The sequence below is a fragment of the Podarcis gaigeae genome (assembly GCF_964106915.1).
Source record: "Podarcis gaigeae genome assembly, chromosome: 6".
NCBI lineage: Eukaryota > Metazoa > Chordata > Lepidosauria > Squamata > Lacertidae > Podarcis > Podarcis gaigeae.
The window spans coordinates 30235602-31371651 of record NC_139682.1 but is presented as its reverse complement, the minus strand read 5'-3'; the positions used below and the strand labels follow the sequence as shown (position 1 = coordinate 31371651).

The 1136050-nt window shown below is 42.2% G+C and overlaps 24 protein-coding genes and 7 long non-coding RNA genes across 126 annotated transcripts; 15 read left to right on the top strand and 16 right to left on the bottom strand.

Annotated features, from left to right (window-relative positions):
• Nucleotides 1-1353: 1353 nt before the first annotated feature.
• Nucleotides 1354-42487, bottom strand: LOC310848031 (arf-GAP with SH3 domain, ANK repeat and PH domain-containing protein 1-like). 8 transcript variants are annotated; one of them, XR_014566136.1, is made up of 30 exons: nucleotides 42144-42228; nucleotides 41391-41571; nucleotides 39572-39644; nucleotides 36238-36383; nucleotides 35291-35356; nucleotides 34871-34920; nucleotides 34634-34763; nucleotides 33198-33283; nucleotides 32167-32242; nucleotides 30410-30496; nucleotides 29699-29799; nucleotides 28427-28496; nucleotides 27956-28043; nucleotides 27425-27473; nucleotides 26544-26707; nucleotides 25888-26021; nucleotides 25159-25250; nucleotides 22801-22990; nucleotides 21957-22042; nucleotides 20566-20681; nucleotides 19857-19924; nucleotides 16535-16642; nucleotides 15146-15383; nucleotides 13897-14058; nucleotides 7049-7112; nucleotides 6044-6093; nucleotides 4562-4701; nucleotides 3695-3817; nucleotides 2094-3178; nucleotides 1354-1744 (listed from the first exon to the last, which is right to left on the bottom strand). XR_014566136.1 is itself a non-coding variant. In XM_083746513.1 (29 exons), the coding sequence occupies exons 2-29, from the start codon at nucleotides 41514-41516 to the stop codon at nucleotides 3091-3093; spliced, it is 2976 nt and encodes a 991-aa protein (XP_083602639.1). In that variant the 5' UTR covers nucleotides 41517-41571; nucleotides 42260-42487; the 3' UTR covers nucleotides 1354-3090. The 8 variants fall into 8 exon arrangements, 6 of the variants coding, with proteins under 6 accessions (XP_083602639.1, XP_083602641.1, XP_083602640.1 ...); XR_014566137.1 differs by lacking the exon at nucleotides 42144-42228 and having other exon boundaries at nucleotides 1834-3178; nucleotides 30401-30496; nucleotides 41391-41744; XM_083746513.1 differs by lacking the exon at nucleotides 42144-42228 and adding an exon at nucleotides 42260-42487 and having other exon boundaries at nucleotides 1354-3178; nucleotides 3699-3817; nucleotides 30401-30496.
• A 143-nt stretch (nucleotides 42488-42630) lies between these two features.
• Nucleotides 42631-98565, bottom strand: LOC310848018 (fer-1-like protein 4). Of its 2 annotated transcripts, none has more exons than XM_083746443.1 (45): nucleotides 96566-98565; nucleotides 91452-91507; nucleotides 90745-90833; nucleotides 88898-88997; nucleotides 87910-88001; nucleotides 86791-86832; nucleotides 85397-85552; nucleotides 84662-84722; nucleotides 83599-83730; nucleotides 81982-82044; nucleotides 80753-80837; nucleotides 79491-79650; nucleotides 79104-79287; nucleotides 78480-78666; nucleotides 77501-77871; nucleotides 75143-75251; nucleotides 73662-73860; nucleotides 72612-72732; nucleotides 71326-71426; nucleotides 70823-70910; nucleotides 69714-69830; nucleotides 69040-69192; nucleotides 67802-67985; nucleotides 66939-67063; nucleotides 65663-65797; nucleotides 64959-65132; nucleotides 63742-63858; nucleotides 62779-62940; nucleotides 61354-61522; nucleotides 60422-60588; nucleotides 58787-58918; nucleotides 57353-57395; nucleotides 55414-55520; nucleotides 54343-54474; nucleotides 53871-53981; nucleotides 52444-52571; nucleotides 51704-51874; nucleotides 50882-51036; nucleotides 50051-50229; nucleotides 49314-49399; nucleotides 48184-48282; nucleotides 47577-47818; nucleotides 45170-45459; nucleotides 44451-44551; nucleotides 42631-43926 (listed from the first exon to the last, which is right to left on the bottom strand). In XM_083746443.1, the coding sequence occupies exons 3-45, from the start codon at nucleotides 90798-90800 to the stop codon at nucleotides 43746-43748; spliced, it is 5967 nt and encodes a 1988-aa protein (XP_083602569.1). In that variant the 5' UTR covers nucleotides 90801-90833; nucleotides 91452-91507; nucleotides 96566-98565; the 3' UTR covers nucleotides 42631-43745. The 2 variants fall into 2 exon arrangements, with proteins under 2 accessions (XP_083602569.1, XP_083602568.1); XM_083746442.1 differs by lacking the exon at nucleotides 96566-98565 and adding an exon at nucleotides 94571-94866.
• Nucleotides 98566-98615: 50 nt separating this feature from the next.
• Nucleotides 98616-152602, bottom strand: CPNE1 (copine 1). Of its 11 annotated transcripts, XR_014566140.1 has the most exons (18): nucleotides 152475-152525; nucleotides 149322-149408; nucleotides 117283-117411; nucleotides 115520-115699; nucleotides 113608-113682; nucleotides 111771-111842; nucleotides 110909-110992; nucleotides 110078-110167; nucleotides 107132-107230; nucleotides 106498-106584; nucleotides 106355-106414; nucleotides 105830-105963; nucleotides 105205-105259; nucleotides 105074-105125; nucleotides 104457-104590; nucleotides 102697-102933; nucleotides 101585-102306; nucleotides 98616-99901 (listed from the first exon to the last, which is right to left on the bottom strand). XR_014566140.1 is itself a non-coding variant. In XM_083746568.1 (17 exons), exons 3-17 carry the CDS (start codon nucleotides 117409-117411, stop codon nucleotides 102190-102192), a joined length of 1605 nt encoding a protein of 534 aa, XP_083602694.1. In that variant the 5' UTR covers nucleotides 149322-149376; nucleotides 152475-152560; the 3' UTR covers nucleotides 101237-102189. The 11 variants fall into 11 exon arrangements, 8 of the variants coding, with proteins under 8 accessions (XP_083602694.1, XP_083602693.1, XP_083602691.1 ...); XR_014566138.1 differs by lacking the exons at nucleotides 107132-107230; nucleotides 149322-149408 and adding an exon at nucleotides 107298-107393 and having other exon boundaries at nucleotides 152475-152602; XR_014566139.1 differs by lacking the exon at nucleotides 149322-149408 and having other exon boundaries at nucleotides 152475-152602.
• On the bottom strand, nucleotides 141075-145322 carry RBM12 (RNA binding motif protein 12; the record flags this gene model as incomplete). Its single annotated transcript, XM_083746524.1, has 1 exon — nucleotides 141075-145322. The coding sequence occupies one exon, from the start codon at nucleotides 145320-145322 to the stop codon at nucleotides 142680-142682; it is 2643 nt and encodes an 880-aa protein (XP_083602650.1). The 3' UTR covers nucleotides 141075-142679.
• A 3341-nt stretch (nucleotides 152603-155943) lies between the features above and the next one.
• Nucleotides 155944-171976, bottom strand: NFS1 (NFS1 cysteine desulfurase). Its single transcript, XM_083746607.1, has 13 exons — nucleotides 171853-171976; nucleotides 170380-170447; nucleotides 169728-169844; nucleotides 167762-167845; nucleotides 165541-165693; nucleotides 165054-165147; nucleotides 164265-164399; nucleotides 162678-162835; nucleotides 161577-161682; nucleotides 160513-160594; nucleotides 158639-158722; nucleotides 158277-158366; nucleotides 155944-157715 (listed from the first exon to the last, which is right to left on the bottom strand). The coding sequence occupies exons 1-13, from the start codon at nucleotides 171941-171943 to the stop codon at nucleotides 157652-157654; spliced, it is 1326 nt and encodes a 441-aa protein (XP_083602733.1). The 5' UTR covers nucleotides 171944-171976; the 3' UTR covers nucleotides 155944-157651.
• A 2-nt stretch (nucleotides 171977-171978) lies between these two features.
• On the top strand, nucleotides 171979-177101 carry ROMO1 (reactive oxygen species modulator 1; the record flags this gene model as incomplete). Of its 4 annotated transcripts, none has more annotated exons than XM_083746692.1 (3): nucleotides 171979-172112; nucleotides 173637-173767; nucleotides 176544-177101. In XM_083746692.1, the coding sequence occupies 2 exons, from the start codon at nucleotides 173637-173639 to the stop codon at nucleotides 176650-176652; spliced, it is 240 nt and encodes a 79-aa protein (XP_083602818.1). In that variant the 3' UTR covers nucleotides 176653-177101. The 4 variants fall into 4 exon arrangements, with proteins under 4 accessions (XP_083602818.1, XP_083602819.1, XP_083602817.1 ...); XM_083746693.1 differs by having other exon boundaries at nucleotides 172100-172174; XM_083746691.1 differs by lacking the exon at nucleotides 171979-172112 and adding an exon at nucleotides 172244-172390.
• Nucleotides 177102-178330: 1229 nt separating this feature from the next.
• On the bottom strand, nucleotides 178331-210427 carry RBM39 (RNA binding motif protein 39). Of its 17 annotated transcripts, none has more exons than XM_083746590.1 (20): nucleotides 210087-210390; nucleotides 204984-205046; nucleotides 204575-204761; nucleotides 203609-203763; nucleotides 203192-203241; nucleotides 200651-200762; nucleotides 194409-194603; nucleotides 193690-193755; nucleotides 193546-193599; nucleotides 191171-191288; nucleotides 188674-188826; nucleotides 187607-187744; nucleotides 186842-186907; nucleotides 185652-185856; nucleotides 184974-185051; nucleotides 183795-183827; nucleotides 182107-182182; nucleotides 181889-181994; nucleotides 180528-180606; nucleotides 178331-179316 (listed from the first exon to the last, which is right to left on the bottom strand). In XM_083746590.1, exons 6-20 carry the CDS (start codon nucleotides 200659-200661, stop codon nucleotides 179216-179218), a joined length of 1479 nt encoding a protein of 492 aa, XP_083602716.1. In that variant the 5' UTR covers nucleotides 200662-200762; nucleotides 203192-203241; nucleotides 203609-203763; nucleotides 204575-204761; nucleotides 204984-205046; nucleotides 210087-210390; the 3' UTR covers nucleotides 178331-179215. The 17 variants fall into 17 exon arrangements, with proteins under 17 accessions (XP_083602716.1, XP_083602709.1, XP_083602708.1 ...); XM_083746583.1 differs by lacking the exon at nucleotides 203609-203763 and adding an exon at nucleotides 196478-196588 and having other exon boundaries at nucleotides 200651-201374; nucleotides 204689-204761; XM_083746582.1 differs by adding an exon at nucleotides 196478-196588 and having other exon boundaries at nucleotides 203192-204761.
• Nucleotides 182189-183788, top strand: LOC310848086. Its single transcript, XR_014566146.1, has 3 exons — nucleotides 182189-182555; nucleotides 182594-182905; nucleotides 183141-183788. It is a non-coding gene; the product is annotated as an uncharacterized lncRNA (long non-coding RNA).
• Nucleotides 210428-216680: 6253 nt separating the features above from the next.
• On the top strand, nucleotides 216681-299801 carry LOC310848024 (rho GTPase-activating protein 39-like). Of its 10 annotated transcripts, XM_083746477.1 has the most exons (12): nucleotides 221379-221453; nucleotides 224733-224933; nucleotides 248451-248490; nucleotides 270232-270630; nucleotides 282819-284127; nucleotides 286334-286886; nucleotides 288187-288276; nucleotides 290909-290982; nucleotides 292425-292624; nucleotides 294208-294299; nucleotides 295431-295600; nucleotides 296274-299801. In XM_083746477.1, the coding sequence occupies exons 4-12, from the start codon at nucleotides 270275-270277 to the stop codon at nucleotides 296466-296468; spliced, it is 3039 nt and encodes a 1012-aa protein (XP_083602603.1). In that variant the 5' UTR covers nucleotides 221379-221453; nucleotides 224733-224933; nucleotides 248451-248490; nucleotides 270232-270274; the 3' UTR covers nucleotides 296469-299801. The 10 variants fall into 10 exon arrangements, with proteins under 10 accessions (XP_083602595.1, XP_083602598.1, XP_083602602.1 ...); XM_083746469.1 differs by lacking the exons at nucleotides 224733-224933; nucleotides 248451-248490 and adding an exon at nucleotides 216681-216749 and having other exon boundaries at nucleotides 221212-221453; XM_083746476.1 differs by lacking the exon at nucleotides 248451-248490 and having other exon boundaries at nucleotides 221367-221453.
• A 3339-nt stretch (nucleotides 299802-303140) lies between these two features.
• Nucleotides 303141-347507, top strand: PHF20 (PHD finger protein 20). 4 transcript variants are annotated; one of them, XM_083746512.1, is made up of 19 exons: nucleotides 303248-303462; nucleotides 310412-310551; nucleotides 316299-316409; nucleotides 325308-325479; nucleotides 326114-326198; nucleotides 327038-327117; nucleotides 328565-328949; nucleotides 329543-329650; nucleotides 332567-332740; nucleotides 333006-333188; nucleotides 333348-333623; nucleotides 334176-334274; nucleotides 334885-335049; nucleotides 338458-338633; nucleotides 340153-340252; nucleotides 342054-342249; nucleotides 342736-343135; nucleotides 344422-344593; nucleotides 345634-347507. In XM_083746512.1, the coding sequence occupies exons 3-19, from the start codon at nucleotides 316327-316329 to the stop codon at nucleotides 345774-345776; spliced, it is 2997 nt and encodes a 998-aa protein (XP_083602638.1). In that variant the 5' UTR covers nucleotides 303248-303462; nucleotides 310412-310551; nucleotides 316299-316326; the 3' UTR covers nucleotides 345777-347507. The 4 variants fall into 4 exon arrangements, with proteins under 4 accessions (XP_083602637.1, XP_083602638.1, XP_083602635.1 ...); XM_083746509.1 differs by having other exon boundaries at nucleotides 340153-340288; XM_083746510.1 differs by having other exon boundaries at nucleotides 303313-303462; nucleotides 310412-313985; nucleotides 314031-316409; nucleotides 340153-340288.
• A 244-nt stretch (nucleotides 347508-347751) lies between these two features.
• On the bottom strand, nucleotides 347752-595211 carry SLA2 (Src like adaptor 2). 7 transcript variants are annotated; one of them, XM_083746668.1, is made up of 9 exons: nucleotides 595201-595211; nucleotides 355820-361405; nucleotides 353571-353744; nucleotides 352349-352445; nucleotides 351255-351341; nucleotides 350952-351055; nucleotides 350665-350814; nucleotides 348657-348789; nucleotides 347752-348189 (listed from the first exon to the last, which is right to left on the bottom strand). In XM_083746668.1, the coding sequence occupies exons 3-9, from the start codon at nucleotides 353677-353679 to the stop codon at nucleotides 348060-348062; spliced, it is 810 nt and encodes a 269-aa protein (XP_083602794.1). In that variant the 5' UTR covers nucleotides 353680-353744; nucleotides 355820-361405; nucleotides 595201-595211; the 3' UTR covers nucleotides 347752-348059. The 7 variants fall into 7 exon arrangements, with proteins under 7 accessions (XP_083602794.1, XP_083602792.1, XP_083602791.1 ...); XM_083746666.1 differs by lacking the exon at nucleotides 595201-595211 and having other exon boundaries at nucleotides 352349-352451; nucleotides 353571-353719; nucleotides 355563-358953; XM_083746665.1 differs by lacking the exon at nucleotides 595201-595211 and having other exon boundaries at nucleotides 352349-352451; nucleotides 355820-358952.
• Nucleotides 359339-418643, bottom strand: NDRG3 (NDRG family member 3). 11 transcript variants are annotated; one of them, XM_083746627.1, is made up of 17 exons: nucleotides 406708-406852; nucleotides 393623-393723; nucleotides 391040-391075; nucleotides 376368-376473; nucleotides 375999-376119; nucleotides 374763-374825; nucleotides 373459-373519; nucleotides 372387-372473; nucleotides 371319-371375; nucleotides 370609-370712; nucleotides 370049-370114; nucleotides 368821-368872; nucleotides 365098-365145; nucleotides 364272-364307; nucleotides 364111-364162; nucleotides 363041-363079; nucleotides 359339-362077 (listed from the first exon to the last, which is right to left on the bottom strand). In XM_083746627.1, the coding sequence occupies exons 2-17, from the start codon at nucleotides 393677-393679 to the stop codon at nucleotides 361908-361910; spliced, it is 1155 nt and encodes a 384-aa protein (XP_083602753.1). In that variant the 5' UTR covers nucleotides 393680-393723; nucleotides 406708-406852; the 3' UTR covers nucleotides 359339-361907. The 11 variants fall into 11 exon arrangements, with proteins under 11 accessions (XP_083602753.1, XP_083602756.1, XP_083602761.1 ...); XM_083746630.1 differs by lacking the exon at nucleotides 406708-406852 and adding an exon at nucleotides 397851-397917; XM_083746635.1 differs by lacking the exons at nucleotides 363041-363079; nucleotides 406708-406852 and adding an exon at nucleotides 418340-418643.
• On the top strand, nucleotides 417860-475773 carry RALGAPB (Ral GTPase activating protein non-catalytic subunit beta). 4 transcript variants are annotated; one of them, XM_083746451.1, is made up of 31 exons: nucleotides 418005-418244; nucleotides 429862-430077; nucleotides 432290-432492; nucleotides 433936-434099; nucleotides 435458-435644; nucleotides 436981-437112; nucleotides 438254-438432; nucleotides 442216-442364; nucleotides 442502-442718; nucleotides 447097-447132; nucleotides 449054-449255; nucleotides 450680-450847; nucleotides 451432-451546; nucleotides 452194-452341; nucleotides 455178-455242; nucleotides 455397-455529; nucleotides 458312-458433; nucleotides 458935-459117; nucleotides 460193-460344; nucleotides 460683-460870; nucleotides 462635-462741; nucleotides 463807-463959; nucleotides 464582-464791; nucleotides 465807-465965; nucleotides 466413-466578; nucleotides 467117-467239; nucleotides 467500-467636; nucleotides 468170-468278; nucleotides 468945-469023; nucleotides 469504-469652; nucleotides 470333-475773. In XM_083746451.1, exons 2-31 carry the CDS (start codon nucleotides 429892-429894, stop codon nucleotides 470524-470526), a joined length of 4515 nt encoding a protein of 1504 aa, XP_083602577.1. In that variant the 5' UTR covers nucleotides 418005-418244; nucleotides 429862-429891; the 3' UTR covers nucleotides 470527-475773. The 4 variants fall into 4 exon arrangements, with proteins under 4 accessions (XP_083602579.1, XP_083602578.1, XP_083602577.1 ...); XM_083746450.1 differs by having other exon boundaries at nucleotides 418007-418244; nucleotides 458300-458433; XM_083746453.1 differs by lacking the exon at nucleotides 447097-447132 and having other exon boundaries at nucleotides 417860-418244.
• On the top strand, nucleotides 512748-513144 carry LOC310847447. Its single transcript, XR_014565811.1, has 2 exons — nucleotides 512748-512863; nucleotides 512894-513144. It is a non-coding gene; the product is annotated as an uncharacterized lncRNA (long non-coding RNA).
• Nucleotides 530397-640988, top strand: CHD6 (chromodomain helicase DNA binding protein 6). 8 transcript variants are annotated; one of them, XM_083746411.1, is made up of 39 exons: nucleotides 530397-530571; nucleotides 574246-574375; nucleotides 575454-575509; nucleotides 588047-588564; nucleotides 595289-595436; nucleotides 597328-597477; nucleotides 598518-598583; nucleotides 600242-600300; nucleotides 601035-601152; nucleotides 603287-603373; nucleotides 604096-604230; nucleotides 606237-606358; nucleotides 606898-607141; nucleotides 607995-608171; nucleotides 609201-609344; nucleotides 609788-610043; nucleotides 610436-610646; nucleotides 612427-612622; nucleotides 613166-613330; nucleotides 613615-613794; nucleotides 615738-615848; nucleotides 618808-619010; nucleotides 619407-619606; nucleotides 620272-620431; nucleotides 621868-621957; nucleotides 622717-622820; nucleotides 623428-623557; nucleotides 624081-624141; nucleotides 626722-626776; nucleotides 628701-628920; nucleotides 629499-629707; nucleotides 629930-631540; nucleotides 632209-632357; nucleotides 633929-634135; nucleotides 634434-634880; nucleotides 635214-635396; nucleotides 635481-635600; nucleotides 637068-637172; nucleotides 638050-640988. In XM_083746411.1, exons 3-39 carry the CDS (start codon nucleotides 575477-575479, stop codon nucleotides 638950-638952), a joined length of 8277 nt encoding a protein of 2758 aa, XP_083602537.1. In that variant the 5' UTR covers nucleotides 530397-530571; nucleotides 574246-574375; nucleotides 575454-575476; the 3' UTR covers nucleotides 638953-640988. The 8 variants fall into 8 exon arrangements, with proteins under 8 accessions (XP_083602537.1, XP_083602532.1, XP_083602536.1 ...); XM_083746406.1 differs by having other exon boundaries at nucleotides 613612-613794; XM_083746410.1 differs by lacking the exon at nucleotides 530397-530571 and adding an exon at nucleotides 530936-531060 and having other exon boundaries at nucleotides 613621-613794.
• A 3584-nt stretch (nucleotides 640989-644572) lies between these two features.
• On the top strand, nucleotides 644573-671582 carry RBL1 (RB transcriptional corepressor like 1). 7 transcript variants are annotated; one of them, XM_083746481.1, is made up of 24 exons: nucleotides 644573-645190; nucleotides 647039-647172; nucleotides 647757-647957; nucleotides 648429-648493; nucleotides 648577-648705; nucleotides 648800-648960; nucleotides 649277-649326; nucleotides 651368-651554; nucleotides 652684-652850; nucleotides 654301-654413; nucleotides 655338-655441; nucleotides 656678-656815; nucleotides 658201-658365; nucleotides 658554-658689; nucleotides 662006-662257; nucleotides 662565-662779; nucleotides 663499-663675; nucleotides 665534-665605; nucleotides 665761-665839; nucleotides 667230-667402; nucleotides 668333-668497; nucleotides 668811-669616; nucleotides 669654-670953; nucleotides 671033-671582. In XM_083746481.1, the coding sequence occupies exons 1-22, from the start codon at nucleotides 645041-645043 to the stop codon at nucleotides 668979-668981; spliced, it is 3204 nt and encodes a 1067-aa protein (XP_083602607.1). In that variant the 5' UTR covers nucleotides 644573-645040; the 3' UTR covers nucleotides 668982-669616; nucleotides 669654-670953; nucleotides 671033-671582. The 7 variants fall into 7 exon arrangements, with proteins under 7 accessions (XP_083602607.1, XP_083602605.1, XP_083602606.1 ...); XM_083746479.1 differs by having other exon boundaries at nucleotides 668811-670948; nucleotides 671025-671582; XM_083746480.1 differs by having other exon boundaries at nucleotides 668811-670953.
• On the bottom strand, nucleotides 671377-675054 carry LOC310848093. The gene is made up of 2 exons (XR_014566156.1): nucleotides 673992-675054; nucleotides 671377-673530 (listed from the first exon to the last, which is right to left on the bottom strand). It is a non-coding gene; the product is annotated as an uncharacterized lncRNA (long non-coding RNA).
• A 6389-nt stretch (nucleotides 675055-681443) lies between these two features.
• On the top strand, nucleotides 681444-717787 carry LOC310848043 (deoxynucleoside triphosphate triphosphohydrolase SAMHD1-like). 2 transcript variants are annotated; one of them, XM_083746547.1, is made up of 16 exons: nucleotides 681444-681863; nucleotides 682963-683029; nucleotides 691604-691673; nucleotides 693829-693989; nucleotides 696847-696962; nucleotides 697042-697112; nucleotides 698330-698485; nucleotides 699682-699782; nucleotides 707516-707624; nucleotides 709343-709434; nucleotides 709958-710073; nucleotides 713264-713403; nucleotides 714364-714459; nucleotides 714566-714670; nucleotides 714961-715092; nucleotides 715759-717787. In XM_083746547.1, exons 1-16 carry the CDS (start codon nucleotides 681656-681658, stop codon nucleotides 715879-715881), a joined length of 1863 nt encoding a protein of 620 aa, XP_083602673.1. In that variant the 5' UTR covers nucleotides 681444-681655; the 3' UTR covers nucleotides 715882-717787. The 2 variants fall into 2 exon arrangements, with proteins under 2 accessions (XP_083602673.1, XP_083602674.1); XM_083746548.1 differs by lacking the exon at nucleotides 682963-683029 and having other exon boundaries at nucleotides 681633-681863.
• On the bottom strand, nucleotides 716798-721338 carry LOC310848097. Its single transcript, XR_014566160.1, has 2 exons — nucleotides 719818-721338; nucleotides 716798-719560 (listed from the first exon to the last, which is right to left on the bottom strand). It is a non-coding gene; the product is annotated as an uncharacterized lncRNA (long non-coding RNA).
• Nucleotides 721339-726708: 5370 nt separating this feature from the next.
• On the top strand, nucleotides 726709-752195 carry SAMHD1 (SAM and HD domain containing deoxynucleoside triphosphate triphosphohydrolase 1). Of its 2 annotated transcripts, none has more exons than XM_083746545.1 (16): nucleotides 726709-727455; nucleotides 729777-729843; nucleotides 732465-732534; nucleotides 734483-734643; nucleotides 736703-736818; nucleotides 736898-736968; nucleotides 738160-738315; nucleotides 739528-739628; nucleotides 741407-741515; nucleotides 743691-743782; nucleotides 744658-744773; nucleotides 746996-747135; nucleotides 748828-748923; nucleotides 749031-749135; nucleotides 749425-749562; nucleotides 750220-752195. In XM_083746545.1, the coding sequence occupies exons 1-16, from the start codon at nucleotides 727248-727250 to the stop codon at nucleotides 750349-750351; spliced, it is 1878 nt and encodes a 625-aa protein (XP_083602671.1). In that variant the 5' UTR covers nucleotides 726709-727247; the 3' UTR covers nucleotides 750352-752195. The 2 variants fall into 2 exon arrangements, with proteins under 2 accessions (XP_083602671.1, XP_083602672.1); XM_083746546.1 differs by lacking the exon at nucleotides 726709-727455 and adding an exon at nucleotides 727533-727850.
• A 2438-nt stretch (nucleotides 752196-754633) lies between these two features.
• TLDC2 (TBC/LysM-associated domain containing 2) lies at nucleotides 754634-764510 on the bottom strand. The gene is made up of 7 exons (XM_083746681.1): nucleotides 763771-764510; nucleotides 761851-761974; nucleotides 758848-758988; nucleotides 757277-757429; nucleotides 757046-757141; nucleotides 755761-755834; nucleotides 754634-754916 (listed from the first exon to the last, which is right to left on the bottom strand). The coding sequence occupies exons 2-7, from the start codon at nucleotides 761896-761898 to the stop codon at nucleotides 754781-754783; spliced, it is 648 nt and encodes a 215-aa protein (XP_083602807.1). The 5' UTR covers nucleotides 761899-761974; nucleotides 763771-764510; the 3' UTR covers nucleotides 754634-754780.
• Nucleotides 764511-781272: 16762 nt separating this feature from the next.
• Nucleotides 781273-800189, bottom strand: LOC310848087. The gene is made up of 3 exons (XR_014566147.1): nucleotides 798430-800189; nucleotides 783184-783305; nucleotides 781273-781839 (listed from the first exon to the last, which is right to left on the bottom strand). It is a non-coding gene; the product is annotated as an uncharacterized lncRNA (long non-coding RNA).
• Nucleotides 795465-805199, top strand: LOC310848088. 4 transcript variants are annotated; one of them, XR_014566148.1, is made up of 4 exons: nucleotides 795589-795697; nucleotides 800969-801221; nucleotides 802983-803076; nucleotides 805178-805199. It is a non-coding gene; the product is annotated as an uncharacterized lncRNA (long non-coding RNA). The 4 variants fall into 4 exon arrangements; XR_014566149.1 differs by lacking the exons at nucleotides 795589-795697; nucleotides 805178-805199 and adding an exon at nucleotides 795465-795567 and having other exon boundaries at nucleotides 802983-803121; XR_014566150.1 differs by lacking the exon at nucleotides 805178-805199 and having other exon boundaries at nucleotides 795590-795697; nucleotides 802983-803121.
• Nucleotides 803070-831190, bottom strand: LOC310848091. Its single transcript, XR_014566154.1, has 3 exons — nucleotides 831070-831190; nucleotides 803943-804361; nucleotides 803070-803177 (listed from the first exon to the last, which is right to left on the bottom strand). It is a non-coding gene; the product is annotated as an uncharacterized lncRNA (long non-coding RNA).
• Nucleotides 813369-894872, top strand: MTCL2 (microtubule crosslinking factor 2). Of its 4 annotated transcripts, none has more exons than XM_083746445.1 (15): nucleotides 813369-813795; nucleotides 838373-838597; nucleotides 848440-848598; nucleotides 860756-860818; nucleotides 867455-868684; nucleotides 869674-869844; nucleotides 870275-870400; nucleotides 871712-871942; nucleotides 873146-873253; nucleotides 875574-875744; nucleotides 884919-885170; nucleotides 886526-886597; nucleotides 887810-887880; nucleotides 889560-891015; nucleotides 892020-894872. In XM_083746445.1, the coding sequence occupies exons 1-15, from the start codon at nucleotides 813373-813375 to the stop codon at nucleotides 892167-892169; spliced, it is 4908 nt and encodes a 1635-aa protein (XP_083602571.1). In that variant the 5' UTR covers nucleotides 813369-813372; the 3' UTR covers nucleotides 892170-894872. The 4 variants fall into 4 exon arrangements, with proteins under 4 accessions (XP_083602571.1, XP_083602572.1, XP_083602573.1 ...); XM_083746446.1 differs by having other exon boundaries at nucleotides 869671-869844; nucleotides 875577-875744; XM_083746447.1 differs by having other exon boundaries at nucleotides 869671-869844; nucleotides 886532-886597.
• Nucleotides 894873-921880: 27008 nt separating this feature from the next.
• On the top strand, nucleotides 921881-986897 carry ACSS2 (acyl-CoA synthetase short chain family member 2). Of its 2 annotated transcripts, XM_083746539.1 has the most exons (19): nucleotides 921881-924757; nucleotides 928909-929104; nucleotides 959084-959175; nucleotides 960849-960952; nucleotides 961471-961543; nucleotides 963437-963512; nucleotides 965155-965269; nucleotides 967484-967522; nucleotides 971970-972107; nucleotides 974033-974203; nucleotides 974653-974786; nucleotides 975442-975574; nucleotides 976152-976208; nucleotides 976646-976726; nucleotides 978451-978559; nucleotides 979671-979739; nucleotides 981389-981565; nucleotides 983882-983956; nucleotides 984841-986897. In XM_083746539.1, the coding sequence occupies exons 1-19, from the start codon at nucleotides 924625-924627 to the stop codon at nucleotides 984966-984968; spliced, it is 2100 nt and encodes a 699-aa protein (XP_083602665.1). In that variant the 5' UTR covers nucleotides 921881-924624; the 3' UTR covers nucleotides 984969-986897. The 2 variants fall into 2 exon arrangements, with proteins under 2 accessions (XP_083602665.1, XP_083602666.1); XM_083746540.1 differs by lacking the exon at nucleotides 967484-967522.
• Nucleotides 986898-987210: 313 nt separating this feature from the next.
• GSS (glutathione synthetase) lies at nucleotides 987211-1000729 on the bottom strand. 2 transcript variants are annotated; one of them, XM_083746596.1, is made up of 13 exons: nucleotides 1000546-1000729; nucleotides 998071-998228; nucleotides 996952-997097; nucleotides 996248-996323; nucleotides 995654-995793; nucleotides 994161-994277; nucleotides 993208-993288; nucleotides 992906-992983; nucleotides 992104-992170; nucleotides 991015-991209; nucleotides 990601-990682; nucleotides 989875-990064; nucleotides 987211-988780 (listed from the first exon to the last, which is right to left on the bottom strand). In XM_083746596.1, the coding sequence occupies exons 2-13, from the start codon at nucleotides 998197-998199 to the stop codon at nucleotides 988657-988659; spliced, it is 1425 nt and encodes a 474-aa protein (XP_083602722.1). In that variant the 5' UTR covers nucleotides 998200-998228; nucleotides 1000546-1000729; the 3' UTR covers nucleotides 987211-988656. The 2 variants fall into 2 exon arrangements, with proteins under 2 accessions (XP_083602722.1, XP_083602723.1); XM_083746597.1 differs by lacking the exon at nucleotides 1000546-1000729 and adding an exon at nucleotides 1000158-1000524.
• Nucleotides 1000730-1001104: 375 nt separating this feature from the next.
• Nucleotides 1001105-1008813, top strand: LOC310848032 (uncharacterized protein). 3 transcript variants are annotated; one of them, XM_083746520.1, is made up of 5 exons: nucleotides 1001105-1001210; nucleotides 1002483-1002581; nucleotides 1002785-1005580; nucleotides 1006943-1007756; nucleotides 1007992-1008813. In XM_083746520.1, exons 2-3 carry the CDS (start codon nucleotides 1002488-1002490, stop codon nucleotides 1005568-1005570), a joined length of 2880 nt encoding a protein of 959 aa, XP_083602646.1. In that variant the 5' UTR covers nucleotides 1001105-1001210; nucleotides 1002483-1002487; the 3' UTR covers nucleotides 1005571-1005580; nucleotides 1006943-1007756; nucleotides 1007992-1008813. The 3 variants fall into 3 exon arrangements, with proteins under 3 accessions (XP_083602646.1, XP_083602645.1, XP_083602647.1); XM_083746519.1 differs by having other exon boundaries at nucleotides 1001134-1001273; XM_083746521.1 differs by lacking the exon at nucleotides 1001105-1001210 and adding an exon at nucleotides 1001287-1001406.
• A 20920-nt stretch (nucleotides 1008814-1029733) lies between these two features.
• Nucleotides 1029734-1080960, top strand: MYH7B (myosin heavy chain 7B). Of its 2 annotated transcripts, XM_083746402.1 has the most exons (43): nucleotides 1029734-1029867; nucleotides 1031288-1031439; nucleotides 1033650-1033753; nucleotides 1039879-1040022; nucleotides 1040581-1040737; nucleotides 1042742-1042769; nucleotides 1045967-1046063; nucleotides 1046841-1046864; nucleotides 1049449-1049541; nucleotides 1050558-1050621; nucleotides 1050734-1050832; nucleotides 1052600-1052703; nucleotides 1053532-1053670; nucleotides 1054570-1054688; nucleotides 1055096-1055245; nucleotides 1055727-1055897; nucleotides 1056928-1057107; nucleotides 1057201-1057333; nucleotides 1057608-1057684; nucleotides 1059403-1059490; nucleotides 1060564-1060681; nucleotides 1061418-1061541; nucleotides 1062657-1062793; nucleotides 1063581-1063836; nucleotides 1064642-1064884; nucleotides 1065309-1065485; nucleotides 1066265-1066410; nucleotides 1067351-1067441; nucleotides 1067830-1068219; nucleotides 1068906-1069032; nucleotides 1070204-1070322; nucleotides 1071191-1071387; nucleotides 1072052-1072401; nucleotides 1073303-1073427; nucleotides 1074581-1074696; nucleotides 1074902-1075094; nucleotides 1075803-1076006; nucleotides 1076587-1076712; nucleotides 1077829-1077999; nucleotides 1078943-1079047; nucleotides 1079396-1079491; nucleotides 1080098-1080235; nucleotides 1080837-1080960. In XM_083746402.1, exons 2-43 carry the CDS (start codon nucleotides 1031343-1031345, stop codon nucleotides 1080846-1080848), a joined length of 5829 nt encoding a protein of 1942 aa, XP_083602528.1. In that variant the 5' UTR covers nucleotides 1029734-1029867; nucleotides 1031288-1031342; the 3' UTR covers nucleotides 1080849-1080960. The 2 variants fall into 2 exon arrangements, with proteins under 2 accessions (XP_083602528.1, XP_083602529.1); XM_083746403.1 differs by lacking the exons at nucleotides 1029734-1029867; nucleotides 1045967-1046063.
• Nucleotides 1080961-1081841: 881 nt separating this feature from the next.
• Nucleotides 1081842-1112162, bottom strand: TRPC4AP (transient receptor potential cation channel subfamily C member 4 associated protein). The gene is made up of 19 exons (XM_083746404.1): nucleotides 1111902-1112162; nucleotides 1102860-1102988; nucleotides 1102104-1102220; nucleotides 1099275-1099332; nucleotides 1097600-1097655; nucleotides 1096661-1096789; nucleotides 1093798-1093999; nucleotides 1093452-1093640; nucleotides 1093008-1093150; nucleotides 1092144-1092275; nucleotides 1091804-1091862; nucleotides 1090817-1090918; nucleotides 1088526-1088609; nucleotides 1088003-1088093; nucleotides 1087525-1087665; nucleotides 1087328-1087436; nucleotides 1086711-1086823; nucleotides 1086324-1086530; nucleotides 1081842-1085011 (listed from the first exon to the last, which is right to left on the bottom strand). The coding sequence occupies exons 1-19, from the start codon at nucleotides 1112067-1112069 to the stop codon at nucleotides 1084874-1084876; spliced, it is 2367 nt and encodes a 788-aa protein (XP_083602530.1). The 5' UTR covers nucleotides 1112070-1112162; the 3' UTR covers nucleotides 1081842-1084873.
• Nucleotides 1112163-1114263: 2101 nt separating this feature from the next.
• LOC310848010 (ER degradation-enhancing alpha-mannosidase-like protein 2) lies at nucleotides 1114264-1128196 on the bottom strand. Of its 2 annotated transcripts, XM_083746400.1 has the most exons (12): nucleotides 1127953-1128154; nucleotides 1126622-1126660; nucleotides 1126142-1126252; nucleotides 1125339-1125378; nucleotides 1124374-1124479; nucleotides 1122037-1122162; nucleotides 1120262-1120473; nucleotides 1118947-1119088; nucleotides 1118017-1118141; nucleotides 1117120-1117264; nucleotides 1115129-1115250; nucleotides 1114264-1114819 (listed from the first exon to the last, which is right to left on the bottom strand). In XM_083746400.1, exons 1-12 carry the CDS (start codon nucleotides 1128069-1128071, stop codon nucleotides 1114319-1114321), a joined length of 1788 nt encoding a protein of 595 aa, XP_083602526.1. In that variant the 5' UTR covers nucleotides 1128072-1128154; the 3' UTR covers nucleotides 1114264-1114318. The 2 variants fall into 2 exon arrangements, with proteins under 2 accessions (XP_083602526.1, XP_083602527.1); XM_083746401.1 differs by lacking the exon at nucleotides 1126622-1126660 and having other exon boundaries at nucleotides 1127953-1128196.
• Nucleotides 1128197-1136050: the final 7854 nt, after the last annotated feature.

Below are 1136050 nucleotides of genomic sequence, written 5' to 3'. Positions count from 1 at the left end.
CTGAAAGCTCTAAAACTGCCAAACTTGTCTAATATTTATTTGTAGCTGCCATTCATTCATTGTTACCAATGAACTTTGGAAATGGAAAAATAAAGTGCTAAAAAAAATTGTCACTAATTAACATTCATGATACTATTCTTAACAAAGTTTGATTTATAAAAAGGTGTCACATTCCCCCTCACATAATAGGGGGGGAAACCGAATTTGATGAGGTTGTATATGTGAGTGTGGGAGTCCATAGTGGTTTGATGGTGATGGGCAAAGTATCTGATGAAGCTGGAACTTCAGACTACCTGGAACATCCACAGATGTGGAGGCCATCAGAATATGTAATTCTCTTTTGTCAGTTTTTCTTACTATGCTTTCAGGGAGAGGTCAGTAACTCTAGACTGTATTTTAGCTTTCAGGCATTTATCTATGTGTAAGTAAGTAAGTAAATGCATCATATGTAAGTATTGAAACTTAACCTTTATTCTTGTGTTTTTTTATATTGTATGTTTTTGTTGTGAACTGCCCTGAGATCTATGGATGAAGATATACAAATTTAATCAAACAAACAGACAAACAAATAATGATTGATTGATTGTACCAGGTGCATGAATTGCCAGTTTATTTCCAGGTCCATTTTAAAGTACTGTACTGAGCTTATTCTTTAAAGGTTTGGGACCAGGTTACCTTAGAGTAGGGCTAGGAAACCCTTTTTAGCCTAAACTGCATGCCACTGGTGGGTAGGGTTAAAGATATAAAGTGGGTGGAGCAACAGATATGACTCTTACCTTTTGTACAGAAGGCTTCATTGCAGCTATGCAAAAGTCTCCATCCTTCATCCAGGCAAAAGCACTCAGAGAGTGTGCAGTAAGGCTGGTGGGAAGGGGGTATGGGTACTTGTGAGGGGGCTTATTCTTGGAGAGTCCCAAGGCCTAGAGGTTCACTCTTCCTGCCTTCACCTGTAGTCTGCTCACACTTTGAGATCAGCTTCAGAGACTCTGCTTGTGTGCCTGACTGTAAGAGCAATTAGGCTAATGGGAATTTGGGAGAGGGCCTTTTTGGCAGTGGCCCCATGCCTGTGGAACTCTGTTTCAGCTGAAATATATAAGGCTCCATTATTGTAGACCTTTAAGCAAGCTCCAAAGATCCACCTATTTACAACTGCCTCCTCTTAAATAGTAATTTTATTGAGTTGAACTATATATGGTGCAGGTGTACAAAGTTATTTAATATCTACATTTCTTTTTTACTATTTGACACACAAAGCAGGTTTTCAACTTCCCTCAAAACCTTCCACTCAGAAGTAACACAGGAAAAGTGTGATTTCCAATCTCCCTTGGTAGTCTGACTAAGCAGCATGAGACCTAAGCAAAAGAAAATTTATTACAGGAGTGGTGGTGGTGGTGGTGATAAAACATGCATTCAGGTGTACCAAAAATTTTAGGAAATAAAGAAACATGAGACAAAAATTAAATAGTATACAGTTTTGGACTGCAGTACATTTTCTTCTCAGGTGGAATCATATCATTTGAAAAGATAGATCGGAAAGAGCTCTGATGATTCAGGCAATCCGGATTACATCTATTAACGCAAGGCAGCTGTAAAGATGTCAACTGCAATTCTTAGATATTTCAGGTTGGGCAGTCTTAGTAAGAATAGATAAATAGGGTTACTGTTATGTAAAGAAATGGTAATACTTTATTTGCAATGAAGTGTTTAATGCTTGTGCTGTTCAATAAGCATATACAGGGTGAGTCTTTTAATAGAGGTTCCGTGGAACATGTGTACTCTGTATCCACAGGGCCTCTTTTAAAGGACTCACCCTGTAATTAGATCAGTTAGAACTATTATTTCTGAAATCACTGGTATGAATGGTAAAACTGTCCCGTTAAGATTGGAGTGGGATTAGAGATGGCTTGGAAAGCCTTCTAAGGAACAGGAACCAATGGCCCTCCAGAGGTTGCTGAACTCCAACTCCCATCAGCCATAGTCAGCAAGGGCAAGGATGCCGGGAGTTGAAATCCAACAACATCTGAAGGGCTAAAGATTCACCATCCTTGTGTTATATAAGCAGCAAAATCTGAATTTATTCACAGGGTGGATACATTTGCAAAAACTGAAATATATTTTATGTGAGGGTTGTTTTTTTTTAAAGGAAGGTGGGGCTCCTTGCATCCCTAGAAAAAGGTTGCTGCATGGGGTGCACATGGGATTGGAGACTTGGCTGATGGATTTTGCTTCATGGACTGGTTGATTGCTATGTTGGAATTCAAAAAGAATGTTTCCCATAGCTTGTGGAGGGCAATGAAAGGGGGCTATTATGATTTTGTCCCACTTGTTTCTGCCATCAGGAACTATAGGCTCAGCAAGTATCTTCCGCTGGTTAACATTTGGGTTAAGCTTCATAGCCTTTTAGTCCTTCAGGTTATATGATTCTAACTCACAAAGGGAGCTCCACATTGTTGAAAATGCCTATTTTTCCATGCAGTGGAAGGGAGTAACAGTGAAGAGGTGGAGCTTTCCTAACACCATACCTGAAACATATTGATCCCATTCACAGATACACAGTGTGGAAGCTGCTTTCCTATGGAACAACCGCTGCCCGAGTGTGCATGAATGAAGCAACCACCTAGAGAGGTAACCTAGAGGATCTTTCCCACCCAATTATTACCTAGCTGTGAGGTTTGAGAATGACTCAGTTGGAAAAGATGCATGGAGTTGGCTTCACTCTTGGATGTCTGGCATTCATACAATAAACCATACCAATGACGGATTGAACCACCAAAAAAAGTGCTCCTGTGCCACTCTGAGTGTGTATGAAAGAGGCCAGTGAGTTTGTCAGATAATACAGCGTAGCTACAATTCTATTTAAATCAATGGACATTTTACCAGTGGCTTGAATGAGAAGTGGATTGCACTTTAGTCTATGATGACATTTCTGCATCAGTGAGCCTGATTCCTGGTCCAGCATGTCGTCCTACATATTGGTGACCAAGTTAGTAAATGTGAGAGGAACGCTACTGAAGTCTTGGCATGCTGCCTTCAGAGGCCACTCTTAAAGCAGAGGATTATATTTTCAGTAAGTAATACAGCGTTCTTTCATCAACCCATCCTTCTATTCATGCAGAATGTAAACAAACGATGCTGGGAATAAACCTTTCCTGGAAGGCTGCCCTTCAATCCTGCCACACTGCAAAGAAAGAAAGAGCAGAAGGTGAGGCAGTTTTAACACAGAGAGAAAAACCTCAGTGCATTGTAATTACAAGTCTTACAATGACTGTATTTCTGAGACCATCATTCCCTATATTTATGGGATTGGGATGCGATGCAATATGATGACTGGAGGCAGCACCCGGCGTCATTGGGAAGCAATTGGAGCTCCAGAGCCCTGACCAGGGTCGTTGCCAATGCAGACCTGACTTTCTGAGCAGTACTGGGTCTACCTGCCATTTTAAAATTCAATACACAATATTCCCTCATGCTCCAGGGCATTGTGGGAAATTAAAATTGTGTCTGGCAGCATTGTTGCAAATAAATGGTGGATAGATCCCCTGTCTGGTGCTGAAGCTGTTGCATGACACAGCCCATCAATGCTAACTCCTGCCAAGGCCCACTGACCACAGGGCACTTTGCTGAGGACCCCCTCAAACCTGGAGCTAGTCCCATGGGGTAGGGTAACGATCACCCAGAAGAAACTGTCACATACCCACCAATTGGAGTCCTCCTGTCCTTCTACTACAATTATCTCTCCGGTCTGGAAGGTTAGCTCATCTTCATGGTCAGCCTGGCAGTCATAAAGAGCTCTGACCCGACACACACTGGAGTGTTTCTGAAAATGGACACCAGAAAGCAATGTCAAGCTTGCAGACACAGATAATGTAGTTCAGGGTTGGGGGAACTTGTGGCCTTCTGGATGTTTTTGGGGCTCCTAGCTTCCATCAGCCCCAGCCAGCACAACCAATAGTCAGGAATGATGGGAGCTGTAGTCAAGTAACATCTGGAAGGGCACAGGTTCCCCCAACCCAGGTGTAGTTCATGTGGAAGGCCTCAGTCACTTACACATGAAGAAGCTTTAGAGCAAGAAGGAAATGCTCAGAATGGAAGGAGTCGTTGTATTGTTATTTTCGGCAACTTGTTATGGATTCTTACCAAGCAGGGCTGAACGGTACATTTGCAAGCAACTGGCATCAATTTAGTGAGTGAAGTCTCCCCTCAGTTATATTGTGATGCAGACATCATCACAATATGGCTGAGGAGAGGGGCCACCACCATGCAATTAATTTCTTCACCCCTGAATCCTGTTAGTGACAGACAGATTTCATTACCTCATTGCTTTGGCTCACTTGGTGATTCATAACATCCTTGGGGTTGACAATTTCACATTAAGATAAAAAGTGGTGTACAGACTACCCCCCATTCTTCAGAAGCTTAATTCACACACACACACTCCTACAGTAGTCAGAGGCAGCTTAGGTCGCTGAAAGGCTACCATCCTTAGCTAATAGTACACTAAAATGAAGAGGGGAAATGAAAGCACTTAGTAAGAAAATGTAAATTTAAATGAAGAACACACCAAACCCCCCCTTTTTGGCAGTGGTGGTGGGACATCATCTGATGATTCAAAGGATGATTCCAGTGAGGGGGAGGAAGTCCACTGGCTTTTTCTTGCATGTTGATTTTGCTCACAAATTGTCCCCTCTTCCTTTAAGGCAGCTGCAACACAAAACACAGCCCTGTTGTGTTATTTCATGTTGGAAGTGCAACAGTGGTGATCATTCTGTGTGCAACTTGTAGGTGAATTCTGTCAGTGTTAAAGTCAACTAGCTAAGAGGAGGACAGGTTAAGGTGTTGCTTAGCAACCATGCAGAGTACCATGTTGTTTGCTGAGGTATAACATGCTCTTATTGAATGTGTAGTTCTGCAGGAGATTTCCTCTGTATGATTGGTTAAATGTCTCCCTGCTATGTGCAAGGCCTGAAGTAAGAAAAACAAACCTCTCCATCCCTTTCTGCTCAAATTATGTTTTCTCTGTGGAATCTGGCACTAGAGTAAGGTTGCATTACATATACTACATATTTCAGTTTTTAAAAAAATGAAATTAGCAAGTGTTGTAGTTTACCCTTGCAGCCAGTCCACACACAGTTTAAAGACAAAAAGAAATTTGACTCAGTACTAATAATTTACACCTGGTTTTTACCTTGCAAGTATAGCAGGATTTCTACACAGTTTCAGGAAAATCCAGAACAAGAGGGATGGCATTTTAAAACACCTGGTAGTGGAGGTGCAGTCAGGTAATAGATAGAGGCAAGGTTACACATCACCAGCAAGCACCTCGGAACCATGTGAGACAATGGTACTATACTGGTTCACATCTGAAAGGATTGAACTACAATTCAACAGAAGCTCCCCACAAAGTACTTGCAAACCAGAGCAATACCTTGGGCGAGGAAACACAGGGATGCAACAGTTAGGGGAACATATCACCTAAGGCACTTCCAGACTGTTGCTGTTTTGGGGTGGGATTACAAAACAGCAAATTTAGCTTGTGCAATCCTAGGTGACTGGAAGTTATGTGCAACAAACCTGGTTTCCCCCCAAGATTTGACATTTTGCAGTAAGGAAAGTGATAGGAAAATGCACTTTAAAGTGTGGATAACATTTGCTTTGATGCAATGCCATTTAATCTCTCCAAAAGCAAGTCAGGCTGAATGTTCATCAAAAGCCAATGCCCTGTCATCATACTGCAATCAGGAGGAATGCTCAATAAACAGGTCATTTGGAGGTGCCTCTAGATTTTGAAATGGTGTCAAAATGGAAGAACAAGGCTGATGTAGGAACACCTTGTGCAATTGAATACACAGAAATAAAATTCACAAAACTTATGATATAGTAGAAGTCCATAAGTTCAAAAAGAAATCAACTTTAAAAGGAAAGAATATATGAAATATTGTTGAACTGTAGTGGAGAGAAGGAAGTAGCTCAGACGGTATTTGCTGGGGGGGGGGTTGGAGAGAGAGATAGATAGATAGATAGATAGATAGATAGAGAGTTTTACCTTGTTGCCAGGAATCCACCACCACTTCAGGGAGTTCAGAAGAATCAGAACTAAAGGAAATAAGGGGGGGGGGGTTCATTCACCTTGAAGAATCCCTCATTTCCTAATCAATGTGCTTGAAAAACAGCAGCCACCTAGAAACTCATACCAACTGACAGGTGAGCAGAAGAAAGGCAGCTGTCTTGCAAATGAGGATTCTGACCAATATAAGTTTTATATTCACAATGCAAGTTAAAGTTGCTTCCATACTGTCACTATATTGCGGGTATGATTCCATCATATACCAGAAACGTCAGTTTGCACAATTAAAGTAAATTTGGTGCTCTTGCAGAACAAAACAAAAATTTTGGTGGTCAGGAAAGTATACTGGAAAGAATGGGATGACAGCAAAGTTGGGCAACATTACATAACCTCCGTGTAAACTCTGTGCAAATGAATCAGGATGAACAAACAGGAAATCTGGAAGAGCCCTAACTGAACTGCTTTAAAACCTCATTCTCTGCTCTTGAGCAGTATATACATAGACAGACAGATTGACAAAGACAAAGATTGCCCAACCACCCTATTTCAAAACACAGCTGGGGTGCACCAGGCAATCGGCTCTACATCATAGGGCCCCTCCACAACTGTGTTTTATCGCAGAGGCATTCTGCAACATGTTCTTGACACAACAGTAGTGGTGGATTTATTCTGCTTTAGTTTGTTCTGCAGTGCTGCCCCAATGCTACCACATTATTGCTGTCCAGGGGGGTGCGGCAGTGCAACAAAAGCGGGACAAAAATAAACCAGAACAATTGTAGTATGCAAAGTTACTGAATCTCAGCCGTAAGTTACGATATATGAGCTGGCCAAAAATGAAGCCAGGAGACTGCTGCAAAACATTTGCAGCTGCAAACAGTATTGAAAGTGGGATCACATATGACAGCCCCAATAGCTTCATGAGAACAAATCATGAATGTGCAATAAAAAGGATGTCTGGAGGAGCCCTCAGACACCCATGGTTACCTCAACCTCCTAGATGAGGCTCCTTCTGGAGAATAACGTCTTGGAAGCGAGAAAGATCTAGGGTCTAAGACAGAGACAAAGGGACTTTTCTGTTTACAAGCCAGCATCAGGTCAGTTTACTATAGCATAAACTTATGAGCAAACAATTCTTTGATGACACAGTAAAACCAGTTGAGCCCCCCCCCACCTTGTTTGCCGCGATGACTAATTTTGTGAATGTTCTGACCTGCCTCTGATATGCACATGCCTGAAACACATCTCACAATCTCTCAAAAATCCTTCAAAATGTGAACCCACCGGGGACTTCCGGAGGCGGCGCAAAATAGCAATGGCGGTCCTCTTTACCTGGTGAAGAGGGGCTCCGCGAAAAAGGGTCGTCCGCTACGGCAAAGCGGAGACCCGTTAAGAAAAACCGCAGGCAGAGCGAGCCTGCGGACGTGGGACTCGGCGGGCGCCCAAAGCCCCCCCGGAAACGAAGAAGGGGCTCCGTAAGGGGCTCCGGAACGCGAAAGGGGGAGCGGCGCTGTGAGTTCATCGCTCTTTTCGTGGATGCAAAGCCGCGCTGCTGCTGCTGATGAGCGCCGACCTTTCTTCTTGAAAACATCAAAATTGGCTGCTACATACCCGTGAGTAAGGGGAGCTAAACATCGGAAAATTTGGGAATTTGGTTGAAATTCGGCTGAAAACGGGAGGCGAGTAACAGGAAGTCCGTCTCCCGATCCTGCTAACCAGATTAAAGCAATTGCGCAGAAGAGTGCTGAAGCGCTGAAAGGGGACTGTAAAAGTAAAACGAGGGTGTATTTGACAGACTTTGTAGCGAAAAGACAAGCAGGAAATTTTTGTAAAAGTTGTGGATTTTATTTTTGGGACCTTCTTCCTAATTTTGAGCTATGTGGAGTTAAAAGAGACAACCCAGCGATCGGGCTGTCAGCGTGCAAAGGAGAACTGTCAAACTGCTGATACTGTTATTGGAGCTTAACTGATACATAGACTGAGACATTAACGTTTAAACATTGTTGCTGGGACCCTTCTTGACACCTAGAGGATTGTGGAGATATAGAGGCCTGGGAACTGTACTTTATTGTGATTCTCTGTGGTTAAATTGTTTACACTCTGGACTTTGTCTAACTTATGAAACAAAAGAAAATTTGACCTTGAACAGAGGCAGGTGTGGAATGAGTGGCACAGGAAGAACAAGAGCAGCTAAAGTTAAAGAGAAAGAAAAGAAACCAGGGCAACTTGTTCAAACAACCCTATCTCATCAACGAAGATCATCCGTCCCAACTGTGCTGACAGCACAGGAGGTGGAATTTGAAGAGCCTGCTGCAGAGCCTGCTGCAGAAGATATGGCAACTGGAGGATCTGAAATAGTCCTGAAGCAAATCTTGGAACAACTTGGAATTTTAAATCAAAAAGTGGACAACCAATCATCAAAAATTGACCAAGCTACATCCTCTATTACTAAATTATCTGAGCAAGTTTCCCATCATACCCAGGCAATTGAAAAATTACAAGGGGCAACGACTGAAAATTATAAGCTTGCGGTGGAAGCTTGTCAAAAAGCAGAACAGGCGAACAAAAAGGTTGATGAGATTAGGGGGGAAGTAAGGCCTCTGAAAAGACAGGTAGGGGAACAACAAGCCTACCTGTCATTGGTCGAATTGAAAAGTAAGGAAAATAATCTCAGATTAAGGGCTATCCCAGAATTGGAGGAAGGAAACCTACAGGGATTTTTAACACTTTTGTTCTCCAAATTCTGGGGGATAGAGGAAGATAAGGACTTTAAAATCGTGACTGCCTTTAGACTGGGAAAATTGATAAAGAAGGACAAGTCCAGAGACTGTTTGGTTATTTTGAGATCGAGAGAGGAAAGAGACAAGATACTAGGCCTACACTTCAAAAAATCCTTGGAGATAGAAGGAAAAAAGGCTGAAATTTACAGAGACATACCTAAACACCTTTTGGACCTTAGGACTACTTATACAGATTTGACCAAATTGTTGAGATATAACACAATCCCTTATAGGTGGGAGTTTCCGCAAGGACTATCATTTACCTACAAAGGAAGGAAAGTAAGAATTAAAACACCGGAGGACCAACAGAAGTTCTTACACGACCACGAGGAGGACCTCCAGAAAGGAGCCGCAGCTTCTTGGCCACCACCACCACCGGGACCATCTCCAAAGCCTACAACGTCTGGATCTAGACCAGCATTACCACCTCCGGGATCGGAGGGAAACCTAGACACCCCACTGTAGACCCACCAATCAGACCAGGATGTCGCTGCAGCTTCTTAGTTGGAATATAAATGGCGGAAATTCTCCGGAAAAAAGAAGAAAAGTATTTCATATTTTGAAAAAAGAACAATTGGACATCATTTGCCTGCAAGAAACGCATGTGACAAGGCTCCATTAATTGTTAATTAATAAAAGACTAGGCCAAGAATTTATCTCTTCGGATAAAGTGAAGAAAAGAGGTGTGGTGATATATGCAAAAGAGAGCCTGTCACCGAAATTCTTATTTAAAGATGAACACGGCAGAATTTTGGCGATTGAAATTCAGACACAAGGAGAAAAATTTCTGATATTAGGAATATATGCCCCAAATGAAGGAAAATCGGAATTTTTCAGGAAGCTGCATGAGATCATGCTGGATTACTAAGATTATAACAACATCATCATGATGGGTGACATGAATGGGGTTGTGTCTGTAAATATGGATAAGTCGCAAAGTGCTAACATAACGAAAGATGGCAGACTACCTAAAACTTTTTTTGAAATGACTGACAATGTGGACTTAATTGACATATGGAGGGTTAAGAACCCCCTAGGAAAAGAAGGGACTTTCTTTTCTGAAGCTCATCTGACATGGACACGAATCGACCAAATATGGATAACTAGAGGACTGGCACCCAAGACTAGAAAGGTGGAAATCTGCCCAAAAACCTGCTCCGACCATAATGCTTTGAAAATGGAATTGAGACTAAATACAACCGGATCCTTCAGATGGAAAATGAATGACACCTTATTAAGGGACGAGAAGATTGTTAAGAAGGCCCCAAAAACTTTAAAGGACTATTTTGAGATAAATTTAAATACCACTGTGGAAAAAAGAATAATCTGGGACGCAAGTAAAGCAGTCATGAGAGGGTTTCTAATACAACAAAATACGATCAAGAAAAAATTCTGGAATGAAAAGAAGGAGAAGATATTGGAAAAAATAAGAGATGGAGAGAAAAAATTAAGATCTAGGCCAAAGTCGAAGGAGGTGCTGAGAGAAGTGAAATTTTTCCAAGCACAATATTTGAAACTGATAAATCAAGAGGTGGAATGGAAAATTAAACAAATGAAACAAAGATCCTTTGAATCAGCAAATAAGTGTGGGAAACTGCTAGCATGGCAGTTGAAAAAGAGACAAAAACTCAATACTGTTACAAATCTAGAGATTGAAGGGAGAATGGTTCAGAAACCCGAGGAAATTAGAAAGTGCTTCCAGAGATATTTCAAAGAACTTTATTCACAAGGGCCACAGAAAGATTCGGAGGTGGACCAATTTCTTAAAACCAACGGATTACAGAAAATACCTCAGGAAATGAGAACAACCCTGAATAGTAATATCACACAGCAAGAAATTGAAAGCGCCATTCAGAACCTCCAATTAGGCAAATCTCCAGGCCCCGACGGACTTACCTCCAAATACTATAAGGTTTTGAAAGACTATCTGATACAGCCTTTGTTGGAGGTTTGTAACCAGATTATGGAGCGGAGGAAGGCACCGGAAACGTGGAAAGAAGCCTTCATCACATTGATACCCAAACTAGAAACTGAAAAGACTCAGCTGAAGAACTACCGCCCCATCTCACTCCTAAATGTGGATTACAAAATTTTTGCAGACATTTTGGCAAGTAGGTTTAAAAAAGTGCTTAATGAAGTGATCCATAAAGACCAGGCTGGCTTTCTCCCTGGTAGGCATTTGTTTGGCAACACAAGAAACATTATCGACATTTTGGAACTTTTACAAACAAATCTAAACACTAGAGCGGTGTTAATTTTTATTGATGCGGAGAAAGCCTTTGATAATATTTCTTGGATGTTTATGAAGAAAAACTTGGAAGGGATGGGAGTGGGGCGGGGGTTTGAAAATGGAATAGAAGCAATATATTCAGAACAAAAAGCGAAATTGATAGTAAACAATGTGGTGACAGAGGAGTTTAAAATTGAAAAAGGGACACGGCAGGGGTGCCCCCTATCCCCCCTATTGTTTATTTCAGTTCTGGAGGTGCTATTGAACATGATTAGAAAGGACCGGTTGGTACAGGGAATTGAGGTCAGAGTGAAACAATATAAATTGAAAGCATTTGCAGATGACCTGGTATTAACATTGCAGGAGCCTGTCTCTAGTACTAAAAGAGTGTTAGAATTAATTTCGGACTTTGGTCGGGTGGCGGGATTTAAGCTGAACAAGCAAAAAACTAAGGTTATAGCAAAAAATTTGACAAGTACAGAAACAGATGAGTTTGTGAAAGAAACAGAATTAAATGTGGTTAAAAAAGTAAAATACCTAGGGGTGTATCTGACCTCCAAAAATTTGAATTTGTTTAAGGACAACTACGAGAAATGTTGGTTAGAAATCAAAAGAGATTTGGAAACATGGTCAAGATTGAAACTTTCCTTGTTGGGCCGAATAGCAGCTATAAAGATGAATGTATTGCCAAAAATGCTATTTTTGTTTCAGACCCTACAGGTTGTGGACAAGGTGGAATGCTTTGGAAAGTGGCAGAGGGATATCTCTAAGTTTGTTTGGCAGGGCAAAAAGCCCCGAATAAAGTTTAAGATACTAACTGATGCGAAAGAAAGAGGGGGATTTGCCCTGCCAGACTTGAGGTTATATTATGAAGCTGCAGCCTTCTGCTGGTTGAAAGATTGGATTTTACTGGAAAACACTGATGTCCTAGATCTGGAAGGGTTTGATAATGCTTTTGGGTGGCATGCATATTTGTGGTATGACAAGGTTAAAGTGCATAAATTGTTTAAAAACCACATTGTCAGGAGAGCAATTTTAATGGTCTGGACAAAATATAAAGACTTATTGGAGAGTAAGACTCCGAGGTGGCTCTCACCGGTGGAGGCCAAGGCACGTAAGAGACCTAATATGGAAGCCAATTGGCCTAAATATGGGGAAATCATTGAAAAGATTGGAGACAATTGGAGGTTGCAGAGCTTGGAAAAACTAAAAAACAAGGTGCGAGATTGGTTGCATTATGCACAAATTCAAGAGGTCTTCAAAGTAGATAAGAAGGTTGGATTCCAGGTGGAAAAATCGAAACTAGAGACAGAATTGTTAGAACCAAAAAGTAAACTACTTTCGAGAATGTATAACCTGCTGCTTAAATGGAATACTCAGGATGAGACAGTCAAATCCGCCATGATAAAGTGGGCGCAGGATTTGGGGCATAACATTATGTTTGAAGACTGGGAAAGGTTATGGAACACCGGAATGAAATTTACGGCATGTAGTGCCTTGAAGGAAAACATTATGAAAATGATATACCGGTGGTACATGACCCCAGTCAAGCTTGCTAAGATATTTCACCTGTCTGATAATAAATGCTGGAAATGTAAAGAGGCGGAAGGGACATTCTTTCACCTCTGGTGGACCTGCCCGAAAGTGAAGGCCTTCTGGGAAATGATTCATAATGAACTAAAAAAGGTACTGAGATTTACCTTACCTAAGAAACCAGAGGCCTTCCTTCTGGGCATGGTGGACCGGAGAGTGTTTAAGAAGGACAGAACTTTTTTTATGTATGCTACTACAGCAGCAAGGATCCTGATTGCAAAATATTGGAAGACACAAGATTTACCCACACTGGAGGAATGGCACACGCAGTTGATGGACTATATGGAACTGGCCGAAATGACTGGCAGAATCCGAGACTTGGGAGAAGAAACATTCGAGGAGGATTGGAGAAAATTTAAAGACTATTTGGAAAAACATTATAAGTTGTATGAATGTTAAAAAACGCACCCTTTAGGAAATTCTAGCTTCAGTAAGGTTAAATTAAGGAAATGGAAATTAAGATACAAGGAGTCAGAGATAGAATAATGAAACAACTTTGTCAGAAGATTCACAAATCCTGTCACTGCAGCAAAAACCCAACAACCCCCAACTTGTGGACACTTAACAGCATCAATGACATGTCAAAATGGCTGTGAATTAGAGTGATGCATTCAGGATAGTTGTGGTCCATTCTCACTATCATGCCATGTCCCTGACTTTCATATAATCAACTTGAAGGTTATTTGCTATCTCAAGAGAATGCATTCATCCTCTCTCCATTCTGGATTGTTTGGGATGCTTCTGAAGTGATTCAGTATATGAATTGATGGGCATTTTTAAAGAAATAGCTAATGTGTTAAAATAAACCCAATTTGATTTTTAAAGGGAATTTTAGCCAGATGAACTGAATTTGTGAACCTGCCACATCTTGATCAAAATATTTTTTGCAGGTTTGCAAGATGTGGTGGCCCACATATTCAAAGTGTGTCAGAGCATTCACAGATAATCAACATTTAGAAATGGTGCAGGAAGGCGTATGAAAAAAATCATCTGTGTTTCCTAACTTCATATACCTAGAGCTATGTTTCCAGATTTTAACACACTGGTGTCCTGTGGTAGTTTGTGAATAAGAAGAGTTAACGTCCCTAGTCAATGTCAGTAGTGGACCAACGATATACCTCAGCATAAAGCCTCTCCCCCCAATAGATCTAGATTTAGATATAGATATATTCCTGCTCCTCATTTTTATAATCAATGCAGCAATCCTCAGCTGATTCAGTGAGCTCTCTTACCTGCAGTTGGGCTGGTAGGATTGAGTGGTGTGCTGGGAGAGGGCTCTGAGGAGGTTCGCTTATGTCGAATTGTCAGAGGTGGAGGCAGGATCTTTCTAGGTGCTGTGTCTGCAGGGAGGACTGACCAGCTGGGTGGGGGCAGTGGAGGAGGGAAGCTGGCGGCTGACCAAAAAAAGAGGAAAAGTCAGTGATAACACTCTTGTGGAAGGTTGTTGGACTGCAGGTCCCATCAACCTCAGCCAACATGCCCAGTGGTGAGGCTTGATGGGACTTGTAGGTCAACAATGTCTGGACAACCATGAGTTCTGCACCCATGCCCTAAAAATAAAAGAGCTGGCCATCCATACATAGGTGCAAAATTTAAGATATATTGTATAGTTTGCATATAAATAGGAGATGCATGACACTGCTCACCATGGCGGTATTTACACTTGAAAGTAGCAATCAGTTACATCTTCTTCACACCCACAGAGGTATGTGAAAGAAAGGATATCAACCTCTGCCTCCCTGTCTTCTAGGTCTCCAAAATCCCCATGAAAATACATTCTTGACCAGAGTGAAAAGTGGATATGAATAATGCACTTTTGCCCCCCCCCCCTGCAAAAAAGCTGTAGGGTACACTTTGCACATTGTGGAGAGACAGAAGCCAACATCTCTACCTAGGCAAAATGGGAGTACAGTAATTCACTGTGGGTTAAACCACAGAGCCCAAGTCTTGCCGATCAGAAGGTCGGCGGTTCGAATCCCCGCGATGGGGTGAGCTCCCGTTGCTCAGTCCCTGCTCCTGCCAACCTAGCAGTTCGAAAGCACATCAAAGTGCAAGTAGATAAATAGGTACCACTCCGGCGGGAAGGTAAATGGTGTTTCCGTGTGCTGCTCTGGTTTGCCAGAAGCGGCTTAGTCATGCTGGCCATATGACCCGGAAGCTGTACGCCGGCTCCCTCGGCCAATAAAGCGAGATGAGCACTGCAACCCCAGAGTCGGCCACGACTGGACCTAATGGTGAGGGGTTCCTTTACCTTTATGGTACATCAGGGAATCAGCCAACATAGGAATGGTGCAGTTATAGCACTATAATTCTGAAGTTTTTAATATGTAATGCTGTACGGTTTTTAACACTGATTGGGAGCCGCCCAGAGTGGCTGGGGAAAACTCAGCCAGATGGGCGGGGTATAAATAATAAATTATTATTATTATTAAATTATTATAAAGGCAGTGATGAAATAGGACATTATCGATGCTGTCTAACCTTTAGGTGCATTGCGCGGTGGCAGCGGTGGGCCTGTACAGGCAGGGGGCAATGTTGCCACAGTGGGTCTAGAGGCAGAAACATGTGGCACAGCGTATAGCTCACGGAGTTTCTCTGGGGATAGTGGACTGGCTCCCTTGGAGAAGTCAGCTGGATTTTTCCATGACTGAGCGGCTGTTCCAGGCAGATTGTAGCAGCTCTGAGGACGATGAAAGCGATCTTTTTTCGCTGGACTAAGCTGAAACGAATAAATGTAAACCATGTTAATAGAGAGCAGAATAAAATACTAGAAACCTTACCCAAGAACAGCATCGCTGGATCAGCAGCCCAATTTAATTTAGTATTCTGCTTCCAAGAGCCTCCAGCCACCAGGACGCTTTCAAGAGGTCACAAAGGGCAACAGCAGTTCCCTGTTGTTTGGTATACTACTTCTGAACATGGAAGTTCCAGCTGACAGGATGCACACAATGCATGTTGACTAAATGGATGAAGGGCTTCTCCTTGAGACGTATTCATTTTTTACAATTCCGAGGTCCCTGTTCAAATAAGAACTAATAATTATAGTCAGTGCCTGATCGTGGAAACCAGATGCTTGTCTATTTTGGATCTAAGTTTGAAACACTTAAATTGTGTGATGGCCCTTTTAAATGAGTTGTCAAACTTTTTTTCTTCAGGCAAGTGCCTCATGGTGGAGACTGAAGCCTTATTCACATTTAATGCCTAGTACGTGTGCACAGAATTGCAGCTCTATTTCCTAATAATAATAATAATAATAATAATAATAATAATAATAATGTAGCTCTCCTTTTAAAAAAAGTAATAATTGCAGTCTTGAGCATGATAAAGAACTTTCCTCTGTGGTGAATAGCTCCCTGCAGTCTTTGATTAAAACATGCAGGCCTGTATTCAACTACCTTGTTGCACAGAAGCAAGTGCAAGGATCCCCACTAATGCAACAGGATTCCAACCCCACTCTCCTGCTCCCTCTCCTATGCCCTCCCCAGATCTGTTCTAGAACAGTGAGTGGGAGAGGAAAGGGAAGATTATTCCCTTGTGCAGGCTAATGGAATGACCACAACCCATGGGTTGCAACCTAGCACAAAATCAAGTCTGCTGAAATCAATGGCTTTGAGTGGCCTTGGAATAAATTGATTAAAATGATTCACATTAATAACCCCAGTAGTGGATCATTCTTGGGATCCTGCCAATTCTATAATCCAATGACTACAGAAATATCCATTCGGTTTTGGCTATTTTCACAAACTCCCTGCCGGAAGAGGCACCCAACTTTAAGCGACCAAATGTGTTTTAGGAAGGTGCTGAGAAATGGGAAGCAATGGGCAGACCTCCAGCTCACAAAACAACTGATCAAAAGTGCTGGGACCTTACCTTCTCATCCAGATCATCGTCGCTTTCAAACATGTCTTCTTGGCCCAGCCGCCACTCATATTCCACATGAGCTCGCATGTTGAACTGATCATTTTGAGCCTGCAATAGCTGCAAGACAGAGGACACTCACTCTCGTATCTCTTCACATTCTTTCTTATTATAGTTTGGAAAAGTTCCAAAGCAAACTTTAAGTTTGCTGGAGTCCTCCTAGCTGCTCTCTTTTGTATTCCAGAGTTCCAGTGGGGAAGTGGGAAGTCATACTGCCAAAGCATAAAGGTGCTTCCAGAATATGGAGGCTTAATATTGTAAACAGGTCACTGAGATATCACAAATGGATCATTGGGAACAGTTTGTTTTCTTTTAGTTTATCAGATTTTCCCTGGAAAAGGTAAAGTCAAATTAAAAGAGGGGCAGGGCAGGATGCAGGCTGGCATTTTGATGCCAATGACATTGTGTGGATACTGCAACTTGCAGCCATGATGAGCAGCCGTCCCACAATAAATAACCATCTGAAAGCACCCAGAAGAGAAGGGGTAGTGGGGGCTATTATCCCAACACCACAAATTGCCAAATTGTTGGTGAATTGGGGCTGTATTTCTCTCATTTCCTTAACTACTCACACAGAATCATGTTTCTCACTAAAGCAGAAAAAGGTTTACAACATGCAAATGAAGAGAAGCTTTGCATATATATACCGTATTTTTCGCCCCATAGGACGCACCGGCCCATAGGACGCACCTAGTTTTTTGGGAGGGAAATAAAGGGAAAAAAATTATTTCCCCCCCAGGTGCCCTGCGCTAAGCCCGAAGCTTCTGGGTGCTGGCAAGGTCTCCGCTAGCTCTGGGAGAGCCGCGCAGCTCTCCCAAGGCTAGCGGAGCGCTGCGCTAATCCCGAAGCTTGGGGCAGGCGGAGCTCAGTGCGCCCCAAGCTTCTGGGTGCCGGCAAGGTCTATATAAAGGTTAATTTTGAAAGCCATGAGGCGGGTGGCGGGGGACAGGGAGAAAGTCAATATAGGCTCTAAGGAGCCAAAGTGATAAAGTGGATAATGATGTTGTGAATGTATAAGATTAAATGGAATATATATATATATATATATATATATATATATATATATATATATTTGCTTTCGTATATATATATATATATACACACACACACACATACTGTATTTTTCGCCCCATAGGACGCACCGGCCCATAGGACACACCTAGTTTTTTGGGAGGGAAATAAAGGGGAAAAAATTATTTTTCCCCCCCAGGTGCCCTGCGCTAAGCCCAAAGCTTGGGGCGAGCGGAGCTCAGCGCGCCCCAAGCTTCTGGGTGCTGGCAAGGTCTCCGCTAGCTCTGGGAGAGCCGCGCAGCTCTCCCAAGGCTAGCGGAGCGCTGTGCTAATCCCGAAGCTTGGGGTGTGCGGAGCTCAGCGCGCCCCAAGCTTCTGGGTGCCGGCAAGGTCTCCGCTAGCCCTGGGAGAGCCACACAGCTCTCCCAAGTCTAGCAGAGCGCTGCGCTAATCCCGAAGCTTGGGGCGAGCGGAGCTCAGCGCGCCCCAAGCTTCTGGGTGCCGGCAAGGTCTCCGCTAGCCCTGGGAGAGCCGCGCGGCTCTCCCACGGCTAGCGGAGTGCTGCGCTAATCCCGAAGCTTGGGGCGAGCGGAGCTCAGCGCGCCCCAAGCTTCTGGGTGCCGGCAAGGTCTCCGCTAGCCTTGGGAGAGCTGGGTCTCCCACGGCTAGTGGATAGCTTCCTGAAGCCTGGAGAGCGAGAGCGGTCGGTGCGCACCGACCCCCCTCGCTCTCCAGGCTTCAGGGAAAGCCTGCATTCGGCCCATAGGACACACACACATTTCCCCTTCATTTTTGTAGGGGAAAAAGTGCGTCTTATAGGGCGAAAAATACGGTATATATATATTTAATTTCTATACCAGCCTTTATCCAAAGATCACAGAGTGGTTTACAATATAAAAACCCAAAACTATATAACATAGTAACAAAAATAATACCCCCTTCCAGTTTAGAAGGCCATAGATTGTTTAATTGGCCAAAGGCCTGGGAGAAGAGGAATATGTCTAACTTGGTGGCTACCGTCTCCCAACTTCTCTCATTTTCATAGGTGAATTCACACAACTGCACTACTTTTACAGGGTATAGTTTTAAAGTGCTAGGTAAACTGATAACCTTGTTTTCAGCAAAGACCAAGTGAGAGTGTGCACACAAAATAAGCATAGGAGCAATGGGCAATGATAGTTTCATAGTAATTTGAATCTCCTGAAAATACAGAGCACTAGATATTTAATTTTGCCAAGAGCTCAATATTTGGGTATGTCCAGATTCCAGACACAGGAACACAGGAAGCTGCCTTACACCAAGTCAGACCATTTGTAAATCTGCCTCAGTATTGCCTACACTGACTGGTAGAGGCTCATCTGCATTTCAGACGGGGGCCTCATTCAGTCCAATATGGAGATGCCAGAGTCTGAACCTTCTGCATGCAAAAATGATGCTCTATCACTGAGCTATGGCCCTTTCTACATACCGTATTTTTTGCACCATAACACTCACTTTTTTCCTCCTAGAAAGTAAGGGGAAATGTCCGTGCGTGTTATGGAGCGAATGCCTATGGATGGCGGGGGGATCTGCTGCACTCGTGAGCAGAGGATCCATGGTTCCCCTTCCTTCCCTCCTCCGTGGCTCGCTTTGAAACAGCAAAGCGGGAGAAGAGCGGTTGAGTGGGGAGGAGAGAGGGACAGAGAGCCTGCTTGCTTTAAAGGAGCAAAGCGGGAGAGGAGAGGAGCCTTCTCCTCTTATACCCCTCTTCTGCATTATTAACAGCATCCTTCTCCACCCACCCCACGCGTGTTCCTTGTCCCTTGTGTGTTTTCCCTTCCCTCCCCACTTAAAACGTGGTTACAAAGCACAGATTCACATGGATCCTCAGGATTTTTGCACTGGGTATTCCCAAATTCACCATCAGATCATATAGCATGTCCATGGCTACAGCTTGCACCAAAAAAATCATGCACCCACTGTTGCCTGGGGCCGCAGTGGTGCAAAAACGTGGTTACAAAGCATGGATCCACATGGATCCTGAGGATTGTTGCATTGGGCTACCCCAAACTCACCGTCAGATCACATGTCTGTGGCCACAGCATGAACCACAAAAATCATACATCCACTGTTTCGTTTAGAATATTTTTTTCCTTGTTTTCCTCCTCTAAAAACCATGTGCGTGTTATGGTCGGGTGCGTGTTATAGAGTGAAAAATACAGTACTTCTCAAGCTCATTACTTTCCTATAGTGGCAAAGCAGAGATAAACCTCTCATTTCTTACCAGATTTTCACACACATCGTGATTCATTTGCCTAGCAATATCGAGGGCTGTCTCTCCAGCTTCATTCGCTGTTAAGAAATATCAGATGACACCAAATGAGTAATAATGAGAGCAACAGACTAAGCTCTATTGATATCATCATACTTTTAGGGACGGGGGAGAAATTTGATTCAGTTCACATATAAAGCTGAATCTTTCAAATTGACACTTTCCAAAAGAATATGGGAACTGAAACATGTCAAATTTTACATTTAGCTGAATTTTTTAACTCAGTTCTCCAACCAAACAATGTTTACAAGAATGCATATATTAGGAGGAAATGTGTGTGGGAGAAATGAGGGGAGCTTGTCACAGCAGGAGGGGGAGACATTGCATGACTCTTCACTATCCTGATTCATCTCTGCCTCGTGATCTCCCTTCTCCCACTCACCTGCTTTAGCTTCTGCCTCTGGTCCTTGATTCTCTCTGCCACAGACTCTCCTAACTCACTAAGCCCTGTTGCCCCTTCAACCTCTGACACCTCTTCCTTCCAGGGCTTCTCCCTCTGACCACTCAGTGTCACCAATCCCTGGGCTCTGAGCCTTCTTCCCTTGGTGGGTTCCCCAGCAGGTCCCCCCCCCCATTCCTCTGCATCCAACCAGTCTGTGACAAGTAAGCAGTTATTTCCCCTCCTAACTCAAACAATAATTTTTGTTTGGAAACCACTTACTGATTGTGATGTTGGCTCTGGCCCGTAGAAGGAGTTTTATGCATTCAGGTTTATTGTGAAGGCTGCAGTAATGAAGTGGGGTGTTGCCTTTAGAGGTCTGCTTCACCAGGCTCCCACTGGATGAGAGACAATTATTAGCCAGGCAGACTGTTTCCCATTTATAGAATACTTCATTTCTTTGATGGCTTAATTAACCAAGTACTGGAATCTATCTACCAATAACTCCCCCTTACTAACATTCACACTCCAGATAAATGTACATTTTTGACAATATATACAGTCAGTGAATCTAAGCAATGCAATGGAGTATGGCTTGAATATGGGGAGCAAGTCTTGGGTTATGCAATTAAATACTGCTGAGAACTGGAAGAGGAATAGATATACCTGGACCTTGCCATTACAGTGGTACCTCGGGTTACAAACACCTTGGGTTACAAACACTTTGGGTTACAGACTCTGCTAACTCGGAAGTAGTACCTCAGGTTAAGAACTTTACCTCAGGATGAGAACATAAATCGCACGGCGGTGGTGTGGTGACAGCGGGAGGCCCCATTAGCTAAAGTGGTACCTCAAGTTAAGAACGGTTTCAGGTTAAGAACAGACCTCCAGAATGAATTAAGTTCGTAACCACAGGTACCACTGTACTGCCACAGCTTCAACAGCTGCAATTGACATCACTCTGTTCTCTCCAACATTTCATTTCCTCATTAGCCGAGGGAGTTAGTGTTGCCATCACCGCCCCTCCCCAGGTGTTGATAAGTGCCATTACATACACACATATTAAGCACACACACAGCTGATCCAGCTCTCCAAGAATTAAATTCTGTTTTTGTCCAGGGACTCAATCTTCTAATTAACATGACCAAATTCAAACACATGCATATAATTGTCAGCATCATTTTCAGGGCTGGAGACTCAGAAGATAGCACAACAGCATGTAACATATAGAGAATGCCTTTTGGCACACACCAGGCACAAATTCACACATGCATGCTCAGCACTGGATGACATGCTCAGCCTGATGATGATTTACATGAAGGAACATGCCAGTCTAGTTCAAACACCATAGAGAGAACTTTAATATCTTTTCCAACTCAATGGAGAGAGTGCTTTAAAAATAATAATAATGGGGCAGGGAGAGGGGGCTGAAGAAAACTTCAGAAGAGCCCAAAGAGACAACACTTCTTCAAGTCCAAGTAGCTTCCCTTCCTCCCCAAACAATGCAGAAGCCTTTTTGCAAGGAAATAGAGTGTGTGTCTTCCTACTCTCATTCAGGACTTTTCTGTTGTTGCAAATAATAACAATAACAATAACAATAATAATCCCAAAACAAAACCCCTCAATAGTAGGTCTTGCCTCAATTTATCATGAGGCCTAGGGAGTCAGCTTACCTATTCTGCACCAGAAAATCTACAATATGCAAAGATGTTCGGTCACATACTAGAACCGCCAGATGGAGAAGTGTCTCGCCTGGCTCCTTTAAACAAAGAAAAAGAAGAAGACAAAGTGATTGTGCAACTATGTTTTGCTGCTTTCTTTGCTTATTGAAAAGTCCTAGCCATTGCTTTTTAGCATCAAGGAAATCACTTCCTGATGGCATTCATATCGCTCTAAAAACTTCAGGGGAAGGCTTAGGCAAGCTCTTAATTGCATTTTGTAATCAGTTCCTGACATAAACTTCGAGCTAAACTACATGCTATGTGTTAAAATGTTTATACGCTGCAAATTATGCAGGCAACTCAAGACAGTTCAACAGCAATATCCAAAAATATAATCTAAATAACCATTAAATAAATAAAGTACAGTGGATCTGCCATTATTTCTCCCTGACAGGGTTTTTTTTTTTTTAAAAAAAAGGGGGGGAAGGGAGGCAATACTGTATATGAAATGCAAGAGGCAATGGGAGAAGTACATAGAATACACAGAGGCAAAGGGGAATATGACCCTGGGTGCCAAATGCTGAGTAAAAAATAATGAAGAGGAAACAACTGTGTGCTTTATTATGCAAGCAAAAGGCCTTGGAGAAACAGCCAAATAACTAAAGCAATGCTATTCAGTGACTCAGAGTTTATGAATCTCCTTAGTGTATAGCCTAGGCGCAAATACCTTCTTACAGGGTTCAATAAAACCTGTTCTGGTTGGACTGTGTGTGCTGCTTTCCTCCTGCAACATTGGTGTTATCTCTGCTAAAGTGTAGGTGTGCTTGTCAGCTCTTTGGGGCAGCAGAAGCCTCACCTGCCTGTAGTCCAGAAGGGCCTGATTTAAATCCACCTTTTCAGCATATGCCTGAAGCAAGATAAATATATCCTTGTCTTTGACAGCATCCTGCAGATCCTTGAGCCTGGCAGCTGGGCTCTCTGTGGTCCTCCGAGCAACATACTTCCTATCAACATACTTGGAGATGATAAAATCCTTCCGGAGAGCCCTGTAATGGTGCAAAGCACAAATTGGAAACCATGGCTCTGATGGGGCATTTTGATGCAAAGCCAGCAGAAAAGCCGATGTCAAGATTAGCCTCTAAGTCAACAAGGAGCAAAAGTTCAGAGCTTCAGTCTATGGGTAGAGACTATGGGCTTCACCAGATGACCTATTTACTGAGCATTCATCATGATTTGCTTACACAAAACCTACACGGAATTTAGGCTATGCCTGACCTCTATTGAGCATTTGTTCTGATTTGTTTGCAGGGTGGTTATACAACAATGCATTCATGTTGAATTTGTCCTGATTTGCTGACACGGCAATTATAGATCTTCCTGTTTATAATTTGTTCATCCCACACATCTTAGTTCATTTCCCTGTCACTTTCCTAACTGCAAAAATATGTTTTCTTGAACAAACAAAAAATAAATAAATGGAGTCATTGTGACAGACTGCTACGATCCACTTTAACTGTGCAAACCTATATTCCTGAAATGTGCTAGAATTCCTCCTCCAAAACATTGACAGTCTAGAGGCAACCTATTCTTTTCTTTCCCACTCCCTGTTCCGGCTCTCCATCACATTGCTTTTTGCCTCTAATCACAGCTTTGGGTGGCAATTTTTTCCAGAATTTTTCTCTGTGGAGTGCCAAATGTCATACCTGCAGATCCATAGAGGTAGAGGATCAGAAGGTCATACAGACCGATGGCTCTGGCTTTCTTATCTTAGAAATCTTCAACCCTGTTCTAGTACTCCAAAGTCAAGGTGCTCTTATCACTTGACAAAGCTGGTAAGGACCAGTTTAGGATATGCTTTATATTTTATGTAAAACATCTCACACCTTGCCCTTTCAGAAGCAGAAAATAAATCATTGTTTTAAAGTGTTCTCCGATAAGGGAATTAAGTTTAACATATGAAACCTGGCTTCTTTTTCCTTAGCCTAATTATTATTGGCTTACGGTAACACAGAGACAGGTTTTTTCACTAGTGTCATTGAGAACGCTGACCTTGCTGAAATACAAGAGAGGCCCATCAGTATTGGCATGCTGCTGGTTTTTGAAGTCACACCTGTTTAGACAAGCATTTATTTGATCTTCTGCTTTAAACCTCCTGCTTTAATTGTTTTAATTGCTGTTTCAGCTCTTTTAAATGTGCTGTTTTAATAGTCTTGTTTTAGGGCTTATCTATACTGAAGAAGTGTGCATGCACACGAAAGCTCATACCAAGAACTAACTTAGTTGGTCTTTAAGGTGCTACTGGAAGGAATTTTTTTGTTTTGACTATACTTAACTGTCCTCTGTGCTTTCTCATCATGGTCCACACTTTAAAACTCTGTTTCTGAGCACTCTTTCTTTCTGCCCTGCAAAAACCTACGTACCCTTGAGTACCCCCCAGAAAAAAGCATTTACTACTACTACAACTACACAACAGGGTTCCTATGTTTAACAGGGGTTGGGGGCAGGGTAGGCTAAAAAACTACCAGGATTTTACCAGGGATCTTCCTATATACCTGGCTCTCTACATCAAAACAGCAGTGGAGGAAAGTCTGTGTCCAGACAATCTCTAAAGCCCAAGTCCTCAAGTGTTAAGCCCAAGTCCTTATTACACATTCACTCTCTACTAATTTAACCCACATCATTTGTAAGATATTATGTCACAAGTAGTACAAGATATTCCTATAAATTAGTCAGGCAAAATCTACCTATAGTGACACCATGCTGCCTTATTGTCTATCTGCTATCTTCTCCTACATATCTAAGAATGCACTCTAATAACATTGACAGTAGGACCTTGCAAACAGAGAGGTAGGACTTTTGCCTTCGTTCCCTGCTTTTACATTTCTCAACTGGATTATGGACTTGATGAGTCATTGGGTCTGACCAAAGTATACCAACAAAGTATAAAATATCTATTTTAATAGATTCCATAGTTGCCATCTCTCACAATATAACCACTTAATGCACTGGCTGTAATAAACCCTCTTTGAAAGTTCTTGCCACAATCAATTATAGACAATAAATAAATGGGTGTCACCAAAATTTGTTTTGTTTTGACATTTGGCTTGCGGTGTAATGTCTGAAATGTTTGTGCTTCTCCCACTGCACACTCCCCAACACTCTTTCCCACTCACCAGAATAAAAACAAAACAAAAACAGAATTAAGATTATTTACATTGCACTATCAGTAGAAGGCTTTAGAGATGCGCTGGGAAGATTGGCTTCAACAATGTCATTAAACTGTGTGTTTCCAATATTCTTTGCCAACTGCAAAACAAATAAGATGTAATTTAACACACAACAGGAAATAAAAATATAGCTACGTCAATGCCAAGCATGTGCTTACCCACAAGCTGCATCCTGGATGGGTCTTATGACAGAGAAAATCAGGTTAGAGTAGGAGAAATGTTGAACTATGGCAACATTTGAGTAGTACCTCTGTGTTATTTATGCCTTGCTTAGCTTAAATGTAAAGGAAGGAGTAAGGAGGAAAGTAACAACAGACACAGACACTGTGTGTGTGTGTGTGTACACACTATGCATTTAAACCCCATGATGCCCCCCAAAGAATCCTGAAAAATGAAGTTTGTCAAGGCTGCTGGGAATTGTAGCTTTGTGAGTGGCAAACTACAGTTCCCAAGATTCTCTGAGGGGAAGCTATGTGCTTTAAATGTATGGTCTGGGTTAGCAGGCAAGGTGAAACCATGGTAACATCACAGAATGTGGCAGACTGCAAAATAATTGGGGTAGAGAGGAAAACAGCATAATCACCGAAGGAATGTTGGAACCAAAACAGAGCTTATTAAAGAGGTGAATCAGTTGTACTTGGAAGGGGAAATGCCATCATGAACTTTGAATGGAAGGTGGTTGTAGTAGTGCAGAACACAGTAAGAAACACCCTTACCAGAAGCTCTGAGGTTGCCAGTTTGTCCAAGGCTACTGACTGAATACGGGAATGATGGACACCCATCTCTCGGTGAATGCCAGAGCATTCAATGCAAATCAGGATTCCCAAATTAATGGAGAGCCAAGCTGGGTCTGTGCGGAGTAAGCAAGAATAAAACAGGTATTGTCACCTTGCTGAAGGTGATGGACAGTATGGTAAGAAATCTTCACACTTTCACAATTATCTTCAAAGCTTCAAACACATAAAAATGAAATGAAATAATAGGATGCTTAGTGAAAACTAATGACTTCCTAAAAATCACTGCAACCTCCCCATCCCCCGCCCACATGCCCTGGGTTGCTGTGGGAAAGAGAAACCTGGCGGACAAGCAGTGGCAAAAGAGACCCATCAGCCATGTCCAACAAAGTCTCTTGCCAGGACAATTGGATGGCAGTGGTCTTATGAATCATTGAACTGGCATTGACCAGACCCTGAGGCAGGGATAGTCCTCAGACAATGACAGTCCTCAATAGTGACATGATCTGGTCATAGCATAAGTCCTCCTTCTGCTCGTGATCACTGAGATTGGGTATCCCAATGCATCCCCCTTTGTAGAACCTGCCCCAGCCATTCAGGGTCAAAATGGGAAGTAGTTCAGCTGTCTCCTTTTGCACCTGATGCTGAGCAGTCACAGCACATGCTGTTTCCTGGCATGCGCTTTATCTCCTTGATGATAGCTCCAGTCAGGTCGTCCATGCTGCACTCTTCCCTGCCTTGTGCTTGCTTGAATGCCACATTGAGAGCCTCTTCTTTACTATTGCTGAGGACAGAGACCCATCTGCAAGGCAGAAGGAAACTGCTGTCAGATAAACTGAACTTCCTCACCCTTTCAGTCGGCCTAGGCCTCTGTACTGTGGAGTGCATGCATGGCTGCAAGTGGAAGTAAATCGAAGCCACAATCTGTAAGGAATCCAAAGTAAATACCTTCCCCATGCATGCCACTTCCTTAAGCAAAGGGATGCAAGGCAACAGATGAGCTTGAAGATGGCACTTCAAACCACACTATGATGTTGTTAGGACACTTTGCTAAGATGGAAGATGCTGGACCCATAAGCAGAGGTCCCACCTGCACCTGGGCCACTATAGCAGGAGACTGCAGTTCCCATCATTCCTGACCACTGACTGTGCTGGATGGGGCTAATGGAAGTTGGTGTCCAACAACATCTGGAGGGCCTCAGGTGCCCCATTCCTGCAGCTGGGGGATGCAGGCACTCATATATCCTTGTAAATTCTGTAGGTTTAATGTGATGGAGGTCAGCCTCCCCCTTCAAATTCAGTCTCAGTATATTTTGTTTTTTTGTTTTTTTAAAGTCTACAGGAAGAATAACAGAACCATGCATAATGTGTAGTTCTGCTCAAAGCCCTGTTAATAGATCAAATGGTTGGGGCTTTCCCCTAACATGAGAAAACAATAAACATAGGAGAAGTGTCACCTGTTGCACTTTTTCAATCCACACAGGTCTTAAGGGCTCCATCCCTCCTCCCCAATACTTACATGGTACATTCCTGTTCGTCCTCTGCTAGAAAGTGGTATGTTCGGTTATCTGATATAAACACACACACACAGAGAGAGAGAGAGAGAGAGAGAAAGAAAATTTGTTTTAGAAATATTATCAGAACACAAAATGATCCCACGGAATCTCCCAACAAACCATGAGCTGTAAACCAAGGTTTGTTTTTGATTTACCACTCATGGTTAATTAGGAGGTGATGAAACATGAGCCATGGCTTGGCCTAGGTTGCACAACTGCAGCACAGCTGGGGAGGAACAAAATGCTCTGGGGACCTGCATGTTTGCTTATTCTCACTAAACCATGATTAGGCTTACATTATGTATAAATGAGGCCAATGGCTAGCCAAGGTCACCCAGTGAGAAAGGAATGAAATTCAAGGATAAGGTAAGGTTTAAGATGCATTCCCTCCCCGGACTCCTACAAAAAAACCCCTCTTCACCTGTACTTTTCCTATGAAGCACTATAGAAAAAGGGTGCTCTTTGAAATGCTTCCTCAGAAAATGAGGACTTACGTGAAATAAGATCAAAGCACTTCCTGTCATCCACGTTTGGCTTCACTTGGCAAGTGAGCAAATTCAGCTTGACTGGAGTGCGATTTAGCTAGGTGATGAAAAAGAAAAGAATATTGTAAGTCAGTTTCAACACTGTCCAGCTGCACAACCTGCATACAATGTGGATTATGCACATACGAAACAGAAATCAGGTGGATCTCCACTACACACTCATCATTCTAATCACCACTAGACCAAACACTGGGGTATGAAGAGCAACAGCAAACATTGTCCAGAACCAGGAAAAACTCACTCCTGACCCCTGGGATAACAAGTACTTCTTTTAAAGGGATACTTCCTGTTTCACTTTTGTAGGGAAGGTGAGCTTTGGAAATACCCTAATAAAGTTATTGTACGTAACTGGTTTCTGAAGAAGCTTATTCTCTAATCCATCTACACTGAACAGGTTCTAAGACGAAGCATGATGCCTACCGTGCTGTGTGAGATGGTCAGGTAGCCATACCTGACTGTGCATTTTCTCTTCTGCCAGACCTTTCTTAAGCTGAAAGTTAAAGGTAACATTACATTAAACAGAAAGTCTCAGGTGGGAGACCCAACCTGTCAAATACTAATTCCAACCACTTCACTAGGGTAAGTGCATCACCAAAGGGCATGATGGAAATAAACACGATGGCTGTCATCCTAAATTAATTTACAGAAGTTCATGGGAGGAGTGTCTACTGTTGTTTTCCCCTCTTACACTCACAAAAGTCTCCCCGGAAGACTCACTTGAACAAGCATCTTAGTGGCAACATCACATCTCTTACTTAGCCCTTGTTACAACCACATAGGATATTTCTAAAATGACATTGGGTTACATATAAACATGACACAACTCAGTCTGCCAATTTTTGTGAGGGTAAGGCATAGACCTTTCACCAGCAGCATAACAAGCAGGAATTCAGCACCACATGTCCCTCTTCTCAACATGGAAATGCATGATGAGAAATTTCATCCACTGAAGTTTGGCTCGTTCGGTAGTTGCTTGTTTCTTTGTTTTGTTTATTTATAGTCTGCCGTGCCATATAAAATCTTTCCAGGGCAAGCCTGAAGAATGATTTGGTTCACATGTCACATTAAATCATAGTTAAAACAAACAAACAAACAATGGTTTAATGTGAGCACATGGTGTGCTGGTGCATGCTGCTGGAAGGGTAGACACTTCTCTACTCTTTCACTACCACTGCTGGGAAGCAAGCCAGAGTCTGTTTTGGCATGCTGCCCAAATCCAGGTTTGTGGTTTGCTTCTCTCCAAACAAACCATGAGCAGTGAAACTAAGGCTTGTTTTTGGCTTGCTACTCATGGTCTGTTTAGAGGAGAAAAATCATGAGCCCAGGTTTAAATATCACAACAAGCCAAACTCTGGCTTCTTTCCTGGCAGAGTGGTAACAGCATGGGTGCAAGAGGAGTAGGCAGAACTTTTCAGCAGCATGTCCCAACACACTGTGCATCCACATCAACCCATTGGCTGCTTTAAACTTTGGTTTAATGTGATGTGTGAACCAGACCTATGAGTGTGGAGAATGCTGCTGAGTTCAGGTTCTGCTTGCAGGCTTCCCTTAAGCATCTGGTCTGCCACTGTGAGAACTGGACTTACATGAACCATTAGCCTGATTCAGCAGGCTCTTCTTATGATTTTGTTGCTGTAAACTGAGCTCATAAAATATATTTGCAGTTGCCAGATCTGAAGTGGTTTCACTTACCCATCACTTTTCTTAAAGAGACTCCCAGATCTCTCTGTGCCATACTGCTTATTTCCCTGTAACTGGTGCATGCTGTATCTCAATGGCTTGCTAACAGAATTCTGTTGGGAAACAGAACAGGTTTGCAGCACTTTGTAGTTTTTCTCAAGTACAAATCTAATATTGGCCCAGGGTTCAAAAATCCAAGCTTCATGCCCTTACAATTATTCCAAACCTCTGTTCACATTCACCAAAAACATTTGTGAAATAGAGTTCCTTATTTTCTGACTCCAGCACACTAGAATTTTAATGTAAACCCACCCAATTTGCACATTCTGAACCAAGATGGAAACTGAAACACAGATATCTCTCAAAATCTGTCCAAATTTTGCAATGCGGATCTCAAACCAAACAAGATACACAGAACTGCACATATTAAGGGAAAGCGCGCACACAAAATGAGCTTATTAGTGAAAGTAACATGGAAAAATACATATTGGGGAAAATGACTTGCCCAAATCCATATCAATGGCCACGATGCATACAAAATATGTATATTAGGAGAAATGTGCACAAAATTGCATGAAGATTTTTGAGTCCTTTTTTTTTTAATCACACTGATGAGGAAACTGAACTTAAGACTGAAACAATGTGGAACTAAGGGAAACCAAATTAGCTAATTCATCCATCCCTATTCCTAGGCAAAAGGAGGTGCTCCCTCACCAGTTTTACCTCTTTGGGCTCCAGCTGCAGCGCTGCTTTCAGCTGATCGCGAAGAGAGCACAACTGCTTCTTCTCCTCATCCTGCTTGGCCTTCATCTGAAAGGGCAGCGCAACAAACATTCCATCAAGCAAGGGAGTTCTTCCATCTGCTGCTGCTGCTGCTAAATCCCTTCAGTAGGCATTTCCTTCCTGTTTTTACATTCTGCACTGAGTAACTCTGCTATGTATACTGCAGAGATGGGGAGGCCGTGGCCCTCCAATTCCCAAAACAGTTCCCAGCCAGCTTGGTCAATGGTCACTCCCAATGGGAGCTATTGTCTAACACCAATATCATTTGGAGGGCCATAGGCTTCCCACACTTACAAAGACTAAAAGTAACTAAGGCTGATCACCACTTGCACAAGTCCCTGCTTAGATTTTCATGTGCCTGGACTTTTAGTCCACATCCAGTTCTGTCACACTATTATAGTGCTCTTCTGTGGCTCCACATGGCTGACAGGAACCAGTGCAGTTGAAAAAACAAGATATGCATTTTGTATTAATAATAGTTGTGTCCTCTGCACCTGTACAGAATAACACAGGGCAGTGAACCTGACAATGGGTATTTTCTGCTTCTCCTCCTGCACTGTATAATGCCTCTTCTTCTGTCATACATGGAGCAGCAACCATCAATTGTTTCAGAAGTCTTGTCTGCCTTTTTGCCTTTTCCTGGCTCATAACATTGGAACCTGTTTTACATGTTTGAATCCTCTCATTTTCTGTTTTATTTCCTTTTATGTGTTTATAATATTGCTGTTTTATTAGTTTTAGTTCAATGATATTATACTATGCCTTAAAAGCAGTAGACATGGTGACAATATTATTGTGAAGGGGGAAATACATAACATTTGCCTATTCTCCTGCTGTAGCTTTTATGATCTGATTATGTTCTGATTTTTAGATAGCTTTTGAGTTTTTGGTTGCTTTCATTTAATTCTGTTAGCCAGCTTAGATCCTTTTTAATGAAAGAAAGGCAGGATATAAATCTTTTAGAGCACAATCATTTACCTGTCTACTCAGAAGTAAGCTCCACTGAGTTCAATGTGACTTACTTCAGGGAAAGTGTGTACTGTATAGTATTGCAGCCCTACAGTAAGGGTCTACTGTGACTTTATCCCAGTAAGCATGCATAGAATTGCAGCCTTAGTACCTTAGAATAAAAAGTATCATGCTACAATGAAAAGTGATCTGAGAATGATACAAAAAAATGACCATTCAAAATCTCAGGGTGCTCCAAACCATCAGCAGTTTGTCCAAATGACTCAGGTGCATATTGGAACTTAAAGTTTGCACAATTAAAGTGGATTGAAGTGCTCTGTCACCCCAACACAAGAAATCAACTTAAAAGCCAACAGAGTTTTTGTAGTTTTGAAAGTGATGTGGAAATGCATAGAAAAGTATGGGATGAATGACTGATTATAACAGGAAGACATCTAAACACTCAACAAGCAAATCAGGATGGATGTTCATTGCCTTTTAACTACCCTGTTAAAAAACCCCACACAGAACAAATGCTCCACTACCTATGGATGAATGAGGAATCAACCGATCGTCTGGAGGAGCCCTGACATATTCTCTAGTGCTGCTGTATTCAACTAATGTTTACTCAGACTAGACACACTGAAATTAATGGACCTAAGTTAGTCACGGCCATTAATTTCAGCAAAGTCTGCTCTCAGCAAATGTTAGTCGAACACAACCCTCTGAAACTGATGAAGCATACTCACACTCTGAAGCTCAGGAGTAAGATTCTCTATAAACTGTTTGTGCTTCTCTGTTGCCTTTAAACATGCCTGGAAAAAACTGTCAGAAAAACATTGTGGAACACAAGTAGAAAAAGGATATTCCCAGTTCCCAACCCAGAGGCAAAGCACAGCCATCATAGCTAGTAGCCACTGACACCCTTTATCCTCCATGGATTTGTATAATCCTCTTTTAACACATTCTGAGTTGGTAGCCATCACTGCCTCCTGTGCGAGTGAGTTCCATAGTTTAACTATGCACTGCGCAGAAAAGGGGATTCTTTAATCTGTCCTGAATCTTCCAACATTCAACTTGGTTGGACAACAACAAGTGTTAGTGGTATGAGAGAGAAAAACTTTATCCACATTATCCATTCCGTGCACAATTATATAAACTTCCATCACGTCACTTCATACTCACTTTTTATCAGAAATATAAAATGCAACCTTTCCTCATAGGGGAGCCACTCCACCCCCTCAATCATTTTGCTTGCCCTTTTCTGAGCCTTTACCAGCTCTACAATGTCCCTTGGAGGTATTCCAAAAATGGTTGCATAATCCAGGGCTTAATCCAGATTGGAATGTTCTGGCACTCCCTTAAGGCTGGGATGGGACCTTTTTTGAGTCTGGGGGCTGCAGTGGAAAATTGTAAGGGGCCACATTTCATAAGCAAGCAGGGCCAGAACCAAACGTGGGTGAAGTTGGGCAGCGCAGTATCACACATCTTGAACACACAGGCACAATCACACAAGTTACTTAACGCAGACGTATACTTAAGGGCAAGGCTTAAGGGTTGTAAAAATTTAATGTGGGAAAGCTCTGCTATGGGGAAAGAAGACTGTTCAGAATGAAAAAAAGATGTGTGGAGAGAGAGATCTCACGCACACTATAAATGAAAAATAAATGAATATCATAAGGCTCTCCTACAGAAGCTCATGATGTAATACTGTTGGGATGCTCAAGAATTTATTGCAACGTTGTGAGGAATGAGAATATAGGAAACTGAATGCACTTACTTGAACTGGGAGTTGCAGTGATTGATGTTGTTCTGCAGCAAGTCAACTCCTTTCTTGGTGTTAATCTCATTCACTTTAATTAGGTACTGGAGAGAAAGTGATCAGGGACCTGCTGAGTTTACTTATTTTGTTTTGTTTACTTATGCCTCCTCTGCTCAAATAGAAAACAATCTTCTGCAGTGATTTGTTTTGTTTAAAAATGTTTTCCCCAAATTACATGACTTTTTTTTTGGTAAATTGTACCTTGCATCATTAGCATAATTAATTTGCTACATGAACTATATAATACACTAACTGTTCTTCAAAGACAGCACAATAAACTGGCTAAGATCTAGATTTCTTGTAAGCAGAACTCAAATGAAGTTCCTGCTGCTGGAAAGTGATGCTGGTGGATATGTTGTTAAGATATCCCTTTAAAAGTAAAGGACCCCTGGACAGTTAAGTCCAGTCAAATGCAACTATGGGGTGTGGCGCTCATCTCACTTTTCAGGCCAAGGGAGCCAGCATTTGTCCACAGACAGCTTTCTGGGTCATGTGGCCATCATAACTAAACCACTACTGATGCACGGAGGACCGTGACGAGTGCCAGAGCAGCACCTATATAACCACATTGCATTGTACCAAAGGGAATACACTCTCTGGGCGAAGCATTGCATTTCGCCAGGTACAAAACACAAAACATTAAGACTTTAAATGCTGGAAAAATCTGATATCCTGGCAAGTGAGCCACAATCCTGAAAACTGCACAGAAACAAAATAGAGGTTCAGCGCCGAGGGCCTTCTGGCTGTCCCAGGGAACCAGGCAGAGGGTCTTCTCGGTAGTGGCACCTGCCCTGTGGAACGCCCTCCCCCCAGATGTCAAAGAGAACAGCTACCAGACTTTTAGAAGACATCTGAAGGCAGCCCTGTTTAGGGAAGCTTTTAATGTTTGATGCTTTACTGTATTTTAATATTTTGTTGGAAGCTGCCCAGAGTGGCTGGGGAAGCCCAGCCAGATGGGCGGGGTATAAATACCGGTAATACATTATTATTATTATTATTATTATTATTATTATTATTATTATTACAAGCACACATTTATTGTAGAGAAATGTCTTACACCCAGACTCAACTTCTGTTTGTACTGTAATATTTTTTTTCTAGGTTGGGCACAATATCATGTAGGACCCATTGTTTCATTCCATCAACAATGAAAGTAAAATCTTTAGCAGAGGAGAATTCCTTCTTAAAAAAATTATTGCATCTACTTGGCCTGCAAGTGCCCTGCTTATGGAGTTCAGAGATGCTTCCTTTTTCCTAGATGAAGTAATAGTTTGCAACTATTATTATTATTTACATAACAATTTAAATAATCTGATATGAGTATTTGTCCTATAAAGGGAAATAGACATGCAGGAAACGATAGGAAGAAGCACTTTTTCACCTGCCCCACTCACCTCACACATGTGTAACTGGAACATCCTTCGTTCCTTTTCCATCTCCTCAGCAATCTCCCCTCCTGCAACCTCTGTCCGCACCATCCCATACTGTTTTGCCAGCTCTCGTTTTTCCTTCTCTATCTTTGCACTGAAATTTAGAAAGAGACAGTATTTATTAATGGCTGTGTGCAGGTGAAACAATTCCAAGTACAGAAGTCCAAGAATCATTGACTTAAGAGGAAAAGGCCAACTTACAGTTTGCTCTCATAGTCTTTATATGCTTTCTCAAAAGGCTTTTTAAAGTCCTATCAAGAGACAAAGAAACTAAGACTTAATAAATCTAGTTGCTGTTTTATTTCTTCTTCCCTATTTCAGTCTTTTCAAGACTCCTCATATTTCATACAGATTGCTAAACTGTTATGCTGCCCTATATGGGGTGAAGAGAATCAAACCTTTATTTTCCCTGCCTGCTATTTTCATGCTTTTTATCGTGTATCTCAATACTTGATCCCACAGGATTAAAAAAATGGAAAGAGAGCCATTTGTGCCTCCTTGAAGTTCTTGGAGGAAAGGCAGAATGCAAATGTAAAAATGAATGAATGAATGAACAAAAATCTAAGCAATCTCACCGTAATAACAGGACAGAAACACATTTTTCAGCATCTATTTACTCACCCCTTTAAAGTCTCCCTTTATCAGTGAGTCCAGGGAAAAGTGAATGTTGTGATACAGGCTCAGCAACTACAAAAAGAGACAGTTCAATATGTAGCTATCACCAATGGCTTCTTTATATTGAGTGCTCTCCAGCAATAGATGATAATCTCAGGCATCATTTTCATTTAGAGAATACAATACTGCAGATTTAGGGCTTTGTTTGCTTGTAACAACCTAAATAAAAACATACAGATCCAACTGGCACTATAGGAATGCAAAAACAAGTGCAACAAGCAAGCAATCTCAATCTTTTGAGTATTACCCCAAACTCCTAAAGCATATCTGTAGTCAAATCCAAAACTTTACAGATCTCCTCAGAGGCAATGTCTTTTTTCAGAGATGCCAAACCAATTTCAGTGGAGTAAAACCAGAAGGCCTTTTGTATGAGAGGCATTAACACCAAATAGCCTAGTCTATTTGATATAGCAAAACACCAGTAATATGTGGCTTATAATGCCACCTAGTCCAGACACCTGCTGGAATCTGCTGGATCAGCCCAGTGGCCCATTTCTCACAGGGGACGTCATGGAGGTCCTTGAGCATTTTGTGCTTTAGAAATGTGCGTTGTATTTATGATTTTTATTGAAAGCCCCCTTTGGAGATCCAAGTTTTAATTGAAAGGTGGGGAAGGAAACGTTTAAAATAAAGTAGAACAAATAAAACCAAAAATAATTGCATTATTGCTTTAGCTTGTCAAAAAGGAATGGGAAAGGAGGGAATCAAACTGTAGGCCTATTTGCAAGCCCTAATTTCAGTAAGTAAAGGCAAGGTAGCCTTTTGAGATTCTCCCATGGCCTTTGCTCTTCTCCTTAGGGCTCGGAAGGGAAGACTGACACCATTGACCATGCCCCTGTCATCATGCTTCTGTTTTTCAGACAAATCTGTGGGTGCGGAGAACAGTTTCATACCAGGCTCTTGACAGCATCTAGCAGCTCCCGTGAGAATGAAGCAAAGGTGATGAAGGCTTCAGCTAGCTTCTCATCACTGTTGTTGTGATAGTTCCCTGAAAACCTCTCCTGGGTAATAATGTGAGCTTCTAAGTGGTTAATGAGATCTGCAGAAGCAAAATTTGTTTGAACATTTATGTACGACTTTCTGAAACAAACAAAAAGATTCCCTGAAATGATAAAACAGTGAGCTAGCTACCTGTTTGACTGAATTAGCAATGAAAGCCCTGACACATGTTGATTCAGGAGTAAGTCAAGTGGGCATCCTTTGTTAAGTTGCTTTCTTGCTAATCAATAAATTATGGAGTGATATTTTCTTAATGGCAGCTATTAACTACAATTTGTTCATACATGGCAAAAGAAAGGTACAATTTGGGCAGAGTCAAATGGAGGAAAGGGGCAGATGGAGAGAGCTGCTAATATGATGAAGGATTTTGACATTGTACAGCTGCTGCCTTTGGGAACCCGACCCAGCTGCAGGACCAGCAATTCTGCAACCGGTTTTTAGGAATCCATTTGTTTCCAAGGAACTCTACTTGTATTATTTTAAAGAGCTGTTGTAAAGATGACACCCCTGGATTTCACATTGCTCAGGGAAGTGAGGAACATGGGGAACTACTGATACAGTGGTACCTCGGTTTAAGAACAGTCCGGTTTAAGAACAATTTGGTTTACAAACTCCACAAAACCGGAAATAGTGTTCTGGTTTGCAAACTTTACCTCAGTCTAAGAACAGAATCCGAACGGTGGAAGGGCACTGGTGACGGGAGGCCTCATTAGGGAAAGTGCGCCTCGGTTTTAGAACGGTTTCAGTTTAAGAATGGACTTCCGGAACGGATTAAGTTCGTAAACCGAGGTACCACTGTACAGAATTCTGATCATTGGTCTGTCTTGCCTATGCTGCCTGGCAGTGACTTTCCAGAGTTCCAGACAAGAGTCTTTTCTAACTCCATCTGGAAAAACCAGGAGCTCTGCCTGGGACCTTCCACATGCAAGGAATGTGCTCTACCATTGTTGCCAAATTATAAAGATTTGGTTATCATTTTAATGTGTTATCACACATTTTAAAATATAGGGTAATGGTTCCCTGCATGGAGTATCCTAAGCACAATATGACTTGTTGTAAGTAAAGTTTTTGAGTGTGCACACATCAATAATAATGATGATGATGATGATGATGTTGCACTCCACCCCAACCTCCAAGCGGTGCTTACTCAGGGTTCTGTTTCCTTGGAATGAGGGACAGCACTGTCTGTAGTGTCTTTAGGATATATGGTTTAGTAACCTGAGCCTAAAATGAGGGGGTTCACAGCATAGATGTCAAGTGTCCCTTATTTGAAGGGACAGTCCCTTATTCCAGCGCCATGTCCCGCTGCTGTCCCTTATTGATGGATGTCCCTTAAATGATGTCCCTTAAATTTCAAAGGAAGCAGCTCCTCTCCCTCCCTCCCTGCCGGCCAGGGAGGAGGGAGGCTCCAACTGTGTTGCTTGGCTGTGTTGCTCACCCAATAAGAAGTCTAAGAACGACTGGGGGGTGGAGCTTGCATGCCTTGTGTGTGGCTGGTTAATGCAAGCTGAGGGGTTTTTTGAATGCTGGACACCATTTTGTTGCACGTGCTGCTGCAAACTTAGCAGTGCAAAGCCAGGCCGGGGAGCCATCTTAAGTTGAGGCTGCATAGGCCTTGTGGTGCATGTGATTCAGATTCTATTCAGTTGAACCTCTGGTTACAAAGTTGGTTAGACAGTGTTCGCGAAGCTACCAGCATGAGTTTGACCAGACTGCAGGAGGACAGGAAGAATGGAGTGCCTGGAACAGGTGAGGCTGCAGGTCCCTTATTTTGGCTGCTGGTCCCTTATTTTCAAATCTGTAAGTTGACAGCTATGGTTCACAGCATTAAAACTTCAAAAGATCTTGCTTCTCCCATAGCCACAGCCGTGGTTTCTAGCAGAAATCTAGCATGGCTCTCCCTCTCCAGCTTCTGCCTGCAGACTGCTTTCCTCTCTCTCACACAAGTGCCCTGGCTTTTGTATTCCAACTACCAATTAAGTGAGGGAGGGGGCCCACCCATTTGTTCTCTGGCACAGAGCAACTTGATCCTTATGGCCATTAACGCACACAGAAAAAAACCCTTGCCTGACTAGTTCAACAATGAGATCCTCCAAGATATTTTAACCCTTGCTGGTTCCATGACCCCAGGAATTAGAAGGGACTCAGGCATCATGCAGATTAACCCCCCACAACTCACAACAATATTATTAATGCAGTATGCCATTTAATTGCCCAAGTGGCTTGCAAGTTGTTTACAAAATCAATTGCAAAAATATTAGCACACATATCTAAAATACTGTTATAAGTTTGAGGTGTTAAGGTATATGCCAGACTCCTCTAATCTCTGGATCCAGCAAGTGTTAGAATTTAATCAAGGCTTTTAATTCTTGGAATAGTCAGGCTAGCCACCTGGTGAGGTGATAACCTGGATGACAGGTCATGAAAAGGGAATAAGGGGCTAGGCACAAGATGGCAAATGGGTGGAGCCCCCTCCCTCAACAAATGAAGTCAGAGTTTAGAGTGGAGAGTTGGAGCAGTAATGTGACCCAGAATCAAAGCAGTGCAGAGAGAGAGAGTGAGTTATGCCAAATCTCTGCTTGAATCCAAGGTTGCAGCTATGGGAGAAACAAGACCGTTTTGGGGTGTTGATGCTGTGAAACCCGCCCCCCATCATAGGCTTAGGTATATATGGGTAAATAAACCATATATCATACAAGCACAACACCACAGTCTCCACTGTGACTCATTCCAAAAGGAAACACGAACCTCGAGTAAGCGCCTGGAATCTCACAAAACTAGGAGATTGGGATGGCATGCAACAATGCAATTTAAAAAATCCATTAAAACAACACAATAATTAAAAGAACAAATTAGAACTATTAAAACAGGAGGCTCCGGTCAGGAGATTAGGGAATGCTTGTTTAAACAGGTATGTCTATGCATAAAAGCAAGATGTGTCTTTCAAGATCTCATCCTATCAACTACATCTATGATTGCCAAATTCTTCCCTATACATACTTGCCAAAGAGCAATTATTACCATTCAATTAATTTAACAGGATTTAATAGGACTAGTAGACATGTATAATATTGCATTGTAAGACTCTGAGAGGCATCGTCTTCCTATAAGAATTGATAAGTGGACACTGGTAAAATTAGCCCTTCTAAGCAACCCTTAAAGGTACAGGAAAATTCTCAGGGCCTCTGGGTTGGGCAGCCCATACCACATCCCCAATGACAGTCTGACCTTGTCCAGTTGTGTGCTCTGCTTTCACTGCTTTCCTCATTTTTTGCAGAACGATTCGATCAGAATCTAAAGCCTAAAGGCATTAAAGAAAAAAAGAAAAAGACAAGCTGCTCTCCCAAAGCAAAACAAAGTTTATAAATATGCAAAAAATATTATACATGATAAGGTTATATTTTTCTAGGTGCAAAACATAATTCAAGTTGCCCCAAGGGCTACTGGGATAAACAAACCAGTAAATGACCACTCTCCTCTATTTGGAAAATCAAATCATGTTGGTCTTCTATATCACGTCCAGCTGTATACCCCCCCCCCATTGTTTTGAGGAGGAACTCTGAATAACTCAAAAGCTTTGTGCCCCTCACCCTCATTACTTAACATTCTAAAGTTGCTCTCTTGAAGTTGTGGATGTTGCTTTCGATATTCCTGCCTCTCGTGCACACTGAGTTCATGCAACATTTCCGTTTCCTGATGTGCAAGCTTTTCTTTTCAGCCCTCAAACTATTCATATTTCCAAATGGTTTCCTGTTTCCAGCTTTTCATTTTATCTTAACATACTGCCCTAAGGCTCTTTTACTGTTTTGCGGGTTCTGCTAAACTGCATTATGCAAAGCTTGATCAGGCATCCTGGCCTTTGGATTTCGCTTCACAAATGAGTCCAACATTTGGAAACTGAAGGGCAGATATGCAACGAATTTCATAAGAGGAAATGAGAAGGTGAGAAGGGCAGAAGTGGTTTCAAGTTAGTCAGAGGACAGTTTGGTGGTGGCTCCCACACTCCTACACAGATAGCTGTGAGATATAATTGCATTTTGAAAGGGTGCCCTATAGGAACATAGGAAACCAGGTCAACGTTGTCTATATTGACTGGCAGGCAGCTCTCCAGGTTTTCAGACATGGGACTGCTTTGAGAGGCTGAGATCTGAAACTTGGACATTTTGCATGCTCTACCGCTGAGCCACAGCCCTTCCCTTATAGATGGTAAGAACAATGTGGTTTAGTTAGTATCAGAGCAAAGCAAACAGATAGATCACATGGACAACAGTGCAATTTATTTATTTCTTTTAACACCAACAGTGCAATCCTATGCATGCTTTCTTGCCCCATTTTAGCCCTAGGTATACAATTGCCTTGCTTGCCAGTCTTCTAACAAATGCAAAGTTGCTGAGGGCAAGGACTTAAGCCACCAAGCCACTGAATAGGGATGAGAATAATTCTGAAGGCAATTTTATGTCCTAGGTCACTGTGACAAAGGGGCAAGTCAGCATGTCTTAGGATGTGCTTTCTCCTAGGTGACTTTGGTACCCATGGAAGGGGCCTTCCTTTGGGTTCCTTCTGTCAGTGAGGAGAAATCTGACAAGATATCAAGTAGAGGCTCTTGCCTGCAACATAGCTATGGAATCTGTTCCCCCAGATCTGGTCCTTCGGTCATTAGAAGGCAAGTGAATACTGCCTGTTTAGAAGAAGTGGATTCTGTTAATTTCATTGGCTGGATGGGCAGTTTTGTATTGAATAAAAGTTCCCCTGAAGCTTGTGCTATTTGGTTTTTCAAGCTCATTTATGGGAATTGGTTGTTCTCTCTTAATCTCTATGGACATTGTGCAAGCTGTTTTTAGCTTCCTCTTTTGAAGGAAATGTGGGGGTACAAATCCTTAAATAAATAAAAATAACTGCACCCATCTTCGCTCCTCAGTTTGTCTATTTCCCTGCACAGAGTGAGGAACACCCAGCAGCAAATTCTCCTCATGGGATCCCAAGATCTTCCCCTCCGCTTTGGCTTTTGCCCAGTCGCCACCACCTCCTTCCTTGAACCCTCTCTTACCTCCTCTAGGCTGTAAACGGTGTTCCTGCATTTGCCCATGTGGCTGGAAAAGGAGGAGGTGGTGGGAGAGCTGAGATCCTCTTGGGTCTGGGAGATAAAGTCCTGAACAGAGATAAACTCAGGCATCCTGCTTCCTTAACGTCTCGTTGCAGATCAGATCCAGAGAAGCAGCAGCCTCAGACTGCCAGGCCACAGAAAAAGGGGAACTCAGGATTGAGAGGAAGCAGCTAAGGGTAGCTGAGAAGGCCACAAACACCAGAAAGGCAGAGCGATGGCCGCTGTCCCTCCATGTCCACAAGTTGCAAAGAGCTGGCCTCTTGCCGCTGCTTCCCTGCCCCCAAACACACTCAGAGTTTGTTAAATACTGTTTAACATGGGAGCCGACTGCTAGGGGCTGGGGTCCCTTTAGCCTCCCCAATAAAATATTTGAGGGGACTCCCACCCAAAAAAGTTGATTCAAATGGTGTGTGTGTGCCATGTCTAGTGATTGATTATGTGGGGTGGGGCTTACCTGCCCCTCCCCCCAATATTTTATTCAAGTTGGCACCCCTGACTGTTTCTGAATCCTCACTGAAACCTAGTAATTCTCTCTCTCTCTCTCTCTCTTTCTCTCTCTTGGAGTAGGGTTATTCATTATGTTTACTACTTGAACAGCTACATTCTGTTTAAACCATCCAGTCCTACTTCAAATATAAAGAATCAAAATATGGGGGAGCAGGAGAGGCCTTGAAATCACCCATCAACACTTAGTACCTGAATAGTACAGACCAGGTTACCTGGTCACAATTTTCTCCACTATAGTGAGGTGTATTGCATTTCTAGTCGGCTGCTTAACCCTTGAGTTGCTTTTTAAGCTTAAAACTGCTCACCCTCAGTTGCTTCTTCACCTGCAGGGGAGATAAACACACACACACACACACACACACACAGAGAGAGAGAGAGAGAGAGAGAGAGAGAGAGAGAGAGAAGATACGGGAACCCCAGAGCTTCATCAGAGTTTTACCGGTAATTCAAAATTGTTAGAGGGCACAAGGTCACAGAAGGCTAATCTACTTTTTCAAGAGCACAATTAGGTTGTTGGACTGACACAGTGTCCCCCCGCCCCCCGCACAATTGCCCCAGCAGAGCAGATCTGCATTTGGAAATTTGCCTCTATGTGTGAATCACTCTGGTTGTATATAAAAAAAAAATCTGTAGAAATATGCATTTCTGGGGAAAAAACACCACCCTGTAATTTGCAAAAGTGGCAGTGTTATTTATTTTTAAAGTGCATGTAATCTTTAAAGAACAGCAAAAATCATGTTATATCAATGACGCTATTTCACAGGGTAAAAAGACACAAGCAGCATTTCATCTAATACAGGCAATATGGCGGCGGGGCATTACCTTTGTCCAAGACAGTTTTCTGTTGCCAAGACAACACATTTTCTTTGCTCCAAAAGTGCAGTATCTTGCTGGGAAAATCAAATCGTTTTGCTAGATAATGCTGAATAGTTTTTCACACCATGAGGTTGCACAAATGTCAGAGGCACCTTTTAGGCAGCGCTTGCAATGTTTAGGAGTAACATAACCCTACTCCTTATCCCTCCAATCTGTGATTCATATATTTACAAATATCATTTGATGGATGAACTTGTGATCTAGTTGCCCTGCTCTACTAACAAAAATGGAAAACAGCACAGCTGTCTCCCACTTCCAAACATGATGGCATGTATACTGCTTATTGCACTAGAGTGTAGGGATGGATGAGAAATGTGATCCGCATTTTAATGCAAATTTAGCAAATCCACATTTCTCAAACCAATACATTAAGGAATGGGGAACTGCCAACCCACAGACCAACTGAGAACCACTAGGGGTATCAATTGGACCTGCCAGGCGATTCCTAGCAAACCACACCCACATACCAGACTCACATGATATGGAGACACAGACAGCAGTGGCATAAAACTATAAATTCCTTTCCATTTTGCTAGGTTTCCATGCTTCTATATTTATTGCTATAGGTGGCCTCTTCTTATTTTCTTCTTAAGTGGCAGTTGATTGCTTTAGCTATAAAGAGTTGCAGGGTCATAGAACAAGCATACCATCTTAAGAGCTAATGAAAGGCAAAGCGTTTAATGAATAATTCCAAAGGCTCTTCAGAGATCATTGTCATCACATCACAGATGTGAGCAGGATGCCTGACTGCCTAAATATGGGCAGTCTCTTCCCTTACTCTGACAGTTGCATTTTCAAAGTGCTCCAGGCACAATCAGCCAGCTGCACATGCTCCTTAATGTCTTTGGCACAGAAGTCACTGTTATCTTCCTTTGTCAAGTCCCAACTTGGGGAAGAGGACAGAAAGCACTGTCTTTAGCCGTTTATTATCTTCTCGCTGATGTATCCCGGCATTGTGTAGAGTATGAGAACCAAGAATATGGTCAAAATTGCAATAATAAGTAGTGCAATTATGTACTTCTTGTACCGCTTCCAAATGAAGAAGACAAACGTCTTCATGGGATTCACAAACCAGTTGAAGGATGTTTTCGGGCGGCTGGGGAGAAAAGAAAGGGCAAGATTCGGTGCAGGTTTGGACAAGGGTGTAGCAACAAAGTTAATGTTGGTAGCATATACCGTAGCTATCTCCACCCCCCAGCTGATAATAGGTCAATGCTCACAGTGAAGACAAGTCAACCTATACTTGAATGCCTGGAAATCCAAAGGTCATTTTGCATTTAATCAGCTTTCCCGTTAAATAGTGCGTTCTAACAATATTAATGTATTCCCTTTCATTCACAACAGTACAAAGCAGGAGTGGGGAACCTGTGGCCCTCCAGATGCTGCTGGACTACAACTCCCATCATCCCTGGCTGATGGCCATGACAGCTGGACTGACGGGGGTTGGAGTCCACAGATTCCCCTATCCCTAGTATAGAGCAGGGGCTTCCCATAGGTTTGAATGCTTCCCATAGGCACCTGACCACCATATAACAGGATGCTGCATTAGACGGACCACGGCCTGAACCAGCCTGGTCTTCTCATTTACAAAGTCATTTATAGAAATCTTTAGATACTTACTTGGGTTTCTCTAAGGGTTCAGGCTCTTTCCGTGCCCGACCAACTGGGGCATTCTCAGCCTCCTCTACAGTCAGTAGCTGGAATTCGGCTTCCACTTTTCCCTGGAGAGAAGAACACTGTGAGCAAAATGTCTGACATACTGCAAGAGTCTGCTGTGCTTCAGAGACTCTCACCCACTTGCTGCCAATGGTGGAGATCCTGCCAGCGGCAGTTCTGCCTTACACAGAGTGGAGCGGGGGTTCTGGGCCAGCAGAGTGACGTTGGCATCGCTCTGCAGGTGGAGGCCAGTGGAGCTCAGCAGGACTTGACGGAAGGGGAGTCCCACTCAGCTCGGGCCGCACCCAGTGGGTGTGGATTGCACCCTCAATGTACTACAGTGGTACCTCTGGTTACATACTTAATTGATTCCAGAGGTCCATTCTTAACCTGAAACTGTTCTTAATCTGAGGTACCACTTTAGCTAATGGGGCCTCCCTCTGCTGCTGCGCCACCACCGTGCGATTTCTGTTCTCATCCTGAAGCAAAGTTCTTAACCCGAGGTACTATTTCTGGGTTAGCGGAGTCTGTAACCTGAAGCGTATGTAACCTGAAGCGTATGTAACCTGAGGTACCACTGTATTTGATTTGTGTTGTATGCTGCCTAGAGAAACGGCTTAACAGATAGCTAATAAATGTAAATAATTATAAAAATAAGTGCATCTTCAGTGAAGTTCTCTTACTGTAAGGATGAAGATATTTCCACTAGGATCTGAAAACTCAACGTCTTCTGGTTTTACAGAGCTCCTCCACTTCTTCTTCTTCTTCTTTTTCTTCTTCTGCTTAGCCTCCCTCTCTTCCCTTTCAATGTCTTCCTGGCCCTTGAGTTTGATGAATGGCCACCAGCCTCTCATTCGTTTGTTTCGGAAGATAGAGAAGCGGGGCATGGCCTTCTCCTTGGCCATCTTGATGGTGCACTGCTCTGAACTCTTGGCGGCTCTCACCATATCGTTCAGCTTCAACTCAATGGCTCCTTGAAACACAACAAAGTTGGGATAACATCATATACTGGCCACTTATAATGGGAGATTTGACAATTTCCCCCCAGATGGCTAGGAAACACAGCATTTCCATCCATAGGGAATTGCAGGAATTTTGCTTGCAGTTATTGGGCTACGATATGATTTACAGAATGCAGCCACTACATTTTTGTAGAGATCACAGCATTAGACTGGAGCAAATAGTCCCCTGGTTCAAAACAGGAACTTCCATCATAATAGAAGTAGGTAGAAAATGCACAGCTAAAAGGTGCTTACAGTAGGGTTACCAGGACACCCCAAAAGTTGTTGAGCTTTTGGTCTTTTGATTGACTTGCCTAACATCCAGGACAAGGCACCTTTCAGAAACACCCACTGGACGTCAATTCCGCCTTTAAAATCCCAGTAAGGTATGGCAGCCCTAGCTTACAGGGTAGGGAAGCCTGAGATCATTGTCAACCTGACTGGGTAGGAAAAGTATTTGCAAACCCAAATACAGCAGTTTGTCTTACACAAGTCAGCATAGCTGGATCAGGGGGAAATTAAGGACCATCTGGCAAGGAATGAGCAAACAAAACTGAGCAGTATTCAGGGAACAGCAAGGCAAAGGAAACAAAGAGTCAGAAAACAGATTCAAGGCATAGCCCAGGAACGACTGACCAACTAATCAGCAGCCTCTTCCACTTCCTTTTATAATAGCTACTAGGAGGCTGGAAGGCACAAAAGTAGGGAAGCTCAAGTAAGCCTGCATTCCAAGGCAGGGTGGGGCACAGGAACTCTTCCTCAGCAACCAAGACATTTTACTTCTGGAGACAGAGAGCACGATGGTGCTGCCCCACAACTCCACATAAGAAAGCCAGCCAGACTAGCAACTGAATGCAAGAAGCTTGGTGGTTCGTGGGGCACCACAACAATGCTGGTGCCCCTTGCAACAGGGTGCCACAGAAATTTGAGAGCCCCAAGTCCACCACTGCAAAATGCACCCACTAAATCACCCCCTGGTGTATTTGTACACCACACAACATTACATTAAAAGGGGAGGGGTGAAGGAACACAATCGCCTAAGCAGAAAGATACCTGGGAAAATCTTAAATGATCCTATCAGGTCACAACAGAGGCATCAAGAAAAAAACTACACGATATCCTCCACGTGCTTCTTTCCTTCCATCTCAAGCTTTGTGATGTTCTTTGCCATCACAGCTATTCCAGAACGTTACATCTTCATTGGTTAAAAACATTCTTCTTCAACCTAAATTTGTCTTTAGCGTGCAATTTCTTACCACTAGGATGTTGTAAATCCCCATATTACATGAGGAAACAGTAGGATGTACAGAAAGAGGAAATATGCAAAAAGATGGCATAGTAGGAAATACAGCTGAGATCTCTTTGTTGCTGTCCAATTTCGTGCATTCAGTGTAAGTGATATCTGGGCAACAAACCATGTTCAGAATTTGCAACTTCACCCCAACAAAATCAGAATGAAGTTCAAAAATGTGCAGTACCTTGGTCAACCACTAGATGGTGGTGCCTATTAGTTTCCCCTTTTTAGAGCTTGTTCTTGCCCCAGTGTATTTACAAAATTTCATCCATTATCCCATATTGTTTTAATTCAATTCCATGCAATTTAATCAACAGGAACTGAAACCAAAACAAAACAATATGGAGTCATAAATGAAAGGCTTTGAGTGGTGTTTTACCATTTGTTTGCTTGCAGCAGACAAGCTTTTAATAGCTGTACTGAGAATTTAGACACAAATGGGCTAGATTACTTTTACTGAATATAAATTATTTGTATATGAAGGTGAAAAACAGATGGACTATAGAAAGATGTGCTTGCCAAGCACATGCACTCTCCTTTTCCTATCCCTGGAAGCCTCCTCAATTCAGAATAGCCGTTTTAGGAAATTGCACTGCTAAAAAAGCCTCTAAATGGATGAGTTTGATGCAGGCAGGGAAGGAGGAGTAGAAAGAAAAGGAGAGTTTCAGAAGCTTTGTAGGGCCAGTTTTTAACTTCCCTGCAATATATTTGTTGCACACCCTTCTGGAAACAAGAAGAAGAAAAACATTTATATATGCCCCAAACCTTTAAAAGGCACAGTGAGCATTAAAATACCTAGAAAGTCATTTGCTGCAATCCTATCATAGTCCCAGACCTGAAGGACCAGGACAGCTGGCTCCCGAAATTCCGATTCCTCCAGAGAGAAGATGGAATCTTTCTTCTTGTAAGTTATCTCTTTTTCTGTTGGGAGGTAGTCAAAGCGAAACACAAATCTCCAGTTGAAGTTGCCTTCCCCAGTCAAAGAGTTAAAGTGAACATCTGTCTCTTGCTTGTCCTTCTCCAGTCCTTTGATCCAACTGCAGAAGAACCTTTATTAGAATCTAGCAATAATTTAGCATCAGTTCCTGGCCCCACCTCACAAAAGGCACAAAACCCATAATTTAGGGAGTACGTGTGGGAGAAGGGGGAGGGGGTCCCATTGTGCAGGTGAAAATGGGACAGTTACGTAGCACTACATTGGATACAACCCAATATTACTTATTCATCAAAAGTTTTAACTCCTGCTAAACTAGCAACCGACTGTATTGAAACCAGAACAGTTGGCTGCTTATTCCATCAGAAAAATCCTCATGTTTCTAAAGAAATGATAAGCTATACTTATCATTTCTTTATCATTTCGGACTTATCATTTCGGACTATCTGAATCTATTGGTGAAAGCACCTTTTCACATAGATGTCACTGGAGATTTCTCCTGTTATTGGATTGACGTCGTCAAGGACCACATCGTCCGTGTTCCAGATAATGACACGCAGCTCATAGCTAGAAAGAATGAGAAAATGCAAAGTTCTGTTCAAAACTTATTTTCTGCATCTGTAAATTCTGGACAAAACTTTCCACAAAGAAGGAAGAGTACCCTTTACCAATATGAGGGGCCAGACTACCCAGTATGTGAACCACAACAGAAGCATGCCAAATGATTGTAGGGTAGACAGGGTGCAACTGAGTAATTTTAGTCCTTAGACCAGGGGTAGGGAACTGCATCAGGAAGGCAGGCCAGATCCTTCTCTCTTCCACCCCCTGTGGGCCAGCTTGTAATGACATCAGGTGGGTGAAACCTATCAATGCTCAAAAGAGGTTGCTGTAACCATCAGTCAGTTGACAGTTACAATAAGCTTTTTTCTTGCAGCAGGTTTAGTGTCAATGAGCTGGGTTTGTGGCTTCAGAGAGGCTCCCTGCAACTTCCAATCAGCTGATCGCTAGATAAAGTGTGAAGTTTCTGCAGCAGAGGAAATGCTTTCAAAGCCAGGTAATTTTCCCTTCTGCAGAGAAAGGGTGCGTGCAGAAATACTCCATTTTGAGTCCAAGCTGTTCCTCCCTTTTTGCTGCACTAGCTGTAACACCCACTGCCATCCAAGAGCATCAGGTCACCTGCCCAAACAAAGGCCTTGTCAGCTGACTTTGAGTTGGTGGTGGTGCAGCTCCTTGGTGGAAATGCACCCAAGTGCCACTAATGCCACCAATGCCAGCTGACAGTGTGTTTGTAGGAGGGAAGGTTATTGTGTTGTTTTGGCTTTCTTCTAACTATTTCTTTGTGCTTTCCTTCTGTATTTTTGTTAAAACAGAAGAGACTCCTCCTCTTTAAGGGGATACCATTTGCATAGTGGCAGCCATTCACATAGCAATTCCTATACATTATTAGCACAGGCACCAGCAGGTCAGGTGCCTGTTGCAGATGTTTTTCTGCAATAGTTCCTACCAGGCGGCACACAATGTAAGAAAACGTTTTATAAAAGGCAAAGCAACACATAGTTTAGGAATTGGTTCTCTTCCAGTTCACAGAGGGCCTTTACCTGATTGGGAGTCGTGGTTTGATGTTGACAGGAGGTGGTGCAGGGACATCGTTTGGAAACATATCGATCCACATGTGGAGAGCACCCTGGGAGAAAACAAGGGGTTTGTTTCTGAGATTCAAGAGCAGTTGAATCTATCTAATGAAGGGAGAGGGAAACGTCCAGAATGGTGCTAACAAGTATTTATGAAATATTGCAGACATATTTTGAAACTCAGTGAAATGATTTTTATTCAACCTCAATGTTCAGGAGCTAATTTTCTTTTTGTTTCGAAGTGGCCTGGGATTAGTGCAGCAACTCTCACTCATACATTCCAAAGTCTCTGCATAAGGTTTTACAAACTACGTCTACGTTGACACAGGTATGATTTCACAAGGCTTCAATGGAAAGGGAAGAAGCTAAGCCAGTCTTTGCCAACCTAGTGTCCTCTAGTGGCTGGGGCTGATGGGACTTATAGTTCAAAGCACCTAGTGGGCCCTACATTGGTAATGGCTGGCCTAAAGACCTTTATGATGTTGGAAGAAGGTATGCATTTTTGGTCTCGAGTGCTGCCTCTTGCCATACCACCCTTTCTGTCTATATCTGCTATGCATAACAGCCTTGCCCTTCCTACAATGGATATGACAGGGGGGTGTTTTCCCCGCTGTGGTTGTGCTAGTGCAACATTCCTTGCACATTATCCTATAGTACCAATGTGCAGAAGTTGTATTATGAATAAACCAAGAGTCTTGTCTCACCTGTAGGAGACCCGGGCTGTCTGGATTGTAAAGGGACCGAACTTCTACATGTTCTGGTACTAATTTATATCCATATTCTGGCATTTCATCCCAGTGTTGAAGAACATACAAAGCCTTGTGCTCATCATAAGCAGACCAGGTTTCATCTTCGTTTTCTTTCTTGTCTTTTACAAAGGCTTCTATAATAAATATAATAATAATAATAATAATAATAATAATAATAACAACAACAACAACAATAACCAGAAGCCCTAAGAAAGGGGACCAGACAGAATCAGTACTGTTTATCAGTATCAATCAATGAAGAACGCCCTGGCAAAGCCTAGGAATTATATAACCTTTAGGAGGCATCTGAAGGCCGTCCTGTACTGTATAGGGAAGCTTTTTAAGGTTCAGTATTTTACTATTTTTTATATATGCTGGAAACCAGCCAGAGTGGCTGAGGCAGCCCATTCAGATGGGTGGGGTACAAATAATCAATTATTATCATTATTATAAATAAATTATATAGGAATCTCAAAGGGATCTCACCACTGCTCACTTTAGCAGCTTTGGCTTTATGTTCTCCTTTGAAACACTGAACAAGTGTGTTGTAGTGGTTAGAGTGTCAGACTAGAATTGGGTAGACCCATATTCAAATCCCCACTGAGCTAGGATGTTCACTGGATGACCTTGGGCTAGTCACTGCCTCGCAGCTTAACCCGCCTCACAGTGTTGTTGTGAAAATGAAATAGGGAGCATGAGAACAATGTATATCACCCTGAGCAACTTGTCAGAAAAGTTGGGTAAAAAAAGGTTTTGTTTTTGTGTTTTTTTAGCATAAACCAGTACCTTCAGGAAAAGCTTCAGGAGGGATCTTAAAAATCTTGTTGTTTACTTTGACTTCCTCCCGCCTGTACTCAGCTGAGGGGAGTGAATTCTTCTTACACAAACTGTCCAAGATATGTGTGGGTTTGAAAGCATCACGCCACATGTTGTAGCCCTCTCTGTAAGGAAGGAACAGGATCAAACTTATTGGCCTGGTCTGCACATAATACTACACCATGGTTTGTTAAGTCAAAGTATGGTTTGTTTGAACATCTGAACCTAGCAGACTTACCATGGTTTGTTTTCTGAAAACAAAGCACAGTGTGAAACCATGGTTTGTTTTCTGAAAACAAAGCCGTGTGAAACCATGGTTTGTTATTGGCTTAACTTATCATGGCTTGTTTTAACTTTAGCATGGCATTATGTCTGAACCAACTACCTTGTTTAACCTTGTTTCATTTGGTGCTCATTTAAGCTACAAGGCAAGATCAGATGGAGAACAAACTAAGCTTTGGAGAAATAAGCTGTGGCTTGTCAGCTGACCAAGATGACCAGTGCTTTGCTGAACAGTTACATCAAATGATGGCTTAGAGTCATGTGAGACCATAGCCATTACCTCCTAATGGGTTTAGAACTGAATGTGAAGCTGGTTTATTTCATCTTAGTGCTAACATTCCAGGAGACATTTCTATAGAGCAGGGAGCAGAGTCCAACCCCTATCCACCACCATAGAAACAGGCTTCATTGTGAAGGCTACAGAGTTGCTACCAGCCACTTGAAAGAGCAATACTTTCTGCAAAATAATAATTAAAAAAATACTAACATAACTCCCTCTATATTACATACGTGTCATATTGCGAGGCCACCCCACAGTTGGCTCTGTGATTGCTGTAGAATCGGTTCTCCAAGTCGATCTTTGTTTCCCCAATTAAGTCATCTGATCCGACCAAATCATGGTCAAATATTGATATGGTGAGTTCTGATTCTATGGGAAACGATATGCTCAGCTCCAACACTCTGAAGAAGAGAGAGGCAGACAGGATGAGAATATATATGGGCAACTAGAGAATGGGAAACAACCTATGGAAGTAGGCTCTGTACAACCACCCCCACTTTAATTCTTGTTGTAATAGAACCTGCACCATTTTAAACCTATGTATCGTATCTGGGTAAAGTCACACACATCCACCCATGACATCCAACTGGCACAAGCCCCCTTTAACAGACCCTTCACCTTGAAGACCCTGAACTTGCCAATTTCCCTCCCCCATCTCACGTGGTCAAGTCATTGGCAGAACCCAACAATGCTCTTGTTTGTTCACCCCTCATTTCCGCTATCCTTTGAGAACTGCTATACCCTTCCTCATCTTCCTATAGATCCAGCCCTCTTTCCTTCTTTGCTGCACCACCATCTTGTTAGAGATGCAGGCACACCTAGGTGGTGCTGAGAATATGAATCCCTCCCTTTTGCATCTCCAACAATGGGACCAACACAAGCTACCCTTTGCAGTTGCCTAGGTTCACCTAGTGGTAAGGCAAAGTCTGCTATAAGCAATGTGGAGAGGATAGTAAAGCTGTGTTCTTACTCTCCAAAGACTGGATGCAGCTGCTTTGGGATGTACCGCTCCTTAGTGTCTTTCTGTTGCTGCCCGATTTTAACCACAAGGTAGGGATCTGCCTTGCCATTGGGGTCTGCTGGACTCAGATTAGTTGCCTAAAAAACATAATGCGTGGCACTATAACATTGGTGGAACAAAACCATATAGCATTACATATATTTGTCTGGAAACACCTTCATGAAACTTCAGGTTGAATTGGTAACAGAAAACTACTATTGCAAAAGATCACTGACCTGTGTTACGTGATCAAAACATCAAGAGTTATAAAATCTTAGAGTTACAAGGAACTCAAAGATCATCATTTCCAGCCTCAGGAGGCAGAGCGACCTAGAAGTTAGCCACTTTCCCCCTTCCCCAAAAAATTATTTCCTGCCAGCCAGACCAATATGTCCCAAGCAGAAGCAGAACCATGATTGAAGTGCCTGTCACTTCAGAAGGCTTGCTTGCTGAAGCTAGGACACATGTTACAGGCAAAACTATGGTCACTAGCCAATCAGACCTGAATGGAGCGAGGAGGAAACCTAGGGTTGCCATACTTCAAAAAGTAAAAAATAGGACGCACTGAAAGATTGAGACAACCCCTGAGAGTGAGACAACCCTACTTTCCTTCAAAAGGGAACTTCAATGAAGCAGTACTGTTCTAAAGTGGAAAAGAACTGCTATGTTTTTATGGTGTGCCGAATATATTGCAGGTTCTTGTTTATTTAGCATTCATCCTGATTATTTTGCACAAAGGTTATGCAGCATTCATGCTGATTTCTATATAGGACAGTTATATGACAATAAGCAGTCAGCTTGAGTTCATTCTGATTTGCTTGTGGGGCATTTACATGTCCTACCATTAATTATTCATCCATCCCTCACTTTTCAATGCATTTCCCTGTCACTTTCCAAACTGCAAAAAGGCTGCTTAAAATGGAGATGGAGATTTGATGCACTGGGATGATAGAGCACTTTAATCTACTTTAACTGTGCAAACCTAACATTTTCATATGCACTTGAATGCCTCCCACAAAACACTGACAGTCTGGAGACTCCCTGCAAAATACAGAACATTTTAGAATGCTGTTTGCATCTCGGAATGGAATCGATGGCACTAGCAGTCCCAAGTCTCCCCAATCTAAAGGCAGAGTGGGGAAATTCCAGGGGCTCATTCTGTGACATCTCATCCTGAAATTCATGAAAGCACAGTTATTAGGAGCAGCTTGAATTGAATGAAGGGTTTAAATCACAGAGCTACTATCCATCTTGGGAGTTCATCCTTGCCATAGCTCAAAGGAGATACCAACAGTGACAACAGAATCCCAGGGGACTTTGCAGGTTGTGGGATGGTTATGAATTCATTATCTGGTAATTGTAGCACAGATTTCATGCCATTCCATACAAATACTTACTTTTACAATATAAATTCGGACAAGGACCTTAATGGGTCTGTTTCTGGGGATGCCCTGGGAGATCTTGTGCTCTGCACCTGCCTCTTCAGCCCGATAGACATAGAATGAGCCCTGCAAAAGAGGGATTAAATAAAAGGCAATCTATATCACTCTTTCTAGTAGAATGATATTTTGAATAGCCTTACACCTGTCAGAAGATTTTTCTTCTTGTTTCCTAGGAGACTGCAGCATGTTGAGTCCTGCAGTATCACACTTTCTACCACACCTCTGGTGACACATATATTGGAAGTGCAATAAATCACAGGAGAGACAGAAGGAAAAGCACAGTAAAAGTAAAGCTATAATTCCATAAGGAATAGACACAAGGAGGTTTATTACTGCATTCTGAGCAAAGTATTAGCCTTCATCCTACAGAGCAGGCTAGATCCGCCATTGTGTTAGTGCACAGGGTTAGTTGAATCCAGCCAGTTACCTTGTATTTTCCTACTAAATTATCCTCTTCATTTCCATCTTCATCTTCATTGGCTTTCCCACGATGAAGTGGAAAAATACAGAGCCAGTCCTCAAAATTGTCGAACTCGTTTTCCAGCTCTGAACTGTAGATCTGAAATGAGAGACGTGTTAATTTTAGAGCTTTCTTGCCATAACAGCTGATAATAAAAACTGGTAGTACAGAGAACAGTTAGTGCAACCAGAGGCCTCTCCCCTCTAGTGATCTGTTTTCAGTTCCATCACTGATCAAGTGAATAGGTTATGTCATGTCGCTACAGGTGCTACAGGTCACTCACTACAGGTCTCTACAGCATTTTTTAAGTGGATCCATTAAATCCATTAAAACTTGTGACATAACAAATATGTAGTCTTTAAGGTGTTACAAGATGATCTTTGTTGGTTTTGAAGAGCTAATAAAAGAGCAGTCATCCACATTTCTCCTTATCATTCTTCACTGTGGTCTCACCCTCAAAGGCTGACAGAATAGAACATTATGAACATTGGTGCCTTAGTCAAAAAAATTATGAGACGGTGGTATATAAATACTTTTATAAACAAATATCAATACACACATAAATAAGACCGGCCACTCTTTCCTGGCCTGAGCAAATAGTGAAGTAAACAATTATTTCCACTACTCCTTTCCCATTTTTGTTTGTTTTTGTGGTAAATGTCAGGAGCAGACACAAATCAACTGGCAGGAAATGCCCAAATTGATGTTCATAATATACAAATTGGAGGGGTGGGCGGCGGCACTGAAATACACCAGCCCTAGTCTCACAGAAACCAATAGGAACATAGGCAGCGCCTTGTATCTAGTCAGACCATTTGGGAGTTAGCTCAGTATTGCTGACACTGATTGGCAGCAGCTCTTGAGGATTTCAGGTGGGAATCTTTTCCAGCCCTACCTGGAAACACTAGGGATTGAACCTGGTGCCTTTTGCATGCAACCCATGTGTTCTGCCAATGAGCCATGGCCCTTCCCTTACTTATCCTTAATAGGACATACCCTTGATTACTTAGGACAGGATTCTGTCTCTGAAAGACCTACCTTTAATGTAGCTATAAGTTTCCTTTTGGGACGAGGTGGCTCAACCTCAACTATCACGCCATCGTCCGCTTCCACGTCAAGAGAAGCAACATTTAAATTCCCTCCATCTAAATAAGACATTGAGAAATTAATGGGATAATTTGCTCAACTCATTCAGTCAAATATCACACAGATTTTCCATTCAACCCCTGCTGCTTTGAACAATTTCCAACAAAGTCAGTGACCAGATTGTTGCTCTCCACCCCATTCTTCTCCTTTATTCTTTCTAGCATCAGGCATTCATGCTTGCAATTGAGAATTCAGTGTGAGCACAGGGCAAAGAAAGGCTGGAAGTGGTTCCACTGCAGACACCTGTCGCAGCTGACAGAACCAGGGCACACTGTAGGTAGGCACTGGGAGGTTTCTGCAAGCATAGTGCTTCATTAAGATGGCTGTGTGTGAACCAGTCCTATGAAATCTGAAAGGAGCAGTTTGCCAGCCAAAACCAGTGTTACAAAGAGTTTCTAGACAGAGAAAGAGGTTTTTGAGAGACTGAACACCTATTACTCAACACCTATTACACCTATTATGAGAGCCAGTGTAGTGTAGTGGTTAAGAGCAGTGGACTCGTAATCTGGTGAACTGGGTTCGCGTCTCCACTCCTCCACATGCAGCTGCTGGGTGACCTTGGGCTAGTCACACTTCTCTGAAGTCTCTCAGCCTCACTCACCTCACAGAGTGTTTGTTGTGGGGGAGGAAGGGAAAGGAGAATGTTAGCTGCTTTGAGACTCCTTCAGGTAGTGATAAAGCAGCATATCAAATCCAAACTCTTACTGTGAATTCACTCTGTGCCCAGTTATAATTCCTGTTCATTTTGTACATTTGCAAATAGACCGATATTCACAAAAAAGCACCACTGGTCTCTCTCCCGCAAAGGATGTTAGACCCATCACCTGCTATACTGGGGCCCCCCTCTGTTGTTCATACTGCAGTGGTACCTTGAGTTACAAATGCCTCAGGTTACAAATGCTTCAGGTTACAAACTCTGCTAACCTGGAAGATTTACCTCGAGTTGAGAACTTTGCCTCAGGATGAGAACGGAAAGAGGCCCCATTAGCGACAGCGCACCTCTAGTTAAGAACAGTTTCAGGTTAAGAACGGGCCTCCGGAACGAATTAAGTTCGTAACTAGAGGTACCACTGTACACCACACTTTGACTAGGTTGAGCAGCAAAGTATGCACAACTCCAGCAGAGTCTTCCAGCAGAACATCAGAGTCTTCCTGCTTTCCAATAGTCAGTCTTTTCCAGAATCCCCGGTTAAGAAAACTCCTTTTCCACACAGTCCAGTTCAAAGTATAAAGTGTGTTTTGTCTCATGGTGCAAGACAAGCATAAACACACTATCTACATTAACTTTAAGAGACGCTGGTACATCATGAACTAATCTACTATAATACAGTTCTTTGGTTTTATAAATAAACCTCGTAAAGATTCAAGTTTACAGAGAGATTCACTAGCACTTTACTATGCTAGCTCACCATGCTGTACTTGACCATATAGCATGTAACCTTTGCATTTGGCAAATACCACACAATCATGCCAATATGGCTGAATCCAGCCTTGACTTTATACCGATCACTGCATGTACAAACATTCCTTAGAGAAAGCGAGAGTAGATGAGTAATGCTTTAGGCCTTTGGTCTTGGGTGGATACAAATAACCCAAAGATGTTTTTAACCACCCAGTGCAGCTGACGTGCTAACCCTGAACAGAATCCAAGCACAATTTCACATATTTTCCCACATTACACCAACATAGGGAACCGTGCATCTCACAGCTCAGGGAAGGGGAGCACAGACAGAACATTAATAAAAACACCACTTTGGTAGTGTTTGAACACCAGATATTCTGGAAAGTTCAGGTCCTGGGCCTGGCAATTTCTACAGTACGAAGATCTCACCTGGATCATTTGGGTCCTCTTCCTCTTCCTCATCACTGTAGGACTGTAAAATAGGTTAATCATTAATCAGACTATGACAAATAACCATCAGTCACTGCTAACTGAGCAAATCTATTAACAATGTGAGATGAATTTCACAATAACACCACCCCAAAACTCCAGAAACCCATAAAATTTGCTGCAGAAAACAGAAGCTATATAACACAAATTTTGAGTTGTCTCCAGTATTAGACCTACTCAGAGTAGACCCACTGAAATTAATAGATATGGCCAACTTTGATTTGTTAATGACTGGCAGGAGAAATGCAGAAGGGGTAGCTTTAGCTTATTAGGGTGCAGCTGTGACCTCCATCAGAGTGGAGCCCTCCCACCACCAGTGCTCCTCTCCTGGACTCTGGGCACCATTCTAACCCCCACCCACCCACCCCTCATTCGAATTCAGTCTTTAAAGAATCCTGCTTTGTACTAGAACAGGGATGTCCAACTCCCCAGAGACTGCGATCTACTCCCACTATAAAAACACTGGCAGTGATCTACCCATCGGATTGACCAAAGTTGTTAAGCTTTTTTGGGGAAGCCCTCACCAAAGATCTTGAGCTTTTTGTGGGGAGGAACACCCAAAGTCGACCTGATGGACATCCCTGTACTAGAACATCAAAATCAGCATTCCACCCTAACACAAAGCTTCACAGGACATGACAGTTTTTCGTTGTGGCCTTGCTGGGAATCCTGCAAGAATTTGTGTATGCTAGGGAGACCTAAACTGATTTATTAATGTGTGATGTTCTAGAAACACAGCACCCTTTACTTCACATCCTAACCTCATATATTGAATTGTAAACAAAGTACAATAAGGCAGGACTCTTTTTGTGATGATACAGAATACTGCCACCTCTTTTGCACCTGCCCATAGTAGCCGTTTTGTGCTGGCTGGCACACACAGCATTTCTATCAAGATATGATTACTGGCACCTTATTTCTTTAACCAAAAAAGTGCCGTCGTATTTGAAATAAACTGTTTGTTTGTTTTTTCATCATTTAATTGCCTTCCTGTTTTTTAAGTAGTTCTCAATCCATAAAAGAACCCATCTTCTTGCTAAGTTTACTTAAGGACCTTTCCTACTCTCCTCCCATTCTTCTTTCTTCTCCTTCTCCAAATCCCATGAGGAGATTGCAGTATCCTGACGAGATATGGTTTTTCCTGCTTCCTCCTACCTGTCCTATGTAGTTCTCTACTGCAGTCATTTGCTTCACACCTGAGTCCCTCCCCCCTCCCCAATCTGCTGCCATTCAGATTTTTTGGACTACAGATCCTATCAGCCACAGCCAGCATGACCAATGCTCAGGGATGAAGGGAGCTGTAGTCCAAAGCATATGGACGGCAGCAGGTTACCTTCTATTGCAAATACAATTCAGTAGTTGAAATCCCATTACCTGGTTGTTTAATTCCTTTAATGATTCATAGTACTTAGACCACCAATCCAGCTCTTCTTTCTCAGGCTTTTCCTCCTCAAATTCTTCCTCCTTCGGCATGAGTTTATCAATTGGGAGTTTCTTCAGAGGTGCCTGAGAATAAATTATCTCAATCTATCAAAGGCATGTGTGAACATAAGGGACCGACTGGGTTGGCCCAGAAGCTCCATCAGGTCCAGTGTCCTTCTTCCAATAGTGCCCAGCCAGATGGCTCAATTAAGCCTATAGGCAAGCTCTCCTCTATTCCCCCAGCAATGAGTAAGAGGTAAACTGCTCCCAAACATGGAGGTTCCATTTAGCAATCTGGAAAAACAGCTGATGGGAACTGGAGTTCAACAGTACCTGGAGGGCCCCTAGATTCTGAATTCTGGTCCACATGTTGTTGCTTTACTACATCATTGCTTTCCCTAATTCCAGATCATTTATGAATACATTAAATGGTACCAATTTCAATAGCAAATCATTGGCAGACCCTGTTGCTTATATCCCTTCTTTGTGAAAATTATCCTTTTACTGGATTTCACTGGATTCTTATTCTTCAGTTAGTTACAAGTCCACAAGAGGACCCATCCTCTTATCCCTGTTATGGTCATCCAGAAGTCATTCATGAAGGACTGTGTAGAATGTTTGCTACTAAAATTCTTCTACCGACACTCTCAAAAAATTCTAAAAGATTAGTGAAGCAGAAATTCCATTTGGGGGAAGCCATGCTGATTCTTCCTTACAAAGCTTGTTCTATAGGTTTGATAATTCTAACTTTAATCATGCTTTCCACCGATTTTCTGAAGTTCTTATCTCCCAGATTCTCCTGGTTTTATGTTGACTGCTTACTAATGCTGTGATATGGAAATGACTCACATCCCTTACACCATATTACCTCCCACAGTTTGTTGCAAAGCTTTTCCTACAAAGGAAATTTCTGACAGGAAAGATCAAAATGCTTTCCCTGGGGCAGATGTGCATGTGTAACATGCATAGCTCTCTCTCATACACACCACAACCCATGCCTACTGCTAGAGAAGAAGAAGAAAAGTTTGGATTTGATATCCTGCTTTATCACTACCGGAAGGAGTCTCAAAGCGGCTAACATTCTCCTTTCCCTTCCTCCCCCACAACAAACACTCTGTGAGGTGAGTGGGGCTGAGAGACTTCAGAGAAGTGTGACTGGCCCAAGGTCACCCAGCAGCTGCATGTTGAAGAGCAGGGAATCAAACCCGGTTCACCAGATTACGGGTCCACCACTCTTAACCACTACACCACACAGTAACAAAGGACTGCAACTCAGCACTCCCTTTTGTGATAAATACCTGGGATTTAGGATAAAAGGATGTGTCTGAGAATCTTCCTTGGGGACCCTACTGAAATCTGTGAGGATCTGTTCCAATGATATCTATTTGCATTTATACCCCTGCTGTTTGTATCCTGCCCTTTTCTGCTACTCAGTAAGGTTCCCCCACCATGAAGTTCCTAAGCTTTTTGAATGATTCAGCTATGTGGAAAATCCATTTCTGCAATGTGGATTTAGAAAGGCATTTCCTATGAGCTACAACACTCCTCTAATAGCAGAATCTGTGACCATCCAATTGCTGCACTCACCTTTGCAAGCTTAAGGGGATTTACTTTGCTACCTATGTCTCCAGCAGCTGCACCAATATTTATTACTGTCTGACCAGCAGCTGCACCAATGTTTATCACCGTCTTCCCAGCAGCTGCACCAAGATTCAGAACCGATTTGGAGATTTTCGGCCGTGAGGCTTTCCGTGCTGTAAGAAAACAGTATAAATTGTATACTTTAGTATGAATACATGCCTTCACCTGCTGAATCATTTCTGCTTTACTAACCCACGCCATACATTTAAAGCACATTCAGTGCAAATTTAAAGCACACAACTCCCCCCAAAGATTTCTGGGAACACTAGTTTCAACCTCCCTGAGCTGCAATTCCCAACACCCTTAACAAACTATACCTCTCAGGATTCTTTGGGCGAAGCCATATGCTTTAAATGTGTGTTTAATATGCTTTAATTGTATGGTGTGGCCCTGCCCTTTGCCACGCACCCACAACTTTCCTCTAATTAACTAACAAAGAGAAAGGATGTTGCATTTAGATGTACCACTGGCCTGACTCATCTTAAAACTCCTTCATGAAATACAGTCTCTATATGTTCACAGCATGGGTTTTAGGTGGAAATAATACAATCTGACTCTGATACGATATTAAAAAAGCAAAATGGAGAAATACTGAAGCTTAGGTTGTTTGCACAGTCTTGCTACCGTGCTCGACTTAGATTTTTCTTTCAAAGCATGGTGCTTTGAATGTTTTCTGCCTTGGCTTTGACCTTCTGGCATAGGAATGCCAAGAAATTAGATATGGCCATGAGCAGCAGAGTAGCTCTAGTCCAATGCCATGTGCAGGGTGTCACACTCTGCAAATGTTAAATCCCAGCACATAAAACCCTAACTTGACCCTCACACAATTCCACCCCATTGAAAGGTCCCTTAAAGGAGTTGGGATTCTAAAGACTCACTTTTGGATGGGCTGTCATCTTCCTCTTCCAACTCATCTAGCTCTTTAGGAGCAAATTTCATAATATGGGAAACTATGTGAGTTCCCACCATGACAGAGCGTCCAAAGGCCCTCTTTTCCACCACGAAGATACTGAGAGGTGGGTGCAAGTACACCTGCTCTGGAAGCTCCTGTGGAATACAATCAGGTGCCACAAAGCAGATTATTTATTCATTATTAGTCATTTACTGACTATACATTGCTTGATGCCCAGATGACTTCTAAGCAGTGTACAAAGCACACATACATATAGCACAACATTGTTAATATGCAGAAAAATTTAAAATACACCAGGATCAAAATACAGGCAGCAACCATTTTGCGTGCATCCAATTGACACACGACTGAAGGGGGCAGAACAGGGGCAGGGGGGCGGCAGAATGAGCTTATGCTTAACCACTGACATGTGCAATGACCTGGCATGCAGCCCCCGCACAAACAGGGAGTTGCCTGTACCCAATAAAACAATGCAGTTAAAACTAACATCCATGAATAAAGATAGGTAGCCGTGTTGGTCTGCCATAGTCAAAACAAAAAAAATTGCTTCCAGTAGCTTCTTGGTATCTGAAGCACACTTGGTATCTGAAGAAGTGTGCATGCACACGAAAGCTCATACCAAGAACTAACTTAGTTGGTCTTTAAGGTGCTACTGGAAGCAATTTTTTTTGTTTTGATCCATGAATAAAGTATACAATAAAGCAATCCTTTTAAAACAGCCCAGCAATGACAACAGAAATTAAAACAGTAAACTGAATTAGTAATCTTGGTCAGCAGTTAATATAAGGTCCCAAATAAGATTATTTACTGTATAAAGTGATTTGATAACTGGTGGGATGGTTCTATATCCTAGTTCAACAAGATACTGTGAATGTTTCACATCAACCCTGGCAACATTAGGAAGGGAGGTCAAGTCAAGTAAAAGGTATGGATTAAGAGTCAAAATATCAGAAATAAATCCAAAGCTGCTATAAGTAATCAATTCAGGCATTAATCACATATACTGGTTGGGTTGCATGTTTGCATGTATGTTTTAGTGGTATTTTTAATGCATCTTTTTTATTGTGACATGGCCTTTCAAGAGGAGCAGGTTGTTCCATCACTGGAGCTTCCACAGCTATGATAGCAGAATTCTACAGCTCTGCTCAAGACCAAAGTATCAGTCATTCAGCAACATTCAGGTTGTTGCTCAGCCATTTCTACTGATAATCAAGCACACGGAAACCTCAAAGGTTCTCAGTGGATGGGAACATTATTTAGCAGAAATATATACAATATGGAGGCTGACTCAAGATAATGGGAGTTTCTAAATTACTGCCGTACAACTCTGGTTTTGTTAATCAGGTAATGGAAGGCGATCCTAGTCTTTTGACATCTGCCTCTTACTCACCACATCAACAAATTTGACAAGTTCATTGAAATTTGGGTTCTCTTTGTACACTGTAATCACTTCAGATTCCACTTTCTTCCCAGCACATTCAATGATCACCTGTGGCTGGTCAACCTCAAACAAGTTCACACGCTTCAGATCTCTCAGGCCCCAAAACAAGATCTAAAAAAAGAAAGAAAGCAGAAGAGTTGACTCTTCTGGGTACTCCATACAGGGTCCTTCTCTAAAATGGTCCTCTTCTCAAAAACCACTGAAGCACCTTTCCCAATGCCCACTCACAGATGCATTCTAGATTAACAGACCTATATCACACCCACCTACTCTCTCCTGTTCTCTGTTTGTTGCAAATTAGCCTACGGTTGCAGGCCAAACCCAGCTGAGGACTTAACACGGTGATGGTGCTGGCCTGGACAGAAGGCAGGGGAGTAGGCAAATCTCTGTGCCATTTGGAGCTGATGTAGTGATTGGGCGTGGATTAGACCTCATGAAAACACATGATGGTTGTGGCCTCAGTTAATCTCTGCCCCAGAACACCACCAGCAAGGATCCCACCAGCAGCATTTTCACTCACCCACACATTTGGTGGGCAGAACAGAGAGTTCTGTGCTATTGGAGTAACACTGGTGGAGAGACCTCCATCCAATCCCTCCCACAGCCTGATGCAAAGGGAATTTGGATTGCATTCTTAGTTACTGTGTGTCAAGCTAGATTCCTTCATTCTCTCCTCTGTTTATTTCCTTGCTGCTTTTTCACAAAATTGCGCCCAAATTGGCTCATACAACATGCTAAATGAGCAACAATTAATATGATAATTGCAATAACATATTAAGAATGATTAAAAATAACCATCATGTCAATATGTAAGGGGGAGAATCCCTATAATACTGATGTATTTGAACAGATTAAAAACAAAATGGTTAGGTTAAATAAATTCTTTACTAAAAGAAGAACAAATAATGTTACCTCTATACGAAACTCTTTAAGGATTGGTCGGATACCTTCAGGGATAATGAATCGTCCAGAACGGGGGTCTCCCAGATATTCCGGCTCCTTGGGTTCTACATCACTAGGCACGGATGGCTGGACAGCACAGAACAACAATTTTAAAGTCTTCTCTATAGCTATGTAGACTTAAATGCCCACCTGTCAATTTATCCACCAATTATCATCATAACCAATCCTCACTTTCTAAAGTGAAAGCTGTCAAGCCTTTCCCCTCTAATCCCAGATGTATGAACAGCACTGGTTGTCGGTGGTCAGCAGTGAGAGATGGTCATTGGTTATATACTGAAAGGCACTTGGGCACTACCTGTCTCGTTTCAAGTCTTTCCATAAAATTCTTTCCCATCAATGCTTCAGGATCCTGCTCTAAAACACAAGGCCCCTCTACTAGGAGAACATGATGAACCTGTGAAATTATCACAAATTCTGGTTAGTTTTAAAACAAGCCAACATCAAACCAGGAAATATGAAGCAGGCTTGTTTAACTAGCCAGAGTTTATGATAAATCACAATCCCTGGTTTACACACAAGGCAAAATTAAATTACAGTTAGGGATAAGTACATCTATCAGTGTTGGTGTCTTTCTGTTTCTCCTTACTCCAATCATTTCTCCACATTTCCATTTGCAATTTCTTTTTTTAAAAAGTCCTCACAATAGAGATGTCCGTATGATATTTTGCCTAATATGCACATCACTGCAAGCAAATATGACACATTTTGTATGTTAGTTTCACTAATAAATGCATTATAATAAATACTAATACATTTTATACCAGTGTATACATTTTTGCACACATTTCTTGGCTGGAGAACTGCATTGCAAAATTTGGAGAAGGGGGAGTGTTGAAGGATGGTTGTGTTTTGGTTCATGTGGAAAGTGTGAATGCAATAGATTTGCCTTTAAATGCAAACTGAAACAGATTTCTCCCCAATCCCTAATTACAATGAAATGAAACATTGGCAAAGTCCTCCAGTACTGCACAGGATGAGGTAATGGAGCACATGTCCATGAGGTTTCACTTAAGCTCAGTCCAGCTCATCAGCACAAAACTTTACTGTTACATGAGATTTGGACCATTTATTTTTTTTAATTATGAGACTATTCGCAGGTTGTTCACAACTTATTCGAGCTGCCAAACACATCCCTGTAGCCATGAGGTGGCAATGAACCCACTTACCTCTAAGTAGCCACTATAATCCAGTTCAATCAGCTCAAAGACAGCAATTAATTCCCCAGCTGCTTTGTGTCCCTTGTAAATGTCAAAAAACTGGAGAGCAGGTTTGCTGTATGGCTCATCTACCAGCTTCACCAGTGGTGTAACAAAGGCTCGGCCAAGGAACACAGGCGAGCCCTGGAGAGAAGAGGAAGCAGCTATCAGATATGGCAAGAAACATTATTTCAGGAACTCAGTTTCCCATTAGATCCAATGATGGGCATTTTACCCACACTGCAGCACCCTTTGTATCTAAGAGCAATGAGCTCCCTTGCCTCCTTCTTCACTGTATCACAATCCTGCCTCTGCTTTTTACTTTACTCATGGAGAAAGTTCACACAACTGAGCACTGCCCAGCAAGCCTGCTGCTAGAGTGACTTAACCTCTCCCCCACTCATTGTTTAGATTAGGAACTAGATTAGTACAGTATGCACATTCAGCCCACCCAAGTGCTTGACTAGATCAACTGTATTGGTGTAGGTTTTTCTGCAACATGCCATGTATATTATTCCTTCAACCTGCCAGTGGTTCCCAAACAATTCTGAATTGCTTCTGCAGGAAAGTGGAGTTATGGCCTATGTGAGTTCCTGGTCCCTGATAAGCTATTGCAGCAAAATAAAAATTTACAGCCACACAAAACAGGTGAGAGTTTGTATGTTCAAACTTACAAATTTATTGTAGTCAAAGATATTGACAACAGCAATTGGAGTCTCTGTCTTCAAGTCTTCCTTCTTTCCATCGATAATGAGCTGGTCATACAGAAGTAATTCATTCCACATTGGGCTGAGTGTCTCTTCCAAGATCTGAATTAACAGAGATTAAAGCTGCTTTTTAAACAGCTCCTTTAGGATCAGGCTAGACCCATGCAATCCACAGTCATGTATATCTTTCACCCAATTTACTTTTTAAAACAAAAGCTGCCCCAGGAGTCTATGAAATTAAGTACAGTGATACCTCGGGTTACATACACTTCAGGTTACAGACTCCGCTAACCCAGAAATAGTACCTCAGGTTAAGAACTTTGCTTCAGGATGAGAACAGAAATCGTGCTCCGGCGACACAGCAGCAGCAGGAGGAGGCCCCATTAGCTAAAGTGGTGCTTCAGGTTAAGAACAGTTTCAGGTTAGGAACGGACCTCCGGAACGAATTAAGTACTTAACCCGAGGTACCACTGTAAAGGGAAGGACTGCTTAACCATTTCCCTTCCATTCTGCTTGTGGGCTTTTCATGGGTATCAGGTTGAGCAACCTGGAAACAGAGTGCTGGACTAGATGGGCCATTGGTCTCATCCAACAGGACTCTTATAATCTTTTACTATTGTTACAAAAGCCTGGTACCTGCCCCTCTCTCTATCAAGCAGTGGCAAGAGCTTATGGGGCCACAGGCACACATACAGGGTCTATGTCCCTTTGGAGAATCGAAGACATGGCAGAGACTGTCGTGCTTTAAGAAATATGGTTTATTCACCTATTTACACCTTTAGTCTGCATGGAGGGTGTCCTGATCTTATGGCATAGACATTCAAAGAGGCAGCAGCACAAGCTGGCTGCAGTCAGCACACTCCAAAGATGGTTCTCCCCTCTTCTTCTTCTTCTTTCTTTCTCCCGGTAACCCCTTGCTCTCCCCCCCCCAACAGTTACACTGGCAACCTTCCAAATCCCCATTCTCTGGTCACACCTGGGGCAAGAAGTTTGGCTCTCTATTGTTTCTTTAATAGCCCTAGCTTGGCTAGGCTACCCTTTGCAGCTTCTATTTCTCCCTTCATACCAAAAATAACCAAAATGGCATTTCTTAATTTTATCCACATCTATAACACCATTTCTCCACTAAAACACAAACAAAAACATCTCCCTGAGTGTTTCCCCACCTCTATCTTGGACCATTTCAATATTCACCTGGGCTATCAAATGTGTTTACTCACAAGTCTGCTGCAAATACACTTACACATGTAGTCTGGCACTGAGTTGAAAACACCACTTTTGCAAATGGATCAGAAAGGCCATTTTCATCAGCTGGGAGAATCCCCCGAGCCTGGTACAAATGGGCTCGCAGCTGAAAGTAACTGAAGTCTGCAAAAAGCAAAATGCACCTATCAGCTTTCCAAGATGAAAGCCATGTGTGAGGCTCACACATTAGGTAGGACTTTGATGTGAATCATTGCTGTTTTCAGCACTTTGAATAACTGACTAATTTATTATGGTGGTACAAGCTTTCATGGACCGGGATCCACTTCAGATCCAGTGAATGCTACGTTAACTAAGTTGGCAGGTATATGTTTGTGTGTGTAACACAAACATACACCTGCCAACTGAGCTAAGGTAACACACACACACACAAACACACACACACACACACACACACACACTCTTGAGTGATGAGGTGATGTTAGCAGTGAGCTCACTAAGGAGTCTTCCTTTAACATATCAGAGGCTGTATTTCTTCACTCTGGTATGAAATTGCTGAACAGTAACTTATCAAAAATATTCAGTTCTGTGTGGCATGAATGTATATTGCAGGTTCTTATCTCACTAAGGCGTTTGACAATAGTGGCATGTGTGATAAGGTGGAGCTGCTCTCCTAGCACTGGTGTCACTGCTGTTTATTGGAATGGGACAGGATCACTGCCATCAATCAGCTGTGCCACAGCCTTGTACAACCGGCCACGACGGTTAGGGCTGATGGGAGTTGGAGTCCAACAACATCTGGCTACCCTTACATTAGAATCTTCCATCCTGTGCTAGTTTTGAGTTTTGATATCTTTTCATTTCTGAAAAGACTGGGAGGTAACAAAAAGAAATTGGGCTTACCATCTCTGTTGAGCTGACTGGGTGGGATGTACGCTGGAATCCTTGCAGCCTGCACAGCCTTATCATATATTGGTTTGAACTCCTCTGGTAGCTCTGCAGTGCTGTTCTTCACATATTTAGTTACCCCAAGCCACATGTAGATTTCCAGTTTTGCAAAGATGTCACCACTCCGTGACCCTGGAACCTTTAAGCCCCAAATAATATTTTTTAGTTAAAATATGGTGAGGGCAAGAAGTGCTGATATAGTAAAAGCATGAAATAAATGATTAGGTCTGCTTCCACACATAAAGCAATGTTCTAAGTGTGTGTGTGTGGGGGTGTCTGTCTGGGTGATAAACATGGGTCCCTTCCAAACCTATGATCCTGTGTATGTGAAGTTAGAATCTATGAGAGAAAACCTGCCATTTATGTGTCAAAAGAGGTTGCCCTGTTGCATAGGAACAAAAGGATGGGCCTTTTCTCTCCTCACCTGTCGGGATGCTATGCCACCCTAAGAGGGAGAGCAATAGGCCAAGAGGGGGTTTTGAGTGTGTGAGTTTGTGGCTGGTGCTGGAAGCTGGAGACACAGAGGCTTTATCTTGCTCTATGCTAGATCCCAAAACTATGGCCTGGGGCTCTCCCTAGGAACCTAATGGGGAGGCAAGAGCTGTGGAGCCCCTCTAGCCTATGCTCAGGTTGTATATATGTGTAAATAACACCATATATCCTAAAGATACTAGTCTCCATTGACCATTCCAATACAGTGGTACTGCGGGTTACATACGCTTCAGGTTACATACACTTCAGGTTACAGACTCCGCTAACCCAGAAATAGTACCTTGGGTTAAGAACTTTGCTTCAGGATGAGAACAGAAATCATGTTCCCGCGGCGCGGCGGCAGCAGGAGGCTCCATTAGCTAAAGTGGTGCTTCAGGTTAAGAACAGTTTCAGGTTAAGAACAGACCTCCAGAACGAATTAAGTAGTTAACCCGAGGTACCACTGTAGCACTGTATCAGGAATTTTAAGAAATGTTTTGTTTTGTTTTTTGTTTTGTTTTTATATGTGCTGGAAGCTGCTCAGAGTGGCTGGGGAAACCCAGACAGATGTGAGGGGTATAAATAATCAAGTTGTTGTTGTTGTTGTTCCAAGGAAACTGAACCATTGTTAAGTAAGTGCTGGAACCCCTAGAGTCTCTTGTTGCTTGGAGGGTCAGGTGCATGCAACAGAAATTTAATGAGCAAAAATGGTGAGCACCCACCTTGAGAAAGACCGTTTGTATCTTGGCACAGTCCTTGCCTTTCTCCTCTTCTACCACTGCATAAAGCATGTGTTGGGCAGGGATCCGAGTGTATGCGACACGCTTGTTGTTGCTAAACATCCAGATCAGGACATCAGGGATAGGACATTGGGGCTGGGGGCGGGAATGAGAGGGAAAGCTGAAATAAAACTAGCTTACTTTTTTTTAAAGTGCAAACATTATTTTCCCTTATCTGTGGGGAGGAAGAGTTGAGTTTTTGTTTTTTGTTTTAAATGGAACTTTTTGTTTGAGACCGAGAAGTGAAGGAAGGTGTGATTCATGGGCAGAGGCAACAGATGTAGGGACCAGAGTGGGAGCTGAGCTTCTTCAAATTCATCTTAACCCTTGATCCTTTCATGCACCATCCATACACCTTTTGGTTTGGAAAGCATCACACTGAATTTCCCACATGCACTCATATTTCTCCCCACCCCACTACCAAAAGGACTAGAAACCTGTTTGCTTTCTTCTTTCAAAACATAAACAGAAATTCTAAGGATTCTAGGGTATTACTAGAATATCATGCTCTCTGGTGCAGTGTTTCCTTTCTCAGTTGCTTGAGCTACCCAGCTTTTAATGTATAAAGTATAGGAGCTCCCAAACCTGATTGCATTCCCACACCTGCAATTACATACCTCTTTAGCCAGGAAGCGCAGCTTTGACAATATTATCTTTGTCTCATTTACTTTCTCCTTGACATTGGTGCGAGTCAGGCGCCTTCTTATGCGCATCCCCTGTTTTGCATATAGTATCTGAAGACAAAAAGATCGCATCTTCTAACCATGAATTTAACCACATAGGGAACCAGGCTGAGAGGTCCCATCTTCTTTTTCCCTCCATCAAAGGGTGAATCCCTTCTTCTGCTCTCCCACACCTCCTTGCAAACTGCCCATAGCAGAGAATCTCCAAATTCTATAGCTCTAAGCTGTAGATTGCTGAGGAATTTGTGTTTTCATAAGTAGAAAGTACTACTGTAATTTTAGAAATGTTTATTTCACTCAGAGAAAGGGCCTCTCTAGGTGGGATCACGTATGACTGCCCCAATACCATCATGAGGACAAATAATAATTAATGCACAGTAAAAAAGACATCTGGAGGGGCCCTGAGTTTGAACTCGGGGAATGGAGCAGTAAGGAGAGAATAGTATGGGATGGAACAGTCAAGGCAGAATGCAGCAAGGGGAAGGATGGAGGCCATGCACTGATACCAAGGGTTAAAAGGAAACAAAACAAGGAAGAGAGGCAGGATAAAGCATAAAAAGAATAAGCCAAAGTGTTCAGAATAAGGAGGCAGTTATTCCTTGCTTGGAACTTTTTCAGGTCCTCTGATGAGTTGTTCCTTTGACAAGCAGATTCTACTTATTAGAGAGACACATATGTTTTCAAGTAGGACCTGGCTGCAGCCTGATTATGTGGGGTTCCTATGATTTATTTCTCCCTTGCGATATTTTTTTCAGCAAGTACAATTAGTAGCTGTAAGTGGGGGAGGGGAGAGTCTCTCTATGAATAATTAATTGCTACATGAATGGATGCCAATTGGTAATCTAGATCCACCTCGCCAATGGGTTTCAAAGGTATGCACTGATCTGGGGAAACTCTGATAGTCACTGAACCTGGCAACACAATGAGGGTTCCATGTTTACATTGGGCTAGATGAAGGTCAGAGTATTTGTTGTCACATGGAACATTCAGATTCCTTTCTGCTCCTCAAGAGTGCATGCACACAGCTTGATCACATGACTTACAATGTTTTGTGGGAGAGATTTCATCCGGCAACGATCAAGGTTGTTTGGACGGGCCATGGGCTTTTTGTCCACGTTAAGAGAATACTGCCTGGAATCAGAGAAGCTGTGAGTTCTGAGCTCATGACAGTAGCACACACATACCACACAGGCTGTAGCTACACATATCACATGAAAACATGAGCTGAATTTAATAAAGGGTTAGGGATGATTCCGGTTTACTCTGCATTTTGGAGTGAACTTTCCCATTTCACCTCGCTTGGACCCATGCTTGGATCAAAATGCTGACCTGTGGATTAAGCACCATAGTCAACAACCCAAACCACACATGGGTTTGTACTGTACCTACAAGATGGTCTGAGGGTTGCCTCTTTCTCCCTTTTAGCTTCTAGGATTTGTGGTTCTTGGACTCCAGGATATTATTTCAAGATGATTGCAATTATCTGTGGCTGAGGGAGCTTAAAAGCCAGCTTTATGTGAAAAGAAATCAAATATGTAGTACTAACCTACATCCAGCTACAAACTCCTCTAGCACCTGCCGAAGCCTCTCATCTGCCTTTGATCTTGGTCTCCTCAGGAGCTTCTCCACCTCTTCTAGTCCATGTTCCTGTTACGGCAAATACAATAATGATATCAGTCCCAGAAGCAACATGTATTCTCCTATGTTCTTGAAGTGTTCATTTATTACACTACATAATTGTGCTGAAGGGGGGAAATGATTAAAGCAAGCTGTTCTCACATGCATAAGGAGGAAGAATCCAGCTGGTAATTAACTTGTCCATGAAGTTATTCAACCCATACCTCTGGGTTTTCTCTCTGGCCAGATTTAAAAGAAAAGGGAGGTGCTTGCAGAAACCACTGGCCTAACTCACATTGCAGTTGTGGGCAAAGCTTTGTAACAGCAATTAAAGCAAGCCAAGAGCTAAAACAATTGGCAACTGCCACATTTCTAAAATATTGTTATGAGTTTACTGTATGCATAGACTGTACTGTATGCAGTTACCCTCCCACCCACTGGGATCCTGCTAGTGTTAAAATATAAGCCAGGCTAGCTTCCTGTGTTGAAGTGATGGCCTGGATGATGAGCTATTAATGGAAACAAAGGAAAGGAGCTCTGTGTGATATGGCAAATGGGTGTGGCCCCTCCCCAGCTCATGGTTAGCTGGGGGGGGGGGAGTCAGAGTTGATTTGCAATGATGTAAGCTAGAAGAAAAGAAGCAAGCTGGAGAGAGAGTCAGAGCAATGTTTGATTTCTGTTTGAATCGAAGGCTGCAGCTGTGGGAGAAACAAGACCTTTTTGGGGTGCAGATGCAGTGAACCCCTCCACTGAAGACTAAGGTTGTATATATGTGTAAATAAGCCATATATGATAAAGACAACACAGTCTCTGCTGTACCTCATTTCCAAAAGGAAACATGAATCCTGGGTAAGCGCCTGGAATCTCGCACCGCTCAGAGATGGAGGTGGGGAATACAAGTCAGTATAAAATCAACAGAGTTCAATAGAAAAGCTAAACAAAGCAGGGGGGAAAGATCTCCTTAAAAGTTGGAAGTGCAGGGGCCATACATACTTCCTGGTGTAAGGAATTCCAAAGATAACAAAGTAAGTATCTCATATATAAGCAGCAAGGATGGCATCATTCATCAGGAACAGAGCTGAGAGTACTCTGAATCTAATCTCAATCATGCTTTTTCTCAGTCCAGTTAAGGATGTGTGGTGCAAATAAAACAAGTATATCAGGAAAAAAGTATCAGGGATTGACAGAGCCTTTAAAGGTAGGGCAATACTTTACCAAACGCTCTGCTATTTTGACAATCCAGTTGGAATTACAGAGTCTCCAGGTATAATCTTCCCAGTAGCTCCAAACATACACACAGGGCTTCTCATGCAGCATTGGCACGCAGCTGTAAGAGCTAAGAGCAGCAAACAGAGAAATTTTACAAACCTTCTACTAATAGCTAACAACTGTCTGCATGCAAGAGTTATACTCAGATATATAATATCAGTAAGGTAAAGGACCCCTGAATGGTTAAATTCAGTCAAAGGTGAGGTAAAGGACCCCTGAATGGTTAAATTCAGTCAAAGGTGACTATGGGGTGTGGCACTCATCTCGCTTCAGGCCGAGGGAGTTGGCGTTTGTTTGCAGACAGCTTTCTGGGTCATGTGACTAGCATGACTAAAGCGCTTCTGGCGCACGGAAACGCCATTTACCTTCCTGCTGGAGTGGTACCTATTTATCTACTCGCACTGGTATGCTTTCAAACTGCTAGGTTGGCAGGAGCTGGGACAGAGCAACAGGAGCTCACCCCGTCGCATGGATTTGAACTACCAACCTTCTGATCAGCAAGCTCAAGAAGCTCAGTGGTTTAAACCACAGCACCACCCACTCCCTAATATCAGTAGGGGTGCCTTTACAGGATAAAGAACTGCTTTTCCCCATGATGTTTTCTTTCTTTAAAAAAAGCAGTGCCAAAGTACAGAAATATAGAAAGCTGTGTTTCTGCTACACAAATTTGACATAGATGAAAATCCATTCCACTTTCCCATGCCAAAATTAGATAGTAGCATTGAATAGTTCCTTACTGGATAGTACAGTAATAATTAAAAGGCTTTCCTGATCAGAAGGGCTTATAAAGTTCTATGCAATAAGGAAGTTCGGGGAGATGATGTATGCAATGACATTGGGGAGCAAAACTTGTGAGTGTGTTTCTGTCCCCTTATACAGTTTTGCACTCAGGTGTTCAGACGAATGCCTCAGCATAATTTTTTGAATGTACTATATTAGAAACGAATGAACGAACATGAAGACACAAACAGGGCTAAGAGTATGAAGAGTAATTACTTGTCATATTCAGTGGGTTCAGGTCTTAGGTTCTCAGTCATAGATTTATCAAGCAAAGGTGTACTTGGTGCTATGACTTCAATATCCAGCTCATCATCTGAACTGGGTTCCAGCAAAGGTTGCTTGTCTTCACTCTTTTCTCCCTTCTCATCTTTCTTGGAAATTTTGGTCATCACTTCTTCAGCTTTGCCATAGTTCCCTTGAAGATGAGTATAGTTATTCTTTATTCTCATTAACATTTCATATTTATAATGTTATATAATTATAAAAATAAATTTATAATATTATAAATATCTCTGGAGCATTAACAACTTGTGTTCATAACATGCATGCTCTAGTATATTATAATCTATGGTCTGAGTTAGAGAGCCAGGAGAAATTCAAATCAGTTTGTATTAAAAGCCAAACCTATCAAATTCACACTGATGAGAACCAAAGCACAGCTTTCCTTAAAAATTCTTATTTCTCCGAGTTTTGCAATGCAGTTCTCCAACCAAACACTGCTTACAAAAAATGCATATATTGGGAAAAACTGCATAAAAATTAAGATTTTAGTGAAAGTAGCATGCATTATGTTAGGGGAATATATTTTTTTTGAAAAAAAATGTACATTAAAATGGCTTAGAAAGATGTGTTTATTAGGATAAATTCACATGAAAATACTGATGAAGAAGAAGAAGAAGAGTTTGGATTTGATATCCCGCCTTTCACTCCCCTTCAGGAGTCTCAAAGCGGCTAACAATCTCCTTTCCCTTCCTCCCCCACAACAAACACTCTGTGAGGTGAGTGGGGCTGAGAGACTTCAAAGAAGTGTGACTGGCCCAAGGTCACCCAGCAGCTGCATGTGGAGGAGCGGAGACACGAACCCGGTTCACCAGATTACGTGACTACCGCTCTTAACCACTACACCACACTGGCTCCATGAGGATTTTAAAAATAAATAAACAAATAAGTCTGCAAATTGCTGCAAAATGTGGTTAGATTAATAATTATGGAAAAATTAGAAACTGAGAAAACTCAAACTGACAGTTCCTTCCATCCCTCAGCTGAGTAAAAGCAATGAGTTCCCATTTTCCTAGACTGTTCTCTTGCTTGTACTTACAGTGAACAAATACCTACATGGGTAACCAAAAGCTTCCACTTTCTCAGGTGCTTTAAGAGCAATGACAGTGAAGGCAGAGGCAAATAGGGCCAACTACATGTGGAGATAATCCACTGGGGGCATTTTCCAAGCCATTTTGCGAGTGCTAATCCTTAAACAAAATGTGCCAGGCTGCAAACCTGGCCAATTTCACTGTGGCCTATTGCAGACAAGGCTGTATATTTGGTGTAGTTGCAGAGCTAAGCGTACAAGGTAGTCACAAAGAGAGGGGCATTTATATAAGAGAATACGAGAATAGAAAGCATGAGAGAGAAACAAAAAAGGAGACGCATTGGGAAGAAACTGTTTTAAAGTGAACACAAGTCTATGTCAAATTTACCTATGGAGATCTCAAACTTCACAGGCTTGCTACCTATTGCTGGCTCCATCATAGTCACCTCAAAGAAGGAGGCAAAGAGAAGGAATTCTTCTTTCACTCCCAGGGAATTCTGAACAACAACAAAGAAATATAGTTTCGAGACAGCCTAGGTATACAATATTGACCCCCTCAAATAATGATTCAGAAAACTAACTTGCGGAAAATTCCAAGTACTGATTTGTGATGGCTGCTAAACATTGACACCAATTCAGGCTTCACACATCTATTGCTTGTATTGCAGGTTTATTCATGGCCTATTCATAGCCCCTTTGGGCTGGGCTCTAAAGAGAGACCCGTAGTAGGGTTTCTCCTCGTCCAAGAGAAGGCTGGGTGGGGAAAACTGGAAGCTGTTTTCTAACTGAAGAGTCAAGGCAAAGTTAATTCACTGTGTCTTAATACAGCACACTTAATACAAATGCCACCCAAGACAAACAAGGGCAAACAGCTGTGAGGTTCCATAGGTGATTAGATTAATGACTGGCTGGCTCAGCTCGGTTTCTGTTTTACAGGTCAGTATATGGATGATATCATCTTGGGAGAAGGATGTTGTCAGAGCTGCCCGAGGTCCCAGCTCACAAAGGACCAACGCCAGTTCGTTGTTATATACAAAAGTCTTTATTGAAGTTCAGTTTCGATTTCAAAGCCGCGGCGCGCAGCTCTACGTCTCAACTCTAGACCGCTGGCCCTGATACATGGGACTCTTCCCCCCCACTACACTCTGGCGGGGGAGCTGGTCCTGACCTCCCGCTGCTGCTTTGGGAGTCCCCGCTGGCCCCTTGCTTCTGGTGCGTCCCCCCTGGGACCCCCCTTGCCCTGGCCATCGGCGCCCCCTTCTGGGAATCTTCTGATTCGCTGGAGAAGCTCATGGAATCTCTCGGGCCACTGTCATACTCCCCTACGCTGCCCTCAGATTCTTCCCCTTCGCTCTCCATTTCCTCTCTCCCCTGTGCCTCTGCTCCTGAGCCCCTGACAGATGTGAATATTGGAGAAATAAGTCAACCACTTGATCTAGAGTTCTGAGTGCAAAAGAACACTCATGCAGAAGTCGATGCATTAGATGATCTGTCTTCCTTATATGTAAAGGATGCAAGTGCCTGTGAAGGCCAGAATATTATGGGACCCATATGACACTTTCTTTTGTTCAGGGGACTTAAGCAGCAACTAGTGGTAGCTACAGACACACAAAGAAATAGAGGCATGTATCCTGCCTTAGTCCCATTAACCCCACATCTGAAATCTGTCATACAAGACAGCTCAGTTGTTTGTTTTATCCAAAAGTAGGGTTGCCACCCATCCCTTAAAATATGGGTTTGTCCCATTTTGGGGGCAAAGAGCCCCTTGCCTGTTTGTCCGCCCATTTGTCCAATTTTTGAAGTCATCATCCTCCATGAAAAAATAAAATCATCATTTGCTCACTCCCCCTAACTTGCTTGTTTGGTGCAGCCTAAATGCTAGGCATCTCAGAAGCTGAGCCTGCCCTCTGGTTAATTGACATTCCAGACTCATGCCAATGGCTCAAAGAGAATGAGGGAAACGTTTGCTGGAGCCTAAGTCTATAGTTTCAAAGGTCCATAGCTGTTTTGATTAAAAGAAAAAAGAAAAAACTTCCTTGGAACTGTAAGTCAGGCAGCCTACTATATTTACTTATTTCATAAAATGTTATTAGATTTGCAGCCAGACCAGGAAGGGAAGGCTCTATGACATGGGTGTGGTGCTTTTCTCATTTCATTTGCCCTTTTCGCTATGATAGAGCAGGTCAGAGCTCTTTGTCCTTATCTATATAATTCTGTTGTATAATCACCATCTCTACCTGCTCACTGTTCCCATTGCAAACACTGTATGAATTGTAAAGTGCTGCATAGTTACTGTAAAAGCACATGTGTACCAAACACTTTCCTTTCTTCCACAGAGTCTAAGGGGAGCGTTATCTGCTAGATCAGGGATGGGGAAACCTTTGGTCCTTCAGATGTTGTTGAACTATCTTTGACTATGCTGGCTAGAGTGGCTTTGAGCTGGAGTCAAACATCTGGAGGGGCAACGTATTTGCTTAAGCGTCTTGAAACAATTTATCACAACTCTTTAAATTTGAAATGTGAAAGAGATGCTTACAATTTCAAGATTTCAGAATTTCAACTTATACCTACCTTGCAACATAGTACATTTGTCTTACATAGTGCCTTTGTAAGAGACAATTATATTACTTTTGTAGCTGTCCAGGAAACGTTTCATCTCTATTCTGGAATTAACATATATGTGTGTATAGAAGAAGGCAATGCACACAGCCAGAGCTTTGCTTTAAGATCTAAATATGAGACTTACATCTGGGAGAGGATGGAGGTCCTCTACCTCCACAATCACCTCACTTGGCTGGTCAGACTCCTCCAGGACGTCACCCTCAGCTTGGCTTCGTTGCTGCTCTTTGACAGAAGCTTTGGATTTCTCCTTGGCCTTTTTGCTCTTTTTCTTCAGCTTTAGCTTACTTAGGGCACCTTTGAGAGCTTCCACAGGCTTTTTCTCTGCTGCCTGGATAGTGCTAAAGATCTCCACACTAATGGCCATGAGAAGACGCCCGCGATAGAATATGCCTTCACCCAGACCTTCATTGAGATCTTTGTGCACATCTCGCAGGGCAGAATTCTTGGGTGATCCATATAAATTCACCCAGGTTGGGCCAAAGGTGGGATTAAAGCCTGTGGGAAGACATTTCTGAATTTGGTTCAGAATTTCACACATGTCATTCCCCACTAAGGAGCAGAGCAGAGCAGAGCAGAGACTCTTGGTGACCCTCCTAGATACTGGCTATAACCAAACAAAATTCAGCAGGAATGACTGTGGCCATATCCCATGGATTGCCTACGTACCATACACGTAAAGCACACACACCCAAATTTTGGAAACTGTAGTTTGTTAAGGGTGCTGGGAATTACAGTTCTGTGAGGGGTAAACTATAGTTCCCATGATTATTTGCGGGTATATGCTTTAAAAGTGCTCTAACTGTATTGTGTACATGCAGCCTTAGATTTGGGTCCCATCAGATCTCCCCTACTTGTGCTTCTACACACACAGAGATGGACATATTTGCATACCCGGCCAGCTGAGCTGTAGTACATAAATTAATATTTATTATATGCTTGTATGTATTCCATCCTTCAAATATATTCCCCGGACAGGGAAGAATATAAGATTAAAGATATAATCAAAATATTTAAAAACAAAAAACCCCACTCCAGACCAATCGGCAATGAGTGAAAGAATCATTTGAACATTCAGAAGTGCCTGCTGCTCTGAGGGGGCTCACCATTTCTGCCAGGATCAGATATTTGCTGCAGATCAATAAAGTGTGTGGCAAGGGCAACATCTCCAATGTTGGCATCATCCAACATTTGGACTTTTATTTTTCTGACAAGAGGCGGAAACATTTCAATGAAGCTGATCTGTTCGTTCCACACTGGTTCTGTGGTACTGCTTTCAACTGAAGTTTCTCCCTGAACCAAAGAAATGAATCAAAATTGCACGCAAGGGAAAACAGTAGAAGTTTCCACTTTGAAACAACACAACATTAATTTTCCATTCATAATAACGTGTGGACATCCAATGAGGTGAATGTTGTAAGATTCAGGACAGATTTTTGAAAGCACTTCTTCACACAGCACATATTTAAACTATGGAACTTACTCCAACAGGCAGTAGTGATGGCCACCAACTTGGATGGTTTAAAAAAGGATTAGGCGAAGTAATGGAGGAGAAGGCTGTCTCTCTAATCAGTTTTCTAATCAGCTTCCTACATTCTTAGTACATACCCTCTCTCTATTATGATGCATTAGAAAAGCATTTGTTCAAGTTACATAGGCTGGACTGTTGCGAGCCACAGAACAATGAACCAAACATTTCACAGAAATCAGTTGCTCAAGCTTAAACTTACCTGCTGACCAGAAAAAACAACTTGCACATATGGATCAATGAAGACTTTCTTCTCACCCACAATCTTTGAAAAACCACCCATGATTCCTGCACTCATGCTGGGCAGACCCTCTGCCTTGTACATTTTGATGCAGAATTTCGCCCATGGCCTTTCAGCTGGGACTCTTTTAGGCAGCAGCAAGTTCCTGAAAGGAATATATTTGAGCTCTAAATAGTGTTCACAGCTCCTAGAAAACCAGAGGCTAACTAAAATTGAAGGAAAGAAGATCACTGAATCAGAACAATGGCCAGTTCCATCAGTTCTCTAATCTTGAATAACATTAGCTATCAATCCATTGCCAATCCTTTGGGAGAACACACTACATACCTCTCCATAACACAAACTTACTTTTCAATGTCTTCATTCTGACTTGCTGAGGTAGTGGGAAGGAAACTCATTACATCCCCCCGTGCAATGACAGAAATGTTGCATTTCACAAAGCCTTTGACTCCTGCCCTGGTGTCCTTGGGGTCATGAATAACAGCCCACTTCTGGTAAAATCTGTGATCTAAAAAGGACATAAAGAGAGAATATCTGATTTACAATTTTCCTGGATCCAATACATATTATGATGACAACTTCCATCACAAGTTCAAAGCCTCAGAGAAAGGCCAGCAGAGTTGTATTATCAACTCTGTACCAGGGAAGACACTTAGCAAGCAAAAATCAATATCCATTCCCTGAAACCAACAGAGCTCTGCAGATTTACGGGAGGTTATGCACAGGAAATATGAGCTTTACTGAGGTCTTTCCATGGGCACGGTAGAAATTCCATGGAGCTTTCAGTTTTGATGAGGCAACACTTTGCACAATAAGGCTCATATATCCCCTGAAGAGTCAGAATCCTGGCCAAGAGGGCTGTAGAGGGTTCAGAATCATGAGCGTTGGAGGCAGAGCCAAGCTAGCTCTACCGTAGAGCAAAGTAAGATTGGCTGACACAGACAACAAATGCTGCATACACTCCAACATTTATGTGATGAAAATAGGGACATTCCATTCCATGATGATAACCTGGGCAGCTTCCAACATATAAAAATAATATTAAAACATTAAAAAAATCCCTACACAGGATTGCCTTCAGACCGCTTGGGGGATGAATAACTCCATTCACTCCAATGCAAACAGGGACAACCTAAGGAAAAGTTGGACATTCTGGGATCAAATCAGAAACCAGGGTGGCTTGTCTAAATCAGGGACATCACTGGAAAATAGGGACACTTGGAGGGTCTGTTGCTGGCAAGAGGCAACAAGATGTTGGAGGTCAGAGTTGTGTGAGCTATGCAGCCCTGCACCCTCCTCCCCACTTGCAAGTCTGCTACCCTTCACCAATGTTCAAGGAAGATTCAGCTGCCACCAATCTGGTTGCCTTTTGTACATGGAATAGGAAAAGGCACAATGTTATCCTTAGTTTTCAGCAAAAATGTATTGGGGCTGCCGTGACTAGGCAGATGAAAACCCATTTTACAATGTTCTCATTCATTACTTAATTGTAAATTATGTTGTTGTGAAAGAAAGAGTTCAAAATAGTCCATAATGCAAGGGCGACTCATATCATAGGCTCAAAGCAGATAATGGAAAAGGAAATCAAGAATCACTTCCAAGTACTGTACCTGGCTGGTTGTATATAGTCGCTAGATCAACCTTGAATATCCCTATGAGTGCACCTAAGAATCGGATCTTCTTTGAATGGAAGACCTGCGCAGTAATACAAACCACTTTCTCAGTATTGTCAAAAGGTGTGCAGAACGTGTTTAATGCTACACTAGTAGCCCTCTATCAGCAGTGGTGGAGGGAAATGAGCTAATAGAATTGTTCGGTGGTTCCAAAGGATAGGGGGAGTGGCAAAAAAATGGCCAAGTTAAACTGTACTATATGAAACATAAGACAAGTTTAAAGGATGAGGGGTGTATTTCAATGTTGTCAGTCTTCACTAATCTTGTGTCATAAGTCTACAAATAAATTGTAAAGCTATTTTTATCAACAATGGTATGATTTGTCTGGTGCTTCTTTTCAATTTAGAAGTTTAATCAAATTATTTTTCCTTCTGGCAATGTCAGGATGTTAAATATTAATAAAGTATTTGAAACAGAGTGTGGAACACATATGTATGTCGTTTATAAAAGCAGCCTCTATTTCAGCATTCCAGAGGACAGATACGAGGCATCGTCACACAGATGATCAAACCGTCCCATTGAGATGTTGCAAGGTTGGGATGTTGCAAGGATTTTACAAGGCAACCAGCTCATCTCTTCCACACAATATAGAATGCATTAGAAAACTGTTTCCTAGGTACTTAGAATTCCTACCTCCTAGGACCAAGGCAGCCCAGTATAGCTGAGGTTCTGATTACTTTAGCTGCTCCTTCAAATTTCTCCTAGAACACACCATTTTCACTGGACATTTGGCTTAACCCATGAATCCTCATTTTCAGGCATAACAAAACTTTGGTGCACATAATTACATTTTATCTCATTTGTCCCTCTCCCACCCCTTTGTTTGATGTCTCTCGCACTTCTAGACTGCATGCTCATTGCAGGGAGGGACCTCTCTGATCCTCCTGCAAAGTGCTACCTACACTTAAGGCACTATAAAATATCATGAACAAAAATAGTACAGTAATGCCTACATTGGTTTGGATTGTAATGGTTTCCACTGAGGCAGTCATTCTTATGAAACTAAGAATCAGCAAAACTTTGGAAAAAGAGGACGGAAACCTAAAGCAGAGGCATGGCTTAGTATCCCACCTATTTTGTTATGGTTCTTAGTACCCATGTTGCTATGCAATAGGCTCATGTTAGCTCTCTCCCCATAACAGTGACCCACAATGGCTGATACTTACAGAAATCTCTATGAGTCTGTGGAACAAAACATCTCTCGGTTCATGGAATTCAAATGTAAAATACTGGAAGGGAAAGGTGAAGAATTCTGACTCATGAGTGCTATCATATTCCAAGGACCACAGTTGTGCCCCCCCCCCATGAGATGCTTTCTTTAAAGCAGGGGTCATCAAACTTTTTCATCCCATGTGCAAATTTGCAAACTGGGGAAGCTGCCATGAGCAACACGCAAGCACTGCAACCATCTGCATACTGAAGCCATTCACACCTGCACACTTTACAGCCACACATATATGCACACATGGCATAAGGTAAAGGGACTCCTGACCGTTAGGTCCAGTCGTGGACGACTCTGGGGTTGTGGCTCTCATCTCACTTTACTGGCTGAGGGAGCCGGCGTACAGCTTCCGGGTCGTGTGGCCAGCATGACTAAGCCGCTTCTGGTGAACCAGAGCAGCGCACGGAAACACCGTTTACCTTCCCGCCTGAGCAGTACCTATTTATCTGCTTGCACTGTGTGCTTTCGAACTGCTAGGTTGGCAGGAGCAGGGACCGAGCAAAGGGAGCTCACCCCGTCACGGGGATTCAAACCACTGACCTTCTGTTTAACCCACAGCACCACATGGCATACACACATGCATTTGCTGCAATCTTGCACACACCAGTCACAACAATGCGCATACCAGCAATTAGGCTTGACAAAAGTGTTTTTGCTTCCCGCCCCCCTCCAAGTCTAACTGAAGGCAGAAGGTGGTATTCCTGGAGAAGAAATCCTTCCCTCCCCAACTGCAACCCCTCCATCATCCCTCTTCCATTGTAATTAGGCCTGGGGGGAAACATTCCATGGTAGTCAAGAGAGGACCTCTTGTGTGGGAGGCATTTTGAGTCAGGAGGCTCACAACTGGGGGACGGTCACCATTAACTCACCCTTCCCTATTTGAGACCCCCTGCTGAAAATGTTCCCCACCCCCACAGTTAGGCTTCACTGAAACTTTTTGACTACAATAAGTTTGGCAGCCACTTCTCTAAACTTTTGAACCCATACCCAGCCCACCTCACTGAACCCTTCCCTCCACACATCAGTTGGCATTGCCCAGTGAAGAGAGCTGATTGACAAGTGGTTATGGTTTGGGGGGAAATGGCTTCACAGGGAAAACTGGACGTGGCAGGGCAAGATTCGTCCATAGGCCAGAGGTTCCCCACTCATGCTCTACAGAGGTGCATAAGCGTAGGACTTTCTCACATGTTGCGAAATTTCTGTACAGAAAGCACTCTCCCGAAGGAATAAATGGTTGACCCACATGCTGATGATCCAATAGGTGATCATGAACACAGGGTAATTTGATTTATATACTCCTGGCCTCCACGTGCTAGTAGGCTGCAGCAAAATTTTAGCAACTGTACACAGAACCATTACTCAAGTGTGCAGCTGCCAACCTTGATAATTTAGTTATGACTTGCATGTTAATGCAACATCTTTTGTGGCATATGCAAGAGCATGCGAGTCTTTTGAGAGACGTTTGCAGCCTGCAGTCAGCTGCCTAACAGTGGCCAGGATATGTACAAAACTAGAAGTTCTGAGTGGTGGAGTCATGGAATCTTGCCTGTACATTACATACCTCATTGTAAAAGGGACAGTTGGTTGACTTTTGTGTTGCTGTGCGTCTCTTCTCATCTCCGATTTTCACAACTACAAAAGGGTCAATATTCACTCCTACCAATTTCTGGGCTTCAATAATGTTTATGCCAATCTGTGGAGACAATACACTTCCTAGGATCAGTCTGAGGATGTCATCATTATGGGAGATGGAATTAAATATGAGGAAGGACAAAATTGCTTGTTTCAAAGGCGCAGGTGTCTGAGTTTTTTCACAAGTTACTGGTATGTCAGGGTCACTTGGGAATTTTCTTTCAATCTGCAGGCAGAGATGGGGAATCCATGGCCCTCCAGATGTTGTTGGAATCCAACTCCCACCAGCCCCAGGCAGGATGGCTAATGGTCAGGGATGATGGGAGTTGTAGTTCATCATCAAGAGGGCCACTCCTGATCTAACATGTCCTGGGCTAGTCTAATAGGAGTTTGATAACTTGGGAATAGTCCCATAAATTATCACATGCCCTCCCAGAAATCTTAAGGCAATATGAACATTCCCTTAAACCAGTGGTTCTTAAAGAGTGTGGCATGACACACTGGTGTGGCAGGAGAAAATGGCAAGTGTGGCCAGAAAATTCAAGGGCATTTGAACAATTCATTTCTGTTGTTGAGGAAATGAGAGTTTATCTCAGATTAGACCTAATATAAATGAGGTTTAGACCCGGCAAAAGCAAATTCACATCTCTCTTTGAGTTTGTATACATACTTAAGGTACATACAGTATATCAGAGGCACATTTATAATTGTATTTTGGGAATGGTTCATGTTCTTTTGTAGCTGCAATATTTTATACTTTCTGGATGTCCTATGATCATATTATAAAATAGTTGTGTTCTATCTTATAAATCAAGAACTGCTAGGAGTTGTTTCTTTTTGTTTTCCAATGTATTTCCTACCAATACACAATTTGATGTGGTATGAGCATATTTTTATTCTGAAAGTGTGGCCTCTATATATATATATTTTTTAAAAAGTTTGAGAGCCACTGCCTTAAATAGTTTACACAAGAAGACTGGCAAGTATAGTACCTGGAAGTTCTGTGGTCTAGGAGTAGCATACAAGTCCCATTTGGAAAAGACCCTAGAACGACTGCAATGGAAAGAAAACACTGATTAAACACTTCAGCAATGCCATTCTCTGTAAACCATTATTTTATTTTGGGGATAAATAAGTAAAGCTTTTAATTTGATCTGTGACCCTTGTTAGCATAATTTAAAAGGGAAGGATAATAGAAGAAAATGAAATGTTGACCAAAATTTAATCAAATGCTTTTTATTGTCATCGCTCTCTCAACAGAAATTCAGCAAAGCACTTTCCGCTTTAACTTTTAAACATTTCTGTGCCATCATTTTGTATTTTTATGTTATGAACCACCTTGTAATCTTCGGATGAAAAGCAGTGTACAAATTTAGTAAATAATACTAATCAGGTTTATGCAGACAATTAAGAATCTGTAATAATATGCAGACAATTAAGAATTTGGAATAAGTGATTATCTGTAATAATCACTTATTCCAATTTTTTTAGTGGTATTCTAGATGCTCCTTGGGGTTCCTTCCAACTATGAAATATGCTGTTCCTGTTGATAAATGATGAAAGACCCTCATATAGCACATACACACTGTTCTGAAAGGTACACTGTGCTTAACACCAGGTTCCTTTTTTGAAGGGATATCAAATACGGTAGCTATGTGATGACGTGCCAAGCTAGCTAGGAACATGAAGACAGACCCTTTTGTGTTAAAGTGCTTTCAGAAAAGTACCTCTTGACAGGAGTGAAGACAATGCCGGAGAACTCCATGTCAGACACATCATAATAATCATCCTCATCATCATCAGTCTCCAAGCCTTTGACAAGTTTCCTGCCAATTACTGCAGCCTTCCTATCCAGATCAGCAGCTCGCTTCACTTCATCAGGGCTGCAACAAACACAAGCTCATGCTACATGCAAAGGGAACTTTAAGAAGCACAAGATATATGCAGTTCCTACAGCCTATCAGCCTCTGAAGCTTTAAAAAAATCTTATCTATATCATTCCTGACCAAAACTGAGCATCTAGTTCTTCCCTTTTTATTCATTTTTATCATCATCATCATCATCATCATCATCATCAATAACAACACAATCCACTCCAAGTTAATCAATTTTAATCAATTATTACAGTGTCAGAGGTTTAAGGATGTCTTCTTTTTCTCTCGATCTATAAGACATAATAATGCTTAACTATGGCTAGACCTGGAGTTTCCCACCCCCCTGCTTTCCAGTGAAACAAAACAAAAGAAACACAAACCAACTAAAAACAGCATACAGAATATAAAAGCAATTTAAATCAACCCAGTATTGAAACAACACAATGAAACATCCAAGTTGTGCAGAGACAAAACATACTATAACTTTGAGTTTCTGGAGTAAAATGTTTACATATTGTGGGTCCTTCTGTTGCTTGTGTATTCCATCACAGGCCCATTGCAAGCACTTTTTGCCCACTATGTGTCATATCACAACTATGCTTGGCATTGCTACACTGCATCTAGCAAATATGGTAAGTCACCAACTTTGCAGTGTTGTTCTCCGAGTGCTATCCTGTTGTAGTGCCCCAGGCTGACTCACAATGTAAGAGCAATGCCCAAACTCAAGGGCATTGCATCCCTGATTGCTGCCCAGGGCGTGCGTACGGGCATGCAGAGGGGGATGAACGCACCGAGTGGGTGGGACATGCTGGGGGCGCAAAACTCACCCACTGGAGCCTGCCAGAAGCGCCTGGCTCCCTCCCGTGCCAGATCATTGCAGCATTGGAGAGGGGCAGTGGCAGCGCCCCTCTGATGCTTCCAAGCTGTGTGTGATCACAGCATCTGAGAGGGGCAGCAAGGTCACCTCTCTGACGCTTTCGCGCCTGGGTCAGGCCTGACCTGGGAGTGGAGCAGCAACCGCCCATGCACCCCCAGCCCCAAAGGCCAGCCTGGGCATGGCTTCATTCCATAAGGGAACTATAGTGGTTGCGCCCCCCTCAAAAAATGCACCCAGGACAATGGCCCCCTCCCAGCCCCCCATGCTACGCCGCTGCCCCAACTTGTGGTTTTGAACCAGTGCATAAAAGCTTTTGTATTTGATCGAGTAACTCAGAATATCAGGTTATAAAATGGAATAGGACACTTACTCCAGCTCCTCAAATCCAGGGTTGCGGATTATAACCTCTGAGCTATAGTAAACAGGGGGAGAAAAGGAATAATGACAAGCATGCACCGACTGCAGAAAATAGCTCTCTATCCAATTTAACCTTTCTTGGGTTATTTCCATAATAGGGCCCTTTATCCCTGCTGAGGGTTTAAATTTCTGCAGTTAACTAGAAGCTGAATAATGACTATGAGTACACACACAGTTTAAACTGTTGCTCTAGTCTATTTCCCAGTTGGGACAGGGGCGTCATAAACAAGATATTTAAAAAGAAAGGATGTCAACAGTGAAAACCCTGGAATGCAATTGTTTTGTCTCCACTCTCTGGAAAACCTGAGTGAGTGAATGATATCAATGTTGGCTGCACTGACTGGTGAATCTTCTTAATGGGTTGCAGTCTCTCTTGGCCTAACATTTCATACCAACAGAGTGATTCTGAAGGCAATCAGAACCCCTCAGATTAGTGGTTGAGAGAGGCCAGTTATGGTGCAATTACTTCCAAAGCAACATTATGAGTAATATGCTTAACTGTGACAATTTCTCTTTCATGCCTCAAAACCCACATTGTCTGGGGATAGTCATTCAATTTGCACTTGCATGAGCCCTGTATGTGCTGAAATCTTATCTTTATCTTACATTTCTGTGCTTGTTGTAGAAATGCTTTGAAATCTCCTAATAGGGGAGAGTACGGTGGAGACATACCTGTAGGAATGCTGATTGAATAGCAGACATCTAAGTCTGTGCTTTAAAACTAAGGGTGTAATCTAAACTCCCCCCTCCCACTGGTGGGACTTTGTGGAGCAGTGGAGCCACTCCCACATTTGTAACCCTGCTGGTTTCAGCAAATATGGGGAGGATGATCAAAGTGGATGCCATCTTTCCGGCTATAAACTGGCTCCCAGGCAAGCTCAGTCCAGCTCTAGCCTTTCTCAGCCCTTGGAACACCCATTTTGGGATTTTGCCAGCTGTTGGTAGGGATCCTGCCCACCTGTTTGGTAACTAGGAGGAGGCTTACTGAGCTAGGTTTCCTGAGTGGAAGGACACTTCTGCCTAGTCCTACCTTCTGCCCAGTGTAATTTTCTTCTCACATTATATCCAGTACCTGTCTTTCATCTGATAGACAAAATCTTCTTCAGCCCATGTTCCTGCGGCCCCATCAGGAGGCTGGTATCGCAGATCTAGTTCAATATATATCTATATGGGAAAGGCAAACCATAGGAAGACCACAACTGTTATAAGCAGCTGGCTTCGGGAGGTTTTTTTGCCCTGAAATACAGGATGTAAATTGGTATGGACAGTGTTTTGTTTTCTTTAAAAAATGTTTAGGGGTACTCTCATTTTGACTCAAGAAGAACACCATTTTATAGATCAAGTAAGGAAAAATAAATACAGTAAATGGACAAAAGTACAAAGATTCACAAAATATTTAGGAGTATGCATCCCCTTGCATCCCCCCCATAAAAAAGTATTGGGTATGGATAAATGCATGCACGAAATATGTAATAATATTTTAAAACAGAAGAGAATATAGTAAATGCACATACAAAAGTAAGTAAAAAATAACAGTGAGCTAAATTAAGTGGAGGACTAGTATCTCAGTCTAACCCACCTCGCAGGACAGTTGTGAGGTAGGGACCATGTATGCTGTTCTGAGCTCTTTGGGGGAATGGCGGAATTAAACATATAATAAATGGACCATTTTTTGTGCATGCCCAAAACCAAAATCTAAGCATGTTAGCAATGGAAGATGTCTGCAGAAAGAATCTTCCATAACTCATGTAGGATCTCTTTCCAGCAAATAGGAGCCTAACACATATTAAGTGCTTTGTCAAGTTAGCTGTGGCACTCAAAAGCCAGCTCACTGGTTCTTTTCAAGTATCCCTGGGCATAGCCAGGATTTTTGTTGGGGGGGGCAGGACTTTGATAGGGGGCAGGACTTTTGTTAGGGGGAAGAACTGATGTGATTGGTCAGTTAGTTAAGTATTTCTATTGTTTTACTTGAACTGGGGGGTTGCAGTTGCCCCCCAGCCCCACCCTTGGCTACACCCATGCAAGTATCCCAGTATTCTGATGATAGTCAAACTACTTACACCTGTGATACTGTGGTTTTTGTCAACCAGAGCCTCTCTGATGTTTAGTCGTCCAGATGTTACTAAGTGCTGAAGGCTTATAACTAAGGAACCAAGTAATCTACAACGAAATAATAAGCAATGTTGAAACAGAGTACTAAAGTATGCTGGGGGATGATCAGACATGAATACAAACATATCGGTGTGAGCTGGTAATTCTGCATCATGGGTAGCCAATGCGGTACCCTCCAGATGCTATTGGACATCAACCGCATCCAGCATGACCAACAGTCAGGGAATCAGGGATGTGGAGCTCAGCAGTCCAGCAACATCTGACTATTCCTGTTCCACCCATTGAAAAGACTGAGGAAGACTGCATTTCTTTGTGTGCAGGCAGGCATGTATACACATGTGACCATTAGGGTACCCAGGTATCAGCCAAGAGATCATGGATATATCTTTAACAGGTTAAAAGCATTTGAGTCTCCTGCACTTGTGCCACTGCTTCTCCAGTGCCTTTCCACCTCCTCCCATGTCTCTCTTGCTGTTTTGGAATGTTTAAAGGTGTCTGAGTTGAAGTGCTGGGACAGGAGAAAGGTTAGACTACCATGTGAGCCCTTTTTCTTCCCTACTTATAATGGACCCCCTAGGAATGCACCTTTTGCCGTGCACTGGTGGGTGTTGAATTCAGGCGGAGGCCATTTTACATGCATCCAATTGACATGTGACCACTGACCTCTGGGTCCTTTTGTCCTGGAAGAGGGCAGAATGGGGGTGGAATGGGAGGCAGAATAGGGTGCAGTGGGTGGGGCGTAATGGGCTGTTATGGGGCAGGGCAGGGCAGGGCAGGCTTATGCATGCTCTGCCGATGCGTGGGGGGGGGGGAGGAACAGAACACCTGCTCAAAATGGTTGCCATTTGTACAAGCAAAGGAGTAGTGTTTGCAATCTCAACCAGCTCTAGTGCTCGTACAACTTGATTGCCTTGCAATTGTTCAGTGGCAATGTTTCTCAACAATGTCCACTTATGTACCTGACAAAGCCATTTTTCACCTTCTCATCCCTTGCTTTTTCCTGTAAGACCTATTGTAGTCGTTAAGAGTTGTCAACAGGCTCATCACAGCTATCTGCCAATCACCCATTCCCACCACCCTTCTGAGTAATACCCCTCCCCACCTTCTCACTATATAGAAGGGTCTGGTGACTTCTGTCTCAGTGTATCTGAAGAAGTGTGCATGCACATGAAAGCTCATACCTAGAACTAACTTAGTTGGTCTTTAAGGTGCTACTGGAAGGAATTTTTGTTTTGACTATGGCAGACCAACACGGCTACCTATCTGTAACTGGCACTTATGTACCTGCCATTGCACCTCCCACACCTTGGTGACTTCACAAAATGTGATCCCATATTGACATTTGACCTCTCTGGGGTGGCTGCCTGTATGTGTCAAAGCATAAGTATTTGGCTGTAGGCAAAGAAGAGGGTGAATATGGATTAGGGATTCATCAGGTCAGTTTAGAACCCACCATCTGCTTCAGTTGAGCTCTGATTTAGACAACTCGCAATACTCCTCCATCCAAATCACCAAAATTTAATTCTGTTGATATTTAAGCCAAGGGCATATATTTTAACTCCACTTAACCCAGTTGTGCCATCCAGAGTCCACTGGAAGGTCATAAAGTCATAAAGAACACAATTTGCCTGAGGCAAAATACAGCAACAAGACCTTCCCAGTGGAGGCATGTGTTGATTTCTGTGAAATTTGTGAAATGGACACATACATTGGTGACATCAGCCAGGCTTGTTGCCCTAAGCCTAAATCTAGCTAGTGCCTCACAGTCACCCGCTTGAAATAAATATGAACTTACCTATTACTGAATACCTTACTGCAGTTGTAAACTTTAACAATCAGCATCTCTTCCATAATCAGCTTTCCATAGTGTGGCCAGCGAAAAAGCTAAAAAGAAAAGACGAGCAGCAGAATTCATGGTGGGCTCCTGGAGCTCCTGAAGAGCCCACTTCCCCAGTTCTTCATGGCATATATCAGCCTTCACCAACCTGGTGCCCTCCAGATATTTTGGACTATAACTCCCACCAGCCCCAGCCATGTTGTTGAGGCAAGTCATCCGAAACATCTGGAGGATGGTGAGGGCTGTCATATATAGTTAGATGGGTACCAAGGTATGGGGTATCTTAAAAGAACACATGAGAGTAAGGCAGTCATCACATCTTTTGAGTCACAGAACTTTACACATTAAACAATGGTGAGAGAAGGCTTGTCATCATTTTCTTTTATTGCTTAATAACCTAGCTTAATATACTGGGGAAATTATAACAATATATGATTTAATAAAAGTAGACTGTGGGGCAGAATGAGATTCTGTGGCTAAGAGCACAAGCATGCCTTCAGCCAGATCATGCTGCTTCACGCTATACAGCAGCCTGGGGACACTATTTTGCTGTGGTAGACATGTCAAGTGTGAAGACGCTTGTCCACAAACACTTTGGGAGCATATGCTAATGTGTCATAACTGAAAACTCAGTCCTCTTTGAGCACAATGTAATGCTTCCTTACCTCTCCAAAGACTACTTCCTGGCCACAGTGTATCTTCTTTGTCTTCTGAGTAAAACCTTAGAACAAAATGCAGAGTTTGTCATTCTAGAATAGTGGTGAACCCGTTCTCACAACAGCCAACCCAGATGCCTATGGCAGGGATGAGGAACCTCTGGCCCTCCAGATCTTGTTGGACTCCAGCTCCCATCAGCCCCAGGTAGTATGACTGACCAACAGTCAGGAACGATGAGTGTTGTACTTCAATGAATCTGATACTAACAGAAGCTTCTCTCTAGCCTTAGCATGCTGCTACTAGCATGTGTTTAGAAAACAGAGATCCAAATAATTTTGCCTAGAAAAGCACCACACCTCAGAAAACATTCCTGGTCACCCTTTGCCTTGCACTTGAGTTACCTGGTAAGGCCTCCCTGATAGGACTTCCCATGCTGCTGTGCAGGGAGAACTCAGAGCATTGACACCTTTGATAAAGCCACCTGTGTCTTTTTGAGGTATATACCAGACTTAATCACAATAGCACACCCAAAGCCAATTGCTATCTAAAGAGTGTTTTGGAAACCAGTTGTCTGAAGGGATATGCACAGGTGATGTCTCAGACTTCATCATCCCACTGTTGTTATTTAAAAGAAACAGAAATGTTATCCTTGCCATTGTGTATGCCCCCTTGCATTTTATCCACACAACAATGCTGTGATGGGTTCCGGGGCTGAGAGTATGTGTCTGGCCCAGTATCACCCATGAAGCTTTGTGGCTGAATGGGGATTTGAAGCTGCGTATTCCTGATCTAAGTCAAGCATTCTAATTACCAGTATGTTCTAAGTCCCCCCCCCCCCCTAGCCATGGTAGAATACATGCAAGGAGGAAGACTAAATAATGGTGACTTTAGAAGCTTTCCCCAGAACTGAAAGCAAAACTCTAGCTTGCATTTGGTGGTGTGAGCTTTTAATTTACTGTCATACTGGACTTTTGTACACTGTTATGTACTGAAGTTCTCACCCTGGGCCAGCAGGGGGATACCGTAGATAGTTATGCAAATGAAGGATCGAAAGTGACGTTCAGTGATTGGATAGTTTGTATGTAAATGAAGGATCGAAAGTGACGTTCAGTGATTGGATAGTTTTAGAAAATGGCAACAGTTACATTGTTCTGGAGCTCTATATAAGCAGGCTGACTGAGCTCCTCAGTTAGTTCTGTTCCAGCTTACAAATAAAGAGCTGCTTTGGAAGAATTGCTGTGTCGTCTGATATGTTCGCCCACAACTTAACATACACAAATAACTTTCTTTTAGCATAAGAGGAATTATCCTTGGATATGCGGAGAGGAAGCCTCTGCATAGTATTAGAAGTTGTTGTATGACATGAATGCTCTAAATAAGGGGGAACCAGGGCACAAGGATTTCTGGGATGATAGAGAGTGTGACAAAGGGGAGGGAGACAGGTTGCTAGATGAAATTATCATATTTTTTTGTTTTAATTTAAAGGAAAAAACTGTTCACCTATCTGGGGTTCTTGGTTGTTCAAAGGAAACAAGCTTAGCACATGGATTATCACCATAACTAAGACATGACCTGATAATTCACTGGCACTTTTTAACAAGCAGATGGGAACACCTCTTTCCTTTAGCAAATATTTCATTGCAGTGGAATGGAATGTACACAAAGGATACTAGGCTGTTATCAGCTACTGAGTCAACAACTACTGGTGAGTTGCTGGACTTAAATAGAGACCAAAGAGGAAATGACTGACTGACAAAAAAAGCTACAAGAGAAATAAATCCCTCCTTGGACAGAGAAGTGAAAATGTTTCTGAGGTGGGTAATTCAAATCACTGGAAGCATTGCCTAAAAGATCTAAAAGAACCCTTGTAGCCAGAGCATAGTTACTTGGAGATGAATGTTACTTCATACATTAGGTTTTTCCTGCACAAGAAGTAATATTCTAGGAAAAGTGGGATCTTTTGATAATTCCTATATCTTGCTGACCTCCATTAAATTAACCTCCAATTAAGATTAACACTGCAGAATGGGTTTCTATATATATATTTTTGCTGTCCTATCTCCAGTACAAAATATTGTCCATTTAGGTGATTGGACAATCTGAATTCTGCCTCCACATCTTGTTACTAGTAATGTGTACATAAATAAGGAACAGGCCTTTTTTTAAAGCTAATTTAGATTTTTAAAAAAACAACAACCGTATTTTTTGCTCTATAACACGCACCCAACCATAACACGCACGTAGTTTTTAGAGGAGGAAAATCCGTAGGCATGCCACCCGTAGGCATTCCCTCCATAACACGCACAGACATTTCCCCTTACTTTTTAGGAGGAAAAAAGTGAGTGTTATGGTGCAAAAAATACGGTAGCTGGAATTCACCAGAACTCAGTTCTGGCACCTCTCAGGTGGGCACCATTGTCATTATAAGAGAACAAGGGAGGTGTTCATGGTTAGTTCCGGCACCTCTTTTTCTAGAAAAATAGGACTGGGAATGAATATTTGCTCCTAAGTGGTTATAAGATTTAAGAGGTGTTTCTTTTGAGGGTGTGTGTGTGTGACTGAGGAGAAAGGTTTTCTTTTTCTCTTAAAGAGAGCTGCTTCCTACGACAAATTTTCTATACAGCTAAGTACATCCTTGTAAGAAATTAAATATGTGCATATACAGTCCTGTGTATTTTACATACACATGGCTATTTCACCACATATTACAGTTGTGGGAAGCCCTGAATGTGATGTTGTACACACAGAGGCAGGCACTTTCAAAAAAGAGAGTGCTATCTGTGTTGCTGTTTTTTAAAATGTATCATGTGTGAAGAGTTCCTCGGTTTCAGAACTTTCTTCAAGCTTATATGAGCAAGCAGATTCCATAACAGAACAAGCAGGACCACAGCTCACATAACAGACATGTTCATATAACTGAAAAGGAAAGGCAGTGGTACCTCTACACAATGCATAGAGTCCCACACACCTGCATCTTGTCCCCCTGATGCATTTTCATCACCTCAGGCTAAAGCAAACAGATTCCTGGGCTACCAGTTCCTTCCCCCCTTCCCCAAACCTTGGATACATTTCCTTTCCTTCCCACCTCACCCCGACTTCCTTCCCCGTGCCTCCCCATGCTCCGCACCTCGGAAATTCAGTTGCACCTGCCGCTCTCCTGTCCCTGGCAGGTGGGTGACCCTCTTGACGCTGACACTCAGGGCCATGGTGCTGCCAGGGCTTGGCTCTCTTCAGCACTGACCAGGCGTGAGGGCTGGCTGCTAAACAGTCCAGGGCTCCACCTGTCTCGTCACTCAGTGAGTCAGGCTTGGGGACTCACCAAGCAGGTTTGGCTGCCCAGACCCCACCTGCAAGTCACACATTATCCAATATTGGCAAGTACGTTCAAAGTGGGTAGGCACCAATCACTCCAGGCTGTATTCAGTACTACAGTGGTACCTCAGGTTACATACGCTTCAGGTTACAGACTCTGCTAACCCAGAAATAGTCCTTCAAGTTAAGAACTTTGCTTCAGGATGAGAACAGAAATCGGGCTCCGGCGGCGCGGCAGCAGCAGGAGGCCCCATTAGCTAAAGTGGTGCTTCAGGTTAAGAACTGTTTCAGGTTAAGTACGGACCTCCGGAACGAATTAAGTACTTAACCTGAGGTACCACTGTAGTGCTTCTCAGAGTAGGCCCATTGAAATTAATAAGACATGACGGAATTCCTAGCATTAGCTACAGCCCTCCATCCTGCTCACTTTGATTCTCCTTAATACAAGCCATGTGCCTAACGAGCATGAGCCACAGCCAGCTGAGGAACAGCAGCCATTTCCCCCTCAGCGGGTCAATGAGGTAATTTTAAATTCTGGACTTAAATGGACTGACTGAGGATGGGGGCTCTTCAGATATGTGTATTATTCACAGACTTTGGACCCTTTCATCCATACTTTTTATCACACATTCATGATTTGTGCTCCTCATGCTATCCAGGTGCTCATACATAATCTCATTTTCAATACTACTTATGCCTGCAAAAATGTTGGGGTGGTCACACTGCTTCATTTCCAGTCAGTGCATGTCCCATATCTTTCTGCTAAAACCTTGTGGCTTTTTATACCACAAATATTATGGTTTATTTTTGCCACGCTTTTCTTGCACGAAAGCTCATCTGGACAGTAATTATATGGTAGGACTGGGGAAGTGTTGCAGAACTAATAACACAGAATAAATTCACCACAGATCCATTACTATTGTGTCACCAACATGTAGCAGAATGCACCCACAATAAAGCAACAGTCTGGAAGGGCCTTTCATGATAAGTAGGCCCTGTTATGTTTGGGGGCCCTCATTCTGCTGTGGGGGTCTAGACTTCTCTCCCCCGCCCCCCTGCTACCTTTCTCTGACTCCACCAGTTCTTTGTTCAATATATCTGAGGCCCCATCTATCTCTCCACTTGACCTTCTATATAATGCTCCCTCCACACAACCAGTGTGAGGTAAAGAATCAGATCAGAAGCTGCAAATTTACTTCAAGTGATGTTTTCAAGTCTGGAGCAGTATGCAAGAGCCCTAATACAGTGGTACCTCAGGTTACAGACTCCGCTAACCCAGAAATAGTGCCTTGGGTTAAGAACTTTTCCTCAGGATGAGAACAGAAATCGCACGGTGGCGGCATTGCGGCAGCGGGAGGCCCCATTAGCTAAAGTGGTACCTCAGGTTAAGAACAGTTTCAGGTTAAGAATGGACCTCCGGAATGAATTAAGTTCTTAACCAGAGGTACCACTGTATTAAGTATCATTTCTTCATATATATTTAGAATATCTAGTGAATAACATAAATTCACCACCAATCCTAAATACATTTGGAGGTTCCATAATTTCTGCTTGAGTGCCATAAACAACGCTTCCCACAGTCCATATTGTGCTTCCCCTCTCTTTTCTAGTTGTTGACAGAATAGGTGGAGCACATGTGACTTGCCTCCTGCTTAGTTCCAAGATTCTGTTTGCTTCCTTTGCTGAGAAACTTGAAAATGAATTCCCTTGTCATGTACATGTTTACAGTATTATTCTGTCCTGTTTCTTTCTCAGACCATTTAATCTCTCTCAATATTTTAGTTAGTTCTAGCCACAAGGGCTGGCCCACCTGTGAGGGAAGGTGAGGTAACCTCCTCAGGTAGCAGATTCCGTTGTAGAACTTCATTCACCCTTTATTCCCTGGCAGGGAAGGGGGCGCCATTTTGTGGTTCATCTCAGGTGCCCAAATGTCTTGGGCTGGCCCTGCTGTTTGTTCTGAGGAACGAACTGAAGAATTATCAGATCAGGAGCTGCAAATTTGCAGACACATTTTCCTATATTGAACCTGCTTTGTGGTTGTACCTCAGTGTAGTTGGGACAATGTGCTGGGAATCTGTATGTGAATGGTCCTGCTTTGCAGCAGGGGCTTGGTCTTTCTGACCTCTTGGTCTCTTTTACACCGAACACATAACCAGGGGTGTAGCATGTGGGGGCGCTTCTGGAGCGATTGCCCTGGGTGCATTTTTTTTTTTGGGGGGGGGAGGAAGCATGCTGTCTGAGGAACTGGGATTGATGCATGGCTGTTGCATCCTCACGCCACTTACCCTAGATTCCAGTCTTGCAAAGTGAGTTCACAGTCAGAAATGTATCTGGCTAGTACTCAGCAGTTATCTCTCATCAGTCTACCGCTGATGAGAGAAAATCAATCTGCCATGAAGCTCCCTCTCCCAGAAGTTTAATTTAATTGGTTTTCTCCCCCCTCCCCCCTCCCAAACATAGCTGTGCCACACTGGGATTTATCTAGGCAAAGGGTGCTTTCATATTGCACATGAACCCTCGGTCCACCCTTTCTCTGTTGGCGCCAAGCAGTGATGATTTATATATGGCATGGAATGAATACCTAAGGCAATTTTCTCTTTTTCTTGTGTTTACACCTTCTGGAAACAAAGCTCATGGGTGTGTGGAGTGTGATTTATGATCGAGAGAAAAAGGGCGATGTCACGAGTTGCCACTTCTGTGTATGCCAAACAGCTGCCTACTAGGAAGCAGGGTAGCACAGAGGACTTGCTTACATCTGGGTTCTCAACAAAAAACATCAGTTTTAGGACTGATTTCGTGAGCTGCTTTTTTCCATATAATTTGGTGATGTTTGAAATCACAACTTGGTGAGCTCAAGTCCAAAACTGAATAATAGATCTCTCCTCCATGAATTTATCTAATCCCATATTAAAGCCATCTAAGCTAATGATCAACACATCTTGCCGCCTTTGCAGACTACCTCAGTGTAACAGGTTTACATTGGCTCTGCATTGTTATTTTTACTGATTTTTATTTTAGTACTCTTGCTTGCTGAATACTGACAAGGAATATTTTTTTTTTTAAGAATGGTAACGAATGCTACCTTGCAGAAATAGGAGCTCGTGCAACTTGAATCAACCTGATTGACGCAAGGATTGTGATTCAGTACTTCTCCAGTGCTGTGCCAAATAGGAACTACGTGGTTGACTTGAATGACATTAAGTTTATAAGGACTTCTACACATACTGGAGGTAAGACTATTAAAAGGGGAAACTGAAGTGCCTGTAGGCTACAAATATGCTGTGTAACTGCATTCCAACCACTCCCCGTTAGGCTAGAGGTATAAGCCAAGTAGGAAGGCAGCTGCATGCGTCACAAGTGCACAGCACCAGAGGAACATGGATCCTGTGTTACAGGCTTTGCCACCATTGAGAATAGCTCTAAGTCAAATCACATTCTGGGGAACTTTTAAGCTTAGCAATTTAGCACCACTAGTGGGCAGATAACTGCATACACTCAGCTCAGATGTGCTTCTTACTGTGCCCCTTTTAGTTTGCAGCATACCTAAATGCAAGGAAGTCACACCTCTCTCTTCTGCTCACCTTGTGTATGACTTAATTAACACATGAGCACACATAGCCCAACATAAAAGACATTACCCCCATTTGGGCATTCTTGCTCCTGTGTTTGTCAATATGAGAGTGATGTGCTGAGGAGCTATGCACTCCTCCCTCCAATAACCTTTGCAATAAGAACCTAACAGTTTGTAATGACAGAGTCTTTGCACATAGTAATGGGGGTTTCAAGTAACAAAGAAGCCTTAACATCAATTTCTATCTATACCTGTGAAATTTTATTAAAATTAAGAGACTGAAGACACCTTGAGTTTGATAAAGAAATTTAATGGAGTTTGTGGTACACAAGATGATAATTCTTACATGAAGAACTGAATCTTTTCGGCATTAATCAACCAAACCAAGCAGTGCAATAGAATATCAATGTAATAGTTTCCAAAAAAGCAAAGCTTACTTTGGTAAAATACTCCAATTTTCTACCAAAGAACCAGGCTGTCATTCCAAGTTGGCCAATAATATTTCCAGTGAAACAGTATGTGTGTAGCATTTCTCCCATGAGAAGGCCCTGCCAGTTATGCCAGCTGAATTCTGCCAGACCAGCAAGAACTGATAAAGAGACCCCCAGACTGCTACAGCCATGATGTACAAAAGTCATAACTTATTCTGGCTGCAATCAAGACTATCTTAAAAGGGACTATAGTTTAGTAGCAGTGCATCTGCTTTGCATGCAGAAGGTTCCAGGTTCAATCACCAAAATTTCTAGTTAAAGGATCAGATGAGAAAGACCTCTGCCTGAGACCTTAAAGAGATGTTGCAAGTCAGAGTCAACAATACTGGGGTAGATCCATAAACAGCATTATCTGGAGAGCTAGTCATACATATATTCTGGCGTATAGTATTGGAGATTACCAAACTATGTGCCAATAGGGCACACTAGTATACTGCAAAATAACCCACACTATAGCTACCCACAAAGCATCACAATTGCTCAAAAGGCACTTGGCTAAAAGGAGAGCAAGATGCTAAGATGCATTATTAACTCAATTTGCAAGAGGTATACCTCCCAATTTTCCACAGAACTGATTAAGAATATTTATGTTTCTGAATGTTAAATGGTGTGTGCTTCTCCTGTTACTCCAGGAGAAAAACCAATGTTGTGCCCTAGGCACCAAAAGTATTGACTACATTGACATCTGCAGAAAATCAGGACCGCTATAAAAGAATGGCAGCTTTCATAAGGAAAGGCACAAGCATTTCAGACTTCAACATACTCCAGTACAGACCAGCGTTTGAGTTCAAAAAGTACCTGTTCAGCCAGTAAATTACTGTTTAGCTTTGGAAAAGTAACTATCTGCAAAATGGAAATGTGAATGACAGAAATAAGTGGTAAAGCAATGTAAGCATTGTATCGCAGTGGTTTATACAAATCAAGAAGAAGAAAAAGAAGCAAGCAGCTTTCATCATAATGCATTATCACTTTTATTGTACTGAAGAAAATAATAACATTAGAGTTTAATTCGTCTGCACATAGCATCTTTCTTAAGGTTCAGAAATGGATAACTTTCAATTGTAACAGATTCAGCTTCCTCAACCTTGGCCCTCCAGATGTTTTGAGACTACAATTCCCAACATCCCTGACCACTGGTCCTGCTAGCTAGGGATCATGGGAGTTGTAGGCCAAAAACATCGGGAGGGCCGAGGTTGAGGAAGCCTGGTGTAGCATATACCTGCAACAGAACAGCATTCTGAGGTGGCAACAGGAATTATACTATTTCAGAATGCTTGGTGGAGGTGTTATTTTTAAATGTTACCCCAGATAATTTTTTAAAGGAAATCTCTGCTAAGTTTTCTACCTGCGGGAATAAGTTTGTTAGTTTTTGTTTTTAAATGCAAGGAAGCATTAAAAACACTGAATGCTACTTACTGTGCATGCAGTCTGGTGATACGGTCCATTCTCCCACTTTAGAAATCTACAACCTCATTCTTAGAAACTGCTTGAACACATGTAACCCACCAGAAGTAACAGCAAAGGAAGGTCCTAGGCTTGTAGTATTCACTGTATATTTTGTTCCTGGAGAACTAAGTGTACATTTCACATAGCTGTTGAAATGATAAATATTGCAGTTCTAATTGAAACATCTATAATTTGTATATCTAATTTATACAGGATCAAATTTATGCATGGATCAAATTGCAGTTTCAAAAGAAGAGGCTATTTAGGTATTGTGCAGGGATTTTACTCTAACGTAATTTTCTTATATTTTGGAACAGTAATTAGTAATAGTTGGTAGTATTAAATATTAAAGATCTCCATATACTGTTTTCCTTAAATCCAATAAAGATTTTATATGATGTTTTAAAGTGCTTAAATCCAAAAGCTGTAGGAAGCATGTAATACATTTTATAAACAATACAGCTAAAATAATGTTGCCTAAAGCAAGCTTCCAAGCTTTTGCTACAAATAAAACTACAGGATTGTAAATATTGCAATAAACCTGGGACAGATAGTGCAGCAGTTGCTTAACAGTACATCCACACACATCCCTTTTCCTAAGTGATAATTCAGAGACAGAAACACAAATTACAGTGGTGCCCCGCAAGACGAATGCCTCGCAAGACGAAAAACTCGCTAGACGAAAGAGTTTTCCGTTTTTTGAGTCATTCCGCAAGACGAATTTCCCTATGGGCTTGCTTCGCAAGAGGAAACGTCTTGCGAGTTCTTGCGAGTTTGTTTCCTTTTTCTTAAAGCTGCTAAGCCGCTAATAGCCGCTAAGCCGCTAATAGCCGTGCTTGGCAAGATGAAAAAACCGCAAGACGAAGAGACTCGCGGAACGGATTAATTTCGTCTTGCGAGGCACCACTGTATCTCACTTGCTCTCCCCTGCATATCAGTACATAGCCCAGTTTGAAACACACTGACCAAAATGCCCTTGAGAAAGAATTTTTATATGTAAACAGCACCTTTGAAGCAAGATTCTCTTGATTTGCAATTGATTTTGGGACCTGAAGCTTAAGGTTTCATTGTAAATAAAGTACTAAAAAATTCATTGGCATTCCATAAAGGCATAGTAGAAATTAAGGCAATCAGTGATTTTGGTATATATCAATGCAAAATGATTTCTCTTTCTAGACACAGAAGAGACCATCCAGCAATACATGGTAAGTAATATATAACTATATATGTAAACTTTATAGCAGCTAGATTTCAAATACATTCTAAACTGAGAGAAGCAACCACTCACAAGACAATTCTTTTTAGTGAGCTGCGTGAATACCTGGCCATTTTTCCCCTTTAAGTTTTTTTTTTGTAATTTTAGTACAATTATTTGGTGTTTTCATAATTTGTTATGAATGAACCTTCACAACTGACTCAAAAATGCAGTGAAGGGTTGAGCAGATTAAATAATATGGGAATGGGATATAAATCAGCAAAGGACAGAAGCAAGCATTAGCAGCCATTTTGTGATATAAGAAGTTTCACCACCTTCTGAAAGCCACGTCCCAGGCTCCATTCAGGTTCTGCGACTTCAGCAGAAAAATTAAAATTAAAAAAACTTTCTTTTAAATCAAGGGCTAGGATCTTGACTTTTAAAAAACAAACAAACCCAAGATTCTTCACTAGGATTGTGTGCTGCACAGCATGGGCAGGTAGACAGAATGCAAATGGATTTGGCCATAAGGTATTCGTCAGTTTTCTAATAAGAACTGCCAAGAGCACTAGTATTCCTATATATTGTCTGCAAGTATATCATATTCCCTGTATATGTTGGAAGTACAGAAATATTGTTTTGAATGCAGAGTAATACATAGGGGACAGGACTATTCACTGGAAAGCTCTTTATGCAGTATTCTTTTCCTTGTAAATGAAAGGTATTGTGCTTTATGGCTGTTTTTCTGAAGGCAACTTCATGGGATTCAAGCCAAGCATCTTGAAGTAGGATACCAGTTGCTTAGGAACTTCAGCTAACACTGACTGGTTAAGTGCCTCACGAGGAGCCTGTAACGAAGAAAGAGCAAGACAACATCAGTGACGACAAGAGCAAGAAAAGGAATGGTTTTCATAGTTGGCTTTGGACATTGTTATTATTAATTTTTTAAAAAATTGTACAAACAATGCTATGAGAAATTCTGGGTCAAACAACGGATTATGGTTTACTAAACCATGGTTTAGCATTAAATGTGAACTGTGTCCAGCATCCTCACTATGATTTGCTTACTGCCAACAAACCACAATCTGAAGTTAAAGTTTGTGGTTGGATTATGAAACTTGGCTTGTTTTGCCTACATTGTAGCATTATGTGTGAACCAAAGAGTTTTCAAGAAGTAAATAATATTGCCTGCTGACAAAGTATAACTCTCTGGAAGAGTTAGGTATTCTTCAACTTACATTCTGGAACCTCCTGAAGGGCACAAACTGGACAATATCTCGTGCAGCTGGTTCCCCTGACAAGGACTTTAGAACACCATCGTCTCCATCAAGGAATTCCATGGCTTTGAACTCAGCGCTCCCAACTCCAATGATAATGATAGACATGGGCAGCTTGGAGGCATTGACAATGGCTTGCCTGGTTTGGTCCAGATCAGTGATCTCCCCATCTGTGATTATCAGCAAGACAAAGTATTGCTGCAAGAAAATTAGATTAGTCAATAGAGGTTGACTTCAAATCTTAGGCAAGAGTTAAGGAAGGGACTGAAAGGCTGATGTTTTTATACTTCTGTGTTTGCTCAATTATAAAGAACGATCTGCACACTGTGTCTCACAACTTCGTAAAGCATGAAAGAGTAAAAAAAAACTGGATTGAAAACAATAAAATACAGTAAAGTAACTTTAAAAACCCAGTTCAATTCTCAAACTAGCTATTTCACGTTAGCTTTATTTGAAATTATTTTGGATAGAATTAATAACCTAGGCTTTAGTACTTCAAGGGTTCACGCACACTTCCATTTGTCCCGTGATTTCAAGTTGTGGGTCCAATATGTTTTAGGTTTGTCCCACTGCTTTCTCATGGAAAACCCGTTGTTTATTGCTGAATCAGAACAAACATCAATCACTTGGGCAAAAAAAATGAGAGGCACAAATACAAGATGGGTGACACCTGGCTTGAGAGCAGTACATGTGAAAAGGATCTAGGAGTCTTGGTTGACCACAAGCTTGACATGAGCCAACAGTGTGATGCGGCAGCTAAAAAAGCCAATGCAATTCTGGGCTGCATCAATAGGAGTATAGCATCTAGATCAAGGGAAGTAATAGTGCCACTATATTCTGCTCTGGTCAGACCTCAGTTCTGGGCACCACAGTTCAAGAAGGACACTGACAAACTGGAACGTGTCCAGAGGAGGGCAACCAAAATGGTCAAAGGCCTGGAAACGATGCCTTATGAGGAACGGCTAAGGGAGCTGGGCATGTTTAGCCTGAAGAAGAGGAGGTTAAGGGGTGATATGATAGCCATGTTCAAATATATAAAAGGAAGTCACATAGAGGAGGGATAAAGGTTGTTTTCTGCTGCTCCAGAGAAGCGGACACGGAGCAATGGATCCAAACTACAAGAAAGAAGATTCCACCTAAACATTAGGAAGAACTTCCTGACAGTAAGAGCTGTTCAACAGTGGAATTTGCTGTCAAGGAGTGTGGTGGAGTCTCCTTCATTGGAGGTCTTTAAAGCAGAGGCTTGACAACCATATGTCAGGAGTGCTCTGATGGTGTTTCCTGCTTGGCAGGGGGTTGGACTCGATGACCCTTGTGGTCTCTTCCAACTCTATGATTCTATGATTCTATAATCAGGTTTTCTGTGGATTGACTTTGTTCTGATTCAGCAGTAAACAGGTTTTCCCGGGGAAAGCAGTGGGAGAAATGTAAAGCGTCTTGAACCCATGACTTGAAAGTACCAGACAAACAGAAGTACAGTATGTCCTAACTCTACCACATGGGAATGAATTGCAGAGAAAACACAGAATTCAGAGGGTAGAGCCTGACTACAAATCCATTCAGTATGTGAAGTTTCATGGTAGACTATGGCTTCACAACAGTGAAGTAATGAAAGAATACTTTCATAAAGAATACTTTAAATAAATGCCTCTTGTGACTTACACCCCCAATCCATCACTTAAAAACAAATACATCCAAAATATTAAATCAAACAGACTCACAGAAGCAGTATTTTGCTGTGCTGCCTGAGCAGCAAACCTGGCAACATGATTTATAATTGGGGAGAAATTTGTTGGACCATAGAGACGAATCTGAGGCAGTGCCTGGCGATATGCATCCACAATTCCCTGGATTCCTGAAAAATGGAAACACCAATTGTTATTGCAATAGTTCGTGTGTATGTACGCTGCTTATTTCCCAGTGTTCTCCATAAATCCTCCCACAGTTATTCAACTTTTATCCTTTCTGTCACAAAATGGAAATGGCAATCTAATGTGTGCACAATAACTGAAGTTGAGCAGACACGCCTTCCCCCCATTTCACCACATTTGTAGGGTGTGTGAATCAGTTATTTTCAGAGGATGGCAAAACATGTACTGCCTGCAGCACACAGCATAATTCTTGGAGCCTTGCAGAGGTGGTCACTGGCTGCCAAGAGGACTGTGGCTACAGAACAGGTGGAGTGGCAAAGAAAATATACCAAAAGTCATGCACAAAAGTCCTGACAAAAACTCTAGAAGCTCTGCTGGTCCTGTTCTTTATTTTTAATGGAACATACGCTCTGATGCACACTTTGTCAAATTCGATTACTGGGTCATGAAGATTACTAAATGCTTACCTTGGCAATAGGGATTTGTAGGGTTAAAGTTCAATGCAAATTCATGGGATACCTGGGAAAGAGACACACTTAGTCATGTAGCCAAATACCAAGGCATTTGAATTAAGAAACACTTGAGCTAAGAAACTCACCTTCCAGTCTGGAGGAACTTGAGCTCCAAACCCAAAGGCAGGGAACAGTTTGTCACTGAAAGATGTAGGGGGTAGAGGAGGAGGAAAGATAGACATGTTACCTTCAACTGAACAAAAACAATTCATAGTTACCACTGCTACAAGCTGGCAGAAACTGCATGCTACCTCAGAAACCAAAACTGCTAAAAGCGAAGCAAGCAGTAAGAGTGCAGGGGAAACGAGGCTTCCAGGAGCCAATGTTGTAATCGAGTTGACTCCTCCTTCAGTTTAAAATGTCAGGGGAAAATGCACACTCATCCCATGAGCAGTGATCATTTTCATTTATACATGACTGTCTACAGCTCTTGCTCTCAAGTACCGAGACTCAGCAGTGTCATTTTATGAGCAAGCAGAAAAGCAAAACAATCACTTACTCTCATGAAGGAACCAACAAAACAAAGGACAATCTACTGCAACTCTCACTGAATTACCATTCTCAGCAATAACCCGAGATGCAGGAGATGCATAATACATAAAGGTTGAAGGGACTGAAGTTACTCAGTCAAATACATCACTTTTAACTCTATTAAATTTCACTTATTACTAACGCTCGCAGCTAGAGCAGCTAAAAATAGTTTTAACATACGTGTCATAATCCTGTACCACGTTCCCCACACACCAGATGGCGGTCAGGTATTCATTTATCCCATTTGGACTGATATAGTGAAGAGAATCTGGTGACTTTGGATCTCCATTGGAGCCGGTGAAATCTACACCCACCTGACACAATAACAAAGAACACAAAGATAAGATTTCTTTCTAGAAACAGGCAACCAAAGAAAGCCCAACATTCATGGAAGTTGACTTCAAGCATACCTAACACCAGTGAAGAATGCTGCTGAAATAATCACTAAAACACTCAAGGCAGCTGAAGAAAGGTCAAACATTAGGTTCCCCCAAAATGCAACCAGGGAGACTATGTATTAGAAAGATCAGTGAATTCATTTTGTTTAGTCTGGCAGATATACAAGCAGCAGACTTATTCACTGACAGATCTAGTAAACTGGTTTTTGTGCAGTTTAAGTGCAATGGCTTTTTCACAGGAATATATAAATGCTTGAGTTGTTTTAACTTAGGTGGAAAAGGCATGTAAACAGGTGACCCAACTCACAGTGAAATTAATTTGGCAGCCTCCCATGATGTAATCCAGGAAAGAATATTCCATTTCAATCTGAAAAAAACAGCACACAACTGTTACAACTTCTACCCTACAATCACAGAATAGAAAACTCTTCTGTATGAAATGCTCCTTACTTTGCAAGACTTGACTCGAACAATGCCAGAGTTTTTATAGCTCTTCTTCTTTCTCTTCTTCTCAGGGTGAATACACTCAAATTCCACCTACAAAGAACGCAACACACATCAAAGAAACTTGTTCTAGTTAATGAAATGAAACCACATAGTTCACATTTTAAGATACATAGGACAAGACCCAAGCTAGAAAAAATAATGGTCGCCATGCATACTGGCAAGTGATCACAGCTTGACCGCCGGGTCAGCCCGACACCAAATGAAACCATGCAGACCCGTTGGGAGCTCGCTTTTGACCTCTGCGGGAACCCTCAATGTCCTGGTCGTCCCCAGGACCTTCTCTGGGGCACTCGTTGCCTGCGAGCTGCCTAAAAACTCCAAAAAGCAGCAACCAGTTCGCTGCGATAGCAAACATGGCTTCCTTTCCCCCTCGTAGTAAACCAGGAAGCAGAAATTAGATATCTTGCGTTGCTGAACACAGATGACTTAAAATACAACATCTATTGCTTCCTAGGAACTGTAAAGGGTGCTGGGAATTGTAGCTCTGTGAGAATCAATTTATTGTTTCTATGACTCTTCTTTGCAACGAGAAATAGGTTCAATTAGTTAATAAAAGAAGGTAAAAGTAAAAGCTCACCGGAGAGCTGCCACCTGCCTTCTGTAGCTGGGAGAGGTTAGTTTCAAAAATGCCTATCAAGTCATGTGACCCATCACTATCATAATCTGAACAGTGCACCTGAAAGGAAAGAAACAGCAGGCAATGGACAAGCAGAACTTTATAAGAGAGAATGACTGCTGCTCACCGCTTGGTCTCTCGTTTCCAACAGCTTTGCAGTGATGCATGTGAACTCCCCTATCAAATCTGAACTGGTGCTGTCATCCATATCACTAACTGAAACCTAATAGTAAGAGAGAGACCCAAAAATGAGTCCTTGAGGAGAGCCATGGGTACGAACCTGTTTAGTAGGCAATGGAAATGCAACTAAAATGCTGAGCAGATAAAAAAAAGAAGAAAATGACTGTTCCAAGGCTAAATTAAGTAAAAATCCAGTTAGAGAAGCCAAGCAATCAACTGAAATTAAGTCTTATATAAGCCTTATAAAAGAAACAATGGGAACAAAACAAAAACAGCACAAAAACCCAAGACATTCAACAGCAAAGAAGAGCCTTAACACAAACCGTATAATCCAAAGTTCCCTCTTATTTTAAGAACTTTGCATGAATACTCTTCCCTGGTGATATCTAGTCATGCAAAAACCTGCAAGCCTCATTCTCAAAAGTCAAATGAAATATGACCTGAATGTCCATGCTAAGCCATTTAGTCTCCAATGGAAGGAACACAGGACTCAATTGAGAACTGCTATGTGTTTGGGGCTTAAAATAACTTTGGGTAATGCTATAGTTTAAACAAGAGGTAGCTTTCAACACTGCCCTTGTTTACCAGCAGATTTAAAAGATAGGAATTACGTCTAGATACAATATACGGCTTACATATAAATGGCTTGATGGTAAATATATTATCTTGAATGCACATCCCTCTAATTTGTTTGTGACCAACATTCAGTGATGTGTTTTTAGGAGTAAAGTAAGATTTAAAACAGCATAAGCCAACAGTGTGCATTCTAGAACACCATCAATTGAAAAGCAGTACCTTTCAGTAATGGCATAGATAGTGGGGGAAATCCAACCTTCTCACCAGATTAGGAGGTGACAAGTGCTCCTGGTTTACACTTGAAAATCAAATTGCAAACCTGACTGAACCAAGGAGGCGATGCTCTTTTCATCTTTTATCCCCTGGTCTATCTACACACCAACCATTATCACTCTTGTCTTGGATTTAGTTTCAATTGGCTCTGCTTAGTTTCAATCTCCCTCTGCTCAGGCAGGGAAAGCTTTTGCAAATGCAGATCCAGAAAGATACATGAATGTAAAATGCTCTTCTCTCCCTGCTTGGGTGGGAAGGACATGCCCTTTATAGGTGCAAATTTGGTGCTGTCATCCAGCATGCTCATGCATATTCTGAATAAACAAAGAAGAATGAGAGCACTCCAGCCCAACCCCAAGGACAGTTACTAGAAGGTTATTAGAATGAATGTTCACCTGATTCCCCTGGGGAATACCGCAGGCCTATTTACACATGCCGGGTCCCATAGTTGTACTATCAACTGTTCTTGCTGTAAGTTCTTACAAGCCCCCTAAAGTCATAATTTCCTTCATTAATCTCCAAGTAGAGATAATCTACTGACACTGCTAACACACCTTCAGTTACATAACCAGGACATGACTCTGGTTAGAAATACCCAATCTAGTTGTGATCGGCAAAAATGGAAGGTTTGACAATGAGCAACAGCTGAGGGGATCCTCAACATTTATGTTTTATTCCTCCAATTATGACTATCTCACTAAAGGTATCTAGCATCTTCCATTCCTTTACGTGAGTATAATACTCCCTCTTCCACATATACAGCTCAGCTTCTCCCAAGCAGCCTTAATTTACCAAGACAGCCAGCACAAAACATAAGAGCTGCCCATCTGGATTGGATCAAAGGACCATCTAAGTCCAGCATTCTGTTGTGACAGTAGCCAACGCCAGGGGTGGAGACCTGTGGCACCTAGATGTTGTTGGACACCAATTACCGTAAGTCCCAGATAGTATGGCTAACAAGCAGGGGTGATGGGAGTTGCAGCCCAGCAACATCTGTAGGGCCAAATGTTGCCCACCCAAGGGCTGTGGGAACCCTGCAAGCAGACTAGAAAGTCCAGGTTGTGAAATTTGGTTGGCCGATATATTAAAAATCCTATCTTAAATGGCAATTTTACCGGGCAGTGGATATGACTTCACTTCTGAACATCAGCAAATTAAGCAAATTAAACAACTGCATTAGATACTTGGAAGTGCATTTTTTTAAAAAGCAATGGACTCGTGGAGGCTTTGTGGTCACTATATAGTTTAGAATGTTTGGATATGAAGATAATAATTTCATTAATTAAGCCACAAAAACCATAGCTTAAAAACAGAGCCAAGCATCCTCCAAAGGGCATTTGGGTACACTCAGGTCATATTTTCAAGCTTTCCCACAGAACCAGCAATACTACAGACTTACTTTTGAAAATTCAAGCCGCTATTTAGGTCTTCATGATCTTGGTCTTCCATAAAACTACATTTAAGCGTGTAGGATTAAATAATATTATTTATTATTTTCAGACATAGTTGTAGTCCACAGTGGATGTACTGCAAAAACTAGTCTATACAGAAAGACAGCTCTGGCAGATGATGTTTCCAGGTTAACCAATAAACAGAACAAGGGTTCCTGCTCAGTTAGAGGGATGGAGAATAGCTCATATTGCCAGTATTTTCAGTGCTGCAAGTATATTTCAAAGAAATAAATGGGTAAGCACACAGAAGGAAATCTGGTGCAAAAATAATGGCAATCTAATTAAATTACTGGGCAGCCACACATTATTTGGTTTTAGTTCTTCCACAGTCAGACTTCATATTGCAAAAGATGTTTATAATTAAATCAAATGGGTTCTCTAACCTGTATTTTATTTTTATTTTTTAAAGTTAAATCATTGTCATCACCTTCATTGGTTTGTTGAAGTCACCACCACAGAATGTTTGCAGAGGAACACTGAACTTTCTCCAGCAGGGATTTAAATTGTTCTTAATTACCTATAAAAGAAATCCAATTACAATCAAGCGCCTGAGATCTCTCCTCATCCTACAAGTACATTATGACAATGGCATTCCCTCACCTAGATTTCCACAGATTATTATTATTTAAATAATAATTCTGTTCCAATACCTGCATAATAATTTTCTGGATGAAAAGTAGAGTACCATTATGATAAGACATAACTCACTGCTTATAGGCAAATATCTATTAATACACTTGATGTGTAATAAACATGTATGTATTTTCTGTATTTTTAAAGCCAATTTCTAGTTTCATACCTAGATAAATTTAAACATGCATCTCAGCTGAATGTGCACAGTTTGGCGTAAGTATGAGATTTTGGGTGGCTACAGCTGCAAAATTTAAGAGCTGCTGCAGTGCCTTCCAGACATCCCAACTGGCTTGTACATCACTGCCCAAATATGAGGAACTTATAGTGGGTTGAAGTCTGAGAACCACTAGCAGAAGAAATTACTATGTAATGCAGCCCACTCTGCCCACTGAAAAGGTGTTTCTGAAGATCGGAAGCCCTCCGGAAGAGTGTGGGATGAGGAGGTATCACCCAAAGTCTGGCCGAAGAATCTTGGATTGGCAGAGCTCCATTTATGCATAATGCCTCTGCCTGATTTTGTCCAAAGAAGTAGCAGCTCCATTTTTTTGCAACTGAGTTCATTCAGAGTTCATTAAGATATAGCAGCTCCTGAAGTTCAAAAGTTGAATCACTGTGTAAATCCTACCTCTGATCGGTAGACAAGCTGCCATTTTCCACCATCACTCTCCTTATAAAACTCCAAAAATGGATCAGATTTGCCCAAAAAATCCTGCATAGAAAAAGAACCTTGATCTTTATACAAATAATAATTCAGGATGTAAGAACTTCTAGAGCAATATACATTTCTGCTATTCATATTATATCTATTATTACTGGCAACCCCCCCAAACATTCAACGAATAACAGCTTATTTTCAGTCACAGATGTTTCTGTTGGGTCCTTTTGTTCATTTAGTAGCCTGCAAATAATGCATGCCTATGCTCAGCTAAGGCAAACTATAAAGTGCTTTAAGCTTTAACCAAAATCCATGGTAGCGAGAGCTGAAATTATTATGCTTCTCTAGGAAATCTTTACTTCAAGAATTAACTTCAATAAATGAAAAAAGCTTTACAAAATAAAAATAATAATCACCTTTAATTTCAAGTGTGGTCTACACACATGCCTCTCACATTCAACCTCCCCCCCCCCGCCCCCTTCGAAGCAACAGACAGGTCCATTCTCATGTAAGCCCTTAATTACTACACTTATTGCCATTTCCTTCTTGATGGTTCTGTCATGACAGACCTTGTGAAACCTATTCACACAGGTACTGCTATAGAGCCAGTGTGGGGAAGTGTCCAGGGTTCTAGTCCCCACTCAACCATAAAGCTCAGTGGGCCAGTCAAGCCTCTCAGCCTAACCTACCTCACAAGGTTGCTGCGAGGATAAAATGGAGTGGGGAGAGCTCTGTACACCACCTTGAACTCCTTGGAGGAAAGATGGGATATAAATGTTGGTTCAAGTACGGAATGAACTGGAAAGAGAGTTACTTTCAATATACCATTTACCTTTTTGTCTAAATTCCGGGCTTCAACATCTAAGGACACAACTCTAGTGTCTTTAATCTCTTCTGCAGAAATCTAAAAATTCGAGGGGAAATAATTTCAGTGAGATTTTGGAAAGTATTTCTAATGTGAATAATGCAGGCCGTTCAAATACACAAATTATAAAACAAATTCACCAATGTACTTTACAGTTAGCTTAACCAAAGGAGAAGTATGTGAAGCTATTATGTTCCAAATACATTCGCATGAAGCAGCAGTGTTATTTACTTCCTAAATTCCTCCTGTGATAATGTGACTGCTGTGGAATCCAGAAGCTGTCTGAATTACTTGCAAAACGGTTTTGGTTTTTTTAAAAGCAAACCTGAACCACTTCATACTCCACACATAGATTTGACAATAATGAGGTTTGTTGTCCTGTTTCACTCCCCTCATCTTTTCATTGTTTTTTTAAAAAATGTTTAACTATCAGAGGTCTGATTTAGCCCTATTGAAATGAATGGGAATGGGAAACTACAAAATGTCTATACTATTCCCAGCAACTTCTCAAAATAGGATAGGCAAACCCTTAGCATGTATGCCTATATAATGAATTCTGTAGCACTTACCGTATTTTTCGCCCCATAGGGCGCACCGGCCCATAGGGCGCACCTAGTTTTTTGGGGGGGAAATAAAGGGGGAAAAAATATTTTCACCCCAGAACAGGCTGCTATCCGCAGCCTAGCTACCCATGCCTAGCGGAGAGCTGTGCAAAGCCCGAAGCCTGGGGCATGCTGAGCTCAGCACGCCCCAAGCTTCTGGGCGCAGGCAAGCTCTCCGCTAGCAGTGCGCACCGACCCCCCTCGCTCTCCAGGCTTCAGTGAAAGCCTGCATTCGCCCCATAGGACGCACACATATTTCCCCTTCATTTTTGGAGGGGGAAAAGTGCGTCTTATAGAGCGAAAAATACGGTACCTATTTTGTTTTTTTTTTAAAGGCCTGTACATTCCTGTGTACACACAACACACCCACCAACAATTACAAAAAGGATCACAGGGGTTTGTTGGTCTCCAGGAGTAAATTTCAACCTAGGGTTAATTCTGCTTTGCTTTGACACAGGGGTTAACATAGTCTAAACTTGAAATGTTTATTTCTTATTTGGAAAAAGAAAATACAAACAGAAACCTCATTAGGCCATTGAGGTTACTGAGGTACATTGGCCCACTTCCACTATTTACTATGAGGCCAGTATTTCACTTAGATATTATTTGGTTTCTGTGTTGTTTCCTCTTCTGTTATAAGCCAATATCTCATAGTTCCCTTTTTCTCCTCCAGGGCTTCCTGATAGCCCAATAAAGAATTTAAATAGACACTGAGATTTCCAATGTACCCCAATAGCTTTTGTATTGGATCACTTTTTTTAATATGATACTTAAAAAACACTATTTTGTCTGTTAAACTGGAGTAATTCTGAAATCGATCATAATTTTTAAATTTATGTTTATTTCAGATAGTTCTATATCACTTAATATTTAAAATTAATGGTATATATATTCTTAAAAGAAAAACACTCACAATTCGATTTGTTCATAAAACCAGAAAATTACCTTAAAATGCCTGCTGAAATAAGGAAGACTTTGTCATGTGATTGAAGTTCAGCAAAGGATGCCTGTCTAATCTCAGTTGGGCGGGAATTCCATAAACACCCCCCGCCCAACACGGAATGAATGGCTCCTAGTAGTTATGAGCCACACAGTTGAGCTATGGGGGACCACTAACAAGGATTTTAAAGGGTTCCCCAAAGCAATTATTGGTGAAAAAAATTGTAGAGGAACCTTAAACTAGCCAGAAATGAGTTTCTTACCGTAACAGTGCCTTTTCCTGCAGGTTTTCCTTTCTTCAGCATTAAAGGCTGAGTGACAGTTTTACTCGACACAATCTAAAGAAGAATGAAATGTATGCATCCATTACAAAGGTCACATAAAGTGATATATTCTACCCTGAGGCAGAAATGTGAAGGAAGAAATATCATTGGCAAGAAGCCAATTAACATGCTGTCAACACAACAGACATTTTTGCAGCTATCAGTTATAACAGCCAATCATAACTATTTACATAGTGTGAATTTTTATCATGAATCCCAAAAGCATTTGCCAAGATACATGTCAATGTAACTATATAAGTGTAATGAGAAACAGATTTGAACTTTTACGTGATTTAACCATTTGGATTTTCAGACAGTTCCCAAAGCCTCAGGATGCTTTATTTTAAATTAAAAGGACAAACACTATAAGGATCAAGTAAACTCACACGCCAAGGTGCTGAAAGGATTGTGTAACTCAGCCCTAAGAACAACATCTAATGCTGTAACAACAATGTTATGGCAGATGACTTGCTGCCACCAGCGCAGCAGCCCCTTATCCAGAGCTTTCAGTGTCGGCAATGTAATTCTTCTCCTTTACATCCACAGGTGTGGCAGTGGGTGTGCCGGACTGTTGCCTTGCCTTGGTAATGGACTGGATAAGAGTCAATAAAGTGAAGCTCAATCCAGATAAGACAGAGGCTCTGTTAGTGGGTGGTTCCCTAGACCGCATGGATGGGAGGTGGCCTGCTCTTGATGGGGTTCCACTCCCTCTGAAGGAATAGCATGGATCCATTGCTGTTGCTTGAGGCTAAGGTGGCCTTGGTGGCATGGAGTGCCTTCCATCAGCTTTGGCTGGGGACCCAGCTGCACCCATATCCGGACAGGGATAGCCTAACTTCTGTTGTCTATGTTCTGGTACTTGGTGATGCTTCTGAAGACAGTTCAGCTGCCAGGTTGCTTACAAGGGCAAGACGGTTGGAGCATATAGCACCAATCCTGGCTGAATTGCACTGGCTGCCAATTAGTTTTCAGGCCCAATTCAAAGCACTGGTTTCAACCTATAAAACCTTAAAGGGCTAAGGACTGCAATACCTCAAGGGTCGCTTTCCATCATATGAAACAACTCGGACCCTGCAATCACTATCTGAGGCCCTTCTTCATGAGCCTCCTCCAGGAATGGTCAGGAGGGCAGCAACATGAGAACTGGCCTTTTCTACTCCCTGCTTGTGGAATGCTGTCCCCAGGGACTGGGGAGGCTCGCCTGGTGACTTTGTTATATATTTTTAGGCAGCAGGTAAACATATTCCTCTATGGCCTTTTAAACACTCTCTCTCTCTCTCTCTCTCTCTCTCTCTCTCTCTCTCTGTGTGTGTGTGTGTGTGTGTGTATGTGTGTTTATATTGTAAATCACCCAGTGATCTTTGAATAAAGGGTGGGATAGAAATTTAATAAATAATAATAATTATTGTTATTCTCCTTGCTGCCAACATAACATTGCTGCATTGTACGTTTTCCTACCCTATTTCATTGGCACATGTGGGGGTGAGCACTCCTGCAATGCCATGCCACACCTCACATTTTGGGTTACTTAGAGCCAGCATACATCAGACATAAGGTCAACATCTATTTCGAAGCCGAGGGGTGGGACTGAGAACAACTCTATTATGGAATTATTGTTATGTGCAATAGTCACAGTGAGGTCTGGTTTTAGGGTTGGCAAGACTGATGTTTGCTAGTGTCCAGCAAACAAGCAGGCCCATAGAGCCCTGCACCACCACGCAAAAGGAGGCACTTGATGCAAGTACTTCTACACTTAACTGAAAGCTTTCAGAATATTAACTCCTCCTTTCATCTGTGTAATTAAAAGACTAAAAAATAGCATGTAGCATTACAGTACTATGTTTTCCAGTACCTGTCCCAAGGTGCACTCTGCCCCTCCAAGAAAGTCGTCGTCATTTAAGTCATAGGATTTGTTATCAATGTCGTAAATGCCAAATTTCAGTTTCTGAACTTTCTCAAAATAATAATCAATTCGCAGCTTCTTTGAAAATTGAGGATTCTGGCAATTCTTTATTTTTTCAGTTCGATCCAACTGTAACAATACAACAAGAAAAGGAAATGTCATGCTTAACACTCACATTCTTCAACAGAAAACTAGAGGTGCGATCTAACCAAAGTTAAGTACTTTCTAAGTTCTACTTTCAGTGGGAGAGATTTAAGACTGTTGTTAATCCCTCTGAAACTATTTGGATTTACAAGTGCTTCGTTTTAAGTTAAGAGGAAGAAAAATGGTTGAATATGCCAAAGTTAAGCAATTTTAGGTGTTTAACTTTGGCTGCATCTCCTGTTTGAAATTCTAGAGCACCTCTGCCAGCCAGTGACAAAAATACTGAGCTAGAGGAACGAATCATCTGACTTGATATAAAGCTGTTTCCTACACAACACTTTCCTGTGGCTGCTTACCACAGGGGAAACAGTTCATGGAAGCATATCTTCCATGGTGGTCTTCTTGTTAAGGACCAAAGAAGCAAAATTACAAAGGAAAACACTAATGTCCTTTTTTTCCTGTAGGTTGTTCAGGTCATAAAGTGGCCTGAGTCACATGGAATGCTAAATCAAACTATGACATATTTTGAACAAGCAAGCATGCAAATACACAAAGCAAAAAATCATGGCCACTTTGCTCCTTCCCTAAACGATAGTATGAGATTAAAATTATGTCTGATCCTAAGATCATTGTTTGCCTCACTCCAAGTAAACCACAAAGTGCAGCTAAAGTTTGTTTTTGGCTTGCTGCTCATGGCTTGTTCGGAGGAGACAAAACCATGAACCTGGGTTCCCATGTAATGATATGCTAAACCATGGCTTGGCTTAGTTTTGATTAGTGCATCAGCAGTAAGCCTGGGGGACAGCTGCAGATTGTGCTCTGTGTGCCCACATACTTGCTTGCTCAGGCTTAGTCATTATTTGGAATTGGCACTACATGTGACCCAGGCCAGTACAGAAATATACTGCCTTCAATCTTTCCACCATCAATTACTTGTAGAAGTTACAAAAATGAACAAGAGTTTTAGGCAATCATGCTGGTCCATTATATATATATAAATCCCCACAAGTTGCATAATAGTAATAGTTTTTTGTTAGGAAAAACCAAAATGCCAAAGTTGTGAACAGGCTTCTGATTTCTCCTGAACACTTTTCCAGGTTGAGTAAAACCAGAAGGGGAGAAGAAAAAGTTGGGTATGTTGACTCTGGGGCAACTAAAGATGTATTGTCTCCAAATGCAACTTCAAACAGTAAAAAGATTTGATAACATAGTGGAAATTTCAGCATTACAATGGGAATATTAAAAATGCTGATGCTATGTTGTTGCCGGCCTCCTTTCTCCACCAAAAGCCAGAGGGAATGAATTAGCAAATACTAAATTCAGTTAAAAATAATTTATAAAAACTTCCATGATTAAAAAGCTTGGGCTACGTAAAAGCCCTGTATTATTTTTTTAAAATGGGACATAGAAACAAAACTTGTGATATTTTGTTGTCATTTAGCTCATTTAATTGCTTAAACCTGTAAAATATTAATCCTTAATTAATCTTAATCAAAACGTTAAGTGTTCAGATGTGTTCACATTGCCAACATCTGGTAGTTTTCAAATTACTAGAAACAATTCCTTACTTCGGTCCATTGGTTTCCACCAACATCTTGAAGCAGGACACATAGAGGGTCAGATTTTGAGCCAACATCTTTATCAAGCAGATTATCGCATGATATGGACAGTTCCACCTTTGTCACGCAGTGCGCCATCTGTTAACAGAGTGAAAGGAGAATATTGAATACTCATTAAACAATTAGGTCATAATAGTAAAAAATATGCATACAGAATCACAACAAATCTTCAGAAAATTTCATCCCTGCAAACTGTTTTAGTTTCCTAATACTTTCTTTGGACTGCCATGTATTCTCTTGTCTTAACAGACCATAAAGCTAAATACATTTTCCTCCAAAAATAAAATAAAGAAATAGAAAAGTAATGATCAGATACACTGCTTTAACTACTTGTCTGACACTCACAGAAAGATTTGGCCAAATGCCATTTAATACGATGGTGTTCGGGTTGCTTCATAGTCAGGTTTTCTAGAACATGAAAACTGCATGAAGCTGCACTTTGCTTGTACACATGTGTATTTCCCTGCAAAAAAGCCTCTCCTCCTGCAAATGAGGGGAGGGGTTGTGGGCGGGAGCCGAGCTCCGCCTCAAGAAGGGGGTGTTAGCCCCCTGCCACCCACTCACCTGGCTGGCGCATCACGCCCACGGGCAAGCGCCCAACCAGGTGCCTTGGAAGGGGCGTGGACTGCAGCTTAACTCGCTGTTGCGTCAGCCACGCGGCCCTCACTTTTCGCTGTCCCGTTGTAAGTCACCCACCCTCCACTCCCTTAGAGCTCAGGGTTTCAGTTTTTCTCTTGGCCTTGCTATGGGCCTTAGGTTGGTCGCCCTGGTTGTCCGGGGGGCGTGGTAGGAATTTTTCCATTTGGCATTAGGCTTTGTGGTTTTTTCGCCTACCTCATAGCAATCGTCACAACTTTCGTGGTATTGGTGGGTAGGGTAGGCATTGGAATAATGTGTTTGTGATGTGTGGAAGGGCTAGGTGTGGCCATCGCCTACGCCTTCAATTTTGGGTATTCCGTTAAAGGAATCCGGCGGTCGTGTATTCTGTCCGATGCCTGTGTGGCGGGAGGCCATGGCACAACCCTCGGTGACATCAGGGGAGAGCTTATAGTTGGATTAGCATCAACAGGCTCCACCTACTTGTGAATAAACCCCCCTTTCAGACTCACCCCTCTCCGAGTGGGTGGAGTCAATTGACGTGATCCAATGCCTAAGCCAATACCTTTTCACTTGCTGTAATCAATAAAGTTGTGGCCTTTTCTTGCCCGTTAACCTTATATCACGTGTCCGTGTGTTTTCATTCCACTACGCGGGGATCGGGTCCTCGAACCACAACATGTAGTGTAACATTCAAATGGACCAAATGCAAAATGGGATAATCTGCACATCAGTTTCACACTAATGTCAATGGAAGGTAAGCAGGAAGAGATGAAGCCCTGCTTCAGATGCTACAGAAGCAACACCTGGCCCAACCAACCCTTTCATGCATCTAAATTTAGCTGATGTAAAAAAGGATTGTGTGGGGACACTATTTAGGCTTCCCAAACCACTGCAAAGAATAGCTGTGCACACCTGAGAAGGTGCAATAGCAACCAGAAGGTCCCAAGAACAGTTAACGTCTGTTTTGTCTCCATTTTTTTTACTGGACACCCTCTCTCTTGTCTATAGGGCCCAGCTATAGGGCCCAGCCCAGGCTTAACCTGTGACAGTAGCTATTTTACCATGGGTAAATATAAATGAGGAAAACCACCACTAAATATTTCATTGTTCATGTTTCATTCCTTGTAGCTCACACTCATTGCCTCCACAACTGGCAAAGTCTGGACATGATAAGCAGATGCCATAAGACCATCACTCATTACTCCTGTGATACGACTGCGAATCACTTTCTCACACAAATACAAAAGACGATTCATAAGTAATAATCATACACAAGTTCAGAAATATCTAAAAGAAAATCCTCTGGGCAGACAGGACACCTTCTACAAGATGGGCACACAAATCACGTGACTATGCACACTCAGAGGAGATATCAGGGTCTGGCAGGCAGATATCTCTGATTGGTCTGTAATCCAACAGATGAAAGGGGCTGCTAGATTTGTTCGAACTTCATGGAATGGCAGATTCAACCCTGCCAGTTTGTTCTGGTTTCAGAGCCTCATAGATCTTCACTTCCTTTCAGAACTCCCACACTGGAAAGGTGGAAGGGAAAGACTTCACCAAAACCTATCTTCCCTCTCATAGCAGCACCATACGCAATTAATCTGAAAGCATATGCCTTGACAGAATAGCTATGTTCCTTTAAAAAAAAAAGCATTTTTATTCAAAATTTCAATAGCATACAAACATAAATGGACGCAACACAAAACTCAGTACATCTGTTGTTATATTTGCCATATAGTCCCAAGCCAGCTATGTTTCTTCAAAAATGTCCTTTTCTTAAATCACACTATTATCAGTTTATGCTGGTTCCAGGCAAATCTGCTATCCCTTGCAGTTAACCAAGTTTAAATGAGTTGCAAAGTTCCCATTCTCCTCTCACTTAAAGAAGCATTAGCTACTTTCCCAATGGCACTGCTAGAAGGAAGTAGCCTGCAACTCACCTACATCAGGTACTGGCAGACTTCAGGCTTGTGGGATCTTGCTTTTTTACTAGAACCCCAAGATCCTCGAAACACACACACACTAAGAATTAAAGAATTCAGAGCCTAGGAACTCATTTTGAGAGCCTGAATCGAACAAAGCTCACAGTCCTTCCACACAGGTTTCCCAACCTTTCTTCATTCCAGCAGTATAATGTGTTGGCAGCACTTGTTAATTCTGTTACTGCTTTTTTCAAGCAACTGAGAGTCAGAGATTCTTGTAGAATGTCCTGAGATCTACCAGCAGACACAGATCTATCTTCTGCCCACCCTAAAAGGAAGGAATTTCACCACAAGTGCTACTGCTGAGAAGGGCAAGGGACACTCAACCAGAACTTTTCTTTGAAAATCACCCCCAAGTTAGGGCAATAACAGCAGTGAAGCAGAGAAAACTCATCTTCTTTCCAGCCACTGATCAATCTCTTGTCTGAGATTGCCTGGTCATTCTACAATTTGCTATGGTGCTGCCCAAAGCAGGCTGGACTAAGCAATCTTGCATTCTAACTAGGGGGCTGGTGAGAGTTGTAGCCCAAAACATGTGGAGGGCATTAGGTTTTGCAAAGGGTGCTTCAAATATTACAAGCTACCCATGAATGTCACTTCCAGATAATATTCAAGTGTCCTTTTGCAACATTTCTTTCTGCAGAAGTATAAACCAGGTTGTGTCCATCCAGCAGAAGTTCACCCCACCTTGGGTCAGGTTATAGAAATAAGGCCCCTGATAGCTTCTACCTGTGTTGACCATTTTACCTGGAACATCTTACAATGCTCTTCCCAGTGACTGGATTCAATAGCCTATTGGTTTCTAGTGGTGGGTGAGGATGCTGTTTGCTGTTTTGAGTTGTGTCCACATAATACGAAAGCCCTGGGAATAGCTTGCTGGTAAATCTTTCTGCCTGGATTGAAGAATGCCACCAGCTTATCTCCAACCATCCTTTGCATTTGCTTTAATATCACCATTATAGAGTCTCATAAGAGGAGCAATTTCCAGCCTCTGGAAAATTAGGAAGCTGCCATATACCAAAACAGGACAATTAGCGCCTTATTGTCTACACTGACTGACAGCAGGACTAACATTCCTAGCCATGCCTGGAGATGATCAGGATTGACCTGAGACCTTCTGCATGCAAAGCAGATACTCTACCAATGAGCTACACCCCTTCCTCTTTGATGGTTTGGTCAAGTGCTTTAATAAAACCCTCCTTTATATACCACCTAAACCACAAAGATACAATTCCTGATCCTGTGTTGTTTGCTTTTCAGGCAGGCCCACAGGTCTCCCTGGAATTATCCCCTTCCTCTCTCCCACAGCGCACAATCTTCCATAGGGGAATCATGGGACAGAACAAACACAGCAACCCTGGAGCCTCAGATACAGAAATCAGTAGTGTTTATAGATGGTGTTGATTACATACAGAATAGCTTGACTAGGATTCGGATAAGAAAAGGTACCACAAGAAGGAACGACAATATACCTGGGGATAAGGATTTTTAATAAGCCTAAGGTTACACAATACTTGTCAGATGTCTGAAGTATTTACTCTGAATTTGTTGCATGTTTGGCATGGGAGGAGCATTTCTCTCAACTCGCCAGGGACAGATGAATTCACCAGCTGAATTCCAGTTTTCAGCTAATAGGGATAAACATAATGCAGCCCAGGCAGAATAAGGGCAGTGTGCTAAAAGAATAGGCAGCCTCACTGATGTCAAATTTGCACCACAATTTCTTTAATCCAACAATACAATACCACTCCCAGGAAGGTGCAACTGCCCAAAAGAAAGCAGGATGCAACACACAACAACAAACTTTTATTTATATCCTGCCCTCCCCAGCCGAAGTCGGGCTCAGGGTGGCTAACATCAGATATATAATGTTGGTATAAAATCAAACAATAATTAAATTACCTCCTAAAAACATGTCAAAATCAAATTAATATCTAATTAGATGGCTTTCTGCAGGGTTAGGGTTTGGAAATGTAAGTGCTCATCGATTATCTTATATGGGCCTGTGAGAATGCTGGGAGGCCTCTTTCATATTATTTCTTATACAAAAAGAAAAGGGGAGTCAGGCTGAGCCCTGACCAAAGGCCTGTCAGAACAACTCCATCTTGCAGGCCCTGCAGAAAGATGTCAGATCCCACAGGGCCCTGATTTCTTGTGACACAGTGTTCCACCAGGCCGGGGCCAAGGCCGAAAAGGCCCTGGTCCTGGTCAAGGCCAGCCTAATCTCTCTTGAGGCCCGGGATCTCCAAGGTGTTATTATTTGCAGACCATAAGGTCCTCCAGGGGGCGTACCAGGAGAGGCAGTCTCGTAGGTATGAGGGTCCTAGGCCATATAGGGCTTTATAGAGTTTCAGGAAATGCTGAGTTAGAATACTGTGGAATTATGGTGTAGCCTTATTGTATTGGTCCTCAAGCCTAATGGCTCAACTTGGATCCAGCGAGATTTCTGGCAGGTCAATGCTGATCCTATGTTTTGTATTGGTACAGGCTGAGTAAAGCCTGTTTCATCCACATTCATCCTTTTCAACGGAAGACTATTGCTTTAAGAGCATGTAACTTCAAGACTAGTCGACTGCAATGTCCTCTATATGGGATTTCCCGTTTTTGTCCCGAAACTGCAGTTAGTGCAAAATGCAGCGGCATGATTGCTGACAGGAGTCTGTTGGCATATTACACCTGTGCTTGAAGATCTGCACTGACTGCCAGTTCACTACCAGCCTGAGTTGTTCTTATTGGTATATAAAGTTCTTAACTGTTTGGAACCAGTTTACTTAAGGGATTGTCATACCTCATGCATGCAGTTTCACTTTGATCTGCAAAAGAGGCACTTCTGCTAGCGCCATACAATATCCTTTCTGCGTTTGTAAGGAGTCTTCCTTTGGCACCTATACTTTGCAGCTCACTACTGACATTAAGCTAGAACCATCACTATACTCCTTTTGATGCCTATTGAAAACTTTTCTCTTTTGGCAAGTCTATCCAGGCAGACGGTTTGGTTATATCGGTTCTAAATTTTGCTTCAGATGTTTGATTGTGATTAGATGCTTTTAATATATTTTTTTAAATTAAAAGGTCCCCTTTCAATAAAATTTGTAAGCCAGTTTCATGGCTCCTCTAATGTAAAAGTGCAGAGTAAGCACTAAAATAAATCAAGCTATTTTTGCCTGTCTTGCTCTCACACATAGCCAGCTCAGAAACTGATCACAGCAATAATGTAAGAATACTTATCCAAGTCAGACCTAAGTTTTAGGTAAGCTAACAAGAGAAACTACTCACTTCGAAAGCTCTAATCTAATTGTCAGTGCATACTGAATTATTAGCATATGGTATTAAGGGAAGATAAAGTACAATTAAATTTTATATTGATATAAATGCTGTATGATCAAGGTCTGATCACAGAATCTGTAGAGAATACATACAATTAAAAAGCATTCACACAAACAGAAGCAATATATGAAAGCTTGCATTAGAAGAACAAAGAATACTTTATTCTTCCTATTAAAGAAAACATACATCTTCTCTTTCTTGCTCACAAACTAAAGTAGATGATCAATGGTATAATCTAGTGTGTTATTATTTGTGCTATTGTATTTGAATTGTCTTTTATGGACCACTTTGAGCGCAATGTATTTCTGTAAAATGCAGAACATAAATAAATACATAAATACTATCGGCAACTACCTATGTTGCATCATTTCAGCAAATACACTGGTGGTTACAGCTTGTGATTTGTCTGGAGTGAGACAAACCACATGTCCAGGTTCAGATGATGCACTAAGCCAAATTGTGGCTTAGCTCACAGTAACACAGCAGCAGTACCAGTGAGGACAAGCAAAGCAGACACTATCTATTCTCAAGAACCGCACCTTAGCGCCAAGCCATGATTAGACTTAGCATTACATGTTGCTGAGCCAATGTCTCAATACGCCCCCACAATTAAGGAGAAACTCCCTACAAATAGAAAGCTAGAATACCAGGGTGGCTAGGTTAAAACCTTCTCTGCAAATGTGCAATTTGTTATTGGAAGTGGGGCCAGTATGGTTGCAATTGTCCACCAACAATCTGAAAGTTAAGCTCTGTCATCTTTCTTTTACATTATGCAATTCCTTTAATTGCTACTATGTTCATTCAGTTTTAAATAATTGCTGCCTTTGATAAGATGAATATATAAGCTTCTCTTTAACTCTATGCAGACATCAAAACATATTCCCCTAGGCATATTATTACACTAGAAAAAAGGAAAAGGTTTAAAGGTAAGATACCGTGCACTGCTCTGATTCGCCAGAAGTGGCTTAGTCATGCTGGCCACATGACCCAGAAGCTGTACGCCGGCTCCCTTGGCCAATAAAGCGAGATGAGCGCCGCAACCCCAGAGTCGTCCATGACTGGACCTAATGGTCAGGGGTCCCTTTACCTTTACCATTTTGTACAAGAAATACTACATTCGCATGAAGTATGCTACACTTCCAAAGCAAGTAATTCTTTTCAAAGGAAGGAATAGCTCCTAAGGTCACAGAACAAGGCAGAAACAAGTTTTTTATAGTTTTTATAAAGGAGTGGGGAAATCTGCTAGGTGCTTACTCTGCAAAGTGAACTTGTATTTAATTTGAGCAAGACGTAAGATCCTCATTCACTGTATTCCACACAATATAAAATTTACTTCTTATTCGTGGTTCTAGGAATGCATAATCCTATTCCTACACAATGGGTGGTGGTGTTATTTCCTACTTTGCTACGCAGGTCCCATTTAATGAACAGAATGTGTTCCCTGGAAATTGTTCATTAGGCGAGCATTCGCATACCAGATCTACAATTTGACCATTTCCTATGAAAATATTTCTAATGCAGGATTTTCCAACCTTTCCCCATTTCTCTCCATGGTTTCTTCCTGAAATGGCTGCAGCCAATCAGCAAGAGAAAGAGAAAGGGGGAAAACGGATTTATCTGATCTCACCTGCTCCCTGATTTTTCCACTCTCTCTTGCTCTCTGATTTGTCCTATCTTGCCCCGCCTCCCAGCCCTCTTTCTGTGGTTTCTACCCGAAAATGGCTGCCACCAACCAGCAAAGCACAAACAAGGATGTTGTTTGTTTGGATAAGTGAATCTGTGAAGTGTACAGCAGGTTTGGGCATAATTCTTTATGTGTGGCTAAGTGAATCTTCGGCTAGCAGATAGCCAGACCCTGTGTATATTGTTAAAGCCCTAGGAAGGGAGAACTAAAAAGCAAGCAGCATGAACAAAAACATTTTTAAATCACATTTAGAATGTAAGTTTAGAATTACTGTCTTGAAAAAAGTATTCTATTTTAAACATATCTGAGGGGTAGCATGTTAGTCATTTGCAGCAAACACAAAGATTCTTGTGACATCTTAAAAATTAACAAATTTATTATTTGTTACAAATTTATTATTTGTTATTATTTGTTACAAGCTTTCTTGGATCACAGCTCACTTCATCAGTTGCAAGACCTGAAAGAGAGAGGGATTGGAGTCATAGTGGTTTATCTATTCTACCCCCTGACCCAGGTGCCCCAAGAACTGTCTTCCCGTTTAGATTGTGTCTATCTAAGGTGTGTATTTAGGACAGAATATGGGTTTTGCTGGTGTACCATGCTGCCCATTAACCTCCATTCCTGAGCTAAGGTATAGTCTCAGTGGTAGTGCTACAGTCCCATCATCATGGTAGGGTTTAAGCTTACTGAGGCTCCAAACCTCTGCTGGTGTGAGGCACCAATTAAAACGGCCCATCAGAGAAGGCTGATGGCTCTTGGGGGTTTGCCTTTCACTTCAAGAGGCAATCCTGTTAAAGCACTGGTCCACCTTCGAAAAAGGGAAAAGGCCTGAATAGTTGACAAAATTACTCATGAGATCACTCTCTGGGATTTTTCTTTTTTGGGGGTTGGGGAGCAGGGAGTGATGCAATGAAGGAGGACAACAGCTAGAGCAATACTGGCAAAAGACTCTGAGCAAGTCCAAATGAATACAGGGTAGAAACTGTCTGAAAACCTACTCTACGGCAGCAAAGAAACTGCGTTTCTGCCACCACTGCATTCTACAGTCATTCAGTGCAACTTTTTTGGGTGGTCAATGATCAGTTACATCTTGTTTCATGAAATAATGAAGACAGTACCGAATGATTTCCATCCAGTCTCCAATACTCCATTCTTGGGAAAGGAGCACAGGCATGTGGTGGCATCTTAACTTCAGGATTTTTTAAAAAATTTAAGACTAATTATCTAGAGCCATTTGAATGTAGTTTCAGGTTGGTTATGGGATGGGGGCAGCTTTGATCCTCTTAGTGGGCAATCTACTCCAGGAACTGGACAGGGAGAGCATGTCCTTGGTGGTTCTGCCAGACTTCTCTGTGGCTTTTGTTATTATCAACCATGGAATCCTATTTTTGTGAACTGCCTGGTTGTGATAGGACTTGGAGACACTGATTTATGATGGTTCTAGTCCTTTGTGCAGGGTCAGTTCCAGAAGGTGGTGCTAGGGGACTCCTGTTTGATGATTTGGCCACTGGGCTATAGAATCCCTCATGACTCCATCTTGCCTCAGTGCTAACCACTGTGTGACAGCATCCGTGGTTTTGAGATTCTGTGTTAACAATATGCTGATGATGCTCAATGCTACCTTTCCTTTCCATTTAAATCCAAGAAAGCTGTTCAGATTCTGACTCATTTTTTGACACCTATAAGACTGGATAATAGTGAATACACTGAAGCCTGACTCAGACAAAGCAGAGTTGATCCTGGCCTTACTCTATCTTAGATGATAGCAGACCTCTTGGACACAGGTTTACAGTTTGGGTGTGTTCCTAGCTTCAACCCTGAACCTGGAAACCTGAGTTTCAGTGGTGGCCAAGTGCACTTTTGCATAGCTAAAGTTAGAATGCCATCTGCATCTTTCCCTGGCTATATCAGGTCTTCTCACAGTGACACATGCTGGTCTTCTATGACACAAACTGCTTTCAACACACAACCAAAATATATTATATATAGTATTATATATCAGTATCACAAACACCTCCATGTTGGTGTGTATGTGTGTGTAGAGATCTGATTTCCAAGGTTAGGCATTATAAATGCAAGAAAAAGGCCTTGTAATGTATCATTTTGCCTTTCCATTTGACCGAGAAAGTCATGAAACATGACCCAGAGACATGAGAATACAGGAATGGCATCTTGCACTGCACCAAAATTGTCCACTAAGCCCTTGTAGTCATCTGCAGCCTTAGCCTTCAGGTAAGTGATCCTGTAAGTGATCTTTGTCGCTAAAAAGATACAATTGTTTAGTGCACACAAACTGCATGACCAGACATTTTGGATCATATACTTAGGATGTATAACAAGTTTCAATTTTGTAGCAAACCAAAGCTTTAATCGCCACAAGCAATTGCTTGTCCAGAAAACATGGATTTCAAAAAGGGAGACTTAAACTGGCCTTTTTTCATGGAAATGTAAATCAGGAACATCTACAATGGCTGTTGGATGACCCCTGCCAATGGGAAATAGGGAACGCCTGGCAATCATTAGTGCTTCTGAAGAAGTACAGCAGTAAAAAATCAAAGTAAAAAAACTTCCTTAGAATGGATGGATGGGGAGAGAAATGTGTAACTTATCACCAGTGATGCTACAGACACTAGCCACAGGCTGCCAACCAAACTATATTCAGTGCAAAAGGTACATTAGCTAGTTTCTAAAAACCCAAACACCACATTACTGAGAATGGCAGTAAAATGTTTGGCTCACATATGCAACTGTAACTGGGTTATAGTTACAGTGCAATAAGACAGTCTGAAAAAGCCCTAGAACTGTAAAATGCATTCAAAGTCAAATGATTTTCTGAATATCCTCCCCTTTAGCACAGAAGAGTATGAAGATAAACAGGACTGCTGTAGTATACAGTTGCTTTTTCCTGCAACACTTCAACTTTTTTGTAGGTTTTGTGCTTTAGAGACCTCTTTTGGAGTCTAGAGGTTCAGAGTCTATTAAACCCTCAAATTTTGAGAAAAGCAAAGATTTGTTGCTTTTATCTTGATGTCAGAGTTTATGAACAGGGAGCCCACCAACAATTTGTAAGATTGAGAATCAGCTCAAAAGTTTGCATTTACTTATTAAAAGCTGAAGAATGAGTCACAAACATATGTCTGAAAACATGTTCTGGAAGCAGTAAGAATTATTTCATTAGTTTACAAGCATTCAGACAAGTAATACTGATCTTTTTACTGAAAAAGTCTAATAAGGAGAAATATGCAAACAATTACTGTGTAAGGTAAGGTCTAAACCCAAAATGAGTGATGCCACCCACGGATTCAACAGTGGTCAAGGTAACAAATTCTTTCAAATGCTCATTCTAACTAGTCAAATGGTACAATAATGAGAGACAGATGCCTTTTATAATCATATTTCTCTCTGCCCCAAATAGTTTCTTAAATCTGCATTTCAGACAGGTGCTAAGAGTTTACAAGAGAAAGGAGCTAAGAACACTAATTTACAAGTTAAAATATACAATGGGTGGCAAACCTGAAAGCAGGGTGCAATATGGCAGAGAAACAAACAGCTAGCTATCACATAACATAACCTAATCTACACTATTTGCTACTCTCATCTCATTCGACTGCATCAAAGGATAAATGCCCTAGTTTGTTACACTCTTTGAACTCTGCATGTGACACATATGCCAAGAAGTTGTCTGACTAATACTCCTTGATGAATTCACCATATTTCCTTTCTACAGCTGAACAGTGCCAAGATTTAGTTTCCACAAATGCTTACTAGGTAAGGTCTAAACCCGGGCCAGAGTTTCTAACCTAAACCTTTGAACAGGGATTTTTATGCATCATAACCCTAACTGACTGAATAGCAGGTTAGTTTCTTTTCTAGAAGATAGGAAATTGAACCAAGTGCCATCATGGAGCAATATATCTTTTGTTTACTCCCATTTAGTAATGTTAAGTCAGATCACATATATGCAGTGCTTTTTTTCTATATATAAAAAAATGTTTAGGGGTACTCTCATTTTCCTACTCATATTGAAATACTGCCCCCAATGAGGTCAAAGTTAGATTCACAAAATGTTTAGGGGTACCCCCAGAAAAAGGCACTGCATATATGCATGAGATTTCAGGTACTTCTTGGCAAAGAGCCAATAAGATGTTATATGTTATTTCCATTTTCTAGACCTTTTGAATATAATAGTGTCACTAGACTTCATAATGTAATTTATACAGCAAAAGCCATTTCTTTGTGCCTCTTTGTTAAGTTCATTCTTTCAGAATGGGCATACGAATCTTCCCTACTACACTACCGACACATCAGTTTGGTCAATTAATTATATTTTAGAATCAATAGAGAATCATGAATTTGGGTGCTCATCTTAAATTGTTTCTATTTTCATTTTCGTATGTTTTTGATAAGGCAAAGCTAAGATACTGTGTTGTACTGGTTACATCTTATACTTATACTATTTTTTAGCTTCTAATAACTTTTGACCACAGAAATGGCCTGCTGATATTCTAGTAAATCGCTTTCCTGTCTATTTAAAATTGAAAACTGTGTAGTTGGAATAATTATCAATAATTCTCAACAGATGGACATTATTTTGCATTTCTCAGTCAGAAGCATTGCTTGCTTTTTGTTCATCAGCTTAATCCAGACTGCTCAGAATGTTCCTTCTGCATTTTGATTTGTATTTGATGCATTTCTCATACTTATACCCATTTTCCAGATGTGAAAAAAGGAAAGCAGTAGTAAGCAATAATGTGACATGTATCTCAGCATCATTGGATCACCACAGTACTTAATTGAAGCGGTGGAAGAAATTGCTCAAGAGAATACCACAGCAGTGAAAATGTTCAAAGATCAATTTATGTAGCAGCAGTTCACTTGTTGTTTCACTACACTCATGGTTTTATTTATTTACAGATTTCTACTGCACTCTCTAAACAAATCCCCATGGTCACAATATGCCCAGAATATGGATAGCAGCAGTGTTCAGTGAATCAATACACAATGCCGTGTTATTTAGTCGGCTGCACTCAACAGGTGATTTCCTTCTATGAGGAAGGTGGATTCTATAGAAATGGGGCAACAGAGCAGCCAGGTAACTAGGTGAATAACCCAAACCCCTATCCTTTTCTTTACCCACAGACGCTATAATGCTATGCCTATATTTGAGGTTATCTACCACACTTTGATTAGCTTAAGAATTCAAAGACTTGCTGTGTGAGCTTTAGATGCTTAAATGAAGCATCTCACATCCCACCCCCTGACCTATCCCAAAACACTACCCACAACATACCTACTTCATTTAGCGCTGCAGAAAGAATCAACTGCACCATTCTAATCCCTCCCCCAGTCACAGAATCATAGAATTGTAGAGTTGGAAATGGCCCCGAGGATCATCCAGTCCAAGTCCCCTGTAATGCAGGAATATGCAAACCTGCAACCGTGTTGTTATTAGCACCACACTCTAACCAACTGAGCAATCCTTTATATGTGAGCACTTACCAGCAAGTACATTGCTGCAGATTATGGTATTGCAAGATGAAAAACCTTACTTGGTTGAACCATCATTTACTGCTTCCAATGTATTCCCGATCATAGAATCATACTGTTGGGAATCTGAGGATCATCTAGTCCAACCCCTGCAACGCAGGAATCATTTTCAGTTACCCAGGACACTGCATACTACAATCCCTACTAATCCATTCCTAATTCTCAAACCTCATTAAAGTTATAGATTGTGGCTTGAGTTTTACTGAGAGTAGACCCATTGAAATTAATGGGCATGTTAGCCATGTTTATTATTTCAACAGGTCTACTCTGGGTGGAATGAGCATCTTTAGAGGCTTTCTACGCTCCCCCCCCCCAACTGCCAATACGGCAAGTTTATGGTGTCATGAACCACTTATTTCCTTTGCCATGAGCTTGTTGAATGCTAAGGAACTTTGATTGTATGAAAGGGGTTTTTAAAAGAAGTTTTCCACTAAGTTTTCTTAACTCTTACCGCCTAAGCTTTCCAGATCAGTAACTCCCTGATCTGTAGTTTGCAGTTTCATACAGTTGAGTTAAGCTGACCAGAACTTCATGTACTACTTAAGATCAAGAAATGCTATTATTTTCTATTCTATATTCTATCTATTATTTTCTATTCCTAGCCCGGGCTTATTCCTTAAGTGATATAATCATCACACAATAAATTAAGTTGAATTCCATATTTCACTTTTGCTCAAATTTCATTTTCAAAAACTAGTTTAGCACAATGCTAAACTACTCAGACTTTCTAAAAAGCTGGTCTTACTAGCCACAATATTGGTAGGTAACTATTATATCTGCTAACTAGAAGGGGTGGGAAGAGATTTGTGGCTGGTATACAACCTAGTTCAGCAATGTTTTCATTGCCTTCATAGCTTTGGCATGAATGTAACTTAAGTTAAGAGTCTCTCATCTGCAAAATAGTTCTTTAGTTAAGTAGAAATGTATTGAGTCTCTGATGAATTACATTTTCACCTGTGAGTGTTCTTCCTACTTTAAACATGTCTTAAACATGTCTAAGCTATCTACTTAATAATGTCTTTGAATTCACTTGACAAGGTCTTTTTTTCATTCCTACTTTTCTAGTGTGTGGGGGTGTGTGTGTGCCTTTTTCACTTTTAATGCTGCTGTTATTACTGGGCTCCTTCAACCTGCCTATATAGTGTAATATTATTAGCATTTCATGTTTGCAATATATTGTAGATACAAATTTTGGAACTTCTGTCCCATCGCAGCAGGCTGTGTGTGCAACCTGATGCAAATGCTCATTCAGATGGAAGCAAGACATGGATGCACATTGCTATCCACATTTCATGTTTCTGATTTCAGGATGCTCATTGGTGTCTGCATCACAGTGTCAATGAGAACACACATCCATGCTGCTAATCTCATTCAACACTTTATACGATGGCTGAACTGAAATCCGTTTCCTCCTCTCATTTTCTGTTATTTCTCATTCTTGCACAGCGACTTCAGTGTTTCATCCAAAAATGGCACTTCATAGGGTATTTATGTTTGAGTGTATTTGCTTTAGAAGTACAACACCCTGTATTATTCAAGAAGCTGAAGCAGTGGAACCGTGATGGGAGATTTCACCTCAATGACAGGCTTCTCTGCTTTCCAGATACAGACCACTCTTTCACAGACAGGGTAAAAATATAGATCACTTTTGTTTAGAAGCATGCAACTAGCCTTCCATATGGGAAATTTGTCAGAGGTTACATTGAAGAGGAAGCTGAGTGTTTATTACTTTTCAAAGTTCAGCTTATTAGCTGCACAGTCAATGCATCTGGCCATGCATATCGCTCATCTGGCCATTTCCCTCACTACAGCTGAAGATACAATAGGAAATGATGCTCCATCTCTCATTGTAGTTATGAACGATGGACAACGGGCAATGTTCTCCTGCAATATTCTTGATTCCAAAGTGCCTGACAGGCAAAACAGTGTGACTTTTTGAAAAAAATAACAAACTGCTTTGTGCTGCATATACAAACCCCAGCTGTGCATTCAAGAAAAGAATCTGAAATCTGTTTTAATCTCCTTCTTGACTTGGACTCAGAAGGTTTTATTTTACAATTAATCCTCTAAATGCCTATTGTTTGACCAGCTTCAAATCCCAGCATACCCAAGACTCTTCATGAATTTAGGCACAGTAGCAGACGTTTAATCAAAAACTGTAGCGTTAACACATTGGGGGACAGCCCAACTGCCGAATCAGCTTTGCAACATTGGCAGCAACAGTTAAGACCACAAATAATTCCCATAAACAGGATACTCTTGCTTTATAGTTCTACTAAATGGGTATCTTTATCCAAACTCTATATACATCTAACAACCACGAATATAGGCTAAGCTTATGCCAGTGCAAATCCAGTGACATCTGGTTAGTCAGTCTCCTCCATGAGAACAAGTTTTCTACTACGCTTAAAGGAGTAATCCCTGTGCCTATCACTGCTGCATTTACATTTTTCTGCTGCTATTTAGCAGTAAGGATTCCGAATTAGAACATACAGCATTAGTTATTCCTGCTCCAGATTCAAAGCTGTGCAACTAGTGGTAGAAATGGATCCCCTTGTATAGTTATAGAGTAGAAGGCTGAATTAATTTTTCATTAACTCCTGCTAAGGTGTTCTGAGGAGGTCATATATTTAGAAGAATACATAAAAATCATTCACCAGAGTAACTATGGATAGTGCAGCAAGGAGGTGCAATCCGACAATTAAAATACTCCTACGCTGGATGAAAACACTAAGCTTAAATGCCAAGGACTCCTTTGTATGAGACATTATGGCTATAGGTGAAAGAAGCAAATACCAACATAAACCAGTCTTATCTGAGTATGTTATACATACCCAAACATACAGCTACACATAGCAAACATGTTTATGCAAAAACGTTCAGTTTGAATGTCATTTCTACTTTTCCTCCATCCCAAACTCCCTTAATATTGCAACACTACTTTTTTAAGTTTACTGTATCCTTCCTTGCAGCACATTATTGACTATACTTGTATCATTTTACTTCCAAGTAATATATGATTTCAAGAAGGATATTGTCACAAGCCAAACCACCTTAATGTACATTTAAAACAGTTTACACACAAACCTAAAAATGCATGTATGATGGGACGTATAGAGTGGAACACACATTTGAAACCAGACAAGTGAAACAGCTGTCAAGTCATCTGTCACCTGCTCTGTATTCTCTGAAAGGCTACCAGCAGAGAATGCTAACTAGCTAGTTTCTGCCCTGTAATCCCACAGAAACCAATAAGCCAGTGGTTCCCATGCTTTCCCCCACATGGGCCTTTTGAAAATTGCTGAAGGTCTTGGAGGACCACTTACCGACTTTTCTGTTGGTTGTGGTAATTGTATTAAATTATGATATATGCTGTATGATTTTAATTGTATTTTAATTGCATCTTTTATTTTACATATTGTATTACAATTTGATTTCCATAGAATGTATTAAATAAAAGAAGCAATTAAAATACAATTAAAGATCAGTATGGCTATTTAATGAAATGGATGTGCAGACCCCCACATTCAACCACAAATCCACAAACACACTGTGGACCACCTGAAAGAAGCTCAGTCCCCAGGCAAATTTGGGAACCCCTGCAATAAGCCATTATAGATGCAGTTTCATTATCTCAGTGAAACCTTCAGTTCCCATTTGTGATGATGATCAACATATCCTCTTCCCTTAACTATAAGAGAAAACAGCAGCTCAACTTAGAACCTTATTTGTTTTTTCCTGTTTGAAAGTTGGGGGATTTTGCAAGCCTCCTCTAGCTGAAAACCGACCAAACGCCAGGATGTATTACTGTTTAGTGTATTTCCCACCATTTCTCATTGTGTATGCTTAGTTCATTCTTTAGCCACTTGTTTCTTTCCAGCACCAGATCTATACTGAAAGTACTACATGGTAAATTTGTTACAAAGACAACACTGGTAATGGTTCATGGTTGTCTTTAAGATACCATTTTAACAAAACCTTAGTCTTGTAACTCACCTGTCATCGACTGGCAATCAATGTCTAATCTTCACCTTTTAGAAGTTACTGTACTGAATGCCTGGAAACACCGTAAGCTTGGATACAAAGCAGCTTCTGTAGGCAGCATGAAATGCTTCTGCATACATGTGAGGAAATTCAATGGCCACCTCTCAGTTTCATTAGAAAAATTATGCATTGGTTAAATAAAAAACTCTCCCTACTAAGCAAGTGCATAATTTGCATATAGTTACTGTTAGCATTTCTCTTTGGAGTAGCTCTATTAGGAAAATCTATCATTTATAATTTTTATTTATTAAATTTGTATACCACCCTTCAACTGGAGATCACTGGAGTGAAGCTAAGCAAGAGTGAATCAAATTACTGGGTGGGTAGGCAGTAGGCTGCTACTTAAGCTGCTTTGAGCCTTCATTCTAAAGAAGAATTCCTAACAGCCAGCCCTGCACAGAAATGAAACAAAAGAATTCTCAATTCTTAGCAGCACCAAATTTTAGGTGGTTAACTTTGAGTGAAGCATTTTTACAGTGTTGACTGCACATTCCTTATTACATGGAAATGTGTTCTCTAGTTTGGTCTAATTTGAATTTCTACCAAATTTGATAATCTGCTTTGAGATTATGCAGAACTCTTCCCTACTGAATTTCAGGTTCTTGACAGACTTTCCTGTTTCAGCAGGCACTTTATTTATTTATTATTCTTATTTCATAAAATGTATACCTGTATGCCAGGTTTAAAGGTAAGATACGCACAATAATGATGAGAGGGGCAGACTATTCTTTGTTCCTGGTGCATTTCAAAATCTATTTTTTCAAGGGATGTAGTCTTTACAATGACCTTAAGGTAGCTGGTATTGCTCATCTACACAATGACCACAATTTTTTCTGCACTAGTATTAAGTCCGCAAAGTTCAAATCTATCATAGTATCTGTTCTTTAGGAGATTTGACACTTGTACTGTCTTGTGATAGAGTGGGAAATATTTTTGGTCATCATCACTGAGTGAGTAAGCAGAGCCAACTGCCTTACAGCTTACAGACCTTTGAGGTGGTTTAGGAATACTACCATGAGGGCCACATGAGTCATAGATATGAACAAAACACTTTGCTAGAACCGTGAGAGCTAATCCAAGCAAATTAAATGCACCGACTGCCAATCAACCATGTAGCTAGATGTTTTACCTACCTTAAAGTGATGTATATTAAATGTGATGTAATTCTCTGGATTCTTTAGCATCACAACCGTATTCTTCATAGGCCAGTGTCAAAATACCACCATTTTCCAGTGATAGAACCAACAGACAAAGGATGACTGACAACACTGATTTGCTAGAGGAAGTTTTCAATCTATACAGTATAATTTCTAGTATTCTATAGTCAAAGTTTAGATTTTAATTTTATTGTCCATAGTAATAACCAGATCCAATACACAACACTAGACCTACAGCTTAACAGTAAAGAATGCAAGAAAAAAATGTTTGAATAATCCAAGCAAAAAAGGATAGTTCTCCCAAGGGCCATGCATGCACCTTAAATTAAGCATCGCATTACTTGTATGCAAAGTTTCACTGTTCTGAAAACTTTAACAAGGTTCTATAGCAAGGGTTTCTGAACTGTGGTCTGCGAGCGTCACCCAGGTGATCCATAGCATGTCCACAATAAATATTCATTTGAATTTTATCTTTTCATTTCTCATATAGTATTACAATTTTATTCTCTGGAATACAAGTTGTAATACAATTAAATAGAAGTAAAAATCACACAGCATCTGCAAGTGCATGACAATTGCTACAACAGGAAGAAAAATAACTAAGTGGTCTGCCATCCAATTTTCAAGTGGCCCATGGGGGGAAAAGGTTTGGGAACAACTACTCTGGAATTAATCTATACGTATTTGAGAAATATCTGTTAACTACACCTACACAAGTTTAAGAGAAAGTATCATTCAGCAAATCCTGGTTTAAAAGGTAGAGAACAAACCTCATATTGAACCTGCAAACTAATGTTCTGCTGCACCATAGTAACCAATTTTAGCACAAAAATATCTGTCTCTCACATATGACACATTTGGTTTTTGGTGGAAGGCCCATGTATTAATAAACTTGTGAGCTAAACCATCTAAGTGCTGAATACATTTAAACTTGTTCTGAGTAAAAGAAGTACAATTCAGAAGAAAGGAATAACAACAATTTTCTAAACTTGTTACTAAGTAATTATTTCACCAAACTCTGCACTGCAAAGGCCAAAGCTAGCTAACCTAAAAATCTCAAAATCCACAGAAAGGACCTGAAATCAAAAGAAAGGCTGCCCAAAAAAGTTCGCAATTGCCGCAATTGTAGCTTGAGTACCTGCAACCTATCACTTTTCATATGCTCAGGCATATTTTGCAATAAACCTTATTGCTACCAATTAGAACTTAGTATTGCACCAAAAATAATAGTTACATCAGGGGACAGTTGTGCACACACACGTAAGCTACAACAGAATTTTGTTGGACCTAGGAGAGACCCACATTCAAATCCCCACTAAGCCATGAAGAGCACTGTGTAAATGCTTGGACAGTCACTATTCTTCATAAAGGCAGCTGTGAAGATATACTGGGAGAGACATATGTCCTTGGCCACACACACAACAAATAAAATAATAAAGCTGCCTGTACACAAGTCTGCATAAATACATAAAACCACAAATTACATGAAAACGTTGAATATAAAGTCCAATTCTCTAGGTATCATGGACAGAGATTAAGTGCATGGGCAATAAACAAGGAGAAGCAGAAGCAAGCAAAATTAAGTTGTGTAATTTAGGCAGGCTGCAGGAATTTTCTTCTTTTAATGCAGAATTTTGCTTTTTAAAAAATACAAACACAAAGCCAAGTTCCTCGCACAAGTAACCATGCTATGTAGAATAGAAACTCCAAAATAAAGCATTTTTCACTATGAGAAATTATCACAATTTCAGAAATCTGGCAGTGTCCCTTCCATATGCTCTTTACAATCAATCACTTATGCAGTGTAAGGACTAATGTCTTATGCATCGGCAGACCAACAACAGATCAAAAACAAATTTCTGTATGCTGCAAGTCAGCAGTGTTTTCCTCTCACTTTAATGAGTGGATGCTTATTTGCCAAAATCCCACATGCAGTCCCTAAAAAGTGGCCTGCCAGCAAGCTGATGCCACAGATATTGCAGCCTCAACAGCTCTTCTGGCTCTGTGTTGCTGGCTGGCTGAATTTGGCACAAGCACTTCCAGCTGCTGACCCCTATTTTGTGTACTGAACTCAATACTGCCTACAATGCTGTTAATGCCGCACCTCCTCTGGAACGCAATTCCTTTCGGCATTATACAGGTGCCTTTGCTGTACTATTTTTGGTGCCTGCTAAAAACTTCTTTGTTGAAGCAATTTATTCTTTGTTGTAATATTTATTATATATTTTATGTAAACTTCTTAGAGGTGCTTACAATTAAACATGATATAAATTGTTATCTGGTTAAATAAAAAATACACAGAAACCTGCTTATGTGCATAGGTTTCCTTAACTGAATCACCAAGTGGTAGCTTTATTTTCTAACACAATATCTGATATATATTTTTTAAAAATGGAAGTCCTTTGTTTTAACACAACAGCGTCTTCTAACGGAAATTTTTTTGAGTCATTATAAATAGTTGCTTTTACAGTGAAGTGTCGTAACATTGGGCACCATCATGTTTGGTGTCCTCTGCTTCCCAAAAGCCACTAGCTCACTTAAATGGCTCTACTGTTTGCTCCTCTTTATAAATCAATATTGTATCACATCTCAAAACGTCTATCTTCCATAAAGGCTTCTCACCCAAAGACAAAATGCCTAAATGTGTGCAGCTGAACACAAAAATTATTCCTTCCACCTTTATCTCTCTTCTATACGTTTTTCTTCTTTCTCGTAGTTAGAATTTAATAAGTAGCTTCCTCATGATGAATAACTGTGTAGTATTTGATTTAATAAAGTGCCGTATACTCTGGCAGTGTACTGTTAGGTGTTTTTCCTGAACACTGCTTCAAATACTCTAAAGCAGAAAGGCAGTTTATAAAATTCTAATCAAAATCTAGAAAACTGTATTATAAATCACAGAATTGTACAGTTGGAAGATACCCCAAGGGTCATCCTAGTCCAACCTCCTGCAATGCAGGAATCTCAGTTAAAGCATCCACAGCACCCAACCTTTGCTTAAAAACCTCCAAGGAAGGAGGGTCCACAACCTCCCGAAGGAGACTGTTCCACCGTCGAACAGCTCTTACTGTGAGTTTTTTTCTGATGTTTAGTTGGAATCTCCTTTCTTGTAACTTGAAGCCACTGGTTCATATAGAAGTATATTAATTTCATACTCTTAGAGAACATCAGCTACACGTTTAGAAAAAAGACTCACTATGCCTTCTACAATATTGTTCCTTAAATAACGTTAGCAGAGCAAAAAATATAATTAAATCCATCTAATGCTCCCCAATGTTAGCTAAAGGCTAGCAAAGTTAGGGGCTAGCTAAGTGGTTCTATCAATTTATTCCATCAATTCGACATCACCACTCACAGTACTCTATCCCCATTAGTCATGCACTGAATCTCCAAAAGCAGGGGTACTCACAGTAGGTTCTCTAAAGATCTCAATGAATTTAGACATTTGCACAGAATCAGATGCCCTTCAGAAGCCCCAATTCTGAACTTTCAATCAAGACTAGTACTTTACTTGTACTCAATGGCTTGGATCCAAAGATATTTCCTAAAAGCAGAAAAGCACTTCCATTTGTACAAGGCAGCCCTCTCAAGCGGTACCCATTTCCTACTGCAGTCACATGCCCCATCAAAGAGTGTTCAAAAGGACCCTTGACCTTCAGGAACAGCTTTCCAGGGGGCACAGAGGATTGATGTGTGGAAGATGAGCCAGGAAAACCCCATTGTGCGAGCAGAGTTCCACTCATTTTCTCTCAGGATCCAACCAACAGAATTAAGATTAAAACATAATATATACTGGCAGGATAAGTTCCAAGCAGCTATTTAAAGTGAAGTTTGGACATCCTACATACAACACTATGCAGTATGGATGTTAACAGGAAAGATAACTGTAGAAAGGCAAATTATGCCCAGGAGGCACTGCAGCAGGCACACTAGGTGAAACTGGTGAAAAGTGTTTCATTTAACAGATGCCACTGGGACCTCCAATATTAAAGACAAATCTAACTGGAATCTGAAAGACATATTGCTTGTATTTCTCTGGCCTTTCATCTCTAAACAAATATTATTTCGCTACTCCAATGAGGGTGACAATCTGTTGTACACTGGAAATCATACTGTGAATATAATCTTATACATAATTACCTAAGAATAAGTCCCATTGAACTCAATGGGGCTGACCTCTGAATAAATAGGCATAAGATTGCACTGTAAAGTTTTCTTAGATAAAATAAGCAAAATTTAGCTGTTCATTCTACTCATTTATTTGGAATAAAAAGGGACTCTAGTATGGGAAGAATAAATTTCTGTTAATGCAAGGTGGGTTCTGTGGTGTCTTGTAATTCCCTTCTCCATATACATAAAGATCGTCTAATCCTGGAGTGGGTGAGACAGCACATTCTGTAAGTGGTTTCTAGGATCCAATCCGTCTTGCAGAATTTTCCAGGAAAACATTGTCTTCTCGTCAAAACTTTAACACAAGTTCCCAAATTAATTTTAGCTTGTACACCACTAAGAAAACCCCTACAATAACATCACTTGAATTTTCCAATAGCTGATATGTATACTGATGTGTTAAAGTGTCAATATAGCCGCCGACCAGAGGACATGATTAACATGGAAAGTATATAAACACCAAATATAAATATTAAGCTTTGAGTATAGCTTTAGCAAGATCAGCTGCAATTTAAAAAACTTCAGACAAATATATCCTCTCATTTTAAAAGAGATTTACTAGTGCACTATTTTTTAATTTTTAAACAGTATACAGGATATGAATCAGATGGGATTTCAAACACCATCTGCATAACAATCTGAAGAAACACGTCTACAAGAGTTTCCTAGTACCCTGCTGTCTTTTCTAGAGTATTTGCAGAAGTATCCTAACAATCCCACTTCAAAGTGAAAGGAAGCGTTCAAAACCATTAAGTGAGAGAGGACTAAAAACCACCAGTTTAATTGAAGTTAACATCAACAAAAGCAATGCTAGGATTTTTCAATATTTAAGTGCGGTTACCAATTCATCTACATACTACTTTCAAAATTCAACCAATTCTTGAAATAAAACATTGGGCTAAATCCAAAGGTTCCATTCCACTCATTAAAGGGACTGCCCATCCATGGAAATAGCCACCAGTGATTGAAAGAAGTCATTTCATTCATGAAACAGAACTTTTCAGTTCAACCTCATTATTTTACTTTTCAGGATTTGTCTTCCTGCAGTCATACCCATATGATTGCAAACTAGTTGGCAGTTAGAGAACAAACTTTAAAAATAGAAGTAGAAAATGCTCATTCCCTATTCAGGCCATTTCCTCAAAATGTTATATTTTTATTGACCGTTCAATAAAAGAAGTCTGCTGTTGAAACACACCAGACAATTAAAAATAGATAGCAAGAAACTTCAGAAAGACAGTTTTATTAACAGGAGGCTTAGTAATTTTAACAGTGTAGTACAATCATGTCATTTTTCAGGAATGCACCATCTCTGTTCCTGTCAAAACAGTTTCAAATCCATGAATTACAAAATTTGTAATACAGCCACCACTTCATTGCAACACTTTCACACAATCCTTGAAATTACTGTACTGCAAAATCCTCTCATGATGCAGCAATTCAGCATGTTTTTTCATTCACCTAACACACTGGATGACTAGAATAGAATGGTTGCCACTTGCACGTCTACATTATGCCAGGCTGTGCACTTCAGATGTTCCATCATACCCAACTTAAATGGACACTGTTTCCCTTTAACTGGGATCAGAATAGCTTAAAATGTTTTTTAAATATACAATGATTTGCAAGTGTTTTTTCAGGCAACTTGTTGAATCTAATCATGGACAGTCTTTGATTTGCATCTTCCCTCTTTCATAAGAGAGTTCTACCAAGAAAGTGACAATTCTACAAAGAATTTGAACAATGTAATCTATTGGAAAGACTTTAAGAACTCAATTTGTGACGGGAGACATTTCAATGCTTTAATATCTTAAGTGATCATAGCAATAATTCACAAGATTTCATGGAATCATAGTAACACAAATGATTGCTAACATTAACACTTTGCATCAGTCCCTTATGTTCACTTAATAAACCAAGAGATTTCAGAAGGGTGTGGTTCAAAAATATACACAACATACAGAGTGTACAAAAACCAAGTGATGAGGATCCTATCCCAACTGTAACATACAATCCTAACAAATCCATCTAATCAAACAGTTATACTTTCAAATTGTGGCATGGTATGGCACCTCCATGTATTCAATATTAAGCATACAGTAAAGATGCAGAGTAATAAATGAAGGTATCTGCACTTGTGGCAAAAGCCTTATTCTATACAGTCAGTTGAAATATGAACTAAAATTATTCCACAAAAGCTGGAATTTTACAGATTGCTCTGTTTATGTATAGGAAAACTGCCTATATGTTTCTCAATGTACATAATTTCACTTTCCATACACCAAGAATCTTTGAAAAAATAAGGTACATAAACAATCTGTGTATACTTAGACTTTATTCAGTTGCAAAGTTAAACTCGGGACTTTTAAGCAAAATAACCCCCAAAAAACAAAAACAAAAAAACTTTGACCTGTGTAAACAAATAAATTCAGCCAGCTTTTAACCAACTCTAGACATAGCTACTTCCTATTTTACAATAGCTTGCAACAACACCCACTAAAAGATCACTAACTTCATCAAGACAGTTTTCCTCATCCAAGATTTAAAAAAAACCAAAAACACAATCTAGACTCCTTGATAAACATTGCATGGTTAATTTAGCATTAGCAAACTTTTTCTACTTATGAGAATCCTTCTTTATGTATCTGTACTGGTAGAACAACTGCACATTTCCCCTTGCAGTGATTGCTCTGTAAACAATTAAACCAGTCAAATCAAAACAAATGGAAAGTTTAAACAATTTATAGGTTCTAACCTGGAGCTACTATAAAACAGTCTGAATGCATAAATCACAGCACTAATATCTATTCTACAAACATTTTATATTACAAGCTACCCTAGAACAAGTTTGACTTTTCTTGAGCCTATTGGCCTGTCATTAAGATCAACAACAGCTGCCATTGCTTCATCACGAGATTCAAATGCAACCATTGCTTCACCTGTTGGCATGCCCTTTTCATTGTATTTTAAGCACACTGAACCTGGGATTACTTGGTAACCATAGAAGAAATCCAAAATTTCATCCACTGATACAGTAAAGGGCATATTCTGAACTTTAATGACAGTTGGCCCTGGCTTTCCAGAGCCAGCTCCAAACCCAGGTGGCCCAGCAATATGCAAGTTTCCAGGTCCAGGTCCAAACCCTGGAGGTCCACTTAAATGTCCAAGCGCACCACCAAGACCTGGAGGTCCACTACCAAAGTTAGGAGGAACAGTTAAATTACCAGGCCCATTTCCAAAGTTCTGAGGACCTCCTGTGAAACCTGATGGCCCAGTTAAATTGCTAGGCCCACCTCCAAAACCCGGAACATCAATTCCTGAACCAGGCAGACCAGGCAGGCCACTATTTCCAATAGAAGGCATCCCTGGCCTTGAATCACCAAAGCCACCACCTATTCCTGGAGGTGGAAGAGGGGGGCCAAATGCATTAGACCCACTGAAATTGCTGGGAAAATGAAAAGGAGGACCACTGTTTGCATCTTTGGGGCTATTACCTATGAAAGAATGTTTATCCCCACCAGCATTCTGCACTCCTGGCATTAGTGCACTCCCTTGCAATGGCATTTTCAACATTTTTTTCCCCTGGGAGGGAGGATTTCTCTCAATTTCTCTCATTTCTTCAAGGGAAATAACTCTTAGCACAACATCTCTTCCATTTAGTTTCTTTCGATGCAGGCGCTCTGATTTACGAGCATCTTCTTCAGCTTTGAATTGGACCAGTGCTTGTCCTAAACCTTGCCCATTAGTATCAACAAGAATTTGTATAGAGTTCTCTTCCACTGCCAGTCCCTCTAGAAACTGAAGGATTTCCATTTTAGTAATGTTGTAGGGGATATTGGATATATGTGCACATAGTTTAGAAGGGCCAGACTCCCCTTCAGTATTCATAATGATCTCACGCTGATCATAGTTGAAGTTCTGCAGTCTTTTCCGAATCATTTCTATCTTTTCTAACATAGCTTTTTTTGTTATGGGATGTACTTGAATGAAACGATTTCCAATGTACTGCTTATGATGACATAAAGCTGCTTTGTAGTCAGTTTCATTTCTGAACTCAACAAAACCTTCACCAAGTGCTTTCCCATTGGGTCCATAAGCTATGTAAATACTGTCTTCCACAATATCAAGCTTTTTAAAGAAATCTATTACATGCTTGTTCTCAGATTCAAAAGGAAGTCCTTTTAAATAAACACAGAAGCCCTGGTCATGTGGTGATCTGGATCTGGATCTTTTCTGACCATTAGGTGATTTAGACAGAGAGAGAGTCTGAGGAGAAGGATGATTTTGTCCAGAAGGACCCATGGTTTGCTTGAATGTTATATGGCCTCCTGCAGACACCCACTGTCTCTCTGTTGCAGGACCAACTTCGACATAGCGCTGAATCATCAGCATCCTGTTTCGCTTCAAGGCTTCAAATGTATCTTGAGGAGAACAAAACTTAACTAATCCATTTCCATTATTTCGTCCTACATGATCTTTCAGTATATGCACTGCATCCACACGAAGTCCATGAAAAAAGTCTTTCACGTCAGATTCTGTTGCTGAGAATGGCATTCCATGCACACTGACATACAGATCATCTGGATTGATAGGAAGTGATTTCACACCACTTTGAGAATTGATCTGAATAGGATTTATGGGACTCATGAACATTGGATTCAAGTTAGTGCTCAGATTCATGGCTGTTCCAGATCCATTCATACCTGTAGGCAAAGGTGCTACAGGTGGGGGATTCATTGGAGGCATTCCTGATAAAGGAGGCAGAGGGGTCATAGGTGGCACAGGAGGTACAGGAGGTATTGGAGGAACGGGGGGAACAGGAGGCAGTGTAGGTACTGGAGGTGGGACAGGGATGGGAGGAATGGAAGGCATTGGGGGCAATGATGGCAGAGCTGGAATTGGAGGTATTGGTGGAGGTGGTACTGTGTTCATTGAGGATGCTGTACTAGGTATGGTGGAACTAAAGGTGGGACTTCCAAAAGTAGCACCAATATTAGGAGGAGCAGTTCCCATACTGGCAGTGGAGAATGTTGGTATGTTTTTGTTGCTTTCATGAACTGAAGTAGCTGCAGTAACTACACTAGGAGAGGGACTGTTAAAGTTAGGTACTGTCGTAGGAAGAGTCACCCTGCTACTTATTCCAGAACTAGGTGGAGGCCCAGACCTGCTAGCATTTGCTGGTGGCATATCTAGATTTGCTGTTTCAAAGCGCCTGCGACTGAGTTCAATCATATTCTGCATTTCAGTTTTACTGCTCAGCAACAGTGTTACTTTGGACCCTTTAATGGTACCACCTGTGCGCATCATACCCAGCCTTGCATCTTCATCAGTGGCAAAGACGATGAAAGCCTCACCCAGCTCACCCCCTACAATATGCACGCCCCCATCAGGAATGGTCAATCCAGAGAAGAAGTGGCGAATGTCCATAGTCCCCGCCACAATTGGGAGACCTTGTAAGCGGATGACCACAGCCATGCTGCGCTGAAACACACACACCTGCAGATGAGAAAAGGCAACGGCTAGGTCAGACTATTTAAGACACCATATGCTTAACCTAGATACTTATGTTTAAAAGCTCCTGCAGATCTTAAATCAATTTACAATTTGTGATCTTTATTCATGCAGCTTTCTCTACAAAGTACTTTTAAAGCACAATTGCATCAAAGCTTTCCAGTAAATTGCAATATGGAATGTTAAAGGCTGTTAACAAGAACACAGTCAAAAACTGGAACCAAGACAAATCCTTCTGGAGAACACCAGCTTCAGATATGACAATCCAAAAGCAAACTTCTTGCATTAAGTTCATTTAGCTCAAGGCTGAAATAATATTTTAGGCTCCTGTGCACCAACGAACTTTTTATTTTTAAAACACTTATCTTATGTCACAATCTTATACTTCAGTCCCACACAGGAATGCATAACTACTTCAAAATTCCTATACATCACATTGCTTGGTATCTAGAGGCATGAAATCTCTCCAGCCTATTCCTTGCTCCTCACTTTTGTTCTTTTTTCTTTTCTTTTTTTAAGAATCTCCTCCTACTCTGCAGCTTTCACAAAGCCATTAATTCCTTTATACAAGCAAGCTAATACTTGGTTTGGTGTTTGCATGGAAAACTCTAGAGTTACCAGGCACTGCAAGATGTATTTTAGAAGTCAGGAACCAGTAAGACACCTCTCCTGCACCCTGTGCTTGATTATGTTGCTGTTTCAGATAATGCCACTCTGAAATAGCTACATAGTACTGCTAAAAGCCTTCCTAAATTAAAAAAGGACTGGCATCTCTAGGAAAAATAATGTGATAAAGGAAATAGTATTTAAAATGTTCATGATTCTTTTTTTAAAAAAAAACCCTTTTTGTTAAAAGAAAATGTTTTTAAAACCATTCATCAGCTTGCTAACATGAAGGGATAAAAACTTACATAATTGCTTTTGAAGTATCATAAAATTTTCAATAAATTGGCTTTGATTTAGTTGAAGCTCATCAGAAGAACCTTCCTTTTTCCTTATGGTTGCAGAGAGAACTATAAAATGAACTTTAGCTGAAACAACCAAGTAGCCAGTAGCCAGAAGTATGAAAAATAAATGCTCCAAAGGTGCCATGTTGCCTGGGATTTACAAGCACATTTTCCCATTACTAAACAAATCAGGAAACCAGCTTATGCCCCCAGAATACTGGAAGCAAATTTCATTTAAACTTTTTTTCAATATATCTATGCTAGATCAAAGAGGCAACATTCAAAGTCATCCACTAATAATGCTAAATCTCATGAAGATACAGAGAGTACTTCACATTCATCCTAGTGTCTAAGTGCTGGAAGGGCTATTGACGTACTGGATACTGTACATCATATTTGGTGATGTCACAGTCTTTCTGAAGTTCATTTAGTTCCTGGTAGAAATGATTATAATTATAATTATAATAGTTATTGTTTTATTTAAACCCTTCCCTTCAGGCTGATAACAGTGGTTTTGTGTTGTAATATATTTTGTCCAGTTTTACAATGTTGCTTATATTTACTGTAGTAAGTACTCTTAAAGAGTTTTCTTTTAAAATAAAACAGGTTTGAAATCTGCAGTGTCACCTTTAAGATGTTATGACAGTCACAGATACAAATTACTATGCAATAGATTTGCAAATGAGAAATAGGAAAAGGCTTTTAAAAGGTTGATTAATCCCTAATTTAAAAGCATAAGAAAATGTAGATTATTCAAATTCAAGCAAACAATTTAGTACAAGTTAAAGCAAGCATTCAAAACTAGTACAACATATTAGTAGAAGATGCTGTATTGTTTTTAATATTCAGTTGGAAGCCACCCAGAATGGCTGGGGAAACCCAGCCAGATGGACGGGGTATAAACTACTACTACTACTATTATTATTATTATTTGGACAGCAACATCTACAAAACATTTATTCTGCAGAAGTGTTATAATCATAACCTAAGCAGCAAAATCAAAAGAGTGAATAGGCCTATTCAGTAGATACAGACCTCAGCACATCATAAAAAGGCTAAAACATTTTTGTTAAAAGATCGAATAAACTGTAAAACATGTTATATAATATTGAGGGTGTCTATGACTGGAACCTTTGCACAGAGGCTCAAGTTCTATTATCTTCAACTGGTTTTTGAAGAACATTCAGTTTTGCATGTTCAAGACCCACCAGAAATATACAGTGGTACCTTGGTTTAAGAACAGCTTAGTTTATGAACAACTTGGATTAAGAATGCTGCATACCCAGAAGTAGGTGTTTTGGTTTGTGAACTTTGCCTTGGAAGCAGAACATGTTCTGCTTCCTGTTGAGAGTGTTGCATTTGTAAATTGAGGCCCCCGCTGATATGGGAAAGCACGCCTTGGTTTAAGAACGGACTTCCGGATTAAGTCCATAAATCAAGGTGTATTGTCTGAAGATACCTTGTTGCATACCTTATTACCACAGTTATTCAACTGGTGCTCCAGGATCTAAAGCAGACTGCAACAGCAGAACTACTGCCAAACAACTGTCGTCTGTGGAAGTGGTCTGAACACAAGTTGGGGGCGTAAAAGAGTAGGCTTATGTATGCTCCGATGTGTGCAGGCACCAGGAATGCAACCCTGCACAAATAGGACAAAGCCTGTATGATGAAAATTAAGTATAAATGTCCAAACACATGTCTGCACTTTAGACTGGTCCTTGGTCTGAAAAAAGTAGAAGCCTCCTAATCTGACCTACATAAGTATTTCACTTGCACTATGTGCACCAAAATTCTGATCTTACACAAAAACAGGGACATGCTTTCAATCATCACAAGTAAGCAATAGTATTGTTTACAGCCAAATCTTTCTCTGCAACCATAAGGAGTTTTGAGATAAACCAGTCCAGATATATACATTCTATTAATCAAAACTATTAAGTCTGTCTTAGGAACCTGCTGAAATATTGAGACACCAAAGTCTTGTTCCATACTTCATCACCAGAAATGTCACTGGTAGACCATAGGAACAGGGCCTTTTCTGACAATGTGCAAATAATTTGGAACATCATTTTGAGAGATGTCTACTTGGCTCCATCTTTATTTGTTTTCATGTGGGTAGTTCACAAAGCTTTTGTCTTTTATACTTACCAAAAAGCTATGCTGTGCTGTTTATTTTATACCAAACTGTAGTTACTGATGTTTTAGATTTAATTGCTGCTTTGATTATATTTTAGATAGGGAGAAGGATAAAAATATTTGAAACTAAATTATTAATCTTTGGGCCATTATCTCAAAGAATGCATTTCTTCCATAATGTCATAAAGCTGCCTAACATGGCCTTCCATTTTAAATAATTCATTCATCTGGAGATACTTATTAAAAAATACAAGACACAAATGTTTGCACGGCCATTTAACAACAGTTCATAAATGTTACATAGAAGACTGAGCAGCATAATAGTACAGTTCTCCAGAAAACAACAGGCTGTAGATATAACCATCATGGTAAAGAATGTATTTTGGGGGGCACGGATATATAAAAATCTGACTTTGCAAATATATAGCTAACACTGATATGCATCACAAAATGTATTAATTATTTCAGACTAAACACCAAAGAGCTACAATTATATTAAAAATGTATTCAAACCCCAAATGCAAATTAAAGACTTAGCTGCCAAGCTTCAGCTAGGAGAGTAGAACTCACCTGGGTTTTGTTTGTTTTTAAACCTACATGACTAGACAATTTGGGTAACTACACAAAACTTGCTATAAAGAAGAGTTAATGGTGTTTTAAAGACCACATAACCCTAAAAAGACCTCAATCTTAAAGAATTCTACCCACAGAAAGTTTTACCAAAAAAATCACAACTTGAGGCCAACAAAGGGGGGGGACCTCCATATATTTTTGGTGATTTAAACTTTTTAAAGTAACTCATGTACTGGCTCTATCTTCCTGAGTACTTTGAATTATCCAAGCGTGTTCAGTAAGCATAAATACATCTTCAGTATCTTACCTGCCAAGAGAGGTGTGTTTTTTTTCCTTAACAAGTAGTAGAAGCCAAGGCAATCCTGTGGGCAACCAATTAAAACCAACTTTTAGACTGAAATAAAGAATAAATGGAGGCAAAAATCAATGCAAGCAACACATAACTAAAAGTTAGCAGTCCACAATGTGCTGTGTATTATGACAGTCTGGGACAATGTCCATCATAAGGCACTCCAATACATGGGAACCACAAGTTTGAGAGTGCATGAAATATACATTCCTTGGTCTTTTCCACAGCTTCACACATTTTGATAGCAACAATTACTTTTATTTTAAAACAAAAAATATTCAACATGAGAACGAATACAAACAAAAAGCCAGAACACATTCATTACAGAAATTAACTTTGCATTCTCTCTTCAGATAGCTGATTTATCTCATTTCATAAAGAGGGCTAGTTTATTTTTCCTGATCAAGAAAACTAGAATAGTTTTCTAATGCTACAACTTCTCACCCAATTAAGAAGTACTTTAAATAAACCAAAACACAACATCCTTTCAAAGTCATTTCACATTTGCTGAAGCCAAATCAGACTGCAAATACCTTACAATACACTTCCTCCTATTTCTTTAACTTTGCTTATTTTAGAGCTGCAGAATCAAAATACAATCCAACATAAATTGCAAACAGGACAATCTTCTTCTCAAAGCACAGGACCAAACAGTATTTCACAATCACTGTGTCCAACGTTCAGCAAGTTTATATACACTAGTACTTAAATACACACAACCCTAATGTAATCTGGAAATCCTGATCTGCAGATCCTGAAAATATTTTCCATTGAAAGAAAAGAAACAAAAACAAATACTGAATTCCACACATCTCATGAATGGCTTGACAGGCAGTTCTATGAACAGGTGATATCTGTAAATATGCCTTATTTAAAGAAAACCGTATATTTGCTGACCACAGGAAATAACAATTAATCGAAACAAAGACTTTCAAGGAACAAATCAACATCAGCACCACAAAACTTAAACAGTGTGAATTCCCGCATAAAATATGAAGTAAAACACCTGTCTGAACAGCAAAACCCAATAACTCATTCACTACCTGACCTTATAAACTATTTACAATTCAATATTAGGACATATGTTAATTCATGTGAGAATTATTCAGCACAAGCCAAACTTCAGCATCTGAAATCTTTCAATTATCCTGGTGACAATTTTTTGTACAATTCGAGAGATCGCCTTTTTTCATTTCTAAATAGCTTAATAATGTTCCACATGGTCATTTCACTGCAAAATGCTAACAGATATTTTTCTCCAACCAGTTCCCAGTGCACATTTCTATTCAACAAAAGGGTCTGCCGTCATGCTCAGTTTTTCCAATAACTATTTTCTGTGGTTTATGCCGCATGCATAATTCCAAGCAAGAATGTTCAGAAATCAAAAACCTTTTCAAAAAAGCATACTACCAGATATGCTGAGATATTCTGTCATATTAATTTATCCCTGGTCTTAATGACTCCTTCGTGCCCAATGAATACTCTTTGTATGTTGCCCTTGAGTTCCGAAATATACACCAAAATCCTATAGAACCTATGATAAGCTTCTTTTTTACTCATGAGGTAAGCAGAACATTCCTAGGTACAAAGTAACTTTCCAACACCAAGCATTTTCTTGGAGCTTTGTTTCAAACAAACAGTATTAAAAATGTATGATTACTGTGCTTATCAGTAGCTGGGGAAGGGGAAGGGAAAGTGTGCTGGAATAAAGGGATTCACAACTGAAGACTCAAAGTCAACACAAAACTAAAGCCAGTATTTCCTAATAATCAAAATACATAAGAACAAATACTTTTTTAAAAATGAAAAGCCTTTTTATAGCATCTTAACAGTTTGTACCTATATGTAAGTTCCTATCACCTTCCTTTATCTTTGGCTAATAATCATCAATTACTTTACCTACTTACAGCAGCCCTATTGTTTAAAAAGCAAATATCCTTCCATTTATGTCCCTCAGAGGAAATAAATAAACTAGGAAAATACAGCAAACAATGAAGCTCTCTTTCATGAAGTCAAATTTCGGAATGATAAATTAATTTTGTATACAAATGATGTCCTTATCGCTCTATAACAAATGAATTTGTTATATAACCTGATGAGCACGCCCATGTCAGTGAAGATATGAAACAGATCCACCCCAGGAGTCCTAAAGAACAACCATAAACCCTGAAGTCATCCTCCAGAACCAAATGTTTCTTAAAACCTTTTTAGCCAACTTAAAACAGCGACAAGGGTTTCACATGTAAGGTATCATTTCATGCCGCGAATTTAAATTTTTGTTAACCACGAAGGGCCCAGAAATTTCACAGAGCGCAGTTAACCAAAATAACAACCAGTGGTGTGTGTACCTGGAGACCACCCCACCAAAACAAAACCGTGAAAACAGGACGCTAGATCTCAATCGAAAGCTTTCGAAAATTCATCACGGCGTTGTTCACACTGAGTCCAGTACAACTTCGAATCTGCACAAGGACGAGTCTTTATTTGACTTGGACGCCAGAGAACCGGGCGTACTGCGACAGCTTTTGGTCGATGCAAAAAAAAAAAATAAGGGGAAAAAAATCCCCGCAGCTCAGGCCATTTTGTTTTACACTACCGAGTTCGCTTCCATTCGCCCCCGTCATCCCCTACAATGGGAGGGCCTGCACCGCCCTAAGACCCGGTCCCGGGGATGCTCCCAGGGAAGCCCGGCCACTTATGAAGGGAGCCGCCGATACTCACCTACCCCCAAAAGAAACGGGGGTCACAAACCCACGGGGCGCATAGGCGGCTCTTCCACTACCCCGAACCAGCACCGTCGCTTAGGCGCAGCCAAGCAACCCCTGCGCACCAGGCCCAAAATGCCTTAGCGAGGTTAAATGCCTGTCCAACCTACAGACCCCACGCGAGAGTTACAGGCCAAGGCCTTGAGGAGCCAACGAGGCTCCGGAGCGCGGCCCTCACCCCCCGCTCCCTTCAGGCCTCGTTCCCGCCTTCCCGCCCTTTGTGCAAGCTGAGGTGGGAGGGGAACACGCTCCCCCTCGCAGCCGAGCCGGACAAGCCCGGCTTTCCCCACCTATTATGATTCCCCGGCGAGCCGGAGGCGCCGCCAGGGAAGTGCTAAGTTCTTACCGAGGGGCCTGTACGGGAAAAAAGTGGGTTAGAAAGGAAACTAACTCGCCACTCAGGCCCCGCTCCCCGCGCTGAGCCCCAGCGCCAGCGACCGAGCAGCGCCACAAAATGGCCGCCCGCCTGCACCGCCTCCGGGCCGTCTGCGGCGAGGAGAGGAGGGTGTGGCCTGCGGTAGGCGGCGCCGCGAGAGCGTGTGTGGCGAAGGCAAGCGGAGCGAGCGAGGGAGATCTTCCCTGGTGAAGGAAAAGCGCGGGCGCATCTTCGAGGTGGCCTCCTGTGGTACCTTCGCAGGCTTCGCACGGTTGGTGCGGCGAAAGCTTTCAGGTGGTCAAAGCCACTCCGCCAAAGACAACAGAAACGTAATCAGCAGTAGCCGAAAGGGGGTGGGGTGGGGAAAGTTTTGTAAACATCAGGACCGACCTGCCATGAAATACAATAGGTGCCAATACTTCTGTCACATTTCCATGTGATCAAACCCAAATATATACAACATAAAAACAGAGAACTAGGTACCTCTTGATAGGACTGTTGTTGTTTAGTTGATTAGTCGTGTCCAACTCTTCATGACCCTATGGACCAGAGCACGCCAGGCACTCCTGTCTTCCACTACCTCCCGGAGTTTCGTCAAATTCATGTTTCTAGCTTCTATAACACTGTCCAACCATCTTGTCCTCTGTCGTCCCCTTCTCCTTGTGCCCTCCATCTTACCCAACATCAGAGTTTTTTTCCAGAGAGTCTTCTCTTCTCATGAGGTGGCCAGAGTATTGGAGCCTCAGCTTCATAATCTGTCCTTCCAGTGAGCACTCAGGGCTGATTTGCTTCAGAATGGATAGGTTTGATCTTTTTGCAGTCCATGGGACTCTCAAGAGTCTCCTCCAGCACAATTCAAAAACATCAATTCTTCGGCGATCAGCCTTTGTGGTCCAGCTCTCACTTCCATACATCACTACTGGGAAAACCATAGCTTTCACTATATAGATCTTTGTCGGCAAGGTAATGCCTCTGCTTTTTAAGATGCTGTCTAGGTTTCTCATTGCTTTTCTCCCAAGAAGCAGGGGTCTTTTAATTTTGTGGCTGCTGTCACCATCTGCCTTGATCATGGAGCCCAAGAAGGTAAAATCTGTCACTGCTTCCATTTCTTCCCCTTCTGTTTGCCAGGAGGTGATGGGACCAATGGCCATGATGTTGAGCTTCAGACCATATTTTCCCCTCTCCTCTTTCATCCTCCCAAGAAGCAGGGGTCTTTTAATTTTGTGGCTGCTGTCACCATCTGCCTTGATCATGGAGCCCAAGAAGGTAAAATCTGTCACTGCTTCCATTTCTTCCCCTTCTGTTTGCCAGGAGGTGATGGGACCAATGGGCTGATGTTGAGCTTCAGACCATATTTTCCCCTCTCCTCTTTCACCCTCATTACAACTATCGCCCAGTCTCAAATCTTCCATTCTTGGGCAAGGTGATAGAGCGAGCAGTTGCCGAACAACTCCAGGCACGCCTGGAAGAAGCGGACCATTTGGATCCCTTCCAGTCAGGATTCAGGCCTCATAATGGGACTGAAACTGCCTTGGTCGCACTGGTTGATGATCTCCGGCGGGCTAGGGACAAAGGTGAGAGCTGTTTCCTAGTTCTGCTGGATCTCTCAGTGGCGTTTGATACCATCGACCATAACATCCTTCTGGACCGTCTTGAGGGGCTGGGAGCTGGGGGCACTGTCCTACAGTGGTTCCGCTCCTTCCTCCTGGGCCGTGTTCAGAAAGTGGTGGTGGGGGATGAGTGTTCAGACCCCTGGGCTCTCACTTGTGGGGTGCCTCAGGGTTCTGTCCTCTCCCCCATGCTTTTCAACATCTACATGCAGCCGCTGGGAGAGATCATCAGGAGGTTTGGGCTGGGTGTTCATCAGTATGCAGATGATACCCAGCTCTACCTCTCTTTTAAATCAGAACCAGTGAGGGCAGTGAAGGTCCTGTGTGAGTGTCTGGAGGCGGTTGGAGGATGGATGGCGGCTAACAGATTGAGGTTGAATCCTGACAAGACAGAAGTACTGTTTCTGGGGGACAGGAGGCGGGCAGGTGTGGAGGATTCCCTGGTCCTGAATGGGGTAACTGTGCCCCTGAAGGACCAGGTGCGCAGCCTGGGAGTAATTTTGGACTCACAGCTGTCCATGGAGGCACAGGTCAAATCTGTGTCCAGGGCAGCTGTTTACCAGCTCCATCTGGTACGTAGGCTGAGACCCTATCTGCCTGCGGACTGTCTCGCCAGAGTGGTGCATGCTCTGGTTATCTCCCGCTTGGACTACTGCAATGCACTCTACGTGGGGCTACCTTTGAAGGTGACTCGGAAACTACAACTAATCCAGAATGCGGCAGCTAGACTGGTGACTGGGAGCAGCCGCCGAGACCATATAACACCGGTCTTGAAAGACCTACATTGGCTCCCAGTATGTTTCCGAGCACAATTCAAAGTGTTGGTGCTGACCTTTAAAGCCCTAAACGGCCTCGGTCCAGTATACCTGAAGGAGCGTCTCCACCCCCATCATTCTGCCCGGACGCTGAGGTCCAGCGCCGAGGGCCTTCTGGCGGTTCCCTCATTGCGAGAAGCAAAGCTACAGGGAACCAGGCAGAGGGCCTTCTCGGTAGTGGCGCCCACCCTGTGGAACGCCCTTCCAGCAGATGTCAAAGCGATAAACAACTACCTGACATTCAGAAGACATCTTAAGGCAGCCCTGTTCAGGGAAGTTTTTAACGTGTGATATTTTATTGTATTTTTGGTTTTTATGGAAGCCGCCCAGAGTGGCTGGGGAGGCCCAGCCAGATGGGCGGGGTATAAATAATAAATTATTATTATTATTATTACAAGGTTCTTTAATTCCTCCTCACTTTCTGCCATCAAAGTTGTGTCATCTGCATATCTGAGGTTGTCAATATTTCTTCCGGCAATCTTAATAGGACTACACAACTTTTTTAAAAAATGCAGATCTGCTAGATTTCATTCATATTTTTACAACTTCCAGGCTACAGTATACGAGTGCATTGTATATATTATGTTGTAAGTATCTTGGACCTCAATGGTCCACCTTTCTCTTCTGTCCAATTATCTAAAACTGTTGAAGAGCACCCTCAAATCTCAAAGTCAGCAATATTTTTATTTATTGATGGTTAATTTCTGAAATCATGGAACTAGATAGATGCCTGTTCATGAATGTCCTGGAATTAGGGGTGAGCAGTGAGGAGGCCATGTTTGCTGATAATACATTACCACATTATTCAAAGTGGCAAGAACAAATTGAGAGGATCTTCAAAAAGGATCTCCAAACTCTGCACAATAGCAAATATATTGCAATATACGCAAGTGCAAAGTGATGCACATTCAGACAAAAATTCCTACCATCTCAAGAGAACTACTTGCTCAGTAAATCAGTGTATATATTTTCCATCCCAATGAACAAGAATTCACACCTCAAACAAGTAAAAGCTGCTTTTATCTCTTTATTAATAGATGAGTGCCACATTACTAAGTTAAACATAGAAAAGCATTTTTGTGCCAATTTTAACTCAGTATTTTGTTTTTAACACATTATCTTTTCTCTGTCTGTCTGTAATATGTCCTTTCTCTTTCACTGTACTTATATTGCACAGAATTCCTCTAAAACAACAAAAATAAATGTCTGAAAAAGTCTATGTGTATAGTGTAAGAAACAGTGTACAGTGTAAGAAGTGTTCCAAAGCTGTTTTATTTTTAATTACCTGGGGGGGGGGGATTTAATGGCTTGCCCACAAAATTAAATTTAATTTTGTGATATGGTAATAAAACTGTCATCATTGTAGTATCAATGCTTCTTCCGTTTTAAACCATGCTTTTGAAAACTTCTGTAACGATTTTGCAAATAAAGAACTCTCCTACATGAAGCAGTTTTGCCAGAACAGGTTTGCAATAAACATTATCTCAAGGAAGCTGATACAATTTCAATGGGAGTATATGCGTTGTGTGTATAGGACTCGTAGTTAAGGCAAGTGATACTTCATTGATTGAGTGCTAACAGTCCATTGCCTAGGGTCAGCAGCCATTTCCTTCAAAATGGTGTGCACACAAAGCTGCATAAGACAAGCGTTCATTTATTATAGACAGTTAAATTTCCTTCCTGCATTTATTTCAGAAAGCAGTAAAAAAAACCTAAAAACTTCCCTTAAATAGGTGTTTTCTTTCTACTACTAGAAAAAGTAATACCAGTAAAAAAAAAAAATCTGATACAAATGAGGGCACACATTTCTGAGTACCAAAAATACTAGCCTCACCAGTTTAACTTAATCTAGCACTGTCAGGCACCCTGAAGTGAAAGGCAATGACATTGTTTTATTTTTTAAAGTGATTATCAACCTGGGATATTTGTATAACTGGGATATTTCTAGACAGACACAATCTCATTCTCAAGACCATAGCTTCTTATCAGCAAAAACCAAAATATGTTGCTCTACAGGAAAAACATTATATTGAAATCTTCCATTGTCACTCAAAAATAAATCAATAAATAGCTCAGAAAAAATTATTCTGGAAAGCAGGAGAAAAAAATTGTGAAAACAAATCAAGGGAAAAGGTAAGGAAAAGGCGAATTTGTGAAAAAGTGAATGTGATCTGCATTTGGGAGCTAGTAAACCTTAGGCACAGTTGAATTCATTGCTATGTAGCAAATGCCACTGCTCAAATATAAAACATGGACTTTTTAGATGGAAGACTGCCTTCTGTAAGAGGATTACTTCTGACCATACTGTCTGTTTGAACACAAGTTTTGCAATAAGACAGATGTTGCTGAAACAGATGCAAATTATTCTAGGGAAAACCTACAGTAGAAACAAACTACTTTTTTATTATTTTTACAATAAGACAGTTGAAGATTTGGCATATCAAGCTGCACCAAAGTAACCTCCAAAATAAAAGTTCTGCAACTTCTTTGGTTCCAGGAAACTAATGTCCATTCGTATTTGATGATTTGTAAGCACAGTTATTTACCTGAACAAACATCGCCTTAGATTTAGTTTTCAGGCTCTAGATTTAGAAAGCGTAACTGATTACTCAAAGATTTTGTATTTTTAAAACAAGCACAACATGGTTTTACTCAGGAATGTAGAGAAAATATTACTTTAATCTATATCCAAGCAGTCCAAGATAACAAGTGATTTCCTTGCTTAATGTTGTGTCCATTTAATGCTCTTCAAATCAACTCCATCCTGTACCATTTCCCACAGTGGGCTGTGAAATGAGAAGGAAAATTCAATGACAGTCAGAAATACAAATAATTTGACATCAGTAGAACTTTCAGGAAATAATTAATAAGAACAAAATATTATTTTAAACGAAGTTCCACAAAGAACACTTTCTAACTACATAAAGTAATTATGTCTAAGAATGCCTCCTATCTTCCGAAATACCCAATTAAGATGTTTTGTTATGGCAAAATGTCACCAAGGTTGAATGCCTGAACCCACGATGGGTATTACAGTATATTGAGACACTAGCAATGGAAATAAAGAGATTTATATATGAATTTCCACCCTTCTAAATGCGTATTTACCCTGGCCTTTGACACCTGAGAAATATATATATTAGGACCCACCTGATTCTGTGATTTAAATAATGGGACTGCATGCATATTTGGGCTTTATAAGGATTGTGCCAGTTTGCTGTAAATATCTGGCTGGACCACAGCTACAGAGATAACAAATAGTATATTCCTTCCCCTATCTTGATCTGCTCAAACCACTGAGATTCCGTGACTAACAATGTCTAATATTCAGATTTATGTTTTTTTACCTCATCTCCCTTAATCTCTTCACATGCTGTATGCATTTTTTTACGGTATAATCTACCTCTTCTTCAGTAGTGAAACGGCCAATGCCAAACCTGAAATTAAAGCAAAGAGCTTATCAGATGCAACATAGCACACATAAAAAGATAAAAAGGGATTCTTCTCTCGATGGATGTAATATAATTGAATGTGACTGCCTAGAACCGGCATAGGCAAAGTTGGCCCTCCAGATGTTTTCAGACTACAACTCCCATCATCCCTAGCTAACAGGGCCAGTGGTCAGTGATGATGGGAGTTGTAGTCCCAAAACATCTGGAGGACCGAGTTTGCCTATGCTTAATTTAGAACTTAGAACTATAAGCCTTGCCTTATGGATGAGTGAGCCAAGTCTTCATCAGTTCCAATTGCACGCAACACATATGATGGTTCCAGAGACGCAGATGTGCAAGCACTAATGAGAAAAAACAATATGTTGGCATTTTGTCCTTACACAGAACTGGTATAGAAACCAAAATAGCAGACAGCTCTAGAGTATTATGCTCTTATTATAACTCTATCGCTGCCCCCTAAAGATTTACTGACTACAGAAACAAACCAAGAAGACTAATTATGCAAGAGAAGGGTGTGTAATTGCATAATTAATAGAAGGTAAGGCATTTCAACTGCAGAAGCAGAAAATAAGGCAGAGTACAGCAACAGATTGATGTTAGAAAAAGAAGTGTGAGGTAGGGGGAAAGATCAGACAGAGTGGGTAATATATTAAAAAGTGTGTTATGTGATCAGGAAAATAAGAATGCCCAAAGATCTTCTTATAACTTAGGGGGACTAAAATACTGGAAGGAAAGGACAAAAAGATATTAGCAGCAGGAATTAACCATCTAGTAGATCCAGTTATAACTAATAAAGCTTGGTTAAATTATGTAATTTGACATTTGCCAATTGAATGTTAAAAGGAATCAGAAATATTTGAAAGGAGTCAGAAATGCTAATAGGACACTCCTTATAAATGGAAGTAAATCAGCCCTGGTCAGAATAAAGAAAGATTCTGGATTAGATGGCTTATAGATTTGTTCTAGATCATTAATTCTAGTGACTTGAAGTGGAAAAGGCCACTTTTATTCTGCACTCCTTTAAATATCTGGCATGGGAGTTCCAGGCAATCTCTCATCTGCACACTGACCAGACTAAGACTTGCATAGCTTTAACAATAGACCGCATAATGTGTCCTTAGACCATATTCCAGGCTCTCTCTTCTCTCTCACATATGTAAGACTTATAGAAGTCAGTTGGCCCATAACCTGTTATACCTGGGTCCACCATCTGTTGTTAATACTACAACACACTTTGACCAGTGTCATCAGCAGAGTATGCACAGCTCCAGCAGAGTCTTCTAGCACAACATCAGAGTTTTCCTGCTTTTTAGTAGTCAGTCTTTTTCACAGTTCCCCAATCCATTTCAGTTCAGTTCAAAGTATGTAGTGTCTATTGTCTCATGGCACAAGACAAGCATAAATACACTAGCTACATTAACTTTAAGAGATGCTGGTACATCATGAACTAATCTAGTATAATAGAGTTCTCTAGTCCCAGAAACAAACCTTGTAGTGATCACTTGCCCTTACCATGCTAGCTCACCATACTATACGGAACCGAAACATATAGCATGTAACATTCACCAAGATGATAAAACCTCACACTTGGCAAATACATCACATTGATGCCAATGTTGCTGAATTCAACCTTGGCATTATACCTGCCTCTGCATGTACACACATTCCTTAGAAAAGGGGAGGATGCATGAGTCATGTTTTAAGTATTTAGCCTTCAACTGTTTCTAACCACCCCGTGTAGCTGAGTCTTTCTCTAAACAGAATCCAGAAATGAGGGATGGCCTGCTGAAGAAGAAGAAGAAGAAGAAGAAGAAGAAGAAGAAGAAGAGGAGGTGTTTGGACTTGATATCCTGCCTTTCACTCCCTTTAAGGAGTCTCAAAGTGGCTAACAATCGCCTTTCCCTTCCTCCCTCACAACACTCTATGAGGTGTGTGAGGCTGAGAGACTTCAGAGAAGTGTGACTAGCCCAAGGTCATCCAGCAACTGCATGTGGAGGAGCAGGGAATCAAACCCGGTTCACCAGATTACGAGTCCACTGCTCTTAACCACTACACCATGTTGGCTCAAGACACGGTCCAAGTGCTTAGTGCAATTTCACCCATTCTTTCCAATTTACACCAACAATATTACCTTCCAGAAGACAGAGCCACATCTTTAAGTGCCATCAGCAGGCTTTCTCCTTCCACATATGCAAAGGATAAGTTAATGCAGCCTGCAAAGTTAACAAAGCAGTGTCAGCTTCTTTTAAGATTGCACTTTAGACAACAGGGTTTTTGCAGAATCACAGAATGATAGTATACGAAGGGACTACAAGGGTAATCTAGCCCAACCCCCTGCAATGCAGGAATTTTTAGCCCAACATGGGGGTTGAACTCAAGACCCTGCTCTTAAATAATCTGAGTCTATTTTCCCTTTATGGAATGTTTCTTTTTCATTTCCTTTGAATGTGAATGTCACCACAGCTCTGATCACTAGAGAGCTAAATGCTAATTCCAGAAATGCATGCAGAACAACTGTCTCACCAGCACACCCATAATTTTTATTCCTAAACAACCTAAAACTGGCTAACTATGCAGAAGACAATGAAGTGGAAGAAAATATTGAGCAGCTCTTTGGACCATTACAGAATTCTTCATTCAGTCTTTAACACAGTGATTTATCCTAGTGCTCTGCCTAAAACATACAAGTCAGAACTAAGATGTAAAACAATAAAAAAAGCTTGTGCATAACCTGCTATTCACTGGGATTGATTTATGCAGTGATTTAAGGTCAGTACAGAAGCAGAAGACATATCTGAATTAGTTTAAACGTCGTGTTTCAGTGACTACAATCTACTTAATTTCATGTTGACTTCATATGCTTAACAGAGCAACAGTGAAACTATTTAGAGTCAATCAAAGCTTTAGCACTGATGCTGTTATAATATTATCTCAGTTTTCATCTAGTCATGAATATATAGAACATTGTATAACAGAGGATGAGAATTTTGCAATATTCAAGCTATTTGTTGAGTTTCTGGGCTAGTACCTGATGAGCACAAGATTGCTTTCAATTCTAAAACAATACTGCTGTACCAGATTAACACTTAAATCTGTTTTAAAATTTCCAATGCTATATTCATTTTAAAAAGAAACCCTAAATGGCCAAAGGCAATTTCTGAAGTAAAGAGGAACTCAACATTCTGCTAATAATACCTGGATAACGATGAACTGGATCGCCGTTCATTACTACATCAGGAATTTCAGACATTATGTTTGTAACTAATCTGCCAGCTAATAAACTAATTCGCTTATGGTCATACTGAAAAAGAAACAAGAGAACTTATTAGCTATTCTACAAACATGCAGATGAGCCTTGATTGATGTACTAAAAATGTTCTATCAGTCAAATCTGGCCTGTTAACCAAAAAGACAAGGCAAAATAACACAATATTTGTCAGAGCAATTTCTCACACAAATAATAACCATAGCAAAATTCAGCCCCAAGTTAAATATGAGAGTTACAGTTATCAAGCTGATGCTGGCTATGTGCAAGTGGAATAGGCTTCCATCTGCACAATGGGACTTCACCTACCTCTCCTCTCCCTTCCATGCTCTAATACTCCCAAATATGCCCCACATTTTCAGGGTACATGGGGGGATGGAGGAAAGAAAGAAAGGATAGATTCATTATGTGAACAGAAGTCTGCTTGCACAACATTGGATTCCACCCCCTGAGTTTGCTCTACTATCCCACAATTGCTGCTGTAAAATTCAGAAATATGTAGTAGGAAAATTCTGTAAGAAATTGCCTCCATAATTGTTTGAAAATTCTATGCTCGAGAAGAAAGAGAGATGCCCTTGAAATAGAGGCACATCTCTGTACAATTATTATAATCAATAAACACTAGTTGTTCTAGAAACTGCTTGCCTTCTCTTACCAACAGCAAGACAGAGACCAGAAAGGTTCTAACTGTAAGGTTAGAGTTTGTAAGAAATATGGCACAGAGAACTACTTAATGAATGAACATAGCACTACTAAAATATCTCAGAAATACTCAAAACCATCTCAGAAAATTGTTCTGCCAAGAAGGCCAAGTTTGCTTATATAACTGCTTTTACATATTATAGGAAAATAAAGGCTGAATTATGGAGCACGATTAGTTCTATACAGTACAGAGAAGGGCATCATATTAAACCCTAATCATTATTGTTAAAGGAATGTGTTGCAGACTTTCAACCATCAACAAGGCTTCAAAGAACATAGTAAAATAAATGGATCAAGAAAAGTTACACAACTAGAACTGCTCTTTATACCTCCATCTCTTGTTGTGCCAATTCGCAAGCTGCTCCAAGACCAACTGCTAAAGGAGTTGGCACAGTCCCAGAACGTAATCCTCGCTCCTGGCCTCCCCCACTTTGTATAGGTTCCAGTCTTACTCTTGGTCGCCGCCGAACATAAATTGCACCAACCCCTTAGAAACAAGAAGTTACTTCTGTTGAGTACACAGGTAGACTTTCCATACTGTATGTCTCCTAGCATATTTAGAAACATTTAGAAAAAATCCTTCAGGAACTTTTAATCAAGATTCTTCGTCACAAGAGATGCATTTTAAACATTCAGGGCAACATCCAGTGATGTTCCGCCACTTGTGCAATGGGAATCTGGTTGCACAACAGAACTTCCAGTTTCTCATTTGAGCTTGCAGCCCCCTATGCACCCCCAAAATCTACTCCAGAAGGTATCCAACCCTCTGGAGAATATTTTTTTGGGATCACTATAGGGACCTGCAGTGGGGGGCAGAGGAAGAAGAAGCCCTGTTACATGAACAGAACCATTCACATTTTGTTGGATCTCATCTTCAGATATTCAATTTACATTTCTAATTGGAAGAATCCTCGTTTGCTAATTTCTATAAAATAAGTATCTTCTCCTAAAATTTATCAAAATCCTTGAGGTGTTCTTCAGCAGGATCTTCCTTTGTCATTATTTAACTCCAGAAAATGAAAAATAACTGTCTGGCATCCTAATCTAATATTCTGGCAGAAAGTCATGCATACTGCCACATCCATACACACAGTCTATTATAGACTGTGCCCTTAGTGCCCTGTGCAGTAGTTTGCATGGAGGCTGCTGCATATAGATCTGTATAGTGTAAGGTATGTGGTCAGGCATAGCTTAATCCATTTGTAGATGTAGCTTGTTCCACATATAGCTGTCTCCACATCTTGGATAGCAGACTAGTGTTTAGGAACCCAGTTGTGTTCAAAGTGCTCATATGGAAGAAAAGGAGGAGTTTGGATTTGATATCCCGCTTTATCACTACCCGAAGGAGTCTCAAAGTGGCTAACATTCTCCTTTCCCTTCCTCCCCCACAACAAACACTCTGTGAGGTGAGTAGGGCTGAGAGACTTGAAAGAAGTGTGACTAGCCCAAGGTCACCCAGCAGCTGCATGTGGAGGAGCAGGGAAGTGAACCCAGTTCACCAGATTACAAATCTACCGCTCTTAACCACTACACCACACTGGAAGTACTTATTTCGAAGAAAGCTATTTTGAATGAAGCGCCCATCCCTGCAAGACTGTTGCAGGCTTTCCTCTGCTATTCTTGTTTCCTCCTTAAATACTATTGCAGGGATAGGGAGCCTGTGGCCCTCCATATATTTCTGGACTACATCATCCTTGATCACTGGCTATAATTGCTAGGGCTGATTAGAGCTGTAGGCCAGCAACATCTGGAAGGCCACAGGTTCTCCAGCCCTGTACTAAGGCCTCTGTTTTTCATGGTGCCTTGACAAGGGTTAGCAATTTCTCCAAATGTTTATTTGACTACCAAATCAAATAAACCTGGCCACCTTTATTAGTAAAAAGGAAGTAGTATCTAATAATAAGAAATATCAATACCTTTGGGACCATAGATTTTATGGCCACTGATGCTCATTAAATCAATTTTCATATCATTGACATTTAGAGGAATTTTCCCAACTGCCTGTGCAGCATCTGTATGAAAGAAAATTTTATGGGAACTGCAGATCTGACCTACAATGCAAAAACAACATGGTTCAGAATGAAATATTATTTATATTTTATGAAAATGTTGAAAGATTTTAAACATACTGATTTTATCAATCAATTCAAATATATTGCTAAAACCCAGAGGTCATCACAAAATAAATCTGGGAACAGATATAATACAAATGATGTCTGTGTTTCACTGTACTGTTAGCTTTCAACTGCTGGGAGGTGGGCATTTAGATGGGAGTGAAATGGCTCAAAATAAAAAAAGGGGGGGGGGAATCCTCCACGGTCCTGCTCCAAGAGTAGACACATAAACAACAACCTTGAAGTTCTTTTTTTAAAAGGTTTGGAAATCTGGTCACAGATCTCACATGTAACATCTATTTTGACCTTCACAAATTATTGACAGACATAGAAAAGCTGTCAGATATTGATTGTGAGCCAGTGATTTGTTTCTAAGTCACCACAATTATGTAGCTATTCTATGCTTCAACAGTGTGTGCTTCATTGTCGAGCTTTATAAGTATTTGGCATTTTAGCTCAAGATATGACATTTGTTTGTTTGATTGATTTAGTATTTATTTCAAATTTCATAACCAGTTTTTTGAGGAACTTCTTCCATAAAGCATCTTACAATCTTTCATAAAATCAATTCCACCCAAACTGTCAACTTACCAATGTCCTTAACTGGCTGTACCACTCCTATTTCATTATTCACAGTCATTACTGAAACCAATCCTGTGTCTGGTTGGATTGCATTTTTTAGATCCTGGTGGAAATCATAGAAGAGAATTAATTCGAACTGCATTAGCACTGCAAATGCATTAGCACTGCACTTTTAACATATAAGCACCATTATAATCAATAGGGCATACTCCCTGTGCTAAGATGTGCACTCTAAATAGTTAGAGATATAGTGTCCTTTCTTTGAATGCACCTGCTAAACTGATCCAATTTTGTACAATATACTAGATAAGCAGTAAACCTCACCCTTTTGTCACTGCAACCCAACAAACATTTCACCAGTTTTTACTTAGACAGCTCTCTGTAGCATCCATATTCTAAGTGGAAGACTGCATTTTTGTTAACATTCCATTGCAAAGGACTGAAAAGGGGAGAAGCTGCAATCACATGAATACAAACTTGGAAACAAGTGATTTACCTTTAAATCTATAATCCCATTTTTCTGTACAGGCAAGTATGTGACTTGAAATCCCTCAGCTTCTAGGGCACGGCATGAATCCAGCACACACTTGTGTTCTGTTTGTGTTGTAATTATATGTTTCTTTCTGGATTTATAGAATCTTCCAACACCCTTTACACAGATAAAACGGGGGGGGGGGGGGATTAGATCAAAACTGCTGGAAATCCATAGTTTCTATAAGTATCAAGTAAAAAAATGTAAAACGCCCAGTTACCTTGAGGCTTCAGGCAATAGACAACAAATCCTAGGCACATTTACTCAGAACTAGGTCCCACCAAGTGCAGGGGGGTTTACTCCCAAAGGTGTGCATAGGATTGCAGCCCAAAATGGTACACACTTACATGGGAGTAAGCCCCACTGAACACAATGAGATTTACTTGTTAGTAAATATGCAAAGGATTGCATATGAAAAACTACAGTGGTGCCCCGCAAGATGAATGCCTTGCAAGACGGAAAACCCGCAAGACGAAAGGGTTTTCCGTTTGCGAGTTGCTTCGCAAGACGAATTTCCCTATGGGCTTGCTTCGCAAGAAGAAAGCCCATAGGGAAATCTCCGGGGACCTCTTTTAAATGCTGGCGGTGGGGAGCAAAGCCTTTTCCCCCCCCTCCGGCCTTCAGAAGAGGTCCAGGAAGGCCGGCGGGGGCCGAAAGGCTTTGCTCCCCACCGCCAGCATTTTAAAAGCAGTCCGGGATAGCAGGGAAGCGCTTCCCGCTATCCCGGACGGCTTTTGAAGGCAGCCGAGGGGAGCAAAGACTTTTGCCCCCCGCCGGCCTTCAGAAGAGGTCCCGGGGTTTTTTAAAATGCTGGCGGGCGGCAGCGAAGGCTTCGCTGCCGCCCGCCAGCATTTTAAGATCGCCCCGGACAGCGGAGAAGTCCTCTGCTGTCCCGGGGTTTTTTAAAATGCTGGGGGTGGGGAAAAAGCCCTTGTCCCCCCCCCCCCAGCCTTCAGAAGAGGTCGGGGGACAGACTGTCCCCGGACCTGGTCTGAAGGCGGTTTCCATAGGAACACATTGATTGATTTTCAATGCATTCCTATGGGAAACCGTGCTTCGCAAGACGAAAAACTCGCAAGAAGAAAAAACTTGCGGAACGAATTAATTTCGTCTTGCGAGGTACCACTGTATTCAAGTAACCTTGGCAATTTTCAACTTTAGCTGTATCTGAAGAAGTGTGCATGCACACGAAAGCTCATACCAAGAACTGACTTAGTTGGTCTTTAAGGTGCTACTGGAAGGAATTTTTTCAGTTTTTTAAGTAAGTGTCATGGTTTCATTTTTACATATTTTCATTTTTTACATATTTTTACAACATTTTTCCTCAGTGCAATTATGGGAAATAGCTACAAAGCAAAACTGTAGCCACAGAAACCTTACAAACTGCAGTGCAGAGAAGAATCTTGAAAAGAGACCTGTCGGTTAGTTTTGATAATGCAACTCTCTCTTTGCATAACTGTTTTAAGTACAAAGCAGGCAGAATTAGGTTTGGTTATACAATAGGCCTCTTAACATCAAGAAACATTAGTGCAATCTACTTTAAGGAAGGCAGAAGTTTAATTCAACTACCAGTACCATCTTACATGCACGTCTGCACAGAAGGAAGTCCCACTGTGTTCAATAGGGCTTACCTTCTAATAAGTGAGTTCAAGACCACAGCCTGAGGCTCTTATGCACACTTACCCAAAGAAGTCCCACGGAATTCAGTAGGACTTACTTTTGAGTAGACGTGCATAGGAGTGTGCTGTGAACCTGGTTAAGTTTACACCAAGTTGTTTTAGGAACTTACAGTATATCGCTATACAATCTCAACTAAGTTACAATTACAATACATTTATATCTGAAACAACAAAGTATCTCTAGAGATTTAACATGGCTCATCCTGCAAATGCAAAAACAATAACATTATCCAAATAACTTTATGTAGAGAATTGTGACTTCCACAGACTTTAAAAAAACTGCACACAAGGTAATAGGTTTAGCACTTTTTAAGACTTGCCAATACTTTTATTTATTCTCAGGTAAAGCCAAAAAATATACACAGGATTGCACTGTTAGTTGCTGCAATTGTATTAAGCTTCTGCCTTAATTATAACACAAGACAGGACAGTAATATTTGAACATCCAGACTACTGTGAATTGCTTTTACATCACCATCACTTGGCATTACAATATACTCATTTACCTTAATTGCTATGTTGTTTGATTCTGTTGCCCCACTGGTAAAAATAATTTCTCTAGGATCTGCTCCTATTAACGATGCAACTTGCTGTTTAAAAAAAGACAGAACACAATAATATAATGTTACTACTTTGAGGCAGAAAACCACATTCACCAGACAATTTTTGTAGCATCTTTCAAAACCCAACTGCTTCATAAGTCAGCAAAGGCAGATTTAGAATTAAATTGCAGTTTTATGCCCACAGGTGGTGGTGCAGCCACTTCTTTATATTAAAAACAAAACAAAACTTGGTCCAGTAGCATTTGCCACCTACTGCCTGGTCACTAGTAGCCTCTTTTAGAGGGAAGGTAGCAGCAGCACATATACAGGCATTCTTGGAGGACAGATTACCTTAACCCACTAACCCACTGCAATCTTGATTCAGGTCTGATTTCATGGCTGAATTGCCTCGGTTGCTGATGGGTTGTCTTTATCAAAAAAGGGACAGGGGAGTGTGACCCTGTTACTATTACTTGATCTCCCAGAGGCTTTTGATGCCATTAAAAATAGTAATCTCCTGGGATGAGTGTTGGAGGTACTGTGTTGCAGTGGTTTTGCTCCTATCTCCAGGGCTGATTTCAAAGAGTAGCACCGCATGGGAGTTTTGTTGGCCCCCCGCGAAGTGTGCTATGGGGTGCCACAGGAAACCGTCCTGAACCCAGGGCTGTATAACATCTGTATGAAGCTGTTAGGTGTCGTTGTTAGGAGATTTGGACTAAGGTGTTACCAGTATGCTGATGACACCCTGCTCTATCTATTTCTCTCTGAAATCTAAATCAGATGAGGCTATGCAAATATTAAACATGCTTGGATGAAATTGTGGGATGGATGATAGCCAATAAACTGAAAATGAATCCTGGCAAGATGGAAGCTCTGTGGGTAAATGGTACCCAAGTCCAGAAGGCAGCTCAGTTGCCTATTCTGGGTTGGACTGCATTCTTCCTGAACAATCAGGTATGTAGCTTAGGTGTACTGCTGACTCCAACTTTGTCACTATAGGCCCAAGTAGTCTTGGGCTCAGAGCACCTTCTTTCAGCTTTCTATCAGTTTTGGCTGCACAAGGATAGCTTGGCCACAGTGGTCCATATATTTATCCCCTCAAGGTTGAATTACTAGAATGTGCTCTACGTGAAGCTGCCCTTGAGGTTTGTCTGGAAGCTGCAACTGGCACTGAATGCCAGGCTTTTTCAGTATAGCACTACTGGCTATTGTTCATGTTGGTTTTACATTGGGTTTAATGTTTTAACTGTTTTATGTTTGTATCTTGCTTTTCTTTATTTTGTATACTGTCTTGCCAAAGGCAAGGTGATTCTTTTAAAATAAGATTCAGCAGCAATACAAAATACACAGGTGAGTGAGAAGATTAAAGATTTTATTCTAAAACAGCAAGCAATGTATACAAAGCAAGCACTCCAATCTGCTACTTGGAAGCCCACAAGAAGTGGCAAAGCGACTCCCTCAGGTAGTCTCAGTTTGCACGGCCCTGCAGGCAATCAGTCTGTGCATGAGCTTCAAAGAAACTCTGCCCAAACCACCTGATTTTATAGATAGCCTTGTGCCTTCCTAGACTGGCTACCTGCAGATAATCCATTAGCTGCCCCCTCCCTCCCTCCCAATGTCTCACTTTCTCAAAACAATGTCCAATAGCAAAGAAGGTACCTGGCATTATCCTCCACAACTGATTAAGGCAGCTGTGGGGGGGGGGTCACCTTCTCGTTCTCAGGACATTAAATACTGTTTTCACACCAGCAAAAAAATTAACAACAGCGAGGGAGGGGGAAGGAACAGAGGCAGGAAGGGTAACCATGTCAGATCACTAACTCCTCGATACAATTTGTCTTCTGGATGAAATTCCCATACATACACTGCCATGAGCTTTGACTGATAAGCAGTTCATAAACAAATTATAAGAAAAATGCAGAAATCTCACCTGTCTAGCTTTTTCCATAGCAGATTCACTCTCCCAACCATAAGCATGAGTTCTTGAGTGTGGGTTACCATAAAAATGCACAAGATAGGGAAGCATGGTATCCAAAACCCTAGGGTCCTAGAACAAAATATTATTAGTTATTCTATTTCATTTCATCATTAAAAAAAAAATCTGTATCGAAGAGTTTTCCCCTACACACCCAGATGCTTGGAACACACCCAGACCTGTTATTAAGGCTACAGTCTTCTTTCTGTTTGTGTACACAAGACAGTACGGCCAGTATGGCAGCAGTCTTTATTTCAAATAGGATTAAAATGTGATTAAGAACAGGCTGTAAATGTTCAGCCATGTTCTCTTACTACTAGATCCAATGAGAAGTATCTGACTCAGTCAGACTCTAGGAATTATCATTTCTACAGTTCTAGCCTGAGTACATCTTAGTCAGATATCACATTGTATTATTCTCTCACCTATCAAACATCTCAGGGTAGACAGGAAACTTGGGCTGTGATCCTATGCACTTACCTAGCAGTAAGCCCCCACTGAACATAGTAGGATTTACCTCTGAGTAAATAGTGCAGGACTACTCTGTAAACAATGTGTTTGTTTAAACAAATGCTCCTCAAAAGAGTACAGTACTTAGTTCACAAACCAGAGGAGTAGTTGCTTGGACATCCATGTACAATGGTCGAAGAGAAGTTTCATCAGCACTGCTTATGCCTAGGGAAAGACAACTATATGAGTGACAAATGCAAATTTGCAGAAGATATCACTTCTACTATGGGGTGGAGGACTTATTCCAGTATGTAGTATAATATGAAGATTAATTAATGCACAAGCAATTCAGACAGGTGGTTAAAACATATTTTTCAAAAGTACTTCCACTTTAAGTTCAGCTTCAGAAGCTGATACACAGGACTATATTGTTCAGGCAGCTATAACAAAGCATTTCAACCAGAAAGTAGCATTTTAAAAGTTTGAAACTGAACCACCAGCAGAAATCAATTGAACTGAGCTCACACAATAGTGAAGTGTTCAAAGAGCAAAATTATCTCCATAGCTTAGCTATATGTAACATATAAAACATTTTCAGATTCAGAATGTTTGGTTCCTCTTAGGATTGCTGAGAAAAGGTTTCCAACCAGTGATGCAGCGGAGCAGGAACATGGGAGCTTCAGTAGTTATTCATACCTGGAGCAATGGCATCTGACTGGGCAGTATTTGCCAGCACTGCAAGCTTGGAAGTTGGATCTGGTCTGGCACATAATACTTTTATTAGGTAGGCTAGGCTCAGACTTTAACTGGCCCAAGGTCACCCAGTGAACTTCATGGCTGATTGAAGATGTGAACCCAAGTCTCTCCCATTCTAAAAATGGGCATTATGCAATGCATTGCTGATCAACAAAGAAGCCTACTCCCCACCCTTTAACTGTTCTTAGGAATGTAACCATGTGAGCTGTCGCGATGAGTTCCTGCCCTTCCAACATTACTAACTACGCCACTTTTGCAAACCCAAGGTTGGGCCTGTAACTTTCAAAGGGCTGTAATCCCACCCCCGTCATCTCAACGATCCCTTGGGCTGCGACAGTAGGACTCAATCGCAATGCCGTTTGCTGCAGCTGACGGGAGAGAAAGTTGGACGGACCACCACAACACCGGGAGGCGTAGCTATTTATTTACACGTTCTCTTTCTGCGCTTGAGCTCTTCGCATCGTGCCATGGGGCTAGTAGTAGCGTCGCTGCGGCGGCTCTACCCCGTCGGATCTTGCGGCTCTACGGCCCCGATCCTTTACTACTTTCACATTCAGCCAAGGTTGTTTCCAGATGACAGCAAACCCACTTCAGAGACTAAGCCCTCAACAGGAAAAAAAATGAAATACTGAGCAAGCTGCCTTAGGGAAGAAGGGACCAGGCGGCTCTCACTCGTGTTTGGATTTTTTCCCCTGCGCGAGCTTCCCAAGCCCGCAGCAGCGGAAAACATAACATTGCCCAGGAGGCAGATGCCATCGCAGCCGCGGAAGGGAGCCGCCTACCAGCTGCTTCTGCTGAAACTCGCGATCCGCCGGGCGTCCCGCCAGGCTCGCTCGCCCTTCTGGCGGGATTGCAAAGGACAGAGCGCCGTTACCTTGCTGCTGCGGAGACCCTGAAAGCCGCCTCCTTTGGCCGGCTAGCAGTCCTCTCAGAGCCCGCCATGTCGCCGGCCGCACCGCCATCATCGTCCCTCCGCCTCCCGTCCTTCGCCCAGCCGACAGGCACCCACAACAACGACGCTCGCCTCTTCGCCTCCCCCCGGGAGAGCCGTTTCCTGCGACGTAATCGGAGTGCGACGGAAGCGCAGGCCGCGCTGAGGGAAACTCGGGTGGAACGAAGCGCGGAGTGGTCGAGGTGAGGGGGGACGAGGGAAGAAGCAGGGAAAAGGCTGTTTGCAGGCGGGCCCAGAGAGCGGGGTGGTCCAGGGGGGGCTTTCTGACGTTGGGTCTCCGGGTGGGGTGGGGTCTCTTTCGGTTGCCATAGCGATGCCGCCGTTTGCGTCGTTCTCGTCTCCCGAGCCTTTCCCCGCGTCGTTGGCCTTCGTGGTTTCAGCGAAACTGAGAAACTCAATAAGCAAGTGGGACAGAAAGATAACGCGCGCCCTTAAACGCACGGTATTTAAAGACCTCGGTGTTCGTTGTCACGTAACCTAAAAATGATAAAGTCGCGGGTGTTATTCTGGAGCCCATTTTATTGCGCCCCCTCCCCCGCACATCCCCAACAAAGATCTGTCAGTCTTTTGTGAATTATTCCTCTTTTCGTCTCTATCCCTTTAAAAGCGGCAGTGTTTCCAGAAACTGCTCCGTTTCTCCATATTGGAGGAAATTGCTGATACTCGCACAAGAGATAAGCAAGGATATAGGGATTTTAATCGTTAAATTAGAATGGCTATGCTGCTGGCTTTTTGGTGTGTTGTTTTTTAAATATAAAAAGCATTACGTAAGCGTCTGCGAGTTCAAGGTCTAGATTGCACCACATTACAAATAATGGCTAAGGCAGCTGAACTCCCTGGAAGATTCAGTGGCGATATAGATCCTTCAAGCTAATGTTAACAATATATTTGCCCTGTTGTCAGGCCCTTTTGGTTTGGGATTGTTTGGCAACTTGTGTGTTTGAACTTCTGCTTGCTAAACTACTACAAGTGTTATATAGTGGGAAAGTATTGCTCCTTAATTTAAACATTTAATAATTTAAACAGTTGCAAAGTAGAACTTTGTCTAAGTATTTCTTAAGAGACCAGACAGGGTAGTAAATGGAAACAGCTTAAAATCTCAAAGTTTATAGTTCATTTCTAAGTTGCTGTTCATTCAATGAAGTTGATTTGTAACAGTTAAATTTTGCAAAATGAAATTAAAACTTTTTTAAAAAAATTAATAATGTTGAGTTCAAAGTGCTTTTCAGCCTAGTCCTTAACTGACTCTCATTCATCATTTGTACATTTCTATCACACAGTTGATTGGCAATCCCAAAGAAAATGTGACAGAATAATACAGTACTAGGTTTAGTGCAGGAAACTAATTACCGTATCTCCACACAGGTAGTGACTACTGCATGTTTAACTCATCTGCCTCCCTGGGGCATTTTGAGAAAATCTTTGTGGTCTAAATAGAACCATATTCCCCCATAACTACAACTTCCATAAAAAGAGACATTGTAGCAAGTTTTATTTTGGATGAAGCAAATCAAATTATGAATTCTTATGGTGCTACTGTTGAAAATTTCTTGGTGCAGGGACTTCTTTTTCACCTTTGTTATTCATAATAGTCATGTACATTGATCACACTTTCATATTTGGAGTGGTCCATCCACACTGGTGATGTGGATTATCTTCTGCATGGAAGCGATAGATATTCTTTAAGTATTTTTTTATATTTTTAGATGCCTGTGACAGTGGGGCCATATGGCCAATCCCAACCCAGTTGCTTTGACAGAGTGAAAATGGGCTTCATGATGGGCTTTGCTGTTGGTATGGCAGCAGGTGCACTGTTCGGCACATTTTCTTGTCTCAGGTATGTTGGAATGTAGTTGGATGCAACATAAATCCTAAGAAGAATCTTCTTCGTTACCTTTCCTGGCTTAGGAACAGAGCAAAATAATGCAATATGATCATATCACAAGGGGTAACCATTTTGAGCAGGGATTCAGTTTCCAGCCCAGCATGAGTCAGAGATGCAGATATAAGTGTGTCCCGCCCTCATTACGGCCATGGTCTGCACTCTTCCAAGTCCATAAGGACCCGTGTGTCAGCAATTGCATGTTAATTGGACGTGCCCCAGATGGCCACCACCTGTACTTAACAATCTTTTATGCTTACTTCCCCATCTATTCTGCGGATTGTTGCCAGATAACAGACCATGACTGCAATCCTGTACATTTCTGAGAGCAAGACACATTCATGAGTATAAAGCTTTACATAAAATCTATAGTAGAAATTACTTCAGCTGGAGAATAATTAGGACTAAAACTTTGTACTCTTAAACTGTGTTGGTGTATATGTACTAGCAAAGTAAAGGATGGGGTTTGGGATTAATACTAAATCTTAAAAGATGTGTGTTTTCAAATGACCTATCATTAACCTCTTCTCTTTGAATTAGAGTTTAGTTTATGGGAAGTGCTTCTGTTTGTTCAGTTGCACTGGCTGGCAGACCACCCAGTGCTTACCGTATTTTTCGCTCTATAACACGCACCTGACCATAACACGCACATCGTTTTTAGAGGAGGAAAACAAGGGAAAAAACATTCTGAATGAAACAGTGGATGTATCATTTTTGTGCTTCATGCTGTGGCCACAGACATGTGATCTGATGGTGAATTTGGGCTGACCCAATGCAAAAATCCTGAGAATCCCTGTGCATCCATGGTTTGTAACCACGTTTCTGCACCATTGCAGCCCCAGGCAACAGTGGGTGCGTGATTTTTGGGGGGCAGGCTGTAGCCATGGACATGCTATGTGCTCTGATGGTGAATTTGGGCTGACCCAATGCAAAGATCCTGAGGATCCATGTGGATCCATGGTTTGTAACCACGTTTTTGCACCATTGCAGCCCCAGGCAACAGTGGGTATGTGATTTGGGGGGGGGGCAGGCTGTAGCCATGGACATGCTATGTGATCTGATGGTGAATTTGGGGTGACCCAATGCCAAAATCCTGAGAATTCCTGTGCATCCATGGTTTGTAACCACGTTTTTGCACCATTGCAGCCCCAGGCAACAGTGGGTGCGTGATTTTTGGGGGGCAGGCTGTAGCCATGGACATGCTATGTGCTCTGATGGTGAATTTGGGCTGACCCAATGCAAAGATCCTGAGGATCCATGTGGATCCATGGTTTGTAACCACGTTTTTGCACCATTGCAGCCCCAGGCAACAGTGGGTATGTGATTTGGGGGGGGCAGGCTGTAGCCATGGACATGCTATGTGATCTGATGGTGAATTTGGGGTGACCCAATGCCAAAATCCTGAGAATTCCTGTGGATCCATGCTTTTTAACCACATTTTTGCACCATTGCAGCCCCAGGCAACAGTGGGTGCGTGATTTTGGGGGGGCAGGCTGTAGCCATGGACATGCTATGTGATCTGATGGTGAATTTGGGGTGACCCAATGCCAAAATCCTTAGAATTCCTGTGGATCCATGCTTTTTAACCACATTTTTGCACCATTGCAGCCCCAGACAACAGTGGGTGCGTGATTTTGGGGGGGCAGGCTGTAGCCATGGACATGCTATGTGATCTGATGGTGAATTTGGGGTGACCCAATGCAAAGATCCTGAGAATCCCTGTGGATCCATGCTTTGTAACCACATTTTTGCACCATTGCAGCCCCAGGCAACAGTGGGTGCGTGATTTTTTTGGTGCAGGCTGTAGCCATGGACATGCTATGTGATCTGATGGTGAATTTGGGGTGACCCAATGCAAGGATCCTGAGAATCCCTGTGGATCCATGCTTTTTAACCACATTTTTGCACCATTGCAGCCCCAGGCAACAGTGGGTGCGTGATTTTTTTGGTGCAGGCTGTAGCCATGGACATGCTATGTGATCTGATGGTGAATTTGGGGTGACCCAATGCAAAGATCCTGAGGATCCATGCTTTGTAACCACATTTTAAGTGGGGAGGGAAGGAAAAACAAAGAAGGGACATTAGAGGGGTGTGCAGAGAAGCAGCTGGCTAAGAATGCAGGAGAGGGATTTAACGGGAGGGAGGAAAGAAAGGCAAAAGTTTCCCCCCACCCAAGCCAGCCATCTCTCTCTCTCTCTCTCTCTCTCTCTCTCTCTCTCTCTCTCTCTCTCCCCCCTCCCTCCTCCTCTCTCTCTCCCTCCCCCCTCTCTCTCCCTCTCCCCCAGCAGCAACGGAGCTTGCCTGGAGGGGAGGGGCTTTCCCTGCTCTTTGTTCCGTTTCAGCAAACACAGCAACGAAACAGAGGCGGGTGGGCAGTAAGACCCTGAGGCAGAATGCAGGAAAGCAGCCGCTTCCTCTTTTCAGGTTTCGCTTCTCCGTGCAGCGTGCAGCGCCGCGATTTGATTTTTGCATGATTTTTCGGCTCCAGGGACCACACATTCGCTCTATAACACGCACAGACATTTCCCCTTCCTTTTTAGAAGAAAAAATCTGCGTGTTATAGAAGGAAAAATACGGTACTATGAGCTAGTATAGGTCACTCCAAAGTACCCACTCAAAATTAGTGAAGTTTTTTTACGTTGATTGCATTTCCCAGTAATCAGATACAAAAATATTTTCCCGTGATTATTGTGGGAAGTAACCACCTCTGTCATTGTTTCTTCTCTTTTAGGTTTGGCATGAGAGGGCGAGAACTGATGGGTGGTGTTGGCAAAACCATGATGCAGAGTGGTGGAACTTTTGGGACATTTATGGCAATTGGCATGGGAATCCGCTGTTAATATTACTTTTCTATCACGAAGACCAATGCCCCTGCAAGCTGGAAGTTCTCCTATGTAGTAGAATAAAAATCTCTGCACCAGGATTGAATAATCCATCAAAATAAGTTTCGGCCTTTATTGCTTTGGCAAGAGTTTGTAAATCTTTTTCTCCGTAACAAAAGTGGCAAAGGCAGTGGAGATTTAGAAGTAATGGAATCTCTGTATACAGGGAATCTCTATGGATGTGACCTCAAATAAATGATCAATTATAGGAATCATACCCATTAGAAGATGCTTTTTAATTGGTATCAAGTGTTTCCTGCGTGGGTATGATTAGTTTATTAACAAGATCAGCCATTGTTTATCAAAGGAATCTTCTGTCTGTGATTTTGTAAGCCAAACCAGGGAGGCTTGAATTTTTGCAAAAATCCCAAGTTTATGGAGGTGGAATAAAATTGGACAAAAGCGTGTATGTGACAGGATTAATTTGAATCATTGCATGGATAATCAAAAGAAGTTGGTACCAAGTGTTTGCAGTGTAAGCCTAATAACAGTTTCATGTTTAAGTTGCACTTATTCTGGGAGAGTAAAAGTACTTTTCATTGCATGTTTAAAGAAATCCATAGCTTTCCACTTGGTGATAACAAGAACTTCCTACTGTAGGATTGGATCACTACTATTATAGAAGGGGAGCTCAGGCCCTCTTATGCCTTTGAGAGAAGGGGATAATTAAATAACACAAGAAAATGAGAACTTGTTTGGGTATGTTGTGAATTGATTTGGCATATTCACCAGATTAACTATTTTCACTTAATAGGCATATTTAGTTATATAGGGTGCCACCCAACTGAATGGTGTCACTTATAAAATAATTCATTTTTAGTTTCTCATTTAGTTTCAAATTTGTCTGAGCATAGCCTTCTCAAGATATAACCAAATTAACAAAACTTTTAGTTTAAAAATGTTTAGTTTAAAAATGCTTTCCATCAGTTGTCAAGGGCCACACACTTTACAGACAGGTTATTTAGGTGATATAGTATCCTATGTTGAGATTCGAGCTTTAACAGCTGCATGGCTGTTAGCGGCAGATAGGTGAACCTAAGTTCGATTTTTTTGTGTTCAGTGGAATTGACACATGAGAGTTATAAGTACCCAACTGGCAACCTTTGCCATCCACATAGACATTATAGAGTAGTCCAGAAGAAAAGGCCATCAAAGTCATTGTGAGGAGTAAGAGATGATACAACACTGGGTATGGACTTGCTTATGCACTACTTGTGCTGAGCAGAGTAGTACACTGCTCCAACTAACAGGCAGGCCTCACTAGGTTTTCCCCCTCCATTGGTGAACTTCGTCTGTCCCATGTCTCATTTGGGCAAGAGATGATAGCTGCGTATGCTTCCAACATTTAGTAACAGCGGCAGTCAATCTGTGGTCATGCAAACACTCCTGAAATTCCAAATGTGCCTGTAGGCCCAAGGTGGTTAGGGACCCCTCCTCTACACCGTGACAAATGTAGCTTGGTTTTTAAACTAAGAAATTCTGGTGGATGTGTGTAAGGAAAAACTGAGTGCACTAAGGTGAACAGAGGGAGGGAGGGAAAGAGAAGCTCAAACTGTTGCTGATTTTCCAGCATTTTAACTATTCACAATTTGCATTTTTCTGGTTACACCTAATTCTCAAAAATAATGCTTTTGGAGGCCTTTAGGAGAATTTTATTGAGTGGTTCTTACAAAGATCATTGCAATATGAAAGTCATTTGTTGATAGAAATATCAAGCTGTTTTGTCAAACACATTGAAGTAACCCAAAAATATATTTCAGAGCTCACAGAGCTTAAAAAAGAGCAGATTATATGCAACCAGACAAAATATATTCCTGCATTTCCTACTTCAACTTTCAAACTTAGGTACATTCCCTGCAATCAATGGAACTTTAATCTGGAAATGCAGAGATAGCTTTGTTTGGAATTCTAAACACACCTTACACCTTATTTACAAGAAACTTTTACAGAGACAATCAAAAGTTACCATCTAGAAATAAAATCTTCTATAATCCTCCAAATTTTGCCAACTGGTCAACATTAAGTGAGCAGAACAGCTGGCCAAAGAAATCACTCAGTAGCCTCTCAAATTTTTGATCCATACAAAACACACTAAATATGTCCAGTTAAATCTGATATTAACCTTTAGCAGAGCATCTACATTTAGGTGAATGTAAAATGTAATACCTGCATTAAAAGAAAAGGCTTGTGAAACATTAAAATTTATGTCCTGTCCACCTTTTACAGAAAAATCTTTTCTATGAGCTACATCTGTTCCTACAGATCACTTTAGCCAAATGTTCTAAATGTACAAGAATTACAAGGCAGAACAAGTAGTCAGCTTTGTATACAGTGGGAATGCTAATCAAGAGAATGAACACACAGCATTCCTGCTTACTCTATTTTTTGTTTTTCGTTTAAAAGTAACAGGAAATGTACACAAAAGGACTTTACAGCCTTTCCTTTTGTCTTCTTCTAATTAAAAAGGTAACTCAAGTCTTCCTTCAAAAATAGCTATGTACAAAACTGACTAAATCCATCTTCATCGCCGAGCAGGAACCAAGAGCTGGGTTGCATTCATAGAATCAGGGAAAAGGTTGTGGTATGTTGGAAGTGGTACGTACGCTGCTGTGATCATTTTACCTAAAAGAAACGAGAGAGGGAAAAACTGCTTTAAATTCTTGCTTACTTTTTAAACAAGAATGAACAAAATGAGAAAGGTGCAATGCCTATGAAGTTCATTACAAGACCTCCAAGGACTATTGTTTTAGTAAACTTCTATCCTCACAATGCATCTGCAATGCTCAGGGAGGTTTTCAACAACAAAAAGAAGAAAAAACCATAAAAATCATCTGTCCAACAAGAGCAATACTTTCCAAATTAGAACTTGTTAATCCGTCCAATGAAAAAAATATTAAGGTTACAGTAAGTTAACAGTAAAATATCACTGAGTAAGGCAGGGGTTTCAACCAGTGTGCCGTGGCACCCGGGGGGGGGGGGGGACTTGAATGATGGTCAGGTGCTGCAGGGAAAGGTGCCTCCTTACACTGCCTTACAGGGGCCTGGGAAGCACCCCCTGGCCAGCCCCAGAGAAACCGGGGAGCTTGTAGTCAGGTCTGCTGCAACTAACAGCTGTGCAAGCCTTTTGAGAGGCAGAGACGCAAGAAGGCATCAGAAGGGGGGGGGGGGGAAGACGGACAGGGACCATCATTCAAGGCACCCCAGGGTGACACAGCACACTGGTTGAAAACCACTGCTGTAACGTACAAAAATCTGTCTGGCACAGAAGGATGGGGCATCAAAGGCTACACTAAACTTAAATGGAACTGTTGATACTCTTGTAATATAATTGTTGGGAAAGTATCCTGGGTAAGGGATGGCAAACTGAAAATAGGTGGAAGGGTTATATATCTCACCCAGCAATTGCCCAAGTGGGAAGAAATAACCTTCTTCCCAAAAATGTCAATCCCATCTGAGTTCAACTGCAAATCATCAATCTAGACAATTAAAAGTATTAGAACTTATTTAAGCAGCCCAAATCAACATGTGTTCTAAGGGCACTGGCTTACTAGCTCTGAAGATAAATTTGCAAGAAGTATGGTAGAGATGCTGTCGTTCTCAGTGGAAGCCTGCAAACTGATACCACTTCCCCCAAGTACTTGTGATTACCTAGTTTTATAGGTGGTGTTCTAAGAAACAACTCCCCTAACTATTTATTTCTCAAAGTCCCAGCTGCTTATCTATACCTATTACCTGTTAGACAGCAACAAGGCAAATATTACCTGAGGGTAATAGGGCGGTATATAAATTCTAATTCTAATAATAATAGTAATAAACAACTTCAGTTCACATACCTGCAAACCACCTTCCATGTAATGCATTGACAGCTGCAATTGCTGCAGCTATTGAAGGGCATTTGACATACACATTACCCTGAAATACAAACAACATTTACTGCATTTAACAGAACCGTTCACTTGCAGATCAACAGAAATCAACAATTCAAGTTGCTGGAACAAAACTACAGATTAAATGTGAATAAATATTTTAATCCATCAAATGAATTTAATATACTTATATCCTGCCTTTTCTGCACAAAGTTAATTCAAGGCAGTAATAAAAAAAAAGAAAAGCAATTTGTTCTGAATGTTTAACCTGATACAAAGGTCTGATGGTAGTATTTTGTACCAACTGAAGTTTCAAAAGCTTTTAAAGGGCAGTGCCACAAAAAGCATGAGGTAACAAAGGCTTGAAAGACTGTGGCATGGTCCAGTTTCATCAGGAACGGTTGTATCTGGCATATCAGTCAAAGGTGAGCACATAGTCACCTGTGCACCTGAAAGCAGAACTAGATTAAGGAGCACTCCTACATGATTTTGTAGGGCAGAGATGGGGAATCTGTGGTATTTCAGTTCTTTCTGGACTACAACTCCCATCATCTCTGACCACTAGCCATGTTGGCTGAGGTAGGTTGGGAGTTCAACAACATCTGGAGTACTACAGGTTCCCCATCAAAGTTTTAGGTGCATGCAAATCTCATTTAGGTTTCAAAGTGTCATCTTTTTTCCTTTAACTGAGATGGCCTATGGCAGAGCTTTCCAAACTGTGTCATGACATGTTAGTGTGTCAGCTGTGGTGTGGTGTGTCACATGAACACTCCCCACGCTCCTCCCAGGGTTGGAAAGGGGTTAGTCTAACCTCCGGTTTGCTAGTAAAACTGAATTACTGTGTCCATGCAGTACTTACTGAACCTATATTCTTTGCAGCCAGTGATTCAGGATTCATAAGCATGTATTTTAACCTTGCAATGATGTAAATAGTAATTGAATCAATGTCTGTACAGTGGTACCTTGGGTTACATATGCTTCAGGTTACATACGCTTCAGGTTACATACGCCGCTAACCCAGAAATAGTACCTCGGGTTAAGAACTTTGCTTCAGGGTGAGAACAGAAATCGTGCTCTGGACCTCCGGAACGAATTAAGTACTTAATCTGAGGTACCACTGTATAGACATTTTGTTCACTGACAACTGAGTAACAGAGTTTTCTGGCATCACACAGAGAATACTTTAGTCTGGTCTGTTTGTAGAATATAAAATGCTCCCAAAGTACTTGACCATACTATTAGTAGTTCAGTGATGTATAGCCACATCTTGTAGAAGTATAGGAACAGACAGAAGTTACCACCTTTGGGTACTGATTTAATCAACATACCTGAGCTGAATTTTTGTCTACATAAATATGGACAACGCCTCCATGTTTGTTACACTCCTCAATCACATCATCCTTAATTTCTGTATCCCAGCCAGCGTCTTCTTCACTGAAGAGTAAGACAATACACAAATTAATTAATTATTCTTCATATGTATACTGAAAATAGAGAAATAAAACAGATTTTACAAAAAGAGAGAGAGAGAGAGAGATTAACTTACGTTTGAGGATTAAACATATTGGAGAGCTGGAAGCACTGTGTTGCAAGTGGTTGTACAGAAGCAGCTGCAGCCAACACTGGAGAGGAAAGTGTAGAGTAAGTTTCTCCTTATTTTAAGAAGCACAAATTTCAGGGTGGGATACACCTAAAAGCCCTGTCAGCAGAAGCCCTGTACGTAACAGACTTTCTTCATTTCTTTCCCTCCCCCGCAATTGGCTGTGAGAGGCATGCCAGTGGAGGCAGATTGGTCCCCCTGGCAAGCTGATACACTTGCACAGGCAGAACGTTTGTAATATCACAATGCCGAATTCCACCCTCAGATTACAACTAAGACTTTAAAAGTATCAGGGCAAACTCTATTGAAAATTTATCATAATACGACGTTACAAAATAGAAAACCAAGGTTTACAAAATATTATTCTGTTGCAAGAATACAGTTCCTAATAAGCAGTCTTTCACATTCAAATTTTTAAAAACTGGAGTTCTAGTTCAAAGGCTTTAATATGGGTAAGGAGGTCAGGAGATATATTTTGCATTGAATTTGTTGAGCACTGTGCTAACAAGTAAACTGACTGCATTATGTCCCTGTCAAGAAGCACCAAGTACCTTGAACAGCGATCTGAATTCACGGGTTGTAATAAACTAAGTCCTACTTAGAGCAGAGGTGCCAAAGTTAATGAACCTAATTTTAATATGCCTTATTAACTTCAATAGGCCTACTCCCATCCCCATTTCTGAGGACAAGATACTGTCTGAAACATATAGGGAGGAATTCAACATTGTGCTAAGCAGATTGCTCTGTTGGAATTTCTGATGCAATGAACTCTCTTTTTCTCCCCCTGTGCACTGTTTCCAGGGTGTTCCCTCCCCTCAACCAATTTAGGAGAAGGATAAGTTCTTGCAAAGGCTTCCATTGGCAGGGCTTGTTATTTGAATATTGCACATACATTTTGCTTTACTAAAGTCGTAAATAATGCCCGGGGGGGTGTCAAAGGGGCTCCAATAAAACAACATATGGCTCCTTTAACTAGGGAGACTGTCAACTGTTTATTTCTTCCTTCATCTTGCACCAGACAAATAAGTTTGCATAAATGTCCTTAGATCAAAAGAGCCTATGCTTTACAAAATTAAGATCCAACTCAGAAATGGCCCTGGAGCAAGTAGAGCACAATTGAGTGGACTGCTTGAGAACAATAAGACTATACCCAAAATCCCAATACTGTATGTATAGGTTTTTGAGTGTCAGCACGTCCACACCAGAATTGGTGAAAAATGAAATTCTTTTAGAAGAGGAACTGGAAAATAGAAATAAACCTTTTCTATCTGACCCAGTGCTTTATTATTTACTTTAACAAAAGACAACAGCTCAAATGTCATCTTCATACTGGATCCACTATCACCTTATCTTAACTAGGTGAGCATCATTTCTCCTTGCTACCAAGTTCTGTAGCCAAGTATGATAGGCTGAATGCAGTGGAAGCTTTCTCCTGTGTCCAAGGCTTGGACAGGGAAAGAAACAGGATAAATTCATGCTGTATTTTTTCTTATCCAAACTGTTGGGAACTGTCTAAATCTTCTGAGAGTTCCTCTCGCAAGTAGTAAGGAGCACTTGTCCTTGCTCTCAGGCAGGTGGAATTGTAAATGCCTGTCTTTCTAGCAATACACAACTCTATTCAAAATCAGTCTCACCTTCACTCTGCTGTGAAAGTCGTGTCTGTAAATCTAAAGAAAAATATTGCAGAGAACATTTCAATATAATATTTCAATATAATATTTGGAATGCAAATTTCTCTCTCACACCCCTTAATGCTCTAAAGAGTACCAACCATTCCTCTAAGAAAATTTGTCACTGTGTATTGCATAAGCTAGCAGACAAGAAGCAATAAAAGAAAGAGGTCATATGAAAATTTCACAAGCAATTCAAGACTGGTTATGCGAAATGTGTCCTGTATATCCTGCCTATTCTGGACACGATTATATGTACTCTCTCTGAAAGAACAAGTTCATAATTCAGGGGTTCTCTGTCACTTTAGGCTCAGGTAGACTCAGTGACTAGGAGTGCCTTTTACAAGTTATGGTTGTCAACTATGGCTGTTCTTGGACAGGGATAGCCTGGTCACTAGTAGCCTCAAAACTCATTACTACAATGTGCTCTATGTGGGGCTATAATTGGGCAGGGTATGTATGTATGTATAAATAAATTATTATTAATTATTATTATTAATTATCATCATCATCATCATCATCAGTCTAGAAGCTCCAGCAGGTGCTAAATCCTGTGGCTAGAATGCTAGTAGGGACAGATTATCATCAGCACATAAATCTCACACTGGCTGTCCATGTTACTAGGCCAAGTTCAAGGTTCTTGTATAATTTACAAAGCCCTTAACATTCTGAGCCCAGGATACCTTATATCCCTGCTTGATCTCTGAAATCTTCAGAGTAATCTGTTTTAGTGGTCTCTTGTGGCTCAGATACGCAGTTCATATCCCCCTGGAGCTGCACATTCAGTACTGTGTGCCTGACTCTGTAGAACTCACTCACAACTGATATTATACAGGGCCCTCTGATAGTTGAACTTCAGGTGCCTGAAAACCTTTCTATTTCAGCAAGCATTTAAATACATTCTGTTTTTATGATTAATTTTATTTCCTGCATAAAATTTTATTCACTGTTACTTTTGTAATCTGTTTGTACCCCGCTTAGCAATTTCTGTGACTAAGTGGTATATAATTGAAATAAATTAAATAAAGTGATACAGAAAATTGCTGTGGTTGTGCAAATCAGCTAACTTATCATAATCAACAGGTAAGTTATCTTCCTTAAGAATAACTTCCAGAATACAGTATTTAGAAAAAACAATTTTACCTGCTACAGCGCTAAATGCTAATGATCCACTCATCTGTAGAGCTTGCTGTGCAGCTGGAGGAATTTGCAAGCCAGTACCTGGAATAGAAAGCCATTAATCTATCTTGTGCTCTACATTTAACTAGGATACTAAAATTATGAAAAATTGTTTTGTGCTACAAGTACAAACCAGAATGAGCCCAATCAAAGTTACTAGCTTTACAGTTATCCCTTCCCACTTCCACAAGGTTTGGGAAGACTTCTGCTGTGTTTAATTTCCAGACAGCACAGTTTAATAACAAACTCTGATTAGTTAAAGCCAGTGTCATTACCCATGGTTTAAAGTTTAGCACCTCGTGACAAGCTAGGATTCACAAAACTCAAAGAAAATGCAGCAGGCATTTATTTCCCAGCTGCACAGGAGGAGGAAAGAGAAATAGGAAGTGCAGCTTTAGGTTTGTTCACCTCATGCCCATAGTACTAAATCATGGTTTTAGCACTGTATGCAAACCAGCTTAAAGTCTTGGGAATCAATGTAGCCAAACTAGAAGGTCTACAACATGGAGATGACTATGTCCCACTTAGCTAGAAAAACTTGGCAGTGAGCTTTCCTTTAGACTGAAATCATATAGTAGTATGCTAAAAAAATACGTTAGAAGAAAATACCATATGTACTATGCTTTTTACAAATGTACTTACCCTCAGCAAGTCTTGCCATCAACTGAAGACGGCCAGTTGTTCCCAAGTCAATTCCAGTCCTTTCCAGTTCATCACTGTCCAAAAACGAGCTAGCACTGGATGCATCTGTACGTTCAGTTACATGACCTACTTTCATTGGCCTGCCAGCTAGTTCAAACCCATTTAGTTGTTCCAAGGCCTTTTTAGCACACTCAGAGTCTGAAAACTAAACAAATTAATTTATGGTCATTTAAAATACAGTTGTTAGCAGACTTTTATTTCAGCATTTATTTATTTTTTAAAAAATAAAACTATTAAGTTTCAGTCATCAAGCTAATACTAGAAACCTTCAAATAACTGGTTTAGTGTGACAGAAGCCACAATGTATTTGATTTTTTTTGCTATAAAACCGATAGGTACAGACATTTACATGGGAGCCCAAACTAACTGCCAGGCAATGCAAACCATGGCATACTTCCACCGGGTTTAAGGGGTTGTAGAGTTTGTCAACTTGATGTTTGCATTTAGTAATTTTATGTAACTTGAGAAGTTGCACACTTGTCTATGGACAATTTTGCCTTCATCCTTTCATTTTCAATTTGCTTTTATCAACACAGCAACATACAGTCGTACCTTGGAAGTCGAACGAAATCTGTTCCACTTCCAAAATGTTCGGAAACCAAAGCTGCAGAAGCCCCGTTGGGCATTCGGGTTTCAAAGAATATTTGCAAACCGGAATACTCACTTCCGGGTTTGCAGCATTTGGGAGCCAAAACGTCCAAGTACCAAGGCATTCAGGATCCATGATATGACTGTACTCTACTGAATGCTATTATCTGGTAGTGAAGCAGCCATCTTCATTTAGCACACTCCAACTTGAAGTCCAGTACAATAGCAGTGGTTGCTCATGTTTAATAAAAACTGGAATTATTCTACCATTGTGAACATGGCCAAAACTTGGGGCTTAGTACCTAACTTTCAGAATTATTCATGTTTATGACTTAAAATATTTTATCTTCAACTTCTTTCAGGGCACATTATAAGAGGTGTGGTACATATTGTAATTTTACACATGTAAACTAAAACTAAGTTAAGGATCACAAGTCTAAAAAAATCAGAACATCTTAAGATCTAAGAATTTTTACTTGGAAACAATATATTCAATTGACATCAGTAGAACCTGTTTGCCACAATAAACTTTATAAACTTACAGTAATAAATCCGTATCCTTTGGAACGTCCAGTTTCACTGTCCATCATCAGCTGAATGCTTTCAATCTGCAAAGACCAGTACTAATTAGTATATAAGACCTACTGTCATCAATTTTTATTTTATAGAAGAGGATGTAGAAGAAAACAAAGTCTGTTTGTCCAGGACCATAATGCAAATTGGAATATGCACAGAATGTTCTAGTAGCTCCCCTGGATGTTTGAAATCCTCAAGATTTGGATTGTGAAATCCTAAAGAATAGATGTGTCACACATAATACTAAATCATACTTTGGTGCTATGCCTAAGTGCTCCGTTCTCAGACCATCAACTGCAGTTACAACCAAACATTCCAATTGTGATATTGCCTGAAAACTGGGACTGTAAACTGGAGAGTGTGAGGAGGAAAGGGAGCACAAGATGTGATCCCATGGTGCAATACCACGGTTTGATGTTATCACAGTGTTGTTGAAAGCACAAACCAGAATAATATTGCAGTTAGATAGATGAAATATTATTTTATTTTTTACAATCTGCTATGAAAGCAGTCTACGCATCTTGGCATCCACTACTATAGAAGTGCAACTGTAAGTTACTCAATCCAAGACTGGTCTTTAGGATCAAATGAATACATGTAGTTTTTATTTCTACTTGAACTAACATTTTTTAAAATCAGAGAAAGGAAGTTAGCCAATTAAGCCTTTCAGGAATTCATAATTCTGTCACTACTACTAGGTGCAGTTGTCCCCAATGAACTAAAAAACTTACCCGCCCAAAAGGTTCAAAGATTCCACGAAGCATATCTTCAGTTATATTGAAGTGTAATGATCCCACATACAGTCTCATGGGGCCTGCGCTTCCTTTTTGTAGGTTATTAGCCATTGCTGCTGCTCTGTTTTTCTCTGCCTGTAAAAGTTATCCCAAATAGAAACAATACACATTACTAAATAAAGTAACTACATTTAACTGAGGAATGCTTCAAACTGTATTCAAAACAGGGTGGGTGTGGGTGTGGGTGTGGGTGTGGGAGGGAGAGGGAGAGGGAGAGAAGTACACTACAGAGTAGGTCAAGTTCAAAAATTGTATTCTTACATTAAGAAAAAAAAAAGAAAAAAAAGAAAAAAAGCATGCATATTAGCAGAAGCCCACAACTCACTGTATGTTTAGTGCACTCAAAAATAAATACTTAAAAAAGGGGGGGCTTCCAATTATTCAAGATTAGGAGTTTGCTGTCATCACCAGTATTTTTAGTGCCAAACAAGTTTTAACTAAGCATTCACCATCTTAAAAATCCAACTGTTGATAAATTAGAAGTGATTTCCACCTTTTGGTCTACTATCAAGTACTGTTTATCGTAAGTAACTAGGCACAAGCGTTAAGAAATATACTACTATTATTATTAACAATAATATTCAAGTAGATGGCATTTAAATTTGCAAATAGGCATGCTAGTTTATTCTAATAAACTTTTTTATCTGCCATCTCTGTCTCTTAGCTGTTATCAATCATTGTTTGGTCAAACTACTTTTGAAAAGTCCCCTAATCTTCAACAGCACTTTGAGGTATGGCACAGGTTGACAAACTCAAACAACTGAAGTAAAAAATATACTGGACATATTCAAGCGCCTTGTATAACCCTAAGTGACACTTCAGATCTATCCAGAGTTGAGAACGGAATGTAAGGACTCGATTCACAAGTGACTCATAGAATTGTAGAGTTGCAAGGGACCCAGAGGGTCATCTACTCCACCCCCTGCAATGCAAGAATAAAGTGCACATGAAGTAAGATTTACTGATCATAATGGAGCTAGAACAGAAAATTAGTATCAACTTACTTGAGATGCTTGTACAATAATTGGTACCCCCAAAACTCGTTGTCCTGTTAATCCAATTGCCAAAGGTACTGAACTAACGTCAACAAATTCCACATAAGCAATTCCCTTGGAACGTCTGGAGTTTCTGTCTGAAATCATGCGTACATCACGGACCTAGAAAGATGGGAACAGTTAAAACTTGTTGAAAAGTTTAATCTGCATTTCCTAGGTGCCTTCAAATTAAAAATTATGTTTGAAACAAAATTGAATCATTTTTCAATCCTCTCTCATGCCTGCAGATAAACTTGTGAAAACATACAAGCAGTGCCATTTTTCAGTATTCAAGGAATGGTGCTTCAGTGCCCTAACAGGTACCCTCTACTGCCCCTCAAAGACTTTCAATTATTTCTTCAAATAATTAGCCAAGTATTTTCCAAATTTTGCTACGTTATTTTGAAAGCAAGACACAAAACAGGGACATACTGAGGAAGCCAGCTTGCTTTCATTCCCGACACCCGCTCTGCACTGCGCTCAGGGTGTGTGTTAGAGCACCGGGGGGGGGGGGGGAGACACGGTGCCCTGAGGGAGGGCTGGTGTCTGTGTGTGTGTGGGGGGGTGTTCCCGCAGGGCACTAACTTAGGGATGGGGCATGACTGGACTCGAAATGAAAAGATGCAGAAGGAGAAAGACTGAGGTGGAGGGAAAGAGTGAGGATGCCGTGTGTGTGTGTGTGAGGGGGGGGAAGGGAGGCAGGGAAGGAGAATTGCAGAGCAAGGAAGAAGCAACTCAGAAGAGTTAACACAGAGAGAGAGAGAGAGAGAGAGAGAGAGAGAGAGAAGAAGCTGGCTTCTCAGATCTGTGCAAACTAATATAAAAATGTAGTTTGACTTTTCTCACTTGCTTAGTTACTTGTTCATCTAGTAACTAATTGAATCTATCATGATGATATCCAAACATAACTACTGTATCTGTGAAATAAAGATCCCTTTATCACTCTCCCTATCTTAAACGACTTTGGAGGGTAGTAGATCGCCGCCAGTTTTTGATACTTGTTGGTAGATTGCAACCTACTTGAGGTTGGACATGCCTGTTCTAGACAATCTGGTGTAGTAACAACTGTGAAACTTTCAGAGTCAAAAGTGTCAGCATCTTACACCATCAGAAAAACAAGCAAATTATGGATGGATCCTGAGATTCTGTTTTTGCCAAATCCCCTCTCCCCACACCCCTGAAAGTCTACTCCAGAGGGGAAGAGAGGGAAATCAACAAAACTGCCTTTCCCCCTGACATTAGATAGAGGCTGCACAGAATGGCACCTTAGGATCCAATCACATTTTTTGCCAAACACGCACAAGTTACTTACTTTCTCCTGTTTCCAAAGTGTTGCAAAAATAATGGAACAGGACAATCCTACTGTAACTTGGTTTTGTGTATGTCAGACATGTCCAATCAGTCAACCACAATCGACCAATAGATCACAGGAGTGATCCTAGTCGATCGTGGGATTAAATAAAGTGGGCAAGGAATGTCGCCGCCGCTTCCCCTGGCTCCTGCCGCAGCCGCAGGGAAGGCAAGCACAAGGAATGTTGCCCAGCTCAACCTTCCCGCCAGCAGCAGGACCCAGCGCCAGGGGGAGGGACATTCCTTGCCTGCTCACTTGCTGTCCAGCCCGGTTGCAGTGGCGGCCCCATGGGTCCCTCCACCGCTGGGAAGGCAGGGTTGGGTGAAATTCCTTGCGCTTGCTGCCCGGCCTTCACTGCTGCAGCAGCGGCCCTGGGTCCCTCCACTGCCGCCGGGAAGGCCAGGCCGGGCAGCAAGTGCAAGGAATGTCACCCCAGCCTAGCCGTCACTGCTGTAGTGGTGGCCCTGGCACTGGGTCCCCCTGCTGCCGCAGGGAAGACCAGGACAGGTGGAAAGAACAAGGAATGTCGCCTGGTCCAGTCTTCCCGGATGTGGGGGTAAAAAGGGGGGGGCAGGCATGATCGGGATGCACATCAGCTATGCACCTTTGATGGGGGGGAAAGGGCTGCGGGGGGTGGTGGTGGAGAGCTGGATAAGTGGAGGGAGAGGGAGAGGGGCTGGCTGGGGGTAGGAAGAGAAGCCAGCTGGCTCCTCAGAGAGAACTTTTGCCTCCCTTTCCTTCCCACCCCCACTTAAACTCCCCTCTCCCACATCCACTTAGCTACCTCCTTCCACACACGCACCCCACACATGTACCTCGTCCCTCCAAAGACAATGGGTAGATCACTGCCTGCATTTTAAACTGGGAATAGATCGCAGTCTCTTGTGAGTTGGTCGTGCCTGGTCTATGTTATTTTAGCTAGCAAGTCCTCATGTGGAAGCTTCTTTAGATTTAGGCTAAAAATTCAGCAGCTCAATCTTGCAAATCATCCCAAATACACCACTGAATCTTAAATGGAATTTAATATACAGAAAGTTTGAAAAAATTCTGCTCAGTTATTCTGCTTTAAAAATATTAGGATGACACCAGAAGAAATTTGAGTTATTGACGCCTCACCTTTCCTACAGTAGAGAAAAACTCTTCCAAATCTCTTGGCCTAATTCTTGCAGCAAGCTGCATACAGAATACTGTTCGAGCATCTCTCTCCTCTGGAGTTAGATTATCAATAGGCTCTCTGAAAATAATAGATAAACCATGGTCAGTAATTTTCAATTTTAAAAGATAATTTGAACAAATTTGTTCTGATATTCATTAAATCCATTTACCCTCAGACACAGATGGAGGTTTAACATTCAAATAGCACATGCTTCAAGTAAGTACCCGTTTTTCAACTGCACCAGATATCTACAGTCCCCTTTAATGAGATGTGTCAATGTCTCACTATCTCAGAATTCATTATTTATAGTGCAAAAAAGGTATTGCCCTCAGAAAAGGGCTCTTTCCTGTGTAATGTATATTCCTACCCCAATATACAAGAATGTGTAACGCAGATGAAAAAGACAAAATAGGGTTGGGAGAAGGTGCTCGGGGTTAACAAAGGATGTTTTAGAGGTCTTGCACCCCGATTCTACAAGTATGCCTGGAAAAATCTGTTAATTTAATGGACATACTTCTAAGTACGTACACCTTACCTAATCCCAGCATTAGAAAGGAAATGCTTTTAACCTCAACGTACTTTAATAGTTGTGTATGTCTGAAATGAAAGAACGTATTCAGCCATTTTACAAATTTATGTCTTTCGATATTCTATCCATACAAAGGCAGTAATCAGTATAGCACTGGGCAGCAAGAGAAATGCAATGATGCATAGAAAAAATGAAGGCATATCACTGTATTTATCAAGCTTAAGCAGAATAGCACTTTTTACACACAAAAATGCATTATCATATACTTTGCAACTGAAAGGCAATATTACAAAAAGTTTCAATCTCCCTCCAAACATTATTTACACCTTACCCTTGCAAAATGTCCACATTTTGCGGACTATGGCAAGAATGGGAGTAAGGTCTAAACCTAACAGCACTCTGTTCACAAAGTGACCATGACTCCAGTTACAAGACTGCTAATCTATGCCTGACATTGTGATCACTCTTTAATTCAGTCAATCCCCCTATTTTCAAAGCAAGTCCCCTATATGTGGATAGGCCAGACAAGAACACACAGGGGCCGAGATCTATACATGGGTGCCGCTAGCAAATTTTGGCAGGAGAGATGAATTAACAAGCTTAAGCTCACAGGAGCCCAAAGATAGTAGCTAGGATGAATGCAAGAAAACAGCCCAATGCTTTTTTTCTTTCAGCCTGGCCTGATGGGGAATGACCCTAATTGCCTGCCGCAAGTACTGAATTAAGCAGTGAAGGATGGCTTTTCAAAAAATGGAGGAGCAGGCAGCTGAGGCTAACATGACATTTGCCCATTGGGTGCATGAAACTGCGAGTTAACAATAATCTCTGTAGGCCATAACTGCACCCCAAGCTCCTGCAGCTTAGCTGCCATTTGGGTCATCTTACTCAATGGTTCCATAGGCCTAACTTAGGGAGACATTCCAGCGCCTCTACTCAGACCAGATAGTTGCTTCCTTCAGCAGAGGTTGTTCCCACAGACCTGAGACACATCAGTGTGGTATGGAGAACAGCTGAAAAGAGCACAATATCTCTTGCTGCTCCATCTGTGAAAATTTTACAATAATCTACTTATAGCTCGGGATACGGGTGGTGCTGTGGGTTAAACCACAGAGCCTAGGACTTGCCGATCAGAAGGTTGGTGGTTCGAATCCCCATGACGGGGTGAGCTCCCATTGCTCGGTCCCTGCTCCTGCCAACCTAGCAGTCCGAAAGCACATTAAAATAGGTACCGCTCCGGCGGGAAGGTAAATGGAATTTCCGTGCGCTGCTCTGGTTCGCCAGAAGCGGCTTAGTCATGCTGGCCACATGACCCAGAAGCTGTACGCTGGCTCCCTCAGCCAATAAAGCGAGATGAGCGCCGCAAGCCCAGAGTCGGCCACGACTGGACCTAATGGTCATGGGTCCCTTTACCTTTACTTATAGCTCATTAATGTCAAATGCATAAGTCACCTTCACACAGAGGTGTATCACAGGTGCCTTTCAAAGGACATTCCTATTAATGGCCAGAGAAAGCAAAAGGTCGTACTACCAGTAATAAAAGAACATCAAATTCTGTAGTGCTACCAACATCCACAACACTTCAGAACTGCCACAATCAATCAAAATAGGTGCATTCTATGCTACTCATGCCAAATTAAAATACTAACAATAACCTTGGCTTGCAGAGGCAGCACACTAAACATGCACAGAGAGCACGTTCTGGAAGCTGAAAGGTGAAAATGAGATTTGCACAGAAAGCAACTGAGACACCTCATATAATATTCAACACTGCACAGTCAATTTAAATAGTAGTATTCAACTGCCTACCTCACAGGACTCTTGTCTTTTCTAAATGGACTTTTGCTCCTGGATCGTCGTCTACTGTGGAAAAAAGGATACAACCAATTATGAAGGTATTAAATACATCAAAATAGATAATTAAATAGTCACCATAAAATAAGAGAAGGAAACCTTATTTTAATGTTGTGAGGCAAGCCAATCTTTCCTCTGATGGCACTGTTAAATTTTGGACCAGAACTAGATAAAAAAAAAAGACAATACATTACTAAGCAAGTTCATTATTGGCAGGAACAATCTTGAAAGAAACTAAATGCTAACTGGTGTTCACTTTACAAGTATATTTGAAAGCAAGTGGGATGCAGTAAGGCAGATATGTGAAGCATATCCAAAATTAACCTGAGATATCATTTTGACATTATGAGAAAGTCTGGGCTAGTTCTCAGATGATTTAGTGTGACATATATGAACAAGAAGGTGCGCAAGCAAAGTCTCAGGCTTGCTTGGTCTGTCTTATCCTCCCCCTGTATGGCAAGGACTTTTAGTTTCATGGACTTGGCATTATGTATGAACCAAATATTGTTATTCCACCATTACAGTGATTACCCACTCTGATACTGCAAAAGAAAATGGTGTCACTGCTACAGTCATACTGTGATTTCAGATCCCACATGATACTGGAAACAGATTTCTCTTAAGTTGTCTGCTTAAAAGTATTTTGAAAAACCTAAGCCAAGGTACAGAAATGTATACATCTTAAAATTGAGGCTTATGCAGCTAGATTAAAAGGTTAGTTTGCCTTTTTAAAAAAAATAAAACTTATACTTTTATAACATTTCCTGCTTATTGAGCAATAAATATTAGAACTAAAACGACATTTTTGCGCAACATACTAGGGGCTTCTGTAACGGCCTCTGAATCGCCGTTCTCTACTTCTTGAACGGCTGCGTCTCCGTTCTTTACTTCTACTGCGCTTCCTCTCCCGACTTTTGCTCTTCTTCCTCTCACGATCACGACTTCTTTTGCGCTCCTTACTTCTACTCCTCTTCCTGTCATGGCTACGGCTTCTGCTCTTGCTCTTTTTTCTCCTGAACAGGACAAACAACACAAGTTTAGGTGTCTTTTTTTTTCAAAAGCAGCAAATAATAAGATCCACTTAAAAGTTAGACTATGAATTGAGTAGGTAGGCAAGTTTAAAAAATCCCCATCAAGTAAGTTATGGCAACTGCAGCATGAATGCAAATTTTCTTTATAATGTACATTATTTTTAAAATAATGCAATCATTCTTTAATCAAATTACATAATTTATTTTAATTCTCTCTAAACCATTTATACAATAGTTAAAAGCAATGCACTGGGTATGTACAAGCCTTCAAGGTGACAGCACACATTCACAAGCATACCCTCAACCAGGATAAACATACAGGTACCTCACTCTTTAAAATATCTACCTCCCTCCTAGGAGGAGGAATATTTTATCAAACAGAAGACACAAAAATGTTTAAACTGCAGATAACTATACCTACCAAGTTCCTTTGCAGAAATGTCAGGTTCATGGTTGATTCTGAACTGTTCATTTAATGAGACTCTCTTTCCACTCTACTGCCTGCTCACGCTAGATATGTTCCAAATGGAGAAGGTCCCATTGGAGCAAGTAGCTTGGATCCCAGGTGCCCTTCTGCTAGCGGAAAGCCTCTTCCACTCACAGAAGGGCTGTTTCCGACCTAGCGGAAGAGCATTGCATGAGAAAAGCAACCCCAAATTCAAAGAATTGCTTCTGTTTGCATAAGCTATTTTCAAGACATTATTACGGCCCACTAGTTTATCCTACAGCTTCCTTATTCACTCTTTCTCTCATACTGTAGACACAGTATGCTACCTTGTGCTGCTGGCTTGTGAGAAATATTTTACCATCACTTGCAAGAAAATTCAAACAGCACTAATACCTTGTCTTCTTCCCCTCATTTATCTGGATCCAAGTCAATGATTTAGCCCCTTAAGAGTTATATATTCTAAACCATTTGCTGCTTATAACAGAAATGCAAAGTATTTTTAAGAGGGGAAAAACCTACAGAAGTAACATAGGGACCCAAAGACAGGTTCAAATGTAAGAACATATACATACTGCATTACCCCAAAAGACATAATTAGTCTATATTAGGGTTTCTCCATGCTTAAAAGCAGGGACAAATAATGTTTCCACTGTAAAGAGGCAGACATGTACCAAGAACTAAGGAACTGGTTGCCTCTAAGTACACGTCTCAGAACAGGAAGATATTTTTAGTAGCAGAACTGAGCTCACAATTCTTTCACATGAAAATTCATCCTTAATTCCCCTTAATTACCTTTTTCAGTAGCATAATATGGGGAGCCCTTTTGGTTAGTTTGCTGGTAAACAGTCAGAAACTGTTGCAGTTCTATTGCAAAAAATCTAGAGGTACTCCCTCCTGTGCCTCTGCTTTAAAGGATTTAGAGCATAAGTGTTCACGAAACTCTATTTGTTGACCCTGGTTTATTAGAGTGGTGCATTTATTTTTTCCTTTGCTGTAATATCTTAACAAGAGTACTGAATTTCTTAAAAGTTGTTTAAGCTAACACCACCTGCCTATAATTTGCACTTTTCATTTCACATGGTTTATTACATCCAGAGTATTCAACCTTGTCCAGGAGTAAGGTCACTAGCTAAACTGGACAACTGGAATTAATTCAAGAGTTAAGATCTCACTCAGATTCTATTCTAAACAAAGAGACTGAACGAATTCATAGTACTATTTGAATCAGTTATGTTTCTACCCCGTACATAGGAAGACAAGTAGGTTATGAATCAGATAGCTTCAGTGAGCAAAAACCAGGGCCTTGGTTTGTAATCACAAGGAGGACCATTTGTTTCTACTGTGATTTGTTAATTAAAATTCAAGAAATCCATAGGCTAAATAATCAACTCAAACCTAAGGAGTTTACCTAGCATGATATTAGTGAGATATTATGGATGGTATTCCTCTTTGCAGTCAGATATCCTCAAGAAACATCCTTATAGAAAGCAATTCTTCTTTGATTCCCAGATGACAAAAACTGTCAATACAGGAATAACCAGATGAAATATTGCCAATATCCCCCTTCCCAAGGAAAATGTATAGATTTGAGACCTAATACCTAGGTAAGGAATTATTGCAACATGTACATTTTCATATACCTGGAACCTACAAGCCCAGTAACTTAAGGCTGCCTGCTAGTTATGATATGTGGGGTTTTTTTCTGGTTCGCCTTTTCTTTTAAGCGGTAAGACTCTTGTATCAGTTATATACCAAACATGAATATGGCAAGTAAAACATTTATGGGAACTACAAGAATTTTCCTACTGCAGGAATAAAAAGAAACTCTGAGAAGATACTGAAGTTCAAACTTGGACCTACAATTAATGTTCCTATCATCATTATTAAATAACAAGTGTGACCAATTGTTTCTCCATTAAAATATAAAACATAGCATGTGAAATTTACCCAAGTTGAAAATTAGGGTTTCAACTCCTTTCTACCACAAGTCAAATAATTTAAATTTCTAATAAATCTGTCACATCAAGTATGCATAATGCATGCTTGCATATGCCATCAGGAGAAAGCTGCAGTTTACTCTCATAACAAAAGATTTCATCCCAGTACTGCCTACACTACAGGAATGAACTTCTGTAAAGAAAAGATAAGGGCTTTCTTAAATTGTCCTTCTTCCTTGTGGCAGCACATTGCGAACGCAACACACAGTTACAAGTTGCAGCTCAAGAACATGATTTTCATCCAACAAACAATTTGTTGGGTATATAGATAGGCTTATGGTTGCAGCAAATGTGCAAACCAACCCGCTTTTTATGTTGATGGCAATAACTCTACCTGTGTCAAATGACCTGTTTGAACTTTGAGAGACTGGTATACTAGCAATAGCATTAAAAGTGGTCTGGTTTGTATGCAGCACTAAAATACAGCTTAGTGCTACATGGGATAAGAATGAAAAAAGCTTCAGGTTCACAGACTCCCGTTCTAGTTAACAGTGATTTAAAATAAGCCAGCTTCAGAACCCATGGTTTGAAATTAGCTTGCTCCGAGAAGTCAGAAATTATGGAAAGTGAACCAAAACACTGAGGAAATCTTTCTCCCAACTGCATGGAAGCAGAGGAACAAGAGATCTCAAAGCTTTACTCAGGCTCATTTCAATTCATACATGTAAAACTAAACCGCTGTTGTGCGTGTACAAGTTGAATAAGAAAGTATTACTGAGCAGATTGCTCATTTCCAAATATTTTAATAGCTTGGGAACAGCAAAGACCAATTAAGTGGAAGAGCTTCTTTCGAATCATGAGAATGAAGAAGCACTTCAGAAAACCTTATACACTATATGAGAAAAAATTAATGCTTGGAACTAGACAAAAAATCACTTTCATGCTGTGCATGGGAGGTCAGTGATAGTGCATCCTAAAGATTAACTATGAAGAATGTAATAAAATAAAACCACTTCATGTGCAGCATGCTGCCCCAAACTGAATATAAAGAAAAATGTAATAAATGGGACCAGTCATGCCTAATACAGGCTTCAAATCATCTTCATTTCTTAACAGCATGCCAGTAATACAAAATGCTCCACAACACAGTACATCTGTACATACATACGTAATCAGGCTACTATAATGAAGCAGACAAACTGGTAAAAAGGTATGTTCCTTCTAATCAACAGTTCCTAACCAGGCTGGTGCAGCAATAAAACTGCTAGCACATTTGCAAAGCTAAGCTGGGTCCAATATGGTTTCAAATTAGATGGAGGACCACCTGTTGAAATTCCTGCATTGCAGAGGGTTGGACTAGATGACTCAGGGTCCCTTCTACAAATCTTTGATTCTATGAGTATGATACCACTTTGGAGGATTTGCTTTTTTATTATTTCTGCAGGAGTGTGTGTGTGTGTATCAAATTACACACTTTCCATTGGACTTGTAAGCTTGAGAGTTAGTGTGGTGTAATTGTTAAGAGTATCAGACTAGGACCTGAAACTTGAATGCCCACTTGGCTATGAAGCTTACTGGGTGACCATAGGCCGGTCACTGCCTCTTAGCCCAACCTACCTCACAGGGTTGTTGTGGGGAATAAATGAGGTGGGAGAGAGCTATGTACACCATCTTGAGCTCCTTAGCGAATAAGGTGTTCTAAATTGCAACAAATGATTAATGTATTTAACGTAAGCAGTAGTGCACACAGTGACAAAGGTTTTCAGGAAAACTAGGGTAATATGCATAGGTTAATTTTCCATTTGCACCAGAAAATTTTTTTATGCCCAGGAGCATGGGTGGTGGACAATCTAGCCTGTGGGCCGATCTTGTCCTGTCAGGAGGTTGAAGTTGGTCCATGAGGTCATTTTCCTGAAACCACACTGCCTGCCTATCAGCTGACAATAGTTGTGATGTCATCTAATGGGCTTGAGGATGGGGTTGATTTAACACATTCCTGTTCCCAGCAAGGAATGAGTCTATAGCCAAAGCAGCAAGATTTAACCCCCACTTGTGAGCCGAAAATTGGGGGGGGGGCGCATTCCTGATTCTGGGTTTTGCATGGAACTCCCTGATAAAACAGAGCGGGGGATTTGTTTTAGCAGAAACCGCTTCCTGGGGTTTAGCCTTCCCAGAATGTAGGATAATACTTTTTAATTTTAGCTGCACCTTTGGGACTTTAAAGCACTTTGCATCATTGTGACATCAGGTGGTTGATGGCTTGGTGGCTTCTGATAAAAATCTAGCTCACGGAGCCAAAAAGGTTCCTCAACACCTGCCCTAGAGTCATCTAATCATGTTTATTTTACTTGTATTTAGTAAACAAAAGGCAAAAATTCTGAAACTGCCAAGCATGCCTAATATTGTATTTGCAATTGAAATCCATAATGACAGAAAAGCTCTGGAACTTTTTCCACTCTACATAAAACCAAATAATGCTGTTTTCCTAATAAAATACATGCAGTCATCATGACTGTAAAAGCTTGTGCATTTGCTACGATTCTATTTTGCTTTAAGTTAAATTACAGCACACATCTGCAAGAAACTGAAAAGACTGGCATCAATAGGTAAATAACATGTTTATTAGTCACCCGCCCAGAAAATTAACCTTAATCCAAATTGTATTTGTTGCAGTTAGTTTTTGCTTAGTTTATACTAAAATGTATCATTTTTGCATATGGTAAATGGCTAACTGTTCATCAGAACATTATAGGCAACTGAGGTTTTGGTATAAACAAAATATGTGTTGTTTTATGCATATTGAATGTTTTGCACCATCCATTCTTCACTTTTAGGATCTTACCCCACATATACCCACTCAATTGCTTCAATCTGCAGAACTGGCACTGTTACAGGTGCCACGTAATACTCATTCCACACTTGTAGTAATCAATCTTTTAGTGGCAGCACCTACAGTTTGGAACTCCAGGCCTGACAGGTTCCTTCGTTGTATTCCTCTGTGCCTGCTTAAAGCATTTCTGTTTAGACAACTCTATCCATAAATGTAGAATCTACATGAGATTTCTGTCTTTTGGCTACTGTAGCTTTAATAATCTCTGAATGTTTAAATAACATGTTTTTAATAGAGGATTTTAATGTTGTATGTTAGGTAAAGTTACCCATGACTGTTAGGTCCAGTCGCAGACAACTCTTGGGTTGTGCGCTCATCTCGCTCTATAGGCCGAGGGAGCCGGCGTTTGTCCACAGACAGCTTCCGGGTCATGTGGCCAGCATGACTAAGCCAGTTTGGGTGAACCAGAGCAGCACACGGAAATGGCGTTTACCTTCCCGCTGGTGCGTTACCTATTTATCTACTTGCACTGCATGCTTTCGAACTGCTAGGTGGGCAAGAAATTCTCTTAAATTAATGTAAATAAACTTTTTTTGGCATAATCTTTCACTAATCACTTTGTTATATTGTAGATCATTTCCCATCATTTTGGGCCTTTTTAGCTATGAATTAAGCAAGAGGTCAGGATTTTAAAGCCCTGAACAAACCAACAGGGTATGAAGTCTACACCTTTTAATGCACCCAGACAGGAAAAAACCTTCATGAAATTGTCCATGTCCATAAATGTTTAGCTCAGGGATGGGGAACCTCTTACCCTCTTGGCATGGCCTATTGTCAGGGATGGAAGGTGTAGTCCAGCAACATCTGAAGGGCCACAGGTTCCCCATCCCAGATTTAGCCCATGAGATCAGTGAGGCTACATAAAACTACATTAAAAAAACAAAAACGTTTAGCACTTTTTCCCTGTTCACCCAATGGCTGACAGAACAAAGTCTCTTGTAAATTCTTGAGGGTGACAGGAGACGGCAGAACATTCCTCAACACCTAGGACAAGCAACAAAAAGCTAAGTTAACATCTTCCCACCAAGATAACATTTAATAAAAAGGAGACTGTCCAGCCAGTTTTTTGTTGCCTGCTGTGGTTGTAAGACCATGAGTTTCTGGCTGCCTTGCAGTTAGGTTAGTACAGCAAAGGGTCCAAAAGGCTTTAATGAAATATTAATGCATATTTCCTCAAGTAAACTACTACAAAGGAATTAAAAAGGTTCTGAAAAGTAACTTACTGTGAGCTTTTGTAAAAAAGCACACATCCTTTTTGAGAGTAAATCCTCTTTCTTATCCCACTGACCTATGACATTATTAACTTTTCATACAACACCGTCAACCTATTATTGTGGCTTGCAGTCTTAAGATATGAACAAACAGGGGTTTTTCTCTAATAAAAGCAAGCCAGGAAGCCCACAATAGTATTATTCAGGGTATTTAAATTTTCACTTTGGGTGGTATCCAGTGGAGACTGTCAGCAGACAAAAGGGAATCTGTCAATGGAAGGGAGAGAAAAGTTTTATTAATCTCCCATTCCCCCTAAGGTACCCCACACACTATCTAAATCTGCTCCAGAAGGTTGGGGGAGCAGAAATAATTAAAAATAACCTTTCAACAGCTGATAGTCACCACGGGACACCATCCACTGAAAAAAATGGCCAACAAGGCTGGTAGAGAAGCTGGTTTCCTTCTAACACCATTACATTTGGATAAGAGAGAATAAAGCATGACTCCTTCTTCTATGTACTGTGTTCCACTTTATAAAAGTAAAACCACCAGGGAAAGGAAATTAGAAGTTTCCAGTTACTTCCACTATCAAATACTGCAAAGAGAAAGGAGCTATCTACCTTCCCAATACAAGCTGTCTTTACATGAACAAGGCAATCTACCTCAGATACTCCCCAAGTGCAATTTAGGAAAATGAGTCTTATTTCTATATTGTGCACATTTTTAAACATTAATTTACTCCTCTCATTTCCACAAGAAGGACCACATTCTGCACAGGTAGCAAAGACATGCTCTCAGAAGGCAAGAGTAGACTGTACTTTTCCAGTAGTGGTTTTTTGATGGGATAGCTCTGGGAAGAAACATATTATTCTTTTTAAGAACAAAGTTCAGTCTCTTGTGCTCTCTCGTCTCTTAGCAGTAAGTTTAAGTAAACGTTTAGTCACTGTTGATATTAATGAAACAAACCACTATCCAAAAAGGATCTGTTCAGCAGGGAGTGGGGAAATGATTCTGTTTTCCACCACAGTAAAAGACTAGCATTTGAGTTTTTATTGCTTAGAAAAGCACAGTCCTATGCAAAGGCAGTTTTGCTTAAAGTGGTATTTTGTTTGTTTGTTTTCTCAGCTAACCATTGCTAAACAAAGGAACTGATGCCTCAGAAATTGACTGCTTTTCCCCTGGAGATATTTAAAGAAAGGATATGCAAGTTGACCCCAAGATTCCCTTTTATTTAAAAGAAGCAGATCATCTCACTGGAAAACTATTTAATTTAGTTTTTAGAACTATTCCAGTTCTGTTTCATTAGCCCTCTCTGTTATATTAAAATATTTTGCTTTCATTTTCTAGAAGAGGAAAGAAACTAGTGGAAACCAGCAACTCTCACTGTGTTTCCAAATAGCTTATCAAGATACTGCCAAACACTATTCTTTTGTCCTGCCACTATGAGGCATGACTGGCTGGAACTCGAGGCAAAGACTGTTCTTTGGTGACTCCAACCTTACAGAATTAGCTTAAAAGTCACCTTAAACCAACCCACACATACTTCTCAACATTCCAGAAAGATAAGTATGCTAGCCTAAAGTAGTTCCAAGGTGCTTCAACAATACAAGTTCTTGTGACCCAAGATTCCACAGTCAAATTTATTCCATTTGGAAATTTACCTTAAAAAGTTCATACCAGATTCACTTGGGCTACAATCCCATGTCCACTTATCTGGAAATAAGCACCAATGAACGCAATGGAACTTACTTCTGAGCAGACATATTATGCCATCAGTCTTTTAATGTACCTTTTAACTGTTTTTTTTAAAAGTTAGGTAAACTGTTACAAAAATCTAAAATTATGTATCTGTCATAGACTATATATTTAGCTGTATTTAATTTCTTTTGAAAGATGACCCGGCGGAAATTTTTGGAATTGAACAAGGATTCTAGTTGTCTCTTTCAAAAGTTTACGTTGGGAGTAAAATATTCTATTTGCTTAAAAACTGAAGAACACTAATATTACTGAGGGAAGAGGGCCTGGCTGCCAAGAATGTTTCCTAGGAATAACGACAAATTCAGTAATACCAACGGATACTTACTTCTTGCTGCGCTCTTCATGGCCATTGGCACTGCTCAATTTGTTCTCATCCTAAGCAGGGTTGATAGAAGAACATCGTGAGGACGAAGTGGAAACATTTCAAGTGGTCAAAAGGGTAATGGGAATAGGGATAAGAAAATACAAAACAAAAATTTTAATACTAAAATTATTTTACATTTAATATGGAGTGCTACTAGTTAATGTAGACTTGTTTAACCACTTTGTTGCTTATAGTTAAGTCATACAATTACAAATACAAGAATTACTATTAAAAATATATTTAAATCGTACAAGCTTCCTTACGTGACTTTAAAGTTATCCTGAAGTTTTCAGCACTCAAGTGGTTAAATAAATAAAATGTAAAAAGAAATTTCACGTTTAAAACATTTTCATGTACTATAATCCCTTTGACCAGTACCAAGGCTATATCTCTGCCTAAGCCCCAAGTGGCCATGCTAGCAGCCAGCCACTATCGATTTCCTGTGACCGATGCCAGTCCTGAGATCTTCGCCCATTTTCGTTGGAGGGTTGGGACTGTAAGAGCTTGATGCCACCTCTGTCACACATCTCGCCCTGAAGCAAACAGGGATTCACACTGCTTTAGTAACGTCGACTCCCAAGTCAGTCATCAATAATCCAACCAGTCCAGCCTAAATATTCCCTATTTCCATACCTGTTTACATGGAAAATATCCATGTTAAACTAGCACACAAGATTCTTAACATTACAAATTATGATTTGTTTCAAAATGTTACATAGCTAATAAATATTACATAAAACTAAACATGAAAATTTAAAAGGTTACAAACACTTGTTCAAAACTCATACCGCATAGCTGTACTAAACATACTTCAAAATGAACTAATAGTTGCTGTTATGTTTATTGTAGTTATCACACCAGTTACACCATGAGTTCAACTGCTACATTACCTAATTTTTTGTATATATAGATTTGTGAAGCCAGTGCTACTGCATGCATAATTTAATAGTTTCACCAATATCCAGTGAAAAACTAAATACATTTGCTGCCTGTTTAGATCTAGACGCTAGGTATTAAATATTCAGAAATGTAGAAAATTATATCAAAGTTGCTAAATTAAATAAATAGAAGAGTACTCTGTCACAACGAATGGTAGACTGCAACAATATTTTGTTTTACTAATACTAAAATGTGAACTATTCAGGGATCCAAGAATTTTTGGAAAGGTCTTTCGCACAACAGTTAACTGCCTCCTGTCCTGTTAAAGATTAATCACCCGTCTATCTTTTTTTTAAAAAAGAGGTCACTCTTCTTCCATTAAGCAGTCTAAGTATTTGCTTGCCATGAACTTGGGGAAGAGATTATTCTTGGAACCCTGCTATTTGCCCAAACCACTGCATTCACCTTGTTGCTAATCCAAAATTGAGCTGGTAGTTTTTAGGAGTGTTTTCCGTTTGTTTGTTTTTTTGTTTTTACCTAGGGGGACCACGGTACAGCGATACGTCACTCAATTACTACCTTATGATTGACAGTTCACACTGGAATCAAAGGTGAATTCATGGGAGTAGAGGTGAGATATCGTTAGGCAAGTCTACAAAGAGAGATAGATGGGCATTTATTCATCACGCTGAAGTGAAACTACTGCACAATATAATTACATTAACAGCATATAGTTACTCGTAAGATACACGTAACGCACGTCCAATAAGATAAATCATGAGGGCTCCGGGGATGTTAGTTTACAGTTCAGCAGTAGTTTCATGAATAATGCTAAATGAATAGTGATAAAGCCCTTATTAGCATATTTTCTCACCTTCTTATAAGGAGCTTCAAGCATTGCTTCAATATCAATATCATCAGCCATTTTTCACGACACCTAGAAAGAGGAAAAAGTTCCTTTAGTCAAGCATGTACTAATCCAGACTAGTTCAAAAATTAAGAGCTTGGTGATTCTGATGGTGTCAAAAGTTGCATCAGTCCACACTTCCAAATGATTCATAGATTTATATTCTGAACATTCTTGAAACTCTAGGTCAGTTTTGACATAACACTGTTAAAGTGAATGAACCAAGCTTCTTCCTACTTTTTACACCCTTTCTTCTTCCTCTAGTGCAAATGAAAGGTACCAGTGTCCACAAGCGTTCATTTCCATTTTTGATTAACATTAGCTTTTGTTTTACCGAACTCTGGACTGACTGTGATTAATTTTAACTATGGCTGATGGAAACAAGCCAACCTCAAACCATAGCAGGCTGGCTTTCATTAACTATAGATAAGATTTACCAGAGCTTAGGGTTCAAACATGCTAAACTGTAGTTCAGCTAAAATTCCAAGTGATAACTTATAATCTCCTAGGTGTAGCTATGCTCGAGGAGAGGGAAGTGTGTGAGCTCAAAGAGAGGCTAGGCTTAATCCTGTAACACTAAAGCACAGCTTCAGCATTATGCCTGCAAAAAGTCACCGTCTCTGGAAGCATGTAACACATTCAGCCAAACACAAAACTACGCAGTTTTCCTATTATCCAGAGAAAAAGTAAACCCGGTTCCCATGTTTGTAAATTACTTTTGTAAATACCTACCCAACATACATAAACAGAAGCATATTTGCTAATAAAACATACTAAAATATCCCTTCTCCAAATAGCCATAATAAGTTTTATTGCTCTAGTAATACCTGTGTAATTAAGATAATAATTTGCTGAAAACCCCTCACCAAGTCATTTGACTTTCAAAAACAACAAACTATTATAATTCTCTGTTGGCTTTCTGACTAACAGAGGTAAAGATTTCTTAAAATAAATATGATATTCAGCTCAGGTTACAGTTTCTCTCTCTCAATTTCTCTATCATGGAGAGCCCAGACTTTGTCAGTGGGCAAGAACACAGATGCTGCAGGCTCCAAGCAACTGCTGAAAGCAAAACAAGCAAGAGCATTTCATACTCTTGTTAAACCAGATATGCACTAATATCAAACTTTTGGAACCAATTCAATTATCAATTCAATGTAACAAATAACAATAATCAAGAAATTCCAATTGTTTAACCACATTTTGAAAAATGAACTCTTGAAAATGCATATATGCATATACCCTCCCATAAAACTGTTCCTGGAATACTCTAACATTTTTGGTTGAGCATTTTGTTACTGTAAATGCTGTTTGCTCAAGGTTGAAAATTGACTGATGGAAAACATTTCCCTAAAATCAACAGTGGATACAGCTATGCAGAATTATAAAAGGGAAGCCATTTTGTGTTGTTGCCTTACCTCCAGGGTGTGGGAGAAACATCCCTGCGGTGAAAAAAAGCTCAATAGAGCTTCAGATTAGAAGTTCCTCATGAATCTGATGATTTCCCATCACCTGAAATCTGCCATGAATCATTGACTCCTTGGGTCAAAAATTCGAAACAGATTAAACTATCCCAGAAAATATTTCATATGGAATCAGCTGTTGCAGATTCCCCAATTGCAAGGTATCAGCAATCCTGAGCTTGTTATAATAAGCATTATGGGTAGACTACTCTCAGCTACTCTCTGAAGAATGGAGAAAAGACCCTCTTAAGAATATTAGGGGGTGGGCAGGGGAAGGACTAGACCATGTGAAAAATGAACATAATATTTTAGCTGCAGTTCATTTTCAGCTTTGTATTCTTGTTATTAAAAAAGTGAGATTCAACCTAGGTTTAACGTGGCATTTAGCTCCTAGCTTTCATATCTCAATTTCTAACACTGAACTTTTTTATGACTGCTTTTATACAGCACAGTAATATTGTTTTAGGGGTTTCAAAGAGTGTTGAAAGCAACATAATAATTGCACTCACGTAATTACTCCCACTTGTGCAACAAAACTGCTCCCTCTCCTGTTCACACATGCAGACCCCCAAATCTCCTTCAGAAGGTGGGGGGGGGAGCATTAGAAACTAATCACCAAATGCCATCTTAAACCTGGGTTATGGTTGCCACATAGGAATGTCTAGGTACCTTTTTTCCTGCAGTGAATTTTATTATTTTTGTTACTTTTTATTCATTTCCCTTCTGTACTGCTTTATATTTTAAAGAAAAAAATCTCAAAGTGGTTTACAGCACATTAAAACATCAAATAAAATAGTCCAGAATAAAACTGAAGCTTCAAGTAAAGTATTTCAGATGCTTCCCTAAGGGATATTTTGCTTTCCCCATATTTATTTACCTACTTAATTTATATAGCTGCCCCAAAGCAGAAGCACTCTAGGAAGCCAGTGTTGGGTACTTGGACTAGGATCCGGGAAATGAGGGTTCAAATCCCCACTCGTCATGAAGCTCACTGGGTGACCTTGGGCAAATCACAGCCTCTTAACCTACCTTACAGGGTTGTTGTAAGGATTAACTAAAGAGGGGTGAACCATGTACTCCTTGGAGAAAAGGGTGAGATATAAATGCAAAAAGCTCTTCTGCATACCTAGTAAAGAAAGCTGGAGGGGCCAGCCAGATGGAGATGTCAGTCGCCAGCCTGGCATCCAGAGATCTCCATATGGTCACAATTGGACCCATGCCAGTCGCAAAACGTGCCAGGGGTATTTCAAACACTGTTGGGGAGCCCTCAGAGCAAATGTGAAGGGAACGTGAGAAAGAAAGGGAGAGGAAGTTCCACTGCTTAAGTGTGAGAGTTCAGAGAATACAACACTGTGTTGATAACTAGTGAAGTTAAAGATAGTGGAGAGTACTAACTAATGTGTAGTTAGTGCAAGCTTATCTGCTTTGCATTACTTCTGATTTCCAACAGGTATGTATTTTGCTTAGCATGTGTCGAGTTGGATGCATTTGGGAAAAGTGTCTTTCAAGTTTGCATTTATTAAAGAAGATGTGCCAGTAAGTAAAATGGTAATGCCATGCCAGAAATACCCAATGTAGAACAAATAACATAAATTTTAAGATACTGTACACCAATTTCTTCTCTGTAAAGCAAACTCAGAAACATGAGAAAATCCCCAGAAGCAAAAAACATGCTGGCACAAGGGAAATTATTGTACGCAAAAAACAGGTTTGGCCAAAATTTATTCTATCCCAGTTTAAATTTGAAAAATGCACGAAACTCAAAAACCTAACTCTGACCGAACTTTTACTATAATTTAACAAAGCCAAACCACAAACTAAATCATTAGACAAACCTAAAATAGTGGAGGCAGGTAACTAAGAACAGGAGCTGAAAATACCTGGTGAAATCTTAATTAAGCCAAGAACTTACATTCTCTCTCTGCCTCCCATTACATTAACACCAATACAGTACAGGAATAATACTGCCCAAAGGTTAGGCAAAGTTAATGATTGCTAGTGAGTATAGCTCATTGTTCAAACATAGCTGTTCTTGGGGGCCCTTTTGGAAGACTGAAATATGATATAAAATAATTTAAATTTGCTAAAGAGATTTTGGATAGCCACAAGATGCAAAATATTACTGTCCGATTGTACAAGTTGGACATACAGGTATCCATATTAACTTAGGGCAGGTATGCCAAAATAGTTGTATAATTAAGGGTTAAGAAACTGATTACACAAGTAATTCAAGATATTCAACTTTTAAAGAACACTGCTATTTTCTAGCATTTCACATTTTTTTTGAGACACATTTTGACACTGTCTAAAATTTGCTACATTAAGCATAACTTTTTCAAAACAAATAATCCTATTGAAAATGGAAACATAATATAAACTTGTTAGTCAATGGTTTCAGTCCCTTAAAACTGAATCCAAGACCCTTTATCAAAAAACCAGTCAAATGTCTGTTTTCTTTCTTTGTAGAAGAGTGAACGATGATGTCAAACATTATAAATGTGTCACAATAATGACTTTACACGCTTATGGAAAATTATGAGTAAGTGTGGCTATCCTAACAATAGCATAGCTATTTACTTTTCACTGAACATTAGAAACAATCTGCTTCATCCCTTGCTTGTGTGAAGTGTGGACTTTCAGACCAGAATCCAAATAACTGCTCAAGCCCAATGCAATGGGTCCAGTCCAGGACATGCCTATGGAGAATATATGTTAATCATTCTCAAATAAGTCTCATTATTTCAGTGGGTCTACTCTGAGTAGACCAATGTTAAGGAAGTGTTGGCATATGAAATTTCAGATATGGTTTGAAGAGGCATAAACTACATAACAAAAAATTTGAATTATGATCTTATTCAATATAAAGGTTCTGTTTGGTTGCCAACTGATGGTTTAATAATTTAAGAATGAAAAAATGGAAAACTTTACTTAAAATGAATCCATTTATCCTGATAGGATTCTAACTCTTAAACTTGCACGCTTTTCATGCATTTGTAATTAAACAAACTGCAAACTCTGCAGAAAAGGGGGAGTTCATTCCTCCTCCCAATATGCCTGGGGAGGGGGGAAACACAAAGAAAACAAGTCTTCCTACTTTCCTTCCAGCATGTATTACGTAGGCTTTTTATTAACTGCCCTTATTAGCTCTCGGCATCAACCTTTCGTAAACACACAACACAAAGTTTTATGGCGCTTGGCACGAAAACATATGAACTAAAAAGTGGCTAGAAATCTTGTGTTTTGGAAAGTGGTCCGATCGCCGTGAAGCTGAGGAAAGTCGATCGGGTCCATGAAAACTGACGTGTTAAGACTACAAGCCAATTCCCTATAACCAAGTCCCAGTCGACTTCCCCTTCCTACCCTCCCCCTACCCCGCTGCCACTGGCAACGCGTTGCGAAACAAGAGGCGAATACTGTGCCTCAAAAAACCGAACACCGAGTCTGTCGGGCCGGGCTCGCACGCTTCCAGGGGGAAGCGAAACGAGACTGGCCCGCCACTTAGAAGGCCCAACGCAAAAGCAGGGCCTCGTCCGGGCCTTACGGAAAGCGCGCGGCCCCTCGAGTCGCCCCTCAAAAAGGAGGCCTTCAAAGAGACGGAGGCAGTTACCTGCGCTGCTGGGGGTCCCGCTTCTAGCTCAGGTGTCTGTGAGGAGGGCGGCTGCTGCAACTACCTCAGGCTCCGGATGTTTCGGGCGGTGGGGAAGTAGGCCCCCCAACGGCAAAATTACCCCGTCAACGACGGGAAAGAGAGATGGGGAAAATCTAGGCCTCAAAAGATATTTTACGGATAAGGCCAAAGCCGAGCAAGTTCCTCAACGAGGAGATTCGGACTCGGCTCTAGCAGAAATGACTGCTCCCTGAAATGGCGCCCGCCGCGTCCTGCTGCTTGGAGGAGGGTCCGTGCTGGAGATATGGGGACACCCAGTGCTCTCCGCACGGGCTCTCGCGAGATCTCGGCACAAGAGGGCTGGATGCTGTGCAAATGGCGGGTGTCTGCCAAGCACATCTCGCGAGGAAAGGCACAAACGCGCCTAGTAACTCGCGAGAGTAACGTGTTGTTTGTGTAGCCTCATTCAGAACCACCGTCTCCCTCAGGGGCCTAAGACTCTCGCGAGAACAGAAGGCTCTGCGAGCGTCACAATAAAAGGTTCAAAGGTTAAGTGCTGAGCCTATGGGTCAAAAAATAATCTCATTCCAGGCATAATTCTTTTGCAGTGCAATTCTAGGCATGTTTATTCAGAAGTAAGTATCAGTGAGTTCAATGGGGCTTACCCCCAGGTAAGTGGGCATATTATCGTAAGCTCAATAATTTAACTGCAAATTTAATTTTCCCTGACATTTCATTATACGTATGGGCTGCTAGTACCTTTGAAAGAGACCTATACTGATTAACAACTATATTTACGTATCAGGATTAAGTCCTTGAAGTCCAACATGTTATTACTTATTTGGACAGTGAAATGCAATATAATTATGAAAGTACACATACTTATATATTATAAATACTGTATTATAAGTTAAACGTGATAATGTTCATGCTGAGCTAAAGGTAAAGTTATAATAGCATTTTAAAAAGGGAATGTTTTGGTAGGCCATGTTGGCAACTCCCATAAAAGTGCCTTGTTCATTTGGTTTGTGCTGTAGCCTTATGAGGCTTTGCTCTCTGGTGGGAAAAATATTGCGCCTGGGAAAGGGAAGTGGGAGTCAACAGACACTCAAGGCATAGTTTCAGAGAAAAGGCTTTTATTTCTACCATCCATGAACTGGTAGAAGGAGCAAGTGTGATAAGTCACAAAAAGCATGCACGAGTTCACAATCATGTGCACAAGCATATATACCCCTTCCAGATCCCTCCTTCTCCTTCCAGAGTCCTGCCCCATGAGTTCCTCTGAGCATGAACAGAAAGCTGTCTTGGGACTCTTGGTGCCCTTCCCAGGAAAGGGGGGGAATTTCAAAGTGTTCAGATATGTTTCAATCTCTTGTTCTGGCATGGTTTCCGGACAGAAAGCAAGTTGCAATGTGGTTCTTTAGCAAGGCCAGAAGGCATGAGAAAGGCCTGAGAAACAATGGACTGTTCTCTACCTTTGTTACAGCAGAGCGGAATGTTTCTGATGCTTCGCTGCTGAGAAAATGATTTTGAAAAGCTTTGAGAAGCTTTGAGCCTGCTTTGGTGGGGGGGTGACTTCAGGCCTAGGTGTCTTCACCTCCCTTCAGTGCAATCAATATCATCCAATAAATCCCATGTTTACTTGACTTGTGTATATTATCTTCTGTTTAAAGAGGAGTTAATCTGCTAGTAGCACTTGATAAATCTTTTTTACAGCAGACCACGTATAATGATTATAATCAACTGATTGATTTAAAAATTGATGCTTTTTTCTGAGATGCTACAAAAATGACACCAAAAGGCAAAGACCAAACAGAACAGTTTTTGTTTATTTTGTTTACTACTTAAGAAGTTTTGCTTTGGACATATATATGTATCCAGAATTAAACTTATATGGATTTTAGCTTGCCACCACTGGCACTGCTCTTCCTGCACATCCTGGGTAAATGTTCAGGCATGATGCCATGATGGGGGGATAGGGGGGAAACAGAGATAGTCCACCAAATGGTCATCTTGGATCACCTGCTTTTCACAGAATTTGTGTATTTTCCAGAGCAGACTCCATAAAGAGTATGGCTAAGAACTAATGAAGAATGGGGACAGACTCATTAGAGGAAAATTAAAAAGCATAGCAATAAACGTGAAGATGGGGAGAGGAATAAAGAGGAGTGGGCATTTGTTGGGACATCTGTTCTGGATTCTGCCAGAGATGTGTTCTGTTACAAACAGCTGCCACAACTAAATGCCAACACACGATCAACAGTTCATTAGGAGATGTGAAGTAACTCTATATAGGAAAATATGAAACAAATGTCACGTCCACACCATACATTGCACTTAAACCATCTTAAAAGTGGTTTACACATAGTATATGTAAAAATGTAATTCTATATAAATATTTCCGTTATTGCCTGATATACCTACTCAACTGTATTTAATGTTCTGTATTGAAATCCCAAACAAAAGACAATGGAAGTTAACTGAAAATCAAAATTATATTTAGCATTCACAAACTTCCTGAAATTCAAATGCTAGACATTCTCTTTTACACCACAATCCTAACCTTGTTTACTTAGAATTAATAAGGCTCACACCCAGGTAAGTAGGATTAGCATTGATGCCATAATAATTCTTACTTGGAGGTATGAGTCACATAATTAGTTTAGTAAACCTGGTAGCATGCCCAATAATGGCTGGTGAATCATTTTACTTCATAAATCTAAATTCTGTATTTTGTGTTTCCATTTTTTAGCAAGATTAATTAGACATATGTGGCAGAAGCTTTATCAGTCTCTCAAATACAACATATTGATTAATATCATCAAAGTCATTAATTTAGGTAATTATAGCAGTCCAGGAACACTTAATGAAAATGTAGGAATAAATTAGAAAATAAAAAAACAGCATAATGGTGGAGTGAAATGAGAAAAGGCTACAGATACTCAGAAGTTTATAAGATCTAGGATATAATACTACTACTAATAATAATACCCTACACATCTGGCTGGGTTTCCTCAGCCACTCTGGGCAGCTTACAGCACATATAAAAACACAGTAAAACTAAAGTTCAGCTTTAGAAGGATTAAGTTGATGTAAAATCATGCAAGAGAAACAGTTGCAAGCAGGAAGAGAGTTTAAACAGAGTGATAAATTAGGAGAATATAAGCAAAGCTGCAGATTATTGGCATGGGAATTATTACTATTATTACAAGACTAGATGACAGCTACAAGTGGGAAAAGACCAAGTAAAAAGCTAAGGACCTTCAAGATCTGATGAAAAGGGGAGAAGAACCATTGAGACATAGAACAAGAATTACAGTAGGCCCACAATTTATACAGAGGTTACATTCCAGGAATTGCGTCTAAAGGCAAAATTGTGTATTGTCAAAATCCATTGGGTTCAATAGCAGATAGGCTTGCCAAAGTCTTTTCCCCAGAACCCCACCCACTTTCCACCCCCTTTTAATATCTTAATTTTTTTGCCATGTGCGTAAAGCTGAATGCACATGGCAAAAAAATGTTAAATGCATGCAAGTGGCAGGCTTACAGTATTACAATTACATATACAGTGGTACCTTGGGTTACAGACGCTTCAAGTTACAGACTCTGCTAACCCAGAAATAGTAACTCAGGTTAAGAACTTTGCTTCAGGATGAGAACAGAAATTGCATGCTGGTGGTGCGGCAGCAGCGGGAGGCCCCATTAGCTAAAGTGGTACCTCAGGTTAAGAACAGTTTCAAGTTAAGAACGGACCTCCAGAACAAATTAAGTTCTTAACCCAAGGTAGCACTGTATAAGAGTGAAGCCAAGAAACAGTTGACCACAGAAACTTAGAGTATGAGGATATGGCAAATTACGGTAAAAAGGGAACCACATCACTAAGGCTCCTTTGTTTCAGTATTAACAAACCAGGCATTCAGTAAGAACATTGTTGAGAAATTCTGGCCCATTGAGAAAACTTTGCCCTTTAAAAAATCTCTTGTTAAATAGAGGACTAAAGGCCTTTCAGGGACCTCTCAGATAAAAAGTGTATCATGAACTTACTAACAGCCACTATAGTCACCGCACTGGGGGACACTTAATGTGGATTTAATTGAAGTATGGCTTGCACAGACATGGGATCTAATCATCAAGGACATATTAATGACACATTTAAAGGAGATATGAATTAGTAAAGACTCACTACCGACTACATAATATGGTACGACTTTATTGTGTATGCAACATCCACTGAACATGGTTGCAAACCACCAAGAACACATGGAAGTCTCTTGTATGACACACGTATTTAATAAGACTGACAAATTTTAGTGGCTGCAAATTATTTTCCCTTTTCCTTTTGTTGTTCGCTCTGCAATTCACGTATGGGTGGTTGATGTTTTATTCCAATATGTTTTTCTCTTTTAAGAAAAAGCAATAAACTATTTTTTTTAAATAAAAAATAAAAGGCCTTCCAGGTAGCATTGATATGTTGATTTCTTTAAATAATACAGTGAATACCTTCTAAAATAAATGGAATAAAAACTGATCACTTCTATTTCAGAGGAAAGATGGAAATGGGTTTGGAATAACTGGGAAATATAACATAATCAAGGCTAAACGAGTATTTGGTGTGGGGAAACAGTATCATTGGTACTTTATTTGTTCAAATGTATTCATAACTTGAATATCAGCTATTCTTGGAGACAAGAAGCTGTTTTCGTTTACAGTGGTACCTCAGGTTAAGTACTTAATTCATTCCAGAGGTCCGTTCTTAACCTGAAACTGTTCTTAACCTGAAGCACCACTTTAGCTAATGGGGCCTCCTGCTGCCGCTGCGCCACCGGAGCATGATTTCTGTTCTTATCCTGAAGCAAAGTTCTTAACCTGAAGCACTATTTCTGGTTTAGCGGAGTCTGTAACCTGAAGCGTATGTAACCTGAAGCATATGTAACCCGAGGTACCACTGTATATATTTGGAAATATTTCAATACTAAAACACTTTGGTGCACATGGCTTCTTCCCAATCCTCCAAAATCATTGTTTGGAAGATCAAAGAATGTGACATTTGTATGCTGCTACTGTGATTTGATTGACCCACCTTCACAACTAGTCAGAAGTTCTAGGAGTAGAATTATAGGTTATAGTTTCCTTTTATTAGGGAGTACTGGAGACATATAGCACCTTTGTAATATTTGCTTTATTTACAAATACACAAGCACCGTGGAGGTAAAAACACAGCTTCAGCAAATAGCATCACCACAAATATAACAGCAAAGAGCAACTTGTGTCTACATATACCACTTTCCCCAGGCTGTAGTCCTAGTTTCAGTTAACTTCAGACAGAAAACTCCAGTTTGCTCATTCTTAAATCTGCAGGGCTGCGGGTCTCTTTCCTTCACACAACCATTTTTGTTTAAAGCATTAAAATGTATTTGTCCAGCCATGTCAGGCTATGCAAGTAGATTGCCTTTAGATGGTGGGGTGGGAGATATCCTAATGATTAGCTTCCATTGTGGGAATTTAACTGTCTGACTGTAGACATGACACTGAACTATGGTTAATTGTGTCAAGAATGTGCCTAGGTGAGCCTCAGGTTCACAACCTCCATCTTCCCCTCTTCTCCTCTGGCGCAACCATGAAGTGGAATTTATAAGCTTTGGCTTTTATTTTCAATAAACCACAGTTTTGTGTTACATCCAAACTTTAAAGTGATTAATCTTAATTACTATTTGAAATGAGACAGCTTCAAACCATAGATAATAAAACCTGCTTGTTTCAACCAATGAGTACACAAATGGTTGAAAACAAACAAGAGAATTAAAAGGAAACTCTTTAGCTAAAGATAAAACAGTAGAAAAGGAATCAAGTATATACTTAATATATTCCTGTGCTTATGCTTATGAATGAAGATGGAAGGTTGTGATATTGAGATATATATATATATAAATAAATGTTCATAACCCCACAGAAAAAGTCCTGAAACCATTTTATGCCTCCCAGTTGACCTCAAATATTTCTCTGCAAGGTCGAAGGAAAATGGAAAAGCCTCCCCATTGTCTTTTTGTTCACAAATCCTGTCTTAAGGGTATGTCTGTGTATGAATAGGGCGACCTGGCTCAGGAACTAAATATTTATCATTACAAAAGACTGGCCAGGCTCCCCAGGCAATCCAATCAAGTGACCATTAACAAGTAACCTGCCAGACAGAAGATAACGCACTCAGATTTCTGTGATGTAGGTATGATGTATCTGGGGCGTGGTCTTGAGCTCCAGGGCAGGGAATTTAAAATGTCTATATAAGGGCAGGCACACCTTGGTTCTGGGTCCTCCTCCTTTCCTGTGTGTGAGGGGGAGCACCCTGTTGCAACAGTCAATAAAGATGAGGGTTACTAGCTGCTTTGCTTCTCAATATTCTCTGGTTGGCCTCTGTTATTTTATCCGACCAATGGAGAACCTACAAAGGGCTCTGTAAGGGCTCTTGTGTCCCCCATATGGGAATAAGGGCAGATTTTTGTTTATTACAGTTGTCTTTGAAGCTGTTTTTCTACTTGCAAAACAGACTTCCACTTACTCAACAGAACATCACCCTTATTTCTTTTTCCCTGCAGCCCCCAGCACACACTCAAAATGCAGAAGGTGGAGGGTCCTCCAAAGCAAAATAGGCAGGGGGCACAAAGGGAGGTGAGGAAGGCTAAGTCCAGTTTTGTGAGTGGAACTCAGTGCATGCAACATTGGATACAACCCTGTGATTTTTTTAAAAAAATTAATAAATAAATTACTTATTAATTAATATGCTGATTAAGTGCCAAAATCACCTCTTCATGGTTTACTGGTGTAAAGCCAGATACAAAACACATAATTAGAATTTGAACTAAACACATTCATACAGATGAGCACAGAAACAAAGATGTTATTATGTTAAGAAAATTAATACAATTTTACATATAATCTGTTTTAATACAAGTTAAGTTAGGGAAAATATTGTTTCCTGATTATGGTGTTATATTAATGAAGTAATAATATATGTTTAAAATTAAAACATTGGATGTTTATTTTTATTTAAGCTGACTGGTTATTTTTACATTCAGTGGGATGCACTTAAAAAAAAAAAGCTGAGGACTACAGCCTTAGTTGTTGTTTTTTAAGTTAACCAGTCTCTTGGCTCTTGACTTGAACATAGGCCAGGTAGCAGCTGGACAAGCTCATCTCTAAGAAATGACTCTATCCCTGGGAGGGTAGCATCCCTGGACAGATTGTGGAGGTTTTTAATTAAACAGGGTAAGCTGTAGGGGAACAGGAGACACAACAAGGATCTGTCTGAAGCAAAGCTGCTTTAAGCAGTTTTATTTTATCCTGTGTTGGTGTATGCACAAGTTATCCAGAGGAAGAGATTTATGAATTAAGAGCCAAAGCATAGGGTGGGGTGGAGCTTTGGCAGCTATAAGAATATGTCATTTTCATTTGGACGGCTTGTACTCTTCTGTATGATAACTACCCTAATAAGCTGTTTTCCCCTTTGTGGGCTTTTAAGAGGCATTTAGGGAAAAACCTGAATTATTTAACATACAGAACTGTGTAACACAATTCTATCTTCTCTTTAAAATAAACCATAGCTTTCCAGCTCTTGAGGCAATCCTTTTTTCTCCTTCCTTGCCTATTCCAGAGGGTTTAAAAAACAAAACCTCTCACACAGAGGGGAAACAGTTTAAAATTATTAACCAAATCTAGGCAGACATAGTTTAAAGAATGTCCTGATTGAGCTGTTTACAGTTCGTTGCACATAAGATAGTACCCAATGATTCCAAAGGATTTCACAATATGACTCTAAGTCCTGATAAATAATTTACCAAAACACAAAGTGTACCACTAAAAAGCAAAGAATACACATGATAACCAAAAAAAGCACAGCAGAACTGAGTACCTCAACAAAGTTTATAAACTAGCTATTTCATTTTTCAAAAGCAACTAAGTACTGGAGCTCTTCCAGTAACACATACTCTCCAACATTTCTCTGATGTAAATAAGGACGTCCCATTCCATAATGCTAATTTTATTTTTTATACACCACACATCTTATTGGGTTGCCTCAGCACTCTGAGCAACTTCCAACAAATATAAAAGCATAAATAAAACATTAAACATTAAAAAAAACTTCCCTACAGGATTGCCTTCAGACGGTTTGGGGGTCAAATAACTCCATACTCTCCAATATTTCTCTGGTGAAATTAGGGACATCCTAAGGAAAAGTGGGACATTCTGGGATCAAATCAGAAACCAGGACAGCTTCTCTAAATCAGGGATGTCCCTGGAAAATAGGGACACTTGATGGGTCTGGTAACAATGCTACATGTTGGTACATGTACACCTTATCCTCTTACAGGCATGGTGAATTTCTGGCCTGAAGACAATATTAATCCCACCAGAAATCTTAATTTGGCCCACAATACCATGTTTCCCCAGTCATACCAACCTTTCCTACATCTGTCACCACATCTGATATCAGGTCAGGTTGGACAGGTAAAGCTGCAATTTCAAAGGACCAACAAGGACCTTTGTTGGTCCTTAGAAAGCACACCCGATTGTTCCTCTGCAAGTTGTCATCTTTTAAATTTGGCACCAAATGCAAGCTCATCTGGGATTGCTTTCTCTCAGAAGCTGCTAGTCAGAGAATAATTGTTGGCATCAATCTGTCTAGAGAGACAGTGGAATGTTCCTCTAAGAAAGAAGTCAAACAGCTGCATTAGCAGCACCAACATGAGCTCCTTGGGACACAAGCCTAGGCAGTGTGTATGGAGGTCCTGGCCTGCTCAGATGATAACACCCACCCTCTCAGCCTTGCTGATGTGCAAAGGAAGGCAGAGCAATGTGTCTGTCACCAGCTTGGCTGCAGGAGTTGACAAAAGGCAGTGTACAAAACACCATCCAACTGTCTTAGGGACTCCGGTCCAGATTTGTGTAAGGTTTACTCCTTAGCCTTTTCTTCTCCTGAAGATATCCCACAAGGCAGCAGAGGTTTAGGATCAGTGTTTCCTTGCCCTAAATGGGCTACCTTTCTGGGCCCCATCTACCCCTCCCCTCTACAGCACAAGTAGAATCCATGTTATTGACAGTTGAACCCACTATTGGTCAAGTCCACTGCAATCTGCTGCAGCTTGTCTTTGCATGCAGGGAGGTCCCTAACTCACTGAGGGTTTGAGACCCGTTGACTACTCTCACCTGGTTTAGCCAGCCAGTTAAACCATTACCTGGGGGTGGGCCGCTGTTGCATGCTGGCAGCTTGTAGGAGCTACAGGTGAGAGCTGAGTGCAGGGTGGGAACCAAAGGTGGACAAACTACCACAGAAGGAGCACGGCATGTCCCCCACCAGTGTATATGGTACAACTGTAATATTGGAGCTTAAATATTTTTATTTGTCAATCTTCAGGATTGTGATCTATGCTGTTTGAGATACTGTTACCTGGATGCTTGAACAAATATATTATTTATAGCATTCTATTTCAAAGCCCCTGAAAAACAATTCTAGTGAGTCTCCCAAAATGGGAATAAATATTTGAGGGGTTCAGTTTATCAAAGTATATGGATCTCAAAGTTTCTTATGCAGAATATGCCAAAGTTAGTTTCAAGTTTTTACTGACACGAAAAAAAATAATGCCAGGCTAACTAGATGAGAGTTGTAATTTAATTGGAAAGAGCTGCCACCAGGGGCTGCAATTGCATTATATTTGAAAGAAGTCCACAATAATTGGCATGCTTTCCTAAGGAAGAAAGTTGGCTGTCAAGTGACTTGTTCAAGGCCATTAGACCTTGTTAGTGAGAATAGGATGCTGGCCTGAATTATTGTGGTTTAATGAGTCTCAATAAATGTCCCATTGGGGTTTCCACACACAGCACTCTCCTTTCATATCAGTGATGCAGATATGCTTTATTGCAATAGAACACAGTATATGGTGCTCTATATCCCATAAACCATAGAACACAATAAATACTTTATTTCACCTGTTTCCAAGCATGACAGCCCTGTTGCTTGATGAGCAGTGTTCTGGCAGAAAACTAATTGGGGAACACATCCTCCTTATTAGGCTGTTCATAAGGAAATAATACAGCATAATTCTAAGGAAGAAAATTCTTTTATGTTCAGAGTTCCCAATAAACTGTATGAAATATCCTAATTTCACAGTGACATAGTTCTATTAAGTTTCTATAAAGAAAGTTCCATACTATATAAAGCAAAGGTATGTCTCATATATATATTCTTATTAGATGTTTTCCTTAAGTGTGACAATATATTGCCATCAAACTGGTACTTACCTTTTTTATACCATCACATACACATTATTTTGTGCATATATTTTCTGACATGAATCGTAATGTTCAAAACAGTAAAGTGAAATAGCTTTCCATATTCCTCATATGGGAACTGTAATGTTGATAGTGCAGTGTATACCTGAGAAGTTAGGATAATTTTACTGTGGGTCATTTAATATAGATTCTGTATCCCCAAAATTACTTCAACTATCCTTTTATATTTATTCTATTTATAGGGATAAGAATGTTGAGAATCCCACCCACCCTCTATGTGGGGACTGCAAGAACAGAACCAAGTGGTTTGGATAATCTGAAGTAAAAAGGAGGCAATACTGAACCAAGTTATAAAGATATCCCCAAAGTTACATTTCCACACATTTTCCAAATTTAGTTCATGCCTAATCCTTGTTTGTGATCACCGAACCATGAATACCTCTTCTTTACTAATGCGCGCAGTAGAATGCCTGTGTGTAAAGACACTTTGCTTCTTATTAATCCAGAATAACCATTACCGCCTGCTTGTCTAGGCAATCATTAAAACGGATAAAATAAAATAAACATGCTCTGAAAGAGCAAAAAGAAATGAAATATTTCCTCTTCAACTACCTCTTAGGGGGAAAAGTGGTTATTACAACGGTTTACAAGTTGAGGTGGTTTTGATTTGGGCATGTAGTACTGAAAAGCGTGACCTTCGATTGACGGGGAAGGAGAACCGACCGTCTGCTGCCGCGTCTATAAAGCTTCGCCGACTCGGGAAAGGAGCAACAAGCGCTTTTAGCACACTAAACTCCCGCGGCCCCTCGCTAATGTTTAATCCCAGGTCCGCTTTTCTTTCCAGATTTCACTACCAGGCCTGAGCTGGCTTTCCCCACCAGAGGGACTGGAGAGCGGGGTCCCTCCGCTCCACGGGAAGCCGGGAGGGGCAGCATCGGCGGCGGCGGCGGCGGCGGCAGCAGGCGGGATCGGGTTTCACATCCTGATCCCGACTCGCTCAGGAGCAGCAGCAGCCTTCGCTCAGCCGGAGGGGTACAAGGAGGGAAGCCCGGGCGGCGCGGCCCGAGCGGAGGACATGGCGGAAAGGTGAGTGCAGCCGTCGGATCCCAGCCAGCAACTTCGGGACGGAGGGGATCGCCTGTCCGACCGCTCGCCTCCCTACCTGTTGAGCTGGGTGGGGCGCAGGGCTGGGCCCCAGACGCAGGGAAAAGTATGGAGAAGCCTCCGCCGCCATTCCGTGCTCCTTTCCCCGGCGAGCGCGCGGCTGAGGGGAGGAAAGAAAAGTGTGCGGGAACTTTTGGGCGTCCCGTTTGGGGGGGTATGAACGGCGAAAGGGCACTTGGCGCTCTTCGGGAGCTCCTCTTAGTCGGCTTTGGTCTTCTGAGGGAATTTCCTAAAACTGGGGGAAGGGGAGCGGGACAATGGGCGGGAGGCGGCGGCGGAGGGGAAAGTATTGGGATTGTGGTGAAAGAATAGTTGCGCGACCCTGTTGGAAATGAAGTTTAATCCGCCCCCCGCCTCGGTACAGACCGGCTAAGTGTCCCCCCACGAAGGTGGCATGGTGCATTTTCACATGTTCTGGTTTTTGGTCGACTTATCGTGGGAGTGAGTGGCTTTAGGCGGCGGCGGATTACCGCGCTATGTCGGTGGTTGCTCCGGTGGGGGCATATAGTCTTACAGGCGAAGAATGGATGATGATGCGCTGGTGCATCATGCTTGAGACTGCAGCCTTGCACACTTGCAAATACTGTAATGACTCTCGCCTCCGGGTGCCAGCCATACTTCCAGTAGTTAACAAGGATTGCAATTCCTGCTTCATCCAGAACCGTGACCGGAAAAGCGCTGGAAAGATCACCTTTGCATAACTGAGTTAAGTTAACCACGCTGGTTGTGAGCGTGACAAAGGTAGCTAAAGGTCAACGGATCTGCATTGTGATCTTGAGTGGGCACTTTTAGAAATCACATGTGTTTAGGGCTACTACAGAGCCCAAGTATGCAGTGGCTGACATATGCAGTAGGATGTCACCAAGTCCCTTCTTATTACTGGGACTCCATTTCCCATCCCATCCCAACTTGGCATGCGGGGATGTATGTACAGGGTCTTGGGTTCTAAACTGCAGTGGAACATAGTATAGATGCATGCAATCCATGCACATGTTTATGAACAGTAGTGTTGCTTCTATAGGGACTGATCATGCACTTGGAAAAGTCGTATCTTATGTATTGACTGGGACAGGCACCCATTTGGTTCTTTTGTCCTATGCTGGGATCCATGAATAGGTTAGTATACAGATCTAGCAGTTCTAGTCAGGAGGCTATTTTATTTGGCTGATCAGCCACTGACCTTCCGAGCCTCTCTTCTGTGATGTTGGCAGCTTTGCGCTGTTGGTGCCAGAATATGGAATGCAAAATAGGCAACCTGATACTTTTTAATGGAATGGATTCTATTTTTATAAGTGTGCATGTGTTTGTAGTTGTACTTTCTGAGTAGTATAGATACACAAAAATATAGCTTGTATGTGTGCACATACTCTTATATTAACAGAAGTTGCTGGACCAATAAAAGATATACCAATACTCATTTTTTTATCATTAGTATATCCTTACTTGATAATGTACTCTTACAGAACACAACTTTTTAGAAAACATGGAGAAGTAAATTGTTTTACAACAAGGGTTCCCAAACTGTGGTCCGCAGTAAATATTCTTGTTGATTTTTAAATTTATTTTTATTGTTTCTTTTTCTTGCATTGTATTTTATTATTTATGCATAGAATTGTCTAATTGGAAGGGACCACAAGGGTTGTCTAGTCCAACCGCCTGCAATGCAGGAATCTTGTTATATTTTAAATTTTATTTTATGGAATTAAAATTGTGATATAGTAAAATGCAATGGAAGTAATAAAAACAAATTTAAAACCATACAGCATTCTACCTTGGGTAGAAAAATTAAGTGGTCTGCCAAGATTGTTGGCAGTTCTCCACTGGTCCATGGAGGAAATGTTTGGGAACCACTGTTCTACAACATAGGGCTATGATCCAAAGAACTGCCCAAATTAAAGAGTTCATGCCCAATATGCCTTTGGCATTTTTCTCTGAAGAACAGTCACCACACTCACACAGAGGAAATACGGTATATGGCAATCAATAGTGTGTGTCTCAAACTGGTTTCCCAGTGTGACATGGGGGACTGCTGTTTAGTGCAGAAGTGCAGTTTATTTCTGGGCATATAGGCTTTGGGACTTACTTCCATGTGACTTGCTCCTTAGTAAGTGTGCACAAGATTGAAACCTCAATGTAAACATGTTGATCCAAGCTGTTTGTACTAGAAAGGTCTTTGTGCACTTCTTTTGGATATACCCTTTTATCTTTTTGTACTTTTTTTTACCTTTTATGCTAGTGTGCTTTTGTTTCTTTTGTAACCCACTCCCATGTAGAACTATTACTTCCAAGATAAAAGTGAAGGTCATGTGTACTTGAATAGGAGCATTTTCTTGGAAACATTGAAAACCAAATATGTACTGTTTTTACTCTGCTTGGAGACATGTGCATTCTTCAGAGGGATTCAGCAATGTCATATATTTACAGCTCTTAAATTCAGGATAAACTGCTGTGATTTGTATGTCTAGATTGGTTTCACCATTTGACATTTTGAAAATTATGTCTTCATTGAAATGTTTGAGGTGCTGGTTGTGGGCCAACAGTTATGTTTGAAGGGGTCATATTATTATTATTATTATTATTATTATTATTATTATTATTATTATTAAAAAGGTTAAAAGTGAAGCTTCCAGAAGGTGTACCATAAATATAGAAAAGTCAGAGATCAGTGTTGTAGAGTGAGCCTCTCCATGTGTAAAACAGTGTAGATAATGAAATGCTTTGTACGTGTGTTTTTTGAAATTGCTACAATGTTTAAATATGTTGTGACCTGTCTACATCAAAGTTGTTTATGATCCTTGAAAAGAATCCTCCCTGACTACCATGGGATTCACTTGCTTTGTGTGAGGAAAAAGGAAGACATGTTCTTAAAAGCAAGACCAAAGTAAATATCACAGCAACTGCTTTTATTACTTCACAGTATGTAAAGGCTTATCGGGACAAAAGAAGAAGAAACAAAAATGGTGATTCCTCATACTTTTAAAAAGTAAAAAAATAAAATCTTAATCACTATCTAGATTTTACTGAATACATGAATTTCTAAAAACTTTGATCAGATCAACACACACACACACACACATTTACTACAATATGGTAGTTATCTCTTTCGTCCGTTTTTGTCCCAAGTACTCCTGGATACAATCTGTTTCAGAACCTAAGAGGTTAATAAGGTTATAAGTCTGTAAAACGCTTCCTGTATTGCAGCTCAAGTTTAGTTACAATCAAGAGTGGCTTACTGGGAGGAACAAGGCAGCAGGAATGGTGGCACTGCAGAAGCACAACCAGGACCAGTGTACGTTCCCAGCAGTGTGTCCACACGGCACTGACTTCCCTGCCACCTTGTCCCTCTCTTCTAGTAAGCTGCAGCTATCCTAATAACAGGAGGTGATGTGGTGTGCACCTTTGGTAACTGTTCTTTTAATCTAGTTTATTAGTCACTGAGCTGTGTACTTGTGGGAAATGTAGTCTAATTCTTTGGATCCAGATAGTCTGAAAATGGTGATGTGAGCTGAGATGTCAGTGGATTATTGGAATGTGGGGATTTGGGCCATGTTCAGGTTTCAGAATGGGTTTAACTAATTGGAAAATATGCGGACATACCTGTAAGTATATGTTAAAGAAAGTACATTTGAGATTTTATAGAATCATAGAATTGTAGAGTTGGAAGAGGCCCCGAGGGTCATCTAGAGCAGTGTTTCCCAACCTTGTGCCTCCAGATGTTTTTGGCCTACAACTCCCATCATCCCTAGCTAGCAAGACCAGTGGTCAGGGATGATGGGAGTTGTAGGCCAAAAACATCTGGAGGCACAAGGTTGGGAAACACTGATCTAGAGTTTGCTGGTGCTTCCTGTTATTAAAAGAATCAGCTTTGGGCCATAGATTGTTGGATTCAGATTTCTATAGGTAGGTACCATGTGCCAGTAAGATGACACATCAAGTCAGTTGACATATGAGATATTTTAGCTTTATTAAGATTGAGATAGAGGTCTTGCTTGCTCCAAACAAAAAGAGCAGGGATTTTAGATAAAAAGCAAGTTGTTCTCCTGTTCTTGTTCTGTATTCTGGTTGTACTAGAAGTAGTGGATAGGCCTCTGGAGCACTTGGCAGCATGCTGTGACCAATTTCATGACACTTGAGGATAAAGTTGCTCAGCCCCATAGTGTCTTAAATATTGTTGTTGCAGCTGAGGTATCCAATGCAGTGTGTTCCCATGCTCTGTGGGATCAATTTTGGATTATGCAGCCCAGTGATGTGCACAGGTTTCATGCAGTGATGCAGTTGGCTTCTTGCACTCTTGACCTCTGTCCATCCTGGCTGGTGAAAGCCAGTTGGTGGGGAGTGTTAACGGGATAGATCCAGGGTGTGGTGAGCACAACTTTACACAGTGGAAAGCTGCCTGCTGCTGTTAAACACTCCTGAAGACGCCCACTTCAGAATCTATGGTTTATTATAACAACTACCATCTGGTTGCAAGTCCCCCCTTTTTTCATATGGTGGTGGAAATAGTGGTGGCTGAGAAGGCCACAGCATTTCCTGGAGAATATGACTCAATTAGATCCGTTTCGGTCAGGTGCAGTTTTGGGACTGAATCATCCTTCGTTGCTCTGGTGAATGACCTATATTGAGAGCAGGACAGGAGGAATGCAACTCTTGCTTCTTGATCTTTTAATACCATTCACCATGGTATCTTTCTGGTATCCTTTCTGGGATAGAAATTGGGCTTGCTGTTCTGTAGTAGTTCTGCTACTACTTACAGGGTCATATTCAGAGAGCAGCATTGGGAGACTGTGTTTTAGCCCCATGCTCATTGCACTATGGTGTCCCACAGGGTACAGTCTGCTCAACATCTGCGTGAAGCCATTGGGTGTGATCATTTGGAGTTTGGGGGCAAAGTGTCACCAGAACAATGGTGACACAAAGTTCTACTTCTCTGTAACATCTGAGTCACGAGAGGCTGCACATGATCTGGACTGTTGTGTGGGCACAGTAGTGGAGTTGACCAGAAAGTTGAGGATGAATCCTGCGAAGACAAAGACACTGTGGGTTGGTAGTTCCTGTGTCCGGGGAATTGTCCAGTTGCCTGTCTGGATGGGGTTGTCCTCTCTCTGAATGAACAAGTTTGGAGTTGTGCTGTGTTCTTGAGACTATTTTTGTCACTGGAAGCCTCAGTGGCTATGAATGCCTTTTTGCAACTATGGCTGGTACACCAACTACAGCCCTTATTGGGCAGGGATAGTCTGGCCACAGTGATTCATGCATTGGTAACCTCAAGACTTGGTTGTTGCAATGTGCCCTAAGTTGAGCTACCCTTGGACCTGGTCTGGAGGCTCCTGCTGGTGCAAAATGTTGCAACTAGACTGTTGATGGGAACAGGCTATCACCAGCACATAACTCCAGTGCTAAAAAGCTTCCACTGGCTGCCCATACACTACTAGGCCAGCTATAACTTGTTATTGTATTAACTTACAGAGCCCTTAATAACTTGGATCCAGGATACCTCAGGAACCACCTGATTTGTTATATCCCTGCTTAATCACTGAGGTCTTTGCAGGAGTCACTGTTAGTGGTCCCCCATGGCTCAGATTTAGAGCCCATATCCACAAAGAGCTATGTCTTCAGTATTATGGGCCCAATTTTGTGGCATTCCCTTCCAGGTGAGGTCAGAAAGGCCCTCTCCCTGTTGTAGTTCATTTACTGAAGACTTTGCATTCCAGCAGGCTTTTTAATTAAGTTGTTATTTTATAGTTTTAATTCATTTGTAGACTATTTTATTGCGTCTCCTGTACATTCCTTAGAGATGACTGTAATTAAGCAGTATATGTATTGTTGAAATACTGCTACTACTAGTACTATTACTATTACAGCTAATAATAGCTAGCTAGCTAGATAATAACCAAGTAATAGCTGTGTAAGCCTCTCAGCAGTGACTTGTATCTCTCTGCTTTTTAAATGTTTATTTCTATGTAGTGTTTGTTACCTAATAAATATATGTATTTTAAAAACGGCATGAGTCTGTACTAATGCAAGTTTTCCTAATCTTTCTGTTTGAAGTAGTTCTTTACATGTTTTCTAAATATTGCTCGTTCTTTAATCTGGTCTGTGTTTAGCCTACAGCCTCCCCACCTGTGCAGATCAGCAAATTGTAGGATTAGAGCCTCTTGTCCAACAAAAGGGAACAAATGGCCTGTATCGTAAATCTTTCTGAACAACTTTAGTGCAACAGGAAAATCCGTATTACAGAGTGAAGACTAACAAGTCACGTGTTAGCCAGTACAATTCTATACATGCGTGGCTACTCAGAAATAAGTCCCACTGAATTCAATGATGCAAAAGCCAGGTAAGTGTATATAGGATTGCAGCCCAAGCTTTGTATATTTAAAAAGTTTTAAAATAAAGAAATTAAGATTTGGTTGCTTCCTCTCCTTCCTGCTTTACAGCTGAATAATGCCCAGGGTAATGTTGTCAGGCAAAATGACTTTCTAGTTTAGAATATGTGTCAGTTTTCAGGTGCAGAGTGATCAAAACTACCTTCTGATAACTTTGTCCTCTCTGGGTTTTAGTCCTGTAGTGTTTAAAAAGCAGTTTAGGTAAGTCATAGTAGGGGTGTTAGGCAATAGAGGGCACTGAGTGTCTCTTGCTGGTATGACGTGTGTGGTGTCCATCTGACAACTCTTGTATTTAACATTAATTTTATTAAAGAAGTGCTTTAGGAGCCCTGTAACCACTGGTTTAACAAAGCAGTGCGCACCTCTAAGAAGAACCTGACATTAGATTTCACCCTGGAGGAAAGTTAATAATCCACATTACCTAGAGAGTGAGTTAAATAGTGCTGATATTTCAGCCTTGGTTGTGAAAATACTGAATATGCTATGTATCTAAATAGGCTTGGGGCCTTATTTGAGGTGAGACACATAGCTGCTGAACATATAAAGCTTTGCTATACCAAGCTAGTTCACAATTCACGCTTAGCAATGATTCGTTTTCAACTATTTATTTATTGAATTTGTAAGCTCCCCTCCTCCCAAAGGAAACTACAGTGAAAACAGATCCACAGTTTAAAAACAGAAACAAAGCATTTACTCCCCCCCCCCCATGACTTGACCCACTATGAATGTGGTTTCTACCCCTTGCAGGGATTTATCCTGTGGGTCTCATCCTTGGCACCAAAAAGCCATGGTATGGCTTGTCGTGTTGCACAGTCCTGGATTGGGGTGTCCCCCCCGCAACAAACCAATGCGCGGTATGCCAGAAATAAGCCAGAAATACAACTTACGGTACTTCTAGCTTACCGCTTGTAGTTTTGAAATAAGCAGTCATGTTCCAGGATTGTGCAGTGTGGCAAACCATACTAAGTTTTGTTTGTGCCATGCATGGCACCCATGATAGGAAGGCACAAAAGGTGCATTCACAGTTAAGCCACAGTTTAAAACAAGCTATGGGTTTAGCATGGCATACAAAGCAACATACTTTGTCATTAGTCACTGTGACATTGGTCAGTATGATTTTACTCTGTGACTTGAAGTGGATCTCCAGGGTCTTGGTCAGAACTATCTTTTTCAGTTTTGCTACCTGAGATTACTTACTTTCTTTTAATTGAAAATGCTGAGAGTTTAATTAAATATCTTCCAGATACAACAAATATTATCTACCACTGAACTACATTCCCTTCCCATTGTGTTGACCTTTATTTCAGTGATTTTTTCCCATAATAGCATAATTTTAATATCAAAAACCTTCAAATGCTTAGTTTGGTTAAGTTTAGTAGTTCTTAATGTTATAATTTTACACTAGTTTAAAAGTAGATAAAATTATATAAACATAGGTCCTTGAAAACCAGCAGCCCCCCAAAAGAAAAAAAGAGCCAACACTGATTACCTAGTATAAAAAATATAAAACCAAGTAAAATTTACAGCCTGGTCATAAACACATTTGCATGTAAATCAATTTCAGTGGCACTTATTCCCAAGTATGATTAGACTTGTTTGTTTGGGAGTGTCCCTTTGAAATCAGTGAGATGTATTTCCAAATAAATGTGTTCATGTTGCAGCATAAATTAATAAGTGCATTTCTTTACTTAAAAGATTCTTCTAAATCCAGAACCAGGTGCTGCCATAAGCTCCTTCATTCTACTGAACTTCTATTGACTGAATATTCGCTAAGGGCTGGTATGATGGACTGTATTCTACAATTATCATTATTCTCATCATTACCTTCCTGGTAGACCTGCTTTCTCCTTAAACTTGATTTGAATTAATGTATGTCCCAATCCTTAGCATAATTTGCTTTGAAGTAATTAAATCACTTACATAATGTCATCTTGGGACTCAATTTAAAAAAAAATATTTTAACCTTCTTTGGCAACAACATCAAGAGAAACAATCTGCTCCAGTGGCGTAGCGTGGGTTGTCAGCACCCGGGGCAAGGCAAGTAATTTGCGCCCCCTAACCCGTGGATTTGCGCCCCCTAACCCTAACCCCCAGATGTTGCGCCCGGTGCGGCCGGCCCCCCCTGCACCCCCCACACTACGCCACTGATCTGCTCTGATTATCATGTGGTCATCTTGCAAGTGAATCAGATATCTGGCCCTGCATCACCCTCCCAGCTGCCTTTGGTGTAGCGGCTCTGGCCTCACTGAGCATCTGCTATGCTTTCACCTAGGATGCTTGAACACAGAAGGGAATGGAGAATTTGAATTTTGAAGTCAGTGGCTGTTGTGAGAAATTAAACCTCTGCATTTACATCATTAGATAGCACCTTGTGGGTGCAGTCTCAAAACCTTTGTTGAAAAGAACAGTCAGTTCTAGCTGTTCAGAAGTTACAGCGGAGGTGGGTAATATTCTTGTATCCACCCAATACAAGAACTCTTCAGTCCTTTTGATGCTGAAAGAACCTTCATGCAGGGAGCTTAACTGTCCTGTAGATAAAAAGAATTCTTTATCTGTTAGTGTATTATCTGGCTACCCCACATCTACTCTTGATAAGTAGGAAAACTCCCTCTGCCAAAACTGGAAATGCTTCCAGCTTGTAAGCGTTCAGTTGTATATTGGACATGTAGCCCACAAACTTATTCTAGAACCAACTCCCTATTTGCCTCCTGGTATGTGGGACGCAGGTGGCGCTGTGGGTTAAAGCCTCAGCGCCTAGGACTTGCCGATCAAAAGGTCGGCGGTTTGAATCCCTGCGGCGGGGTGCGCTCCCGCTGCTCGGTCCCAGCGCCTGCCAACCTAGCAGTTCGAAAGCACCTCCGGGTGCAAGTAGATAAATAGGGACCGCTTACCAGCGGGAAGGTAAACGGCGTTTCCGTGTGCGGCTCTGGCTCGCCAGAGCAGCGATGTCACGCTGGCCACGTGACCCGGAAGTGTCTCCGGACAGCGCTGGCCCCTGGCCTCTTGAGTGAGATGGGCGCACAACCCCAGAGTCTGTCAAGACTGGCCCGTACGGGCAGGGGTACCTTTACCTTTACCTATGGAACAGTATATAAGCTTTATAACAAAGTGATGATGTGGAGAATGCAAAGTAGAATGTTGCAAGTCCTACAGATCATAAAATGGCAGGTAAAAAAGATTCATATTGACGGTAACTTACGTTAATGAACAAATTTATCAGAGTTGGTATAGAATTGGTTTCCTGTGCTTTTAATAATTACATAGATGAGGGATTATGTAAGGAGCAGCTCAAGTCTTCTGTGCAGGTATCAAAGGTACAGTACCACTAAGACTTGTTGAATCTGGGTGCCCAAGCTGATGCAATTACTGTAGGCTTGGACAAGCTCATGGTGGAACAGACAGCTGTATAATGCATACTTAGTTTCACAACCTCTGAAATTTTAAAAAATAGAATCCTTTGTAGACAGACACCGAGTATCTAGAATATTTCCACCATCAACCTCATAATGTGAGTTGATGCAAAACTAATCAAATTGTGTGTGTGTTTTCCTGAAATGCAGTTGAATATTTGAAAAATAAACACACATTTAAAAAAAATATGTATTCCTCTGTTGACTCTTTCACATATCCCTTAGTACTCCCCCAACTTTTGCCTTTTTCCTGGTTCACAATTAGCTGTCATTAGAATACATACATTTTCCTAATGCTTTATTTAGTCTTAAGTCTGTGTTGCCTCACTGGAATAGTGTCTTGTTCTAACATGCATACTACATGAAAATCCCCTTAGGGCCTTAGGTAGTCAAAACAGCCAGTAATGTCATCCTTTATAATATAAATTTAAACTAGGGTAAACATGATGATCTGGTTTAATCTGCATTTATGAAAGGTTTCTGTGGGTAATTTTTTTTTTAGGATGGTCTACCTGGAGGTTTCTAATGCCTCATTAAACTCTCATGTGTAAATTAACCTTATATGCTAAAATTGGCTTTTTCAGCAGGAATATAAAATTATCTTTGCATTTAATTTAAGAGCAGAAGCCTACACGCAGTGCATTTGTAGGTGTCAACTATTATTGCTAGGCTGCAATCTGAAAAAAACTTTCCTGAGTGTAAGCAACTTGGAAGACATTAGGACTTAACTTTCAGGTAAAAATGCATCGAGCTATAGCATAATACATTTGTTAATCTTCAGGGTGCCACAAGACCCTTTGTTGGTTTTGCTCCAACTGACGAACATGGCTAACCCCTCTGGAAATTATTTGTAACTTAAGTATCATTAGGCATAATTGCCCATTCACTTCTATGTAAAAGTAGGCAAATATCTGTACAATTTCTCAGTCTCTGTAGGAAATGATTTGGAGGGGGAACACCTCTAACTTACTGTACTCTCTTTTCCCTTCCCCCACTGTGCTTTCTTTCTCCTTCCCCCTTGCATTGATCCAGCTGTCCCTCATTTTATATATTAATTCATCTAAAATTGCTCCTTTCCCCTTCTGTACGTACAAACACTAATGCAGATTAGAACCTCAAGGCAACCCATAAGCAAGGATGGAAAGGACTTCCCGTTTCATCACACTGAGGGGTTTTAAGTTTACCTGCATTAGATGTTTTGCTATGAAACTAAAGTTGTTTTAAAGGTACCTTATTGACCCAATTAACTGGTCAGTTATTTAAAAGTATTGCAAGCTAAACTGAAAGTGTACATGAGGTGGAAGCATTCTTTAGCAGAGATATCAACTAGGGCAGATTTTTTCAACCACAATACCTCTTTTAGCCTTTTCCATCTACACCGATCCTGTCTTTGTGGCTAGTAGTCATTAGTATGAAGATTGGCACAACCCACATGTGGTGTCCGGTTATAGATATAGAATCTGTAGATCTGATATTTGTAAAATGCTTCATCTGGTGCCAGTTGAAGCAGTTTAGAAGCATTGCATCTATGTGGTTCAGTCCTATTCTCAGACTTATTCTGGGTATTCAAGGCAGCTACTATCTGCCATCCTCTCAGATGTAGGTAGATGTTTTCCACAGTCTGCTGTGTCATTAGTGCACTAAGGTACAACTAAAAATGAACAGCAAGATTGATGATAGTGTACAGTACAAATGCTTCCCATGGATTCATATTTGAGAAGCTGTGTTCTTTTTTGCACAATCCAGAATGTTGTAAAGGAAAGATTGTTGCTTTGAACACAAAAGCAGTTAATAGAAATTGATCAGTGTGAGAGATGCAGGCAAGATCACATCAAGAGTAGGGCTGGAGAGGCAGGGGCCCTAGTTAAAGAGTAAAAGGGGCTTATGCACCAATTTGGCCTGCTACTTGTCTGTCCACAACTCTTCTGCTCAGCTACTTTTTTCACCATCAAGTTACTATTTCCAATATCAGATCCTGGCTTGAGGAAAAGTCCCAGATGGATGGGCTGTGACAAAAGCAGGAGAATGCTATCAACACCCTCTGCCATGTCCCACCTTTGCATTTTAAATGGAACCCTACTCCTGCTTTATATGTGGTTGAGGCAGGCCTCTATTGAAATATGTGGCTGCTAATATCACATTTTATTTGGGGCCCCTTTTTAAATGTTTCTGATAGTTCCTTTTAGAAACTTTTCAGTAAGATTCTATCTCTTTCAGACGTACTACAGCTTGGATTTAGAGCCATAGTCTGGGAAGCAGTGCCACTTGGGACTTCACACTGCAACTGAGAGAAAATCCTGAAAGAACTAATTCAGAGTGACTTATTTTCTTAAAAAGCAGTTGACTGGAATATGGTTTTTGAAGGAAGCTGGCTTTCTCTTGAGTTCTGTTTCCCATCATTGCTTTCTCATAAAAGCAGAGTGTGAAGTCAGAGTTTCCATTTGCAAAACAACAAAATTTTACATGTTGCTGAAAGCCAGGGGCCCTAAAATCCTTCAGTAACAAAATCCACCATTTCCTTCAACCTCAGAACCCAAATTCTGCGATTGTAATAAAATCAGCATATATATATATGAATGAAGTCCCATGTGTTTCTATGCATCACACAACTTTGTGTAGGTGCATCGTTCTGGTTTTATGGAATGTAGAAATCTAGTTTGAGTTTCTGAGAAAAACATGGAAATAATATAATAGCACGGACACAGGAGAATGTGTCGTGTAGTTTTGTGGGATGCCACTAATGCTAAGTGAAGAATCTCCTGCAGGCTTCATTTTTCTTCTGTGGCACAACAGGGAGCATTGTTAAGTGTGGTTAAGTGCCTTTAACTCGATGGTGATTTAAGCACATTAACTGTGCACCCGCTTATACCTTTTTTTAACTATGTATTTTTAGGTGGCTCCAGGGTTTAATCAATTAAAGCTTTTATTTTGTAATCCATGATAGCAAAGTTTTAATCAGTTAGTTAAAAGCACATGGGTTTTTTAAGGTTAAGTTGAAATAAAAGTGTGTACAGTACCCAAGTCTTCAAGACAGGCTCATCAAGAGCTGCATTATCAGTGATCTTGACAAGTCCATGCACCAGTGGAGATTTAGCATCCTGTTTTGCTGGGATCAAGGTGTCATCTTTGATAAGATACTCCTGTGCCCCATGTCCATGTGGGGCATGGCTTGGCAAAAGAGGCATTGTGGTCTATAGTGGATAGCTCAGTTGATTAGAGCATGATGCTGATAACAGCAAGGTTACAGGTTCAATTCCCATGTGGGACAGCCACTCATTGCAGGGGGTTGAACTAGATGATCCTCAAGGTCTCTTCCAACTCTACAGTCCTATGATTCTTTGAAATTAGGGCCCTGCCAGGCCTGACTAAAGGCTAGAGCTTTCCCACTGCTGTCAGAGAGGATGTAGTGACTGCTGTGCTCCTCCTTTGGAGAGTTGCCTAGAGCTAAGCCAAACACAGGCTTGTGGTTTGTCTTGCTCCAAACAAAGCATGGACTTTACAGCTTCCTTCAGGCAAGATCTGAAGGAGATGACACACGAAGTGAACCAGGGCTTATCTAATGGGAGCACAGCAGCAGGAGACCTGGGGAAGGAGAGGAGTGCAGCAGCCAATCTCCACACTTGTGCATTTGTGCTAAGCCATGGTAACTGAGTCACTTTTAAGGTCTCCTTTGGCTGAAAGGTAGCTTGGAACTACGGATATATCACTATAGCACAATTTAGAATTACCAGGTCTTCTCAACAAATCAAAAACTTTTTAAAGGCTCTTGGTCACCTGCAAAGATTCTGTGCTTCTCTCACCTTCAATAAGGAAAAACAGCACAGCATAAGAATAGGGCAGGTGGATGTTGTTGCCAGTGGACACTTACAGGAATCCTGTCGAAAGCCACCTTCCTAGAGCAGCCTACACAAAATTTAGTATGTGATCCTGGCAGTTGGGGTCAAAGAATTCAGGATGCATCCCAGGCATGGGGAACCGTTGACCCTCCAGTTATTGCTGAACTACAGTCCCAGCCATCCCTGGCCATTGGCCATGCTTGCTGGGGCAGATGGGAGTTGTAGTTCAGCAACATCTGGAGGGCTAAAGGTTCCCACACTTGCTTTATCCACATGGTTAGAGTGAAAGACATGTTGCCATTGTGCTTTAAATAAAAGTGGTTTTCACTATGTTGCTGAGTTTTCCAGCATAATCTCACAATGTTACTTCGAGCTGGAAGCATCCTTAAACGGACTGTGCATTTGTGAAACCCGAAAGGGGGATTGGAAAAAAAAGTGCTTGTTTGCATAAGTTTGTTAGCCCTCGGAAAGGGCTAAGTTGTATTCTTAGAGCAGGTTTGAAAAGAAAGAAAAGAAAAAGAAAGGGATAACTAAAGCTGTTAGTTTGACAGGGTTATATGGTTGTTTAATTAGGAGCAGTGGTCCGTGCTAGAAGACATAATCTTATTAAGCCAGGGACAAACCTGCCAGCAAAGACCTATTTGGTCATACCCATCAGACTCCACTGAAACTTAGCAACTGCAATTAATCTCTCTGCGCAAGGAAGCCGAAGCTATAAAAGGGAATGTGTAGTATCTGCTAGGAAACTGCTGTGGGTAAAATGTTGTATGTGGGGCTGCACCCCACAACAATGAAACAATAGCAGTGAATGTTTATTTAGTGAAATGGTGGTCTGATCATACATCAAGATATCTGAAATACATGGCAGTTGGCACCAAGGCCCTTTGGATGAGGTGTAGGGCTCTTTAACAGCTTGCCAGAGATTTCACAATAGCCAGCAAAGGTTTATTTTGGCTTAACACAGCAGGGAAAATGTAAATTTAGGGCAGTATGCCACCCCAGAGGTGCAACCCACTCCAAAAAGCACACACAAAGAGCTCAAAGCTCTTTTTTTAAGTAAGTAAAAAATAACTTACGTTCCTTTTGCCTTGTTTATGGATTTTGGACACTGTTTTCTTAAATGTAGTAGATGAAAGTTTAGGGAAAGAAGCAAAGTTTTACTGGGGCATCAGTCTCAAATGACTAGATTTATGTCCAGGAAAAGATGCAAACACAGATGTCACAGTGTAGAGGGTCGTCTAGATCAGGGATTCCCAAACTGTGGTTTGCAAGTTTCTTTCAGGTGGTTCAGGGTGACTCTGAATTTGTGGTTGTGGTTCATCCATTAATATTTATATTGATTTTTATTGTTTCTTTTATTATGTTGTATTTTATGGTATTAAAATTTAAATTCTATGTAATTCTGTGTAATCAATCATGCAGCATCCAGCACAGTGCACAACACAGTTGCTACAGCACAAAGACCAATAATTAAGTAGTCCACCAAGATGCTCAGAAGTTTTTAAATGGTCCAAAGGGAAGAAAGTTCGACAGCCACTGATCTAGATTTTCCAGCTGAAATGCTAAATTAAGGGCAGCACCATTCAAAACAAGGTAAAAGGGCCTAGAGTGTCTTGTAAGCTTGCTATTACATTCCTCCTGCAGCTATCACAGTTCAGGGGAAGTATTCTGAATGTGTTGGAATCCCACAATCCGTACAGTCTGAAGTCATCTCTTCTGTTTAGAATTTGACTACTTAATGGAATAACAGAAGACTAATACAATGCAAAATCACGGAGGAACCCAACTTACTAGACTAATAAATTATTTTTCTTAATTATTTCTGAGTGTACAGGTATAGATAGAGAGTGCACCAGGAAGTCCTCTACTTTATACTCTTTGCTTAAATTACTGTTGCTCTGGGTATGTGTAGGTTCATAATTAAATCTGCTCTACAGCTGTTTGTCAGCCTATTTTTGTGGACCTTGGGCAAACCAGTTCTTCCTAGTCTATGGATGCACCACAAGAAATAAGATTCCTTATAAATATGAAAATTAGGCTGTGATTGCAGCCGTGTTGGCAGGACTGTCTCTTGTGCCAGGTGTGCATAAGGGCTAATTTCATCTTGCTGCTATGTATAGAAATACTTTGTTTGAACTCCAAGTGCAAAGGTTTTCGTTTGTTCTTCACAGGCAGCCCTGTGGTGCTAAACACTATTTCCAGAACAGCATGCAACAACACCTTGGGATCTAGTTATATTTCTGTAGATTATTTATAGAGTAAAAGGGCTTGTAAGGGTATTGGGTTATCTGTCTCATTCTTTGAGACAGATTAAACCATTCTTAATGCTAATCTAGCTTAATTGAAGGGTCCTGTTTTGTTGCCTCGATGGAAGAATCTTGTTCTTTTGCCCATCTGCCCTTTCCATAATGTTAAAGGTTTCCATAATGTTTAAGATTGGTTGTTGCCTTCTGCAATCTTAGCTTTTTTCTTTGACCTCAGCTATTATGGACGTTTTCTTTCTCCATGTTGCCTTCCCTCCAAGATGAATCTATACTGTGCCAAAGAAAAATCACACTAATGTTCCAAGTAAGATAGATATAATGTAAGGCTATGTACACACTAAAGCACACGACTTATCCCATAGAATGCTAGAAATGGCAGCGTGTTAAGGGTGCTAGGAATTGTAGCTTTGTGAAGAGTAAACTACATTTCCCAGAATTCTTTTAAAGGTGCTTTACGGAGTCTTACAATATCCTGTTTGCTTAAAGCTGATTGATTTGCATGTTTGAAAATGTAGAAGTCTTTTGTCTGAAATTTAGAGTTGAGCAATTGAATGGAAGAAAGGGTTGGCTAAGTGAAGGATCTATGTGAGGAATAAGCAGTTATGCTGCCTCAATACAGTCCCTTAAAAGGTCACCAAAAATAGCTTTTTGTTTATAAGCGAAGTCAGGCTTGGAATCTATAGCACCTGTGAATATAAAAGTTCCATGTGCCTATTTTGGGGGGACTTCCGTTCCTTTACATTTGATGTGCCCACACCAGACTTTCTTTGATGATTCAGAGAAAGGTGGTATGCTGAATTATGATGAGTGGCTAGGGACAACTACATCAGACAGCCACCATAGCTAGCAAACTTGTTGGCATCTGCCTGTCTCGGGAGACAAAGTAGAATGTGCTTTAGTTAACATTTAGGTACCCTAAGTGTGAGCTGGCCTCTTTTAATTTTATTCCCCTATATGATGAGATAGGAACAAGGAATTATGGGTGCTGTAGAAGAGAAGCAGTGGCATGGAATGTACCACTTGCACAGTGGACATCTGAAGGCAGCTCTGTTTAGGGAAGCTTTTCATATCTGAAGGACTATTGTATTTTAATATTTTGTTGGAAGCCGCCCAGAGGGGTATAAATAAATGATGATGATGTAGTGTATGCATGGAATTAACAGCATAACTGCTTCCGATATCAAACTAATTTCGGGTTCTTGGCATCTTTTTCATATTCCAAGTTAGTTTGGAAGATTCAGAGTCCTACAGTAGCTTCTTAAATCAGCAGATGGTTAGCATGAAAGAACCCTGTAAACATGATTCTAGTAAAATATATTCTAGTACTTCTCATAGTATATATTCTTGCTCTTTTTTTGATACCTATTCATTTGAGATCTGCCAAATTCTCCTCTCCTCCTTAACATCCTAAATACTACTATTATCCTCCCTGTTGTTACCCATTTTATATTATGTACATCTATGAAACTGCTATTGAATGTTAGAGCAGGTTACTATTGGCTGTTTGGAAGGATTATAAAAGTGAGTAATTTGCTGACTAACCAACCCCCACAAGAGAAACCCCTTATCATTTGTTAGTGGCCTCTGTAATTACCACGAAGTATACCGTATTTTTCGCCCTATAGGACGCACTTTTTCCGCTCCAAAAATGAAGGGGAAATCTGCCCTCATAGGCTTTCCCTACAGTCCTTGTGGACAGGAGATGTGTTAAAAGTACCATCACAGACCCTTGCTGCCTCCAAACCTTTATGATCTCAGAATCTCATATTACCAGAGTTTTGTCATAATTTGTGGTGGTTTGCGGAATCCAAGCCTTTCTTGACAAAGTGTAGGTCAGGCTTCCTCAACCTCGGCCCTCCAGATGTTTTTGGCCTACAACTCCCATGAAACCTAGCTAGCAGGACCAGTGGTCAGGGATGATGGGAATTGTAGTCTCAAAACATCTGGGGGGCTGAGGTTGAGGAAGCCTGGTGTAGGTTGATGCTGCATAGTTTTTATTCTCCAGAGTTCATTGTTGTACAGCAACTATCAGAGTTGGATGAGCCAGTGATCTGTAAGAAGGTTGGGTGAAATGGTGATGCCTGCTAAAGTGATAGCTGAACATTTAAAAGAGTGCACTCTCCCCTGTTCAGAGGTACCATATTTTTCGCCTTATAGGACACACTTTCCCCCCTCCAAAAATGAAGGGGAAATGTGTGTGCGTCCTATGGGGCAAATGCAGGCTTTCGCTGAAGCCTGGAGAGTGAGAGGGGTTGGTGCGCACCGACCCCTCTCGCTCTCCAGGCTTCAGGAAGCTATCCACAAGCCTTGGGAGCCTGCGGGAGTTCCCGCTGAGCTCCCCCGGCTTGCGCAGCGCTGCCTCTTATCCCGAAGCCCCGGCTTGCGCTCAGCAGTCGTGCCGGGGCTTCGGGTAGCTCTGCGCAAGCCGCAGGAGCCCTCCCCTGGCTTGCGCAGCGCTGCCTCTTATCCCGAAGCCACGGTGAGCTGAGCAGTCGTGCCGGCACTTCGGGTAGCTCTGCGCAAGCCGTGGGAGGGCTCCCCCTGCTTGCGCAGTGCTGCCTCTTATCCCGAAGCCCGGGCGCGCTCAGCAGTCACGCCGGGGCTTCGGGTAGCTCTGCGCAAGCCGCGGGAGGGCTTGCAGAGAGCAGCCTGTTCTGGGGGCTGGGGGCTGGGGTCGGGAGAAGCTCGGGCTTCCCCCGCCCCAGCCTCGTGCCTTGGGGAGGGGGAAATAAAATTGTTTTTCTTTATTTCCCCCCCAAAAAACTAGGTGCGCCTTATGGGCCGGTGCGCCCTATGGGGCGAAAAATACAGTAACTGAAAAGGGCCATATTTCATTTCCTCAGAATCAGAGCTGGCTAGCTATGGCTGCAACTGAATAGAACAGTAACTGTCTTGGCAAGTGGCCATTCAAGACACAGTCAGGAAATTCTAACGGATGCAGCATAACCTCAGCTGCTAACACTTTGTTGCCACTCACTTTCTTTTTACACAATGCATTTCCATTCCTTCTGGGATAGACTTGTTTGAAAACCAGTCAAGAGAGAAGTTATATTTCAGATGCTGTCCTTTGCAGCTGAGTTTTGGACTGCATAAAGTGCTGAATTGGACCCTAGGCATCCATACCCGGGACAATTCCCAGTAAATATTTAATAAGCAGATTATATGTGTGACTTAATAGAAACAAATGGAATGTGTTTGTTTTCCAGCCTGGCACTGAAATATGAAGACATTACTTAAACACACTTGTGCTTGGTTCTGTCTGAACTTAAACTAAGTGCCAGGGGTAGGGAGAATGGCTGGAAGGGGAGCAGAGACTGGCAATGAATTTATTGGCCCAGCACTATGCAGTGAGTGGAGCTTTGAATCTGTAAGAGAGAATATGACCATACTTTACTATCTCTTCATTTCGTGATGCAGCAACCCATAGAAAGAGTTTTGATAGCTTTCACTTGGAACTGTTGTGTTGCCTAGTGGGAATAATACATATGAAATTTAGGCTGTGTATAAGCCACATCTTCTAGTACTGCATAATTTAAGTTTTAAACTAGAAGCAGTGTCCAAAAAAATGAAGGTGAACAGATATGTGGGGGTTTGCATGATCTGCAGGGAAATGTTGTTTTGGACTGTGAACACCTGTGCTGTTCCAGCTAATCTCCTGGTCTGCAGTTTAGACTAATAAGGATCAGCACAGCAAGATTTGGCACAGTCCCTGTTGGCACATCATTGATATTGGGTTTGCTGAATAGGCACGGCTGACACCAAGGAAATCTTCTGGTTAGAAATGCCTTTAAGAAAGCTGGGAGGAATTGATCTGTGTTGTCCTTCACGTGATAATTGTAAATGTTATCCAGTCTCCTGATCACTGTTGCCTTGATATTTCTGTCATGTGAGTTGTTGAGAGAACGTCAATGGAAGCGGCATATTCTATAATAGAAAGGGAAGCTTTCCCATTATAGGTTTTAATTCAAAAGAACACAAAAAGAGCCTGCCAATGGCCCATCTAGTCCAGCATCCTGTTCTTACAGTGGCCAAACCTGCAATGGGAGAACTGCAAGCAGGACTTGAACACAACAGCTCTCAGACTTGGGATTCCCAGTAACTTGTATTCAGAGGCACCCTGCCTCTGACAGTGGAGATAGAATATAGCCATAATGGCTCGTAGCCTTTGATAGCCTAGATAGCTCAGTTGGTTAGATTGTGGTGCTGATAATGCCAAGTTGCAGGTTTGATCCCTGTATGGGACAACTGCATATTCTTGCATTGTTTGGGGTCTAGATGATTCTCAAGGTCCCTTCCAACTCTCTGACAGCTTTATCCTCCATAAGTTTGTCTAATCCTCTTTTAAAACCATCCAAGTTGATGGCCATCGCTGTTTCATGCGGGATCATGATCTGTAGTTTAGCTATGCACTGCATGAATAAATACTTTATTTTATCTGTCCCAAATCTTCCAACATTTATCTTCATTGGGTGTCCACAAGTTCTAGTCTTAGAAGAGAGGGAGAAAAACTTTTTTCTATCCACTTTCTTCACACTGCATTACTTTATAAATTTCTATGAGGTCATTTCTTGCTTGTCTTCTCCCTAAACCAAAAAGTCCCAAAATGCTATGATCTTTTTCATAGGGGAGTAACTCCACCCCCTTGATAATTTTGGTTGCCCTTTTCTGAACCTTTTCCAACTCTGCATTATCCCTTTTGAGGTAGGGCGATCAGAACTATACACAGTATTCCAAATACAGTCACGCCATAGATTTGTATGATGACATTATGATATTGGCAGGTTTTTTTTTGCTTCTCTCTGTTCCACCAGGTTCCTGTTATTCACACTATATCAATGCCATCCTCTAAGACCAAGCACTCTGGTTCACCCATCTTGGCTCAGAGGCTTCTAGCATTAGCATATAAACACTTGTTTACAGTCCCTCTCCAAATGTCCTTGGCACTTTCAATTTGATCTGTGGTGCTTTGTGTTGCCGGTTAACTCTGTTCAACAATCAAGCTGTGTTGTGCTTGCCTGCTGTGGGATAAAAAGTATTGCTCACCCCAACACATGTTTTTTCTTATCCTTCTCCTCCTCAGTTATCAAATGTGCTCTTGTTTGAAAATAGATCTGTTTTTCACAATAAAAATATCTGAAAACTGGATGCAGAATTAAACCCCAAGGTATTCCACCCGAGCCTTTAAAGTAGCAGTTTTACTTATGTGTTTGTGTCCTGCAATATAAACAATGACCGACTATGTTTAGATTGGTTTGTTTACGGCAAATGCTGAAGAAGCCCATAGTTTGAAAATGCTTTGCTAGACCTACACCTTGTGCCTTTCATTTGCCGATTTATTAACCTCTCTCTGTTTATGGAACAAACATTTATGTCACATTATTCAGTGCAGCTTTGTAAACAGATCTTTACTTTTTCATTTGGTTGGCCGTTTGGCTTCCTTTCTGTAGGTTAGCAGCATCAGGAAAATGGTTGTTCTTCCCCCTGTTCAAAAGTCACAATGTGCCTCTATTTGGATTTACAAAGTAATTGGAAGTTGAAGGAAACGTGTAATTTTGGATCCTTGTGGACTAAGCAGTTTTCTCCTTGTTGTTTGGCTTATCGCCAAAATCCTACACTATCCCAGAGTTGTAGTGATTTAGTTGAGTCACACTTAACAAGCTTGGACAGCTAATATGTTCAAGAGTGCTCGGCTTTGAGAGACAGAGGGAAACAACTGTGGATAGGGACAGCTGCAATCTGAGAGAGTTCCCGAAAAATGAAACTACATAAGTTGCAATGAAAACAACATTTATCTTTGTTTGATAGGTTTAATGACTAGTCTCTTGTGGACTTTGCTACCTGAAAAATAGCCAAATCCTTCCCAAAGTACACAAGTATTTGCAGGTTTTCAATGAGTTCTCTCTTTTGGCTCATAAAAGACTGGCAACTTCAAAATCCCAGAAAGAAAGAAAAAAGACAGAAGGCTATTATTTGCTGATAGCAGATGCTGAGGAATGTCACACAACATTTTGGTTTGTTCTGGGACTTGAATATGTAACTTCAGAGTCATAGTCCTTTAACTGGCTTGCTGCAGATTTTTACTCTGTTGAAGTTAAGTCTTCCAGAATGGAAAGTACATTTCCTGCAGTCCCAGGCCTTTGCATGGAGCATATGCAAAGTGGTTGTTTTGTTTGAAGATCTGTTTGGTAAATAGAGGGCTTTGGCAGGGAAGCAAACAACTGACTCTTTGGCATTTGGATAATGTGTGGGGTGATCAGGAGGGGAAAAAAGCTACAATAGTGTCCCTTGCAGAGCAACTGCAAATTAGACAGAGCCATGCTACAGTAAATAACCCATGCCTAGTTCATACTCTGCATTAAAAGAAACTCCAGACTTTATATTGGGAATCACTATTAGAATATACAAAGGATGGCAAGCTGGAAATAAAAGCTGTGTCTTCTAAACACCGGAGGCTTTTTTCCCAGGTTTACTTCCATAAATTTAAAGGTAGGTTTAAAAAACAAAAGCTGACACTGTCAATAATTAAAATCCTGCATCAAACTGTGTATGGCATTTTAGAACATAAGCAGCCCAGTTTGTAATGTTTATCGTTGATATAAGATGGCCGTAAAATCAGGTTTACTGCTCATTTTAAATTTATTTACCACACTTAAACCCCACATTTCCTCCAAGGATTCGAAGGCAGCGTATATAGTTTTCCCCCTCTGGTTTTTCCTCACAAAAAACCTGTAACGTAGCTTAGGAAGTAGTACTGTCTCACAGAGGCGGAGCTAGCTGCTCTGGCACCCGGAGTGGCACACATGCTGTGCACCCGGGGGCGTGGCGAGCATCCCAGGGGGCGCCTCCCACGGCGAGTGTACTGGGGGCGTGGCGGCAATGTCACCCCCCCTCAGGGATTACACCTAGGGCGGGTTGCACCCACCACACACCCCTTCCTCTGCCAGTGCTGTCTCAAGGTCACCAAGTGAGCTGCGTGCTTAGGAGGGAATTTCAGCCTGGGTCTTTCAGTCCTGGCCTAATACTCTAACCATTTGAAAGTTGTTTTTCACCTATAATGACTTTATCCAGCCCTGCCAATAGTTCAGGAAATATTTGTCCGTGATCTGGTCCTCCACCCAGGAGACGTATCACTTTTTAAGTCCCCCTGTTTCCATCCAGAGAACTCTTCCTTCATTATTTGAAAGTGAGTGAGCTTTGGCTTGAATATTCAGGGGTGCTAAATCTGTCTGGCCTTCTCTTATCTTGGGCAGTCATAGCACAGCATCTCTTGCCCATGTGCACACACCACGTACCTTTGCCTATTTTTTACTGGTCAAGTTCCCCATTTTTTCCAATCAAACTCCCTCCTGAAAACACTGGGAAAAAGGGGGTGGATTTTATTTCACAGTGATATCACAGCAACTTACATAATGCTTTTTACAAAAGTTACCAGGTTTATTATTATCATTATTTTATTTATTAATTGCTTTATACCACAAAGGTCTCAAAGTGACTTACAAAAGCCACATATATATCTCAGTGAGTTGAGTGCATGCTTTGCCGGCAAAAGAAGCCAAATTCAGGCCTGGTATCTCCTAGTAGGTTAGAAAAGCCCTGTCTCTGAAACTCGGGAGAGATCCAGCCAATCAGTGCAGACAATACTGAGCTAGGTGGACCAACAGTCCAATTTAATATATGGCAGCTTTCTGTTGTCTATGACTTGCCTGAAAAGCATGCACTCTCAGCTGTGTACCCTCATTTTGTCTCTGCAGCTAATAGCTTGTGTGTAGCCTAGTGGTAGCTTGCCTTGACATTTAAATGTGTGTTGCATTATGTATGGTGTTGTTAAGTCATATTTTTAGTGTACAGTGTTGCATTTATGCAAGGTGCATAACAGGTTTTGTAATGATGGATAAAATGCTGACGGTTGTTTCCTATAACGTCCCTACTTTTGTTCCCAACGGAGATGGCAATGGGTCCTGTGTTCACACTCCTTGTTGTTGTTCAGAGCACACGCTGCACTGTAATACAATCTGTGATGGTCAAAATAGTTTGCAGCTGTGTAGAGACTTGGAAGGTTTAACTAATTACACAAGCAGCTTGTCCAGCACAGAAAATCTATTTATAAAATTCAGTTGTATCCCTTACAGTCTCATTCACATTGCAGCTGAGTGACAGGGCCTGATGCCAAATCACCTGAGCAGTTTCTGAGGTTATGTCTGGATGGTTCCTAACCTGCTTGGCTAGGATTCCAAAAAAGCAGGCAATGGTCACTAGATGCTGCCCTCCATACAAACACTTGAAACATCAGCCAGCAGCACTGAAGAGAGGAGAGTTAAGAGGGAAATTATTTAAAACAGCAGCTCCAAATGACAAAGACCCAGATTGTCTAGATTCAAATAACAGCAACCTGCCTTGATCAGAGTCTCCTGAATGCTACTAAAGAATTATGGGCACATCTGTGTTCTCAAAATAAGGATATTGTTTGTGCATGATGAGTAGCATTTAGCAGCTGTTCACCTTCCAGCAGTTCAGAGGAGCGTGACAGCAGTGGAAGGACATCAAGCCCCTGGCCACTATCCAGTATTCCAGGAATTCTGATGGAACTTTATTTGCTTCAGTCAGACTCTGGCCTGTTACCTTTCCATTCAGTGCTGAGTCTCGCTTGCTGCTGTTGGGGGGGGGGGGAAGAGTTCTAAGCATACCTTCTCTGTTCCAGTTGAACTAGGACTCTGGACACATTCCTCAGAACTGGGCCAGGGAAATGAGCTTTGCCAGGGCCAGCGTGATATTTATATTTAATGTGCAGGAGTAAGAGTGAGAGAGTAAGATCCACAAAAACCCTTAGGAGATTCTGGATGAATAGACTAGGACCAGAAACTGGAGGGGTGTGGGAAGGTGTGGTCAGTGGGAGGCAGGATCAGGAACCACAAGGGCAATCCTTTCAAGATAAGAAGCAAAAGGGAGTTGGAGCCAAGGTCAGGAGACACAAAGGTCAGTTCATTTACGTGTGTGTGTGTGTGTGTGTGTGTGTGTGTGTGTGTTCTGTTGAGTTTCGCTGATCCCCCCCCCCCCCAAATCATCTCCCACAGAGGTGGTGGGAGGGGAGAGAAAGGAGACATTCTGCAGTTTGATGATAGTGGTTTTGTTCTTTGCCTAATCCCTTCTGGCAGCATGTTTCCTTTTCTGTAGAGCTTTTGCCCCCTTGTTTGGAAATTAGCGAATGGTAGAAATTTCATTTGCTAGGAAGGTAAGCTTCTCTGTACATGTCCCTATGTCTATAATGTGCGGAAAACTTGATGCTCAAATAATTCCTTCAGTGTAAATCCTGCTTATTCCAAAATTTGCTACTGGTGTTTCTGTTAAACCTTCTAGTAACACCTACCTGAAGAATCATAGTCATACAAAACACATGCTAAGGCCTCAGACAATAACAGTAATCTGAAAAAACTTTAGTATTGCATCAGCTCAAGGTTTTAATCGGCAGATGAAATTCCTTTAGTAGGCTCCCTGTCCCAGTTCTGGCTTCAAAAGGGGAGGCAGACAAAGATGGTCAGGCTGGCAAGCTTTGCTTTAAGTGATCTATTTTCCCTGCAGACACTATTTGGCATTGCACCTATTCTTTGGGCATAACACTGTGGCCTGCATTTTAGATTTGTTTGTTTTTAGTGGGTTTGTGGATGTGTGCATGTTCACCACTTTATATAGGAAATCAAACTCAGAGACCCTGGTCCTATTCAGCAGCACATTTGTATGACAAGGATGATCAGACACTAATTTGAGGGTTAGGCAGGCTGCAGGGTTCATAAGCCAGGAAAGGAAATCAGGCCAAAAGAGCCAGGACAAAAGGCAACAAGACCTTTCTCTCTTATCTCTTTCATCACCATGCAGCATCGTAGTTGTTGGTGTTCAGAGGTGCCATTGTGAAAATTCAACTTTTATTTTAGAAGAAATGTTGAAGGTCGGAGCCCAGAACTCTGAAGACAGGGAAGCACCTATGTATCAAAATGTACAAATATAAATATATCAGGATAATGAAGAACAAACTGATGTTTAAATGGAATTCTGTAATAAGCACTGGTACACATACTACTTTGGAGACATTCAGTGACATCAAAGTGAGGCAGATCCAATATAAGGCAGGAGAATCTAGAATCAGTAATTAAATAAAATAATGTTGGGCAAAAAGATTCCTGAATTGCAGGGGGTTGGATAACCCTTGTGGTACCTTCCAACTCTACAAATCTATAATTCTGTGAAATCCACAGTTTTCTGGGAACCCTTTTCAGTGTCCCAAATAATCAGCTACAGTTTAGTTAGGCAGGTAGAACAAGGCCCAGCAGTTGAGGAATGAAGCATTCTGAAATCATTAGAACTAGTGAAATATGTCCAAGTATAAAGATTCTGATTCTATCCCCCGCCCCCTAGGAAGCTGATTACATTAGCCTATGCTGACCACGTTAAAGGGACACAGCCTGAAATCCTATTCACACTTGGGATAAGCCTCACTGAACCCAATAGGATTTATTTCCAAGTAGCTACACATAAGATTGCACTCTGAAGCAGAGTGGTAGAGTGCATTGTACCACTTGCTGATAGTAGAAACCATTTCTTAATGTTTGCATTAAATACCTCGTGCAAGTAAAAGTGACTAGCATATTATTAAAAATGTTCACACAACCAAAAGTACTATATATTATGTATATGAAACCAATGGTCATTTCCCAAAGTTTTCTTGTGATCCAGGCTGGAAAGTATTTTCCTATAAATGTCTCTTTGAGGTATTGTAGCATATGCTGTATATTTTCTATTCTAATCTTCCCTGTGTTAAGCAAGAAAGGCCCAGGATATTAACTTTTACATTTCAATGAGAGTACAGCATTTCAAAAATCCAGCTCTGGAGCAGGTCCCAGGCTTTTTGAAGCCGTCAGCCCAGAGACATACCCTGGGGCTTCTAGAGCTTGTGCTCATAACAACATGCAATTAAACTAAGGATTGGTTGTTTGTGAATCTGGCTGCATTTCCCTCTGTTTTTCTTATTACTTAGGCTCTTGTGTGAATCCTGGTCTTCAAAAGTTGAAGGAGAGGTGCGTGTGAGGCAGTATGCTGTGTGCCTTACCTTGTAGAAAACCCCACTCCGCCCAAGAGCTTTCAGTTCAGAAGTTGATTAAAGGAGACAAGGACAGAAATCAGTGTATATTTTCAGTGCTTACTCTGCATAGTACTCACAGACCCCACAGAAAATATACACTTGTTTTCTGCACTTATGTCTTTTTGCAGTGTAGGACAAAGTAAAGGTAAAGGGACCCCTAACCATTAGGTCCAGTCGTGACCGACTCTGGGGTTGCGGCGCTCATCTCGCTTTACTGGCCAAGGGAGCCGGCGTACAGCTTCCAGGTCATGTGGCCAGCATGACTAAGCCGCTTCTGGCGAACCAGAGCAGCGCATGGAAACACCATTTACCTTCCCGCCAAAGCGGTACCTATTTATCTACTTGCACTTTGACGTGTTTTCGAACTGCTAGGTTGGCAGGAGCAGGGACCGAGCAACAGGAGCTCACCCCCATCGCGGGGATTCAAACCGCCAACCTTCTGATCGGCAAGTCCTAGGCTCTATGGTTTAACCCACAGCGGTAGGACAAAGTAGTTGTGTTTAATTAATTTATGCCTATTGGACACAGTATGTGGATATCTTACTGCAAATATACCCCTTAGTGCACTTCATTCAGTTATTCTGTAATCAGTGCTGCAGATAAGTTGTACAGTGGTACCTCTGGTTGTAGATGGGATCCGTTCCAGAGGTCTGGTTGGATCTCGAGGTTTCTGCAACCTGAGGACCGCTTCTGCGTATATGCGCGTGCGGCGAAACCCGTTAAAATACTTCTGGGTTTGTCATGTGCACATCCCAAAGTGTACATAACCAGAGGGTTACATAAACAGAGGTTGGACTGTATTGGTTATTCAGAGATGTAGAGTTTCATAGGAATAAGCTTCTGTATCGGTTTGCTTCGTGGGATCAAGGACACAGTTCTCCTTCATACATATTTTCTCCTTATGTGAAATAGGACTATTTTGCCTTACAATTGCCTTAGATAGCTGGGTATTGATTATAAATTTATTATTAATTATGATATCACCAGGCTGTACTTGTATGTAGTGTCTTTGCAGGCACATGTCTCAGATCTGTATGTGTGTTCACTCTACAGACATTTAGTATTGGAGATGACAGGAAGCTCTGAGGTGGGGCTGCTAAATGGCAGCCTGTGTCTAGCTAAATTATTTAGGGCAGCCCCCCAACAACTTAGCATATATATTTTACTGAGCAGAAGTTGGCATTGTCAAGGCCCATCATTGTGCTATTGTGATCACAGAACTAGGATGGGGAACCTGTGGTTCTCCAGAAGTTGTTGGACTCCAGTTCCCATCAACCATGATCCTCATGCCCAGTGGTCAAGGAAATGGAGTACAGTATCTGGAGGGCCATAGGTTCCCTGCCCCAGCATAGAGATTTCAGTCTCTCTGCGCAGTCCAGAACAACAATGGGAATGTAAATCTCTCCATTCCCAGAGAGAGAGAGAGAGAGAGTCCTTCTCCTGAGCTGCAGCTACAAATAAGCTGGGGCCAGAGGGGGAGGCCTTCAACACTACTTTTTCATGCCTGAATATATATCATAGACAGAAATAATATGTGCCGTATCCCTATTTGGGCAGGTCCTCAGTATGTCTGGGTTCGTGGGTCTGCCATGCCATGAGGCTCTTGTAGGGCTGGCTGAAGAAAGGTTGGCTACCCTTGTTCTAGTTAACAGTATTTATTCTATATTTTTGCAGAACAGGAATATATATATGCCTAACTAAACAGACTCTGGTGTATTTTGATGATACCTATTTACAAAGGCAACAGACACTTTGTGAAACTGGCTGCAGTTATATTTACCATGGTTTCTCTGTAATTTTCCTGACAATATGCATGATAAGTGTGGGCATAGATATAATTGCTTGCTTTAGGGGTTTCAAATTATAGCTTTTCCTTGTTTTGGCAGAAAATCCAGACAGAGAGTATCATGATGTTGGAAATAGAATTTGTTTTCCTCTAGGAACTGACCATAGCAGCTGGTAAAGTTGTATGGCGAAATAAAGTCTTCAGAGAGAGCACGAATTTGAAGACTTTCTTGGAGCAGCCTTTCTTAAATCTCAGTGTTCATATATTTATTGTTCCGCGAAAGGGACAAGACCTGACCAGGGGATCCAAATGAAAGCAGATGCAGGTTAGATGTTTTGCTATATTATATGGCAGCATATTTAGAACACTGCTAATATACTGGACGAGAGAATTGTGCCCTTACATCTTGTCTCTTACTAAGAGAATAAGCACCAGCGTTGGATCACAGTAAAGGATAAATGCTAGAAACTGAAAGACAGGTGTTCACTAGTTCCACCAGTTTGAAACATTATGGTACCTCAGGTTAAGTACTTAATTGGCTCCGGAAGTCCGTTCTTAAGCTGAAGTGCACTTTCCCATTGAAAGTAATGGAAAAGTGGATTGATCCGTTCCAGATGATGACAAACACCCCCTAAAACAGCAGTTTAACACAAATTTTACTGTCTAACGAGACCATTGATCTATAAAATGAAGGGAATAAACAATGTTCTGTACCATAAAATAAATAAGACAGTATTGTAGATGAAAAAATTAACATTTCCCCCCCTTACGTGCACTGATGATAATCATTGTTTGGATGAGGGGCTTTTATCCATTTCTGCAGTCACACAATCAACCAGTAGCTGAACTGGGCTCCACACGATCCCCAAAACAATGGCAGAAGGCAGAGTCCCCCAGAAGTCCCCCAAACGAAGGAGCAAAGCAGAGACAAAGGCACAGGGCAGACTCACATAAACACATCCCAGAATCCCTTGCAGAATCCCAAAATTTTCCACCTCCCCCCAGTGTAGGTGGGCTTAGCTGGCTAGGTGCCACCCATCTTGCTACAGATGGTGGGGGGGCAAGGGCTGGCGAAGGGCTTTTCGGCTCAGGCTCATCTTTGTTTTCTTAACAGCTTCACTGCTCTTGGTCTTCGTTAGATAATTGTTCCTTACCTAACTTTGGGGTTGGGATGCGACCTACTGGGCATCCTGCAGATGTCGGGGCCTGGTTCTTGGCATTCGTGGAGGCCTCCAAGAGCTCCATGGCTGGAGGCTGATCGCAGAGCCTCCATAGGTCCTGCGGATGTCTGGGCTTGGCTCCAGGCAGCGGCGAGGCCTCCGAGACCTGAAAAAACATAACTCGAGGCGTTCATAACCAGAGGTACCACTGTACTGTATAGCCTTGGAGTCTCAGCCACATTCTTTGGGAGCTTTATCACTTAGTGAAGCATTATAAGATTCTGCTCACCCCCCTTCCAATCTGTTAATTTGACTACTGTAATCTTTGAACCAGTGGTTTTTTTTATGCCTGTGTATTTTAAAAGACATTTTCATGTAAAAAAAAACCCTATTATCTCTGGCAATAAAACACAAAAGAACCTTCATTAGCTTCTTCCTAGGCAAGACTATGTCTCCAAAATAGTACTATCTAGATTTCTAGGTTCTCTCATTTTAAATGTTTTTCTTACGTTAGTCCTGATTTCCCCTTCATTATAGGGTTGGGTTTTTTAGGAACTTGGGTTGACTGCAAAGGTTAGATGTCTAATTTAGGAACCCATCTTTAGATGTTAATCCATCTGTAGCTCTTCATTTGTTTTACAACAGCCTGTTCCCAAAAAAGCAAATCTGGATGTATGTGTGCACCCTTTTTACTTCCCAACCCACTATACTGCTTGTTACTTACTTGAGGATGTTGTAGAAGCTATATTGTATAGCACTGTTTGTAGTAAATTTTGTTTGCAGATCTTCTTACATTTCTGCTGCCATGTGGGTATCTGCTTAAAATACTTCTGAAATAGAAGTCTACTGTGCTTCTCTGATGGGACTATATTGTGTATTTAAACCAAAACAACTGAGTGTGAGATGAAGAGAATGGAGAAGTATAGCTAGGTTTGCACATCCTCGATATCACCGAAACATTTTCAAAATACGTAGGATACACTGAAAAGCCACAAATGCCATTGAGGTTTCTCGTAAGAATAACAATTGCCCTGCTGCATCAAATGGGAGATTTGTCTGTTGTTATTACCATCATTTTCTATATTTATATAATACTGGCTCTCTGGACTGCACACAATATTAAAAAACAACACTATCTTATAAAAATACAATTAGCAGCATAAAATACTTCCATCAGAAAGAAGCGTAAAGACAGCTGACAAAAAAGACACAGAACACCAAGCATGATTCATAACAATAAGGCTTTTGTGTTTGAGGGGGGAGGTGACAATTTCAGCACCAGGGCACCACCACCAAGAAGGCCCTCATCTCAGTACTCGCTCATTTTTACTTCACTTGGGAAGTGCTTCTGGAACAGAACCTAAAGAGGATCTCATGATGTGGATTAAAAAAATGGTATTTCAGGTATCCTAGTCCCAAATTCTTAAGGGCTTTTAAGGCGGAAACCAGCACTTTAATCTAGAGCAGTTAGTGAAGCACTGGCGTCATATGATCACATAGCCCAGGCCCAGTTAACAATCTCACAGTTTGGTTTGGGCCAGCTGCACTTTCCAGACAGTGTCCAAAGTGGCCTCATGCAGAGCACATTCCTAGTCTGCATTCTGTTTCCAAAGCAACCATCCAAATGCTTCTTGAACCTTGCAAGCAAGGCTTCAAGTCACTGGTTACCCTTTGTTAATCCATAGATTGCAACTTGCTGTTGGCATGGCAGTGCAAAGGACAATTTTTTAATTTGTAGCAAAAGTGTGTCAGAACTAACCTACTGGGTATGCGTTTCTGAAACATTCCATTTCATAAATACTGTACAAGCAGCTATTGTAGAAACAGCAAATAAACCTCTGGCATATCAGCATTTTTATTTAATTTCCCTTGTGATTTTAGAGCAGTCCATCTTGAGCACACCATTCATGGTCCTTGGATTACTGTTTAAGAATTACAGGTACTGGTGTATTGCACGTGTTATTTTACCTTATTTGCAAGGGACAAAGCAGAATGTTTCCTTCTTATAATCAGTTGTCTGTACAGAGTTCACCTACAAAAGCAAATCCATAAGCATTCTGAAGGGTTACAAACACAGCTGCTGAAACCTTGGAATTCTTGGTTGCAAGTAAAAAATAGGTATAAAAAGAAAATTCCTGGATGCCAAAAGCAAAGTTTGGGGCAAGTACTCTTTGGTGAGAGAACCCCAACAGAGATTAAAAATCACAAAATATGCAGCAAAGTAAAGCATGGAAGTATAGGTTGTTAGACCTTTAAAATACGCCCTTCCAATATCCTTCCAAAGTTTTGATTTTCCCCAGCAAAAGACCATATGGTAAGTTAAAAATGATAAACTTACAAACTCCCCAAAGGTCAGATTCATGTGCTTTTCTATACAGAATCAGAATAAGTTGCACAGGCAGGAAAACTTGACTTGGTTTCAGTGGTGAGAGAGCCATGCAGCCTGAGCTTGGAACAACCAGCTCAGACCTCCTCGCATGTTGAGCTTCTCAGGTAGACTAAAAGGGAACAAAGGCTTGATTATAGTACCTTCCAGGGTGAGCTCAGCCTCACAGGACAGCTTACTCCTGTATGGCTTTAACCTGTTCATGCATTAATTAGACTTAAGCATGTTTGTTATATGAGGCTGGTTATCCCACAGGAATGATGTACAGTGATGAAGGGAGAAGCTGATAAGTTTGCAACGCATGGCTTAGCAGGCTTTGTTTCCAAATTGTCCTGTTTTTTCTCATGAGCAACGAGAAGCTTGCAGCTGTAAGCTAAATCCGGTATTTAGATTAGCTGGAGAATTGAAAACAATAGGCTCACCTTTTTATTTCTCTTCTGCAAAATAACTTCTAAAGCAATATATTCACCTTAAAGGATCTCTTAAGGTGGGAGACAGCTTCATCCATGAGAGGCACTTCAAGGTACTTTAATGAGTATTCCCACTCTACCAATCTCTGTTAAGACACAAATAAGTAAATGTGAATCTTAATTAAGTCACTGTCTCATCTGCAAAACTTAAGTGACAAAGCCTTCATTTTTATCCTTCTAAGCCAGGCTTTGTTTGAACTGCTCTTTATTTTCCAAATGTTTGCATTTAGCACACATATTGCCCCACTGGTGTGGTAAGTCATTAACAAGGAATGCTTATGTTTGCTAGGTGACGTATCATGTTGTATCTAGCTTTTTCATATACCATCTGCAGGCTCTCAATCAAGAGTATATTTAAGTAAAGGAAAAGCTTTTTCATTTACTAAAAGGAGGACATAATTGGAACAAGAACAAGAATAATTACTAAATTGGAAGCACTTGGTTTGGTGTGGTGTGTAGGGGGCATATCCAGATGTTAATATTTTTGATTTTAAGAATAATTAACATGAATGTGTGAATTGCCTAGAAAGTGACGAGCACATTGCTTTCTGGATCTATTAAAAGTGTGGAGCACATTCTCAACTAAAATGAGTTAAAGAGACCTGCCTTTGAGTAACCACATCACTCTTTTGTTCTGCTTATAGAGCTACCTAAATCCTAGTTGTAAAGTGGAGAAATATTCAAAGCTGGTTGAGAAGTTCTTTTGCACTCCCTCTTTGCAGTTCATCTGGCAGTTCAACGTGCTTGAACAATGTGATTTGTAATCCAGGAGCTTGTGGATCTTGGCCCACAACATTACTGTTCTCTGAGGCTCTGAGAATACTTACTGAGACGCCTTGCTCACATTACGCAACTTGTGCAAATTAAAATGCCAGGTGGACATTCACAAGTGCAGAAGAAGGTGGCCCCAATCTGAATTGGGTCTCACTCTTCAAATAACCTCCGGCTCTCATCAAACCTGGATCATACAAAGTTGGCATGCTTTGATCAAATGCCTGAGTGCCATTGGGTGTTATATTTTGTTTTTGTCTTGCTCAGGAAGTTCCCCAGTAGCAAACTGTCCAGAGCTGTGGTTTATTTTGACAGGCTGTAGCTTAGTGGAAAGAATTTTTATATTTATGAATGCAGAGGAAATGCCTGAGATCTATAAAACAACACAGAGAAAAGAGACAGTACAAATGGCTGTTTGGCTTGTGATGTAACAGAAGTTTGATTCAGGAACCAAATTAATCAATAACCCAACTCCTTCAATTAATAGACAAGCTTGTTACTAAGTTACTGAATGAGAGGGGAATTTGACAGTTTGCCCCATAAAATACTGAGCACTGGATAAAGAAAGATTTTATTCTAATTTATTTAGTATTCCTATATTTTATTTTAAAAGGAAGTCTTAATGCACTAACGTTCATAGTGCCTTATGCATTTAGGGACAGGTTACATATTTTGTCATGATTTTGCCTTCGTTTCAATTTCTGTTGTTACTAATGCAATGGTAACTGCCTTTGGGTGTACCAAGATAAATGTTTGTTTCTCAGCTAGAGTAATTATATATTGGTGTGCAAAGAATGCTTAGGCGGAAACTGCAGAGAACAGCTGGCCCTGAATTATGTTGTATTAAGCATTTTCCCTGAACTTATTTTCTGATCTAAACATGTTTAATCTTTAGAATGTATGAAATGCTTTCTGTGATTTCCTTTCCTTTCTTTCCTCATACATGACCTTGTTTATGAAGGTCTTTTAGCCATTTCTAGCTTTATCAGAAATAGCTGGGATGAGGAAGAAGAGTTGCCGCCATTCATGCTCATCCTACAAATTCCCCTTCCCCTTCCTCACACAGCAAAGTCAGGGCTTTGAAAGAGTAAGGAGCAGCGGCACTTTAGGGAAATTTAGGGAAGTACAGAGAGTCACAATAATATTTTATTGTTCTCTTGGTTTTTTAATGATGGGAAGGAAAACCTAAATCCTGAAGGTAAGTTAAGCACAGTTTAGATCATTAAATAAAATTTATGTGGCCTAAAACACTTTTCTTACACCCAGATGTTTGGCAGAAGTTGCTTTACGACTTTGTAACTTGTGGCCCATGACCATGTCCATTTTATAAAGTAGTGGCTGTCTTCTATAAATATTCACATTTTTATTACTTGGGTGGAATCTACACATGCATAAAAAATGCTGTGAATTTTTTTAAAAAAAAACATTTTGGAAAATATGTTGAATTTTGCATAGCTCACTTTCGCCATCTAGTGTTGCATTTATATATTGCACTTTACAACCCATTTAAAACGTTTTATTTGCAGCTGTGTAACTTGAGTCCTTAGTTTCCAGATGTGGTTCCTTGCCCTGAATATGTCTTCAAAGTTTGCTTTAATAAGCTAGGATCAAACTGGTTTCAGATTCTGAAACTATCTTCTCTAAGAACAAATCACAACTCTCCAACGTTCAGCTGTAAGATGGAACTGTGATTTGTTTTTAAAGTGAAAGCATGAAAGGGGGAGAGTGGAAGAAAGCTGAGTGATACTGAGGCTCATTGCAACTTGCTCCCAAATCATATAAACCATGGTTTATGTGATTGTCTGTACCAGCCCAGAAGATCAGTTCCAGTCATACGAGTCATCTTTGTATATGATCAGTCAAGGTTATTAACATATGAGTACTATTTTGAACAAAACTAGCAAGAAGAATTGTAGAAGACTTCCCTGCAATACATTTTAACCATGGGAGTGACCTGGTGCAGTACTATTTCTGAATACTATTACTTAAATTGAAAGCTCCTCTTTTGTTTCCTCTCTCTTCTGTGTTAAGCTGCATGAGTTAGAATGAGGAACATGCAAATTTCTTTCCAATGAACGTTCTTGAAACAGTTCTGATAAATCCATAGATTTCTTTATATTACATCATACTGTACTATCTTTTGACAGGGTTGGGATTTAGATTGCAACTTCATCGCTCGGGCACGCTATCTGAAAGCCTATAGATTTCTTTACAGTTTAGGTGCTTATTTCTCATTCTCTCAGACTCTTGCCAGCAATTTTCTTTGTTTTGTCTTTAATGGTAGTGGAATTGTGTGTTTTTGTGAGCAATTGCAGTACATTGTCTAAGGCTATAATCCAGTGTGCACACTTGGGAGTAAGCTTCACTAAGTACAGTGGAATTACTGGCAAGGAAACATGTATAGGATTGGAGTTCATAGCTTTTCAGTTTGTCATCTTTTCAAACTTAGAGCACAAACCTAACCATATCTTTTCAGAAGGAAGTCATATTGAATTCAATAGGGCTAACTCACAGGGAAGTAGGATTGTTACCTTAGATTGTTAGATTCCAGTGCAGGTTTCCTATTCCTTATGTTCTTCTTTACACATACAGTGGACCTCAGGATGTGAACGGGATCTGTTCCGGAGCCCCGTTTGCATCCCGAACGGAACGCAAGACGCGACGTCGCATCTGTGCGTGTGTGGGTCGCGTTTTGCCGCTTCCACGCATGCGCGTGATGTCATTTTGCACGTCTGCACATGCGCAAGCGGCGAAACCCGGAAGTAACCCACTCCATTACTTCCGGGTTGCCGAGGAGCGCAACTCGAACGCTCTCAACCCGAAGCTCATTCAACTCGAGGTATGACTGTACATACACCTGGAGGGGGGGAAAGAAAGAATACATAAGATATATGCTCGCCCACGATACCTAGCCCCACCCCTTCCCTGCTGACAAAATCAGCAGCCCCCTCCCTTTGGAGCTCGCCAAATAAGCTACCCATAGAGCTTGCCACCTATCTGCCTCAGTCTCCCTTCTCCACTAAACTTCTCCTTGCCCTCCGATGCTGCTTTGATGACCCAGCAGCTCTCAGAAGGCTGTTATAACGCTGTTGTTTGCTGAGCCAGCTATTGGTAGCCAAGCAAACTGTGTGATGACAGCCATCCCTTTTTATTATATGTAAGGTTTTGTGTATGTATACACACACATGCACACACAAAAATAAAATATGGTTTGTCATGACCCTTGTTAAATGTTTCATTGTTTTTAACCTGTGGACACGGAAGTGAATGTTGGCCACCAACTAAACCCTTGTGTTAGAACTGCCTCTGCGGTCAAAGGTTAATGCAGCCAGGAGAGGAAAACAAGCTATAGTTAGCAACAATGCAAACAAACTTATGGATGAATGCCATTGGAATAGTTTTTGAAGTTGCTTTCTATAGCATACCCCCCTAGCTGCAAATATTCCATCCTCCCTCTTTCCCAGGAAATAACAATGCTTCAAATGACAGGTTTTGTTTTTAGAACCAAATTCTTGCCAGTTTTGCTCCTGGCCAGAGCACAATGTTGTGTCTCAAATTGTTTCATCACATAACCATTATATGCTTGCCATTTTTTCATTTTTAGGTAGAGGTAGTTTAATTTTTTTTTGTCCTTTCTGCACATTACTCTTTAATTGTGAACATTTTGTTTAAAACCTTTGAAGTAGATCTCCCTCTGAAAGCACAAGTTTTTGCTATTCAGTCAAGGTGCATGCTTTTGTCAGGTCCTCAACCAAGAGTTTGAACAGCATTAACCTTTTGTTTTCCTCAGTCTTAATTGCAGTAACACAGGTAGGTGTGGGGCTGCCACACATCTGTTGAATAGTGATGGGGATGAATTGAGCAATCCACTATTTTTTTTTGAAATATATATTTTAATCCAAAATATCCTGTTAAATTTTATAGCTCCAGATCTTACACTCTACAATTATTTTCATTTTAGGACATGACACGCACCTTGTTCTAGCTTAGTTATAGGTATGGAGAATCAAAACATATGTTTCCTGACAAAGTTTAGGAATCTATTTACATTGCTTCCCCTGCTTGACCTCAGTCCCAACACCTCAGGTTTTGTTTTTTATCTCTTCATTTTTGTGTATATAAGCATTCTCTGGGTTTTATATTCCAAAGCTGTTGCTTTTAAGATTTTTTTACTCTGCTCTTCAGAACAGCTTACATATATAAGTTCAGTAAACAAGACAGTTTAGGCTTACAGTCAAAATGACTCAACACAAAAGGAAGACATTTGGAGGGAAGAGGAAAAAAGCAAACTTAGCCACCAGTTATTAAATTTACAAAATTATTCTAAGAGCCAGTTTGAACACAAATAATCCAGAGGGAGAATAAACAAAACGCAGTTGGTCTTTGTCCTGTTTCCTCCCTCTCTCTGCTGCATCTAGATGGACTGGCATTACCAGATTATTTCTCATCGCTGACTAGTTCTCCTTTCCCATCAAAATCTGTCCAAGCTACACTTTTATTTATTCATTTTAAATAATAGGTAGAAATACATGATAACTAACTGAAATGAATGTCTTTAAAGTTATACTTTACAAATGGACTCGAGGAAAAAACCAGGCCATTTCCCCCAAGATGTTAGAGGCTGATTACAGCCCTTCTCTGAGATGAACTAATGAAATGTGATACCATTTTTCTTCTAACCATTTTTTATTCATATAGTGTATGAGATTTTCAATGCTTGGCTTAGAAAAACAAGAGATTAGTGCAGCAAATAGAATACTGTTTTGGACAATATATTAAATAGCAGATACAGTTAATTGTATGGGGTTAGATTTCACCTGGGAATTGACCGTGCATTTTTGGCCTATGCAGATGGTCTAGTAGGGGACTTATGTCGCACTTCTCAGCGTGATTGTTGGAATTTTACATCTGTGAAGACGGTTTTCCATCGATTACCTCTCCTGCCCTGGTGTGCTTGGCTCTCTTGATAGGTTGTAAACGCCATAAACATGATAAATTTGAATCCTAGGTTGTTAACATCCCCTTAAAATACTAGTGTTTTGTATGATTATTTTGCAAAAGCGTAATTCAAACTATAGTTTGACCTGTCACAACACAGTACTGTGCAGCAGTGCACTGACTTGGCGAGGTGGTAATGGATAGTAATTCGTCAATGGTGTGTCTCTGGGTACTCCCATCAAAGTTTTTTATCCCCCTTCTTTTCACTGCTTTTGTTGTTGGTAGATTAGAATATAGGCATCCTTTGCTATTGTTGAGCAACTAAAATAAACGAGAAATATTCTAAAAATCAGAGGAAAGTTGGAAATGGCTATCCTGCTTTGCTTACTCTTAAAAGGCTTCACAGAATGTGAGACAAATTGTTCTTGTGCTCTTTTATAATCGTCTGATTCTTTGTAACTCTTCCGAGTTGGAAAACCAGCACCACAGGCATAAGTAGCAGACTCTGTGCTGCTTTCTTTTTTTTAAAAAAAAAATCAAAGAGCAAGGACAGTAAAACTAAATTAGGTGCTTATATTTTGTTTTCTTTTTCTCCTCATGATTTCTGACATTCGTCTTTTCACATTTTTCCAATTGGCAAGACTTGAAGGAGGTCAGAAAAGGGAGAAATGATGAGGTCATTTTGAGATATTACTGAATCCTCTGTGAGTTCTCATTGTGCTTTGGTTCCTTTCCAGCACTGCGAGTTTGTACTTGTAACTTGGAAAATCTTTGGCCTAGTTCTCACAAACTAACGATAAAGAGGTAAACCTGTGTCCTAGACTGTACTGCTTTAGCCGCCAGTTGAGGACTAACAGGACTGAATGTTTATTCAAACAAAATAATTCCCTGCATGATAGACTGAATAAAATTAACTGTTTAGTTTACAAATGTACATCTACTTGTATCTACATTGTGATGTTGCTGTATCATGTAATGTTCTTATTAGAAACTATCATCTATCTATCTATCTATCTATCTATCTATCTATCTATCTAATCTATCTAGAAATCATCCGCAGATAGAAAGCTAACCTAAGAGACAGAAGGCTAAGCTATAACCCCTAGTCAATGTGAGAAGGAGTCATCCATTATTACATTTCCTCCTTTGGCTGCCTCATGTTTTCTTTAATATAGATGAAATTGCCCTCAGAACTTGGTTTGGGGCAGAGGATGGTCTTAATAAACAATATTCACCACCAGCAATTCTGGGGTTCACCTAAGATGCTCTTCTCAACTGACTTGACTGGAATCATTCACTAGGCTATAAATCTTCTGCTGCAGTAGCTAAGATCCAAAGATCTGTTTAGGATTATGCAAAATCTTTTTTCCCCTTTTAAAGATTTGTCCCACATATGCTTTTTGAAATTGTCTTTAGTCGGGGGGTGGGGGAATCACTACTATTCAGAAATATCAATACTAACATTGCTTGCCTTACTTCATGTTCACAGAACTAGTTTTACAGTACTTCAGATTGTGGCCATTGGATGGAACTTCCCACAGCTATCATGAACACCAATGGTCAGCTAGCCACCTGCTCCATATTATACAGCTGTGAGGAAAGAAACATATGGGCACAGTGCCATGTATATACTGTGTGCTGTTTAGTGTGCCAACCTGCTTCCATACGGATCTGTTTCCTCTCCCACACAGACATCTGGTATCCCTGCATCCGTACTCCATGTGTCACAAGATTGGGTAGATTGGTTGAGAAGCAGTCATATGCAGTGCTGTGTCTCAGCCATAAGATTGGGCCTCATGATCTGCTGGGTCAAAAAAGTGTATGAACACTCTGCGCCTTATGACTGTCTAAAGGGGAAGTGGTGCAGGTAGATATGGGGAAGTTTTTACACAAAGTATTCTCTACAAATTAGTGATACCAATGTTGTTTGTACCTAATGAGATTTAAAAAATAATAATTCTGGCTACTGTTAAATACAGATTTTTTCCCCCAATTTCTTTTATGTAGTGTGATGCTTGCAACCAGTTCTTCATTTTATCTTGCCACAGATAACAGCGCCTTGCAATTAGCATGTTGGAAAGCTTAACGCTGGATGATGCAAGAGAACCAGTCAAAAACTAAAGCTGCTTATTGGACCTTAAATAGCACGTTATACAAACAGAGTAGATTCCTGTTTGCTGCTAGGCATGATTCATGGTCCACATTCATGCCAGTGCGGAGATTATGTTGCTGCGCTTTGCAGTCTGATATTTAAACTATGAGAATTCATAAAATCCTCTTCATTCTAAGGCCAGCTGAGTGGAAAAAGTACTCGGGCTTCATTTGAAAGGGGGTATATCATCACAGCAAGCTCCTGCAAATACCTTGTGATGACATGCAAAGGATTATGAATCATACTAACTAAGCGAAGTCAAGGAGTTAAAAGGAGTTAAAAGCCGTACAAGGTACTGACCTCTTGTCCACCATCCCATTTGCTGCCATGCAAACCAATTTTTCTGGCAGTGAGTCCTGGCACCAGATCATTCTCTGGAGGACCACTGACTGGAATTTGTTTTCCTAAGTGGTATTCAAGGTTCCCAGGCTGCTCTCTTTTCAAGTCTCTCTCTGGTTTGGTGGGTATAACTTGAGTGTGTAGTCTGACTAGCTGAGCAGACATTTGTTGGCTTTGGGGTTTCTGGAAAACATGTCAAAGCGCTCAGTTGAAACTGGGGGTATGGCTGAAAAGGTTACTCCTGAACAAAGTGTCTTTTCGTATAGATCTTGGAACAAATGGCGTTTATAGCATAATTATAGGGGCATATATTCACTGGAGCATTTTGTGCTCCTGGTTTTATATTTTTAGTACAGAAGCAGAAGCACAAAAATTGTCAGAAGAAAGCAAGTCCTATATTAGGCAGGATTTTGCTCTCCCCTGTACTTCTTGGACTCAGGTTGAATGCTAAAGGAGAGCAGAGCTCTGATGTGGATACAGCAACAGTCAAACTTAAACTGAGCCCTGTGAAGGAACAGCGGCTCTGTCCCAATTGTAAAGTCCACCTTCATTGAAAAGTGTGACATCCTCAGGCTGGAGTGAGAACCAATTATTCACTAAACCATCTGAGGAGGATTAATAGTAGATAGAACAGCCTTGCACATAGTTATTTAGGGGGCAGCCTCTCACAGGCAGCATTAAACTATACTTTAAAATGCAGTATGGTTTAATGAACACAAGTGCTTTGTGCCTTCCTTGCTCTTGACTGTGCCGTGCAGGGAGGGAAGAAGACTGGAGGGGGTGTCATGTGGAGGTGTGTGTGCCAGAGGGCCCTGGGTGCACAAATTTCTGAGGGCATGAACCAGGCGCCCTCACCTGGGTGCTCCTCCATCCGCCAAGGGTCTCGTCGGCCAGTCAGGTTCCCCAATGCATGGGTGGGCAGGCAGTTCAGTGCGGCCATGCTTTCCTCTGGTTGGGGTAGAGTTGCTCCGGCAGCATCAGTGGCAAGGGCTGGGCAGAGGTCCCCCCATCCGGTGCACATGCCCCTCGCCTGGTTCACACAAGCCGCTGGACCGGAGCAAGCCACAGTCTGACTTGGCATTCAGTTTGCATTAAATGTGAACCCAGGTCTTTGCAGGTTCGTGATTTGTTTCCTCCAAATAAACCAATGAGAAATTGTGGCTTCTTGTGGTTTGTTTGGAGAGAAACAAACCATGAGTCCGGTTTCAGACAGAACAGGCAAGACAGACGCTGACTTGCTCCCGGTGTGTTTCCTCTGCCATGCAGCACAGTCAGGAGTAAGGATGAAGCAAATGCTTATTAAACCATAATTTATTTCAAACTATTGTTCAGCCTTATGTGTGAACCAGCTCACTGCCTGCTTTGCTTTACTGTGGAGGTGGTGAGGCTGTAGCTCCTCCCAACCTCAGCAGTGTATGAAGTCTAGAAGAGGGTGTGCGTTGAGCTTGCAGCAGCTGTGGCAGGATATTCATATACTGTCTCCCTGGTGGGAGAGGAATATGTGGAGTTCACCAGTCAAGGGCTCACCATAGTTATTCACCTCTTTGCCCTGGCTTTTTGACACTTATTTTTCGGACCCACCTTATTTTTGTGATTGTAAGTTGTTTAAAACCGTTTCTAAAATTGTGTTTTAATGTTGTAACCCATCCATCCTGGGACCTTAGGGTGAAGGACAGGCAACAAATAAACAACAACAATGCAGGAGAATAGCAAATTGCCCAATATTTATTCTTAATCCAGCTGTGCATTGCAATTTGAGACCTGTAAATAAATGGGTTGCGGAAACTGTAAAATCTACAAGCCAGCAATAAAAGGTTGGATAGGCATCTGCTAGGAATCTTTTAAGTAGGGCAGTGTCTGTTCCAGTTCTCTCATTCCTTTTTTGTGGACCATTCTAGCATCTTCAGAATGATGTTAAATGCCAAAAGTGTGACAAAGAAAGCTGGAGATGACAGTGCAGGAAATAACACTCACAGACTCACTAACCACTTTATAGGCAAAGCATTAGACCTGGTGCCTGGTCATTGCTACATGATGTGATTATCTATCCCACAGAGAACTTGGCTGATTTATTTCTTGTTCATACAGGCTCTAGTCCTGGAGCAGGTGGGGGAGGGGGAGAGAAGAGAGCTCATTGCAAGGATATTAATAGCCCTTAGATCAGTTGGTTTTCTTTTAAGCACATCTGGGTTATTCCGTACATTAAGGCTTCCCCTTTCTGAGTCACTACACTCAGTCAAACGATTGCACTTTCTCTTTGCAAAGTTACTCATTCTCCAGGCTTCTTGTATCAATCAGACTATGTATCCATAGTTTTCACCAAATAAGGTTTTAGAAGATTATAAATTAAGCGGGGGGGGGGGGGGGAGAAGACCATAGATAAGGTCACTTTAAATGATACAGGTTCATGAACATAATATGCAAATTGTTTCTAGCAGGAGAACAAATCTTTATTCGGAATAGTTTTATTGACATGATAGTATGCATTTATTAACAATATTTCTATCCCACCTTTCTGCCCAAGGGTTGGCCTCCTGAGCAATTTACATTAAATATAAGATTTTTGTTTAAATAAGAAGGCAGAAGTGACTGTGCTCCATCTGCCGCTCTTTAAAAGTTCTGTAGTAGCTAGATGGGGAAATAGTGTTTGTCCCCATTGGAAGTGAACTACCCAGCAACCAAGGCCAGGTAGCACTAGATATTTTTGACCCCGGGACTGGGTCACCTCCTTTTGGGGCAGCTGCATAGACTGAGGCTACTAGCTCTTCCTGGCAGTAAGGGTGCTTCAAGCAACTGGTGGACTATAATGTTAACTGTTTGCTCCCAATGTCTGTACCTCAGATTTGTGACTTTCTGTTTACTGAAATTGAATTTGGTTCCTTTTCTGCCTCCTTCTGCAAAGCTGAACAAACCCAAACCCTGTGTTGCAAAATGTGACAATCTACAAAAATGCAAACGCAACACGCTGGCTAATAACTTTTGGTAAATATATAATCGGTATGATATCATTCAAAATATACGAATATATACATACTAGTGAAGATCATACTGGTGGATCAGTGCTCACTGAATAATTATGTATATTTCATTGATAATTATTCGCTGATGAAGACTTTATTCCGAAACAGTTGAACTATTCCGGATGCACTGTCCTTTTGAGACTTTGGAGAGACGTCTTCCTTTGAGAATTTTGTGAGACGTCTTCCTCTGAGAGACAGTTTGGCGTTCCTTGCTATTCATTGGTTGGTTGAATCTTTGTTTGACTCTGATACATATAATAACTTGCAGTTACTTGTATATTTTGTGAGATGTGTTGTATGATATATATATTGTTTTGAAGTGCCTTATTCGTACATTTTGAATGACATCATACCAATTATATATTTACTAACCTCAGTGCCTAGGACTTGCCGATCGTATGGTCAGCGGTTCGAATCCCCGTGGCGGGGTGAGCTCCCGTCTTTCGGTCCCAGCTCCTGCCCACCTAGCAGTTCGAAAGCACCCCTAAGTGCAAGTAGATAAATAGGTACCACTTTATAGCAGGAAGGTAAACGGCGTTTCCGTGTGCTGCGCTGGTGCCGGCTCGCCAGAGCAGCTTCGTCACGCTGGCCACGTGACCCGGAAGTGTCTCTGGACAGCGCTGGCCCCCGGCCTCTTAAGTGAGATGGGCGCACAACCCTAGAGTCGGACACGACTGGCCCGTACGGGCAGGGGTACCTTTACCTTTTATTAGCCAGCATGTTGCATTTGCATCCTTCTGCAAAGCTAGCAGATATTTTCAATAAAAGAGGCAGCTTTGAATGGTTCTTGATATAACTTGCTTTGTCCTAATATCCAAAATTATCATGCCTGCCTTGGGTTTTTGGAGTGATGCATGCATGTTGCTCTTTACCCATGTAACTTGAGCACCTTTACTAAATCACAGTCTAGTTCAGGCTTTTGTAGTTAGTCACTTACCTGATCTACTTTGTTGAATAAAAAATGGACTCCTATGGAAAGAAATAAGAAAGATAGCATAGCAGTGAGGGGAAAGAGTAGTTGAGACAAGGGAAAGGATGGTAAAGAATCATGCTCGAGTTGGAACTACAGTAATTAGACGTTACAGAGGAAATCACTGGTTCCCAACACTGGATTTGCCCCTGCAGTTAATGTGAGAGTTGGATATGGCATTTGCAGAACAGAAAATTGGTGAATGGAAGGGAGTATTTAACTCTTCCCCCACTCACAATACTTAAAAGTTTGGTCGCCCCCCCCCCCCAGCCAAGCTCCAAAATTGTAAGTTAATTCAGCTAGCAAAATGGCACCTGAGGTGGGGTGGGTGGGGTTTGCAAGCATTGGCATAGGAGGCATAAAGCATTTGCTCCTCCCACCTGCCAATCATCTCCACATTTTAAATGGTCTCATCCAATTTGGGAGGTGGTTGAAACCATGCATTTGCCCAAATGACGTCTGGTTCCAGCCTCAGCAAATAGAAAAGAAGTGTGCATGATTGTCCCTGGAACTTCAGTTGCCCACTGGATTCAGCTGGCCTCCTCAAGATGTAGTATACGCAAACGGTGCTTAATCCTGAATTTAACTCTCAACAGTATTTGAATGATGCCGGCATTGATCTACTGCTTTCTCTCTGACATTATAAAGGAGGCAGTACTCCACAGAGCCACTGGTGTTCTGTTTACTTCAATTACAGATAGGTAGCCGTGTTGGTCTGCCATAGTCAAAACAAAAAAAATTCCTTCCAGTAGCACCTTAAAGACCAACTAAGTCAGTTGGTCTTTAAGGTGCTACTGGAAGGAATTTTTTTTGTTTTGTTTACTTCAATGTTGTTTCAGTTCATGGGCATTCAGCAATAGTGCTGCTAGCGCTTTCACATGGTAGCAAATCACTAGGGGACTTGGTCAGAGAGACCATCACTGCTTATTTGAGGTGGAACATCTGCTGAGTTGCACTTGCAACAGAATAGCTTGTGGTTAGCTCTGGTTGTCAGAAAAGGTTGTTAAGTTTCTATTCACAAAAATGGTGGAAGGATGCATGGCACTGTCGATTACTGTATAGGAAATAAAATATCATCTAAGAGTGAGCCTGAGCTATGTCTCCAGCTCCCAGTTCCTTGTTTGCCTGACTCTAAATCTTTGGGTGATCTATGCTATAGGAATTCCTAATTTTGTATAGGATATTTTATTTCTAGGCTGTATCTGACTTCTCTTGTTGATTTGTAGGGCATTTGTTGTCTGTATAATATCAGGTACTTACTGAAAAACAAAGGTTTCCACCAATGAAAGGGAAACTCTTGACCAAAAACAACTCCCTTTTATTCCAAGGACACCTAGTGTGCGGATTTTATAACTGCAGGCATATTGTTAAACACATTCCACAGGCAAACTCAACCATGATTGCCAGTTCTTGTAATTTTAGTAGCTCTCAACCCTTACAAACCTTTTTGAAGAAGTTTTATATCCTTCATGGTTGTGAAGGACAACAGTATTCCATACATGCTTAAAAGCAAAATTTCAGGCTAAAAGACTGGGTTTAGAAATCATGAACAATCATGGTTTGTGCGTTCAGCCTAAACATTTTGATTTTGTTTGAACATTGAGATTTGAAAACAATTGGCATAAACTCCTGAACTATGTTTATTTAAGTTCTGTTTGTGTAGAATAGTTCACCCCTCTGCAGTTGAGGGCGCCCTTTAAAACATACATAGCTTTAGCAGCCCTAGAGCTGGGGTGAGAAATGTTTCTGCCCCCCCCCCATGCCAGTGGTGGGGAGGGCTGCAGCCAAAAGTGAATGGGGCAACCCCACTCCATTTCTTTCTTACTCACTCACTTGCACACCACCCACCCACCCATTCACATACACATAAGCCTGCAATTTGTGTTGAAGGTGGAAATGCCACTCACTGCTCTCCAAAGTAAATTGCAGGTGCAGGCCCCCTAATCCACACTGAGATCCTGGCATAGGGATCCTGCTCAAAGATTAGAATTGCATACAAGTTACTGGTAGACATAGTGAAATGGGCACATTTGTAGGATGTGAAGAATTAAGCCTAGAAGCCAAATGGGACACCATATAGGTTCTCAAAAGCACAAGTCTTGAAGTTCCTGCTGACATTTCAGAAAATACAACAATGTGCATTCAGGTTTTATTATGTATTTTGAAGTCTGATGTTAAGATCCAAGGGTTAGGATATTGCCTTAGAATGGAGAGTTGGTCAGAGGAAGATAGACAAAACGTAAAGAAAAATGAAATTTGATTTGACTGATCTTCTGAATGAAGCAAAGCATGCATAAATAAATATATCATATCATATACCTCTGCCCCTTCCCTTGTCATAAGCACACATGCAGTAGACACATTATTACATATCCTCTCACAGACCAAGCCATGCAGGCACACACACTCAAACATTCACTCCCAGAGGGAGTGCTGAATTCACAGCACTGAGATCCCTATGCCTGTTTAAGAGATGATGTGGGATGACTGACAGGTGGGTAAGGGCCACTGACATGGGCCTGGCTTGCTAGATTGAGGGAACCGGTGGGCCAGAGGTTCCCCATTTACATAAATGAAAAGATTAAGGAAATGTGAGAAGCTGCAAATGGCTTAATGCAGACAGAACGTTTGTTAATGACTTCCACAGCTGTGTGCGTAATTATGCAGCACATTTTTGTAGCGATTTCTTGGTCTGTTGTAAAGTTGCTTTCATTACAGAGGCCCTGCATACAGATTTTCAATGGGGACATTTTTCTGTGGCATGCTGAATATTACAAAGTGGAATCTGAGCGTACTAAGAATTTCCCTGACAAAGCAGTAGCATTCAGATCAGACAAAGTTGGAGCCACTGTTGTTTACACTTGTGAGAACAATGCTTTGGTATTTAAAGGCTCCCAGGCATTAATTCCCATAGCATTGCCCCCTTCCCCAGGGTGAGGGACTGGTACAATTTACTGCTAACTCTGCCTGAGCCCCCATCATCTCAACAAATACAGTTTATTCTGTCTAAATGTTGAGCTTAAAGGAGTCCATGGTGGAGAATAATAAGTTTGCATTGCTTTTTTGAATTAGATTTAATAGTTGAGCTTGCAAGTTATTAATACTTTAAAACATTTTGGAGTACAAAATGTGTTGCTATCCTTTATTTCTTCTTACAAAAGAAAAACCCCTATAAGGTAGAACAATGTGCTTTTTCTGTCATGCTCGCAGATTGTAGCGGTGGGGGGGGTTGCGTCTAAAATATAGCCATGTGGTAGAAACTCCCTATGTGGCAAGCACTTTGTTTAAATTACTTTGTATGTAACTTGCCATCATGTTCTAAACCACATGGGAAGCCACTTCATACAAATTGCTTATCGTGTGAAATTCTGTCTGTTGTACTTCATGTGGCTACAAATATGCAATTTGCAGGTTGGGATTGGACATATTAACAAATATTTTACCAGGAATCTGATGCGGCTAAACTATGTTTTGCACAAGGCTGGCAAATCCATGTTTTAAACATGGTAGGTTGTCTGTGTAATCATTGTTAGATGTAGGTTTGACTCAGGCTCTACAATCAATTGGTTATTACGCTGTGGCCATGAGCCCGTAAGACCGCCTAAGCAGCCATTTGCCTCGCTGGACAAGATTATATTGTGTCTTGGCTCCAACCAACATTGCCTTTTTCTTTTGCTATTTCAGCTCAGATTGGGTGGAGATCATCGAGCCCCGTTCTCGAGAGAGAATGTATGTCAACTTGACAACCGGCGAGTGTGGCTGGGAGCCACCGTCCAACCTCAGAGTTCGTCAGTCAGATGAGAACCAGTGGTGGGAGCTCTTTGACCAAAACAACAACCGTTTCTACTACTACAATGCCATCACACAGCAGACAGTGTGGCATAGGCCACAGGGTTGTGACATTGTGCCACTGGCTCAGCTCCAAGCCATGAAACGCAATTCCAAGTCTGACTTCAGGACATCCCAGCACAGGGGCAGCACAAGTAGTGATGGGCGAAGCACTCCTGTTCAGATGGCTCTCTTGCAGGAGATGGAGAAGGGTAAAGAGGACAACAGCCTGGAGAAGAGACCAGAGACTGGAAGGTAACAGTATTCTCTTTTGTATAACTAATTAAAGGGGCTCATCCACATTCCAGCTTCTAGAAAAAGTCATAGGACAGAGATAGCCCTAAGGTGATCTGGTTGCTGACTATGGAAAAAAGGCAAGTTGAAGTTATCTGTCCTACTCAGGAAGTGCCCCTTGAGAAAGATTTTTGAGAAAAAGTAACTGGACTCAAGGGTATATAAAACAATCTCAGTAAATCTCATTGTAAGAACTTTTGAATGCTGTGTGAATCAGGGTGTTTGAGCTGGACTAAGGAGACCTCAGTCCAGTATATCTGAAGGAGCGTCTCCACCCCATTTGTTCTACCCGGACACTGAGGTCCAGTGCCAAGAGCCTTCTGGTAGTTCCCTCACTACGAGAAGCCAAGTTACAGGGAACCAGGCAAAGGGCCTTCTCGGTAGTGGCGCCCGCCCTGTGGAACGCCCTCCCACCAGAGGTCAAAGAGAACAACAACTACCAGCCTTTCTGAAGGCAGCCCTGTTTAGGGAAGCTTTTAATGTTTGAGGCATTACTGTATTTTAATATTGTGATGGAAGCTGCCCAGAGTGGCTGGGGAAACCCAGCCAGATGGGTGGAGTATAAATATATTATTATTATTATTATTATTATTATTATTATTATTATTATTATTATTATAAAAAATCACCCAGTCAGGGTGATATTGGGACATGAAATGGTCTCCTTGGGGAAGTGGTAAAATACGAATGTAATAAGCAATAGTCAGTAAACCATTACTTGAAGGAAATTTTGCTGAACGTAGCTTGCATGGGAAAGACAGAGTTGGAGAGCAACTGCAAAGGTTGAAGTTCAGTTGCTTAACTAGGCTTTTGTTTTTGAATTTGAGAGAAAGGACTTGAAATACCGTAATCTCTTATGCATTAACATTAATGAGCGTTCCCCCCCCCCCCCCGTTCTGTTCTTCATGAGATTAGCATGGTTGTGTGAAGAACGGGTAAAGGCTGTAGGTTGGCATGAGATATGTAACACATTCCTTTGCATGGTAAAGGAATTTTACTCAGGTTTGCTCCGAGGTAAACCCCATTGTGTTTGACAGGGCTTGGTTACAGTTACGTGTGTAGGATTGCAGCTTTAAACTGAGAGTGGGTGATCTATGCTTTTACAAGTTAATATATCTGTGAAGGATTGTGATTCAGAGCAGAGAATAAACTTAATAATATCATTTTGTAAAAATAATTATGTCTAGAAAAACTTGGGGCAGTTGCAGAAATCGTCATGAAATGTTTTCAAAATATTTCTAGTCTGTTGTGTGTTGTTATTGATTGTTGTTTGTGTTTCATTTGTCCTCTCTTCTCTATTTTGTAAGATTTCTGTGAACACAAAAGCAACTTGGAAGTTATTTTTGATTTTGCTGATATTGAAAGCTTTTTAGTCATCTTACTTTCTGGATAAGGATTAGATGAACTCATTTGGCTTACAGTCAGTTCAGACATAATAAACTGGCACTAGTATTTTGGTAGTATCATGTCCTGGAATGCAATCCAAGCCTCTTTCCAACTGCCTATGACAATTGCATTCATTGCCTTCAAAGTCCACTAAATCATTTGATGGAGAACAGAGCACTAGGCACATGTGCAGAACGGCCAGAAATGTGAAAATATGCCATGTGCTATTTTACTCAAACAGGGCCGTCTTAAGCATATGGGGCCCCGTGGTGCAAAGATCCCTCCACGCCCCCCCCCCATTTCCCAGAGTTGCTGACCTTTTATAGGGAGGACAGCGCTGCCGGCAACGCGCCCAGCTTTGCGGGGCTGGAGGAGGCGGGCAGCACCTGGAGCTCCTCCGGCGGGGAAGAGGCAGAGGCTGGACGCAGTGGCTCCCAGCTCAGCTGGCTGATATGTGCTGTGCTGGCCATGGCAGGTGGAGGCTCTGGGCGCGGCACTGCTTTGGCGCGGCATGGCGGAGGCAGGTGAGGGCAGCGAGCTGATGTCGGGAGGCACCACATCCAGCCTCCGCCTCTTCCTTGGCACCCTTCAGAACTTGGTGCCCTGCGCCACTAGCCTCTGTGGATAAGACGCCCCAGTCCAGGTTTTACCCAGACAGATCTTATTTCCTGAGTGCTAATTATGAGGCCAAAAAATTGAATAATTAACTTCCCTTTATTCTTCCTGTGAACACTGGTACCTGAAGCCCTTGTGAGGTGTTTAGAATGGACTCAGCAAGTAATTTTTTTAGCTACTGCCCCTATGGAAAGTCCCCCAAAAATGTAGAGTCCAGTATTTTGTTTCCAGGTGAATCCAGCTCAATGATTCATAAGCAGGGCATAAAGGCAGCAGACATCCCTGTTGTCTTGTCCCCACACCCTAAGTATATGGTTTCTAATCTGAACCTATTCTGTCCTCCATTCTGGTGGATTGACAAAGCTGTAACTCTCTGAAAAGTGAGATCACATTCCGTAAGCAGAGTTTCCAGATTTTGGCCAGGACTTGGAATGGCAAAATCCTTTCTTCAGGCTGCAGCTGTCAGCCCATTCTTTCTTTTGCTGGCTAAGCCTTGCTGGAGTGTTGTGCTGGAGGCACTGAGAGCCGTGCTTGAAGTTGTAGTGCTTAAACTTGTCAACAACTTGCTGAAGAAACTCAAAAGTGGCATTTCATTTGTTTAGGTAGCTCACAGTTTTCTGTCCCCCAATAAGTCAGCCCAAAAATCATGGAATTCATTTCTTGCGCAGACTTGGCCAGCTGCCTGTGTGCGTTTTGGTAGCAAGTTACACTGCATTGTAAGAAAACAAGTTTGTTGCTTCTAACCAAGGGTGTTTCCCTAGCACTATCTACTCCAGTTTTAAGCAATATTTAAACCTTCCCCCGTTGTCACAATTTTTAACTCTACTATAGGGCATATATAGACAAAAAATCTTTATTACAAGTATCATTGCACAACCAGCATGCACTTTAATGTTTATAATGTAGAGCTCAGGTTAATTATATATAAAGAGTATTTTATTGATGATTAGTTTTTCTGTTACCAGTAAGATAATATTCACAGTATGTGAATCCTATTTGTTCTGAAGTTTTACATGTAAAGAAAGCTACAGACCTTGCATCCTTAATCTAAAGGCCTTGCTAAAGGTCAATCAGGATTTATTCCTTTCTCTGTGCCTCCTGAAATGAAATTTGTTGTTTTATGCAGGCAAGAGAGGGGATCACGTAAGGCAACAATGAAGGAATTTGTCCCGAGTACAGACCAACACAAGGGGACAATAGGTTCTGTTCAACATAGCACTGAGCAAAATGTTCTGTCAGTGCAAGGATTTCTCCTTGTGCAATGGAATGTACTGCCCCCATGTGCTCCCTAAAATATGTTCTGGGACTTCACCCAATGCATGGGAGCAGATCTGGGGACAGCACAGAGCTCACATGGGGGAAAGGAAAGCAGGGGAATCCCATTGCATTAGCACTAATCTTTGTGCTGGTGTGACTATTATTTGAATGCCACCCAGTGATTTTAATCAAAGTTATATAGTTCTATCAAGGACAGTTAGCCCTGCTAGCTAACCAGAACCTCCATGTTCAGAGACAATATGCAACTGAATACCAATTGCCAGGTGTTTCTCCTGGCCTTGGCTATGACAAAATCACGAGTGATGTAATAATAGTTCAGAAATCTGATAAATTCACTGCCGGTGACCAAGAGGGACAAAGCTGTGAAAGGCTTTTCATGACGGATCAGAAGACATTCTTTACCCATTTTATAAAAGAGAAGGAACATTTTACCGTTAGTACCCAAAAGCAGTTGTGACATTTGGGAAACGTTCTGTCATGCTTAGCTCTGACATGGCGTCAAACAGAATCGTCAGAGGACAACCTAGCCACCTTGCAGGTCAAGGACTTAGAGGATCAGACAAGGTCCCCTGGAACCAGTCCCGAGAATCCTCTTGAGTTGCCTTTCAGTTGCTGGAAACAATGGAGATTTCTGGCTCTTTGGTCCCAAACCCATTCTCCCCTCCTTGCCGAGCTGCACCTTGCCTGGGATCCCTGTGGCAATGACCTTGGACTATTGCCTAACCTTGCTTTTAGATCATGTTTCGAACCTAAAGTGAGTTTTCCTGGCTTAACCCTGGTTTGTTTGGACTGCACCACACCTTCAACCCCACTCACCTTTGTGAATGTTTTGCTAAGAGGATTATACCATTCTCTCACATTGGATTCTATAATAAGAGGGTCCAGCCAAATAGACTTTCTTCACTGCTGGTACTTCAGCAAATCAACATGTCCCCAAAAAAGGGATTTGAGCATTATGCATGTGTTTGGTATATTGGGGGGGGGGGGGAGAGAGAGGCAAATCTCCCAAATGAAACTGCTTCAGGATATCAATCCACAACACATGATACTTCTGCTATGTGTGTTAGACTTTGAAGATTAGACTACTATAGCCCATTTCCACACATAACACTTTAAAATGCTTACTGAGTCTTCAATTTTTAAAAAATGCCTTATTTATTCTTCCCTGGGTCCAAGATGGCATACGTGGATTTCCCTAAGAGTGACAGGCCCAAGGTCTCAAATGGAAAATTGAGGAATTACAAGATATAATGGCCTTATTAGCCTAATAGTCCAGCCCTGCCTGCTCTTTGAACATGGAACTGTGCAAAATGAAGTGTAGATTGTGCTTGAAAAAAAGTTGATTCCATCCACACCTATGGGGAGCTCAGTGGGAACTGGGCTTTTTCAAAGCACACTCACCCGAAAACACTGTTTTCGGAAAGAAATTGACACCTTTAAAACCATGTTTTCAGCCTTGGGATCACATCTACTGAGCACATAGGCATTTGTATGATTTTTTCCAAGGGACAGTGGCAAAGTAAATACTCTCCCTACCTTAAAAAAGATGATCATATAGTTATGTAATCACTTAAAATGCTACTATGGAAGATAATTGGGAAGAAACGCCATATTTAGAATGGTGGAAGTATTCACAGATATGATTAAGTTAAGACTAGTCCGTCTGCTAAAGTCGCACAAAGCCCACTGGGACTAAGCAGAAATGGACATGGCTCCTTTTGAAAATACAAAAACCAGTCTGTGTCTGTCCCTGACATTCATTATGCTCAAATCTAAATACAACATTAACCTCAGCCTGATAAATATCTCTATGAAAATCAAAAGCTTTGCAAGCTTAGAAACCTCCCCCTTCCCAAATATAATCCAACAAGTGTCTTTTCTGTATCTTGCGCCTTAAAACAAAACAAAAAACTTTGTCTTCTTCCGGTTTTTGTTTACTTTTGGCCATGCAAAAAACCAACAATGAAATAGAAATGGGCTGTGTAGGTTTATCTTCTTCCTAATCTCTAGATGTGAAGGCTTACAGTGTACCCCGCTTCCCCCTCCCAGAGCTGGGGGAGTCCTTACCCAAATTTGGTGCCAGTATGTATACGGGAATACAATGGGGGTGAAAACTGTACACTGACTTTAAAATAAACAGTTCCAATAAAGATGCACATGATAGACACACACACAAAAAGAAGGCTTTGCAAGCTGCATTTTGAAACCTTGGCTGGTCCTCATAAAAAGGGTATTACATTCACTGACTGGCAACCCAGTTGAAGTCAGACATATGATTGTATTTGAAAAAAGGGTTTGTTTGCTAAAACTAAGTCTACAAGGTTAATCATTTCCATGGTGATATTTCTCCCATGTTCTGAGCGGGTGTTTCGGAGCAATAAGGTGAGCTTTTGCTACTGATTGCTCTTCTTCCAACTGTTAATTTGTGTATCTTTTGTGTATGAAGCTGAGAGTTTTTCAGGTAGTGAGAGCACTTCTCTTATTCCCCCTTTGTCTTTGGATCCCAAACCTAACAGCTAAACTCCATTTCTCACCTTCTTTCCCAATAGATTTCTGTCTCTTTAAAAATCTTCTTCCCTGCTCCATGGCAGATTTGGATTAGTTAGCAGGGCCCCTCTTAAATCTCCCAGCTATTGCATGAGCCAGAGAATACTAGGGTCTGCTGCTTGAAGAAAAATAAAACAAATCTGATGACACAGAATTTCAGTGAGGCAGAACTGAGACAGAAGTGCAGACAAAATATTATAAAGCCATAAGTTCACATAATCCCATATGAACAGCTGCCTATGACTTTTTTAATCGTCTGATATAGACAAAGACAACTGCACAAAAAGGATATAACACCTGTTGAAAACTGTGCAGAATGCAAGCCCTTTTGCATTTTTGACACACGTATAGAGTTGGCACCTATGAGGCTATTTTTCTAAACGAAAGCTGGCAAAGCCTAAAAGAATTATGCAAGCTGGCAGCCTTTCCCCCTGGTGGTATTGAGACGCATCTGTTCTAACCTATCAGTCTCTTACATGAAGAGTTCTCAGGTTTCAACAACGTGGCAGGTGGAAGAGCTTGCCTTGAGACCAGCTTTCATAGAGGAGGAAGAAAGTGGTGCTTAAAATAGAGAGGTGAAATAGCAGGCTTTGCACAAGCTGCATTCATTTCTTAGGGCGTAATCTTGACTTTTGCACACTTGTGCGGTGTTTTTTTAATTTTTTTAAGGCCAGTCTTTTGCACCAACAGTGCTGTAGCTTTGCCATTACAAAGTAGTATGTTAATTCACAGGGTTGCACTTGGGAAATGCCCTTGTCCGAAGATGTCGGGGTGGGGTGGGGGGAATCCTGACATTGCCTGCCTTCTGAAGTACTTCTACTGCTCCTTAGAGTCTTTTGCTCTACCAACTGAGCTACCAAGGCGGATAGCTGAAGTTCTCGAGGCAGCTTAGAATATATTTAAAACACAATAAAAAGGGCAATGGAACAGTGTTTTCTAGAGCTGAGCAAAGGTGTATAGAAATCTCCCTCCCTCCCCCACCAGTTTTCTGTTGTTGCAACGTGGCACTCTGCAGCTGCAACTCCTGGCCTAGAACTGACTGTTGAAGCAACCAGGTATTAATTAGTCCCTCACAGGCCAAGGCCTCCTCATTGGGCGGTGGCTGCTGCTACTGCTATATTGCTATCTTTCCTCACAGCCTTAGGCTTTGATGGTAGATGAAGGAGGAACTGTGGGAGCAGAAATGTTAGGAGGCTCCCAGTCCTCAAATGTTCCAGCTGTGTACAGTGGTACCTCGGGTTAAGAACTTAATTTGTTCTGGAGGTCTGTTCTTAACCTGAAGCTGTTCTTAACCTGAAGCACCACTTTAGCTCATGGGGCCTCCTGCTGCTGTCGCTGCGCCACTGCTGCACGATTTCTGTTCTCATCCTGAAGCAAAGTTCTTAACCCGAGGTACTATTTCTGGGTTAGCGGAGTCTGTAACCTGTAACTGAAGTGTCTGTAACCTGAAGCATCTGTAACCTGAGGTACCACTGTAAAATATACACTCTAAAGTTGTTTTTAAAAAATCATAATCAACAGTATGGCTGTGTCAGATGTAATGGGTTGAAGCCAATGAAATATTGCACTTGAAAAATGACTTCCGATTAAACTTTCCCTACTTCTCCTTTCCCTGTGTGCCCCTCAGATCTGCTCTGGAGGGTTAGAAGGACCCCAAGAGCAGATTTAGGGAAGCGGAGGAGAGGAAGGGAAAGTTTGATTGCATGTGCAGAAGTTTTGTGAGTGCAATGCCTTCACTTGATACAGCCCAGTTTGTTTTATACTTATTTGCTGTAGTAGTTTATATTGCGCTTCACCATCAGTATCCAAAATGACTGGACTTAATCCACATTCAAGGTTTTTTCCTGAGGACTAGTTTGTGTATTAAGTGAACAGCGCCTGTTTGTGCAATGAGAGTATTCAGGTGACAGTTTGTGGAGATGTTGTGACAGAATCTCTCTCACCCAGCAATGGTTCACCCACCTTTTAGGTTTTACTATTTCTCTGTGCAAATCTTGAGCATGGTGAGATTCTGCTGAAAATTCAAGATGGCATCCAGCATGGCTGTTCTAAATGCTAATAAAATTCAGTCATAAATCTTTGTTGAGGGAAGTGGGGAGAGATGTGTCAAGTCTAGTTAGATTATAAGTGTGATTATACTAGATCTTTCTCAACTTTGTGTTCTTCAAATGTATTTTGAGCCATTGGTAAATATGCTTTTGAGTTACAACTTTGGGTTTTTTTGTGGAAACAGTGACTCTTGCCTCTCCATAAGCTTTTCCTGAGCAAACTTGGTGTAGTCGTATTTTCCATGCCAGTTTATACTAAGGATATTTTGCTCACTTGTATCCTATCATATGCAGGATGCAGCCCTGTGTGTTTCCCTTTGTTTCTTTGTTGTTAATTTAAAAATATTTCCTTTTCTGAAGACAAGCTAAAAATAATTTTGGGGAGTCATCAAATTAACTGTTCTCTGTTGTGATTGCTACTAATTCTTCTGAAGAGCAGAACTGGGGATTAAATTCCTTGGGTTTCCTGACCATTTGTTCTAACTACCCAACTCTCTCTGCCACTGCCACTTCGATTCATTTGCCATCAGACCATCACAAAGCAAGAGGGTTTAACAAAGAGAAGTACATAGCAATATGGAAGTAACACAAGTCAAGGTAAACAAAACTGAGAGAGTTCCAAATAAAATATATATATTGTACAACATAAACAAATGTAAGATTCTAAAATTCACAGGCAAATCAGTGTTTACCATGAAAAAGTGTCCCCTATTTTAAAACATGTTCAAATAAATCAAAGTTACACAAATCTGAATAAAATAAAAACAGTAACAAACTTAAAATTCTGAATACCTCTGGCAAGACGCAGTATTCTCCTTTTAAAAATTTCTCCTATCATCACTTTCTAGGGTTAAAAAACATGCAGTCTTTACAGTAATGTGTCTGTCTTGGCTACAGAGCGGAAAGTTTATAGCCTCATGGAAGGACCTCTCTACATACCTCCCAAAAATTTGTTCCAAGAATTGTTCCCTCAGTACTTTATACAAAAAGCAATATATAATAAAATGTACCAGGTATTCAACCAAATTTAAACTCTGCTGCTTCATCAAAAGACCACTTGGTTAACTAACTGATGCAATTAATTCATTAAATTACTCAGTCTTCATGCAGATAGATTTGACCCACTTTGAGTCTGGCATAAGTTCCAGTAAACTTTGTATGAGCGACCCCTGCTTGGTTGGGCAAAAAAACTGATTTAGGGGTGGGTTAGTGTTACATATTTACAAGTACAATCTGCAATAAGATGTTGCAGTGTGAAGTGTTGCCCAACTACTCTATTCCCTCCCCCCACAACAGCCAGCCAGCATTCCATCACCACTGAGCATGCTACGCCCTTGTTGGACTGTTTTGGAATATTTTGTGGGTGGGTGGTGCCATGGAACGGCACTCGGATAATTGAGTTCACTCCTAGTATATATGATATAGTTTGGTTAATCTGTGGTGAGTCTTATTGCAGGTAGCTTAACTCAAGACTAGAACCATGAGGCCTAAGCAACCACACAAAAGCTATAATTAACTGGAAACAGAAATGAAAACATTCTGTAGGTTAACCAGACTGCATTTCATGCTGCGGACCGATGAATTCGGAATAAAGCTTTCACATAGGCAAAACATTTCCTGGTCGTGCTGGTTCTTGTATTGGCAACTGTTTGGTAATAGGAAATAGAAGGAAACTGTTCATTAGCTTCAGTTGATGCCGTCTGATATTTGCAAACAAGTGTTCTGCCTGTAACCTGCTCTGCTCACCTGCCCAGATTATGTCCCCACCCCAGCTGTCATACAACAGTGCTGTACAGTGGTACCTCCAGTTATGAACTTAATTAATTCCGGAGGTCCGTTCTTAAGCCCAAACCGTTCATAACCCAAGGTGCGCTTTCGCTAATGGCGCCTCCCATCTACTCGCATCCCCAGGGAAAGTTCACAACTGGGTGCTCATAACCCGAAGTGTTCCCAAAGAGGACAGTACGTAACACGAGGTTCCATTGTACAGTGGTACCTTGGGTTACATACGCTTCAGGTTACAGACTCTGCTAACCCAGAAATACTACCTCAGGTTAAGAACTTTGCTTGAGGATGAGAACAGAAATCATGCTCCGGTGGCGCAGCGGCAGCGGGAGGCCCCATTAGCTAAAGTGGTGCTTCATGTTAAGAACAGTTTCAGGTTAAGAACGGACCTCTGGAACGAATTAAGTACTTAACCCAAGGTACCACTGTATTTCCCTGAAATGCTAGTCTTGTCACTCTGGACTCTGTATTCTTAACAAGATAGAGAGACTGCTGTTTTGTTTCCTCCACTTGGAAAATAACAGCAGAAGTATCTATCCAGATGCCAGTCTTTGTCCTCCTCTTACTCTTTCTGTCTCATAAGAACATAAGAGTGCCGTTGGATCAAAACAAAGGCAACATCTAGTCCAGCATCCTGTTTTCACAATGTCTAACCAGATGCCTTCAAGCAGAAACCTGCATACAACACCACTGGTGTCACTTTTGATTACTATAAGCTAGTATTCATGTTGCCCCCAACTGTGGAGGTAAAACATATCAGTAGCCATTATCCTTCATGGTAGCCTTATTCACCATGAATTTTTCTAATCCTCTTTTAAGCCATCCAAGTTGACAGCCATCCCTACAATTTAGGAATTTGGGGGTTTTAATGCAATTCTCTGGATTTGGTGAGAAGATGGGCAAGTGCTAATTGCCTGGGCAAATAAATTGGTGGTGAGTTGCATGACTGTTACAACACATGATTTTCTGGAGTTCATACTAGTAGTGTGGAACTGCATATGGACCTGGATCGAATCCCAAGACTCATTTGAAAGAGAACTCATTTATTTACTATGCTGGGAGGAGCAGCATAAAAAAACCTTCTCATAAGCAAGAATAATCCTACAATATGAGAAAGCAGCCAGATCCTCTGTAGCAATGAGCAAACTCTGTAGCAAACTCTGAATATATGCAAATTATGTGGGTGGAAATCAATGGAGTGCCGCTAAGCCAATCATTATGTCAGCACATGCATTTCTGTTTGCCCTTCTCCACCCCACCAAATGCACTGTTCTGTGGGTTTTCCCTATCCTCCAGAGTGGATTTGGGGAGGAAAGCCCAGTTATGCTAGTGGGAATCTTTATACTGGCTTCTGCTAGTGGAAAAGGGGTAGTTGAATCCAGCCTACTGACATTAGTAAGATGTGCATGTTTAAAATCAAATTCACTTATATAATATTTCTAAAGGACCTGAGGTTTACTAGGTGTTAAATAAAGTTTTTAGTTTTTTTAAGGAAAACCTGCCCTGCTCACAAGCTGTAGAATCTAATAGAGATGGGGAAGGAAAAGGAAAAATAAGCAAACTCTTATTCTTAAAGGTTTGCTCATTAGAGCCCATCGTTTATTGTAGTTCCTAGATGACATAAGAAGAAAAGAAATGACTGCTGTTACAGTGTAGAAGTAAAATGCATACAAGGGGAAACAAACAGGTGTTGAACTTCTAGATTCCTCAGAATTCATTAGAAGAGCAAGGGAGGACACTGCTTAAAAATTAAGCCCACAGGTTTTTTCTGAATGGGACAAAGTCTTCCTTTCCCTCAAGACTCAACAGAAATCAGCAGACAACAAAAATATGATCTTTACTCACAACTGAAAAGTAGCACTGTAGAGACCATATGCAGTATTTGGATGTTGAAAAATAAATGCCTGGTGTCCTATGGAGTTAAACAGGGGAGGGCTTGTCCAAGGGATAGGGGACAGACTCCCTGAGAGCAGCATTTTCCTGTTGCAGGTATGATTTATTATTTTTCCATTACTAACTTGAAAAGCTCCGATAGAAACAAAGGAAATGCCTGCACAATGGTTTGATATGGAAGTTGTTCCTAAGACAATAATTGTGGACAGAACAATACTAAGTGTGTTGTATCCTGGGGAGCAGGATTAACCTCCAGGCTGGCATAGATGATGGGGCTCTCAATCCTAGGGCTTCTCAGAGCAAATAAGAATCTTTGAAGCCATTTGGTTCAAGGCCACTCACCAAAACATCTCAGAAATGCACTGTTTGGGGGCCTACTCCTGACAGAAGCACCACCAGCAGTAGATCTCTGCCCACATATCATTCCATGGACATACCATCCTCCTCCATGGCTGATGCATGCATACCCAACCTAAGCTCCTCTTCACTGGAGGTCCAGTTGGATATTTAGATAAACCTTTTGACTGTATTTTACACTTGAAGGTAGTACTGCATTTTTGGCTTTATTTTCCTAAATGCTTTATTTTCCCCATACAGAGACACCCCTACCCGGTGGCAGCCTTTACCAGGGACTAAAGCAGCCATGCTGGTCAAAGTCAACAGCCTGAGACAAGTTAATTCCACCTCGAGCAATTCGCTTCAGATGCAGAACAGCGCGGAAACCAGCAGCCAGAAATCTCTGCATGCAAAACAAGTTATATATGCCCAACCTCAGGCTATAGCCCCAAATACAGCAATGCAGAAACCAGCAGCTTCAGCAGAAACAAAACAGTCAATGCAGATTAAGAAGACAGAGAATGGAGGGTTTTGTCTAGTGTTAACTAATGGGCTCAGTAGTCCTTCAGGAAGTCAGACGCAAACATCACAGCCTTCCTCTCCCAAGTATGCTTCTCCAGCACCAATATATGATGAGCCATCAATTGATTCCCCGATTTATGATGAGCCCCCTGTAGATATGGACACTGGGAGTGTAAATGTGAATGGGACAACTCCACAAATGTCGCCAAGCAACAGCTTAAATAAGAAACCCCAACCAGTTAAATTATTACAGCATCCAAGTATGCAGCAGCACCAAGCTGGAAAAAAGCATGTGAGAAACCCATCAGCAACAGAGTACAGCCCTGTTGGAAGAGAGTATATTAAACATATGGTCAATGTTGACCAATCATCCAGAAATCCTAACGCTACAGGTGTGATCGTTGATGGCGTTGCTAAACCACAGCTAGGGCAGCTTAGTTCCAGGGACAGCTTCAAACACTCTTGGAAAATCTTGGAGGCAAACGTTCTCAAAAATATGGAGGCCCACCACAGTCGGCAAAACAGTCTTCAGGTTCAAGAGTATCCTACAGTTATAAGTCAGCAAGACTCTGGCTATTCGACAGGACCTTCTCCAAGCCTGAGAAAGAGAAAAGGAAGGCGACAGGCTCCTGGCCAGGGAAGACCTGGCTCTGTGGGCAGCAACAGTGAACTCAGTGCTCTGAATGACAAGCTGATTGCAGAAATGCGTGCTGTGGTGAATCGATCAGCAGCCTGCAGAGGAAGTAAAGGTAGCTTAGATGCAGAAATGCTGGAAAATGCTAGCTTGCCAGAGGGTAACAAAATTAAGTTTCAGTCGGAGCGCTTGAAAAAATGTAATAGCAGGAGCTCAAGAGATGATGTGACTTCTAGTAACAGGTCATTATACAGACCTCGAATGGACAGTAGAGGGAGCCTCTCAAATGATCCAGCAGTACAGCAAGACACTGTGAGACAGAAGAGAACCTACGAAAAAATAGATTCTTTAGAAAAGAATGCGTCCAGTCAGATAAATATGTCTTCGTCTGAATCAGCACAGATCCCATCCCAGGTATTCTTTTATTAACAATCTTCTCTTATCAGGCAGCAAGGCATTTTGTGGAAGTGGAGTTGATGAAGCCTTTGGATGCAGTTGGCCAAGTGGCAGTGGGTTGGAGAGTTTTGGGGCACCTGTGGTGGGGTTACGTTTAAAAGGGTGTCACTAATTATCAAATCGTTTGGGCCCTCTTAAAATTGCTTTAGAAGAGATATAAATATAAATCTATATAAATCTGTCAGGATAGCCAACAGAAAGTCTACATTCCTAAAGGAGCCACGAGCCACTTCTCCTTGCTCCACTTCTGAAGCAGTTAGTGGGACCTGAAAGGCCCTCTTGACTCCATGCCTCATGCCACTCATTCAACAGTGGAACAGACTGCCTCAGAAGGAGGTAGACTTTGTTAGGGGAGTTTAAGCAAAGACTGGATGGTCACCTGCAGGAACGCATCAGCAGGGGGATGAACTGGATAACCTTTAGATCTTTCCCAGACTCTCTAATTCTATCGTGTGTGTGTGTGTGTGTGTGTGTGTGTGTGTCTGTACATTATACGATGTCTGTATTGTATTTGTCATATCCTCTAAAAACTTAACAATTAGGACAACATTGTCATCTTTAGAGAATTTTTGGAAAGTTTTATTTATATGTTTGGACAAACCTGGAATCATTCTTATATTACCTAGTTTGCTAAACCTAAAGGATTAGAACCTGTGACTAGTGAATCTGTAGATCCTGACCCCTCCAATCCCCCAGACAGGTTTTCTCCCATTCTGTAGCATGCCCTTCACTGCAGAGCAGTCAACTGACACTTAGCTTCTGGAAGACATTCAAAGCTTTTGCTAGCTACTTCCAAAGTCTGAACTGGAGCTTCCTCCCCTCCATTTTCCCTCTAGCTGTTGTCACCATGCAAACAAGCTGTGAAGACACCTCCCTGCTTTTCCACAAGCCCATTTCAGCTCTTTGTGGAGGCTACTTTGCAACTGTCGTGCTTTATAACACATAATATATTTAGTTGGTGCTTTTTAACAAGCTCTATGAATTAAAACAATTCAATGCAGGGTAGTTTAAAAAACAAAACAAAATAAAGCTATGGTATTTTGTCCTTCTACAGCAATTCTTTGAAATGTTAAATGCTCTGAGCTAAAAAGCAAATTAAAAAATCCAAAATTCAAATTTGAAAAGTAAAAAAAAAAAGTTCATTTTTAGAATGAGCTGACACTATTGAAAAATTCTACTTCTGGAGGACTCCTTACGGGTTTCCCCTACAGCCTAATGCACTGAGGCAACAACTAAGAGAATCCAGCATGACAAACCTGTCACTAGCACAAGGGACAGCTGTCCTCCTTGTGACAACACCAGGACCCATCCCTGAGGCTGTTGATCATCTGTGAGCACCCAGATCTCCCCAGCTGTTCTTTTGTGACAGAGAACAGAGATCATTGCACCTCATAAGGAACAAAATAAACAAAGTTACCAGTCAGTAATAGGGCTCCATGTTTTTCCCTGCCTTCTTACAGAGACAAATATGTAAGCAAGATGTTGTTCAATGAAAACTGGAGCTTCTGTAGTAACAGTAACAATAACTATTATTACTGCATTTATTTGTTGCTTACTACAAAAATGTGTCAAAGCAAAGTACAATTATATAAAAGCATGTGTACACAACATTTAGAATGCACCAGGAAAGATAAATGAATATGAATTGAGTAAAGGTGCTCATTCTGCAATAACATAAATAGGAAGATTCCTATTAACCCTATTAAAGGAGTACCATACCCTATGACTCCAATTAAGAGCCAAATGCCTGAGTAAACATCCTTGCCTAGCATCTAAACATTGATAAGGATGGCCTAAATTGCATATTTCTGAAGAGAGCATTCCATTATTGGGGAGCCACCATTGAAAAGGCCTGTTCTTATTTTGCCACTTCCCGCTGAGGGGACATACAAAGAAAGGCCTCATATTACAAAAACAGGAACCAAGTTAGAAGGGTGTGAAAGGGTGGGTTTGACTTGAAGTTTCAGACATTGACACAAGGAGATAGTGGAGAGGGAGGGGGAAAGGGAGACAGAGAGCTTCTCAAGTTGTCAGTAGACACTGGGACTTATAAAAAGACTGCCCCCTCTTTTGGAAGTGACTATAGTTAGCTGTTCTGCTCAAGGAAATATGAGTAGCTCAGCTTTTTTTTTTTTAACCATTTTCTTTCTGTTCTCCATTGCAGCCTGGAACAATAAGGTCTGATTCCCAGCAAGAAAATAATGACCAGCCTGGCACCAACATGGGGTACCAGTTTCCCTTCCACACCATACGAAAGCCTATCTCTCAAAGCAGCATGGCCGACTGGGCCTCGAAAAACCTAAATATGCACACTCAGGGCATCTTTCGCCGAAGGCTCTCCATTGCCAACATGCTCTCCTGGAACGGTGGCTCCATCAAAAAGCCAATGCTCATCACCAGCAACCACACCATTAAAAAGGAAGCTTGTGAAATATTTAAACTGGTGCAAATCTACATGGGTGACCGCCAGGCTCGGATGGACAGGGATCATGTGGCTTTGATCACTGTTGCCAAGTGCTGGAGCATTCAAGGTTTACGGGATGAGCTGTACATACAACTGATTAGACAAACAACAGACAATATGTGCTACCGAAGCCTGGCATGGGGCTGGGAACTCATGGCCATCAGTCTGGCCTTTTTCTCCCCATCACCCAAGTTCCAGTCTTATCTAGAAGGCTATATCTATCGTCATCTCAACCAGGTCAATGATGAAAATAGTAAGTGCCTTATCTAATAAGGGTGAAATACATTGCAGCACAATAGCAAATAAAATGAAGTAAAGATCCTGTTCAGCAGGAGTAGGCAACCGTTTCATTTCCAGATTTAGGGAAAAGGAAGTTTTATAATTATTATCTATAGGACACTATGTAATTTTTAATATATTTAATTCTTACTGTAATATATTAGGTACTGTAAGTGAAAAGTAATAACAAAGCTCAGTACATTCTGATAGTAAAGGAGCTCAAAAGAATGCAGCAGGATTAAAAGCAACAGCTATTTCTTTGCTAGAAAGTGAAATAGATCTGGTGTTACAACAAAAAGTTTACCTGGCTTTTTCCACAAAGCAGACTTCTTCTTTTAATACATTTTTTATTAGTTTTCCAATGAACCCCAATAATAGCCAAATTTTAACAATAACAATTACAAAGCAGTTTTCTCTCTCCACACCAGTCTTGGAAAACAACTAAGAAGAAAAACATTTCTGCTATTTTAAGGTGTTGATCTGCTCCCATTGAGTTTGTTTCTTTGAGTTTCTTTGAGTGAAAATATCTAGCTTCTTTTGGGGGGGCAGCAATTTGGAATGTTCCTTTAGAACTTGGTGATAAGCTATTATAAGAATTCTAAGGGAAGGCTGACATAATTAAGTAGATGGGAAAAAACAGTGACATAAATAATTGCATCAGATGTATCACATTATTTTTTAGATCACAGCTGGCAAGCTCAGAGTAAATGGCCAAATGTCTTTCATGTTGCTCTGTTTGTCAAGATATACATTTGGGGAATTGGGTTAACCCGGTACAAGAACTTTTGCTCTATATCATGTTAAATGCTTTAGAAAGTGAAGAGAAAGCATTCAGTGCAATGGTTTTATTCCAAGTACACTATTCTGAAGGTTGCTGAAAGAAAATAATTGGTTAGGAGACTTCATTGGTAAGAAATGAGACCCTTTTTTTTTGTCCCTGGCATCAAATATAACCCCTTCAGCAGCCATAATCCTGAAAAGTTTCCGTCCATGAATGGTAAACATTCCGGCTGATTTTTAATCAAATTAATAAACCGAAAAAGATTTTTTTAGAATCTGAACTTCCTTCTTCTTACATTCATTGTTAAACTGATTTTGATGTTTGTAATGAAAACTGATCTTGACATGTAATGAAAAGGAGATGGATAGAGCTGATTTTGTGATGTGTGAATTCAGTAAATACAGGCCCCTCTTCTGCCATGGCTGAGTAAAACTGGGCAGTGAGCATTTAATGTTTTTGCCATCACTCAATCAACGATGCTTTGGATTTTCAGTTACCCAGCGCATTAAGGAGCTTCTGGATATGAAAAACAAAAAGAACTCAAAATCCAGGAAAAAGAGGAAGCAAAATACAGAGGATGAAGGTAAAAATAACTGAATTATGAGGAGGGCTAATAATAGAGGAGACACAACAACACATGTCTGTGTTTGTGTGTCATTGACCTCAGATATAGTTGTACGGGCTTTATTGTAGAAAGATAAGACCTAGGAGTTGTACAAGCTTCAACATTTTGGGAATGGAGGAAATTGCAAAATGGCTACTGATAAAAAATTGTATGCAACACTTGATAGAGCAGTATTTAATGATTAACAGCACATCTTAACCACACTTTAAGTCCAATTGATTTCAGTAGAACGCGTTTCCAAATAAAGATGTGTTGCCATCTTACTTTCACAGAGCAAACTGGATCTCTCCATTCAGGTGGGATTAGTTAATAATTGCCTTTCAACTGCAGGGTTTAGGAGAAACCTTTATTTAGCTATATTTGTACCCTACATTTATGGTAGATGGGTGGGCTTCCTTCCCTTCTTTTCTAGTCTGAGAACTTTGATAGCAAAAGTCCTGAGATGGATTCATTGGATTCAGTGTAGACAGGCAGCACTGCATTCCCATCTTATCTAGCAGCTAAAGAGTTCCTTTTGAATTTAGAGAGGGCTGGATAAGCCTCCTGTCTGAAATTAGGACAATACTGAGGTAGATGGAGCAATGGCGCCCTCGCTATGAGTTAGCTTCCTGTGTTCTGTGTTCCTTTGGTATTCAGAGACATGTTGCCTCTGATCCTCAAGGTAGCACACAACCATCATGACTAGTCATTGGCAGCCTTATCGTCCATGAATTTGTTTAATCTTCTTTTAAGGTGGTGGCCATCACCACATCTTGTGATAGGGAACTCCATAGATTACCTATGCACTGTGTGAATAAGTACTTCTGTTTGTTTTGAATGTTCAGCTTCACTTAATGTTCTTGGCTACTAGTTATGAGAGAGGAAGAAATACCCTATTCTCTTTCCTCACACCATGCAGTTTTATATCTCTCTATGTGTCCCCCCTTCCCTTACGTGTCTTTTCTCTAAATTAAAAAGCCCTCAACTAAACTAAAACGTTTCACCTCATAGGAGTTACATTATCTGAAACTGTGCATTTGATTCTTTCTTATGTTGAACTACAGTACTTTTGTCATTTTATTGCTTCCAAATTACTCAAATTACTCAGTTTGGAGAGGTCCTTTTGGAGCTCTTCACAATTCATTTATGATTTCCCATTCCCAAATAATTCAGTGTTGACCTTCAGTGATTTGCTTTAATATTGCCCAGGGTACCTCATTTTGGCTAGTTTAGGATGACCCTGTTTCTGGAAGCACAGGGCAGTAAGAAGGCCTCTCACACATGGAGCTGCTTACCTGCTCCAGAATTCTACTGGTGCTCCCTCAGCACTTATCCACAAAACACTATGTCAGCCCAAGCTCAAGTCTCACTGAAATTAATTGGACTTGATCTGGCAAAGTAATTTAGGGGTCTGGAGCTTTGATTTCCATCAAGGATTAAGAATGCACTAGGAGGTGCTCCTCAATATATGTGACGACAGAACCCGGCTGGTTCCATTATCTGAAGCCAGAAGATGCCCAGAGTAATTTGCCCATTCACCGTGCCCTTTTCTGTATTCCCAGAAGAGCATTCTTCGTCACCTGGACCCCAGACTTGTCAGAAAACATGATTAAGTGAGGGCATTTCAGGAAAGAGAATGTATCTGTACTTTGTTACGTTCAGGACTGCAGCACTGGAGGGCTTTTGTATGTCATTTTGCATAGCAGCAGGAGGTGGGATAATAATCCAAAGAAATCAGAGGGTTGCCATTTCCAGCTTTATGTGCCTATATGAGACTGAAGCATGTATGCAAAAGTGAAATAATGCACATCTATTTTATCTCATGTTAGGAGGCAGAACTGCACATGCAGTTTGTAAGACCTGTTCAACTCATTTCTCACAGACACCTCAGTCTAGCAGCTCCCTCTGAGTGCTTTTCCAGTCAGTGGCCAAATGACATTTTATACTAAAGTCTGTCAGAAACTAATATTAGCCCTACAAAGTGCGGGAGAAAGTGATCTGTTCATTGCTTTGTTTTTGTTTTAAGCAGGGGAAGTCTAAGCACTAGCGCTGGAGAAAAAGCACATACAGTTTAGTATTATGTGTGTTTTTGATGGGTAAAGGTTCACAAAATGTATAACATTGCTATGGGGGAAATATTGCCTTTCTGATGTTCATCAGAACTTTTTTCCCTTCTAGAATACTGTATGTGTTTTCCTGCACTGGAAAAAATCCCTCTTTTAAAAAAATAAAAATTCACAAAATGCCATGGACTTTAAGGAGTTGTACCACTTGACCCCAATTCAATTACATTTCTCACAGCACTCCAAATTGCAATGGATGTGATAGTTGGAGGGGAAGACTATTTTGAGTGCCAGGCTAATGAAATAACCCTGCGGCAGAAGTGCTGTCTTGAGAAAGGATATCTAGATCTGCCACAACAAGTGCACATTTATTGCACAGTAAAACAGTAATAAGGCCTTTATAGCACTTATTTTATCACTTGCTCAGAAGGATAAGCTTGAGGGTCAGTTAGGGAGAATACAAACATTTGTGCTCTGGGGCCATTTTCTCCTCTGAAGTTCTCCACAACTATTCTAAAACTCCCATTTTATTTATTTCCATTTGTTAGGTCTGCCTATCAGCACTTATGCCAGATACTGCTACCGGAAGCTGCAAAAAGTTGCAGTCACTGGAGGCAAAAAGGTGAGTCAGTGTCATATTCTCTTCTAGTAGTTTAAGTCAACTGTTCTCTTGCCCCTTTGGCATTATTTTGATGGTGATCAGAAGCATAGATTGGAAAGCTGCAGACATTAATGGAAAAGTCAGTGGTAGATGTGGGAATGATATGCCTGAAATCTTCTACTTTTCCTTTTTTAAGACAGAAAAATTCAGTGGAAAGACAAAATAACATGAAATCTTCATTTTCGTAGGTCTTGACTATTCATACAACAAATGGGTGGGAAGATGCCCTGGTAATCAGAATTAAGATAGGGGGCCTTGGAATTGTACTTATAAAACACATGCTGCAGAATTGGGTGAGCAAGGTCACATATAGTAAAACACTTATGTGAGTTCTGGAAATCTTATTTTTTCCAAAGTGAAGAATGAATTTCTAGCACTCACGGTTTTTGAGATCAATTTCATTACGATGCAGACATTTTCAGCATATTTATCATTACTGGAAAAATGGCGTACTCTTGCCTGGCATAGATGTGATCATCTGACTGAGTCATGTGCACACTGAGGCTGAATTCTTCCTGTTACGCATGACATCAAAGTACCATAGAGGAATTATACAAGTTCTTGTCTGCATTGGAAATGTTCCATTACCTTACGTTTGCAAAAACGATGAATAAATAGCTAATATGAGTGCACGCTCCACTAACTTATCAGCAGCAATTGAAGGCCAGAATTACATTTACAGAGGAATAGTACTAGGATGACAGTTCCATGGACACACATTTTTTCTGCTATGACCATTTAAAAATGTGTATCATTTTAGCAGTACTTTTCTTGGGAAAGTGCATTAGCTCAGTGGCAGATGCATGGAGACACTCCCAAGCTTATCTCTGCTGGCATCTCTAGGCAGGGTTGAGAAAGACTCCTGTCTGAAGCTACGGAGAACTGCTGCCAACTCAGTGTAGAAATAATGAGCTCAATGGATCAATGGTCTGATTTCGTGTAAGGCAGCTTCCAGTGTGTGACACAGTCATCATATTGAGTCTCTATGCCCCCACTGCAGCTTTTTCCCCCAGTGGAGAAGTGGGTAGGCTGGTTAGCATGTCACACTAAGCCAAGGGAGAGCAACATGGTACCCTCCAGATGTTGCTGAACTAAAACTTCCATTGCTCATGCTTGCTAGAGCTGATGGGCATCGGAATCCAAAATCTGGAGGGCACTGCATAAACTACCCATGGCTTAATTGTGAATATGCATCCCCCCCTCCATGGGTGCTGCATACAGCACAAACAGGCCACAGCTAACATGCTCATCCACACAGGTTCTGACATAGATACCGGTAATTATTTTAAAAAATTCAGAGCAAACATAAAATGCTTTCCTAGGATGCATGTGATTGTTCCTTATGCAAATCTGTTCATCGTTGTTTCCCATCCTTTCTTTTCCTTTTCCTTTTTTGCTTATAGGGTCTCCGGAAGCCTACAATTGAAGAGATAATACATGCCAAGAATGCTATTGTAACACCTTCGCTGTTTGGCAGTTCTCTGGAGGAAATCATGTTACGGCAGCAGGACATGTATCCTGATAACAAGCTACCTTGGGTACAAACACAGCTGTCTCAGCAAGTTTTGGAACTGGGGGGAGAACAGACTGAGGGAATATTCAGGTGAGGCTGGCTGACCGGAGCTACATAAAGGATTGATTACTGTATAGCTGACCGGATAGTTGGAGATGCATGGCATTTCTGCTCCTTGCCCTAGTGGAACTGCATCCTCTCAAGCCTCATTTTTACAAACAGTTTTAGGAGAGGAAGCAGCTTTCAAACCACAGCAAAAGATTTATGAGGTCTCCAGGGACTCATGCCACCTTCTCAGTCGCTTCCAAACAAATAGGCTTATGCTAGTACTGTACATATGAACTTGCTCCTAAAACCTCAGGCTAAAATCTCTAATCTACCCATCTGCATATTTTGGATTGGGGGTGGGGAGAGAACTGTGGTACATGCACATCAGCTGTGCATGTTTTCTGTGATTTAATCTCCTCCTTTCCTAGAATATCACTGTGTATGCGAAGGCCATTTAGCCATTGCTAGCTTTGTCAGAGTTAGCTAGGATGGGAAGAGGAATTGCCACTGTTCACCCCCCCCCCCCACACACACAGTATAGATACTACCTAATCTAGGGCCTTGAGAGTGGGGAACTTACATTGTTTTTGCACTCTGTTCTGAAAATCAAGGGCAAGGAATTGCATCTGGAAACAACTAATAAAAATAAAAATATTTATAGAATGAAGAAGCCACTACAAAAAAACTGGACAGGCCCCATAGACCACAAGTTGAAAAGTTGTAAAGAAATTTCTCTTGTATAACATGGGGAAGGGGGTGCGTTTTTAGCTGCTTAGCTTGTTTAAACCATTCAGAGCCAGAACTTGATTTATGGCAGTGCTTGACATCTGCATCATAGTTGAAGGAAGGAAGTCTCATTGTGGTAGTTTGTATCCTCATACTAGGGCTGCTGCTGATAAAGGCATTTTTAGAAATATAACATGCCCCAAACATGTCTACCATGCCAATAAGGCCATTGTTTTGGCAAAAACTGTTTAAAAATGAATCCTCTATATTAATTAAATACTCATTCTCAAAACATGACTCTTCATTTAGCCACAGCCGCAATGCTCAAGAGAGAGGAATTAGTAGATTAATGAGACCCCCCAAATATTGCGGCTTGGTCTGTTTGTTTGTTTATAGCATTTTAAAATCACATTCTTCTGCCATAAAAGGCTCCCAGAACAGTTTACAAATGTTGATGATAATGATGCCTTGAGGCTTAGTCTAAAAGTTTGTAAAAGTCATGACCTGAAAGGAAAAGAGTTGGGGAAATAAGGGGGTAAAAGCAAACTCTGGCACTATTTCTTAGTTAATAGAGTTCTTGTAATGACCAGCTGGAATCGAAAGACTCAAGGAGAGAAAGAGCCAAGGTTCCTGGTCCTTAAGCAGAGCAGGTAAAGACGCCTGTAGGAGTACCCCCCTCTCTACCCCAACCCACCCCCATTTAAGGGGAAATATCAAACAGATGCACTCTAAACTGCAATATTTTTGTTTGTGTCCTATTTATTTAACACTAACTATGGCATTCTTGTCAAACAACTCTGTACATGGCTTTCTGAAATATGTAGTCTCGTTTGTTCCTCTGGTTCCTGGATCTGTGGGATTCGCTTCCTCTGTTGATGAATCTCTGTGTCTGCTTTCAGAATTCCTGGTGACATTGATGAAGTCAATGCACTCAAGCTACAGGTTGATCAGTGGAAAATTCCTAACAACGTTGGTGATCCCAATATACCAGGTATGGATAAACAACGCAGCTGCTGTATTCTCACTCAGATTTGTTTGTTTGTTTGGTTCTTGATTACTTTATGAAAAGGTCTCGCAACAACTTACAGATTAAAAGTACAACCACACCATAAAATGGTCCCACCATCCCCTGACCTCTGCAGAACAGCAGCACCACCCCAGCCCCCACATTTGCCAACTGTTGCAAGAAAAAGTATTACTCAATCATCTGGGAGAACATTCCAACCAGCAGGAGGAAGATCCTTTTGTGATCCTGTCCCCTATCACAGCCTCACCATTAATACATTACTTTTTGGGGGAGGTGCTCAAATCCTTCAATTCCGTGGAAAATAGACCCAGATTGACAATATACCGTATTTTTTGCACCATAACACTCACTTTTTTCCTCCTAGAAAGTAGGGGGAAATGTCTGTGCGTGTTATGGAGGGAATGCCTACAGGTGGCATGCCTACGGATTTTCCTCCTCTAAAAACTACGTCGTGTTATGGTCGGGTGCGTGTTATAGAGCGAAAAATACGGTAACTGTTTTCATTCATGAGAGAATGGGAATCACATAAATAGCAGGAACTTAACTTTTATTCAGAAGCCTTCAAAACAGGAGATCTTTGATTTGGGACCTTTTCCTAACCCAAGAAACTCATTCCCTCCCCACCCACCCTCGTTCCATACCCACTTCCTTCTTTAAGTGCCAAATCCCAACTGCTCCATTTCCAGCATTCTGCCCTCCAGTAGATTCCCTCTTGCCTTAACATTTCAGTCACACTCCAAATCACAGTACACTGAGATAAATCCATCTTGTGTTCTTATGTTTCTTCCCTCCTATCTAAACCAAAGCTTTTAATACCTACTTCTGAAGCCACGGGCCATTGCTACCCTAGCCCCTTTAGGATTTGTGTCCTGTGATTTCAAAGGTCTGAAACCATAAATCTCAATGAATTGGGTGATGCTATCTTTCCTCTGGGGAAGAACAGAGTCTTACTTAGCATAAGATGGAGGAGCAGGAGTGTTGGGCCCTTATTCAGTTAAACATCTGCTTCAGGACAGATGTCTCTGACCCAAATACCTTATTTGTTAAGCTGTTGTTGTTGAAAGTGCCTGTTTTTTCCCCTTCTTGCCCTTGCAGCTTCTTTGCTGAAACTGTGGTACCGGGAGCTGGAGGAGCCTGTCATCCCACAGCAATTCTACAAGGAGTGTATCAGCAACTATGAGAACCCTGATGCTGCTGTAGCAGTAGTGGAACTCCTGCCTGAGCTCAACAAATTGGTTTTGTGTTACCTCATCCACTTCTTACAGGTATGTAGGAAACTGCATTTCTGAGACTAGAAATCATTCTGAAGCAGCAGACAGGCCACAGGCATTCTGAAGCAGCATACGATAGCTGCACTCTGGAACGTCTCACTTTACTCTGCATTGCAAATATTCTGGATTATATCCAGTTGATATACTTCCGCTGATGGAAGGCTCTTTAATCCAGCACAGCCTTCCATCAGTGGAACAGGGATTAAGAACCTCTTGAAGTATTTCCTCTCTGCATGTTGCCACCTCCCATGCTGTTCTGAAGGGCTTGCCAACTCCCCAGAGCAGATTTGAGGTGGGGTGGGGGCTGCCGAAAAAAAGGGAAGTACCCGATGAATGTTTCTATCTCTGCTCCACTGAGAAAAGGCATTGCTAATTCAAAGAACCTTCCACTAGGGGAAGAATGACAATTGAATAAAACCCTCTGAAGATTCAATCTTCATTTCTTCTAATGTGTATCAGAGGCAGTCTTGGCTGCAGGTCTTAGCACCCACAATAATAATATAATTAGATCTCCTATATGAAATTCTTTCTTAAAGTTGACAGCATATAAATACTAGCAGGAGTAAGTGATTCTTTGTGGGACAACTAAATCTTCTGGGCTATTTTCCAGAATTTTACATCTATATATCTTTGAGTTTATTTGAGCTGCACCTTCTTTATTTCACAGATTTTTGCTCAGCCAACCAATGTGGGCAAAACCAAGATGGACGTAAACAACTTGGCCATGGTGATGGCCCCAAACTGTCTGCGATGCCAATCTGATGATCCCAGAGTGATCTTTGAAAACACCCGCAAAGAGATGTCTTTCTTGCGCATGCTAATTGTGCACTTGGACACCAGCTTTATCAAAGGAGTGGTGTGAAGGGTTGGCTTCAGGCAACACCATGTGAAGAGAGTAAGGATCTCTTGCCAGTATTACCTTCTTTGAGCCATGGATCTTCCCCTCTGCAGGCTCCAGACTCCTCGGGTTGCTTCTGTTGCTTCGACAGCTGTTTCCTCGCCCCAGCAACACCGCTAATGTCTCCAAGGAAACCCTATAATAATGAAGTCATCATACTAGAAAGGGTTTTGAGGCATCAGGGAGCCAACTCTCAGACCATGCTGTTAGGGCACTCCTAAGAACCTGCAGCAGTTGATTCCTAGGAAGTCAAGATGCCAGAGGCAGCAGCCAGTGCATTGTCAAAGCACAAAAGTCGGAACCGCTTTGCATTACACTGGGAATCCACTGCACATTCAAAGTGTTCATTGGGAACCAACTGCTCTCAGATACTGGGATTTTGCTTCTACCACCTGAAGATTGGAAACTTCGCTAATCAAGCTTCACCCCCAGAAGGAAAAGGGTTGTTGTCTCAGGCTACTATAGCACATATCCTGCCTTGGAGCAAACCTGCTGCAGCCAGTACTGCCATTCAAATTGCTGGCTGCATCCTTCTCCAACTCTTCTACCTGTCTTTGCTACCTTAAAACACACCACTCTTACCAAAGGTTCAGTTTGGCAGCACTGGATGAGCTGTGGCTTCCGATCCAGGTTGACTCTCCTCATGCCTGGAGTACTTTTACTACTCAATTCATATTAGAAGGACCAAGTGGAAGGCATTGTTGGAAACAAGGTCAAGCTATTTGACTGCAACCTTTTCCCACAGTGAAAAGCAGTCATGGACTGGAGTTTGGGAGACTGCCTGTTGTTTTCTTCTCCTGCTGTATAGTACCTTAGAAAGAGGCTGATTAAATTTCAAGCTTTTTTTTTTTTAGCCCAAATATACTTTTTCATTGTTTGGGTTAGATGTCTCAAATGGCAATGATCCTTGTCCCCTTGAGTTTAAGCTAGGTCACAGCAATGTAAATAGCTTACAGATTATTTCTCCAGAATGGAACTTTCTCTATATGTTAAAAACTGCAGTCAGTTATGACTCCTGCTGCCTTTCTCCTCCTTACTTCAACATAGACTAAAATCGGGTATCACGTTGTTGTGAAGATGTTATGAGCAAACATGATCAGCATGAAGGCTTTTACTGAGCTCAAGATAAGCCTTTTGTGTTCTGCTTCCCACTCAGGCTTACAAAGCCAAACTAGACACAACACGAGAACTCCTTGATCAGATCTCCTGATATCTATTTCTTTGGTTAAAAGAAGCTGTAGGGAGGCTGAACTGGTTTGGAGCTGAACCCTTCATGTCCATTGCACTTTCCAGACTTACATTGCCCTTCCAAGGCTGCTGTTAGCTGAGAAGCATGATCCAGTGCGGTAGGAAAATCAGTATCCGTATAATACCTGTCTCTTACTTCATCTCTGAACTTTAAATTGGGCAAATAGTGAGAGGAGTAAGTCCCCGCCAGTGACTGCTTTTTAAATGAAAGAAAAAGACATTGGGAGATCTGATCATGGATTTCCTTCATCCATATTAGTTAGGACCTCAGTCAGTACTTCTGGTTTGAAAAACACAGGTTGTAGTCTTGAGGTAGAAGAGAACAATTATGCTAAGCAAGAAGAGCAGTTTGATGCCATAATACTCTGAACTTCATTTCACCCTTTCACAGAAAGTTGGATTTTTCTCACCGAGGCTGAAGTCTTCTGACCACTTTGCCCTTCCACTAGTCAGGGAGTCCTTGCTGATTAAGGGGAAGGGGTAGGAGTAGGACTGCTGCCTCAGTACTTCTACACCTTTCTCTTGCCACTTTCCTGACACATACCTGAAACAGGAGCCTTCCATGTCCTTGCCTCTCCGTCATTTTGGAAGTGGGTGTCGCTCCTTCAGAAAGCCCTTGAACAGACTTGCAGGCTTGGGTTCCTTGAGAAGAGGCCAGTTGATGGAAATGACAAGGACAGAATCTTGGAAAATTGAGTCAGGTTGAATATTCTTTTACAGTCAGTGCTTTGAGTCTTTCCTGTGCCAGTGTGATGAGTCTTCAGAACGAATTAGTACTTCTCAGATAGTGGTTGATGTGATCTTAATGGATAGAGGAATGCACATTATCCTTTGATCTCCAGACACTGTGACTCTTACTAGATTATTCCATCTCATTATGTGGAACCAAAGTATGCTACTGTTTCCCTATTTGAGCCAGTTCTGCTGTAAAAGATCCTTTAGCTTGGTTTATTTGGTAATGCCAAAGTTCCCATTCACCTTTATAGTGTGCCTTTTTCTAGCTATCTTTTGAGAGTTAGCTTCTTTTCAATTAAATTATCGAGAAACTTGGGGATTCTGATTTCTTGTATCTGAACAGAGCCATTCTCTGGGACCCAAACTACATGTTATTTGAACATGCACATCTCACTAGTAATGTGAGGAATAGGTGATGCAATTTGCATTCATGTTTCCCTACTTTACATAAGGCAGGTGGCTACAGAAACTGCATTGCAGCATGTCACATGTCTTTTCCGCCCCTTGCATTGCCAGGGAGACACATGTGGGTTATATCCACACAACTGCCCATAACATGTTGTCTGAGCTGAATCCATAATTCAGGCAATCACTGTGACATGTGCAGAATGCTCCTTGCTATCTCTTACTGAGCTGCACTTGATGAAGTAGATTAGCCTGAGTCTTCCGAGGAGCTGGGTGCTATTCAAAAAGGCTCCTTTTTCAGAATTTGGCCAGTGCTGTTCACTCTTTGTGCCAGGTTGTTAGAACTGGAATCCTACAAACACTTATTTGGAAGCAAGTCTCATCAAACTCAAACTTATTCCCAAACAGAGTACCTTGGGCCTGCTTCTATTACAAATCTTGATATAAAGTTATTTTCTCTGTTTCACACAGAGCTCATATCCATGCAGCATACTAAGGACTTGACTCTGTTTGTGGCCATACCATAGAGCAACTACATTTTACACAAATAATTTTTTTGAAAAATGGGAAGTGTTGACCAATTTTTAGTATGCCATACACCCCCGCTCCTTTAAAAAAGGCTTTTAAAAATTGTTTCGGGATGTCCTCTGGGCGCACAGGTTTCCCAGATTTAAACACTGCAGCCAATTACGGGGTGGGTAATGATTAAAATTCTCCCTGGCACTTAAGTATAACAGAAGCATAGACAGGCTGTTATATTAATGCTTTTCCCCCTCAAGGGCTGTAAAATAGGCTAAAAATTACACTGGATATTGTTTTCTTTTTGCCAACATGTTTGTAAATGTGAATCAGCAAAACATACTGTCCCTTACTGTTGTTAAAAAATAATTAAACATCTGTGGTTCATCATTGTTTTCTATGTGTTTTTAAACACCGATTTAGATATAGACAAACTGTGCCTTGACTAAGGGCATGAATTTAAACTACCTTTCATAATATCTGCTTTCTCCCCACCTTTTCTCCTGGCTGAATAGTGACTATAACTTATTTACATTGTTAATGACAGTTGTTACCCTCCTACTTTTGAGTTCTTTGTGGTGGTGTCTCTTTTGTGGTTTTGGGTCATAGCAGAGTACTCATTTTACCAGAACCTCAGGTACCACCTCTTCCCATATGAACCGATATGGACCATCATCTGAGGCCCTTCTTAGTATGCCCCCTCCATGGGAGGTCTGGAGGGTAACAACACAAGAATTGGCCTTTTCAGTGGTTGCTCCCCGTTTGTGGAATGCTCTCCCCACCGAGGATCACCTGGTAGCATCATTCTATATTTTTCAATGCCAAGCAAAATATTTCCTCTTTAACCAGGCCTCTAGCTTCTTAACTATCTGTGGCCTTTTAGAGTGGATGTTTTTAATATATTTTTGTTTCTCAGTTTTAATGTATGTATTGAGGGGGAGTTGTTGTTTGGTTATAAGCCACTTTGAGTTGCCTTGGGCAATAAAAAGTTAGATGATGATGATGATGATGATAATAATAAATGTTAAGCACATGCAAAGCAAACAGTAATACTATATAGGTTTGTATAAAAATTGGTCCTCACCCTCCACAGATCGTTTTCCAGGTTACAGTACCAGGGAATGCATATTAGCTCCTAATCTTAGTGCTAATGCAAATAACAGCAAGGTTATCTCAGTCAAAAGGTTGATACTGTACACTGCAGGTCAATATTTGTGAACTCTGCAGCTTGAAGTTTTCTGGTTAGGAATATCTAGAGGAGTGTATGAAAACAGGCTTTATCCCCCCTCCAATTCCGTTAGCTGACTGTTTACCAGCCATTCCTGCTTGCAATTTGTTGTTTGTCTTCTAACAGTAGTGATTTCAGCTCATTGGCTTAGTCCAGAAAAGTGAAATAATAGAATGTGTTCTTGAGCGTGCGGGAAGCACCCTTCCCTCATCGCAAGAGCTGTCTCAACACTGCAAATAGTCCTACATGGTCACAATTATTTAAGGACATCAGTGAATCAGGATGGTCAAGGGTGGATAGCACTTCTCAGCCCAAGGTCCACATTCCCTCATGGGCAATCTGGAGGCCACACGTTTGTGGCGAGGCAGAACCATTTTAAAAATAGGTGGAACAATAGGTAAAAGTCACACACCCCTCCATCGCAACAAGCAAGAGGCATTAACACAGTTCAAGGACACATTCTGGCTAGCCAAGAGCACTCAAGGGCATGAAGCATGGCTGGTGAGAGGTGTGACGTGGGGAGAGCCACATAGACTCCTAGAGGGCTACACTTGGCCCAAAGTTTCTCATCTGTGCAGAAGTGGATATATGCCAGACCCTGTTGCAATATTCCATAGCTCTCAGATGATGCATGGCTGTGAATGCTCCCACTGCTGCACCCTGACATTTCAAAAGATTGCACAGCTAATAGATCTGATGTATCCTATTATTTTCACCTTTGAGTTCAAGGGGCAGAATTTTCAACTTAAAGCCTGTAGTTTCCAGCCAAAAACGAGCTCTAGAAGCTAACACTGGGTGTTCACATTCCAGTTTCTGTGCAGAACTGGATATTAGCTTCTCATTGTGGACATCAGAGCTGAGAACAAATTGTGATGGTAGACATGAGAACATGAAATTTTCACTTCAATCTACCATCTATTTAGCCCCCCCACCCCACCCCACCTGGAAGTACTCAGTACTTCAGGGGAGATGCAACTTTTTAAAAAAACTGCATATGTGTAAAAACACACAAAAGCAATGGTTCCACATCATCTAATAAATAGGTGTTGATACTCCCAAATAGACAAGCTGCTTGGGGCAGTTTCCACCAGCCAAACAGGGCAGGGATCAAGGGGGCATATGATTGGGCTCAATCTTCAACAACTTGTCCATATTTTTAGGCAGAGTAAGTAAAATTCTGCCCATCAAAACTTGGCAGGGAGAGAGTACCCCTAAACATTTTGTTTAAGCTGCTCATTCTCCATAATCTGCAAACTGATTTCTTCAGTTAATGGAATGAAAACAAAGGATGTGTTTAGGGAAATACTGCCACCCTATGGCCAGTGTAAGAATCTTAACTATATATGAAGAGGTCTCTAAAGCCGGCGGAACTCGGCTCCGTCACGCTTTACGCTGTATTCTGATTATGGTCAGTGATCCCGTCGCCAACATCAGAGATTCTGATTGCTGTTCAGAGCAGCGGACTGAGGAGGAGTTATGTTATATAACCTTATTTAATTGTTTCCTCCAAAACCTGAAAGGGGAGAATCTGGTCCTGATTTTCTCCTGGAAAATGTTGAGAAGAAACATTAAAATAAACATTAAAACAACATTTTAAAAAACCAGAAAAATAACAAACAAGGATAACCTGCATTTTAAAAGAAAATAGCACCCTAAATAATCAGCAAGATTCTAAACCAACTTGCTTCTCCTCCCAGCAAAATGGCTCCTAGCCACTCCAAACCAAAGTGGAGAGAAGCAATTTATTTTGCACACCCACCCATGCCAGGGGGCCAAGAGCCAACATGGCCAACCTCAAGGTACGCCCCTGGTTGGAAGAGCGAGTGAGCAGAAAATTGCCTTGATACCGAAGCCGTAATGTCTGCATTGGTCAAAAAATTCATATTTATGTACTTTTGTTGTTGTTGTATAAGCTCACAAGCCAAGGTGCAACGCTATCTTTGAAGAGTGCCTGCAGTTCAGAGTTGACCACTACACCAGTGGCTGTGGTTGGGATCAGAGAGAACTTGCTGTGTACAGTGGTACCTCGGGTTACAGACGCTTCAGGTTACAGACTCTGCTAACCCAGAAATAGTACCTCGGGTTAAGAACTTTGCTTCAGGATGAGAACAGAAATCGTGCTCCGGCGGCGCGGCGGCAGCAGGAGGCCCCATTAGCTAAAGTGGTGCTTCAGGTTAAGAACAGTTTCAGGTTAAGAACGGACCTCCGGAACGAATTAAGTACTTAACCCGAGGTACCACTATACGAAGCACGTACTCCAGCCACTGAACTCTGCCCTGTTCCCCGCGTGAAAGAGGAAAAGGTTTGGTATGTCTTAAACGTGGCCTTAAAAGCGGTCCATAATTTGCGGCTGATGGCCCAAGGATTTAATACACTCCAAGGATTTAATACACCTGAGCCCAGCAGCAGCGCGTATTTAAAAAAAGCACGCGCTCGTTGCCCGTGTCGTGAGTTCCTCTCACTGGCGAACTCACACTGGACAGCGGGAAAGCAGCGACGCCTTCCGGGTCCCGAGAGATGGATGCGCGCGTGACGGGCCGCCAACGCCTGGATTTTGCGCGAGGGCCCCCGAGCCCTCTCCGCCGGAGCCACGCCCCCTGGCCCTTTCGCCCCTCCCACAGGAGGACCCTCCCCTCCCCTCCCCTCCCCTCGCGGCAGGCGGGCGGGCGGGCGGGCGAGCTAGCGGCGCCGCAGTCGCGTCGGCCATTTTGTGGCGCTGCTCAGTCGGCGGCGCTGGGCTCGACTCGGCGAGCGGATCATTGGCGGCCCCTGCCCCCGCGGCTCGAGCCCCTGGCACGTACGAGAAGCAACCCCCCCTCCCCGGTAAGGACATGGCGCTCCCTAGGCGGCCCCGCGGAGAGAGGGAGGCGGGGGGGAGGGAGGGAGCCCGGCAGCGAGCGCAGAAGAGTTCCCGCCGCGGCCTCACAAAGGCGGAGAGGGGCGGGGACCAGCCGCGGCTGTGGCGGAGAGGAGGGAGTCCCGGGGCCCGGGCGGCGCCTCTTCCCTCCGGGCTCGGGGTGCCCGGAGGCTCCTTCATCGGGAGCCGGGAAGGTGCTTGGCTGGCTCGCCGGTCCCTCCGGCGACGTCCGAGCGGCTTTCGGCGCCCGCGTGGGACCGGCGCTCGGCTTCCCGGAGGGGCCCGTCACGTCTCCCGCGCCGCCTCTTGCCCTGCGAAGGGGCGGGCGGGTGTCGGCGGCGTGTCTCTTCGCAGCGCTCGGCTTCCTCCCGGCACCATGCTTCTTGTTGATCGGAGGCTGCTGCTGACGCCGCTCGGCCCCCGTCAGAGGAGGAAAGCCAAAAGGGCAGGCGAGCTTCTCCTCCTCCTCTTGGGCAAGAAGGGATGCTGTGTTTCTAGGATGTCAGTAACGTGACCTTGATCGTGGCAGGTTCTGCATCAGCCAAGACTCCGCTCATCCCTTTCAAGGCGCAGCGTCCGGTTTGGATCCAGGCGCAGTTGCGCTTTCATTCCCCGCCCCCCCTTTAATAACACGCCAACTTACGCATCTTTTTGTACCACAGGACTGGCGCGCGTGGTTTGTTTCACTAGCTACTTTGGCTTCATTGAGAGCCCCACGATTAGTGGGTTTTTTTTAAGGAAAGTGATCTAGTAGTGGCCGCAATAATTGCCACTTAGGGCGTAGTGACACCCTTGATAATTGTTCCCTCTTCTCCTTGGGCAGAGATTATCTCTTGTAATAATTAAAGGTGGTGATGAATTGCTGGGACCTGGAGTCCGTATTATTTTCTTGACAGTCATAATGGGCGTTGCAGTTACATAACATATGTTTTCCTAATTGCTTGCCCTTAGGGCTTATATTGTTAGAATAGGTCAGTGCCCTTCATGTTGGCTGTGGGTATTTGTTTGTAAGGCCTTTTGAGAAATGTGGTTTCACTTTGCGTGTTTCAAATTCACTTTGCTTACCTTTTCTGTGCCTATGGGAAAATAGGCTGCAGTGGCAAATATTCTTGGGTATTTTACCTAGAAACCTAGATATATTTTGTTCCGAAAGAATTGAAAATATTCAGTCTGTCACAGAAAACCACAGGGGAGGATGTATTTTAACTTCTTGTATAATAAACATTGCCTTTGGGATCAAAGTAAATTCAGGACCAAGATACTCAGAAGAGCTTTTATCCAGAGTTGCTAAAACTTTAGTATATCACCTGCTTGTAAACTATATTTACTTTTCCATTCTTGTTAATGCTACTGCATTATAATTAGATCCTCTTTTACTTGGAAGCTAAGATATCAGCACACAGTTTGTTTCAGTGGCAAGATGACATAGCTGATCTGTAAATCAAACAGAATACTGCCATCATCCATGTTATTTTTTTAATGAAGGGAAAATATAATGATATTTAAATAAATAGTAAATTTAGCTGAATAGTTTTACTGACCCTCCTCATTTTTCTAAATGCAACAATAGATAACTTTTTAAGCAAATGTGCCAAGGTATTTCAAACCCAAAGAATGAAAAGGTGTATGGTAGATTTGTGTATGCTAAATTTGTGTATGCTAGATTTATTATACAGTACAGGCAACCTCTCTACAATGGTTTGGTTTTGCCTCAGACCCTACTAACCTTAGAAGTATGCAGCACAGGAGAGGCCAGCAGAGCATGGGGGCGATGACACTTTGCTGTAGCCAGGCTCCCAGTACTTCTTGCCCCTGCTCAGATGTGCCACAAACTCCTGCTGTTTATGCAACTTGTGGTGTGTATGCTGCAGACTGACCACACAGCCTGATAAATACCTTCAAGGAAATTGTACAAATATAATATTGTTGCTTTGTGTGATTATCAGAAAAATCAAAGTAGCTGTATTTGCAGTACCTTCATTTACCCACTCAGTTCTTTAAACTGCTATGTATGTAGACTTAGGGAATGAAAGTAATTAAAGTGGTACAGCACTTGGTTTGTATGTAAAATATCCCAGGTTCAATTAATGGCATTTCCTGAAACCCTGGAGCGTCATTGCCAGTCAGTGTAGGCAGTACTGAACTAGATCCAGCAGTGGTCTGACTCGTAAGGCAGCTTCATATGTTGCTATGATATGCAAACTGAGCAGGGGCAGAGGAGGAAGAATTAGTAGCTGGTGGTTCTAGTAAGCTGGAAGTTTCAGTTTTTCAAGTGGGGTGGTAGCAGAAATCAGTGCCTGAATACAGTTGTAATTTGCTCTACAACAGCAGCAAATTTATTCCTCTAGTGTGGGTACTGTTTTGAATACGCTGTCTAGGCCGAACCTTAGCGCCGCATTGTAGTTACTCTCTTTTAAAGTATTGTATCAGTGGGCATTACAGAGCATAACTGATCGTCTCCAGTTAACATGAATTTAAATTAATTTAAATCACTACAAATACTTGATAGACTCAATCATAGAGTGCAGAACTAATGCACTTTTAGAACAGGAAAATACAATTGGTGGCAATGTATAAATTCATCACACACTATATACAGTATGTTACAATATGATATGAATATATTTTGTACTTGGGTATTGGTACCCAAATAGGGAAGAGGTCTTTTAGATGCAGAAATGGTAAATAAAATTTACTATAGATTTATGAGGAACAGCTTTTGCAAATGCAGCAGAAAGGATAGAGGAAAAACAGAAATATTGATGACTTCTGCTAAACATTTTCCCCCAGATAAATTTTTATTATTTTCTTTAAATATTCTTTTCCCAACAATTCTTATTATCACAAAATATTCCCTCTGACTCTGCCAAACATTTACTGTTACTAGAATCAGCCTTGGGGAATTAAAACCTTTCCCAGTAGTTTTGTGTTTATCTGTTGTATAATATTCAGGTTGTATCTTTTCTTCAAACAACAAGCAATTCTCAAAAAACAATGTACACAGACATGCCAGTCTTGAGCATTAAGCTACATGCGCTCACATATTGTCAATTTTATTTCTTAAGCATTGACAGAGCAATTTAAAATAATATATAACAATATCTTAGTGATAATCACATGGGGGGAATGCTGGTTTTATGCAGTGGTAAAAATGCCAGGGCAGGTCTTTCCAAAGTGCTGTCATATACTATTGGTAGGTAGCTCCACTCAGCAACATAACAGCAGCAATCTGCACAAGCTGCAGTTTCCAGACCAACCTTAAGCGCGTCCCCACAAAGAGTGTATTAACAGAAATCCTGCCTTGACGTTACCAATGTATGAATCTCTGTGTCTAGGTTGTCCAGGAACTGTCACAGCTGGTGCACTAGCCAAAGTTGGTAAAAGGCTACCATGGCCACTTGGGCCCCCAGTAACAATAGTGGATGAAGGTGTGCCCTCAGACTTTGCACCTGTTCTTCAGAGAGAGTGCAGCGCCCCCCCCCCCGAACAGGCAATGTGTCCACTCCCCAGACCCGGGAACCTCCTACTGACAAGGCCTTTATTTTATCAAGATTTATCTTATTGACGCTCATCAATCCCTTTGTCCAGGGAGACTTGCATATCTATTCCTGACTCTGATGTAACAGAGAAGTAGAGCTGGGTGTCATTTGCATACTGATGACATCACACCCCAAATTTCCTAATGACTACCTTGAATAGTTTCATATTCAACAGCAATAGAGACAAGAAGTTACCTGCTTCACCCCCCACAAGGCCAAGATGCAGGCACCCAATGCCATGCTGTAAAACAGGCCTTGTAGGTATGCATGGAACCACTATAATACAGTGGTTTACTGAAGACTTAGCCACTATTTTTGGATAAGCTATATGATCAGCCTACCTCTTTCATATACCACAGGACAAAGCATTCCCCTCCTCAAGATTAAAAAACTTGCCGGCTTAGTTCCTGCAAGTATGGAAAACTGCCTGTGAAACAGCAGAATATTTACCACTTTTTGTTGTCAAGCAATTTAGCTTCATCAATACAATTTGCATGTTTACCATTAAAAGAGGGAGGGTGACATCATTTTGAGGGTCTGCGCGTGCGTGAGCGGCGAAACCTGGAAGTAACACACTCCGTTACTTCCGGGTTGCCATGGAGCGCAACCCGAAAGCGCTTAACCTGAAGCACATTCAACCTGAGGAATTACTGTATAAGCTTTCGTGTGCATGCACACTTCTTCAGATACTGGTGTATTGTGTGCATGCACACAAAAGCTTATACCAAAAACAAATTTAGTTGGTCTCTAAGGTGCTACTGGACATTTTTATATATATATATATATATATATATATATATATATATATATATATATACACACACACACACACACACACATATACAGTGGTGCCTCGCAAGACGAAAAGAATTCGTTCCGCGATTCTCTTCGTCTAGCGGTTTTTTTGTCTTGCGAAGCAAGCCCATTGACAGCTTAGCGGATTAGCGCTACAGCTGTTAAGCGGCTTCTAGCGATCAGCTGTTAAGCGGCTTATCAGCGGATCAGCTGTTAAGCGGATTAGCAGCTTAGGAAAAGGGCGAAAAAAGCAGGAAAAAACTGCGGGGACTCGCAAGATTTTTTCGTCTTGCGAAGCAACCCCATAGGGAAATTCATTTTGCGAAGCACCTCCAAAACGGAAAACCCTTTCGTCTAGCGGGTTTTCCGTCTTGCGAGGTGTTCGTCTTGCGGGGCACCACTGTATAGAGAGAGAGGGGGAGAGAGAGACTGACTGCATCAGACCAACACTGCTACCTACCTGAATCTCTCTGTGAAAGTAAATGATTAGGCAACCAAGGCCAAATCAGTTCTGAACCCAGACTGGAATGAGTGTATATAATCAGTTTCCTCTAGGACAGGATGATCCAACACACGGCCCAAGGCCTAGGGCTTTTTTTGGCAGCCATCAGAAACACTTGACCCCTCCCAGCCCTCACACTGCCTTCTCAGAGCTGGGTAAGTGAGGCACTGGACTTTGGAAAGGATGCATGAGGGCTCTGATAGGGTCCTAGAGTCAGCACCTCACTTACTTGGCTTTTGGAAGGCAGCATGAGAGGTGGGGGGAGCGGCATCAAATTTTGGCCTCCCCATCTCTGCATGACAAGACAGTGTGCGGCCCATGGGTTCCCAAACAAAGTATTCTTGTGGCCCACTGGGTATGAAAATATTGGCCCACCTTGCTCTTGGAGCACCTGGAGCCAAACTGCTGCCACCACCACCCTTCTTAAGCATCTTCCCTAAAAAGTAGTTATCATAAGCCCCTGTGACCAAGTTGTTTTTTCTTCTTCTTCAAGAGTGGCTGCACTACTGCTTCTTTAAGGATGGCAGGCACTGCTTCTGCACACAAATATGCATTTACCATGCCTTGGACTTACCCAGTAAAACACAACACCCATCACAAGCTTGTTCAGATCAGCCACAATGAGAAAAGGTTGAGAAGTTGCCAGGTCAGTCAAACAGCTACAAGCACCTTGCCCCACATCCCCAGACCTCAAAGGCTAAAACTGCTCTCACAAAACGAGATTACACTTTATCTAGACTTTTCACAGCCGTGTTGTCCAAATCATTATGGATTCAGTAAATTTCATCATTGAAGTGTCTTGTAAACTTACCACAGCAGACTTCCTATGCTCCTGTTTATTGGGATGGATGTTAACCTCTGTTCCATGGCTACCTAAGGATGAGATGGAGGTGGCAGAATATACTTTCTCCGCCACCCGTTATCACCTCACAGTAGGCACAGTCATGCCCTTTAGCATGCGCTCAATTGCATTTGTGGCAAGTCTTGCACCATATGTGCTCTAGCTGTCATCTGACCTGCTTCGTTCTTGAAATCTCTGGAGGCAGACATTCTTAATGGGTTACTTACCCCTGCAGGGGAGAGCTGCCAGCTGCTGCTGTAAGACCAAATTTCACGAAATGGTTGGACCAATTAATTATTTCAACTCTCTCTCTCTCTCTCTCTCTCTCTCTCTCTCTCCCCCCCCCCCCCTTCCCGATTATACTTCCCATACTTGGAGGCAGTAACTAAATTGAGGGTCTGCCCTGCACAGTTAAAAGTGTGCATGAATCCTCAGTAAGTAGTCAGTCCTGGATAAACAGATCTAGGTAATAAAAAGAAATGTGGAAGCAGAATCCTGGGGGAAGAGATACGGAAACTGGACAGGAACAAAGAGTAGCCAGCCATAGTGGGAATGGGATCACCACCTGTTAATTTGTTGCCCATAGGTGCAGTGTCACCTGCAGAACCTCCATCTGTCTCCATGCCTGCTAGTGCCAGTTATCTAATGGGGATGAGGTAATCGCCTCATCTGCCACTGCCTCAGCTCTCTTCATACAAGTATTTATTTAACAGTTTCTTAAATGTAATCAATACAAATCTACATTTTTAGAGCTTTGAATTTCAAGAAAATAATTGAAGTATTTTGGGTTATATACCAGGCAACAACTTTTTTAAAAAATACATTAATGTGTCAGTAAAGACTTAAAGGGTCATATGTGCTTAATTACATGCTAAATGGAGAAATAAACATTTGAATGTAGCCCATTAGTTTTTGATGTTTTGTGTAGTTAAGAATACTTTTCTCATTCCTAATCCTTTGATAGGTTTACATTACATTACACAGCATTATTTAAAGATAAGGAAATTCAATTCAAGGGGAATCCTTTTATTTTTGCCTTCGAAATTCCACTTTCGGGTTGAGATCAGTGTGTATACCTAGAATTGTTAATACATTTCAGCATTTGGGACAGGGTGTGGGTCAAGGAAGATATTTTCTAAATCTTTGCTCCAGGAATGCTGCCTGCTTTTATAGGAATGTTAAAACCATAGTAGTGATGGTCTTAGCCTTATGTAGCAATTGCCTTTTCTTACCTGCAGGTGTGTTTTTCAGCGCAGCCTGGCTGTGTCCATCCACTTGCAAGGGATCCTAATTGTGTCAGGCATCATGGACATTCACCACTCCTACTTTGGACTGACCAATTCTGATGAGGGCATGCAAATTGCGGGGGGTGAACTGGGTGAGATTTTATTTGTTCTTGCCATTACTTATGGTGTGATGCACAACACATGTCGCCACTGAGTATTTATGATTATATTACTTATCTCAGTGTATCTCAAACTTCTATATTTTTTTGTGCCATGTAGCTCTGTAAACCAACTCCAGTAATGTGTGCTACATGTGATTGTGTGGAGAATCTCGTAAACAGTTGTGTTCATTCTGCTGCTTAATTAGTATATGTTTGCTACTAATCAAATATTTCTATTAGAGAAGAATATGCTTCCTAAAGTTCCACACAAGGCCCCCTATCTATCTTAGCAACCTTCTTCTCTGATAAGGGTGGTATGATGAGATAGTGGGGATGCAGTCACTCTTACAAACTCAGTGTGCATCCAGTGAGTGATGTCTGCCAGAAGGCATTCAGCCCACAAACCTTGGCTAGTGAAAGGAGAAAGATTCCATATCTTCAGTGATACTATCTTGCCTTTGAATGTTTTACCCCATTCAGGTGTTCTGTCTCTTCCACCCTCCAATTTGAGAACCACTGATATACTAATAAAACAGAAATCATAATCATCATGAAATAAGTATTATCACTGATTTATTAATTGGTTAACCACCATCTCAAAGCAATTTGCACATAAGGTGTATGACTAATATAAATATAAATTGGACCAATATACCAATAAGCACATTCATCAGAAAAAAGTATAGTATACAGTGGTACCTCTGGTTACGAACTTAATTCGTTTTGGAGGTCCATTCTTAACATGAAACCATTCTTATCCTGAGCTGCGCTTTTGCTAATGGGGCCTCCCACTGCACGCGTGCCACCGGGATGCGCTCACATCCCAGGGGCAAAGTTCACTACCAGAAGCAACTATTTCTGGGTTAGCGGAGCTTGTTACCTGAAGCGTTCGCAAGGAGGATGGTACGTAACACGAGGTTCCACTGTAGTATAGTAAAAGCACATTATGTAATTACTTCAGTGACAAAATGGTGGAGTGAGTGGGAATGAAGGCATGCAGAAACATTGTAGGACATTGATATGCTCCAATTCATAAACCACCATGAAATTTTACAGCCAAACTTGAAAATACCCAGTTTCATACAGTGGTACTAAGCACAGTTAATGCTAATCATATAAAAAGGTCCCTTCATAACTGCACTTAAGACTGTATTTCCAAACCCTGGTCAGCATTAATCATGGCAAATATCAGTACAGATGCAATAATAACCTACAGTTAAGTGAACAAGAGAAAAAGTAGGAAAACCTGTGCCAAAAAGTGGAGGAGAAAGAGGGCAGTTTGTGTATTCCCAAGCATGGGTCACTTCCACCTGCAGTTTAGGGAGCTAGCATTATATCTGTACTGGGCCCCATAATGTCTACCACACATTAACATGAGTAAACTAGCAGGAGCAGTTAATATGAAAAATAGTGTGATCATCTGTGGTTTCTTTAAATCTGTAAATCATTACTGCAGTATAAAACCATTCTTTTTTAACCTGGCACTTGGAGTCCGTGGCTGCTTGTCAAGAACAGAGCTTGATGTGCAGGTACTATCCCTTTCTCTTGGATTGGTCTTCAGACAGAGACATAGTATTACAGACATTCTGTGCATTGTGGAAATGGAACGTAAAGGTTATGAGTGCTGAATCTTTTCCAGGCTGGATACAGCAAAGGAAATAGAATATGCAGTTGTATGGAAGCATGATTATTATCATAGAATCGGTTTAGGGTGTTGAAGAACAGAATTGGAATCTAGAGACAGGCCTTTGGTGAGACCAGGAACAAAGTGCAAGGAGGAATAAATAAAATGAATAATGCAGGATGATAATAGTCCAATAATAAACTGACTTGACCAAAGTCAGTTGGATCTAGTCAGTTCCATTGTGGGAGGAAATAGCCTTTGGACTCCAGTAATAAAGCATAGCTGCCCATAGCCAAATGCTAGCCTTGGTGCATGTCCTGAACTCACCTGCCTGTGGTATGTTCAAGCTCAACATGACAGAATAAATAAAATGCAGTGTTCTTGAAAACTAGGTTACTTTTCAGTGCTATTAAGAAGTTGGTGGTGGAAAACACTTATCTGGTGGGAAAGTCACTAATATGAGCAGCTCAGCATTCTGTAATACATTTAATTGCATCTACATATTAAATGTCTTAAAGCTTTTGGGGAAAAAGTAGTTTCTGTTTGAGGGAGAACCACCTAGGAAGCGGAGGCCACACATTTTAAGCATATTATGCCCTGTGCATGAGGATTCAGCACACACTCAATTCACACAGATGGTTTAAAATGTATTCAGGCTCCTTCATCCATTCAGTTTGAAAGCCCGTGAAGGCTTTTGATTTATCTCGGAATTATATTCCACTGGCGAGGTGTCATGGTCCCTTTGGTGACTATTGGATTAGTTGCTTTGGGTTACAGCCTTTGGCTAGGCACTACATGCAAAGGGGACTTAGGAGACCTTAAACTTATTTTTTAAAAAAATACTTGCTGCTTATGTACCTGATAGCCGCTACTGGAGGCCTGCTTGACAGTTTCTGTACAGTAGTTCTTGCTAATAGTGCTCAGTAGGCTTAGAAATTTAGGCAGTTATTTCTTTGGCCTAAAGACAAATTTTTTAGTAACCGACCCTGAACCAAAAAGAGAACAGGATAGATAGAAATATCAGTCACACCCTTTTTCTCTCACATGAAATCTGCTCCTTGCCCGGCTCTGTCAAAGCTTTCCTCTCCCTTCATTCATTTTTCCCATATGCAGAGCTGAGCTAAGTTGCCACATATCTTTGTCTATGCCTTCTGGGCCCAGAATCCAGTGGCACAGATGGACAAGACTTCCTTTCTTTTGTGTTATATATTGAATACATAGTATTGTGTTAAGGGAGAAACCCTGTCTGCCTGGTTTACAAAGAGGTGTGGGAAATTATACCTTGTACAGGTGTCTAATAGGTTGGTTTTCTGGGTAAGAAACAGTAGGACACTCTGCAGCTGTTGACTGGAGCTAGTTGCCAGCATCTTGTTCTGCATGCCTATCTTTAAGGTTTGCTTTACATACTGGCCTTTTAAGTCAGAGAAGGCAGGCACATGGTTATGAATGTCCCATTCTAGTGTGTTCGACAGTAGCAGGATTGGCTATCCACATAGACCTCTTTTGATAGTTTGCAGCTTGTGTGTTTGTGCGTGTGTGAGGGAGGGAGAGAGAGAACGCGCACTGCAAGAGCAATAAAATAAGCTGACGTGTAAAATTATGGAATCTTGTTTTGAATCTTTCATACCTTTTTGTCTGATAAAACATAGTGTTCATCAAAGTGGTGATCTGGTAGGCAAAATACAGTTACCACAAATAATTGTGCTAACCAAGACCAGATTTTCACCAGCAACACATTACAGAAGGAGAAACCTTAGCTGTGTGTGTGTGTGTGTGTGTGTGTGTGTGTGTGTGTGTGTGTGTGTCTGTGTCTGTCTGTCTGTCTGTCTGTCTGTCTGTCTGTTAGTCTTCTATTTCTGCCTAAAGTGGGAACAAATTACATTCAATAAATATGTATTTGGTTGCATCACTGCACCATATAGGCCTTGAGTAGGGGTCCAGTTTCAGTAGCTTATGGAAGCCTCAATTCTCTTTTCGGTTGTGCAACCATTTAGGAGAAGAGGGTGTCATTCTTTTTCACATGCTTAGTAGAGGTCTTCAAGTTATATTTCAGCTCATGGTTCCATATGTCTCAGTAATTTTTTTTTAGATGTGCAGAGAAGGCTAAGCAGGATCATGTTTGCATTGCATTTAAGATGGGAGATGTGTCGCTACTCTTCAGTTGTATTAAGACACTCTACTCAGTGTCACTTGCTGGTATGCATGACAAGACAAAGCCCAGCCCTCCTCTCTGCCTTGGACGTGGATGGTGAGTAGGGATTGTCCCTGATGTTGGACTGTACTGGAAGCACAGCCCAGCTATGGGGAAGATCCCTGTCACACCAGCTCCTGGTTGGAGAAGGCTAGGGCTGCTATTCTTGGTGCTGGGCTGTCCAGAAAAGCCTACCACCTTTAGTTCAGAGCCTACCACCTTTAGTTCAGAGCTTGATGGGTGGCGATGTTCCCTACACCTGTGTTGGGCTTACTGATCTGCGTGCCTCTAAAGCCTTTCAAAGGCACTGCATGAGTAGAATGGCTTCTGTTAGTGCAATGGGACGTCCCCTATCTTCTTCCTCCTGCACCCCCAACCTTCTGAAGCAGATTTGGGCGGTATGGGGAGCACAGGGGAAAATCTGTTACATGAGCAGTCTTCCACCCACACAGTGACTTCATTGGATTCAACGGGTTTGGCAGGCTACTGACAACTGCAAATTTTGGCTTGGCTATCAAATTCTGGCTTGTCTCGTTGTGTATAGGATTTGTTATTGTAGTCCAATTGTTATGTTGTTGACAGAGCCATGTAAACCAGCAAAACCTTTTTTTAAATATTTGAAACATTGTTAATGCCCACTGCTTCTTGGTAGCTCACATTTATAGCGCCTCAAATTTCAGCAGAAAATTGTAGTTTACTTCACAATAGCATTTTAAAATTATGATTTTAAGCTGTGCATCAAACTTAGAACTGAAAATAAAAGCAACTTTAGGAGTCAACAAATGTTCTAGTTTCCAGGGTGTGTGTGTATGTGTGAAAGCTTTTAGAAAAAGGCGCTGCAGTTCTATTGTAATGTCTAAAACACAAGTCACTAAGAGCCACCATGTTGAGGCTGTTTCATTTTGCAAATGATTTTCATGTTCTAGATCAGTGGTGTGCATGTTCCAGATCACTGTTCCAGAACAGTGCTTTTATATGCCACTCTTCATTAGTTTGAGACTTACGGTGTTAATGAAGGAGTTGATAAATCACAAAGCAACCTTAACAAAATTGCAGCAGTAAAAGCCTGTAGTGCTGTTAGCATGAACTTGAAGCAAAATGTGCAAGAACAAAGGCATTGCAGAAAAGATAATATATATTTAGCAGTGTATATCAGATAGCCCAGATAATCCAGTAGCGTCTGTTCAGTTCTCTGTAATACATTACATGCACTAAATCTAAGATTCCTGTACTGTGTAAAAGCTAGCACTGTTCAGTGCATCATATCTGTAAACTTGCAGGACTGAAATTAAGAACCTCTTGAGACAATGCATCAGCTTTGTGGTTACTCAAAATTTGTTCTGCATGATACCTGGTCCATATGGCAAGGATTGTTGTTGTTTTTTTTTTAAAAAAAATACATACTATTAGAGAAACATTTAGAGATGACAATCCAGGTGGTAAGCAGTTACATGAAACAACATGTTACGTGGCAACAACACAGTAAACTCTAAAGGTGGTGGCCATAGCACATGGATCAAAGTGTAGACAGGTAGCACTGGAAACAACAAACAGTGATGTACAAAACTGTGCCGAATTATCAATAAAAGATTGACCACAAAGAATTTCATTTGCAAAGCATTACAGATATGTTGGTACCTGAACACCGGAGGGAGCCCCTCAACAATGATAGTGTTTCCACAGTACACCCAGGTGCTCAACTTTGACATCCAGAGATGAGTTTTAGTAAGATCTGGGGTATACAAAGCCAGTCTTTGTAATGAAGAGACTATATATTTAAAGGCACTCTTTTCAACATACAGTATAAAGAATGCAAAGAAAACTTACATAATTGAAGCTTTGGAATATGAATTATTTTAACTGATTAGACAGATTAGCAATTGACACAGGTTCTGGTGATTGATATTTAATTGCATTTTTCAGGGGAATAAAAGCAGCGGCTTATAACAAAATGAGAAAACATCCACCAAACAGAAGAGGTATCAGCTTTGAAGTGGGAGCCCAGTTGGAAGCCCGAGACAGATTAAAAAACTGGTATTTCTTATTTCATGATAAAACTTGGATACATTTTTGTGATGCTGTCACATTGTGCTACAAACAGGGAGTCAAACCAACAAAAGTTCTAGTTCAGGTCTGGTTCTGATTCAACTGCAATCAGACCAGAAGCATTTCAGTAACTGGTTCAGAATATCCAAACCACCTTGTCTTGTTCTACTTTATGTGAGAAAACATAAATGGTGGTTCACATATATGATAAGGTGATTAGTATCAACGTGATAATTATCCTAATGTCAGTAATACAAAATGTTTAAATATATTGTACAGATGCAGCTATTTATCTGACAATCTTTATGTCACATTGTAAAAGTAGAAAGTTTCAAAAACTTAAAGGCCTAGTTTGGGTGTAATGGTATTGTGCACTGAACTTTAGTATTCCTATCTTCCCATCGTTTACACACTCAGCTTGGGAAAAAACTGCCTGGTTAATTCACAGTTTATGTGATATCTAAATCAGAAAAATAGTTTAATCTCTGCCTGCAAACCATATTGACTGCATTTGTACACAGTGCTAAAATATTGTTTAGCAGTACTATATGCACTAGCTGGAGTGAGTCAGAGCAGAGGCTCATGCTCCCACACTTCCTTCATTTCTTCTTCATTGACCAGGAAAAGGACATTTACTTTCCACAATCTGGTTTATTACAAATGCTGGCAAAAGTCCTGACTGCATTGACAGTGGGGAAGCACTCAAGCCTAAGGCTTTCCTCAATACTTTTACAGCTTGTTCTTATAGCAGGAAACCATGATTTTAGCATTGCATTCTTCTCAATATTAGTTCTGTGAATGCATTAGTAGTTTATTATAATTCTTTGTTTTTGGAGTCAGTAAGTGCTATCTTTTCAGTTTTTAGTCAAACCCTTATTCCAAACTAATAACCTGCCCTTTTTTCTGATTGTGTTCTCATTCTTGTTTTAAACAGTGATGTGGGACAGGATATTTTCGGTAATGGAAAAAATTGCATTGCTATGTTTTTCCACATGAAAAAAGACCCATTTCTAAAACTGCATTGTTTCATAAAATTAATTTGTAAAAATAATGACTGGATAAAAATAACTAGTCAAATGAATTGTTCCCCTCAAAGTGTGCATGCAGATATAGCACTGAGTATGCTAAAACTGAGCATTTTAACCATTTTCAGTGCCTTCATTGTCCACCTTAAAATCTGAGGAAGCATATGTTACCTAATTGTAATGTCAATATTGATAAGTGTTTCATTAAAAAATAGTACAGCTTTGCATTCACTTGAATATAACATCAAACGTTTCAGTTCAGATACTTTTGGCTGTTTAGGAAATGAGATATTTATTTGGCACATAATATTAGTATTGTATTCTTTAATAAAAATGATAAATAAATAAAAATGACATTTTAAAATAATTTTGTTTAATAAATACAACAGAAATTATAAATTGGATCACAGTGGATCACAGTTGAATTAGGGGATAATAAAAGTTTGCAGACAGCTAACATTACCAATGATTATGTAGGTTCTGATTATGCTGGGTTTTCAGTTTTTTAAAAAAAGGGTTCGGTTTGACTCCCTGACATTAACTTTGTTCTGATTGCAAATGTTCATATAGTATTTATTGATTTTGCTCCCCTCACCTAATGTCTGCTGATCTGTAATACAGTGCAATCCTATACATGTCTACTCAGAAGTAAGTCTCATTGAGCCTAATGGTGCTTACTCCCAGGTAAGTGGGTATAGGATTGCAGCCTTTGTGTTAAATCTGTTGTGAAGTTGGTACAGGGTTCAGCCTGAGTTTCCTGCACAAAGAACACCCATCTGCACTTTCTTGAAAAATAATCTCTGATTCAGGATCTGGAATCTCCATGACTATTCAGAGTAGACAGTACTAGACTACATGGAGAAATAGCCCGATCTGGCGTGAGGCTGTTTCCTAAGCCACAGTGAGACCTTCTGCTTTACACCATTTTGTTACTACAGTATTACTGTTTTTGAGGTGCCAAGTGTAAGGGATCTAGGAAGAGGCTCTGAAAAAGACATTTGAGTCAACAAGTCGATCATTTGGGGATTGCCTTCTCCCATGTCATCCTAGTCGCTCTCTAAGATCAGAAGGAATGGTTCTTCTCTGTGTCTTTCCTAGAGTGGAAGCACAACCGAGTGGGACAAGAGAAGAGGCCTCTAAATAACTGGTATCATGGGATGCTTTGCCATGTGAAATGTGGTTGGATCTCTCCCTTGATGTTTTTTGTTTGCAGGCTATTGAAGACCATTTCATTGTGACCTTTTATTTTATGACACACTGACACATATATGGATATATTCTGATTTTTTTTGTTATTTTATGCTATTTTTATGGAAGCATTATGTTTTATATGTTGTAAACAGCCGTGAACGGTGTATTTACTCTAGAAGGGAGCATACTCTAATCAATAAATTATAAAAAAGAACAATATGGGTAGGGTATATCCCATTCCCCTGAGGTATAGTGTCCTTACTCTTCAATACCCTGCACCTTGAAATGAAGGACCCCTGTCAAGTGGCTGAAATAAAAACTTTGATCATGAGGAATGCTTTAAAAGGGGGTGAACTAGCGCATTACTTTTTCATTCTGACTTTATGGAGGTTGAAAGTAGAATGTGATATTGTAATTATTATCTGGACGGCTTCAAACAAAAATTAAAAATACATTAAAATGTCACACATTAAAAACCAATAATAATAATTTATTATTTGTACTGTTCTGAATTGATAAGTAGAACTTTGTTTTGTGTTATATGAATAGAGAATACTGGAAAGTTCGCTTTTTGATGTTGCTTCTTGAGGACCCACCATGTGTAGGAAAACTGAAAACCAATCCTTTTTAAGAGACTGAGCTGAACCTTGACACTGCAGAACACTGATACTAGACATTTGTATAGAAAGGACAGCTACACATTTCATTTTAAATCATTCTGTCTCTCTTGGGTTAATGTATTATGGAAACATGCTTTCATGAGAACTTGTTTTGGCTAGATCAAGGCTATAGCAAATGACGTATCTAAAACGATGCATTCTGGACAGTTTGCAGTCTGCTGAAGATGAGGGTTGTTAGCATTGGAAGTTTATAAAAAAATAGAGTTTATTTTTGAAATGTTTCAATGAATGAACTAGTGTCACTAGTTTGGTCACTGAAGATAATGTACGCCACTTAGAAATTTGAATAATTAAGTGGTATACAAATGTCTTAAATTTATTTGTTAAATTTATTGATCACGTTTTTTAGCAAGGGACCACAAAGTGACTTACATTGTATAAACAAACACATACATTAAACCAGGCATGAAAGAAAAACCAAGAAAAACAATCCTCTTTTAAAGGCAGGATTAAAAATTCCCCATCCACTAAAGGGGACCACAGATAATTAAGAGCAAAGCCCTGGTGAAATTTTATTTTATTTTATTTGGTGTCTACATCTATACAATGATGCCAGGTGAGCCACCCCCAAGGAGAGCATTCTGAGCACAAGGAGTCACCACTGAAAAGCACTGTTCTAATGTTGCCATCCTTCAGACCTCCTGAGGAGGGGCACACACAAAGAAGGGCTTCAGATGATGGTTGCAGGGTCGAGGTTGGTTCATATGAGGAGAGGTTGTCCTTGATGCATTGAAGTACTTAGCTGCATAAAGCTTTATAGGTCAAAACCATCATTTGAATTGGACCTGGAATCTAATTGGTAACCTGTGCAGTTTGGCCAGGATTAGGGTTAACTGCCTAGAGTCTCTTGCCCTAAGCAACCTGGCCATTGAATTCTATACCAGCTGTAAATAATAAAATAATCAGCTCAGACCAAGGGCTCCTAATACATTAGGGAGCTCTGATGTGCATATGAGACTGCATGTATAAGCTAGTGGGTCACTGTTGCATAACGATACAAACCTACTTGTAGATGAGCTTTTTCTATGAATGTATGAGTGTGTTGATTTTATCTATTCTTGCTGCCTATGTTCTGCTTACCTTTTCATTTGTTATTTAAAATATCTGAACAACTAGAAACATAATACTGAACAGCTAGTTAATTATAGTTTCCTTGACAGTAGGCCTTATAAACAGAAACCTTTTAAATAAACACTTCATTGCACATAATGTGCAAGTAAAATACAACAATACTGAGTTGCGAGAGAAAATTGTAGCTTGTTAGGCAGATGCTGGTGTTATGTCATTCTCCTTGCAAGTATAGATGGGGGTGTGTATAATCAGTATATTTCACATAACCCTAGTTGTTTTCAGGAGCTAAGCTTTCTTGATGCAGTAGCAACACAGCAAGAATTGTATTAGACTTCATGATAATTGGCGGCAGAAGGTGGGTTGCCGTTGTCAAGTTATAAAGCAACCTGGTCTGCCCCTTATTGAACTTGAGTTTATATGCAAAACTGTGATTCTAGGTTTGAAAAGAACAGCATTAACTTTTCTGAGAATTGTAAACTTAGTAAACACTTGACTAAAGAATGATTTATTGGGAAAGTGGGACCTGTGTGTATCATTCTGCACTGGTATTTCCTCCCCCCCTCAATTACCAATGTAGTGTCCTCAATTTCTGTTGGACTCCCAACTTCCATAAGTGCTAATTGACTAGGGTTCATGGGAGTTGTAGTCCAATGACAGTTGGGGTGTGTCATATTGATTATTCCTGGTTTTAGGCATTTGAGTCTAATGTAGCCTATAGGCTTTTGAAGAAGAATGTAGGTATTACTATAGCAAAATACAGGTTTGGAGCATGAAATAAAATTAGTTCAGAAGTGTTAGATGAGAAGTTGTATTATTAGAATTAGTTTTAAATTACTATATTAAGTATACAAGAACTGTAGTCCTTAAGAAGTTGAAAATGATTGGTGGTTATAGCCGATGTGATATTGTATAGAATTCTATGGTTGTTAGGGTATTCTTGCTATTGGGTCCAGTTTAGAGATAGCACTTCTAAGACAGGTAATTAATGGTGAGCAAGGAGTGGTAGAAGGAGAAGAAATTACATAAATGACGTAGGATTGCTAACCACTGATAAGTAGGGTTTTCTTTTGTTTTTTGGCTATGCTCTGGAAGTATGTTAGCCCAAGCTGATGCCTTCCAGATATTGTTGGTCTACAACTTCCATCATCTCCAACCATTGGTCAAGTTGGCTGAGATTGTTAACAGTTATCCAAAGCATTTGGAGGACACCAGGTTGGAGAAAGCTGCTGTATCTGATACTGATGTTTAGTCAAGGATTTGTAATGTTCAGAACTTGTTTTTTCAATTCCTAATTCTGAGAGGAAACTGATCTGCCAGTATATCAAAGTAAAGATACAAGGACGGGGGAAAGTATTTGATCCCCTGCTAAATTTGCTCGTTTGCCCTCTGACGAAGAAAAGACCAGTCCATAATTTTAGTGGTAGGTTTATTGTAGCTGTGAGAGACAGAATAACAACAGGAAAACCCCCAGAAACCCAGAAGACAAAAGTCAGAGATTGATGTGCATTATAATCAGTGAAATAAGTATTTGATGCCCTATCAACCAGCTAGATGTCAGGCTACCTGGTATCTTCACTGTATGTAACGAGCTGAGATTAGAAAGACTCTCCTCCTGCAAGTGGGGAGGGGTTGTGGGCGGGATCCGATCCCCACCTCAAGCAGGGGGCGTTAGCCCCCTGCCACCCACTCACCTGGCTGGTGCACCACGCCCACAAGTAAGCACCCAATCGGGCGGCTTGGAGGGGCATGGTTTGCTGTTTAACTTACTGCTGCGCCAGCCATTCTGCCTCATTTTCCACCTTCCCGTCGCGAGTCAACACGTTCCAGGTCGTCCTCCTGCTCCTGCTCAGTAGCGATCATCACCCCTTTAATCATCTGCAGTTCACAGCGAGGTTTGGAGAAGGGCCTCTGGGTTTTATCCATATCTTTTCCTTCAGGGCTTTTTGTGCCTGCTTCTTTTCCTCTTTGCTATACCCAGCTTCTTTGTCCCATTCTCCTGTTTGTCTCTAGAATATTTTTGGTGCGCAGATTCCCTTATCACTCACGCTCGGCTTCAGTTACCTTCCTCCTTTAAACCGGGCTATCGCCCCTCCTTATTTTGGCAGTTAGGCATTGGAATGTGTTTGTGGTATGTGAAAGGGCTAGGTGTGGCCATCGCCTACACCTTCAATTTTTGGGTATTCCGTTAAGGGAATCCGGCGGTCGTGGATCCTGTCCGATGCCTGTGTGGCGGGGGGCCATGGCACGACCCTCGGTGACATCAGGGGAGAGCTTATAGTTGGATTAGCATCAACAGGCTCCACCTACTGGTGAATAAACCTCCTTTTAGACTTACCCCTCTCCGAGTGGGTGGAGTCAAGTGACGTGATCCAATGCCTAAGCCAATACTGTACTCACTTGCTGTACTCAATAAAGTGGCCTTTTCTTGCCCATTAACCTTATATTACGTGTCCGTGTGTCTTCATTCCACTAAGCGGGGATCGGGTCCTCGAACCACAAGCACCTGCTGTAAGGGAGAGGTCTTACCTGTAATCCCAGCTCGTTACAGTACCTGTACAAAAAGAAACTTATTGACAGAAGCGATCAATCTAGCAGATTCCAAAGTAGCCACCATGACCAAGACCAAAGAGCTGTCCAAGGAAGTCAGGGACAAGATTTTAGACCTGTACAAGGCTGGACTGGGCTACAAGACTATTGCCAAGCAGCTTGGTGAGAAGATGACAACAGTTGGTGCAATAATTCACAAATGGAAGAAACACAAAATAACTGTCAACCTCCCTCAGTCTGGGGCTCCATGCAGGATCTCATCTCGTGGAGTTGCAATTATCATGAGAACGGTGATGAAGCAGCCCAGAACTACACGGGGGGAACTTGTCAATGATCTCAGGGCAGCTGGGACCATAGTCACCATGAAAACAGTAGGGCAAATTTAGCAGGGGATCAAATACTTTCCCCCTTCACTGTAGGAATTTTTTTTAAAAAAAATTTGCTGCCGTTATATACAGTATAGGCTTCTAGGCAATTTCACAAGTTTTAAACAAGGGAACTTGTCCTAAATTTTAATATAGATGTGATTGCAATTGTATAATACAAAGAAAGAACATATTCACATGTCATTTTGTTCTGTACTTTGAGACTAAACTATCTAAATATGTAGGATATGAACATCATGCATTTTATTTAACATTCTAGTAGCATGATCTAGTAGCAAGAGATCAGATGTGCTTTAGAAGGGTCACCATCTTGCTTCCACTGGTGAACTTTCTCCCCTTTATGTCTGTCCTCATAATTTATTCTGAACAAACTTCTGCTTTGAGATAAAAAATTGCCAGAACCATCTCCCAAGCTAAGGTGGTTTTTGCTCGTCTCATCTGATATCATGTTCTCTGCTTGAAGAGGGATTGATTACCGTATTTTTCGTCCTATAGGGCGCACCGGCCCATAGGACGCACCTCGGGGGTTTTTTTGGGGGGGGGATGAATAAAAAAAATTATTTCCCTCCCCCAGCAGCGGCTGCTGCCCCAAGCCTTGCGCACACCTGCCCGAAGCAAGGGGCACCCTCCGGAGGGCTCCGCGTGCTTCGGGCTGCAGGCTGCCCCAAGCCTCCCGCCGGGCGCGCAAGGCTTGCAGACAATCGCCTGAAGCACGGGGAGCCCTCCGGACCTCCCGCCGGGCATGCAAGGCTTGCGGACACTCGCCGGGGCTGCAGGCTGCTGCCCGCAAGCCTTGTGAGCCCGCGGGAACTCCCGCCGGGCTTGCAAGATTTGCTGATAGCTTCCTGAAGCGTGGAGAGCGAGAGGGGTCGGTGTGCACCGATGCCTCTCGCTCTCCAGGCTTCAGCGAAAGCCTGCATTCGCCCCATATGTCGCACACACATTTCCCCTTCATTTTTGGAGGGGGAAAAGTGCGTCATATGGGGCGAAAAATACGGCAATATGATTTGCTAAAAAGCATCTTGCTCCGTAATGTTTGAGGACCAATCAGGAGGAACTGATTATTCTCTAGGAAAAAGCATATAGGTCTGAGGAGTTCTTCTCAGTTTCTGTACCCACATGATTATTGCATGCTTGAAAATTCCCCAGTTACTTTGTCATATCAGATAAGCTCTTGTTTGTTCCTTTTGGAGTTACCCTTAACAAAAGTGTAGATTGAGCTATTGTAGAGATGTACATGTTGTATGGATCTGTGCTTAGTTTTTAAAATAGACTAATTCTTAACACTACTGAGTGACATCAAACATTACAAAAGTAGATTTCCTATTCTTCTTCGTCCTCCTTCAGCCCCTTCCCCACCCCATATTTCCACAAGGTCCTGTAACTTTCCAAGACAGATTTGGTGGGTATGCAGTCTGTCTGCCAACACTTGGGAACAATTGGATGTCACCCATCGATAACAGCAGTGTCAGGTCGTGGTGCTGACAAATTAGCATTGCCTATTGTCATCATCGTTAGGATACCAAGCAGCTATTCCTAGGGGTCTTTTTGTTGTTCTCCGATGGCATAAGATTTTTAACTTTCTTTCATATACTGCTGATAGCACCAGCATGGTTGTTTAGCTAGAACATTAGTTATGGCGAAAAGTGTAAGGTCTGCACACCAAAAGCATGGATAAAAACCGTGACTGGAAACCATGACTTAAGAATTCAAAAGGCTCAACCATAAGCACATAAACTGTCGGCTCTTTGTTAACGTTGATTTCAGGTGTTTGTCATATTTCCTAGAAAAAGAAAGCAGTTTTACTTAATAATAAAAAAGCAGCAAGATTAAATTAATCACAAAAAGTTGGAAATTAAAGCTATTTGTATATCATATTCATATATTTACCAAAATGTATGGCTTTGTAATATAGTTACTCCTTCTTCAAGACCATTATTTCCATTTTTTTGGCAAGAATATTTTAAATTAACTTTCTTTGCATAGGTATCCAGCTCACATTGAAGAAATTGATTATGAGGAAGGAAAAGTGCTAATCCATTTCAAACGCTGGAATCACCGCTATGATGAATGGTTTTGTTGGGACAGTCCTTATTTGCGTCCTTTAGAAAAAATACAGTTAAGGAAAGAAGGATTACATGATGACGAAGGATCTTCTGTAAGTAAAAGCAACCTAAGTTAAAGCTTGACGTCAACCCAATTCTTTGCAAACTTGTGAATACAGATTTAATTGTTTTTTATAAATATTATTGGTATAATAAAAAAAAACTTGCATACTATTTCTTCTTAGCTGGGGTGGGATAGAAAAAATGATAAATATGGTAACCTTGGGCAACATTGCTGTTTATAGACATGTTGTTTGTCACTGTAAGGCATGGGTGGGCAGTCCATGGACCTATTTGGGCCCAACACAGATGCCAATGTAGCCCTCAAGGCTTCGCCCCTCCAAACCACACCCACATGCCCCACACCTGACTTCAAATGTGAAGTTTACTCCCAGATATGTGGGTATAGGATTGTATCCTTATTATTGTCGTTTTTCATGGCAATTTCCCATTTTTTATACAAATAACACTCTTCTGCACCCAAGTGTTCAATAATCTTGCTGCTTATGATGATCACCCTGCCTTGACAGCCCCATAGGCTGAGTACAATTATTAAAATCGTTTGTAAAATAATTGGTGGGGAAGTCTGCTGCAGGAATGTTTTGTTTACTGCATAGATTGTTTTATTATTGCAATGATGCAGCAGTGTATCCTGAACACTCACTTCTCTATGTTTTAATTTTTTAGGGATTTCATATAAATGATCAAGTGTTGGCTTGCTGGTCTGATTGTCGTTTTTATCCAGCCAAAGTTACTTCTGTTAACAAGGATGGTAAGGCATAATTGTTAATTTCAGAGTACACTGTAGAGAAACATCCTTTATGACTGCTTTCAGAAGTTATCTTGAAAATGAGTAGCTACTGTGTATGTTCCATGCTATTCCCAATTTTTATGACCACTGCTTATGAATGTTATGAATATTTGAATTGGTATGAACACGAATTATGTGAGAGTGAAAAGGTAATGTGAGACAATTTTGTGGACTAATTTCTAGTAGTATGGGCATGTGTAAGTTCCATTGCTTGGATCCATACATTTCTTCTGGTGGAAGAGGGTGTGGAGGCAACTTCTCATATTCTCCCCTGCAGCTCCTTATGCTCTCTCAAAACCTGCTCTGGAGATTTGGTGAACTCTCAAGAAAAAGAGGTTTTGGGTTAAAATTGCCCCTACCACCTTTTACCAACAAGATCTCACCACTGCATCAAAGGTGTCCATGGAATGAAGGAGCCTTTCTGTTTATAGAAAGCTAAGTTTCACTGCAATGCAATAGCTTTTCGTATTTATTTCCACTCGATGGGAATAAAAGCTATTAAGTAGATTTGAAATCTCAACATTTTCCTTGGTAAAAATAGAATTTATTGCAATCAAACCCAGTTTTTCACAGTGATGGAAACTTGGGATCTGGAACTTCTGAAGATTGCTTTTACCCCACTCTTGCCTATTGCCCATGATATCTGAGGTGGATTGAGTTGTAATTCAAAACACCTGAAGGACACCAGGTTGGGGAAGACTACTCTTACGTGTGAATCACTTTGTGTTTATGCTTTGAGTAATTAGCACACTGTAGAGTTGCTGCTTCAGTTTATAAGCGGAGTTTGTTTTAAATTTCAGGTACTTACACTGTAAAATTTTATGATGGTGTAATTCAGACAGTCAAGAATATACACGTCAAAGCTTTTTCCAAAGATCAGGTATGAAACTTACTTTTATATTTTGATTTGGTTAAACTGATTTGAGGCCAGAACATAAATTACAGGGTTGTTAATTCATGTGTTTTATTAGAGGACATACAGTCTAAGATGTAGGGATGAAGTGGATTCTGGTTCACACAACATCTTGGATAAAATCTACACATTTTGCCTACTGAGAACCCATGCACAGATCAGAACATGGATCTCAGATTAAACAGCATGATTGTTTCATGAATCTGTGCATATGTTTGCACTGTATTTACAAGATTGTCCAAGGGCAGCTTTTCCCTACAGTGTCCTTCCGCATAGTCTTTTTAAATGTTCCCAGGAAGCAACTGTATCTTAAGACATGTGGTTCCTGCCTGGGGAATTGTAAGGATAAAAAGGTGACTGCCTTCATGACCTATGAGAACTGCCATATTTCCCCCCGATACAATGTCCTTGTAAGGGAATGAGACAGTTATTGAGAGAGGACTAGACAAATTAATGGAGGCTATCAGTGGCTGTGAGCCATATGGTCTATAGCTACTGTTGGAGGCCATATTCTTCTGAATACCAGTTGCTGGAAATCCACAAGTGAGGTGAATGCTGTTATACTTAGGTCTTGTTTGTGGGCATTCCTTACATATCATAGGACGTATTCAACATAGCGCTAAGTAGATCACTCACTAAGTGGATCTCCTTGCCTGAAGGAGTGATCTGCCCTCTCCTTCTTCCATGCAGTGTTCCAGGGGTCTTCCCAACCCTCACAGAGCCAACTTGTGGGGGGGGGGGAGTTTTAAAAAACTGTAAGTTGCTCTGAGAGGTCCTTCTCTCGGTTCCCATTCAGAACCAAGATCTGGTGTATGTTTACCAGGCAAAGGACCTTTTCAGTTCAGCTCTGACATTTTTAGAACACACTCTGCAACGAGGTCTCAGCTGGTACCTACTTGGGTATCTTTTCAGCAAGAGGCAAAAACTATTTCATTTTCCCAAGCTTTTAATCTTTTGATTATCAGCTTTATTCTGCCTTATGTATTACTTATTTCTGCTTTTATAAATCTAAGTTTATTTTAATGTATTTGTTTTATTGTGTGTTAAAATTTAATTCTATGCCACCCTGCTAATTTGATTAAAACACAGATTATAAATCTTAATAAATGTAGAAATTCCAGACACTCTAACCAGTTGTCCCCCATGTAATCTCCCATGAGCACTGAGTGTTGTCATATGGTACTTGTTTCCTTATGTACTGCTATATAGCTTTTAACTTTTTTATATGTGCATGCAATCATATTAGGAAAAAGGAACCAGACAATAGTATTAAAGCTGTACAGTCACAGGATTCTTTTAATTATATATTGTATGTCTTATTAATTGGCTTATTTCAGTGCCTCCCCCTTCCCAGTTCTGTAAGTAAGTTTAATTTACAATGGAAAGCAATCACAATTTTTAAACTTGCTTTTAGTCTATTGTGAGTAATTCAAGACCCAAGGAGAGAGGTAATGAAATCCCTTCATCTCCTGAAAGATGGGAAAAGTTTAAAGAACCGAGGAAAGCAACTGAGAATAGTAAGAAAGACAAGGATGAAAAGACGTTAAAGACTGAACGAAGGTCTAAACCTGATAAAGAAGGGAAACTAATAGTTCCTTCAGAAAAGAGCAAGGTGTCTGAAAAGGCTCTTCCAAAGGATGGCAAAGAAGACAAAGAGAACATATCTGAAAATGACAGAGAATTCTCAATAGATACCCAGATTGAAAAGAAACCTGAAAATGATAATGTGAATAGCCCACCAGAAAACCTCAAAGAAACTAAAAGACGACGTGGTCGACCACCTGTGGTGCCTCCTGCAGGTCAGTGGTAACAGTCAAGGCTGTGTCTCATTCATATATGACGGGTAGAGAATCTGTGGCCCTCCAGATGTTGAACATTAATTCTCAGCAGTTCATAAGCATGGCCAGTTGCCAGGGATGACAGGAGCTATAGTTCAGCATCATCTGGAGGGTCACAGGATCCCCCATCTCTTCCTTCTCCTTGTGTAGATATCCCAATTTAGGTGATACAACAGATTTAACTAGTTATTATGCTACTTTAATTTGAACTGATCATCAACACACACAAATTAGTGTAAGTTTTCTACACTTGTTAAAGCCAAGAGTTACAATAGTGATTGGGGTGCAAGATCTGTCACCCAGTTCCTAAGGGGCTTGTGATGTTAATGATATATGACTATTACCTCAGTTGGTACCACTACATGTTATAGAATACTTCCCTCCCCCCCCCCAAAAGGAAGGTGAAACTAGAGAATTCAGATCCCAAGCTCCATAAAAGTTTTATAAAACAGTAGAAAAATGTCATTTATCTTTTAAAAAGAAAGAAAGAAATCTGGTTACCTCTTCTCTTGGTATGTTTAGAAACCTTTTCCTTGCTCTATTTACATATTTAGAGCAAGGCTCTCAAACATTGCAGCCAATAACTTTAGAACTGAGAAGGCGGAAAATACCTAAAGGAGGAGAGATCCCTTCAAAACGTCCCCGACTCCAGAAGAACATGTGTGAGTATTTTATTCATTTACTTAAATAAGCTTTTTTTTTGCATTTAACTGGAATAAGAAATATTCTTAGAGAGAAAGAGAGCACAAATTTTAGCAAAACCGGGTGGCATTCAACTAGGTTTTACCCAGAATAGACACACTGAAATGTTCATTAATTTCAGTGGGTCTACTCTTAAGTAAAGCTTAGTTGACTATCACCCATTACATTTTAAATTTAGGCATATGGAGGCTTTTTCATGTATTTCTACTAGCAGTGGTAGATTCCTTTTCTGGTTTTATTGGGAAACCAAAGGACAAAAATACTTGAGATGTGCAAATCTATCCTCTCTTGCCACGAAAGCCGAAGTACTGGTAATTCCTTTTCTGTGTCAGTTCCCTAGAACAAGGGGAACAGGATCTGGCCAATGGCCCACATTGTTACCTTGGCCAGCCCTCATGGGTCAAGTTTCACCCACCAGCTATCACAATGATTTTGGGTCACTTTCCCCCCATGAACCTGCAGAACCCCTTTCAAGAGATTCTGAAAAATAACACTTTGTAAGGAACGTGGCAACCCTGAAAATCAGCTGATTTTGGTTCTGCTAATCCCTTTCCAAAACTCTTTACAAATGCAAAAACAAAAACTATACAGTCATTGCTTTTTCTTGCAGTTCTCTTTGCTAAACAATGAACCAAGACAAGATATAAAATATAGGGATGTATGTAATGGCTAAATAAGCAGAGATGGGACTTTTTTTATGCTCTACTGGTCTCTCTCTCTCTCTCTCTCTCAAAAAATGCTTAAACTTACATTGCAAATCTTCAATTGTTTTTTTAATATGCTCCGATCTTTTTAAGTACATGGTTATCTGAATACTTGGACCTTATTTTGACTCATTTTCTGATTTTTTGTAATAACTGAATTGTATGAGGATGCATAGCTTGAGTAACTTTAGCTTTTTTGCATACATTTCATCCGTTTATATAAATAATAGTTTAGAAAGTAAACATAAGTTTTTAAAAAACAAAAATCCAGAGAACACTTGAGATGTACCTGTTTTGATGAGGTTCAGTCTCATGTTTCCTGCATAATTTGGCTTGATAGGCATTGTGTAATCTTTAACATTTTTGTTTTGTTTGTTTTTCCTCTCCTGAAACTCTTTTGTTTCAGTAGCATACAGTTTATGGAAATGGCACAGGGCAGGATTGATACTTGAGGGCAGACCTCTAACACAGCAGCATCAGGGACACCAGAGAGCTGGTGAGAGGCTTTTAATATCATGCTCCCCCCCCCCCCAGCATCTCAGCTGCCCCATCATCAAATTATGAGCCAGAAGCCAGCCTTCTATCTGCTCTGCATGAGGAAGAGTTCCACTCCTGAGTGACAGTTACATCTTCCCGAAGGGGTGCAGTTTGCTTGGGTTTGCTATTGGCCTCTAAGGCACGTAGCATCAAGAGCAACACACAACTGAGGGGGAGCCTTGAATATCATTTTCTCAAAACTGATTACATGTCACACCATCATCTTGTATTGAATTTTATTATCTATTAGAGATCTACCTTAGAAATGCTAGATCAAAAAACTGTGTGTAAATATATAAAATAAAATTATGAAGTACTAGCATTTAATTTATTTATTTATTTGTGAGAACCACCGTCTAACTGTTTAGACACCATGAGAGGTCAGATTTATGGCACTTGGTTCAGCTGGAGAAGCTGATAATTGTACATCAGCATTCAGCTCTCCTGACTGGATATTCTCAGCTGACTAGTGCACTAGCCTTTACGTTCTGTGAGTGAATTTGATTCTCTAAGAATTGCAGTCTAATATTCAGACTTTGTTCATATTTGGTCCATTGAGTCAGGTTTATTCCACACAGCAGACAATCTTACCCACTTTCTGTTACAATAGTTTTACATTCTTTTTATGAAATCGTAATTTTATATCTTATAACCTGCCCTAAGTGGTGTGTATTCACACTAGAACAGTGAGATAAATGCTTTAATAAAGAATTTAACAATAATGAAGGGAAAGGACTGGGCATTTCCCTTTCTATATTGAGTTTGGCGTGTAGCTTAGAGCTGCTGGTCACTTCCCTCATGTTCGTTTTAATGACCTTTATTGATTAATAGTGTAGAAGCTTGATAGGAACACCTACTAACAGAAGGAGCCAGTGACGGTGACAAAAGGGGTCAGGGGGGAAGTTGCAGATTTATGGATAAAATATAAAGTAAGAGTAGTTCACTATTTGCCTGAGTATTTGTTTAATTTCTTTTTAAAAAATAGTACATGGGACATATCTAATAGTGTCTTCTCAATAGTGCAGCAGACTTCCTTCCACTCACACAAATGGGGCTTCCCCTTCCTCTCTCCCCCACCCCTCAACTCTGCTCTGGCGGCTTAGGGAACCCTCTGAAGTAGATTGTGGGGCAAAGGGGGTGAGGAGAGGAGAAAATAAAGTGGAAACCCTGTTGTGTGCACCGGCACAGCTGTCTTATCTGTAACAACCTCCAGCATTATCAAGAAGATCCAATAATTCAAAGACTGCTTCTCACTGGACTTCTCACTGGACCCTAAGAACATGCCTTTCACTAACTGTTGGCAGTGGATATAATACCTTTTTTAAAATGCCCATCAATAATAATAAGCTATTGCTAGTCAATAGGTGTGGAGGCTGAGAACCTACATCCATGCTTCTGGGGAAGCCAGAAGGGAAGAGGAATTGTGTTACATGAAGAAGAATGGATGTGGTCATAAAGATGAAAGATAATTGCCACAAGGTCAACACATTGTATATAATTTTATGTGTATATGAATGTATGTAACTGTTTGGTGAAATACCTTTGGTGGTGTAATAGGTTGCATTTGAATGAAACATGTAAATATTATGGTAAAATATTATGTTAGAATTTGATTGGTCTTAAAATTATTTTTAGCGCAAGAAAAGTTGAAAAATGCTCTGGACAATGAAAAGGATTCTATAAAGAGACGATCAAGACATTCTACCAGTAGCAGTCATGAAACTTTAGATACTGACTTCATTGCACCACTGCTGGATGAAGTTGGGTCTTTAAAAGAGCCAGAATCTATCCCAAAAGAAGTTGAAGAAGGTAAACAAGCTGATTTTATAAGAGCCTGTCTTTAATTATAAGCCACCCCTTGAACTTTTTTTTTTTTTAAATCTGCACATTAGTTGTAAAGTTGCATTGAATGTCACATGTAGTGTTGGCCCTCATTCTAGTTTATTTCTTGCTTGTGTTCTCTTAGGGTTTTACCTTAAAATGTAGATTTGGCGGTTAAAGACTTTTATGTTAACCCTAAGTGTTTTGTATTTGTGTGTTCTATTCTTCACTTACCCACCCTTTTGACTTTTAGGTCCATTAGAAGCATGTGTTGAGTCTGACCAAAAGATTAATGAAGAGTTGCCTCCATCTTCCGAAGTATCTCAGACTTCAGTACCTCAGATTTCAGTAGATGACACCAGATTAAAGGAAGAAAATACAGCAGAGCCTTCCTCTACACCTGAATTGCAGGAGATTTCAGGGGCATCTGTTACAGGTAAAGTTTATACTAATTATATAAAAGTTAGTTTGAAGGGCTTTGGGCAGCGTAGTCCAGATTACCCACTGTGCAAAAGGCTTTACATGTCTACACAAGGCTAGTATGTTACAGTTAAAATGCATGTGTTTCTTAAGTTTACATTTTGTGTTCTTACAGTAACCACTGCTTCAAAGAGAGCTGATGTTTTTACTGCTTCAAAAGCTGCAATAGAACATGAACCCAAGTTTAGATGCAAATTCTTGGATTGTTCCAAATCCTTTCGGAAAGCCAAACTGCTGCATTATCATATGAAGTATTTTCATGGTATTGAGAAGTCACCAGAACCACAACAGAGTCCAGCAACAAGAAGCATTCAAACAAGAGGCTCTGTAGCTTCTGAAAAGGCCAGTCAAGAATGTTCTAATAGAAGACGGACGACATCTGGTTGCTTATGTGAGTGTTTTGCCAGAAGTATTATTTCTCGTAACTAATTTGAATTGGCCTTTAACACTCTAGTTACATTTATGAGCCTGAACCACTTGAGTTACATTTAATCATTAAAATTCAGCTTGTTATTTTTCTATTAATCACTTAATTTACAACATGGAGTTGTGCAAATTAAGTATAACCTTTAGGGGCACAATATAATGAGCCAGCAATTTGAGGAGGAGGAAACGCACATTTATAGCAAATGAGTAGAGATTGGTACTGGAACACACAGAGATGACTAAAATTAAATTTTACATGACTACTGATCTAGAAACACTCTAATCATGCATAAATACATCCAGTACTTTTTTCTGGGGGGATGCATGGGTTTGCATACCCCTAAACATTTTGTGAATCTAAGTTTGGTCTCATTGAGGGGCAGTATATCAATATGTGTAGGAAAATGAGAGTACTCCTAAACATTTTTTTAAGGAAAAAAAACACTGAGTATACCTGAGTAAAAGCTTACTATTTTATCCTGTAAGAAATAATATAGATTTTTAAAATTCTCTTAAGCTAATAAAGAAAAGGAGAAGAACAAAGAGAAAAAACCCAGAGACATTGTAAGATCAAAATCAAAGAAGAAGAAAAAGAAGAAAAAGAAAACAAAATCAGGTAATAATGGGGGGATATGGCTTCATTTAATTGTCTTTCCTTTCTTGATCAACGTCATTTTCTTAGCAGAAAACACTACTAAGACAATGTTACACTGGAGACATCAGTGTAAACAAATATATATGCAATTGTCTTTTTAACAGAGAAGTGTCACTGTTTGCTTCAGAGACAGGTGATGATGGCATCTAGCAGAGGACGAGGCAGATCAGTCCAGCCTCTGATTGAGCTTATATTCTGTGACAATGTTGTTGGACTCCAACTCCCATTAGTTCCAGCCAGCATGGCCAGTAATCTGGTTACGGAGAGTTTTAGTCCTACAATATATGGAGGACACAGGTTTCCCACCCGTGTTCTAAGAAGAGACCCTGCCTCCTACTGAATGGATTGCAGAGCATCTTAGCATTCTGGAGTGGTTGTTGGTGATGGGCAAATAATGTGGATGGGGGTCTATCCTTGTAAGCAGAGGGGCTTACAAGTATGGACACTGTCTACACTAACTACTTGTTTGTTAGAGGTGTAGAACCAGTGCAAACATGTACTGTTAATTCTTTAACCATGGAATCTTGGGTATATTCATTTTTAAAGTGTTAACACTTCCTAATCTTTACAGAGCATTCAGGGAGTGAAGAAAACGTTGACTTTCCCCAAGATCTTTCCCCTACGAGATCTGCCATTGCAACGAGATACAATTCAGCAAATCGGCCTTGTGCACATTCGAGTACGCAACTGCAGGGTGCTGATTCTGGGCATCGTAAACACAAATCAAAAACGAATGGTGAGATTGATTTAGTTTCTACCTCAATAGTCTTCACTTTAGAACTTTGAAATGCTAGTAAAGGAATTGAAAATTTGCAAAGACTTGCTGCCTAGGATGGAGCACATTGACTACTGCAACAACACATTATCATAAAGCATGATGTATTTGCCTTGCAGAGACATGCCAGCTCAAAGACCTAAGACTGATTTATCAGTTTTAGTTAAAGGGATTCTTTAACTCTTCTTTAACTATCAGTTTTAGTTAAAGGGATTCTTGCTATTCTTCCTTAGCAGGTTTGCTTGAGCCTGGCTTGTTTTTGTAACTTTCCCCTTTCTTCCAGTTTTCTATTCTTTAGAAGTGTTAAATTTGGTGTGTTTGCACATAATAGTAAGTCAAGAAGTTTGATTTAATAACTACTGTGCAAAAGCTTCATGTTGGTGCATGCAACCTAGTTCTGCTGTGCAAAAGCTTCTGTTCTGCTCCTCTCCTGGCATGAGTTGATAAGCAAAGCAGGAAGGTGATAGATTGGTGTTACATCCAAATATGAAATTATGGTCTGTTGCTTCATAATAAGCCCCGATCACTGGCTACTCTTAAACTGTGGTTTGTTGTTGATTTATTGATTGTGGCTTGTTACAGTCCAACAAACCATGATCCTGCGTTTACACATAAAGCTAAGCTATCCTCATTGTTTACTGTGCCAAAAGAGGAGAAAAGCAGGAGTGATTGGGCCGCATGCATAGTATGGCTTTACTAAGATAAACTTGGCTTAACATGTCAGAATGCAGCCATTGTTTTAGACAGTTGGGTACTATGTGTCCATTCTCTGTATTTGTTGATGGCTTAGAATAGCCAGAACTAAGCAACAGTGTAGAAAAGGGGGAAACCACCAGTGAATATTGAACAAATGTTTTAGAAGCACCTGAAGGTTATACAGATTTTTAGGTGTAGTACTAAGGAAAGAAGTATTGAGGTGAATAAAGAAGAATAAAGGTGAATATCTGGAAGGGATAAATTCTCTGCCTAGCACAGCAAAAGCTTGCCTTGCAGCCTAAGAAGCAATGAGAGGAGCAACTCAACTGGGCCTTAAATATGGCAAGGGCTGATAATATCCGGGGGTCTTAAATAGCAGCAATGGATGTCAATACAGAACTGCTAGCACCTGTTAAACACTGTTGAGGCTGAAATGAAGTTTGGGTAAGAGGTAATTAGTAAAAAGCAGACCATATGATCAGCCCTGAAGAAGAAAGATCAGCACTGAAAAACAGGCATAGTTTATACTTTATGTAGCTGCCATAAACATCCTTGAACCATCAACCATTGATACAGAAAGAACATGGCTAAAAATGACACTCAACATTCTTTTCCTGGTCCCATTGCACATCTAGACGTGTCCATGTGTAGTTATTTCAGTGAAGGAGAAGGCATCCTAATCATAAATCTTTAATCTTGATAATTTCCTCCAATTTGCAGATAAGTCGTTCAATATATGACTCTGTTAATTTAAAGAAGTATTGTTAAGTAATATCTGACGCTTCTATACACTAATAGTTTATAGATATATTAGAAAATATTCAGTTGTATTAACAAAAGATCCAGTTACTCCCTAGCTGCATCAGCTGGTAAAGTCTTTGTGCTACAATACCGCTTGCCTCTGCATTAGTTTCCCATATAAAGCTTTGACTTACAAAAGTATTGTGTTATGAGCATGGGGTATACAGGTGTGTTTGTGTGTGAGCTCAGAAGAAAAATGATCACCTTATTACTTGTGGACTATTGTGGAAAGAAGGGTGTGTATCTTGTAAAGAGAGCAGCACTTTAAGTAAACTAATTGCATATGGAAGTCGGTTCCTGTTTTTTCTTTTGGATTTGTCTCATAGTATTTAATAATATCTGAAAGCATTCTTACAACAACTGTGAAGAATAACATTTATTGTGTATTCGAGTCCTTGTTAATAGAACCACACTGTGACCTAGTATGGCTCAGAATTGTGTGCTTCACTGTTCCTAGATCAGCTACTCATCTATGAACATTAAGTCCTTGATACTTATTTTAAAATGAATTGGATTCCACCAGTTTCCATTCTAAATTCTTGCATTTAAATCATTTGTATCTTTCCAGAATGCTCAACCTTCAGGCTGAAATCTTCTAGATTTGGTTTCTGCTTAAAGGTGACTTACATTTTTCTAATCTTAAACCAACCTTTACCTACTTATAAGAGGTAATGTCCACTGCTACTCTAAAGCAAATTAGAATTTGAGGTTAAATGCATTTTCCATTTCAATCACTATATGACATCTTTAAAAAAGCTGAAGACTTGAAAATAAGTTCTCCACAGCAAATTACTTTGGATACAAAAATTGAGAAATTATATCTCTAGATCCAGATCTAAATATTTTCTGAGCAAACTCATTGAAATCATAGGGAACTTGGAACTTTTGTTGCAAACCACCTAAAGAGATGCCAAACCTCAATGACAAATTAAGTGTGTGTAACATGAAAATCACATACCTCTGTTATTGGATAGGAGTTTTGTATTTATTCAGCTTACTTACTTTAATCTACTTTTCTGTTGCTTCCCACATTATTCTCTGTGTGCGCTAAAATGGTGTAATAGTCATAAGGGATATGATAATATATTTACTACATTTTTTGTTCCTCTTACTAAGTTCTCACTGCTGTAATAGCTGTTTTTCATAAGTATTTTTGTTCAGTGTAGAAAAGTAGAAACAGCCAGTTTAAATAAACAGGTCTTTATCGTTTCTTGAAAACATAGATGATATCTTAAAGAGTCATGCAGTTGTGAAATTGAATGTTGTGTGAGTGGGCATCCTTTCCTCCCCATGTGCTCACAGAATATTCTCCTGAGGGTTGCGGGACACTCTGGAGTAGATTTGGTACAGTTAACTACAAGTGCAGCACTTTTAACTTTCCTCAAATGAGTAATTGTCAGAGCATCCAAGGGCACTATTGATCTGGGGGTTGGACCTTTCTCCTGCCCCTGGTGATCCTTGAGCCTGGGTTAGTTTTTAATCCAGATTGCCATCCATTTGCTTAGTTTTGTAGTCCTCAAGAACAGAAGCAACTAACCACTACATGCTGGTCTCTAGCATTAGAATCTGTTTGGTTTAGTGTCCCCTTAGGAACCAGCTTTTGTGTAGATGGAAGTGGCCCAGTTTTCAGTCAAGAAATTGAGGGTTTGGCTAGGTTTCACCTTATGTCTCGCATTTGTTTAGTAATGGATACAAATTTAACAAAGCATCTGAGTCTGGCACAGAAACACAATTTTAAGCATAATCTGGAATGTGTGAAAGTCTTATCAATGGATATTCTTTTGCTAACATTGTTTAGAATGAGCACCTCCTTTGGCAGCTTTCTGGAATTACTCACACAGATTTTATTCCTATTAAATTCTTTGCACACAGAGGATGATACCTTGAGTGAGTCATCTGCAGATAGTTTGCTTTGGAGCGACGATGACTGCAGTCAGGACATTGATGTAACAACTAATCCTGATGAGGATCTTGAATACGACGATAATGACTTTGAAATTGTTCGGTGCATTTGTGAAGTGGAGGAAGAAAATGACTTTATGATTCAGGTACATGGTTGTAGATTGTGAGCATAATGAAGTAAATTGAAACACATAAGTAATTATCAAGTACAAATTGAAGTTTTATTGATATATTTATGGATTTGTATGGTTTTACTTTGCTATATTTTCATGAAAGTCTAGGTTGCATATTTGTAAATAAATAAATAAATATATTGCAGTGCTCTCCTGCATGCCCAAACAGTACTTAATTAGGAAGATTCATTTGTGCATGTTTTATAATAATGTGTGTGCATAGATAGATAGATAGATAGATAGATAGATAGATAGCAGAGAATCCTCATTACCAAACCCCAAAATGGTGATGCTATGGAGCTTAACTGTTACCTGAAATTGCTTTATAATAGAGTAGATGGTGTCAGATATGAAAAATTTTAATTGTTTGCATTTGCCTCTTCTTCTATTACTTTCTGACTTCTTTTATTGTGTTGAAAATATTATCCCTAAGAATGTTCTGAATTGTTCTTACCTGTAACACTTGCTTGTGCATTCCGTGCTTAGGTGAATGCTAATGTAGTAGCACTTAGAACAAATTCTTAAGATTTTAGAATGACATAGAGCTCTTTTAATCTTCCTAAGAAAACCCCCAAAATTCCATTACTGTACAAACATGTTGTGTCCTCCCTCCCTGTAACTCAAGGCTGTACTTCGCTTGTGTAAAGAAGGGGTAGGCATTTTTCACTCAGGAAGCTGGAGAAATAAGCCCTCCTCCCTACCATCCAAGTTTACCTGGCTTGTTAACTATAATGGTGGTAGCGATAGAGGATGGCCTACTTCTCCCATCTGATGCCTGGCTTGGGAGCAGGTAGTGATGTAGTCTTCTCATTTAACATAGTCCTGAGGATGACATATCTAAGTCTCCTGGTATCTGGCTCACATTCCAGCCATTCAACTGCTGCTAGAGCAGCAGTTTAGATAAATAGGTGAGGGAGATGCAGGCTGAGAGTTTTGAGATTCATAAGAGGGAAAGACCAGAAGATCCTGGTGGAAACAGAAGATCCATTAATAACACAGGAAAAAATGGGATTAGATTTGAAATAGTTCAGTTTATTGAGGGAAATAGTTTGGTATGCTTAGCTTGATACAGCAGTTGTTGGGGCCAATTTGGCCTCCACTAGTTCTAATACACAAGACTATATGTCGTATTTTCCTTCCAAAGGTGTTACATTCACATAGGAAAACTTAAGTTTTTGCTTCTGACATAATTTCTCTATAGATATATTGACCTGATATTTCCTGATTAATTTTCTTGCTCCCTGATTTCCATGTTGCATAGTTTGTAATTTTCCAGTTTAAGGGAAAAAAGAATAATTTCCCATAATAACTCTTCTCTTTTTCATTTATTCTGTTTGTAAAAGAAATATGCACCAGCAATATACAGTCATGTATTTAGGCCTCTAAAATACCTTTAAAGTGTTTGTTTGTTTGTTTGTTTGTTTGTTTGTTTGTTTGTTTGTGTGATGCATACTTTGTATTGATCTAGTTCTGTTTATTTGATTTACAACAGTGTGAAGAATGTCTCTGTTGGCAGCATGGAGTCTGTATGGGTCTATTAGAAGATAATGTACCTGAGAAATATACCTGCTATATTTGTCAAGATCCTCCAGGTACAAAGATTTCTAAGGTTGCAGAGTCTTCTAATAGTATGTAGTAATTATTATTATTATTGTCTTGTCTCTTTTAAATACAACCTATTTGATTTTGTTATTGACTTATCTCCTGTTAATTTGCAAGTTTACATTATTATACTTCTGAAGAGATACATTAGATGGAACTTTGTTTTTCTTGTCATTTAATTCATACTGTTTGCGGCATTCCAAATGAAACAACTTACAATGATTGTAATGGAAGTGAGGTAAATAACTTATTACTCCCTTGGTTCCATGACTGCCATTCTGGGGAGACCAGTAGTGCCAGAGGCTGCAAGGCATGTTCCTTGTAACCCCGGATGGGCGTGGTTTCCAGGGATCCGAGGCAGATGCTTGCAAAAGGAAAGCAGAGATTGCATCCAGTTTAACTGTTCCTCCCTCTCATAGCACACACATAGCATGAATCAAGTGACTATAACATGAGAGGTTGGAATAACCCTGAGAGTTTGGGTTCAAATGCATTCAGGACCCCAACAGCTAAATTTTATGAAGACTCTTAAGAATAGAAAAGGAAGGAAGGGGGCAAATGGAAGAGGCAGGAAATAACAAAAAGAACATTTTAGTTCAAGTCTCATCTATTCCAGTATAGCTACTTTGTTAAGGGCTTCTGGTCTCCTCACATATAGCAGCAGATGGTCAGTTGAGGAACAAGAGACTGTTTGGCAACAGTCATCTTTTGAAGAGTTTCTGACCTAGCTGGGTCTTGATTGACAGGTGGCTGTATCCAGCCAGTCAGAAGTCAATCGTATCCCTCAGGGACATAGCTTGACACCTTATGGGAAATGCATAATGCATTATTATCGGCCAAATCTCCATCTCCCTGCCAGACAGAACCTATTCTGTTTGCATATTCAAGGGGAGATGTGACTTCTCCACTAAAGGAGAATGGAGAATAAGCAATTTGGGGCCCTCACTGCAATGACAGTTGTATATAATAGCATGTGGAAAAGAGGTTAAACTGACCTGTTTTCAGCCAAATGACTTCTGTCAGTATAATTTGTACCTTTTGAAAAGGAAAAACTGTTCTTGTGCCTCTAGGATACAGCTGTGTAGAGATGGTGACCAGAATACACCACTGCAACAGGCGAGCCCAATTCTGGCTTTTCCCTTCTCTCGCACTCCTCACAAGGAAGGTGCTGCTGAAACCAAAAACAAACTCACTGTCACAGCAGCACCTACCTTTTCATTGCCATAAGGAAACAGGTTTTTTTGTGCAGTTGCGGCAGTAGCTTTCTCCTCACTTGGAGCCAAGGATTTTGTGTGTTTATATTCAAGTGCAAAGATGTGGTTAACTAAGTTTCAGAGAAAGATTTCTGTGTGTGTGTTTATACAGAAGAAAGTTCCACTATGTTCAGTGGGCTAGTGTAGATCTGATTACATCCTTTGTGTCTTTTACCAGCTTCCAAGCCTTCTTAGACTGGCTTCAAATGAAATTCTGCATCATAGGACTTGCATTTTGATACTTGCTAGTTTTTACTTTAGTTAAACGATATCCAATTCACTATTTTTTTAAAAGCCAAGAGAGAATTTGAGTATTACTAAATGTCATCCTTGTTTGAAGCAAATGGGTGGGGAGTAGATTTTTTTCTTTTGCAATCGCACTTTAAAGTTGACTTTGTACTATTCCTTTTTAGAAGTTACTATTATTGGGGAGTGGGGGAAGAGAATAAAGATTAAGTAGTAGAATATGAGAATTTTTTGATCAAGAGTTTTCATATATTTACTTTTGTAATCTTACCCTCTCATTATTCTGCTTCAGGTAAGAGATCCAGTTTGAAATACTGGTATGAGAAGGAGTGGTTATGCAGTGGTCACATGCATGGCTTAACATTTTTGGGAGAAAATTATTCCCACCAGAATGCTAAGAAAATAGTTGCTACGCACCAACTTCTTGGCGATGTGCAAAAAGTGATAGAAGTACTGCATGGACTTCAACTGAAGATGAGCATTTTGCAGTAAGCATTGTTTTTGCAAGTTCTCATTTGAATCATACCGCTAGATTTTTGAAGCAAGTGTGGTTAGCATTGCAGATCTCTGTTGTGTATGGCGTTCTGTACTGTAGACCTGAATTTGTAATAGGCTAGTGTGGCCTTGCTGCTAACTCATCTTGAGAACTGGACACAGTGACCTTCCATCTCATGTGCTTTTCCCCTCTTCTAGTATAGCTGCAACGGGAGAGTTCAGAAACTGTCACTTTCATCTTAAATTAACCACAGCTGGCCATGCTGATCTCAACTATAGTTAGTTGAAATAAACCAACTTTAAACCATACTTTATTAAGCTGACCATAGTTTATTGACTATAGTTGACTGCACACTTGACCATGGTTAATCTTAGCAGAAGTGAAAACTTCTGATGTTCTTGGAGAAAAGGGGTAGGTCATCTGAATCGTCTGTAAAAGTTTTTAGTCCTGACTCCCACTTATTTACTTTTTTCATCAGAAGCAAAGAACATCCTGACTTGAAGCTCTGGTGTCAGCCTTGGAAACATCTTGAAGTTGATGAAAAATCACACAGCACGCGCCTCATTCATATTGATGAAAACTGTTGCAAAGAGGAGACTACAAGTTACAGAACTTTTAATGGAACCATTGAGAAACCTTCAACCATTCCTTCTGTAGAGGAATCATATATCACTAGTGAACACTGTTACCAAAAACCTCGAGCCTACTATCCTGCTATAGAACAGAGACTTGTCGTGGAAACCAGAAATTCAGACATTGATGATGGTGTCAATAGGATAAGAGAGAATGGAGATGATACTATAGTAGAGAGATTAGGATGGGAGCTGGATAGAGAAATACACAAGTTTGAAAATGAATCGAAACATAACTACTCTAAGGTATGTTGCATTGAAGTATTTCTGAGTTTCCGCAGCTGGGAGAGGGAAAATCTTATCTCCAACACAAATAGATATCATAATCCCTGCACAGGGAAGAGTCGAGCTTGTATACGGAGGATGAGGCAGCATACCTGTCCATACAACTTGGAAATTCTGAGTAGTTGGTAATGGAAATAGAAATATATATATAATGCATTGCTGGCCAACAATAGAAAATAAAATGCAAAGGTGAGAATTGCAGGCTGTATCTAATGCTGCTCCTTGCACTGACAGAAGGCTCTTTGATCATTTGTAGAGGAAACTGGAAGGGAAGTGATTCCCCCCCCCCCCCCCATCTTAGACTGTTCCGGAGGTTCTCTTAACTCCTTAAAGTAGATTTTGGACACATGCAGAGGGCATCACCAGGAGGGGGCATCAGTAATATCATCTCCCTCCCTATTCCACTGGCAAAATCCTCTGCTGATTCAAAAAGCCTTCTGTCAGCACAAGGGACTCCATTTGATACAACCTGTGCAACCGAAAACCCCTCACATCGGAAAATTGTGATGAAATTTCAGAGTATAGACTATTTGTCAGGAGAGCTGTATAGAATTAACGTGCCTATCTATTATTTAGAAAGGTTACATTCTGTTCTAATTTGGGTGTCCCCTTTTTTTAAAAAAAAAGAAAAGTTAACTAGCTTTCAGAGTGGAAGTATTTTCTATATAATACAACAGTATTTTTTCTCTGTGATTCTCTTAGGCCTTACTTCTGTGATGACTGTATATGAACCATATATTAAGACATATCCATAAGAGTACACAAGCTTTAATATGTGTTGTTTTAATGTTTTATTAATACTCCATATTATTTTCTCAACTGTACTCTGAAAAACAGCTTGTAGTCATAAAACCCAGAGTTCTGCAGCATCTGACAAAGGAACTTACTGATATTCAATAGAACCTTGGTTCTCGAACTTAATCCGTTCCAGAAGTCCGTTTGACTCCCAAAACGTTCAAAAACCAAGGAGCAGCTTCCAATTGGTGCAGGCGCCCCAGAAACAGCTGACAGCCATTGGACATTCAGCTTCCGAAAAGCGTTCAAAAACCAGAACACTTCTGGGTTTTCAGCATTTGGGAGCCAATTTGTTTGTCAACTAAGCCATTCGAGAACCAAGGTTCCACTGTATCTATTTATACTTTGTCTTTTGATCCAGAAGTAGCCCCATTTGTAGAGCCAGATTTTCTTTTAAATTACATTGACTGATTTAATGCCTATAAGCATCATTAATTTGTGTATTTTGATAGGTAAGAGAAAAAGTCACATCGGAGGAAGCTATTGAAGTAAAACTGCTGGAGAAAGACAAGGAAGGAGTTGTGAACTCCCAGCTGCAGTGGCAACTTAACCTTCTGGCCCACGTTGAGTCTCTGCAAGATGAAGTTACTCATAGGATGGATTTAATTGAAAAGGAGCTGGATGGTAATGATTTGTTCTTCCCTTTTCTACAACCTTTGCCAGCTTACAAAGTTATCTTTCCAGTAGCTGGTGGAGCATGAGACTCTTAATCTCGGGGTCATGGGTTTGAGCCCCATGTTGGGCAAAGAGATTCCTGCATTGCAGGGGGTTGGACTAGATGGCCCTTGTGCTTCCTTCCAACTCTATAATTCTATGTAACGTGTAAACACATTCAAATTTCTTTCAACCTCTTTCCTAATAAATCTTTGGCATAGCTGCCATGCTCAGAATTCATATCGTCGTTGAGCTATCCACCACAGCCCAATATATGCCTTTCCTGTGTAGCCATTGCCACCTGAAATCCCAAGAGTGTACTTGGGAAGTTACGAATATTTTGCCTTAATTGTGCACCACTTTATAGTTTTGAACCCCATTTGCCATTTTCTTGCTCATTCATCTAGAATGAGGAGAGTCTTTTGGAGCCGTCACAGTCTACCTGAATTTTCACTATAATTAATCCAGATAATTTGGTTTCTGCAAATTTGCCCACTTCAATGTTCATCCCTAATCCAGATCTATGGATGAAGAGGTTAAATAGCACTGGTTCCGATAACACCATCACTCCACAGTGGATAAGTGGTGGGAGCTTATTCCTGATCTCTGTTTTCTTTTTAGCCTTTTACTAATTCATAGCATTGCCTGCCTTCTTACTCTATGACTTTACTTACAAACCTTTGGGGAACCATCCTGTCAAAAGCTTTTGGCAAGTCCAAGCGTATGATCCTACTGGATCACCACATCCATGTGCTTATTGGCAGAATTTCAAAATGTGATGAGGCAGAACTTTCTTCCCTTTGTAGAACCCATTCTGATTTGTTCTTTTTATATACTTCATTTTTCTAGCAAATACCCTGGTACAAACGTTAAGCTAACTGGCCTGTGATTTCCCAGAGCCTTTTTTAAAAATTGACATTTTGTTGGCTATTTTCCAATCCTCTAGTACAAATTAGTTACCAGTGACTGATATGTGCACATTTTTAAACATTATTCTTTTTTTCTTCCAGTTTTGGAGAGCTGGTTGGATTATACTGGAGAGCTGGAGCCACCAGAACCACTAGCTAGACTCCCCCAACTCAAACATTGTATAAAACAACTCCTCACAGACTTGGGCAAAGTGCAACAAATAGCACTTTGCTGTTCCACATGATACTGGAGACTTCTACGTGATGGCTGGAGCGCATCACATGAATTGATCACTCTCTGTTAAATGGAATAGCATGCTTGTTGCATGTGATGCAGAACTGACTTCAGGGAATTGTTTAGGGACAAGGGTCACTCTTCAGAAAAGTGATGGGGTTGCCCTTACCTTTTGTTCATTTGGCTTTTGCTAGGCATTTTTAACATTATGGAAAGGGATTTAGTCTTGTCTTCAGAGGCTAGGAGCAGGCTGGTAATAAGACTTTTCACTCCTTGTATCAAGTTGTTGAATTCAACATTCATGTTCTTTGCATACATACACTGACAAAATTGTGCCACTGGAGAACAAAGTTCTAAGAGCCAAAAATGATTAGTTGACCAAGGCTGTAAATTACATTCTGCATAGTTTATTTAAATAACTAGTGCACCAGACAGTCATACTTTATTTCTAATGGTTTATGCATAACCACAGTATTTAATCAATAGAGAAGACGTTATTTTCAAGCCTAGCAAGTATGAATGTCTAATTTAATTGTAAACTGTTACAAGAGGTTTGCAGATTATGACCTGAAACTTGTCTACTATTTTGAATAGATGTAGTAGAAGGTCACAACTTGGTTGCACTTCTTTTCTTAGTAAATGATTGTTTTCCGTATTTATCATGTCATTGTAGCATGACTTAAGGTACTGGGAAACCCTCTTTTTTGTTGTACTTCTGTACATTCTTGAATTTCTAAATCTGGCCATGCTGTGCCTCTCATGACCTAGTGCTGACGAGACACCCTCATGGCAGGGGACAGGGCGGTCGGTGAGATATAAGGTGTACTACAGATTCAGATTTGTCTGTGATGGACACGGTGTAGTTTTCTACCCTACTGTTAATAATTGCCATTCCGGTTATAGTTTGAAAAGTAGTCTTTTTCAATATTATAAACTTTCTCATTGTAGAGACTTGTAAATGTGTGGTTTTGGGAATCAGTTTATTTTATATTTGTGTAAATGGAACCTCAAGATCTATGCATGAGGTACTGTCCCCAAAGCATGGGGGCATTATGTTAAAACAGTATGTTTCAGAATCCCTTTTTGTACTTTTATTTAGTTTCCTTATTTGTATTATTTGTGAGATCAAAGTGAAAATGCTGCTTATGTTGAAGCTACATTATACAGTACCTTTTGGAAACATTGGTGTATTGTAAGTATTCGTTATGTTTTTAAAAAAGGTTTGCCTGCAGATCATATTTCCATAATTGATTTTTGTGTTGGACAACACCTGGGACAAAAGTTACTTCAAGCTGGACAAGAATGGACTATTTTTCATTGATGGTGTTCCGAATGTTGGATTTTTTATTACCTTGATATCAGTTGTTTTTGACACCACCAAAGTTTTAAAATTAAAGCACATTTGTGAGTTGAAGACCTGTTAAGTGACAAATTGATAATTATGGATATAAATCTGTAATGTTTATATGCTGCAGAATTGATTATGTAAATTTCAGTTAGCCAATGTTTGTCATAGGAGTAACAATTACTTCAGTTAACATTTTGACCAGCTAATTTTTTCAGAAAGAATTATTACACTATTCTGAGTTGAAACGAAGGCTTTTGTGCCAAGACTAATTTCAGGGAATAATTTGTCTCCAATTTATTGGCACTTATTGATATGAGTGTAACATCTGTACAGCATATAAACTTATTTTGCTGTAATAATTTGGAATAAAGCTTATGTGACCATTAAATGACACCTGCCTGTTTCAAAGTAGCATAGTGCTTGTATTACGGGAGTGTTCACAGCAATATTTAGTTATGCAGCCAACACCAGCTTTATATCTTTCCCATTGTGAATAATGAAGGTGAGTGATTTAACAGTTGTGGTGATCTGCTGATGTTTGAGTGGTTTGCGGTTCTTGTTGTTTTGCCATGTAAACATCCTTTACAGATGTTGAGCGAAGTGAACTCTTAAAGTGAACTTTGCTGAAATGCAGAGCTTTATAGGAGTAGTCATAAATACACAGCCAAGCTTTATTATTTAAAAATATTATTATAAATACATATATATAGTCCTCGTAAATGAAGCCCATCAAGGCCATGTGTAACTAAATGAGGCTGCCATCTTGCTGAAGCTGAGCAGGTCTGGGTTTGGTCAGTAGTTGCACGGGATCCACATGATGGAAGACCAGCAGAATATAATTATTAAGTAGATAATGTGAGAGAGCTGTAGAAAGAGGTCAGTACTGAAGTCCCGTCTTCCACATTCCAGAAGTGCTTCCCAACAGTAGCCTTATTTGCATCTTTTTCACTTTTCACTGATTGTGTTCTCTGGCGGCAGCTCTTCAGTCATTAACAGGTAGGAAGTGACAGCTTCCCTCAGGCCCAAGCTAATTGGCGAGTCTTCTGCTAGCGGATTTTCTGCCAACAAGTCTGAGCTAGACAGGAGAAAACATTGAAAGATTAAAATATGCTGTGAAGCAGAAGGATAAACATCCTTCTCTTGCAAAGACGTTCTCATTATAGCATTCTGGTAGATTGTTCCCACACAAAAGCAGGCAGACTTCCCCACTGCTTATCCCAATCATACCACTGTCAGAAACTTGCTTTTATCTCTTGTTGCTATTAGCAAGTGCAACCAAATGCTTCTCTTGCAGCAGAAGTATTTACCCACTACAGATTAAATGGTCTTATGCTTGCTGCAACCAGTGAATCATCACAGCAGCGACCGTCTGCAAAGATGGCTGTCTTCTCCTTAGAGGAAGGATGCCCGACCAGAACATGGTTTTGAAGGCTGATAGTGCAGCAACCTGAATTCATACAAGCCAGAGCCCAGATAAAGAGACTGCTTAGGAACTCTGTGCTGAGTTCTGTGCTAGAAGAAAAGAGGATAATAATAAAATACCTGCTGATCTCCTCCCAGTTGAGAGCTGGCTTCTTTACTACCATTGGTTGGGAAAGATTAGACTTCTGCCACAATGTAGAGCCTTGGATGAAGCACGGCTCCTTCAAGCAGCAACATAAACCATCTCCAACTTCTGTTAACAAAAGGAGGAAAGAATCTCCTAATCTGGGCCTTCCATGCATAGCTACTAGGTATTCCAGACCAAGCGCAAAGTAGTAAACAAAGCTAAACTGCACTGATCACCACATACTTGTTTCAACCTTGCTATTTTAAACCAGCGTGTTGGTGGCAGCACAAGAGGTGAGGAGCCTTTTCCAGCTCAAGGGCCACATTCCCCTGTGGGCATCTTGGAGGTTGCATGCCAGAGCAAAAGATGCAGCTCCCAATTTTGTGCAGTAGACAACTTGCATGTAAAGAAGGTGGAGGTTTCTACACACACACAGGCATTCAAGGCATGATCACAATTCAAGGATACATCCTAGCCAAGCCAAAGTACTTGGAAGGATGCAGAGCAAGCTTGTGAGTCAAATAGAAGCGACTGGAGGGCCCACCACCACCACTTTAGCATGAGCAAGGAAAAGGCATCCTGTTGCGTTCCCCAAGGCAAAGAAGCAGGCTGCAATTTGTGTGAGTGGCAGCACACTTGCACACCACCCAGAACTAGTTTCACCAAGCATAGGATTGAAACCCATGTGCTGAATGAAGTTGAGCGGTGCAAAAAGTACAAAATAAGTTGGGTATCAAACTGTGATTTCTCATGGCCAGGGAAGCTCAGCTTTACCGCTCCTTATTCTACAGAAGCAACGTGAGCCTCTTTTCCATCTGCTGCCCAGCCAGGAAGTTTAGCAGAGGAATAGCAGGCAGTGTGTACAATTGCATGTGTGAAGAGCAGCCATCCAACCTGTTAAAAGTCATGGATGAGGAATTTGTATTGCTCCAGTGCTTGAACTTCCAACTCCCATCATCTCCAGGCAGTATAGCTAATGGTCAAGGATGATGAGAGTTTGTAGGCTGTTAACGTCCAGAGAATCGGAGTTTCTTGTGCATGAAATGTAATTTCCAGTACAAAGTGCACAAACAAGAGTCAGTCTGTTATCATGGACTGGAGTCTGTTACAGTAATTCTTTTAAGGTAGTCTTATGGCAGCGTATACTGCAGGCTTTTTCCTGCATTGATAGCTGCCGCTTATAGAGCCCTGATGATGCCTCTTAAGCACACACTTGTTTTTTCTGACAGGAGTGCACAGCAGCTATTCTCTTCTATGGCAGAAACTAAAGATGTTACACTTGGATCAAACCTGCTGATATGAGAGATGCCTCTTTCATCAAGAGTCCATCTCATTCTCTACACCCATCTATCCCTCACTTGCTAGTGCAAAATGACAGCCTACACAGGTATAACAGATGGACTGGTCCACCTACTTACCCACTGAACTTTAGCACAGCTCTCATCTTTTTACACAAGAGGATTTATCAAGGCCTGACTTCAGTTTTGGAGAGGACTTGGGCAGGCTGCTCTCCATAGAGCCTCCCAGTGCCCTCTGGCATTTGGGCTCGCCTGCTGCAGCCTCCCTTCTCGAGGGAGCCAGTGTATCCAACCCATTACAGGCTCCTATGCACTACAGCAGGGGTTGGCAACCTAAGGCCCATGGGACACAAGTGGCCCCCAGGGGTTATTTAACTGGCTCCCGAGCCACCCGCTCGGCGAGTACCCACGTGCTGCACCAAACCAGCACGGTGTAGGGACTCGCTTTCGTAGCGCCAAAAATCGAGTCTGCGCAGACGCCAAAAATTGCGGGCACGCACGCGATCCGGCCTGAGCAGGTGCAGGAGGAAGTGGCTGGCTGCTGTGAGAATACAGCCGCCAGAGGGCCCAAGGTGTCGGCCCAGTATGCCAGGTGCTGACACCAGGACTGCTTTGTAACTACTGGAGGCCGCCTCAAGCAGGAGCAAAACACAATTTAATCTCTCCCTTTTATCAACCCGGAAGCAGGGAAAAACAAAATTACCAGAATAGTACTCCACCAGCTCCTGCAAGCTCGAGAAGGTGAGGCGAGGGGAGATGTACAGCCAGCCGTTTTCCATGCAGTTAATGCGATAGTGTTTCACGCAATCCCAGGAAGCACGAGTTGCGTGTCTGATAGACAAAGAGTAGCAACCTGCATGTGAGAGAGAACACCATCAGGCCACAAAGTAGTATAAAATCATCACCTCTGAACTTTCTGAGCCACACTCTTCAGCCCACTTTGTTCCCTAGAATCCAGTGAGTCAGAAGATTTCTGAAGAGACTCAGTACCTTTCTTCATTTGGCTCTCTCTGACCAGAAAATAACCTTCACTGTTGGAAGGCAGCAGCAACAGCTCCTCAGCCTTTGACCGGCTGATGCCCTCATAAAGCCACCTGGAAGAGAAGCGCAGGCCACTGTTACTGCCCAGAACCCTTGTCCCATGCAGGCTAAGACTGGATCCTCCAGGGATATCCACTCTTAGGCAGCTCTTGGGGGGGGCACACATCCTGAACTCCCCTACTGCTGCCCAAATTACTCCCAACCAGACCATTTATATTGCTGCAGCATAAACAGGAAAGCAGAAACCCCTACCCGTGAGAGATTTTGGCCACATGGTTGCTGGGAACATAGCAGCCTTTGCCCGTGGTTACTGACTCCACTTTCCACCATTCACCATCTCTGTTAAAAGAAAAGCATATTGTAAAATTGAGCATCAAGACTTTCCAATGACCTCTTCCTTGAAGATCTTCCCTATTCATAATTGAGAACTAGGGAAAGGGGCTGGCCATTACCATGACAAAAATACTTATACTGTTTCCAGCAGCTTTCCTTTTTAAATAACTGGGAGAAAATCTGTTTGTGATAGATGGGGATAAATACAACATCACACTAGAAGAATGTTCAGTCAGTATAAGGATTTCTGCTTATACAATGGAACGTTCTCCCTCTCTCCTCCCCCCCGTGCCCCTTAACTGTTCTAGGGGTTCCCCCAACCCTTTGGAGCAGATATGAGGAGGGTGTGGCTGGGAGAGGAGTGGAGGGGAAGTCCCATCACACAAGCAGAAATCCTTGAGATGAGGGGATTCCTTAGTTGGATAGTACCCAATGTTTCTCAGTTTCCTTAGCAGCCCAGATGGATCACACAAAATTTCATCATATAACATGAGGTCTCATGTGCTGGAGACCATCTATGTGAAAATGTATTTATATACTATTTGTATTTCTGTGGTGACAAATGGTTTCTAAAAATTAAGTTTGACTGGCTGATTTGTTTCTTACATTTGTATACCACCTTTTTCTCCAATGAGCTAAAGGTGGTCTACATGGTTCTCCCCTTTCCATTTCCTCCTTACAACACCTCTGTGAGATCAGCTAGGCTGAGGGACTTTGACTGGGCCAAGGTCACCCAATGAGCAGGGAATTCAACCACTGGTCTCCCAGGTCATAGTCCAATACTGTTATACCACATTGGCTCTCAATTATCTTTTATATATTTTGTGGAGACTCAAGTAGAAGCCAAAGGAACTGGGCCTTAAGCACAAACGACAGCTTAGCCTTTATCACACTTCAAAAAGTCTCAGAGTTCAGGCCAGTTCCACAAGGACACCCTTGTTCCAGACCTTCGTGTATGTCTCAAGATGGGTAGGGGCAATTCTGTCATTCATCATCTCAGTGCAAGTACTCACTCAGATAGCAAATTCAGCTGCTCTCCCATCCACAGTATTGGCTCTGCATGTCCAGAAGGGAAATTACACACAGCAACAGCTATAGGGGTACTCTCACCTACAAGTTAATAAATAAAGACATAGTTAACAAACAACTTACAATCTTTCCATGCTTTGAGCTTCCCTCCGATGTAATCTATGACGAGTATCAGGAAACTTCCTTGACGAGTATCAGGAAACTTCAGGTGTCTTAGGAGCAGGGTGCACTCTTATTACGTATAACAGCTGCACTGCCTTCTAGTTCATTTCCAGACACAATTCAAAGTGCCCTAAATTCAGGCCCTAAATAGCTTAGGCTTAGGTTATTTAGCTGGTACAGGGGCTGCTGTTAATTTTTAGAGCTCTAGTTGACTGGGTTTTATGGGTTTTTAGCCTTTCTTTGTTAACTGCCCAGAGAACATTGATGATAAGCCAAGTACAGTAGTACTTCGGGTTACAGACACTTCAGGTTACAGACTCCGCTAACCCAGAAATAGTACCTCTGGTTAAGAACTTTGCTTCAGGATGAGAACAGAAATCGTGTGGTGGCGGTGGCAGGAGGTCCTATTAGCTAAAGTGGCACCCCAGGTTAAGAACAGTTTCAGGTTAAGAACGGGCCTCCAGAAGGAATTAAGTTCTTAACCTGAGGTACCACTGTGCTGGCAACAAATGATCTAAAAGGCTTCCCATACAGAAGCTGTGCAAACCTTCAAATCAACAGAGGCGGCTTCTCTTGACATCCCATTGGTGGCTGGGGCACCGCAAAAGGCTTATTGATTGTGGGACTCCCTCCCCAGGGAGGTTTGTTTTGCCCCCTCTTGGCTGCCTTCCCCTGCCTGATTAAGGCATTCCTGCTTCACCAGTTAGTTAGTTAGCAAAGCTGAGAAGTGTTTAAACTAGTAGTGGCAGCCAACTTGGTGCCTTCCATATAGGGTTGGGACTTCCAATTCCCATCAGTCCTACCCAACACATCACCAATGGTCAGCAGTGGTAGGAGTTGTAGTCCGAGACTATCCAGAAGGCACCACTTTGATTCTCCTAGTCCCGGATCATCCTTCCCCCACCTGGTACCTTCCACTGTGCTGATGGTCCCAAGTTAGCAGTGGACATTCATTTCAGTGGATCTACCCCGAGTAGGACTAGCATTGGATGCAACCCTAAGCTTTCTATGTCCAGGGATCGGTAGCACAGAACAACCTCCCACCTTGTGGCCTGACACCACGGCTGAGGCCAAGGGCCTGGCTGTTCTGCACGTTGGACTGTGGGCTTGGCTGAGTAGCAATCTGCTTCCTCCTGCTGGGCAAACTTCCCATCACAGTCTGCCGTCAGCTGGTAGATTTAAGTAATAGTGGTCTAAAATCACAGTATCGAGAAAGACCTTTTAACAAGAGAGAAAACAGAGGGTCATCAGCATCAACTTCAAGGTTGCATCCAGCCTCCCGTTGAGCTTCCATTCAGTTGCTCACCAATGATATAAGAGCTTTTTCTACATGCTAAAACTAAATGCTGATCTAGGTTCCCAGCTTGGAGTCCTCTGTCCTTGGCTCTACTCAGTCACATGCTCCAAAGGACCTTGTGCTCGGCACCTCTTCTATCAGCCATTATCCATCATTTGCTCTGAACTCAGTTATCTGCCAAGTGTTTGAAGTGTCCTTGCATTGTGTTAGGGAAAGAGGCAAGAAGCCGCAATGCCATTTGCTGCCTCTTTAAGATGTTACTGGCTTCATCATTGGTTTGGTTATTGGTTTGAGTCTGCAAGGAAAGTTAACATTAATAGCCCAAGCAAGAATTAGTTAACCCTGGAAAAAGACTCAAAATCAGAGGGGTCATGAGGACGTAAGCTGGCCTGGCCTGTGAAAACAAGCTGGAGTTATGCCTCTGTAAAGCATTATAGTCAGGCTAGATTAAGGACTGAAGCCTTGGAGTTGTACTACTCTGCAAGACTGCAGTACCAAGAAAAATATGGATCTTTATAGTACAAAGGTACACCATCCTGGTTAAAGGAAACAAAATTGGATGTCTAGGATGCTAGCACTGAGCCCTCCCTTGCCTTCTTTTGTATCTTTAGCCATGTGAAGTAAGTTGGTGGGCAAAAGTGAGCAAAACCCATGAGAAGCGAGTTTAAAAATGAAACTACACTTGCTCAGAGTGTTGTGTTTTTGTAGTCCATGAAAGCTTATGCAACAATAAATTGCTTAGTCTTTATCTGAGGAATCTGATAGCTCAGTCAGTAGAGCATGACACTCGACTAGGTGACCTTTGGAATCCCTTCCAACTCTACACAATTCTATGATTCTATGTATTTCCTTACTTCGTGAAATTCATTTTTTGGATAAGTGGGGTCATATTTGGGAAACTGCTGTAGGAACCCCCAACCACTTTAATCCAGCCTTGAGTTGCCCAGTAGGGGGTGATTAACACTCTTCAGTGAAGACTATCCTACAGTAGAGGTGAACAGATGAGGAATCTCTGCAGTACAAAACACAGCCAAGTTAGGACATGTCACACTCATTTGAAAATACAGAACTTATTGCCTTAGCCATAAGTTTGATGTACTCCCAAGTACTTTGCAAATCAGTTTGGACTGTACTGCTGAGAGCACATGCCTAGGATGGCAGTGTTAAGAAACCATCCATTTCTAACCTGGTTACAATATACACTGGCTAATAGTGTTTGGAAGTGATGGCTCCACTATCTTTGAAACTTATGTCTCACCCACAGCTTGGAAGCTAAACAGATTACCTATTGATAAAATAATCTTTGAGTAGAGTTTAAGTCCGTACTCAGTATGACCAGGCAACAAAGATCAGTTCTGGATCTCAGCCCTGGTGGCCAGTAACATAGCTATCTGCCCCAACAATTAAAAAAGGCTTTCCTAAAGTTAACCTGTAGTGCTGTTTTTTTGTTAGTAGACTAAGCCTCAGGGTTACTCTTCACACCTCTGTGGTTTCCACCTTGGTATCAGGGACATTCAAGGCTCCTCTTTCACTATTCTCCTACTTATCTTAATCCTACAATGAAGCACACTTCAGCAAAGCATTATTCACCTACAGTGGCCTCTTTGCCCCACCAGTCTTCTACTACTATCACCATAAAATCTGCCAAACCCTTGGTTCCATTTCTCAAAAGCATCATGGTCTCTAGCTCCATAACAGTTCCTTCTGCTCCCAGTGATGTGACTGTGAGCACCACTCACCTGTCTATCCCAGCACCAAATGGCCACAGGCTTTTCAGAAATCACAGCAAGATGGTGATGCGACAAGAAAGAAGCTCTCTTGCAAAACAGGACCCTTGAGGACAGTTGGTAGGGTGGAGCCCAACCCCAGTTCCCCTGGCTGTAATAGTTTCTGGATAGGAGTCAGAACACTGGGTCGCATCACTCAAGACATAGGGATGCACCAACACAAATCCAGACCTATTCCTTTAATGAACAGTGTCCAAAGATAAACGCACCTGACCAGATTCTCTGCATTCAGTGCTCTTCAGTAGTTTGGATTTCTTGCTGCAGCGTCTTCCAAGCAACAGGCTGTCCTCTTGTTCTGTACACAAGTACACAAGTAAAATCCAAGCAGCAGAATCCTCTTGGCCCTTCTTCCCTGAAGCACAGCTTAAGCCAACAGCCGGTGAGTTTGTGCTGCTCTTGTTGTTTGACTGCATGTTCTTGAGAAGAGCTGAATCTCGAGAACCCACAAGCTGCTCAATTTCCTTTTGACGCAAGTGGAAAAATGGTTGGTGTGACAGAAAAAAGGGGGAGGAAACCACACAGAAAACAGATGCTTCTGCAACACTGTTTGACTTTATTTTACCACAAAGTAGAGCCAGGTAATTGTAGCAGGCTAGATACTACCTGTGGACTGGTGGCCAATTATGGAGAATGGCCTTTCTTGTCCCCCCAAAGGAACACCATTGTTCTAGAATCTAGACAGCCAGGTACACACTACATGGAATTGCAAGTTTTAAATCCAGAAAGTGTCTCGTGTAGCGGAGGTGGTTCAGTTTAGAGAACCAAAGGGCACAGATGTGGAGGTGGCATACCTGCCCTGCAGTCTCTTTTCTCCGGCATCTATTTTGCAGCCAGGCTCCCACCAGGCACCAGAGCCTGGCTGAAGGGAAAGGGATGCTGAGAGAGATTGCAATGGAGAAAGCAGCAGGGAATGTGAGGGCTTTGCGCTCCTCACAACCTGCCCTGTTTACTCCTAAAACGGGGCAGCAGGTCCAGGTTTAGCTACCTGGATCTTCCAGCATCAACCTGCTCAGGCATTTGGTGGCCAAAGAATACTGCGTTAAGATCATTGGATGAATTAATGTTTTCAATTGCTTTAAGAATGCTTTTGCTTTGTTTTTAAGTGGTACATCTGTTTGCCTCCCTGGGCTCCTTGGGGAGGGGAGGACTGGATATAAATTCAGTAAATAATGACGACAACAGCCTTACTTTGGTCCTTAAGCAATGCAGTTGGTTGGTTAGCTTATACAAACTTTCATGTGACAGGAGGCCTCAGTACTATTAAGTTCCTGCCTACCTGCCATTTATGAGATTGTATCTTTCACAGCAGCCTAAAATAAACTCCTATCACCACCACCATCTCCTGCTGGTGGTGAGTATAGACCTCACAACCAGCCAAACGCCTCACGAAAACAAACAATGGGTGAAACAAAAGTGGAGCAAGTGGAATAAACCTATTTTCTGCTCTTTCAGGGCAATACTTGATGGTATAATAACCATTTTATCCAACTATTTTCAAGTTGTTTTCTTACCATGAGATGCAGTTCTGATAACACCTCTGCAGTTTCCTCAGTCCCATGGAAAGTAACGTGAGAAGTGAACATCATGAACATTTTCCATGAGCACTCGTATTTCTCTGTATTTAGAGATCCCGATGAAGCACTTTGTTCCCTGATGTTCCTGTTCAACTAGTCACAGCCCCCAGATTGCTACATCAGGAAGTTTAGATGTCTGATGTAGATTTCTTTTATATTAAAAAAAATTATTCCATGGACAAGAGGAGCTTTCTGGCAGTATTAGTCATAAGTATTATGTATGCAAAGACCTCACAAAGCTACCCTCAGAATAACGTGAGGCTGCATTTGCGTAGGCAGCACCCAAAGGTCACAAGGGCACATTGAGAAGTAGATGGAGGAATCTGGGTTGATAAGGTGTCAGACATATTCATAACATATTCAAAACAGCCACTCAAAATCATTTTGATAAAGAAAACTGAAACCTCCACAGTGCTTCTCCATATGGTATATACACCGTATGTACGTTAGCGGATCATTCCAGGCGTTAAGACCTCTGGTACTATCAATTCTGTAATGGTGTGTGTTAAGAGACAAGCAACTCGAATTGTAAATAGCAAGGGAGTGTACACATTTAAGCAGCAGGAATGGTTTTGTTAACTCCGTCTCAAAGAATTTACTATGCTTATGAAGTTCTGTGGTAATGCTGTCCCAAGCAGAGAGCCATACTCTCATGTGAGAATTACTTTTGCTCACCCTTTTGTTCAATTTGTTGCTTTTTAGTTACAGAAACCACTCTTTGGGGAAATTCTCTTGTGCAATATAAAAGATCTGGAGGTGGGGGAGAGTCAGGGATCTCCGAGAAAACCACATGCACCCGAGGACATTTCCCCCTGAAGGTCTTTGCCCACCCCCAACCCCCGGCGGCAGCATAACTCCTAGTGCATGCATGCTGCTTTCTGTTGTCCATGTGCAATTTTTTTTTTTTTGCGGAGGGGAGAAACCAGTGTGCTTTTCTTTTTTAATGGACTTTCCTGCATACCTCATGGATCTCTTCACATCTTAAAGGACCCAACAGAGCCTTGTTTCTTTCACATTTCTGATACTTGCCCAAACTGAAATACTAAAGTTTATGAATGGGGACTGTACTAGGTTAAGATGGTGTCATAGCCTTGGGCATGAGTCCAAAGGTGAGCTGGCTAAGACTGCAGCAGCTGTACTGGTGCTGGCCTTGAGCTCACGGAGTCCAAGCAAGGAATCTTAAATAGCTGCCTCCTGCCCTGTGCCTGCCCAACAACATGGGGAGTGCATCAGGTGGGAGGCCACTGAAAGAGATTAACACTTATTTTCTAGATGTAGCCCTTTAAGATCCACATTCTTCAGGCCAACAGGGTGGGAACAGTGGGGTGCGTGTATGTGTGTGTGGACTCATAAGGCCTCAGTAAGAACAATATGCTGGCTTAGAATTATCTTTGGTGTTGTGACTACTGATCTGCCTCATAACCATAGGTTCCAGCTCAGAACAAAATATGAAACGTCATGAGTAGGCTGGGAAAGAGCAGTTCCCGTAGGGCAGGGACGTCCAACCCCAAGAGGCTGCTATCTACTCCGGGGGGCAGGGGGAATCTAGCAGTGATCTACACATTTTGGGGGCGAACCCAAAGTTGTTAAGCTTTTTGGGGGGAGCAGGCCAAAGTTGTTGAACTTTTTTTAGTTTTTGCAAACATGCACCATTGAAGGGAAGAACAAGGGGGCTGGGCCAGATGCTCTTTTTCCCCCGGGGAGGGGAGGGGCCCTGCGATCAACAGCAATCGACTGCAATCTACCACTATCATCTGGGGGTTGACCTGTCAATCGCGGTGGGGTAAGGGGACTTTCAGCACCGTGTTACCCTTCAATTGTTCATACTCTTCCCTCCACCACCCCAATCTCAAAATTCTTTATGAAATTTACATGTTATAACTACACAACTTGTGTCTCTTTGATATTTTTATATTATCTACACCTCAGTTTCTCTACCATGGCACTCAAAAACGACTCAAAAATATATGCACTGCATAGAGACATTGACAGGACGCTAGCTATGCTGTCCATCAGGGTTTTGTGTTTTTGAACATTGGAGAAACTCACTGTTTCATTTGATGACCAAGTCATTTGATGACAAAACCTGATAGTTCTGAGCTCTGGAAATCAATGGAGACTAGCCCAAACATGGAATAAACACACAGAGCCACATTAACAATGAGACTCGATTATAGCTTTATTTAATTGGTACGAATTTTCCCTCCCAAGCAGAATCTTCCGGTTCCCTATTTGAAACAGAGCTGAACCTGGTTTTTCCAAGGATCTTGGCCCCATGAGCCAAGTATATTCTGCCACCATATTATGAATAAGTCAGCAGCACATCAGCAATTATTTCACCCTCTTATCAGATCAGAAATCACACACTTCTGGTCTTCTGTGACCCAACGGGAAGCAGAAAAGCAGCAACCTTTCAAATTCAGGAGATCAATATAATCTGGGAACTATCTAGCTCCCAGGGCAAACCTACCCACTTCTATCAAGACTGCTGAATTTGTCAAGACAATAGAGTTTAATATCAGCCTATGAAAAATATATAAAAAAACAGGCCCTAAACAGAGCACACTGTTACATTATACAGTACACAGATGCATTCCCTTAGCTCAATACAAGCTCAAGACGCCTGCATGATGCAAGCAGAACAAATCATAGACCCAATATAGTCCCACCCGCACCCCAAGTTTTTGTAGCAACATAACTGCTTGGGGAAAGGCTATAAAATTGGCTTGTCTGTCCCTCCATATGTCCAAAACCATAATCTGAAGTCTCCGCTGACCAGTTTGCTAAGTTACTCCCACATATTGCAAACAGCATGTTTCATAATTGAAAGGCTTGGGGATTTCCCATGAGGAGGCTATAGCAGTGAATAGGGAAGTTTGCAGAATGCCAGTTTTAAACCAGGAAAATGGGGGTGGGATTGGACTACATACACTTTAATAGAACTGGCATTGCAATTGTAATGCATCAGTGTCCTCAAGTTTAGCAAATATAGAATAAACACTTCCCAGTTGTTGAACATCAATATTGCTGCTACATCAAAATTGACATTATTACCAGAGAATACTGTGTGACTACTTGGACCTAGGCTGAAAAAACAATCCTCCATCAATGATTTAGAATTCTATGGTTTTTCAGTTAATATATAGTTCACTTTACTCAACCATTAAATATATTTTGGAAAATTCATTTCATTTTTGGAGAGTGGCTGTCTAACAGGTGTCATTGATTGGGCAAGTCACTATCATGAAACAGTCAGGGGAAGATATTTGTATGAACATCTTAAGCCAACTGTTTTCTTCTTCTTCTCCAGCTTGGGAAAGCACGGGCCCCCCTGCTGCCCACCCCCAGGGTAGCAGAAGTCAGTCATTCTAAATATAATCCAGCTCCCTTTCTAAAGCCTCTACAACCCAGCACTCTGGCTATCGCAGAACGTATAAAATCCCTTGTACACTGCTGAATAGGACACTTTCATCAGAGAGAGCTAAGCTCATGAGAAACCTTGCTCTTTCTTTAATTGGTGTCCCAGCAGCCCTGGTAGGAGATCCTTTTGCATGCCTTTCACCCACCTCAGCTATGAAAGACTTACACTTCCCTACAGTGTTAAAATATGCAGGATATATGCCGGGATGTACTCAAGAATTCAGACAGTGCAGGATTCAAGACCCACCCACCCCTGAAGTTTTAAAACACTGAATCTTCACCCCCGCCCCAAAGACATTTTAAAGACTGCAGCCAAGAGCCCTAATAACCTTCAGCAGAAGCACGACTAGAAAGCAGTTCTAAGTGCACAAGCCACAGAAATTATTTGGATTCAGAACAAAACAGGAGACCCACCACTTTCACATGGTTTGACATCACAGGAATCGGGGCCGGGGGGGGGGGAGGAATGGCAAATACAGTAACTCTCTCCATTAGCACCAATGGAATGTTAGCGCAATGGATGCGTACAGATGTGACGAGCGTGCTGGGGAAGCTCACTTGCCACACTTGTGCCACACACACACACAGTCTGAGCTCAGGAGGATTCTGCTTTTCCAGTTTGAGTAGAAGCTAGATTAGCACAGCATTGATTGGCCAGCCCTTGAGTCACTCGTAAATGTTCCCCACCTGCCCAAAGCATTGCTCTGTGCAGCGCCGATTAGCTGACAGCCATGGTTGAGTCATGAAACCTCCCCACTTTCTCAGAGCATGTTCCAAAGAGTAAAAAAACAACAACCAAGACTGAGCAAATACCCGCACAGTAAAATCCTTTTTATCAAAATGCCAAACATCACAAGAAGCAGGTTACGTATGAAGGCCGGGAGCAGTGGTGGCGTGGAATAAACGCAAAGCAGACAGCTCACCTGAAACATGGCGGCCGTGTGGTGAGAAAGGAGAGAGAGACTGCTTTAGATTGTGTGTCAGCAAAGGAGCAAAGGTAGGGGGAAAGTGTTGCTCACCCTGCACAACCAACCCACCCCACCCCAAAGGCCCACAAGCCCACTCCTGTTTTCAGGAACGTCTGTACACAGCCTATGTTTCTGTAGCCAATGCAGGGAAAAAAGAAAAGATTCGGAACATAATGCCAAAGAGACAAATAGCTGAGAAGGTGGCAAGTAAGATGGGCAGGCACAAGGTGGGGAGGGGGACTTAGTAATGCCACATGTTTGGGTGAACACTGGATTCTGGGTGGGTTCAGAAGGGGAGAAGAGGGATTGTCTGGATACAGAAGATGGTTGCTTGCTTAGCAGGATACTTCCATAGTCTGAGGAGCACCAGCTGCTCCAGGAATTCCAGTCGCTGCCTCCCCTGGGTTGCTGGCTTGAGACCGTGTTTGGCTGCTCTCTCCAGAGCCAACGCTGGAGGACGACTGGGTCCGGGAGCGGATCAGTCTGGTCATACTTGCAGATGGCACTGGAAAGAGAGAGGCAGTGAAGACCAGAAATAAGCAAGTTTTGTTTTACCTTACTAGAAAATGCCTTCAAAATGAAAGAAGCGTAAAGTGGAAGGAGGGGGGAGTGGTGCTGCAGGAAAACAAAAAAAAAACCGCATCGCTTTTTCGGAGCTGTCTCCAAGGCGATAGCGCAATGTTACACTGGCAAATGCAAGTTTCCCAAACCCATGTTTACCATGGTGAAACAAATGTGGGGGGCATTGTAAAGGAGAAACAGCGGGTGGGAATAGGTGCTTAATCCCTCCAATGTCCCCTGCAGATACAATCCCAGCCAGCTGCTCCACCCCCACATTCCCTAGTTGTGCTTTCATTTTGTACCCCTCCAACTTGCAAGTGCCCTCTCCCCCCACATCTGCTGTATGATAGGGTTGCCGTATTTCAAACAGTGACAACCCGGACAGAAAAGTTGTTGAGTTTTGCCCAACGCTGTTGGACAGACATTGCTAGAGACAGCGGTCTTCCGGAAATTCCAGACATATGGCAAACCTATGTATGAGGAAATTCCGGGGTTGAGAATTCCGTTTTATTTTTAGCATATGATTCCATTCTCAGATATGAAAATGAAATGCACGCGTATGATTGAGGATGCTTAAGGCCTGATGTGCATAACTGCCGAAGACTCACTGCAATGCAGTCACCTCTCTGTGTGTGCATAAGAGTGCATAAACTACTATGCTCACATAGTAGTTTAAAAGAAGAAGAAGAAGCCAGGAATCATAGATTTTACTCCTGGATCATCACTGAGCTGCAGAACCATGCAACAGTCAGCCAAAAGCAAATGAAACCACTAAGAAAATTGTAGCGCAAAAAGCGTACAGTGGGATGGCCTAAGAATGCAAAATGTCGCCAGGCCATGCTAGAAGCAGAGTAACGCGTCAGAAAAAAAAGTAACTCAGTCAAACCAGCCACACACTTGTCGGTACCTGACTCAGTGCTCAGGTGACTGAGCTGCACGTAAGGGACTGGAAGCAAAGACAAGAGAGGGAATGGGAAATACAGGTTAGTGTAGAAATGACATGCCTAGAAGAATGTACGCAGCTTGAGCACCAAGCCTGAACACTCAGTCTTTCAGTATTTGCAACATGGTAGAACTTCAGGCAATGTGCTTAACACCACACTAGATGACCTGCAAATATAGTTTCTACTTTCTTGGGCCTTTAAATGTCAAGTGATTCCCCCCCCCCAACCCTAAAATTAATTTCTTTCAATGTACCTTCTTTTTGCTACAGGCACACAGATCAGGAAGACAGGTGATGTAGGAATTTCCCCCCCGATGAAGTTACCTGTAGCAAAAGGCTTGATCCTGTTTTGAATACAAGTACAGGGCTGCCAATCTAACCACAGGATTAGGTAAAAGTAAAGGGTAAAGGGACCCCTGACCGTTAGGTCCAGTCGTGGCCGACTCTGGGGTTGCGGTGCTCATCTTGCTTTATTGGCCGAGGGAGCCAGCGTACTGTTTCCAGGTCATGTGGCCAGCATGACTAAGCCGCTTCTGGTGAACCAGAGCAGCGCACAGAAACGCCGTTTACCTTCCCGCCAGAGCGGTACCTATTTATCTACTTGCACTTTGACGTGCTTTCGAACTGCTAGGTTGGCAGGAGCAGGGACCGAGGAATAGGAGCTCACCCCGTCGCCGGGATTCGAACCGCCGACCTTCTGATCGGCAAGTCCTAGGCTCAGTGGTTTAACCCACAGCGCCACCCATGTCCGTAACCACAGGATAGACCTTGGCAATTAACATTTTCCTTTCTGGAACTCTCCCAATTTAACCCACTCACTGAGGAATTTGGGAATCTGGACAAATATGCCTACAGTTCAGACAAGGGCTTCTTCCAAGTCCAGCAATATGCATGGCCCATATTGGCCAATAGTGAAAAACACTAAGTCTCTATGGGGGAAAAAAATAGACCTATCAGCCGCCTAGTGGGGTCTGAATGACAGGTAATTCCCAATCCTGCCCTCTGTGAAATAAGACAGTGCTGTTATAACTTACTGTAGCCCATTCCCTGCACGAAATACTTGAAGGCTTCAGTCAGTTTCCCAGGCTGAAAAAATAAATATAAATATAAGCATAAGCATAAGCATAAACATAGCCATTATTTATACCCCTAAAAGCATACAAGATGCAGGAGACCCACTAAAATGAGAGCTCACCTGAACGACTTGAGGGAGCCCTCCACAGTCTGCCATCTGCAAGAAGAAATGGGGAAAGGAGAGAGTCAAAACCAAGATAAAATGACATTCAGCTGAAAATGCTGAGCAAACAAATGAAGCCTAAATTAGCCCAGCAAGTGGTGGATTATAGCATCAAGCTGAGACACAGTATCTATTTCCAGCAAACATAGCTTTAAATTGAAGTTTCCTCAGGGAAAGAAAATGAATGGCATGCTGAGACGGGGAACCTTCAGTGACATTAGCCACTGGGGAAGACGGCGAAAGGGAAGTATGTTTAATAGGGTTGAGGTTAGCCCTCATTTCTGGATTTGGACTAAGAGGAAGCACAGCTGTTAACAAACCCATTCCCTGCTGCCATTGCAGCGCAGCCTCCAGAGTACACTTAAATGCTGGTATACAACTCTGATTTCTTCCTCTGTCATAATACTAGAACTCATGGACCTCAAAGGAAGACTCAAGGCAGGCAAAAGAAAATACTTCTTCATGCAGGGCATTGTTAAACTATGGCATTCACTCTCGCATGAGATAGTGAAAGATATCAACTTGGATGGCTTTAAAAGAGTATCACACAAGTCAATGGAGAATAAGGCTATCAGGATGTCACAATTGCTATTGCCCTCTGGATCTGCTTACGTGCGTCCCATAAGCATCTGGTCAGCCATTGTGAGAACAGAGTTATGAACTAGATGGGGCCTTTGGTCCAATCCAGCAGACTGTTCTTATGTAGTGGAGAATGGCAAACCAGGAACCACAATGAACTCTGGAATGACAGCCCCCAAGACAGCCACTCATAGTTGATGGTTACCTTCAAGAGTGTTGTATTCATTGGATCCAGCCGTGAATTGCATTCAACCTACAAAGCACAAAACAGCATTTATTTCCCCCTCTCCGTTATTTATCTAATTCATAGTTATTACCAAGGATCCAGTGAAGGTGGGGACTGGATACAGGAATATCATACTTCAACAGCAGCACATCAAAGTAAGGGATTTGGTAGATAAGATACAATGTCCCTGTTCTTTCTCGGTAGTTGTGCCCACCCTGTGGAACGCCTTTCTGTCAGATGTCAAGGAAATAAACAACTATCTGACTTTTAGAAGACATCTGAAGGCAGCCCTGTTCAGGGAAAGTTTTAATGTTTCATGTCGTATTGTGTTTTAATTTGTTGGAAGCCGCCCAGAGTGGCTAGGGCGGGGGTCGGCAACCTGCAGCTCCAGAGCCGCATGTGGCTCTTTAAAGCCTTTGCTGCGGCTCCGGGGAGGAGGCGATGGGAGGAGGCGAGGAGCGGAGGCGAGGGGAGGAGGCGAGGGGCGGAGGCGAGGGGAGGAGGCGAGGGGTGGAGGCGAGGGGAGGAGGCGAGGGGAGGAGGCGAGGGGAGGAGGCGAGGGGAGGAGGCGAGGGGAGGAGGCGAGGGGAGGAGGCGAGGCGAGGAGGCGAGGAGTGGAGGCGAGGGGAGGAGGCGAGGAGTGGAGGCGAGGGGAGGAGGCGAGGAGTGGAGGCGAGGAGTGGAGGCGAGGGGAGGAGGCGAGGAGTGGAGGCGAGGGGAGGAGGCGAGGAGTGGAGGCGAGGAGTGGAGGCGAGGGGAGGAGGCGAGGGGAGGAGGCGAGGAGTGGAGGCGAGGGGAGGAGGCGAGGCGAGGGGAGGAGGCGAGGGGAGGAGGCGGAGGAGTTAGTTGCCTGAAGCCCCTTTTTAAACTTAAGCAGGGGGAAGTTTGGTGAATTGTTCTTTCCTTGGGGAAAGCAGGCTGCATTGAAAGGGGCCGTATACACTGGTCACTGTTTTGAAGGGGAGTGAAGAACACACACTCAAAAAAAGGTAACTTGTTAATTTTATTTCTATGAGGAGGAGTAATTCTGAGGGGTCAAACAAATGAATAATAAAAAGGTATTTTTATAATGACGAATGCCTCATTATTAATTATTATTTACATCAGCCACTGATTATGATTTATGGTACACTGGGGCCCTGATTAATTTTCTATGGCATTTTGGGGCATTGATTATTGGGCATAGCAAGTTGCGGTCGCGTGGAATTTGTGCTTTGTGACTGTTTGAGGTGGGGTTTTTTTCTTGGGAGGCTGGGCGGTGCGAAGAGAGGGAGGCTTGTGGTAGTGTCGGGGCTTGTCTCTAGCAAAGTAAGTCCTCGCCATTTGGTCACATGCGCAGCATTCTAGTTGTGGGGGTTAGGTGGCTTCGGCGCTCCAACGCTTGCTTTGCCGGCTGCTTTCAAAAGCGTCAGAAACAGCTGTGCTGTTGCTGGGTAACCGGATCATCCCAGCAGCCATCTTATCTGCCCATGTGGTCTTCTGAGGCGGCCGCCATCTTACTATAGGAAATTCCACGTGGGAGTTAGTTGCCTGAAGCCCCTTTTTAAACTAAGCAGGGGGAAGTTTGGTGAATAGCTAACACTTTCCTTGGGGAACGTTATGCAACAGCTTATTGCTGGTCTTTCCCGCCTTTGTAAGCAGGCTGCATTGAAAGGGGCCATATACACTGGTCACTGTTTTGAAGTGGTATTTAATTTACTGGTTGTAAATTAAATATTTTAATTAGCTATTTGTCCTTTTTTCTTGAGACTGACAGCTGACTGCACGATCCTGTATATACAGCATTAAGGCAAGAAACAATATATACAGTGTTATATTTGTTTTAAATGTTGCAATGTTTTTGCGGCTCCCAGTTGTTGTTGTTTTTTTGGAAACGGGTCCAAGTGGCTCTTTTTGTCTTAAAGGTTGCAGACCCCTGGTAGGGGAACCCAGTCAGATGGGCAACATAAGGAAGAAGAAGAAGAAGAAGAAGAAGAAGTAGAAGAAGTAGAAGTAGTAGTAGTAGTAGTAGTAGTAGTTAGGATTGAGAGTTTTTCGGGGTATCTGATGTGACTGATATACCAGCACCCATATGAAAGATGCATGAAGCATGTAGACCAGAGGTACCCAATGTGGGGAACTCAAGATGTTGTTGGACTCCAATTCCCATAATCCTCAGACAGCATGGACAAAGATGATGTGAACTGTAGTCCCAAAACACAGAGTGCACAATGTTGGTTATATCTAATAAAGTCTAGCTATGACATCAAAAGCCAATACAGTGGTACCTCAGGTTAAGTACTTAATTCGTTCCAGAGGTCCGTTCTTAACCTGAAACTGTTCTTAACCTGAAGCACCACTTTAGCTAATGGGGCCTCCTGCTGCCGCCGCGCCGCAAGAGCACGATTTCTGTTCTTATCCTGAAGCAAAGTTCTTAACCTGAAGCACTTTTCTGGATTAGCGGAGTCTGTAACCTGAAGCGTATGTAACCCGAGGTACCACTGTACAGTGAATAAAAAGTTGGACTTGGAAGTCCTGTGTTCAAATTTCTGCTCAGCCATTAAGCTTGCACAGCCTTATCTAACCTTAATGTTAACAGCAGAATAAAATGACATAAATGAAAAACTGAGGCAAGTCTCCAGGAAGCAAAAAGCAGAGACAGCACATACATTCTAAATTTCTCAACCTCCAGTTGACACTGAAAGCAGAGATACAGATTCACTGTTAACTATAGCAGCCAGAGAAACTATGGTGCTGAAAACTCATTTGATTTGAGAACAGAGAATTTGAGAGGGAAGTGGCAACACCAATTCACACAACCACATCTCTTAGGGGTGGTGTTGATGTTATTTTACCCACTTGAATCTTTGTGAGAGCAGAAGGGAATGAACTGAGAGACAAAAAGAGTCGCTCAATATACATTGCCTTCATAACATCAGAATGGGCTGAATGGATCTAGACACAAATATCCAATCATCAGCACCCCAATCTATGCCTAACTGGTAGGATATGTGTGTTGAAATTTGGCCAGATATTAACTACAGTTCAGTGCTGAGATCCCCCACCCTCGCCTTGAATACCAGGAGGAGAAATTATACCTGTGTCAAAGAGCTTTGAATGCTCTTCAGTAATTAAAAGTATTTCATAACTCAACTTATGACAGCTGTCAGACTTACTGTTGCTAAATTTTGGAGTACTTTGAATGGCAATCTTTTTAAAATCTGATTTTTACAGATTTGGGACTCGGCTCTGATGGACAAGCTAACAGATAAAGTATGGCAATGATAGATTAATAACAAAAGTCAGACTACGTCTATTAAAAAATGGCTCAGCTTTCTTTCTTATGCCCTCACAAAACACAAAAGAACATGAATACAGACCACCAGTAATTCAAGGAGACCTGTGGAAGGACACCTTCATTTGCCCAGCAGAATACTTCAATAATTCCTTGACTATTCTGCTATCACAAAACTGTATTCTGGGAGGTGGGGAAATGGGAACTTTGTTATGATTATATATTGTGAGATATGAAAATCAATAAGTGAATAGTTTAAAAAGCAATGGCCTGGATTTTATCCTCACACAAATTCAAGACTCATGGATAGAAGCAAACCTCTCACTTGATAAATACTACTTGAACAGATTGTGTGAAATTTGCAGAGTTCTATCCTCCAAGAAAGGAAGGAAGTGGAGATTAAGGAGTATAATAACAGGCATACTTACCACAGCTTCAACTGCTGGTGAGCTGTCCCCAACCACTAGTAAGACAGGACACCTGTACAAAATCCACAGGATAAAGTTGTAGTCTGCACAATTTAAACAAGCATCAACTCTTGCTGTCATAAATTCTGCTGTTTTATTTTTTGCTAAGAGTTGCTAGCATTTCTATAAAGCAACCCTAAACCAAGAAAATACCATCATTTGTATTACAGTTCCTGTTCATTTGAATACCCTACATTTCTGGTCTGCAATACATCTCCATTGCTCCGCGACAAAACATCCCACCGTACTAGCTATTGGAGTCTTGGGAGAACCCCCAGAGAAGATTTGGGGAGATGCAGGAGGTGTGTAGGGGAGGGAAAGGTTTGTTGTGCAAGCAGAAGACATTCTGTATACACAGTGACTTCACCGGATCCAACGTCATGTTCGTGAATCCTTCATTATGCTACATTTCTACATTAGATCACTATTTTTTAATGCCAGAGTGCATTCATTCATTCATTCATTCATTCATTCATTCATTCATTCAAACATGCATGTACCAACTGATAGAGCCACTGGGAAAGTGAACTCACCATATTTTGTTCACATGTACAACTTTTTCCTCACGATGGAGCTTGGGGAAATAATTATCTGTGCTTTAGGGCAGATACCCACTGTGCAGTGCAATGACTGGCTGAAGGCCTGTGACATGAAACATCCATCACCCCAGCAACAGTTTTTCAAACATCAGAAGGGCTATGACATAAATGGATCACATTTGTTTGTTGTTGTTCCAGAGGGTAGGACCAGAACCAATTGGTTTGAATTACAAAAAAGGGGATTTCAACTGAACTTTAGGAAGAATAGCCACAGTGAAACAGAATGCCTAGAAGGCATTCCTTTGTTAGAGGTTTTTAAGCGGAGTCTGCAGAGCCGTGTATCTATCAATGGATTTCCTACATGAGCAAGGGGTTGGAGTTTAACTGACTTGGAGGTCTTTTTCAACTTTAGGAGAAATGAATTAAATAAAAATAGAGGCAGTTAGATAGCCTGAAGTAGATATTTAGGGGGCAGATAACTCAATTACTGTCCAATTTGCAAGTTGTTCTACCAAAAGCATTGCAAAAGGAGATAAATCATGTACTATATTAATATTTTTAAAGGATGTGGAACTCTAGGTACACGGGCAATGGGGAAACAGAATATGGCTAAACAAGCACAGGTTCAAAGATGACCAAGATAAACTTACTTGAGTGTTTTTCCTGCCTCTTCAGTCATACCCAAGACTGGCCTCTCAATGTCCAGATCTCTACGGCTACGAAGACAATAGGAGAGGACCAAGTCAAACAAGGCTGGGAAGGAAGCAACGTGGGAATCGCCTAGCTCAGGCACCCCCCAATTCGGCCCTCCAGATGTTTTGGGACCAGAACTCCCATCATCCCTAGCTAACAGGAGCAGTGGTCAGGTATGATGGGAACTGTAGTCCCAAAACATCTGGAGGGCCGAGTTAATACTCTGCGAGGTGCACGATTTCCCCCTTGTTACCAACAAGAGGCACATGTGCTTTAGTCCCCATCCACCCCTCAGCTTAACCGCATGACTACTTTATCTCCTAGTTGGTTGCTCTATTCATAAGCTAGAAAGCATAAAAAGAATGAAGCAACCAGACTAAGATTTTGCTTAGAGAAAAAAGCCCTGACAACTAGAACAACATTATAGGGTCACATGTCGATGGCACTGGATCTTAATCTGAAGAAGGGAACCTGGTAAGCGTCTTGAACGAGAGAGGATTCTATACCAGTCATGTACCTGTTATAGGAGGTGACAAAGAGCTGTAAGTTCTCCTGATTGATGTCCTGTGCAATATGAAGTCTGTAGGTCTGGATCAGCTCCAAGTTAGCTTGCAGTTCTTCCTAGTGAAGAATGACAAATATTCTAATCAGTTGTCTTGCTAACCATACTATTAAAAAAAAACCAAAACCAGCAAACATGCTAGTAGTTTGTCATACGGAACTACAAAAAGTCCTTTCAATACAAGCTTTCAAACATGCCTTTCAAGACTCATTTGCTCTAGTTTGCCTTTTACAATGTTTTTAATGCAACTGATTCCTGAAACTTGGCACTTCTTTATAATTCTGATTATGTGTTTTTTTAAAACACTCTGATGTATTTCAAATTAAACTCCTTTAGTTGTACACCACATTGAGAGGCCTACGCCCTAAGAAACAGAATATAAGTATTACAAATAAAACACTTGTATGAAGAGCTCCAATGCCTGGTCATCCCAGAATGCTCAAGAAAAGGGTAGCAGAATGTCAACACACACTTTTTTTTTAACTCATCCAACAACTCAAAACTGAGACAGTAATAATGTTATTGTAAGCATCTACTGAGATTAGGATCAAAGCAGTTCTTTTTATTTAAAGTTCTTTATATTAGAAGAGTCGAACACGACTAAACGACTAAACAACAACAATATTAACAGGCATTTTTTATATTGGATCCAGCAGTTGACTTACATGACCAAAATGGTGAGCCAGAACAATGTCCACAATGTTTGTTGTCCACCCAGAAAACTGGAAAAAAAAGAAAAGTCAAATTATTTCAAGTGGTGGTACTACACAGTAGTCAAGCAACACAGAACAGGCTCCAACACCCATTTACTTTTGAGGAAACCACATTAAATCCAGTGGGATTTTACTTCTGCACAGACATGATGGGGCTAATGAAAGCTGTAATCCCAGATCTGGAGGGGACCACACTGGCTACCCTGATGTGCATAAATCTGGCAAACAAGTATGCAGCAGTGCATATGAAGGCAAAAGTAAGTATTTTTGTTCTTGTTTAGAAGCTCCATCCCACTGGCTCTTTTTTATTTATTTTTTAAACTGCTTGTTGCATTCCATATGCATTGCAATAGAAAAAAAGTACTGTATTTTTCTGTTTATAAGACTAATTTTCCCCCTAAAAAAATAATGTCAAAAATCAGGGGGCATCTTATACTCTGGGCCATGAGTAGGCAAACTAAGACCTGGGGGCCGGATCCAGCCCAATCGCCTTCTAAATCCGGCCCATGAATCGCCTTCTAAATCCGGCTCATGGAATGAGCGTGTTTTTACATGAGAAGAATGTGTGATTTTATTTAAAATGCATCTCTGGGTTATTTGTGGGGCATAGGAATTCATACATTTTTTCTCTCAAAATATAGTCCAGCCCTCCACAAGGTCTGAGGGACATTTTTCAGCCCCCTGCTGAAAAAGTTTGCTGACCCCGACTCTGGGCCATCTCTCCCCATTTTCTTAAATCTGAGTCCCCAAAAATAGGGGGCTTCTTATAGACGAAAAAATACGGTATATAGAAAAGTATATTCTTTGGCTCTGTGTCAGCTATATGGCTGGGTATCTCTAGTGATACAATGTAAGTAATTAGAATAAAGAACAGAAGAGTTTGACCTTTGCTTAAAAAAAGCAAACAAATGAAAGGCAAAGCAGTAATCAATAATATCAAAGCATTCACTAAAACATAATTCCAGTAACTGAATAATGTAAATCAGCTTTGGCATCCCAATTATGGAAGAGCAATCCTACCTTAGATGCTGCCCAGTCCATCCATCCTTTTCCGCATGGGTCAATGTTAACAAGTACCAGACCTTCCACCAAGTCAGGGTGATGCAACTAAAAAATAAAAAAAACCATTTGTAAATTGCAGGTGGAAAAAGATTTAATCCTCCCTTTCCCCCAAAGATTGGCATGAGAATCTGGGACACGGCTTATGTGACTCAGCTGTCTAATATGATAAGAGTAAGGAAAGAGAGTTTTCTAACCTGAAAAACAGACCACTTTTGTTATATAATGTAATAATAAGGTTCAAGATATGGTACAACCTTACTCTTCATTAGCAGTAACTGAATTATTGATTTCAGTCTCGATTAGTAAAGCGTAATTGATTATATATAATTTTGTTCCTAAAAGCACGATAACACGAGCCAGAAAGATGAAATTTTTATAAAATAGCTTAATTGTTTTTCTTAAGTTCTGGTTAGATTAAAAAAAATGGAAATGGAAAATGAGGATTTAATACATTTTAATTCAAAATGAACTTCTTCTTTTTTGAGGAACATGTCTAGTGTGTTTGTTCCCAAATATTGTGCTTTAAAACGCAAAGGAGTATGAATGACTAGCCTAGATCACAGCAACTATAAGGCAACCACATATGAGCCATGTATTGAGCTCCTTGAAAGGTGGTATATAAATGCAATACAATAAAATGAAATGAAATAGCCACAATATTAAGGGTGTATGCCAAAGAGCTCAGTTTAGCCTGGGAAATAATACATGAGAAGACTAGTAGACTTAACTGGCACTTAACAGTAAATTTACTAGTTTGTTGATTGATCATCCTCCAGGAATTGAATAGCAGCCCACAGAGATCTGTCCATCACTTTGAATTAACTGTCTCACCTTTCATCAACTTTTTATGGAAGTCCTTCCTCCAGAGGGGTTGGGACATCCATGATTCAGGCCACTTGCTCTTACCAGTATTTCTCATTACTGCACTCATCTCTGCTATGTGTGTTTTTATAAACAGGCAGCCCTATTAATGGAGCACAGAGAGACAGAATTTGTTCATATAGAGAAATCAACAGTCAGAGGTACTTACTGCAAACTTGCTAAGGATATAAGCGCCAGCTCCAACGCCAATACCAATTACGCTTTTCAGACTGAAAGAGAGTTCAAAGTGAGAACATGCTTCAAAGCCCATAACATACCCAGCCATTGTCCTTTAGATCAGCAATGAGTTGGGTGATCTGCTGGAAGGGAGCTACTGTGGTTCATGGTGAAGAACAATGGGGTGGTTACAAAAATATTGCATGTATACCGTATTTTTCGCCCTATAGGACGCACCGTCCCATAAGGCGCACCTAGTTTTTTTGGGGGGAAATAAAGGGGAAAAAATTATTTCCCCCCCAGGTGCGGGGCTGGGGCGGGGGAGGCCCGAGCTTCCCCCGCCCCAGCCCCCAAACAGGCAGCTCTCTGCAAGCCATGGGAGCCCAGCGCTGGCTCCCGCTGCTTGCGGAGAGGTCCGCGAAGCCTGGACGCGCTGAGCTCAGCGCGCGCAGGCTTCTGCATGCAAGCAACTCTCCGCAAGCAGCGGGAACGCTCCCGCTGCTTGCGGAGAGGTCCGCGAAGCCTGGACGCGCTGAGCTCAGCGCGCGCAGGCTTCTGCATGCAAGCAACTCTCCGCAAGCAGCGGGAGCGCTCCCACTGCTTGCGGAGAGGTCCGTGAAGCCTGGACGGCGCGCAGGCTTCTGCATGCAAGCAACTCTCCGCAAGCCGCGGGAGCGCTCCCGCTGCTTGCGGAGAGGTCCGCAAAGCCTGGACGCGCTGAGCTCAGCGCGCGCAGGCTTCTGCATGCAAGCAACTCTCCGCAAGCAGCGGGAGCGCTCCCACTGCTTGCGGAGAGGTCCGCGAAGCCTGGACGGCGCGCAGGCTTCTGCATGCAAGCAACTCTCCGCAAGCAGCGGGAACGCTCCCGCTGCTTGCGGAGAGGTCCGCGAAGCCTGGACGCGCTGAGCTCAGCGCGCGCAGGCTTCGGCATGCAGGCAACTCTCCGCAAGCAGCGGGAGCGCTCCCACTGCTTGCGGAGAGGTCCGCGAAGCCTGCAGAGCGAGAGGGGTTGGTGCGCACTGACCCCTCTCGCTCTCCAGGCTTCAGCGAAAGCCTGCATTCGCCCCATAGGACGCACACACATTTTCCCTTCATTTTTGGAGGGGAAAAAGTGCGTCCTATAGGGCGAAAAATACGGTAATTTAAATGAAACTGAGCAACTGCTTCATTTCTATGCATCCAAAACACATGTCTCTCCTCTATTCCTGGGGAAGGTTCTGGGGAATGGGGACATGCTATGTGGACATCCTGCAGTGAAGCAAATTATTAAAGGTCTGGGTATCTTTGTATACTTGCCTCAGGTGCGTAAGAACAGCAGGGAGCATTTCAGCTAATTCATCAATAGAGGGATACTGGTATCTAAAACCATAAAAAGGGGGTTAGTTAACAAGAGAGGCTGCCAATAGCTGACATACATTAACTCAAAACCTAAAGATGTTATTTCAAGGCACATTGTCAAACACATAATTCTGCAAGGAGGTTCCAATAATAATAGATCCTGGGGCTGAAGCATGACATATAGGAATAAATATGTGTACTGATCAAAACCACACAATTTAAAAGTTGAAGTAGCTCACAAGAGACCTTCGTCTTGCAGGCAACACAACCAATAGCATACATCTTCCCCAACTCCTAAGGGAGACTCTACAGCTACCTCCACAGCAAAGACGCAAAAACAGGCATGGCAAGTCTGGCTCTATTTGCTTGCCTTTGTATTTCAAGCTCTCTCAACAATAGCGGTAGAATTCTGTACAGCAAAAGGAGAGCAAGGAACTAGGGAGAGCCCTTGCCCAAAATCCTTCCAATCCATACATTATCACATCTACATAACTTCCACCTCATTAAGGAGTGCTACAGCATTATACAGGGGACACGGGTGGTGCTGTGGTCTAAACTACAGAGCCTAGGACTTGCTGATCAGAAGGTCGGCAGTTCAAATCCCCATGACGGGGTGAGCTCCAGTTGCTTGGTCCCTGCTCCTGCCAATCTAGCAGTTCGAAAGCACATCAAAATGCAAGTAGATAAATAGGTACCGCTCCAGTAGGAAGGTAAACGGCGTTTCCTTACGCTGCTCTGGCTCGCCAGAAGCGGCTTAGTCATGCTGGCCACATGACCTGGAGGCTGTCTGCGGACAAACGCCAGCTCCCTCAGCCAGTAAAGCAAGATGAGCGCCGCAAACCCAGAGTCGTCCACGACTGGACCTAATGGTCAGGGGTACCTTTACCACATTGTATAGCAGAAGTACTATAGAAAACTACAAAACGTAGCCCACATTAAAAAATGAGAGTAACAATTAAACTACAATGCAGCAGTTAATGAAATTTGGACTGAAGAATTCTCTTTAAAGCCAGGCTTTCTTTTTTTCCAGTGGAGACAACTGCACAAATAGGGTGTCACCACTGAAAAAGCCTCGTCTCAATCTGTCTGACGTGTCTTATCAACATGCCATACAACAGGACCTCAGAGACTGGTCTTAAAACCTGGCGCAGGCAGCCCCAGGGAAAGAGATCAGAGAGATGCTACTGCACTTACCCAGAGGGGAAAGGGGGAGCCCCTTCTTGCTGTCCTGGTGCATCAACATGGCACACAGCAAAGTGCTGAGTGATTTCCTGCATGTCTTCAAAGTTGAAAAAAGCATTGAAGCAGGACTTATCTGTAAGAAAAACGCTGGGAATGACCAAATGTCAAAGCACTGCTCCATTCTGACTTTAGGCTCATGTTTTCAACTGTGACCACACCAAACAAGAAAGAAAGAAAGAAAGAAAGAAAGAAAGGCAGGCTGGAGCCAAATGTGTGCCATGGTTCTCTCTTGTCCTTAAAGTCATCAGTAAGAATATAGGTGCTGAACTTGCAAACCAAAAATTGCCTAGGTCTGCTTACCTAGAAATAAAGGGGACTTACGGTTTAGGCCAATATCATGGTATGTGAGGATGGCAGGCCTGTTTCCTTTTGGGGTGCCCCGCATAGTGACATGAACAACTCCACAAGCTGTCTCGATGTCATGCTCCTACAGGAAAAAACAAACAACCCACCTGGCTATTAGAGAAAACAAGCCCTGAGGAGACATCTTGGCTGGGAAGCAGTGAGCCCCCAGCAACAGGCTTATTAATCATTGAGGAAATGTGTTTCCTGTTTAGACATGGAGCACTCAAGGTGACTTACAAATAATAAAAAAAGAGTTTAAAAATGGTCACACTAAAACAAGTTGGAATACTGCTTTTCCTTTGTCAACTAAAATAGAGATAACGAAACACACATATTACCACTGGCAAGTTGTGGAGAGGGAGGGTATATAGTTTATGTTTTATTCTGTCCATGTTTCATTCTATCAATAAAAACCTTTAAAAAACCACAGGCACAATTCAATAAATGCTTTAAAAAAACCAAACATTTCCAGTGGCTGGTAGAACTTGCATAGCCAGCTGGATCTCTCAAGGAAGAGAATTCCACATAGCCAGTGTCACAACAGAAAAAGCCCAGAAGTATACCCTGTATGACGTCCCATCCACAGTATCATATACTTGCCACCTACATCAGCAGTTCAGGAACCTGACGACCAATCAGGTGCCTGATACATGAGATCTCAGGTTGCACACCAAAGCAGTCTGAGTGAAAGCAGCAATGGATGCACTGAACTGAAAGACACTGGCAGTTATTCTAATCTATCCCAAGCCCTAATCGGAACTCACGAGACTCTTGTAAAACAGACAGCAAATACAGTGGTACCTCTGGTTACGAATTTAATTCATTCCGGCGGTCGGTTCTTAACCTGAAACCGTTCTGAACCCGAGGTACCACTTTAGCTAATGGGGCCTGCCACGCCATTAACCCAAGGTACTACTTCCGGGTTAGTGGAGTCTGTAACCTGATGTGTTTGTAACCCAAGGTATTTGTAACTCGAGGTACCACTGTATAGAGGAAAACACAAACGTTGTCGATACACCTGGCGCAGCAGCTTTTATGAAAGCAGATACTCTATGATGATTAGGAAACAAAAAAGGCCCCTTAAGATAGAAACATCAGCTTATGTTATTGAAATTTAACATGCCCAAATAGTGCATTGTGAGTTATGCCTGGCTCAAAACCTATTTAGCTGCATGTAAATTTCACTAATTTATATGGAAATTGCTTCTTCATATTAATACATGGTATCTGCTTTTCTCTCTGAAAGCCACTTGGTCAGCCTTTCTCAGTCATTTAGTGACCCCTCCAAACTGTCCTCTGAAGAAGACGCAGACGTGCAAAAAGGATGCCAAGCAATAATGAAAGCAAACTAGCAACTATGAAGTATATGAAGTTAACAGGGATGGAAGACCTCGGTTAGTCATTTACATATAAATGGCAAAGGTGATAGCAAAGATGGAAGGAATTAAAACGAAAGTCAGAGCAGGATCTTGGCAACCCTCCTTGCAAATGCAGAATGTGGAAGCACAGTATGAGCCTCTAAGACAGCTTCCCCTGGCCTGAAATCCTCCAGCTGTGGATAGACCAGAACTCCCATCATCCCTGACCACTAGTCACGCTGGCTGGGATTGATAAGGAGTTGGAGTCCAAAATCATCTAGAGGGCACTAGATTTCAGGAAGATTGCTCTAGCCTACTAGATCTTAAGGCGTTATTTCATTTTTATTAAGGTCATGGAATATTATCATAATATGGCTAAAGGTCAACTGTATTTCATAAACAGGAAAAAGGTTGTGACGTACACACTACAAAAGATCTGTGTTAAAAATAAACTGCGTATGTGAAAGTGTGCCCACCAGAAACTATTGTTGTGGCATCTGTCTGTCTCAACAGACAATGGAGTGCATATTCAGGGGTGAAGTCAAACTACTGCATTAGTAGCACCCAAGTAACCTGCCTGAGGTGAAAGCCTAGGTAGTGTGTGTGGAAGTCCTGGGCTGCCCAGATGTTAATCAACCCCCTCTTGGCCTCGCTGATGTGGTCCAAAGGAAAGCAGACCAATACGTTTGGCACCAGCTTGGCTGCAGGAGTTGCCAGAAGGAAGCATAAAAGCTGCCATCCCATGGTCTTAGGGACTCCACCCTGGATTTGTATAAGGGTGTACTCCTTTGTCTTTTCTTTTCCCAGGTCAACTGACAGTATGACCACAGCAGTCTGCTTTTATGGGATACAACTGTTGTTTCCTAGCAGCTGGGCACTGCAGCTAAGCAACTGCAGGTATGTTCAGAAAAATAATTTGGAGTGGGCAAAGCAATGTTGGCAGGGAAAGTAAGGCCTCAGCAAACCCCCCCCCCAAAAAAAACCCTAATAAATCTGAAAACAAATGAAAGGTAACAAAGGGCTTATCCACACTTCGACTTGTCCTGCTGTCCCCCACCACCAGAAAACTTCTCAGTCAGAGCAACCACCTCTTCTCCATGTTCTGATCTATTGTGGAAGTGTGGATGAGGCCAAAGAGTGTGAAAGAAGAGTTGGGACATCTGATCTCCCAGTGGCTTGGGGAAAGATCCTTACAGCCTGGACAGAAGGCGTCATCTTTTGACAAGAACTCAGCGTCCACTTGGAGCAACATGACACAGCTGATTCTACGGCTCAAATCCTTCCTTTTCGCCTTCACTCTGAACTCCTAAGCTAGCAATCAAGTGGTCAGTGTGCCGCTCCTGATTAGGAGTTGGTGTCAATATATGTGTGTCTGAGTGTGTGTGTATATATTATTTTTTACATATAAATTAAAAGCTATTTGAAGTTCTGAACTGCATTCAGTGGACATGGTGTTCTTACCTCCACCTCTCATTAAATATTGAGGTTGGGCTTCATGCACAAAACCTTCTACAGACATGCCTTACTAAGTTTTACTCAGATGAAGATGACTATTGCTCATATCAGTGCATGTAATTCAGCAGGACAGCCTGTTATAAGGACTCTGAAACTTAAGCTCTGTTCATGTGCTACTTGCATGTAGAGCGAAAGCACGGGAAAAGTAGCCATGGGGTCATGCATTTAGTCCCACCACCAGTAGTGAACTGCTCCTACATCTGCACCATGTTGAGTATAACATCTGCAGGGAGGAGCTTTCTCTGTGCAGGAGTTAGTGTCCTGCATCGTAAATCAAAAGGGGAGCTCCATGCACAGAAAAGACTCCCTGCTGCAGACATTATGCTCAACAGGACAATGGCGGGAACAGCAGCATGTCTTCGGGGGTTGTGCTAAATGCGTGGCCTGAAGGTCCCCTTCGCCACTCTTGCCCTTTACACATGAGTATTGCATGAACGGGGTTTAAGTCACAACTGAAATAGACCAAGTTTCAGGTATAGGAACTGACATTGCCTGTAAATACTGAAATAATATTGATGTTACTCCCAAACATTTCCACCAAAGGCGGTGTGGGGTAACTAACAGGTTTGGATTGGATTTAAACAGCAGATGGCACTAATCCTCCTTTTAGTTTGCAGTGCTTCCCGCCCACTTTGGGGAGACAGCAGCCCTGCCCTAGAAGATTCATTAGGTGAACATGGTGTGAAGTCTGATTGCTTTCTCAAGATCAGCCTGCTGCTGGCATCCCACGTGAGGCTATCAAGAGCAGCTCTGACGTCTGCTTCCACATTTGAAGTGTGAGCAAGCTGGTGTATGTTATGTACAGGAAGGGTGAAGACACGAGTTGCACATTATCTGCAGGAGGCTGCACAGATTACAGTGACACATCTGCACTGTTGTTTTTAAAGACAAAGAGGTTTAATTAACAAGAGCAAAAAATTTAGCAAAAGGTATTTAAGAAGCAGATCAGCAACACTTTCCTAACTTTGAGCACACATGCAGTAAGTCTCAGAGGATTACTATTTCTGGTAGGAAAAATATTAAGCACGTTTGAGATGTGTGCAACAGAAATACAAGGTGTTAAAAAAAAACCCCACCCCTATGTATTTTGCCTTGGTGACAATTATACAAAAAATACTGAAGAAATGGGTCATTTCAGGGACTAAAGTAGGAAACCTGCAGAGCCTATAAACTCTGCAAACACAGTTCAAAGTCCTGTCTTTCTGTTAGCTAGTATGCATTCCATGATCTGGCTACACATGGATGTTTCTGCTCTGCACTGTAAAATTAGCACATGTGACCTTATCAGCTTCATGAGCACAATAAAAGGGACAGCTCATGCCACTCATGGCAAGAGCTATGAAAAGCTGCATGGCTGTAATTGTCTGGCATCTATTACAGAACCCAAGCTAACAATTTTAGGAAACTGAGTGCAGTGTTGCAGAATAAAGCCTAAAGACAGTCTGGCCAGTTTTGATGCAGAAATTAAAATCAGGATGGGATAATGGGTCTGGAAAGAATGCAAAACCTCATGTAAACTCAGAGCTTAACAATACCGTTTCACAAAGCAACTGGCAGCTTTAAAGCAAAGCAGTTTTAGCTAGAGAAAATGCTGTCAGGCTTGCAAAGCAGGCAGGAGGAAAAAAATATATCCATGTATACCATGATAAATGGGCCATGGGCATAATTAGGCCCAGCACAGGTCCCTATTTGGCCCACCGGGCTGTCTTCCCTAAACCACACCCACCAGTCTGAAGGGCAGGTAGAGATGCAGCTGCCAATGCCCAATTTAGTTCCTTAAAAGTATGCTCCTGATTGTGCATCAACAAGAGAGGCTTACTGACACCAATGATCAGCTGACAGGCAGGCAGAGCAAGCCCACCTTGGAGAACTCTCAGCAGCACAGCAGACTTCTACAGAAAAGCACAGCTTGAAACCAGCGTCTATCAGCTGCCTGGCAGTAAATTCAAGTCCTGCTTGGCTGATCTTGGATTTTTCTTCCATGTGGCTTGCTGCACTACAAAGGAAAAACGGGTCACCTGGAGTCATAATGACTTCACGTGATTGACAGGTGGGCAGGCTCCACTCACCTATCAAAACTGCCAACTGATGAATTCATTTACCCATCCCAGCATTTACCCAAACAAAAACAAAACTACCCCATACCAGAGCTAGTTGTTATGCCCTGTTTGACCAAGGTACTTAAAAGGCTTCACACCAAGTCGTCTTTCAGCATACACAATAACCCAAGCTTTTAAGAACAATCAATCAAAGCAAATAAATCTCTGTTACAGACACTTAGAACAATCCAGACTCAACTGATTTCAGTCCTCTTTGGCCCATTTGGCTTTAAAAAGCATTTAGACAGAGAGAGTTCTGCAGATGACATCTTTGGTTCCTGACCAGCAAGGGAAATGTTTACAGCGGAATGGAACCAACCACTATTCAAGTGAGAAAAGGGCAAACTAATAAATTTTACAATGTGCTCAACAATCCAGAGCAAGGGCAAGAGCAAGATTGCTTATGTTCCTCACAGCATATGACCTTAGTCCCCTTCACTTGTAGATTTTCCTTGGACTCTCAACTGATAAAAGGACAGAAGGGTAAGTTGCCAATTCATCCCAACTGCTTTTCTTTCTTAAAAATCCGTCCTCAGATTCAGTGTGTTGAAGTAGTGGATACAGCATCGGACTAGGACCTGAGACAACAGGGTTTGAATCCCCATGCAGGCAGCTATAAAGCTTAAGGGGTGACCTTGGGGCAGTCAACTTGTCTTAGCTTAAGCTCACAGGGTTGGGTTGTTGTGAGGATAAAATAGGGAGGGATAGAATGATGCATTCCATCTTGTGTTCCTTGGAGAAATGCAGAACATGGATGTAACAAGGAAACTAAAATATTCACATGACTATGATAGCCTACGTATCTACTGCTTTGTGGCCACAAAGTTATGTTTGTTCAGAAGAACTGTGCGAAGCTAGTTGCTCAGATTTTAAAACTAGCACACTGAACTAAATTATTCATACCCACACAGAGCTGAAATATTAATAGAAAAACAGCACAGTCTATGCAAGCAGGCACTGGTTTCTATGGTATTTTGTATAAATAGATCAAGGTGTAAATTAAGAGTGACGCTTTGTGAAATCCAAGCATTGTCGAGAGATAAAATATGCAATCTAATGATGTGAAGTCCTCAAACACACAGCATGCACCCAAGGGCACAGTCCAGTCAGCAATTGTGTCTGCACACATCACATCCCTGTTAAAACTTTGCTTGGGCCCCATGCTGCCTTATACATCCGTTTTTAAATTACCACAGCAGAACGCTGAAAGAATGAGGTGAAGCCAAGTCTTCCCCAGAACACACAATACTGTACAAGTTTGAAACCACTCTGAAATCAGTAAACCACTTCTTAGGTGAGAGAGCTTTGGGGAACTAGTCTTATAAAAATGGGACCAGAAGGCGTTCCCACACCAAGATTGTGTTGATTAATTTTTCCAATCCCTGCATCCCTTCTTCAGCAAAATATAGATTTCAAAATTATGAGCAATAAGCAAATTAGTCTGAACAAAACGCTGCTCTTAGAAAAATAAACTGGAAACAGGGCAATTTAGGAGGGAAGAATCTATTCCTTCATCAAAGTCAGGAATCTGTTTAATCTGGAGATGCGGCTGCTTGAAGACCAGAAAGGATAAGCCCTAGAAATATGTTTATTTACAGCACAACCGTATGGACGTCTATTCAGAAGTAAGCACCTTCCCTGAATTCAATGGTTGGGATTACTGCAATAAGATCAGTGTGAGACTACAGCAGCTAGGTTGCTTGTGGGGCAAACTACTGCCAGCATACAGCACCTCACTTATGGGATTTTCACTGGCTGCCAATGTGCTACCAGGCCGGTGTTAGTACTAGCAAATCTCAGGAACAGGTTACTTGAGAGACTACCTTATCCCTTGTATACCAGTAGATCCCCGTGGTCTGTAGGAAAGCTTCTCCTGGATGTTTTTCTGCAGTAACACTGAGCAGAGCTTTCAGAGTGGCTCCCTCATTTTGTGGAATAACATTCCTTTTGATACAATAGGTACTCACTATCTACACTTTCTGGAAACAAGTGAATACATTTTTGTTCTGATAAGCTTTTACCACGAGTGTCTATTTTGCATTGTTTTAGCTATAAAATATGTTCAGGTAGTGCAGAATGCAGCAGCCAAACTGTTCACAAGAGCAGGCTGATGGCAACTTGTTACTCTACTGTCTGAAAGAGTTGCCCTGGTTACCAGTCTGCTACTGGACCAGGTTCAAGGGTTTGTGCTAATTCAGAAAGCCCTAAATAACTTGGGCCCAAGGGACCTTGAGGATCTCCTGATTCCTCATGCTCTGCCTTGATCACTGAGGTCTCCTGATGGGGGACCTCTGGTGGCCCCATGTGCCCCTGAGGTTTGGCTGGCCTTACTACTACTACTACTACTACTACTACTACTACTACTATATGTGTTACCCATCCTTCACCCTAAGGTCTTAGGGCAGGTTACAACATTAAAACACAACATAACAAGGCAATATGAAAAACAGCTTAGAGCAACTTACAAATACAGTGGGTCCTAAAGATATAGAGCACAAGCATCAAAAGCCAGGGAAAAGAGGTGTGTGGAATGTGTATAATAAAGTTGCCAGATGCACCTTTGCAGGGACCGAGTTCCACTGTTTAAGGGTTGCCACAGAGAATGCCCTTTCCAGGGTCACCACCCCTCAAAGCTTTTGAAGGTGGAAGAACATACCAATCATCTGAGAGGGTCTGTAGGGAAGAAAATGGTCTTTCAGGTATTTGGGGCCTGAGTCATTTAGGGCTTTGAACATTAATGTGAGCAAGCACCTTGAATTGAGCCCAGAAACAAACTGGCAACCAATGTGGCTGTTTGAGCACAGGGGATATATGGGACCTAAACTGAACCCCAACCAGTAATCCAGCTGTTGCATTTTGGAACTGCACATTCCAATACAAGAGCAGATTGCAATTACTATAGTCCAAGGCTTTAGTGTGGCTGGCCCTGCTCTGCGGGGCTCCTTGTCTATAGGGGCTTGGCAGGAGTCACCCCTGTTTTTAGATACCTTCTGAAAACCGTATTATTCAGACAGACCTTTTCAAATCTGAAATTCTCTGCCAACTAGCTCTCACTACTGTGTTTTTATTCCATATCCTGCTTTGTGATGTATTATATGAAAGTGTGGCTTATAAATACTTTAAATAAATAAAGGGCACCTGGTTGGGGAAAGGGAAAACATCTTGATGTTCATTCACCTTGACAGATGAGAGACATAGAATATGTCTCTCCTAGGGTTTCCTGCTGTTACAAGCAAACTACTACAGATGTTAACAGAAGGAAAGGTAGCAAAGGCATGGACAAGGTGTCCTTCAATTTCTGAAAATAGCAGCCAGCAGATCTCGTGAAACAATAAATGCATGAAGTCCAAAGCAATTTGGAGTAAGCGGCCCCCACCCGCCCTGTTCCCCTGCAGCTTCATCTGTGCCTCTGAAATAATGGCTGTCACTGTTATCATCAAACACCCATGGCAACTACTCTGAAACATTGTTGGTGATGTTTCATAATGTAATCAATTAATATAGATAGGTTATATATATATTACACTGCTGGGGTTTTCACAGATTCTCTTTTTGCCTGCTGGGGTCACGAATTCCTCATGCAAAATCAATACCTGGCAAGGCAGGAGCATTGGACAGGAATATTTTAGTGTGGTCATAACTATCTCCATCCTTTCTCCCTCAATTCCCATGCATAACTACAACCTCCTGAAACAATGCTCTATGGGCTGTATCAAGCCCCCAAAGTTTTTCGTGGCTTCCACAAGATTCACCCCATAATGTTTAATTTTATTTCAATCTTTCAATTGAGTTGAGTTGGATCTCCTACCATGATGTTATGATGCCAAAACGTTTTGGGAAGGCCGGGCCCACCAAATCTGTCAATTTAGAATTTAACTTTAAAAAAATAATTGATCTGCTTTTTTTTTACTCAAATGTTTTGCACCTCCAGGGACCTAGACAAAAGTTTTTAAAAGCTTTTTTTTTTTTTACTCAATTTAATACTGAATATTTCTTTTTCTTTTAAAGGGAGAGCCTTTGTGAAGGCAGCCTTGGGTACTGCACTTCTCACTGCACATCCCTTTACACCTTGACCACACTATCTTTGACTTGCAGCCCCCATAGGGCTGACCATGTAACAATACAGCCATTGGACCAAAAACAAGTTAGCTACCCTAAAGGGTTAGAAAAAGAATGTTCCAAATTAAAAGGACTAACAGTAGCATTATTTGCACCACATAAGAAGTGAACTAATCTCTACGGTTTCTGTGATGCCTCGAGAGCTCAGAGAGTTATTATGAGCAGCTTTTAGAGCAGCAGTTTGGTGCGCTCACTCATGAGGCAGTCACTCAACAAGACTGATGCACTTAGAGACACAGGCTTGGGGACTCTTGCAGCTGTCCAACCTCCCCCACTGTCTGACTGACACCCACCCTGTTGATAAGGAACCCCTCCACCCCATGAATAGGGACTGAGAGGCAGCCAGTAGGACTGCCTCCCCTTCCCCCTCTCCAAAGGAAACAGGAGTGGACTGGTGTGCCAGTCATTTTCTGCAATTTCCTCTTCCTCTGACTCTTCTTTCAGTAACTGCCCTGAACCAGTTGTGATCATGGGCCTCATGACAAGCACAAAGCATTTCACATTTTCAGGAGTAATCATCATGTTTTTAGACAGAAGCCTTGGCTGAAATTCCTCCACACCAGTGTGAAATCTCTCAGAACCTTGCTTGTCCCAACCTTGTTCTGTGGACAGTGTCAGAATATAAACATTTATTGCTCATCTTTATTCACTCATTCATTGCTCAGGGCTTCCTAGGTCCCTCATAATAAGGTTTGTTCCAAGTGTTAGCGATTGGGTCAGATTAAACATATGACTGGCAGCAACTGCAAAACAGAAACAGAGGCAGACTAAATGTAACATGGAGCTCTTAAAGACAGGCACCATAATACAGATGCACCCATGACTTTACTAGCAGCGGAGGTCACAGACACCATCTGCTCACCCACAGACAACCCTTGCAGATCATTTAATCTATCATCTGCTCAAGAAGTAGGACAAGCTCCTACATTCTCATATTTCAATTGTGCAAAGGGATAGAAATATATTTAAAAGTTTATATGGTCTGAGCAGGGTTTGGCTAATTGAAAAAAAGTCTTGACCACAAAAAGAAGAAGAGTTTTAAACCCCAGTGGCTCTTTCCAGTGGCAAGTTCAGGTGGTAAGAAGCAAAGTGACTGCAGGCAGATTGGAGCTGCTGGGAAAGATGAGCAAGGTATCCTCACATTTTTTGAGAAGTCTAAAATAGGGCTGTTATATGTCCAGAATTTCCCAGACCTAGCCGGGATTCATCAGTTTAAAATGGCATACGGGTGGAATTTTCGCAAATCAGTTAAAATGTCCAGGAAAACCCTATAGCCCCTATAGGAAGCAAAAAAATAGTTTAAAAACTTCAAAAAAAGCTCAACAACATTTGTGTCTGGATTTTCACTTTTTGAAATATGGCAACCCTACATGAAATGTATTCGAAAGGGGGCAGAACCCCAATGAGGACTGAGCATGCTTAGTTGCCATGGGTTGTAGAATGACACTGGAAACAAAAAATGGAACTGCTAGATGGAAGCAAAGAGAATACCCAGATTGGAGGGAATGGTTGGGTAGAAACCTGAACAGAATAACTCATTTTAGGAAGTAGGATACACTGGGACATTTTGTTGTAGGTTCCAGTCACAACATGATATCTTGTTTGATATAAGAATGGGAATTAGGTTGCACAAACCTGGAGATATCAAATTGTCATTTAATAGCAAAGCTACTCGATACGATACAAATATGAGTCCATAGGGTCTTGACTTAATTCATAAAGAGCAGATTTAGGGGGAAATACAAAACGGAGGCTATTCTCTTCTGTCCAATCAGGACAGAACACACACCAGCAATTATTCAGTGCTGTTTCTAGTAATAAGAACCACACATCATTATTTCTCACGGGACTAGGCGGGCCAGGAGAAACAGGTCTTCCTCCCTATTCTACCCTCAGAGAATCAAGAGAAAGTGGTCAGCCAAAACTCTTTTTGGTGCTCTTTCCTATCCGGAGAACCTTGACTGCATTCACAAAGCGGATTTCACACTTATCTACTCACCCACAAGCAATTGCCACTTGCTCCGAGATTATGGTTACTTGAACTATAATCTGTAAGCAAAGTCTAAGATACAAATTATTTAAGAGCTGCCCAAGGAAAACAAAACTGAGCAGCTATTACACCAGTAACAAAGGACTTTAGATATAAAGAACATTCTTAATTAAGAACACATTATTTCAGCAACAAAGACAAACACTTTTTTTTTGGGGGGGGGGGAGTGTGGCTTCTGTTAAGAGTGGCAATGAAAATTACTCCTTCAGTCAAGTGTTTGTAGCAACCTGAAGTATTTTTTCCAGGTTGAGTCCAATAACCTCTTGGTGAATAGATCAACAAAATCTCAATGGTTTTGTCTGACTGTAATCTATGCAGTGCCTGCCAGATGTTGTTGGAGTTCAACACCCATCAGCCTCACCCAGCAAAGCCAATAATAGGAGTCAGAGCCTAGCAACATGTGGGGGACATCACAGTGGCAACCCCCGTTTCTGATAGAAAGAAAGAAACTATCTATCATCTATCTATCTATCTATCTATCTATCTATCTATCTATCTATCTATCTGGCATTCTACCACAAACATAGAACTCAGATTCAAGGTTGCCATGTTGTCTCATAACCAGCCAACAACTAGACCCAGGACTGCTTAGTTTTTCACACAATTGCTGCCTCATGTGCCTTCAGAATGTTCCCTGGGACGGTGACCTATTTTCAAGGTTAACCCACTACATAAAGGAAGCTCCAAGGCACTTCCTGCAGGTCTTAACCTAGTAGGGGCTTCAAAGCATACATGTTCAACGGATGCACATTAACAGCTGTCTTGTGGAGTCGGTCAAATATAAGGAAGCAATATCCATTAAAGTTTTGACAGATGCTGCTGCCTGAGGTGCTGATGCTACAGAACTAAATTCTTTCCAAAATTCTTGATGTGACTATTATCTATGAGAAAGAGCGTTAGCCATGCAGATTCAGTATTTGACAGCTGAAGGAGTTAAGATGCAGTTTAAAGTCCTTGCTTGCTCAGCTGCCCACTTCCTTTCCCCCTCAAATTTCCTTTGAAGCTAACTGTGAGCATGTCCCCTTCCTTTTCCATTATCTAATTGCAGAGACCCTCTGCATCTATGCCTAAGCTTCTGGTGTGCCCACATGATTTCTAAAAATGGTGGCACTCTAATTAACCCTGGTATGAGAGACCATTTGCACTGTCTTTGACTCAAAGGGACATCACCTAAGTTAAAATAGTGGAATGCCACTTGAACCTAATAAAGGATATGTGCATTTATTTTTCCTGTGAGGTACATTATATCTTACTGTGTAGTTCTTTGGCTTATCAAGAGCACCTTAGCCTGAAGCAGCTGAAGGCTATGGGAAATTTTAAGATTCAATCTTGCCCACGCAACCCTTCTTTAAATATGTTGTAATTCATGCACAGTGTTTAACTTGTGTAAATAAAAGACTAAAGCAGGCAGTCCTCAGAAGTTGTCATTTGTATGATACAAGGCAAAGAAGCTTTATCAACACACAAAGGCTGTACATAGCTCAATTTTAGGAGCAGCTAAAATTAATAAAGTGGCAGTAAGGAACATCCTGTTCAGTGGTTGCTATGGACACAAGTTCACTGTTCATCCACTCTAAAAGATTAAGAAAAAGAAGTGGCAAGCATCACCTGGTTTATGCTCAATTCGTGTCACACTCACCAGTTTTGTTTTACATTAATTATAGTGCAATTGCCCTGGGTAATTTTCATAAGCTCTCAAATGTGCATTTTCTCTATTTCTGTGCCTGCTTGTGTTGAGTTATGCTGGGATGGCTGGGCGGTTTTGTGTTGAGTGTGTGTGTGTGTGTGTGTGTGTGTGTTTGTGTGTGTGTGTGTGTGTGTGTGTGTGTGTGTGTGAATGCTTGAGAGATTCTCTTAAATCCTTTTCAAACTGAAGTTTCTGGCCTTAAATTCACCTTTGCACAACATTGAACACCAAACTGGTCCAACAAATGAGGTAAGTCAAGGGAGCTTCAAGTCAAACCCAAAGGGCATAAAAGGGTGTTCAATTTCACCGGTGTGTGATCTTTGCGCCCTGAAGCTGAGATTCTGGTTCCCTTTTAATTCAAAGTTATTCTAAGCATATGTCAGGTGTTAACAATTCCTAGCCATGCCTTGTACAGATGCCACATCAAGATTGTTGGTTAAAATTCACATCACACTCTGCTCATGTTTGGCAAGACATCTGTGAAGACAAGCTCTTAAGCCGGAAGCAGAGTGGCATTCCTACCTTCAGGGCAGATGTGGCTAAGACCCAAAACAGGGCAGAAACATTTTTAAAATATAAATTGCTACCCAAATGTGCTAAAAAATAAAAATCAACTTTAATCTATGATGGTGGATAGCTGACATCGATAACCAGAAATCTGGAGGATGCCCTAAAACATGAATGGACACTAGTAGAAAGGTATCACCTTTTTCAGATACATTTCAATGTTTACCATGTACATACAGGAATATTACTGGCCAGCTCCCCTTATCTATGCAGATCAGCCAAAAGACTAATTTCGGGTGACAAAATTATATGTTATACATTCATTGATCACTAAAGAAGATTCCTTGGGGATTCAAATGCATTTGGTCTTTAGAACTAATCTAATGCTGGATGTTAAGGCATTGTCCTGTACAGTGGTACCTTGGTTTACAAACTTAATCCGTTCCGGAAGTCCGTTCTTAAACCAAAGCATTCTTAAACCAAGGCGTGCTTTCCCATAGCAGTGGGGGACTCGATTTACAAATGGAATACACTCAACAGGAAGCGGAACATGTTCTGCTTCCAAGGCAAAAACTCACAAATCAAAACACCTACTTCCGGGTTTGCAGCGTTCTTAATCCAAGTTGTTCATAAACTAAGCTGCTCTTAAACCAAGGTACCACTGTATTGTTACGGTCATTAATATGTTTAATTTATATTCATACTTTTTGTAGAATTGAAGTCAAATTTTACTTTTCGTTCAAATTTTAGTAGCAATTTATATTGCATTTTAGGTCCTACCCAATTTTGTTCCTAATTCCACCTTTTGAGGTTGGCTTGGCATTTCCATTTTTCTGTATCTTGCTCATGTGGCTAAGACAAGATAGGACAACAGGCCAAGCCACAGAATGTAATAAACTGGCTACTTCATATAATAATTTTTTAAACACTGAAAACACCACTTTATGATTTGAGGATTACAAGCCCTTCCTACTTCATTAATTTCTGAGATGTAGAGCTTCAAAACAGATTTGCATCTTACAAAAATTACACACACAATTTAACTCTATGGTGCTTCAAAAGTCCATGGTGATCAACTCCAAAATCTGGCCCTTAAGATCTGGAAGCAGACAAGTCCTGTTCAACACATACTGCCGAACACACTGTTAAATGTACAGAAAAACAGTAAAAGGTATATGGGAGCCAATGGACTCTTAGGTTTCTCAAGTCCTTTTTTATTTTTAATTTGGGCAACTATCTGATCAACAGAGATCCATTGTCGTTCTTGAAGGAAAGCCTGACAATGCATGCCCGTTTTGGTTTCAGGTACTTACCTGACAGTCAAAGTCCTGGAAGTTTCGAGCTGAATTCTGTCAAAATAAGAATAAGAGCCAATGAATAGCCCAGATTCCAGAACAGCCTCATAAACTTTGCTTTGCAGCTGAGTTTTCTGAAAACTCTGCTCCGTCATATCACTTTGCAGCAAACTATTGTCAGAATTGAAGCTTCTTTTACTTCATTAGTATGAATAAATGCAAAGGACGAGGTCATTACAATTAGCTTTCCTCCACCCCCAACAGCTGATGCCAGAAACAAAATTATTGTACGAACCACCAAGGATAGAAGAGAGGCAAGTGCCACAATTCCACATGAGTCGGTACACATTTATCAGTCCCAGAAATAATCATTTTCAAACACTTTCAAGCACAGACAAACCTACTCCTTTTTCAAAGGCACTGTGAAAATACCATTCAAAATTATTTCCATTCCAACATTTAGTCAATATATATTAGGAACTGGTGGCACTGCTGCTCAGTTCGTGCAAAAGGTTAGAACACATGTTTTGCATGCAAAGGGTTCCAGATTCAATCCCTGGCATCTTCATGAAGGGCTAGGAAACAATTATCTGAAAACCTGGGTGTTTTCTACCAGTAACTGAAGAAAATGCTGAGCTAGATGGACCAATCAGTGGTCTGATTTGGTAGTTTCTATACAGTCATACCTCAGGTTGTGAACGTGATCCTTGCAGGAGGCGCGTTCGCAACCTGCAGTGCCGCTGCACGCGCGTGTGACACGATTAGGCGCTTCTGCGCATGACACCATTTTGTGCTTCTGCACATGCGTGAGCACCGAAACCCAGAAGTAACCCATTCTGGTGGTCCATAACCCGAAAATGCGCAACCTGCAGCGTTCGTAACCCGAGGTATGACTGTATTCCTATATATCGTAATTTTTGCTCTATAAGACTCACTTCTTCCCTCCTAAAAAGTAAGGGAAAATGTGTGTGCGTCTTATGGAGTGAATGCAGGCTGCACAGCTATCACAGAAGCCAGAACAGCAAGAGGGACTGCTGCTTTCACTGCGTAACTATCCCTCTTGCTGTTCTGGCTTCTGAGATTCAGATTTTTTTTGTTTGTTTTCCTCCTCCAAAAACTAGGTGCGCCTTGTGGTCTGGTGTGTCTTATAGAGCGAAAAATACAATAACGTCTTAAACATGCATGGTCATTTACACAAAACACTCAACCTCTGGCTACTATGTAATTTATCACTGGATCTGGCTATGGCTTTTTGTCTATATTGATATAAAACTACTAGTTCAACTCCCTTTAAAAAGAGGAAAGACTTTTTGTAGTGTGTGGGCTTGGTAAAACGAATATTTGTTACCGCCATTCATTTCTTTAAAAAACCCAAGAGTGGTTTACAACAATTATATATAAAACCATACAATAAAAGCCACATACTAAGTTAAAACCAGAAACCAGCTATTATGGAAATATGTATTCTTAATTGCCCACATAAGCCTGATGGAATAAAAAGTTTTTTAGCAGGCATCTAAAAGTTGAAACTGAAATATGTTAAAATAGTAAGTGGACGAGACAGACACGGTAGCGAGAGGAAAAACCGGATGACCCACAAATGTTCAAGGCACACCACAAGCTAAAAAGAGAGGACCAGTGTAAGACTGGATTTTGCAGAAATAGCTGGAAAACATTGGCTCATCACTGTAAATCACCATAGAAAAGTTGGTGATCACACTATTCACCCCCACACTTGCACACCCTTGGAAAGTGCTAAGAACTGAACCAAAGTAAGAACCAAAGTTAAAACTGAAATGAGAAAGATATCCTATTCATTCTTTGTGAAAGGTACCTCAAATTATGTACTAAAGAAAGGCTGAAATCATCAATTAATGGACTGGATCCTGAGAAGAGTGAATGCAACTCCACTCATGCAACGGGCTTTCCTGCGCCCTCCCTGCACCAAGCCCCCCCCCCCCCGGCCACTCCTGAGGATCCAGGCATGGAGAAATCAAGAATCCTGAAGGTCTGCCTTTTGCAAGAACTGCCCTTCCACTTACTCTTGCATAATGCATTCTTCTTATGCTACTTGTAGGGAAGGGCAAGAAACAAGGCAGGGCACTGAAGTCCTTTGCCCTTCCCAACCAGTAACCCCACCCCACCCCGGCTTTGGAGATTTCATCAGAAGTATATGGTATTATCTTTACAGCTCATTCTTTACTTATTCCATGCTATTATGGATTGATGCATTAGACTCCAGCCCAACAAACTTATTTATTTTAAAGTGTCATAGGACTCTTTATCATCATTGTTCAAAGAGATAATAGAAGCTACAACAGAAGGAAGAGTACCCATCCCAGGGAGTTTGCAATCTATAATTTGCAACACGGCAGGCAAAAGACAACAGAGATAATATTTAAGGGGGGGGGGGGTTGTGTTCAGTTATACTGAAGTGATGGACTTTACAAAAAAAATAGGTAGAACTTCTCAGAACGTTAAGTTCTGTTTCTTAATCCCAAACAGTACAGAATTCTAAATTGCACACAACCCTTATGTACCGCTCACAGATAACATAAAACGACTAGTGCTTTGCTAATGCTCAAACACAGCAAGAATTACCTTATCATTCAGGAGGGGCTTGATCTCCGTCAATTGGACATCTTGCAATTCTTCCATGTTTACCGAGAACACCGATGTTAGCTTTCAAACAGCAAAACACTCTAAGAGAGAGCAAGAGAAAAGACCAGCGTTAAGATTGCAAACACTGAAAAAGATGCCAGGACCCCACAGAATGAATTGAAAGCATGGACTAGGTACTTGAACACAGCCACGAAATAGGTTCGTGCCTCCTGAACAGAACGGCACCTGCTCCCTTCACAATGCAGCACTAAAGAAGGCATTATTTATGCCTGACTGAATCATAAAGAAATGACCTCTCCTGCAAGGCATCCCTGTTAAAATATCGGTAGACCAGAGGTCTAATCTGACAAACTTCCTCCTTCAGAAGAAGTGCAACCCAATTTCATGAACATGTGAACCCTCCACCCAAAGAACCCACAAATTCCCAGGATCATTGGTCCTCATCCAGTCCACCACTGCATCCAGAAACTGGTCCAAAGCTCTCATGACCTCTCCTGATTCAGATGTTATGGAGAAGTATAGCTGTGTATCATAAGCATACTGGAGACACCTTGCTCTAAAACTCCTAATAATCACACCCAATGGCTTCATACATGTATTAAACAGAACTGGGGAGAGAACAGCACCATGCAAAACCCCATAGCACAAATGCCAGGGGAGGGAGGTGAGAAACACAAACCCAGTGCTACTCGCTGGGTACAACCTTAAAGATACAAACAGATCCACTGTAATATAATGCCTCCAACACCCATCTCACTAATTTGGTCCAGGAGGATATCATGGTTGATGGGTTTCAAAGGCCGCTAAGCAATCAAGCAGAAGTAATAAGGTTGTACTCATCCTGTCCCTCTCATGATAAAGGTCACCTATGAGGGCACCCAATTCAGTTCCAAAATCAGGTCTGAACCCAGACTGTATTTGATCCAGATACAGTGGTACCTCGGGTTACAGACGCTTCAAGTTACATACGGTTCAGATTACAGACTCCACTAACCCAGAAATAGTACCTCGGGTTAAGAACTTTGCTTCAGGATGAGAACAGAAATTGTGCTCCAGCGGCGCAGCAGCAGAAGGAGGCCACATTAGCTAAAGTGGTACCCCAGGTTAAGAACAGTTTCAGTTTAAGAACGGACCTCTGGAATGAATTAAATACTTAACCTGAGGTACCACTGTAATCAGTCTCTTCCAGGAATATCTGCAGTTGCTCTACAACCACCCTCTCTATCACCTTTGTCAATAAAGGGATGTTAGTAACTGGTCTAGGGTGGGCTTTCTGAGGCGTGGATCCACCACTGCCTCTTTAAGCACAAAATATTTAAATATGTCTATAGTTTTGAATAAGTAAAATAAGGCTACTGTTTCCTTGCCACCACTAGCTTGGTGTTAATCTCTTCAAAATGTGTGTTGGCACTGTTGAAAACCTGCTATTTCTTTAACAGGTTTTTTCCCTTGCTACTGTCTCCTCCTTTGGTGAAATGATTCACTAATGAAAATGGTGAGACGCTTGTAATGGTAGCCTTGCAAGCATCTCAATCTCCAAGTGCCTAAGAGTTTAAGAACACTGTTTAAAATTAAACTCTTTTCAATTTTATCTGCAAATAGCTAATTTAACACTAGCAAACAATGCAACCTGCTGATGCATCAGACAGGTTCCTAGGAAGGGGAGTAAAAATCTGTGTGTGTGTGTGTGTGTGTGTGTGTGTGTGAAATTAAGGAAGGTTTGAAGACAAGGAGGTCTTTGGTGGGGCCGTGCAGGAGAACAGAGGAGAGTAGGAAGGGAAAGAGGAGTATTGACTTGCAATCCCAGTAGTGAGCAAGAAGGGAGGAGGCAGGGAAAGGACAAAGGTTTAGGAAAAGCCATTACAGTACAATAACTACCGTATTTTTTGCTCTATAAGACTCACTTTTTCCCTCCTAAAAAGTATGTGGAAATGTGTGTGCGTCTTATGGGGCGAATGCAGGCTGCACAGCTATCCCAGAAGCCAGAACAGCAAGAGGGATTGCTGCTTTCACTGCGCAGCGATCCCTCTTGTTCTTCTGGCTTCTGAGATTCAGAATTTTTTCCCCCTTGTTTTCCTCCTCCAAAAACTAGGTGCGTCTTGTGGTCTGGTGCGTCTTATAGAGCGAAAAATACGGTATATTTAAAGGGACAGGATCCAGTGATTAAAAGTGTACCTAAACTAGCAGAGTACAGGTCCCATCAAATAGTGTCTGAATTGAAGACACACCCTGAAACTGAGTTTCAGTTGCAGGTAAATGTAGCACTAAAAATAAACTGCTGATAAATAAGTGGTACAATCTAGTGCAAACTTGATGCACTGTTAAAAAACCAGCGGCTTCTTTACTGTTTGGATTATAAAATATCCAGGTGTCAATTAAACGGGCAGTTCTCAAATGAGCACCTCTGTCATTCATCACCTTTTAGTTGATAGTGTTTGAGGGCAATTTGCCTTCTAAACAGTCAGTAGAGAAGTTAAGATTAAATTCCACATTAGGCAGGTGTAGCCACATGGACATTCTCTCTGCTTTGACCAGAAATTATCACCGGAGTCCATAAGAACTTGTGAATTCTCCCAGAAAGGAATTAACAAAACCCTTCCCATTTCCTTAATGTGTACGCTGCTACTGATAATTAGATTCATGTCTCTAACACACTTTTTTCCAGAGTTGATACTATTACAAGTCTAACACCTGGAATGATTCAATATAACTTGTTATACATATGGTGCTGTGGAAAAACAGCGTCCAGGGGGAATTCAAGCCTTGTTCTCCACAACTGGTAAATATAGTCGGCTGACGTTTCCAAGGCAACTGTGCGTGCTCTCTGTGGATATGGAAGAGAAGACTGGCGTAAGGCTGGCCAAGAAGCTCTCCTGCATAAACCTTGCTAGCCCTTATTTTGGGACTGGTATTTACCGGTAGGTTCTTAAGCCTCCGATGCCCAAAGCACAAAAACTTAATAGAGGATGGTGAAGCCTCCAGATGGGTGCCCTTGAGGCTCCCAGCCTCTGTGTGTTTGTGTACACAAATATGCAAAAACTGGGTCTTGGCCCAGGTGAAATAAAGTCTTGTTTCGCCCCCACTAACTCTAGAACAGCATCCTCCTAGAACAAATTGTGCCTGGAGGCAGTAAACAGAGCAAGGAGACAAATGGGGCCTCTGCTGCCATCTCTAGATCAAAATTGGAATTGCTTTTTGTCATTCAACTCATTTTGGACTAAGGAGAGTCTACATAAAAACAGACATGCCAGCTCTGTTAACCCCAACTGAGTTGGGGCAGTAGAGGACTTAAAAGAAAGGTGATGGAAACTCCCACAGAGCCTAAACTTAGACTTTGAAATAACCACAGAAAAATGATTCCAAAGTTCTGCAGAATGACAAACTGAATGGTGCTGGGAGGTGAAACCTGCCTCTTTGCATATTTAAAGGAGCAAGTTACATCAGTGAAGGCTTTCCCAGCAAAAAAACTTGCTGCTACATTTAATCTGGAGGTATGTCTCAGAGCAGCACCTAGCACTCCACAAGATTAAACTAAATTTTTTTTGAACTATGAGGAAAAGTTAAAAAATAAAAATAAACAAAGTGGAAATCACATCTGAAACAACTGACTGCAATTTTCCTAGATCTGTCCTGGAAATGCTTCAATGACAAGAGTTTTAAGTTGCTTGTTATCTCAGGGACATGCTATATTCACTAGAGATATGAGTGATGGATGGCTATAGAGGTAACCAAGAGACACTAGACAATCATCCAGCAGTGACACATAAAGGAGAAATACCCAATGAAGTAGCTCCATTAGCACAAGAACTTGCATTTGTGCAACAGAACTTCTCCTCTCTCTACTCCTCCTGCAATGGCCTCCCCAAATCTGGGTTGCAGAAAACCCCAGAATGAGGAGAGAATTATTCTATTATTATTGCACTAATGGAACTATTTTATTGGATACCTCCCTACATCTAGATGGAACCAAATGCAAACATCAGAGTCATTAGCTCACAGAATTGTAGAGTTGGAAGGGACCACGAGGGTCATCTAGTCCAACCCCCTGCAATGCAGGAATTTTTTTGCACAATGTGGCACTTAAATCCATGACCTTGAGATTAAGAGTCTCATGCTCTACCAACTAAGCTATTCTGACACAGAAAGACAAGCAGATTAGTCCTATTAACAGTTTACAGTTAATGTTTTCTGGAGTAATTACACCTACCCAATAGTTAAAGTTGTGTCACCAACTTTGCACCACTCTTGAAAAATGCACTGAATTATTTGGTATACTGCACAAAGAGGAAGATGTGATAGTTTAGGAGGATAGCATAATAATAATAATAATAATAATAATAATAAATATTGGTACTTTTTACAAAAAGTCTCAGAGAAGTTAAATATAAAAATTTTGTTTTTTTAAAAAAACAAAATAAAAACATACACAATACTGAAAGAATTTATCTACCAACAAACAAGCCAGAGGTTTAGGAGCAGGGCTTTAAAAAGCAAAAACTAGAGTCCTTGATAAAAGAGACAAAATAATGATTGCATCATGCAAGTGATCAGAAATATAAAAGGGAATGTTGAACCACCAAGATTGTTCTGCCTGTTATGAAAAAAGCTCTTACTCGGTTACACTAGCAGCTTGTAAACACCTGCACAAGGGAGCAGAACATACGGTGGAAAATTCCATTTGTCAACATAGTTCAGCTACAAATCTAAGGCCTGGTTCACGTGTATCACTAAGCCGAACCACGCCCCAGCATGAACCCACAACCACGCAGGTGGTCACAGCAAAATTTATGGCCACTTCGCTCCTCCCTCAGTTATGTTGCTGCTGCTACACAACCTGGAGCTAAGCCATAGTTTGGCTGAGTGTTATGTCCAAACCCAAGCTCCTGGTTTGTCTTGCTTCAGACCATGCAGCCAAAGTTTGTTCCTTACGTGTGGTCTGTAGTTTGTCTGAGGAAGACAAGTCATAAGTCTGAGTTTTGCTTTCTAAAAATATTTTTTACTAAAGTTTTTCACAATACAATAATAGCTACAAAACAACAACAACAACAAACAGAACAGGTAAAATATAGAGTCCTCTCCTAGAGGCTGTTCTCAGTGTCTACCACCACAGAAGGTAGCAACCTCTCCCAGCTGTCACCTGTGGTCCCTCCTTTTTCCTCCCAGCCTCTCATCCTAGGAGACCAACATTTCCCTGTCTCCCACCCAGGGTTCTCCATCAACCACCCACCAACCATATGAGTACACAATTCCTTTAACAAACGCCCAACACATAGGACTCCAAAGAACCCACAAGTCTGACTTCTGATGTACCATGTACCCACCTTAATCTGTAAAACCTGAACAATACAAGGTATTTTAATCTTCAAACTTATAGAAGACAGGTACACATAATCCAGTCTGCAAAACTCATTGTGTGTGGTTGTGTGTGATCAGACCAAATACCCGTCTTGTCCAGCATTCTGTTCCACAGTGGCCTATGACTTGTCAACACTCTCTCATGTGCAAAACCATGTCCAAAACCATACAATATATACATTTCATTAAACTGACGCAGACCTGGTGATAAAAACAACCCAATCAAATCTGTCACACTCTGCTTCGCTTTCTTGCTCCACTCTTGCTAATTCTACTTCCTATCCCTTTATTTCATTTAACAGCCAGGTTCACGTCTGCTGAGTGAAAGGCCCCCCCCCCCCACGCTTTAAGTGCTGGAGCTGCAATATAGAGGCACTGTGAGGTGGGCTGGCTTGTGATGAACAGCTAAGGTTCAAAAACCAAGGCATGGCTTCTGATTGGCTGCAGGAGCTTCCTGCACTCAATTGGAAGCCACAGAAACCACATCAGATGTTCAGCTTCCAAAAAAACTTCGCAAACTGGAACACTTCTGGGTTTGCGCCATTCGGGAGCCAAGTCGTTCGAGAACCAAGGTACCACTGTACTACCACAGAACTTGTTGGGAAGAAGAAGCCACCAAATGATCAAATATAATTATTTTGAAGTAGGCAGCCTTCTGCCTCAAGAGACAATGGAGTGTGTGGTGGTTCTGTGGTGTGTGTGTGTGAGATGTTAAACTGCTGTGTTAGTAGCACTGAAATGACCTCCTGGGGCGCAAGCCTGGGCAGTGCGTTTGAAGGATGAATGAGTGTAAATTGAAATAAATGCCCACAATATAGGAAATGTAGGAAGGCAGTGGGAAAATGGTGCAGGCAATGCCAACAACTGAATATAAGGTCCCCAGAATGGAAAGGACAGATGGTACTGGAGGAAGCACTACATTGTCTGAGCTAAAGATGACAGATTTCAATGAATTATTAGAGGGAGCATCCCCTATATTGCTGAAAGTAGCAATTCAAGAAAAATAACTAGGGATTTATTATAAACTAAAGTAAGTGGAAATATCGATGCAAATCAGGATGTCAGCAAGTATATTGGGAAAGTTGATTTCTTTAACTCTAAATGGGTTGGACAAATGTAAACTCAAGTCACAGTCAAAAAAGTGTGCATCAATCATAACTCATTTGCTCCACCTGGAAGCTTATCTTTCAATATATTTCACATAAGATACATTTACTATTGCTTACAGTGCCTTCTGTTCAGAAAATCAAATAGCCAGCAGGGTCTTTTTCTTACCTAGTTGGGTGTTTTATAAATATCAAAAGACATAGATTCAATATTGGGGGGGGGATGAATAGCTGCTCTTGAAATTAGAAGCAAGCTGTTTACCAGGATTATACAATGTTTGTGTATCTAGGTAAGAGACTACTATATATAGTTCTCTCTCCATGGGAAAAACAATTATCCCTTTGTAATGTCATAATTATATATCCTTATGTTTCTCCTAGATTTTCATATATCTTTTCAAACTTAAATTCACTACAAGAGTTTTCCTGAGAACATACAAAATCTTATGCACTCACTTCAAAGCCTGTTTTTAAAATGAAAATTAAGGATGCTAAATTCTGTTCCCACAACCAGATTCTGTACTTGGACAGAATAAAGGCACACACACAGCCCTGAATTTACCTCTTCGTATTACAATACACAGTATTTTGATTAGAGAGAATGGGCAATTGCAAGGGGGAAATATTATTAGAGCAGAACACAACATTTCTGTGTAACTGAATAATTATTGTTGTCGTCATAACATTTTTTTCAGTGTAAATGCTTCTTCCGAAAGTGTGCAAACTCCCAGTTAGTTCTCCCTGCCTCCTTTAAGTCAGGGAACCGCAACCAATAGAACCAGGAGAGTCCTCAGACTATCCAGGCCAATGGCACAATGAATGCAGAGACCATCTAACAAATGAGATTTTCTATCATCTCTGTACACAATTCAGTGTGTGTGTGTGTGTGTGTGTGCAAGACATTATGTCCATTTAAGTCACTGAGAATTTTTTAATGAACTGGCAACTATGGCTAGAAGTAGAGAAAGCTTATATGGCAGGCGGCCTAGAATTTTGAGGTTAGAATAAGATTTTTTGTATGGGTTTAATAGATTCTGTATAATTCTATCACTGTTTAATTGTTTTTTAATTATTGTTTACTTGTGCTGTTAGTGCTTGTTTTTATCTCTAAGCTACCTTGAGGTGGGATAGAAATAACAACAACAACAACACAGAGTACTGTCTACACTAGAGCTAGTGTGTGCATTTGGATATATTTACAGTAACAGTTACTCATCTCATGTTGAGAAGTCTCTGAGCAGCACTGTCCATGAACCAGCTAGGTTTACAGTTATCTCTAACCTGGAGCCCTCAGATGTTTTTGACTCCCATCAGCCCCACCTAGCATGGCCAGGTATGATAGCCAACGATCTGCAAATTCAACATATTCAAAATTATGATGAGGCTTTGAGGTCTTGCAATGTAAACTACGTTACTTCCAAAGGAATGGAGTCACCAATACAGTTTCATCTCCACTCTCAAACTTATGGTGTTGGGGTATTCGCAGTATGGTCAACTGTGCAGGAGTTCTGTTCTCTGGGCACGTATAAGCTCGCTCCACCCCACCCCCTACCACGTTTTAGGGTCACTTCCAGATTTGGTGCCGTGCACAATCGTGCATCTTTTGGACACGTGTTAATCTGTCATCACTGCCTGTACTGGTCATGTGTCATCAGAGTCTTTGTTTTAATATAATCTCTTATCATTTTATACTTCTAACCTGTACTTCATTTCATGGCAGCAAGCTTCTTTCCTTTCACACTTCTAAACGACTATTTTTTCCATACATGTCTTATAAATGTTTTTATAAATCTGTTTAAATATGGGTTCACTGGGTTTTTTATTTAGTATTAATATTAGTATTACTGGAATTTATATACCGCCCTATACCTGGAAGTCTCAGGGCAGTTTTAATACTATATTTTTCTGCAACAAATACATTCTTTAGGTGCCTGATGTAACAATTCTTAATGTGCTGAATATTCCTTCTTTGTAAATGAATCCAGAATTTTTATTAGATTAAGACTTCACAGGGACACAGCATAGCAGAACTAAACCTAAGAATCAGATTACTGGAGAGAAACACAACATGTTAAGCGGGATTGGCAGGCTGCTGCAACTATTTTAAATAGAAGTGGGGGCTGCCTTTTCTCTCTTCCCTCTCAGAAAGTAAGATGAGAGCAGAAGTTTAAGCCCTTTATAAGCTGACAAAAAGCACCAGCTTATAAAAAGGACTTACTTGGTGCCTCATGTGAAAGCTGACCGAGAAGGGCAAGGCTGTTTTTGTTTTGTTTTATTAAAGTACATAATATACTCTTCTAGCATGTTTTGTTTCCCAGCACAAGACACTTACTGGTCAATGCCACATCTGGACAGAAGAGAAAGGAGAAGCCTTCATCTCACTTATACTTTAAGAACAGCAGGTCCCAAAATGCTTTACATGCAGGAAGAAAACAACCCATGGGAGTTGGTAGCTTTGAGAACTAGCCTAATACATTTGTCAGTTCAAGAGCAAGTGATTTCATTTTTTTGTAGGGTGAAAAATAATGAAGTGAGTATGGTGTTCTCCTCTTGCTAAGTGCCTTTATTATGTTTACTTCTAAAAACTCATTTAAGATCTCTATTTAAGAGTGAATATTATTCCTTATCTCAAAGTCACCAGAAGCTTAGCATGCCATGCTGAAAATACTTGCTGGTTACTGGAAGATAAAATAAGTCATTACTTGCAGTAGCTAAACATTATTGTGATCTGATTTTGGCTATTAACACCAGGAGCAGTGGCAAGAGGGTGGGCTACCAATTAGCATGAAATCCAATAAATGTTGTCAAGCTTACTCTGGAACATATGAACTAAAATGATGAGAAATGGGTAGCGAACACAAATATAAGGAAGGGAGACTTCTGGACTAGAGAAAAATATAGGAGAAATGAGAGCTGTTAGTATATTTTTACTGCAGTCAAGGTCATAAACCATGCAACTGACCTGTAGAAATACCCTTCATGAGATTATCCTGCTTACAATAAAGAAAATGTACCATTGCCAACTTATTTATACTGAATCATCCCTGCAGCAAAGCTTCTGAACAGCAGTCTCCTATTTTCAGAGAATCAACAGCTACAAATTTGTAAACATATTTGAACCTGTTTTAAATATTCACGTATGAAGAGATTACAGGACATGGCTTTAAGTGTTCAGTTCAATTGTAATTGTTATATTTTCACACTTCAACAGAGGTGAGAAGAGGTGATTAATTTCTACAGAGCCTAGGTCAGTTATCAATGTATGATTGCTTTAATTTCCCATAAAATTATGTATGATGTACAATCAGGTTACACCATCTTCCACTGTTCAAAACTCCATCACTCTTTCTTGCTACCAAAGCACTGGCTAGAAATTTATCCACTAGGGAAGACACAAAGTAATAGAGCACAGAGCAACATGCATTATGAAAAGCCTTACCTGTCAAAGGAATTGGGTGCTGCTGTCCAAAAAGTGCACTTCCATTCTCCTTTACCTAGTATCAATAAGTGCTTGTACGCAGCTCAGAAGCACAACCTTAGATCAGCATTCCTCAGTCTGGTGCTCTCAATATTTTTTCAGACTACAACTCCCAGAGGCCTACACTCTTGGAAAGGAGCCCAACCAACACCTTGTGCCCTTGGCAAGGAGCTCCACCAAGGTGCCTAGGGAGCATGTGGAACAGCGAGCTCCTAGCCACTCCAAGCCAGAGTGGAGAGGCACAATTTTTGCACCCTTGGTGAGGGCCAACCCTAGGTACACCCTTGTTACTCCCATGAGCTCCAGCCAGCTTGGCCAATGGCCAGGAATAATTACCATAAGAGTTGTGGTCCAAAAGCTATTGAGGGCACCAGATTGGGGAAGGCTGGCTTAGTTATGAGAACTTCTCTCCAGCTCATTTCACATAGACTGCATACACACTTACACAGAAGTAAGTTCCAGCGACTTCCACTGAACTAATCAGGATGCATTTCTGAATAGACATATTTAGGATTGACTGGGGTTTTTTCCACCTTAGAAGCTCAGTGTGCCTATATCCAAACAATAATTAATAGAGGGTGGGAAGACCTACTAGGTGCAAGAATCCACTTGTTTATAAAGTTCCATGTATATATCTAGCATCGCACGAACAGTAACCTGTATGAACGTTTCCATATCAGATTATTTTTGTAGAGTCCAACTAGCATTTAACATTTCAGTAGCCAAGTAAACTATCTAGCTTTCCCCATCCATATAGGGCACTAGCCTTAAAGAAAATAAGCAGCATCTTGAGCCACAAAAGAACTCAGATATCCAGATCATTTTTGAAAAAAGTATTACATATAGGTGAGACAGTGATTAAGAATATTAAAAGTAGTTGATGGCCTACTTTGAAACACTGTTTTTAGATAATTATGTCTCATTTATTTCCATGGAATGTGTATGTATGCGTAGGATTACAAACAATTGATAGTGAAGAAGCATGAGGGCAATTAAAGGTGTGTCCCCAAGGGTAGCAGGGGAATCCAAAGGTGGTTTAATTGACCATCCTTAGCTTTGTTTGGATCACACTGGCAAAGAGAAGTTTACTTTACATTTACCCTCTCACTGGAAACAATGAAGGAAAAGGAGACCTGGTCTAAAATGTCTCTAAGTCTGGGGGGATATTAGGGAACTAGGAGGACTTTAGAGCCAGCTGATTTTCTGGTCCTCTGTCTCTGAACGAACAACCTTTAACATGTCCCTTTCAGCACTACCAATCTTGGGAATTCCAAAGTCACTTAGGGCAAGGCATTGCTGGCTTTCTGTGGTGGTGGTATTACCAGAAAAGTGCTCACTGTCTTCACTTGATTTCTGCCTCAGCTCATTCATCTTTGGCAGGTAATGAACCTGGGGAGTTGGGTCCTTCTTTTCTGGTAACAATAGAGGGGCAGGATTGGACATCAAGCTCTATCTTCAACCATGGCCAAGAGGCTCCTATATATCCTATGGCCCTTGGGACACTCTCCAGGGCATCACAGAGATGCAGGCTTAAATATCTGCACCAGTCCATTACTGTACTTAACATACATATGTTAGAGATGATTTAGTTACCATTTAAACCAACTTGTAACTGGTAATTGGCACAACACAGCAATCAATCCCAGGTGCAAATTTAGCATTTTAATTTAGCTTTAAAGCACAGCTGCTCTCCAAAGAGAAACATCTCTTGAATAAAGCAACATAGAAGCAATTTCCTCTACTATATGAAACATGTTCATTAACCAGCTTCAAAAATATTTCCTCAGTGCCTTATTTACCTGTTAATCTGTTGAATAGGACAGTTACTTCAATTATGGGGAATTACCTTCAGTGAAATACACTAGCACCCCCTCACACACACACCCATTTTAAACATATAACAATCCCTCACCTTTAAAAATAAAAATAAAGCCAGTAACTAAGGCCATCACAAAAGGCATGGGGCTGCCTCCTTTTATGTACGTGTGGGAAAGATTACCAGCTAACAACACGGCTGCAGTGTGTGTTTTAACTAGTAACGAGCTTCCATCGGTTAAAATGACAATTTCTGAACCATGCGAAGACAGCCCAGTCTGGATACAACGGTAGTTACATCTGAATGGAAAAACACTCAAAACTATTAATCCTCCCGGCAAGCAGGGAAGCCTAGCGCGGCTGCTCATTAACTCTCCCGGAATTGCCTGCAAACGGCACAAATGCTTCTGTTTATATGAATAGCCTTCGGCACATTTCCCTCTTTCTCCAAAGAAAAACAAGAACAGCTCACGCACGCACACTGGAGAAAATGGAGGAAAGAGTGAAAACGGCCCGCGCAAGGCACAAAAAAAACACCCTTTGCTGGAATTGTCTATCCTAGGGAGATTCACAGCCCGATCCCAAATGAACATTTAGAGGGAAGTTCAACGGGGCTTCCTATTTAGGATCGCAGCCTTAAACTGTTCACACGGTCCCCAGGCAGCTTCCCTTTCCCTAACAATGCTCGAGTTAAAGCAGCACCGTAGACCCTCCGTATCCTCTCCAAGTAACTCTCCCACAGAGTCTACTACGACGCCGTTTACTCTAACTTAACTGGTGGTCGGATACGAGGAATCCGCTAGGTGTCCTTTCTCCTTTCCCTGCATTGCATTCCCCCCACCCTGCCCTCGGGCGGCGCGCTGAGCTCCCACAACTGAGACGGGCACGGTGCAAACCTGCATCACCCGAAGGGGCCCAGGATGCAAAGCCCCCAATAATGCACAGCAGGAACCAAAGCGACAGGTAGCCCCCCGCTTAGGAGGACACCCGCACCCCTCCCTCCCCAAAGCGAGCCTCAATGTTGACTCCGGGAGGACGGAGAGAAAGGGAGGACAAGGCCGAGACCTTCCCGCCAGCTTTCTCCGGGGACAGAGGCAGGGAAGCGAAGGGAGACTAGGGAGCGGAAGACGCGGAATACTCCGGCCGGAGGGGAAGAGGCGTCGCGCCTCAGTCGCTACCCGAGGAGTTCCGAAAGCACAACAAGCGCCGCCCCAGCGCCAAAGCACAAGGGAAGCAGCCACAGCAAGCAAAGCGGGCGCGGAGGCATTAGAGCGAGCAGTGCAAAACACAGCCTAGAAGCAGCCACCTACCTCCTCCTCCCAAGAAGACACGACCGCGCAGGTGAACCTGAGCCGCTGCAGCTGCCTCTCCCAGTAGCAGCAGCAGCAGCAATGCCAGCATGTGTGGGGAAGCGACTACGCAGGCGCGCTGCGCCTCTGTGCGAGTTCCCCAGCTCTCGCGCAAGCGCAGAGTCGCCTCAATGTTTAGGACCACAAAAGAATACAGTATTGCTCGTTCGGCTTGGAGGGAAATCGGGGAGGGGAAGGAGTTGGGTTGGCAGCGGCGTTTAGGGTGGGTTTTAGTACTTGCAAGAGGTACAGCTGCGCTTTGGTAGAAACGCAAGGTGTCAGGTGCATTTGGAGCATTTTAGAACATGTTTCTCCTGAGCTCGGGGATTTGTTTATTTAGTAAAGTTCACCATCCTTCCATCCCCTGTTGCACTAATCTTTCTTCACTTAAGCAGTCTAATAGCATAGGGAAAGTAATTTTTGTTGTTCCTTTCAGAGGTGTTAACTTTGGGGATGGGGCTCAAGATCCCTCTACCCCAGGGGCGCTACCCGCCTCCCCCCCCCCACAGGCAACAGCCCCTGCCAAGCATATTGACAGGCTGACTTGATGGGTTCAGTTACAACAGCAGCACCGGACCAACCCATCTCTCTGTTGTGTCATACAACAGTTTTCATGATTCTTTGAGGCTTTGTACCTGTCTGCCAGTATTTGTTTTTGTAGAGCTGACAGGCCTTTGGAGATGGGGGACATTTGCCCACCTCCAGTCTGCAGGGACCTCACCTGTTCTCCAAGAATCCTCATAGATTATAGGCAGAGGCTCTGAGATTGCACCAAGAAGCTCCTTTAGTACCCTTGGGTGCAGCTCATCAGGCCCTGGAGATTCATTTAAAGTAGCTTGGTGTTCCCTTACCACTTTTCCTATCTTGGGCTGCAGCTCCCTTCCCTGCATCATTTATTCTGTTATCACCAGGTTGGGCACTGCTTTCCTTTTGAGTGAGGACAGAAATAAAGTAAGTGTTGAGTAGTTCTGTCACCCAACAGCATTTTTCTGTCTTCACATAGAGGACCTGCTACTTGCTTATTCTTCCTCTTGCTATGAATATAGCAGAAGAAACCTCTCTTTAATTTTAACCTCTAGAATAAGCCTAGGCTTATTCTGAGCTTTGACCCACCTGACATCCCTTTAACTGTTGGGTACGCATGTATACTCTTCCTTCATGATTTCCCCTTTCTTTCATTTCTTATACATGCCCTTCTTAAATCTCAGCTCATCTGTAAGCTCATGCAACTACACTGGCTTCTTTAGGTGCCTCCCAGTTTTCTTTCTTGTTGGAATTGTCTGCATTTGGGCCTTCAATATTTCACCTTTAAGAAACTCCAATCGCATCTTGGACCCCCTTCTCTTTGAGTATTTCTGACCATGGGATATCACTCAGTAGTTCCTTAAGCTTTTTGAAATCAGCCTTCTTAAAGTCAAGAGTACTTGTACACTCAGTTTTCTTTTGTCTCTGCACCCGGCTTTCTATTGTTAAACAATTGCATTTCAGAAATCCTTGCACCCCTGGGTAGATGGGAGAGAGTTTGCTGGGTGAGGCGTGCTAAAATGAAAGATGCAGCAGTGCTTTTTGGAATGCAGTTGGAATTAATGAATGCAATTGATGGGGTGGAAGGATGATAAAGGCTGCTGTGGTAGTAAGATGCAGTACAAAGGGGAAAGTATGGTTTAGCTGCCACTGCAAGGCTAGCAAAACAGGAGCCAACCAAGATTCCCTCAAATTACTCATTCATCTGGACCGTATAATGTTTACAAGGAAGTAAACCCCATGAGACTTATTCACAAGAAGCTAATCATATGATTGCAGCCTTCAAGGACAATGTCCTCTTCACGTATTTGGAAACACAGGCGCCCTTCTTCATTATATTGTTTCGTAGATCCCTTTGTCAAAGCTTGATGTTGATTTTTCAGGACTGAGTCATGGCTCAAACCGAGCCCTAAGGAATTTAATATTTCTTTTTAGTTGTTGGGGGCAGGGTGGAGAAGGTTTGCTTTAGAGAACAACAATTGAAGCAGGCGTTCATATCAAACAGGGAAATCAAATAAAATATTAGATGATAAAATGGGCTGAGGATGAGGTTAACATGTGTCAAAGAACAAAAATGTATATTTTTGTGATGCATAGGGTTGGGAATAATCATTCTCAAAATTAGTTCTGTATTGAAGCTGATATGTAGCAAGTTTAAGACAAAGACAAATAAACAAAATGTTACCAGGAGATGGATATCATGATCATGTTCTGCTTGTGAACTTTTCGTAGGACCTGACTAGGTGCTGAAATTAAAAATGGTGTTCTCCCAACTTGGTGACTTCCAGATGTTATGGAACTACAAATCCCATCAGCCCCAGCCAAATACAACATTGGGAGGGCAGCCTGTTGGAGAAAGTTCCAGAATGGAAAGTCTAAATTTGAGGGGTGAGGAACAATTTCAGATCCAACAAGGTATAGTATGGATTTGCACATGTAGAGAGGGTTGTAGTTCTAGGATTTCATTTTCTCAAGTAGCACAGCCATTTCAGAGAATTTTCTCAGGACAGCCAGAATGCTCTCCATATTAGTGATCATCTGTCACACTAGGCTGAGGAAGCCTCATTTATTGCCTGACCTACAAAAAGAACAGGATTGTTTAGAAAGGATTAAAGGGTCAATGGCCTTTTGCTGTCACCAGCTGAGCTGCAGCAGTATTATTTACAAGCTTATTTTACTCCAGAGTGATTACTATTGAAGATTTCTAAATTTAAAACTATGTACAGAATGTCATGGCTAGTGTAGTCCCCTTATACACAAGGCAAACACAGGAGAGTTGCCATACCACTATAAAAACACATAGCCCTAAACAGTGGTACCTCGGGTTAAGTACTTAATTCATTCTGGAGGTCCGTTCTTAACCTGAAACTGTTCTTAACCTGAAGCACCACATTAGCTAATGGGGCCTCCTGCTGCCGCCGCGCTGCCGGAGCACAATTTCTGTTCTCATCCTGAAGCAAAGTTCTTAACCTGAAGCACTATTTCTGGGTTAGCGGAGTCTGTAACCTGAAGCGTATGTAACCTGAGATACCACTGTATATGTAGTGCAACTGTAATGAATGCAGCTCAGATGAGGACCAGGAGACCAAACAGTAACATTAACTTTATAGAGCAGGTGGGATTCCCCCCACCCCCACAGCTCAACGTAGTTGCAGTTGTAGAACAATAAAATGCACATAGCACTTTGAGTGAGTATGAAATAGTGTAATCCTTCCCAGATTTGAATGCACTGTTAAACTAGTGGGCAGAGGAGAAATCAACATACCCAACAGCAGTACAGAACAAAGCTGCCAAACCACATGTTCCACTGTGAAAAATCATGGGAACCCAAACTCAACAAGGGCAGGCATTGCCCTAGGAGGTAAATTTGTTGGCTGAGTGATTACATTGGATTTGGAATCAGTCATGGTTTCAACAAATGTATTGAACGGTTACAGTACAATCCTATACGTGCCTAATCAGAAGTAATCTCTGTTGACTTCAATGCGACTCTAGCAAGTGTGGACTGCAGGTTTAATTAACCAGTAGAAAAGCTATGGTGCTATTCCTATGAAGTAAAAATTACTTAAAGGTAAAATCTTAAGGATTATTATTTTAGTTTTTAAAATGCATTGCAGGGACTCTGTAGAGATAGGAACAGCAATTTATTTCACACTAACTCCATGGCAATTTATAGCACAGGTGGTGTTCAATCATACTTTCCTTACTGTCAAAGCATGCAGATAAGTCATATGACTGTTGTCCTTTTCACTAGCGATGATGTATTGTTTAGCCATTGATTCGAAGGCATACCAAATCAGCTATTCAAAAACTAAACCAAAATAATGTTCGGAGCTTCTCCCTACTCTGCAAAATAATAACAAAGCCTGTTTTCAGAAACTATAATGATAGTATGTGTGCTATCTGTAAGAATGAGAGTCTAAAGATAAGGGATGTGAATTAATTTGGTATGTTCTTTGGTCAGTTTTATTTTTCTGGATGCATAAGCAGTAAAACAAAGAGACTGTGAGTTCTAGGATTTCATTCTAGTTCAGGAGAACTATGAATATTCGCAACACAAGGCTGCCTGGATCTGGCTGAAGTGGAGAGTGTTTTTGCTGTCCGCATTAACCTAGTTTGTTAACCCTATGCCTAATTAAGCAAACTGCCTCCAGGAAAAGAGAATGGTAATTAATTTTAAAATAGATAAAAGGGAGGAGGGGAATGCAATGTAAGAAACAGCCATGTTGTGAGGGCTGCAAACCTACAACCAAGACTGGCAAAGTAAATTAACAAAATCAAGGTTATGTAAAACAGGCTTCTATCGGTGCCAGTTCTAATGAGTTACACAGTATCATGTAAGCAAAAAAAGGAAGCTGGTGGACCTGTCCATACTGCGCATAGATTAGAATTATGGAGTTGGAAGGGACCCTGAGGGTCATCTAGTCCAACCTCCTGCAATGCAGAAATCCTGCGCACAGCCATCCTGGGTGGGCTCCAACCACCAGCCTTCTGGTTAGCAGCCAGATGCACTGACCCATTGCCAATAGGGAAGAAGTCTCAAGGTTGGAAAGCTTTAATTGCTGGAATCCTGCATTGCTTCTTCCTCTACTGTATTTCAGTTTCCCCTTTGCCTTATATATGCTGCTGGTCAGGGAATTCAGAAGTGTTTTTAAGGGGGCCCTGTCAAGACAAGATGAATGCTACCTACTTTTTGGACACGTTTCTGTCTCCTTAATTTAGTGGACAAAAACGTTATATAAGCTCTTATATTCAACATTGATGAAATTAGTCATATGTACGACTATGAATAAATATTCATATTTGTACATCTGAATAAATAAATGTAAAAAGCTAGCAGTTGATGCTCTGAATTTTTTATGTTAATCTGGCAACGGTGAGACTCTAGCGCTTTCTGCTTTATCACCCCAGCACACCTCTGGCCTCCATCCTATTGGTTCTGTACTGACAGGGTGGGGGAAACCCATAATGGGTTTTTACATTCATTTGGGGACTGTTTCATTTTTGTGTGGTAGGAATTGCCACCAACAGGAAACCCCGCCCCCACTTAAATTATATCAAGGCACCTCACTTCCACATAGCTGTGGTTCCTTCCACTGCATGCAGTGTTGCCAGATGCTGGAATTCCCTCTTCTACACAACTATGCAACTATTAAAGGTGAAGGGGCCCTGCTCTCTTTTAGGTACAGCCACCTGTGTGCATGCTACACTTTGGAAGGAATGGAGGAATTATTCTTCGAGGGAAAACCCTGATTTAATTTAAAATCAGAAGAAATCCTGATTTAAATTAAAATCATGATAGACATTATTTTTAATTGGCTTGAAATTAAACTTGTCTCTTTGAGCTGTGCAGTATGCATGGCACAATCCTATGCATATCTACTCAGACGTCCCCCATTGGATTCAATGAACTCACTCTCAGGAAAGTGTGCATCATATCCTACCCTCATGCTGCAGTCTGATAGCACTTAACTGGGAATAGGTCTTTTGTGGGACATACAAAGCAAACCAATCAGAAAAGAAAGAATGACATCTGTTGACATCAAAGAGACATGAAATGTAGAAGTTCCTTGATACGATATGCCCCTCAAGCTTGTTTGTGCAATGTCTGCATCCATAAGAAAATGTAGGCTGCTATCCTTAATTGACCCAGCCTTGCAAAATTTCAAGCTAAACACAAATGTTGATCAAATTCCAGAGGAGCAGCCATATGGGCCAGAACTGGAGGCAGGCAGCATACACACATGTGTATCCTGAAGATGGTCCCATGCAGCAATAAGCCTTCTTTGAGCCTAATTGTGGCTCATTTTATTTTATGATTCTCTTAAGCTGAAGATCTCAAGGTGGTTCACAGCAAAAGATAAAAACAAAAATACAAAATGCATAGTAAGAACAAAACAAAGACACATTTACAAAGAATGTTAAACAGCCAAAGGCCTGGTTGAACAGAAATATTTTTGCCTGGTGCTTAAAGATGTATAATGAAGGTGCCAAGCAAGCCTTCCAGGGGAGAGCATTCCACAAATGGGGAGCTACTGAAGAAAATATCCATTCTCATGTTGCCACCATCCAAACCTCTCGTGGAGGAGGCACCCGAAAAAGGGCCTCAGATGATGCTCACAAAGCCTGGGTCAGTTCATATGGGGAGAGGCAATCCTTGAGGTACTGCTGCAGTCCTTAGCCACTTAAAGGTTTTATGGGTCAAAATCAGCACTTTGAATTGGTCCCAGGAACTCAATGGGAACTGGTGCAGTTGGGCTACTGATATGCTCAAACTGTCTTGCCCCAATGAGCAACTGTATTCTGCACCAACTGAAGTTCCCAAACCACCTTCAGAGGCAGCCCCACTTATAACACGTTGCAGTAATCTAACCTAGAGGTTACCAGAGCATAGGTGATGGACGTTTGGCTATCCCTGTCCAGATAAGGGAGCAGGTGGGCCACCAACGGAAGCTGATGGAAGGCACTCCACACCACTGAGGCTACCTGAGCCTCAAGCCACCTTCAAAGGGAGTGTAAAACCCCATCAAGAGCAGGCAACCTCCCAGCCATCTGGTATAGGGAACCACCCACTAGCAATGCCTCTGTCTTATATGGATTGAGCTTCAGTTTATTGGTTTTCATCCAGTCCATGACTGAGGCAAGACAACAGTCCAGTACATCTATTGCCATACCTGCAAATGTAAAGGAATAAGTAGAGCTGTGTGTCTTCAGCATATTGCTGACCACCTACTCCAAAACTCCAGATAACCCCACTTAACAGTTTAATGTAGCACAAGGGATAAAACTGAATCCTGAGGAACCCCACATTGAAGGCTCTACAGGGCCACAGAGCACTCCCCAAGCATCATTCTCTGGAAAGCGATGCTACCAACCTCTATCGTGGAACCTCTATTGCTCCAGAAAGATACCATGGGTAATAGTACTGAAAGCTGCTGAGAAGTCAAGGAGAATTAACAAGGGCACATTTATTCTGTTTCTCTACTGACTGATGTCATCATACATGGCAGTTTCTGTGCCAAAACTGGGCCTAAATGCCAACTGAAATGGATCTAGAAGATCAGTTTTCTCCAAGATGGTCTGGATCTTTTCTGCAACCACCTGCTCAAGAACCTTGCCGAAGAAGGGGAGATTAGCAACTGGCCAGTAGTTACTTGGATTTTCCAAGTGCAGGGAGTGTTTATTAAGGAATGGTTTTACTACTGCCTCCTTCAAGCAGGCAGCTTGGAGGGAGGCATTAATAACCACCCTGGCCCAGCCAGCTGTCCCCTCCCTGATAGTTTCTTTCAACCAAGAGGGGCAAGGGTTCAGAGTGCAAGTGTTTGCCCTGACCGATCCAAGCACCTTGTCCACATCCTTGAACCTTACCAACTGAAACCCATCCAACACAACAAGACTAGACCGTGCTCTGGATTCCCCTTGAAATTCATGTGCTGTAACAGTGGAGTCAAGATCCCTGTGGATGCAAGCAATTTTATCCTAAAAATGCTTTGCAAACAAGTCAGTGAGTTTCCAGTACTCTTTCCTTTCATGGAGACTGATCCTTTAAAAGTCTGAAATCTCTTACCCTTTGGATAAGTGTTTATATGTGTGAGGAGGAAGAGTTTGAAACACAATGTTTTTCATAACAAAAAAAATTCTCTGTTTCAGTGTATCTGAAGAAGTGTGCATGCACACGAAAGCTCATACCAAGAACTAACTTAGTTGGTCTTTAAGGTGCTACTGGAAGGAATTTTTTTTGTTTTGACTATGGCAGACCAACACGGCTACCTATCTGTAAATGTTTTTCATGTTTTGTGAGATCAACATAGCAGAAATAGCAGCTTACATTTATGTTACAAGTTCAGCATTTTTACCATTGCATTTTGCTTCCTGCCGATCATTTCCAAGTAAAATACCATGAAAAAGAAAGGAAACACACCTGCACACCCCTACACACATAAAAAGGCTAGCAGGAATCCAAATTCTGGTTCCTAACGCCATCTAGTGTCTGGCTTCTGTACTAAAATATAGGAGTAAATAGTCTACCAAGAGCTAATTCAATGCTTTTTTAATTAGGACTGTGTGGAACCTCAGTCTGAAGGTATCTCCAAGGGGTTCCACAACTTTTAAAATCTCTTCACCTTTAGGAGCCAGTGTGGTGTAGTGGTTAAGAGCGGTAGACTCGTAATCTGGGGAACCGGGTTCGTGTCTCCGCTCCTCCACATGCAGCTGCTGGGTGACCTTGGGCCAGTCACACTTCTCTGAAGTCTCTCAGCCCCACTCACCTCACAGAGTGTTTGTTGTGGGGGAGGAAGGGAAAGGAGAATGTTAGCCACTTTGAGACTCCTTCAGGTAGTGATAAAGCGGGATATCAAATCCAAACTCCTCCTCCTCCTCCTCCTCTTCTTCTTCTTCTTCTTCTTCTTCTTCTTCTTCTTCTTCTTCTTTCCTTCCTGCACCAGCCTGTCACTCACACTCTTAAGAGTGGGAATGTCTGTTTGTAACATGTGGCCTAGTCTTAGTAAAAGCTAAAGGGACCCCTGACCATTAGGTCCAGTCGTGACCGACTCTGGGGTTGCGGCGCTCATCTCGCTTTATTGGCCGAGGGAGTTGGCGTTTGTCCGCAGACAGCTTCCGGGTCATGTGGCCAGCATGACTAAGTCGCTTCTGGCGAACCAGAGCAGCACACGGAAACGCCCTTTATCTTCCCACCAGAGTGGTACCTATTTATCTACTTACACTTTGATGTGCTTTCAAACTGCTAGGTTGGCAGGAGCTGGGACCAAACAACGGGAGCTCACTCCGTCGTGGGGATTTGAACCATGACCTTCTGATCGGCAAGTCCTAGGCTCTGTGGCTTAACCCACAGCGCAACCCGCGTCCCCTCTAGTCTTAGTACTAACACCTTAAATCGGGTCTGGTAGTTCCCTGACAGTTAGTGCAGGGCTTTCAGAACAGGTGTGCTACTGGAATGGTTTTATTGAAATGTATCGTTTTATATGTCTTTTTTGTAGTTAAGTGAAGAGTAAGTCAAATAGAGGGGACGCAGGTGGCGCTGTGGGTTAAAGCCTCAGCGCCTAGGACTTGCCGATCGACAGGTCGGCGGTTCGAATCCCTGCGGCGGGGTGCGCTCCCGCTGCTCGGTCCCAGCGCCTGCCAACCTAGCAGTTCGAAAGCACCTCCGGGTGCAAGTAGATAAATAGGGACCGCTTACCAGCGGGAAGGTAAACGGCGTTTCCGTGTGCGGCTCTGGCTCGCCAGAGCAGCGATGTCACGCTGGCCACGTGACCCGGAAGTGTCTCCGGACAGCGCTGGCCCCTGGCCTCTTAAGTGAGATGGGCGCACAACCCCAGAGTCTGTCAAGACTGGCCCGTACGGGCAGGGGTACCTTTACCTTTACCTTAAGTCAAATAGATAATAATGATTTCTTAAATCAAATTTCCATCACAGCTTCTAGTAGAAATTACTTTCACATCTTGATATTCTCAGTGAGGTATCTTTTAACTCCTGGGCCCAGTTCTGTAATGGAAGGGAGAGTGAAGGGAGAGTGCAGCTCCAGACTTTTTTGTGCTGACTGATGGGAGTTGTAGTACATCTGGAGGGTATTGGGTTGGTGAAGGCTGTTCTGAACTTTCTTTTTGGTTTTTTTAGCCATCCAGTTTGGGCTTGTTAAAGTTATAACTAAATTCCACAACAGAATTGCTCTTAGGCTGAGGACAGCATAATGCAGCAGTACTAACTATTCCTCCTCGTTGGCTATAGTCATATGCCTTCTCAGACATTGCTTTTTATAATTGTGCAAATGGTTTGTGCATCCATTATGCATGTGTTTAAAACATTAGCAAACTTTGATTTATTGTTGTATTAAAGGCAAGCTTTCTAACCTCCTTAAAGTGTGGTGTAACGGCAGTGTCAGCCCAATACATTTTGGTACCAGAGGCAAACCACAAAATGCTTTCTCCCCTCCCATTAGGGAAGAAGGGGTGGGTTACGATTTACAATGTGACCATGTCAGGGGGGGTGGAATCAAATCAAGCTTGCCTGACGGTTGATGTGGGAATCAAAGCCCATCATGGGCATAGCTGTCAACTTACAGATTTGAAAATAAGGGACCAGCAGCCTTGAAAATAAGGGACCAGCAGCCAAAATAAGGGACCTGTAGCTTCGAGAACACTGTCCAACCAACTTTGTAACCAGAGGTTCAACTGGCCGGCAGGGAGGGAGGGAGCGGAGCTGCTTGCTTTGAAATTTAAAGGACATCATTTAAGGGACATCCATCAATAAGGGACAGCAGCAGGACATGGCGCTGGAATAAGGGACTGTCCCTTCAAATAAGGGACACTTGACAGCTATGCATGGGTGGGAAAGAGGCCCAGTCTAAATCATGACAGGAGGATGCAGAGCACAAGAGACTTCAGAGGGCAGCCCCATGGGCATAGCTATCAAGTAAATAAATAAAAATACTTAACTAAAAATAGAAATTGTAGAGACTTTGACAGGTTTTCCTGAGCACTGGGAGTCAATATAAAGTAATCTAAAACAACTTCTGTTGAGACATTTCATTCCAAATCTAGAGCTGGACAGAGGTTAATGACAGGTAGATGTCTGGCCCCAGCCTAACAAAAATCCTGGCTTCCTGCCTTCCTAACATAAAACCTGTGTGGGGGACTATGTCTGGTCCTTCAAGGGGCAAACCTTTGCACTTGTGCTCCATCACCACCTGCTTAGGACCCTTCTTGCTCCCTGCAAGATCTCTAATTAAAGGCCTACTGTTCTAGGGGGTGCATGGGTGGCGGTGGGGTCTTTGTCCTTAAGCTTGGATAGTATGGCTTTTGAGGTTTTTTTTTACAAAAACCCTTGAGATTTTGCTGACTTAAATTTTTGCAAGGTGCTTGTTATTGCTTGAATTCTGCACATTTGAAAACTTTCTGTGGGCTGTATTGGGGGCCTTATGCCTATACCACTAATAACACAGCGTGGCTTACCTCCGCGTAGACATGTACGCACAGGATTGCATTGTTAGGAATTTTAACAACAAGAACGCAACAGCAGGACAAATTAAAACGAAACCGGCCCCTTTAAAAGTGTCAACGAAAGGGATGAGCATAGAACGGCATTGCGCATGCGCACACCGCCCAAGCCTGCCTGAAAATTCTTCCCTTCACCTTATTCTCCCACCGCTTTTCAAGGGAAATATCACGCACGCACGCGTACTTCCGGTGGAGAACGACCGTAGGAGGAATATGAGGACTTATTTCGCGCGGCACGGAAGGTTCTCAAGGCGCGTGCGCACCGCGTAGGGTGGAAACAGGGGCTCTAGGGTGTGAATTTTCTGGCGCGACCGGAAGTGTCCGGAGAGACCTGAGCGCAGCGTCCGATTTCTCTCCCGCACCCCCCGCCCCTCACCCACTGCGGGCACTATGGAACCGGGAGCTTGAAGGAGGAGCTGCTTGCCTTTGCCCCAGACATGCTAGCCGGCCCCCTTGGTGCAGGTAAGCGCGGCCAGGCGACCCCCCCCCTCCGCAAAAGAACCACGGCCCACGACGCGCTCTCCCTTCGCTGGGCCCGCTCCCTCACCCGCTCTGACCTCTGCGCTCCGGGCTGCCTTGCTCCTTTATTATTCCCGGGTTGGAGGCCTCGACGCCCGATGCTGCCGCCTCCTTTCCCGGGAGGGTGTAGCCGGAGCGGGGGGCTCTTCTCCGGGCTGCCTCCCACAACGGTGTGCACGGTTGTCCCTGGCCGGGAAGCAGCTCCTCTTTCCCGGCAGACCGCTCCTGGTAGAAAGTGCTCCCTGCGGGAGAGGAGTTGCTCTTGTTTCCGGTGGATCCTGGAGCCCCCCGTGGGGCGCTTAAGCAAAGCTAGGCCCTGCCGAGGCGAAGCAGTATCCCTTTCCCCACTCCCACCCTCTCGAGGAAGAGCCCCTACAGCAGCTGCCTGAGTGAGTTAACGATTGCACTCCAGTTTGTAGTTGTTGTTGCTGCTGGGCAAGGTTGGCCAGCTGGCAAATTCTGGGTTCACTTCTTCTCCCAACTCGGAAATAGGTAGCAGGATTTAAACTTAAACAGCCAGAGACACATGTTTATTAGGCAAAGATGCTGACACTGTTGGTCAAGCTCAGGTGGATGGAAACTATACTGATGGCATGTTATCAAGAGGGACTTGAGGTATAAATGGAGCCATGTGTTGTCATGAATTTGTTTGCGCCTGTTGCTGCTTTTACCTTTCTGCACTCCACAGCTTTCTGCAAAAAAGAGGGGTAATTATAGTGCTTTGCAACAGAGGAGTTGTAAAAATCGGCAACACTGATGTGCGAGAAGCACTTTGAAAAAAGCGCTATGTATAAATGCTACGTATTAATACTGTTTGTGGAAAGAGTTTATTCCCTTAAAGCAGGGGAGCAGAACCTGTGGGTCTCCTGTTATGTTTGGCTCCTCATGCCCATCAGGTCCAGCCAGCATAGCCACAGTCACAGATTATAGGAGTTTTTGCTGAAAACATTTGGAGGGCGAGATGCTGGGGACGGCTGTCTCATTCCATTTGGGGCAGCTGTAGTCTGTAATCCAGTCTGTGTATTTACTGCCTTTCATCCTAGTTGTTTGAAAACCTAACTTGAAATCCTGGCTTCTTTGAAGCTAGAAGTTATACTCTTACTGACAGGATTTTGCTGTTTTGTCTCATGCCTGAAGGCACACAGCCAGTTACTCTACTCGCCGATTTCCCCAATTTAGTTGTTTTTTAAAGTTATTGCTATGAAGATCCTGTTTTTACAAAAAAAAAACAGGTTTGCAAAAGGACTGCTTTTCAAAACCTGGTAATGTAATACCTCGGACATATTCATAAAAAAGAATTCAGTGTTGCACTCTTCTGATTGTTCTATCTGTGCAAGTATTGTATTCCCCCCCATGCAGTTCTGGGGGCTTTCCTGACCCTCCCCAAGCCAATTTCATAGGCAGGAGGAGAAAGCCTCATTGTGCAAGTAGAAGTCCTTATGAAAGTAGAAGTAGAATCCTGCCCACAATACCTATGAATTTGTATGCGGTTATATATTGGTTTATGTTTTGTTTTGAAGTTCTAAAAAATAAAAGTAAAAATGCAGCAATTAACCTAAGAACCTGGCAAATTATAGGCTCAGATCATGTGCACATATGCCATTTTCAGCCCTCAACAACCCAATCGGAAAAAGTACTCGGAATAGTAACACTTCTTGAAAGACCATACATAAAGTAACTTAAGATAATTATTGTGGATTAGCTGAATAGCATTTCTTCCCACTCTATATCCCTTCAGTGGTCTACATGCCATTCTGAATATATGTGTGAGCTGTGCCCAAAGCAGCTTACAACAAACATTCAAAATATCAAAATACAAAGCAATGGGGTGGGGTTGTTGCTCTTGCAAAAACATGCAGTTGTGGTATTTCTGCTGTGGCAAAGCAGTGGGGTTGTACATCTATGAACAAAAAACTCCACATGAAGCAGATCGAAAATAAGTATACCAGAGAGTATGTGTCATTGTTCTTGTTATGTGAAAATGCAGAAGAGCAAAAAGGAGATCTTTGTTTGGGAGCACAATATACCATAGTAAAATTTTGTAAGAGAATGGGGAAGGTGTCTACCTTTATGGTGTGGTGCTGAAGGGGCATTTTTGCATACTCCCTCCCCTCCCATAACAATACAATGCACTAAGTAAGGAATCCTCTGGAGCACTATTCTTCTGTAAGCATAATGGTAGCAGACATAATGAACAAGGACAATAGAACAGTTATGCAAATATATAAGAAAAACTCAGCATTTGAGAAAAATAATGCAACATGTGGATGCATTTCTTGTATTATAAACTTAAGACCCCAGATAAGCTGGAAGCTGGGAATGCTTTTTGTCAATTATGTTTAGCGCGTAGGCTGTGCACATTTGGAGGTCAGTTATCTTGCTTTATTTATCTGCTTTTTGTAACATGTAAGGTTTACTACTGTAATGCAATTATGTGAATCTGCCTGTTAGACTATTGTGCAGAATGCCACTACTAATTTCCTGACAGGAAAGTGGGAGCATATTCAACAGATGTGGCAAATACATTGGCTTGTTGTTTGCATCTGTGTCCAGCTTAAGCTTCTGTCACTTGCCCTTTAAAGCCTTTCATTTTTTGAGACCTAAATACTTGAGAGACTCCCCCTCTTGTTTTGAACCTCCATACTGTCTGCATTCTGTAGATCCCATGCTCCTATGATCCTCTTCCCTTTGTGGGTAGACTAGAAGTAGTGTCCATACTGTAATAGCCCTAAGTATTACCCATTTCCAAGAGGTACATTGTTAATCTCATTGCCTTCTTGAAGGTGTACGAAACCATTTATCTCGGTAGGCATTCACAAAAAAAGGTTGTATTTCTGCTCTTACTACATTTTTGTTTTTATATTATACATATGTAAATGTTTGGGTTGTGTGAAGTCTGTTGATTTCAAGCAGACAGACTGCTTGGTAAATATGTTTAGGATTGAAGTGAGTGGCTCTGTTTGGTCTTATATATGGAGATTTAAAAGCTTAGAAATACTATCCTGGCTCCAATATAATTGGAACAATAATAAACAAATAGTAGTAGTTAAAATGTTCCTTAGGTGAGTTCTATAGGAAAGGCTTACATTCAAAGCCCAAAGGAACCAGCTCCGAAAAGAAAATACTTGGCTTGCCCTCAAGGCTCTACAAATTTTGTTTGGAAAAAGCCAGCAGATTTAATTAAATCTTTAATACTTTAAAAAAAAAACCCCCACACACAACCAAAACTATTCTGTAGGACTTGGAGAAGCTTTGGGCATGGTCAAGTAAGTTACATATGTTGTTGCCTCCCTTCACATCAACTGCCCTGGGAACTCTCAGGTTGAAAGGAGGAATACAAATCAAATAATAATGGAGTAGCCTCTCCTACAGCTCTGTGTGCAAGATATGTCATCAACTTCTCCATAATGTACTGGTCCTCTTCACCAGCTCCCTGCTCTAAAGCTCCTCCTAGAACTGGGGAGTTAAGAATTTTAGGTGTTAGTACAGGGTCTGCTGGTATTTGGGGTTTTTTAAACTCCATCCTCTTCTTTCTTCTTTCCTATCTTTTGGGTCTCAACCGTTCTGCTTCTCAAGCTCTTTTGGCTCTCTGATCGCCCTTCAGTACATAGCGCTAATTGTCCTTGGGCCTTCTGTGAAGTTCCCCCAAAGTGTGCAATGGGGAACCTGTGGAGTGTGGACCTTCATATGTTGTTTGAATACAACTACTGCCATCCCTGAACATTGGCCGTGCTGCTGGGACTGATGGGGTTGGAGTCAAACAATATCTATAGGACCATAGGTTTCCTATTCCATCCATGTTACGTGTTTGAAGAGGTTGCCAAGGAAGCAAGATGACACACAATATTTCAGTACATTATTAAATTCTCCATTAGGCTATAATTACTGATGTTTGGATTTTGGATGTTAGGGAACAAATTAACAGTGGCTGTGTTTGGACGATAATACCATGGCTCAATATGCACAGACCTTCTTGCCCTGTACTTAGCCCCATGGCTCCCATTCTTGGTGTACCATAGTGAGCCAGGAAGTGCTCAATTGATCATAGTTGCCTGTTTCATATGAAATGGGAAACGTTGCCTAGTTTGGAATGAGGTGGTATTCTAGACTAACTTCAAAATACAGTTTTAGGTTCCTGGCTTATTTGAAATCTGCTAATGACCATTTCCATTGCCAAAACAGGCAACTATGTTCAGTTAACTTAATGTGGTACAGCAAGAGTGGGTGCCATGGGGACCAAACTACAGCACACTGAGAGACTGGACTACATGCATGTGCTTGGTCACTTCTCAGCTTAGCTAATAAAGATGAATTATGTTTCTATTTCTGCCTATTTCTAAAGTTGAATTAATGTGTAGTGTACAAACCTTAAAGTGAAGAAAAATCTGTTGGCATCCAATAGATCTTGTCTGCTTACACAAGTAGTACACCAATTGGGCATGGAGGGAAATAATTCCCTCCCTGCTTGCTGCAATGCCCCCTAAATTGGGTTTAAAGAGTCCCCCAACCCTTCAGAACAGATTTAGGGATGTGTGGTACTGCAGGGGGGTGGGGAGTATTGATACTTGCCTGCCTCCCTATTCTGCTGGTGTTTTCTTTCTGTCAGCCAACAGTTACAGTAAAACCTGTATAATAATTAGCCTAACAGTAAGAAGGGTATAAAAATAGAATGACACCAGGGGGGAAATGCAACAGAGAAGAGATGAGCTTATATTAAAGGAGGACAAGAGGATGCTTGCTGAGAGGAGAGAATTCCATGCATCAAGGGCCGGAGGAGTGAAAGAGATGGCATCTGCACAGGAAATGGCACAAGGAAATGAAGGTTTAATAATATTATCATTTCATGAATGAAGGGAGAAAGGAAAAAGTAACTAAGACAGATAAGGGGTAAGAGCAGGAAAATACTTGTAAATTGAAACTTAATTGGGTCAGTAAAGGAAGACCGTGAAGAGAAGCACATGGGCTTGCGTTGCATGTCATGCTAAGCCAAATAATGGTAAAGCATAAACCTAGTGGTTCCCACAGAGCAGATTCTGGCCACTTTGCTCCTTTCCAGTCATTTCACTGCTGTGCAGTGCTGTGCTAAGCCATAGTGTGGCTTATCGTGTCATCTGAAGGTTAAGCTCCCTTCAGACTAACCATGAACTATAACCAAGGTTTGTCCTATGGCTTAGCCAATTTATAATTAGCATATTTAAAGGACTACATGTTCTAATGATCCCACCTACTTATTGAGGTTCCTGGGGAGGTCCTTTCTGTGTTCTACTATTGTGGCTGGGAAGTGCAGTTGGGAATGTGGAACATTCCCAATGTGGAGAGCCAGTGTGGTGTAGTGGTTAAGAGCGGTAGTCTCGTAATCCTGGGTAACCGGGTTCGCGTCTCCGCTCCTCCACATCCAGCTGCTGGGTGACCTTGGGCCAGTCACACTTCCTTGAAGTCTCTCAGCGCCACTCACCTCACAGAGTGTTTGTTGTGGGGGAGGAAGGGAAAGGAGAATGTTAGCCGCTTTGAGACTCCTTAAAGGGAGTGAAAGGCGGGATATCAAATCCAAACTCTTCTTCTTCTTCTACAATGCCTTCTCAGTTGTAGCAACCAGACTCTGGAACTTCCTCCTTCCCCTATTAATTTTTCACCACTGTTTTCTGTCCTTTAACATGTCCTTTAGTTGCCCCTCCTGTATTTGGTAGTTTTGATGCGGCTGACTTTTTCTGTGGCTGATTTTGCTTCATTTTGTTCTGCTCAAAATTTTATCTCGTCTGTCTTTTCTTAATAAAGCATTATGGTTTTTGAAAATTCTGCTAACTTTGTTTTATTGTATGCTATTTTGAGGATACCTTAAACAGAAAAGCAGTTTTAAAACTTCAGTTTACACAGAGCAGAAACCAGATTGGGAAGTGTCAAAAGGGGAATTGGAGAAACAAAGCTGAGGCATTGGTTGTTGAAGTGTAGGAATGAAAGAGAGAACAGAAAAAGAATAACAGTTCTAGGGAGGAGGAGGATTCAGAAGGCTTTTTAAAGTATCAGGAGAAATAGCATAGCGTATATAAAAGCAAAGGGAACAACACCAGAAGAGAGAAAGAAATGGAGAAAAGGACAGGGAGGTGGGGACAGAACAAGAGATATACTGGATAAAGTAAAAAAGTAGTGGTGGGATTAACTAAAGAAGAATGTTGTCAGAAGCAGAATAGAGAGAATAGTAAAAGGAGGATGAAGATTCGGCAAGAGTGACAGAGAATTATATCAGAATATTGCAACCCAACGAAGTAGAGCATAGTTAAAGAGAGCACTTTTACTGATAAAAATAAGGCGAGATGAGTAATATTGCTTAGAATTAAAGCACGTGAGCAGAATGAACGCATGAATTCATAATGAGTGGAGTTACTGAGATTTGCAGAGATGTTCAGCAGCTTTGATGTAGGAATAAAAATAAGATAAAAAGGGAGACTGCTAAAGCAGAATATTAGTTGTATGACGGAAACCAGAGCAAAATAGTCTAATGTGTGACCATTCAGAACACAAAATACACAACTGCAGAATAAGGAGATTGCAAGAGAAAAGACTGATGAGATCCCACACATGTCCAAGTGTAGAAAACGAAGTTCTCAAATGGTTCAGAAACTTTGGGACATGTCCAACACTGCAGTTCTGCTAGTGCAGCAAACTTCTGCTTGTGCAGCAGAACTTTCCCCACTCCCCAACTCTCAAATCCACTTCAGACAGCTGGAGCACTCTCTGGAGCATATTTTTAGGATGCACAGGGGGAGGAAGAGGAAAACGTGTTGCATTAGTGCACAGTGTTGGATACAGCCCTAGAGGAAAAATTAAATGGAAGAAATTAAAGCAAACAAAATGATTTGAGAGAGGAAAACGAGCAGAATGAAGACTAACAATCAATTCATTTCTTCATATTGCAAGATCTAAGACTGGGTGATGAACCTTTTTTGGTCCAAGGGTCACATTTCCTCATTGTCACACCCTCCACTCAGGGCTGTTTAGACCAAACATGGCATGATCACACTGCATATCCTCTGCCTTCCTGCAGCTCAGCTGATCTGTGAAGATCAGCAGAGGAGCATGGAGTATTTTATTTCCCATTGTGGTGCTCAGCTGGGCGGAGAGGTTTAAACCACTCTGCCCTGCCCAGCACTGTGATGCTATGCTCCAGCTCCCAGCCCAGTTTACCATTGGTAATGATGCTGAACAAAGCTCCTTTCCTCTAGCCACCATTGGTCTGAGCAGATTGGAGTTCTTAGGAAATGTCTGAGCACGCTATACAGTTTATGGAGCACTTGGCTCAATGGTGGCTGGTGGAGTGGCATTTCATTCTGTGCCACTGGTAAACTGACTTGAGGTCTAGCAGACATTAAGGCAGGCTGTAGTCTTGTTTTGCCAACGCAAAATAAATTGGTGTATAGAAGAATGGGTGAAAGCAAAAGAACTTGTGTGAGGAAGTGCTGAACAAGATTCAGAATGTGAGTCAATATGGATATTGAAGTTGCTAAGAATAAGAGTGGGAGTGGAGAAGAATGAGGCAACTGTAGACTCAAGGATCACAGTAGCTGGCTTCAAAGAGAGAAGGTGATGACAGGCTTAGCTCTCCTGTCTACAACTGACTCCTCTCATCTGAGAAATGCATATGAAAACCAAAAGAAGTGGTTGCAAGTAGGACAGCAAGTACAAAGCAGAAGAAACTTTTTTTTAAACCCCCCCCCCCCCCAGTAAATGTCTTAATTTCCTCCCCCACCCTGGACCAAATGAATATTCTTGCTCTAAGTCTACTCCTGCTCCTTAGTGATCCTCTGGATGTGGGATTGCTCTCTCCTTGTCAGAAGACGGCATTTTATACTTCATTATCCTGAACTAGTTGGAATGTCTACCATCCTAATGTACAGTCCTTCTGACAGAGATGTGGCAAGCATGTGACTGTTTCCTATTCTTCCACACAGGAAATTTCTGGCTGTAAGCCATTTTCTTGTCCAGGAAATAAAAGTTGATTCCTTAGGAAGTGTGTGGGAGTAGAGGATATCCTTCTGAATGTATCAGCTTTGTTCTGAGTACAGTACTTTCTCTGTTTGTGACAAAGGTGAAAGAATATATTTGTGGGAGGAGGTTATACTGCTAAAGGGTTTTAGTTCAGCTCCCCACCCCCACCCCTTTGGATAAATGTTATTTATATACATCTCCCAATTTTATGGCAGTCCTGATTGAAAGGCCACTTTCTGTCAACTCTTTCCTTTTTGTGCTGAGTGGAAGATAGACATCTATTCAAGAGAAGAAGAAAATCTATTTCACTACTGCAGATTTTTCTTTTAGACTTGTAGGGGAAGTAGTACCTCTGATACGTTTCCTTCTCTAATATACATGGCCAAGCATAGTGAGCAGGCTTAGATACACTTGGGATTAGGGGCTGGCGCTTCCAGATCGGAAGATGCAAGTTCCAAGGATTCCTGAGTTCTGCCACTTCCATTTTTAGAAGTTAACCAGTTTTATGTCAACATAGTGACTGGCACTGAAGGGACACAACTTATTAGTACTTTTTGAGACAGGCTTTCTTAATGTAGCATGTGTACACGCTACTTAACTACCAGAATCACAGAGGTATCCTTTTGCGTAAGCACGTGAAACACAAGACGACTAGTTGAGCTGTTTGTGAAGTTCCAGGTATATAACCTACTGTAATACATTTGGTCACTGTGCTACATTTTCCATCGATAGGATGCATCATTCATGAGGTTCTGCTGATCATTGCACAAACCATGTCTAGCATAGTGTAGGCCATGGGTCCTCAAACTTTTTAAACAGAGGGCCGGTTCACTGTTCCTCAGACACTGTTGGGGGCCGGACTATAGTTTGAAAAAAATATGAACGAATTCCTATGCACACTGCACATATCTTATTTGTAGTGCACAAAAAACAGGAAAAACAATACAATATTTAAAAGCAAGAATGATTTTAATCAACATAAACTTATATGTATTTAAAAAATAATAATTTCCAACTGCGTCAGATCAACATGGCTACCTACTTGAATCATAAACTTGTAAGTATTTCAATGGGAAGTATGGGCCTGCTTTTGGCTAATGAGATGGTCAATATCTGGTTCCATATTTCTCACTGCTAGTTGTAGCAAGTGATGCAAGTGTTCATCAGTTAGTCCGGATCTGGTTGGAGATTTCACATGTTTCGTTTGAGAAAAAGTCTGTTCACAGACATAGGTGTTGCCAAAGATGGTTGCAATTTTGAGTGCATGGTTCCTGAGATTAAGAAATGTCTCAGAGGGGAGAGATGCATAGAAATTAGTGAGGCTGCTTGATTTGAACGTGTCTCATTGGGGGTTGCGGGGAATAAATGCGGAGGGCAAAAACCACAGACCTTGAGCTCCTGGGAGAAAAAATGTGGGATGGAAATCCTGCTTCTGAGGGGTGGGGTGGGATTCAGATGAACCCATTACCATTTTTTTTCCAAAGCCTGCCTCCGCCTGGGCTCCTCTTGGATGGCAGGCAGACGTTTACTCGTGAGCTACACAATGCTGAAGGGGATTCCTCACGAGCAAGCGCGCCTTGGATCGCATCCCAGCCCCCGAGCACTTTTCCCAGGACAAAAACTTGCTAGGATGATGGTGGCTGTCTTTTTCCTCGGACGCAATCCCCAGCGGCCCCAAGGGGGGCTTCCTCTTGAGTAAGCGCAGGAGCCCTGCGGTCCTTGCGAGCGACCTTCTTCCCCCTTTCCCTGCCCTCCGTGCGTAGCTCACCATCAGTGTGGAGGCCACTGCAGGCGCAGGAGACAGAGGGCGAGCCTGGCTGGAGGAGGAGGAGGCTGGGACCTCCGAGCTGGACTGCAAGGACAACAGAGGCCGGGGCTGGATCGGGCGGCATGCCACAGCGGAGAGTGTGGTGGAGCGCAGGGCGCAAGCGAGCAGCATGGTGGCTGGGATCGAGGGAGGTGGACATACATGGGGAGAGACAGGCCAGAAGGCAGGGCCAGGAGAGGGAAATCCTGACCCACCTCTTTCCCTCCCACCTGCTCTGCTTAAAGCCATCATGGTGCAAGCTCTCCAAAGCGCATTGAGTCTCCTCAACAGCTTCGCGGTGGGTTCTGCAATGGCCAGGCGGGCCAGATTTAGGAGCCTGGCGGGCTGTAGTTTGAAGACCCCTGGTGTAGGCTATGCTCCACATGCATTATAGCTTTTATATGCAGCCCTCTATTAGAAACAATGTGCCTTTATTCCAACATTGTCTGTATACAGCAAATTCACTGCCATATTATCCCATTTTAATAGCTTTCCTGAACTATTAACTAGTGTTTCTTCTAAGGCTTAAAGCCAAAACAAAGCAGCTCTTTATTTATTTATGGCATTTATATACCACACCTCATAAATATTCCACTTCTATATCTACATTATACTAAAATTTCTATTTCATTTTCCCAGTCCAGTGGAGATGGCTTAAAGTGGCTAACGGTATATAGTAAACCACATCAAAAGCAAAAATAACCACAACCCCCCTCAACTGAAATATTCAAATAACATATGTAGAGTGAAAACAGCACAAAAGAGCCTTCATTCATGTCTCAATATGGCAGCAACTGCATCTTCCCATATAGTCTCTCTGAAGTTCCTTCACTGTGGGCAACTAAACTGGGTGCACCTTCTAGCCTTTGAGAAGGGTTTACTTGTATAGGCCTTTGTGGCTAGAAGGCGGAAACCCAGGGCAGCAGTAAGGGGGAGAAGAACCAAGGTAAATGTGGCAGGTCATGTGCAACTGCCTCCCCAAGTGCAATACTGACTTAACATACAGAATGAAGTCTATCTCCTAACCCTAGCCTGCTCCTTAGCATGCACTTATTTCGTGTGGGGTGCTTGGAGTTGCCTCCCTGGGATACATGGTGCGCTGCTTTCTCTTTGAGGTTCAACTTCTTCCTTTTTCTGTGCTCCCTCTTCTGAATATTTTTCAGTAATGTGAAGCTAAAATGTGTGATGAGACCCAATCACCATGGCAAGCTTGTGGAAGTGCATGGCTTTTCTGCATGGAAGAGGTTTCGAGCAGCTTCTGTGTACTAGTCAGTTCATGAGAGGTGGCTCTTTGTTGGTCTGAGCGATAGTTGAGAAAGAAGTGCCAGTACACTCTGACACTACAATAATATTATTGCACTCCAGTGTTGTCAGTTGCATGAACTGTTTCCAGTGGCCATAATAGGAACCAAAGTTACAATCTGGATAAAAATGGAAAGTAACTATTAAAAGCACATTCTCAAGTGTCAGAGAGGCTTGCTGGTTCTGCTTTCCAGCTAAAGCAAACTAAATAATAAACCATGGTGAGTGGAAGAGTTATGTCAGCTGATAAAAGTTCAAGGGGTGGCAAAATAACAGCAACTTCTGTACTGCAGTATACGCATCTGCACATGAAAAACTATATGTTTCATTAGGCTAAGGGTTGCACTTCTTAGTGCCAAGTGTTTGCAATATGCATGGCTATATTTTGTGGAAACAGTGTCCTTTGCAACCAAAGTAATATCAATTAAAATTAATTTTAAATCTGTTTTCTCCTTCCCCCCCTTCCAGGTACAGTCTACTCTGCAGTATAGAGGCATTATGTACTCAGAGTGGAGGTCCCTACATCTTGTACTTCAAAATGATAAGGGTCACACCAGTGTACTTCACAGCTATCCTGACAATGTGGGGAGAGAAGTGGCAAATGCTGTTGTGCGTCCCCTTGGCCAAGTCTTAAATGCTCCATTGGCAGCTGGCAGTGAGAGTTTACTGAAAACAGACAAAGAAGTGAGTATAAAAAACCTGTAGTTCCCCTGTAGTACATATAGTCTCATCATTACAGGCATTTAAGAGGGCTATAAAGACCCATTAGTTTAGAACAACCTTCTCATTTATAGTTTCTATGATGTTATGGTTTGATTCGATGCTGAAATAATTTTAAAGCTTTTTTCTTTCTTTTGTAAGACTGTGTGTTGCTTATATGGCTATGTTTGTTGGTATTTTATTGTTAATTGCACTGTTCTTTTATGATAGGGATGGGGAACCTATGGCTTTCGAGAGGTTGCTGGACTACCTTTTGTATCCCTGACTATTGGCCATACTGGCTGGTACTGAAGGGAGTCCCAACACCATCTGAAGGACCACAGGTTTGCAAGCTGTGCTGCATGGCAGAAATTTAGTTACCGTATTTTTCCCTCTATAACACACAAATTTTTTCTCCTAAAAAGGAAGGGGAAATTTCTGTGCATGTTATAGAGTGAATGTGTGGTCCCTGGAGCCGAAAAATCAGGCAAAAATCAAATTGCGCTTCACGGAGAAGGGAAACCTGAAAAGAGGAAGTGGCTGCTTTCCTGCATTCTGCCTCAGGGTCTTACTGCCCACCCTCCTCTGTTTCGTTGCTGTGTTTGCTGAAGCGGAACAAAGAGCAGGGAAAGCCCCTCCCCTCCAGGCAAGCAGAGGGGAAAGCAGAGTGTCGTTCCTTCTAATTCCTCTCTGTGCTCCGGTGCTGCTGGGGGAGAGGGAGAGAGAGGGGGGGAGGGAGAGAGAGAGAGAGAGAGAGAGAGAGAGAGAGAGAGAGATATGGCTGGCTTGGGTGGGGGGAAACTTTTGCCTTTCTTTCCTCCCTCCCGTTAAATCCCTCTCCAGCATTCTTAGCCAGCTGCTTCTCTGCACACCCCTCTCATGTCCCTTCTTTGTTTTTCCTTTGCTCCCCACTTAAAATGTGGTTACAAAGCATAGATCCACATGGATCCTCAGGATCTTTGCATTGGGTCACCCCAAATTCACCATCAGATCACATAGCATGTCCATGGCTACAGCCTGCCCCCCCAAAATCACGCACCCACTGTTGCCTGGGGTTGCAATGGTGCAAAAACATGGTTAAAAAGCATGGATCCACATGGATCCTCAGGATATTTGCATTGGGTCACCCCAAATTCACCATCAGATCACATAGCATGTCCATGGCTACAGCCTGCACCAAAAAAATCACGCACCCACTGTTGCCTGGGGCTGCAATGGTGCAAAAACGTGGTTAAAAAGCATGGATCCATGTGGATCCTCAGTATCTTTGCATTGGGTCACCCCAAATTCACCATCAGATCACATAGCATGTCCATGGCTACAGCCTGCACCAAAAAAATCACGCACCCACTGTTGCCTGGGGCTGCAATGGTGCAAAAACGTGGTTACAAAGCATGGATCCACAGGAATTCTCAGGATTTTTGCATTGGGTCACCCCAAATTCACCATCAGATCACATGTCTGTGGCCACAGCATGAAGCACAAAAATGATACATCCACTGTTTCATTCAGAATGTTTTTTCCCTTGTTTTCCTCCTCTAAAAACGATGTGCGTGTTATGGTGAGGTACGTGTTATAGAGCAAAAAATACGGTAGATATAGTGCTCATTATATTTGATATGTTGGAAGTTGTCCTCTGAGGGTTTAACCATAAAAAGTGGCATAAAAGTATATCTGATAAGTAGATTGGCTCAGCAACCCTATGTACAAGCACTTTATCTCTCATACAACACAAAGTTTGATCTTGGCATGAGCAACCTGGCTTGAATGTCAAGGTAACTTAACTTAAGGAAGTTAATGGAATCTACCTAATATTGGGTGATTCTTCCAGCAGACTCCCATCTCATTTTATTTGGGAGAGTTCTACCTTCTCGATAGGCTCTTTGAGGTCTTCAAGTGTATGTGGGGCGAGAGGGTACAGGAAACTTGCATTTAGGCTACAATCCTGTACCCACTTAACTGTGAGCCCCCTTCAGCTGAGTGGGATTTACTCCTGAGTAGACATGTATAAGATCCAAAGTCAGGTGGATCTTAGAATCCAGGCCTACATGCTATGGTATTTCCAGATTTAAAATAATACAGTTGTTAGAGGATGAATTTTCTGTTTGTTTCTCTTTGTATTTCCAGTGTTAACAGTGCTATGCTGTGGTGCCGGTTTTCATTTGGTCATGTAACTTTCCACTTCTTCTTCTCTTAGGTAAAATGGACCATGGAGGTAGTTTGTTACGGACTGACCCTCCCTTTAGACGGTGATACTGTAAAGCACTGTGTTGATGTGTACACAGACTGGATAATGGCTCTGGTCTTTCCTAAGGACTCAATTCCTCTACCTGTTATTAAAGAACCAAACCTTTATATCCAGAGCATTCTCAAACATCTACAAAATCTATTTGTACCAAGGTGAGAGCAGTGGAGAGTGAATTATTTCATGTAGGCAACATGATTACAAGCGAAGTTTAATTGTAACCAGCAGACATTTATTTAGAAGTGTAGTTAAAAGAATTGTTGTTGAATTAACATGGAGGGTAAAAGAGCCCCATAATCTACTGTTTTGGAGGTTGGATTTTAACACGTGTATTTAAGAAAGCATATGCCCATAATTTGCAGCTGCAAAAAAAGAGGAAAAAAAGATTTGAGAGGGTGCATGCTGTCTCTGGTGAAGATGTCAAAGCTGGAATAAAAAGTTCATTCTGAAATTATCCAAATTTTATATGCACATATCTCTGTTGCTGGATTTTGTGCTAATTGAAGTTGAAGCTTATTTGTCTTTCCTTTTTGTTAACATTTAAATTTGCCGAGCAACAAAAAAGCAAAATGTCCACGAACAGAGAAAAGAAAGCTGTCTGAGAATGTAAAATATTTATTCTAAAAATCTATACCCTACATATTTTGAAGTACAGTATTGGGAACAGTCCCTGAAAAATAGTTTATCAACAACAATATTTTGTTACTGTCAAATATAATGGTCATGTACATTAATTTGGGTGCACCAAATGGAGGGAAGTGGGTTTTTATAGCCTTTCTGCTTTAAGTATGTGGATTAATCTCTGTCCTGAGCATTAGACAATTTGAATACCATTGTCATGTGAACAGTATGAATGCACAGGTGTACTTGTCGTATGCAGAAGCACAGACCCTGCATTTTCAGTGTCTTCTGTACAGACTGCATGGCAATTGGAATACCTAGGGCTGCCTAGTGGCTTGAACAAGAAGCAGAACAAGAATCTGTTTGCCATTCAGTTTTCCCTGTAGGGAAGGAGTGAATGTCGGGGCAATCCATTGCCTCTTGGCTCCAGTGAAGTCTGGTGACCACTGGCCACCGAAGAGCAAACAAGCTGCAGGCAGCTTTCATATTGGCATGCAAACATCAGAATTCATTTACTTAGATTTTGCTGCCCTTTGGGCTCCACTTCATCTGATACAATTTACTATATTTGCAATAAGGCTATCTCAACCCAAGCCTGAACAAGCCTAACGCAAACCAACACTCATGTGTTCTGGCCCACGGGAGTTCAGTAGCTCCTGCCTGTCCTGGACAGTGAAAACAGGAGATTTAGTGTTCTCCTGTTAGGCCTACTATATGGAATTGGTAGTTTGTGTTCAACCTGGTGGATTACAAACTATCCTGGTCTATTGTGAATTTAGATGTTTTGCAAATCTTTTGAAGATGAGTGGCTTTTCTAAGATTGCTTGAAGATAGTTTAGCTCCAGCTTCATTTACAAACAATTCTTATTAGAGGTGCAAAACATCTGTTGTAAGAATGCCTCCAATCTCTTGTTTAATTTATCTTTGGTGGGAGGAAAGTACTCTGTTTATGCAGTAATGTTTTTCTTCTTCTACAGGCAGGATCAGGGTACCAGTCAGATTAAACTATGTCTTCAAGTTTTGAAAGCTGTCCAGAAATTGGCTCGTGAGTCAAGCACTATGTCTAGAGAAACATGGGAGGTTTTATTATTGTTTCTACTACAGATTAATGATATTCTGCTGGCAGCTCCAACAGTGCAAGGTTTGGGTTTTTACCTTTTTTCCCATAACTGTTTATAGTGTGTGGCTCTGGCCTGAGTGTGACCATTTAAGAACCTTATCTTTTTTCCTTTCCTACCATTCAAAATTTAGAGGGACTATTGTCATGAAATGAATGGTGTTGAAATAATTATTGTCCAATTCTGATTCTGTTTAATTTCTTAATTTGGAATTGCTACAGGAATTGAATGATACTTCCATTTCTATTACCATTTGAAGCAGATGCCGCTTTTACTGACATGTTGTTGCTAAGGCCCTTTTACTACCTCTCGTTTATTCATTCAGAGGTGCTCTAGGGCTAGGCAGTGATTTCTAGACTTCAACACTGTCATGGGGAGTGGAACTGCCCTCTGGCAAGCAGCCAACTTTTCTTGTAATGGTGAACCTGAAGTAGCAGGCAGAGCTTGTGCCATCAGCTGTGCAGTGCTCTTCCCCAACTCCAAAAATGGGAGGAAAGATGAAGGTTATTTGCTGGCTTCATAGCCAAGGCACCTGGAGAGCCTTGGCCATTCAGAGTCTAACGGGGGAAAAATCCCTCTTTCTGCTAAGTTGAATGTAGCCTAAAAGCTACTCAAGATGCCTTCAAACAACAGCGCACAGGCCTGGCATACTGCCTCTCTGCCTGCTTTCCCTTGAGAAAAGGCAGAAAGGGCTTGCTGGGAGAGAAGGGGCACAGGGCTTGACAGGCAGGAGGCTGGTGGCTGCAACTTCTGTCTTGTCCAGCAAGAGCCCTAGCACTGAGAAGCTGAGAAACTGCCCTGGCTGTGGATGCATCCACTTGTTACTGATTTCTAATAGGTTTGCAATCTTTAGGCATAAATTAAGGCTGCCATATACTGCATACCAGTGCTGCATTGTTTTGGAATTCATGCATAAATTAAGATAGGATATTTCCCCCCACATCCATTCCCATATTTCATCTGGTTAGATTGTTCCTTCCTGTCTCCCAATTCTTAAATTTGAAATTCTTACATTTTTAAGTGCATGAACATTCTAGAGTGCTCTTGATGTTCTCTATGATAGATCTTTAGCTGTGTTAACATTTGCCATCTAATAATACGTGAATTACATATTTTAGATTAATATTTAAAAATAGCAATAGGATTTGAGGTAATTATTCTTTTTAATCACGGAAAGTCTACAAACCCAAGACAATTTTAACTTTACTTTTCCATTCAAATAATTTCACACTTTGCACATTAGTTTATTTTGATAAGCTCCCCACCATCCAATTGCTGTTTTTCTCCAAGGAATATTTGGAAGTTTCTTCAGTGATGATAAAAAGAAACCCCACAGGTAATTTTTTTTAAAGCCCTTTTCTCTGTTTTATTTCTTTTGTAGGCGGTATTGCTGAGAATTTGGCAGAGAAGCTGATTGGTGTGCTGTTTGAAGTCTGGTTACTAGCCTGTTCCCGGTGCTTCCCCACACCACCTTATTGGAAAACTGCCAAAGAGATGGTAGCAAACTGGAGGCATCATTCTGCAGTGGTGGAGCAATGGAGCAAAGTAATCTGCGCCCTTACGGCCAGGTAGCTGAAAACCTATTGCTTTTTTTCCCATACGTCAGCCTGCCACTGTACACTAATAATGTAGTTATTTCCATTTTTAGGTAGTGTGTTTTAGTAGAATCTCTCCCTTCACCCTCAAAAATCCATCATTTTGCTACAGAAAAGGGGGACTGCTTTTCACTCTCAGGTACCATACTTGACTGTGCCCCATGTATTAAAAAATAAGTTTTAAACCTTGGACCTAGTTCTTACCGAGGAGGCAAAAACCTGTGCCTGGGAAGTAATACAGTGGTACCTCCTCGAGTGTCCGGGATCCATTCCGGAGTCCCGAACGCTCGACGAAAGAGACGCTCAACAGAGCATCGCTCTGTGCGTGGAGCAGTTTTGTGCTTCTGCGCATGCGCGAAGCGGCAAACCCAGAAGCAACCTGTTCCGGTACTTCTGGGTTTGGCATGGACATCCACCGAAATGGACAATTGAGGCAGAGGTATGACTGTATTTCACAATATAGGTCAGAGCTCCTATGATGGAATGCTCCACCATATATTAAAAAAAAAATGCCTGCACGTAGTAAATTGACATGTCAGGGAGAAGCCTGCATTCTGACTCGGGATTACCAGCTCAATGAGAACTTGGCATCAGTGTCCTGTCCAGCCTGGAATGCATATCATTGTTGGTCAATGAACTGAGGTGGAGAGAAGGGGCTCTTTGCAGTGTGTGTTTTTGTTTTTAAGGAAGACCTGAAATAGACCTAATCTATCTGATCTTATTTTAATGAAAGGCAGTGGCTGAGAGAACACTCTCAATGTTTTTGTTCTCCTTTGTTTCTGTTTAGCATCCTGATCCAAAGCGTGAACTCTTTGACAACTGACATAACCAGACAGTATTTGTTTCTGGTATAGCTTTTTCTTGTCTCTTTTGTATGTAGAAAATGGCAAGCTCTGTGTCTCCCTTGCACAAAACACTTCTTTGCACATATTTTGGTTTCTCTGTTGTCCCTATTTGTATCTGGAGTCAGCTTTTTTTTTTTTGGATGTGGGAACTGCAGCATTCATTCAACTCTTTATTGGGTTGAAAATGGTATACAGTCTGGGCAAACCACATGTCAAAAATGATAGAAAGAGCACAATTGTAATATCTCATGTTGATGGTTAGGGAATGGTTTAGGATGACACATGGGCTTCTCTCCACTGGCCTCCACCAGTGAGGTGGATTCCAACCTGGAGGAAGCCCCGTGCTTCATCTTAGTGAGAGGGAAGCAGATATCGCCAATGAAATATGGATGCATCGTTTATAATTAGGCAGAGTGAAATCATGCAGAACTACAAACTCACTGATAGTCTGACTTTTCCTCCAGATTGCTACGTTTTACATACGGGCCGTCGTTCCCACCTTTTAAAATCCCTGATGAAGATGCCAGTCTGATTCCTCCTGAAATGGATAATGAGTGTGTTGCCCAGACTTGGTTTCGCTTTTTACATATGCTGAGGTACTGTACATAACAAAAAGCATGCAATGTTACTAGTGTATTTATCAAAATTTGATACGTTATATATGTGAATGAGTCCTCTAGGGGGTGTGGCTTATTGGAATCAGATGCCCTAGTTGTGGTAGGGATGTATAATATTGTGGCAGATAATGCTTCACAGGTGCCTGTGACAAGATCCAAGTTATAGTAGGATGAGTTCCTAGATCTTTCTGTCTAGCTTGCATGTGATAGAGATACAGTAGTACCTCTACTTGCGTTCACCTCCAGTTACATGTCCTTTGGGATACATACGTGGCAAACCCAGAAGTATTTTTCTGGGCTTCATCCCACGCGCATGTGCAAAAGCGCTAAACCACGCCATGTGCCGAAGCAGCACCTCCGGTTGTGAATTCCTCGGGATGCGACCGGAGCTCTGGAATGGATCCCGTTTGCAACCAGAGGTACCACTGTATAGTCATTCTGGATTTTAGTACCTGATACTTGTTTGCCTTCAACTATTCTCCTGAACACCATGTATAGTTTTGCCCTTCAGCATTTCATTCATGGCTTCAGATACTTTTCGTTTGCAATTCTGTATACCCTTCATTTTGGTTCCCTTCAGATATTTAGCAGCTACACACACTGAGTAGCCTATTTTTATGTACCTTAGTGCTTCCTTGTCTCTCCAGTTGCATTGAGTCTTGCAATACTGTCTCATTCCATGCTCCTCAGCCTGAGGCAAAGATCATGTGCCGCAGGGTAACTGCTGCTAATAGTACTTTTAATTTGCAAAAGACTTCAGCATTTTTGTTTACTGGGTGTAGCTGATCACTGTTCTTATAAACAGATGCTGTCAACTTCTTTAAAACTTCCATAAAAGTTAAAGCAACTTTGAAAAGTAGTGTGAGAGAAGGTAGCTAATAAGAAGAAGAAGTGGATACTTGTGAAATATTCGAAAGTGGCCAACATAGTACAATGATTTGTCTATCTTTTAATTGGTAGGTTTAATCTTATAAAGGCTACTTGTTTTTCGACATCTCTAACTCGTAGCAGAGCTTTTTTTAAAAAATGAACATTTTATAATTTCAATATTTAGTGTATTTTACTTTTTACATCTGTTAAATGTATTATGATTAAACAGAGTCTTTTCTCTCCCTTGTAGTAATCCTGTGGATTTGAGTAATCCAGCAATTATAAGCTCAACCCCCAAATTTCAGGAACAGTTCCTGAATGTGAGTGGAATGGCTCAGGAATTGAATCAGTACCCCTGCCTTAAACATCTGCCTCAAATATTCTTTCGTGCTATGCGTGGGATCAGTTGCTTAGTGGATGCATTTTTAGGTAACATTTCTACTCTTAATTTATAGGATGTTACTTGCCTTTTGTAAGCAACTCAAATAGATGTTAATACTTTGTATTGGTACATCTAATATTTCAGATGTTTGTCTGCGGGGCTGTTTGTGTTAATCATTATTTTCTCCTTGTCATCTGTGCAGCAACTGTATTCTATTTTCATCAGTTGGGAACTAGTGACTTCTGGACCAAATTGAGCTCCCAGTTCTGGTACCATCTGCCCCTCTCACCTATCCAACCCCACAATCTCAAAATAGGTTTGGATGAACAGCTTTGGGGGCAGTGAGGCCCTTGCAACAAGATATTGGGGTTTGATCTGCAACCTCCCCTATTCCCTTTTTGGGGTGGTCCCCAGCAAAACTAATTCCTAAATAGGGCTCTCATATCTTACTTAGAGGTTCTGAAAAGTAATTGATAATATATTCAGCTAGATGCCTTAAAACTTGTCATGATTTCATTCTCAGGAGTTTCTCAGCAGTTGTGTTTGGTGTTAATTAAAACTGCCTCTTCTTGTGAAACCATAAATGCTTTTACTAAATATTCATTTTCCTGAAAAACTGCTTTATGGAAATGTTTCCATTGCAGTACATAATATAGTAGCAATATAATTTCTTTTTTCTCCAGGAGTTGCTGTCTTTACAACCAGTGGGTGTGAAAGATTACCCAGATATGGTATTAAAACTTGTTGGACTCTCCTGGGTGACAAGAATCTGGGGGCAGGGGTGATGATTTTAACAGTGGTTGGGGTTTGCATCAAATCCTGGAAAGCTGCAGTATTCTGTCATGATAGAAATTTTCTATTAAATTGATGTGGTTCTTCTTAAAGATAATGCTTCAAAAGTTTCTGGTTCTATTTTACAAAATGGTTGGCATACAGATACTCTTGCAACAAAAAATCTGCTTGGTTGCAGCATTATGGGTTACGCATTTTAAATATGAACAATAGATTGGTCGTTTAAAAAATGACCACCACCCAAATTGTTAGTATCTCTTACAATATGGTATAAGTCTCTCTCACTGTAACAAGCAGACATGCTATTTTAAAAACATAACTTTAATACCTTGTCCATGATTAAATATGTGAGGTCTTGCAATTAAGGGGCTGAATCCAATGTAGTGCTAAGTAAGTCACTCTGTTAATGCAATTATTTTGTGCAGATTTGGAGACAACCTGGGGGCAGCGGGTGGGGGAAGTCTGTTGCGTAAATCCTTGCGCTAATGGAATGTGTGCATTGGATACCACCCAACCTTTCTACTGAGATTTGTCTATATGCAGATTTATGACACAGCTGTGATGAAATGATCTCTGTCTTGAATCTGGGCTGATGGATATTGGATTATGGAGAATTGATTATTTAATTTTTATACTGCTAAATATATTAAAAATATATAAGCGGTGTACAAAAAACTGAAGCAACAACTGACGACTTAAAATACTACAAAAATACACAGTTACATATAAAAATGTTACATTAATATAAAGTTATATAAATCAATATTGATTCTTTTCCTTCCTAACACACCCTCCCTCTCAGCCTCCAGGTTCTTACCTAGGGTCCAAACAAACTCTCAGCTTACCCACAAAAGTCTCACAATGAGAAGAGTTCTTGGAAACAGTGAACATTGCCCTAGTCTCTTATTTAGACTTGCTCTTTATGGGCAGGCCCAAGGTGGATGCCCACAGCTGTGTCCCATCCGCTGCATGCTTCACACCCAGTTCCAGGTATAGCAGGCCCTGTTGAGTTTTCCAGAGGGTCCAAAGATAGGAAAAGCCCTCCCCCACCCTCACAGCTCTTTCTTTGTGCTCTGTCCTGTCCTCCTCTTCCAGCTGCCGGAGAAGGTGGACTCTTTAAGAAAAGTACAGTAAACTGAACAGTGTGGTCCTTCTACTTTGAGGAATGCTGTTTAAAGCCTGTTGCAGTATGAGAGAGAGCGCTTCTTCTTAATTATGAGGAAACCGTATAATTCATATTAACATGACCATTTAATTTTTTTTTAATTTTTAATAACAAAGTCTGAACTCTTGGATGAATTGTTCCTCATAACAGAATACTGCTTCTTTGTTTATGAAATGTAGCACAGTTCCTTTTCAATTGTGCTAATCATTATACCAAGGCAGATGGAAGAGTACTGCCAATCACAGACTTGTAAATTGCTTCTGTCCTCTTATTATCCATTACTTAAGGTTGTTTTTTTTCCTGATATTCTGCTTGTCAGTAAAGAACTGTTGTATGAATAGCATGCACTTGTGACTTGAAAATGTTATAGAACTGTGGGTATTTAACAAACCTGAGTCCTTCATGCATCATGAATAGCGCTTACCCTTGATGCAGATGCTTTATACTCCTCCATGAGTAATACTGAAATGTGGAAAACAGAACAAAGAGGATAATTTGCCTGAGAGGGAGATGCAAGCGAGCACTGAGGCCTTGTTATGTAATGTTGCAATGCTATTTACACTTAGCTGGGAGTGTAGGATAGTATAGGTTTGGGGAATGTCAGGTTGGCAGTGGGCCTGTGATACATGAGAATTCACCAAAATGAGAGAGATGAAACTGCAGGACCCTTTTAGTAGCTTTACCTTCTATACTAATCTCTGCTACTACAAATATCTGTGTCACCATTCCCTGTATGTGTACTTTTCTTACAATAAACGAGTGTAGAGAGCCCTCCAAAATATTAATAAGATCAACATCTGCCTGCCTATTAATTATTGTGAAAGAACTGTTTGAACTAATTGCTTCTCAAAGATAAGTATTGTTTTTACTGTCATTTTGCTTTCCAAAGGATTAAATGGGATATCCAGTGTAACGGTGGCACAAAAGAAATTAGCATTTGTGTTGTTTCACTAGTGATTTCTGTTTGTGCAAGCAGTTGCACAAACGCTTCTTTACCGAGTAGCACACAATAATGTTATAAACAATGTGCACTAGCAGTTAGTAGTATCTTTCAGAAGTAGAAATCGGCCATTTGATACACCAATTGGAGAAGGTTGAAAACAGGGTTTCCACTAGGGGCAGACAAACCAGGAACAGGGCTTAGACACAGAGCTGCTAAGCCAAACTGTGTGTTAGTTCACAGCAACACAGTGGCAGCAGGACCAAAGCTCCAGGAATGTACATGTTTGCTTGTTAGCACTAAGCTATGGTTTGGCTTAACATTATGCCTGACTCAAGCTGGAGGCTTGTCTGGGAGAGATAAGCTGCGAGCCTGGATTTAGACATCATGCTGAGCCAAACTTGCAGCAAAACTAGATGAGGAGCAAATCTGTTGTAGTCTGCTCCCGAGGAACCTGCGTGCTTGCTTGATAGCGCTAAGCCACCATTTGGCTTCAGCTTATATTCCTTAGCTATCTTAGTTTAATGGAAAGAGATTTATCCTTTTAAAAAAAGTCAATTGCAGCCTGTTTCTGCTAGATCAAAATGAACTGACAGTGGCAGTAACATGGCTGGAAAGAAAGTGACTTTCGGGTGGCCTTTGTTCCTCTTTGCTTCCTGTTGGTCTTCTTACTCTTCCCACCTGTAGGTGCAAATGTGCGTGTTGCTCCCTTTTGAAAGGTAAGCAGCAGTCTTGTATGTAGTTACCTAAATACTTTCCTCGATCACTTTCCAATCTTAACTAAAAACTAATTTCAAAACAAGATATTTTTTAACACTGGTGCTGGTATGGGAAGAATTAATGGATATGTGTGCGTTACTACTTTGCTGTTTAAATGCCCAGTGCGTTGGATTTTAAAAGAACTTAATGCTGAAATTCCCCTTTTTCTTTTAGGTATTTCAAGGCCTCGGGCAGATAGTGCTCCGCCCACACCAGTAAACAGATTGAGCATGCCCCAGACTACAGCTGTCAACACAACTCCACCTCACAACCGAAGGCATCGAGCTGTAACTGTAAATAAGCCAATGCTGAAAAACAGCACAGTGAGTATTTACGCTTAGTAAAGCAATGGTTTTATATGCTTTACGTAAGAGAAGGTTGTGTCGTCAGACATGACTGAGTATATGACTTTTCAAAAATTATTCTCTAATGGGATTATTTCCATCTCTCATTCCAATAGGCTAACACCGCTCATGCTTCCAAAGTACAACACCAGCCATCTTCCACTTCTCCACTATCTAGCCCAAACCAGACTAGTTCTGAGCCTCGACCGCTTCCTGCTCCCCACAGGCCCAAAGTCAACAGTATATTGAACCTCTTTGGATCGTGGCTTTTTGATGCAGCCTTTGTTCACTGTAAGCTTCATAATGGAATTAACAGAGACAGCAGTATGACTGGTAAATATTGCCTTTCCATTCTGTACACTCCCTTCCTCCTTTGCTGGCACTTCCTACCTGCAAGACTAACTCCTCTGGCTAACCAAAACAGAAATCTGACAAAGCAGCATGATTAACTGATGTCCAATATCATGTTAACCTCTTGCTTTTCTGCATAATATAGGAGCTAAAGTAGCTAATTTGTGGTTGGGTCAAATGTTACTGCAGAAACGAAATTTAAGATTTGCCCACATGTTAGCCTGAAGAATATAATAAAGTCGAGGGAAGCATTAAAAAGCACCATTTTGGGAGCAGCTTCCCATACTTTGAATCACTTAAAGCAGTTTATTAGTAGGGGTGGCAGGCAAGCATCATAACAGGACCTGCCTGCATTATTTGGTCTTTGTTTAACTTTACTTTTGAGAGATAATTAGTTTAGTTTTCATAAATGGCCCCACAGTGCATTCCAGTGGTTGGTCAAATACTTAAACTTCAAGGGTTCTGTAAGTTGTAGCTTTCAAATCTCCCTAACTACTGCACCAATTTCATTTTTTGTTTTCTCATTGTTTTCCTAATTTCTGTTTTCGGAGCTATCCGTAGACATATGACAGAGGTGATCTCCAACTGAGATAAATGAGTTACAGATAGGTAGCCGTGTTGGTCTGCCATAGTCAAAACAAAAAAAATTCCTTCCAGTAGCACCTTAAAGACCAACTGAGTTAGTTCTTGGTATGAGCTTTCATGTGCATGCACACTTCTTCAGATACACTGAAACAGAGATAAATGAGTTCATTACAGCAAATGTGTTGTGTTGGGGTTCGTTGCAGGAAACAAAAAGGCTTGTCGTCACGATCATATTATGCCAAAGTTGAATTCCTTGTTGCTCTGCCATGAAATGTTCTATCTGAATAAGACAATTCATAATAGCAAGGACTAGTGGTAAAGGTGGGGTTTCAAGTCTAGCTAGTTTACATAACTTTCATTAACATCTTACAGCCTGTCTGTTCCCACGTGTGTAGAAAATATATGTCTGTCCTGGTGAATGGCATGTGTAGACCCAAGGAGCTTTAGTGGAGAATGAATTCCAGTAGTCCACAGAGCTTGCACAAGGGCAGCTCAGTTGCCTTTAGGAAATCAAAGCAAAACCACCTATTACATCCTCTAGAGTTGTCCGCTTAACCATATAGATTTAATAGAAATCTCATACAACTTTGAACTACTATTGGGTTGAAAGAAAAATTACATCTCTAAAATTTCACATGTTGATCTATTATTCTCTCTCTTTTGAGGTCTTGAGGCTTATTTAAAAGTGTTACAAAACACTTTTGCAAGTGTTTGATCCTATGATGAAAATATAAAACAATTATTGAGTGTAAATGTCAGCATTGCATTAGTCAATATCACTTTAGTTTGCTTTCCTAGCACTCAGATTATATTGAGAAATCTGGCTTAAGGGAGGCATGTTTACAAGAGTATTGAGAGCCATGTTGTCTTTTCTATGTATTGGCCATTTTTCATTACTTCATCTAAATCTGATTCAGTAATTACAGTTCTATTTTGATGTTGTCAAGGCAGTAGCAGTACCATCTTGTTTTTCACTCTCCAAAGATGTATGTGGTTCATAAGGAACTCTTGATAAATTGCCACACATCTTTCTCTGTCCTAGATTTATTAATAAAACATGCCCATGGGGTATTGTGGAGCACGTGTCCGGGATTCATAATTTTCACTTGTGTGTTATCTCAACTTTGTAGTCCTGTATCTCCTTAGTTCTTAGATAAGGGGCTCTGGTCCAGTGGTAGACCCCATGCTTTATTATTTGTTTGTTTCAATTTTTATGCCACTTTTCCATATAAATGTGCTCACAATATGGCAATAAAAAACCTCCAAATAAATACATCATTCAGTAATACTCCAAATGCAAATTCACTTCAAAAAAAAATATTTCAGCCCAAATGATTCAGCTTGATAATATGGATATTATAATATTTTAAATTCATTATAGAATAAATTATAAATCATTAAAGCAAATAAAATGATACCAGGAAGTTAAAGCATATAAACCAGAATGATGAACATTTCTAGTAGTTAGTACACGGCAGTGCTAGTAAATAAAGTGCATAATTTTTTTCTATAGTGTATACATCGTACCTAGCAGCTTGGTCATATTCTCTTAAAGTGCACAAGAATCACCTCTCATTCATCCTTGCAGGGAGTCACAATTTTGTTGACAACAGATGACTTCAATCACCTCTTTCAGTCTGTCTTCTCACCCCAAACTGCCGTTAAAGCCATCAGAAAAGCACAGAAATTTAGATTGTGCATATGAAACAAGCACACCCCTTACATGGGGAGGCCTCACCCAGCATTCCTGCCTTTCCTGTCCCAAAGAATGAGATATATACGGTAACTGCCTTCACCCACTGCCTTCTGAGGCTTCCCAAACTTCTGGCTTCATTTAAAACAAAACAACATAGGCGTATACTTTGGTGATGCACAAAGGGAGACTTGTGACCTCCAAGACCCCCCTAAATTTGTCCATTTTATAAAAAAAAAATAACAGACCAATTCCACGGTCCCCTGCTGTGATTCTGTAATGCCAATTTTGGGGGGAGAACTTCCCAAGACCACTTTAAGTTTGTTGTTGTTGTTGATAATAATAATAATAATAATAATAATAATAATAATAATAATAATAATATAAAAAAATAATTGTCCACAGCCACTCCTACACTTCGGTCACAGCCACTTTTGGACTTTGTCCATGCCATCTCCCTTTATAATTGAAACATTACTTTGTTCCAAAATTTTGATCTAGTGAGAGTTGTGTGTCTTTCCCCCCTGCAGAATTGTAGTGGAAAACTTAAGTTGAGTGTTTCACCACTTTGCAGTGTTACCTGTCTACCCATTTGCATAATCACGTACTGTTTGGAATAAGCTTTCCCCCTTCAGTGTAGCCACTATTTTATTTTATTTTATTTTATTTGCTTCAAGGATTCTTTGTCATTTGACCCTTCAGCAGTAGACTAGAAAATGAATCATGCATTGATGAAAAAAATTCCCTGATGTTGATGTCTTTTTGTAACCCTTGCGTCTGAATAGACAAGCAGTTGTGGCCAATGCAAAGCAAGCAGTTGCTTAAAAGAAGCATTGGTCTTTTGCTGTAGGAGGTGTAGACGGCCAATTCAAAACACCTCCACAGTAGAATATGGAAGGTACCTGTTGACAGCAGCTACAGATTGCAGAACCCTTGAAGAAACAGAGGAAGAGCCCTCACTTTCTATCTGAATTGTTCTCCTATTCTTAAGGGTTGCAGGGAACCCTTGGTAGAATGCAGAGAAACTAGGTGGCCATTCACACAATATTTGAAGCCAGGTGGGATGGGGTGGGGTTTGGGGGTAAAAAGCTGTGACCCAGATGTTGGAATGTAATTCCCATCATCCGTGCCTGATAGACATGCTGGCTGGGGGCTGATAGGAGTTAGAATCCAACAATATCTGGACGGCCACAGGTTTACCATTCATGTGGGAACTGCTTTGTACAAATAGTTATTTGGGATTCATTGAAAACAAGCAATGGGTTGTAGCAGGCTAGGTTTTACTCATAGTAGAGCCATTGAAATTAATGGACCTAAATTAGCTATGTCTCTTAATTTCTGAACAGGGCTAACATTGAATTCAACTCAACACCTCCCCACTCCCACATGAATCCCTTTTCATGATTGGTGACACTACAATGGGAAAAATCTTCCAATGCCATTTACAAAGCCAGGCAAGGCACTTGGCTGTTCTTATACTAAGAAACTAGCAGGCTGAAACAACGAGTTTCTAAGATTATTTGCAATCTTCTAGCTTTCCCTTTTCCACAAAGTGAGGATAAGCCTGAGTTCCATTCTACCCTGTACTTCTTTTGACTAAAAGGAAATGGTTGGGCCATCTTGAAGGTCTTCCTGTATGGAAATTTCAGATAAGTAATATGTGGGACAATCAGACAGTGGTGAGCTGGTTACTTGTATTTTTTTCTCCTTCGCCCCCTATGATTTCCTTCTAGTGCAGATTTTCAGCTGGTGGTATATGAAATAAAGCAAAATACTGCCTGAATTGTGAAGGGGCAATATTTCTACTACAAATATTGAATGTACATTAATATAGATACCTAACCCTTACAGCAGTATATTTTTTCTAACTTTTGTTCATTGTTCTGCATGAAATCATAATTTTAGACCCTAATGCTAATTTCCTGTGTGTTTAACAAGCCTACTAGATCATAAGCTTTGAATCAGTTTTTCAAAAACCTAAAAAGCTGCTTAACTTGTTGTTACAGTTTCACCATCTTTAAAGTATTTTATAACTACTGCTGTCCTTTGATTTGTTTCCATTTTATTTCTATTATCTTGCAGCATCTTTTATCCAAATTCTTCTTTCTTATAAATCTTGTAAGTAGGAACTAGTAGCTTCTCTTTAATTGCAGTCATTTTTTTCTTTTTTCCATAATCCCTTTTTTTGTTTTGTTTTTATCATCATCATCCCTTGTAGCTTTTGCTCTTTACATGGGAAAGACAAATAACTGTGTGTGGCTTTTTAAATGGGGAAGATTGTTGGCAAAAGCAAATTAATCTGCCTGAATCAGTCCCATCATTTTCTGTACTCTAGTCTGTGATCATGTCATGAATTTAAGGACTTTGCACTAACCGTGTTCTTTTCTTAAAGCTTATTTTTATACAGAACTAGTATTTTGATTTGTATGCATTTTGCATGTAGTTCCCCCCCCCCCCCAATTATAATAATTTGCTGGATAGTTTATTCAGGACAAAAATGGCTCATGGGAAGACGCATAAAGATTTGGGCTTAGCTTTCTAAAATATTTTTTATTTTAAAAAAAATCAGTGAAGATTTTTTTAAAAAACAATACATCTGACCTTGGCATGCTTCTAAATTGTCAATCTGTAAAATTTGTAACATCCAACAAAATCATGAGCGGAGCTTCTGTTTGTAAGACTAGCTGATTTAGGCTGCAATCCTATGCACACTTACTTGCGAGCAAGTCTGATTTGAATTCAGCGAGACTTCCTTTTGAGTAAACATGCTTAGGATCAGACTGCAAATGACTTGTGCCCGGAGTTCCCTTAATAGCGTATGCTTGTTCTTACTTAGTTGCTTTAGGATTGGTGGAATTAGACTTGTGCATGTCGATCCAATTTTATAATTCACCTTCTCTAGAAATTTCAAAGCAGCTTTCAGAAATCGGGCAAACCACTATGGAAATGACATTCTTCTTGACCACTTCCTCCTATCTGGCTGACAATGAGAATTTTTTTGTATAGGGCATCATTGATTAGGATTATAAATGTATGAAACTAGACTTTTGTTGAGGAAAAGATAGTCAGAGCTTCCGGGTGGATTTTAAAATAAATTTATTGTGTCTTGTCTTTAACCCAAAGAGATTCAGGCACAGCTTCTACACATGCGCAGGAGCTTCTATCTTTGCTCTTAGCTTCTGAGGTCCCACCTTTCCACCATCACCCCTCGTGCTTCTCACAAAACGGAATCTAGAAGGTGGTAGGGCTATGGAGCAGTCTCTGATAGAGCGTGAAGATCTGTAGACCAAAAGGGGGCATCTTTATATGAATGTGGAGGGCACCGGCATTTTCTGTAGGGCTGTGGATCCTAACCCTTCTTCCTGAATAGGTGATCGTCCCTTTTAGGGTTTTTTTGTTTTCGTTTTAAGCAGTGTGAGAGGAGAAAGTTCTGAAGTCAACCACCCATTATTTTTCTTTTCCCAAACATGGTTTTCGTTATAATTTGGCCTATGTCTTAAACTCACGAAATTGCAGTCTTAGTTTCTGTAGCACAGATGGTACCTAGAGTAGATTCATGACGGTGTCAAAAGATGAAGGGAGATCATTAGGGCATTAAGATTTGTGCTATTGAAAGCGTAGAACTAGCTTTTCGAATGGCAAAGAATTTATGGAGCAGGCTAGGAAAATGAGTGGCCTAGACCTGAAAAAAATATTAGGGACTCTATTGAGGGACCTCCTTGTTTAATGCATGTCGCTGGGAATGTGAATGGAGTCGAGGCTTCTGTGCTTGGCAGCATGGATTGTGCAGCATAGAATACTGCGGGAAGAGATGATTACACTTGTGCGTGGAGATTAAAGGGATATAATTTCTCACTTCTTACCGAAGTAGTTAAATGATCCCTAAATGCTTTATAAACAGAGGCAGCAACTCAAATGCAATGAACTAGTGGCTTTTATGATGACTACATTTTACTTGATCTTTGTGTCCCAGATCCCATGAGCCTATTGAGTATGTTGACCAATATAATGAAACTCTGTGCTTCTCGTTTTGTTTTAGCTATAGCAACACAAGCTAGTGTGGAGTTTCGCCGGAAAGGATCACAAATGTCTACAGACGCTATGACATCCAATCCCATGTTTGATGCAGGCGAGTTTTCAGACAACTATGAATCGGGCAGAGCAGAGGCATGTGGAACACTTTGTAGGATATTTTGTAGCAAAAAGACTGGGGAGGATATACTGCCAGCCTACTTATCCCGGTAATTATTTAATCTTAATTATCTTCTCAGAAGCCCTGTTCAGGGGAACTGTTCCTGCAGTCTGTCCGCGCATGACATCTGCCAATTAGCTCCGCCCTTGCCATCACACACTTGAGCTAGCCTGGCTGCCAGCATTTGTGCATACCGGAAGTACATCTGCAGGGCGAGAGTGCTTGCCAAAGGCTCTCTCCTTGCAGAAGTTTGCATTGTACTTGCAGGTGCCAGATGACAAGGCTAGCAGGGATGTATGGTGATGTGGGCAGAGCTAGTTGGCATGGCCCTCCTTGCTCATTGATTGAACACATGAGCAGTTCGCCTGAGTAGGGCTCGAATCTGCTGCTGAGTATCTGTGTTAGATAAGAAGGGGTTCTACAACTTTTGAAAGCTCCTTTGTGCCCAAATGTTCAGGGTTGTATGAATCCTAAGTAGGAGACCCATTGAAATTAATGAGTCTCCTCGGTTCAGAGTGAATAAATAAAACAAATCTGGTCAATCGTATGTTTGTAGGATAAGTTACTGTCCTTGCCATTTAAGATACAGAGTAATCAGTCAAAGGGGATGAATAGGAGAGGTTACTTCACGGTTCAATTTTTCCCCCCGGTGATGAAAATACAGTATTTCACCCACAATGTGCTTTTTTCTACCTAGGGTAGAACTTAATGTAAGAGAAATACAGCAAATAGAAACACCTTGATCATTATGTTTCAACAGCTGTATTGGACAGTGGAAGAGAGTGGGTACAATGCGGCTCAACATGATAATTGCCTTTATATTTATATGCATTTAAATACAGAAGCCCATGTTCATTTTTTTTATGTCACTTGGAGAGAATGTTCAACTAAAAGCAAGCAATGCATCCTTTATCTGAAACATTAAAATGTTGGGTAGAGCTATGTTATGGGTGACAGTAGTAAGACACAACTTCATATTGAGCTTTCTTCCTATTTTCCATGTAATTTTGAGCAAAATGTTGTGGCATCATATTGTGTATTTCCCCCTGTTCTGTATCACATGGAATACTATGTTTGGGTAACTGTGTCTTGGAAAGAATATTGTAGAACTGTAAAAGGTGCAACCAAAATAATCAGAGGGGGGGAGCAACTCCCCTGTGAGGAAAGCTCAGTGTCTGGGCCTTTTCAATTAAGGAAATTTCTTTGATGTCTGAAGATCATTTACACTACTCCAAAATGTTAGAGAAACTCCCCTGAGAACTGAATGACATTTTGGTACAGAATAAGTAATCAAAATGTCTGAAGGACATTTATTGTGCTGATCAGCCTATGTGTCTTTGCTTACACAGACAAGGTGACAGATATTGTTATATCCACCTGAAAATGCTTCTGTGCTTCTGACCCAGCCCCGATAGCATTGGATTACAAATGTTTTCTTTCTTACAACTCATTAAGCCTGTCTTTCTCTGCCAGATTTTACATGCTTTTAATTCAGGGTTTGCAGATAGCGGATTCCGTTTGCCATCCGGTTCTGGCTAGCGTTATTCTAAACTCTCCTGCATTATTCTGCTGTGACCTGAAAGGGATTGATGTCTTAGTTCCATACTTTATTTCAGCCATGGAAACTATATTACCTGACAGGTAATTATATATATATAATTTCGTTTTTCTGTTTTGTCTTAGTAAGTGAGAGAGAGTGAGAGAGCCTGTCTAGGTGGCCTTAAGAAATTGCTTAATTCCAGTTTGCTTTTATGTGTTCCCACTTTCTGCTTCATTGACCATGCTGTGAGCGTTCCTATTTTCAAGAAATAGACAGGTAGCCTTGGGAATCAGATTAGCTTTCAGCCATACAAGTGCTTCAACAGACCACATGCATCTTGCCCATGTAACAGTGCAAAGCTTTGAAACACATTCAGATTCTGAGGGAATGTTAACTGTTTTAATTCCAAGTTGGGGATCTTGCTTTTTAGCTTTAGGCATAAGTACTGCAATCCCCTACGTTGCTTTCTGCTTACAAATTCTTACAATAAAGTCAACACACTGGGCTCTTATGCAAAGCCAGCGGTATCAGGACATCAGAAAACCCTGAGGCACACACTGACTGTTTATGACATAGGTGAAATTTGCGCAGCAGCTGCTGTCCTTTAAAAAAGGGTGGTTTTTGCTTTGAAATCGAATGTGTTGGTGGCGATTTTGTTTAAAAACTGTTTTTTCTTTGTCTTCAGGGAACTCTCAAAATTTAAAACATACGTGAATCCTACAGAATTAAGAAGAGCCTCTATCAATATCTTACTCTCCTTGTTGCCACTTCCCCATCATTTTGGAACCATAAAATCAGAGGTAATGTATTAGTTTTTCAGTGACAATTTATATAGTTTTAACTTGGGCATAATGTATGCTTGTACTTTCAAATCAACAGTTAGGACCAATTACTTCTGCAATGATGTTGATTTTTTAAAACTTCACTGCTGTTGTATAGGGGGAAAAAGAAAGACATTCACAGAATGGGTAATTATTTGTGGTCTTAACATAAGAGTTCTTGCAGCAGTGAACATATGCTTACAAAGGAACACTTCAGGATTTGAAAAAGCGTATATTACACTGTTACAGTCATTTCTAGTAGAGAGCAGATATGACTGGCAGTGACACTACAGTAGACTCAGCCGAAAATCTATGTTTGTTGGGCATAAATCAGGTTTGTTGAGTGAGAAAATTGTGTTGTACTTCATTGAATTGCTGGTTTCATTTTGCTAGAGTTGAATCAAATCCAATTTTGCAGTCTGTTTAAGGGCTCCATTTGGCATTCTTCCTGTGTCAAGTTTTTCACTTTGTTTCTTTTTTGGGTGGGGCATATATTAGAAATATTAAATGGCACTAGAGTAGATATTTGTGAAATTTGTAAAAGGTCATTAAGAATACATGGTAGTACTCCTCGTGCTAATTCATGCATATGACTACAGATTATTAAAAAAAATATTATTTTTCAGGTTGTTCTGGAAGGAAAATTCAGCAACGATGAGAGCTCATCCTATGATAAACCAGTAACTTTCCTTTCCTTGAAACTGAGGCTTGTGAATATACTAATAGGAGCACTGCAGACAGAAACTGATCCCAACAACACCCAGATGATACTAGGTTGGTGTTTCTACTTGATCTGTGGGATGTGCATTTGAAAATGTGCATGCCCTTGGTAGTTTATAGTTTACAGTAGAATTTGCGAGCGCAGAGAGAAAAACCGCAGCCAACCAAAGCTTCCATGGTTGAAGGAAACAGCAGAATGCATCATAGCGGGGCAAGCCATGGAACTGATTAAGAGGCAGATACAGTAACAAGTGGCCAGGAAGCGGAGAGGGGAGTGGCCTGGATGTGGCTTCACTCCCTGAGAATAATCCAGACCAAGAGAGTGCCACAGTTTTGGGGTTGGTACCAAACAGTGCTACACGATTGGCTCTTCTGGATCATGTTATTCCTGGGATCAGAAGAATATTCAAGGATTTTGCCCTTAACCTCCAAGGGGGTGCTCTTCATGTTCTAGCCCTACAATAATTTAGCAAGTATTTTAGCAATGACTCCTGTCATTGTAAGGACCATTGCTATGTGAAAAAGAATAAAAAATAAAAAGGCATGTGTTTGAAGATATCGCATGTTCTGCAGCGGGGGCAGAACTCCGGCACTTTTGGACAATGGCTTTGCAAACATCATATTACTGAGCTGAAGGAATAATTTGGCTTATAGTATGGTACTGGTAAGGGACGCAGGTGGCGCTGTGGGTTAAAGCCTCAGCGCCTAGGACTTGCCGATCGAAAGGTCGGCAGTTCGAATCCCTGCAGTGGGGTGCGCTCCCGCTGCTCGGTCCCAGCGCCTGCCAACCTAGCAGTTCGAAAGCACCTCCGGGTGCAAGTAGATAAATAGGAACCGCTTACCAGCGGGAAGGTAAACGGCGTTTCCATGTGCGGCTCTGGCTCGCCAGAGCAGCGATGTCACGCTGGCCACGTGACCCGGAAGTGTCTCCGGACAGCGCTGGCCCCTGGCCTCTTAAGTGACATGGGCGCACAACCCCAGAGTCTGTCAAGACTGGCCCGAACGGGCAGGGGTACCTTTACCTTTACCTTTTTATGGTATTGGTATGGTGGCCGGGGACAAGTTCTAGAACCAATAGCATTCTAGTTCAGCCTTGTTTTACAAGGCACACCTGTTTTGCCTTTAAAACTGAACACCATATTTTTCTGAGCACTCTCTACAGTTTTAGCTCTCCTTGATTACGTTCCTGTGTTAATGTATGCCATTCTCTGTCTCTTTTGTTTTATCTAGTTCTGTATTTCTGGGGGAAATCTTCAAAGCTGCCTTTTGCTTTTGGCTTATAATGTTCGTATAAATTATATCACTGGGTTAAATTCAAAGCATATAGATAGGTTTGCAACTTCTGCTGTAACATTCTACATTATAATTTGCATTCTCCAGGTGCCATCCTTATATAGGCAGGAAGGCACCATCCATACACAAAAGGGAGGTATCAACAGGCTTATTGCAGAGCTGTTCACCCCTAAAAAAACCAGAAACCCTTAAGGAGGAACTCCAAAACAGCCCAATGAAGACTGAACATGCTCAGAGCAAGCAGAAGTAAAATGTGGGGGTGGAATGGAGTATCTTAGAGGACATGGGTGGATGACCGGAATACTAAACTGGTGCATCCCATTCTGCAACATTTTGTTTTAGGACCCCTTTGTATCATTAGATTTTTTTTCTTTCCTTATGCTCTAAATTTGTAGTAGCACATAAATGTCTGATCTTTTCAGAACATTCCCTCTGGGCTTTCACTGCAGTGACTTATTTTTAATGCAATCTGAATAAGAATTTTAGTGGAGTTTTTGCAGAACACTCTGGCCTTCATCTTAAAGGTAGTGAGACCTCAAAGGAATTGAAGGGGTGATGACTGCAATAAGTCATACTCAGTGGGTTTATTCTAACACTGGATTTCATCCAAAAGTGTCTCTTCATCAGCTAAAGTGGAATTTAAGTGGAAAGGAAGTTTTATAGAAATTTAGTTGAAAGCAAGTTTGTTTAGGGCCAGATTCAACTACTTGGTTCCATAAGTGGAAGCCAGCACAAGGTCTCTTCCTCTCCTCCCCTGCAGCCCTCCCTCCCCTAAGCCTCTCCCAAATCCATTCTAGGAGGTTGGGAGAAGAGAACTGATGGGACGATCTCCTTAGTGCTACATTTTATTCTACACTTTGACTTGTATTATGACATAAAATTTGGATCATGATTGTTAGCTATCCTGGATCAGTATCCAGTTAATGCATCCCACTTGTGCAATGGGACCTTCCCCCTTTCTCTCTTGCCTGCAGCCTGTAGGATTCGGGGAAACTGTATAACAGTTTTAGCTAAGGTTGGAGAGGTGGGGGGTCCCACTACACATGGAGAAATCCTTGTGCTGAACGACCGTGACTTACTACTGCTTTGCATACAATCCCAAGTGTTAGGTATACCTATATTATTTTTAACCCACTTACAAAAATGTTAAGATGATAAAATGTGAAGCAGTAGCAGTGTAGAAACAGCAAAATATAATTTGAAGGTGGGGGACCTGAGACCTTCTATTTTCCTAGCAGATTTCCACTGAGCTTCTCATTGGAGTGGGATTCGTCAAACTTCGAAATTCCTTTACAAGTTGTTATTTACTATTTCCAAAAATAGGGATCATAGGCCTCCTGTTGCAGGGTGGGGATGGGTGTCACTTGATGGATTTTCACAAAAAGATGAGGCGAGTGTCCATCTGGCAAGTACTACTAAAATACCAATTTGCTAGATGAAACAGAATTTTACCAAAATTTGAGGTAATTCTCACAAAATTCAAAGCTGAGTATTCACACGTATATCATTGCCCTTGGATATATTGGTATAAGGGGTGTTTTTTTAAAAAAATTGTACATACTTTAAATATAAAATGTTATCATTTTTAACTCTACAGGTGCAATGCTGAACATTGTGCAAGATTCTGCCCTCCTAGAAGCCATCGGCTGCCAGATGGAGACGGTAAGATGGGTTGTTTTCCTTGTTTTGGAAAAGGGTGCCAGGTTCCTTGTTGGGTTACATCAGGTTGTCGCATAGCCAGAGCACAAAGGATGCCTGACTCAGTTGTAGAAAGGTAATCTTCAGCCCTTCAACAGCCTGTTTTCTAACTTGACAGAATGGCAGCGAGAATACTGTCTTGAAGAGCCACAGTCGCACTAACAGCGGCATTAGCACGGCAAGTGGAGGAAGCACAGAGCCCACTACTCCTGACAGTGAGAGACCAGCGCAGGCTCTGTTAAGGGATTATGGTAAGGAATTGAACTTCTTAAACATTTGCATTCATGCCCTGGTATGCAGTTCCCATTTTTTAAATGATTTTTTTTAATGCTAAGGAGATTTCCATTTGAAATAATGTAGACAGCTTTTAGTCCTTAATAATATAAAAAGCAAGGGAAAGAGTGTAACAGATGTTTTATTATGAACTAGCAAAATCATCATGATGGGTTAGTGAGGAAGGATTATGGGTAGCAGTGGGAGTGCTGGGAGCATTCCAACTCTTTATTTAGTCAACCCACCAGTTCCCTTGCTGCAGCTTTTCTGTTCCTTCACCTCAATCCCAGGGACTGCCACCACTGCTTTCTCATTAGACTAAAAGCCTTCAAGATACTGCCTGATAACATAGGATGTAGTTTGGTTTCTCTGAGATGATGCCATTATCTGTGACCTCTTCTGCTCAGCTGCTCCTGTGTCGGAGCACTCTGACCCCATTGCAACTTCAGGGAAGATAAAACTGAATATATCATGTGGTGTCCCAGTTCTTCATTGTTGCTTCAGTTTCATGCACTTTGTATGTTTCCTTCTATCGAGGGCTGATTATGGAGTGTCAGCTAATTGTTGAATGCCATGTTCTAGCGCTCCAGTTTTGTGCCTGCTACAAATGTGTTAAAAAGCAGTGTCCTGCAATTAAAAATTAAAAATTTGCTACAGAAAGCGGGAGAGCAGTACAGTATTTGTTTCATCTGCAGCAGTTTTATACGTCTTTCTTCAGCAGTTGAGTTTAACCTGAAATGTCTGTTTTGACAAGAAATGCTTCTATTTCACATACTTAACCCAGTTTGCTGTGAGATGCTGCTGTTTTATGGTTTTCATATATGTGCCTGGGGTTCATAGTGACTACCCAGCTGTCTGGATTTATACATGTCTGGAATTTGATAAACCAAAGAGCTCAGTCAAGTGAGGGTTTGAAGCAACCTAGGTGGGTGAAGGCAGGAGACCTCAGACAATCAACTTCCCAGAAAACACAATAGGAGCCTACATTCAAAGTTTAAAGGGAGGAAATTGGCAGACAGGCAGTTTTCTCCTTCCTCTACACGGAAGATTCCTCACTGTTTTTACTTGGCAGAAACCTCACCTTAGGGATACCACCTTTCTTAAGAGCAGCAACCTGCCTCAGCTACTTAAATATTTAAATGGCTCACTCATGCCACTGCCTGTCCTTAACAGGCAGAAAACTTAGCACCCAGATAAAGTACCAGGTAGGCCATTGAAACACAGGCAGTTGAAGGTCCAGGTAGACTCTTCAGAGAGTTTCCCACATTGTGCCTTTGTTGAAGCAATGCAGCATGTAAGCTGTTTTTGAACCCAGCTTGATTTTGAACCAGATGCTTTAATGAAATGACATTACCAGTCCATTAGCTAAAACCCATACAGGCTGCTTGAAACTGATTATTTGGCTTAGAAATATGGAGATAGTCATGATCAATTGACCCAGTTTTGGACATTCAGGTAAATTGTCATTGTTGTTTACTACTACTACTACTACTACTACTACTACTACTACTACTACTACGTGGTTTTTCACCCAAAGGTCTCCAAGCCACTCACAGCAAAGAAAAATATATAATGCATAATGCAATAGGGAAAAGGAGGGGGGAGGATCAAATAATACATGATTTTCACATCACGAGCGAACGACATGTTAAATGGAAATGAATCCCAGCAGTGTTTTTAAAAAGCAGTGAAGCTTTAGGCAAGGGAAACTTCAGAGTAGAGAAACAGCAGGGTTCTTTCCTAGTCCTTTCCTTGCCCATAATTTATCCGTTGAGGAGGGCAGGGCTTAGTAAAACCATTCCAGAGAACCAATTTGGAGCAGATAGACAGGATAAAGCTCACTCATTTCTGCTGTAGAGATCCCTCTCTCAGAATTGCTTGGCTTTGCATCAGAACCAGTTCTGTGGATATATAGTTAATGAATATTATTTGTATAGCCCCTTTTCTCTTCAGATCAATTAATACAACCAAACAACAACAACATTCATTTTGGAATTCAGTTCCATTGTGATCCTATTTTTTTATTTTTGAGCCTAAGTTTATCCTTCCAATAAATTTTTTGAAACACTTAATTCTAACTATGCAGTTTAGAAAGATCAGTTGTCTAGAATTTTATTGTTCTATCCTGAGGGCAGAATTCAGAAGCTGTAGCACCACATATTGAATGGACAAAGATAAAGATAATGAATTTCCCTTTCTAAATTTTCATGTAACAAATTTCTGGCCGCAATGAATTGAAATGCTGTTTAAAACTGTAACAAATTGGTTTCCACAAGAGATCTGATTTATCAACATTTATAAAGTGACATTTCCCAGCAGTATTTTACAGCATCAGATACTTTGTTTTCAAGTATGAAGTTCACTCTGACATGTTTAAGTGTCTGTCTTACCAAATAGCAGCGGCCTTAATGTGCATCTGCAGCTGGCAAAACCTGCTGGATTAACATAGGAAAAAGAATGTTTTGGAGACATCAGCCTGTGTGTTCCCAAAAATTTCTTTATTAATTTCTCAAAGCCAAACAAAACCCACATACCTAAATCAGTAAATAGCTTCTTTAGTTAACATTCATAGTCTAAAAAGTTACTTAATCTGTGTGGATTGTGAATGTTTTGCTTCCCAAATGGATGTGTTTTCTGTGTGTACTGTGGCTGCTTGAGCTTCTGCCCGATGGACTGCTTTGCTGACTGTTACTAATGCTTAGTTGTTTTCCCTCCCTGTGGTGTGTGGTATTGGGGTTTATATCCTAGCTCTTCATACAGATACAGCTGCCGGACTCCTGATTCGCAGCATTCACCTGGTAACACAAAGACTCAATGCACAGTGGCGGCAGGAAATGAGCATCTCATTAGCTGCACTAGAGCTTCTTTCTGGTTTGGCAAAGGTGAGCATCAGGCAGCCTGTTGGGCTGTGGGATTTGGGCTCAGGTTTTCTGTCTCTCCCAGCCACAAGTTCTTACCTGATGATAACTGTAGAGAGTTTTGCCACCTCTTTAGTGAAAAGGAACATCTGGCAGAGCTGGCAAAAATAATTTGTTCTGCGCTGAGGAGCCAACTCCTCCCACACAGTGTGTGATTTTCATTTTTCCTCTTGGAAACGAAATTGCCCTGGATAAATAATTCAAGGTGAAGAGAATGTTTACTGAAATAAAATAAATGGCTAAAAGACAGCAGGGGTTTTTTTTCAATCCAGCTAGCTAGAAAGGCACCAAATTCCAGCACTCCTATGTGTATCTTCTTTATATATCATCATTTAAGCTTTTCAGTTGTGCTTTTACGGCTTCAGAGAGTATTGATTTACATTGTTTCTTAGTTTTGTTGTTATCAACTGCAAGCCTAATTTGAGAGGTTTCCAGCTGAACATCTGCCTTTGCTGCTTGCTTCAGGTGAAGGTTGGTGTTGATTCTTCTGACAGGAAGAGAGCAATTAGCTCTGTGTGCTGTTACATTGTGTACCAGTGCAGTCGTCCAGCTCCTCTCCACTCCAGAGATCTGCACTCCATGATCGTAGCAGCATTTCAGTGTCTGTGTGTCTGGCTCACGGAACATCCAGACATGCTTGATGAAAAGGCAAGTGAAATCGCACTGTTTATCTATTAATGTGCAAACCACATTATTTTTCTCTAAACGGTAAAAAAATGTCCAGAACAGACGCTCCTCCTTTCACTGGGTATAATAATGTGTTCCCATGTTTTGTTTCTAATACCAGACTAGAGGCTGTACAACCGAAGAGTAAAATTCAAGTGGGCTGGAGGATCAGATTTCGCCACCCAGCCCCGTTTTCCCCATCACTGTTCACTTGTAAAATACCAGTTTTGACAACAGCTCATCTACCTTAATTAGACAGTAAAGTTGCGGGGGAAGGTGGGCATAGAAATGGTTCCTGTGGGTCTGTCAAGCTTTCTGTTCTTAAATATTTATTAGAGTTAACAGATCACCAAAAAGTCTGACACACACACATACCGTGCTATATCCTAGAAGCCACAGATGTTTGTATACCCCATTTGTATACCCCCAAATCCAGCTACCGTACTTCTCAGTGGCTGCTACTGTGGCATAATGCAGTAGGCACTCTTTTGTTAGCAGAACAGTAGTGTGATAGGGGCCAAATTGGGAGGCCTAGAGGGTCTAATTTTCTTTATTAAATTTATATGCTGCCCTCCATCAGAGGATCACAGGGTGGTTTACAGTACAAAACCACAAAATACATGACCTAATAACAAACAAAGCAATACACCCCCCCAAAAAAAAATTGAGCACAAGTTCTCTGTTTAACACTTCTGGTGCACTCTGATCTCAGCCTCTGCCCTCTCCCTCTTAAAGTTTGAGGCAACACTCCACAGACGCTCTTCCCCAAATTCACCTACCAGGATGTGTCAAAGAAGGGGGGGGGGGAACCAGCTTACAAAGTCCAGGAACCACGAGTGAGATCCTTTAACAACATAAGGGCTGCATTCCTGTAAGCTAGTGTTGGATAGCATCTTCTAGATCAGGGGTAGACAACATGGTGCCTTCCAGATGTCATAGATGAACATTAAATTAAGAATATATGAAAGCAGTGTAAAGTTCTTCCAAAGATTTTAGTCCTCATAAGTACAGTGAATTTGCCAGACAGCCAAACATTATGGCTTCTCTCTATCCCCAGGACTGTTTAAAAGAAGTATTGGAGATTGTGGAACTGGGCATCTCAGGAAGTAAGTCCAGGAACAGTGAACAAGAATTCAAGAACAAAGGAGATAAGGAGCCCAATCCTGCTTCCATGAGGGTGAAGGATGCAGCTGAAGCCACTCTCACATGGTATGGAAAATAGTTCAGTCGGTTGGTGGTAGGAAATTGCTTAATTTAGAACTGAGAGTCAGGAGTATTAGGAAATGATCTTTCGGAAAAGTGGTTTTCATTTATTTAGGTCCTAGGAGTAGAAAAGGTGTTTACGTCCTCTGTGTGTTAAATGTTGTTTTCTTTGCAGATGAGCAGGATTTTGTCTGTTTCTGCAATCTTCTTTTGAATCTCACTTGTCTGTTTGTAGTTCTAGCTAACATTACACCATCAGTGCATCTATCGAGATGTCATAGCAATGTGTGAGTGTATTTTTCTGTGATATGTATTTTGACTTAGCCATTTTCTTTGGTTTACAGCATCATGCAAATACTTGGAGCATTTCCTTCACCCAGTGGCCCTGCCTCACCTTGCAGCTTGGTGAATGAAATCACATTAATTAAATGCTCCCGTCTTCCTTCCATAAACAAATTCAGCTTCCGCTACTTCGTCTTGGACAACAGCGTCATCCTTGCAATGTTGGAGCAGCCTCTAGGGAATGAGCAAAGTGAGTCTCAGCTGACAGTAGGGTGATGGTAAAAATTTGTATGCCGTGTTATCAAGTGTCTGCCTGTTTCATTACACTGGTGTCCTGCTCTACAGAACATTGTGGAGTATTATGCAAAGTATTAGGAAACTCTGGCACAGTAAAAATTCAGTCAGCAAGAATGTTCACATAATCACTGGGTATACAATAATATTTTTTATAATCTATGCAAAATCCAGCCTTCCATTTTCTCCAGATATTTCTCCATTTTCAGTGTCTCACTTTCATAATACTATAAAATGTTATCTCCCCACACACCCCAAAAAGCCCTCTTTTCTTAAAATCCTCCCTGGATAGATTTCTCCATGTAGTGCAGTCTCTGGTATGGAGCTCAGCCGATCAATACCCGAATCTATAGTTACCTTTTTATTTAAAATATTTATGCTTTGACTTTCTGAAAGCCAGAAACATATCATAAATAAAACTGCAACAGACTAATCAGTAGCAGTCAGCACAGAACGAATAACCAACAAAACACTTGAAATTCAATAACCTGCCGCGAAAGCTATTGGACAGCACAAATTAATAAGTTTAACCCACCTCTGGAATAGAACAGATTTACCTTGCCACCTGAAAACTAATCTGGCAGAATAAAACAGCCCTCTCTGGAAAGTTGTTCCAGTGTTACAAATTCACACTTATTTCAGTTGTAACTAAAGTCTAGATGCGTACAGTCGGTGTGCTACTGAGACAATCTAAATGATGATCATAGTGAACACTGGAAAAACTCCCTCAAGCCAAGCTCTCTGTTGAATATTCTGTCTCAGTTTGTTGTGCAATTTGAATAAGTTATGCAATTGAGTCTGAATTTTCCATGTTTTGCTAACTCAGGTTTTTATTTTCAAATGATAATACCCTTTGACCATCCTTGCACCAGGAGGTGGGCTATTCGTAATACTTTTGGGACATTGAAAGCACTTTGCATACAGTGGCTTGGCTCACACATTGCACTAAGCCAAACAATGGCAGCACAGCAGCAGAACCAACCAGGAAGGAGCAAAGTGGTCCCAATTTTCTCTTTGAGAGCCAGCATTCACACTAAGCTATTGTTTGGTTTAGCATGATGTGCAAGCCGGGGCATTATCTAGGTAATCTTTTCAACAATCCCATTAGATATATCAGTGCTCTTAACCCCATGATGCAGATGGTGGACGTTGAGATTGAGGGAAAGTGGACTAAGGTCAACTGTCATACATGAATTCTTTCAAGATCTGAATTGGTTTGATAAAATGAGTACACCCTTTTAGAGTTGTACTATAGGCATTCAACCTAGTTAATCACAATTTTGGTCTGGTTTCTGTTACCTTGACTGAGTAACAACTTCAGCTGAGCTCTTGTAGCTTGGCTTTGAACACCTGAGGTGCTCAATGCAGTTTTTACTGCATCAGGTCATTTTTATTGACCGCATTATTGGCCAGCTTAATCTCAACCCCTCCATCCTTTCTTTCACCTGGTAAACTAGGAGAAACTTCCCACGGTGTTTTCAGTTCCAAACTGGTGGCGAAAGAGCCAGCCAATTCTTCTCGCCGGCAATGGCACATTTCTACCCACAGGGGGCAGGATTATTCTGCTGCTTACAGATTTGTTTGTTCAGCTTGCATAGCTGCAGGTAGTAGGGCTGACCGTTTTTCTTTGCTTGCTTACACATATGCACAGTTTCATGTTTAATTTCTCACTTCTGCCACATCGGGATACTTTTTCATGCGTGTGTGTTTCCTTCTTCAGATGACTTTTTCCCTTCCGTCACAATTTTGATCCGTGGGATGTCCGGAAGACACGCCTGGGCCCAACAACTTTGCCTCTTGCCTAGAGGAGCCAAGGCAAATCAAAAGGTCTTTATCAAAGCCCATAGTGAAAACTATGCATAATGTTGCCTCCAAACTGCTGTGAGATATATGCAAAGAAAGTAGTAACGCTATACAGTGGTACCTCGGGTTACATACGCTTCAGGTTACATACACTTCAGGTTACAGACTCCACTAACCCAGAAATAGTGCTTCAGGTTAAGAACTTTGCTTCAGGATGAGAACAGAAATTGTGCTTCAGCGGCGCGGCAGCAGCAGGAGGCCCCATTAACTAAAGTCGTGCTTCAGGTTAAGAACAGTTTCAGGTTAAGAACTGACCTCCGGAACGAATTAAGTACTTAACCCGAGGTACCACTGTAGTATCCTTGATGAGTTACTAGCTTTTCCACCTGTCACTTTTCACACCTCTGAGGTGCCTTCTAGAAGACTACAATATTATTCAGTCAAATGATCAGAGATGGGTACACATGGATGCATGTATATAAATGTACAGTATGCACATGGTGTGTGTTGAATGTCCCATTTAATTCAAACATAGATTCATCATATCTAATGGTAGAAATCTACCCTTTGCATGCCTAGCTGTAGCTGGAACCATGCAGTGGGCTTTCATTTTTGTAACTTGCGTTGCTTAATTGGGAGCTCTGTGTGCCAAAAATATATCAGGCTGTGCAAAATAATATTCTTTATTGGCATTTAGTGTGTAAATATTTTCAGACATGGGTGTGACATGTTAATACATACTCTTGTTTCCTAAAAAGATGGTAAAAGCAGTATTCTTTCTACATGTGTAGCTTTCCATATTTTTCTGCTTTGAATTTTGTATTCAGATTTGGGGCACATTCTTAGTTAAGGCAGAGACTACCAAAGTCAGCTCAGGATCTCTAATTTTGGTATGGAAGAAACCATTCTGGAAGCTACTATAAGTGTTGCTTTAGTTATAACCTAAAAGTACATCTCAGTCTAACCACCACTCCTGCCCCTTCTCCAAAACTCTTGACACCTGTTTCAGCAATAAACCATTGTTTCAGAAATATCATCCAATATTTGACACATTAAGAAAATTATGACATTGTTCTGTTTCTTGAACAGATGTTTGTCCCAGAGCCTCGTCCTGCACCTAAGAATGATGTTGGACTCAAATACAGCGTGAAACACCGGCCATTTCCTGAGGAAGTGGACAAGATTCCTTTCGTGAAAGCAGACCTGAGCATTCCAGACTTGCATGAAATAGTTACAGAGGAAGTAAGAGACTTGCAGTATTTTGATTTCTTACCCCCTGTGTGTTTCGCTCCACAAAACGTGTTAGTCATTACCTCTCAAGTAGAATATATTTTTTCTCAGCAACTTTTACTGCTTTACCTGTACTCAACGTTGGTGTTACTGGCCAAAAGGGTGGGAGCCTGGCCCAAAGTGTGTATTTCCATAGCCCCATACATCAAAATGCTCCCTGCCTGCTCATGTTATAAACCTAAGTGAAGCATTTCTGGAGCAGATGCTTTTCAGGAAGCTGCTGCCAAAGTGAGCTAAAATGTCCTATTGTTCTTATCCCTGTGAAGGTGAAAAGTCAGCTTGTTGCTTCTGTTAACACTTCTTGCAGCTGTTCTTTGAAATCGGGCACTGATTTAGGAGTGTCACAGTGCACGTGCTGAACAGCAGATGTATCCATCTCTCTTAACCCAGCAGCTGAAGAACATCAGCGGTCACAATTTTATTAGAAAGCTGGGGGGAAATTACAGCAGCTTTTTCAGGCGCTCGTTGTCGGTGCTGTTTGGCTTGGCAAACAGGTAGTACCATTTGTCGTAGGCTGCTACTGCGCTCAGCAATTTTTGATGTCTAAAATGAGGGTGTTAAATATATGTTTCAGCTGGAGGAGCGGCATGAGAAGCTGAGAAACGGTATGGATCAGCAAGTTCTTTATGAGAAGTCTATAGATCAGCAGATGGAGGAAGACTGGAGAAAGAAGAATTTCCCTGACCCAGTCACAGAGTGTAAGCCGCCGCCTCCTGCACAGGAGTTCCAAACAGCACGCCTTTTCCTCTCTCACTTTGGATTTCTGTCACTAGAAGCACTGAAGGTGACTGGAGGCTTCCCTTAATTGCTTCAAATGCTGCCATTATTAGAGACTATTACTGTTTAATATTGGGTCCAACCGCTTATAGCCTACATTAGACAGAGCTGTGCAGGAAAGCAGAACAAATTTGGGTACAAATAACAAAGATGTTTGTGGCATCCTGAATATTATAAATATTTGTTGGTCTTCAAGGTGCCACAAGACTCTTTGTAAGGTTTTCTTTTTCTTGCAACAGACTTAGCACAGCTACTCCTGAATATTTATCTAAATTACTTTCAGAAAGTGTTAACCATTGTGATGCCATTAGTCTATGCGGGTGTAAGGCTGGCTATTGTATCTACATGTTTTTTTAAAATTGGGTTTATGTGTATGGGCGGAGGGGCTCCTTTTCTTCAGATTTTAAAATTAGGTCCTTGTTTCATTATTGTATGTAGAAGAAATGTGCCTGTCGTTTTTATTAATTAGTACAATTCCTTTTTTGCATCCGCACACCTCTATGCGTTGCTATATAATAAAGCTGTAAGGCTGTTGTCAAGTTGCAGTTAGTGTGGCTGCCAGTAGATGGCCACAGCAATTCCAGCATCATGACAGAACAGGTGGGAAATCAAGCAACGTGGGTGATAGATGGCACAGCAGTTTAAAGGAGAAGGGTAAGAGGAACTTCAGAAAGCAGTTTGCCAAACTCTGAAGTGCCTTTCCCCCTTCTGTTAAGCATCTCTCCCGTGGTGTTTGAAGAGGGCGGGGTGTGCTTCAGAGAGCAATTTGGCAAACCATTCTCTGAACTTCCTTCCCATCCTCCTTTAAAAGGGGGTTGGAGGGGAGGGGAGGTTTGGGTAAGCTGGGAAGCGATAGACAAAGACATGTATACGAGACTACTAATGTGGGCTCTTCCTCTTGGGTCTTCTTTAGCAAGCTGATTGCATATTAACAAATTTAAGTGACTGATAACAATTTATAGGTAACCACAAATGGTGATTATGTAGAGGTATAAAATCTACGTTGCTTTTTGTTTGGTTAGGAACCTTCTAACAGCAGACTACCTCCTCACCTGATTGCACTTGATTCTACTATACCCGGGTTTTTTGATGACATTGGCTACCTGGATTTACTACCATGTCGTCCTTTTGATACAGTTTTCATTTTCTATATGAAGGCAGGTCAGAAAACAAGCCAAGAAGTAAGTGGCATGCTTCTAATTTAAACTCTATCAAAAAGTGTATTCAAAACATAAATATATTCTCTTGAACTAGAGGAGTAGAAGAGTGTGTCTTTCACATCACAGGACGTGTATCATCACTAAAACCCCTTAGAACTGGGTAGCACGATGCTGTGATGGCACACGGTGCATATGCAGTTTCTTTGCATTGCCTAGTCCAAGCTTTCCCCAACCTGGTACCTTCGAGATGTCTTGGACTACATTCCCATCACCATTGGTCAGGGACAATGGGAGTTCTAGAATTGTGGAATACATACTGCCCTGGGGTAGATTACCAGTTAACATCTGCTCCAGTGTTGTTTACTCTGCTAACTAGATGGCTTGATACTTCAGGCCAGCACTTCTAAACACCTTAAAAATGTGCATATATAGCCTTCTTAACTGCACTGCTGGCCTATTTTCTTCCAGATTTTGAAGAATGTAGAGTCTTCCAGAAATGTCCAGCCACACTTCCTAGAGTTCTTGCTCTCCCTTGGCTGGTCAGTTGATGTAGGGAAACACCCTGGATGGACGGGGCATGTCTCAACTAGCTGGTCCATTAACAGTTTCTGTGATGAGGAGGGATCTGAGCAAGGTGAGAGGTGTTTGTGGAGGTTTCTGTTTGCTTTAATACTTTGACTCACCTTAGTGTTCTAGAGAGGGATAAAGGTGCCTTCTTCCCCCTCTACCCCAAGACCTGGTAGATTGCATGCTCCTCCAGAAGACCACTGCAGATCTGCATTGGATTTGGAGAGCGGGTGACTGCATATTCACCGCTATCATCCCATTGTGATTTGGGAAGAAGGAGGTTTAGCACTGCCCCTTTGTCCTTAGGATGCTTCCTTATGCATAGTTTTAGAAGGGGTGGCCAGAGAGCTGTTCTTATACTGCTTTTCTTACATCACTGCTGAGATTACTATCCCCAGATATTCTGGTGCAGCAGCAAGTGGTATGCAGAGAAGTGCCTGCAAGGATCTCTCCATATTCATCTGTGGAACAGATTCATGAAAGGTTTGGGGTGGGTGTCCTAGAAAGTAGAATAAGTTGTAAAATTGGGGGGGGGGGTGATGAAGTGCATAACGAGACTGGAAGTCCTTCCCTTTAACCCCATCTTTTATTTGCTGCGTTCTCAGATGAAATAATTCCTTCAGAAGACATTGGGGCAAGTATCTTCAATGGGCAAAAGAAAGCACTATATTATGCAGATGCTCTTACAGAAATAGCTTTTGTGGTTCCCTCACCTGTGGAGTCCTTAAGTAAGTGTTCTCTGTGTGTATCTGTTGATTCCGTAGCTAATTCCAAAGAGATTTCCTCAGTTGTGTCACAAGTGTATCAAATATGTGCAAAAGAAATGGGTGTGCCTTGAAAATTCTAGAGTTGTATCCAATGCTGCACCAAGGAGTTCTCCTGGCGCAATGAGTGTTTGCTTTCCTCTCTTCACCCTGTGTATTTGTTACATCTGAAGTGTAATTGCCACTCATGTCTTTGTGCCTAACTTCTGCCTTTTGGCTTTCAGCTGATTCCTTGGAAAGCAGTGCTTCAGACCAGGAAAGTGACTCCAATATGGATCTTCTGCCTGGAATACTAAAGCAGCCTGCACTGACACTTGAGCTCTTCCCCAATCATACAGACAATCTCAGTTCTTCGCAGAGGGCAAGTCTTTGCAATATTGACCAATGAAGTGTACCTGATATGCAAGTGATAGTCTTAAAGTCAGATAGCCTCTTCCTGTATTAAATAATATGAACTGTTTCATGATACACTAAATAATACTTGCAAAAAAAAATGTTAATTCAGAAATAGAATAATTTAGTAGGAGCGAGCTTCCCATTTGATAGTAATTAAGGTCCTGTCTTCCCCTTGGGTTGTGTTGGGTTCTTTTTTTTAGGACTATCACAGTTATCAGACGCTTAAAGTACAGTATTTTGTACCTGACGAAATTTCCCCCGGCAAGTGCCTCCATTGCCATGGTGCATCAGAAACAAATCAAAAGGAATCTAAAATCATTGGAGATGTTTAGGCCTCAGCCTGACAACAGTACAATATTTATTGTCTTTTTAATGAAGTGTTCACAATAGGTTGTATGCATTATAATTATTTTCCCCGAAACTTTTGAAAAGGACAGTCTGAATTGCACACCTGTAGCTTTGGTGACTGTCTTCTTTTTTCTTTTGTATTTTCAACAGCTCAGTCCAACTTCCAGATGCAAGAGGTTACCGCATGGTCGGGCTGTTCCACCAATGGGACCTGAAACCAAGGTGTATGTGGTCTGGGTTGAACGTTATGATGATATAGGTGGGTGAATCTTAGGCTTTTATTATGGAGTTTGCATGAGCAGGCAGGACATAAAAGCCTTAGGTTTCTACTCTCCCCCTTCCCTTCCCTTCCCTTCTTCTCCTCCTGGCTGGGAGAAGGACCCCAGTAGTGTTTACACTTGGTAACCCGAGCTCAGCATTCTGTGCCTGCTACAGATTGTGGTTTAAAACAGCCCTTGTCAGTTTCTAAGCAAACCATCTTCATAACCCAGGCCCACATGTCCAGTTCTTGCTTTATTAATTTGCTTGTTTCAGCCATTTGTGGGTAGTATAGAAGGTGTTTTACTTAAGATTATTGCAAGAAGCATTGGTTTTAAAAATATAAAATGGGGAAAAATCCCAACTTGTTTATTTAGAAGAAGCTGGTGCTGCATCTTCTTGCTCCTCTCGGGGGCAAACTGGTTCTGCAGCAATCCCCATAGTGGCATTTGGAGGAGGGTTGGGCTGCTGTGGCAGCTGGATGGTGACAATTCCTCAAGCTCCTCCTTTCTCCACTCTGCTCAGGGCACGATGGTCCTTCAGACCAATTCTAGTTACATGTTTTTAAATACCAGGCACTTAACATGATTTGGTTTCACATTTTGAACTATCTCTTACAACATGAAAAGGGAATATTTAATCTATTGTGAATATGTTTATCTTGCAGAGAACTTTCCTCTCTCCGACTTGGTTTCAGAGACCAGCACTGGAGTAGAAACTACAACAAACAGCAGCACTTCATTGAGGTATGGCCTGAATTTATCCGCATTTCCACCTCTGCCATTTGCATAGAAGTTAATTCAGGTTAATGCATTGCTTCCTGCTGTTTCTTTCACTCTTGGAAGTACTCTGCTCACATGCAAGCTGCGTGTTGAGTGTTCATGGATTTTAGTCCCAGCAGCCCTTAGAAAGATGTGTTGGCACTTGAGAAATGTTGCAGAAATTCATGAGTCCAAAGGGTGTTGTTACATGGTCCTTCCCCTTCTTTCAAACACGTATTTTGGGCTCAGAAAACTGTCAGTCTGATGCCTTATATTCCTCCTATCACGCAATATTTTTATGGCATTGCCCAGATTTTGTTCCTTCAAGTAACATTCAAGGTGTATCCAATTTCTACAGTTTTGTATATTTTTCAAGTTTTTATTTAATTTTGAAAAAATGTTGGCTGTCCCAGCTGTTTCCATTTTGAAATGTTTGCTTACATTGGTAACGTTTATGTGTTTAAGGTCCGCCACTCCTGAAAAAGAGGTTCCAGTGATTTTCACCCACCCCCTAAATACTGGATTATTCAGGGTTAAAGTGCAAGGAGCTACTGGGAAATTCAACATGGTCATCCCACTGGTGGATGGAATGATAGTAAGCAGGAGAGCATTAGGTAGGTGCTTTTAATTAACATTGGATGATTAAGCAACGCTGACACAAAACCCTACACAAATAGAAACATCACCACCCAAACCCAACCCCCTTCTTCCCCCCACACCTCTTTCCTCCTTTTCTTCCTAATGTCTCAACAAATGAAACTGATTTGTAAAAATGTTACATGTAACTCTTCTCTTTGGGGCTATGAGTGCAATTTAATAATGCTATCCCTTGCCACATCACCAGACTATTTCTGATGTTGCAAATTGTTCTGCCTGGAAAGAAAAATGCCCCCATTTCTCCTTTTCCAATGAAGGAGATAACCTGGAGTGCTTGGCTGGGATTCTCAGTAACCATAGCCATGTCGAAAGCCATCGGTTTGTGGGTGGCTGAATGAATGACAAATGTTCAGATACTGCGTTCATATACCATCTTTGATCTTGTTGGGTAAGGTAAGGTAAGAAGGCAGGGAACTAGCCTTTTCATACTAAGGCAGAGTAGCACTTACGTTTCAAGACAGTCTCTTCGTCCAGATTTATTCCTAAGTAAAGTTGACAAGTATGAGAAGATTCCAAACCTCACAAGTGTCGCTGGGATGCAGAGAACACTTTTTCCTTTTAGCCTCAGAAAGTCCTAAAAATAACTTTCCTGGGGGAAGAAGTAAGTGGCATTAACATGTTCTTTTTTCCATTTAAGGCTTCTTAGTGAGACAGACAGTAATAAATATTTGTCGAAGAAAACGGCTGGAAAGTGACTCGTACAATCCTCCACATGTCCGTCGAAAACAGAAAATAGCTGACATTGTCAATAAATACAGGAACAAACAGCTGGAGCCAGAGTTTTATACCTCTCTTTTCCAGGAGGCTGGGCTCAAAAACTGCAATCCTTAGACCAATATCCTCCCTGAACAATTAGATCAGAGCTTGGTGTCTACGGTAATGGGGGGGACCCTTCCCCACCTTGCAAGTCCTGTATAAAGAAACCACAACCTGAGCATGACTTCTGCTTCTGCTGCAAGGAAGAAATGAGGACACAATATAGGCACTTGCCCTGAAAACCAGCTTCACTCCATCAGCTGCTGCAGAGGGACAAACTTTCACCATCAGTCACTATTTAGTAATATGTAGTGGATGTGTAGTAGAGAGAGGGGGGTTAACTGCACTTCTCATAGCTTTCTATGTTGACCTAAAATGCCAGATCAGATTCTGAAAGTAAAGAACTAGCACCTGAAGTTTGGTACTTGGCTTCATAGCAGGTTGGGTTCAGGTGCATTTTTTTTCCAGACAGAGACCATGAAATTGCAATAAATTATTGTGCTACATCTTGTTTGGTTTGCTTTCCCACCTGCAAGCAGGCCTATTTATTTATTTTTAGCTCCACTCAGAGGCTCCATTTCTGACTCTCCTCCTCTAGATCCAAGATGCATGTACCCGTGGGTCCATTGCTCAAAGTTTCTTTACCTTTGTAGGTTGCAAGCACCCTCTACCTACTGCTGGCCAGTCCAGGATAAAAGCTCTGGGGTATTGGTGAGGGATGGGGAAGCAAAGAAGGTTGGCTCTTTGAGCTAAGGATGGTCCATTTAAGTCAGCTTTGAGACAAAGAAAAGCCTGTTCATCCCGATTGTATTTATGACCAGTACATAATTTCACCTGTATCTTATGAATGCTAAAAATGTGATTTCTCATCTGACCAGTCCACCCTTATAGAAAGAAGTGAAATCCTTGTCCTGGAAAAGATGCAATCAGAATGTATGTCCATCTCTGCATGTAAGAACTAGTTACAACCACCCTATTGTGAAATCTGATTTCTGAATTGCAAATGTTCTTTACAGAAAGGGATAGATGCTTCTTTTCATGTCCCACAGTTCGTTCATTCATTTTACTGAAAGAGGTCGGTTTCTTTTTTAAAAAAGGAATTATTCAAACCCTGGCACACCATAGCTGTCCAATATCATTGGAAGTGAAGACCCATGCAAGTTAAGGTTATTAAAAAGTGTACTAGAAATTATCTGATAACTATGTGCCCTTCAGAATTGTTACAAGTGTTTGAAATTAAATGGTTTATCCTTGCTTTGCACTGATATCAGTCTGGAACCATATATTACATGCATGGCTTCTGCCAAAAAGAACCGGGAATGTTGTCCCCACCCTTAACATCTAGTAATACAAAGTCAAGCAGCTTCAAATTTCCCTGGTGTCCCTCCACTTCATTGGCTAATGTGTGTTGTATTACTGGATGTTACTGGAGAGGAAAGAAATAGCTACCCTGTCCAGATTTAAAGAACAAATTATTAGATCACCTGGTTTTCTTGTGCTTGATACTTGGATGCAAGACAGGGTATCATTTTCTTAATAAAACCTTTTTGGAAGGTGATAAAACCTTTTAAAAATCTACCTGCACATTTTATAAATGGAGGCCATGTTTTTCAAAAGGGAATCCAGAAAATAATGCTTTGTGCAAGAACTTTCTTGATAGCTATTAAAAAGTCAAATTGCATTTTTAGAAATAAGAGATACAAACCTAGTCCACATTTATTTGGAAACAAGTCCTATTGATTTGAATATATTTGATTCATAGTAGGCATATAGTATGATATTTAAGCAAGCAAGAATTAAGTTCCTAAGTTCCCAACACAGTTTACGTTTGAGGTTTTTTAATGGTTCTCTTCTCTTTTTTTACCATCAGCCATAATAGAATGCATGCAGATTAGCACACTTTGCTTTACTATTGCCTAATTGCAGGAAGTTGCTGGAACGCGTTCAAGGATAAAATGTGAAGAATACCTGTTTAGAAGCAAACACTCCCAAGATCAAGATGATTCACTTCATAGCAGCCCCTTAGTATTTAAGATTCATCATTGGGGAGCCAGTATAATATCCTTACAAGTCTTAACCTAGTACTGAAACAAGGCTGAGAAATTCTAGAGCAAAATTAACTCTTGATTCTTCAGAAGCATATATAATATTATTAATAATAATGCAAGTGGCTTACAATTGACAATACAATTTTTGTTTTGCTTTAATTTGTTCATTTTTTGCTTATGGAACACGTGGCCAGTAGTCTTCTGAAGCAAGTGAACTACTCTCCCAGTGTTAGTGAAACACAAGTTGGTGGGCCTTTTCAATGTCTAAAATTAATATGGTCTGTTCAGTTTCTGTGCCCTTTTGCTTTTAAATACAACATTGGAATGTCCTTTGAAAAACAGTTGACTTCCACTTGTCTATTTATTTATTTTTTAAATACCCAGTGTTCCCAGTATGCATAGCATGGAACTTTGAAAACTTTTAACTGATGTGTCAGCCATAAGAAACATAGACATGAAAGCTTTCGTTTTGTTAAAACCTTTACCTTTCTCAATGTTGCTATGCAATCTGATACTTCAGGGCAGGAAGCAAACTGCCCATTAATAGAACGTGCAAAAGTAAGTTATATTTTGACTCTTTGAGATCCTGAAGAAAAGCTCTTTTGAAACTGGACTACAGCAGCAGTATTCCTCTATATCTTTTGATGTAGTTGAATTATGACAAAGAAAGCAGAGTGGCAAGGTCTGGAGCAATTGGCGAAGGGCTTAGCAAAAAGAAACTTGGTCGCTTTTGATGGATTTCCAGTGAGGCTATGTGTGTTAAAGCTAATCTTGGAGGCAGTACTTGCTTCATAACGGTTATAGCAAAAATATTTTATTACACAGCACTCCTCTGAGAGGTGTACTTTTTGTTCATAAAAGCTGCCAGGGTGGTCATTTAAAAACCCTAAAGAGCTTCTTGGTTTCTTAGGGAAGATTAAACAATGGAGCCTGCTGCTTACTTTGAATTAGCATGCTAGCGTCTTGTCAGCTTGTGGTGTAGGTCCACATATGAAAAATAAGGGTGCATCATAAAATCACTCTCAAAGTCTGGCATGTTTAGCTGTCCTGCTTAATCGATGCACAGATTGGAACAGCAAATAGCACTGCTAGTGGGGATGCAGGTTGTTCTGATACTTGCATAGCAGTTACTTAGTACTGAACATTTGCCAGTATTAACCTAGTGCACGAACACTAAACTTAATTGAACCCTCTTAGATACTGTTCTGATCCAGATGATGATCTGTCACATTTAGTCCATGGATTAAATGGCACAACCAATGCATGCGTACCACAAGAGCCGTGCAATAACAGGTTGAGCAGTTGGGCAACTGCATATAAAAATCAATGGTTTGAACCATGTATGTACTTTGGGTGAAGCCATTAGTTTGTTTTAACTAATGACCTGCCAAAACCATCCTTTTGAGTTACACAGACAGGACAGAAATGTATTAAATCCACAACAGCTTTTGAACTGGGTTAGAGGCATGGCCCAGTTTGGTGTTCAATAGTTTAAATAATTTGCTTTTAGTTACAGCCTCTCATGTTCAAAAACCTTCTGTTTAGTAAAAGAAATTTCAGTTTGTTAAACTCTGCTGTGAAAATAAGGGCCGTATGCTTGTAAAGGTCCCCCCTCCCCCAGGAACTCATTTCTATTAAGCCTGTGTATTCTTGCCCCCAGGAATTTACTTCTCCAAACTTTATAATTTGCTTGGTGCAGCCTTAACTTAGCCTGTATTTTATTTTATTTTTGTAAAAACCCTGCTCTTGAGCAGACATGCTGCCCTGAATCCACATTTGTGTTATACTTACTTTTTCTTCCATTGTGTACTTAACAGCACACAAGCGGACTTGGAAGTTGTGGCCTAAATCTGCATGCAGGAATTCTTTTGATTCTGTTAATAAAAATAGTATGGAGGGAAATAACAGCAGTGATTTCTCCAAACAGCACTGAGCAATTAATGGAAATGTATAAGGGCTCACTTTCGCTGTGTTCTCCCAAATGTGTGTGATGTGGTCCTTTGGTACAGATGCTGGTTGTCTGTTTTTGTATGTGTGTAAATGAGAAGGCTTCCAAGTGCACTGATAGCTCCCTGTCCCCTGTGCAGAACTATTGACTGACCAATTAACTGCAATACAATGTTCTGTCTAGAGCTCTCTAAACATGACTGCCTTTGAAAAATTGGTTCTTTTTAGGTCAGGTTGAAGCATCAGGCTTGTAAAACTCAATATAACATTTAAATTTCCAACTTTTGTTTTGGATACCATTGCACAGGATAATCAAAAGAATCGAAGTTTGTAGACCAGGCTTGGTTCTTAACATTTAGGTTGCTTGTTTCCTATTACCGTTTCCTTTGGGTATCTTAACTAATATGTATTATTTGTTTTCACTCTGGTCTCTTGAAGAGATAAAATATTAGGGCTGCAGTATTTACCACATAAACACATACAAGGGTTGTACTCAAGTCCTCTTAATAAAGCACCATACACTTGGAAGTTAGTCATCTACACAACAATTTCAAATCAAAAATGTCAGTTTTAGTACCTTTTTGATAGTTTCCATTTAAGAAATATAAAGCACCTTTAAGCTGGTCCTTCAAATATATTTTAAATGTAAAGAAAAAATAAAATGGGGAGGGAGCTGAGTGGAATCATGTCTGAAAGAGTAGCTATTTTGTATGGAGAGCAGCTGTTAAGCAGCTATAGAAAACACAGCTTGCTCCTGGTCCTCAGTACCAGCCCTATTTTCTTCAGTGGGTCATAAGCTGTTAGGAGTGCCTTGAGGATTGGACTGCCCATTATCTGTAGCCGCTTCCCAGGAGGGAAGTATACAATTGTCATGCAGTGTTCATAATATTTAGCCCAGGTGGATTATAGAACTATAATTCAACATGAACAGTCAACTGAAGTATAACACGGTGATAGTTACACAATTGATAGAGTGCATCTTTGAAAGACAACTGGGTTTTTGCAGGAGTACTTGGAAGGAGATGGCTAGATACCATGTGCTTAATCATGTACAATTATGTATAAAGTTCTGTATGTTGCCAAGACATGATCTTTTTGTTCTTATTGTATTTTCTGTAAATATTCCTACCACTAAGTTGTAAAGGCAGACTGTAAATACAAAGATGTGAAGCTATGTTCCTCTGTCTCTAGTACTTTATCTCTTGTTTAGGGAAGGCACAAAGGCTTGTTTGTATTTATGCCAACTCTTTGTCTAGAAGAAACACATCAGATCTTGAATGTAACACAATTAGTCAAATAAATTTTAAAGATTATTCTTATGTATGAAGCTGATGGTCTTCAGTGTGTGAGCTCCTTCTCCTCTTATCCTTCATATACAAATGAGAATGGGGAATTGCATAGTGTCAACGGTGCTTCCAGGTTGGCACCAATGGCAGTAGCATAGAAATTATGGAAGACAAAAATATTTCATAGGGTAATTTAAACTTCCTATCCCCTTTTTTTAATATGATACAAGAACATGGGGAAGACTTCAATGCCACTCTTCTGATCATCCTGTCGGCACAAGCAATTCTGCTTGCCACATGAGACAACCCCCACACTCTTTTCCCCCTCCCCAATTGTTCTCGAGCTTTTCCTGACCTTCCAAAATGGATTTGGGTGCGGTGGGGGAGGCAGAGAAGGTGGAGAAGCCCTCTTGCACTCTAAGGAGCCCTTGTGCTGGCTTCTGGTAGCACATTGAGTTAGCTGAATCTAGGCCAACAGAGCCCTGCTGGCTCAGACCAAAGGCTCATCTACTCTCGCGTCCTGTTCTCAGATCGGTCAACCAGATAACAACTTCTGTCCTGTCTGTGCTCATAATAATATCCTATTATATGGTAGAGTTACATTTTTTTGTTGTTTAGTCGTTTAGTCGTGTCCGACTCTTCGTGACCCCATGGACCAGAGCACGCCAGGCACTCCTGTCTTCCACTGCCTCCCGCAGTTTGGTCAGACTCATGTTTGTCCAACCAAGAGTTACATTAGTAATCTCTTTTTTTAAAAAACCTAAAAAGGAAGGTGTGTGCTGTCCCCTTAATAGGGCTGAGGCAGAAAGCTAGGGATTATCTAAGAAGTGATTTCATAGCAAAGCAAGATTCACAACAGGGACTTCCTCATTCATATTACATGTTACAACATAGGAAACTGCCTTATGCAGAGACAAACCATTTGGTCCATCTAGCTCAGGCATCCCTAACCTTCAGCCCTCCAGATGTTTTGGACTACAATTCCCATCATCCCTGACCACTGGTCCTGTTAGCTAGGGATCATGGGAGTTGTAGGCCAATACCTCTGAAGCGCCGCAGGTTGGGGATGCCTGTTCTAGCTCATAACTGTCTATAGTAGCAGCTCTCCAGAGTTTCAGAGAGGAGTCTTTGCTGGCCCTGCCTGGAGATACCCAGGACTAGACCTGAGTCCTGAGTGCAAGACTTATGTGCTGCCCACTGAGCTAAGGGAATGACTCTCCATCCTGTGAAACCATCTGGACCAGCATCAATTTACACCATGAACATGTGGGTTTGTACGACTGATGTGCTATCCCTTGCAAAACGCTGCTGCTGGAGTTGCCCTAAGTCACCATAAATCTGTGAATAATTAATCTGATCACCAGCTCATGGATAATGCAGGTCTTAAAAATCTCTCAAAATAGAAATTGGGAGATGATAAAAATTTGTGGCAGTCCCACTTTGTTAAATTTATCACTAATAATGCAGGGATGGTTTACAAGCAAGCTTCAGTGTACAGACACCTTTTTATTTTTACGGTTTTCAAGCTAATTGCTCGCAGAAGTGCAAATCAATGTAGCTCACAGTCTATCACATAACAGAGCTGAATACAGCTTCTCATTTCTAAAAGCACAACTGCAATGTTCTCAGAAATCTCTAAATAAAGCAACTTCACCTTCCATCTAAGTAGCTCAGCCTTGGACCTATAGTTTGCATGACATGGAGAAGAAGAAGAAGAAGAAGAAGAGTTTGGGTTTGATATCCCACTTTATCACTACCCAAAGGAGTCTCAAAGCGGCTAACATTCTCCTTTCCCTTCCTCCCCCACAACAAACACTCTGTGAGGTGAGTGAGGCTGAGAGACTTCAGAGAAGTGTGACTGGCCCAAGGTCACCCAGCAGCTGCATGTGGAGGAGCTGAGACGCGAACCTGGTTCCCCAGATTACGAATCTACTGCTCTTAACCACTACACCACACTGGCTCTCGCATGGAGGGCTCTTGCAAGTATTCATGGACCAATGAAGCCACATCTATATATTTTTTTTCCTTGTAAAAGTATACACATTCAACTTCAGTGGGGCATTTCCCTCTCCTTAAATGCACCTCAAGGCTCCTATTTTCCAAGATCTGGATTTGACTTTGTATTCATACTGCACTACCAAAATGCTCACCACTGTGGTTGGCTTTCCCGAAAAAGAACCACACACATAAGCAACAAGAACTAATGGAACAGCCCCAACATGGGAGGTCATGCACAAGTCAGGAGGAACATGTGCTGAACATGTTACAGAGCCTGTTTGATTGTACAAAGCAACATCAAATTGTTAAAACGTCTTGGCTGCTGTTGGCAGGTAGTATTGTACATTTGGTTTAGAGGCATACGAGATGAAGTCCCGCCATATGGCACTAAATGCTTGTGGTTTTTCCTTGCCTTGCATCAAATGTATTCACCTTTAGATCACTCTTTAAAAAAAAAAAAAATTATTAAAGATTTTCTTAGTACAGTAAAGAGAAAAGAAAAAAACAAAAGAACAACAAAAAAGAAAGAAAAAACACATCAATAAACATATTTTCTTCACTTTTTGGACTTCCTCACATCTCTCGTTCCTGCATTCCTGATTTATAAAACTTTAACCAGCAAATTATCACCTTATTTCAATTCTTATTTTATAAATTTCCAATATTGTGTCCCTAGCTTTAGATACCTTTATCCAGACCTTAAATACTTAATTTAAACATAATATTTATCCAAAACTTATCTTTTCTTAGATTTCACTTATGTTCATAATCTTTTCAACTAGCTTAGTGGTGCCATGTTTTTTACACTCTTGCATCTTTCTTAACACTCATACAATTTGCAATGTTTTTGTAAATAGTCCTTAAATTTCTTCCAGTCCTCTTCCACTGCTTCCTCTCCCAGGTCTCGGATTCTGCCAGTCATTTCTGCAAGTTCCATATAGTCTATCAGTTGCATCTGCCATTCTTCCAGTGTGGGCAAGTCTTGGGTTTTCCAATGTTTGGCTACAAGTATCCTTGCTGCTGTTGTTGCATACATAAAGAATGTTCGGTCCTTCTTTAGCACCTTCTGGCCAACAATGCCTAAAAGGAAGGCCTCTGGTTTCTTAGGAAAGGTATACTTAAATACCTTTTTCAACTCATTATATATCATTTCCCAGAAAGCCTTAACTCTAGGGCAAGTCCACCAGAGATGAAAGAACGTTCCTTCAGTTTCCTTACATTTCCAACATTTATTGTCAGACAGATGATATATTTTTGCAAGCTTGACTGGAGTCATGTACCACCTATATATCATTTTCATAATATTTTCTTTCAAGGCATTACATGCCATGAACTTCATACCGGTGGTCCATAACTTTTCCCAGTCAGCAAACATATTATACCCAATGTCCTGTGCCCATTTTATCATAGCTGATTTAACCATTTCATCTTGTGTGTTCCATTTTAACAGCAAGTTGTACATTCTTGAAAGTACCTTAGTCTTAGGTTCTAACAATTCTGTTTCTAACTTCGATTTTTCCACCTGGAATCCTATTTTTTTATCCAAATTAAAAACCTCTTTGATCTGAGCATAATGTAGCCAATCTCGCACTTTATCTTTTAATTTCTCCAAACTTTGCAGCCTCCAATTATCTCCATCTTTTTCTAATATTTCCCAATATTTCGGCGATTTGGCCTCCATATTGAGTCTTTTCTGAGCCTTAGCTTCCATTGGTGATAACCACCTTGGGGTCTTGTTTTCCAATAAGTCTTTGTATTTCATCCAGACATTAAACACTGCTTTCCTGACAATATGGTTCTTGAAAGCTTTATGACTTTTAACCTTGTTATACCACAAATATGCATGCCATCCATAAGCATTGTTAAAACCTTCCAGATCTAGAACATCAGTGTTTTCAAGAAGCAGCCAGCCTTTCAACCAGCAAAAAGCTGCTGATTCATAATACAACCTTAAGTCTGGCAGGGCAAAGCCCCCTCTATCTTTAGCATCAGTTAATATCTTAAACTTAATTCTGGGCTTTTTGCCCTGCCAGACAAATTTGGAGATATCTCTTTGCCACCTCCCGAAACACTCCACTTTATCCACAATCTGTAAAGTCTGGAACAGAAACAGCATTTTTGGCAATACATTCATCTTTATAGCAGCAATTCGGCCCAACAAGGAAAGTTTCAATTTTGACCAACCTTCTAGATCCCTTTTAATTTCTGACCAACACTTTTCATAGTTATCCTTAAATAAGCTCAGATTTTTGGCTGTTATGTTTACCCCTAGGTATCTTACTTTTTAAACCACATTTAACTCTGTCTCTTTCTGAAACCTTTCTGATTCTGAAGATGTCAATTTTTTTTCTAATACCTTAGTTTTTTGCTTGTTTAGTTTAAATCCTGCCACCCGACCAAACTCATGAATCAATTGTAATACCCTTTTCGTACTAGATTCTGGCTCCTGTAGGGTCAAAACCAGGTCATCTGCAAAAGCTTTAAGTTTATACTGTTTCGCTCCGACCTGAATTCCTTCAACCAACCGGTCCCCTCTAATCATATTCAAGAGCACCTCCAGGACCGAAATAAATAACAAAGGAGAAATAGGGCAACCTTGTCGTGTTCCTTTTTCAATTTTGAACTCTTCCGTCACCACATTGTTAACTATCAATTTAGCCTTTTGTTCTGAGTAAATTGCATCTATCCCATTTTCAAATCCCCGTCCCACTCCCATCCCTTCCAGGTTTTTCTTCATAAACTTCCATGAAATATTGTCAAAGGCCTTCTCCGCATCTATAAATATTAACACTGCCTTTGTGTTAATATTTGTTTGCAAAAGTTCCAAAATATCAATAATGTTCCTCGTGTTAGCAAACAAATGTCTACCTGGGAGAAAGCCTGCCTAGTCCTTATGAATCACTTCGTTCAAAACTTTTTAAAATCTACTTGCTAAAATGTCTGCAAATATTTTATAATCCACATTTAGGAGGGAGATGGGACGGTAGTTCTTAAGTTGTGTCTTTTCAGATTCTAATTTGGGTATCAATGTGATGAAAGCTTCTTTCCACGATTCTGGTGCCTTCTTCCCCTCCATGATTTCATTGCAAACCTCCATTAAAGGATGTATCAAATAATCTTTCAATGTCTTATAATATTTGGAGGTAAGCCCATCTGGCCCTGGAGATTTGCCCAATTGCACATTCTGAATGGCTTCTTCAATCTCTTGTTGTGTTATTTTATAATTCAGGATTGTCCTATTTTCTTGAGACAACTTTGGTAGTCCATTCCTTATCAAAAATTGTTCTATCTCAACCTCATTTTGCGGCCCTTGAGTATATAATTGTTTGAAATATCTCTGGAAGCACTTTCTGATTTCCACAGGATTCTGAATATTTCTTCCTTCAATCTCTAGATTTGTAACCGTATTCAATTTCTGTCTCTTTTTCAACTGCAATGCCAACAGTTTTCCACATTTGTTTGCCGATTCAAATGATCTTTGTTTCATTAACTTAACTTTCCACTCCACTTCCTGATTTATCAATTTGGAGTATTGTGCTTGATAAAGTTTAATTTCTCTCAAAATCTCCTGTGATTTCGGTCTCGAGACCGAAAAACCTTTAGATCACTCATAAGGTCAACTTCACCCATTCCATAAGGTAAAGGTAAAGGTACCCCTGCCCGTACGGGCCAGTCTTGACAGACTCTGGGGTTGTGCGCCCATCTCACTCAAGAGGCCAGGGGCCAGCGCTGTCCGGAGACACTTCCGGGTCACGTGGCCAGCGTGACATCGCTGCTCTGGTGAGCCAGAGCCGCACACGGAAACGCCGTTTACCTTCCCGCTGGTAAGCGGTCCCTATTTATCTACTTGCACCCGGAGGTGCTTTCGAACTGCTAGGTTGGCAGGCGCTGGGACCGAGCAGCGGGAGCGCACCCCGCCGCAGGGATTCGAACCGCCGACCTTTCGATCGGCAAGTCCTAGGCGCTGAGGCTTTAACCCACAGCGCCACCTGCGTCCCCCACCCATTCCATACACTGGAAAAACTACAGGTAAGAGAGGGTTTAGACTCAGCCTCTTGATGTCAATGTCCATGTCTCATCGCCCCGCCCCGCCCCCCCGCTTCCACAGCCACAGTTCCAGATTGTTGCTGCTTCAATGGATCTTCCCCTTTCCTTTCCTAGCCCCCCTATCTTTTATGTTGCTGCACATATGCGCACAGCTTAAATCATGGCAATTAAATGCCCATTAAATGCAGCAGCCGCAGCAACAGCATAACACAGAGAAGGAGTGCTATAACGGTGATATGAATTCAAGAGCTTTGTCAAAAAGAGTGTGGCTGTGCTGCTTTAATCTATAGATCTCACACGACTGGCCATCTGTACATTTGTGTTCCAAGTGTTTTTCCTCATGCGAGCCAGGTGCCTTAAATATGGCTATTCAATATTGACTACAAGATTCAAAAGACTATGGGTGGTTCTTTCAGCCTTGCTTTCATATAGCACACTCTTTTCCTGCAATGCACACTACACCGAAGTGGTTCTTGTGCAAGGGGAAAGTCTGTAACAAGGCAGATATCTGTATGCTGCAGGCATTACTCTTATCACACCTATATTGCTACACCAGAAATAAAAAATGTCCCATATGGTTACCTTGGCTGCTATCCTTTTTTCACCGAAACCTTTCACAGATTTGCTTGTCTTGCTTGACTAGGAAAAAGGATGCTACAACTCACACAGATGCTTCACTGCATATCTGTGCTAGTTTCTGGGTTGGTTTGCCAGGAAATTTAAAACTGCTGTTTTATAAAAAAAAACTCCGTCAATGAACCTAGCCTGACTTGCCTCTAACACTGCAAATGTTCTATGCAGCTCTGCAGTCCCCTGGCTGTCAATGGTTATCAATGGCTGCTTTGCTAATGTTTTATTTTGAAATAGGTACAACCCGCTCTGTGAAGAGGCAGCTGCAATTAATTTCTATTAGGTGTTAGAAACAAGAAGAAGATATACCAATTTAAACAACAAGATAATTGGGATATGCTTATTGTGTGGATATTTTTTTAAAGTTACTTTGCACAAAGACATTAAGAATATGTCTCTGTAGTTTACACCACTGTTTTCTCTTTGCAGATGACTACCGAAGCATTAAGTGGCATTAATCTTAGTGCCCAAATGCATTCAAATTCTGTGTGTGTTCTCAAAAGCAGTCTTTCAGATTTCAGAATAACCATTTGTATGCAAGCACCTATATTGCAGAGCACTGAAGTTCCCTGTTTTCTATAAATCAGCATCTAATGCTGTGCATAAATGCAATTTGTCCCAATGGAGTTTTGCTGCTGTGCAAGAGCTGTGGCACTCTCAGCTATGCCCAAATTGTACCCAAACTCACCAGCACAATCCAATGGTCAGAAGGTTGGAGGGATGCAAATACTTTCTAAGATTTATTGGACTTGAGGGGAGGGTGGAATATCCCACAAAAGTGACCCATTTGACAAACAATTGCTTTAGAAGATAGTTGGTCGTAATGTAGAAAATTATGAAAGCCCAAGAAGCATGGCATTACAGTGCAAAATGTTTTTCTGGGCAAGAAAGCATTAAGCTGATCAGTTTGCAGCAGAGCAAATATCCTGCAAATGGTTGCTCATTCATTGCATCAAAAACATCTTAAATTAACTTAAAAACAAGGATGATAGTCAACATTAGTCACCCACAGTGTAGATCATTGAAATCAATGGATTTTTAGTCCATTGATTTCCATGGATCTACTCTGAGAATGAGTAACATTGGATGTTGTCAATGTAATTATGACATAAGTTTTCACAGACCATTTTATTAATCAGATTCATTATCTTCAGCTGGAAGATCTATACATGGATGAATGAAGAGGGGCGGGGAGGAATATTTTCTTAAAAAATTGCCTCTGTTTGGGAGACAATTGCATTTCCCTGGCATTCAAACAGGGCCTGGTCTAAAAAGACAGGCAGTTTCAGGTCAGCGCCTAGAGCATTTTATTAATAAATGAAACATAGTGCGTTGCAGTGGTGTAGCGTGGGGGTGCAGGGGGGCCGGCCGCACTGGGCGCAACATCTGGGGGTTAGGGTTAGGGGGCGCAAATCCACGGGTTAGGGGGTGCAAATTACTTGCCTTGCCCCGGGTGCTGACAACCCACGCTACGCCGCTGGTGCGTTGTAGCCAATATTTTAAAGTCTGGGTCTATTATTGTTAATATTGGGTGGACTACATCTTGCTGTAGCTGAGAAAATACAGCTCTGCACCAGCTAGCAAAGCAACTGCAATTTGGAATAGCAGTTACATCACAGCCAATAAGCAACAAAACTATCTCCCCAGGCTCAGTTCAAATTGCAGGTTTTAACCTTTTAAAACAGTGGCTGGCAGAAGATAGATTGGGATCTACTGGTAGGTCTCTTGCTGACATGTAGACTTTCCTCATGCAGATAGACAATGGCAACACATGGGCATGTGTGATGCCTAATGCCAAGGCAGGGCCAGCAGCATGGTCCCATTACTGGTAACCAGATGAGGCCTCCCATGGCAATTACGTTACTCCATCCATAAGAACTTCCATCTAGGCAGAAGGGGGAGTTAAGATGCCCTTTTTAAAAAGGACTTTGATTAGTTTGGCACAGTTGAAGGTTGGTTGCTGTTGTTGTTGTTATTGTTGTTGTTATCTTTGTTGGCTGGTTGTTTGCTTTGTGGATTTACACCCAGTGCTCAAGGTGACCTACATAACCATAAAACTAATTAACAATGTTTAGAAATCAAACTACAAAGAGAATTAAGCGAAACCAATTAAACACAAAAGCAGTAGATAAGAGCACAGAGGAGACAACAGTAAAATGATGAACACCAGGCAGAATAAACACTTGCTACTCACCAGCGGGACACTAGCAAAGAACGTTCCAAATGAACTTCCTGGATGCCACTGCAGAAAAGACCCTCTCACACATCCTTGTATCTGAAAACCTGGTAGTCAAAAAGGCCTCACCAGATGTGGTTGTTCTTGTCGTGTTGCTGCAGCTGTTTTGAACAGAATTTTATTATTTACAAGTTGTTGCTTTTTATTCTAAGTTGGGGACACAGAAGAAGGTGATTGTTCTGAGGGTGTCCTCTGAAAGCAATTTCATCCCATCAGTCCTCCAAAGTGCATGGCCAGATTCTTTCACCTTGAAGTGCCCTGAGACCAATCCTCCCATATTTCCCAGGCTGAAGGTAATCAAGGGACAAGTCCCTTACTTGCCATCAGCCTGACTCTCAGTGTATGTTAGCTGAGGGTTCAGTTACATACTGTTGTCTGCTGTATGGCCTGGGAGTATTAGTCTTTGGTTGAGGGCCTCTTCTACCCTGCACCCTCTCCTTTTTATTTTGTTCTTTTTACTCCCAGTGCATCTGTAGTCTACTCATATATGGTTGGCGTTTCCAACCCTATGTTTGGTATTCTGCCTAGGGAACAAATTTAGCTGCAAGACACTGCACAGATAGACACATTGATTAATGGTCTGACTCCATATAATATGGCCCACAAGAAAGAACCCCCTTAGTCCATCTAACTCAGCATGGACTAGCAGATGCTCTCCAAGGATTAAGATGAGGCCTTTCCCAGTTCTACCTGGCGATACCAGGAATTAAACTTGAGTTTATGTTCTACCACTGACCTACAGGGCACTTGTGATGGGGCCTTGCTTTGAAGCATGGTTAATCAAGCTCTATACCAAAGCAGCTTAATTTATTTCATTCAGAAAACCTGGAAGTACAGAACTTTTCTGTACTTCTGTTAAGCTTTCTCTCCAGGGTAGTTTCCTAGGCTCTAGAAGCTGCATGACTGCTTGCAGCAGGTACCATCTGGCTCCTCTGAACAATATTTAATATAAATTTAGACACAGCCAATGTGCCGGTGGTTTAATTGTGTGGTTTAATTGAGCAAGACTTACACTAATTTACTTAATAACATTTTAGCTGTTTGCTTAGCTGGAGGAAAATGTGAATATTATTCTTGGTTGAAGCAATTCAGATGGGTATGAGTCTTCAAGTTCGGCAGAAATTGTGTTTGTGGGCAATCTTGTGGCGGGTGCAGTTATGCGGGGCTCACATCTGTTAATGTTGGCAGCGCAGAAAGCATGAATTATGAACTCAGAGGCTTCTATGGCTTAAGTCCCACCCTGCATATGCATAGAGATGCAATGAGAGTAAGGTAATACGAAGTAAGTGTTAGAGTGAATTGTACCAGTTCATATTGTAGATGTAAAGACACATTTTTCAATGTTCCCCACATCAAAAACAAAACAAAAACCTCTACAAGCAAAAACTAAAACATCAGGGAGAACGATTTGATTAGGATTCTGCTGTCTGTTATCTAGTTACACATATATATTACATAGGGAACATTTAAAAATGTGATTCTCCACCCTGAAATTTGAAGTAGTACCATCCATTCTATTAACTCAGAACTTTACCACAACCATGTTTATTCCTGTCTCGGAATTGTGATTTGGGTTGGGCTCCACAAGACCTATTAAATTACCCTTCCTAGTCTGGTTCAGTTTCCAAGTACTAAATGCAAAGTTCGCAACCTACAAAATATCTAGATAATTATATTTTATGGAATCATAGTAGAAAGCTATTATCATATAAGCTACAACATCACCCACTAGATGGTGCTGTTATATATACCTGTACATAGGGTGCTTTGGCCTTGTATACCTGAAGGAGCATCTCTACCCACATTGTTCCGCCTGGACACTGAGATCCAGCTCTGAGGGCCTTCTAGCGGTGCCATCATTGCGAGAAGTGAGGTTACAGGGAACCAGGCAGAGGGCCTTCTCGGTAGTGGTGCCTGCCCTCTGCAATGCCCTCCCATCAGATGTCAAGGAAATAAACAACTATCTGACTTTTATAAGACAGCTGAAAGCAACCCTATTTAGGAAAATTTTAAATGTTTGATGTTTTATTGTGTTTTTAATATTTTGTTGGAAGCCACTTAGAGTAGCTGGGACAACTCAGTCAGATGGGTGGCATATAAATAAATTACTATTACTATTCCTTAGTGCTTAACTTCGTTTTATGTAGGTACTGGGGTCTGAAAAGGTTAAAGATACATGGCCTAGAACCCCCAGAATCTGGCAGCACTCAGGAACAACCCAGAACAATATTCAAGGAGGACCCAGGACCCTTGGGGGAGACTGGCAGAAACACAGCTTGGCCTCTGAAGTACAGGCAAAACAAACCCCAAGTCCCAGCATCTTAAGTGGCAAACCAACATCCTTAAAGTCAGGATAAGTGTTCAGTTACAAAGGAAAACTCCTAGTGAGTAAAGTGCAAGTCCTCACAAGGAGAACATTCTGCATAAACCTCTAAGGGGCTTCAGCTAAGCTCTGGATAGGATTCTGGCAGCTCTTGGCTTAAAAGCCTCAAAACAAGACTGAAATAATGTCTTCCAAGCCTGTGCACTCACTTGAACTACGGCCATTGCGTCCCCAGACCATGGACTGCCTCTTGACCTTGTCTTTGTCTGTGCCCTTGCCTGAACTGCTAGCTGTGTGCCAGTCTCTTGGTGGCTTGAGGGCCTTGCCCAGCCTGGGCATGGCCTAAAACAGGACAGTGAGGCAATGGGGAAGTTGGCATGGTGCAAACACACTGGCAGAGCCAATCTGGTGTTCCTGCCAGTGTATTTGTACTGTGCCAACCTCCCAGCTGCCGCTTCACTCTTCCTCCCTGTAAGCAACAATGACCCACTTGCCAGGAAGGCTAAGGACAATATAGCCGAAAAACACACTATCCCCTGAAAAGGCTGTCTCATTAAACATCAGTGGATCTGAGTAACTCAGAATTTGAAAGATATGGTTATATTTCACCATGATAAACTTATTGTCAGAGTTGCCTCTAGGTCCCAGCTCACAGAGGACCAACGCTAGTCGGTAATAACGTATAAAAGTCTTTATTGAAGATTAGTTTCCATTTCCAAACCGCAGCGTGCAACTCTATGTCTTAGAACCTAGACCGGCGAAGCTTCATCTGAGTCTCCGCCTCCTAGACACCAGTTTAAGACTCTAGCCTTACTCCACCTCTTCCGTTGTTCTTTCCTCCTCTGGGTCCTTCTGCCCCCTGGGGTTTCCTCCTTTCTGGACTCTTCTGACGCTAACCCCCCTGAGTCTTGCCCCTCCTTCCAGCAGGCTTTAGGACCTGAGTCTTGCCCCTCCTTCCAGCAGGCTTTAGGACCTGGCTCCCTATCCGGGCTACCTGCTGTGCCGCTCGCCTGTACATTTGAACTTGGCGCGCGCGCCCAGCCGGTAACTTTCCTCTTGACCGTTTCCCCGCTCTCCGATGGAGGCGTGGTCAATCCTGACTCATCTCCTCTCGCTGGTGGTGAGAACACTGGTCCCGATGCCTGGGACTCCTCCCCCCCACTGCGCTCTGGTGGGGAAGCTGGTCCTGATTTCCAACTGCTGCTCTGGGAGTCCCCGCTGGCCCCTTCCTTTTGGGGTTTCCCCCTTGGCACCCCCCTTGCCCTGGCCATCGGCGCTCCCTTCTGTGAATCTTCCGATTCGCTGGAGAGGCTCATGGAATCCCTCTGACCACTGTCACCGCCTACGCTCCACTCGGATTCCTCCCCCTCGCTCTCCATTTCCTCCCTCTCCTTTGCCTCTGCTCCTGAGCCCCTGACATCCATCCCCCCCTTCCCCCTCCCCCTCTTCAGGTGTGGGTTCTGGGTGCTCCAGTGTTGTGGGGGTGAGTGCAGGATACAGTTCGTCCCCCGTGGCGTGCAGCCAGCCGGATAAGTCCGGGAAGTCCTCCATGGTCTCGTCGACGGCGATCTCCTCTGCTTCCATCTCCTGGGCGGTGTGTTCGAACCTGGGATCTTCCCCCAACTCGCCCATGACCCCCTCTTCCCCTGTCGCCTGGGGTGATGCTGCGTGCAATGGCCCTCTCGGTAGTTCTCTGCGCCACCCCACCTCAGGTTGATCCTCCCACCAATAGGAGCCCCCTGTGCCAAACCCCGAGAGCGATCCCTCTGGAGAGCTAGTCTCTAGCGTCGTGTCCTCAGCTGAAGAGAACCCCTGAAACGTGCTGGCTGAGAGTGTGGGTGTGAAAAGATATTCGTCGAAATAATCTGCCGGCATGGGCCTGTGTGGGAAAATTGCATGGAATTCGTCTTTGAGCCATTGCTCCTCCACGGCATAGTCCGGTACCCACCTGTTGGCGCTGACCGGGGTGTCTTCCCTGGCAAGGAGATATTCAATCCCTTCCTCCCCCCATCTCGAGTCTAAAATCTCTGTGGCCTCGTTGAGTGGCTCCCCTCTCGGTGACCCCCCCTTCGTGGGCGCTCCCCTGAGCAGGTCTGGTGCTGTCCCTGGCGCCTGAAACCTGTGAGGTGCCTTGTAGGGCGTGAGCACCGATCTATGAAAGACCGGGTGCATTCCTGATCCCTCCGGGAGTGTCAACCGGAAGGCCACTGGGTTGATCTGTGCCTCGACTTGGTAAGGGCCTATCTGCTTGTGTCCGAGCTTCTTCTTAGCTAACAATCTGGCCGGCACTGCCTGGGCTGCCAACCAGACCCAGTCCCCCACCCGGATGTCCTCCCCAACTCTCCTGTGTCTGTCCGCTTGCATTTTGTACGCGTGTTTAGCTAGCTCTAACTGCAGATCCTTGCAGACAGCAGCGGATTCTTCTTCCCTTTTCCTGGGTGCCAGTACTTCCGAGTTAAAAGTCTTTATTGAAGATTAGTTTCCATTTCCAAACCGCAGCGTGCAACTCTACGTCTTAGAACCTAGACCGGCGAAGCTCCATCTGAGTCTCCGCCTCCTAGACACCAGTTTAAGACTCTAGCCTTACTCCACCTCTTCCGTTGTTCTTTCCTCCTCTGGGTCCTTCTGCCCCCTGGGGTTTCCTCCTTTCTGGACTCTTCTGACGCTGACCCCCCTGAGTCTTGCCCCTCCTTCCGGCGGGCTTTAGGACCTGGCTCCCTATCCGGGCTACCTGCTGTGCCGCTCGCCTGTACATTTGAACTTGGCGCGCGCGCCCAGCCGGTAACTTTCCTCTTGACCGTTTCCCCACTCTCCGATGGAGGCGTGGTCAATCCTGACTCATCTCCTCTCGCTGGTGGTGAGAACACTGGTCCCGATGCCTGGGACTCCTCCCCCCCACTGCGCTCTGGTGGGGAAGCTGGTCCTGATTTCCAACTGCTGCTCTGGGAGTCCCCGCTGGCCCCTTCCTTCTGGGGTTTCCCCCTTGGCACCCCCCTTGCCCTGGCCATCGGCGCTCCCTTCTGTGAATCTTCCGATTCGCTGGAGAGGCTCATGGAATCCCTCTGACCACTGTCACTGCCTACGCTCCCCTCGGATTCCTCCCCCTCGCTCTCCATTTCCTCCCTCTCCTGTGCCTCTGCTCCTGAGCCCCTGACACTTATGAATGAGGTATGTTGTTGTTGTTGTTTAGTCGTTTAGTCGTGTCCGACTCTTCGTGACCCCATGGACCAGAGAACGCCAGGCACCTCTGTCCTCCACCGCCTCCCGCAGTTTGCTCAAACTCATGCTGGTAACCTCGAAAACACTATCCAACCATCTCGTCCTCTGCCGTCCCCTTCTCCTTGTGCCCTCCATCTTTCCCAACATCAGGGTCTTCTCCAGGGAGTCTTCTCTTCTCATGAGGTGGCCAAAGTACTGGAGCCTCAGCTTCACAATCTGTCCTTCCAGTGAGCACTCAGGGTTGATTTCCTTCAGTATGGAGAGGTTTGATCTTCTTGCAGTCCATGGGACTCTCAAGAGTCTCCTCCAGCACCATAATTCAAAAGCATCAATTCTTCGGCGATCAGCCTTCTTTATGGTCCAGCTCTCACTTCCATACATCACTACTGGGAAAACCATAGCTTTAACTATACGAACCTTTGTTGGCAAGGTGATGTCTCTACTTCTCAAGATGCTGTCTAGGCCTGTCATTGCCCTTCTCCCAAGAAGCAGGCGTCTTTTAATTTCGTGGCTGCTGTCACCATCTGCAGTGATCATTGAGCCCAAGAAAGTAAAATCTCTCACTACCTCCATTTCTTCCCCTTCTATTTGCCAGGAGGTGATGGGACCAGTGGCCATGATCTTCGTTTTTTTGATGTTGAGCTTCAGGCCATATTTTGCACTCTCCTCTTTCACCCTCATTAAAAGGTTCTTTAATTCCTCCTCACTTTCTGCCATCAAGGTTGTGTCATCTGCATATCTGAGGTTGTTGATATTTCTTCCGGCAATCTTAATTCCGGCTAGGGATTCATCCAGCCCAGCCTTTCGCATGATGAATTCTGCATATAAGTTAAATAAGCAGGGAGACAAAATACAGCCTTGTCGTACTCCTTTCCCAATTTTGAACCAATCAGTTGTTCCATATCCAGTTCTAACTGTAGCTTCTTGTCCCACATAGAGATTTCTCAGGAGACAGATGAGGTGATCTGGCACTCCCATTTCTTTAAGAACTTGCCATAGTTTGCCGTGGTCGACACAGTCAAAAGCTTTTGCATAGTCAATGAAGCAGAAGTAGATGTCTTTCTGGAACTCTCTAGCTTTCTCCATAATCCAGCGCATGTTTGCAATTTGGTCTCTGGTTCCTCTGCCTCTTCTAAATCCAGCTTGCACTTCTGGGAGTTCTCGGTCCACATACTGCTTGAGCCTTCCTTGTAGAATTTTAAGCATAACCTTGCTAGCATGTGAAATGAGTGCAATTGTGCGGTAGTTGGAGCATTCTTTGGCACTGCCCTTCTTTGGGATTGGGATGTAGACTGATCTTCTCCAATCCTCTGGCCACTGCTGAGTTTTCCAAACTTGCTGGCATATTGAGTGTAGCACCTTAACAGCATCATCTTTTAAAATTTTAAATAGTTCAGCTGGAATGCCATCACTTCCACTGGCCTTGTTATTTGCAGTGCTTTCTAAGGCCCATTTGACTTCACTTTCCAGGATGTCTGGCTCAAGGTCAGCAACCACACTACCTGGGGTATACGAGACATCCATTTCTTTCTGGTATAATTCCTCTGTGTATTCTTGCCACCTCTTCTTGATGTCTTCTGCTTCTGTTAGGTCCTTTCCACTTTTGTCCTTTATTGTGGAAATCTTTGTACGAAATGTTCCTTTCATATCTCCAATTTTCTTGAACAGATCTCTGGTTCTTCCCATTCTATTGCTTTCCTCTATTTCTTTGCATTGCTCGTTTAAGAAGGTCTTCTTGTCTCTCCTTGCTATTCTTTGGAAATCTGCATTCAATTTCCTGTATCTTTCACCATCTCCCTCGCATTTTGCTTGCCTTCTCTCCCCCGCTATTTGTAAGGCCTCATTGGACAGCCACTTTGCTTTCTTGCATTTCCTTTTCATTGGGATGGTTTTCGTTGCTGCCTCCTGTATAATGTTACGAGCCTCCATCCATAGTTCTTCAGGCATTCTGTCCACCAAATCTAAATCCTTAAACCTGTTCCTCACTTCCACTGTGTATTCATAAGGGATTTGACTTAGATTGTATCTTACCGGCCCAGTGGTTTTTCCTACTTTCTTCAGTTTAAGCTTGAATTTTGCTATAAGAAGCTGATGATCTGAGCCACAGTCAGCTCCAGGTCTTGTTTTTGCTGACTGTATAGAGCTTCTCCATCTTTGGCTGCAGAGAATATAATCAATCTGATTTCGATGCTGCCCATCTGGTGATGTCCATGTGTAGAGTCGTCTCTTGTGTTGCTGGAAAAGCGTGTTTGTGATGACCAGCTTGTTCTCTTGACAGAACTCTATTAGCCTTTGCCCTGCTTCGTTTTGATCTCCAAGGCCAAACTTGCCAGTTGTTCCTTTTATCTCTTGACTCCCTACTTTAGCATTCCAATCCCCTATAATGAGAAGAACATCCTTATTTGGTGTCACTTCTATAAGGTCTTGTAAGTCTTCATAGAATTGGTCAATTTCAGTTTCTTCAGCACAAGTAGTTGGTGCATAAACTTGGATTACTGTGATGTTAAAAGGTCTGCCTTGGATTCGTATCGAGATCATTCTATCATTTTTGAGATTGCATCCCAGTACAGCTTTCACCACTCTTTTGTTGACTATGAGGGCCACTCCATTTCTTTTATGGGTTTCTTGCCCACAGTAGTAGATATGATGGTCATCCGAACTGAATTCACCCATTCCCGTCCATTTTAGTTCACTGATGCCCAGGATGTCAATATTTATTCTTGCCATCTCATTTTTGACCACCTCCAACTTACCCAGGTTCATGGTTCTTACATTCCAGGTTCCTATGCAATATTTTTCTTTACAGCATTGGACTTTCCTTTCGCTTCCAGGCATATCCGCAACTGAGCGTCCTTTCGGCTTTGGCCCAGCCGCTTCATCAGCTCTGGATCTACTTGTACTTGCCCTCCGCTCTTCCCCAGTAGCATGTTGGACGCCTTCCGACCTGAGGGGCTCATCTTCCAGCGTCATATCTTTTATATGCCTGTTGTCTTTGTCCATGGAGTTTTCTTGGCAGGGATACTGGAGTGGCTTGCCGGTTCCTCCTCCAGGTGGATCACGTTTGGTCAAAACTCTCCACTATGACCTGTTCATCTTGGGTGCCCTGCTCGGCATAGTTCATAGCTTCTCTGAGTTCTTCAAGCCCCTTCGCCACGGCAAGGCAGTGATCCATGAAGGGGTGAATGAGGTATATAATGATATAAAAAAGTGGATGCAGCCCCAAATCTCTCCTTTTATTTTCAAACATTCCTTTAAAAGTAGTGAACAGTTTGCTTTCAAACTGGCAAAAGTTTATGTTAGCTTTTTTGTGGAATTGAGAAAGCCCAGGATCACAGCCAAAACACTATGCCAATAAGCTTTCACAGGCTGCCTTCCATTTCCTTGTGTTACATAGAATTAAAAGTGGCGGTGCCATCACTTTTGAAATTTTGGTATGAAAAGACACAATTAATTTTGAGCAAAAAGATTTGTCAGCATATTAAGAAAACTTTAATCTTACTAAGATTAAAATATATCCCTGCTAGGGAAATGTATTTACTATATGGCAAATATTTAAAAGTAAATTTAGCCCTGCTTTATCACCTCTCACAACAATATATTACAATGCTGAAATGGGAGAGGCCCATGGTTGAATCAAATGCTTTAAAAAAAAATTAATTATTCGATCACACAGAACTTCTTTTTTTCAATTCCTACAGATTAAAAACACAACCAACAGTGCACCATTTGCTGAGAGACTGTGCAGATTTTGAACTGATAGTATCTACTGAACAATTGAAGGTCATAATTAGCTGCTTGTCCAAATACGTATTACCACCCAAACTATAATAAATAAAAACCAACTAAAATGGGGATGAGACCCCAAGAGAAATATAATTTGACATTTGGAAATGGACTTGCAAAAATATCCTCTAATTTACATTATGCATAAAGCTTTTATAAGTTACTATGTGGGGTAATATCTGACACCAGCAAAACTGCATGCAGATTTTCCAGTTGTGTACAGAGACACTACACCCACCCACCCCATATATATGAAGTAAAGAATGTCAGGTCACAGTAGCAATATGAATAATCCATCAATCCTTTTTGAAAACATATATACAGTGGCACCTCGGGTTAAGAACTTAATTCGTTCTGGAGGTCCATTCTTAACCTGAAACTGTTCTTAACCTGAGGTGCGCTTTTGCTAATGGGGCCTCCTGCTGCCGCCCATCACCGGTGCATGATTTCTGTTCTTATCCTGAGGTAAAGTTCACAACCCGAGGTACTACTTCCAGGTTAGCGGAGTTTGTAACCTGTAGTAAGCAATCCATATGTCTAAGTAGAAATCCAAATGACATCACTGATTATAACATATAGTTTGAATTTGATTTTAATAGAAATAAAAAAGTATAATCACATATGCAGTTCTAATGGTGCCTTGAATGTTTTTTTCCTGGATTTTCTGATATGAATACTTTGTCGTCAGCCTATAAATTGATTTTACAATAATGTTATATTGTTTTTGTATTTGATATTATAGTTTCTGCCAGCAGTTCTGTTAACAAAGTGATTGGTATTATTTATGCATACCGATGCTGTGAGGTTAGTATAAATCATTCTAAACCAGCTAATGAATTCAACACCCAGCTCAAATCTACTAAAAACTTGAAAGAGGTCATGCCACTCAACCCTATCAAATGCCTTTTCTGCATCAAGAAATAAGACAGTTGCAGTTTTTGCTTATGAATTATATTTATGCACTTGTATATATTTGCTGCTGATTTTCACCTTTAATTAATCCTGTTTGGACTTAATGTGTGCAATTATCTATAAAATTATTTAGCTTCTTAGCCAAGAACATACACCAGATTTCAAAGCATTGATTAAGAAGGATGATAGGCCAGTATGACTGTCATGAACTAGCAGGATGACAGGCAGGGGAAGAGGATCCCAGTGAGGGGTAGCCAGGACTGGGACACACCAAGGGATGGGCAAGGAAGTACTCACAGGGTGGTAGAGAATGGCAAAGGGATGAAGATCAATGCACAGGAACCAGAGCAGCAGGACACATCACCAGAGCCAGAGGGGCCCCTGTCCCCACAAACATGACAGGCTCTGAGGCATAGGGAGCAGCAGGAGCAGTGCTCTAGGAAGCTGAGGCAAGTAAGGGCCCACATCCCAGCTCCTGAGCTGGTCAGGTGGGGCTAACTAGCTCTGAAAGTAGGGGTGTGTCTGGCATCTGAAGTTTGAAGCCAGACTTCAAACTTTAGTACGAATCAGCAGCATTCTGCTGGTTGAAAGATTGGCTGCTTCTTGAGAATACAGACATTTTGGATTTAGAAGGTTTTAACAATGTTTTTGGATGTCATGCATACTTATGGTACGACAAGGTTAAAGCACATAAAGCATTTAAAAACCATATTGTCAGGAAAGCATTGTTTAATGTTTGGATAAGATATAAAGATTTATTGGAAAATAAAACTCCAAGGTGGTTGTCACCAATGGAAGCAAAAGCTCAGAAAAAGCTCAATATGGAGGCCAAATGGCCAAAATATTGGGAAATTTTGGAACAAGAAGGAGACAGATTGAAATTGCAGAGTTTTGAGAAATTAAAAAACAAAGTGCGAGATTGGCTTCATTATTATCAGATAATGGAGGCATTCAATTTGGACAAGAAAATTGGCTTCCAGGTGGAAAGATCAAAGTTAGAAACAGAGCTGTTAGAACCTAAAACTAATATTTTGTCAAGGATGTATAACTTGCTGTTGAAGTGGAACACTCAGGATGAAACGGTGAAATCTGCTATGATTAAATGGGCACAATATGTTTGACATAACATTATGTTTGCTGACTGGGAACAGTTATGGACCACAGGTATGAAGTTTACGGCATGTAATGCCTTAAGAGAGAATATTATGAAAATGATTTACAGGTGGTACATGACCCCAGTCAAGCTTGCAAAAATTTATCATTTGCCCGATAATAAATGTTGGAAATGTAAAGAACATGAAGGTACATTCTTTCACCTTTGGTGGATGTGCCCAAGGATTAAGGCTTTCTGGGAAATGATATATAATGAAATGAAAAAGGTATTTAAATATACCTTTCTGAAGAAACCAGAGGCCTTTCTCCTGGGCATGGTCGGCCAATTGGTGTTAAAGAAGGATAGAACTTTCTTTATGTATGCTACAACAGCAGCAAGAATACTTATTGCGAAGTACTGGAAGACACAGGATCTACCCACTCTGGAAGAATGGCAGATGAAGGTGATAGACTATATGGGACTGGCAGAAATGACCGGCAGAATCCGAGACCAGGGAGAAGAGTCAGCGGAAGAAGATTGGAAGAAATTTAAAGACTATCTACAGAAATATTACAAAATTAATGAATGTTAGAATGATGTCGGATAGAATTTAAGTGGTTTTCAGCTGTAATGTGTTAAGAGAATATGGAAAAAAGGTTCAGAAGTAGGTCAAAATATTTATAAGGATTTGCTGAACTTCCGATTGAATTGGAATACAAAAAAGGGAGGTACGAGGAGGTCTGGGAAATAAGTTAATGAAAAATAAGTTATTGAAATTTTGTGTGTATTTTCTGTTTGGTATTTTTGTTATATTTTTCTTTTTCTTTTTGATTTTATTTTTATTGTATTAATATTGAAAACTTTAATAAATATCTTATAAAAAAAAAGAAAGTAGGGGTGTGATTCCTCAGCTGGAGTAGGCTTGGAACAGGTGAGGTCACATGCCTCAAGAAGCACAGATGCTGTGATCAACATGCAAAGTACAAAAGGGAAGCAGAATTTGTTTGCTATATCTATATGATATACTGTTTCATCCATCGTGTAGATGTCCCTTCAGATTTTGGTCTTTTTAAATTGGACGGATGACAATTCACCTAGTTATTACCTTTTAAAAATATACACTGAAAGTCTAGTTGTTCCTGTACTGCTTCCATATTCCTTGTGAAAATGTCCCTTTACGCTACACCTCCTATTGTTTTATTTGTGAGGCAAGTTTTAATTATTTCCTTTTTCCTTTTTAAAAAGGAAGTTTTTGTATTAAAAACTTTGTGGATTTCACACAAATAGTAGCTTGATTTAGTTCTTAATATTTTAGATCTGATTTAGTTATGAGGATCTTACTTGAGCTCAGCTTCATTAGTCTTTTTTTACAACCACCAATTCCTTCCTTAATAACACATTTAATCCAAAGGGGCACCCGATCTGTACATTATCTTTCTTTATAAGAGTCAATAATTTAATATTTTTTTTAAATATCCCTGAATTTATGTTCCACATGTTTTCAAAGGATATATTGCCTTTCCTTCGAATGGCTTCCTTCACTCTGATTAAGTGTATAAAAATATCTCTAGGTATTTTTTAAAAAGTCAAAATTAATTCTGAAAGCAGCTTCTATCACAATAACACATTCATTAACAACTTCCAAATAATCTTTCAAAAATTCCTTTTATGGGTTGCCTTTCCTCTTTTTCATGGGTATGTAAAATGAGTCATCATAGCGATCCAAGTAGAAGTCTGCAAATGTGTCCCCTTATTGCTCTTCAAAATATGACAACCCTACAAATATCCTACTAGATCTTACAGTTTAACTTCTTCCTGAATATTCCTTAAAATTATATTTTCTGGATAACAGATCTGATTTCTTCCTTTGATCTTAACTATGTCATCCTTATGTTCAGGCTGCTTGCATCTTTTAGCTGTAACTTTTGTTGCTCTTTCTGTTTTGATTCCTCAAGATCCTCACAATATTTCTGAACTTTATTTTAATAAACATTTTAGAGTTTGCTAATTGTTTAATATTCTCACTCAAGCCTTCAGTTTTCCCAACCCACCCTCACTAATTACTACCTTCTATTCCTCAACTGCTTTTATTGTAGCTAAATTCTGTTGCTTTGGTTATGCATAGTGACTCCACATAAGCATGGATTTGCTATGTGGTAACTTGTGAAAGGACCTTTCCCACCAAGGTGCCCTGACTATGCAATGCTCACCCTGTTGAGATTTGGTTAATACCAGCACTGTGAGTTTGGGGCTTCAAATTCTTTAAATCTGAAAGGAGCCAAAGCTGTTGTACAGCTCTGCTGTAGACATTTGTTATTTGTCTTTGTAACATGTTATCTTTGTATAATATAATACAATACATAATACAATTGTCAGTCTGTGTTGTGGTGGCCTCGGGTGATTATCCTACATGCATATAAACCACTGTTTGTATACATATGGAAAGCCCTGATTATGTACCTTTGTTTACATCAACCAATCACATAGGAAATCCCATCTCTAATTACATGTTCATATAAGAAGGACACGATGCCTCTCCGACAAAATTCTGAGCTGAACGTTCCGCCAAAGCATTCACATCTGTTAATGGATGTTTGTGTTTGCCCAGAACGTTCTTCTCTTCTCTGCAAAAGGAAAGGGGAGGGGAGAGCTAGGAGCTGCCACATCAAGAGTGCTCTGAGTGTTAAAGCCTTGTGCACATATGATGGTAGATTCTACACATCCCAGTCTAAGGATATCCATAAGCCACGATGAATCGGTGACCAATGCAGTCCACTTGTGCAGGTAGAGGCTGCCCAAACAAAGATTGTGTAGGTAGCCAGTTTCCAAGAAAATGGCTCTTCTCCACTTTCTGCTTCGTTCTGCAGTTCGTTGCATGCCGCATGACTGCCTTCTTTTCTCCAAGAGCCAGCGGCAAAGTGGAATACACATGCTGAGCACATGGATATCAGGGGAGTCGTTTCCATGGCAACAGAAATCATGTGACAGGAACACATGGAGACCAAGAAAGTTGTCGCTTAGCAACAATAATCAGATAAAAGATCTCTGAAGTTCTCTGCTCACTCACTTGTTTTTGTTTCTGTTGCTGCTTTTTTTAAAAAAAAACACATTTCAATAGGAAGCCCCTTTTATCCTCTTTAAGAGAGAGGGAGATCTTCAGCCATCTAACTCAATAGCACACTAGCATATTACCTCCTGTAGAAATGGAGCAAAATTGAAATAGCAAGGTTCTCCAGATATCACGTAATGCTTACACAGTGGAGTCCAGAAGGAGATCCTTGTTGCGGTTTTTACAACGGTCACGTAGTTCCTACAGCAGAATATTATAGCAAAGTTTAAATATTATTTGGTTGAATTAATATTTTGAATACTGTATTTTGCAGTATTGTATTCAAAGATGCTTCTATATCTACAGTATACAGTGACTTCAGAGGCAAAGAGACTCAACTTAGCTATGTTTATTAATTCCAGTGGGTCCTCTCCGAGTAAAACGTAGTAGCTGAATACCACCCAGCACTGGGAATGGCATACTTGATAGGCTTTATGGGAAGATATAGGATGACAGAGTCAAATAGGATAATCCAAATAACTGTGCCTCCGTTCTAAATATATTTTGGATTAATAAATATGGAAGATGTTTTAATGTTTCACTGGATCTATATTTCCAGATTGGAGCCATCATTAATAATAATAATAATAATAATAATAATAATAATAATAATATTCCTATCCCGCCCAACTGGCTGGGTTTCCCCAGTCACTCTGGGTGGCTTTCAACAGATTAGATTTAGGCTGCTGCGTACATATTTAAATCACACTTCCCTCCTCTGAAGAATCCTGGGAGTTGTAGTTTACCTATGAGCTACACTTCCCAGAACCCTTAACAAACTACAGCTTCCAATACATGTACCAAAACACAGCAATTCTTTTAAATTTGCACTTCTCTGAATTTCGTAATGCAGTTCTCCAGCGAAATAATGTGTGCAAAAAATGCTTTTACTGGCGTAACATTTGCATAAAAATGCAATTAGAAAAATAACATAAACGAGTGTTATACTAAGGGACATTATTCTGCAAATGTGTGTATGTTAGAGAAAATTGGATACAAATGTGTATATTAGGATAAATCTGCAGTAAAATGGTGGTGGTTTTTATGAGGACTCTTTAAAAGAATTCACCAACTGATGTGGAAATGTGAGAAACTGAACTTAAGAATGTCAAAAACTGAAACTGGCAAGGTTTGCCCACCCCTAGTTGTGGGGATGAAAGTTAGAAGGGAGTCATTTGGGTCTCTGTTCCAGCTTCAGTGACAGTGTTTTAGCCTCTGTGACCACTAATATTGCATCATATTACCTCAGGACCAACCACTGAGGCTGCACACTCTCTGAACTAACTTCCCCTCATCCCTGCTCCATCCAGTTTCCCCCCTTGCACAGCTAGTGGTCAATGGATAGTGGATACCTGCTAGTGAAGCAGTAGTGCTAAGCAAACAGGGCTTCCCTACAACAGTGCAATTTTGTGGTGTAGTGGTTAAGAGCGGTAGCCTCGTAATCTGGTGAACTGGGTTCGCGTCTCCGCTCCTCCACATGCAGCTGCTGGGTGACCTTGGGCCAGTCACACTTATTTGAAGTCTTTCAGCCCCACTCACCTCACAGAGTGTTTGTTGTGGGGGAGGAAGGGAAAGGAGAATGCTAGTGAGACTCCTTCAGGTAGTGATAAAGCGGGATATCAAATCCAAACTCTTCTTCTTCTTCTTTGTCCTTGCCCCTGTACAGGATCATCAGAGAGATCCTGACTTAGCCTCCTGGATGTAACTGGAAATAGATTTACTCCGTAAGAACTAAACAATATACCCCAGGGAGAAGAATCGGTGGAAGAAGACTGGAAAAAGTTTAAAGACTATTTACAGAAATACTATAAAATCAATGAATGTTAGAAAAATGTTGGAATGAAGTTACATGGCCTTAGTAGAAATGTTATAAGGAATTAAGTACAAATAGATTATTAATGTATTAAAGGGAAAAAATAAGGTTAGAACATGTTAAGATAAATTACAGGACAGAAAAAAAGAGGAAGATGGAAAGGAATTGCTGAAACAGTTAATTGAAGTGGAATACAAAAAGGGAGGTGTGAGGAGGTCGTTGAAACAAGTGAATGAAAGATAAGATATTGAAATTATTGGATGTGTTTTAAATTGTTTTTGTTTTGTTTCATTAGTTTAATGTTTTAGCGTTAGTGTTATGTAGTGTCTGTGTTTTTGTATTGTATTGTTTAATTCTTTTTTTCTTTTGTAGTGTCTAAACTGTTAATAAATATTATTATTTTTTTAAAAATGTACAGTGGTACCTCTGGTTATGTCAGGTCCCATATGAAACCTCTATTTTGACAACTGTGAAGTTGAACCAGGTGCCACCCCTCTTTAGCATGTTGCTGACCCACAAACATTAGGCCAACAAGCAGTTCTAAATTTTTATGGGTAACACAATGGCTATCTTTTTCCATTGGTAGAACCAATGCAGAGAAAAACCTGTTAACTTTCATGACTGAGGATTATTTTCCTAACATTGCTAAACTATGGCATTCGTTTTCTCTCTTTAAAGTGTTCACTACATATGTGGGCCTGATTCATTATTATTATCTAATAAAAGATTATGTGACTTGCTTTCATGTTTTTTCCCCCAATTACACATTGAAATTGTTACCACTATGACCTTGCAGCTGCTGGATTTTCTAAAATTAGCTGTAATGATGCATTTCTCTGCGATAATTAATTATCTAAACTGAGGAAATTGAGTAGTAGAACTGGTGCACATGCTGCTAATTATCCTTTATTATGTCATTTTTCTATGCAAATAAAGAAATATTATGATAGCTTTAAATATGGTTTTTATTAGCTAATGTTCTTGTTAATGTAGCAAAGAGTCTTTCCTCAATTTAATAGCAAAACATTGGCTGCAGCCATCTTATTTATGCATTAATAAATGATGATTAATCCAAATTAAGTTTGTTTTATACAACTGAAAATATATAACCAAGATTGGGCACTTTCCTAACATGAAAGATGAAGATAATTAATACATGGGCCATGACAAAGATGGATTTTTCCCTTTGCTCAGCTTTTCCCCCTCTTGGCTCTGCCTGTGAAGAACCATGGAAAGGATAAATGACTCTGTGTCAGGACTGAAGGACCTTTTGCCCTGCAGATGATGTTAGACTCCAACTCCCATTATCAATCCCCCTTGTCCATGCTGCCTGGGGCTGATGAGAGGTCCAGCAACATCTGGAGGGCCAGAGGTTCCCCAGGCCTGCTCAATGTGGATTGTATGCTATGCTGGCCTTTCTGCTGATGGAAGGCAGTGTCATGAACTGGCAGGACAAGGGGAGGAGGAAGAGGGCAAGCTGGGGATGCAGAAAGACAGGTTGGTGTAGGAAATACTCATGGGGTGATGGAGATGATGGTGAGGGGATGGAGGTCAGTGGACAGGAACCAGAGCAGCAGGACCCCTCACCAGAACCAGAAGGTGTCTACATGGAATGCCCTCCCTTCCTGTGCAGCACCAGCACTGAATGTTTTTAGATGTCCCTAGTAGAGATGGAAGAAGGTCCAGGACCTCCATACACATTGCCCAGGGCTGCGGGCTGGAGAGGTCACTTCAGTGCTATTAATGCAGCGGTCTGACTTCACCCCCACAGGCAAACTCCATTGTCTCTTGAGCCAGATGGATGCCAATAGTTTGTCTTCTGCCCAAAACTTTGTTGTTCATTTTGCTGTCCACTAGGGAAAATTTGGTAATTTACATACTGTATTTTTCACTCTATAAGACGCACCAGACCACAAGACGCACCTAGTTTCTGGAGGAGGAAAACAAGAAAAAAAATATTCTGAATCTCAGAAGCCAGAACAGCAAGAGGGATTGCTGCGCAGTGAAAGCAGCAAGTAAGGATCTGTCTTTTTAGAAAGATCTCTGGCTTAAGCTTGGCTTTGGTTATTTACCTTTTTACCTTTGCTGCTGCACACTATGATTTCCCCCACATTTAAAGATTCTGCTTTATTATACAGGTGTGGGTTTTGTTTTTGTTTTTGCTGTTTTGTGCCCTTGTCAGGGTCCTGGGGCTTTGTAGCTACCCAAGAAAGCCAGGCACTGGTGTCAGCCTGGTATTGCCTAATGCGGACAATCAATAAGTAGGCTGCATGTATTTTCTGCATGGAGGTGCTTCGCTTACAGGAATTTTGTCATCCTTAACATGCACTTCCCCCAACCCCTGTACATACACTGTTGTTTGGCTGAGAGCTGGAACTATTCCAAGATGGCTAGTTCTCACTGCTACATTCCCACTGTATGTGTGGTCCTGCTTTCCCTGTGGGAGATGTTGCTAGGCTGAATTAATGCTAGGTAGAGCTCACCAAGCTGTAGCTTTCAAAAGAGATGTGATTATTAGTTGTCTCTACTGTGTCTTGCAGGCAGGCAGATGGGTGTGTATGAAGAGGAGAAAACCCAAATCACCTTTCATTGGTAATGATGAACCTTTCCTTGCAGATGCAGTAACTGATGCTATATTATTAACGGATGGCAGATTCACCCAGTCTTCTCCCTCTCTTGCAACGCATGAAAACTCAACCTTGGGTAAACCGTATTGGTGAAGCGACTCTTCTTCTCTCAAAAGATCCAACTGCTTGGCTCTCAGAGCTCTTCAGTGTGAGCTGCTGTTTGGGCAACTGCCAACCTCGGAGAAACCCACAGCCTCTTCCCCTCACTCTCACAGATTCAGAGTCAGACTCTGACAGCAAACAGGATAGCATCAAGGCATGCAACAGACATAGACACAATGAAAGCAATGCCACAGAGACTATTTTGCCCGTTTCTACATGTAGGCATATTTCCTGAACAAATGGGAAGGTGAATGACTCAGCAAGTCATATACAGTACTCAACCTCACTGCTGTTGCTATGGTAACCCAGGGCACCTGGCAGCCTTATCTCAGAAGATTCAGGTATGTGTGTGTGTGGTGCTTCTCAAGACATGAGCCCAAGCACTATGCAATTTAACCCATTGTTCACAACCCACCAGCAACTGGTACTGTTCAATAAAAGCTTTAACTTTGCCTTCAATATAGTTTCTTTGTTAGTAGGAGCCCAGTATATCCCTTCCTTCTACTTCATTTCAGCCAGCCCCAGGATGAGGCTCTGACTAAGAGGGTGGTACAAAGATGCTTCTGTTACCAGGGCAGGGGGCCTCTGACACATGCCATTCTCTGCCTTCTTGTCTCCACTGAGCAGGCCTCTCAGAGCTCACAAGTAGAATAGTCGCTGCTGCTGTGGTGAAGGAGGCTATCATCTGGTGGAAGGAAATGAGGAAAGACAACCAGTCAGTCAGTCAGTCAGTCAGTCAGTCCCAGTGTGCTAATAGTCAGCAGGGCTGATGGGCCTCCTTGTGGAGCTCTGCCTAAGTTCCCACAGTGGCAGTCTCATTCCCCCATCTCAGCTCCTCTCCGCTGGTTCAGTGGCTTGTCTACCATTTTCAAGGGCTACTCAGTCAGACGATATCAGGGATAGTGTTGCACCTTCATTATGGCATAAGCTTTCGTAGGCAGGATCCTGCTTTGTCTGATGGATAGCTGTAATGAAGTATGCTCTGGAATGAGGCTGAGGAATTCTACAGTTGTGTAGCGTGATTTGTTCAGCAAGTTTAAGTGTGTCAGTTGCTGTAATATTGCTTACACATATGAAGAATTCATCTTTTCAGTCCTCAAAGCGGTCTGCCAACACAAATCCACTTCATTTGAATGGACCTTCTGTCAGCAGAACATCCTGCGGATTGTTGGCTTACAGTGTGTCCCATTAACAATGAGGCTAACTTGCTTGATATTAGCTATTTAGATTGCCATGAAGAATAATATTATCCATGTCTGCAATTCATATTTAATAGCTGGACTAAAATTGCTCTTGCTCAGTAATTCAATTTCTTATAATTAAGTAGTAGTTCAATTACTCAGTATAAATAATAGCAATCCAGCTACTCAGGGCTCATTCATATTAACATAGTTCTCCCTGATGGGGAAAATTGCATTAGGAAACCTCCGCTTCAATATTAAGCATTTTTTATGGGGTACATTTTTTTTATTGAAATAAGGGGTACATAGTTTTAATAATACCACAAGAAAAGTGAACCTGTTCTAAAAATTTGACAGACTCTGTTTTGCAGGCCAAACTAGGTGATCTGTGAAATGTGTAATTGCATTTCACATATTTGCTTTTATGTTTGTTTTAAAGCAACCGGGGCGATCAGAATCCAGACTGCGGCATGTAAGGAGAGGATTTAACTCTTTTCGTCTTTACTATCGCCTCAACCTTCCTCCACCACCCAGAGATTATATTCTCCTTTGTAGGAAAGCTATCAGTGGCTGCTAATTCATTTCTAAAACTGAACTGTACTACCAGGAAGCCTTAAAGGGTTTATAGGATGCCTCACAAGCACCTGGTGGAATTGAGAATGAACCTGATTCCCGATATGCAATGATCGGGTCTGTTTTGACCGTGATTATTCAAGAAAGAGATTTTGGGCACCTGGCGGATTGCTCAATGAAAATGTCAACTCAGTGCTCAGGAGCAATGAAAAGGGTTTATTTTATGTAGGGGATTATTAGGAAAGTGATTGGACATAAAATGGCTGTTATCTTAATGCCGTTCTATAAATCTGTGGCATAGCTATGTTTGGAATACTGAGTGGAAGTTCCTGTTGCGCCATCTCAAAAAGGGCATTGTGGTGCTGGAAAAGGAGGAAGCAAAATGGTCAGGGGAGCACAGAGCATTGGTGATGGTGGGGAGAGACACACCTGTACCATTCACCATGTTTCTGATGCGTTTTCAGAAAATAATTCTCTTTATCAAGTGTCTTTATGAATCATTCTGTTTATTCAGTGTCTCCCGGCCACCTTCTCTTACAGCTCACCTAAACAGTCTTCCAAAAAGCACCAATGGAAATCCCTTGAGAAAGATCGCCTGCTTCTTTTTAAAATGTGCATTAAGAACACAACCAGTGGTGCAGCTGTCTTTGTGTGTTTGTTTGGCCCTTTCCATGGCAGCATTTTGTCTACATTACAGCACCTTCCCTCCAAGGAAAGACATTTTCTGACGCTGTTGGGTTTTTTAGTTTAGAAAATAGACTAGCAAGGGAAAAGCTCATGATATTCAGAATGGTTAAGAAAGGAGATTGAAAAAAACAAAAACCAAGAATGTAAGGATAGCAGAACTTAGGCATCTTAGCAAGAGGCATGCTTTTGATATAAGCGGTGATATATTGGGAAGCTCAGCACAATTTTGCTCTAAACACTGTGGCTGGAGGGCACTCTTTTATAACCCTGTTAATGTTTTTAATCAATGACTTAATTAGCCAAAGAAATTCTGTTCTGGCTATAATATTGTAAAAAAGAGAAAGGAAAATATCAATTTAAATACTGCTTAAAGAGAGTGTTAGGCTGCAATCTTAACCCCACTTAGATGAGAGTAAGCTCCACTGAATTCAATAAGACTTGCTTCCGAATAGACATGGTTAGGATTTCAACATTATATGCTATAATATGTAGCCCACCCACTCCTATTTTAGCAATGTGTACCCCCCCAATCAAAACACTTCCAATATACACTTCCATCCCCAAACAACTTAAATGTTTTATTCAGATTGGCACACCTGCCTTGGGTGCATCTGTTTAGAAGAAATTGCTGCAGATTCTGTCATATTATGGAATTTTGCCTTCCTTCCTTCTTTTTTGCTTTCTCTTCTTTATTTTCTTTTTTTTGGGGGGGGGGTGGCAGGAGGGTGGAATCAAATTTGATAGCTATGCTTACAAATAAATCTGGGAGCAGGCATGTTCCTCCCCAGGGCATCAAGCATCGTTTCCTCTGAGCTGCCACTAAGCACCAAGATGATGCATCTCAAAAAACGATGCTGTCCTCCTCCTCCTTCCTTGGGGAAGTTGTTGGAAGGAGGAGATTAGACAATGGACAGAGCAGCACTAAGGTGCTATGCAGGCAAGCTGCATGCATAAGATACTTACTTGGCAAGAAGAGAGATTCTTGGCTTTATCAGGCAGGCCTTGTGTAGAAACAAGAAATGAACACAGCACATGCAGGGAGGCAGATATGCTGAGATAGCTGGACCTCCAGTGAATCGGCTTGTCTACAATAGTGACGCCTGCGTCTATAAATAGCATTAAAAAAGCGGAGCAACAGAATGCTGCATCTCTCTCTCTCTCTCTCTCTCTCTCTCTCTCTCTCTCTCTCTCTGGAGTGCAGATATCAGAAAAGAATTCCCACTCGCCTTGACTAAATGTGCTACATGCAGTTACCAGGGACTAATTTTGGGAAGTCTTTTCTCACAATATATACCCGCACTCACATTTACACTCTCCCCTCCATTTATGTTTCCCTTTTTTAAAAGGGAAATTCCCTTATTCCGAATAGGAATCCTCGCAAGAAAAGGGAAAAGTTGACAGCTGTGGTTGGGGGTAGGAATGGCAAAGGAAGGCCAGCACTCAGAAGGTCTTTTGTCCTTTGTACAGTGGTACCTCGGGTTACAGACGCTTCAGGTTACATACGCTTCAGGTTACAGACTCCGCTAACCCAGAAATAGTGCTTCAGGTTAAGAACTTTGCTTCAGGATGAGAACAGAAATCATACTCCGGCGGCGTGGCAGCAGCAGGAGGCCCCATTAGCTAAAGTGGTGCTTCAGGTTAAGAACAGTTTCAGGTTAAGAACGGACCTCCGGAACGAATTAAGTACTTAACCCGAGGTACCACTGTATTATTATTTCTACTATTCTGTTCCAAACACACTAAACCAAAGGAACGTTGGTTATTTCCGTGCTGGGAAACCTTAACACAGAACCTGGACCTCTCTTTCTGGCCCTTGGGATCCCAGCTGAGCCATACTTTTCTCCGGCCATGCCTCCTATCCCTAGGGCACACCCCTCAACATTCCTGCTCTGCGGTCCCCTTGAGTGATTTTGCCTAGATGGAACATGCCCTTGAAGAGTGAAAATGTTGAAAAGAATGATGAAGGGGAAATGGCTCCTGCTTGCCTGCATGGAGAGAGAGGAGTAGGTAAAAAACTCTTGACTTTTGCATAGCTACAGTATAGCATCCTGTACAAAGGGAATAAATACACCTGTTGTTCCAATCACTTTAGCCCATGTCCCTACCTGCCAGTGGCATGCAGCCTCTGCAATGCTGCCCATGAAGATATGCAGCCTTTGGGCTGAAAAAGCTCCCTCCCACCACACCGTTTGTCATATGGTAACAGCTTTATGGGTGTTATATATAATAAGTACCAGAAACAACCAAACATTTGGGGATAAGCTACAATGGAAAAACTGGCAACCTATCCAAAGTTGAAAGCAAGATGCCAGACATCAGATTTATTAATAAATATATAGACACAGGTGGCGCTTGGGTTAAACCACAGAGCATAGGACTTGCTGATCAGAAGGTCGGCAGTTCGAATTCCCGCAACGGGGTGAACTCCCGTTGCTCGGTCCCTGCTCCTGTCAACCAGTGGCGTAGCGTTGGGGGTGCAGGGGGGGCCGGCCGCACCGGGTGCAACATCTGGGGGTTAGGGTTAGGGGGCGCAAATCCACGGGTTAGGGGGCGCAAATTACTTGCCTTGCCCCGGGTGCTGACAACCCACGCTACGCCACTGCTGTCAACCTAGCAGTTCAAAAGCATATCAAAGTGCAAGTAGATAAATAGGTACTGCTCCGGCAGGAAGGTAAACGGCATTTCCGTGTGCTGCACTGGTTCACCAGAAGCGGCTTAGTTATGCTGGCCACATGACCCAGAAGCTGTACCAGTAAAGCGAGATGAGCGCCGCAACCCCAGAGTCGTTTGCGACTGGACCTAACAGTCAGGGGTCCCTTTTACCTTTACCTATATAGACAGAAATAATGCATAATGTTGTAAGTTGGGAGCGTTTAGGTTGTACAGCCTGAGCTGTAGGGTTGGGAGGGTATGATTATACAGCCTGAGCCCAGCCTCGCCGGGGACGGCGGGATATAAATATTTTTTAATATTAATTATATTATATTATATTATATTATATTATATTATATTATATTATATTATATTATATTATATTATATTAGAGTCCCTTCCAATTTCTGAATCTGGCAAGGATTTAATTGCTGGAATAGCTAGGCCAGCTTCTTGGTAATGGCCTAAGTGTGGGTTGTTAAGGTAACAAGGGAAGTGGCTCTGTGCCAGAGAGCAAATGGGGGTGGGCCCCTCTCCCTCAGCTGGTGGTTGGTGGGGGGGAAGGCCAGAGGAATGTATGTGTGACCTGGAAGCTGGCAGAAGCCAGAGAGAGAGGCATGTTTGATTTCTGCTTGAATCTAAGGCTGTAGCAATGGGAGAAGACCTCCCGTGGTGTTAATGCTATGAACCCCTCCATCGTAGGCTCAGGCTGTATATGTGTGCAAATAAACTGTATATCATAAAGACACCACAGTTTCTGCTGATCCTCATTTTGAGGAAAACGAGCCCTGGGCAAGCTCCTGGAACCCCTGGAATCTTGCACCACACAGAGATTGGGGTAGTATGCAACAATACAATTATGTACTAATAATTCTTTATTTCCAATTATGCATTATTGCTTAAATTTAATATGAGGAAATTCAATGGTGATTAGATGCAGTCTTTGTACACTATAAATCTGAGTATTATTCAATGACCTGTGACTAAGGATGTCAGAGAATTCCAACGAAAACAGGGATGGGAGTGGAAATTGCCAGTGTTCGTTTATTTGTTCCTTGTCTAGAACAGAAATCGGGACTTCCGGTTTGGCGCCTCCGGTAATGGCGGAATTCCTCTGATCGGGAGGAATTTGCTTCGTGGAAATCAGGGTCTGGCTGCCACGGCGAAGGCGGAGACCCACTGAAAATCACAGGCGGGAGAAGCCTGTGAACGTGGGATTCGGCTGGCACCTTTTGCGCCTCCCCTACTCGCGGGGAAACCCGGTTTCGGGGATCCGGAGCGACGTGGGGTGAGCGGTGCGGTGCTTCGAATTGACTGCTTCTTTCACGGAGTGAAGCCGCATTGTTGTTGCCGGAGAGCGCTGACTTTTTCCTGTGGACAATTTGATCTTAAAATAACTACCCGTGAGTAGAGTGGAAAATTGGATTTTTAAACTTCTTAATTTGGCACCGAAACGGGGGAGGTTTAAAACAGGAAGTCCGCCTTCCCCTTTTGTAAATAGACTGAAGCAAAGAGGCTGCAAGCTAAAGTCTTGGAAAGCCTTTCGTAAAGGATTAAACTTCCATCAGTTAAAATCATTAAACCCCCCTTGGAAGCAGGAGAAGAGGGGGGAAATTTTGGGTTGCGTAAGCCTGCAGGAGAGAGTGAAGAAAGTCAAATTACCACCGCTCTGAACCTGGAAACGGGCTGCTAGTAAGATTGACATTTTTGAAATGTTTATTGACTGTGAATAGAACGTTCGTTGACAACTAGTTAAATAAGAGAAATACATTGTTTCCACTGTCTCCTTCTGCGTTTAAAAAGGAGTAAAAGTAACTGAAAATTGAAACTAACTTTATTGCTTGAACTGCGTTTAAAAGGATTAATACAAATAGAAACTGTTTCCCTCTAGAGGAAACCTTTGAAACTGTTACAAGAGCTGAGCTGGGGGAATTTCCAGCTGCAAGATAAAAAACTGTGAGAATCTGGGACTGACCTTGGATTGGTTAAGAATGTCGATAGAAGAAGCCTTAGTGGTTGCATTATGTAAGATAAATGAGTCACTGGAACAGCTCCACAAGAAGACGGATGTGATGACTACCAAAATTGATAATTTGGGACAAAAAGTGACCAATTTGGGACAAAAAGTGAGCATCAATACAGAAACTATTCAGGAATCGATACAGGAATCTACTTTGACATGGCAAATTGTGGAAAAGGCTAGGGAGAAAGTTGTTGTCGTTGAACCTAAAGTAATACAAGTGGAGAGGGAGAGAGCCCCAGCCTTACAGATGCATGACTGAATTTAGAGAAAGTCAGATTTTGAGGATTGGAGCCCTGCTTGGACTGGAGAAGGAAAGTTTGATAGATCCCCTCACGCAGGGATTTGCTGACTTTTGGGACCTGGACTTGGGTCAGGAGGAGATTGAAGTTGTGGGGGCCTTTAGATTTGGAGGAATTTTGAAACACGTCCTGAAATATCTTTTGGATTTTAGTTCTAACTACGGAGATTTGGTTGCCTTGTCGAGAAGGAATAAAAACATTGCTAGGTGGGAGCTTCCCCGAGATCTACTCTTCAACATCAAAGGAAGGAAAATAAGAACAAGATCAGTAGAAGACAAAGTAAAGTGCATGTATAAATAGGAAGAAGACTTGCAGAAGCGACTTGGAAAAGAGTTAAGAGCCTCGGACAGAAGATTACCAGGTTGATGGACTATATGGAATTGGCGGAAATGACTGGCAGAATCCGAGACCAGGGAGAAGAGACGGTGGAAGAAGATTGGAAAATAAAGACTATTTATAGAAATATTGTAAAATTAATGAGTGCTAGGAAAATGTTGGAATGAAGTTATATGGCTTTAGTAGAAATGTTATAAGGAATTAAGCACAAATAAGTATTGTAGTATTAATGGAAAATGAGGTTAAAATATGTTAAGATAATTATATGACAGAAAATAGAGAAAGATGGAAAGGAATTGCTGAAACAATTAATAGAAGTGGAATGCAAAAAGGGAGGTGAGAGGAGGTCGTTGAAACAAGGGAATGAAAGATAGGGTATTGAAATGGTATGATGTGTGTTTTAAATTGTTTTTGCTCTATCTTATTTAGTTTATTGTGTTAATGTTGTGTTGTGTATTGTCTATATATTGTATTGTATTGTTTTTTCCCCTCTTTTATCTTTTCTCTTTCTTTCCTTTTTTTTTATTTGTAAGGTTTAAAAGTAATAAATATTTTTTTAAAAAAAAGAACAGAAATCAACCCTGCAAATATGGTTGGTATTTGCTACAGTTGTTCCTTTTCGTCTGCAAATGCTATGCAATTTGTTATTCCACACACACACACAAGTTGTGTTGCCTTACTGAATTAACACTGAAGTGTCAGCGACACCAGTACCAGAATGTAAAACCTCATTGCATTGTGCAGTATTGAGCATTGCCAACAGACAGCACCCAATTTTGTGATTTATTTTTTAAAAGAAGTGTACATTTTAAAAAATGAAGGGTAACCTGGAAAGAGAGTCAAACCCTCTATGGATGATGCTTCAGTAGCTGCCATCACCCTCTTCTTCCTTAAGAAAAGAAGCACACGGTAGTATTTAATACTTCTCAACTGACAGTGGGTCAAACCACTAAGGACTGCAGCTAAAGAACATTGTTTTTAAGATGGCTGGAACTGGTTTGAGCAAAACTAGGGGAAGGGTGGACCTTACTGCTGCCTTCTCCTCTCTCTCTTCCTTGTTTCTGCAGTTTATTGCTAGTTGTCATTTTGGTTTGGTTTTGAAACATTTTATTACGTTATGTGAACATGGGAAGCTGCTTTATACAGGGTGAGTCCTTTAAAAGAGGCCCTGTGGATACAGAGTATACATGTTCCACAGGGCCTCTTTTAAAAGACTCACCCTGTACTAAAGCTTTGTACACACCAGGGTATGTATATGTGTGCCACACAGATCCAGTTTTCCCATGTGCACTTTAGTGCCCTTCCATCCACTAGGGGGCAGACTTTGGTAATATGGCGCCTTGAGTGAGGACAAAATTTCACGCGCCCCTGTGACGTTAACATATGAGAGTGCTGGAGGTGAAATAGTTAAACAGGTTACCCAATCAGAACCCAGGGGGGTGGAGTCAGAGGGACTATAAAACCAGCTCTGGGAGGGGTGAAGGAGGAGTTCATTGGGAGTTGGGTGGTTGGTTGGAGTGGGAGTGGGAGTGAATTGGGCTAGAGTTTGTGGGTAGGTTGAGTTAGTGTAGCGAAATAAGCTGAGTCAGGAACAGTTAGGGGCTAGGAAGACAAGTAAATATCTGAGAGGTGGTTTAGTGAGTGAGAGCAGGTAGTGGAAGTTATAGGTCTGGATAGGCACCCCATGATTGTAATTGACTGATACCATTTATGAAACCACACGCTTGTTAAACTGCAATAAATAAACAGAAGTTTATGTTCCAATTTAACACTGACTGGACTCAGTATTGTACCAGGTAGGGCCTGGGTGGTGGCAGCGAGAAATAAAGTGGTGGCACAGGGATCAATAGACGGTGAAACGTCCAGGGATCCTGTGTGATCGCCACAGCCCCCTCCCCCAAAAATATTATTTTCACAATAATTCCTTTTAGTACAGTTGCTTTTTTATGCATTTTCTCAGTAGGTACCTCTCTGTGTGTGTGTGATATATATGTGTGTTTTTAACTCTTGTGGTTTTGTGCCCCCTCAGCTCAGCGCTCTGGGTGAGGGAACTGACTGCACCACCCTAAACCCGATGCTACATCCACACATTAGTGCTTTCAATTCAAATCTCTCTCTGTGTTAACAGCCCACACTAATGAGTAGTGCTTTTTATGGGATCATTTTATAACAAGTGTTGTTCATTTTTTTAGATAATAAAAAAGGGGTTGGCTTAGGGTGGGCATCTCATGTTGTTTGCCCCAGGCTCCAGGATATTCAGGTCCCACTTGTTTATTCCTCATATTTTATTATTTCCTTTTGTGTGCAATCTCAAAGGTCATGAAGCGGGTGGGGAAAAGCAGTTGCTCCACTCCACCCAAAGCCCTGCGACTGGTCCTCAGATCCTTCCCTCCCAAGGACCGTAGGAGAGTAGGTCTAACTATCCCTCTGTGTTTTTCTTTTGGTCTGAACCAAAGCCTTGACCTAATGTAATAACTCAGGTCCCAAGTTCATCTTTCAGCCTAATTTGCATGTTTACCATTCACTCATATTCATATACATAAATCATTTTAAAGAAATGAATATTTTTCAAGTATCCATAAATATCCCTTGGCATATGCTTTAATTGCCCCCTTATCTTTGTTTTCTCTGGAAACAATACAAAAACATGAAAAATCTCTAACTTGAATATGGAAATTAAACAATTCCCCACAGGCTGCCTGTAAGCTCCTAAATAGTTTTTTCCTTTAAACCCAAAATTTCAGGGAGTGCTATATTCAGCAACCAATTTATAATCCAGATGGCTAGCAAGGAAGCTTTTGCTTCAGCACCTGCTGCTCCAAGGCAGGTTTGTTGTTTATCCAATCAGGCCCATCACCAGGTTGATACAGTATCTGGGCAGCCAATTAGATGCAAATGACCAAACAGCAGGTCTTCTTGCTCCAGCACCTGCTTCTCTTGTTTAGGTGCAGGCATCTTCAATCAATTGCATTGCCAGGTGCATATTCCAGCAGCAGTGAGGTCATGTCTTTATCACAAGCAACACCTTGTGACTGGCATAAATGTCCCAGATCTTCCCAGGTAATCAACCTTGAGGTTGAACCAGAGTATCGCTGCCATCACCAGAACTCTTCCTTATGACCAGATGTTATGGAAAATTGGAATAGTCTCAACAATCTGCTAGCTTCCTACGAGTCTAGGCATAGGCATGCACTTCCTTAAAGCCAAATGCTTTTATCTCTCAGCAATCTAGTCTTACCAAGCCCACAAGAGCCTGTCCCCAGAGCAGCATTTAGGCAATTCTCTCTCAAGGATGGAGGTGCAGCAAACTCCAAGGGGCCATTGGCTCAGATGTGGGGTCTTCAACAGGAGCATATTTATTAAGAGAAACAAGAGTGTCATTGAACCAAAATAGAAATGATCTTAGCACTGGGTCCAACTTTAGATTCAATATGGAATCCAGGGTAAATTAACCTACAGGGGTTCTATTTGGAAATTAGGTCATCAGTCCAACTCTGCTTCCATCAGATCATCTTGGTAGTAGATGGGACCAAAGAAGAGAGTGATGATACAAGACCACACTAGAGAACAGAAAGGCCATGATGCTTAAATAAAGTTCAAGAAGGCCTTTTGTGCTCTTTCCTGCCCAGATGGATCAGTTGCCAACCTTGGTGGGTAGAATGTACAGGTCTCAAAGGTTCTTCGGTAAGAAGGCTGCCATTTACCGTCTACAGGACAGAAGCACACAGTTTCCAGGACCTTCAGACTGGACTTACATTTCAAACAGTGTCATATTCTCCAGTTATATGATTCCCACCCCCATGTGACTTTGGGATCGAGGAGGGGGTAATAAATGAAATATACTGTTATGTACTGAAGTTCTCACCCTGGGCCAGCAGGGGGATACTGTAGATAGTTTTCACTCAGGTCCATATATGCAAATAAGGAATTGAAAGTGACGTTCAGTGATTGGATAGTTACAGAAAGTTGTTACTGTTGTGTTCTATATAAGCAGGCTGGCTGAACCCTTCAGTTCAGTTCTGTTCTGGCCTGTGAATAAACAAGAGCTGTCTGAAGAATCGCTGTGTCGTCTGATATGTTCACCCACAACTTAACATATACAAACTCTTACTCATTCAGTGTTCTCTCCTTTGCTGTCTACCCCTTTCCTTTTTTGCTCAAAATTCTTTGTTCGCTGTTTCTGCATAGTCTTCAACTGGGTCTTCATCTCACCCCACAGGTAAGAAAATGAATTATGCTGCTGTTTCACACAGGGAAGTTTCCTTTCTTCATAAGCAAGTCGGCCCAGGTAGAAGGTGAACAAGTTTGTAATTTAGAGTTTGGCAACAAACAGGTGCTAATTGATACCCTCGTGACTTTGGTTTTGTCCTTTTTAGCAGTAATTGCTTAATGAATTCTTGGTGTGTAAAGGTGCCTGCCGGTTTCTAACAAAGGAACATCTGGGCTCTGAGATCAGCAGAGAATAAAAAGGGGAGTTTAAATTTTCTTGCCCCTCCCCCTCTTTCCCACCAAATTCCTCCCTGGCAGGGAAGATTGGGCTGTATCATGCAGCTGCTGTTGCCAACTCAAGACAAACATTGAAGTGTACATATGGCTTTGTGCTTCGAAGATGGCTACAGAAGCTAGAATCTCCTCTCTAACAAGTGCTAACTTTAGATACCAGCCTGGTTGCTGCTAATGTTAAAAAGTGGAAATTGAATTATTGTCCAGCAATAATTTCTAGAGGCAGGCAGACAATACAGATTATTTTAGAAATGACCTGAAGGCATACAATGAGTCTTACTCAAATAGTGATCTTGCTTAAATTGGCTATCCCTTAAAAATTTGAAATCCTCAATACTGATTTTGTTAATAGCAGCAAAGGTTGTACAGGCATGTAGGTGGAGAAATCTTCAAGTACAGTGGTAGCTTGGGTTACAGACGCTTCAGGTTACAGAAGCTTCAGGTTACAGACTCCGCTAACCCAGATATAGTACCGCGGGTTAAGAACTTTGCTTCAGGATGAGAACAGAAATCGTGCTCTGGTGGCTCAGCAGCAACAGGAGGCCCATTAGCTAAAGTGGTGCTTCAGGTTAAGAACAGTTTCAGGTTAAGAACGGACCTCCAGAGGTATCACTGTACTATCTACAGGAGAATTGATGTTGAAGCCTTTGGAGTTGGCTGAACTAGACAAATTGACAGATGATATACAGAAGAAATTGCAGTTTTCAGAATGTTAAGCTTACAGAGAAATATGGACACACTTTTGTCAATTACTGAAGGAGCGTCTGCACCCCCATCATTCAGCCCGAACACTGAGGTCCAGTGCCAAGGGCCTTCTGGCAGTTCCCTCACTGCGAGGAGTAAAGCTACAGGGAACCAGGCAGAGGGGCTTCTCGGTAGTGGCACCCGCCCTGTGGAACGCCCTCTCATCAGATGTCAAGGAAATAAACAACTACCTGACTTTTAGAAGACATCTGAATGCAGTCCTGTTTAGGGAAGTTTTTAATGTTTGATGTTTTATCGTGTTTTTAATACTGTATTCTTTTGAGAGCCACCCAGAGTGGGCAGTGTATAAATATATTATTATTATTATTATTATTATTATTATTATTATTATTATTATCACTACAGTATTATTGTGTAAATTATGGAACTGTAAGCAAGGCTTGAAAGGAACTTTTTTTGTAAATAATAGTTTGTTTCACATTTTGCAATTCCTTAAGGGAAATGTAATTTAAAAATTACAATTCTCTTTTAAAAAAGGGTCTTAGTACTCCCCCCACCCCAAGCAAAACACAAAAATATACAAGTATGAAGCACCAGGCTGTTTTACAGATGCATTTCATACCCAATACAAGTTTTTTTAAAGACAATCCTATCACATGTGGCAGCAACAGATATGACTAACCAGGAAAGCGATCTTGGGGTCATGGTGGATAGTTCAATGGAAACGTCAAACCAATGCATAGCTGCTGTGAAAAAGATTAATCCCATGCTAGGGAGGCCTTGTACATGCTAGGGAGGCCTTGTACTCCCATGTGTTGTGAGGCCTTTACATAATCTGTGGTAAGGTCACATTTCTACTATTCTGGTTGCTTCATATCACAGAGGATTTTGTAGAGTTGGGAAGACTGCTGAAAAAATGGTCAAGGTTGTGGGGCACCTTCCATACCAAGGAAGGTTATACTGTTTGGGAATTTTTAGTTTAGGAAAAAATAAGAGTGTGGAGATTTATACAATTATACACACATAGCTGTCAACTTACAGATTTGAAAATAAGGGACCAGCAGCCTTGAAAATAAGGGACCAGCAGCCAAAATAAGGGACCTGCAGCCTCACCTGTTCCAGGCACTCCAGTCTTCTGGTCCTCCTGCAGTCTAGTCAAACTCATGCTGGGTAGCTTCGAGAACACTGTCCAACCAACTTTGTAACCAGAGGTTCAACTGAATAAAATCTGAATCACATGCACCACAAGGCTTACACAGCCTCAACTTAAGATGGCTCCTTGGCCTGGCTTTGCACTGCAAAGTTTGCAGCAGCACGTGCAACAAAATGGCGTCCAGCATTCAAAAAACCCCTCAGCTTGCATTAACTAGCCACACACAAGGCATGCAAGCTCCACCCCCCAGTGGTTCTTAGACTTCTTATTGGATGAGCAACACAGCCAAGCAACACAGTTGGAGCCTCCCTCCTCCCTGGCTGGCAGGGAGGGAGGGAGAGGAGCTGCTTCCTTTGAAATTTAAGGGACATCATTTAAGGGACATTTAACGGACATCCATCAATAAGGGACAGCAGCGGGACATGGCGCTGGAATAAGGGACTGTCCCTTCAAATAAGGGACACTTGACAGCTATGCACACAGTGTAGGCTGGTCCATTCAGGCATTTGCCTGCCTTCCTGCTTTCAGCCAAGCCTAGAGGATGGCATTGCTTATCGATTTCTTCCTCCTTAATCTCAGTGTTTCCCTTGCAGGATGGAGGATGGGAGCAAAACTAGAATTGGTTGCCTCTTCTAGTCATTGGCTCTGGCTCCACTTATTGCTTTGACTCTCTGCTTTCCACCCTGCCTGTCGTAATGGGCAGCAGCCACTGCTGATTTTGCATGATGTGTAGAGAAAGAGGACAGAGAGAATTCTAAAACTAGGAGTTGGGGTCCAAGGAATTAAACTGACTGGTCTTACTTTGACTCATTAATCATCTGAGTCGTACTGTGTTGCTAAAGGAATCTTCCTGTGATTTGACCCACGCCTCTTTGTTCCCATTTAGTACATTTTAGTACATTGGTTAGATACTGTTTTCGAAGCTACCAGCATGAGTTTGACCAAACTGGGGGAGGCAGTGGAAGACAGGAGTGCCTGGCGTGCTCTGGTCTATGGGGTCACGAAGAGTCGGACACGACTAAACGACTAAACAACAAGTACATTTTTAGTACAATCCAATGCATGTTTGCTCAGAATTAAAGCCCACTGTGTTCTGTTAATTATACAGTGGTACCTCGGGTTACATACGCTTCAGGTTACAGACTCCGCTAACCCAGAAATAGTACCTCGGGTTAAGAACTTTGCTTCAGGATGAGAACAGAAATTGTGCAGCGGCGGCGGCAGCGGGAGCCCCCATTAGCTAAAGTGGTGCTTCAGGTTAAGAACAGTTTCAGGTTAAGAACATACCTCCAGAACGAATTAAGTATGTAACCAGTGGTACCACTGTACTCCTAATAAAGGATCTCAGCCTTAGCCTGAGTCCTAACCAGGACCAGACCTACCATTAGGCAGAGTAAGCAGACTTGGTGCTCCTGTCCTTGGAACATGGTGCCAATTTGCCCATCATGCATAAATCTCTTGTGCTTATGTCTTTTGCCGCAGCCAGAATGTAAGTGGCTTCCCACTGGAAATCTGACTCACCTCCTTCCCAAGAGGAGTGGCTAGTGAAAGTGTGGGACATTGCATTAACAGAACACCTGACACAAACAGAGTGTCCTTAATGGTTCATCAAAAATAATTCACTTTTATTTGACTTGGTATAAGTTTTTCTCCTATGTTAGCTTGTCAGCACAGCTCAGTAAACCCCCTGCTCTACAGATAAATATTCTTTCTTGCACTCACCATTCTTACTGCATTTTGTATGTGCTTATGTCAATAACCGTTCTGTGTGAAAAATGAGAATACTTTTTAAAAGAATCATAATAAGCAGAGTAAGGTGCTGCCTTTGTGGCAGATAGGGTGGTAATATGAGTACTCATTAGCTCCTTGTCCATTCCCCTCTCTTGGAGGACCAATCTATGTGAGCCAGGTGACCTGCTGTGCACCTTTGAAGCTTTCAGGTGCATTGGAGGAAATGGCACCATCACTACTGCTGAAGATGTAAAATTAGAGTGCTAGTCTGGTAAACTTCTATATATGGAGGGAGCCCATCTGACCTCAGGCAGAAACAGGTATTAAGCTGTCTCTGGTTCCAGCTAGCAACCTGCATAGGAAGTGAATTCTGTCATGAATCTCTGGCGGCCGGGATTTGACAGAGAAGTTTCCTGAATGGGCAGTGCCAGACCTTTATTTGCCTTGATGGCAACCTGAACTCCCTCTTTGGCTGACTTGGAGGATATGTAAATGGTTGCCACAACAAAGTTTGGAAATTCTTTCTTATTGGTGAAGCAAGATAGCATTTCCCTATCAGCTTCCTCAAAAGCCACAGCAGTTCTTGAATGCATGGTATGCAGCCATGAGGGACACAAATAAGGCCATAAAATCAGGCAGAGATGCATATTTGTGAGGAGAGCTTTAGACATCTGTACTGACTTTAGAAATGTGTACGTTGAATACTAATTTGATCCCTTCAGTCCCCAAAGCTCTTTCCCAAACGATCATTGCATTTGTTATTTCCCTGTAGCCCAAGGCTAAATGATGAATACAGTATTAGCTGGTGGTCTAGGATTGGGGTGGGGAGGCTGTTGTCAACCCACAATATAATAAATCAGTTTTCAAATCCTCTGGAATAGATGAAAGGTAGTGCTGTTATTCTAAAGCTGAAATCAAATAGGGCTGTGTTCTCTGCTTTGACACATTTATTTGCTTGCTTGTTTGTAAGATGCCATCTTGTGGAACATGCTTTTTAGTTGTATTCTAAAGTGATGTTTAAATCCCCAAGGTGACTAAAGACTGAGTATAGACAGTGATGTTGCAAACCTTATTTGAGGCTCCAAAATGTGTGTCGTCAGCTTGCTGGCTTCATTGCTACAAGCAGGGCTGTCTCAAGCATATCCGGCGCTGTGGTGCAAAGATCCTTCTGGCGCCCCCCTGCCCCCATTTCCCAGGGTTGTTAACCTTTTTTCAAGGGTGGAACCATAAGCTGTTGACCTTTTTTAGGAAAGGTTCCCCAGAGTTGTCAGCATTTTTTTAGGGAAGGAACACCAACAGCGCCAGAGGAAGCCTCTTGGGACGGGACAGCATTGCCAGTGGGGCTGGAGGAGGCGGGCAGTGGCTGGAGGGCAGGGAAGAGGCGGAGGCTGGATGCAGCACCTCCTGGAACAGCTGGCCACTTCATGCTGCGGTGGCCATGGCAGGCAGATGCTCTGAGCACAGTCCTGTTTTGGCGCAACATGGTGGAGGCAGGTGAGGGCAGCGAGTGGGCCAGGGGAGCCAGCCCCATGGTGATCCTCAGCGCTTGATGCCCAGCTCAAAGATGAAGACGTTGGGCAAGTGAGCACACCAAGTGAGCAGGCCTGCACCGAGTGAGCGAGTGGGCCTGCGCTGCTTCCAGGAGCTTTAGCTTGGTTTTTTCCCTTTTAGCCTTCTGGCGCCCCGCAGAATTCAGCGCCTGCAGGCTAAAAGGGAAAAGGCCAAGTTGATGCTCAGCGCGAGCGGCGCACACACCCTCGCTCACTCAGCGTGCTCGTTCGGTGTTCCCCGGACTCTCACCTGGCAGCCTTCAGAACTTGGTGCCCTGGTGCCCTGCACCACTAGCGTCTATGGGTAAGACAGCCCTGGCCACAAGTGGAAGAGGTCTACAGCATTCCATTGTAGGAAGGCCTAAGAGAAGCCCCATGGGCCTTTTACAGTAGTCAGTTTTCAGTCTCGCTTGCTTCCTCAGTGCTGTGCTGTTGCCTGCTCCTCAGCTTTGTAGGTCAAAGATAAAACTATCCCAAGGCAGTGGATGGATTGGGTGATATAGATGGCCTGCACTGCACTGCTCTTTACAGCAGGGCTGTCTCATATGTTGGACTTGATTCACAGCACACTTGTCAAAAGAAACTGACTGCCACTGGTCCATACCTAGCTGCTTCTGAAAGTGTTCCAGGACTTAGAAATCATTAAAAATTTTGAAATGATGGCCTGAACTACTGTTGCCTTACCAGGTACAAGTCTCAAGTGTTAAAAGAACGAATCTTCACCTCAAAGGAAATGAAGCTAGCAGTTTATTCATGAGAACTGAAAGATCAATACAACTATGTTAATATTTTTATCCTTTATAACTGTCAGCAGAAGTTTGTCTATCCAGAGACTTGTCAAAATAATTATTATCACCATTTAATGTTTGTTAAAGCATCTAAAATATACCCAAAGCTTAAATTAAAACTTCCTACACACAGGCCCCCAGTCTACATAATTCAGAAGGAATGGATAATCAATATTCTCTTCAGAATTTAACGTTCTGCTGAAAAATAATACGGCTGTCCTGTTTTGTATTTCTGGCTGTGTGAACAAATATACTGTACATTCCAAATGAAAAGCGAGACATTATGGGTTTCCCCAGAATTGAATATGGGAAGAAAAAACTGCCTCTTCATTTTAGAAAATGTCAGCTTTTAAACAGAACAGCCTTTTAAAACAAATAATATGCCTATTCAATGCTCTTTAGAATGTAAGATTCTTACCTTACACAGGGTGCTGGTTCCAAGGAACTACACAAACTCTGCCTGTCCAAGGACACTTGGGGTTCGGGTTTCTTCAACAGCAGACTCTTCTCTACAATGGTTCATGGAAATTTTATTTTGCAACTGATGGGATTTTTGAAAAAACAGGTGTGTGTGTGTGTGTGTGTGTGTGTGTGTGTGTGTGTGTGTGTGTTGTTCATTGGGGGAGGGGGCATTTTACACATTGCCAAAAAAGACAAAAGGCATTGCCTCCACCCAAAAAAGACTAAAAAGGACACAGATGTCAAAATTTTGCATATGTTAATGAGAGAGAGAGAGAGAGAGAGAGAGAGAGAGAGATGAAGATTTACACATAATTGGTATAATTTAAATTGAAATATGTTTCCCCATAGTGAGAAATATTGTGACCAAGTGAATGGTCTGCTGTCATGGTGCTGTTAATGGACATCTTCAGCGCCCCTGCTCTTCCTTCATAGGGGCTTTATTTTCAAAATGGACAAACTAAATAACCTTTCAAATGGAAGACTCCTTCAGAGGACTGCCCTTTGTCCTAACTGTTGAAAGGGGCTGCTTGGTTGGCACTGACCTGTAACAAGTTTTTTTCAGTGGTGGTTGCCTGGCTTTGGAATATTCTCCTTAGTGAGGTGTACCTGTCTTCATCATTGTTAACTTTCAGGAGGAATTTGAAAACATTCCTGTTTACCCAGGCCTTTGGTGGCTGAAAAACTCTGTTCCTGGCAACCACAAGATAATTGGATAGAAGTATGTTTTTATTGTGATTTAGAATGTTTTAATCAGTTTTGGAATGTTATTGCTTTGGTGTGTGTGTTTTTTGTTTGCCCCCCCTTTTTCTTTTAAATGGTTTATCTGTTTCTTGCCCTGGACTCCTTGAGGAATAAGGGTTGGATAGAAATTCAACAAATAATAAAACTGTGGGGGCAGAATTACCACAAATATATCCAAGCTCTTGAGTACACCATGATTACTCTACTGATCCTGGCTACAAATTCACCTGAGCACATCACATTTTAAAATTTTTATTTATTGATTTTGGCAATTTATATACCACTTAATTATAATGATCGCTAAGCTGTATACAGCAAGAAATAATATTTTTTGGGTTCTCTGCCATAAAGTAAGGAATACTTCAAATCACAACAAATTTTAAAAGGCATAATTTACTGGACTCATACATGGGGACCATGCATATTTATTTCAGTGGCACTTATAGAGGCAGAAAATGCAGTGAGTAGCACAGTGAGAGCAGCAAAGTTGACCAAAAGTTAAGGAAAAGGTTGCTCCTGTCCTGCACTAGAGTCTTCCAATATTGGTGAGGCATCTGCTTTTCCAGCTGGAAGGGGAATTAAAATGGAGGTGTTACGCAACATATAATATAGCACAATATGATCTAAAAATTATCATATAGTGAGATAGCACTATGTAGCTGTAGGAAAATGGAAAGAAAAAGAGGAGCCAATAATTAAAGCCCCTTGACAGAAATGTCAAAAGACTGTTCAAGGGCCGAATAGCAGGCTATTTACTAAGCTCACTGTTGCATTCAGCAGGAAGCAATAAAAGGGACAGAACTGGCAACTAGGTAACTTTAATTAAAGGCACAGAAGCCCTGAAAAGCCGCAATAGCACATTGCATGTCCTTACTGGACAGGCTTGTGCTGAAATTGCATTAAAAACTTGCCATGTGGGTAGAACAGAAAAACCATTGCAATGCAACGATTTGTTATCAACCATGTCACCTGGATTCTCTGTAAAATCTAGTGAAGAAAGGATGCAATGCACAGAAAATTGGAATTGGAAGCACAACCTGGAAAAGGAAGGGACAGCGTAAGGGTCTGCCTCATGTTTGCTCTTGTAGGTTTAGTTTTTGGTCATCTTCTCAATTATTTGCGCAACATAGCAAAGAATTAACCAAAGGGAGAAAAAGAACTTTGGAAAAGAGAGACATAACAAAAGTGTCTCAAAATAAACAGCATGCCAGAGTGTTTCACAAATGGGATTTATTCATTTTTCCAAGTAAAGAGATACAAATAATCCGTACTTTGGTTTGGTTTATAGGCTGCCCCATCTTGTTATGCTGATATATAATTGAGAGTGGTGTCATTAGAACATCTTCAACATTTGCCATGTCCATGACTGCTGATGAGCGATGTTTTCCATGGTGACTATGTCCCATATTCAAAGTACACGTAGAAGAAATGTTTGTTTGGTTTTCCCACATTCTAGCTATGATTCATTTCCCTGCAGTTATCATGAATTATCCATTCCTTGTGTTTCATGCATTACTTGCAAGTTGCAACTATATTAACTATATTAAAAAGCATAGATATTGGAGAAAAAGAGAGTTTGGTTGTTGTTGTTCTTCTTCTTAGCATGGATAATATTTCTCATTAATTTCCGAAACTTCTCACTATTGGAGCAATTAGACAGCTCTGTAACTTCCTGGATCTCTTTTGGATTTTGAAGTGTCGGGGCTCATGATAATTGTGCAAAAGAGATCATTACAGTAGATACAGATTTTCTCGTCTCTTCACAAGCAGCTGCAGCTGTTCAGAAATTCTGTTTTGTTCAACTTCACTACTACTGTAATAACAGCAGGAAGAGTGGGAGGCTAACCTGTGGCTCTCTAGATGTGGTTGTAAAGGTAAAGGGACCCCAGACCATTAGGTCCAGTCGTGACCGACTCTGGGGTTGCGGCGCTCATCTCGCTTTATTGGCCGAGGGAGCTGATGTACAGCTTCCGGGTCATGTGGCTAGCATGACTAAGCTCTTCTGGCAAACCAGAGCAGCGCACAGAAACGCCATTTACCTTCCTGCCGAAGCAGTACCTATCTATCTATTTGCACTTTGGCGTGCTTTCGAACTGCTAGGTGGGCAGGAGCAGGGACCGAGCAACGGGAGCTCACCCTGTCACAGGGATCTGAACCGCCGACCTTCCGATTGGCAAGCCCTAGGCTCTGTAGTTTAGACCACAGTGCCACCCGCGTCCCTCAGATGTGGTTGTACTATGACTCTAATCATTCCTGACCATTGGCCATGCTAACTAGAGCTGATAGGATTTGGTGTTTAAAAAGTTTCTTGATTCAAAATGGCATCTAGTTGTATCTAAACACAGACAAAAACTTTATTCCTGATCTTTGGAATTGCTATGCAAAAATTGGTTAGGTTATCTTTAGAGGTGTCCAAACGCATATCAAACATCGATGCACCAAGATTTATAGTAGATTCTGGAAAATATTGAGGCTCAGACTTTGACAAATCTCTAGACAGTTGACATGGTTTATGGGGGCAGCTGTCAAATATGCCTTTATATTTCATTCCCTTGGGATGGAACACAGAGCTCAAGAATCATTTTGGTGAGTACAAACTTGTAATGCAGGCCCCTGTCCCACCCTACACCTACAATCTCACGGCTTTTCTACCATCCACCTGAAAAAAATACCGTATTTTTGCTCTATAAGACTCACTTTTTCCCTCCTAAAAAGTAGGGGGAAACGTGTGTGTGTCTTATGGAGCGAATGCAGGCTGTGCAGCTATCCCAGAAGCTTCTGAGATTCAGAATATTTTTTTTTCTTGTTTTCCTCCTCCAAAAACTTGTGGTCTTATAGAGCGAAAAATACGGTAATCATTCACTATTTTTGTTTCATATACTATTCGGCTTGAAGAAGAGTTTTATAAAGATTTTTATTTTGTAACTTTGTTGCTCTTGCTCCTAATAAAAATATTATCCTGTTGATGTTATCTTTATTTTATAAAAATATTTGTGTACCGTTATTTCATTCTTTAAAAAAAATCAAAGTTGTTTACAACCATTATAGGACCACAATAAAAATACATTAAAATTTAAAACAGATCACCAGCTATTACAGAAAGGTTTGCAGCAAATATTCAAAGGCTAATATAGAATACACCTCCTAATTTGCTAGTTGAAGAGCACCCTACTCAACTAGATCAATGACATGAAAGGCTTGATTTCAGGTTGAAGTCCCATAAGCTGTAGAACTTGGGGGACAAGCAGCGATGCTCCTAACAGATGATCTCAGTGACTGAGCTGGAATATAAGGGTCCAGGTAGTCCCTGGACCTTGGTTATTCAGGGCTTTGTAAATTAATACAAGAACCTTGAACCTGGCTCGGTAGTAGATGGGCAGCCAGCGAAGAATGTTTTTACAATCGTGTCACATGTTATTGGCAATGTGCTTCCATCAGCAGTCTGTTGCATTCTGCTTTTATACTAATGTAAGAACATTACTGCACACATTTGATAAATAAACCAGTTACCAATAACTTAAAATTTTTATTTTTCTGGTTTTTTCATTGCAAAAGCATGTATAATTTCCCCAAATTCTCTTCCAAGTTGACACTCAATAGACAAAATAGCTAGGTGGCTTAACTGTTCTTGCCCATAGTATAAGGGATGCAGTTTTTGTTGACTGCTAGTTTGCTGAAACGTTACTCAGGTTCTGCCAGTCACTGGCAGTGTGCAAAAAATCAACAGGGCTATGGACACTTCGTTAAAAAAACAGTAGTAGTTGTATTTTTGTAAATCTCATATAATAAGATAATGGGAAGGGGCAGGGGATGGATCACAAGCTTTTCCATAGTAGGCATATCTATATCTGTATCTATATCTGTATCTCAGATGCAGCATTTGATAAGGAAAATTCTCCAAAGATCTGAACAATACTTGTGAAACAGACATTTAGACACTTCTAGTTACTCAGATGCTAGTGTCACAGATGTTACAAAAGCAACAGAATGTAAAACAAATGTTACTGGTTTCTTTTGATCTACAGTTTCACCTCATTTCCCATTTATCAGCACACGGACAGCAGCAGTTGGATTTCATCTCCTGGAATTCTTTAATACTAAAATGAAAGATCTAGCATGGTGCCTTTTGTAAAGCTGACTTCCAAAATTATGTCATCTTCTTTACATGACCATGATATTATTTGCTGCAGTGATCTTCTAAGAACGGAACCAGTTACTATTTTTGATGGGATCTCTAAAAACAGAAAAGGGGACATGGGTGGCGCTGTGGGTTAAACCACAGAGCCTAGGACTTGCCGATCAGAAGGTTGGCAGTTCAAATCCCCGCGACAGGGTGAGCTCCCGTTGCTCGGTCCCTGTTCCTGCCAACCTAGCAGTTCGAAAGTACATCAAAGTGCAAGTGGATAAATAGGTACCGCTCTGGTGGAAAGGTAAACGGTGTTTCTGTGTGCTGCTCTGGTTCACCAGAAGCGGCTTAGTCATGCTGGCCACATGACCCAGAAGCTGTACGTTGGCTCCCTCGGCCAATAAAGCGAGATGAGCGCCGCAACCCCAGAGTCGGTCACGACTGGACCTAACTGGACTGGACTGGACTGGTCAGGGGTCCCTTTACCTTTACCTAAGAATAGAAAGAGTAAACGATATAGGCCACGTAAACAATAGCTTGGGTTTCTACAGTGGAAGCACAGGGTTTCTTTAACATGCAGAAAATATATGAAACTTTCCTTATTTGAACCCAGGTATGATTGTGGGACGCAGGTGGCGCTGTGGGTTAAAGCCTCAGCGCCTAGGACTTGCCGATCGAAAGGTCGGCGGTTCGAATCCCTGCGGCGGGGTGCGCTCCCGCTGCTCGGTCCCAGCGCCTGCCAACCTAGCAGTTCGAAAGCACCTCCGGGTGCAAGTAGATAAATAGGGACCGCTTACCAGCGGGAAGGTAAACGGCGTTTCCGTGTGCGGCTCTGCCTCGCCAAAGCAGCGATGTCACGCTGGCCACGTGACCCGGAAGTGTCTCCGGACAGCGCTGGCCCCTGGCCTCTTGAGTGAGATGGGCGCACAACCCCAGAGTCTGTCAAGACTGGCCCGTACGGGCAGGGGTACCTTTACCTTTATGATTGTGCATTGCAACTGATAAAGGATGTAAGGTGCCATATGTTAAAAAAAATCAGTAAAATTCATATTTTAAAATGAATGTGTAGGAGATAGTGAAGGAAGGCATTAGATGAGAACAATTGCAGGGCAAAGTATTTTGTAACTCAGTTCATCATTTATTTCGGAAATTTGAGTACAATGTCTGGAGAAATAAGGAAGATGACATGCTTGGTAAATCTGTCCAGAACAAGAGCTGAAAGAAAGTAAAGGAAATAAGTGTGATAATATGAAGATGGATTTAGAAGAACTATAACAGACAAATGGAAGTACAGAACAGAATGTGTTTAGAAATAAGTAGTGCAGTGTACCTTCTTGATGACAACAGCTGTAAATGGCGGGAAAAGGAATCTATTGCAATATACCGGTACCAATTCCTCAGCTTACCTCATAGAAGTAACTGAGAAAATGGAAGTCTGAAGATGTAAACTAGAAAATTTAACTTCTAACACGGAACTATAACATTTTAGCCAAATGTTTGCAAACTTTAGTATTTTGAGATTTCCTTACTGCAGTTTCTATCAGTGTAGCAGACGTATTTATTTCCCATGTAGGTAGCAGCATGCTTCTATGACTTTGGAAAAGTTGCAGCTTTGTTTGGTACTTTGGTCTATTCTTAATTTGATTGAGGACTGATTTATATGACCAAATGGACATATTCAGAATGTTGGTTGAACGGATCTGTGCAGAAGGATCAGCTTGACCAGATAAGTGGGCAACTCCCTAGTTAGCATGGGTATGATCATCTACTCCCAGATGATAGTGGTACTCCAGTTGGAGGTCTTACACAGTTGTTGTTTTTTTAAAAAATATAATTTGTATTTAATTTTGCAGCAAGAAATCAACTTCTCACCTAGAACGTCCTTTTTTGGTGTATGTATCCATAGGCATACTGTGTAACATATTCATACTGGGGAAGGGCTTCTAGCTTAGTAGCAGGGAAACTACTTTGCATACAGCTCCCTGGTTCAGTCCCCAGCATCTTCAGTAGGAGTGAAAAAAAACCATCCAAAACCCTGAGGAGCCACTTCCAGTCAGTGTAGAATATACTGATCTAGATGGACCAATGTTCTGACTTGGTGTAAGGCAGCTTCTTCTATTGAACCCTTCACTGTCTTTATACAACTTGTCTAAACACCTCATATCCTACCCATTCCTTTGACCCTCAGAATAATGCATCTCTCCAAAAGGAGAGATTTTGGAATATTGGTGGTTTAAGGTGACTTGTCCATATAAGATAGGACGGGGAATCACATTACAGTATTGTGTCCCTGACTGACCATTCTCCTCATCTGCATACTATGGTGAGTCTGCTTCTGACCATCTATTCTAGCAAAGCAGCTTTGAATGCTGGTAGGATGTTGTTGCGTTCAGGTCATGCTTGGGCTTCCCACAGGCATCTTGTTGGCCATTGTGAGAACAGGATGCTGGGCCTGGTGAGCCATATATGTTCATCTATATAGGCTATACATTTGCTGTATCTCTATCAGAACTGCAGCAATCCATTCCTTCTACAGCTGGGTCATCAAAAATAGGCAGCAGCACCTTAAGCAAGTATCGGAAATTGAACCAGAAACTTGGTTCATGCAAAACTTGGGCCCTACCATCACGTTTAGCATATGGGGAAGCACTTGGTGTGATTGCTTTGTGCCATGCCCCTCATCTGCTAAGTCCATCCACTTCTGCTATGCCACAACAAAGCTGCACTGAGCTGTCCCTGTGGTAAATGTGGGTGAATTTGGGCACTAGGCACATTGTGAAGTAATTCCATGACTGAATCGGCGTACAGATGTTTGGCAAGGATCTACTCTGCTCATGCTGTATCAGCTTGTTCATATTTTCCAAAGAGTAACACCCTACTCACCAGCCTACATATGGGGGAAAGAAAATAACATAACTGGCAGAAGGCAAGAGGTCTTATTTCAATGTTTCTTTTCCAGGAATGTTCCATAGGTGCACCATTCAACCGGCGTATCAACTGCGCACATTAGCCTGGAACCAATAAAATAACATTAAAACCAGTTAGCAAAAGAAAGGTCTTCAGAATGTGTTTGATTAACTCCCACTGCAACCATTACTCACCAGATTTTTTTTTGAGGGGGAGGAGAGGAAAGCTACGCTAAGGAATAGCTCGTCTAGATTGGCGCTACCCCACATCTCTTAGAAAAAGGAAAGTTGGCATCCTTCCCCTCACCCCAGTATTGTGCCCATTTCTCCTTCCCACACGCGACAAAAAAAGACCTGCATCGTCCTGCTCGGAGGTTGCACATTCCACCTCCAGACACTGTGCTTTAAATGCAGGAAATCTCACATCCGGGACATGAAAAGCGAGCAAAGACGTGGAATGCAAAGGGGGAGAGGTTCTCCCCCGCTTCTCCTCCCCTCCCTTCTTCTCCTCCGCTTTTAATGCTGACTGAAGTAAGTAAAAAACCCCTTGATTGGAGGATACGGGAGTGGGGGGCGAAATCCTTCTCTCCTCTGCTAGCCTTTGGAAAGTTGCAGCTACAGTTGCGTTGGGCAACCAAGCTGGAGAGCTGGAAGGGGGCGGGAGGCAGGGCAGAGAAGGACCGGGGCTGCAGATCCGGGAGGCAAAAGGAATTGCGGGGAGGGTGCGGGGGGGGGGGGAATGCTCGGTCCTCGCCACAGCCAATCCCGGCAGCGATCACATCAATGCAAATAGGAGCACAATGGAGCTAGCAATAAGCGCGCTGCAGCCAAGCTTGGAGCGGGCTGCGCTTGGCTGACGGGCCGCCTCTCCAATGGCAGGCGCCGGGGGGCTGCGGGTGGCCAGTGGCTGCAGCGCGGGGGCGTGCCGGGGCCAGGCTAGGCTGTCCTTGCAGGGTGTCTGGGCTAAACTTCACCAAATAATAGCTGTTTGTATTTTGGCTGCTGCAGGAGCCATTTTAGGTAAGTTGGGCTCTGAACTTTTTATTGGCGCGCCGTGCGCGAGTGAGGGGTGCGCGGGGTGCGCAAGGCGGTGCGGGGCCAGCCTATGAATGAACTCTGCGCTCGCCGGGCAGGGCAGGCGGCAGGGGCCAAGGAGCCGCCGGCTGGTCAGGCGGCCCGGGCTCGGCCGGCGGGCGGGCGGGGAGGGGGGGGTCTTGCCAAGCGCTTAGTTTCTCCTCTCAGACACTGTCATGGCGTTGGCGAGGCTCTGTCCTTGGGAAGCAGAGCTGGGCGCCGGGGGAGGGGGTGCTGCGTGTGATGGTGCCCTTGCGCAGAGTTGCAAGGAGGGAGAGGATGCCCATGTGGAGTCGAGCAGGGATGCCCCGCAGGTTCCCCTTGCAGCGCAAACCTTCCCCCTTAAAGCGCAAGGCTCGGGGAGGAGAGCGAGCGGGGGATGGGGGAGGGAGGGAAGATGATCTGCAGCTCCTCCCTCTCCCCCTGTGTGCAGGCAGGCTGTGGGCTGGGGCTGCCGCCGCTGACCCTCTCACCCCCAGAAGTTCTCTGCGCCTGCCCACTGTTTTGCATGGGTGGCGATCGGGAGGATGCGCCGTCCAACCCCAGCTGCGACTCCCCTTGGGTCTAGTCCCACGCACTGCAGTTTGCTTTCTCCCCCCCCCCCCCACAGCCCTCCCTCCGAGGCGCTCACGCACAGAAACGCGCGCACACACACACAACGCACAGTCCAGCCCACCTGCCTCTTTTACAGATCCATCCACAATACGGCCATGAGTCATGTGCATTCCTGCAACCATGACCAAGTTTGGTGCAATTCCGGGGCTAGGGAGAGATTAGCATCGAAGGAGAGTTGGAAACTCAATCCATCTCTCTCTACTCCTCCTTTCATTGTTTTGCGTCCGTGTTGCCACCTTCCGAATTATGCCGCCGGGAGGTAGTGATGTTTTGTAGAGGGCTTGTAAATATTTGCAGATTAAAAAGCAAATCGGGAGGCCCTGAATTCCCAGGGTGAAAGAGCAACTCCCCATCTTGTTTGATTTTGTGACCGCCACAGCGCTGTATGTTTTGAGCTATGAGACGTGTTCGGTAAGCATTCCAGAGTTTACAAAAATGGTACACAGCAAGCCTGCATGGCTGTGTGTTTGTGTGTCTGTCTTGGAGGGGGAGACTTGGAACCTGCAAATTGTGTACACTGTCCCTGTGGACTAGTGACTTAAAAAGTATAAGTGTAGTACAAGGTGATGCATACTGAAATGGGACTTATCATTGAGAGAAGTGTTTTCCAATAACCTGGGATTCCACATGGAGTATGAAGTTTACATATTAAAGAATGGTTATAGACCTGGTCTGCTACCAGTATGTGGTAAGAAAGACCGCAGATAAGAAGCATCTCTGCTGTGGCATACTGGCATTCGTTAGACTGATACTATACAAGCTGTGATTTTGATGACATTTTTGTACTTCCCCCACTATTGTAGCAAAATGTCAATTCATTGCCAGTCTCCTAACACTGCAACCAGCAAAACAACTCATTAATTTCAAATCTGGAATATCATCACCCACAGCTTCTTGACCTAGGGCAAGCAAGGGCATCTTCTAACCCTGAAGTGGATTGGAAAACACAAATGAAATCTGCTAATGAAAGCAATTAATGAGCAAGGCTTTCTATGCTGTAAAAGCGGCAACTATCGGTGCTGCCAGCTGATCCGTTCCTTCTCTTTTGCTGTGTGCAGAGCAGACACAGATCTTTTGTGACTTTGCAGTGGTAGTCGCAATAGAAGAGGCATGGCAAGTCACATTAGAGTCACTTCTCATTCACTCTGTTGTCGCTGTCTCCCTGTGAACTTGTAGTCTCATTACGCAGCCGTAATCCTCATCATTTTGATCACTTCTTTGGGGAATTCTTTATGTCTTCTACCAATGACTTTTTACTGGTAATCGGAATGGATTTCTTCGCATTGATCAATAAGCTTCTCAGTCTAAATGCTATAAGAAGTCAAAGGGAAACCCACACACTCCCAAACAGAATGTAAAAAAAAAGGGGGGGGGATAAATCATACGTTGTTGCTGGCTGGTGAAACCATTTTTTATAATATACCAAGCTTTTTCTCTGTATTGACTTGCCTTTATGATAATCGCTCAAAACTTTAAATAAAGTTGGGAACGTATGAGACTAGTGAAGCATTTGATATTTGCGATGCTACTCTTGACAGCAGGGTAGGATGTTCTGAGAGCCAGTCTAGTGTCAATGTGATTGATGGACTGGATCAGTCACAGCCTCTCAGCTTTGGCTACATTGCACCATGGTTGTAAAGATGAAATGTGGGGAATGTATGCTTCTCTGAGCTCCCTGGAGGAAATATGAAATAAATGTGTAATAAATGAAAACAGTAAGTAAGTAAGTATTTGCTAGCCTGCATAGATTTTTCAAATTTATTAGTTTGATCCCTAGATCAGGCTTATCCCTAGATCTTTGATCCCTAGATTAGGCTTATTTCTCACTTTGGTTGTGAACCCATGTCTTGACAAATCTAGAACTCGAAGACCCTTTGACATCAGCTTTTCTATGTGGAAATAGGGTTTTGTTGTTGTTGTTGGCAGTGTTCAAAATTAGGCAGTTGCCAGGTGCATTTTGCACCTGGCTTTTGACCACTTGCGACCAAGTGAAGATGCCTGGGTGCCAGGATGCGCCTGAGGTCTCCACCATCTGGATGTGCATGCCTGGGGATCTTGTTGGTTGTGGTATGAACCATTCAGTGATGAGCAGCTCCTCAACCCATCTAAATCAGTTATAGCCCAGACACAGATTTACCACATCTAGTGAGAACTAAGTTTTAGCTGAGCGAAAAACATGTTCTTAGGATGAAGAATCATGGCCTGCTTCTCCATTGTATCCTTGTTACTGCAATGCTTTGGTAGCATTGCAGGGATATTATCCTGATGCTGAAGGGGAAGTGTGCAGGATTGTTCTGTCAGTGATACAGTGCTTCTTGACTTAACTTGAAAAAGAGGTCCCTCTTTTTTTTAAAAAATGTAGCGTGTACTTGTCAACTGCTGTTAGTTTGGAACACCATATTTAAGTAAAATGACTGTCCTGTTCTTGTTTTCTTTGAAATAAGTCCCACTTTGTTCAGTTGGGTTTACTCATAGTATGTAAGTGATGCATAGAATGACAGCTGTCATTTACTGCAAGGTGTTGCCTGTATATTTTAATAATACATGTATTATCCTGTCATTTTGCATAAAGTTCCAAGGTGGAACAGTGGTACTGCTAAGTTGTTTTGAGCAGCAGTTCGAAAGCACCTCCGGGTGCAAGTAGATAAATAGGGACCGCTTACCAGCGGGAAGGTAAACGGTGTTTCCGTGTGCAGCTCTGGCTCGCCAGATGCAGCTTTGTCACGCTGGCCACGTGACCCGGAAGTGTCTCCGGACAGCGCTGGCCCCTGGCCTCTTAAGTGAGATGGGCGCACAACCCCAGAGTCTGGCAAGACTGGCCCGTATGGGCAGGGGTACCTTTACCTTTACCTTTAAAGAGAAATTTCAGTAGTATTGTTCAAAGTTGCACCCTATTATTGGGAGTGGCTGAGATGTTGTATCTCTTGGGACCAAACAGGAATTGAACAACCTGTTCCTTGTATTCCTTGGTGAGAGATTGTTTCTGCAATCCCTGGTGGGACCTTTGATGAAATCACTAAATCTCTTTGGGATGTTTCCTCTCTGATGTCTTGAAAGCATGGGGCTCTGAGACTTTGCTACAAAACTTAATTTATTTGTATTTGTCCATCATCCCACTTGCTGAACGTAAAACTGCTTTCATACTTATCCTTCATTAGCAAAGATACATGAATTTAAGGTTTTCTTTTGTAAATTTGTTTTGTGTAAATTTGTATTTTGTAAATCTGTTTTTAATTAATTAATTAAACTGGAATCCACACAAAAAACAAATTTACAAAATAAAAACTACAATTCATGTATCTTTGCTAATGAAGCTGGTATCATTACAATTATGCATCTCTTCATTTTCTTTAGCATTTGCAAAACTTGGTGGTAGAAAGGAGAGCCAAATGCAAGAAGAGAAATCATTAATAAAATGATGGAGGAGATTAGAGGCAGTAGACTTTCATTCAAAGAGGCAGATATGGAAATAGGCTTGAGCTTTTGTAAGTAACAGAAGATTTTGTCAGGATAGTTTGAAATCTCTTGTTGAAAGCTACATAAGGTGTGCATTCATGATTGCCTTTTGTGTGTGTGTGTGTGTGTGTGTGTGTGTGTAAGTTAGCATTCCTCACTGGGAACAACCAATTCTTTCTCTTTCCATGATAATCTGGCTGTGTAGACTGCTGATTGGCTCACCTTTGTGACAGTCATGTCAATTGCAGAGTTACTCCCGTAATCCGTTCAAGAGTAGTTCAAAGAGTTTTTTTAAAAACAAATGAGGCGCCAAATAAATGTTTCATGAAATTAACATACTGTATGCTTGGGAGAAAAAAATTATCAAGCAAAAAAACTTTATCTGAAGGAGAAGCAGCAGCAAAAATGGTGCTGGATTTGGTGCCAGGTACCTGTGGGTAAAACGTCAGCGCCTAGGGCTTGCCGATCGCATGGTCGGCGGTTCGAATCCCCGTGGCAGGGTGAGCTCCCGTCTTTCAGTCCCAGCTCTTGCCCACCTAGCAGTTCGAAAGCACCCCTAAGTGCAAGTAGATAAATAGGTACCGCTTTCTAGCGGGAAGGTAAACGGCGTTTCCGTGTGCTGCACTGGTGCTGGCTCGCCAGAGCAGCTTCGTCACGCTGGCCACGTGACCCGGAAGTGTCTCCGGACAGCGCTGGCCCCCGGCCTCTTAAGTGAGATGGGCGCACAACCCTAGAGTCGGACACGACCGTTCCGTACAGGCAGAGGTACCTTTACCTTACCTGTGGATTAAACCACAGAGCCTAGGACTTGCCGATCAGAAGGTTGGCGGTTCGAATCCCTGCGACAGGGTGAGCTCCCATTGCTGTATCCCAGCTCCTGCCAACCTAGCAGTTCGAAAGCACGTCAAAGTGCAAGCAGATAAATAGGTACCGCTCCGGCGGGAAGGTATATGGCGTTTCCTTGCGCTGCTCTGGTTCGCCAGAAGCGGCTCAGTCATGCTGGCCACATGACCAGGAAGCTGTACGCTGGCTCCCTCGGCCAGTAAAGCGAGATCAGCGCCGCAACCCCAGAGTCAGCCACGACTGGACCTAATGGTCAGGGGTCCCTTTACCTTTACGTGTGGTAAAGGAGTAAAGGAAGCAGAGCATTCAGTACAGTAAAAAAATAAAGATGCACTGGTTTCTGGGTATGCTAGTCACACCAGTAAATATCAAGTGGTAATTCTTTTCCTGGGCAGTATTACTTCAAGCTACAAGTAGGAAGATAACATGTTTGAATTCTAACCCCACTAAGCAAAATAAAATCTTTTGTCTGGGACCATGGATTGCTCAGTTGTCACAGTATAGAGCAGATAATGCCAAGATTGCAGGTTCGACCCCCCATGGGACAGCTGCATATTCCTGCATTGCAGGGGGTTGGAGTTGATGATCCTTGGGGTCCCTTCCAACTCTACGATTCTATGATTTTGGAGAGCTCCTGGTGGCTAGGATAGGCCACAGTGATGAGCTGGATGGTTTGGTAGCTTCTTTGAGAACAATTCAAACATAGTCACTTTCCTCCCTGCCACCAGTATCATGCAGGAAACATTTGACCACCTGGTACTGCGAGGTCTCCCTTTAGAATTCAGGCCAATGGTGTAGCGTGGGGGTGGGGGCACAGGAGCAGTTGCCCTGGGCTCAAAATTTCAACACCCAATGCTGCCTCAACACAGCTGCGTGCTTCCGTCACTGGGCTTTGTTGAAAACAGCTTCTCCATGTCAACCAGGAAGGGACCTTTTCAGACTGCGGCTGCCATTTCCTGGGTGACACGGATACCTTTAGGGAGGCAGTTGAATGCATACAGTGGTACCTCGGGTTACATACACTTCAGGTTACAGACTCCACTAACCCAGAAATAGTACCTCGGGTTAAGAACTTTGCTTCAGGATGAGAACAGAAATCATGCAGCGGTGGCACGACAGCAGCAGGAGGCCCCATTAGCTAAAGTGGTGTTTCAGGTTACAAATAGTTTCAGGTTAAGAACAGACCTCTGGAACGAATTAAATACTTAACCTAAGGTACCACTGTACTATGTTCATTTGATGTTTTTAATATTTTGTTGGGAGCTGCCCAGAGTGGCTGGGGCAGATGGGCGGTATATAAATAATGACCTTTGTTGTAGTAGATGTATTACCTACTGGAAGGGCTTTTTGGCTTATATAGAAATGCACAGGAAGAATTTCTTCCCAGTGGACCAATCAAAGGCCTGGAACAGAAGTACTGTGGGTTCATTGGCTAGGTCAACTGAAAAGGGACTCTTCTGTACTGTACTCAATCTTTGGGTTCTACTGAGTTGTACTCAGAGTAGACCTGTTAAAATTAAAGGACCTGAATTAATTAATGCCCATTAATTTCAACACATCTGCTCTGACTATGACTGATAATTGGCTACTGTCTTCTGGAATTCTCTTCTGAGAAATATCTATCAAACCGCTCTTTGCTTTCATTCTGCTGCCAGGCCTGGGACAACGTTGCTATAGAAAGATTTTTCCTGGCTATTAAGTGATTATCTTGATGCAATTTGTTTTTGTCTTTTCAGTTTCATTTGTATTTCAATTGTTACGGATTGCTTCTATTTACATTTTTGCTGTATGTGAAATTTGCTGCTTTATGAACTTATTTTAGTGGAACAGAGAGCAATAAATTTATTAAAATAATGGTATAGACAGTTACTGGTTTGTGATGTGATCTGCCCATCCTATGAACACTTACTACGGCCCTATTAAATATAGTTGAATTTTGAGTAAGGATGCATAGTATCATACTATAAATCTCAGCACTGGTGCACACATGAATTGCTGATGTCTAAAAAGAATAAAAATGTGTTTCAGAAAATCAAAACTAAGAGGTTAAGGTTGATTTAGTGTTTCTCTTGTTTACATTCAAACATCCTGAAATGTGTGCTATTTCTTCTTCAACTATTTGTATCAAAGCGAAAGAAAATCACCAATAGTTGCTTTCTAAGAGCCACTTCAAAGGTGATAGTCTTCCTTCACATATCATAGTACTAACATAATCATAATACAGTGGTGCCTCGCTAGACGAAATTAATCCGTTCCGCGATTCTCTTCGTCTAGCGGTTTTTTCGTCTTGCGAAGCAAGCCCATTGACAGCTTAGCGGATTAGTGCTAGAGCTGTCAAGCGGCTTCCAGCGATCAGCTGTTAAGTGGCTTATCAGCGGAACAGCTGATAAGCGGCTTAGCGGCTTAGGAAAAGGGCAAAAAAAGCAAAAAAAACCCGCTGGGGGACGCAAGATTTTTTCGTCTTGTGAAGCAACCCCATAGGGAAATTCGTTTTGCGAAGCGCCTCCAAAACAGAAAAACCCTTTCGTCTAGCGGGTTTTTCGTCTTGCGAGGCGTTCGTCTTGCGGGGCACCACTGTAATAGCATTTTAGAGTATTCAGACACTTCATATACATTCATTCTCTACTGGCTATTGACTGAAACAGACACACAGAAACACACATTCTCAGTCATGTGAGTGCTAAGTATATGGGGGAAAGGAGGAAAACCATACGTTAGGTGCGTGTGATGTCTGCAGATGCACATTTGGTGTACATGCCCTAAGAGGCACCATTCAGTTGTAGCTTTCCAGTGCATCTATGCACAGCAAGAACAGATGAATATGTACGGCTTGCAAGTTCCCCCCTATTTGTTTATTTTCATAATTTACATCCCAACCATCTGTCAAAAGTACTTTAGGTGCCATACACAAAAATGATACAGTAGTAAACATTAAACTAAAATAATCAAGCCAGTTATTATAGAAGTGTGTGGTTCAAGAAAATACTTACATGTAAGATGAAAGTCACATTTTAAAAGGTGCTGAAGAATGTGACTGACTGCTTTTAGGGCTTTGTGGTAAATATTAACTAAATATCATAAATTGAGCAAACATTTTTACAATGTGTTTTCTCATCATGCAATGTGAAGCTAAGCTTTGCATGGTTTAGTGGGGTGCAGCTGTACAGTGGCACCTCGGGTTACAAACACCTTGGGTTACAAACACTTCTGTTTACATACTCCGGTAACCCGGAAGTAGTACCTCGGGTTAAGAACTTTGCCCCAGGATGAGAACATAAATCGTGTGGCAGTGGCAGCGGGAGGCCCCATTAGCGAAAGTGGTTCCTTAGGTTAAGAAAGGTTTCAGGTTAAGAATGGACCTCTGGAACGAATTAAGTTCGTAACCAGAGGTACCACTGTACTCTATTTCATCATGCTGTGGACCAGAATACTACCTGGAAAGTACTGTTACAATGGTCATTGAATGTTTGTGTTAGAAACAGTTTCCTCTCTCATCTGTATTCCACAAATTTTATTTCACTCTCTCTTGTTATTAGGCATTCTTGCTGCACGTAGCTGATGATGATGATGACTAGCTCTTTCCCAGATCACACTGTACTAACTGAAGAGCCCAAGTCATATGCTGGATGGAAGAATAGACTTGAATCTGATTTCATATTCTTTCTTGACCACTAAGTTGGTGGCCTTGGGCCAGTCCCAGACTTCCTCTCAGGGCTGATATTAGGAAAGCATGAGATAACGCCATGTACCCTGAGCTGTTTGGAGGAGGGATGGAATACAAATGTGATAAATGAAGTCTGACTCTGGTGTAAGCCATTTATTAAAAGGCTGCCTTTGTGCTTCCTCTGTTTGCTCTCGGCCGTACTAGTTCTCTAGCTGATTTTTCTACTACGTTAGCAATTGCACTACCATGTGGATACTCACAGGAAAAATAGCTACCGCTCAGCTCCTCCTTTTCTCCTTAGCCTAGAACTAAGCCTTTCTTTGGTTTAGCATTCTTTCCAAACCTAGACTCATGGTTTATCTGACTCCATGCATAACCAAAAACGCGAACCTTTACACGCTACAAGTTGCTTTACTTTTATAACAAAGACCTGAGTTTCCTGCTTCAGTATTGTTAGTTTTTAATAATTTTGATTTGTCAAAAGGTATGCCAATAATATTTCTGACAGTATTTTCCCTTTATGTCTTCAGAGGCATTGCAAAGATGTACAGGTGGAGTATGCAAAGCAAATTTATTTTCTTTGGCCAGTTTTCTTTTTGGTCAGGAAGGTAGCTTGAGAATGTGAACTTCTTTTTAAGAACAGCTGCAGAAACCACAAGCTTGAGGCATCTGTGCCTTGTATGATCTCTGAGACACAAACTACATGTGATGACAGTATTTGCTGAAACTTGGGTCTGCCTCTGTTGTGTATAAACTGGGGTGGGGAGCTCTGCTTCTTAAAGCAAATGGGGCATACTGGTGAGGAGAATAAACCCCTATCCTCTTACATGAATATATGTAATTATTAAGTATCTATCTGACAGTTTACACTCAGTGGTCTGCAACTATTTTTGAGAAAAAAGAGAGGTCATCATCTGATGACCCCCCCGTAGCCTCCAGACTGGCCTGCCATAGATTCCCCTTTCTCTTGACTCCTTTAGCCTATAGATTAGCACAGCTGGTCATCTTTCAAGGGCATCACAGCACTGATCCTTTTTATACCTCAAGAGCATCAAACTCTTCACAAAATGCTTGAGTAGCAAATTCCAATACCGTACAGGCAACTCCCCATTTGCGCAGTGTTGCGTTTTGGGTCATACTGTGTGTTGTCGGGGCATGCATAAGCCCACCCTGCCCTGTTCTGCCCACTTCTGGGGCTGAAAATGGCGTGCAAGTCAGTAATCACCCATGCCTTGAACGCTTGCAAAATATGTAACAAGTGGCCAAGTTCCCAAGCATGCTGATTGCAATGAAAACTTTACTGAAATTTCATATTTAGCCTTAGCAGGATTTCTATACGACTATGTCAGCCCTAGATATCCCTAAATGCCAGTGGGTTTAAATCTGCAGAGAAAAAGCATTATAACACAACTGAAAGTCAATTAACCCTTGATAGTTATTCTCATTCTCTTATCATTCTCCCATCTGTGCCTTGTATATTTTAAGCAAGAGCTTTGAGAAATCTAATACATTTTCTCTTTTGTGTCTTGTTAATTATTGTGTGTTGCTATTATTTCATTGTTATTAGGCCATTTCTGTATCTTTTAATGTATATTGTAAATTGCCCTTTTAGTAATGTAAACTTCCCTGGGATCTTTGGATGAAGGACAGTTTAGTAATAATAATAATAATAATAATAATAATAATAATAATATCCCTACTCACAGCCAAGCTCTAGTACTAGAAGGCATCTTACCTGTGAAACAAGTGTTGTGTCAATGTTGGAGGGGAGAGGCTTTGTGTGGGTGATGATGGTGAAGCCTTATTTACCTAGGGATCCATCAGCCTCGCCATCCCTGGACCTTGGAGGGAACAAAAGTACCAGGAAAGCAAAATCTTCTTTGGAGAAAAAGTTTATTGAAATCTATGCACAGAGACAATCTGTACATAGAGACAACCAGCAGGATACCTCCTGAAAGCTGGCTGTAAAGAAATACATTTCAGCAAGCCTTCTTATACCTTTTGAGCATTTCCCCCCTCCCATTCCTTCCTCAAATTTTCCCAATCAGCTGGCAAATGTTCAACTTATTCCCTTATATGGCACATCTATCTGCTGGCTAAGCACTTCCTCATACGTGTCTTTCTGCTAGCTAAGCACTTCCCCATACGTGTCTTTCTGCTAGCTAAGCACTTCCCCATACGTGTCTTTTCTTATCTTTGCATTACTTAAGACAGGAAGCGTATGGCAGGAAACATGGTGATGATTCGCCGTGGAAGAAACTAAAAAGTTTTAAAAATTAGTTTCTTCCACTAGATTCACAAAATGTTTAGGGGTATGCATCCCCCTAGAAACCACCTTTTCACCAAGGCGCCCAAACATGGTTTGTAGTTTTGAAATATGAAAACAAATGCATGTTATAAAAGACAGAGTGAGACCTCTTTGGCAGGCTGGATAAATTTGCAAACAGCTGCAATTTTCTGGCTAGCTGGTAAGGCAGGAAGCTGGACTCTTGACCTGCCTGAGTTTAGCAAACACCCATTGTTTGCTAAACTGCCGCAACTGCAAAAACAGGATTAGTACAGGAATTTACTGCAGGAAATATTTGAGAGCAACCCCTACAAGGTACAATGGTACAGAGAAGGTAGAGAGAAATCCTTCTCATACCCTGCATGTATGTCTTGCATTTCTAAAATATTTCTAAAACAGATAGCACAAAAACAGGAAACAGCTCCCAGTCTGCAGAGCTGAAAACAGGAAGCAACTTCTGGCCTACAGAGCTGACGCATTTGCGGTTTCTGCCTAACCACAGCTTTTAGCTTCTTTGCCTTATTAACCCTTCCTTCTCCCTTCACTCCCTCCTCTTCTTTTGAACAATCTATTACTTAGATTCGTTCTGGGGTATGGGTCTATATTCTCTCATAAAAGCAATCACACGAGGTCCCATCGTGTGGGATATCATCTTTTCCCATCATATTCTGCAAGCATTGCATCAAGCAGGGAATACAAAAGCAGAAAAGCAAAAGGATTATAAGCGACCCTGCTATTAATACCATAATATTCCTGATCCAACTACCATCGGGCAGCCAAGAATATAACCAATTCCATGGATCACCTTCTGTAATTTTTTTTTAAGCGGGTTTTCAGCTATCATTGTTTCCATGGGGTCAATTGTGGCCGAAATGCTAACATTGTTATCTGGGATAAACATACAACAATGAGAATGAACTAACACACAAACTCCTCTCTATGTTGAAGATGTTACCAATGGGAATTCCATGTAGCATCAAACCTGGCCGTTTAGCATAAGGTGGTATGTGCATACACAGCCAACAATTGGAGAGATTTAACATTGTGGTGAACTTAAACATATCTTGGACATAAATATTATTCCTCCACATCTTATGATAATTTTCTCCTCGTGATGTTTTATCCAATAACCTAGTCCCCATCTGTCCATGTTCACCAGGTGCAGCACCTTCCTTGTCTCCTGCAACTATGAGAACAAGGAATACTAGGAGGATCATCAAGGGGATAGAAGGATTTGGCTGTTGCCTCCCGCAGAACCTATGACGTTCATGCCAGCAAAAGAAAAGGCACATCCATATGGCAAGGGCAGTTGAAATAACCCCTATCCACCATCCCCAATTACTCCATGGTTCCTCCCACCAATATTCAGGGAGTGTGCTCATTGTTGAAGAGCCCACTGATATTCATGCTCGATTACCTGTTGAGCCTCAAGGGTGAGAGCCCACCGGTGAGCTGATGCTCCCACTATGTGGGTCAACTTTCCTACTAACCCTGTTGGGTGGATTGAACTCTCGTGCTGCCTCCCTACTGACCAGGGCATATGGAGGCTGAAATCCTGGGGTGGCAATTCTTATTTTGGGAGGCTCGAGCCACCACAATTGTCAGAGGTGGTGCTGCAGAATTTACTGGCACTTGTTCAGCAATTTCAATGCACACCTGGTTAAGGCTCCCACCCCTGCAACACTTGCATTAAGATAGGTTCCGTCCCATCTAACGCCTGGATTGAGATTAGAACCTGGTCCATCAGATGAGGTTGGTACAGTGCTCTACCTCCCGAATGACCGTTGGTTACTCCCCCCCAACAGCAAGAGCAGTCCAGAACTTGATAGAATTCGACCGTCTCTGCAACTTCCCGTAGGAGCACTACCCACGCGTGCTGGATAGTGGTGTGGGAGAAGAGCCACAACGGGGAAGTGGGATGTTTCAATATGGTAACCTCATCAAACCCCTGTTTCCAATAGCCAATGAGCACGCCATCTCTTACCACCGGCAAGACGAACCAGTCATAGCAGAGGCCAGCAGGCCAGTAAGGGCGGTATGGCTCAGTGGGGTCAGGGCTGTGGGACATAGAGTAAATCAATACAGAATATAACAGAGAGAAAAAAAGAGAAAATCCTTATGAAAGTATTAAATGTCCTGGTGGACTTCCTGGATTAGTCCTGGCACGGGTTTTTCACGTTGGGGACGCTGCCCGCGGGCGCCCCTCCCATCCAATTCTTCAGCTGTGCGTAGAGATATCAGCTTCCGGTGTGATATCAGCAGAGCGGTTGTCTGCCAGGCATCTGGAGATAGTCAGACGAAGGGAGTTCTCTGGATCTGGTGTAACTGTCCAGTCTGAAATGGCTTTCTTCACTGAGTATGGTGGACCCAAGGGGTAATGCCGACAACTTTCACGGCCGTGGGTGTGGAGAGCAGGACGATATAAGGTCCCTTCCAGCACGGTTGTAGCAGCGTCCGTGCCCAATCTTTTACCCACACTTCATCACCTGGCTCGAACTGATGCAGCCAACACACAGGGGTTGCGAGCCTGGGTCCACCTGTTGAGACAAGAGAAAACTCGGAAGAATATCTGGACTTAATTATTCAATTGCATATCCTGACCAGCATGTGGGGGCAACATTCTGACATATGGGACCGGTCTCCCAACCACAATTTCAAAGGGTGACAGATGGGTCTGTCTTAATGGGAGACTGCGGACCCTGAATAATGCCAGAGGTAACATTGTCACCCAATTAGACCCAGTTTCCTGTGTCAGCTTGGATGGCTGATTCTGGGGTCTGTATGCTGTATGCAACTTTCAGTTGTAGTGCCTTAGCCAACTCCTGCAACACTGAGTGAGCAAAGGCTGGTCCATTGTCAGCTTCTGCCCCTTTGCCAGGTTTAGGGCTCTGGTGAGCGCAGTTAATTCTGCCATCTGGGCCAATGTTCCAGGCGGGAGTGACTTTGCTTCGATCACCTGGTCCTCCAGGGCTACCACTGCATAACCTGCCTTCCGGTGTCCAGCCTCAATGAAGCTGCTTCCATCCATAAACCATGATGGCCACTGGGGGTCTGCTTTATCTTTAAGGTCAGGCCTGCTAGAGTACACCTCATCCATTACTTCAATGCAGTCATGCGTGGGCTCCTCACCTTCTCCTACCGGTAATAGGGTAGCTGGGTTGAGGGCTGTGGTGACTTGGAATTCCTAACGCGGATGTAGTAGTAGCATCTGACATTTCCTCATTTTAGCCTGGGAGAGGAAATAGGTGCCTCTCAGCAGATGGCACGCTGATTCTTTCCTAAGCGGCCTCGCCCTCCTCCCCGGGCGGTTTCTCCCAACGGTGGACCTCCCATCCTCAGGGCCATCAACTTCTTTGCCTGGTACTTCTTTTTCTTCTGGGCCTCTTCCTCTTTCTGATTATAAGTGGTCTGGGCTTGTTCCAGCATCCATTCAAGGGTGTGGCCCATAAAACCATTGTGGTTTTTTTTTTCCTTCTTGTTTTTTTTAAATGTTCCTGCGGATATCGGGCGCTGCCTGGGCTACAAAGGCAGTTTTTATGATAGGGACATTGGCAGCCTCATCTGGGTCCACAGGGGTATACTGGCGGTAGGCTTCCTTCGGCCTCTTTAAGTAGGCTCCAGGGGCCTCCTCTGTTCCTTGCACTATTTCTCTGGCCTCCACAAAGTTGGTGAGTTTTCTGGCTGCCCTCCTCATGCCATTTAAGACATTCTGGCGATAATGGTGAGGGTATTTTGCCCTTCAGTGGTCTGATTTGCTGGGTTTTCCTCAAATGAAGGGTTTTGGTTCCTCCAATTATAAATTTCTGCACTAGAGAAGGGGACATGTTGAACTGTATAAGTTCTATTGGGCACCACCCCATCAGGTCCCGCGGGGGCCAGAGGGTCATACACTCTGCGGAGAGGCATCACTCTGGCCACGCCCTTTTCCTGTGCTTTATGTGCCCTATGGAGGGTCACACTTTTCACTGCCTTCCTCTGTCCATGTCTTATTATTTTTGGTTAGCTCAACTAATCTTTCTACAAACTCTTCATCCTCATCATCCTCTTCTCTTTCTTCCCTTTCTTTATCTTTGCCCAGGTCTAACAATGCATTGTCCACGGGATTGGGGGCTGGGCCATCTGCTCCCTGTGGCGGGGGTGGTGCCAGGGCTGTTGCCGGGGCATGGGGTGGTGGGGCATCAAAACTTTATCTTCTTCCCTCTCTAAATCCTGGAGGACTGGGGGTTGTCCTCCTCTCTTCCTGACTGAGCAGATACGGCTGCCTGAGACTTTTTGGCAGCATGACTTCAACCAAGGGGGGCGGTTCCTTTCCACATTGGTCTTCCAAGTGGAAATATAGGGGATTTGATCAGAATGGACATTCAAAATATTCTGATATAATGGATTAAATGAATTGCAAATCAAGGGTCCTGGTGGACGGCCAATTTATTCTTCTGGGTGGGCCAATCTAATTCACAATGTCCTCATCCTCCCCTCATCAGCTTGGATCCCCAAAAGCCTTCCAAAGGGGTGCTTTTACTTTGGCCAGAACCCATTTCTTCCAGAAACTCCGCTCCTATTCACAATAAAAATTCTCTCATACTTCATACACTACTGATTGTGATTTGGCGAGGTCGCCCTGCCAAAAAATGCACAATCCTGCAACCGCTCGGCCAAGGGGAATGCTAAACCCCGACCCTCATACACCAAGACAAACACTGGAGTATCTGGTACACACACACCACACAGAACACACCAAAAATCACAATATATATATATCCCACCCTCTTCTGTTCCCAACTTCTGCTGGTGGCATTCTCCTGCACAACCCTGCAATCGCCCAGCGAAGGGGCACTAATACCCCAGCCCACACTCGACAATTCAATCACTGGAGTATCTGACATGCAACATACAACATACAAATCACATCAATATAATTTCCCCTTATTCCTGGTGGCTGGCACTCTATTGCACAACCAATTCCCTTATTCCTGGCTGGCACCTTATTGCCTGTGACACCCTGCCACAACCAGGGGAGGTTGATCAAGCCTCCTGCCCTTTTCCGTCGGGCTGCCCTTTCCGTCGGGCTTACCTGTTCCGCTGCGGACCTGTCCCCTTTCGGCGCCGTCCTCTTTTCCTCCCTCAACAAGATGTCTCCACTCCAGAACAGTGTGGCTGGCTCCCCCCCACGAAACAGGCGGGGTGCGCACGGGGAGCCTGCAAAACGCTGCCGAGCTGTTCACCTTGGTTGAGCCTGGCCCTCCGGTCCGTATTGGGGAGGAGGCTAATCCCGGCACGAGCCCCCAAAGAAATGAAGCCTTATTTACCTAGGGATCCATCAGCCTCGCCATCCCCGGACCTTGGAGGGAACAAAAGTACCAGGAAAGCAAAATCTTCTTTGGAGAAAAAGTTTATTGAAATCTATGCACAGAGACAATCTGTACATAGAGACAACCAGCAGGATACCTCCTGAAAGCTGGCTGTAAAGAAATACATTTCAGCAAGCCTTCTTATACCTTTTGAGCATTTCCCCCCTCCCATTCCTTCCTCAAATTTTCCCAATCAGCTGGCAAATGTTCAACTTATTCCCTTATATGGCACATCTATCTGCTGGCTAAGCACTTCCTCATACGTGTCTTTCTGCTAGCTAAGCACTTCCCCATACGTGTCTTTCTGCTAGCTAAGCACTTCCCCATACGTGTCTTTTCTTATCTTTGCATTACTTAAGACAGGAAGCGTATGGCAGGAAACATGGTGATGATTCGCCGTGGAAGAAACTAAAAAGTTTTAAAAATTAGTTTCTTCCACTAGATTCACAAAATGTTTAGGGGTATGCATCCCCCTAGAAACCACCTTTTCACCAAGGCGCCCAAACATGGTTTGTAGTTTTGAAATATGAAAACAAATGCATGTTATAAAAGACAGAGTGAGACCTCTTTGGCAGGCTGGATAAATTTGCAAACAGCTGCAATTTTCTGGCTAGCTGGTAAGGCAGGAAGCTGGACTCTTGACCTGCCTGAGTTTAGCAAACACCCATTGTTTGCTAAACTGCCGCAACTGCAAAAACAGGATTAGTACAGGAATTTACTGCAGGAAATATTTGAGAGCAACCCCTACAAGGTACAATGGTACAGAGAAGGTAGAGAGAAATCCTTCTCATACCCTGCATGTATGTCTTGCATTTCTAAAATATTTCTAAAACAGATAGCACAAAAACAGGAAACAGCTCCCAGTCTGCAGAGCTGAAAACAGGAAGCAACTTCTGGCCTACAGAGCTGACGCATTTGCGGTTTCTGCCTAACCACAGCTTTTAGCTTCTTTGCCTTATTAACCCTTCCTTCTCCCTTCAATGGCAGCTGTTTTAGTTGGAACCTTAGGGTATAGGCTTTATTTTTAAATCCTCTAAATTAAGAGTTGCTTTATGTGTGTGTTTATATATGATAAGAGAATATAGGACTTGTGTTTCTAAGGAAAGTGATCTTGTTTTGTTGTATATTTGGGGGAATTGGGTAAAAGTAAAGAATTCTCTGAAGTTTTCTTTAATGGCCTGGTCTATTTCTATAGACACTGGCCACATAGTTCCTGGTGCCCAGCAAGGACTCAACCAGAGCAAGCCCAAGATACAGTGGTGCCTGGGGCAGAAAATCCAAATGCTGATGATCATGTATGTTTTCCTCTACTGTCAGAGGCAGTTTGCTTCTGAGTTCTAGCACCTGGAAACTGCAGGAGAGGAGAGTGCTCTTGTGCTCAGTTCCTGCTTGTGAGCTTCCCTTAGGCATCTGGCCACTATGAGAACAGGCTACTGGACTACATGGTCCACTAGCCTTTCCAGCAGGCTCTTCTTATGTGTTTACCACAGGATACAATCCGTCAGGAATGGGTTCTCTGCAGCTACTTCCTGTGCAATGAACAGGAGTTGTGCAACAGCTCAGTAACGCTCCCGTGCAGTTCCTATTTATTTCATTGGAGCTTGCACATGAGAAAATTCCCGGTGGCGATGATATCTGTCTCCCTCTCTTTTATCTGAGGCGCCTGTCTCATTTTTCCTCTTGATAAAGGCTATCTCTATCCTGCACTGGTGCATCGGGAAGGGGACATAGTTCTCTTAATGCTAGATCTTAAGAGCCCCTGGGCAATTGCAGATGGATGATATAAGATGGTTAGTGCTAGGTCTAATGTTTCTAGTAGTTACTGCAAAGGTGGGAGATTGCACTGTCAGTCTTTGTGCAGCAACAGGGATGTATATACTTGGGCTGTGCATTTGTTGCTTTGACCTTTAGCGCACCTTCTTACAGTTTTAATGGAAGATAGTTCAATTAATTTAAATCACAGGAGAAAATGTATTTGTTTGTAGGCAGGCGATTTTAGGTCCACAGGTTTTTCAACTCGAGTAGCAACTACAGCCACGTGGAAGCAGTTTGAAGGAAGAGAAGAGCCTGTGAAAGGGAAGGGAGGGCAACGGGCCAGTCTTAACACCACAAGTCTATATGCATGTCTTCTAAGGAATAAGCAGGCACCCCCAAATTGAACAGTTCTATCTTGTGCTTTTAGTCTGTAACGCTAATGTTATAGTAACAGTGCCTGTGTGGGTGTGGTTTTTGAGGCAGAGATTTTCAAAGAACCGGAACACTCCTTTTACGGGCTATAAGCCTCGTTTGGGAAACGTATGGCTGACTTGCAGGTTCTGTGCGACATATCTCTGGAATCCTGTGAAGGCCAGCCCCTCTTCTGGAAACAAAGTGTTTCTAGTTCTCATTGTGATGGAGAAAGCTTGGAAATGTGGTTGCTGTGTTGTAAAGGCAAAATGAGCTGGAAACGTCTTTGTGTGCAGATTTTTAAAAATGTGGCTACAATAGCAGCAGTGCCTTGCTTGAGGAATGCGCTCCTTCTGGAAGTTCAGTCGGTGCCAAAGCTTGCTTTTTTGCACACGATTCTGTATGATCAGTGTGTTTCAGAGTTCTATTTTGAATTAACAAATTAATACAATATTATTATATAGAAAATATATACCGTGATTTAAATTTTTGTATTTGTACCCGTAAGTGGTCCTGGGGTCTTAGGACGGTTGTGATGTTAGCCATAAACAAACAAACAAACAAACAAACAAACAAACAAACAAACAAACACAAACAAAAAACCAGAAGGTTATTTAGATGTTACGTTTCTGTGCAGTTGCACCATTAGGGTCTTCAATGCATTCTCTTGGACCGTTAGGCCCTGCTTATTCAACTTGTTTTGACAGGCAAAAAGACTGTTAACAACACTGGAGAACCCATGATCTAATGCAGGGATGTTGAGGATGCCCTCAATAGATTGCCTAAGGGACTGTAGCTCCTGGCTGAAAAAAAGGCCCCCTACTCTTAATGTGGGATGTGGGTGGCACTGTGGTCTAAACCACAGAGCCTAGGGCTTGCTGATCAGAAGGTCAGCAGTTCGAATCCCCGCGACAGGGTGAGCTCCCGTTGTTCGGTCCCAGCTCTTGCCCACCTAGCAGTTCTAAAGCATGTCAGAGTGCTCCAGCGGGAAGGTAAATGGCATTTCCATGCACTGCTCTGGTTCGCCAGAAGCGGCTTAGTCATGCTGGCCACATGACCCAGAAGCTGTCTATGGACAAATGCTGGCTCCCTCTGCCTATAGAGCGAGATGAGCGCGCAACCCTAGAGTCGTCCGTGACTGGACCTTACGGTCAAGGGTACCTTTACCTTTTTTTTTACTCTTAATGTACACTATGCAAAACTTGACACATTGTGGTTTGCTGTGTTTAAAAGGTAACCTATGAAATGTGTCATAGTGCTTCTTCTGAGGTGTTGATCTGTGTCTGTATATATTTTTGGGGTGTTCATGGAGGGGTAGTACCTATGCTGGGGGGCACGTTATGCTCCTTCTGCGGTAGTTTGTCCACCTTTGCTACCAACCCTCCACTCAGCTTTCACTTATGGCTCCTGCAAGCTGACAGTGGCCACACCCTGGGAACGGCTTTGATCGGCTGTCTAGTCCAGGTGCGGGTAGCTGATGGATCTTAAACCTCAGTGAGTTAGGCATTTCTCCTGCATGCGAAGACAATCAAGTGCTGACCCACCACTGTCCGCCTGCTTCAATGGGTGCTTGGAGCTCAGAGGACTGTGATATCTAAGCCTCTCAGAACATAAAGGGCACAGTCCAGAGAATGATCTCCTGTGCTTTCCCCCTTGAAGTGAATGGGAGATATGCAAGAGCAACAGAGCTCGCATAGGAGACCTTCTTGTTAAATTATGCCCATGGTTTTGCAGTGCACCTGAAAGGTGAATAAAATACTGAACAATTCTTTTAAAGACATGAATGGTAGTTTTCAATGAAGAAAAACGATAGTGCTTTAAAAAAATCTACTTGAAATTAACGTTATTTCAACCCGTGTTAAGCCTTAAGCTTAGTGCAATTTATTATGTCACTTGAATAAAGTTTAGAAATATGCTGACTCAATGAGCCCTCATCAAACTTTAATGACTTTTTATATGCAGGCTGTTTCCCCTCCTTCTTATACGATGCTCAGGCGGTAGTAAGGAACGGCTTTAACGAGATTTCAAGGTGAATCTTTATAAATATAGATCAGGTTGTCATATATTGAAGGATTGTGGTTTTAAAGCAAACACTTAATAACGTGCTTGATTTTTCACACTTCCGTGAGTTGTGCTAAATTCAGTAGAATGCCTTGCAAGGTGTAAAGTGTGCGTTTACAGCAAAATGGGTCCTGCATCCTCAGACTTGGAAAATACACATGCCTGATCTTACATGTGTGACCTTGAACTTGGAAGAGTGTCGTATTCCATGATGCCTCATAGGTTTTGTCAGATTGATGGTGTTTGAGGTTTGGAGGCAGCCTTGATTTTAAGGGCCTCTAGCGGGTGGCTCTGTGGGTTAAACCACTGAGCTGCTTGGGCTTGCCGATCGAAAGGTCAGCGGTTCGAATCCCCGCGACGGAGTGAGCTCCTGTTGTTCGGTCCCAGCTCCTGCCAACCTAGCAGTTCGAAAGCACGCAGTGCAAGTAGATAAATAGGTCCTGCTCTGGTGGGAAGCTAAACAGCATTTCTGTGTGCTGCTCTGGTTTCGGCAGAAGCGGCTTAGTCATGCTGGCCACATGACCTGGAAAAACTGCCTGCGGAAGCGGACAAACACCGGCTCCCTCAGCCTGTAAAGTGAGATGAGCGCCGCAACCCCAGTGTCGTTCACGACTGGACTTGTCTCAGCCCTTTCTAAGGGCATCTAGCTAGTAACTAGCACTACTAGCTATCATGGGTTATCATGCCCAAATCCTTTGCCAGGTCCATGATAATGTAGTTGAGAACTGAGTTCTGGTAGCGGTAGTAGTGCTGTAGTCCATTCCTCTCTTTATTCGTGTGTGTCCTCATGGGGCTGAATATTCAGCTGGTAGCCGTCTGGCTTTTTTTGACCTTGCCATCCCAATGCTAAATGCCAATGGGACTTGTCTGCCTGTCTGCAACAAGTCTAGTGATTTTGCAAAGCCATTGATTACAGATTCATCAGTCTCAGACACATTTAAAGTTACTTTACAGAATATGGTTGGCCTGTTTGGACTGATTCCCACAAAATGGCCTCTTCTTTATCTTATAGTTTTGCATAAATAAATTTTAGTATAAATTATTTGTTGATAGAACTAACTTTTAAGTAAGAGGAAATACAACTCCTCTGCCCTTCCAGGGGGGAAAAAATTTGGGCGATCAGTGCACAAACAGTACATTGGTTGCTGTTCAAAGAAATACGTTGATTACTTAAAAGCATTAGAAGTGTAATAAACACATATTCTGTTAGGTCTCTTCTTGAATTAAAGTATACGTTATTGAACTTTAAATGGCTGTGCTCAAACAAGAAGTCTGCTCTAAGTCAGCCTCTGTCAATCTGGTGCCCTCCAGCTGTTTTGGACTTCAACTCCTCTCAGCCTCAGCCAGCACGCCCAAATTCTTATCCCAAACAGCTGGAGGGTACTAGGTTAGTGAACACTGCCAGAAACCCGGGTTACCATGAATGAGCAGCTAGTGCAGTCTGCCGAATTGTTCACACTGTGTTCCTCTGCTACTGCCTGGGGGTGGGAGGGTTTGCACAGAAAATGTCGTTGTGAACAAACCAAAGCTACAGCCTTTGCTATAAAAGGAAAACTGTCTTCACATAATTGTGCAGGTGTAGAAGGCATTGCTGCGTTTAACAGCGAAACTCAGGAACTGAACGTGTGTAATTTTAAACAGAGTACCGACTTAAGGATCAGCAGGAAATTGGATTTTATGGTTATGTTTTATACATACAATGTTCAGAGTTACTATAAACCAACATATATCCATTGTGATAGAGCACCAGGTGCTATGATTGTAACCAAAATATTAAACTATTTTTGAATCAGTATACAACTCAATATATTGCATATTATATCCATTTGCATACTTAAAAATGTGGAAAATCTGTAGTACACATATTTTTTTAAAGAAAAGCTTTTTAATGATTTAAGCAAGAACCTATACTTCAGTGGCATACAAGAATAAAGAAAAGCAATGCAATTAAATAAAAACAAAAATTGAAATACACACACACAAATGCAAATGTGGGTCATTTCATTCACAGTTCCTGGTGTGTGGACGAGGGTAGTAGTATTATATATATATAAAAGGATATTGTCCTTGAGGTCTTATGATAGTCTCACTTAAAGCTGAAAAGTTACTAAGTTACTAAGAATTCCAAAGAGCAGCATATTTCATAGTAAACGTTTTAACATTTTTGCCATCATTAATGTATAGAATATTTCTTGCCACTTTGTTGAAAGTTAATTTGTTTTTGCTTCTCCTCCAGTGTGCCTTAATTTTTGAGTTAATTTTTCTGCAGCAGCCTGGGCCACATTTGACTGTACCATAAATGCTTATTTAATCCCTCCAAATATTTCAATTTTCTTGAAATAACGATCCTGGCAGTTGACAATAAATATAGAATAAATTCTTTATCCAAACCGTCTTCATCTGGCCCATCGCATATCCCCAATAATGCTGGCAAAGAGGCTGGTTACAATTCTTGTTTTGTTATTAAAATAATTTCTGAGAACACCATTGCCCCAAAAGCTGCCACTGGGGGACACAACATAAGTGAAAATATAAACCTTTATTTATTTCCCTTTTTGTGGCCAGCAGCATTTTGAAGACAGATTGGCTCACAATACTGAACCTTCAGTGCAGTTTTCAGGACAGCCAGAACAAAACAGAAATGTTCATGTGAGCTTCTTGTTCTCATGTAGTCCGCCATGTATGCACTTGAGGCTTAAGAAAAATCCCACCGGGAAGATAAGCATGTTTCATGGCTCTATAGACAATGGCTCTGAGCATGAGATGCTTGTACATGTTATATGCAAATCTCTCTGTCTCAGAGGGGCAGTGAGTGTCTCAATTATTCTGATCAGCCAGGTCTTGGTAAAGATGTAAAGATATCAGTTTTTAGGGAGATTGTGTATGGAATAATTGGACTTTCCATTAAGAGCACTGTAGAAGAGATGCTTTTAAATTTGTGGTCTATGGGAAATTTTCTGGTGCATTATTTTGCCATAGAAAAATGTCTTTTTCTTAAGTTTTATTAGTAGCAACCAATGGATGCCAATGGCAAATACAATAAAAGGCAAGTTTGGCAGCTTCCAAAATTATAATTAATGTTTTTCTAAGGTGATTATCCCTAGCAAGTAGGTAAGTCAGAACATCATCCACAGTTTTGGGGGATACTAACATTTCAGCAGTTTTCAGTGCTTCCCCCCCCCCAATGCAAACAATGCAATGAAAATTCAGTGTACATGCGGTTGTCTTTGAATTTTTGCATTCCAAAAGACGTTATTCTTAACAGAGCATTGAAATCGCATTAAGTACACTGTTAATTTCCTCCCTTAAATATTTCAGGTCAAACTGTATTGTATTGGGACAAAAATTTGGGGCATTTTTAAAGCATGGTTTACTAAAACACACGTAATAAACATGCTAAATTAGATCACTCTCTAGGGCATCAGAAATTTTCAGTGCAAATTAGCCAAATTTGTACGGGGGGGGGGAATGTATTGAATTTTATTTTACAGTTCAAAATTTTCTAGAAAACCCACATTGCTATCCATGGACCACTGCACAAGCGCTTCATTCAGGTGATCCACAGAAAGGTTGTAGAGCAGTGAGCATATTGGCACTTTCATAGAATTGAAGAATTGGAGAGATGGAAGGCACCCGATAACAGAGATCTACTGCACATAATGTTGCTCACAAAACAGGCATATCCATTACATCCAATGTGAAAAAACTATATTAAAATATGAATCACGTGTGTGCTTCAATTTGTAGAACAAAAAAAGTTTATTAAGTGGCCTGGAGAATTGGTGGTTTAGAGGAAAGAAGTTATCTGGTAGCTGCAAACTCGCTTGTGATTCTCATTGAAATGAAGGACTATTGTCCATATGGCAAATAGCCGGAGGAGCAATCCTCGTGTTTTGACCCTTGAAGAAAACTTAGATAATTTACATAACAAAAATTGTTCTGCTAATATTTACAGAGAATTGAATGAGTGAGAAATTTTGAATGGTCTATATTTTCTGCTAAATGAGGACAGAACATGTGGCGGAGGTGCTGGAAAAATTTTAAAATATGGCAGAACCAATTAATCATTTATGTCAAATGATTATATTCAATACTCTGTAAAAAAAATACTTTTTAAACTGAATAAAAAAGTTGTGGCCATTGGTTTGCAAGTTCCTTTAAAAAGAGTGTCCTCTGTTACTTTGAGACACTTGTTTCTTGAGCTCCTGCTGGTTTAGATATTGTACTTGGTATGGCATTGAGATGCTATTTTACAACCTTGATGGATTGATTATGCTTGCTTTGAAATCAGTAACTGTAATTTTACCCTACTGATCACTTTAGATCTTTGGCTGCCTTTAATACTGTTGATGGTGGAGGACCTGCTGCGCTTTTACAAGGGCATTCTGGAATGGTGGTGGTTGATATTTTCAGGGGTGCCTCTGAGGATGGTGCTGCAGCATCTTGAAGGGGCCTCTCCTACCCCCCCCTTCTTATTCAAGATACATGTAAGAACTCTGGGTAAAATGGAGTGGAAATCAGTTATGGCATGCATAGGCTCTGCTCTAGCTTCCTTTACCATCTGATCTGGCCCTGCAGTTTCAGTGCTTGATTAAGATCCCTTTGTGGAAAAGCTAGTTTCAGGTAAGCCGATGAGGTAAAGCAAAAGGAATGGATTCCCTGGAGGTAAAGCAAAAGGAAATGAATCCCTGGAGCAAAGGAGGAGGATTGGTGCATCTCTGAAGATGACGTTTAGCCCACTTTTGTCAGCTTTGTGGCCTTGGCATGGGTGTTCAAATCCATTGCTGGGATTTTGATTTTGTAGCAGTTGCCATTCCACTCTTCAGGTTGTGTATTGTTGCTTTCTCCTGTTCTGGCAACTTCTAACAGCATCTGTGCAACTTAGCTGACTGAGGTGCATGCATACATACATGCAGAAAACGAGTCAGCCTGCCTTCTCTCTTCTGATAGAGTTACAAACTTGGTGGATCAGGGGAATGCTGTGCAGATAGTGTATCTTGATTTCAGTAAGGCTGTAGACAAAGGCCCCCATAATATTCTTGTGGAGAAGCTGGTAAAATGTGGACTGGGCAAGGTAACTGTTAGGTAGATTTGTAGCTGGTTGACTGATCAAACCCAAAGAGCATTCACTAATGATTCTTGATTATCCTGGGGAAAATGTGATAGGTGATGTGCTACAGGGTTCTGTCCTGGGCCTGTTGTTGTTCAACATGCATATGAATGACGCGGATGAAGGAATTGAGGGGATGCTCATCACATTTGCAGATTTCTTTATCAATGGAGTCTTTGAAGCCAGCACTATCCCTTGAACTTAGGGAAGGTTATGATAAATATTCAGGGTGGAATTCAACAGTGTTCTCTTGCATCCATGGTTCTGGTGGTTGTCCTGACCCTGCTCCCCAGCCCAGTTTTGGGGGTGCTAGGAGGAGGGGGGAAGCCTCATTGTACAAGCAGAGCTCATTGTGCAGGGCTTCTGCTGACATGGCTGATTAGGTGAATCTTCTCCATTGATATACAGTGGACACTCGGATTGTGAACATGATCCGTGCGTGATGCACGTTCGCAACCTGCAGCATTTGCAATGCACGTCTGCGCACGCACAGGTTGCGATTCGGCGCTTCTGTGCAAAGCACAATTTAGCGCTTCTGTGAATGCACGGCTGCCAAAACCTGGAAGGAACCCGTTCCGGTACTTCCGGGTTTCGGCGATCCTCAACCCGAAGAAACGCAACCTGAAGCGTCTGTAACCCGAGGTATGACTGTACAGTGGTACCTTGCATTAAGAACTTAATTCGTTCTGGAGGTCCGTTCTTAACCTGAAACTGTTATTAACCTGGGGTGCCACTTTAGCTAATGGGGCCTCCTGCTGCTGCCGCGCGATTTCTGTTCTCATCCTGAAGCAAAGTTCTTAACCCGAGGTACCATTTCTGGGTTAGCGGAGTCTATAACCTGAAGCATCTGTAACCCGAGGTACCACTTTATTCTTATTAATTATTTATTATATTAATGATTTGCTTCCCATGAAGCACCCCAAAGCAATGTAAAGGTAAAGGGACATCTGACTGTTAGGTCCAGTCACAAATGACTCTGGGGTTGCGGCGCTCATCTCGCTTTACTGGCTGAGGGAGCCGGCATACAGCTTCCAGGTCATGTCACCAGCATGACTAAGCCACTTCTGGTGAACCAGAGCAGTGCACAGAAACGGCTTTTACCTTCCTGCCAGAGTGGTACCTATGTACACTTGCACTTTGACATGCTTTCGAACTGCTAGGTTGGCAGGAGCAGGGACTGAGCAACGGGAGCTCACCCTGTTGCGGGGATTCGAACCGGCCACCTTCTGATCGGCAAAGCCCTAGGCTCTGTGGTTTAACCCACAGTGCCACCCGCATCCCCCAAAGCAATGTACAATGCAGTAAAAAAATGTTCAGAGAACAATAGCCCTGTTTAAATATCCCCATTTCAAAAAATTCCTCTTTCTTAATTCTGATCTTCCAATAAGCAGGGATAAGAAACCTGTGGCTCTACTGATGTTGTTGGATTCAGCCTCAGCCAGCATGGTCAGTGGTCAGGGATGTTGGGGGTTGAAGCCCAACAAACATTTGGAGGGCCACAGCATCCCCATGCAAACCTGCTTTCTTTTACATACTTCAGTATTTAAATCAAAATAGACGTGCATCATGTGTACAGTTAGCTTCCTTTGGTGCAGAATTTGGATTACCTTGCTGCTGAATTTCAGTGTGATTTGTTTTAAAGGGCAGTGTACACACAGACACACTGCCCCAGCCTACTTTCCCTTGGGCCAGCACATTTTTGCATGCCTGTCGGCTGTGAGCCCTGTGCTTTGATTGCCTTGCTGCCCTTGCTACTGAGCTGCTGTTTTGTTTTCTACTTGGCACAAATCCCTGCATCCTTCTGTGCGCCCCAACAATGGAAGGAAGGTGGGGCATTGGGGAAGGGAGTGCAGGGAAAGCGGGGCCTGTTGGCTTCCTAGGAGGCCTGGGTCACATCCTGCTAGGCTTTGCGGCTCTGATTCCCGAAGTGAGAACACAACAGAGCTGCCACGCTGGAGTTTCAGCTTGGTTTCCCACAGCAAATGCACACCCCCACCCACTCCGTACAAGAGCCCGGCAGCTGCAGTGTAGACGTAAACAGAACTTGCTGCAGAATGCTGTGGAGAGGAGGTTTGCTTCCTCCATATCTGAAGGCGCTGAATTATCTCTCTCTGCTGCAAAAACGCACCTGTCCCTCTCTCCTTTCAAGCATCTTAGCAAATTCCGGGGAAGGGGAGGAGACATTCCTCTGTGGAATTGCCTGGCATGGCTGGCTGCATCTTTCACAGAGAAGCCCTTCCCCCACTCCCCTTCAGTCCACAGGAATGTTGTTGTTTGAGTTCCCACTGGATTGCACCACAGATACCTTGCTTTCAAGTGGCAGCCGCTTTTGCTGGCCAAGACATGTCCGGCTGAGCTGCCCTAGCTGTGAACAAAAGCTGCGAGCTTTCCTCACAGACCTGAGATGCTGTATGCATCTCTGCTTACTTTGTGGAATTGGAGAAGGGCAACAAGACAGGTGGCGGTGCTTCAAGTCATGTACATCAATTAACAGTCTTGCTGCCAGCCAAAATCTCTTATATGGCAGCTGTACCTGCAGGTTCCCGTTCAAAGGCCTAACCTGTCCAGGTTGCTGTTTTGCATATAGACTGAAATTCGGCAAGCTTTCCAGTATTGTGGGTTGTATTGGAAATACACTGCAAGTCATAAATGGCATGTGTAAACGTGAGATTCACTTACTTGCTTTTAAGTATATTTACCCCATTTTTCTTGCAAGTAAACACATTTTAATTTTATTTATTTATTTATTTATTTATTTATTTATTAAAGATATTTATTGCAGTTTTCAAACAATACAACAAACCTCACACTCAAAACCAAAAAAAGGAAAGAATAGAAAAAAAACACCATCACAATCCATCAATCAATCCAGCAAAAACAGAAAAATACAGCACGAAACCTAAAAAACAAAAAAACAAAAAAAGACCTAAAAAGAAACATATATATCCAGTCACATTTTAATTTTAAAAACAATGCCCTCCTTTCCCTAAACGTCTGAGGCTGCTAGGAAAGTCACTGTAAAGCACCAACAAAATGTCAAATTACAAAACTGAAATAAGTGTGAGAGAAAACATGACCCGTCATAACAGCAACATCATAAGACAAACCCACCCCCATAAACTATCATCACCAAAATGGCCACAGTATAACAGATAAAATATATAGAGTATAACAGATAAAATAAATCAATGAAAAAGGCACTGGGGGGAAAACATACACAAAAACCAGCCATGGCCAAAATTTAAAGCCAAAATGCTACCCTTCCTATGACAAAAAATAGGTTAACGGGGAGCTGGTGGTTGTTCATCGGTATTCCAGAGTGTAGGAGCCACAACAGAAAACACTTGCTCATGTGCCCAGCCACTGCATTATACTTAGCAGGGGAATGTGGAAAAGAAGTATCCAAAATGGAGTGGAAAGCTTAAGGAAGAAACATAAGGTGGGTTTTAAGGTACCCAGGTCTCAGGCCTTTTAGGGTTGTAAAGATTTGGATCACCACATTGAATCTAGCTCAGAAACTAGAAGGTAGCCATCACAGATCAGATAGAACATATAACTCTGGTACTGTTTGCCTCATCCCAGACAATAGTCTAGTGGCAGCTTTAGTTCCACATAACTAATGTCGTTTTGGATATTGGTGTAGTGAACATGGAGCCGCAGTCGTTGGTCTTAGCTTCTACTGCAAAACTTACTCTGAAATTGCTGCTTCAAAAGCAGAATTTAAAATAAGATAGTTGTTATATATCTGTTATTCTGCTATCAGGATGTTAGAATGTAAAAGTGGAGTGGCTTATTGGCAGAGCGGCTTATATAATCCTTGGTATCCATTGAATTGTGACACTGGGAGCATTAGAGTCAGTGCATAAGTGTGCTGAATTGCTTGCAAGATTACTTTCATCGTCCTCTTTGGGTGGGTTGTGTGTGTGTGATTGCAGGGGGTTGGGCTAGATGACAGTTCTGATAGTATTAGCAATCACAGCTTTTCTGCAGTAACATGGTATGTATCCCCAAACTGTCCAAAATCTTCATTGGGACAATATCTGTACTGTATTAGGATAAACCATAATGGCAGCGCAGATTCTGAAGGGCTAGTACAATGTGGTTCCATTGACTCATATCTGTCAGGATTGATGCTGCCATGTTCTAAGACAGCTAAAACCTCTGACCAGTCCCAGCTTGATGACTGTTACTGATAGAGACTCTGCTGTGTCTGTAAAATTGCCATCTCTCTGTGTGATATTTTTCATTGGGAAGCCTGCTTAGTTCAGGCTTGTTTTTGACTCAATATAAACAATACGTTTGGGTGGTTTGTGCATTTGGAAGTATAGCTTTCACTAAAAGGTGCTGGGAAGGAGTCAGGTGTATGGAGTCAGGGGCATGCCTTCAATATTCAGTTAAATGGTGTTGTTTTTGAAAGGACACCTTGGTTCTTGAGGGAAATTAGTATGCTTTGTGGCAATTGAGGAGGGATGCTTCTAGCTGCTGATTGGATGGCAAAACATCTGTGAGCCCATGAATTGGCATTAAAATCCTTTCCATAAAGCAAAGTCAACGGTTTTATGGACACAACTAACTTTGCAGCCTGTAAAAAACAGGCTTTAAAACTCTTGTGAGTATTCCTTCAGTGACCTGAAGATTTAATCGGAAATGGGCAGGATTTTGAATGAGATGTCCAAGGCCCGGGTTGTGCAGCTGTTCAGTTTTATTCTAGTCATTGTACCTATTTTACACATTAACCTTTGCTTCTCTAAACAAGGTATCATTTAGGAGTTTTTGAGTCTGCTAAGTTTTGGAGATGTGATAAATGTTAACACATATGTTACACTGGGGAAAGCCCATAGCTCAATAGTAAAGCGCATCTTTTGCATGCTGGTTCAATTAATGGGGAAGAAGATGGCGCTAGGCCAAATGAACCAGTACTTTATACTCTGTATAAAGTAGTATGCATGCTCTTTTGTAATATTGTTTGCAAGTGTGTGTGCATGGTCTAATTGAAGGTGTGTGTATAATTGCATGTTTGTGTGTGTGTGTGTGTGTGTGAGAGAGAGAGAGAGACAGAGAGATAACATGTGGGAGCAGTTGCATGTTTTTAAAATGGATTAAATGGTGTTTCAAAATCTAAACATTAAAAATACCTATTCATAAATATCAACACACCCACCCCACTCACACATGAAAATAAAAAGTTCACCACAGCCAATCACAAACAAACAACCACACTCTAGGCCAACCCTAGCCTCTCTTACCACCAAAGGAATGCAAGCGAATAGTAAAGAGAACCTGCACAAGCGACACCGACACAACCCCCCCCCACATACATTAAGTAGAATAGAAACATTGCCACCCGACCCCACCCCCACTCACCAAGCCCCCCTCCACCTCTTTCCCCCTTTTCTTCCTAATGTAACACTAATGTCTCAACAAATGAAACCGATCTGTAGAAAATGTAACTTGGGGGAAAAGACATTGCACATACTTTTGTAAACCAAGAAATTTTTAATAAGAAATATGTTAAAAAAACAACAACATTAAAAATATCTTTGTGGGTTTAAAAACTAACTTCCCTTTTAGTTCATCTTCAGGTTTTCCCTGGTTGTTGGGTGAACTAAAAACAAAACAAAACCATGTGTTCAGTAGCTGGCCCATTTTTTTAATGCCAAATGTTTCTCAGTACAGGTGTGTTGATGGGAAACACAGCAGGCACAGATTAGATTGTGTGGAAACTCAGGGGGTTTCCATACAGTGCCATCCAGGGCACGTTGAGCCAAAGGATGTGGGTGGCGCTGTGATCTAAACCACTGAGCCTCTTGGGCTTGCTAATCAGAAGGTCAGTGGTTCAAATCCCTGTGATGGGCTGAGCTCCTGTTGCTCTGTCCCAGCTTCTGCCAACCTAGCAATTCAAAAGCACACCCGTTCAAGTAGATAAATAGGTACCACTGCGGCGGGAAGTAAACGGCATTTCCGTGCACTCTGGCACTCATCACAGTGCTCTGTTGCGCTAGAAGCGGTTTAGTCATGCTGGTCACATGACCCGGAAAGCTGTCTGTGAACAAATGTCGGCTCCTTCGGCTTGAAAGCGAGATGAGCACCGCAACCCCATAGTCGCCTTTGACTGGACTTAACCATCCAGGGGTCCTTTACCTTTTTTTTACATTGAGCCAAATGCATTGCAAAATGGCAGTTGTAGAAATGGCAGAACAGTAACTGAAAAGCCAAATAGTGCACAAATAAACAAAAATAACAGTGTGAAAACTAAAGAATTGCGTATTTTAAACCAGTTGATTGATTTCACAAATGTGATGAAAATACAGAAACTTACTCCATCACTCAGAAAATTGTCCAAACAAATGGCTGGCTCACAGGGAAGATAAACAAAACATTGTATTTAGATAAAGATTACGGTTTGTGCCGAAAGGGGACTTTTCTTTCATTAACGTAGATACATACCTTGTGTGTAGCTGATGCACATCTGTTTTCTCACCAAGAATTTAGGTAAGTATTGACAAGAGATCATTGCCATTCTTAGTTTCAGATAGCTGCTAGACTGGTATGATGGCTTCCCACGTGCACCTTGTCTTGAACTTCCTGGAGAAATGGAGAAAATAGTGGTTGTTTTGAGCCTCTTCCCTTGGTAGCCTGATCTGTTGTCCAGGTCATGCCATTGGGATGATTAATTCATATTTCCCTCGCTTTGTCATATAAGCTAGGAATCCTATGGGGATTGTCTTAGTTGCTTTGTTATTGTTGGCATCCGTCTTTCTTGGGAGACAGTGGAGGAGTTGCGCTTTTGCGGGTGAAGTCAAACTGTTGGAAGATTTCAGCGCCTGCTGTATGGGATAGACATGTTTTGTTGCAGCTGGGGTAGATGAAGGCATCTGGTTGTGCTGCTGCAGATGCACCATGGTGTTTCTTCTCGCTGCACTCCTTCCTGCTCTGTATAACAGAAATAATATATGTACCGTATTTTTCGCTCTATAGGACGCACTTTTTCCCCTTCAAAAATGAAGGGGAAATGTGTGTGCGTCCTATGGAGCGAAGACACCATAGCCCCGCGACCCTCTCCCGGCTGGAGAGGTGACGCGCGGCTATGGCAGGAGCCTCTCCGCTGCGCCTTTCCGCTGCTCCCCGACCTGCTCTTTGGGGCTGGTAGTGGGCTTCCCCCCGCCAGCCCCAAAGAGCAGGTCGAAAGGAACCTGAAGCCTGGAGAGCCAGAGGGGTCGGTGCACACTGACCCCTCTAGCTCTCCAGGCTTCCAAGGTAGCCCTCTGAACGCACCTTAAACAGCACCTTGTTTTAGAGCAGGAAAACAAGAGGGGGGAAATTCTCCCACTCTCTGCGCAGCGCTTCCTGCCACTTCACTGAAGGGGCGCTGGGCAGAGAGCGGAAGAATTTTTTCCCCTTGTTCTCCCCCCTCTAAAACAAGGTGCATCCTATTGTCCGGTGCGTCCTATGGTGTGAAAAATACGGTACATTTGGATATTACAAGGGGTTTGAGTGGCATTAACAAAATACTTTCTGAGTGAAGGCTTTCTGACAGATTTCTGAATACAAATTCATGGAAGCTAAGATTATGAATGGATACTGATGGTTATGTGCTACCTACTTCCAGGTTCAGACACAACATCTCTCTGAATATCAGCTGTTGGAAAGCAACAACAGTCTTGGTCTCGATTCCTGTTTATCAGCTTCTAAAAGATTTCTAGTTGGCTGCTGTATGAAAGAGGATGGTGAACAAAATAGGTATTTTATGCATACATACAAACAAACAAACAAACTTTTATTTGTATGCCACCTTTCCATAGTTCAAAACATGCTCAGGTGGTTTACAACATGAAAAAAAAATACATAACCTCAATGCAACAAAAGTAGTCTTAAACAATAAATTAAACATTTAAAAATGCAAACCAAACTGAACAACTCTTCTTAGGTGTCTGGGCTTATAAGGTGTGTACTGGTATGATTTTAGCCAGTCACGAGAACCCCAGAAATACTTCCTCCTCTTCCTCCCTCCTTTGGCTGGCCCCTTGCACCTCTGCCTTTCAGCCTTATGAAGTTCAACAGGGTGCGCATTTTGCAGAGGATCCCTCTGCCGTAGGAATCCTCTGATACAGAGTTCCAGATTCCAGCTTGACATCTGGTGGCAATCTGAGTGCCTTGAGGGATTTTTTTAAATAATTACCTTTGCTACCAGATGCACTTTTTTGATTTGCGGTATTTCTGCACTAAACTTTTCTCGAGGTCAGTGCCAATATGTGTAAATTGAAGAGGTGAAATTTTTCAAAATTTATTTCCAATAGTAAACGTCAATTTCTTAGAGAAATTGGTTTTGTTTTGTTTTGCAGTTGGTGTAATTTGCTGCAGTTCTAATAAATTAAATAGTGTTTGTGACTTGACAGGGTGGAACTGTGGTGCTTTCTGGTCACAAAAGAACTAATTATGGAAGAACCTGTTACCATGGTATTTCTAGTGTTGATCCTAGTGATGCTCTCTTCTTTATGGGTTCTCTGTTTAGCTGGGCTTGCACCAAGCTGTACGGTTATTTTCTGTTGTTGTTCCATATGTATGTTTTGGAAACACTATAAACAAAGATTAAATATAATTCACAGTTATTTGACAATAATTGACCTTGTATTTTTGATACATTGGTCAGATGCCAAGTCGTATGTTTCCTGTTCAGCATGATGCACTGGCATAGATGCCATATATTCACTGGGTGCAAAACGAGTCTGCTTGGATTTTGGGGCGGTGTGGAAGGTGGTCGGGACATTTAATGCCTATATTTTACCAGTTCCACTGGGAGTTGGTAGATTTCGGGGACCAGTTTAAAGTGCTAGTACTGATCTTTAAAGCCGTAAAATGTTTGTGGCCAGTTAATCTGACTATCTTCACTAATATGAACCCACCCATGCAGTTACAAAGCTTTAACGTCCCGCTTTGTAAAATTTAGATTGGCGGGCATAAAAGGCACAACTCTTTCAGAAGCAGCCTCTCCTCCGTGAAATTCCTTCCCAACACATCTGTGTGTATGACCCATCAGTACAGGATTTTAAAGGGATCTTAAATACCCACTTATTGCAAGCTGCTTTTTCATAAAGATTTTATGAGCTGCTGAAATTGTTTGAAATTGTTCTAGCTGATTTATAACGGCACATTGCTGGCCTACATATTGGTTTAAAGTATTGTGTCAAACAGGTGCTTTTAATGAGAGGTGATATTGTATGATTATTTTATGTAAGCTGCTTTTTAAGGGCTTTGCTAAAAATATTTAAGTAAAATAAATAAATAAAAACCCAGCCAGTCATGCTTTGGAAGTATGCTTTCTGTTCCTCTGTAGGGAATCTGCTTGCTGTCCTCTTGTGCTCTGTTGTCTTTTCTTTCTTTTGCATGTTGCCTGCCTTGGGAGCTGTTGTCTTTCAGGTGTTGCTTCACCCTGTAGAGACCATGTCATTTCCTGTCTCTCTTTCAATCTGCACTTTTGCATCATGAAATGCTAAGGGATAGAAAACTGGCATGAATCTACTTGTGCCCATTAACTCCTGTCCTCTTCCCCTGGTATTTGCACTATTGCATTCAAGAATGTGTGTGTCAGATGTTGTATGGCCTCCCTCCCATAATTCCACTCTGGAGAGCCCCCAGAACAGTGTGGGGGGCGAGGAGGTGGAAGATTGTAACTGACAAGCTGAATTTCTTACACTGATGGAACAATTGTATTAATGCAACATTGAATTCCACCCAATTTCTTTTCCTCACTTGCTCTTTCTCCTGGTGAATTTTTTCCCTCACTTGCTCCTTCTCCTGGTGAATATTTGCATGGAACCCTTGTCTGTAAATGGTCTCCTTACATCTGTGATAGCCCTCCCCCTAAGTGATGAGGAAGAATAAATAAATTTGGGCCAGCCAGACGACATCACCACCACATTTATATCCCACCTTTACCCAAGGGAGCTCAAGGCAGCACATATGGTTCCCCCATCGCCATTTTATATTTGCAGCAAATGTCTGGCCCAAGATCATTGAGTAAGATTCATGGCTGAATGGGAATTTGAACATGAGTCTCTCAGAGCCTAGTCCAGCACTCTGAACCACTAAACCATGGGTGGGATTCATCTAATCACTCCTTTCAGCAGAAGCCCTGTGCAATGATTTCTGCTTGTACAACAGGGATTTCCTTCTCTCTTCCTCTTTCACGCTCCAAGGGTGGGTGTGAGTCAGGAGAACCTTCAGAACAGTATACAGTGAGAAGAGAGAAGACCATTCCATTTGGAAGGCTCCAATGCCTGTACTGATGGAATGATTGGAAGTGTGCGATATTAAATTCTACCTTATGAGCCTTACCATTAGAACAAGTTCCACATGTCTCATCATCAGGTCAAACCATGTGATGTTGAGAAAACAGGCAGGGAGATAGTTTTTTGAATCTGCTCTTGGGAACCGAGGGCTGTGCCTAGATTCAGCAAGTAGCAAGTATCTTGTGGAAAGCTTTTAAACCAGCCTTCTCTACCCACTCACCCACTCTGGTGAGTAACTCTGCAGTAACAACAAGGGGTTTTTTTTTGTAGCTGGGAGGAACAGTTTTCTTCACAAGAGTAGCTTGCCTCAAGCTAGAAATAACTGTTTGCCTTTTAGAAGAACGATATGCACTCCCTGCTCCGTGTTGCAAACATGCCACTTTCTACCATGTGACTCGGCAGTGTATGTTGACTAGTTATGGATCCTTCACCTGAATGTTCTTTCTGCTAGTGTCCTCTCCTGCATACTAGTTCTGTGAGCTTGCCCTTTCTTTTTACTCAGGATAACCTTCCCTGCAAACTTGAGCTTCGGCTACCAGGTTACCCAGTTTGTACACTGAGGACTATTGCAGACACATACTAGGAGGGATCACCACTAAGTTCCAGATTTTATTAACAAATTTGCATGATCGTATAGTGGATCCAGTTGGAGCCCATTCAGGGGTGTGGGTGGCCATAGCATAATCTGGACCTGGAGGGTTTGAGTAGGTCTCTTGGTCATGAAGTAGCAGTAAGCAAGGCAGTACAGCTTTGTTGACGAGAGAAAGGCAGAAGGCCAGGGGTTTTATGCTACCAGGTGGCTGATACTACATGTGCCTCCTCCTTTCTGTATCTGAAGAAGGCTCTGAGGCTTTAGCACACACAGCTCCTAGTAGCGTTTCAGGCTGGGTCCAGCCTAAGGCCTTCAGGCTTCTGCTTCAAGCCCCAGAGTCCCTGAGGTTATCTTGTACTTTAAAGGTCTAGCTTTACTTTTAGAAATCTGCTGTGGACAAATTAACAGATTGTTGCTGTGATGTGAATACATAATGGCATACTGACAAGCTGCTAGTACCAAGATTAGTACTGTAGTACTGCTAGCACAATTGTGATTTCAACTGCAATGCAGAAGTTGTTTATGCATCTTTTTGCTTGTTTGTTTTTGCAAATCTGCCCTCGTGGGTCTGAATGAGTCACTTTTCATAGCTGAAAAGTAGGTGATGGGTAAGAGATATTTGTCAACTTCTGATTGAAATCTGCTGCCGACGGTCCAGCAAAACATGGCTGTGGCTGTACAGTGGAGCATTTGTGGTCCTTGCATTTCTTACTCTGTCAGCTGTGTAGCTTGAGGCTACCATGGATAGTATCTGTTTTAAAGTAGATTGAAGTGGATTTTGTGGATTCGGTAACAGCTTTTCTCCTGTATGTGTTATGTGTCTCTGAGAATTCCCAGGAGAACCCAGACGGAAAGGATGCATAATTGGAACTTGATTTTGTTTCAGCCTCGTTGGAGGAATGTGTCACACTTGGGAAAATGAAAATAAATCAAAGAGAGCAGGGTAATAGGCAGATGCTTCAATCCCAGCAATGGTACTAGCAGAGAGTCGGCTACTTAGAACAGCCTCAGTGATGATTCAGTTGCCCAGTCTGATAGTCTCACCTGTTAAAAAGGTAAAGGTAAAGGTACCCCTGCCCGTACGGGCCAGTCTTGACAGACTCTGGGGTTGTGCGCCCATCTCACTCAAGAGGCCAGGGGCCAGCGCTGTCCGGAGACACTTCCGGGTCACGTGGCCAGCGTGACAAAGCTGCACCTGGCGAGCCAGAGCCGCACACGGAAACGCCGTTTACCTTCCCGCCGGTAAGCGGTCCCTATTTATCTACTTGCACCCGGAGGTGCTTTCGAACTGCTAGGTTGGCAGGCGCTGGGTCACCTGTTAGGAAATGTTTATTTCTGGCTGTGTTGAATGTAGCTTGATGCTCCTGCTTCTGCTTATGGGATGATTTTGCATCTTGATAAGGAATATCAATAGTATTCTGAGTTAACATAAAAACCATAATGGAATGAAGCATAAAACCTGTCCATTTCTAATAATTGGCAATGAAGTTAAAATTAAACAGTCGAAACACTTAACGTAGTACACCGGCAAAAACACCCTTATCTTCATGAGAAAACTGCAGCTTCATTAGAAAATTAGGCAGCCTTGTTTGAGATTAAACAGAGATTTTAATCTCTGTATATTTAATGCAGAAGCGGGGATGTTGGCATATCTGCTTGTCAAAGTGTACATGTGGATCTTAAATTGGGATGCTGGGAGGTTTTGCACACAGGAATAGTGCAGTAAAGGAACAAAATCTGGCAGCTCTTTTAGGGATAGAGGAGAGACACGTGCTTAGTGTGATGGGAAAATTCATGTCCCTCATGAGATGGCCTGCCAAAGTGCCACTGTGAAAGTACACAATTGGTTATTGGAGGTCAAAAAAGGGTTTGGGGCACAAAGAAAAATCTGCTTTGCAGGAATGTAGCCTTTATCCCCATCAAAGCAACAACATGGAGGCACAAATGAATTGGTTGTAAAGCAGGATGAGTTAGGAAGAAACATGCAGAAAAAAATAGTACTGATGATAGATGAAGAATAATAAGAAAGGAGATATACAACTGGGACTTAAGCTGCTGGACAGTAAGAAGATATTGTGGCAAGTAAAGCTGCATAACAAATGAAGCATTGCTCAAGTGGTGTGCCATGATTTTTGCAAATATATTCCTTTTTCTCTAGCACTGTGCTCAGTTTTGCTAGTTTACAGCAGAAGGCAGCTGTGCACAGTATTGATGGGTAGGCACCTGAGAAATCTTACATGTTTGTGTGGTTTTAGTTAAGGTGATGAATTAACTTTACATTGCATAAATGTACAAATAATGCTTTAAAAACGACTAACACGTGGTTTGGATGCAGCTACTCTATTCTGCAAGAGTGGAGTTACCTATTGATATGGTCTGCCCTCTGAGACGTAATGGAATCTGATGGCTTCCTGAATGCTGGGAGGGATTTTCTAGCTGACATGGCTAAAGCTCAAGTCTTGCTTGTGGAATGGTGAGATGCACAGAGCCGTTGACACAATTGCTCCCGAGTACCATTTGCTATCTCTGGAGTGTGTAGGTCAACATGGTACTCTAGTGACCAGCACGTGACAAAATAAGAGGGTCAGCAGCTAGAGCTCAGGTGGCATACATCTCACTACAGACGAGGTTGCACCATCGGGACTACCATACGGTAGTGAAGAAAGCTTGGTTCTCTGGCACCATCACATCCATCTGGCAGATGAATGAGGTTTTGTCATCCAGGCAAGAGAGCATTGCTCTGACATCTTTGGAGACCTGCTGTAACAACTTTACAAGGCACTTTAGAGACAAAAGTGTTTAGACAGTGGTGGTGTCCAGTGCACTGTCCATTTCATTTGTACTGGATCACTTTCAATTATTGTGGCCTGGGGATGTGACCAGCTGCTTGAAAAATTGTATCTGACCACCTGCCCCCTTGACCCTTCCCCATTTTGGCTTCTTAGAACTTATCACGCTAATCTCTGCAGTGGCTTCCAGTTCACTTCCTAGCCTAAGTCAGTGTGCAGATCTTGTCGTTTAAAGCCTAAAAAGCTTGAGACAATTTTACCTGATGGATCTCCTCCTCCTGTACTAAATTAAATATTGAGAGGCTCTGCTGCAGGTGCCCCCACCAAGAGAAGTTATGTGGTTAGCTACCAGGTAAAGGACCTTCTTTGTATTGGCACTTGGTTATAGAATGCCACCCCAGAGACGATTGCCTGGCACCTTCCTTGTGGTCTTTTCAGTGGCAGGTGAATACATTTGCAATCCACTGATTTTTAGATCTATATATGTTTTTAGTGATGCTGTGTGCTGTTTCTACCGCTGGAATTTGTATGCTGTTTTTATTCTGTGGTTTTTGTTTTATTTTATTATGACACTGGGTAATATTTTATGTTAGACATACTTAGAGTAAGGCCCATTGAAATTAATGTACTTATGTGGATTTACTGTAATCAATATTGGATATCACCCACCATTGTTTGGCAACTTACAGATAAAATATTTTGTAATGGGATTCTTATGCTTTTGGCGCTGCATGCTTGTTGGTAGTTGAGAGATCATCATATGCACTTGATGATATGTTAAATTTGCACAGCTGAGGCAGGTTCTTTTACTCTTGATACTTATGAAGGGTGTACTTGAGCTGGTTTGCAAATCATCTCTTGGTTAAAATCTTTGTACCTAATGGATGCAGCAAATTTGAGGCTCTTGGGCTTTAGAATAAGAGGTAAAGTAAAATCAACTTTGCTGGGTCGTCCAGCGTTTCTGGGCTGGTGCCATCCTGTGGAGACTGGGTAGCTTTGCAGCCTTGTGCAAGCTTGATTTAGAAAAAGAAAAAGATGGAGAGGCTGCCTAAATGCTTCCAGGAAGCTGAGACAATCCTCTCCTTGCTCCAGACATGCCTTCCTGGGTTCCCTGACCCCACCTTTCTCTGGCTTTGCTGAGGCATGATTTCCATAACTGATTCCCCCCTTCCCACTCCACCCAATTAAGATGGCAGTAATGAAGCCCATATTATGCATGCATGGTGGAAATTTGACCTGCAGGAAATTCCCAGCATGCTGTGCTCAACTAGCCTGCTCCTTGTTCTCTGGCTTTTTCCTGCTGCTGTGTTGCTTGCCGTGTTCTTTGTCACATGGCTTTCGCCTCCTAGCTGAGGAGCTACTGTGCGGCTGTAACCACTTTGGAGTAGGAAAGCAAAAGAGACACAAAAGAGATCTCCGTTGCTTGTGGGAGCAGCATCAGCCCAGTTTCTCCGCCTGAGCCAAAAATGCTGAGCGTGGTTTAAGCAGGGTTATTCAGAAGGGCATCGATATTGTTCTTCCAGAAGCTGTAATGATCTCCAAATTGAGATTTAATTTTTAGGAAAAAGAGTTGTGTGTTGGATTTATTTATCAACAATAAAAGAAATTAACAAACAATCTGGTGGCCTTAGACTTTTTGGTCTGGTCATCCCTCTGCCCTAGCAATCTACCAGCAACTCTAGCTTTATAGCAGCCAGTTTATTTCATTTAGTTACTGAATATATTTACTGTGGTACCTTGGGTTACAAACACCTCAGGTTACAGACTCTGCTAACCTGGAAGTAGTACCTCGGGTTAAGAACTTTACCTCAGGATGAGAACAGAAATCACATGCCTGCGGCACAGAGGCAACGGGAGGCCCCATTAGCTAAAGTGGTACCTCTGCTTAAGAACGGTTTCAGGTTAAGAATGGACCTCCGGAATGAATTAAGTTCGTAACCAGAGGTACCCCTCTCTCTCTCTCTCTCTCTCTCTCTCTCTCTCTCTCTGTGTGTGTGTGTGTGTGTGTAATAATTTTAATTGATTTTCTTTTCTTATAACAATTATTCAATATCATTTAACATCCATTTCCGGCTTTCCCCCTCTCCCTGTTGACTTCCCCCAACTTCCATTTCTGGTTTGTTGCATCAGATGTTACATTCTGCTCTTTATACAAAATGATCTGTTATCACTAATTATATTTCTTCTTCTCTGTAAATAAAGTTGCAAATGTTTATTTAAATCCTGCCAACGAGCCCATTTTTGTTGTTGTTTCTGCAAGTATGTTGTAAAAGGTTCCCATTCTTTTCGAAAGTCACTATTGTCCTTTTCACGCAATTTGTCCATATACCACTGTATATCTCACCTTTCCTCCAAGGAGCTCAGTATATACTTCTCCTCTTCCCCATTTTATTTTCATGTTATCCCTGTCAAACTAAGAGGCGGTGACTCTGCCCAGGGCCACGCAGTGAACTTCACTGATGAGTGGGGATTTGAACCCTCATCTCCCAGCTCTTAGTCCAGCACTCTAACCACTGCACCAGACTGGGTCGCAGTGTGACCCAAGCAGTGGCCAACAGTTATCAGTGTACAGGTCATTTCTCATGTAGCTCTATTTTTCTGCTTGTTTGTTCGTTTATTAATACTTATCTTGATTGTTCATTTTAAAACATATGAACAGGAAGAGGTGTGGAAAGGAGTAGAAAGGGGGCAAGAGAAAAGATACAAATTGGGATGTAATCAGTGTTGTTTTTTCTGGAAAAAAGTTGTGGGAACTCACCATGAAGTTAGTTTATCACAGTACCAGTCACAGTGGCATTCCACACACCCACACACCCAGCAGTGGCTAAATGTAAGATGTGATTAATAAACTCAAGCAGACAGTGATCTGAATTACAGATGGCTCAACTTTATTAACTACAGATAGGGGTGGATTTTTGGTTCAGGCATTGGGCGTATATTCATTCCCGCTCCCAGCCCCCTGGACAAAATAATAATAATTATTATTTAATTTAAAAATGCTCAAAAATACCCCTGGATTTAATAGTGATCATAAATGCCTCAGGTCATAGCATTTTTTTATATTCAGAGTTTGGAACTATTATTGTTGTTGGGCCTGGGCACAAGAGACAAGCAGTGTAAGCATAGAGTTCTGTGTATACTGCCAAATGTTTCTAAATATGTATTTGTGAGTTGCTCTCTGTCAAAACAGGATCTTCAGTCCACTGAACGATTGAGGATGGAGACTCTTATGAAGAGCCCTGTTCTTTTGCCAGCACTGTGAACTGCACCACCCATTTCAGTACTTGGGAAACTGAAGTGAGCTTGGATTTGGTTTTCACCCATCCAGGGCATAAAGTTCAGAAGGCAAAGTAAATCCCTGTGTCGGAGAGATCAACTCCAGGGCTGAAACCAGAGTGGGTGGGCATGGCATTTCGAATTTATTGCTCTGCAACACAAATTGAAGCAGGGGTAGAGCTATTTGAGGGTTGCTTGCAGTATATAGCACATGGCCTCTTTTGCATCTCAAAGAGGTTGGGCTTCCAGTTGACTGTACTTGTTTATAGTCATCAAACCAACCTTGTCAGTGAAAACCCCCTGCATCCCTTGAAATGAGCTCTGGGAAAGTTGGGAGAACCCCCAAAACAGCATGGAGAGGGAGGGTAGAGGGGAATCACTCTGTCTGGCAAGCAGCAATGCTTGCACAAATGGAACATTTGTAATTACACAATGTTAAATTCCACCCACAGCATACACATAATTGAACTTGGCATATGGCTGATTGTCATGTTTCTTGCCAGTCTTATTTCAACCTTAACTACTACACCACTCTGTCACATGTATTGTTTTGATATTTAATGGATACCATTTATTTCCTAATTGTGCTGCTAGGCTGACTGTGTCTCTTTTGGTTATGTCCCTTCCCCTTCCAGGATACTGAAATGAGAATGGCCTGGCTCTGACCCCAGAGTGTGCACATTCTTCTTTTCCCCGCTTTCCAACTAAAGAAGATCCTTCATCCCTCTCCTCCTCAAAGAAGGCAATGTATTGCTCCTGGAGAAGGTAAATGCATGTTTCTCAATCTGCATAGGTATGGGAGAGCAGGAAGTGGTCTCCAACTGTTGCCGGACTTTTATAGGGCCATATTTTCAAGTGGGAAAGGATATTTTTAATTGGTAGAGTACTTTCTTTTGTTTCTATAAAGCCCCAGGATGATGATGATTATTGATAATAATAAATGTTTTGTACCCCACCCATCTGACTACTTTGCATCCCAAAGCAATTGCACACATTGCACAACATCTAATAGTGTTTATATTCAGCAGGTCACTAACCAACTCTCTCCCTCCCTCTTTAGCGTATCTGTATGTTGTATGCATTAACTGTCCCCCCATTACATTTTTTAATGTAGAATTAAATAAATCTTAGACGTATCATTAAGGTGCGTAATGCATGAAGTTCCCAAAGGATCTGAATGGCTAAGGTTTGGAAGACCTCTACTTAACACTCTGAGAAATCCCTGTTTGACATCAATGGGATGGACAGACCCCTGATAAGCCTTCAAGGGCTGGGGAGCTACTATCTTCCATGACCATAGGCAATGCTGACCGGGTCTGGTGGGAGTCCAATCACATCTGGAGGATGGCAGATTCCCCATCCCCGCTGTAGAGTTATAGGTGTAATGAGGAAGTTTCAAAACTATATCTATCTATCTATCTATCTATCTATCTATCTATCTATCTATCATCTATCTATCTATCTATCTATCTATCTATCATCTATCTATCATCTATCTATCATCTATCTATCTATCATCTATCTATCATCTATCTATCTATCTATATCTATCATATCTATCATATCTATCTATCTATCTATCTATCTATCTATCTATCTATCTATCTATATCTATCTATCTATCTATCGTGTGGCTCCTAGTCATGTAAATCAGTGCCACAGGATTATCTGTTTAGACTCCAAAAGGCCCTTCCTTCTTGAGTAATACAGAGTATTTTTGAGCAGGACTTATATCTGAGTGTGTCACTGCTCTTTAGAGAGGGTTTTGTATTAAAAATACTTTACAAGCAGTTCTTGTGTGCTTTCAGTGTTAACATGACCTTTTTGTCTTGTGTTTTTACAGAAGTAATATACACCCCAAATTTGATGATAATGAAAATACAGAAGAAAGAAAAACAGGTTGGCAACCCTTTCCTTTGTCAATTTCTCTCTCTCTCTCTCTCTCTCTCTCTCTCTCTCTCTCTGTGTGTGTGTGTGCGTATGTGTGTGTGCAAGGGAGGGAGAGGGAGAAGGAGAAGCATTCCCTAGGGTCCTTTATTCAACTGGATTTGAGGAAGTTGAGTCCTTTTTGCCATATGGTGAAAGGAACCTCCTTAACAACTTTAGTTCCTGTGGGCAGCAGAATCCCCAAATCTCTTAATGTGAATAGCTTGCTTAAATCTAATCCCACTATCATGCAGTTTACATCCGAGGAAGCGCTATCATAAGATAAACAATTTTTAAAATATAAATGCAAGCCCATAGTTACAGTTCATTGTTAAATTCCTTACTGTTGTGTAGTGGCTAAGAGAATGAGTTATGAATCAGAAAGTCCCTAGTTCAAATCTTGCCTCTGCCAGGAATCCCATTAGATGACTTAGACAAGCAATTCCTTCTCTGCCTCAGTCCTCCTTTCTGCAAAACGAGAATAATAATATTGCCTTACCTTACAGCAGGTTCTCCAGATGTTGCTGAACTACAACTCCCATCTTCCCTGGGCGCTGCCCATGCTTACTGGGACTGATGGGAGTTGTAGTTCAGCAATATCTGGGAGGCCCAAGCTTCCCCACACCTGCCTTGCAGTGTTTTTGTAAGGATTATAACAAGATAATGACAGCTGAGGCATTATAGGGGGCTGGACTAGATGACCCTTGGCAGTCCCTTCCAATTCTACAATTCTCAATTCAATTTAAAGACTTACAAGCACTATTCAAATGCTAAGTGTTGTTTTTGTTATGGATAGTAACTTACACTTTGTTCCTATCACAAAAAATGGCACATACATTAATAGGTAGGTAGTATGTGAATTGATTTAAATTTGATCAATCTTTTGAAAGCCAAAAAATTAACTAAAAATTCTTCATGCCTCTGAAAGGCCATTCCTTCCTCTGTGTGTCTGGATCTGCTGCTTTTGCTATGCTGGTGCCATTTATATACAAAGTATGCCTGAGAGATTGATGAAGCAGCCATCATTGTATTTTCTGTGTGTGCACACTGGCAAACCTAACTGTGGCCTATGTGATAAAGGGAAGGAGCTTGCTTTAATATATGGAAGCATCGAACAAACCAATCTGCTCCGTGCTGTTTTGTGTCCTGCCTTGTTTTAAATGGGGATTTTTTAAAGTGAGTTTGTTAGAAAGGAACAAATCTTCTCTTCTAAGCCTGTTCTGAAACAAAGTCTTTAAAGTGATGTTGGCCAACCAACAACTTTATCCCTTTCTGATATTTCAAATGAACAAAAAGAAACTAAATTCTCACCTGCCGATCCTACTGCTAAGGTTTCTTCCATCATTCTAGTTAACATTATATCCCAGTTCTTGTCTCCAGAGCAGCACACATTTTGCCACTTCCGAGTTGGTCAGGTTGTTCTTCTTTGTTCTTTAAGAAACAGCTGTTTTGCTGGTAGCCTTCTCCCAGCCATGCCCTTTTTCACGCATTGTGCAAATTGATGCAACTTGCTTCTTCTTTTAATGGATGATAAAATGCCCTTTTCTCAATCTCATAGCATTCGCTTTCTGTATCCAGCACATTATTATTATTTATGCTGTTGCTACTCTTTAATTTATCACCTGCCCTTCACCCTAAGGTCCCAGGGTGGGTTGTAACATTGCAACACAACTTTAACAACAGCTTAAAACAACTTACAGTTACAGAAATAAGATAAGATCTGAAGGCAGCCCTGTTTAGGGAAGCTTTAAATGTTTAGCAGACTATTGTATTTTAATATTTTGTTGGAAGCTGCCCAGAGTGGCTGGGGAAACCCAGCCAGATGGGCGGGGTATAAATAATAAGTTATTATTATTATTATTAGCCCTTAAAATATGCACCTCAAACGGTCTAAAGCCAGGTTGACATGCCTAGTTTGCATATCGTTATTTTGCCCAGTTCTGTATCCAGGATTTAGAAAATGCAGGGGGTTGGGGGTTGGCAGAAACTGAGGGGCACAGATACAGGAAATAGTGACCAGGAGTGTGCAGGGGTACCCATAATTCAGTGACAAAGCACATGTCCTGTGTGTGTGATGTCTTTGGAGCTTCCACTTAAAAATAATTTGGGCAGGAATTATGGGGGAAACTACTTACAGAAAGGGACCAGGTAGACGGATACCGTGCTAGACATACAATTGGTCTGATTCACTGTAAAGCCGCAGTAAAACCCCATCATTAGAAACCGTGCCAGCATGTAGGCTTGGCTGTTGCAACTGAATTCTAAAGGACTGCTCTTGCACCTTGTTCACACAAACACACGTTTTGTCTCATTCCAGTGATGTAGTCAGGCAACTTGATGGGCTTAGGGAGGAGCCCCTCTGTAGATGGTAATGTATATTGCCCCACTTGCTTCAAAACGTGGTAAGCCAGGATGGCTGCATTTGCCCTGCCACCCCAATTCATTCTGCTAAATAGGACCCTTGATATCTGCCTTACAGTCCTGCCTCGATAGCACCACTGCCTAGTTCTTTTTAGCCTTGGAGAGTCTGCATTGCTGCCTTGGGTGTTTTGCTCCTTGCATGGAGCTGGGATGCCAAGATTTATGCTTTCCCTTGCAAGTCTATTTTTATTGTATCCACATAATGCAAGATACCATCGGAGCCTCGGCATTTACATTGCCTCCTTCCTCTTACTAATAATTTCTAGTGAGGCTGTTAAGGGGTAGGTATTGTTGGTGGACTGTGGGATGTAGCTCCTCCTTTGTGATCTGCAAAAACTGATGATCCCTGGAAGGGGAAAGGACAGGCAGTCAGAAGGGCTGCTGCTACCTTACAGGGGGAGAAACAGCCGCTGGTTGTTTTTTCACCTATGCAGCAGCCAAAACTGACCTCTAATGCTGTGTGTTTCTCATACAGGAAGTCTAAGTGGGAGGCTGGCTGAAAGAAATGCTCAGCTGGATGTTCTGGATTTGACATGAGAAATATTTTAAGTGATTTTCAAGGGTTTGTGCTGCAGATGAGGTAATATTAGACAGAGGAATCATTGTGTGTCCCCCCAACACTCCACCTTCATAATATCAGCATCTTGTCAAAGCTTTTTCTTTCCCCCCACTTTTCCTTCCTCCAGTGCGAGCAAAGGGGGCATTCTTGTTCCACTGGTTTTTCTTCACTTGTTGACTAACTTGAGAGTTTTGGGCTTGAAGGCGGGCAGGAGAGAAAGGAGAGCATTCAGGGCAGCAAAACTGGTTATTCTTCTGGGACTGAAAAAATCTCCAATTTAACTTGGAGGTATGATGATGATAATAATAATAATAATAATAATAATAATAATAATAATAATAATGATGATGATGATGTTTGTCCCCTAGATTTGGGGCTAGTGTGGATTTTAGAAGTGGGGGAGGCTGACATAATGTGCAGGGTTCAGAAGTGGAATGCTTTATTAAGCTCTGGTCCACTTTCGCATGTGTAGTTTTTCTGAATAAAACAGCAAATATGGGTAGCTACTTCTGGGCCAAATTACACATCACACAGTAGTGTGTTTGAATAGCAAACTTAGGTCTGGGCACGCCTTGTTCTTAACAATAAACAGCTGCAGGGTGTTGGGGGGTCTCCTAATCTGGATTGGGAGGTTAGAGGACTGTGTGGAAAGGGTTTTTAACCCTTGGTTAACCTTTAGTGCCCCTGTGCTGTTTGGATTTTTAAAAAATCCCTCTTGAAGCTTCTTATTGTCCCTGATGGTACATACAACTTTGAACCTTCATAAGTTGCCTCTCATTCAAATTTTCAGAATGGTTACATTAAGAAGAAGGGGAGGGAATGCAGTGAAGTAGTTAAAATTACAGGGGGAAAAGAAAAAACCCAGCAACCCATCATAAAACCAACAAGACATAGGGTGGAATTCAACATTGTGCTATTATGAACATTCTGCCTGCACAAGCATTTCAGCTTGCCAGACGGAACAATCCCCCCCCTCACTTTTCTGAGGGAATCTCCTGGACCCCCCACTGGGTCAGTTCTGGGGCGTGCAGGGTGAGGAGAGGAGAAAAATCTCCATTGGGTAAGTAGAAGTCATTGTGCCATGCTTCCACTGATGGAGTTGCTTAGGTGAATGAACCTGCCTAAGAATCAACAGGTGGGCTTGCTGTAGAGCAGTTTGTGAATGACTTGGTCTATTGGTGTCCATCTAATGGCTTGTTCACACATGTTAACACACATTGTCCATCTAATGGCTTGTTTTAATTTGTGTAAGCTGCTGGTTTGAGTTCCAGTCTGGGAAAGAGGTGAGATATAAAGAAATATAATAATAAATTAAATTCTAGCAAGAACTGAATTAAAAGCTTGTTTCAAGAGAACTAATATTGGAATACAACTGGGGAGAAAGATACCCGCTTAAAGCAGGTGAAGTTCCACATATAGGGTACACCGCAGAAATATAGGGTACACCGCAGAAAAAACCCCTCTCATGCAATCCACATTTTGCTTGTGCAGTAGACCTGAGCTCTCTGGTTGGCTAAAAACCCACCTGACTCTTTTCTTGTATATACAGAAAGGATTAATGATACTCACAGTGTCTGATACAGTTGAGAAGGGCCTATTGATGAGTGAAGAGCATGAGCACTTAACTGCTGCCAATGTTAAGTGTTGTTGTGAGAAGTAGCATTGTTGTGAGAGATAGGATCACTCTGGAGATGGGTGAAAAATGAATTCTGAAAAATGAACTGAACAAATGTTTCTCCCTGAAATGGCAACCCATGTGGGGTTAAGCTTTGCGTTGTCTCACCTCTTTAGTTCTGTGGCTCTGATGATACAGAATACAATGTAGGTGAGTAGAGGTATCTCGGCAAGGTCAGGGCTGACTGGCCTGGAATGTTTCCATTTGCAGCCTGTACCTAACAGGACTTTTAGGGAAATTTATAACATGCAGGGATATGTGAAATTAGATATGGCACCTATACTACCACTGTGATTTCCCCTGAAATGTCCCAGAGTTACCAGGGGCCTGCCCTGCATGGTGGCAGTGGATTGAGGCTGGTAACTAGCCAGTTCTGTGGGTTTTATTTTCTTGTGTGTTTCATAAGGCTGTTCCTACAGTTAGGTCTGAGAGCTGACTAATACCTAAAGAGGAAGTGTGTTGGCAAGGAACAGGCAAGAGGTTTGGGAGAACGTGGCCTGGAACATCTAGGTGAGGAAGACTTGGGTTGCTGACCACATGAGACTGGGCATGACCAGGAAGGAGATTATATCTTTCTCTCTTCACTCCCCTCTCCTGCATTCCTAACCCTGTGTTTTCCACCATCATCAATACCTCCCTGCCTCTTCTCTTTTCACCATCACTATAACCTTCTAATCTGTTCATTCTGTCTCTTCTTCCTTTCTCCATCTCACACCCTTCGATCATCAAGAACACGCCTCTTTAAATTCATAATCATCTCTTTCATCCTTGGCCTTTCTAACTTCACAACTCTTTTGGGACTCAGTGCCCAAGATAGTTGGATATCCTCCTTATTCCCGACTTAAGATCCACCTGCTTTTTAAAAAACAGAAACCCTTGTTTTCCTTTCCTTCACTGCATTACCTTCTCCTTGCCTTCCCCATCTTTCCCCTTTATGTTTAAATTAGATTGCGAGCTTCCAGGCATGTCCTTGTTCTTGGTTTGCCTTTTGCACAGTGTTTTGCATTTCAGGTTCAAAATAGTATGCATCTGTGCATTGTATAGGGTATTTTATACTTTTAGAATAGGGACACCTTTTTTTCCAGGCCAGAATCTAAAGTTCGGGTATGTTCACAGACAGATAAGGGAAAAACCTACCTCAGTATTAAGGGTTTTACCACTCTCTTTGTTCTAGTATTTCCCAGTGCTGGAGAGGCAGTCTGCTTTTTAAGCCAAAATAGCTTTTTTTCTTTGAAACCTGTTCAGTGAAAAAATAAAGTAAAGGCCCGGCTGCTTTTCCCTCTCCTGTATGAGGACACATGCAGCTTGAAAAATGAATGGCAGACTAAGCACCCTTTCTTTGGGGTGTGAGCTGGGACACACCATTTCTGTTATTTCAAGTTCTTGTACCGGTTTGATCTTTGTGTTAGAGAAGGACACATGTGAAGCAATTTAGTACAGTGTTTCATGGTGATAGATTGGTGCTGTAAGGTTGCAGATGTGGAGCTGAAGAGCTCATCAAGGGTGGCGGGTTAATTAAATTTTAGTGGCCTCTATTGAAGTATTTTTTTCAGAGCTTGCCTAAAGAACGCTGGTCTCTGCAAATACACACAGGCAAGCAGCTAAAAAAAAGTAGGTCATACTTTTGAGGCCTACTAACCTTGACAGTTTGCCTTTAAAGTGCATCTCTCACTCTACTCACAGCAGCTCCTGATTGGAAGCAGATAAGTTTTTTTTCTCTTCCCCCTCCATCCTACTCTGGGTGTACTTGAATTTTCATTGGCTTTCACTGAGATTCATAGTGCCAGATCTAGGACAGGTTTTGGGAAGTTGTGCAACATGAACACACACACACACAGATTTTTTTTGCTGATGTTTCTATTCTCTGCTCTCTTTTATTATTAGAGATACAAATTCTATTTGCAAATCTGCCAACCAGCATTAGATGCTGAGCCATTGCTTTAACAGAGCCAAATAAATGCAGAAGGATTGTAAGACCTGTCCTATCTTCCAGAGGTATGGTAGTTCCTATGTACAGTGGTACCTCGGGTTACATACGCTTCAGGTTACATACGCTTCAGGTTACAGACTCCGCTAACTCAGAAATAGTGCTTCAGGTTAAGAACTTTGCTTCAGGATGAGAACAGAAATTGTGCTCCGGCGGCGTAGCGGCATCAGGAAGCCCCATTAGCTACAGTGGTGCTTCAGGTTAAGAACAGTTTCACGTTAAGTATGGACCTCCGGAACGAATTAAGTACTTAACCCGAGGTACCACTGTATATCTAACTACAGGTGTTTTCGTGGTATAGAACCGACCTGCCTTCATCTGTAATCCAACTGTGCTATTGCTACTATGATGATCCCAGAGATGCAAATTAACTTTAAGTGAGATATTTTGTTATGATGGTTTATTGGTGAAAGTTTGAAAATGCAAGGTTATGGAGGCATAAGCATGCAGCTAAAATGGAGTATTTTGAGCAGATGTCAAGTCACACATGAGAAGGAAAAAGAAAAGGAAGTGTCTATGCTGCTATTGGTTAACTGCATTAGAATTTCACATGCCAAAACTGGACATGGAAAACTTGCATGTGTCAAGAGAACTTTAAGTGTTAATGGAATTAGAAGCTGCAGTTGGTTTTAGGAAGTATAATTTTCTGAAAACATATTTATTTATTCTTCCCAATAGGGGGCCTGAGCTAGTAGGTAATGATGTGGCTGCAGAACAAATAATTATGTTGACTGCGTTAATTTAAAGCATGGATAAGGCTGCAACAAATTTTATCCTGTTTTGATTTTCCTATCAAAAATAGTACAGTAGATAGAAGTAAAACATGTCTGGCTTTCAACCAGTTCCCACAAAATGATTCCACCTATCCCTTTTATAGGAAAATGTACCGTATATAATAATATTCAAAATGAAGGATGGGCCAAGCATGCTGCTCTCCAAAAAAATAAGTCTGCTACAAATTTGCAATTAAATATTTTTTTAACAACTTGGGTTTTATGTGTTTTTCAACAATTTAACATTCATAATGTCCAGAAAGGGATGTAATGCAGTCATATTTATTTAGGTTACAATACTAAAAACACTTAGCTAGGAATAAGTCCTATTGAACTCAATAATACTTCCATCTGGGTAAGACTGCATAGAATTATGCTGTTAAAATTGTATGCTTAACCATCCTGCCTCTTCAGGTGATTAAGAAAGATTTTAAAAATAATATAAAACTAGCTAAGAAATACAGTGGTACCTCAGGTTACATACACTTCAGGTTACATACGCTTCAGGTTACAGACTCCACTAACCCAGAAATAGTGCTTCAGGTTAAGAACTTTGCTTCAGGATGAGAACAGAAATCGAGCAGCGGCAGCAGGAGGCCCCATTAGATAAAGTGGTGCTTCAGGTTAAGAACAGTTTCATGTTAAGTACAGACCTCCAGAATGAATTAAGTACTTAACCTGAGGTACCACTGTAATCTTCAAACCTAAGAGAACAAGCAAATCTGTCAGAAAAGAGCAATAGAGTTTTGTTAGGAATTATACAAATGCATATTAATTGTTAACTTCTTTATTAAGAAGTTGTGTAGAAATAGACGCAGACTGACTTATAATACCGATTTAAGGAAAAGGTGACTGCTTCATCCCATTTCTTTCAGTGTTAATTTTAGAGCTACATTTTTAACTAGGTTGATTTTTCAATTATGAAAGAGTAGTACATTTCAATAACTACTCATTTCAAACAGCTATTTTGAAAACTAAATTTAAGATCATTAACTGCTCAGATTATTTTGTACTTCAGGGTTCTTCCATTCTAGTTGTACAGGTGTAACAAATCTAATTCAGTTCTGAGGTTCCTGCAGGACTCAGATAAGGTTTGCTGAGGCTACAGTAGTTCATTAATTTTTTTTGGTTTCCATTGTTTTACATATTACACACTATAAACATCAATGGAGGAGAGGGCACGTCTGTTGCAAGTAAATGCACTATATGAAGCTCAATTCTAGTCACAATTTTCTTATTTAGATTGCAGCATGTTTATGATTTGAATTTCCAAATTCCCTGTATAAAAGGACACCAATGTTCTTTTACATATTTGCAATCAGTTATTGCAGATGGCCACATCAGTTGCAGATGTGTTTAAATGCCATTGGTTTAGTCTTTTCCAAACTATTTTTAAAATCACATCAGTATCCTGCTCTTCTTCCAAGTAGCTCGAGGCAATGTACATGGGATCATCTCATTTTATTGCTGCAATAACTCTGTGTGGTAGCTTAGACTGAGAGAGGGATGACTTGCCCAGGGCCAATCTGTGGGGTTTCATGATGGAAAGGAGATTCTTAGCAATATCCGAATCGGCAATGCAGATGAAACGCTGCTCTGGCTCTACAAGTTAAGACTGTTTTTCTCAAACTTGGATCTCCAGCTGTTGTTGGACTACATCTCCCATCATCCCTAGCTAGCTGAGTCTGACCACAGGTGCCTCTCACTTTGTATTGTCCACACCGGCTGGCAGCAGCTCTCCAGGGGTTTCAGGCAGTGATCTCTCCTAGCCCTACCTGGAGATGCCAGGGATTGAACCTAGGGGGAAGAAGAAGAGGAGTTTGGATTTGATACCCCATTTTATCACTACCCTAAGGAGTCTCAAAGTGGCTAACAATTTCCTTTCCCTTCCTCCCCCACAACAAACACTCTGTGAGGTGAGTGGGGCTGAGAGACTTCAGAGAAGTGTGACTGGCCCAAGGTCACCCAGCAGCTGCATGTGGAGGAGAGGGGAAGCGAACCCGGTCCCCCAGATTATGAGACTACCGCTCTTAACCACTACACCACACTGGCTCTCACACTGGGACCTTCTCCATGCTGAGTAGATGCTCTACCACTGAACTATGGCCCTTACCCATTCTCTGAGGAGAGAATATGAATGGTTTCTCTTCAGATCATATACATCTTTATCCTGGCAGTGAAATTATATGCCTTTCAGTGCTGGGTTAAAATCATCACCATCATCATCATCATCATCATCACGACCATTACTTATACCCCGCCCATCTGGCCGGGCCTCCCCAGCCACTCTGGTGGTTTCCAACAGAATAGTTAAAACACAATAAAACATTAAAAACATCCCTAAACAGGGCTGCCTTCAGATGCATTCTAAAAGTCAGGTAGTTGTTTATTTCCTTGACATCTGGTGGGAGGGCATTCCACAGGGCAGGCACCACTACCGAGAAGGCCCTCTGCCTGGTTCCCTGTAACTTCGCTTCTTGTAGTGAGGGAACCACCAGAAGGCCCTCAGAACTGGACCTCAGTGTCCAGGCAGAACGATGGGGGTGGAGACACTCCTTCAGGTACACTGGGCCGAGGCCATTTATATAAAACCTTTTTATTTGCAGAAGCATTTTAAAATACTGACTTTTTAGAAGAGCCACCTCATCTTTCATCAAGAGTTCATACTATGTGAGTAAAGGGACCCCAGACCGTTAGGTCCAGTCGTGGACTACTCTGGGGTTGCGACGCTCATCGTGCTTTACTGGCCGAAGGAGCCGGCGTACAGCTTCTGGGTCATGTGGCTAGCATGACTAAGCCGCTTGACTAAGTGCACGGAAACACCGTTTACCTTCCCGCCGGAGCACTACCTATTTATCTACTTGCACTGCATGCTTTTGAACTGCTAGGTTGACAGGAGCAGGGACCAAGCAACGGGAGCTCACCCTGTCGTGGGGATTCGAACTGCTGACCTTCCGATCGGCAAGCCCTAGGCTCTGTGGTTTAACCCACAGCGCCACTGAATTTACATTTTTGGCAGATCTGTGAATGGCCGTTTTGGGTGTTACATTGTATGATGAATCCTTCTGTTTATGTGACATTGGGTAGATCCCTTTGTTCGGAATCATTGTTGACTTTTACTAGTTCAAGAATAGCAAGATGCTGAGGAATCCTGTTTCCTAAGATTTTTGTTTGTTTGTTTCTTTTATTACATGGCTGAGGATGACTCTGCTAATCCATGCCAGGAGTCAGGAGAGCCATTTCTTTCTCCCTGAAATTGGCACCTCTGCCTCACTGCAGTGAAATGCTCTCTTAAGTTTTTGGGTGTACTGTTATGTCTTTGCTGTGGAATAATGCAGCAGCTGAAAAGTGTTACACTGAATTTGAAAATACACAGGAATTTTATAGAAAAACTCAATTTAAAACAGGAGTTGTCTTGAATGTAGCTTCATTGCTGCTGTACTTTTCCCATGCAGCCATGTGATAAACTGGGTTGTAGCACTGCATTGTACAGTGAAGTGTTTTTTAGAACATCTTTACTGTTCTGGATATCTGATGTTCAGCCAGGTTTGTACAACCAGGTTCATGTGTGGCTGCATGTGCTTCTTTGCAAAGGTTGCAAGTAGTGGCCACTGTGGTAAATGGTTATCCGCTGGTACTTGTTTATTTGTTGATGGCGATAGCAAAGCTTTATCTTGCTCCTGCAGCCATAGCCTCGAGACACATTTTCCCTCATGTTGGTACCTGCCAAGGTGAGTTTAGTGAAGTTGTACTAGGTCAGGCATAGGAAACTTATGTACCGCCAGGTGTTATTGGACTACAGCTGCCACCATCCCTTTGGCTGATAGGAGTTGGCAAGATTTGGAGGACCGCTGTGCTAGATTAAAAGTGAGTATGAGGCAAAGTTAGGGCTAGCAGGATAGTGGGAAAGGGTTTATTTTGCTTGGGATGTGCTGTGCCGTAATGAAATGCTGGCTAAGTTGTAGTTACACTAGGACAGAGGTGCCACTTGTGCATTTGTTTGCAAGGGGCTATTTGGCTACCTGCTCTTGCACCTTATTTTTATGAGAACTTGCACAATGGGTAGTACCCAACTAAACAATTTCACTACTGCAAGCATTTTTAGCTGTGTAGTAAGAGCTTCCCCACCCTCCGCCCTAAATTTGCTCTGGTGGGTTGAGGGAACCTCTGGAACAGATTTAGAGATGGTGCAGGGAGAAGAGGAAATGCAATAAAACCTAGTGGAACTGGATTTCCATTATTTCTGCCCAGCTTGTTGTCATATGAAATGCTTCTGACAATCAAAGCAGTACACATACCTATTCTTCTTCTCTACAATTTTCTCTATACAAATTAATCACTTAAAGTGCACTGCCATATATCAAAAATGGTTCACAATTAGTTCCCTGTCCTGATATAATGGACTTGACAGGTATGTCTTCAGGACAGCCATTGCTGTTGTGGGAGGGATATTACTACTACTAATAATAATAATAATAAGAATAATAATTTTCAGTGGTTTTGAAAGGCTGGGAGTTCTAAAACAACTGGGGGAACAGCTGTGTCAAGACCTTAGTCACCCTTTCCTCTTTCTTCATAATCATACATCTTTGTATAGGATCTTGGCTATTTGTGATGTAGTGATTAGAGGCCAGCGATGGTAGCTAGAATTTCCCAGAGAACCAAAATTTTATCTTAGAGACAGGGCCTGCTACATCTCTTTTATACAAAGCAGAGATGGTATGTTGCTGTGGCAGCTCAGTCATTTACACCCTCCAGCTAGCATAGCAGGCCAACAGCAGGTGTGAATTGTCAGGTCAACAGCAGCTTCAAATATCTGGACGGCTGTGTCATGAAAGACGGGAATGCACTATTTCTAGCACAGAGAAAAATCGTAGTAACGTGGTAGGTTGCCTAAGACCTGGATGGAAACACTGGCATCAGTGTGGATTAACTGAGGGAAACTTTCTGCTGTTTCAAAATCATGAGAGAAGGGCTGGTCACTTGTCATTACCTTGTTAAATACAGCGGCCAGGGTTGGCTCTCAAGCTCTCAGCAGCGATACACACTCCTGTATACATGTGTGGTGACATTTCTTTCTGTGTTCTCTTTGCAGCTGCCAAATTTTAATGTGCTGAGTCATTCCCCAATGTCTGATGCCTCCATCACCTTTGAATGCAAGCCACAGTCCCCTTTTGCTGACAGCACAGATCAGGAAGATTTGCATGACCTGGTGACAATCTCCGACTTGGCCAGCGTGAGCCTGGCCCAGAAGGACCAGCAGGATGTGGTGCCTGTTGAGGTGCCCGATGAGATTGTGCAGAACATGGTGACATCCCTTAATGGGATGCAGGACGACAGGGGTGGGGGCACCGGGGTGAAGAAGAAACGGAAGAAAAAAGAGCTGGGGCAGCAGGAACCAGGGGGTGAAAGAGAAGCCAAACCAAAGAGAAAGAGAGAGCCTAAGGAACCAAAAGAACCCAAAAAGCCCAAGGAGCCTAAGAAGGCCAAGGAGCCCAAGCAGGAGGGGGCAAAGAAACCCAGAAAGCCTCGGGAGCCCAAAGTCCCAAAAGAGCCTAAAGAGAAGAAGAGCAACTCGGAGTCTCCCCCCAAAGCCAGACCCAAGAAGACCAGGTGGGTGTTTGCTCAGTTCATGTTACCCTTTGTTTGTTTCCCCCGCAGCCATTTTTCTCTCTGCTTTGATTTGGCCTAAATGTTGTGGGTGGTTTTTAGGAACAGGCTATTACATCTACACTTCTCTATACCACAAAGCGTAGTGCATCCCAGACGACTACAGAATGAAACACCCTTGAGCTAAAACCTGTAATGTGCATATGTCAAATGCAGTCAATAGACTCACTTTTTTGCAGCCCCTGGTTTTTCCCCCCAGAATTGAGTCCCACCACTTATAGGAGAATGGCTCAGATGTTGATAGGAAACAAATTGCTTAATGCTGTTGTGGAATAAAGGCAGCTTGGTGATTTTGGCAAAATGGGATGGAGAGCCTATTTGGTTTATTGATGTTTCTGTGCTAGAGGGACTGGATATTTAAAAGTATGTTTTCACTTCGGGGTTTCATAAAATTAGTACCTAGCAATAGCATTATTAATCATATTTATAGTAATTTGTTCAGAACCATGTGTCTGCCTTCTCAGTATGGTTTTTAAAACTGCAAGAGCTCCCATTTCTGTGCCAGTGTGGAAGCGTAATTTGTTTTCGTTGAACGCAGTGAAAATGATTGTTCCCTACTTAGATTTATCTAAGGCTCCTGTCAAATGTAGCCACAGTGGTATGGGAGTGCTATGATGTGATTCCATAGCTGGTCAGGTGGGGGAAAACCATGTGATTGTCTTGCCCATACCGTAGTGTCTGCATTTGTCTTGGAATTGTTTTGAGATATTTTAATTGTTTTGTTATCTGTATTAATCATCCTGGAGTCCTTTGGGAGGCAGGGAAGGATATACATGTAGTTAAAAGTGATAATTCACACACAGCCTAAACCTAAATGGGCTCACACTACTGTGGTACCTCGGGTTACATGCACTTCAAGTTACATACGCTTCAGGTTTCAGACTTCGCTAACCCAGAAATAGTACCTCGGGTTAAGAACTTTGCTTCAGGATGAGAACAGAAATCTTGCTCAAGTGGCGCGGCAGCAGCAGGAGGCCCCATTAGTTAAAAGTGGTGCTTCAGGTTAAGAACAGTTTCAGGTTAAGAACAGACCTCCGAAACGAATTAAGTACTTAAGCCGAGGTACCACTGTACTTGGAAACGACCCCTGTTCCTCTCAGACCACATTTAATGGGGACCTAAATCTCAAGTTCTGACTGCCTCCTGCAGTAATACTTGGTGTTTGAGATTGGGCAGTCCCAATCTCATGTCACATATTTTGGTTTAAGAAGAAAAGTAAGTAAATGGTTGCAATAAATAGGAGGTGGCTTAAATGAAATCTGTCTTTGGTGGGAGTCTTCTATAGAAAAATCCCCAAGTATAAATGAGGCAAGAATTTTGACCTCTTGGTAGCTTTATTCATCCTTGTTGGGGGGGAAGTGGAGCTAAATGTGGGAATAGGGGAAGGTGGGGGGAATCGCAAGTCCTAGTTCATCGATGACATGAGTCAGAAATAGAACCCATTTCCCTCCTTAAGCTTTCAGGTGACATGGGTATCCTAGAATACAGCCCATTTTCCTCAAAATGACATGTGATTGTTTTTCTATGTCTGTTGTAGTGCAGGACCGTAATAAACGAGGGTGCATGTCTTAGGGTTCTTTGTGTTGCTGCCTGAACTAATTTCTTTAATTACGAGCTGGTCAGGAGAGAAGGGCTGATCTCCCTTGAGAGTGTCCTTAATTAAAGATAGGCGTAGGTAATGTCTTCTGCCTTTGTTGCTCTCTCTCCCTTTGATTTGGCTAAAAGCTTTCACAGAGTCACTTGCTTTAAGAATCCAGGGGTGAAGTTTCCACTCCCCAGCAATCCATGCTTTCCCTGGGGTTATGGTTGGTCTTGTGCAGGTAAACAAAGGACAAGCACCAGGCTAATCTGAAAGCAGACTAATTATCCCAGCATGTGATTATTTTTGCGTTCACTCGAAACCTGTGAAAGTGTTCAACGTTCATTTGCCACCTGGGCTGAAGATTTGACTTGCTGTTCTTTAGTGGTCAGGAGCATGTCACATTAGATAGAGAATTCTGTGTGGATTTCATCATGCTTAAAAAGAGAAATCGGTTTATGTGAAGTCATGCACCTCAGTGTGGCATTGGGATGGTGCAGTTTTATGGCTGAAGCTAGGGCAGCCTGACCCTATATAAACCTTCTGGCTAAGAGACCACAAGTACCCCACCCGGAACAGCTGGACTGAGAAGTGGACGGTCAGATCAGCAGCACTGGAGGAGATAAATATCCAGACACCAGCATAATGGCTATTCCTTAGCTAGAACCAACTGAACTTGGATACCGTGAGCTAGAGACCCCTGAATTAAGACCTCCAGTCAACAACCTCTGGGCCTGCACCCTCCCAAAGGACCTGTCCTCATCCTCACCAGAGACATTATGTGTCTCCATGTCACTCATTCTGGAGGGAATTAAGGTGTGCTAGGCTTGAGGCCAAAGGACTCAAAAACATCGCTTTAGGAAGGGGCAGAGCCTGGGAGGTTGTGATCTGGTCCTGGAAGAATGGAAGGCTTCAGTTTGCAGGCTCTTGGAACTCTCCAAGGTGCTGCATCTTTGGGCCTACCTTGTCCCTGTTTGTCCTGTGGAATTCTTGTTAAGGACCTCAAAAGTGTAGAAAAAAAATAAATTACTTTTACCAGGTGCCATAAGATTGACTTTAGTGATCAATTTTTAAGGGGTTTTAAAATAATAATAATAATAATAATAATAATAATAATAATAATAATAATAATTATTATTATTATTATTATTATTATTATTATTATTATTATTATTATTTATTTATACCCCGCCCATCTGGAGACCCAGCCACTCTGGGCGGCTTCCAACAATACACTAAAATACAATAACCTATTAAACATTAAAAGCTTCCCTAAACAGGGCTGCCTTAGATGTCTTCTAAAAGTTTGGTAGTTATTTTTCTCTTTGACATCTGGTGGGAGGGCGTTCCACAGGGCAGGTGCCACTACCGAGAAGGCCCTCTGCCTGGTTCCCTGTAACTTGGCTTCTCGCTGTGAGGGAACCACCAGAAGGCCCTGTGAGCTGGACCTCAGTGTCTGGGCAGAACGATGGAGGTGGAGACGCTCCTTCAGGTATACTGGACTGAGGCCGTTTAGGGCTTTAAAGGTCAGAGAGAATGAGAGAAATGCCCACCCTGGTAGGGTAACAGTGGGAGAGGAGTGCAAAAAGGAGAAGAGTTTTAGAATGTTAAATTCATCAGGGGGTGGGTTTCTTGTCAATGACACTCGTGACTGCCATATATTATGTTGCTCTTCGTAATTTGTGGACTAGAGCCACGGCTAGGAGCAACTTGCTTGTGACGAAAGGGTCATTCTTGCTACTTAGATTCTCAATAAGGATTCAAGTCCATTGGTCCTGTCACAAGACATTTAAAAAAGAAGATAGCAAGGAAGCATTCCTTCTGAAGTGACAGTATAAAACATGCATGCAAATGGAGCAATTGCTGCAAATTCTCTAAGCGGCTGGTAATCGTGGCATAATCTCCTCTAAATTATTTCTAATCACAGTTAGCTCCAGCATTCATGAATGGAACCGTTGTTAATTGTGACTGCAAAATCAATGTCTGGGGACTTGCTACTGAAGCAGAAGCTACAGCACCAGTACATTTCCAGAGCTTCTGGCTCATTCACAGGCATGGGGTTGCGTCGCAACTGCCTGAAAAAGCTGTTGGCAAGAATTATTTTTTTGCACAACCTCCAGCTAACAGCAATTTCCCATGAAACGGGGGCAGGAAGGTTCAGCGGAAACATGATTTTAAAATAGACAAAGAGAGATAAACCAAAGCAAACCATTTCTTATTAAAGGAGTGGCCAAAGCAAAAATAAACTAAATGAAAACAGCCCCGAGTAAGGAATAATACACTTGAAATTCGATTTCTGTGGTCCCTGTGGCTGTCTTGTTCCTGTCCACCACCACTCGCTTGACCTGGTAAATTGGTACAGCTCTCTTGATTTGTATACGCTGGTACCAGGTATGTGAAACTGATCTGGTATTTGCCTGGTGCCACTGAGTGCTTTGCTGAGACCAGTGCACTGGAAGTGAGCATCATTGATAGGGAAAGGACATTAAACCCTGAACATGAAACTCAGCTGTGCTTTGGGTTATGTTTAAAAAAGTTATGTGTTTGAAGTTTGTCAACTTTTAATTTGAGAAACATCGTAGGGAATTTGGCTTGAACTGTGCCTGATTGTGCATTGTCTGGTTTGCAGCTGGTGGAAGCGTAAATTGATGGGGCCAGTTATGGGGGCTACTCCCCCCCCCATTTACAACAGTCTCACTGGCTACCAGTCCATTCCTGGGCACAATTCAAAGTGTTAGCTGTCACCTACAAAGCCTTACACATCTTGGAACGAGGCTGTCTGAAAGGTTACGTTTTTCTATATGATGCTGTCCAGGTTTTAAGATTCTCGAAGAGAGGTCCTTCTGTCAGTCCGGCTAACATCAGAACCACATTTGGTGGAACTTAAGAGAAGACCTTCTTGATGGCTGCTGTAGAAGTCCTTGCCAAGGGAGTGTGACGTTAACATATGAGAGTGCTGGAGGTGAAATAGTTAAACAGGTTACCCAATCAGAACCCAGGGGGGTGGAGTCAGAGGGACTATAAAACCAGCTCTGGGAGGGGCAAAGGGGGGAGTTTGTTGGGAGTTGGGTGGTTGGTTGGAGTGGGAGTGAATTGGGATAGAGTTTGTGGGTAGGTTGAGTTAGTATAACAAAATAAGCTGAGTCAGGAATAGTTAGGGGCTAGGAAGACAAGTAAATAGCTGAGAGGTGGTTTAGTGAGTGAGAGCAGGTAGCAGAAGTTATAGGTCTGGATAGGCACCCCATGATTGTAATTGACCGATACTGTTTATGAAACCACACGCTTGTTAAACTGCAATAAATAAACAAAAGTTTATGTTCCAATTTAACCCTGACTGGACTCAGTATTGTACCAGGTAGGGTCTAGGTGGTGGCAGCGAGAAATAAAGTGGTGGCGCAGGGATCAATAGACGGTGAAACATCCGGGGACCCTGTGTGATCGCCACAGGGGGGTCTGGCTGTTCCCATCTCTTAGTGACCTCCTGTTGGTAGGCAAGAAGATTTTTATTTAGACAGGACCTGAACTCATAAGCCAACTATTGTAAATATGTTTAAATTGGTTTGAAGTGGTTGTTTTTCTTGCTGTTTAACCTGATGTGTTTTGAATTTTAATGTTGTTTTTGTTGTATTTTATTGCATTTGTATTGTTAGCCACCTTGAACACCATCTGATGCATGAAAACAACTGGAAAGGGATGGGTTAAGCTGTAGTAGAGGAAAACAAGGCACAAGAAAGGAGCAAAACCAAAGAATTCTGCTCCTTTTGGCCACTGGCTGAATCTCTAATGGTCCAAGCAGCTGGAACAGGCCCTCGTCAGATTCTTAAAACTTTGAGTGTTTGCTGGAACCAAATTTCCAAAACTCCAGCAAATAAAGGTTATTCATTGTATTCCTGCTATCATGGTGTGCTCCTCCCCACCCCCCAATTATTTGAAGGTCTGCATTGTATATTGTATGAGGCTCTTTTAGAAGCTATGCAGGTTTCACCAAGGTCTACTAGGAAGGAGAAAATATGATGCTTTGGAACTGCAACTGCTAGCTGTTACCCAGTTCTGTCTCTGTCCTTAGGTGAAGCGCACAGTTACCTTGGCAGGTGGAGAACAGGAATAAAGAGAAAACTAAGCAGTTATAATATTATCAGAGGTAGAGATCAATTTTAGTTGGTATGCTAGGTTAAAAAAAAAGTCAACAGAAATAAAATTGGGTAGCTTTATCCTAGCAGTTAGAGGGAATAACCTCTGATAACGAAACCCGCTTTGCAATTTTTACTACCTAGCCTGATGAAGAGCTGTGGGGAACTTGCCATTATTTTGTGACATTTCAGTTGACCTAATAAAGATATTGACATAATGTGCATTTTGGATACATGGAATGAATGATTTACTGAACGACTTACTCTAGCTGCCCACTTTTCTTTTTTAACACAGGCACTTTTGAGGCTGCCTTTTCATAAACAAGATGTTAAAAAAATGCTGTGCAGTGAAATGTCTCTGTATTTGCTTGCTATAATATTTTTCTCCTTTTCGTGTTGAAAAGATTTTGCAAACATCTTTTGCTTACTTGTTCCTGGAAAGGGAGAAAGTGTAACCTGTTTCCTCCAGCAAGACCAGTCAGTTTGTAATTCAATTAACACAGCTCTTGTTCAGCCCTGACTCTCTTTCTCCAAAGAATACCCAACTGCCATGTGACATCATCAACCTCTCCTAGCCCTACTTCCCCACCCCCATTTGTTTTTTTAAATTGTTTGGAAGCCCAGAGAAGGGTTCTGTTTAATTTGACACTGAACAGGCGTGCATGTAATGCTAAACCAAAACATGGCTTGATTCAGATGTGGTTTTTGGGAAGAACATAACTGCCATTGGAAGAGAACCATCCAAAGGCATGGTTTTGTGTGTGACCCTTTTGATCCTGACTGAAAACGACCAAGTACTCTCAAAGAAATAGTGGCACAAAGGGAGACACATTTTAGGGAGGCATTTTGGGCAGAAACACAAATTATTACACCAAGCAAATTATTACACCAAGCTGATGTCCTTCGAAATGTACCTGCGATTTCATATTCCTCTGACACTACTCATTTATATCTGCAGCACGGAGCAAGGACCAACTCCTGTTGAGAAGAAAAAAAAAGGGAAAAGGAAAAATGACACTTCAGTGGACAGCCTTGAACTGGATCAAAGCCTCCTTTCACTGTCTGGGCAGAGCCCTGAGGAGTCTGCTGAATCAGCTGACAGCCAGGTAGGCTTGGGCTTCTCACCTTTATGGCATGGGAGGCTCTGTCTTGAGAAAGAATGACTGCTATCATTGGGATTCTGTGTGTGACTCTTCAGGTATATGGCCAATTGCTGTTCCAGTAATGTTCCTCCTATTTAGTTGGAGAGCTTATTTTTTAATCATACGTTCCTTGCAATGTGAATCCCAAAGGATACATCTTGATAGCAGTTTGTGCCCAAAACCAGAAGTGTGGGAATTTGTGTATGTCCAAAATGCAAAGGCCTCGTTTTTTAATACTGCATGATCCCTTCCCCTCATGGATAGCATGGTTTGTACTGATCTTGTGCCTGGTATTGCTTGTGCTGGAGAGAGGTGGGAATCTATATAGTATAGAATTGATTGTTCAGTATAGTGAAATATAGGGGGATGTGCTGTGTGTGTATCTTCTCCTTTAAAAATGACAAGATCTTACCGTCTGGCCATGCATCCGAGATACAACTGGTATGAAGAGAATGCTCTCCTCTCAACTTTTCCCTCTACTCTTGCAATTGCTGACCTTACCGAGTCAAAGGTACCCTGGACAGCTCCATGCTCAGGCTGAATACTTCATATGAGCAGAGCTCAGATGTTGCTTCAGCAGCTACCACCCTCAGACGGAGCCTTAAATAGGAACTGCAGCTCTGTCTCTGTAGCTAGCACTGCTTTTGCTGAGAGGGAGCACTATGATCAGTTCGCTTCTTAACAGACCCAATAAGATTATGGGTCAAGAAAAGCTGGAGACGCAAAGAGGAGATAAAGAATGCTGAAGTTCTGTTCTGTTCTGTTCTGTTAAATCAGTGATTTGTGAATTCAACAGGGAGCTTGCTCGGAGAGTATTTGCAGCATGAAGGGAGTGATGGTTTACTCAAGGGCAGCTCCAGGGAAGACACAGGACAGCAAAAGTGATTCTGTGGAGTGAGCTGAATTGTGCTTAGAGCTTCCCAAACAGAAAGGGCTTTTGCCTCCCTTTCCTTTCCTTGTCTCACTGCCTATGGAGTTAGTGAAGATTTCCAGGAGCATATGGTGTTGAAATCAGAAGGATATTTGCTGTTGGAAGGAAACAACTGAAGTGGGGGGCATGAGGTTTTAGATGTACTTGACTAAATGCAGATTCTCACCCACCAGAGTAAGTCATTACCTGCCTTGTGGTTTGCTTTGTGCTGGTTTTCCTTCTGGGATTTATGGGGCCTTTCAACATGCATAGGACTGTGAAAGAGCAGATTCCCTTGTCTTGTGGTGTACAGCACCCAGGACCAGAGGTGCTGATGTTAAAGAGTTGGCTCCAGATTTATCCTTGGTGTAGGTTGTCCCTTAAATTGAATGGAAAATATAATGGACCTCTGCACAGTTTTTTTGCAGCTTTATTAGCTACACCACATAGCATCAAGTGGAATTGGATGCATCACTCCCCTAAGACTTTGGATGAGAGATTGAATGGGAGAACCCATGTTATTTGCATTGGTGAATGTTAGCAAGGAAGAAGCAGAGATTTTACAATTGCTGTATACTTGAACATGTATGACAGACTGAGATACATGAATAGCTCTATTGAATAGTAAGGTGTGATATCTTTGGAAAAAATCACAAAATAGTGTACTAGTGGAGGGCTGGTTTTTGCTATATTACATTTGTCCTCTTATGTGTAAATTAATAAATAAAAATGACCGTGTGGTTAGAGGGGGCATTTGACTGTGTCCTTCAAACGACTGCTTAGTTCATCCTGCCAATGCCCTAGTTTTGCAAGGGCTGGGAGAGTACCAGCCAAGCTCTGAGTCCTGTTCCTGCTCTCGGTATTAGCTGGACAAGTGCCAGATCTGAGTCAGGAAATTAGGTGTGCATCCCTCTTCTCTTATCGGAGCTTCTGTTTGATGCACAGAAGCGCCGCTCTGGCCGCCAGGTGAAGCGCAGGAAGTACAACGAAGACCTGGATTTCAAGGTGGTGGATGATGATGGTGAAACAATTGCTGTTCTGGGAGCTGGTCGGGCTTCTGCTCTCTCTGCATCTACCTTGGCCTGGCAGGCAGAGGTAAGGCTGGGGCTGTTAAGGAAACAAGGTTTGCTTCTTTGCATCCAAATACCATTTTCTGATATGGAGGAGAAATGTAATAGGAACATGAGATGTGGATGTCTGGGTTAATACTGGCAAACGTTTGAGAGCAGAGACACGTATATGCTGGTGCTATGGCCATATCATTGAGGATCCAAGAACATGGAACATGCTATGTACAAGTAACCAAAACATGTAAACTAACTTCACTTCTTAAGCTCCCAGTTTGTTTCCAGTGGTGGTCTGAATAGGGCCTGACGTGTTACTTTTTTAATACATACAAAACAAAACAAAAATGGTAACATGGATTTGATACGCAGTTATTTGTGAGCACGTATGTTGTACAGGCATATTCACTGACGACTCCACATTTTAAAAATTTATTATTACATATCTATCACAGCTTTCCTTCCATGAGCTCTAGGTGGAATGCATGATATCCTCTCTCGTTTTATCCATGCTAAAACACTGTGAGGTAGGTTAGGCTGAGACACCGTGACTAGCCCAAGGTCACCCAGGGAGCTTCATGGCTGAGCAGGGATTTGAATGTGGGTATACCTAGTCCTAGTGCCACAGCAAAGCACACCACAAAGCACCTAAGCCAAGAGCAGCGCACCACCTGAGGCAAAACAGGAACATGCTGTACTGCCACACCGCAGCCTCCTTTAGCTGGGTGGTGTGGTGGCTCCTGTTTCTGCTGCCTGAGGCAGCTTCCTCACCCCACTGACCTCATGGGCGGCCCAGCCCTACATGAGCAGAATTACTATAGAACATCCTTCATTAACCTGGTGCCCTCCACATGTTTTGGACGATGTCAGGCTGATGAGAGTTGGAGTCCTGGAGGGTGCCAGGTTGATGAAGCCTGACATACACATTTGCCTGTCTTTTAATTCCAGAAGAGGCCTTGAGTTGGGATTTGAGAGCTTGAGGATTTCCCCCTTTTTAACCTGTGCAATTCTGGGGCATCAGATGCTGCTATTGCATCAGAATAACTAACCTTACTGTCTCGGGATCCACAGGAGCCTCCTGAGGATGATGCCAACATCATTGAGAGGATCCTTGCCTCCAGGATGGTGCAGAAGGAGGTGAGTAACTCTCTTACCATGAGATCCTAACTGGTCTTTTTCTAGGCTGCACGAAGTATGTTGGGCGAAAGGTCTCTAGTGGGTAGAGTTAGGCCATGGCAACCTGTGTAGGGTTGCTGTAGGAGTTTGACGTCATACTGACTAAGCTTTTTGGGCTGGGGCTACGTTGCCTCTATGAACCGGTATAACATGGTATGGGTCTTAAACAAATGTTCTGTACTGTTAGTAGTAGAAGCAGTTGGTGAATTGAGTGGGGAGATTGTGTGTAAGGGAGAAAAGTGTCCTTCTGAATCAGGCATTCACTCTTCATAGAGTAATTACAGTCGTACCTTGGAAGTCGAATGGAATCCATTCCAGAAGCCCGTTCGACTTGCAAAGCACGGATTCTGATTGGCTGCAGGAAGCTCCTGCAGCCAATTGGAAGCCGCGGAAGCAACGTCGGACGTTCAGGTTCCACAGAAGGTTCGCAAACCGGAACACTCACTTCCAGGTTTGCAGCATTTGGGAGCCAAAATGTCCAAGTACCAAGGTGTTCGGGATCCAAGGTATGACTGTATACGATGCGAAGTTGAGGAGGAGAAACTGTGCATTGGATGCAGTACATGCACATAGTCTGCATATCATGGAATGGGAAGGTGGACCCATGTGGTTGCGTATATAACATTTAGAGAAAGGAACTGGATAATGATTCTTCCTGCAAGATTTGCAGGGGTTTTTTTTATTAAAACAAATTCAGAATAGTTAGGCTTTCAACCTATTATTTTGATGAAGCAATTGTACCGGGTATTGTCCTTGACCTTTTACTGTGCCTGAGAAACGGAGTCGAAGGTCACAGGAAAATCTAACTCTCAGCTCAGACATAGGGAGGGGCAGAAAGCAAGCCCACAACAGCTCAAAATTGGAGGTAGGGAAGGCAGAGGCTCGCTGCGCCTCTGCACCCAATGAGTTCTTTGAGCTTGGTGCAGAGAGAAGCCCACTTCTTCTGCCTCCTGTCTCCAGTCCCAAGCTGAAGGGAGGAGGTGGAGATGTGGCTGCTTACTTAAGGTTTGGGTTCATCTCGCTCGCTAGAGTTTGGCCGAGTTTTAAAATCTGGGACTCCATATTAATATGGGCTGATGTATTATTTACCATGTCGCAAGTGGGTTTACAGCATTTGCTGTAGAATAAAGCATGTGCTTTAAAGACAGTCTCCAGTCTGCTTGGCGATGAGGGCTTTTCTTTCAAAGTTGTCAGGAGTGGCTGTTCTGTGCATTTTCTGGGGTTAAAAGAGGTCAGTTCTTGTCCATTGACAGTGTTGTGTGGCCTGTGTTATCTGCTTCTGAAGCATATGGGGGAAATTTAGTATCGGACTTAGGTCCTGTATGCTGCATTGTCCTTCCTTGCTGCCTAGGTTTATTGAAAGTCTCAAGAGTTCCATTACTGATTGGGGATGGAAACAGAATTTTCTGCCTTCCCTTGCTCCACCTCTGTGCTTCTTGCCAACTGGGCTCCAGCATTCGCCCTCCCATGTATCATGCAGGAAGGTGCTTGAGTCTGTTACACTCTGTTCTGCTAGATCAGAGCAGAACAGTTCAGGTGAGATCACGCTGGCCGTACAGTGTGGTCCTAGTAACTCTTCCATGTAAATGAGGCTTACTGAGCACTTGCTGTTGTTCCAGACCTACCCAGGAGGAGCAACTTACGAGCAGGAAGAGTTCTACGTAAAGTACCGCAATTTGTATGTATGGCATGTGGTTTTTCTTCTTTCCAGCTTGTTTACGCATTGATAATGCATTTGTTCCTTCCACTCACTCCAACCTCACTGCTGTGTCTTTAGGGAACAAGTGCTAATTCCTTGCACCTTCTTGCTTTGTCTTCGGTTTCGCTGCTTCAGTGGTCCGCTGTCCTGTAGTCTTCACTCCCCCCCCCCCCAAATTCACTTGGGTAGAAGGTCTGCTCCTTGCAGCCTACTTCCTTATTTGTAGTTTGACCTGAACTTCCCTTTAATTCCCCACTCCAAGTGAGTGATCTTTATTAGAAAGTGAGATTGACCATTGCTTACACGTGCTGCTAATCTGCCATGCAGTTCTGTTTCACCCTCCCCCCATTAAGTTTCTGGTTATGGGCAGTATTCAACGAATGCATCCGGTCAGCACAAGGGATTTCCATTGGCACGATGGGGCTCCCTCTCCACTCCTCCCCCTGCCTTCTTCCCATATGTGCTCCAGAATGTTGGTGGGAACCTCTAGAACAGATCTAGGGGTTGTTTAGGGGAGGAGAGGGAGATGAAGTCACGTTGCGCAGGCACTGATGGGACATTGAAGCTATGAAGCACTGCATTGGATACAACCCTGTGGCTTTTATGGCTCTGTTTTTTATGATGTCCTAGAATTGTGTTCCCTTGGGGGGGTTTTGAGGGGGGTCAAGCTCTGTTTCTTCATGCCCTTTATGGTGTTTTCTGCTCGTTTGCAGTTCTTACTTACACTGCAAATGGGCCACAATGGAGGAGCTGGAGAAAGACCCACGCATCTCCCAGAAGATCAAGCGTTTTCGCAATAAGCAAGCCCAGATGAAGCACATTTTCACTGAGGTGAGCATTGACCCTGGCGGGCTACTCTGACACTCCATCCTCGAATTTTGTGACGTGTCGTGTGTCAAGGCCTAATTACCCAAGGGTGCTTTTTCTCAACATCACCAAGGTTTGTGCGTGTATGGAGGGCCCCCATTGTCACCGCTGTGACCCAGCTGCCTCAGAGGAGGTTCCAGGAATGACCAGAGTTTCACCAGGCCTCTTCTTCCACTTACTTGCATATGCACATGTGCTTGAGCTCTGTAGGTAGATTGGTCTCACTTAGAATGAAATTTAATATGAATTTATCGCTCTTGCCAGGCTTGCTACCTGCGGCTTTTTCCATGCATCCCTGGTGGGTATAAATCAGAGCAATATGAAATTGAAATTGCTTTCTAACTGCGGCTGCGAATCCTTGGAGTTTTGAGCCCTTTGTCTGTACAGGTTCTTGGCACGAGTGTGAAATGTTTCTGGTGGAAGGTGCCACATCATTCCCTTTTGTCTGCGATGAGCAGCTGCTCCTCTGCTTGATGCACTGGGGTCCTCACCTCCTGTCTCCTAGTGTGAGAGCCAATTCCCACACTGCTTTCCATATTCTTTTGTGGCAGAACCATTGAGGTTTTTAAAGAGACACTGCTGTGATAAGCAATCACATTTCTGCATTTCTTCCCTGAATTAGCACCTCTGTTACAGAGAGAAAGAGGAAGGAAGCGCTGGCAAGAATAAAGAGCTGCTGGTTTCCACCTGCTCATTATTTATAAGCTGTCAGTTAATCCATAGCCTGTCTATTGGCCCAGATAGTTGAAAATGCGAAGTTGCTGCATTTTGAATGGGGCAGAGCTCTGTTTGATGACATTTTGCCCCATAACAGTTCCATGAGAACCAAGGTAGCCAGAATCTTTTTTTTGGGGGGGGGGGAACATGATCTTGGATGTTCCTCTCTTTGTGTCAGATAGCATACTGTGCCCTTGCTAGATTTAACAGGATGCCATACTTTTGCATGTTTGTGTTTAGGCATACATTTCACCTCAAGTAGGAAGAGGAAAATGATGGCTTGATGGTTCATTGTGGCCCTTCGTGGCTTTCCATTACATCTGTGTAAGACCCTTCCAGTTAAGCCCTGGTCGAACACTCAGGAACCTTATGGACTTTCAGGAAACCTAATTCAGTTTCTTGCTGCTGCTCTTCCTTCCTTGATAATCCTGCACAGGCTTCTGCAGACAAAAAAGAAAAGAAAAAAATCACCTTGAGGAAGGGTGGTGATGCAGACGTTGGCAGCAGAGAGCTTCCTTTCAGACAAGAGAGGCTCTTAGCTGGTAAATGATGTGTGGGGTGTCATTTTCTGTTTTGGGCTTCCAACTTCCTTCCGCAAGGTAAAATCTTCTTTGGCTTAGGGAGGAACTAGCACTGGAGGCAGGGCCCCAAACCTGTTTCAAGTTTGACCCAAAGGGGGCTGGACCCTGCGCAGAATGGGCCAGCACACTCCGAGTATGGGGGGTTTGCATTTCAAGCTCTCTCTGCCACATACCATCCGCATCTCTCAAACGAACCTCAGCATAGCCTGAGAACACCCCTCTTACTTATGCACCTTCACTGTTTTAGAAATGTGAAAGCCTGAGCAAAAAAATCTTTTTTTAGTAGGGGGGTTTGGTTTCCATTTTTCTTTTTAATCCCCTCTTCCCCAGTATGAACATCAAAAGAGGGCTTGGGCAGAACCCCCCCTTTTATGTCACTCAGGTATGTACATTTGCCTGTATGAATTGGAGTTATCAGATGAGGGATGTAAGAAGAGGTAAGCAGCCTCTGCTGCTTCTGTTAGAAATGCTGGAGGAGTTTGGTGAAGACTCATTTGCTTGTGTAGGAATGAGTCATTAGGCAGAACCAGTGTCCAAGGACCTTCAGTCCTTTCTCAGTCCAAAATATAGCTCCTGTATTTAAAAATAAATAAGGTTGCTGACCGGACAACTAATGCTTTTTTACTGGCTTATGAAAGAGGGAGTGCCTGTGGCAGCCTGTGTGGCTTTCTTATACCACAATAATCCAGCAGATCTTGGCTTAATGGCTTCAGAAGCTATTGTTTTAATGCTTACTTTGTTCAGTCAAGTTTTACCCTGTCTTGATGTATGTCCTGTTGTTTTGTATCCTTTTCTGCCAGCCTGATGAAGATATGTTCAACCCAGACTACGTGGAAGTTGATAGAATTTTGGAGGTGGCTCACACGAAGGACTCTGACACCGGGGAGGTAGATGTTGTTCTAGCATGGTTGCTCCTTGCAGTTGACAGTTCCTTATTAATCCCTCTTGTTTTCATGACGGACCATAGAGTGTGTGCAGTGTGAGCGCCAGAGTAGTGTGGCACTGATAAGAATGCCAGGTGCTGATATTTAGGCATATCTGTTGCATGCAAATGTCCCAGCTTCAACCCACTCACCTCTTCCCTTTTCTTTGAATTAGCTGTTTTGGGGGGCGGGGATGGATTAATTTGAGTCATGCTCTTTAACGCAAATCTAATTTATTCATCACTGTGGAGGGCATAACTAATTGCTTTTAAATATTCTGAATATGCATGCTTCTTCAAGATAAGAACTAACTAACCAACCAAATGGTCCATCACTAGGCCAAGATCTTCTGCTCACCCCTGAGTTAAGATATATGTGCAGTTTTTTATTATTATTTTTAGAAAAAACAGCCCCTCCTCTGCCTTAGGAATGTTTTTATGATAGCTGGTTGTACAGTTGCATCTGTCAGCATCCCTGCACTCAGTTCCCATCGGTCTTGATGCAAACCTTCCTTATCCTTGGTTTCCTTCTCTGTAGGGATTTGTGCAACAGATTTTTATGTGCTTCCATTTGCTTAAGGCTCTTGCTTTCTTAGTATATGTACAGAACAGGGTTCCCAAAGGAGTTCTGTCACTTGCGCTTTGTCACTTGTTTTCTGCATCTCCTTTGTTTTCCATGGGTTGCAGGAGGTGACTCACTACCTGGTGAAATGGTGCTCATTGCCTTATGAGGAAAGTACTTGGGAGCTGGAGGAAGATGTCGACCCTGGAAAGATCAAAGAGTTTCTCTCTCTGCAAATCCAACCAGAAATCAAATCCCTGGTAAGAGTTAAGAGTGAAACTTCAGTTTAATAAGGAGGGAAATGTTGTGTGTTGATGCATTTTAGCGTTAGGCTCTTCTCAGTCCTGGCACTCTCTCTTAAGATGTTACTCCTACCCTTATCTTCTCTTGATATTTTTGCTGAGGCTGTTCAACTCACAGCAGTAACCTTCCTCTCTTTCCAGCCCTTCCTCCCCCACTTTCATCCAGATGTCTCACAGAGCATATGCTAGTTTAGCCTTGGCTATTCATGTAGTGTTATTATCTGCTGCTTATCATCATTTTGTGGTTGCTTGATAGTGGCTCTTCATATCTTTTGTGCTGTGAGCTCCAGCTGGATGGTGCAGAGATGCTTTGTAGGTGTCATGTTCAGTACATAAGTTCGTAACTACAGTGGGACCTCGGGTTAAGTACTTAATTTGTTCTGGAGGTCTGTTCTTAACCTGAAACTGTTCTTAACCTGAAGCAGCACTTTAGCTAATGGGGCCTCCCGCTGCTGCTGTGCCGCCGGAGCCCAATTTCTGTTCTTATCCTGAAGCAAAGTTCTTAACCTGAAGCACTATTTCTGGGTTAGCGGAGCCTGTAATCTGAAGCGTATGTAACCCGAGGTACCACTGTAATGGCTCACTGACATGAGCAGAGCTGACCCCCCCAAAAAATAGGCTTATAAAATGGAAGTGGTGAGTGACTGATAGTCACGATGTCTGTAGATTACCTCCAGTTTCAGCAGCCTTGTGCCGAGTCCCAGTTGCTGGGAAAAGGGAATAGGAGAGTGCTGTTTTGCTTAATTGCTTATGTGATTCCTTGCTTGCCCTTCACCATAAGCTCCCAAGGGCAGGTTACAACAATAGAATATGCGGTTCAAAAAAGGAGATAAGCCATTACAATGATAAAACAAGTAAAATTATGAAACTGTATTGGAAAGGACCTGGGTCCCACAAAACAAAACAAGACACCCTCCAAAGGGAAACAATTTTTTTGTTTCACATCTGGCTTGTTGGGCTTCCTATAGGTGTCTACTTTTCCACTATATGGGAACCGAATGCTTTTGCTCGTTTTATTTTTAATTGTGTTGTTTTATTGCTTTGTTGTTTCCTGGGCTCGTTTTGGCGAAAGGATGTGAAATAAATTTAATAAAAAATATTATTGTTGGCTAAGTAGTCCAACCTGGTGTGAGGCAGTCCTCTATGTTTCTGATAAATTCCTAGTGTGTTCCACTCATCTTCATTAGGAGGATTTATTCACCAGTTTGTCTGGCTGCAGTCTTGTACACATTTACCTTCGAGTAAATACCACTGGACTTACTTCTGAGCAGCTGTGCATAGGATTGTGCTGAAAGATTCATATTCTGTCTCCTTTCTATGAAGACCTGGATGGAGTAGGAGCTGTGCCTTATTGTGCTGCTAATGTTGAGCAGAGCTGTGGCTACTTCAGTGGCCTTCTAAATAAAGTCCAACCCTTTGAATGTCCCTTGCTGTGTAGCATGGCTTATGGATCTATATCTCTTTTCAGCTTTCCTCCACCCTTTGAAATAGCTGGTGTAGAACAATTTCATGTAATAAATAAAAATAAACAAATGTTGCTTTCCTCAAAGGAATCCAAAACTCTGGCTGGGGTCATGTGTGGGATGTGTTTGTGCCAGAGGGATAAAAATGAAATGCTTCCCTAGAATGACTTATGTGGATGGGTTTTTGGTATTGTTCCATTGTGTTATAGATCCTAATGAGTATCATATTATAGGTCAGTAAGGAGTTTTTCCCCAAGCCCTTTTTGCTTGCTTTAAAAAATGAAACGAAACAAACCTTTTGCCTGTAGGGTAGGTGGGTTGAATTTGGGTGAATGCATGGCCCTTTTACTATAGCCAGTACCATACCATAAACACAAAATGTAGCTTGCTCTAGAATGTGGGAACTAGTTAGAAGTGCTAATCAATTATGAAAATATCCTTCCCAAGATAAGATTAGTCTTTGCACTAGTCACTGTACTCCTTTCTGATTTCCCCCTCCAGGAGCGTCCTGCCTCTGAGTCCTGGCAAAAGTTAGTGAAAACTCGGGACTATAAGAACAACAACCAACTGCGGGAGTACCAGCTGGAGGGAATGAATTGGCTGCTCTTTAATTGGTACAACAGGTGAGTTGCAGGGGCATCTTTGGTAAATGTCATCAGTAACAATGAAGTAACAACAGGAGTTGTTTGAAGGGGTGCTGTTAGCATATTTCAGAGGCTACAAGGGTTCAGCTGGGTTTTGGGGATGTTTTTTGTTGATTTGGGGTATAGTTTAATTGGTTTGACATCTTAGTCACTTTCAGGGTAGCTGGAGCATATGTACCTATAACTTATGCTAGGAATGTGGAGGCAGGAGAACTGTGTAACTGTTGGAAACGTGCAGCATGGGAACCTAACCCCATACAGTGTGCACATGTTGCTTTTGCTGCAAATGTCTGAGGCTATTTACCATCAGTACTAGTTAATTTGGCACTCATTTCCGTGGGATGTAGACATGAACGCTTAAGAAGCAAGTAGGTGGGGGGAAAGCGCGCCAGAAGGTTAAACAACTTGTCTAGGTAACACACTTTGTCAGTGTTAAAGCCAGGAATCATCTGCAGGAGGCCTTGCTCAGTTGTGTGCTTCCCAGGGATTGTAATACCTGCTTGTGGTGTTTCCCATAGGAAGAACTGCATTCTGGCTGATGAAATGGGTTTGGGGAAAACAATCCAGTCCATTACATTCCTCTCTGAGATATACCTGATGGGCCTTCGGGGGCCGTTCCTCATCATTGCCCCACTCTCCACAATCACAAACTGGGAGAGAGAGTTCCGCACGTGGACTGAGATGAATGCCATCGTGTACCATGGCAGCCAGATAAGCCGCCAGATGATCCAGCAGTATGAGATGGTGTACCGGGATCCACAGGTTTGTGATGCTCTCTGGTCCCCAGGCACCCCTGGAATCCTTGCTGCTACTGCTGTGCCTGGGTGTGTTTTTTAACTTCCGTTGGGAATGTGGCCTGCAGGGTTCCTAACAATGCTCTGGAGCAGGGTGGGGAGGCTTTACTACATTGGGGAATCTAAAACCAAGGCGTACATGAAAAACAACAACAAAATTTAAGAGCCCTGCAAAGGTCCATCTCATCCAATGTTCTCATGGTGGCCAACCAGAAACCTACGGGGAGCTTGCAAGCAGGACCTGAGTGCAATTTGCAACAACTGGTATTCAGAGACAACCTACCTGACAGTGGAAATAAAACACAGCCAACATGACCAGTCCACTTGTAATTTAGAGTAGTTGAGGGTAGTGTGAGTGGTGCAGCTGACTCAGTAGCGGCACATGTTTGGGAGGTTCTGAAAGTGAGGTTCAGGCTGCACCTTCCCCCACTGTCAGAATTGAACAAAACTTTCAGAAAGCAGAGAGTGGGGCTCTACCACCTGGATACCTTGGGGGAGAAACCTAATTGGGAAGGGCTGCTGGTCCTTCAGTTATAGATGCAGACTCCAGGTGCTATTAATAGTTCCCCTTCTCTACTTATGGGTATGCTCAGTGAACAGTGGAGTTATGCTAGGTATGGGCAACTGCTGAGTAAGGAGAAGATTACTGGTGATGTAGTTCCATGGCCTCTGTTTTAAGTGGAGCTTGCAAGTCCCCTTCTGTTGAGCTTGACTGGCACTTTTCAGGCACCAGGTGCCTCAGTCAAGAACTTGAGGGACTCCTGCTACCTGAGCAGTCCTAGCTGCTAGCAAACTCTCCCATCTTGTTTTGGTATCTCCAGGGCAATCCTCTTTCAGGGCTCTTCAAATTTCATGTAGTCATCACCACCTTTGAGATGATCCTGGCTGACTGCCCAGAGCTGAAGAAGATCCAGTGGCGCTGTGTGGTAATCGATGAGGCCCATCGGCTCAAGAACAGGAACTGCAAATTACTGGAAGGACTGAAACTCATGTCTCTGGTGAGGCTTTCCAAATTGAATTTCTTCTTCTGTGCACTGCGGGAATCCAACCCTGGTAGGAGGTTACTGAATGCTGTGCACGTGCACACCAATTTCAATTGCTGTACTGTGGCCAGGATCCTACTCCACAGTTGCACAACACACGTCCTGAGGTTTGCCCAAGATACCGTATTTTTCGCCCTATAGCATGCACTTTTTCCCCTCCAAAAATTAAGGGGAAATGTGTGTGCGTCTTATGGGGTGAATGCAGGCTTTTGCTGAAGCCTTGAGAGCGAGAGGCGTCGGTGCGCACCGACCCCTCTCGCTCTCCAGGCTTCAGGAAGCTATCTGCAAGCCTTGGGAGCCCGGCAGGAGCTGCCGCGGGCTCGCAAGGCTTGCGGGCAGCAGCCTGTTCTGGGGGCTGGGGTCAGGGGAAGCTCGGGCTTCCCCCGCCCCAGCCCCGTGGGGGGGGGATAAAAATTTATTTATTTTCCCCCAAAAAAACCCCGAGGTGCGCCCTATAGGGCGAAAAATACAGTAATTGTGCTTTGTCCCTGCATGGCTCTGAATGGGAACTTCTAGCAGCCTTCTAGCTATGTGCTGCATGTCTCTCATGCACACCAGAGGCATACCATAGCATAGCTTTTCCAGTTATACCCTTAGGAGAGTCACTGTGTCTGGATGAAACCATCAGTCAAAACTTGTGGACTCTCAGCATTTTCTACAGCGGGCAGTTTGGGAAGTTGAGTGCTTTCCTGTAGGAAGATGGCTTGGAGCCATCTGGCTTGCAATAGAATGTTTGCTTCTCCCTCAGGTGGCAATGGTTTGGGCAGGGCAGGTGCTGGCTGTAAAGATGTGAGAATGGTCTATGAGAAGCTGGCTTCTCCGAGAGCTGAAAGCAGACCCTTTGACTGGCAGAGTGACCTGTCACCAGCTGCCTCTGCTCCAGAAGCAAAAGCACTGCAGGGCCACAATGCAGGAATTAGCGCCCTGTCCATCCTGTTGCCTCAACAAATGTCCTGTCCTGATCTCTCCCTGCATGGCAAATAGGAACACAAAGTGCTCCTGACTGGGACACCCTTGCAGAACTCGGTGGAGGAGCTCTTCAGCCTGCTGAACTTCTTGGAGCCACAGCAGTTCCCATCTGAGACGGCTTTCCTGGAAGAGTTTGGGGACCTCAAGACAGAGGAACAGGTAAATAGGAAAGGTTGCAGGATTGACTCTCAGCTGGTGTGCTGAGCCGGGGCTCACTTCAGTAGGGCATGTGTGTTTCAATGATTCCCCCCCCCCCCCATTTTTAGTTGCCTTTATCTGTAAACCACCTTGAGTCCCTGACAGGAAGAAATCAGAGTATAAATAAATATATAATAGTAATAATAGTATGTACCACTTTTCTCCCAACTAGGCATATTTGTTGCATATGCTACTTTCCCTGCTTGAGGCTCACAAAAGAGCAGTAAGCGGGCTTTGCCCTGACACCTTAGAATTTGCATGTCTGAGTTCTGGGCAGTTGCTTACTTAATCAGTATGCTAGGTCTGGCATATGGAGAGCCTTTGTATGTGAAGTTCCAGAGTTGCTGTCTGAGCTGAGATCCCATGCAGTGTTAATGGATTATCTTTCTTCTTGATCCTGGTAGGTAAAAAAGCTCCAGTCTCTCCTGAAACCCATGATGCTGAGACGGCTGAAAGACGATGTGGAAAAGAACCTAGCACCCAAACAGGAGACCATCATTGAGGTAGAACTGACCAACATCCAGAAGAAATACTACCGGGCTATCCTGGAGAAGAATTTCAGCTTCCTGTCCAAGGGTGCTAACCAGCACAACATGCCTAACCTCATCAACACCATGATGGAGCTGCGCAAGTGCTGCAACCACCCCTACCTCATCAATGGTAAGGGGTGGGGCTGGAATCTGGGTCCTCCAGCACACTTGGCCTGTGATGCTGCTGCAGTTTCCTCACCCGTAGTGAAGTGGCAAGAGTTACCGTAGCAACTTGCAGATGAATCGGGTGTTTCCTTAGGGGGTGATGGTGCCATCAATGGTTCCAAGAGTGGGGACGGGAGGAGTTCTAGTCCACAACATCTGGAGAACTACAGGTTCCCCACCCTTGGCCTAGAGGTATAAGGACTGCCTCCTGCACCCCCATCACAGTTCCTTTACCAAAGTCTCCATGGTAAACAATGAGCAGCACCAAAACAAAGCAATAATGTGCTAGGGGTACTTTGGGAGTTGATTATGAACCTTGAACCGCTGGTGAATTTCCCCCCTCTCTCTCTGGGCCAGGGGCAGAGGAGAAGATCCTGGAGGATTTCCGTAAAACCCACAGTCCAGATGCTCTTGACTTCCAGCTACAGGCGATGATCCAGGCAGCAGGCAAGCTGGTGTTGATTGATAAGCTGCTGCCGAAGCTGATTGCAGGCGGGCACAAGGTGCTGATCTTCTCCCAGATGGTGCGCTGCCTTGATATCCTGGAGGATTATCTCATCCAGAGGCGGTCAGTACAGCCCAAGAGCTCGCACCACAGAGCATCACCTGGATCAGTGATATCCTTCCAGAGCATGCTAAGCTGCTAGGCTTACTGTCATCTTCCAATGCACTCATATATACCATTTTCTTCTCCCCCTCTGCCTAGATCCTCTCCTTCATCCTCTTATTGTTTTTCTCTTTCCCCATAGATTCTCTTCCTTTACCCTTGGAGGCAGGAAGGGAACAGCTGTGTTGTGAAAGCAAGCACAAACCCTCCATCCCTTGCAGCTGTCATAACTCACTTTCCCTGGATCCGTTCTTCTCTGTTTATTTGAGTCACAATCTGCCTTGAACCACTACCATGCGGGATAGCAGTCCCTACTGAGAATTCAGTACCCATAGAGGGAAGGAACCATAGCTCAGTGGTAGAACACATGCCTTGCATGGAGATATTCCCAGGTTCAATTCCTGTCATCCCCTGTGAAAAATAGGATCGATTGGTCACTGCTAATCACAATAGACAGTAGGGGGCAAAATAGACAAATAGTTTCATCTGGTATAAGGCAGCTTCTTCTGTTCCTAATTAAGAAGCAGTCCAGTCATTTTAAGTTCGATGTCATGCGGTAAAGCTTTGTGGCACCTTAAAGGTTTAACACAGTTATTATAGCATAAGATTTTGTGGAGTAGAGTCCCATTTTTATGATGTGGGCTCCAGTCTTTGAAAGCTTGTGCGCTAACACATTAGTTAGTGCTTAAGTTGCCACAAGGCTGCAACAGAGATGTGGCAGCCCCTCTGGAAATCATAGCAGTTCACTGTGATCTGTATCTATGTAGTTGCTTTCTCACTGTGAGACTAGATGGCTCTAGCAGCCCTCCTGCAGTTTATCAGTTCTGTAGTGCACACCTTCTTTTCTGAGTGAACCAGCCGCTGCTGGCTTAAAAGTGCCTCCCTGGTGGAGACCCGCTCTCTAAGTAGCACACTTGCAGCTGCCGTCTCAAATCTTATTCCAGCTGCTTTCTGTAATGTGACAAAGGCTGCTAGAAGTCGCACAAGAAATAGCACATCACAGTTGGGAAAATCCTGGGCTTTAAGTTGCCTGGTGGTTAGAACTTTAATCTGGGACCTAAGAGACTGAATAGTTTTTTTAAAACGTAGTACTAGTGCCTATTTGAAATATATTTCCAGCTCTTTGCACAGTAATCTACTTGCTTTACTACTTCTTGACTATTGGTGTCAGAGAACATCTTACGTAGATGTTCTCTGGGGAGGGGGAGTGGACTTTGGGTGAAACTGGGGGATTATTTTAGGGGACCAGCTTGGTTATAGGAGGGGGGTCTTGGAGCACCAGGTGTATTTGCTTATATCAGAGTAACTCCTAGATCCTATGCATGTCTATTTAAAAAACCCAGATACAGATGGTGGTGGTGGTGGTGGTGATGATATTTTAGCACTTTAGAGCATGGCCACAAAGCATTCTATACACAGTGCCTCAACAATCCTGGCAATAAGCCTGTAACATAGGCCAGCAGTATTCTCTTTATATTGTAGAGATTGGGGTAAGGTTAAGAGCTATTGGCGTGATTGAAGTCTACCAAAGAATTCATAGCTAGACTGAGATTTGAAACAGGGATGGCTGCTTCATGGCCATTGCTCTTTTCCACAACACCAGAGTAAGGAAACTGGGTTTGCTAATTTGGGTTTGCTAATTTGGCCACAGTTGGAGGCAGAAAGTCCTGGTTCTGTGGTGCTGCTGTTCCTTTTTTGCACTATTCCCAAGGTGATCTATTATGCCTCCCTCTTTACACAGGTACACCTATGAGCGTATTGATGGGCGGGTGCGTGGGAATTTACGCCAGGCTGCCATTGACCGCTTCTGCAAGCCGGATTCAGACCGCTTTGTGTTCTTGCTCTGTACACGGGCAGGAGGGCTGGGCATCAACCTTACTGCTGCTGACACCTGCATCATCTTTGACTCGGACTGGAATCCACAAAACGATCTGCAGGTACTGCCAAAATCTCTGAGATGGGACCACAAGGTCCAAAGGTCTGGCTAAAAGCTTGTGGCTGTCTGTGGGAACAGAGGCTATGTAGAATGACCATGAAAAATGTGGAACTCACTGCTCAGAAGGCAAAAGGGTGCTTGAAGGGGCATGAACCTGACACTCCCATCTCTTCCACATCAATAGGGTATCTCTTCCAGCTTCAGGTGTACATGCATTTTTAGTTTTCAGTGGGTTTTGTACTCATAAAAGTTTTCCCAACAATAAAAGTAAACTCTAATATGCCCCGATTTGGAAATGCTTTGGTTGTTTCTGAGTCTTACGGTTTGTGAGTCTTATGGTGGCGTCTATTACGGTCTTTTATACTGGGAAGCCTTGGCATGGCTGTTCTTCCTCCACCTGATGGGTTCAGATGCAGTTATGAGAGGGTTAAGAGAGGTGGGGGGGGGGAAAGGATTTTGATGGTGATGTGGATGGAGAAAGCTCCCTTGCTTCCTCCAGATCTGCCAGTTCTCCAGTGATGCCTTCCTTGTCTCTCTCCTGTAGGCTCAGGCTCGCTGCCATCGGATAGGCCAAAGCAAGGCAGTGAAGGTCTATCGCCTCATCACTAGGAACTCTTACGAGCGGGAGATGTTTGACAAGGCCAGCTTGAAGCTAGGCTTGGACAAAGCGGTGCTGCAGGACATAAATCGCAAGGGGAGCAACAATGGGGTAAGGAGGCCTTTTGGAACCATGACCTTTGGGTCTGCTAATTTTCATTCCCTTCTGCAGACTTCATAGAATCATAGAGTTGGAAGAGACCCTGAGGATCATCTAGTCCAATCCCCTGCAATGCAGGAATCCAACGTGGGGCTTGAACCCATATCCCTGAGATTAAGAGTCTGATGCTCTACTGACTGAGCTGTCCCAGAACCTACTTTTTGAAGTTGCCAGTTTTTTTTCTGTTCTCTGTCCAAGGTGGGGTTCTCTTTTCTTTTTGTTTGTCTCTTTGGAAGGTGCAGCAGCTCTCAAAAATGGAGGTCGAAGATTTATTGCGAAAAGGCGCTTATGGGGCTTTGATGGATGAAGAAGACGAAGGCTCCAAGTTCTGTGAGGAAGATATTGACCAAATACTGCAACGCAGAACCCAGACCATCACTATCCAGACTGAAGGGAAAGGCTCCACATTTTCCAAGGTTGGTGTATATTGTTTGCTGGGGGGCAAAAACCAGCTGAGCCTGCAATAGTCCTCTTAGATTTTCAGTAGCGTGCAGGCATATGAGAGCATGCCTTTGGGAAGAATGGGGTTGTGCTCTGCTCCATTATTTTCTGCAAGCCCCTCTGATTCTCGCAGGCATTTGTTTTTGTAAAGGTTGAGCTTCTTTTCTGGTTTCATTACCTTCTTGGTTAAGGACTCTCAGACTATTATAATGCTACCTTCTTCCTGTGACACTAAAGATGTCTGCTAAAGAAATGCAGAGAAATACAGTTACGAATCAATTGGACAGTGGGTATGTGTAGCAAAGAAGAGGAGAAGGTGTTCAAACCTCCATGTTGGAGGCAGTATATCACTGAAAACTGCTGGGAATCACAGTTGGGCAGAGTGCTGTTGCACTTGAGTCCTGCTTGCGGACTTCCCACAGGCACCTAGTTGGCCTCTGTGAGAACAGGATGCTGAACTAGATGGGCCATTGGCCAAACTCAGCAGGCTTTGCTTATGTTCTTATGATAGATAGATAGATAGATAGATAGATAGATAGATAGATAGATAGATATTATAGATAATTTATTACGGTCAGAGACCAGCTTATAAAACACACTTGGGGTACAATCCCAGAAGGAAAACAAACATTTAAAACAATGTACAACAATAAATTTAAAATTTATAAATGCGATAAGCGTATAGACACTTAAAACTTTAAGATAAGATACCGCAGAGAGGGACGTGGGTGGCGCTCTGGGTAAAACCTCAGTGCCTACGACTTGCCGATCGCATGGTCGTCGGTTCGAATCCCCGCGGCGGGGTGAGCTCCCGTCTTTCGGTCCCAGCTCCTACCCACCTAGCAGTTCAAAAGCACCCCTAAGTGCAAGTAGATAAATAGGTACTGCTTTATAGCGGGAAGTTAAACGGTGTTTCCGTGTGCTGCGCTGGTGCTGGCTCACCAGAGCAGCTTCGTCACGCTGGCCACGTGACCTGGAAGTGTCTCCGGACAGCGCTGGCCCCCGGCCTCTTAAGTGAGATGGGCGCACAACCCTAGAGTCGGACACGACTGGCCCGTATGGGCAGGGGTACCTTTACCTTTACCTTACCGCAGAGAGATGACCCAGAGTTACCCATGGAACCGAGTTTGGGGATTTTCTTAACGAAGTAGTTTGGGTTGGGGGATGGTCTGCGCCTATAGATCTGTACACAGAATCTGGCAACCATCCGGGTTGTCTTATGTTGTTCTTATGTGTTTGACGGAGCTGAATCATTAGACTGAATAGTCGTATGAATTGTTTCTATCTAGCATTTGCCTTGTGACTCTGGTGTTGGCTCCAGGACACTGGAGCAACTGCCTCCCTCAGTTATTCTACCTTCTTAGCACAGCAGGTTCATGGGGGTCTTGTCAGTGAACCCTCTGGTGGGGTATGGGATGCCAATGATACTGACCATTGACACAGGCCCTGTGTGACCCCAGCCATGCTCCTTGCCTTCCCTATATTAGTGAGATGTTTGTCCAAGGGGTCTTGGGAATCACGTTGTAGTCTGTGTTGCATAGCAGAGAATTGGCACCGAGTTCTGGGGGTGAGACACTGTGTTTGTTTCTCACCTCTGCCTATATGTATCAACTATATGTTTGGCTGACAAGCTGGGTTTCTTGAAACCAACCTGCTAAATGCAATGCCTAGTATGTATAAATATCCAGAAAAAAACACTGTTTAGAAATCCTAATCACGTATTGTTTATCCCATGGCCTAACATCCCCAGCATGTTGGAGAAAGCCAATTGCTGGGCATTCTCTAATTTAACTACCAAATTATTTGTCTGCACCCCGGTGTGGTTTCTTTCTGAGTGGTTCTGCATAAAGGATTCATGGCTCTCCTTTGTTCTGCTGCTGTGTGAGGTATAGTCTGTTAATTTTCATTTCCCTCCCAGGCCAGTTTTGTTGCTTCCGGAAACAGAACTGACATTTCATTAGATGATCCTAACTTCTGGCAGAAATGGGCAAAAATAGCAGAGCTGGATACAGATGCAAAAAATGAGAAGGTAATTATGATGTTACTATTTTGGAACTGGAAATAAAATGCATGCACAAACATATACACCTACATAACTGTTTGCAGCAAGCTCTATTCAATGGTGCTTTGGGCTACTGTTAGTGTATAATGGAGGACAGGAGCTTGATGCAGATCATCTGAACATCTCTTCTGCAGGAACTTGGGTCATGCCATCCCTTTCCTGAACCTGATTCTTAGAATCCTTTCTAATACTATAAATTCATGCTGAGGTCCTTGGCCTGAGGGTTGTCCTGTTTGAGCAGTTTTTTTGACCCACTCGGGTACGGCACAGAAGTACAACCTGGCCCTGAGTCAGCATATCAGATTCTAATAACTTTATTCAGCTGATAGCTTTGACTAGCAAGTGCATCTGACACAACTTGTAGATTTAAGTTATGTCTGTGTTATGTGTTGAGAGAGCTATTGTAAGTTAAAGCCCATTCCTTTTTCAAATTTTCTAGCAATGCCTGGTATGTTGTAAGTATCAAACGAAAAAGTACTTATTTATTTTAATTGTTTCTAATTCATACATGAAGAGTCTAGTAGTCTCCCATCCAAGGAACTGATAAGGTCTATAGTGGCTTAGCTTTAGCAAAGTGCTCCCCAGTCATTCACTGGGCCCAACTTTGGTTTTTCTTAACAACCTAAGCTTTAGTTTATTTCAAATTAAACTTTATTCTTCTTCATCTCAGGGTGAAGAAGTCTGTTTTAAGTGTATAGATTTGCATCTGTCTGCCTTCCTTCTTTTCAGCCACTTCCTTCAGTCTAGCCTGGTATTTAATGCAAAGCAAGTCCTGTTGATTTTACTTCCAAGCAAACTTGCTTAGAATTGTGGCCTATAGTAATGAACTGATGTGTAGTGTGAAAAACATTTACTTACTACATATGTATGTCTACAATACATATGTTTGCATGACGGTGCACATGTGAAGGCACATACACACACTTGCATAAAATTTTCCAATGTAAGATAGAACACTGTCACTTAAAAATCCAGAGGAGAAAAGAGAACTTTTTAAATCAAGTAAACGTTACTTCTTCAAGATGCATCATAAACAAAACACAGTGATTGAAGTTAGTATTAACATTCTGAATGAAGCTGGGTACAGTTTTAAGCAGCCTTTCAATTTTAAACCAGTCTCTAAATTGAGCGCCAGATGCAATTTATCTTCAGCTCCCACACTTAGCAATTTAGATGCTCTGTGCTGTGAAATCAAATCAACTGACATTGTAAGAATGTAAAATTCAAGCATATAATTAAAGTCTTTTTCTTTAAAACCTGATCTACTATTTTCTACCATTTCTTTTTCTTTTGCTGATTTCCTTAACATTGCTGTTTTTAAGGTGAAAAATCTGCACACGCCAATATAAACAGCAGACATTGGAGGGAAACCTCATTACAAATAAATATTTTATATCTCTTTAAGTTGTATTACCTTTACAACCACCATTCACCATTTTGTTTAAAAAGAGTGCTGTTTTCAGGTTTCATGTAAAGTTCTGATGAATTAACCATTAACAAATTAATACCTGTATTTTCAAAATACTGGAGGTGGATGTTCACCCCTTTTGTCTTTAAGCTCATGTTGACAGCTGTGGCTTTTGCATAGGAGCATAGAATGAAAGGAACCCATCACTTTGTACTGGACCAGGGAGAGATGCAGACAATGGTTCAGGCTTTGGATTTTGACAGTCCAATAGCTTTGCATTGTCCTTCTCTTATACTGATGTGAGTTGTAGCAACTAAAAGTATTCCTGTTCTTGCTGCCTGTTGTCTGCCAAAGGCAAGACTGCGTCCCCAAAAGGATACCATATCGCCCATTCTTTCCTTCCATGCTTGCTTATCAGATAGTTGCTGCTGTTAAAGGGAAAGGAACTCCCCCCTGTCCCCCGCCTTTGAAAGGTATCAGGTGGCTCCAGCCATCACAGTCAGTCTTCTTAGTTGGAGGCACTGAAAACAAGAGTGTGGTTGCTGCGTTTTTTTGTGGGGAGGAAGAAACACTGAAGTGTTCAGCTCCCTGGAAAAAAAACAGCATACGCAGCTGCCACCTCCTGAGCCCAGTTGCTGTACCTGCTTGCTCAGTCAAACAACTGGTTCAGTATGGTCCAGCTACCTCAGGCAGAACCAGTCATCTCTGGTGTCTGCCCTATTTATTAATTAAAGTTCTATACCGCCCTTCATCCGAGGATCACAGGTCAGTTTACAATATAAAACCAAAAAAATGCATAAATAATAACAAACAAAAGCAATACCCCGCCCCTCCAGTTTAAAAGGCCATATATTGTTTGAATAGCTAAAGGCCTGGGAGAAGCTGGATATTTTTGCCTGGTGCCTAAAGATACGTAACAAAGGCACCAGGCAGGCCTCCCCGAGGAGAGCATTTCACAAACAGGGAGCTACCACAGAAAAAGGCCTGTTCTCGTGTTGCCATCCTCTGGACCTCTTACAGAGGAGGCACATGAAGAAGGGCCTCAGATGATGATTGCAGGGTCCGGGTTGGTTCACATGGGGAGAGGCTTTAAAATGTAGCCTAAGGATAATGCCTTCTAATACTCCAGCTAGGGCAAAAGAAGCCACAACAGAGGGAATAATGCTATGCAACAGACCACTGAGATATTTTCGTCTTGTTTTCCTGCCATAACATAACACACGTACAATAATGAACATGGGCGGAGAGAATAAAAGAGTCGCTCTGAAAAACAGGAAAGTGGAGGGCAGGTGCACAGTCTCAGTTTTGTCTCTGGCCAACTCTTAAAAATAGATTTACCAACTCACGGCAATTTCAGCTGTGATTTTTTTATATATATAAAAAAGATGTATATCAGTGCTTACTTCTGAAAAATCTGTAGATGTTACAGTTTCAGAAACAAATGGTTAACCATCCCAGGCAGCTTTGGGTGCAGATTCAAGTAGTTACATCTGTTCTTCTTTTCCCTTCCCTTCACAGGAGAGCCTCGTGATTGATAGGCCCCGTGTCCGTAAACAGACCAAACACTACAATTCCTTTGAGGAGGATGAACTTATGGAGTTCTCTGAACTAGACAGCGACTCCGATGAGCGACCCACACGCTCGCGACGCCTCAATGAAAGAACGCGCCGCTACCTACGGGCAGAATGTTTCCGTGTGGAGAAGAACCTGCTTATATTTGGGTGTGTCTTTTTGTTAAGCTTTTCCTGGGAGCCCAGCCCCATATTATCCTGGCCCTAGAAGGTGGGTTCTGTGGTGTGAGCAATCTGTGAAGTGTTCAGTGCAGAATAAGTGTCCAGTCTTTCCCAAATTTTATCAGCCATGGCATTTTCTGCAATGCCTAGAGGAAAATCTGTGGGAGGAATAAATACTTCTGGGTCCAAAATCCAGAACCAGTGATGAGGATCCCTCCTTTAGCAATACCCTGCTCATTTTCCTCTATAGTTTCCCTTTCTATGAGTCTCTCTTCCTTTTCTTGAGCCTGGCCAGGCTTCATTGATAAAGTGCAGTGTGGGAAGATGCTGGAAAAGCGCCAAGTGTCCTTATTAGTTTGTAAGATATATCTCGTGTTTTTCAAGCTGGGGGCGCTGGAAAGACATATTGACCCATGGCCGGTTTAAATGGCATCTCAACGAGAAAGACATGGAAATGATCTGCCGAGCACTCCTAGTCTACTGTGTCAGACATTATAAGGGAGATGAGAAGATAAAGAGTTTTATCTGGGATTTGATCACTCCCACAAAGGATGGACAGAACCAGGCCCTACAGAACCATTCAGGTACAATAAGCTCATTTTGTTGTTGTTTTATCACCTCCTTTAAGCTTCAGCTTTACCTCAATGCAATGAAAGTAGGAGCTAAATAAAAACTTCCGACATGGGGTCCTTTTCTAGCTAATAAAGCACTTGCTAATAAAGTGTAAAAGTTTTAAGTCCTCCGTTTAGTGAATGAACCTTCATTTGTAATCTGCAACAAAGACACTTCTCAGATCAGAGCTGCATTACTTGCATAGAGACATGGTGTGAAAAGATTTAAGACTGAACACAGAGCAGTTATCTATTGTGATTCCCTGCTGGGAACTGGCACATGCAGACAAAGCAGCAGTATTTGATCCCCTGCTCATCAGCTAATGAGCAGGGAGTTCAGTCCTGCACAGAACCGTGTAGAGAGCAGGAGTGCTATTTCTCCTGTGTATTTCCCATGGGGCCATGATAGAAGCAGACCCCTATCCCCACTCCCCTGTGGCCCAACTTCAGCAGGTGGGTGGAATCACCCACTTTTCAGTAACCTGGTGTCATCATGGTGCCAGATGACATGACAGGTGGAGGGCCCTGCTCATCTGTCACAGTTCATATGAGGAGATAAAAGATCTGGCCATAGATCTGCTATAGAGCCATGTTGAGTCTGCAGTGATGCTCATGATTCTTCCCCCTGCCTATTGCAGGCTTATCAGCCCCAGTGCCAAGAGGAAGGAAAGGGAAGAAAACCAAGAACCAGATGCTGCTCCCTGAGATCAAGAATGCTGACTGGCTCACCACCTGCAATCCAGAGATTGTCTTACACGATGACAGCTACAAAAAGCATCTAAAACAACATTGCAACAAGTGAGCAAATGGGGGGGTGTGCATTATCCATTGTGGGGTCTTGTTTGATCTGTCAGCTGCTGCGCATGTTCACTATGGAGGTACCTCAAACCTTTTTTTGAGGAAGTCTGCTCCTGTTTTTGCACCTCTGGAACCAGGAGTCAATCCCCCCCCCCCCAACTTGGTGAGAACTGTTTGAAGAAATTGAAGTTTGGAAAACTGTATGGAGAGGAAGCTGGGATTTCCTGCTGTGGATCCATGAGGATTAAGGATAGTTCCCCAGCTCAGATTTTTCCAGACTGTGTAAAATGGACACGTGAAATTGGAAAACTTCTCAGGGACATGTGCTTCCACTGCTCCTGTTCCCCCCAGGTCTGGTGCAGGAAACAAGCACCCACTCATTCCAGTGATTAGATATGTTTAGCTTCTCTGTTTTGGTGCAAGTCATTGAGAGAAATGCATGCTCTCTGCTTGTTCAGAACATATTTGAATAAAACCTGGTGGATTTTTGCAAAATAAAATAAAATAAAATCATGATTTTCTGAAAGAGGCTATGGAACTGGCAAATTTTGCTCACTTCTCTACAGTGAACAATGGACACAGGATTGGAACTGTGCTCCCCTGTGTCCCAAATGCAACCCAGCTGGCACTAGGTAGTCAGTAAGGGGACACCAAGCGAGTGTGCCTCTTCTTAACTGTCCGGTTTTAGAAAACTTGGAATTTCTGAATTATATTTCAATACGTTTCATTGACTGCAGCATATCATCTGGCCCTTCACATACCACCTTTTCTCATGTATTTTCTTTTTATGTGCACGTATGTTGGGTAGTAGGGACGCAGGTGGTGCTGTGGGTTAAACCACAGAGCCTAGGGCTTGCTGATCAGAAGGTCGGTGGTTCGAATCCCTGTGACGGGGTGAGCTCCCATTGCTTGGTCCCTGCTCCTGCCAACCTAGCAGTTAGAAAGCATGCAGTGCAAGTAGATAAATAAGTACCACTCCTGCGGGAAGGTAAGCAGTGTTTCCGTACGCGCTGCTCTGGTTCACCAGAAGCGTCTTAGTCATGCTGGCCACATGACCCGGAAGCTGTATGCCGGCTCCCTCGGCCAGTAAAGTGAGATGAGCACTGCAACCCCAGAGTCGTCTGCGACTGGACCTAATGGTCAGGGGTCCCTTTACCTTTATGTTGGGTAGTAACTCAAGTTATGGCACAGTAAGAGTAAAGAGTGAATCACAGCTGCTTATTCCCCAGCCTGCATGCCTAGTGGCTTCTCTTCTAGCACTGGGATCTGGTCCCTGCAAGGCCAGCTTTCTAACAAGGCAGCAATGACAGTTTCCACTGCCAGCAGATGAACTGGCACATCCTATAGACCTGAAGATTGGCTTGTTAGGTTTGGGCAGCATATTGGAAGCTCAAGATTTTGCCCTCTGAATCACTTGCTGCTCTTCCTTTCGGTAGGGTGCTGCTGCGTGTGCGGATGCTCTACTACTTGAAAGCCGAAGTGTTGGGGGAGGCAGCCGACAAAGCCTTTGAAGGAACTCCTGCCAAGTATGTTACGTTCGCCTTCTGGAATTTTGCTTTACAGTCCCCCAGTGTTGGAAACATACACAGCATGTGCTTGAGTTGCTGCCTTCGAGCTGGGGTGTGTGTGTGTGTGTGTGTGTGTGTGTGTGTGCGTGCGCAGGTGTTTTTGCACTCAGCAGGAAATTGTAGAACCCTGCAAATGCATATTTTTACCTACTGCAGATTATATTTGTAAGAAATCTGTGGTGTCTTTGCAGGGTATTCATGGTTCTGCAAATACATGCAGATGAGAGCAGCAATAAGCTCACCTGAATTAGAAAGGAGACCCATGCATGTCAAAACTCTGATAGGAGACCCAAGACCTATCCTGGAGACAGCAACAAAATTAAATATTTTAATTAACCGGTTGATCCTGACTGGTGCAACTGTCCAGGATTTCACCCAGGTCTTTTCTAGTCTTACCTGGAAATACCAGGAACTGAACCTGGAACATTCTTAGAGGATTTTCACAAGTTCACACTCCCAACATTTTATAGAGATGTTGGAACTTGCTGAAACTTATGTGGTCTTAGTAAAGGACAAAACAGTTTGGAGAGATCCTTTATGGACCATTTGTTTTGATGGTGGCCCTGCTGTTCTGGAATTTCCTTCCCCATGAGTTCCATCACACCTCTTCTGTGCTACACTTAAACCTAAAGACTATTTCATTCCCTAATTTGTATAAATGAGAGGAATGGCTGTGCAGAACGTTCTTGGGATATAATCTTTGCCTGTCCTTCACAGAGATCTGGATTTCCTCCTGCCAGACATTGACTACATAGAAATTCCTGTGGATTGGTGGAATGCTGAGGCTGATAAATCCCTCCTTATTGGCGTTTTCAAACATGGTATTACTTTTTGTGTGGCCTGGAATATGACTTAATTCCTAGCAAGCATGCATAGGGGTGCTCTGTAAATCCTGCACAGGATTTTTTGATGGGGTTGAAATGCCTGTGTGTTGTGAGTTTAGGTTATGTATTGGGTGTTTAGGCTGTATAAAAGGGGGGGGGGAGAATAGTTACAATCAGCTTGTATTATACTATAGGTTAGATTAAAGAAAGAAATAATTGTGAACTGTAATGTGATATTTTAGCAATAATAAATATAAGCCTCTTTCGTATTTATTTCTTTAACTTGCATACCTCTGTTTGCCGTAGTAAGGGACAATAAGTTATCCAGGGTACTGAATACTTGAAATCCTGATGGGGCCCTTTTCTGGCGACCTGTATTATGCCTGTGTTATGTCCACATACCCTTGCCTGTATTGTGTAACATAACAAAGTTTAACTAATTCAGCAACAACACTGCATCATATAGAATTGGCAGACCACCTATCTTACCTCCTACTGTTTCTTGCTGATTACGTGGCCCTTAACAGAGATGTAGTAGTAGAGCGTTAAGGCTGGAAGCACTCAGCTGACTCTCACTGAACAAAAAACCTCTGGCTTTTGTCAGGTTACGAAAGGTACAATGCTATGCGAGCCGACCCAGCCCTGTGCTTCCTTGAGAAGGTAGGCATGCCAGATGAGATGCTGCTGTCTGCAGAGCAGAGTGTCATCGATGGAGTGCAGGATGCTCCAGAAAGGTAAGCTTATGCTGGGCTGGCAGGTATTGATCTGTCACAGGAGCAGAATTGCTTAAGTGAACACTATCCAGACTACATGCTGATATTGCTGTGGGAGCTGTACACAAAGGCTGTCGGTGACGTTAGCTATTTGTAGTGATGCTGTGGATTGGCAGATGGGGAAGCTTGGTCTATATGAATTACATCAAAAGGTTATGCCTTGGAGCAGTTCTCTCCAAAAGCTAAGTGTGCACCATTCATGCATACAACCTTGAGAAAGCGTATCCATAGTGGGTGGTGCTTTTGGTGATCCCCAAGTGTTAAATCAGCAGAAGGTGGGGATGGAATGATTGTTGGGCTGCCCATGACTGTGCTGTCACAACAGTCTTCGTTATGAGGCAGATGGGTACCTATAGCACAGGTAATAATAGCCAGCACTGCTTGCCTCCACTTCAGTGGAATTAATGTTTGGAGAATTCTGTCAGAATGACCTTGCCTTACAAAGCTTCTGCAGACTAACCCCCTCTTGGATTGCTTTGTTTAGAGGGAATGTGGATAAAGAAGAGACAAGTGCAGAGAAGCTGGACGGGCTGCAGAAACAGGAAGTAAGTGTGATTTTCTAGGCAGGGTCTCTGCCATGGGAGCATATTCACCCAGTGCTTTTCCAGCTGCACGGGCTCCCGGTGGAGTACAGAGTCAGATTTAAGGTGCTGGTTTTGACCTTTAAAGCCCTTCACGGCCTAGGACCCTCGTACCTATGGGACCGCCTCTCCTGGGATGCCCCTCAGAGGACCTTAAGGTCCATAAATAGCAACACTTTTTTTTTTATAATAATTTTTATTAAAGTTTTCCAAATTAAAACAGATCAAACCAAATTAAATCCAATCTATTGCCAATAACTAGGACTTCCCCTCCCTACCCCCTCTTGTGTTCCAAATCTTCCAAATAAGCAATTAACTTCAACAAATTCTTATCCCCAAATTACACTCTTCATCAATAACCCAATTTATCCAAATTCTCATCCCCTAAGATCGATCTATACCCTTCCACGAGTTTCCCCCTTTCAAACATAGTACAGATGAAAATAAGATAAATATGAATAATAATTTTACAGCCTTTGGATTCCAATTTTCCCTCCCCTCTTTCCCCTTTGCGTTTCACCTATCCCTCCACTTCTAATATCTTCCTGGAGTTCCCACATTACACTATGTCCCTCCGGTTCTTTGCCAGTCTTTAATTACGGATGTCCAATCGTAGAAGGAGTCTATCAAATAAGGGCCCATTTCTTCTATCCAGGTTTTTATATCCAGGAGTAAAAACTCCAATTTTGTATCCATAAGCTTGTCAAACCTGAATATCCCAAATGTTCCCCCAGTTCTGTCCAGTTCTTGTTGTTTCCTTGTTCTTATCAATCATTCTCCTCCTTTTTATTTCTCTGTTCTCCCACAGAAATGTTCTTTTTCCAAAAGTTTCTAGTGTCTCTGCAGAGGTTTGTTATTCATGGAGCAAAGCATTGCATCATGTTCCTTTCATTTTCCAACAAATAGTTCCATTGTTTCCTGTAGTATGTAGACCTCTGTAGACAAAATAGTGTTCCATTCCTGCAGTTTCCCAGGAGATTGAAAGTTCCATTCAGCTGTTCACATTTCCTGTGAAAAACACATGCAATGTCCCTCGGCTCCTCTAGGTGGATTGCAGTAACAAAGTTCCCTTCCAGAATCACATCCACCAGACCAAGTAGCTTGTTGACCGATATTTAAAACAGTTTGTATTCAATTTGTAACAAATATAACCGGCAAAGTCCTCATAACAAAGTCTCTATTTTAATCTTCCTTTTTGACAGCTCTTTGACAGCTGTCAAAACCTCCATCACTTTTCTCCAGGCAGTTTCACGAATCGCTCCAGGGATTCCGGGGGGGTTGCTTTTTTTTTAAAACAATTCCACTTTTCTCCTCCAGCTCAATCTTATAATTTTCCCTCGCGAAGTTGCTGATTCGGCAAGATAAGGTTACACTCGATCTTAGTTGTCCAGTCCTTTGTTTTGGCTCTTCTACAATTTAGGGGTAGGCTGACTTCCTTTTTTCCACCTCCCCCGTTCGCTCCAAATTTTAAAAATTTGTCCCCTTTTTTTTAGTCCATATTCCAATTACTCACGGGTTCTTCTTTAGAGCCGAATTTTCAATAGAAGAAGTCAGCGCTCTCCGCCGGATGGCATGCGGCTGCGCTTGGCAGGGATAGCAGAGAACTCAAAGCACCACGCTTCTCCCCGGCACCCGATCCGTAGCCTTTAAAAAGGCTCCTTCACGAGTCGGGAGAGCGCTAACGGTGCCAGCCGAGTCTCCATGTCCACGGCCTCAATCTGGCCGTGGTTTTTAAGGGTCCCCGCATCGCCGGTGCGGTAGGACCCAGCCCCTGCCAAGCCGGCTCCCTCCGGAGCTCGGAGGGAGCCCGCCATTCGGCGATGGCGCCGACCCGGAAGTGCATAAATAGCAACACTCTTGAGGTCCCGGGCCCTAAGGAAGTTAGATTAGCCTCAACCCAGAGCCAGGGCCTTCTCAACACTGGCTCCGGCCTGGTGGAACGCTCTGTCTCATGAGACCAGGGCCCTGCGGGATCTGATTTCTTTCCGCAGGGCCTGTAAGACAGAGTTGTTCCACCTGGCCTTTGGCTTAGAATCAGTTTGATTCCCTCTCCCTCTTTCTTTTTACTTTCTCCTCCTGTGAAGAGGCTGCATCCTAATGTTTTAATGTTGTATTTTAAACTGTATTTTAATCAACTTGTTTTTATTATTGGTTGTTAGCCGCCCTGAGCCTGGTCTTGGCTGGGGAGGGCGGGGTATAAATAAAATGTTTATTATTACTACTACTACTACTACTACTACTCTGCTTCCATTATCTGTTCTGATGGTGTTCTGGGACTGTAGAAAACACAACATACACAAATAACACCCTTGACAGTTTCACATCCCTTAAAGTTGGGGGTTTGGATCATATTGACAATACGAAGTGTTCTTCTGGTGGTTTCATAGTGCCTTTATAGATGTGTAACATACGCTGCTGTGGAGGCAATGTAAATTATTTTTTTACTGCATAATTCAATGTTGGCTTTGTGTATTTGGCTTTTGGCCCAGAAGCCAGTGTCTCTAAAGTAAGCTCTGTTGATGTGGGCTTGTTTTCATTTCATAGGAAACTTCAGATGGTTGTGGTGAAGTCACTGAGAAGAAGGAGGACACCATGGCAGGTGAGGCTGCGCTTCTAGATGTTTTAGGGAGTGTAGGGGTATTAATTTTACCGATTAGAATAGCAGCTTATGCTAACTTCCAGAGCAAATAAAAACTGTATTTCAAGAACCTATCTTGCAAAAGATCCTTAATTATGCATTTGAAAAACTCCAATAATACTTGGACTCCAATAATACTTTTTTATTCCAGCAACTTAACAAGCCTTCCGAATGCTAGCTACTATTTTCTGGGGTTTTTCTGTTTCTTTTTTATTGAATTATGTTGCATACACAAACAATTAGAACAAAACTTCGTCATCAAACAGATTGAGTAAATAAAAAAAGAATAAAAAATTAATAAGGAAAAGTAAAACTATAATATAGAAGAAAAAAGAAAGAAGTACGAAAGAGAAGAAAGGAGGAAAAAAAAGAATGTGTGTGTGTGTGTGTGTGTGTAACTAGGATAACAGTAAATTACCGTATTTTTCGCTCTATAAGACGCACTGGACCACAAGACGCACCTAGTTTTTGGAGGAGGAAAACAAGAAAAAAAAATCTGAATCTCAGAAGCCAGAACAGCAAGAGGGATCGTTGTGCAGTGAAAGCAGCAATCCCTCTTGCTGTTCTGGCTTCTGAGATAGCTGCGCAGCCTGCATTCGCTCCATAAGACGCACACACTTTCCCCCTTACTTTTTAGGAGGGAAAAATTGAGTCTTATAGAGCAAAAAATACGGTATTCATTGTTAGACTAATATTTTACAAACAGATTATTAAATTAAAGCACAGAGAACTACATGCAAAGCTACATACAAAACAACAATTAAAGACTTCTGCCAATACCACAACAGTTCATTGTTCTTAGTAAATATACTTTCCTGTATTTCAGTTAGTTCCTCAACTTGGTATCAGGACACTATTGCTTTTGCAGTGTTACTCTAGGCACAACCTGATAGCTACTATTTTCTGTTGGTTTTATTTTGAATGTTGTTACTCTGTTTTCTCTGAACACTTCAAAGGTATCTTAGAGCAAGTAAAAGTACATCTATTTGTGTTTTTTTAAAAATATATTAAACAGTACCCTATGAAACATAGAATAACGCTACATAAAACTAAGGCACTAAAGTTGCTGAAAGATAGTCAAAGCAGAAAGCTTGACACCTTCCTTAAAGAAAGAAAATTGGGTAGCAAGGGAGTTCCACAGTGATGGGGTCACTGCAGGAAAAGGCCTTGGTCTACAAATTAATCCTAGAGCACTGATTCCCAAGTGGGCGGTTGGGTCATCAGCTGTTATTACCATGCATAGCAGCACATAAGGATATTTGCGGTTCTTCCTTCTGGATCAGTGGTTAGAACTGACAGGTGGGCTTAAAGAAAGACAGAAATTGGAGGGACGTTAATCTGGACTTGGTTGTATGGTACAGAAGCCATACAGGTAAAAGGTACAAGGTATTAGCATTGTTAGATAACACAAATATCGCCTCTCGCCATGGAGCAAAAGCAATGAAACTCAGCAGGCTTTGAGTATGAAATTGTATTGCTGAGGGGAATTTTTTGTGTACAGCAAGCCTTCTGCAGAGCAGGGTTTTGTTTACAATTTAAGACCAAACTTCCTTTTCCCCTTTGGATGGGTGTGTGGCTGCATGCTTCTGAGAGAATGGGTAGGCTTCAGTTTATGTGATTATCATTTCCACATAGTTCAGAGGCGTAACATTCAGAAAACAAAGGAAAGAAAGCAAAACCCAACAAAAAATAAGGTGACCTTTGAATCCCAGTGACTCAGAAACCCAATGCTGCCTGCATATCCCAACCATGGTATTGAAGACTGATGGGCAGATTATGTCCGTGTATATGTAGGTGGGGTGAAGTACTTAATGATTCAGTAGGGATGTTTCAAGGACTCTGCAGCGTTTGTGTTAAATACTAATGACCTTGCTGATGTTTGAAGCCCAGGATGGCTCCGACTCAGACAAATCCAGTTGGCCTGTGTCATCCGCCCTCACAGCCAGACTGCGGCGTCTCGTCACTGTCTATCAGCGCTGCAACCGTAAAGAGCTCCCTACTAGGCCTGAGATCATTGGGCCTTGTAACCATGGTTATTGGCTGCAAGAGGAGATGTTTAGGAGAGCCAACGAGATGGACCCTATCAACAAGGAAATGCAGAAAAGGTAATACAAAACAGTGGGCTGTGAACAGGCTTGATCTTATTTGAGCACTGGAAGGACTGTTTTAACATAAATGGGCAAAAACTGCTAATAACTTACCCCAAACACTGTAGATAGCTCAGGTTCATAGCCTGCATGCTGCAATTTCAAGCTTGCAGATGCTCCTACCATTACTGGAATCCCATATGCTTTGATTCCAGATTGTGGCATAACGTAAGATACCAAAGATCACCCCAATAGGCAGGGAATGTTCTCGTTACACCAGGAGCCAGCAAATAGAGTATGCTTGCTATGATAAGTCCGGCAGGTGTGAAGAGCAGGCAGTCTCTCGCCCAACTTTGAAGCTGCAGGAGTGAAGGAGATTTTTGAAGCAGTTCTACAGTGAGACCTGCCACCTCTCCAGCTCCAAAACTGGGAACTGTTCGGCTGCTACGTTATCATTATCATTTGTTCAATTTGTATCACAAACTAGAAAAAATAGATTGACCAGAACTAATACATAATTGCGACAAACTGAAAATTGGAATTTTTTGAAAGCAAGTTTCGTGAATGGGTGGATTTGTGTTCCCCATGCATTGCAGGTGGACCAGAAGAGAGCAAGCAGATTTCTATCGCACTGTCTCTTCATTTGGGGTAATGTACGATCCAGAGAAGAAGGTTTTCGACTGGACCCAGTTCCGATCCATTTCACGTTTGGAGAAGAAAACTGATGAGAGCCTAGAAAAGTATTTCTACAGCTTTGTTGCAATGTGCAGGAACGTCTGCCGCTTGCCCCCCTGGAAAGAAGATGGTGAGTGGGAACTATTTGGGGCTTCTAAACTTGTAATTTAGATGATGATGGAGGACATGACCCTGCTTCTTTCCTTTTCAGGTTTTTATTTTTACTGCTTAAAACCCCCTGCTAAATGTCTTGAGCAACAGACCTGTAGTATTTTGACCTTAGTCTAAAGACATTCTACCATTCTACCCTTGATGGTTTTCTCTACCCTCCCTCCCTCTTCTATACTCATAGGCCCAGCTGATCCTAGTATCTATGTGGAACCAATCACTGAGGAGCGTGCCGCAAGGACCCTATACCGAATTGAACTGCTACGGAAGGTCCGTGAGCAAGTGCTGAGGTGTCCACAGCTGCACGAGCGGCTCAAGCTTTGCCGCCCAAGCCTGTACCTTCCTGTGTGGTGGGAGTGTGGTAAGCATGACCGGGATCTGCTCATCGGTACAGCTAAACATGGGCTGAACCGCACAGACTATTATATCATGAATGACCCCCAGTTGTCATTCCTGGATGCCTACAGAAACTATGCTCAGCACAAAAGGACAGGGGTCCTTGGAACAGAAAACTTGTGTTGCCACCACCAAGCAAATGCTAAGCTGTATTGCTCCCCTTCATACAATCAGGTGGAAAGAAAACATGAATCTCCGGAGACCGAAACGGAGAGCTGTCTCAAGCTAGTGGGCTCAGGCAATAGTCTCTCGCGGACAGACAACATCTCCCAGGATAGCAGCTGTGAAAATTTCATGTCGAAAGTCCGGGGTATGATTTCCATTAACTATGATGAGAGCTCTTTGCCTGACTCTCTGATGTGCATGATGTATGATGAGAAGGCGTGCAACAGCGAACATAGCTCCCTTGCCCGAGACAGTCCCAGCTGCACAGATGTCAGTAGCAATACCACCAAAATAGCAGAGGGCAAAATAGATGGGGATGAAGATCTATCTAGCTGTGATGCTGAGACCACAAGAGAGCCCTCATACCTGGATCACTTGCAATTTGGCAGTGACCAAACGGAGGGTCAGAATGCAGCCCAGGAGCCCTCATCTAAGGAAGCTAAGCCCTCCAAGAGCTTTATTGTGGAACCCTGTAATGCCCTTGAGCACATGGAGAGTCCGTACGCTAACCCAGGATCAGTACCGTTTGAAAGAGATGGCATGGAAGGGGTCCTGAGCATAGGAGTGTATGGCCCCAGTCTCCATAACTTTGATATCAAAGTCCATCCTGAGAAGAGATTCATGGGCTTGTTGCATGAAAAGGGCTTGGAAGAGAAATCGGTGCAAAGTCAGAGCCACAGTGAAGAAGAGGAGGAAGAGGAGGAGGAAGAGGAAGATCATTTGGAGACAGCTGCTGACACTGTGGAAGATTTGAGAGGTTGCTTAAAGACCCTAGATGGTGGTGAAGACAAACCCATTGTGCAAGAGGAGCAAAAGCATAGTTCATGTCTTCTCACTACTCTGGATGCATTCATGAAGGAAAGGAATAAGGAGCTGGTTGAGTCAATCTCGAGTGAGCAGGCAGCATCCAAATGTGATAGTGAGCATGGGGCTGGGGAGGACGATCAAGCTGAATTTGAGAGTCTTGAGGAGCATACCCCAGTCTTGCAAGAGATCCAGACCTGCCACCATCACCACTACCACCATTCTGCACGAAGCCAGACGTCAGCAATTCAGATGGAGCTCCTTAAGTCACATCCTGTTTGTATGGAGGCAGACCCCTGGGGAGATGACACAGAGGAAAAAAGGGGCAGTCCTGTTCCACAGCCTCTCTGTGGGAATGAAATGAAGAGGGAAGAGGAAGAGTGTGAGAATCAAGACCTAGAGAAGAGGGATGAAAGCAGCCAAAATCAAGGTAGAGTAATGTGGGGGGTATCTTTCTGCCAGTGAACATTCCTGTATATCTTAGTAATTTTCATTTTGAGGTGAATTGTAACTTGACACTAAGTATAATATAAAAAGACAGAATTAGCATGACATCAACATCTTCTATCTTTACAAGTGCCAGAATGACTGTGGCTACGGATTAACAGATTTCAACTCCATAGGATCTTATTTCATGCATGTTGCATTTTATACCCTTTACCAACTGAGTTGGCTCAGTTGGTTGGTTAGTTAGTGAAAATGAGCTTTTATGTATACTATTTGAAGGTTAGGATCAAGCTAGGCCACTGAATCATAGTAGCTGAATTATTTAACTGCTTCTGTTTTCTTCTGGTGTTTTGTAGCAGCGCTGATATCTGTTGTTGCAAGCTTCCAGAGACACTTAGTGTTACATATCAAACTTCTGCCCATAATTAGCAAACTTCCTCAGAATCGCACATGCCGTTCTGTCATTTAAATTTACCGACACTATTCTTCAAATATATGGGAGCTGCTAGAGGTTGTCATAGGTATCCAGAGAACCATGCAGCTCTGTTGTGTTCTTTGTTGAAGATCCACCAATGCCTCAGAATGCCTTTGAAAGCAAGAGCAATTTGATGCTTTAGCGAATGCTTACATGTTGTTTTCCACTCCGTCTAGATTGTTTTGAGAAGTTTTCTGAAGATGAAAGTAAGAGTTCCACATTTGTTGTTCCCGGAGAGATTGATGAACTGCAAGATGTCCGGGCACCTACCATTGCTCAGCTTCTGCAGGAGAAGACACTCTACTCTTTCTCAGAGTGGCCTAAGGTGGCTTGGTAGCTTAAGTATGCATGATTAAGGGCTTTAGGTCAATGTTCCACAGGGACTGAGATCCACCTACCATGTTGTTTTCACACAGGTGCAACCTGGCTTGTGTCTGAACCCTTTTGAAAACATATTGAGAGAAGTAGAATAGATTATCCGGCAACATTTTGGAAGCAGCATTGAAGTATTTCTCCAAGTTGAATATTTCTCCGTTATACTTCCTGCATTATAGTGTCGGATTTTGTCAGATATGGGTGTTAATATCAATAGCTGTCCAGTGTCTTCAATAAGCAATGTGAAAACACCACTGTGTTTGTGATTCCAGTGGGCTATAGCCTTTTCTTTGTAAAAAGGCTGGGCACTTCCCTTCTGAAAAATGTCTTAGTTTTGAAGTATTGAGGTTTTCTTTGAAGAAAAAAAATGTTTTTATCTCTTTTTAGTTATTGGTCTCATGTTCTGAGTGTGTGATGCTAACAGGACTTCAGCCTAAATGACAAGAGCCTCTGGCGGGCCTGTTATTTATTGTTTCCCTCCTATACCCTTTATCTTATTTTGAAAGGGCATCCTGGTGCTCTGCATTTGACTTCCACCTGCAACCCAGGGTTTAGAACCCCGGTGTAGTTATTATCACCCATTGTTGAAATATTGCTGAGGCAAGTTAATAACCATCAGAATGCTACTGATGTTAAAACTGCTCCCAGTGTGTTTGTGTATGTATGTCCTAACAGGACATTATTGGGATCAACCTTACATTAAAGGTAAAGGAACATCTGACCATTAGGTCCAGTTGTGACCGACTCTGGGGTTGCAGCGCTCATCTTGCTTTATTGGCCGAGGGAGGCGGTGTACAGCTTCCAGGTCATGTGGCCAGCATGACTAAGCCGCTTCTGGCGAACCAGAGCAGCTCACGGAAATGCCGTTTACCTTCCTGCTGGAGCGGTACCTATTTATCTACTTGCATTTTGACATGCTTTCAAACTGCTAGGTTGGCAGGAGCAGGGACCGAGCAATGGGAGCTCACCCTGTCACGGGGATTCGAACCGCCGACCTTCTGCGGTTCTGCAGGTCCTAGGCTCTGTGATTTAACCCACAGCGCCACCCGCGTCCCCCAAGTAGCTTTAAATTATGATGTAGAGAAAGGAGCAAATTGATGTGTGGTGGAAGGGTAGACTGTAGAGGTTTATTTTCCAGCCTGTGTTGCTTATTGGTAAACGTCCAATCATACTTTCAAATGCGATTTTTAAAAATGCAACAGAAATAGAGAATGTATCTGCATAATGGCTCCAGTCATTTTCTTGGCTGAAAGCTGTCAATTTAAAACTTTGTATGGTATGTACCCTGGAATGAACCCTTTCTATAGGAGTGACCAAGTGTCGTGTGTCTTACATGTACAGGCCTACCGCCTTGCTTCCGCTATGCAGGATGGTTAACTTACAGGCTGGTCAAGCTATTAGCCTCTGTATCACCTGGAAAAGGAACACCTGAAGCTAAACTAGTTGCCTAGTTGTAGTTCTTGGAAGGATTAGAACTTACAGCACATGCAAGCTAGTGAAACATATCTGCTTCTTTGACAGGATCGGGTGATCATTAACCGCATAGACAACATCTGCCATGCCATCTTAAAGGGCAAGTGGCCTTCTTCCAGCCAGCCATTTGAAATACAAACTGTGATGCCGACTCCTGCATTATCCAGCAGTACTGGCAATAGAAACAGCTACACTGAACCAGAGACCTCCGAACCCAGCTTCAGCAATGGAGTGATAGCTGCACAGGTCCAGAAGGTGAGCTTGGGTAGACGTCTTTGCCTGCTGCACAGTGTTACTTGTATAATGTTTCAAACTCATGTCCATAAGTAATAAACATATGCTCAATACTGCATCAACTTACTGTTCTTAAAAATACTGACACTATCATTCTGGCATCCTTTAAAAATAGCTACATTCAGGTACAGTATTTCTTTTAGAAAAGGGTGTTGAATTTATAAGTTGCTTGAGAATATTAGAAAATTATGTATGCAGTCTCCATTAGGACAGATTGTTGTAACTGTGCCTTTCTATCCACTCCTGGTTTTAAACACAGGAAGGTTTCCTGGCGCCCACTTTCGTCAAAGATGAACACAAGCACAGGCAACCATATGAATTTGAGATGGAGAGAGATGCCAAGCAGAGGAGCCTTGAACAGCTCGTGGCTTCCCACCCCCACCCTTCCATCGTGTTGAACGGCTGGCGGGATGCAGCAGTAGACCTCTCAAGAGTGCCTGATGGGTCACCAGCAAGCAGCTCTCCTTTCTCCCTGAGCACAAATATACCTAAGCTAGGGACAGTGAATGCTCTGCAGGGCTCCCTTGGTATGGACTTGTCTGGTATCCTTCAGGCAGGGTTAATTCATCCTGTCACAGGACAGATCGTCAATGGGAGTCTACGAAGAGATGATGCTGCCATGAGGAGGAGACGGGGCAGGAGAAAAAATGTGGAAGGGATAGATCTCATATTTTTGAAGGAGAGAACCCTCCAGACAGGGCTGCCAGTAAGTAATAATCCCCATCCTCTTTTATTCCTCTGCACTTTAATGATTGCTTAGTGCCAAGTGCAAATGTTATGTTTTGTTTTATTCTTATTAAATAATGGTGTCAGGGTACTGGGGGTGGGGGTCTGCCCCCTGTGCAACCTAATCAAGGAGAAATCCACACCCCTCCCCAAGGAAATAGTTTGCCATTCTTGCAGCCTGGGTTTAGCTAGGGTAGTTGCAATGGCTGGATCAGATATTGTGTTCATTTTGCAATGACATTTGGAAAATTCAGTATTATTTCTGCATCTCAGTAGTGCCTTTCTTTCTCACTCTTCCCATTATATTATTCAGGAAGATCAAACCCAGACTGTACCAAGTAATCCTAACCCTGATGGGCCAGCCATTACTACCTCAAGTCCGCAGACCGTTCCAGGCACTAATGTCCAGGCAGAGAAGATTGTTCCAAATAAGAGTCTTCTGGACTGGCTGAGACAGCAGTCTGACTACACGCTTGAAATCCCTGGCTTTGGCACAGTGAGTACAAGTCTCATATTCCAGTCCTGTGCACATTTACTTGGAAGGGAGCGTCACTTATATTTTCACTAATATTCCTTTCAGAACTTTTCAGAAAAGCCTAAACAAAGGAGGCAGCGCTGTAAGGACCCTAGCAAATTGGACATAAATTCTCTCACGGGGGAGGAACGCGTGCCTGTGGTCCATAAGGGTACTGGGAGGAGGGTAAGCAGAAGACTTTACTATTCTTGTCTTTTACGTGATTTGGCACAATGTCAGTTCTAAATGCATTCAAATCCTGCAAACCTGAGTTCCGTCTTAACTGGCTTATTTTGTTTTGGAGAAGAAAATGCAGTTTCTCTCAAGTCTGTCTTTCCTTGCCTCTCTTCCTACATATGAAGTGCATATGTGCAAAGAGCAACACATAAATTACTTAAGTGTGAATATCCCCACTTCCATGTAGATCTGCTTATAGGGGAGGAAATTAGCCTGCTGCTTTCACACCAGATTGCTACATTCCTCACAGACAAATTGACTGGTAAGGAAGGATTGCTGCCTGCTGCAGGGCATAGCTGGTTGGAGCTCTACTTGCTTCCTTCCAGCAAATTGACTCAAACAGATGGAAGGTGCAGCTTGCTGTATCACATGGCAAGCTGCAGCTTTTTCTCCTGGGTACGCTCTGCTGGCTGGAAGGAAGCAATGTTCCTTGCAGTGTTTTTCCAGGCAATATGAGAAACACTGTGGAGGAGTATTTCTTTCGTAAGGGAAAACCTACAGAGGGACACTGGGATCAGGAGGGTGGACTATACCAGCTGTTATGAAATATCATGGAGAAAACATTTGGGTGACCTCTGATGCTAATTTTATATCTCAGTCACAAGAAGATACAGTGGTGCCTCGCAAGACGAAATTAATCCGTTCCGCGAGTCTCTTCGTCTTGCGGTTTTTTCGTCTTGTGAAGCATGGCTGTTAGCGGATTAGCGCTATTAGCGGTTTAGCGGCTATTAGCGGCTTAGCGGCTATTAGCGGCTTAGAAAAGGGGGGAAGGGAAAAAACTCGCAAGACGTTTCGTCTTGCGAAGCACCTCAAAAGACGGAAAACTCTTTCGTCTAGCGAGTTTTTCGTCTTGCGAGGCATTTGTCTTGTGGGACACCACTGTACTTACTCACATTCACAAAAGTTCCCACTGCATCTACATAGGGGTGGAATGCATGTTATGTTTGTTCAGTCGTACCTTGGTTGCCAAATGCCTTGGAACTTGTACATTTCTCCTCCCTAGCGATCGAAAACTAGAAGTGAGTGTTCCGGTTTTCGAACAATTTTCGGAAGCCGAACATCCAGTGCTCCTGCAGCCAATAGGAAGCCGCACCTTGGTTTTCAAACGGTTCCGGGAATTGAATGGACTCCTGGAACGCATTCTGTTTGAGAACCAAGGTACGACTGTATTTGATTTACATCTGTAGGTTCCAGCAGATGCTTGTATGGGGAATCCTTTTAGGACATCGTCACAAACTGTAATCTGTACAACATCCTCAGATTTCAGTCAGTTACCATGTACCATTTTCCTTCTGGAAACAGCAAAAAAGTAGGCAACTCAGCTTTGATTTCTCTAGGTGTTTCATCATATATTACTTATGCAATGTTGCTTAGTCTTTTCTGCAAAATAAGTAATCATTTTACTGTGTTTTATAGTTAGGGGGAGCCATGGCACCAGCACTGAAGGAACTGCCAAGGTGGCTTGATGCAAACATGGAGTATGCAGTTGCAGCAGACTGGTCTGACATTGTTAAGCTTTCAGTAAGTTGAAAGGTTTTCAGAGGAATATCTATCTTGTAACTCCCCTCCACCTCTTCCATATCTCTTTTCTAATTAGTTTTCTGAATAGGTAGCATAGCTGTTTGTTTTTCAGTACATTTGAAAGATAGTTAAGTGTGAGAGCATGCTGTATACATAAACCTAGGCTTACTTGCAGATGCAGAGCTGGCTTTTGAATTAAATATGCGAAGAAATTATCTTTCAAAATGTATCCTGATCCCTTGTTCTTCACTGATCTCTCTGAATTTCAGGGAAGATAACAAATCACATAATTCATGCATTTCACACTTCCCAAATCATTCAGATTTGCATCCTTTGTGTGCTCACAATTTGGTTAGGCTTCCAGTTTGAGCAATGGCCAAAAGTACTTTCCTGCTAACTTCATCTGAGGATGGCTGGAACTGTTTCTTTGAGAAGGCCCTTCTAAAAGTACTGAAACACTTTTTAAAAAAAATAAAAGAGAGTAAGCAACTATTAGCTAGCAATAATTAATTAATTATAATTACAGCCCAGTCTTATGCATGTTTACTTAGATATCTTGTGTTCAGTCAGGTTTACACCTTAGAAAATGTCCATATTATCACAGCCTTAAAACTGATCCCATACCCTCTTGCCAGGGAGTAAGCCCTCTTGAACTTAATAGGACTTATTTTGGGGGTAGACATGTATAGGATTGTAGGGTGGGGGTTGCTGATTATTTTATCAGCAAAGCACAGAGACTTTGTTTTTGCACAAATGACAGTTTGGTTTGTCACACAGAGAAGCACTTGGGGATTTGTATTCCACTAGAGAACACAGCTGAAGGCACATGTGATTGTGTTAACATTTGGAATTCTATTTCTTTTCTTTTCCAACTCAGGGTTTTTTACCTGAAAGCAAGTTTAATCGTATTCTGACTGAGCCTGTACTCCGAGATGCTGGGCCTCGGCGGAGAGGAAGGAGGCCAAGGAGTGAACTTTTTAAAGCTCCTGGCATAGTAGCAGATGCTTCTTCTGGAATGGGACCATTATTCATGAACGGACTTATTGCTGGAATGGATTTAGTAGGACTTCAGAACATGAGAAACATGCAAGGCATTCCTTTAACTGGGCTGGTTGGGTTTCCTGCTGGATTTGCAGCAATACCTGCTGGCGAGGATGTCAAAAGTGCTCTGAGTATGTTGCCGATGATGCTACCAGGCATGGCTGCTGTACCACAAATGTTTGGTGTTGGAGGACTCCTTAATCCATCAATGACAACTACTTGTACTTCAGCTGCTCCAACTTCATTAGCAAGCACAACTAAAAGTGGTACGTCACACGCAGAAAATGATGCTGAAGACAAACAAAGTGGCCAAGGTGCAAAAACAGAAACTCTGTCTGAAGACAAGTCTGGTCCTAGCTCATTTTCTGATCAGTCAGAACCTGCAATAACTACCAGTAGTCCTGTAGCTTTTAACCCGTTTCTTATTCCAGGAATGTCATCTGGACTGATCTATCCCTCAATGTTTCTTTCTCCTGGTATTGGTATGGCATTGCCAGGCCTTCAACAAACCAGACACTCAGAGGCAACAAACCTAGAAAGTCAGAAACGGAAGAGGAAGAAAACTAAAGGGGAACTTGCAACTGCAGAACCAGATACTCTCTCACTGTCCGACAAGGAACATGCAAACAGTCAAAACTGTACAGAACAAACACCATCTGTGTCAGAAGAGAATGAACAGGATGTACCAGCGGAGGAGGAGGAAGAAGAGGAATTCAAAGATATTAAAGATATCAATTAGAACTTTTGTTTGGTTCTGAAAAAATAATATTGTGGCTTGTAAGTTTCTCATCCCATAAATATTTGTTACAGCCCTCTGTTCCCACTTCACCTTCATAAAAAAACCTGTGTTTCTATAAGTAATATTATCTACCTGATTCCTGGTAAGATAACTATGGTGACATGTTAATAGTTGCAGGGTCTTGCCATAGAGATAAGCAGTGTTCTATAATTGGTATGGGAGGCAGAAATTTCTTGTTCAGTTGTCCAGCTGTTCATCCCTCCTTTCTCCAAAACAGTAGTAAATAAGTACTTGGTGGTTGCCAAAACTGCTTGCTTGTTTGAGAGGGGAAATAATTTCAGTAAGACAATGCTTCTCTAATGATGGAAACACAAACACAGGAAAAGGTAGATGTTTTTACAAAGACACTGAATTTAAAAAATCTTGTATTTTGGGGTAAAAAGCACAGTTATAGTAAGTGCTAATGTGTATTTTTTGATTTAAAGTATTTCCCTATTTTATCATGGTTACTAGATTAGTAGTATAGACAGAAGTATATAACTAATGATTGAAAATGCATATATTCATTTCTTTCTTTCTTTTTTTTAAAAAAGGCATTAATGGTAGATAATTTCCTCCTGTTCACACTACAAAGTTTTGGAAACAAACTGCTGTAAGTGAAAAGATTACCTGAACTTTTATATTTCTAAAACCAAATCTTGCTTTATGTTTAAGGTGGATTTCAGTTGTCCTTTCTTTGATTTTAGGCCATTTCCAGCTCCTGCTAAGAAACTGACGCACATCTTGCATATTATTTTTTTTAATGCAGAGGCAGGAGCTTAATAACTTCCAGTTTTTTTTTTATTTTTCTATTAGCCGTTTCTCACAAAGGCCCTTAACAATAATTCCCCCTCCCCCAATGAAGAATAAACTACTGGTTTTAATCTTCTTATGAGGGAACAGGATTGGCTTTTATCAATTCTACTACCCTAAGAAATTTTATTTTTTGAAATCAGAATTTTTAAAGCTGTGAGATGGGCTTTTGTTAAGGACTGTTGACAGTTTCAAAGCTTGAGTTTATCCTCTGTTTCTAGTATTAGACTGTGAAGAAAACGTTTTTGCTCCCCCTTTCCATTCCTCTTGATCCCATTCACTGTTCAGTGGTATTTCCCAATGTCTCTGCACATACATTTTGTGTAAGTGTTTCAGATGAAACCCTTTAAAAACATAAGTAGGCTTCCAAAGCTCAGTGTGTTGAAACGCCCTCCACAGGTAATCTTTACATAGCCCTCTTTATTCCCACTCCTATGTCACTTTTCTTTCACTTGGGCTTGTTCTAATTTATAGCTCATGGTTCGAGACTTGAAAAAATACACACTTTGTGGTGCGATGTTTAAATGGCAGACCATTAGAGGGGCTTCGGAGTGTATGCTCATATTCAGATTCACATTTGGTTTGTCACAATTTACTGTATTTTTTACTTATTTTTTTCTGTTACAGTTTTGCTAATTTATCTGAAGGTCCAAATGTTTTGACATAACTATTTCAGTTTGCATTATTTATTTATGATGCTTTTTTCATTGTCTTTTATACATTTGGGATTATAAAGTATGTACATGTTACAATTAGCATCTCAAAGAAGTCTGTTACCCATGAACTAAAATTAAGTCTGTATGTTGCAGTGAATTTATTCTGAGTTTTCTGGGTTGGAATCAATTTCAACAATTTATGATTATGCTATTGCAAGAGATTGAATAATGACATAGGCCCTATTTAAATAGCACCCTGTAGCACAGATACTGTATCACTCTTGACAGATTTCTTAGAAATGCTGCTATCTGTTTAACTAACATTTTGTTCAGTTTTGCCTCCAGTGGAAGCAGAGAGGTTTTTTCAGCTGTTAAATCCAAAATCAATATAATTTATTTATGTAAAAAAAAAATATCACTTGATATATTTTTGAACCTTTTAAGTACTAACTTTTTATTTAGTAGAAAACATGTACTTGCCCTAAATCCTTAAAATACAAATGCTATAAAACTTCATATATCTTGAAAGCCTTACTGTGAATGGATGCAGGTCTCTCTCTCTGGAGTCTATTTGTAATATATAAAAAGATTATTTGCCAGAGCTACACTCGTAAGGAACAGGGTTGAGACTAAACTTTTATTTAGTTTGTCAGCATGTGCTATATACCTTGTTCTTTCTTATTTAATGTGTGTGTGTCTGAGTGTGTAGGTTTCTCTTTGACTTTTAATGTGTGACTCTTTTGCAGTGATGGAGCTACTCTGGCTTATTTACAATGAAAGGCATCAATGGCTACTTATTTTTCCCCATAATCATCTTGGAGAACAAATGCAGATTTCCCACTTATTTCGTGAACACTCACATAAACATAGATGCTTCATCTAATGTGCTATTAAAATAAACTGTCTGTGCTTGTAAAAAATGATAAATAGATTTAAAAGTCAGATTTTTAATTTTTTAATTTAGTGCCTATATCATGCATTTTTAAAAATATTGGCAGAGCCTTGCGAAAGTTGTATATACTTTTTTCTAGGAAATCTATTTCTGATTGTTTTGCTTGACTTGGAACTAAACATGACTTGCCTTTTTCTCAGCATGAGCACTGTTTTGGCCTGTAGCTTATCTTTCTTTCATATTACTTCCCAGACGACCCAAGAAGCCCCACTGTATAAACTATGCATTACTTTTATGACTGGGTAGATTTGATTTAATTGCACAATACAGTACTTACATACTTTTCAGCAAACTAAACCATAATACTATTTTAAGCCATCCTTCTATCAGACAGTGCTTTCAAATATTCTTTAACATTAACATTCCATATTGTTTTGGCACCCAGCTGGATGGAGGTTTCCAAGCTACACAACTAGAGCTATTTCCAGCTCAAGGACCAGAAGACACTAAGAGAGTTTCATCATTTAAAATCTAGTGATTCATGTACATCCCATAGTGAATTTGCACAGCACATCTAATTAGCAAAAATAAAGTATGTAGTTGTGGTTTCACCTGTTTAGATCCTGAGAATTGCAATTCAAAAACTGCCATGGTGAAGGGTGTCAGTAACTGTTTCCAATGTAAGGCTTCTAAAACTCTCTTAAGACACTATCATGCTCTTAGGAATATTTTATAGTGATGTCTTTATTTCTTAAATCTGCCAATATCCCTTAAACAATGTAATTTCAGAGTGAAGCGAACTGTAGGAGGTTTGGATTATTGCATCATGCAACAGAATGGCCAAGATATAAGGACCTCAAATGCTGAGCCTTTGCATATAGGACAGCCACAATATAAAAACAATTAAATGTTTTGTTATGCAGTGTTCTACTTGAGCAGAAATCTCATTTTCATCCCATAAATGTTTATATGTTGTAAAACCTCTTTTGTTATCCAAAATCTCTTATAATAATATAATTCACCAACCAGCCTCAATGTTGTATGGGTATGGATTGTGTCTGATAGATTCCCCTTCTGTTTAGGAGGCCGGAGAATGCTGTTCTTTGTGCAGGAGGTAGGCCTGAAGTGGCTTTCACTAGCATGGGACAGACTGTCTTACCAAACTACAGTAGCTGAAAACCATTATTTTATGCCTTGAACTAGATTCAGTATCAACTAAGAAACCACCTGATTACTGAAATTTATTTGAATGGAGAACTATAAAGGAGGTCTGACTACATTCTGAACATCTTTTCCTGCCATCACAGCAGATTGATAATTTATCAGAGATATGTGAACATTTACTTCCCATCTCAGTTCAACAATTACAATTACCTCCTTTTTCAAATGTGTAAAAGCACTGCTATTCCTGATAATAAGTTTTTAAATCCTGAAACCACCCTACTTGTCCCCTTCCCCCAATACAGCCCTAATTCATAGCACCCAAGCTATAGAATTGTCCGGTCAACTTATGAGCCAAATGTCCTGTCTCTCAAGTATATTTAAAGGAGATAACAGAAGAAAAAATAGTTGCCTTCCAAAGTGCAGAAAGAAAGTATGTTGAGGAGCCCCCAGGCCAAGCAGCTAATGACACATTTCCGAAGACTGATAACTGGGTTCTAAGTGTGCTGTCTCAATGGGTTGTTTTTAAAGCTGTTGATTAAAGTATTTTTGGTCATCTTTTTAGAAAAATTGATTAAGTGGTAAAATTAAATCTACATGTAATCAAGTGTACATTTTTGAAATGTTGAAGAAAATGTGGGACAACCTATGGTCAAAGAAACAAAAGCTACCAATTGTTGGAAAGAGAGGCTGTTAATTTTTTGTTGTTGTTCCTTTTCGTATTATTTAATTTTTAATATTTCCTCACCAAAATGAGAATACTTCAGCAATGTGTACCTTTAATTGTCAGAGCCTACTGGATTAAAATGTGTCTTCATTAGTTAGAATTAACCCACAACAACTGAGCAATTTACTCATTTGTTGATTAATTAATCAATTTAAGGTGATACATGTTTGCAGCGCTAGTTATTTTATCTACCTGACTAGGGTAACACTACAACCTTTTGCCCCCAAAACCTAAATTGCGGGAGTACTCTGAGTGGCTTCAATTGGCATAGTCAATAGAACTTGCTTGGTTCCAGATCATGCAGTAACTAACATGGCTCACAAATCTGTTGCACACTATTTTCCAAGAAAGTTAAAAGTTCTTCTGGGTAGTTTGAGGGAGTGATGTTGAACACTAATCGTACATGCAGTCCGACTACTTTTGTGACACTGGCTCCATAGCACTGCTCCAGTCTGAGAAGTATCTTGGACTGAGATAGTGGGTGGTCTCCTGACTGTCTGAGCCAATGGCTTACTTTTCAGTGTAAAGGTAAAGGTACCCCTGACCATTAGGTCCAGTTGTGAACGACTCTGGGGTTGCAGCGCTCATCTCGCTCTATAGGCCGAGGGAGCTGGCATTTGTCCGCAGACAGCTTCCAGGTCATGTGGCCAGCATGACTAAGCTGCCTCTGTCGAAACCAGAGCAGCGCACGGAAACGCTGTTTACCTTCCTGCTGGAGCGGTACCTATTTATCTGCTTGCACTTGAAATGCTTTCAAACTGCTAGGTGGGCAGGATCTGGAACTGAACAACGGGAGCTCACCCTGTCGCGGGGATTCGAACTGCCGACCTTCGGCAAGTCCTAGGCTCTGTGGTTTTCAGTGTAGGTTCACCCTAATCTAGATAACTGGGGGGGGGGGGGGGTTCAAGCATAAATTGAAAGCAACAACCTGAGTGTGGGTGTGTGCATTATTTCTTACCAGGCTTGTAAATTAAAATGCTTGATTTGTTTAATCAGCCAGAGTTTTTCCTCTCTCATTTGTAAACAGTCTTTGACAACAAGGACCAAACATATAAAGCATTTTTATAGCCATGATAGCGCCATTTAAAAAGAAAGAAAAGTCCAGAAAATTAGGGCAGAGTTATTAAAAAAAACTAGAGGGGTGGGATGACCTAGGTAATAAATAGCAGCCTTCCTCGTCTCCGTTTATTACTGTTTATGACGTGAAAGGTGTGGCTCGAGCTCGTCCAGAACTGACCCCCCCCCCCCGAACATGGAAGCTTAAGATTTTATCAGGAAGCCATTCCAGATATATAAGAATTTCCTGTTGCTCTGAGGAAATAACTGCGGTTTTTGTTTGTTTATTTATTTTGAACCTGAGCTGGAAAAGTGACAACAACTTCTACTGAGGAAGTGTTTCTTTACCCTGCTGTCCCTTGGACAGATACCCCGGAGAACCGATAGGGAGGCTAGCAAAACGTGGAGCTGAGCAGCTCACCCTCGCTTGACCATGTCCTTTCCCTCCTCTTGACTCCCTTTTTTGGGGGGAACCAAATATTAGTACGGTTTGGGACATCGGAGTGCATTTTATTCCCCCCCCCCCCATCCCCGCGCACGACCTTCGAAAATGTTTGCGAATCTACCGATGGCGAAAACGGCGCTAGATATTTAAAGAGGCTTCACCGGGCGGGGGAGGAGCCCGAGTCGAGCGTCGCTCGTTGAGTGGCTGAGGCCGTTTTGGCGCGCTCGGCGCAAAGGATTGTGGGCGATCGGGAGGCCTGTTTTTACGCGGGGGGTCTTGCGGGACGGGCTGGAAGCATCATGCCGGGGGAAGACGATGACCCGGCCAACAGCCAGTGCCCTATCCGGGCCGCCATAGGCCACCTCTGCCAGGAGCTCAACTTGGACGCCAGCAGCGCCGCCGAGGCCCTTCGGGATTTCACGGCCCTGCGAGGCACCTACAGCCTGGAGGTGGGAAGCAGCCTGTCGTGCGGAGGGAGGGAGGGAGGGTCGGTCGGTGAATAGACGTCTCCCCGCGACCTGCCCTCCAGTGGCCTCAGCGCGCCGGGCTGCGTGAGGGTTTTAATTCGCCTCAAGGGACGACGCGGCTGAGTCCCACCTGGGCTGTGGGCCACTATGAAGGGCTTTTAGGGAGCTTTCAGTAGCTTCAGGCCGGGCTCCGGACTTCGTGGGTCCCCTGGCAGGCTGCCCTCCCACCGACCCCCGCTGTTGCTTGCTCTCTCCCGCCCCACCGGCGCCGACCCCTCTCTTGCATCTGCCGGCTTCACTCCTCCATTCACTCCTGACCGAGCTGTTTGCTTACTCTGGGTAACGGAGGAGCAGCCGCCAGCCTCCTCCTCCACGCGAACTTGCCTGACAGCAGGAGACGGCCTTTTAAACGGGGGCCTCCCACAAGAGCCAGGAATTAAGTCGAGGTCTTCAGTAAACAAGTACCAGTGAGGAACCAAAGTTTCAAAACTTTTCTTTCTCCACTGCTTACATCCATTTGTGCTGTCCCCGTCACCAAAATGGATTCATTACTATGCAGCTCAGCTTTCACTTAAAAGTGCATTATTAAGGGTTCTTAAGCTGTATTTAAATAATCATAGCCTTCTAAGGAGCTTTGTAGGTTCTGATGAGTTGTGCCCTGGACACTTTTGCCTCCCATACCTTGTGGGCAAGGACTCGGGATGTCTCCTTTTAAGATGGACTATGGACATGGAGAACGCCATCTGCTCTTGGGCCCCGAGTTGCTACCAGGCAACCAGTTTGTTTAGCATTCGTGCTGATTGCTTTGCACAAAGTTTGCAGAGAGGGGATGGGATGTTGACTGTTTACTGAGCATTCATGCTTATTTATTTGCTGAGAGATTTCTCGAAAATTTCCCGTCCCCCAAGTTGATTCCAGTACTTAACCACTCAGTCAAAATGTGCGTTAGGCACAGGATTGAAAGCTTTGGAGTTCAGTGTTGAGCTCAAATATTTAATATTGTACATGTAAGAGATTAAAGACTGAGTCAGGTTTCTAGGATTTTGGTAGTTTTTTGCAAGTTGAAAGCAAAGTGTTGTCTCCTTGCTGATAGACATTTGACAATGGCAGAATATAGCTAACCTGGCTGGCCTGAAAATTTTGTTAGATAAAAAGTTGTGCCATATTTCTTCTCTTTCAGTGACACATTTCCATGTTTTCATTTCTAATGCTAAAAATTGAAGCAGGAGCTGAAAATAACTTCTCAGCACACGTTCTATGACAGACAATGCTGTTGCTTAGTAACTTTGCAGATATTTGACTTGCATCCAAGACAGTGACTTTAAAACTTGGTGTCTTTTTCAGGGAACATTTCATCTGCTCTGTGTTTAGCAGAGAATTCTGCATGTGTTCAGAATCTAGTTAGAAAACATTTATAATTGTCCAGTCATGTGGGATGTTGGTGAATTTCAGTGGACCTCAGAACACAACATACCTCAAGAAAAGATTGGTGGCAGTGGACAAGCTGTCTTTCATAAAAGCTTTTCATAGAACTTTCTCTGTGAGCTATCCCAGAGTGCCCTGGAACACAGTTTGAAAATGATTGAATATGGGCTTGTCAGTTTGCTTGAGAGTTAATGCAAATTCAGAATAGCTATCCAACTCATAGTGCTTGTTTTGATTAGAATTTGACGTTATTTATTCTATTATATCTTCTAATAAGTACATCAAGCAGAGTTGGTACCAAGTTATTCTTTAAGAAAAGTTTAGTAGTTAGTTTAAAAGAATCAAAAACCAGAGTATAAATTGAGGATTGTTCTCTTAAAGGCCATTGTTTATTTATCTTTGCAGGGGGAAACAGTACATTGGTTGGCCTGTGCGCTCTATGTTGCTTGCCGTAAGAGTATTATCCCCACTGTAGGAAGTGGCCTGAGGGAAGGAAACTGTGTCTCACTCACCAGGATACTACACTCAGCAAAACTAAGGTATTACTTTTTTGAAAATAAATGGGTGAGTGCCCATACCGCTTTTAGCTTTTTTCAGTCTGAAGACATTAAGTAATTTGATGTGCTTATGATTTTATGCTCCATAAGTTCATAATTTACTATTTTTTTTAAAAAAAATGGGTCTGTGCATATAGCAGTAACCTTAGACATGAAATCCTTAAACTGGAAATTTATTTTCAAATTGCACAGTTGCCTACTTTGAGGTTTCAGAAGATTGTTGCAGATTGAGTGTAGTTAGGCAAACTCCTTTAGTGTTAGAAACTACAGGTAAATAGCATAGCATATGTCAAAGGATAATTCTAACACTAGTTCAAACATATATGCATACTTGTTGATTGCAGTGCTAATGTAGTTTCTTCATATACCTTCACGACATCTCAGACCTGGACTTTGCACTTAGTTCATGCATTCAACTGTGAGCCATGTAAACATTTTGTAATAAAGTGATTTTCTTGCTTGTGTAAATGGGTCTTCTTCAACAACACAAGAACTGTAAAGTACATACCTTGTATGCTGATATGAACTATAGTAAAGACTACAATCCAATGTCATTCTTTTTTAAGTTTAATTCAGTTTTTTAGTAAAATGAAAAAGTGGATGGACATGTCAAATATGCCTCAGGAGTTTCGGGAGCGAGTGGAGAGACTGGAGAGAAACTTTGAAGTGTCAGCAGTGATTTTCAAGAAGTTTAAGCCAATATTCCTGGTCATATTTAAAAATCCTGATGAGGAACAACCAAAGCTACAAAGAAGCAGGAAACACAGGTACTACTGAAATGCTGGGGTATTTTGGATTATATATTGTGTAAAATAATAATAATGAAGCTAATTGTAATCCAGCTGTTGCCAGTTTGGTACCCTCTAGATGTTTTGGACTATAACTTCCATCATCTGCAGCCAGTACCAGGTTGGTGAAGGCTGATGTAATGTTATACAATTCCTGTGGTGCCCAACTTGAGATAGGCACAAGAAGCATTCTGCAAAATAGTGTAGTTTGGACTACAAAAGAACTAGGTAGTCAGTGGGATGGTGATAGTGGTGGAAGGGTTCTTGAATATGACAAATGGAAGTATGGCTAATGGAGGAATCCATTGTACTACTCAAGTTTAAAATTGCGACTGCAGTTTATGGTAGTTGCTAATTAGATTCAAGTTAATGCTCTAGCTGTATATCTTCAAAGAACAGTTTTTGGAAGAACAGTTTTCTAGAACTTAACCTTGACTTTTATTTCTGTAGACGGGTGCCCTGCAATGTTAAAGACCTATTCAACTTTTGTTGGACGTTATTTGTTTACACAAAAGGTAAGTCATGATTTAACTTGATTCCATATATTCAATTGAAGGGTTATATGATCTTAATTGTGTTTATGTGGTTTGTTCTAAAGGGAATTTTAATATGATTGGAGGTGATTTAGTGAACTCATACCATTTGCTTCTGTGCTGTTTGGATCTGGTTTTTGCAAATGCACTTCTGTGTCCACATAAGAGAGATCTATTGAATTCATCTTTTAAAGGTATGATGATTGCCCCCAATGCATTTTTTTTTTACAAGTCTTGAAATTAGTTTCTAATTCATCACAGACACTTACTTTTTTCCTTTTGGTTAAGGTTTGCCAGAAGACTTCCATACAGCTGATGTCAGGACTTCTGAAGGGCCTCCATGCATTATTGCCACACTATGTGAATTACATGATGGTCTTTTGGTAGAAGCCAAGACCATAAAGGAACACTACTTTAAACCATATATCTCGAAGCTCTGTGATAGAGAGGTATACGCTCAAAAGTCATTGTTAATTATTGAGTAGGTTATAAAGGACTGATGATTGGCAAAAGTGTTCTGTTGGTAATTTTTTGTTTATTTTTAATCAAAACTTCAAGCCTGCTTTAAACACATATTTATCTTTGTCTGATATAAATAGGGGAGAACATTTCTGGGTGGTCTTTCTTTGGTTCCGACTAAATAATGCTTAAGTGTCAGAGCTGCTTGAACTGATGTTACACAGCTGTGCTGTCAGAGACTGGCTTGCTTGTTCTTGTTTTATTTATTATTTGAACTGCTTTTCTGATTTTTTGTTTTTCATTTAGATTTTAAAAGGAGATTGTCTTTTGGATTGTAGTAACTTTGCAGACAACAAGTAAGTTCCGCATTCAAAAATTACCTGAATGCTTTTATTTCAGTATGTGAATCTGGTGATAGAACATTTTGGAAATAGCTCTTCTGCCATCTGATGGTATTACTAATGATGAATTGCAAGCTATGGCAGTAAGTGCACACTGGATTTTAAAATACTGCACATTTCTATTCTGGAGTATTTCTACACAGTATCCTGAAGGACGTTATCTTGTTTTCCTGCACAATCCAGGCATGCGGATTTAGGAAGCTGCTTCATGTTGCAGTCTCCAGCTCTAGTAAATTAACTTGGTTTTGGGGCAAATTCTTTGGTTTACTTTGAACAAGCAGAACACTAATGGACTTCTCAGTCCCTTCTCCTTCACTTTCCCTACTTGCAGCTGGGAGAAACAAATCATGAGACTTGGACTAGTGTTACATGAGAGCCAGCTTTTATGGTATGTTTCTCTCCAAACAAATCATTAGTGGAAGCCAGGAACAAACACTAAGCCAAATATGGTTTGTTTCTCCTAGCTTCAGGCAGGCTGGAGCAAAGTGGGAGAAACTGAGAAACTATGCTTGTTAACAAGGGTTTGCCCCAGAATACAGCTAATTTTCCAGAGTCATGGTAAGCCACGGTTTGTTGCTTACTATGACATGCAAGCATAAGAAGCCGCCATTGGTATTTTCAGCTTAGTGTTGTCTACACTGACTAGCAGCAGCTCTCCAGGGTTTCAGATAGGAATCTGTTCCAGCCCTACCTGGAGATGCCAGGGATTATACTTAGGACCTTCTGCCTGCAGAGCAGGTGCTTGATCAATGAGCTGTGGCCCCTCCCTTGACTGTTGAGTCAGGAGGTGAACTTCATTAGTGGATTTCTTGTTTAAAGCAAAAACTTGTTTTATAGGCTCTGCTATTTAAAATTCTATAGGGAAGTGATAAACAATTTGCAATGTCCAAGCACATTTGTTTGTGTCCTGTTGGTGCTACCAGATTTGAATCAAGTAGAAAGAACTTGATCGTATAGTGTGGCAGTGCCTAAACAGGCACCTTCACTATACAGTTGTACCTCGGCTCCCAAACGCCTTGGGAATCTAATGTTCTGGCTCCCAAACAATTGAAAACTGGAAGTGAGTGTTCCAGTTTTTGAATGTTCTTTCGGAAGCCGAACATCCAACGGAGCTTCCATGCCTTTTGATGGGCTGCAGGAGCTTGCAGCCAATCAGAAGCCACGCTTTGGTTTTCAAATGTTTCAGAAGTCAAACGGACTTCAGGAACGGGTTCTGTTCGACTTCCGAGGTACGACTGTACTCTTTTCAGCACCTGCTAAAAACATTCTTGTTTAGAGAAGCGGGTGGTGCTGTGGGTTAAACCACAGAGCCTAGGACTTTGCTGAACAGAAGGTCGGCGGTTTGCATCCCCATGATGGGGTGAGCTCCCGTTGCTCGGTCCCTGCTCCTGCCAACCTAGCAGTTCGAAAGTACCTCAAAATGCAAGTAGATAATAGGTACCGCTCCGGCGGGAAGGTAAACGGTGTTTCCGTGCACTGCTCTGGTTTGCCAGAAGCGGCTCAGTCATGCTGGCCACATGACCCGGAAGCTGTACACCGGCTCTCTTGGCCAATAAAGCGAGATGAGCGCCGCAACCCCAGAGGAGTCCGCGACTGGACCTAATGGTCAGGGGTCTTTACCCAGATGCTTAGAATGTCTAGTACTTTAATTTTTGTATGCTTTAAAGTACTGCTGTATTTTTTTTCTTGATTTACTGTTTTACTTTTGGTAAACCGCTTTGAGTTTTGGTAGTTGTTTTTTTTAAAATCAAGTGGTATATAAATTTTATGAAAATAATGGTGTAAAACACTTTAAAAGGCTTTTCCAGACCCCCTAATTGCTAGTGCTTCCTTTTTCCATTCTATCCCAACAGTTGGCTTTAAAAAAACACCAAAATGTAGAAACTAGAAAACCATAGGTAGAAGAGCATGTGTGTATAGCAATGGGTAAAACATAAAATCTTACCAGTTTGATTTCTTTTAACATTAATTCATAATAGTGTATATTGTCTTCTAGCAAAGCGTTGAATAAAGAATATGAAGAATATGTTCTGACAGAAGGAGACTTTGATGAGAGAGTTTTCTTGGGAGAAGATGCAGAAGAAGAAATTGGAACTCCTCGGAAGTTTTCTACTGATGTGCCATCTGGCAAGGTGATGACAAGAGCTCATGTAGAGTGTTACCTTCAACAGCATTTTGAGAAGGTAATGTTAGTTGTCTTACAGAAGTGTGCTTGCTTTCGTAGTCTCCAGCAAGAAAAGTGGATGAGGTATTTTAAATCAACATGTCTTGAACTCTGTACATAAAAAGCAATAGTAAGTTATTTACGTACATTTTTTATGCCTTTTCAGGGGACACTGCCCTCACAATACAGTTTACAAGATTATAATTAAACACATAAAATAATTAAAATTTCAAAATTTTAACCATAGATTACAAAAATTGGAACCACCTGAAAAAAATAACTCCCCAGCACAACTCAATCTAAAGCAATCTGGAAGAAAAATATATTCATAGTTGTTGCTATTTCTTTAATGAGCAGTGATGAGGACATTCATATGTCCCGAGAGAGAGAGAGAGCGCGCGCGCATTCCAAACATGTGGTGCCACCACTGAGGGAACACTTTTCTTAGTATCCATGTGCCTAACAGCACTCATCTACAGGCCAAAAAGCAGGACCTCTGTAACTTATCTTAATGCTTAGGCAGGCTCATATGTATGAAAGAATTATACAGTGTACCTGATCCAAACACTATTCTTAAAAACACATTTTAAAAGGTGATTTGTCCACATTGAGAAATAAATACCCACACTTTCCAGAAGGACAGGGGAATTAATTGGTTTTCCTGACTACGCTGCTTACAGAAAGTAAACAGGTGTTACAAAATAGGGAGAAATGGTTTCATCTTTACAAACTTTTAAAAAATTAAGACGCAATTAATGCAATATCTAAATAACTTTTTGGTAGATTGGGGGAGAACACCAATACAGTGGCCTTGTTCATACAGTACAGTAAGCCAAACAAGAGTGTACCACTGGTGGGGGACTGAATCTGACCAGTGGACCTGATCCTCTGTTGCACTACTCTAAGCAAGCCATTTTGATAGGAGAGTGGGGCCAGCCCACCTGTCAGTAGATACAACCCATAGTCTAAAAAAGAAGTAGCGGTGTAACATACAGTTCAATTCTGAACGGTCAGTAGTTTCTGGGATCGTTATTTTGGGTATGTTTTTGTTGTGTCATGTTCTGCAGCTGTGATCTCAAGTTTGGTGTTATTTGTGAAGTTAACCATGGGCCAAAACAATTGAAAGATGTTTCTCTTTGACTTGGTAGAAAAGATCCTTCACACCCTCAACTCCATTGACTGGCAGGAGATACCTTAGAGAGAAGGAACAAGTAATTACTCCTGTTGCTTCCGCAACACAGAGTGTAAGCCGGTTACAAAGCATTGTAGCAGGGCTAAAAAATGCACCTAGTGAACAGCTTATAGCTATTTTTGAGTAAGTGGATACTCCTTTTCTTTCTCTCAGATCTGTAGGTCTTCCCCCATTCTGGTTTTTGTCAAATGATCTAATCATAATCTGGGAGCTGGATCCAAAGAAACATATTGTCTTTCCTGGATTACAACTCCAATATTACATGTAAAATACATAATGACTTGTAGTTAGTAATTCATTAAGTTGCTTCTTTCTGTTTGGTTCCCTGAAGTTGTGTGAACTGATTTGAAATACAATAAGTGTATAGGTACCGCTCCGGCGGGAAGGTAAACAGCGTTTCCGTGTGCTGCTCTGGTTCGCCAGAAATGGCTTAGTCATGCTGGCCACATAACCCGGAAACTTTCCGCGGACAAATGCTGGCTCCCTCAGCCTATAGAGCAAGATAAGCGCCACAACCCCAGAGTCGTCCACGACTGGACCTAATGGTCAGGGGTACCTTTACCTTTACTATAAATAATGCAGTTAAAAATTAAAACTGATCATACTCTCACCTTATCCAACAATCTTCCAGCTAGTCATGGCAGCAGTAGATGTTTGTTCTATAGGAACTGGACTTTATGGCTTCCCAGCCTTGGGTATTCAGGTGTGGGGGTTAGTTAGGCTCAGTTCTCTTACAGCAAGAAGAAGTTAGATGGAAATGGAATTCCAGAACTACAGAGCTCTGTTTTGGGAAGTGGTTTACTAAATTTAGGGCATTCTTTTTCCACTTATTTTGTGCTAAGATTATTATAAGGCAATGATCATTTGGGAACTTAGTTATACAGTACTTCAAAATGTTCAGTCACTCCTTGTTTAGAATAAACAATTGTTAAGTTGTTGTGGGGAATGGCTGAAGTAAGGCAAGGTTGCACATCCAAATGGGGAATGGAATAAATAATTTAAAGCTAAATAAACAACATCAAATCTATAAGTCTAATCCTTGATTTTCTGTAGACTAAGCCTTTCATAACAGTTTGGTTCACACATAACGCTAAAATATGATCTGTTTGAATGCATGAGCCCAGGAGATTAACCATAGTTTGTTTTCTGACAGCAAACCACAGTGTAAAGTAATAGCTTGTAGTTGGCTTACAAGCCATTGCTTGTTTTAAGTATGGTTTGATGTTATGTGTGAACCCAATAGCTTTGTTTAACCATGGTTTATTTGGGCATCCCACCCCTGACATTCATCAGGTTACAAGAGCAGCTGGAAAACTAATCTGGGGAACAAACCTATCTTTGAAGAAACAAGTCATGCCTTTTTTGCATGTCTGTTAGACAACTCATGCTTTGTTGAGCAAACCATTGTTAAAATGTAACATTATGTGCAAATGCAGCCAATGTATTCTAGTTTAAAATGCAGTAAAGTGAAGGCGTTAATTACCAAAGAATGTGGTAAGCGGAAGCCTTTCTATCAAAATATAATTACATAGCATTTCATATATTACGCTAATTTATTGGTTTTATACTATAGGTCTTGCATACAAAATCCTGTGGAAACGATCATGAACAGAGTGAAAGAGATAGGGGAAGTTTTCTGTCAGAACTATACACGGTCAACTGATGATCAGCCAGGATCTCACATAGGTAGGAATGGAAGTAACAATAACATATTCAGGGAAGTTTTTAATGTGTGACATTTTAATGTATTTTTAATCTTTGTTGGAAGCCGCCCAGAATGGCTGGAGAAACCCAGCCAGATGGGCGGGGTACAAATAATAAATTATTATATTATTAATATTATATTAAATTTCATATGTTTCAAAGCCAAAGGTAACAAAAACACAACTTTCAGTTCTTTGTGTAAATGGCATGTTGGGAATACTTCATGTAGCTATTTTAATATACTGTACTAATTTCCATCTTTAGGGGAAGAGTGCTGTTCCTTAGGTAGCTATAAAGACTACCCATACAAAACAGTTATCAGCCGTCTTATGGGAACCCAAAGTTTGCAGAAATATAGAAAACTCTTCAAATGCCCCCTCTCCCCACATTCCAGAGAGGCCTGAAATGACCAAGGAATGTTGGCTGGTTGCCTGGCTGTCAGTTAGGTCAGGGAATGGAAAGCTAGGAGGACAGGGAATAGAATAGAATGGCTGTGATTCTGAACAGGGAGCATTCCACACTGCAACATTTTGTTTCAGGTCGTACTTGTAGCTACCATGAATTGTCTGTTGCAGGCTTCCTCAGACTTGGTCCTCCAGATGTTTTAAGACTAGAATTCCCATCATCCCTGACCACTGTTCCTGCTAGCTAGGGATCATGGGAGTTGTAGGCCAAAAACATCCGGGGGGCCGAGTTTGAGGAAGGCTGGTCTGTTGCATTAACCGTTCCATCCCATGCATGCTCACCAAAAAGTAAGCCCCCTACTGCATTACTCTTACAGGATTGCAGCCTGAGCCATTTGATGTTTTCTTCATCAATATGAAGTCACAAACTTTTGGGTCTTACTATAGAAGTATAGTACAATTAAACTGTAAAAAATGCAAACACTTTCTGTTTAAATTGCAGATTTTGCTGTTAACCGGTTAAAATTGGCAGAAATCCTTTATTATAAAATCTTGGAAACCATAATGGTACAAGAAATGCGGAGGCTACATGGCAAAGACATGTCTGTAAGTAAACCAACTCGGGGGTGGGGTGCAGTATGGAAAGCCTATTTTGGTGAGCAAAATCCAAGGATTAGAATTTTCAGGCTTTTTCTCTCATTCTGAAGATTGCATGAGGGGTTCAGTGATAGTTTGCATTCAGAAGTTCCTAGGTCCAGTTTCCAGAATTTCAAGGTAAAAGTTGTTAGGCCAGAACTCTGCTTGGAACTTTGGAGAGCTCTCTAGTTAGAGTAGGCAATAATTAGCTAGGTGGACCAATGCAAGAGCAAGAGTATTGGACTAGTTGGGCTTTTCACCTGATCCAGCAGGGCTATTATGATCTTAATGAACTGGTTCTGTATAAGGTAATTTGAATGGGCTCAACCTTCCCTTGTACAGTGGTGCCTCGCAAGACGAAATTAATTCGTTCCGTGAGTCGCTTCGTCTTGCGATTTTTTCGTCTTGCGGAGCGCGGATTGCCCGGGTATTAACGGTTTTACGAAAAAGGAAGCAAGCCCATAGGGAAATTCGTCTTGCGAAGCACCTCGAAAAACGGAAAACCCTTTCGTCTAGCGAGTTTTTCGTCTTGCGAGGCATTCGTCTTGCGGGGCACCTCTGTGCTACTTCCCTTCTAATTAGTTCACTTATGTGCTGTTCAGATGATTACCTTCCAAACTGAGGCGGCCATCTCTCTTCCTCAATCCTTCCCCAGAGACAAAACTGGTCTCACCTATGTTAGCTTTTTAGGGTGAAGATACTCTGTTAATCTATTTATTAGAAGCTTCATTTTGTATAAGTATTAGTTTATTATTACTGCAGCACGATTTTATAAGACTGAATAATTCAGTGCTGTGTTTGGAACTTCAAAAACCCATGTCTCTATCACCTCCACAATTTGCTCTTAAAAATATAACCACTGGTAATTCTGAAGAAATGTCTTGTTACTACCAGTAAAACTTGAAATGAATGTTTGCCTGTTATACTTCACCTAGCTTCTTACTATATGAAACATCTTTTTTGAAGTAGAATAATTGACAGAACTTCTAAAAAGAGAGAAATCAGAAGCAGAACAGGACTATTAGGCATAGAGCTGTGCTAATGTCCGCTGTGAACTCTCTAGTGTTTGAGCACCTTCCATATAACTAAGTTTCAACTCCTGACAAAACAGCTTATCTCAAGTTTGATTGGCAGGGTTTAAAAATCATGCTGAATTACAATTTCTTATATGACTGAGAGGTTAAACATTCTGCTTTTTCTTTCTAGGCCCTTCTAGAGCAAGATATTTTCCACCGTTCCTTGCTGGCATGTTGTTTGGAGATAGTGCTGTTTGCATATAGTTCACCCCGAACTTTCCCCTGGATCATTGAAATTCTTAACCTCAGGCCATTCTATTTTTATAAGGTAAAGCACAAACAAGGCACTGACTTCATGTATTGTATATTAAGTTGTCAAAGGGCTGTTTCACAGACTATGCATGCTTGATAGGAACAGTAGTGGTCAGTCACAGTGCCTTGGCAGTGCAAGATTGTTGCATGCATAATTAACAGATTTAGATGTACACTTGAAGCCTCTTGATGCACACATAAAAATGTAATGTGTTAGTGGCCCAGGCATTTAGTATTGGTCAAAGTTAGGTCTAACTTCTGTCTTATGAAACAAATATAGAACTTGTATGTTAGTGATGAAATTGTTTAGCTTCCATACTACTTTGTAAGGTGGAGATGCCATCTAACGAAGGGTTGAAGGAAGGAGTTAGGAAGACTAGTAAAAGAAGGCCTAACTGACTTAAAGTTGGTTTGCAATTTGGCAAATCCTTCCTTCTGACTTCTTACAGAAATGACAGCTAGATAATAATGCCAGTCAGTTACTATCTTTTGATAGGTAAAAAATTTGTACGCTGGTGAGTATTTGTGTTCTATGTAAAGTAATTTTCTTGGCTACTGTGTAATGTACTATGTGGGGCTACTTTTGAAGGTGGCTTGGAAACTACAACTAATCCAGAATGGGACTGCTAGATTGGTGACTGGGAGCAGCTGCTGAGACCATATAACACCAGTCCGAAAATATCTACGTTGGCTCCCAGCATGTTTCCGAGCACAATTCAGAGTATTGGTTCTGACCTTTAAAGCCCTAACTAGCCTCGTCCTTGTATACATGAAGGAACATCTTTACTCACATCATTCAGACAAGACACTGAGGTCCAGTTCTGAGGGCCTTCTGGTGTTTCCTTCACTGTAGAGAAGTGAAGTTACAGGGAACCGGGCAGAGGGCCTTCTTGGTGGTGACTCCCACCCTGTAGAATGCCTTTCTGTCAGATGTCAAAGAAATAAACAATTTCACAACTTTCTGAAGACATCTGAAGGCATCCTTGTATCAGGAAGTTTTTAATGTCTGAGGTCTCACTGTTAGTAATAATAATGATGATATCCAAAATGTTTGGGGTTGTACTATAATTATTTATTAAATTTGTATACCACCCTATGCCCGTAGATCTCAGGGCAGTTCATATATGAAATTCCAAAATTAAAAACTGCTGGACTAAAAGAGTCTGAAAGCAATTTAGTTTTTATGGAAATTTTTGGTGTGGCTGAGAGAAATTTGAAGACTTTGGAGATGAGGTTGGCCAAAAATGCTGAAAGAACACAGAAGAACCTCCAAAATGCCAGATGAAAAGAGCTGTAGGGAAAATGCTTTGTATATACAATTCTTAATGTGAGGCAGTGAAAATGGTTAGTGAAGTAGATTTTTACTGTGTGTCTGTGACCAAAATACTCTTTTCATTCAAGGTGATTGAAATATTGATTCGATCCGAAGAAGGACTCTCTAGGGATATGGTAAAACATCTCAACAGCATTGAGGAACAGATTCTTGAAAGCCTAGCCTGGACAAAAGATTCGGCTCTGTGGGATGCCCTCCAAGCATCGGAAAACAAGGTCCCTACCTGTGAAGAAGTATGTTGACAGGCAAATAATTAAAGTTGAACACATGGGAGTAATTTAAGTCATATCCCTCACCCCTTAAATCAAGGAGGGAAATTTGTGGTGAACTACTCAGTTCCTCATTAAAGAAATATTTGTATAATAGACAGCAAAACAGTATTATTCCTACCTCTTCAAAATTGTCACATTTTCCTTCCCAGGTAATATTTCCATGTAATTTTGAAACAGGGAATGGAGGAAGAGGACTAGGACATCTTCCCATGATGCCAATATCTCCTATAGTGCATCCTCGAGTAAAAGAGGTTCGGACAAATCTTGGGGAAAGTCTTAGACGGGGTAAGCTCATCATCTCTCTCCCCCTTTCCTCAACATCTTACTACTGTTTTCTGTGTGTAAAATAGCTTGTATTTAAAAGCGTCTCCTTGTCCAGGTAGTCAATTAGAATTGGTCATCTGGGTTTTAGTTAAAAGCTAGAAGAAAAGCATTTCAATGTTTTTCTTTCTGAAAACCTTTCCTTCCTTCAAAAATTTGAAAGTTAGGACTTCCGGGTTAGCGCGATCGGTGAATGGCGGATTCCCTCCGAGCTCCGGAGGGAATCGGCTCTGCTGAGGACGGGTCCTGCCGCGCCGGCGACGCGGGGACCCTTAGAAACCGCAGGCGCGGAAGCCTGCAGACTTGGTGACTCAGTGGGCACCTTAAGCGCCCTCCCCGACCCACGAAGAGCCTTTTTAAAGGCTACGGAGAGGGTACGGAGAGTGGCGTGGTGCTGTGAGTAGACCGCTACTTCAGTGGAGTGAAGCCGCGAGCCATGGCCGGAGAGCGCTGACTTTCTTCCCAAAATTTGGACTGGAAAATAAACAACCCGTGAGTAGAATGGAATTTGGACTGTAAAATTTTTGACTTTGAATTCGGCACGACCGGGGGATGTGCTAAAGGGAAGTCCGCACCCCCCCCTATCTACAAACGATCTAAAGCAAGGATCGGAGAACTAAGGTGGAGAGATTGTTGTTTTGTCAGATAAAAGATCTTTCCATGAATTTGACAGGAGAAGTCTTTGTGCTGGAGAGAAAGGGAGGAATTTTGGAACTTTTTGTGTAAACCCCCCCCCCCCCGAACCCGGGAGCGTCCTGTGTGGCTGCTGGAGGAAAAAGAATAAGGAGTTTGACAGCTGTCAAAGGAGCTGTCAAACGGGCGGTTAAAGTTAAGAATTTTGCTATTTAATAACTCTCTGAACTAAAGGTGATACATTTGAATTGAGGTGGTTGGAAACAAAGTAGTAATAAATAATAAAGTAACGGATTGTTGGAAAAGGACTATTAAGCAATTGGAATCCCCCTAGGGGGAACTAGAGACATTACAATGGCTGCAGAGGGAAAATTACTGGCAGAAATAGAAAAAATGTTCTTTCTCGTGGGAATTCTGCAAGAGCAGAGTACGGCTATGAACAAAGAACTTATGACCTTGAACTCTAAAACAAACAACTCTGCTGAGTGTACAAAGGATTCGACTGACAAAAAATCTGCAGCTGAACCAGAAGAGATATTTTTGGAATGGATGGAGAGGAAAGAAGGAGTGGAGATAGTTCAGGTGGAAAATACCAACCAAATAAATACCAACCAAAAATCTATATTGGCAGAAAATAAGGAAGAAGATCTTTGGATTACAAATCTGCGAAAGATGAGAAAGATGAAGAAGGAAGTCCCTGGAGTACTTGGAACACTGGAATTCAAAAGAATAAAGAAATATGATCGAGATTTCCTTTTTGAGTATGGGAGAGCAGCTGATCTTTTGCAGCAATTGCTTTTAAACATTTTGGATGGAAGAAAATTTGATGTGACTGTGACAGAACTTCTTCGAGACCTGAGGACCAACAAAAAGGACTGACTACCAACAAAATTGGCAGAGAGAGACTGACAGAGAATTGAAGGCCTCGGATGTGAGGAATCCGGGCTAGGAACTGTTTTTGGACATTTGCTTGGGAAGGGATGGAAACCGGGGTAGGGAGGGAGGAGAGAATAGAATTTCAAAATTTTATGACTTTTGTATTTGGCCAATGTGACCTATAATTAATATAATAAAGGGAGAAATTCGTGGAAGGGAAGTTAGGTCGACCTTAGAAAAAGGATTTAATGTTTATAAGAGAATTGGAAATGGAAAAGTTAAATGTTTATAAGTAAAAAGAGTTAAGTTTTTAAAAATAATAACAATATGTTTAAGATGATAGACAAGAACTTGCTGAAATAATTATTGGAATTGGGATGTATGAAGAGGGGGTGGGGGGAAGCCAAGGAAAGAGGGTAAAGAAAGTAAGGGTATGAAACTGTATATGTGTTGTCTTTGTCTTTTTGTGTGTGTGTGTCTTTATAAAATGTAAAAACCCAATAAAAATTTTATTAAAAAAACACACAAAAATTTGAAAGTTATTTAACTGCCTCTATACGTATACAGTGGTACCTCCAGATATGAACGGAATCCGTTCTGGAGCCCCGTTCGCATCTAGAGGTAAACGTAACTAGCGACGGCGTGTCTGTGCAGACATGCGTCGCTTTTCGGCGCGTCTGCACATGCGCGTGACGTCATTTTGAGCGTCTGCGCATGCGCAAGCAGCGCAACCCAGAAGTAACGCACTCCGTTACTTCCGGGTTGCCGAGGAGCGCAAATCGAACGCGCTTAACTCTAAGCATATTTAACCCGAGGTATGACTCTATCTGGGTAGTACTGTCAGTCATAAAAGCCTCTAAAGGTTGCATTCATTGTTGGTAAACCTCTGAAAAGCACATGCCAATGGTAGGCTGCACCAAAGTGACCAGGCACATAGAGAGGCAGGCATACATACCCCCACCCAACTAATCTGCACCAATCAGCAGAGGAATAAGTGGGATTTCCTCCACAGTGCTACAAACGGGGAGGAAGATGAACCCAGCTCTCTGTGTTTTTTGCTAAGGTGCCTCTCCTGCTTTTTGTGCACCATGATTGCTAGCAGGTCAGAATGCTCCAGAAACTGGAAGGAACTCCAGCCTGCTTGCAATAGTGACATGCAAGTGGGAGAAGAGGGGCTGCTTAAGGCTGATTGGTCATTTTAAGCAGACCTAACCAAGCTTACAGACCATAGGCTTCCAAACACTGGCCTAGATAAGAAAGTGGAAAGTGTTGCCCTTCTTAAGGAGGAAAACAAGTTTTACATAAGTGACTCATTGAGAAGGGTTGCTTCTGCTTGAGGACAAGAACACACATTACTTCATGTTGGTAATATTACTTATGCAAAGATGTTTACTTCTAAACAAGTTGTTTCTCAAAGAAAAGATCCGTCAAGGAGTGTTAAGAATCAGCAGCCTAAATGAATGTTAGTCTCTCACTCACACACTGTAAACCGTAGATTGCTGAGCTTCATTATTTTCCTTATTGATGTATGGCTTGTGACAAATGAAAAATTCCATTCAATGGTAAATGTGACCTTGTTGTTTAGACTCTGGGAAAGAATTTTTGTGCAAATAGGAACTTAAATCGATAGAGATTATTTAGAAATTGTGAAAATGTAGAATTGGTGCATGACTATTCTGTGTTTCAAAATTTAATTACTGAAATGATAAAGTTAACCTCTCTGTGATCAGTTGCATTTTGTTGTGACACATTGTCCCCTCTTTCATTTTAGATATGCAACCATTGTCTCCCATTTCTGTTCATGATCGCTATAGTTCTCCTGTGGCAGGAAGTGCTAAGAGGAGACTTTTTGGAGATGAAAGCCCAAAAGAAAAACCTGCAGAAAAAAATCTGACTGAAGGGACTAGGTTGAAAATTGCCCCAGTGTCAAGCTTTGTTGATGAAAATGTGCCTGTTTCAACTGAGCAGACTGTTCTTGCAATGACAACAGCTACAGTAACAGGACAAAAAATTACATTGCATGGTAAGTTGAATATATATTGCAATTTATAATTTAGATTATAATGCTGGTAATCTTGGAGAAGAGTAATAAATGTGAAACTGTTGGCTATAAACACTTTTGGTTCACTGAATGCCTTTTAACTATTGTGGGAAATTCACTTTGGTGTGTTTATTTATAAAGGCACTATATGGTATAGCTATATTGATGAGTAAATAACATGCACATCAATACACTTATATAAAAAGTTTTAAAATAATTTTTCTGTTTGCAATTAACTTTTGCAAGTGTGTTGTAAATACATAAATTGTAACTAGTGGATATACCCTAGGTATTGCAAATAATACTGGAGGGATCACTTCGATACCGATTTCAGTCAACTTGTCTGAAGAATCTAAAGCGGACAGCCTTGGACAAGCCCCACTCACTGCTCAAGCTTTAATCAGTGTGTCTCCAAGTCATCATATGACTCAAGCACAAGAGGCATATCAGCCAGCTGGAAGCAGGCCAAAGAAAACTGGATCTCTTGCACTATTTTTCAGAAAGGTAAAAAGTGTTTCTAGAAGATATTTTTTGCTAAAGTTTCTAACGCCCCCCTCCCCCTGCCACAAAATAATGCTTCGTAGTAATAGCCCTAACAAAATATCCTACATTAAAGCCAGCAGGATTTACGTTGCAACATTGTACAAAATAGATTTACTCCAAGTCACAACATGCTGGCTTGGATCTAAAGTTCCACTTGTGTGAATGGAAGCACTGACCCCTGGGGGGGGGGAGATAACCAACAGAAGCTGGAGAGCATCTGTTTTGGAATAAATCGCCCCTAGGGGATAAGGATGAAATGTTTTTAATCATCTAAATGGAGATGGGATATAACTAAGCAATGAGCCTACAGCAGAGCATGAAAATCAATTAAAGTGGGTGTAAGGGAAAATGCATATGCCAGACACATTGGGAAAGAGACACCTTGTATTTATATGCTAGCGTTAGAAGCCTCTGGGCCAAGATGGGGAGTGGCTTTAAAGGGGAGCATTTATGGTGGGCCACAGCATTTTGAACGAGGCAGGAGAAATGTGCATACCACTGTTTCAAACATCACCTAAAACATAAAGTCTGTATTAAAGAGCAAAATTGCCTGAAATGAAAATAGTGTACACTTCCATTTCCTCACATTCCTATTCCTTGTTTGTCCCTCCGCTCAAATTCCTAACATTCAAAAAAAAATCTGTTAAATTCACTTAGTGTTACATGGTAATTCATTTTAGGTGTATCATCTGGCAAGTGTGCGGTTGCGTGATCTGTGCATAAAACTGGATGTTTCCAATGATTTGCGCAGGAAGATATGGACATGTTTCGAATTCACATTGGTTCATTGTACAGATCTAATGAAAGATAGGCACTTGGATCAGCTCCTAATTTGTGCTTTGTTCATCATGGCAAAGGTAAGGCATTCTGTTCAGAATGCAGTACTGTTTTTATGTTATATTCTGGCATGACTTTCATATCACCATTCCAGCTGCCTGTTCAGTGATATATAAGTTGTTCAAATACAAACCTGACGATTCTGTGTTTTTTCCATCCCAAATACTTAATATTAGTAATTTCCCTTTGTGTCAATCAAATAAGAACATATTGCGGCCTGCTCTCTATCACAGCATGGATTAGTTGTTGCATGCAAAACCTGGATGCTTTGATACTGAGCCTTCAAAACTGTGTTATGTAGCAGTTTGATAAGCTGTCCTTGTGTTCCCCAGAAGTGCTGTATGTGCTATATATAAGCACCCCAGAGGTACTTTTCAGAATCTTTCCTGTACCACAAGTCCTCTATAGAATCTCTTGAAGCAAATGCCAACTAATATTTAAGTATTTCTCAGTGTGTGGAACAACACATAGTCATTTCACGTTTATCTTATTTGAGCTCTTCAAACTGCCAAGTGAATTAGGAAGCTATGAATTTAGCCAATTGTACCTTGTGAGTTAGAAACAGAAATGCACTAAGTAGCTGTAGGAAACAGCCCTTTCTCCATTTACCCCATACTTGTAGTTATGGAGCTGGAGAGTGGGAAGTATTTGCTGCGCATCCCCTTTCCAAAGCAGTTGCTGAGCAAAGGTAAGAGCAAGGAATTTATTTAAATACTAGTGCTCAGTTAGGTGTGAGCTCCAACAATATTTGCTGTCACAATCTTTATAAATGATGCGAGTGGGAGTATGCAACAAAAGACATTAATTCAAACTATGTGCCATTTTACAATGATAATAAAAAGTGACTCCTTCTATTACTTCCTTTGAGGTCCCGTAGAATTGCTTCCCACCATGTAATTTATTTATCATTGTTATTTATTAAATTTATACCGCCCTCATCTATAGATCTCAGGGCAGCTCACAACATAAGCATTTATGAACACTTCGGTTCCTACTGTCAGCCACAAACTTAGCTATATGGCATGCAACTAAGAGAAACCTCAAGTGCACAGCATCCCACCAGTTTTGTGTTTCTCCATAAAGATTGTTGCTGGCGGACTCCTTGTTTAGGCTACATACAGTCATCATGTATTCATATGCACTAGCACTTGCTTATTTTCAACTCAAAGGTCTAGCTTCTTATGCTCTGTTGGGAATTTCCTCCTAAAGCAGCAGTCAGCAAACTTTTTTAGCAAGGGGCCGGTCCACTGTCCCTCAGACCTTTCGGGGGGGGGCGGCTATATTTTGGAAGAAGAAGAAAAAGAACGAATTCCTATGCCCCACAAATAACCCAGAGATGCATTTTAAATAAAAGCACACATTCTACTCATGTAAAAACACACTGATTCCTGGACCATCTGCGGGCCGGATTTAGAAGCCGATTGGGCCAGATCCAGCCCCCAGGCCTTAGTTTGCCTACTCATGTCCTTAAGATTTATTGAGTTGTCAAGCATCACAAAGAGCTGCAGGAGAAGTCATTGGAAGCTCACTTACGCATGTAGAAGCGCTCTCCCAACCCTTCAAATCCATGCATGTCTACAGGAATGTTTTTATTGTGTAATGGGTTTGGCAATGTTCTGTAGAGCCAGTGTGGTGTAGTGGGTAAGAGCGGTAGATTCGTAATCTGGGGAACCGGGTTCGCGTCTCCGCTCCTCCACATGCAGCTGCTGGGTGACCCTGGGCTAGTCACACTTCTTGAAGTCTCTCAGCCCCACTCACCTCACAGAGTGTTTGTTGTGGGGGATGAAGGGAAAGGAGAATGTTAGCCGCTTTGAGACTCCTTCGGGTAGTGATAAAAGCGGGATATCAAATCCAAACTCCTCTTCTTCTTCTGTTCAGGTATCCAAAGATGAAAGAACATTTCAGGACATAATGAAATGCTATAGAAACCAGCCACAAGCAAATAGCCATGTAAGTATGTTCTCAAGCTACAAACATTTTGTTAAGGCATTTAGTAAAGATAATACATTTGTTACCTAAATATTACCTGCACTTTTGAGAAATTGTAAACCTTTTCTTTCAATTTACCAGCAATTCCAAAACCTGCATTTTTCCATGTGCTATAGGTCTACAGAAGTGTTTTACTGAAAAGTGCGTCCACAGAGGCAGCGTCAGATATAAAAGTGGAAGAGATGTCAGAAGAAGGTAAGTAAATAGATCTACTATTTTTAAAATTTAATTGAATGGTTTAAGGGGAAGGAAATTCCTGAATACATACATTCAAAACGGGGGGGGGGGGGGTAATTCATCTTAAGTTTTACTCAGAGTAGACCTATTGAAATTAATGGCATTTGAGTATTCAGTTGACTAAAACTGAGTTGAATACCACCCTGATGCCCATGTTCTATAAATCTAATGAAAAGATATGACTCTAAAGTTGGTGGTAGAATCAGATACTTGGACTTTTAATCCAAGTCCTTTCATGATAGTTTCTTTAGACCAAGCCACCCCTAGCAGGAGATAGAAAAATGACAACTATGTGTGTGGCTGGGGAAGCTGCGGGGTATAAATAAAAATTATTATTATTATTATTATTATTATTATTATTATTTATTATTCTGTAACCAAGGAGAGAGTAGGAATAACCAGCATGACACGCATAAGTAAACATCCATAGGATGGTCCTGTAAGCTTGGAATTTAAGGATCTCTTTAGGCACATGCAGGTGTATCCATTCATGCAATTTCTGGATATTTGTTTCCCCCCAAAAATTGCAGTTTGATTAAAACTTCTGTACTACTACCAACATCAAGGGGGTGTACAACAATCTTAGAATACATTTTAAAACATGAAAATATAGGAAGAAAATGATACAAAAGTAGTTGGGAAGAGTTAAAATTATACTATACTGTATTAACACAGGCCTGGGAGCAGAGATGTGTTTTTACAAGATTCCTAAATGTCATGAATGTGGATGACCCCAGTGCAGAGACAGGTGCACCAGCACTTTGATTGTGTTTGGAAATGGTCTAGAAAGCAATAAGGTTCTTTCAGTGCTGTTGAAATACGTTCTCATTAACCTGTCCCAGTCAGCAAATAGCCTTCAGAAGCGTCATATAAAATGCATTACAGCAGTCAATCCTAGATGCTACTCAACATGGGTTGGGCTATTTCTGTCCAGGAGGCCAGAGCTGGCATACCACCCTAAACTGATGAAAGGCACTCCTTGTCACAGAGTCTCCTCAGTCTCCAGTTACAAGATGAAAGAAGGCAAGATGAGCACCTGTGTTGGGTAATTTGGCCAGAATTCATTACATGGTGAACTGATTTTATTACTGGTTTGACATTACATACATTGGCTCAATCCACGTTTACTACAACCACTTAAGACTGGGGATGTTGTACCTAAGCTACTTACTTCCAAGTAAACAAGCAGAGGCTTGTGCTGTTGGACCGATTATAGCAGCACTACAGATTGGGTGGATGGTGAAGAGAGAAGTTATCTATCTGCCTGTATCTCTACCATTTCAAATTTCCCCCCATCATTTTAATAATAATGGCCTATGTTATTTTTCTTACACCTTCATTTCATTAGACTTACCCAGGAAGATGAGCTGTTCACCTATGAGAACAAAACCAGAAATTCCCAAAGGCTTGGAAAAGGAGGAGAGAGGGGATCTTCCAACATTTTATGACACCGTCTATTTAGGAAGAGTGCAGGTCTTCGCACTGAAATTAGAACCCACATCAGATAAACATCACCCAGAGGTAATCACCCAGATAAGAGTAATTGGGGGAAAACTATGTGGACTCCTGTTAAATCTGTTTGTATTAATCAATTATAAAACTTACTTTGTGTAACCAATAAGAAGTAGTACCGTGGTGTACTTTGGGTCATTAGCTTTCTACATAAGCATAATTTGAATGGTTGCAAATTTATATTCAAAATATCTTGAGAAATCGTTAGGTTCTCCGAAAGATCCTTCAATACAGTCATACCTCATGTTGCGTCAGCTTCAGGTTACGCCTTTTCAAGTTATGTCCCACAGCAACCTGGAAGTACCAGAACGGATTACTTCCGGGTTTTGCTGCATGTGCAGAAGCACTAAAGTGCGCACACACACGCAGGCGTGGCGCTTCTGGATGCGAACACTTTGACGCGCCTCCGGGACGGAGTACATCCGCAACTCGAGGTTCCACTGTATGTAAAAGACCTAACAGCCCTAAATTTCAGTATTACTGTGATGATAAATAACCTAAGTTTTAAGTAATGCATACATAACAAATGTGGTATGTTAAATAGAATTGTTATTAGATGTGGTGTATTCTAAAGAGAGATTCAAAGAGGTGCATGTTATATTGTTCCCCTCTTAACTGCTGTACAACAGGTTCCTCCAAGTCTTGGGTAGCAGAGAATTCTCTTCAAAGCCTAAGATTGAATTAATGGTATCTATTTGATGTTGAATTGGTATTTTTGGTGAATAAGTTATGGAAGCAGCCTCGGGAATCTCTTCAGTGGCTGAAAAAGATCCTTCAAAATTAAGAGTGTAACATACATGGTTTAGAAAATTGTATAGATGGTCAAATAAACTTCATCACAGTTGTCATTTTTGAGCTTGTGTTCTTCCGTTAAATCTTACATTTGTAAAATTAGAGAATGGCCTGTCTGTATTTAACTCTGCATTTTTTCTTTCCAAGGTTGAAGCACCTTCCCTTTCCCCATTTCCTAGCATTAAACATCAACCTGTATCTCCTCGGCGGATATCCCAACAACATTCTGTTTATGTTTCACCTCATAAGAATGGTGCTTGCTTGACACCTAAAACTGCCCTCTTATATAAATTTAATGGGAGCCCTTCTAAGGTAAGATTAATGCTGTTTAAGTGTTTAAAACCTTCTCCATACCTTTTTGAAGTGCCCTAATACTATATGTGATTGTAATAATTTAATCAAAGATTGAATATTATACCGCACTTCTGAACATTTTTGAAAGCTAAGGGTAATATCTAGTTGAGTTGGTGCATAAGTGGAACTGACTTGATATTCTACAGTACAGATTAGAGGAAGGGGAAGTTTGTGCAATGTTGGATTTCCCTCTAATAAAGACACATATTAAGCTCTTTTAGTTTTTATCTTTAATTATTACCAGCTTTGATTGTAATTCTTTAATTTTCAGAGTTTGAAGGAAATCAACAATATGATAAAACAAGGAGGACAGAGGCCTAAGAAGAGAGCAATCTCAATTGACAGTGACACAGAATCACCAGCAAAGAGACTGTGCCAGGAGAACGATGATGTTTTACTTAAACGCCTTCAGGATGTTGTCAGTGAAAGAGCAAATCATTAGGTCTGCAAGAATACTATGTGGGCCAAAGCTTGTTAAGATCTGTCTCATGTAGCTCAAAACACTGTCCTCTTTCAACTTTTAATTTTTGCTTATGTTACCTGGATGGTGGACTAGTCAAAACATTGAAGTAGTTTTATGGTACTTCCTTTTTAAAAGTGGAACTTTAGAGTTAGATCCTTTGTTCTACAGCTTATAAGTGCAGCTATTTGCTTTTTAAGTTTTATTCTGAAAGTAGGAGCCAGTTCCTACTATGAGAAGGACCAAAGTTTTCAGATTGCAGCCACCACATGTTAGAGATGTAATAACCAGTCAGTTGTTCCTTAGTGTGATTATTCTCTTGGTTTGAAGTTCACTTGGAGAAATAGCTTGGTTTTTATTTGTTGAAAGAACATTATTACCTTCTGCACATTATTTTAATGTGACATAAGTTGGACAATTCTTACTTCTAGTCATTCATATACTAAAACCCAGTATTTTTCACTTCCTAGTTGAGAGTGAAGAGGTGTCACTTTTTTATCTGATGCTTGGATAGTGCTTTGATTTGAATCATGAGCATAACTTTCAGGGGCTGTACTCTTAGCTGCAGGTAGGATGGCTAACTTTCTGCAGGATGAAATGAAATAGGGTTTGGGATTGTTTTTGTTGCTGGTGCAACAGCAGAGGTGAAAGTAGTCTACAATTTAATATTGTAGGCTGTACTGGGGAAATACTATCTTCTGTTATCTTAGTATCTCATTTTTTTTCGTTTCTTAAAAAGGCTTTTAGACAGAAGCACTCTTTGTAACTTCCGGAGCTTACATTGCTTTCACTGTAGTGACTGATGCTTACATACTGTAAGCCAACTATGAAAAGCATGTCATACTCTGCAGTTGATTTCTTAGTTCCTCAGGTAAGATGCCTGCTTACACTTTGATGAGCCTGGCTATGCATTGCAGCTGCTTACAAACAACCATATCTGAGTGTCTGACATCCGAAATATCTCTCTCCCACAACTGTCCCCCAAAACAGGAAAGGCTGCAGTGGCTTGAAGCACCAAATGAACATATGCCTTTCTCTGATCTCAGGTAGAAGAAATTACCCCCACCAAGTCATAGGAGTAGGAAATGTAGCGTGTTTGTGAGAAGTTATGATTGCAAATTGAGTATTAGCAACTTTCCCCCCAAATAAACATGGTAAGATAATACTTTTTTTAAAACCCTCAACCAGCAACAAGAAAAGAAATGCATCCTTTCTTTGGACAATACATTTTTCCAATTCCTGTGATTTGCTGGGGCTCCTTTTGCTTAAGAAAGTGGGGGGAAATGAGGATTTAGCAATTGCTTCAAGCCACTTCTTGTTTGCCCATTGTACTGCTTGGGGGCATTCAAACATGCACACTGGTTGCTTCTCCTGTGAGAAGCTATAATTTGTAGCCAGTGTTACTACATTCCAATTAATAAATACTGCTCCCCAAAAGTATAATTTCGCTTGTGTAGTATCTACACAAAAGTTAGCCTTAATTGGGTGCTTTTGTACATAAGATATATGTAACTATTGTAGGATTTAGTCTTCATTTTCTATTACTGGCATTGGGTACCAAATTAATTTTGAACTCTTTATGCTTAAGGGTCTCTAAAGAAGAGATTTGATGAGGAGTACCCAAGGAAGGTATGGGATAGGCTTGGTTCCCTGGTTGGTAGGACAAATCTTCAGCCCTGCTGGGCTCATGCCAATAGGGCAGAAAGTGTGTCCTGCCTCCCACATGAAATATATTCTATCCCATTGGTCCTAAATGGAGGGAAAACAAGTAGACCAGTCCCAGGAGTGGCATATGTCCCCCTTTATCTGAGGGCATGTCAAGGGATTAGAAAGGCTTGGAATCCCACAGAAACATGCTGAGGATCACACCCCCCCAGCTGCTGTTGGGACATGGGGGACAGCAACTAAGATTTCCATGGCGGCACTGAAGTCTTCCAGTCTAATAGCTGGTAAGGTGAAATAGAAGAGCAGCAACTAGGATTTCCATGGCTGCACTGAATGCACTGAAGTCTTCCAGTCTAATAGGTGGTAAGGTGAAATAGAAGAGCCATGGTTTCCAAGGCAATGAAGCTGATAAACAATTAGTGCTTCAATACAGAAAATGTCAGTGTATTTGTGTTTTAATAATTGGATAGGGAATGAAAATCCCCAAGTGCCACAGGATCTAAAATGTTGAGCTTTTTATAAAGTTAGTACCTCTGTGGCAATGACGGCTTTGAAGGTGTGTTACTTGTTACATTTTTACCGTGTAGCATAAAAATGCACTGATCTTAGTAGACTCAGCTATGTGTACTGTTATTTTTTGCATTCCCCCCACATCAGTTGATCTTAATTTCTCAAGGGCTCTTTCTCAAAGTATCTGCCCTCCAAACCTATCTATATTTTCTTATCTCAAAGGCTGATGCTGAATTTCTTATTAATAATGATTTAATAGGTTGTATTATATTTTGTACTAATTGCAACTTGGTCTACAAGAGGTTATTGATCCTGCAATATTTGACTTGATAGAATTATATATTTCCACATAATACTTTGGAAAAAATCCTTGTAAATATGAACCTTAATTAAAACACTTGTTTCTGATAGCTTTCATTTTGATTGGTTTCTCTTGCTCCAGTATGGAGATTGTATGCAGGGCCCGAGATTTCCTAAGTAAAAAAACCAAAGGTGATCGTCAATTTCCTGTTTGGTGGTCCATTTCCCCACACTTTCCACACCGATACTCCTCTGATTGTACCCTCAGATGAATTGGTCATAGTTAGTCTTCACAGAGCCAAGGGTGTAGCAAATTTCTGTTGAAGAGATTCATTCAAGGGGCACAGGAGTTCATGATAAGTGCTTGCAGAATTTCTATCTATTGAGGGTGTGGAGTGGCCGAGCAGAGTGGAGAGAGAGAGAGAGAGAGAGAGAGAGAGAGAGAGAGCGCTATTGAAGAGGGTGGTACTCATGGCATTCAAAATTCCACTTGCTTCCACAGGACCAAAATGTATGTTGACACCTAACTAAGACAAAGGAGTGGTGGAGATGCTTATTGTATCTGCAAATGACTCAATGCAAATTGAGCAGAGTAGCAAATGCCTTAGAAGACAGAAGCAATATTCAGGATTATATTGAAAGAACGGAGAACTAAATCAAAACAAACAAAATGAATTTCAAAACAGATAAAAGTTCTGCATTTAGGTCTGAAGAATCAGATGAAATATAGGATGAGTACTTCGTGGCTCAACAGCTGTATTGTATGTGAAAAATAAATAGGATCTTAGTAGACCACATGCTGAACATGAGTCAGCAATGCAGTATTTTTCAAGGTTGTGAAATGCATGGGAACCTTCTTGGGAACGAGCTGGTGTGTGTGTGTCCATGCATCACCCTTTTTTGTTTACTTCACAAGATTTTGAAATATTGTTGTGCAATATGAAATCTTTTGCACAAGATATAAAGCAACCTAGCCATTTGGCAATGAGCTTCCTGGATCACCATCTGAATGTAACATTACTGAAAACAACATTGCACAGAGAACTGCTGCAGCAGGACCTCTCCTCTCTCTCCTCCCCGCTGCATAAAATCAGCCCTGCTGGATCACACTAAAGGCTCATCTGGTCCAGCATCCTCATAATGGCCACCAAATGGCTATGGCATGCCCAGAGCCAAGACCTGGTAGTAATAGCACTCTGCCCACTTGTGATTCCCAGCAACTGGTATGGAGACATGGTGCCTCCAACAGTGGAGATAAGAACGTAGCCATCATGGATAGTAGCCAATGATAGTCTTACCTGCTATGATTCGGTTTAATCTTTTAATGCCATCCAAGTTGGTAGCCATCCCTCTCTCTTGTGAGAGTGAATTTAATAATCTAACTCTGTACTGTTTCCCTCCCAGCCTATGTCACCCATCCTGAATTCCTAAACCCCTTTGGTTTCTGCCCACAGCTAGATGAGGGGCTGCAACCCTCCTTGTCTGGTACATCTTCACTCTCTTGATGGCTTCCTTGATGGGTCAATGTCTGGCCAGCATCAGCTATTCTTCTTCCAATGGCCCCCATCCAGCTAGCTCTGCTGAGCTGGCCTGGCTCCTAAACCAAATCCAGCAGGGTTTTTTGTGTTTGGCACAGTTTAATCAAACCTTGATTGTTTCTAATTTTTACTAGTTCCAGGATTTATGGGTGACTTGCACTCACAGACACTGGCCCCAAAAATATATTGCAGTACATTTGATTCTGAATTATTTACATTACAATCTACTTGCAGTGTCTCTTGTCAAGGCTCCTGAATATATTACTTTGACCCATCCATCTGTATGGCCATACCAGTCAATCCACCCAAGTTGTTCCCAACCTTAAATCCCCACCCTGGGGTCACCTCTTGCCTTGGATCCATTGCCTCAGTCTGTTTTGTATTTATGTTGGAAATATTTTGGAATTTCAGCAGTACTTCTTTCAGGTGTGGTTCTCTTTTTTGGAGCCCATGAAATCTGTAAGAAAAGCAGTAATCAAGTACGGTAAGTCATGGGGCTGGGTGGAGGCAATTTATCCCTCTTCTCGGGGAACTGCCATCGGTTCAGGAGGGAGAGAGGAAAAGCTGAATGGCTTATAGAGAGCCTCCAAGGATCGTGGGAAGCAGCTCTTCTTCAATGGGGGTGAGTAACCATGCCTCCAGTGGAGAGGAGCTGCAGGGCTTGGAGGAGGCGAGGCAGTGCCAGGACACCTTGCCTGGGCAAAGCGAGGAGGAGAGGGGTCCTCTCTTACCCACGCCCTCCTTGCGCAGTAAGCTTCCGTGCAGAGAGGGGAGGCACAGACTGGGCGTCAAGAAATTGCTTTGCTGGGTAAAGTTTAAGAACCACCCACTCATGGATTCTGCCATTGAATGAGTCAGCCACGGGAGAGTGGTGCTCCGGACAGATAAAGTTTATTTTTGCAGCAAAAGCAAGGCTTCACAGCCAAGCAGGGAGGTATTTGCCTGCTTGCTCTCGAGGAACCCCTTGGAAACATAACACCTCTCAACTTTGATGACTAAACACTGAATGGAAGTTTAATCCAAGTAATTCAGGTATTATCTCTTTCCCAGGCCAGTACTTTGAGTTTCGTTTTCGTTTTCCCTACATTTCAGTTTCCTGAAAATCTGGGCAGAATTGTCTGGTGTACATGTCCATACAGACTCAGCTATGTTGTGGCTAGAACCCAAGAATTTAGGTGTATCCAGTCTTTATCACTGTTCCCTCCCTTCTTTAAACAACTGACAGAAAACTGCTTTTGAACCCTGGGCATCTGGTTGTCAACTATGAAAATAGGATGCTGGACTAGAGCTACCTTTGTCCTGATCCAGCAGTGATCTTTTTATGTTCTTAAAAAGCCGGTTTAACTTGTTCCATTAGACAGATTTGTAAAAATGTTTCCCAAGTTGAAGATCTCCAAATGTATTTTTGCATCAATGGAAATTGGTAATTTTAAATATAAAGGATTCAAAAGGAAACATTGGGTGTTCTGAAGCTGAACAAGAGTGCAATGCCCGTAATATTTATGACCCAGTTGTGAACTATTGTAGGGTACAATGAGGAGAAAGAGAAGTAGTACTTTAGGATTGTCATCATTCCTTTCTCCATCCATCCATTCCATCCCTAACCTTGGGAGAAGGGGTTATTGAAGGTATTTGTTCATTTTCTTACACCATGTGAATCCAACCAGAAAAATGTATAGGCTGATTTTTGCAAGCCCAGACCACATGCTTTTAGCAAGTTATCTTTATAATTTCTATACAAATAATTTAGAAACATTTACCAATTTTTGAAACTAAGTTAAACTGTTTGTGTTTTCTTGCTGCTGTATGGAAAAGCACATGAATCTGACCTTTGAAGAGTTTGTAAGCAAACCATTTTTAACTTATCGAACATGTCTTTTTTTAAATGCTATGGGAAGAAAGGAGAAGTATGGAAAGAAACTTAGAAGGGGATATTTTAAAGGTCTAACAACCTTTTCCCATGCTTTAATGCATATTTTGCCATATAGTGGTACCTCGGGTTACAGAAGCTTCAGGTTACAGACTCCGCTAACTCAGAAATAGTACCTTGAGTTAAGAACTTTGCTTCAGGATAAGAACAAAAATTGTGTTCCAGCGGCAGCAGGAAGCCCCATTAGCTAAAGTGGTAGGCATGCATATTTGTGGTATGACAAGGTTAAAGTGCACAAATTGTTTAAAAACCACATTGTCAGGAGAGCAATTTTAATGGTCTGGACAAAATATAAAGACTTATTGGAAAGTAAGACTCCGAGGTGGCTCTCACCGGTGGAGGCCAAGGCACGTAAGAGACCTAATATGGAAGCCAATTGGCCTAAATATGAGGAAATTATTGAAAAGATTGGAGACAATTGGAGGTTGCAGAGCTTGGAAAAACTAAAAAACAAGGTGCGAGATTGGTTGCATTATGCACAAATTCAAGAGGTCTTTAAAGTAGACAAGAAGGTTGGATTCCAGGTGGAAAAATCGAAACTAGAGACAGAACTGTTAGAACCAAAAAGTAAACTACTTTCGAGAATGTATAACCTGCTGCTTAAATGGAATACTCAGGATGAGACAGTCAAATCCGCCATGATAAAGTGGGCGCAGGATTTGGGGCATAACATTATGTTTGAAGACTGGGAAAGGTTATGGAACACCGGAATGAAATTTACGGCATGTAGTGCCTTGAAGGAAAACATTATGAAAATGATATACCGGTGGTACATGACCCCAGTCAAGCTTGCTAAGATATATCACCTGTCTGATAATAAATGCTGGAAATGTAAAGAGGCGGAAGGGACATTCTTTCACCTCTGGTGGACCTGCCCGAAAGTGAAGGCCTTTTGGGAAATGATTCATAATGAACTAAAAAAGGTACTTAGATTTACCTTACCTAAGAAACCAGAGGCCTTCCTCCTGGGCATGGTGGACCAGAGAGTGCTTAAGAAGGACAGAACCTTTTTTATGTACGCTACTACAGCAGCAAGGATCCTGATTGCAAAACATTGGAAGACACAAGATTTACCCACACTGGAGGAATGGCACACGCAGTTGATGGACTACATGGAACTGGCCGAAATGACTGGCAGAATCCGAGACTTGGGAGAAGAAACAATCGAGGAGGACTGGAAAAAATTTAAAGACTATTTGGAAAAACATTATAAGTTGTATGAATGTTAAAAAACGCACCTTTTAGGAAATTCTAGCTTCAGTAATGTTAAATTAAAGAAATGGAAATTAAGGTACAAGAAGTCAGAGATAGAATAATGAAACAACTTTATTGTGTTAAAATGAAAACGTACATGATTTGGGTCATAATATATTTGAAATTGGGTAACATGATAAAATTGAAGATACAATAAGTATTGAAACAAGTTAACAAATTGCAGATGTTATGTATCACAGAGAATGCAGGGTTGGGAGGACGCGGGGAAGTCCAGTAGATTTGGAAAAAAGAATAAGAAAATTTGTAACTTTCTTTTTCTACTTTTATAATATGCTCTTTATTCTTTTTTCTGTATTTCATAAAACTAATAAAAATATTATAAAATAAATAAATAAATAAAGTGGTGCTTCAGGTTAAGAACAGTTTCAGGTTAAGAACAGACCTCCAGAACAAATTAAGTTCTTAACTCGAGGTACCATTGTATTAAATCTCTGTTGGGGCTCTCTCACCAAGACAGTATTTGCCCCAAACCTGGATTTAGGCATCTAGGGAATTGTCCTTTTACTCTTTTAAACCAATTGCAAACATTACAAACAACATATTTCCCACTCTTATTTGCCTTTTTTGTAAACTGTTTTCTAATCCTCTGGAGCAGATATTGAGGGCGTGGCTTATCTTCTGAAAAATAGTAGGTCCTCAGTAATTAGATAATTGGGAATCAGTGCCCTAAGGCTTACGTAAAGTAGTACTCTGGATCCTAGCCACAGAATACAATGCAACTTCTGACAAAACACTTCCAAGAAACTGAAAGCTTTCACTTTCTGCTTAGGAGAAACGAAACTCAAAGGAAAGAGGAAACGAATGCCAGATTTTTATGAGGATTCTAAATTTTGTTCAAATTCACAGAGTGCTTACAAAAGTGTTCAAAAACCGAAGCAGTTACTTCCAGGTTTTTGGCGTTTGAAAATGGAAATGTTCCGACTTCCGAAATGTTCGAAAACTGAGGTACCACTGTATAAAAAATATGTGCACATTTGCTTGGGAGCAGACAAGCCATCTCCTTGCTACGATGTCTGTTCCAGGTCTAGCAAATGTTGCTGATAGGCTGTAAAGTCTATACCTTTTTTAATAAAGCAGCAGAACTGATCACTGGCGTTTTTGGCCACCTTCTTTGGTATCCCTGCAACCGACAATTTCCCAGAGCTCTCCTCTGGGCCTGTGGTTTAGAACAATTAATGAATGTATTTATTTGAAATAAATAATACGCACAGCCTTTCAGGGTAAAGCTCCACTCACCCCCAAGGGAGAATTTAGCTTTATGTACTGTTACATGCCACCCCAATCTCCATGAGCCATACAAGATTCCAGGGGTTGCAGGCGCGCTTTACCCCAGGCTTATGTTTCCTCTTGGACAATGAGGCACAGCAGTGACTGTGGTGTCTTTTTTTAAAAAAAAACATAATATTTATTGAAGTTTCAAATAAGACAAGTGTAACAAAAAGACAGAAAAAACACACAAAACAAATATACTTTCAGTCTTTATTTTCTTATACCTTACTTCCCACGACTTCCCCTCACCTCCCCTTCTTGTATTCCAATTCCAAATGTTAGTTCAACAAGTTCTTATCCCCAATTTTTACCTTATTTCATTGTTATATTTAAATCCTTTTAGTAACAGATTTTAGCTTATTTACATCAGTCCTTCTACTTAAACCCTTTTTCCAAGGTCGACCCAAATTCCCTTCCACGAATTTCCCAATTTTATACTAATACCAAACCAAGAATACACAATAAGAAATATCAGAAAAAAATATTTATACAACCTTTGGATTCATCAAACCCCACCCTCCCTTTCCCGGTTTCGATCCCCAAACCAATGTCCATCAGTCCATCTGCTATCAGCCTGGCGATCTCACATCGGAGGCTTTTAAGTCTCTCTCAGTTCCTCTTTGCCAATTCTTTGAATAGTCCTTTATATTAGACCCCGAATCTCGGAGGAGCGCAATCCCAAAAAAGTCCATATTTCTTCCGGCCAGACCTCCATGTTTGAAAGAATTCATAAATTTAAATGTCCCAAACGCTCGAACTTCCATCTTGATCAAATTTGTAATCCATAAGTCTTCAGGTCTCCATCTAGGTAGGTCTCTCCATTCTTCATTCTCCAATTCAAGCCAAATCTTGATCATCCAATTCTTATTTTCCTTTATGACCTTCCTGCCAGGCCTCTGGCCTTCCTTAGCCTTCTGCAACATTATGACTCCTTCCTTTCCCTCCAGATCCTCATGTTTCTCTTCCACTTGTTCCACTTTCTCAAATTTGTCAAATTTCTTTCCCTGCTCAGCTGCAAAGTCTTTTGTTTCCGCTGCAGGGGCTTTTGGTTCAAAGACAAAGACTTGAGTCAAGTCCCTTCCATTTTCAGTAAAGTTGTTTACTGTTTTATTCAGTCCCATGACCCCTGTAGCCAAAATATTACTTTGTTCTTGAAGCTTTCCCAAGAGATAAAAAGTCTTGTTCAACTCAGTGAGTATTTTTCCACTTCCAGCCATTCTTGCAGTGTCCCAAAACCCCCTCTAGAGGGATTGTGGATATTTACTATTCTTCTAGTTCCAGTCCCAAAATCAAAATAGCTTATTTTTCGACAGTTTATAACCAAAATGTAGCAAATCCAACTGGCAAAGGCAGCAAAAACAATGTTGCTTTGTATTTCCCAACTTTGACAGCTAATTTTGACAGCTGTCAAAGTCTTCGGTATCTTTCCAACAGGCTCTCTCGCTGATCACTCCCGGGTCCCGGGGGGTTACGCAGCTCTCAAAATCCACTCTTATCCTCCAGCAAAATTACTTATACTGTCCAATCGTGAAATTAATAACTTTGTTCAATTACAATAAAAGATATTCTCTCGACCTTAGTTATTTAGTCCTTGCTTTAAGTTGTCTACAAGGCGGGGAGACGGACTTCCTTTTTGTATCTTCCCCGGTTGTACCAAATTCAAAGAAAAAATTTCCTTTTTAAGTCCAATTTCTGTATTACTCACGGGTTGTTGCTTTTTAGTCCGAATGTTCTCAGGAAAAAGTCAGCGCTCTCTGTCCATGGCATGCGGCTTCACTCAGCAGGGGAAGCAGAGGACTCTCAGCACCACGCCGCTCCCCGTCCCCCGTTCCGAAGCCTTTAAAAAGGCTCCTTCGCAGGTCGGGGGCGTAAATGGTGCCCGCTGAGTCACCAAGTCCACAGGCTTCTGCGCCTGTGGTTTCTAAGGGTCCCCGCGTCGCCAGCGCGGCAGAACCCAATCCCTATTGAGCCGATTCCCTCCGGAGCTCGGAGGGAATCCGCCATTAGACGTTGGCGCTAACCCGGAAGTCGGTGTCTTTATGAACCTGAACTTGGATAAAGGAAAATCCCACCATCACACCCCAAGAGGGTCGCTTGCTTTTCTCATAGGAGCAGCAGGCTTGGGTCTGCAAGAGAAATAAGCCATGTTTTGTGTCTTTGTTACTGCTTGTCCCAACTATCCCACATGGTGCTCTGCCCCCTTGCCCCGCTGCCCATCACTGCTAACCCAGTGGGGGGGAATCTGTTGTCCCCCCCCCCAGCCTATGTCACCCATCCTGAATCCTAAACCCCTTTGGTTTCTGCCCATAGCTAGATGAGGGGCTGCAACCCTCCTTGTCTGGTACATATTCACTCTCTTGATGGCTTCCTTGATGGGTCAATGTCTGGCCATCATCAGCTATTGTTCTTCCAATGGCCCCCATCCAGCTAGCTCTGCTGAGCTGGCCTGGCTCCTAAACCAAATCCAGCAGGTTTTTTTGTGTTTGGCACAGTTTAATCAAGGCTTGATTATTTCTAATTTTTACTAATTCCAGAATTTATGGGTAAGTTGCACCCACAGACTCTGTCCCCCAAAACAGATAGCAGTACATTTGATTCCAAATTATTTACATTGCAATCTACTTGCAGTGTCTCTTGTCAAGGCTCCTGAATATATTACTTTGACCCATCCATCTGTATGGCCATACCAGTCAATCCACCAAAGTTGTTCCCAAACTTTAAACCTCCCCCCACCCTGGCTCCACCTCTTGCCTCAGATCCATTGCCTCAGTCTTTTTATTTATTTATGTTGGAAATATTTTGGAATTGCAGCTGCACTTCTTTCAGGTGTGGTTCTGCTTTTTGGAGCTCATTAAATCTGTAAGATAGGCAGTAATCAAGTACGGTAAATCATGGGGCTGGATGGAGGGAATTTATCCCTCCCAACTTTGATGACTAAACACTGAATGGAAGTTTAATCCTTCAAGTAATTCAGGTATTTAATATCTGTTTCATTTCTCCTGGACAATTGTTTTCCCTACATTTCATTTTCCTGAAAATCTGAACAAAATTGTCTGGTGTACATGTCCATACAGACTCAGCTATGTTATGGCTAGAACCCAAGAATTTAGGTGTATCCAGTCTTTATTACTGTTCCCTCCCTTCTTTAAACAACTGATAGAAAACTGCTTTTGAACCCTGGGAATCTGGTTGTCAACTATGAAAATAGGATGCTGGATTAGAGCCACCTTTGTCCTGATCCAGCAGTGATCTTTTTATGTTTTTAAAAGGCTGCTTTAACTTGTTCCATTAGACAGATTTGTAAAAATGTTTCCAAAGTTGAAGATCTCCAAATGTATTTTTGCATCAATGGAAATTGGTATTTTTAAATATATGGGATTCAAAAGGAAACATCGGGTGTTCTGAAGCTGAACAAGAGTGCAATGCCAGCAATATGTATGACCCAGTTGTGAACTACTGTAGGGTACAATGAGGAGAAAGAGAATTACAGTAGTACATCATGTTACGAAACCCTCTGGTTCATAGCTGTCAACTTTTCCCTTTTCTTGTGAGTAATCCTATTCGGAATAAGGGAATTTCCCTTTAAAAAAGGGAAACATTGACAGCTATGCTCTGGTTACGTAAATTTCGCGTTATGAAAGTGGCAACAAAGAACTCTGCATTACATCCTTTGGGGCCTCAGTAAACCACTTGCCCAGGTCCTTATATAACCAGCATTTTTAGGTCTAGTTAATGCATGAAGGGGTTAAGATCAGAGAGTAAGCTGTTCTGCCAGAATTAACTAGCTCACACACCCCTCATCTTGGGAGAAGGGGTTACTGAAGGCCTGTTTATCTCTCTCCATAGCAGCTACATTTCTTTGGTCCTTCCTCCTCTCAACTTCTGGGGAAATAAGCCATCTGAAAAGTGTGATAAGGGGAGAAGGTGGAGAGGTGGAGAAAAAGCTCTGTGGCCTTCCCTTCTCTGTGCCTATTCAAGCTTCCTCCCTCCCTCCAAAAAACAACAACACAGAACCACCCAGCATTGGCACAGAAGCCGCATGCCGCACAAGCCACCTTGACTGGAGGACTGCCATCACGTGATTCCCGGCCCTGGCGGGTTTCCTCCTATATAAGGCAAAGCTGGGTCGCTCATTCGCTCCCGGGGTCCGTCCCTGGAAGCCGAGGGCGATGTCGAGCGGTAACGGGGAAGCAGCCTTCGAGGGGCCCCGGCCTGCCAGCCCGGGCGACAGCTTCCACACGCCGGAAAAGCGCGTCTCGGTCTGCCGCGCCCCGGATCCCTGCGGGAGTCACCCGCGGGACTGGGGCATCGAGCAGGTGTGCGAATTCCTGCGAAGCAGCGGCTTCAAAGACCCGGCGTTGCTGCGCTGCTTCCGAGGTAAGCGGGGGGCGGGACGAGCGGGACCGGAGAGCCGCTTCGCCTGCGCAGCCTCGTTGCGCCGGGAAGACTGTAGTCATCTTTCAAGCCGCCGCCGTCGTCCTCCTCTTCGTCGTAGCCTGACTGAGGCGACGCTGCTGCTGCTGCTGCTGCTGCTGTTTCCTCTCGAGCGGTTCCCGCTTCCTGACCCCGTGAGGAGAGGAGATTATGAAGCGGATTGCAGAGCCGGGGCATAACGGGCTCCGTCGCCTGAGGCTGGGGTTGGCTAGCCGTGGCAGGATGGCTTGTCAAGTCAATGGTCATAGGGTTGTTGTTGTTGTTTTATTGTTGTTAATTGAATTTATATACCACTCTATACTCAGAGCAGTTCACAAAATAAAATCAAGATATAAAGCCGCAAAATACGTAATAAAAATAAAAACGGCAACTCAATAACCCCCCCCCAAACCCCCACATTTGAAAAGAGCTGTGTCTTAGGAGTCTTCTGCAGCACAGTCTACTCGGGAGTAAGGTCTAAGCGTGTTTAGGGTTGCTGCCTTAAATCCCCTTTTTCTTTTAACTTGGGTTGTAGTTATTTATTCAATTTACCTTATATGCTGCCCCTGCTCTGCTTTGCTCCCTTAATGACCCATCTTTAGCTGCCCATTGGCAGTACAGGATCCTTTGTGCATTAACCAGCATTGATATGTTCTGTCTCTCCTTGTAATGTTCTCAAAGAATAAGGAAATAACATCAGAGCCACATATTCCTGCAATGCAGGAAACTTAATTAAAGCATCCATGACAGATGGCCATCCAACCTCTGCTTAAAAACTTCCCATGAAGGCAAGTCCACCTTGTAATTGGTACAGGGTGTGATGCACAGTGGGCTGCAGCTGGATAGGGAAAACAGGAAAATTCAATGGTGCTACATTCTAAGTTGTCTTTCCACTCATAAAAGACTTCTCTGGATCCAAGAATTCAGAATAACATAGTTTCTTAACGTTTCTCATTTTTCTAGTGATTTTCATTTGTCATCTGCCCAGAGAATTTTGAATTATCAAGAACATAAATGTTAAGAGTAACGAAATAAGCTAACTGTTGTCTCCTTAATTCCTCAGAAGAAGAAATTGCTGGTTCAACTTTCTTTGAACTCACTGAATCAGATCTTGAAGAATTGGGAATTGAGTAAGGGAAACTTAAATCTATTGATGTTTGAATTTGACTGCAATCCTGTATGTACTTCCCTGGGAGTAAGTCCCATTGAATTTAGTGGGATATACTTCTGAATAGCCACACATAGGATTGGACTGGTTGTGTTTCTAATTCCTAAATGGATCATTGCTATGTTTAGTACGTACCTTGAGCTTTGTACATTTGCTAAAGAAATATAGATTAGTGAACCTGATCTTTTATCAGCAGAGAAGGAGTGAAACCGCCTCGATTTCAACAGTGGTTCACATTAAACTGCAGTTCTGTTGTAATGAAGATTTAATGTGACATGCAAACCAAGCCAGTATGTAAAGCATTTTCATGAAACCAGGAAACTGAAACAGGACTTGAACTTGCCATATTGTGTTACGTAATTATTGCAACATTAATCATCATAACAATGGATGTTACTTTTCTTCTCTGCGATCTCACACTTGACAGATGTCACTAAAACTGTATTAAAATAATACCTTTAATATTACCATAACACCTCTATTCATACATAATTTATGAAAAACACCTTTTTACACGGAGGGCTACTGGAATATTCTGCAGTTTTTTGTAAACAAACATATTTGTTGTTTATGATGCAGAAATGCACCCCTTCCAGACAGATTTATGGCACTTCATTGAAGTGAAGGCCCAAGACAGGTGTTGATCATCATGTGAGCTGCGCACAGGTGGTCTGAAGCGAGCTACCACCATTCCTGTGGAGCCTCTTTTTATTGAGACAAATACATTTTTGGGCTGTGACCTTTACACACCTTCCGTCCCGAAATCATGGGGTGATACAAAGCTATTTTGGCACCTGTTCCACAGCGTCATTTTCCCCTTGCACAGTGTATGACGAAAGGAGACAAAAGGACTCTAAGGAAAAACTTACAGACAGGACACTGCTGACTTCTGAGACTGCAAAAGATCAGACATAGGTGGAACGATGTACCAGACAGCTGTGGCTTGTTTGGGGGGGGGGGTTTCCCTGCACCCCAAGGTCACGCGTGCAGGCAGACTGTGGCTGCCTGCTGGCGGAGAAGTGTGCTCCCTCCGGACCCCACTCCCCGCTCTGCGATATCCCTACACTTCATAACATGCTAAGGCAAACCTTGGTTTAGTGAGATGGCACAGGCTTCCAGAGAGCTGCTTATAGCCACTTTCTCATTCAAAGTTATTTTTGCTGCCATGCTGTTGTAAGTCAAAATTTTGCTTAGCATGTAATCCAGACCAGGGCCCATGGTTAGCCTCTCTACACCCTAACTATTTGTTATTGCTGGTGTTTAGTTAGGTGAGAGGTTAACCAGAGAGGTCAGACATAGGTGGAACGATGTACCAGACAGCTGTGGCTTGTCTGGGGGGGGGGGTTTCCCTGCACCCCAAGGTCACGCGTGCAGGCACACTGTGGCTGCCTGCTGGCGGGGAAGTGTGCTCCCTCCGGACCCCACTCCCCACTCCGCGATATCCCTACATCTCCCCTTTTCTGTCTATCAAAGAGCAGATCCCGAGTCCACCCGTGCCCTGTGTGTGTGAAGCCGGGCATACTCCAAATTGGAGGAGTTTATAATGCCGGGAGTAAGGTGTTAAGTCGAATTTGAATCAGGAGCAGAGAGTGCCATGACGCCGGGACCAGAGCGAACTTTGCAGAGCTGTAAAATAGTGGGAAAACATTGAATACATCAATAGTAGCAAATAAAGCAGGTTGGAAACATTACAGCATGGGTGAAGATGTGTTTGAGTCCTAGAGGATCAGGAGGTCAGCTAGTGAGCTAGTTCCACAGATGTCAAAGCCTTCATTGGCAGAAGTAGGCATACCATGAAAAGAAACAGCATAGAGTCATCAGCAAGTTGGGCAAATATATGGCAGCAGTCAGTGAGGAAATGTCTCTGGTTGTTCAGGCTAGTTGGCAGCAAGTTGGGCAAATATATGGCAGCAGTCAGTGAGGAAATGTCTCTGGTTGTTCAGGCTCAAGAGAGCTGATATTGTCCAGCAGGAACCAGGACTTGATGTCACCCAAGTGACTGAAACGACTTCTTCCCGGTCTGCACTCGATGATACTACGTCTCGGGTGGTGTGTTACTGGCATCTCCCATAGGAAGCTGGAAGTTTGGAGATTGGACTGGAGCCGGACTGGTCAGGCCATGATGCTAGACCATGCTGGAGAGTGAATTGCACACACCAAACTGGAACTCACACGAGACCTGTAGGGGTAGAAATAAAGCGTAGCCCCACCCCCAGGTGGTCAGGGGCCAGAAGGCCACGCCACTTCAGGTCCGCTGCAGATCCGGTAGCTGTTGATATAAAAGATTGTTAGCTCGAGGTCCTTGGACTTGTGGAGATGTCTGCCTGCTGGTGCAAGCCTGTCTGAATCAAAAGCAAGATGGTTAAATGAAAACCACAAGGTGTTTAGTTTACGCTGGATGTTGCCTAGAGCCTACACTTCTCCCCCTTTCCTAATGTTTTCCAAAAATGTCTTCGGGGAGTAACTGGCCCATTCCACACTTGGTTAACCTGTGGAATTACAGGGACTACTGTGGGTAAGAGAAGTACCCCATTGGAGGCAGGATTGCTGGAAAAGATGTGAGCAATAAACAGAAAACAATAAGCAGGAGTGGTTAAGTGTTTGGGCTTGGCCCATTAACAGCAATACAAGAAATCATTTGTTGCGCAACTTTTTGAGTTGTTATGAACCTTGAAAAGGTTTCAAGTGCAACATGGATTGTGGAATATGGCTTAAAAATGCACAGTCCCTTGGCCACAAGTGCAGTGCTTCTGTGTCGCTAGAAGTCGCAGCATGTGGAAATGTTTGAGATTATGAAGCAATGTGAGCAAGCCTTGAAATTAAAAGGTCTCATGCTGTACCAACTGAGCTAGCCGGGCTCTGGCTGGCAGCAAAGGTAAACGAAATTATTCAGCTAACTTGTTTTTCTTAGATGAAAAACATCAAAACTTTTACCAAGTCTGTGAGCAAGCATCGGTTGCTAAGTTACGCAGAGGTGCATCCGCCTTCTCATTTCCTGCAGAGAGTAAGCTGTGCAGGTTGTGCAGGATGTGGTTTACCACAAGAAACTAGCTAGCTGATGAAACACAGTAAAGAAAAAAAGACTCAATTAATTTTCAGCTATTAGCTGTTTGATTTGAGCTAATAGCAATCGAAGTTTGACCAAACTGCGGGAGGCAGTGGAGCACAGAGGTGCCTGGCGTTCTCTGGTCCATGGGGTCACGAAGAGTCGGACACGACTAAACGACTAAACAACAACAACAACAATAGCAATCGATGAATTAAGCACATTGGAGTCCAGCACGAATTGAAGGGTGTGGCTGAATAGTCTAGAAAACTAAAATCGAAGCAGCAGTTTCTGCTCCTTTAGATGAAGGGAAGCAGGTTGAGGTGGAACAAATTTAAAATACATCACTCTGTAGATCCAGGAAGTTGGTAAGCCAGCACCTCCCCCTCCCCCGTGCCCTGTCAGTAGATGGCTTGGGGGATGGGTGCTGAGCAGTAGAACTCAGAGAGGAATGCGTAGGTGACAGGCAGGCAAACATCTTGGGTAAGTTAAAAATTTAATTCTCTTACAAACTGCGAGAGCAATTTTGCCAAGGAGCATAATATCGCAACTAGGGTACAACTGTGAAAGGGTAATGCAATAGGCTGGATCGAAGCCAGTGAGCTGTAATGCTCGAGATTGTCCTAAGGATATCTGCCACAGCTTCAATGTGGGAGCATTTTGCGATGAGTGGTGGCAAGGTACAGCTATTCCTATAATGTAGACTGCTTTTGTGTCCGTGGGACATAAAGCGCTGCTGTGGGAGTGTGTGTGGTGAATAAGATCGCTAAATGCAAGGATCTAACAGAGTCTGATCCATTTACTTTTTTTTTTATAATAATTTTTATTAAGGTTTTCCAAATTAAAACAAATTAAAACAAATTAAATCCAATTTATAAACTTTTTGCCAATAACCAGGACTTCCCCTCCCTACCCCCTCTTGTGTTCCAAATCTTCCAAATAAGCAATTAAATTCAACAAGTTCTTATCCCCAAATTACACTCATCATCAGTAACCCAATTTATGCAAATTCCCATCCCCTAAGATCGATCTATTCCCTTCCACGGGTTCCCCCCTTTCAAACATAGTACAGATGGAAATAAAATAAATATGAGTAGTGATTTTACAACCTTTGGATTCCAACTTTCCCTCCCCTCTTTCCCCTTTGCGTTTCACCTATCCCTCTACTTCTAATATCTTCCTGGAGTTCCCACATTACACTATGTCCCTCAGGTTCTTTGCCAGTCTTTAATTACGAGTGTCCAATCATAGAAGGAGTCTATCAAAAAAGGGGCCCATTTCTTCTATCCAGGTTTTTATATCCAGGAGTAAAAACTCCAATTTTGTTTCCATAAGCTTGTCAAACCTGGATATCCCAAATGTTCCCTCTCCCAGTTCTGTCCAGTTCTTGTTGTTTCCTTGTTCTTGTCAATCATTCTCCTCCTTTTTGTTTCTCTGTTCTCCCACAGAAATGTTCTTTTTCCAAAAGTTTCTAGTGTCTCTGCAGAGGCTTGTTATTCAAGAGCAAAGCATTGCATCATGTTCCTTTCATTTTCCAACAAATAGTTCCATTGTTTCCTATAGTGTATAGACCTCTGTAGACAAAATAATGTTCCATTCCTGCAGTTTCCCAGGAGATTAAAAGTTCCATTCAACTGTTCAAGTTTCCTGTCAAAAACACATGCAATATCCCTCAGCTCCTCTAGATGGATTACAGTAGCAAAGTTCCCTTCCAGAATCACATCCACCAGTCCAAGTAGCTTGTTAGCCCATATTTGAAACAGTTTATGTTCAATTTATAACAAATGTAACCGGCAAAGTCCTCATAACAAAGTCTCTATTTTAATCTTCCTTTTTGACAGCTCTTGAGTCTGATCCATTTACAAGGTGCTGTCGCAACTGTATTAACGGTGTTAAGAAAAAGGAAACAAACTTGCAAGACATTTCCGTCTTGCGAAGCAAGCCCATAGGGAAAATCGTCTTGCAAAGCAACTCAAAAAACCAAAAACCCTTTCATCTTGCGAGTTTTTTGTCTTGCGAGGCATTCGTCTTGCGAGGTACCACTGTACAGTAAATTCATAAGTAAATTCAGTCCCGCACTGCCGTTGGTGGCAGGTTTTTTCAAATATGTTACTGGCAGTGGGGCTATCTGAGCAGGAAAACATTCCCCCTTTTTTGGTCCTGGGTCAGAGGGTGACCCGATTACAGGCTGTTCCCTGAGTAATGCAAAGCACCTGCAAGCGCGCCAGCTTTATGAGCTTGAAAGGCATGTAAGGCGCATGCAGAAATCACAGGAACCTGTTTCTGGAGCAATTGAGTTTGCAGGTTCACAACAACTTTCTTAAATGCCTGCAAAGAGCATGCAGCAGTTAAGGGGAAAAACTTTTGAGGCAGCTGACTTTGCCTACTAAACTGCCTGAAATATACTCAGAGTCGCAAAGTGATTTCATGCTCTTTATTCAGCTCATAGTGGTGAGGAGGAATGAATGGAAGTCCCCTCAAAGTATCTGCTTTATATACATTATTTACACAATAGGCTGCACATGATTGGCTAATTCCGGAATTCTACTGTAAGCCAATCAGGTTGTGGATTCACTGCTATCTGGAGCATGATTGGGTGGTTCCTGCTAACCAATCATACTGCTGCATTGTTCTAGGACCAATCAGACTGCTGCATTCTGAATCCTATTGTTCTAGGACCAATCAGACTGCTGCCTTTTGGAGCCTATTGTTCTAGGACCAATCAGACTGCTGCAGTTTGGATCCTATTCAACTCAGTACATAACACTGCCCTTCTCCTGCCAAAAGTTCAAAGAGGAGGCCTCGGGCAGCATGCATACGGGCTTGATGCTCTGCATCTTGGCGAAATTCACTAAGCCAACTGTCAAATTGGCCAGGATTCAAGAGCATTTTCATTACAGATTTCTGATCATCAGGAATCAATACAAGGTTTGAGGACTCATCCTCCTCCAGTCCATTTAAATAGGTACTGGGCAAATCCAAGTCATTATCGGCTTTTCCCCCTTTTCTGATTACAGAATAAGGCAGAGGGTCCCAACAGCTAACTTGTTGGTCCTGACCGTCCGGTGCCCTTGCAACCGGACTCAGCATAGTTAGGTCAGTAAGCTCTTCCACAGTTAGGTGAGAAGATGCATTTGCCTCCTTAACCATTTGCTCTTCAGCAGCGAGATTTGGCTTCTGAGCCTTTACCGACTCAAAAAGCACCGCTGGATCTGCCAAGCCAGGCAGACTTGAGGGCTGAAAAGAAGTATCAAGAAAAAGTTTTTTGGGTTGAGATAAAAGAGAGGATTGCTGAGAACCCTGATAAACCACAGCTGCAGCTGTTGGTTTCTCAAGCGCTGGCTGCTTAAAAGCCAGGCTCAGCGGAACTGCGACCACCACCTTTGTCAGGGTGGGAGAAACAGATGGGTTGATAAGAGAAAGAACAGGCTGAACTTCTGCAGGGCTGAACTGCTGAACCGCATCTCTGCAGAAGTGCCAGGTTTGAAGCACTTGCACGGAAGCTCATGGCTTCGACTGCAGGGTCTGCCCTATTTGCTCCCAGTCCCTGAGCCGGAGAGACCCGCTCTCTGGATAGTAGGGATACCGGGCATCGATTTCCTTCAAGAGAGCATCAAGTGCTGCGGAGGATGCCGTGCTTTTGAGAGCAAATATTGGAGATCTTTACGATGTTGTAATCTTTGGGCAGAAACGTAACCCCCATCTTCCTTCCTTCGTATACTCACCGGGATCCTTATAGAAGATGTGTGGACGCGTCTGAAACCCTTGTCGGGCGAAGTGAGTAGTCTAGCCCCAAAGACGTTGAGCGCCAGATGAAGTGAAGGCCCAAGACAGGTGTTGATCATCATGTGAGCTGCGCACAGGTGGTCTGAAGCGAGCAAACTCCCACCATTCCTGTGGAGCCTCTTTTTATTGAGACAAATATGCAAGCCAGGCAAATACATTTTTGGGCTGTGACCTTTACACACCAGGAAACTGAAACAGGACTTGAACTTGCCATATTGTGTTACGTAATTATTGCAACATTAATCATCATAACAATGGATGTGACTTCTCTTCTCTGCGATCTCACACTTGACAGATGTCACTAAAACTGTATTAAAATAATACCTTTAATATTACCATAACACCTCTATTCATACATAATTTATGAAAAACACCTTTTTACACGGAGGGCTACTGGAATATTCTGCAGTTTTTTGTAAACAAACATATTTGTTGTTTATGATGCAGAAATGCACCCCTTCCAGACAGATTTATGGCACTTCATTGAAGTGAAGGCCCAAGACAGGTGTTGATCATCATGTGAGCTGCGCACAGGTGGTCTGAAGCGAGCTACCACCATTCCTGTGGAGCCTCTTTTTATTGAGACAAATACATTTTTGGGCTGTGACCTTTACACACCTTCCGTCCCGAAATCATGGGGTGATACAAAGCTATTTTGGCACCTGTTCCACAGCGTCATTTTCCCCTTGCACAGTGTATGACGAAAGGAGACAAAAGGACTCTAAGGAAAAACTTACAGACAGGACACTGCTGACTTCTGAGACTGCAAAAGGTCAGACATAGGTGGAACGATGTACCAGACAGCTGTGGCTTGTTTGGGGGGGGGGTTCCCTGCACCCCAAGGTCACGCGTGCAGGCAGACTGTGGCTGCCTGCTGGCGGAGAAGTGTGCTCCCTCCGGACCCCACTCCCCGCTCTGCGATATCCCTACACTTCATAACATGCTAAGGCAAACCTTGGTTTAGTGAGATGGCACAGGCTTCCAGAGAGCTGCTTATAGCCACTTTCTCCTCCAAAGTTATTTTTGCTGCCATGCTATTGTAAGTCAAAATTTTGCTTAGCATGTAATCCAGACCAGGGCCCATGGTTAGCCTCTCTACACCCTAACTATTTGTTATTGCTGGTGTTTAGTTAGGTGAGAGGTTAACCATGAGCCCTGGTCTGGATTACATGCTAAGCAAAATCTTTGCTTAGGTGATTGTGGTACAACAGCAGAAAGGACTGGGAAGGAGTAAAGCAACTGTGAGGTTCTCTGCAGGAGCCTGCATTATTGCACAGTCTCATTAAGCAAGGTTTGCCTTTGCATGTTGTTTAGATGAGCTTTCCTAGACAAAATCACCATCAAATTAATGAAGCAAATATATGTTGGTGACCGTGTGTGCAGAAACAGATGCACAAATAATGGAGCCTGTACATGAAAATGGTGTATAGTCATCTTCTTTTGTACCACATTGGCAAATATTGGGTACAGATTATATCTTGGAGAAAGTATGTTCTAAAACCACTACAGTTTGACATCTGAATAAATCTTCATAGAATTGGTAGAGTTTGAGAGTATTATGTTCCAGATCTTTTGACGATATTTTACTGAAAACGTAAAAAAATTATTGCAATGAACAGTAGCAATTAACTTAATATTAGCATCCACTACATTATTTAATAAAATATGGAACGGTCAACTTAACTTATACTTGATAACTTTCAGGACCGGAGTGAGACAGAACCTTCTGAATTGTCTGAGGAAACTGGGACAAAGGCATGTTGACATAATGAAGGTGAGAGAAGCATTTACATTAATCTGAAAGCAATGTTAGTCTATTTTTGAAGGTGGTATTGAACTATCTGTTTTTTTCTTGATTGGGATAAAGGATTGGGATCAGTTTTCCTTCTCCTAGATCAACTACCTTCCCAGGTTGATGAGGTCCATCTGCCCCTCACTTCCCTCTACAACATGTGCAGTATCCACCTTCTTGACTGCTGGTCCTATTGGTCTTGTCTGTTAAATCTGCTGGAGCTCATCTTGGCATACAGGGGCAGCCATAGATGCCTTTTGTTCATAGGCGCCGACTCCATCGGGCCTGAGGGGGCCCGAGCCCCCTCAAAAATTCGTTTGGGGGGGGCTCTGCCCCCCCATTAATTTAAGAAAATTATTACCGTAAATTTTGCTCTATAACACACAGATTTTTTCTCCTAAAAAGTAAGGGGAAATGTCTGTGTGTGTTATTGAGCGAATATGTGGTCCCTGGAGCTGACTCGCCGGCAAAAATCAGGCAAAAATAAGATCGGGCGGGCAGGTGGAGGGAAGGCAGAAGCTGCTGCTTTCCTGCATTCTGCCTCAGGGTCTTACCGCTTCTGTTGCTGCATTTGCTCAAACTCAACAAAGAGCAGGGAATCCCCTGCCCTCCTGGCAAGCAGAGGGTTAAGGAAAGGATCGAGTCCTTCCTTCTAATTCTTTCCTAGTCACACTGCGTGCAGGCTCCAGCCCACCACCTCCTCCTCTCCGTGCTCTAGGGATGCAGGTGGGAGAGAGAGAGAGAGGGCTGGCTTGGGGGGGGGACTTTTGCCTTCCTTTCCTCCCCCCACCCCGTTAAACTCCTCCCCTGCATTCTTAGCCAGCTGCTTCTCCGCACACCCCTCTTGTGCTTCTTGTCCCTTCTGTGTTTTTCCTTCCCTCCCCATTTAAAACGTGGTGACAAAGCATGGATCCACATGGATCCTCAGGATTTTTGCATTGGGTCACCCCAAATTCACCATCAGATCACATAGCATGTCCATGGCTACATCTTGCACCAAAAAAATCACGCACCCACTGTTGCCTAGGGTTACAGTGGTGCAAAAACGTGGTTACAAAGCACGGATCCACATGGATCCTCAGGATTTTTGCATTGGGTCACCCCAAATTCACCATCAGATCACATAGCATGTCCATGGCTACATCTTGCACCAAAAAAATCACGCACCCACTGTTGCCTAGGGTCACAGTGGTGCAAAAAGTGGTTACAAAGCATGGATCCACATGGATCCTCAGGATTTTTGCATTGGGCTACTCCAAACTCACTGTCAGATATTAAAAATCTTTATAAAATAGAGAATTAAATACATACAGAATGTTAAATTTTCAGTTTTGAAATATTAGTACTAGTTTAGTACTGTATTTCTATATTACTATAGTACTGTATTAGTTATTTTCAAATACTTAAATATTTTTAGGGTGTAAGACCCAATTAAAGCCCGTTATTTACATACAGTATTACAGTATTTACATACAGTATTAGGCATACTGTATTAACTTTATTAACTGTATTAAAGCATCAACTTTAAGATATTATATTTATTTAATGAACCCTCAGCCTTATTCAAAGTAAGCTTAAATTAGCTATTTCACTTATTAATCAAAGTGCTATTACTGTGCGACAGCAATATTTTATGTTTTATTCTTTTAATGATAGTTTAGGATTTATTTAAATATCATTTCAGTCTTTTCAGAGCTATATATTCACTGCTCTGTAATAGTCTATAAGCATAATTGTTACTGTAAATTAAATTAGCTTTTTACGAAAATACCGTGCGTGTTTTTGTTTTGTTTCTTTTTTCAAAGTCAAAAAGTGTTTCAGGCTTGTCGAGTTTCCTGGAGTGTGGAGTTATAGAGAGTCGAGTTTTCGGGGTTCTAATGTTGATCATATGACTCTAAAATACTTTTAAAAAACTTTAAAACTCACTAATTTTCATCTAAAATTTAGAAAACTTCCCGGGGCAGGACCCCGGTATGGGCCCCCCCAATATTTTTTATAAGTCGGCCCCCCTGCTTTGTTATCCAGTGATTGTCCCAACTTTGTGTATAGCGAAAGCAAGTTAAAGCTATAGCATTTTCTTCTGCTGCTTTTCATATATCATCCGCAATAGTTTTACATTTTGTTTTACATCTTCCAGGTATTTAATGACCCGATTCATGGTCACATTGAAATGCATCCCCTTCTTGTTCGGATCATTGACACACCTCAATTTCAGCGTCTAAGATACATCAAACAATTGGGTGGCACTTACTATGTTTTCCCAGGAGCATCGCACAACCGTTTTGAACATTCCCTTGGGTAAGGCACAAATTCTTTTTGCAGATCCCAGTTTTTCTTGAACTGGTATACGCCACCACTCAGGTTACTGCAGACTGGCTGTGCCTCTGAACATGAGTAACTGCATTTTCATTGAATTCCACAGTAACCTATCGTAAAACAAAAGCACTGCTACTTGTAACAGGGAGTCCTTGGAGCACCCCACAATCGCCTAACCTTTAATCTCTTAGGTTCAGATCAGGGTCACAAGCAAGAGACTTCAAAGCAGGACAAAGCAGCAAAATAGCAGCCAGTAGGCCTGATGTTTATTGTTGCAACAAGACTTCTCACTACAGTGGTACCTCGGGTTAAGTACTTAATTCGTTCTGGAGGTCCATACTTAACCTGAAACTGTTCTTAACCTGAGGCACTACTTTAGCTAATGGGGCCTCCTGCTGCTGCTGCGCCGCCGGAGCACAATTTCTGTTCTCATCCTGAAGCAAAGTTCTTAACCTGAAGCACTATTTCTGAGTTAGCGGAGTCTGTAACCTGAAGCGTATGTAACCCGAGGTACCACTGTACTACAAAGATGAAGCAGGCAGAAGCCCTGATCAGTGGGTTACATCAGTATTTCAGAGTTTCCCCTAATACATATTGGAATGCATCACTGTCCCTGTCACTCAAATATAGTCTTTCACACTTACTCCAACACAGTAAGTACCGTATTTTTCACCCTATAGGGCGCACCGGCCCATAGGGCACACTTTTTTGGGGGGGGGGGAATAAAGAAAAAAAATTATTCCCCCTGCCCCCGAGCCCCGAAGAGCAAAGAAGCCATGACAGCGAGTGGGATGGATTCCGCTAGCTGCCCAGACTTCGTTTTTAGCCTCGGGGCTGGGGGTCTGGGAGCAAAGGCGAGGTTGCACAACCTTGCCATCGCTCCCGGAGCTTGCGGGGCTGGGGGCAGGGGAAGCCTGAGCGCCAGGCATCGCCATCACTCCCGGAGCTTGCTTGCGGGGTGGGGGTCGGGGGAAGCCCAAGCTTCCCCTGACCCCAGCCCCCAAAACAGGCTGCTATCCGCAAACCTTGGGAGCCCGGTGGGAAATTGCACCGGGCTCCCAAGGCTTGCGGAGAGCTGCCTGAAGCCCGGGGTGCGCCCCGCTGTGCTCCTCGAGTTTTGGGCTGCAGGCTGCTGTCCGCAAGCCTTGGGAGCCCGGCGGGAACTCCCGCCGGGCTCCTAAGGCTTGCGGATAGCTTCTTGAAGGCTGGAGAGTGAGAGGGGTCGGTGCGCACCGACCCCTCTCGCTTTCCAGGCTTCAGCGAAAGCCTGCATTCGCCCCATATGACGCACACACATTTACCCTTCATTTTTGGAGGGGAAAAAGTGCGTCCTATAGGGCGAAAAATACGGTATTTACAGTTTCCAGGTCCCTGAGTCAAGTTAAATACACCCCTTTGTCTTGAGGCTTCATCCCACTATGGGGTGGTTAGGCATTGTGATTGAGATGATTATCTGTCTGAAACCCTTGGGGCAGAATATCACCAGTCACGACTCCTTGGGAAGGCCCTGCAGACTCACTTCATTTATTATGAATTTCTAACGTTAGCCCATTGAGCCAGTCCATAGATAGAGGCTTCATTAGGGAAAGCGCGCCTCGGTTTTAGAACGGTTTCAGTTTAAGAACGGACTTCCAGAACAGATTAAGTTCATAAACCAAGGTACCACTGTATGTTGCTGTTTTCTCTTGACACTAGAGGATTTCGTTTGACATGTGAAAGGCAGGGAAAAGTGTGTGAGTGAATGGTTTGTTAATGTCTCTGCCTCATGGTGTGTGTGTGGGGGGGGAGGTCTCTCACCCCCCTTCCAATTTCCTAGTAACATACTTCCATTAAAGGAGATTTACATCTAACATATCTTTAAAAGTTAGAAGTGCCCTTCATCTCATATGCTGGTGTGTTCAGTATTTGGTTTCATGGGGATGTAGGCTCACCAAACCCAAAGTCAACTAGTAAGCAGATTTTCTGACACTGAGTTTTCCACTAAAACTCACGGATGAAAATAAGTGCTATTTGCTTAGAGAGAGCTGTTTCCTTCCTTCCTTCCTTCCTTCCTTCCTTCCTTCCTTCCTTCCTTCGAATGCACTTCACTGGCGGATAGAGAGGTTTGCTGATGTGGAATTCTTCCTTACCATCCCAAGTGACTGTAAACTTAAAAAAACAAAAAAACATTTTAAGGCAGCATTTTATGAAATTTGCAGGCATAGTAAGAGAGGGAGTTTAGTTGCATTTCCTCCTCCCCTAGTTTACTTTAAGCAATTTCAGCCGAAGAGATGTTTTTTTCTCCAGTCTTAGCACTAAGCATCACAGCACTGAAATCAGAGATGAACCACAGCCTGCCTTTTAAGAGTACAAAGCAGCTTCACCCCACCCCCCACTCCAGTGCTGGTGGGGGTGGGGAAAGGCTGCCTTTTAACTTCCACAGATCCTTCTCTGCAGAGTAAAAAAGCAGCCTTCATAGTCATTCTACCCTAGTGCTGGGAATGCTGATTTTTTATGTGTGCACATTTATACTTGCGTGTTTGTGTGTGAGTGTATGTTTGAGTTTTGGACTGCATGTGTGAGAGAATGAAAGTGTGTGCTATGTCCTGTATGTCAAGTGAATGTGGGTGTTTGTGGGTAGTATGTGTGCATACCTTGGTCAAAGCCATCACTGGCATGTGGGCCTTGGAGATGTGGCTGACCAGCAACGTGGTCCTTGGACCAACCATGCTCTATAGGTTTGCAATTCACGAGCTGAGTATGTTTAGTAGTATTTCACAATATATAATGTGGGGCAAGTTTTAATTTTATTTATAAACCAAAGAATTGGAGAACTGAACCTTTTGCCTTCTTGTAACAGGGTCTGCTATCTAGCAGGCTGTTTGATCGAGGCACTGCAGAAGCGACAACCAGAATTGAACATCAGCCAAAGGGATATTTTGTGCGTCCAGATTGCTGGTCTTTGTCATGATTTGGGTAAGCCACTCCCCAAATATCTTAATGAGGCAATTTATGCACGCTAGGTAAAGATGAACTGCATAATTCTTACTTTCAGGTCATGGACCATTTTCACACATGTATGATGGAAGGTTCATCCCTCGTGTTTGTCCGGGAACTGCATGGAAGGTGGGTATGCAACCAGTCATTACTGCTTTCTTTTTTAAAGGAAATGCTGCCTTGCCTAAAAATATGTTAACCTCATTTAACAATTATAGTGTTTTATAGTCAAAGTACCCAGACGTTTCCTGAAGTTTTTTGTTTTGGTTTTTTTAAAGTTACCATATTGGTGAAATATAGTCACTAAAATTCCTACTGTTTATCTACCACTCTCTTCTGCCTTAGTCAGACTCCACCTGGAGCACTGTGTCTAGTTCTGAGGGTTGAGGGAGTTGGGTATGTTTAGCCTGGAGAAGAGGAGACTGAGAGACAGTATGATAGCCATCTTCAATTAACTGAATAGCTGTCACATGGGACATGGAGCAAGCTTGATTTCTGTTGCTTCAGCCTTAGCGGGTCAGACCTGAACCATTTGATTCAAATTACAAGAAAGAAGATTCTGACTAAACATGGAATGGACTCATTCAGAAAGTGGTGAAGTTCATTGGAGATTTATAAACAGGTTGGATGACCATTTGTCGGGGATTGTTTACCTGCTTTGCAAGAAGTTGGACTAGATGGCCCTTGGGGTTCCTTCAACACCACAATTCTTTGAATTTTATCAGTCATTTCTTCTCACAAAGATTACCGTATGTTCCATTAACCTTTCTAGGGTCTTCTTTCAGTGGCCTCTCTGCTTCGTTTGCTGTTCTAAGTACCTTTCTATTTTCAGCCATCTCAGGTTATTGAACATTCCATTGCTTATCAAGAATTAGTGATTTCAGCAGCTGAGCTGCAGAAAGAATGTGAAACTAGGAACGAACTCTTCTCCCACCACTGCTGCAGCAGTGGGAGATCCAGCATTATGCTTGAATGAGGGGACCTGATTTAAAGAAACTCTGGCTTCTTTAACAAGCTAGTTAAATTTGCTTTTTATGGCACTTTAAATATTTTGTTTTAAACCAGAATCCCTGAATAAAATCTGACATTAAGCTGGGATTTTGCAGAAGTGAAAATGAACTCTGTTCAAGCTCCTGTGAGGGGAGCATGAGCTCTCTCTCTCTCTCTCTCTCTCTCTCTCTCTCTCTCTCTCACACACACACACACACAATGCTTTGCTTCAGGCTCATCCACCTGACATTAAACCATGGCGTAATGTTGTCTTAATGTTTTTGTATACAGTTATGATGGCTTGTTTTGACAGCATATGCTTTGATTAATAATAATTAAAACTTCCTTTTTTGCAGCATGAAGATGCTTCTGTTAAGATGTTTGAACACTTGATTGATTCCAATGATCTAAGACCAGTCTTGGAGTATTATGGTCTCAAGCCAGATGAAGATATAGACTTTATCAAAGAGCAGATAGCAGGACCCATTAAGACTGAAAAAAACAGTAGTTCAGTAAGTCTAATGCTTTGTAAGTACTGTGCAATTTAATGGAATATAATGCTTAATAGCATTATCTTTTTTGACGGGGAATTGACAGGTGTTGCATGTGGGAGATTCATTTATTTTTTTTAACCATTGGTTGTTGAGCTTTTTATAGATCTTGGAAGAGGGGCCATAGTTCAACAGCAAAGAATATTCTTTGTGTTCAGAAGGTTCCGGCAGCAGAGCTGCTTAATGCTTCTGCATGAGGCTTTGGAGAATTGTTATGTGTTAGGGTAGATCAAAGAATGATCTGAGCTGCTTCATACTTCATGCAATTCTGTGCATGTCTATGCAGATACAAGTATTGCTGAGTAAGCTTGCAAAAGACAGAGGTGCATCTAATGGTTCCATTCCTTTTGGATGAAGGGAATATTTGCAAGTGACACAGTAAGAGGTCACCCTGCGGTTTATCTTGGAGAGCAGCAAAAGGCACTTTATTTTTCTTATCCTGAAATATTTATTGAATAAAGATCTTGGATGAAGATCTTTATTCAGTAAATATTTTTCTGTGAACATCTTTTAAAGAGTGATGTACAAGTATAAAAACAGCAGCCACCAAAACAATGCAAAATATGTTAAAAACAGCCAAACTTTTTAATCATCTTTAAAAGCCACCACAGAAGCAAGCACACAAATAGTAATACTGTTTTTGCAGCCCAGTTCAAATTAACTGTTAAAAGTAATTGAGGGAAAAATGGGATTCAAACTATAAAGCTAGAGCTTGCCTAATATCACATGGAATTGAATTTCCTAAATGTGCTGCTGTGACCAACAATGTACTGTTCTGTGTGCTTTCCAATCTGATTGAAACCAGTTGTCCAGGAAGGAGTAGTACGACTTAGACCCAAACCAGACTACTGACTGATAAGAATACCATGGTCAACAGTTCAGGAGAACCAATAGGGCTGTGCTCCTTGCATTCATATTCCAGTGTACGTTAATTACCTGGCTAGCCAAGGTTGTTTCCATCACAAAACTAGGCTGTGATTATTAGCTGCACCAATTTTAATCTCTTATTAGTAAAGTATTGGCAGGTATCAATTAATCTGTTCCAGCATGTGCAAAGAGTTCTTAGAACCCTGCTTCCTTGCCAGTTTGGTGCTCAGAGTAGATTGCTTTATTGTAATCTATTATTTGCTTTTGGGTATTTCCACCCCTTTCTCCAGTGGCCTTACCATGGGCGACCTGAAGAAAAAGGCTTTCTTTATGAGATAGTGGCCAACAAAACAAATGGCATCGATGTTGATAAATGGGATTACTTTGCCAGGTATGGACTTTGCTCATTTTAAAGCGTTTGGAAGATTTCTGTTATAGAGAAACAATACTGGAAATATTTTACCTATAAAGTGACAAACCAATTAATGGAATATCCTATTGGTCCAAGTTAAATGGGATATCTATCTTATCATTAAAAACTCTTTATCTTTAAATACTATATGGTATCATACTATATAAACCGTATGCTAAGTATGTTGGTTAACTCTGTATTTTGTTATATTTAAAACTAATAAAAATACATGAAAAAATATTTCTAAGTGAGAGAGTCATGTGTACAGTATGAGCAGGATATAGATTATGAATGAGGAACCTGTGGAACACCAGATGTTGTACTCTAGCTCCCATCAACCTCAGCCAGGATGGCCAATGGTTGGGGATGGTTCAGCAACATCTGGAGGGCCCAGGTCCCCCACCTCTCATATAGAGAGATACCTAGCCCAGGTATTTCTCTGTGTCCATGTACTCCAGGTACTTTCTATGATTTTATTCTATGGTCTTGTGTTGTTGTAAGCCGCTGTGATATATTTTTATGATGCAGGGCATATGAATACTTTTTATAAATAAATTCAGTGTCTATAAGCAGCTGCTGGGGGTGACCTCTACAAGATTTGGGGCAAGGCAGCACCATATGCTGATGATACCCAGCTGTTTCTCTGTAACATATGAACCAAGAGAAGTCATGCATATTTTAAACCGGTGCCTGGGCTAGATGAGGGCTGGATGGAAACCCTATGGATGGGCTGTTCAGCAGTTCTGATGGGTTTGCATTCCCTCTAAGGGTTGTAGTCTGGTGGTGCTCCTAGATCCATTGCTGTCACTAGAGGCTCAAGTGACCTCAGTGGCTTGTTGTGCCCACTACCAACTTCGGTAGGTTTACAAACTACAACTGTTTCTGGATGAGGAGAGGAAGCAATCTTTGTTGGAGATAGCAACCACTCTCTGGAATACTCTGCTTTGGGCAATTCAAAAGGTAGAGATCATAATGGCCCTTGAACAACTTATCAGAACATGTTGCCTATGTTTTTCTGGACTCTGTCTGACTCTTAGTTTTTAATTTTTTTGCTTTGTTTTTTTTCCTTTCCATTTTCCATCCTTTTATTTCATTTTTTTAAAAAAAGATATTTATTTTGGTTTTATATAATAAAACAGATATTACAATCAAACAAAACAACAGAGAAATACAATAAAGAACAACATAATCCAACAGAGATAAAAAACACAGTATAAAAAATCAATATTATACATTCCAACCTATTATGTCTTCTATTTTCCCTTTCTTTTTAAATACATTCTTGCATGTTCTTTATAACTTAATCCCTTATATCCTTTGTTTAGTTTCGACATAATTTTACTCTGGTCTTACCCTTTTTTCTTAAAACATTTTTGCATATTTCTTTTTACTATGTCACTGATGCCATATTATCTTTATATCCAACATCATTTTAACATTCAAACATTTTACAATGTTTTTGGAGATATTCTTTAAACTTCTTCCAGTCCTCTTCCACCGACTCTTCTCCCAGGTCTCGGATTCTGCCAGTCATTTCTGCCAATTCCATATAGTCTATCACTTGCATCTGCCATTCTTCCAGAGTGGGCAAATCTTGTGTCTTCCAATACTTTGCGATGAGTATTCTTGCTGCGGTTGTTGCATACATAAAGAGTGTTCTATCTTTCTTTGGCACCAATTGGCCGACAATGCCCAGAAGAAAGGCCTCTGGTTTCTTAGGAAAGGTATGTTTAAATACCTTTTTTAGTTCATTATAGATCATTTCCCAGAAAGCCTTAACCTTTGGGCATGTCCACCAAAGGTGAAAGAATGTTCCCTCAGTTTCTTTACATTTCCAGCATTTGTTATCAGGCAGGTGATAAATTTTTGCAAGCTTGACTGGGGTCATGTACCACCTATAGATCATTTTCATAATATTTTCTCTTAAGGCATTACATGCCATAAACTTCATATCGGTGGTCCACAACTTTTCCCAGTCAGCAAACATAATGTTATGACCAATGTCCTGTGCCCATTTAATCATAGCTGATTTAACTGTTTCATCCTGAGTATTCCATTTTAACAGCAAGTTGTACATTCTCGAAAGTATCTTAGTTTTAGATTCTAACAATTCTGTTTCTAATTTCGATTTTTCCACCTGGAAGCCTATTTTTTTATCCAAGTTAAAGGCCTCTCTAATTTGATAATAGTGTAACCAATCTCACACTTTATCTTTTAGTTTCTCAAAACTCTGCAATCTCAATGTGTCTCGATCTTGTTCTAGTATCTCCCAATATTTCGGCCATTTGGCCTCCATATTGAGTTTTTTCAAAGCCTTAGCCTCCATAGGTGATAACCACCTTGCGGTCTTGTTTTCCAATAGGTCTTTACATCTTGTCCAGACATTAAACACAGCTTTCCTGACAATATGGTTTTTGAATGCTCGATTAGCTTTTACCTTGTCGTACCACAAATATGCATGCCACCCAAAAGCATTATTGAACCCTTCCAAATCCAAGATGTCAGTGTTCTCAAGAAGTAGCCAATCTTTCAACCAGCAGAATGCTGCTGATTCATAGTACAACTTCATGTCTGGCAGAGCAAACCCCCCTCTTTCTTTAGCATCAGTCAATATTTTAAATTTTATTCTGGGCTTTTTGCCCTGCCAGACAAATTTAGAGATATCTCTTTGCCACCTCTTGAAACAATCCATCTTGTCCACAATCTGTAAAGTTTGGAACAAAAACAACATTTTTGGCAATACATTCATCTTTATAGCAGCGATCCAGCCCAACAAGGAAAGCTTCAATTTTGACCAAATTTCTAGATCTTTCTTGACTTCTATCCAGCATTTCTCATAGTTATCTTTAAATAAATTCAAATTTTTAGCCGTCATGTTAATCACTAGGTATTTCACTTTCTTAACCACAGTTAAGTCTGTCTCCTTCTGAAACCTTTCTTTTTCCATTATTGTTAAATTTTTCTCTAAAACCTTAGTTTTTTGTTTGTTCAGTTTAAATCCTGCCACATGACCAAATTCTTGAATGAATTCTAACACCCTTTTCGTACTAGATTCTGGCTCCTGTAATGTCAACAGGAAGTCATCTGCGAAAGTCTTAAGTTTATATTGTTTGACTCCGACCTTAATTCCTTGGATCAGCTGGTCCCTTCTAATCATGTTCAAAAGCACTTCCAGGACCGAAATAAATAACAATGGAGAGATAGGGCATCCCTGTCATGTTCCTTTTTCTATTCTGAACTCTTCTGACACCACATTATTAACTATCAATTTTGCTTTTTGTTCTGAATAGATTGCTTCTATACCATTTTCAAACCCCCGTCCCACTCCCATTCCCTTAAGATTTTTCTTCATAAAATTCCAATAAATATTGTCAAAGGCCTTCTCCGCATCAATAAATATTAAAACTGCTTTTGTATTAATATTCGTTTGCAATAACTCCAAAATGTCAATAATGTTCCTTGTATTATCAGAAAGATGTCTGCCTGGGAGAAAGCCTGCCTGATCTTTATGTATCACTTCATTTAAAACTCTTTTTAGTCTGTTGGCTAAAATATCTGCAAATATTTTGTAATCCACATTTAAAACGGATATGGGACGGTAGTTTTTGAGTTGTGTCTTTTCAAATTCAGATTTTGGTATTAATGTGATGAAAGCTTCTTTCCACGACTCCGGCGCCTTCTTTCCCTCCAGAATCTCGTTGCACACCTCCTTTAATGGTTGAATTAAATAGTCTTTCAAAGTCTTGTAATACTTGGAGGTTAATCCATCCGGTCCTGGAGATTTGCCCAACTGCATGTTCTGAATGGCACCTTCAATCTCCTGTTCTGTTATTTTATAGTTCAGTGTTGTCTTATTTTCTTGAGATTTTTTTGTAATCCATTTATTTTTAAAAATTGGTCTATATCAGTTTCTTTCTGTGGCCCCTGGGTGTAAAGTTGTTTGAAGTATCTCTGGAAGCATTTCCTAATCTCCACAGGATTCTGAATGTTTTTCCCTTCAATCTCCAGATTTGTAACCGTGTTCACCTTCTGTCTTTTTCAACTGCCACGCTAGCGGTTTCCCACATTTATTTGCTGATTCAAAAGTCTTTTGTCTCATTTGTTTAATTTTCCACTCAATTTCCTGATTTGTCAATTTCAAATATTGTACTTGGTATAATTTAATTTCTCTCAGAATCTCCTGTGACTTTGGTTTCGATCTTAATTTTTTCTCTCCTTCTTTTATTTTCTCCAAAATTTTATCTTTTTTCTCATTTTGGGTTCTCTTTTTTATAGCATTCTGTTGTATCAGAAACCCCCTCATGACCGCTTTACTTGCATCCCAGATTACACTTTTTTCCACTGTAGTTTTCAAATTTACTTCAAAATAATCTCTCAAGGTCTTTTGGGCCTTCTTGACAATCTCTTGATCTCTTAATAGGGTGTCTTTCATCTTCCATCTGAAGGAACCAGTTAATGTTAACTCCATTTCCATCTTCACGGCGTTATGGTCGGAGCAGGTTTTGGGGCAGATTTCCACCTTTCTAGTCTTTGGTGCCAGTCCTCTAGTTATCCATATTTGGTCAATTCTAGTCCAGGTCATTTTGGCTTCAGAGAAGAAAGTCCCTTCTCTCCCTAAGGGATTTTTTGTTCTCCAAATGTCAATCAAGTCCATATTGTCAGTTAGATCAAAAAAGGTTTTAGGTAGTCTGCCGTCTTTTGTCATGTTTTGTCTTTGTGCCTTGTCCATATTTGTGGATACCACCCCATTCATATCGCCCATCATGATAATATTGTTGTAGTCCATATGATCCAACATTGTCTCATGCAACGTCTTGTAAAATTCCGACTTCCCCTCATTTGGTGCATAAATTCCTAAAATCAAAAATTTTTCTCCTTGTATTTGAATTTCAATTGCCACAATTCTTCCTTGCTCGTCTTTAAAAAGGAATTTTGGTGATAGGCTCTCTTTTGCGTAGATAACAACTCCTCTCTTCTCACTCTGTCAGATGAAATAAATTCTTGGCCTAACCTCTTATTGATTAAAACCTTCCGATGGAGCCTAATCACATGCGTTTCCTGTAAACAAATTAAGTCCAATTGTTCCTTTTTTAATATGTAAAAGATCTTCTTCCTTTTCTGGGGGGAGTTACAGCCGTGAATGTTCCAACTTAATAGTTGCAGAGTCATGTTGCAGTATATCTATTTTCCTCCTACTGCTCCCAAAAGTTCTTCTCCTTTTGGCGGTGGTGTCACTTTCTCCTGCACGTCAAGACCCAAAGGTGTAAGTAATGGTCTCAGAGGATCAAATCCTGAGGCTCCTGGTTCTTTTTCAGTCCCTTTCTGAAGGTCTTTTCCGTAGTCACTCAAAATTTTTTCCTTGTCTTCAACTGTTTTGATTTTAACTTTTTTCCCTCTATAGTTAAAAGATAGTCCCTGGGGGAACTCCCATCTGAAGATAATTCCGTTGCTTCTCAGTAGTTTTACCAAGTCTCCGTAGTTGGATCTAAGCTCCAGAAGATGTTTTGGGATATCCTTGTAGACTTCCACTCTAAAATCCTGAATCTCAAGAGTCTTTTGAAAGTGTGCACCCAGAATCTTGTCTCTTTCTTCTTTCGTTCTGAGGGAGATCAGGCAATCTCTTGACCTGACCTTCCTCCCTCCCTTTCCAAGTCTGAATGCACTTATAATTTTAAAGTCTTTATCCTCTTCCAAAGGCCAAAATTTTGAAAACTCTTTTGTCAGAAACTCAATTAAGTCCTCCTTTTCAAGCTCTGGAACTGACCTCAATCTCAAATTATTTTCCCTAGATTTTAGTTCAATCATAGACAGATATGCCTGGTGCTCGCCAATCTGTTTGCGCATGGGTTTGATTTCCTCTTGCACGGCCTCTACTTTCTGTTTGGCCTTCTCAGCTGTTTGGCGGTTTACTGTAGTGGCTTCCAATAACTTCCCAATAGATTCTGCATTTGACTTAACGTGCTGAGTCAAATTGTTGACACTAGCTGTGTTTTGGTCAAGTTTAGATGATTGATCCGCCACTTGCTTACTTAGGCCATCTAATTTTTCAAAAATTTTATCTAGCACTGTAATAAAATCTCCTCCTATGGCCATTCCTTCAGGCCTTGTTTGTTCTAAATCTTCCTCTTGTGCCACAGGAATAGCAGGAACAGATGACCTGCGCAGCTGTGAGATTATGCTAGTCTGTTTTGTTTTGGCTTTGCTTGATCTTGTCCTCCCTCTCATTCCACTGCTGTCTATGCGTCAAGGTCAGTCACATGGTTTGCAGTTCCCATGGAAATCCCCAAGTCCAAAGATGGAAAAATACCCCCAGTCTTTACACCACTTCAATCTTCCACTAGAGGGACACAATGTTTATCTCAAAAGTCATGATTTATACAGTCTCAAATTTACAAAATGTCCCTTCAAATTTATAACAGTTGCAAATGTCCAGCAGACCTAACAGATCCTCTACTTTGCAGAGTTAATCCTAGAAAGTTACAATGTCTCCAAAAAGCGCGAGTTGCAGTTTGACAGTTCCTGCAGCCTGACAGCTCTAGTAGCCTGGCAGTCCGATCTCCAGGGGTTCAGTAAATAAAATATTTATAAATCCACATGAGAAGAGGGAAAGCCAAATTCTTCCTCTTCCACCTTAAAATAAGGTGAGGTTCTGTGTCTGATGTTCAGATAGCAATCTTTTAAAGCATAGTTCTAGGCAAAAGTAAATTAATCGTCGTTGCTTTAAACTTTAAACAGAGCCGGGAGACGGACTTCCTGGTTGCATCTCCCATTTCAGTGTCCAAATTAAGCTTCTTTTTTTAAAGATACAAATTTCTTAAACTTCACCTACTCACAGTGGTCGTTTCTTAGCCAAATTGTCCCAGAAAAAAGGTCAGCGCTCACCGGCAGCAGCTTTGCGGCTTCACTCCAAGGAAAGAGCGATCGACTCTCAGCACGGTGCCAACCCCGTCACCTTCTGGAGCCCCTTACGGGGTTCCTATCCAGTTTCGGGGGGCGCTAAAGGTGCCCGCTGAGTCCCACGGCCACAGGCTTCTTTTGCCTGTGGTTTTCCGACGCGGGTCTCCGCTTCGCCGTAGCGGATGACCCGTTTCCACGGAGCTCCCTCTTCGCAGTTAGAAGAGGGCAGCAATTTTTTTGCTTTGTAAACCTGCTCAGTTTTATTTGTGAAATACAGGTGTGTTCTGTTTTTATCACGTTTGTATTTTTGTTGTTTTTATGGAAACCACTTGGAGATTTTCACTATCTTAAGCACTTTAAATAACATTTAGCAATATTTTTCAAACTAAACAGTGACTTCGTTCTCTGGTTTAAGGCTCTTGGTTTTTCCAGGAGAGTTCTAAACCAAACTATGGCTTAGTGCAGCAGAACAGCCAGGGAGGAGCAAAGCAGCCGCAGGTTCATGCTAAACCATAATTCGTCTGAAGATAATTGCAGTTGCTATTATGGAAGTGTGCCTGGAGATTATATATCTGTATTTTGGGAATGTGAAAAAATAGAATCCTTTAGCAATTGATTTTTAAATTATTAATACATTGAGTAAATTGCTGGATATATAGTCTCAAAGAATCCCCTGAGAGTCCTTTTACATTATTTAAAGGTGAGGTTCCCAGTGAAGCCATCTTCCTGTGTCCTCCCCTTTTCCTTGGTCTGTGCAACCCATCAATTTGTAATTGAATGACCTTACTTCCTGCCTGTTTCTGGAATATATTTAGGGATTGTCACCATCTTGGAATCCAGAACAACTTTGATCACGTACGCTTCATTAAATTTGCTCGTGTCTGTGAATTTGAAGGAAAGAAGCATATTTGTACCCGTGACAAGGTAAGCTTTCTTGAGGAAAGTAGAGAATGCCAACTAAAATAGTGTTGGCAGCTTGAAAAACTCGCCGTCAAATTTTTGTCCATTTCGTTCTTCTATTCCCTCCCCCCCTTTCAGGGAGCTCAGGGAAACACCGTCTCATTTTGCTGTCACTCAGTGTTGAGAGGCAAATTAACCTGAAAGCTAATGTTTATACAAAGCCACCCAGTGAGCTTTATTACTGTGGGTGTAATGAGTCCAGATGGAGATAAACTTGGAGTCTGCTAGTGCTGCATAAATTGAGAAGTGCATTTCCAAGTGAATAGGAGACAGTGCAATATATGTTTTCTCTGCTGTTTGAGAACAGAAAGTTTGAGGAAAAAACTGAATTTTGGGAGCATGGGGTATTGGCCAAGCCATTACCTTTCATCTCAACCAGCCTCACTACATGTAGGGAGTATATAGGCTTACTATAGCATATGGTTGACCATGTGGTGGTGGGTTGGAGTCGCGTGTTTAAGGGCCATAAATTAGAACATAAAAAGAACCCTGCTGAATCAGACTAAAAGTATGTTGAATTCAACCTTACGTTCTTGCCATAGCCAGCCAGATGCCTGTGGGAAGCCCACAAAGAGAACATGAGCAGAACAACATTCCCCTGTTTGTCATATGCAGAGACTGGTGTTTAGAGGCATACTGCTTCTGATAATAGAGTTAATATAGCCATCATGACTATCAGTTTAGAGAAAGTGGATAGGGAAGGTTTGGGTTATCATGGAAGCCAGGTACAAATCGTCACAGTCTATTCTCTCTAGTTCCAGAATTAATCCTCATGCATTTGGTTGCTCTTCCACTGTACTCCCTGGTCTGTGCAAGTCAAGTCGCAAGCAAGGCAGAGTGCTTAAAAGCTTCACTCCGGGTCTGCTTAGCATTGCCCATCGCAAAATGAGCTTTTAAGATATGCTTTGTTTGCTGGGCAAGGCCCACTCAGCACACGGGCTGTCCAAGGTTCTGGGCAGCTCTCGCGAGATAATCTGACTTCCTGCGAGATCTCAGACGAGCATGCATGTCGAACAGGCCTTGCCCAGCAAGTTAGACAGAGAGCTTAAGAGCTCTTTTCAAACCTGGTAACCCAAACGGCCCAGCACAAAATGAGCTTTTAAAGTCTTGGCCTTGGTTGCTGGGCAAGGTCTGTTCAACACACTGGCTCTCTGAATCCTGGGGATGCTGTCTCTCACCCGCTTGCTGCAAGGCAGCTCCAAGGGTTGGCTGGCTATATGTGTGCGTAAGATAAGGGATTACTGTATTTTCATTAAGCGGAACAAACAGGAAATGTAACCCCACAAGCTTGTAGAAGGCAACGCTCAATACAGAAGCAAGGATATCATCCACCAATTATTAGCATTCTGCTCTCATGAATGTAAAGAATAATCTTATCTCAAGGATCCTGTGCTTCATGCACTGCTCCACTTTCGAGGAGCCCCCATGAGGCCTCTCCACATAAGCAGAAAGTATTCTTAATTGCAAAAATGATTACTCTAGTGTTCTGGAATACATTTTTATATTTCTTGTGTTTGGATTATTTAGAAGGGTCTAATTATTTCTATGTCCAGGAACCTTTTTTATTTTATCCCTAGTTGTTCAGCAACAAACAACCAATTTGATGAATTAAAGTACAAGTCTTGGAACTGTGGTTTTAATATAAAAGATGAATAAAATACTGTTTTTATCTTGGACTTTAGGAGGTTGGAAATTTGTATGACATGTTCCACACACGGAATTGCCTGCACCGCAGAGCCTACCAACATAAAATTAGCAACATCATTGAAATTATGTAAGTAAGTGCATGTTGATAAGCCCTAGACAGGGCAGTATCCAAATAAATCCTAGCCAATCTTACATTAGTTGATTAATTACATTTGTATGAGCTTGCATATTAATTCATTTTAATAATATATAACTGAAGAAGGAATTCTTCTTCTACAATGGTGCTTGCCAGCTACAAATGATTTTTAAAGAAGTGATGCCTGGTTTATTTAGGGGTGTGTTTTAATTCAGCCAATTTGAATTTAATTAATTTTTAAAAATCAATATTAACCAATTGATCAATTAAAGCTTGTAGCCCTAGTTCTGGAGTGTTTCATTGAGAAACTCTGTTGAATGTCCCTGCCCTTCTCCTTATTCGTTTTTCAAAGTGGATTTTGATAACTAGAAAAACAGTGGTGTTTTTGTATTGCTCTTTGCTACCAGTCTAAATCTGGAAAAGTTTATTTCCAAAGCCATTGTGAAATCCTTGATCTGGAGTTAATATTGAATTTATGGATTCTTCCTCATTTGTGTTGCATGTTTCATATCAGGATTACAGATGCCCTTTTGAAAGCTAACCCACATATCCGCATAAAGGGATCTGGAGGGAAAGAGTACAATATCGCTACAGCACGAGAAGACATGGAAGCCTACACTAAGCTAACAGGTATGGGCTTATTGGACTGACACCTAAATTCTAATTGCACCAATTTTGGAAGCATTTCTGTTAGGGTACCATTTTGTTATGGCACTTAAATGAAATATTGTACATTGCATTATGTAAAAGAGTTATATATTCTGCTGTATGCATATGAAGGAAGTGAAGTCTTTCTGTCACTAGGTTTGAAGAAGTAATAATTTATTTATAGTATAAGAAACGGATTTGTTCCCCTGCTTAACATCTCTCCATAAAACTAGGATTAGGTATTGCAAACTTGCAGCATTTCTCTCCCTATTTATAAATTGCACATTCTGTGTGTAGAAGATGAGTATAAAGGATGGCTAAATGAAGTCCCTACAGATAGTACAGGCCTCTGATGCATGCCAGAAAAAACCCTCTATGTATGTTTATAGGATTACAGTCCTGCCCCCACCTCCCCCCCCCAAAAAACCCCTGGAGGGGATCAAGCTTGTGCACAAGAGAAAGCAGCACATAGAAGTGAGCTTTCACTTTCCAGAGTTGGGAATTATGCTGAAGGGAAGCAAGTGGCAGAACTATCAAGGGCGAGGCCTATGGCCACACATTTCCCAAACTTCCCCCTCTCCTAGTTTAAATTAAGGGTTGGTTTGTGAAAGAGAAAGGGACGCAGGTGGCGCTGTGGGTTAAAGCCTCAGCGCCTAGGACTTGCCGATTGAAAGGTCGGCGGTTCGAATCCCTGCGGCGGGGTGCGCTCCCGCTGCTCGGTCCCAGCGCCTGCCAACCTAGCAGTTCGAAAGCACCTCCAGGTGCAAGTAGATAAATAGGGACCGCTTAGCAGCGGGAAGGTAAACAGCATTTCGTTTCCGTGTGCAGCTCTGGCTCGCCAGATGCAGCTTTGTCACGCTGGCCACGTGACCCGGAAGTGTCTCCGGACAGCGCTGGCCCCTGGCCTCTTAAGTGAGATGGGCGCACAACCCCAGAGTCTGTCAAGACTGGCCCGTACGGGCAGGGGCACCTTTACCTTTACCTTTACCTTGTGAAAGAGAAAAATAAAAATTGCCTCCTCTTTTTCCCTGCCTCTCTTTACCCCTCTGTAAGCCGTTAAAGAGCTTATCAACTTTGTTTAATTTGAATAGGTTGATATATGACCACTTATGCAAATTCTTTTTGATTTATTGCTCCTGTAAAATCTTGTTAGGATGGGTGTGTATTGGATGGTGTTGATTCAAAACTGTAACCAACATTTCTTGTTCAATACTCCTGTTGTCTCGGGCTAGTGAGAATCCTGGAGCCAATGTGACTGAGTATAAGCAGAGGAGGAGGAGGAGGAAGGCAGGATAAAATGGAAAGCAATGGAGAAAGGGAAAGGAAGCTATAAGCGATGTATAGATTTCTGGTTACTAGTGCTGAGCCCAGGTTTTTGGAGGTTCTTGGACAAGATGCCCTCAATGTACCCCTCTACCTCAGTAAGTATGTCCCTTCACTCCAGTGATGGCAGCTGTTCCTCTGCCTCATCATTGCTAGCTGTCTGGACTGAACGGTGGGGGTGGAGACGCCCTTTGTTCATCTCCTCCATGTTGAAGCAAGAGGCTTCATCATTGCTAGCTGCCTGTTTGCTCGCCAGAGGAAACCAATGAGCAAGCAGGCCATGGCAGTTACTACTACTCTTTCTTCCCACCGTTGTAATAATAAGAACAAGAACAAGAAAAATAAATAAATAAATAAATAAAATCAATCCCTTCCATCTGGCTGGGTGCTGGCTTTTCCCAGCCACTCTGGGCAGCATCTAACAGAGGACTAAAAACACAATAAAAGATCAAACATTAAAAACTTCCCTAAACAGGGCTGCCTTCAGATGCCTTCTAAAGTCAGATAGTTGTTTATTTCCTTGACATCTGATGGGAGGGCATTCCACAGGGTGGGTGCCACCACCGAGAAGGCCCTCTGCCTGGTTCCCTGTAACCTCACTTCTCGCAAGGAGGGAACCTCCAGAAGGCCCTCAGCGCCGGACCTCAGTGTCTGGGCTGAACGATGGGAGTGGAGATGCTCCTTGTTCATCTCCTTCACTTTGGAGCAAGACGCAGATGAACAAGCAGGAAATTGTCAGGGGGGGGGTGTCATTGAGGGGTGCCCAATCTTGCCAACCCTTACACTGGACATGCCAGTTTTCACAGAGCCTTAAGAAATGCTTGTTTGAAAGTCCAGCCTTTTGCCCTTGACCCTTCTCACCTTTCTAATCCCAGTTGTGTGGTAATTCAAGTGTTATTTACTTGTAAAGTGGGACGTGGGTGGCACTTGGTCTAAACCACAGAGCCTAGGACTTGCCGATCGGAAGGTTGGCGGTTCAAATACTTCCGACGGGGTGAGTTCCTGTTGTTCAGTACGAGCTCCTGCCCACCTAGCAGTTTGACAGAACATCAAAGTGCAAGTAGATAAATAGGTACCGCTCTGGCGGGAAGGTAAACGGTGTTTCCATGCGCTGCTCTGGTTCGCCAGAAGTGGCTTAGTAATTCTGGCCACATGACCCGGAAGCTGTCTGCGGAGAAACGCTGGCTCCCTCGGCCTATAGAGCGAGATGAGCGCCGCAACCCCAGAGTCATCCGCGACTGGACCTAACAGTCAGGGGTACCTTTACCTTACTTGTAAATTAGTGTCAGATGCTTCTAGCTGTGCTCTTCTTTACTGCTGTGTATAGACATTGCACAAAACCTGGTTGTTTAGGAAGGTCTTTAGCTCAAAAAACAGACTCTTCTTGTTATGACTATGTTAGGGCTGCTTTCTTTTGTGCTCTTTTGGTTTGTGAGTGGAGATTTTTGATGTGTTTTTCAAAATGTTATTTCCTGATTTTCATTTCCTGAGTTTCATTTTATGCACATTTTACCATAAGCTACTTTGAGGTTGTTGGGCTTTGATTTATTTGAGGATATAATTATTTTTCAAAAATGTTACCTTCTGGTGCCTTTCATTTACTGCCAAAGCAGTTAGAGAAGAGACCCACAGAACTATATCTTAACCCTGTTGAGACACAGCAGAATCTGACTGTTGAATTGAATATGGTCTTGTGAGTTTCGTTTTGCAGATATGTAAACGATCATTTCCAGCTGACTACCATTATAATAGCATAAAAAACAATTCTTAAATTCTGACACATAATACATGTTTCAATTATGCAAAAGAAAAGCTGGCTTTAATGACTTGATTTGTTTAATACTGGCAGATGAGATCTTCTTAAGCATTCTTCATTCTGATGAGCCCAACCTCGAAGAAGCACGGGAAATTTTATGTAAAATAGAGCGGCGTGACCTATATAAGTACCTGGGAGAGACTCAGCCCCCAGAGGGCAAGGAAATTACGAAGGTGGGCACAGTTTCTCAAATTACATTGGTTAGTTAACTCTGCTAGCTTGTTAAGTATGGTTAAGTACTTGTTAAGTACTGATTTTTTCAGTACCAATTTGCTTATCTCTGGCTTCTATATCTCTCTTTACCCACACACAGACAGACACACACACACAGACACATAACACCTCTCTCTCTCTCTCTCTCTCCACTAATCTCTCCCCTGCTCCCCTATCTTGCTGCAAATGCCTTGCAATAGCCTGCCTGAGCAGGTGCATGGTCCATGAAGTGCATGGGGAGGCCATCTCTGTCACTTCTCTCTCCAGCCACGCCACAATGCAGAAACAACAACTACCACTTTCTAGACTGAAAAGAACCTTTGGAAAAGCCCACACCTTCTTTGCCAGCACAAGCTGACTAGTCATGATGCAACTGAGGGCAACATCCTTGTTGCATTTCTTTCCTGCTCCCATGTCCAAGCTGCTGAAAAGTCCACTGGAGGTTGGGAAAAGGCTATTCTTGCCTGTCCTTCCCTATCACATAGGCATCCTGCATGAAGTGAGTGAGGAAGGCATCCACACTGCTCTTTCCCCTCAACAACAACAATAGTAATAATAAATTCTTACCTGTTGACCGGGGTGCCCCAGCTACTTTGGCTTTCAACATAATAAAAGCACGGCAAAATATTGAACATTTATCAACAATAATAAAATGTTACAGCCTTCTTTCCTTTCTCTCTAATGGATAACTAATTTTGCCTTTGTCTGCCTGAAGAGAAGCTATGACAGCATTAAAAGTCATCACTACTGATTGTCATGGTATGGTCATATCAAATACCTTATTTGTCACATTGTACAGTGCGTGAGAGAGAAAATTATTTTGAAAATTAATCATGGGTCTGGTTCATCAGTTTCTGAGAGTATGATTCAAATACAGTGATTCAAATACACAAAAAAGTAAAAGGTTTTATGCCCTGCAGGAACGATATAGTAAGATGGCTGAAGAAATTGCCAAGTCCCAGCCCAGTACATTATCTCACAAGCCTGGATTAAAGCCTGAAGACTTTATTGTTGAAGTAAGAATAATCTCTTTAAATGTTCATTTTAAATGTTTTTATTTCTTAATATATGTGCCTACAATGTACTTTAGTACATTTTTATTTTTGACTTGCCTCTGTGAAGGTTATCAGCATGGATTATGGAATGAAAAAGAAGAACCCTGTCGATAATGTGGGTTTCTACTCAAAGTATAACCGCGAGAAGCCATTCAAAATTTCTAAAGAACAAGTAAGTAAGGTGGTGGTGGGGAGGAGTTTCTGCCTGTTTTATTACAATAGCTTTTTAAAGAGTATCTGAATACATGTGAAAATGACTACAAAATTGCATGGCAATAGTAGCAACCGAGTTCTAATATCACCTGCTATGTAAGTGCCCACTGAATGAAAGTGGTTTTAAGGTAAAATTCCCCTGTGTAAACATTCTTGTAACTGAATGGTGCTGCTGAGAAATTTGTTGAACTTTTTCTGACAAGGTGATAAAATTAAGTGTATGTGACTTCTTTTTCCTTCTGTCTTAAGGTTTCACAGCTCCTACCAGAAAAATTTGAAGAGCAGCAAATCAGGGTTTATTGTAAGGCAGCGGATGAAGAGACTATCTGTGATGCTAAAGAATATTTCGATCAGTGGTGTAAAAGTCTCACTAAATCACAGGTAAGAAAGGTTTAACATTTAGCAGGTGCATCTCAGTGTAGAATCATAGAATTGTAGAGTTGTAAGGGACCCTGAGTATCACCTAGTCCAATGCAGTAATATGCAGCTATTCCATACGGGGATTGAACCTGTAACTTTGGCGTTCCTCACCACACTCTAACCAACTGAGCTATGAGATTCAGATCTACCTCATTCTCTGTATTCCTTTTGTTCATCACCTGTTCATTCTTCCATAGTCTCCTCTATCACCAACCCATTATTACTTCTGCACATTATGAACACAAGGGACTTGAGAATTCTAAAAATCTCAGAAATCTCGTTGAAGGACAATCTAGCCTTTATGGTTTACTTTCTAAAACAACTGTAATACTACCACTAACTAGAAATTTTGTATCTGTTATGTTTATTAATTTCCTTGCAAATGATGAGTACATAAAATTTGTTGAGAGGTGACTGCCACAAATAAATGGGGTACAGCATGAATCACCCATTACCTTTTCCTGACTGTGGGAAAGGGCAGCGCAAGAATGTTTTTCTTGTAATATGATGTGTAAAAAGGCTCCATTGAGTGTCTTGCTCCACTTGCCAAGAAGATGACAGAATGTATTGACTGTTAATTTCCAGTGAACAACTGAACTTATTTTCTTCATTTTGATGCTTTGATAGGATGGTGTTATTGTTGCCCCTGAACTTACACCAACGAAAGCAGACTGGAATGTAGTCAAAGATGACGAAAAGCATGATTCAAAGGCCAAAAGGAAACTTGAATATGGACCTCAACAGCTTTAATATCTGTTGATTGATTATGGTTTGTATAAGAAGGTTGTGTTATAAAAAAATGTAAACGTAGAAAGAAAAGCAGTAGTGGAAAATGTCAGTCTTAACTCAAATGAGTTTGTTGTAGATTTCACATGGACATTTTGATGACCGGCAATGTTCTTATTTTGTTAATCTAAATGTGTGCCGGTGAAGAAAGGTCTAATTATAAAAACAGGTTATAATAATACTAATACTAATAAATAATTATTATTATTCATACCCCGCCCATCTGGCTGGGTTTCCCCAGCCACTCTGGGCAGCTTCCAACAAAGTATTTAAAATACAATAGGTTGTATCCAATGTAAGTCCTACTAAGAGTAGAACCGCTGAAATTAATGGACATGGCTAATATAGCTCCATTAATTTCAGTGAGTTTGCTCTGAGTACAACTTAGTTGGTTAAAATTCAAAAGCTAATGGGAAAAAACATAAAAGAACGGACAAGCCTATGCCATTTGCCTATCTCCTGTTTATGATAAAAGTGGTTATCCTACTGTTCTTTTTAGCTGTCATCCCCTCAAATCATGATAGAGTCAGTATATGTTCATTTAGAGCTAAACATGCCTTGGCACAATCAAGGATATACTATTTTATAAAGTTACTTTTTTAACTTCAATACTTACCTTTTATATAACCCAACAAAATACTCACAGTACCAAAACAACCAATTATTGAATGTATCCTAGCCATTAAGCACTAGGTAGAGAGGAAATGAGCTGGTTTGTATAGAGAGGCAAACAGCTGTTAAGAATCAGAAGCAAATTTCAGACTAGGGAGTTTTGCCTGTTATGTTTCAGACCGACTTGAATGTATTTTTAATCTCTCATATTTTCACAGATTTGTTGTCTTTGTATGGAATAGTATATATTCCTTAAAAAATTTTGGGGGAGAAACACAGTTTTATGATGTGGCACTTTATGATGACAGAAAATGGGTTTGTGTGTGAGAAGTGTGCTGCTAAATGTGAGAACAGAGTTTCTGAAGCTTCATTTAACAAACCTAAGGCTCAGAAGAAATGTATACACCATTTAAGAACTATAGATTGGGATAGAGAGATGTCCTTCTGCAAACAGAATGGCTCCTCATCACAGAAGGGAAGACAGCAAAGGTACCTACTGTAGGAAGCTGGAAAGCCACTTTCACCATCAACCCCCCCCCCCCCGGTGTCTCTTTCTGTACTGAGCAGATTTACAGGGCCGTTGCAGGGGGGAGTTGAATCCCACTCCCTTCACCAGCAGGATAGTTCTGCTCAAAGGAATCTTGGATCCATGCCAGTGTTTAAAATGAAGCTGTGTCATGGAATTCTCTTAAAACTTAGGGCTGAAAAATTAAACATTTAGGGCATTGTCAGGTGCTCGGTTGAATTTACTCCCATCACATGGCACCTGAATCTAGAATTATTTCACCAGAACACACTTTCACACAACACGCTTTCACACGAGCAGAGAGCTGTTCAGAAATATCCAACATTTCTAGTGCTGCAGTCAGAGTACAGGTAGCTAACCTGTGACCTTCCAGATATCAGTGAACTGCAACTGCTATAATCCCTGACTGTTTGCCATGTCTGGTGCTGATGTGAATTGGGAGTCCCAAAAACATCTAGACTAGACTATGCAAGAAGAGACCTCAAACTCAGTGGCTCAATTGTTTGAGCTCCGTAAAATGGGATTAAAAGGGAGCTGCTTGCATCCTGAGCTTTCGTTTTGACATTAAATTGCTTCATAAAAATGGGTTAAGGTAACGTACATAGAGCTATTTTCTCCAAAGCTATATTCAATTGTCAGACTGGTTAGAATTAGAATTATATATTTTGTGTGCCTGTATATTAATCTTTTTCCCTGTGCATATCAGCTGAGTAATAAAACCCCTGATCTTTATTGAATTGTTGCAACAGGCTGCCGCCTTAACATGCAGGAGGAGGAGGAGGACCCAGAACCCAGGTGTGCCTGCCCTTATATAGACATTTTAAATTGCCTGCCCTGGAGTCCAAGATCACCCCCAGAAACATACATACATCACAGAAGGGGTGTAGCTCAACACCCCCCCCCCAGACACATCATACCTACATCACAGAAAGGGGTGGTCTACAAAAGAAATCTGAGTATGTTTACCAGAAATCTGAGTGCGTACTTAGTTCCTGAGCCAGGTCATAAGCTCACCCTATTCATACACAGATGACAGGATTTGTGAAGGAAAAGACAATTGGTAGGCTTTTCCATTTTCCTTTGCAGAGAAAACATTTGGTCAGTTTGGGAGCCAAAATGGCTTAATGGCTGTTTTCCTGTGCTGCTTCAGACATTTGGTTTATTTATTTATTTATGTACGTGTTTGCTTTGTACATTTTTGTGTGTGTGTGTGTGTATCTTTATTTTTATTTTATTTTTTCAACCCCCCCTTTGGGGCTATAATTTTTTCTTTAAAAAATTCTTTGCCCCACAAAATGTTAACGTAGTATGTTGGAAATGGATGCCTTTGTGTAAATCTGAAAAGTCTTGCATGTCAGGCCCCTTAAGACTATTTGCAACTGTAGCAGTGCACATAGCTGAACATAGGATATCACATAAAAATAACACATGTTGCATTTTGTTACTAAATTACTTGTGGCATTCTAGCACTTTGGGAGAAACATTTTCTCCATAGTGGTCTATTCTTTACATTTAGCAGGAAGGTCCACCAATGACTGAAAAATGCAGTTTGTTTTGTTTCTGCTTTTTTGTGTGTTCCCAAGTGTCAAAGTTAGTTCTCTGGACTCACACCTCCAACATACCCACAGCAACACCTCCTGGTGAATCCCCTTAGGGCTTTCATCTTGACCATGTCGCCTTGTCCCTGGCATAGGTTTGGACATTTAGTGAGAGAGATGTCTTTGCCTTTGCCTTTCTATGGGATTGCATTTTTATTATTATTGGCATTTGTCTTGCACTCTAGGAAAGTTGCTCAGTTGTTCTAAGGGGACCAGAGAAAGTTCAGTGCACCTGGGATACATGCCCAATCAGAACTGAGCCCAATTAGAGTTTATTTAGTCTCATGGTTAACACATTCTAAACCAATGTTAAAACGAAACCATACTTAAAAAAGGGCACTTGTCCAAATTAGTCAGTTTAACTCTGTAAGGGATCATTCCAGCGAAATCAAGGCATATATACCTTCATGTATCTGGTGTTTTCATGGACCCTGAAGCTTCTCCTTGGTAAAATGAGTTAAAACACATTTTAAAATGGGTAGGGAAGGTTGGTAGAGTGCCAGGTGGGACAAGGAAATGTCGTCATAAATTGATCTAATCTAAATATTGGACTATGCAATAGCCTGATCTATTAGAAAACATAAAATGCATGAGAATCCTCCATTGGGCTGTAAGCAATAAGACACTATACATTAAACCTAAAAACAATTACGCACAAAAACTGGGGGCCCCCTTTGTGGAAATAACACACTATCAAACATATTTCAATATTCCTACATAATAACACATAATACACAACAAACCCATTAAATATCAGTCACATATCTTGAGGCAATCGTGATCTTTTACATATCTTTTCAGTCCTGGAGCACAGTCTTGAGGTTTAAAAGTGAGAGAATATCCTTGCAGTTCAACTTTCCCCCCTTTGTCAGCCCCATTCCCCCCTCAGTCAGTTTGAAAGAGATAGCTGAAAGAGAGTTGTCCTTTGAAAGAGATAGCTGTGGCCACTCTGGTGTCTTTTAAAAAAATTCCTTCCAGTAGCACCTTAAAAACCAACTAAGTTAGTTCTTGGTATGAGCTTTCGTGTGCATGCACACTTCTTCATATGAAGAAGTGTGCATGCACACGAAAGCTCATACCAAGAACTAACTTAGTTGGTTTTTAAGGTGCTACTGGAAGGAATTTTTTTATTTTGTTTTGACTATGGCAGACCAACACCGCTACCTATCTGTAACTGGTGTCTTTTGTTGTTGTTGCTGCAGGTAATAAATAGCCTTGTAGTCAGGAGGAGTTGGGCTGAGGGTTTTCCATCATTGGGTCTGCATTAACTTCTGTAGCAGTAATATCCTATAAGGGGGCAGGGTTTTTTAGGGACTTAAAGACACAGTTAGAAAAGGAAGGGGCAAAAGCCACACAAAAAAATCTCCTTGAGTTATCTTGGGAAGCTGCAAATAATAAAATCTAAGCGTGTTAAGCATTTTATTCATTTTAATATTATTATCACATTTCCATATAATTATTGTTATTATCTGCTAAGTTTGTTTGCTTTCCTTCACTTAGTTACTCCACATATACAGGAAGAAAAGGGTAGAAATACAAGAAAGGTGAACATTTAAAAAGAAAACAAAAATAAAAAAAAATAGATTATCAGTTAAAAAAAATTTCCAGATGAAAACGGACTTGACACAATGACATCAGATTTAGAAAAGAATTATTATTAAATAATACAAAGATATTATCAAAACCACACAGATTACTACTAGACTGAAAAATGGGGAAACAATGGGAAAAGGCTTAAAATTCACCATGTGCTATATCTGATAAAACAGAACTTCATGAGAATGACTTACATATAGTACCTGATCCCATCCAAATCAGTCAGAATAAATAAATATCAGCAATAAGTTTTGGAGATGCAACAAAATGAAGGAACCTTCTTCCACATGTGATGGATATGTCCCCAAAGTAAAAAAGAAAAGAAAAAAGGACATGACCTACGAGGAACCAAAAAAAAAAAAATGCTAAAACAAACTCTACACTTATCTATTTTGGCATTCTAACAATGAGCATCCGAAATGAAAATAAAAGAGTGTTTCTTGATGTGACAACATCGGCTAGAATGTTAATTGCAAAATATTGGAAAATGGGTTAATACCAAAAAAAGATGAATGGCAATTTAAAGTTGTGCAAGTACCTCAAACTAGTCACAATGACAGAACTAATAATAAATACTCAGGCAAACAGGGTAAAAGGGAATGGGTTTGCTTAAAAACTACCCGACAAATTACAGTTCCAAAACAATACTTGGTTGTGCTTAGATTAATTTCATAGACATAATGGAAAAACTGATTTAATAAATGAAAACAGGTTATTTGTGACTTTAAAAGTTTCAAAGCCACTAATACAAATGCAATTACTTTTCTGAGAACCTCGGATATAGAATATTTAAATTACTGTTTGTATCCCCTCATTATTATTATTTGTACTGTGGGAGAAAATATGGGACAAACACTTTGTGAATGGGGTTGAGTCTTCTTAGAGGTTCACATATCCTGTTGAAAGGGGAAATTTTTTCAAGTGAAATCTGTCAGGAAATGCTGTTCCTAAAATGCATAGGCATATACACACAAAACAAAACCTGTTATAAAATTCATTTACCGTATTTTTCGCCCTATAGGACGCACTTTTTCCCCTCCAAAAATGAAGGGGAAACGTGTGTGCGTCCTATGAGGTGAATGCAGGCTTTCGCTGAAGCCTGGAGAGGGAGAGGGGTCGGTGTGCATCGACCCCTCTCGCTTTCCAGGCTTCGCGCAGCTCTCCGCAAGCCAGGGGAGCCTGGCGCGACTTCCCGCCCTATGGGTGCGCCCTATGGGCCGGTGCACCCTATGGGGCGAAAAATACGGTAAATCCCTTTGGGGGGGGAACTACTCAAGACAGGAACTCAAAGTGGGAGTGCTCTGATATTTACCTGTGGAAAGAATTTGGCATGTTAGATTTGGAACTTGGCAACCTCTTGACTTTTGATGGTCCAGTACTTAACCCTTTTGTTTTCCTTAAGTGGACCCTGGAGCAAAGGACACATAAGGGTGATTTCCCTCAATGGTTCCAAGTTGTTCATAAAGAAATTTGAATAAATGTCTCCCTGCAGTCTGCTCTCTCTCCAAACCTCCTTTTTTCTATCCCCCTCTCCCCCTCCTCTCTTTTAAGCTGACATAGCCTCTGTGCATGTGCAGAGTTCATGTTTCAGCAAATATTTTATACCATTAAAAATGTTGCATCTTTTGGCCAAATTACCATTTGAATAAAGGAAGGGAAGGGTAAGGAGTATATTTTAAAATAGGGCTAGATTTAAAACGAGAAGAGAAACTCAGCAATTCAAGTTTTTACCAACACCAGCAATAGAAGTTGGTCAAAATAAATTTCTGTTAACTCAGTTCTAAGGGATCATGCTTCCTTCACCAAATAAGTATACCTGTACGCCAGGCAAAGGGAATTTGGGAGCACCGCCTCCTTTATGTACAGGAAATTGGGGTGCAGGTCTCTATTAAAAAACATGGGCTATCATTATTTTGTGTGCTCCCCCTCTGGTCATTCGCAGAACAATCACCCGCTCCCTTATGTATGGGTAAAAATGGCCAGAGAGTCAGAATTCATAATAAGATCTTTAATATTCTCAGTCATTTCAGCCATACCATTTGCAGACAAAATTTTCTGCCCTTTATTTACAGAGATGGTCAAGGCTCATTCTGCTTGATTATGAATTTGTATGTGCTTAAACTTTGAATAGACTTTGAAGTCTGATTTTTAAATAATAGACAAAATGGTAAAAACTGTTAAATAATCACTCAAATGCTTGTTATCACCAGTTCTGCTTCAAAAACATCACAGCTTTCACCTCTCACCCTTTAAAACGCTTTATTCTAAACTCTAAAAAACAATCTTTCCATCTTTCTGCACCAAAAAGCAAAGCTGGGCTGAACTTCAACTCATCACCATACACCAGAACTTAAAAATTACCCTCCAATGCTTGCAGACACATTGCCTTCCACATAGTCATAAAACTGGGAGAGTTGGAAGGAACCCTGGCATCACCTAGTCCAATCCTCTAAAATATAGGGTTCATAGCAAAATTTGTACTACCAGAGAGAGACATACATACCGTATTTTTCGCACCATAGGGCGCACCGGACCATAGGGCGCACCCAGTTTTTAGGGGGGGAAATCAAGGGAAAAAATATTTTTCCCCGCCCAGCCCCAAAGAGCAGCGTACAGGCTGCACACAACCTCTCCCTGCCGGAGAGGTTGCGCGCAGCTATGGAAGAAGGCAAGGCAGTGAGTGGGATGGATCCTGCTCGCTGCTTTGGCTTCCCCTTTAGCCCCGTGCAGCCTCTCCCTCCCGGGAGAGGCTGCGTGGGGCTAAAGAATCCATAGCCCCGTGCAGCCTCTCCTTGCGGAGGGGTTGCGCGCAGCTATGGAAGAAGGCAAGGCAGCCAGCGGGATGGATCCCGCTCGCTGCTTTGGCTTCCCCTTTAGCCCCGTGCAGCCTCTCCTTGCCGGGAGACGCTCTGCAGGGGCTAAGGAATCCATAGCCCCGTGCAGCCTCTCCTTGCTGGAGAGGTTGCGCGCAGCTATGGAAGAAGGCAAGGCAAAGCTTTGGCTTCCCGTTTAGCCCCGTGCAGCCTCTCCCTCCTGGGAGAGGCTGCGTGGGGCTTAAGAATCCATAGCCCCGTGCAGCGTCTCCCTGTCTCCCTATGGCAGAAGCCTGCATTCGCTCCATAGGACGCACACACATTTCCCCTCAATTTTTGGAGGGGAAAAACTGCGTCCAATAGAGCGAAAAATACGGTACTTATGTACACAGACACAACTGCGGAAGGAAACACAAGCTATGCTCCTATCATGCAAGCACACACGTGTATACTAAGGAAGAGGAAAATAAAAGTACCCAACTTTATTCAGAACCCTTTTAGCAGATCTTAAGATAGTTTGAATGAGAGTTCCTTAGACTAAACAGTGAAAGTTCCTAGAGAAATTATCTTTAAAGAAAGATACAAGTCAACAGTTTTCCTAAGAATAGATAGGGAGAGAATCTTTTATAAGGAATAGGGTCAATTCAAGAGTTGATATAACCACTTATCTTCTGAAAAATAGTAGGTGCTCAGTAATTAGATAATTGGGAACCACTGCCTTAAGGTTTACCTAAAGTAGTATTCTGGATCCTAGCCACAGAATACAATGCAAAGTCTGACAAAACACTTCCAAGAAACTGAAAGCTTTCACTTTCTGCTTAGGAGAAACGAAACTCAAAGTAGTAGCAAAGGAAAGAGGAAATGAATGCCAGTTTTTTATGAGGATTATAAATTTTGTTCAAATTCAAAGTGCTAATAAAAGTGTTTAAAAACCAAAGCAGTTTCTTTCGGGTTTTTGGCGTTTGAAAATAGAAATGTTCCAACTTCTGAAATGTTTGAAAACCAAGGTACCACTGTATAAAGAATATATGCATATTTGCTTGAGAGCAGACAAGTCATCTCCTTGCTACGAAGTCTGTCCCAGGTCTGGCAAAGGTTGCTGACAGGCTGTAAGTCTTTACCTTTTTTAATAAAGCACCAGAACCAGATCACTCTGGTGTTTTGGGCCACCTTCTTTGGTATTCCTGCACCCAACAATTTCCCAGAGCCCTCATCTGGGCCTGTGGTTTAGAACAATTCATGAATGTATTTATATGAAATAAATAATACGCACAGCCTTTCAAGGTAAAACTCCACTCACCCCCAAGGGAGAATTTAGCTTTATGTACTGTTACATGCCACCCCAATCTCCACAAGCCATACAAGATTCCAGGGGTTGCAGGCACACTTTACCCCAGGCTTATGTTTCCTCTTGGACAATGAGGCACAGCAGTGACTGTGGTGTCTTTATGAACCTGAACTTGGATAAAGGAAAATCCCACCATCACACCCCAAGAAGGTCCCTTGCTTTACTCATAGGAGCAGCAGGTTTGGGTCTGCAAGAGAAATAAGCCATGTTTTGTGTCTTTGTTACTGCTTGTCCCAATTATCCCACATGGTGCTCCACCCCCTTGCCCCACTGCCCATCACTGCTAACCCAGTGGGGGGGATCTCTGCCCCCCCCCCCAGCCTATGTCACCCATCCTGAAATCCTAAACACCTTTGGCTTCTGCCCATAGCTAGATGAGGGGATCCAACCCTCCTTGTCTGGTACATCTTCACTCTCTTGATGGCTTCCTTGATGGGTCGGTTTCTGGCCAGCATCAGCTATTGTTTTTCCAATGGCCCCCATCCAGCTAGCTCTGCTGAGCAGGCCAGGCTCCTAAACCAAATCCAGCAGGTTTTTTTTCTGTTTGGCACAGTAATCAAACCTTGATTGTTTCTAATTTTTACTAATTCCAGGATTTATGGGTGACTTGCACCCTGGGTCTCTGTCCCCCAAAACAGATAGCAGTACATTTGATTCCAAATTATTTACATTGCAATCTACTTGCAGTGTCTCTTGTCAAGGCTTCTGAATATATTACTTTGACCCATGGTTATACCAGTCAATCCACCAAAGTTGTTCCCAACCTTTAAACCCCTACCCTGGCTCCACCTCTTGCCTTGGATCCATTGCCTCAGACTGTTTTGTAGTTACGTTGGAAATATTTTGGAATTTCAGCAGCACTTCTTTCAGGCGTGGTTCTGTTTTTTGGAGCCCATGAAATCTGTAAGATAGGCAGTAATCAAGTACGGTAAGTCATGGGGCTGGGTGGAGGGAATTTATCCCTCCCAACTTTGATGACTAAACATTGAATGAAAGTTTAATTCTTCAAGTAATTCTGGTATTTATTATCTCTTTCCCAGGCCAGTACTTTGAGTTTCGTTTCTCCTGCACAATTTTTCCTACATTTCAGTTTCCTGAAAATCTGGGCAAAATTGTCTGGTGTACATGTCCATGCAGACTCAGCTATGTTGTGGCTGGAACCTAAGAATTTAGGTGTATCCAGTCTTTATCACTGTTCCCTCCCTTCTTTAAACAGCTGACAGAAAACTGCTTTTGAACGCTGGACATCTGGCTTTCTACTTTGAGAATAGGATGCTGGACTAGAGCCACCTTTGTCCTGATCCAGCAGTGATCTTTTTATGTTCTTATAAAGCCAGTTTAATTTGTTCCATTAGACAGATTTGTAAAAAATTTGCATCAGTGGAAATTGGTATTTTTAAATATATAGGATTCAAAAGGAAACATTGGGTGTTCTGAGTGCAATGCCAGCAATATGTATGACCCAGTTGTGAACTATTGTAGGGTACAATGAGGAGAAAGAGAAGTAGTTGTTTAGGATTGTCATCATTCCTTTCTCCATCCATCCATTCCACCCTTGTTTATATCCCCTTATCTCTTTCCATAGCAGCTTCATTTTTCTGGTCCTTCCTCCTCTTAACTTCTGGGGAAATGAGCCATCTGAAAAGTGTGATAAGGGGAGAAGATGGAGAGGTGGAGAAAAAGCTTCCCTTCTGTGCCTATTCCAGCTTCCTCTGACTGTCTGCTGGGTAGGGTTGTCACCTCTCCTCAGGCCTGAAACCCTAATGAAAAGCCTAGTTTATTGGGGGGGGGGGGAGAGAATTGCTGCTGGGAGGGAGCTCCAAAATAAACTCTCGTAACATTTAGAACATTATGTATTAGATACGACAGAACGTTAGCAATACTTTTATTAGAACATACTGGCCTTAAGTTAAAATTGCTTCTTAGAAAGGAAGGCAACATATTTAACACTAAATAAGAAACATTTCCCTGGAAGAGTTTAGTTACGGGCAGGGCCTGTAAGTTACTGAAGGAAATGGGGCCCTTTATGCGTCCAGCTGTCCTTTGTCAACAATAAATTGTTGGGAGTTTTTGTGTTGAATATATACTATATGGTAATTTTTGGACCTAATAGGTATCTAAAGCCATTTGCACATAACAAAATATGTATTGAACTGAAATACAATTATCTTATATTTTGGAAATGTACATCCAGTTTTTGTTTCCTTTTTTGTGGGGCCCCCAAGAGTGGGGCCCTAAGCTATAGCTTGCTTATCTTATATGTAAATCTGGCACTGGTTACCGGCAGATATGGCGTGGATTGCGCAAATGGTAGGAGCTCGAGCCAGGGATGGGGAATAAGATGCCCTCCAAAGGTCTGCAGCTACTGGCCATGCTGGATGGGGCATAGCTGTCAACTTTTCCCTTTTCTTGCGAGGAATCCTATTCGGAATAAGGGAATTTCCTTCAAAAAAAGGGAAACGTTGACAGTTATGGGATGGGGACGAACCACAGATTCCCAACCCCTGAGCTTTAAACCCCATGTTTTGCCCCCTCACGCCTTCCCCTAAAACTCCAGCTCTGCTGAGGGAATCTGGCTTATCAGCCTCACGTCCAACCAGCCCCTGAACTCTCTCCCCCTCCAAAAACAACACAGAACCACCCAGCATAGACACAGAAGCCCTTGCAAGCCACGCAGGCCGCCTTGACTGGAGGACTGCCGTCACGTGACCCCCGGCCCTGGCGGGAGGCGTCTTGCTGTATACGAAGGCAAGGCCGGGTGGTTGCTCAGTCTCTCGTCTCTCCCGAGCAGGCTGCTGCTGTTGCTGCGCGGTGTCCCTGCCTGGAAGCCGAGGGCGATGTCGAGCGGGAACGGGGAAGGAGCCTTCAAGCGGCCCCGGCCCGCCAGCCCGGGCGACGGCTTCCACACGCCGGAGAAGCGCGTCTCCGTCTGCCGCGCCCCGGATCCCTGCGGGAGTCACCCGCGGGACTGGGGCATCGAGCAGGTGTGCGAATTCCTGCGAAGCAGCGGCTTCAAAGACCCGGAGTTGCTGCGCTGCTTCCGAGGTAAGCGGGGGGCGGGACGAGCGGGACCGGAGAGCCGCTTCGCCTGCGCAGCCTCGTTGCGCCGGGAATTTCAACCTCGGCGGACCTTAAAGGGGGCGCCCGGCTGAGGCGACGCTGCTGCTGCCGTTTCCTCCCTCGAGCGGTTCCCGCTTCCTGACCCTGTGAGGAGAGCTGGTTATGAAGTGCAGAGCCGGGGCATAACGGGCTCCGTCGCCTGAGGGCGGGCTTGGCTAGTCGCGGCTGCTGCTTTGATTTCGCGGTGGTTCTGGAAAACCTAGGAAAATAGGAATGATCTCTGAACTTCCCTCGCAGGTCGACTAGGGGGCCGACGCGAATATATATACGCGTGCTCTGGGGAGACTTGCTCTCCCGGTGCCCCAGAGTCTCGTCTTGGTGTAAGTTCCCAAAGGGGAAAGGCTATTCGTTCTGAGGAGTAAGACCCAGGATAGCTTGTTCTGAAGTCAATGGCCATAGGGCTACATCATCACCATCATCATCATCGTTGTTGTTGTTGTTGTTGTTGTTGTTGTTGTTAATTGAATTTATATACCGCCCTATACCCAGGGGTCTTGGGGTAGTTCACAGAATAAAATCAAGATTTAAAACTACAAAATACGTAATAAAAATAAAAACGACAACCCAATAACTCCCCCCCCCCAAACCCACATTTTAAAAGGGCTGTGGCTTAAGAGTCATTTGCAGCGCAGTCTACTCCGGAGTAAGGTCTATTGAGCTCAGTGGGATTCACTCCCAGATAAGTGTGTTTAGGGTTGCTGCCTTAAATCCCCTTTTCCTTTTAACTTGGGTTGTATTATTTATTTGATTTATACGCCACCCTTCCTCCCAAAGGAGGAGCACTTCTTTCTCAAACAAGCCTTTTAGCCAAAAAGGATTGCAAGCCACCCCAGTCTGACTCAAATAACTCTACTCTGGCCTTTTGTCTTTCCAACAGGGAGGTAGACCCACCTGTTTGCCCTCTGGCACAGAGCCCCTGCTCTGCTTTGTTACCTTAATGACGCATCTTTAGCTGCCCATTGGCAGCACAGGATCATTTGTGCATTAACCAGCATTGATATGTTCTGCCTCTCCTTGTAATGTTCTCAAAGAATAAGGAAATAACATTGGAGGGACATATACTAGTGGGGGAAAGATACATGCACCAAGTATGTATCAGGATCGCCAAAGCATGTGCCATCAGGACGCAACATCATCAAAGCTAGAAGTCAGGTCATTCGTTTACCCAGATCTAAAAATCCCCTACATTACTTTTCATGCATGCACTTTTGGGTTGGGGCAACTGGCTAAAGTGTTTTAAAATATTTCTAATTTTGGTTCCTCTGTTTTCTTTTTGTCAGGTTGATGTTGGTTAAATGTTTAGTTGGGGTTGCCGTTAATTTTAATTTGGGTATAACTGTAAACTATTTATTATTGTTATGTTTTTAGGAGGCTAATTAGGTTAGTTAGCTTATGCCCAGTGCAAAATATTTCAGGTTGCACCAAAGCATACTTGCAGAAAAGAAATACTGGTGACTCTTCATGTGAAAGTATGAATGAATACTGGCTTATTCCTGCATTGCAGGCAGTTGGACTAGATGACCCTCAGAGTTCCTTCCAACTCTACAATTCTATGATTTGAGCATGATGATGATTTATTTATTAGATTTATACCCGGCACCAAATGAGTACTAATTGGAACTCATGGGTCTCCTGTAAAGCAGAAATCAGAAATAAAGAAGAGTGTTATAGTTCTTAAATAAAAAACTAAAATAAATTTAGATTATATTAGTTACAGCATCAAAGCAGCCACTTTACCTACTGTTACCTAGTGGTGGTTACAGAACACCGCGCCCCCCCCATTTGTCTAAGGAGGGAAGCATGTCCTCCAAGTAATACCAAATATGGCTTCTATTGATTATATGATTCTGTAACATATTAGATATAACTGTAGGGTCATCTAGTCCAACCCTCTGCAATGCAGGAATCTTAACTAAAGCATCCATGACAGATGGCCCTCCAACCTCTGTTTAAAAACCTCCCATGAAGGGAGTAATTTTCTGGTACAGTGTGTGATGCACAGTGGGCTGCAGCTGGATAGGGAAAACAGGAAAATTCAATGGTGCTTCATTCTAAGCTGTCTTTCCATTCATGTAAGACATCTCTGGGTCCAAGAATTCAGAATAGCATAGTTTCTTAACGTTCCTTATTTTTCTAGTGATTTTCATTTGTCATCTGCCCAGAGAATTTTGAATTATCAAGAATTTCAGAAACATAAATGTTAAGAGTAACGAAATAAGCTAACTGTTGTCTCCTTATTTCCTCAGGGGAAAAAATTGCTGGTTCATCTTTCCTTTACCTCACTGAATCAGAACTTGAAAAAATGGGAATTGGGTAAGGGAAACTTAAATCTATTGACATTTGAATTCAGCTGCAATCCTATTTGTGCTTCCCTGGGAGTAAGTTCCATTGAATTTAGTGGCACATACTTCTGAATAGCCACACATAGGATTGGACTGTTTGTGTTTCTAATTCCTAAATGGATCATTGCTATATTTAGTGCCTACCTTGAGCTTTGTACATTTGCTAAAGAAATATAGATTAGTGACCCTGATCTTTTATCAGCAGAGGAGGAGTGAAGCTGCCTCGATTTCAACAGTGGTTCACATTAATCTGCAGTTCTGTTGTAACGAAGATTTAATGTGACATGCAAACCAAGCCAGTATGTAAAGCATTTTCAGGAAATCAGGAAACTGTAGCAGGACTTGAACTTGCCATATTGTGTTACATAATTACAGTGGTGCCTCGCAAGACGAAATTAATTCGTTCCACAAGTCTTTTCGTCTTGCGAGTTTTTCGTCTTGCGAAGCACGGTTTCCCATAGGAATGCATTGAAAATCAATCAATGCGTTCCTATGGAAACCGCCTTCAGACCAGGTCCGGGGATAGTCTGTCCCCCGACCTCTTCTGAAGGCCGGCGGGGGGGCAAAAGTCTTTGCTTCCCCCCGCCTGCCTTCCCGGGACAGCGGAGACTTCTCCGCTGTCCCGGGGCGATCTTAAAATGCTGGCAGGCCCATGGGGAAATTTCCATGGGGAAATTTAGCGAGGCATTCGTCTTGCGGGGCACCACTGTATTGCAACATTAATCATCATAACAATGGATGTTACTTTTCTTCTCTGCGATCTCACACTTGACAGATGTCACTAAAACTGTATTGAAAGAATACCTTTAATATTACCATAACAGAATTTATTCATACACAATTTATGAAAAACACCTTTTTACACAGAGAGCTACTGGAATATTCTGCAGTTTTTGGTAATCAAACATATTTGTTGTTTATGATGCAGAAATGCACCCCTTCCAGACAGATTTATGGCACTGCATAACATGCTAAGGCAAACCTTGGTTTAGTGAGATGGCACAGGCTTCCAGAGAGCTGCTTTCTCCTCCAAAATTCTTTTCGCTGCCATGCTGTCATAAGTCAAAATTTTGCTTGGCATGTAATCCAGATCAGGACACATGGTTAGCCTCTCTATTCCCTAACTACCGTATTTTTCGCTCTATAACACGCATCTGACCATAACACGCACATAGTTTTTAGAGGAGGAAAACAAGAAAAAAAAAATTCTGAATGAAACAGTGGATGTATCATTTTTGTGCTTCATGCTATGGCCACAGATATGTGATTTGACAGTGAGTTTGGGGTAGCCCAATGTAAAAATCCTGAGAATCCATGTGGATCTGTGCTTTGTAACCACGTTTTTGCACCATTGCAGCCCCAGGCAACAGTGGGTGCGTGATTTTTTTGGTGCAGGCTGTAGCCATGGACATGCTATGTGATCTGATGGTGAATTTGGGGTGACCCTATGCAAAGATCCTGAGGATCCATGTGGATCCATGCTTTGTAACCACGTTTTTGCACCATTGCAGCCCCAGGCAACAGTGGGTGTGTGATTTTTTTGGTTCAGGCTGTAGCCATGGACATGCTATGTGATCTGATGGTGAATTTGGGGTGACCCAATGCAAAGATCCTGAGGAACCATGTGGATCCATGCTTTGTAACCACGTTTTAAGTGGGGAGGGAAGAAAAAACACAGAAGGGACAAAGAGCATGAGAGGGGTGTGCAGCTGGCTAACAATGCAGGAGAGGGATTTAACGGGAGAGAGAAAAGGAAGGCAAAAGTTTTCCCCAACCCACCCAAGCCAGCCCCCTCTCTCTCTCTCCAGAACCTGAGCCAGGTGGGCTGAAGCCTGCGGACAGTGTGACTAAGAAGGAATTAGTATGACTAAGAAGGAAGGTTCCCTCCTCCGCGACAGTCAGCTCCAGGGACCACACATTCGCTCAATAACACGCACAGACATTTCCCCTTACTTTTTAGAAGAAAAAATGTGTGTGTTATAGAGCAAAAATTACGGTAATTGTTGTTGCTGGTGGTTAGCTAGGTGAGAGGTTAACCATGAGCCCTGGTTTGGATTACATGCTAAGCAAAATCTTTGCTTAGGTCATTGTGGTACAACAGCAAAAAGGACTGGGAAGGAGTAAAGAAACTGAGGTTCTCTGCAGGAGCCTGCATGTTTGCCCAGTCTCATTAAGCAAGGTTTACCTTTGCATGTTGTTTAGATGAGCTTTCCTAGACAAAACCACCATCAAATTAGTGAAGCAAATATATGTTGGTGACTGTGTGTGCAGAAACAAATGCACAAATAATGGAGCCTGTACATGAAAATGGTGTATAGTCATCTTCTTTTGTACCACATTGGCAAATATTGGGTACAGATTATAGTTTGGAGAAAGTATGTTTTAAAACCACTACAGTTTGACATCTGAATAAATCTTCATGGAATTGGTAGAGTTTAAGAGTATTCGGTTTCAGATCTTTTGAAGATCTTTTACTGAAAACTTTAAAAAATGTTTGCACTGAACAATAGCAATTAACTTAATATTAGCGTCCACTACATTATTTAATAAAATATGGAATGGTCAACTTAATTTATACTTGATAACTTTCAGGACCGGAGTGAGACAGAACCTTCTGAATTGTCTGAGCAAACTGGGACAAAGGCATGTTGACATAATGAAGGTGAGAGAAGCATTTACATTAATCTGAAAGCAATGTTAGTCTATTCCCAAATCCTTTATCCTTGAAAACCCACGTGGAGGACAGGTTAGGGACCAATAATTTATTTAGGTTAATTACCAATTTACCAATGGCTGTATGATGAGACTATATCTTCTGATTGTCAGGAGACTGGCACAGCTGAACTTTGTTTAGCCTCAGAGACCTTGAGATCAAAAGGCTCTCCCTCCATTCCCAGGCCTCCCAGGCCTCTTACGCATACCAGGCTCCCAAGTTGTAAATTACTTGATAGCCTCCTTTACCTTTTTACAACCCAGTCCACACTCAGGCCCTCAGCTGTGCCAGGGTCTACAAATCAGATAATATCTCATCCTGCCTAGAGTCAAGATGTAATTGACTCACACCTCTAGAGACAGGGAGTTTTACGTTTAAAGAGACCAGACACCCATTCCCCAGAAGGCCACAGTTTTATCTCTCCCACAATGCCTCACTCCTGCGTGATCCAGCATTTGACATACCAAGATTTTCCAACTTCACTACAGGGTGTCTTCTAGTTTGTCTTGTATTTCTTGTGTTGACAGAGGTTTGTTATTTTTATAGAAGTCTGTTGGACGATAAAAGCCTTTGGTTTGCCAGGTTTTTATCTGGAGGTTTTGTGCTGCGTGATGAAATAATGGGTGGTATGCCAGGGGAATTAGTGGGGTTGGGGATAGTTTGCCTATTTCTGTTTTCCATGCTTTGAGCATGGTCTGTGTGTACCTGTTAAGTGTTGTGCGAATTTTCCTTAGTTTGTTTGGGAGGAGTGGGGGTTCTGTGGTACAGGTATTTTCAATTGTGTCCCTCTCTAGGTGTATGCATTGTTTTGTCTCATCTTGTAGTATATATGGGGTTTTATGGCGTATTTGGTTGGCACTGTAATATGCTTCTATGTTGGAGATTCCCCATCCTCCTTCTGAGGTAGGGAGGTGCAGGTATTTGGGGCTTATTCTTGGTTTTTTGTGTGAGAAGATAAAGGAGTGTAGTTTTCTCTGCCATCTGTGGAGTTGGGTTTGGGGAATCTAGATTGGGAGGGTTTGGAATAGGTAGGTTAGTCAATTGATTTGAGGGGGGGACACACGTTTTGCTTGATCAGAAATTCTCCAATGTTTTTGGTTTTTGTTTATAGCTTAGCTCAAAGAACAAATGTATGGTTTTTTTAATCTGAATCTGGACAAACTTCTTATCACATTTCATGTTCTCAACATCTGTTTTATTTGTGTGTGCTACTTGTCAGTCAGTTAAGGAACTAAAAGCTTTTGTTTTATGGCAGCCATATTGGTGGCATCCGTCTGTCTCAAGAGACAGTGGAGTGTGCCTCCAGGGGTGAATGGCTGTGTTAGCAGCATCAAAGTGACCTCTCCAGGACGCAAGCTTGGACAGTATACATGGAGGTCCTTGGATGCCAAGATGCCAAGATCCCACTCTCAACCTCACTAATGTGGTCCAAAGGAAAGCAGAGCAATACATTTGGCACCTGCTTGGCTGTAGGAGTTGCCAGAAGGATGCATACAAGGTGCCATCCAACCATCTTAGGGGTTCCACTCTGGATTTGAGTAGGATTTACTCCTTAGTCTTTTCTTCTCCCAAAGATATACCTCAAGGCAGTGGAGGATTGGGGTCGGGTTTCCTTCTCCTAGATCAACTACCTTCCCAGGTTGATGAGGTCCATCTGCCCCTCACTTCCCTCTACAGCATGTGCAGTATCCACCTTCTTGACTGTTGGACCTATTGGTCTTGCCGCTAAATCTGCTGGAGCTCATCTTGGCATACAGGGGCAGCCATATATGCTTTTTGTTATCCAGTGATTCTACTAACTTTTGAGTATAGCGAAAGCAAGTGAAAGTTAAAGTGTTTTCTTCTGGTGCTTTTCATATATCTGCAATAGTTTTACATTTTGTTTTACATCTTCCAGGTATTTAATGACCCGATTCATGGTCATATTGAAATGCATCCTCTTCTTGTTCGGATCATTGACACACCTCAATTTCAGCGTCTAAGATACATCAAACAATTGGGTGGCACTTATTATGTTTTCCCAGGAGCATCGCACAACCGTTTTGAGCATTCCCTTGGGTAAGGCACACATTCTTTTTGCAGATATCTGGTTTTTTTGAACTGGTATATGCCACCATTCAGGTTACTGCAGAGTGGTTGTGCCTCTGAACATAAGTAATTGCAGTTTCATTGAATTCCATAGTAATCTATCGTAAAACAAAAGCACTGCTACTTGTAACAGGGAGTCCTTGGAGCACCCCACAATCACCTAACAGTGACTCTCCTAGGTTCAGGTCAGGGTCACAAGCAAGAGACTTCAAAGCGGGACATAGAAGCCAAATAGCAGCCAATTATTGTTGCAATAAACTACTACAAAGATGAAGCAGCTGGAAGCCTCGATCAGTGGGTTACATCAGTATTTCAAAGGTTTTCATAATACATCTTGGGATGCATCACTAAGACATCATAGATATGTCACAGAAAAGGTGTGGTCTCAGAACCTGAGATCCAGGCATGCCCCTGTCACTCAAATATAGTCTTTCACACTTACTCCATCACAGTACAAAGGAAAGTATTTACAGTTTCCAGGTCCCTGAGTCAAGTCAAATACACACCTTTGTCTTGACCAGGCTTAATTCCACTTTGGGGTGGTTAGGCATTGTGATTGAGATGATTATTTGTCTGACACTCTTGGGGCAGAATATCAGTCATGACTGCTTGGGAAGGCCCTGCAGAGTCTTATGGTGGGCTCTCTCACCCTTCCCCTTATACCTCACTTCCCTGGGTCCTAAAAGCCATTGGAACTGAGAAGATTGATACAACAAGTGATTTCTTATGAATTTTGAAAGTTTTCCCATTGAGCTAGTACATAGATACATTTATCAGTGAATTGCTACATTTGGTATTGACACTTTCCCTGTTTTCCTTTGTTGGAGACCTGTCACTCAGCGGTGAGTCAAAGGCTCCTGAGCTGAGCTTCCCTTGCAGATGCAATACCTTTGCAGATATGTTGCTGTTTTCTCTTGACACTAAGGGATTTGGTTTGACAGGTGAAAGGCAGGGAAATGTGTGTGAGTGAATGGTTTGGTAATGTGCAGCAGAGACTCTTTTGTCTCTGCCTTGTGTGTGTGTGGGGGGGAGGGTCTCTCACCCCCCTTCCAATTTCCCAGTAACATACTTAACTTCCATTAATATGTAATATGTAAAAGTTAGAAGTACCCTTCATCTCATATGCTGGTGTGTATTTGGTTTCGTGAGGATGTAGGCTCACCAAACCCAAACTCAACTAAGTAAGCAGATTTTCTGACGCTGAGTTTTCCCACTAAAACTCATGGATGAAAAGAAATGCTATTTGCTTTGACAATAGGGCTGTGTTCTTGCTTGCTTGCTTTCATAAGAATGCACTTTGTTGGTGGATAGAGAGGCCGGCTGATGTGACTTGAACCTTTTAAAAAAAAATTTTTAAGGCAGCGTTGTATGAAATTTGCAGGCATAGTAAGAGAGGGAGTTTAGTTGCATTTCCTCCTCCCCTAGTTTATTCTAAGCAATTTCAGCCGAAGAGATGTTTTTTTCTCCAGTCTTAGCACTAAGCATCACAGCACTGAAATCAGAGATGAACCACAGCCTGCCTTTTAAGAGTACAAAGCAGCTTCACCCCACCCCCCACTCCAGTGCTGGTGGGGGTGGGGAAAGGCTGCCTTTGAACTTCCACAGATCCTTCTCTGCAGAGTAAAAAAGCAGCCTTTATGGTCATTCTACCCTAGTGCTGGGAATGCAGATTTTGTATGTGTGCACATTTATACCTGCGTGTTTGTGTGTGAGTGTATGTTTGAGTTTTGGACTGCAGGTGTGAGAGAATGAAAATGTGTGCTATGTCCTGTATGTCAAGTGAATGTGGGTGTTTGTGGGTGGTATGTGTGCATACCTTGGTCAAAGCCATCACTGGCATGTGGGCCTTGGAGATGTGGCTGACCAGCAATGTGGTCCTTGGACCAGCCTTGCTCTATAGGTTTGCAATTCACGAGCTGAGTATGTTTAGTGGTATTTCACCATATATAATGTGGGGCAAGTTTTTATTTTATTTATAACCCTAAAATTCAAGAACTGGAGAGCTGAACCTTTTGCCTTCTTGCAACAGGGTCGGCTATCTAGCAGGCCGTTTGATCCGGGCACTGCAGAAGCGACAACCAGAGTTGGACATCAACCAAAGGGATATTTTGTGCGTCCAGATTGCTGGTCTTTGTCATGATTTGGGTAAGCCACTTCCCAAATATCTTAATGAAGCAATTTATGCACGCTAGGTAAAGATGAACTGCATAATTCTTACTTTCAGGTCATGGACCATTTTCACACATGTATGATGGAAGGTTCATCCCTCGTGTTTGTCCGGGAACTGCATGGAAGGTAGGTATGCAACCAGTCATTACTGCTTTCTTTTTTAAATGAAATGCTGCCTTGCCTAAAAATATGTTAACCACATTTAACAATTATAGTGTTTTTTTAAGTCAAATTACCCAGACATTTCCTGAAGTTTTTTGTTTTTTAAAAAAAAGTTACCATATTGGTGAAATATAGTCACTAAAATTCCTACTTTTTATCTACCACTCTCTTCTGCCTTAGTCAGACCCCACCTGGAGCACTGTGTCTAGTTCTGGGGGTTGAGGGAGTTGGGTATGTTTAGCCGGGAGAAGAGGAGACTGAGAGACAGTATGATAGCCATCTTCAATTAGCTGAATGGCTGTCACATGGGACATGGAGCAAGCTTGATTTCTGTTGCTTTAGCGGGTCGGACCTGAACCATTTGATTCAAATTACAAGAAAGAAGATTCTGACTAAACATGGAATGGACTCATTCAGAAAGTGGTGAAGTTCATTGGAGGTTTATAAACAGGTTGGATGACCATTTGTCGGCGATTGTTTACCTGCTTTGCAAGAAGTTGGACTAGATGGCCCTTGGGGTTCCTTCAACCCCACAATTCTTTGAATTTTCTCAGTCCTTTCTTCTCACAGAGATTATGTTCCATTAACCTTTCTAGGGTCTTCTTTCAGTGGCTTCTCTGCTTCATTTGCTGTTCTAAGTACCTTTCTATTTTCAGCCATCTCAGGTTATTGAACATTCCATTGCTTATCAGGAATTAGTGATTTCAGCAGCTGAGCTGCAGCAAGAATGTGAAACCCTAAAACAACTCTATTCCCCCCTGCTGGTATTTGTTTGCTATTGCAGCAGTGGGAGATCCAGCATTATGCTTGAATGAGGGAACCTGATTTAAAGAAACTCTGGCTTGTTTAACAAGCTAGTTAAATTTGCTTTTTATGGGACTTTAAATATTTTGTTTTAAACCAGAATCCCTGAATAAAATCTGACATTAAGCTGGGATTTTACAGAAGTGAAAATGAACTCTGTTCAAGCTTCTGTGAGGGGAGCAGGAGCACACACACACACACACACACACACACAATGCTTTGCGTCAGGCTCATCCACCTGACATTAAACCATGGCGTAATGTTGTCTTAATGTTTTTGTATACAGTTATGATGGCTTGTTTTGACAGCATATGCTTTGATTAATAATAATTAAAACTTCCTTTTTTGCAGCATGAAGATGCTTCTGTTAAGATGTTTGAACACTTGATTGATTCCAATAATCTAAGACCAGTCTTGAAGTATTATGGTCTCAAGCCAGATGAAGATATAGACTTTATCAAAGAGCAGATAGCAGGACCCATTAAGACTGAAAAAAACAGTAGTTCAGTAAGTCTTCTGCTTTGTAAATACTGTGCAATTTAATGGAATATAATGCTTAATAGCATTATCTTTTTTGACGGGAAATTGACAGGTGTTGCATGTGGGAGATTCATTATTTTTTTTGAACCATTGGTTGTTGCGCTTTTAATAGATCTTGGAAGAGGGGCCATAGTTCAACAGCAAAGCATATTCTTTGTGTTCAGAAGGTTCCACTCTGTTCTACCATTTCCAGTTAAAAAATGCACGGCAGCAGAGCTGGTTAATGCTTCTGCATGAGGCTTTGGAGAATCGTTATGCGTTAGGGTAGATCAAAGAATGATCTGAGCTGCTTCATACTTCATGCAATTCTGTGCATGTCTATGCAGATACAAGTATTGCCGAGTAAGCATGCAAAAGACAGAGGTGCATCTAATGGTTCCCTTCCTTTTGGATGAAGGGAATATTTGCAAGTGACACAGTAAGAGGTCACCTTGCAGGCTCTTCATTTGCTTATCCTGATATTTGGATAAAAGTGAATTTTTATTCAATAAATATTTTTCTGTGAATAACTTTTAAAGAGTTAACTTCACAAAGTGATGTACAAGTATAAAAACGACAGCCACCAAAACAATGCAAAATATGGTAAAAACAGCCAAACGTTTTAATCATCTTTAAAAGCCACCACAGAAGCAAGCACACTATAAATCAAATAGTAATACTGTTTTTGAAGCCCAGTTCAAATTAACTGTTAAAAGTGATTGAGGGAAAAATGGGATTCAAACTATAAAGCTAGAGCTTGCCTAATATCACATGGAATTGAATTTCCTAAATGTGCTGCTGTGGCCAACAATGTCCTGTTCTGTGTGCTTGCCAATCTGATTGAAACCAGTTGTCCAGGAAGGAGTAGTACTACTTAGACCCAAACCAGACTATTGACTGATAAGAATACCATGGTCAACAGTTCAGGAGAACCAATAGGGCTGTGCTCCTTGCATTCATATTCCAGTGTAAGTTAATTACCTGGCTAGCCAAGGTTGTTTCCATCACAAAACTAGGCTGTGATTATTAGCTCCACCAATTTTTATCTCTTATTAAAAGTATTGGCAGGTATCAATTAATCTGTTCCAGCACGTGCAAAGAGTTCTTAGAACCCTGCTTCCTTGCCAGTTTGGTGCTCAGAGTAGATTGCTTTATTGTAATGTATTATTTGCTTTTGGGTATTTTCACCCCTTTCTCCAGTGGCCTTACCGTGGGCGACCTGAAGGAAAAGGCTTTCTTTATGAGATAGTGGCCAACAAAACAAGTGGCATCGATGTTGATAAATGGGATTACTTTGCCAGGTATGGACCTTGCTCATTTTAAAGCATTTGGAAGATTTATTTTATAGATAAACAATACTGGGAATATTTTACGTATAGACAAACCAATTAATGGAATATCCTATTGGTCCAAGTTAAATGGGATATCTATCTTATCATTAAAAACTCTTTATCTTTAAATACTGTATGGTGTCATACCATATAAACTGTATGCTTGTTGGTTAACCCTGTATTTTGTTATATTGAAAACTAATTAAAATACTGGGAGAAAAATATCTAAGTGAGAGAGCCATGTATACAGTATGAGCAGGATATAGACTATGAATGAGGAACCTGTGGAACACCAGATGTTGTACTCTAGCTCCCATCAACCTCAGCCAGGATGGCCAATGGTTGGGGATGGTTCAGCGACATCTGGAGGGCTGAGGTCCCCCACCTCTCATATAGAGAGATACCTAGCTCAGGTATTTCTCTGTGTACATGTACTCCATGTATCTTCTATGATTTTATTCTATGGTCTTGTGTTGTTGTAAGCCACTGTGATATATTTTTATGATGCAGGGCATATGAATATTTTTATAAATAAATTCAGTATCTATATGCAGCTGCTGGGGGGTGACGTCTACAAGATTTGGGGCAAGGCAGCACCATATGCTGATGATACCCAGCTGTTTCTCTGTAACATATGAACCAAGAGAAGTCATGCATATTTTAAACCAGTACCTGGGCTAGATGAGGGCTGGATGGAAACCCTATGGATGGGCTGTTCAGCAGTTCTGATGGGTTTGCATTCCCTCTAAGGGTTGTAGTCTGGTGGTGCTCCTAGATCCATTGCTGTCACTAGAGGCTCAAGTGACCTCAGTGGCTTGTTGTGCCCACTACCAACTTCGGTAGGTTTACAAACTACAACTGTTTCTGGATGAGGAGAAGAAGCAATCCTTGTTGGAGATAGCAACCACTCTCTGGAATACTCTGCTTTGGGCAATTCATGAGGTAGAGATCATAATGGCCCTTGAACAACTTTTCAGAATATATTGCCTATGTTTTCCTGGACTCTGTCTGACTTAGTGTTTAATTTTTTTTTTGTTTTGTAGACTTGCTCAGTTTTATTTGTGAAATACAGCTGTGTTCTGTTTTTATCACATGTTTGTATTTTTGTTGTTTTTATGGAAACCACTTGGAGATTTTCACTATCTTAAGCAGTTTAAATAACATTTAGCAATATTTTTCAAACTAAACAGTGTCCCATTTCATACATCACTTTAAACCAAACCATGGCTGAGTGTTGGGGTTCCGAGGGAGGAGATGGCAGCTACTTCGCTCTTCTCTAGTTCTGCTGCTTTGCTGAGCTAAGCCATGGCTTGGCTTAGTTTGTCATGCAGGCGTGTGTTTTAACTCTTTCTAGTGAGCTGTCACTTCGTTCTCTGGTTTAAGACCCTTGGTTTTTCCAGGAGAATTCTGAGCCAAACTATGGCTTAGTGCAGCAGAACAGCCTGGGAGGAGCAAAGCAGCCGCAGGTTCATGCTAAACCACAATTCGTCTGAAGATAATTGCAGTTGCTATTATGGAAGTGTGTCTGGAGATTATATATCTTTATTTTGGGAATATGAAAAATATAGAGTCTCAAAGAATCCCCTGAGAGTCCTTTTACATTATTTAAAGATGAGGTCCCCAGTGAAGCCATCTTCCTGATCCCTCCCCCTAATTTTAAAATGTCCCCCCCCCTTCCTTGGTCCATGCAACTCCTCAATTTGTAATTGAATGACCTTACCTCCTGCCTGTTTCTGGAATATATTTAGGGATTGTCACCATCTTGGAATCCAGAACAACTTTGATTATGTACGCTTCATTAAATTTGCTCGTGTCTGTGAATTTGAGGGAAAGAAGCATATTTGTACCCGTGACAAGGTAAGCTTTCTTGAGGAAAGTAGAGAATGCCAAGTAAAATAGTGTTGGCAGCTTGAAAAACTCGCTGTTAAATTTTTGTCTTTTTTGTTCTTCTATCCCCCCCCCCTTTTCAGAGAGCTCAGGGAAACACCGTCTCATTTTGCTGTCACTCAGTGTTGAGAGGCAAATTAACCTGAAAGCTAATGTTTACACAAAGCCACCCAGTGAGCTTTATGATTGTGGGTATAATGAGTCCAGATGGAGATAAACTTGCAGTCTGCTAGTGCTGCATAAATTGAGAAGTGCATTTCCAAGTGAATAGGAGACAGTGCAATATATGTTTTCTCTGTTGTTTGAGAAGAGAAAGTTTGAGAAAAAAATGGATTTTGGGAGCACGAGGTATTGGCCAAGCCATTACCTTTCATCTCAACCAGCCGCACTACATGTAGGGAGTATATAGGCTTACTATAGCATATGGTTGACCATGTGGTGATGGGTTGGAGTCGATGTTTAAGGGCCATAAATTAGAACATAAAAAGAATCCTGCTGAATCAGACTAAAAGTATGTTGAATTCAACCTTACGTTCTTGCCATAGCCAGCCAGATGCCTGTGGGAAGCCCACAAAGAGAACATGAGCAGAACAACATTCCCCTGCTTGTCATATGCAGAGACTGGTGTTTAGAGGCATACTGCTTCTGATAATAGAGTTAATATAGCCATCATGACTATCAATTTAGAGAAAGTGGATAGGGAAGGTTTGGGTTATCATGGAAGCCAGGTACAAATCGTCGCAGTCTATTCTCTCTAGTTCCAGCATTAATCCTCATGCATTTGGTTGCTCTACCACTGGTCTATGCAAGTCAAGTCACAAGCAAGGCAGAGTGCTTAAAAGCTCTCTTCACTCCGGGTCTGCTTAGCGTTGCCCATTGCAAAATGAGCTTTTAAGATATGTTTTGTTTGCTGGGCAAGGCCCACTCAGCACACAGGCTGTGGAAGATTCTGGGGCGCTCTCACGAGATAATCTGACTTCCTGCAAGATCTCACACGAGCATGCATAATCTTCCAGAGCTGGCATGTCGAATGGGCCTTGCCCGGCAAGTTAGACAGAGAGCTTAAGAGCTCTTTTCAAACCTGGTAACCCAAACGGCCCAGCACAAAATGAGCTTTTAAAGTCTTGGCCTTGGTTGCTGGGCAAGGTCTGTTCAACACACTGGCTCTTTGAATCCTGGGGATGCTGTCTCTCACCCGCTTGCTGCAAGGCAGCTCCAAGGGTTGGCTGGCTATATGTGTGCGTAAGATAAAGGATTACTGTATTTTCATTAAGCGGAAGAAACAGGAAATGTAACCACACAAAATTGTTTCAGTTACAAGGTTGTAGAAGGCAAAGCTCAGTACAGAAGCAAGGAAAGTATCCACCAACTTATGAGCATTCTGCTCTCATGCATGCAAGGAATCATCTTATCTCAAGGATCCTGTGCTTCATGCACTGCTCCACTTTCAAGGAGCCCCCATGAGGCCTCTCCACATAAGCAGAAAGTAATCTTAATTGCAAAAATGATTACTCTAGTGTCCTGGAATACATTTTTATATTTCTTGTGCATGGATTATTTAGAGGGGTCTAATTATTTCTATGTCCTGGAACCTTTTTTATTTTATCCCTAGTTGTTCAGCAACAAACATCCAATATGAGGAATTAAAGTAGAATTGGCAGATTAAGGCTGCAGTCGTATACACTCTCTCCTGGCTACCGGGCTCATTAAATTTGGTGCAATTTACTTCTAAGGTTATACACATAGGGTTGCATTTGGGAAGGCTCTTGATACCAGATAGTAAATGCTTTTTCTAAAAAATAAAATATTTTCAGGCTATCTTCTATTTCTGTAAAATTGCCCTTGAATCCCTGCTACCCACTCTCGGGCATTAATATGAGCATTTATGGGAGAGACTGTTTCATGTATTCCTGACCATTAAGTGAAAGGAGCAAAAGTTTGCTGTCTGCAAGTTTGATTTATTTATAGCAACATATACCACTATTCATAAAGAATATCACAGTTGTTTACAACAGTCATACATAAAACAAAAACAAACATTTTGTAAGGAGGTGGTTAGTACCTGCCCATAACGTTTCATAAGTCTTGGAACTGTGGTTTTAATTTAAAAAATGAATAAAATACTGTTTTTATCTTGGACTTTAGGAGGTTGGAAATTTGTATGACATGTTCCACACACGGAATTGCCTGCACCGCAGAGCCTACCAACATAAAATTAGCAACATCATTGAAACTATGTAAGTAAGTGCATGTTGATATGCCCTAGACAGGGCAGTAACCAAATAAATCCTAGCCATTCTTACGTTAGTACAGGGGTCAGCAACCCGCGGCTCCGGAGCCGCATGTGGCTCTTTTACACCTTTGCCGCGGCTCCGGGGTGGATACTAGCAAGGGGAGGAGGCGCATTGTGCGCCCCGACACTCCCCACTGTGGTGGGCGCTGTACTGGCTGTGACGTCGCATGGGGCGGTGTGTGCATTAGTCACGCACCGTCCCAACGTCACCTTCCCGCCCACTGTCAGATCGCAGCTCCGGAGATATATTTGTTTTAAATGTCGCAATGGTTTTGCGGCTCCCAGTTTTTTTTTCTTCGGAAATGGGTCCAAGTGGCTCTTTTTGTCTTAAAGTTTGCAGACCCCTGCGTTAGTAGATTAATTACATTTGTATGAGCTTGCATATTAATTCATTTTAATAATGTATGACTGAAGGAGGAATGCTTCTTCTACAATGGTGCTTGCCAGCTACAAATATTTTTTAAAGAAGTGTTGCCTGATTTATTTAGGGGTGTGTTTTAATTCAACCAATTTGAATTTAATTAGTTTAAAAAAATTAATATTAACCAATTGATCAATTAAAGCTTGTAGCCCTATTTCTGGAGTGTTGAATGTCCCTGTCCTTCTCCTTAGTCGTTTTTCAAAGTGGATTTTGATGACTAGAAAAAGTTATATGGTTTAATTTTTTTATCAACTTTGGTGTTTTTGTATTACTCTTTTTTAGCCATCTTAATTTGGAAAATTATTTCCAAATTTCCAAAGCCATTGTGAAATCTTTGATCTGGAGTTAATATTGAAATTATGGATTCTTCCTCATTTGTGTTGCATGTTTCATATCAGGATTACAGATGCCCTTTTGAAAGCTAACCCACATATCATCATAAAGGGCTCTGAAGGGGAAGAGTACAATATCGCTACAGCACGAGAAGACATGGAAGCCTACACTAAGCTAACAGGTATGGGCTTATTGGACTGACACCTAAATTCTAATTGCATCAATTTTGGAAGTATTTCTGTCAGGGTACCATTTTGTTATGGCACTTAAATGAAACATAGTGCATTGCTTTATGTAAATGAATTATATATTCTGCTGTGTGCTTATGAAGGAAGTCAAGTGTTTGTATCTCTAGGTCTGAAGAAGTAATTATTTATTTATAGTATAAGAAACGGATTTGTTCCCCTATGGCCAAACTTCCCCCTCTCCCAGTTTTAAAATTATTTAAGTGGTGGTTTGTGAAAGAGAAAAATAAAGATTTCCTCCTTTTCCCTGTCTCTCATTTTACCCCTCTGTAAGCCATTAAGGAGCTTATTAGCTTCGTTTAATTTGAATAGGTTGATATATAACTGCTTAGGCAAATTCTTTTTTTGATCTATTGCTCCTGTAAAAATCTTGGTAGGATGAGTATGTATTAGATGGTGTTGACTCAAAACTGAAACCAAAATGGCGGTTGACTCGGGCTAGAGCAGGGATCAGCAAACTAAGGTCCCCGGGCCAGATCAGGCCCACCTGCGTCCTAAATCTGGCCCGTGCCATGAAGCCAGAACCCTCTGCAAAACTGAGACTCCTGGCGATGGTGACAGGAGGAAGAGGCCGAGCAGCGGTGGCTCTGATTGGCAGAGACATCCTGGTACTGCGCTGAGGTAAACCAGGTGCGGCGTTTAATTGGCAGAGCTGCCGCTTCTCGGCCTCTTCCTCTCGCTGCTGCCGCCGCCGCCACCCTGCTGCTCGTGTGGACCAGAGAGCGGAGCGGACGAGCTTGCTCTGCCTACCCGCTTCACGAGAAGAGGCAGCGGCAGTGGTGGTGGCAGCCCCTGGGAAGGTAAGCGCAGCGCCTTCTTTCTCTAGGCTGGGAGGAAGCCCATTTTGCGCCTCTTCCGCCAGCCTTTCGGCGAACAAGGCAGGTGGCAAACCAAGAAAGGGGGGGACTACTTGCTCCCCTCACATTGTGCACAGGAATTCATTTTTTTTTAAAATGTAGTCCTGCCCTCCACAAGGTCTGAGGGACAGTGGACAGGACCCCTGTGAAAAAGTTTGCTGACTCCTGGGCTAGAGAGTCCAGGGCTTAGCCAGGAGCAGTGAGAATCTTGGAGCCAATGTGACTGTGTAGAAGTGAAAGATTTGTTACTCAAATTGGTGGCGGAGGAGGAAGGTAGGCCAAAACGGAAAGCAATGGAGGAACGGAAAGGAAGCTATGAGGGATGTATAGATTTCTGGTTATTAGTGCTGAGCCCAGGTTTTTGGTGGTTCTTGGACAAGATGCCCTCAATGTACCCCTCTACCTCAGTAGGTATGTCCCTTCACTCCAGTGATGGCAGCTGCTCCTCTGCCTCATCATTGCTAGCTGTCTGGACTGAATGGTGGGGGTGGAGACGCTCCTTGTTCATCTCCTCCATGTTGAAGCAAGAGGCAGATGAACAAGCAGGAGGTTATTGTTAGTGGGGTGGGGGTGTCCTTGAGAGGTGCCCAATCTTGCCAACTGGACCTGCCAGTTTTCACAGAGCCTTGGGAAATGCTTGTTTGAAAGTCAAGCCTTTTGCCCTTGACTCCTTCTCACCATCCCAATCCCAGTTGTGTGGTAATTGAAGTTTTATTTACTAGTAAAGTAGAGTCAGATGCTTCTAGTTGTGCTCTTCTTTACTGCTGTGTATAGACATTGCACGAAACCTGGTTGTTTAGGAAGGTCTTCAGTTCAAAAAACAGACTCTTCTTGTTATGACTATGTTAGAGCTGCTTTCCTTTGTGCTCTTTTGGTTTATGAGTGGATATTTTTGGTGTGTTTTTTTAAATGTTATTTCCTGATTTGGTTTCATTTTATGCACATTTTACCATAAACTACTTTGAGGTTGTTGGGCTTTGATTTGTTTGAGGATATAATCATTTTTCAAAAATGTTACCTTCCGGTGCCTTTTGTTTACTGCCAAAGCAGATAGAGAAGAGACCCACAGAACTATATCTTAACCCTGTTGAGACACAGCAGAATCTTGGTTTTTTCCATCTGACTGTTGAATTGAATATGGTCTTGTAAGTTTTGTTTTGCAGATATGTAAAAGATCATTTCCAGCTGACTACGATTATAATAACATAAAAAACATTTCTTAAATTCTGACAGAGAATACATGTTTCAGTTATGCAAAAGAAAAGCTGGCTTTAATGACTTCATTTGTTTAATACTGGCAGATGAAATCTTCTTAAGGATTCTTCATTCTGATGAGAAAGAGCTCGAAGAAGCTCGGGAAATTTTATGTAAAATAGAACGGCGTGACCTGTATAAGTACCTGGGACAGACTCAGCCCCCAGAGGGCACGGAAATTACGAAGGTGGGCACAGTTTCTCAAGTTACATTGGTTTGTTCACTCTGCCAACTTGTTAAGTGTGATCATAGAGTAATGTACTGGTTGGTTTTTTCAGTACCAATTTGCTTACCTCTGGCTTCTATCTCTCTACATTAAAAAATTTTAAAAAAAATTGTCCAGTAGCACAATTTTTAGAGACCAACTAAACTTGTTCTGGGTATAAACTCTTGTGTGCATGCACACTTCTTCAGATACACTGAAACAGAAGTCACCAGACTCTTATATATAGTGGGAGGGTGGGGTGGGGTGGGGTTTTTCTCAGAAGGGTAGTAGGAGATGGGTGATTGACTCAATGGGTATGGTAAACCTGTTGACGACTGTTAACGGCTGCAATTAGTCCTACAGGAAAAAGCAAGGGATAGTATGCAGATGACCAAAAATAGATTTGGCATATGTAATGAGACAAGAATCTAATATCTCTATTCAGACCAGGTCTCTCCATAGTGTCTCTTTACATACTCTCTCTCTCAGTATCCCTCACAGATCACTAATATCGCCCCTGCTCCCTATCTTGCCGCAAAAGCCTTGCAGAAGCCTGCCTGAGCAGGTGCACGGTCCATGAAGTGCCTGGGGAGGCCATCTCTGTCACTTCTCTCTCCAGCCACACCACAATGCAGAAACAACTACCACCTTCTAGACTGAAAAGAACCTTTGGAGAAGCCCACACCTTCTTTGCCAGCACAAGCTGACTAGTCATGATGCAACTGAGGGCAACATCCTTGTTGCATTTCTCTCCTTCTCCCACGTCCAAGCTGCTGAACAAGTCCACTGGAGGCTGGGAAAAGGCTGTCCTTGCCTGTCCTTCCCTATCACATGGGCATCCTTCATGGAGTGAGTGAGGAAGGCATCCCCCTTGTTACTTCCCCTCCCCTGAATCCTGAAACAAAATGTCTTTCTGGGCAATAAAGGGAGTGGTAGCTACCACTCTTCCTCTCCTCTCTAGGCCACCTTTGTCTCAAAATGCACAGGCTAGCAACTTTTTATCTTCCTCCATATATCCTCAACATTCCCTCCAAACAGTAGACACAGGATTGTATTTGCAGAGCGGAAACATGCATGCTCTTTTAACTTCAGAAACAGCACTGCACAACAGAGCAGTCAATATAAAGGCCACAGACAGGCCCCTTCTTCAGTAAAGCTCATAGGTGTGTTGGGTCGCCAGAAATGGTTTTCATGGGTGCTAGGTTGGTAACCCCTGGATTAAGCATTAAGTACAAGAGTTACTAGGTTTTTACAATAGTTTGCATCAACTTGTTGGATAACAACAACAATAGTAATAATAAATTCTTACCTGCACCCCGGTCATCTGACTGGGTTGCCCCAGCTACTTTGGCTTTCAACATAATAAAAGCACGGCAAAATATTGAACATTTCTCAACAATAATAAAATGTTCCAATCTTTTTTCCTTTCTCTCTAATGGATAACTAATTTTGCCTTAGTCTGCCTGAAGAGAAGCTATGACAGCATTAAAAGTCATCACTACTGATTGTCATATTATGGTGATATCAAATACCTTATTTGTCACATTGTACAGTGCGTGAGAGAGAAAATTATTTTAAAAATTAATCATGGGTCTGGTTCATCAGTTTCTGAGTGTATGATTGAAATACAGTGATTCAAATACACAAAAAAGTAAAAGGTTTTATACCCTGCAGGAACGGTGTAGTAAGATGGCTGAAGAAATTGCCAAGTCCCAGCCCAGTACATTATCTCACAAGCCTGGATTAAAGCCTGAAGACTTTATTGTTGATGTAAGAATGATCTCTTTAAATGTTCATTTTAAATAATTTTGATTTCTTAACATATGTGCCTACAATGCACTTTAGTACATTTTTATTTTTGACTTGCCTCTGTGAAGGTTATCAACATGGATTATGGAATGAAAAAGAAGAACCCTGTCAATAATGTGCGTTTCTACTGCAAGTCTGACCTCAATAAGGCATTCAGAATTTCTAAAGAACAAGTAAGTAAGGTTGGGAGTGGGGTGTTTCTGCCTGTTTTATTACAATAGCTTTTTAAAGAGTATCTGAATACATGTGAAAATAACTACAGAATTGCATGGCAGTAGTAGCAACAGACTTCTAATATCACCTGCTATGTAAGTGGTCATTGAATGCAAGTGGTTTTAAGGTAAAATTCCCCTGTGCAAACATTCTTGAAACTGAATGGTGCTGCTGAGAAATTTGTTGAAGCATTTTCTGACAAGGTGATAAATTTAAGTGTATGTGACATCCTTTTCCTTCTGTCTTAAGGTTTCAAAGCTCCTACCAGAAAAATTTGAAGAGCAGCAAATCAGGGTTTATTGTAAGACAGCAGATGAAGACACTATCTGTGATGCTAGAAAATATTTCGTTCAGTGGTGTATAGTCAACAATTTCACTAAACCACAGGTAAGAAAGGTTTAACATTTAGAAGGTGCATCTCAATGTAGAATCATAGAATTGTAGAGTTGTAAGGGACCCTGAGTATCAGCTAGTCCAATGCAGTAATATGCAGCTCTTCCATAAGGGGATTGAACCTGCAACTTTGGCGTTCTCAGCACCACACTCTAATCAACTGAGCTATGAGATTCAGAATCCTCTGTATTCCTTTTGTTCATCACCTGTTCATTCTTCCATAGTCTCCTCTATCACCAACCCATTATTACTTCTGCACATTATGAACACAAGGGACTTGAGAATTCTAAAAATCTCAGAAATCTCATTGGAGGACAATCTAGCCTTTATGGTTTGCATTCTAAAACAACTGCAATACTACCACTACCTAGAAGTTTTGTATCTGTTATGTTTATTAAGTTCCTTGCAAATGATGAGTACATAAAATTTGTTGAGAGGGGACTACCACAAATAAATGGGGTACAGCATGAGTCACCCATTACCCTTTTCTGACAGTGGGAAAGGGCAGTGCAAGAATGCTTTTCTTGTAATATGATGTGTAAAAAGGCTCCATTGAGTGTCTTGCTCCAATTGCCAAGAAGATGACGGAATGTATTGACTGTTAATTTCCAGTGCACAACTGAACTTTTCTTCATTTTGATGCTTTGATAGGATGGTGATATTGTTGCCCCTGAACTTACACCAATGAAAGCAGACTGGAATGTAGACAAAGATGACGAAAAGCATGATTCAAAGAAAAAGAGTTCTTCTCCAAAGCCCAAAAAGTCACTTTTTAAGGACTAGAACAACTTTTCTGTTGATTAATTCCGGTGTGTATAACAAGGTTGTGTTATAAAAACATGAAAACGTGGAAAGAAAAGCATTAGTGGAAAATGCCAGTCTTAGCTCAGATGAGTTAAAATTCCATTTGTTGTAGAATTCACATGGACATTTGATGACCGGCAATGTTCTTATTTTGTTAATTCAAATGTGTGCCGGTGAAGAAAGGTCTACTTTCAAAAGCAGGTTGTATCCAATGTTAGTCCTACTCAGAATAGAACTGCTGAAATTAATGGACATGGCTAATATAGCTCCATTAATTTCAGTGTGTTTGCTCTGAGTACAACTTAGTTGGATAAAGCTCAAAAGTTTTTGGGAAAAACCACAAAAGCTGCCTTTCTATTTCAAAACTTCTTTTTTTCTTAAGATCTCTACTATGATAAATGTTATATATGAAACCTATTGTGGGAAAAGGGGACAAGCCTATGCCTTCTGTTTATGATAAAAGTGGTTATCCTACTGTTCTTTTTAGCTGCCATTCCCTCAAATCATGATAGTGTCAGTATATGTTCATTTAGAGCTAAACATGCCTTGGTACAATCAAGGATATACTATTTTATAAAGTTACTTTTTTAACTTCAATGCTTACCTTTTATATAATCCAACAAAATACTCGCAGTACCAAAATAATCAACTATTGAATGTATCCTAGCCATTAAGCACTAGGTAGAGAGGAAATGAGCTGGTTTGTATAGAGAGGCAAACAGCTGTTAAGAATCAGAAGCAAATTTCAGACTAGGGAGTTTTGCCTGTTATGTTTCAGACCGACTTGAATGTATTTTTAATCTCTCATATTTTCACAGATTTGTTGACTTTGTATGGAATAGTATATATTGTTCCTTAACAAATTTTTTTTTTGAGAAAGTTTTATGATGTGGCACTTTATGCTGACAGAAAATGGGCTTGTGTGTGAGAAGTGTGCTGTTAAATGTGAGAAAAGAGAGTTTCTGAAGCTTCACTTAACACACCTAAGGCTCATAAGAAATATATACACCATTTAAGAACTATGAATTGGGACAGAGAGAATGGCTTCTCGTTGCAAAAGGGACTACAGCAAAGGTACCTACTGTAGGAAGCTGGAAAACCACTTACACCATCAACCCCCCGGGGGTCTCTTTCTGTACTGAGTGATTTACAGGGCCATTGCACGGGGGAGTTGAATTCCACTCCCTTCACCAGCGGGATAGTTCTGCTCAAAGGAATGTTAGATCCATGGCAGTGTTTAAAATGAAGCTGTGTCATGGAATTCTCTTAAAACTTAGGGCTGAAAAATTAAACATTCAGGGCATTGTCAGGTGCTCGGTTGAATTTACTCCCATCACATGGCACCTGAATCTAGAATTATTTCACCAGAACACACTTTCACACAACACGCTTTCACACGAGCAGAGAGCTGTTCAGAAATATCCAACATTTCTAGTGCTGCAGTCAGAGTACAGGTAGCTAACCTGTGACCTTCCAGATATCAGTGAACTGCAATTGCTATAATCCCTGACTGTTTGTCATGTCTGGTGCTGATGTGAATTGGGAGTCCCAAAAACATCTAGATTATGCAAGAAGAGACGTCAAACTCAGTGGCTCAATTGTTTGAGCTCTGTAAGATTGGATTGAAAGGGAGCTGCTTGCATCCTGAGCCTTTGTTTTGACATTAAATTGCTTCATAATAATGGGTTAAGGTAATGTACATAGAGCTATTTTCTCCAAAGCTATATTCAGTTGTCAGACTGGTTAGAATTATAATTATATATTTGGTGTGCCTGTATACTAATCTTTTCTCCTGTGCATATCAGCTGAGTAATAAAACCCCTAATGGCCAATACCTAATATGTTCAGAACTTGACTGGACTTTTCAATGTGTTACAAAGAGCCAATTTCAGTAAAGTAAAATTCAAACTTGAGCAAATCTGGAACTCTGTAGTTACAATATCAATGGGCAATTTATCCCAGTTCATTTATTGGGACCGGCAGTAGGCACAGTTGGTTTCCTTTGCTTGCCACAGTGATGTCTTAGGAATTCTGCCCCTGACAGCCCTACTTCCTGTATTTCAGATTTTGTGCTATATTTTGAATTTTGTTCTGTCAAATAATGCACTTGGAAGGGTTGTGACTTTTTAATGTTAGGAGATGGGAGTGAGCTTCGAAAACAGTTGGATAGCTTCTGCTGAAGAGCCAGGAAATTGAGTCAGAGGCATCAGAGTGATTGAGAGTACATCTGCACCAGAACTTTAAGCTGCTTTAAAACAAGTTTGTTGTGACTTTTACAGAACTACAGTTTCCAGTGTTCTTTATTGAAAGAGTACTTGCAACTATGTAAGATGTATCTAGTTCTCTTAGGATCACGGCTTTCAGGATTTCTAGGCTGAGAGGTAGGAAAGGTACATGTTCAGAAAGGCTTATGTCTTCATTATGTGCTTAAAAGGCAAACACAAGGCTGCCTCTACTCCACCCCTTCCTTACATACCTAATGCTTCTAAAGTATTTCACACCACATTTCTCTCACACCCCTGACATTCCCATCTGTTAAAGGTTTTTATTTATGCTACTAGACCTCAGCATAGCACAAAACAATTTGGACAGATTGTAGTCCTTGACTAGACGTCACATGACCTTGAAGTGTACAATGCCCAGTCTCTAATGAGGAAATCTAAGGATTCGTTTGTTTGCTTTATAATTAATTATACATTTAACACTATCGAAAAATCGTATTGTTCATATATTGACTAAAAATCATTAGGCAGCTATTTCAAAGCAATATTAAAAGAATTGCTGGATCATATATCTAACCAGAGTATCATCTAAGGGCATCTCTAGATGACATTACAAACAGATTATCCACAGTGTGTTACTGATGCTGGATCTGAACAGTTTAAATATCCTGTCCCTATAAAATGGATAAGCGACATCAGTCTCTAGAACCAAGAGAAGCTCTTAAATGATGAAAGTAAAGTGAGCTGATTTATACATGCATGAACATTGCACTGAATTATTCCTAGATGAAATGTGTACAGATTGCATAGAAAAGCAGTACGCCCTAACCAATTGAGCTCTGTCTGAGGTGAGTTATCTATGGCTGTTTAATACATTCAAGTTGTCGATTGATTGCTCAGTCTCAGCATGCATGTGTGAACACATCTGGAATAAAATAGTTGTGTATGGCTTTGCACAAGTGTTTTTACCTGATTAGTTTTTAAAGGTTCTGCGGGCTTCTATATTGGAATAATATATCAGTTGGCCTCTTTTTTAAAAAAAGTTAAGAAAAAAATGAATCTATTTACAAAATGAGGTCAGGGATGTCACATAAAGTGACCAATAGGTGACAAAGAGGCCTGTACATGTTGATGTACAAAACAGATTAGCTAGGACGTGAAGTAGATGCCATTTTCCGAAAAGAAAATATTGTGTATAAAGTGCTATGAAAACAAAATATTGTGTATAAAGTGTTCTTCACAAACCCCCAAACAGGGAAAGACTTAAATCCCCCATAGCCACAGTCAGCTAAATTGTGCGTAAGGAGGGAAAAGTAGACTGGTTACTGCTCAACAAACCTTTGTATATGAAATACACTATTATGAAGGGAAAATCTCATTTGGGGAAACTTCTTTTAACCCTGCAAATTGCCCATTCAGGAGTTGAATGTCATTAGTAGAACGCTACTTAGGAGGCCAAGACTAGCCTTGTGGAAAGCTTCCTGTTGCCAAATTAGTGGGTGGTTTGAGGAAAGTGTAGTAACTCCAGAGGATGACAATGTGGGCTGTACCTGTGTGGCTAACTAGGCCATTCAGTGTTTAGCTTCAGTACCTGTGTGGTACTTTGCTGAGCATCAAAGAGATGGGCCTTCTCAAACCACATGATAAAGGTGCACTTGAAAGCACCTCCAGAGTTCTTGCATTCTAATCCTTATACGAAGTAATTCTATCACTAGCAAGAGCTGTGAGAACCGAGGAGGAGGGCAAGGAGCTTACTGCCTGGTCTGCCATTTGGCAAGGCTATGAGGTGTCTCTTGGGGCATCCTTCCCCGGCAATCAGCCGCCAATATTCGCATAGCTTACCAGTTCTGAAGATGACTGTTAGCAAGATCTTCACCTGCCCTGAAGTAAAAAAAGGCGAGCTTAACTGAAAATCCTTAGCTCATCTTTCTATAAGCGGGATAGTGGGGAGCAAAATTGCTAATGTTGGGTGAGAGAGAGATGAGGAAATTGCTGGGTTAATCCAGCATCTTTTCCATCCCAATTTACGGAGACAGAGGGAGTCTCTACAGCAAGTTTATGTTCATTGAAGGGGATTTGAAAAGCTGCCCCCCACAGGACGACTGGCCCAGCCCTGTTCCCATGGCACTTGCAGTGTCAGTGCAGAAGGGGACTTGTTCTCCCCCCCCCCCCCAACACACTTTGGGTTAGGAAAGTGCCCAAACTTCCAGGTCTCGGATGAGGAATTCCTCTTTGGGAGATAATGTCTCATTGTTGAATGTCTCGCAGGGCTGACTTCCTCCATGGTTCAGGTCTCCATCTAGCCACAATCCAAATTTGCCGCTGCAAATAAGGGGAAAGGCAAAACATGGCATTAACTTTCTGCAGAATGAGGAACGCAAGAAGCTTCTGATCCATAAGAAATACAGTGTGGTTTGGCTCATTTGAGTCAACAGCTCTGTAGGTATCTCACGTGCACGTGCTTTCTGCTGCCTGGGCTGATTGAAGAAGGGTTGTAGTGAGAGCCAGATTAGAGGGCTCATTGCTTCCTTTCTACTCAAATTCTTTCCCCTGCTCTGAAAGGGTTTACAATGAGCTCACCATTTTGCCACAGTCTCTATTTATACATTTAGATGCTTTGGAACTATATACAGCCAAACTGGTTTTCCACTGCAATGATTAACCATCTTTTTCCAACATGTATACAAAAGAATCCACAGTAACTTGGAAGATCTTGACGCAGAGCAAGATGATAATGTGTACTAAATAAAGCTAGACAGCTATGTCCACTCAAAGGACACACACAAAAATACCATTGGGCTTTTTGTAATCGGTATCTCAAATCATAATGACTGAAGAAGTACAGGAGAGAGGAATCTTCAGTTTGATGTCATGAAACCTAGAAATAAGTGAGGGGTGGATAGTGGTAAATTTAAAAGAGAAAAAAGTAAAAATACTTTTCACCGTGACTCACATTCTGAGGAATAACCTGTTCTAGATGAACTGTGATGGCATTTGTTTTACTTGTACCACTGATTCAGTAGCGGAGGGACTCAGGCTCCAGAAAGAGCTGCTGGCGGCGAGACCATCCTCAAAAGGTAATAATCTCACTGGGACTGCATTGCACCACCCCTTCCCTTCACAACAAATCCATTTCCACCCACTAACATCTTTCACAGTCACATACCTGCCTCCACCAATTGCTAGGGAGTCTGCATCTCCTTTCATGAAGAAGGTGTTTTTACCTGTCCACTTAAATACCTGGAGAGTAAGGAGAGAAAAAACATGGTTGAGAGAAGCATCTTGGGAATAAAAGACACAGCTGTACAACTAGAGAAAACAATCATTATTTTGTTTTCCAATGCTTACTTGAAACCTTTATATTCTTTTTCAGTTGGCAGCGTTTTGAATGTTGTGTCAGCACCCCACCCCTTAAACTCTTGCAGACTTCTTGTGAAGTTTGACTCAGAAGTAAAATGAGAAGCCAGAATTGCAACGTAATACACAAGCTCCCTATCAGGGCAATTGTCTGCATATTGGCTCTGGTGTAAGTCTCATTGAGTTCAGTAGAATTTATTGGTAGTATTTATTGGTAGGGGTCGCTTACCACTTCCTACAATGTGTTTTAATTGTGACTTCCACGCCACGCTCACCCTTGTTTCTGGAACAGTCATCTTTTCATACACTCTCTCTATACAGTATATATATTGGAGAATCCACACGGTATTGTCAAATGGTTGCTTGCAGTCCAGCATCTTTTGTGTTGATCTTCCATGCTTTACTATAACTGAATTGTGTGTGTGTGTGTGTGTGTGTGTGTGTGTGTGTGTGTGTGTAAAACAATTGAAGTAGCACCTTGACTGTTAATGCCCCATTTCAGATCTCGGGTAACTTTAAACAAGCATGTCCCCGTTGCAAGTAAAACCATTTATAGTAAGAATAGGGTTGGTCCTATAAATGTCTATCTCTATCAAAGGCCAGGATAAAAAGAAGGATGGAGGAAGGCTGATTTATTAGACCAGGCATGTCCAGCTCCCAAGAGACTGATCTACTCCCAGTATAAAAAACTGGCAGTGATTTTATTGTCATTATTTTATTGTCAGTGACCCATTGTCATTGGAGGGGGGAGGAGCATGTGGGGGTGGGTGGATTGCCTAGAGCTGTTGAGCTTTTTAGGGGGAGGATTGCACAGAGTTTTTCAGCTTTTTCCCTGTAACATTTTGTACATGATAAGGATCCCGTGATCTACCAGGATCAAATGGGGATCTACCGGTAGATCACGATCTACTGGTTGGACATCCCTGTACTAGACCAATTGCCAAATGGTGCATACTGGAAACTTTGTAGGTATACCACTTTAAGCCTGTGGCAAATCAGTGACAGGCAACATTTGTATAATTGGTAAGAACTCCAGATACTGTTAACACACAGCGATAACCTTCATACTTGGGGGATGATATCCCTTCAGTCACCTTAAGTTGTGGGGTGAAGGAAAAGAGAAATGTTTCTCCATTGCCGTAGAAGCAGCTGCTGACATGGATGGCTGTAGAAGAAAAGGCTCCAAATATCTGAAAAGGATGCAAGAGAGATGTGTTGTAACTTGCAAGTAGCAGGAAGGCCATTTAGAGTAGGCAGTGAACTGAACCCAACCAGACAGCCCCCCTCTGCTAGATTTGATAAGTCTGGCCTGTTTCAAAGCTTACCTGGCCTTCAGTGTCTCTGATAATCAACAACACTGGAGAGGCTAAATCACTCATGCTTCGGTACATAGTCTTCAGGCTAAATCCATCCCTTGCTGTACAGTAGATGAGGTTCCATGGGTGTCCAGTCACTCGTAGAGGGAGGTGTGGTGCAAGCTAAAAGGTATCACATACACAAGGTCACTTCTTTCCTTACCTCCCTCTACCCTGAGGCCTTTAATATGTTATTGGACTGCATGTCTCATCATCCCTACCCATTGGCCATACTGGCAGGGGGAATGGGAGTCCGTCAACCTCTGGACATCCACAAAGTTCACATCCTTGCCTTAAACCTATCCAACATAGGAATGTATCTTAAGTTATTCCAGCAGATCTGTGGGGAACCTTTGGCCCTCCAAATGTTGCTGTACTACAACTCCCATCAGACCCACCAAGCAGGCCCAATGGTCAAAGATAATGGGAGTTGTAGTTTAGCAGCATCTGGAGGGCTAAAGGTTTACCACACCTGCACTAGCTCAGCAGTATATCTTCTGCTTAGTAGTTCAGGTCACAGGTCATACACCCTAAGTCAGTGGTTTCCACTGGTGGTCTGCGAACCCCAGGGGGTCCATGTAACCCACCAAGTGGAGCCATGGCACATACCCATCAACCGTCCAGGACATCCCATTTTGGGGGCCCATGCTCTCGCATGGGTCATGTAACTCACACAGGAGTACTGCCCAGAAGACGCACATCCCAGTTTTGCATTGGGACATGTTGGAGCATATGGTGGCACCAATCACATAAAAAACATTTTCAAAAGTAGGGGGTCCATGGCTTGGCTTTTGAAAAACAAGGGGCCCGCAGTCCTTAACTAATTGGGAACCACTGCCCTAAGTTATTGACCACATCTACAATCTTTGTATGGGACGCAGGTGGTGCTGTGGGTTAAACCACAGAGCCTAGGACTTGCCGATCAGAAGGTTGGTGGTTCAAATCCCCGCGACGGGGTGAGCTCCCGTTGCTCGGTCCCTGCTCCTGCCAACCTAGCAGTTCAACAGCACATCAAAGTGCAAGTAGATAAATAGGTACCGCTCCAGCAGGAAGGTAAACGGCGTTTGCCAGATGCAGCTGAGTCATGCTGGCCACATGACCTGGAAGCTGTACACCAGCTCCCTTGGCCAATAAAGCGAGATGAGCGCCGCAACCCCAGAGTCTGTCACGACGGGACCTAATGGTCAGGGGTCCCTTTACCTTTTACCTTACAATCTTTGCATTCACATAGGTGAATATTAAGCCTGTGGAAATAACTTTTTTGAGACTGTCCTGGAGAATTCCACTTCTTTGCACTTGTTCCTTGTAAATGGGGCCAAGGGTCTCGTGGCCCTTGTAGAGACATTGCTTCAGCAGAACTTCCTGCTTCCTTCCTGCCAAAAGCTTGCTTTCCCGGTTAACAGAGGTCAGCAATACTCCATAATGTGTGCCTTAGCTAAGGACAATGTGTGGAAGTGATGTATAAGGGCAAAGGGCTCACCCAGGGGAGTCACTGTGATAGCAGCACTCCTTTGCTGAGTCACAGTATGAAGGGTGCTCACCTTTTGGATTTCTTCTATGTGTAGGATGTTGCTTTGCCCATTTAGCACAGGCTCATGAAATTCTGTGCTTGTCCAGACTGGGTTCTCTGGTTCAGTAGATTCCTCAGGTTCTGAAGACAGGGCTTCTTCCAGAAGGTTGGGCTGATAAAAGGACACAGACTGTTAAATGGGAAATGAATAAGGCAACAACTAAGTTTCAGAAGCTTCCCCAGTATGTAGTCTGTTGCGTCACTAGAAGGATACTCCTCAGAGAGAACTATAAAGGCAAAAAGATAAAGCAAAGTGAATTGCAGAAGGCAATCAGTCTACCCTTCCCTCTGGTCTCGTGGGACTGCTAAAAGCTTAGTCTTATAATTAATAGTACAGCAGTATGTAGGCCACAATAAAGCAATATTTTAATCTCGGGAACACCAGTTTAATGAACCAGCCTGAGCCCACTCCTCCCCTTCACCCTTTGTTCCAGCGGGTGTCTTCAGAGGGTGAGACTAGAAAAAGGGTAGATTGATTGTCTTCTGTGATTCATTTAAAGCCTTAGCAGTCCAGATGTTGTTGGACTCCAGCTCCTTTCAGACAGCATGGCCAGAGATAATGAGAATTGCAGTCCAACAACATCTGGAGGTCTACAAGTTCTCCATTCTTGATTCAAAGCTCTATTAAGTGCATCTCTAGGGCAGGTCAGAAAGCAACTCAGAAATGTCTTAAGAGCTACCCTGCAATTGTCAACTATGTAAATGTGGAGCCTTGACTGTTAATGAAAATACACCATAGTAAAATGACGGTTTGCTCTTTGCTGTGCAATTCCCCCTCCTCCGACATTAAATATTGCGATTGCAAGAGAAGAAACTAGATTCAGTACACATTTAAAGCTGAATTTATGAAATTTGCACTTTCCAAAACAATATGCAACCTGAAACAAAATCATCCTTCGGAATTTTGCAGTATGCCAACCAAACAATGTTTACAAAAATGCATATATTAAGGGAAAGTGTGCAAAAAATAAAATAAAAACGAAGATAATAGTTAAAATAGCATGTAACGATGCATTTTATTAAGGAAACTTGCTTACAGAAATGTGTACATTAGTAAAAACTGCATTTAATAAATTGATCATTAGCAGAAATTCACATTAAATGCTGCTGAATTTCTGTGAGGATTAAAAAACCCCCCAAAAAACCCTCAAACTGCTGAAAAATTCAGAGAAATGAATGTAAGATTGGAAAAATGAGAATCAAAACTGACAGATCTTTCTATCCCTTTTCAGGAGGGGTGAGCCTTCTTCCCAGCTTTTAGTGGAAAGTGGTTCGCTTGAGGGCTGCTGCACATTATCAAGGTCCTACATAGCCAATACAGTGGTACCTCGGGTTAAGAACTTAATTCGTTCTGGAGGTCCGTTCTTAACCTGAAACTGTTTTTAACCTGAAGCACCACTTTAGCTAATGGTGCCTGCCGCTGCACCACCGGAACACAATTTCTGTTCTCATCCTGAAGCAAAGTTCTTAACCCGAGGTACTATTTCTGAGTTAGCGGAGTCTGTAACCTGAAGCGTATGTAACCTGAAGTGTATGTAACCCGAGGTACCACTGTACTGTACTAATGTCCAGGAAATAAATTCTGTGTGTAGATCATAAAAGTACAATGATCCTGCACGACATCTGTGTACTCAAGCTACTGTCCTAGAAACACATGTAGAGAGGCCTCAAAATCCTATTAGCATGTGTATATGCTATCGTATCTCATCTGCACAGAGGAAAAAACTATGCTTTTAAAATCAATCTGAAGATTATGGGGTAAGTTATCCCTATTTGCTTCTATTGCCCTTACTCAGACTGAAGATGAGGGTGTAGGAAGATAATGGTGGGATATGTTTGTAGATACCCTTTCTGGGCCAAATAATAACAACAACACATCCATCTCAGTATGAAAATGCAATGCATTGGGCAAAAACCACAAAGCCCAGTATCAGCACTGCTCTTTGTCCTCTGCTTCACTTTTATCAATATAACTTTCCCTGGTGCTTCCTCAATTACACATACTTTCCCTTATCTGCAGCACCAACCTGGTTGTGGAAATATACCACCCACTTCTGTATAAATTCTACATGCTCGCTACCTTCCTTTCTTTTGGGCTTGCCACCCATCTGAATATATATTTGCTTAAGTCACTTCAAGGACATGAATATTAAAAACTGTCTACCAAATAGCCCGAGGAGCTGAGCTTAAAAGCAAAACTTGAGGTTGAAGGCAAAATCAAGGTGATGGCAACCTCCACCAAACATGATGCTTTTTCATCAAATTAATCTCCTAATCAATTAAATCCCCTTTGCACAAACGGCATGCAATGATTCTGCCTGGGTTGCCTGGTAGCACTATCTTGACCACATAAACAATGGCGCTCTCAGCCCAAACATCTGAAATAGAAGAATGATGCTCTAGACCAAAAGAAAGGAGGGAGGGAATTTAAATTCCTCAGTAACACATTGTCTACTGAAACAAACATATTTCTGTGCTGCCTGGTTTTGAGGTTGACTGACCAGTGTTTCCGTTTTCCATTAGGATATATGTATACCTTTTTGGACCTAGGAACCCAGTAGCACTAAACTCTTAACAGGCTCCCATGATGCCAGATGGTTTCAGAAAGACACAAATGCGGGGAGGGGGACATAGTACAGTGAGGATGGCTTGCAGTTTCACTTCCTAGAGTTCTAGACCTGGAAGGGATCTTGGAGGTCATCTCGTATAACCTCTTGTTCAATCTGTCTTGCTTCCCTACAATATGACCATTGGTAGGAGACCACCTCCTGAGACCATTGGTAGGAGACCACCTCCTGAGGCAGTCTGCTCAACTGTTAGCTCTTACCACTAGGAAGCTTCTGCTAACGTTTAGTTGAAATGAACTTTATGCCCTGCAGTTTGCACCCATTTGTTCTTGCCCTGCCCTTTGGAGCAACTCCCTCCTCTATTCCTTCCCTATCCCGACCCAAGAAGCAAGGACTGCTGTACATACCAGGCGAGTGTAGCGACAGCGTGGAGTTTTCATGTTTTCTGTGATCATCCAAAGCACGACCACGGCAGCCGTGCCGTTTCCTGGCAGCGAGTCAGAGAGGGGAGAGCAGGTGTCTGCCAATTGCCTGTGGAGAACACACCCTCATTCATAAACAGCATGTACTTTATTCTCTCTCAGTAAGCAGGTTCTTCTATTGCTATACAGCTATTGTCACCTGAGATCTCACTATGAAATCCTGTGGCACACAGCCTTTTCCAGTTATCTAGTGTTCTGTAGCACTGGCGAGGGAACTTCTGGCCCTCCAGATAATTGCTCTTATTAGTTTATTAATTTATGTCTCAGCATTCATATAAATTTAAAGGTGATTTGTAATTATACAATAGAAACAACCAAAATAGGTTTGAAAACAATACCCAAAAAATATGAAGATTGGTTTTAAAATAATACATATAAAGGTCGCAAGGCCAGAGACCTAATCTTTTTCATCCCATCCATTCGGAAAAACTTGTCAAAATGAAATTGTTTCCAGAAACTACAAACAGTGGGTGCCTGTCATCTCATTCTCAACTGGGAGAGTGTTCTACAAAATAGGGGCAGCCACCTTAAGAATGCTGCTCTGAGAAGCTGTGGAACAGGCTTGTGATGATATAGAGGCTTCAAGCAGAGACCCTTCTGCAGAACAACCACCACCACAATTATATGCTTGGTCCTGAGGTGTATAAGACTTTATATATTAGTAAGAAATCCTTGAACTTAACCCATAGCAGACTGGCAGATCTTGGAATAAACTCTCATCATTCCTGACCACTGCTCATGCTGGCTGGAGCTGAAGAGAGCTGTAACCCAAAAACACCTGGAGAACTCAGATTGTCCACCCCTGTTCTATGGCTTCACAGATAAAAGTCCTAGAACTGCGGAAGAGAGAAATTGGCTCTTCATAAACTATAGCTCTGAGGAGAACTCGAGTTGATTAATAACAGGTGTATGTTGAGTGTATTCTGTCTCTTTAAGAAACAGGACTGGTCTGTAATAGAAACTGCCTTCCTTGGGTGTGGTTCCTTCCATAGGTCAGTGAGACCTAGTCAGAACCTTAGTAATGTATGTAGCAAGTCCTAGCTGCTATGCTGAATTATTGACCTGTTGCTCGAAGATAGTTATTGACGTTTTCCTGATTTCCTGACATTTTCCTATACTCTTCTGTAATCTCCAACCAAGCAAACAAGAAGTATTATCAGAAGAAGGCAGAACACATTTGAGTCAAGCAAAACCATTTAAGGAAAGTGATGTGTTGGGGTAGCAGGAAAACAAATCAGGAGGGGGCAGCTGTTCAAACACAACTGTCCTTTATTGCTACATAACAAGTATGGGAAATGAAATTACACACTGGAGCTCTGCAGCATGCAAATAATGGGGCTCAAGAGGTCCAAAAAGCATTACACTGAATCAGTGTAGTGGCCTGGGTAGAGTCCCAAAGGTCTGGAGGACTGTGTTTGGCCTCTTGGCATGAAGTTCCTCATCCTTTTTCCATAGTTTACAAGGATACTGAATCTTCTTAACCCTTGTTTTTCATTAGCCACTGTGGTTCTTTGTGAAGAAGTTGAGCAAGGATGCTGTTCAGGAGCATCTGAGTATATGGGAAGACATGAGAAGTCTTGGTCTTGGACCCTTCAACTTATGACAGAGTTGCTCTCTAAAATAAAATGTGTTCCACACAAGCATTTAACCCAGGAATATCTGGCAAGGTGCCATGGGTGTCACTATGGCAGGATTTCTGAGCAGATGTCCAGGGCTCCCACTCAGCCGAATAACAGGAAGGTTCTCAAACTCAGCAGGGGCAGTTTATCACATTGAAAGGAAGTGCAGGAAACCACACCACCATCTAAAGGCTGGGGTGGCAGCAGAGTAAGAGTCTAAAATTACCTAACTGCCCCACTGCAGGCTACACTCGAGAATGGTCCTGCTCCCCCAACATCAGGAGATGCAGCTTGTCAACTCCTAGAAGATTAGCTATTGTAGAAGTGACATGCAAAAGAAACCATGGTAACATGCAAATTAACAGGCTTTATGAGTCATGGGAATCACTGCCTTGTGGGATCAAAGGCATGGGAGAGAGTTTGTAAGCCACATCCCCTAAAATTCACTTATCTACACACAGTATCATTCTCAAGTGTGCTAAAATTTTACACAGGAGATCATCATAAGAACATCAAATGAGCCCTGCTAGACTGATCAGATCGGCCCCCTCCTTCCAACAGCAGCTAGCCAATTGCTTCCAGTTAGACCATAAGCAGAGCTTGAAGGCAGTAGACTTCCCTCGCTATGCCAAACCATGCATCATTCTTATAAAATTATATGCTCTCCTCATGGTGTCTTTTTCCCTGAATTAAGAAGCCCCATATGTTTTGGCTATTTGTGGCAAGGAAAGTCCTTCAGCCCCTATATCATGCTGGTTTCCCTTTTTCTATAACTTTTGCAGCTCTATGTTATCCTTGAGATGGAGCGATCAGAGAACTCTACTGATGCTCCACCAATGAGCTGTTGCCCTTCTGCATGTTGCCCTGCTTTGGGAAGTGTGGCTATTACCCTCATGGGAAATATTTTGATTACCAGTTTTAGTTGTTTTTATTCATTCAGGCTTTGGGGAGATAACTTAAAGTTTAGGCATTAGTACTACTACCACAGCCACTATTAATATTTTTTCTCCCTGGCCTTCACCGGGTTTTTATTGATTTTATTTAACAAAATGTAAACTGCTTGAATGTAAAAACACAACCCCAAACTCTATGCAGTTTATCAACAATATAAAAACATTAAAATGAGCAATAGCAAAAGTTTTAAAAGGTATTTATTTAAAAGATTAGAATCAGCAGTATCTAAAAATAAATAAAACACATGTAACTTCTACATTCATAATGCTGTGATTATGGTTTTAGGTTTTTGTGGATTTGGCTGTTGCAAACTACCCAGAGTTCTTGATAGATGAAGGGCACGATAAAAATAAAATGAACAAAACAAACAGACTTACCTGCTAGCCTTAGGCGACCAAGAATTCCATGTAGTTGAGTGAGTGAAGTGGTGTAAGAAAGAAGGGCCACTACAGTAGCCTGCCTCTGAAACAGCTTGGTTCCCAGACTTGTAATGTAGAAACAGGAAGTACCCTTTTCACAACCAGCATGAAAATATTGTGAGTTGGTGGAGGCTGGGGTGGTTGCTATGGGTCACTTTGTCCTGCCTCCACCAGTTCACTTGGTAGAATGCTTTTTTATTTTCTTTTTTGGACTAGCCTGCTAAGAGACTGTGGTCTTCATTTCCATGCTGCCTGTTCTACAGCCACCAAAGAAACTCAGGCTACTAGCCTCTTACGAGGTCAGCATTTATTACTACTGTTTTGCAAGCTAGTAACTTTTGTGGGTTTATCTGCACGACTGATTTTTTTGCCAACCTGAGATGCTCCAAGCTCATGTAGGAGCATGTTTCTTTTTTCCAGAGGATAGCCACTGTTCCCAGTACACCCTCCTTCCTCCCGTAGAAACTTTTCTTCCAAAGATCTGATTTTTCTTTTCCATTTCACCTATACCCCCACCCCAGAGACAGCACAGCGACACAGTTCCATCTTATAGTAAGAAGGTTGGTAAAACTCAAATGCACTCGGCTGATATGACTTATTTACAAGATACTCACATTTACCTGAAGAGGGTTCTGTGGGGAGACGTCTAACAAAGCACAGCTGGGTAGGTCCCATATAAAGCAGCTGTTCTGTTGTTGCCTTGCTTAAAGCAGAGGTGTTGAGGAATCCCCTGCAAATCTCAGGGAAGCATCACTAACAATACAGCTCTGGAAATACAGCTCTGAATAGCCACAAAGTTCATATGGACTGTGAACACATACCTGGTTCTATCCAGTCCACTTTCCTTGTCAACTCTCTCAATCTGTGCCAGCGGACCAGTTGCTCATCTGCCACTCACGGGGTACAAGTTCAACACATCCATCTTGAGCCAATGGGTCCCATTATTTTGGGATCAACAGTCAGGTTGCTGCAAGTGTTGCTATTTGTAACAATGATGTTGCAATGCATGTGTTGCCTGTAAACTTTCTGACACTACTTTTCTTCCTTCTAACCCACCCCTTGTGGCTGAAGTAAGTTATCACTCATCTGTAGATGATAACGCAGATGTTCATTGAGTAAATCAGGCCGCAAATTGTTAAGCTTGTTGATGTGATGGAGTAAATGCCCACAGCCAGTCTCATTCAAGACCAAGAATATACACACACACACAAATAAAGCCCTTCTTTCTAAGAAATAAATAAATCAGGCAAGTTTGTCGGTGCCACACACATACTCCTCCTCCTCTCATTGTTGAAGTTCCCAGGCAGAGATGGTGCCTATATGCCTTTAAATGCTTTGAAGCATTAAGCAAAGCTATGGCAGCTGTGCTTCTTGCCCTGTCCACTTTTGCATTCAGTAACTAGCGGGAATCTTACTTTCTCTATGGAGACAAGTGGAGTGGATCATAGGAAAAAGTGATGGAAATACAGGGTGCAGGGTGCCTAGGATAGCCAGAGAACACCTTCAACAGATGAGCAGAAGATGCAATTTCTACAGGTGTTGCTTGTGCAAACTATATCTCCCTTGCAAACTACACACCCGTTAAACATTGTGCAGGATAACATTAGACAAGCCTACTGGGCCAGGCCAGGCCCAACTATTCCAGCATCTTGTTCTTGCAGCAGCCATTCAGATGCCTTGTGGGAAACCAGCAAGCTGAACCTGAGCACAGAAGTGCCATCCCCGTCCTGTGGTTTCTAGCAAATGGCATTCAGAAGCACTATAGGCTCAAGCCACAGTTGCAGAGCATATCCATCCTGGCTAGTAGCCATCTGATAGGCTTAACCTCAATGAATTTGTCTAATCGTCTTTCAAATACATCTACGTTGAGGGCCATCACTGCCTCCTGTGGGTTCCAAAAGCATAACTATGTGCTCTTTGAAGAAATACTTCCTGTGATCTGTCCTGAATCTTCCAACACCTGCTTTGGAGTGTGCTGCTTCTGCGGTCCTCTTTTGCATCTGCCCACCCGAAGAGTCGCTATAGCTTTGCTGGGTACCCTAAAATGCATTATTTGATGCTGCTGGAAGGTAAGGATTCAAGCACATAGATATTAGTTACACCATCTTAGCAGTGACTTCCAATTTGCTAGAAACAGAACAGGTTCATAATGCATTTTAATTTACAGAATATTGTGCACATCTAGACATAGCAGCAACACATGGAACAACTAATTCATAGAAATTTATATAAGAAGCAAAAATATACACAAACAATGGGTTTTCCTCATGGGGTGTGTCTGACAGATCCGAAGGATAACATGAGTTTTTACTTGCTTTTTTTGGGCGTGTGTTTGTTGTGTGTGCTTTTACAGTTTATTATTCTATTTTGGTTTTAAACATGTTGTAATTTTTTGTCAGCCTGTGGAAAGAGATGAGCTAAGAATGTATATATATTTTCGGGTCTACCTGTTGTGGAGATGAAGATAAGGATGATAAAGCATGTGACAGATTGTAGTTATGACTATGGTCATTTACCATCCCATTTTATACTACAGTGGTACCTCGGGTTAAGAACTTAATTTGTTGCAGATGTCTGTTCTTAACCTGAAACTGTTCTTAACCTGAAGCACCACTTTAGCTAATGGGGCCTCCCGCTGCTGCCGTGCCGCCGGAGCACGATTTCTGTTCTCATCCTGAAGCAAAGTTCTTAACCTGAGGTACTATTTCTGGGTTAGAGGAGTCTGTAACCTGAAGCGTATGTAACCTGAAGTGTCTGTAACCCGAGGTACCACTGTACACAGTAAGAGATGCACGTGTACCTTTCTGGGAAACTGTCCAAGGCCTTTCTATTGCTTCAAACCTATAAGGTGTTGTGAACACACAAGGCACATAATGGGTGGTTAGATAGAAAAGCTGAGAAAGGTCTTTGTCCAGGACTTTGGAGAACAACAGGTTCCCCACCATTGCTTTACTGTGTCTGACTCTTGGCTTGTTCTCTGGTTCTGCCTCCCAACATTGATCCTTGGCTTGAGAGCCTGGTTCCTGCTTGGTGGCTGTTTACCTCTGAGTGATGATCCTTTACTTTTGCCCTTATTCAACCTTCTGCTGCTAGCGTCCAAGAAAATGCAGTAACCAGAGCACCAGCTAAACTGTCAGGCTGCAGGGAGTCTGGGCTGTGCACAGTTGCCAGGAGGTTCCCTGTGATGTTTCTATTCCAGGGCACAGAGTCTGGGATTCTCTGGGATCCAGCTGCAGCCTCTGTTCCTGCTGACTCACTTCCAGGTGCAGGTGTGCAGAGAGCTCACCTGGGAGATTCTCAGTCTACAGGGACAGCAGTTGTTTGCCTGGACACAACAACATTTGTATGCCTTGGGTAGGGGAGTGCTTCAAGGTCACTTTCAAAATATACAGTCATTCGGCTTGGATACAAACTCACATACAGTATATGCTTATGCTAAGGGCAACAAATAACTTGCGCTAAGGTAACCCAAATTCGAAGCCAAGAATCTGCATTTGTTTCTTTATCTTATTTGATTAAGGATGCCTACACACCATATATTTAAAGCACTTGATTGATTGATTATCCATCCTTCACCCTAAGGTTCTGGGGTGGGTTACAGCAGTAAATACAACTTTAAATTTAATGTTTTAATAATAATAATAATAATAATAATAATAATAATAATAATAATAATTTATTATTCATACCCCGCCAATCTGGCTGGGTTTCCCCAGCCACTCTGGGCGGCTCCTAATCAAATGTTAAAAACAATGTTGTTGTTTAGTCGTTTTGTCATGTCCGACTCTTCGTGACCCCATGGACCAGAGCACGCCAGGCACTTCTGTCTTCCACTGCCTCCCGCAGTTTAGTCAAAGTTAAAAACAATACAGCATTAAATATTAAAAACTTCCCTAAACAGAGCTGCCTTCAGATGTCTTTTAAAAATAGGATAGCTGCTTAAATAATAATAATTTATTCTTAAATAATAATAATGTGTGGCTTTCCCCCAAAGAATCCTGGGAACTGTAGTTTGCAAAGGGTGCTGGGAATTGTAGCTCTGTGAAGGGTAGCCCACAGTTCTCAGGATAGCAGGGAAAGGCATGTGCTTCACATTTATGAGGAGAGAATCAATATAACACTAAGGATTCAATATAACATTTTGGCTGGCCGAATGTAATGATCCCTCCTCCCCCACTGAGTGTTGTTCTGGGGATTCTTCCAAACCCCAGCAGAGCCAATTTCAAGAGAGAAGATGGAGAGGAGCCATTGTTCAAGTAGAAGGGCAGGGCTTCCACTGATGTGACTCCTTAGTTGACTCTTGTTCACTGTATGTGCACAGCCTGTGTACTTTCATGGTGTGCGGGCACAGCTAACCATGGCAGACGCACATGTGGCTACAACCTTCCCCATGTGCTAGGACAGTGTTCTTCAACCTTGGGTCTCCAGACATTGTTGGTCTACAACTCCCATCATCCCCAGCTCAAGCAAACATACGGTAGCTACATAGGTAGCTGTCTTACACTGAGTCTGACCATTTGTCCATCTGATTCAGTATTGTCTACACTGACTGGCAGTAGCTCTTCAGGATTTCAGGCAGGGCTCTCTCCCAGCCCTATCTGGAGATGCCAGGGATTGAATCTGGATCCTTCTGCATGCAAAGCGAATGCTCCACCACTGAGCTAAAGGCCCACAGTTGGGCAATTCTTTATTAGGACCAGCCCCAAAGTCACAAAAATGTGCTTAGCTCTTCAGCTCACCAGAACTCTTCAAGAGGTAAGATGTTACACAAAGCAACGGATGGTGCGATGAGGAAAAACAAGTAGAAAAAATAAGCTAATTGTTGTGGCCGCAAGGCCAATTCGGAGAAAGCAGACGCTGGTTTGCAGCCTGGTATCTCTAGAGCCTAAGAAGGGCTTGTGATCTCCTTCTTGGAACTGAGGCCACAAGCTCAGCGAATTTAGAACGCTTTTAAAATTAAATGGGTATTAAGAAGCTGCAATGTAGGTCCTTGTAATTTATTATGTATTGCTTTAGTAGTTGCTTTGTCCATCATTCTAATTCAAATTGCTTTTGTTCTTTCATTCACACTGCACCATCTTGATTATTATTGTTCTTTTATTCATACTGTGCAGCTTTGTTTATTACACTGCCCTGCCTTGATGGATTTTCTTTTATGTAATCGTTGAAGTTCATGCTGTCATTTCTGTAGTTACCACTGTGAATCAATAAAACATTTTGGCTGCAGTTCTCTACTCATTTATCCAGGAGTAAGCCTCCTTGAATTCAATGGGTCTTACTTCTGAGTAGACATGTGTAGGCTTGTGCTGTCAATTAATTTCAGATACCTCCTTGAGTCTGTGTGGACCTCACCACTTGTTAAAATTTTACCCACTGGAGTGTAAATTTGTACTGAAATTCAATGATTGGTGACCACAGTGGCAACAGCAAGCTGCCTAAATTATATGTGCTGTGTGTTTTATGAATTGCTATAAAGTCTGTGTTTGTATAATCCAATCTTTCTGGATAGCTGATGCAGTGTGAGATAAAATAATGCGGTGAGTTTTGTGAATTAAAATGCTTATAATTCGTAGCAACACTCCAGAAAAATCATCAACACATAAGTGTATTCCATATCTTAATCAAGATTAATTTTGTTAACAGCATCACCTAAATATATTCTGCATGCAAATGTTAGACATACTCAGAGTAGACCTGTTGAAATTCATGGACTTGGAAGGTTACTTAAGTCAATCAGTTTCTAGGGGTTTGTTGTGCTCTTGAGTAGGACTTAGCTGGATATTACCCATAGGAAATTTATTTATTTGATTGATTGATTGCTTTAAATACTGCCCATCATCAATAGATCTCAGGGCAGTTTACAAGATAAAATCCACAGTGTGTATTTGTACACACATGCATATGGATAGACATGCCAGGATTCACGCTATCAAGAATCAAAGGCAAATTTTAATAACATCTTGCATGAGGTTTTAGGGGCAACATCTTCTCAATTTCGTACAGTATGGTATGGCAAAACCAGATGGGCAGTAACTCTACAATTAGCAAGCTGTCACAGCTAATCCAGATTTCCTGATGAACGCCTATATGATAAACATGTTTGCATTCACACATCTGTTGCGCCAGCACTCTGCATTTGGGTTGAACATGTATGGTTTGAAAAATAGCATGTGAAGTAGCAACCCTCAGACAGTGGTAGACTTAGGCCTGATTTATCCCAAAGATTGACTTATGCTACATAATCTGACTTGACCTGATTTATCACTTGCAGTAGAATGAGATGGTAGAACCCTGAGGTGATAGAGTAGGCTATACCATCTCAGCATGAGAGCCAGTGTGGTGTAGTGGTTAGAGTCCTGGACTCTGACTTGGGAGACCAGGGTTCAAATCTCCCCTCAACCTTGAAGCCCAGTGGGTAACTTTGGGTCAGTCACTATCTCTCTGCCCAACCTACCTCACTGGGTTGTTGTAGAAGTGTGTACACCACTGCGAACTCCTTTGAGAAAATGTGGAATATAAATGTAGCAGTAGTAGTAGTAATACTACCCACACCCCCTGCAATCAACTTATTCTCTATCATCTTGAAACTTTACTGTCCCAGCACTTTACTATCTTACTTGAATCTTATTTATCTGAATGTGTGTAGGGCAAGTCTTTATTTCAATCAGTCACTAGATGGCAGCATAAGAAACAATTTAGTTGCATTCTGAGACTGTTAGGCTGCTGCAGCGAAACAAGTTTCCATCACCTTAAAGACCAGCACACTTATTATGTCATAATTTTTCATGGACTAGAGTCTTGCATCCAATGAAATGGATTCTAGTCCATGAAAGGTTATGCCCAAATAAGTGTTTGTGTGTAAGGGGCCACAAGACTCTTCATTGTTTTTATAGGAATTTTGTACAGCTTGCATCAGAGTACTTGCTTTGCTTAAAGCCAATGTTTATATTGGCTGTGTTGCTCATTTGCATTACAAATGTCTTTCTTTGGCTTTTTCTTCTTCATATAAAGAGCATGGAAGAGACTCAATGGTTCACAGCTGAAAATCCTCTGAATCTAGGCTTAACCTTGATAGTCGCATTCTAGCCTATAATTGATATCATTGAATGTACTGCTGCTTTTTTGAAGCTCAGGAGCTCATCATGACTACTGTCCGCAGGGCCAAGGCTGATTTCAAAGGATGAGTGTGTTCCAGTTAGCACATAGTTTTGAAAAGTGCAAGTTATGTAGTTCCGCTTTTAAATGTGATCTGAATCAAATGTCCCCCCCCCCCAGCCCTAACCAGAAGGAAATAGTGAGATGTGCCATACCCAAGCTGATTTTCACTTTATTTGTGTTGTCATTTGGGTAGAAGCAGTGTAACAATCTGGTGGTCCTTGGTTCTCTGGTTGGTGGCAGAGGCTGATGGGCTTTGCCTCTTGCAGTTCCATGGAAACTGGCAGTTGGAGCTGATTTTTTTTCTGGCAGAGTGGAAGAAAACTCCCTGCAGCTGTTTTTTCTCTGGCCAATAGTAAAGCAATTATTTTTTCATCAAGCCATGCAGTGAACCATTTATTCCAACGTTCTGCATTATGGGGCTGATTCGGGGAAAAGTTAAGTTGAAGGCCCACATGGTTTCAATAGAAGAGAGTTAAAAACATGCTCTCTTTCTGTCTGTTTGTCTCTGTGTGTCTCTGTCTCTTCTAATGCATTCAGTACAACTTCAAAGTGTTTTAACTGGGGCTGGACTGTGCTCAGGTGTGTCGCATGGCCAAGTTGTGGAGTGTAGGTGTGGCACATATGGCATAACCTCAGTTATGAATGGTAGTGCTTGACATTTTCATTTGGATTTTTATTTTTATTTTGGTCTGGAAAAGCATACAGTGCTATAGATACACACTTTCTTAATGAACAGCTTATAAGTTAATATAATGGCATATCGTGTATATTAAGTCGTCCAGAAGATCAGGGACCAAGAACCTTACTTAGGAGCAGTGCTTTTTTTTCTGGGGGGACGCAGGGACACCTAAATATGTTGTCAATCTAAGTTTGGCCTCACTGAGGGGCAGTATTTCAATATGCGTAGGAAAATGAGAGTACCCCAAAACATTTTTAAAGGGGAAAAAAGCACTGGTATGGGGATATGTCCAAGGTTGCCAGATGAAGAGCCACACAGGGTTTAGAGCCTTAGAATTTCCTTGCTCTGTTGTAACTCCAAATAATTGCCTTGCAAAATTGGAGTGAGCCGAGAAGTGTGTCAGCGGGAGAGCTTATTTATGCAGTTTTGTCCCAAGAAAGGTCATTTTGCTGCTATTGCAGAATCTTTGGAAAATTGGGATTCCTGTAGAGAGAGCAATCACATGCTCCTACCCCACAGTGATGCACTATTAAACTACTACTGTAGGATGTGCAATGGGTGTCACGGCAATGCTACTGTGCTGGGAGGAGAAGAGAACCAGAGTAGCATTTAGGAAACATGGCTTATTTCAGGGAAGTAGTGTTGAATGGACTCTTTAAATTTGAAGGTTCATTATTGTTCCACAAGATGTGTATGTCTTTAAGGGCCAGAGCAAATAACAAGACCCAGGTTTACAGCTGTGAAACAGTATAGCAGGTGCTGTTAAGTTGTGTTAATTAAGCTGTGTCAGCAATTGGGTATAGTATATAAAGAGCAGCACCTAGCGCTCTTAGTACCCTGGGGGATGGTTTGGTGGTTGGGTCATGCTTGTTGATATATTTAATGTAAAAGCAGTTTTTGTTATTCAAACCTTCTTAAAGTTATCTTTGAGTTCCTTGTAATGCGTGGTCTGCAAATCGCCAACAAGTAGTCCATTGTATTTAAACAACTCCAGTTAAAACAGGGACCAATTTAAAAATGGCTCTTTCTCTAACAGTAAAATGATGGACACATGAGATTTAAAGCCAAAGAACTGGAAACAATATAAATTAGGCATTGGTCCAGGAATACTTATATGGGGCCTCCATGATAGATAACTATGTTAACCAGCACCAGCTGCTCACATTAGAACAGGCAGGGAGGATGGTGGCACGTTGCAGTCTAAGCAGCGACTGTCTTGACAAAGGTGAAGCAGAGATGGGGGCACATTAAGGGTTCTGCATAAAAAAATAGAGTGAATATGATTAGATTTAATAAGTTAGAGCTGTTGCAGCTCTGGGGAAAAAAATATGGTCAATGTTTTGTGTGCATGACGTGGGGTGTGAAGACTGAACCATCATCAATCATTTGCTCTACAGTGGTGTTCTTTAACCTATGGTCCCCAAATGTTGCTGGACTACAACTCCCATAATCCCCAGGCAGTTTAGTTAATGGTCAGGAATGATGAGAGTTACAGTCTAATAGCGTCTGAGAACCCAACACCAGGGGTGGAGCTACCTGCGCCGGCACCCGGAGTGGTGCGGGGGCGGGGCTAGCCGGCCCGCAGGGACAGGATTAGCTGCCCGCACGGCGAGTGTCGGGTGGGTCTGCTAGCTGCTCACGGCAGCATTGTCTCTAGTGGCCCACAGCCCACGCAGCGAGTGTCTGGGGGCGCCGCCTGCGCAACGAGCGGGGTGTGGGTGGGTGGCACGGCAATGTCACCCAACCTCACAGCTGACGCCCAGTGCACACCGCACTCCCCGCACCCGCCTTCCTCCGCCAGTGCCCAACACTTCTGTAAGTCCTGTAGCTTGCATTATACCCTCCTTTCCCTTCTTATCACACTGTTATAAGAAAAAAATGCTCCCTTTCCCTTATGGGATATTCTAGAGCCTGTATAGAATCCTTAAGTGGCTTCCCTATCGGCAAGAGAAAGTAACAGAGGCCAAGCAGAGTATGTTGTTGTTTAGTCGTGTCCGAGTCTTCGTGACCCCATGGACCAGAGCACGCCAGGCACTTCTGTCTTCCACTGCCTCCCACAGTTTGGCCAAACTCATGCTGGTAGCTTCGCGAACACCATCCAATCATCTCATCCTCTGTCGTCCCCTTCTCCTTGTGCCCTCCATCTTTCCCAACATCAGGGTCTTTCCCAGGGAGTCTTCTCTTCTCATGAGGTGGCCAAAGAGTATATTGAGATGCAAAGTGGCTAGTAAGCCTGATCGTTATTAAAGGAACTGTTGCAACAGGGTCCCCACTCACACACACAGGAGGGAGGAGAACCCTGAACAATGATGTGCAAGCCCTTATGTAGACTTTGGAAATTGCCCACCCTGTAGCCCAAGACCCACCCCCCAACCCCTATCATACGTACATCACAGAAGGAGACGCTCTACAGCAGGAATTCTGTCTGCGGGGATACTGATTACATTACCTGGGCAGTCTGGCCATTCTTTTGTGATGGTTCATACTGTACTTTAGCTCCTGAGTCCAGGTCACCCTATTTGTGCACAAATATGCCCTTAAGACAGGAACTGCAGGCAAAAAGGCAATAAGAAGGCTTTGCCCATTTGCCTCCCTTACTGCAGAGGAATATTTTAGGTCACTGGGAGACTCAAAATGACTTCAGGATTGCTCTCCCATACTATTTCAGACACGTGGTTCATATATTTAGATATGTGTGCATTTATGAATATTTATTCTATATTTGAGACCTTAAAATTCTTATAACAACACAGTGAAAAATCAAGGGCCTCATCCCCAAGTTATGGAGAAATTTCATAGGTTCTTAAAAATATATGTAGGAAAAACATATCATTGATTAAATATTGTTCAGCATAGGATCTCCATAATCTTTAATTATGCTTTGGATACAGACATGCAATTGTGGGAGTCGGACAGATACGAGCAGGAAAAGAAACAGGATGTCACAGCCCTTCTGGGCCTGTATAGCCATTTAAAGAGTGTGCTAGTTCCACTTTACTTTTGGGGAAGCAGAAGGTTTCCTAGCAAAACACTGATTAGCATCTCTGGCCTGGCTTGTCCGAGCAAGTAGCCGGGCTCCAGGCCAGGGAAAGAATGTGTGTGCTGCCCTGTGTAATTTACTGGGAGTGTCCAGCCTTTTCAGCCAGCTTGTTATTTGGAGTGTTAGAAGCACAAATGTCCTTAGGGGGAATATTGAAACGAGGGAGACCCTTTAACTCCTATTGCTATGCATGAGTATTAATTCAGCCTCCGTTGTTGGAATTGTGACCCAATACAAACTTTAACCCCAGAAATTAAATAGTAGCCTATGTTGCACCCCCAAGCTCTCTGTTATCTTGCTATCCTGTTGCACACACTTGCCCAAGGCTGCAATTTTATGCACATTGACTTGGGGCAAAACCTTCATTGAACTCAGTGGAACTTCTGGGTAAAGATTCATAGGATTGTACTTTGTAAGTGCACTGATGTAATTTTCAGTAAAAGAAAGTGGGGAGAGTGACATAACCAGTAAACTCTTGTGAGATTTCGTAATTCTTGTTTTCTAAAGCTGGAACATGTTATGAACTTATGAACTAATGCAGGAGTTGCCTACTTGGTGCCTATGGGTGCCAGTGTGCCTGTCAGTAACTCCTACGGCACCCCAAAAAAGTTCTCGGTAAATAATATACCCTGACAAACCCACAATATATAATAGACAGTTTGCTCTTCGGGTTCAGTGGCCTCTTCCACACTGAGTACATCCTCTTAAATGTACCTATACATCATTGGATGTTAGGATTGGACACCTGCCTCCCTTCTGCACAGAGGAGTGCTGTAAAGAGGTTTTTTTCTGTGAGCAAGTGTGGTGGTGACTGATGTAGGTGGCTTTTTCCTCACTGAAGGGGGTCATGACATCACCATTTTCTGTTTCTGTCTCATTTTCTACTCTTTAAGATGTGGCAGCCATTTTGTGCTATGCTGTGCCATGCCACAGCCACACAGTTTCCATTTTTTGTTATGCCACAAACCCTCACAGAAGCCATTTTGTGACTGGTGCCCATGACACTTTCTCAAAATTCCAAATGTCCCCACTGGTTGGCATCTGCTTAAATAATGTAAGCATGATAGGTGTTGCTATCTTACATATAAACAGAGGAAGAAGTTGATTTGTGTTTAAAAACAGATATGCCAAGCCTCAGGCTTTCTCGGGAGACTTGTATTCTGCCCTGAAGTCCTCCCTCCTTAAAATATATGATGGTATCATTCAAAACAGGAGTAAAATTTAATAAAAGAACAGCTACTGTATATTGCTAGGGAAGCCTGTGGTGAAAATGTCTTTATTTCGAATGTTCTAGTTCATTCACCACACCCAAAGGCACCTAAAGCAGCACAGAGTCTAAAAACCAAAACCAAATGTATAGTTTTCTCATAGTCTGAAGAGCAGGCAAAAGGCTAACTGTTTACAGTTTGGACTATGGAGACCCCCTCTCCCCCTGCGCCATGTTCCATGCCAATCTGGCTCAGCCCCTTCCCCCTTTATTTACTTACTAAAATCAAGCACCCCAGAGCTAACAAAGTAATCATGTCTATTGTGACCCTACAATTGATTTCATTGGCTTAAAAACACTTGATTCAAGAGGTGATTAGCAATACTTGAGTGTGGTTTCCTTGGATACATTAGGGGTAGCATTGTTGGGCATCTGCCAAGGCCACACACACCTGCAGGAGACTCTCTGCCAACCTCCAGAATCTCCTGACCCTGTAGTTGCTCCTTCTTGTTGTTTTTGCCTGTTCACCTTTCTGAAAATGCAAGCAATGACAAAAATGGGGAAATAGAACAGGTTCCTTCACTTGCCCTGCACTCCCCATCTGGATGATTTTACAGACTAGACCCACAGGGAGAGCGCAGATGAGGCCCCCATATGTTTAAAATAAATTCAACTTTAAACAATAATGACTTTCGTCCAAGAATCACAGAATTACAAGGAACCCCAAAGGCCATTTAGTCCAACCCCTGCAACGCAGGAACCCTAACTAAATCCTGGGAATTCTAGTTTGTAAAGTGTCTGTGAGGAGCAATAAGGGGTCTTGTTACAACCCTTAACAAACTATAGTTCCCAGGAATCTTTGGATGAAACTTTGGCTGCTTAAAGTGGTTTGATACTGTTTTAAGTGTATACTGCAAATTAGAGTCTAAAACTGGAGTTGACACTGCTTAGAGAGGACAGCAAGGTGGGGGCGATCTGCCTCATGCTTCTGGAGAACACAAAGACAAATATTAGGTAGAGCAGAATCTCTGCATGATTGTCAGGCCCTGGATCAGCCTCCTGGTGACCCAGGGTCCAATCAGAACTGGTTAGGACACCAGCCAGTCAGGGAGAACAGGTGATTTAAAAAAGTAGAACTTTGCAGTTAAACTGTCAGATGGGGATCAGTTAGGGCTTGGAAAAGCATGGGGAACAGGAGAAACGGACCTTTCCTGACAGGAATTAGGGTTAGCTAGCCAGGGCAACCCAGTTTAATTTACTTAGGGAAAAGTAAAAATATTAGAAAGGACTGGGAAAGTGTTGCTGGTGTAGTAATACTAATAGCCATGCTAGGTGGAAATAGTCTATCCTGAGGCTAAATTCAAAATGTAAAGTGTGTTTACCTGAAACTAAGTATTGTGTCTCTCATTTGTAACCATCAAGCTTAAACCCCTCATTGAGTGTAATTAAATAAAAAGTCTAATTTTGTCCCAGAAGTGCCTCCTCATCCTTCAAACCTCTGGGTGAGAGGATAAGTGGACACATGGCATTATTCACATACGTAAAACACCTTGCTGCAGAATAATAAAGAAAAACCACCATGAACAGTTGAAGCAGACCTCTCTAGTGTTGTTAACTGTTATTTTTAAGCACCCAGAAATTCAGTCACACTACCCAGCTCCCATCTTTAGTGTTGCAGGCTTTCTTTGTTCTTTTGCTAAAGCACTTAATTGAACATGAATCCATAACAAGGGATTGGGTAAACATTTGATTCATTTCTCATTGAAAGGTGTACCTACCTAATTCACACTTTCTTGAAAAATAGACAAACTGAAACAAGGCCATCCTTTGAAACTGGCACATCTTTGAATTATGCAGTGCAGTTCTCTGGTCAAGTAATGTGCACAAATATGCATATATTTATTATGGTAAAATGTGTATTAAATGCATTTATTATTGAAAACGACATGCATAATCCATTAGGAAAATTGCCTAGTAAAAACATGTGTCTTAAGCCAAATTGCATACAAATGTGTGGCTATTAGGAGAAATTTGCACTAAAATACTGATGAATTTTCATGAGTCCTTTTTTTTAAAAAAGAATTTGATGCGGAGAACAGAATTTAAGATTGGAAAAATGAGAAATGGAGAGAAACAGAAAACAGACATTCGCCCATCGCCGTTCATAACTTGATATTTGAATTGTAATAAAAACACCTTGTCCAAATGTTGCATTTATGAACAATAAGGCTGCAAACCTTTGCATGTTAACTCAGAAGTAATCTTCTCTGGATTTATTTCCAAGTGAATATTCATTGAATTGGGCTGTGCACCAGAGTTTTAGCTTTTTTTAGTGTATTGTTTAGTGGTTCATGTTCTTATATGCTTGATTTTACATCTCCTTCTGTAAAATAAGTGGGCAAGCATCATAGTTCAGGGGTACAGCACCTCCTTTGCAGGCAGAACATCCCAGGTTTTGTTGCTGCCATCCCCAGGTATGGTTGGGAATGTCCCCTGTCCAAAACCCTGGAAAGCCGCTGTCAGTGTAAACTAGCCTACACCATCTTGGTGCCTCCAAATGTTTTGGACTACAACTCCCATAAGTCCCAGCCAGCACATGTAGCAAGGGGGAGGTAGCAACAAGTCAGCTGACCCCCTGTTTGTGTGCAGACCTGTGTGAGAAGCAAGTTTGCTCAACTAGATCATTCTCTGGATCTGTGACAAAAGGCATTTAAAACAAATTTGGAAATGAATGACAGCATTACAGTTCCTTATGTAACCTTATCTTTGCTGCCTTTTGTACAGACATGATGATAACATCTCTAATTACATGTTCTTATTCCCCATAGAACTGGAGGCATAAAAAATTCAATATACTCTAAAAATGGGGCATTCTAAGCCTCATTATATTTGTTTACATCCGGCAAGTGGGAAAGGCAGTGTAAAATCAGAGGGTCTTCTGAGAATTTGGGAAGAGGGGGAGAGGCGTACACTCGGTGGCAGAGCACCTGCTTTGAAAGCACAATCACTCTGTTCTTCTACCTTTGGAAGCAGAATACTGGGAATCACAAGTGAAAGGAGCAGTGTTGCTTTCAGGTCCTTCTCACAGGCACCCCACCGGCATGCTGGATGCTGATCTAGATGAGCCTTTGGTCTGATTCAACAGGACTCTTCTTATATCATATTCTTATGTTGATTCTCATCCAGATACTGATCAGATCTAGACCAGCTTCGATTTAGAAAAAATTCTGCATCAGGTACTTTGAGGCTATGCCCTAGGACTATATCAAGCAAGATGCCTTGCATCTCATGCGCTATCTGTTTCAGACATAGTAGTGGAACTGCAACAGGCTGATAATAAATAAGTGAGGAAACTATGTGGGCTGAACTATAGAGGTCACCTCTAAAGCATAGCATTCCAAAGAACAAGATTGGCTCCAAAATAGCCTGCCATTCACCAGCATTCGCAGAGAATGTGTAGCCTTGTTGCTAGGCACAGATGTTGCCATGATGGAGTGAAGTGCGTGCAGAATCAGTAGTAGTAACCACATGCAGCCTTGTTGCTAGGCATAAATGTTGCTAGGGTAAGAGAAAGGGAAGCATATTGTATCTGTAGTAACCTAGTATTCGTATACGCTTGCAGAGTGACCCAAATGTTCTAAAACATTTTTAAAATGTAGGTTACGGCTGTCTGATGAGGCATGTTGCATCTACATCTCTCTACCTATCCCATCAAGCGTTATTGTCAGCATTGCAAAATTAGACTCTTATGTAGACAGAGATTTCTCCTTCAGAAATCCATGGCTCACTGACTTCTTTCCTTTTTTAAAAAAGATTCACTGCTATCTAGGTCACAGCAGGTTTGAAAGACTGAAGGTGTATGTTCTTTTTCCCCAGTTAGAAAAAAGCATATATTAAGGAAGATAAAATTTTATTAAGGAAGTTAAAAATGTCAAATACTTACAGGGAGAAACATAATGTTAAAACTTTGCACCCATCAAAAGGCCGACACCCCATTTTTGAACAAGGTGCTTTCAGTTCAGAATAACTCATTGTCTGATTCCTCAAGGTACTGGACAACTTTCCTGGCCCGACCCAATCATTCACGTGCAGCAGTTGGAAAAGGCGAGTCCTTACCTGAGCTTATTTCAATGGAAAATGACTCCTCATCCTTCCGGGATTTCTTAAGTGCTGTTGATTTTTAAAGAGCTGGGTATGTTCTAAGTTCCAGAACTACTGCTGTTATTATGCCAACTGAAAATTGGCACAATAACATCTGTTGACCCTAGTAGACCTATAAGAAATATTGTAGCTCAGAGAGCTTTTCAAACCCTGTGGATCCTCAAAAGTTTATTGGGGGGACATCTGACTTTTCTGACAAAGTTATTTGTGACTTTTTTTGACTTTAAAAAAGGGAGGGAAAAGTTGGCAACTCAACTAGTAGGGAACCAACACAGGTTTCCCTTCCTTGTCTCCAGCTGGCCCTCCCTCAACTTCCCCTGAATCACCAAGGCTCTTCACTCCCTCCAGCCTGCCACAAATAACTGCCTCTTTCTCCTCAGCCCCCATGTCCTTTTGTGACATCCCAGGCAGCCTGCAGCCAATGGCAACAGCTGGAGAAGCACCAGCGCAACCTCCCCTGGCCTGACCATTGTGGGGCAACTCACTACTGATTTATTATTTTTCTTTTTTGCCAGATAATTTTTATTAGTTTTCCAATTTTTTAACAAATCAGTACCAAATGACATCAAATTTAGTACAATTTCCTCATTGAGTTGACTTCCTGCTCTCCATCGTCAATGTGTTCCTGTTTATTATTTCTCACCCAGCCCATCTTTCATGTTTACTGCTCACATAAACTGTCTTGGAAGAAAAAGATAGAATGAACACTACAGCTAGATATATTTAGAAAGACATTTGTTTAGAGATGTAAGCGAGCTTGCTTAAGTGCTACAGTTCTCTTCATTGCTTTCTCAGTTGGTCTGAAGAAACTTCAGACATCCTGGGGGGTGGGGGGTGGGACAGAGACAATGAGGGGGATAGTTACCATTGAACAGCATCACCCAGGCACCAAGGCTGTGTGATGTGTTGATGCATCATCCAACACCGGTTTGTAGCCACATCATAAGAACAGTTTCAAAATAATTGAGCTGGCGATGTATTGTGAAGCACAACCTTCGGAATTCCAGGGGGTGGTATAATTGCGAACCCTCTGGAGGCTGGTGGCTGCCTTTGCTTTCAGCTCATTTCCCCCTCCGATAGCAGAACGGTCCCACTCCTAGCCTTGGCGCATCCCCATAACCACAGTCTCTCTCTCTCTCTCTACCTGATGCAGCAATTGCAGCTGGGCTGCTTCTTCTCCCTCTGTCTAGGGAGGAATGGGAAAAGTTCACCCTCCAAACACGAGGGTTTGCCTGCCTCAGAGAGGAGGAATCTGCAGTGCACATAACATGTACCTATTAATCTCCATGACTGCTCCTTTGCCCGATCTTCAGCCCTCACCTGTGCGATCTCCAAAGACCGCTCCTTTGCCCGATCTTCACCCCGCCACCCTACATAATTCCATGTTTCAGACATTGTGGTGTATCACTAAATCATAATGTTTAGCCTGTGATAGACCTACCAGGCACCTCCACTGACTTCAGCCTGGAGACTTCATCAGCTAACTTCAGCTTGCCAACTTCCAGAGTTCTCAGCTGTTCATGAATATCCACCAATTTCCTTTTACGCATCACATTCATGAAGCTACTGATACCATTTGCCTTTTCCACAATTAAAACCTCCCATACACATAGGCATGCATATGCTAGCCAACATCAATGATAAACACCAACGGACACATTCACTTATCATTCACTCTTCATTAATATTTGTTCTTTGGCTTCAATCTGCAGATATCCACCAACGTCCAAATTTCATTTGGGAGGCTTGAATTTTGCTTATTGAGCTCTTCACAATTCAGAAATCCATGGCTCACTGGCTTTTTTTTCTGTTTTAAGAAAGATGCACTGCTATCTAGGTCACAGCAAGTTTGAAAGACTGAAGGTATATGTTCTTTTTCCCCAGTTAGAAAAAAAAGCATTTACTAAGGAAGATAAAAACATTTGCCAGCTTCCATTAAGCCCATCGCCAGATGTCAGCCAGCTTCTGACCATGGGTATCAGCTGCCTTCAAGCCACATCCCTCTCAGCAAGTGAACTTGCCTTATTAATGCTCCATGGCATCCCACAGCCAGATGAACATCTCTGTCCATCTGCCAATTCTCCTTCTCCAGGTGGAAGAAGGCTGGGCAATTCTGAATGTCACAGCTGTTGCCCTCTGTCTTCTGTTGGAGAAGAGGAAAAGGCCCACCTTTATATCCATTCAGCTGTCATGTGTTTTTGTGACATCACAGGTAGTCTGTAACTAACAGCAACAGGCTGGGGAAACAACAACATTATCTCTGCACAATTGGAGGTGCACTTCAGCAGTGATTTATGCGTGTGCTTGTTGATGTGTAGCTCACCCTTCATCCGTATTGATACCAATCAGGGAGACACTGTAAAATTGTTGCAGGGGACCCTTTTCAGCACAAGGGCTGCATTTCCTTCTGGGGAACCTTCCAAGGGTCACATGCTAGTGTTGGGCAGAGTCAGAGGCAAATGGAAGCAGGGCAAAAGCCAGAACCCTGGCTCTCTCAGATCTCTCCATGGCTTTTGCCACAATCCATGGAGGTGTCCTTTTGGGGGGGAAAGCTCAGGATGTAGGGATGGGTTAAAGTAGAACTCAGGGAAAGTAGCACTACAGCTTTGGGGTTATGAGGATCTTCAGCAATCTCTTCTGTCTCCCACGTTATTTAACAGTTACATGAAATGGTTGTAGGTTTGTTTGTTTTTTTATTTAACAAAATTCATATCCTGTAAAGCCTATAAGTGGTTTCCCAAAAAAGCTTTTGTTGTCGTCTGGACATTTGGAGCAAAGTGTAATTTGGCCAGCAACAATTGGACTAATGGCTTTCACTTAAGGCAGAGTTCCATTGGCATGCAGCCACTGAAACAAGGGTTTCCCATTGCTCCCTTTTGATCTTGTCAATATTTGACAGTTGTTGTTTTATAAGATTCCATTTGAACTCGCAGGATCTCTACCGACTTATTAATAATATGCATTTTTTGTCTAAGCAGAAAGGCATCATAATATAACTTAAGGCACCGTTGCTTAACTTAACATAAGGCACTTCTATCCCTCCTTTGTCCCTTGGGTGATACAAAGTTTGGAGGGTTGTTCTATTCCACTTACTATCTAAAATAAAATTTTAATTAGCACCAGCCATTTCTGTAATTGGAATTGAAGAATTGATATAGAGAGCCTTGAAATAAGAACTTGGGAAGAGTAGTCATTTTAACGGCTGCAATGCAGCCCAATAAGTTCCATTTAAAAAAAATTACTTGCCCTCAATTAATTTATTAATTTTTTGAATAGCCAGCTAGCTGTAATTTTTTTAGTTGATTAATTTGATAGTAACAAAATTTAACTTTATCTCTCCTCTAATTCCTATCTCTATAATATTATTATGATTATGATGTGTTTCTGTTTCGATGGTCTTGAAACAAAATCTCTCTATGCCAACATTCAGCAGCTGGAAACTTGAAAAGGCAGTGGCCCCTCTCTTTCCTTCCAGACTAAAATAAAATAAAATTACGCGCACCCTCCACCCTAGCAAGTGATCCAAGCGGGCTCCCCCCCCCCAGTCCCTTTCCAAGAGACCAGTCCTTACTGATCCACCGGGTTGAGGTTATTCCGTGTTTGTCCCCTTTTCTGCGTGTGTGTGGAAGCCTCCTTAATTGGGTTCCCATCTGCAAGTTTCCTTTTACAAGTGAGGTCATGGCGGTGGCTGGCTGGGGCTCCTTGCCACCTCCTCCTCCTGCTGGGTGGAGGTCGCTTGGTGCCTAAGGCGTGCTCAGCGTTCCAGGCTGATGAGAATTGAAGTCCAATGACATCTGGTGGGCCACAGATTACCCATCCCTTCACTAATTTATTGTGGAGTGTCTTATTCTGGATCTTGACCAGGCATAGGCAAACTCAGCCCTCCAGATGATTTGGGACTACAATTCCTATCATCCCTGACCACTGGTCCTATTAGCTAGGGGTGATGGGAGTTGTAGTCCCAAAACATCTGGAGGGCCGAGTTTGCCTATGCCTGATCTTGACCATAACACCAAACACAGACTTTACCACATTGTTCAGAGGCATCATTCATGAACAGTCTTGCCTCTGTACTACTATCTTGGTAGCATCCATTCTTCAAGTAGCTAAAGGGCTGGGTTTAGGAGAAGGGCCATAGCTTAGTAGTAGAGCATCTGTTTTGCATGCAGAAGGTCAATCTCCAGCATCTTCACTTAGGACTGGGAATGTCCCATTTGAAATCTGGGAGGGCCACTGTTGGCAATTGCAGACAACAATAAGTTAGATGGCCCAAAGGTGTGACTCAGTATAAGGCAGCTTCTTTATTTTATGCACTATAGGTTGGTGTTTTATTTAGTAGAAATGTTTGGGAACACTTGATTTAATGTCAGATACTCATGATGATGCTGTATCTTTTTAGGAGAGTTGTGGGGAGAGAGGGGGGTCCTGGACTTTATCAAGCATCATTCACCAGTATGATATTTGCATAAGGATTGGTACGCCCAGCTTTATGCAACTCTAAGCAACTACAGAACCCTGTAGCTCTCTGGACACATCAATGAAGCATGCTTAATCTAATCAAAATCCCGAACTAATGCTTCTTGACAGGACCCCGGCAGCCAATTGGGAGGCATCATGCTTATGAGCTTCCCATAGGTATCAGGCTGGCCACTGTGAGAACTGAATGATGAGCTAAATGGGCCTTTCATCTGATCTAGCTGGGCTCTTCTTATGTTCTTATGACATCTCAAGATTTGTTAGCAAAGCAAGTCATAAACTGGAGCTTACTAAACCCTTTCCCATATTAACGCAGCAATTGTGTTGTTTTTTCTCATTTCATGCTTCCCCCATAGGAGGAGCTGGATATAGTTCTTCAGCAACAGGAGTTGTATGTTATAGGGCTGCCAACGGATGGACAAAACGGATTATTATCGTAGATCTGTGCAGAATACTCTTCCTCTAAACAGCTTTCTTACTGTTTCCTTATTGTCTGGTGAGATTGTCAGTGAGTGGATCTGTTCTCCTTTCTCTTGTGTTGGTCTTTCTCAAGCTACTTGCATCCCAAATATGCACCTTCATCTAGGCCTGTTGTACAATACAGTGGTACCTTGGGTTAAGTACTTAATTCATTCCGGAGGTCCGTTCTTAACCTGAAACTGTTCTTAACCTGAAGCACCACTTTATCTGATGAGGCCTTCTGCTGCTGCTACGCCGCCGGAGCACGATTTATGTTCTTATCCTGAAGCAAAGTTCTTAACCTGAAGCACTATTTCTGAAACAAGCAGGAGGGGAAAGGGTTGTACTTGATCACCCCTCTGCCTTCTACTTTCTTGGTCTAATGATCCTCTTCTGAATCTGCTTTTTCTTAGAACGGCTGTCAGGATTTTGTTATACCCGTTTGCGTGCAATGTTTTGTTTGGCTCTGAGTCAGACTTCATTCTGTCTGGGAATCACAATAGACACTTTGTTCTGTCAGTTATGTACAAGGGAGGAGAATTAATGACATCTTCCCCCTTGTAATAGGGCGATGAGAGGCAAAGGAGGGCACGGCTTCTGCACCAGTAACAGCTGTATAGAAAAGCGAATTTTAACTGGTGTCACTTTACTCATTCCTGCATCATTGTTATCCCATCATTCACCCAATGATCGCAGGACAGTTCATAGTCTGACCCCATTTTACTTGCATTACAACCTTGCTAGAAGGGCTAGGCTAAGAAAGAGTAACAGGTCAGGATCATGCAATCAACTTCTGGGATGTGCAGGGATTTTGACCTGGATCTCCCTGATCCTAACTTCCAGATCCTAACCCTGGCCTATGGTGAGGAATTGTGGGAACTGTAGTCCAATAACAACTTTTTGTTGTTGTTGTTGTTTAGTTGTTTAGTCGTGTCCGACTCTTTGTGACCCCATGGACCAGCGCACGCCAGGCACTCCTGTCTTCCTTTTTTAAAAAAAATATATATTTTTATTAAGATTTTAAAACATAAATGCAAATAAAATGAACAGTGTAACATATATCATAACATAGTTTCTTAACTTCTTTGGATTCCCTCACGTCTCCCGCTCCCACTTGCATCATTGTCAATTCTTGCCCGCAATTTATCATCTTGTTTACATTCTTATGTCCCATTCATTTAAAATATAATCTAATATTTCTCTCAAAGGTTTATGATTTTTCCTCAATCTCACTTATCACCCTAATTGCATCTAATTATGGGTTGGTCAATTATTTATGATCTAGCCTCCATCTTAACAATCAACCAAATTACAGTGCTTTTTTAAGTAAATCTTAAATTTCTTCCAATCTTCTTCAACCTTCTCTTCTCCTTCTCTTCTTCCACTGCCTCCCGCAGTTTGGTCAAAATCATACTGGTCCAATAACAACTATGATAGAAGGCCACAAATTCCCAATCCCTACTTGAGATTCTGTCTCTGTGCCAGTATAGGGCATACTGACTCTAATGATAAGCTGCATCTGCCAAAATTCCCTCTTCTGTTGTCAGCTTGTGAGTGGGGGTGGCGGGGTCCCATACGAGTGGACTTGGGTTTAGCAGGCAACTATTTAAGGTTTGCAAGTCTTTGTTAACAGAGGGCTTTTTCTCCCTTCAGCTATACCTGGAGAGAGACATCCAGTGGCCTTCCTGGAGACTAAAGCTCCCAGGGCATACTTAAACTTCTTACTGAGAGCAATACACTGCATGTACTGAACTACTGCCTGACCCTGTTTCATCCTCCCACAGTTAGTTTACTTGGCTACTTGTAATCTTGGCTCCTATTTGCCTTTTGTGCTGGTAAATCAGACAGTCTTCTTGGCACTGAACCTTGGCTGTAATTCCCTTTTGTGTTTGTTGCCTCCATTGGGTTGAATTCAAGGTTATGAGTCTTTATTAATTTTCATGCTTTGTTGAATGTTTAGCTTATTGCTGGTGCCATTCACTGCCTTATGTGCTGAAAACATCGAAATATAAATAGTTTGTGGTACTACGATGCCCTATTGATTATGCATTAGTCATCTTTTGTCCCCTTTGCAGAAGACTAAACCATGCTTTGGTTGTTTTATGGAAAGACTCAATTTCCATAATGATGAGGCAGCATGTAAAGAATGAGCAGAGGATAAGAAGCTGCTATCAACTGCCTACGAATAGGAACTGGGAATGAATGAATCTGTTAATTTCAGTTCCTCTCCATTTCTCATTTCCCCAAAGTTCAATTCTCCACATTTCCAAACCAGTTTGCAAATTATTTTATTAAAAAATCCTCATGAAAATTCACCAGTATTTTAGTGCATTTCCCTCCTAATTTGTTATATTTTATATAATTTATAAAATAATGCATTTTGTATATTATTTTCAGTAATGTAATAAACATCTTTATGGATACTTTACCTTAGGATATGCATTTTTGTAGACATTACATAGCTGGAGAATTTTTTTGAAAAATTTGGAGAAATTTTGAAGAATGGCTATATTATAATTCTCATATTGTTTCAGAAAGTGTGAATTAGAAAACTTCACCTTTAAAGAGAACTGCATTGAATTTCTCCCCCATCTCTTAAAGGAAGATATTTAATATAGCATGTTTTTTCAGTATATTCACTGTGATTCTTTCCAAACTAAACACATGAAACATTTCTTGGAATATGATTGGTTGACTGTTTTTGCCAGGGCAAGATATATATGGCTCAAGGAATAGTGACCCTTCCAAATGGAGACCTACCTCTTTCATGGGCTAAGCAAATTCAGCTGCTTAGGCCCTTGCTATAGCCTCGGAGACCTTTGTCACTGCTGCCTGACAATTGCCAACGGCTAGTATCATGGGCTGAGTGAGAACCAGCTGTTCAGCCCCAGGCCCACAGTCTATAAAACCTGCAAAATTGGTGATCATGCACAAAACATATACACAACCTTGATGGAGAAACCATTGTTCAGACTGTTTTTCACTGGATAGGCACAGTTTAAAAAATTAAGGGCACGCTGTGGGTCCAAACCAAGGCTGCACTTTTGAGTATCATTCTGTTTATGTTTGTGTTGAGGTGAGGGATGTGTGCTATGATTGTCATATGGAAGCACTCTGTGTGCAAGTGTGGCCATTGTGGTGCACAAAGCAGTTTCCATGTGGATCTCTTGTGTTTCATGGAGTATCCGTGTAAGTGCTGCATTTTCCTGCTGGTGGTGCCCATGCCTGGTAAAGAGGCTGATTATTTGCAATTGAGGAAGGGTAGCCAAATCACCAAAAGCAAGGAAATGCATGATCTGAAAGAGGGCCAACATTAGCATGAAATTTGCTCATTTATATGTATAGATGCACATTTAGAAATGATTGCTATGATTTAAAGAGAAATACAGTACATCTCACTACAGTGGGGTAGACTGTGACCAGGTGACCTGGGCACCTGCTCAGTCTGCTATCCAGCTGCTAACTGTTAAGGGGCAGCTTTAGGGCCCCCTTTGCTCTCCCTTCTTTAAACTGGACTGGGACTCGATAACCTGTCAGTATGACGGTCTGTAAAATGGGACACATGGTCACCCTAAATTAGGGATTGGTGTCCAAAAGTTGGTATAAGGTGGGCTGCAGCAAATCCCATGTGTAGGAATAGCACAGCATCACTGAATCATATCTCATGCTACCAAGGAACCTGAAAGGCCATCAGGGAAGGCTCTATAAGGCAAGTCCCTTCAACAACCCTCCTGCATAGAATGTTCTTTTGCCATTGTCCCAGCATCACACAGCGCAATAGTTAAATCATTTATTGCCTTAGCCAGGCACCCTTGAGCCTCTGATGGTTTCCATGGCAATAGCTCTGTTGCGGAGAAGCAGGCCAGCCTAGTAATAAGCATCCTGGGGTAGGAGAAAAGGATTTAGTGTACCCAAGATAGAGTGTCACTATGGGGGCAATAATAGGATTGCAGGCTGCCGCTTCCAGTTCTGTTTTTATCTCTTCATAATAAACTAAAGTGTAATGGAGGGCTGGGGGCAGTGGGAAAGAAAAGAGATGTATTTCCGACATTTAATACCCTGCTGACTAACCCAAGGGATTCATGCATTGGTTTCCAAATACAAATAATAATATATCTAAAACAAAAACATGAAAATGAAACAATAATCACACACACATACAAAAGAGACCCCAACAAGCGACAGCAAAAATTGGCTCACCATATGCAGTAGCTTTTCTGACAAAGAACAACATATGGGGCACAATTTCTGAAAGATAAAAGGGAGTCAGCCAAACAGACCTCCCTATGTAGGGAGTTGCACACCAAAGACACCACCACTGAGAAGTCCCTGCTCCATATAGCTTCTTGCCAAAATTTGAGTGGCAAGGGTCCTCCAAGCAAAGACTCCCTTGGTAATCTAAAGGCAGTGGGGGAGGGGAGGGGCATAGAGAATGAGGCTCTTCTTTGGCTACAATGCACCCAGATGATTTGGGGCTTCAAGGATCAAAACCAGTACTTTCAATTTGGCTACAACACTAACTACTACTAGCTGTTGCAATACAAGGGGGGCTAAACTGTGACCCTCCAGATTTTCATGAGACCCCAAACAGCTGCATTGGGTGGCCACTTCATTATGCCTCATAATAGGACTGGTACTAGCCTCGGTTTTTTTGTCTTTGTTCTGCCCATTACAGCCATACCTCTAGTTGCATTAGTTCATGTTGCGGATTTTCGGGTTGCGAATGCAGCAAACTCAGAAGTTCCATATCTTCCATATTCCATATCTTCTTACAACTCTTCCTGTGGTCTCATGTCGACTGCATGGCAGACAAGATGGAATGTTGCAGGATACGTCCCATGCAGGGTAGCAGCAATCCCCAGCACACTTGCTAGAACCTGCCTGGTGGATAGGAGTGGAATCACTATAACACAGTGTCTCCAGTCCCAACAGACAATCAATGGTACCAAATACTGCTGGGATGTTCAAGAGTCTTCAAAAGGTGACAATTGTCTCTTAGTTTGACCAATGCAGTTTAGATTCCCAAAGCATGCCCTGAAGTCAGAATTGGATGGATCTAAATCAGGGGTTAGCAACCTAAGGCCCATGGGCCGGAAGCGGCCTGTGGAGGTAATTTGACTGGCCCATGAGCCACCCCTGAACCGAGCTGGCCACTTGTGCGCTGCGCTAAACTGGCGCAGCACGGTGCAGGGACTCACTTCCGTGGTGCTGAAAATTGCGTCTACGCGCACGCAGATGCCGAAAATTGCAGGGGGGCGCGCTCACAATCTGGCCCACAGAGGGATCTCTGTGGGACAGGTCCAGCCCAGGCAAGATAAACCTTGCTAACCCCTGATCTAGATGAAGACTGGGAAACCTTGGGGCCAGGGGCCAAACATTTTTAAGCCACTCGCCATTTCTAAAGCCTTTTTTGACTGGTCATTCATGTTTTCAACCAACATTTTAGTCTTTTCTGTGTTTATTTTAAAACCTGCCACTTTTCCAAACCTTTTAATTTCTTCTGGTGCCTTAGGAGCACTTACTATAGGTTGTTCCAAAGCTCAAGAACTTTTCTGTCTGGATTGTCACTGTCTGAAATATGGCAACCCTAGCTTATGTGCATGCTTATTAATACATACTAGCATTGATACAAGTTTGGGTATATTTTTGTGTTTATATTTGTTTCTGTGTGAATTCCAACCCTTGTTCTCTCAACATCAGTTTAGAATTCCTTTGACTCCAAGTCTTTGCAAAGACGCTTAGCCACTTACGAATGGCAAATGGGACCAAATGGGCCATTTACCTTCCCGCTATAAAGCGGTACCTATTTATCTTAGGGGTGGTTTCGAACTGCTAGGTGGGCAGGAGCTGGGACCGAACGACGGGAGCTCACCCCATCGCGGGGATTTGAACCACCGACCATGCGATCGGCAAGCCCTAGGCACTGAGGTTTTGCCCACAGCACCACCCGCGTCCCTTCCCTGAGAGTGTTGTTGTTTGTTGTTGTTTAGTCGTTTAGTCGTGTCCGACTCTTCGTGACCCCATGAACCAGAGAACGCCAGGCACCTCTGTCCTCCACTGCCTCCCGCAGTTTGGTCAAACTCATGCTGGTAACCTCGAAAAAACTATCCAACCATCTCGTCCTCTGCTGTCCCCTTCTCCTTGTGCCCTCCATCTTTCCCAACATCAGGGTCTTCTCCAGGGAGTCTTCTCTTCTCATGAGGTGGCCAAAGTACTGGAGCCTTAGCTTCACAATCTGTCCTTCCAGTGAGCACTCAGGGTTGATTTCCTTCAGTATGGAGAGGTTTGATCTTCTTGCAGTCCATGGGACTCTCAAGAGTCTCCTCCAGCACCATAATTCAAAAGCATCAATTCTTCGGCGATCAGCCTTCTTTATGGTCCAGCTCTCACTTCCATACATCACTACTGGGAAAACCATAGCTTTAACTATACGAACCTTTGTTGGCAAGGTGATGTCTCTACTTCTCAAGATGCTGTCTAGGCCTGTCATTGCCCTTCTCCCAAGAAGCAGGCGTCTTTTAATTTCGTGGCTGCTGTCACCATCTGCAGTGATCATTGAGCCCAAGAAAGTAAAATCTCTCACTACCTCCATTTCTTCCCCTTCTATTTGCCAGGAGGTGATGGGACCAGTGGCCATGATCTTCGTTTTTTTGATGTTGAGCTTCAGACCATATTTTGTGCTCTCCTCTTTCACCCTCATTAAAAGGTTCTTTAATTCCTCCTCACTTTCTGCCATCAAGGTTGTGTCATCTGCATATCTGAGGTTGTTGATATTTCTTCCGGCAATCTTAATTCCGGCTAGGGATTCATCCAGCCCAGCCTTTCGCATGATGAATTCTGCATATAAGTTAAATAAGCAGGGAGACAAAATACAGCCTTGTCGTACTCCTTTCCCAATTTTGAACCAATCAGTTGTTCCATATCCAGTTCTAACTGTAGCTTCTTGTCCCACATAGAGATTTCTCAGGAGACAGATGAGGTGATCTGGCACTCCCATTTCTTTAAGAACTTGCCATAGTTTGCCGTGGTCGACACAGTCAAAGGCTTTTGCATAGTCAATGAAGCAGAAGTAGATGTCTTTCTGGAACTCTCTAGCTTTCTCCATAATCCAGCGCATGTTTGCAATTTGGTCTCTGGTTCCTCTGCCTCTTCTAAATCCAGCTTGCACTTCTGGGAGTTCTCGGTCCACATACTGCTTGAGCCTTCCTTGTAGAATTTTAAGCATAACCTTGCTAGCGTGTGAAATGAGTGCAATTGTGCGGTAGTTGGAGCATTCTTTGGCACTGCCCTTCTTTGGGATTGGGATGTAGACTGATCTTCTCCAATCTTCTGGCCACTGCTGAGTTTTCCAAACTTGCTGGCATATTGAGTGTAGCACCTTAACAGCATCATCTTTTAAAATTTTAAATAGTTCAGCTGGAATACCATCACTTCCACTGGCCTTGTTATTTGCAGTGCTTTCTAAGGCCCATTTGACTTCACTTTCCAGGATGTCTGACTCAAGGTCAGCAACCACACTACCTGGGGTATACGAGACATCCATTTCTTTCTGGTATAATTCCTCTGTGTATTCTTGCCACCTCTTCTTGATGTCTTCTGCTTCTGTTAGGTCCTTTCCACTTTTGTCCTTTATTATGGAAATCTTTGTATGAAATGTTCCTTTCATATCTCCAATTTTCTTGAACAGATCTCTGGTTCTTCCCATTCTATTGCTTTCCTCTATTTCTTTGCATTGCTCGTTTAAGAAGGTCTTCTTGTCTCTCCTTGCTATTCTTTGGAAATCTGCATTCAATTTCCTGTATCTTTCACCATCTCCCTCGCATTTTGCTTGCCTTCTCTCCCCCGCTATTTGTAAGGCCTCATTGGACAGCCACTTTGCTTTCTTGCATTTCCTTTTCATTGGGATGGTTTTCGTTGCTGCCTCCTGTATAATGTTACGAGCCTCCATCCATAGTTCTTCAGGCATTCTGTCCACCAAATCTAAATCCTTAAACCTGTTCCTCACTTCCACTGTGTATTCATAAGGGATTTGACTTAGATTGTATCTTACCGGCCCAGTGGTTTTTCTCATTTCTTCAGTTTAAGCTTGAATTTTGCTATAAGAAGCTGATGATCTGAGCCACAGTCAGCTCCAGGTCTTGTTTTTGCTGACTGTATAGAGCTTCTCCATCTTTGGCTGCAGAGAATATAATCAATCTGATTTCGATGCTGCCCATCTGGTGATGTCCATGTGTAGAGTCGTCTCTTGTGTTGCTGGAAAAGCGTGTTTGTGATGACCAGCTTGTTCTCTTGACAGAACTCTATTAGCCTTTGCCCTGCTTCGTTTTGATCTCCAAGGCCAAACTTGCCAGTTGTTCCTTTTATCTCTTGACTCCCTACTTTAGCATTCCAATCCCCTATAATGAGAAGAACATCCTTCTTTGGTGTCACTTCTATAAGGTCTTGTAAGTCTTCATAGAATTGGTCAATTTCAGTTTCTTCAGCACAAGTAGTTGGTGCATAAACTTGGATTACTGTGATGTTAAAAGGTCTGCCTTGGATTCGTATCGAGATCATTCTATCATTTTTGAGATTGCATCCCAGTACAGCTTTCGCCACTCTTTTGTTGACTATGAGGGCCACTCCATTTCTTTTACGGGTTTCTTGCCCACAGTAGTAGATATGATGGTCATCCGAACTGAATTCACCCATTCCCGTCCATTTTAGTTCACTGATGCCCAGGATGTCAATATTTATTCTTGCCATCTCATTTTTGACCACCTCCAACTTACCCAGGTTCATGGTTCTTACATTCCAGGTTCCTATGCAATATTTTTCTTTACAGCATTGGACTTTCCTTTCGCTTCCAGGCATATCCGCAACTGAGTGTCCTTTCGGCTTTGGCCCAGCCGCTTCATCAGCTCTGGATCTACTTGTACTTGCCCTCTGCTCTTCCCCAGTAGCATGTTGGACGCCTTCCGACCTGAGGGGCTCATCTTCCAGCGTCATATCTTTTATATGCCTGTTGTCTTTGTCCATGGAGTTTTCTTGGCAGGGATACTGGAGTGGCTTGCCGGTTCCTCCTCCAGGTGGATCACGTTTGGTCAAAACTCTCCACTATGACCTGTTCATCTTGGGTGCCCTGCTCGGCATAGTTCATAGCTTCTCTGAGTTCTTCAAGCCCCTTCGCCACGGCAAGGCAGTGATCCATGAAGGGGTCCCTGAGAGTAGGTAAACCCTAATGAACTCATTGGGACTTGCTTCTAACTGGCCATGCATAGGATTGGAGTTGTAAATAAGCAGTTGCTTAAAACGGCTTGCACTGTGAATGCAAAGCCAGCACTTGCCAGAATGTATCTTACTTTTTGTTTTCTATCCACTATTAACAGCATTCACTTTTACTGTTAATGTGTGAAAGCTTATCAGCCATCAGCCTGGGAGGAGAGACTGAATGAAATGAAGATGATGTAGATAGTGGGAGAAGCTAACCAGTGAGTGCTGTGTGTGTGTCTGTCTCATTGCTGCCTTAGGGTACCATGAGCAGCTGCTGCAAACATAAGCAAGTCTGGCCCAGCAGCAGACAGACTGGATAGTTACCAAACCTCCAGCAGCTCAGCAGAGGTACTTAAGTTCACAGCTTTTCATCAGAATCCCCAGAAAGCTGCCCGCTAGTGTTGAATCCCTGTTTATTGAATCATACTGCTTGGAGCGGCTCTTCTTGCAGATATAACAACTGCAATGATATACTAGCAGCAGTTCCTCAGTTTCTCCAGGGGCAACAGATTCCTCCCCTCCCCATCACTGCAGCCAGGGTGCCATTCAAGCATGATCAAGCCCCTAACCAGCTCTCAGTGGAATTTTCTATAGATTTTGCATCTGTTAAATGATCTGTGCAAGACCATTCCTCCTCTTCTTTTTCATCTGAATGCTGACTTCCTCTCTTGGCTACTCAAGCATCTACAAATCTTCCCAGCATCTCCAGCTCATTACTGACACTTCTTTGGATAGGTCCCAGTAGGTGTTTAAATGAGATTCAAATAGACAATTATAGGATGTTAGGCAAGGCCAAGGGAAGAGTGGGGATATGCCAACCATATGGCAATGAAAATGAGATTCCTTTTTTTTAGGACTCCCAAATTCACTTCCACTTATTAATGCTGGTTTATCTGGAGCCCCTTATATGTTCATATGGGGAAAGGATTACAGATCTCCAGACTCCATATTCTCTCCCTTGCCAGGAGAAATGTTAGGTAATATTGGATCACATGATGAGTTGACCTAAACCTGATGCTATACATATCCTTGCATATAGAGCAATTATGCCAACTATATTGAGCCAAGGATGTCTGTGCAGTAGTAAGTTCTATAAAATTTAATGAGACTTACTCCCAGCTAAGTGGAGTTAGAATTGCATCCTAAATCTGGAGTAGAAAATGCCCTACAGAATTCATATGGCAGAATCAGGACTAAGAAGAATACAATATGAAGGGCCACTTCATAGATGCATTTGTTACTCAGGAACCAATTTCTACGTACAAAATGTATGTATGCAGGATCAGTTATGAAGGGTGCCCATATATTAAAAATGACATATTTCCCCTTCAAAATAATCCATGCAGGACCCTTACCAGATTCTTTCTTTTCTGAAGCTGTGGACACATTACTATTTACTTGGGCTCCAGTGTGCTCCCATTGCTGGTGTTTGGAGCCAGGTATATATAATGTTAGCCTCAGCCCTTACTTATCCTGTAGTTTCTTGAGAAATGCTGCTGCTTGATGGGGTTTCTCTCAAACCAATTTCCATCTGATTTGAAAACATAAGCTGCGGTGAAGCTGAAGTGTTACACTGGAGACAGCTGTTGTGCATGCAGAGATGACAGTTTCTTTGAATAGGAGTTCAGAGTTGCTTTGCTACCTGATTCACCTGGGTCTGTGCAGTTAATGGTGCTCCTGGATGTAGATGAGAAGGAGTTTTTAGATCTCGGGATGAGATTGAATAGATTTTCTGAATCTATGGACTCGTTGGACAAATTTTGTTTGTTGCCCACATTGGATTATTTATGTATTGCTGTTTTAATGTTTCATATTAATTGTATTTGTTGTGTTTGATTATTTTCTCTTGCTCACCACTTTGGATACTTTTAAAAATATAAAGTGGTATATAAATATTTCAAAATGAATAAATAAAATGGCCCTGGTTTCTAACTACTGATGCTACCAGTCAACACATTTTCATTTCTTTGAGCAGTGGATTTGCTTCTTGGATTCTTGGCGGTCCACAGTTAAACTATGGAGGCTTTGATGGCTACCAACATAGATGGCTTTAAAAGCGGATTGGAAAAATTAATGGAAGATAAAGCTATCTAGATGGCTACTAGCCATGATGGCTGTGCTCTGCCTCCACAGCTGGAAGCAGTAATACTTCTGGGTACCAGTTCCTGGAAACCACCGGAGGGCAGAGTGCTCTTGTGCTCAGATCCTGCTTGCAGCTTTCCCATAGGCATCTGGTTGGCCACTGTGAGAGGAGGATGCTGGACTTGATGGATCACTGGCGTAATCCAGCAGGCTCCTTGGAATGTCATATGTTCCCTGCCACTTGGCCTGGGTGGCAGTCCCACAAATGAGTGGGAGTGAACTTTGTTGTTTGAGGACTATTCAAGAGTGGCCAACTACATCATACCATGGCTAGGTCTAAATAGGAAAAATGTGGTTACATCATTTGTATTTGGTGAGAGGCCAAATTTGTATTTTGTTAGATTTGGTTCGTTCATATTAGATCCCTTCTCTGTGGCACTGCTAGTACACAGGTTCCTAATTCCTCGTGTCCGAGAGCTGACTTCCTAGGAATAGGAGACTTTGCCAATTTCAGTTTCTTTCAGTTTCCGATTTTTCCAATTTTAAGTTCTGTTCTCCACATTTCCACATCAGTTTACAATTAAAAAAAACCCTCAAGAAAATTAATCAAGAGTTTTGGGCAAATTTCTCCTAATATAGACATTTTTGTACACAATTTTTCTTAATATACACATTTTTGAAAAGCAACTGCACCTAATATAATGCATTTTTGCATTTCCCCCCCTCACTGTTATATGCATCTTTGTTCACATTACTTGGCTGAAGAACTCACAGTTTGCCACATCTTGTAGAAGTGCAGATTCCAGATGGCTGGGCTTTGCTTTACAAATTGTTTCATAAAGTGTGAATTAGGTAACCTTGCTTTTAAATGTGAACAAATTCCCCTCCCCTGTCCCATGTGTAATTACCATTAATGTAAGGGTGTGATTGCAAAGGGACATTCTTCTGGGATTGCATATTCTCATCAATGGCTGATAGTCCTTACAGCTATAACTTACCTCTGGGATCATACATGCCTCTGTATGCCAGTCACAGGAGCAACAACAGCAGGAGCAAGTCATGTCCTTCTTGTGGGCTTCCCACCAGCATCTGGTCAGCCACTGTGGGAAGCTGGATGCTGAACAGGATTGGCCTTTGGTCTAATCCAGCAGGGAGGCCTCTTCTTCTGTTCTTCTGCTTTGATCCCTGCTCTCCACATCTGCATGACAGATGTAGAAAACTTGCAGCATACCTTAGTCTGCATCATACCTGCTATGAAAGTACACAACTGGAAGGAACAGAGCCTTCCATGCAACTGTGCCCTTAGGAAATTTCAGATGAAGCTGCAGAGGAAAATGTTGACTACGTCTCATTTCTGTGATAAGTACTGGGGAGTACACAGCCGTCCGCCTGCCAAAACAAAGGGTCTGAGATAGGAACAAGCAACACAGTGATCCTTTCTTCCTCCTGGAACATATAATGCAAAGCCATTGCTGGCTGCTTTTTTCACTTAAAAGACAACAATGCAAAGCAGACGCAACAGAGACTTGAATAATATTTTACCAAGTTGCTGAATATCAGGGGGCGGGCTGCATTATATCAGCCAATCCCCTTTCTTGGTTTGCTTCTGCCTGCCCTTGATTACTGCTGCCGATTGACAGAGAGCTGTGTTGAGCAGTATACAGCTGTATACGACCTCTGAAGCCATGATGATCTCTGCTGAAGGCAGAGTGTTTTGCCTAACCTCTCTGCCTTTGAAGTGAATTCCCATCTGCTAGCACAGAAAGGAAATATTGTGCGAGGTGTGGGCTGCTCTTATTGATCTGCAAGCTGTGCAGAGGTTCTGCAATTGCTGAGGTCAGGTTGGAGCATAAATCCTTTCTATCTCTCAAAGCTCCCCAAATGTATTGGAATTAAGTATAAAATGGAGACCTGAGCTAGTGGAACTGGGCTAAAGTCCACTTAAGCCTGCATGCTGGCATACTGGGTGCCTTAGCTGCTGGACCCAGCTGTCTCTGCTTTTTTAGAGCAGAGAACCATTGGTCGCTGAAACGTATGTGAAACAATTGTGGTTGACAATATTATTTTAAAGGTTAGGGTGTTGCAGTGTAGAGTGCTCCAGTTTAGGATTCCAACCTGTCAACCATACCTTCATCTACAGTTCCACACCATAATTTTCCACTTCCCTCCCAACAAACACTAAGCAAGCTATGGCCATTAAACATCCTCAGACTTTACTGGACTCTGTCTGGTGTGTGTGTGTAGGAGAGAAGAGTTAAGAACACAAAATTCCTGCTGTATAAGATGAAAGGTCCATCTGGCCCAGCATCCTGTTCTCACAGTAGCTAACCAGATGCCTATGTGAAGACCACAAGCAGGACATGAGCACAACAGCATTTTCCTCAGTTTTACTTCCCAGTGACTGGTATTCAGAGGCATATTACCTCTGATAATGGAGATAGTACATAGCCATGATGGCTAGTAACCACTAACAGTCTTATCCTCCATTTAATTGTCCAGTCTTTTTAAGTCATCCAAGTTGGTGGCCATTACTACATTTTGTGGGACCCAATTCCATACTTTAGCTGTGTGCTGTTCTTCCTTTTGTCAGCTGTAAATCTTTCAACATTTGGCTCTATTGGGAGACCCCAGATTCTAGCATTATGAGAGGAGAAGGCCTCAAAATTCCTCTATCCACTATCTGCACACCATGCATAATTCCATGCACCTCTGTCATGTCCTCTTTTTTTCCTACACCAAGCTCTGCAATTTTCCACATAGGTGACTTCAATTTTGTTGCTCTTTTCTGAAACATTTCCAGCTCTGCAATATGCCCTTTTTGCGGCGCAGATATCAGAACTGAACAGAGCATTCCAAGTGCCTCTTCTCACCCTGGCATTTTCCATGTGTGGCAAAGCCTGAAAAGAAATTTTAATTTCTGCAGACAGGTTAAGAAAGCTCGGAGCTATCGGTGATCTCTTGGCCAATGTGATTAGGTCAAGATCACAAAATATTCCGTTCAGCAACACCTCTCCCAGCCACTCACATGGGGTGGTGCTGAGTATGCATGGCAGGAGGAGCACCATGCTGACTTTAAGAAGCACTTTGGAACACCTGATCGTTTGTGAGGTGCTGACTTGCTGCTGTGTTCTTGCAGCCTAAGGGCAAAGATATTCACAAAGTTTTAGAGCAGTAACACTGGGTTCATCACTTAGAATGCAAGCCCCACGTTGCAGTATAGGCTTTGTGCACATGATAATTTATTCTAGAATCAATGGATCAATAGATCTATTCAGACATTTTGGCACCTGAAGTGGACCCCAAAATTGTGCCCCACTCCTCGCCAGGGAAGAAGGGGTGAGGAAAGGTTTATATCAAGAATAAGGGGTGAAGGAAGATTGATGTTGCAATCTGCTGTCCCTGTGAATCCTGCCACCTTAGGCAGTCACCTCTCCTTGCCTCATGGTTGGGCTGGCCCTGGATCTATTGCAGATTTGTTGCCCCTGAAAAGTGCTTCTTGCTCTAAAAATGTTGTTTGTCTAGAAACCACTAGTACAGCAGGTCTTCACTACATTTACAGGAGGTGGTAAATGGGCAACTTCTGAGGAAGAACTCTTTAGCCCTTCAGCAGATGGCAAAGGCAAAGCGCTGCCCTGGAATAATGGGTGAGATGCTGTTGAGAAGTACTCTTTCCGCCACCAGAGAGGCATCCTTCATTCAATTAGAGTTGTCAGCTGTCTTAATTTTGCCACAGCAGTCATGAATAAAGAAACATTGCTTTCAGGACAAACAGATGTCTTGAATTTGTAAGGTATGTACGTAAAAGGAAATAAACAGTGTTTGAACTGTTCAGAAATACAAATTCTATCTTCTACACAATCCTCTCACATCTGCCCCCTATCCCACTAGCACACATGGCTTATGACTGAATTGCTATCATGTCTTGCTCAAAAAAACCTCCAGGCACTTTGAAGAGGTCAGGAGGCATTTTCTTGAGTTGGCCAGTGAGATTTTTTTATTTCCCTAGGTGATTTTAAAAACCCATCCCTAAAACAAACTCATTGATTTTTTGTTGATGTTGAGGATCATTTTTTTTTTTACAGGTTGTTGTTGTTTAGTCGTTTAGTCGTGTCCGACTCTTCGTGACCCCATGGACCAGAGCACGCCAGGCACTCCTATCTTCATTTTATTATTATATTTTAAATAACTTTTAGGACTGGTGTTTGGCATTAGTACTCTTATTGTGGTTATGTATGCCTAACTGCCTCTGGCCAGAGCAGCGATGTCACGCTGGCCACGTGACCCGGAAGTGTCTCCGGACAGCGCTGGCCCCTGGCCTCTTGAGTGAGATGGGCGCACCAACCCCAGAGTCTGGCAAGACTGGCCCGTACGGGCAGGGGTACCTTTACCTTTATGCCTAACTCAACCCCACTCCTTGGCCTAAGTGTAACAGAACTGACCAATTGGCTGGGGAGAGGGCAACCTTGGTCTGGATTAGAGAGAAAGCTCCCCTTGGAAATACTACCTGCAAATTGTGTATCTATTCCAGAATTGCCAAATCAACATTCCCAGCCTCACTATGGGCTTGTAGTGTTCTAAAGCAAAAGCTGCACATTATGTTCTGTTGGGCGATGATGCTGTTCTTGGGATACTGCACCATCCTTGAAATTGGCAGGCATCTGGCAGCTCTCCTTTCCTCACTTTGTTCTCAAATCCCTCTGTGAGCCCCGCTGCCTTCTGCCAATTTCACAAGCTGACAGAGTGAGAGAGAGTTTGCAAACGGCTGAACGTTGCCCTCACTGCCCATCGTTTTCTTCTGCCTCGCTTGCTGCTTTTGAGGACAAAATTGATTGTGGCATTAATTGGTTGCTCAAATTCATTGAACAGACACCTAATTGTGCTGGAGGACTGATACTGACACCATTTGAGAGGCCGCTGCCCTCATTCCCTTTTGCTCACTTTTTATGCCTGAACGGAGGGAGACCCTGCAATCATTTGGGCAAATTGCAGAGGAAATGCAGGCTCATATATCTACCTGCTGGTTGGGGGGCCAGTGGCAAATCCTTCTAAGTGTAGCCTTCCCTAAGCCATGACCCCTCTTCACCTTTAACACTGATCTCCCCCATGTTGCTGCTAATAATTGTGTGGCCTTCAAGGAGCTCTTTGCATCCAAACAATAATTTGGGCTCTCAGGAAATTAGCTTTCCCAGTTTCTCTGTTCAACCATGAACTCTTAAGGGCCGCACTACACATGATAATATGCATTAGCTTTTTAGTGCAGGTGTTCAAAATGCACATTGTATCGGCTGGGGCTCATAATTAAGGGTATCAGCACAGGTGTGTAGAGAGAGAATTTAACCCTTTTCTCCATTGCTGTAGTCCTGAGGAATACCGTTCCTCCGAAGCTGGTGTTTGCTTTGGCAGGAGGGAGAGGGAGAAAATTCCCCATTGGCACATTTAACATCCCTTCTTGTTTGGTCCTGAATGGATGTCATGACTGTATTAGCCCATCCTGCTAGCTGAATTGGGGAGCATCAAGATCCCATCCCATCGTTCATATCTGTTGTCATAGGCATCCATGAAAAGAGAGCATGACATCACAGAGCACCATCAGGACCTGACAAGAACATAGATGAATATTAACTTTACAGGTGTTTCACTTAAAGGTGAGCCTCCCTGATTCACAATTTCCTGAACAATATACAGACACAGCCATCCTTCAAAATGTGCACTTCTCCAAATTTTTGCAATATTCATGTGTCAGGGGCTCAGGAGCAGAGGCACAGGAGAGGGAGGAAATGGAGAGCGAGGGGGAGGAATCCGAGGGGAGCGTAGGCAGTGACAGTGGTCAGAGGGATTCCATGAGCCTCTCCAGCGAATCGGAAGATTCACAGAAGGGAGCGCCGATGGCCAGGGCAAGGGGGGTGCCAAGGGGGAAACCCCAGAAGGAAGGGGCCAGCGGGGACTCCCAGAGCAGCAGTTGGAAATCAGGACCAGCTTCCCCACCAGAGCGCAGTGGGGGGGAGGAGTCCCAGGCATCGGGACCAGTGTTCTCACCACCAGCGAGAGGAGATGAGTCAGGATTGACCACGCCTCCATCGGAGAGCGGGGAAACGGTCAAGAGGAAAGTTACCGGCTGGGCGCGCGCGCCAAGTTCAAATGTACAGGCGAGCGGCACAGCAGGTAGCCCGGATAGGGAGCCAGGTCCTAAAGCCCGCCGGAAGGAGGGGCAAGACTCAGGGGGGTCAGCGTCAGAAGAGTCCAGAAAGGAGGAAACCCCAGGGGGCAGAAGGACCCAGAGGAGGAAAGAACAACGGAAGAGGTGGAGTAAGGCTAGAGTCTTAAACTGGTGTCTAGGGGGCGGAGACTCAGATGGAGCTTCGCCGGTCTAGGTTCTAAGACGTAGAGTTGCACGCTGCGGTTTGGAAATGGAAACTAATCTTCAATAAAGACTTTTATACGTTATTACTGACTAGCGTTGGTCCTCTGTGAGCTGGGACCTAGAGGCAACTCTGACATCATGTTAAAATACTGGTAAATTTCCATGAGGACTTTAAAAATAGCACAAACTAAAGTGAAGAAGTGGACAACTCAATTTAAGATGGAAAAACGAGAATATGGGAAGAACAGAAATTGACAGATTCATTCATCATCTAGTCACTATATGTAAAAAGTTCTGAAGTTCTTCTAGGCTTTTGTAGCTCTGGAAGCAGTGCCTAGTTAAAGGTAAAGGCACCCCTGTTAGGTCCAGTTGCGGACGACTCTGGGGTTGCACGCTCATCTCACTCTATAGGCCGAGGGAGCCGGTGTTTGTCCACAGACAGCTTCTGGGTCATGTGGCCAGCATGACTAAGGCGCTTCTGGCAAACCAGAGCAGCACACGGAAACTCTGTTTACCTTCCCGCTGGAGCGGTACCTATTTATCTACTTGCACTTTGACGTGCTTTCAAACTGCTAGGTGGGCAGGAGCTGGGACCGAGCAATGGGAGCTCACCCCGTCGCAGGGATTTGAACCACCGACCTTCTGATCGGCAAGCCCTAGGCTCTGTGGTTTAGACCACAGCACCACCCGTGTCCCTGGCAGCAGTGCCTAGGAGACTATATTTAAGGGGGCCAGCTGAAAAATAGAGCAGGACTCCTGCTTCTTTAATAGTTTAGAACAGGATAGGCAAACTCTGGCCCTCCAGATGTTTGGGACTACAATTCCCATCATCCCAGACCACTGTTCCTGTTAGCTAGGGATTATGGGAGTTGTAGTCCCGAACATCTGGAGGGCCAGAGTTTGCCTATGCCTGGTTTAGAAGCTACTGTGGTAATTAAATGGTATATCTATTGATTACTAATTGTGTAGAAGAGGGAATTTGAGCAGGTGTAGCTTGCATGACAGATTCTTAAGGCTGTTTTAATATGGACACTTCTTTGCACAATAAATGGGCATTTGTTTGGTGCAGAGCCTAGGTCTTCCTTCAGGATGTGCTTCTTTTGTGGTCATATTGCATTTACCAAGTAGTTAGCTCCCTCCTCCCCCACTCCATCAAATCCCGGTGGATTTAGTGGATGAGACCAATAGTGGGTCCAATGGCCAAGAAGGCAGTATCCACATGAGAGAAATGAGAGGCAGATGGGGCTTGTCAACTTGGGAAGGTAGCTCATCTAGAAGAACGAAGACTCTGATCCTAAACCTCCGAAGCCTTGTGGCTATACTCATTTGTGATAAAAGCTTCAGGAGTAAACTCCAAGGAACAATTCATACTCACTGCCTTGTAGGACATCTTCAGGAGAAGAAACGACTCAGAAGTAAACTCTACACAAATCTGGAGTGGAGTCCCTAAAATGGTGGGATGTTGCCTTGTATGTCTCCTTCCGGCAACTCCTGCAGCCAAGCTGGTGCCAAACTTATTACTCTGCTTTCCTTTGGACCATATCAGTGAGGCTGGGAGTGGGAAGGTGGGTTCTCATCTGGGCAGCCCAGGACCTCCATACACAATGCTCAGGCTTGCTTAGTGTGTGTGGCAAGCCAGACACTTTTGTGTTACCTGACCTCTAAAATCAGACCTGCCAAGGAGCGCTTTATATACAGTTCATATTTTATCAAAGATGTACAGCAGGGCTGGGAAACCTGTGGCCCTCCAGATGTTGCTGGGCCCATAATTCCCACCATCCCAGACAGGCCAATATTTTAGTTTTGTGGCAAAACTACTGTTTTGGTCCGATTTAAACTATGGCTTCAAATCAATTTGCAGCCGTACAGAGAGACAACTTCCTCGCTGCTAGGGCTTCTGACACAATATAATGGTGGAGTAGACAGCCCCATTGATTGCTTTAGCATGCTGTGCCTGCAGCTGCTGTGTTCAAGTCACATGACTTCCTGAGATGCGCTGAATGCCAGCTTTGATTTACACGCTGATAATGTAACATTTTATGAGACACAGAGCTACAAACTACCGACGCAGGAGGACAGCCAAACAGAGAACACACGCACAAAAGCAGCAGCAGATTTATCCCCAAGTAAATGTTTAAATGCTTTTCTAGTGGAAGAGACTCTGCATTTGTGTCCACACTGTAAATTCTTGTTGAGATGAATTTCATAGAAACATTGAACTCTGGCTGAGTATTGCTTAGATATCTTTTTGAATTTACCAGTGCAAACAGAACCAATGGTTGGATTCTGATGAGGCTAGGTTCATAAGCTTGGGGTCCTTTTTCTGAAGTAGAGAAATTTTGGGATAATGAAAAGTGGACAGGGTCTCAGTATTGACAGCTAATTTCAGATGGAGTGCAAGTAAGTGCTCTGATGGTAATGCGCATTATTTCACTTGTATCAAAATGTGGAAAGTGAGCATCATTGATTGACTCTGAACTGATGCTACCAGGAAATACCGTATTCCTGCAGAGGGCATTGAGTAAGCCTGAGTCCTCAGTTTACCAGGGTTGGTCGCTGCAGAGGCTGAAGGAGAAGCAAAAGGCCTGATGGAAAATAACAGCAAAGTCTGAAGAGCTGTGTTTCCTGGTAATCATCAGGCAAGGTAAATTGGAAACAGCTACAAATTGTGCATATACACAAATGAGCAAAGCCTTAGGGAAAGCAGTAAACATGGGATGCTCAGTGGAAGTACAAGTTTAGTAGATACCATTGCCTACAGATGCAAAGAAGATACAAACCAGAATAAAACATAGACAAAGGACCATCTGTAATACTGTTCCCTATTACAATATTTTTTCTCTCAAAGGACAAAGCATCCGGAAAAGAGGCAGGGAAGTAAAAATGTTGATGCATGGCAATATGTAGATTTGAGACAAATTAGGACTATAAAGTGTTTCAGAGAGAAATAAAAAGGTGTGTGTGTGTGTGTGTGTGAGAGAGAGAGAGAGAGAGAGAGAGAGAGAGAGAGATTGTTGTGAGTTGTGGTGGGGTTAGGGTATATAAGGCCTTGAGTCCTTTCTAATCCCCTGGATCTATTAAGGGTTGAGATCTGGTGGAGGATTCAGTTGTTGAAGCAGCCAGGCCAGTTTCTTGGAAATGGACCCCAAGAAAGGATACTGCTCTGTGCCAGAGGGCAAATGCCTGGGCTCCCCTCCCTCACCTGGCTGGTAGTAAGAAAGACAAAAGCTAGAGTTATGTGTATGAGCTGAACTAGAAGCAGGCAGAAGCCAGAGAGTGAGAGTCATGATCGATTTCTGCTTGAATCCAAGGCTGTGGCGATGGGAGGAGTAAGACCTTCTGGGGTATTAATGCTGTGAGCCCCTTCATCGTAGGCTCAGGTTATGTACATGTGTAAATAAACCATTTTTCATAAATACACCATTGCCCCTCATTCCAAGGGAAACAAACCCTTGGTTAGCACCTGGAACGTCCTGGAATCTTACACTGCTCAGAGATTGGGATGGTGTGCAACATTACATTGAAAAATAGATACTTTGATATTTTAGTCCATAAGGCTAAAACTAAAGGCTTCTGACCTCATAATAGTTATAATTTCCCCATTTGCCATCTTATTGCATAACTGCCCATTTTGGAAGGTTGTGTCAGTTTGAATGACATGTATCTGGCTGGTTTTCCCCAGCTACTCTGGGCGAAGACATATAAAAGATAGTAAAACATCAAACATTTAAAACTTCTCAATACAAAGCTTCCTTCAGATGTCTTCTAAAAGTTATGTACGGTAGTTCTTTCTCTCCTTGACATCTGAAGGGAGGGCGTTCCACAGGGAGGGTGCCACAACCAAGAAGGCCCTCTGCCTGTTTCCCTGTAACTTTGCTTCTTTCTGCTTTTTCTATGTTGTAGTTTGGAGTCATTGTTGCAACAATAAAGATCAGGCCTCCTGGCTGTTGGTTTGCTTCAATATCTTGGCTGTAGTCTTGTTTGACTGTCCCACCTAAGCCTGAGGAACTCACGGCTGCACAGTGAAGGCTGCAATCCTATTTCAAAGGGGAATTTTACTTCTTCTGAGGCTAATAGCCATCCAGAGGGGGGCAGTCCCCATTCAGATCTCAGTGGAGAATGAAGTGATAAACCTCCCCTTGACATGCTGCCTTCACAGTGAGAATTGCGCTCCTCCAACTCCTTTTATTATTTATTGAAAATCAAGATTCATAGGTGCCTGGTACATAATTTAAGTGCACTTCTAATTTGGGTAGTCTCGTGATTGCTTTCAATAGGACTTGACATCTTGGTGCAGATGTGTAGGATCAGACTGCACATCTTGCATCAAATGACCACCACTGACTTAAATTCACGCTATTGTAAGGTGGAAAGAGGAGGCTGAGGCTGGGGATTTGCATGGCACAGAAGTACAAAAATATATTTCAGAAAAGTGGAAGTTGAATAATTTAAGCAGAATGAGAAATGTCCAAAGGAATGAAGTGCTACAATCCAGGCTGGTGTTTTTGGTTTTTTTTAAGGGGCATGCTATCTTCTTTTCCCAAAAGGGAAGCCATGTCTGTCTTTTGCAGCAGAAACAACAAAGAGTTTTATCTTTCAACCCAGCAAAGGGTTGAGTCTGCCTGTCTGTGGGCTTCTTAATGTCAACTAATTTGAACTGACTGACTTGTATGGTATCTCTGCTTTCCTGTATTTGCTCGTCTTTTAATCTCATCTTGCAAAATGTCCCACCCCCACAAGATCTCTCTCTATTATCTTCACTCTCTGATGAAGTAGGCTCCTGTCTACAAGAGCTTATGCTGCGAAAAACTTGTTAGCCTTTGTCACAGGAATTTTTGGGTTTGTTTTTTTTTAAAATTTACTCTTAGCACTTCCATGAATTAAATCAAGATAGGGCCCTCCAGATGGTGTTGCACTACAATTCTCATCACCCTGACCATGGCAACTGGGGCTGATGGGGGTTGGAGTCTGGAAGGCCACAAGTGGCAACTGGAAGGCAACAAGTGTCCCATCCCTGAATGGTTAGAATAACTCTGGCTTGCAAGTACAGTAATCTGAATCATAGTCATACATAGACTCGATAAATGCCCTTGCCACAGTTGTTTTTGCTATTTTGCAAAGCACTGTGTTTACATCAATTTACCTTAAGTCAGGCCTGGAAGGTTGCAAGTCCAAGAGACTGCTTTGTCTGGCTGTTAGGAGTTTTGTAATAGGATAATGAACCTCATATTCTGTGCACACTGTAGAGCTGAAGAATGAACCCCTATGCTTTGGAAGTTATGCATCACATGTGAGTTCTGCTAAGCCCCCCACCCCCGTGTTCTGTTTTTAAAGGGATGGACCATCCCTGCTGTCCTCTTTAACACAATTGATGTCAAGATCACCACCATCTCATATTTCTTCCAAGGGCTTCAAGATGACACATCGAGGCTTCCCCTTCCCCTCACAACAGCCCTGCAAATTAGATTAGGCTGAGAGTTAGTGACTGGTCTCAAGTCATCTAGTGAACTTCACAGATGAATTAGGATTTAAACATGGGCAGTCCTCAACTAGTGTGTGCAAAATAATTTTTTTGAAAAAGCTAATTGTAGGCATGGGGTCTCCCATCTGAACTCTGATGTGTGGAAGTGGGTTTTGTTAAACTCTTTGCCCCTGCTGCAGCCCGTCTGGATTTTGTGTCTGCTATTTGCATTTGGGGTGAAAACTCTTATTCCTTTAAATGGCAGCTGTATCCACAATGCAAATCAGGAATATGGTGGGCTGGCAATCTGGATCAGAACTGCAGCAGGGGGCAGAAGGTATAAAACAAAAAACCAAAAACCCTACCTGCATACTATGGTCCTACTCCGGATTGGGATCCTTGCACCTGTGATTTACTTTTAAAAAGCAATTCATTCCAAGTACTAATTATATGAACGGTGTCACATCTAGTTTGGCCTGCAGAAATAATCTGATGCAATGGCATCACTGAAGTTCAGCAGAGTTGGGTCTGGTCAGTGCCTGAATGGAAGGCAGCTTGAGCTACTTGTGTATGCTTCCTCTAGCTTTGTGAAGGAAAGGTAGGGTAGAAATGTAAATAATAAGAACAAGCCAGTTTTTAAGCTACGATTCTCTATAAGGGAGTTTTGCATAACTTAATTTTTAACCCAATATTTTATGGGAATTTTCTCACAAAGATGAGATCATCATGGACTGCACTTTCTTAGAAATGGAACGACAGCAGCCTCAGCAACAACACCAAAAAAGAACTGCTGGAATACATGAAACTCCAAAACTCAGACAAGGAAGAGGTTAAAGCTGTAGGATGAAGCCAGGATAATATTCAGATTCAGTTAAGGCTATATATAGAAAGTAAGGGAAGAACCCTAAGCTGGATTGATTGTGTTTGGAAGGGAACCAGAGAGGCTTTATCCAAACAAGCTGAAGGAATGCACCTTTGGCAACTGACTGTAATACTAATGGATATAAATAGTATTCCATAGCATAAAAAAACTCCGGCATTACAGCCATTGTAGATAAACAGAAAGGCTGTATTTCTGATAGCCAGCCTATTAACTGGAGAATAATGCAACTCTCTTCAGATTATTCCAAGTAGTTTGTAGATAATGCTAGTCTTGATTAGCTGCTTAATTATCAAGAGGCTGGCTGATGTAGAATCATCATCATCATAAATTAACACTTTACAGATTTAAATAAAATAGCAATATAGTTGGCAAGAGTGTTCAGCTTGAACATCTGGCCTGCATTGAAAATAAATCAAAGTAAATCCCATCAAGAAAAGAAAAGGAGTGTCAGTGTGCATGCAAGCAATAATGGCAGTCTGGAGCTGGCATAGGACAAGGTGACACAGTGCTACAGTAGGGACTTAATGTTTATACCCTGCCTTTTTTCTAAGGAGCTCAAAGCAGTGTAAGTGGTTTCTACTCCTCTGTTTTATTCTCAACAACAACACTGCTACTAGCTAGGGATGATGGGAGTTGTAGTCCAACAACAGCTGGGAACCCAAGTTCGAGAAACACTGCGAGTTTAACTTCTATGCCACAGTCACATTGGCTCTCTTCTTGAGACATGTCTGAGCCACACAGTCAAGGACTCTTCTCCCATGGGGAAGTTTGTAGAGAGAAAATGAAGTCAAATATCAAAGGATAAAAGTGGGGAAAGGGAAAGTGTTTTGATATTGTTGCAAACCACTGTGATAATTTTTAGGATACAGTGGTATCTATTTTTTTTTATATAAATACTATAAATAAATAAAATAATCAAAGTCAGTCTAATTTAGCTATGTATATATCATCTGCTTGAGCAAAGTCTTGAGTTTTAGAGCATGTGCAAAGTTCTTTACCGAGGAGTGCTTCTGAGAGCATCTTTGGACCCCTGATTAGATGCTTTCAGGAAGAAATACTGTGTGTAGCATAGTGGGTGCAACACATGAGCAAGAGGGTGGGTGGAAGATGGTTTAAGAAGTTCATCTCGAAGGGTCCCACAGTGGTGTAGTTGGCCTTTGAACTATTTGAACGTGTTCAGTTTGATGGAAGTCTAGCTTAGGAAAGCCCAGGAGGCAGATTTATTTACACAGTGGTGACACAGCAGGATGCTTTTGAATTGATGCTTTTGAATTATGGTGCTGGAGGAGACTCTTGAGACTCCCATGGACTGCAAGAAGAACAAACCTATCCATTCTTAAGGAAATCAGCCCTGAGTGCTCACTGGAAGGACAGATCCTGAAGCTGAGGCTCCAATACTTTGGCCACCTCATGAGAAGAGAAGACTCCCTGGAAAAGACCCTGATGTTGGGAAAGATGGAGGGCACAAGGAGAAGGGGACGACAGAGGACGAGATGGTTGGATAGTGTTCTCGAAGCTACCAGCATGAGTCTGACCAAACTGCGGGAGGCAGTGGAAGACAGGAGTGCCTGGCGTTCTCTGGTCCATGGGGTCACGAAGAGTCGGACACGACTAAAAACAACAACAACACAGCAGGACATAGGAAGAAATGTGTGAAGCATGGAGACTTGGATATGAAAAGAGTTTAGAAGCCAGTTCTGATGTGGCTGGTTGCTTCTTTCCCCTTACTTTGCAAGCTACTACTTTCAGAAGCGAAAGAAAATCTGTCATAAAGGCTGCTTCCGCAGAAACAAAGGCAAACCGTATTAAATTACTCATGTCTTCTCTCCCTCCCCCATCTGTTCTGTGGTTCACCTGCAGGGTCTGCCTCTTGTCCGTTCTCCCGAATGCAACAATTGCAGGGCTATTTCCTGATTTTTTGCAATGATGGGCCAGATCCGAGATATTTCCAACCTGCTGGTCCTTTGGTTTTCTATAGGAAAAAAATCTAGCGGGGTTTGCAGAGACGGGGACATGGGTGTAGCCAACATTTATTTGGGGGGGGGCATTATGTGCGGGCCCCCCAAAACCGAGTTATCTGTGACACAACTGGTCAGTTAGTTAATTATTTCTATTTATTTACTTGACGGGGGGGGTAGCTAAGCCAATGCACAGGGAGCAGCATTTTCCAGCCTAGTAGTTAGTTTGTTAAAAATACAGATGTGTCGGGGGCGCTCAGGCATATCCGGAAACTACAAATCCTGCAGTCTGGAAGGAAGGCGTGCCTCTTAATCCCAGATACAATACGAAGCGCCACTGTAGTGAAGCGAATGTACTCTGCGTGTGCTCAGAAGCACTCATTACCCTGCATGTTCCTCCAGGGCTGAACCCCGGTGTAAAATAAAAGCTAAGGGCTGAGAGCTCTGCTTGTACCGCTTCTGCCCAGTCTGCAGGATCCCGGGAGAAAGACGAAACAGGCCGGCACGCCATATTTCTCTCTCTCTCTGTTTTCCACCCACAGAGGGGAGAAAATTGCCTCGGCGCTCAGCCGTCCGGAGAAGGAGGTCGCTGTTGCCTCGAGGATCCGAGCGCCCCCCTCGGGTGCCTCTCTCCGCCTTTTGTTCCCAGACCGCGCGCGCGTCACCGGCTTAGCGGCTGGGCGGAGAAAGCAGAGGAGGGGAGGCAGGCGGAGGAGCTTGTTGCTGCTGCTGCTTTGGGCGAAGGAAGCACCGTCGCGGCGTGGCGGCAGCAGCGGTTTAGCGGCCAAGCTGACCCTGTTTCGCTCCGGAGAGACCTGTCCGGGGAGCGCGCAGCTCCGGAGAGAAGACGGAGCGGGTTTCCTCGGGCGCGAGGATGATAAGCGACTGTGGCCCCAGAGCGCTCCGGGGGCCCCAGTGAGGAACCGGCAGCGCGCCTACAGCCCGCCGGGGATGGCAGCGCCGGCTGAGGCGGAGTCCAGCCAGCCCCTCGCCTCGGCTCCGGCGCCGCCGCCGCCTCCCGAGAAGAAGAAGCTCCAGCGAGCGCCGTCCCCGGCCAGACCCAAGGATGTCCCCGGCTGGTCGCTGGCCAAGAGCCGTCGCGGCAGCCACCCGGGCTCGCCCGCCTCGTTCTCCTCGGGGAAGCCGGGCGCGGGGGGCGGGCACTCGCGCCGGGCTGGGGGCGCCAAGGATGGCCGCGGCGACAAGAAGGGCAAGGCCACGCCGCCGGCGGGGGCCAGGGGCGTCGGGAAGGGCTCGGCAGGCCGCGCCGGGGCCCGAATGAAGGGGCGGAACCGCCTGGCCGCGGCGGGGGGCGAGGGGGCCGCGACCTCCGGCGGCTCCGCCAAAGGGTCGTCGCGCCCTCAGCTGCCGCTCGCCCTCACGGACAGCAGCTCGGAGGTGTCGGACTGCAGCGCCTCGGAGGAGGCCAAGCTGCTGTCGCTGCTGGAGCTGGGCGGGCTGAGCGGCGGCGGCAGCGACACCGAGTCGCCCCCGAGCAGCAGCGCCCCGGCCCAGCCCGCCAGCGCCTCCGCCGACGGCGCGTCCCCGCTGCCCGAGGACCCGTCGACGGCCGCCTCGCTGGCCAGCAGCCGCCTGCCTCTCAGCGCCTCGCTGGCCTTCTCCGACCTCACCGAGGAGCTGCTGGACGCGGGCGTCGCCCGGGAGCTGGAGGAACTGCGCTCCGAGAACGACTATCTCAAGGTGAGGGGCGCTGGGTTCGCTTCAGGGCAGCTCGGCGGGGAGAGAACGAGCTCTCGGGAGCTGTGCTTCCCCACAAAACACCCGCCGGTTTCCCCATAGCAGCATCGTGCAACAGATCCCCTCCCCGACCCCAATCTCCGAGCCTCGTGGGACAAGGGAGCGGGCACCAAGCGGACCCAGGAGGGGCAGGCGTGTCCTCCTCCGAAAATAAGACACGCCTCTCCTCTCCAACACCCCTCCCTCCCCCAAAAGGAGGAACCCTCCTTAACTAAATTTTAAATTAAACAGGTGTTTTTCAGCAAAGCGAAACATTGACACTCCCCTGCACAGGGAAGACATATTTTAAGCTTGCAGGCCGTTATCCCTGTGGAACATGTTGCGCATCCTCAAACATGACATCTCCCTGCAGCCCTGGTCTGCATGCCGAAGGTGCATAAGACAGCTTCATGTGTTCCTAAAAACAGCAAACGTCTCGCTGTGTACCACTGGGAGATCATTTCTTGCCTTCCCCTCTGTGCCTTGCATTGCATTACCGAAAAAGGCTTCTCCATCTTGCTGTGTGGTAGGATTAATGCCCCCTTTGTAACAAATCTTACGTGCCAGATGTACTGTGATCTTAGGCAAGACCTGTTGCCACCCAGAATTTCAGAATGCTTCCTTGGAACTGGCGCTCTGTAATGAAAGATGATCTCCACCGCCCAGCATCTACAGGATGCTGGTTATGTGGAACATGCCCACATCTTCAGAGGCAGCACCTGCTGGCTTTCTAAAGCTCCTTGTAATTGGCATTCCTCTGCCTCATGGGGCAGTTCCTCCCCCAGCCCAGCATCAGTTCCTTGGAGCAGGCGCTCCATAGTGTCAATTACTTCTCTACTCTAGAATCAAATGGAATAGCTGCCCCTCGGTCATATGTAACTGAGGCTTTGCATCACCTTCTAGCACAACAGAGCCCCAACATATGTAGAACCAGATGCCTCCTAGTGACATTAAGACCTTCTCTGGAATCAGAGAAAGCCATGTTAGTACTGATGCCTCTCATTCCTAAAGGAGGTATTGTATAGCATCATAAAGCCCCAAGGAGAAATATTCTTCATCTCATCAAACATAACTTACATATCCTTAAAGGAAGATATCTCCTATCTTGAAATCAAAGCTAATTCCTCACATCCCAGCATTTATTTGAAATTCTTTGCTGCCAGAATCAAATTCATAGTTGTCAGCATCATGCTCTTGTAATAAATAGCTTGACTCTCTAGCACAAGTCTTAGCCACATCAGGAAGGAAGGCAGACTTTGGGGCCTAATTAAGCAAATACTTCCAGGGGCTATGTGCAATTTCTTAGGGCTGGTTGCAGATTATTTTATCATGGGAGACTACTTCCCTGTGGTGACTCGGTATCCAAGTTGTAATATAAAGCACAGCCCCTGATTGCTGAAGAGTTTCCGCTGCATTACTGGGTGTTTCTAGGAATGCCTGGCTGTAGCATAGAGGGTCTGTGTAGAATCTGAGGAATCTGTATGATGAGTGTTACTGATTATGACAGCTGGGACACAGAGTTGTGCAGAAGCCAGGTGAATGTGTTGAAGTACATCCTTTGACAGATATGTTCCCAAATCTACATTTGCAAACGCTTGGTGTATATGGCATTTCCTGGGGAGAAATGGTGAAAAGGGATGTTTTAACCACTCACATGTCTGCAGATTTTTCTTTGTAAATACCCACCAGAGACATTTTCCCATCCTCCTTTTTCTGCTAAGCTTACTTCTGATTTCAGAGCCTGTCTGGACAAAAATTGGTGAAAAATGACCAGGGAGTGGAGGGATTTGTATGGAAAAATTGACTGGTAGGGAAGACAGTGTTTGATCCTTGTGGGAGCTGGGGATTATTTGCAGGGAAGAACCAATGATTCTCTCCTGCAAGCACGCTCTCTTTCCACTTGCCAATTCTGTATTGTGAATGCCCTCCTACAATAGCATGATGAGTGAATTGTGAACCCCATGTTTCTATTGTAATGTGTGGTTCTCTTCTTAATTACACTTGATGGTGCACCTCTCAGTTCCATAATACTTAGTAGTTTTGAAATTCCCAATCTGGCAAACAGATGTCCCGATGAGGGGCAGCATTTGTATTCCTCTCTATGTATCAGAATTTCCCATTTTGGAGGTAATTAAGTTTTTGCAGGGTTTATTTAGTCTCAGACACACACTTGGTCCTGTTGGGTGTGCTCCTCTTCCCCACCCAGAAAGATATTTATACAGCTCTATAAAGACTTTCAGGGCCCATCCACATGGAAATTTCTAAAAGTTTTAGAAGCACTTTTAGTATGCTCCTGGACTCTCCTGTACATCCACATGTTGTTGTTGTTGAAACTTCAGCATTCTCTAATATTCCTGGCTGTCCATGTGCAGATGGGCTGATCTGTCAGATATTTGCATCAGTCATGCATTCTACAATGTCAGTGCATTTTCCATCTTCAAAGTGGGGAAAATGTACCTGCTTTCTTGGAGGATGTTTTCCATGCTTCTGGTTTTTAGCTAAATTAATAGCATGGAAAGCTACTTTGCAGATGTGCCCATAGAGTGACTTGAAGGAATTGTTTCAGTAGTGTTTGGATAATGTAAGAATATTGCTTGACATGTATCCCTGTGGTTTCTGGAATGGTAGGGAGTGAAGGAGTCTTTGGGCTGTTGCCAAGCTCAGCTTTTGCCTTGCTTCTCTTGGTAGTACTACTGAGCAGTGATGGGTTTATTTTGCAGGATGATGTTGGCATGGCAACGGTAGTAGGTGTTTATTGAATGGCTGCATATAACAACCAGCTCAGATAGTGGATTAGGTTGCTGGCTGAAGCACAGGCTCTTAGTGCCTCTGAGAGGTCTGGCAGGGTGGAGAGCAAGAGTCCTTTAAGTGTAAGATTATATTATATAGTATTTGGAAAAAAGCAACCAATATGCTGGTCTAATCTGATTTATATAAAACTAGCTAGGAAAAAAATCATTAGGTATAGAAGATGGTTGCACAACCATTTTTCTGGGGGATGCTTTATCTACCCAGGTCTCGTTCTTGCCCTTCAGAACAGTTGTTCTCCACTCTTTTAGTTAGAAGAGCCAGCAGTGGAATCCAGCATTCGGTGGGCGTGCATCCATGTGTGGCATATCGCACCTGAGAAAGTCATCTTTTGCAACATCCACGGCTGAGAGTCCTTACTGACCCACTTGGTGACTCAGCCCTCCCCCATTTAATTACTGTGTTGCTCATTCCTACCCCCATATACTTTCAATCTGTGTCCTAGGTTTGCAATGTGCTTGATTTCTAACTACTGTGTTCAAGTAAGTGTTGGCTCCTATTTTTCCTACAGGCATTCCTTGTCATTAAACAAGTGCTGTGTCTGTTCAGGTCAACCTTACCTTTTTTGGGGGGGGCAAGGGAGGAGTAGAACAAGGGTTGTTTTGATGGTTTAAATACAAAACACCTGAGTTCACTTTCCTTGCAATTATTATCTGCATTCTAACTGTTGAAAGCATAATAAATAAATAAATAATTTGTCCAGTAGCACCTTAGAGACCTGTTGAAAGTATGTTATTGCCACAACGTTGGGGGTGATATTAAATTAAGCTTTACCCTGAGAAGACCCATTGGAATTAATGAACTTAACATAGCCATGTTGATTAATTTCAGTGGGCTTATGCTATGTAAAACATAGTTGAACACCACCCACACTCAGCTTTTCCATAGGATTAGGCAACTACACCCGGTGGCAGGATTCAAGGGACAGCCACATTAGAAGTTCCAGCATACAAATATTGGCTCCTGATTTGCCCCTTGCAGTTCTGACACTCTTAGTTCATGGATGCCCTTTCTCTGCCTCAAGGCTACCACTATGTTCTCCCTGCTTTTATTTGGAAGTTTTGGATCTGAATATTTTTTACACTAGAATTACACGGGCTAATAGTGTAAACCCATCACACCGACACATTTTATATGCGTGCAGCTCATTCTGATTTCAGAGGCTGGTGAACTTCTGAGCTATAGGGCTGGGGACTGCTTATGTAGAGTCAGTTCATACAAAGCCAAATAAAGTAGTTGGTAATTTTCTTCCCTTCTAAGCAAAGGGGAAACTGGCAGGAAGTCAAGACTTAATTTAGACTGGCCCTTCTTAGTATTCTGATATAAAACGGCTGTGCAGATTCAAAGTTGCCATGGTAATGTAATAACATGCCATGCTAATTAGAAATACACAAGGACATTTATTCTAAAAACTGTGGGCATGATTAACAGGGCAATCCTATACAGTATATGATTCCTTAAAAGTAAATTTTAAGGAGTTTAACTGAAGTTTCTTTCCAGTAAATGTGCTTAGGACTGTAGCAGAACACTGCAGTTCTATACATGTCTACTTAAAACTAAGTCCCATAGGGTTTAATGGAGTATAGGATTGCAGCTTAAGTCTCACTTGATTTTAGTTTGATATAATTAAGCATGCACTTCACACACTCACTAAAATCTTAGGGACATTTACTGTTGTTTGAGACTTGGCATTTCTACATGTTTGGCGATACGTCTGCTACTGTAAGGGTTGATTTTATCAGCCTTTGAAATTTATCACCTTGTAGTTTGTTTTCACTCTAGTCAATTTCAGTCTAGTCAATTTCAGCTAAATTATTTTTTCTCTATAAATATTTATTTTGGTAATATGATTGGTGACTAAGATAAGAAAGACAAACTTTGCAAGAGCTGATCTTCTACTTCAAAGTAGACCTATTTGCAAAATCTGTTTCTATTTGATTAATTGACATGATCAAGATAAGCTTTTCAAATTTACTTGAGCATAAAAACATAGTAGTACAAAGACCGCACATTCAATTCACAGTAGTCTTAAAATACTGTATGGCAATACAAAGTGTCACAGTGGTTTTCCCCCTGTCTAACATCTCAAGAGATCTGCATGAATACAAACTATTAGATTTACTTTCAGGAAGGCTAGCATTTCCAAGTCAAGTATGCTTGAGCTGCCAGTCTTGGCACTCAAAGCTGACCTTACAAAGAATTAAAAACAGACTAAAAAGTTAGTTGAATTGTAGCCTTGTCATCTGCTCCAGTGTTATATACAGATGTGATCCTGTTTGTTGCAGCAACAAAGCTTAGACTGGAGCCTCTATCCACTTACCATACTTAGGATTCACTTGACAATGCTGCCCTCATTTGAGGGAACAGATTTCCCAAGTCATTTATTTCCCCCATTCACCCTTTCTCGTGTATATGGTAAACACAGTATTATATATCCATCCTCTATAGCTGTTTTGCAGGTTGCTGTCTTAGCTGTCCAGTATACCTTTTGTGAAGGGATTGCTTGGTGGGTATGGAATTAGAGACAGAATTCTTGACTTGTGGGGTGGAGACTTGATGGCACAGAACCAAGGTGGACATAGTTTTAGTGTTTGATTTCGTGCAAACTGGATGAGAATGCTGCAGTGTCCCCCCCCCCCATGATAAATTGTTGAGAAGTGAATTTTTATGAGGCATCTATGCACAATTCAGATGCAATAGTAAATCTGGGGCAGTGTCTAGGTCATGGGTAGGCAAACTAAGGCCTGGAGGCCGGATCTGGCCCAATCACCTTCTCAATCCGGCCCGCGGATGGTCAGGGAATCATCGTGTTTTTATATGAGTAGAATGTGTCCTTTTATTTAAAATGCATCTCTGGGTTATTTGTGGGGCATAGGAATTCGTTCATCCCCCCCCAAAAAAAATAGTCTGGCCCCCCACAAGGTCTGAGGGACAGTGGACCGGCCCCCTGCTGAAAAAGTTTGCTGCCCCCTGGTCTAGGTAGCCACAACTATACAAATCTGATGAGCAGCAAGGCCTAGATAGGATTTCCTAGTAAAGACAATAAGTATGGTGGTGATGCCAGTAAGTATTTATGCCACCTGGGGCACTAAGAAAGATAGAATTTTGGAATATTTAATAGCTGTAAAAATAATGCATCTGCCCTTTTTTTAAAGCACACACACTCCACTTTCATCTGAAACCTGCTGTTACTTGGAGTGTACTCCTTCCTTGAGGATATTCTGAGCACCATTGCAGCTGCATCTCATCTTAGTATGCAGAACATAGAGGCACAGAGAGTTGAGATCCCGTCATGTCTCCTCCTGTCTTATGGGGCGGGCAATTTTTTTGTCACTTACTGCTCAAGGGCTGCATGGTGTCAGTGTGTGGGGATGCCTTTGTTGTTGTTGAGTAAATTTCTCCACCCACACACACTATACACAGCCTCCAAGCTTCATTATTACACACTCACTCATACATAGAGGCACACAGAGTTGAGATCCCATCATGAACACAGAGTTGTTCCCCCTCCCTCCCTCTGCTGATTGGTGCTGGGAACAGTTGAGGATTATGCAGATTAGGATACTCCTCAATGCTTTCCATCCCCTTCAACTGGGAGGAACCTATACATCCCATTGTGTAGCTGATTGGCATTGGAAACGGCTGTGGAGAGAGCTAATGAGTGGCCTCATCAGCTTTTCCCAGTGCTAGTTATCTGGATCTCATCCTGCACCACCTCTTGTTTCCCTACTGATTGGTGCTGGAAACAGCTGAGTGCTGATTCTTATAGGCTTCAGCTGTTTCCAGCACCAATCAGTTGTGTTGCAGGCCACATGTGGCTCTTGAGCTGCAGATTGTCTCTATGTGAACTAATGCAACAAGGGCTAGAAGCTTATATGTATTTTGTTGCATAGTTCATTCAAAGTAATGGACAGTCTCTTCTGTTTAGTTGCTTACTTTTGAGTTCTCATGCATAGTCAAGTGTTTCTGAAGTCATAGTAGTGAAATGGTACAGTAGTTCTAAACTGTTTACACAGGGGGACCCATGAGCAAAAAAATTATTCCTTGGAACCTATTCTTATGACTTACACCTGGTATTGGGAAATTAGTCCCTGGTTGACTCCAAGGCGAGGGAATGAGTAGTAGCCTACCAAAAAGCATATGCTGTCTGGTTATTCCTTTCCATCTTCATTTTTGGAGAAACCTAGTTTCAGAATTGTAGGTTTAGCTAATTTTCCAAAGACCTAAGCATTATTTTGCTGCCTCTTCCAGCTGGTCAGAAGCCCCAGATGGACAGAAATGCTCCACTGTAAACTGAAAAGGAAAGTAAGCAAAATGAAGACTATTGCTTGGTTGTTTCAAAGAAAGTGAAAAAGCTCCTGGGATGTGGTTGGTAAGCTGCTGTCTGCAAGACAGAGGGAGGGCTGGAGGTGAATTTTCTTGCCTTTAAAGGTCATCCCCCCATTAATGCTTTTGATAAATCACCCTGTCATGTCCAACTTATTATCTGGGGCTTATGAAATATTTCCAAAGCCCAAGCACTTTGCTTTTGCAATGGCTCTTACTAAATACTGTATATAAATGAAAGTATATAACAATCCCTGTGATTTTTTTAAAAAACTCTTTCAGATCACAAAAAGCTGCTTGTGTTTGAGAACATTTAAGCACAACAATTATTTCTTTTTGGATACAATGTTTATTTTAAAAAAATGTTTCTCTAGGAGGAAACTGTTACGAGTTCACTCTTGATTGGTTTGCAGTAGGGGTTTGAAAATGTATGGTCTCCCTTGCTCTGCGCTTCCTTATATTGCAAGTGAGTAGCATGATTGTGCATGCACCATTATTCACAGAACCCTGGAGCTCTAGTGCAAAGACACCACCCTGCCCACCCCGACTTGTGCTATCACTGCAGACGTTGCCTATAATGTGGAATTCTGCCTGCAGTTGCTTCTCTTTAGAGAACTTTTTATAGGAAAGGATGGTTAGTGTAAACATTTTTCAGGCTGCTTTTTAAACAACTGAACTCTTAAGCTTTTCGCTGGTGTCAACCTCTGAGTATAAGTGAGGTGAGTGAAGATTCCCTCATGGAGTTAATAGCAGCTTTCAGTGATCATGGTGGGGAGCAGTTTTTGCCTGGATTGCAGCAGGAGAAGAAACTGTTGACTTAAAAAATAAATAAAATTCTTGATACTGATCACCTGCCCTGGGGCCTGCTATTTCCAGAAGAAGAAAAGGGAATAATAATGCAACTTCAGATTATGTACATTTGAACTTTGGCAAAAAAGCGATTATCATTATTATTTTCCTTCTCCAAACCCAAGCTGCAAAAATGTGGACAAAGTCAAGATTACTCGGTGGGTTTTGGTTTCAAAGACTAGCCCTTGTTCCTTCTCGCGTCTAAATCCGTTGCTGGATTTTTAGTTGTATTTTTTGGGGGGGAATGCACAAGCTTGTCAGAAACGTCTGTCTCAAAATATCTCTATATGTTTGCTTCAATTCTATTGATCCGAGGAGCACAGTTTAGTCGTGTGTGGAAGCTCTGTCTAAGCTCTGTAGCTGAAATTTTCCTTCCTGTTTCTGAGGAGTTATACTGATAAGGGACGAGCAAGCTACTCCATTTGACTAGTAGAATAGACATGCAAGGACCAGCCACCTGCTTCTCCTTTTCCTTTCTGGCTTCAAAGATCTGTTAAGAAAAGGAGATGGGAACATTTTCATGCTTGAGAGGCACTGTGCCTTTAAGAAGCACAGCAGCCAGCCACGAGCCACCGCCTTGTCATCCCAGTGTGGGGGGAACAAGAGCCCTGAGTCCCTGTTCAGCAGAATGGAAAATGTGAGATGTGATATGCCGGCAGCTGCAGAGGGATGTGAAGACAAAGAATGGCACTGGAGATTCCATTTGCAGCAAGGGGAGGAGAAATCTTCCAAGCCAATCACGTTTCAAAATAACAGGCATATGCCTTAGATAACTGACAGATGGGATTCGGAGTGGCCTTAGCCCAGGGGGTCCCAACTGGCCTTCTGCTCATCTTCCGATTCAGTCTTTTCCTGCTTGCTTTGTCTTCATACACCCCACATTAACGTTGATCACCTCATGCCTTTCCCTCAACCCTCCCTTCTTAGTAAAAAGCAAAACTTGGCTATGAGTCTGCTTTGCTTTTTCTGTCTTCCCCAAGTGTGGTAGGGATATACGCCAGAAGCCAGCAAGAGGAAATGTTGGTCCTCAAACAGCCAGTGCTTTCTTATATTATTTATGTATATCCAACCTTTAATCCATGGAAAGCTGCACTGCAAGAATCTCATAAACTCTAAGCTCCTAATTTATGCTTGCTTTTCCTCTTAATTTTAATAATAATGGAGCTGTGGAGCCCAGAAGGCATGATAGGTGATTCAGAAAGTCTGATGCGCAGTTGGAACTACCACTTCTATAAACAATCTGGAAAGTTGCGTTTTAGAATTTTCTCATCAGTTTGCATTGCTTCTCATTGCATTGGTGCAAAAAACTAATAACATGTGAGTTAATTGTGTCCCTTCTATAAACAATCTGGAAAGTTGCGTTTTAGAATTTTCTCATCAGTTTGCATTGCTTCTCATTGCATTGGTGCAAAAAACTAATAACATGTGAGTTAATTGTGTCCCTAGTGCAGCATGTAATAAGAAAAGCAACTTGTGGCACCTTTTAGTTTTCAGATAGAGCATATTTGCAGTAGCATTGCTTGAAAGCTTGTGGTTGTTTGGTTGTTAATTTATACAGGAAGGTGTAAATCTGTAACATGATTTCCTCCCATCTCTCCCCTCCCCCACCTGCTGCTCCTTTTCATTACAGTGGTACCTCGGGTTAAGAACTTAATTCGTTCTGGAGGTACTATTTCTGGGTTAGCGGAGTCTAACCTGAAGTGTCTGTAACCTGAAGCGTCTGTAACCTGAGGTACCACTGTATAACTTCTGAGCTGTCTGCTGTTTTGTTGGCAAGATGTGGGCACAGTGTTATTGTAGGGTTACCATATTTCAAAAAGTAAAAAACCTTTTTGGAAGACCTCGAAATTGTTGAGCTCTTTTTAGACAAAGCCCAAAGTAGTTGTTGTAGTTTATACATTGGATTACATTTCTGGAGATGGGAGACAGACTCAACTTGGAAATTGCTGCATAGGATTGGATTGGAAAATCATATCTGTGGTGGTAAAATTGAAGAAAGGTGGTCTATATTCTTTATACTGAGTCAGTTCGTATTTCTGCTAATTCAGTATTGTCTACACTGACAGTAGTAGCTTTCCTGGGTTTCAAGCAGGGTCTCCCCCCTCCCTCAGATTCAGTCTGGGACATTTTGCATATAAAGCATATGTGCTGCCACTAAGCTGCATCCTTGTTGTTTAATAGGTCATAAAGTCCTTTGTAGCAGTTGCTGTTTGGGAAATGAGTCTTTTTTCACTTCATCACGTTAATCCACCTAACCTGGAGACCCTAAAACTTCTGCAGTCATATGGTGGCCCATCTTAAGACTTCCCTGTAGAAATCTTTTCTTATCTTTGCCTTGCGCGAATTACAGTACTGTTCCTTCTGTCAGTCTGTGGCTGGCAGTTAATTGAAAACTGCTGCTTTTGTTCCCTTTAATCTCTAAGGAAATGTTCGCTTGTTATCCCTTGATACCAATTTCCATGTTGCAGTGCGAGATCATAAGAATATGAGTTCAGCGCTTGCCATTCTAGGTCAGATCAATGCAGCATTCCAGCTTCCATGTTTTTCAAAATGTGGGCTCCCTGAATTAATACTGACTTGTGGTGGTGAGGGTGGAGAACCGTACAAGATTATTCAACAATACTATAGTTACTTCTCAGTGTTTCCTTAATGTTACTAGGTATATGTAATTTTCACTGACATTATGGATGTAATAGGCAATTTAACATCAGTACAAAATACTTTCTGATTAAGACCAAAATCATTCATTTGAATCAAAAGAGAGGGTTTCAGATTATGGAGAACAGAAGCATTTATTGAAACAGTGAGTAGCCGAGATCACTTCTTCCTAGTGTTAGAAACTGAGATATGAAAGCTAGGAGCTAAATGGCATCTTAAACCTAGGTTATGGGCGCAACAATGGAATGTCTAGGTGTGTTTTTATAACAAGAATAGAAAGCTGAAAATGAATGAACTGCAGTTAAAATATTATGTTAATTTTTCACATGGTCTTGTCCTTCCCCTGCCCACCCCTCTAATATTCTTAAGAGGGTCTCTTCTTCAGTCTTCAGAGAGTAGCTGGAAGTGGGGAGGTGGAAAAAGGTCCTTCTTTCCTTCCACTCTGCAGTTTTTATCCAAAATCTTAGGTGCAGTAATGCGCCAGGAGCTCAGAAACTGCTCGCTCTAATGAAATTCCATGTCGCAAAATGCGCCTAGAACAATGGGAGTTTCTAACACTGCGTCTTCCATTCAATTGGTCATAGAATCATAGAATTGTAGAGTTGGAAGGGAATCCCAAGGGTCATCTAGTCCATCCCCCTGCAATGCAGGAATCTCAGCTATGAAAGTTGGTGAACAGGAATCCATGGAAGATGGTGTACAGTTCCTCCAGTTGCTGCAGACTACAGCTTCCATTAGTACCAGGCAGCATGGCCAGTGGTATCAGATATGGGAAGCCTGTCAACTGAGCCCACATGTGCTCCTTCTGGGCCTGACTCCTCCTCCCAGGCTCCACTCTCTTCTTGTGGAGTAGACAAACTGAAAGGGGTTGTGGGTAGTAGCACTGGACACTGGGTTTCATATTGCTATTCTGTTCTTGTTGGAGAGAGACAATATTAAGTTCCTGTTTAGCTTCCTGGCTGGTGTGTCCTGTAATGGTGGGCCTGGGATCACCAATGGGCTTTGGGCCACTTCCAGGTGGGTCTTGGTGCAATAGACTTCCCAGTATCTCTTGCCTCCTCCCCGCCCCAGGTTGTGCCATAGCATTTTGGCTGGATCACTGCCAGCACCAGCACCCCCTTCCACTATACTGTATAAATATAGTTAACACTCCTCTGTTAACTCCTGCCTAGCATGTTGCCTGCAGTGGTGAGAATACATCAGGGAGCTTCTTGCCATTGATGTGTTGGGGCTGGTCCCTCAAAGGAATCTGATTTGAAGGATGCTATCTTTGAAGGGGGTAGTTCAGGGATCATTCCGGTTCAGCAGGCTTCAGGTTGAGGCATTGACTCTGCAATAGAGTTTGGGTCTGGGCTCAGCACTTCTGCTGCTGGGGTCTCTGGCTCTTCTGATCTGGCTGGTTCCTCCTCAGAGTCAGATTCTATCTAGGCTGCTGCTCAGTCTAAACCTTGTCATGGTTCAGGGTATTTAGGACTGGTTTATTTATTAGCCCATTCAATGCAGTGTTGTTCTTAACTGGCAGTGCTTTTCTTCTAGAAAAATAGGTGCTGGTACTCATCACAAAGTTGTTGCAGTAAGTGTCACATTTTTTAACCCCTCCCCCCAAAAGCAGTGCCAGTATTGTGTACCCTTGAGTACCCCCTGAAAAAAGCACTGTTAACTAGTCACAAATACCGGTAATAGCTCTCTTTTAGAAGCAGGTAGATTTCTGGGGTTTTAGAATATTGTTGCTTGTCTGTTGCTTAACAACGTTGTGGCATATATACTGGGGCAGCAGCTGTTGATGCAAACCAGATATTGTAGCCCAATTGATGTTTGTAGAACTTACCTACTTCCTTTGCTCCTGTCTATTTCTCTCCAAATAGCTTGTGCTTATAGAGTTTATTGTAGTCCATTTACAGTATTTGCCAAAAAGTGTATTGGATGTAGAGATTTACAGATTAGAATTATAGGGCTGTCTAGCTGGGGTTGTAGACAGGTTGATGGATTTATTATTGGCATTTTGGATCGCACCCAATCTCACAGTCAATCTAAGGCTGCTGTACTAACCCTTCCTAGTGTGTCCTTCTATTGACCCCTTGGCAGCACATGCTAGGGCAAAACAAGCTTTGTCTAGTGGAGAAGGACTCAGGATTCTGGGTAGGTCTCTTGTATACAGCTGTTTCAGGATCTAATTAGTAGATTGATAATCCCTGCTGCAGTATTTATGGATGCATGCCCCTAAAGGTATTTTTACATATTAAACTACTATTAACTATACCAGTTTGCAACACCAATATGTGAGTTTCTGCTGTAAACTCTTAAATAAGGAAGTCTTGTTATAAATGTTTCTTAAGGGTTAAGCAGCAATTGTTAATGGCAATAAGGTTCTTGAATAAATTTGCTGCTCTCTGCATAGGGCGCAGTGAGAAGTATCACTTAATCTCATTTGAGAATAAAATACTGGGTGCTAAAAATATGAGACAGGCAGAATTGAAGTACTTCTGAATTTTTTCTTTGCAATTGGGAGCCATGGTTGAGCAATAGAGCATAAGCTTCATGTTCATAGGGTCCAAAATCCAATCCTTGGCATCTCCACCTAAAAGGATCTCAGGATACAGGACTGAGAGAGACTCATGCCTGAGATTCAGGACAGCCACAAGTAATCAGTTTTAAGTTTAGAAAAAAGGTGAGTCAGGGGAACATGACAGAGATGTATAAAATTATTCGTGGAGTGGAGAAAGTGGATGGCCGCCAACTTAGATGGCTTTGAAAGAGGGTTAGACAGATCCATTGGGAATAAGGCTACCAGTCATTATGCCTATGTTTTACCTCCACTGTGGGTGGCTGTATACCTCTGAATACCAGTTGGTGGGGATCACAAGTGGGAGATGACTATTGCACTATTGCACAGGACCTGTGTGTGGGCTTCCCATAGGTGGCACCCCTCTATTATCTGCCTTGGTCAGACCACCCATGGAGTACCATGTCCAGTTCTGGGCACCCCTACCTAAGAATGATATTGACAAGCTGGAAGGTGTGAAGAGGAGGGCAACTAGGTTACCAAGGGTCTGGAGATAATAGAAATCAATGTGAGGAAGCAGATATATGTCTAAGAAAAGTTCATCTGGAGAGTATTATTATTATTACTATTATTATTTTCTGAATTCTAATGTCAGGCTTTGACATACTTCTTTTAGAGGAAGTTACATAGTTTGAACAAACTGTTTTTTTTTTTTAAAAATGTCTTGGAGTGCTACTCAGAAATAAGTGCCACTGAATTTATGATGTTTACTTCTGTTTAGTGGATATATAAATTCAGCCTTACTGTGGTCTTTTTTATAATGGTGTTGAAAGCAATTCTGTTGAGAAAATGTTCTTGGTAAAATTGTAAACAAACAACAATAGTGGTGCAGCCATTTAAAAAGTCCCTTCTCCTTTCCCCAAACACATTTTTAAAAAATATTTTTGTTTATTAGAGATTTTCTTGGGTCTCCCCTAACACATGTTGAGATTGTTGGTGGACTTTTGATTTAACTGGAGAAAGCACCAGTCTTAGGAGTTATACTGAGGGTGGTTTGCTTTTTTTGCCCCCTTCCAATGTATCATTGAAGGGCAATGGTATGCAGAACAGTAGGTGTTAGCAATAGATATAAGACTCATTCTGGCATTGCTAGTACAGTGGTGCCTCGCTAGACGAAATTAATCCGTTCCGCGATTCTCTTCGTCTAGCGGTTTTTTCGTCTTGCGAAGCAAGCCCATTGACAGCTTAGCGGATTAGTGCTAGAGCTGTCAAGCGGCTTCCAGCGATCAGCTGTTAAGTGGCTTATCAGCGGAACAGCTGATAAGCGGCTTAGCAGCTTAGGAAAAGGGCAAAAAAAGCAAAAAAAACCCGCCGGGGGACGCAAGATTTTTTCGTCTTGTGAAGCAATCTCATAGGGAAATTTGTTTTGCGAAGCGCCTCCAAAACGGAAAAACCCTTTCGTCTAGCGGGTTTTTCGTCTTGCGAGGCGTTCGTCTTGCGGGGCACCACTGTATATGAAGTCATTAGCCTTCTGCATACAAGCATCCTTTATCAGTATTCAACTGCTACTCCATGTACCATTCCTTATGCCACCCACCGTTCTAAAATAGTGTACATGTAAGCATACAGTCACCATTCAAAGGGAAATTACTAGTGGTATTGTACAGCTGCGTCGGATGTTGTATACAAATATGAACTCAAGTCCTTGTTCCATAGCAGCTGCAAATGAAACTACAGTTACTGGAATAAATTTGTATCTAATTGTAGGCTGGTATTTTTATGGTTAATGAAGGCTGCAAGTGAACAGTATACTTTACAGCAGAAATGGGAAACCTGTGGCAGCCAGATGTTGTTGGGCTACAACTTCCATCATCCCTAACTATTTGTCATGCAGACGGGTGTTGGGAGTTCAACAACGTCTGGAGGATCACAGGTTCTGCATCCCTGTTCTATTTGAAAGCTGAATATTCCCACTTTTCACTGAGAAGCAAGAATACATTTTGAACCAAGGTTAGCCCTTGTCCTAGACACCTCTACTCAAATTGATATTTAGCTGCGAGGGTTTTGAGTTCTTCTGCATCCATTCCAGTTTGCAATAACTGTTCATATAAGCCTCCAAAATGCAGATCCAGTCAATATGTCTTATTTGCTCACCAAATACTTTGTTACCTTTTCCAAAACAAGTCTTCTTTGTCTGCTGTGTATGTTCCTCATTACTCCACGTCTGACTACTTGCATGTGTACAGCATTATACTTTTAAGATTCTTCCATTTCATAAAAACTGGGTAAAGGGCTACAAAAATATCACCTACTAAAATGCTGTGGAGTTGCTTTCCTTTAATGGATTTGACCTGGTGGAAATTTTAATTTGATTAAATGGCACCTTGTAACAGATGCAGTTCTCCAGACTGTTCTTGGGCATCCACGTTTTGCCACCAGCAAGACTTGATATGATGAAGGGGAGGTAGTTGCACAACTGGGGTTGCACAGCTGAAAAAAAAGTCCTCTTATTTCTGGCTACCTACATAGTCTTTAATAGTTGCACTCCTAGACTTCTCCCTGAATCCTTGGAGAACAGTTGTCAGTGTAGCTAGATGAACCAATACTCTGGCTTAGTAGAAGGCAGATTCCTATGTCCCTATCTTATTGCTCAGGCAACCTGTTTTAACTAATCGTTTGGCAGGGGTTTTTTGTTTTGTTTTTTGCTGTAGTCCTGGCTCTTTTTGAGGTTTGTCTGGCTTCTGGAGTTCTCTTTGCATGTTCAGGCTGAACTCTGCCCAGTAACAATTTCCTCCCCTCTTTTGTTGTTCATTGCAGCTGTCCGAACAGAGGTTTCTCCACCCACTTCCTCCCTAGAAATAAATACCTGGGTGCAATGCTTTGATGCTGAGGCTTCTAGAATGATGAGTTGAATTGCTCTGCTTATTAGTGTGGGTTGTTTTTTTTTTTTTACAGTACCAGACTCTGCTTTGATATAAGTATCATTTATAATAGTGTCTTTCAAAGGAAGGTAAGCATCATCACAGACAGCATGGCCTTTAATTATACTTGCCGATTGAAACCTGATCATGGTTCATGCAAGGCATTTTTGCTGAGAGAGGCTTTGTGCAATAGCAGTGATCCCCAGACAATGTAGGTTTCTTTTCAGAAGCAGTCTTCTTTCTGAAGTGCTTTTCAACAATGGACACCACTCACACTGTGTGCTTGGACATCCTGCCCCCTGGAATTCTCTGATCCAAATGTGCATTCTTTTCTATTTATGTGTCTGCCCAACCACACTAATCAAGATCCCCTGCTGTTGAATACAAGCTAGGAAGTGGTCGTACGATTTTAAAGTTGACAGTTTCAGCTTTGGAGGCCAATATCTCTGTTTCTGCTGTGCTTCCTGCTACTCGATCCCCAAACTCGGCCCTCCAGATGTTTTGGGACTACAACTCCCATCATCCCTAGCTAACAGGACCAGTGGTCAGGGATGATAGGAACTGTAGTCCCAAAACATCTGGAGGGCCGAGTTTGGGGAGCCTGGCCATGGGGCTGCTGCTGTACTGCTAGGGGGATTGAACATGCCCCCAGAGCTGCTGATAATTCCTATTAGAACTCACTGCTTGGAGCCATAATCCAGGGCCACTTAACAAGAAAACGCCCAGTGAACTAGGAGAAAGCTATAGGAAAGTGGCATTATTTTGCTGTGTTTCTGATTGGTAGTGTTCCCCTGCTAGGGCATGGAATCCAATATATATCAGTCTGCGTTACTGACCTTTCCTGCCAGGCCTTCCAAGTAGACTGTTGTCCACAGTAGCCTGATCTAACTTTTTAATGGTTTGTTGCCCTGAATAGTACTTGCTGAATGGCACTAATGGTTTTGCTGAATGGTAAAGGTAAAGGGTAAAGGGACCCCTGACCATTAGGTCCAGTCGTGACCGACTCTGGGGTTGCGGCGCTCATCTCGCTTTATTGGCCAAGGGAGCTGGCGTACAGCTTCTGGGTCATGTGGCCAGCATGATTAAGCCACTTCTGGTGAACCAGAGCAGTGCACGGAAATGCCGTTTACCTTCCCGCCAGAGCGGTACCTATTTATCTACGTGCTTTTGAACTGCTAGGTTGGCAGGAGCAGGGACTGAGCAACGGGAGCTCACCCCGTCATGGGATTCGAACCGCCAACCTTCTGATCGGCAAGTCCTAGGCTCTGTGGTTTAACCCACAGCACCACCCGCGTCCCTTCTTGCTGAATGGTACTAATGCCTTAACTAAATAAGTTATCCAGTGGTGATTAACAAGATGAAATATGCATGTGGAACTGGTTTGTTTGTGTGTGTGTGCCTTTAACTAGTTTGGGATGCTGCTTTCAGGTAGCTTTCTCGTTCTTTTTCATATCTTAATTTAAAAGGAGTCGGGTGAGGAAGAGTGTTCTGTGATGGCAGTTTGCTAGGATATTGCAGAGAACTCTGAATCCTCTGGTGCCCTTGAATATAATGCCTCATTTCATCATTGGATGTGACATGCTGGCCGGGAGGCAGGTTTTCAAAGCCATTGTTTGTGTACCCTCTTTGCTTGCTCAATAGGAAGGCTTCCTAATGGTGCCATTCTGTGATTGGCTTTCCTGTGTGGATCATCATAAGCAGATAAACCACTGATCCATGAAGTTCTAGAGGGGAATTATCTACCTGCTCTCACTCTCCAAATTCAAATGGACAAAAAGCCTGAAGGTCTCCCAGGGGGTGTAGGGAATGTGGCCAGCCAGAAGTGGCTAAGAGAGCTCAGCCCTCTTGTAGGAGAGCTACTGCCAGTGAAACAGGGAGCAACAGATGGCTTGGACCCCAGGGTATGAGCAACATTCCCTGTTGCTACTAGAAATAGGCAGAGGGGCTGGGGAGAGCACAAGCAAGAGGGAGTTGATACCATCCCTTAGCTTACAATATAGACTATCCCATGCACCATCTGGTCTTATTTTGTGATACCAGTATGTGGAAGTGATTTTGGATTTTCATTTCCTTTTATCTACATGAGCCATCAAATCTGATGCTCTGATGCTCTGCCAGGCTGCAGGCTCTATAGGACCAGGTCACTTGACTGGGTCTGTGCCATCTGGAGATGGTTCTAAATTGAGCATGATACAGAATAAACCCATTGCTGTGTTGTTGGATTGGGGGTAGAGTGGCGAGCTGGTGTGTTGGTCAGCTGGAAGAAAATTGTTATTATATTGATATTAGCTTTCTAAATAGTTCTTGCTTTGTGCATTTTGAGGGGAGAAAATTCCCATTCATAGACATACCTAGTGGTGTAACTGGGTGATAGTTTTTTTGGGGGGGTATAGTTCAGACCCTGATCTATAGATAAAAGTGCACCCCTTGAAGTCTTCTTTCTCTGGCAATCACTCATAGCCGAGTAAGATTGTCTTCCATGAAAACGGTCTTAACAGTGAGTCTGTGACTGTGGAGGCCATATAACATCAGTCCTGAAAGATCTGCATTGACTCTCAATATGTTTCCAAGCACAATTCAAAGTGTTGGTGCTGACCTTTAAGCCCTAAAGCCTCGGCCAGTATACCTGAAAGAGCGTCTCCACCCCCATTGTTCAGCCCGGACACTGAGGTCCAGCTCCGAGGGACTTCTGGTGGTTCCCTCACTGCAAGATGTGAGGCTACAGGAAACCAGGCAGAGGGCCTTCCCAGTGACGGTGCCTGCCCTGTGGAATGCCCTCTCATCAGATGTCAAGGAAATAAACAACTACCTGACTTTTAGGCAGCCCTCTTTAGGGAAGTTTTTAATGTTTGAAGTTTTATTCTGTTTTTAATCTGTTGGGAGCTGCCCAGAGTGGCTGGAGAAACCCAACCGGATGGCCGGGGTATAAAATATTATTATTATTATTATTATTATTATTATTATTATTATTATTATTATTTTTTCTAAACCCAAGTACTGAAAATTCATGGGAATAGTTTTGATCTGCTTATAAGGTGTGTGGTTTAAGTTTGGGTCAACAAATACCCAATCAAAATTTAGTTTGGCTTGAGTAAACTACTTGGTTGGACCTCTAAATCAAGTCCCATTCATTTTTCTTAGTTGCAGTCTAGAGACAACTGGAGCAAATCAGGTTTCTTCATGTTGTGCCTTCTGAATGAAATGCTGTGTCTTCATACATCTGTCCAATAGGAAGAAAGGAGTTTCCCCCCTATAGCTGAACAACATTGTTTTGGTTTAGGTGTTCCTCCCACCTACTGAGGAGAATCCTATCCCCACCCACAGTTTCCTCTTTATCTCCCTGTAAAGTATTTATAGAAATAAGTCCTTTCTCTCTCAAGTGCCCTCGCTCTAGGCTCTTTGTGTTCAGCGCGTTCCCCTCTGATACTGGAGTTTTCACAGTTATTCTTCCAGGCTGTCAGGTCTGTTTTATGTTTTAATGGTTGATCCTCATGAGGAAAGGTGATGTGCTAGTTTTGCTGAACTGGTTGAAGTATGTCACTCCTGGGAGGCAGTAGGTTTAGTTGTGTATATGAAAGGAGATGAATTCTTGAACCAACTGATGGAGTGTATGCTTAGACACTTAACAGAGTTCATTCTTTACAGGGACCATCTTCATAATTCAGCTCATGGCCCAGGATGAGGCCATGGTGAGGTGACTGATTGTCAACAATAGTCTCTGCAAGCCTCACTGAAATGAGCCAGAGCTCTTGTGCAGCTCCCATTCATTTCAAAGTGATTTCCGTCCAAAGTGAGGATTTTGTGGTGGAGTGTGACAGTGCTAAATAGTGTGTTTGGAGGGGTGTCATTTGGTTATTTCACTTTATGCCCCAGATTGTCTCAAGCCTGCTTTGATAGTGCCATACTTGCATAAAGAAGAGTAAAATTATTCGAGAGATTTGGTAAACCTTTCTTTTGGTGAAGCTATGTATGTGTAGATTCTTACTGGGTACCAGGACTCCTTGTAGGGATCCTGGGAGCTCCCACTAAATATCCTGTTGCGTTCATGAGGCATTTATTGTGGAAAAGGGTAGAGTTGTGCAGGCTGGGGTAGTGTGACTTTTCAAAAATGTGACTTCTGAACCTACTCCTAAGGGAGCTTTGTTTACCTCTGCACCAACATGTGGTCAGTCTGGTCAATTTTTAATGAAATGGTGCTCTGAAAACCACTTAGGGAATTGATGGTGAAACCACAGAATAGAATCCTTCAAACCAGTATAGTGGTACCTTGGGTTAAGAACTTAATTAATTCTGGAAGTCCGTTCTTAACCTGAAACTGTTCTTAACCTGAGGTACCACTTTAGCTAAAGGGGCTTTGTGCCACCGCCACACAATTTCTGTTCTCAACCTGAAGCAAAGTTCTTAACCTGAGTTACTATTTCTGGGTTAGTGGAGTCTATAACCTGAAGTGTCTGTAACCCAAGGTACCACTGTATTTTTTAGTAGGCAGTTGTTCACAGATAGGACAATATTAAAGAAAGCCATAAAAACATAGAAGTCCCTGACTAGTTTATGAATATGCAGATGTGGTGTCTGCTCTGGGATGGAGGTTTTCCCCGCGTGCTTTAAAATGTGTATATGCACACACACTGAGCTGCATTTGATCGACCCATTACACTAGAGGAAGCCTGTGCAATGGGAGTTCTCCTCTCTTCTCCCCATCTCCTGCATATGGCCCATGTTGTCCCTAGATAATGAATACAACCCACTGTGAACAGGCCTCAGTTGAAAGTTATGTATTAAAATGTTTGGCTATATTCTGGGTACTAAGGCAACTGGATTTCCTGTCCCAGGCAGTCAGGAGAAAGCCTTTTGGCCAAGTAGGACTGTGTGCTCCTAGGGGACACCAGACTGAATATTGCTCACCAGTACCAGTACCAGTTCAGGACCCAGGAAGCAAAGTCAGATTGGGCAAGAGTCAGATAGATCAAGAGGGTAGGTCTTGCTAATTGAAGTTAAGCAAAGCAGAGGCCACAGTCCAAAAGGCAAACAAGCATAGTGGTTAGCATGCTGGATGGGTCCAAGTAGCACCTATATACTGGAAGTCAGGCAAGGCAGGCTTGGGTGTTGCTACAACAACCAGTAAACCCAGACTGAACCAGAATAAAATCTCCCTCTCACCAGCTAGCCCCACTGCTGATGAGTGAAGCCTCTTACTTTTCAAGGGTTCCAACCAGTTTTAGGAGGTATTTAGGAGTGGCATGGGCAAGGCTGAGGTTTCTAAGCTTGTAGTGCTTAGAGTCTGAGGAAAGTAATGGGACCTCTTCAGGCCACTGCCGTCATGGGCTCTTCTGGTGCTGGGACACCCGCCTGGGGAGGTAGGGATATTATAGGCTAATTCTGAGGGCAAATTAAGCTCCAAGGCCTATTTCCTTGAGGAGAAAGAGCCCTGACCATGACTCTTGGCAAGCTAGGAATTCAGGCTCTTTTGCCTTTTCAAGCATGCTTGGTATCAGATGCAGCCTGGAGCCAGTCCACTTCTGGAAGAATAGATCCATTATTAGCTATACCAGATGCATCACTGCCCAGGACACTGCATACTGGTAGTATTTTTGACTAAATCCGAACTGAAAGAACTTAGTGCACTAGAGCTTCTGAAGTATTCTGAAGCTTTTATTTCATATTACTTTGACAGAAGCAAACCTACTTTTAGCTACTCACAGGCTGCTCTTTCACAGGGGTGTTCTGCTTTTCATTCCATTCCAGAACACTTGGAAAGGCTCCCATGAGGCCCTGGCATGCACCCATGTTCTCTGCCTCACTGACTTTGTTTATATAATTCTTTGGGTGGATCTTCTGGGTTTTCCAGGATCAGGGAAGTACAACTTTGTGGCAATTGGCTCTGACTCTGGAAACACAGTTACTGGAGAAATGTTTCCTATTCTGGTCCTTGATGTTTCTATACTCTTGGATGCCACTGCCACAATGCCACATCTCTCATGGATGTGCTTCAGCATATTCCTGTGGCCTGGAAAGGGTATAATGGCTGAGTATAGTACTCCAAAGGGACATAGGAAACTGTCTCATACTAAGCCAGGCCATTGGTACATCCAGTTCAATACCGTCTTTGCTCACTGGCAGTTTCTCTTCAGGATGAAGATGCTGGGGATTCAGCTTGTGACCTTTTGTATGCAAAGTTCTGCCACTGAGCTATTGCCCATTGTTTGAGTTTATGTCAGTGGCATTCAAGTTGCTGTTTGATATCTTTTGAATTCCGTTGGAGCTCTTAACCATACTAGTAAACACCACCTTCTTGGGAAAGTGACTATTTTCCCAAGCCCTTCTCTTTTCACTGCTTCAGGGTGCAGACTTCTGGAAATTTATTAACATAACAGTTGTGGAGTTGATGGCTAGTCATCACAAGTTTCTGTTTATGTGTTAGTAAATCTCTAGTTTGAGCACCACCATCAGAATAATGCAGGAGCAGGCGTGGCAAAAGAAAAAAAAAAAGTAATACAATAAAATAGAATAGGGATCAGCAACCTTTTAAGACCAGTGGGCACATTTTGAATTTTGAGGGACTGGCATTTTGAGGGCGCCAGTCACAAAATGGCCGCCATGGGACTATGGCATAACACAAAATGGCTATTGGGGGACATGACATAGCAGATTAGAGAGTACAGTCATTGCTAATTTCCTCTCTCCCACCAACCCTGACAGTCTCATGGGAAATCAGCTATGTCTTGGTGGTCCTGACTGTGGAGGAAGAGCTATCAAAGGCATAAGAACACTGTTTTCCCAAGTGCATATCCTAAACCAATGTCTCTGCTGCCATCCTGTAACCACTTACCTAGGAGTAAGCCCCAATAAATGAAAAGAGATTTACTTTTGAAGTAGGCACGTATACCATTGTACTGAAGAGTTAACAGTTTCTCTGTGCTATCATTGACAATTATATAGCATGTCATGGGACTTGATTTAAAAAAAACCAACACAATTCTGTGTGTGATAAGCAGCTGTACAATATATTAAACCCAGTTCTTATCATAAGATGAGTTCCAAGAAAAATTCATGATCTTGAGCATTGCAGGTAAGATACTCAGGGGCAGACAGAGGAAGGAAATAACTTTGTGATCCACAAGGAAAAGTCTTTCCTCTCTACAGCACAATATATATTTTCTGATTTGTCATGTATTTTTTTATCATGGCTGTTAATGACTTTTAGCAGCCATTTTGGAGCCAAGGTTTACAGTCTACTAGCTGGGACAGAGCAGTTGAGACTTCCTATTAATTTGGGGAACCAGGAGCTCCAGAAAGGACAGAAGCCCTTTTGACATGATTGTTGTTATAAAGTCAGAAGTAATGATGCTGCTGCAGGTATAAAGACAATTTCTCAGGGAGACTCCTCTTGGGCCTTGTGACTGGTGCTTTGTAGCTTTCCTCTTGCTGTGCAGTCTTTTATCCTAGAGTTGCATGTTATGCACTCAGTGCCTTTGCTTCTAATCTCCTAGGGCTAATTAGTTGGATTGGCATTGCTTGGCTGCACTCTAGTTCTGGGTGGTCTTACACAGGGAGTTCTCCCCCCCCAAAAAAAAACCCATTTTGCCTGTAAATGGTGGCTTTTTAGCTGTTAATCTCACCCGTTGCTTGGTGCCTAAATGTTCTGAATTATGTAGTGCAGACACGTGGAGGAAATTTTCTTAGTGCTGCAGTGGAAACATTTTCTGACATGTTCACAGTCCCATGTCAGGACGGCATTGGTTACTTCAATGCAGGTAATTGTTTCAAAGCATTCACAAATCACTTATTTCCCCCCCACCCTTATAAATAGATGAAAAGGAAGTAACAGTAAACCAGTAGAATACTATTCTAATAATAGTATAAGAATAATTTACTGTTATATAGAAGTCCAGGGCAAAGCACTGTCCACATCCCTGGTAGTTTGGGTTGGAGGGAACTGCAGTTCTTCTTATTAACTCTTTCTCTTGCCCCTTCAGAATAGGGGTTTTAAAAATTGATTCTCCATTGAAACCTCCCAACCCACATTTTATCTATCTACTTACCGTATTTATAATCAGGCCTTTAGCTAATTAAACCATCCATGGCCTTTTAAACTGTGAGGGGTATTGTTTTTGTTCGTTAATCTACTGGTTTTACCTCATAAGAAATAGCTTTGTAGAAGGACCCTGCTGTTCTGTTGGATCATACAGTAGTTTGTTTTAGGATTCTTAATGTGGTTGGTTGGTAGGTAGGTAGGTAGGTAAGTAAGTAAGTAAGTAAGTAAGTAAGTAAGTAAATACAGCAAGCAAGCAAGCTAGCAAGCTAGCAAGCTGCCTCAGCACTTTTTATAGTGGAGAAACAGTGTAGAATATATAAACACACAGGTTTTAACTGCCCTCCTCACTCCCTTGTCATATTCTTTTCTGATGTCCGTCACATGCAAGCTTTGTAACGCTTGTCCTGTTCATTCTTTGACCATTGTACTTTTCTTCCTTAGGATGAGATTGAGGAATTGCGGGCTGAGATGCTGGAGATGAGAGACGTCTACATGGAAGAAGATGTCTACCAGCTACAGGAGCTCCGGCAGCAACTGGACCAAGCCAGTAAGACCTGCCGCATCTTGCAATACCGTCTGCGAAAGGCAGAGCGGCGCAGCCTTCGTGTGGCACAGACTGGCCAGGTGGATGGAGAGCTCATCCACGGCCTTGAACAAGACGTCAAGGTAAGCCTGCAGTTACAAGAGAGAAGACATTTGAATGGTCCTGGGATTTTAAAAAACCTGCTTTGTCCTGTTTCAGATTATTGGTCCATTGTGTTGTTTATTTTCACTACTGGTATCTCCCCAGGGTCTTGGGCAGAGGCATTTCCTGGCTCAGATACCAAAAATCCTTTAACTTTGAGGTATTAGGGATTGAACTTTTGCTCTTCTACATGCGAAGCATGTGTTCAGCCAGTGCTGGGGTACAGGCTCTATTTGGTGTGCATTTAAGTTATGTTTTGCAAAAATAACTGCTTAGATATGACTTGCTTGAAAATGGATCTGTTGCCATACTGACCTAGAGGAGAACTTGGAAGATTTGTGAAATGCTGCTGTTGGGCACGGTAGCAATTTCCCAGAGGAAACCACGAGGCTTGGATTCCTTTGCACAAACGTAGTCCACCTCTTACTAAGTCAATAAGGGCAAGATAATGGCAAGTAAAGACAAACAGAGATTTGAGTTGTAGTAGAGTAGAGTCAATTCATCTACATGCCCTTTTGGATGCGAGTAAGAGGCAGCAGCAGATAAAGTCTTATGTATTTTAACGCTTCCATAATTTTACTGTGCATACATTGAAATTTCCATTGGGTGCAGAATTAAGTATCCTGAGAATCTCAGCTTTTGAAAGAAGCATATTTCTGGCCCTTGTGACTGTGAAGATAGGCATGAAAGTGTGTGGGCAATGCTAAGTAAAATCTCAGAAGTCAAGGAGGTGGGGGAGAGAAAGGCCAGGGTTTCATTACCCACCATGGCTCTATTCTCGTATGACCAACAGAAGCAGAATAGAATATGCAAAGTAAGCAACTATATGCAAGTGATTGCTAATTTGCATAGATGTCACGGAATTGATCATTTTCTTGCAGAATTTGAATTACCTGTGGTTTGTTGGTTTTTTGCTGTTTTTGACGGTCCTGCACATATGCAATTCTGCGTAAGTTCTTTCTAGTTCAGGCCTTGGTGGTGAGAGTGGACTGCAGCTTGCTCTGCTTGAAATGATACCTTTGAGGAGTGGGCCCACTTTAGCTTTTAATTGCTGTCTAGTTTATTGTATAATGTTGAGTTGACCAATCCTGCAGAGAGCCAGGTTTAAGCTGGTGTTGCATTACACAAAGTGCAGGCTGAAATGGAGAGAAAACCCATCTCTTTGCTTTGGAGAACAGAGCTAGTGATGGGATCTATAGAATCCTGCACCTTTATCCCATACTTCCTTCATAGAACTTAAGACCAAGCTAGATGTGACATTTTGCTGTGTAATTGGTCTTTCTTGAACAAATAACCAGCACAGGGGCTCCTGAGCCAGATTGGGGCCATGGCATGGTGGGAGAGGGGATTCCCCCCCCCCATTTCCATTTTATTCCTGCTGTTTTCGTGATTGGACTTGACTGCTATTTATCTGTACTGGGAGGAAAGCTCCCATCAGGATTCTGATCAGGACTGTGGGTTAACCCTGCTCCAATTCCTCATGCCGTTATTACAATCTGGCTCATCGCATATCGCACGCAACCTTTGTGTGCATTGTCATAGCTGCATATCCCTTTGAACCTGGGCTCCCCAAACAATGTGGCATATTTTTAGCAGCAGCTGGACTCTTTGCTGTACTTCTGCTTCTACTTCACTCCCTTTTCCATTGCACAGACACTAGGCTTCTTGTGATGTGCAGACCTGGGAAGGGTTAGTGATAAGGATATGCTTTCTTGTCAGCTCAGTTTACAGTCATGGGAACTAAGCAGCTGACCAAAGAGGCTGAGCCCCTTCCCTGAGCTGCCCAAGGGCCTTAGCTAGCTCTTGATGATTGCACAGGCCAGCTGGGTGGTGCATATGTTGCTTAGGCATGGCACTTTATTGGCATTGCGCAGTAACACAATCTGCTGGAGGAATGCCTCCTTTCTTGCTGCCTCCAAGGCCTGTTCCATTGCTGTGGCCCTTTGAACAAAGCTGCATTGCCTAATGGCATAGGCCAGGGCTGAGGAACCTCAGGTCTGGGGGCCAAATACAGTCCTTCAAGCTTCTCTATCTGTTCCTTGAGCCTCTCTCTACACTGTACTCCCCCCACCCAGCCATACCATTCACTGGATGCCCTTCATATTCTCCTTGAGTGTTTTTTCCTGATGTGTCCTTGAACTCTGATAATGCCTCTCCCCTGCCTGGATGGAGGATAGAGAGAGGTTTGTGTGTGTAGAAACTAGCCTACTGTACATTTACATCTGTTGCTCCTCCCACTTTTGCCTCTGGCCCCACCCACCACTGTAACAAGGCCCCTGGAACATTGACCCAAAGGGATGTGACTCTTGGGTTGCATTCGCCAGGGAGCGGAAGCACAAGCAGCTGGGCTACCAAAGGGCAGGATGAGGGAGTCTGTAAAATGTTTAGGCATGTCGACGGCGACTGGCATGGTGTGGAAGAGGGAAGAAAATACTGGGAAGGTTGTGCTCTGTGCGGGGGGGGGGGGGAGGCATTTCCCCCATGATTAACAAAAGCAGAAATGTTAGCTCCAGAGCTCCAACCTTTTGGATATTCTCGAAGGGCAACTTGGATGAACATCCTAAGCAAATAGCATTGGCTAGCCTTATTACTGTCTAAGCAGTAGAATTCGATTCTTTGAAAATACTTTGTTCTCCCCCTTTCCAATTAAAAATGAATCTGCAAGTTCACCTGCAGAGTTAGTTGTGCCACTGGCCCTTCCATGGGGCCTCTGTGTGAGTTCCCCTGTTGTGGTGCATAGACTTGTAAACAGGAGGCATTTAGCTGGTACAATTATCATCCCCCTGCTTATTCTGGTCACATATTCTGTGGTCTTTTATCCTCTGGGCTCACAGTGAGTGAAGGAAGGCAGGTTCCCTGGCAGTATACTGTGTGAGAAGTTGGCCATCTCATGGCCCTACAGAGCTGGCAATTTGAGAAGCAACCCTTGTGCTGTCAATCCACATGGGCAAGCCCTTCAACTGGGCAGAAGTCCCAGACTCTGTGCATGGTCCCCCTTTCTAGTTGACTGGGGGAGAAAAGAGAAAATAGTAATAAAATGTAAAGGTAGTTTGTTTACTTGCATAGAGACATGGCACGCAAAGTATGCAGCTCTCTCTGTGGAATCAACTGTTGAGCAATTTTAATTAACAAAATAGGTATTTTTGAACCTACCCATCCAAGGAGAGAAGGGCAATCAATGCCCAGCACTGCTGGCCATTTCCCTTTGCTTGTAACTCTTTCTGTAGCAGCACCTGTGCTTGTATTTGGTCATGACTCAGTGAGAGCAGCCTCTCCACTTACACTGGGATGCTGTTCTTCTTCAGCTACAAAACGCTTTTTCATTGTTGCAGTACCTTTTATCCCAGCTCAGCAAAGCCTGGGATTGAGCCAAATGGAAGCTTTTAAACAAAGAACTGAACCTGCTGCCAAGTGCCCCAAGCTCCAGAAAATGGCAGTTTCTGGAAATGAAGCCTGCCACAAGTGACGGATGACAATCTCCACCCAAGCATCCCTCGCTAACTGCTCTGTAATTAAGAGGATATGCTTGTGCAGTTGTTTAAAAGTAAATGTAGCTACCACCTGGACCTCCTGGGGTCCAACAGAATGTATTCTCATCATGATACATGCACTGGAATGAGGTAGCAGATATCCTGCCCTACTAAACACTACTGTCCTACCTGTTTCGATCCCAAGGGGCAATACTGCTTTGCTCAGTATTGTTGATTAGAGCTTTGGGCATTTGAAAATTTCCAGCTGCCATTATTGGGGCTGCTGGCAATGCTGAGTTCCATATGCCAATATCCGAGTCTGCAGTAGGATTTAAAATTAGCAACCTGAGGAATGCAAGCTGAGGATTTAACCTGTATGCCACAACTCAGCTAGTTCGAAAAGAGAGAACTGCAGGGAACATGTCCTTAGAAGCTTATCTGTGCCAATAGGCCAAAGCAAGGCAGGTGTTACTGCCTGATCACTGTAAAGGCTGCAGGTTTTGCGTTGCAGCCAACTAAGTTCTACTCATTGCAGTCAATGGACCTAGGTTACTCATGCTCCTTAATTTCAGTGGGTCTACTTATGGACGCAACCCATTTCTTTATAAAGGGCCAGCAGTTCTGGTCCAAACAGCTCCTTTCCATGTGTTCTGCCCCTCAGTATTTATCTCACCATAGCTTTGAGAAGAGGCTTTGATACTCTGGAATGAGTGGGGCAATCCTAACCATTGATCCATACCACTGGCAGGGATTAGAAATTGACACCACCGGCAGGGGAACGTGGCCACCATGGAGGCCCATTCTGTGCCCACGGAAATGATGGAGGAGTATTTGCTGCCATTGGTGTTCCTGCCAGCACTAGCTGGAATAAAACTCCCCAATGGGGGTGTTTCAATGATAGGGTGGAAGCAGAGCAATGGCTCCTCTGGATCCAAAGGCAGTCCAGTTCCTGGTGAGGGACCTGATTTGGGTGCATGTTGTGAGTTGGTGCAGCCAACATAGTTGGGAAAACTGCCTTCCATTTTTTCCTCCTAGCTAGCAGGAGCCAGTCAGGCTGCAAATGCCACGGAGAGTCCCTTGCTCCATGCCCCACCCCCACTCAGTTAGGGTTTCTGTCTTGGTGTGGGGAATGATAACATCTTGTTCCACAGCTTGTAGTTTTTTTTAACACATGGTTCTTCAAAGTATTTGAACATATGTTTTGACTATATGAAGCCACATGGTACTGAGACAGACCATCAGTGATCCATCTGACCTAGTATGGTCTCCTCTGACTGTGAATGGCTCTCTGGGGTCTCAGGCAGAGGGTCTTTTCCCCATCACCTGCTACTTGAACCTTTTTAACTGGAGATGTCAAGGTTTGATATTTGACCTTCTGCATGCAAACTATTAGTCATTCCAGAGCTTCTGAATGAGGACTAGGAGCACAGCCTAGACCCCTGGAGGCAGAAAAACATCCCTGGTGTCCAAATGTTTAGCTATTGAAATGGGTTTTCTCAGTCTCAGGCCAACACCCTACCAATTATGTAATATAGAGCTACCTTATACTGAGCTAAAAGGTGACAAGGGGCACCCCTTTGCTCCCTCAGCAGGCTGTCTGGGGAGAAACAGATTGCTCTTGCCAGAGGTCTGCAGCAACCTTATGAAATTGGGTTGAGAGCCATATGGAGACAGGTCAAGGGACACATGCTCCCCCACTATAGTGCATGATGTCCAGTTTTATCAGGGATGGGGAACCTACAGCTTTCCAGATGTTGCTCCCATCACTGCTGCCAGTTGGCTATGTGGGCTGGGACTGATGGGAGTCCCAGCAACATCTGGAGGACTACACGTTCCCCACCCCTGAGTTCCACGCATGCTATGTACATCGAGTGTGATGCCTGGGGGCTGATTTCCTTAATTGGAAACATAGAAAAGTTACAAAAAACAACATTATAATATGTAACAAAAGATGTTTAAGTGTGAAAATACATGGGAATGTTAAAACCATGTTCACACTTTAATTTTTTTTTAAAAAAAAATAACAATTAAGAAAACACGTTCACATTCCAGATGTTAATTACACCACCATTTGTATTTATACATTAGATAGCCATAATTAGTGATATACAAGCATATTTAATCTCGGCTGCATCATCACATCATAATGAGGATATTAGGGATGTTAGAACTTTTGATAGCCATAGCTATTGATTCATGAGCTGATACATGTTGTAGGAATATATGTCGCATTTCCAGAGAAGAAGGTTGTGTTTTCAAAATGTAGTGTTTATTTAGCTCATGGGTAGGCAAACTGAGGCCTGGGGGCCAGATCCGGCCCAATCGCCTGCTAAATCCAGCCCTCGGATGGTCCGGGAATCAGCGTGTTTTTACATGAGTAGAATGTGTCCTTTTATTTAAAATGCATCTCTGGGTTATTTGTGGGGCATAGGAATTCGTTCATTCCTTTTTTCCAAAATATAGTCCGGCCCCCCACAAGGTCTGAGGGACAGTGGACTGGCCCCTTGCTGAAAACGTTTGCTGACCCCTGATTTAGCCATTCACCCTTTACACTCAGATGCTTCAAGTTGCGCATTTTCGGGTTGCACACCACGCTGAACCCGGAAGGATTGGAACGGGTTACTTCTGGGTTTCAGTGCTCACGCATGCGCAGAAGCACTAAACTGCGCTTTATGCAGACGTGACGCTGCTGGTTGTGAACGCTGCAGGTTGTGAACGTGCCTCCCGCACGGATCACATTCCCAACCCGAGCATCCATTGTAGTTTCTTCCAAAGAGGTCATTGCACGGACTGGCCCTCTTCTGAGCTAGATGTAGTCTGATAGTTGCCATATGCTTGTCACGGTGCATTTTTCTCGCTCTGCTCCTTCCCTGAACCCTGTAACAGCTGCCTCCTGGTTGCCTTACCATTTGCTATCATCAAGTGTTTTCCTTGCAGGAGCAGGAAATAACTGGTGTTGCTGGAGCCTCTGGCTAAGCTGATTCCATGCTAGTAGCTGTCCTACCATTTGCCTCTTTCCTAGCTCAGTTTTCAGTTCCCATAGTCAGGATGCAACTGTGGATTTGTATAAATAAGTACAAAATGTGGAACACAGGGTGACTTTTCTAGCATCAGCTGTGCACTGTAGGTCACTGCATGCTTTTTTCCGTAATCCATTGTAGCATTCTGCCTCTCCAACCTGCCCTGTCCATCACGATTGCCCTGGTAATGCCTTTGGTTTCTGTCCTTTGCCCTTCACATCTTTGTGGTGTAAAACCCATGCCAGTTTCCTGTCTAGCAGGGAGAAAGCCCTGTCTGCACATGTCAACCGAAGTTCCCCCTCCTGACACTTGAATATAAATGCAATGGCCTTCTCTAACCTTTGCAGTTTCTTTATCATCACGCAAAAGAAACAAAGGAGGTCCTCTGTACAGTGAGGTAGTGCCAGTATTAACTGTGTATAGAGGTGTATGCAATTTTAACTGTAAGCTTGCTGTGGAAAGACTCTCATTTCTTTTTGGGGACATGTAACATTTTCAATACGCGCTCCCCCCCAAAAAAAAAACCCCCACTCGGATTGAGCTCAGCAGAGACTTGTTCTTTGCACAGTACTGATTGGCTAGCCCTTGTGTCAGTCTCAAAAATGCAGTAAAAAACAGTATAAGTGTAAGAAACCTCTGAAAGGGGGGAGGGGGGTTGAAATATGATGTGGAATAATTCAAATTTGTGTTTTGTGTTTATTGTAAAATGAAAATATAAAGAAAAAATATTTTTTTAAAAAAAAAGAGGAGGAGGCAATCAACATTCATTGGAAGCTATGTGTTTATAATGGGTGAAGGCTGTGTGGGTGTGTGGAAAGCAGAACTCAACCCGCAGCTGGAAAACCCACCTATGTTTGCAGGTTTGGCTGCATACAGTCTAAAGTTTTATATAGGCTCAGTGGTGCTTCCTAGAGATTCCATACAGGGTACCCCTATTTTATTTGGGATCACACACTGCGGAGGGTCTTGAAATTAGATATTGATGTCTTGCCATCTGGTCTTTCGGTTGCTTCCCCCGCCCCCCACAAAAGTTCATTTTTTGTAAAGTTAATTTCCTCCTTCCCAGTGAAGAACCTCTCCTCTTTCCTTGGACTGTGATAAAGGACTACCTATGACCCTAATTATCAGATAAAGCCATTTTGTGAGAGCTTTATTGCAGAAGAGGTCAAGCCCAGAGGGTCCCTGGGGACCAGAATTCATTGCTTGGGATTTGCTGGAAAATGTTTGTGAACATAAGGTCATCAGGACTGTGGAACTACTTCCTGTGTCTACAGATGCATTAAGAGATATGCCCCATATTAAGAGTAATTCAGTGTTCCATGATTGTTCCATGGAACAGACAGTAAAGCTCTACCATGCCCCATTTTTGACATTTTCATTTGAAAGTCTGAATCCTGAGTCTCAGATAGTTTAGGTTCAGTATTATTCAGTCTGCTCAACGAATTCACATGAATTGTGTTCTTTCCCATTTTACAGCTTTGGCATTTGACTTACCCTTTCCCTCCTCAATGCTCTTCCTGGCTATACTTTGGTCGCACAATCTGAGTCTGACATGTCTAAGTGCCAGTGGCAAAGCCTATTTGATGCTTCTGCACCCATGATAGAGAATTACATTTTTTTTATATATCCTCACATAACAGTAGGAGGTATGGCTGGTGCTACTGTAATTGCTAGACTATCCATTGCACCATTAATATTGACATTAGTGAACCTGTTTCTAACTTTAATATTTGATTTATGCTCTTCAGTTCAATACATTAAAAAAAAATCTATCCTGGTTCAATGGGGAAAGCTCAGAGAGGATAATGTAGCACCACCAACTTGTTCCCCCTTCTATGCCTGTGGATTCACAGAGAATTATTAAGTGGTGACCTTGGTGCATCTAAATGTGTCTAGATTCCTTTAATTCTCATTTTGCACAGTTTCTAAAACTTGCTGATGTGCATCTAAAACCTGCCAGCCATCGCAGCGAACAAACTCAGAAGTGACTGGCATCTTAGTCTTGTATGTGACAGTTATTCCCTCTTCTGTAACCAGAGAAGCTGGCATTCAAAGCACCATTGGACATAAGATCATGGGCATAAGGACATAGAACTTTTGTGAAAGTTCTGATTTTGGGGGGGCTATGCAGCAAAGCATACACCATAATGCCACTGAATAACAAGAGGTGCATCGTTTACTACAAGGAAGAGGGAGTCAAGAGGATGTGGTTTTCTCCATACTTCTGGTTTTTGTGCAAAGATGGCAAGATGTGTACTGTATTTTTCACCCCATAGGACGCACTTTTCCCCCTCCAAAAATGAAGGGGAAATGTGTGTGCGTCCTATGGGGCGAATGCAGGCTTTCGCTGAAGCCTGGAGAGTGAGAGGGGTCGGTGCGCACCAATGCCTCTAGCTCTCCAGGCTTCAGGAAGTTATTCGCAAGCCTTGCAAGCCCGGGAGGAGGTCCCACCGGGCCCACGAGGCTTGGGGCGGCAGCCGGCAGCCCGAAGCACAGGGCGCCCTCCGGAGGGCACCCCCTGCTTCGGGCGGGTGTCCGTAAGCCTTGCGCGCCCAGCGGGAGGTCCTGCCCGGCGCGCGAGGCTTGGGGCGGCAGCCTGCAGCCCGAAGCACGGGGAGCCCTCCAGAGAGCTCCCCGTGCTTCGGACGGGTGTCCGCAAGGCTTAGGGCTGCAGCCGCGTTTGGGGGGGGGGAATAATTTTTTTTATTCATTTCCCCCCCAAAAAACGAGGTGCGTCCTATGGGCCGGCGCGCCCTATAGGACGAAAAATACGGTATATTCAGTGTAGGCACAACTCTTGTGCTCCCTTACGAAGAGTTGCACAAATCCTTTTGATATTGTCTGATAGAATCACTTTTGCTTCCTTTTTCAGTGCATGCTTCTAATGTGCAAAACCATGCTGTGTTCCCAAGATGGCTGCATTCTTCATTAAGAACAAAGTCTTGGGCCACATAAGAGGAGGGAGGGACCTGCAAAATGTGTCTCTTGCTAACATTTCATATCTTGAACATAATTATGCTGGTACAACTTGAATTAAAGGATTAAAAATGAAATCTGTGCAAAATGCTTAGCTACAATTTAACACTGCAAGCCGTAGCTCCTACTTGAGCAATTTTGAATGTTAGCATGCATTTTGGAAGAAAATCTGTTTTTCTAAATCGATCGGGAAAGCTAAATGCCAGTGAGGATTTTGGAAGAGGGACAGTCAGGTGGGATATATAGCCCTGATCAAAATAGAATCTAAAGCCCAATGTCAGTACTGCTGGTAATATTAACTTGTGCATCATCAGATCTGAGGACCAAACCTCATATTGCTTTTTGCTGTGTTTATAGGTAGCCAAAGATGTCTCTGTGAGGCTGCATAATGAACTGGAGACAGTGGAGAAAAAACGGATCAAGCTGGAGGATGAGAATGAGGACTTGCGCCAACGGCTCATTGAGAGTGAGTTGGCTAAGCAGGTGCTGCAGAATGAGATGGATAAGCTACGGGAGGTAAGTACTATCCTAAGGGATTGCATTTCTACCTTCTCTTTTCCCCCAAGGAGCTTTGATCAGTGTTCCAGCTTCACAGCAAGCCCACGAGTTAGCTTAGGCTGAGGAGAAGTGACTTGCTCATGGCATATAGAATCTACAACATTACATCTTACCTCTTTGCTACTAGTAAGTTGTGTTCTAAACATGTGTTGGGAAGTGGATGAAACATGCAAAAGACATGAACTTGGATGACCATCAAGTTGCTTGCTTGTTAAGGCTGTTTCCTCCAAATTTGCACACATCTACCGGTACAGTACAAAGATTTGTATCTTTGGCTTCCCCCCTTTTCTTTTATTTCTCTCCTTAATACACTTTCAATGGGCCATTTCATGTGGAGCACATTACAGTAATCTAATGTTAGTGTGACCAAGGCATGTGTAGCTGATCTCCAGGAAAGGGCTGGGGCACTAGCCAAAGATGTACAAAGTTGCTGCAGTGGCTATCTGTGAGTGCCTAGGACAGGGGTATTTTGTGTTTCTTCCAGCCTTAGAGTCACATTTTCTAACAGGCAATCTTCTGGGGCCACATTACCAGTGATGAAAAGAGGCAGAAGTGAGTGGAGCAACATAGGTGATGCTTACCCCTGGGTTTACATTCCAGCTAAATGTCCTATGGGCAATGCCAGATGAAGGAGCACCCTCAAACTCTGATCCTGACTCTTCAAGCAGAGTGCAAGTCCATCCAGAATGGGCTGTACACCTAATCCTGAACTAGTCTTTCTATTAAACAACAGCACTTCCATCTTGTCCGGATAACACATTTGCTCACATCCAGCCTGCAACTACGCTCAAACAACATTTCAGAACTTCTACCACCTCCCTGGTATCTGCTGAAAAAGTGAGATGCTGATGGCACTCAACTCCAAATCCACAGACAACTCTGCTAGTGTTTTAATGTGGATATTAAACAGCAACAGAAGCAAAAGGAAGCCTCAAGGAACACCATAGGCTAGTGGCCATGCAGCCAAGAGTCAGTTCTCCAGCATCAAGTTCTGGGAACTGTCCTCCAGATAAGAGCGGTACCATATCCCCTAGTTGCATCCTAGTCAGATGATTGAAGCTGAGGTTCTTTAGGAAGGGAGGGCTTCTCTTGGACTCTACATTATGAATCATTGGAATTGAATGGAAGCTGTAATTTCAATTCTGGGAAATCAAATGCAAGCAGTAAAAGAGAACTACGTATAGTCAACCTTTCCTACAAAGTCGAGGAAGAACAAAGCAAAATGGAGTATTGACCTGTGGTTGATGGTGATCAATAGCTTTAGGCTAGCCATTTAAAACACATTGTGGTCTTATCTTTTTCAGTCTGCCCTTTGGGTTCTTGTGTTTGCTGCTAGCAGCTGGAATGTGCCATATCCTTGCTTCCTCCAAGAGAAACTATGTATAGTTTAGGCACTTCTCATATCCATTTGATGACTTGTAGTCAAATGGGGTCATGGAAGTGTAGATGAATGGATCTCAGACTACTAACGATTTCCTTGGCATCAGGTTCTGTTTCTGGTCTCTCAGCATAACGGTCTTCTGGTACCACTATGCTGTATAGTTCTAATGATGCTGTATTTAGGCACTTCACTGCAGGAAAGTGGCAGTGTAACATAAAATAGTTGGGGCTTGCTGAAGTGCTAGGTAGCAAAGCTGGCAAAACATGCATGTTCAATAACTCCCTACAGGATTATCTTAAGGGAGAGCAACCAGTTCTTGGTGCTCACAAGGTTGCCAAAAATGTGGTGTAGAATGGAACTGTGTGTGAGGTCAGGGCAGTAGGCCAAAAGGAATCTGGTTTCCAGTTGCAGTCACAGCAAGAGTTAAGTGTCTGCAACATGGAATTACCCTAGTTGGAGTCAGGCCAGGCAAACTCCCTTGCTTTACTATCCTGATTCATTCTGCATTAAAAAATACAATGACCAGGTTTTTTAGCCCAAAGTTGACATACCTTGGTATTACCTTTTTTCTATAAAACTAAACCCTTCCGGAGCAGTACTCAGTTGCTCTTGCAGTGCTGTTTCTGTGTGAACTTAAATCTTCTAGCAAATAAAACTAACACATAGCAAATGCCCAGCCAGCCCTTCTGCATGTTGTAGGCTTTGATCCACTGGATCAAAGAGCATCTTTGAATCATTGCAATTGGAAAAACCCAATGGCTAAAATGTTTTGATTTGAAAGACAGTTAAATTGATCTATTAATCTGCTCCTTGATGATACCTGATGGGTGCTTATTTTTATATGTTTTATTACAGATATTGTGTGTGTGTGTGTGTGTGTGTGTGTAATTCTATTTTATCCTCCCTGATTAATTGCGGGGGGTTATTGGGTTGTTCTTGTTTTTATTTTGATTATGTATTTTGTTTTTTTATATTGTGATTTTATCCTGTGAACTGCCCTAAGACCTGTGGGTATAGGGCAGTATATAAATTTTAATAATAATAATAATAATAATAATAATAATAATAATAATAATAATAATAATAACAACAACAATAATAATAGTTCTTTGCCCTGACTTAGAATTGCTGCTAGTGGGCAGTTTGGTTCTACTGCGGCATCTTGCCTTCTCTCAGTCTTCAATTCTCTTTGCAGATACATGGGGGTTTGTCCCTAATCATGTGAATGGCTAACAGACTTGCAACAGGCTCTTATTGACAGTTTCCAATGTGCAATTATAAATGTGGGTATGAAGAAAGGCTGGTGTGTGCATAGGGAACACACAGCCGTTTCCTTGACCACAGCCATGGTGACAGGCTGCTGGAACCCCTTTCCTACACTTTAAATTTTTTATTCCTGAAGTTCTGTATCCACTTGCACAGCTGTATGGAGAAATGTTAGTGGGTGCAAGAGGACCTGCAAATCCCTGCAGTAATGCCTAGGACAAATTTCAGAACAGAGCAAATGGCCGCAAGGGCAGCTTAGAAGCCTCAGCCCTCCGTAACAATATTGGATGGGACTTGCAGCTTTTCTCTTTGCCTATTGTTCTCTAGGCAGCCTGTCTGCCCATCCACACAGCAGGCAGTACTAATGGGCATGAGATTGGTTTCTGAGCAGTCTGTGTGCATGATCTGAATAGCAAGTGAAAAGAAGTGCAGTAGCTGTCAGTGTGAGATGGGTGGTGAAGGCGAGGAGAGGGTTGTCCTGTGGCCAGCATGCCAGACTGGAGTCACATGATGTGTGTACACAGAAACCCGAACAGTTGGTGTTGCATACAGATGACTTGGATGGTGTGTGTGTACACAAACACACACACAGAGGGAGGGAGGGAGAGAGTGTAGTAGCAGCTTCGTTGTGAAAGTGAAGGACTGGAACACATTGCAGCCCAGTTTTTCTTTCTGCTGCCATGCCTTCCTCTTCTTCCACCCCTGGAATATATCTTGAAAAATGAGAATAGAACTTGTTGGCTTTCTGGATCACGTTAGAAAGCTCTTCAGTAGGTTCCCCAAGGCACTGCTATAGCTCTGGAATGGTGTGCGGTCTTGTTTAAAAAGCATCTGATGTGAATGGGATCCGTTCTGGAGCCCCGTTCGCACCCTGAACAGAACGTAAGACGCAACAGCGCAGGTTGTGTTTTGCCGCTTCCACACATGCGCGTGACGTCATTTTGACCGTCTGCGCATGCGCAAGAGGCGAAACCCGGAAGTAACACACTCTTGTTACTTCCGGGTTGCCGCGGAGCACAGCCCGAAAATATTTATCCTGAAGCTTATTTATCCTAAGGTATGACTGTACTCCTAAGCATTGTGGCTGAAGCAAAGCCAGGAAACTGGAAGAGCAAGGCAAGAGGAAGATCTCAAAATCCAAATTGCTGCTGAACGTCTGATGCCTCCTTAGGATCAGGTGGAGTAAAGTGGAGCTCTATAATGCTGCTGGGCTTTCACCGGAGTGTTGTGTTAAGTTTCATACTTCTTAGTTAGCAGCCACAATGCTAGGAGTATTATATCCCACATTGAGAATTTATATCTTGGAGAGAAGGCTATTGATTCTGTGGCATCCCGGAGCAGAACTGTATATCTTACACCATTAGAATCCATTTTGTATTCTAGGATGAGTGTTCCATAGTTCACAGACCAGGATGCTGCCAATACTCATTTTCCCCACGGAGCTCCGTTTTTGTAAGGATGTGCTGGTGCTGTGGGTGAATTGCCTTTTCCCGCCTGCTGTTGGTTAGCACCTCTTAACCATGTATTTACAGTTCTGTGTCTTGTCAACTGCTTCCTTGTGTGCACATGCTGGGATTGCATCTGGGGGTTGAAAGCAGTTGATTCTGAAACCGTTCATTCTAAATTACCAGTGTCTGTGCAGGCAAAATTGTAAGTCTCTATGCTCCATCTAGATCCTTTCCCCACCTTCACTTCCTAAACCCCCAAATTTATGAAAGGCAGTGCTTTTGTCTAAGACAGGGGTCAGCAAACTTTTTCAGCAGGGGGCCAGTCCACTGTCCCTCAGACCTTGTGGAGGGCCAGACTATATTTTGAAAAAATAATGAGCGAATTCCTATGCCCCACAAATAACGTTTTAAATAAAAGGGCACATTCTACTCATGTAAAAACACCAAGCAGGCCCCACAAATAACCCAGAGATGCATTTTAAATAAAAGGACACATTATGTTCATGTAAAAATACTGATTCTTGGACCATTCGCGGGCTGGATTTAGAAGGCGATTGGGCCTGATCCAGCTCTCGGGCCTTAGTTTGCCTACCCATGGTCTAAGACAGCCTTTCTCAAACTGTGAATCCCCAAATGGTGTTGAACTACAACTCCCATCACCCCTAGCTAGCAAGGCCAGAGCTCAGGGATGATGGCAGTTGTAGTCCAACAACATCTGGGACCCACAGGTTGAGAACTGCTGGTCTAATTGGTGGCCAACTAGCTGTCTCCATTGGCTCCAGCCAGCTGTGCAGCTGTCTCCATTGACTACATATTTCATTGTTATTAATGCACTGTAAGACTAGCTCTATATAAGTTGGGTTTCGCACTCAAGAACTGGCACCTCCTGGGAAGACGAAGAGATTACTTTGCATCATCTAGCTGCTATGTCTTTCAATGGAGGGAGAAGGGAGCCGATCCCTAGCCTGCTGGGGACTTGGCAGGATTCAAGCCCAAGCACCAATTTCACCTTCTGTTTTCTTCCTTGCCAAGAGGCATTTGACTTAATATCTAATCACAGAATCCCTGTTTTGCAAAACAAACAAACAAACAAACAAACAAACAAACAAACAATGCTTTTTATTAGTTTCATTAGATATTACAAGTATTTAATTCATCTTCAAAACAACACAAGATACACAAAATACACAGAAAAAAGATCATGAAGAAACGCCCATACTTAATGAAAATCTTCAACACCATATGTCTTCAGGATCTTAAATCTTGACTAAATAGTCTTCTACTTTTTACAGGTGACTTTCATCTACCTCACTGCGGGTCTTTCCCCCCCTTTTTTCTCCCCTTCCCCTTTTACTGTGTTCTTTATCATAATCTATGTTATATCCAATACATTATTTATTAATCATGTAATTGCGAAAATTAATCCAAGCATACTAAAGATTTTAGTTGGGAACAATGTTTTTTTAAAATACACTCACATTCCTTTATAAACTTTTGGTTTGTTTGATTCCTGATTGTTTCTGTCATTTTTGCAAGTTCCAAATAATCAAACAATTTTATCTGCCATTCCTCCTTCGTTGGGGTTTTCTCTCCCTTCCAGTCTTTGCCGATCAACATTCTCGCTGCTGTTGTTCTTTCCAAAAAATTTGGTATACTTTCTCCTGGATTTTCTGCAGCTACTATGTTTTGCCATTTTTCAGTGACCTGCCACAATATGCAGCTGTCCCAAGATTCTTGTGTCTCATCAGAAACAAATTCATTAAGACATAAGCAGCCCCCACCACATGTGTATTGCATGAAGGGGTCAGCTTATCATATTTTTATCAACTTGACCAAAGGTTGATCATTTATTTGGGTAGGCTCCCTTTTAAATCTTTGCAAACCTGTTACTTTTTAATGCAGTGGGCAGGTAAGCCAGCTTCCTTTTTCAAATGCTGGTGGGGCGGGGAGCTCCTTCTTCTAGGCTTAGGGACTCAGCATTGAATCGCTTACATTTTTTTAAAGTGCAGGCAGCACAAATATTTGGGTGATGGCTGTCGATGAAATCCAGCTGGCTTCCCTTAGGATATTCACACCTTTCAGCAGCCTATTTATACCATCATCCTTGGCAATGGTTCCAAGTGCACCACCGTTCTAGTCTGCTCTAAGAAGAAACCAGCTAGGTGCAAACTTGGAGCAGTTGCATTTCTTCAATACATGTTTGAGGTTGGAGACTCCGGAGAATAATCAGTTTAGGGTCTATTGCCTGCAGTGCAGCTTCAGTTATCCCATCCATTGTCTTTTGGAGTTGCCTGTTAACCTACAGAATGGCGCTCAGGCATGCACATAGTTGTCAACGTTTCCCTTTTTAAAAGGGAAATCCCCTTATTCCAAATAGGATTCCTTGCAAGAAAAGGGAAAAGTTGACAGCTATGGGCATGCACAAATTACCTCTGGAAGGCTTCTGAGCAGTGGGAGGGGACTTGCTGCTAAGGGGATTATGTGCTGATTATTCTCCAGCTGGAGGGAGCATCTCTGATAATTGGATAAGTGTTGGAAAGGCCAATTAATTGTCACGCGCACTGTTTCACGCGCACTGTTTGCACCTGTGGCTTCAGTTGTCTTGCAGGGGGGAGGGATTCAGAAAGACTTGTTTATGCTGGAGCCTGGGGGGGTCTGAAAGGGAGCTTATGTGTGTGTCTGGTTGCATCAACATGGTAGCAGTCACGTTTAATCACATTTGTTAGCTTTTGCTATCGAATGTGCACAAACTGCAGCAAAAAAAGGGGGGGGGCATTGAAAACAGCAGGGCAGCCAAAGCAGTTATAAAACCAGCCAGATCCAGTCTGGCTTATGTTGGTGGCAGCGAACTCGGCAACGCAATGCTGGTCATGGGAATTGCTTGTTGTGATGACAGAGTGACTATAACTATTATATTGTCCTGCACTGCTGATGCAGCATGTCCATCGACAGGAAGTTCCCCTGGAAAATGGGGGGGCATTTCCCTTTCTTACACCCCTCACTCATTGTGGAAAACCAGCTATTTGTTCTGCACTTGTACATATTCAGTGATAAAACAAACATTGGACTCCTGACTCATAGTGAGCCATGTCCTGTGCAAAAAAACCCCAACTTCGTTCTGCAATTTATTTTGCGTTTTGCACATTTCTCTCTTGCTTTTTAATTTTTTTTTAAAAAAATTGCATCCTTGCACATGATCACTTGTTTGCATCGTTGTGCTTTTGGTAATCATGGTGAAGCTCATTAAAGACACACAAACACACCCCAACTACTGGAAATCCTCTGACCCTTTATTCTACTACCCTGTGCATTATTCGTACACTCTTCAGCTTTTAAGAGCTCAGTATTCAGAATGCTGGGTTCTTTGTCCAATAAATAAACCATAAAAACATGCATTTATTTATTACTTATTTCAAATAATTTATACACTGCTGGTTGTAAAAACACACACACACACACACACACACACACACACACACACACACACAACACTCAAGGCAGTTTACAGAAATATATGACCACTGCATAATTACAAAATACCTGTAGCTCTGAGTGGAGACCACCAGAATGGGTTGCCATAGTCTGTGGAGGCTGGAAGTGCTAAAGCACTACAAGGAATTCTAGACCCCCCAAATCTGTCTGTCAAGCAAACAGAGCCAGCTAGCCTATATCTCACAGGCAGCTTGCTGGGTGTGTGTTCTTGGCCTTGGTGAAATTCATCACTGGCTTGTTCTTTTTTTGGCTTGTGTGGAAGGGTGGGAGCTGGAATGGCTGGCTCACCAACCTCATCAGGGATCATTTACTGCTGTGGTGCAAATGTGTTGGATTTCTACTGGAGATGGGATCAAGCAGCACCGTTCGGGTGCTGCTGTCTTCATATCCCTCCCTTGGACCTCCAGCTTGCTGTCTAGGGATGTGCCAAGCCACTGAGAGAAGCTGTGGCTTTTGAAGAATAGGTTTGTCCTTAATAGGAGTGGCCTGGATCTCTGAGCGTTGGCACAAGCAGCGGCTCACATTTCACAGCTGCATTTCTTGGCTATGGAGCTGTAGCACCAGCTTTTGAATATTTTTGGCTCACTATATGTGGACAGAATGGCGTCCAAGGGGCATCATTCTGACCTGTGTTATGACTTTTATTGATGCGTATCTCCCTGCTTGGTTTACTGAACACTTTGTGGGAGTATTAAAGGGTGGAAGAGGCAGACCAGCTTTTCATTATAGCGAGCTTTTTAATAGCACTGGCTGCATTCCGTCTCTCCTGCGGAGTGAGGAGGTGCTTGTTAGGAGGCAGAAGAGAGACATAAATTAGGCAAGGAGAAACCTTTTATTGGCAAGTATTTACAAGATTTGGAGCTTCAAAAGCTGGCCCAGCAAAAAGCTATAGTCTTACCTAGTAATAGAATAAATTTGAGGGGATCAGATGTCTTATAAGGAGAGCTGTGCTGGATCAGGCCAATGACCTATCTAGCATCCTGTTCTCACAGTGGTTAACCAGGTGCCTGTGAGAAACCTGCAAGAAGGAACGGAGCAGAGCAGCACTCTTCCCGCTTACGATTCCCAGTGACTTGGCATCCAGAGACATACCTCCAAAAGCAGAGTTAGAAGATAGCCATTGTGGCTAGCAGTCATTGATAGCCCTATTCTCCATGGCATTATAATCCTAATCAAAACCACAGCAAATTTGTGTTTTATTTCAGACTTGCTGGTGGGGGAATGAGGCTTGGTGATGGCAGCGTACCTCTTTCTGCCCAATGAATCCCTGGCTGAGCTGGAATTTAAGCCCAGGTCTCCACACTCCCAAGACAAATGTGGTATCCCCTGTGACAACATAGGCTTCTTCTTCTCTGACACAAAGGGTGGCAGATAGCCTGATACACTGAACCCACTTACTTGACTACAACCCTATTAGGGCTTATGTTTGAGTAGACCTGGTTAGGATTGTGCTGTCATCTGTTATGAGGATGCCAGGGCTGGGCTGTGGGCATCAGTGTGAGGGCAAGTCAAGTAAGAAGCCATAGACATAGAGCAAGTCAGAAGTCAGGACTGAAGAACAGCCGAAGGAATGTGCTGTTTCTCTCTCGTTCTTTTCCAAAAAGGCTGCAACCTCTGATTCCAGTGGTTCACTATATGGGGCAGCCACCCCACAGATCCTAGCAGCTCCTGACAAAAGGAGGAGGGAGAGGAAGTTCTGAATTAAGCACAGCCAATTTCTAAAGCCACTTTAAAATTGTACGATCCTTGTTCCTTTGGAATCTGGACATACATGTTATCTTGCTGAATCAGACAAAGGCAGGGTATGAAGGCAAGCAGCTCTGCCGTTGTTTATTCCCAGCATCAGATAATCAGAGGAATTCTGAACATTGAACAACCCAGTGTGCCCCCTGCTACTTGCTTGGCACAGAATAATGATAGCTTTCATCACTGGATGTTACCAATTCCTATACAACATAATGTGAACACAACAGTTGGGTTCTAAATTGATGGCTTCATTGTCATCTCCCAATTCAGTGTTCTACTGGGAGAGTGAATAGAATCTCTGAATACTTCTATGTCTTGTTTTGTTGGAAGACTTAATCTGGTTTGTTAACTACCTGGTGAATAAGGCATTCCAATGATTACTAGGCTACTGGGGCATTAATTCAACCCCCCCAAAAGTGGTTTAACGTGCAAATAGAAGGGAGGAGACCCTAGTTTGTGGGGAGCATAGTGACTTGGAAATATAGGGTTATAATCAACTGCTTGCTTTCTGTCTGAGCCTTGCAAAGGTGGTTTTTCTGTAAAGCTTCAGCCCAGGTGATTAAGATGTAATCTTTTTTTCATTGGACCGTGCACTATTATTCTTTTCTCCAACTTGAAAGCACATGTCTAGACTATGAATAGCCAGGCTGTGCCCATATGATCAAGAATCTTCAAAGCTTTCTAGCCCTTTATAAAGAAATCTCGACCTTTGATATCTCAGATATGGCACCTTATTCTCTACAGTGCTTTCCTTTCCTTTGTGTTTGTATGTAGGATGTGTTTCTGCTGCTCTCCAAATGTCAGACGACACCACTTAGCTATAGAGATGTGTCGATTCCCATACGAAGTGGCTTCTATTTTCCAATTTTGTCAGGAAAGCTAGAGTCATTTGTGTATGCTCCTCTTCTGGCTTTGCGCACAGGAATTGTGCCTGCCCAGATCAAAATGACAGTTTTCAACAAAAGTCACACATGGATTTCCAAGAGCTTTAATTATCACTTGGGAATATCCCACCCACCCTCATCCACTGGCTTCTATTAATGCATAGCACACCTGAATGCAAGTTGTGACATTTAAAGCTGGAAAAGCATAACACCCAAGGTTGGATTAAGGTGATGGCGAAGACCAAGGTGCAGTTTTCAGAAAGGGTCCCTCCCCATCCCCCAAAGGAGTGCAGGAACTTAAAAAAAACCCAAACCCATACTGAATTAAAATCATTTGTTAGTTTTATTATACATATTTGTATACCACAACAGACAGAGGCGGCGAGGCAGACAGTGGGTGCAATAGCAGTGAGTAAATGGAGGCAAGATGGCCCCTTGCAGACAGACATAGGCTTTGGTGCAATTGTTCCTCTTCTACCATTATGGTCCAGCCCTGTGGTCCACACCTACTCCAGTTTATGCAGAAGGCGCGCTATGCTTGCCTACTCCAGATGCCAGTGCAACCTTCCTTAAAACTAGATTCAAATTAAATGCTGTTGCGATGTGACTGGTGATTGTTAATAACGAGATATACACTGCATTACCATACTTTTCAGCCGCATGGCCATTTCCTTCACTGTCCCACCCTCACTGGGCTCCATTGAAAATGGCAAGCCTCAAGAAAAGCCTTCTCAGCTTCATTTATACTGAATTCCTTCACTCTTCCTGCTTGGATTTTCATGAAATGGTAAAAGTTTAGTGAAGCCTTGCCAGTCTTAGGAAATGTCTTGTCAGATTCCTTTTTAAAAGTTAAGTACTACAGTGGTACCTCGGTTTTTGAATGTAATCCATTCTGGAAGACCATTCGAGTTCTGAAACGTTCGAAAACTGAAAACTCAACAGCCGACAGCTAGGCCCCAGGATCTCATACTCAGCGGAAGCCGCGTGGCATGTTTGACTTCCGAGGTGCGTTCAAAACCGAAATATTCATCAACTGAGATGTTCAAAAACCAAAACACCACTGTATTATGCATACTATTGCTGTTGGGCAAAAATACTCTCTTTTTTTTAAGGGTGGGGGAGTGGAATCTCAGACCGTTACGGACTCCAGCCATGTCAGTTTCTACAGAAGTTTGTGGGTGAAGGATAATGCCCCTACTCACGGTGATAGAAAAGGAGGAGGAATATGTTAAGGACTTGTGCCTGTTAATAGCGCCTCAGCTCGTTTTCTAGTTTTTTTAATTCCATTTTTGTGTGTGCTGAAAGATTATTACAAAGTTAATATCTGAGACATTACAATATAATACAGCACCATTAATTTTGTTGCTAAATTATATGTGTCATTCAATAAATACAAAACATACAGAATTAAACTCACATATGATTCTGGGAGTAAAAATGTAGAATGCTAAAAAAAAAGAGGAAAGCCCCTAAAAGTACTCCCAGCTGGTGACTGGATCAACAAACTTTAGGATTTGGCTTTAATGTCAAAATACTATATAAGCTCAAGAGAAATGGGCCTAAAATAGAATAAATTTGTGGAAATGCAGACTCTTTCTATAATATATTGCTTGGTATGGTTTTGATAAGTCCTGAAGAACAAAGAAATATATGGGTTGTAATAAAAGACAATATGGTAGGATATAGTGATGAAGTTATGAAAATGAATACTTTGATTAAATATCCATATAATTCACAATATTTCATTAATGAAGGGCTCATATTACTTAAACGCATTGCCTCTTTAACAGATTCATCACGTAAAAATTATTTTGATCAATGTGTGCAACGTATTGTGAAACTTTGCTGGAAATAAATTCAGTAAATAACTATCCTTTGCATTACCTCTTCCGTTTCAGAATTCTCTGAAGAAAAGAGGATCACGTTCTCTTGGGAAGACAGACAAGAAGTCATCTGTCCAGGTACCTAACACCTTTCTGCAAAGCAGCTTGCAAAATGCACTGCCATAAGGGCTGAACTGCTGGGCACTCGTGTTGTTGCTTCACCTTGTACCTGTGGACAACATTCTCTTTCTCTTAACCCCATCAAGGGAGACCCTGCAGCTCACTGGCAGAACAACACACTTTGCATAAAGAGCGTCCCAAGTTCCATCCCTGGCACCTCTAGTGAAAAGGAACTTTGCTAGCAGGGCTGAGAATGATCATAGTCTGGAGAGCCACAGCTAGTCTGTCTAAGTAATAGACCAGTAGGTAATGGTCTATGTGCAACAGTGAGCTGACTTAGCATCTGGCTACTTCAAAATGTGCATTTGGGCTGGTCTTCAATTCTTGAGGAACAGATATGTGGAATGTGTTTGCCTTAGCAAACGTATTTGCCTTAGTTGTCTTAACACCAGCTGCTGGAATGTATCTCCCTGGACTAGGTATATTCAGCTTATTGTGTACATGACCTGGCATAGGGAGCCAGCCCTATTCCCCCTAGCAAGAAAGTTGTGCAAATATCTTTTTTCAAGATAAGGAGGGGATAGAACTGACCATTGCCCCTCATTATTTTCTCACCATAGAGGCCTGGGTAGTGGACCCACCATGCTGATATGCAGCGCATGTTCGGGATCTTTTATTTTTTATTTTGTAGGCAAGCAAAGCAGAGAGCCCTGCCTTGTTTCTCTTGCAAAAGATGCCACTTTTAGCTGTTAGGGTTCAAGCAGAGGTGTGCGCTGTAAGAGGAATAGGCAACAGGCCTTTGAATTTTCAAACGTTCCAGCATGTCCACCTGCTTCGGCAAATTTACCAGTTGCAACAAGCTCTGGCAAATAAATATTTTTACTTTCTGAAAAGTGAAAGGTTATCCTATATGCCCTCAAGTGCAGCTGGTACCATGATGCAAAGGATAAAAGCTGATGTTGAAACTGTGCACCAGTGGCATTTTTGTTTCTGTGCTTGTGCAATTTGTTTTTTTTATACGGAAAGGTACCGACCACATTTTAATCAGGTAGAAGAACAGGCTGGCAATTTTTATTTTTATTTTAAAATTGCCTTTGCATTCGATTATTGGATTCTAGTGGTTAAAAGCTCTGCATTGCGTTGGTTGACCCTGAGTAGCAGTGGAATATCTGGAATACATTATCCAAATCCCCTGTAATAATGCCAGGGGGGTGGCATTAGAAAGAAGCAGTGATGCAAAGGAAATAGCTTGGTGACAGAATAAAACAAAGCTGGAATGAATTCCAGTCCACTGCGTTGCATTGGTAATTTTTAAATTGAGTTCCTGCCCCTCTCGAAGCCCAAATTGAAACCAAAATTAAAATTGTATTCAGAATACACCATTTGTTACACAAATAACTGGGGGAAATACGCATGGTTCTGCTGAAACTTCACACCTTCCTCATTTTGGCCAGTTAACAGTGATCTGGCAGGTATATTCATGATTTTGTCCAGATACCTTTAAGGAACAATAGCACCTATGCATGCTTACAGCACATGATAGATTGAAGGAGTGGTAAACTTATCATCTTCACAGAAATAATTATAGGCATGTCTCCCTCAAATGCTGGTATAACAAAGACCAAGGTTTGTCCTGTAATATACACTGCAGCTTTATATACCATAAATGTTGATGAAAGGATAGGGTCATAATCATTAGCCTCCACCACACCCTAGGAAGAGTTCTGAACTGGGTGTGGGTTGATGGGTGAGTTTTATTAATGGTATTTTAGCAGAGCTTAAATATTAGGCAATGCATATGAAGTGCTTTCCATGTGGGAATTTACAGTGTTTGAAGCAGTCCTTTTGAAGATCCTCCATTTGTACAGTTATAAGAAGTACTATCTGAACATCTGGAAAGACGATCTAGTCCGTGTTGCATCAGTGCTTTCCCTTTTCTCACACTTCTATTATCAGGCAAAGAGAATAATTATCTGTAGGGAGGATGTAGCGTCCTAGGAGAAAGTTTATACACTGTAATCTGAGTCTGTTTGAATTCCCAGTCTCCTCACTCTTCCTGAGAGTTCTTAGACTTCCTGTTCACCTATATTGGTCTGCTGCACTTAAATATATGAATAAGACTATTATGTACACACACACATTTTTGCAAGCATGCTCCGCACAACCCCCTTTTTGGCAAAACATCTAGCTACATATAAATATATGATTTGTGTGAAATGAAAAAGAATCTTAGCAGAAAATTACAAGGTCCATCTACCTTCTCTGTGCAAATGCCTGGTGGTCATATGTTTAATTGGTGGCTCCAGACTGATAGATTAGCAGTTGTTGAGTACAAGTAAAATATTGTAGCTAAACTTTCCGTGTAGATGTGCTTGGATTTCTATGTCAAAAAAATGCTCTTTGAATAAATAACACAAATATGGCCAGTGTTCAAAAATCACCTCCATTTAAATGCTTTATGCAGTTTGCCAAATTGCACGTGGTCTGTTTCTTTAAATCCAAAAAAGAGGGAAAGGGATGGGAGGCATGAAGAAGTATTGTTGAAGATATGGATATATAGAGAGAGAAGAGTGGAGAATGGGATTGGGACCAGGATTAAATTTGTGCTTTGTAAGGGGACCATGTCCCCCTGTCCATTTGACTCATACCTTCTTTTTGGACTCCTGAGTTTTATAGGATATCTTTCATGTTGTTTGTTTTGGATTTTAAATTGTATTGTAAACTTCCTTGAGATAAATGTTCAAGAAGGGTGGGGTAAATAGATCCTGGTAAACAGATAGCAGCTGTTGTTAGAAGGAACAGTTTAATACATATACAACAGGTATTTTCCTCCCACTACCAAAGAAGCCGTATTCCATGTACAGTCATAACTGTGTAGATTCCTAGATCTCCTGCACTTAATCACCTAATCAAAAGCAAAGCTTTCCATGACTGTTACTGTTTTACTTCCACAGTGCATTCTGAGTCCCACATTCAGAAGAAAATTAGTTCCTTTCAAAACGGTTTTTTCATATAAGGCATTTAAGAGGAGTGAATCAATTCACCTGCTCATCTCTTCAAAACTGTATGGCTGAAGGAGGCTACTACTACTACTAGTAGTAGTAGTAGTAGTAAAATTCATTGTTGCTGGGCAGGCTCCTTGATTTGGTATTAAATCTCCAAACTGGGAGCACTAGAGCTATAATGCCCACATCCATATGAAGTCTTCTTCACATTTGAACCCCTTGAGGGATGTTCAAGCATTTGAAAACCAGGCTCCAAAAGCACTAAGTTTTGTAAGTTACTTTGCTGTGCAGGGTTTCCATTGAACCTTGGTGTGGAGGCTGTGCATAGAATTCCAAAGCAGCATGAATGCTCACTTGCTTGTGTCAAACGATAAACAGTCACTGTCTTTTCTTCTTTTTCATGTGAGATTTCTCTGTGCCTAGATCTGGTGCAGTGAATTTTTTGCATGTGCAAGGACAACAATGCAGGACATTCTAGAGAGTTAATAATAGCTGCCTTTTTCAACTGTGGCTGATGCAATGTCAGGCCTGACCGTTGCAACTGAATGTTCACACTGTATTGGCCATCTGGAAAGGAGGCATTGAGTGCCTGGTGGAGAGTTTCTTTTCTGGGGAGGAATTTGGCAGTTTTTTCCCCTCCCTCAATGAGCTATGGAAACAGGAAATGAACTAATTTTATAACCAAACAGTCATTTCTTATGAGGTAATATTCCTTGAGGGGAAAATTCAAATCCTCAGAGTTCCACAGGGAATTTGAGCAAATAAGTCTCCAAACTGTATAGTATTTCCTAACGGTTTGGAGGGCGGGGGTTGTGGGGCGGGGGGAGGCGTTGGGAGATCTGTGAGAGCAGAGCGGGGATTTCTCTCCGCCCTTGTCTTTTGCAGGGAAGAGAACAGATTCAACCTTTAGCAATGTGTAGACAGGGCTTTAGTCACAGTTATTTGGCTCTTGTTTTTGGAATGAGCCAGAAACACACTCCCAACTGTAAAAGCTGACTTCCTCCTTCCCTGCCATGTCATGGGGCCTTTCAAAAGGGAAATGTTTTCCTCTGTTTCAGCGCGTTGCTCCGCCTTTGAGGTGAATTCACACATACAAAAACCCATGCCTTGGTTTCATCTGTGGGGGTTTATTTAGGATCAAGCCCTCGTAAGACCTAGAAAGGTCAAAAGGGTTCTGTTTCCTTAACCCTACCCACTTCAACCCGCCCCCAGCGGTCCAACGTAATATTAGAGTTGATTCAAACATGCATTTAAAAAATGTATTGAACAGGCTGTCCTGACTTTGCCACTGAGTACTAAATGCATCATGTTTTTTTGTGATCATGTGAACATAAGCATTTGGTGGGAGACTTGAAGATGACGCTAGGATAGATGGAGAATTAGATACTTTGGAATTTGATCAGCTCTCTTCTGTTTGCTAAATCAGTAACCAATTGCAAGTTGACTCCTTAGAATTTTTTCCTTCTCTTGAAACCTGGAGCACGACTAAACCTTTCCACTACTGAACCTTCGCCAAACTGGTTGTTAGTTCTGAAGGGTGCAAAGAGCTACCTGATTTTTCTTTTTCTTTGCAGCTAATTGCAGCTTGGAGAGGAAGGATTCCCCTTGGGGAAACAGTTGATGGGCAAAGTGTTAAACTCTCAATTCCCCCACCCCAAGTGCAATTGTCCAAATCCAAATAATCCCCTGTGTCTTATTTTAGGAAAACAAAAAGGCATTGGGAGATCCAATCACAGATCACACACATCATATTTAGTGTGACTCTTGAGGCAATTGCTGAAATCTTAAGGAAAGGAAAATTAAGAAGGGGGTAGGAAGAAACTACTGTGTGTTGTAGACAGTGATGGATCAGTTCATTTGCAGTTTGGGGACAGGAGATAATATAATGTTATAGGAAAGGATACATTTTGCTTCAGATCATCTCTGGTTCTCAAAGTCCTGTACTTCACCCCCTCAGAAACCAATATAGTCCATTAAAAATTAGTAGTACAGCTCTGGAAATATCACATATGCAAAATAGATTATCCAGAATGTGGGTGATTCTGGAGCATTTGAGGCTCATTTATAGTATTTCTCTTTGTATGGATACAATTGTTGCCTTTAATAGCTGATCAGTGCTTTAATTTGGGGTGGGGTGTATTTCTTTTAGTATTTTGTTGGTGAATATATCAAAAGTATATGTTTAAAATTATTCAGATTGGTCCATCAGACTGACTGTCTCTCTTTCCCTAGCAAACCACCCTCTTCATTCTGGGTTAAGTGCAGAATCTTCATCTGTATAAGATTCAAATTTTCAAAATTATGGAAGAGACAAATCTCTCTTCTCCTGGTGGGAGTGGTATTCCTTTGGCCAGTGTTCGTCTTAGACAGCTGGGCTCTTTTAAGAACCTGTTTAAAACTCCAAACTAGCAATAAGTTCAGCTGAGCATAGTGGGGCTTTGTTCTGCGCAAACACACACAGGAGTACACAGCATATGCATTTTCACATGATAGTAATATGAGGCAGGGGTAACTGGTGATCTGCTTGGGGAGTGACAAGCCTTCTCCATCCCAATTTTGGAGTTGGGGGCCCAATCTTATTCCCCTCTCATCTCCCCTCAGTTATTGAACTTCAGGAAAGACCAAATACTAAAGGAGTTCTGTGACAAGGCTTTCTTTGTTCAGAGCCATACCAATAAAAAACCCCTTGTGTTTGAGCTGGCACTTTTAATCCACAGACAAAATAAGCCTTATTTTATTTTTTCTTGCAAACAGTACCACAGATTATAGATGTAAATTGTACAGCCTAAAAATGCAGTCTTTGTGTGTCAGAGTTTAAGCTAACTTAGAGATGTGCGGCACTGTGGACCCAGGGCAAAGCTGTTCTATTACTAGATTTGTTCATTCTGTTTATATTCTACAGAATGTAGCCCAAAGGACAAGTTTCTAGAAATTGAAAAGTGTGACCATTCTGCCCTTGAGGACTGGAATGGCAAGGGAAACACTATTTTCTATAAACTGTTGCCACTTGTGTCAGAAAGTTCCTGAGGGGGCTACCTTGAGGGCAGAAGGGACCAGACTAGCTAATGCGGGAGTGTCAAATCTTGTATTGTATCTGGAAACAATCAATCTGCAGTGTGTGCAAAAAGGCTCACACGTATATTTCAAAGGTAGTAAAACTGATACCACAGTGTACTCATGTAAAAGGAACTGGTTCCGTATTGGGCAGGGCTAGCCAACATGGTGCCCTCCTGATGTTCTTGGACTCCAATTCCCTTTAGCCCTAGCTAGCACAACCAGTGGTCAAGGATGATGGGAACTGTAGTCCAGCTACATCTGCCAGGCAACACATAGCCTACCCCTGGAATAAGGTCTACCAAACTTACCTACACTCAAGCAAAAGGGAAGCAAGCCAATATTCCAGGATCATTGAGATAAAGAGGTTAATCACCGGAAACAAACAAAATGGCCAGCAGATTTTGCCCCATCTTGGCTTGCCTGTGTGACATGGATGTAGATGTTACAAAGTTCAAGTATGTGGATTGTTAGTTTTAACCATCATGCCATAATAAAGGTTAGCCTCAAGGATCATCTGTTTTGCACAGAGCACCCTGCCCAAAGTGTCATTTTTAGTAACGCTTGCACCGTTTGTACCTTTCTTTTATGCTAGGAGGACAGCGCAGACCTCAAGTGTCAATTGCATTTTGCTAAGGAGGAATCTGCTCTGATGTGCAAGAAACTGACCAAGTTAGCCAAAGAGAATGACAGTATGAAGGAGGAGCTAACGAAGTACAGATCCTTGTATGGGGACCTGGAGAGCTCCCTCTCCATAGAGGAACTGGCTGACTCCCCTCATTCCAGAGAGGCAGAGCTGAAAGTCCACCTGAAGCTTGTAGAGGAAGAAGCCAACATCTTGAGCCGGAGGATAGTAGAGCTTGAGGTTGAGAACCGAGGGCTGAGAGCAGAGATGGAAGACATGAGGGGCCAAGGAGACAAAGAACTCTTAGGGCAAGACATCCGGTTTGCCTTCTCCATGACAAACTGCGGGGACTCTGGGGACAGTGTGGTGGAGCTCAGGCGGCACTTGCAGTTTGTGGAGGAGGAGGCAGAATTGCTGAGGCGCTCGCTGATGGAGTTGGAGGAGCAGAACAAGCTCCTCATGAATGAGCTCAATAAGTACAAGTCAGACCATGACCTGGACATCACTCTATCTGAGGACAGCTGCTCAGTGATTAGTGAGACCTCCCAAGAAGAACTGGCCACGGCCAAGGTCCAAATCAGTGAGCTAAGTGGCAAGGTTAAGAAGCTCCAGTATGAGAACCGTGTCCTGCTCTCCAACTTGCAGCGCTGTGACCTTGCTTCCTGCCAGACCACTCGCCCCATGCTGGAGACGGATGCTGAGGCTGGTGACTCTGCCCAGTGCATCCCAACGTCGCTTTGGAGAGAGGTGCCTATTGGGGGAGAGAATGATGCCAAGGAGAGAGCACCTGGCAACGGCTTTAGCAAGTCGCATGAAAGCAGCCCCTGCAGGCTTCTCAAGTCCAAGGACTTTGAGACCCTCCTTGACATCAGGGACCAGGCTGCACTTGTCAGCAAAGCCATTGATGTCCTGATCTCTGATGCCAATGGCTTCACCTCCAGTCTCAAGCTCTGCATGGACAACGACTGTGCAGAGCTGGTGCTGAGCGAAGCCATGGATAATGAGAGTATGACTGACTCTAAGCTGATCAGTGCCATTTTGATGAGGCTTGGGGTCCTTCAGCAGGAGCTAAACACCTTCATGAGGAAGGTGGACTACATTGGAGACCACCTGAAAGACCAGAAGGACTCCTTGCCAAGCGCCAGCTCCCAGGATTCCATAAAAGAGGCTCTGCAGAAAGCTCATGACTCTGAATTCCAGGTGAGGCTTTTCCTGAGACGTCAACAGTGACTCCCTGGCAGTGATTATTGCTTTATTTGCCCATGCTGTTTTCTGCTGCTTTAACAATTCAGAACCTGGCCCTGTTAATGTAACTTCCCTTTTCTGCCTCTCTTTTCTGAAATGATAACTAACAACTGGCTCACTGCATGGAACTGTGGCTAGTGACAAGGTAGGACTCTGGTTTAGTGGAGTGTGCATGAGGCAGGAGGAAGATTGCTTTGAGAAGTGGAAACCACATTACAGCTGCTGCTGAAGAATTATTTAGTACCAGCTGCAGTCCATCATCATCTGGGGGACACTAAGTTGGAGAAGATTGGTCTAGGACAACAGCAGCTAGTGGAGCATCACTGCACACCTGGCCTCCTGGCAATTGAATTGCTACTGCTTGCGGGTAGTGGCATTGTATGGGCTGCATCGGCACCAGCACCGCATTGGTGCCACCAATGTGCCCACACAGTACCAGGCTCCCTTCCAGTTCATCCTTTCTGGTAAACGGTACTGCTGCTGTTTCCAGGAGGCCGGGTACATGCTGCTGCCATTTCCAATGGCTGCTTCTGATCTAAGGTAAGACCTAAGAAAGGGAAGGGGATCTTGGGAAGGGTTGCAACCTCCTGAAGCACACTCCAGTTTTCCAGAGTTCTATTTTTGTGCATGCTCCTGCCCCCCCTTCCTCCCTCAACTAGTCCCACCCCAGGCACTGCATGGCACCATAACTGGTGTTTGCACATTTTTTCCCTCTCTCTCTTTTCCCCCCTTCCCAAACAATCCAGCCCACGTGTCTGCTCATTTTGTGTCTCCTTTTGTTTACCACTTTGTCTTCTGCCATGGTAGTGAAGTTCCTTCTCCTCTTCATCCTTTTTGTTGTCTTGTAGCTCTTATTGTTCCTGAGACCCATTGTTTTGTTTGTTTTTTCTTTTCTTTTCTGCTCTTTTGGTTTGTTCTCATTAACTTGCCCATGCATGCAGCAGTCTGACTTTAGGGAGCCCCCCGACTGGGACATCACGGAGAGCAGGACCTCTGATCTCTACCGCAGTAGCAGCAGCAACAGCACCGCCACCATGGATGTGGATCCCAACATGGAACTTGACAGGAGCTACAAGTCATATCAACCAGAGGAGAAGGACTCCTATGTGTCTGAGGTAGGTGTCAAAGTATGTGATTATGTTCCCAAAGGGAGGCAAGAAGGCTGGAAACTCCAGGGAGAATAAGTTGACTGCAGAAATACTAGATCAACACATTTCATGTGGATGGAAAAAAGAATGGCATGGCCCATATACAAATCTTGTGTTACCTATCCCAATGTCACATGACAAGTGAGAAACAGGTGGACATGGCTGGAGACTGGGGAAATAGCCTAATGGGCCTAATTTGACCTACATATCGGAGGTTCCTCACCATGACAACAGGATGTTACATACAGGCTAAGGTCACTCCCTGTAAGAAGTTGGCTGTTCTTCCATGGGCCTTTAATAAAAAAGGTTTTTTTTAAAGAAAAGACATGGAGAGATTAGTTTTTGCAAGGATGACCTACCTGACTGTTGTTGGCTTTGATTAAACTATTCCCCACAGATCAAAGAATTGCAACTGGTCCTTTCAGAGGCTAATGAGAGCTTGAGGGGCCTACAAGAACAGCTCTCCCAGGAGAGGCAACTGAGGAAAGAGGAAGCAGAGAACTTCACCCAGAAAATCTGCCAGGTCAGTGAGATTTGCCTGGAGCCACTCTCCAGGCTGGAAGATGAGATATGCAACAAGAGTACAGGAGGGACTAAAGGCACAGGGCTTAATCCCTCCCATTACTTCAGGCACATCTTAGTGCAGCATTGTATGAAAGCCCAAAGCAGCTGCTACCTTGTTTGGCTGCCAGGAAAGAGGCAAATGCTTCCATATGACCCCTCAGCATGCTGAGAGTACATTATCCATAACAAGCACGCTCTGGAAACAAACCTGAACTCGGCAGTCCTCTAGCAGCCAAGCAGAATTGGTGGAGTCAGCTATGGGTTCTCTAGCTTCCATATAAAGATAGCCATTCTTTGTGAGACCTCTTCTGTCTCTCAAATCTCTCTCAAACTTGGAAGCTGGATGTTGGAAGATTCAGAACAGACAAAAGAAAGTACTTCTTCGCACAGCCCATATAGTTAAATCGTGGAATTTGCTTCTGTGGGTTATAGTGATGGCTGTCAATTTGGATTAGCTTAAAATACTGCTAGAGAAATCCATGGAAAATTGAGTTATTAATGGTTACTAGGCATGAAGTCTGTGTTCTGCTTCCACTCTTGGAGGCTAAATACTTCTGTTGCTGGGGATCCCAGGTGGAGAGAGTGCTGTTGTCCTGAGGTTCTGCTTCCCATAGGCATCTGTTTAGCCACAGTGAAAATAGAGTGCTGGACTAGATGGATCTTCAACCTGATTCAGCAAGGTTCTTCTTGTTCTCTTGCCCACTTTGTTCTGAGTGATGAATGGCAATCACTAGAATCCTCTAGTCAAGTCTGGAACTTAGCTATTTGCCCAGATGCATCAGCCACAGCAACGTGCCAGTAAAATATTGTGGCAAAAGGCCATTCACGGGAATTATTAGTCCGATCTCTGGGTGTATTTTACCTGTGAGTATTGTATTTAGGCAACAGACATGAATTGCAGCTGCCTGGGAAATACAGTTGATAAACACAAAAGTAACAACCCCAGAATTCTGGGATTTCTAGCTGCAGAAATTTTGGGAAGCATGTGAAGTGTCAGTGGAAAGCTCAAGACATTTACTGAGTTGGAAGTTTGAGATGGGGATGATACTCATATCCCCCCCCCCCGCTAAAACTAGTCATAGCCCCAAAACTGAGCAGCTAAAGTGAACTTGTGTGGATGTGAAAATTCTTTTATAAAGGATGTGAATGCCTGTGTCTCCAGACTTGGGAGTTTCTTTGCTCAGCAATCCTTGATTATTTTGGTGTACTCACCCTGTTACTTCACTCCGTATAACAAACCTGCTTTCCATCTCTTCCCATCCTCTGTCAGCTGAAGGAAGATCACCAGAAGGCCCTCTTGAGGCGAGAATTTGAGCTGCAGAGCCTGAACCTACAGAGGAGACTGGAGCAAAAGTTCTGGAGCCAGGAGAAGAACCTTCTGGTGCAGGAATCCCAGCAGTTCAAGCAAAATTTCTTGCTCCTTTTTATGAAGCTCAAGTGGTTTCTGAAGCATTGGAGGCAGGGAAAGATCCTACAAAATGAGGGCAATGACTTCTTGGAGGTATGGCAGGCTTTGAGCATGAGCTTCTCTGCTGACTAGTCAAAAGTATACTGACATTAAAGCAGATAATTCTGATCTTTTTAATCATGTGTTTTTGCTTCTATTAATTGCTTTGAGTTTGTTTTTCTACACATCAATAGGTTGTGGCATAGATAGCCACAACCCATGTATTTTTGCTGTATCACTTAGAAAGAGAAACAGAGTGAATGAGGCTGCAATAATAGTGTGGATGAACTACATCACAGGTGGCTAATTTGTGTCCTTCCAGATGTTTTGGTATTATAACTCCCAAATTCTTTGACCATTGGCTACTGCTGGGCCATATGGGAGGTGGAGTCCAACAACATCTGGAAGCCACAGATTAGCCACTCTTAGACTACATATTATGTCTCTTAGATAGCAATGGGTGGTATCCTGGCTTCTCTCTTTGGGCTCTATCAAAACATGCCAAGAATGAGGCTCATATCAGCTCCAATTTATCAGTTGCTTCCTGTCTTCCATATGACCTTCTCAAGAACTGCTATCTCGCCTTTAGCATGTAAGCTGCTTTCTCAACTGTGAATAAAGTTCAGCTTGGTGAAGGTCGGCTGCTGAAATACAAGGCAGTTTCACACATGAGGCTTCAATGCACTTTGTTTTAGATTCTTCATGAAAAAGTGAGGTTCTTCACAGAAATATGAAGTCTCTACATTGTCTCTCTGTTTGTTCAGTTTCTCCTCTGCTGCATGAACTACATTTATAAGTGATACGGAGAATCACAAGAGAGACATAAATGCACTTTTTGGTGTCACAGATTAAATTGCTCTAAGAGAAGTGACTCGCAAGGCATCTTTTCATAAACTTAGTGATTGAAGACTTGGGAACAACAACCTCTTGGCAAACTAGGCTAGCATGGAATCCAACAGACGGTTCTGCTAGGCACAAATGTGCAGAAAGGTACCTGAGACAGAAACACAAAGAGGAGAATGCTGTTGAAAGTCACTGTGATGATGTGACACAGAAGCATCTCTCAAGGGTGCACATTCCTATCTTATTACAGTCTGTATCCTTTATCTCATTGTTAATCATCCTAAACCTGTTACCTCTGTTTAAAGGATCCAGTAGGTCAGGCTACTACTGTTGGGTCCTTTTCTATGCACAAAGCACTAGGATGCAGCCACTGAAGCCTTCCACTCACTACTTTCCCTGCCCTGTGCTTTCCAGGTGAACAGCATGAAAGAACTGTACCTGCTAATTGAAGAGGAGGAGCTGAACCCCCAGCAGCAAGCAGACAACAAGATGTGTATCAGAGATACCTGGTCTCAGGACTCGGTGAGATGTGATGAGGTGCCCAGCTGGGGGAATTTTCTTCGTGCTTGGTATGCAGTGAAGAAAGTTCCCCACAAAGAGCACTTAGGCCTGTAACTCCGTGGCAGCTGAAGATCCGTGGCATCTCCCATTAAAAGGATCAGGTAGCAAGTGGTAGCAAGACCTCTCATTTCCCGAGACCCTGGAATTCTGCCAGTCACAGAAGACAGTTCTGGGATAGGAGGACAAATAGTATGGGCTGAGTCCAACCAAGTTGTGCTGGTGGAACATCTTCTGTCTGTGTAACAGAAGTTCCTATCCCTCTGCTCTTCCCAAGTACCTTTTGCACCCCACCCAGATTTGGAGGTGCAGACCTGTGCAGATCTGGGAGGTGGTGCTTGGGGAGAATAGAAGGAGGGGAAGTTCTGTTGTGCAAATCATTCTGCTCGCACAGCGACTTTATTGGATGCTCCCCAAAGGCCTGCATAGAAGGCAGCTTCCTGTGTCTGTTCCTGAGACTTAGACCCTAAGTAATCCTTTGGTTTTGCATGGAGCACCAAAGAAGGGGAGGCAGTTTGTGCAACTTTTTTTTTTTTTTTACCTTCCAGGATAATTTCCCCTCTCTTGTACCTCACATTCTCTCCACCCCAGAGGAGGAGGGATGAGGGCAACAAGTGGTGCACTCCCTGGCGAAGAGGGGCTCATTCTGTGAAGCTGATTGTAGCAGCAGTGCAATTAATTAATTAAAGAACCCTTAGATGGACAGCAGTGGTATCCACTGAGAACCAACAGAGGGGTAAAGCTGGAGCACAAGTTGCTCAGAAGGCGTGTCTATCCAGACCGTGCCACACTCTTCAGCCACCATAAATGCTAGAACTGTTCTCTGATGTTCACTCTGTTTTGTTTGTTTGGAGTATTTACTTTTGCCCCCCGCCCCCCGGAAAATTTTCTGCCAATGCCCATATGTGCAAAAAGTCTTAGATATTCATTAGATCCAGGGAAGATGTTCTTCACCAGCATTTTTCTGGCTGCTGATTCAGTAACTACTTTGTTACTCAGCTCAGTTTAACCTGGGCTGCTTATTTCTCCTGCTTTTTAACCAATCCCCACAAACCACAGAGAAGTACTTTGAGGCTGGGCAGGGCACAGATGTCTGCTTTTGCTCACCCTAAACTACTTTTCCTATGAACTCCCAACTCTGAGAGAAGTGGCATAGTTTTTGTTGTTGTTTTTTTAAATCAGTTAATGAGCTTCCTTATTGCATTTATTACTTTCACTTCACTATCATTTATATCTGACCCTTCCCCCAAGAAGCAGGCCCTCTCCCACTGCTTTTTTTATAGCAATCCTGCCAAACAGGTTGGGCAGAGAGATTGCGATTGGCCCTTCAGAATGTTGAGTGTGGATTTGAACTTGGGTCTCTCCAGTCTTAGTCCAGCACCCTAACTATTACACATGAACACACATGGGCTGTCTTGCAGGGGGTTAGACTAGATGACCCTTGGTGTTCCTTCCAGCTCTGCAATTCTATTATTCTCCTTGCCTTTAGAGTGCATGCTTCTCCTTCAAACCCCCTCTCTCTCTTTTTTTATAATAATTTTTATTACTTTTTCCAACACAAAAGAGGACAAAACAATACACACACATAAACAAATCAAAAAACATACAAACATGTATAATTTCAAGAACACATATTTTCATAACCTTGCTTCTCGGACTTCCCCTTACCTCCCCTTTTCTGCATCTCTGTTTTAAAAAATTTTCAGCAACTCTTCACACCAATTAATTAATTACTTACTTTCTCTTTAAGTTTCTTCTAACACTTAATTACAGCTGTAATTCTATATTTTCCTTTCCCTTGACATTTCAGCATTCATCAATTTTACAACAATTTCTCAAATATACTTTAAATTTCGTCCAGTCTTCTTCCACCGTCTCTTTTTCTTGGTCACGGATTCTGCCAGTCATCTCCGCTAGTCCCATATAGTCGATCACCTTTGTCTGCCATTCTTCCAGTGTGGGTAGTTCTTGTGTCTTCCAATACTTTGCTAATAGGATCCTTGCCACTGTGGTAGCATACATAAAAAATGTCCTATCCTTCTTTGACACCAATTGGCCGACCATGCCCAAGAGAAATGCCTCCGATTTCTTATGAAAAGTACATTTAAGTACCTTCTTAATTTCATTATAAATCATTTCCCAAAAGGCTTTAATCTTCGGGCAGGTCCACCAAAGGTGATAAAAGGTTCCAAACCCCCTCTCTTTTTGACTGCATAAGGATTCTGTAAAGTGATGGCCGTTGTCTAGAACCTGGTACTTTATTATGCATTTTTTGTATTTCTAGCAGGCCAATGAGTATATCAAGACCCTATCAGACATGAAGGTGACCTTGAAGGAGCTGTGCACAGAGTTGCGCGAAGAGAGAAGAGGCATGAACGAGCTGCAGCAACAGTTTGCCAAGGCTAAGGCGACCTGGGAAATGGAGAGAACTGAGCTCAAGTGTCTCATTGCACAGGTCAGATATCCAAGCACCACATTTTTACTCTCTCAAACTGCATAAATTTTATCTTTACTCCAAACAGGCAGCAGCTCACATTCTCTGTGTTACCTTGCATGCTTCAAATCATGAGCTTCATTTAGGTTTGGCAAGGGGTGGGCAAGTGGAAACCATAGTTTGCTGATTCGTATGTAACAGGAAACAATGGCATGTCTGACCAAGAGTGATGGGGGCCATCAGGGGTTCATAAATGGATGAGGAAGCACATAATGCCATCATTTGGCATTATGTTTGGATCAGCCTGTTGCATGAGAGGTCTGTCACTGTATTGAGATATTCAGTCATTTCTGATGATTTTGGGGCCATCGGGAGTGAAATAAGGGATACTTTATGGTGAAGTGGAATACCCAAACTCAGTGCATGTTTTGATAAAGTGGGAATGGATCCCACAGCTTGTGATTTGGAATTGGGCTTGGCTAACAAAAAAGATCCATTGTTTCTGAGACCCAATTATGAACCATTTTCATACTCCATTGTTATCCCAATGGAACCACTGGGAGGACAGTGTTGTATCTAGGTGGTACGTACATGAGATGGGTCCAGAAATGGATCAGGGTGTTCTGCTGCTTTTGTATTTATATATTTTTTCTTTCTGCTATATCTAGTATATTATGCAAGAAACGCCTTTTTGCCAACCAGGATTAACATAATCTGGCACTCTGCCCTAGAGTGTGTTCTTGCAAAGAGGTAATAAAACTCAAGCTTCCTGACTGTAGCTGTGTGGGAGCCTGCTGCAGAAATGGCTGAGTGACAGTGCTTCTGACCAAGAGCTCCCTTCAGAGGAATCTGTAAGCCAGCCCACGGGCTTTCCTTCCATGTGTTCTCATTTCTTGGTTGATGCACGAGGGAGCCTTCAGATATGTACAAAGAAGCAGCTGCAAACCTTGCCTTTGGCATTATGCCTTTACACATACAGCTGACTCATGAGGAGGGTTTCCTTAGCAGATCCTGTGGCTTTCCTAGGCTGCCTCCGCATCAACTAAGAAGAGTCTGTCTGCTCACAAGCAGCGTGGCAGCATCTGGGCATCCTTTGTCCTCTTCCCTCCCTCCTGTTAACACAGTGGTCTGTTCCATACAGCCTAGGGGTTGTCCATAGAGTGTAACCTGTGTTGTCCTCATGTGTGCACATTCCTATAACCGCACGGCAGATGTAGCGCATGAACAGCACTGCACTGCTATTTTTCATGATCTTGGTGGCACTTTTTCAAGTTGTCATGACAACAGATACTGGAAGTTGCATTTGTATCCAGGTATGCGCTGGGTCGCACATTGCATTCAGCACATAATTGCACCCTTGGGGCAGTTTGGCAACAACATATACAGTATAGCAGCTTTGGCTTATGTGAGTTGGGCTCTAGTAATGCCACTATCCCCAGTGTGTTTGTCTTTTAAACCCTGATCTGTTAGGCAGGTTAAGGGTCATATAATTACTCTGGGAGCATGTGGCATTGCCAGCTGTCCACTCTAGTTGTTATAAGAATTATTCTTCAGAAGAAAAGTGTACAAGGGCATTGCTCTAGGGCCCTTATTTCTCACGCCCCCTCTTTGCTACCAGAGGTCCAGTGGTCTGTCAGTAAGAATGAAGGGAGGAGGCAGGAGACTCTCTCCTTCTCTTCTGCACTTTCGCTGCTCTGTTTCTGCTTTCTTGTGTTCTGGTTGTTCCTGAACTCCGTGTCCGTAAGCTGGATAAGATTTCCCCTCTGGGATAGGAAAACACCAACCCATCAATATTTTGATAGTATGACAGCTACCTCTCCACATCGAAGAACCTTTTACTTTAATGTGCCTTGGAGTTGATGTCTGGAGTTAACGTCTGGAGATCTGTCACCCTGACATCACAGAGCACATCTTCTGTCTCAAGTGTATTCACAATCATGTAGGTGCATGCCCAGCATTAATGCTTTGAGTTGCTTATTCAGTAGCTTTCTAAATAACATGTGTGTTGAGCTTGGGGGAGCTTGGAAGGACGGAAGTGAGAAGAATGTGTCTGCCTCCTGGCTGGTTTTGTGGCTAAAATCAACAGTAACATCATCAGTCTTGGAGAAGGGTTGAGTCATCTCCCCTTCCACTTCTGTCACCCAGAAATAACTCAACCCAAGCACAAATTCACATCTTGCTGTGCATATAACACTTCCGGTTTTTTACCCATAGATGCAGAACAGCACTGGCAAGGACTCTGTCCTCATAAGAACAGTGCCATTCTGTTCTCTCCTGCTTTAAATCTGGTACCTTTCTAGTAGAATGTGAGAGAAATCCCATGAATCTTTCTGCAAAGGGGGAAACAAAACCTTGATTTTTTTTAAAAAAAATAACAACCTGTTGTTGAGTTTGGGGCTTGGTAATCTCCTAAAGTCCTCCAGCAAAGCATAAATGCAACCATTGGATGTGATCCTCTGGTTCCTTTTTCCAAAGCCCCTGTTTGCTTTTGTCCTTATGTTGCTATCCTGCACTATTGTTTTTAAAGAGAGAGTTCCAAAATTCTATTGAAAAGAATGTTCAAATGCTTAATTTCTGAACAAGATCTGACACGTCTGAGCTAGGCCCAATCTTAAGGAAAAAAGCAACTCATGTGTCCTGCCTGGATGGACCTGGGAGTTCCAGTGAGCCTTTGTCCCTCCCCCTAAACCCTCCCCACTTCCTGTTTTGTTGCTCTTAGTCAGCTGGAGCAAGTGTGAATCCTCTTCATAGCTGGTTTTCTAGTGACTCTTCCTTCAAACAGCTCCTCTGTCTTACTGTGGATTCCAAGGGAACTGGAGGATAAAAGCAGCCCAAATTTAAGAATACTGCTGATGCAAAATAATCAGGTGAGAAGTGAAGTGTGAAGTCAAAATGATAGGATACTCTGCTTTCTGTGAACACAGATTAAGTGGATCGTTCAGGTTAACATAAAATGTGGAAAGGAAATGCTCCAACAGAAGACACTTTATCTTCCTCCCTTTAACACTTCAGTATAATGGTGCTATATGGTTATCTTAGTGTGCTGCTTACTTTGAAATGCTAGAAGAATGACACATTCTCTGCTTCAAGATGGGGGGGGGGGGGCATAATCTACAAAACACACTGCCAGTCTTGAAACTGATTCTAGAGGCTGCAGTCTGAACTGTGGCCTGTAAACCACCAGTGGTCTGTGAGTTTCACTTAGGTCTATGGATTTGTGGTTGAAGACAAGAGACAACACATCCATTGCATTAAATATTGTTGGCCAGGCTCCTTTGGGAGGAAGGAGGAGATATAAATTGAATAAATAAATAAATGATAATTCATACGGATTTTTAATTGTATATTCAGCACTTCTTTCATTTCTTATACAGTATTGCATTTTATTGCATTACAATTTGAATTCAATATATAAAAAGAAGCAACAAAAATACAATTAAATATATAGCATTTAGCACTGTGCATCACAATTGCTATAGAAGGCAGAATAATCATTAAGTGGTCTGCCAAGACTCAGCATTTTTCAAATGGTTCATGGGGAAGAAAGTGGTGGAACCACTGAGTTAAAAGGATAGGCATGCTGGGTGTATTCCTTGTCTTCAAACCAACCAGTTCCACTTTTAGTTGCCTTTTGGAATATACTCAAAGCTTGCATCAAGATAATTGATCTCACAAGATTCCTGGTGATGACTCGGCTTATTATTGATGATCTGTCTTCTTAGGTGGGCAAAGGGCCATTCCATTGTCTAGAAATATCTGCTTTGTGGGCTTTCCTCTTAAGGAAGGCACATGCTTGGCCCCACCTTGCCTTCCAGCATCAATCGCTCTTGTCTATAAATACTCATCTTATAGCCAGCCAAGTGATCAGCACCACATGAAGAATTTGGGTGCAGCTCTTAAGCTGTTTCTATTTTAGCTTCTATTACTAACATCACCAGAATCTTAATGGCAGCAATTGAAGCTGGCTTTATTCATGCATTTTATTGATTCCCCTCCCTCCCTGCTTTGACTGAGATGAAAGGAAAGATACGCAGCATTATGTGTACCTTACCCAGGGTCTTTGGGGAAATAGGTTTGTTCAGAGGCAATTGATAGAAATTTTGTCCTTGTTCAGGGTTGTAGGGATCAATACTGATTGCTCTGGTCAAGCTGAACTGAGAAACTTGTGGTTTGCAGCACTGAGAGAAGTGGAACATGCTCCTGAGCAGGAGATATTACTATAAGTGTGATTCACCCCTTCCAACAAAGCCTAGGAAGCACATTTGAGTTACATTACTAAGGAAGTGTAAGGCTCATGGAACAGCAGTGAACAATCCAAACAAGAGTCGATTCTATAGGCCTTGATGGGCAGGCCTTGCCAAAATATCACACACGCACACTCCTATTCAAATTATAGATTTGTATATTTTCATTGCCAAACTCATTCCATGCTCCCCCCAACATGGAATGAGATGCAGTTGTTAAACTGAGGCTGAATCCATTCTTATTTGTGCACTAATACCAAAGAACCTTACTCTCTCATCATGACATAGAAGGAGGAGCTGCCATGAGCTGGGATTTCCTTCTCACCAGCATGGCTGACTAATTGAAGGTCTTGATCAGTCTCTGATTGGGAACCTTCTGGGGTACTAGTATTACTAATTATTCACCCTAAGGTTGGCTTACAACAATCTAAAGCACAGCATTAAAAATGTACACTGACAAAAAATGCAACCACAAAAAATTACTCACGAGTTGATGGTTTGCATGAATAACTGTTCACACAGATCAGAGATAATGCACAGCTTATCTATTTGAAGTATTAGACGAACAAATACAAGTAGAGACCTGCCACAACTTCCTCAGAGAAGAAAACAGACATAGACGCTTATTGTATTGGAGGAGAGCAGGCAGCGGGCTCCAGTTTTTCCCCAGCCTAACAAATCTGACCCACTTCTTCCCCAGGTAGCCTTATATGTAGTGAACACATGTCAGCTTCTGCTTCTGGGAGATTCCTGCTTTTTAGGTTGCTAGCAAATCACATGCTACACATTGAATAGTTTGAGGAATTTGGGCAGGGAGTTGGGGGAGGTAATTTTTGCAAGCACATAAAAGTGTTTAGACTGCACCGCCTGAGCCCTCTACTCATGTATTTGGCTTTTCACCCAGATAGCAAAGTTTGTTAATGGACTATAAGTTGGCAAATAAGGAGAAGTTACCAGAAACAAATTCAGTGTGCCCAGACAATTGATAAATGTTGTGATAAAACAGATACTGCACCTACTAGAATAGTTTTCTAGGGCATGTCCAAATGGAACTGATGCAGAGCCTTGGGAATGCTATCCCTCTGCAACAGAGCTATGTGGAACACTTCGTCTTGCACTGGCATTGGACAGGATGCGCTTTCAATAGGAGCTCAGCTCAGGTTGTACAGTGTGCACAGCTGACTCCCTATGCTAAGCATGGTATTATTCTAGGGCAGAAAAAGTGCCCAAGAAATGTAGAAACTGCTGCCTGGGTGAGTCCTTAGAACAGAGATGGGGAATGTATGGCCCTCCAGATGTTGGATGTCAGCTACTACCATTCCTTTCCATTGTCTAGGCACAACACCAGGAGAGCCAAAGGTTTTCCAGCATAGCATTAGAAGATAAAAGTAGTGCTGTAACCAAGATATTACTGCGTACGGTCATTCTGCAAATCCAGGAGCATTTCTTGTTCCTAGTGTGGCTCCTCTGCACCCTTGTTCTGCCGTTGAATAGGCAAGTGGTGGGTGGGGGTGGGGATAAGGAATAGAGCTGCTGACGCATTAGTCCTTCATTGTCATAATCTCTCCACTTACTTATACAATGAGGTGGCAGCTCGTGGTTGAGCCCTTGTAAATTGATGCTACTTTCTTTTTATTACAGCCTCATTTCAGCAGCTGCATGAAGACACATTAGGGTTATAATAATGAAGTCTCAAGTAATAACCCACTTGCTGGTACTTTGCTCTGGAGATGCCATTATTAGATCTTCCATGGATTCCCCCAGATGCCCATTATCTGTTTACTCACCCAGAATGGCATCTGCACTGAACTGCTGCTATGCATAAATGCAGCAAACATGTCCAATTATTATCTGATTAGAATAATCATTTCCTATTCAGCTGTCTGAGCTGTCAAGTGCCTGCGGGCCTGAGAAAGGGGGCTCCTAGAATGAGCTTGCTGTTCTCTAGAAGTGCAGTGCTGTGGCCTTTATTTTGTTGAGACATGCATTTAACTTCCACACCTAGTAACGTTGTGCTTGCCTCTGATCTCACACAGCTGGCACAATGGGTAGTATGCAAAGTGTTAACCCCAAGGATTCTCATTGCCCTTAATGCTAATCTCCCAGATAGCAGTTATGTAACCAACTTCCTTGGCATCAGCATGCCATTAGCTTGTTACTGGACACCCAAAAGCAGTTTTGGCAGAGGCTGCCGACTCACCTTCTGTCCATCATATACAAGGAAAGACTGTTGGAGAGTCTCTGACTCCTGGGTGACCACAACACCAGTATTCTGTTTGTAAGCTGATTACAAAAGCTCACTTGCTGAGCATCATGATTTGGTGGCCTGGCCTGCTCAGAAGGGAATTGATTGCACTGTTGAGCCAATCATTCTCAACGCATTTGTCTCTGCTTTGGAAGTCCCTTGATGCTGGCTCTTCCTTGCTATAGTTCACGTTTCCCCTTTCAGAAATTGCAGTTTGCTGGGCAGCAGAAATTGCAGTTTGCTGGGCAGCGTGGCTTTTGCAGTTTGCTGGGCAGCGTGGCTTTTATTGAATATATATTTAGATCCACAAATGAAACGCCCTTGTACTAGCCATGTCCTAATTGATATCAGTATGTTTGAGTAGCATGTTTCATCTAAAGATTCTACGATTGCTGTGAGCTATTCTGTTCCATAACAAATTTCAGATTTCATGTTTCTTCCTCCTTTTTTCCACCTTTGAAAAGCATATTACCTATGGAGATGTCTACCACTATAGAAATGTTTTACTGCCATTATTAACACACCACACTTCAGAAGCAGCAGTCTCTTTTGCACAATGTTTTAAGTGGAATTGAAGGAGTGTGGTAGTCATCCTCATGGTCACTGTTACATACAGATAAATGAGGGAGCTAATTCATGGAGGTTTTCAGTAGGATTTAGCACTGTAGCTGGTGAATCCTCCAGAGACCGTAGGTATTTCCAGAGACATCTAGAGTCCTGGAAGTATTATCGGCCTTTGCAGTGTCTCCCAAAACATCAAGCAAATTAGAAGCTCTAATAGGATTTAACACTATCCTCTATTTCTTCTCTGGTTAGGTTCATTTTTATTGGAATTTTAATTACAACATACCACAAACCCCCACCCCCCAATACACAAATCCACGCTCATTAAACATTAACATAACATACAGTGAGCATAACATACAACAATACGGACAAACAAATAAAAGACTTCCTTTATCCTATATCTGGCCTCCTTATTTACTTCTTATAAACTGTTTCCTTTATGAATAATTATTAAGATTTTTCTAATTATAACTTAAATATCCACAAAGTCTCCTGCAGACATTAATCGAAACAAGTCCAGGTATGTATTTTAGGGCACTGTTTTGTGAAGTACTCTCTGCATTTTTCTCATGCTTTTTGAAACTCTTGTCTAGTGTGATCTCTAATTGCCTGTTAATCTGACCAGTTCAATATACTCTAACAGTTTGTCTTGCCATTCCTTTATTGTTGGCACAGTTTCTTTTTTCCAGTTTTTAGCAGTTAGGATCCTTGCCGCTCCTGTGGCATAGAGGAATATTTTCTGATCTTCTCTTGCTATACCTGTGCCCGTTATCCCTAGTAGAAAAGCTTCTGCATTTTTTGTAAAGTTATACTTAAACATTTTTTTAAGCTTGTCATACACTATCCTCTATTTCTTCTGCATCAGCAATAGCAATTAATCTATCATATTTGAAAGGGGAATATCATAATTTGCTTTCTGCTTGTGGCAGTTTATGGTTAGTATGTTATGGGAACAAACTATTCCTCCAACAGTTCTCCGGCCTTGATCTCCATTTGTTATGGGAGTCATTCCTTCATGTTATGGAACTTTGTCCATTATCTCCCTGTTTCCAGACAGCTGGTTGCTGCATCAGCTATGTGCTGATCCCTGAGAAAACTGAGTATTTTTCTCCTTAAAGTAACTCCTTGCATAAAAAGGGCTGAAGCCCAGTTCATACTCCTGCAAGCAGACTAATGATGTGCAACATCTAAAAAGCTGACCTTTATAGCTCTCTCATTGGGTTACGGACTTATGCTTATTAGTATTTTATCCTGCTAGAAATAGGTAATTATTTAAAGCAGCGGTGCTCAGAAATGCAAGAACCACTGCTTGAATGAGAACAATCCGAATTAAAGGCAAGCACAGTGCCCCTTCAGGCTTACCCAGAGTCAGATTGGGACTTGCACTTCACTTGTGCAGTCACTGCAAATGGAGATCATGGGGTTGGCCAGCTTCATAGACTCTGGCTGCAATTGATAGCTAGCTGTGCAGTCCAGGAGGCTGTCAAAGATGAAGCTGGAGATCATGGGGCTGGCCAGTCTCCTGATTCTGGCTGCACAGAGCTGTCAAACGTAGCCGTGGATTGCCAGCACCCTGGTTGCCTGCTGCCCTGATCTCCTTTCCTCCACTGCCTGTTTCTTCCCCACCACACTTCCTTAAAATAAAGATACAGTTCCCAGAGTTCCCTGTGAAGAGGGATTGCTTGCTTATGCACACTGAGAACTGTAGCTCTGTGAGGGGAATAGGGGTCCCCTAACAACTCCCAGCACCTCTAACAAACTACAATTCCCAGAATTGTTTGTGGGAAGCCATGACTGTTTAAAGTGGCATCGTAGTGCTTTATATGTGTGGTGTGAATGTGGCCCAAGTCTGATTTTTGCCAAATGGAAAAAAAAAGGGGGAACATAACCAAGTTTTTAGTTACTTTGACATACCTTGTTTTGACAGTGTTAAATATTGGCTGCTTTGGAGAAAGGATATGAAGTGCTCCAATTCCTAACCAGTAATTCTGCCATGAATATATTCCATTGAACCTGTCCACCTTTCCAGCACAGCAAGCCAAACAGTCTCCCATAACCAATCTTAGACAAAGGCAAGAAAGCTGCGGCTTTTGATTTAATTGGGTTCCTTGACACAGCCACTTCCTTTGTCCCACACAGCTGGAATCCAAGCCTGGGAAAGGCTTGACAGAGCGAGCGCTCTCTGACTGGAAGACAGCTCTGAAGAGGGAGAGGGAGGAGCACCAGCACCTCCTGGCTGAGTCGTACAGCGCCGTCATGGATTTGACCAAGCAGCTGCAGATCAGCGAGAAGAACTGGGACCAGGAGAAGCTGGAGCTCCTGGACCGATTCAAGGATGAACGGCAGCAGGCAGAGCAGCAAGTGAAGGAGTTGCAGAACAAAATAAATCAGGTGAGAACGGAATACATTGTGTGGGTGCAACTCGCCCTCCAAAGTCTCGGCGAGAATTTCAGCAAGTGTGAATATAATGTGCATTCTCTTAGCAGAATCAATATAGGCTGGCAGCAATGGATTTCCCTGCATGAGCATAAGTGTGGGTATAGATGCAGAGTGTTGTGGTCGAGTCCAGTCCTGGATTTAAATTCCTGCCCAGCCATGGAACTCCCTGGGTGACTTCCAAGCCAATCACCATCACTAGCCTATTTCTCAAGGTGTTTGAGAGAAGGACGGCTCTGTATGCTTTCTGAGCATCATGGAGGAAGGGCAGGATAAAAGCATAATAATAATATGAATCAGAATAATGATGCTGGCCAACAAATGCCTATCCCCTAGGCTTCCTTGTTCCCATGAATACATGCATGTCTTTGCATGCAGCACACACGCTAGCAGGGTAACCCCCTCATGTGCAGAGCTGCCAACATGATTTTCTGGTTCCAGGTTCCAACAAAATTCTACTGGGTGATGCTGAGTAGGACTAACATTTGATACAACCTTATATAAGAAGATAAATTTGTATATAATCTGACTGCACTTGGCATTATATGCAATTTTATCTCCTCTTTTGCAGATGGGGTACAGGGTCCAAAGATAAAACTGGATCCACACACAATTAATAAGCTGACTGGCAGCCAGAGTATATATTAAGAGTACATATTAAGCTTTCCCCATAATTTCCAGACTAGAAGAGGCTTGACCTGTTGCATTTCTGCCTGCCTCACAGCTGTTAAAGACACAAAAGCCCCGCCTTCCCTCCACCACCACATATCCCATCCCAAACCATGCAGAGAAATCAAGGTTCATGAATTGTGAACCAGCTATGTTACTGTAGATGCATGTGTGTCTTGGACATCAGTAGGCTACAAATGAGGCACCTAAATAAAACTAAGACCTCTATCATCTCCCCTGTAGATTCTGCATGATCTGCAACAGTGGAATAGATCCGTCTGTCCCCCAGTGGCACACTGAACACATTCCTTTGCCAGCAGTTAATGTTTCATTGACTCATCCCCAGCCTGACCCTCTATCAAAATGGATCCTAAGCAACACATCTGCCCCCAAGCTCCAGTTTCTCTATTAGTGATTGATTTTTTGAAACAGTGTCTCTGCCAGAAATATGTGGGTGCTGCAAGGAACACCCAATATCCCCCGAGTACTGTGATGCCAGTGGGATGTCCCTGCAGGGGCTGAACTTTGCAGTGCACTCATTAGAAACTGAACAAAAAAACGGTTATTGTCCACTGCCATGCTACATAGAGGACAAATTGGCTCATGTGCAGGCCCAGCACTAGAATTGCTTTGTCTTTCAGTTGCAGAAGGGAGCTGACCTCTGGGCTTTGAAAAACTCTGAAATGGAGAAGCATGGCAGTAGCTGGAAAGAGGTAAGCTGGACAGGAATGGCTTTGTCCTAACCTGTAAAATTCAGGCAGAGATGACATGTGTTGGGTGTGAACTAAAACCTTGCCCCAGAAAGGTGAATGGAAGCTGTAGAATTATGCTGGGGACAAATTATAAGGGAATGATCACATTTGATACTTGTGAGCATTCCAGATGCCTATGGTTGGCTGTGTGGTGTAGTGGTTAAGAGCGGTAGACTCGTAATCTGGTGAACTGGGTTCACTTCCCCGCTCCTCCACATGCAGCTGCTGGGTGACCTTGGGCCAGTCACACTTCTCTGAAGTCTCTCAGCCCCACTTACCTCACAGAGTGTTTGTTGTGGGGGAGGAAGGGAAAGGAGAATGTTAGCCGCTTTGAGACTCCTTCGGGTAGTGATAAAGCAGGATATCAAATCCAAACTCCTTCTCTTCTTCTTCTTTGGACACAGGGTTAGCTATACCTCCTCCTGGTTCAGCAAGGCATTCACTAAATAGGTTACATGTCTCTTATTACTTATGGTGAGAATATTAGGAATGTGTTTCCTGAGAGGGGCTGTGTGACAGACAGAAATTCAACAGGGTCAGCTATCTCCATCTCTATACCTTTGTGCTGAGGAATGCTGCATCTGTTGAATTTACCTGCATGCATTAAAATATCCGAGCCTTGGTCATGATTGCTATTTTTTATCTCTTAATAGCACTTCAGATTTCAGCTAAATTTGAAGTGCATGTCTATGAAAACTGTAACACCTAGAGCAGGGGTCAGCAAACTTGTTCAGCAGGGGGCCAGTCCACTGTCCCTCAGACCTTGTGGGGGGCCAGACTATATTTTGAAAAATAAATAAAAATGAACGAATTCCTATGCCCCATAAATAACCCAGAGATGCATTTTAAATAAAAGGACACATTCTACTCATGTAAAAACACACTAATTCCCAGACCGTCCGCGGGCTGGATTTAGAAGGTGATTGGGCTGGATCCGGCCCCTGGGCCTTAGTTTGTCTACCCATGACCTAGAGCAATGAGCATTTTGACTGAGCTCTTGACATCGCACTGAATTCTGAAATTTAGGGGAAATCCCCACAGAACTCTTTTTTGCTGCTTAAGTGCAAAGTGAAGCCTTACATTCCTCTGGGAAGCTGACCCCTCTGCCCCCTTTAGCTAAGCTTCTCTAGGCCTGCTACTGATGATAAAAGGCCTCTCTAATGTTCCTTTCAGACTCTCAATGAGAAAATCACCGACAAAGAAACTGTTTCCGAAACAGACATGAAAGGAAGCAACTTAAAAAGGTGAGATGTGTGCAGCTTCTAAGTTTTGCTTCTTCCTTCAACTCTTCACCATCTGGAAAACAGTTAGCCGACTCCTCTAGCCATACTCAAGCTTAACGATTGATGAGAAAAGCACTTTGAGGCCATGGGGTGCGGTAACATGTTTTCCTTCTCTGTGCAAAATTGGTAGCCGGCAATACCTGATGCCACATTGGGGCAGAAAATATAGACTGCTTGGTTGTTTGCATGCGAGCCTATCTGTATAATTTACCATCTTCCATACCTCTGCCTTCAGCAAGTGTAAATACACAAAATGCATATTACCATGGAACTATTTGACCCTCTTTGCATCTTTCAGGGACAGAACTAGATGGTGTGCATGCTCATATTTCTTATCATGCTTTTATTCTACTCCCTTGTTGAAAACACAAAACATGTTACCTTGATAATGGTATTGCCTTTTAATAACTGTATGCTATTATTTCCCCCCACCTGTCTTCCTCGTGTTCCCTGTAAGTGATTATTTAGGACAGGGGTAGGGATTTTGTGGCCACCCAGATGTTGTTAGGCTCCCAATGTCCATCAGCCCCAGTCAGCAGTGTTAAAAACTGAGATATGAAAGCTAGGAGCTAAATGGCACCTTAAACATAGGTTATAGGCACCACAATGGAGTGTCTAGGTGTGCTTTTTTATAACAAGAATACAAAGCTGAAAATGAATGAACTGCAACTAAAACCTTATGTTCATTTTTCGCATGGTCTAGGCCTCATTTGAAGACTGCAAAAAACAACAACACCAAAGCCATACTGTACTTCCCCTGCCCGCCCCCCTGATATTCTTATGAGAGTCCCTTCTCTAGTCTTCAGAGAGTGGCTGGAAGTGGGGAGGCAGAAAAAGGTCCTCCTTTCCTACCAGGCAAAAATTCCTAGTGAGCCTTAGCAGAAGAGTACCCCATAGATTCTTTTAGGAGATTCTTAGTGCAAAGTGAATTGTTTCCCTTTTCACACTGTATTGGACAATACTGGAGTGGGAAGTGGGACCTTCTGTTGAGCTTCACAGCAATTCTACTGCAAGAGAAGTGCTCTCTCTGTGTGGAGTCACGACACTCCGAGGCAGTAAGAGCCTAGGACTAAACCTCTGTGCAAAGAATCACACTCCATGTAAGTGTGTGTGTGTGTGTGTGTATGAAACTGGATTAGGTAGCATTAATGTGAATGCAATGAACTCACCAGTTACTCTCACTTCTGTTTTAGCAATGCACAGCCTTTTCCGCACATGCATCAATTATGGATCTGGGGGTCATTTCCCAACATTATTTACCCTACTCATAGCTTAGGGGATAATGGAGATAGTGGGGAATGGCAGAAGACATTAGCCTTTGTAATCTCAGAATGTCCAATTGGAAGTTTGGAACGCAAAATTTGAAAGGCAGGTCTGCAAGCATCCATCTATCTTCTGTCCATTTTGACATTATTGAAGGCATGCCTTCCATCCTATTTTTCTTGCTTTCTTGGTCATCTTAAGAGATGACTTGGAAAATAATAGGAGAATTGGCCATCATCTGTGTAGGAACCATGAAGCAGGAAAGTAGATATAGCCCGACCAGGAAAAAGCTTCTACTTAGGAAGGACAGAGCCTGGAGGTAGAAATAAGACACCTTCCCTAATAAATGTGCTTGCTCCCTTCTCTTTTCTATCCAGGACCAAGTCAGTCTCCTCAATGTCTGAATTTGAAAGTTTGCTTGATTGTTCTCCTTATCTTCCTGGCAAAACCAGTCCCGTCATCACAGACAACGTCCGCAGCAAAAAGGGCTCTCCAGCTACACAGGTGTTGCCTGACACTTTGAAGGACCCTGCAGGGTTTGCCCCCAATAACTGTGCCTATCTGAATAGTGAGCAACCCACGCCAGAGAGCCTGACCACAGAGAAGCTGGATGTCTCGTCATGCAACTTCACCCAGACAAGCAGCTTCTCTGTGCAGGATCAGGCCCAGAAACATGTGCAGAGAAGCTACACTGCTCCCGACAAGACTGGGATCCGCATATATTATAGCCCACCGGTGGTACGTAGGTTGGAATCGCCCCTAGTCCACAAGAGAGACGGGAAGATAATGGTTGAGCCTGGCTTCCTGTTCACCATGGCCAAGCCTAAGGAAGAATCGGACAGCTCTGAAAACATGTACAGCCGGTGGCTGTGCAATTTCTCCAAGCAGCACCGAGAGCTGCTTGACAGCAGTACTGTTAGCGAGAAAGCTGTGGCCCCTGTGCCCAGATTTCCACCTTCCCTGCATGACCTTGAGATCTCCGGCAACATGAGCGATGACATGAAGGAGATCACCAACTGTGTCCGGCAAGCTATCCGCTCCAGCTCCCTGGAGAGAAAGGTTAAGAGCACTTCCAGCCAGACAGTGGGATTGGCCAGTGTTGGTACCCAGACTACCCAGTCTGTCAGCATCGGTCTGCAGACAGACATGCCCAGGGGCAGCATACACAGCAGCAAGAGCTGGTCCCCACGAAGCTCCTCCCTTATATCCGTTCGCAGCAAGCAGATCTCGACCTCTCTGGACAAAGTCCACTCCAGGATCGAACGGCCCTGTTGCTCCCCCAAGTACGGCTCTCCGAAACTCCAAAGGAGATCATCTTCTAAGCTGGACAACTCCAAGGACCGAAGCCTGTGGAACCTTCATCAGACGAAGCAGAATGGCTCAGCCTGGGCTCGTTCCACCACCACCAGAGACAGCCCAGTTCTCAGCAACATTAATGATGGCCTGTCCAGCTTGTTCAATGTTGTGGAGCATTCTGGGAGCACAGAGTCCATCTGGAAGCCAGGATGTCAGGAAAGCAAAGCCAAGCCAGAAACTCCTAAGTATGGGATAGTGCAGGAGTTTTTCCGGAATGTGTGTGGCAGAACTCAGAGCCCCACTTTGGCTCCAGAGAAGAAAGACCTGGTAGGAGGAGACAGCAGCAGCAGCAGCAAGAAACCGGAGCATTCCTCCTCAGTTGTGCTCCAGCTGTCTGAAAACACCCCCAAGGTCCTTGACAAAAAGCCCTTGAAGCAGAGCTGCAGCGAGGAACCAAAGCTGTCCATCCCAGGCCAAGGTGGCAAGGACAGAGCCTTAAAGGAGCCAGACATCATCTCTGCTATTATTGCCAATGAGGTAGTGCTTATTTGCTTTAAAACAGGGGTGGGAGACTTCAGGCCTGGGGACCAAATCTCTCTACCTGGCTCTCAGAACCAGAATATACCCCTTGCTGACCCTTCTTCACACCCCAAGTGTTTCTGCCTGGTTAAAATGTATCTGAACTCCGATAACCCCTTTTGGCTGCCTGGATAGAGGATGGTGTGTATATGTTTAGAAACTAGCCTGCTGTACAAAAATATAATTTACATCAGTTGTTCCAACCAAAAGGTTCCCCACCGCTAACCTGCCCCTGCCTACAGCCCTTCTGTGAGCTGAAATGTAGCATAGCATTATCTCCTATCCACTGCAAACTTCAAGGGCCAGAAGCAAGGATGTCAACAACCACCATCGTATATTGCTTTGGCTGCCACTAAGTGCTTAAAGAGACAAGGGGTCAGGTTTGGCAAGTGGAACTTCCCTGCTCTCTCCTCTTCCTGTGTGTGCCATGTTCCAGAGGGTTGGGCTGTGTCAGCCCAGCTTACACAAGGCACAGGTAATCAGAAATGTCTTGCTCTAGAAAAATCCCAGTGGCACCAGTGGCAAACCTCTCTGTTCCATAACTAGGGTGCCACTACCAAAAAGACCCTCTCCCTGGTAATTACCTGCCTCATGTCATTCTGAGGGGGAACTCTAAGCAGGTACGTGTGGGAGAAGGCGATAACCTGGTCCAAAACTATTTAGTTAAAAACAGCACTTCACCTGTTGCTAGGCTTTCAATGATGCATTTCAGCTATTCGTCGTGCTTCAAATACATTATCTTCATATCATCCCTGTGAAGTCCTACTGCGTTATCATCTCCATATTGCAGATTTGTTGCAGGGGGTGGGTCAGAGCATAATGGTATACCTTAACAAGGCCATGTAGGGAGTTTCTTGCTGGGGCAAGATTTGAACAAGGTCCTTTAACCGTCACGCTGCGACAGATCTCAGGTTGCCCATCCTTTTTCACACGCTACCCTTTCCTTCTGTCTCTCTTTGCAGGACGTGGCCTGTGATTGCAGCTCCCAGTCGCTGACTTCCTGTTTTGCTCGGCCGTCGCGCTCAGCTGTCCGCCACTCCCCTTCCAGGTGCAAGCTGCACCCTTCTGATGGCAGCCGGGTAGAAGAGAAAGCAGGGCCTCTGAGTGAGTGAGAGGGCTGTGCTTGCTGCCGTGCTGATGGAAGAGCAACCTATGCCCTGGAACTGCCAGTCCCTCCAGCACCTCTGGGACTAGCTACTTCTGAGCCAGCTGCAGATGAGGGGCTCTGCTCTTAGATACCCAGGGTGACACCATGCATCTCCTGTCTCACCTTAGCTCAACAGGGATACCGGCAGCACAGAGGCTGTGCTACGTGGGCAGGGGACAGAGTGGGAGAGTCTTGCTAGAGGTGTGGTTTCTCGGTCACTGGAAACCTTTCTGTCCCTCCCCCCTCTCAGTGGGAACATGACCTACAAGAGCTGGACGTTGCCAGAGTCTCGTGAAGCAGCCTGTGCTGTTTCCATGGCATCGGGTGTGTGTGTGAGAGAGAGAGAGAGTGTGTGTGTCGCCAGTTTGAGGAGATGCATCTCTCTTCTTTGTGAAAAAGGCATCACAGTGAGGGATTAGGGAGTGCAGTATCAACAAAGCTGCTTGGCCCTCCCTGCCTTGGTCTAGGGGTGGGGAAGGAAAACAGCAGTCCTTCAGGAAACACTAGACAGCTGGTTTCAAAGCCTTAAGAACTCCTCTCAGAACAGCTGTACTATAGGATTTCCCCAGAACGAGGCATTCAATATGGTGTACAGAGAAAGAGGGCGGGGGGAGGGTGCTAGCAAAATTGCCACCAGGAAATGCCACCATAGCATAAGTGCTCCGGGCCGTTGTGTACAAGTAGATTGGAAAAGCCCTGGATTTGCTCTGCAACCAAATTTGCATGGATAGTTTACCCCAGGTGTGCCCAGCATACAATACCAGCACTGGGCCATGCACCCAGCCTGCACCGTGGTGCACAGTATGGTCTATTCAGAGTGCTGACACTCTTGATAAAACAAGAGCACCTGACCTGTGGGAAACAGCCGTGCAAGCATGGTCTGTGTTGCCTTCCTGTCCATGTGCATAAAACTTCCCATGATTACTGAAATGCATCAGTAGACCTGGACTTTTTCTTCTTCAGGCCTCTGATGCCATCTCCATGGCTCAGAACAATTGTTGCTTTGTATCAGCCTCTGTGCTTGGCTGCTGCGGTGCAGTTGAGCACCAGGAGTTCACAGAAAGAGTATGCTGAGTCCTCCATGTCTACAATTCCAGTCTGTTTCCATTTCTCCGTACCCCATACAATGGGTAACTGTAGCTATTCCTAAGGAGAGTTGCTTCTGTCATTTGCTGTTGCATGTTTTTCAACTGGAAATCTCAAAACCCTTTGTGATCAACTTGCCTCTGTAATAATAGTTTAACAGAGCCCATAGAATGAAAATACAGATGAGACAGTGAATGGGGAGAAGAGGTACCATCTTTTCAGTGCTGCAGAACATTCCAAGTTTCACGGGAGGCAGGGGGTTGTGTGCCTGCTGCATATCTCAGGGCAGAGCTTCTCCTATGTCACACTCTCCAATGGTTGCTGCCAGTGCTCTACTAAATATTTTGATGGTTGCTAGTTCCTGTGAGTCAACCCTGTTCTAGAGAAAAGGTATTAATGGGGATCCTCCAGCATCCAGTGTAGTGCATTATCTGCTCATACAAACAACTTTCAGGGCTCCAGCAAAGGATCTCTCTTTTCATTGACTCTTCTGCTTTGCTGAGGGATTTGGGGAGCAGGCAGGTTTTGCTGCTCCCCACCTCCAGGTTCAGTAGCACAGATTTCTGTGTATTGCAACTCTTTGCAGGTCACACTTCTGCAGGGATGTGATCTGAAAGGTAGGACAATATGCGAGAGCAAGCCCTGGCTTCCTTGGAAGTACCCTTCCAGAGAGAGCTGGCTCTTCAGGAACAGTACCACTTGTGAATGCAGCTGGGGGATCAGAAGTTAGAGTGGTTGTCCATGTAAAAGAGAAAAAGCAACTCAAATCTCCCTGCCGGTAGAAAACTTGAATGTCAGGCAGAATAATCAGCTAGAACACACTCTACCTCTGACATGTCTGCTTTCCACAGACAGGACACATGATGTGAGCAATTGTTTAAACAAGCCACGTCACCCACTCGTGAAGTGGTATAATCACATGGAAGGGCTGTGTACTATGTGGCTTTTAGTTTTTGTTTAAAAATATACATCAGCCTTCAGAGAGGATTTGGGAGGAATATTCTTTAGAGGTGCAGTAGAACCTGACTGATCCATATCAGAAGCTCAGTGGGTCAGTTTTTTGTTGTTATTATTATAAAACAGCAGGTCATCCTTATAGTCTGCAGAGAAGATTATCACAGCCACCTTTATCGGTGAGATTAAAAAAGAGGCTTGGAAAGCTGAAATGAACATGAAACCCACAAATCTTTGCAAGCAGGCAACATTTTTTTAAAAAACAAATCTTCTGAAACCTGCATGCATTTTGGCTGACTTTCAATTGATACCTTGCAAGTCATAATTTTTAATTTGTATTTTTAATTTGAGTTTTAGGTTTTTGTCATATGTGTGATAAAATTCAGAAGTTCAATTCATTATGTAGCTAATTAGTAATGCAGCAATGTAAATGTCTGTGACATCATATTATTTAAAATAACTTGCAAAAGAGGAAAAATATTGTTTATTTTATTTTTTGTAAACTTTTGACATGTTTACAACTAAAGAGACCATAATGGCTTGGTGTACTTTGTGCTAATTTTTTTTCCTTCTAAATTCTGCACCAAGCTAGGCTGAATTTTGCAGTGAATAAATTCTGCTGACTATATTTGCTTATTTTTGCCTACTATTATTCTGCTTCTCCAAGGCATGGAGAGGGGCAAAGGTCTGGGCAGAACAGGGTGACTTCACCCTGGCACCTGGAGATCCAGCTGAGCCCCTTATCCTCTGCTCCTCAGAATTAACTAAGACCACTCATCCCATTTCTCATATACTTTCATGCACATCCTTGCTTTAAGGCCTAGAGTGGCCCTCATATGAGCTAGAACTGAGAGGTTTTGCTGTTGCAGTCTCTCCCCATTCCCAATGAGGACTCTTTCTGATTGATTGGTCTCAAATATTTGCAGCTCACTTATCATTAACACATCGTAGTCAATCTGCCTTGGTCCTTCCACTGAATCTTCTTCAATTGTAAGCTCTATTGTTTCTTTACAAAAACATTAGCTGAAAGAGACCAAGAAGTCATTCATAAAATGGTATTTGAGGAATGAATGATTCCTCTGGGAATCATGTCTTGAGTGCCTATTACTCTACAGAAAACTACTGCTTGCTTTCTCGTCAAGTGATGGGCACCTGATCCTCCTGCAGCCTTCCTTGTCCTGAAGTGCACGTCTATTATGTTTGTTATTAAAGGTCCATGGGTTGGATTCAGCTAGCTCATTCCGCCACTGGAAGCCAGTGGAAGGACTCCCACTAGCACATGGGGGCTTCTCCCTGCTCTTCCCCCCCCCCCATGCCTTCCTCCAGATCTGCTCTGCAAGGTCAGTGCAGTGTACGATGGGAGGAAAGCGGAGATCATTCTGTCGGGCAATAAATGCTTGTGCTGATGGAGTGACCTCCATTGTGCTGTATTGAATTCTACCCCATGTTGCTATTTTTAGCAACAGAGATGCTTCAGTTGGACCTGCAACTTCATCCACCTGAGTTCTTTGTGCTTGCTTTCAAAGACGCGCACATAGGATTGCAGCCAAAGGGAGACATAACAGTTTCACTCCCCATAGTGTTGCTCTCCAAGATGTCTCTGTTTGCATTAAAAGCAGGAAAAGCAAAACAACATCAGGGCTACATAACAGAAGCTTTGGTATTCCCTGCAGCCAATTGATCAGTTTAGTATACTTTTTTTCCTGTGCTTTGGGCACCTTCAGAATGTATTAGCTAGTGGTGTTAAACTAAACCCTGGCAAAGGCTCATTGAAAGCATCTCTCTGCTTAATGTTTTGACGCAGCAACAGGCTATGTTGAGCACTGGCCAAGGGACACAGAAACCAATGTAACTTTAAATCCTTGATCTCCGAAGGAGTTTCTTTAAATACTGCTATTCTCTAAATTTGGGAGCAGGGAGCTAGGTGAGGCAGGCAGAAGATGAGCTAAAATAAAAATACCTATTGGATTATGAGATTGCAGGTGCAAAGCCGGGGGCACTGTCTTAGCTCATACTTAGCTCATTCTCAGGGGAGAAAATCAGCCCTGACGTCTAATATGGAGCTGGTGAAAAATTATTTCAGGGGCCTGGAGGAGGCTGGAAGCAACTCTGCGGAATGCGGCCAGACATTCCCAGCCTAAGAACCTGTATGCTGGTAATTGCCTGGATATACTTGCTTGGCTTAACAGACAGGCTGCTAACACTGCCTTGGCAGAGCAAAGGAAAAAAAGGGCCAGCAGCACATTGCCAGGTATAGGATTCTCTTGAAGCCAGTTCCTGCATTACTTGAACGGCATTCACTTGCAGAAGTGCAAGGGCCTTCCACATTCCCTTTCAGATGAAAATGCAGGGAATCTGAATCCCTGCTTCTGTAGGCAAGCACATTTAAAGTGACATAAGGATTGACTCTTGGTAAGCACTGCAAGTCAAAATCAAAATAGCGTGCAGCTAATGAAAGACAATGGGGCAAAATACACAAGGAATGGACTCAGGCAGGAACTGCAACAAGCACATTATAGCCCCCCCCACCCCCAATAATGTGGGACTCACATTATTCACTCTCAGGGCTGTGGGCTCAGAAGGTTACTTATTCAGCACAGCCGATTTAGCATTGATTCCTGTGAACTGCTGCAGCCTGTTCCTAGGTGGCTGAGCTGCTTCGTTTTGGCAGGCCAGCAAGATCCATGCAAATATCACATCTGTGGCCTTGTTCTCTGTCTCCCTCCAACTGTGTGAGTGTTTCAGTTACCACTAGCAAACACAGAGCTTGTAGCAACTAGGCTGTGCCGTCGCCACCAAGCGCCTTACTGTGCCAGGGGAACGGAGATGGTCTGCCTTGCTCTTGCTATCTTCCACATGCAGAGCTGGGCAGAATCTGGGTCTGTTCTCATCAATAGAGCAGAAATGCAAAGCAGACACTGGCAGCTTGTCCAGCTTAGGGCTGGGCAGGATTTTCTGGGGCAGCCCCTTTCTATTCCTTGCATGAGTTTGTAAAATGGGGTGGGCAGGGAGTGGGGGTTAAAACATGCTTGCTAACTCCTGGTGTAAATACTTCCTTTTGAGATGGTTTTTAGCATTTTCATTGGGAACTCCTTTTTTAAAAAGAATCTTCTACTTTTTGGATTGTGATTCCCACCCCACCCCCCATTTTGACAAAAATGCCTTTTAATTATTTGTATATTCTTAAAAGTTTGTCTTACTCTGTAAATAACTGTGCTGGATATTTCTTGAGTATTGGAGTTTATGGATCCTAAGACACTTTGTCATTAGCAAGTAGCAGCTCCTGGCCCCAGGCAAGAGAAAACTTGCAGCGGCCCCTTTGCCAGTAATGCTCCAATCAGCAACATGTCTCCATGCCCACAGCAGTTGGGCTTCACCTTGGCAAGGTTGGTGTGGAAGGCTTGTGACTGAGCACATCCTGAGATGTGGACAGAGGGTGCAATCTGATCCACAGCTTTGAAGGAATCTCAGCAGAAACTGGGCCACCCTGATCAACATCCCTAGGGGACTGGCTGTTGTAAAAATTGCGCTATCCAATTTTTACAGGAGCTAATTCAACTACTAAGTTTCCTATGCTCACAACTGGTTAAGTTGGTCCCGTCCTATTTTCTAGTTCCCCCCTGCCTCCAAGAAAATCTGTGCATAGCTGAGGGTCTTGGCCTTACTCCATTCCCATGCATCCCATGTGTGCTGTCAGCCCATGCAAAACCCTGCAGCACTTAATGTACAGCTGGATTATTAGTTATTGCCAGTTCAATTCATGCTGAAATCTCTGTCCATCACCCCTTGCTCTCATGCTTCCTGCAGGGATCCTAGCTCTGTGCATGCGCAATTACTTTGAACTGAGTTGTGTGCAACAGAGCACTTGTGTATGGTCTGAAGGCAGCTGAGGCCACAATCTTGCTGAAACTAAGCAGGTCTGGATGTGGTCAGTGCATGGATGGGTGACCATGGGAGGGGGGAGCTGTTGCCTTCACCCCCTGCTTATGGGCATCCCATAATTACCTGGCTAGCCACTGTGGGAAACAGCACTGGTTTAGAAACTGTGGGAAACAGCACTGGTTTGTTTGATCCAGCTGGTCTCATGAGTAAAAGGAAAAATAAATGGCACCTTAGAAAGAGCGGAGTGTTGAAGGCTTCTTAAGTCATCACCACTACAACTCTTTACACGTAAGCAGCTTCCCATATGAGACTGAGGCAATAAATTAATTGTGTAAGGACTTTGCCGCTTCAACAGTCTGGGGCCAAGTACACACAATAAATTTCCCAAGTCTGAAAGGGCCATAGATGCCTGTATTATGCACACTTATCTGCCCCCTTTCCCATCCTGCCATAGTAAAATGGGTTCGCCGGATTTTTGAGGCACAACAAAACCAATTCGAACAGAGATCACAGGAAGTGGCTACTACTAAACCATAGTTCAGCACTGTGCCCATAAACAGCAGCGAGTCTCAGGCTCAAGGGCTCCTGCTTCCTCTCCCGTGGAGGAGACAGAAAACTTTCACTTTAATTTTTACCTAACCAACATTACTCATTATGTCTGAACTGAGAACTGTGGTTTGTGTTAACTGTGATGTAGGGAAACAAGCTAGGATAGGTAACTGTGGTTTGAAGACAGCTTATTTCCCTAAATCATAATTAATGTGAGGCACGGTTTGTCCAGGTTCGGACAGAACAACCACAGTTTGTTGACAATGAAAAGGAAAGCTTTCAGTCTCCTTAGGCAACTGCAGCCGGGGAGGAGCTCACTGCTACTCATGTACGTAGCACTGAACGGTGCGCTAATAAGACCAGTGTGTGTACTCAAGGGCACAATAATCACATACAAAACTAGAAGAAGAGGAACTTTTCCATATTACAATACTATTAATCAGTCGGGTGGGTGTGCATCTAGGTGACCTACTGACATTGGGTGGGTTTTTTCTCCTCTGGAATTTCATCATGGCACTGCTGTTGAACGCTGGTCCTAAATATAGCTAACCACAAGCAGACCATACCCTAAGCTTTGTGCCTCCTGCTGGTAGAACATGGAGCACTTGCAGCTGTCTGGCTTTTATAGGGAAATCCTCCCCTCTTGCCTAATAAAAGGGAGTCAAGTGACAACAGGTGCTCACACTTTATCATGTTGCCACCTTAGAGCTTAGAAGTGGTCAGGCTATGGCCAAACTCCTGTTACAACCATCCCCATTCCCATTCCCTAAAAAGAATAAAGGCAAGGGGGTTTGTCGTGTAAGGGAAGAATTCCTAGAGTCTCAAGTGGAAACAAGAGTCTATCCTAGCTTTCAGACTAGACTTTTAAGGAGAGGCATTTCTCCTCTTACCCTGTTCACTTTCCTATTCATACCCAGTTTAAACACGTTTCTGGCATCTTTTCAAGACAAACTGATGCACACAACACTGCATACTGCTAGTGCCATGATATGACAGCTTTTACTGCCCCTTTCAGGTGTGTGCTAGGGATCCATGGCCCGGGTTTACATCTTACCTATGCTAAATGCCTAAGTGACTGGTGTCCCTGTTTAAACAGTGATGTCTGTCTAGTGGAATGCCACATGGGTAAACTCTTGTGTTGTCATCGTGTTTCAACCAGGTCCCATTCCCTTGGATTTTGCAATATCCCTTCATAGATTTTCAAACACATTTTTTCCCTTTTGCCTTCGTTGCATTACCAAGCACTGAGTCTTGGCCTCATCTGTTCTGTTGACCTTTTCTTGCAAGGTTTTGCTTGTACCCACTCTGATTTGGCAGGTGCCTCTTCCTTTGTTTTCGCTTCCTTGTTTGCAGTGGAGCTTTCCTTCCATTCTTGATGTTGCTTCTCTTCTTTTGCTTGATCATTTAATCTTTATTTACCTTCCTCTCACTCAGCCTTTGCCAACCTAGTGCCCTCTAGATGTTTTCAGCTCCTATCTTCCCCCTAGCCAGCATGGCTGTGGATGGATGAAGTTGTAGTCCAAAACACCTGGAAGGCACCAAGTTGGCAAAGGTTGCTGTAGCCCTCTTCCACTTCCCTAATGTTTTATGTTCCTTGGCATGACGTCCCATTGGCACTCCTCATCTCCACCATAAGCACCGCTGTGCTGTCTCAGGGCTGATTCAAATCACTAAATTTCACCACATGATCCATGTACATGTAAACTGACTCTCTGATTATGGCTGCATTTTTAGCACACAACTGCAGGGGCAAATTCAGCAGTGTGAACAGAGCTCTGTAGTCCCCAGCAATGTATATGTCTAATTTTTACTTCACATGCACATTTCAATGTTCCAATTTTATTATTTTAATCCTCGTATGTTATGTATCACATTCTTCCCTCTGTATCTTCCTGAATTGGTCCTGGATCCACCCCCTCTTCTTTTTCTTCCTGCTAATCACCACTTGCTCCATTGTCTTACCATTCATCTTTCTTTTTCTGTCGCTGCTTCTCTTTTCTTCAGCCCTTTGTTCCTCTTTGCAACTTTTTATTTAGCATTTTCTTCCACCTCATATGCCTTCCATCCATTATTGCTTGACCACCAATCATGGTCCTTGGCTTTAAAATCATTGTTCCCTAGAAGGTTGAATCATTCCTAATTGGTTTGAGTTTCTTTCATGTATATACCTGTAAATCTGCTCCATCCAGTTTCCAGATGAAATATGGTGGATCCCCAACCCTTCCAAAAATCTGCACCAATTCTATCTATCATCCTTCTGTCCATCTATCTATCTATCTATCTATCTATCTATCTATCTATCTATCTATCTAATCTATCTATCTAATGAATTAGTCCAAGGGCTGATTTTTGCTCCTTTTGCTCCTTTTTAAACAGGTCATAGCAATGGTGCATAATAAGAAGTTATCCCTCCCAGGGAGATGGTATGAGGGAAAACATGGCTACTAACATAGGGGTAGCCATTTTTTGTTTTGCACAATGGGTCCATGAGTGCTGTTATGCTTTTTCCTCCTTAACAGTCTCCCTGGAAAGGATAGCACATCATCATATTCTTCCAGGGACGTTTGCTGCTCCATTTTCAACACGTACAGCCAGAGCCATGTTTTCTAGCTACTCCAAGTGCCCATTACCAGTTAAAAATAATGTGCAAAGCCAGGCAGAGGAGCACCTTGTGGAATTTGGTAAAGGTGTAGAATCCAAAGCAGACCACATTCCAATCTGCATATTGGTGCAGATAAGCTGAGTTGTCTTTTGATTTCAGAACCACCAAATTATTCAAGCATCACTACTCCCAGTTGTATTCCAGAGTCTGACAACTACTTAATCTTCTGCTCTCCTTGTCTTTGTCCTTTTCAGATCCTACTAAGCCACCATAATTGCTCATCAGGAAATGTATTTTGGCTTGTTGACATTTTCACCTTTGACGCTTGCTTGCTTGCTTGCTTGCTTGCTTGCTTGCTTGCTGGCTTACTCCACATTTTCAGAGAGCATGTTGTGCTTCCTCATCTCTTTCAACAATTCCATTATCCCCTCCTTGACTTGATAATTTCTTCTCATTGTTTTGACTTCAACTTCTGCATTGCATACAGTGCATGGCTTTTAGGCCTCTTTCTTTCACAGCGTTCACCAGTCATTCACTTTGTGCTTCCCTGTCTCCTTGTTCTCATCCCAATTTCCCTCTGCCCATCACATGCTTTCATGCTCCTCAATTTAATTTAATTTCAGTCCAGAGGCCCTGGCAGTCCTGAATTGTCTCTCCCCCTTGCCCTTGTCTTCCATCTTCTCCCTCCCTGAGTACATTCCCAACCCTTCCTCAAATGCCTTTCTTTTTTGTCTGTCTTGTTGTTCATTTCATTTATCAGTCACTTTCCACAAAGCATCTCAACTCTCCTTGAGTCATTTATCTTTCTCACATTCTTGTGGTTCCTCCCATCTTTCCTCTCTTTATCCTTCAAAATACCCCCCCCCCCAAGGCTCTTTACTGCTTTCAACACTTCTATCCTGCTTTTTTCTCTGGGCATCTTCCATGCACACAACTTCTGTACTTCTTCAGTCATGTATCTCCGTTTCCCTTCTGCGCTTTTCCACTGTCCTTCTGCCTTATCCCTGGCTTCCCCAGTCCCACATTGCTCCCTGATTTTCCCCCAACTTATACTAGTCCCTTGTTCATATTCAGATGCTCTTGTATCTCTTCTTTCTGCATTTCTTATTTGGTCCACCATCTCTTTTCTGCTCTGTGATGCTGGTGATTGTGCTCCTTCAGTTTCATTGGTAGTGAACACACACAAACACACACTTGTCATTCCCTTTTGTCCATGTGTGCACCCCTCCATTTTCCTCTTCTTATTTCAGATCTTACACATTTCTGTTATTCCAGGGATACAGTTTATTTCTAAAATTAGCCTGTAGTAGTACTATTCCATGTTTCCCGTCACTCCTCTGACAGCTTTGAATAGCAGGCAATTCCCTCCCTTCCAAGTTCTTAATTTCTCTTCTTTTCCTGATTTCCTGGCTTCAACTCAAAAGAAGCCCTGATCAAAATAGCACGCCACTTTCATTACACTGCAGGCTAGATTTAAGAGTCATCCATATCAGGCACCCCCTGTGTTGTGCAATAGGGGAGGCATTTATTGCACACTCCCACTGCATAAAGGGTTGTCTTGTTATGCATTGCACCACTCTGTAAATTATCCTTTGTCCATATTCCGGTGTAGGAGGCAGCCATTTCTTCCTGGAAAGCCACACTCCCAAAATATGTCATCAGTGCTAGCACAAAATAGCTGATATTTTACATTTTGTACTAGGGGCACATGTCCAAGGAGAAAAAACATTCCCCATCAAGTATGAAGGGCATACACATGCGTCTCTTAACAAAAAATCAAACATGTCTTCAGTCCCATCCAGCTCCTGTTAGAGTTGTTTTCTTTAAAAAGAGGACACCTAATCTAACATTCTGGAAACAATTGGGTTGTTTGTGCTGTTAAGCGTAGGATGCAGCTCATGCTTATGGTTTCTTTATGATTCCCAGCTAAGATCTGCTGGATCAGACCAAAGGCCTAACATTCTGCTTGTAGGAAGTCTGCAAGCAGGACATGGACACAATAACTCTCCCCTACTCGTGTTCCCAGGCACTGGTATTCTGAAGCATCCTTCCTGCAGTACTGGTAGCTGTTAATAGTCTTAGATCTGTTTAATCCCCTTTTAAAGCTGTACCAGAGCTCCCTCTACCTGGTTGATAGTACCATGAGCACAAATTCACAATAAGAAGGGCCTCCAAATTAGTGGCCATCATTACACTTTGTGGTAGTGAGTTCCATTGTTTGCACGGTGTCTGGATGCCACCTCCAAAATTCTAGCTCTTCAGTTTGGAAGAGAAACCATTTCCACTATTGCTGTGATCCATGCTGTCATAGTTCAGAGATTCAAATTGGCCCTCCTGGTAGTTCCACCTTCTTGTTATGTTCTGACCTAGTTTTGTGTGAAGATGGCAACCATGTGCCCAGTCAACTAATGCCTTCGCTTGCCAAGAGGATTGTAAATATTCACTTTGGATTGGGGCATGTCTTGACCATTGTTTTGGCAAAGGGTTTCTGTGGGAGGCTGTTTCTCCAGTCTTTAGGTTGAATTTCTCCTGTCTGGTCAATTTCTTCAATGTCCACAAGCTGGATTTTTTAAAAAACAAAACAACTCCAAGTTCTCAAACACTTGTAAATGGTCTCGGGGCGTTTTACACTGAATTGTTGTAGAAAATGAGAGTCTAAAATCTGTTGAAAGAGCCATTAAAAAAAACTCTATTAAAAAAAACCTGTCTCCATTTTGTCATTTTACTTCAGTAGTCATTATGTTGTTGCTTTCAACCTCAGGTCTGACATCTGGTGTCATTGTGGTACCTTTAGGATTCTATCACTCATACATGAAAGAAAGAGGTAGAATACCCAGGAAATATCACTGCTGTAGTAACTGTTATATGGAGTCCCACACATACATTATTTTTTAGAGACCTCCTCTGTGATTCAGAAGGACTCACTTGGGTCTCTTCACCAGTGTTGTTCTACGGCAAACAAAGCTATAGAGAAAATGTAAACATATAGGTAGGCACAGTACAGGGCTAAATTCACTAAACCAACAAACAGGCAAATTTACCTGCAGTGAAGCTGTTTTTAAATTATATATCAATGTTTTATTAGCACTTTAAGCATTTGGAACAGCAAACTATGCTTTTCTAAAAAGAAGTATGTGCCAAGAAATGTTGTAACAAATCTCACCATTTCTGGTTTACAAAATGTGTGCATGGAGTAGTAGGAGAAAAGTATTTATTGCTTTAGCACTGCTCTCAGTCTACTAGCGAAGTAGGAAATAATGAGCTGCTGCTGTGGCTGGGAGCAACTGCATATAACAATCTTGCATCCTACCTCCCAGTTCTTTAAAAATGGTTGGAGTCTGATCCTCTCCTTCCTCCAAGGCAGCACACATGGGGTTCATAGGTAGTTTGTATTCTTTCCAGATAACAAAGGAGAAAAATAAAAGGTAAGCACACCTGCTGCATATAGTCACTTTGCTCCTGGCTCTCTGCATCTGTTGCAAGATGGGTGCAAAGAATGGACTCAGCTGCTCTTTGTTTGCCAGCAAAAAGAACAGGGTGGTGGCCAGACTGCTCTTGCTGGGCAAGGAGCTCCACAGTGTGGATGCAAACATGGAAAAGGCTCTGCTTCCAACATTCAGCGGTGCAACCTCGAAAGCTGGAATCCAAAGTGGAGTCTCCTCAGTGGACCTCAGTGAATGGTAAGGAATATGTGAAAGATGGTTCTTTAAGGCGAAATATGGAGAAACATGGTATCCTAGGGCAACCGCTTGCCTATCAAAAAGATGGCACTGATTTGAATAAGTTCATTCATAAGTTAGATGTAAATTTGGAAATAATTACTATAAGTAGAGATACAATGCCTCTCCGTGGGTGGCACACAAGACTGCCATCCTGCTGCTAAATGCTGATGGGCAACTTTAAGACCCCGCTTTCCCTTCCTGTGTTTCTTGTAAACCTAATGTGGACTGGACACCCCTTCAGATAGAGGACTGTCCTCTGTAAAGTTGAGTAAGTGGCCACTCTGTTCCTTGCAGCCTGTTCAGCTTAAAAGGTGAGCCAAAGAAATTGGCACTGGCTGCAGCTTATGGGCCAAGGGCTGCCCCACACAGAGGGCCTTTCAATAATCCAAGCAGGATTGTTTTGCCATTGGACTACTTATTATATCCCAGCTCTCTGGGCAAAATTTGTATAGGCCCTTAATCTCAGCATTGTGCTGGGAGGCAGAGTGGTCAAACACTAGATAGTTTATTTTAATTGGAACAATTTAGAAACTGGATCCGGGGAAGGAATTTCCACCAGTGCCCTGGGCTGCTGCTTCCAATATAGATGATTAGTACAAGTAAAGTATATTCACCACCAACCCAGAGGAAGATGCACATACTTGTATCTAATCTAAATCACTAATGCAGCAGTTGCAAAATGGAACAGTTTGACTATAGATGAGGATTACTCCACAGGAAGAACTATGAATGGGTAGAATTGTTTGTTTTTAATGAACAAAAGCTCTTCAGAGTAGCAAGAGAATGGCTAAAATGCTGAACATGCTGAGAAGTGTTCAAGCAAACTTAAAAAGGGAACATCCCAGTAAGAAAGTTCCTGTTTAATGGGAGTTTTTCACATGCCAATAAAAAATGATGCAAGTTCTACAGAACTTACATGAATATTCCTTTTTAAAAAGCAGCAGCAAACCCTGGTATTTTTCTCTCCAAAAAATTGGGGCAACTGTAGTTTACTCCTCACAGCTACAGTTCCCAGGAGTCTTTGGGGGGAAGTAAGGGGATTTAAATCTGCTTTAATTGTATGGTGTGTGTAATCTTAAATCCCCATACAGCACTGAAGATCCAGAAAAGCAAATTCAGTCCACCCAAAAGGGTTGTCACTTGCCTCCCAGCCTGGTATGGCCGGTGAATGAAGCTCCGTGGTGAGAGCATCCCTTTGAGAGGAATACCTAGATAAACAATAGAAGGGAGTAGCTCCTGCCTCTGACCAGTAGTATATTCTAAGAGTTTGTGGTGGGTAATTTGGCAGTGGGAGTGGGACAGTATTTCCACCAGGGGAAATGCAGGGGAAGCCCTGTATTGGCAAGAGCCACACATGAAGCCACTGGGAGGGAGGCTGTAGGGGCTTCGGCATCCCCACACAACTGGGCCAGGCGCCGCAGATTATTGTTAAGATTATTGCTAGGGAAGCAGCAACACCTCCCTATCAATTCATTCAGGCAGCTGCATTAGCAGTGGGTGGGCGCAATTCTAAAAGCCACAACTCTACAGGGATTTTCAGCTCTCCTGCCCCCCCCCCATCCCCTTCCATTTCTCCTTTGCTCCTGTTTCCATAGAAGCCACCAAATCTGTTTCCATAGAAACAGAGGTGATTGTTTTGGATTCAGCTGCAATGAAAACAAATGTGGGGAACCTGACAGAGCTGAAAAGGCGATGGCGAGCAGGCAGCGGAGGAGAAAACAATCCAAAAGAGAGGCGCAGGGTAGGCCAGCCTGAGGAAATGGAGCTGGAACTGGAATGGACAGCCGGAAAAAGAGCGAAGGGGTGCAGAATAATGAGGGGGCCTTTATACTCAACAGCTGCCTTGTTTCACCTGCTATATTTTGAGAGGGGTTAGGTTAGGGTGGCCAGAATAATTGTGAGGTTTTAGCACAGCATGGTACAGGAGAGCAAGAGTACAGGCCTGGGACATGCAGCTAGTGGAGGCCCATCCCTGCCCCACTAACCTCAGCCTCCCCTCCGCCACCTCCCGCCGGCCTGCTGCCCTACTGGCAACCAGTTTAGGGGGTGGCACTGCCTGTCAGCTTCTTCCTCTCCAGACTCAGTGTTGCCCCTGTGTAACTCAGCAGGAAGTATGAGAGGGACAAAACTAAAATTAGTTTACAGTGGTACCTCAGGTTACATATGCTTCAGGTTACATATGCTTCAGGTTACAGACTCCGCTAACCCAGAAATAGTACCTCGAATTAAGAACTTTGCTTCAGGATGAGAACAGAAATCGTGCTCCGGCAGCACGGCGGCAGCGGGAGGCCCCATTAGCTAAAGTGGTGCTTCAGGTTAAGAACAGTTTCAGGTTAAGAACGGACCTCCGGAACGAAGTTCTTAACCAGAGGTTCCACTGTCATTGGCTCTGGCACCACCTCCTCGCCTTCTACCCTTCCAGTCTCCACCAGCACTAGTCACCACTGTGTACAATCCTTCCTTCCTTCCTTCCTCTCTTCCTCTTCCTCTTCCTCTTTCTTTCCACCCCAACTCTTTTTCTTTTTCTTTCCCTGCAATCTGACAGCTGTTCCTGACTCAGTTTATGGCAAATGGGACTCTTCTGGCTTGATCAGCAAGAGCTAATAATAATGATGATGATGATGATGTATGTTGTTTTGTGCACCAGCCCAAGCCATCTTAGTGGGGGCTAAGAAATGGCATGCAGATTTTTAGTTCTCTTTGTGAATGGGTCAGGAGACACATTTGCCATAAACGGGGAGTGCAAAGTTTGTGTCAGCAGATCTGTTCCTTGGCCCAAGCCACTAATCACAGATAGTGAATTCCATGACTTATACTAGACTAGAGAGGACAGAGGAATATTCTAGAATGAAGATATGGAAGTCTGGTTGTCGCTCTGTGTGTATATGTGTGTTACAGATAGGTAGCCGTGTTGGTCTGCCATAGTCAAAACAAAAAAAATCACCCATTCCCACCACCCTTCTGAGTAATACCCCTCCCCACCTTCTCACTATATAGAAGGGTCTGGAAACTTCTGTTTCAGTGTATCTGAAGAAGTGTGCATGCACACGAAAGCTCATACCAAGAACTAACTTAGTGGGTCTTTAAGGTGCTACTGGAAGAAAATTTTTTTTTTGTTTTGTATATGTGTGTGTTATTTAAAGCATTTTTAAATGCTTTTCAGGAGAAAAGGCTCACAAGAGTGGCTTATGTAAGAGCAAGGAAAATGAAATCCAGGCCTGAAAGCTAACCATCTAAAAGCGAGAACACAAAAGGAAAAGGGGGTTAAGAGGGAGAGGAAAACTCGGGTCATGTCCTACAGCCATCTGTGTCAGAGTGCACAGGAACCAAGAGTTATTCTTCCTATTAGATTGCTAACTGGGACCAGACAAATGGAACACATCTCAGAAGCCTTGGAATAGCTTCACTCACTTCCAGTTTGTCGCCTGGCCAAGTTATTGATTATAACCTTCAAAGTCCTAACAGTTTTTATATCAAGGACCATCATTTCCTACGCAAACCCGCCAAGAGCCACATTACAGGACCCTGAGTGGATCCTTGTAGCTGCAGGGAATTATCCGGGACAGGGCCTTTTCTATTGTAATTTCCACCTTTGGAACTCATTCCTCAGGAGAGCTCACTCATCTTTGCCTGTTACTTTTTCAGTGCCAAGTTAATATTTATTTTATTCATGAAGGCTTTTTAGGATGTGAGTTTGTTTCAAAGCCCTTCAGAATCTTTGCAGTGGTATAATAATCTCATCAAAGATTCATTTAGTATCAAAAACAATCACATAAACAAATCATTCTATGTGATATTACAAAGAATGTTAGATGCTTATGTGCGGCAGTTGCTTGGTGTGGCAAAAGACTAAGTCTTACCCTGTTTGTATATCTAAACCAAATATAGATCACATAAACTTGGGGTTTAAATCTCAGAACAGCTACTGTTTTCTGCTGAACTGTGACCTTATGGGAGATTTTTTTTTCTAGGAAGCGCTGATACAGAATAAAGCTTGAAATGTGACCTTGACATAACCTAAAGGACAAAATATAATATAAAATTACATACTTGAAAGGGTGAGCATTTCTGCACAGATGATATATGAAGCAACTGGCAGAAGACGTGGCTGTTTTTTGATGTTGTTGCTCGTGGCAAACAGATCGTTTGAATTGTTTGCCACAAGCGAAAGCTGCAATTTTGCATCTGACCCAAAACCTGTGTGTATATTTAGGGACAGCAAGATTCTGCTTACGGCTAATACATCTGTTCAATGTGAACTGCATAACTAAGATATAAACAGTTGCCACACAGGGATGCCCTACCATCAGCTCAAGTTTGGGGAACCTTTCCCAGCCCAAGAAGAGGCGCATTCGCTTCTCGGTCACATGCCAAAAAAGGGCCAGATGCAAAGATGGGAGGAGCAACAAATGTAATTTTTTTGCCCTTGTTCTGTATGCTATGTTCTACATACACACACACCTCCCTGTCCTCCATCCAAGAGGGATGATCAGAGTTTAAATACACATCGCAGCAAGGCACAAACACCCTTGGGAGGTGTGAAGGACCATTCCTGGGGGAAGTGAGTGGGGCTGGGGAGGGCCTGGGAGCACACTAGGCCCCTGAGCCTGAGGTTCCCCACTCCTGTACTAGACCGAGGGAGGTGGATACCTCAGTAGCAAATGCCAGCAGCGCAGGTTCAATCCCCGCAAAGGACAGCTGCATATTCCTGCATTGCAGGGTGCTGGACAAGATGGTCCTCACAGTTCCCTCCAACTCTATTATTCTATGAGATCTAAACTGGCTCCCAGTAGGTTTCCGAGCACAATTCAAAGTGTTGGTGCTGACTTTAAAGCCCTAAACAGCCTCGGTCCAGTATACCTGAAGGAGCGTCTCCACCCCCATTGTTCTGTCCAGATACTGAGGTCCAGTGCCAAGGGCCTTCTGGCGGTTCCCTCGCTGCAAGAAGCCAAGTTCCTGCGGAACACCCTCCCACTAGGTGTCAAAGAGAGAAACAACTACCAGACTTTTACAAGACATCTGAAGGCAGCCCTGTTTAGGGAAGTTTATAATGTTTAACAGACTATTGTATTTTAATATTCTGTTGGAAGCTGGGGGTATAAATAAATTATTATCATTATCATCATCATCATCATCATCATCATTATTAATATATACCCCTGCCCTTTCAGAGCTCCGTAAGCTAGCTTTCTTTCCTCAGGTGTATGAAGAATATGAGGTATATGCAGCCTGGTCAGATTCTGCATGTGGAATGAGGGGGCTGCTGCCCCACACAACCTTGTATATCAGCAAGCAGCAGGACTATCCCAATGAACAGCACTCTATGGTTGTACTTTACTAAATCACCAGCTTATAGCTTGAAACTTCCCCTGCGTCAACGGAGGAACTGGATACGTATTTCTTTTGTGTCATTCGTGCGGATTGGCCAGGAATAAAGTAAGCACAGTCACAAAGCTGTCCAGTGAAAATGCTAATTACAAGCTTGCTGCCAGTTCTGAAAATCCCATCGGAGAGGATTTATGTGAAGCAAATTTCTAATTCTGCACTGCCCCCTGGCGTTCAGCCAGCATAAGCAACCTTCCTTCAAACAGGTTATAATAATAATAATTTTATTATATATACCCCACCCATGTTTATGAGTTGCCCCAGCCACTCTGCCTTAGGCTCTGCAAACTAGGTGACAAACTAAGGTTTGTCAAGGTGACAAACTAGGGTTTGTCAAGGCAGTGGCTTTCTGTGCTCTGTGGCGGAGTATAAAATTGTTGCGAGGCACACGTTAGCTGTGTATAGTACCAAGCCCCACAGTGAACACAGCCTGACTAACATTGTGACACAAAATTAATGTCAGTACAAGAAGCTTACTATCCACACCAAGTGATGGTATGGATAAGCCCTGAGTTACTATACTGAAATGGAAAATCTTATATGGTCTCTTTGGGCCAAAACAAAACACTTCTCAGGTGCAGACTATCCTAGCAAAAGCTGCATTTATAAACTGCTTAATATTTTTAAAAAATCTCTAAGTGGTGTTGTCAGAGCAGCCTCTAGGTCCCAGCTCACAGAGGACCAACGCTAGGCTGTGGTAATGTACAAAAGTCTTTATTAAAGTCCAATTTCCATTTCAAAGCCACAGCGTGCAGCACTACGTCTTGAACTCTAGATCGGCGAAGTCCCGTCTGAGTCTCCTCCCCTCTGACACCAGTTTAAGATCCTAGCCCTGCTCCACCTCTTGCGCTGCTCTCTCCTCCTCTGGGTCCTTCTGCCCGCTGGGGCACTGCCCTTTCTGGACTCTTCCGATGCTGAGTCGCTTAGCTCCTCCCCCTGCCTCCGGCGGGCTTTAGAACCCGGTTCCCAATCCTCATTCTCTGCTGTCCCGCGCTCCTGTACATTTGAACTTGCCTCTTGCGCCAACCCAGTGACCTTTCTCCTAACCGTCACACTACTTGTGTCACTGCTTCCCCCTTCCGGGACGCTGGCCGGATCTGACCTCCCCCCCCCCGTTGTCTGACTCTCCGATGGAGGCGTGGTCAGCCCTGTCTCGTCTTCTCTTCCTGGTGGGGAATGCACTGGCCCCGATGCTTGGGACTCTTCCCCCCCACTCCGCTCTGGTGGGGAAGCTGGTCCTGATTTCCAACTACTGCTCTGGGAGTCCCTGGTGCTGCCTTGCTTCTGGGGCGTTCCCCTTGGGAACCCCCTACCCCTGGCCACCGGCGCCCCCTTCTGTGAATCTTCCGATTCGCTGGAGAGGCTCATGGAATCCCTCGGACCACTGTCATCTCCTACGCTCCCCTCGGATTCCTCCCCCTCGCTCTCCAGCTCCTCTCTCCCCTGTGCCTCTGCTCCTGAACCCCTGACAGGTGTACAACATAAAACAGAAGCATAAAAACATATAAAAACAAATAATAACAGGATCTGGTTGTATTTATTTTTAAGCATTTATAAATATTACTGGTACTTCATAACACTATAGTATCTTTATTGATTTATAAAGGTATTTATATACTTTCCTCTCATAAATTTGTGAAGCAATATAAGAACTCTGAAAGAAAGAAAGAAAATCAGTACAGAACAATCATTAAAATGATTGCCTACTCATGAAACTTGTAAACAGCCGCAAAGGCCTGTTGACATAAAAAAGTTTTCAAGAGATGCCTGCAAGTCAGAAGTGAGGATGCCTGTCAAACCTCTGCCAGAAGAATTTTCCTTAGTGTTCTAGAAACACCAATCAGATAAGAATAGCATAAGAGAGGCTCAAAGGTGATTTAAGCATCAGATTGAAGAGCCATTTCGTCATCAGGTTGAAGAGCAGTGGTCAGCAAACTCTGGCCAGCATCGTCTCCAGCATCGAACGCGCGCCGGGCCGGAGGGTGGGGGAGCATGTGCCCATACGCGTGCGCACACACTATTTACGGCGCACTTCTGGGTCGGAGGAGCACCAGAAATAGCTTGTGTGCATGTGCACGGGCCTCCTCCAACCTGGATGTGCACTGGAAATAACGCTTGCAGATGTGTGTGTATTTCCAGTGCTCCTCCGACCCGGAAGTGGGCAGCCGCGCAGTGCAGCGCCGGTAAGAGTGGGTGGCGGTAGTGGGGGTCACTGCGGGATGGATAAACGTGTCCCTCGGGCCTTATCTGGCCCGCGAGCCTTAGTTGGGGGACCCCTGTTGAAGAGCTTGCATTTAAGCCAATTCGTCAAATACTTTGCCTTCCTGCAGAATCTGTGTTTCTCCAACAGAGGGCAGTAAACCCCACTTTTTCTGTTGACCATGCCATTCCTATACAAACGTCTCCTCTGTGCACTTCTACAGAAAGTGTGTCTGGTCAAAAAGCTACATTCTGGTAGCTGATTACTTCAGAACAGAAACAAGCAAGAGAGTTAGGTGATGATGCTGTGTTCAGTCCAGATTCTTAAGACTGTCAGCTTTACAGCAAAGCCAACAAAAGCTTTCTTCAGAAGGATCAATCGTGAAGATGAAATGTGTGAAGGAGCCATGCTAACCAGCCCCACTTCTATCTTTGTGAGGAATGGTTGAGGGAGTGGGTACATCTAGCCTGGAGAAGACAAGAGAGGTGATATGATAGCCATCTTCAAATATGTTAAGGGCTGCCATATGGAAGGTGGACTCCTTCATCTGAGAGTTTCACACAGAAGTTGGATGGCCACCTGCCAGGGATTCTAGATGACCCTTGGGACCCCTTCCTACTCTACAATTATATGATTCTATTATGTCTATGGCTGCCAGGTCAGAAGCATCCGAGACCCTGGTATTTCAGGGCCCAAAGCTGCATGCAGTCCCCCTAATAAATAAATCCAAATTTAAGAGGCACCATTCCCAGTGGGAAATTTAAGCCCTCTCCCTGTCACTTGGTAGTGGCCAGGCAAATCTGGAGACTTCAGGTCAGCCCTGGGGGACTCCGACAGCCCTACTGATGATGCTCAGGTTTGCACTGCCGACTGGAATCTATGTGCACAGTGTGGATGTCTGCAACACAGATGCGTTTGCACAGACCTTGGGCCCTTCCCACACCCCCTTCTTCCTATCTGCCAATGTCTCCCCAAAGCCACTTTCTCCCACCTGGGTTCTGGAGTCCAGAAAAAAAAAGATCTAAAACTAATGGAAGAGCAGAATGACTTAGAGGGGAAGAGTTAAGCATGTAGACCCAGTGTGGTGTAGTGGTTAAGAGTGGTAGACTTGTAATCTGGTGAACCAGGTTCGCATCCCCACTCCTCCACATGCAGATGCTGGGTGACCTTGGGCCAGTCACACTTCTTTGAAGTCTCTCAGCCCCACTCACCTCACAGAGTGTTTGTTGTGGGGGAGGAAGGGAAAGGAGAATGTTAGCCGCTTTGAGACTCCTTCGGGTAAGTGATAAAGCAGGATATCAAATCCAAACTCTTCTACCTCTTCTCTTCAGCTCTGCATTAGGATGTTTCCATTGACCCTCAGTCCTGCAAAAAGGACTGCCTGCAATCCTGCTGAAAGTTTTATCTTCTACACACACAGAAACAACGGTCAGCCAAATGAAAGGTTAAAATCAGGAAACCAGCATTATTTATCATTCCTTTGGGTACCTAAGCAAAAAAATAAATAAAGTGAGGCTCTCCTTGGTCAAGCTACTTGGGGGCCACATGACCCCCCCCCAGCCATAACATTATCCTCCCTCAGCAGTTTGGCCAAAGAGAGTTCATGCACCCACTCAGGAAGTTGGCAGGAAGGAGTAATCGGAAAGGCAAGTCAGGTTGACAGACACTTCACTGTCTCTTTGTGTTTCCATCTATTGCCTTTGTTCTGAAATCTTTTGTGCACCACGTTCATGCCATTGGGATGGATGTGTGGAAGGAATACATTAATTACATTGGACAGCAGTTCAGTTAAGAAGGAAGGCTGTATTTATGCCATTGGTATGGAGCAAGGATAGCCAATGTGGTGTCTGCCAGATGTTGTAGGACTTCCACCAGCCCCAGCTGGCTTCAGGGATTATCAATGTTGTTGCCCTCCAGAAGCTGTTGGGTGTGATGTTTCCTCTAGTATCCACAGGAAACAAGAACCCAGCCACCCCACTCAGCTTCACTGTGCATTGCTATTCTGCTTTGATACAGATCAGCCTTTCTCAACATTGGGTCCCCAGATGTTGTTAGACTACAGCTCCCATCACCCCAGCCTAGCAGGACCAGTGGTCAGGGATGATGGGAGTTGTAGTTCAATAACATCTGGGCACCCAAGGTTGAGAAAGGCGGGTCTAGATGCTCCCACTCACAAGAAGGCTCACAAGAAGCTCCCTTGATTTTTCTTACATGCTTCCACACGTACAAGAGCGGAAACTTACCAGAAGAGACAATGGAAACAGAAGTCTATTTCACTTAACTAACCTTGACAGTGTCCTTTCATCTTCACTGTCCAAGCAGTAAATTGATACCATCTCATAGAGGCTCAGCTTGGCCTTTCAATAGTTCCCAACTGTGGAGTCATGTCAAGCATTTGCCGATGTCAGTCTGAATTCCTTCCAGTTCCCTTGATCTTTTATTCTTCAACTCACTCAAACTTGTGCTGCACTTTTCTTCTGGTCTCCAATTCAAAGGAATAACATCTCTGCATCTAATTCCTTAGTTTGTAGAAGTCCTCAGGTGCATTACACAGGCTATTTCAGTCCTGGGGAAGCTCCCCCTCCCTTCCGTCTATTAAGCTCTCAAAGGTGCCTTATGTGAATGCAGCTGCTGGCGTCTGACAGCCACATTAAGTGACAAGGTCCTGTCCTGAGCAATGCTCTCAGCCATTTCAGTCTATACTGAACAGAAGGATGTGATCAGCCCTAAACCACTGTTGACAGCAAGGTGCAGAGTGCAGGCATCTACAGCAAAGTTCTGCAGCAGAGTTTTGGAAGCCGCAATGCTTCTGAATACCAGCTGGAGGAAACCAGAGGAGGGGAGAGTCCTCTTGTGCTCAGGTCCTGCTTTGCTGTTTTGCCATAGGCATCTGGTTGGCCTCTGTGAGAACAGGATGCTGGACTAGGTGGACAATTGACCTGATCCAGCAGTCTATTCTTATGTTATGTCCAGACTTTTCTGAGCTGGGGAGGTGGGGGCAGAGAAAGAGAAACCACAAAGGCTGACAAGAAGAAGTAACTTTTGCCAGTTCAAGAACATCAAGGTTCACATGAGGTTGCCAGCATAACATCCTTAGCAAAGCCAAGTCTTTTCTTTTTAAAGTGTTCTGTATTTATTACCTTTGGCTGTGCAAAAACCATACATTTAAAATACACTTCAGTGAATCCTAGCAACTATAGTTCATCCCCCACATTGTATCCTCACTACAAGGAAGGCTAAGCAGAGGAACAATGATTTGTCTAGGGTCACCTAAACATTTTCTGAGATGGGATTTGAATGTGACACTCCCAAATCTAAATCCAGCCCTTAAAAACTTGATTCCCATCCCAAAAAACAAGAATCAAGAGTCTGGGTACTGCAGTAAAGGGAACCCCATCAAGTATATAAGACTTCCACAGTCTGCAAATGTGACGTGAAGGCTGGGAATCCCTTGCAGACGACGGCAGTTGCCTGGAGACAGAGGCCATCAGTTGTGCAGCCATAGTAGTGACCAGAGGAGGAATGACTGTTGGGAGAAAAATGCCATGGTGCATCTGCAGCAGCACAAGTGGACACCTTCATGTGCTCCAGCTGCAACAAAACATGTCTCTCCTGTATCGGTCTCTACAGCCACAACAGGCGCTATAACCTTCTGACAGTCTGACTCCACCCCCAAAAGTGCACTCCTCCATTGTCTCCCAAGACAGATGGGTGCCAACAAGAAGACCTCAATAACTCTGCTCCTGTCAGGCATCAGGGAATCCGATCCCCCCACGGTAGGCTACCAGGAATAGATAAGACAGGGGAAGTTCTTACCAATGTCTTTTATTCAATATTCACACAGAGAGGCTTAGAAATGTAGCCTCTTGGAATAATGGTGTTGCTCCAAGTAAATCTCTCTCTTTTAAAAAAATATTTTTTAATCAAGAATTTAAACAAAACATATTATCTTAAAACATATCATCCTTGATTTCCCTCCCTCAATTCCCCCCTCCCCCCATAAAATAACCCACCCTCCCCTCCCCCCTGACTTCCCTCAGCTCCAATCTCTGGTTTCTCTACAAATACTATTCTCTGCATGTTACAAAACTGCATAAATCCTTAATTTATCTGATTGGTTATTGTCAATAAAAAGTTTGTGTTTATTCAAAACCTGCCAAGGAGTCCAATTCAGTTTGTTGTTTCTTTAAATACTTTGTAAAAGGTTCCCATTCATCTTTAAAGTCACAGTTACCCTTGTCCCATAGTTTATGTGTCAATTTTGCCAATTCTGCGTAGTCCATCAGTTTCTCTTGCCATAGTTCTTTAGTCAGGATTTCCTCGTTCTTCCATCCTTGTGCTATTAAGACTCTCGCCACCATTGTCGCATACATGAACATATTTTTCAGCTTCTTTGGCAGGTCTTTCTCTACAATCCCTAACAAGCTCTGAGTAAATCTTCACCCCCCCTCTCCACTTCCTCAATCGTCAACAGCACCACCCACCTTACAGTGTCTGCTTAGGGTCATTTGTCTCCAAGCCTTTTGCTCTCCTACTTTCAATGCTGCTGGGTTCTGGGAGAAGGGGGGGGAGGGTCTGGAATGCTTTCTAGTGATAACATGTCAGCCAGCTGCTCCGGCTCTGCTTCCTCCTCCTCTCCCATTATTTCCCAACTTTGCCCTTCATCTGCCTCTGAGCTATGATCTCCTGCAAACCACTGTTGTAATTCTGAAGTGTCTTCCTCTTCTCTGGAAGGTTCAGGATGGGGAGCAATCTTCACCACTCCTCCTCTGTCCAGTCCCTGACAGTTCCCTTGTTACACCACTTTGCCTTATTTTGACTAATGCCCAGTCTTTTGTCACACAACTTGGCTTCCTTCTGCTCCTACGTGATGCATTGCATACTTTACAGTCAATTTCAAAATGCCTTCAGGGACTGGGTAGCCCTGCCTGCTAGACAAGTCTACTTCACTGTAATATCACTGAAGCATAGGAAATATTTTCATGCAACAGTCTTGCAAAGTGTTGCTAATTTCAGTAGTTATTATGTAATTTTGTTCATTCCTTGCGAACTTTCTTCTAAGAAGCTCCAAGTACATTTCTTTCTAGTCCTCATAGACCAATAAAGCTTGGCTTTCAAAACACAGAAACATTCCAAAACTCTTGCAAAGAGTCTAAATGAGAGTTAGGAATATAAAAAGGGTGGACAAATCTGATAAGAACTCCTTCAGCATTTAAACGCCCTCATCACAAACACTATTTGCTCCTAATAAATGCTCATGTTGTACCAAAGAAACCCAAATGTGCTTGCTACATAAATTTCCGCGTTCAGAAGTCATTTTAGGCTTCTGCAACAATGTCTAACTCCAAAATAATGTCTTTAGGGGGGAAAACTGCTACCCATACAGAAAATGCATGATAAACAATTCCTCTGACAGCAGATTGCGGAAATAAATGCACGTACAATTTTCGGGAAGTCAAATCTGCATGCCAGATCTGTGAGCTGTGGAATACACATTGCCATGGTTACAGACCATCTCACTTAGGGCACCGTCAATATAGTGCCTCCCCACACTCAGTGAATGTGTGAGCAAGGTTATGAGGAGAACCCATGACTAGGGCTGTGTACGCACACCTTTCAAAGCACATTTGAAGCTCATTCTTTACTTCAAAGAATTCTGGGCACTGTAGTTTGTTAAAGGGTTGCTGGCAATTGTAAGAGGTGAACTAGAGTGCCCAGAATTCTTTGAGGTAAAGAATGAGCTTCAAATGTGCTTTAAAGGTATAGCACTGTGTACAGATCCTATGTCAAGTTGACTTGGCTGAATCTGCACCTAGACTGACAAATCGTGTAGGGCTGCTGCTTGAATGTTGAGCGAACATGCAGCTAATTTGGGCTGAGGTGGTGATGAGTGGGAGAGTCTGGCTGAAATGTTTGTGATGGAAATTTCCCTATCTCATACTCTCAGCATCCACTACCAAAATTTATTCTTGGCATGTGCTTACACACCACACAGTGTTAGAAAGGAACTTGAATATACAGGATCAAAGTAAGGGAGCATTTTTAAATTGTTGTTGTGCTTGTAAGTTGTTTTAGGTCACTTTTATGAAGAAAGAGAGTAATGAATGTAAATCATAACACCACACTGCTTGAGCTTGGAAGACCACCTCTGTTTCTCCCAACACTCTCGGGTGTTAAGATTAGCACAATGAGTTTTCTTGAGAGTTCCTTCACCCTCTGAAGTGTGGGGAATAGTGTCCACAGAGAGGACTTTCTCTGTGGCAGCCCCTAAATTGTGGAATTCCCTCCCTACAGACATGTGTCTAGCATCAACATGGTACAACTTCTGCCACATGTAGAGGACATACCTTTTCGCCCTGACCTTTGGCAATTGAAATAAACATATTTTGGGACTTACCTTATTCTTCTGATCATTCTTCTAACTAATTTTAATACTTGTATCTGTTGTAACCTGCCCTTGGACCTTATGATGAAGGGTAAGAAATTCAGTAGATGATTATGCAAATCCTCTACCATTACATGCTGAGATCTAATTGCTCCAGCAGGTGGCAGATGATCTACAGTGTCAACAGTATCAAAGTTTATCAGGGAATCTGACTTTGCCCGTCCTGGTGGCCTGCTAGGAAGATGTTGAGAGCTGCGGCAACTGTCTTTGTCTTAGGATAGGATCAAAGAGTGTATGTGGTCATTGGATTTGCTAAACACACAGGAGGAGCTGAAGGAAAACAATGGGGTTACTCTTCCTGTTTCAAATACAGAGAGTGATTAGCAGGTCAGCCAGCGAGTCAGTGACTTGCTGGGGTATTTCTAGTTGTGCCCAGTTCCTGGCAGATGATGGAGAGTAGATGGTGCAACTACCCTGCCTAAAAAAAAAAAATCAATCATGGCAGGGTCCTCTCTCTTTTGGCATATGTTGATTTGTAAAGTGCACAGTAAATTAATCAGGATTGGTGCTTTGGGAATCTGCAGCATCACAATTAACAGGCAAAGGAAGGAGTTAACAGGAAGGGGTGACCCAGTGACTTGTATATTCTGCAATTCTCACAAATGATATGCAAAAAATTATGAAGGCAATTCATGATCCATGCTATTGTAGCTTACAGCTGTAATAAACAGTGAACAGCCATTAGCAGCAGCAACAAGAAAAAAAGGGCTAAAAACATCAGACCAGACAAAAATCTCTTTTCTAGATTAATATGTCTTAACTCCTGGAAGAAAAATATGAAACAAACAAGAAAAAAACATGTAAGTGTAATCCCAGGACAAGTTATTTCCCTGTTAATAATTTGCGGCCAGCTTATTACAAAATGTAGTGTGATGTTAGGCAAGGCTTATTTTAGCCAAGGTGTTTGGCTGAACATAGTAAGGTTATCTCCAGGCAAAAGCTTCTCATTTGCTAAAAAGAGAATGGCACTCTGAGCCTAAATATATTTACTTTGGAAGAGGACCCATTTATTTAAGTGGAATGTACTACCACATAATGGTTTTAGGTTTATGGTGTAAAGGCACAATGTTATGCTGCAGTTAATGTGGGCTGACCTGCCTTAGGGAAGTAGCATAAGTGCTACTCTGCTGGTAGAGACAGAGCTATGCCAGTAGAATGACGCTGCTGGCAGAAGGCAGCCCTGTATAGGAAAGCTTTTTAAGGTTTAATGCTTTACTATGTTTTTATATATGCTAGAAGCCGCCCAGAATGGCTGGGGCAATCCAGTCAGATGGGAAGGGTACTACTATTACTACTAATAATAATTAATAATAATAATATGCCAATGGAACTCTTGTGGTATTCCAGCAGCAACAACAAAAAGCCCTCTTGCTGGCATAGATATTCTACTGGTGAAGTAACAGCAACAGAGCAAGCATAACCCGGGTGGGGATGTGAGTGCGTCATGGGCATAATGCAGTTATGTCACATCCTTCATTGCAACAACACATTCACACTGACTGCACAACTTTGAAACACGTAAAGAGCTGGTGTATGTAATTTCCTTCCCATGGAAGTCAGTGGGAGGGGATTTTATTTTATTTTTTAACTGTGCCCACTTCCTTCTATGACAGCAGAGTTTAGAATGTGATGTCACTCAACACCTCAAGCAGGGCCCCGTCTGCACTATACATTCAAAAGAGTATCATGTCACTGTAAACAGACAAGGAGGCTTCCTACAAATAATCCTGGTAACTGTAGTTTATTAATGGTGCAGAGAGCTGTTGGGAGACCCTTATTTCTCTCACAGAGCTACAGTTCAGAGTGGTTTAACTATCAATCCCTCTCCCCAAGAAACTCTGACCAGCAACGGTGACAATGGGCAGTTCCACACCATACATTTAAAGCACATGCAATGCATATTTAAAGCACATGACTTCCCCCAAAGAATACTGGGAACTATAGTTCCTCCAAAGAGCTATGATTCCTGACACCTTTAACAGACTACAGTTCCCAGGATCCTTTGGGGGAAGTCATGTGCTTGGGTGTGCTTTAAATGTATGGCGTGCATTTGCTCTAAGCTCCCTGCTGCTGCTGTTGACCTGCTTGCTCCAGGCAAGCTCTGCACCCTTGTATGCTCCATGTCAGACAGCTATACTGTGAAAAGTGTCCCTAACCTGCTCCTGGTGACTTGAGGGACACGGCAACTACTCTTCTGCTGCCTGTCAAATCAATGCCCAAGAGACGACTTGGCAATCCTACTCATGCCTTTGCTTTTTTATGATCTCATCTGTTCCAGATGCTGTTCAATAAAGGCTTTGGCACTGCCATATGGGTTGTTTCTTTGTCATATTAGAGTGGGTAGAGAAGGAGCCCTTTCCCATATCCAGATGTGAGCTGGCTTCAGGACAGAACTTGGAGGGGAATGTGCAAAGATCCTGGTGGGCTCAGTCAGTGGCTTGGTTTTTTTCTGTTCACCACAGGTGCCCAATCCTTGACCTGCTTGTCTGTGCAGAAAGCAGAAGGGCACAGGTGACATATATCACTTTGAAAGATGAACAGACAATTCCTCTGGAAACTGAAAGTTGGAGACTGGCAGCTGGCAGCTCTTGTAGTTCAAGAAGACAAGGAGGGGATCACACCACGCTAAAGTACAGGTCCGTGTTCCTCAAACTCCCCACTGTTGCCACCACAGATGACTTGAAATTTACTGAGGGACTTGGCAGACCCCCTTAACTATTGTTCTGCCTTTCCATAGCAATTGTTATGCTCTGTGCTGGATACTTCTATTATTGTATGTCATTGTGTCCCATGAAATTCAAATTGCAATATAAGATAAGAAATATAAGAAGCAAGTCAAATACAACTCAAAATCAACATGAATATTTTAATGCAATGGATGCGCCATCTCCAGTCTTCAACCACAAATACACAGACACACTGTAGACCAGCTGAATGACGCTCACAGACCACTGGTGGTCTGTGGATCACAGTTTAAGACCTCCTAGTATAGCACACTGCTATGAAGCGCTGCTAAGAAGATGTCAATGAACTTTCCTAACTTCCAGGTTACTACTGTCCAGCATTAACCTGGCCTTGACTGCTAGGAAGCTGGTGCCAGGCTCTCCATTGTGAAAGAAAGGTGGTATGATTTTGAATTGCGTCCTGTACGTGAATCACGCCATTGCTGAGTCATAGTTCTGGAGAGAATGAACTTTTCTCAGGCGCAGTGTGCCAAATGTGAATTCCTGGGTCCAGCCTCATTGAAATGTTGAACAGAAGGTGCTGCCAGACAACCTGTTGATTGAGCATTCTTTCTGATTTGTTTGGAGGGAGTTTAGATGGTGTTGGCCATTTAATGAGCATTCACTCCAATTTGTTTGTGGGGAGGCTAGACTTGTGTCAAAGCAAGTGTTATCCCACATTACATATTTCTGTCACTTTCCTTATTGCCAAAAGCCCTATGATGCTTCTCTCCATCCCAGCTGGCAGCTGAATCTTACTCCAACACTGGCAATAAGACAGCACCCTCCAAGACACCTGAAGGCTAGTTTAGGGAGTGCAGTACTCCCCAAACACAGCTCTATCTTCCTACTGAAAGGAATGGCTGAGGGCTGCTGCTGCCCAAGGCGCTTGTCTCATCAGTGAACTCTGCCTGATGGTAAGGCTGTTGTGTTTTTCATTTTAAATGTGAGGCTACATTTATTTATTTTTAATCCATTTCTTTACATTAGTTTTGTGCTCTGAACCTTAAATGTCTCTCTGTTGGCTAGGCAGTAAATTCAATGTTGAAAGGGTTATTTGCTGTGTTCTTTCATGATTTAGCAAAGTTCCCACGGCAGAAACAGCAGGAGAGGCTTAGCAGCACTTTATATACTTTGACTGTTTGTAGACCGATTAATATACAAAATTTTACTTAAGTGGGATGTACAGAAAACTAAAACAACAAATGTTACAGAAATGCACAATAAAACTATTACAGTGGTACCTCGGGTTAAGGCACCAAGGTTGATGGAACTTCCTTAGTCTGTGTCTGCTGCTGTCCACATACACACACACACAGTCCCAGGCCACAGTACATTTGATTAGGATAATTTCTCAGGAAGCCTAAAGAACGGCAAATGGGAGACCCCCTCCATGCACAGTTCTTTCTCTGGCCTCTGAGCACCTATCCTCCAGCTACTCTATGTTATGAGTCCTGGCAGTGCTAAACTACGGCTTAGCGCAAATGCATGAACCTGAAGGCTCTTGGAGAGGAAGAGATCCTGTCTGCTCTGCTCCTTCTCTGGTCTGGCTGCTGCTGTGCTGCTGTTAGCCAAGTCATGGTTTGGCTTAATGTGCCATCCTCCTTGCTGGAGGAGACCAACCATAAACCTGGATTTGGACGTCACATGCTAAGGCAAACCATGCTTAGCTTGCGGTAGCGCATAAGTAGCAGGACCAGGGGAGGAGCCCAGTGGCCATCTCCTCTCCAGAAACCCTCATACTTGCATGTTTGTGCTAAGCTATAGTTTGGCAAGCATGATGTGTGAACCAGCTCAGGTGTTGCAGTAAAAACAAGAGAATCTTGTGATATCTTTAAAACTACATATTTTTCTTTGCACCCATATGCATATATACCTGCCAACTGAAGACTTCACTTCATAGATCTGATTAAATGGACTCCAGTTCATTAAATCTTATGCTAAAACAATGTTGTCCTGTACATAATTACTCAGATGATAGCCCCTTTCAATTCAGCGAAACTTACTTTTAGGTAAATATATACAGGGCTTCAGCCTAAAGTTTGAAAGCTTTGAAGGTGCCACAAGATTTGTTGTTATCATTGTATCAAAGGCGGTTTTGTGCATGGGGGTGGCAGTTGTATGTTACAGCTTGTGAGGAGGGGTCAATTAGAAAAATAGCATATAGGAAGGGGTAACCTGCTCCCCTAACTCCTGACAATTAGACTTGCTCCCTTTGAAACTACTACTTTTTGAAATAAGATCCTATCCACAGAACTCCCAAAGCTACCTCTAATTTGGTCTTTGGGCATTTGAAGATGCTTTGGAGGGCAGAAGGAGTATCTCATGTTTCAAAGTTGTTCTCTTTATGGTCGAGCACACTTTTAAGGACCGACAGAAGAGAACGTTCAGCCCAATCCTGTCCAAATTCTAAGTTCCACCAGGACCTACCTGTGGCTGTCACGTGTGTCCAGAGACACTGCCTCGTGGTTCTACTTCCTCTCATTTCATATTTAAAACTAGGCTAGGCCATAACTGGAATACTTGGCTCAAGGTCGGGCAGTGAACTGGGTGGAGGTTAGAACCCAGCTTTGCCTCACCTCTGTTTGAGGCAAAGGAGCAGGCGGTAGCTGCGGCCTGCGGCCAAGGCAGGCCTCCCAGCAGCAGCGGCGGCGGCGGCGGCAGCAGCAGCTCCAGGCCTGGGCGGAGCTTGGCGCGGCTCCCTCCCTTTCCCGCCGGCGCCTCCCCGGCTCCTCCTCCTCCTCCTCCTGAGGCTGGAGGAGGCGGTGCCACAGCGGTGTTTCCTAGTCGAGGCGCCCGCCGCCTGCTCACTCGTTGGCCGCCGGCCGCTTCAACCCCCTCTCGCTGTCTCTCTCGGCTGGAGCCCGACGAGATGGTGTTGCCCGACGAGAAGTGCGCCGCCGCCGGGGTGTACCGGGCGCTCCCGGACCTGGCTCGGGAGGCGCATGTGCCTTCCTTGGAAAAGTACCGGGAGCTTTACAGCCGCTCGGTGGAGGAGCCGCAGGGTGAGCGAGGGGCCAGGCCCCGGCGCGGCGCGAGGTTCCCGGGCAAGCTGCAAAGCCAGCCTCCAGGCCCGTGCCGCTCGCCGGCCGCCGTGCCAAGGGCGGGGAGGAGGAGGCGGCTTGGCAGGGGGAGAGCGGCCGCCGCCGTGTGCGAAGTTTCCCAAGGGCGACTTGGTCCGGGTCCACATCTTCGCCTTCCTCGTGGGCTTGCATGGCTCTCTCTCCTCCACGCCCTTTCCGACTCGGCGCCAGCTCCTTGTTGATATGCGCCGCTGCTCGGCCCGCAGCTTTTAGAGGAGTCCCTCGGGGCCTTGTGCCCTTGCTTGCCCCGGTGGGTGGTACCCTCTGGACGGGCTGCTCAGGTTGCTGTGCTCCATTCGGGAGCCTTCGGGTGGTAACAGGTGTGGCGGCAACCGACGCATCTCCCTGCTCGTCTTACTTTGCCCGGGTGGTCCGTCCCCCCCGCGCGAATGTGCACGCGGTGGGGCAGCCTTCGTGGGCACCCCAGCCTCAAGTCAAGGCTGTTGCATGCTAACGCTCGCAAGCATTAGCGTCATGCTAGTTAGAGTTTCCGCAAAGATACAAGGCAGAGTCCTCCTCTGCTCTTGAACTTCTGTTGGAGACTGAAGCAAGGGATGCGTCTCAGCTCAATACTTGGGAGGCCAGGGGTCCTGTGTTGTAAGAAAGCGACCGTGTTACTTGGAAGACAGTACTGTGTTAGCAGTTTGGGTGATGCCCAACTGTGTACATGAGTTTTCCTTGTAAATTCCTAGAGCTTTGCTACCGCTTTTGCAAGCATGCCACGCTCAGCAGACTTTTCCCTTGTGGAAATGCACGGCGCTGAGCTAACATTGCTTCATAATTCAGTCAGGGGTATGTGCTAAATGCACAACACCTGGGATAATTTCCCCCCCAAATATGATCATTGGCTAGATGTTACACAAGTTAAGCCCTCTGTGAGTAGTGGAAGAAAGTGGTAATCTTGCAATTCTGCTCTCTCTCTCTCTCTCTGTGTGTGTGTGTGTGTGTGTGTGTGTGAGAGAGAGAGATTGATTTGTGAAGCCTGGGTCCATATTGTGCAAATTCCTGGGCTGTGTTAGCTAGCAACAGGACCTGACCTGAATCATATTGTGATGGTTCTGGGGGCTTCCAAGAGAGTTGCATGGGATATATGGCACTCTCCTAGTGTTGTATAGGGACTGGTTTGCCTTTGGATTCCAGAACTGTGGTAGTAGTTGGGCAAATAACATTTGAGTTTTATTTGTAGAGGAAAAATCCTTGGGAAAATGATAGCATCACCATGTCATCTGGGTAGATTGTGTTGTATAGCAATAACTTCAGCAGTACTTCTCTTCTTCACTGCCAACTGAGGCTGTGTTTAGGCAGCCTGTTTACTGAGGATTCATCTTTTTTGCATAAAGTTTGTGGGGAAGTTATGCAACTGAAAATTCATTATGATTTGTTTGCTGGAAGGTTATCTGACATTGTGCCAAGCAGTTATTATCTCACACTTTTCAGTGCATTTCCCCATCACTTTCCTTACTGCAAAAAGTCCACTCCCCAGCCCTGTTGCACAGGCAAAATTGTCCATTGGTCCATCTAGCTCACTGTTGTCTACACTGACTGGCAGCTGCTCTCCAGAACTCTTCTAGCCCTACCTGGAGATGCCAGGGACTGAACCTGAGATCTTTCACGTGCAAATTGTATGCCTTACCACTGAACTGTGGCCTTTTGCATTTAGCATTTGGCAATCTGGCAGTACAAAAGTGAAGGATCGCTGAAACTGTGAATCAGACCACAGAACCACATCTGTGTTCTCATAGATACAAATGCATGCTTGTTAGGGACAGTTCTAGCCAGTATGGCATTTTGCTTCCTATTGGGGCTTTTGGACCAGTTCAACAGGATGCATACATGTGAAAATGTCTGGTCAGATTGGGCAAGTTGTGTAGCTGACACCAATTTGGATAATAAATGATGCTGCATTCTGACCTTGCATCATTATCCCAAGCCTCTTATTTGAATGCTTATTACAAGACTTCTAACACAGGAGAGGGAGAGAGAGAGAGAAATTCTTTCTATCTCTTTGAGTTCTGTGGGTATAAAGTTGTCAGTGTTTAGGGAGTACTGAAGTTTTATAGCAATATGAAATACAGTATCGTAGTGCTGATTTAGTGGAGAACAGGTGAACCAGTGGTGAGCAGTAAAAATGATGGGTGCAATTTATATTTGTAGAGTTTGGAGTAATTATAATTTCTAGGAGGCTCTTGCTGGAAGTGGTCTACCTAGATGGCTGCTATCTTTTCATTGTTTTATGCAGATACAATAATTATGCTTTTGTTAAAGATGTCACAACGTCAGGTGTGCTCAGCTGCATGGTTACAGCAGTGTACTTTAAAAAGGCAAATGGGGGCTGACGGATTATGGGAAGTGTCTTAGCTCAGTGGTACAGCATCTGGTTTTCATGCAGTATGTTCTAGGTTCAATCCCTGACTGGGAAAGACATCCCACCTGAAAGCCTGGAGATCAACTGCCAATCAGTATAGGAAATACTGTTCTGGACAGATCAATGGTAAGACTTTGTATAAGGCGGCTTCCAAGATAGTATGGACAATTATTCCTGGATGCACCCCAATTGATCTAAAATTTACTGGGTTGAAGTGCTGTCTGTCTGTTTATGCCTCAAGCACCCAGGTATATTCAAAGAAGTAGTGTTTGGCAGATTTCCATATGTGACATTTCTCTAACCTTCAGCATGAGGAAGTATCAGTGGCCCTTTGTGTCATTAGTACAGAAGTTGTGGTATACTGTGCCAAGATACAATCTAATGTATCAATGCTGCTCTTGTGTAAATTTTGTGTATATTTCTCAAGCTGACACAGACAGTGTTGGGGTGTGTTTCTAGTTTACTGTTTATGAAATAAGTTTTTGTCAACTAAAACATGCTTCTCCCGCACCCAGTAAGGCACCCAAAGGTTGGGAGGTTTTTCTTGTAACAAACTAACTAGGCTAGCCCTTTGGAGTGTGGGGATGTTTCAAGTACAGTATTTCTGCATGAAAACAGGAGAAGTCTTGTCTAAAGCATGTGTGTGTCAACATAGATTAAGTAATAGAGTTTTCTAGTAACAATTTCCAGAGGAGAAGTAGCTGTGTTCATCTTTTGCATTAAAACCAAGAGTCTTGTGGCACCTTAAAGACTAACCAGTTTATTCCTGCATAATTTTGTATGGACTACAGTCCATTTTTCCAGATGCTAAAAGTGCTATCCTTAGTTACAGGTAATGCATATCTGGGGTTTCTTGGGGTGTACGATGATGATGAGGAATTGTAAAGTGAAGTAACAGAAAACATAAATGCAGAAAAATATCTGATGATAAGTAATTAACAATGGCAATTCATGAAACAGTCGCTGATAAACAGATGCCCACATCTATCAGCCAATTAGCATGCGTAGTATGTGAGAAATCCATCGTCATGGTTCAATCCTCAAGTGATGGCATTGAATCTCTTGATATATTGTAATCTAGCAGTCTCACTAGCAGTTTTCTTTTGAATTTTCTTTGCTTTAGTCTCTTGCAGAGTGTCCTGAGAGGGTGAAATGTACCTTCTCCTGACTTTCCTGTATTTCTGGTGCCAGGGTGTTTTTTTTTGTTTTTTTTTGTTTTTTTGTTTTTTTTTGCATGGAGACTGTGCTGCTTGTCATGCAGAATGTGAAAGGGGATTGGTGGCAGATGATGGCCTGTATCACTTTGGAAGATGGGCAAGTGAATGAACCCCAGATGCTGAAGATGGCATTATTAAATTCTGCAAGAGAGTTTACAGAGTAGCACAATCCTATGCATATTAATCAGAAATAAGTTCCACTTATTTTCAGTGGGGTTTACTTCCAGGCAATTGTAGGATTTCAGCCTAAGTCTTTCCCCTAAATAAAACCAGTTCAGCATTTTTTTGTTAGGGGGAGCAGGCAGGCCTTTTGTTGCAGGGGGAAGAACCAGAGTTTGCCATGTATTTTATTGATTTTTGATTTAGGGGAGTAGCTGCCCCTCCTTGCCCACTCTTGGCTACGTGCATGCTTGTGTTGGTACCTTAAACCATATAGAATGGTCTTAAGTTTGAATGTGGTGTTTTATTTATTTATCTTTTTTATCTTGCAGAATTTTGGGGAGACATTGCCAAAGAATTTTACTGGAGGAGCCAACATACTGGACCATTTCTGCAGTACAACTTTGATGTCACAAAAGGGAAAATCTTTATTGAATGGATGAAAGGGGCTACAACCAACATTTGCTACAATCTATTGGACAGAAATGTCTACGAGAATAAACTTGGGGACAAAATAGCTTTTTACTGGTAACATTCTTATTTCAATCAAGGAAACCCTCTTGTAAACATAGAATTAAGAACATTGCTGTTGTATCATTGTGTGTTGGCAGCCGAGTATAGAGACAGGGGACATAAATGACAAGAGAATGAGGATTGGGTCATTAGAGCAGTGTTGGTGAACCTGAAATCCTCCAGATCCTTTTGGACCCAACTCCCATCAGCCCCAGCCAGCATGGTCGGGGATCAAGCATTATGGGAGCAGGAGTCCCCAGCTGGAAGTCCACAGCTTCCACATTCCTGCATTAGCGTGAGCGTGACTGGAAAAAAGTCTACAAGGCACACAATTTTAAAAGGGTAAAGTTTAGGTTTAGTTTTAAAAAAATATCTTTGGTACAGCCTTTGCCAGCTTGATGCCCTCTAGTTGACTGTTGCATTTGGGAGTTATACCATGGTGCTTTTAAAAAGCTAGCTCTCTCCCACCCATGAACAGAGCCTGACATTGTGAAGTTCAGATGCTTGATTGAAGTGCAGAAATTCTAAGGTGAGATGTGGCATTTGATGCAGGAAGTATTCGTGCCCTCATCCAGGAAGTACACCAAACTTCATTAGCATTCACGATACCGCTCCGCTTTTTGCCTTTTTCAAGGAGACTCATAAATGTGATATCATTTTTTTCCCCTTTGCGTAATAGTGCTCAGTCTGTTCCTGTGCCAAGGGACACTAATGCAATTTGTTTCCTTTCTGAGACAGTTCTAGTTCCTTATTTCTTTAATTAGCTGTTACACCCTTTACAGGCCAACGGAAAAGTCAGAATTCACTCCACATTTCCTATCTATGTTACTAGGAAGAAACCCACACTGATCTTCCTGAGACGGTACTCCTAAGCAAGTGTACTAGGCTTGCAGCTGTCATCATATTAGTGCTTTAGATGCAGGCCTTTATCTTCTGAATATGCTTCATGGTTCAACTGGTGTTGTGCCTTTGGTTTGGTCACATTGTTTTCTGACTATCCTAGTATCAAGGTGAGGGCTATAAACAGGCTGCAAAAATACATATTTCATTAAGGAATCAGGTGAAGTTTCAGAATCTGGATTTCTTAGCTGTTGCAGTGTTACCGTCAGGCATTCATTTGTGAGCTTATATTGCATGTATGCTGCTGTACTTGGTTGTAGGCTGCAGAGAATTGCTCTGATGTCCCTTCTGATTCTGTTGTGCCACCTTAGTGAATCTCTAGGAGGAGTTTCCTTTGCATTTTTGTAAGAGATTCTGCACCACCCTGTGTTACATTGTGAACTTGTGCCTGACCTGAACTAAATGGTGTAACTTCCTTAGATAGGCATTTTACTGAGATCTACGTCCAACGTTAATATTCTTGACATTCTGCTCACTGTGGGCCATTGCATATGCTGTGAAAAGTGTGAGACAGATACATACTGTTTGATGCTCTTGGAGGAGCAATGTAATAAATAGCATACAGATCTGGATCAGACTGCAGGATTGCACCCTTCTCTATTCCCCACCCTCTTCCTAGAGTTCAAATTTGGGCTCCTGGGCCTAATTGCAGTTGACTGTTCTGTCAGCAGCAATGTTAACTGTTAACCAAGAGTTCCACTTAACCCAGGATCTGAAGTCAGCTTCGAGATGGTTTCAGATCATGAATGAAATAGGCATACGGGTTAATGCTTACCTGGTAACTGTCAATATTGATATACGGTCAGGCTGTTATGTTAGGCCAGTAAGCAGGAATTCACTCTCAGTCAGTAGAGCATGAGACTCTTAATCTCTTAATCTCACGGTCTTGGGTTCAAGCTACACATTGGACAGAAGATTCTACATTGCTGGGGGTTGGACTAGATGACTAGAATTCTATGATTCTATAAGAACAAAGAATTAAGGGAAAGGAACATGAAATCCTGTAGGCTGCCCTGATGGTTTCTCCTCATTAAGCAGTCACCAGCATTAATTATGCAGCAGCCCTGTGAAGCAAAGCACTGTTGGACTTTGGTGCAGGTAAAGGGAAGTTATTGCTAGCAGTTTTGTTTTTTTAAATTGTTTGGTCTTGGTTAGAGATCAAGCAATCAAGCATCTTTCTTGAACTTCTTATTACTTCCAAGAGGAAATGAATGAAATAGTAACCTTTTTCAGTCAAGGGGCTGTGTTCCATATGGGGAGCCTCCCAGAGGCCACATGCCAGTGAGGATCAGGCCAGAAGCAAAAAGCAGGTGGAGCAACAGATGCTGCTCTTAAGTAGATGGCATTCCATCCATGAAAAAGCCAGAAGTTTCTGTGCACACAGGTGCATATGGCTCTCTCCATCCAGGCAGGCATCAACACAATTCAAGGACACATTTTGGCCAGGCAATAGCACTCAAGCAGGGCTAGTGAGCTGTGTGGTCTGGCTAATGGCGATGGTATAAGGAGAGTCCTTAAGGTACCCATGCCCATTCTTGAGCAAAGAAACTTCAGAGTGAAACTCCAGTACAGAATTAACCCATATCAATAAATTCAATTTAAACACCTGTGACTTAAATCAATATACTAGGTTTCTATCCCATCAAGATGTTAAGTGGCATTTGTCCCATGAAAACATGGGCTAAAGTATGTATTCATTTTATTTAACACAATACATAAAGCACTTGTTTGTAAATAATAATAAATTAGTATTTTTTAATTTTCTTATACCACACCTTTCTTTCATCATGGAATTTCTATCATGTGCTTCCCAGGAGGTCTCCCATCCAGGCAGTGACCAGACCTGTACAGTGGTACCTCGGGTTACATACGCTTCAGGTTACAGACGCCGCTAACCCAGAAATAGTACCTCAGGTTAAGAACTTTGCTTTAGGATGAGAACAGAAATCATGCTCCGGTGCAGGAGGCCCCATTAGCTAAAGTGGCGCTTCAGGTTAAGAACAGTTTCAGGTTAAGAATGGACCTCCGGAACGAATTAAGTACTTAACCCAAGGTACCACTGTACCTGCTTAGCTTCAGACCACTCTCTGGAATTGTTGCTACAGACTAATGTGGCCACATCTCTGGGATTTGTTTACTATATTCTGTTTTGTCTCTCCAATTTGATGTTTTGTAAATCTACTTCTCATTGTGTTGCTTTCTGTTTGGGGACTGCACTTTTGTGTCCCAGATTTTTGCCTACCATTACAACAAAGACAATGGCAGCAATTCCTGTCCTCCTGTATCAGGGATGGGGAACTGGCTCTGTCTGGACCTTTATCTCCACACACCCTTATGGGCCACGTGTCACACGTGCGCAGGAATGCATATACCAGAGCATATTTCTATTCTTTTTCTTTTAAAAAAAGAATGTATCCCTTTAATTCTAACTCATAAAGTTGAAAAGATATGAGTTTGAAGCCTTGGTGATGATAAAAGAGTTTCCAAAGCATGAAACCACTCTGGTTGCATATGAGCAAGGAGTAACATTTGCCACTATGGCTTATAAATTAGACTGAGGTTCTCTTTCTCTGGTATGTAAGGAGATAAAATGCCTTTATCTGGAGGGAAATCCCAGAAAGGGCTGCTTTTGAGATGCAATCTGACATCTAAGATAAGGATTTATGTTGGAGCGTAAATCTGGTGCTCTGTGGGAGAGCAAATTCTATTCTTTCACAAAACTTGAAAGTTCACAACTCGTGTGTTTGTAAGTGGGGTTGGTGCATTCCAGTTCACCAAACCAACATGTAGACCTTATCACTTTTTCAGATTCCCTTTTAAGGGTTGCTGTTTGCCCTGCAAACACAGAAAGATACTGCAGAGAAGATAGTTCTTTGGTTCAATCTAGACAATAAGTGAAAAACCAGCGAACAGCCTTGCATTCCTGGTTTTTTTAAAATAAAATGAAAGCATGAAAAACTAATAAGTAGTAGAGTGCGGGGAGGGGAGAAGCCGATTAACCCTTACACTTCCTGCCACTTATACATACAAAATTGCCCATCCCAAGCTGCTATCCCACAATGTTACATGGTGCAAGGTTGGGCAAATGTTGTCGAACTGGAAACCCCACAATGTATTTTTGAGGTTGCCTTGGAAATTTGGGCTGTAGCACTCCTATTGTCATGATGAGATTAGAGCTTGGGGTTTCTTCAGTATTTTCCAGAGTTCATATTAGCCTGCTTTTCACACCACACCAAGCCAATCCATGGCTTGATGCAAGCACAGGAGTGTACATGCCCCTGAAGAGGAGTTTGTGGCCATTTCACTCCTCCCCAGTCTTTTGCTACACCATGCTAACTCATAGTTTGGCTCAGTGTGTGGTCTAAACCTGGGTTTGTGGTTTAGCTCTCTACAGACTAACCATTAGTTGCAAGCATGAGGTGTAAACCATGAGCCAAGTTATTTTGTTAGTTAAATGAACTGTAAATCATGCTGAATAAAAAGCAAAATGTTTACATGGAATCGTCTGTTTGCTTCATTTCAATAATCCATGCCAAATAATGGTCATTAGTTGAGACCTGATATTGATCTGATGCTTTGAACAGTGTGTAAAATTGAATTTCAGTATTCCTTGTTTTGTTTTGCTGATGTATATTAAGTCCTGGTTCAGCCTGAAAAGAAAGTGCTGCTTCCTGATGTGTATGGCATTTATTTATTATATAAGCAAAGCGGCATTCTAGCTCTGCTTGTGTTAGTTACCCTTTTAAGTTTGTGCTTTGAACTCGATAGCTTTAACTGAGGTTACAGTGAGTCTTTCCCTCTAGCTTGAGTTGATATGCATTATGAGCATCGGGTGTACAATGTCTATATGAGGTGTAACAATAGAGGTGTCTGGCATGTGGATGTTTTTAGGTGTGGGTTTGTTGGTTGATCTCCACTATAAAATACTGTCACCTGCTAGGCAATGCAGATGCATTTTTAAAGAAAACAAACAAGCAGTTTCAAGGTCTTGTTCTTCTAGATCCATAGAAAATAACAGCTGTGTAAGATCAGAGCATTGGATCAATGCGTGGGTCTTAAACTCACCACTTTCTGACGCTAGGGTGCATGAGAGGAAAGTAGATTATGTCCTAAATGTGTGGCCACTGCCAAAAATCTAGCAAATTTCCCCTGCTTTTCTGTAACATTTAGTACAACTTGTGTTCTGACATTAGTGTTGTGTACTTTGCCTGCTACTACTGTTGGCAGTCTGTTTAGGTGACAGCTGTGCATAGGAAGAACATCAAACTTTGAAACCAGTTATGAATGGGTGAAACTAAATAGGACACTTTATTGCCTTCTGATTCCATTTCATTATTACACTGTCTTACAATTTTGGTAGTGTTAGATTAGTGCCGTCATCATTGTGGTGTCAATAATACACAAAGAGTGGTGGATGGAGACTTGGTACATTTTCTGATGTTACACTTCTTATCTGTGAATGCCTATTTGCCTTCCTTCTGGCTTGTTGCTGCTTCCTTCTCAGCCACCCAAACTGCAAGACCAAACAGTGTTCTACTTCCTTGCCACAGGATATTACAGATACTGCATTAGCAAACCTTGATTTGATTCTTTGCGCCTTTTCCTAGCCCCTCCCATCTTTTGCCAAATCTTCTAAAGAGTTTTGCTAACAGCCGTGGACTGCTTGTCAAATAGTTTTCTGCAGTACAGCTGCCTTCTAAAGATTTGGCCTTTTTTTGCATGTGTCAACAGGACACAAGACAGATAATACCATTGTTTTGCTCTGGGATGACATTTCATCTGTTCTGAAGTAGAAACATAACCTGCAACTTTTAATGTATGTGTTTGGCATATATTTTTTCTCTCTCTCCATAATTAGCTGTCTTCAGAATTCTAGTTCTTGCAAGATCTCATTACATAAATTGTATTTCATCCACAAAGATACCTGCCAAGACTAAAATTGAGTAAGAAGCCAGCCTGACTAATGTAATAAGCTTGGGAGCATAGATGTCTCATATACTGATTAAATTGGAGGCCCAATTCAATTTCTAGAAGCATGTACATGGTGTTTGTGAAGGAACTTTTCTACTGAAGAACTTCTTTAAAAGGCCACATGGCTAGCTGAGTATTGTATTGCTGTGGGGTGCTGTAATTGAGAATGGATGTAACAACAAGCAGTTGGTGTTGATCTTTTGTGGTATTGAGAAGTTGTATATTCATGCACTAGCTCATCAGTTAGTCTGCTAACATGAATGGTTATGCCTGATCACAATTTGCAAGAACACACCTGGGAAGGAGCTAATTCACAGTGTATGTGCTTGTCTAAGCCATTTTGAAATGAATGGGAGTTGCACAAGATTGCAACAAAGTGCTTCTGCAGCTCCCATTCATTTATTAGTGCAGTGGTACCTCGGGCTACAAACATCTTGGGTTACAAACACTTCGGGTTACAGACTCCACTAAGTAGTACCTCGGGTTAAGAACTTTACCTCAGGATGAGAACAGAAATCGCTCACCAGCGGAGCAGTGGCAGTGGGAGTCCCCATTAGCTAAAGTGGTATCTCAGGTTAAGAACTGTTTTAGGTTAAGAATGGACCTCCGGAACAAATTAAGTTCACAACCAGAGGTACCACCATACCAGCAAATGATTTTACAGCATCTGCAGATGGTAGGTAGAGCATTGGGGGTGGGGAAAAGAAAAAAACAGGCTGATGTCGAAGCTGTTCTGAACTTGCAAGAGTTCACAGAAATGGTTTTGTCCTTGGTCCATAGAAGCACACTGATTTTCAAAAATGTTGATCTTGTTGAGTTCTTGGTTCTGCTTATTTAAAAGAAACGCCAAATCGCAGTAAATGACTTCAAAGTTGGTGTACTGTGGCAGGGCAGTGCATGATGTACTGTTGTGTGTCTGAAAAACCCTAAACCCTCTTATGGGCAGTCTTGGAGCAGTTGAGGTTATTTCACATCTATTATTATTGCTAAATCTTGGTGATTAACAGTGTGGGCAAAGTGCCATATTCTTACAGAGAGCTGGTTGTTCCAGCATTTCTGAGCTCCCTATATTGAGGTTGGTGATTCTGTTAGCTGTGTTGCCAGAGTGACTGAAACCAGCTGCACAGATGTATGTCTATGGCAGTGCAGGTATCATTATATAACTCTGGGGTGATTTTCTGTTGCTCCACCTGTAGTCCCAAAGCATAAGATTAGTGCAATTTTTTTTTTTTACCATCTACTTGATTTGTGTCTGTGCCAGATTTTATATGTTTATTGTTGTGCTATTGCTGAGTTGGTTTTTAAAATTGATTTCTGGTTTTATTGAGTTGCATAGTGTGTTAATTTTACTGTGTATTTTGCTCAGAGAATGTCTTTTTATTAAAGGTAAAGGGACCCCTGACCATTAGGTCCAGTCGTGACCAACTCTGGGGTTGCGGTGCTCATCTCACTTTATTGGCCGAGGGAGCCGGCGTTTGTCCGCACACAACTTCCAGGTCATGTGGCCAGCATGACTAAGCAACATCTGGCAAACCAGAGTAACACATGAAAACGGCGTTTACCTTCCCGCCAGAGTGGTATCTACTTGCACTTTGATGTGCTTTCGAACTGCTAGGTTGGCAGGAGCAGGGACTGAGCAACGGGAGCTCACCCCGTCACGGGGATTTGAACCGCCGACCTTCTGATCAGTAAGCCCTAGGCTCTGTGGTTTAACCCACAGTGCCACCCGCGTCTTTTTATTAGGCTGCTCATAAATTGAATAAAATAAATAAATATAAATTGGAGGTATAAGTTGTATGCCTATAGAAGTTTGGAAATCACCTGGAAGGCTCACACACAGCCCAGATGGTTCATATGTGACACTGTGAAAAACTGAATTGCACTTATGAAGTGAAAATTATGTTTCTTAATGGTGGATATTTAACTCAGAAGTTAAAAAGAAGGGACATTTTGATCTGCAGTGTGTTGTTTTAGCCATGTTCGTTTCCAGCATATTGAATGGATTGAGAATTCCCTAACCACATATGAACATCCATTTGCAAGAGGGTGCTTGGAGGAGTGGGAGAAAGCCACTTTGTTCTGCAGAACAATTCTGGGATCTTGGGCCAGATGTGGAGGACTTCTGCACTCACATTCTAGAGCCATTTTGGAAGATTTCCTCTATCTTCCATCTGGGCTATGTGAGATGGTCTGTCTTGGGAAATATGCAAACTTCCAGCTACAATATGTTGCTTGTAGAGAAGTAAAATATTTTGCACCTACTGGTGCTAAGTTCCTGCACAACTAATAGAACTGGACAGAATACATATGCATGAGTCCAACCTGATGGACAACTCTCTTATGCTGTTGTATACATTTTGGGAAAGAAACTGGGAGGGTTCTTGAAAAAGCTGTTTGCTCAACATCAGTAGCCTCGTTCAATATTATGCTGTAGAGCAGTGTTTCCCAACCTTGTGCCTCCAGATGTTTTTGGCCTACAACTCCCATCATCCCTAGCTAGCAAGACCAGTGGTCAGGGATGATGGGAGTTGTAGGCCAAAAACATCTGGAGGCACAAGGTTGGGAAACACTGCTGTAGAGAGTGGTCAATGAGGGTTGGCCAGAAAAACAGAGTGCAATTTGCTTAAAGGGTTCGGGCAGTTCTTTGGGACTGTAAACTGTCAGTGTCCCAGAATTGCTTTTAATTAAACAAATGGTCTTATGTTGTGATGAGCTGAATCATAATGTAAAGGTGGTGAACACTAAATCACATGGGGAAGCAGTGGTGGCATATTGTTGCTAAAATTTTACCATAAGGAGGCTGTTTCATATTGTAAAAGTGTTGATGAGAAGTGGCATGCGATTGCACATAAAAAATGGCTGGTGACATGTGGCAGTCTTTGGAACTATGCTACGATGTGCTGCTGCATATTAAATGGCTTGCTTCTTGGAGCCCTCTCCTTGTGGTTGCATTTCAGATGGCTGCTGTGCCTGTTGTTTATTTTATTTCCTTTCACCAAATTTATATATCTCTTGATGCAATCATGTCAATCATTGGGGGCTCAGTTTTTGTCTATGCAACATATTATTATAATATTTATTTATATCCCACATTTTTCCCTGACAGGGACCCAAGGTGGCTTACAGATAAAATAGAAACAGCTAAAATAGGATAAAAAATAATTAAAAAGCAGTTAAACATTATACAAACACACACGTGTGTGATCTATCAAAACATACAGAGACAACTTATCCTTTTCACTACTTTTTTTGCTAATGTATCATGTTAGTGGTTTTCAGCTTTCTGAGTCGTCCAACCCACCAACTTAGTTTCTCATTACATATTTGTAGAGCAGCTGTTTCTGGGACAACCTTGTGTCCCAATATTGAGTCTCAACCTGCCAGTTGAAGGCGCCATGCACTTGGGGGAATTTTTCTGCATTGTTACTCTGATGTTACTGAAAAATATACTGTATCTGGCAACTAGGAGTTTGCATTTTGTTTTCCCCTGCAATGCCTTGAGCCCCGGCCAGGATAGCAGGCAGGAGTGCACTAATGTTTAGGATAGTTTCCTAAACAAGTTAGTTTTCTCTGCTTCTTGTTGTTGTTTAGTCTTTTAGTCGTGTCCGACTCTTCGTGACCCCATGAACCAGAGCACGTCAGGCACTCCTGTCTTCCATTGCCTCCCGCAGTTTGGTCAAACTCATGCTGGTAGCTTCAAGAACGCTATCCAACCGAGGACTTCCGGAGGCGGCGCGAAACAGCAATGGCGGTCCTCTTCGCGCTGTGAAGAGGGGCTCCGCGAAAAAGGGTCGTCCGCTGCGGCAAAGTGGAGACCCATCAAGAAAAACCGCAGGCAGAGCGAGCCTGCGGCCGTGGGACTCGGCGGGTGCCTGGAGCCCCCCCAGAAGCGGAGAAGGAGCCTCGTAAGAGGCTCCGGAACGTGAAAGGGGGAGCGGCGCTGTGAGTTCATCGCTCTTTTCGTGGAAGCAAAGCCGCGCTGCTGCTGCTGATGAGCGCTGACCTTTCTTCTTGAAAATATCGGAATTGGAGCAACATACCCGTGAGTAAGGGGCTTAAATTCTTAATTTAAATTGAAGAAATTCGGCTGAAAACGGGAGGTGAGTAACAGGAAGTCCGCCTCCCGACTCTGCTAATTAGATCAAAGCAAGGGCTCTGAAACGAGCTGAAGTATTTAAAAGGGACTGTAAAAGTGGAAGAAAGAGTGCATTGATAGACTTTGCATTTTGAGGATAAAAGGGAAAGAATTGTGAAACTTATGGACTTTTATTCTTTGGAACTGTCCCCCTATCTTTGAGCTAAACGGAGTTGAAAGGGATAACCCCGTCATCGGGCTGCCAGTGTATAGAAGAGAACTGTCAAACTGCTGTCAAATTGACGACATTGTTGCAGAAATTGAAACTGTTGCATAGACTGAGACATTAATGTTTAACATTGTTGCTTGGACCTATCTTGACACCTTGTGGCTGGATTTTAAGAGATTGGAAGCTTTGGAAACCTTCCTTTTGTGTTTGGGAACTACAAAAATTTAACATGGGGAATAGAGGAACTTCAATGGCGGAAAATAGTTCCTTTCTTCTTTGAAACTTTGAAATACTCCCCCTATAGGACTGTGGAAGTATAGTGGCCTGGGAATTGAGCTTTATTGAAACTTTTTGTGGTTTAATTTGTTTATACTTTGGACTTGTCTTTCCCATGGGACAAAAGATCATTTGACCTTGAACAGAGGCAGGTGTGGAATGAGCGGCACAGGGAGAACAAGAGCAGCTAAAGCCAAAGATAAAGAAAAAGAGAAAAAATCTGGGCAACTCTTGCAAACAACTTTAACTCATCACCGCAGATCATCCGTCCCAACTGTGCTGACAGCACAGGAGGTGGAACTTGCACAGCCTGCTGCAGAAGATATGGCAACTGGAGGATCTGAAACAGTTTTGAAACAAATTTTGGAACAATTGGCAGTTTTAAATCAAAAAGTGGACAATCAAACATCAAAAATTGACCAAGCTACATCCTCTATTGGCAAATTAACTGAACAGGTTTCGCAGCACACTCAGGCAATTGAGAAACTGCAAGGAGCTACGGCAGAAAATTACAAATTAGCTGTGGAAGCCAACCAAAAAGCAGAACAGGCGAATTTAAAGGTTGATGAAATTAAAGGAGAAGTAAGACCTCTGAAAAGACAGGTAGGGGAACAACAAGCCTACCTGTCATTGGTTGAACTGAAAAGTAAAGAAAGCAATCTCAGGATAAGGGCTATCCCGGAACTGGAGCAAGACAATTTAGAGGGATTTTTGACACTTTTGTTCTCCAAATTCTGGGGAATTGAGGAAGAAAAGGACTTTAAAATTGTGACAGCCTTTAGACTGGGAAAATCAGTAAAGAAAGACAAGTCCAGAGACTGCTTAGTTGTTCTGAGATCAAGAGAAGAAAGGGATAAGATATTAGGCCTACATTTCAAGAAATCTTTGGAGATAGAAGGCAAAAGGGCCGAAATTTACAGAGATATACCCAAATATCTCTTGGAACTTAGGACTACCTATATAGACCTGACTAAATTGTTGAGACACAACGGAATTCCTTATAGGTGGGAGTTTCCACAAGGACTTTCATTTACTTACAAAGGAAGGAAAATAAAAATTAAATCACCTGAAGACCAGCAGAAGTTCCTACACGACCACGAGGAGGACCTGCAAAAAGGAGCTGCAGCTTCTTGGCCTCCACCACCCGGACCACCTCCAAGAGTTATACCACCTGGATCTGGACCAGCACTACCTCCTCCGGGACCGGAGGGAAGCTTAGATACCCCATTGTAGAACCCGTCAATTGATTCAGGATGTCTCTGCAGCTTCTTAGTTGGAACATAAATGGCGGAAATTCCCCGGAAAAAAGAAGGAAAGTTTTTCACATTTTGAAAAAGGAACAATTGGACGTTATCTGCCTACAAGAAACACATGTGACAAGGCTCCATAGAAAAGTGTTAATCAATAAAAGACTAGGCCAAGAATTTATTTCTTCGGACAAAGTTAAGAAAAGAGGAGTGGTGATATATGCAAAGGAGAGCCTGTCACCGAAATTCTTATTTAAAGATGAACATGGCCGAATTTTGGCGATTGAAATACAGACACAAGGAGAAAAATTTTTGATATTAGGAATATATGCTCCAAATGAGGGAAAGTCGGAATTTTTCAGGAAGCTGCATGAGACTATGCTGGATTACTTGGACTATAGTAACATCATTATGCTGGGTGATATGAATGGGGTTGTGTCTGTAAATATGGATAAGTCACAAAGTGTCAACATATCGAAAGATGGCAGACTACCTAAAACTTTCTTTGAAATGACAGACAATATGGACTTAGTCGACATATGGAGGGTTAAGAACCCTCTAGGGAAAGAAGGGGCTTTCTTTTCTGAAGCTCATCTGACATGGACACGAATCGACCAAATCTGGACAACTAGAGGACTGGCACCTAAGACTAGAAAAGTGGAAATCTGCCCAAAAACCTGCTCCGACCATAATGCTTTGAAAGTGGAATTGAGACTTAATACAACCGGCTCCTTTAGATGGAAAATGAATGACACCTTATTAAGAGATCAGGAGATTGTGAAGAAGGCCCAAAAAACTTTAAAGGACTATTTTGAGATAAATTTGAATACCACCGTGGAAAAAAGAACAATCTGGGACGCAAGTAAGGCAGTTATGAGAGGGTTTCTAATACAACAAAACACGATTAAGAAAAGGCTCTGGAATGAAAAGAAGGAGAAGATATTGGAGAAAATAAGAGAAGGAGAGAAAAAATTAAGATCTAGGCCTAAGTCGAAGGATGTGCTAAGAGAAGTGAAATTTTTCCAGGCGCAATATTCAAAATTGATAAATCAGGAGGTGGAATGGAAAATTAAACAAATGAAACAAAGATCCTTCGAATCGGCGAATAAGTGTGGGAAACTGCTAGCCTGGCAGTTGAAAAAGAGACAAAAGCTTAATACAGTTACACATCTAGAGATTGAAGGGAGAATGGTTCAGAAACCCGAGGAAATTAGAAAGTGCTTCCAGAGGTACTTCAAAGAACTCTATTCACAAGGGCCGCAAAAAGCTTCCGAGGTGGATCAATTTCTTAAAACTAATGGATTACAAAAAATACCCCTGGAAATGAGAACAAACCTGAACTGTAACATTACACAGCAAGAAATTGAAAGTGCCATTCAAAATCTTCAATTTGGCAAGTCCCCAGGCCCTGATGGCCTAACCTCCAAATATTATAAAGTTTTAAAGGACTATTTGATACAACCTTTGATGGAGGTTTGTAACCCGATTATGGAGGGAAGGAAGGCACCGGAAACGTGGAAAGAAGCTTTCATCACATTGATACCTAAATTAGAAACTGAAAAGACTCAACTTAAGAATTACCGCCCCATCTCACTCCTAAATGTGGATTATAAAATTTTTGCAGATATTTTGGCAAGTAGACTTAAAAAAGTATTAAATGAAGTGATTCATAAGGACCAGGCTGGTTTTCTCCCTGGTAGGCATTTGTTTGATAACACAAGAAACATTATTGACATTTTGGAACTTCTACAAACAAATCTTAATACTAGAGCGGCTTTAATTTTTATTGATGCAGAGAAGGCCTTTGATAATATTTCTTGGATGTTTATGAAGAAAAATTTGGAAGGGATGGGAGTGGGGCGGGGGTTCGAAAATGGTATAGAAGCAATTTACACAGAACAAAAAGCTAAACTGATAGTAAACAATGTGGTGACAGAGGAGTTTAAAATTGAAAAAGGGACACGTCAGGGGTGCCCCCTATCCCCCCTATTGTTCATCTCAGTTCTGGAGGTGTTGCTAAACATGATTAGAAAGGACCGGTTGGTTCAGGGAATTGAGGTCGGAGTGAAACAATATAAATTGAAAGCATTTGCAGATGACTTGGTATTAACACTTCAGGAACCAGTCTCCAGTACTAAAAGAGTGTTAGAATTAATTTCTGACTTTGGTCGGGTGGCGGGGTTTAAGTTAAATAAGCAAAAAACCAAGGTTTTAGCAAAAAATTTGACAGTTACAGAAACAGATGAGTTCTCTAAAGAAACGGAGTTGAATGTGGTTAAAAAAGTAAAATACCTAGGGGTGTACCTGACCTCCAAAAATTTGAATTTGTTTAAAGATAACTATGAGAAATGTTGGTCAGAAATCAAAAGAGATTTGGAAACATGGTCAAGATTGAAACTTTCCTTGTTAGGCCGAATAGCTGCTGTAAAGATGAATGTACTGCCGAAAATGTTATTTTTGTTTCAGGCCCTACAGATCGTGGACAAGGTGGAATGTTTTGGAAAGTGGCAGAAGGATATTTCTAAGTTCGTTTGGCAGGGCAAAAAGCCCCGAATAAAGTTTAAAGTATTAACTGATGCGAAAGAAAGAGGGGGATTTGCCCTGCCAGACTTGAGGTTATATTATGAATCTGCAGCCTTCTGCTGGTTGAAAGATTGGATTTTATTGGAGAACACTGACGTCCTAGATCTGGAAGGGTTTGACAATGCGTTTGGGTGGCATGCATATTTGTGGTATGACAAGGACAAAGTGCACAAATTGTTTAAAAACCATATTGTCAGAAGAGCAATTTTGAGGGTCTGGACAAAATATAAAGACTTATTGGAGAGTAAGACTCCGAGGTGGCTCTCACCGGTGGAGGCCAAGGCACGTAAGAGACTTAACATGGAGGCCCATTGGCCTAAATATTGGGAAATAATTGAAAAAATTGGAGACAATTGGAGGTTGCTAAGCTTGGAGAAATTGAAAACTAAGGTACGAGACTGGCTGCACTATGCGCAAATTCAAGAGGTATTTAAAATAGATAAAAAGGTTGGATTCCAGGTGGAAAAATCGAAACTAGAGACTGAATTGTTAGAGCCAAAAAGTAAACTACTTTCGAGAATGTATAACTTGCTGCTTAAGTGGAATACACAGGACGAGACAGTCAAATCCGCTATGATAAAATGGGCTCAGGATGTGGGGCATAACATTATGTTTGTAGACTGGGAAAGGTTATGGAACACCGGTTTGAAATTTACGGCATGCACTGCCTTGAAGGAAAATATTATGAAAATGGTATACCGGTGGTACATGACCCCAGTCAAGCTAGCTAAGATATACCATCTGTCTGACAATAAATGTTGGAAATGTGGTGAGGCGGAAGGGACATTCTTTCATCTCTGGTGGACCTGCCCGAAAGTGAAGGCCTTCTGGGAAATGATCCATAATGAACTAAAAAAGGTACTGAGATTTACCTTACCTAAGAAACCAGAGGCCTTCCTCCTGGGTATGGTAGACCAGAGAGTGTTTAAGAAGGACAGAACCTTTTTCATGTATGCTACCACAGCAGCAAGGATTCTGATTGCAAAACATTGGAAGACACAAGATTTACCCACGCTGGAGGAATGGCAATCACAGTTGATGGACTACATGGAATTGGCTGAAATGACTGGCAGAATCCGAGACGTGGGAGAAGAAACAATTGAGGAGGACTGGGAAAAGTTTAAGGACTATTTGAAAAAACACTATAAGCTGTATGAATGTTAAAAAAATGCACCTTTCAGGAAACTCTAGCTTCAGCAAATGTAAGTTAATGTAATGAAAATTAAGACACAAGAATTTAGAGGTAAAATAATGAAACAACTTTATTGTGTTTAATACAAAGCATATAAGAATTGGGTTACAGTAAAATTGAAATTAGGGAACATGATAAAATGGAAGATACAATAAGTTTTGAAATAAGTTAACAAATTGCTGATGCTTTATAAGACAGGGAACGTAGGGTTTGGAGGATGTGGGGAAGTCCTTTAGATTGGATGGAAAAAGAACATGGAAATTTGTTATTCTTCTATTCTATTTTCTTATAACTATTCTTTATTCTTTTTTCTGTATTTCTCAAAAGTAATAAAAATATTTAAAAAAAAAGAACGCTATCCAACCATCTTGTCCTCTGTCGTCCCCTTCTCCTTGTGCCCTCAATCTTTCCCAACATCAGGGTCTTTTCCAGGAAGTCTTCTTTTCTCATGAGGTGGCCAAGTATTGGAGTCTCAGCTTCACGATCTGTCCTTCCAGTGAGCACTCAGGGCATTTTTCATCTTAGTTTGGTTCCATGGGCATTTGTGTATTAAAACATGCCATTTATTCAAATCTAAAACATACTATGTAACACCCAGCAGATGGGCTGGCTAAACGTATGCACTGCCCTTGTTTAAGCTCCAGTGTTTTGGAAAATGGACAGATGAGCGGAATATGGACAGATGAGTCTTGCCATAGCCTCTGATTAAAAAATAATGTGTGCTGGAATTTTTTTTGCTGAAGTCCCAACAGGAAAACCCCCAAAACGCTTTAGTATCAGATGCCATCTAAGGCTATTAGCAGGAGTGCCAGGGGATGGGGGAGTGCCATAATGCATGTTTTGCAATCCCTTGGTGTTTGGGCCAGTGCTGCCTCTTAGGCAGTTACATGTCGTTGTGCAATGGTATCCTTTTCACACAATGTGGTTGGCAGTTCATAATGTTTAAACACCTGTTATTCTTCCTTGTTTAATTAAGTTTAATTAAGTACAACTATAGGTATTTCTCAGTGATGCCTACGACTTGATTTTTCCTGATTTTGGGACACACAGCTTGAATGGACTTGGTCTTGAGACTGACAGTGGAAACAACATTCTTGGCTATTTTATTTGGGCTCTCATAATAAGATTTATGATGAAGTAGACCTTTGCAGTTTGATGAGCTGGCTCCAGAGGCTGGTGAAAATGAGGGAACAGCCCTAGAGTGGTTTAACTCTTGGCTTATCTATGGAAAATTATATCATAGAATCATAGAATTGTAGACTTGGAAGGGACCTCAAGAGTCAATCAGTCCAACATCCTGCAATGCAGGAATACTGTCCATAGCCATCCCTGGGTAGACTTGAACAACTAACCTTCTGGTTAACAGCCAGACCCACTGACCCACTGCACTAGCTGGGGTAGAGTATGTTTCTGGGAAGCTAGCCTGTGGCATTTTCTCATCAAGTAATTCTCTTTACATTTTTGTTTAACATTGTGTAAGGCTGTTGGGATAAATTGTCCAGAGTTCTGTGGTGCTGTTAGTATGCTGGTGGTACCAGCTCTTTTTTTTTTATAGTTTTCAACCAATTCTGAAGTACCAGTTTTGAACTCAGTTCTTAAAAGGATAAGTGGAAGGTAATCCTCCTGGGGAGGATATTGCCAAACGTGGGAACCACTGGAGAAAAAGCCTTATCTGAAGTCATCACCACCTTACCATTCAAGGTGGTGGCACCTGAAGGACCTCTGAATATTACCTTACTGAATGAGCAGCCAATCAATGTAGGAGCCAGGTGGGTTACATGAATGCCCACTTCATGCAAATAACCAGCAGTGTTGATGCCGTGTAGAACTGGATTTGAATGTTGACAGATGTCTCTGCTTATCAAGATGTCTGTGTGCAGTGACTGACCACACAACTTCCTTCATGTTGCCGCAAACTATTTCTGTGTAATGGTGTTCACCACCTCATGGCCCTGGTGTGCCAGTAAGTGTGGTGTGAATACAGATGCTTCTCTCTTTGGCGTTGTTGCTGTGTGGCTTAGACTTCAGGTGACCTCTAGTCTGCCTGCTGTTTTATGTGGAGCAATCCTTCGTGTAGCAGTAATCTGCATATATGGCTGAATGGTTTTAGCAAGAGTGTGTTTACAAGCTTACCTAGCAAAGTAAAACAGGTGTAGATGTATTTGCTCAATGTATGGGAGGCGGTGTTCACCAAGTGTACATACTGAAGCAGTCTTATCTTCTCATAGTTACTCTTGCTAACTTGTGGAGCTTGTGCCAACTCGGAAATAGAAAACAGGTCTTTCTACCACAGCTGGATGGGAATGGACTTTCTCTCAAACACTTTTAGTAAAAAAATTCCTTCGAAAGAGATGGCAATGTTTGCTGTGTTCCGAACACGTTTGTTTAACAGGCGTGTTTCTTTCTTTCTGTTTATTTATTAAAGATACTGGCATTTATTAAAGATACTGACTTCGTGTTTCTACAGTAATGTAGAACCAAGAGCTTGAGTTCTTTTATTTTACTACAGTCATATTCCACTGTTCTTCCATTACGAAACTTGGAGTAGCAAGCAGAGGGTTTTCAGATCAAAACCTATTTAATTGCAGCAAGGTTTCTGCATCGTGTACACTTGGACCATGCTTTGTGGATGTGTAATGGAGGGAGGGCGGTGTCCAAAAATATTTTGCAATTACTGAAGCAGGGTCCTAGTCTTCAGCGTCCTAGAACCACCCAATTGCCGTGAAAGAGGAACTTTTTAGTCACTGAGAAAGAAGTCTTCTCACCCTTAGTGCTGATTAGAGCTAGTTAGAGTGAAAGGTGATTCAGCCACTAAGAAATGGCTCCTAGGGTCACTCTGGAGAAGATGCATGAGAAGAACACTGCATCCTCCAAAGCTAAGCATGTGGTAATGCTGAAAACACAAGGTGTTTCAGTTATGTGAGAATGGTGTGCAACTTCTGTTATGTACAATGGAATTTCAAGGAGAATACACCTTAAGTCATGCCAAAATAAGATATTTTTTTTTTTTTTTAATAAATTTTTATTAGGGGTTTTTACAAAATAAAGTACAGAAATAAACAACCTTTCTTTTATCTCAACAAAGTTTCATAACTTCTTTGGACTTCCTCACATCTCCCGCTGCCATTTTCATCATCATAAATTTTCCCCGGCAATTTATCATCTAATTTGCAAATTTTATAACCACTCATTTAAATATAATCCTCTGTAAATTAGTTTCTCTTAATCTCACTTTACATCCCATTTCGATCCGATTTTGTGGTGGCCAATTATTTATGATCAAACATCCTACTTAACTTTCCGCCAAATCACAATATTTTTGTAAATAAATCTTAAATTTCCTCCAATCTTCTTCAACCCTCTCTTCTCCCAGGTCTCGAATTCTGCCAGTCATCTCGGCCAGTTGCATATAGTCCATCAGCTGCATCTGCCATTCTTCCAGAGTGGGTAGATCTTGAGTTTTCCACTTCTTGGCGATAAGTATCCTTGCTGCTGCTGTTGCGTACAAAAAGAATGTTCGGTCCTTCTTTGGCACCATCTGGCCGACAATGCCCAGGAGGAAGGCCTCTGGTTTCTTAAGGAAGGTATACTTAAATACCTTTTTCAGCTCATTATATATCATTTCCCAGAAGACCTTCACCCTGGGACAAGTCCACCAGAGGTGAAAGAATGTTCCTTCATTTTCCTTACATTTCCAGCATTTGTTGTCTGGCACATGGCATATTTTGGCTAGTTTAACTGGGGTCATGTACCACCTATAAATCATTTTCATTACATTTTCCTTCAGAGCATTACATGCCGTGAAGTTCATCCCCGTGGTCCACAACCTTTCCCAATCCTCAAACATAATATTATGCCCAATATCCTGTGCCCACTTTATCATGGCCGACTTAACCATTTCATCTTGTGTATTCCATTTCAACAGCAAGTTATACATTCTTGAAAGTACTTTAGTCTTAGGTTCTAACAATTCTGTTTCCAACTTCGATTTCTCCACCTGGAATCCTAACTTTTTATCCTTTTTAAAAATTTCTTGAATCTGAGCGTAATGTAACCAGTCTCGCACTTTATCTTTCATTTTTTCCAAACTCTGCAATTTCCAATTGTTACCCTCTTTCTCTATTATTTCCCAATATTTCGGCCATTTGGCCTCCATATTGGGTCTTTTTCGGGCCTTAGCCTCCAGAGGTGATAGCCATCTTGGAGTTTTATTTTCCAATAGGTCTTTGTATTTTGTCCAGACATTAAACACTGCTTTCCTGACAATATGGTTCTTAAAGGCCTTATTGATCTTAACTTTGTCATACCATAAGTATGCATGCCAGCCAAATGCATTGTTAAAACCTTCTAAATCTAACACATCAGTGTCCTCTAGAAGTAGCCAGTCTTTTAGCCAGCAGAAAGCTGCGGCTTCGTAGTACAACCTTAAGTCTGGCAGGGCAAAGCCCCCTCTTTCTTTCGCATCAGTTAATATCTTAAACTTAATTCTGGGCTTTTTGCCCTGCCAGACAAATTTAGAAATATCTCTCTGCCACTTCCTGAAGCACTCCGTCTTATCCACAATTTGCAATGTTTGAAATAAAAACAACATCTTAGGCAATACATTCATCTTAATAGCAGCAATTCGGCCTAACAAAGAAAGCTTCAATTTTGACCAACTGTCCAAGTCTCTCTTAATTTCAGACCAACATTTTTCATAATTATCCTTAAATAGACTCAGATTTTTTGCTGTTATGTTTACCCCTAGGTACTTTACTTTTTTAACCACAGTTAGTTCTGTTTCTCTCTGAAACCGTTCTGACTCTGCATCTGTCAAGTTTTTTCCCAACACCTTAGTTTTCTGTTTGTTTAGTTTAAAGCCCGCTACCCGACCAAAGTCCTGAATCAATTGTAACACTCTTTTTGTACTAGATTCTGGCTCTTGCAATGTCAAAACAAGGTCATCTGCAAAAGCTTTAAGTTTATATTGTTTCACTCCGATCTGAATCCCTTGCACCAACCGGTCCCCTCTAATCAAGTTCAAGAGCACCTCCAGGACAGAAATAAACAGCAAGGGGGAAATCGGGCAGCCTTGTCGTGTCCCTTTTTCAATCTTAAACTCTTCTGTAACCACATTGTTAACTATCAGTTTTGCCTTTTGTTCTGAGTAAATCGCGTCAATCCCATTTTCAAAACCCCGCCCCACTCCCATTTCTTTTAAATTCCCCTTCATAAATTTCCAAGAAATATTATCAAAGGCCTTCTCCGCGTCTATAAAAATTAGAACTGCTTTAGTGTTAATATTTGTTTGCAAGAGTTCCAAAATGTCAATAATGTTCCTTGTATTAGCAAATAAATGTCTTCCTGGGAGAAAGCCTGCCTGGTCTTTATGAATTATCTCATTTAAAACTCTTTTGAATCTTCCTGCCAAAACGTCAGCAAATATTTTGTAATCCACATTTAAAAGGGAAATGGGGCGGTAGTTCTTAAGTTGTGTCTTTTCAGTTTCTGATTTTGGTATCAATGTGATGAAAGCTTCCTTCCACGATTCAGGCGCCTTCTTTCCCTCCATAATTTCATTGCTGACCTCCAGCAGTGGTTGAATCAAATAGTCACTTAATGTCTTATAGTACTTGGAGGTCAAGCCATCTGGCCCTGGAGACTTGCCCAACTTCATATTCTGAATGGCCTGTTCTATCTCTAGTCGTGTTATTTTACTATTCAGGAGTGATCTATTTTCTTGTGATAGTTTTTTAAGTCCATTTTTCTCCAAAAATTTTGCAATCTCTTCCTCCTTTTGTGGCCCTTGAGTGTATAATTTCTTGAAATATTTCTGGAAACATTTTCTAATTTCCACCGGGTTCTGAATATTCCTTCCTTCTATTTCCAAATTTGTTACTATGTTCAGCTTTTGTCTCTTCTTCAACTGCCAAGCCAGCAGTTTCCCACATTTATTAGCCGATTCAAATGTTTTTTGTTTCATTGATTTAATCTTCCATTCTATTTCCTGATTTATCAGTTTGGAATATTGTGCCTGATGAAGTTTAATTTCTCTCAAAATCGGCTGTGACTTCGGGTTTACTCTTAGTTTCTTCTCTAACTCTTTAATTTTCCCCAAAATCTTGTCCTTTTTCTCATTTTGTAGTCTTTTCTTTATGGCGTTCTGTTGTATCAAGAACCCTCTCATCACAGCTTTGCTTGCGTCCCAGATTGTTCTTTTTTCCACAGCAGTGTTCAAATTTATCTCAAAATAGTCCTTTATTGTTTTTTGGGCCTTCTTGACATGCCAAAATAAGATATTGGAGTACTCAAAGTATTTTACCCATGCATGTACACAGAAGATGGTTGAGATACCTGGAAGGCAACACATGATCATTGCAATGCATCCCTAATTATCATTACTGTATAATTATAAAATTGTAAGGTTATTGTGTGATCTTAGAAGTGGGTGTGGCTGTGAGAGGGCATGGCTAGGACTGTCATGAAGGGACCCTGCATTTCTAAATTTCACTACTATGTTACTGATGCTTTGCAGCCAAGGCACTTGACCTGTGGCAGAGTGTACAAGTGGACCTCAAATTCTGCACACTGGCTGAGCAGTTACAAAGTCATTGGTAGCCAAATGTTACACACCAAGCACATTAATAAAAAAGCAGTACAACCAGTAGTGTTCAGTTATATTTCTCTTACCTGCACTCTATGGTTGATCAGTGAGGATTCATTAAGCATTTATGCCTCATTTGAGGGCACAGTATCAATATAAAATGGACCGCTTTATCCCAGGATAAAATTCCATGTCAGTTCAATTTGTGACGGTTTTTATCTTGTCTGTTTTGACAGGCTTTGTATTTAGTGGATTCTGTTCCCTGCATAGTCACTTTCGCCTTTTCCCTTGAGGGAAAAGAGCATAGTGTTTATTTTAGTGTAGATGTTGCGAAAATTGTTTGGAAGGCTTGAAATCAAATATTTCCATCTTAGTTACTAATCCTATATATCTTGTTTCTCAGCTCTTAATAACTCAGGAGCTTGGCTTATGTGCTCAGAATAACTACTTCAGCAAGAGCCTGGAGTGTTGTTTCTTCCTATATTTAATTTTGGCTTGCTAGCAGTGGTCCTCAAACATTTTGGGCCCTTGGGCACATTTAGAATTCTGATAATGTGCCTTGGGCACCAGTTGCGAAATGGCTGCCAAGAGGGTATGGCATAGTACAAAATGGCTGCCATATCTATGAAAGTTGACATAGACAGGACCATAAAATTTTGCAGAGATGCAAAACTTCTAATTTATTTTTTTTTCAGCATGTGACCAAATACGTTCCAGGGACCTTATTTTCCAAACGGTGCTACAGAATGTGTCCAATGCTGCTGCCAATACTGCTGTCACATTTGCCCAGCATACTTCAGCGTGTACTGTGGATCTTTCGCCTCCTCACCACTCCAGTGAGGTGTAGTGGTTAAGAGCGGTGGACTTGTAATCTGGTGAACTGGGTTTGCATCCCTGCTCCTCCACATGTAGCTGCTGGGTGACCTTGGGCTAGTCACACTTCTCTGAAGTCTCTCAGCCTCACTCACCTCACAGAGTGTTTGTTGTGGGGGAGGAAGGGAAAGGAGATTGTTAGCCGCTTTTAGACTCCTTAAGGGGAGTAAAAGACTTGATATCAAGTCCAAACTCCTCCTCCTCCTCCCCTTAAAGCCCCTGTACACCATCAAAATCTGCACCAGAGGGTTGGGGGAACCATGTGGAGCAGATTTTGGGGGTTTCTTGGTGAAAAGAAGGAAGTCCTATTCTGCAAGTGGAACCTGGTTTGCACATCATTGGATACAATTCTAAGTCTTGTTGTGCTTCCAGTTGAAGAGTTACTCTTAAACTCGGGTATTGCATGAATATTCATGCAAAATCACAAATAAATATGTATTTAATGTTGGCCAGCTAGTAATCATACTATTTTATTTATTTAAATATTTTATATCCTGTTCTTCAGTCAAAAAAGGCTTCCAGAGTGGCCATACAAATCATGAGAAAGAGAGGAGAGAAGGAAGGAAGGAAGGAAGGAAGGAAGGAAGGAAGGAAGGAAGGAAGGAAGTCAGTCCCTGCCCTCAAGTTTACAATATGAAAAGACGTTATGGGAAATAAATGGATTGGAAAGGAAGAAGAAATAAGCATATGCAAACACAAGTTCTTAATTACAAAATATGGAACAGAAAGAATAGAAAAGAGTAATGTTTGGGAAACACTCACTCAGATTAGTGTGGTGACGGGGTCTGAATGTCATCTGAAATGAGCAGAAAAGACTTGCCAAGCAGGCTGTTGTTTGAAGTCCAGGCAAAAGTCAAATCAGTCAACAAAGCTAAAAATAGCCCTGCAGAATGAACCCTCAGCCCAACACACACACACACACACACACACACACACACACAATTTTAACAACAGACCCCAAACACTGGATCAGAATCCCCCTTGGCTTTTTAGTTCTCTGGAGAAACCGGCTCAGGTGTATGTGCACATGCACACACACCTTTTTACTGCCAACGGTGCATGATGTGGCTGAGTGGACAGCTCTCCATCCATTTGCTTCCAGAGAGAGAGAGAGAGAGAGAGAGAGAGAGAGAGAGAGAAGGATGGAGAGAGTAAAAGCTAACCTCTGAGGCCTTGACTGCCCTTCAAACACACAAGCATGAGATGGCTGGGTAGACAAGACAACAGAAAAAAACCACACCACACCCCTCCTCTATTTTGGAAAAAAGGGAAAATATGCACACAAGAAAAAACACTCAGAAAAGGGAGAAATGGAAGAAGTGAAAGAAGTGGCCTCAGTGGTCCAGAGTTGCCCCCACAACCCCCCAAGTTTAAGGCAGCTATTTTGGCAAGAAATAGACAAAGGTCAGCTGAATGCTGTCCCTTTAGTTCTGCAAAAAGAATTAAAGCCTCACAAAAGGGGAAAGTGGTTTCTACAGTCCAGAGCTCCCCAGCCAAGCACAAGTGACACCCAACAACTGCCACCCCCCAATAAAACAAGAACAAAAAAATCTATCAACCTACCTATACTCAGCCACTGGCACTGCTTGGTTTTTGGCAAAGTGTAACTCCTTTTTCCCACCTGTACTTTTCCTGTCCAGAACAGAAGGGAGAGGGCAGCTGCCACCCAGTCAGCATTGACTTTGGAAAGGGGCAGCGTGCTCAGTCTATATGTAGCGCAGCAAAGAACTCTGAAGTTCAGTGGCGGTGCTTTTTAGTTGGTACTTTCATGGGTACCAAAGGGATTGTATGCAAGTCAGTGTTTGAAATTCCCTGGGCATCAGGTGTGTTAGTGACTTGGCATGGCCAAATTTGAGACGTATGGTCACGATGTATGGCGACTGAGACTTGAAAGTAAAACTGCCGCAGCCCGAGTCACCTGGGTGTTGCTGCAGGCAGTGTGAGAGTAAAAAAATGGCGCCCTGCATGACTCACAAGTAAGATTGCTTTTAAAATTGCAAAATAAAAATTACAACTAGGCATTCTGTTGTGGCACCATTTGGCAAATAGCTTATATACCTGCATTTCTAACACTGATGCAGGTGTAGTTCTGCCAACAGGTGCTGCATTCGCAGTGCCAACCTGTAGAAATGAAATCTGTGTATGAAGTGGTGTTTACATGAAAAAGTGGAGTTTATCTTGCTTGTAGGGCTTCTAGAAGCCCAATTTCTCCAAGCCACTTTTGCACATTTTGTTATTTCTTTGGGTTGTTTTTTTTAATGAAAGAAGGAACAGTCTTCTTTCACTTTTATTCCCTCGACTTAGTTACTCGTTGGGGAATCTGTTTCCCTTTACTTTTTCCTTGTTACTAAATTCCTTTTAACTTTGAAAATTGAGAATATTATATAAAATATCAACATCAATATTTATAGGATTGTCAGCACATTTTTGAGAGAAACTGTCTTTTACAAGAGCATGAAAGAAAACATGTGCTTTTTGAGATGTTCAATACAAAGAGCTTTTTGAAGTTTACAAACTAATTTTCAGAGTGTGTTTACCATATGCCATACTGTCTTGAACATCGGAATGTGGAAGAAACGGCCCTCTTTCTGGTCTAGCTTTCAGTGCTGAATAAAGGTTAGTTGATATGTAAGGGTTAGGGTTTTGTTTTGTTTTTTGTATCTTCTGAACAAATAGCTGATGGCAATACTAGACAATACTCAAGTAAGAAGGCCAGAAAGTGACTGAATTTTCAGTAGAGACATGCCTAAAGGTTTTGCTAAAGATGATATGAAGCAAAACATCCTTTTCTACATCCATGGCATTATTGGTGGAAGTCATTTAAATTTTTTTAAAAAAGATTTTATTTCAATTTCTTCTATTTTCTGAAAGCAAAGGCACTGGATTTTTTGTTTTATTAGTATCCACAATTTCTAATGTCTTGTTGCATTTTTGTACATGTAGGACTAAGGAAGTATCTCTTTTTCTAATGTGGGCATGACCCATGCTGTTATGTGTGGGGCTTTTGGGGCTGTGTGGGGGTATTTAATATATTGTATTATAGCAGAGAGATCTGTGAATAGCTTGTTAGCGTTGTTTGGTGAGCAACATCCTAACAATCACCATTATGATGAAATGCAAAATTGCTTCTTCTTTCTGTGAACTAGCAAGGAAAATTCATACTGGGAAAAATTCTGTTTCAATATTCTTTTCTGCCCATTTAGCTTGTTGGTCTTTACATTGATCTGGCTCTCTACAGAGGACAGGGTGGAACCCCCTTCTCCCTGTCTGATTTGCTAGGCTGGACTCAGCTCATCTTACACCATCAGCCCTCATCCTAGCTGTGAGCAAATAGGCTTCTTAGCAGTGTATGAGCCCAGGGGAGGGAATGGGTGTGCAATGTATTGCAGTTGCATTGTGTAAGAGAACATAAAGTAAACATGAAACCATTTCATGCTTCAAATGAGGGCTCGGGTTATTGTGGAATATTCTAGCCGCCACTGCAATCGAATAAGCTGTGACTTGAGGATCTTTGGGGTTTTAACATGTGACGTCTAACCCATTTGCCCTTTTGACAAGGGAGAACAGAGTGACGCCTTACTGGGAGCAGGGAAAGTAAGACGTGCCAAATTCTTTATTCATCGTGTGCCACATTCTTGTGCAACAGATAGGTATAGAGAAGGAGTGGCAAGCCAGTCTGCTCCAGATGTTGTTGGACTTCCATCAGCCAGCCAGCATGCCCAGTGGATGATGGGAGTTGTAGTCTAGCCACATGAAGGACCACAGGTTCCCTGCCCCTGGCCTAGAGGCCTCAGGTAAAGGTTCTTAGTTGCATTGTGGTCTTGAGCTATGCCCTTTAGTATTTAGATAATTTGTATTACATATTTGATTACGCCCAGGGTCTCTGTACCTCTGGGGCAGGGGAGATTGAGGATTTCCCCTTTTATGCCATTAAGAGTCCACTTCATGTAAAAGTTGAAACAATAAATGATCTGCTGTCTCCACTTTTGTATTTAAAAAGTAAGTTTAAGCATGTCATTTAAGGGCACGTTCTGAGCGGAAAAGACCCACAAGAGGATGGTAACTTTGTTAAGGCGGATGCTAACCAGATTATTGTCAGTAGTTGTTTTTTTTTTTCTTTTATAGGAATCCAGTATAGGCAAGGACAGAAACAACATTAAATGTTTGGTGTTAGTGCCAATAAGCCACAGCTGTCTTGGCAACTAGTTACTTTGGGTTGTTGTTGTTTACACCCTGGTTGTAAGCATGTGCATACTCACCTGGGAGTAAATTCCACTAAGTTCAGTGGAGCTTGCTTCTGAGTAGGCATGTATAGAATTGCGTAATAATGAGCCTGCCCACCTAGCAGTTCGAAAGCACTCTTAAGTGCAAGTAGATAAATAGGGACCGCTTTATAGCGGGAAGGTAAACGGCGTTTCTGTGTGCTGCGCTGGTGCTGGCTCGCCAGCTGCAGCTTCGTCACGCTGGCCACATGACCCAGAAGTGTCATTGGACGGTGCCGGCTCACGGCCTCTAGAGCGAGATGGGCACGCAACCCTAGAGTCGGACACGACAGGCCTGTACGGGCAGGGGTACCTTTACCTTTACCTTAGGCTTCCGGGAATGTGGAGAACATAAGGAAAAATAAATGTGCCACTTTCTGAAATGATTTGCCCCAGCTTGAGAATAAGAAATTGGCAGTTAAAATCACATGAAAGCTACATAGTCCACATGGCAACAGATGCTAGGTCACCCCTCCAAACAGGCTTCTGCCTTGACTTTTGTGGCAAGACAGCAATGCCTTCTTGGCGACCATGCTGGAAAACCTCCTAAAGTGTGCATCTAATGACTTTATTTCTCTTTCAGGATGCTGAAGTATCACAAATAAAAGGGACAGGCTAGTAGAAACTTTGAGAGCTGTTGCATTTTTATATAGGCTTGCTTGCAATGTTGCATTTGTCCCTCCACTAATCCACATGAGGGATGCCAATATTGAGCTACACCTGAAAGCATGGCTATGCCCACCCTTACATGAGCAAGAATGTATACCCTTATTAAATGCACAATAATCAGTTCTGGAGGGGATCAGCATTCAATCAATAATGGCAGCTGGAATGTGTTTGTTCTCCGCAGATACAGACAAGAACCTGCCAGGTGACTAAAGTATGGGAACGGAGCCAGGTAGTTACTGTTATGACAGTCTAGAAGAATTTCACATGGGTACTAAATAAAATTTCCAGTTCCGGGAGCCAAAGATCAGTCTCTGATTAAATCGAAGCACAGTTTCAAACACTTGTCAGATGTTAGCGATCCATTTACAGGCTTCAGCAGGTTTGTTCGACACATTACAGTCAGGATAAGCAAGGGTGATGAGCAACCAGCCATCTCCACCTCCAGCTTTGAAGCTGCAGAGGAGAGCAGAAGACCTCTACCTTCTCTCCACCTCCATGGTTGGGAGAGAAGCTGTGGGTTATTTAGCAGCTGCAAGTTAAGGTGTCTGGAGGTATTAAAGAAAGAAAGCTGCCTTATAGAAATATCTAGACATGCAGACTAGCAGTGGATCTCTAGGATTTCAGGCAGGGATCTCTCCCATCCCTACCTGGAGAGGACAATCCCTACCTGGATTGAAACTAGGACCTTCTGCATGCGATGAAACAGATGATCTGCCACTGAGCTGCTGACCTTCCCTATATTTCTCAAGCCAATGAGAGCCAAAACAGCATGCATCTCAACACCCCCATCCTTGACAGTCTTTCCTACTCTATATTAGGAAAGGTGGACAGGGGAAGGTGGACATAGATGGAAGGTGCTCAGAGCAGTAGTGGTCCCCAACTGGTCGCTCTCCTCACTAGCCTTTCCATCTGGGAAGGTGAGGGCAGGGGGAGGTTTTGGTTGTGGTTCTGGAAAGTATTCAGCACCCAGTCTAGCATGCTGCCCTTGTACCAGCACCAAATATTTGCTGTTTCTGTCATTGCCCAAATCTGGCACTTAATGCTGGTGCCTAAAATTTTGAATCTTGTGCTTAGGAATTTGAAAAAAAATGTTTTCCCAAATGCCCGCTGTTGTGCTTTCACCTGGCTGGAGGCAACTGAGAGTTGGCTCACATGATTTGCAGCTGACAATGTTTAATCCAGTTTGAATGCTAAGGGGCAGGGAAGTCAAATCTAGAAGTGTGATGGCGAAACCTTAGGCATGTCACTTGGCCATGAGCAAAAAGCAGGTTTATGGGACTTTTTTTCACTCTGAGGGCCAGAGCAAAAACTTACCTTCACTCATGTGGGCCATTTTTTTATATATAGTTGCACGAGGCTCCCTGCCTGATATCACAATGGCATTGGCTGTCAGCTTCAAAAAAAGCTCTGTCAGTGTTGATCGGTGCGGCTGGTGATCCTGCTTACTAAGTAACAGTTAGGAATGCAGTTTAAGTTCCTAATTGTCCTTTTCAAACCATGTCATTACCTGCCCCACACCTGATGCAACACCTGATGTCAAGTGTGGGGCAGATGGGTATTGTTTGGATGAAATGGCTTTGTGGGCTAAAATTAGGCCTGTAGGCTGGAGGTTCCCAACCACTGGTGAAAAGGGTTCTGTGATCTGCCAACAGCCAGACTAATTACAGTCATTAACCTGTCTTCATTAAGGATGATACTATCTTAGCTTAATAAGTTGAGACATGAATGGGCCTTGGCAGTGGGTGTACAACCCCTTCGCTCATTCCTGTATAGTAGGAAATTCCCCCCCCCCCCCCCGATTTTAATAAGTCTGCATAACGTATAGATTACAGGGGAAAAATTGTCTTCTGGGAGACAATCAAACCAAGAAGTCTTCAATTAACTCGAGTTTTTCATTTTGTCTGGACTGGGAAACCATGGCTAACAGCTTTAGGTGCCCACTTGTCTTTTCGGTGTCTTCTGTATTTTTCTAGAAGGCTAGAAATATGACAAGATAAGGAATTTACCTGTCACACTTTCTGCAGGTTTTGTCCTTTGAGAAATGTGGGTGAGCTATATTTGCTGTTCAGACTGTGCAGTCATAGTTTGTCATTGAGTGTCTGTGTTCATAACTGATCCTTTTTCCCCCTTGTAGGGAGGGAAATGAACCAGGGGAGTCCATGACGATCACGTACAGTGAATTGCTGAGTAAAGTCTGCCAGTTTGCCAATGTTCTTCAGGAGCAAGGTATCTGACTCTGCGGGAGCCTGCAAATTTGCTTGCCTCGGAAAGCATCCTTCCTTTCTCTGATGAGTGTAACAGGTCTTGCCATCCAAGTCTGAAGTTGCGGAAGAGGTTGTGGGATTTTTTTTTTTACAGTTGTGCTGCACCTCCCAAGTGCAGAGCAATGCAGATCAGGCTGCACTTTCATTTTGAGCTGAGAGGAGGGATTTCATTTGATATCATGCTGCAGCTTATAGGATTGCTTCAGAAGTATAATACGAAGGTCAAGACCCCACCTCTCCTCCACAACTTGGTAGAGGGGCAGAACTGTGGTGATAAATGCTGGAAATGGATTGCAGATGTGTGCTAAACTAACTTGATCTTTGTGACTCTTAAAACAAAACAGCTTTGTAATAATTTGTACAAAGAAGGACACGCACACATACTTCCAGTATATATTTATATTAAATATAAAACTGCACCACATCCACCCCAACATTGTTTCTGAGCAGAAGCATCTGTTCCTTCCAAACTGGGTCTTAAACAGAATTTTTGTTAAAATGTACTCTGATAAGATTATCTGCAACTTTGCATATTCAGCTTTATTAATTATTATTATTTGTTTCTGTATATTTGTATGTTTAACCATCTTTGCAATACTTTTTAATTAATGTCCTCTTGCTCGCCCTTCTGATTTTGCATACCTCCATTGATATGTCTTATTTTATACAGATGTGGCATAATGTTTATGTACAGAACATGAAGAAATATAATTTATTATGCAGGGCAGAAACCAATGCTAGCAACAAATGTAAAATATGCGGAATATATGGATAGGTATCAGTGAAAGCAACAGATACGTTTCAAATTATTGTTCTTATTTGTTTGCTTGTTTTAATCGGGCAAGCATAGTGACATGTGGCTCGTGAATTTGTGGCAAGGTGTGGTCAAATAAAGTTTTATCCAGCTTTAAAAAACAAATATCAGGTGATTGAAGGAATGTTGCCAGTAGTATCAATGGCTGGAACTACAAAATAAAATGCTGTTAATATAAAGTTATCTTTTTCAAAGGAAAGTAAAATGTAACAAATGTTTGCATATGACATTTCATATTAGATACATCTGACCAGCAAGAGAACCCTTTGGTATATTTATATTCTAAAATGTTTAAATAGAAGCATATCCTACCTAGCCTTAGAAACTTCTAAATACAAAATGGTGACTTGGTTCCACTGAAGAGATGGTTACACTTTTTACTGGGGCTGTTGTGAGAATTTAACTTGTTAGTGTTTTGCAAAGCAACATGGACATGAAGGATCAGTGTGCTTCCTCTTCTTGGCTGAGGCTCGAAGAAAACGTATTAACAGCATTTTATTCTGTAGTGCCATCCCTTGATACCACTGGCAACGTCTTTGAAGCAAATATGCCCTTCTAAATTCAGCCACAATATGCTTCTCTTTCATTGGTAACCCCAGGGCAGATCCCATGATCCCAAGTTCACCCCCCCCAAAGTTTTCTTTGTCATGCATACACTTCTGATCTTTCAGGAATTGTATGCTTGTGTTTTTGAGCCTCCTGACTTCTTTTTTTCCAGCTTTGTTCTTTCTCTTGGAATACCAGGGCCCAGGACACAGTGGCTGAATGGCAAAAACAGTGTCCGCTGTCTGGCATGAGAAACATCTCTTTCTCTTTCACAGGCATAAAGAAAGGAGACAGAGTTTCTATCTACATGCCAATGATCATTGAGCTGGTGGTAGCCATGCTAGCCTGTGCCAGAATTGGAGCAGTTCATTCCATTGTGGTAGGAAAGAGCAATTACTTCTGGTGTGATTTCTGTTCTTGTGCAGCACTGGCTGCAGATGGAAATGAACAGTGCTTGGAGCAGATAGCAACCCAAATTAAGCTAACTTTGTGTCCTTGAACTGGGGTTTTTTTTTTGGGGGGTGGAATCTTGTTTTCCAGTTTAAGGATTTTTAAGCTTAGGTTTTTAGAGAATATTTTCCACGTTGACATTTGCCACCCCACTCCCTGAGCATTGCAGAGGATTCTGCAGAGTGTTCCAAGGCATGGTCTGTACATGTGGGGGTGTCGGCAAAGCTGCACATTGCAGAAGACTGGTAGCCATGGGCAAACTATATTTCAATGAAATATGTTTGCAATTCTCATTGAAAAAAAACCTTGATAATCATCTAAGGAACTCTAGAGCACTCTAGAATAGCCTTTTGGAAAAGTTATGGCGCTAATATATTGTAAAAGTGCCATTTGTTGAGTCCCTGTTCACAATTGCAAGTGTGATTAACCGTGTGTTCTTGTTTTTAGTTTGCAGGTTTCTCGGCAGAATCCCTTTGTGAAAGGATCCTTGATTCTCACTGCTCACTTCTTATCACTGCAGGTAAAACAGTTCTCTTCTAAACTGCAGGGCCCTTAATCTTATCAGAATACTTTGCAAACAAGATTGACCTTTTAATGAAAAACCCCATGTTCAGCCAACTTTATGCTCTTCCTCTTACTAGGAAGGAGCTATTACTGGATTGAACTGCAGTCCAGGGATATGTTTTGTCAGGGCACAAGCTGTGGGCAATACATCAGTTTCCTGATAAGGTGGAGTTTCATTATCAAAAGAGCCTCCTTCCACTGTTTGATGGTTTCTGTTGCTACAAGTAGTTTCAAAAATTGTGTCAGATTTCCTGGATGCAGTTCTGGATACAGTTTTAGGCTGCAATCCTATGCAGCTGCCTAGTGAAAAACCCCGCTGAAAAGAGTGGGACAATTCTAACTAGATATATGCATGGGATTGCATTCTTAGCTCATGATTTGACATTCAGTTTGGCTTTCCATGCCAGATAAATAAAAATAAAGGAATTTCCACATTCTGAAAGCATGCATTAACTTAACAGTTCAAACTGTTTCTGTTTAATTTTGTAACACAATAAATCAATTTCTCCAAGATCTGTATATTAGTCTCCTGCCACTTGCTACATCATGCCAAACTAAAACAGGGGAAAGTCCTGTAAAATCTTCTTCCTTCTGATTGTTCCCCATAGAACACTTCCAAGATTATTGCTCACTGTAAACATACAAGGTTGGCTCTACCGTTAGACAGAGTGATGTAACCACCTCAGGAGGAGCATCAACCTGTCACCCAGCCATTCTTGTGGAGCTCTCCAACCATCTCCATTCAGTTGGAGGGCAGAGCTATGTGTGGCACACAGCCTGTCCTGTACCCTGTAAAGTAGCCTGCTGTTCTTGGGTGAAATGTTGGGCGCTGTCCTGTTGCAAATATTTAAGTAAGATTGAGTTGCCAGTCCAGTTGAATGGGAGTGCCATCTTGTCCTTTGCAGCAAAATGTGCTGGGCAGGCGCTGAAACCTGAGGCCCTTTCAGTAAGGTAGGTTTCATTTATTCCATAAAGCAGGGATGGAAAGCCTGCAGTTGAAGTGCAACTCTCATCATTGCACATTCGTGGAGAAAGCTATCAAGGGCTACCGGCCATGATGGCTGTCCTCTAGCTCCACAGTCGGAGGCAGCAAGTCTTCTTAATACCAATTTCTCCCCTACCCCAGTAGGGGAGAGTGCTTGTGTGCTCATGTTCTGCTTCTTGGCTTCTCACAGGCATCTGGTTGGACACTTATGAGAACAGGAAGCTGGATTAGATGGGCCATTGGTCTGATCCAGCAGGCTATATTCTTTTTCTTCTTCTTTTTAGATTTTCAGTTTTACAATTACATCATTTTCCATTCTTATACAGTAGTTCTTTTTTAGACTCCCCACCCAGCACTCCATGACAGTTCTTTGTACATCTTGCTTAGCTGCATATACATTAATTCCTTCACCTTATTTTTCACATTGACATAACTTTTATATTATCAACTGTTGGTCACAAGTAATCCTGTACCTGGAATTTATATTTGAGATCATTTTTTTTTTTGTAAATAATCCCCTAAATACTCCCACTCACTTCTCATCTATTTATCATCTTGATTTCTTATTCTAGATGCCATACTTGCAAGCCAGTAGGCTATTCTTATATTCTTATGTCATTGACCATGCTGGCTGGACTTGATAGGAGAGGGAATCCCACAACATCTGGAGGGTCACAGACTTCAAATCCCTACTATAGAGGCCTCTACTGTGACCATGATTGGTCTTCACTTTAGCAAACTTTCTCTTAATTCCGTTGTTTCCATCCTTTCTTTTAAACCAAGCTGTCCCTTTCTTCTTGTGACCTTCAAGTGCTTGCAGGCTGTTCTGGTGAGCCAGTTTAATGATTTGCTTACTCTCTGTAGATGCCTTTTATAGAGGTGATAAGCTGATTAACCTGAAGCAGATAGCAGATGACGCCTTGCAGAAATGTAAAGACAAGTAAGTCAGACTCCCTTTGAAAGTATTTGTTTCTTTGTGAATGTAAACACATGCAGTTGTGGTCTTAAACACTATAGCATCCCTGGCACAGAGGTGTGGATAGAAATAAAGCTGGGGAAATTATGTGCCGCGTAAATCCACTCCTTTTGAAAGATGCTCACTCTGTCCACCCCACAGCATTTTGTTTAGGACTATAATAACCTTTCTTGTAAGCATTTGTTCTCCCCTATCTGGTTAACTACTTCTGAAATGGAAGTTGCTGACTTTCCAGCACAAAATATTTGTCAACAATTAATTAGGGCAGGAAGTCAAAACATATCCCTACTTCAACGACTCAGTTCAGACATCATCAAGCCATGGGTATGAAAGCTTACCTATGGTTAAATGTTGTGTCTGAACTGACAAACCATTGTATGCATACAAGAGTTAGACATTCTGTTTGGAAGAGTGTTTGGAACCTATGGTTTAGCACAGGGGTGGGGGCCCTTTTTGACTGTTTGACTAGATTTTTATCAGTTCCACTTATGACATCATGATGACATCAGATGACTGATAGGAAAGTGGTTTGTCCATCCAATGAAGTACCGTATTTTTTGCACCATAGGATGCACTTTTTCCCTCCTAAAAAGCAAGGGAAAATGTGTGTGCGTCCTATGGAGCGAATGCAGGCTTTCGCTGAAGCCTGGAGAGTGAGAGGGGTCGGTGCGCACCGACCCCTCTCGCTCTCCAGGCTTCAGGAAGCTATCCGCTAGAGCGCTACATTAATCCCAAAGCTTGGGGCGTGCGGAGCTCCGCACGCCCCAAGCTTCTGGGTGCCGGCAAGGTCTCCGCTAGCCGTCTAGACCTTGCCGGCACCCAGAAGCTTGGGGCGCGCTGAGCTCCACACGCCCCAAGCTTCGGGATTAGCGCTCCGCTAGCTGTGTCTAGGCTGCGGATAGCAGCCAGCTTCCCGGAGCGTTGGGCGCCCTGAAAGCAGAGCGCTCGGTGCTTCGGGAACACATCTGCAGCGTGGGGAGCCTTGCAGGAGTTCCCCGCAGGGCTCCCAACGCTGCGGATAGCAGCCTGCCGCCCGGCACGAGGAGCGCCCTGAAGCAGAGCGCCCCTCGCGCCGGGCACACATCCGCAGCATGGGGACACTTGCAGGAGTTCCCTACAGGGCTTCCCACGCTGCGGATAGCAGCCTGCTGCCTGGCGGGTGGGGCCCGCTGAAGCAGAGCGCCCCGCGCGCCAGGCAGACATCAGCCAGCCCCACAAGCTCGGGGGACAGCAGGGAGGCGAAACGCCACTATCCCACTGTTCCTCGACCTGGTTCGGTTTCCCTGACCTGCTTTTGGGGGGGGGAAATAAAGGGATTCCCCCCCTTTATTTCCCCCCAAAAAAACTAGGTGCGTCCCGTCCTATGGTCTGGTGCGTCCAATCGTGCGAAAAATACGGTAGCACCCAACAGTAAAGAGTGCTTAGCAATTTAGTGGTAGAACTTGGTGGATCCATATAATTTATCCAGCCTGCCTCATACTTCCATAATCAGCTGTACAGGTTCAAACTTGCTCAACCGAATGATCTAGACTCTCTTCTTGAAATTGTTGTGTGTTTTCCATTAAAATGATTTGGGCTCATGACTTCATCTTCCCTCTCCTTGTAGGGATGCCCCTCTGCGAAGGTGCATTGTGGTCAAGCATTTAGGAAGGGAAGAACTGGTGCTGGATGGGCCAAGCAGCAAGTCTCCACCTCTCAAGAGAATCTGCCAGAGTGTGCAGGTGAGTTTCCTGTTGTAAATGGGTGAAGGACCTGTTTAAGGGCTTGAGCAGCTTTTCCTTATTTGAGAGAGATGATCGCATGTTTCTAATTATTCTGCCATCGGGAGTTAAGATTTGTTTTGCTCCTGGTGCATCTGCCTGCATTGTAGAGAACTAGGCAGAAGTGATTAGCATTGCCAGGAAGAAATGCTGTTTTCTCCCAAATAGCCCTTGCCTTGCAATTGAGATTGTTATGTGTGATATGGCTGTATAACAATCATACCCACTCACTGGATAGTGCCTGCGATATTGCTTCCGCCGAAGATTTGTGCTTTTAAAAGTTTACTTTCCTGGGCAAGCTTCACTACTGGATCATGAGACTTATCATCAGGTCCTTCAGCAGAAAACAGAAAAATGGAGCAAAGTTACACTTCGTTCTCGCTCTTCCCCACCCCCAGGTTCCTGCCATTCTAGAAAAGTTTATTCTTTAAAACTTATATGGTGCTAAAAGACATATGGGCTTTTTCTCACTTACATAGCAAAATTTAGTTACTTCCACCACAGATAGAAATCTAAAAGCTACCATGTGTTTAGTCCATGATACAATTAAAGGTCTGAAAACAGGACATTTTTGTGTGCATATTTTCTTTAAACTTGAGGCATAAAGTTGTCTTTGTGAGAGCAGCAAGCACACTAACAGAGTCACCTGTGCGATAAAATAAGCAGTAGGTGGGCTTCTCACCATGCTCTTGAACTAGGTTTAGATTGGACCAGGGCTTTTTTTCTGTGAAATTTATCAATGCTTGCAGTATGCAAGCTGTATTTACAATCAGAATTAGGATGGGAATCACAGGTATTTCCATTACATTAAGAGTGCAGAATCTATGCCCCTCCAGAGGTTTCTGGGCTGCAGCTCCCATAATCCCTGACCATTGACCATGCTGGCTGGGACTGATGGGAGCAATAGTCCAACAATATCTGGAGGGCAACAAATTCTTCATCTTGTACTACAGCAAGGTTACCTGTCTTTCTGTTATGTTTGTATGGATTCCTGCAAAAAAAGAGGAACTAATTTAAACATAACTCTGAGATAGTTCCTGCTTTTACTGTTGGTTTATCATCTGGGAAACCCTCAGGTTGCAAATCCATTGGCACAGTAACATTCTCCCTTGCCATGCAGACTTCCCAGAGCACTTCACTGTTGCTTGGACCCATCCCACTTATCTTACAAATAAGTTGTAACCCAATGTCCACCTTGCCTTTTACAAACTAATCAGTTTCTCTTTCCACTACCTTCCGCAGCTCTTGTGCTGTTCCTGTAAACACACAGTGCTAACTAGATTCCCTTATCACAGCACCAAGGGAATAAGAAGGAATAATATTTTCTGGATAGCTTCTGTAAGTGCAGAGGTTTCTGGTGCCAGGTTTCTGTGCTGGAGATGCCACAATCCTGTTGGAGTGCCGAGTGAACCTTCTCTAGAGGCTATTCTGTATTACAATATATTGTAATGCCCAGCGTGAACAGTGCTTGGAATTGAAGTTATGTGGGCCTGCCCTTGGTTCTGGTCCAGAAGCTTCAGCTATTTCAGAAACCTGCATCTAGACTACTGATGGAACAAATTACTGCCAGTGTATGGGCTTTCTAGGTCTGTAAATACTTTGTTCACATTGTCTGATGAGCAACGTATTAACAATGGCTGCATTGATGAAAGTTGCTTCCTTTTTTAGTGAACTAGCAAGGACACGTCATACTAGGGCAAATCCTGTTCTGCCCCCTTTTTATGCCTGTTTAGCTTCTTCGTCTTCACATTGATCTGGCTCTCTGCAGAGCACTGAGTGAAACCCATTTCTCTTTGGCTGTTTTGCATTAGTTCATTACAAGCCTATTGCACGCTCCCTTTTTGTGTTACCTTAGCAGTATAAGAACTGCTTTTCCATGGCTTCATCCTGCATTGGAAAGCACAGGCTAGAGGACCAGCCTGGGCTCTTGTATGCAGGAAGAAAAGCTCTGAAATGGAATCAGCCAAGAAGCATTGTCAGGGATTGACCCGTTGCCTGATCCCATGCTTTGCAGCTCATCCTTAGCATCCAAGAAGATGCGCTTTTGCAGCCATGATGTGCACCCTCTCAGCTGCATCATGTCTTTCCTTGCCAGCATGGTATTTTAAAAGGTATAGGCACCCTAGCACAACTCTTCCACTTCTCAAATCTTATATCTTTGTGAATTTTTAACAGGAAAAAAAGACTGAGAGCTCAAAGAGAGTCCATCCCAAGGTATTTACTGTGTAGCAGAAGCTTTCTCTCGGCACCCCTCTGTTCTGCTTTCCCTTTCCAGCACTCCTCCTCACTTAGCTGCTCTCACTCTCACTGCACGGCACAGTGTGGCCTCCTAACCCCACTTCCATCAGTTGCATGTTAGTCATAGACATCACTGTCCCAAGGGTTGGAAGGGAGCGTCGCGATACATGCCATAGCCTGGGATTGTTTGGGAGGGACAGTGACTCTGTTGTAGTTCTAACACTTTCTTAGTATCTCCTTGTATATGCACATAAAAGGGATTTTACACAAAACCAACAGAAAATGTCAAAAGGTGGTGGAGGAATGCGGGTCCTTGTGATATCTCTTAGGAAATAAGCACAGCTGGGGTCCTGAAACGGGGTTACATGATGCACAGCATGTTCACACACTGAATGGCGTGGTGCAGCTTCCAGGAGTTCTGTGCTCAGACCCCATTTCTTCACCTTAAAGCAGCTCTATGGGCTTGTGAAGTAGCCCGTCTCATGCTTCCACCCTGACAGCTGAGCCAGCTCTGCTTCCACCAGCATTGTACCAAATGATTACTATTGTATGTAACAGGCTGAGATGTGGCTCTTGCCTTTGTTGTACTCTTTCCCCTTCTTAGCTGGCTTAATCCGATCAAAATGGTTGCTCCTCTGCAACAAGGTTGTGTGGAAAAACGATTCTACAAGAACGAAGATTTTGCCACCAGCTTTCCTGTACAAGGAGATTTCTGTTACTAATCCTTGATTAGTAATTCTATTACTAGTAATTTCTTGATATTTTTTTCCAGAGGTTTTGTCTTTTCTGGGAATTGGCTTGTTGCTTGATATTTGGAAAGTGAGCATGGTTTTGTGTAACCTTCGTGCTTAACTTAACTGCTGTGTCCTCTTCTCAAGCTGTAAGCATTCCAAGCAAGGATTTGGATACAGTCTTTGAGCGGAGAATGAAAGAGCGCATATAGGCTCCAGAAGGTGTAACCTTTAGGCAAAGGCACTGTGATGCAGATACTCCTCCATATGCACCTATCACGCTATCCATTAGTATATGCAGCAGTGACAGTTACTACTGTTTGCCACCACATAACCAGTACGAGGTCCTGCTGGTCAGCAGCGTGTGCCCCACAGCCTGAGCATCATGCTTTGAACAAACACCCCCTGCTAAACGCCCTACCAGCTGTGCAAGCTCTAGGGCAGCTGCCCCCACACCAGATGGACAGTGAGTTGGATGCAGACTGACAGCATAGACATGTAACCACATTTTGCATTCTGGGCTTGCACCCTTGCCCTGGGCAGTTTTCCTGCTTACATATCATAGCACTACACTGAAAGATTTGTATTGAAACACTTGCTCAGTATTTGTTTTCAGTAGACTTCAATACATGCTGCAGGACACACTGGTGCTGTATCAGCTTTTAATACTAACCTTTCATCACTGTTCTTCACAGGGAAGAGGATTATTCAAAAATTGCAACTCACATGTTCTTTTGTTAAAAGTGTAGGGGGGGAAAGCTTAGCTATACAGGTAAGCTGCTGCTTTTTCTGAAAGGTGGCTTTATGGCTCCTTTCCAAAAATTTACAAGCTTTGGCACTGCACGTTAGGCTGTGCAAAGGGGGTGTGAGAGTCCTATAGAAATTTGCATGAGGATATCCTGTTCCTAGTAGCACAAATACTGTTACGCCTTACGCAAACTTTCCACAGCAGCTTTTCGACTGTGTTTCTCTTCCCCACCTCACCACCCATCAGCTCCCTAGACTGGGATTTTCAAAGATTTTAAAAAATTCAATGAAAATTGGGTACACGACACTGCATTTGTTTCATTTCAACAAGAATGCTTGTTTCACCTAATCACTTTTTAAAACTATATTGTATTGACTTGTTTTGTTTTCTCAAGCCAACTACAAAGTGGGGTTTGCAATATTGCCTTTGTACTGAAATCATCTTATAGTTAAGCCTGATGTACCCAGGAGAGGAGCTATGTAGCAGACTTTCAGTTTACATGATACAAACTCAAGAATCCAGACTCACCGTTGTATAAGCATTGCCTTTGCATTAATATCTACTAGGGTGCACTGTTGTTATGAGAGAACGGATAGTGTGCTATAGAGGATATATTCATTAAAAATAAGAGAATTCTGTGAGCCCAAAGCACTCGCCCACATGGAGGCTGCCTGCTGCACCTCTACAAGCATACTGCTCCAGCCTTGTCTACTTCCCGTCAGCTTCTGCTGGGGACAGCTAATTCTGCTGTTTCTTCCTATTGGGTGCAATTAAATGATCCAGTTGTGCCCAGTGTAGCTTAAAATGCTTAAAATGGCCCCCTTCCATTGAGATGGAGAAACCTGCAGCAGCAACACATAAAGAAACATGGTGAGGGCTCCTCTGGAGTGGGTAATGCTCATGGTTTTAAAAATGCTCCACTTCACCTGTCAGCTTAGGAAACACTAGTTTGATGTTTACGTTTTGCCCACCAATGGTTGTTTGCTGAGCTGTTCGTTGTAATGAGATTTCTGCTTAGCTCCTTGGGAGCTGTTCTCCAACCATCTTCATCTGGAACACCAAATAAAGGTTCTTTTGGAAGTTAGGTCCCATATAAATAAATGGCACTTCATCCGCAGTAATACTTTTAGCACCAGAATATGGATGCGTATAGTTTCTCCAGAACTTAATGTTTTTTAATGTATCTATCCAGGTAGCAAAGTGTAACTAGGAAGCAGTTAATGATGAGATTGCTGATAGACAGACATTTAGACCTGTGCTGAGAATAAATGGCTGCAGGCCATTGGGCTTCTCAAAGGCCTGAAGCCAGGGGTGGTGAATGATGGCCCCCTAGATTTTGGACTACAACCCCCTTCATTCCCAGCCAGCATGGTCATGGATAATGGGAGCTGTAGTCCAGAAGTGTCCGGAGAACTTCATGTTGCTCTCCTTAGTATGGATATATAATAACCATGCTTCACTTACATAAAGAGAACATATAAAATGGCTCTGTGCATGTGTATTAAATGCTGGAACTTCTGGTGGATTTGCTGCATGTCACCTTAGTGTGATATTTATAATTATCCCTTTGCCATTAACTCCCTAAGTGGCTCTTCCAAATCATTGTGTCTCAGAATCATAGCCCCTCTGGGGATCATAACACCGACCTACTTTATTTGGGGATTTATTATTTATGTACTAATTTTTATTTTTTTAAAAAACATATTTATGTTCCTCCTCTCCATCACAATTGCCCCCAAAGTGAACATAAAAATTGCAAGAATAAAATGGTTGATATCAGCTGATCTTCACTGGTGAGGGCCTTTGCTCATGAATGCACAGGAGTTAAAGTGTGTGTTGTACTTCATTTCAGAAACCTTTGTATTTCCCTTAGGCATTCTTGACTGCCATGAGAGAGTTTCCTTAGCATTCCTGAATTGCTTCTTTTTATGCACCTTTTGACCACAGCACATGCACAGAACATTCAAAATAAAGTGGTTTGTATAGCTCTGGTCTCAGCAGATGAAGTTGAACTGGCTTGCGTAAATTCAAGGACTTGTCTAAAATGCACTGAGATAATTTGTTCAAATTCATTAAGGGGCTTTCCTAATGCTACCCATTGTAAAGAACTATTTGTTCATGAAACATGAAGATGAAAAGACAGTTATGCATACAGGGGAAGACAAATTATTGAAGTGGTTTATAATTATATGAAACACAGTGGGAGACACGCACTGGGAAAAACTATTAATAGTTGCATATGAATTTAGGATGTGCACACAACTGTTCTGATAGACTTACATATTCACTAAAGCCAAGCGTGCAGACTTGGTGAATATTATTCCTGATCCATAGGGCTGTTGGTTAAGAGAATTCTAATAGTTTCTCACATTCCCCCACCAGAGACTTTGTTTGACCTCGGGCAAGCTTGTATTTCAGCCTTCCAGTAAGAGTAACCTACCTTACTGGATTGTTGTGGCGATAGATGAAAGACTGTGAAGAACTTGCAGATCAAGTTTATATATATGTGATAAACAGCATCACTGGTAATAATTATATTTTCTCCTGCACTACATTCCTGTAGCTATTACTTAGGCTCTGACAGATGTTCAGTAGCCTTTGTTTGCTACTTGGAAAAATAACAGCATTTAACAATAAGATCAGTATTATTAAGGCAGAATCACTAAGATTGTTGAACTAATGATTCCACAGTTTTGGTTAGGAGGTCAAAACTGCTCATTTAAACAGATGTCATGGTGTGTTAACACTGTAGTTGTACTTCTCCAGCTATTAAGAAAGGAAAATGCTTTTAAAAATAGGAGAAAAGCTGAAACGGTGAAGTAGAGTTCTGCTTTAGAAGCCAAAATAATCAATTAAAGTGCAAGAGCTCCAAACCTGGGTTTTTCCGACCATCTTGCTGTCTTTTAAGTATTATGTGTGCCTCTTACTATGTGGTTTTCTTCAGATACCTTGGAATTCAGAAGTCGACCTTTGGTGGCACAACGTTATGAAGAATTCTAGCAAGGAGTGTGAGCCTGTCTGGTGTGATGCGGAAGACGAACTGTTTATTCTCTATACCAGTGGGTCAACTGGAAAACCGAAGGTATGTTCCTTTATTCTGATCCTGTGCCAAAGCATGAAGTGAAGAGTTAATATTTACTTGCCAAGTCACACTCGCTTGCTGTTCACTCTGCTGTGTGGACGCTTTGGATCCAAATGCTTACTGTTTTAATGCTTTCACAGTACTGGTCTGGAACCAGAAATGGGCCCTATCTCTACAAATACTTGTAACGTTAGTGCAACATTAATTACACATTAGTGTAACGAGACCTCTTGTATTCCAGGTGCTCTAGGTTACTTGGAAGGGGGAAAGTTCAATGGTAGAGAATGTTTTGCCTGCAGAAGGTCCCAGGTTCAGTCCCTCCCATCTACCCATAAAAGGATCTCTGGTAGCAGGTACTGTGAAAGTTCTCTGCCCAGAAACCCCGCCTAGCTGCTGCCAGTCAAAATAGATGCCATTGGGCAAGATGGAGCAGTGGTCTGACTTGTTCTGTTCATGTGGCCCGCTGTGAAATTCTGGGATGGTGGCATTGTGTGTATATAAATACATGCAGGGCGCAGGACTGGCCACATGTATTTTTTCACCGATTATTGAGCAGCAGTTGGCATAAATAATTGAAGGAGGCACAGAAAACCTAATACATTTTAGTCTTTGCTATACATAGCACATCTACACATTACAGGCTTTTTTCATAACAACATATGCTTCCTAAGCCTTGTATAAGGTAAAGGTAAAGGTACCCCTGCCCGTACGGGCCAGTCTTGCCAGACTCTGGGGTTGGTGCGCCCATCTTACTCAAGAGGCCAGGGGCCAGCGCTGTCCGGAGACACTTCCGGGTCACGTGGCCAGCGTGACATCGCTGCTCTGGCGAGCCAGAGCCGCACACGGAAACGCCGTTTACCTTCCCGCCAGTAAGCGGTCCCTATTTATCTACTTGCACCCAGGGGTGCTTTCGAACTGCTAGGTTGGCAGGCGCTGGGACCGAACGACGGGAGTGCACCCCGCCGCAGGGATTCGAACCGCCGACCTTTCGATCGGCAAGCCCTAGGCGCTGAGGTTTTACCCACAGCGCCACCTGCGTCCCTAAGCCTTGTATACATCTGTTTAAATTCACATGAGATAAGAGTCTGTGCATAAACTCTGATGTGTTTATTTCACTGCTTGCTGTACAGAGCACTCACTTTACTGAATTTATGTGGTCAGTGGTTTGATGACTACAAAAATATCACATGAACTAATTTGGTTACCTCTCAGGGCTGTGTTTGGGATTGGTACCACTATTTTCGCATTTAATTATGACACTGCAAGTAAACATTGCAAAGAAAAGTACATGGTGATGTTTCTCTGTAAAAGGCAGTCATACCGCTTACCCTTGTATGTGATTGAACTAATGTTATGGTTATAATGTGGTTAATGATACAGTAAAAATATGTTTCCTTCTCTCATGCTGAAAATTTACTGATGCGGTAGTGTTTGAGTAAAACAATGGCTAGATCTAGACACATCAAAGTAGTGTTTCAGTTAAATGCATTGTAAATTTAAACAGGGAAAACAGGTAGAGAAAAACAGGACTCCACAATGCCATCTGGTGGCACAATGTTATATTGAAAATACAACACATATACAGTGGTACCTCGGGTTACATACGCTTCAGGTTACAGACTCTGCTATCCCAGTAATAGACCCTCAGGTTAAGAACTTTGCTTCAGGATGAGAACAGAAATCGCGTGGTGGCAGCGCGGCAGCAGCGGGAGGCCCCATTAGCTAAAGTGGTGCTTCAGGTTAAGAACAGTTTCAGGTTAAGAATGGACCTCCGGAACGAATTAAGTACGTAACCAGAGGTACCACTGTAAATCACTTTTTCTTTACCAATCTAGCTGAGTCCAATGTTGCTGTATGCTTTCTCATATAATGGAAATCAAGCCTGTAATGTTCTGTTTAATTTCAGCTGGTTTTCTTTGTTTCAGGGTGTTGTACATACAATAGGTGGCTATATGATTTTCACTGCCACTACCTTTAAATATGTGTTTGATCACCATCCTGAGGACATCTACTGGTGTACGGCTGACATTGGATGGATAACTGGCCATTCCTACCTCACATACGGACCTTTGGCAAATGGGGCAACCAGTGTCTTAGTAAGTTCTGTGGTATGTGGGGGCTGTATGAGGGTGGGGGTGGGGGACTAGAAGCCTTGCCAGGCTTACACAAACCAAGTATGAGTGCCTTGGTCAAGGTTGAATTGTATTGGTCTTGTCAAGCAACATCCTCATTGGCAAGAAAGCAGCTAAACAAGTTAGGTCACTGATGATGACCATGGCTCCCCAAACCACGTTTGCACTGAGGTTCATTGCTGGTCAAGTTCTTCTTACTGTCATTCTTCACAAGTACCTTCTTCGGATTTGAGCCAGGCAGACTTGCTGATTCAAATCAAGTCATGAATGTTCCCCAAAGACCACTGTGCTCAGTAGCATTACTTAGGCTACAGAAATATTATAGGGCTGCAAATTTTTGCACCCCACTTGCTGGAAGCAGCAGGTGGGGTGGTGGGTTTCTTCTCATACTAAATGACTTGCTTTTTGCTCAGTTTGAAGGGCTTCCCATTTACCCAGACGTTGGTCGTATGTGGAGCATCATTGACAAGTACAAGGTGACCAAGTTCTACACAGCACCCACTGCCATTCGCCTTCTCATGAAGTATGGAGATGAACATGTCCGGAAGTAAGTAGGACTTTAGGCAAAACAGAGAGTGATTTCGCTAATAACCTTCCAGCATTGGGAATATATAATCTCAAACATGCATTGCTCTAGAGAAAAGCAAACCCTAGAGCAAAGCTAACTCCTCCAGCCTTCTCAGGAACAGCGTTCTTGTTTTACATTTGTTCTATAAGATACAAAGCATAGGGGCCAACTCCTAGGGGCCATAGGGGCCTTTCAGAGGCCCCCAATCAAATATGAGTGGGTTGCCCTTCCCCCCAGTTGATGGACATTCCCATTTAAATGGTGTGCATTCACCACATCATGGGACTGATTCTGTGGGGCAGGGCTTACCTCCCCCCCAAATATTTTATTTAAGTTGGCACCCCTGATAATAAAGACAATGTGGGGAGGACAGTGAGAAAAGAGGGAAGGGAATATACTTGGCTGAATCTTGGTGCTTAGTTTAAGCCCTGATGACTGCTAGAAAAGGTCTGTCTGAATCTCACCCCAATTACTGTGCTTGCTCTTGACAGGAGGCTTTTGTTGGTTTCGGGCAATGTTCTCCTTGTGCTGCTTGGCACTCTCCTAGAAGGGCTAGCTCTAGAACTGCAAACCATTTTTTTTCTTGTAGAGTTTTCCTCCCACTCTTTAAAAACCTATCTGCTTCTTATGGCAGGTACAGCAGGAAGTCCCTGAAGATCCTTGGGACAGTTGGGGAGCCCATAAACCCAGAAGCTTGGCTATGGTACTATAGGGTGGTTGGCGAAGAAAGATGCCCTATAGTGGATACCTTCTGGCAGACAGAGACTGTGAGTTATTTGGTTCTTGGTTCCCTTTGTGTCTTGTGAATGATCTGTCTATTTGCCTGTGTGGGTGTTAGGATTTTCCTGCACTCTCCCAAGTACTAGGTTTTGGGCGGCATTCAGCTTGGTTTTGCTCAGAGTAGACTAATTGAAGTAAATGAACTTTAATTAATGCCCATTAATTTCAGTGAGTCTACTCTGCATCAAACTTAGATGAATACCACTTTTTGAGTGGAATTCAATATAGTGGTAAGTGGGGTACGTGGAGGGTCAGGTTTTCTCCCCACCCCCACCCTGAATGCCCCTTAAACCTGTTCTGCAGGTTCCCCAATCCTCCAGAGTCAATTTAGGGGTGTGTGGGGTATGCGGAGTAAGCAGGCCCCATTCTGTACATTCAACAACTTACCGGTAGTTGAATTTCACCTTTTTTGAGTTTTTGCCCACAAACTTGCTACAGTTTTTTCTATAGCAAGAGTACAGTTGCTTGGAAATGCATTGCTGCTACCTGCTGTGCCTCGGAACAACTCAGCTTTTCCTCCACTGCCTGGTATTGTTGTGACTGTTTTGGGTTTCTATCCTGCAGGGTGGCCACGTGTTAACTCCTCTCCCTGCTGCCATACCAATGAAGCCAGGTTCAGCTGTAAGTATAGATCTGATTGTTCTCGTCTGTTTGTGCAGCAGTACTTTTTGTCCCCCGCCCCCCTTGGGCTTTGGCACAATAGTTCCACTAATAATCCTCTCACAAACGTGCAGATAAATGCAAATTATTTTATACACACTTGCATGTTTTAAAGCATTTTCTAAGGCAAAGCTAAAGAGGGATGATAGGCTCTAAGTGAATAGAGGTTTTCCTTCCTGGAAATTGACTTGTTTGCTGACCAGAAGCTTTGGGTGTAATCTTAAAAGTTATGGAACCTTCTGCGGTGAATTATTTGGGGATGGGAATGGAAGAACTTAGCCCAGATGTGAAAACAAGTCCAAAGTTCCTTTTCTACCTTCCACATGTCTGCTTTCTCTGGGGGTTTAAGTTTGCCTTTTCCACTTCTTCCAAATCCTACTCTGAATATTCCTTGGCAGACGCTTCCTTTCTTTGGGGTGGTCCCTGCGGTGCTGGACGAGTCTGGGGAGGAGCTGGAAGGAGAAGCGGAAGGTTACCTGGTAAGAAAAAGTGAGGTTTTTATTGCTGGCTAAATGCAATCTGTGTGTGGAGCTTCATGGGCTCTATATAGTCATTCCCATTTTGCATTAGTTCCATGTGTGGGATATCTGTCCCTTAACTGCTTCAAACAGTGGAAGCAGAGCATAGCAGTCATGGCTCGTTACCTTTGATAGCCTTATCCTTATTACTTTAATAAACGTGTTGCATTTTAGATGCTGGTTTCTCTAGTATGCAAGAGATTGTTCCAGTAATCTCTTGAGGGTACCAGTGCACAGTCTGCTGTGACTGCTATCTGTATCCAGGAATTGTTGAAACTTGTGTACCAGCCTAAGCTGGAAAAAGGAACTCTCAGCCACTGGAGCTACTTGGGCCTCAGTTGACGAGGATGGGTACAGGTATAACCCCAGACTACAGACTTGTTCCTTCAGAGAAAATGCGGCTCTGTTTGGAACTAGCAATTGACCAATTTCCTGGATCTGGGCACCACTCATCTTAAGGCCCTCCACCTTGCCAGGATTCAGCTTCAGTTCACTGGCCCTCATCCAGACCACCAGTGTGTCTGGACTTAGTATTGCTAGTTCCCCAAAGTTAGCCTTTTAGCGAATACATGTGTTAGATACATATTCACTAGCAGATAGGGTAACCAGAGTGGGAATAATACCTGCCTAATTCTCAGGCTGCTTTGGAATGGGATGGTGTTTGGGAAAGCAGTGCAGAGGACAGGGGTTCAGCCCCTCCTTCTCACATTGCTGCTGCTGTCTCAGTCAAAATTTGAGTCCTTGGCAGCTGCTCTTTCTAAAGCAAAAACACACACCCCAGAAAAAGTTGGAAGGGTCTACTGTTTAAGCACAGAGTGTGGCAACACCTCAGCATTGTAATAAGTTCTGAGCTCAGCTCTGATCAGATCAAATTTCGCTCTGGGAGTGAAGAAGATTTGAACTATCAGAGTTGAACTGATTTTACGCAGCAGACTGCAAGTTGTCTTTCACCAAGAGCAAAGGATCACAAAATATATCTGCAGAATGGACCGTTGCCCAGAGCAGAGTCAAAGTGCCAAGAATGTGCATGGGTTGCTTGGGTGCTGTCCAGCTTCTATTTATGAAAAACAATACCATTCTGTATGTTCGTTTAATAATTACGTTGTAGAGGGCAGTTTGTTTCTTGGTGAGCTAACAGACCTTAAAGGCTTCAGGTTGCAGTTTGCGTAGAGAGAAACAAACCACAAGCCCTAGTTTACATGCATTGACAAGCCAGATTATTGTCATGTTTCTGGCTTGTTTCCAGCGTGGAACAGTTAGGAGGACCACATTCCCAGGGTTATGCCATGTTATAATTGTGGTTATCAGTGGCATATCTTAAGCCTAAACAATACATGTTGTATCAGACCCACGGTACATCTAACCCAGTACTCACAGCAAGACGTGTGTAACTCATCTTGATCTTCAGTCACTAGTATTCAGAGGCAAACTTGACTGAATGGGTATTTGAACTCTGGTCTCTCAGGACAAAGTCCATCATTTGAGCCAATGCCCCATATTGACCCAACACGCAGTGCCTTGTGTGAGCATAGCATTATACAGTATTGAAACCTTTGTGGAAGGAGAGGAACAATTCTTTGGAAGTAAGCCACAGCTTCACATAGGACAGAATGCTCAATGCAATTTAAGGGCATGGTAAAGAAACCCACATTTAATATGTTCTCTTATTTGTCCTCTCCTTTTAGGTTTTTAAGCAACCCTGGCCTGGAATAATGCGCACAGTGTACAAAAACCACCAGCGGTTTGAGACCACGTACTTCAAAAAGTTCCCTGGTTACTATGTGACCGGAGATGGTAAAGTTCTACATGGAATCCTGTAATATTGACAATAAAGCTTGCTTCCTGTATAATGTGGAAGGGATTAAGCATAATGTATAAAAAAGAGGCTCAACATACTTCCTTTGTGCAGCTTTTTTTTATTTCCAGCCCTTCCATCTGAATTCTCTTTCTAGCATGGACTTAGAGCTTACAGTGGTGCCCCGCAAGACGAACGCCTCGCAAGACGGAAAACCCGCTAGACGAAAGGGTTTTCCGTTTTGGAGGCGCTTCGCAAAACGAATTTCCCTATGGGGTTGCTTCGCAAGACGAAAAAATCTTGCGTCCCCCCGCGGTTTCCCCCCCGCTTTTTTCACCCTTTTCTTAAGCCGCTAAGCCGCTTATCAGCTGTTCCTCTGATAAGCTGCTTAACAGCTGATCGCTAGAAGCCGCTAGACCGCTGTAGCGCTAATCCGCTAAGCTATCAATGGGCTTGCTTCGCAAGACAAAAAAACCGCTAGACGAAGAGAATCGCGGAATGGATTCTTTTCGTCTAGCGAGGCACCACTGTATATGCATGGACTAGGTTTGATTCGTATTTGGGTTTTGTGAGCTTTTAATTTGTAGCCCTGGAATGAATGCTCAGATCTTGGCAACAAAGGCAGGAGGTCCCTTTATGAAATACACGGTCCACCCTGCTTGACTCCCTGAATTAGGAGCAGATTGTGGGAGAGGGCGTGTGAGTCACAAAAGGATATGGGGAACAAACCCCCTTTGGCACCCTTTATTTACATCAATTTGATTTGCCTGAAATTTGATTTGGATACTGAAGTTCAGCCCTGAAATATGCAATGCATAGGGTGGGGGGGGGCTTAGGAATTGGTTCATTGGGCCTTTCCTTTTCCACTCATTCATCTTTGCTGGTCCCACGTATTTACAGTCAGGCAGCAGGGCTTCTGGGCAATGAGGTGTGACTACTGCCTTTCACGTTACTCTTTTTTGCTGCCTTATGTTTCTTAATAATTAGTGTAATTTGTTCCCATTGTGCTGTGTACACCCACACCCACCCCAGTTCTCCCTAGATGCTTTTTATCCTAACTGGCTACTTTATAATGGTCAATTTGCTGGTTTGGTTTTTCCCCCCTGCCAGGCTGCAAGAGAGATAAAGATGGTTATTATTGGATCACGGGTCGAATTGATGACATGCTGAATGTTTCTGGTAAGAACAAAATCTTTGTGGAAGGTTTCAAGTTTCTTGTAAAACTCTCCCAGTGATATGGTAGGCCTTTTTGACATGATATGCCACCCTAGGCTCGTTGGGAGGAAGAGCAGGATGTAAATTGAATCAATCAAAAAAATTGGGGGTGGGGTGTGTGATATGTTTTCCTCCTCAATACTGTTTAAAGCATGTGGCTGACAGAGGGTCAGCCAAGGATGAATGAGATGCATGGGCCAAAAAAGGTTAGACCAGTGAATGCAAAAAATCAATAGCTTCATGCACACACATGCAGCCTTTACTCTCACTCTTGCTTTGTGTGAATGGGGAAGCAGAGCAGGAAGCTGCTGTTAGATGTTAGTGCCTGATTTGTGCAAACTGGGAACTATGGTCACTGTCATCAAAGCAACAAGGAATCCTGGCTTGTTTGGAAGCCATTAGCCACCCGTGTGGTTTATACATAATACAAAATCATGGTTAAAAATGGTTTGTTTTTCTCCTTGTGCAAAGCATGGAGTGCAATGGAATCATAGGGCTTGATGCAGGTGCATAAAGCTTACCTGAAAGCAGCCAACGTCTGAGCCCATCCCCTTAAGAGATTCTTTCTACTTTATAGTTTTGTCTGCCCCATTTTTCTTAGGAATTTTAATGTTTGCACAGTGGCAGTGACTCCAGTGACTGCAGTGGCAGTCATGGGGTTTTCAGGAAGCACATAATATTAGCTGCAATGTGACCTTTTGGTTTCCTTTCATAATGGTCCAGAGAGTCTCCATAACTCAAATATCTGGGCACTTGAAAGCTCTTATCTTTTCAGAAATTGAAATATCTAACATTTACATGTCTCTGGTTTTTGTTTTTATAATTTATCATGGTACACAGCACCATATCCGCTCAAGCAGAATCAGTGCAGGCATACTCTTTGGGGAACTTCAAGGAGTCTTCTCAACCAGATAGACTAGAGGAAAACACATTTTCCTCTCTTATCTTATGAAGTCCCAACAAAATACAAAACAAACTCACCAAACTAAGAAATGGTTTGCTCTACTATTATTGGCTACTTTTACTGTTTTTCAGCTTTTACAAATTGTACTTTGTTTTCTCCTATAGTACCTTTCTAGAATGCTATTTTGCAACATTTACAGCTTGACCAAGATTTTAGCGTAAAGGGTTCCTTTTTTACTTTGGTGGTGATATTTCTTTGGCAATATGCAATCTATGCCAATGGAAAACCATGTTGGCCTCACCCAATAGAATTACCTTAAGCCCTAGCCTTCAGCATGGGTCTTGGCTTGCTTAGTTATTTATTTTCATAAAATTTATATGATGCTTGATTGCTCCAAACAAAACTTCAGTTTACAAAAAGAATAAAACAATGAAGTTATCAGTAAAAAAAAGACAGTTGAAAGCCACTATATAAAATATTCAGAATTTTTTTAAAATAAAAAAACCGATAAGCTAAAAACTAGATTAAAACCAATGTCAACATGGATAGGCTTTCCTAAATGAAGGTATTTTCAGCAGGTGTCGATAACCGTACAGTGAAGGGGCCTGCCTGATGTCAATAGGCTTTTGTGGAAAACCTTTTGAAAAGTGAAGAGGCCTGGGTAGCAATGCCAATTTAAGAAAAAGCCCCCATTTCTTTCTGTTTGCAGGGCACTTGCTGAGTACAGCAGAAGTTGAATCTGCTTTGGTGGAACACCTGGCGGTTTCGGAGGCAGCAGTAGTAAGCCACCCGCACCCAGTGAAGGGAGAGTGCCTCTACTGTTTTGTGACGCTGAAGGATGGTCACGACTTCACAAAGAACTTAGTTGATGAACTGAAGAAACAAGGTAACCTTGGTAGACCATCACCTGTCGCTTGGCAAAAGGCCCAGAAAGCCCTTTTGGATTTGTGAGGTGGGTGCGGGAGGGGCAGGCTAGCATGCTGCGCATGGAACAAAGGAAGCCATCTTAGGCCAGGTTAGACTTTTTGTCCATCTGGTCACATCCCAATGAAGCTGAATGTTGGAAGATTCGGGGGAAGACAAAAGGAAGTACTTCTTCACCCCACATGTAGTTAAATTATGGAATTTGCTCCCACAAGAGGCAGTGATGGCTGCCAACTTGAATGGCTTTAATAGTGGATTAGAAAAAAAATCATGAAGAATAAGGCACAGTGGTTATTCCCCCTGATGGTTGTGTTCTCCTCCTTCACCATTGTCAGAGGCAGTGTGTTTCTGAATAGCAGTTGTTGGAAACCACAAGAGGGAAGCGTGCTGTAGTGCTCAGGTCCTGCTTGGGTGCTTCCCATGGCCACTGTGAGATCAGCATGCAGGGCTAGATGAGCTTTTTCTTTGTCCTTGGTATTATCTAGTCCAACTGGCAGTCTCTCTGGAATATCCAGCAAAGGACATTCCCTTCACTTCTTACCCATTTCTTTTAAAACTGGATATACTAGGTATTGAATTCTGGACCTTAGGCATGGTAAACATGTGCTCAGTTGCTGAGCCAGGATCACATTGGTGGAGCGGATGTCACACCAGCCAGTTCAGCAAAAGGAAAGCTACCTGCTGGCTCAGATTTTCTCTTTTGGAGATCATTCTTCAGCCCTTCTAATCTTCCTGAAATGAAGCCCCACCCCCACAACTTGCCTCATCCCACAGCCTGGCTGGCAGGACAGTTTTCAAATAAAAGGTTCATTGCTTAGTTGTCCCAGAAGCTAAATTTATCTCTGCTGGCCTTATTGCCTCCCACATGTTGCTCTCCTTGCCAGCTGGCACCTGACTTGAATACATAAGGGCAGACCGCATGGCCCGTGAACAGGGTGTGGGTTTTGGAGTGGTGATGCATGCACAACAGCCCTTCCTTTCCCTTTGACAGCAGAGTTGCTGTAGAGGAGGGTGGGTTTGCACAACAGGTTAGTTTCCAAATTGGACTCTGGGGTAGCGGTATTTATCTGACCAAAGTCTTACGGGAACAGAAATGATTCGACATGTTTTTAATGAGCGGAGCAAGACTTCCCCAGAGTGGCTGCTTTTTAAAACAGGCCTGTTGGTGTTAGTTACTCCTGGTCAGCCCCTTTGTCATTCAAACACTGTGTTCTGCAGAATCCTTTCAGAAGCTTTTCACGCACTCATCAAGGAGAAGAGTTTCCCTGAAAGAATATAATAAGAGACAAACTAATCTCACTTTCCACTGTGCAGCTGTGAAGGAACATCTGGGGTGTGCCAAGGATGACACCTGCAGATGGAACAGGCACATGAGGCCGAGCTAATGCCTTCTGTGTACTGACTGTGGATCTAGACCATGTCCCATTGTAGTTCCACAACAGATGCAGAGAAGTCAGCGTGGGAGGGGTCCCTGTGGTTTGAGAAACACTGCTTCCTGTCAGAAATAAGAGCAGGTAGAATAAAAATGTTGCATACCTTTCAGAAGAACGAATAAGTTCTAATTGGAAATGGGAACGATGAATGAAGAACCTCGGTTACAAAACTAAAGTGGAAACAATCAAGGAAGAATTTATATTACAATTTACAAATCTTATTCCTGAAAAGGGTTTTGTTTTCTGTCCCTACTATGTGTGTGAAAGTTGCATTGCAGTGTAACAGGGAGCAGGGGGGTGCTGTGGTCTAAACCACTGAGCCTCTTGGGCTTCTAATTGGAAGGTCTGGCAGTTCGAATCCATGCGACGGGGTGAACTCCTGTTGCTCTGTCCCAGCTCCTGCCAACCTAGCAGTTCAAAAGCATACCAGTGTGAGTAGATAAATAGGTGCCGCTGCGGTAGGAAGGTAAACAGTGTTTCATTGCGCTCTGGCACTCATCACAGTGGCCCGTCATGCCAGAAGCGGTTTAGTCATGCTGGCCACACAACCCAGAAAACTGTCTGTGGACAAACACCAGCTCCCTCAGCCTGAAGTGAGATGAGCGCCGCACCCCATAGTTGCCTTTGACTGGACTTAACTGTCCAGGGTCTCCTTTACCTTACTTATTGCAGTGTGTTCCAATTGAGAATGCCAGTCATGCCCCTTTCCCCTGGATATTCCATTTCTCTCCTTTGCGGGTGGGATGTTGGTGTCTTGTTTAGCTATTCTTCCTGTTTGCATGGGTTCACGTGCTTCATGAACGGTCCAGAGGCAATCATAGCTAAAATCCTTCTTTCATTTGCAGTTAGAGAAAAGATTGGACCCATTGCAACACCAGATTATATTCAGAATGCACCTGGCCTGCCCAAAACCCGCTCAGGTAAGATATGGATTTTACAGTATATGTGCAGGAAGCACAGATCATGGTGCTGTAAATACATCTTGCCTTACATTACAGGTTCTTGCTACTAATTGAATTTACATTCTCTGCTTTCTTTTTGGAAACACAATGTGGGAACTGGGAAAACTAGTAAAGCTGCGAGTAGCTATTTAGTAGCCCCTGCTGTCTTGGAGCCTTGTGGAAAACATGGAAATCCTCTTGCCTCTACTGTAGGGATGGCATGACAGTATGTTTTGATTGGCAGAAAGGATTTCTAATATGTCACAAGGCAGTAGTGGCTTGTGAGGAAACCCAGCCAGATGGGTGGGGTATTATTATTATTTATTGTACTGCCCATATAGGTCAGTGGGAATTGTGTGGACAGCAACTCCCAAGGCAAGGTAGAAGTTGTTTATCATCATGGGCTTAATAGACCACAAGCTTAACACAAGTCAAGTGTGATGCAGCAGCAAAAAAAGCTAATGCTCTTCTAGGCTGTACCAACAGAGGTCTAGTGCCCTCATCAAGGGAAGTAATAGTACCACTCAGTTTTGGTTGTATGGCCATGTCTTGGATCCTTTAGTTGAGATTCCTGCACTGTAAGGAATTGACTATATGACTCTTAGGGATCCTTCCAACTCTACAGTTCAATTATTTTATTGTCTTTGGGCAAGTTGCTTAGAATTTTACTCCCAAGTTATTAATTTTATTCAATTCATTGTATTTTATGTTTGTAGACTAATCTGGGGTCAAGAATCCCAGTGTATATCCTATGTTTAAAAGCATGTCCTAAAATCCTGCGTGACTGCCTAAATACCATTCATTAATCATCTTTTTCTTGGAATGCAAGTAGAGTTTGATGTTACACTGCCATTTCTTTGCAGGTAAAATTATGCGGCGGGTATTAAGAAAAATTGCCAAAAATGACCAGGAGCTGGGAGATACCTCTACTGTGGCAGATCCAGCAGTTATAAACCACCTTTTCAGCAACCGGTGTGAGACAATACTGTAGCAAGGCAATTCTAGAAGAAAACAGCAGTAGTGCAGGGATTTGGTGAGAATATGGCCCCATTGAGACAATGACAGTGTTTCTCTTGAGATGAAGAAGCTGCCCAACGCTGAGCTGAATGTAAAATGCTGTAAATGAAGAAAAGAAACTGGTGCTCCAAGAACCAGTCCTTTTGTGTTGTAGATCTAGTTGTCTGTGCCTCTGGAGAACTGTGTGCATTATGTTGTAGACCGATAACTACATATCTGAAATTCCAGCCTCATTCACGTCGTACAGAATGACAGAATTAACATTTTAATTTTCATGGATTAGTTTCATGAATTGTTTGTTTTTATTTTATTTTTTTACCTCTTAACGTGCTGCAAATGGGCAGAGCTTAGAATGTGTAGGCATTGGTGTGAAAAGATGGCTTTGCTCCCGAGTGGTAGTTAAAGGCTTTGAGAACCGACAAACTGAACAGTAATCCTCATGTTGAGGAAGAATTATTGGAACATTTTTTTTTTAGAAATCAAGCATTCATTAGGTTTCTTTCTTTCTTTATAAAATCCTGGATCCTCTGGCTGCATGCCATGGGAAAACCGAAGTTTATAGAAAAACTGCAACTCTGAAGCTGTATAAAACTACTTTTCATGCTATTAATGACAATGACTTTCCCCCTCAAAAGGGAATAAGGCTATCTATATGTTTTGGATTTTAATAGTACATTTGTGTATGTGTGGGTGCAGAGCTGAATTTTCCCAGTGCATCAATTTTTGTGTGTGGGTGGAAGCAAATTCAGGGAATTATAGTCATGAAAAGTTGCATTCAGTGCCTAGATGTATCCTAGAGGGAGGTTCATAAATTTTCCGTGGCTGTTGGTTGGTGCAATTCCTGTACCAATTGAATATGGGTAGGGATTCACTTGGATGGATGAGAAGCAGGTGCTGTAGTGATACCCAAAGTTTCAGTGACATGGGCAATTCAGTTACTTGGTTTTCCATGTGACCAGCTATGACACACAATCACCTGAAGAAAACGGATATAGCCAGTGATTCTCACCTATGTTTGCTATGGCTGGGGAAAAGCGTAGCTGCATTTGTGGAAATCGTTTCCAGGTAAATTTTTATTTAGTCCAGTTTATGCTTCCATTTCTTGATACAATAATGGACATATATGTGACCAAATACGAGTTGCTGCTTTTGTGGAGAGACAAATAATCATAACAACACTGTGACTGTTCTGCAGACAACTATGCAGAGGTGTCTTTTCTCATGGTTGGGTGAATATATCCATCGTTCACAATACAGCAAAGTCACATTTAAGGATTGGCTTATTCTAGGTTTTTCACCGTTCAGGTAGCAAAGAAAAAATATCAAATCAAGTTTAGGTAGAGATCAGATGTGGACACATAACTGGGATTCCCCCCCCCCCTAATTTGATCCCACAACTCAAACTCCCTAATAAATGTAGATAAAAAAAACAGGCTTCTTGTCTCAATAAATTTTGTCAGGGTATGTAATTCTAGCACATCCTTCAGTGCTGCTGAACTGGAAAATGCCATCCTCCAATTTTTAAAATTGAAATCAAAGCTTTAACTGTGGTAGCCACAATGGTGTATCCCAAGATGTCTTCTTTGCCCATGTAATTAAAGCTAGTCCCGAAAACCATGTGCTTGATGAATAATTTAACATTTTTCTGACCTTGACTCATGGTTATACATTTCTCATTTCTTACCTGCTGTTAGTATTCTAAATGCACTTGTCTGTGGTCTGCAACATTGGTGTATATTTAATCTAATGTCCTGCAGCATTAAAGGTAAGCCAGTGGCTTGCTATGTGCTGGTAACATGAAATAAGTCCTTTTAATCTTGGTCTGACATAATTTTGGTTGGAAAATGGCTAGAATTGTTTTTAACTGAAATAAATCAAAGAAATAAAATCTATAAAGCCGTCACAGTTGGTTGTGGGGTTTTTTTTGTTTATATTCATAGTGCCTGGTTTTCATTTTGAAACCTAGACCACACTTGGGCTTCATTTTGATAGAACCCTAAAACCGTGGTTCAGCACAAGATGAACAATCCCAGCATGCTTCTGGGCTGTTTCCCTCGCAAAGAAAGAGCCTGGAAACTTGTGCTTTCCTTACATGCAGTTTGCCGAAGCTAAGGCAACATTATTTTTAAAACACAGGCTTCTGTCAATTGATAATCTAACTCAGAGCTGACTCACTGAAATTCATGGACAAGAAACTCCATTAATTTTATCACTGATTGTTTTCCATTAGATAGCAAAGTGCTTTTATTTAGAAAACTCATTTAGACAATTGCTGAGAAAATATGTCTAAATTGTTACCTTTTTTTCCCTGTTGGTCCTTAATACTGTGCTCTCAATTAAGACATGTTAATTTTATAAGCCTCTCCTCTAAAGACATATTTTCTAGGCATAAGAAATTTGTAGTTTAAAAAAATAGGTTTAAAGGCCTTGATCCAGAAAGATCCATGTATAAACTCAGATGCTGTTGTTTAGAAAGAAAACCAAAGCCATCCCAGCTCTATAAACCCCATCTTTTAAAAACAATATTGATATGCTGTTTCAAAGTAACTTATCTGACTTCATTAAATTTCCCCTATCTTAAAATGGCACATAGCTTGGTTTTGTAGGTGAGTATATTCCAATTGTTAATGCTCAGGGTTTTGTTTTGGTGAGCAGACATCTTCCATAGTTTCAAAATGTTTGAAAACTTTAACATGATTAACTTCTGCTTCTTTCAAAAAATCAGCAGATAGCATGTTGAACACAAGTGTATTTTTCAAAAATAAATATGTTCAGATTCTGAGCATGCTGTATTATGTGACTACTGGATATTACTCACCAAAGTAGCACAGGAGAGACCAGATTGATCAACCAGTTATTTCAGCTGAAATAAAATCTGAGATCCTTACAACTTATCATATCACAGGACATTCTTATTACCATTGTTTGTCTCTGAAATCTGTTTCCTAAGAGCTCACCTTCATTTTCTTAACCCTCTTCCTTTAAAATACACATTCTGCTTTTTCAAAATGTTACAGGAGGGGTCCAGGAGCATTGAAATAAAATCAACTCTTGTCTGGGGGTTTTCTTTTCCTTTCCTACTGTGTCCCTTTTTTCATGTGCCATATCATAATGTTTGTTCATTGTTCTGTGACCTTGCACGCTGTTTTTCCTTTGTGATATATTCCTCTCAAACAAGAACGTAAAAAAAGCAGGAAGTGTTACACAGCATCTTATGCTCGGAAGAGTAACCCTCTCCACAGCTGGATGGAAATACCTTGAAAATGCAGAAGAGATCAAGGTAATACACTATTTTGCTACCAGGCCCTTGAAGGTACATGTAGCAGCTTGTATAGTGCTGCCTCAGGAAATGCCTGATTAGAATATCAACAGATTGTCCATGGTCACAGTACAGTAAAAGGGCATGAAGTCTGTGAGAAGCATGCTAAGGGTGCTTCAAACAGGAAATTGTCAAAGAAAGTCAACTGGAATCCAGTATTTTCTTGAGACCAGGAAAAAGCAGTGCAGCTCTGCCTGCTTTGTATCTTGGGGTCACTGGTGAGAGGAGGGCTTCCGGTATCAATCTGATTGTCAAGTCCACCCGTTGGCAATCATGCCCTAAAAGAGAATGTCTCTTATTTTAAGCACAGTGAGGATGATGTCAGTGATGAGGTATTCTGTTTTCATATCACATAGGGGCTATCCAGAACAGCCACTCCAGCTGCTACTCCGCCATCTGCATGTTCGACAGCCTTTGTTCGCAAGAGATGGCCAACATGCTTGTTCACCACAAGATCCTGACCCAGTCTGCAAGAGAAAAATCAAAAGGACTAATTAAATTCATATAGTAACGGTTTTGACTCTGCAGTCTCACCAAACTCCTGCTTAGTTAACAGTGCCTGCTTGATGTACTGTTTACCAGTGTTTATATACGCTTACTGACTTAAGAGTTTTACAACTCTTACAGAATTATGCATGAGCAATAACCATTTCAGCGGGCACAATGGAGGGTTGTGTGATTTACCCACCCAGAAATTAGTATCTGCTTTGGAATAGATGCACCTAATGGCCTCTATATACACCCACACACCACCTACTAAGCAATGTGTGTGTTACACTATTGTCATTAATTATATTGCTGCCATAGTAATAAAAATGTAGGAGGCTGCTTTATATTGCATAAGATCATTGGCCCCTCCAGAGACCTGTTTATTGAGCACTCATCCAATTTGCATACCCAGAGGTTGGATTATATCTGCCCTTTACTGATTATTCATTTTGATTTGTTGGCAGAGCAGGTACACAACTGAAAATTTGGCCTGCATTCATGCTAACACAGAATCAGAGTTGGAAGGGACCCCAAGGGTCATCTAGTCCAACCCCCTGCAATGCAGGAATCTCAACTAAAGCATCCCTGACAGATGGCCATCCAACCTTTGCTTAAAAACCTCCAATGAAGAAGAGTCCACTTGCTTCCGAGAAAGTCCATTCCACTGACTTACGCATATTCCTGTAAGCCAATGCATTTCTCCATGTCTTCTGAAAACAGAAGTGTTGTTTTTTTAAAGCAGATTTGTTGTGCTAGGCAACAGAGCCCTTTAATCCACTTTCAATTGTACCTAAGGTTCCAACATGTGCTTGAATACTTCTTGCATAATAGACACTCTCACTGACAAAAGTGCTGTATTTTTTTTCACAGCACTACTTTGGAGATGCTACAGATTGCACCTGGAACACATGTTATGGATACAGAAAGTACCATCAATGAGCTCTGTAACACTTCCATTGCTCCAGAGTTCCTGTCCAGCGACACATTATTTAGCCCAGTACTAACCAATGCTATGCATAGGAATATAAAACTATTAAATGCACAGACCCAGTAAGTAATGTTACTTTCTCACCTGACGTAGACTCCAAAAATTCCCAATTCAGACACACATTCTGATACTTTCAGTGGACTGTGAGCCCTCAGTAAATAATTCAGTGCAGGGAGAGGCTTTATCTTGTCCATGAGAATGTAGGAGGTCCTTTCTGGACTGTCTTTAATTTTCTCTAGAAGCTGCTTGAGCTCTTCACCATAGAGGTTGTTCCCTGACAAACAAAGCAGCAGGTAAAATGAATTCACTAGAGCTGGAGTAGCTGGTGGATGAAGTTGTGTGTTGGGTCCCTGTAGCCACGCCAGCAAGTACAGAACATGAAGAAAAGCAATCACTGATGACTGGCACCAGTGTAAGTGGTAAGCAAGCCAGTAGGCTTGAACCATCAGCTGATCCATGGGTGTGTAGGGGTGTGTGTGTGTGTGTTTGGTTGGTTGGTTGGGGAGAAATGATGCTGATCCAAAATGTGTAGAATGTGCTTAGATAATGCTTCCATAACATTTTGTTTCATCAGCTAAATTGCTTGTAAGCTTTTTTCCTACTAAGTTTAAATTTCAGTTTAGATACGCAGTACAGTACTGGAAGAAAGCACTACAGAATTATTTGCTACAGCATCAGGGAAGACAATTTGTCTCTAATAAGCTACTTTTGTTCTTACACAATTATTTAAAAGGTGTGTACATACAGATAAGTCCTGATCCTTGAACCAGGCTGTTGACTCATCATACACAAAGAGAACCAGTTACTGACCTCCTCCCTCACGTTGTGGCTTTAACACAAAGCGGTCTGGGTCAGCAATAGCCATGGCTATCATCTTATCACCTTCTTCATCCTGCAAGAAGGAGGAGAAAGAGGAGATATATACACATACACTCTCTCTCTCTCTCTCTCTCTCTCTCTCTCTCACACACACACACACACACACACACACACAGCACAACTTTTGCATATATATTTTTTACAATTTTGGCTTTACAGTTTTGGCTTTAACTAAGTTCTATTGCCTAACAAATAAAATTCTTGACAAAACAGATTTCACAATGTATGGAAACTATAAGAACACATTCATCACAACAATCTCCTCAGATGTTGTACCGTGCTGCATTTTTTAAAATACATCCAGTTCAAGGCAGTGTATGTATCCCTCTATGCATTACTACTTACCATCTCCATAGAATAAAGGCCGGTGAATGTTGCTCTTAATCGAGCCACTGCTTCTGGTTTATTTGGCAGTAATTTTTCCAGTGTTCCTGGTCGGCTCAGCTCCTGCTGAACTTTTTTGGTCCCAGCAAGCTGTGTGGCAATATCAGGGCACTTAACTGCTCTAGATCTTTCCAACAGCAACCGTGCCTCCCAGTTCTTTTACAAAAACAGAAAAAAGATAATTTCAATCAAGGTTCTATATAACATGTATTGTTTAATATTTCAAAATTGGGAGTTTTATGCATTCAAATACATGGGTAGGATCCAAAGTACCATCTTCTGCTTGCAGAGGGGGTTTTCATATTTAGCCTTGCAGCTCCACGCACCTCCTTCCAAGCCATTCAGAGAATCACCCCAAGAGGCAAACCTAGGACCAAGTGGAGGAACCATAAGCGGCTGGGTCCCTCCTCATGATCCCTTGGAAGGGTGGCATCGGTAAGAATGATATAATTGTATGCAGATACACACGCCACTGCTACTCAAGGCACAACAAAACCTAGCAAAAACTAGATATTTTCAGAGCTCAAACTGAATACGTGGCTAGAAAACATTTCTATTTACCCATGATAGCCACAAGCCTGCATATAGCAAGTCAGCTAAAAGCACCATGACTATTAAGCTCTGAAGTAGCCTGCCAATTCAAATGGAAACCTCATTTTAAAAATATGTAGCTTTAGATGGCATATTGAGGCAAACAAGCCACCAGTCTCTCAGCACCGAACAGGTTAAGATATCACTTCCACCAGCTGGATGTTTTGGGAAATTGGCTGAACTACTTCTAGAATTTGCTGTTTGATTGAATGTATTCAGAATTCCCCAGGTGATTACCAAACAACTAAAGAATTACACATGCACTGAATTCATATTTGGGGTCCAACAGTGCCAAGGATAATGTCACTTACAGTGCCCCAGAGCTTGCAATCAAGATTTCAAGACAGTGGATGATATTCAATGTCAATTAGAGTAGACCCATTGTAATCAATGGACTTAATTGTTTCAGTGCGTCCACTCAGAGTATGACTTAGCTGGGTATTACCCAGTAATACGAACCTGTTTGTTATAATTCTTTGGCACGTAACCTTCTCTATAGTACACCACTGCAATTTCCTCCCCATCTCTGAAATAAAGATAAGGAAAACAATCAGTGGTTCCTTCAACATGGCTCTCTCACACACAAGATTAAAATATTATATACAATACATTCTACAAATGTAGGATTCTGTTCCATTTATGAATTGTTTTCTAATCTTGCAAGAAGGGACTTACAAAAGAAAGCTTTCAAATAAATTACCTAGTGGATCAATAGATCACAATCTCTTTGCTTATGGATACAAATATTAGTTCCTTTCAGAGTTCTTTGGTGAAGTCTATATAGCAACTTTCCATGTTTTAAGTTGTGTATCAGTAGTACATAACTGAACATGTAAGAACTGCATAGCAATGGAGTTTCCAAACGAGTAGCATGGAATTTTGACAATCTGAACACACCTGTTTTATTAACAGCAACACTAATGAAAATAAGAGTCTTCATTAAAACCCCGGAAACATAGCAGATACTTAATGTTTACATAACAACCCAAATGCAGTTTATTATGCAAACTGTGGGAGGCAGTGGAAGACAGGAGCCTGGCATGCTCTGATCCATGGGGTCACGAAGAGTCGGACACGACTAAACGACTAAACAACAACATGCATATCAAAGTGGACTTATTAGCACTCCCAACAGCAGGCTGTGTTATTTTTTACATATGCCAAAACTACAGCGTGTAATCCTCCTTGAAACCACAAATGGGCTATCCACCCATTAAGCTAAGGTTTGTGTGCTCACTATATTTAATAGGAAAATACTTACATATGCAATCTCTTGTCATTGTCCAAAGACGCTTTTTCAAACACATCTTTAAATCTTCTTCGGATCACCCGGATATTCCTTTAGGAAACAGACAAGAAATATTAAGGCTAAAGTCCTATACACAATTACCTGGGAGTAAGTCACAATTGCATTATGAGATTAGCTTTATCTATGTTCAGGTTATAAATCCTGCACTGTATTTTAAAGCTTTGTTATTTCACAGGACTAATTAAATGGATTTCACAGGACTAATTAAATGGCATTACATGAAACACTTCATCTTATTAGATGAAAAAAATTACCTCATCCAAAGTTCATTTTCTACACAGCGTTGGTCAAAAATATTCCTCTGAGCCTCTTCAACTAGGAACATTACCACTGCTCTGAAACAAAAACAGAACATTTATCAATATACTAAGTTTCCTCATTTAAAAATATATTTTTGTGCTTCTTACTTACTACTATTTACAGCAGATGTACTGAAAACTTCTACAACAGGCCAATACTACAGTGCCAGATAATACTTGCAGGAAGGCACAATAGAGTGCTGCTTTATACTGTACATTTGCCACTCCCTGCTGTTTCTACGCCTTTCTTCTACACCTTTGTGCATGTATATGACAATTATACAAAGAATCAAACAGATACAAAGAGGAGATACCCATAATAAGGAATTTATAGTTTAACATCTGAAAAGTTTCCTAATAATTCCTAATAATTCATGCATCCAGCAGCTAGGGTCTTCCTTCAAATATTTATACTAGCTTTGTGGCCCTACCCTATAAGAGGAAGTTGATTAAACAAGTTGTTGAACAGTAGAATTATATGTAAAACAGCTTCAGTTGATTTATCTAGCTGGGGAGAGAAAGGTCTATAAACAGGCCCTCCTGGTTCAGTGTAGAGAAAACCCCACTTCTGCCAGCATTGTTTTGCAGGTAGTGGCCCTGAGACCAGTTTTTACATCTATACCAAGAGACATTTGAAAGGAGGTAGGTGTCTGCCATAACATACAGGAATGTTGTTGTCCCCCTAAAGAAGGGAATGAAAACCTACTGCATAGGAAGATAAAATTCTCTTTCCCAGTTTTCCTTCATGTGCTTATTCCTATCATACACTTCTTTCAATATTCTATAAGATGGAGACAGAGGGCTTATTTGCATTTTCTTGTTTGTGAAAACAAGAAGTAACAGAGCATATTTCATGCAGATGAACAACAACCAATAGCTATGTAGATCTTGCAGCTCTCTTCCCCTACCTGTCTGAGCCGTAGAGTTCCCAAGCTTTTGCAATGCCCATGGCAATCCCTTTGGCTGGATTATTGGCCAGTAATTTTGAGGCTTCCTTAGATTTCCCTAGAACGTTCAACACATGCCTGCAATTGGGATGCATATAGAAAAGTCACACAACAATTCACTGTACACAGCTGCCACTGAAGAGCCAACCAATTGAGATGTAAAATACAAATGCCAACCATCCTTAATAATAATAATAATAATAATAATAATAATAATAATTTCTATTTATATCCCGCCCTCCCCAGCCAAAGCCGGGCTCAGAGCAGCTAACATCAAATGTATAATACATTAACATAAAATCAGACAATCAATTAAAATACATCCTCAAGTCAGATGAATGGTACACGTGTGTACAAAGTTACTTTTGCATGCCAAATATATGTAAGCCCAGTAGTTGACAGTAAAGTCATGGCGAAGTAATCCAACTAATGTGTCTTTTCAGCGCAAGGATTTCCACTTGCAAAATAAGACTTTCTCCACCTCTCCTCCCCCTTGTGCCCCTCCCTTCCCCAAATTTGCTGCAGAGGGTTGCGGGAAACCCTGGAACAGATTTTGGGGGATACATGGGGTGACAGTGTCCCATCGTGAAAGAGGAAATCAAGTTATGCATGTTTCCAGGTACTATAAATTAATTTTGCACTTGACAATAGATTCCTGAAAGCTATATATAACAGACAAAGCTTTTCCAAAAGGAGACAACATGCTACTGTGTCTTCTCTGATTGCACTGCCCAAGTGCAAAAATCAGAATTGGGATCAGAATTCAATATCGTGAGAACCTCAGATTTCATTTTCATAATAAATAAGTCACCTGAGGTTGTGATGGCCAGCTGTGGCAAGACTCACTGAGAGTCACATCTACAAAGCTACTGCTTGTGATTCTCAGAAAGGAAGGTGGAAATGCTAGATGCTAGATTATCTCCTAGGCTGGTGCAACAAAGAGGCCTAGATCAGGTACACTGACATCACACAAGAGCAGCAGGCTCAGTTCAAGATCACACACATATTGTGCTAGCCTAACTCGGCCCATTGCAGGGGTTTCTGTTGGCTACTGCCTGTAAGGATACTGCCAATAGTAGCTTTTGCCTCTCATCTGGGCAAATGCATTGGCCACTGGAGCCAGGCAGAACTGGGTGGAGCTACACACCTGCCTCATCCAAACCCCCTCCAGCACAGCAAATCAGGGTATTGGTTTCCTATGTCAAATTTATAGTAGTTTCTGTGACACGGGTAGACATTGTCAGGTAGTCTCAAAAGCTAGATAAGGGAAGAATGAGCAGTAGGTGAGGGAGTAGACCTTTAGCATCTTGTCTAGCTCTTTGTACCTCACCAGTACAGCAGAATTATACAAAGCCTTGGCTAAAGGATAAGACATGAAGGACCATCTATAAGCCAGCTAGAAGTTGTTTTGCTGAAAACACACACAGAAAGACACACAGACTGGTAGTCCTTACCGATGCACTGCAGTGGTTCTAGATGTGAGGCCTCCAAAGCTGGCAGCAATAGTGTTTATTTCTATTTGCTTTAGAGCTGGAGTGCCTTCTGCACCATGGTCAAACATGTAATCAGAGCGGTTAATTCCTAAAAACACAGACTGGACAAGGCGAAAAAATAGCAAGAAATGCAGCAGCCATCATTCCAAAGAGGATTCTATACATTATCTGTCAAGTGCCAACTGAGCTAAAAGCTTCTTATGAGTGGAGGGGGTGGTTATTGTTTTGTTTTTGTTTTTATTATGCATTTCATGTTTTTATCCTTTATTTTTATGCTGTGAACCATCTTGCAATGGATGGTATACAATTTTAATAATAAAATAAAATTTAAAAATATAATATTTTGACAGTTAAAAAACATTATATTTGATTACTGTGCAACTACCATATTATTTATTTATTTAAACAAAAAAATAGACACCATTTGATTGTAAACAAACAAACCCTCAAAACAGTTTACAAAGAGAATACAATTATTAGTAAAATACAGTTTCAAACAACTATTAAAAACACTAAAAAACCAAACATATTAAATCATATATTCTCATGGAATACCTGAGTTACTCCTTCTTTCAAAACTTGCTTGTAAATTTTGAAAAGCTGAGCTGTAAAGTCATCTACTTTGACAGTACTAAGATGAGAGAAAACAAATCTTATTTAGTACTCAAGCCTGCTGTGACAAAACAAGGAAATTATCATTACAATCTTTTATGTAAAACCATTTGACATTAATACTTCTTTGTCAAGCCTGTGAATTGTGGCCTTAGCAATAATGGCAAGATGATTTCGTGTTATACCCCAGATCTGAACATATTACATGGAAGATGCTAGTTCTATGAAATCAGGATGGCTTATGTTTACATAAATGTTCAAAGACCTCTCGTGCCTTGAATAGTCTGACAATCTAAAAAACAGCTGGTGAGGCTTTACCTAGTGATGAAAATTTTGCCTCATGAAAACCTTTCCCAAGGGGGAGGGGGAGGAAACTAGTAGTCTTGGAATCATGTGTCAGATTTCACACAGCTTGTGTTCACACAGAACAAAAACATGCATTGTAAAAGAAAGCTTTAGTTGTTCTCTAACCTTTCCTCTTCAATTAGCCAATTGCCAGTCAGGCTAACAGGCAAGGGAGTTAATGATTATGAGACATTTAGGAACATTGGGTTGAAACTAAACTAACCTTAGTACAAATCAGAAGTATATCCAAGATTAAGGAAGTTTAAATTCAAAGTTCTTTTTTCCTAATACATAATACGTACCTTGCAAGAGTGCGTTCCAGAAATTCTGTGTTCCGGCTAACTTCATCTACCAGCAGGTTAAAGTCTTGTTGAACTGAATAGGCTTGCTCAAGTAGACTGCTTGGTACTGCAGAAGGGAGCAGCGTAAAGGGAGCATAATTCACCACCTATTGACAAAGGTTTAAAAATGAACGTGTCAAGAACTACCACTTCCTTCCAGTAACAAATCAGGTTTAAGCCCTTTTAAAACTTGGGAACATACAGGATGAATATAGGGGATACAACAGTACTAGAATGGAACTACACCTGCAGTAATCTGGAGTGCGGTGAGATAAGGTGATGTAGGAGCAGGGAGGAGAGCCACCTAAGAGCTACACAGGATAAGATGAAGGAAATGGGAGTGAAAAGTTCTCTTTCGCTCCATGCAACACACTGACTGGCCTGCTTGCATTGGGCACAGCCAGATTCCTCTATGTAATATTAATTGCAAATATACCCTCACGTGGAGGAAAACTAGGGCAAAATGGCAAGGGTTAGTTCACACTACTGAATTTATCCAGTTATGTTCACTGCATGAAGAAAGGTTAGTGTGAGCTGGATAGTGCCTACATTAGCAAAGTGACCGTGTGTTGCAGTCGTCTGCTAGTTGGGACTATAAATGTTTGCAATACACACGTGAACATTAGCATAGGCATAATGAAGGGATGGGGACAGAGTGAAGGATAAACACACTGGCTGACAAAGCTGTTTATCCACACAACTGTATACATGCCAATGTGGAGCCAGGTTTATGTGAATTGTGTGATACAAGCAATGAGCCAGCAGCAATCTCCCCATGTGCCCTGCCCAGTTCATACTGCATGGTGCTCCAGTGAAGGAAAAAATGGACTATTTTATGGGTGAAAGTAGGAAACTGTAATGGCAGCATAAGGCAAGGATGTTTTTTTAAAAAAGGTCTGGTGTGGCTAATGTCACAAATGTACAGTGCATCCTGGTGGGAACTAGCCCCACTCCAGAATCCCAAAGCTTTCCTCTTCCCAAACAACATGCCGACTTTGTTGTTACTGGAATTTCCCCCCCCCCCAAGTTTTACCATCTTCCTTCCATGGGTTGGATCATGAAATCTAGTTTTGAGCTTACATCAGATGCATTGGGGTCATCTTTGGTCCTCATGAGAACACCTTCAAGTAGTGCTGAATCCACTGCAATTGGTGCCACATATTGAATGAGCTGGACATTACACAAAATGTCTTTCCAAGGGGCAGTCATTGTGAAGGCTGAGGCAGCAGAGAATAAATCTGAAAGCATTTTAAAATAATTACCATAAGGCAGGGGAACCCAACATTTGAAGGTGGAAGAAAAACACAGTTTCAGAAATTTATGGTAATGGAATCCTAAAGAGAGAAGCAGTCCAATGATTTTTCTGCCTGAAGTGGAGCCCCCTATTAGGGTGAAAACTTTTAAAGAAATCTTACTTTACCATTCAGAGAGTGTTTTCTGCCTTCATCAACTATCTGCCCTTCACTGCCACCCTGAGCTCATTGGGAGGAAGGGAGGGATATAAACTTAATTAATAAACAAATGGTGCTGGCTGCAGAAGGCTTCTTACCCTACTCAATGGCAGATCCAGCCCTGGATACAAGCTAAATAAGCATCTAGATTTAATGAAGCACTATGTAGCCCTTTGTGCAAGTGTAACAACTTCTGCTTTCACAATGGGACTTTCTCCTCCCCCTCCCTTAAATCTGTTTTGAGGGCAGATCTGGAATGACAGGGAGTGGCACAATAAAGAAGCATCTCCATTTTTGTTGCATAAAATCAAGACAGAATAAATGTTTTCATGTTTTGCTTTATTTATTGCAAGCTGCCCCGATAACTTTGTATTATGGGGTAGCATGCAAATGCTGCATATAAACATATAAATTTTATTTTCCTTTGTTACAATGCGCATTTTTCTAATGAAATAATGGACAGGCTAGAAATTAAAATGGTGAAGGTATCATTTCCCCTGCACCCCCCAACCGCAGAATGTACATAAAGTGCAGCTTCACTCTCTGCTGTTCATTTGTGTGAACAAAGCTGCAAAACAAATGTCACACTGTCATCAATTTATCACACTGTCCTTTTGTAACAACTCCCTGACTGTGTCTGCATAACCTGAATCCAGCAGTCAACACTGTGAGGATGAGCTCCCAGAATGCAATGTGGTATCTATGTTTGCACATATTAGACAGGTTAGTTAGTCATATTAGGATAAACTGCATTGATTGAAGTATTCAGTCTTGTTAGAGGAATCTGTCAGTTTCTGAGTATTTTAAATATAGCTCCAAAGTGCATCTGGCAGTTGTACCTCTTGGGCAGGGCTGTGGTCCATTAGCAGTGAGGTATGATTTCAGGTACCAACAAGTAGAATAATTAATCCCTAAGGATATGGATCTCCACTCTTCATGTCAAAACAGAACTCACATGCTTTAAACTCTAAACAAACTCAGGCTTATGACAATAGCTTGTTCAAGAGAAAACCTGTACACAAAGCCATATTGAAAAGGATTGTTTAGCTGTAATAGTCATAATGACTATGACGTTTTTCAGCCTTTTAAGTAAGCAATTTAAAACTCTCCTAGATCGCATACACTTGTCACATGCACACCAACCCTTTCACTTAAATTGCTCAGGTTGAACCACCAAGAGAGCAGCTCTTTAAGTACATACAGATTTAGGCACATTTTTTTCACCACATGCTGAGAAAAACCTGGACGTCTACGGACATTCCATAAGGCATTCTCCTTGTGTGTCACAAAGGTAGTGCAAAGAAAGAATGATAACAAAACCGCAGTGAAATTCAACGCGACCAGATAAAATTCAAACTTTCTTTAAAATATTAGTTCTGGATTATTTTAATCAATGTACCAAATCACTGAGGCAGTGGGAGCCTTAAGGGAAGTGTGGGGGGGGGAGTGTCCTACGGCAAACACAAGGAAGCAAATGCTGAGTCATTCACAACCCAACTCCAGCACGTTAGTTTACAAATGATTGTGCAGTTGGAGAAAATCTCTCTGTATGCATGTAAATAGCCTTCATATTTCAGACTAGATGCCCCAGTGATACAAAATGCTCTCTGTCTCCCCCCCCCCACCTACTCTTCCTTCATAAAACAGCCTGACAGCTTGTTCTCGCCCCCCTTTCTATGGAGCGCATGTGGCCCACGTTTGCCTCTGAATACTGACCTTTGCCTCCTAGGCATTGTACATCTTTAGCCCCAGGCCACTTCCGCCACTCCTAGTCCCTCAAGTAAGGATTAGCTCCCAAACATTTCCCCCTCTATAATTAATTAAACGGGAATAAAACTATTCTGCCTTTAATCCCCACCCCAACAACAACCACAACTTCTCGTCGTTCGGGGAGACAGCGGGTGGGTTGGCACCACTTTGTCCTCGGCGCTCCCCGGTTCCAAGGCGGCAGGGCAGAGGCGAGGACCCCCATCGCCCCCTCAAGAAGCTCACTCTCCCGCTCCCTCGCCCGACCACACCCGCCTCCTCACATTCAAACTGCCTATGCAACCGTTGGAAGTAGCACGATGACGGAGACCCTCCCTCTATTTTTAAATCCGGGTACCTGGAGTCAATCACTCGAGTGAAAGTCCCCAACCGAGAGCGCTCTACTCTTCAGGCGCTAAGAATCAGATGGCCCTCTCACAGATTGGCTACCCCGCCAGCCTATCGAGAAGCCGACGCGCCCTTTCCTGCTGATTGGCAGGAGCCTCATCCAATCGCGTTGGAAAACTGCAAGGAGGGGAGGTTAAGGGGAAACGGGAGGCGGAGCCAATGCAAATAAAAAAAGGTGGGTTGTGCTATCCTACCCCGCCCCGCCCCTCCCCTGGTTGCGCAAGGTTCGCCGGTCAGGAGTTTCCCGGGCGCCATTTTTGAATGTAGTCGACTCAATTGGTGTCAGGATGGGGACGGAGTGGCGGTTGTCCCTGGAATATGGGTGTCACGGGGCGGGTGGAGGAGCGGCGGGCCGTTCCCCCAACACGGAGAGGGCCAGAGCTAAGCCTCTGGCTGTTGCTGGAGCCGCGGTTTGTTGCTTAGAAAGGAAGCCGCGATAAATAATTGGGCCTGGTTATAGGAGAGGGCCGTGAGACACGGGCGCCTCGTCATAGAGATATGCGGGTGCCAGTCCCCATTGTCGTGAGGGGCGCTGGCGTCACGCGTGTCTCCCCGAGAGCCAAGGGAAGGCCCGCAGCAGGGGCTGAGGGAGGCGCTGGTTAGAGCCACCTGCGGGTGAGAGAGACGGGACGGGAAGCCACCGCGGGTTGGCTGCGAACCTTTTTCCAGTGGGTTTAGGTAGGGTTGCCATACGTCAACAACTTCGCCAAAAAGAAAAGCTCAACAACTTTTGTGTCCGGATTTTCACTTTTTGAAATATGTCAACTCTAGGTGAACTGGAAATAGCAGGATCAAAAGCCTGTCAGGAAGGGTGCGGTCTCGGAAAGTATCTGCCTTCTATGCAGAAAGTCCAAGCTCTTGGCGTGAAAGCCCGTGGCCTTGTTGCCTCACTTCCTTTCCCACTCTTCTGATAGACATTGAACTTTGCTGATCCAACGCCCGCAGGTCTCCTGGACCTCCAAAAGTCTGTCCTGGCCCATGAATGCTTAGAAATATCTCCCAGTGCACCTGCACAATGCTATCCAATGTCCTTCAAATGAAAATCCTTCCTTCAACCCCGCCTTTGCTTTACTTGGCACACCGATTTTCACGCCCTAATGTGCAATGAAGCACATGCAATCGAAACTTTGGCATATTGCTTCTCTTGTTTGTTTAAAACGTTTTTATTCTCTTTAGCCAAAAAAGGCTCCTATAGTGAAGTACAAAGGATTGCTAACACTCCCCCTGGGTTTACAATCTGCCTCCTTTATTTTTTTGTTTCACTGTGTTGAATATTAGACTATGTTCCTCATGGAAGTAACCTGTCTTCTTGTACTATATTTGCCATGCTATGTAAATTGTGCTGGGAATGATAATGCTGGGAAAGATGATTAGATAGGTTTGTTGTACTTAAATATAAACAGCCGATGCAAGGCCCCTTAGAGAAGCAAGAGCCTGTTCTGTTGATCTCAGTGGAGCTGACACACCTGAAAAGTGAGATCAGCAGCACACTGCATAGTCTGCTTTGACTGGACCTAACCTTTACCTTTTTTTACCTTTACCTGCACCACCTTGTAAGCATGTTTACGTTTGCTGTCACACACTCTGGAAGTATGTAACCAGGCTCTTTAGCCATTTGGTTTATAATGCAACATTTTAAATGACATTTTTAAATAAACCTTTTAGGTGGTTGTAGGGTGGTCCAAAAGGATAAAAGATTTAAAATGATAAAATTATTTTGGATCAATTCAAGGTGGTGTAGATGTTCTGTTAAAATATTGTGTATCATCCTAAGAAGGTCCAATAAAATCTACATTAATATTTTTTTAAGAGGAGTATATTCTGGAAGGTATATTTCAAATTTTGTTTTGGTTTATAATGACTAGTCATGCTGTATTTACATTTTAGGTGATATGTCCAACAAGAACTCATCGGGGTCTGACACAGAAAGTGAACATAATTTTTATTCTGACTGTTGGGAAGAAAGTCTTATACATATCAACAAAGGTAAACTGAAGACCAAACAAAGGAGTACCTTTATTCTAAATTATTAACTCTATTAATAGATAATTTCTATAGTAGTCAATTTATTGCTGGCATTATAATGATGGATTATGTTAACTGCTTTTGAAAAAGATTACTTTGGTGTGCTTTTTGTAATGTTCAAAAAAATGTTTTTGAGTTGATAGGTTTTCTTTTTTCCCCCCCAGACTCACTTGACTCTGACAGTGAAAGTGATCTCTATCTTCATTCAAATAGTCAGTGCAGTTTGTTTGAAAAAGAAGGAAAAAACAAATTGAAAAAAACTTTATTGGTCTCAGAAAAGAGCTTTAGAAAATACTGCAAAAACTGCCCCTTTCTACAACATTTAGAGAACACTACACAGTTTCAAGTGGAATTATCTCCAGAATCTATATTGCAATTAAACTTTAAGGACTGTCAGACAAATGGTCAGTCGTCAAAAGCTTATTCACCCAAAATATTTCCAGATCTTGACAGGTCTTATAGAGACCATTTGTGCTTAAATTGTAGAATCCCTTATGTGACTGTTACTAAGAATTCAGAAAAAGAACAAACCTTTTATACAATTAAGGAAGCTTATGCATTTGATAAGCTACATCAAAATCATCCATCAACTGATTATTATCCCACTTCAAAGCAGAACAAAGCTGTGCAAGTTTCCTTTCCTTGCAAAGAAACGGAAGCTGAGGAAAATGCTGTCTGTGAATTTTTCAAACAATCAGCAATACATTCTGAAGTAGAAGAGACACCAAACAGGAAAGCTATAATATTTCACAGTACTGAAAGTATTTTCAGTAAAAAGACAAATTCTAATGAACTGGTGAAAGACAATTCTGATTACTCTTCAGAAAAGCCTTATAAAACTCACAGTCCACAGACACCTGAGCAAATCTATTTGCACCCCAGTTCTGGAGAACTTGTTATTTCCTTGGTATTAGAAGCAGCATATAGAGATCCATCTGGTTCATCACAAGGAGTTGGTAATTCTTCAAGTGTTAGGGTGGGAAAAGAAGATTCACAGAGGCATGCTTTAGCTTTTAAATTTAAAGGACCGGAATATAACCAGTTGTTTAAAAAGTTGCGTATTTCTATTGTTCCAAGTTCTGTACACTCAGATACAGAGAAGGAAAAACATAATACACCTTTTATAAAGCTGGTAGGGCTTTCACAAATTTTGGTTGATGAGTCCAGACCGTCTTTTGCCTCCCATGCTGAATCATCTGAAGCTAGTCAGCCTCTGGCAACTCATCCAGAGCCATCTGAATCCCGAAGCTTCAACAGTGATTCTGACCAAGTGCTATCTTCACTGGAACTTTGGTCTTCCAGTGGGTTCTTTCCATCACTCAAACATTCACACACAACTCAGTCTTCTCACTACTTTGTCCAATCATTGCCATGTTACAAGGTTACCCCTGTTCATAGGACTTCTGAAGTTCAGAAAGTTCAACTGAAGGCCTCCAGGCCTGTGAAATCTGTTGTGTTTACCAAAAGCACAAAAGTACAGAAGGACAGGAAATTGAGAGCCAAACCTCATACTTCCAAATTTCAGTGGTCCAAGGCTTTGGATACTGAACTTATAAACCAAAATCCTCAAGCAGCAGAAATAAACAAACTGTATTTTGTACCCTTAACACAGACTACTAAATGTACCTGCAGCCCATTGCTTGATTTAACTGTTGATTTGCATTCTGAAGGAAAGTATTCTGAAACGCTCCGAAGTGTTCACAGAAAATATTGCAAAAGAACTGGAGGTGGCAAAGTAACTCCTAGATTTTCCTCCTGTTGCCTGCAAAATCCAAATCCTAGAAGCCATTTTGAGAATCTCCAATATATTTCTCCAGGAAGAAAGAAAAGCAATTCAAAGATGCGAAACATACTGAACTATTGTTTAGGTTGGACTGGAGGACAGAAGCCATGTGAAAACTGTAAAGGGGGGGTTTCTCCCACTCTGGATAGTTCAAATATAAAGAGGAATGAGATATGCACTCCACATCCCCCAACTGATGGAAATTCCATTGCCTCACTTCTTCCAGGTTCAAGGAATAGTCCAGGTCCACTTCCTACTGCACTGTCTCTTTCAAATGAGTGGAGGCATTCATCTGCTCCCTGTATGCAAACTGAAAGAGGCACTTGGAGTCCTGCACTATCCTATTCTGATGCTAAATGTAGCAATTCTCATTCTCCTTGTGCAAATATTAAAGTAGTGCAGCTACCCAGGGAAATGAATATGCTTAAAAATATAGGTATGGAAAAAATGGATTTTGGAGCTGTCCAGATGGCTGGTGGAGGCTTATGCCCCAGGAAGCATTCAATCTGCCCATGTGGAACTATGTCTCAATGTGGCTTGTTCCCCAATGGAGATATTTCAGAGTTGGTTAAGGAAAAAGCTAGAGGAAGCCCCAATATTAACCCGAGAGCCAATATGACTGAATTCAGCAGGGTGAATTCCCATGCAGGAACCTTCAACACACAGGAAGACTGCTGTGCTAGTTGTCGTCATTTCTCTCCAATGTGTTATTTTCATGATCCACAAGAAGTGGCAAGAAATCATTTTACTAAAGTACAGTCCTTCTTTGAGAATGGATGTCCTAGGAACTTGAGAGAAAATGTTGTAGAGAGAAACAAGGCACAGAAAAGAGGTGAAAGAAAAAATGTCAGCTTCCATATAGGACCGAGTTATTCACAAGTGACAGGTACACACAATGCATCACTTTCTAATTATGGCTATCAGGCACCTGTTTATCACTCTGAATGCTCAGGCTGTTCATGCTGCCAGAATACTGTTAAAGAACATCTTGACTTAAAACATCAAGTGCTAAAGAACTGCTTAAACAGAGAGAGTGTTTTTCTAGTGGACCCTGGAAAAGGGACTAGAAGCCAGTGCAAATGTTCCCAAGAAATCCCGCTTTTCTGTGTTGACCAAACTGATATGTATAAGGGAAACAGGTGTGATTTCCATGAGAACAGAATCTAACCTTACTCAGGTTTGTACTCGTTTATATAATTTTTTATATATGTGTTTCTATCAAGTTGGAAGGATATAGACGTACTGTACTTTTCTGATCTGCAAATATTCCCCCCCCCCAATGCCACTGAGAAAGTGGGTGCAAATGATGCTCACAAAAATGCATGTTTATCTGTAGAAGAAAAGTGTTTTGTTTAGCAAACTAAATAGTGAGGAGAACATTTCCATCCCAGATTTCTCTCTGACATGCTAGTTTTCTATGGACTGGGATTTTGTTTTCTTATGGAAAAACATTAAATCTTGTGAACCCCCACCTGTAGCCCTAACACAGACGTACCACTTCAGTGAAAATTAGATCAAAGACTTTATGACTGTCTGCATTTCTTATTGAACTAATAACTCTGCAAATTGTGTTTTCTTATTTGAATTTTCTACCTAACAATGAAGACTAGGGTTAGGGTTAGGGGGCAAAGCTTAATAAATTGTTTAAAAACAGTTGGGCAAATATTCAATGAAAGATAATTCTAGAACCATCAGGCAGCCATTGAGAGTGTACACTGTACATGGTATAAACTATTACTGTCCACAGTACAGATGGCATTCTAAAAAAATATATAGTGCTAATAATGAAATTAAGACTTAACTTATTTTCTGCAATCCAGCAGAACTTACACTTGCAACGTGGGTGGTGTTAAAAAAATACTCATTTTAAAGGCTTGTTTTCCCTCAGGTCGGCTTAGCCAGCGGAAACCCAACTCTTCAATAGAGTTTGGAATATGGATAATTTAAAATGGCCTAATTTAAGAAGGCATAAATTCTGCTGGCTTCCTACAGATTGCTCTGCCGAAGTTGCATTTAACATATAATTGGGAGTCAATATTAAAAGTACACTGTAACTTTAAACATACTTTTTGATACGAACTGCTAATAAAAGAACCCAATTCATTCCTCTGTGTAAAGGTAAAGGACCCCTGACCGTTATGACTCTGGGGTTGCCGCGCTCATCTCGCTCTATAAGCCAAGGGAGCTGGCGTTTATCCGCAGACAGCTTCTGGGTCATGTGGCCAGCATGACTAAGCCGCTTCTGGTGAACCAGAGCAGTGCACGGAAACGCTGTTTACCTTCCTGCTGGAGCAGTACCTATTTATCTACTTGCACTGTGTCTTTCAAACTGCTACGTTGGCAGGAGCTGGGACCGAACAACAGGAGCTCACCCCGTCGCGGGGAATCGAACTGCCGACCTGATCAGCAAGCCCTAGGCTCTGTAGTTTAGACCACAGCGCCACCCGCGTCCCTAGGCAGTGACAAACAGGACAGTTACCTGTCCGAAGGTAGCAGATATTTTTGTTCATCTCTCACTTGTGCTGTTTATTTTTATTAGGGATCTTCACATATTAACCAAGGATGGAAAAGGCTCGATGGAATCCACAAACGCTGTAAAAAAAGAAGTTGGTACAGTTGTTTTCAATGACAAGTCGGTGGTTTAAAAAATGAAATGTTGACTTTTGTTGGTATGTGCTTTGTAGTGAATATCAATAAATGAAGACCCACAAAGGACAGTCACAATGGGTTGTAGCCAAATAGTGACACATGCAGCTCATGTTGATACTGCATCGCAGTTTCCCCACCAAGCAAAGAAGGATAAACTGTTTGATATACGTGGAGAATAAGAGTGCTTCTAAATTGTTGCTGTTTTGGATTGTGGTTCAGTCCCATAATGGGAAATTCAGGTTACACAACTGAAATTTATTTGGCATTCTAGCATAGCAACCTTGCTTTCTCTCAGAACTGGACTTTTTGCCATAATCAAAGTGACTGAAAAATGCACTGGAAAGTGTGGATAATGCTTGAAACAACACGGTCTGTTACCTCCACACAGATCAGAATGAATGCTCAATAAATAATGTCTAACATCCCTGCAAACTTTATGCAAACAAATGATAAAAGCTCTATGAACAAGTTGCCTGGAAGGAACTTTAAATTTCAATCCTACGCCCGCTTATGTAGGAGTAAGTTCTATTGAAATCAATAGAACTTGTTTTAACAAAGATGTGTAACACTGCACTGTTAGCATCATAAAAATGCATATTTATGGTAAATTGCAGAAGTATTTATGATACTAGTCTAATACAGCAAAAGCAATGAAGTGTTGTGTGATATCTTGAAGACTAGCAGATTTATGGCATACACATTAGGCAGGACAAAAAAAATTCCTTCCAGTAGCACCTTAAAGACCAACTAAGTTAGTTCTTGGTATGAGCTTTTGTGTGCATGCACACTTCTTCAGATACACTGATGCACACGAAAGCTCTGATGCACACGAAAGCTCATACCAAGAACTAACTTAGTTGGTCTTTAAGGTGCTACTGGAAGGAATTTTTTTTGTTTTGACTACGGCAGACCAACACGGCTACCTATCTGTAACATTAGGCAGGGATAGCCCCCCTGACCGTGGCTGGAACTGATGAGAGCTTGGAGTGCAACATTATATTTGGCTGCTCCTAGATTAGAACCTACAATATCATATTTTCTTTAGTTCTGTCCCAGATAGTTCTGTGGACTTAACTCTCCTTGAAAGCATGTTCTCCCTAAACAGGAGTATTGGATGAAAAGCTTGCTTTTTACCTCTGACCTGCCAGTGAAATGCTGTCAAGCAGCAGTTTGGCAGTCAGTGTTTCCTTCTGTTTTCTCCAGTGCTCCCTGCCAGTCTGCATGTAAGATTCATGTGACTATTTTCACTAGTTATGAATGCCCAGTTCATGAATCCTGAGTCTCATGATCAATTTTTGTATCATCAAGTAGATGTGCAAGTAGATTTTTCTGCATTACCTTGTAGCATCCACATGATGGCAGTATATGAAGGCAAGACTCCTATCTTTTCAGGATTATTCTTCAGTATTTACAATATTATTTGAAACTTTCTCTTTTTCTTGTTTCAGTCGCTAAACTTTATAATCTGTACACTGTTCCTGTAAGATAGCTTTACTCAGTTAGCTTTGCAGGAGACCTGAGCTTAATAGCAGAGATTTTGTGGCATTACCAGTCTATGCAGATCAATGTAGCTAGTAAATTCACTTGGTCATGAATGATATAAACTGCAGCTGATGTGCATGCTTATGCATTAGCTTTTCCAGGTCTAGGACTTAGTATGGTTGAAATACAATTTTTGTAACTAGCTGTGACTAATCAATTGATTCACACCACTTCACTATGATCCTATTTAGGTTTACAGTGTGATAAAAGTGGATGTTAAGGAGTGATGGTTTCAGCTGTTCCATTGAATTTATACTCTTTTGCTGAGTTTCTGTTTAAATCACTAGTTACTTAATGGAATGTGAAGCTATGGATGGAGAGATCAGTCTAGCTCTTATCTATGTCGTTTTCACAGGTGATCATTCATTTGTCCGTGTTCATCTGTATTTTTTTTAAAATGCGATGAAAATTTGTATTTAAATATCTATTTTCTCATATTACACATTTCTAAATGTATTTTATATTAAAATAGGCATTTTCATACAAATTTTGGTGTGCCTTTTGAGTCGAGATCTGTATTTCTACATTCAGAGAAGTGTGAAATGTCATAGTGAATGTGCATTCCACATGCTCATAGTGTATGTCATTTAGTTTGGATAAATATTATTATAATTTACAGCACTCTTCTGTTGGCATCATTATTAACATGGTCTCTTTGTTATGGTAGATTGGCCACATTGCCCCCCCCCCCCAAAAAAAAACCTTGATGAAGGGTCGCTCTGTTGTTTTGCTTCAGCTACTCTAGAACAGTTCATGATCTTATACATAACAGATTCTCACTAAACAACCCATACACTGTCCCAATCATTTGAAATCATCTGCTTAACCTCTGACTGCTAAAGTTTCACTCACACACTTTGAAGTTAGTTTTTAGTCATAAAGGTAGAAACTTGCGAAGGAGGAGGAGGAAAGATTCTCAGGGTGCCATATTCACATCATGTCCTTGCCAGATTCTACACTTGGATAGAATCATAGAATTAAAATAGCACTATACTTAGATTTAGGATTACAAATTATTATCAGAACTGGATGGGGTCAAAAAGCCATCTAATTACAACCACACAAAGCCCATTAAGGCAGGACCATTTATCCTCCAGATCTCTGCCACCGACTACTTTGTTTACACTATCCAGACCCGACATGGTAAAAGAGAACAGGCACTGCAGAAAAAACACTTGCAGAACACTCTACAGGATGAAGGTGAAAAGTAAATTAGATCCCTTCCCAGATTTCTTTTGATTTTTAAGTTTTCAGGGAACTTGATAAAAATTATTTGTCACATAATATGAACCACCTAAGTTTCTAAAAGTTTAAACACACTTTGTAATACTAAAATTCTCTTTTATGCCACAATCAAAATATTTACCCTGGGCAGCTATTTCAGTGAACTTTACTGTGTGCTTAGGACAGCAGCATTAATCATCCTGTTGATAATTCAAGATAGCAGAGGGACACACTAAATCTCTTCTGGACAGGGGAGAGGTGGTTTGGATACTGGAGGGGCAGAAGTGATACCTTTGTCATACAAAGACTACAAGCAGGTAAAGTTTGAATTTACAGTGCCAGGCCTCCCTTTGTAGGGATGGAGGAACAATTTGAATGGTCAGCTGCCAGAGACTTATGGAATCTGATGGATTTCTGAATGTGCTGGGGGATTTTTTCAGTAGCCAAAGCTGATAAACCTGTGGAAGCCTTTACCTTGTTTTAGTATAATGCAGCGAGGAGACCTATTGACAAAATCGCTCCAGATTACACAGGTTTTGAAGATGGATCTGTTTACACAGGCATTCTCATCTTTAGTTTCTCTTTTAGTTGCTGTGCTATTCTAATGTGATGGTTTTCCGGATATTTTAATCATGGATATTTATCTTTTAATGTTTTAGTGGGATTTTAGAGGGGGTTTAGTGAGATTATTTTATATATCATAGTATAATTATTGTGTATTTTTATTCTTGTATTTTTTAAGAATGTTGTGCAATTGGTGTTTGTTTTATAAACTGCTTAGAATCTGTCTGGTCATAGAGTGGTATATAAATTAATGAAAAAGAAGAAGAAGAATGCACTATCGGCTGTACACAACCATAGAGTTTATCCTTAGATGCCCATCCTGCTGCTTGTTGGATTGCTCAGCCTGGAGAACTTTTAATATTGTTACCCAGAAAACAGCAATCATGCTTCTGTCATTCTGACAGCTAAAGTATATACTGCTGCCACTTTAAAAGAGTACAGATCTGTAGATGACTGCATTCTTTCTCAGGTCTTTAGCTATATTTTAACCTTTAATAGTCCTGGTAAGAGGCAGGATGAAAGGTCAATAAGTGATAAGCCAGTTGAGTGGGTTGTCGCTTCTCTGAGTGTTTTCTATTGACTCTGTGCTCTAAAATGGAATTGTAGGCATGGTTTTGTCTCCAGTTGGTATGGAAACTGGGTTGATGTTATAATATCCCTATTTGCTTATGAAGGAAGCCTTCAATAATTGAGCTAACTACTTTTCTTAATGTGGCTGAAGTTGATAACAAAAGTCAGCAGCAGATACAGCAGTGGATGCTACCATGCTGGAAGGGAACAGAATAGAGTCTGTACAAAAGATCAGAACAAAAGTCTGCCTCTGGTGAATTGGTCTTGGGCAAAACTGAACTTGTGTGGTTAGGTTGAAATGCAGAGCAAAACATATCTATAGTTGATTTCTCCCCTATTTTCCAGTCATGGTCAGGGCTTGTTAATAACACAGTTACTGGTATTTGACAATTGCTAAAACTGTCCTCTTAATTGTAGTAGGATTGCCTACTGTGGTATAGTAATCACTAAGATACCTTGCGTGTAATTTTGTAGCCCAGAGAAGAGACAGTAAATTGGCAACAAAATGAAATATAATTGTTCTCATTTCATTCATGTCAGTGAGTGAGATTGGAATATAAATTTGTGCTGGAGCACTGATCCTCCACAGTATTATCAGCATTTGAAGTATATCTTCTGAAACTACATGCCACAAATCACTTTGGTAGTGCCACCCATGGAAATGCCGGTTCCTTTTATGAAATGGATCTAGACAGCTATTTTTTTACACCTAGGAGTTTATTCAAAAGATACATTTTTGTAATTTTTATTTGACATTATACTGAAAAAGATATCCTGATCAGAAAATAGTTGCTTATATATTTTATTAACACTGGAAAGGAATTCATGTCAGAAGATTGTGGTGTTTTTGCATCTTTTAAATATATATATAAAATCTCAGATATAAAGCATTTACCTTGTTATAATCTGTTTGCTAAGATATCTAATCTTTATGATAACAAAATTGAAATGTAAATTAAGTAGATAGTGTCCAATGATAATACTTTTATTAATCAAGATTATTATCTGCTATGTTTGTTTATTGTGTGTTAAGTTTTATGTATATTTATGTTTTATAAGCTGTCCTGTAATAAGCTGTCCTGGATAAGTTCTGTTGGAAAAGGGAAAAGATAACTGAGGAAGGCAAAATTGCATAAGGTGGGATGGAAAGAAAAAGAGTCAACAAAATTGTCACTCACCAAACTTAAACTGTGAAAAAGACTGAATTGAAAATGGAGACAATAGATGTACTGCTCCCTGTTTATCTGTTTGCTTTGTAACGCAAAATACCGTAATAAAAACTAATTAAAACAAAAAGCAGAATTGGCACCGTTGTGAAAATACTCTTATGTCATCTGAAGGGGCTAATATGTTTTCTGAGACCACACACTTTTAGCAAGGTTTAGACATTTTATTTTCCAAATGCTTGTTGTGGTGATAGATACCGTATTTCAAAAAGCTGCTTCATGTCTCAGATGGTTAGTGCCTCTTGTGTCTCTGTTCAGTACATAACATAACAAGGAACACTTACTTAAGCAAGGCTGAAAGTATCACTTAAATAGGTGAACTGATGTTGGCGGGATTAATTAAATGAGATGGGATAATTGTAGAACCATAATGCTTTATCAGTCACTTGATTAATTGATCATTTTAAAACTTTGATCAGTTTAAATGGTGTACCCAATTCTTTGAGGGGCAGATTTTCTAAAAAGATGTTAATTATTCTTAAACTAAGTACTTACAAATAAATGAGTGACAAGCACCTTCTTAGTAAAGGTATTCCTGTCACATAGGTGCCTACTTTGATGCAGCCATGTGTCATCCAAAGACAAATAAGCCTTTTGTTTCAGACATATTAAAATTCATATGAAAATTAATCAAAATGTGTTTAATCAACTGAGTTTTATTTAGCTGAGTAACAACCCTGTTTTTTAAAATTATATATATAAAACTGGAGACAAGCTTTTAGTATCACATTTCTAATATGATGGTTTCCTATGCCTGAGTCTTGCCTTAAAAAGTTGTTCCCAATCACTTTTCACATATGATTTGGGGAGGGTTTGAGTCCTAAAAAGTGGCTAAACATCTCATGATGGATAACTAAAAATTCAGGCCCCAATGCCTGATGCATATTTAATACAAACTTTTTACCAATGCATCTCTTGCAGGATACATACCAGGCTGATACAAGCCTGTTCCACCATGACAGAGCAGCTCAGCAGAGTATCTGACAATTAATTATGGATGGAAAAAGGCAGCTTTTAAGAAAGTTGGAGGTGGTATTATGATGGAGGTTTTGTTTCCATCAGGTACAGGCTTATTTCTTTTGCATCTCTATTGCCTATGATCAAGCATTTTGAAAAGATTTTTAAAACGCTAGAATGCTGTTTAGAATCAGTAGTGGAATCAGTGTGCAGTGCAAACCATGGGCAGAAGTGTCTCTGTCATATCAAAAACATTCTGAAAAAATGCTGTTCCCAGCCCACGGGAACAATGTGAATTGTTGTCTGTAGGCTTTTATATACATCAAGTATTTGTTTAATAATAATAGAATGTTCCTTCCAGTAGCACCTTAAAGACCAACTAAGTTAGTTCTTGGTATGAGCTTTCGTGTGCATGCACACTTCTTCAGATACTTCTTCTGAAGAAGTGTGCATGCACACGAAAGCTCATACCAAGAACTAACTTAGTTGGTCTTTAAGGTGCTACTGGAAGGAATTATTTTTTTGTTTTGACTATGGCAGACCAACACGGCTACCTATCTGTAAATAATAGAATGTGTTTGCAGTTTAATAAATTTTATAATGTATCCCTTGATAAACCTAAATACACTGTAGGATTTTCACTACAAGTAAAGGCCACCCACTGAAGATAGTCACTAGTGTAACAATTCTAACTGGGAGCAAAAGTTTTTATTTAATGAGAACAGCTCAACTGTTGGCTCTGTCCTTCAGTCCTAATGACGTGTTTTACTAATGGGTGATACCAGTTTCAGATTGTTCCTCTGCGCAAAGAATCATCCCTAATCCATATCATCTTCATGGAAGTTCTAAATTGGTTGAGAGGCTATGTATAGATTTAGCTATATCCTCACTATGTTAACATAGAGACCTCTGATATGCACCTCTAGGAGTGAGCAGAACAGACAAAGTTATCACTGAGTGTGTCAAGATAACCAGCAACTTGAAGAACACAACAGGATGCCTACCACTGGATTGTAAAGCTTATTCTAGATGGGTTAAAAAGGGCAAGGCTATTTAGGAAGAGGGGAAGACTGGTGTAAAAAGTCCCTTTTCGGTAGTGCTGTATGAAAGAAACAAGCACTCAAAGGTACCCGATAATGTATTCTAGTGTAGTGTAGGAACAAAAGGAAAGGCAACCTCTACATCAGGCCTCACCAACATGATGCCCACAGGCACAAATGTGCCTGCAGAGGCCTTCCCTGGCACTGGGAAGGTGGTCCTCTCCTTCCACTGAAATTAACCTTGAAACAATTTCTTACAATTACTTCTGAAAAAACACAGGTTGTGCAGTTTATTTAGACTGAGCCTCTATGTTCTCAATGTAATCCAAACACAGTCTTTGGAGATAACTGTTCTTTTTCCAGTCTGAAGAACTCAGGTTAATAATTTCCACTAAAGAAACCTCTTTAAAATTAATTAACTTCTCTTGCCAGCTTGAGCTCATTATGAATTTTGACCAACCTGATATTCACTCAGCAACTGTTGGCTACTTGTATATATGCTTCCTTTGTGATTTTCCCTTTCTTGCATTTCTTACACATGGCCTTAGCTCATCTGGCAGCTCCTTATGCAGCCACACCAGTTTATTTAGATGCCTTCCCATTTTTCAAAATGGCTTGGTGGTCTATAGCAGACACCCACAGTAAGATAACTGTTGTTTCTCTTTCCTACAATTGCAATACTCTCAATTTGCCTCCCATGCTCCAGGTCATGGATCTCTTCACAAATGTGCACGTCATTTACATATAATGCTCTCTTCCCTTCCTTTTTGGGTCTATTCATTTTGAACAGGGTATACCTCTCAATTCCTATATTCCAGTCATGAACCTCACCCCACCATGTTTCAGTAATGCCTACCAGGTAATATTTGCCATCCTGTATTAAAAGCTCCAATTCGTCTTGCTTGTTTCCCATACTCTGTGCATTTGTGTAGAGAAAACTGAAACCAGGAATCGTTCCCTCCAGCTGCTTCCTTATTGTAGTTTCTTAGCAGGATTCTGGAGCACCACCTCACTGTTAAGACACTTAATGTGGATGTAATGGCTTTAAGGGTTGCTTGCGCATAAGTTACCGCCTCTCTGGGCAAGGTTGCCTGGTTAAACCATTTCTCGCTGGACAGCCATCCACTCCGTGGCTGTTCAGTCACTGGCAGAATCTGTCAGTGGGCGTTTCTTGAACCTCTTCCAGCAAAGAAGCTCTTTGACGCCAAGTCGCTGCCTACTTTCCCTGCGTGGAAGTCTTCTGCGCAGGGTGGGTGTGGGCAGCGGAGGACCTGTGCTCTCCTCGCTGGTCTCCTGCGAAGAGTCCTGGAGCCTCCTCTCTGATTCCCCCATCGGCCCCCCTCTATCCCTGGTGTAGCGCTGATTATCTTCCCCAGCGACCTGCCTCTCTCCCTGCTTGGCCTCTCTCCAGCATCGCTGTGGAGCCTCGCCTCCTCCGCTAGTTGCGATGGCAGTTCCCTGACAGTGGAGTTCTTATATATTATAATCCCGTTGGAAGGGTTCATTAATTATTCCCATTCTCATCTCTGACACCATGATAGGTTTAAGATGCAACTCAGTAAAGGTTATATAGGGGTGGGTTGTTTTTTTTTAATGGCAGACATAGTAAGCATTTGGCACGTATACACTACAAGAGATGAACAAGAGCAACTGTGACATTATCTTTGTTTGCTAAAAATAGCACCCTTCAAAGTTTAAAGAAAAGTGTATTATGCTTGTTAACCTCTCCTGTGTCTGTCAGGCGTTATAGCATTAGGTGCAGCATTCCCTTTCAAGGCCTTTCCAGTGCTCAAACAATTGAAACTCAATACATTGTCAGCAATGAATGGGGAGGGAGAAATAGTTGTGGCACAGTCTGCATTAATCACCATAGAACAATGTAATGCTATGAACTCTGTCCCATGCACATGCAACACTTAGGGAACATATAGGAATGGCCATTCTTTAGTGGCAGAACATCTTCAGGTTGGGCTGGGAACATAAACAGTCTGAAACCCTGGAGAGTCACTGCCAGCCAGTGTAGAAGGTACTGAGCTAGATGGACCCAATGATATGACTCAGTATGAGGGATTTCTTTCCTTTAATGTCACCTGCTCAATATTTAACTAATAAAAACAGCCTTCTCTTCCCCTCCCTCAACCTGATCCACACACACACAGCAGAATAAAGTGGTATAATGGGCAATATACAAATGCTTCTGTGTTTTCCCTATGTTAGACGTCCTGCAAATAGAACACCAACTTAATGGGCAAAGTGATGGGCCAGAATGTTTATCTCTAGCTAGATTTCTATTTTCAGGGAGCTCTTTATGGAAGGGATTTAAAAGTCGCATCGCTTACCTATAGCCTCAAGTGATACTCTGTTCCACCAGTACAACATTCTACTACCTCATTCCTATTGCTTTAGGCTACATGTATAGACCCAGTCTTGAGAGAAAGAATTGGAATAAAAACAAGAGAAAAGAATATTCTAGACCATGCTGTACCTGACAGGCATTTTATACTGGGCTTTACTTCTGAACTGCTGGTTCCCGCTTTGAGAGAATAACAGTGCAGTGGGCAGTGAACCAGCCTGTATGGTGCCGGTTCCCAGGTTTTCCCCTACTATTGAACCATTGAGCCAGTGTGGTGTAGTGGTTAAGAACGGTAGTCACGTAATCTGGGGAACCGGGTTCGCGTCCCCGCTCCTCCACATGCAGCTGCTGGGTGACCTTGGGCAGTCACACTTCTTTGAAGTCTCTCAGCCCCACTCACCTCACAGAGTGTTTGTTGTGGGGGAGGAAGGGAAAGGAGAATGTTAGCCGCTTTGAGACTCATTAAAGGGAGTGAAAGGCGGGATATCAAATCCAAACTCCTCCTTCTTCATACCATCTCTTAGATAATGCCAAAGTAGAGGTAAATCCCATGTTTCAATAGGGACAGAAGAGAATTCTGTTCTGCATTTTTAAGCAAGCCAAGCTAATTTATACCTCTCAGATGTGTTGAAATATAATTATCATGCAGATTTCACACTCCTCTGAATTTTGCTCAAAAACGTCTACCAAAGTGCAATAAAAGTAGTATTTTTAGGATGCAGTACATCTGGAAATGTGCATATTGAGATAAAATACATATTTACATTAGACTAATCCATACCTATTTTTAAACAGCTTTGAGGCTACAATGTTTTATTTTCTTCCCATACCTCATTCCTAATTGCCTGTCTTCATAGATCGTCTCTCCACATGCTTTACCCCATATTCTCACTGCCTTGGGCCCAAATTCCATATTCAAGTATACATGCATAGGATTTTAATCTCAGAATTATGCAAAATGCACAGAAATGGTACAAACACACAGTTACATAAGCAACAAAAATTCAAATAAATGAACCTAGCCGCACATGCAAACTTGCCTGTAGTTGAAAAAGTTGCTTGCCTGGCATGCAATCACCTTTTGTGGTAGAGAGGCCTGGATTAGAGTTATAGTCAACTAAATTTTACTCAGAGCAGACCCACTGAAATTGAGGGGCTTAACTTAGTCATGTTCATTGATTTCAGTGTGTCTGCTCTGAGTAAAGCTTAGTTGAACACCGATTAAAGTCAACATGAAGAAAGTATCAAGGACAAACCAACTCAGTTAACAATGATGCTCAGGATACAGCTAAGCAAGATGGGAGATCCATGATTAGAGTTTTTCTAAAGGGATAGATATAGCTCTGTGTGGGTGTGTGAGTGAATGAGAAAGTGATTTGTATTGGTGCTATGGCACAGGGAGAGGGTAGCAGATACAGTGGTACCTCAGGCGAAGTACTTAATTTGTTCCGGAGGTCCGTTCTTAACCTGAAACTGTTCTTAACCTGAAGCACCACTTTAGCTAATGGGGCCTTCCGCTGTTGCCGTGCCGCCAGAGCATGATTTCTGTTCTCATCCTGAAGCAAACTTCTTAACCTGAAGCACTATTTCTGGGTTAGTGGAGTCTGTAAGCTGAACCGTATGTAACCTGAAGAGTATGTAACCCGAGGTACCACTGTAACCCTCTTTTCTCATACCATTTTCCCAGTCTGAATAGTCCCTGCCTGAGCTGCTCTTTGAATCACAGGGCAAAACATTTAGGTACCTGTTTGAGACAACAACAACATGCTCATTGCCTAATGGCTGCAGCACTAAAGTGAATGTGCATGTGTGAATGAGCCACCTCAGACTAAGGTCAAACATACTGAACTGTCGTATCATTTCTAACCATCAGTGTTTGCATTGGAGTTGGTGCACGTGTTCCGCTGCGAGTCATAAAAATGTCTGTTTTTCAGTCTCTGGGGTTTTAGAGAAAACACCAGCCACTTTTCTATGAGGTATAACTGGGGCCATGCAAAGTTCAAACACAACTTACATGCTGCAGATTAGCTACTGGTTGAAATGATTTCATCCTAAAACTGTGCTGTGCTTAACTCCTAAGGTAGACAGCCCATTAATGTTGACTGTAACTAATAGGGCTTTGTTCTGAAATGCATTAAAAATGGTCATATCATCTGAGACGATGATATCATGCTTAGCAGCAGCTAAATAAAGAAAAAACAATTGTGCTATTTCTGAGGAAGAGGTTTCATATCAATCCTACGCCATAGTGTTACGGATCTTTATTTGGTTTGAAATGCAAAAGAAAAACAACTACAATCTCCTTCATATAACTGCCAGCTTGAGGAAGGGCATTTAAAAACAAACAAACAAACTCTATTGTTTCTAGGCTTTGTTTCAATCTGAAATGCCTAAGGTAGAGCCAGCAAAGCTAAAGCCCGTAATGGATGCATCTATTGTTTGAAGTATGGAACAACAATTGAAGGGTGTTCTGGCTTGCTAAAAATAGAAAGGCAGCTGCTGCTGTCCATTTCTTAGTAACTGAGAATAAAACAATGCTCAAGTATTGTCTGCATTACTGGAGTAGTGACATTGGAACCACTTCGAAAGGACCAATGGGATGGATCAGCAAGTTATTTATAAATGCCTAATGTCATCCTTTCTCACCCCCCACAATCTAACTGCACTTTCTTAGCCTTTTGCATTACGTTCTCTCAGTTAAGGACGCAAAAAGAGCCCTGCTGGATCGGACCAAGGCCCATCTAGTCCAGCATCCTGTTCTCACAGTGGCCACCCAGATGCCTATCCCTACATATACAGCTGGACTGAGGATTGTAGACTCTGGAAGTACTGAAACAGGCTTTGTGATCCTCTGGATTAGAGCTGCCAGGATATTTTCCAATGGGCACATTGCATGGTACAAAATTTTTGCATAGAAAGCATAGACTAGAAAATAGCCATCAGTTGATGGCTATCTTGGTCCAAGAATGTGGAACATCGATGTGAATTATATGGAATGTATCTTTGTCCTGCACCTTGAATGATTCATTTGAAACATTTAACGCTCATTCTGCTTGAAGCAGGAGATGGCTTAAAAGCCCAGAATATACATCAGCTTCCCATCATGTGTACTCGTGGCTGTAGTGATTCTGCACTCACAGGCAGGCTCAAGGAATGGCAAATGGCTTGAAACAACTCTATTAGCTTTTTTAACTCAAATAGCTTTTTGATTGAATTATCAACTTGAGACTCTTCTATACCTCAGTTTTGTCATTTAAATAATGGAGTGAGCCATGTATGATTGAAAAAAGCAATTGCTGGCATCTACAGTTTGAGCCAACAGATTCACCTTTTGGATTAATGGTTTGTGTATGTACAGTATACCTTAGATGTTTAATGAAATGAGAAGCACCTTAGAAGAACACAAATGATAAGCAATTTTAAAAAATGGTTTTAAAAAACTGGGTTCATTAATTCTGAGGGCAGTCATTGGTTTTATTTTGTGCTGCACACATTTGGCAGTCCTGACAACAGTAAGTGGGCATTGCCAAATTCCAGAGTGGTCTTAGCATGGTGGGGCATGAAGATGTCAGTTTAGACAGTACATTTTGGAATGGCATTGTTTCCTTGTCTCCAAGCTTCATCTATATGCATCATTTTTGAGAAAGGAAAGAGCTTCAGTTCCCACAACATGGACTTTTCCAGTTTCAGAACTGAAGTACAGAAGAAAAAACATGTCTTATAATTTCCAGAGGTGAAGCCATGTTAGTATCTTGCAGCAAAAACATAAGCTTTTCTGGACTACAGTCTACTTCAACAGACACATGAAGTGTTATGCTAAGCTGCAGGTGTGCAGATACATGTTGGGTGGCGGTGAATTGTAAACTGCATACATGTGAAAAACAACAACTGCATACCGTACATGTGAAGAGTTTCTGAGTTCACTTTTTACCATTATTGTTTACAGTGTTATTAATTTGAATACCCCTCTTCTTCTCTCAAAGATATACAAACAAGCTGCCTTTTGGAAAACTTTAAATATATACAGGGATAGATTTGTAGTATTGTTACATGTTTTAGTTACATTACTGCCCTGGGCTCCTTTGGAAGGTAGGGCAGGATATAAATTCAACAAGAATAACAACAATAATATGAAGGTTACGTTAATGCAAGCCATTCACAAATCTAATATTTATACATTTATTTGGCGGCTACTGATTTACCGACAATGGCACTAAAAATATGGCTTATTTTAATTATTGATCTTTCCCTGTTTGCTGTATGGAATGCTGATCAATTTGTTCAGAAGTGTTTCAGGGAAAATGTAGCATAATCACCAAAGTCTGTACAGTATGTAGACCAAAGAAGATCTGCACCTTTAATTCCTACAGAATAATGCACCGGAACAAAGGCATACCTTGTAAACAGTTGAACCTGCCTGCACTTTGAGAATAGCTTTGCTTTCTTTTCTGATGTTTTAAATTTTATATATTGTATGCTTTTTGGAAGCTGCTTTGAGATCTAGATGTAGTTAAAAGATGAGCCGTATTAAAAAAAAAATTCTAAATAGAACAAAAAGTGTTCCTTTGAGGACCTGTGAGAGCGTTTCTCTTACCAAATGCCTAGCACAACCAGCTGCTTCACATCTGCAATTAGGCAAGAGAACTCCTGTTCAACATTACAGAATATTTATAGAAAGATGCCCCATCACCTGGCTGAACATCACACTGAGTGATTTTTTATTATTATTCAGCTTCAATTCTATAGGCCTGCGTTGGCTTTAAGATGTGGAGGTATCGGGATCCTTTCTTGAGTTTGTTCATCTGTCCCATTGAAGACTGTAGATCCTCTGTATCTCTTGGAAAATAAGTGTAGTCAAAGTTGGGCAGTGGCTATCCAGTGAAGTTGCTTATTTGTGCTTGAGTTCAGAAAGAGAAGTAGAAGGAATCACGGTTCACCCTGCCTGGAGCCTGAAGCTGCTCAAGTCCCATTAAGTCATGGTGTGGCATTGCATGCATGATAATCTACAACAACTGTATGTTTTGCATGAACGACACCCGACTGCCCTCCTGGAATCTGACACGTGCTGCTATTCAAAATAGCTCTTGAGAAAGAAGACCTTAGAATAACTGCGGTTCCTCAGAACAATCAGTAGCCCTTGCCGCAAGTGTCTGCAACAGAGGCCTTAATTACACTGTCCAGACAGGACTTTAAGGTGCTTAGCTGCCATCTCCCTATCAGTGAGTGAAAAGCTTTGGCGGCTAACTTTCATTCTGTATCACATTCTTAAAATAAAGTCCGTCGTGCCCTTGTCCCTCCTGAACAGGAACCCAGTGATCCCCGAGGGTATAGCTCGGGTTCAAAGTTTTTCTCCTGCTGTGTGCCTGTCTGAATTACACTCACTGTGAAGATGATAACTCATCTAGTAAACATAGCATTGCCTTTCTCAAAAATCTGGAGAAAAGCCAGGGATGGCTGATGCTCATTTGCTTCCAAGAAATTTCTTGAGATCAAGAAATGAATGCTGGCTTCATATGGATTTTTATTCTGTTATCTTAATCCGCTTTGAAGCTACAATCCATTCATGGTTTACTCCAGGGTAGGATCATCCATTTATGTGGGGCTATTCCACCCCCCCCCCGATTTTCTTTTATTTTTGAACCTGTCCAACATTTAAGAATTCCATCCTATGCAGAAATGCACCCACCCTGGTGCCTCTCCGTTTGGAGGCTATGTAAGTGGGAACTGAAGAGAGGGAAGCCCAAGGCAGGTTTGGGAGGAATCAACACTTTTATTAATTCAATCATCAGTCAGCAGAATATAAATTGGGATCTACTGGCAGATCTCTGGGTGATTTGCAATAATCGGCACAGGTTTATGACTTTAACAAGTAAAATTTGAAAGTAAAATCTTGATAATTTTCTTAACTAATAATTTTCTTAAATTATTGGGGGGACGGAGCCCCCCCAAACGAATTTTTGAGGGGGCTCGGGCCCCCTCAGGCCCCATGGAGTCGGCGCCTATGCCTGGAGGACCACAAGTCCCCCATCACTGCTGCATGTAAATGCAGGCATCTGACAGATGGTCCTGGCTGCAACTAGAAGTAACCCCTCCTCTCAATCCTAAGAGGAAACAACCACCACAGCCCAACATTCAATCCCATGCCCTTGCCTAGCCTTGTTCTCTGTGCCAGGATGCCAGTCATTATTAGAAATTACATTCTATGTCGTATCTTTTTTATCATTATATTTACAAAAATGCAGTTTCAGGCTTTCCCTGTTGTGCTTGTGTTGATCTATGTGTGTGCGCTGATGGGTTGGATAGTTGGACCAACTGTGTTGTCATGATGTTAAAAATGAAAACATTACATGAGTTATTCTGTTTTTTGGCTTTATATATGAAATCTGGCCAGCCTACCAGAATGGGTAGCAATGGTCAACATCCAAACCATCTGCAGCCCTTTATATTGGCTATACAAACTAACACAAAAAGCACCATGCTTCTTTGCAGTGAACATGATATGGCCAAGCTAAGGGTCAAACTAGATGAGACAATGGCGTTCCAGGATTGGCTCTCCTTTCTCTTTAATTTTTTGCCAAGTAGCTATGATCTGGACTAGGACCATGGCATTGGAGTGGGGGCAGGATTCACCCTTCCCCCTGCATTATTTTCCAAACCAATACCCCAATATTCCAAAACTTATATTTGCCCGATTACGAAATAGTTAATTTGTACACAAACCTCTACGTGCCAAACTTTGAAGCAATCTCTGTTGTCTTGTCTAGTTTGGCTTTTAAATGCATTTAAATCCCTGGAGAGGTTTAAGCATATTCCTATCCTATTTAAATCAATGGCACTCAAATGAGCTTACCTTGAATGGATTGTGGCCAATATATTTTCTAGGATAATTTCTAGGAAACATTCCAGAAGCAGGGGAATCTTTCAGTTAGCGCTCATCCAGACTTCTTTTTGTGCTGCATTTCTAAGCACACTTTAAAGCTACATGTCCAAACAGGGTTTTTTTTTGCCCACTCTTTACTGCTGAATCAGAGCACACTGCAACCTGCAGAAAACCTGAATTGCCATTTGTTCCAATTCCACATTAAAGAGTGGGTTTTCCTGGGGAAAGTGGTGGGACAAAAAAAGCACGCTCAGACATGGACCTTTGCCTAGAATTACTGGTCAAAAGGTAAGTGTGAATGAGCCCTTAAACTTACTTTTTATTTGCATCTTTTATTTGTGCTTTCAAATTTACATACGAAATAAACCTTTTTTTAAAAAACAACAACAACAACCCCATAGCCATCTTATTTCATCGTTACTACAAAGCGCAGTCATGGCTTTTCAGTCTTGGGAGCCATACTGGAAGCAAGTTATGGACAGAAGTAGTTCACAATCTAATTTATGAAGCAGTATTTCACCACAATGCTTTCTAAAGCTGCCACGCTGATATGTGCACAATGTAGGGGATTACTTTGCTCGTACATGAAATACAGACACCTCTTCAGTTCAAAGCTGCAGCTGTTCGGGAGCACAATGCAAGCAAATGCCATGCACCCGTTTGGGATAAATGAAAAATAAAATAAAAAAATCCCACAGCCCATTGAATCCTCAGGGGGAATGTAGGAAGCAGGTCCCAGTCCTCTGATATGAAATGGGTAAGGGAAACCCAACTGGTAGAATCCCTCTAGAAAGCAATTCCATGTGATTTTTCAAGCATTCTCTTTCATCTGTTGAGGTTTCTGCTTGCACTGTGTTCTTCGGGCAAGACAATGGAGGACGCTACTGAGAATCCAAGGGGAAGGGTCCTCTGTCACAAGAATTAACTAGAAACAGCCATGAGGAACTTAAGGCCCATGGGCCAAATCATCATCTCCTTGTGAGCTAGTGTGGTGTAACAGTTAGATTGACTGGCTAGCATTGAGGAGAGCCAGGTTCAACCCCCCTCCCCCAATATTCTACCAGTATTCACCATTATATATACTTATTTATTACATATCGGCCCCACCTTTCTTTTAAGGCACTAAAGGTGGGGTTCATGGTTTTACCCTTCCCAACATTTATTGACAGCTACCCTGTGAGGCGGGTTAGGTTGAGAGGTTGCAACTAGCCCAAGGCCACTCAGTGCGGGTTCCTCGTGGCTTAGTGGGCATTTGAACCCTGATCTCCCAGGTTCTCATCTGACACTCTAACTGACTACACCACACTGGCTGTTGGGCAGAAAGGTGGGTGGGATTTAATTCGTAAAACAATAAAGAAATAATTACCCCTTGACAGCATTGTAAATGACCCTACAAAAGCTAATAGCTTGTCAAACTAAAAAAACTAAAAAGTTCTAGGCTGGTGGGGGTTGGCAGAAATGGGAGCAGAGAGCTCCTACTCCACTCCAACTTCAGCAGCCTGTTGTATTTCTCTGCTGGGTGCAGATGAATGGGATTTCTTGCGTTGGCAGTCCATTTGGTTTCTAAGTTGGGCCAGAGAAGGAATTGAGTACTCTATCCCCCCTTTACCAGTCTGTTTCCTTGCCTGCATTGAATTCCTTATTGCCTTGATCAACCAAGCCCACTCAGCTTTTGGTTGAGTCTCTATCTATGTCTCTGGAGAATGTGAGAACCAAAGTGCTGCGTCCATTATGTTGTATGCATTTGAAGGCTTTTCATCTCCATTCTTCAGGGAGCAGTCTCCTATCCTTCCTGAAAACCCCCCTCAATGATAAGAGGCCCTGTGGAGCTGGAGACATTGTTTATGTCAATTAGGTGTACAGTTTCTAAGACACATATGCAGGATCTTGCTGTGAAACAGATACTTCCATTTATTTCCCCATATTACAGGCTGATTCATCTTAAGACACTTGTGCCTTCAAAAATCATCTTAGGAAACGTCATCATGTTAAAGGTTTCATAGACCTGATAGGCTGATAAAATACATGCTTTAGTATTATTTGAACCTAATGAATTCTCTGATACCACTATGGAGATAATTTTAATTTTATTTCCCCCTTTATGGTTAGGGCTCATCCACACTTTCACTTGCCCTGTAATTTGGTTGTATATTGTGTACCGATTAATTCCTCTGAGTCCAAGAGCTTTTCTCATTGTTCCACAGCTTTGCCTTTTGAAAATGCAATGTTACCTGCTGAACTGAAGCTTGGTTAAGCAAAATCTCTCTCTGGATTTTCTGCTCATCAACTAAGATCTGATTCAGTGGGTAAGATTGGATTTTTGCAAAGCACAGCTGCGGAACAATGAGAAAAGCTCTTGGACCTGGAGGAATAAATTGGTACACAATTCTATCAAAATGCAGGTTCGGAAAAAGTGTGGATGAGTCCCTAGTTTAATCATTGCAACAACAGGTGTTGGTAACTGTATGTCAGGAGCGAACCAACAGTAATTCATACCATGCAAGTTGGAGTTAACTCTTTATTAGCAAAAACACGATCAACACAGCAGCTCATCTCCAGTAGATGTTGCACCCATGCCATACCTTTCAGTCTTGCTTACAAGAATATACGGATATACATTCTTCAAACGTTCAACCTCCTGCTTCAACATGCAATATCAGCTATCAACTTCCCTAAGCAATGGAATGATTTCTTCAGGTTCTCCTTATCTTCCTCATACTCTCTTATCTAATATTAAAAGTAGAAGCTAGTGACTCTTGTCCAGGAAAATCAAACACCTTCTGATGTACCACAACTGATACAATGTCTGTGCAATGCTTCAAGGGCATAGGAAGCTCAACAAAGTTGTTGTTGATAATGATGATGTTGCCACCAGTGTGGCCCTGGGTGCGAGAACCAGCACAAGACTGTGATATCCCCGAACACTTCCCTATAAGTGGCTAGTCTTACAAAATGGAAATATGCCCAAAATAGCTCCTCTGCAGATTGTCCCTATCTAATCTATGATTTAGCTCCTTTGCTTTGGTTGCTTCTCACAGCAACTGGTGGGAGTGATGTGTTGAGGGTAGGACCTATCAGCAAAAGACCCCAACAGCTTACAGTCGTCTCACTTCCTGCCTTTTATCAGAGCTTCTTAACAGAACTATTTCTCTGGAGGGGACTCTGGTGATTAGCAATAGCACAGCAGCCTCCCTTGGGATTTCAGAGAGGCCAGTGTAACGTGAGATGAAATTCTACATTCCCCAAAGCCTCGCAAGCCTTTGTACATGGTTGGGTATCCCACCTGGTTTGTTGCATGCTTTGAAAGAGCTTGCCACTGATGTTCTTTAGAAAGATACTTTCTTAAAATGATCACAGCATTAGCTGCACTTAATTCCCATTGAAACCAATATGACTTAAATCTTGAGGCCTCCTGGAGTGATTTACAATATAGTACCTTGCTCTTGCGGGATGTGGGTGGCACTGTGGGTTAAACCACAGAGCCTAGGGCTTGCTGATCAGAAGGTTGGCGGTTCGAATCCTTGTGACGGAGTGAACTCCCATTGCTTAGTCCCTGCTCCTGCCAACCTAGCAGTTCGAAAGCACATCAAAGTGCAAGTAGATAAATAGGTACCACTCTGGTGGGAATGTAAACGGTGTTTGTGTGTGCTGCTCTGGTTCGCCAGAAGCTGCTTAGTCATGCTGGGCACATGACACAGAAGCTATACACCAGCTCGCTCGGCCAATAAAGCGAGATGAGCGCCACAACCCCAGAGTCGTCCGCGACTGGACCTAATGTTCAGGGGTCTCTTTACCTTTACCTTGCTCTTGCATGTGGCTCCCACTCATTTTCCTCCCTCCCTTAGCTTTAATAAGGTTGTTACACCTGGGTGCCCATAGCATTTCACGGGCCCAGCTTCTACTAATGTATAAGTCATTGTCTGTAAGGAGCATGCTCTTGGAAACACACATTCAAACACTACCAAGCACAGTGTTAGCTCCAGGCAAGACATTCCCTGAATGAGTCTTCCACTTCACTGCCATTATCACCAGCTCCTGCTCCTCCTCTTCCTCATTACTGCTGGTCCATTTGGGTGAATGGGGCACTACCCCACCAACCTCTGAGCCAATAACCACTTTGTTGCTTTCTTACTTGCATCCAGTCCAGCCTGTCAACAGCCTCCTCCTTTGTCTCAGCAGGGAGGAGGAGAATGGGGACTAGAATTAGTTGGCTTTGCCTTGGGGCTTGGGGTTTATCTATTGCTGCCTCCTTGCTTTTCTGCCAGTCCTAATGGGCACTGGGCATCACTGAAGCATCTATTCCTCCTCCTTGCTACCTGTTTTGTCTGAGTGAACAAACAAGTAGATTACAACGCTTAAGAGGAGGAGCAGGTTGAGGAGTCTGGCCCTGACTAGGCAATAAATAGAGAGATGATCATAAATATATAGATGATCCCAGGGAAAGGGTATGCAGCTTGCACTCTCTGAGAGGAGAAATTCATTACCCCTTAAGTGATGGAGTACTTCTGGCAAAGATAACTTAAGATCCTAAATATGAGCTACATATATTGGTTTATATGCTTTTCTGTCCTGCCTTTCTTAAAGCCACCAGTCAAAACACATTTTTTAAAAAACGTAACATTAATTTAGACTCTTCTGCCAAATTCAAGCAAGCAAGTTAAGCATCTCAGCCAAGACCCCTACTACCAGTTCCATCCCAGTGGCAAAGCTAGCTGTGATGCCCAAGACATCAGAGTCCTTCTATTCCCCACCCCACCCCTCCCCACTGGCTCAGGAAATGTCACTTGTGAAGATGTGTGTTAGAAGTTTATAAGGAGCAAGCAGCTCTTAGGCTTCCATAAGACATATCAATTGTCCTGTGTCAAGCAGCTAACCACCACACACCCGAAACCTACTGGGATCCATTCAGATTATTTAGCACCTTGCAAATGCCAGGGACCCAACACTGTTGTCAGACTGCCAGCACTGTCATTTCAGTTGATGAGGCTCAGCTGGCAAACTGGCATTAAGTAGAGTTCTGGACCTGCATGATGCACATCATTCCAGCCAGCGTCATTCACATGGCTGCACCATACATGGGCAAAGGCTGGGAGTTTGGTTCACTGCTGCTATGACTGCTAGGACTGCATGAATCTGTCAGTTTCAGTTTCTCTTCACTTCTCATTTTTTTACTCTCAAGTTCAGTTTAATAATCATAGTAATTCTTATTTCCAGTGCATTTTGCATTTCTGCGAAAATTCAGCGGCATTTTAGTGAGATATGCACATCTTTGTCTGCAGTTTTCAGTTTGCATATTAATTTGGAATTAAGTAAGTTCACCTATAAATGCAAACTAAACTGAATCCCGCCCCCATTCCTACCACTCCGGGAGACCTCCAGTGGCTGATTCCTATGCTATGCAGTAAGTAAGCACAGAATCAAATGAATCCGACTGGAGGTGCTTCTACAAGATGCTCAGACATTGGGCTTTGACAAGTTTTAAAGAGAGAGTTTAGAAGCAGTTTAGAAGTCACCAGTAATGTTTCTTTACACTCACCATGTGTGATGTAAGGAAATGGGGGGGGGGGCAGCAAGATCTCACAAGAGTTCTAAGAGTTCTTGCTAGAAGCTGCCACTGCCACTTCTCACTTCTCTGGCAGCAGGGGCAGGGCAGGTGGCGTGTCGTTGAGGGCGCTGTTCCTCAGGATTCGACTGCCTCAACTTGCTGCTAGGGAGTCGGGCTGGAATTTTTAAAATCTTTCCTATTTATGCCCTTCCTCTCCCCACCTTATTTTATGTTCCCTTTGCATGAGCTTTTAAATATGTGTCATATTAAATGGTCTGATTAATATAAAGCAATAAAAAGCAGGAGAAAGTACAAGGGGAACTGAACCCTGTTCCTTTCCATTTCTTCATCCCACTGAAAATCAGGTTGGATATATTTTGAATCGAACACTCTGCAATTAAATGAAGTTGGAGTCACCCATGCCTCTGTTTTTGAATCTGGAGTTTGAGATCACTGGTGGCATCCCTGAAGAAGGGATGGTTAACAGTCCTGCTCAGCAATTACCTTCCTGGTCGTAAAAGTTCTGAGTATAGGCCAAAGGCTGCGGTCAAAAGTTGAAATGATCGCAACAGAAGGGGCTGAAAGAACAAATTATGCGATTGCATTTTGTGGTGTTCCTCTTCTGGAAGAGAATGGCTGTGAGAGAGGGTTGTGCTGCCTGTCAAAGCTGGAGCCCCCACTCTCTGCCTTTGTAATCGCCTGACAATACAGGAGTAAAAATAACCAGCCTGCATTTGCAGAGAGATAAAAGTTTGCCTTTTGTGTCTCTATGGGCAGTAGGGCAGCAGCACCAATGGAGCTGATATGACACATGGGAATTTCTGACATATCTCTCCCTACTCTGACCTTGAGGGACACAATAAAAAGGGGCTTCACAGCATACACACACACAGTCACTCAGCCCCGTAGCCAAGGTTGGTAATCAAAAGCATGTCTGTGTTGCATGTTTGTTCTGTGCTGTTACCTTACCTTCCTTAGCATGGCATTTCGAAAAGAAAAGAGAATAAGGAACAGGATGTCTGTGGTTATCATGCTAACTCATGAGGCTGGTGCAGGGTTGGTGAGTTCAAAGGGAAAGATAAAAGAATAATGTGCATTTATTAAGATTTGAGTTCAGCAAAGCCAGTAGCAACAGTGTGTGTTATTTATGTTGTGTTTCAGCATGCATGGATCCTGAATATGAGAACTATTTGTTGCTGCAGCAACTTTTTATTGGAATGTTGTCAACAATAGCCACTTATAAAACAATGAGTGGTCCTGCAGGAGTTAATGGTCTAGCTGCACTCACCACTCTTTTGTAATTCTAAATGGAACCTTGTCTTCTCAGACATTTATTTGGTCAAATTAATGGATGCATCAACCAAACTTCTTCACTAGTGTGAGAGAGAGTTCATGCAAAGCCGGGCTTCCAACCATCCACATTACCACTCATGCATGGACAGGTCTGCAGATACTAGCTCAGTCAGAGTAGAAACATAAGGACCATCTGCAGAGAACTATCTCTGAGATGTAAATTGGCAAAAGTGTATGGCAGGAGCGGACAGTAGATAGCTCACAGTCCACTAGTGAACCACCGGCCAGTTTCAAGTTGACTGACCAGTGCTTACAGATTGTTGGGATTTTTGTAGAGAATGTTGAATAAGTTGGAGCTGGGTCTGATCCAACAAGCTGCTTCTTATGTTCTTAAGCAAGGATGCATAATCATGATCACCTACTATATATATATAATAGACATTTTGCACTCTTGCTTTCTCATTTAAAACACATACACGTAAAGGGACCAAAAGGAATCTTGTAAAAATAAGCCATCGTCTCAGCAAGAAGCAAGTCATCCCATCACTGTATTACCAGATTAATAAAGCAAATTGCTATGTCAGTGATTTGGAATAAAGGTGTGATGGAGTGTACCAGGAACATATTGAAACAACTGTTGTTTGCCATGTATGAGGCATGTATTGGCCAAGAGACAACTGGTTTTGGTTCACCCAGCAGAAAAGGAGTAGGCTGATACATTGGAGTGAGGTATTTATTCTGTTTAGATGTAGTACAAGTTGATGGACTAGCCCTATAGGGCCTATAGGGACATACTGGGAAAGAAAGAAAAGAAAGAAAGAAAGAAAGAAAGGAAGGAAGGAAGGAAGGAAGGAAGGAAGGAAGGAAGGAAGGAAAAAAAGTTCTAATTCTTCTTTTGACACTGGAAGAATCTTTTCTATGTTTAGGTAGGATAGAAAGTGAATGGAGAGCATTTTTCTTCATGAGGGGGGATACTGTGTTTTTTTTGTAGCTAACTGGTGGGCTAATGCTTTGTTTCTGTTCTCTCTTCTCAACTTCTAGAGTGTTCAGATTATCTGTTTTCTGCTGTTGAGCACTACTCCTTGTAGTAGGCAAGATGTCTATGTTGGACATGGCTGAGTTTGGGGAGGCGGCTGAGTACCTCCGGAAAAGTTATGAGGAGATGTTAAAATATCACAATATACCATTTGATGGTAAGGCAACTTTTACTGTTCTCAAGGGGCCTTGTATCCATGACCCCCTCCCTCCCTTTCTTCTCAAGTGTTGCTATTGTTTGCTTATATGTATTGGGGCAATTATAACCACTCCTAGGAGAGCATTTGTTTACCCAGTGTTGCTGCAGATTAAAACCCATTAATTTCAGAGTATTTGAATCAAACGTTTATGAAATCTGATTGCAATTATAGAAGTTCTACTAATCATACAGCTCCATTTTGTAATTTGTAGGTAAACCTTTAGTGAGACTGTTTTTCCTGACAATTACACCACTACTGTAATATGTAAATTGGACACGTGAACAAAGCACTTCTGGAAGGACTGTGTGAGACAGAAGTATCTGCTTTCTAGAAACCTGTGGAGAATTTAGTTTGGGAAGCTGTTTCTTAGCCATCTGTCACACTAGGGATAAACAATTGACTGCAGGAGTATCCAGAAATGGATACTCATTCTTTCCACCTCTGCCATTATCATATTACATGTGGGCTATTCACTGCCATTGTTACAATTTACAGGAGTGATCTGTTTGGTTTCAGAATAAATACCCCAATGCTAATGCACAAGGAATGCAGGAACATAATATTGCTTTCTTTGTCCTAAAATACATTTTCCATCTGACTCAACTCTTGGGGTCACAGGCAAATCCAGAAACAGAGCCAAATGTCACCGGACAAAATCTAGAAAGGCCTGCTATATTCCAGCATCTCTTGAAACAATGCATTTCTGGATCGTCCCAAAGCAAACTTCCATGTGTCTGCTTCTAGAAATTCCTAGTCCATTTCTGAAATCATTCAAGATAATGGTTGTGTGCAAACTATACCTTTAAAGCACTCTTTGAAGCACATTTCCCCCTTCAAAGAATTATAGGCACTGTAGTTTGTTAAGAGTTGCTGAGCATAGTAACTCTGTGAGGGGTAAACTCCAGTAGGAAAGAATATTTTAAAGGTATCGTGTGTATGCGGCCAATCGTTGTCTGCAACCATGCATATAGTTAATCCACCTAAATCCCACTGAAGTCAATGGGATATAGGCAGCCTAACTATGCTCATAATTGCAGTCATTGTCTCTTCTACACATCCTTGGATTTTTTTTTATCACAAACATTTACCTGGCAAATGCAAGTTTGCCTTTGATAGAGCTGAAATAATTATGCATTTGGCCAGGATTTCAAAATTTGTGTCCAATCTTTGGAAGTTTGTTTTCTTTAAAAAAAAAACTGATTATGAGGGATACTTGGTATTTTTTTATCTATATTTTAAAAGATTTATAAGCCATTATAACATATAACAGAGGTGTACTTCTATACAGTCGTACCTCGGGTTACATACACATCGGATTACATACGCTTCAGGTTACAGACTCCTCTAACCCAGAAATAGTACCTTGGGTTAAGAACTTTGCTTCAGGATTAGAACAGAAATCATGCTCCGGCAGCGTGGTGGCAGCAGTAGGCCCCATTAGCCAAAGTGGTGCTTCAGGTTAAGAACAGTTTCAGGTTAAGAATGGAGCTCCGGAACAAATTAAGTACTTAACCCGAGGTACCACAGTAATCTTAAGACTTCTGGATAACTTCCAGGGTATTTAAAACAAACAAACAAACAAACAAACAAACAAACAAACAAACAAAGCAAAGCAAAGCAAAGCAAAGCAAAGCAAAGCAAAGCAGCCATAAAACTTAATCCAACATCTTATTTGTTGTCTTTGGAAGTCACTCTAAAAGCCTTTTTCACCTGGAGGGCAGGGTAAAAATGCTTTCAACAAATATATATATGAATACGATTAGAGGTATTACAAATTTGAATTTGAAACATGGTTATGCAGTATTGCGCAATGAATTTGAGTTAGGAAGGCTTGCTTAAATATACCTGCCCCAATTATCCCTGCTCTAGCCCTTGATTCTGAGTCATGATTGACCACATACTGTATAAGGTAGCAGCAAAATACACAAATCAATCCTAAAACAAGATGGGTGTGTGTGTGTGAGAATTACACAACATCAGCTTGCAATACCCATGATTGCCAGGTCCATTGGCTTGGCTGGAGAATGAAAGGAGGAGAATACTATTGTGTTCAGTTGTACTGCTAAATTTTATAAGTGCACGTATGGAAACTACTAAGAATTGTAACCCTTATTGCTCCCTTTTCCGGAGTGCTCTCATTTCTCTTGTCTCTTTCGGGGATCGTAAAGGGAAGAAGAGGGCCTGGATCCCGGATGAAAAGGAAGCATATATTGAAGTTGAAGTCAAAGAATCCTCTGGTGGCAAAGTCACTGTGGAAACGAAAGACAAAAAGGTAAAAGAATTCCATACTGAGGGGGGCAGTGAAATGTGGCAGGGAGGAATTGAGAAGGAAAGAGAGCCTGCATGAGGGCATATGGCAGAGGAAAGGAGGGAGATGAAATATGCTTAAACATGTCACATTGGCCACAGTTCTTACTGACGCTTCTGCAATCATCAAGAATTAAAAGTGGCTCTTATGTTACAGGAGCTTCCGAGAGCTACTCTTCTGGGACAGATCACACGGGAGAGGCGCAATGATCTTGTTTGGTTGATGATGATGATGATAATTTTTATTATTTATATGCCGTCCATCTGACTGGGTTGCCCAGCCACTCTGGGCAGCTTCCAACAAAATATAAAACACAATCAAACAACATTAAAAACTCCACTATGCAGGGCTGCCTTCAGATGTCTTATAAAAAACAACAACCCTCAAACATGGGAAATAACCTCATTATCATTCCCTCCCATGTAGTCTCCTCTGTTAAGACCAGGCTTGAAATTTGTGTGGCTTCATCATTATTATGTTGTTTTTTGAAAGCTGGGTTAAAAGTTTAACATTTCAATCTGCTGTCTCTAGGGTTCATTTGTACTCCTCATTTTAAAGGGTGAATCTCTTTTAGGATTCATTATAGATTTCCAACTACCCACATGGGTAGGCAAACTAAGGCCTGGGGGCCAGATCCGGCCCAATTGCCTTTTAAATCCGGCCCACGGATGGTTCGGGAATCAGCGTGTTTTTACATGAGTAGAATGTGTCCTTTTATTTAAAATGCATCTCTGGGTTATTTGTGGGGCCTGCCTGGTGTTTTTACATGAGTAGAATGTGTGTCCTTTATTTAAAATGCATCTCTAGGTTATTTGTGGGGAATAGGAATTTATTCCTATTCCCCCCCCCCCAAAAAAAATATAGTCTGGCCCCCCACAAGGTCTGAGGGACAGTGGACCGGCCCCCTGCTGAAAGTTTGCTGACCCCTGCACTAGCATAACAAAGTCCCTCCCCTTCTCTCCTATCTCCTCACTATCCCGCCCCCCTCTAAATCTGCTCTGAAGGGCTAGAAGTTTCCCCAGAACAGCACAGGGAGAGGAGATTTTGTTCTATCAGGCAAGCGGAATCACTTACACTGATGGAACAATTTCCTTAGTGCCATATTGTATCCCACCCATTATGCTTTCCTGAGAACTGCACACTGCCCTGTGATGGCTTTTATGTCCTGAATGGCTGTTTACAAATCTTTTAATAAAAACAAACACAAACTAAAATCCTGGAATAGTGTGAGGAGACAAAGACATAAAGGAGCAGCAACTATGCCACTGCTGTAATGCAAGAACCACCTGCTACACAGTCAAATGAAATAATTATTATTTATTCCCATTATTTATACTGGAATTATTTTGCTGGGATAGGAGCAGATGCTATCCTTGCCTGCCTGCCTCTCTCACACAATAGTAGTACTGCTACTACTACTCATATCAGTAGTAACAGTAACAGTACTCCTACTCCTAGTCCTAATATACTTTTAGTTTTTATAGTGCTTTTTTTCCTAAATATGAGAGCAACTTCACATACATTAATTCAACAGCAGAACAACATAATTTCAATTTAGCAATGAAAAATAGTTTGGTTGTCGATGAAATTTATGACTTTGGCATGAATTTTCCTTACAACTCAATCCTTCCAAATAGTACAAGCATATAGTTTCAAGAAGATTCCTTTTAAGGAAAAGTGTTGAAAGAATTAGTGAAATACCTTTCCTTGTCCCCTAATTTACCCTCAGGCAATCAACTGTCTCAACCTGACAGCTGAGACAACATTCCATAGCCGTAATGACTTATTTTGTTTATCTGGTTGCTACAATGGATTTGATTATCCAGCTTGGTTCAGGAAATAATAGCAAAATAATAGGCTAGGTTTTCTTCTCAGATAAGCTATGGGCTGTCAGTCTACACACAGGAAATAGAAATCACCTAAATTGTTTTTTATTTTTTTTGTAAATGATGCATTTATTGTAGAATTGTCAGCCATTATTTTTTCAGGGAATTGACTTAACAAGCAAGATATCTGTACAAAATGATTTTTTAACATTTATTCTGAACTGATGCTACTGCTGCTGCTGCTAGTGCTATAAATACCCATTAGGCTTTTAAACAGCAATTTTATGGCAGTTTACATTAACCCTTACCAGGCATTCAATCTAGGATAACCAGGCGTTGCAGTGACAGGCTTTGCCCATAACACACATATCTTCATTAAATTATCTGCAGAGATCTTATACACAGTCATATGGACATGCAATGCCCTCTGTTATACCTTCACTATCTCTAGACTGAATGCTTGAAAAGGGCTCCTGCAGTGGATAAGCAAGCAACACAATGTTGATATCTGTGCTTGATTTCTATGGTGCTATATCTATTCACAGTACTCAGTTGCTACATTGATTTAAATGGGAATAAAGTTTGTACTCTGATTCCTATTGCCTTTATTGAGTTCCCCTTCAAGGTGGCAGAACGCTCGATAGTTTTTAATAACCCAGCAGCTGCTAAAAAATCCACTAGGTCAGTCTCTCAGTTAATCTTAGTTAATTAATATGATTAGTACATTTAGTTAGTCCATTAACCAGTCCCCAATTAAATTGACATGTGAGGAAAAAGCATTAAAAATCATTCCTTTTTTAGGATGATGGTTGTGTGTGGTGCAGCAGACATTTTTAGAATAGCTGTTATAAGGACTGGCCCAGTCTTCAACGTCTCCACACATCCAGTTACAGATAGGTAGCCGTGTTGGTCTGCCATAGTCAAAACAAAAAAAAATCCTTCCAGTAGCACCTTAAAGACCAACTAAGTTAGTTCTTGGTATGAGCTTTCGTGTGCATGCACACGAAAGCTCATACCAAGAACTAACTTGGTCTTTAAGATGCTACTGGAAGGAATTTTTTTTTGTCTCCACACATGTTTGCCCTGCGGAAACCACCCTAACCTTCTCGCATTATTCAGGAAAGGAAAGTCCAAAAAGAAATTCTAAGTGCATTTGGCTGAGAGCACTTAGATGCCTCGCTGCAATTGGAAACCTTGTGTGATTGATGTTCCTGGTTATAGGGAGAATTCTAAGCACATTCAGCTGAATGTGTGAACAATCTTCCTTCCACACAGCACATTAAGGTCTGAGGCTACAGCTGGCAGGGATTACTACAGTGGACCCCACTTTACTCTCAACAGGCAAACATCCAAATAGACCTGCTCAGTGAGAGACAAAAAGAAATACCTAATTTAAGATGGTGTGTTTGCCATCTGCATTTTTGTTTATTATGCATCGGAATTAAAAATTATAATCAGCTGTCCATCAAATTAGATGAGGTACATCATCACAAAAAATATTTGAACCCATTAATCAAACTGCTGAATCAGTTATATGTTGCAGTCCTAATTAAAAGTAATAATAATAAAAATAAAAATAAAATTTTATTTATATCTCGCCCTCCCCAGCCAAAGCCAGACTCAGAGTGGCTAACAATAGTAAAAATAGCACAGTTTACATAAAACCTTCTCTTGATGTTGATTCAACATCTAATAACTCTTATCTTCAAACTTCTACTTCTGAGTGACAGCAAGATGGCTAATGGCTTCCTGCTTCAGGCTTTGGGTAGCTTTTGCTTTCAGACTAGCTGTAGTAATGAGATTTTCCTCACAGCTCTGGTTGATGAACTGTGCATAAAGATGAATAAAACAAAAGCTGCTCCCCGACCTGCTCTTTAGGGCTGGTGGTGGCTTTCTTGGGGCTGGTGGTGAGGGAAGCTCGGCTTTCCCCACTGCCAGCTCCACAAGTGAAAGGAACCTGAGGCTATCTGGAGAGTGAGAGGGGTCGGTGCGCACCGACTCCTCTCGCTCTCCAGATAGCTGCCTGAAGCCTCCGGAGCATGGTGGGAGCTCCTGCCGCGCTCCGGAGGCTTCGGGATGCCTTATGCTGAAGCCTGGAGAGCAAGAGGGGTCGGTGCGCACCGACCCCTCTTGCTCTCCAGGCTTCAAAGATAGCCACCTGAAGCTAAGGGTTCCTTTCAGGTTCCTTTCGCTAAGTGGGAGGAGAAATGGAAGGGGCTCCGTTTCTCCTGCTGCTTCACTGAAGGGGCGCTGCGCAGAGAGGGGGAGAACTTTTTTTTCTTGTTCTCCCCCTCTAAAACAAGGTGCGTCCTATGGTCAGGTGCGTCCTATATAGCGACAAATACGGTATTTTGCTGGGATAATATCCCATGTTCCTTCCTTGGCACCTCCTAGTGTGGCAAGGGAGGACCTGTCTCAGAGACCCTGGAGAGCCACTGTTGTATGGGGCAAATTCAACAAGACAATGATGTTTATTTAATATATTTCTATTTTACCATTTGTTAGTAGCGAGAATTAAAGTAATTGACTTAAAACCAAATACTGTGTTAAAAATGCGGGGAAAACAGCAATAAGAGACACCCAACAATAAAAACATCAGCAACAAACCAGCAATGAACTGATAAAAACAGTATTATTAAAACCGTGGGGGGGGGGTCTTCAACTGGTGCCTACAAGTCATCAAAACAGGTGCTAGGCATATCACCCTGGGGAGAGCATGCTGTGGTTGGCTACCACTACTACGAACACACTGTTTGACTTATTGGGCTGGGTCACATGTCACAGTAAGTTAAAGTCGGGCTGACTGAGACTGTGAATGTGTGGGGTCCTGGAGGGGAGCTTGCAGCCCCATAGCTCTTCTCTTGTCTTTTTTAGACCTGGACAGTGCTGAGCTAAGCCAAGGTTTGACTTAGCATTTTTTCTTAGTCTGGGCTCATGGTTTAGCTCTCTCTTCACTAACCATGAGCTATAACCAAGGTTTGTTCCAGGTCATTTTATGTTGATATAGATATACATTTTACAGGAATTTTAAGAATATATTTTAGCATATGTTATACTTCGGCTCCAATATCATTGTTAACCATCATGATCTAGGGACAGCATGGCTTAGAATCCTATTATTAATAACCAACCAAATCAATATAAGATATATTACTAATATTATTTTCAATCCTTGGGACCAGCTTTCTACTCAGCAGACTTCCACTAATGCCTAGCTATGTTTCTTCAAGCTTCCAGGTTATTTTGTTATGTTTTTAACCACTAGTCATGTCTTCCTAATTAAGCTGATACTGGCAAGGCTTTCTTTTCATATGAGCTTTAACATTTGTTAAATGCAATTCATTCTCATCAGGCACAGATGTGTAATATGATAGTTATTCCAGTTCTTAGATTTATAGGATCAAACTAATTCCAGTTATTATAAGTAATGAATTGTATACTTCAGCTGTTTGTCTAAATAACCTCAAACCTTCCTGATTAAAACCCTGTGGCATATTATTTTGTTTAGGTTATATTTATCCATAGAAACCCTTGACAGCAGCCGCTGCGTTGCACCACAGGAGCAATTGAAGTGCAATTACAGGAGTCACGACAAGATGTGACTAAGCCCTATTAAATCCCTAAGGCTCCACTCTTGAAAGTCAATGGGATTTACTTCCATGTCCCATATGTGGAGCTGGGTTGCTAGTCCTTGCCCAATAAAGTGCTGCGACCAAGAGTCTGTCTCCATATATTTCTAGTCTAGGAGAAAGAGCTGGAGAATTAATCTAAAGTGCTCCTTGTGTATGGCCAATACCACAAAGGAGGTTTCATAGGAGGATATTGCTATGGGGCCAAATGGCTCATCTGTTGCATGAAACACAATGTCCAAATGTTATGCGTGATGACTGGTGGCAGTGCAGCCTTTAGACCAAACTTTTCAAAGACCTCTTAACCAAAAGTGTTCAAATGAAGGGGAAAGCCATCACTTTTATTTCCTGCTTATGGGTTTCAACAGCACCTCCTTTTCTTTTTGTAGTAAGTATTACAAGCTTTCATTACACTCACAAGAGAAGACCAAAGCAGAGAAAACAAAACCAAGGATGGCAATATGAAAATCTGACACAAACAGCACCTCGTTTTCAAAATACATTTTTATTGGATTTAATAATAAGCAAGAATAAATTGCACCATTCCACCACTGCAGTTCAACATCCTTGTTAAGAAAAGAAAACATTTCTTAAGAAATCCCTTTATCAAAATGTTTCTGTTTAATCCCTGCAGACTGTCGTTGTAAAGGAGGATGACATTCAACAAGTGAATCCTCCCAAATTCGACATGATTGAAGACATGGCTATGTTAACTCATCTCAATGAGGCCTCTGTGCTGCATAACCTGAAACGGCGTTATGCCAAGTGGATGATCTACGTAAGTAAGACAAGGGCACCATGTCATATGTCTGAATCAAAAGACCCAGAACAGATTTCTTCCAATTCACATCCTTTTGCTATCCCAAATAGCAAGGTTTGTGTCACAAAATCCCACCCCATCCCCCGCTTTAACTTCCATTATATTAGAAATGTTCCCCAAATTTTGGTTCTAGACACATAGAGAGTAGCTGCTTGGTACTTTTGATTAGATGTTCACTTAGAAAATGTCCAGAGATGTATGTGAGAGAATATCTACATACAAGTGTTGATACTGCATGACTCAGAAGAGTGAGTAAATAATATTTGTTCCCAAGCATAGGTTCCAATTCAGGTTTCAGTAGCAGGGTTGCAAGCAAAGAGATTTAACAGGGTGCATTTTTAATCTGCATTTGTTATAGTTACTTCATATTAGGCTTCATGACAGCCAGAAATAAGATGTTCCTGAGGAATAATCACACACAAGTCCAAAATATGTTGGTGGGGTGGCTGCCATCTTCTGTCCCATCCAAAATGGGACTAAATGGTGATGTATTTTTACTTTTTTCTTTCCTCTCAGACCTATTCAGGCTTGTTCTGTGTCACCATAAACCCATATAAATGGCTTCCAGTTTATACTGCTCCTGTGGTAGCAGCCTATAAGGGCAAGCGGAGGTCTGAGGCACCGCCCCACATTTATTCCATTGCAGACAATGCCTACAATGACATGTTACGTAGTAAGTATCTTATCCACTGTCTCATTGTTGTGGGAAGGAAGTTCAAAGCTAGCCTAGTCTTAGCCATTGCATTAAAACATTCCTAGCATTGCCCCAACTCTTATTTGATCACCTTCATACTTCTCTTGCGTACCAAACTCACAGAGAGGAAAACAGTCTTTTGTCCCAGAGGCAAGGAAGCTCTTAATTTTCTAAATGCTTTCTGTTTCTTTCTCTGTGTGAAAATTAAGGTAAGAAACAGAGAGAGAGGGAGAGAGAGAAGATGGCAGAAATTTTGGCGATTAGAAAAATGCATCTTGTGGTGTTTTTCTTACTGCCAATAGACTGCTGTAATCTTTCGTGTTCCCTGCTTTGGATGTTGCACTGCTAGCAGACTACTAGCTTCCTAAGCAAGTGCATTCAGAAAGGGACTGTAGCACTTCAGGATGCAGATGTGGGAGGGATGGCATGTTTGAATGTTCCCCTGCACCAGAAATTCTGTGCATATGGAGTTCAAATAAGTAAGAAGGTTAAGCTGGAATTCTAGGGCTGCGCCAGTATGGTTTCCTTCCTCTGTGCTCTCACAAAATCTGCCTCGGAGGGTCCCGCAACTCCCTTGGGCTGATGCAGAAGGCTGGAGGGTAGAGGAAGAAGTTCTGTTGGATGCTTGGAAGCCCATTGCATCAGCGAATTTATTTGGCATTGCTATATGGCAGGGGTGGCTAACTGACCAGTGTTCAACCCACTGACAGTAACACCTATGTGAAAGTGTGTGTGGTCAAAGTGTGTGTGGCCCTTTTTTTAAAGGGACATTTTGGGGCAGGAGGGTGTGGGTGAGCGTCACATTTTTTTGGCATCAGAATCAAAGCTGAAGACCACAAGAGCACTGGAAAACAATAATAATTAGATTTTTAAAGGGTCAAATTTCAGGGGACCTTGGGAGTGCCACAAAAACTAGTTTGGCACCATAGTAGCACGGGGGTGGGGCAGGGCGGTGTACTTATGAGTATAGGAGAATAAGTATGGAAATAGGGCTATAAACTTGAGTTGCAGCTGAGTGCTAGCCCTAATTTCCTTCTCAGCTGGAATCACTGAGATAAAACAGGGAGGGGCTACCAGTCTGAGTACAGTCACCTACAGCTGCAGGCATATTCAGTAAAAAAAGAACTAGACTGGAAGAAAAGAGTTGAAGCTCAGTAGCAGAACAGCTGCTTTGCCTGCAGACGGTGATTGGTTCAATCCCTGTCATCTCCAGGTAGGGCTGGGAATTATTTCGTCTGAAATCCTGGACAGCTGCTGCTAGTCAGTGTTGTCAGTATTTAGCTAGATGGACTAATGGTGTGACTCAGAATAAAGCGGCTTCCTATGTAGGGAGGGATAGTCAGGTTGAATCCTAGTTAAGTCCCATCATGATCTGCCTACTGGAGTGGAGGGAACTAAGGCCAGATTTATTACGGTGGACGATGAAGTGTTCAGATTCACACCATACATTTAAAGCACAATGATACCACTTTGAAACAGTATTGGCTTCCTCCAAAGAATTATGGGAGCTGTAGTTTGTTATGGGTGCTAAGAAGTGTTGGTGCTAAGAAGAAGACCCTCTGTTCCCCTCACAGAGATATAATCCTCAAGAGTGGTTTAACCATCAATTTCTCTTCCCAGCTAACTAGGAATTGTGGCTCTATAGTAGGGGATAGGGCTCTTCTAACGACTCTTAGCATAATTAACAAACTACAGCTCCCAGAATTCTTTGGAGGGAATCCATGGCTGTTTAAATGTGGTACCATAGTGCTTTAAATGTATGGTGTGCATGTGGCCTTAGTGGAATGTGCACACACAAAAACTATGATGTCATGGACACTGTCGACAGTCAACAGCAATTTTTCATATAGCTTAACACTGAAAAAGCAAAGCAGTGATCAGATTGTGTTAGGAGCAGCCTGTCTGGAAGCATAATATGAAGAACCAGTGGCAGAGCCTGAAAGTAACTGTTTGAGTCTAACAGTCCTGCTTCTTGTCTTCCAGATCGTGAGAACCAGTCTATGCTCATCACGTAAGTTCTGTCTTTATAAGTCTGTTTTCTGTTTTGTATTGCCTGCAGGCTAGGGCACTTCCAAACTATTTTGTGGTGGGATTCAATCACATACCAGCAAATACAAGTTGTCCAATTATAGTTGACTGTGAACTCTTGTGCAACCACAAAGGCTGTGGCCTTTTGCTATAAAGAAAGTGACAGGATGCAGTGGAAAGGGTAGGATAACCCTTCCTTTGAGGCAACATCATCTATCCTCCCTGCAAACAATTCAGAGTGAATTAAGTAGCCAGCATTATTTAATCTCCCTGCAAAGAAATCAGGACGAATGTAAAGAAACAGGTCATCTGGGAGTGCCCTTAAGATGCAAGGTCTGATATCCTTTCCTGGTCTCACAATATTGGTTATGCATGAAAAGAAACTGCAGGCGGAGGAAACGCCCCTGGCTCCCTGTTTGAGAAAGCCAAATGGTTTGGCTGTGCTGTAGGATCTTTACACTCCCTTCAGTTTGTTGCCTAAGCACAAGCACACACACACACACACACGACAGAATTTCTGGCTCTTACATGTCAGCTAACAGCTGCTATAGCCCTTCCAGGAGTACACTGCCAACAAAAAGTAGGGCAGAAAATTCCTCTCATTGTGTGGCTGCTCATATGTTGTTTATTTGTATTTCCTGTCTGCTTCTTTGAATGTGACTAGTTATTACTAGGGCACAAAACTGGGGTAGGGTGAGGTAGGTCCTGTTCAACCAATCCATTTCCATAGCAAATATCCCAAGATGGCAGAGTGAAACTAAAGCAAGCCTGCACAACTCATGACCCATGAACATGACACTGTTCAGCAATCACGTGTTGCATCTTGCCAGGTGTTCCATAACAGCTCCCCTAAGAACATCATATTGGAACATGAGATGAGCCCTTCTGGAAAGCCAGCCATCATGTTTCCCCATGTGGCTATTCTGATGTCTCTGGGAATCTCACAAGGACATTGGTGCAATAGTATTCTCCTCCTCATGTTCCCCAGCAATGGGTATTCAGATAATGTATAGTCACCCTGCCTATTTTTCATTGCTATAACCTGGTATTGTGGCTGCTATCAGACAGTAAGAAAACATGGGTTTCTTCCATTGCCTGATATGGCTGGTGGGTTGTATTCAGCTTGGATGGTCACAGGGTGTGCAGGCCACCTGACCACAAGCAAAATATTGCTCTCTTAGAGTGACACATATCATTTTCACCATTTCACTTTTAACACATAGAACTCATGCAGTCAACCTCCAAAGAAATTGGGGAGCAATGCATATGTGTGGATATGAATGGAGGGGGGAATTGTATTCAGGTTCTCATTTGAAGCTAAATCTCTCAAATCCACACTTTCCAAAACAATATGCAAACTGAAACACGGCTATGCTTTGAAATTCTCTCCCGCATACATACATACATACATACATACATATGGAAAGTGTGCAAAAATGGATGTGAAAAAGAACAAAAAACGCATTTTACTAGCGAAAATTTCTTGCAAAAATGTACACAATAATCAAAACTGCATCCAGAAATGTGTTTATCGGGGTACATTTGCACTAAAATGTTGGTGGGTTTTCATGAGGATTTTTTTTTTAAAAAAAACAAATAAATCACAAATCCCTAGTGGGGTGGTGGAATTAAAAGAGAGACTAGAGACATGGTGTGGTTGCCCTATGAAGGATAATGACTTGAAGTAAGGAGACAAGGTTTTGCTAAGTAGGGGTAGAGAAAGAGGCAGCTGATAGGATAAGGGGAGGATAGGAAATGGCTACCTCACAGCTGTGGGGGAATGTTGGGGTGGCTGAGGCCCAATTGTAGAGGAGCGAGAAGGAGGAAGACATGATAACCGAAACAGCCATGTTGAGGAGGCTATATAAAGCCTAGTCTAGTGCCAGAAGCCCCTGACGCTTGAAGCTTTGGCCATGGCCTAATTAGGTAAAGCAGGGGTTGATAGCGTGCAATGTTTGGCCTTTGTCCTACAGAGGCCTCGCTCCCCCCGCTGCCGAGCGTGTCTCTTTGTGTGCTGGGATTACAATGGAAGAACAGCTAACTATAGGCATGAAATCAATGCCAGGCCAGTGCCAGAGGGCTTTGCAGAGAAAGGGGCAGGAGGGAGGGTGATACTAGCCTGCTGATGTGATAAAGAAGCCTGGACCCTGGAGCCAGCCTGCTGGACTTGGGCCAGGAATACTTGGAGGCCCTGCTTCTATTCCATGGGTGAACTAAATTTTCTCTGGATTTGTATCGAAAAGAAAGGAAAATCTATCTCCTCCTCCTTTCCAGTAACTTCGTGGGAAGTGCATTTTCTGCTTGAGATAAAAGTGGAAGATTATGAACCACCTGTAGCCAGTTCATTTTTGCCCATAGTAAAATGGCCCATAGGAAAAACAAGTTCAGCTGCCTTGTTTCCTTTTCCATTTAAAGTGTGCCTTGTAGAAGCTCTTACAAGATATACACTACGAATCTGCACTCTTTGCAGCCCTGTTTAGGGAAGTTTTTAATGGGTGACATTTTAATGTATTTTTAATCTTTGTTGGAAGCCGCCCAGAGTGACTGGGGAAACCCAGCCAGATGGGTGGGGTACAAATTAATAATAATAATAATAATAATAATAATAATAATAAGTTGTTGCTCTAGGAGCAAAATGTAGGTGCATTTACATCAGGGCAAGGGGTTGAACCTGTGATTCTCCCACTGCCATCATCATTGGCCAGCATTACCGATGGTCAGGAATGAAGGGAGTTGTAGTCCAATGAGGCCACAGGTTTCCTTATGCTTGAACTACATGTTCGCTGCTCCCTCAAAGGCAGCCCTTGCAGCACAAGGAACCCATGTGTGCCAAATCTGATATAGGTCTTTCAGCCTGCAGGTGGGGACACATTTTCAATCCAGCAGGAACATCAGTTTCCCACACCATTTCAGAAGCAATTTCAGGAAGCTTTTCCCCATGTCACATCACCTTTGCTTTTTGGGGGGAACTTCTTCTACCCTGAACAACTCTCATTCAAATGCTCCCTGCATGCCAGATGCCACCATACCCAAATAAACAACCCTCCCCACATGCCCCCCAACTCTGCTGTGTATTTCTGGGTGGTTGGGATTTTGGCTAGCTGTTTCTGTGTGCCTGTGAAATAACCTTTGACAGTAGCTGCTTCGTGTTCTTGATCTGTGTATTTCTATTACTCTAAGCGGAGAATCTGGTGCTGGTAAGACTGTAAACACCAAGCGGGTTATTCAGTACTTTGCCATTGTCGCAGCCCTGGGTGACTCTCCGGGCAAGAAAGGAGTAAGGCCCTCATTTGAAAACCTTTTTTTCCCTTTTTCTTTTTGGCTGTTTTCTTTTGTTCATTTTTGTTTTGTTTTGTTTTGGTCTTCTTTTGTGTTTGGCAGCGTGCGTGGTGGACGTGACTTTTTCTTTTAATTTGAAACAAGCAAGGCTTGAAAAAATTGCTTTGAGGGAAAAGGTTTCATAAAGTGGGCGCTGCTAAAAACCCCAAGCGGTGGCTGCTTTACGGAATTTTGAAGTCACTGGCTTTTCCCTCCACTCCACAGTTTTTCTTTTCTGAAAATGGGGGAAATTCCCCAAGGCATTCTTGTAACTCTTTCTTTTAAGCCTTGCTTTTTGTGATCCCCTCCTTCCATTATCTCTACTGTTCCCTTTGATTCTTTTTCATCTTGTATGTTTTCTGACTCTCTTTCTTCTTCTTCTCACACTCCTTTTTTCCTTTTCCTTTTCTTTTTAAAAATACCCTTCTTACTTCTTGATTATTTTTGGACTTGGGTTACGCCAAAAGAAATTCACCAGCATTGTTTTCCTTCCCTGAATTTTGATTTTAACCCTCTTGCTTCTTGATGCTGTTCTTGATCTTGATCTAATCTATTTAACATATTTTAGTGGGGTTTTTGAATAATAATAAGTTGGGATTTTAAAATGTAAACAGTTAAGCTTTTTTAACATTCTTCTGGACAAAACTGAAATGTCCTCCTCTTTGGATGGAACTTTCTGTGAAACTGGTTTTATATTTCTGGAATTGTAATGCTATTTTCTTATCTTTTGTTATAGCAAGCTCCTGCCACTAAAACTGGGGTAAGTATTTAAAAGAAATAACTGATTTCATGTTCAAAGGCAGAGAGATGAAATAATACCTTATTAGTTCCAAGAAAATGGTACCTGAGGAGCAGGCAACATGATCATCGGATTCATGGCAGCTCTTTCCAGTCTGTGCCTTCTCCTTGCCTGTGGCTAGTTGCCCATATGAAGCAGAAGCTGTGCATATGATTAAACCTTTTGTCCACTGACTTCCATTTTGGACCATTTGAGTATGCAAAAGGTTTGGTTTTGTGCATGGCACAGTATTTCTTTCTGTTGTTTAGTCATCTTAGTCATGTTCGACTCTCCGTGACCCCATGAATGAGAGCATGCCTTGGAAACTCTCACTTTCTCTTCAAAGCTTCTCCTTTTTTATGTCCATGGAGTTTTCTTGGCAAAATACTGGAGTGGTTTGCCAGTTCCTTCTCCAGGTGGATCACATTTAGTCTAAACTCTCAGCTATGACCTGTCCATCTTGGGTGGCCCTGCACATAATAGCTCATATCTTCTTGGGGTTATTCAAGCCCCTTCGCCACGGCAAGGCAGTGATCCATGAAGGGGACAGTATTTCTAGACTTTTACTATAGTTGATTGGGAGGTCTCGTGCAACAAACCAGCTTCTCCAAAAGATCAGTTTCGTGTAAGGTAACATTTGCCTTGGCCCAACATAATCTAACCTCCCTGCAAACAAATCAGGATGCATATTCAATAAGCAGATCATCCAAAAGTGCCTACGGTGGCTGCATGTGACCACTTGGCACCACATGCAGAGCTGATACATGTGGCAATTTTAGCTGACTCACTACAAGCAGAATGATTGTGTGAATCAGCATTTCTGGCTTCATTCTAGTGTCCAGAAATATATCCTATATAATATAGGACTTTGTCAACATACAAAGCATCTCACTAAAGGAATATTATAGGGTGTTTCCAAAAATCTGCAGAAAAGCAACAACTCTTCATTCTTTGCCTTTTATCAGCTAAACATTAAAATGTGTGTGTATTTCAATAGTTGTTTAGATATTTAGAAGTTGTTCATTTTATTCAAGTTCTTTTGCTCTTCGCTAATAATTCAGTACTGTGGGATGGTAATCAACTAAGTTTTACTGAGAGTAGACCCACTGAAATTAATGGACCTAACAGAGGCCTGATTGTTTCAATGGGTCTAAGCTTAACCAACTTCTTTCTTCTTTTGCTATCACTTGTAGCCAAGTTAGATTATCTTCTATGAGCATGGTCTTAACAGTAGGGTTGCCGTATTTCAAAAAGTGAAAATCTGGACATTTTTGAGTTATTTTTGAGGGAAAATGACACTGCCGACACGGGCTGCCATACGTCTGGATTCTTGGAGACCTTTCACCAATTTCCACCCAGACGCTGCTTGTGGCTGTAGTATTCCGGATATATCCGGGAAATTCTGGACGTATGGCAACCCTACTTAACAGTGAGTAGTGGATCTTACTCCCAGGAAAATGGGTATAGAATTGCATACTTAGTGCTTTCTAAGTTTCCCTTCATCTTTTAAGCTTTAAAGGCATGAAAAAGAAGAGGTGTCTTTCCTTTCTTTTGCATGAGTGGTGGTAATATAAAATGTAAATCTCCATTTTTCAGAACACATCATTTCAATGGGGTTGCATTCCAAGCCAACACAAGAAGCATAATTAGAAGCAAATAAAGCCCCTGACGCTTTTGTATTAATGGCCCAGATTAACTACCCAAGACTGAATTTACACTCCATGTTTGTGGTTCAGGCTCCTATGTCCATCTGTTCATTTCTGACATACTGACACCTTCATAGGTAGCCTGAGGGTGCTTCCAGATGGAGGCATAATACTGTAAACTGGGATGTTACACATGGGTCTTTGGCATCAGTTGTTGCTGTTTTTTGTTTTTGTTATAATATTGGATTTTCTTTAGAAAGGGCAAATCCAGATTAAAGGGAAGGCAGGAGATATGAGCTGCTATTTTGATGACAATGACGTCATGGGGACACTGTAAAAAAATAAAATAAAAACCACTTCCATCTTTGAGGAGTGTTGATCCCACAATAAACACCCATCTGGAAGAACCCTGATGCTTCCTTTGTCTGTTCTCTCTCCATTCTCCAGTAAGAAGCATTGTTCTCTCTCATTGCATTGCTTATATGTAGTCTCAGAACATCTCTCAAACAGTGTGTTCCAGATTCCAGAATGTATGTGGCTCAAGCTGCTTCCAAAATATGAGTGGACTCTTCTAGATATGGGTAGCCAACATATTGCCCTAGAGATGTTTATGGAGTGTAGCTCCCCTGAACTCCAGCCAGTGGTCAGGGATGATGGGGTTTGTACTTTGACAACATTTGGAGGCTACCCTTGATTGAGGGTTAGAGAACCTTTTTCAGCCTGAGGGCTGCTTTCTCTTCTGGGCAGCCTTCCAAAGGCCACATGCCAGTGATTCAGGAGGCAACTGCTGATATTGGTCAAAGTTTAAGAAAGTAATGGCATCCTCTACGCTGTGTTCCTCATCTTTCTCTCATCAATATTCAGATAATTCTGGCTTGCAACGCTGGGTATTTGAACTATTCTATGTTTATGTGACCTAGGGTACCCTTGAAGATCAAATCATTGAGGCTAACCCTGCTATGGAATCCTTTGGCAACGCCAAAACCCTGAGAAATGACAATTCCTCACGATTTGTAAGTATTATTTTTAAAACAAAAGTACAGTACAGAGCATTTTTTACAGGCAGTATGCATATGTGGGGTTTTTTTTTTTGTAAGCCTATAGAAATGTTTATGACACAATGAAGCGTATGAAACAAATTATTTCTATATCTATAAATTCTCTTATTCATTAGCTTAGCAGATTATAGTGACGTTTTGATATTTGGAACAGAGAAATCAGCCTCTGAGGAAGAGGAGTTATGACCAAACACAATATGATTAAAATGTGAATGCAATTAAAGCTGCACCATTATGTTATGGAAATAGCAAGTATGGGAAAACATGAGGAGCCTTGGGGCTGTGTGAAGACAGGTGGGGATAGGAAGTTTAACTTCTTCCTAACCTGTCACTGTTGGCTATTTGCAGTATGGTAGCGCTGCAGAGAGCTTGCTGGGGTGACCATGCATTAAAAAGGGACTCAAAAATAACTTAAACAAGGTTTTAGTTACAAAAACAAAAACTCCTTTTACACTAAATACATTAACAAACAAACATGACCCAACCACCAACCCATCCCCCATGGTAATGAGAGAGCTAGGCGCTGCTCCTTATATACCACACCCAATTGCTGACTCAGCTTAATCAATACAACTCAGCAGCACCTGCTATGTTTCACAGCTGCAAAGCTGGGTCTCGTTATTTTGCTCTGGCCCCTTAAAGACATACACATCGGGTGGAACAATGACGAACCTTTACATTTAAAGAAACCATTCAACAGTCACAACCCCAACAAAAATCTGAAGCTGCTATTTGCATGCCAAGGGGCAACTCCATTGGTGCCAGTAGGAGTTCCCCTTGAATAGCAACTTCAGAGGCTATAATCAGACGGCACTTTATTCCTCTATCTGGCTGTTGTCTGTCACAGCAGACAATACTGGCCTAGATGCACAAATTATCTTACTTTGAATACAGCAGGTTTCCTATTTAAGAACCAGCAGGTCATAGTGAGTACTTCTATTCATTTGCCTTTTTCCTTCCCATCAAAACAGGGCAAGTTCATTCGCATCCATTTTGGTCCTTCAGGGAAGCTGGCTTCCGCTGACATTGACATCTGTGAGTAAATGGCTGATGTCACTTGACATCCCATGTTGTTTTTAATTTGAACAGTTTGATAAACCCTTGAAGTAGTAGCCCCGCAATCTGATTTCTTACCTGTTGTTTCTAGATTTGTTGGAAAAATCAAGAGTGATTTTCCAGCAGCCAGGAGAGAGGAGCTACCACATCTACTATCAAATCCTTTCTGGAAAGAAGCCAGAACTCCAAGGTGAGAGGCACTAAAATAATATACAAATAAATTTGTATATTAGTTTGGAAAGCACAATGCAGATGATCACAAAAGAGCTGTGCTCAGTATGATATCCCTAGGGATGGGGAATAAATTCAATTCCATTCACATTTAAAAGCACTTTTCAAAACAATGGATGGCCCAAAACACAGCTATCCTTTGAAATTCACACTTCACTGAATTTTGCAAGCCAAGAAATGTGTCACAAAATGCATATAGTAGGGCCAAGTATGCATAAAACTGCAAATATTAGTGAAAAATAGCATACAAAAGTGCATTATATTAGGGGAAACTGTTTTGCGAAAATGTGTATGTTATACAATAATCATACACAAATGTGTATATTAGGAGAAATTTGCCACCAATGTCAACACACCTTATGTCAACACAGCTCAGTGCTTTTGAAATTTAAGCTAACCCAATATTTGTGACATTGGCACCGGTGCTCTGAAAAGGCTTGTGCTTATCAGTGCACTTAAAGTGAACCTTGTTTCCGAGACTTATTTATGTAAATACATTTATAACTTGCCTTCCCTCCAAGGACCTCAAGGCAACCTGCCCAATGACTATCACGGTTGGAAGTAGAATATTGAATCTGGCAAGTTACAAATGGGAATTAAGTTTTAAGAATGTTTTAAGTAGCCCTCAAATTTTAATTTCAAAAGTGAAAACTGAGCATATTTGAAAGTACAATTCGAATTTTGAACATTTTATATATTTTTTTAATTTGCCCAAAATTCTGTTTAGTCCTAAGCACCTTTTGTTCTTGGGTCCATGATTCTGAGCACACCGGAAGTTAGTTTCATTGCATATCAGTTGGGTGTTTCACATAATTGATTCAGAAGCTGTACCTCTGAGCCAGATCAAGAGATAGATCATAGAAACATAAATGTGTGTGTGTGAGCAGGCTCACACAGATGTATCACCCTCTGGATCAGAACCTACAGGGGATTATTCAGATGCGTATCTGAATACAGTTGTCATTTATGTAAATGCCATTCATTGGCATGTCATTACTGTCAACAGGATGCCCATTTTGATGGGCATCTTTATCCACATATTAATGGAACGGGTAACTATGCTTGACCAGAACTGGATCACAGAGAAGTTTTGCACTTGCTCCCTTTCAATCTTTCTCTCCCTGTTTGCTCCTACAAACCTCACACAAATAAGAGCACTGCGAGCAGGGAGGTCCTTCAGACATATTCATGTAGGACCTCTCTCTGAGAGGATGGCAAGCTTGTCCAATAATGATCCCTCCCAGTCATGCTATGATCTGCACTCAAGGCATCTTTCCAGTATGGAACCCGATGCTGTGAAATAGGAAATGTAGGCGAAACCCTTTTCCGACCGGACAGGGATTTTTAGCATAGTGTCCTGTCATGGCAGTAAAGAATCTGGGCTATGGCCTACTGCTCTTGCTGCTTGGTGACAAACAATACCTTATTAGGCAGGTCTGGAGAGCTCTACTGAGCAGTAATCTTATCTGGTGCTCACAAGGCCAAGGCTGACCACTTCTAAATCAGTCAGCGGCCCAAGGGTGTTCCTAAGATAGCTGGCGGGAGATGCAACTATACAAGGCACATGCCTTTCTGGTAGCCGCGTAATGGAGACTATGTGGCCTCTGAGGCTGAAACTTCCAAGCTGATCCTTGATTCATAGCCACTTGATTCATAGTTCAAATTGGGCATGTACCCACAATATGCTATGAAACAAAGAACGCGTCTTCTGTCTGTTTCCCCCCAGATATGCTGCTGCTGTCTTCCAACCCCTATGACTACCATTTCTGCTCACAAGGTGTAACAACTGTAGACAACCTGGACGATGGAGAGGAACTCTTGGCTACAGATGTATGTGTTAATCCACTGTGAAATCAACTGGGGTGTCAAAGTCTCTTTGTGATGCAGGGACACAGTCTAGGCTTATAAACTGCTTCTGAGACCCATTATTTTTAAAGGGGGTAGAAAATAAATATAATAAGCACAATTGTTTTCCACAAAGAATCCTGGAAACTGTACTTTACCCCCCAACTGAACTAGAATTTCCAGCACTCTTAACAAAATACAGTTCCCATTTGTTGCTACATAGCTAGCTAGCCATTTCAAATGGCACTGGTTTTGATGTGAATCATGCATCCTTTTCTTATTTAAGGAGTGGGGAGCCTGGTCTTCCCAAGATTGTCAGTCTGGCTCACAGCACTCTCTGTGGGATATCTCTCTCTCTCTCTCTCTCTCTCTCTCTCTCTCTCTCTCTCTCCTCTTCTACCCTCTCCACAATGATTCTGCCAACCAGCCTCCTGACAAAAAGTTCAAGGGCTTCTGGATTTGTCTGTTTTAGATTATCTGCATGCTAGAAAATTTTATGGCAGGGGTCTGAAGGGTGCGCCATGGAAAACACTATGAACTCAACTCAGATGCACAGAAAATGCAAAATAGCAAAAACCTGCATATATAGGCTGTTGAGAGTTATTACTTAATTTTAATGAGGTATATTTTAGCAGCGTGAAAGAAATGTCAGCTACACAAGCCAGTATAGTGCATTTGTCATTTGCTTAGCATTTGTATCACCATAAGGGTGCAGCAGTCCTTCTGGACTGAGGCCAGTACATCCTGAATTTGTCCTTTGTTAATGGAATGATGGCATTGTCATGACCACACCTTGTCTGATTTCTTCTGCAGCATGCTATGGATATCCTGGGCTTCAGCAATGAGGAGAAATATGGCTGCTATAAGATAGTAGGAGCCATCATGCACTTTGGCAACATGAAATTCAAGCAGAAACAACGCGAAGAACAGGCAGAGGCTGAAGGCACTGAAAGTAAGGGAGTTTGCCTACATTGCTGCCTACAAATCCCATTGTGGCTGCCAGATCAGTCTGTTTCAGCAAAACAAGCAGTCTGGTGGTACTTGGAAGCAGAGCCAGCGAAAGCACCTGATTAGCTCAAGCAGCTGCCAAGCCCAGTGGCATTTGGGACCCACTGCTGATGTCTGCTCTGCCCTCCCCCCTTTTAAACCCTCTTACTTTCTCTCAGTGGCCATTACTTAGCTTTTTGTCAACTCAGCTTTGCGAGCATTTGTGAATGAGGAAATGGCTGTTCTCTGGAGCTACCAAGATAAGCTTCTCCAGGGTCCTCATAAACCGGGTGTGGGGAGGGCAAAATTGCATAGGTGCTCATTGGACAACACCTTGCTGTTAGCTCCCTCAGCCCTTCTGAAAAGACTAAGGTCACTTCCAGACAACCTGTTTCTTTGAGAATTCATCCTTATTTGTCTGTACAAAGTTTCTGGGGAGTTCTACAAAATCCAGTTTATGAGCAATCTTTCTTATTGTTTGCAGGAAGCTTAAACTATGTCATGGGCAAGTAATTGTTACCCCATACTTTCCAGTCCATTTCCTTCTCCCTTTCTTACAGCAAACAATCCAATTTTTTTGGGGTGGTGGTGGTATAATCCACTTCAGTGGCACAACCTGAACCTGCCAGTAGGCAATTGAACTCCACCAGTATAATGCCCGTCTGGAAACAGTCATACAAATTTATTGTGGCATCATCAGCTTTAATGGACCAGAATGCACATGTGTTAGGATTTATAAATCTCTGATCTTATTATTACTACTGTTATTGGTCTGCCTTTAAATGGCTTAAACTATAAGCAGGAACCCATATTTATTTCTCATCAAGACCACTTTCTTATTTATGATTTTTTATTGAACTGCAGGTGCCGATAAAGCATCTTACCTCATGGGAATCAGCTCAGGTGACCTGATCAAGGGGCTGCTCCATCCTAGGGTGAAAGTGGGAAATGAGTATGTGACCAAAGGCCAGAATGTGGAGCAGGTAAGCTTCTTGAACTGTACGGCTTGGCCTTATGCCTCCCTACCTCCAGTTTCCCATAGGACCTCTTAGCGATGCACCTGGGAGAAAGGTTGTGCATCTTAATCTCTGTGTTAAGACGTGTCACTTGTGGAAAATATGTATTTCAAGCAAAAGAGTGTTGGTCACTTAAATTGCCTGTGCTTAAATTATCAAATAGCAGCAGTGACACATGCAGCCTGATTCTTGGCATGTTTCCTCAGAATAAAGCCCAATTAAGTTCAGTGCACATATGCACAGGATTGTGTCTTTAGTTATCCAGAAACTATTTCATCGTTGTTGTTGGCGTTATCATCATTATTCCTATGTAACACCATCAGAAACAAACAAATATAAATTCTGACCAATTATCGTTACATAATTATTTGCAGGTTGTGTATGCAGTGGGAGCCTTGGCGAAAGCTACCTATGATCGCATGTTCAAGTGGCTGGTTTTTCGTATCAACAAAACTTTGGACACTAAGCTAGCCAGGCAGTTCTTCATTGGAGTTCTGGACATTGCTGGATTTGAGATCTTTGAGGTGGGTTTCAAAACTGGCTCACATTTTGCACTGTGCAATGGAGGGGAAGTGTTGCTAAGAATGAAATACACATGCCAAACTGCTGCTGACTTCCTTGCCCCAAAAAAGTTGCTGGCATGCTGAAAGAGATATCGTGAAAATTCATAACTCAACTGAGCTATAGAATTGGATCCAGTTTGGTGAGGTTGTTGAGAATTCTGCATTAGAGATCACACCTAGGGTTTCAATACACTTGGCATGCTTGGAGCTCCAGGTAACCTGGTTGTGGTGCGTAACAATTTTCATTCAGTTAACTATGGCATTCCTGTTCAACCAGGAATTTATGTGTGGGGTACAAACATGCTGGCCAGTTGTCACCAGATCTGATCAACAGCTGGGAAGTGATGGGTGGTTTTTACTCTTCCGAGGCTACTGGTAGTGGAGTGTCTTGAGTTGGGCAGTGAAGTCTCCAGGCTCTTAGGCGTTCACTTTCTGCCTGCAGTTTAACAGCTTTGAACAGCTATGCATCAACTTCACCAACGAGAAGCTGCAACAGTTTTTCAACCATCACATGTTTGTCCTGGAACAAGAAGAATACAAGAAAGAAGGAATTGAGTGGGTCTTCATTGACTTTGGCCTGGACCTGCAGGCTTGTATTGACCTGATTGAAAAGGTAAGATTGGGGCATTATTGTACAGCTAATATGGCTGGCTTTATGTACATATATGTCATTGTAAAGGTTGAGTGATAATGGAAATGTGGCTACATCGGTTCTAACGTCCTCTTGTTTCTAGCCAATTTGCCAGATGAGTCTGGCGGGCCAATACTTTCACAACAGAGCAAAGTAAAAATTAACTTCCTTTCTGTTGTAACACGGTTTTTACATATTTTTTGACTGAAATCTGGTTCCATAGATTCTGGCTAGTGGTTCCTGCTTGCTGAAAATGGCCCCAATGCAAGAGACACTTACTTGGAAGCTACAATGTGAATTTAAAAAGTGATTTCCAGTAGCAAAGGAGCAATTTAAACATTTAATTCCCACTGGCAACTGACTCTTTTCAGCTTCTGAAAACTTCTCATGGCTCCTTGTTCCCCAGTTCTCTTTGGGAAGAACAACATAAAGTAAAATTAGGTTGGAAATAATGTTTATACTGCTTTTTTCATGAGGCAAAAAGGAACCATCCTCATAAAATTACTGTATGTTCTACAGCTCCAGGGTGCTGCATTCTTCTACTGAAAACATGGTAAATAGAACACCTTTAGAACTAGGACAGAGGCAAGCAACCATTTTGGGCTGAAAGAAAGTGTGATCAAATCACTATTCAATGTGCACATAATACAGTGGCCTGAAAAATTTAAATCACTTTACCAACATGGTAGAACAAAAGCATTTCCCGTATGGCATAGTTGTTTGTCATCCTACTGCACAAGCTTGCTTTCACAAAAAAGTATATCAATTTTGAGGGGAAGCATTCTTTTGTGGTGACTTTTCCACTTTCTGGAAGCACTTTTTCCCATCCCCACTCTATGAATGGATTGAATATGGTTTTTCTTATACTTTGCATGCTAACTTTAGAAGCCTTTTTATAACATTCATCACATGGAAGTAGTTATTGCTTAAACTATCCTCCTCTCACATAGGACTAAAATTAACACCAAGTGAACTTGCCTCCAGTTTGTTGATCCGTATCCTTTCCTTGCAGCCAATGGGAATCCTCTCCATTTTGGAGGAAGAATGCATGTTCCCCAAAGCCTCTGATATGTCATTCAAGGCCAAACTGTATGACAACCACATTGGGAAATCACCCAACTTCCAAAAACCACGGCCAGATAAGAAGCGCAAATATGAAGCCCACTTTGAACTGGTGCACTATGCTGGAGTGGTATGTCTTTGTTTCCCGGCTCCCATATACTGGGTTTTTAGTGTTGCTTTTCTGTTTTCTGCCTCTGTTACAGCTGGTTTTGCTCTTTGGCAGGTGCCCTATAACATTGTTGGCTGGCTAGACAAGAACAAAGACCCATTGAATGAGACAGTGGTAACCATCTTCCAAAAATCACAAAATAAGCTGCTGGCTACTTTATATGAAAATTATGTGTCCTCTTCTTCAGGTGAGCGGCATTCCCCTCTGTGCCAAACAAAGCACTAAATACAGAATATGTAAGGTTATCTGAAAAGCCAGAAAGTGGCCAGGCTGACCCCTGCTTAGCGTCAGAGATGTGTAGAGTTCAGACCATTCTCTGGGCTTGGGTATTCAATAGAGCTGGAGAATTAATTGTCCTATTACTTGAGCAATAGGGTTGGTCTCACAGCTCTTGGGAACCAACCAAGGACCTGAACCAAATGAACACCATTAAGGGAATAAACTGATATCTCGTTGGGCAGATGATGCAACCAGGACAGGTGGCAAAGAGAAGCGCAAGAAGGCAGCTTCGTTCCAAACTGTGTCCCAGCTGCATAAGGTAAGTGTTTGCCCACTCCCCATGGTAAGCAGAACTGCTGGCTCGAATTTCACTTGGCTCTCTCTGTGTATACACACAACACTTCTTCCAGGCAATAACCTGAACGTGAAGTCTTGGAACACCAGGCAGACACTAAGGACTTTTGGGGCTTGGCTATTCTTCCCTCAGTTGGCCCAGAGCACTCTCCCCTTTTGAGAATATTATTGCTCAGGAATAACAGCTGTAACTATCCCTGTATTGTAGGGACGCGGGTGGCACTGTGGGTTAAACCACAGAGCCTAGGACTTGCTGATCAGAAGGTCGGCGGTTCGAATCCCCATGACGGGGTGAGCTCCCGTTGCTCGGTCCCTGTTCCTGCCAACCTAGCAGTTCGAAAGCACGTCAAAGTGCAAGTAGATAAATAGGTACTGCTCCGGCGGGAAGGTAAACGGCGTTGCCATGTGCTGCTCTGGTTCTCCAGAAGTGGCTTAGTCATGCTGGCCACATGACCTCCGGGTACGCCGGCTCCCTCGGCCAATAAAGCGAGATGAGCGCCGCAACCCCAGAGTCGGCCACGACTGGACCTAATGGTCAGGGGTCCCTTTACCTTTACCTTATCCCTGTATTGCCAGCTCTTGGTGATCATCGTATCAGCATTTGAATAGGAATAATGCTAGAATGCTGAGGAGTCAGGTTCCATTTGTAGTAGAGTAATGCTTATTTCCGCCCCTGTGATGTCTGCGCTACATGGTTCCTGGCTGCTTCTCCGTTGCTGAGGGAGAGGCAGTTAAGACTTGCAGTGATGTTTAGATAATTTATTACATGAACATCACTTTAAGTCTGTGCTACTTCTCTCCTCCTCACTCTTGACTGCGGGAAGGAGAACCCTTGGGAAGAAGAAAAGAAATGTGGATCTTACAAGGGTCGGAGCAACAGGCCCTTGGACTTTCCAGTGTTGGGAGAGGGAGTTAGCTGGACACAACACTCCACACACTGAACCACTTAGCAGAGCAGCAACCGTCTGACTGAGAGACAGTGCTTCGCAAGTGAATGATCCAGAAACCACAAGGTTAAAAGCAAAGAGGGTTAGGAATGGTTTTAGATTGCAAGGTAAACTGAGCATGTGGAGAGTACAGAAGCAGCAACATGTTATTTAATAGCATTGATGGGGCAGTAGTGGGTTGCTGTTTTTTAATAGATTGGATGGCCAAACTAAATATGCCAGTTCTGTTTGCTTAAAGCAGACCTGCCCCATTCACATAAAAAGTGGGAGTGCTGTGGTGGGGGGGATAGAGGGCTGTTGTCAGGAGGGAAAGGGAGCGGTCCAATTTTCAGAGCCCCTTAGAGGGGAGTTGAACCTTTCCCAGGCCCACCACTTAACCTGTGCATGGATTTTAATTGCTGCTCAGTAGCAGGCTACATGCTTTGTACACACAGGGTCCCAGAATCACCTCCCAGAATCTCCAGATAAAGGGATATAAGGAAGCAGGGCTGGGCAGGAAATAATAATCTGTGCCTGAGGCCCTTAAAAGCAGCTGGGTGATGGGGATACCCAAAGTCAGGCCTCAAACGCAGATCATCATAATGGGACAGGCTTCTGTGAGAGGAGGCAGCCCTTCAGATATCTGCATCCTAAGCTGCAGAGGGCTTTAAAGGTTAAAACGAGCTTCTTTGACTTTTGCTCAGACGTGGACTTGGGAGCCTGTGAAGTGACTTAACCCTGTATGTCTGCCTTATAGGAAAACCTGAACAAGCTGATGACCAATTTGCGTGCTACCCAGCCTCATTTTGTCCGCTGCATCATCCCCAATGAAACAAAGACCCCAGGTACACAACTGCAACGAGTACACTCTGTCTGTGAGGGATTAGAATGACCGGGGAAAGTCTGCAGACAACACTCTTATGATTATTTGTTTGGCATCTCTCTGCAGCTTATCTGCTGTAAACAATGCCTCAAGCCTCATACAGGTTAAAAACACTAGTACTCTGGCTTGAATTCTAGGTTTGGATGATCCAGAGTAGAGTTGTGCTCTTGTGATGCCACGCTGGAGGAAATGGGGTTGTGTGGGGAGGGTTATTTTTGCTGTTCCTCCTTCCTCCTGTGGCCCTGAAGGAGTTGCTGTGGAGGATTGGGAGACCTTCTGAAACAGCATGAGAGGTGGTGCTGGGGGCTGCTGGGGGGCAGGAGAATCAGCCTCCCCCCCCTTCCTCCACAGGGAGCCTTGGGTGGACTGGAGCCCTGCAAATGGAAAGAGGTCTTCCATTCATGGAAGTTCATGTCTGGATCCAACATATGGTGTGACTTTGCTCTGGATAAATATGCTTAGAATTGGGCTGTAAAGGTATCCCTTTCCCTTTGCTTTGTTCCTTGTTTTGCATTCTGCTACTACTACCGTTTAGCTTTATAGCAGGTGTGTTTGTTGTTTTTCTCATTTCTCTAGCCTTGCGTGGATGCAAATACGCCTACGCTAGTGGCCAAAATTGTGGAAACCTTTTTGAAAAAGTGTATTTCTGAGGTTTGATGGCTGATAACACCACTTTTTTTGGAGTAATGCCATAAAATTATATACCAATGGAAAGATAATTTAATGAAGAATGTAATGCAACAAAGTTTGTTCAATTATCTGTATTCTATCAAAAGTTATAGCCAAATAACCAGAAAAAGGAAGCATAACTTGCTTTCCTTTTCTGGATATACAGTAGCTTTCCTTCATTTGGATGCAGCCAATGAGCATGAGTGTTTAGAGAGCCAATCAGGTGTTATGAGACATCAAATCTCAGAAATACACTTTTCCACAATTTTGGCCACTAGTTCAAATTATTATTATTATTCTCAAAGTATGAGCTCTCATTGCTGAGAAAAGGTGTTAGGACCTGTCCTTCCCTTCTTTCCCATGCAGGAGTCATGGACCCCTTCCTGGTGCTGCATCAGCTCCGGTGTAACGGTGTGCTAGAAGGCATCCGCATCTGTCGGAAAGGCTTTCCAAACAGAATCCTCTATGCTGACTTTAAGCAGCGGTAATTAAGTTTTCTGTTCAACTTTGCTGATGCTCCCAGCTGTCCAAGACCTGGACAACATGCTATGAACACACAGTGAGGAATAAAAACATATGTCTCAGTCTAATCTCTAGAACAGGACTGGGGGGGCGCTTTGGCCCTCTAGATGTTGCTGAACTATGAGTCCCATCAGCCCCAGCAAGCATGGCCCATGGCTGGGAGTTGCAGTTCAGTAACATCTGGAAGGCCAGAAGTTTCCCACACCTCAGAGAAGTGGACACGGAGCAATGGATCCAAACTACAAGAAAGAAGATTCCACCTAAACATTAGGAAGAACTTCCTGACAGTAAGAGCTGTTCGACAGTGGAATTTGCTGCCAAGGAGTGTGGTGGAGTCTCCTTCTTTGGAGGTCTTTAAGCAGAGGCTTGACAACCATATGTCAGGAGTGCTCTGATGGTGTTTCCTGCTTGGCAGGGGGTTGGACTCAATGGCCCTTGCGGTCTCTTCCAACTCTATGATTCTATGATTCTATGACCTGCTTCAGAGGGAGTAATAAAATAAAATAAAAAAAATAGAACAATAAATACAAAACTTGGTTTCAGGAGCACACTCTGCATCTGTCCCATGCTGGGAAAGATGTGCAGAGAACCCTCCTCTTTCAAAATGACCTCAGTGGGTAGGCTTTAGTTGAAGAAGTGTTCTTGATTCTCTTCATCTCTTCCTGAGTGTGCTGACATCATCTCTTGTATCTTTGCAGCTACCGTATCTTGAATCCCGCTGCAATTCCTGATGACAAATTTGTGGATAGCAGGAAGGCCACAGAGAAGCTGCTTCTTTCCTTGGACCTTGACCACTCCCAATATAAGTTTGGACACACAAAGGTACATGGTGTGCAAATTGAAGGGACGGATTAAGTGATTTGCTGTGCCATAAAACTAAAGCCTTGAGAATGGTCAGAATGTGCATGTGTAATTTTACATACACTTCCCTTGCTGGTAGTAAATCCACTATGTTTCTCCCTGTTTCAAACTTCTTGTTCAGTGTCTACCATATTGTTTTGCTAAGGACATCTGATTTACTAGCGTACTTTCCTGCTTGTTCAGTGCTTACTTTCTGTAGCATCAACCTATAGAAGCTTTTATGACTTTTATGAATAAAGCTACTTAATAAAGCCACACTTCTTGAACCCAGTCTAAAATCAGTGGAGTAAATGTTTTCTATCATTTAGCATCACATATGCTTACAACTACTGGTAAACTAAGAGTTAATGTACCAGTGCATATTCTTACAACTTCCAGTATACTATGAGTTAATGTGGTAGCTATACTTCCTGCTTAGATAGCCTAATAGAATTATTTTAGGATCTGCATGTAAGTGGTATTGTAGGACAAGGCATCGGACTTCCCATATCCCAACCCATATAAATAAGAGACCAATAAGACTGGGTTTTGGGGTAAAAACAGGCCACAACTTTATTGAATACAGATGAAAGAGGTTTGGCTTGGGCATGGGGCAATCTAAATACTTCTGGCCCACCCGTCGGAAGGGATGCGTGGTCAATCCAGGCGAGGGTTCCTAAGTCTTAGATCAAATAGGGTGACCACCGCCATCTGGGGGAGTGCCTTTGACCCTGGCCCCCCTGGGTATGCAGACATGGCCACTCCCCCCAGATCCCTTTAACAGGATACCCCAGCGTTAGGAAGGGCAGGCGGAGACTATAACCTCCCCTCCATCCAAAACAAAGGATTGTCCCAATGCCCAACCAGTTGTGACAAATTGCTATGAGGTAGGCAAATCCACCGGGTAAGAGCCAATTATCCCAGTGGGCAATGCCGCCGCACCAAGAGAGGTGAGTGGACTTGTGTGATTTGATATATTAAATATACGACACCTTTTCCGTATTCTATAATTTGGGGGCAAGGAATTGGCACAAGGAGAATATCCTTCAGAGGATATGTCTTCTCTGTTCCAACTTTCCCTGTTTCCCTGTTTGCAGGTGTTTTTCAAAGCAGGCTTGCTGGGTCTCCTGGAGGAGATGCGAGATCAACGTCTGGCCAAGATTATCACCCTCCTGCAGGCCAGGATGCGTGGACGGCTGATGCGCATTGAGTATGGGTGGATCATTGGCAGAAGGTATAGCAACACGCAAGCCTGGCCACAGCAACTCCTTGCATGTCGTCCGCTGGAATATTCTCAAACTTTTCACTTTCAGTGACCAGATGGGCAGACCACTTTGGGCCAGTGGGCATGTTTGGAATTATTTTGAGAAAGCACTGTGGATGGCAGCCACTAAATGGCTGCTATGGGGGTATGGCATAACACAAAATGGCTGCTATGCCCTCAATGAGCAGAAAAAGAGACAGGATTTCAGAATCGTGCTGGCACACCCCATCAATGCTCCATCAATGCAGCACATATATCAGCCACTGCTACATTCACTCACAGAGACAACCACTTTGTGCCTATCTTCTGTTCAAAACAGATGGGAGGGTTACATTATAAAATATTACAGTCCAAAGATATTAACATTTAGGTATATGAAGTATTTCCTTGAACAAGTTCTTCTCTGTTTTCTTTAAAATATCAGCATTTGCTTGCTTGGCCATGGCCAATAAACCCTTCATACATTTTTTTCTGATTTTCACCCCCACTCCATCTCTTCCCCCCTTGCCTTGCTATGTTAATACAGTGATTTTTAAGTTTCAGAAAAGATCTGATTTTCAGCAAAGACCTGCACACAAGCTGATACAGTGTATACCTAGTATACTGAGTTCCTCTGTGCATCTCTTCCTCCTTCTGTAGCTTATTACTCATAGTTTGAGGAGGGAGCAAGAATCTGCCTCCTTTATAATGGGCAGTGATCAGGCAGTAAGAATGTCCACCAAATGACATCGCAACATGTGTTACTTATTCCCCACAGGGACGCACTCTACACCATTCAGTGGAACATACGTGCTTTTAATGCAGTCAAGAATTGGTCCTGGATGAAGCTTTTCTTCAAGATCAAACCTCTCCTCAAGTCAGCTCAGACTGAGAAGGAAATGGCCACCCTCAAAGAGGAGTTCCAGAAGCTGAAGGAAGCTCTGGAGAAGTCGGAGGCTAAACGGAAGGAGCTGGAAGAGAAGCAAGTCAGCATCATCCAGGAGAAGAATGATCTGTCACTACAGCTTCAAGCAGTGAGTCATCTGTCCAGCTGAGCTTTCCAAACGAAGGGTAGGCATTGTTGTATGTAGTTTAGGAAGCTGACGGTGAATCTGGCCTTGACATTTTCCTTTCGTACATTTCTGTAAGTCACAGGTGAGCAACCTGCAGGTCACATGTGGCCCTTGGCCTTCCTCCATGTGGCCCCCTGACTATTATATACTAAGAAGGTAAAAGATGAATACTGAAGTCTAGAGAGACAATATGCACAGAGACAAGGCACTGAAGTCTTGCTGATGGAAACGTGGCAATGGCATACTGTAAGAATTTAGCCAGGTTTGGATGGGGGAATAGTCCCCTTGAAGAATCAGGTATGCCATTTGGGGTACGCCTTGCATTTTCCATTGGTGGCCACAAGTGCCTTTGCCTGGCTTAGATAGTCAACTTTGCCTAACCAATCTTGGAATTATTTTGCAAATGCCTTCTAGTTTCTGAGCCTTCATCAAGTTTTCCCTTTTTAGCATGCAACCATGAGAACTAGAAAGTTGTGGTGTGTCGGGGGCTTTTAAAATGAAAAATAAGATACTTGAGATGTTTGATTCTGTGCCCCGTTACATGTGATAGAACTGTGGATCTGACAAATTTCAACAAATTGATGGGTTCAGTGTTTCTCTCAGCTGGAGAATTGAAGGCAGTCAAAGTGAGACTCTTATTGTAGACAGTTGACAAAACATCACCTTAACCACCATGCACATTTCATATATTTGCACACTTGAGAGTGGAGCAGCAACATCTCCCAGTGTGGTAAAGTGCTCCCTCCTCTTGGATATTCTTCAATAGGAGCAGGACAACTTGGCTGATGCAGAGGAGCGCTGCGACCTCTTGATCAAGACCAAGATTCAGCTGGAAGCCAAGGTGAAGGAACTGATGGAGCGCCTGGAGGACGAGGAGGAGATGAACTCAGACCTGACCTCTAAAAAGCGAAAGCTGGAGGATGAATGTGCTGAACTGAAGAAAGACATTGATGACTTGGAGATCACCCTGGCCAAGGTGGAGAAGGAGAAGCATGCCACAGAAAACAAGGTGAGCACCATTAGGATACAAATAAAAAGCAGGTAATGGAAGCACGAAAAGAATAAAGAAAAACAGGTAGAGTACAAAATCAGCACAAACTACTGCTGGCTTTGTGAAACCTGAAAGTGCCACTAGTTTAACAGAAGATTGGTGTTGTGTGATTTCAAAACAGCACAAAAAGGGAAAAAAAGTTGTCTTCCCTTTTAGCAGAAATAACACATTTGGTTTATTGGGGCAGTGGCATAAAGGGTGGGGTGAAAGCATGAATTTATACCACTTTTCTTTTGTAGTTGATGGGTATTTAAAAATTACCATCTTCTGTGATGAATGTTGTTATGCTTCACCAAAGGCCTGCCGAGTTTTACATTTGTGCATCCTTTCACTCTTCCATATTATTCATATAACCCTCTAAGCTTTTGTCACACCATCGTAGGTGAAAAACCTGATTGAAGAAATGGCTGCTTTGGATGAGGTCATTGCTAAGCTGACCAAGGAGAAAAAGGCATTGCAGGAGGCCCACCAGCAAGCTCTGGATGACCTTCAGGCTGAGGAGGACAAAGTCAACACTCTGACCAAGGCTAAAGTCAAGCTGGAGCAACAAGTGGATGACGTGAGTCAAGGCACATGGAAAATGTCTGTGGTGGTGTAAAAATTGAGGCTTCCGGGATGATAGAGGATCTGTGAAACCCATTTTGTCCAGAGATCTGGCTTAAAGGTCACTAGATTGTGCAACCATAAATGCTTTGCTGGAAAATTATCAGTCTCAGAAACCTTAACAATATCTACTTGTCCAGTTCTTTGAAATGCCTGCCCAGGAATATCTGCCTTTCAAATATTCCAGTCCAGAACTGGCCCTACCATTAAGCAGAGTGTGTCTACAGATGATTGTGGTGAGAGACAGCTTCCCCCACTATTAGAGGACAGTTCTAACCCCCTTAAACTAGCCTGCTGCCCTCAGGTGCCTTGGAGGACACTGTGCCAGTAACATTGCCTGCGTTGAAGTGAGATTCAACTGCTGGTCTAGTCACCTTCTGTGTGTAGAAGGAGTGGGGTGGGGGTACCATCTTGCCTTTGACCTCAGACATCAAAATGTGCTTTTTGGGATAGGTGCTTCTGTAATGTTTCCAGCTGGCTTAGCTTCTTATCCAATGTTGGAGAACCTGTGGCCCACCAGAGGGTGTTGGACTACAACTGCCACCATCCCTGTCCATTGGCAGTGCTGGCTGGGGTTGTTGGGAGATGGAGTCCAACAACATTTGGAGGGACATGGGTTCTCTATCTCTGACATCACTGCACGGAGGCACCATTTTGGGAGAAAGGGTAAATCAGGTGAGCAAAGCATGTTCTGTGACTTTCTCATTTTCCTTCACTATTCTTTGTGTCCTCTAGCTGGAAAGTGCTTTAGAACAAGAGAAGAAGATACGGATGGACCTGGAAAGAGCAAAACGCAAGCTGGAAGGCGATTTGAAGCTCACTCAGGAATCTGTGATGGATCTGGAGAATGATAAGCAGCAGCTGGAAGAGAAACTCAAGAAGTGAGCATGCAATTGGTGGAAATACCACCCAATCAAACCAAACTGGGTTAAGCAGGCTGCTTGATATCAGCCTAACAACAGATGTGAGATAATAGCTCACAACAGATGCTGAATTGTTTCTGCACTGGAATTTTGGAACAATAATTACAGGTTGAAAAGGGTTCTCTATTTTCACGCAATATCGAAAGGCAAATTTGAGTAGGAGTCTCTGCTGTATGAAGGATTGTTGAAGATGCAAGTGAAAATAGAAATGGTGGGCTTTGTGTCTGATTCGTGTCCATGGGACTTAAGCACAAGTACTTAGGATTTATCCCTCCTGCTTTTCACCATGTCCTCATGGAAACTTCAGTTACTGGAGTGAGAATCAGAGAAAGGGCATGAGCTGCACAGTGCAACCCACTAAGATGCTTATTATGGCTTCAGATCATTGCCCTCAATGAAGAAAAGCAGGGGCAGCTGGTGAATCTGCCTTCATCTGTGCCCCAGCTCTCAACTCAAGTGAATTGCTACATGGTTCAAAGAATTAAGCTGCTTTGTAGGCTTATTCATATGTTGCACTGAACACAAGTACAAGCTGTCTCTGCACATGAACAAGTGCTTGTGTCAGAGTATACACTTGTTGATTTGTGCGGCTGAACTAATTCTGTACACATACTGAACACTTGTTGAACTTGTGAATAACTGCAAGTGTGCAGCTCAACTATTGTTACACAGGTACACAGATTGTGTACTCCTTGTGTGTAATATGTGAACACCCTTTCAGATGATATTTTCAGCAAGATGGTCTTGTCCCACAATGCAAAAAACATGATTTTAAAAAAACCATTTACATTTTCAAGCCACCAGTGTAGAAACAATCCTCCCTTAGTCTCCTAGCAGTGACAATTGCATCTATCTCAGTCCTTATATAAACACAGCTTGTTCTTATTTTCTTTCATAGGAAAGACTTTGAAATGAACCAGTTAAATTCAAGAATTGAAGATGAGCAAGTCCTTGCAATTCAGCTGCAGAAGAAAATTAAAGAGCTCCAGGTAAACCTAAGAGTGTTGGATGTTAACAGGCACAAAAAGGGAAGGCAAATATATATATATATATATATATATATATATATATATATATTTACAGCAGCAGAGCTGGGTTTGAACATTTTGGGGGGTAAGTGGGGAGCAAGCCCACCATTTATTCCGAAAGTCAAAAGGGGCAAACATTTGGTCCGGCCCTTGAGGAATTTCCTGTAGTCCACTACAATGTAGATGCTCTTGGCCACTTGGTACCACAATGATCCACGTGTTCTACCTGGAAGTCCAGGTAGAAGCATTATGAGCCCCTCAACCCTGATCAGAGTCATTGGGTTCTCCTCCCCCTTTCATTCTGGGCAGAGTTACCTGGTGGTTTCTGCCATCTTTTGTCTATTTGCAGGCCCGCATTGAGGAGCTAGAAGAGGAGCTTGAGGCCGAGCGAGCTGCCAGGGCCAAGGTGGAGAAGCAGCGGGCAGAGGTGGCGCATGAGCTGGAGGAGCTGAGCGAGCGGCTAGAGGAGGCGGGTGGTGCCACAGCTTGCCAGATAGAGCTGAACAAGAAGCGTGAAGCGGAGTTCTTGAAGCTGCGCAGGGACCTGGAGGAGGCCACGTTGCAGCACGAGTCAACCGCTGCCGCCCTGCGCAAAAAGCACGCAGATTCTGTGGCGGAACTGGGGGAGCAGATCGACAACCTGCAGCGCGTGAAGCAGAAGCTGGAGAAGGAGAAGAGCGAGTTGAAGATGGAGGTGGATGATCTGTCATCCAACATTGACTACCTCACCAAGAACAAGGTGAATGCCATTTGCTGATGCTTCCTTGTGCACTAATGTGTTGAAAGGAGGAGAAGATGTTGTAAGCAGAGGTAGAGCTTTTCGTGCATGAATGTGAATGGGCTAGTTTAGTGCTGCAACTCTAAGCCAGAAGGTGGCTTGAGGGAGGAAGGTATCACATACAGCAGTAATTTGGTCCTGAGGCAGAAGTCAGCATCTCAAGAAGCTTGATTTTTCATTTTCCTCCTGACTTCAAAAAATCACCATAAGCCCAATGAATCAGCTAAGGTGTGTTTTAGCTTAGAAGTCCATTACAGTGATTGGTTGTTCAGATGGAGTGGATCAGGTGCACTTTTTCAGCATTTCAGTTCCCTTTCTCTGGATCTGAAGCATTCCTCAACTTGACAGGTCCCCTGCTGGTTTGCTCAGTAGACAAGGACCAGCACTGCCATGCAAGTTACACCATTGACTTTCTGACTGGTCAGGGTGGGAAGAAGGTAGCTGCCTTTTTTTAGGAAGCACCGTGTATACTGTACATGATGGGGACAGTCATCTACATGGAAGTGCCAAGTCTGGTGCAGGGAGCAGACCATGAGGGCACTGGAGCTCTTCACTGGCCATGATCCAGCCCTAGGCTCTGCCTCGAGCCAGTCGTTTAATGCATTGACAATTCAGACATCTAGACAAAGTTTTCTTCCCTGTTGCAGGCAAATGCTGAAAAGCTCTGCCGAACATATGAGGATCAGCTGAGCGAAACCAAATCAAAGCTGGATGAACTCCAGCGTCAGCTAGCCGAAGTCAGCACCCAGCGTGGGAGACTGCAGACTGAAAATGGTATGTTTTGCTTTCAAAGTTGCTCCCTCTGTTACAGACCTTGATTGCATGCATGTTGGATCTCCCCAGGAAGAGAGCAGTCTGGATAAGCAGCCTTGATGATGCAAAATATTCTTATGTCAGATAAATTGCCTACGAAGAGCTGCAGAATATCCATGCAGGACAATTGGCCTTGGGGATCTTGGCATGTTGAGTTTGAACTTGAGGCATGAAGGTTTTGATTCTAGCTTGGCCATGAGGAGGCTAATTGAATGTCCCTGGAAAAGTCACTGTCTGTCTACATACTCCACAGTGTTGCTCCAGGCTTGAGGGGTCCCTGGGCAAAATGCCCTCTCATGGGCCACTCTCCCCTGTCAGTGGCTTGGTGGATTTATCTAGTGACTGATGCTACGTCAGGGGCATTGTGGGACATTACAACGTTGGCTAGATGCAGTTGCCTGGCCCTGCTTGTAGTGCTGAGCCAGAAATTAATCGAAGGAGAACATGGCATGCATCATTAGAAGGCCCTGCCTGGTACTGAGGCCCTGGCAATTGCCCAAGGATGCCACTCCTGTAATGATAAATAATTGAGATTAGAATTATCAACCATTTTGGAGCTTTATGAAGCTCATGCCAATTGGTAGCAATTATGCTATGCATGCTTCAGAAAATACAGAACTAATTACATTCATTGGGTTCGGCTTTCTAACAAGTTAGATTTTAGAGCCACCAAGAGAAAGCACTGAATCCATTTTGATTGACATGGCTACAGTCTTTTGAGGTGAACATTAGACTGAGATCCCATAACATCTATCCTATGGGGATTAGGGTAGATTTATAAAATCTGATGAGCTAATGAGTCCCATCAGTAGAAGCCTGCACAAGGACTTCCACTTGTGCACTTGGGCTTTCCTTCCCCTTCACCTCCACCCCCCAAAAAAAACAGCTCAAGAGAGTCAGGAAAACTGCTAGAACAGCATGCGAAGAAGGGGAAGGGGATTGTTCCATCTGACAAACTGAATACCACCCAATGTCTGCATCCTGCCCATTCTGATAACCTTCAAATGAGTTGTGTCCAGTGTTGGATCAGTCCTGAAAACTGCAGTGTGGCTATTTTGGATTTCAAAGGACTGGAAAATGATGTGTTCTCTAATGAAATGTCAATGGGATATCTGGCTTTTTACAAAATTAGGAGAACTTAGCCGGCTTCTTGAAGAGAAGGAGTCCTTTATAAACCAGCTAAGTCGCGGCAAGACTTCCTTTACGCAAACCATTGATGAACTCAAGAGACAGCTAGAAGAAGAGACTAAGGTGACCATTTATACATCTGGGGTTACACCTGCAGTCAAGAGCTGGTAACAGGGAACCAGGACTCAGTTTGTACTGTGGGGAGGCTCACTTGGGCCCTGAAACTATTTTTCAATACCCAGATCATATCCTGGAATATATCAAATAATAGTAAGGAGAAGTGCCTCTGAATATGTGTAGAGTGCTTTTCTATACCACTGAATAACCACAGTCTGCATATTTTTAGGATTCAGGAACAGGACTTTCATGGGCATGTTTGAGATCCATCCCCATCTTTTTGGCTATAATGCTATAAAGGGAACCCTTTAATGTAGATAATATTGCATTTCCATGGGGAGAGTGAATAAGACAGTAAATTATACTCCCATAGCTGCAGCAATATTTTCAGTATGTTAACAAATGTCTCTGATGGGAAAGATGTTTTTCGAAAGGGAGACAACAGTAGCCTTGATTCTTCTACATTCCATAAAGGCTGCAAATAAGAAAAGCCATGGCTTCTGGTTCAGCCAGGACAGGGCAGGTGTGGTGATTATGTTGGGCGATTGGCATGGCCAGTCAGTGGACTGTTTTTCTTGTTGTCTCATCCACCTTGAGCTCTCAAGAGTATCTGCTCCAATGATTGTCACAGGCCCCTTGGTGAGTGTCCATAAAGAACCCAGCTCCTCCTATCCTGCATACTGTGTAAATTTTTTGCATAGAAGGCAACCATCTTCACAAACAGTTGCTCCTAACTTATTGATGAATGTCAGAATGTATTGAACCCCAGGCTTCATTTGACACACTGGGGAGTTAGAACTATCTACTTCTTGATAAATGGACACACGCAAGGGAGAGAGACCTTGTTTCCATTTTAATGTTTCCAACCTTCCAGTCCAAGAACGCTCTGGCTCACGCTTTGCAAGCTTCCCGCCACGACTGTGACCTTCTGCGGGAGCAGTATGAGGAGGAAGTGGAAGCCAAGGGAGACCTCCAGCGGTCCCTGTCAAAGGCCAATGCAGAAGTGGCCCAGTGGAGGACCAAATATGAGACAGACGCCATCCAGAGGACAGAAGAGTTAGAGGAAGCCAAGTAAGTCCTAGAGGCGGCCATGCATGCGAAATAAATTTTGTGCTGTCCCAATTCTGTGCAGAAATGAAGCAGCTTTGGCATTACAGTATTGCCCAAAGGCACCTTTGCAATTAAGTGCAACAGGTAGGATGGCCATGTGTCCAACTTCATAGAGCACATTCTCTGTTTGGAGGTGTTCTCTATCTGAAAGGCTGGCTGGTCCAGATTTTTAAAAAGTGTAAGAAGGGAGAAGTACCACCTTGAAGTTGCCCATTGCCAGTTGGCACCTAGAAAGAAGACAGCAGGTCACCTGATCAGTCTTTCCCTTTATGGTGAAAGGCAATTTATTCTATATAAATTGCAGTAATTCTTTCTAAATTTGCATCTATGCATATAAATTATGCAAATTTGATGGTGTGCAAATGGCCACCCAATAGCAGGAGGCAGGAAAAGTCCATGTTAGGGATATATTGCAGGAAGCAAGAGGAAGCATGCCATAATGATCTCCAGCTGCCTCCTCATGTTTCACTTCCCAGTTTGTTGCTTCCGTCTCCCTTGAAGATCCTTCTCAACAGAAAGGTGGAAAGCACTGCACCAGGTGGATGAGATCTGTGCTGCTTCTAGAGCTCCATCTCCGGCTCGTGTAGGAGCAGCTATTTCCCTAGCTAACCATGATAATTTGCAGGAAGAAGCTGGCCATCCGGCTGCAGGAGGCAGAGGAAGCTGTGGAAGCAGCCCATGCCAAGTGCTCCTCTCTGGAGAAGACCAAGCACCGTCTGCAGACAGAGATCGAGGACCTTTCGATCGACCTGGAGAGAGCAAACTCGGCCGCTGCCGCTTTGGACAAGAAGCAGCGCAATTTCGACAGGATCATTGCGGAGTGGAAGCAGAAGTATGAGGAGACGCAGTCGGAGCTGGAGTCCTCCCAGAAGGAGTCCCGCAGCCTCAGCACAGAGCTCTTCAAGCTCAAGAATGCCTATGAGGAGTCCTTGGAAAATCTAGAGACTCTCAAACGCGAAAACAAGAACCTACAAGGTACCGTTAGGGTTGTGGGTAATCCAAGAGGGTACTTTGCAATCCAAGGAGCTGTTACTGGGCAGGCACAGGTGTTGTTTATTCTTTTTCTTCTGTAAAGGTAGTTTCTATCTAGCCCTTACGATGGGAAGAGAATGCTTGAAAGTGTGGGAGTAATGGCCTGGGGGTGGAAGCAGGGTAGAGAATCCGAGAAGGATCACCAGTGTTCAGGGAATGATTTTGCCCTTTTCCTCATTAACAGAAAGAAAATAATGATTCTGTTGATGTGACCCACATAAGGTCAAAGCATGCCCTCCTTGTGGGTCTCTATCCTTCCACTTAAGACCAGTAGCCTAATGAATGTGTGGGCTCATCTGTGGACCAATTTGCAAGGCTGGTTTTGAGCACCTTGGACGAAAGGTGGTGCTGGTGGGTTGATAGCCTCTTGTATTTGTGTGTGGCCCAAGTACGTAAGGCAGCCTTCGCCAGTCTTGTGTTCTCCAGATGTTAGCTGGGGCTGATGGGCATTTTAGACCAAAACATCTGGAGAGCACCAGATTGGCGAAGGATGGCATAAGCCATAATCATGCGGCGAGCTCAGCAAAGGTCCAGAGCTTTAAGTTAGGCATTCTGTCCTGTCTTGCATTCCATTCTGGGTTTGATTTTGGTCGCCCTTTTCCCCAGTCACTTGGAGACCGACGGTGGAATTCAACCAAGTCCTACTTAAAGTGGACCTATTGAAATAAATGAACCTTAGTCATGTCAATTCACTCCAGTGGGTCTGCTCTGAGAAGAACAGGCATTGAATTCCACCCAGGAATTTTGAATGAGTGGAGTATATGAATACCAGTTACGTGTTATTATTATTATTAAAAACAACTACAGCTACATGCAGGCCTATAATTCCTGTCTTCCTTACCAGAGGAGATCACTGACTTGACTGATCAGATTGGCATGAGTGGCAAAACCATCCATGAGCTGGAGAAGCTGAAGAAAGGTCTGGAGAGTGAGAAAAATGAAATCCAGGCTGCCCTGGAGGAGGCTGAGGTGAGCCCCCAGCTTGTGAGCAGAGGGAGAGCTTCACCTTGTGGCCGTGCACAATGTCAGGCCACGTTATGTGAAATCCAAGCCATATTCCAACTGAACTGGGGGCTACAGCAATGCCCTTCAACCTTGAGTCCCAGAAGTTGTTGGGCTCCTGCTGCCATCATTCCTGAGTGTGGGCTGTGCTAGCAGCAGCTGATGGGGATTGGAATCCACCAACATCTGGAGGGCCACACATTCCCCATCCCTGCTCTAGCTCATTGTGCTGCTCCTCATTTTGGATTTTGACCAGAAAGCTTTGCCACGTGGGAGTTGTAATCCATCATCTAGGACCCAAGGGCCACTGGGCCACAAAGATTTGGGGCAGTGAAAGGAGTGCCTTGCTTAATTTGAGGAATATGTCAGTGTGTTTGTGCATGTTCCTATGGGAAAATACAAATGTAGGAAGTATTGCCCAAGTGCTACAGTGTTCATGAAGGATCCTGTTAGGTGGAGCCACATAGATGTTAGAACTGTGGCATTTAGAAACCGTATCCTTTTAACATGCAGGCCTTTGACAAGTCGTCTTCCTCTTTCCCCCATTTGCCTCTCATCCATCTTTTTTTTCCTGGCCTTGTCTTGGTGTTAAATCCTAGCAGGTGGAACTAGAGGCATAGAAGCTGACCATTTACCTGGCTCCATGGTGGCATCTAGTGGTCAGAAAAGTACACTTCTGGCCTTTGCCAACATGGTGCCAGGTTTATTTTATTTTATTTATTATTAAATCTCTACCTCAGCCCTCCTAGAGAAGCCCAAGGTGGCAAACACCAAAATATTAAAATGCTAACACGATTAAATTAAAAACACAACATTTAAGAACAATCTCATAGCCCCACAGCTAATAAGGTTCAAGGTTCCTAGAAACAACTAATGTTATCTTACAGCAACCAAACACCTGGGTAAACAGGAGTGTTTTAAGTTCATTGTAACAGTTGTTAATGAGGGAGAGAGTGTTGGCAAAGGCTGCCCTAGTTGCTCACAAATATTAGATATCCTAATGAGCTTCAGGCTATTCAGCACCCCTGATACCTTTTCAAAAATAAGCTGAAGCAGATTGAGGGGACCGGGACTCTGGTGAGTCTTTTCATGAAGTACTTATCTTTCGTTCTGCTCCTAGGGAGCCCTGGAGCATGAGGAGAGCAAGACTCTGCGCATCCAGCTGGAGTTGTCTCAGATCAAGGCTGATGTTGATAGGAAACTGGCAGAGAAGGATGAAGAATTTGAGAACCTCAGGTAGGAACAGAACATACTGTGGCAGGCTGTTCTGTGAAACTAGTTTTTATAGGTTTGGCCTTCTGAAGCCTTCATAACCAACACAGAGCAAATCTACACAGAGAGCCATTGTTGAGAAAACAAAAGTTGTGACGAAGGTTCACCGGTACTGCATTTGTGGGTATAAAATGCCTCTTTTCTTAAGCATCTTTCTTCACTTTCGCAGGCGCAACCACCAGAGAGCCATGGACTCCATGCAGGCTTCACTGGATGCAGAAGCCAAAGCCAGAAATGAGGCCATCAGGCTGCGCAAGAAGATGGAGGGAGACCTGAATGAGATGGAGATACAGCTGAGCCACGCAAACCGCCAGGCCGCCGAGTCTCAGAAACTGGTGCGGCAGCTCCAAGCCCAAATGAAGGTCAGCCATGTCGGAAACATGTCCTCACTGAGCCTCCTGGAGCTCTCCTGTATTTCTGCCTCTCTCCATGGCTGCTCCACAGATACCACCTTTCCCCCCTGGTATCACATTCCCCCAAGCCCAGCTCTACCATTAGGCCCCTCAGGTGGCGGTTGTCGATGGACAGCATTTTCTTGAAGGACAGAGCCGTGTCTGCAATGCTGCCTGTCCTGTGTCCTCTTAACTAGCCTGTTATCCTCAAGTGCCATGGAAGATGCTACTCCATTACCAATATTAGTGTAAGATTAGACTGTGAGTCTAGTTGACTTCTGTATGTGGAACTGGGGGGTGCCATCTTGCCCTTTGCCTTAGGCAAGAAGTGTATTGGATTGGCCCTGCGGGGGCAAGCTGCTGATGGTAGGTGGGCCAAATCCAGAGGTAAATAGGGCCACAGTGCACAATCCCTCTCCCTCTCCCTGTCTGCCATACCCTTTCCCCCACATTTTGCCACCTGCATGAAATTAGGCCAAAGTCCTCATGTGGTTGTTGGGCTACAGGTTCCCCACTCCTCTTTCCTTATAGACAGGCCACACCCAATCTTTGACAGGAGAGAGTTTGGGCCTGGTATCTGAAGACCCTTAAAGGTTCTCTGCAGACCTCAGGAGACTCCTAGCTCTTGCTTCTCGCTCATATTAATCAGACCCCTTTTTTTCTTGTTGTGCCTGACAGGACTTGCAGATAGAACTGGATGACACCTTGCGCCATAACGATGACCTGAAGGAGCAGGCTGCTGCGCTGGAGAGGCGCAACAACCTGATGCTGGCTGAGGTGGAGGAGCTGCGTGCAGCCCTGGAGCAAGCTGAGCGTGGAAGGAAGCTGGCTGAGCAGGAGCTGCTGGAGGCCACAGAAAGAGTCAATCTGCTGCACTCGCAGGTGAGGCAGAGGCTGAGTTCCCATGTGAGATACCAGCTGCTGGACTCAGTGCTGAATCAATGGCTGAAATGAACTGTTTCAAATCAGCCCTGAAAAAATGCAGGTTTCTTGATCTGCCTCCTTCTGGGGACAATTTCTCGCTTGGGCTCATGGGAAACTGTGTCCTATGAATAGCCCCATGTAGAAAGAAGAGGATATGGCTAGAAGATCCTGTATTTTCTTGTTTACATAGAAAGGGGGTGTTATCTCAAGGAATTGGGGAAGATAAACTTGATTTAGGTTTTTCTTTTAAGCCCAGGAAGAGATCTATTTCTTTGCGTTTTGTATTTACTCCATTTATATCCTCCTGTTTTTCCAACATGGAACTTAAAGTGAACCAATTTGCATGCAGACTCTTCCAGGTTCAATCCCTGGTATCTCCAGTTAAAAGGGTCAAAAGGAGCAGGGGTCAGGAAAGACTCTCTGCTTGCAAGTCTGGAGAGCTCAGACCAGACAACCCATGGTTAGATGGAGTATTTGTTAGCACCCTTTGTTCCTAATGTCATGGCGAGTTCATTTCCACAGTCCCTTTCTCTCCCAGAACACAGGTCTGATTAACCAAAAGAAGAAGATGGAGGCAGACATCTCCCAGTTGAGCACTGAGGTGGAGGAGGCAGTGCAGGAATGCCGGAATGCGGAAGAGAAGGCCAAGAAAGCCATCACGGATGTAAGAGATTGGAAGCCCTTGAGAGGGACTCTTGCACTCTTCCTGTTACAATAATGCTTGTTTAGTACAGTGGTACCTCAGGTTAAGTACTTAATTCGTTCCAGAGGTCCGTACTTAACCTGAAACTGTTCTTAACCTGAAGCACCACTTTAGCTAATGGGGCCTCCTGCTGCTGCTGTGCCACCACCACACGATTTCTGTTCTCATCCTGAAGCAAAGTTATTAACCTTGGAGCACTATTTCTGGGTTAGCGGCATCTGTAACCTGAAGCGTATGTAACCTGAAGCGTATGTAACCCGAGGTACCACTGTATATATTAAACCAGAAACACTCTTTGAACAGGCAAAAAAATGACAAAAAAACAAAACCAGCCCAATTTCAAATGCTGTTTCTCTGAAAGTCAGATGTTGGCTTTTGGATATCAATCTAAATTGTGAAATGTGCATTTTAAAATGTCCAAATTTTGACAGCTGTCCACTCAATGAAACGTTTGCTTCAGCTCTCGTAGTTAGCCAGGGCTTTGACTCATTACACAAAATTACCTACAGAGCTGGCAGCTTCACTGTCACATATTCACCAGAGCATCTCCATGCTCTCTAATGACGGGCTAGAGCTGGCAATGCCTCTGTGTTAATAGGTGGTTGTCTACAGCATCCCTTTTTGTAGGTGGCATTCTTGATGCTGCCACAGCACTTAGGAATCAGCAGCTGAAGTAGATGATGTGAGGAGGGCATGGCCTGGCCAGTGGTAAGGTGTTACTGAAGTAGCAGGACAAGAGAGGCAGGACATCTGGGGGTTAGAGAAGGTGAGTGATCTGCAGCACCTTTGGACAGGGATAGCCAAAGTGGTGTCCTCCAGGTCTTGTAGACTACAACTCCCATCATCCATGACCATAAATTAGACCCAGTACCTGGTTGGTTGAATGGGTAGTGGAGTCTGAACAAAGCTATGGATAATACAGAGAGGTTCACTTTCACTTGTGTCTGGGTAGGCTTAAGCTGTGCTAGTATGTGTGCTGGACCATCTCACCCTGAATGTCTGCAAGAGAGGGTAGTTATATGCATCTGTTCCAGACCTCCAGATGCTACATGGACTCTTTGCCCTTTGTCATACCAGGCAGCCATGATGGCAGAGGAACTGAAGAAGGAGCAAGACACAAGTGCCCATTTGGAGCGGATGAAGAAGAATATGGAACAGACCATCAAGGACCTGCAGATGCGGCTGGATGAGGCTGAGCAGATTGCCCTGAAAGGAGGCAAGAAGCAGATCCAAAAACTGGAAGCCAGGGTGAGAACAAGGGGAATGTAACATTTTTGCTTGCAGCAGCCATCTATGATCCACAAGGCAAGGAGGAGGAGGGATTAATAGAAATCTGAACTCTACCAACACTGAAGCCACTAGATAGATCCTTCCAGCAACATCCTTTCCCAATGCCACTCTTATGCCACTCTTGGTGTTCCGACTGAATGCTGCGGAAGTGTTCCTCTGAGCCCAACCCAGAGCTGCTTATCCTAAATCCCTAACGCTCATACAAGCTTGAGCCCCACCACCTGCTATGCTAGGCATCCCAAGAATGCTTCATCATAACTTGGGCTGTACTCATGATGTACTTCTGCAGGGAGAATTTGTCATTCTAATAATATGAGGATTCTAGCCCTCATGGTTCTAGGAAACAGCTTGGAAATGTGTTGATTTAGGAGGCTCCAACTCAACCATTTCCTGTTGCCTTCATTTCCCCTCTATTGCTCATGGGTAGGATAAAAAAATCATGCAGAAAATTAAATTGCCAAATGCCATGATTTGTTCTGGTTCCATTGTTTGAATTCCCTTGACACCGAATGAAATACTGTGTTCACCAATATCCCTAAAAGATGCTAGGTTTTTATTTGAGAGAAGGTCCTAGTTGAGAGGGAATCACCAAGGATAGACCTGGAGAATAGTGCAACTTGGCCTCTTCTCTTCCAGTTATATCCTGTCATAGGAAGACAAGATGCTCAGGGTACTCAGCCCAGAGTTGACAAAATCTCAGCTACAAGGTTCTTGCAGGAATCTAGAATATGGGAGTATAGGCAAGTCCCCTCTAACGTCTTCCTAGTGTGACATACGAACATCCACATGAATTCCTACTGCCTTGCTGACTGTGACAATTATATCCTTCATTCTAGGTCTCTTCTCTGAGTCAAATAAAGAGGTGTAAAGGAACCTAAGCCACCCTATTTGTTCTTTTCAGGTGCGTGAACTGGAGGGTGAATTGGATGTAGAACAGAAGAAGTATGCAGATACTCAGAAGGGTATTCGCAAGTATGAACGCAGGATCAAAGAACTGACCTATCAGGTACAAGCCTCAGCATCTTCACACCAATTTCTCAGCCCCTTGTTTTATTAGCAGTAGAGCTGCACCATAAGTAGGAGGCGGGGAGGGAACTTTAAAAGTCTGCCCCCATGTATTCCCCTTCCTCATCCCAACAATAATTAATGCATGGGGGCCTGAAAAATGCGGCAAGTTCCAAGATATGGAGGCCCACATGCTACTGGATATATGTGGAGATCAAGGATGGGCTGGATTAATCTAGGGAAAGTGAAGCTCCAAGGGAGCAGAAGGGGAAAATCTCTGTGCATAGTGTGGGAGAGAATCACTGACAGGAAGAGCTGAGCTATCCCATGTTTTGCCATTGCTTTTCAGACTGAAGAGGACAGGAAGAACCTGGCACGGATGCAGGAACTGATTGACAAACTGCAGAGCAAAGTCAAGAGTTACAAGCGCCAGTTTGAGGAGGCAGTAAGTGTGACTCTGCATGGACAGGGACTTATAGGCAGCAGAAAATGTGCTGTCTTTACTCACAGCTCCCTCTGGTCTTGTGGGAACCCTAGTGTCTACATTCCCCATGTGTTGCTGCAGTTAATTCAAAGCAAGAATCATATTCAAAAAGTGACACAACAGGAGCTCTGACACCTTAAAATGTCACTCTCATGTGCTTAGGGCAAATCAACCTTCATTGCCCCTGCACCTTATTGCTCTTATATATGAGGAACCTCTGGCCCAGGAGGGAAATGTGGCTCCCAGGGCTAAGTATCTGGCCCTTGGAACTCTCTGCAGGCCACACCCTTCACCAATCCTGCTCCAAGCCTTCCTCAAGTGTTTTGCATGGCTGGAAAGTAGCCTTTACCATCACTAGCATATGGCCTGTGGAAGGATGTCCATATGGCAGTGCTACCCCCCTTGGGCTACAGAAGACTCTGAAGGCACAAAGGTAAATTCATACTCACACCTGCCTGCAAACCTTTCCCCATGTGTCTAAGCAGACCATACTTGCCACAGGGGTATCTAATCACAGGGCCACTACCAGTTCTGCTGTCTACATCCATTCCTGTCTTCCCTTCTTAGGAGCAGCAAGCCAACTCCAACCTTGTGAAATACCGCAAGGTGCAGCACGAGCTGGATGATGCTGAAGAGCGGGCAGATATCGCAGAGACACAAGTGAACAAACTGCGGATTCGCACTAGGGAAGTTGTACCTCTGAAGGTAAAGGCTAAGCTACCACAAAGCTTGTGAGGATGGCTTACTGGAGGGGGATGCAAATCTTTTTGTTTTGAATGCTAGTGATAGAGAATAACCGAGCCAGCTAAATCTAGTGGTTTCTGGATAGCTTGGACCACACCCACCCACCACTAAGCCAGATGATAAGCCATGCCTTGTTTATCTGATTCATTTTATTTTCCAGCTGCTCTTTCCTTATGCCTCTGTAGTTTGGAGAGCTTCTGGAAAGGGGTAGACAAACCAGCCAGCATTAAGCTTCTGGGTTCACATATTACCAAGCCAGTTAAAACAAACCAGGATTCATAAGCCAACAAAGAACCATGGCTTTGGATCATGGTTTATTAGCAGTAAACAATTCATAGTTAAGGTGCAGGGCAGGGTTCACACATAGTGCTAAGCTATGGTTTAATATTATTTGGAAGATGACCAAGCTCCACCACTCCAGGAAAGTAGCACAAGTCAGCACTCGAGCAGTGGCGGCATCCTTGGGTTGCAACTTGGAAGGAAAAGACTGAGGGAGCGGTTGGGACTCCGCGAAGTTCCTGCAAGCTACTCTGAAACATACTTTCTGTTTTTTTATTAACAGTATGAAGAATAAGAAGCTGCAGTGCAACATCCCTTCTCTCACCGTGTATGTCATTGTGTAGATGTAAATGGCTGCAACAGCCATCACTGTCTCTGTAGTGAATAAAACCTAGCATTCATGAGAAGGCTGTGACCTATTTATAATTGGGTGGACTATTGTTCTCATTATGACAATTCCTCTATTTAAAATGGAAATATGGCAGGAAGAACTTTCAAAGTCCTTTTCTAAGAATTCCATCAGTAGGCAACTTTCCCCATCTACTTAGTGGAGGATGGCCCGGTAGAGAATTGACTTCCAGTGGTGATAGAGGTGTTTTCTCAAGTACAGCAGGTAAGGAAACATGGTCAGATGTGATAACTTCAATCATGGAGTATGTATAGATCAAAGTTTTTTGGACACTCTAAGGTCTTTTGGAAAAACAACTCAAGAACCCACACAAAGGGGAAATGTATTGTTTTACCTGACAAAGAGCAGCCTTCATTGTGAAGCCAATGTTTTTAATTCTTAGACATACGGCATCTAATGATAGTTATGCAACAGTAATAATACAGTTGACCCAGGGCTGCAAAGATACCGTGCTACGTTCTACAGCAGACATATCCCTACTGAAGGTGGTTAGGAGGCAGGCAAGTTCCCCTTAACTATCCCTTCTCAAAGCATATTCAGATTGCAAGCTTCCACATTAATGGTACTTGTTCCCAAAGCATGCAGAATTATGCACAATCACACAAGTATGCCAACAGATCCTACACTAAAGTAGAATTGGCACCAACCATAAGGGTCCTTAAGACTTGCTAAAAAAGGGTGGTAATCACTTCCAGCCATACAAAGAATAGACCTGTTGATAATTTCAGTGTGTCTATTGTTAACCCATCAACTCACAAACCTCCACCTGAGCATTACAACTGTGAAGTCCACTTGTTATACCCAATCCATGCTATTTATAGGAAGAGCTCCGTGACTATGAGAATTGTTGCAGAAAAAGTAAAGACCTTCACTAGCATATTTTTTTTAAAATAAAATTATTTTAATAGTTTCCATTTAATACATTTATGTGCTGTTAGTAAATCAGCATTAATCTGGGCAGCATGAACATTAATCCACTTGAGATACTTTAAATTTCCAGGAACATTTGTTGGCCTGGTGAGGCCCACCCTCTTGCCACACAGCAGTTCCATTCCTTTAGTGATTAAAAATCCAAACCAAAGCCAACACAGCCAACAGTGACCTTTTTTGTTTTTCAGCCACATTTAAGTGTCACTCATCGGTATCACTCCTTGAAGCAGTTTGCATTTAAATCCAAGCCTACCATTGCAGTCTCTAAACATTTGCAAAGAAGATTCTATGAGAAAAGCTGTGGCGGGAGATCTCTCAGGCATACAAGCTCCCTGTAAGAACTAAAAGGCAAATGGTGCAGCCTGAGTCAAAAACCCCAGCTCAACTCCTTGCAATCACCTTGTAACAGGGATAGGGAACACAGGTGGCCTTCTAATTGTTGGTGGACTCCAACTCCCATCAGGTCTAACCACTATGGCCAAGGCTGATTGAAGCTGTAGTGCAGCAACATCTGAGGGGCTGCAAGTTCCTTACCCCTGGGCCTAGACCAATAAACCGGAAACAAATAGAGGAACATGGTGGGCGATACCAAGCCACTCCCAGGAGTAGCTAAGGATCAGTCTCACCTGAGTCAAATGCATAAAAGAAACAAAGCAGCCTGACCATTCAATTACAAGGAAATATGTCATATTTACTGGATGAAAATTAGTAAGTTCTTTGCAGACTGGATGCAATAATTAAAACGACTCAGAAGGCATCCAGTCTCATTTGAGCCTTTTAATACATAGCGTTTAATTTGAAGTGTAGGGTTACTACATTTATAGAATCAGCGCATAAATATAACCTAGAATTTGGGGAAGGGGAAAAAGGATGAGCCCAAGAAGGAACAGGTTAAAACCAAGAAGCAAATGTCTGCTATAAAAAGTTACCTCAACACTTGGACTCATTTGATAACTGTCAAAGGCATGTGGAGTCAGGTAAAGCCAGTTTAATAGTGCCTTGGGATGAAAATTTTAACATATCCTTAAAAAAAAGAAAATCAAAAAGGATGTGGGCTGGTTGCTCCTGCACAGCAGATACATAATTTGCTCCCATATTTCCATTTTAATTTCTAACATACCACAAAGGAGAACACAGATTGGGTCAGTCTTAAAGTGCTGCGCTGTTCCTTCAATAGATACCCAACCAATTAGATTATTTAAATTAGGTTTCCTCAACCTTGGCCCTCCAGATGTTTTGAGACTACAATTCCCATCATCCCTGACCACTGGGTCCTGCTAGCCAGGGATCATGGGAGTTGTAGGCAAAAAAATTCTGGAGGGCCGAGTTTGAGGACGCCTGATTTAAACCAAAGAGCAACTAGTACTGTGAAATAGAACAGTACTATACTTTTTATTCTGGAAGCAAGTGCCTTTGTTTTTTTTATGAGGCAAATATATATTAAAATAGTATCTGTAAACAAACCTGCTGCAGTCCAGCTGTTCTTTCCATGGCGTTATCTGAAAATAAGGTGCAGCAAAAAGTGCAGGGTAAAGATGATGAGAATAGTCAAGCACTCCGCTTTCCCAGCTACTGTTAAGTTCCATGTCTGGAAATTACCTTTCTGAACCAAGACTGGTTCTGATATTTAAGGTTTTCCTTCATAGAGGAAAATACCACATAGCCATAGCATTCTAACACAAGACTTTTCAGGGGTATATTGTGCTATATGAGTATGTCCCAGAAGTATACATTTACACATTAAGGGACAATCAAAGTAATTTTAAACTGAGGGAGATAAAGAGCTGCTAAAGCTTCTTAAAGTGCTTTAGCACAGTAATGAAAAGAATGTTCAGAAAGTTTCTGACTTCAAATATTAGCTTATATTCCAAGTGACTTGTTTAAATGCCAGCAGTTACAAGAGCAAACTCAGATATTGTTGAGCAATTTGTCCCCAAACCAAAATCACTGGGCAGCATTTAATACATGTATCATTAGGAGAAGATCAGCCAATTCCAGTAACTATTACACTTCAGGAACAATAAATAAATATATATATATACGCACTTGGAATAAAAGGTGTTAATTTTGCTATTTTAGCCTAGAGTGTTAGGTTTCCAAATAGCAAAAGTTCAAGAGTGGATTTTATGGTCAGCCAAAGCAGGACTGCAGAATAAATTTTCAACTTGAGTTGGTTATTTATTGACAAAATGGTCAGGCTGCAATATTTAGAGTGGGGGAAATCAGTTAATTTCAATTCATTAGTGCCTAGTCAAAGCTAGGCTCCCAAGACTAACCCCATCACCACAATGTATGCCTGTTCTAGACCACACTGTAAAATCAGCTGAAGACAAGAGATTTCCACAGAACGGAGAGAGATACTTCTGGATGCAATACCACAACAAGATAAAATAAGGGGTTTGGACACAAGTTTTGTAGGAGACAATCCCAAAGTAGTTTGCAAAGAAGTGAAGAGAGCTATTATCTCCAAGAGTTTAAAAACAAAATACACACACAATCAGTTCTATATCCCAATGCAAAGGAAAAAGCAATAAAAATAGAAACTTTTAAAAGTGGCTTAAATGTGGCTGGTGTGCATCTGGCGTGCCCATAAAAATCGGCTTGTTTGGATGGCCCAAAAAATTGCCTGCACTTTTAACATCTAATTCTGGTAGCCAGGATAAAAAGCCACAGCTAACAACTGCACATCTGAAAGATCCCATCTATCAAACTCAAAGGATTCTAGCCACAGTGAGCAGAAAAGACTGGGCTTTTTGCAGACAATTTCGGACAGAACACAAGCATTCCCTGAATATGTTGACTAGGAAGTTGGTGATGTCTTGCTCTTCAAAACAGTGCTGAGAGCAGGGGATGGAGAGAGAAAACTTTAACATGGTAACATTCCATAGTTCCAAGTTTGTGCACATAGCATATCCCTGAAAATCCATTGTCTGCAAGATTCCCTCTGAAGCACAGTCCACTGGAAGCCAGAGCCTGAAGAATTACTCCTCGGCAAAATCTCTGTCCATGTCCATGTATGCCTCGTCAATGTAGCTAACTATGGCACAAGGTGATGTCCGGTCTGGGCTAAGCAGTATAGATACAGTCTCTTTCCAGTAGGAAAAACTAATACATGAACTCTGTAAAGAAGGTAGAAAAAAAAGTTTATGCTACAGCACAACAGCAAGTACCACTAAAATGCAGCTGTATCTAGCAACTAACTTGCTACCAAGAACAGAAACTTCATGTTGGCCCCACCCATTATCAAACACAGGGAAACTAGGAATTCAAATTGAATTCAGAGCAACTTAGCCCAGTCTTCTTTCAGGAGCATGTTCTTTTGAAAGGAAAGGAAATTTTCTTAGAATGCAGAAATTCTGTAATCAGTATGACCATTTTATAATTTTTTATAAATTTCATAAATAAGCTGATGAATATGAACAAATATCACTGCAATGTATAATAAATATAATGCCCCCCACAAAAAAAATCTGATACTGCCCGTGAATCAAATCTGGGAAAACCCACTGAAGTAGTTTTTTTAGCATATAACCAATTGTTGGAGCCTGCCTAATTTTGACAGATGTTGTATTCCACAAGACAGGTGCCCCTGTGCTGAAGGACTTCTGAGTTACCATGAAACAAACCTCCAGCACACATGGCACCACAGATAACTACAGTGGACAGGCAGCAAAGGCGATCTTTCAGACAGCCTGGTTCCTAGCTGTTTAGGGCTTTATATGCCAACAAGTGAAACTTTAAATTTAGCCCAGTAGCACAACAATCTTTCTGGCCTGAACCAGGACACCCCCCATCCAGTAATCGGCCAGATGTCTCCAGGGAGACCAAAATTATAATGTTTTCCATATGTATTTTACTATAAAAAGTTATAAAAACTGCCTTCCAGTGGAAAAATGTTATGCCACAACTGGCCAAGAACACAGCATAAGCATTTCCATGCTAATCATGGTGTGTGGGGGTGTATGTGTGTGTTAGTTACTATATAAAGTAACAGACAATGCTGGGCTATTGCTTCAATTTAACATGGACCAAATGCATAGGTACATAGAAAGCACTGTTTTACTATAGCTAAGAAATTCAGTCCAGTTTAGATCCACAAAACATGAGTTCTCACTTTTTCAATGCAGATGTAGCCTGCATCTGAGGAAGCAGAATGTTTCTGTGGCAGCGCACAGTCTATTCTGGCTTACCAAGAAACTGCGACACTTACAATAACCAAAAAATGCTTTAGTTTTGTTGAGAGCCCAACACAGCCACCTAAGAGTGTTCAATTCTCGCATATTCTTAAAATACACCCTGACACTCATGTTGCTGTTGTATTACACTGCCTTAGCACTGTCATTACATCATCTATCTCTTTTACTCTTTCCCCACTGGACCACAATTACAAAATATAAAGAGCATATTCCAAAGCAACTGGAACAGACATACATTTTCTAAGCAGGTGCTGTCCTTGTCCTTATTGAGGTAATGCTGTTGCCAGAAACGCAGAAGACTGTGAAAATTATTCAGGATAAATCCAGGGTATTTCTTGGTGTATTCCATCTCTTGCAGTGTCTGAAGATAGAAGGGAAGTTTGTCCTTCCTTCGGGCCAGCATTAAGATAACTAGACTTGTGTTCAGACAACTTACATTTTCCTATAGTAAAGAAAATAAGGATAAAAAATATAAAAGGCTCAAACTAACAGATATTCCCAGAGTCCATTTATGGAACACTAGAGTCCAACAGGTTAGGAACTTAAAGGAAAACATCACATTGGATACAAAATCTATTTACACATGCTCCATGGGAGATCAGTGCCAGTGCCAGCTTTTTACCTGTGTGAGCGTCTGTACATGAATAATATTAATAAGCCGGAAAAGGAAGGACATCCTCATGGACATCTGTGACATGTAGGATAACAGGCGGCACTCAGACAGGACTTCTGCCACTGTAGGAGACAAGCCATTTGTTAGGTTGAAAGAGCTGAGCCAAAATCATTTTTGAAAGGACTCACAGCTTTGCCAATATTTGTTTCTATCCATTGTTCGTTAATTGAGAAAAGCAACCACATGAAGTGCCCATTAAAATTACCACTTTTTTAACTTCAAAGAAACTCAGACAAAAACAGAAGCAGTAGCAACAATGGGTGCTTATCTATTGTGAACAGATACTAGGAGTTTTATCTGTTTGTTATCATCAATTCATCTAAGCCTTAGTGGCTGCTGAAAATCTTTCTGAAGTTGCTGGCTGTGCAGGAAATATGCCACTGCTAATCAGCATGGGGGAAAAGCCAGACCCTGTATGTACCTGCTTGCCATGGACCAGGAACCAATCATTGCACCCAATAATTCCAAAAGGATTTTCAGAAGCCACCACATCCCTGATGGTTATAGACACAGTTGACCATATTTTTTTAAAAAAACCTTGGTCTCAGAACAGACCACAAAGTTACCTTTAATATCTGACTGGCTCTCAAATCGATCTAGAGACAAAGTAATACAACGAACCAGCATGTTGGAATCAACCAGTGAGCTGTTGATCTGATTCAAAAATATCTGAAACTAAAAAAGTAGAGTGATTAGGCTTTGCCAGCATCCAATATATTATAAGGCTGAGGATTCATTTGGGACTCTGGGGGTTTAGGTTTACCTTTTCATCCGTATTGATGTATTTATTAAACCTCTTGAAAGCATCTATGTTGAATTTCATCAGTTCTCCCAGAAGATCAAAGTAACTCTGAAGCACATCTCGTGACTTGCATTCGCTGTCTACAATGCAGTAGAGAATATGCTGGCAAGGAGAAAAATATTACCATAAAGACAATAAGCTTCACATTTTGCTTTCTGCAGGCAGAAATAAAATGGCTTTCACTTCCTATACTTGTTACGGGAAGGTGTTTTGACTTGCTAGGGGATTAAGCCTGATAATTTATAACTGTGGTGTTTCAGAGACACAGAGCACAGTAAAGTGACAAACTTCAGAAGATTAGACTGAACCCTAGATTAGGACAACGTCTAACAAGTTGATTAACTCTTAGTAAAGACTCCATGTTCTCTAAGAAATCAAGGGTTTAAGGGTTTAGAAGCATGCTTCACAAACATATGTATTTAGTAAACATTTAGAATACCTCTAGGAGCCCTCTCTTTAGCAGGAACATCTGATCTGCATAAGAAGTAGCGCCTCGTAAGAAACTTTCAACTGCCCTGGCTTGCCAAAACCTGGTGCATAAAATAAAATTAACACCTTATATTAAGAAAGAAACATCTGATTAATTGTAAATAAAAAGTGGAAACAGTTTTATGTGACATGCTCTTTTGATAGTGAGAACAGTTGGAGGAAAGCAAAGCAAAACTGGCTATATATGTGGATCTTCCTTATGTGTATCACTAGTTAGGATGCAAAGCTTAAACAACTAAGACATCTTTGGAGACTAGGCAACTTTAAGGTCATGGGCAGGGTAGAAACCATGTTGAGAGAAGGTCTCCTATCCCTGAGCACTGCTGGCCTCAATTTTTTTCAATTCAAGGATAAAACTAATCAAAACTGAAGTTTTTGAATAGTTGGCAAGGATCCACTTTCTCTCTGGACTCTGAAGATCAAGTTTTCCTACAACAGAACACTATGCTTAATGTAGTAATAACAGAGCCCACCTGAATGATGATTCCGCTGGCTCTTTCTTCATTACCTGAAGAAGTCTGGTCAGCAAGCCTCTTTTCCCATCACAGACTAAATTCCTAAAACATGGGGAGAAATTACAATGAGTAAACCAATGGGTTGAAGGGGAATTTCATTAAGAAAATATCTAGCAGTTCTATACAGCAATACCTGAGTATTTCAAAATGGATGGTGTATTTTGAACATACTGTGACTCCATGGAACATTACAGTCTAACACCCCCTGCTGGTGAATGAATTTTCTATTGTAATTCTAAAAACCTTTTCAATGGGATTGAATCTTAAGTGCCCAGGAAGAAAACCTGCATTTGTAAAAACCTTGTGCTCTCTCACACAAACAGATACTACAAATTTTATTGTTTTAGCTTTTCGTAAACCGCTTTGAGGTTTCGTTTTGTTTTTGTAATCAAGTGGTGTATATATTTTATGAATAAAATAAAACATGACTACAGTCTAAATCTAAGCCTCACTGAATCTAGGATATTTCTGAGCTTACATGCACAAGAACGGGTTGTTACATTTCCATTACACAGCATTCAGAACTGTACAAACTCAGAACTTGCATATTCTAACCCAACAGATATTAGTTCAATTTTTTTAAAAAAAGTTTTACACCCAGGGTTTTTTGGTAGCCAATATGGAAATACTTATATGTTCCAGATGTCTCTAGATGTACAAGATTACACAATGTGTAATTATAGGGAAGTTATGAAATCAAGCAAAAGCAGAATGGTGTTGGCCTGTGGCTAAAACACAGAGGCCACCTTACCCGGTTTATCATTCCATATCAACTGAACTCTCTGCTAGGCAAATGAACGATAATCAGTTCCATGAATCCTCAAATGTTAGGAATCTGAGGGTTGAAGTCCATTTGCTTGCACCTTTGTCCTTCAAACTGACATCTACAGCAACATTATTTTCCAGGCCAAATAGCTTGGAAAGGGGGCAGTAAGGACCACATCTTGCTACTACTTGTTTTGTTTTTTTAAAAAAATAATGTATGCTGCTATTGCCCACAAACTCAATCTGTTGTTTCTATGAAAAGGGTGAAGCTGTGAAACTTGTTCCCTCTTAGAATCATAGAGTTGGAAGAGACCACAAGGGCCATCTAGTCCAACCCCCTGCCGAGCAGGAAACACCATCAGAGCATTCCTGACATATGGTTGTCAAGCCTCTGCTTAAAGACCTCCAAAGAAGGAGACTCCACCACACTCCTTGGCAGCAAATTCCACTGTCAAACAGCTCTTACTGTCAGGAAGTTCTTCCTAATGTTTAGGTGGAATCTTCTTTCTTGTAGTTTGGATCCATTGCTCCGTGTCCGCTTCTCTGGAGCAGCAGAAAACAACCTTTCTCCCTCCTCTATGTGACATCCTTTTATATATTTGAACATGGCTATCATATCACCCCTTAACCTCCTCTTCTCCAGGCTAAACATGCCCAGCTCCCTTAGCCGTTCCTCATAAGGCATCGTTTCCAGGCCTTTGACCATTTTGGTTGCCCTCCTCTGGACACGTTCAAGTTTGTCAGTGTCCTTCTTGAAATGCGGTGCCGCTTTAGATGGAAAAGAATGTCCCATTCTTTTAGATGGGAAAGAATGTCCCATACCTCAAACGGGGTAACATAAAGCATTGCACAAGCTACATTCATAAACAGAATGTGCAGCAATTCACTAGGAAGTCAGCGTGACCCAATTTGGAATTTGTATGTAATAAATATTTAAGCAGAAATATAGGTATAAAGGGCATTATATAAATAAATATGTTCATTTGTATAAGTGTATGCATACTTTAAATATGCCAATTAATTTCCTTATGAAGTCCTATGTGATCCTTTTCCTGCTTCCCATGAATGTTCCCATCAGTTATCAAAATTACCTATGATTTGCAACCTCCACTCTCAAAATCCATCGCTTATGCATTCACTCTCCAGCCAACATTGGCTGCTAAGTGTTCACAGGTCTGAATAAACAGACCTAAGTTCTGCCTCAAAAGGGACAGAGTTGGCTTTAGGGGTAGAAGCAGATTGTAAAGGACTGCAAGCAATCCCTAAAGGGCATATGTGGCCCCACCCAGATGTCCAATATACACTTCAGAAAGATGCCATTGCATTGTGTGAGTGATTCACGTTTTTGCAAGTTCAACATACTAACAAAGTTAGAGATAACCCAACTTATTGCAAGGGTTCAAGAGACAGGCCTGGTAAAATAGGATATTTGCCATACTTTCAGAAAGAACAAATGATACAAACATACATGCACTTCTCTCTACCTGTCTGTGTTGACAACTGCCTCTACTTCAGGGATGTTGGCTTTGAGGGATATTGCACTCAGTTCATTAAGCTCTTGGCTGTTTAGAAGCAGATACTTGTTCCTATTATAAAAATCAGGACAGAAGGAGTGATTACAAACATTGATTCTTTAATGCATCATCTATATTCCCTTTGCAAAAATGCACACAACTATGCTGGTTCTTCTGTGGTATCAAGGTTCTATTCAGTTTTACAGAAACTTAACTCTATATTGGACAAATAATCTCACAATTTGGGTTTGAGCCCTGAGAATCCATAGAATGAACCCACAGAATAAATTACAGGTTGCATTCAAAGTAGCATTAGGTAGTTCCTTGCACAAGCAGAATGAGTTCCACTTGTGCAACATAATGTTTCCCCTTCCCCCATCTCCCCCGGTTCTGGGGTTTCCCCCCAACACTTTAGAACAGATTTGGGGATGGTGTGTGTGTTGCACAAGCAGGAATCATTCTGCTTGCGTAATTATTTAGCTGAATACTGTCATATTAAAGGAAATTGTGAAAAAGGAACTCCTAAAATAGCAGAAGGCCAAGTTTCACAATTCCAGTTCCTTTCCCCCTGAACTTTTTGATAAAGAATGCCCTAAATATAAGTTTAGATTTGGGGCAATCTGTTTAGGATCTCAAAATTCATGCGCATAGTGCCTTTGAAAGTGTCCTCTGACAAAACTAGTCTAAACAGCTGTATTCCATTTTTTGGTCCCTTGCATGCTGGCAGCCACTGAATAGTCTCTCCCAAAATGTGCTTTACAAATACCTCCCAATATCTTTTCACTCACTTCTTGGAAGTGTAACAGCAAAACATGATCAAAACTATTACATATTCTTTGTATGTTACTTTTAAGGAGGTTCTAAATTATCCGAGTTACTTCAAATATGAGGTTCCATCAATTCAGCAATACATGAAGTGCCACCACAAAGTTTATGGCAAACATATTCTATACTCACTCATGGTGATCACTAAAACTCTGAAGTAGCCTCAAAAACTGAATCTTCAATGTAATATCCTACAGAAGAAAGAAGTTGAGAATTTATTTTATAAGAAACATTACAGAATATCCTTCCTAGCAGACTGGTAGAAACATCAACTCACGACTTCCAGGCTTTAAAAAATATTTAAGCCATTTTAGAGAGTGATGCTGTTACCATTGCAATCAGAAAAAAATACTAGTATGAAAAACAACTGAAGAGGCTAGCTATCAACATTATTAGCAGCTATTACATATGAGTTCTTAAGGGCCATTTCAAAAGAACATACTCTATGCAGCAGCTTAAACCTAATACTCACCGGGCTACAGTCACAGTTTTGATTATGCCCATGCAGAACAAGGGCTGATGCTGAATGCTTCCGCCAGATCAATTTATCAAACAAATTATTAAGGCCAGGGATCAATCTGAATTCTGCAATCATCTTGTGAACCTAGGCAAGAAGAATGATCAGGTATATTCACTACAGGTATATTGTTTTAAGATCTTCCATAAACTGTGCCAGTTTATTCTTTAAAGCTCCCCCACCTCCCCACAAAATATAGCCCATTATATATATATAAATATAAAAATCATAATCTACACACACACACAAAATTAACTCTGAAAAATATATATTTCAATATCCAGCAATATCCATTACAGATTTCTATTCTGCACACCCCACAGGAATGAATAGGAATGAAGAAAATGTTGTTTCAAGAGTGCTTCTGCAGTGGCTGCACCCTTCATTTTAATCTACTTGTTTTCAATAATGCACCAAATTTCAAAATTTAAAGTGAAATTTTTTAGTGTGAGTTTGTTGATCCCAAAATAGACTGGCATAAAACATGGCATGGACTTCCTTAGCCAAAAGCCTCATTTCAAAGTATTTGCATAAAGCAGGGTGCCTTAACTGCTGCCTATCTTAATGCAAAGTACTTGCCAAATGGAAAAGTACATAAAGGCATATACAAATTAAATTCTTACTAGATCACCAACCATAAACCTTATAGCTGATCACTGTGCAAGATACATGAATCAACAAGCATCCACTTCCTACAAGAGAGATTATTAGTGGTCTAGAGTTTGAAAAGATTGTAGGATTTTAAATAGCTGGACCCCCATTTGAATTTTCAGAGCCACTGCTTGCAATTCACTATACACTTCTGATGCAGAATCTCACCTGATTCCTTTGCCTGCCCATTAAAAGCACACAGAGGACATACAAAACTTCCAGTTTATACATAATCTCATGCATAATCTTCATGGTCTGTGGAAGTTGATTCCTTGGTGAAGTAGAGGCAAATCCACTCTCATCTGAAGATTCTAAAAGACAAAAAAAAAAAAAAAGGGCAAGGAGGTAGTTATATAATAGTTATCAATGCAACAAAAATGTAGGAAATGAGAAGATGTTAAGTTTCTCCAATGTAGCAGAAACTGAATACACCATTCTTAGGTATTTGCCCAAGTCTTTTCAGTCTTTAGGGACTGCTGCACACATGCTTCCATTCCAGTACGAAAATGTCAAAGCAAGAGTACAGTGCAAGACAAGGCCACACACAGATCTACAGGTGATAAAGCTACCAGATTATTAAATGGCTGTTCTAGTAAATTTAAAAGCAGGTACCTGTGCTGCTTTGCTCTGTCTCTTCACCTGCCACACGCATTAATGCATCAAGTACAAGTGCATTATCTAGCCAGGTGTACCACTCCTCCAATTCTTGAAGGAAACTTGAAGTTCCTGTTGTTTCTGAAACTTTTCTGGTTGCTAGTTTACACAGTCGTTCAATGAAGCCTGGTATATTGAGGAGTGCAGCTATGACAAGAGGCAAATAGGATTAACAAATGTTAAATTGATGGAACAACTATTATTAGAAATCCAAATGAAATCAAGTTTACTTCCATCTTAAAATACTTTAACAGAGTACATATCAATTTGAGTACATATTAATTTCAGAAACAGGATGCTTTACCTTGATTAATTTCCGCCCGAGAAGGACCCATGTTCTTTTTCTGCTGAGCATTTTTTGCAAGAAGTGTATGTTTGTCATCACTGCCTGTGTCCAGTTCTGAAATTGTAACTGCAAGGATCCTGCAGAAGTTTGCAAGCTGCTGTTGGTCAAAGCTAGAGACTAGACTGGAGAGGTTTGGAATATCCTCCAACTGAATCATTTCCTAAAACATGACAAGCGATATGCTGACTGCTAGTGACCCATAGATGGTTTTTAAAAATTTTTAAGCAAAGATATTATTTCCAAGATTCTTGCAGATTAAAAGCCTATTCTGATCTCCATCTGAAACCACTAGCTAGAAGTGGAGAAAGGCAGCACTGATCTCAATGTCCCTAAACATGCTAACCTGCACTTCATTTTGTCCCTAAGACAAAGGGGAATCCTGAACATATTCAGCTGAATGTGCTTAGAATACTGATAGGGAAACCAGGGTTCCCATTTACAAGGAGGAGTCTAACTGCATTAATATTCAATTCAAAGTGCATTTGCAGTCAGGAACCTAAGATGCACTCAGCTGAAGGTCTGAAAAGGAGCTGGTGTGCACCTCTGTCCTCACCTCACTTAACACTTTTTGGCAAACTCCTAGATAGGGCATTATATAGAGATAGGAATCTCTTAATTTACCACTCTGAAGAACATTAACATAACTACAGTAAGTCTGCAATTTATGTGGGGCTATGTTACAGGGATCATGCCTACAGCCAAAATCACATCTAGTCAAAACACATTGAGCTCAATGGCAGCTGGGATTTCCCAGACACCCACCCCCTTTCTATTGAAAAGAAATATTTTTCTGCCAAGCATGTAAAACTGAATGGGCACAAGTAAATTGCATGCAAGTTGTGGGCTTACTGTAATCATTTTACTTTTTATATTACTTGCTATGTGGCTCATTAGATTCTGTATAGCAAGTACTTAAAATGGATCTAATGTTTTGTATATGTCTGTACAAAGGAGTCACCCCAGCAAAGTACAGAAGTTCTGATCATGTGGGGCTGCTGCTATCAACCTTGACAAGTTGGGGCGGGAACAGAATACTTTACCTAGGCAACATGGAAGCCTATCATAGGAGAACAGCTTTCCAGGGGCTCCTATTCTATCTAAGTAATGTATTAGTTGGGCCATACAACAACCTTGAGAGATCATGCTGCACAGCAGCAAAGGCAGACCCTCTTAGCACTTACTTCTGATATATTATTAACATTAATAAACAGTCCACAAATTATACTGTACTTCACCACAAAACTGCATATTGTTCCATGCCGATTGGCTGGAAATTATTTATTGCAGGAATAATTTATTATTTTTCTTTAATTAGATGGGGGTATGAAGCTACCTCCCCACTTTCTGGACTTCTAGAAAATTAAAAGAATTTAATTCTTTTAGCACTAGCAGCTAAAATAATAATCCTGAATATTAAAAAGAACAGTTTTGCAATATGCTTCTAGCTTAAACATTTTGCAGAGTTATCTTATAATGAAACTGAGAGTCTCAAGGACATCTGTGCACCATTTATGAGAGTGCAGGGTATAAAATGAGACTGGCTGCAGTCCCCTGCTTCTTGGTTTTCCTTCTATTTCTTGTATCTCATTTTAATTTGAATGAATTATACCTTTGGGAACATATTTTAAAATTATAACTGGTAAATTGCTCTTTGCTAAGCATTTTTTAAAAATGGCACAATGCTGAAAAGTATTGATAGCAACTGACAACTAACCTCACAAGTTAGAGAACATAAGTAAACTCCTCAGATTCCTGAAAGTGTACAAGTTTCATGAAACGTTACATCCAAAGTTTTTAGCTTGTGTACTACAAATAAATAATAGCATTTACCTTTATGCTATATTTGTCTCTGTGCAAACCCAAATACGGTTTAAATAGCAAACATAATGAGGGTCAGGAAATAATGTCTCATCTTTAAAAACTCCCCCCTTTCTCTCTTGAAAGCCTCGGCCATTATTTTAACTGGGAAAAGGGAGATCTAATTAAATCTGCTGATAAAACTTAAGTGCTAAATAAATGCATTTCCAAGCTCATGATAAAAAAATTGAATCACAGAATTTCAGAATCAGAAGAGACCTTGGAGATCACCGAATCCAACTTCCTAATCAAAGAAGGATCTGCAATGCAGAACTTAAATACAGCATCCCCAACAACTGGTTGCCCAGCTTCTGCTTAAATATTTCCAATGAAGGCAAGCCCACCACCACCCAAGACAGTCCATTCCACTGTCCAACAGCTCTTAGCTCTCAAACAACAAAAAACAATGCATGCAATACCCCTTCAGGTATCTGAAGGCAGCAGACATGTCTCCCCTTAACCTTTTCTTATCCACACCAAACCTACCCATTTTCCAACTGTCCCTCCAGACCCTGTACACCACCCTAGTCACTATTCTCTGGACACACTTGCTTCACCATTTTCTTTGTAAATTCCGGTATCCAGAAGTGGGTATATTGCTACCCACAACATTACTTTATTTGAGACCAGAAAGCTAAGGCGTGAATGGGGTAATCAAAGCAGTGCATGCAGAGATGTATAATGGGGACTCACTTCAGCAGGCTCAATAAAAAGTACCCAGCCTTGCTATTACATGATGCCTTCCCAAAATTTCATTTTACAGTTAGGAGAGGTGCTGCCAAGATACTCTTAAACATTACAAAGGAAAGACAGGCTGGGAGCAAGTAATATGGCTTTTTCCATTTAGGATACAATATTTTTTTTCCTAGTTACTGAACTGAGAAGGGACTTCTACTTACAAGCTGTTAAAGAGTTTTCAAGATTAAATGAGAACATGATGGTACAGGCTACATTATCAACAAACCTTTTTTACTCCCAGGATGTCTTCTATAAGGGTGGCTGTTTGCAGGAATGTCTTTTTATTTGTCATCAATGTAAACAAGAACAATACAAAATCATTTCTTTCTGCCAATCGTTTAGTGACTCCTTCAGTCTACAATAATGAGAAACCACATATACACATGAGCAAAAGCTAACACTGCTGAGGCAAACATCACATATAAATTTAAAATAATATAGAAAAACAGAGCTCTCCCAGGAGGCAGCAAAGTGGAAATTAAAAAAGGAATGGAGAAAAGTGCCTTCCTTCCACATAGGATTCTGAACCTTTCCAGCTTTCTTTGCCTTTAGGTAGAAGAACAATAAATTCCCAACAGGGAAAGCTAGGCTGCTCAAATGACGTGAGTATAAAAGTGCATACCAGCTAAGTAAAGTATCCAATAGTCTTGCCAATGCATACAAATGTAATGTGCATGACAGGAATTATTGGTTTGTTTTCATGCAACATTTAATGTCATGAACTCAACTCTAGTTTTCAACACTAATTTTACCTTGATAAAAAGTTTCTATTTTTTTTAATAAAAAAAACCAGTCCAAATACTACCACTAACATAAAATGACTCATACAGTTACAGAATAAAATTTAAAAAGCATACATAACTGAAAACAGTCTTAAACAGGGAATGCTGACCAAGATTCCCACAGCAAGCCACTGCATTAAGGCTTAAAACACTTCAGCAATAAATAGCAATGAGTCCTTATTTAAAAGATGTTTAGACAAAATGCAAGCAGGTTTGCTACACTGCAATTTGTGAAATGCAATAGAAATTTTAGCATCAAGAATATTGCAGCATGCAACATTAATTTAATGCTTTGAATGTTTTTCTCTGTCAGACCAAGAATCCCCTAAACCTAGCTGTATCACAAAACAAAAATTATTGACAGAACAGAAAATATAACTTACACATATGCAAGTGTTGTACAATATGCTTAAACAATCTTTGATGAGGTCATCGCTTACTGCAATAGAAAAAACTGATTAATGCTTCCTGAACAATCAACCACAAACAAAGACATATGTCACCACACTATTTAACAGCCCAAATGAAAAAATCCAGCAAGTATCTCAGCTGCTAAAATCCAATAAAAATGAGATCTGATCGAAGCTGAACACACAGAGGAATGACGACTATTATTAGGGCAGGTAGGCAATCCGTTCACATCAAGTTTATATGGCTGACAGAAATACTACAGGTATCATGTGATATTCCTGTTCTGAACACCACATGAAACAAGAAACCGTGAGACTCTGACTTCCTTTTATTACCTTGAGCCTATATATATGCCACGTGATTCTAGCCTTGCTTCTAAATGAAAGGGCATTTAGCTTGTCTGGATTGTGAAACTCTGTACCTATTATTATAAGTAAGCAGCGCTGGTCCATTTACTGATATTGTTTGTATTAGCCTAAGAAAGCTAGCTTTTGTTGCTTTGTATCCTGTCTTGTAATTCACAACTGTAGTCTTAACAATGGTTTTTTCTTATACTTTCACTGGGATACTGGAGTCTATTTTTTTAAAAAAGCTATTTTTAATTTAATTTTTAAGAAATCTACTTCACCTATTTCCTGTGCGTTCTTCTGAGTAAGATTTCTAGAACTAAATCCATGGACAAACTGCTCAGACAAACTGCTACTGAATAACCTCCTGGAGGCTTATGTATTGTTGGAACAGAAAATCTGGTTCTTAGTATTTTGTTTCTCAAATCTTAGGTGATGTTCTGTAAAGCTCTGTGATTTTTCCTAGCCAAAACTGGTGGACTCACAGGAGTGATGACAGTGGTTGGTGTTTAATTCTGGTCATTTGGCTACTGCTACCCAACAAGACTTGGGCTTGCCTCCATGGTTTGGGGAGCGGGTCTTCTAACACACTGGTTATTGTGCATCACTATCCAGATGTTGCAGGGGACGCAGGTGGCGCTGTGGGTTAAAGCCTCAGCACCTAGGACTTGCCGATCGAAAGGTCGGCGGTTGGAATCCCTGCGGCGGGGTGCGCTCCCGCTGCTCGGTCCCAGCGCCTGCCAACCTAGCAGTTTGAAAGCACCTCCGGGTGCAAGTAGATAAATAGGGACCGCTTACCAGCGGGAAGGTAAACGGCGTTTCCGTGTGCGGCTCTGGCTCGCCAGATGCAGCTTTGTCACGCTGGCCACGTGACCCGGAAGTGTCTCCGGACAGCGCTGGCCCCTGGCCTCTTAAGTGAGATGGGCGCACAACCCCAGAGTCTGTCAAGACTGGCCCGTACGGGCAGGGGTACCTTTACCTTTACCTATCCAGATGTTATTAAGTAGTCTAATGATGTTTTATGGATGTGCTATGTTCACTGCCTATATACTTTGTTTATTGTGCAGTATTTAATCCTATAAACAAACATGGTTTACCAGCATTTATCACCTCTGCAACCATAAAAGTTAAGAAACCGTGTGATAAAACTTCATTTTCATACATCATTAAAACACACACACAATGTTAGCAAACAAGTATTTCTACCAGTACTTGGTTTAGTGACCAATTATTCTATCAGGACACAAGAAGAGAAGGAAACAAAACAAGGTTTTGTGAAGGAAGTATATTATTGACTTACTTTTCTGCTTCTTCTTTTGTGTAATAAGAGTTGGCCTCATAAGTATTTCTACTAGAAGCTGTGAAAATTAGATACATAATAACTTTATATAGATGCATTTTAATAAAAAAAGCACCTAATTTTGGGGCTATATTGAAATTTAAAGCAAACTACTTTAAAAAACGACAATTCTGCTCTATTGTACTGCACAAAACATCCAGTGTCCCACTTTACTATGCTTCTCTTCAAAACAATAGTCATATTTCAAGAGCAATGCAATGACATTTTAAAAGAAACTATAGTTTTAATGTGAATGAGAAGTACGTTCGTGCATGCTGCAAAGTTGGTGCAAAGTTCCCACAACATTTCTCCCCTTCTGAGGCAATGCAATTTGCAGAGGACATGGATAGTCTACTGATCTTTACATTTGCAGGGCAAGCTTTCCCCCTGCCATGTATTAATATTTTAAAGATACACATATACTTACATAAATATAAGTCAAGTGAATTAAAAAGAATGGATACTTTTATTCACCCCACACACCCTTTTATATTACCCTTCTTTTCCATTTCAAAGAAAGACTTGGGATAAGACTGATAAGGGGTTAAAAAACACAGAAGCAACTATTGTAAAAGGAAACAACGTCACCCAGAAAACATTCCAGACAATTGTAGCAAAGCTATCTATAGGACTATGGGGCACCTCCTGCCCTTGAAAATGGCCATTGCACATTCCTGCACCTTATGGAAGCCACCCTGTCCTCCCTATCAGTTGACACAGTAGCACCAATACCTGGTGCTATCCCAGAGCAAGAATCAGGGCTGGCATCCAGTCTATTCTTTCAGTAGTGGCACAGGATGCAATTGTATTGCACAACATACAGGACTGGACCACGAACCACCCCTCTATCACTAAGGAGGACAGGACTCTATAATATACGCCTGTGGCCTCTCCTTGTGAAGGCTGTATAGAAGTTGAATACATTGCAACTTTTAAAAGCTATAGGCTACTTAAAAGCAAAATCTGCGCTGCCTGTAGCTTATCTGATCGAGACGTTATATCAACCGGCATCACTACTCAGTCTTTGCGCATATTAGTTGTGAAATTGTAGCTTATACAGACAAACGGTTTTTGTAACTTCCCATTGAAGAGGATTTAAAAGATTTTGATGTAGTAGGCAGCTCCATATTTTAGTGTGAAATATTAGTTCAAGCTAGCTATTAAGATTCTGTAGTAATAAAAGAACGTGCTTTTCTAAATTTATCTTTAAGATACAGACATGTTGCTCTCCAAGCTTTTAACTATGACCTTGTGTTTAATTTATAGACAACTTTTAGTTAGCTCTATCGCAGACCCATTCATTATGGCCACTCATGTATTGACAAGGGGTTCCATTGCCAGAGCCAGCCTCCCACTAAATGGAAGCTTTATTAAGATTAAAGATTTGGTTATGAAATATGCAAAAGGAAACTAGACACTTTGTACTTAATATACTGGATTCAAGAGGCTAGGTATTAATTATATACGTCAGGATCCTATGACTCTCAAGAAGATTGAATATCACTTCTGAGCCATGACAACCCTCAACTTTCTTAGCACTGAAATTATGGGTGCCCCATAAACGTTTTGAAATGCTGAAGGACAGTTGGCCAGTCAGGTTATGAGACGCCTAATATAGAACGCCTTTACCTTGCAACACAAAAAATACGCAGTGCCTCTGATGAAGAGTCTTACTTCAAAATATACTGGGTGAAGTAAGTCACACACTTCTAGTGCCACTTACAGCAGGGGTGCAGAACCTGTGGCCCTCCAGATTATAAGCATGATCAAGGATTGTTGGAGTTGCAGTGTTCAAAACTCCCACTGTTCTAGGCACATTTTGTGATAGGGAATTTCACTAGAGTGAGCAATTTCTGAGCCCTGGGTGCAGTACTGCACCTAAGATTTCAGATTAAAACTGCAGAGTAGAAGGAAAGGGAGACATTTTTCTGCCCCCCCACTTCCAGCTACTCTCTGAAGACCGGAGAAGAGACCCTCTTAAGAATATATGGGGGGAGCAGGTGAAGGACTAGAAGACCATGTAAAAAATGAACATAATATTTTAGCTGCAGTTCATTCATTTTCAGCTTCGGAATTCTTGTTATAAAAAAAACACACCTAGACATTCCATTGTTGCACCCATAACCTAGCTTCAATGTGCCATTTAGCTTTCATATCTCAGTTTCTAACACTATGGAGTTGTAGTCTGAAAAAACCCAGAGGGCCAAGATTCTGCACTCTAGAAGTTTCTTCTGATTTTTTGTATTGGTGCCCTCCATCCCTACCTCTCTTGATGCTACAAGTACCCCATGGACTGCTAGTCAGTCATTCCTGCTAGAGAGAAAACATTCCCGTTCCTTGTGATACTCAATCTGATTGAGGGAGATTCCTTCCTAGCATCCAATAAAGTGATGCAAATCCATGCTGCTTTACACCCCCCTAATCCAAAAGAATGGAAGAAACACACCAAGATCACATAACTTTAACCTTGGTTAAAGTTGCACCCTGTGAGTGTTTATTCAACTTGTAGAGTGAAATTGTGTTTTCTCTTAAGCCTTCATTTTCTAAGCCAAAAGGCCAAGTTACTTTAGTCTCCAAAAACACAATATTCCTATTGTAATGAAGAATCCCTTCGTTACATTTTAAATTTGGCTTTCTTGGGTAATCAAACCTTCCTATGGCTGTACTATTGTATTGAACAAGAGTATTAGTATTTAATTATTCCTACTACCAATGCCTCACTCAATGTGTTAGTTACTGTATTTGACAATATGCTACAGCATTTTTTTAAAAAAGGTAGAAACCACTTACATCAACTCCTCCAAATAAGTCAAATGTGTATGTATTTGGAAAAGTGGATTCTTGAGCAGACTTTCTCTCTTCTGTGACAAATGCCATAGCTTCCATTGAAAGGAGGGGAGAAATCTCCTGGCAGGGAACAAAAGTTAAAGTTGCAAGTACTGAGAGATACTTCATATCAAAGCATATTATTCAAAGTAGTTGCAGAAGGTTACTGAGGGTACTTATGAGATTTTCAAAACATCAATTTGCAGCACCAGATAGCTGATTTCATCAAAAAAATATACAAATACAGATTAATTCATTGCATCAGCAGCTAAATGTGATATCAGAAAACAGAACAAACATAATTATTCTATCAATGTAGTCTGAAATGCCAAACATGCAAGATTGGGAAAAGAAATGATTTCTAAGTAAATATGCAAAACACATTTGTTGAAATTCACTTTATATGAGCAGAACTTGAACCAATACTCAATTCCTTTTTACTCTTCTGGAAAAAATAACCAAAGGGTTGGAGAATCTTCTGTACGAAGAAAGCTTAAAGCTTTGAGGAGGTTTAGCTGGGAGTGGAGGAAGACAACAAATGAGGGCTCTGATAGCAGTCCATATAATTATGCACAAGATGGAAACAGCTGAGCACATGCATTTGAGGGGCCACTGAGAGAATCTGTGACTAACACATAGCTTATGAATTGACTTAAAATATCAGAGGAAACTGAGAATGGATTCTGCTCCATGCATCAGTCTGCCAGTAAGAAACATTACCTTTAAGATGCCTTGGCACTGGGATAAATCACTGTTGGGATGACTGTTCTCATACAGCTTCTGTAAGAGCAAGGGAATTCCATTCCACTTTGCTTGTTTATCTCTTTCCTTTAACAAAGCTTCTGTGAGCTACAATACAAGATAAAGATGAGACTGACACATTTCTCAGATATATTTTATACTGCCCCAGAGCATACATCATGCTACCTTGTGTCTTGGAAACTGGTCACTATACCCAAATTGTGAGCTCACTGTATCTGATATTCACTATTACACTAGGTCTGTTCAGGCATCCCCAATCATGCAGAAACTTCTTTTTCTTGATATAGAAGAGGCAACAAATTGCCTTCAAACTTGGAAGCCAACAGTTAATTCTACTGACCCACTAGAATACATTAAAAGTGTCCCTGAGCTCACACAGTATGTCCTTTCCTTTCCACTAAGCAAGTTTCCTCACCCTTCCTCACCACTCTGTTGAGAAGGGCCCATAAAACTCATGGTATAAGTCTGAGTCCCTGGATGTTTCTTTAGAAATTAAACACTGTCCCCATCTCTCCAGCAAGCATTCTAAATATCAGGTAATGGTGTTAACAATGCTTCTACAAGAATATAAGTTCTTTCATTGTAAGTGAGATTTGGAAATTCAGTTGTCATTCACGTGAAAATCTGGATACAAAGAGGGTTCTGTATTCTGATACAGGCAACACTGTGTGACCTTAATTACAACAGATCTTTAGTGCCAAGCAGACTGTAACATTTTGAAGAATGGGGCCAGTGATGTTTAGTCAAATACTCTGATACTCATAACAGGACTAGTATGGTTTACTCACTGAAAATTGTACTTTTTAAATGTATTAAATCCACATATGTTCACTGCATCTTACTTATAAGAAAAACTTATAGGTGTGTGTTCCAATTGTCCTAACACTTGCCAAAGCAGATTTCTGCAAATTCCCCAACGACTGATATTGGGACCTGTGCTTTTTAACTTGTTCATAAATTAGAGTTGATGGTACCAAAATGATCTGGATAGTTAAAACAAAAATGAGGAAGAGCTTTGAAAGGATCTATCTAAACTGGGTGAATGAGCAGTAAAATGGCAAATTTAACACTATGTAAAGTAAACTGATGCAAACTGGGGCACTTTTCTCTCTAAATTTCACATAAGGAGTCTGAATTGGTGGTGGTGGTAACTGAATAGGAAAGAGGACTTGAGTTTGTGGTGGATAGCTTGATGAACATGTCAAGCCAATGTACAGCTGCTAAAACATGATTTTTGAAATCAGCATTAAAAATGTTTGACCTTGGTCAACTGAAGCAGACATTGCCACTACAGCTGGAGGTGGGGTGGAGGACAGATTTATAATCTCCCAGGCTCCCTTTGAAGGTTACCCTAAGGAAAATGGGAAATATTGTTTTCAGATATCATTGTGAGTTAAGCTTTTCCTCATTTGTCAGCTGGTTAACATTGTCAGCTAATGTAAACAGTGGTAAAAACCAAGCCACCCCATCATTTCTTTTGCTTAAAGCTTTTCCCATTCAAGAACAGTCCTAAAAATTCTTACCATTCTCTAGTAGGCCAATGTTTAGTGCTGAATTTCCAAAACATTTTTTTAAAAAAATAATAATCCACCAGCAATATTTTCCATAGTATTAAAACTGACAACTAGGCTCTGAATGTGATCTTTTTTAAGGCCACCTATATCAAATCTGTAGATCAAGAGATTCCCTGCTTTCTGTTATAACTATACGATATTAATAATACCCACAGCTCTCACATACGAGTATCGCAAAGGAAATAAGCAAAGTTATCAGCCAGAGTAGTGATAATGGTGAGGTATGTTAACAATGTGCAACTGCTGACTAGTTTGTTGCTAATAAAAATACTAATACAAAAAGAAAATTAGATTGCTTTCCCTGCTATATCTTCCACCTATATTTTTCTTTCGTAGATTATTATCTTCTTTATAAAAATGAAAAGAATGGGTTGTTTTTTTAAATTGTCATTGGCACAGAGAAATTATAAATTCACAGATGTTGATAGTACTGTAAATAAAGGGTTGTATCCCACATAGTGCTATATGAACATTCTATCTGTGCAATAATTTCTGCTTGTGCAACAGAAGGTCCCCCCTCCTTTCCCCCTAAACCGGGGGTCGGCAACCTGCGGCTCCAGAGCCGCATGTGGCTCTTTAAAGCCTTTGCTGCGGCTCCGGGGAGGAGGCGATGGGAGGAGGCGAGGAGCGGAGGCGAGGGGAGGAGGCGAGGGGAGGAGGCGAGGGGAGGAAGCGAGGGGCGGAGGCGAGGGGAGGAGGCGAGGAGTGGAGGCGAGGGGAGGGGAGGAGGCGAGGGGAGGAGGCGAGGGGAGGAGGCGAGGAGTGGAGGCGAGGGGCGGAGGCGAGGGGCGGAGGCGAGGGGAGGAAGCGAGGGGCGGAGGCGAGGGGAGGAGGCGAGGAGTGGAGGCGAGGGGAGGGGAGGAGGCGAGGGGAGGAGGCGAGGGGAGGAGGCGAGGAGTGGAGGCGAGGGGCGGAGGCGAGGGGCGGAGGCGAGGGGAGGAGGCGAGGGGCGGAGGCGAGGGGCGGAGGCGAGGGGAGGGGAGGAGGCGAGGGGAGGAGGCGAGGAGTGGAGGCGAGGGGAGGGGAGGAGGCGAGGAGTGGAGGCGAGGGGAGGGGAGGAGGCGAGGGGAGGAGGCGAGGGGAGGAGGCGAGGGGCGGAGGCGAGGAGCGGAGGCGAGGGGAGGAGGCGAGGGGCGGAGGCGAGGGGCGGAGGCGAGGGGTGGAGGCGAGGGGAGGGGAGGAGGCGAGGGGAGGAGGCGAGGAGTGGAGGCGAGGGGAGGGGAGGAGGCGAGGAGTGGAGGCGAGGGGAGGGGAGGAGGCGAGGGGAGGAGGCGAGGGGAGGAGGCGAGGAGTGGAGGCGAGGGGCGGAGGCGAGGAGCGGAGGCGAGGGGAGGAGGCGAGGGGCGGAGGCGAGGGGTGGAGGCGAGGGGAGGGGAGGAGGCGAGGGGAGGAGGCGAGGAGTGGAGGCGAGGGGAGGGGAGGAGGCGAGGGGAGGAGGCGAGGAGTGGAGGCGAGGGGAGGAGGCGAGGAGCGGAGGCGAGGGGAGGAGGCGAGGGGCGGAGGCGAGGGGAGGGGGCGAGGGGAGGGGGCGAGGAGTGGAGGCGAGGGGAGGGGAGGAGGCGAGGGGAGGAGGCGAGGGGAGGGGAGGAGGCGAGGAGTGGAGGCGAGGGGAGGAGGCGAGGGGCGAGGCGAGGGGAGGGGAGGAGGCGAGGAGTGGAGGCAAGGGGAGGGGAGGAGGCGAGGGGCGGAGGCGAGGAGTGGAGGCGAGGAGTGGAGGCGGCGAGGGGAGGAGGCGAGGGGAGGAGGCGAGGGGAGGAGGCGAGGAGTGGAGGCGAGGGGAGGGGAGGAGGGGAGGGGAGGAGGGGAGGGGAGGAGGGGAGGGGAGGAGGCGAGGGGTGGAGGCGAGGGGAGGAGGCGAGGAGTGGAGGCGAGGGGAGGAGGCGAGGCGAGGAGGCGGAGGAGTTAGTTGCCTGAAGCCCCTTTTTAAACTTAAGCAGGGGGAAGTTTGGTGAATTGTTCTTTCCTTGGGGAAAGCAGGCTGCATTGAAAGGGGCCGTATACACTGGTCACTGTTTTGAAGGGGAGTGAAGAACACACACTCAAAAAAAGGTAACTTGTTAATTTTATTTCTATGAGGAGGAGTAATTCTGAGGGGTCAAACAAATGAATAATAAAAAGGTATTTTTATAATGACGAATGCCTCATTATTAATTATTATTTACATCAGACACTGATTATGATTTATGGTACACTGGGGCCCTGATTAATTTTCTATGGCATTTTGGGGCATTGATTATTGGGCATAGCAAGTTGCGGTCGCGTGGAATTTGTGCTTTGTGACTGTTTGAGGTGGGGGTTTTTTCTTGGGAGGCTGGGCGGCGCGAAGAGAGGGATTATTTTTATAATGACGAGGATGACATTGGGCCCTCATTATTAATTATTATTTGCATCAGGCACTGATTATGATTTATGGTTTACTGGGGCCCTGGTTAATTTTCTGTGGCATTTTGTGGCATTGATTATTGGGCATAGCAAGTCGCGGTCGCGTGGAATTCCACGTGGAGTTAGTTGCCTGAAGCCCCTTTTTAGTTGCTTGAAGCCCCTTTTTAAACTTAAGCAGGGGAAAGTTTGGTGAAAGTTTGGTGAATTGCTGCCAAGGAGTGTGGTGGAGTCTCCTTCTTTGGAGGTCTTTAAGCAGAGGCTTGACAACCATATCTCAGGAGTGCTCTGATGGTGTTTCCTGCTTGGCAGGGGGTTGGACTCGATGGAGTCCTGTCGATCTTCGGTTCCACATATGTATGTGAGCAGGTCTTCTCCAACATGAACTATATTAAAAACAAACACCGATCACGCCTCACAGATGACAGCTTGCAAGCCTGTGTGAAAATGAAGGTGACGTCTTACAGCCCTGATGTGCAGACACTGAGCACTGAGGTTCAGGAGCAAAAGTCCCATTAACCTGGTTACCTGGTTGTAAATTAAATATTTTAATTAGCTATTTGTCCTTTTTTCTTGAGATTGACAGCTGACTGCACGATCCTGTATATACAGCATTAAGGCAAGAAACAATATATACAATGTTATATTTGTTTTAAATGTTGCAATGTTTTTGCGGCTCCCAGTTGTTGTTGTTTTTTTGGAAACGGGTCCAAGTGGCTCTTTTTGTCTTAAAGGTTGCAGACCCCTGCCCTAAACCAATTCCAGAGGGTTTCCTCAACCTTACAGAGCAGATTTGGAGAGTGTGTATCAGGAAAGTCCAGCCGTGCAAGGATCAATCCTTGCACTGATGGGATACTGTCGTTTCATTCTGTATTATCTTTAGACTCATAAACTAATATTTTGTAAATTATCCTGCACTTTCAATATCCAAAATATAACTTACTCTAGTTCTTCACAAGTGTGTTTATCGTCATCTTCCTTACCTTATTTTATCAAAATTAGGAAGCCTTATCACACTAAAAATACTCTAGATTTTCAATAACCACTGAAGGGTTAAAATAAATTTTCTAAGTAGGGTTGCTTGTCAAGATGTGAGATCTAATTTAGCGGAAGTAGGTGCCTGCTTACACAATGGGGCTTTCGCTTCATTTCCTCCCCATGGGCCCCCAAAACACAACCCCCAAATCTGCTCTGGGGGAATTCAGGGACCATTCAGCAGATTTTAGGGGGAGAGAAGAGAAATGAGAAATCCCATTGTGCAAACAGACAGACATCATTTAGATGTTGGCCAAGTGAGCAGCTTATGTGTGCCATCAGTTTTGTCAGGTTCTAGATAGGATTAACACCACAGCTCTTTTAAGATAGAAGGACTCCTCACATTATGATTTTTCTTCACAGATATAACTTTCACTATAAGAAAAACAAACTAGATTTACAAGTATCTTTAGTTATGCATACCTGAGCTGGAAAACCACAGTTTCTGTACTGTGAACACTTGCACCAGAAAAGATGTGTGTGATTGTAATGTGCAGTAGTGATGATGCCCATGCAGAAAATGCAATGTGCATGACAGTGATGAATTCTCACCTCCCCATGAAAATGCTATTGAAATGCAGATTCCATTACCGTGGAAAAGAATCAATGCTTCAAATTCTCTTTTCATTCCCAATCTTGCAACAAAGCAGTGACAAGAACCTTCTACACAAAAAGTTTTGACTAGCAACTCCATGCTAAAGTGTTGCAGTAGAGATAGGTAACTTTGGGCCATTGCAGCTTCCCCGCCCTCCAACTCACAGGGACTTCTATTTTAAGAAGTCCCTGTGAGCAGAACAAAACAGTATTTTAAATTCAGCATTCACACTTAACAAAGCTTCTGGCTCCACCATTTTCAGAGAAGAGTTTTTAAAAATTCTGGATGTAAATTTCCATATAATTTAGTTTATTGTGCCAAAAGAGAAAGGAATGCTGATCAAGCATGAAATATATACAAGCAAAACAGCACAGATTTAAAGGTTCAAAACTCATCAAAGAAACCCAACTAGGAGTTTACAAGATCAATGTCACCTTTTCCACTAGTCATCAAACCAGAACTCTTCTAGTATTTAGGGGAAATGACTAAAGGAAATGACTCAGGTAAGTAGGATAGGCACAACAAATTTCACTGAAGGACAAAAAAAGAACTGAGCAAGTTAGGTTATCCTGGTAAGTAAATTCTATTTTCAAGTTAGAAAAGAATCACTTTAGGCAGCTAGAAACTTGCCTCAAAGGAAGGAATATAATTTTTAACATTTACATTGTGCATTTTGATCATAATCCAACAGTGTTAAAACTCCTTTAAATCACTGAAAACAGCAGGCTTCGGTGTACCCAGCTCAGTGCTGGATTGCAACATTAACTTATATTGTGAGGTATCACATACAAAAGAATATTTCTTCAAAAAACTTCACATATATTTGTGTCAAATATTTTCATTTTGGCTGGTTCCAGGACACTGCAATAGTCCATATGGCTGATTTTCCTTATACCAATGCAATCCAACTAAACTTACAGAAATGGGAATATAAGGCATCTTTCTATTTATGTAACACCTTTCAGAGACAGGACAGACTTGCATACCAGAATGGTAGATCACTATTTCCCATTCCCTATCTTGAACCGATACCATTATGTCTCCCATTATAAAAAAAAACCCTTGATTGGCCTGACTTAATTAATCCACCTTTATGTATTGGTTAAGCAAGCTGTGTTCACAGCAAATGCTATTTTTAACATTGATAATTTTAGTACGCTCCAATATGAGTCAAACACATCCCTGTAAAATTTAGGTTTTAATAATGTGCATGTAATTCTTATCCAGTTACTTTTTTAAAATAGCAATTGTTTGTATTTGATGTAGTTGTTTTAGATGCTACTAAAATTATTATGCTTTGATGACAGTAAATTATGTTTGATCAAAACCACTGCCAAAGCTGAAATGAATGTATTTTGAGGACATGATTTATTGAATCCTTTCATTTTCAAAATTTAATACATACAGTGGTGCCCCGCAAGACGAATGCCTCGCAAGACGAAAAACCCGCAAGACGAAAGGGTTTTCTGTTTGCGAGTTGCTTCGCAAGACGAATTTCCCTATGGGCTTGCTTCGCAAGAAGAAAGCCCATAGGGAAATCTCCGGGGACCTCTTTTAAATGCTGGCGGTGGGGAGCAAAGCCTTTCCCCCTCCTCCGGCCTTCAGAAGAGGTCCAGGAAGGCCGGCGGGGGCCGAAAGGCTTTGCTCCCCACCGCCAGCATTTTAAAAGCGGTTCGGGATAGCAGGGAAGCGCTGCCGCCCGCCAGCATTTTAAAAAACCCCGGGACAGCGGAGAAGTCCTCTGGTGTCCCGGGGTTTTTTAAAATGCTGGGGGTGGGAAGAAAAGCCCTCGTCCCCCCCCCCCAGCCTTCAGAAGAGGTCGGGGGACAGACTGTCCCCGGACCTGGTCTGAAGGCGGTTTCCATAGGAACACATTGATTGATTTTCAATGCATTCCTATGGGAAACCATGCTTCGCAAGACGAAAAACTCGCAAGATGAAAAAACTTGCGGAACGAATTAATTTCGTCTTGCGAGGCACCACTGTATGTTTTATGCAGGTGATTTCAGTCAGTGGCGTAGCGTGGGGGGTGCAGGGGGGGCCGGCCGCACCATCTGGGGGGTAGGGTTAGGGGGCGCAAATCCACGGGTTAGGGGGCGCAAATTACTTGCCTTGCCCCAGGTGCTGACAACCCACACTACGCCACTGATTTCAGTTAAAAGAAATAAAGGGATACAGGGGAAAAAGAAAAGAGGGAGAACATCATCATCAACAACAGACTTATAAAAGCAAAAATATAGACCTTTATTGAAGTTGGGTATTTTGTGGACTGTAATCTTCAAATAAATGAAAAAGATTAGAAAAAATTATCTCTCTCAAAGGAAAAAAATGGGTATAAATATCCATTCCTTTGAGCATCTCCCATTCTTCCATTTCAGAGGCCAACATCACCTTTGCCTGATGCCCAATTTTAGTCTTACTTATTCAGGTAATTATGATTTAATTAGGGTTTCACAGCTCAGTATCGATAATCAACATTGTAGATTTGCAATGTTGGTACTTCAGGTTTTTATGGTATTAACATCATATGTCGTTTTCCCCCTGCAATGCTTAAGTTCTACTAAATAAATAAAACGTATTTGATATGTGTCCTTGGACACTATTATTTCCTAATGCTCCTAAACGTGGCAGCTGTTATGGAGGAAAGTAGGTGATAAATTCAACTGCCAGACTTTGTGTCTGCTACATAAAGATCACACTTTTAAGACTGCCTCTCGGAACACAGCAAAATTGCCACACGTTGACTCAGCGAGTGCTGAGTTGACACGGTGCTCTTACATTCTGCCAACTGACTCCTGCTTGGGAGTCATACCTTGCCATGGGGCTGTGCAAGACGCCCGTGCGCGCGCAAAACACTTTGGCGAGCAAGGCAAGACGACACCTTTCCATCGAAGACTGCATGCTACTGGGGGAAAGGTGCCGGATTTCACCAAATGCCAAAGAGGCAATGGCCTTATTAACGGAAAAGCCGTTGAGAGTTGAAGATCAGGAAGCCAAGCAGGCCTCGCAGCAGCAACTCCAGGATTCCCAGGGAGCCCAGAAAGACGAGCGGCAGACTCCCATATTTCCGAGGGTGGGGGAGATGGGATAAAATTGCCCGAGCTCGCCTCAACGGGTACCCAGAAGGGCCGCCTCCTGGATGCGGGTATGGGGGTGGGGAGAGACAAAGGGGCGGCATCACACGCGAGGGAGGGACAGGGGCGAAAACCGCCCCCCACTTCCCACCCCAGAGCGAGGTGCAAAAGGCAAGGCTAGAATGGGACGTGGCTCGGCCGCGGCCTCGCTCCCCGCCTCGTCCCTCCCGCCGCCAGCGCCCCGTCTCCCGAGAGCCGAGCGGAGCCTCTTCTGAGGGAGGTGGCGTGTCGGCGTCGCCTCAGCCTCGGCCTTCCCACAAAGCCCGCCTCAGCCCCGCGGTACCTGCGGCCCCCGCGACAGGCCCCGGCCACTCAGCTGCGCCTGCCGGAGCTGGGCCAGGATGTTGGCCGGCCTTCTGCAGGCTCCCTTCCGCCCTGGCGCTCCGGGATCCGGGCCCGCTGCCGCGAGCGGGGGCGCCGCTCCTGCTCCTTTCGCCGCCGACGCCGCCATAGCCGCTCCTGCCTCTGGCTAAACAGGAAGCGCCCCTCCTCTCAGGCGCTTTGAACGGAACGTCTCCCGGGCTGCTCCGCAGCGACCCCAGCCGGCCCGGCCGCGCGCGCACAGCCAGCCGCTTCCTGATTGGTGGGGAGAGGAGTACGCGCCAGCCTCTTCCCGTTCCCACCCTCATTCCCCAGGGGCTGATGGGAAACGTAGTCTTTGGCCGTAAATTATTGCGAGCAGCTTTACTCAAAGAAAGGGATGCGGGTGAGGGAAGCGCGTAAGGAGCGGAGAGAAGCTGTCATCTCCTTCTACCTTCAGTCAAAGCCAGGACTTCCGGTATTTTGTGCGACGCTTTCCGCAGACACAAAGGCACGTGAGGTTCTTTTTAAATGCCCCGCCCCTTTTGCTTTGTTAGATAGCTACATGTAAAGCCTTTCTTCAATTAAGCCATAGTTGTGTACGAAATATTACTAACAACTCGTTTTTTGTAATCGGCATCAGCATATTATGTGCATATATAATATAATAAGGTAATAATTACAGTATTACTACTAATAATTAGTAATCATTATATTACCACTGCATGTTAGAATATGTGAAGCACTTCACGTGCATTTTCTAAGCAACCCTGTGAACACAAAAGTTTAGGGACGCTATATCGGCCCACAAGAAAGATTCTATAATCCATAGTAGCACAATACCTTAATCAGGCCAACCAACTTGGAACAAAGTAGCGTACAAGCTTTCAAGTTCCTCTCCATAAGTTCAACAGGGTAAATAGTAAAACGAAGCTGGGAGGTTGGCCGAGGTGAAATCACAGGATTTTGTCCTTAAATGGGACATGAGAATATATAAGCAGAAAGAAAAAGTAAATGCAAGTCGCTTCTATGCAATTATGCTGACCCATAATCACAAAATGGGAGCTTTTCTGCTTCTTTCAGACAAACTGTCTTGTTTAGAATCTGGCAGAAATCCTAGAAATTGCCAACATGGAACTTATACCAGTCCCATCTCTACGTGTTCCAGGATTTACAGCCTTCCTACTAGCTCACTTATTGCCATTTATTATTTATAAAAAGTACCCCATATAAAAATAGAAACACAAGTCTCTGCCTGCAAGAGGTTTCTTCCCCTTTTCTTTTTGCTTGCTTCATTTATTTTTCAGTTTTGCTGTTGCCACATTGGAGAACAAAGGTTGACTTCTTGTTACTTGCAAGCCAACACTCATGGTTTGCTTCTCTCTAAACAAAGAAAAGCAATGCATCTTAAAATGGAAGCTGCATTATATACCTTTAAATCCCCTTAAAAACCCCCCTGCTTTCTACAAAAAGTATTCCCAACTATAGAGTAAGATAGATGTCTGCCAGAACAATCACATACAAATCAGAAGCCACCATCGTGTCCCAGCTGGAAAGCCCCAAGACTACAAATAATCACTCCTCTTTAATGTCCATGATAGAAATGTGTGAATCCATCTATTCTCACAGCTATGAACTTAACGTGTATACAGGATGTCAGAATTAATAGCACTCAGCATAATTATCTCAGCAATCTTTATGGCAACTCAGTAGGTTAGTACTGTATGTTATCTCCATCTTGCAGATTATTTTGGATGACAGAGCTACCACAGAACACCGTATCTGCAAGATCCTCCCTGTCACCATGCTGTGAACAAATATATTGTTGACTACACATCAAGACAACATTTTATTGGAACAGTGTGTGGCAAGTTTTCAAACTACACCTTATTTAGGTGCAGCTGTTTAAGTTGCACATTACTTGACGAGTCTTACCAAGATAATGGTGTTGCATCCAGATACCCACAACCTGGGCATTTAACCTATTTTTGTCTTCTAAACACATTTGCCTAAAGATTATGCAGTTCAAAAACTTGCTTGCAAAAACTTACTGCACGAGGTCAACATGACTATTTAATATCAGATCAAACTTGCCTTGCTGCCTGTCGTTAAAGAGTATGAAAAACTCTATGAAAGAGAGATAGAGAAAAATTAACAAACAAGGCGTGCAGGGGGCTGGCACAATCTGGGAACTAAAGCTATACTAAGTGTAATACAATTGCTTTTTGTTGTTCTCAAAATACTTCTGCTTTCCAAAGTGGATGTATGCCAAAACACAATTTACTCCTGTTTGAAGATATGCCCCTAAGGATAGATATCCCTCTAAGGAAACAGCAACAGAAAAGTGCAAATAAAATACATATTTATTGAACTCAACAACTCTGAATCAGAGCAAAGGAATCAAGTATTGTCTAAGAAGACCTGCCCTAGAACAGCCAGTTTGGAGTTAAAGGGTTGACTAGGGCAGCTCAGGAGTGGGATTTTCCTTTTCTCTTTCTGTTTAGTGTTCATTTGCTCTTTGCGGCCTTCTGAAGAAGTATCTGCAGAGTCTTTGTGCCTCTCTGCTTCTCTTCCACCAGAAGTTCTTGTCAAAGTGAACTTCTTGCTTCTTTTCAGAGAATAGAACTCTCTCACTAGATCTTCTACCTCCCACTGCTCTTCCTTTTGTTTCCTGCAACAGTGCAGTGCAGCAGGGTCTATAGGGTGAGCTTCAGTATTGAAGATGTATCCACCAGCACCAAGAACACATTCTCCATAGGGTGTCAGTACAACGTCAAAGGATGACCCATTGTTATGGATAAAGTTGTCAGGATCAAACAGTAGATACAAATATTTCACTGTTTCAGCCAGGAAGAAGGACTCCATGCGGTTATCTAGTTTGTGATCTCGCAGGTCTTTGATCTTTAAAATAAATGGAGGGAAAAGTGGTTACACTACATATGCCAGAATCTGTCGTACAATTGTTTCAGCAACATCCTGTAGAAATATACAGTGGCACAAATCAGGAGTTCAAGACTATGGTTGAAATAAGCAGAACTTAGAATCAGTGCCATATTTGTGCCACAGAATAAAACACACAAACACCAACCAAGATGACACATTCTGTTAGGTTAACTTTTGTTAGTGAGAAAAGGATGCTTGAGAGGGACACTCTAGCCCATTACTAAAAAGGAAGGGGCAGGGGAAGAGAGTTCAGGAGAAATACTTAACTGTTGCAAAGCCACACTCAACCTTGCTGATTTTTTCTATTGACTCTACAACATCTCTGCCCAGTTCCAAAAGGGTGGGATCTTGGGTAGCACGATATAGGTACATTGCACTCTCTATCAATTCTGCAAACATACAAAAAAGAAAAGGCTTGGGTGGAAATCAATGTTGCACTATTACAAATATTCTGTATGCACAAGATTATCAGCTTTCCAGACGGAATCATCTCCCCACCCCCGTGCTGTACTTGGGGGGGTTCTCTTCAACCCCTGAGCGAATTTCAGGAGGCACATGAAGGAGAGAGGGGAAGCCCCATAGTACAGGGTTTCAACTGGTGAGGTGAATCCAACCCCTTAAGTTACATCATTGCATACACATGCATTTATTCAATACACAGCAAACACCTGCACAGTTTCCCAAAGATTCAGAACACACAATAGTTCAAAACAGAGGTCATCTATTATTGAATGAGGGACAAAAGAATCAGTTTTCCTTAAAACCTTCCCCCCATCATGCCACGTAGTTTGGAATTCATTTTATTCTGCATTAAGAGGTAGCTTGCTGTTCAAAGCTGCTGCCTTCGGCAACACCAGAGAACAATATGCATTTGGAACCCTATTTTTAACAGAAAGAGGTTCAGGAGCCACTTAGACTGAAATGTTAATGAACCATAGATTTATCTATAACCAAGGCAAACCACAAAGCAACTTGGAGATCATCCAAAAGGAAGCCACAAGGTACAAGCTAAAGTCTTAAACAATCTTGTTTAATATCTATATGATGTCACTGGGTGCGGTCTTTAGGAGATTTGGGGCTAAGGGTCATCAATAGGCTATCAACACACAGCTCTACTTCTCCATAGCATTGAGTCAGGGGACGCTATGCATGATCTGAACAATTGCCTAGGTGGAGGGGTGATCTGGACGAGGACCAGTAAACTAAGCATGAACCGTGGGAAGACGGAAGCCCTTTGGGATGGTGGTTCACGTGTCTGGGAGACTGGACAGTTGCCTATTCTGGGTGGAGTTGTGCTCCCTCTGAAAGAAGAGGCTTGGACTTTTTTGGGGGGGGTGTCTCCTGTATCTATCTTTGTTGCTGGAGGCTAAGGAGGCCTTTGTGATGAGGAGTGCCTTTTACTAGCTACAGCTGGTATGCTGACTATGGCCATTACTGGACAGTGATCCATGCATTAGTAACCTCAAGACTCTATTATTGCAGTGTGATCTATGTGGGGCTGGTCCAGAGGTTCCAGCTGATGCAAAATGCTGTGGGCTAGACTGTTGATGGGGGTAGATTACCGCCAGCACATAACTGCAGTGTTCAAAAGTTTACACTGACTGCCCATATACTACTAAGCCATGCTCAAGGTTTTTATACAACTTTACAAGGCCCTTAACAATTTGGGTCCAGGATACCTGCCTAATCCCTTGTATCTCTTCTTAATTACTGAGGTCTTTGGGGGAGTTACTGTTAGTGGTCCTCCGTGGCTTGCATGCATGGCTCGTATTCACCAGGAGCCGTTGGGTTTAGTATTGTGGGCCCAATTTTATGGCACTTGCTTCCAGATGACATAATGGAATCATAGAATTGGAAGGGGTCTTGAGGGTCATCTCCAACCACCGGCAAGGCAGGAATCTTAACACACAGTCTCCTCATCTGCTTTGAAACCATGCTTAGTTTTGCTAATGTGCTAGCGGTTTTATTGCTGCATCCCTAGGAGGAATGTCATGAAGACTCCCTCCCTCCCTGCTGAACTTCCAGCACCTACTGAAGACATTTTTTGTTTTTGTTCCAGCAGGCATTTTAATTGTAGTTTGATTTTATACTTCTAACCAATATTTACTTTCAGTATTTCATCCTTGTAAACTGTCTGGAGATTACTGTAGTTAAGCAGTATATAAATTATTTTATTTAAACATACATCTGCAGTATTTATATGCCTTGTAAACAACAAATGAAAGATGCCACATACAAAATACTTATTTCTCATTTACCAGGTCTAAGTGGATACCCTTCACGCTTTTCCACTGTATAACCCTGGGGAATATTGTAGAACTCGGGCAACCCACCAAACTGCTTCCAAACAGTGTAATAATTGAGGAATGTTCGCATTGCACTATCTATGTCTCCAATGAGGCTCTGGGAGGAAGAACAAAACCAGAAAAAACCCAGTGAGGTAACAGAAAGAATAGAGCATAGCCAACATAATCAAACCAAGCACAGTGTACAACTAGAACCCTCAAACAGTACTTAATCTGCTTTTAAAAAAGGAAAGGGGGGGGGGGGAGAACCGTAATAGCACAATCAACTATGTACTGAAATGGTGTCTGTAAGAAGACTTGGGATAGAAAATAACCATAAGACGGACACCTCAGTGGCAACCAGGTTTTTTTTTTTAAGTCTGGAAAGAAATTTACTAGAAATAACATGTTCAAGTTTAATAGGGCTACTCTGTTTTAGGAAATTTTTATTCCTGGATACTAAAACAGCCTTTGTCAGATTCTCAGCGGAATTACAGTTCACACAGGATCAGAGAGACAATGAAAAGTGGATTATTGCTAACTGTTTTCTTGGCAAGAAAAAGCCACAGCTGGTTTTCTTAGTGCAGATATTTGTCCTCATCTGCTTTAACACTTCTGATTTAAGTACAGGATTATCCAACACAGGCAAAAATACTGGATTCATGCTATACTGCATTGGAAGCCTACTCTGATGCAGGTTCTCAGTTTTACTGTAGAAATGGAATTACAAAGAACACAAGCAATTAAAAGAGGGATGGAACCTGTGGCCACCAAGTATTGCTTGACCACAGCTTCCAACAACATATGAAGAGCCACAAGTTCTTTAGCAATCTCTGAGTTAAAACACAGCTGTTCTTCATCAGCCCTTACCTGCAAGCCAGGCCAGTAGGCTTCAAGGGACTGAAAAACAGGCATTGAGACTGTTCCTTTATACATCTGAACCCAGAGGTACCAATCATCAAATTTTGTGTAGTTGCTTATAGCTTTGTTGTAGTCTACAGAAAGACAAGTCAAAATGAATGATAAACATTGGAAGAAACCTGAAAATGAACTGGCTTTCATATATTCTATTTGCATATATTTCAAAGAACACATTTATCATCAGAATTTCCTTTTATGCTTAACAATGTTAAAAGGATGACAATACGAAAATATTTTTAAAAAGAACTCTGCTCGCAACACATGAGCTTCTACAGAGCAGTTGCTGTTCAAGGAGGGAAAGAGAAAAAATGGCACATGAGTTATCATTAAAGCAGGGGCAAGGAGCCTCCGGGGCCATGGCCTGGACATGCGTCCTGATTTGGCCTGGCACCTGTTCCAATTTGGCTGCAAGACAGTTTCCCCAAACCATGTGCACCTGCCCCCACACCTGACAGGGGCAGACAGGGACAAATGCATAATCAGAAGCTTTAAAGTGTGATTCTCCCGATTGTGCTCATCACCACTGAACAAGACCATCACATGTCACTGCCTTAGCCTGAGTCAGATCCTTTGCCCATCTAGCTCACTTTTGTCCACACTGACTATAAGCAGCTCTCTAGGACTGCAGAGAAGAGAGATTCCCAAACCCTGGGACCTCTTGCATGCAAAGCAGATGTTATATCCCTGAGCTACAGCCCTTCCCTAATGTGATGAAGGAAGGAAGCCAATGAGCATTGTCCACCATGGCTGGCAATGACTCCGAGATGTCAGGTGGAGGTATTTCCTGATCCTACCTGGAGATGTCAGGGATGGAACCAGGGACCTTTGGCATGCAAAGAAGATGCCCTGCCACTGAACTATGGCCCTTTCTGAACTCACCTAGAAACATTGACATCAGCTCCTCGTCCTGCAGAAGGATGGCTCCTTTAACAAGATACTCAAAATAGGAATCTACTCCGGCTCCAATGCCAGCATCCTGGGCTACCCATTTGGCAGTTACCACATCAACATGATTACCCACCTGAAGAAAGAAAAAAAGCCTCATTTATTCAAAGCTATAGATTGGGATTAGCATAGGTTTACATTTCTATACATTTCAGCAAACAATAGATCCTTGGTTTGTTATCTGTACAAGTTTCCAAAAAGCACAAGGATGTAACAAAAAAATCTTAATTTCTGCAGCCCTTCTAACATGTATTTAGTACCAACAATGTGTGCTACTGTACAAATTCTTTGTTATAAAAAACCTATGGGTGGTAGTCAATTAATTTTTACTCAGAATAGGCCCATTGAAATTAATGGACATAAGTTAGCCATGTTCGTTAACTTCAATGAGTCTACTCTGATTAGGAGAACTAACACAGGACCAGGCATCTTTAACATGCGACATTAATGATTCATTAACACAGCCTTTTAAACCAGAATGCTCATCATGGCATCAACTGTTCTGACCTTTATTTAAAATCCCAGCTGCTTTTCGGTTCCAAGTTCTTGGATTTGCCCAAGAACATACTATAAGCCTAGAACGCAACTGAATACATTGGATTTCCCCCAGAATGAGTTTCATTTCCACATTAAATCCTGTGACAATCACTTTGTGGATCATACCATTTTTCAGTGAAAACAAGGATCAATGGCTAATGGGTGGTGGATGGGAGTGGGAGGGTCTGAAGGCACATGAAGCCGCCACCTTGCTGAACTTAAGCAGGTCTGAGTCTGGTCAGTGTTTGGATGGGTCATGTATACTCTCTTGAGTTCCATGACAGAAGAGATTCGTTTAAGATAGTGATGATGATGAGAAATGACCAATGAGGAAATGAGGATTTGTATACATGCGAAAATGTAAGAGCAAATCTTTTTTTAAAAAAGATTTGTAAGAATGTGGAGGTAGGAAGTGACTGGTAGCAAGCAATGTAGGTTTCTACAAGTATTGGAACTTCACAAGCCGTCTTCTAATATGATCATCCATTGTATTCTTGATACAATGATGTCCTTGATGTAGACAAACAACAGAGGTTTGGGAGTAGGAATAAGCTCATACCAGCCTGTGTACATTTATGGTACATGGTGGACCTGGTACTGTTATATTCTTGCAATCAATGTGTTTCAGTGGCAGCATTTTAAAAGAATTTGACCATACTTTCAACAAAAATCAAACTAGATGGAAAGCGTGACATGAGGTTTTTCCACTCACCAAGCCAATATCAGAACGATTTTTCCAGAGGGTCTTAAGAGCCTTTCTGGCAACATCCTCAAATATTGGGTCACCTGTAAGATGACTTAACGTAGCAAATTCCACTATAAATGTACCAATTCCAGCAGTACAAGTAATTGGTGTCTCTCCAGGGTTTACTCCATGTAGTAAGTTCACTGTCCCATATGGCATTCCAGTTGGAGTCTGAAAGGCTTCAAAACAAAACTAGCATAACTGGGGGCCCAGGGTAGGTAATACAGTTCAAACTGTGGATTCTCCTCCCAAGGTTGGTTCCACAAATACTCCTGCAAGTCTCCTATCAGGTGTGTTTCAAGTTTTAACAGCAAGTCATGTGACAGCCCAGCACAATCTAAACAGTGGGCAAACAAGTCAGGACAACTACTGGGAAGATTGCCTAATTCAATGCACTGAATTCAATGCATGTAGGTTTGTCTGCCTCGTCACCTATAGTGCACAGCTCAATTTGAACAGCAGGTCTGGTAAGCAAGGTATTTACCCGTAAGGAATTGTTACCTGCTCCTGGTGAGCAACCGTAATACACTGTCCAATCAAGCTCAACGGGCTTGGCAACTAATAGATTTCCTACGTTTATGACAATAATTTCCAAAACATACAAACACAAGAACACAGCTGTATACTGAAGAACTACTTTGCCCAAAGAGGTTTCTGTTGTATAGATTGGGATTTATATTCCACTTTAATGGTAACCCATTCACAGGTGAACAAATGAAAATCCTAGTAACCACAAGTTAAAATGATCATCACTATTCAAATAGACAGCAAAGACTGTATGTTCTGTTTTAGCTCAAGTGTGCAATGAATGCTTAGTGACAAATACATGTCATATACAGCACTGTAAGTGCCTTTCTACTTCCTGAAAGTAAACATTGCATTAGCTGCATCATTTCTCATCTTAGATATTTATCAGAGCCATTACATTATCCACTAGGTAAAGGTAAAGGGACTCCTGACCATTAGGGCCAGTCGTGGATGACTCAGGTTGCGGCACTCATCTCGCTTTACTGGCCGAGGGAGCCAGCGTACAGCTTCTGGGTCATGTGGTTAGCATGACTAAGCCACTTCTGGCGAACCAGAGCAGTGCACGGAAATGCCGTTTACCTTCCTGCCGGAGCCATACCTATTTATCTACTTGCACTTTGACATGCTTTTGAACTGCTAGGTTGGCAGGAGCAGGGACCAAGCAACAGGAGCTCACCCTGTCGCAGGGATTTGAACCGCCAACCTTCTGATCGGCAAGCCTTAGGCTCTGTGGTTTAGACCACAGCACCAACCGCGTCCCACATTATCCACTTAGCCATAATACTAATTTTGCTGCTGTGGTATACTCATTGATAAAAAAGCAGACACTTGAGTCCATTTTCATCACTTCAGATTTTAGCAACATTTGGCCCAGTATTCATTAGGGCAGCCTTTCCCAACCGTGGGTCCCCAGATGTTGTTGGACTACAACTCCCATCATTCCTAGCTAGCCGGTCCAGTGGTCAAGGATGATGGGAACTGGGGTCCAACATCATCTGGGGACCCAATGTTGGGGAAGTCTGCATTAGGAGCATAAAGATTTATTTTCAACGCACTTGAGGTATCCAACTACATCTCTTCTGCTTCTAGCAATTTGCAAGAATTTGTCCCCCTGCAGTTCCTGGTACCTATTACTTATAATCTAGTTTAGCTTTTATAAGGCAGCAACACAGAAAGGGAGGAAATGAATTCTCAGATTCTGCAACAGTGCTCACCTGGCAAAAGTTTTCGAGCTGCATCCTCTGCCATCCTCAAGAGGGGCCCAGAGCAGGGCCATCCCACTTCCACTTCAACACCGGCCTTCTTTGACAACAAGTGAGCAGACAGGAGTCCGCCGACCACTGAAAATGGGAACGCACAGCTTATTAAAAAAGCTGTCTCAATGGCAAAGGGTGAATATGTTATTATTCATTGGATTTGTATCTTGCTCTTCCTCCCAAAGGAGCCCACAGCAGCAGACATAGCAATGATAAAACAAAACAAAAATCTAAAAACAGTTAAGGACATTATCTCAGCTAGTGATCTCACAGTCTCTTTCAGCCATCAAATGCCTCAGTAAACAGGAATGTTTTTGAAGGCCACCAAGAACGGACAACTGAGGCCAGGCTACTCTGACCTTGGAACAGATGCAGCTGGTGAATCAGCCTATGCTAGGTATAAGCACTACTAGCCACAGAAGCAATATGAGACTCCAGTGACAATCCAGTTGGGATCCGGGAATACTCCCAGACTACAAGCCTTTTCCTTAAGAGGGGAGTGCAACTCCTTCTAGAGCTTGTTGTACACCAAATTCCTGGGCATGGGAACTACCCATCCACAGTACTTCTGTCTTATCTGGAAACAGTCTCAATTTATTGGCTCCCATCTAGTCCACTGCTGCCTCCAAACACCTGTCCAACACCTTCATGGACTCCGATTTCTATGGAATGGAAGGAGAGAGCCAGGTACCATGCTCCAAATCCCCAGATAACAGCTCCCAGCAGTTTCACATATATTTTAAATAGCTTAGGAGACAGAACGAACCCTTGTGGGACCCAACAGCCCCAAAGCTAAGAAGTAATCTCCTAGTAATATTTTATGATAGTGATCCTGGAGGTAGGAGGGGAACCACTGTAATACAGTACCTCTAACTCCAACCTCCCTGAGTCACTCCAAAAGAGCACCATGGTCCATGGTGTCAAAAGCCATTGAGAGATCAAGGAAAACCAAGCTGGAAACCAGACTGGAACGAATCTAGAAAATCCACTTCCTCCAGGCATATCTACAGCCGACTAGCTAGCATTCTCTTGATAACCACACTCAGCCCCTTTATTTGCAATCACAGTATATTTAAAAGGAGGAGCAAACAGACTAATTGGACAATCAATTCCTGGCTTAAGAAGTCAGTATATGCAGGAGCTACTTGTGGGTGGCACTGAGTTCCTTTGAACAAGCCATGATTCAGCTTTTAACCAGAGATTCATTTTATGTGCAAATTCATAAGCTATGCTATGTGGGTTCCAAACCAGCCAGGAACTGGAAATCAGATTTAAACCATGGCCTCACATCCAAGTCTCGTCTGAAAGCCCATTAACCACAGTTTCCAGGTTCACACATAATGAAAAACTAGGGCCAAAAGCTGAATCTTGGCCTGTTATGCTGCTCACATGAAGGAGTTGCATGCGAGCATGCATGACACTTTCACATCCTGGCTTCTTAACCCAGGATTTGATTGTGCAAATTGGCCAATGTGAATTGTGCAGAACTGATTTCCTTTTCAGTGGCTACAGAGGAGCTAGCCATTTGGTTAAGCTTCTCAGGAGACACACATGAATTGTTCTTATCCCAGCAACATCTTTTCCCTTGATCATTGTGTAAGTCGTGAAATGTTCAACTTAGTGCCTTATTAATGAATACAGAAAAGCACCAGAGCAAAAACTTGCATTAGAATCATCACAAGAATGTTAACAGCAGCTCGGCTGGATAAGATGAAAAGCCCATGTAGCTCAGCTCTCTGTTTCTAACAGTTGCCAGCTGACTGCTTCCAGGACCGCTACAGGCAGGGGATAGAAGGCCATAGTTCTCTGTCTGATTTCTCTCTTTAATACAGGGGTAGGGAAGTGGGGACCCTCTAGAAGCTGCAACTCTCATCAGCCCCAGAGAGCAAGGCCAAAGGTACAGGAATAATGAGAACTGGCGTTCAGCAATATCTGGTTAATCCACCCTTGTTCTAATCTGGTATCGTATTACCTCTGAACAGGGTATTTCTATAACTTTTATTTCCCCCTCCATTTTCCATTCCTCCAACCCCCAGTGCTTTTAACATAATGCCTGACAATTTAGGATTACACTTCATACCTCTTATGCTCCATGAAAGATTATGCTATAATAAATTGTCAATCCTTAAAAGGCTGCTACAACTGACTCTTTGTTGTTTTTGCTACAACTGGCTACACATGGCTACCCTTCTGAATCCTGTTACTATATTACACACTCATCTTTCCTCTGTGCTGCAACCCTAATTTGTTATGCAAAATACTTCCAAGACAGTGACCTTTTTGAGTTCCGCTCACCTCTGATGTTGGTTTCAAAGACAGAAGCATTTACATCGATATCAAAATTCACACCCTCCTGCAACACGCTGACAACTCTCTGGAATTCAGAGACGTTCCCCAAAATCTGGGAAGAAATAAATGTAACTGAAAGCACACAATTCATGAGACTGCAAACATCTAAATTTGGGGGCAGGCAGGGTAGAAATCAGTAGGAAAGATACATAATACTACACTGGGGCAATCTAGCTTTGCCCTTGAAGCTTTTTCCAAGTTGTTCTAATGAAGAAAATGTGCTAGAACTTGGAATGTTGGCAGTGGCCTCAACAACAGAAGTTGGCCTTGTGAACAGGCCATGTCCCATCCTTAGCATCTCCAGATAGGACTGGCAGACACACCCTGCCTGAAACCCTGGAGAACTGCTGCCAGTCAGTGTAGACAATACTGAGGTAGATGGACCAATGAGTCTGACTCGGTATAAAGCAACTTTCTATTTTCCTATGGATCAAGTCTGGAATTAGCTGGCATCTATCTGTCTTGGGAGACAATGGACAATTTTACTTCTACATTTGGGCTGTATCCTGCACTGCACACATGGAGTTCCAGTCTCACATTGTCCTCTTCTCTCCCTGTGCACCCCCAAATCTGTTCTGAAAGGTCCCTCAACCCTCTGGCTAAGATTTGGGGAAGCTGCAGGCAAGAAAGAGGAGCATGGTCCATTCCTTATGGAAACATACGTTGTGTAAGTGAAAGAATAGTGTTGGATATAACCCTTTGTTTTCAAATTTGTGAATCCATTTTGTGCTTGGAATCCATTTTGTGCTTGGTTTTAGTAATGCTGTCATTTTACTTGTTTGTAAAGAAGTTGAAAGTAGGGAGAAACTGAAAGTATGAGGAACAGAATTTTTTTCCCTACCAATATGCCTGAGAATAAGCAGGACTTGAGAAAACTAAGAAAGATTATGTTACTGACAAACAGTACTTACTAGCAGAGTGTCCAGAGCATCAATCAGTGTGAGAGAAAAACTGAAAAAGAAAGGAAGTCAATGCTGGTGAGGCAAATGTGGCACCAACCACAAAATACATAGAAAGATGCACACATTGGATTTAACCAATGGACTTCTTCTCTGAAAAACCAAGAGATGGCTGTCCAGTCTCTGTCGGAAAAGATCTAGTGAGGGAGAGCCCACCTCCACTCTAATAGTTAGTTCCATGGCTAAACTGCTCCTACCATTAAGAGGTTTCTCCCACTGTTCTACTGAAATCCATCCTCCTGTAATTTGAGCCCATTACATCAAGTTCTGCAGAGAACTTGGTCTCTTCTATGTGACAGCACTTCAGGTATTGGAACAGTTTCATCATGTGCACCTCAGTTTTTCCTCACTAGGCTAAACAAACCCATTCCAAAGGTGGTGAAAAGGTTAAGTAAATCTATGCTGTTCCAGGACAACTAGCGTATGCTGTAAGCTTCCCATGCTGCTTTTGCATTCAACAACTGAAGTTATAAAATGGACATCTGTTTTTTTAATTGTTTAACCTGTTTCTTGGGTCTAGATTACCTGGGATATCTGATTAAGAATCAGCCAAATTTAGCCTGACATGTCCTCTCACATGGCCTTCCTCAACATGGGGCCCTCCAGAAGTTAGACTGCAATTCCCACCAGCTTCACTCAGCATGGCAGGTGGGGGACAACGATATCTGCTCTAGTAAACAGGGATATCCCCTAAGGTGGTGTTATTTCAAAATTTCACAAGCAACCAGAGAAAGAACATTCAGTCTTCCCAGTACCTTCCCCAAGTGTCCTGACCATCACATGTCAGAGGGCGCAGTTCATCATATGGGAAGGCGTTTTCCAGGTAATTATCGTAAGCATGATAAAACATGGACTTGACTCGCTCTCTAAAGGGAGGGAAAAAAAGGCGTTTCAGACTTACAGTGTTACAGAAAAGTGGACAACGCCACAGAACAACAACAGCAAAAAAGGTGACCTCTACAAAGGTGAGCATAGCACTGCCAAAATTTTGAAAGGAGTGGATCACACTTGCCATCATAGAAGCAGCATTCTTTCTCTCACAGAGCAGAGAATGCTTCTTCTAAAATGGGGTATGACGCAATACATGTGCAATATCATCTAAAAACAAAGTATGTTTTTAGATGAAGTTTTGAGGGCGGCCAGGAGGCTGAAACCCCACCCGCATGAAGATCACAGCAAGGATGACAGCAGCCTTCTTCCAGAAATGGAGCAGCCACAATATGTTTGCTTCCCACCTTCCAGCCAGAAAGAGCTCTGCTCCAGTTGCCCTGGAACTGCAGAAGTGAGGGGGAAAGCACTAATTGGACAAATGGATAGTTGTATCCCTTCTAGGCTAGCAAGACCAACAGCAAGGGAAGGTCAGTATGACCACAACTGGATAAATGCCAACTCAGAATTAATCACGTAATTCTGACACTGTCAAACTGATCTCCGTTCGCGAGGTTCTCTCTCTGCTCCCATTCCTTTTGGTCATTTTAGTCTGTAAACCTGAGGACAAGGCCTCTGTGTCAATTTCATTTACATACTATTCCTGCCACAAGGACTGAATTGACTTTTTGATCACCATGAGCCACTCTGGCAAACAATTTTGGTCTGAAAAGCAAAATAATTTTTTCCCCTCTAGGATTTACACAATGAGATGCTTTCAAATATTACAGCCTCCACATGGAATGCCGCCATGCAGAATAAATATGGATCTCTGGCAGCTCCCATGCCAGGGCTGTGACAGGCCCTCATTAGATCACCTCAGCAATTCTCTTCCTTCCAACTTTCTTGCTGCCTGTTTGATATACACAGAATGCAGTGGAAGGCAGGAGAAGAAGGGAAGAGAAAAAGGCCTCTGTTTATTGTCTTTGCACCAAACCAATGTCTTCAAGATTCCCTTATAATTTCCAAGAATCCACTGCACTTTTCCTACTTTCTCAAAGGAAGCACTTTAGGTTTGCAGGATCTACTTCTGGCGGGTTTTTTGCCTCAAGGCTCTTCACAGCTGCTTTTAACCCTGACCACAAAGACCTGCATATGTCAAGAGCAGCATGCCCTCAGTTATTTTTAAGATTTCCCCACATATATGGCTATGATATCTTGTTTACTTTTCCATGAAGCCACATCCCTAAGATATTTAAACAAACACATGAATAAAATGACTGTCGTTTCTTACCGTCTTCTACAAGGGTAGAAGTCTACTCCTCATCCCCTGACTTTTTATTTCTGTTCCATCCTCACTATTAGACTAGAAGCATTTTTTTAAAAAAAGCACACTGATAAACACAGCTGCATGTTACTATTAGAGGATTTCCGCCCTCTCCCACCCTCGGTTTTCCATCTGCGAGCAGGGCTGCCACCATCCTTTTTTCTCCCGTTGTCCCTGCGGGAGACTTGATGGCAGGTGAAATTCAACGTGGCCAGCCAGAGAGGCGAGCCATGGAAAAAGGGGAGGCTTCACCTGTTGAAAATCCGCCTGGCACCACAGAGCCTTTAGAAAAGGGAAGGCAAAGGAGCCCAGGTGGTGACGAGGGAGCAGCGAGCTGCTCTCCCTCCATCAGTCATCCTGGTCCGGGCTCACCTGTAGCGGGCGACGTCGACCTCCTTCCCGGCAGTCGGAGGGGCCTGCCCCAGCGAGTGCAGCACCCACAGCCAGAGCCAGCCCAGCCGGTGCAGGGGGCGCTGCGCCGACAGCAGCATCTAGCAGCCGCGCGCAGCGAGGGCAACCCGGGCGCCCTTGCCTCCCGCTTCCGCGGCCATCAAGCAGCCTCCCTTCCGGGACACGCCCACTCCTGGAGCCCCGCCCACTCCTCCGAGCGCCAATCAGAATCGCCTGCCCCACCCGCTCCTGCAGTAGGGATGACGCGAGGTGAAAGGGTTGGTGAGCTCGGAGGGCGCCTGCGCAGAGGGACGTGTTCTAAACGGCGTGGCCGGTAGAGGCCGCTGCCGTGCGCCGGGTCTGCCTATTGGTTGATGCTTTTCCTATCGCAGAAGGAAGGACGGGAGAAAGGGGAGAGGGGGAAATAAGGCTGGCTTTCCGAATAGCCCTGTGTTGAATCATTGCAGCATAGAGTTATAGTTAGAAGAAACCCCCCCCCCAAAGAGTCATCTAGTCCAGCCCCCTGCAATGCAGGAATCCCAGCTAAAGCATCCAATGACAGCTGGCCATCCAACCTCTGCTTCAAAACCTTCTCTCGTGGGAGTCCCCATCCACTGCCGAACAGCTCTGACTGTCCTAAAGTTCTTCCTGATGTTTAGTGTGAATCTCCTTTCTTGCAGCTTGAAGCCATTGGTTTGGTGCCACCCGCCTGAGCAGAAGCATGCTGCATCTTCCATGTGACAGCCGTCTAGATAATTGAAGATGGCTATCAGATATCCTCTGCCACTTCGTCTCCAGGCTAAACATACCTCTCTAAATATTATTGTTATGTACTGAGTTGAATAGGATCCAAAATGCAGCAGTCTGATTAGTCCTAGAACAATAGGATTCAGAATGCAGCAGTCTGATTGGTCCTAGAACAATGCAGCAGTCTGATTGGTCCACAGGAGCCACCCAATCCAGCTCCAGGTGGAAGTGAATCCACAACCGATTGGCCTAAGGAGAATCCTGGAATTAGCCAATCACGTGCAGCCCATTGTGTAAATAATGTATATAAAGCAGATATTGTGGGGGAACCTCCATTCCTCCTCACCACTATGAGCTGAATAAAGGGCATGAAATCCACTCTCGAATCCGAATATATTTCAACCATGATTGACATTAATTATTTTCACTATGTATTTCAATTGTGTTTTATTAGCTATTTTCCTTATGTGTGTTTGTTCGTTCGTGGTGTTTTGCAAAGTATAACGGGACAGGTCTCTTTCCCTGAAAGGCTTACAATTTTTAAAAATCAAGTCAGAGCAGCAGAGAGAGTAGGTCATTCTGCCCTCTTGTGCCTCAAAATAGGAAGCACAAGTCTCTGCTCATTATTTTCTCGCCTCCGCTTCTTGACTAGTTGGCTTTCTGTCTTGGTCCCAAGCGGACTACACATATGTGTATATGTGTGTATGTGTGCACACTCCCCAACTGCCTGCTTCTCAGGCTTGTGATTTGTTCTTTTGAATAGATTTTGTCTGTGTGTATGAATGTCAGCATTTGCTTTTTAAAGCATTTTTAATTGGTTTCAAAGAAAGAAAAGGAAAGCTCAGTAAAATTTCCTTCAAAGTGCAGGATTACAAAGTACAGTATTCATAAAAAATAAAACAATTAAGGAAAAGTGTAAATGGGAACTATAAACATGTGAGCATTACATAAAATCCAATAATTTATAAAGAAAAACATAAACATTACCACAAATTCCATAAATTCTCTAAACAGGCATCACTGCTCTGCACTCATCATAGGTTTCAGCTTTCCTGTTTACCTTTCCATCAATGCCACTACTATCATAGATCGTGAAGAAGATATGGGAAGAACATGCTGTAGTGGTGCTGTCGCCTTATTTTGGCCAAGCTGGCCATGGTTGTTGGACAAAAACAGCTTGGCAATGATTCCACTGAGGCATCTTCCAGTGCATCTAGACAGGCTGGCTCAGTGTACTCTTTTGCCTCCTAGTTTGGTCTGGCTGAACATCTTTGCCTGAAAGCTGAACAGGAAGGCTTCCTAAAGGCGTCCCACCCGAGGTGGTCAGTCTTCCTGGACAGTGCAAAAAACCCCAATACCTTGCCTTTGTGATGTGGATCCCTTTATCAGGTGGTCTGGGGGTGCAGCACTGCTTTCCATTCCACCTTAAGGAGCAGACATAGGATTGTTACCTGTCACATGTCTGTTTACATTCCAGCATAGCTTGCTGGGAACTTCCGTTGTGTGTATAGCTTTTGCTTTTCTCTGTCTCTCTGAGGAGAAGAAAGGGAGACAACATGTTTTCTTTGTCCTGATTTATGCTTAATAAATCTTTTGCTGTTAGTATGTTTCCATAAGCCTCACGCCTGTTCTGTTTGCGTAGTATGCTCTGCTAATATAGCGTGCTCAGGCTTTTGAAGTCTGAGTCGCTGATTTACGTCGCACCAGAGATTGGGGGATCGTCATGGCTAGAAGGGCATGATCCAGCTGGGAGCTAGCCAGTTGGCATCTCGACCCCCGAAGGATGCCAACACTATTCCTATAAAACATATTTCTTGCCATATTATTATTATTATTATTATTATTTTTAAAAAACATAATTCAGCCAACCACGGCTACATCTCCTTGCTGCAGCATTCAAAGTGCTTGGTGACTTGTTAATGTCCCATTGCTTTAATAGGATTTGTATGGGGGAATTGTGCAGAAAAAACTTGCCTGCCCCCAGTTTTTACCTGCAGCTCTTGGGCTTACTTGTACTGCTGTACAAAGGCTTATACAGCGGGGGCCAGGATATCTAAAAGATTGTTTCACACCTTAAATACCGGTACCTAATTGATCACTGTGCTCTGCAGAAGAGGCCTCCTGCAGATACTATCTTATCAAGACTCCCATTCTGCACAATGCAGAACATGGGCCTTTAGCGTTGTGGTACCTACCCTTTGGAATTCCCTCCCCTTACATTTAGGCATAATCTCTGTTCTCTTTTCAGCACCTAATGAATATATTTCTCTTTCAACAAGTCTTATAAGTGGACATCTTTTTCCCAGCCTGTGTCTGTACCCGAATCACTTTTAACTGTTTTTATACGGAGAAATGTTTTAAAGTGGTTTTTATGGTTTGCTTTATGTTTGCAGCTGAATTATTTGTTTTTTATAATTGTATATTGAATTGTTGTAACCTGCATTGGGACCTTATGGTAAAGGGCAGGTAAGGAATCACCTCATAAATACTATGCATACAGTTTTTTAAGGGGATTTCCTGTATACATTTGGGTAGCCTGTGTAATTTATAACTAATCAACTTGCCATTTTGTTTTTTATATTCTGGTGCTTCAATCCACAATATTATTTAAATATCTGCCATTTTGTGTACAGAAATTCTTTATGTTTCGTTTTGGCACATTGGCCTCCTGTTCTAGTCCCCCAAATAAGCAGGGCTGCATTAGTATTTCCAGTGCTTTTTTCTAAAAAAATGTTTAGCGGAACTCTTATTTTTCTACTCATATTGAAATACTGCCCCCCAATGAGGCCACACTTAAAATGTTTAGCGTACCCTTGCGTACCCCCAGAAAAAAAGCACTGGGTATTTCTAATGTAATTCTGTCAAACACTATAATCTCTGGCATGCACTGGCCTCCAGAGAAGATTCCCAAAGTGACGCTTCCATGAAGCATGTAATATACAGGCTTGTGTGAGTATAGATGGGCACATAGGCAGATCTAGTAACAACAGACTGTTAATGTTTTGCTTCATGGTACCTTCAGACTACAAACTATGAATTCTACATTTTAATGATGCTGAGCTACTCAATTTACTGCACTGATTATAATTTAAAATTTTTATAATAATTTTTATGGATTTCAAGGAGAGGGAGAAATAACGTTTTAGAGTCAATTTAACATAGATTATTATTTGCAAATATCGTAAATGATAGAAAGGCCAGAAACCGATGGCTGGCTAGATAGTCAGAAATGCTTAATGTTAATGTGATGCAAGCCAGGTTAACCCCCCCCCCCAGCAATTTACCCCTGTGGAGCTTCTTGCAACTGGCATGAGAATTAAACCATGTCACTGCACCTATGAGTGTAAATTAGTCCAGGATTAAACCTGCCACTCATTGCCTGGACCCCTGCCATGATGTTTATTCCTAGCATTATATTGGAATTGGGCCACAGATAAGATTAATTTCTTATCAAAATGTATTGCCACCCTTCAAATATGTATAGCCAGGACCAAGATATATTTACAAATTGTTCCTCAGTCCTTGCTGTCTCTGTCATCACCCCCTCCTTCTGTTGTCTCTCCATCTGTCCAATGGATTGTAGGCTCCTAGGAACAGGGGGTTATTATTTTACCCCCTGTCGCTGTGTAAAGCACCAGATGTATTGATGGTGCTATACAACTAAATCATAACAGTAAGAATAACATCTTTCTTGCACTGGAAAAAAATCATGTTGGAGAAAGGAAGGTGATAGCGCTGCCATCTTCTGCAGCCCCATTAGCTGTGTGTCATGCAATATACTTTCCAAATACTGGCTCAGTCTAGTGTTCCCTTTCTGGTAGGCAACCTGACATTTTGCCGTTCTTTCATGTACCCACTCTGTTGTTTAGACGGGAGACATTTAGCCTGCAGCAGCCTTCAAGCCAGGATCTGGTTTCCTGACGGGATGTTTGCCCACTAGGTGACACTGTAGGTTTGTAGACAACGCCGGTAGCACACTGTATTCATGCCAGCTGTCTCTGCAACAAAAAAAGCCACCAAATAATTTGGACATATTGTTCATTTGGTGCAGTTGTAATTTAGGTTTCTAGGACCATTTATCATAAAGCTGTCTGCTTGCTTATTCCATGGCTCAAGGCTGCTTGAGTATATCTCACTGCATTCCTGGGAGAATCAGAGTATTGAAGCTGATTTCTCTAAAAGCTGTCACAGTACATTATTGGAGCACATTTTATTAAAGTTCATTTTCAAGACTTAAATTTAACAGTGTTCTAGACCATTGTCATTTGCCATACACTGGAACAGTAATTTCTCTATCAAAGTCAGTTATTGAATTCTAAAAGTTGACTAAAGTATTTTTGAAACACATGAGGTATGTGACTAGAAAGCCAAATAGCAAGACCAGATACCTTTGAAAGCAAAGGACTCTCATTTCTTTCAAGCCAGGAATATATTGAGCAGGAGATGCAGAACAGAAGCAGATACTTAAAAGAGGAAATATACACAAACATTTTATCAAGCCATGAATGGATTAGATATGGCATATTACATATTTTAAGCTGCAATCTTATACTTACCTGGGAGTAAATAACACTGAACTCAAAGAGGGTTATTTCTGAATAGTCATGTACAGAACTGCATGAGAGAGAAAAATGTCTCTGGTAATATGGAAAGTAAGTTTGGTATCAAGAATCTCTCAGCGCCAATCTGGGATTGTCAGTGGCCATATTCTAATTCAGTCTGGAGCGTATGTACTAGAACCGAGGTTTGGGCTGGGCCCTGACGTTTATATTGATTTATCATATGTATATTCTCTCCTTCTCTCAACAGAGTCCAGGTTGCAAACATCTCTGCAATAAAAATACAATTAAAAATAAAATAATAACTGTCAGGGGTTCAGAAGGAGAGACACAGGAGGGGGAGCAAATGGAGAGTGAGGAGGAGGAGTACGAGGGGGGCGCAGGCAGTGACAGTGGCCAGAGTTATTCCACAAGCCTCTCTAGCGAATCGGAGGACTCACAGAAGGGAGTGCCGGTGGCCAGAGCGAGGGGGGCTCCAGGGGGGAAGCCCCAGGAGGAAGGGGCTAGCGGGGAGTCCCTGAGCAGCAGTTGGAAATCAGGACCAGCTTCTCCACCAGAGCGCAGTGGGGAGGGGGAGTCCCAGGAGTCGGGACCAGTGTCCTCACCACCAGAGGGAGGAGAGGAGTCAGGTTTGGCAACGCCCACATCAGGAAGCGGGGAAACGGTCAGAAGGAAAGTCACCGGCTGGGCGCGCGCGCCAAGTTCAAATGTACAGGAGCGCGGCACAGCGGGGAGCCCGGGAAGGGAGCCAGGTCCTAAAGCCCGCCGGAGGGAGGGGCAAGACTCAGGAGGCTCAGCGTCAGAGGAGTCCAGGAAGGAGGAAACCCCAGAGGGCAGAAGGACCCAGCGAAGGAAAGAACAGCGTAAGAGGTGGAGCCGGGCTAGAATCTTAAACTGGTGTGGGTGGAGCAGTGAGTCAGAGGGGACTTAGCCGGTCTAGCGTCAAGACGTGGGTCTGCGCGCCCAGAGCTTGGAAATGGAAACTAAACTTTAATAAAGACTTTTGTATATAACATCCACTGGGCGTTGGTCCTCTGTGAGCTGGGACCTAGCGGCAGTCCTGACAGTAAGTCCCCTCTCTTTTTCCACCAATTTTACAACCTCGTGGAGTGTGGGAAAGCAGCGAGGGGTGAAGATTGGTGCTTCGCGAGCTCACGAAAACCAGGGAAATGACTACTGAAGAGAAGATAGCGAGTCTGCAAAACGCAGTGACGCAGCTGACTGCAGAAATTGTGGCGTCCAGAAAGAAGGAGCAGGAAGCAGCTGTTACCTGCCAGGATCTGCAAGCCAGGTTAGAAGTGCTAACTACACAGAGGCTACCGGCCACCAGACCAGAAGGGATTGGGCTGGGGAACAGAGGAGGGAGCCTTGTGTCTCACTTCAATGGGGATCTGCAGGAGTATCCTAACTTCAGAGCAGATGTACTATATGCACTGCAGCTGCTTGACAAGGACTTTAAAAATGAGGAAGAAAGAGTGGGATTTATTGTTTCGCATTTACGGGGAGAGGCGAAATCGTGGCTGCACAATCTCTGGAGAGATAAGGATCCAGCCCTCCAAAATGCGGGTGCCTTCCTTAAAGTGATGGATGCGTGTTTTTTGTCTGAGATTGATGTGGATATCGCTAGGAAACAGATTCACGGACTAAGACAAGGTAGAGCCACTGTAAGGCAATATCATTCACGCTTTTTCGCATTGGTGAATGTATTGGGCTGGGAGAGAGAATCGTCTGCCGTCAGAGATCTGTTCTGGGAGGGGCTGAACGGAGCTGTGAAAGACGAAATTGCAAGGGGGGAGAGACCCCAAACCACCAAGGACATTGTGGAGAGGGCACTCACCATTGGGGTTAGGCTGGAAGGATGCCCTTGGGACAAAGAGGAAGGGCATTGGGGACACACGCCAACGAAAGCACCACCCCCCTTTCCCAAGGAAGCGGCGCACGCTCGATCCATGCCTCCGCTGGGAGGAGGAGAGGAGCCGATGGAGATAGGTGGTGCTAAGGCTCAGTCCACAGCCGGAGCCCTAACGCCGGGAGCAGTCAAAATGAAGCCTCCTAGAGGGACCAGGAAGTGCTACATCTGCGACAGTGCTCAGCACATGGCGAAAGAGTGTCCCCAGCGGTTTCACAAGCACACTGCAGCCGCAGCGACAGTAACAGAAGCAGTTCAGCAGAGTGAATCACAGCAGGAAAACTCCACTGTCTGGCTGGAAATGGAGTCACTGGGGGCCAGCCAGACAAGTCAGTGAAGCAATCCCCAGTAATGTTACAGCCCACAGACCCCCTCCCACCCAAACCAGTAGTGCAGCTCACCGCATCCCTTCAACTTCCCAATGGGCTCACTGTGGAAATCCCCATTACCATTGACTCTGGGAGCAATGCAGATTTTATAGGCATGGAGTTCATCCAGCAACATGGCATAGCCCTTCTGCCAGCGACGGTACCTCTGAACGTCGTCACGGTGGATGGCAGGGAGCTACTGGGAGGGCAAGTGCTGCAGCAGACGCCGCCAATGGTGATGCGCATTGGTAATCACCGCGAAGTCATCAGCTTCAACGTCACCCGCCTGTCAGACACGCCCATTGTGTTGGGCATGAGTTGGCTGGACAGGCACAGCCCGGCATTGGCATGGTACCAGCGTCAACTGACCTTCTGCTCCTCCTACTGCGCAGAACACTGCATCCTCGCTAACCAAGAAGATGAGGGGCACGAAGACGGACCACAGCTGCACTTAGGCATGTTGCAAGCGGTACCCAACAAGTACAAAGAGTTTTTGG

Coding starts and splice junctions, on each gene's coding strand:
- LOC310848031 (XM_083746513.1), bottom strand. CDS start 41,516: ATGCCTGAGTTTATCTCTGTTCAGGACTTTATCTCCCAGACCCAAGAG. Junction 39,645..41,390: donor CCGTTTACAGCCTAGAGGAG/GTAAGAGAGGGT, acceptor TAATGCCTTTAG/GCTTTAGATTCTGATCGAAT. Junction 6,094..7,048: donor GCCTCATCTAGGAGGTTGAG/GTAACCATGGGT, acceptor TATTTCCTTTAG/TTCTGATTCTTCTGAACTCC.
- LOC310848018 (XM_083746442.1), bottom strand. CDS start 94,649: ATGGCCCTGAGTGTCAGCGTCAAGAGGGTCACCCACCTGCCAGGGACA. Junction 55,521..57,352: donor AGAGGACCCAAATGATCCAG/GTGAGATCTTCG, acceptor TGTCTTATTTAG/ATGGAGGGAATTTAAATGTT. Junction 54,475..55,413: donor AACTTATAGCTACATTAAAG/GTAGGTCTTTCA, acceptor CTCTCATTTCAG/ATCTACAGTTCAGAGCTGGA.
- CPNE1 (XM_083746566.1), bottom strand. CDS start 117,411: ATGGCGCACTGCGTGACAAAGGTGGAACTGTCCATATCATGCGATAAT. Junction 104,591..105,073: donor TACAAATCCCTATTGCCAAG/GTAAGCATTTAG, acceptor TCCATTTTTCAG/GAATCCAGGGAATTGTGGAT. Junction 102,934..104,456: donor CACAGCAAAATACTGCTTCT/GTGAGTCTGTTT, acceptor ATTTTCTTGCAG/CAATACTTTGTCTTGCTGAT.
- NFS1 (XM_083746607.1), bottom strand. CDS start 171,943: ATGATGGCGGTGCGGCCGGCGACATGGCGGGCTCTGAGAGGACTGCTA. Junction 169,845..170,379: donor TCCAAGCAACTACTCCTCTG/GTTTGTGAACTA, acceptor ATTTTGTTCTAG/GACCCTAGGGTTTTGGATAC. Junction 165,148..165,540: donor ATGGGATTATAGATTTAAAG/GTAAATCACTTG, acceptor GATTTCCACCAG/GATCTAAAAAATGCAATCCA.
- RBM39 (XM_083746578.1), bottom strand. CDS start 205,034: ATGGCTGATGATATTGATATTGAAGCAATGCTTGAAGCTCCTTATAAG. Junction 188,827..191,170: donor TTTTCTCTACTGTAGGAAAG/GTGAGGCGTCAA, acceptor CCATCTTTCTAG/GTCCGTGATGTACGCATGAT. Junction 180,607..181,888: donor TAGACAAAAATTCAGCTCAG/GTATGTTGATTA, acceptor TTTGTATTTCAG/GGTAATGTGTATGTCAAATG.
- LOC310848024 (XM_083746469.1), top strand. CDS start 216,696: ATGCAGAAGGTGGAGGGTCCTCCAAAGCAAAATAGGCAGGGGGCACAA. Junction 286,887..288,186: donor CCAGGTCAATGATGAAAATA/GTAAGTGCCTTA, acceptor TTGGATTTTCAG/TTACCCAGCGCATTAAGGAG. Junction 290,983..292,424: donor CAGTCACTGGAGGCAAAAAG/GTGAGTCAGTGT, acceptor TTTTGCTTATAG/GGTCTCCGGAAGCCTACAAT.
- PHF20 (XM_083746511.1), top strand. CDS start 316,327: ATGAGAAAACATCCACCAAACAGAAGAGGTATCAGCTTTGAAGTGGGA. Junction 325,480..326,113: donor ATGATGACGAAGGATCTTCT/GTAAGTAAAAGC, acceptor TTAATTTTTTAG/GGATTTCATATAAATGATCA. Junction 332,741..333,005: donor CCCAAAAGAAGTTGAAGAAG/GTAAACAAGCTG, acceptor TTTGACTTTTAG/GTCCATTAGAAGCATGTGTT.
- SLA2 (XM_083746666.1), bottom strand. CDS start 353,679: ATGGGAAGTTTGCCCAGCAGGAGGAAGCAGATTGCTACTCAGCCAAGC. Junction 351,342..352,348: donor CAGCTGAATTTGCTATCTGA/GTGAGTACTTGC, acceptor TTCTTTTAACAG/AGATGGTGAATGGTGGAAAG. Junction 348,190..348,656: donor AACTGGGAGGAGATCAGCAG/GTATTTTATTAT, acceptor TCTCCTGTCTAG/CTCAGACTTGTTGGCAGAAA.
- NDRG3 (XM_083746627.1), bottom strand. CDS start 393,679: ATGGAAGAATTGCAAGATGTCCAATTGACGGAGATCAAGCCCCTCCTG. Junction 372,474..373,458: donor ATATCCTTAGCAAGTTTGCA/GTAAGTACCTCT, acceptor TTTATTTTTTAG/TTGCATCACCCTGACTTGGT. Junction 364,308..365,097: donor TGAATACAACACTCTTGAAG/GTAACCATCAAC, acceptor TTCTTCTTGCAG/ATGGCAGACTGTGGAGGGCT.
- RALGAPB (XM_083746450.1), top strand. CDS start 429,892: ATGTACTCAGAGTGGAGGTCCCTACATCTTGTACTTCAAAATGATAAG. Junction 442,365..442,501: donor CAATGCTGAAAAACAGCACA/GTGAGTATTTAC, acceptor TCATTCCAATAG/GCTAACACCGCTCATGCTTC. Junction 452,342..455,177: donor CAACACCCAGATGATACTAG/GTTGGTGTTTCT, acceptor TTAACTCTACAG/GTGCAATGCTGAACATTGTG.
- CHD6 (XM_083746406.1), top strand. CDS start 575,477: ATGATAATGAAAATACAGAAGAAAGAAAAACAG. Junction 588,565..595,288: donor GCCAGACCCAAGAAGACCAG/GTGGGTGTTTGC, acceptor TTATATCTGCAG/CACGGAGCAAGGACCAACTC. Junction 608,172..609,200: donor GACTGAAACTCATGTCTCTG/GTGAGGCTTTCC, acceptor CATGGCAAATAG/GAACACAAAGTGCTCCTGAC.
- RBL1 (XM_083746481.1), top strand. CDS start 645,041: ATGCCGGGGGAAGACGATGACCCGGCCAACAGCCAGTGCCCTATCCGG. Junction 655,442..656,677: donor TACATGGCAAAGACATGTCT/GTAAGTAAACCA, acceptor TTTTCTTTCTAG/GCCCTTCTAGAGCAAGATAT. Junction 667,403..668,332: donor CAGATAAACATCACCCAGAG/GTAATCACCCAG, acceptor TTTCTTTCCAAG/GTTGAAGCACCTTCCCTTTC.
- LOC310848043 (XM_083746547.1), top strand. CDS start 681,656: ATGTCGAGCGGTAACGGGGAAGCAGCCTTCGAGGGGCCCCGGCCTGCC. Junction 697,113..698,329: donor GTCCGGGAACTGCATGGAAG/GTGGGTATGCAA, acceptor CCTTTTTTGCAG/CATGAAGATGCTTCTGTTAA. Junction 707,625..709,342: donor ATATTTGTACCCGTGACAAG/GTAAGCTTTCTT, acceptor CTTGGACTTTAG/GAGGTTGGAAATTTGTATGA.
- SAMHD1 (XM_083746545.1), top strand. CDS start 727,248: ATGTCGAGCGGGAACGGGGAAGGAGCCTTCAAGCGGCCCCGGCCCGCC. Junction 741,516..743,690: donor ATATTTGTACCCGTGACAAG/GTAAGCTTTCTT, acceptor CTTGGACTTTAG/GAGGTTGGAAATTTGTATGA. Junction 747,136..748,827: donor AGGGCACGGAAATTACGAAG/GTGGGCACAGTT, acceptor TATACCCTGCAG/GAACGGTGTAGTAAGATGGC.
- TLDC2 (XM_083746681.1), bottom strand. CDS start 761,898: ATGATCACAGAAAACATGAAAACTCCACGCTGTCGCTACACTCGCCTG. Junction 757,142..757,276: donor TCAGAGACACTGAAGGCCAG/GTAAGCTTTGAA, acceptor CATCCTTTTCAG/ATATTTGGAGCCTTTTCTTC. Junction 754,917..755,760: donor CTAGCAATTGGTGGAGGCAG/GTATGTGACTGT, acceptor CCTTATTTGCAG/CGGCAAATTTGGATTGTGGC.
- MTCL2 (XM_083746444.1), top strand. CDS start 813,373: ATGAAGGGGCGGAACCGCCTGGCCGCGGCGGGGGGCGAGGGGGCCGCG. Junction 848,599..860,755: donor AGATGGATAAGCTACGGGAG/GTAAGTACTATC, acceptor CTTCCGTTTCAG/AATTCTCTGAAGAAAAGAGG. Junction 873,254..875,573: donor ATACCTGGTCTCAGGACTCG/GTGAGATGTGAT, acceptor TTGTATTTCTAG/CAGGCCAATGAGTATATCAA.
- ACSS2 (XM_083746539.1), top strand. CDS start 924,625: ATGGTGTTGCCCGACGAGAAGTGCGCCGCCGCCGGGGTGTACCGGGCG. Junction 965,270..967,483: donor GAATCTGCCAGAGTGTGCAG/GTGAGTTTCCTG, acceptor AATTTTTAACAG/GAAAAAAAGACTGAGAGCTC. Junction 974,204..974,652: donor ATGGGGCAACCAGTGTCTTA/GTAAGTTCTGTG, acceptor CTTTTTGCTCAG/TTTGAAGGGCTTCCCATTTA.
- GSS (XM_083746596.1), bottom strand. CDS start 998,199: ATGACTGCCCCTTGGAAAGACATTTTGTGTAATGTCCAGCTCATTCAA. Junction 995,794..996,247: donor TGAAAGAAGGAGTAACTCAG/GTATTCCATGAG, acceptor CGCCTTGTCCAG/TCTGTGTTTTTAGGAATTAA. Junction 992,984..993,207: donor GAAAATGAACTTTGGATGAG/GTAATTTTTTTC, acceptor TGTTTCCTAAAG/GAATATCCGGGTGATCCGAA.
- LOC310848032 (XM_083746520.1), top strand. CDS start 1,002,488: ATGTCCAACAAGAACTCATCGGGGTCTGACACAGAAAGTGAACATAAT. Junction 1,002,582..1,002,784: donor TCTTATACATATCAACAAAG/GTAAACTGAAGA, acceptor TTTCCCCCCCAG/ACTCACTTGACTCTGACAGT.
- MYH7B (XM_083746402.1), top strand. CDS start 1,031,343: ATGTCTATGTTGGACATGGCTGAGTTTGGGGAGGCGGCTGAGTACCTC. Junction 1,057,108..1,057,200: donor TGGTGCACTATGCTGGAGTG/GTATGTCTTTGT, acceptor GCTCTTTGGCAG/GTGCCCTATAACATTGTTGG. Junction 1,063,837..1,064,641: donor TGTCACTACAGCTTCAAGCA/GTGAGTCATCTG, acceptor ATTCTTCAATAG/GAGCAGGACAACTTGGCTGA.
- TRPC4AP (XM_083746404.1), bottom strand. CDS start 1,112,069: ATGGCGGCGTCGGCGGCGAAAGGAGCAGGAGCGGCGCCCCCGCTCGCG. Junction 1,097,656..1,099,274: donor ACAAAAGAAGAAGCAGAAAA/GTAAGTCAATAA, acceptor TTTCTATTGCAG/TAAGCGATGACCTCATCAAA. Junction 1,087,666..1,088,002: donor TAAAGAGAGGGCTCCTAGAG/GTATTCTAAATG, acceptor TCTCCTTGCCAG/CATATTCTCTACTGCATTGT.
- LOC310848010 (XM_083746400.1), bottom strand. CDS start 1,128,071: ATGCTGCTGTCGGCGCAGCGCCCCCTGCACCGGCTGGGCTGGCTCTGG. Junction 1,125,379..1,126,141: donor GGTCAGGACACTTGGGGAAG/GTACTGGGAAGA, acceptor TTTCTTTTTCAG/TTTTTCTCTCACACTGATTG. Junction 1,119,089..1,120,261: donor ATCGTTCTGATATTGGCTTG/GTGAGTGGAAAA, acceptor TTCTTTCTTCAG/GTGGGTAATCATGTTGATGT.